The 1153433-nt window shown below is 43.6% G+C and overlaps 1 protein-coding gene and 1 long non-coding RNA gene across 4 annotated transcripts; one reads left to right on the top strand and one right to left on the bottom strand.

The window, feature by feature from the left end:
• Positions 1-331319: 331319 nt before the first annotated feature.
• LOC144692649 (potassium channel subfamily T member 2) lies at positions 331320-1125562 on the bottom strand. Of its 2 annotated transcripts, XM_078561726.1 has the most exons (30): positions 1125290-1125562; positions 841596-841675; positions 837823-837922; positions 833517-833561; positions 828577-828625; positions 804047-804106; positions 788686-788760; positions 781671-781754; positions 781125-781219; positions 734619-734799; positions 725383-725547; positions 723328-723464; positions 709579-709642; positions 700100-700208; positions 686202-686310; positions 675024-675080; positions 674747-674896; positions 671978-672207; positions 665089-665302; positions 656121-656226; positions 654147-654319; positions 636227-636298; positions 632169-632303; positions 596317-596428; positions 553015-553116; positions 550029-550112; positions 523133-523261; positions 414900-415206; positions 335658-335742; positions 331320-332000 (listed from the first exon to the last, which is right to left on the bottom strand). In XM_078561726.1, exons 1-30 carry the CDS (start codon positions 1125382-1125384, stop codon positions 331883-331885), a joined length of 3522 nt encoding a protein of 1173 aa, XP_078417852.1. In that variant the 5' UTR covers positions 1125385-1125562; the 3' UTR covers positions 331320-331882. The 2 variants fall into 2 exon arrangements, with proteins under 2 accessions (XP_078417852.1, XP_078417851.1); XM_078561725.1 differs by lacking the exons at positions 636227-636298; positions 788686-788760; positions 804047-804106; ... (3 more) ...; positions 841596-841675; positions 1125290-1125562 and adding an exon at positions 786204-786256.
• Positions 760849-780624, top strand: LOC144692654 (uncharacterized). 2 transcript variants are annotated; one of them, XR_013579364.1, is made up of 3 exons: positions 760849-761030; positions 779231-779444; positions 780355-780624. It is a non-coding gene; the product is annotated as an uncharacterized LOC144692654 (long non-coding RNA). The 2 variants fall into 2 exon arrangements; XR_013579363.1 differs by lacking the exon at positions 760849-761030 and adding an exon at positions 770175-770295.
• Positions 1125563-1153433: the final 27871 nt, after the last annotated feature.

Here is a 1153433-nt window from a genome sequence, read left to right as displayed (position 1 = left end):
GTCATTACCAAGCTACACTGGCCAAATCATTACCCAGTATAAAATCTATCTCTTCCACAGGTAAACTAGGAACAATTCCCACCAGAATAATTCTGTTTACTAAGTCACTTCGTAAATTGACTTTACACAAGGGAACAGGATAATAAGTTCCACAAAAGCCCCCTATTAATACTTTTTCTTTCATCAAACCATCTGGGACAAAAATCGTATCATCAGCCACCATCAATGACTGATTAGCTCCAATAGCTCTCAATAATATTAATTTGTTTTCTTGTTTTGTTGGAGGAATAACAGAACACTTCTCGCATAGAGACAAAACCTCTGTAACTTCCAGCAACCTGCCTCGCTTTAGCAATATTCAAGGAAAAATTCCCTTGACTACCCTGAGCCATGTCCCTCTTTCTAGTAGGTTCTGAGGGAACATTTTTCAATGGCACCACTGCTATGGTTTTACCACCAGCTTCCTTTACTAGTGCAGCCTTTTCCAAAGATTCCTTAAGCATCCTTGTTACTGACACCAATTTAGTGTTCAGCTTCCAACAATTTGCTTTGAGATGCGCTGTCTTATGGCAATAAAAACAGATTGGTTTCTTTACATCACTTGTCCTCTACATTATAATTTTTATAGACTGGAATTAGCTTCTGCTTTCTTCCAAAAGCTAGGCACTTTTCTGTTCCTCCAGCTTCCCTGTGGGTATACAAATGGAGATCTACTGCTCCCTAGCCACCTATGTGATATATCATACCCATCTGCCAGAACTGCTGCTTCCAGTACCTTACAAACCTTACAGTCTTCCAGGCATAACCTAATAGCTATTGGGATGCTGTTTCGCAATTCTTCCAGTATTACTAGCTCTCTCACATTCTCAAAAGATTACTCTAACTTCATTGATCAAAACCATCTGTCAAACAACATTTCTTTCTCCCTAGAAAATTCTACAAATGTTTCATTTGGTCTTTTTTTTTTAAGTTTGAAATTTCAATTGATATGCTTCAGAGACAAGCTTGTATGCATTAAGTACCCTAGTTTTAACTGCCTTATAATCTGAGGATTGTTTGCCTGAAAGGCTAGAATACACATCCATAGCATTTGTTACAGACTGTGATGGCAGGAGTGGGCAGCTGATTCTAGCCCCACTTCTCCACAGGTTGCAGCAGTAGTTTAAATGTTTATTCCACCCACTAAACTGGCTAATTGTTACCCTTTGATATTGTTATTCCCAGCATAAAAATACTCTAACCAGGCTTCTTTCAGTAAACACAAAAAATATTGATCTATTATAAAACAAACTACTTTTAAAAACTAGTTAATAAACTGATTAACATACAAGTTGTAGTTTCAAAGTATAACAATTTTCCCCACACACAAACACATAACTAGACTAAACAAACACAGTCCCCTGCAGAGGCTGGAGTACGGGAAAGTTTATTTTTAAATGGATAACATTCAAAAAGATCTCAACACTGTTGATCTAACAGAATTCTGGTCACAATAGATCCGAAAGTTCTTTCAGATGGATTTGTTGGTGAAACTGTCCTTGATGACTCTTACTTATCGCAACTTTGCAGACTTTCAAAATAAAACAGTTGAGTTATCCTGATGAGGTGTTTCTGAGGAAAGTTTAACACAAAGGTAGGCCAGAGACAGAGGGAGCGAATCTTTTCCTTGCAGCTTTTTTCTCTCTCTCAGAGTTTTAAAGACTAAGATGTTCAAAGAATACTTCTTTTAGGTCAGGTGTTTTTAACCAATCAGCAAGAGTCTTTAGCCTGGCAACAGCAGTTCTTTGTTAACTAAAATATATAAAGTACCTCTTCCCTCTCATGTTCTCTGCTGGACATCTATATTGACCTGTGGTTTCTTGAAGAACAGCATATTCACAGACCCAGATTAATCTTGCAAACTTGTAAAAATAATTCAGGAGGGACAATGTCCAAAATTCAATATCCTTCAAATTTTCAAAAAATGGGTTCCTCATACCTTCCCGATCAAAACGCTTTGCAAAATGAGAGTCCATCTGTCCTTTGGTCACTTGAGCTTTGTTGACATGTTTTCAAAAAAGTAAAATATCTCTCAACTCCATCTTCACTCAATTTAGGCATCAGATGAAGAGTCTTTATGTCAAAGCTCGGTGTGGAACTCGGTTCCTCATCTGAACTATAGGCTCTCTCTCATCCCGTAACCTAAACTTTTCTCCAGCTAGCTCATGCTGCCTGATTTCTTTCTCTCCCTGGAGGTCATCTCAAGCTTCTATATTTCCTTTTCTTCTGCTTTTTTTCCAGTTTGAGCTTTTTCAACTCAACTCAAAGAAACCCATACTTTAAAAACCTTATGGTCTTCTAGGTGTGGCCTAATAGCTATTGCGATGCTGTTTTGAAATTCTTCCAGTATTACCAGCTCTCTCACATTCTCAAAAGTTTGTTCTAACTTCACCTGGAGTTCAACTGTAACTGGATTCTAGCCAACTCAAGCTGGATTCTATCTGTGTCAAACTATTCTTCTTTTAATTCCAAATGCTGTGCTATTACCTCAATTATGCATGCTTCCTTAGCCCCTCTTTTTAACTCTAACTTCAACTCTTCTGCTAATGCGACTAACCTAGCCTTGGTTAACATTACAAATCATTCAGGAATAAGTCTTTCCCCTCCAGAAGAGCCCTTGCAATTGAAAAAGGTCACTCTTCTTTTCAATCAGTATAGTAAAATTCCCAGTGGAAAGCTTATCAACCTTAACCTCAGCAAGTACCAGCACTGGTATTTATCTGTGGATCCAAAATCCCACAAGAGCCCCAAATTTATGTTATGATCCAGGGCCGGACCCTCAGGTTTTTGGTACAATCCAGTTAGAGACCAATAACTTTTTGTTTAAAGTCTATAAAGTTTGAGATCCAAGACACTTGCTAAGAGAATAAAGCCACAAGATACATGGGTTTTTGAATGCACAAAATAAACTTTACTATACAAGGTCAGAAAGATAAACTAAATTAAAATATTTACCTTAGACTCTAAGTATGCGTGAATTAATAGCCAAACTGTGGTCGAACACGACACACTCTGCAATAAATGGCAGATGCTACAAAGACAGATTCCACAGATTTCTCAACAATACACCCCAACATCAGTAAACACAGTTAGTCAACCAATCCCATTGTCTCCCTCGTGAGGGGTTCCAGTCTTCATCTTTGAAGAATTTGCCTGGGAATTCTCACCAAAAGGCACTCCAACTCAGACAGCCTCAATGAGGGCCCACTTTGCAGCATTTCAATCATGTCTCCTGAGACTCTGTTCCCCTGGATTCCCGATCTGCATTCCAGTACCAACTCACAAGCACAACTTCAGCTCCTTGGCTACACTGAACAGAATACAACTGCTCCAAAGGGGTACCTTCACCCCAATGGTCACAGCATGGAGTCATCAGCTTTCTGCTGCCTTCTTAGATCTTCAGGGCTTTTCCTGAGCCCCCATTACTTAAAGTCTGTCAACCAGGGTCCTTTTTCTGCTTCTAGCCTCTTTCCCTGCTCTTCTCCCCTTTTTTTCTTAATTGGAACCCCTCCCTGTCTCCTTTCCCTGCCTTCTGTCTGGGACTCTTCTTTTGGGGTCTCTTCCTGTCCCCTCTCCCTGTCCCTTGTTTGGGATTCTTCTTTCATTATGGTCCTCTGCTGCCAGTCACATGATTGGGGTTTTCACACTGTTTTGTTTCTATCCTCTTGAAACAGGCACACTGGGCCTTTGTTTTCAGCCTGAAGAACTACAAATGCTGGACTGTGCACACAATGCTCGCTCTCAGTCCACGCATGGATGGAAACTCCAGGGCATTCTGGGGTTTGTAGTTCCCAGCTCCAGAATCAGGTATGTTGGGATTTCTTGACACGGTATTGTATGTGAGCCTGCAGGAGGGATCGGCCATGGATCTTCAGACTGAGGTGAGTGTGGGTGGCATGGGGCTGCCAGCCAGTCGGGCAAGGGGGTCAGAGGTAAGGGCAGCATGTGACTTCCTGTGGATGCTCCTATCCCATTGCTGGATCTCTAGTTCAGGCACAGAGTGGATGAGGAAAGTGTCCCCTGCCCTTCCCGCCTGATAGGTCGTGGGCAAACCTAACTGAGTTTGCTGGATAGCCTACCTGGATGGTGAGCACCCTGCCCTCCACTGGTTGAATACCAGCGGCAGTGGGGTGAGGCTCTTATATGGCCCTGAAGTGGTTATTTAAGGGCCTTGAATTGGCCTCTGGATGGGAAGACTGCCCTCCACACTTCTTGCCTGGAGCTTGATCGGGGGAGTTGAGAAGGTGGCAGGGTCCCCACCCCACCCCGCACCCGTCTGCCTGATCAAATGGTACCCCCATACCAATGAATTTGTCTCTGGAGTGGCATTAAGTTCCGCCCCTGGTCCTTTTGTCAACTATCAGAAGTCAGTATTCCCTGGTTATCAAACCTCCTGCCATTGAAAGCAGTTTCACTCTATCTCATCTATCCAAACCTCTCATTATTTTAGACCTCACTACCCTTACTACTCTTCTTCATTCTAAGGAGAACTATCCTAACTCTTATGGTCTCTCGACCTAATCAAAGCCCCTCAATTCTAATGCCATTCCAGTATCACTCTAATGCAGAAAGGAAACCCCTTCTGCTGGAGTGAGCATGTCCACTCACTGAGAGCAGCCATTAATTACTCTATAAATATAAATGCCAGCAATTTATCAGTAGATAGTGATACATTTTGTTTTCTGAAGCAACTTGAAATATGTGGTTTCTGGATGTTTTATGCTCAGAACTGTCCTGAGTAGGTGATTGTAAGCTGTTAAAAGCTCTATTTCTAATTGATGAAATTGACCTTTCAATATTTTGGGGTTTTACTAAAATTTGGAATATAAAATTTGAGTGAGGTGCTGCAAAACATATCTGTCTCCAGTCCGTCTCTTGTCCTTTTTAATGATTTAAACAGAACATACATTCACTAGATCTCCATTCTTTGCAATTGTACTGGCGTAGAGATTAAAGCAGACCATCCCTTTAAAAAAAAACACATGCATGTGTTAACGTGTTGCAAGTTTACACATACTACATATATGGTCACTGAGGGGTATTTTCCCTGCAGGCAATGTGTAATGAAGTTGTAGACTTGTTTGCAAGTCTTCCGCCTGTACATTCACCCTGTTTCATCCTATTTTGAACTCCATTTTACTATGCTAAGAAGAGGCATTTGTGATTTAGTATCAGCAAAAACTTATAATTATTCAACAGTCGTTCATTACGATTGTGTCAGTTATTGTCTTGGTAAAGGTAGTAGTGCCATGCAATGTGCATTCTTGGCTTCTATTCCCTTGTGTATGGGAGATTGAGGGGTGATCTGATTGAGCTGTTTAAAATGTTAAAACGATTTGACTCGGTAGATACAGAGAAACCATTTCCTGGTTGGAAAATCAAGAAGGAGGGGGCATAATCTTAAAATTCGAGCTAGGCCATTTGGAAGGCAAATCAGGGAACTCTTTTTTACACACAAGTTAATGGAAACGTGCCCTAAAGGCTGTGGATTCTGGAACAATTGCAACTTTCAAGACCAAAATGTATAGATTTTTGTTGGGGTAGGACATTGAAGGATGTTGAGCAAACCCAGTTAAATGGTGTTAAAATATAGATCAGTCATGGTCTAATTGTTTAATTGAATGACAGAGTAGGCTCCAGGGACTGGCTGGCCTATCCCTGTTGTACATGTTTTATAACAGCCTCATTATGTTGAAATACAGACAGGTCACTTGCACTGTCCTTCTATTGTGCTCTTCTTCAGCTCACCAAACGTTTTTGGCGGCTCAGGCATTTTATTTTGCTTTTACTATAGGACTGTATGAGGGTAGAGGAGTAGTCTCTATTAATTAGGTTTCTCTCGGAAAGCTTAGTGTAACTCTCATCCATTAGTAATTGTGTTTGTCCTTACAAGCGACCAGAACTAACTGCTCGTAAATGAGCAGGGCTTTATTGCCTTTAAGTAGACAAAATGGTAGTCAATACTTTGAGTCATTAAGAGGTGTCCTTCAGTAGAATGAAGATGAGATGATTTTAAAATGTTCATTATGTGGGATAATGGGTTTTATGAAATCACAATTTGGGCTTGGTACAAATTAAAACATTGCACATGTTGTCCTAACTGTTCCAAAATAATTTTGCCTTGTTGGTAATTATCCCCTAAAGTCAAACTGTGAGTCAGCAGTGAAAGAAATGTCAGCCTTAAGTTCCTGCGTGGTACTTATATCACTACACAGGGTAAGCCAGTATTACTTACTATAGGTTTCTCTTAAGTACTTTCACAGCATCAAGAATAACAGAGTACTGGCCACAAGGGTTACACAAAACCTACCCAGATAAATGAACAGTATCACAGTTCTATAGATAATGGACAAAATTATAAATGGGGAGGCTAAATGGAAACACTTACAGATTAATTGCATATGTTTCACAAATGGTATTTAGGAAAGGGGATTATTTGCAGAGACTGATATCTATGCACAATAGCAGGGAGAAGACCAAATCTACCTGCATGATACTGAGCAATACAAGTTAGAACATGATAGTCCATCTCAATATGTTTTTATAAAGGTTATAGAGGTACCAATCTCTCATAAGGTATTGTGTAAACACGTTGTGGGTTCATTTACTTAAACTAAGCGCATGAGAATATATATACATAGATAGAAAGCTTGAAGACATCAGCAACAGAGCTGTGTGCCATGTGCTCTGCTCACAGGCCAACGTGAAACTAAAACTGGATCACATGACACACTGTCCTTATAGTGATGTCATGTAGATATCCCTTAAAGGCATATTACAACATCCCTCTTTCTTTTTAAAGATACTTTTACACCTTCCAAAGAAGCAGAACTATTTACAATACATGTTAATGTTTAGTTACCATTACATAAGTGTATAGGACTGGTGAATCTATGAGTCTCTAAAGTGTGGAGGTAATCTGCTGGTACGCCCAGATCTTGTAATGATAACCTTGTCCGGAGGTTTCTTTATTTGCTCACAGTGATCTCTGGCATTTTCATTCTTCGATGTTGTTCCTGGATGCAATAAGACTGTACTGTGACTGAGAAGCTGGAATGGATTTGATTTGTCCTTGGTTACGCCTTACCATTGCATCTTTGATGTATTGACTTCATAGGACCTTGGTTCCAAACAAATCCTGTCACTTCGGCTGGTTGCCACATACCTTCTGTGGGATCCTTGATGTGAATTTGTTGTCCCAACTTTAAACTTGGCAATTCTGTATGTGCATTCTTATTGCGCATGTTGGTCATCTTTTCTTGCAGTTTTAAAAGTTGCTATGTAGTGTCTGAGAGCATAGAATGGGTAAGATTAGGTAAATTGGTACGCACTGGTCTGCCAAACATGAGCTCTGGTAGTGATGAAATAGTTGCACTTCAAGGTGAAGCCCTCAGACGTAACATTGAAATGTGTAGATTTTGCTTGTCCTGTCTACATTTGAGAATTAGGGATTTCACCATGTGAGTTATTTGTTTAACAAGGCTTTAGATCTTTGGTAATGAGGAGAAGAAGTAGTGTGATCAATATTCCATTTCTCGCATACACTGAACTGGCTTACCAGTAAATTACCCATTATTTGTAATGATCTCTCTAAGTGCGCCAACTAAACTGAAGATAACACTTAGAATGTGTGCTAAAATTGTGCTTGATATATTGTTCAATTGTCGAATAATAGCGTACTTGGTAAAGTAGTCAACAATGACAATAAGACCATAAGACATAGGAGTAAAAATTAGGCCATTCAGCCCATCGAGTCTGCTCCGCCATTCAATCATGGCTGATAAGTTTCTCAACCCTATTCTCCCGCCTTCTCCCCGTAACCTTTGATCCCCTTACCAATCAAGAACCTATCTATCACCGTCTTAAATACACTCAATGACCTGGCCTCCACAGCCTTCTGTGGCAATGAATTCCATAGATTCACCACTCTCTAGCTAAAGAAGTTTCTCCTCATCTCTGTTCTAAAAGGTCTTCCCTTTACTCTGAGGCTGTGCCCTCGGGTCCTAGTCTCTCCTACTAATGGAAACATCTTCCCCACATCCACTCTATCCAGGCCTTTCAATATTCTGTAAGTTTCAAGCAGATCCCCCCTCATCCTTTTAATCTCCATTGAGTATAGACCCAGAGTCCTCAAACGTTCCTCATATGTTAAGCCTTTCATTCCTGGGATCGTTCTCGTGAACCTCCTCTGGACCCTCTTCAGGGCCAGAACATCCTTCCTGAGATACAGGGTGAAAAATTGCTCACAATATTCTAAATGTGGTCTGACCAGAGCCTTATAAAGCCTCAGCAGCACATCCCTGCTTTTATATTCTAGTCCTCTCGAAATAAATGCCAACATTGCATTTGCCTTCCTAACTACCGACTCAACCTGCAAGTTAACCTTAAGAGAATCCTGGACTAGGACTCCCAAGTCCCTTGCACTCCAGAGTTCTGAATTCTCTCCCCATTTAGAAAATAGTCTATGCCTCTATTCTTCCTACCAAAGTGCATGACCTCACACTTGCCCACGTTGTATTCCATCTGCCACTTCTTTGCCCATTCTCCTAACCTGTCCAAATCCTTCTGCAGCCTCCCCGCCTCCTCAATACTACCTGTCCCTCCACCTATCTTTGTATCATCTGCAAACTTAGCCAGGATGCCCTCAGTTCCTTCATTTAGATCGTTAATGTATAAAGTGAAAAGTTGTGGTCCCAACGCTGACCCCTGCGGAACTCCATTAGTCACCGGCCGCCATCCTGAGAAGGACCCCCTTATCCCCACTCTGCCTCCTGCCAGACAGCCAATCTTCTATCCATGCTAGTACCTTGCCTCTAACACCATGGGCTCTTATCTTTCTGAGCAGCCTCCTGTGCGGCACCTTTTCAAAGGCCTTCTGGAAGTCCAAGTAGATAACATCCATTGGCTCTCCAATGTCTAACCTACTCATTACCTCCTCAAAGAATGCTAACAGATTTGTCAGGCATGACCTCCCCTTGATGAAACCATGCTGACTTTGCCCGATTTTACCATGCACTTCCAAGTATTCTGAAATCTCATCCTTAATAATGGACTCTAAAATCTTACCAACAACCAAGGTCAGGCTAATCGGCCTGTAATTTCCCGTCTTTTGCCTCAGTCCCTTCTTAAACAGGGCAGTTACATTAGCGATTTTCCAGTCCTCTGGGACCCTCCCTGACTCCAGTGTTTCCTGAAAGATCACCACTAATGCCTCCACTATCTCTTCAGCTATCTCCTTCAGAACTCTGGGGTGTAATCCATCTGGTCCACGTGATTTATCCACCTTCAGACCTTTCAGTTTTCCTAGCACCTTCTCCTTGGTAATGGCCACTATACTCACCTCTGCCCCCCAACTCTCTTGAACTTTGGGGATGTTACTTGTGTCTTCCACTGTGAAGACTGACGCAAAGTACCTATTCAGTTCCTCCGCCATTTCTTTGTTCCTCACTACTACTTCTCCAGTGTCATTTTCCAGCGGCCCAACGTCCACTTTTGCCTCTCTCTTACCCTTTATATTTCTAAAAAAAACTCTTGCAATCTTCTTTTATATTACTGGCTAGTTTAACCTCATATTTAATTTTTTCCCTCCTTACTTCTTTTTTAGTTGTCCTCTGTTGGTCTTTATAGGCTTCCCAATCCCCTGGTTTCCCACTGCTCTTCGCCGCATTGTATGCTTTCTCTTTAGCTTTTATGCTGTCCCTGACTTCCCTTGTCAGCCATGGTTGCCTCGTCCTCCCTTTAGTATGCTTCTTCTTCCTAGGGATGAATTTTTGCTGTGTCTCCCAAACTACTCCCAGAAACTCCTGCCATTGCTGTTCCACTGTCTTTCCTGCTAGGCTCATCTCCCAGTCAATTCTGGCCAGCTCCTCCCTCATGCCTCTGTAGTTGCCTTTATTCAACTGTAATACCGTTACATCTGATTCCAGCTTTTTCCTCTCAAATTGCAGGGTAAATTCTATCATATTATGGTCACTTCCTCCTAAGGGTTCCTTCACCTTAAGCTCCCTTATTAAATCTGCCTCATTACACATCACTAAATCTAGAATTGCCTGTTCCCTAGTGGGCTCCACCACAAGCTGCTCCAAAAAGCCATCTCGTAGACATTCCACAAATTCCTTTTCTTGGGATCCACTACCAACCTGATTTTCCCAGTATACCTGCATATTGAAATCCCCCATGATCACTGTAACCTTGCCTTTCTTACATGCCTTTTCTATCTCCTGGTGTATCTTGTGCCCCACATCCTGACTACTGCTCGGAGGCCTGTACATAACTCCCATTATGGTTTTTTTACCTTTGCGGTTCCTCAACTCTACCCACACAGATTCTACATCATCTGACCCTACGTCATTTCTTGCTATCGATTTAATTTCATTTCTTACTAACAAAGCAACCCCACCCCCTCTGCCAACCTGCCTATCTTTTCGATAGGATGTATCTCCTTGGATATTTAGCTCCCAGTCCTGATCCCCTTGCAGCCATGTCTCCATGATGCCCACCACATCATACCTGCCAATTTCAATCTGCGCCACAAGCTCATTTACCTTATTTCGTATACTGCGTGCATTCAGATACAACAGCTTCAGTCCTGTATTTCCCGTCCCGTTTCTCATTGTCGTCCCTTTATCTGATGTGCTTGAAGTTAGATTCCTAGCCCTTTCCAAACACTCTGTCCTATTTTGTGTTCTGGAGAGTTTAATAGCCTCTCCTGGGCTCTCCTTTCTTTTCAGTTTTTTCATAATTTTCCATGAAGTTGAATCCACCCCCCACACGCTAACCTGCCGCTTTGTTTCCCATTAGTCATACTTCTTGGAGTTTTACCTTTCCCTCCACCCCCCCCACTTTTTAGCTTAAAGTCCTGTTGACCATCCTATTTACCCTTTACGCTAGAACATTGTTCCCAGATCGGTTCAGGTGGAGACCGTCCCAATGGTACAGATCCCTCCTGTTCCAATACTGATGCCACGAAATGAAGTCAGTGCCATGGACATGAGAGAGGTTGGATGTGATTTTGGACTAAGGGTGGGTGGGAACCTCATGTGGAATCAGTGGTTCTTTGTGCTGATTTGGCATATGCTCTTGACATGCCTCAAACTTCTTGACGATGATTTCAATGTCATTGTGCATACCCGACCAATAGACTGTCTCTCTTGCAAGACTTCTCATCCAATTTATGCCAATGTGTGAGTGATGAAGTTGTTGAAGAATATCCTGTTGCAAAGACGCTGTATGTTGATTGTTATGACACAGCAGTTGGTAAAGTTCTTCAAAAATCCCAACTTTAAACAACTGTCATAACCTATATTTTCAAGTGGTATGTTGAGGAGGTAGCTCTAAATTCAGGAATCAGACCATCAGCTCTCGAGAGGTTTTAATTCAAACTACATGAGACATTTATTAATTTACACAAGTTAAATATATACACATGGCTACAAATTACTATCATAACTTTTTAAAAATTCCCAAACTAATCTCCATTAAGGCAACAGCAACCCATAGGGGAGAATTGACTCCCTGTCGGTGGGGGGTTGTGCAGGAGTGGGCGTGCGCGTAGCCGATTGCGGCCTGCGAGCGGCTGCGCACCGCCATTTTACATGGGCGGGCCAAATAAGGCCCACCCAGTGTGACGTGTGCCTGGGGGCGCTGAGCGCTCCCTGTGCAGGCGGGGGGTTTGCCTGAGTCGGGGCCTGCACTCTTTCACACACATGCATGCGAAAGAATGCAAAAATCTCCCGGAGGCACAGAGCTGCCTCGGGGAGATTAGTTTAAGTTTAAAAAATTTTAATAAAGGGAAAAAAAAATTTTAGGACATGTCTGCTCATGTGAAACTGTCACATGAGCTGCAACATGTCTATGAATTCTATTAAAAATTTTTCAAACCTTTAAAAACCTCCACGGAACCTCTTCCCGCCCGTGGATGAGGTCCCATGAAAAATGCGAAGGCTGCCAGAGCTCTTCACCTGCCCGACAACCTTAAGGTTGGACGGGCGGCTCAATTTATTGTTTTAATTCATAGTTAACTGGCTTTAATAGGCCTTTGATTGTTTGGCAGGCACACAGCCGACTCTGGTGCGCGCCCCCCCAAACTGAAAATCTGAGTGACGCGCGGTGACGTCGGGACGCACACCCAACATCACCACGTGTCATTTTACGCCTTGGTGAGTGGGCCCCACCCCCGATCGCCGAGCCAAAGGTTCTGCCCATAGACTTTAAGCAGACACCAGGCAAAGCATTTTCAACTTACTAATTCAAAATGAGGTTCCTTTTACTTTGGTTCCTTTACAGACACAGTGGTAGGCTTACAGGCTTTGATGTTACATGCCTCTATTTTGCACACACAACACTGCTGTCTGCTATACCCAGCACATCTCTTTGAATGTAAATTCTCATTGTATCACCAGCCCTTTTGAACTCCACCTCTTCTAACAATAAAACCCCTTTCATAGTACTAAGTTTATTAGTAATATAAGCATTGCTTGGTCTCTGCTAGCTAGGCAGCAGATTTCACTCCACTTCTTGAATGCTCTATACAACAAAATGCAAATTCACTCTTCCCTCTATCTCTCTTACATCTCAAATTAGTATACATCAAAGCACCCAGATTAGCTGGCTTTAATCCAGTTAAGGCACACCCAAAGACTAACCCTCTATTTAAAAAAATAATTTACAACAATATTATGTACATTAGTAGCTTCATGACATCCCCCTCCCTATCGAAAATTGAACCATCATAATTCTAAAAGACGGCTTCATTTTTAATAAGCTATCTTACACTATTGCCTATACTTATTACTCTATTACATTACCAGATGCATGTATTAACATAACAATATATATACACATGTCCTTGGTATCAACAGCAATCACTCCAGTTCAGTGTCCAGGATTTTTAAAAAATGTCCAATTTTCCCATAAGCTTCAAACTCTTGATAACGCATCTGCGAACAGATTTTCTCTTCCAGCAATATGTGTGATATGTAGATTAAATGGTTGTAATAATAGACTCCATCTGAAAAGCCTTGTACTGTTGTCTCGAAATTTGACCCAAAACTTTAAAGGATTATGCCCTGTATAAACAATTGTTTCTGATGAATTGTTTGCAACATAAATTTCAAAATGCTGCAATGTTAACACCAAACTCAAAGTCTCTTTTTCGATCGTTGAATATTTTCTCTGTTGTACATTCAGCTTCCGTGAAAAATACCCGATCAGTTTTTCAATTCCAGTGTCATCTTCTTGTAACAGTACAGCCCCAGTGCCTATATCGCTTGCGTCAATGGCCAACTTCAATTGCTTGACATAATTGGGTACTGCCAAAACTGGTGTCGTAGTTAATACAGTTTTCAAACGATCGAATGACTTCTGACACTCCAGTGTCCATTGAAACTTCTTGTTCATTTTTAATAGTTCAGCCAGTGGAGCAACCACTTGGCTAAAATTTGGTACTAATTTTCGTAAAATCCACTCATGCCCAGAAATCTCAAAACTTCTCAATTTGTTGTAGGCACTGGGAAATCCACGATAGAGTTGACTTTCGCATCTCTCGGAGCTACCTTACCATGTCCACTGGTATGACCTAGATACATAACTTGCGCTTTTGCAAGTTCACTTTTTACCAAATTAATCACCAAATTCTTGTAGTTGAGTAAATAATTGTTCCAGATGCTGCAAAGCTCCTCCCACGTCTAAGTAAAACGATTAGATCATCAATATAAACAGCACAATTGCTTACTCCTGCAATTACTTTGTTTGTCAATCTTTGAAATGTCACAGGTGCATTCTTCATACCAAATAGCATGACTTTAAACTGATATAGTTCACTTGGCATTACAAAAGCTGATATCTCCTTTGCTCTCTCTCCAGCCAATGGTACCAGCCAATATCCTTTTAGCAAGTCAATCTTTGTGATAAATTTCGGTGTCCCACTTTCTCAATGCAATCTTCCAACCATGGTATGGGATATGAATCTGCTTTTGTCGCCGCATTCACTTTTCGATAGTCCAAACGCAGTCTTTGTGTTCCATCTGATTTTAGTACCAGTATAATAGACGAACTCCAGTTATTGCAACTAGATTCAATGATATCATTTTAAAGCATGAAATCAATTTCTTTTTGTACTTGTTTTAACTTTGCCAGATTTAATCTATAAGGATGTTGGCTTATTGAAGATGAAATTTCAATACATACATCATGTAAAGCTAAATGTGTCTTTCCCACCTTACTTCCACAAATAGATTTGCGTAACTGCAATAGCTTTCCAAATGACTTTGACACTTGCTTCGAAAGTAACTCAATATTTCATTTAAACTTTCAAGCACTCCCTCATTATTTAATTTGATTAGGAGAAAATTAGTTTCAAAGTCCTGTACTTCTACCCCTTTCTCATCATCCATCATCACTAATACCTCTTTTTGTTCCTCCTCCCTGTCAAAGTACTTTTTAAGCTTATTTACGTGACACACCCTCTGCTTCTTTCTTCTATCTGGAGTATTTATTAAATAATTTACTTCACTCAATTTCTTTTCAATCTTGTAAGGCCCATTAAATCTTGAATTCAATGAATCACCTAGTACTGGTAACAAGACTAGTGTTTTCTCTCCAGAAACAAAACTGTGAGTTTTAGCTTTCTTATCTGCTTTCACTTTCATACTTGCTCTGATATCTTTAAATGCCCCCTAGCCAACTCACATGCTCTGTTCAATCTTTCCCTGAAATTTGATACTTAATCCAGGAGAATAATTTCTGAATTTTGACCCACCAATTTCTCATGAATCAATTTCAATTTCAGTGGTCCTCTTACCTCATGACCATAAACTAGTTCAAAAGTGCTAAAACCAGTCAATCCATTAGGAGCGTCTCTAATAGCAAATAACCAAAGTAGAATTCCTGTATCCCAATCCTGTGCATAATCCTGACATATAATCCCAACAGTTTTTAAAGTTTGACACCATCTTTCCAAAGCTCCTTGTGACTCTGGTGATAGCTGTTGACTTAAACTGTTTTATCTCCAAACAGTTCATTACTTCCTTAAACGGCTGCAACATGAAATTTGACCCTGATTGTATTTCTTTAGGTAAACCATATCTTGTAAAAAAGTTAATTAACTCCTCCAAAATCTTCTTAGTTGTAATATTTTTTAAAGGTATCGCTTCAGGAAACCTGGTAGATACATTCATTATTGTCAGTAAATATTGATTTCCACTTTTAGTCTTAGGGAGGGGTCCTGCACAATCAATCATGACCCTGGTAAAAGGTTCTTCAAATGCTGGTATTGGGTTTAAAGGCGCCGACTTAATCACTGCTTGTGGTTTTCCTGCTATTTGACATGTATGACAGGTTCCACAGAATTTGACTATATTCCTATGCAATCCTGGCCAAAAGAAATACCTCTATATTTTTTCCTGTGTTTTCCTAATTCCTAAAAGTCCCCCCATTGGAATTTCATGAGCAATCCTCAGGACCTCATTTCTATAGCTTAATTGGATGACAACCTGATGCACTTCCCTCCAACTTTCATTTGCTGAGACATGATCTGACCTCCACTTTCTCATTAAAATATCTGCCTGAAGATAATAACATACTGGAATACATTTTGCTTCTGTTTCTGAATAAGCTTTTTGATATAACTGTTTAAATTGCAAATCATTTTTCTGTAACTCGACTAACCTCCTTGAGTTAAACACTTCAGCTGAATTGTCCTGTATTCTTTCCTCCTGAACAATGTTATCAAGCACAGTGCCAGTTAATTGGATTTCAGCACCTTCTTCTTGCCTTTGAACTGCCTGCCTTTCTCCCATTTTCTTGTTCTTCCCTCTGAGCCTTTGATCTCATTACAACACAACCGGGAAACAATCCGGGATGTTCCTTCTCTAAAATCTCTGTTGAAAACATTTCTACAGGCTGCTCAACTACCATAGGCATCACCCACATTTGCGATCCAGCTATGTCACCACCCAGAATAAATTGAACCCCTGCAATGGGCAATTTTTCCACCACTCCAACTATAACTTCACCTGGCTTCCAGAATCACAGAATCACAGTGCAGAAGAGGCCCTTCGGCCCATCGCATCTGCACCGACACGTGAGAAACACCTGACCTACCTACCTAATCCCATTTACCAGCACTTGGCCCATAGCCTTGAATGTTATGAAGTGCCAAGTGCTCTTTCAGGTACTTTTTAAAGGATGTGAGGCAACCCGCCACCACCACCCTCCCAGGCAGCGCATTCCAGACCGTCACCACCCTCTGGGTAAAAAAGTTTTTCTTCACATCCCCCCTAAACCTCCTGCCCCTCACCTTGAACTTGAGTCCCCTCGTGACTGACCCTTGAACTAAGGGGAACAGCTGCTCCCTATCCACCCTGTCCATGCCTCTCATAATCTTGTACACTTCGATCAGGTCGCTTCACAGTCTTCTCTGCTCCAACAAAAACAACCCAAGTCTATCCAACCTCTCTTCACAATTTAAATGTTTCATCCCAGGCAACATCCTGGTGAATCTCCTCTGCACCCTCTCCAGCACAATCACATCCTTCCAATAATGTGGCGACCAGAACTGCATACAGTACTCCAGCTGTGGTCTCACCAAGGTTCTATACAACTCCAACATGATCTCCCTGCTTTTGTAATCTTTGCCTCGATTGATAAAGGCAAGTGTCCAATATGCCTTTTTCACCACCCCACTAACATGCCCCACCGCCTTCAGAGACCTATGGACACACACGCCAAGGTCCCTTTGTTCCTCAGAACTTCCTAGTGTCATGCCGTTCATTGAATACTTCCTTGTCAAATTACTCCTTCCAAAGTGTATCACCACACACTTTTCAGGGTTAAATTCCATCTGCCACTTATCAGCCCATTTGACCATCCCGTCTATATCTTCCTGTAGCTCAAGACACTCAACCTCACTGTTAACCACCCAGCCAATCTTTATGTCATCCGCAAACTTACTAATCCTACCCCCATATAGTCATCTATGTCGTTTATATAAATGACGAATAATAGGGGACCCAGCACAGATCCCTGTGGTACGCCACTGGACACTGGCTTCCAGTCACTGAAGCAGCCTTCTGTCATCACTCTCTGTCTCCTACAACTAAGCTAATTTTGAATCCACCTTATCAAATTACCCTGTATCCCATGTGCATTTGTCTTCTTTATAAGTCTCCCATGTGGGACCTTGTCAAAGGCTTTGCTGAAATCCATATAAACTACATCAACTGCACTACCCTCATCTACACACCTCCTCAAAAAATTCAATCAAATTTGTTAGGCATGAGCTCCCTCTGACAAAGCCATGCTGAATATCCCGGATCAAACCTTGCCTCTCCAAGTGGATATAGATTCTCTCCTTCAGAATTTTCTCCAAAAGCTTCCCTACCACTGACGTGCGAGTCACTGGTCTGTAATACCCTGGAATATCTCTACAGCCCTTCTTAAATAGCAGAACCACATTAGCTGTTCCCAAATCCTCTGGCACCTGCCTCGTGGCCAGAGAGGAATTAAAAATTTGGGTTAGAGCCCCTGCGATCTCCTCCCTTGCCTCCCTCAGCAGTCTGGGACACAAATCATCCAGACCTGGAGATTTGTCCACTTTTAAGCCTGTCAACACCTCCAATACCTTGTCACTCCCTATATCAATTTGCTCAAGAACCTTGCCGTCTCTCTCCCCGAGTTCCAAACCTTCATCCTCATTCTCTTGGGTGAAGAAGGATGTGAAGTATTCATTCAACACTCTACCGATGTCCTCTGGCTCCACCCATAGATTGCCCCCTTGGTCCCTAATGGGCCCTACTCTTTCCCTGGTTAGCCTCTTCCCATTGATATACTTATAGAATATCTTGGGATTTTCCCTACTTTTACCAGCCAGAGCTTTCTCATATCCCCTCTTTGCTCTCCTAATTGCTTTCTTAAGCTCCACCCTGCACTGTCTGTACTCCACTAATGCCTCCGCTGATTTGCTCCCCTTGTACTTGCTAAAAGCCTCTCTTTTCCTTCTCAACGTATCCTGAATATTTCTGGTCATCCATGGTTCTCTGGGCTTGTTACCCCTTCCTATCACCCTAGAGGGAACATGTTGAGCTTGTACCCTCCCCCTTTCCTTTTTGAACACCCTCCCACTGCTCTTCTGCAGATTTCCCCACAAGTAGCTGTTCCCAGTCTACCTCGGCCAGATCCTGCCTTATTTTACTAAAATCCGCTCTCCCCCAATCCAAAACATTTTTTTGCAACTTGCCTATTTCTTTGTCCATAACAAGCTTAAATTGTACCATGTTGTGGTCGCCATCACTAAAATGCTCCCCCACCACCAGCTCAGCCACCTGTCCGGCTTCATTCCCCAGAATTATGTCCAGCTCTGCGCCGTCCCTTTTTGGACCCTCTACATATTGACCTAAAATGTTCTCCTGTACACATTTCAAGAAATCCATTTGCTCTTTAAATTTACCTCCCACAATGGAATAGATTTAGCATCTCCATGAACCCCACTTATTATTACCTGCTCCTGCAATACTCCCTTTGAACAACAAATATCACTATCCCACAACATTAAGGATTGACTAGCCCCTATGTCTCTTAAAATTTTAACATCTTTACCTACTCCGCTCCATACATATGGAAAAACTTTCCCTTCACACACAAAATCTTTAAACATTTCTGCAACCTGTTCCTCAGAATTTTCTTGAGTAAACTGTGAACACATTCCCACTTCTTCACCCAGCACTGATTCTCCCTGTTTTACCTGTACACAAACGATTGGTTTCTCCTGTGCCTGAACCTCAGAACCCACAGTACTTTTACGTCCAAAGCTTTTCTGTACCCCAACAATTCCCACAGATTTTTCCTACGATTTCCAACACACTGACTTCATGTGCCCCATTTTATTACAATGAAAATACCTCAATTTTCAAATGTCACTTCTACCTTCAGCACCTTCCTTTTTATTGTGAGAAAAATCTTCCTGGGAACTTCCAGCTGCTGCTTGTCTTACAGAATCAACCCCCTGTTCCTCCACGTGAGTTATCACTACCGAAGGGATTGAATCTTTAAATTCTTCCAAAAGAATTACTTCCCTAAGAGCTGCATACATTGTCACTATCTTTAACGCCCGTATCCACTGGTCAAAATTACTTTGTTTTACTCTTTTACACTCAATATAAATTTGCCCAGGCTGTTTTCCCATATCCTTAAATTTCTTCCTGTACGCTTCAGCAACCAACTCATATGCACTCAAAATAGCCTTTTTCACCACATCATAATTCACCGACATTTCTTCTGATAGTGAAGCAAATACCTCATGTGCCCTCCCCATCAACTTAGACTATAATAATAACATCCAGTGTTCCTGTGGCCAATCATCTGTTTAGCTAACTTCTCAAATGAAATAAAGAATGCTTCAATATATTTTTCCTCAAACTTTGGAGGAGTTTGTACAAATTTAAATATCTCCCCACTGGGTTCTACTCTGGAGATAAGTCCTTCCTCACCTCCTGACATCTCTTTTTTAACTGCCAACATTTTCAGTTGGAATTCTCTCTTTTTTTCTTTCCTCCATCTCAATCTTCACAATTTCTAATCCCCTTTTAAAAGCCATTTCTCTGTCCTTTGCTTCTAATTCAAGCTTTTTCAGTTCCTTTACTTGTTCAAATTCAAGCATCTTCATTTGAAACTGAAGTCTCACTCTCTCCAGCTGTGACCTACTAGTGTCAGGTTTCACTTCCAACTGTAGATGCTGGAGTATGCTTTTAACTATATCTGATTTCCTAGCCCCCTCAGGTAACCCCAATTTTAACTTATCTGCCAACGCTGTTAACTTACTTTTGGTTATTTTCTACAATCCAATCAGAGTAATATCTTCTACTCCCAGACAAGTCTTAGCAATTGCCAAAGCCATCTTGCAATCTCACCACTTCTAAAATATATCACCAGCTCCTGAATTCAAAGTGCTTCTCATACTCATAATCTCAAGATTCACCAATTCCAAACCAATTAAGGAATTAGAAATATTTTTATCCCGCTAGAGCCCCCAGTTGTTATGACACAGTAGTTGGTAAAGCTAAGTTGCTTAAAGCTCTCCTCTAGGATTTTTAAATAGCTTAGCTTTACCAACTACTGTGCCATAACTGCGACATGCCTGCCTTTAAAAATGACTCCCCTCAAGATGCCTAGCTCATCCCAAGAAGGCCAAAATGGTCTCACGTGTTTGTGGACATGCTGAATTGAATCTGGTCATCCTTCGATGATGGTTTCCCACAGTTTCTGTAGTGTGAAATCTTTTGGTGTTTCTCCTTGTAACTGCTGGAATTCATTTTTTGCAAAATGTACCAGGTCAGTTGATAGACGTGCATTCTCCTGTAAGCAGAACTTTGCACCCCATTTCAAGCTGCCAATTTTGTTGAAACATACTGGATATTTGGGTCTTAGGTCATGAACTGAGGTGATAGGAATAGTTTCTGAGGTTGATCTGTCCTGTGATGTCTGACTAATTACTAGTGTGAGGTTGTGACATGCCGGTAGACCTACAATCACTGGACCTTTAGCCTCTACAATGTAGAACATCTGTGGCACCCAGGAGGATTGCACCCAGGACAATGGACTGTGCACATGGAATTGCTGAACCGTTGAACGTTGAAAGTTGTGCAGTAGTAAGTTTCGCCATAGCGTCTTATGATTGTGGATACATACCTTTTAAAATTCACAGAGTTAGGATGTTGGCACTTGGCCCTATGTCAGTCTTGGCCAATAATGAGTAGTTAAGAGCTTTCTTAGGGCAGATAATCCGATTCTTGGCAAACACATCTGGTGATGTGATGTTATCTATGTTGTCCACGAGATTGACAGAATGAAACCTGTGTTTACTGCTCTTCGTCTCATTGTGCACATTATCGACATTTTCTGACTTGTTCATCAACTATGTGTTTCTAATGGGATAGCAGATGCCCATTCTTATTGCTTGAAGGTACCCATTGTGTTCACTGTTTGGATCAGTGAACGGCCCTTTGTCGCCGCATCAGCCTTTGCTCTTGTGCACTGTCGCTGCCAGTGGCCCTTTCTGCCACATGCCTTGCAGAATTGTTGGAAAGCTGGGCATTTCCTTGGTGTATGCAGAAGACCACACATCCCACATGGCTTGCTAGCTTTGTGTGTGCTAGTGATTACATCAACAATCAGACCTGTAAGGGTTCTTAGATCTCAGTTGTTCTTAGGATGTGTTGTCCTGCGAGGATTGCTTCGTACTTATATCGATCTTTGTAGTTCTTTGATGCAATACATTTTGGGCTTGTCCAGCAGATCTTGCTGGATCATTTCCATGGGAGTGGATGTGATCACCACCTCAACAATCCTGTCTGCTTGCTCTGTGTTTGAAAAATCACAGCATTTAGCCTTTTCTCTGCTTTTGCTGATTAAGTGGTCAATGGATTCTGTAGACTGTTGTCGAAATGATATGAAATCTAGTCGATGAATATGGAAGTTTAACCTGATTCTGAACTGGTCTTCCAATGTCGTCCATATCTTTTAGGGAATCCTTTATTTCTTCTGCTGTTAATCCTGACGTGTTCAGCCTGTTGAGAGATTCATTCCCAATCACAAGGCAAATTTTGATGGCTTCATTGTCTGATTCAGACACACCTGAATCAAGAAACGATAACTCTGTACACTGTTTAAATATTTTGAATTCGGATAGTAGGTCAGCTGCTTCCCAATTCAAACTGGGGAGTTTTGTGGACATTTTGACAATGTCCCTTTGACCTTCCTTCTCCTATAGTACCTGGGATGAGTGTCACTGTAGCTGTTCCCACGCTCTTTTCCAAACCTCCACCATTTCTAATCGCAATCTGCTGTGGCCAGTTTTTATGATGGTTTGTTTGTTTGTTTTAACTCTCCCTTTCTTGTTATCGATCAGGTCCGTAGCCTGGTCACTCACCTTTCCTGACTGAACTAACCTGATGCTAGTCCTCTCGATGAGCTGCCCCACTCTCAGAACTGACAGGTTATGTGCTGCAATCTCACCACGAGGGATCTGTCTGTTTACCAGCTCTTTACTTGAGCACTATATCACTTTGTCTTCCAAGCTTTTCACTGCAGTCAGCACGCTGTGCTTTCAACACTCTCAACACTACAAACCTGTTGCGCACTGACCAAAACATCAAGGGTCGTTTCATGCCATGTAGCACAATCTAAGGCAGTTCACCATGTCGTACCTGTACTTAATCTTGCTGCCACGCTGTTTTACCACCAGTGAACACCATGTGGTGTTTATATAATGATATAAAAGGTACCAATCACTCATAAGGGATTGTGTAAACACATTGTGGGTTCATTTGTTTAAACTAGGCACATGAGAACATATATACATGAATAGAAAGCTTGAAGATATCAGCAGCAGAGTTGTGTGCCATGTGCTCTACCTACAAGCCAATATGAAACTAAAACTGGATCGAATGGCACACTTCCCTTCTAGTGATGTCATGCTGCTAACCCTTAAAGGCATGTTGCAATAGCGATTACTTTATATTTTTATTTATTCTTCTACAGGATGTGAGCATCAAGGGCAAAGACAGCATTTGTTGCCCATCCCTAATTGTTCTTGTGGAAGGTGGTGGTAAGCTTCCTTCTTGAACTGCTGCAGTCCATGTATTTTAGGAATACCCACAGTGCTGTTAGGGAGAGAGTTCCAAGATTCTGGCCCACTTGCAGTAAAGGAATGGTGATTAAGTTCCAAGTCAGGATGTTATAAGGTTTGGAGAGGAGCTTGCAGGTGGTGATGTTCTGATGCATTTTCTATCCTTCTCCTTCTGGATGGTAGAGGTTGTGGGTTTAGAAGGTACTGTCAAAAGAGCCTTGGTGAGTTGCTGCAGTGCATCTTGTAGATGGTACACACTGCTACCATTGTGTGTCGGTGATGGAAGGATTGAATGTTTAAGGTGGTGGATCGGGTGCCAGCAAATGGCCAGCTTTGCCCTGGATGGTGTCCAGCTTCTTGAGTATTGCTGGAACTGCACTCATTCAGGCAAGTGAAGAGTATTCCATCACAGTCCTGACTTGAACATTGTAAATAGTGGACAGACGTTTGGAATTCAGGAGGTGAGTTACTCACTGCAGAAATCCATCTCTGACCTGCTCTTGTAGCCACTACATTTATATGGCTGGTCAAGTTCAGTTTCTTGTCAATGGTAACTCCCAGGATGTTGATGGTGTGGGATTCAGCGATGGTAATGCCATTGAATGTCATGGGGAGATGGATAGATTCTGTCTTATTAAAGATGGTTATTGTCTGCCATTTGCGTTGTGTGGATGTTACTTGACACTTTTCAGCCCAAGCCTGAATGTTGTTGAGGTCTTGCTGCATATGGGCATGGACTGCTTCAGTATTTGAGGAATCATGAATGGTACTGAACGCTGTGCAATCATTAATGAAGATCCCCACTTCTGTCCTTACGAGGAGGGCCATTGATGAAGGAGCTGAAGATGGCTGGGCCAAGGACACTACCCTGAGGAGCTCCCAGTGATGCCCTGGGACTGAGACAATTGACCATCAACAACCACAACCATATTCCTTTGTGCTAGGTATGACTCCAACCAGTGGAGAGGTTTCCCCCGATTTCCATTGCCTTCAGTTTTGGTCGGGCTCTTTAATTCCACTTGGTCAAATGCTGCCTTGATGTCAAGGGCAGTCACTCTCACCTCACCTTAAATGACAGGATTATGAGGTCCTCAAACAAGAGACAAATTATGTAGCATAAATACTGGGCAGTGTCTTTTCCTAATGTGCAAAAGTAATTACTCAGCTGCAGAGGTCTTTGAAATGGCTTGATTAATGAAAAAGAAGAGAGTTTACATATTCTTACTTTAAAAAATAACATATTATCACCTATTTTGGTTGGCTCTTGTATTTACATCTCAGGTACCCAAGTTTGCATTCAGCCTAGATTATAAAACAATATTGCCCATTCCCATAGTGTAAAAGTCCAAATTGAAATGTGTTTGGTCAGTACCCACCCGGCTGTGACTGAATTCAGTTTCAGATAATCAAAGCTGTTTTGTCAAGGTCTGACAGTCTCATTCTAAGCAAACATAAGGTTGATTGGAAAGAAAATGGAAATGGTATATGGCAGCTGAGAATCAAATTGAGGGTCAATTAGCACCTTCCCAAATTTATTTAAAATCTCTTAAACTGTTCCAAACAAGTTGAAAATATGTTCAGAGAAAAGAGATTTGGTAGCTAAAGAGATTTTAATGAACACAAGAAGGGAAACAACGTGAAACCGAACAGGGTCACAGACAAACAATAATCACGCTAAAAAATGCAGAATCTGATAATAGCTCATTGGTCTGAAACATTGGGCTGGATTTTCACCAAGTTGGAATGACTTGGGAGCCCTTTAAAAATGTTGGGCAGGTACCAATTCTGGGATCCCCAACCTCATTCCCAGGATTTCCGTTTTTGGGAAGTGCCCTTTAAGGGTGCAACCTGGTTTGGTTCTCAAGCCCACACCCTGTATTTCCAGCCTGACTGGCTCCATTACAGGAATAGGCATGTCCTAGTCCTGTGCAAAGGGCCAGCTTTTCAAAGGCTTGTGATTCACAGCAGTTAGAGGTAAGTTCAAAAAGTCCCCCTTATGACCCCAAAACAAGACATTCCCCCCCAAACAACCCCTATGGCCCTATCATTTCCCCCCATGCCAATGTATGCCCCTCCAAACAACCCCAGTGGCCACTCATGCCCCTCATGGCAAGCTATGCTCCCCTGCCCCCTATGGTCATTCATGCCACCCATGCCATGGTATGGCCCCCAAACAACCCCAATAACCCCTTATGCCCCCTTAGCCAAGCTATAGCACTTCCATGCCCATTCACTATACATTGTATAGAAGCAATGGATGCTATAGTGAAAGTAGGATGTATAAAAAAAACTGTTTAAAAAACTCATTCCTTGATAGCTTTCCACATTCTTAAAATAAAACTTCTTCTTGCTATAGTCCAATATAAGTGTCAATCATCCAGGCCCTTTAAAGTATCAATAGCCTTTCTGTTTTTATTATAATTGGGACAAATTCCCACAGGACCAAGATTGGCTTTTTAAACAGCCCACCTCAGCACCTGGCAGCCCCTTTGTCTGCCTCTGACATTTTCCTGGGTTGGCTGGCCCAACTGCAGCCCACGCTGACCTCCCCCAAAATCAATATGTTGTCCTTAGGGGAATTTTCTCCCTAGGCAGGCGGGACAAGCAGGGAATTTTCCTGACTCAGTTTAAGCGCCTTGAGGATGTAAATCCAGCCCATTAACTCTGTTTCTCTCTCCTCAGATGCTGCCTAAGCTGCTGAGTAGTTCCAATATTTTCAGTTCAGAAATGCTCAAGGATATCAGTTGCTGTATTTTTTTTGGTTTCATAAGCCAGACCTGACCCAGCACAGATGTAAATGTTAGCTGTACCTTGTCCATCGTTCAGTCTCAATATTATCATAGGAGTGTCAGTAAATGATGTGACTAATAAGGTATTTAATTGTTGGCAGTGGTACAAGACCTTATGATGATGAATAGCTTTGTAATTTTATACATGCTGAAAATAACAATTATATAAAGATTTGAGTAAATATCCCTAAAAAGTAGTCTAAACATCATAATGTTGACTTCTAGGGAATTGTTAAATGATGTCGATTCTTCCTCCTTTTGAAAAAATATCTAAATACCATTAGAAAGTTGTATTATTATGATAGAATATGTTCTAATTTTCCAAATTTGTTTAATCCGTTTTCTTCTTTTGGAAAAAAATGACGTATCCTTTTCTAAGTAATAATATGCTCTGTCTTACCCACCACCATATCAGAATGCTTGGGGTTATAAGTTGAAGTGCTTTAATTATTTTTTTAGCTTCTTTAAGTTATCTCTGACCCAGTAACAAATGAGAACATTAGCCATACTTTCTACAGGTTATCATAAGATTGTGAGTAAATGATGCTACGTAACAATCATCTGAATAGTTAGCAAAGCACAATGGTACAAAAAGGAGATGGAGGAAAATATTGGGTCACACACACCCAGCATTACTTTGCATATTTGTAAAATATTCACCTTCCCTGCCCGCCTTTAATTTGCAGCACTACCACCAACTTCATGTTTGGCTCTGGCCGTGTCAGAAATGGGGTGTAGTATGGGGAAGCAGTCCTGGCAAAGAAGGATCTAAGAAACAAGATTCTCTAGGAGGCAACAGGGCTGTTGGTGACGAGTGTAAAGGACTGATTGCCATTTTTTTCCCTTGATATCAACCAGCGCTTGTAGAGGTGAGGTTTCCACATTGCAATCTCTACAGCCCTCCCTCAACCATGAGGGCAAGTTCATATTGGAAACTGAAAATGATCATTGTATGCATATCCATATCGCTATTGGTATCGGTGATTGGTGTGGGGGCCTGTGTTTACCATTCTGGTCCGGTCAGTCTGAAGCATTAGTTAATCAAAAGGAATTTCAAAGAGAAATTATAAGATATTGATGGAGGTGAAAGGTATTATTTGAATATTTGCATAATATTATCAAGCACTACTTATACTTAATTGAGAGATGGAGAAGGATAGAGTTGAAATGGTATTTTGTTTAAAGGGATTGAGTTTTTACAACTGAGAGATAAGGAGAAACGTAATCTTGGAATACTTCATATGGAAGTGGAGGATTTGAAATTATAATCTCATTGCATATTCTAAAAAGCAGTTGCTTGCCTTGCAGGGCTCTCTGCAAAGGTTTGGTTTGGGTTCCCCTATATTTTACTAAATGTTACTAAACAAACTTATCACTGGATCCACTCAGGACCCCTAAAGGTTCAAGGTCCCGTGCAATTGCATGGTCCCACCGCAAGCCTTGCTAAAAAGTAGGGGGGTGGTGGGACGAAAGGGGAGATGAAATGGGGGCAAAAGCAACTGCTGGCCATCATGATAAATGGAGAAGGCCTTTGCAAGTGCAGAGTGAGTTGGAAAAGTTTGAATTTGGTCCTAAAATTCACTGGAAACTTAAGAATGAAATGCCAAATCCTATACCCATCCATCCATTATGGTCCATGGTCACTGTTAACCTCTTCCCCACTCATTCAGGATGAGGTAGGGAAGTCTAATTTCTCTTTTGTGATGGTATTGACGTTATTAAGTAAGGTGGCATGATAGATCTTGAAAAATTGAAGATGGTACTCAAAGAAGATAATATGGGCAGGGTTTTCACCTTGATGGGCGAGCGCAGCCGGTGGGCCCAGGAGCGGTTGCGAAACTGACCGCCGCCCGCGATTGGGCCCTGACCGCGATTTTACGCTGGCTGGCCAATTAACAGCCAGCTGGCGTGAATCACGCGCTGCAACGCTGAGCGCCGCCGGAGTGGGGGGGGCGGGAGGAGGGCGAGCGCGGATGTTTGCGCATGAGCCAAGCGCGCGCCCTGAAAGCTCCCTGAAGGCACAGAGCTGCCTCAGGGAGTTGAAGAACTTTAAAAGCATAAATAAAGAATTTTAAAACGTTAATAACATGTCCCATCGTGTGACTGTCACATGAGCAGGGACACGTTATAAATGAGATTTAAACATTTTTATTTTATTTTTAATTCCTGTTGGAAACCTCATCCCACCCGTGGATGAGGTTTCATAAAAAGTCCAAAGGATACTTTTCACCCACCAACTGAACGGTTGGACGGGCAGCGAAAAATCCGATTTAATTCATGGATTTAGGGCCTCAATAAGCCTCTTAATTGTCGGCAGGCGCGCTGCCACCTCTAGCCGAGCAAAATATAGTGAGAGTGCGCCTGACGTCATTGCGCACTATTTTATTCTCATTCGGGTCGGGCGTGTGCCCAACCAATGAGAGAAAAATTCTGCCCTCTATGTATATTGCTAATATACCACTAAGAACCAAACAGCTTATTAAATAATGCCAATAAAGAGTTAACTGTCTTTCCGTCCACAGGGGATTTACAAAAGTCTTATTATTTTTGTGCAAGACAGAAGTCTTTAAATATTTAATGAGCTTATGGCACCTTATTTGTTGCAAATGGCCCAAGCTAATTATGTTGGAATTCTGATGAAATTCCTGTTGTTGTTTTAATTCCAATGAATGGATGGATTCGGATTGTCAGAATTGGACATGTATCAACTGAGGTTCTAGTTCGGAAGGATGATAGAATGTGTGAAAAGAAGTTCAGGAATTGGGAAGGAAATTGCAAAGTTCTATGGCATTGGAATCCCTTATCTGAGATCTGCTAAAAAAGGTGAAAGATCTAGTCATCAGTTTTTTGACAGTTGCTAGTGGTCTTTGGATTGAATCTGTTCTAACCGAGAAAAAAACTGCAAACCTGCTGAGGAATCTAATACAGAAAATAAGCCATGGGAGGAAAAGATGCTTGCTAAATTGGCTGGGACATAGGCTTCATTTGGACAGCTTTGTTCATCATCTGAGCTCTCAACCATTCAGAATTAACAATGTTGGCAGATGAATGTGCGCCCTCTGAAACATTTAGGAAGAAGCAGTCAATGTGCTTAGGAAATCAATGCGTTTTGTTGGCATAGTCAATTGTTTCAGGAGACAGGAAGGCCTACTTTGTGGACTCAGGCCCTGTCAATCTGACAAAATGGAAAGAACTTCTCTAAAGTGAATAAAAACATAATGGAAAAATAGGCAGAGAGTAAACTGAGGAGCCTGTGTTAGATTATAGGTCTCATGATATTGCAGGCAGGATTTCCTTGCGGGCTTCTGAATCCTGTCGTCAGGATCAAATGGGGATCAGAAACCCACACTGTGTGGGGAACAGTCATTTTGTTTTCTTTATTCTTTCATGGTATGTGAGCATTGCTGATAAGGCCAGCATTTATTGTCCATACCTAATTGCCCTTGAACTGTGTGGCTTGCTAGATCATTACAGAGGGCAGTTAATCGTCAACCGCATTGGTGTGGGTCTGAAGTCGCATGTAGGCCAGACCGGGTAAGGATGGCAGATTTCCTTCCCTAAAGGACATTAGTGAAGCAGATGGGTTTTTGCAACAATCAGTGATAGTTGTCATGGTTGCCATTACTGACATTAGCTTTATATTCCAGTGGCAGCAGGCTATCGAAGTTGTCGGGCCAATCAGAGACTTTACAGTTTGAAAGCCACAGCTGCAGGATGCCATGGCAGATAAGTGAGCTGGAGGGTGCTTTAAAATGGAGGTGCCCTCTCACCAACATTTTAAATTTGTGAGGGGGGACGGCAGGGTGGGGATTTGGGTGGGGTTGGAGGAGTCCCTTCCATAGGCCAGCACCCCCCCAGCTGCTGCTACACCCAGACAGGTAGGAAGCTCTGGTTCCCCAGCCTAAGCCTCCTGGCATTTAAAGGAGACTGACTGGAAAATCCCAGTTGGCATTCATTAATAGGCCTTTAGTTGCCTCCCCACCAATAAAATAGTCCAGGGGTGGGATGAAGCCAAGGAACCAACACATATGCTGGTACCACAAAGCTCTGAACCTGTCTGCCAACCCACCATTCCTGGCCACGGCAGGGCTAAAATTTCAAGCCAATGTTTTTTTTTTACGTATGTGGTGTTTTTAAGGATGGCAGTATCTGGTAATTTCTGGTAAGGACAGTGAGTGATACTTTCACATATGCAATTTTTATTTTCACTGTTGCAGATCAAGATAGGTATAGCATTGTTACAACTAATCAATGCATATATAAATCTTCTTAATTATTTCAGCTAGTGTTTTCGAATTGATCCCTTGTTATGCCTGGGGTGGTATCTTGGGTTTAAGTGTTTTGGAGACTATCAGTTTCAGTGCAGGGAAATTGAACCTCTGCCCCTTTGAGTACTTATGGTTGATCATTGCAGCTCCAGTACAGTTAGTTAAGAGTATTAGAGTATTAGATGGATTCAAGCCAGATGGTGAAGTACAAAACAGGACACAGATCTTTTCCTTGATAGGTTTATTCACAGGATGCAGCATTACAGATCTCTGCCTTCTAACTTCTAACCCAGTGTTCCAGCTGACCCTCTTTATACTCTTTTAAGTACCGAATGAATAAAATTAACTATTTAATTGAGGAACCAGCCCTTAAAGGGATAATGTAACAAAACAAAAATTCAACGGAAACTTTATAAATTTAACTAAAACATCGTTATGGGTAGAGATGATGCACTCCAACCCCTGCGGGGCTCACCAGTCATGGAAGGCCTCAAGAGTCACTTTATACTCTTTTGAGTACCAATAAAAATAAACCACTTAACTTGTTTATTAGTAAATTTGTTAGCAGCCCCTTAAAGGAGCATTGTAACAAAAAGACAAAACTTTAAAGGAAACTTTCAAATTAAATCGAAATAATGTTCTTGGGGCAGATGATGCAGTCCAGCCCCTGCGGAGCCCACCAGCTTGGAAAACCCCAAGCATACCTGACTCTCTTTATATGCTCTTTGAAATAAACAAAAAAATACAATCAAATTAACTAATTAACAATTAACAATGTGACAGCCCCTTAAAGGGGCACTATAATAAAGGGCAAAACTTTGAAAGGAAACTTAGCAACTCAAATTAAAATGGTATCCCTGGGGATGATGATGCACTCCAGCTCACGTACACCCACTGGTCACAGAAGGCCTCAAGCCTATCAGTGGACACGGCATGCTCTCTCTCCAGGGACACCCAGGCGTGAACATAGCCGTGGAATAGAGGCAGACAGTCAGGTCTAACAAGCCCCTCCATGGCCTGCTGCCAGGGTCTGTTAACAGCCACTTTGGTCAAGTTCAGGAGCAGACCCACAAGGAGGTCCTCTGATCTGCCCACCCCCCTCAACATCGGGTGGCCAACGATCAGGAGTGTGGGGCAAAATGTAAGGAGCAGCCACTACAGTTAATCAAAAGGGCCTGCAACCTCTACAAACCTATATATACATGGAAACACAGACTCCACAAGGTCATAGTACATACAGGCAGCCTAGGAGCTGACTCTCTTGATGTGTTCTAGGTCCTTAACCAAACAGTGTCCATCACTTGTGTATCTTTAATAATGTAATCAACCAAACATTAAGAAAGAGTACTGAAGGATTGGAGAACTACAACACCTCAATCTTCCAAGTGCATTGGCGATATTTTCACCCTTTGCATAACTTACTCTCATTCTCCATGAAGTTTACTCCATTTTGTATAAAATGCCTTTGAATTGTGAGCAGTTATGAAGTTCCCACCCACTGAGAATTGGATTAAGCTCATTAAAGGCACTGACCTTAATAGTTATAAGTGATTATAAACTTATAAAAAATTCATTCATGGGATGTGGGCATCGCTGGCTAGGCCAGCATTTATTGCCCATCCCTAATTGCCCTTGAGAAGGTGGCGGTGAGCTGCCTTCTTAAACTGCTGCAGTCCATGTGGTGTAGGTACACCCACAGTGCTGTTAGGGAGAGTGTTCCAGGGTTTTGACCCAGTGGCATTGAAGGAACGGGGATATATTTCCAAGTCAGGATGGTGAGTGGCTCGGATGGAAACTTCCAGGTGGTGGTGTTCCCATCCTTCTAGGAGGTAGTGGTCATGGGTTTGGAAGGTGCTGTTGAAGGAACCTTGGTGAATTCCTGCAGTGCACCTTGTAGATGGTACACACTGCTGCCACTTTCTTGTGCTTGATTTTCATCTAGGTTATATCAAAATGATAGCTTGTGTTCACTAAGGCAGGCAGTCTATACTAAGAATTTGCATTATGTTAAGCGCAAATGTAACTCCAGGATGCAATGATGTGAGATGGATCTGACATTCAATAACTGCTCCTCAACAAGAAAACAGCAAGTAAGAATTGTTGTAAGGCACCTTAATGTTTGCTATGATTTTGGACACTTTTTCTTACCTGGGTTTTAGTTAACAACATTTTATATTTATGTAACATCACTTAAATAAAATCAACACTTTGAGCAATTTGCTTGAAAGAAGAAAGCAGAATTTGAGAATAAGTATTGGAACAGTAGAAGAGAAAGTTTTTTTTTAAATTCTTTTGAAGGCAAGGAAGAAAGTAGTAAGGGTCAGAGATGGCAGAAGAGAACTCTGAAGATACATCTATAATGACTAAATGATTTATCTTCAAGGAACAAATACTAATTGGGAGCCAGGGTGCCGACATAGATAGGATTGGAAAATACGGGTTGGGCAAGGCCATCGACACATTTGGAGACACGGAAAATAATCCTCAAATTTATTCATTGTGGCCCAGGAAGCAAGTGGCGTTTACCTAAAGCAGAGATAAGTTGCCACTTAAGGCCTCAATTGGCAGCAGGGAAGGAAAGCCATCCACAGGCTTTCCTGCCGCAGGCATAATTGGGGTGGAAGCAGGAAGATGGCAGGAACCCATCCGTCACCCTCCTGCCTGATTAAATGCACTCGCCACCAAACTCACCACAGGGGAGGGCATGACATTGGGCTTTAGGCCTTGTCTGCCACACTGCCTCATCTGAAAGGAGTCAGGGAGGTCAGAAAACTATGCCAGGACTGGCATAGTCATGACAGAAAGTTTACCATAGGAGAGACGGTATATGTGAAAAATTTTGGAGAAGGACCCAAGTGGTTATCAGGTGATATAAGTGCAGTTACTGGACCTCTTTCCTACCAGGTGAAAGTGGAAGACCAAGCCATTGGGAGACATATAGATCATATAAGGAGGAGAGAAACAAAGGATCAGGAAATGGTTCCTCCAGTGTTCACAACAACATCACATCTCCTGTTGAAAGAATTCAACCAAGTACAGGTGTGTCTGAAGGGTCGGCTGTACCTGCGAGAGTTGAGGAAACAGATTTGCAGATGCCCACCGTACAACCTGATGTTCAGACAACACCAGAAAAAGAGGTTCCTGACAAAACACCTGAAACTGTAGAGCTGAGACATTCTACATGTGTAAGGAAACGCCCAGAAAGACTGAATTTGTAAATTACTTAACTTTGTAAATAGTTTGATATTTTGAGAAAAATTGTAATTGTAACTGTAAAATGTATTTCTGAGTAAAGGGGGAGGGATGTGGTAATCTGATGTGTAATATATCTTTAAGAAGAATGTTATAATGGAAGATCACATGATCTTAGTATCCAATAGCAGGGTACGCAGGCTACTTTAGCAGTCAGTGGTCAGTAGTGAGTAGTCTAGAGTGAGAGTCTGTAAAGTAGAGACAGGGTTGGAGTTGTAAACACACAAGTGTAGCTGCTGAGTTCCTCTGTAAATAAATAGAATGTGTTCTACATGAGAACTGTCTGCTGATCTACTCCGTCTATGGCACCAACTGGGCCATCCTGAAACAAGCTTGCAACCCGGATCCATTGGTGCAACTAAACTAGTGACCAGGATCCCACAGTAGTCCTCTCATACCTAATCAAATAGCTTTCCAAAGTATGGTCTACTCTTAATTCAAAACCACTTAATTCCAATCACCTTATAATTCCAATATTTTTTGCTGTAAATTCCCACTTTTCCATGTTAGTTATGGTGCTTAATTTAAATTATTCAGTAGTGCTGTTTTTTAATGCAAGAAAAACCTTTGACTGATCAGCAGTAAGCAAAGTAAATGATTAAGCCACCTTTAAGAAAGCAAAGAAATGATAGATAGTAGAAAAATGTTGCATAAGTGTCATGAAATACCAACATAACCTGCTACATTATGAAATAAAAGTGCAGCTTTCTTTTGATACCTTGGGGGACAATTTTGATTTTGGACAATAGAGTAAGACAATTGGATCAACTGACAGTTACACACCTCTCTTGATTCCCAGTCGGTAGAAATATAAGTCCGGAGAGCTATAAGGGGGCGCTGATCTGATATCGCCCAGCTTCATCGTCACCCAGATAAAATTACCCCCCTTCCCCCCCCACCCCCCACTACCCCATGTCGCTGGAAGGTTAGTGACTGTTATATGGGAGTAAAACACACAATGTTGTGTAGTACAAAAGTAAAACATTTTCATTTGTAGTAGTGTTAAATAACAAATTACCACTACAATGTTTCCCACATTATCACGGTGATTTTATTGCAAAAGTACTTAACTGGCTGCAAACTGCTTTGAGATATCCTGAGGTCATGAAAGCTGCTAGATAAATGCAGGTCTTTGTTTCCATTACTCATGGATGCAGAAAAACAATATTGAACACTGTTACAAGTGTTCGTGTCAGTGTATCACTTAGAAAGAAGTTCTAAGTATGAGAAGGTAGTAAAATTAGGCAACTCACAGTCCTCAAGCTAACAGAGTCTCCTAGGTCAAGAAAAAAAAATGTAACCAATAAATTTTGCTCGTTTTCCTGTAATTTCTGGCAATTCTGTCTTCTGACCTAATATCAGCCTGTTATACTGGAAGCTCACTAAATTTTGCTAAGATTTTGGGCAGAATTTTCCGTTTGTCGGGGGGGCCTGATTGACTCGGTGTCGGGCGGGCAGCCGATTGCCGCTGGCGAAACGATCCGCGCTGCCATTTTCCGCGGGCGGGCCAATTAAGGCCCGCCCAGCGGGTTAGCGACTCCCGTGGAGAACGGGAAAATAGTCGCGGGGGCGGGCGGGCGGCCTCAGACTGCCGGTTCCAATGGGGAGCTGCAGTCTGTATAAAGAGTGGCCAGGCAGCCTACTCAAGGCAGTGAACCATGGCCACTCGAGGAGGGAGGGAGGTGTGAGTGGACAGCAGCATGAGCAGGAGGAGGGGGGCAGGCTGCAGGAGAGGCCAGCGGGAGGGCCACTGTGCCCCCCGATTCTCCAATGCCTGCCTTGCTGTCCTCCTGCAAGAGGTGTCTATCCGTTGGCACGTGCTGTATCCAAAGAATGGGAGGAGAAGGGCCCCCCATGTCACCAGCCGGGCATGGGAGGAGGTGGGTGACGCTGTAAGCGCCCATGGTGATGTGCGGTGCACTGGCACCCAGTGCAGGAAACAATTCAATGATTTGCTGCGCTCTGGAAGGGTGAGGACCATGTTGGTCTTTGCCATTTGACCCAGAAGGCAGCCTTAGCCTTTGACCCCCCCACCCCCCCACCACCATGTCTTGCAGTCGTTACTGCAGAGGGCATCTCGCTCAAGCTGGGAGGGCAAATGGGTACTGACCATGCTTACATCAACCTTAGTGGTTGAGGAGAAGATGGGTTCTCCCCGCAGCATATGTTGGTGTTTGTGGTATTTGAGTAGCCTGGGGGCAACCTGCAAGGGGATGCAGCTCGACACATACTCAGAACCCCAACACATGTCCTATTGATGGTGATGAGATGGTGGAAGGGGAGCCTCAAGGTGTCGTGGCCAAGAGCCATCTGCTGGCCTTGGCGCCACACCTAGTTACGCCTCCTTGCCATGGGCGCTAAGACCTGTGTGTTATTCAAAGAGATGGATGCTAAATGTGTCCAAGGTGTCCGTTGGGGGAGGGGGTTGGGAGCAGCCGTACTATCTTCTGGGGACTGGTCACTAGTGGTGTGGACAGGAGCCACTGGAGGCCTCAGATGGGCCACTGTGGTTGGGGTGCGGCGTGTACGTACAGAGTACATGAGTGATCAGCCCCAATTAATCCTCTTCTCTGTTTTGCAGGCAAAAACTCACCACAATGCCCAGGAGCGCCAGAAGACTGGAGGTGGGCGCACCCTCCTGCAGTGCCTCGCCCCTTTTGAAGAACAGGCCATGGAGCTGGGCAGGAGGCAGGAGGCCAAGGCGGCCGGGGGCAGCAAGGCTGGGGTCCAGCGGCCAGATATTTGAGGTCCACAGTCCCATCCACTCTGTCTGCCCACCATCCAAAGCACTGATGGTTGCTGCAATCGTTAATGCTGAGACAGTGTTCATTCACAGACTGAGACAATGTGATGTGTGGGTCATACTGAAGGGACTCTCGTCCCCTTGAGGATTCACATCTCCACCACCTTCCAAAGTCACCTTATCCCATTTGTGACCACTATCACCATGGTCTAACATGTCATTGGATCGCTGCTGCACAGCCAAAGGCTTATTCCATCTGAGGGGGTTTGGGACCTCCTGCACCTTTTCAGCCAGTGCGCCCCACATTACTCTGTCCAAAAGGTCCTCAGCACCTCAGCTGTGAACCTCATGGCACTCAACTTAGATAAATGCCACCACGTTACTCATCCCTGCGCCAAGGGGAAATGTTGCCTTCTGCCCACCCGGTCTATGCCCCTCATAACGGAATGACGGCCAATAATGTGACCTCTCAATCTCCTGTGATCCATGGCAAATGTCGCTACTGTTTGCGATGTTTCCTCAGCCCCGCAACTATCCAGGCCACAATGCATCCAGGTCAGGTAGCTCTGCACTCTCCCCACTCCTATGATACATAACATTCCATGTGGCATTTCTGAGGCCATCTGACCAGCCTGTCTACATGTGCGTTTCATGGTTGGGGCTCCTCTTGACTCTTTCGCACCTCACCAATGTTCATCTCCTTAGGGTCTTGAAGGGTGAGCGACTTATGAGGCTGGGGGGGAAAGGGGTGAAAGGTTGAACTGACTGAACGCTAACTGATGCACTGTCCTTGTTGTTAATTTCAGCATCACCGCCAGAGCGACCCACACCTCGACCCCGCAGCCCCCCCTCCACACCTGAGGACCAACAAGTGCAACTTGTGGCACATCATTTCAGCCAGTCAGGCACCAGCACAGATACACACACCTCGGTGGGGACTTTACTGTCGGCTAGTGTCCTGGGTCACAGTGGAGAGGGCACATCACGATCGCTGGAGCAGATGGTAGGGACAGAGAGTGCCGATGGCGCCAGCAGCCGGAGGGCTGCAGGGGATGAGGCACATGCTGAGTCCGGCACTGATGATGTGCCTCTGGAGTTGTCCCCAATGCAGCAGCTGCAGGATAGGCAGCAGGAAGTGCATTTGCATCTGGCAGGGTTGCATGAGATTATGCTTCAGTTGCTCTCTGTGATGGAGGAGTCCAGGCAGAGTGCACGTGAAGGCATGAACCTCAGGGCAGAGCTTCAGGCTTCCTCCAATGAGAGATTGGCGATTCTCATAGAGAGGGGCTTCAATCGAATGGAACATTTTATGATTGGGATACGCTCTGACCTGCAAGCCCTCACAGCGGTACTGGCCATGGGTGGTCATTCCCAATGTGGGAGATGTTGTGGGCACCAAGCGTCGGCACTCGGTGCCCATGCATCTGCGATGAGCAGGGAGGTCGAAAGGGTCCTCATGTTGGCACAGCAGCTGCCTGTCGTCATTGCGAGCTCCTCTCAGGGCGCTCCGGGTGAGGGCAGCAGCTCCTCCGCCCCTCTGCCAGTCAACGTTTCTTCCGTTGAGGCTGCGATTACTGGGGAGGTGCCAGTTCTGGAACTGGCCACTCCCTCCCAGGCGGGACCATCACAAGCTCCACGGGCCAGAGGACGCCCGCCAAGGTTATCGAGGCCAATAGGGCAGTAGAGTCAGCAGGCTGTCTCTCAAGCCACTCCGAGCGATGGGGTGGCACCTAGACGTAGCACCCGTAAACGTAAGCATAAGGCACCTTAGGCACTCCATGGGTTTGTCACTGGTGATTTTGTGTTGGCCTTAGAATAGGGACCCATATTTTTCTTATTGCAATGGTGTGTTGTTTGCTTTTCCTTTGGCAGAATAGAGTCTGCCTTTGTTACCATGGCTGAGGGTGTTTTGTTTGTGGTGCATTTTTCTTTTTCACATATTTATCATGAGTGTTTGAGTGGACATTGATGTTTCTGTACTAAGCCCTTATTTGCAGCTGAACAGGTGGAAGATGTGGCACCTAAGTGCCACGTGTGGAAGTGCCAGGTAATGCTGTTCCTGCTGATCCATGTGTGTGGAGCTAGCTGAAGGTTCTTTGGTTTAAATTGTCCCGGGTGTCCCTGCCTCCTTGGTGTAGTAGTGGGTCGGTGTGCTGCCCCTCATCATCGCCCTGTGCTTCCTCACCCTCTGAGCCACTGCTGGATTCATCATGTGCAGCCTCACCCACTGCGTCAAGGTCTTCATCGTCAACTGCATCCCCCCTTTCCAGCGCAATATTGTGCAGAGCGCAGCATGTTACCACTATCACCGAGACACGGTCTGGGGGTACTGGAGTGCGCCCCCTGAGCGGTCCAAGCATCAGAAGCGCATCTTGAGGAGACCAATGGTTCTCTCCACCACAGCCCTTGTGGTCCCGTGGCTCCTATTGTACCGCTGCTCAGCTTCTGTTCTTGGATGGCGGAGAGGCGTCATGAGCCACCTTCTGAGGGAATAGCCCTTGTCACCCAGCAGCCATCCATCCAGCCGGGCTGGAGCACTGAAGAGCCCCGGCACCTGGGAGTGTCTGAGGATGTAGGCGTCGTGGGAGCTGCCTGGGTACCTTGCACAGACTTGTAGAATCAGCATCCTGTGATCACACACTACCTGCATGTTCATGGAGTGGAAGCCCTTCCTGTTGACGAAGGCACCGGGCTCACCTGCTGGCGCCTTGATGGCCACATGTGTACAGTCTATAGCACCCTGGACACGGGGGAAGCCAGCAATGGCTGCGAAGCCTCTGGCTCACTGTGTCTGACTGGCCTGGTCGCAACGGAAGTGGATGAAGGTCAATACCCATCTGAACAGAGCGTTTGTAGCCTGCTTGACACAAGTGTGCACGGCTGATTGGGAGACACCGCAAAGATCACCCACTGACCCCTGGAAGGAGCCAGAGGCATAGAAGTGGAGGGAAACTGTGACCTTCAGAGTCGTTGGCATGGGATGTCCACCCACACAGTTAGAGATCTCAGGGCCAATCATCTGACAGATGTAGTTGACTGTTTCCCTTGACAGTCAGAGCCTCCTTCGGCACTGCACCTCAGTCATATTGAGGTAGCTGCTTCACCGCCTGTAAACCCTGGCAGCAGGATAGTGGCATCTTCTGTGGCCCCTTCCACCTTGGACAACCTCTTGGCCCTGCGCCCCTTGTGCCTGCGCCTGGCCTCCCAAAGGTGGCTCCCCTGGAGGCTGATTGTCCACTCCTGGCCTCCTCCTTATTCTATCCCTCCCTCCTCCTCAGGGGAGCTGCCTCCAGTGGAGATGTCAGAACCCATACCCAGGCTAAATGGAGGCCTCCGGAAAGCTGCAGGCCCGAGAAAGATTACTGTCTGCGGACTGGTTTCAAAGTACACAAGAAGCTATTGGAAATCGATGAGAACTACTAACAATCACACAGGCAACTTTTAAACACTTTCAGCATTAAATACTTGATGGGAAACATGAACAACCCCTCTGAATCCACATATCCCGTCAGTGCAAGAGTTTTAATAAAAAATCTCCTACCCACCTGCCCGTTGGGCCCGTGCGCCGACCCGAAGTTCACATGGGCCCCTCAAAATCATCAACAATTGGCAAGTAAAGGGCCTTAACGAGGCCTTTAATTAATGGCGGGCGCACACAACCGAAATATCGCGATGCCGCGCGCTGACGTCGGGACGCTCGCACGCCAGCCATTCTGCCCATTATTTTTATTGCACAGAGTCAAAAAGGGACATATGCAGTGCTTTGAGCACTCATAGACTATGCAACTATGAGTGGAAATGGAATTTATTTTGCTTACTGGAGTATCACCGAAATGATTTTGCATTGAATGCGTGCTTTTAATGATATTAGGTTCATCAGTTTTCCCTAGTGATTGTTATTTCATTTATGCAAAGAATGACAGTGCTGAGAAATATAAGATTCATTTGAACAAAGCAATAACTCATAGAAGATGAGACTTCAAAACTAAGTGTGATATACTCACTAGGAATTTTGTTCATCACCATGGAGCTACTTCTGGCAACTGCCAGCGGATTCTTAGTTTAGTGTCTGCTGTATTTCTTCATTGTTGTTTTCTGTATTTGCTAGCATTATTGAACTGCCAAGTATACTTGTTGTTCACTCATATTCAATTGAATCTCTGAGAAATAATTGTATTTACTGTGTTAAAAATTAAAATGATACTTTGAATACATGCCGCATGAAGAGCATCCTCACCTATAGTTTAAATAGTTACATTTTCACTGTTCTGTTATATTTTAGGTTACATTGAATAATGGTCAAGAAAATTGGATTAAAAGAATTTTCTAGAAGTAGCAGCACCCCAGTTCACTCAGTAGATTTATTTACTTCTCATCGTTATGTGCTAAACCCAGTAGTGAACTGCCAATGATATACCTTATACCTATGTTTAGATTTTGCATGTACAATGTTGAAAGTTTTCCTGTAACTTCATATCAGGAAAAAGCCTGATAATATTGCAGAGTTCGCCACATAAATCTAATGTACCTTTAGGTCGAACATCAGAATTCCATTATGTCATTAGATCCTGTGCCATAAAATCAATACTACTCTTTGTCCGATGTCACCTGCTTTCATCTTCAAAGGGAAGAGAAATATGGAACTAAAATTACCAAAAAAAGCACAGCCATCTATAAACCAATGGATATTTTCTCAGTGAGTTTAAGACACCTATCCAATTTCAGGGTTTCAAAATGAAATAATATTGAAGACTTGCCTTCACTAATTTAGTTCATGATATCAACTGAATCAGTTTATTTGATGAATGCCTTGTAATTGAAATTAGTTATTCATTTTGTTCTATAGAATCGGTTCTGGAGTAAAGCCAAATGTTGAGTGAAAACTACATTGCCAAAAATACTGGGAGAAGTTCCATTCAGTTATATGATACCATGCATGCTATTAGTTTATGTCTGGGAGGAACAGCATTGCATTGCAAATTGGATGTTTAAGTTGAACCGTATTTAGATTTTAATAGATGGCATTCTGAATAGCATTGACCTGCATCTGCAAAGCCAGCTACATTTTTATACTTAAATATTTCATAAATTTGACATTTTGTGATTCAAATAAGAATAGAAGCAGCATTTGAAGGACTCACCAATAACAAACAAGACAAATGAAATAATCAGGCACAGGTTCATAACAAGGACTTTGAAATGCAAGTATAATTGTTTAATTTATGTAACTCTTTATCATAATCATGTCCCGATGTTCTTCAAACAGCACATTGCTTTTGAAGGGCAGTTACTGTTATGTAACTGTTTTGCCTGTAACATCCCACGAACAGCAATCAGATGACTGACCAGTTAGTCCCTTTATTGGTGACTTTGGCCAAGGAACGCACGTTGGCCAGGACTTTTGACAAACTGTTTGCCCTTCTTTGCTGCCAGCTTAAATCACTGAATGAAGCAGATTAGATTTGACACCTCATCTAATAATTCAATGCTTCCTTAGCACTAGATCGCTCCATCACTCCCGGTCTGACTGAAGAGGTGAAGGAATAGTCTGAAATGCTTGATTGAAAACACTTTGATGTGTATGCATTCAAGAACCTGATCTGAGATGTTTGAGCTCAAACTACTTTTGTTGGTGTGAATGAAGAAACGGAAAGCCCTGATATTGGTGGATGTTCCTTACTACTTGTTTTGTTTATTCTTCAGTTATCGTTTTCTGAGAGAATTAAAATGAGCTGTAATGAATCACATTTTAATTTTCTGTATGGTTAACAAAGACCATTTGTCACCACTCTAGACATGATGACATTTTCTTTTCTTCTGTGTCCAGTTGAGGAAACCCAATTTTTCCCTTTCTACATGTCTAGCAGATCATGTTCTGGGTTGTGACTAATTCCCCTTTTGTCTACTTTTGGACGGGCTGCTAGTCTGATCACCCTCTGAAGAGAACCAACCAGATGCAATGAGGAGGCTAACACTCCACTCCTCTCAGGTGGGAGCCCCAGCTGGATATCAATGCCATGCTCTGAAGCCGAAGATCTACTCTCCTACTTGCTGGGGCTATTTTGGGCGGGTGGCATATTCACTCCCCTCCCTTCAGTCCCTATTGAATGTCAACCCAGTATTCAGAAGCTTATGACTTAGAGGTAGGAATGCTATCACCATGCATGGTGATGTACTTGTGGAATAACTTTGTTTTGACATAAAATGAGAATGATGTTCAAATGGGACATGATTGAAACACAAGCTTCTGCCTAAATAGCCGTATTTGAGAAGAAATCAGTTACAGTATCAACTCATTGCTATTCTAAAGTTGCAATAGTAAACTGATGAACAAAGCTGGTCATTAATAAAACTTGCAATGCTATTGATATGATTCAGTATTGAGTGCTCCTTCTCACACTTAATGAGTTGAATTCACTCAAGTCACTGCATTGTTAAGAGAGATGTTAGAGTCTTCAGGGGGCTGAGTAGCATATTCTGGTAGTATAGCAATTCCATTATGGATGATAACAATGCATTTTTTGTGCATTGGATACCTTGGAAGAACAAATAGCTTCAGGGAAAAAGAAATTAGCATGGTCTGTCTGCATTACATTGCTGAGCTTTGCAATTTATTATTTGGAAATTGAAAAATATATTTTTTCATAAATGTGGTACAATTAAAACATAAAAAAGGAACAATAGATTATTATACTAACATGTTTAAATCCCTCGCCATTTGTAGCCTTCTTCAGCTCTACAACTGCTCATCCCACCGCCCTGATCTCTTTCTTCCTCTGATTCTGGTAGCCGGGCCTTCAGCCATCTAGGTCCCAAGCTGTGGAATTCTCTCCATAAACCACTCTGTCTCTTCACCTCCCTCTTCTAGTCTGAGATGCTCCTGTTCGATCTAGATTTTGCTGAGGCCTATCGAATACCTCCTGCTTTATCTCTGCATTTATTTTTATCAGATTATGCATCTAGGAAGTGCCTTGGACATTTTCTACGTTAAAGGTCCTATACAAATGCTAATTTTTTTTTCTGCTGTTGCTATTATTCAGGAGAATATAATGTGCTGAGAATAATATGTTAGGACTCAATTTACAAACGTATGAAAAGGAGGGAGGGGTTACATATGACAGGCTCAATGTTAAGGACTTAGAGCTGATGGAAAATAGTTCACCAGCACATGTATTCCACAGCTGGTGGTAAGGCTTTTTTTGCATATTTAAGCTACAGAAAATCAATATTCTAACAGAAGGGTGAAAGGGTTACCATATTCTTTTCATCGGTGAAGTTTCAGCTGAATAGGATACATACAATTATTTTGTCTGCCTCACGCAAAATATCTTGTGAAAACAACGACCGTACCTTGCATTCGTGTAGCACTTTGAAAAATATTCCAAGGTGTCTCACAGGAATGATATCAAACAAATTTTGACACCAAGCCGCTTAACAAGTTATTAGGGCAGGTGACTGAAAGCTAGGTCAGAAAGGTAGGTTTTAAGGAGCATCTTAAAGAAGGAAAGAGAGGTAAAAAGGCAGAGAGGTTTTAGGGAAGAAATTGCACAGTTCCGAGTTTTGACAGGAATGGCCGCCAAAGCAGTGCGATTAAAATTGTGGCTGATCAAGTGGACCAGAATCAGGGGAGCGCAGATATCTTGGAAAGTCATATGTCTGAAGGAGGTTCGGCAAATAGGGAGGAACAAGGTCATGGAGGGGATTGAAAGCAAGGATGAGAATTTTAAAATTGTTACTTAACCAGGAACTAATGTAGACCAGTGGCAGCAAGGGTGATGAGGAGTTGGACTTGGTGTGAGTTAAGACACAATCAGCAGAGTTCTTGAATTGCCTCAAGTTTACGCAGAGTAGAAGAGCCAGCCAGGAGTGCAACCATCAAGTCTAGAGAAGATGTGAAAGAATGCAGCTATAAATACAAAGTTCTGCTCCTGATCCGGAATAGTCCCAAAAAGGGGCTAGGATTATTATCCCTTTCAAACAAAGGCAGGGATGAAGGTTCCAGCAGCAGGTGAGCTGAGGAAGGGGCAAATCCAGGTGATGTTAAGGAGGTGGAAGAAGGTGGTCTTAGTGACGGTGTGGATATGTGGCCAGAGGCACATCCTGAGGTCAAATATTACATCAAAGTTGCAGACAGCCTCGTTCAGCCTCAGAAAGGTGGCAGAGAGAGAGATGGAGTCAATGACTAGGGAAAGGGATTTGTGGTGGGGACAGAAGGCAATGACTTTGCTCTTCCCAATATTTATTTGGAGGAAATTTCTGTTCATCCAGTACAGGATGTCAGACAAGCAGTCTGCCAATATAAAGGCACTGGAGGAGTTGAGGTAGGAGGAGTTGAGATAGAGATGTGTACATGTGCAAACTGGTTCTGTGTTTACAGCTGATGTGACTGAGGCACATCATGTAGATGTGAAATAGAAGGGAGCCAAGGATTGAGCCTTGGAGGACACCAAAGATAATGATGCAGGATGAACATACAAACATATGAACTAGGAGCAGGAGTAGACCACTTGGAACTGCTCCCCCATTCATAAAGATCATGGCTGATCAGAATGTAACCTCAACCCCACATTCCCGCCTACCCCCAATAACCTTTCACCCCCTTGCTAATCAAGAATCTATCTAGCTCTGCCTTAAAAATGTTCAAAGACTCTGCTTCCACCACCTTTTGAGGAAAAGAGCTCCAAAGACTCACAACCCTCTGAGAGAAAAAAATCCTTCTCATCTCTGTCTTAAATGGGCTACTCCTTATTTTTAAATGGTGACCCCTAGTTCTAGATTCTCTCACAAGAGGAAACATCCTCTCCACATCCTTCCTGTCAAGACCCCTTAGGATCTTAAAAGTTTGAATTAAGTTGACTCTTACTCTTCTAAATTCCTGTGGATACAAGCCTAACCTGTCCAGCCTTTCCTCACAGGACAACCGGCCTATTCCTGGTATTAGTCTAGTAAGCCTTCTCTGAACGGCTTCTAATGCATTTAAACTTTTCTTTAAATAAGGAAACCAGTACTGTACACAAGACTCTAGATGTGGTCTCACCAATGGAACCATTCCAGGTGATTCTCTGGTTGTGATTAGATAGATAAAAATAGAATCAGGTGAATGCAGACCCATCTAGCTGGGTGATGAAGGAAAGGACTTAGAGCAGTTGGTGTGGTCAACCATATCAAAGGCTTAGACAGGTCAAGAATGAAGGATAGTTTGCTTATTGGTATTCTGGCAAATTACCTACACCTTCTATCTATTGTTTCCATACATATTGAAAGAGTGGGCAAAATCGTCCCAGATGTTTCCCGCTGTATCATCCCAAACCCGCCACATTAATTCTGCATTCCCACTGTGGAAACACGCCGCTTCCAAGGTGAGTGGGCTCTCATTCGCCCACCACACCATCACCTCGCTGCTTCATCATGCCGAGCGCCATATTTAGAGTGCAGCCCTGCACACACCTCTCAGTGCCTCCAGCCCACAACTGCTGCGTGGAACACATGGCCCTGAAAGGCAAAAAGACTGCAACCCCCAGGTTTAATGACATGACCCTCGAGTACCTTTTGGACACAGTGATGGCCCACTGTGATATCCTCTACCCCAACTCTGGCCACAGGATGGGCAACAACCTCACTAACCTGGCTTGGGAGGCAGTGGCAGTGGTGGTCAGCGCCAATGCCCTACAAAAGACGACAGCCACTCAATGATGCAAGAGGATGAATGATCTCCTCCGTTCCATCAGGGGAAGTCACTCTTCTCATCACTCTCAACTCACACACTCACAAACCCATCACACACCCACATCACTCACTGCTGGTTCAAGGGACATCACCATTCACTCTCACACACAATTTCATTGTCCTCATCCTGTCCATGGGACCACTCACTACCCACACATGCCAGGCCTACTTATCATCTGGCCTGACAGGCATCCCGCTTACACTCTCTCCAACTCTATTCATGCAGGACAAGCTGGTACACAAGAGGGTGAGGTTGCAGACCAGAGGAATGCCTGAGATGAAGGTCCTCACGGACTTTGAAAACAGAGTCATCCAGCTGGCCGGCGAGGATCTGGGCTGTTCCTGTGCTGATGGTGAGGTCAGTGCTGCTCTACCAAGTGAGGATCCAGCAGCGCAACATCCATCAGACACAATGCAGTGACTGATGTGTCCTGTTTCACAGGCCACTGCCATGCGCTAATTATCTCTCCTTACTTTTGCAGGCACATCTGGGAAACGGCCAAAAGAGTCCATGACCCAGGGCCTCAACTCAAACCCAAAGAAGACGAATCCGCTGAAACCCTCTATAAAGTCCTATCACAGCGCTCACCCACACCCTCCACCAGCGCAGAGACACACACCTCGGTGGGACCTAGCTTTAGAGTAGCCTCGGGATCACAATCTGGTGAGCACATCGCACTGTCTGATCCACAGCAGGCGGAGGCAGGGACTTCCCAGGTGTCCAGCATTCGAAGGACTGCTGGAGGCCAGAAATTTGCTGAGTCCGAGTCAGATGAGGAGCCTCTGAACCCGATCATGGCACAGCTGCTGGAGCTGCAAATGCAAGCTCGGGAACATCAGGAAGGGATGTCCACTGCACTCCTCAGATTGCAAGGCACGATGGGAAAGTCCATCAGCCTTCAGGCTGAGGCGATAGCGCTGGCATGCCAATGCAAGGAGATCACCACTGGTAGGATGGCGGCCGCCATGGAGACGTTGGTACAGGATGTCGCTCCTGCGTCGCTGCGCGGGCTGAACTCCATCACTGATGCCATAGTTGGCCACCAACAGTGTTTACACGAGAGTGGTGAGAGCAGCTCGATCTCACTCCAGTTAACCCTTCACCTCAAGAAGTCAGCCAGAGGCTCTCAGCACCCATAGCGAGGAAGAGCAGTAGGTGTACCTCCCGAGGCCATCCATCCGGGTGACCCTGGGAATGTCTGGCCCATCTGAATCCCCTCTTCCTGTGACCTCAGTAGGTCCAACCCCACAACCCGAGGAGGGGGCCACTGCGACACAGCTGGACCCTAAAAGCAGGCCAGGGCCCTCCTGGTCTCAGCCCTCCAGAGGATACCTGCCAAGGTCGTCACAGACAGGGTGTAGCAGTCTGCAAGCTGCCTCCACCTCTGCTGTGGCTGTGCAGGGAGCACAAAGGCGTAGCAGCAGGGTTAGGAAGGTTAAGAAGAATTAGTTTCACAGCCTGAGTACGGGTGTTAATCAATTGTTTTTCACTATTGTTAATAAACTCCCAAGTATGTCTCCCTGCCTATGGCTCCTTGGTCTGATGAGCAGTGTTCTTGTCACTCAGATGTGAAACCTTTCTGCACAAGATAAAGGCAGGTGTCTCAGTCCAGGGCCTCTTCCCTGTGTCTGTGCAGCCTTCAAACCAAAGTGATGGTCCAGCCTCACACTCCCTGGCTATATTAGTGATGTCTGCACCTTGGCGGTGCTGGTCATTGCTGCCAGAATGTAGTGGGCAGGCGCCACAGAGTTCTCTCATTCTCTCTGTGTGCTCTCAGCACCTTTAAGGTGGGGCAGGCCTCACCTATTAAGCACCTGTGACCAGTGACCCTGTGCTTCTGAAGAGGGCAAGTGCTAAGGTAGACAAAGAATCAGAGGCTTTTAAAGTTTCATGGCTGCATTTTTATGATTTTCATCACAGAGCACAAGTGAGCTGCCCTTGGCCAGACAAGAGTCAGATATTCTCAGAGGCCATGTGAAGATCTATGGAGTGTCCTCACTGCATGTCGTCATCATCCTCCTGTAATCGAGCGACTATTAGGGCCTCCACTGCTTCTCCATGACAGGAGCGTTCTCACAGAGGGAATGTGCACTGCCGTCAGCCAGACTGGAGTCAAACTTTCATAGCTGTAATGTGAGGAGATATGGTGTACCCTCACTACATATTGTCATCATCCTCCACAAATCTAGCAGCTATGAGGGCTTCCCAAGCGCACCTGCCTCATCTGGCCAGTGCGAGGGCCTCATCGCCGTCATTGTCACCTTCGAGGACCCCCTCACTCTCATCAGTGTCAACGTCTTCCTCATCGGAGGAGACCTCCAGCTCCTGCATCTCTTCCTCAGCCAGTTCCTCTGCCTGTGGCAGCACCAGGCTGTAAAGGGTGCAGCAGGTGATGACGATGCCTGACACCCTCTGTGGGTCTACATTGCAGGGCTCCACCAGACCTATGAGTGTCTCGACGCCATCGTGCACTCGCACAATATTTCGGTCGGCGGGCATGCTCGAGAGTCGGCAGCGCAACTGCTGATAATTAAGGGGCTTTTACTGGTGCAATTAGCTGGGATTTTTCGCTGCCCATCCAACATTACAGTCAGCGGGCGGGCAAATCAGCCAGGCGGCCTTTGCATTTTTCAGGAATCCTCATTCAAGGGTGGGATGAGGTCTCCGAGAGTAATTTAAAAAAAGATAAAAATGTTTGGAGACAAATTTCAGCATCCATACGTTTAGGTGACTCATTCTGATGCGTGGGCATTTTTTTCTGGAATTTAAAATCTGTTTTTATTGAATTTGAATTCTTCAGCTCCCTGAGGCAAGCTCTCTGCCTTCAGGGAGCTTTCACTCCGTCCTCCCCGTGCCCGCGCTGACCTCAGCGCTCGCCCTCCTCCCGCCCCCCCTCACCCCGGCAACACTCAGCCTTTCAGCACACCTTTCACGCTGGCTGGCCGTTGATTGGTCAGCCAGTGTGAAATCGCAGCTGGAGGCCAATCGTGGGCAGCGGTCTGTTCCCCAACCCGCCAATCGCGGTCGCCCGCCAACCCGAAAATCCTACCCCAAGTGTCAGTGGGGGAACATTTAGGAGACAGTGATCATTGTACCATAAGGTTTAGGATGACAGTAGAAAAGTACAATGGGCAATCCAGAGTAAGAATAATTAACTGGGGGAGAGCCAACTTCAATGGGGCAAGAACAGAGCTGGGCCGGACAGACTGGAACCAAAGGCTGATGGGAAAAACTGAACAATGGGCTGACCTTCAAGAAAGAAATGGTTCAGGCACAGTCAAGGTATATTCCCTCAAAAGGGAAAGGTAAGGCAAACACATCCAGAGCTCCCTGGATGAAAAAGGAGATGGAAATTAAGATGAAGAAGAAAAAGTGCGCTTATGACAGGTGCCAGTTGGAAAATACAATTGAAAGCCCAGCTGCATACAGAAGGTTCAGAGGGAAGATGAAGAAGCAAATAAGAGGAGCAAAGGGGGATTATGAGAAAAGACTGGCAGCCAACATAAAGGGGAATCCCAAAGTCTTCTTTAAGCACATGAATAGTAAAAAGGGTGGTGAACGGAGGAGGAGGTATGATTAGGGACCAAAAAGGGGATTTACACATGCGGGCAGGGGCCATGGCTGAGGTGTTGAATACTTTGCATCTGTCTTTACCACAGAAGCAGATGCTAACCAGGCCATAGTGAGAGAGGAGGAAAATTTGGCACTAGAAGGATTGAAAATTGATAAGGAGGAGGTATTAGATAAACTGGCAGAACTTTAAGTTGATAAGGCACTCGTACTGGATGAGATGCATCCAAGGATATTGAAGGAATTGAGAGTAGAAATTACAGGGGCATTGGCCATAATCTTTCAGTCTTCCCTAGACTCAGGGGAGGTGCCAGAGGACTGGAGAATTGCAGACATTACGCCCTTGTTCAAAAAAGTTTCTAAGGTTTATAAGCCCAGCAATTACAGACCATTCAGTTTAACTTCAGTGGTGGGCAAGATTCTAGAAACAACTATTCCGGAGAGAATGAATAGTCATATGGAAAAAATATGGGTTGATTAGGAAGAGCCAGCATGGATTTCTTAAGGGAAGATCATGTTTAACTAACTTGCTGGAGTATTTTTGAGAGGTAATAGAGAGGCTGATGAGGTGAATGTGGTGTACATGGACTTCCAAAGGACATTCGATACAGTGCCACAAAACAGACTTGCGAGAAAACTTATAGCTCATGGAATAAAAGGGACAGTAGCAACATGGATACAAAATTGTCTAAATAATAGGAAACAGCGAGTAATAGTTAATGGATATTTTTCGGGCTGGAGGAAAATTGTAGTAGAGTTCCCAGGGTTGTTATTGGGACCCTTGCTTTTTCTGATATATATTAATGATCTAGATCTTGGTGTGCAGGGAACAATTTCAAAGTTTGCGGATGATACAAAACTTGGAAGCATTGAAAACTGACGGTGATTTAACGTTACCTGTGTGAGTTTTTGCTCGTCAAACAGACAGGCGGGCAGGCCACAATTTGTAAACCTCATCTATGGGCGGGATAAGAAGGGTCAGCAGCATTGTCAGGTGAATAGTGAGGAGTTTTGGAGATAGTTTGCTGCTGGCGGCTTATTGAGACTTGGCAGCTTATTCTTTGATCGGGGTTTCATTCTTAGCATTTCCAGGCTTCATCCCTGGACTCATTGGTGCCTTCCAGGCCCCCTGAGGATTTGGATCATGTGGGCCCTTCCAGGTATCAGACAGCCTTCCCTTACCCCGGGAATGGGGATTGTGGTCTCCACTGGAGGTACCTCCTCTGAGGGGGAAGAGAGGGGCAGAAGGGAGAGGAGGCCAGGTCTCCCTATGCAGCTTCCAGGGGAGGGACCTGTGGGAGGAGAGGCGCAGGCACAAGGGGGGCAGGGCCAGCAGGAAGTCCAAGGTGGAAGGGGCTGCAGAAGATGCCACTATCCTGCTGCCAGGGTTTACAGGCGGCGATGCAGCTACCTCAATATGTCTGAGGTGCAATGATGAAGGAGGCTCCGCCTCTCAAGGGAGACTGTGACCTCCATTTGTCAGATGATTGGTCCTGAGATCAGCTCCGAATACGTGGGTGGACACCCCATGCCGGTGGCACTGAAGATCACAGTGGCTCTCAACTTCTATGCCTCTGGCTCTTTCCAGGACTCAGTGGGTGATCTGTGTGGAGTCTCCCAATCAGCTGACCATAGTTGCGTCGAGCTGATGACAGAAGCTCTATTCAGGCGGGTAATGACTTTTATTCATTACCGTACGGATGAGGCCAGCCAGGCTGAGCGAGCCAGAGGCTTTGCAGCGATTGCTGGCTTCCCCCGTGTCCAGGGTGCAATAGACTGTACACATGTGGCCATCAAGGCGCCAGCAGGTGAGCCCGGTGCCTTCGTCAACAGGAAGGGCTTCCACTCCATGAACGTGCAGATAGTGTGTGATCACAGGATGCTGATTCTACAAGTCTGTGCAAGGTACCCAGGCAGCTCCCACGACGCCTACGTCCTCAGACACTCCCAGGTGCCAAGGCTTCTCAGTGCTCCAGCTTGACTGGATGGATGGCTGCTGGGTGACAAGGGCTATCCGTTGAAAAGGTGGCTCATGACGTCTCTCCGCCACCAAAGAACAGAGGCAGAGCAGCGGTACAACAGGAACCAGGCCTCCACAAGGGTGGTGGTAGAGAGAACCATAGGTCTTCCCAAGATGCACTTCCAATGCCTGAACCATTCAGGGGGCACACTACAATGACCCAGAGCGGGTGTCACTGTTAGTGGTTACATGATGCGCTCTCCACAATCTGGCACTGGCAAGGGAGATACCCACTGGAGGAAGAAGATCTTGAGGCAGCTGCACAGGCCACAGAGGATGAATCCAGTAGTGAGTCAGAAGAGGAGCACGGTGAGGAGAACGCTGAGGGCATGGAGGCAGACCTCGGTAACCTCCAGGGAGGCAGGGACACCAGGGATGCCTTGATCCAACGCTCCTTCAGCTAGGCTGCCAAATGAGAAGTACCACCTCATGCCAGGGCTGCTGCTTCCATCCTGGATCACAGAAATGACCCTTTCCTTGGCCCCCAATATACACTCGGTGCCTGTGCAATAAAGGTTCGAGCCCCCTACGTCCAGCACTACATGGCCTACCCTGCACCTACAAAATAACTGAAGCATACTCAGGCCAATAACACAAAAGCAAATGTAATTGTATGTTTGAACTCACCTAGTGCTGAATAGAAAGAACCCGGCATTGACAGTCAAACCATTAAAACAAAAAAAAATGGGGGAGCGAAAGATTACCCATGAGCAATCCCTCTTGTGCTTAAGATGCTTTAAATTTACGTTTATAGGTGCTACATCTAGGTGCCCCCCATCACTGGCACTGGCAATGGAGACAGCTGCTGACTCTGCTGTCCCATTGGCCTGGATGACCTTGGCGGTCGTTCTCTAGTCAGTGGAGCCTGTGCTGGCCCCGCCTGGGAGGGAGCGGCTAGTGCCTTGGCTGTCATCTCCCCAGTCATCACAGCCTCATCAGATGCGACGGTCACTGGCAGAGGGGCAGAGGAGTGGCTGCCGTCATCCAGAGCACCCTGAGAGGTGCCTGTAGAGACGACAAGCAGCTCGTGCGCCAATGTGAGGTCGCTCTGGACATCCCTGCTCACCAGTGATGGACAGGCACCTAGCTGGGATACTGGGTGCTTCATCCATCTTACACATGGATGCTGACCAGCTGAGGTCAGTGAGGGCTTGCAGGTCCAAGCACAACCCCAGGAGCCCCTGATTCTGTTCCTGGAGCAGCCTCTCCATGAGAGTTGCCACTCTTTCTGTGGAGAAGGAAGTGCGCTCGGCCATGAGGGTCAACGCAGTACTCCGCAGGGACTCCTCCACAATGGAGGACATGGCATGCATCGGTCTCTGCCAGATCCTCCCATAGCCCGCTGGACATCCAGCATCTGCTGCCTAATGGACGACTCCAGAGGCTCATCATCTGCCTTCGACTGAGCATCATCCTGGTCCCTAGCAGCCCTCTGACTGCTGGCACCCTGGACACTCTCTGCCCCTGCTTGCACCTCAAGCGTGTGCAAAGTGCCCTCACCAATGTGCACCTAGATACTACCTGCCAAACTAATGCCCACTGAGGTGCTGGTATCTGCATTGGTGTATGCCCCAGAGAGCGGATGTGACACAGGTGCTTGGGGAGCATGGTGGTCCTCCGGTGTCAGGGGTGGCCCTTCAGGGTCCAGAGAGCGAATGCCTGCTGGTGAACCCAAAAGGGAGAAGGAGGACATGTCATTAGTTAAAATCATCACACTGTCACTGTGCATGCCAGGCTCCCTGGTGGGACAATGGAGATCTGCATCATGGTGCCCTCGTCCTTCAATGATCAATGGGGACTCCAGGTTCGAGGCTCAGATCAATGAAGAGGCTGCACTAGAATGGTTGCACAAGCCAAAATTCTCACCTCAGTGCACTGCACTCTCACCTTCATCTGACACCCCAGCCTCACTGTGGCCGCTTGACCGAGGTGCATGGTACCTCCCGAGCTCCAAGGTCTCCTGCTCATAGCAAGAAAGGATCAGGAGGTGTAGGGATCCTCCGCCAGTCCACAACCTCTCAGTATTGTTATGGGATGTCTTCTCCTGAAAGGACAGAGGAGCATTGATTAGTCCACTCTCTACCTGCAGCGCCATTGCAGCCTGGCCAACCTCAGCTGAGGAACACCTTGCAGAGCAGACCCAAGTCGTGGCCCTCGAGGCACAAGGCCCTCAGTCAAAGCAGTCAGAGCTCACCCCCTTGGCCAGCTTCAGTGTGATTGCCAGTTGGCACTCAGACTCTAACACCCCTGAGCTCCACGGGGGGAGGGGTGGGGGTGGGGGCTGATCAGCCCAAAACAATTGAACACACTGACCCATGCCAACATGGTACTCACCCTTCCTGATTGCAGCAGGTCATTGAAGCGCTTCTGGCACTGCACCCACGTGTGCCGCACCACGTCCTGGCTGCTCACCCGGGATGCCACCTCCTCCCATGCCCTCTTGGTGAGGTGCGGTGGCCTCCTCCTCTCATCTCTGGGGACAAGGGTGTCTCTTCTGGCAGCCACCTCCTCCAGGAGGGCAGCAAGGTACTCGCCGGAAAAACGAGGGGCCAAGTGCCCACCCGGCCTGCCCTCCTGCCTGGCATTTGCTGACACTGGACTCCATCCTTGCAGTGGCAGACAGACGTCCTTCCCTGGCAGCCTTTCTGGGGCTGCCTGGGCCGTTTTTAAACAGGCCACTGGGCCACCATTGGACCCAACAGCCGACAGGCCCCCGCCCCTGCTCAGCCCTTCCGGCCAATGACGAGCTGTGTTTCACGCTGGGCGGGCCTTCATTGGCCTGCCCGCATTAAATCGCGGTCCGGCTTCCTGACCACTCCCGCCAGCCCCGCCGAGCCCATCAGACGAGGGCAAAATCCTGCCCAATTTGTGTGTACAATATCCTGTAAGCTCTGAGATGCTTTAAAGATCAGTAAGTAAACCTGTTTGGATTTAGAACTAGAGATGTTCCTGCGTGGTTCTGAGATAAATTAGATATATAAGATATACAGCAAATTGGCGAATATATAACACTACACAGTCTGGTAACAGCATAGAAAGGCCTTGGTCTTAGTTCTTGTGTAGCTTACTGCAGCATTCTCACAGTATATGCGATAAATTTTGGCTGTTCCCGACCAATTATAAGACAAGTACCAACGTCAGCTGAACAGAGAAAAATAACTTAATCATACAACACAGAAGGAGACCATTCTTTCCATTGTGCCTATGTTGACCGTCTGAAGGAACACTCTAATTCGTCCCAATCTCTTGCTCTTTCTCAATAGCCCTGCAAATATTTCCTTTCTAAGTGATCATCCAATTCCCTTTCAAAAGTTACTATTGAATTTTCTTCCACAACCTTTTCAGGCAGGGCATTGCCGATGACAACAACTCAAGTGAATATAAAAAAAATTAATCGATGTCCTTCGATTACGGACTCTTTTGCCAATCGTACTATTTTGCTCTATGCTCTATTAATAATGTAAGAAATGCAGTAACCAAATTGCACACAGCAAGGTCCCACAAACAGAAATGTGATAATGATCAGGCAATCTGTATTAGTGATGTTGATTGAGGAATAAATATTGGCCAGGACACCGGAGATAACTCCCCAGCTCTTCTTTGAAATAATAAACAAGCTGAGAAAAGCAGAGCCCCACAGGTGGGTTAAAACAAATATGCTTCCTTGGAAGATGGTAATGAGCTTTGAAATCATGACACTCAAAAGAAATAAACACCAAAACACTATTTCTAAAAGTTTTTTTCACAATACATGATCTGGTTAGCTTTCTTTTTTTGGAAACCCCAAACAAGATTATTCTTGGTCTTTGAAAATTGCCACTGTTGCTCTTTGTGAATTTTTGTACTCATCAAAGTGATGGATGACATTGTTGGAGAACAGAACTTTTTTTTTTCACTTTGTGAACAGCAACAACATCAAGTGTTCTAAGATTAGATATCGCCTAAGTCAGAAGCAATTTAGAATCCCTTCTACATTGCCCTGAAAATCCAACCACCCAGAACATCTTTTAGGTGCCAATGTGCCTGCACTGATACCATTCCATTCTTTTCCACTCACATGTTCTCCCTGCATGTTGGAACAGACCTGGCATCCAATCAGGGTAAAGTCACAGGCATTACCTTCCTCTAACTTTGACAACCAAATGATCATCCCCCAATCTGACCCTGACCCCATTTAAAGTCCGCATTCTTTTTCTGCCATTGTTTTGCTTTCAATCTCTTAATAAGGAGAGCGTTTTCTGCTTTTGAATTGATTATTCAATTATAGCTTGTGATTGCCACATTATTATTCTCGACACCCTTTTCATTTCAAATTGATAAAGTTCCGGTGTCCATACATTTCTCCATAACTGAGAATTTACTTTACCTCAACAAAGTTCCCTCAGTATCCAAATTAAAGATATCTTGGTACATGAACACACCAGGTTTGGAGTTCATGTATTTCCTGTCCTTGAGTAATCAACAAAAGGTCAATAAAGTTCTTCAATGTCTTCTACGAAAGCTTGAAGGAATGGAATTTTCTGGAAGGTCACTTGCAGATGAATTAATGTTTTACTGCAGCCTCTCATGTACAGGGAATCATCAGCCTTTTGAGCTGGATTTATATTCCAAATCTAAACAAACGGTACAAGCAATCTAGAGCAGAGGAGAGAAGGAGTTGCTTTTAGCGACAGAGAGCATCATGATTAGCCATGACAATAGTATACAAATCAATGGTTGTAATAAGCTGATACCATCTCGTTCTTAAGAAGAAAATGTTTTCCTTTTTTACTTGGTCTTCCTTTGAATTTTGACCTGTCCTTTTGTTTTATTAGACGCTGGAGCAGCTCTAATGTTGTGTGGCCGCCTGAAGATTAACATCAAAGGCGTCAAGTGAAAGGCTTCAGGTGTCATTCAGGATGTTACATTTTTGACTTTCCACACTAGGTTCAGTGGCACTGACCATTGCCATCAGTGAACCTCCCTCTCTTATGAGCCCAAGTGTGCATTTATTTACATAATATCCAGGTAAATGTAACACGACCAAGGGTAAAACAAAGATATTTCATCACTGTACCTGGAACATATTGTGATCTCTGGTAGGTGAAAGAATATACTCAGATCATGGCTCAAGTCACGAGGCACTAAAAAAAAATAGAACAGGTAAATGATCAATATTCAGTACAAAAGGTATATGCACAATAAGCTTTACTAAATTGTGTTAACTCTCAATATTACATTAACCATTGAATGATTAATTAAGCAGCTATCTGTAATACAGGGCTGATAACCTGCCTCTTCCTTCATCTTGTTTTCAGACTGACTGCTCCTGTTGTGCAACACCAGCCTGAGAGTTCCAACTTTTATTTTGAAGGAAAGCCAGAGCAAAAGAAAAATAAAACATATTTCTCTTAGCAATGGTTAACCATTCACCAAATTCTTGCAATTAAATGATTCAGGTTCAATCCTTCCTAGGAAACCTATTGATCTTTTCCAAGCATTTTGAGTGATCTATAAGAATAGTCTCAGTTCAAGGTAATGGCAACCCATGCATAGCAGTGTGTTCAGCGTAGCAAACTAATGTATATTTTACACAGCTTGTAGAAAAAGTTAGCAATTTTAACCCTGTGTGTGCTGTAAGGACTCCAATAAATGGTCTTGCCTTAGACAAAAATTCTGGATCTTGTGTCTCGAAAACGAATGTACATTTGACTGGGATCTAATACTAAAAAATCAAATTGTACCTGTCCATCTTCAGCGTGTGCCCAGAATAACCTGCAGAGGTTTCAGCTGCTGGGAGTCCAAGGGTAAAATGCAGTACCAGGTTTCAGGGCACTGCAAGAAAATGAAGTGGGAGGTCTCAAATGCCTCATCCCATCTCAATTAAGTGCTTGTGATAGCCCTCTGCATTCTGAGGGCACAGACCTAACTCTGCCCTTTCTCCCCTGAGGACATCCTGGAAATTCCATGGGAGAAATGGGACATGTGGTTGGTGAAACTGGTCTGTGGATCCTTTGCTTGACCTTTGTCATGGTTCATGGATATTACTTGAGGAAAAGGGGCAGGGAAGTCAGTCATTTAACATCAGCTAGGCGTCTAATTAATTCTTTCTCAAAAGTCCAGATCTTCTGTTTTACAAGGACAATTAAATCCTGCACAATCCCTTTCATAACCTGCTACATAAGACCAGATCTTAGAAGGGATGTGATTTAGTCCCATATATACAGGGAGGCGGGGGCATAGTAGTATTGTTGCTGCACTAGTATTCCAGAGACCCAGGGTAATGCTCTGGGGACCTGGGTTTGAATTCCACCCCGGCAGATGGTGAAATTTGAATTCAATAAAAATCTGGAATTAAAAGTTTAATGATGACCATGAAACCATTGCTGATTGTTGTAAAAACCCATCTGGTTCACTAGTATCCTTTAAGGAAGGAAATCTGCCGTCCTTACCTGGTCTGGCCTACATGTAACTCCAGGATCCACAGCAATGTGGTTGACTCTTAAAAATGCCCTCTAAATGTGGACAGGCAATAAATGCTGGCATAGCCAGCAATGTCCACATCCCATGAATGAATTAAAAAAACAAACATATTGGCATTCAGAAAATGTGCGTTAAATACCAAATAGAAAAAAATATATATTTCCTGCTGTTCGAGAAGCACTTCTGTGTCTTAGGTTAAGATGTTATCATAGGCATTCTTTATCTGTAATATTTATTCAGAGCTTAATTTCAACTCTATTTAATTCCACAATGTTTTCATAAATGTGAAAACTTTAGGACAGCAACTGCTAGTGCTGATGTATTATGGACAGGTTCTAGAAAATCATATCTTTTTCTAGCTCTCAAAACGAGCATTAAGTTTTAAATTCTCTAGGCAAATATGTAGATTGGAAAGTAAAAAAAAAATGTGGCGCAATAAAAGCTTTTGGTCTATTAAGCCCTTTGCATCTACATGCTGCGTACCATTTGCTTAATCAAGGAGCCTGTCAAAGATTTGAATCTCCTGAGGGAGGTGACTAACCACAGGTAAAAATCCTAAGATGTTGAGGCTTTGTGAAATATTCTCCAGACTCCCTATGGTGATCTAGCAAACTCAAAAATGTCAATCTAGCATAGCAGGCTACTTTGTTACAATCCACAGATGACATTTTGACGGTCCCAACAGCAGTAAACCTTGGCTGACATATTGCTGAATTAATACCAGCTATTGCAGTTTTAAGGCAATTTTATGCTCTTGGACCAAGGTTGCCCAAACCAATTTTACTTATGATTTTTTACAGCTTTCGGCGAGAGAAGACCTTTATACCCTTCTGCGGGCTGAGTTTAAACCTAGGCCCCAAAATTAAAGGAACATCACATTCTGATGCAGAAACATCTTTCTTCTAAATAGACTGCTTCCCCTTCACAATCTAATCCTTTCGAAGATGTTCTTATTTACTATCAGTGTGCTGTTTAAATTTGTCTTTATTATTAGTTTAAAAAATCCAGGACTAGAAACATAACCATTTTTCATGCTCCATCATTGTTCAGTGGTGTTGCATATTTACATTTGTTTGTTGCTGAGCGCTGTTTGAACAGAATGTAATCTCCGAAAGCAAATTCCTCTCGCAGTGTGATTTTTAACATGACATTTATAAAAGGTCACTAAACTATATTCCTTTTGGCTATTCCCCGTTTTTTTGTTTGTGTGGTGAATTCATATTCAGGTTTACCACAGAAACTTGTAAAGCAGTGCACTATATTTGGCTTTGCTTTTTCATTAGCGGTAAACATATATTATTTTAATTTTTTTTGCTGATTGGTATTGATTGAGATGTCCTTGATATTGGTAAATGGCAGAATAGGTCCATTTTATCAAATGATTTGAAATTTTTTCACTTCAATCCTTTTTCGGGTGAGGGCAGAGAGCTGCAAGATTTGAAAAATAAAATCGCATGTTATGATTATCTGTTCAATATTACCAACCTTCTTTGTCAATGCTTTCTTTTTGAGTATGATGTGTTTTGACGGACAGATGTATATGGCTGCCCTGCAGTGTTTCTATGATGAGTAAGATGACGTGCCTGTGAATTATCCTGTGAGAAAAATGCACATAAATGGAGGTCGGTAAATTTATGTCAGAAAATCAATAAGCTCCAAGAAATATTAAGCAGGATAAATCGCCATAATTTCACAGAAGCTTGAACTCAATGCTTTTCAATAAGCACTGATAAGACACTGATCATGCTTACAGCTGTGATTATTCAAAGCTGCTGGATTTTCTCCATAAGTTTAACTAAAGGGCTAAAGTCTCACCTGTCTCCGTTTTGAGGCACGTAGTCATGATTTGTGACCTGTCCACGTCCAGACCCCATTGAGCCAGGCAGCATGCAAACTTTGTGTTGCCTCCTCGTTTGCCTGATTGTAATGATCAGCCTGAATGGCCCGCGCTGCTGGTTGGCTGATGCGCTACAGGGGGCTTAGCAGCAGACACACTAACATGTATTCCAGCTAGCCTGCAGCTCTTAAAGGCAACCTGCCCCTCTTAAAGGGGAAGGGGACTCAATTTTGAAGGAAGCTGCTGATGACTGCTTGTACTGCAATAGGCTGCAAGGAAAAGCTGAAAAAATGGAGCACCAGGTTAAAGGGAGGCCTTCCAGGTTCATGCCTGTGGCATTGCAGGCCTTAAAAATTGAGATCAATAGGAGAAGAGAGGCCAGGCTTCTACTGAGTTTCAAGAGGCCCTCAAGTAGCATCCTCCAAAGGTAGTGGGAGCAGGTGGCAAGGAATGTCTATCCCTGAAGTTTCACCTCCAGAACATGACAGCAGCGCTGCAAGAAGTTCAATGACTTCATACAGGTAGTTAATGTCAATGAATGCATCTTCAAAGGGCAACACCTACTGGACCACCAACCCCTAATGCTGGTCAATGCACCACAACACTGTTACTGACCCAGCACCTAGCAGTCAGGATTAAGGCTTAATATTCAGGGACTCCACCACACCCTTGCACATCTTCCAGTGATGTAGGCCTCCCACTCACTTCTCATTGCCTTCATATACTTCCAGCTATTCATCTATGGCAGGCACATCATCCAAATACACAGTACAACTCAATAACTGTTATTCTTCCCTCTCTATTGCAGGACCAGGTCTCTCTCAATCTCAAGGCACCAGGGAAAAACCAGCAGTGGGTAGGCACCTGCATCTTTTGAGCCCTACAGAGCAGATGGTGCTTTGCATCATGGGATTGGCTGCAATAGCCCATTGCGTTCAGCGTTACAGGTGCAGCAAATGGCAGTATGTTCCTATCTTATGCTCCTTCTCAACTCCTACTTCTCCATCTTCCTGCTATCTGGAATGAAGTGCAAACTACTGACAGTGTGACCATGACTACACTTTTCATGTAATCCTTATTCTTTTACTCCAACCCTCCTATTCTGTTTTTCTGCACTTAAACACCCAAGAACTGCCTAGCAACAGCAGCCCCAGGAGGAAGGGTGAAAGCAACACCACAGCACTGGAGAAACACTGCCACGTGGTCTGACAATCTCAGATACTGGCCCTGAGCAAACTTCAGAGGGTTGTTTAAAGTTTGGATGTGTGCACGTTGTCTCTGGGCATGAGTGGACTGTAGCCAGGCCAGGGAGGAAGAATAGTTTATGTGCCAGCTCACAGGAGGGCAAGGTCACAAAAGTTACCCTGCCACACGGGACTCCGATGAGGACTTTGGTGGGACGACCTACAGGTAAATGCTGATGAACATGTACGCAAGAGCTGCTTGGTGCATTGGCAGGCCTACAAGTCAGCCTGTTGCCACTGCCAAGGAGCATGGAGGAGTCCAGATCGGGTATGGCACAGGGCATCAGCAGGGCTTGGAGCCCACCCTTTCTGCCATGCAAGTGATGGCCAACTCCATGATAGCACTTGTGGACCCAGCCATGATGCAGCATTTGGTGGCTGCTGTCTCTGTATCTGCTCCAGGGAGAAGCTACCCATTGTCTCAGTGCTGCTGCGGACACTGAGGTCATGAGATCCATGCTTGCTGGCTCAGATTGCAGATCTCAGTGTTCAAAGGATGATGCAGGCTCTCAGGGCAGTCCAGCAATCTGTACCCCAACAGATTACTAGGATTGCAGAGGTGCTGCCCCCCTGGTTTGGCAGTGGCTCTGTGGAGCATGAACCTTCTGCCCTCTCTCAGGATGACTTGCACGCCATCCACTGCCACTCTGCCAGTGCCCTTGCTATTGCCTCTCAGCCAGCCAGCCCAGACTGCTGCCACCCGTGTCAGGATGATGCAGCCCAAAGCTGAGCCCTTAAGGCCCTAAGCTGCATCAGGGTTTCCACAAGGGCCATCTGAAGTCTCCCTCAATGCTACTCCAATGACTACAACATGGCAGGTGGAACCCAAAAGGAAAAAACAGTAAAAACTGGGAAATAAGAGTACTGGTTCAAATTGTTTTTTTCCTTCTGGGAAGGCTGCTGACAAGTGAAAGGCCACTAAAATTCAGCAGCTTTCCACCTGTCACGCTGTAGTCATTGGGGCAGCATTGAGTAGGAGCACTAGGCCAAGCCAAGGTATAAGCAAGACAGGGACTAAGGGCACGCACAAGGATAAATAGCTCAGTTACGTTAATTGAATTGGATCTGTTGTTGGTTAAAGATGTTACGGAAGGGTTTTTCTTGGTATATTTTATGAGAGGATCTTGACCAAGGAGACCATATGATGGGATGTCCCAGATTGATCAGAAGATAGGGGATATTGGAGTGACGGTTGTGAAGGGATGATCTCCTAAGTGAACCAGAGACTGAGTATGTTTTTCTGGTTAATCTACCCAGAGCAATGGGGACCTGAATGCCTCCTCCCTGCTTCCACCTCTTTATCCTCCCTTTCCTACTCCTACTTCTGAGCTGGCCTTCATCTGCCTAGCATAGGCAATGGTGATGTTGTGCAGGAATCAGCAGACCACCGCAAACTTTGATACAACCTCTGGAGAATATGGTAGCACTCCCCATAAACAGCCCATGCACCATAAATGTTGCTTTAACATCTGCTCCACGATGTTTCTGATGTCTGCATGGCTTTGTATGCCTGTTGTCCTTACATGGTCAGGTAGTGGAGAGGGGCCATCAGCCAGCCCCTTGTATCTGAGCAGCCATCCTCTGGATCTTCCTGAAAATGGTGGAAATGGCAGGCTACCTCAAGGTGAGGGCACCATGGCTGCTGATTAAATGAGCGGCCATTCACCAACATAATGGTTTGTGCATTGCCACAGACCAACTGCATATTGATGGAATATAAGCCTTTGTGCTTCCTTTAGTTCTCTGCATTGACATGTGTGGTCCCTGGAGCCACATGCATACAGTCACTGCTCCCTGCACCATTGGGAATTCCACTATATTGGAAAATCCATGTACTTGCTCATCCTCTTCTCTCTGCTTACAGAGAAAATAATGAAATCACCACTCTGTGCATTCAGGGCCTGTTACCTCCCGGATACAGCAATGGATGGTTTACCTGGAGATGTTCACTATGGCACCTGCTCCTTCCTGGAATGATCCTGTCACACAGAAGTTTAAAGTAATATAGTGACTTTAATTTGAGGATCTCTGGCCTCCCACAAATCTGCAGGCAAGTTGGGTAAAATGACTTGCTGTGTCATGATGTCAACCATGGTTCAGTGGAAGCACTTTTGCTTCTGAGCCAGAAGGTTATGGGTTTAAGATGCATTCAGGAAACCTGAGCACCTAATCTCAGCTGACACTGCAGTGGGGGACACTCCAGACACTGGGGGAGTGCTGTGCTGCCCACCTTGTCCTCGCTTGACCCCCATGCCACTGTTTTGAAGAAGAGCAAGGGAGTTCTTCCTGGTGTTGGTCAATACATCCCTCAACCAACGTCACTTGAAAGAGATGATCTGGTCTTTATTTGATTGCTGTTTATGGGACCTGGCTTTGTGTAAATTGGTTGCTATGTTTCCTGCATTACAACAGTAACTTCAAAAGTACTTAATTGTAAAGTGTTGTAAAGGATGTGCTGAAGTCACGAAAGATGCTTTATAAATGTAAGGTTTTAAAAAAAAATATACTGCAATAAGATATAAATGCAAACTGTTCTTTTTTTGAGGATTGGGCTATAAATTGATTTAAAAATCTCACTTTCCCAGCTGCTGGATTTTAGTGTCAAGATTTAAATTTGCTAGAGTTTAGTTAAGTGAACATCCACATTACAATGATGGCTATGAGGATGCTCATTCTTGTGGGTATGAACTGAAAGAACAGCTATCTGTGTGATGCGCAAGAGATACAGCCAAGAGTAAAACAATGCAGCCTCTCCTTCATGAGGAAATGTGTTTAGTGGAACAAAACCAAAGATTTAATCTAATAACTAATGCCTTTTACTTCATAATAATCTGTCATATCTGACTATTTAATGGCATACCTGCTTCCAGGCATGCTCCTTTTGGGTTCAGTTAGAACTGTGATAATGCTATTGATTGTGCAATTAGAACTGGATGCAAAGAAATTGTTTCATTATAGATATCACATAATGTTTACGCAAAAGTTGATTTCCATCACTTTACAGCAAGTATTAAGAATTAACCTTCAATGTGACATTGTTGACTAAACTTATTATCGTTTTAATGATCTCCAAATATATTGTTCCATCTTGTAAGAACATGGATTTCCAATAATTTATGTGCATTAATAGGTTTTAATTTGAAGATAATCCAGCAATCCAGATGGATTTACTAACATGACCTTGAAAATACCCACGTTTGAGTTTGCAGTTTTGCCCCTTGCTTGTGAACTAGGGTGGTATAAGAGATGAGTGAAGCTTGTTAAGTGGGACATGAATGGATTTTACACATGGAAGCCCATTCACAGGAAAGCACCACTCTACTCTGTGCTGTGCGATGGGATGTATTTCAAGTGGTGGACAACTGAAGAACCAATTAAATCAACCTACAATAATACTGCTCAGCCACTTGCTAAGCAGCTAAATGGACTGAATTAATAAGCTGAAATCAGGGAAAAATTAATAATCCTGCACTGTGTAGTGTGTATGCTTTTTTGTGGGGAACTTGGTGTTCTCCAAGGCATTGCATTAACTTAGTTTTAATGTCAACCATTCTGCTTTTTAATATTTAAAACATTGCAGCCTATGTTAAACTATTCAGGCTCCTTGTTGACCTTTTCATCATTTGAAAGATATAAATGTACTGACTATGGTATAGGATGGTCATTTATGGATGAGCTCCAGTTACATGCTATAGTGATTTTAAGGTTGCCAATTGGTTGTTATTTTATTTAAATTTAAGCACAATTTATTGTTACAGTCAATAATCCAATCAATCAATCAGGATCAACTGCAAACAATATGGTGGGTATGTTGAGTTTAAGATTGCTATAAAACGCTAGTTATAGAGCAAAAACATCCAACTTTGACAAGTAGCGAGTGCCAATGCAGATCGGGCAAGGCAGCTGGCATGTGTGAACAGCTCTTGTTTTTCTTCTTGTTCCCCTCCTTTTCTTGGTGCCTCACATCTTCATAACTTCTGAAACTATCCAAGAGTGTTAGACTGAAGTCAGCATGGATTCGCTAGAGAGCAGTTTCTCTCCTACACCTATTGCAATAGTTTCCTTTAAAAACTTACCTTTTATACCTTTTCTCAGGGTAGATCGAGGTGTTATATTGACAGGGTTTAATTTTGCTGTAAAAGCTCTTCTTAATATATTGTGTCCAATGTTGTTTCAAGCTCTTTGTTTAAACCATGGAGCCAAAGCCAACCCTTAAGTTACCTTCCACCTTCCATGACCTGCTAAAGCCTTTGCATGTGCAGCGTCCTCAGAATTGCTTTCCTTTTTTTTTCCCCTCCCCATGATCAATCCCGTGAATACCACTTCCAGCCTTCAAACTAATTTCTGGGGGTTAATTGTTTGTATTTGCCTGTTATCAGTTGTTTGTGCTTAGAGATGTTCATAATGCCTATTAGTAAGCTGTTCACAATGGCTGTCCAATCTAATTCTTTATCACGCTATTGAATCATGGGGTAATTCACTAACGTAACCCCTATCCTATTTCCACACACTAATTAACTTCTGAATTTTATCAAGCTTCTTACATAGGCAGGGTTAACTGAAAATCTGAACACAGATTTGAAGTATGTTTTTATTTTACATATCCACCTATTTCTCTCCTGCTTTTGTAGAGGCCTCATTTGGCCATGGCCTTATTTTAGGCTGGCTGCAGTTGTCATCATCTGAGAATAATCATTCCACTTGTTAAAACATTAAACAGTTTTCAGTAAAACAGAACTTACAGCATTAGCCATATTCTAAGCATATTTTTACTTACTAGCAATATTCCAAAATGGGATGTAATCATTACAAGAGTAAAATGTTACTTCCATTCACAGCTTGTGCAATTATTTAGCGCCTGCCATATTAGACATGTTTTCAACTTGAATACATAACCATAATATTTGTGAATGCATTGTTTGTCAGCAACATAAAGGTGTGAAGGCATGTAAAAATTCATGACCTTGCAACAGCATTAACACACTCCTGTGCTCAGTTCAGAGTGTCAGTTTTCCAACTGGGAAAACACGCTCAGGCATCTTTTCTGATTCGTATTTTAAATGCTTGTCTCATGTAAAGCATCAAAATGCAACCCTGCCATGAGAATAGCAGGTTGAATGTTGGCAAGTGTAGGACATTTTTGCAGCACTGTTAGAAATTTCTAGATCTGCACTTCACAGTCCAGAAGCAACAATTCAACAGAATTGCGTTACTCTCCTGTTTAGCTCTACCTCCTTCGAGTATTATCTCATTGCTGCTTGTGGGGCTATGGTGTGTGCAAGTTGGCTGCTACAATTTCAACACTACAATAGTAACTACATCTCAAAAGTACTTCATTGGCTTTGTTCCTTTCTTTCTTTGATGTTGTGATGAATATCTAGTTCATGGTTCGTGTTGATATTTTAGGGGTAGTTTTTGCTTTTAGGAAGATTAAAGTTTAAGGGCGGAATCATCCCAGATTTGCCCCAAGTGCAATAGCAGGCAGAAAAAAATACGTTTTTCCCATCGGCCCCAACGGCAGCTTCTCGCACCCTATTGTCCCAGTCCCACTGGATTAGTTATGCATTGCTGGGAAATACGCCTTTTTGATGGTGGGTGGGCTCTCGTTCCCCCAGCCACGACATCGCCTCGCTGCTTCCTCATATTTAAAGTGCATCTGCCCGCACACCTCTTAGTGCTTCCAGCCCAGGACTGCTGCAGGAGAGACATGGCCCCGGAAGGTAAGGAGACTGCAGCCCCCTGTTTTAATCACGCGTCCCTTGTGTGCCTTTTGGATGCAGTGGAGGCCGTGATGTGTTCTACCCCCGCTCTGGCCGCAGGAGGGGCAGCAACATCAATAATCTAGCATGGGAGGTGGTGGCAGTGGTGGTCAGCGCCAATGCCCTGCAAAAAAAGACAGCCACCCAGTACCAGAAAAGGATAAATGATCATCTCCGTTCTGCTAGGGTAAATTACTCTTCTCATCACTCTCAAGTCACACACTCACAAACCCATCACACATCCATAGGGCCCTCATTCACCGCCCGTTCAAGGGACATCACCATTCACACTCTCACACTCACTGTCATTGTCATCATCCCATCTGTGGAACCATTCTCCAGCTACACATGCCAGGCATACTTATCATCTGGCCTGGCAGGCATCCTTCTTACACTGTCTCCATCTCTATTCATGCAGGACAAGCTGGCACACAACAAGAGGCAGAAGTCACAGACTGGTGGAGGAATGCCTGAAATCAAGGTCCTCATGGACTTTGAAAATAGGGCCATCCAGCTGGCCGGCGAGGATCTGGACCGGTCCTGTGCTGATGGTGAGGTTGGCACTGCTCTACCAAATGAGGATCCAGCAGTGTAACATCCATCAGACAATCCTGTTGTGAGTGATGTGTCCTCTTTAACAGGCCAATGCCATGCACTAATTATCTCTCCTTGCTTTCGCAGACACATCTGAGAAACAGCCAACAGAATCCATGACCCAGGTCCTCGACTCAAGCCTCGAAGAAACCTCTGAAGAGGAATATGAAGGCACCTTCATTGAAGACCCATAACAGCATTCACCCACACCCTCCACCAGCGAAGAGTCAATGCCTCGGTGGGACCTAGCTTTAGAATACCCTCGGGGTAACAATCTGTGAGCACATCATACTTTCTGATCCACAGCAGGCAGCGGCAGGGACTTCCCAGGTCCCCGGCACTCGGAGGACTGCTGGAGGCCAGAAATCTGTAAGTCTGAGTCAGGTGATGAGCCTCTGGATTTGGTCATAACCTCAGTTACTGGACCTGCAAAGGAAAGCTCGGGAACATCAGGAAGGGATATCCTCAGATTGCAAGGCACGATGGAGGAGTCCGTCGACCTTCAGACTGAGGCGATAGTGCCGGCATTGCAATGCACTGAGGTCAATACTGGTAGGATGGTGGCCACCACGGTGACCTTGATCCAGGACATCGGTCCTGCACTGCTGTGCGGGATGAACTCCATCACTGACACCGTAGTTGGCCTCCAACAGTGTCAATGTGTGAGGGTTGTGGGGCAGCTCGATCTGACCCCATCTACCCCTTCTTCTCAAGGAGTCAGCCAGGGTCCCTCAGGTACCCATAGGGAAGAGGATCAGCAGGTACACACCCTGCAGCCTACCACCCAGGTGACTCTGGGAGTGTCTGGCCCATTCGAATCCCCTCTTCCTGTGACTCCAGCTCCACAGGTTGAGGGGGCTGCCACTGTCACACAGCAGAACACTGAAAGCAAGCCGGGGCCCTCCAATCTCTGCCCTCCAAAGGATGCCCGCTAAGGTCATAAAAGCAAAGAACTGCGGATGCTGGAAATCCAAAACAAAAACAGAAACAGAAATACCTGGAAAAACTCAGCAGGTCTGGCAGCATCGGCGGAGAAGAAAAGAGTCGACGTTTCGGGTCCTCATGACCCTTCAACAGAACTAAGTAAAAATAGGAAAGGGGTGAAATTGCCCCGCCCCCACCCCCCCCTTAAACCAGCTTATATTTCACCCCTTTCCTATTTTTACTTAGTTCTGTTGAAGGGTCATGAGGACTCGAAACGTCAACTGTGCTCTTCTCCGCCGATGCTGCCAGACCTGCTGAGTTTTTCCAGGTATTTCTGTTTCTGTTTTTGTCCCACTAAGGTCATCACAGCCAGGGATTAGCCATCAACAGGCTGCCTCCACCTCCACTGTGGAGGTCCAGGGAGCACAAAGACGTAACGGTAGGCTTAGGAATGTTAAGGAGATGTAACTCTTTTGAGTCAAACAATTAAACTAAATTAACAAAATGAGGGACAGTTAGGAAGGTCTTAGTCTTTCAGAGTCAAACAATTAAACTAAATTAACAAAATGAGGGACTGTTAAGAAGGTGTAACTCTTTCAGAGTTAAAACAATAAACTAAATTAACACAATAAGGGATAAATCAGGCACAGCACCTAAGTTAGGTCAGCTGCAAAACCAAGGACAAAGTTTAAAGGAAACTTACAAACATTAAACCAAAATGTGATTAAAGGGGTCGTTAAGAAGGTGTAACTCTTGTAGAGTTAAAACAATTAACTAAATTAACAATAACAAGGGAGAAATCAAGCACAGCCCCTAATTCAGGTCAGCTGTAAAATCAAGGAAAAACTTTAAAGGAATCTTACAAACATTTAAGAAGGTGTAACTCTTTCGAGTTATCAACAGTCACAGATTGCAACTCTTTTGAGTACATTCACAGTTCTTGGTTTCCGGGAGTGGGACATGAACCCACAACCTTCTGATTCAAAGGCGAGGGTGCTATGAACTGAGCCACAGCTGACACTGCCTGGGCATGGATGATAATCACTTGTACATAATGTTCACTATTTAAAATAAATTCCTAAGAATGTTTCCCTGCCTATGATTCCTTTTTCTGATGAGCAGTGTTCGTGTCACTCAGATGTGAAACCTTGGTTCCTGTACAAGATAAAGGCAGGTGTCTCAGTCCAGGGCCTCTTCCCTGTGCTTTGTACAGCCTTCAGACCAAAGTGATGGTCCAGCCTCACACTTACTGGACACATTACTGATGCCTGCAATTTGATGCCTGCACCTGAAGGAGAGCAGACGAGGAGGACCCTGGGACAGGCAGTCAGGAGCACCTAGAGGAGAGTGAGAGAGGAGTTCTCTGGGACAGGCAGTTAGCAGGACCTAAAGGAGAGCAGAGGAGCTATAAAAACAGCGCGAGAAGTGGCAGGAGTTCAAGAGCAGAGGTGACTGAGGCAGTTCGGCGAGGAGGGAGGAGGTCCTCTTTCCTTTTCTACCTTTCTTCAGAAAGAAGAGCAGCAGCCTTGGAAAGTAGGACCTGGTGAGGTGAATAAATTAGAAAAGTGTAATATTTTTAAACAAATAGCTATACTTGGATTTAACTGAGAAGCATCAGGAATAAGGAAATTTAGGGCCAATATAATAAAGTAATATAAATAATCCAAAGTAGAATAAAGTTAATGTAAGGGAAGTAGAGTTAACACATGGCAGGGCAACTCACTCGAGTGGAATGCGTGTCCTGTAATATGTGTGAAGTCATGGACGCTACTGGTGTCCTAGACAACCACATGTTCAGGAATTGCTGCCAGCTGCAGGAGCTTGAGCTCCGGGTTTCAGAGTTGAGCGGTGGCTGGAGTCACTGTGGCGTATCCACAAGGCTGAGAGCTACGTGGATAGCACCTTAAGTGAGGTAGTCACACCGCAACTTAAGGGCCTGGAGACAGAGAGGGAATGGGCAATCCAAGAGAAATAGGCAGGTAGTGCAGGAGTCCCCTGGGGTCCCGCTCACCAATCAGTTTTCTGTTTTGGAAGCTGGTGAGGGTGTTGGTTCCTCAGAGGAGTGCAGACACAGTCAAGTTTGTGGCACCACGAATGGATCGGTTGTACAGGAGGGGTGGAAGAAGGAAGAGCAATAGTGATAGGGGATTCATTGGTTAGGGGAACAGACAGGCATTTCTGTGGCAGTAGACATGACTCCAGGGTGGTATGTTGCCTCCCTGGTGCCAGGGTCAAGGATGTCACCAAGCGGCTGGAGGACATTCTTCTGGGGGAGGGTGAACAGTCAGAGGTCAAGGTCCACATTGGTACCAGTGACTTAGGTAGGAAGGGGGATGTGGTCCTGAAATCAGAATTTAGGGAGCTAGGTAAAACATTTGCAAGCAGGACCTCAAATGTAGTAATCTCAGGATTACTCCCAGTGTGCCTTGTGCCAGTGAGTACAGAAATAGGAGGATAAGCCAAATGAATGCATGGCTGGAAAGATGGTGCAGGGGGGAGGGCTTTAGATTCCTGGGACTGGCACTGGGAAGATGACACCTGTACAAGCTGGATGGGTGCTCCTGAACAGAGCTGGGACTGAGTTCCTTGCAAGGCATTTTGCCAGTGCTATTGGGAAGACTTTACATTAACTTGACAGGGTTGTGGGAGCCAGGAGAGAAAAAGGAGATAGAAATTAAGATAAAGAAGAAAAAGTGTGCTTATGACAGGTGTCAGCTGGAAAATACAATTGAGAACCAAGAGGAATACAGAAGGTTCAGAGGGGAGGTGAAAACAGTATTTGAGAAGCGAAGAGGGACTATGAGAGAAGACTGGCTGCCAACATAAAGGGGAATTCCAAAGTCTTCTATAAATAGTAAAATGGTGGTAAAAGGAGGAGTAGAGCCGATTGGGGACCTAAAAAGGAATTTACACATGGACAAAGGGGCCATGGCTGGGGTATTAAATGAATACTTTGCATCTGTCTTTGCCAAGGAGGTAGATGCTACCCAGACCACGGTGACAGACGAGGAAACTCTGTCACTAGAAGGGTTTAAAATTGATAAGGAGGAAGTGTTGAATAGACTGGGATCGGACAATATGCATAGACAAGTTGGTGGAGTGGGCAGATAGATGGCAGGTGAAGTTCAATGCGGAGAAGTGTAGGGTGATGCATTTCGGTAGGAAGAACATGGACAGACAATACAAAATAAAGGGTGAAATTTTGAAGAGGTTGCAGGAGCAGAAAGACTTTGGTGTATATGTGCATAGATCATTAAAGATGGCAGGACAGGTGGAGAGAGCAGTTAATAAAGCATATAGTATCCTGGGCTTTATTAATAGGATATTGGGGAAAGTGAGAGTAGAAATTACAGAGGCACTGGCTATAATTTTTCAGTCTTCCCTAGACTCAGGGAAGGTGCCAGAGGACTGGAGAATTGCAAAGATTATGCCTTTGTTCAAAAGAGGCTGTTATGATAAGCCCAGCAATTACAGGCCAGTCAGTTTAACTTCAGTGGTGGGCAAGATTCTAGAAACAATTATTCGGGATAGAATTAGTATTCACATAGAAAAATATGGGTTGATAAGGAAGAACCAGCATAGATTTCAAAAGGGGATATCATGTTTAACTAACTTGAAGTTTTTGAAGAGATAACAGAAAAAGTCAATGAGAGAATTGATGTGGTGTACATGGACTTTCAAAAGGCATTTGATACAGTGCCACACATCGGACTTGTGAGAAAAGTTATTGCCCGTGGAATAAAAGGGACAGTAGCAATGTGGATACAAAATTGGCTGAAAAATAGGAAGCAGAGAGTAATGGTCAATGGATATTTTTTGGGCTGGAGGAAGGTTTGTAGTGGAGTTCCCCAGGGGTCAGTATTGGGACCTTTGCTTTTCCTGATATTTATTAATGATCTGGATCTTGGTGTGCAGGGGACAATTTCAAAGTTTGTGGATGATACGAAACTTGGGGGTGTTGTGAGTTGTGAGGAGGACGGTGTGGAACTTCAAAAGGACATAGACAAGTTGGTGGAGTGGGCAGATAGGTGGCAGATGAAGTTCAATGCAGAGATGCGTGAGGTGGTGAATTTTGGTAGGAAGAACATGGACAGATAATATAGAATAAGGGGTGAAATTTTAAAGGGGTGCAGGAACAGAAAGACCTGGGTGTATATGTGCATAGATCATTGAAGGTGGCAGGACCAGCAGAGAAAGCAGTTAATAAAGCATATAGTATCCTGGGCTTTATTAATAGGGGCATAGAGTACAAGAGCAGAGAGGTTATGCTGAATTTATATAAGACACTCGTTAAACCTCAGCTGGAGCACTGTGTACAGTTCTGGGTGCCACATTATAGGAAGGATGTGAACACATTGGAGAAAGTTCAGAAGAGGTTTACAAGAATGGTTCCAGGGATGAGAAATTTCAGTTACAAAGATAGATTGGAGAGGTTGGGGCTGTTCTCCTAGGAGAGAAGAAGGCTAAGAGGAGATTTGATAGAGATGTTCAAAATCATGGGGGTGCTGGACAGAGTAGATAGGGAGAAGCTGTTCTCGCTCGTAAAAGGATCAAGAATGAGAGGGCACAGATTTAAAACAATTTGCAAAAGATGCAAATGTGATATGAGAAAACTTTTTTACACAATGAGTGGCTCGAGTCTGGAATGCACTGCCTGGAAGTGTGGTGGAGGCAGGTTCAATCGAGGCATTCAAGAGGGCATTAGATAATTATTTGAAAAGAAACAATATGGAAGGGTACAGGGTAAAGACAGGGCAATGGCACTAGGTCATAATGCTCATTTGGGGAGCTGGTGCAGACATGATGGGCCGAATGGCCTCTTTCGGTGCTTTTAAAATTCTGTAATTCAGCGATTTGATGGTGCTTGTCATTGCTGCTAGAATGTCGTGGGTGGGTGTCACCGAGTTCCGACATTCCCTCTGAGCGCTCTCAGCACCTTTAAGTTGGGGCTGGCACCTATTTCATAAGCATCTCTGACAAAGAGTCATTTAAAGTTTCAAAGCTGCGTCTCCATGATATGTCCCTGATCTCAACGCGCAAGAGAGCTGCCCTTGGCCAGACAGGAATCAGACATTCACAGGGGCTACGTGAATATCTATGGAGTGGCCTCACTGCGTGTCATCATCGTCCTCCTGGAACCAAGTAACTATGAGGGCCGCCGCTCCATCTCCATGACAGGGGTTTATCACAGAGGCTACGTGCACTGTAGCCGGACTGGAGCCGAACGTCCACAGATGCAATGTGAGAATCTATGGCATCTCCTCACTGCATGACGTCATCATCTTACAGAAATCTGGCAGCCATGAGGGTCTCCCAAGCATGCCTGCCTCGTATGACTCGTATGGCCGGTACAAAGACCTCATCGCCTTCATTGTCGCCTTCGAGGGCCCCCTCACCCTAATCCTCGTCGATATTCTCCTCAACGAAGGAGTCCTCCAGCAGCCCCATCTCCTCCTCAGCCAGCTCCTGACCCAATTGCAGCGCCAGGTTGTAAAGGGTGCAGCAGGCGACGATGATGTGTGACACCCTCTGCGGACTGTATTGCAGGTCTCCCCCAGACTGGTCCAGGCACCGGAACCTCATTTTCAGCATCTCAATTGTTTGCTCCACCAAGTTGCGAGCTGCAGCATGAGCCTCGCTCTACCTTCACTCTGCTGCAGTCTGAGGCCGCCTCACGGGTGTCATCAGCCACATGCTCTGTCCCTGAGGAGCCAAGCCTGCAGCCTCTGTGGACCCTGGAAGACGTCAGGGATCTGTGACCAACTGAGAATATAGGACTCTGGAAATTGAGTGCAGAGCTGCAGGATGCATTTGAGTTGGTTTCACACCAGCTGCACATTCGGTGAATGGAAGCCCTTGCAGCTGACATATTTGACTGCTTGTTGCGCTGGAGATCTGAGCACCACATGAGTGCAGTCGACGGCACCCTGCACTTGTGGGAAAACTGAGATCTTGGCAAATCAAATTGCTCTTGCCGCCTGGCTTTCCTAGTCCCAGGCAAAATGTACAAAGTTGTGTGCCCTCACGAAGATGGAGTCCGTGACCACATGGATGCGTTTGTGGGTGGAGGCTTGAGATAACCCGCAGAGGTCACCTGTGGAGCCCTGAAAGGAGTGTAAAAATTGGCTGCAGTCACTTTCACAGCCACTGCCCTCCATGTCCCCGTGGCGCCAAACCCTGCAGTAGCTGGCAGATGTGATCAACCAGTTCCCTAGACATGCGCGGTCTTCGGCAGCACTGGTTCTCGGTTATCTGCAGGAATGAAAGGCGGCATCTATAGACCCTGGGTCTATCTAGGTCCTGACCAGCGATGGCTCGCTGTGGCTCTTCAGCAGAGTGTGTGGGAGCCCCAGCCGCCCCTTTTCCCTGAGTGTTCTGCTCCTCCCTCTTCGCAGCCAAGCACTTCCTTCGTTCTCTTCCTCCTCATCGCCGCTCTCTGTGCGTCATGAGGCATACAGCTAGTTCACCAGGCTCCATGTTCCTGATGTACTGCTGCTGCAGGATGAAAGACAGAGACATGTGGGTCAGCTTGGGTGTTCTAAGAACCTCTCTTGGTTAAGTCTGAAGGCTCCTTAACACATCCCGGAGAGCACTGGCCACCACTTGGATGGCCAGAGTTTAGTGCGCTACATGGCTGCCCAAAAGCCAAACTTTGTCCCCCTCACTGCACCCGACCGATTGGCAGCAGCTTTTCTCATTGGACTGGACTCTGTGCTCTCAGCTTATGCACTGGCATTCTCCTAACCCGCACTGCAAGGCTGCACTGCTAGCTTGAACCATGGGACACACTGGTCCAAACCAGAGTGATGACTTTGCAAGGGGCTGACGAGCACCTCCACCAGTGTCTGCTCCAAGGCCAGCTTTCGTAAGGAGATTGTTTAATGCGCGCAATTATTCAACTGTTCTGCAGTCCATTAAAACGTCATTATTTTACAGTCTGTGCCTGAGGGGTGCAAAGCTCTGGAGCACTTGTTGGTACTTTCATCCCTCTACGTTGCTTGAGTAGGCAGATAAGCTAGACGGCAAACTCCAAGCATGTTAATCTGGCCGCGTCTGAACTGTCTCAGCTGTGGAGGAATGGTCTCTTTATACAAGGTTTCCCTAATGTATGGCTGCTTCCCTCCTCCAACCCTGCACGTGCCAATGCTCTACCATCAACCACAGGGCAGCCCTTGCCCCCCCCGACCAAGTAACCTCACCGGCAGGCCAGCCCTTACCCCACCCAGCCAACTCGCCTCAACCTTGAAGCCCAACAAGTGACCCTCGCGAGTGCTGCACAATGTGCACTCACCTCCGAGTTCCCCTCAAAGTGCAGCCTGCCCAGTGCATGCCTTATATATGCTGTTGTGTAACACGTTAGTGTGCAATCGTGCCGACATGCCCAGACGACCCAGCCTGAGGGGATTACTCCGGCGGGCTGGGCTTACAATGAGATGCAAATGGTTGCATGAGGTTCCTGATGTCCAATGGCAGGAAACATGGCCCGTCATTGATGGGCAGAGCGGACAATTGCAAACTGGTTTCACAAAATTGTGAAACGGGTTTTTGGTCTTCTCGCCATATTGTCTGCTCACGTTCCCGAGCACGCCCGATGCCAGCGGGCATGGGAAATTCTGCCCTCTGTGGAGAAAATGGGATAAATGTAACTAAAGCAGCTTGGACTCTATTATACCCTAAAGATTGGGGCTATGTTGACTTAAAGGGTTAAAAGCTGGAAAGGTAGGAGCATAAAGCAGCAGGTGGGCTAACTTAGCTGGAGAAATGGAGAAGTGATGTTTACACTGCTTGCAAAGAAGTACAGTCCAGAAAGATGTTTTGTTTTGGGAGTTAGAGCTGAATTCATTTAGAAACATTCAGTGAACCCTGAAAAGCTATGTAGTCATGGAGATGGATGGAACTTAAGCAGGTTCTCAAGTTTCAATTTATCTGTGCGTGTTGGGAGAGAGAGTTGGTTGCAGTTTGGATCTCATGGTTTGCAGCTCACAGAGAGGACCTGGGGGCTGTTTGCAGGCTTCAGGCAGCAAGGGCTCAGCGATGTCCTGCAGAGCTAAGAAGATGGCAGAAGTCACTGCTTCCATGCCAGGTAGTTATGGCTGCGAGAAGCCTTGGGAGTCATTTATGGTTCAATGACAGGATCTCAGAGAAACCCAAGAACAGTGCCAGATTAGTGAAACTAGCAGCCTGAGAAAAAGTTGTAAGTGAGCTGGTACTTAGGGGCGGGATTGCTGCTTTGTGAATCCTGTGGAATGCATTCTCAGGAGAAGAGATAGAACCATTAGGGGTGAGCAATCACCAAGGCTATCCAAGTTGGAATGGCTTTTGAGGGAATTCAGAGGCTAGATATTCAAAAGTGAAGAGTTGTAATCCTTCCTGACGGAGACCGAGTTTTACTGAGATTTTGTGACTCGGAGTGGCCACTGATATCTGTGTGGGGTGCTAAGAAATCCATGGGATCTGTCTTGGTTGAACATGCCATTTAACGTGCAGTGTGGTGTGTTCGGCTGCACTATGCCTGCTAATTCATATTTATCTCATGTGATTTCTGAATGTTAGAGTGTAAGATAGATATTGTAAATTGTTTTACCTTTATGACTTTGTATGGTAAAGATTATTTTGTTTATTTAACACTATGGAATCTTGTGCCTTTATTCTCCTAGTGGGAAACTAGGATTTCAAATTTTTTCTACTTTAAACAAAAGTTGCTGGTCCTTAATCGGATCATAACAATGTACTATGTTACAAAAACATAAACCCTGTCTTCAGAATTATTGTTACCACATGCTGTCAGCATCTGCTTGTAGCATGAGAAGTACATTTCATCAGAGCACCTGCTGATTTTTGTTCACTTGCTGTTTCACTTTGTGCATATATTTAAGCTTCCCCACTGCTCCATATACTGGCTATGTCTTCCGCTTTACGCACCTGCCCCTGATCCTTCCAGTGCTATAATGCCAGGTCGGAGCAAATATCACCTATGTTTTTCCATTAAAATTCAAACCCTAGTTTTGAAGAACACCTTCAGTCGCTCCTTGATCAGCCTTTAATGAGTAAGAGCACTGTTAATGCAGAACCTTTGTACAGTTTTAGGAGGCTTGGGAGAAGTTAACAATTGCTCTGTTAATGTTATTTCACCAAATTGGTGTACTTTATTGCACGTTTAACCCCCTCCCCCATAACATTGAGAACATTACCATCCATTGTTCCTTTAGTACCAGATCTACAGAGACTTTTCAAACATCCTTGGGGGCTGTAATTCTGCAGTGTGATATTTTTAGTGCCATGATTAATGCACTTGTAGTAAATTTATGTCCTCTATTCTAACAAAGTCACTAACTGATATAAAAGAAATACAAGCATATTCATTGCCCGAAAAGTGTGAACAAGCTCCAAGAAGAATCAGCTTCAGACGTGCCATTTGTCATTTCCCTCCTTCAGTGAACCTCACTCTATTGCAATCTAGGCTCACTGTAATGTTTCACAAGGGAGAGGCTGTGGCGTAGTAATAATGTCACTAGATTAATAATCCAGAGGCACCAGCTAATGCTATGGGGACAAAGGAGACATTGGGACATTCCAGTTAATAGATCTGGAATTAAAAGCTAGTCTCAGTAATAGCGCCCATGAAACCATTGTTGATTGTCGTAAAAATCCATTTGGTTCACTAATGTCCTTTAGGGAAGGAAATCTGCTGTCCTTACCTGGTCTGTCTTAAATGTGACTCCAGATCCAAAGCAATTTGGTTGACTCCTAAATGGTCCAGCAAGCCATTCAGTTCTTTCAAACCACTATAAAGCCTACAAAAAGGAATGAATCCAGATGGAGCACCCGGCACCAACCTAGGTACCAGAAACAACAATAGCAAACCCAGCCCTGTCAACCCTGCAAAGTCCTCCTTACTAACATCTGGGGGCTTGTGCAAAAATTGGGAGAGCTGCCTGACTTAGTCATTGTCTGTTAGGTATGATTCTGTAACTATGTTCCAGCCACCACCATTTCAATCCTTAGGTATGTCCTGTCCCACCGGCAAGACAGACCCACCAGAGGTGGCGGCACAGTGGTATACAGTCAGGAGGGAGTTTTGCCTTGGGAGTTCTCAACATCGACTCTGAACCCCATGAAGTCTCATAGTCTCAGGTCAAACATGGGCGAGGAAACCACCTGCTGATTACCACCTACCACTCTCCCCTCAGCTGATGAATCAGCACTCCTTCATGTTGAACACCACTTGGAAGAAGCACCAAGAGTGGCAAGGGAGCAGAATGTACTCTGGGTGGGGGATTTCAATATCCATCACCAAGAGTGGCTCGGTGGCACCACTACTGACCGAGCTAGCAAAGCCCTAAAGGACATAATTACTGGACTGGATCTTCAGCAGATGGTGAGGGAACCAACAAGAAGGAAAAACTTACTTGACCTTGACCTCACCAGCCTGCCTGTAGCAGATGCATCTGTCCATGACAGTATCAGTAGGACTGACCAGCGCACAGTCCTTGTGGAGACAAAGTCCTGTCTTCACATTGAGGATACCCTCCATCGTGTTTTCTGTCACTACCCTCCTGTGCTAAATGGGATAGATTTCAAACAGATCTAGCAACTCAAAACTGAGCATCCATGGGTGCTGTGGGCCATCAGCAGCAGCAGAATTGTATACTACCACAATCTGTAACCTCACGGCCCGGCATATCCCCAACTCTACAACACAGGATTACTTACATACCAAATAGCGAAAACAGCATACAATTGACAGAGCTAAGGGATCCCACAACAAATGGATCAGATCTGAGCTTTTCAGTCCTGCCGCATGCTGTTGTGAATGATGGTGGACAATTAAAAAGTTCACTGGAGGAGGAAGCTCCACGAATATCCCCTTTCCCAATGATGGGGGAGCCCAGCACATCAGTGCAAAAGACAAGGCTGAAGCAACTGCAACAATCGTAAGCAAGAAGTGCTAGCTAGATGTTGCATCTCAGCCTCCACCTGCGGTCCCCAGCATCATAGATGCCAGTCCTCAGCCAGTTCGATTCATTCCACATGATATCAAGAAACAGCTGAAGGCACAGGATATTAAAAGGCTATGGGCCCTAACAACATTCCGTCAATAGTGCTGACGACTTTTGCTCCAGAACTTGCCACACACCTAGCCAAGCTGTTCTGGTACAGCTACAACACTGGCATCTACCCGGCTATATGGAAATTGCCCAGGTATGTTCTGTACACAAAAAGCAGGAGAAATCCAAACCGGCCATTTACCGCCCCATCAGACTTCTCACGAACATCAGTAAAGTGATGGAAAGGATCGTTGCCAGCGCTATCAAGCGGCACTTAATCATCAACAGGCTGCTCACTGACGCTCAGTTTGGGTTCCGCCAGGACCACTCAATTTCTGACCTCATTACAGCCTTAGTCCAAACGTGGACAAAAGAGCTGAACTCAAGAGGTGAGGTGAGAGTGACTGCCCTAGACATCAAGGCAGCATTTGACCAAGTGTGGCATCATGGAGTCATAGCAAAACTGGAGTCAATGGGAATCTGGGAGAAAACTCTCGACGGTTGGAGTCATACCTAGCAGTAAGGAAAATGGCTGTGGTTGTTGGAGGTCAATCATCTCAGCTCCAGGACATCACTGCAGGAGTTTCTCAGGTTAGTGTCTAGGCCCAACCATCAGTTGCTTCATCAGTGACCTTCCTTCCATCATAAGATCATAGGTCGAGATGCTCGCTGATGATTGCATAATATTCAACACCATTCACGACTCCTCAGATACTAAAGCAGTCCATGCCCATATGCAGAAAATCTGGACAATATCCAGGCTTGGGCTGAGAAGTGGCAAGTAACGTTCACATGACACAAGTGCCAGACAATGGCCATCTCCAGTAAAAGAGAATCTAATCGTTGTCCCTTGACATTCAGTAGCATTACCATCACTGAATTCCCCCACTATCAACATCCTGAGGGTTACCATTGACCAGAAACTGAACTGGACTAGCCATATAAATACTATAGCTACAGGGGCAGGTCAGAGGCTGAGAATTATGTGTAGAATAACTCAGCTCCTGACTCCCCAAAGCCTGTCCACCATCTGCAAGGCACAAGTCAGGATTGTAATGGAATACTGCCCACTTGCTTGGATGAGTACAACTCCAACAACATTCAAGAAGTTCGACAGCATCCAGGAAAGAGCAGCTCACTTGATTGGCCTTCCCTGTCCACTGCCTTCCCTATCCACTCCCTCCACCACTGAGGCAGAGTGGAAGCAGTATGTACTATCTGCAAGATGCACGGCTGCAACTCACCAAGGCCCCTTCAACAACACCTTCCAAACCCACCACTTTGAAGGACAAGGGCAGCAGACTCATTGGAACACCACCACTTACAACTCCCCATCCAACCTGACTTGGAAATATATTACCATTCCTTCACTGTCGCTGGGTCAAAATCCTGGAGTTCCCTCCCTAACAGCACTGTCGGCATACCTACACTGTAGTGGCTGAAGAAGGCAGCTGGACACCACATCTCAAGGGCAATTAGGGATGGGCAATAAAAATGCTGATCTAGCCAGCGATGCCCACATCCCATTAAAGAACAAAAAAAAATACTCTAACCCAATCTGCCCCTGGACATCAGAGCTATGTGGAGCCAATTTGCCTGTTTCTGTACCTGGATATATTTGATCATCTGGGCGTACAGAGAGTCAGGCAGTAACTCTTTCGAGTTATCAACAGATCGCATGTAACTCTTTCGAGTACATTCACAGTTCTTGGTTTTCGGGAGTGGGACATGAACCCACAACCTTCTGGCTCAAAGGTGAGGGTGCTATGAACTGAGCCACAGCTGACACCAGGCAGTAAGGATTGCATGGTCATAAGGGAGCTTAATCATTTCATTTAAATCGATGAAAGATCGGGCAGGCTCCTTACCAATACCTGACCCTTGATGACCATTTTTCCTTCAACTGTTGTGCCCAAGTCATTTATTAAACTCATGTTCAGGGACAGTAAAATCTGATTCTGTAACTCCTAGCTTCTCTGAAAACCACAGCTTTCAACGCACAAGCTTGGCAGCACTTGATCACCATTACTTGATTTCCCCCCAGCTTCTCTCTGATTTTTTTCTTTCAACTATGATAAAGTCTGTGTCCTATGGGCCTCAAGGTTTTCCAATGCAAAAAGGTATTCATGTATGAAATCTGTATAACGGTGATTTAACTTTAATCACACAGCACATACTTAAAAGAATTATCATGGTTATGTACTCACTCACTCTGCTTATCTGTAAATATCATGAGGCAATTTGAGCATGCAGACCATAATGCCAGGCTGGAACATATTGGAATGTTTTTAAAATGAGGTACAGTATGAGGTGAAGCAGGAGTCTAATGATGCCGTTAAAAAAAAATCCAATTTAATTGTTTGAGAAGTATACTGTTTTAATGATCATGTTCAGATTTAACCTCTGGGAAGAGGCAAGCAATTCCACCTCCAAACAGGCTATGAACAGAGTTAACAGCACTATTTGCAATTGAGAAGAAAAAGATTTGGCACTAGAACATTATTTACGTTCAGAGCTAAGACACATATTGGCATTGGAAATTATATTGTGCTGATATGAATGAAACATTTTATATAACTCGATGAAAGGTCTGCTATTTTAAGGGTGGCACTATCCTGTTTAATATAAATGAGCTAAAGGCTCGAATTTGCCAGTTTCAGCTCATTTACTGCTGAAATCCTCACCGTTGCCTTTGTTACTGCTAGACTCAACTATTTCAATACAGTCGCGGCTGGTCTCCCACATTCTACCCTTCATAAACTTAAGGTCATCCAAAACTCTGCTGTTCATGTCTTGACTCACAGCAAGTCCCATTCCTCTATCACCCCTGGGCTCTCTGATCTACACTGGCTCTCAATTAAGTATTGTCTTGGTTTTAAAATTCTCATCCTGGTTTGCAAATGCTTCTATGGCCTCACCCCTCCCTATCTCTGTAATCTCCTCCAGCCTGCAACTCTCAGATATCTACACTCCTCTAATTCTGTCCTCTTGAGCATTCCCTATTATAATTGGTGGTTGTGCCTTCAGTTGCCTAGGCCCCACGCTCTGGAATTCCCTCCCTACACTTCTCCGCCTCCCTACTCACTTTCCTCCTTTAAAACACTTATTAAAACCTACCTCTTTGTTCAGGCTTTTGGTCATTTGACCTAGAATCTCCTCATGTGGCTCGGTCTCATACTTTGTTTTATAATGCTCTTATGAAGTGCCTTGGGATATTTCATTACATTAAAGGCGCTATATAAATATAAGTTGTTATCTCTGCTAAAATAAGAAAATAATTTATTTTGAATATATTAGCGTAATTTTAAGTCTATTGACTTTGACACTTAGATATCAGAGTCAAAAGTAAGGACCAAAGATACAACACAGAAGGAGGCCATTTGTCCCTTCATACCTGTGCCAACTCTTGGGTCGAGCTATCCAACTAATCCCACCCTCCTGCTCTTTCCAAAAAGCTCTACAAAATTTTCCATTCAGTATTTATCCAACTTCCCTTTGAAAGCTACAACTGAATCTGCTTCTATCGCCCTGTCAGGCAGTGTACCCCAGCTCACACAAGCTCGCTGTATAAATACATTTTTCCTCTTGCCAATTTCATTCTTTTGCCAAGCACCTTGATCCTGTGTCGTCTGGTTATCTACCGTTTGGCCTGCCCGAAACCTGTTGGTCTTCCAGCGCAAAGTGCTGTACCCGACCAAGTGTTGCAGACTGGCACAATCCAAAGTCCAGGACTACGTGCTGAGGGACGCACTAAAGCTTGGGGCAGCCGCCGCAAAGGCGCAATGGGGAAGGGTCGCTGTCTAAGACCTTTCTGCCACAGGGCACCGAGGGACTGGGAACTGTTGAGAGCCCCTCGGGCTGTACAGCTCAAAATGAATGTCTGCAAATGATTGTAATATTCATTTATTGTATTGATACATTTCGTGATACATGTTGTAAAAGTTGAACCTGATTGTACCTTTGTGATGGTGATTTTGAAATGGTTTGGAATGTTGTTGAAGATATTTTATGAATAAAGTATATTTTTGCAAAAAAAAGGTTATCAACCGTCCTACAAGTGGAAACAATTTATCTTATTTACCATCTCATATCAAAATCCCTTATAATTCTGACCACCTCTGTCAATCTTCCCTAACCTCTGCTCTATTGAGAACAACCCCAGTTTCTCTAGTTTCTTCACAAAACTGAAATCTCTCATCCCTGGTATTGTTTCTGCCAAATCTCCATTGCACCCTCTCTAAGATCTTGACACTCTCCCTGGAGTGACCCCCCCCAGAATTGGACACAATACTCCAGATTGGTTTAACATAACTTCCTTGCAGTTATTCTTCTATTTGCAAAGCAAAGGATCCCATATACTTAATTAACAGCCTTCTTAACTTGTCCTGCCACCTGCAAAGACTCATGCATATGTGCACCCAGGTTTCTCTACTTTTCACCCCCTTTAAAATGTAGCAAGTAGACCATTCCAGGTATTAGCTATTCTATGTGCTGGGTCAATAGATGGTCCTGCAACTTGACATGGCACAGGCAGTAATGACGTATGATTCAGAGGTTCTCACAATTTGGGGGAATCTATGGAGAAGTGTTGCAGGTCACCATTGAGAGTCTGACCAACTTTGGATCATCAGTGGTGGAGCTCACCTTTACTGAGGTCCTATGCTCAGATATAGCTTCCATCACAAAGGATTATTTCAGCTCCAGAAACCTTCTGGGTTCAATAGACAGAAGATTCAGTATTGGCGAATCAGATTGAGGATGCCATAATATTCGGCTTCAGCAGCCTCCTTACTGTCATGCACTTGCAAAATGTTAACTATTCTCCTTTTCTTATTGTACTGCACGATGGTAAAACAAATCCAACAAATAGTACACATTGATCTGTGATGTAATTAAACCATGCAGTGGTTCAATGTGCTTTTGTACTACTTTTTTCATTCAAAGGGGTCAAATTGCGTATGTTGTTTTATTATGACTTATTATATCGTTATGTTATGGATAGGCATGCAAGGGATTTTAATCCTTCATCGGGGTTGCCTGGTGACGAAACTTAATATAAATGAGACAGCTTCAACCTTTAACAATGCCAGTCACCATTCAGTTGCAGCAGAGTCTAAAGATGTAAAATTATAACTTTTATTCTTTATGGACAGCTTCCATTGGAATTTTGAAAAAAATATATAGATTTAAGATAATTGGCAAAAAATCCAGGGAGGTAATAGAGTCATAGAACCATTTCTGTAAAAACATTCAGCTCATCAAGTCCTTAGCGCAATCCAGCCAGTCTCATTTCCCACACTCTATCCCTGCTGCCTGGCAAGTTTATTTCCCTCAAGTGCCTATCCAATTTCCTCTTGAAATTATTGATTATCTCTATTTCCGCCATCCATGTAGCAGCAGGTTCCAGGCCATTAAGACTTGCTGCACAAAAACGTTCTTGCTCGCACATCCCCCAATACCATCCCCCAACTGCATCTCTTCCCCAAAACCTTAAATCTGTGTCCCCTAGGCCTTGGAGGAAGCTTTTCTTTATCAGAACTTCCCTTAGCCTCCTTTGTTCCAAGGAGAACAATCCCAGCTTCTTCAATCTAATGTTGCTGCTGAATTTCCTCATCTGTGGAATCATTCTGTTAAATCTCCCCTGCACCCTCTCAAGGACCTTCACATCCTTTCTGAAGTGTGGTGACCAGAACTGGATGCAGTACATGAATTGTGACCCAGCCAGAGATTTGTAAAGATTCAGCATTACTGCCCTGCTTTGGTCCTCAATAGCCCTGTAAATGAAGCCAAAGATACCACACGCTTTGCTAACTACTCTCTCATGACCTTGATAGGAGGAGTACGCAGTTAATTCTAGCCCCACTTCTTCACAGGTCGTAACAATAGTTTAAATGTATAATTCGCCCACAAAACTGGCCAATTTTTTACCTTTGATACTGTTATTCCCAGCATACAAAGACTCTAACCGGGCTTCTTTCAGTAAACACATAAAAAAATTGATTTATTATATAACAAACTACTTTTTAAAAACAAATTAATAAGCTGGTTAACATACATGTTGTAGTTTAGAAGTGTAACAATTTTCCACTTTTTAAAAAAAACAGATACTTGAACCCCCAAACACTGATGTACAAACACAAAACTAGACGAAATAAACACAGCCCTCTGCAGAGGTTGGAGTATGGGAACGTTACTTTTAAAAGGATAAAAGTCAAGAAGACCTCGATGTTGTTGATCTAACAGAATTCTGGTCACAATAGACCTGGAAGTTCTTTCAGGTGGATTTGTTGATGAAACTGTCCTTGATGACTCTTACTTATCACAACTTTGCGAGCTCTCAAAAAAAATACAAATGAGTTATCCTGATGAGAATTTTCTGAGGAAGGTTGAACACAGAGGTAGGGCGGAGAGAGGGAAAGAGAGAGCCTTTTTCTTGCAGTCTGCTTCAAAGGCACCCCACACTCACACTCTGCCTGAGTGCTTTTAAAGACTAAGAAGTTTAAAGAATATTTCTCTTGGGCCAGGTGTTTTTAACCAATCAACAAGAGTCTTTAGCCTGGCAACAGCAGTTCTTTGCTAACTTAAATATACAAAGTATCTCTTGCCTCATGAGATGTTCCACACTCGACATCTATCTTGACACTTGGTTTCTTGATGAATGACATATTTACAGCCCCGAATTAATATTACAAACTTTTAAAAATAACTTGGGAGGAAGAATGTCCAAAATTCAGTGTCCTTCAAATTTTCCAAAATCGGGTTCCTCACAATATGTCCTGCCCGCCTTCATAAATCGATGTATGTGAACTCCTAATCCCTCTTTCCCTGGAACTATTTAGAATTGTGTCATTAAGTATTTATTTCCTCTCCCTAACACTTCTGCCGAAATGTATCATCTCACACTTCCCTGTGTTATATTCTATCTGCCAACAATTGTCTGACCATTCCGCTAGCTGATCTATGTCTTGTTGCAGTCGATGGGTATCATCATTACAGTTTGCCACACCTCACATTTGGTATCATTGGAAAATTGAGAAATTTTAGTCTGAATTCCAATATCCAAGTCATTTATATATATATATATATATCAAAAAAACAATTCTCGTAGCACTGACCTTTGTGAACACCACTGACTATTACCCTCCAGTCTGAAAAACAAACATTTATCAGACTCGCTGTTTTCTGTCCTTGAGCTAATTATTTTAAATCCAACCTGACATTGACCTTCCTATTCCACAAGCCTCCATTTTGGAACCATCCTTTTGTGCGATACTTTGGCAAACGCTTTCTTAAACTCTATATAGGCAACATGAACTGCATTCCCCTCATGAATGTTCACTATTACTTCATCAAAACATTCAATTGGATTAGTCAAACACGATCTGTCCTTTACAAATCCATGCTAACACTTAGAGGAGAAAATGTTCTCCCCGTCGGGCCGGCCGTTCGGGAATGGGCGGGCCTGCCCGCGGTCAGCTCTGCGCCGCCATTTAACGTGGGTGGGGCCAATTAAGGCCGGCCGCATGAAGCACGGCTCCTGAGGATAATGGGAGTGGGCGGGTGGCGGGGGGAGTGCAATGACTGCCAGGTCCAATGGCGACCCGGCGGCCTGTACAAAAAGAGCGCAGGCTGCCTTGCAAAGGCTGTTCATCATGACCAACCAAGAGGGACTTGCCAGAGCGCTGCTGGAGAGCAGGTCAGGCAGGAGAGTAGGGCAGCGGGGTAGTGTGCCCCCTGGTTTCCTGACGAGTCCCTAGCTGCCCTCCTGGAGGAGGTGGCAGCATGGCAGGGGGTCCTTGTCCCCAGGGACGGGAGGAGAAGAACCCCCCCCACCTGACCAAATGTGCCTGAGAGGAGGTGGCAGAGATAGTCAGCTCCCATGACGTGGTGCGATGTACTTGGGTCCAGTGCCGCAAGTGAATCAACAACCTCTTGCACTCGGGAAGGGTGAGTACCGTGTTGGCAGAGGTCACTTAACGCAGCAGGTAGGCTTTCCCCCACCTGCCCACCCCCAAACTCTGAGTGCAGTTACAGCATTGACTCATTCACAGGTCCACCGGTGGTGGTGAGGCTGGGGTGCCAAGGGGAGGTAAGATTGCTGGGCACTGAGGTCACCATGTGTGCCCCAGCAGCCATGGCTCTGCTGAATGTTCAGTGATTGAAGTTTGCAACATGGGTTGACCATTGATTATGGAATGATGAACACATACCGATCCAGGGGACAGGGATGCACATTGACATTGTCTCCACTTTAACTAATCAAATGTCCTTGTTCTTCCATTTAGCATCATCGGAGCAGGGCCGGGAGGAGGAGGCAGAGGGGCCACCACTGACAGCTGAGGGCCCTGAACAAGTAGACTCACCAGCATCACAGCACCTCTGCCAGGCAGGCAGGTGGATCTGGCGGTGATACATGAGGCAATGCGTGGCATGGTGCCCGTGCTGGAGGAGTCCACGCGGAGCATCACCAATGCAATGAGCCTCATGTCCGAGCGCCATGCTTCATCCATGGAGAGAGTGGTGACTCTCGTGGAGAGGCTCCTCCAGGAGAACAATCAGGGCCTCCTGGGGTTGCGCTTGGACCTGCAAGCTCTCACAGCAGCATTGACCTCAGCTGGTCAATGCCAGCGTGAGAGATGGATTGGGCACCAAGTATCCCAGCTCGGTGCCCATCCATCAATGGTGAGCACGGAGGTCTAAAGTGGCCTCACGTCTGTGCACAAGCTGCCTATCATCTCTGTGGCTCCTCTCAGGGCGCTCCGGATGAGGGCAGCAGCTCCTCCGCCCCTCTGCCAGTGACCATGGGACCTGATGCCGCTGGGTGACTGGGGAAATGCCAGCTGTGTAACTGGCTGCTCCCTCCCAGGCGGGGCCATCAAAGGCTCATTGGGCCAGAGGACGCCCGCCAAGGTCATCGAGGCCAACAGGACAGCACAGTGGGCAGGCTGTCTCAGATGCCAGTGCCAGAGAGGGGTGGGTACCTAGACGTAGCACCCGGAAATGCAAACTTCAGGCATCTTAGGCACACCACGGGTTTCTCACTGGTGACTTTATGTTGCCCTGCTATTAATTGATGGCAAGTTGGTGTGATGCATAACACCTTTGCATTCATTTTATTTTCTACTTCATTTTGTTAATTGATTAAATTTTGATATGTAACCATGGCTCAGGGTGATTTCTTACTTCTGCATGCAGATGGAACCCATGATATTATGAGTGAGTTGTTTATCATTGAGCTTTATTGACAAGGCTCATAGTTAATGTTCCTAACCAGGCAGATTTTGTTCTCAGATATCGAGTATGGAGTCTGCAGCCTGGCGTGTGTTGGAGGTCTATCTGTGTTGTACTAGCTGAAGGTTCATTGGATTAAAGCCTCCCGGGTGTCCCTGCCTCCCTGGACTATGCCCGGGTCAGCGTCTACCCCCTCAGTGTTCTCCTGTGTGTGCTCATCCTCGGACTCACTGCTGGACTCATCGTGTGCAGCCGCAGCCACTGCGTCTACATCTTCATCATCCACTGTGTCCCCCCTTTCCAGCGCAAGATTGTGGAGAGTGCAGAATGCAACCACTATCACCGAGACACGATCTGGGGGGTACTGGAGTGCGCCCCCTGAGCGGTCCAGGCATCGGAAGCGCATCTTGAGAAGACCGATGGCTCTCTCCACCACAGCCCTTGTGGTCCCGTGGCTCCTATTGTACCGCTGCTCAGCTTCTGTTCTTGGATGGCGGAGAGACGTCATGAGCCACCTTCTGAGGGGATAGCCCTTGTCACCCAGCAGCCAACCATCCAGCCGGGCTGGAGCACTGAAGAGCCCCGGCATCTGGGAGTGTCTGAGGATGTAGGCGTTGTGGGAGCTGCCTGGGTACCTTGCACAGACTTGTAGAATCAGCATCCTGTGATCACACACTATCTGCACGTTCATGGAGTGGAAGCCCTTCCTGTTGACGAAGGCACCGGGCTCACCTGCTGGCGCCTTGATGGCCACATGTGTACAGTCTATAGCACCCTGGACACGGGGGAAGCCAGCAATGGCCGCGAAGCCTCTGGCTCTCTGTGTCTGGCTGCCCTTGTCCCAGTGGATGAAAGTCAATGCGCGCCTGAACAGAGTGTCTGTCATCTGCTTGACACAAGTGTTGACAGCTGACTGACTCCGCAAAGATCACCCACCGACCCCTGGAAAGAGCCGGAGGCCTAGAAGTTGAGGGCAGCTGTGACTTTCAATGCCAATGGCATGGGGTGCCCACTCACACAGTTGGCGCATATCTCAGGGCCTATCATCTGACAGATATAGTTGACTGTCTCCCTTGAGAGACAGAGCCTCCTTCGGCATTGCACCTCAGACATATTGAGGCAGCTGCTTCACCATCTGTAAACCCTGGCAGCAGGATAGTGGCACCTTCTGCAGCCCCTTCCGCCTTGGACTACCTGTTGGCCCCACGCCCCTTGTGCCTGCGCCTAACCTCCCAAAGGTGGCTCCCCTGGAGGCTGAATGTGGACTCCTGGCCTCCTCCCCCTCCTGGCCCTCCCTTCCTCCTCAAGGAGGTGCCTCCTGTGGAGAGCACAACTCCCATTCCCAGGCTAAGGGAAGGCTTCCTGAAACCAGCAAGGCCCTGAAAATGATGTTTACTCCAGAGTCCTGACCTGAAGCCTGTTGTTCCTGTCCAAGCAGCTGTGAAGAATTTTGAAGCATTCCTGCTCACACTGACAAGTAGCAGTAATTTTAAGCATTAAATGTCTGACAAATAACACTCGCGACCCCACTCACCCCTCTTATCCCACCCGTGGATGAGGTTTATAAAAATGTGGCTGACCCGCCTGCCTGTTGTGTCCATGCAACGAACTGAAGATGGTGCGGGCCCCGCAAAATCGCCGTCAATTGCTACCTCAAGGGCCTTAAGTGGCCCGTTAATTAATGGCGGGCGTGCATCGGAGATCATTGTGTGCCCACCCACTGAAATATCGCGAAGGCGCGTGGGGACGTTGGGACACTCGCCCGACGTCACCGCGCGTCATTTTACGTGGGGGTGGGCCCCGCACGCCGACGAGAAAACTCTGACCTTAATTCACTGAAATTCTCCAGACGCCTGTTAATTATTCCCCTAATTATTGTTTCTAAATCCTTACCCACCACTGACAATGAACTGACTGTAGTTATTAGGAATGTCTTTACACTCTGGGCGGAATCGTCCCAGATGTGCACCAAACGGGGTAGCGGACGGGAGAAACAACATTTTACCTGCAATGGCAGATTCTCACGCCGCATCACCCCAATCCCGTCACATTAATTAGGCACACCTGGGGAACATGCCATTTTGATGGCGGACAGGGTCTCATTTGCCCCCCATACCATCACCTCGCCACTTCCTCACTCTGGCTGCCATATTTAAAGTGCAGCTGTGCGCACACCCCTCAGTGCTCCCAGCCCAGGGCTGCTGCAGAGAGGACATGGCCCCAAAAGGCAAGAAGACTGCAACCCCCAGAATTAGTGAGGCGTCCCTCGAGTGCCTTTTGGACGCCATGGAGGCTCGGCATGATGTCCCCTACCCCAGCTCTGGCCGCAGGATGAGCAGCAACATCACCAATCCAGCATGGAAGGCAGTGGCAGTGGTGGTCAGCACCAATTCCCTACAAAAACACAGCCACCCAATGCCAAAAAAGGATGAATGATCTCTTCCATTCCATCAGGGTAAGTCACTTTTCTCATGACTCTCAACTCACACATCCCATCAAACATGCACTGGGTTCAAGAGACATCACCATTCACTCTCTCACACATACTTTCATTGTCCTCCTCCTGTCCGTGGGACCACTCACTACCCGCACATGCCAGGCATATCTGGCCCGGCAGGTATCCTGTTTACACTCTCTCCATCTCTATTCAAGCAGGACAAGTTGGTGGACAACAAGAGGGAGAGGTTGCTTACCACGAGGAATGCCTGAAACCAAGCTTCTCACAGACTTTCAAAATAGAACCATCCAGCTGGCCGGCGATGACCGGGACCGGTCCTGTGCTGATGGTGAAGTCGGTGCTGCTTTACCAAGTGAGGGCCCAGCAGTGTAACATCCATCAGACACAATGTTGTGAGTGATGTGTCCTGTTTCACAGGCCACTGCCATGCACTAATTATCTCCCCTTGCTTTCACAGGCACATCTAAGAAACAGCCGACAGAGTCCACGACCCACGTCCTTGAGTCAAGCCCTAAAGAAACCTCTGAAGAGGAATCTGAAGGCACCTTCATTGAAGAGCTGTCACAGTGCTCACCCACACCCTCCACCAGGGCAGAGTCATACACCACAGTGGGATCTAGCTTTGCACAGCAGGCGGCGACAGGGACTTCCCAGGTGTCCAGCACTCGGAGGACTGCTGGAGGCCAGAAATCTGCTGTGTCTGAGTCAGATGACGGGCCTCTGGACTCAGTCAAACTTCAGTTACTGGAGCTGCAAAGGCAAGCTCAGGAACATCAGGAAGGGATGTCCTCTGCACTCCTCAGAATGTAAGGCACAATGGAGGGGTCCATCCGCTTTAAGGCTGAGGTGATAGTGCCGGCAGGTCAATGCACCGAGGTCAACACTGGTAGGATGGTGGCCACCATGGAGACCTTGGTACAGGACATTGCTCCTGCACTGCTGCGCGGGATGAACTCCATCGCTGATGCCATAGTTGGCCTCCAATAGTGTGAACGCAAGAAGGGTGTGGGTCAGCTCAACCTCACTGCAGCTACTCCTTCACCTCAAGGAGTCAGTCAGACGCCCTCAGGCACCCATAGGGAGGAGAATCAGCAGGTACACACTGCAGGCCCATCCACCCAGGTGACCCCGGGGGGGTCCGGCCCATCCGAATCCTCTCTCCCTGTGACCCCTGTAGCTCCAGCTCCACAGGGCGAGGAGAGTGTCACTGCCACACATCAGGACCCTGAAAGCAGACCAGGGCCCTCCATATCTCGGCCCTCCAGAGGACATCCACAAGGTTATCACAGACAGGGTGTAGCAGTCAGCAGGCTGCTCCACCTCCGCTGTAGATGTCCGGGAAGCACCAAGACATAGCAGCAGGGTTAGGAAGGTTAAGAAGATGTAACTCTTTTGAGTCAAACAAGTAATTTAAATTAACAAAATCAGGAATAAAGTAAAGGCAGCCCCTTAAAGAAAAACTGCAAAAGACAAAATTCAAAGGAAACTTACCAACATTAAATCAAAATGTTATCAAAAGGGTCTATAAAGCTCCCCAGTCCCCGCGGTGCCCACCGAGTATGGAAGGCCTCGATGGTGCCGGTAGACACCGTGTGCTCCCTCTCCAGGGACACCCGGCCGCGAACATAGCCATGGAAGAGGGGCAGACAGCAGATCGGACGACCCCCTCGATCGCCTGCTGCCTGGACCTGTTAATCGCTAACTTGGCCAGGCCCAGGAGCAGGTTCACGAGGAGGTCCTCCTCCCTCCCGGTCCCCCCTCCGCACCGGGTGCCTGTAGATCAGGAGCGTGAAGTACAAACGAAACAACAGTAAAAAGTTTTTCAAATAACTGAAAAGGGAGTGCAGCCTACAACACCCGATATACACGTGGCCCATGGACTCCACAAGGCCTCAAAAGATGCATCTTGGGAGTCCATGAACCGACACGTCCTATGGTTGTCTGGGACTGCTACATGCAACACCCTCCGCCCCAGATCCCCAATGGAAAGTGGGAGGACACCCCCATAGCGCGCTCCCCACTGGGGACCTCTGCGCTGGACGGCAACAAGGCGCGCCAGGTGTGTCCGGGCGGCGGGCGAGGGCAAATAAGTAAAAGGTGTGCAGCAGCAGCCCATACAGGAATCCTCTCTGCGCTGTGCTAAAGGACACAGAGGGCATTTCCGTGAAGCAACTCAGGTTGCGAGGCATCGGCTCCCGAGGGAGGGTTCGGGGCTTGGGGACAATGTGGAGTTCCATCTGAACAGGGGTACGCTCATATGGAAGACCACTGCACGCCTGCTCCACCCCGAGTCCCAGTATGACATCGGGGCCGACCACGACTAAGCTCTAGGATGTCATTGGCCACGAGCCGGATGTCCACCGATGCATGCTGTGGCAACTACTGGGGAATCATCCAGCCCACTCCTCCGCCACCCAGCACGTCCCCGATCCTGGTCACCCCGGCAGCCACAGCCCTCCTCTCCGCCAGACACCTAACGTTGCAGAGGTGCAGATTCCTGAGCACCAGCCCTCTAACGACAGCCGCTACTCCTGACGGTGGAGAGCTGTGTCATGAGGCGACCATGTTGCAGGCTTTGATCAGGTCCTGGTAAAAGACGGGCAACATCTACCAGGAGCCACAAAGGCCTCTCAGGTCTGCAAAGAGGAGCGGTGCAGCATAATTCAGGCCGTGCACCTGGCGGAAGAAATACAGCACGACGTAAAGGTATCACTGCAGGACCTGAAGGCAAAAAGTCAGCCTCATTGACAAACTTGGCTTCCACTTGGGGTAGGAAACACTCCAGACAAGGCTGCAGGACCAAATATGTTCAATCTATGATCCCAGAGGAGGGCAAGTGTTTCCAATCCCAACACTGGGGGCGTTGGTATGGGAGAGGGGTGTCTGTTGTTGAGGAGCTTGTGGGCCAAGGGGAAGCACCCCAGTTCCTCCTGATGCACAAGCAATGCTATGAAACACTTGCCTTCTCCTTGTTGCAATCGCTTCGCTTCAGCTGCTGGGTTTCCTGTCGCCTGGGGAACATGGTGGCCCAATGCAAAACCTGCAAAGCGGGTTAACTCAGAGGCTTCTAGCCTCATTAGCATATTTAAATTGTAATCCACTCCTCCACCTCGGTTGCCCAACCCCTGTCTTGCCCCTCTTAGGGGTTGGGCTGGGGTTCAGAGCCGGGCGAGTCAGTAGACTAATTGATTGGGGAGACGGCCACTCAGGTAACAGAGCTGGGGCTCTCTCTCCCCACTCTCTTGCCCCTCTTAGGGTTAGGGCTGGGGTTCAGAATTTTAAAATTTTCCATTCTGGATCCACCCATTTTTGTGTTAAAATTCCCCCTCCCCCCCCATTATCTAACAGTATAACTATCACTCAGGACCCAACGTCAATGCAAAATGAATGTTTTAGTGCATGATGTCCTCCTACTACTATATTACTACAATAATTAACAAACAACAATGTGCTTTAACCTATATAAAAAATAGCTTTCCAAAGCACTTCACAGAAGCATAAGCACCAAGTATCTGTGCTTCTCCAATTAGAACAATTTTCGCAGTAGTCTACTGGATGTACTTTTGTATTGCTCTTGTTCTATAATATGAAATGCATAGCTCTAAGCTGTTCATCAAACCTTATTTTTGATATTAATTATCAATATTGGATCTGACTGTGTTATCCCATTTAATTTGCAGTAATCCCAGCAAACTGAAGAACATCTTTCTTTTAGCATGGGCGTTGTCCAAGGTAATAAACTCTTCCCCAACATAGCCTTTGATAATTTCACTTCTGGTTGTCAGAGGCAGTTATGGTGATGCCGCCTTCAGTCTGTTATGTTCTTCTAATCTACTCTTCTAGAAAGGTTGAACCTACGCTCCAATATTTTCAAAGGGAAGAGGCCATTCATACACAGAAAAGTTTACCTTCCCCAGCCATTTCATGCCTTTCTGCAGCCATATAGGAAATGTTGCAATGGTGCTCGCCAGTTATGTGCGTGTGTGACTGGACTGTGGGAGGGAGCAGATGAATCCTGGGAATGTGCCTTGTGACCTACTCTGCACCGGAACCACTGCAACACAGTTTTTACCATGAGGCTACACCGCTGCTGCTTGAGGGCCCAGTGTATGTGAAGCATAAAGTCCTTACAGGATTGGAGATGGGGCTTCTCTACCCCTCATTTTGTATGTTTGTTCCAGCTAATTGACTTCTTTGCTTTAGGCAAGTTAAAATCTCTCAACTGGTCTCAAGTTTTTGGACTTACTCTGAAGTGACAAATTCTTTATGGGCAGAATATTGAGCTTGGCAGGTGGACGCACTCCCAACCCGTCCGAGTGTAAAATGGCGCGCAATGACGTCGGGGGAGCATCCTGACGTCATCGCGTAGTCCTGCAATACTTCGTTCAGCGCATGCACGCCCGCCCACCGACAGTTAAAAGGCCCATTAAGGCCATTAAAAAGGTCATTCATTTCAAATTTACACTGCCCATCCAACCTAACGGTGGGCGGGCAGACGAAAAGGCCAAGCGGCCTTTGCACTTTTTAGGAAACCCTCATCCACGGGTGGGATGAGTTTTCCTAAAGCAAATAAAAATAAAATTAAAATTTCACACTTATATTAAAAACGTGTCCCTGCTCATATGACAGAGTCACACGAAGGAGCATGTTTTATGGCATTTTTATTCTCTTCATTATTTTTTTTAAACAGCGCTTCATCTCCCTCAGGCAGCTCTGTGCCCCAGGGAGGTTGAAACGCTCTTTCGTGCACATGCGCGAAGTTTGAACTTGGCCCACTCGCCCTCCTCTCCCCACCCCCACGGGCAGCCACTTGCGTTCCATGCTGAGCGGGCCTTAATTGGCCCACCCGTGTAAAATCGCAGTGAGGTGCCGATCGCGGGCGGTGATCGGCTTCCTGACCACCTCCACCCACCCCCGCCGAGCACCCCCGCCAAGGACAACATTCTGCCCTGTATATTTTTTTGATTTTGGTGGTTTTTTTGCTGCCCTGAGCTGGCTGTATTTTTGGTTTTTTTGCAATAATCCACCCCGTTCTTAAATTTTGCATTTTTAATATATTTTCAATTTCTTCCAAGGAGTGAAGGATGAAAGGGTGTTTAACAGGAATGTGTAGAGGAAGCTCTGTGGTCTGTCCTGTCTGCTGTTATCAAAGTACAGTGCTACTTAGACTGATGTGCCTTTGCCAGACTATACTTTGCCAGGTTATGACTGCCCACACAATTTGGCGTCTCATTGTACAGACAGACAATTAACCTCAACATGCTGAATGGAAGAAGCCCATTCACAGCAGCACACAAATACCTGGCCTAAAGGTCACCTGGCTGTCTTTTGTTGTGCTTACTGTAATACTTATAATAATTATTTCCCAGAGATCAACATTGATATACTTGGCACCTAACATTATAGGTAACTAGTCACTACAGGAGTATAGTTTACAAAGATTTCAAAACAGTTCATAATTTTTCTAGCTTATACAAATGCTATCAAACTAACATTGGTGCAGACCCCAAGTGCCTTTCTTAAGTGATCTCTGACCTACTGTACTCCTACAAAGCGTGCCTCAGTGGCTTTAACATGACAGGTGGCAGGCTGCTGTCACTCAGATGAGAGCTCATGGTTGGGCCTATTGGCCTGGCTGCAACCTGCAGCACTTCAGCTGCTGCAGCCTCACCCGATTAATTTTTTGCCACTGTGATGAGCATTTGCTGAAGGGATGGCAAAGGGTGTGGACGTGCTGCCATTCTGATCCCACTCCCATTGCACTACTACACTGGTTAAGGGGTGTCGGCTCAGCAATCCCAGTGATCGTTAGGTGGGGAGACTGTAGGACAGCTAGGATCAACCAGAGACCTGATCCATTCGAATGGCCGACCTGTCAAAGGTGGAGCAGATGGAAAAGACAAAGCCTGCATGGCCCCAGTTTGAGCATCCTTGAGAAATGCTATTACTGGTGTCACAGATTAATGCCAGGACAGCACAGTTGCACGTATGTTAACAAAATTACATGCCCCCTGATTGAATGCAGAGTGTCAATGTTGAACACCCAAATCCCACAGGAGCTTGAAGCAGAAGCCCCCACCTTCTCTAACGTGATAGTAGCTCCCTGGCAGGCTGTTGTGCAAAAGGCAAGGCCCCTAATTTCTGAATCTCTCTTCTTTAGCAGAGCGAGAACATGAGCTGGCCTCTGGTAGGCTGTTTCCTGGGCCATTTCTCCCACCTGCACTTGCGCTGAATGAATGACTGCACTAGCTCTTCCAGTGAACTATCGATACCATCGAGGGTGCCGATCTCCACTCTGGCCTCCAAGGCCTGAATCACAGAAAAGAAAGAAAGAACATGGCCAGGATTTTTCCTATGATGGGTGGGCTGGGCAGGCGTGGAGCCAATCGCCACCCGCGATCAACTCCATGCCACCATTTTATGTGTGCAGGCCCAGCGTACTATGCAGCTGGTAGCGCTCAGCACTACCTGTACAGGTGGAGGGAGGAGGGAGAGTCGGGGCCATCGCTCTTTCACGCACGTGTGCATAACAGCGCAGATATCTCCGTGCGGCGCGGAGCTGCCTCAGGGAGATTGAATAGATATTAAAATAATTAAAGAATTGAGTTAAAAATGTATTTAGACATGTCCCCTCATGTGTGTGTGTCACATGAGTGGGGACATGTTTTTATATTTATGAAAATTAATTAATTTATTTAATAAAAGCTTCAGGAAACCTCATCCCTCTCATGGATGAGGTTTCCTGAAAAACGAGAAGGCCGCTTGGGCTCTCCGCCTGCCCGCCAGCCTTAAGCTTGGACAGGCAGCGTTCTCAAGTGGCTCAATTGATTAATTAATGGCCTTAATAGGCCGTTTACATGTCGGCAGGCACACAGCCGACTCCAGTGCTCGCCCACTGAATGAAATATCACGATGGTGTGCGATGACGTTGGGACGCATACCCAATGTCATCGTGCTTCATTTTAAGGATCAACGTGTCAGGCCTGGTCCTGCACACCGACCGGAACATTCTGCCCCATGTATTTATATAGCATCTTCCATGACCTTACTACATCCAAAGGCACTTTACAGACAATTAAGTGCTTTAATTAGAGGCATAGCCCTGTCGTAAGGTAGGGAAATGCTGCAGCGGTTTGCGCATAGCAAGGTCCCACAAGTAATGTACAGAGCCGCTTGCACTGGAAGAAATGGGAGCTGGTTAATCACACATTGGCTCATTCTCAGGCCCTCTCCAAGTTCCTGGTTTATGAGTGCAGCTTTGTGCACATGCCACGGGAAAAAGTGCCCAGATGGTACAATTTTTGTTCCGGGGAGCCGGATGTGGGATAGAACCAGGCCCACTGCCCCTGCTCCCAGATTGGAAGCAGGGGGCTGCTGAGTGCTAAGGCCTGCCTTGGGTCTCTCAGACTTTGTCCCAGAGGTTTTGTTAAAAACTAGGCCCCCTAGCCCTCACTCCTTACACTTTCTCATCCTCCCACCCACTCCCCACACCCCCACCCACTATAAAACACTATAATTATAGCACTTACTGTTATGTCAACAAACAGCTATTGAAATTGGTAGAACCAATTACTTTTACTCTCACAGGTGCAGGCAGGCAGTTTTATTCAATTTTCAAAGGGAAAGTGATTTAAATAGCTTGACAGTTCTACATACCTTATCCACCCTTCAGGAGCATTTATGTTTCCACAAAATCGTGGAACACACACCGCGAGTTGAGGCTGTTCCTAGAGAAAAAAAATTAGATTTGCCTGTCCTATGTAATAGTTTAAATGGCCCAGCAGATTCATTATTCACAGTTGTGTACTTCCTGTCCTGCCCCCTTCTCCCTACCGGTGAAAATGGGATTTGACGGAAATAGACACAAGGGCAGAGTTTTCCATGCCCACTGATGTCGGGTGTGTTTGGAAGCACAAGTGGACAATATGGCGAGAAGGACAAAAAATCAGTTTCACGAGATTGTGAAACTAGTTTGCAATCATGCATTCAGCTCATTGATGGCGGACTGTGCTCCCCACCGACATGTTTCACAACAGCATATATAGGGCTGCACTTTGAGGGGAACCCGGAGGTGGATGCACAGCAACGTTGCACTGCGTTTGCCTTGGTCGCCTGTTGGACTTCAAGTTTGAGGCGCATTGGGGCTGGGGTTGGGGGCAAGGGCTGCCCTGCAGTTGAAGTGACATGGGGGTGGGGGCAAGTGCTACCCTGCGGTTTAGGTGTGTTGGGGAGAGGTAAGGGCTGCCCTCCGGGTAAAGGTAGCGCACAAGTACATGCGGAATGGGGGGAGGGAAATGAGCAGGCTTGAGGGATACCTTGTATAAAGTGACCATTCCTCTGCAGCTGAGACAGTTCAGGTGCAGCCACAATGACATGCATGAAGTTGGGTCTGTAGCTTATCTATGCACTCAAGCAACGCAGAGGCATGACAGTGCCACCAAGTTCTTCAGAGCTTTTCACCCCTCAGTCACAGGCTGCAAACTAATGAGCATTTTAGTGGACTGCAGAACAGTTGGACGACTGGGCACATTGTACAGTCTCCTTGCTAAAGCTGGACATGGAGCAGTCACTGATAGAGGTGCTCACAGCCCCTTGCAATGTCATCATTCCGGTTTGGACCAGCCTCCACCATGGTTGAAGTTAACAGTGCAGCCTTGCAGTGCGTGTTAGGAGAATGCCTGTGCCTGAGCTGAGAGCACAGCCTGCAGTCCAATAGGCGGAGGCTGTCGCCAATCACTCAGGTGGAGTGGGATGGGGGTGGATAGAATTTCAGGCAGCCATGCAGCGCACTAAGCTATGGTCACCCAAGTGGTGGCCAGCACTCTCCAAGATGCGTTAAGGGGCCTTCAGACTTAAACAAGAGAGGTTCTTAGTATACCCACGCTAACCCATGTGTCTCTCTCTTTCATCCTGCAGGAGGAGTACATCAGGAGCATATAGCTTGATGAATTAGCTGTATGCTTCATGGTGTACAGAGAGCGAAGACGACAAAGAAGGTAGCAATGGAGGCGCCTGGCTGCTTATAGGGAGGAGCAGCACCCTCAGGAAGAAGGGGTGGCTGGGGGTCCCACACGCGCTACTGAAAAGCCACAGTGAGCCGTCGTTGCTTGGCACCTAGCTAGACCCAGGGTCTATAGACGCCGCCTTTCATTCCTGCAGATGACCGGGAACCAGTGTCGCCAAAGGCTGCACATGTCTAGGAAACTGGTCAGTCACATGGGGACATGGAGGGCATCCACTGCCAGTGGCCATGAAAGTGACCGTGGTGTTCAATTTTTACGCCAGTGGCTCTTTTCAGGGCTCCACATGTGATCTCTGAAGTCATAGATGCCATCTTCGCGATGGCACATAATTTTGTGCATTTCGTCCGGAACCAAGACAGCCAGAATGCAAGAGCGATTGGATTTGCCCAGATGTCGGGTTTCCCTTTGGTGTAGGGTGTGATCGACTGCACTCATGCAGCGCTCAGATCTCTGGCACAACAAGGGGTCAACTATGTCAACTACAAGGGCTTACATTCGCTGAATGTGCAGCTAGTGTGCACAAACATAGCCTGCAGATCTGCGCATGGTTTCCAGGCAGTATCCATCACTCCTACACTCTCAGTCGGTCACAGATCCTTGACGTCTTCCAGGCTCCACAGAGGCTGCAGGGTTGACTCCTCAGGGACACGGGCTACCTGCAGAGAACATGGCTGATGAGGTTCCGGTGCCTGGACTGGTCTAGTGGAGCCCTGCAATACAGTCCACAGAGGATGTCACGCATCATCAGCGCTTGCTGCACCCTTTACAACCTGGCCTCCTCTGATGAGGAGGACGTTGATGGTGATGAGGGTGAGGAGGTCCCCGAAGGCGATGATGACAGCGAGGCGATGAGGCCCTCACACTGGCCAGGTGAGGCAGGGACACTGGGGAGGCCCTCACCATTGCTAGATTTGTGGGGGATGATGATGACATGCAATGAGGACATTCCATGGATCTTCATATAGACTCTGAGATTGTCTGACTCCTTGTCTAGCGGAGGGCAGCTCACATGCACACCGTGATCAGGGTCATACCATGGAGATGCAGCCATGAAACTTTAAAAGCATCTGATCCTTTGATTCAGCATCTGAGCCCTTTGGGAGCACATGTCACTGGTCACAGATGCTGGTGTGATGGGGGCCAGCCCCATCTTAAAGGTGCTGAGAGCACACAGAGAGAATGAGCGAACTCTGTGGCGCCTGCCCACTACATTCTGGCAGCAATGACCAGCACCGCCGAGGTGCAGGTATCAGTAATGTGTCCAGGGAGTGTGAGGCTGGACCATCACTGTGGTCTGAAGGCTACACGGACACAGGGAAGAGGCCCTGGACTGAGACACCTGCCTTTATCTTGTGCAGAAAGGTTTCACATCTGAGTGACAAGAACACTGCTCATCAGAACAAGGAGACATAGACAGGGAGATATTCTTGGGAGTTTATTGACAATAGTAAACATTATTTGCAAGTGGTTAACACCCGTGCCAAGGCTTTGCAACTACATCTTCTTAACCTTCCTAATCCTGACGCTACATTTTAGTTCTCCCCGGACATCCACAGCGGAGGTGGAGGCAGCCTGCTGACTGCGATGCCCTGTCTGTGATGACTTTGGCGGGCATCCTCTGGAGAGCCGAGATCTGAAGAGCCCCGGCCTGCATTTAGGGTCCTGCTGTGTGACAGTGGCACCCTCCTTGGCTGTCGAGCTGGATCTGCGGAGGTCACAGGAAGGGCTGATTAGGATGGGCCGGACACTCCGGAGTCACCTCATTGGATGGGCCCGGGGTGTGGATCTGCTGATCATCCTCCCTATCGGTGCCTGAGGGCCCCTGGCTGACTCCTTGAGGAGAAGGTGTAGTTCAAGTGAGATCGAGCTGCCCTGCACCCCTTTCGCATACACACAGTTGGAGGCGATGTCCTGGACCAAGGTCTCCATGGCAACTGTCATCCTACCAGTGTTGGCCTTGGTCTATTGGCATGCCAGCGCTATCACCTCACCCTGGGGGCGGATGGACTCCTCCATCGTGCCTTGAAATCTGAGGAGTTCAGTGGACATCCCTTCCCGATATTCCAGAGCTGGCTTTTGCAGCTCCAGTGAATCCAGAGGCTCATCATCTGACTCGGACTCAGCTACATTCTGGACTGCAGCAGTCCTTCGAGTGCTGGAAAACTGGGAAGACACCTGTCGCCACCTGCTGTGGATAAGACAATGCAATGTGCTCACCAGATTGTGATCCTGGGGCTACTCAAAAGCTAGGTACCACTGAGGTGTGGGTCTCTGTGCTGGTGGAGGGCGTGTGTCTCTGTGCTGGTGGAGGGTGTGTGTCTCTGTGCTGGTGGAGGGTGTGTGTCTCTGTGCTGGTGGAGGGCGTGTGTCTCTGTGCTGGTGGAGGGTGTGTGTCTCTGTGCTGGTGGAGGGTGTGTGTCTCTGTGCTGGTGGAGGGTGTGTGTCTCTGTGCTGGTGGAGGGTGTGTGTCTCTGTGCTGGTGGAGGGTGTGTGTCTCTGTGCTGGTGGAGGGTGTGTGTCTCTGTGCTGGTGGAGGGTGTGTGTCTCTGTGCTGGTGGAGGGCGTGTGTCTCTGTGCTGGTGGAGGGTGTGTGTCTCTGTGCTGGTGGAGGGTGTGAGTCTCTGTGCTGGTGGAGGGCGTGTGTCTCTGTGCTGGTGGAGGGTGTGTGTCTCTGTGCTGGTGGAGGGCATGTGTCTCTGTGCTGGTGGAGGGTGTGTGTCGCTGTGCTGGTGGAGAGTGTGTGTCGCTGTGCTGGTGGAGAGTGTGGGTCTCTGTGCTGGTGGAGGGTGTGGGTCTCTGCGCTGGTGGAGGGTGTGGGTCTCTGTGCTAGTGGAGGGTGTGTGTCTCTGTGCTGGTGGAGGGTGTGTGTCGCTGTGACGGTGTCTCTGTGCTGGTGGAGGGTGTGTGTCTCTGTGACGGGACTTCAGGGACGGTTTCAGCAGATTCTTCTTCTCAGCTTCCCTCAGAAGATCTTTATTGGAGGCCCTGGGTCGAGAACTCTCTTGGCTGTTTCCCAGATGTGCCTGCGAAAGCAAGGAGTGCTAGCTAGTGCAGTGCAGTGGCCTGTGAAAGAGGACACATCACTCACAGCATGGTTGCCTGATGGATGTTGCACTGCTGGATCCTCACTTGGTAGAGCAGCACCAACCTCACTGTCAGTGCAGGAACTGTCCAGATCCTTGCTGGCCAGCAGGATGGCGCTGTCTTCAAAATCCGTGAGGAACTTGATTTCAGGCATTCCTCCACCAGTAAGTGACCTTTCCCTCTTGTTGTGCACCAGCTTGTCCTGCATGAATAGAGGTGGAGAGAGTGTAAGCGGGACGTCTGTCAGGCCAGATGATAAGTAGGCCTGGCATGTGTGGGTGGTGAGTTGTCCCATGGACAGGATGAGGATAACAAAGGTGAGTGTGAGAGAGTGAGTGGTGATGTTCCTTGAACCAGCAGTGAGGGCCCTGTGGGTGTGTGATGGGTTTGTGAGTGTGTGAGTTGAGAGTGATGAGGAGAGTCGCTTACCCTGGCAGAACGGAGGAGATCATTCATCCTCTTTCAGCACTGGGTGGCTGTCCTCTTTTACAGGGCATTGGTGCTGACCACTGCTACCACCACCTCCCTTGCTGGATTGGTGATGCCGCTGCCCCTCCTGCAGCCAGAGCAGGGGTAGAGGACATCTTGTGGGCCTCCATGGTGTCCAAAGGCACTCGAGGGATGCATCACTAAACCAGGGCCTTGTATGGTCATCCTGTCAGCCCTGGGCTGCAAGCACTGACTTTGTGTGCGCATGGCTGCACTTTAAATACGGCGCCTGGCGTGATGAAGTGGTGAGGTGATGGCGTGGCAGGCAAACGAGAGCCTGTCTGCCATTAAAATGGTGTGTTTCCCAGGAATGCATAATTAATGTGGTAGGTTTGGGACGATACGGTATGAGAAGCCGCCATTGCAGCCGACAGGCGAAACATTGTTTTCCCTGTCCAATTTCCTTGTCCAATTTCCCTGTCCAATTTCCCTGTCCAATTTCCCTGTCCGCTACTGCACTTAGTGCAAATCTGGGACAATGCCGTCTGGGACTTCCAGATCTGGGTCCTGCCTGCCAATTTTAAAGATCGGCAGAGTCCCCACGACTCTCTGAAAATCTGGCCATGAAGCCTGTGAAAACTATATAACTTCACATTGTAGACTTCACCAGATATTAGTGAAGTTTGTAATTGCTAGACAGGTGTTTAAGGATATAATATTGTATAAGGAATTTGGCTAATTAGTGCACTGAAGCTTCAGTGGAGCAGTGCATTGTCATATAAAAGTATAATATTGGCACATCTGCATTCCTTTTAACCTCTCTGGAGAAAAAATTAAGATGTTTCAGACAATTTAGCATTTTAAAAATACTTTCATGCCAAATGTGCAGTAGAGAGAAAAATACAAGTGCTTCAAGTGTGAATGAGTTAGAAAGGTAAAGTATACTGACAAGATTGAGGGCCACCAAATCAGATCTCATTGTGAGCTTCTACAAATCAAGTTTTTTTGTAGTTTGGGAAGTAACCTAATGAAGACATTCTGATATCCTGGCCTTCCCGGTTAAGAGTGGTACATGTAGTCAGCTCTAAGAGCCTGGGGGATTTTTCTTTTGAAGTCTCATTATTAATGTGGAAGTAATTAGATGAGTAATGATGAAATGGATAAAGTATGGGTCCTGTTATGATAACATCTGCATAGCAGATAAGCAATAATAGGACATGGAGTTCTGCTCTAGGCACATGGGCAATGCTAACTTATTTGTGCTGGTGCATTTTGCACAACCAGCCCACTGAGGCAGCATCCCTGATTTCACATTGGCTCCTCATCTACCTAAGGCTTGTTGTGTACTGTCAGCATAAATTACATCATGTTTAGGGAGCACACCAGTGAGGGGATTACATGGCATCCCAGGCATGGCGGGGGCAGCACTGGCACAGCTTCTCATCTGGCCACGGAAGGATGGTGTTAAGTTAGGTTTATCTCTCAGTGAGCTGAATTCACAGAAGAGCAGTGCTAGGGGATATGAATTCCCTTTGACATGTCAGTAAGACAGGGAGGAAATCATAAACTATGTAAACTAAGCTTTATTCTTTTTTGCTTTTTAAAAATGAACTCTGCTGAACCAAAAGATGGCCACCACAAGTCACCTGATGTCAGGAACTCTGAGGTGATGACTAAGGCATTATATGGATTGCACTGGAGACATGCTGCTCATGGAATCTCAGAGCTGGGACTGTCAAGATCCATTTCAAAAAGAGTCTCCCAAAAGCAAATGGACATTTGCATCTTTATCAGCTTACCCCTCTAGCAGAGTCCAAGGATCTACCAAGACATTAACTATCCGAAACAATGTTATCAATATGGATAATGACTCTTTCAGAGGCTAATGACTGGGACATTATAAGCTGCAAAACAAAGGCCAGATCCAGTCACCAGATAAACATCCCTTTATGAAATCATTGTGGAGGGAGGAGGGCACATGACTCGAGTGACCATTTTGAAATCTGTATATACAGTTCAGAACTCAGAAGCAGGGCAGTCTCCTGATTTAACCCCAACCTGCTAACATTGGACAGCAGGACTCTGGGCTGACCAAGTAGCCTGCCACAAGCCTGTTCAGCCACTGGCTACTGCTTGCTAAGCAGATCATGATGTCTCTGAATGTCAACCTCACCTCACTGCATCACCACCATATTTAAAGGAATTCTGCACCTCTGCCTTCAGTCAGAAACCTGCCTAAACTTGAATTTCTCTATGAGGAGATCCTCCCGCCCCGGTTCCCACCGTTCGGATTTGGATTATCTGAACTCTGGCAATCACGTGAACCATTCTGTATTTCTATGGTTCTTTTTACTGTTGTGTTATTCATAGTTGTAAAACCCCTCTTTCCTATCCCCTTACTGTATATTTGTGTACGTATGTCTAAAGTTGGAATCACTCCCCCTCCCCGGGTTTGAATGTGTGAACAAACTAAATTTTCAATCTAATCCTAAGAACGTTTACTGTGAGTCATTTTAAAAGTTGACTACACAAACAGAGGGTTTTTGGAATAAGTGGCATAGCCTATTTTTAAGACAAAAACAGCTTTGCTTGTGGACAGATGGCTAGAGAATAAAGGCATTCAATTTTGCCTCTCTCTTGCCCATAACACCTTTCAGATGAAGATTCTATCCAGATTATTTGAGACAATGGAAGGTTGTTTGAAGATTATGCCTCATTCGCATCTATTATTGTTCTGATGGTCCTTATTTATTATTTGCGAGGCCAGCATTTATTATCCATTCCTAATTGCCTTTGAGAAAATGGAGCATCATCATGAATCACTGCAGTCCATGTGCTATAGATCAGCTAGGAAAGCAGGGGTAGCTTTCACATGACTTGTACTCGGGAGGATATCTTAATTGGTTATCTCTTGGCTGACCCCCAGGCAGAGAGTGAATAAGAGATCAAACTCCTGGTTTCTTGTTTAGCTAGAAAAACAAAAGACAGAAACACAAGTTGCACTGGCCAGTTCCAGAAGCTTTACAGAAAGTGACAAACAGGGAGTAAGGGTCCATAAATATAGGGCGGAATTTACCCAGATTTGCACTAGGTGCAGTAGCGGAGCAGGTAAATCAACGTTTTACCCGCCCGTCCGCGATTGCAGGTTTTCACGTTGTATTGTTCCAAACCCGCCTCATTATTTATGCACTCCTGGGAAACACGCCATTTCCATGGCGGGTGGGCTCTCATTCGCCCGCCATCTATCACCCTGCTATTACGTCACACCGGCCGCCATGTTTAAAAGGCAGTTGCCAGCACACCACTCATCGTTACCAGCTCACCACCCCGGCCCGGGAGACATGGCCAGCAAAGGAAGAAAGACCACAGTCCCCCGGTTTAATGACGGGTCCCTCAGCAATTGCTGGATGCCGTGGAGGCCCGCCGGGATGTCTTGTATCCCCACCCTGGCCGCAGGATGGGCAGCAATGTGACCAATCCGGCTTGGGAGGTGGTGGCTGTGGTGGTCAGCGCCAATGCCCTTCAGAGGAGGACAGCCACCCAGTGCTGCAAGAGGATGAATGATCTCCTCCGTTCACTCTTTTCATCACTCCCAACTCACACACTCACAAACCCATCACACATCCACAGGGCCCTCACTCACTGCCAGTGTAAGGGACATCACCATTCATTCTTTCACACTCACCGTCATTGTCCTCATCCTGTCTATGGGACCACTCACCACCCACACAGGCCAGGCACATTTATCATCTGGCCTGGCAGGTGTCCTGCTTACACTTTCTGCACCTCTATCCATGCAGAACAAGCTGGCACACTAGAGTGAGAGGTTGCAGACCGGTGGAGGAATGCTCAAAATCAAGGTTCTCATGGACTTTGAAAACAGAGCCATCCAGCTGGCCGGCGATGACCGGGACGGGTCCTGTGCTGACGGTGAGGTTGGTGCTGCTCTACCAAGTGAGGATCCAGCAGTGCAACATCCATCAGATAACCATGCTGTGAGTGATGTGTCCTGTTTCACAGGCCACTGCCATGCACTAATTATCTCCCCTTGCTTTCACAGGCACATCTGCCAAACAGCCGGCAGTTTCCATGACCCAGAACCTCCAATCAAGCCCTGAAGAAACCTCTGAAGAGGAATCTGGAGACTCCCTCCCTGAAGTCCCGTCACAGCCTCACCCACACCCTCCACCAGCGCAGAGACACACACCTCGGTGGGACCTAGCTTTAGAGTAGCCTCAGGATCACAATCTGGTGAGCACATCGCACTGTCTGATCCACAGCAGGTGGAGGCAGGGACTTCCCAGGTCCCCGGCACTCGGAGGACTGCTGGAGGCCAGAACGGTGCTGAGTCCGAGTCAGATAACGAGCCTCTGGGCTCGGTCATGTCACAGTTGCTGGAGCTGCAAAGGCAAGCTCGGGAACATCAGGAAGGGAAGTCCGCTGCACTCCTCAGATTGCAAGGCACAATGGAGGGGTCCATCCGCTTTCAGTCTGAGTTGATAGCGTCGGCATGTCAACACACCGAAGTCAACATTGGTAGGATGGTGGCTGCCATGAAGACCTTAGTCCAGGACTTTGCTCCTGCACTGCTGCATGCGCTCAACTCCATGGCTGATGCCATAGTTGGCCCACAATATTGTGTATGCAAGAGGGGTGCTGGGCAGCTCGATCTCACTCCAACTACCCCTTTCCCTCAAGGAGTCAGCCAGGCGCCTGCCGACACCCAGGGAGGAGGATCAGCAGGTGCACACTCTGGACCCAACCACCCAGGTGACCAGCCCATCCACTTCTCCTCTTCCCGTGACCTCAGCAGCTGCAGCTTCCGAGGCCGAGGAGGTGCCACTAACACACAGCAGGACCCCAAGAGCAGACCGGGGCCCTCCAGCTGTTAATAATTTGTACCTACTGTTCACCATTGTCAATAAACTCTCAAGAATGTCTCCCTGCCTATGGCTCCTTGTTCTGATGAGCAGTGTTCATGTCACTCAGATGTGAAACCTTTCTGCACAAGATAAAGGCAGGTGTCTCAGTCCAGGGCCTCTTCCCTGTGTCTGTGCAGCCTTCAGACCAAAGTGATGGACCAGCCTCACACTCCCTGGACACATTACTGATGCCTGCACCTCGGCGGTGCTGGTCATTGCTGCCAGAATGTAGTGGGCAGGCGCCACAGAGTTCTCTCATACTCTCTGTGTGCTCTCAGCACCTTTATGGAGGGGCTGATCCCCAACCCTTAAGCATCTGTGACCACTGGTGCTGGGCTCTGGCTCCTGAAGGGCTCAGGTGCTGAAGGTGGAAAAAGCATCAGATGCTTCTAAAGTTTCTTGGCTGCGTCTCTATGATATGACCCTGATCACAGAGCGCAAGTGAGCTGCCCTCGGCCAGACAGGAGTCAGACATTCTCAGAGGCTATGTGAAGATCTATGGAGTGTCCTCACTGCATGTTGTCATCATCCTCCTGCGATCGAGTGACTATTCGGGCCTTCACTGCATCTCCATGACAGGGGCATTCTCACAGAGGATATTCGCGCTGCCAGAAACCAGACTGGAGTCAAACGTTCACAAATGTGATGTGAGGATCTATGGGGTCTCCTCACTGCATATCGTCATCATCCTCCACAAATCTAGTAGCTATGAGGGCCTCCCGAGCATGCCTGCCTTTTATAGCAAGTGCGAGCACCTAAACCTGTCGTCATCGCCTCCGAGGACCTCCTCATCCTCATCCCCGTTGGCATCTCCTCATCGGAGGAGACCTCTAGCTCCTCCATCTCCTCCTCAGCCAGCTCCTCTCCCTGTTGCAGCGCCAGGTTGTAAAGGATGCAGCAGACAATGACGATGCGTGAACACGTCCAGCAGTGACTGCTACATGGCCAGTTTTGTCAAGGAGATTGTACAGCGTGTGGAGGCCAACTGCTCTGCAGTCCGGTAAAGTTGTCACAGAGTCACAGTCTGTGCCAGGGGTGGGGAGAGATGGTGGTGGGTGAGGTTGCGGGGTGTGGGGTGGGTAAGATCTGGAGCACTTGATGGCCCTTTGGTGCCTCTGCATTGCTTGCTTGGGTGGGCAGGCTAGGAGCCCGACCCTAATCATATCACACTGGCTGCGCCTGAACTGTCTCAGTTGCAGAGGCATGGTCAGTTTATACAGGTGTCCCAAATGTGTGGCCATTTCCCTCGCTTACCCTGCCCCCCACCTCGATTGCCTGTGCAGGGGATCCAATGCCAGGGCAGCAGTTGCCCCCCGACAATAGCAACAGTCGCCTCCGACACCAGGACAGCTGTTGCCCTCCGACACCAGCCCCCTGGAAAAAGTCACCTCCGAGGCAGGGCGGCACTTCACCCAGGCCTCCCGTCATCCCTGAAGCCCGCAAACCAACAGACGACCCTGGTGAGCTGTGGAGAACGATGTTGGTCACTCACCTCAGCTGCCCCAAAGTGAAGGCCACCAAGTGCCCGTGCTGTTGTGAAACATGTCGGCGTGCTTTCCCACCGACATGGACGGACAATCCGGCGGGTTCCAAGAGCCTGGCGGGATGGCCTTTTAATGATATGCTGATGTATTACAATGAGCTTTCTGACAACTGTTGGCGGGAAACGCGGCCCACTATCGGCGGGCTGAGCGGAAGATCGCAACCCGCCTTCCCGCTGTCGTGAAACCAATCGCACCGCATTGTCCGCGCACGTCACCTATCATTCCCGCTGCCAGTGGGCACAGAAAATTCCACCCAGAAAGTCACCCAGGCCCTGAGGGAACATTGATTAATTTAGCCCAATGCATATTATAACCTAAACACGACAAGGAGATTTACTGAATTAAATTTATGTGAGTGAAATTTCCCTTTCTTATTCTTAAGGGGAGAATTTTCGGCTCGGCGACCATGGGCGGGGCCCACTCGCTGAGGCATTAAAATGAGGCAGGGTGAGGTCGGGCGGGCGTGCTGACCTCACCGCGTGTCATTTAGATTGTCAGTTCAGCGTGCTTGTTAAGGCCATTAATGAGCTAATTAAACCTATTGAGAAAGCTGCCCGTCCGTCCAACCTTAAGGTTGTTGGGCAGGCGAAGAGCCCAGGCGGCCTTCGCACTTTTCATGGAACCTCATCCACGGGCGGAATGAGGTTTCATGAAGAGTTTATAAGTTAAATAAATGTTTTCATTATAGTTCATTGACACGTCCCAGCTCATGTGACACTGTCACATGAGGGGACATGGCTTAAATTTCTTTTGCTTTATTAAAATTTTTAAAACTTAAAACTTATCTCCCTGAGATACAGAGGTGCCTCAGGGAGATTTCTGGGCTCTTTCGCACACATGCACGAGAGAGTGCACTCCCGACTCAGGAAACCACCCCCTGCACTCCCCACCCCCCCCACCCCACCCCCACTCACCCCCACCCGCCCGCACAGGGAGCGCACATAGCGCTTCTGGGCACATGTCACACTGGGCGGGCCTTAAAATGGAGGCGCGGACCCAATCGAGGGTGCCGATCAGGTCTACACCCACCTGCGCCAGCCCGCGCACAACTCCCTAAACGGGGGGAATATTCTCTCCTTAAATATTACTCTGTTGCTCATTCACTAAATGGTACATTTGCATTGATTTGTATTAAGCCTTGTGGGATATGTTTCCAGAGCTTAAGGCAGGTCTTGATCAAAACAAAGTGGTCAGCAAGTTGATTATGGGAACATCACAGTTTAGGCTAATCCTGCCTTTAGCTGCACATGAATTTCCAACAGGAATCACTGTATATAAATTATGATAAGAACCCTGGTAGTTTATTTTCCCTTTCCCTAGCTAGATATACTGAGTAACACTCCACACTGCCTCAGAGGGGGTAGAATCTTAACATCGTTTAAATGTTTTCATGGATGACCGGTTGAATGAAGTGATAATCGCTGATGAGACATAGGAACAGGACTAGGCCACTCAAACTCCTGAATATCTTCTGTCATTCAGTTACATCTGTATCATGACTCCACTTACCTAACAAAAATCTACTAATCTCAGTCTTGAAATAATCAATTGACCTGGCGTTTTAGGGGAGATTTTTAGGAGTGGTTTGTGTCGTGGGCCAATGCACACTGGAAATGAATTGATACAGAGCCAACTCATTTCTATAGGGCAGAGAGGTGGAGGAGGAGTCTGACACCTACTGTCTTCCAAACTGCTTGTTATTCTCCATAGTTCCTCTTTCATTAACTTGTTATGTACTGCAGCTGCTTCATGAGTTACAGGTTTTGGGCACCATAATTCAAGCATAAGCGCATCTGCTTTTTTTATGATGGCATTTTGTCCATCAGAGATCCCACTAACCTTCCCCAAGCAGTTATTTGCCCAACGCCATTGGGACTTTCTGGAGAAGATCAGGTTGACCAATCACAGGTAGTACTGTCTACAGTCATTTCTTCAGTGGGCTTTAACATCTGACCCGACATGCCGTAGTGTTAATAAATCCTTAATATTTATTGTGTTTCTAGCCAATATCACGTTCACTTTCGCTTTTCCTTCCCAAATTTCAAATATAATATTCAAGTGAAAGAATAAAGATTGGACTACTTGAAATTGGAATGAGCAAAGTATTTCCTGCTGAATACTTTGCCAGACCATAGACTCAGAGTAGAGACTCACTCCCTTTAAACTTTCTCATTGTCAATACAAATTGACAGCCAGTCAGCTGCAAGCATGTAAATATTTTAAACCTATGATTGGACAAATTGGTAGTGTTCACTCTATTAGGATCTTGCTATGAGCTGTTAAGCTTTTTTTATCAGATACATATGAACTACTGAATGTGTATACATGCGCTTTTCCCTGAAAAAGTAAACATTTTCCTGTAAATTGAACTAGTAATTAAATTCCTGTAAATTGAACTAGTAATGCAGTACATCAACAATCATCAAGGTATTCCTAGTGCCTAGGTCACTAATATTATTATTAATATTCATATTAATAATAGTGAAGAGCATCACATATTCTAGAAAATAATTAGGCAGTCATAAAATAAAGTTCAAAATGCCATGTACCATCCCTACAGGTCAAGTATCCTTTATCTGTAAATCCAAAACCCAAACATCCAAAAACCACACGTTTTTTTAACCTCATCGACCTTTAGCACGGGAAGTCTAGTTGTTTGCCTACACTGTTTACCTTGCAATTTTTGTGGTGGACATGTCAAAAAGAAACTTATTACAGGTACCCTGTATTTATTATTCAGTGATGCATCTTACTTTTCTAGCCATTTAATTTACTTTAGACTATAGCTCGCCTAATGTAGGCTATTGTAATGTAAGTTTATATGCGGTATCCGAAAACCGAAATGATCTGAATTCTGAAATGCAATCCCCTGAGGGTTTCGGATAAAGGATACTCGATCTGCAAGTCTAACCTGTTGGTGTTTAGGCATTCTTGTAAATACTATTACTGCCTTTGTTCAATCAACTCAAATTTGAACTTATCTTGATGAATTTATCCTTGCTTCATAGAAGGAAGACAATATGAGATTGAACTTCTTTTATCCATAACATGAATGATGCATTACACTATTTTAGTCATTTGCCGAATGAAGAAGACAGAATATTGAGTGCCATGTGTCTTTTCCTTTTCATCTTCATATGGTACCTTTGATGTTATTATCTACAATTATTGGGCTATCTTAGGAATCTTTTAATTATTGCTAGGATAATTGGTGGAAAATTGCACTTTTTATTAGCATTCTGCTGTTTTTTTCCACGTGGCCCATTAGTTTTTTATTGTCTAGCTCATAATATTGGTAATATCTTTGTTTATCATTTCTATTTCTCTTTTATGGCCTTGAAATTGATTTATCTGCCCAGATGTTTTGTATCAGAGCATATTTCTCTTCCCTCCAGGGTGAATTGTATTAAAACACTAGGCTCTATTAAATTGGATTTGGACAATTGGTTATATGATCCTCTCTCCATGGATGAAAAACATTGAAGCAGTCTTGTTGTCTCTTTGGCAGACTACTATTATATTGACATTTACGTCTTTTTCAAACTTTTCCTTTTTATGCTTTTCCAATATGTTTCTTCATTAGCATATAAAATCATGTCCTTTGTTATATTTCTACCTTTAAGTCCAGAAAGTTTTTTGATATTCATATTGTTCCCTTTGCAATTAAAGTAAGATAGCAAAAAACATTTTACAACAATAATTGCATTTATATTGCCTTTAACACAATAAAATTCCCAAGACGCTTTTCCAGGAACATTATGGAACAATATGTGACACCAAGCCACATTAGGCCAGATGACAAAATGCTTGATCAAAGAAATAGGGTTTAAGGAGCATATTAAGGGAGAAAAGAGAGGAAAAGAGGCAGAGTGATATAGAGAGGGATCATTGATGGCATCTGGGCAAAGTTTAACCATTCTAAGTCTTGCACCCTACACCTCAAACTCATGTAAGGATTATATGTGGGATTAGGGATACAGTGCAGATCCCTATTCCTGGTGATATCACTAAACATTTTTCAGACTACTGCACTGTGTAGTTAACATCCTCCTGCCTGATGTCATGATCTATTCTTTGGCCCACTGCACGCCCAACAGAAGGGAACCTCCTTACGCAACCATAATTGTTCCAACAAGACTTTCACAATCTCTTCAGAGAGCTGAGGGGACTTGCTGATGCAACTGAGTCCACTGTAGCACTGGCCCTTCAAGTCACTGCCCTTCATGTCAACTAATAGGTGAGCAGTCAAACATAGTCATTAACAACCCTGGTGCCCTCCCACTCTATACTAATGTGCTGAACTCAGAATACATGTGAGTTTGGTTTGGGACATGTCTGTGTGGCCAAGTACTACAGAGTACAATTTCCACAGGAGTAAATGGTGTCAGTGATGTATCTTTAAGTATATAATTATGCAGTACTGCCATTGTCTGTCACTGCAAAGCTGTTTCTGCTTCACAGCTATATAAAAATTTGGCAGTTTAATTACAAATGTGATACCAGATACTACACAGTGAGGCTCCCTCGAATACTTTTGTTCTCATTGCATGGGCTTGACAGTAGTTTTACCTTCTGCGTACTCTATGAAGGGGGCTGGTTAGCTCAGTTGTCGAGGTGACTGGGGTGTGGTTCAGAATAACACCAACAACATGGACTTGATTCCCATTCTAGCTGAGTTAGACTTGGGACCTGCCTTCTCATCCAGCCCCTAAGAGTGGAAGGTAATGGCAAACTACCACTGACAAAAACTGCCAAGAAAACAGCTCAAGATGAAGCATCAGCAGACAATGAGCCAAGGACCTGCCTTCAGGCAGAGCACACATGACATGATGTGACTTAAACTTAAGCAGAGTTTTTGAAAAACAATTTTTGAGAACGCTCTTGCCTGTGTTCTCCAAACATTAAACAAATGCAATGAAGAGAAGGAGATTTGACTAAGGCATCTGCAGCAGACCTTGGATATTGCTAAGCTGATTACTCTGCTTACAGCTACTGGCCTGAGACAAATAGCAGAATATGATTGCAGCATTTGAGCAGTGAATCCTCGACATCACCCCTCACTTGCAGATGCCTTCAGAATCCTTATGAGGCCACAGCTTTTTCCTTACTGGGTTACATCGCTGTATCATGCAGCAACTTGTCATCTATCGCTTCTCATTCATCACTCCAGTTTTTCACAGACCAAAATCTCCATCCTTCATGCCTTATTCAGAAAATGGCCACATGCTATTCCTCCAGAAACCCTACTGATAAAAGACAGGCACTTTTACTTGCATCCATCTTGTAAGTAGATCATTTTAGTCGTAAACAATATCCAATTCGGAGTTTCTGGCAGTTTAACTGATAATTCCACTCAAATGGTTTGTTTAAAAGCAGTTTGTTGTTTCTGGATTATAGATGTGCAGAGGCATTATTTACTGCAGTGAAAGATGTATTCTGCTCACTGAAAGATATGTTCTTCTATGCTATTCAGGTGTTGGCACTGTATGAGGCAAACTGGTGAACTCGTATTGCCACTGCTGATTTGATGCCTCAAGGAATCTGGCCAAGAAATCCCTGCTGCTCTGCTCCTTATCGATCTTTTCTTTGGGAGTTCCAGCCACAGATCTTGCCTGATGCAAACCTTGTGATGCAGGGACCTTGTGATAGATTGGGAATTCCCTCCCACAGGACGGAATCTATGCCTGGTAGCTGGTAGCAGCTGCGGGCAGGACTTCCAATGACAAAGTTCACCAAGAGAGAAAATTAGCTCTGCGAATTCAAGCATGGGGGGTGTTTTGAGGGGGTGTGAGGTGTCTGCGAATTGTTTTGGATGGCAGGTGGCAGAGATTAGTTGGAGGGTTGGAGAGTGAAGAATGCCTTTCTGATATGGGGTTACAAGGGGGAGTTTGTCTTCATGAACTGGGGACTTGGAATGTGAGGGTACCTCTGTGAAGTGGAAGGATATTAAAGGAAACTGTACCTCTTTGAGCTGAGTGGGATTGGAGGGAGGAGAAATAGAGAGGAAGAGAACCTTTGTGAGCTTGAGAGTTTAGGAGAGATGAGTGCCTCCTCTGTGGGGTGCTGTTCGGGTAACCATTAGAAGAATCAATGCCCTGGTTAATTTGTCAAATACCGAGGAACCTCATTTTCATTTTTTTTCTGTATTTTTTCTGTCAATCCACCAAATGTGAAGTTAATATGCATCTAAAATTAATCAGGTTGTATCATCTTTTGAGATTGAAAATTTTCTGCAGGGCATGGCTGTGGACTCATCCGAGCAATAGATGTGTCTGAGGCAACAGAGAGCGGGGCAGAACTTGGAGAAAGTGAGTACAGTTCCAAATTTGCTGCCTGCAGGCCTGATCCTGCAATTACAAAAGTGTCACATCACGACAGAGGCTAAACTGAAGATCGTGGTGAATTTTTGTTTCCAGCAATGTCATTTTAAACAATCATGAAAGCTGAATCTGATTGTATGTCAATTGTTTTGTATTAGCAATGAGGCAGAAAGAATTTCAATTTGATCTGATGTGCCACATGTCCTGTCCAATGCATTTTATCAAATCCTTTATTAGTATTTCACCCCAAAATAGCATCGCTTTTTAAAAGCAAAATACAGCGGATGCTGGAAATCTGAAACGGAAACTGGAAGTGCTGGAAATATCCAGATGTTCTGGCAGCATCTGTGGAGAAAGAAACAGAATTAACATTTCAGGTCTGTGACTTTTCATTGTACAGGACACATGGCACATCAAACCATTTCGAAATTCGTTCTGCCTCATTACTAATACAATACAATTGGATTCTGCTTTCATGATTGTTTAAGATGCCATCATTAGAAACGAAAAATCATCACAATCTATAGTTTGGCCTCGGTTATGATGTGGCGTTTTAATAATTACAGGATCAGATATCCAGGCAGCACATTTGGAATTGTACAGGCTTTCTCCAAATTCTGCCCACTCTAGGCTGTACTGAACACATCCTGGATGCGTCCAGAGCAGTTTTATTTCAGCTTTTCTCTTATTTTTGCTTTCAGTCAGCAGCACACCTGCTTTCTCATGTAAATTTATGTCCCCCATGTTATTCATTCAGTTCAGTATGAACTTTTGACTGCAGTACTATTAAACTACAAAGAAAAGCATAGATTTTGGGCGAGAAATTGCCTCATGTAGAGTTGCTTGTAGCAGTGCCATGCAGCTGGACGTTGGTCTGGTTGCCCCCACTGCCATGCCACTGGCCACTTCCTATGTGACCTACACAACTTTCTGCCTGGATAAGCGTGCACATAGATTCATTGCATGTGTGAGCTGGAAGGCTTTGACCTGGCACTATCCTGATGTCACGCAGCCCAGCCAGTTGACCTGATGCCACTTGGATCCCAAATTTGGGCAATGGGTTTGCAGGCAGCCTCTTTGTTATTTGCTCAAGAGAAAACAGGCATGAAGTTGCAGGATGGGCCCTGCAGTACAGCTATTTTAAAAGCTCTGCTTGCAGCTAAGGTATTATTTTGGAACTTCTTCTATTGCAAGGTATCTGAAAATATAGTGGAGTGTTTTTTGGAGTATTGGTGAGTCCCACAATTGCCAGTTTTGCTATGCCCTCGTGAAGGGATTGTGGTGGAGGTCGGTGGTAGAGGAGTCAGTGACCTATACACACAAAGGATGCCCTAATGTCAACGTTTCTCATATTTCCCAGTGCTGATTCTTCTAGAGTGAAAATCACTATTTTGGTTCAATAGTTGTTCATTGTACTCTGTAGATTCAGCTGTAAGCTCACTGCTTTGCCAGGAGTAAGGGTGTTATTAGCACAAAGAGTGAGACAATTCCAATCCTGAAACAATTGTTATACCAATAGAAATCTGCTCTGATTGTCTCTGCTCTCTTTCTTTGCACTCTTTATTCAATATTTACCGCCACTTATTGATTACAAGCTCATGCCACTGATTTTTCATGTTCATAAAAACCATAGCTGCCAGCAGAGTCCTCTGCCAGCAATGTAACTCAACACAAATGCACTTTTCAAATGATTTTTCCTGGGTTGTAACTGTTGCTCTGTGTACACGCATTCTAGATTTTATAGTCAGCAAATAACTAATGTCCCTGAGGAGCTTTCTCTTTTGACTGTAATAAATTTCGACTGAACCATGGTCTGAATTTTACCTTTGGCGAGCGCGCCTGGTCGGCAGGCCAGAGAGGAAATGAGCCCCCCGCCACGATTGGCCCCCGACTGCGATCCCACACTGGCCGGCCAATTAACGGGCAGCCAGCATGAAATACCCGATGAAGAGCCCAGTGCTGCCGGGGCAGGGGCAGGAAGAGGGCGGGCAATGGTGCTGTTTCCACAAGTGTGGGTGAGCCCTGCGAGAAAACTCTCTGAAGGATTGCAGCTGTCTCGGAGCTGGAGACCCGAAAAAGCTAAAATAAAGGTTTTAAAAGCTGAGAAAAAGCATCCATGCATCATGGTTATTCATCTGAAAATATAACTTATAAAAATACTGTCCACAGATATTTATTTTTATTTTATTTCAACACGGAAATTTCATCCTGCCCTTGGATGAGGTTTGATGAAAAATGCAAAGGCCGCCCGGCCGATTCGCCCAACCGTAAGGTTGGTCGGGCAAAGAAAAATTGGAGTCAGTTGCACCGTTAATGGGCTTAATTGCCCCCTTAATGGTCAGCAGGCGTGCTTCTGACTTCAGCGTGCGCCCGCTGAGCAAAGTATTGCGCCAGTGCACAATGACACCGGGACACTCGCCTGAGTCTTCTCGCGCAATTTTAGGCCCAATCGGGTCAGGCACTTGCCCACCCGCGGAACATCAAATTCTGGCCTATCTTTTAAGAATGTACCTAGGTTCTTTGTAAGTGACAATTTAAAATGAAAAAAAATGTGCAGTGAAATTGTGCTGGGTAGTTCCAGTTGTTTGGGCTCTTTGTATGCTGTTTGGGGAGCAGAAGGAGTCACAATATTGGTGAAGGTGTTTGCGCCCATGGCTAGTTGAAGTGTGCAGTGCAAGCGGGTCATGACATCACTCGGTGCACAATGTTGATTTAACACCAGTGTTGTCACTTTGCAGCTCAACGCTCCAGCGACACCCTCCCCGTGATGTTGCACAGCTGAGTACATGTCCAGCAGCAGAAAGGTTCCCTACCATCACTACTTAAAGGAATCATCAACTGCATGTAGATTAGTTGCTGGTTGATTTCTTCTGGCTGTTGTGCCAATTCTACATATGTTTGGTATTTTATATAACTTGAAAAGTAGAATACTGCGAATACTGGAAATCTGAAATAAAAACAGAAAATGCTGGAAATACTCAGCAGGTCTCTATCCACAGATGCTGCCTGACCTGCTGAGTATTCCCAGCATGTTCTGCTTTCACTTTTGGTATTTTATATAGTTGTTTAAAGTTGAAAAGTTCCTTTTTGCTTGAACATGGCTTCTGTCCTCATCTGTCCTTCTCTTGGTGATTAACTCAACAGCAGTCCTCCTCTTCTGCTTGGCATAGCAGCACTGTGATTTCTTAAATTCTACTTTAGTCTACTTCCCCCAAATCTTTCGGTCAGACTGACTCTGAAAGTTTGTACATCTCCAGCTGTAAAGCCAGTTGCTTTTCCTTTTGTGTCCAGGTGATAAAACTTACACCTGACTTTGAATAAGTTCTGACCTGAGCCCATGTCCCCATGGCAACCAGGTCACATGGGCTTGTCGCTGAGCAGAGCTCAGTACAACTTCACAGTACAGCAACCATCCCCCATAATAGATGCATCGGTGGTCATCTTCCAAAATTCTATAGGCTCTGGAATAGTTCCTGTAGAGTGGAAGGTGGCAAGTGTAATCCCACTATTTAAGAAAGGAGAGAACAGGGAACTATAGACCTGTTGGCCTGACGTAAGTAGTAGGGAAAATACTAGAATCTAGAATAAAGGATGTGATAACAGGATACTGTGAAAATAATGGTAGGATTTGGTAGAGTCAACATGGATTTATGAAATCATGTTTAACAAACCTGTTGGAGATTTTGGGGATGTAACGAGCAGAATAGATAAGGGGGAACACCTAGATGTGGTATATTTAGATTTTCAGAAAGCTTTTGATAAGGTCTCAAACAAGAGGTTAGTAAACAAGATTAGAACACATGGAATTGGGGGTAATATACTGACCTGGATTGAGAACTGGTTAATGGACAGAAAATGGAGAGTAGGAATAAATTGTCATTTTCAGGTTGGCAGGCTGTGACTAGTGGGCTACCACAAAGATCAGTGCTTGGGCCCCAGCTATTCATAATCTATATCAATAATTTGGATGTGAGGGTTAAATGTAACATTTCCAAGTTTGCAGATGATACAAAACTTGATGGAGGTGTGAGTTGTGAGGAGGATGCAAAGGCGCTTGAAGTTGATTTGGAGATACTAAGCAAGTGGGCAAATTTTGGCAGATGGAATACAATGTGGAGAAATGTAAGGTTAACCATTTTGGTAGGAAAAACAGAAATACAGAGTATTTATTAAATGATGAGAGGCTGGGAAGTGTTGAAATTCAAAGGGACTTGGCTGTCCTCGTTCATGAGTCACTGAAAGCTAACATGCAGGTACAGCAAGCAATTAAGAAGGCAAATGGCATGTTGGCCTTTATTACAAGAGGATTTGACTATAGGAGTAAAGATGTCTTACTGCAATTATATAGAGCCTTAGTAAGACCACACCTGGAATATTATGCACTGTTTTGGTCTCCTTACCTAAGGAAAGGTAGATTTGCCATCGAGGGAGTGCAACAAAGGTTCACTAAATTATTTCCTGGGATGGAGGGATTGTCCTATGAGGAAAGATAATAGACTGGGCCTTTATTCTCTGGAGTTTAGAAGAATGAGAGGTGATCTCATTCAAACATACAAAATTCTTACAGGCCTTGACAGAGTGAATGCAGGAAGCATGTTTCCCTTGGCTCAGGGGTCAAAAGCTAGGGGACACAGTCTCAGAATAAGGGGCAGGCCATATGGGACTGAGATGAGGAGGAATTTATTTGCTCAGATGTTGTTGAATCTTTGGAATTATGTGCCCCAGAGGGCTGTGGATGTTCAGTCATTGAATGTGTTCAAGTCTGAGATCGATAGATTTCTACATCTTAAAAACATCAAGGGTTACGGGAATAGTGCAGGAAAATAGCGTTGAAGATCAGCCATGATCTTATTGAATGGCACAGCGGACTCGAAGGGCTGAATGGTCTACTTCTGCTCCTATTCTTATGTTCTTATGATCTTATTCCAGGGCATACTGTTCTACCTTGAACTAAAAGAGACAGTTTAAAACGGAACTGTCTTATAAAGTCTAGCGCTCATAACAATGCACATCATTATTCTTTGGTTGGCTGCTCTAACAGGTGCTTATCTGAGTCTTCTGCAGCAGAACCCATGTGCGACCTTGCCCTGCAGTCAGCTGGCACCTGTACCTATCCTTGCCCCATGCCCTGGCTGCAAGTCACTTGAGCCTGACGTCTCACTGTGTGCAGATCCCACCTCTATGCTATCCTCTAAATTTTATGCAATGTAAGTATCTGAGCTGGCGGTTGCAAGTGTGAAATCAAGTGACGGTGTGTCCTCATCAATACTGTCTCCCCATGTATACATATACTGTCTGCAGCCTGTAAATCAGTGTGTGAGGGGTGAAAAGGAGGTTCAATTTGAGAAGGAGGATCACATGTGACAACTATAGCCGATGTCGATGATTTCAGCCTCACTGCTGGCCACGATCTCAGCAATGGCCATCCCAGTAATATCCAGTACCATCTCCTCCAAGGGGATTAAGATTTGTAAACATGCCTGTCCCCTTCCGGTTAGCCTCAGTTACCTCCAAATGTGCACTATCATGTCCTGCAAGAAAGATGGAAGTGTGTTGGTACATATTGTGCAGTATGTTTCAGTGATATGGTTTGGTTGAATAGTTGGCAGCATGAGGCTTTCAGCAGTATTAAGTGTGTGAAGGTACAGTGGAGCCCTCCAACACTTTAACAATTTCACATTCTCTGGTCCCAGTCACCTCCTTTTCACATTTACTCCTCTGAATATCCTCATTCTACTCCACTTCCTAGAACACTGATCTAGCCAGTCTCCATTCACCATCGCCTTCTTTTGCCTGGCTAAACACGTTCTCATTAGAACAATTTTTCTTCTAAATCCACGCATTATCTCCAGATTAAAGGTATCACTATGGAAACCTATCTTTTCTAAACAGTGGAGCTCAAAGCAGGACACGATGTTCTAATTGCATCCTAATAAATGATTTATACAGGTTTATCCAGGTTTTAGGTCATCTGCCCTAATCTCTTTTTATGTGCTTAATTTTGCTTTTAATGCTCCTGTGAAGCATCTTATGACCTTTAATTATGTTAAAGGTGCTACATAAATATGCAGTTTTTGTAGCATTACCTTAATATCTTGTTTTATAAAACATAGGATCACATTTTTTATAGCTTTATCAACTTCCTTCCACTCTCAAAAAATTAGATATCTAAACCCCCATAACCCTCTCTGCTCCTCCAATCCTTTGAAACATTTTGCCATTAAATGATGGCCCTGATGCACTAGTGTCAAAACCCCCAGAATCGTGCTGGGTCGCTGCCTTTTCCTCAAGTTTTCAGTTTTCATTGTAAGAGTTGGAACATCTGTTCACCCCTTACAAGGTAGCGGATGGTGAAGAGGAGGAGCCAGCAGTGGGGAATCAATATACAGCAAAATCCTGCTCTTCAAGCTCGGCCAGGACTTGATGTGTTAGTGGTTACACTGAATGAGGTGAGTCACACCAGGGTCTACCAGGGCGTATGCGAACTCTACATTTGGGGTGGATTATACTATTGGGATGGGCCCACTTCTGAAGGATTCAATTCATAGGATGGACCATATTGGTGGGGTGGATCAGTTTTGTAGCATGGACCACATTAGTGAGGTGAACCTTACACCTGGAGTCCAAGCTAATGGCTTGTATCCCAAAGGAGAGTTTTTCTTTACAAATTTCCAGGACAGCCAAGGGGGCCTGCATCTGCTGGAAATGCAATCTATGGATCTTGGGGTCCCCATAAGTCTTTTCCTTATTCTTCCTCTCAGTGTGCTTCCTCTTACCCTTTCCCGCAGTAAACCTGGCATTTAAATTTCATCTGACATATCAAAGTAAAAAATGAAAAATTCTTCATTAAGTTTTCAAAGGAATCAGTAAAATCTCCATCGAGTAAATTTGTTTTCCCACCCTGCTTGCCAGCTAGCTGTATGAGCCGGGAGACCCCTGCAGTCAGCCCCATTCTTGAACATTCCACCTAAGAATAATGGTGAAAGTGGTCTACTTCTATATTTTCCGGGGAAAAGCAGTTCCATTTCAAGCTGAAGTTGCATCCGAGTTCAAAGCTACCGAAAATGATTGCATAAATGATTGGAAAAAAATTACATTTATTTTAAATTAAAAGCAAAATACTGTGGATGCTGGAAATCTGAAACAAAAACAAAAATTGCTGGAAAAACTCAGCAGGTCTGACAGTATCTGTGGAGAGAAAGACAGAGTTAACGTTTCGAGTCCATATTACTCTTCTTCAGTTCTGAAGAAGGTCATACGGACTCAATATGTTAACTCTGTCTTTCCACATCTGCTGTCAGACTTCCATTTATTTTAAAGTGATGTTAGATAATTCATATACAAATGATGAGAATGATTGTTGTGCACCTACAGGAGAGATTCTCAAAAGATGTGAATATGTCACTAACACAAGCAAGACATTATTCTAGCTATCTATTTAGCTACTGTTGTTAGTGGTAACAGGGCAGACCCAGCAGAGGTGGCAGTACAGTGTTATACGGTCGGAAGGTAGTTTGCCTGAGAGCCCTCAGCATCGCCTCCGGAACCCATGTAGCCTCATATCAGGTCAAACATGGGCAAGGAAGCCTACTGCTATCCTCAGCTGATGAATCAGTGCTCCTCCATGTTGAACACCACTTGAAGAAAGCACAGAGGGTGGCAAGGGTACACAATGTACTCTGGGTGGGGGACTTCAATGTCCATCACCAAGAGTGGCTCAGTAGCACCACTGCAGACCTAGTTGGACATAGTTACTAGACTGGGTCTGCGGCAGGTGGTGAGGGAACCAACAAGAGGGAAATACCTTGTCCTCACCAATCTACCTGTCCCAGATGTATCTGTCTATTACAGTATTGGTAGGAGTGACCACCACACATTTCTTGTGGAAAAGAAATCCCATCTTCACATTGAGGATACCCTCCATCGTGTTGTGTGGCACAAACACCTTTCTAAATGGGATAGATTTCAAACTGGTCTAGCAACTCAAAACTTGGCATCCATGAGGTGCTGTGGGCCATCAGCAGCAGCAGAATTATACACAAACACAATCTGTAACTTCATGGCCCAGCATATCCCCCACTTTTCTATTACCATCAGGGGATCAATCCTGGTTCAATGAAGAGTGCAGATTGGCATGCCAGGAGCAGCACTAGGCATAGCTAAAAATGAGGTGTCAACCTGATGAAGCTTCAACACAGGACTACTTGCATGCGAAACAACGGAAACAGCAAGTGATAGACAGAGCTAAGCAATTCCACAACCAATGAATCAGATCTAAGCTCTGCAGTCCTGCTACATCCAGTCATGAATGCTGGTGGACCATTAAACAGCTACCCACAAATATCCCCATCCTCAATGATGGGGGAGACCAGCACATCAGTGCAAAACACAAGGCTGAAGCATTCGCAACAATCTTCAGCTAGAAGTACCGAGTGAGTGATCCATCTCGGCCTCCTCCTGAGGTCCCCAGCACCACAGATGCCAGCCTTCAGCCAATTCAATTTACTCCATGTGAAGCCAAGAAACAGCTGAAGGCACTGGATACTGCAAAGGCTATGGGCCCTGACAACATTCCAGCAATAGCGCTGAAGACTTGTGCTCCAGAACTAGCTCCACCCCAAGCCAAGCTGTTCCAGTACAGCCACAACACTGGCACTTACCCGGCTATGTGGAAAATTGCCCAAGTATGCCCTGTCCACAAAAAACCAGACAAATCCAATCTAGCCAATTACCGCCCATTCAGTCTATTCTCGATCATCAGCTAAGTGATAGAAGGTGTCAGCAGTGCTATAAAAACAACACTTACTCAGTAACAACTTGCTCACTGATGCTCAGCTTGCTTTCCACCAGGCCCACTCAGCTCCTGACCTCATTACAGCCTTGGTCCAAACATGAACAATAGAGCTGAACTCAAGAGGTGAGGTGAGAGTGACTGCCCTGACATCAAGGCTGCATTTCACTAGAGTGTGGCATCAAGGAGCCCTTGTAAATCTGGAGTCAATAGGAATCATGGGGAAAGTTCTCCATTGGTTGGAATCATATCCAGCACAAAGGAAGATGGTTGTGGTTGTTGGAAGTCAACCATCTCAATCATGGGACATCACTTTGGAGTTCCTCATGGTAGTGTCCGAGGCCCAACCATCTTCAGCTGTTTCATCATGACCTCCCCTCTATTGTAAGGTCAAAAGTGGGCATATTCACAGCTGATTACACAATGTTTAGCAGTCCATGTCCATGTGCAGCAAAACCTGGACAATAATTCAGGCTTGGGCTGACAAGTGTAAAGTAACATTTGTGCCACACAAGTGTCAGGCAATGACCATGTCCAACAAGAGAGAATCCACCATCTCCCCTTGAAATTCAGTGGCATTACCATGGCTTAATCCCCCACTGTCAACATCCCAGGGGTTACCATTGACCAGAAACTGAATTAGATCAGTATCTGAATACTGTGGCTGAAGGCCAGGACAGAGGCTAGGAATTCTGCATAGAATAACTCACCTCCTGACTCCCCAAAGCCTGTCCACCATCTACAAGGCACAAGTCAGGAGTGTGATGGAATGCTCTCCACCTGCCTGGATGAGTGCAGCTCAAATAACACAGAAGAAGCTCAACACCATCCAGGATAAAGCAGCCCACTGGATTAGCACCCTATCCACTACCTTGAGCATTCATTCCCTCCACCACTGATGCACATGGGCAGCTGAGTATACCATCTACAAGATGCACTGCAGCAACTCACCAAGGTTCCTTCAACAGCACCTTGCAAACCTGTGACCTCTACCACCTAGAAAGGCAAGGGTAGCAGATTCATGGGAGCACAATCACCTGCAAATTTCCCTGCAAGTCACGCACCATCCTGTGTCGGAACTGTATCGCCATTATTTCATTGCTGCTGGGTCAAAATGCTGGAACTCCCTTTCTAACAGCACTATGGGTATTCCTACAACACATGGACTACAGCAGTTCAAGAAGGCTGCTCACCATCACCTTTTCAATGGCAATTAGGAATGGATGATAAATGCTGGTCTAGCCAGCAACACCCACATCCCATGAACAAATATGCAAATAAAAAAACAAATGGAGTCATTCAGAAAATAACTGAGTTAAAGCTAGAGGCTAAAAGTCAAAGCAAGTAAGTGCAACCTCATCAATAATAGATGGTGTATTGGTTGGAGTTGAACTATTTTGTGTTAACAGTAGCAGAGAAGGAACCGATAAGAGTTAATGCTGCAACAGGAACGTAAAGTTAAAATGCAAGACTGAGCTGGAAGAGTATTCAGCAGGAAAATACATTATTGTTTGATTGAATTGTCTCAGTGGTTCTAAGATGACTCTGCCCAAAGGACATTGTGGATTAGAAGGCATGTACCGGACCTTTAATCCCTTGGGAGGTTTGTGAGGATCATGTATAGGTATTGAGATTATAATAGAAACTTCTGCAGCAAGTGTTTGACAACAAAGATCTTAGCAAGTCAACAAAAGTTCGAGTGTACAGAGCAGCTGTCATCACCACACTAAGATAAAGGCAAAATACTGCGAATGCTGGAAATCTGAAACAAAAACAAAAAGTGCTAGAAAAACTCAGCAGGTCTGACAGCATCTGTGGAGAGAAATAGAGAGATAACTTTTCGAGTCCGTATAACTCTTCTTCAGAACTAAAAAAAAGTAAAAATATAGTGAAATATATACTGTTTAATGGGGGTGGGACAGGTGAAGCTGGATAGAGGGCAGCGATAGGCGGAGGCAAAGGAGAGATTGCAAAAGATGTCATAGACAAAAGGTCAATGGGGTGTTGATGGTGGTGATACTGGCTAAAGGAGGTGCTAATGCTGACATTAAGAGTAGAAAGCGGAATAAGCAAGTGACAGATGGCCCTAGTGGGGGTGGGGTGGGGGGAGGGGATAGTGGTGGGAAAAAAGATCGAAATAGGCTAAAAGGTGGGGATGAAACAATGAATGGAAATACATTTTTAAAATAATAATAATAAAAATCAGTGGGGAAAAAATATATAAAAAATTTAAAAATAAATACTTGAAGAAAGCAGATCAAAAAGGGGTGAAGGTGGAAGAGAGAGTTCATGGTCTGAAGTTGTTGAACACAATGTTAAGTCTGGAAGGCTGTAAAGTACCTAGACGGAAGATGAGGTGCTGTTCCTCCAGTTTGCGTTGAGCTTCACTGGAACAATGTAGCAGGCCAAGGACAGACATGTGGGCATGAGAGCAGGGTGGAGTGTTGAAATGGCAAGCGACAGGGAGGTCTGGGTGAGGCTTGCGGACAGACCGAAGGTGTTCTGCAAAGCGGTCACCCAGTCTGTGTTTGGTCTCCCTAATGTAGAGGAAACCGTAATGGGAGCAGTGAATGCAGTAGACTAAATTAAGGCAAATGCGAGTGAAATGCTGCTTCACTTGAAAGGAGTGTTTGGGCCCTTGGACGGTGAGGAGGAGTGAAGTAAAGGGGCAGGTGTTGCATATCTTGCGTTCGCATGGGAAGGTGCCGTGGGTGGGGGTTGAGGTGTTGGGGGTGATGGAGGAGTGGACCAGGGTGTCCCGGAGGGAATGATCCCTATGGAATGTGGACAGTGGGGGTGAAGGGAAGATGTTTTTGGTGGTGGCATCATGCTGGAGTTGGCGGAAATGGCTGAGGATGATCCTTTGAATGCGGAGGCTGGTGCGGTGAAAAGTAAAGACACGGGGACCCTATCATGCTTCTGGGAGGGAGAGGGCAAAGGCACGGGAGATGAGCCGGACACGGTTGAGGGCCCTGTCAACCACCGTGGGTGGGAAACCTCGGTTAAGGAAGAAGGAAGACATGTCAGAGGAACTGTTTTGGAAAGTGGCATCATCAGAACAGATGCGATGGAGGCGAAGGAACTGAGAGAATGGGATGGAGTCCTTACAGGAAGCGGGGTGTGAGGAGCTGTAGTCGAGGTAGCTGTGGGAGTTGGTAGGCTTGTAATGAATAATGGTGGACAGTCTATCACCAGAAATTGAGACAAAGAGGTCAAGGAAGGGAAGGGAAGTGTCAGAGATGGACCATGTGAAAGTGATGGAGGGGTGGAGATTGGAAGCAAAATTAATAAATTTTTCCAGGCCCAGGCAAGAGCATGAAGCAGCATTGAAACAGTCATCGATGTACCGGAGAAAGAGTTGTGGGACGGGAGCCTTAGTAGGACTAGAACAAGGAATGTTCCACATACCCCATAAAGAGACAGACATAACTGGGGCCCATGCGGGTACCCATAGCCACACCTTTTATTTGGAGGAAGTGAGAGAATTTAAGGAGAAATTGTTCAGTGAGAGGACTTCAGCCAGACGGAGGAGAGTGGTGGTGAATGGGGATTGTTCGGGCCTCTGTTCAAGGAAGAAGCAGAGAGCTCTCAGACCATCCTGGTGGGGGAAGGAGGTGTAGAGGGATTGGACGTCCATGGTGAAGAGGAGGCGTTTGGGGCCAGGGAACTGGAAATTGTTGATATGATGTAGGGCATCAGAGGAGTCATGGATGCAAGTGGGAAGAGACTGAACAAGGGGAGAGAGAAGGGAGTCAAGATAGGAAGAAATGAGTTACATGGGGCAGGAGCAGTCTGACACGATCGGCCTACCGGGACAGTCCTGTTTGTGGATTTTGGGGAGGAGGTAGAAGCGGGCCTTCCGAGGTTGGGAGACTATGAGGTTGGAAGCTGTGGGAGGAAGATCCCCAGAGGAGTTGAGGTCAGTGACAGTCCTGGAAACAATGGGTAGATGTTCAATGGTGGAGTCATGGTCCAGGGGGAGGTAGGAGGAAGGGTCTGCGAGTTGTCGCTCAGCCTCTGCGAGGTAGAGGTCAGTACTCCAGACAACAACAAAGTCAGGGTTGGACCTAAGAGAACTTAGTGCGGCAAGTTCAGAAGGAGACAGATTAGATTTGGTGAGAGGCGTACAGAAATTGAGACAGCCAATGTCACGCCGACAGTTAACAATGAAAAGATCAAGGACAGTTAAGAGGCCAGAGAGAGGGATCCAGGTTCCCGTCCCTCTGACCCCATCCTGTCTTCTAATCCCAGCCCCTGCCGTGTATTCACCATACCCCCTAATCTTCCCCTCTCTGATGCTGAATGTTCAGTACTCAGCAAAGGACTAAATATCATACCCTTACGCCCTCACGTCAATGAATTTCGGGCTCGGCATGATGCTGAACTCTTCTTCCGCCGTCTTCGGCTCCGTGCTCACTTCTTTGGGCAGCAGTCCTCTCCCCGTTCCACAGATCCTTTCACCCACCTCCAGTACTCTCCCTCCAGCTGGACTCCTCCCTCTGGCCTACTGACCCTTGATCTTTCATTGAGAACTGTCAGCGTGACATTGGCCATCTCAATTTCTCAGTTCCTCTCACCCACTCAAACCTGTCTCCTTCTGAACTTACTGCACTCCATTCTCTCAGGTCCAACCCTGACTTTGTTTTCAAACCTGCTGACAAGGGTGGTGCTGTTGTCATCTGGCGCACTGACCTCTACCTTGCAGAGGCTGAGCACCAACTCACAGACACTTCCTCCTACCTTCCGCTGGACCATGACCCCACCACCAAACATCAAGCCATCGTTTTCAGGACTGTCACTGACCTCATCTCCTCTGGAGATCTTCCCTCCACAGCTTGCAACCTCAGACGGCCCGCTTCTACCTCCTTCCCAAAATCCACAAACAGGACTGTCCTGGTAGACCGATCGTATCAGCCTGTTCCTGCCCCACTGAACTCATTTCTTCCTATCTTGACGCCCTTCTCTCGCCCCTTGTCCAGTCACTTCCCACCTACATCCACGATTCCTCTGATGCCTGACATCATATCAACAATTTCCAGTTCCCTGGCCCCAACCACCTCCTCTTCACCATGGACATCCAATCCCTCTACACCTCCATCCCCCACCAGGATGGTCTGAGGACCCTTAGCTTCTTCCTTGAACAGAGGCCCGAACAATCCCCATCCACCACTACTCTCCTCCGTCTGGCTGAACTTGTTTTCTCGCTGAACAGTTTCTCCTTAAACTTGTCTCACTTCCTCCAAATAAAAGGTGTGGCTATGGGTACCCGCATGGGCTCCGGTTACGCCTGTTTCTTTATGGGGTATGTGGAACATTCCTTGTTCCAGTCCTACTCAGGTCCCCTCCTACAACTCTTCCTCCGTTACATCGATGACTATTTTTGTGCTGCTTCATGCTCTCATCTGGAGCTGGAAAAAATTATTAATTTTGCTTCCAATTTCCACCCCTCCATCACTTTCACATGGTCCATCTCTGACACTTCCCTTCCCTTCCTTGACCTCTCTGTCTCAATTTCCGGTGATAGACTGTCCACCAATATCCATTACAAGCCTACCGACTCCCACAGCTACCTTGACTACAGCTCCTCACACCCCGCTTCCTGTAAGGACTCCATCCCATTCTCTCAGTTCCTTCGCCTTCGTCGCATTTCTTCCGATGATGCCACTTTCCAAAACAGTGCTTCTGACATGCCTTCCTTCTTCCTTAACTGAGGTTTCCCACCCACTGTGGTTGGCAGGGCCCTTAACAGTGTCTGACCCACCTCCCACGCCTTTGCCCTCACACCTTCTTCTCTCTCCCAGAACCATGACAGGGTCCCCCTTGTCCTCACTTTTCAACCCACTAGCCTCCGCATTCAAAGGATCATCCTCTGCCATTTCCGCCAACTCCAGCATGATGCCACCACCAAAAACATCTTCCCTTCACCCCGCCTGTCCACATTCCGTTGGGACCGTTCCCTCTGGGAGACCCTGGTCCACTCCTCCATCACCCCCTACTCCTCAACCCCCTCCCACGGCACCTTCCCATGCAACCGCAGAAGGTGCAACACCTGCCCCTTTACTTCCCCCCCTCCTCACCGTCCAAGGGCCCAAACACTCCTTTCAAGTGAAGCAGCGCTTCCCTTGCACTTCCCTAAATTTGGTCTACTGCATTTGCTGCTCCCAATGCGGCCTCCTCTACATTGGAGAGACCAAACGCAGACAGGTTGACCACTTTGCAGAACACCTTCGGTCTGTCCGCAAGCATGACCCAGACTTTCCTGTTGCTTGCCATTTCAACACACCACCCTGCTCTCATGCCCACATGTCTGTCCTTGGCCTGCTGCAGTGTTCCAGTGAAGCTCAACGCAAACTGGAGGAACAGCACCTCATCTTCCGACTAGGCACTTTACAGCCTTCCAGACTTAACATTGAGTTCAATAATTTCAGATCATGAACTCTCTCCTCCACCCTCACCCCTTTTTGATCCCCTTTTTTCAAATATTTCTATCTTAATTTTTATATATATATTTTTTCCCACCTATTTTTATTATTATTGTTTCTTAAATTTATTTCAATTTTTATTCATTGTGTTATCCCCTGCCTATTTCAATCTTTTTCCTACCACCGTCCCCTCCCCCCACCCCACCCCCACTAGGGCCATTTGTCACTTGCTCATTCTGCTTTCTACTCTTAATGTCACCATTAGCACCTCTTTTAGCCAGTATCACCACCATCAACACCCCATTGACCTTTTGTTTATGACATCTTTCGCAATCTCTCTTTTGCCTCCACCAATCGCTGGCCAGCTTCACCCCACCTTAAACAGTATATATTTCACCATATTTTTACTTCTCTTTAGTTTTGAAGAAGAGTCATACGGACTCGAAACATTAACTCTGTCTTTCTCACCACAGATGCTGTCAGACCTGCTGAGTTTTTCCAGCACTTATTGTTTTTGTGTCATCGCCACGCTCCTGGACTGCAGTGAGACCTGGATTGTGTATCAGTGACATATACAGAAATTCAATCAGCAATGCCTCCTCTGCATTCACCAGATCCATTGGAAGGACTGTCGAACAAACGCTAATGGCCTTCTTGAAGTCAGCTCTACAAGCTTTCAAGCAAAACTCCTGAAAAATCAACTTCGATGGACTGGACACTATCTAGACAGGCAAAAACCACCTCTCCTACCAGGTCCTGCTTCCTGAACTTTCAAATGACCAGAATTCCAGGGGAGGGCAAAAAAAACACTTCAAAGACACTCAGAAGCTTTCCTTAAAGAGTGGCAGCATTGACGTTAATGACTGGGAGGAGCTTGCTAGTAAATAATTCAGATTGGCAACAACTTCTCCATCAAGCTACATCACACGTTGAGTCACAATGTCTTAATGATGAGGCAGAGTGGCAGCAGAGAAGGAAAGAAAAGGAAGCAAATCCTGCACTCCAGATCCCCTGTTCTGTTCTAATATGGGGTCACTTTGCTTGCGAACCAGTTGCACATTTATCTGTCGGCGGGTGAGTCGATTACAATATACTGCAGACGCAGAGACCAATACGAAATGAAGCACATGCTATTTATTTACACAAACAACAGAGCACTAACATGATGTGTGCTTCTCTAACTAGACCCTACTCTAGACTAACATTAACATTGCAGCCCACGCTACACAGCTATTGGGTTGTACAGTCACATGGTAAATCTGCTCACAGTCTCTTAAAGGTGTATTGCACCTCAGATTACCACATCCCTCCCCCTTTACTTGAAAGTACATTTTACAATATATTAACTATTTACATAAATAAACTATTTACAAATTCAGTCTCTCGGGAGGCTTTTTCAAACATGTAAACCATCGTAGTTCTATGACTTTGGTTCTGAGGCCTCCTTCTCAGGAGTTATCTGTCCACTAGGCTCCCCAGTAGGAACCTGTAACTTTGCCTCCTCAACTCTTTCAGGCTCAACAGATCCTACAGGTACTTCCAAAGCAAGGGGAATTCCTTCTACCTGTGGTATAGACTCCAATGGGAATGTTAGGCGCACCTTTTCTTGTGGATCTGTTTCCCTTTTCCTGAGGTGATCAACGTGTCACCTGATTACCCGACCTTCAACCGGCATGTGGTAGGACAGGGGCCTTGTCACTGCACTGACTTCACCTTATAGCCATTTGGACCCATCCCCAAAGTTCTTTGCGAAAATGGCTTCTCCTACAGTGAAGCTTTTTTCACGGCCATAGTAATCATGTTCATTTTTCTGGGCCTCCTGACTTCTCTCTACCCTCCCCTCTAAATTCAGCTTTATGAGACTAAAGCATGTCCTGAGACATCTCTTCATTAATAGCTCTGCGGGGGCAATACAGTTGGTCGGGTCTGGCATAGTCCTATAGCTGAGCAGGAAACGTGATAGTCTAGTTGCTATAGGGTCTCCGTCTAGTTTTTCCATTCCAGCCTTGAAGGCCTGGACTGCCTCTCAGCCAATCCATTGGATGTAGGGTGGTATGGCGAGGCCTTGACATGTGTTATGCCATTGAGAGTTGTAAATCCTATAAGTAAGAAGAACATTGTACCCAAAAAAGATCCTACGTAGCCAACGTGGAGGTGGACCCATGGCCTTCTGGGCCATTCCCAAGGGTGCAGTGAAGCAGAAGGAGGCAATTTCTGCACCTGTTGGCACTGCATGCAGCTCTGACCATGTTTTTGATTTCAGTGTCCATCCCTGGTCACCATAATTGGCTGTGTGCCAACATTTTCATTCTAGAGATGCTGGGGTGAGCACTATGTAATTCTGTCAATAATGGTTGTCTTCCTCTCCGAGGCAAAATGACTCTCGCTCTCCACAGTAAGATGCCATCCTGGCAGGTGAGCTCGCATCTCCTGTTAAAATAGGGCTTCAATTCATCTGATTTTGGCTTGTTAGACCATCCCTGCAAGATTTGTTTCCTGACGTGAGACAAAACTGGATCGCGGTCTGTCCATCCTCTGATCTGTTTGGCATTCACTGGTGACAAATCCAGAAAGTTTAATAACAAGACAAGTTCTTGAGGGATGGGGACGTTCACATTGCTGTCCTTTAGAGGTAATCGGCTTAGTGCATCGATATTTGTAATTTGGCTTCCCAGTTGGTGGATAAAAGTATATTAGTAAGCAGCTAGAATCAGTGCCCAACTTTGGATGTATGCCGAGGCGATTGGGGGGTATTGCTTTATCTTCCCCAAACAAGCATAGTAGTGACTTGTCATCACATACAATGGCAAAGTGGCGACCATGGATGTACTGGTGGAATTTCTTAACGCCAAATACAATGGATAAGCCTTCTTTCTCTATTTGTGGGTATCTTCATTCTGCCATACTGAGTATTCTTGAGACGTAACCAATGGGCCGTTTGGAGCCATCCGCCATCCGGTGGGAGAGTACTGCCCCTACTCTGTAAGGGGATGCATCACAGGTTAAAATCAATTCTTTCTTTGGGCTAAAATGTACCATCAGGGCCGATGAATGTAGTAACTGCTTTACTGCCGTAAAAGCCTCTTGTTGTGGAACTTACCAAGTCCCCCTGTACAATTGAGTAGCCTGTACAATGGAGCCAGTGCTGTTGACAAATTTGGGAGAAAGTGACCATAGTAGTTAACCATTCCCAAAAAGGACTTGAGTTCTGTGGCATTTTTCGCTGCTGGTGCCTCACAAATAGCTCTCACCTTGTCTTTACTGGGTGAAGGTTCCGCGACTTGACCCTATGACCCAGGTAAACCACTTCTTTTGCTTTGAAGTTAAATTTTTTCCCTTTTTAATCGTACGCTGGCTTGTGAGAAATGTTGCAATACCTTTTCCAAGTTAGCTAGGTGTTCTTCATCAGTTAGTCCTGTTACTGGGACATCATTGAGATAAACCACCACATGGGGAAGACCTTGGAATAAATTTTTCATAGTATGTTGGAAAATGGCACAAGCCAATGAGACTCCGAAGGGTAACCTGGTATACTGGTATAATCCCCTTTGTGTGTTGCTAATCACAAAATCCCGAGAGGCTTTTTCGAGCTTGACTTGATAGTAAGCGTGACTCATGTCGAGTTTCATATATGTGGTTCCCCCTGCCAACTTGGAATGCAATTCATCAAATTTTGGTATAGGGTGCCTGTCAACCCTGGCCACTTTGTTAATGGTCAAGCTGTAGTCCCCGCATATTCACACACTCTGGTCAGGCTTTAGTACTGGAACTATGGGCACTGCCCATTTGGAAAATTGTACAGGTTGTAAGACTCCCAACCTTTCCAGCCTGTCCAATTCAATATCCACTTTTTCTCGTAATGCACAGTGGACTGGCCTCGCCTTCAAATATCTGGAGGTTGCTCCAGGATCCACGTGGATTTTAGATTGCAGCCCCTCAATCTTCCCGAGTTCTTCCCTGAACACAGGGTCATATTTCTGTAATAATTCTTGCAGATCTTTCATTCTGAGTTGAAAAAATCTTAGTCTACTCCAATTTTATTTCCTTAAGCCAGTTCCAACCAAGTGGAGTTGGACCCTTCCCTGCCACCACTATCAGGGTGGATTAGCAGACTGGCTTCCATATTGTACTGCAGCCTTGCATATGCCTTTTACTTGTATGTTTTCACTGGTGTATGTCTTTAGTCTGGCATCTGAGCTTTCCAGCTTTAGTGAGTGGCCTCCTCCATTCAGATACTTAAACGTGTGTTCCCCTATGATTGTCGCAGATGCCCCTGTATCCACCTCCATTTGGATAGGTTTTCCGTTGACTTCTACTGTCACGTAGGTTGGCTCCGTTTACCTATTTTTAAGTTGTGTAGCGAGTAAATATCTGACTCTGTTTCTTCAGGTTCCTCTATTATATAAATTTCATGATTTCTGCCTTTTTGTCTGGAATTTTGTCTGGATCTGTCTTTGCAGTATCTCAATGTGCCCATTGCGATGGCAGCAGAAACACTCAGCTCTTTTAAATTGTCCTGCGTTTGTAGGCTGTCTGTTTCCATTTCTGTCAATATTAATGTGGTTTTTATCCATTAAGCCATTGTTTTTTGCTGTCTGTTAATGGCGGCTGTTTCCCGCCTTTCCACGGAGCCCTGTGCTTCCGCACCATTTCTAGCCGCTGCCTCCCTCCCGATGTGAAGGACAGCGCCATTCTTTTGCTCCCTTGGTTGCTTCTGAATCCCCGACTGCACTTTCCATTGTGAGCACCAACTCCAGAACCTTGCTGAAGTCTAAATTTGTTTCTGACAACAGTCTTTTTTGAATGGCGTCTTTGTTAATCCCACGTACTAATCGGTCCCTTAACACATCCTGAACTCTCAGTGCTCTGTCAGTTGTTTTAAGGCTGCTACATAGCAAGCGACTGTCTCTCTAGGGGTGCGACACCTCAAATTGAATTTAAAATGTTCCGTTGTTACCGAGGGTTTTGACTGAAAGTGGCTTCTCACAAGATTCACCAACTCATCAAAGCTCTTGGAATCTGGGTGTTGGGTGTTGGGGGCCGTTAGACTATGAAATAGGCCGTATGTTTTACTGCCACATGTCAATAAGAGGATCGCTCGCCTCTTCTCCTTCCCCGATATGTCATTGGCTAAAAAGAAAAAAGTGTTCAATATAATATGACCAGTCATTAGTGGTCTGATCAAACGGTTCGATGTGGCCAAATTGTGGCATACTGGAGGGAGATAACTTTGATGACTATGGTGAGGGCTGTACTTACAATCGACCTGCAAGGCATGGCTAATTCACTTCAGTTGAGTTCCCACAGCTTTCCTTGGTGCCATCGATGGCTCATGTTTTGCCTCATCGCCAGTTGTTATGTTCTACCGTGGGGTCGCTTTGCTTACGAACCGGTTGCACGCTTATCTGTTGGTGGGTGAGCTGATAACAATATACTGCAGACACAGAGACCAATATGATGTGAAGCACATGCTATTTATTTACACAGACAACAGAGCACTAACATGATGTGTGCTTCTCCAACCAGACCCTACCCTAGAACTAACATTAACATTTTAGCCTGTGCTGCACAGCTATTGGGTCTTACAGCCAATAGCTGCACAGCTGTTGGGTCTTACAGCCACATGGTCAATCTCTTCACATTCCCTTAAAGGTGCATAGCACCTCAGATGACCAAATCCCCCTAGTGGGACATCCTTCCTCAAAGGTCGAGAATCAGCCTGTTCAGTTGCCGGGAGACTCACGGCAGAAACCTACGATCCTGAGCAGATTTCATCCTCGAATTGTGGGGCAGCCAACAATGACAAGGCATTTGGACAGCCTGTTCTACAAGCCTTTCATCCTACCTCTTAGGATTATAGTGCCACCTGTTCAACATGGCCTCTTTGTTACATTTAACAAATGAGCTGACCTGTCACGGAAAAGAATCTAGGCCTAAGGGATCTATGTGAGAACAACAATCCCTTAACCTGAGAGCAGCAGTTATCCAACTATTACTTTGGATGAAGATCAGCAGAACCTGCAGCTATTACATTGATTTGGCTCTCTTCCTTTTCCTCACAAGTATGGAGATAGGTGTGTAAAAATGCACTGAATTTAGGGGACCAATCCTCTCAGCTTCACTTCTTCACACAATTACAGCATCTCAGAACCCACAATAAAGCACGCTTTTAGGAAAAAATAATTCTGCTACTAGTCAATGCTGTGGGGATTTTCTTTCTTCAAGCAAAGCATAAGATAGTTCATCATCATGCTTTCACTTCATAAATGATTACCTGACTCAGCTGTACACTGTGGTAGAAGTTTACCTGGCTTTCATTTGGCAGACAATATATTCTATTATCGTTTTTGTCACCTGGGATATGCTCCTGTTATATGAAAACCTTGTGAAAAAATCACCAAGTATATGATTAATTTCTGTGGGACTTATTACCTTATTTTTCTGCATTATTTTCAATATTTCATGTGATTGCTTTATATTTTTTCTTTATGTTTCATCTGTAATTTCTCTGCCTTACCTCAGCTCGCTCAATAGAAGGGGACATGTTCTGTAAGAAGCAAATGCAGTTGCTGTGGTAAGTTAAGGAAATTAGTATTTTTTTTCACGGCCGGAAAGAATGTATTCAACACAATAGCTCTTTTATTTCTGCTTCAAGCCAAAATTATACACAAGTAATAATAGCAGATAATTAAATTCCCTGCCCCTTACAAAGTAAATCTTGTTCGTGGGGGACGGTGGATCCAGGAGTCTGGACTCCATACTCAGGGAGTTCCTGCATCCCTGCCTCACTCAGGGCCTTGAATAGTCATGGAGGCTAGGGTACTGAGTGAGATGAGCTATTCGGGTCTCGAGAAAGGTGGACTGGGCAGGTCCAGCACAGGCAGCAAGGTTAACAATGGACAACACTGCCCAGATCATGTCTCAAAGATTTTTGGGGCTCGTTTGCTTTCCAATGGACCATCAAAAATTGCTTAGCCTCATAAATTTCTTTCTAAATTCTTTAACCGTTTAACTCTTCCCCACTTCTCCACTCAATACAACTTGTTTGAAATAGGATAATCTCTAATTCATCATAAGCAAGAACACTCAAGATTTACTAACACTGTTATTAAAAAAAACAACTATATCTGATCTTCTGCGTTAGACTTTGGCCATCACATTGTGCCATCATGCTTTTTGATTCACTCATCAGCTTCAGGACTTTTCATTGTCTGAGATTTCTCATTTATAGAACAGAATAAATCCAAATTCAATACATAGAGAATCTCAAAGGAACAAATCAAGTACATGCAGTGAGTAATCCATCAATAAGTGAAAAGCAGAAAGTGAACTAAAAATACTTTTCTTTCTTTTAACTGATCATACTCGAGCAAAGGTTTCTTCAAATATGATTTGTAGCATTAGAACATACAAAATTCATGGTAACATGATTAAACCTTTACCTGTAACATTGTATCTTGTGGCTTTGTATAACCTCATTAATGTGATAACTCAAAGTCATGGCCTAACCGGATAAATTAGGGCTTGAACTGATCATTTTTTAATTCATTCTTAGGATGTGGGCATACTTCATAGGTCAACATTTATTGTCCATCCTCAAAGACACTTGAGATGCTGGTGATCAGCTGCCTTCTTGAACCAATGAAACTCATTAGATGTAGGTGCACTCACAGTGCTGTTAGAGAGGGAGTTCCAGGATTATGACCCAGCAACAATGTGCAAACAGTGATGGATTTCCAATTCAGGATGGTGTGTGGCTTAGTGGGGAGCTTGCAAGTGATGCTGGTGCTCCCATGTGCCTGTTGCCCCTGTTCTTGTAGTATGCAGGGATTGTGGGCTTGGGAGCTATTGCTGAAGGAGTTTCGGAGAGTTGCTGCAGAGTACCTTGTAGATGGTCATGCGCCACAGCCCCAGTGATGGAAAAAATGAATGTTTAAGGTGGTGGATGGGGTATTGATTAAGTGAGCTATTTAGTCCTGAATGATGACGTGCTTCCTGAGTGTTGTTGGAGTTGCACTCATTCAGGCAAGTGGAGAGTATTCCAACACATTCCTGTAGGACAGATCTCTATGGTGAATTGCTGCATTAAAAACACATCCATATTACAATGCAGCATCTAATAGTGACATTTGAAGGTGTCAAAACATTTTACACTTACCTGTCAGAATTCCCTTGATTCCTCAGCAGGTTCATGACCTCTCCAGGGAGCTGTGCTTTTTAGGCTTTCATAAACTCGGCACCACCACACAAAAATGGTGTACAGGAGGAAATACAGTTTTCCAGTGTGCCTCACAATGAGGACCCTGAGCTCATTGGAGGTGCGTGTGAAGCCTTCCCGGCCCACCAGAAGACTGCATGAAAATGGCATGGGGTTGGGAAGGCAGAGGGAAACTGCCTTCCCTCCAAAAAACCCTTAAGGGCAGCACTTTGCACCCCGATTCCTGCCTCCATTTGGAGTCAGAAATCTGGTACATGCTGTTTGCTTCTGAGCTGTAGCCTAGAGCTCAAAACATTTAGTAACAAACCAGCCATAAGGGACATCAATTTAACAGTGGACAACCACATGCAATCTGAGCTGGTGTTTGTTCCATCTCAACTTTATGGGGACGATTTTTTCAGGCGTTCCAGACGGCCAGCTAAAGCAAGCACTAAGCCCCTGAAAAATGTTAGTTAGTGATTGTAAAGGACCCCTATATAAATTCTATTCCTGCTGAGTGGGGTGGCCCCTTGCAGCCATCAACTAGAAATGAGGTAAACTGTAGCATTTCTTAAATTAAATTTACTGTTGAGCTAAGAGGAGCAGAATGCTCCCTGCATGTGTCATCCCAGTCCTGGTGACTGGCCAACGCGTTGCCTGATCTAACTGCTCCTACGTCCCCTCCATTCAACCATTTCAGAACTTACCTGAGGTCTGCTGCTGAAGCCCTGCAATTCACTACTTTTGTACATTTAGCTGCCTCTGGAGGTGTAACAGGTTCCAACATCTTACCACAAAGCTATGGATGTGATCAACTCCTAAATGCTCTCAATGGCCATTGGGGGTTGACAATGCTGGTCTTGCTAGAAATACCCACGTTCCACAAACGAATAAAAAAGGAGGCCCAAGGTCCAATTTTAGGCCTGCCTTAAGCCTCTGTTCAGGTATGCACTGTTTACACAGCACCAAATCAGGTTTTTCAGGTAAATATCCACCTCCCCTACACGAGGACTTACCTGAATCTATATTTACCAAACGACAAGTAGATTTTGTAGTCTTTAAGGAATAGAGTTTCACCTAACAGAATGAATATCATATATTATGTGATGTAACATTTTTATCCTTCTTAATTAGTATTCATCCAACTTACCATGAGCAGTCACTAAAGGAGATCAACTGGTCTGTGTTATGTGCTTGACACCTTTCATTTGTAACCATGTTCACTCCATTTTCTTTTCTGCTTGAGCATTAAAAAGAGTTTTCCACAGTCATTGCAACATTTGCCAGCCTGAGTTGTCCTGGGTTTACCATTTGTTTCATAAGAACATAAGAAATATGAGCAAGATAGACCTTATGGCTTCTCGAGCCTGCTCCGCCATTCAGTGTGATCCTGACTGACCTTTTTCCACCTGCTCTGAAATCCCTTATTCCCTGAGAAACCAAAAATCTGTCTATCCCAGCCTTAAATATATTAAAAACTGGAGCATCCACAACACCTGTGAGGTACAGAATTCCAAAGATTGACAGCCCTGAGTGGAGAAATTGCTCTTCATCTCAGTTCTAAATAACTCACCCCTTATCCCGAGGTCGTGCCCCAAATGTTCCAAATGCCGCAGCGAAGGGAAACAAGCTCGCAGTATCTACCTTGTCAAGCCGATTCAGAATCTTGTATGTCCCAATGAGAATCGATTTAAGTCACTTAGACTTTCCTCAGGAGTTGGTAACCTTTTTTGAACTGTTTCCAGTATTTCTGTCTTTCTTATTCTCCCCATAAATTTTACAGTTTCCCCCTGCCCAGTACAAACATGATACCTTTTATTCAAAAGGGAAAGGTGTCTAAGTAAGGCAAAATTTGGATAAATTGGAAATGTTTCCTTTCTCACCAGTTCAGATTGAATTTAGTACTTTATTCCCATTAACCAGTTCTCGTTTTGTTTCTTGGGTGCCTTTTGTAATGGCACAATGTCAGAGTAAAGCAGAAACATCAGGAAAGTAGTACTTTGTACCTCCTTACTTATGGAACAATGAAAGTGAAATTTATGTTTTGAAAATCATTGTTTTAGGACAGACCAATTACTCCAGTGTGTCTTGTGTGTGAAATCTGTTGTTCGCTTAAGACAGATGTTTGGAAGTTGTTCCAATACTGATCATTTCAATGTTGTTTTGATGCTGCCAGCTGTCTTCCATTTTTCCAAGGGTTGTTAATGAATTTGTGTACCTTCAGGGGGCTAAAACAATTCTGTCATTAACTAGATGTTTTAATGCCAGTTTGTAGTGCAACATTTATGTGCTCCAAACCAGTGATCTGATTAAGTCACTGAGTGACTTAATGGTGAGGAATGAGATTGGAAGTTTAGGTTTATATTTGGATGATTCAGATCTGAATAAATGGCATAGTGGAAATAAAAGTCAGCAGTGAAGAATCATCTTGCATTGTCAGCAATGGATGTCTTGTTTCTAGATTTCAACTATTGCCAAGAAGGACAACTGACATGATTTTACCACACTGCTCACAGTGGTTCAAATCCACCATCACTTTCTCGGGGCAACTAGGGGTGGGTGAGAGCTGCTGCCCATATCCCCCAAACAAGTTTAAAATAGGACACCATAAGTAAGCTGGTTAATCACTGACGCATTGACACAAAAAGTCTGGTAGACGCTGCCCAGGTTGAATTTAGATGAGCAGTTTGAGACTATCTGGAGACTTGGCTTTGTGCCAGATGCAATAGAGATGCAACTGGAGTGAAGCAAACTTTAAATAAGTTCCCATGTAACTCACTGAATAACTCAGGAACGTTGAAACTGTTGTTTTGATTACTTTGTTGTTGGCCTGGCCACTTAACATTAAAATTTAACTGGCATCTGTGGAGTTCCCATGGACCGAGCTCTGTTTTCCTTGGCCAAAAGCGACATGCAACTAACAGCATAAAGTGAGCTACCAGCCCAACACCTGACTTCAAGCTGCAGATTATGGACAAATAGCATTGCTGAAAAACAAAAATGATAAGCATATAAATCATTAGTAAATTGAAACGGATGGACCTCTTACTGCTGAGATAGCATTGTCCAATGGGCAAAAGGTTGCCCAACCATCTTTTTAAAGAGATATCACCAGCAAAAAGATTCAGATCAGCTTGTACAGAAGTTTACATCTTTAGCACAATCTAAAGAGATTGGAGCTGACTTTTCTTCCCAAAGCACATGGGAAATGATGGTTCTTCATCCCCTTTATTGTGCCCTCGAATTTCTGGAGATTCCATTTTTTTTTTGTTTATTCATGGGATGTGGGTGTCACTGGCTAGGCCAGCATTTATTGCCCATCCCTAATTGCTCTTGTTCAGAGGGAATTTAAGAATCAATCACATTGCTCTGCGTCCAGAGGCACATATAGGCCAGACTAAGTAAGGACAGCTGATTTCCTTCCCTAAAGGACATTAGTGAACCAGATGGGTTTTTACAACAATCGGCAATGGTTTCGTGGTCATCATCAGGCTTTTAATTCTGGATTTTTGAATGCAAACTCAAGCCCCCAGAGCAGTAACCTGGGTCTCTAAATTACTAGTCCAGTGACAATACCACTATGCCACCATCTCCCCACTGCAGAGGGAAGCCATAGAAGTGGGACAACAGAAGATGTTCCTTGCCATTCTGCCTCATTTTCCATTTTGTGATGCCCTTGTAGAAGCTTGAGGTAGGCCTTGTGTCTGGCTCACTTTGTTTGGGTTTGAAATGCAATCGGTTTTATATGTGCAATCTGGCTTTCCATAGTCAGATGACCTCTGTCATGAGGCAGTCTCTGTAAGCTTGTAATCTTGAGATCAGTTCAATAAAGACCTACAATGAGAAAGCACTGAGGAAGCACTGCTGTCTTTAAACACGAAACATGGTGTTGGAAAGGAGCTAAAACAGAGGTTTCAAATCCTGCAAATACCGCAGAGCAGACACTGAGAACAGAGGCTTACAGAAATGTTCAAATCTAATAAAAGTTGCTGAAGAAGTGAAAGAAAAGCAACTAAACCAAAGGCTACAAGTATTGAATAAGTTAACATGGCTGCTGTAAACAGCCCCCTCCCAGATCATGTCAAAATGAAAGGTGGTATGTGGCAGAATTGGCAGTTTCTCCACTTGCAATGGCAAACCTACGAGCTAGCAACAGATTAAATTAACAAGCCAGATCCGAGAAGAGTAGCCATATTTCTAACACTGCTGGGGAGGGGCTGCTACAAATTGTATACCACCATAAATCTAACTGACAAACAAAGAAAACAGATGGCAGAGATTTTGAAAGCCTTGAACGAATGCTTTGAACCCTGAGTGAATGTTACTAATGAACGCTATGTGTTCAACACCAGAACTCAAGGTAAAACAGAACCTATAGATCAGTACGTGACTATAGTAACACAGCTGCAGAATCATGTAAATTCGGACAGCTAAAAGATAACCTGATTAAAGATAGATTATGCTTAGTCACGCGAGACCCCTCAATGAGAGAAAGTCCACTGAAAGATGAGAAACTGATGCTAAATAAAGCAATAGACATGTTCAGGAATACAGAAGCTGTAAAACATCAGCTAGAACATATGTATGGCAGATTGGACCAGGAGATACATTACGTTGAGAGACATTCTAGGTCAAAAGAGCAGAGCAATCACGGACAAAGGGCAGGATGCAAATACTGAAAATGACATCACACAAAGGATAAGAAGGATTGCCCGGTGTTTTAACTGCAAGAAGCAGAATCACTTTGCATACTAGTGTTTGGCTAGAAAGAAGCCAAACAATCCTATACAGATGGCCACTGGAGAGTTATCAGCAGAAGGGTCTGATGAAGAACTATACACCATAAAGCAGGTTGGTTCCGTCAAGTCTATAGGTGGTAAATGGTTTGTGACTGTTACAATGATGACTGTAGAAGGGGAGTATCAAGTGAACAAGAAATGTCAGATAGACACAGGTGTATCATGACCTTCACAGACTTGTGCGAAGTGGCTCAATATGGCGATCCAAAAAATGAAGCCCTCGAAAGTAATGTTGAGGCTATATGTTGGCACGATACTCATACTGAGAGGACAAATTATTCGAAGAGCCCAATGCAATGGCAAGAAAGAAGATCTAGAGTTCCAGATCATAGATGGGATGCAACAGCCACTCATCTCAGTTGAAACAAGCCTAAAGCTTGGACTGGTATAACCCTGAATGTGCTAACAGAGAAAAGGCAACAAATGACCTCAGAGAGAGGTCAGTAAAAGACCCCAGAGGGAGGGAACCAAGAGGATCCAGAGAGAGGAAGACAATATTCAAGTAAACCACAAGATGATTGCTGATCACATCAGCGCAATGAAATGAAGCAGCTCAACAGGAAAATGTTCGCATCAGATCTGAACTGGAAGATTTGAAGCGCAAGATTCAAGCTGAGTATATACCTCTGAAAACGCATGATCAACTGAAGTCTTCAATGAACCAAGCTGTTCAAGATTTGAACAAACAAATTTCAGCGACTATGCAAAGGTACTAGGAGGATATAATGACCCTCAATTCCACAATTGGCAACTCAAAGAGGGAGTTGAAAAAACTCAACCAGATATACAGCCAGGAAAAACAGCAGGCAGAAAGGCACACAAAGAAAGACTCCTTGAAGAAGCAATATGTAGCCATGGAAAAACATGAGGAGCCAGTCAAGGTACAAACCCTCAAAGCTGTCAACAGGAGTCAGCCCATATGGAAACATGGGACATGCATAGAAAAATTGTCACCTCGATCATATACCGGCACAACCTTAGGCATATACAAACAACTAGCAAAGCTGCTCCTTCACAGCGACCTGCCGATCAGGAAGATGGGATTTCATCAACTATACTGAGTACAAAACTACCATCAATCCCAGAGGTCCACATGTCCCCAAGAACTGCAATGAAACCAAAATAGTTGTTAATGCATGAGAACAATGGGTGCATAGTGGGTAACTGTGGTAACTCACAGACACACATGATTGTGCATGCAAATTTGTCTTTTGTTCACTAGGGAAAGGGGGCTGTTTGTATATTTTGTTCAGTATGAAAAGAGGGATGTTTGGGTTTGAAACATAATCAGTTCTACATGCCCCATATGGCTTTCTGTAGTCATGTGACCTCTGTTGTGAAGCAGTCTCTGTAAGGAGGCACCTTGTGATCAGTTCAATAAATGAGAAAGCACTGCTGACTTTAAACATGAGACACATTCCACTCAGAGGATTTGAGGGGGGCAGTGGGCAAGGCCAGAGAGGCCTTGGAAGGTAAGTGAAACATTCTTTTCATGGATTGTTGTGGCTGAAGGTCTTTATTTGGCCCTTGTTTTAGTACAGCCACCACAGGGTCCTGAAGCCACCAACCATACACATTGCTGCTCAGATCTGCTGCAGTCGCTCCAATCTGTCCCTGTTCTTTAAGCTAAAGGTCCTGACAGTGGGCTGCCCTGTATTGAGGGAAAGTTGCAAGGACTTGAAAGCACAGAGGGATTCAGATCGCCGCAAGTGGAGTTAACTTTGGGTGATGCGTGCTTGGTGGCTATGTGCAGCAGGGACACAATAATTGGTCCCATTATTCTCACTAACCTGAATAACAGCCACAGGATAGAAGGGTCTTAGTGAAACACTTAATCATATCATCTACAGTAGTAGATTGTGCAGTAATAGTTGTTATATGCTCCTGGCACTGACACTTGCTTGAAGGGACAATGACTTGGAAATAGGGCTACAGCCTTATGGTGTGAATTCTCTGCCCTGCATTCCCTTTGAATACAAAACATATCTAAAAACAGGTTAACCAGCGATAAGCTCATTTTTCTGGATCACCTTGCCAGAGGAAATAGTTTCTCTGCATCTATCTTATTGAATCTCTTTATCATGTTAGATAACTTGATTAAATCATGCCTCAATCTTTTTAACTGAAGGACATACAAGCCATGTTAATGCAGCCTGTCTCCATAATGTAACACTTTAAGCCCTAGTATGACTATGATGAATCTGCACTGTACTGCATCAAAGGCCAATAATATCTCCCCTAAGGTGTGGTACCCAAAATGAATGCACATTCCATAATTAAGGTCTATTTAAGGCTCTGTACAGCTAAAGCATCACTTCCTCTGTTTTGAGATGAGGGCCAACATCTCATTACCTTTTCCAACTGCTTTTTGCACTTAGATAGTAACCACCTGATTTTACTTTTCAGAGTTTGGGCAGGATTATCCCCCCTCTCTAGTGGCATGCTTGGAGGCGGGGAGGGCATTTAATTGGGCAGGAGGGTGGCAGCTGAGCACCCCTCCACCCTGCCCCCACCCTGATTACTCCGGGGGTAGGAAGGGCTGTGGTCAGCCTTCCCGCCCTGCTGCTAATTGAGGCCCTTAGGATGACAATTAATAACACTTAAGGGCTTCATCCCACTGCTGTTAGTGTTAACCCAGCTGCGGGTGGGTGGGCCGGTCACCATACAGGTAGCACCACAAGTTCAGGCTGTTTGTCATCTCCTGGGAGGGAGGTGTTGGGGGATGTCCTGCCTTCAGAGGCACTGTGTCTGACCTGCATCAGGAAGGGGGGGTCCCTCTGAGATCCAACCCCCTTCCCTTGCTGCCAACCCCCCCCTAACCTGAGAAACCCCTCCTGCCATTATTTAATTCTGGCCTGGGCCGCTTTGCGACCCTGGGCCTCGGATGACTGTCATTCAAGCAGCAGCCACCGCCTCACTGGTGGCACTGCTGAGCAAAAGAGCTCCCAGCTACTGACTGGCCAGCAGCTTTCAGTAAGCGGGTCATCTGCCCCACCCCCCCTGCCCCCCCACCGCCCCCCCACCAGGGTCCTGATCCCAGGGAAGAGTCTGCCAGTGGCTTCTCAGCTGCCTGATTGGCTCATGATTCGGCAGGCCTTTCCCAAAGGGATCAATGCAGGTCTCCTGTTGGCTCTCCAGCTGGCAGGCAAGGCCCCTGTCACCTCCTCAAGATTCCACCCTTTGTACAATGGGCAGGCAAATTGAAAATTGACCTGACCCTGTTTCTTCATAAACTGGGTGTTATAGAGAAATGCTTTTGGGTTTTTCTGCTGGACTGTCTATAACAAATGCACATTTTATTGAAAGTCATGTTGTATCAGTAAGCACTCACAGTAAGGTTTGACTCCAGACTTATCTGTAATTACAGAAGTGTGCTAATTTGACTTATTGAAACACTTAATTTTATTCTGGATTGAATTGTTCAATAATTTCTCATACTTTTGCCAGGTATCAGACACACAAGCTTAATTGGGTTTTATTAAGCAACAGAAATTCAGAGAGAGTTCCTATAGGACACTCAGTAAAAACATTCATTTACAAGTTGGGCATAAGTTCTTTTTTTTTTTTGCTGTGGCCAGCTGAATAATTTATCTGCCATATGGCCAGAAAATTATGGATCCAAATAATTGTGATGCGAGGATACCAGTTGTCGTTGTGCCAGTTTGTAAAGCACGAATCTTTTACAAAATATTTATATTTCTAATTCACTAAAAAGCATTGCACGTTGAGCTTTTCCTGTGCTCAATGGTATTTCCAAGATACTGGACAGCAAAAGATTTTCCCGGTCTCATACATTCTGCTGTTCCCATGGAGATTAAAGACCAGCATTCGCTGGAAAGCTCAATGAACGTTTGTTGTATGATATATTCACTCCAGAATCCAATCTTTATTTTCACACTAGATTGCTAATGTATACAGATACCATAGTTAGATACTAAAATAAGAAATTAGTACTTTTTAAATGCGTGCATAGATTATGCAATTTTCTCAAAATGTGGGGCACATATCAGCCTAGAGTAAAAAGACTAATCTTCCTTGCGCTTGCATACAAAATTGATTTTCTCCGCTGTTTCCTTAGAAACAGTGAGTGGTTATAGCTTGCTGCCAATATCTCTACTTCAGGTTAAACTTTCCAGGTTTCTCCTCTCTCCTCCCCTTTCCTCTCTGCCGAATGTTAGTAGGTATATATTCCTTCTCCACAGCTTGATAAGAAGCCCCTGTCCTCTCCTTGTTACATACGTTCTTCCATAAGCATGCGCTGTACCCCGGTTCCTCCTGAAGACATCATGGGGAAAATGTTCTGAGCTGTACAGATTTTCACGCCATTGAAGCAGTTCTGCGACCGCTTGACAATTGAGTACATTTGTTGCAGGCCATCAGTGGCCTTAGCAGCTTCGGCTGACATAATGTGAAGCACTCTACTGCCACGCAGTGCTGTGTGGAGCAGCCTTGGCCTTAAGATCCTGAAATCTGCCTAATGAGGACAAATAAGACTCAGTGACTTTTGAGGTTAGCATTTAAACTTGGAACCTTTCTAAGTTTGGGTTTCTGCTATTGCTAAACTGCATTTTCATCTAATTATTGCAGATTTCAAGCAGTTTAAAGCAGTTACGGCATCTTGGCAATTTTATTTTGGATTACAATATACTCACCCAATAATTTTACTACCTGTACATTAAGGGTAGAGTGCGAAGAAGGTTAGGTTCAACCCAATTGGAAATGATGACTTCAAGTAATATAATGCCAATGTGATTTAATTTTCCACCTGATACACATTAACTCAGGATCTTGGACATATTTTGAAAACACAGGCCACATTGACGTCATTATTTGCACAAAGGTACAGATTGCAATTCTTTTATTTTCTATTGAAAAACTTACATCTAAACTAGATCTCATTTGTAAACTCTGAGGCCAGAATTTTCACGACTGAGGTGGGTAGCTTGAGTCGGGGAATTTACTGGCTCACCACATCCACCTCTGTAGAAAGGCCCCAGAACGGTGCAATCTTCACTCCGGGTGGACAGTTGCAGGATAGCATTGGGCCCGCTGCTTGGCAGCCATGAGGGCAGCTGAGTGCCAATGCGAGCTGGTTAAAGGGTCCACTTTGTTCCAGTTGTATTGCAACATTTGAGACCTTCTAGCCCTCAACCTCACACTCTCTCAACACCCACCAACTGCCAACGTCATCTCCATGCCAACTCATGGCACCCACCCACCCCAATGGCCTCTTATAGCCCCATGGCAACTTGTGCCGACTTATGGCCCTTCCATGCCAATTCACCCAGTGTACGTTATGTGCACAAGCATATATAGTAACCATGGGCAGAATCTTCTGTTCGGTGAGTGGGGGTGGGGCCTGCTCGCCGATGTGTAAAATGACACGGGTGACGCCGGGCGTGCATCCCGATGTCAACGGCCTGTTAAGGCCATTAAAAAACAAATTGAAATCATTAATGGACCTGCCTGTCCAAACTTAAGGTTGGCGGGCAGGCCAGGAGACCTGGCAGGCTTCTGAAAAAGCATGAAACCTCATCCACGGGCGGGATGGGGTTTCATGAGTGATTTAAGAACCTCAGAATATTTCAAAATAAAAGTTATGGACATGTCCCAACTCATGTGACAGTGTCACACACGGGGACATGGCAGCGAATTTTTTTTCTCATCTTTATTTGAAATTTCAAACCTGAGCCGATCTCCCTGAGGCAGCACTTTGCCTCGGGGAGATCTGTGCACCCTTTCGTGCGCATGCGTGAAAGAGCACATTCCCAGCTCAGGGAATCCTCCCCCGCCCACACAGGGAGCACATAGCACTTCCTGGCGGATGTCACGCTGGGCGGGCCTTAATTGGCCCACCCACATAAAATGGCGGCATGCCCCCGACCGGGGACGCCAATCGGGAACCCGTCCGCCCGTGCCTGCTCCCACACATCCCCCCCCGACGGGGGGAACATGTTGCCCCATGGCATGTGTGGAACTGCTCAGAAAAAAATCATAAATCTTCTTTTAGAAAAAACAAAACTGCTGTTCCTACAATCCTATGGTCCTGCAATCAATCAGACAGATAGTTAAAGTATCGATAACAGAGGTTTCAAACACCTCACACCTCCTAATCTTGTGCAAATAAACATTAATAAAAGAAATCACAGAAGGAATCACTTATTATAATCACTTAAATGTGTCAATCAAAGTTAACAGTTCCTTCCAGCTGTCAAAACAGAACCCCACTGGGATAATCCTTTTATGAGTCTGGGCTGTCAACCAAGGGAGTTGTAGCAAGACATCTCAGACATTGCTCTTTGGTGAAGTTGAATAATGAGTTGTTCTCCCTGAAAACCTTTCTGTGCAGTACCCTCTGTCTTCTTCTCAGAGCTGGTCCTGTTCTCCCTTGTCATCTTGGTTGATTCCCCCTTCTGCTCAAGAAGACCCTCTGGATGGAACCTTGTGGAGGAAACAGGGGTCTCAGCCGTCAGCTGGAGAATCAGTGAGAGTCCCTGTTGCCCCTTTTAAAAAACATGTTGTTCCATTCAGGCACTTGACTGGCCAGCCACGAGCTCAAGGATCAAGGATCCTGGAGGTGTAAGTCCCAGCCAAAAGCTGCCAACCAATCAAAGGCCTGCAGGTCTACTGATAGGCAGTGCCACCAGGGAGGTGGTGGCTGCTACTGGTATGGCACCAACCTGAAGCCTTGGATTATCGCTGGATCACAGGTCATAGGTGAGTGAGTGATGGCGGGAGGGGTTTGGGGGCGGTGGGGTTTGTGGGTTAGCAAGAAGAGAAATGGGTAACTTTCCAAAGGCTTTCCTCCCCTCCTTCAATCAGGCACTGAATACCTTTAAACGCGGGACGCCCCCCTCCATTCCCCCGGGAGTCTGCAGGCAACCCTGCACAGATTTGCTTGCCGTGGTCCCCACATACTGGGAGACCCCAACTGTTACTGGGCCAATACCAGCAGCGGCAGGATGAGGCCCTTAAATGGCCCACTTAAGGGCCTCAACTGACGGCAGGGAAGGCAGGATGTCCACAGGCCTTCCTGCCATTAACTTCATCAAGGTGAAGACATGAAGGAGGTGAGGTACCCACTCACCATCCTCCCGCCTGATTAAATACCCCCTCGGCCACCAAACTCACCATGGGGAGGGCACAAGATCCCAGTCTCTATGGCTGCAATAAAGCTGATTTTGAGCCAAAGACAGTCTCGCACCGGCAAGGTAACATAAGTTAGAATTCAGTTCTTAAATGTCGAAATTAGGCAAAAGAAGCCTGGTAGTTAACCAGCAGTCTAATAGAACAAACGAGCAAATAACTGGTAGAGAGGGTGATTCCTTTAATTAACACTCCTGCAGGGCCCTGCCTGCCTGTTGGTACCATGATATGCTGGGTAGGTAAGTCACGTGGTGCATGGCTGGAGAAGACTGTTTCCCAAAAATGTTGTCTAAGCACAGGACCCATATCTATGTATTACAGGGAGCCTTTTAAATGCTTCCGGTGCGCATTGTCGATGCCGACAAAGGAACATATGCAATTCTGGTGTTTACATACCACTCCCCCCCAAATTGGGCACTTAGGCACATATTTTAAGCCTAGAAATGAGAATGACATAATTAATTTTTTTAGGCCAAGAAATCTACAATGTCATTTGAAAAAGGCCTAGCCTCCTTGAGTTCTTCTGGGGGCCTTTCTCCTCCTTGAACTGACAAAACATCACTAAAATGTATGTCTTTCCATTAAACTGTTCTTCTTGTTAAAGTAGCTCAGGCTTCAAACTAAATCCCACCAAGAACTTTGAATGTTTAGTGTACCTCAAAGATTATGATAAGGCTGGGATACATAAAAGATAATGGTGTGCAAGTTTGGCTGAAAATTGTTTTGATGTTGAAACCGTCTCTATCACCCAACGCAATATATTGTTTTCCTTTTTAATACCCTTCCCTTATTTCTCCCTGTGATATTCTATTACATTATCACTTTCTACACTAGGAATACCTTGCCCTAAAAGGCTTTCATTATCTGTGTAGTATCTATAAAGACAGTCAAATGTAATAAGTAATACAGCAGTGCAAAAGGCAAAATGAAAGAAAAACAGATGGGGACTGTGCAGCACAATGAAGTAAAATACTAACCTTTTACCACTGGGAGCGATAGAAATGAGTGGCCAATTCAACTGGCTGAGATGGATTTGATGCAATCCCCTCCCCATTCCAAACGGCTGTGAATTCACAATACAGAATTGTTCATAATTCCGCACCAATTAGTAAAAAGAACTTGCGTTGATATATTGACTTTTATGACCCCAGGGTATCCCAAGGTGTCTTAGAGCCAATGAGGTACCTTTGAAGTGTAGTCATTGTTGTAATGCAGGGAAGCAGGACAACCAATTTGTGTAAAGCAAATTCCCACAAAGAACAATGCAATAATGACCATATCATTTAAAATATATATATATATATATATTGGTTCAAGGATAAATATTGGCCAGGACAACTAGCTTAGTTGTTTCATTCAAGCCAGAAGAATGAATTGCAATGAGTGTAAAGGAGACATTGAAGAGGGAATGATGTCCTCAGTTATTGCATCTTGTCTGGACAAAGGACACAGAACTCTGTAGAAACTGACCTGTGAACTTTGAATGCGTTCCTTAGAAGCTGCCAGCAGTCTCAATAAATAAGAGAATAAAGAAAGACATTTTTATTGATAAAACTGATGGTAATGGATTAATATTTTCCCCTTCCAACAATGCTACTTGCCCTTATTCTGCCGAAGTGAAGATGCTGAGTGCATTGGATTCTGCTCTGTCATGATTTTGTGCAAATCCAGTAGAAGTTCTGAGTAAAAACTGACCATCCACAATTCGCCTGTAATAATGTTCCTTTTCTATAATCTCAAGTAGTTAAAGTGCCCCTTCCCTGTATGAATTGCAAATACTTTGTTAATTAACATGAGTAGCGCAGAAAATGTTTGACAATGAAAATTTACAAAGCCTGCTTTGCAGAGCAGATATGGAGCATTGCGGAAAACAATAATTTATTGGGTTGGGCAGACAACGCACAGGCAGGCACACCCGACCCATCCGGCCACGAAATAGTGCGAGATGATGTCATCGTGCACTTGCGTGATATCTCGCTCGGTGGGCACGCGCGTGAGTCGGAAGCCCGCCCGCCGACAATTAAGCAGGCAATTAAGCCCATTAAGAGGGCACGTGAATGTGATTTTTTGTGGCCCGCCCACCTTTACAACTGGTGGTCGGGCCAATCGGCCAGGCGGCCTTTACTTTCTCACTCCAACCTCGATCCAGGGCGAGATGAACCCTCCATGGGGAAATAAAATAAGAGATATCGGGGGACTGTTTTTTTTATGAGGTATGCTTTCAGGTGCTTGATTGTGCTGCATGGACATATTTTGCAGCACTTTTGTTGTTTCATTTATTCCCTGGATGTCTGCAGCTCCCTGAGGCAGTTGTCTGCCCTCCAGCAGCTCACTGGAAGTGCTCACCGGCACCCGCCCTCTTCCCGCCCTCACCGGCAGTGCTGAGCCTTTCTCAGCATGCGTTTCACTCTGGCTGGCTGTTAATTGATCTCGGGTGTAAGTGGGGGCCAATCGCAGTCGGGGGCCCCTTTCCAGTCCACTCCCAGGTCCGCCGATTGCGCGTGCCCGATGAGCGAAACAATCAGGCCATAAATTTGGGCCAGACACAGGAGATGAGAAATGGGCTGCAGATTGGTAATACTTCTCTTTAAATTTTCAGTTCCATTGACTTCATGGAAGTTATAGGAAAGACAGCTGATCCAATCTTGCTCATTTAAGACCATAAGACATAGGAGCAGAAGTAGGCCATTCAGCCCATCAAGTCTGCTCCGCCATTCAATGAGATCATGGCTGACCTGATAATCCTCAACTCTACTTTCCTGCCTTTTCCCCATAGCCTTTGATTCCCTTACTGATTAAAAACCTGTCTATCTTAGCCTTGAATATACTTAATGATCCAGCCTCTACAGCCCTCTGCGGTAAAGAATTCCACAGATTCACTACCCTCTGAGAGAAGAAATTCCTCCTCATCTCTGTTTTAAATGGGTGACCCCTTACTCTGAGATTATGCCCTCTGGTCCTAGACTCTCCCACAAGGGGAAAAAACCTCTCAGCATCTACCTTGTCAAGCCCCCTAAGAATCTTATATGTTTCAATAAGGTCGCCTCGCATTCTTCTAAACTCCAATGAGTATAGGCCCAACCTACTCAACCTCTCCTCATAAGAAAATCTTTCCACACCCGGGATCAACCTAGTGAACCTTCTCTGGACTGCCTTCAATGTCAGCATATCTTTCCTTACATAAGGGGACCAAACTGTTCAGATTATTCTAGGTGTGGTCTGACTAATGCCTTGTATAGTTTTAGCAAGACTTCCCTATATTCCATTTGCCTTCCCTGTTACCTGCTGAACTTGTACGTTAGCTTTTTCTGATTCATGCATGAGGGCCCCCAAATCCCTCTGTGCTGCAGCTTTCTTCAGTCTTTCTCCATTTAAGTAATAGTCAGTCCCTCTACTCTTCCTGCCAAAGTGCATAACCTCACATTTTCCCACATTATATTCCATCTGCCACGTTTTTGCCCACTCACTTAACCTGTCTATATCCCTCTGGAGAATCCTTGGCCAGGATTTTACATTCATCGGGTGGGTTCGACAGGAACAGCCAGGAACCTGACCGCCACCCGCGATTGGCTCCACACCGCCATTTTACACGGGCAGGCCAGTTAAGGCCCGCCCAGCACAATACGCAACAGCAGCATCAGCAAGAAGGGGCGGCCGGGGGTGGGAGCTCAATGTCCGCCGGGTCCAATGGTGACCCGGTGGCCGATTCAGAAGTGGTTGTGGCAGCCATGCCAGTGACTCGGAGGACCCTGGGTACGGGGCACCTCAGTGGTGAAAAGGGCAGGCAGGAGGGCAGGTCAGCGGGGCAGTCAGCGATTTTCCGACAAGTGTCTCGCTGCCCTCCTGGAGGAGGTAGCAGCACACAGAGATGTACTTGTCCCCAGGGACAGGAGGAGGAGATCCCCTCCACCTGACCAAAAATGCCTGGGAGGAGATGGCACCCAGGGTTTGCTCCCATGATATGATGAATCGCACGTGGGTGCAGTGCCATAAGCACCTCAATGATCTCCTGCGATCGGGAAGGGTGAGTGCCGTGTTGGCATGGGTCACTTAGCACAGCAGTTAGGAGCGCCACCCCCTGCCGGACCTCAGAGTTCTCAGAATGCGAGTGGGAAATGTCAATGAGGCAGCATCTGGGCAAGGGGGTGAGCCCTGGTTGCTGGGAATGAGTGTCTCGCTCCAGGGTCACGAATCGGCTGAGCCCTGCGAGGTGTTCCTCAGGTGGGGTTGGCCAGGCTGCAGTGGCAACGCAGGTACAGGGTGGACTAATCAATGCCCCTCTGTCCTTTCAGGAGAAGACAGCCTATAACAATGCAGGAAGGCTGCGGACTGGCAGAGGAGCGCCCCACCTTCTAATATTGACCAGATACGAGCAGGAGGCCCTGGAGCTGGAGAAGCACCATGCGCCTAGGTCAATCGGCCATGGTGAGGTGGGGTATCACAGGGAGGTAAGGGTGCAGTGCACTGAGGTCAGTATGTCTGTCATAGCAACTATTCCACTGCTGTCTCTATATTAATGCAAGCCTCGAACATGGAATCCCTGTTGATAACAGAAAGACGAAGGTACCCTGATCCAGGTGCCAGGCATGCACAGTAACAGTGTAATGACTTCAACTAATGACATGTCCTTGTTCTTCCTTCCAGCCTCACCAGTAGCCCGTGGGGGTCAGGAGCCTGTAAGCCCACCGCTCACCCCAGAGGACAGCGACCATAGAAACGTACCTACGTCACACCCTCTCAGCCAGGCAGGCACCAGCGCAGATACCAGCACCTTGGTGGGCGTTAGATCGTTGGATAGTATCTCAGTGCACAGCAGTGAGGGCACGTCACACTCATTGGAGGTGCGGGTGGAGACAGAGAGTGCCCAGGGCGCCAGCAGTTGGAGGACGGCTGGGGACCAGAAACATGTTCAGTCGGTGGCTGATGATGAGCCTCTGGAGTCATTCCTGAGGCAGCAGATGCCGGAAGTCTGGTAGGTTGTGCGGGAGGATCTGGCGGAGATACATGAGGGAATGTGTGCCATGGTCTCCGTTGTGGAGGAGTCCATGTGGAGCATGAGCAATGCAATGACCCTCATGGTCGAGTGCACTGCCCCCTCCATGGAGAGAGTGGTGACTCTCATGGAGAGGATCCTCCAGGAGCTGAATCAGGGCTTCCTGGGGATACGCTCGGACCTGCAAACCCTCACACCAGCAATGACCTCAGGTGGTCAGTGTCAGTGTGGAAGATGGATGGGCATCGAGTATCTCAGCTAGGTGCCCGTCTATCAATGGTGAGCTGGGAGGTCCAAAGTTGCCTGACGTTGACGCACGAACTGCTTGCTGTCCCTGTGGCCTACTCTCAGGGCACTTCAGATGATGGCAGCAGCTCCTCCGCCCCTCTGCCAGTGACCGTGGCATCTGATGAGGCTGCGGTGACTGGGGAGATGCCAGCTGTAGCATTGGCTGCTCCCTCCCAGGCACGGCCAGCACAGGCTCCACGGGCCAGAGGACAACCATCAAGGGTCATTATGGCCAATGGGACCGCAGAGGGAGCAGGCTGTCTCCAATACCAGTGCCAGCGAGGAGGGAGCAGCTAGATGTAGCATCCACAAGAGAAAACTTAAAGCACCTTAGGCACAACACAGGCTTATCACTGGTGAGATTTTCTTCCCCCACTTTGACATGAATTATTATTAGGTGTGATGGAGAACTCACCTTTCCATTTAATTTGTTTTATGTATCCCAGGCACCACACCATTAAATGTGTTTGTGTTCAACAAGCCTCTGGGTGCTGCATTAGTTCTGCAGATGCAGGGTAACCCATGATGTTATGAATGACTTGTTTGTCATTGAACTTTATTGAAATAGCACATAGAGCATGTTGTTCACCAAGCAAATGTTCCTGTCAGGTATCGAGTATGGATCCTGCAGCCCTGGCATGTGTTAGTAGTTCTTCTTTGGTCGGCTAGCTGAAGAAGCATTGGATCAAAGCCTCCCGGGTGCTCCTGACTCCCTGGAGGTTGCCGAGGTCAGTGTCTACCCCCTCAGCATTCTCCTGACTGTGCTCAGCCTCGGACTCACTACTGGACTCATTGTCTGCTGCCAGAGCAGCTGCGTCAACGTCTTCTTCCTCCACTGCGTCCCCCCTTTCCAGCGCCAGATTGTGGAGAGCACGGCATACAACCACTATCAGCGACACACGATCTGGGGGGTACTGGAGTGCGCCCCCTGAGCGGCCCAGGCATCAGATGCGCATCTTGAGAAAACAATGGTTCTCTCCACCACTGCCCTTGTGGTGCCGTGGCTCCTATTGTAACACTGCTCAGCTTCTGTTCCTGGATGGTGGAGAGGCGTCATGAGCCACCTTTGAGGGGATAGCCCTTGTCATCCAGCAGCCAACCATCCAGCCGGGCTGGAGCACTGAAGAGCCCCGGCACCTGGGAGTGTCTGAGGATGTAGGCGTTGTGGGAGCTGCCTGGGTACCTTGCACAGACTTGTAGAATCAGCATCCTGTGATCACACATTATCTGCACGTTCATGGAGTAGAAGCCCTTCCTGTTGATGAAGGCACCGGGCTCACCTGCTGGCGCCTTGATGGCCACATGTGTACAGTCTATAGCACCCTGGACACGGGGGAAGCCAGCAATGGCTGCAAAGCCTCTGGCTCGCTCAGCCTGGCTGGCCTCATCCATGCAGTAGTGAATGAAAGTCAATGCATGCCTGATTAGGAGACTCCACAAAGATCACCCACTGACCCCTGGAAAGAGCCGGAGGTATAGAAGTTGAGGGCCACTGTGACCTTCAGCGCCACTGACATGAGGGACACCTGGCGTCCTCTCCCTCTGGCCCTCTCTTCCTCCTCAGAGGAGGTGCCTCCAGCGGAGACCACAATCCCCGTTCCCAGGGTAAGGGAAGGTGTCTGATACCTGGAAGGGCCCAAGTGGTATGACTCTTCCAGAGTCCTGAACTGAAGCCTCTTATTTCTGTCAAAGCAGCTCTGAAGCGAAATGAAGTTGTCCTGTTCACACAAACAGGCAACAGCAACTTATAAGCTAAAGTGCTAACAACTCGCATTAGTGAGCCCACTGACCCCTCTTATCCCGCCCGTGGATAAGGTATTTGAAAATGTGGCCCTACCTACCTGCCTGTTGCGCCCATGCGATGCCCTGAAAATCTCACGGGCTGCGTAAAATCACAATCGGTGTCGCAAGGGCCTTAACTGGTCCATTAATTAATGGCGGGTGTGCCTACGTCCTCATAGCAAGCCCGCCTAGCGAAATATCGTGACGGTGCGCGGTGACATTGGGACACACGCCTGACATCATCACGTGTCATTTTACATCCCAGCGTGTCACACGCACGCCCACATGCCGAATGTAAAATTATGCCCTTTGTGTCATCCTCACCACTTGCCTTCCCACGTATTTTTGTGTCATCTGCAAACTTGGCGATAGTACATTCATTTCCCTCATCCAAGTCATTCATATATATTGTAAATAATTGAGGCCCCAGCACTGATCCCTGTGGCACTCCACTAGTTACAGGTTACCATCCTGAAAATGCCCCCTGTATCCCAACTCTCTGTCTTCTGTGAGTTAGTCAGCCCTCTATCCATGCTAATATACTACCCCCAACATCATGCGCTCTTATTAAGTAGCCTTGTGTATCTTATCGAACGCCTTTTGGAAATCCAAATATATTACATCTACTGGTTCCCCTTTATCTATCCTGCTTGTTACCTCCTCAGAATTCTAATAAATTTATCAGGCATTATTTCCCCTTCATGAAGCCATGCAGGCTGTGCTTGATTATATTATGCATTTCTAAATGCTCTGCTATTACATCCTTTATAATAGACTCTAACCTTTTCCCAATGGCAGATGTTAGGCTAACTGGCCTATAGTTACCTGTTTTTTGTCTCCCTCCCCTTTTGAATAAGGATGTTACATTGGCAGTTTTCCAATCCTCTGGGACTTTTCCAGAATCTAAGGATTCTTGGAAGATTACTACCAGTGCATCCATTATTTCCTTTAATATCCTAGGATGCAACCCATCAGGTCTAGGTGATTTATCAGCCTTTAGCCTCATTAGTTTCCCTAGTACTTTTTCTCTAGTGATAGTTATTGTATTTATTTCCTCTATTTGTGCCGTTAATTCATTTATTTTGTTCTGAATACTATGTGCATTTAAGTAAAGGGCCATTAATTTTGCCTCTCTACCATTTTTCCCCCTTTTACGCTATTTGCTTTTTCTTCTTAATGTTTGTACACTCTGTCCCTTCCTGTCACACTCTGGGTATCATTACCTAAGTAGCTGCCCTGCAATGCCACCATATTCTTTTGCTTTGTAAGCCTATTTATTCCCTCTCCAGAACCCTCCCCTCCTCTATTTAGTTTAAAGGCCTCTGTACAGCCCTAGTTATTTGATTCGCCAGGACACTGGTCCCAGCACGGTTCAAGTGAAGCCCATCCCAACAGAACAGCTCCCTTCTGCCCCAGTACTGGTGCCAGTGCCCCATGAACTGAAACCCATTCCTCCCACACCAATCTCTGAGCCACGCATTTAACTCCTTAACTTTATTTACCCTATGCCAGTTTGTCCGTGGTTCAGGTAGTAATCCCGAGAGTATTACCTTGGAGGTTCTGCTTTTTAATTTAGCTCCTAACTGTTCAACTTCTTTCAGCAGAACCTCCTTTCCAGTCCTATTAACATCAGTGGTACCAACGTGGATGACGACAACTGGATCCCTCCCCTCCCGCTCCAAGTTCCTCTCCAGCCCTGAGGAGATGTCCTTAACCCTGGCACTGGGCAGGCAACACAGCCTTCGGGGCTCACATTCATGATTGCAGAGAACAGTATCTATCCCCCTAATTATACTGTCCCATACCACTACTACGTTCCTATTTCCTTCCCCCACTTGAATGGTTCCCTGTAGCACGGCGCCGTGGTCAGTTCACTCATCCTCCCTGCAGTCCCCACTATCGTCCATACATCTTGCAAGAACCTCATAACTGTTAGAAAATTGCAGGGCTGAGGCTCCTTGAACGTTACCCACTGGGTCCCCATACCTGCCTCACCTGCAGTCACAGCCTCCTGTCCCTGATCACAGAGCAAATTCGGATTATCTAATCTGAGGGGTGTGACCGCCTTCTGGAGCAAAGTATCCAGGCAACTTTCCCCCTCCCTGATGCGGCGCAATGTCTGCAGCTCGGACTCCAGCTCCTCAACTCGGATCCGAAGTTCCTCGAGCTGCAAACACTTACTACAGATCAGTTTGCTCTGGGTCACCTTGGTGTCCAGCAGCTCCCACATGCTGCAGCAGCAACACATCACCTGTCCTGACATCACTATAGTATTTTATTTAATTTATTAATTAATTACTCTAGTGTCCCTGCCCTTTACACTATATTGAAATTAATTATTGACATCAGTATTGATCTTATACTTAACAAGCTATCTTTACAAAAGAGAAAATAAAGACTAGAATCTAAACACTAACTATAGAAGTTAATTTTAATCTAAAGGCAAGAAATACTCAGCAATCTAACTCACCAATCAGCTGCTCTCCGTGCTCTTTTTAAATGAAGTCTCCCCACTCTTTGTTTTAAATGAAGTCCACCCACTCACCCACTCTCTGTTTTAAATAAACTCCACACACTCACCCACTCTCTGTTTTAAATAAAGTCCACACACTCACCCACTCTCTGTTTTAAATAAGCTCCACACACTCACCCACTCTCTGTTTTAAATAAACTCCACACAATCATCCACTCTCTGTTTTAAATAAACTTCACACACTCACCCACTCTCTGTTTTAAATAAACTCCACACACTCACCCACTCTCTGTATTAAATAAACTCCACACACTCACCCACGCTCTGTTTTAAATAAACTCCACACACTCACCCACTCTCTGTATTAAATAAACTCCACACACTCACCCACTCTCTGTTTTAAATAAACTCCACACACTCACCCACTCTCTGTATTAAATAAACTCCACACACTCACCCACTCTCTGTTTTAAATAAACTCCACACACTCACCCACTCTCTGTTTTAAATAAACTCCACACACTCACCCACTCTCTGTTTTAAATAAACTTCACACACTCACCCACTCTCTGTTTTAAATAAAATCCACACTCACCCACTCTCTGTTGTAAATAAAATCCACACACTCACCCACTCTGTTTTAAATAAAATCCACACACTCACCCGCTCTCTGTTTTAAATAAAATCCACACTCACCCACTCTCTGTTTTAAATAAAATCCACACACTCACCCACTCTGTTTTAAATAAAATTCACACACTCACCCGCTCTCTGTTTTAAATAAACTCCACACACTCACCCACTCTCTGTTTTAAATAAACTCCACACAATCACCCACTCTCTGTTTTAAATAAACTCCACACACTCACCCACTATCTGTTTTAAATAAACTCCACACACTCACCCACTCTCTGTTTTAAATAAACTCCACACACTCACCCACTCTCTGTTTTAAATAAACTCCACACACTCACCCACTCTCTGTTTTAAATAAACTCCACATACTCACCCACTCTCTGTTTTAAATAAACTCCACACACTCACCCACTCTCTGTTTTATATAAACTCCACACACTCACCCACTCTCTGTTTTATATAAAGTCCACACATTCACCCACTCTCTGTTTTAAATAAACTCCACATACTCACCCACTCTCTGTTTTAAATAAACTCCACACACTCACCCACTCTCTGTTTTATATAAACTCCACACACTCACCCACTCTCTGTTTTATATAAAATCCACACACTCACCCACTCTCTGTTTTATATAAAGTCCACACATTCACCCACTCTCTGTTTTAAATAAACTCCACACACTCACCCACTCTCTGTTTTAAATAAACTCCACATGCTCACCCGTTAATTTCACAACATTGTCCAACTCAAAATTACACCATAGATATCTCAAAGCATGAATTATAACAGGATTCAGGTAATGAACAACTCTTGAGGGATTTAAAGTCTTCACAGAGGCCCATTATTCTACAATCAGTGTATGTCCCAAGAGAAAGTCTCCTAGTAGATGATTTATGAAACAGTACAGGAACAGTCAAGTGATAAGAATCGCCACAACAATTTGTGCTGTTATGTTACTCTTCATAGATGGTTCCAGGAACCAGCTCAAAAAGCAAAGCCATTGACATAGAGAAGATTAATCAATGTAAGTTGCAGATGCAGGAAGTGAAAACAGTCAAGTTGTTGTATAATTCTGCAGTTGCATAGCAATGCTATGCTTGGAGGCAACTTGAGAGCCAGCTCAGGCCCCGTGTAGTGTATAGAAATCCCATGAATCACAAGGAACAATGCAACAGAAAAACATCATTGGCTAGGTTTTCCAAGTCCTTGCCTGTAACAAGGTACCTTGAATGGCGCAATCATGTATCAGAAAAATGTGGTCAATAGGCCTGTGACTTGTCAAAGATTGGCCCCACCTATTGTTGTACACACCACAAATAAGGACCAGGAAATGTATCCTCAAAAGGCCACATGATTTGACTGTATTCTTATGATTTCATTTTCCGAATTTGTTGCAAGCTATGATTCTTTAAGTTTGCAGATAAAGTCTCAACAATTTAGTTCCAGTAACAAACTAAATCGATCATATAAGAGTCAATTTTCTGATCCCTGTTTTTTGCCCAATATCTGGGGCTGGATCTTCCGGGGCGGGGCCCACTCGCCGACGCGTAAAATGACGCAGGATGATGTCGGGTGGAACTACTGTCGTCACCCCGCGTCATTTCCAGTTTCAGGAGGGTGGGGGCACAGCCCAGTCAGCTGTGCGCCCGCTGACCTGTCAACGGCCTATTGAGGCCATTGAAATACTAATTAAGGTCATTAATGGACCTGCTCATCCAAGCTTAAGGTTGGCGGGCAGGCCGGGAGCCCGGGCGGGCTTCAGAAAAAGCATCAAACCTCATCCATGGGCGGGATGAGGTTTCATGAGGGTTTTTAAATTTTTAAGAAAGGTTTCAATAAAACTTATGGACATGTCCCAACTCATGTGACAGTGTCACATGAGGAGACATGGCAGGGAAAATTTTTAAACACGCTTATTAAAAGTTTTAAATCGGAGCTGATCTCCCTGAGGCAGCACTTAGCCCCAGGGAGATCTGTGAGCTCTTCCGTGCACATGCGCAAAAGAGCACACTCCCAGCCAAGGGAATCCACACCCCCACCCCCCTCCCGCCCGCACAGGGAGCACATAGCTCTTCAGAGTGGACGGCACGCTGGGTGGGCCTTAATTGGCCCGCCCACGTAAAATGGCGGCCCAGCCCCGATTAGGGGCGCCGATTGGAAGCGTGCCCACTCCCGTACTTCCCCCACCCAACTGGGGGAAAGTTTCCCCCCTGGTGAAGTTGGGCCATTTAACAGGTAATGAAGAATATTAAGCAGTTATTGGAGAGAAGTGAGAGCAGCCAAGAGACAACAATAACAGTCACAGGAGAACGGGGAGAGGAGCCAGGCAGAGAGCAGTGAACAACCCCGGGAGAGTGGGGACCAGCGACCAAAGGAGGATGACCAGCAGCGATAGGAAAGGCACAGTGCCAATCCCCTGCACTGCTGATTCTAAAGTAATGTGGAGCAACTAAGCATCTCCTCCCCTCCTGCTGGCAAGATCCTTTGGAGAGGCTAACCAATTGATTTGAAGCAATCTGATTTTCTTCTCCTGGAGGGAAAAATCTGTGCACATTTGCAGTGAATGTCAATGTGAAGGGAAATAGGACCCACAGTCTTCTGATCTCTGAATGCTTTGACCTTTCAAGCGCACATCGGCTCACATTCTCCGATAAGTGACAGTTCAATCAGAGGTGAAGCGATGGGTTAGAAAACCTGCAATAGTCCAATTGCTGATTGGCCTGTTGCATCTGACCAGCCAAGCAAGCGCATGAAAGAGCACAGAAATCTCCCTGAGGCATGCACAGTGTCACATGAGCTGGGACATGTTTATGTATTTCAATGAAAATTTTGATTTAATTTATAGAGCCTTCATGAAACCTCATCCTGCCCGTGGATGAGGTTTCATGGGAAGTGCGAAGGCGGCCTGGGCTCTTCGCTTGCCCGCCAACCTTGAGGTTGGACGGGCAGCCCTATTAATGGTTTCAATTGATTTTTAAATGGCCTCAACAGGCCTTTGACAGTTCGACAGGCGCGCAGCCAACTCCAATGCACGCCCGCCGAACCGAAGATTGGAATGACCCACAGTGATGTCGGGACGCATGCCTGACGTCACCGCACATCGTTTTACGCGTCAGCTAGCAGGCCCCACCCCCGCACACCCACCCGAAGATTCAGGCCATGGAGTTTTCATCCTGAGGAGGTGGCGATGGGCTGGCATCGGGGCCACCACCTCCCAAAGCAGGTCCAATGTGGCCACGGAGATGGGTGGATGTAACGGCGAGCATGTCAGAAGGCCTGCCTCCAGTCTCTGGGATACTGACCCAGTTCTATTCACAGTTATCAGGCCCCCTAGCCCTCACCCCTCATACCTCTTCCATATCTCCATGCCCTTCCTTACCCCCTCAATACCCTCTCTGCCCCCTCAACTCCTCATAAACCTGCCATACTCCATGCCCTTTCCATACCACCCCCATGCATTCTCCTTCCCCTTCCTTCTAGTATCCAACAGTACTGAACCAATAAGCCATAAAATAACACTGGAAAGTCTTTGAAATGTTCTTGAAACTGTCAAAATAAGAAACAGGTATTCAAAATCCACTTGAAAAAATTATCCCTCTTATTACAAGCTCATAAAACTGTAAATCAATCACAGCCATTCATGAACCTATTGAGAACAGCTTCAACATCTCCGAAGAAGGCTCTGAAGAAGGGTCATATAGACTCGAAACATTAACTCTATTTCTGTCTCCACAAATGCTGCTAGACCTGCTAAGTTTTTCCAGCATTTTCTGTTTTTGTTTCAACATCTCCTAATCTTGTCCAATTAGCAAAAGGGCAATGAAAAATCACTTCAGAGAAGGATAAACTTATCATAAGTTCATAAAACCTTCAATCAAATAAATATAGTGGTCCCTTTCACAGCTGTATAAATATTCCCCACAAGTATGAAGCCATTAGTTGTGCTTGGAGCTCAGCCAGGTATTCATAATGAGGCCATCTGTTCAACATGCTTTTTGACACAGTTGCAAAACTAAATCTCATTGTAAATGCCTGGCTGAGCTCCAAGCTCCACTAATGAGCTTGCACTAATGTACTAGTGGATACTGACAAGTGGGTATGGAGGATGCTTATGGTTTATGGAAGGGGTATGGGTTGGAAGGGGCATGGGGCTATTTAACAGTTTTGAACATTTCAAAGACTTGCTAGAGTTATTTTTTGGCTCTTTGGTTCTGTATCTAATGGATATTGGAAGAGTGCTTCAAGTGCTTAGCAGATGTCAGGACATCAAATCAATATTAAAATCAAACCACTCCCCTACCTACATTAATATTTGATTTTCCATACTGTTGAATGCAGAATAACACTTTCTCTATTGGAGAAAGTATTCTGATGCATCTGAACCCTTAGACAGTGCTGGTCAATTTAATAGTCAGTTACGTTTTAAGGACACAGCCCTATGATCATCACTGCATTAATAACATATTGAACTTTTAAAACAGCATCTAATTATGACAGTTGAAGTTGGGAAGAGCTCTTAAATTTACCTGTCAAAACATTCCCAACTCCACAGCAAGAATCACAAACGGACTCACCTAGTGTGGTGTACATAGCCTTCAGGAACACATTCACCTCAAGGAAAATAGCAACCTAAGGGCAAATTGTATTTGGGGCAGACAATTAAATGGTGATTAGATTGATAACATTGGTTTTAGTTCATGTTAGGTCACAATTTGCCACATTTTCTGACCTGGAGTAAATGGCAGGCAGTGGGAGTGGCCCAGTAAGTATATAATTGTGGCACTACATGCCTCCTGTGTTGGGTGGGGGGGGATTATCCGGCCATGTAACTACCTGCTGGGCATTAATTTTGTTAACTGGATTCCCAATAAGCTTTGGCATTAATTACTCTTATTTGGCATATGGGTGCTTTTTATCAAACAATTAGGAAGGCAATTAGTATGTTAGAACTTACTTCAAGGGGTTTTGGCAATAAGAGTAAGGAACCCTTTCTGCAATTATATAGGGCTTTGGTGAGTCCAAACCTTGAGGAAAATGTACAGTTTTTGTCTCTAATGATATACTTGCCTTAGAGGAGGTGTAAGAAAGATTCATTAGATTGATTCCTGGGATTAAAGGGTTGTTTTATGAGGAGTGATTGAATAGAATAGGCCAATATTCTCTCAGGTTCAGAAGAATGAAGTGTTTGGCAGGGTAGATGCTGAGAGGTTGTTTCTACTGCCTGAAGAGTCTAGAACTAGGGGTCGTAGTCTCGGGCTAAGAAGTTTGGCCATTTTGGACTGCAATGAGGAGAAATTTCTTCACTAAAAGAGTTGTAACTCTTTGAAATTCTCTACCCAAGGGGGGCTGTGAATGCTCAGTCAATGTGTATATTCAAGTCTGAGATTGATGGATTTTTTGGCACTAAGGGAATCAAGGAACATGAGGATAGGGCAGGAAATTGGATTTGATATATGACCATACACAATCTAATTGAATAGAAGAGCAGACTTGAGGGGCCGTGTAGCCTACTCCTGCTCCAATATTTTGCGTTCTTATGTTCTTATCCTATAATGCAATTGCCAACAGAATAATTCTGAGTGTATTTCATTGTCATTTTCAACACATTAAGGATATATAAGTTGTAAAGACAATTTTTGAGTGAAGATAATGACTTGCAAGTCATTTCCACCCAATTATGCAACTTTACTTCAAGTTCTCTTATGCTTTCTGAAGCTTCCTGCAATTCTCTCAGCAGTTCCCCACTGGCCTCTGCTGTGATTCCTTAGGAAAGTGGGAGTGGGGAGGGATTAGAACTAAGAATGGGTGAGCATTACCCCCTTGGAGTTAAGGAGAAAGAAATTGAGGACGTAAAGGTCAATCAGTGTGTCGCTTCCTAGGATTGCCAGTATGACTATGCAGCTGCCCAATCACTAACCTGGCATCAGAAAAATGCTTGTGACCTTGTCATCTCTGATGGCAAAAGCTGAGTGATTGTCCCTTAGCTCCATGGTCTATTCCTTAAAGGTGTGAAGAGTTTGAAGGTGGCGATGCCCCCTCCAATGGCCTACATTTGGGCACGGAATGGCAATTTTGCATCCAAGAACATTGATGAATAACCAATGGCTAGGGGAGTGTGAGCATTGACATAGTGAAGTAAGAGATGTGAGGCTTTTAAAGTGGATGGAAGAGGTTTTTTAAATTATATATGTAAGTATTTGGTATTTTGAGGAGCTGTGTAGTCACAGGGCCTAATTTTAATATATTCAAACTCCATCCACTTGCACAGAGTTAAAATGGAGCCCATAGTGTAGGCTATTGAGTTACAGCTGCTCTTAACCAGAGAACACAGTCAAGGGTTAAGTGTGCAAATGATGCTTTCAGAAGGTGAAGATTGTGTTGATGCCCAGGTTGGACAAGGAAGAAAAGGACAAGAATGTCCAGTGTGGTACCTTCCTAAAAATGATAGGATCATTGAAATTTTTCAGATCTTGTTGAAATTTTTATCGTTTTGAGTGAATGAATTGGCACTCAATACCATTGTGACTTTCCTCCAGGTAGCACAGGTTACATTCCTGGCAAGCTTGGTGGCACCCACTTCCAGATGTCATGCACCTTGTGCCTTCAATGTCTTTCAGGAGAGCTTGGAGGTTTATATCTGTAAAGCTTTATGCTCTTCATCTGGATGAGATTATGTTGTGCTGTCTTCTGTGTAGAGATGATGTTTGAGTGATCATTATTCTGTACAAATGTAAAACAAGTGTTGATAAGACATAGAATGAAGTTATTCAGGAATGAATTAAAAGAACCAGGCACCTTTCCCCTATTACCTGTTGCCCGGTCTGCTGCTGAAGGTTGCAGGCTGAATCAAGGCTAAAATGAGTTGTTATCACTATTTTAAAAAAGATAAAATTGCACATTTCACAATAATAAGCTGAAACAATTATCTTTTGTATCTGGCATACCTTTATTAACCTTTATACCAAAGTACCTCAGAATCTCCAAAAAGCCTGGAGTTGGGTTTGATATTATATCTTTCTATCATCTACAACTATACCTGAAGTTCTCAGGATGCTGCAATGCAAAAAGTGTAGAACAACATTTTCCCAGCATGTAACATGATGATTCTCATAGTCAGTTACTCAAAGCATGTCATATCTAAGCTTTAACAGCATTTGTCCATTTATATATTTTCTTTCTCAACTACTTAGGGAACAAACTGGAGGGTGAATTTTTCTGTGGTAAACTTTCACAGGATGATGAATATAATGTATTATTTTTATTTCAGAGGGGTTGGTTCAGAGAGACAGACGAAGATGGACAATAATCTGAATATTGTTGAAACAAAGAGACATGCTATCAACATTTTTTGTCTTGCACTCATCAGGATAAACAAATTATTTATATAAAATGTATTTCTCCAATTGTAGTGAATAAGGAAGTCAGCAAATTATTTCCAGGGACCAATTAAGAACATTTAAGTCAGTGTTTCTTGGCAGAAAATTACAATTCTTTCACTGGATATATTCTTAGTCCATTTGTTTTCATCCTTCTCTTATTTTTACACTTAGATCATTGTAACCTTCGACTCCTCATGAACATGAGCACTGGTTCCAGTTGGTCAATCATACTTCTTGTGTCACACTTGGGTCATCAAGTTTTCTCATATACAGACTTCTTCCACCTGCTTCATTTGCACTCATAAAACAATAACACATCAGAACTCTTGTAAGGAAAATCTGCCAATTAAGAAGCAGAAACTGGAATAATTAATTCTTTTGACCACTGCTTCAGTGTTGATATTTCTAATGCTGAAAATAAGAAGCGTAAAGACTTAAAAATACACATTTCACAACAAAATAACTAAACCCATCTATAAAAATGCCCTGCCCTTGGTATTTACATTATTTATTTCTACTCAAAAGGGTCAGCCTCTCTGAAAAGCTTTAAGGTGAGCTTGAAATCCAGGTTTTTGGAATTTTGGTCACCTGATTTATTTTTGGATTTGTATTTCCAATTAAATATCTTGAACCAATAGTCCAGATATCCCTGATTGGAATTTTTGAACCTGCTCCTGGGTTGAGGCATTGCAACATAAAGGTTCCCAATACAAAGTTCCAACTGCGTCTTTCACCAGTTTAAAATATGAAGGAACTGAAATGATGTGAGAAATAATAATTTAGAGAGTCCTGAATTACAGCAAACGTAGAAACAAATTCCTTTTGTTGCATTCCTGAAACTTTGTAACCTCTGGAGCCTGCTAATCCCTGTAACAGCTGGGAAGTGTTGTTTACTTATTACCAGATATGACAAAAATGCTAGGTCTGTAAAAGATGTTCAACATACTGATCACACTGAATTCAAATGAGAAAATCAGTCCTTATCCTGTTTGATTACTTAATGAGTTGCAGCTGTGTGGTGGAACATTTCAGCGAAGATGAATTATGCCGATACAATCGAAGATAACAGAAAGACTCCAGATAACAGAACTACAAAATCCACTACCTGCAAAGCCAAAAGTGATTTTTTTTTATTAAGGGTTCGCCACTGAAAGGCTGCTTTTTTTAAACGGGAAAAAGAGGCTTGTCAAGATGGATACATAGCTGTCTGTTACAGTTGGATTAGTTGTTCATATTCATTAATGCCTAGTGCCAAATTCTGCTTCCGTTCTGAATAAAATCTCCACAGCAGTCTATATCAATATGGCAGGGGCTTTGATTGGCACAGTTGAAAGCGATTAAAACATTGTTTGAACTGCTTATTGGGTATTTTAAGTGGATTTGAATCTCCTAATTCAATGAGCTGGAATTCTACCCAATTCAAGCTTGACCAAACTGAACCAGTTAAAGCTCTATGGTTTTTCATCATCATTTTCATGATGTCTGGAATAGCCTCACATAACTCAGGCTGTTTCTTACAGTATGCATTTCCACAATATCATTTGGAGTGAGTGTGCAGCAAGTAGGCTGGATCAAACAGAGAGCAAGTGCCCGCAATGGACCAGGGAGGTGATTTTCGGTGGTTCTTTTGGACACTAGCAGGCATCCGAGGTGAGCAAGGTGGAGTCTTCAGCTGAAACTCCAGGTTAGCTTGCATTTAGTGCAAGATGTCATCTTAGCAAAGGAGTTGAAGTGGCTGCTAGGAATGGAGGATCATTAAAGGGTTGATTGGCACTTAAATTGTTCTCTCTGAACAGCGAGTATCTGGGAATAAACAAGTCGCTGCTGAGGGTTTCAAGATTTACTTAAAGGTATACTCACCTTTACTGTTCATTTGCTGCTGGAGGTTTGAAGAGGGCTTTTGAAACACATCAGGAGGCTTGCTGGGACAATCTGTCACTACTTCACCAATACTATTTATTTTGGAAGTTCTCTGAGGACTTCACCAAAAAGGCTGAGCGTTGTGCAAAGTTTGCCTTATTTTGCATATTGTAGGAGTCACCAGGAGAAAAGGTGTGCTTGTTCATCCTAGATCTTTTAGTAAAGGATATCTCATAAGTATGTGCAGCATGTTCTGATACCTCGTCCAGCTAATGTAACTATTTTAGGACTGAAATTAATTACTGAAAGAAATGTCACTATTAATCCTGACAATGTCAAGCTGAAGTACTTCTTAATACCGAGGACCTGAGGAGGTAAAATGTATTCGGTTCCTATTTTAACTGTCTCCAAGACAGCACAGGATCGACCTATTTTCACTATCCAGTTCAGATGGATTAAAAAGGTCCTAGGGCCAATTTTAATTTGTTGCAGGAGTCATGTGGGTAGGCGTGAGGCAGATGGTCCTCCCCAACGTGAAGCCCAGGAAGCTATAACTCCCAGGCCTCACCTGCATTGGTGCCATCTGTCTTCGCCCGTACCTGATAGGAAGTGGCAGCACCAAGGAGGAGATTCCTGGTGGAATCAAAAAGCCAGGCACCTAGATGACTGGCTGCTGGCACTTAGGTAAGTGGTTGACAGGAGAGTCAGGAGGGCCTTGTGGTTAGGGGAGGGGGTCTGAAGCCTGGGGAAGGGGACCGCAAAGGTTCCTTGTGGGGATCCAAGGAGCATTCCAGGAAACTAAAACAAAATCCATTTACCCTTCTGGGCCTTTTCTGGCTCTGTCTCCTCTCACTGCCACGTTAGCCTGTTCGAGACACCACGGTCACTTCCCTACACAGGCCTCCAATTAACATTGCAGCTGGGCTCCAATGACATCATGAAAACCCAATATACATATTTAATGAAGTCCCCCAGTGCCTTTGAAGGTGTCCCTCACACTTGCTCAGAAGGGCAGGGGCAGAGTTTTTGGGTTGGCGTGCGGGCGGTCGCCCCCGATCCGATTGGACGCGAAATTGCGTGAGATGACGTCGGAGAGCGTCCCAATGTCACCCCTCAGTCGTGCGATATTTTGGTCGGCGGGTAAAGCACAAAAGTCGGAAATGCGCCCACTGACAGTTAAGAGGCCAGTTAATGTAATTAAAGTTGCAATTGTCACCAATTTTTCATGGTCCGACCAACCTTACGGTTGGCAGAAGGGCAAAAATGGCAAGACAGACTTTGCATTTTTCATGAAACTTCATCCAAGGGCGGGATGAGGTTTCTGTTATTAAGTAATAAAAAAAACCTACGGACAGCATTTTTATCATGTATATATTAATGTGACTGATTGTGATGCTTGGACATTTTTTCCCGATTTTAAATACTTTATTTAATTGTTTTCAAGTCTTCAGCTCCTTGAAGCTGTTCTCTGCCTTCAGTGAGCTTTCATTCAGTGCTCACCCACGCCTAGAGTTACGTCAGCGCCCACCCTCCTGCCCGCTCATCGTGGTTTCCACTGGGTGGACGGGATTAAAATTGGCCTTTGTGTGCCTGGATGCTGGGAAAATGGTGGTGAAGCAATTTATTTGGCACAAGAAAAGAAAGTGATCTCTCAAATACAACAGTGCCAACAATATGGGCAGAATTTTCCGTGTGGAGGGAAGAGCGGGTGCGGGCGCGGACGGGTGCGGACCTGATCGCCGCCCGTGATCGGGTCTGCGCCGCCATTTTATGTAGGCGGGCCAATTAAGGCCCGTCCAGCGTATTTGCCGACTCCTGTGGATAGCGGGAGTGTGTGGGCTGCGGTGGGCGTGCACAGACCACCGGGTCCAATGGCGACCCGGCAGTCTGTTTACAAGAAGGCCTGGCAGCCTCCTGTAGGCTGCTCACAATGGCCAGTTCCAGGGCGCACCAGAGGGGTTCAGGTGTGCAGGCCAGGCAGCAGGGTAGGCCAGAGGAGCAGGATAGGCTGGAGGGTAGGCCAGAGGAGCAGGATAGGCTGGAGGGTAGGCCAGAGGAGCAGGATAGGCTGGAGGGTAGGCCAGAGGAGCAGGATAGGCTGGAGGGTAGGCCAGAGGAGCAGGGTAGGCCTGAGGGTAGGCCAGAGGAGCAGGGTAGGCCTGAGGGTAGGCCAGAGGAGCAGGCCAGGCTGGAGGGTAGGCCAGAGGAGCAGGGTAGGCCAGAGGAGCAGGGTAGGCCAGAGGAGCAGGCCAGGCTGGAGGGTAGGCCAGAGGAGCAGGGTAGGCTGGAGGGTAGGCCAGCGGGAAGCCAATGCGCCCCTCATTTTTCTGATGTCTGCCTTGCTGCCCTTGAGGAGGTGGCAGCACGGCAGGAGGTGTTGGTCCCCCAGGATGGGAGGAGGAGGCTACCCCACATGACCGAACGTGCCTGGGAGGAGGTGGTGGAGGTGGTGAGCTCCCGCGATGTGGTGCGGTGCACCTGGATCCAGTGCCGCAAGCGCTTCAACAATTTGTTGCGCTCTGGCAGGGTGAGTACCATATTGGCATTGGGCATTTAACCCCGCAGGTAGCCTCAGCCTTTGAGGCCCACCCCCCCTCCAAGTCTTACTGTGGTGACTGCATTGAATCATGTTGGGCATTTTTCCTTCCCTGGGTGGGCAAGCAGATAGTGCTCATGCTTAGATCAGCCTGGGTGGTTCACGAGGAGATGAGTTCTCCCCTGCACCGTGTGTTGCTCTTAGTCGCACATGACTAGTCTGGGGGCAACTTGCAGGAGATGCAGCTAGGCCCATACTCAGAACTCCAGCACATGTCCTATTCATGGTGAGGAGATGGTAGAAGGGGAGCCTCAAGGTCTCGTGGCCAAGAATCATCTGCCACCCTCTACGCTGCACGTAGCTGCGCATCCTTGTTATGGGAGCAAATACCATGTGGTTCCTAAAGTGATGGACGCAGCATGTGTCCAAGGGGCCGTAGGGGTGGGGGGCAGTGGGGAGCAGGCTATCTTTGTGTAAGTGATCAGCAGTAGTGGGGAGAGGAGGCACTGGAGGCCTGATTTAGCCCACTGTGGTTGGGGTGTGGTGTACGCGTGCAGAGTCCATGTGCAATTTGTTGTAATGAATGATGTTCTCTCTTTCTCAGGAGAAGCATGCTCATAATGCCTCTGAGCGTGTGAGGACTGGAGGCGGCCAGGCACACCTCCTCGTCTTAAGCAGATTCGAGCAGGAGGCCCTTGAGCTTGAGAGGTGCCACACGCCCTGGTCAACTGGTGTCGGAGAGGCTGGGGTGGTACGGCCAGGTATTTGAGGCCAACAGTGACATCTGCTATATCCTCCTAACATCCACAGCACTGATGATTGTTAAATTAGTTATTGTTGCAACGTTGCTCGGTCACAGACTGATAGAGTCAGAGGTGTGCAGCACAGAAAAAGGCCGTTCGGCCCATCGAGGATGCGCGGGTCAAACATGTACCTAACTTTCTAATCCCATTTCCCACCACTATCCCCATGGCCTAGTATGCCATGGCATCGCAAGTCCACATCCAAATACTTATTACATGTTAGGAGGGTTTCTGCGTCTACCACCCATTCAGGCAGTGAGTTCCACATTCCCAACACACTCTGTGTGCAAATGTTGTTCATCACATCACCTGTCAACCTCATGCCCCTTACCTTAAATCAATGCCACCTGGTTACTCATCCCTCTGCCAAGGGGAAAAGCTCCTTCCTGTCTACCCTATCTATGCCCCTCATAAGGTTATACACCTCAATCATGTCCCCCCTCAATCTCCTCTGCTCCAGGGGAAATAACCCCAGACGATGCAATCTCTCCTCATAAGTGAAACTCTCCAGACCAGGCAACATCCTGGTAAACGTCCTCTGCACTCCCTCCACTGCAATCACATCCCTCCCATAAAGTGCATTTCAGAGCTGCATGCAGAACTATAGCTGTGGCCTAAGCAGCATTTTCTACAGCTCGAACATTACCTTCCTGTTCCTATACTCTATGCTTCAGCTCACAAAGGTAAGTATGCCATATACCTTCTTAAACACCATATGTACCTGTCCCACTACCTTAAGGGACCAGTCGACATGCACACCAAGGTCCCTCTGATCCTTGTTACTTCCCAGGGTCCTACCGTTCCTCGTGTGTTCCCATGCCTTGTCTGTCCTGCCCAAGTGCATCAACTCACACTTATCCACATTAAATTCCATTTGGCATTCATCAGTCCATCTGACCAGCCCATCTATATCCTCCTGTAATGTAAGGCTATCCTCCTCACTGTTTGCCACCCACCAATGTTCATGTCCATAGGTTCTGGAAGGTTGAGCGCATAATGAGCCGGGGGAAAGGAATGAAGTGTGTCACTGTGTGGACGCTAACTGATCCACTGTCCTTGTTGTTAATTTCAGCATCATCAGAGCCTGTCCGCCAGGAGGAATTCCAGATGTCCCCCCTCACACCTGAGGGCCCTTAACTGTCACCAGTGTCACACCATTTCTGTGAGGCAGGCACCAGCGCAGATGCTAGCACCTCAGTGGGCATTGCAACATTGGCTAGTGTCCCGGGGCACAGTGGAGAGGGCACTTCACAATCGCTGGAGGAGCTGGCAGAGACAGAGAGTGCTGATGGCGCCAGCAGTCAGAGGACTGCAGGGGACCAGGCACATGCTCAGTCGGTGCATGATGATGTGCCTCTGGAGTTTCCGCGACGCAGCAGCTGCAGGAAATGCGGCCGGGTGTGCGAGAGCATCTGGGGGAGATACATGAGGCTATGTTTCGCTTGGCATCCATGGTGGAGGAGTCTACGCGGACACTCGCCGAAGCAATGAGCCTCGTGTCCGAGCGCCATGCGCCCTCCATGGAGAGAGTGGCGACCCTTGTGGAGAGGCTCCTCCAGGAGACACATCAGGGCTTCCTGGGGATGCGCTTTGACCAGCAAGCCCTCACATCGGCATTGACCTCAGCTGGTCAGTGCCAGTGTAGGAGATGATCTGGGCATCAACTTTCCCAGCTCATTGCCCATCCATCCACGGTGAGCAGGGAGGTCCGAGGCGACTTCACGTCAGCACAGCAGCTGTCTGGTGTCTCTGTGGGCTCCTCTCAGGGCGCTCCGGAAGAGGGCAGCAGCTCCTCCACCCCTCTCCCAGTGACTGTAGCATCTGGTGAGGCGGTGACGACTGGGGAGATGCCAGCTGTGGAACTGGCAGCTCCCTCCCAGGCGGGGCCAGCACTGGCTCCACGGGCCAGAGGACGACTGCCAAGGTCATCGAGGCCAACAGGACAGCAGAGTCAGCAGCCTGTCTCAGATGCCGCTCCGAGCGATGGGGCAGCACCAACACGTAGCACCTGCAAACGGAAGCGTAAGGATATTCGACACACCACGAGTTTCTCACTGGTGCTTTTGTGTTGGCCCGAGATTAGGTCCTTAGGGTTTCTTTTTGCTTGATTACAGTATTGTTTAATAGTTGGGAGAACTTCTGATTTGAAAATTAAAATTCAAATGTGTGACCATGGCTGAGGGTGGCTGGTTTGTTCTGCATGTGTATGTTTAAGAAAACTGTCATGAGTGTTTGTTTAGACATTCAAATTTATGTACAAGGCCCTTAGTTCCTGCTGATGACCTGGCAGATTTTGCACTTAGGTGTCGAGTATGGAAGCGCTGGGCAAGGCTGGTCCTGCTGATCCATTTGTGTTGCGCTAGCTAAAGATTCGTTGGATTAAAGCCTTCCGGGTGTCCCTGCCTCCTTATTGTAGTCCCGGGTCAGCATCTACCCCCTCACCATTCCCCTGTGCCTGCGCCTGTACTCCGAAAGGTGGCTCCCCTGGAGGCTGAGTGTGCACTCCTGGCCTCCTCCTCCTACTAGCCCTCCCTTCCTCCTCAGAGGAGCTGCCTCCAGTGGACGTATCAGATCCCATACCGAGGCTAAGGGAAGGCTTCCTGAAAGCTATAGGCCCAGAAAAGATTTCTGACTGCAGAGTGCTGACCTGAAGGTTAAAAGTACACAAAAAGCTTTGGAATGTGTTCTGAACTACTGCACATCACACAGGCAAGTTTAAAATATTTTCTCCAATAAATACTCCGCAAAGCAGATCGACGACTCCACTGAGGCCTCTTATCCTGCCTGTGGATGAGTTTCATAGAAAAGTATCTTACCCGCCTTTCCGTTGCATCCGTGTGCCGACCCAAAGATTACACGGGCGCCTAAAAATTGGCATATATTGAAGACTAAAGGGCCTTAACTGGCCCATTAATTAATGGCGGGCACACGTCGGACTTCATCGCGCGCCTGCCCAGCGAAATATCATGATGGCAGACGTTGACATTGGGACACTCGTCTGGCGTCACCGTGCGTCATGTTACCCACCCCCCCACACATCACACTGAAAATTCTGCCCTATGTATAAATCAGACCTTATTCAGTAAACTTGAGTCTTCATACAATAAATCGGACAATTTCAATTGAAAAACAGCACACAGCAGTGGCTACATAAGAGCCCAAGCAGACAAGGAAGGACACTCAAACTGTGGACTGTTAAAAACCCTCCACTATCCTTCCATTACTAATTTGTTCCCAGCCAGAGAACAAAATGTGAAACAACAACGTTTGAGATGTTTCTCTATTCAAGTGGCTTTTCCAAAGACAAATCCATGGTGATAGAGAGTGGATGAGAACCTGCTACCTATTTTTTGCATTTTGCATTAGGGTTTCTGGCCCTCTGCCATTACCTCCAAACTGTAAGGTTTTGCAATCTCTTCTGGAAAGAGATTAATACGTTCAAGCCCTTAAGGTCACAGCCATTTCTAAGTATTCCAATTCTTTGAATTATTCGTTTCACAATTGACTAATGCATCCAGATGGAGAACTTCTGTCCTCTGAGGTTGCATTACCTCGTTGTAGAGTTCGCAATTATTTAACTGAAACATGAGGCAATTAGATCAGTTGCTACTGCACTGCCAAAATTATTTTGCCGCAATGTTTTAACTTTTGCGGGAACTTTGAGGGTAAATAAATACATTTTGGGTGCCACAATGATTCGTGCATTTGCTATCCAGAAATTTTTCACGTGTTTGCCTTTTATTAAAATGTTGGAGTCAATAAAACATTTGCAATTTCTTAGGCAAATGGTCTCTTTTGGTTGTTCTGCATGTGATGGGAAGTTTCTGACAATATACTGTAGAGTGCCACTCATGGCCTCCTCCCTTTTCTCTATTGTGTTAGAATCTTAACAGGCTCCATAGGAGGGTGGTTGGAGCATAATTGTACAGTGCATCGAACATGGCACAGGCCTGATGGGCCGAATGGCCTGTTTCCATGCTTTAAATGCTACGTGATTATATGTAATTAACCACATGTATGGAAACCCATTTCCACTGCTGGCACAGCACCATTGCTCCTGAGGCCTGGGCCCCTCAACCTGAGGGTCATCACCTCTCCAACTCTCTGTGGAGGAGCAGCACTCTCTTCTCCCCCATATCCCCCTGCCCCACCCCTACCTTTCATTCCCAGATCCTCTTGTTCACCAGCGTTTGGAGCTTCACCCCGCAAAAACCCTTCTGAGTCCCTAACTGCTTCCTGGCAAAGTGAGTATATTTGTGTTGGTGCTGGCACTGGGGTGGGAAAAGTGCCATAACTGGGTTGGTGAGGATGAGGCAAGAGCTGGGCATCCTCTTGAGCTTGGCTGTTCATCTGGGCAGCTGGACTCTTTCTCAATGAAATGCTGTAGGGTTTCTAGCCTGTTACCTTTGAAAGTATACTCATGAATTCTTGAAGAAATAGTGGCTGAGTACATGGCAAATGCTGTACTTTGAGACAGAACAGAAATGACCTGCACTTGCCCTTGCCCTGCCTTTACCAGCTGATCTTGTCATCTTATCTCCTGCAGCCTCTTCTGGTTGTCTTATCATAAGCTGAGGAGCATCCTGGGCTTGATCTTCCTCCTCTGATAGCAGAGCTTTGATACTGATTCTGTGCTTTCCCTTGGCACTGATAGAGTGCAGAATTTAAGGACTCTGAATGGCAAGGGCACTTGTTATCACTTATATCTCTGTATTCTTGCCATTGCTATTCAGTTTCATGTGTATGCTCCATTTAAACACCTCTCCTTCAAAAATAACAAGGCCACTGTATTCAAAATTCTGACAATGGTTTAGAGTTCGCATGGTTATATTATTGTTTCTAAAGATTCTGTGTATAGATTAACTTTCCTGTCACCCAGGTAAAAATCCAAGATGACGCGATAGGTAAGGTCACGCCTGTCATCCCTATAGAAGATACATGAGGCACAGTGCACTTGTTTACCTTGGCCAATCTTGAGAAGTCATTAAATCTCTCCCACATTGGGTAGTAATTCATGGGGTGGTGGAGCTTGTACTTGCTGCCTCAGCCACCCCCTTCCACAAAGCCTAGGGCCCTCTCCTTGTGGGGAAACAGAATACCATGGATGCTGGAAAATTGAACTAAAAACAGAAAATGCTGGAAATACTCAGCAGGTCAGGCAGTATCTGTGGAGAGAGAAAGAGAATTAAGGTTTCAGGTCTGTTACCTTTCATCAGAACTTACCAGAACCCCTTCTTGTTGGGTTCCCACAAGCATTTGGAACACCATCAGCAGTGAGAATCCTGCCCTCACATTGGTTGAACGCTCTACACTTTAGTGTTCTGAGGAAGCTAAATAAATCGAGGAACAATCAATTAAAGGCTTGTCACCTGAATCATTGGACTGACCAGTCTGGATTTCAGCAATGTGGTTTACACTGAAGGAAAACTGTTTAGATTACAAGATTTATACAGGCAAGGCTGTAACGCTGCTGTGACATTTGTTCTGTGGTGGATAAACTTTAATCCTGTGCCTGCTACAGTGGGTTAGAAAATGCAGCTCTTCTGAATGGGTACAGAATAATAAATATCAACTTCTATTGAGGGAATAAATGGATAGAAGAATATAAAATGTACTTTTTTATTGTCGGTGATGGGCACTGGGACTTAATTATCTAAATCAATTAGGAAAGACAAATTACAATCATTTTGAAAGGGATATTTATGATTACATATCCATCTGGGGCAGCAGCATCGTCTATCCCATTGTAACAGGCAGAGGCTTACACTGTCTCTAATACACAACAAAGGTTGCAGCAGCAGTATTGCACAGTCACACACAAATCCTTTGATCATAGCGCCATCTATTCCATGTCAACTGATGGAGACCGGCCAAGTGTTTCTTATTTCTAAAATGCAAAATAAACAACATCTTATTGAGAGCTGAGCTGTTTTTAGTATAAATGTTTATTTTCCCGTTGCTTGAAAAGAATCCTGTGCCGTATAATTTGGTTTGGCAATTTTTTCCTGTTCACGTTCTGCGATCGTGCCTGGGAAGTGCTGGCACCAGACACTTCCACTGAGTTTCAGAGCAATTACAGCTATACAGTTTGTTATATCAGGGCAAAATTTCATTATGCTTGGTACAGTGGGACCCTGTTAATCTGTTTGTCATAAAGGTTGGTTGTAATGAAGTTTGTCAACTGAATTAAAACTTTTTTAAAAATCATCTGAAGGGATCAGGAAGACTTAGCGAAGAGGTTTGTAATGACCATGTAGTGATTTTGAAGTTTTGTTTTGTTTGTGTTATCACGGACAGAATGTATTTTCTCTCTTACTGCCCACATTCAGTATATTTTGTCTGGAAAGAAGTGTGTCTTTTCGTACCCTTGGAGTGTGTATCCCAAATAAATAATTCAGCAGCAAGCTTTCTTGAGTTTGAAATAAAGATGATTTATTCTCACACACTTACCCTGAGTTAACACATCACACATTCAGCCTCGCATGCGCGCGCACACACACACACACACACTCACACACACACAGATTAGATACAGGTAACAATGATACACCTTTATAGATTTCGGTTAATTCAGTCTCTGATTTACAATTTCCGGTTTCCCAAGTGGCAGGTCTGTGATTTCTTGAATCGATTTAATGATTTAAAGTTGAAGTGAGTATCTTGTAAAGCAAAGGATTCACAGCAGGTTGTGATGTTTCTTGTAGTTGCGTATCTAGTAGGTTGGTTCTCAGGTGAACTTTGAAACTGGAACAGGTTAAGTACTTTGGCTGCTTGATGACTCGCAGTTAGTTTCAGATCTGGTTCTCAGACTGGCTGACAACTGATTCATAAAAGGGAAAGATAGCCAGCCTTTCTCAGCAGCTGTTGTCTTCTTGGTGTTCTTCTGCAGTCTGCCCAGGTCTCTTCTGGGTCTTGCAGTAATAAACAACCTCAGTGTCAGAAGCCAGTTTCAGTTAGATGGTCCATCCAGAATGGCTTAAAGCTAAAAGGCCAATGATATGCAATAGAAGATCTTTCACACTTGTGGATAACTGATCTCATCAGCTTTCCTTTGTTGAATTGCAAACCTGGAGACATAGGGGAAAATTTTCCCCCATTGTTGGGGGGGGGTTGTGCAGGGGTGGGTACGAACCCGATCAGCGCCCCCAATTGGGGACGCACCACCATTTTACGTGGGCAGGCCAATTAAAGCGTTGAGCGCTCCCTGTGTGGACCGGGGGGGGGGATTCCCTGAATCCAGGCTTGCGCTCTTCCGCACATGCACACAAAGGAGTGCAGAAATCTCCCTGAGGTACAGAGGTGCCGTCCTGCCGACGGGATCTTCCATTCCCGTCGAAGTCAGTGGAGTTTTGAACAGCTCGCCGCATTTTATGGACCACCCGGCCACGATGGGCCCATAAAATTCCACCCTGGGAGTCCATTGCCTCTGTGTTTTGAGTAAGTTTCGAACAATGGCAGGCATGAATTCCACAGAGGGGTGCTGTCTGTATATGACCATTCCAGGGCAGTCCCATCTATGGTTATTTAGTTTGGAACTTTTGGAAGCTTGATAGCCTGTGTTGAATAAGCAAAGGTAACCTGACCCATTGGCAGCCATTTTAATAGTTCATCAGTGTCCATTTTAAATAAATAAAAGACACTTCCTGAAGCTTCCATATGTGTTCAGTCCCTCTGTAAAGTTATGAATATGATATGCTTTTATTAGGCGTGACAGTGTATAATCTGACAGAGCTTGATGCATTTAACTCTGAGCTCTATTTTTTAAACAATTCACTTTTTAAAAAGCACTACTACAGCATATAGTGCTGCCTGCTGCAGTCACAGTGCAATAGCAAACCAAGGAAAAGTCAGAGAAGAATACATTCCCATGTGCAGGTTTCCCATCCACTCACATTTATTCCATGAATTTATTGTGGATTAGTCACTTAGCCTATAAACAAGGAAAGACGCACATTCTAACTTGGAATTAAGAAACTACTGTGTTGTTTGTGAGCTCAGGGGTAAAAAACCATGAAAAACAAAGGTTGCCAAGAAAAGGGAAACATTTGGGAGACCATTGGGAAATAACAACTGCCTCTACAGCACATAAATTCATTGGTGATTAAAGACATGCTGGAGGAAGCTAAGAAAAACCAGCACAATTTCCCATGATGCTGAGTTTCAATAGAAGAACTCCTCCCTGAAGCAATTTGCAGTACCTGCCTTATTTATATTGTGGATTGGTTTCTACAGAAACTGGTGGAGGTCAGAGGAAGTGCTGAACTAAACAAAACCAATCCTTAATTGGTTCACTTTCTACCATCTTGGTAGTCACCACCGCAATGGTAGAACGCTTGGGGAACCATGGCCTATTGGTCCATACAGACAAACTCTGACCACTAAGATGCCAATATGGCAGACAGAGGCATGTGTAAATTTCCAGCGGGAAGTGTGCTACCGGCCATATTGGACAATCGTATCTTGGAGCTTCAGAAGTCAATATTCAGACACAAGGGAGGGGCAGTTTTTCAGGCAAGAGGTGACGAGTTTGGGTGAATGCAGGGAGTTATCTCCCCTAAAAAATGACATCGGGTGGGATCCTGAAATTATTCCGCCCTCTTTTGGGTTTCATGTGTGTGGATTTGAACTTAACCAAGGCACCCCCATGTAGCTCTTGGATAAATAATTTAAGTGTTCAAATAGCTCATTAAGCACCATTTAACAGCTATGGGACCTGTTCCCCAACCTGTCAGGGTCACCGAGGTGAGTCCCCAAGGGGAAGAGCTTCTTCAGTGAAACTGACAGGCCGGGAAACCTTGGCTCAGTGAAACTGAAGAGCTGCAGCCATTGCCAGGTGAGAGACTGCTCTTCAAAGCACTTCTTCTCTCAAAGTGATATCCAACTTCTTCAAAAGCTGTTTACTAGCTGAGAAATTCAGCACCTTCAGCTTTACTTCCCTGCTGTCAGCCTGCGCCAGGGCATGGGGGCGACTTTTGCAGCTCCACTTTGCACCTCTGCTGAGGGACAAGAGGAGATGTAACACCTCTGGTGGCAGCAGCAGGAGCAACACCAGCTGACGTCTTCTCATGCCTCTCCACAAGGCAAAGGAGATGGACACCAAGATCCAGTTGGAAAGAGGCAAAACCCCCCCAGCACATGGTCTACAGGCAGATCAGCTCTCTCGGCATGTCTGAGCACCAGTGCTACAGGAGGTGCAGGCTGTCAAGGCAGATCATTGTTGACAGATACAGTCTCCTGGAACAAGAACTCCTTCCCAGTGGAGCAGGCGGGTAGGCATTGCCAATGGCTGACAAAGTGCCTGTCTCTCTAGTGCCACCCCTCAACCCTGGCACAACCTTTCCCTGCCCTCAGAACACAACTGGTCTCTGCCTCTCACCAAGTTGTGTGCTCTCCTCTTGTAAGGAGCTAAAACAGAGAGGTGTGAGTGATCATAATGGTTTGTGTGCAGAGGAGAGACGGACAATATTTGTGGAGAGTGACTGTGAGGCATGGGCATGAGGTGGCAACAGGCTGAGGGTGAGTGTGACTGTTGGCTGTTCAGTGAGGGGCCTGGAGAGAGGGTGAGCAGAGCTGCAAAGAGTGCAGGAGAATGCAAGCCAGAGTGTGGGGCTTGATGGGAAAGTGTTATATCATTGACAGTTCCTGCTCTCCTGAGGTCCTCAATCGTCTTGGTGCACTATCCCTAGACTGGACGTCCTTATCTACTTTCATCCATGTCTGCTTGGTTAGAGAGGTTCTCCTCTTCCTCCCAAACTTGGGAAAACTCACCTCACTGCAGACCCTCAGATCCTGCAGCAACACCTCCAGGTAAGAGTGAGAAGCCCATGCCTCCTCTCCATTTCTCTGGTTGCTGCAGCCTCAAAGAAACCAAGTGTTAGTGAGCCCTTGTAATCCATGCCATGGTCCCTTAAGTTAGAAATCTTGCCTTTGACAGAATCGACACGGCATCCCTTCCGCCCTCCTTGATTGGCCAATCAACCCACGTATACAAAGCCTGCTAATTGGTTAAACAGGCCCCAACCACAAATGGTCCTGCCGTTTGGCCAGGGACTAAGTGGAGAAATTCCACCCAGGGATGCAACCTCTGCCTCACATGCACCTACAAATGGGTCTGCCCAAGTTTCTGACACAATTAGTCTGAAATTATCTGTTTCTTTCAAGCTAGATTTGCTTTAAAATTATTTTTGTGTGGACTGTTACCTTAGGAGTTGCAAAAGCAGTTATTAAAATATGGGAAGGCGATGGTGTAGTGGTATTGTCGCTGGACTAATAATCCAAATACCCAGGATAATGCTCTGAGTTTGAATCCCGCCATCTGGAATTAAAAGTTCAATGATGACCATGAAACCATTGTCGATTGTTGTAAAAACCCCTCTGGTTTAGGGAAGGAAATTTATCACCCTGGCCTACATGTGACTCCAGACCCATAGCAATGTGGTTGACTTTTAAATGGCCTCTGAAATGGCCTAGCAAGCCACTCAGCTGTAACAAACAGCTACAAAGACACAAGAAAGGAATGAAACCGGATGGACCACCCGGCATCAACATAGGCACTGGAAATGACAATGGCAATCGCAGCAGAAAACAGAATTACCTGGAAAAACTCAGCAGGTCTGGCAGCATCCTCCTAACTATACTCAGTTCTGCCGAAGGGTCATGAAGACTCGAAACGTTAACTGATTTCTTCTCCACTTTCTCAATGCAATCGCAGCCCTGTTGACCCTGCAAAGTCCTCCTTACTAACATCTGGGGACTAGTGCTAAAATGGAACAGCTGTCTCACAGACTAGTCAAGCATCAGCCTGAGATAGTCATCCTCACGGAATCATACCTTACAGACAATGTCCCAGACACCACCATCACCATCCCTGGGTATGTCCTGTCCCACTGGCAGGACAGACCCAGCAGAGGTGGCGGCACAGTGGTATACAATTGGGAGGGAGTTGCCCTGGGAGTCCTCAACATCGACTCTGGATCCCATGAAGTCTCATGGCATCAGGCCAAGATGGGCAAGGGAACATCCTGCTGATTACCATGTACCGCCCTCCCTCAGCTGATGAATCAGTGCTCCTCTATGTTGAAGACCACTTGGAGGAAGCACTGAGAGTGGAAAGAGCACAGAATGTACTCTGGGTGGGGGACTTCAATGTCCATTACCAAGTGTGGCTCGGTAGCACCACTACTGACCGAGCTGGCCGAGCCCTAAATGACTTAGCTACTAGACTGGGTCTGCGGCAGGTGGTGAGGGAACCAACGAGAGGGAAAAACATACTTGACCTCATACTCACCAACCTGCCTGTCGCAGGTGCATCTGTCCATGACAGTATCGGTGGGAGTGACCACCACACAGTCATTGTGGAGATGAAGTCCCACCTTCATATTGAGGATACCCTCCATCATGTTTTGTGGCACTATCACCGTGCTAAATGGGATAGATTTTGAACAGATCTAGCAACTCAAGGCTGGGCATCCATGAGGCGCTGTGGGCCATCAGCAGCAGCAGAATTATATACAACCACAATCTGTAATCTCAAGGCCCAGCATATCCCCCACTCTACCATTACCATCAAGCCAGGGGATCAACCCTGGTTCAATGAAGAGTGCAGGAGGGCATGCCAGGAGCAGCACCAGGCATACCTAAAAATGAGGTGTGTACCTGGTGAAGCTATAAAACAGGACTATTTGTGTGCCAAACATCCTAAGCAGCAAGTGATAGACAGAGCTAAGCGATCCCACAACCAACAGATCAGATCTAAGCTCTACAGTCCTGCCACATCCAGTCGTGAATGGTGGTGGAAAATTAAACAAATCACTGGAGGAGTTGGCTCCACAAATATCCCCATCCTCAATGATGGAGGAGCCCAGCACAGCAGTGTAAAATATTAGGCTGAAGCATTCGCAACAATCTTCAGCCAGAAGTACCGAGTGGATGATGTTCCAGTACAGCTACAATACTGGCACCTACCCGGCTATGTGGAAACTTGCCCAGGTGTGTCCTGTACACAAAAAGCAGGACAAATCCAACCCGGCCAATTACCGCTCCATCAGTCTACTCTCGATCATCAGTAAAGTAATGGAAGGGGTCATCAACAGTGCTATCAAGTGGCACTTGCTTAGCAATAACCTGCTCACTGATGCCCAGTTTGGGTTCCGCCAGGGCCTCTCAGATCCTGACCTTATTACAGTCTTGGTTTAAACATGGACAAAAGAGCTGAACTCCCGAGGTGAGGTGAGAGTAACTGCCCTTGACATCGAGGCAGCATTTCACCAAGTGTGGCATCAAGGAGCCCGAGCAAAACTGGGGTCAATGGGAATCAGGGGGAAAACTCTCCGCTGGTTGGAGTCATACCAAGCACAAAGGAAAATGGCTGTGGTTGTTGGAGGTCAGTCATCTCAGCTCCAGGACATCACTGCAGGAGTTCCTCACGGTAGTTTCCGAGGCCCAACCATCTTCAGCTGCTTCATCAATGGCCTTCCTTTCATCATAAGGTCAGAAGTGGGGATGTTCACTGATGATTGCACAATGTTCAGCACCATTCACGACTCCTCAGATACTGAAGCAGTCCATGTCCAAATGCAGCAAGACCTGGACAATATCCAGGCTTGGGCTGACAAGTGGCAAGTAACATACACGCCACACAAGTGTCAGGCAATGACCATCTCCAACAAGAGAGAATCCAGCCATTGCCCCTTGATGTTCAATGGTATTAACATCACTGAATCCCCCACTATCAACATCCTGGGGGTCACCATTGACCAGAAACTGAACTGGACTAGCCATATAAATACTGTGGCTGCAAGAGCAGGTCAGAGGCTAGGAATCCTGCGATGAATAACTCACCTCCTGACTCCCAAAGCCTGTGCACTATCTATAAGGCACATCAGGAGTGTGATGGAATACTCCCCACTTGTCTGGATGAATGCAGCTCCTACAACACTGAAGAAGCTGGACACTGTCAGGTCAAAGCAGCCCACTTGATTGGCACCACAACCACAAACATTCGCTCCCTCCGCCACCAATGCACAGTAGCAGCATTGTGTACCACCTACAAGATGCACTGCAGAAACTCACGAAGGCTCCTTACACAGCATCTTCCAAACCCACGACCACTACCATCTAGAAAGACAAGGGCAGCAGATAGATGGGAACACCACCACCTGGAAGTTCCCCTCCAAGTCACTCACCATCTTGGCTTGGAAATATATCGCCGTTCCTTCACTGTCGCTGGGTCAAAATCCTGGAGCTCCCTCCCTAACAGCACTGTGGGTGTACCTACACCACACGGACTGCAGCGGTTCAAGAAGGCAGCTCACCACCACCTTCTCAAGGGCAACTAGGGACGGGCAATAAATGCTGGCCCAGCCAGCGAAGCCCACATCCCCTAAATGAATTTTTTTTTAAATGATTTGCCGTTTGGTTCCTTCTCAAATGACCATGGAAAATTCACAGCAAGAATAAAACTGCATCATGGCTCAGCACTGGCTGCATGGAAGTGCTTCTCAGCTGTTCAACCTACCTGCCTGTGGCTATATTTCGTGTCCACTTTTTTTAGGCCACTTTGCGTTTATCCAACTGTCAAAGGCATGAATAGCAACCATCTATTAGTGGAGCCCTGAACCGAAATCACTGTCCACTTTGTTTATATTCTTGAATGTTCACAAGCAGCAAACTACAAGTAAAATGCACATGTTGTCATCCATGCCTTTGTTATCTCCAGAATCAACTATTACAGTGCTCTCCAGCCTGGCCTTCCATCTTCCACCCTCCATATATCCTAAGCTTTGCTGCCTATATCCTAGCTAGCACCAAGTCCCTCTCACCCATCAGCCTTGTGCTTGCCCTCTACATTGGCTCCAGTTCTAGCAACGTCTTGATTTTAACATTCTCATCCCTGTTTTCAAATCCTTGTGTGGCCTCCCCCTATATGTGTGACCTCCAGTCCTACACACGGCTGAGATCTCTGCAGTCCTTCAATTCTAGCCTCTTGAAAATCACTGATTTTCATTGCTCCAACATTGGCGGTCATACCTTCAGCTGCCTAGGCCCTATTTTCTCGAATTATCTTCCTAAATCCCTCCACCTTGCTACCTTTCTCTTCTTTAAGGTACTCACTAAAAGTCTCATCTTTAATAAAGCTTTTGGTCACCTACCCTCATATCTCCTTGCGTGGTTCAGTGTCAAATGTTGTAATAATGGTCCAACGAAAAACCTTGTAGCATTTTACTACGTTAAAAGTGCTACATAAAACAAGTTGTTGTTATCTTGCTCATCCACTTCAGGAAACAATTCTCCAATATCTGTTCTATTTTGGGGCGATGCAGTTTGTCCTGCACCTGATCTCCTTCAATATGAGTGTAAGCCATCTGGGAGCAGATGAATTAAAGTCTCAAACACCAGGGAAGGTTGACACAGGACAAGAATCGTGAAATTATTTCACTGGTCTGTACCAAGGCCCTACCAAAATGGGAGAATTGCGACAGCATAACTCACTCACAGCCATTGCTTTGGACTACATCCTCCAAGCTGGTTTCTGCTTGTTCTTTCACGACAGGTCTAAACCATACCAGCAGGCATACCAAGTTGTTTATATTCATGGCAGATAGACTACAATGTTTATATTCAAAGTTTGGAACCACCTATGGTGAGCCTATTATAGCAAACAATGAATATAGATGAGTTATAAGGAACTGGTGGCATACAAACCTCCTGTGGTTCTTTTTTTAACAAAAGGTGATGGGCACAATGCAAAGGAACTACAGGTAAATAAGGACAAGGTATCTTATCATTCAGAATAGGACCCTATAAACTCCAGATGGCAAAGGTGATTAACTTGCTGTCGTTGCAATGTGGGAAACAATTCAGCTGAGAAAAAGTAGAGTTGCCTAAGCAATGCAGACATATGCACAGTAGCATTAAGGCAATCAAAGATACGCTGCAGGATTAAAGCATACCACTAGCGGCAATATTCATAGATAAATATTGTTAAACCACATTGAACATATTCGAGGTAAATTTATTTCAGTAGCTAGAAACTGCTGATTTCTTATTCACAGCTCTCTTATATTCCATTCCCCATCTAGTCCACTGAATGTGGCAACACCAGCGTGGTCCGGAAAAGAAGGAAAGGCAGCAATATGCACCCAGTAACCCACTCTGCCCATGGTCAGTACCTTCATTAAATAAATCATCAGAGAAATTGAAAAATACCAAGAAAACAAAAAAAAACAGTTATCAGTGTCCAACATTCTCAAACGACACTCCCAATACCTGAAAAGAAAAGACAGAAAGCTACAGTATAGATTAGTGGAAATATTACCTTACGGATTAGGGACTGCTATGGTACAGATCAAGGGAGCAGTGCAGTGCAGCATAGGGGAAACGCTACAGTCTGGATCGAGGGAGTGATACGGTATAAATTGCGGGAAAAAGGTGTTGATGTTCTACAACTAAGGTAAGTTTGTATGCTAGCCCTGTGAGGTCCATCTGTCTGGCCTCACAAGCTGAAAGAAGCCTTGAGCAGGCTTCTTGCCAGACTACACTTCCTATAATTCCACCTACATTTGTTCCTCCTCAGGCTTACCCTAATTTGTTGTCCCCCAGAAGTTCAATAACTGACCTCCATGATATATCTGATATAGCTTCTTGTTACTGTAGGATTGGGTAATGCAGGGTGCTGTGAGGTGCTGGGCTGAAATTGTAAATTGGGTCTAGGGATCTTCCCTTCTTGGGACAGAATGAGAACATTTGTTTTATTGCGGTTACACTGAAATGCTACAATAAATGCTGAATAAATATACAAAGGATAAAAAAATGAAAATTCCTTCATCCCCACCCTGGTGAGGACGGGTGCTAGGATGTTCGTCACCTTACATAAGGGTAGAATTTTTGGGTTGAGGAGCAGCCACGACCAGTGGGCCCGGGAGTGGCTGGGAAATGGACCACCAACTGCGATTGGTTCCCGCCCGTGATCTCACGCTGGCTGGCCAATCAATGGGCAGCCAGCGTGAAGGGCGTACTGAAAGCCTCAGCGCTGCTTGTGGGGGAGGGTGGCAGGAGGAGGGCGAGCGATGAACTCAGCACGGGCACAGCGAGGTGTGGAAGGAAAGCTCCCTGAAGGCAGCTCTCGCCTCAGGGGGCTGATGACTTTAAAATTAATAAAAACATAATATAAAATCCAGAAACAATGTCCACACATCAGAATGAGTCACTTCAATATACAGATGTTGAAAATTATGTCCACAGATTTTTATCACTTTTTGAATTAATCTCAGAAACCTCATCCCGCCCTTGGAGGAGGTTTCCTCAAAAATGCCAAGGCTGCCTGGCCGATTCGCCCGCCCGCCAACCGTAACATTGGCAGGGCAGCGAGAAAACGCTGTCAATTGCTACTTCACTGGCCTTAATAGGCCTCTTAATTGTCGGCGGGCGTGCTGCCGACTCTCACGGGCGCCCGTTGACTGAAATATCGCGCGACTACGTGATGATGTCGGGACGCCCGCCTGGCGTCATCATGAGCTATTTTACACTGGAGCGGGTCAGGCTCATGCCCACTCGCCGAGCGAAAGGTTCTACCCTCAGGACAGAATTTCACCCATGTCGGGTGGGCGCGGAGGGGGCAGGTGAAGGAAGCTGACCAACGCCCACCATTGAGGCCGGAAGACAATTTCATGCTAGTGGGTCAATTAAGGCATGCCCAACGGGAAACGCCAGCTGCAGCGCTCAGCGCTGCTTGTACAGGTTGGGGGGGAGGGGAGAGTGTGACCCGGGTGAGCACGACCTTTGCGCACGCTCGCAAGTGCGTACTTCATAGTCTCCCTGAAGCACAGGGAGATGAAGAGATATGAAAAAATAAAAAATAAATAAAAATGTAATGAAACATGTCCCCTCATGTGTCTCTGTCACATTAGCAGGGGTATGTTATTAATGAAAATTTAAAGTTTTTATTTCATTTGTATTTGCTTTTGGAAACCTCGTCCCGCCCGTGGATGAGGTTTCCAAAAAAGTGCAAAGGCCGCTTGGCCTTTTCGCCTGCCCGCCCGCAGTTAGGTTGGGCAGGCAGCAAAAAATGTATTTTAATTAACTTTTTAATGGCCTTAATAGGCCTTTTAATTGTCGGTGGGTGTGCTGTCAACTCCGGCATGCACCCCCCGCCGCTGACCAGAATATCGCGCGAGTGCGTGATGACATCGGGACACTCACCCGACGTCACCACGCGTCAGGAGACCTCCCGCCTGTCTGCCGAGCTAAAAACTTTACCCTAAGTGTCTGAACATGTAGCACGAAGAATATCTTCAGTTGCCCAGGCTCTAAGCTTTGGAATTCTTTCCTTAAGCCTCTCTACCTCTCTCTTCTCATTTAGGATGCTCCTTTAAACCTACTTCTCTGACCAAGCTTTTGGTCACCTAAAGGGTCAAAGGGTCAAATTTTGACTGATAATGCTTCCATTTGGAACATTTTACTAAATTGAAGATGCTATATAAATGCAAGTTTGTTGTGGTTTTTAAAATCTGATACTTCAGTATAGCAATGTACAGTACAGTGGAAGAGCTTGAGCATAAACAGCTGGTTAAGGGCACAGTATTGTGGTCCTGCGAAAGTCCACAGAAAGTTTACAGTGAAAAGCAATGAAGATGCAAGGAAGAGAACCTATTAAGATGTTGTCACATGTTTGCTGACTTATCTCGTGATGCCCTGAGAATCTCTGCCGCAACTGCTCCCAGTTTCAGGATGTAAGTGAGATTACATTTACACGCTCCATCACCTCCAAACAATCTGCTCTTGTGGAACTCTTTATCACACAGTCGCCCTCTCATCCGAATAGGATCCCCCATCACTGCAGCATTTCTGGCACTTGATTACTGTATCAGGGTTATTCTGCCCTTAGTTCTCTCGCAGATTCAGTAGAAGCTCCCACCTCCTTGCCATCCTTCAGATGAGACAATAAACTGAGGCTCTATCTACCCTCTTACATGCTCCCCATAATCTTGAAGTCATCCAAAACTTTCCCGCCCATGCCCCAACTCACACCATTCACCCATCAACCCAGTGCTCGCTGACATAAGAACATAAGAAATAGGAACAGGAGTAGACCATTCAGCCCCTCGAGCCTGCTCCACCATTCACTAAGATCATGGCTGATCTTCTTGTGTTTCAATTTCCAGATTCCCATCCATCCCCGATAGCCTTTGATTCCCTTGCCTAAAAATAATCCATCTACCTCTGCCTTAAAAATATTCAATGACCCCCCTCCACCACCTTTTGAGGCAGAGAGTTCCAAAGTCGCTCAACCCTCTGAGAAAAAAATTCTCCTCATCTCTGTCCTAAAAGGGCGGTCCCTAATTTTAAAACAGTGCCCCCTAGTTCAGGACTCACCCACAAGAAGGAACATCCTTTCGATGCCCGCCTTGTCAAGGCCATTCAGGGCCTACATTGGGTTCTGATTAAACAATGTCTTGATTTTATAATTCTCACCCTTGTTTTCAAATCCCTCCATGACATCACCACTCCTTACCCCTGTTATCTCCTCCAGTCCCACACCCCTCAGGGATATCTGCACTCACCAAATCTGGCCTCCTGAACATCCCCAAGATTAATCACTCCACCATTGGTGGCCATGCCTTCAGCTGCCTAGGCCCCAAGCTCTGGAATTCCTTTCCTAAATCTCTCCATCTTTCTACATTGCTTTCCTCTGTTAAGATGCTCCTTGAAACCTAACTCTTTGACCAAACCTTTGGCCAACTGCTCTAATATGCCCTTTCGGGGCTCGGTGTCATGTTCAGTTTTATAATGCTCCTGTGTAGTGCCTAGGGACATTTTATTACATTAAAGGTGTTACATAACTGCAAGCTGTTTTTGTTTTTGCTGCATATAAATGAACTCAAGACACTTTTTTGAAGAAAAGCAGATTAATTCTCCTCAGTGATTTGGCCAATATCAATCCCTTATATCAATATCAATCGCCCAAAAACAGATCATCTAATCTTTATTATATTGATGTTTGTGGGAGCTTGCTGTGTGCCAATTGGCTGCCACATTTCCTACATTTACACCAGTAACTACACTTCAACAGTATTTAATTGGCTGTAAAGTGCTTTGAGACATCATGAAAGGTGGCATAGGAAAGCATATCTTTCTTCCTTACTTGCGTTTTAAGTGTGGCTTGCATCCTTAAAGAGCTGGTGGCACCAGAAATCCCCGTCCTTAAGTTATTATTAGGTGAGGTCAGCCAAGTGCTGTACACGTGCATGCAGTGCCCAATGTTATGGCAGGGTTTCATATTGGTACCAAGATCACATCAGGCTCATATATTGCATATTTATCCCCTTACCTTTGAATGTATTGTTTTCAAAGTGGTCAAAAAAAATAGGTGAGACTGTACCATGGAAAGTATAGAAACAGTATGTTGTTACATTTGTTAATTAGTAATGGTACTTGGTTGAGACTGGTATTCCTCTTTTAGTTGTTGTTTTCACGATAGACACTGTGCATTGAAAATGACTGGTTTAAGGCCTGGCTACATCCACATGGAAGATATAGAGCCTGTAGCATCGTAATTATACAATTTACTGCAAGCTGCTGTTAATAGGCAACTAATTGCATTAGCAGTATAGACCGTGTCCTCTAGATTTCCAGCTTTACAGATTTCCATTGCTCGGGGGGTACTGTGTTTTTTAAAAAAGACAAACTGGATCTATTATTGCTCAGATTGCATAAATTTAGCTACAAGCCACATAACATGTATGAAATAAGCCAATTGTTTTAAGAGAGAGCTCTTGACTTCCTCCAATTAGTCCTCTGCATAAATATCGCCAAAGAATGAATGCAGTCCATCATTCCCACCAGTGAGGATAAGGTTTAGTGACAGACAGTAATTTCTTTTGGCAATGTTGATGGATCATACAGATAGATGGAGCCATAATGTTGTACTAAAGCCAGTTTTATTACTAAACACATTACTGTAATTCCTCATTATCATTAACTATGTAAAAAAAATTACAATATTAAAGAAATAGCAAGATCTTATGCTTCCTTTCTATCGCTATTTGAACTGTTGAAGGGAATGGTTAGCCTGTTGACAGATGTGCTGATAAATGGCCTTCCATGGTATAATTATTACAATTTCACTTTGTGCATTTATTTGCATTATGAAAAACATGATATGATCAAAACTATATGAGTTGCAAGGCACAATCATTCATCAAGGTAATGTACCAGATAGGTCATATGTTGTGTCTGGGGATAAATTTTCAAGAAACTGGAAATGCCATGAGGCCATTTATGACTTATTTATAAATCATAAGTCAGCCTTGATCCATTTTGAAATCTGCATCGTAGTTTAGAGACTGCGTTTATGGGCTTGCAAAACAACTGACATTCTTAGATGGGGCAGAGGTGTCAAGGGAGGAGGGGGCAGTGTTGGCTTGGGCTGAAGGGGAAAATTGCAGCATATTTCTTTTCTCAGATTCTCACAAGCCACAATTTGATCTGCAACGTGATGAGAATGAGTTGAAGCCTGGGATAAAGGAATCTCCAAGGAAAGAAACATGTTTCTGTGGACAATATGCTTATTTGAGAAAAATCGCCCCGACTATCCTGGTCCTGAGGTGGAAATGAAGAGATTTAACTTTACATAATAGGTAAGGTGCGACTTCTATATGTTACCACCTGGGGACAGTAATATTGATGTGCCTTATGATATTTGTAGCAAACCACATATTTTATATGAGAGAACATTAGCATTTGACTTCCTTGCAAGTGGACTGAAAATCCTATTCAACTTATATTATACTTGCTTAAAAGTCAGGCCCCTGGATTTCTTACCATGTGACCAAACAAGTTATTCCTTTTTGTGCCAGCCATAGCTACTGTCGCAAATAAAATGGACACACTCCGCCTTATCTAACACCGGCTGAGATACCGCAGTTGTGAATCTGTGTTCCGGCATAGATTGACACTCAAGCATCTCTGCCAGATGTAGAATAAATTTGGTCAGTTTTTTGACAAGCTGCCAGACGAAAGTTGCTTTACTTTACAAGGTTGACGTGTTCTGTCACAGTAGATCAAGCGTGACTCTGTCCCTTTTTCCCTTCAGTAAGCACGTACCTTGTCTGTTTAGCTGTTCAGTAACCTTTGAATTCACAGTGGAGTCAGTCAGACTTTCTGAGATATAAGAAGATGTAAGGGGAAAGGAAGATGTGGTGAAATAAATATGTATACTCTATTTTCTTAAATCAGGGAGTTGAAACACTCGATATTTTTCTCAGGTCTATATAAATAGGATAGAAATCTGGTTTACAACACAAGGCTTTGATTATAAGGTAAATTCTCCAATTGGTTGCATAAATGCAAATTGACACAGATGTATCTGAAAATTGGGCCATTGTGCCTTAGGCCTGTTTCCTTGCCCGATAATTTCCTGACAAATTATGTCTAGTGTTATCTCAAGTTTTGGAATCAGCTTTACTAATCAGTGCTCCTGGTGCAGAGCCTTGTGTATGTTGAGAATTCAAGCCTATAGAGCATTTTATTTATAAATTAAATGGTCAGGATAATGCACAGATTGCACTGACCTCTACAATCGAATTCCCGATGTGCACTCCCACAGTGTAAAACTCACTGATGGGGGCACTAATTTGAGCCACAGCCTCATGTAGGCCACAGAATTCATGTAAAAATATTTAAATTAATACCTGTGCAATTTTTGCACTAAGATTTGACAATTTGCCTTCGGAGTCCATTATTAATGGGCCTTGGGGAAACTCCATTTGCAGTCGATGCCTCAAAGGGGAACAGGTTTTGTATAATTTTTATTCCAATTTTTGCATGTATTTTAGAACAGTGTTGTTTGTATTGAGGATTCATCAAATTGTCCTTAATTTTTAAAATTAATTTTCCTCATGTGGGCATCACTGGAAAGACCAGCGGTTATCATCCACCCCAACTAACCTTGAGAAGGCGGTGGTGAGCTGTCTTCTTCTTGCACCAATGCAGGGGGAAGCAGTGGTGTAATGGTGTGGTGGTATTGCCACTGGACTGGTAATCTAGAGACCCAAGCTAATGCTCTGGGGACCACAGCAGATGATGGAATTTGAATTCAATAAATATCTGTATTTAAATGTCTAATGATGACCATGAAACCATTGTCCTAATAATCTATCTAGTTCACCAATCCCCTTAGGGAAGGAAATCTGCTGTCCTCATCTGGTCTGGCCTACATGTGACTCCAGACCCACAGCAACGTGGGTGACTCTTAAAGAAATTCCCCCTGAACAAGGGCAATTAGGGATGGGCAATAAATGCTGACCTAGCCAGTGACACCCACATCCCACAAAAAAAGTCTGTGTAGTACTCCCACAGTGCTGTTAGGTAGGCAGTTCCAGAATTTTGGTTCAGCGACAATGAAGGGCAATTCCAAGTCAGGTTAGTGTCTTGAAGGGAAATTTGGAGATGGTGATGTTCCCAGACATCTGCTGCCCTTGTCCCTCCAAGTTGCGGGGGGGGTGGTGGTGGGGCTGGGGGTTGGTATTGGGAGGTTCTGCTGAAGAAGCCTTGATGAATTGCTGCAGTATATCTTGTAAATAACACATACTCCTGCCACTGTGCACTGGTGACAGATATTAATTTTTTAATTAAAAGTATGTCCTTTTGGAATTTTTTTTGAGTTGGAGCGATTTTCATTTACTCATAAAAGTTACTAATGTTTTAAATGTAATTGTCTACCAAACCATTGTGGACTGTAATTGAGGGCCACAGCGGATTTTAGTAGAGCAGGAGGAGGCAAAAATAGAGCACATTTCATCCAAAACCAATGTTCATAGGAACCCAGGGAGGCATGTGACAATGAGGAGGAAATGCCTGAGTTCCCACTGTGGCCAGCAAGTGAAGGTAAAGCTAATGATTGTGGCTTGTCTTGATATGTCTCTAAGGTATATCTCATGGTTAAAATGGTGCAAGATGAGAAAACACATTAGGGAAAACAGCTGGCATGTAAGAACAATGGCTGCCCCAGCATTTGCACCACTGACCATGTCCGCTTGGCTTGCCTGTCAATGTCTGAGGTTAAGTGCTTCCGCTGGCATCAGGTCACAGGAGAGTCATTTGCACAGCTTTACCACCAGCCACAAGGGTTCTCTACAGCCAGTCATAGGACCACTAATGGTAATCAAGGTCATCACTTCCCTCAATAGTTATGTCTCCAGAACATTTCAAATTGTCTCCACTGCTCAGTTAGGTTGTTAATGGGATCAGGGAACACAGCCAGCACTTGCACCACATCGCTTCTGAAGAACAACAGGAACTTGGCATGGCTGTCCAATTTCACAGACTTGCTGCATTTCATAAAGTGCAGAGGGCCATTGACGGCAGTATGTTGATTATTTTTGAACCATTGGTTGTGCTGAAAATCTGCTCCTCCAGAGAAACAATGATTTAAAAAAAAACAACAGATGTTGGAATTCGGACTTCAAGATGCATTTTTTTCTGTTTTAGTTTTATCTCTCCCAGGAGAATACATGGCTGTGGGAAGGCATAGTTGGGGGGTGCGGAGGGCAGAGGGGAGAAAGTATTTAGCCATGCCACTTGGGCCATATGGTCATGCTTGATTGATCTTTCTCTGCCCATCAATTTGGTATGTTCCTATGTTTAAAGAAAGTTTGAATTGCAAGATTATGTGCACCGCATATGTACAGTTGCATATTCACCCATTTAGAATTGGGCAGAAAGGGACAGTAGACGAGGCAGCAGGATCTTGGCTCTAAGCTTTAGTAAAGCCTGCAGCTTCACCTTTTCTCATTTCCTCCATAATCCTGTGTGCCAGAATGCCAAGGTGACTTCTCAAGGGGAGTTAAAGGTCAATGGACTTCTGAACCCTCATTCAGTTTAGAATTTGAATTTTGTCCTAGTTTGTTATACAAGCAGACTATATTACACAATGAGAGACAAGTGATCATCCTTCAGGTGATTCTGTAGACGACTGTACATCACACTGCTCGGTTTTATTATAATGAAGTTCTTGAAGATGTGAGTATGGTAAGATTTTGTATTATGACTTGCATCTTGACTGTTGTGCCCTGCCCGGGGAGTCTACACAGCATTGAGTATCGCTGCTATCTCTTGCCAGCCATAGGCATTTCTATGGAATTAATATAATGAAACCTAGCTGCATGATAGAAGGAAAGATTTACATCTATATAGTGCCTTTCACAGCTTCAGGATGTCCCACGTACAGTACTTTACAGACAATGAAATAGTTTTGAAGCATCGGCAGTGTAGGGAATGCGGCAGACCAATTCACACACAACAAGCTCCTATAAACAACGGTATGATAATGATCATGTTTTTAGTGATAAAACAGAAAATACTGATAAAACTCAGCAGGTCTGGCAGCATCTGTGGAGAGAGAAACAGAGTTAACATTTTGAGTCTGTATGACTCTTCTTCAGAGCTAAAATGAAGTAGAAATGTGATGGATTTTATACTGTTTAAGAGGGAGTGGGGCAGGTGAAGCAAGTTAGAAGGTCAGGGATAGGTGACAGCTAAGGAGAGATTGACAAAGATGTCATGGATCCATGTGTCAGAGACCTGGTAAGGAATTTGGAGAAATTGGCCAAGATTTCTCAGTCTTAACCTGGCCATACTTCTGTATTTTCAGCCTTGGCTTTATTTACACACTCTCTAGCTTCTGCTGAGGCCTTGTGTCAAATTAGATATTCATAGGCCATGTTCCCCTTACCTGCATGTTATTGATCTATGCCCACCCATATGTTGATGGGTTTATTGTACCCTAAAAGGACTAACACTCAGAAAATGGCAGGGTATGCCCCCAAGAGATTTCTGCCTGCTTTTATCATGAATCCAATAGAAAGTCATCAGGGAAAGGCCGGAAGAGTTGACCACTGTATCTACAGGTGATAAAGGATGGCTAAGCCAATGTGAGGTAAGTGTGGATGTGAGCAATGTTTTGAAGGTGAAACTATGCAGTCTTGGCGATGGAAAGGTTATGGGGTTGGAGTTTCAGCTTTAGATTGGACACGTTTAGCTGCATTGAGCTGTCAGTGAGTTGTTGGTTATGGCGGAGAGTTTTAGCCAGAGGCCAACATTTTAATCTCCCTAATATTTAGTTGAAGGAAATCCTGGCTCATTCATGACTCAATGTCTGACAGGCAATCTACCAGCAGAAGGCTGGCTACACATTTGAGGGAAATGATGGACAGATAGAGCTGAGTATTTCCAGTTTATTCGCTGAATTCCATAGCTGTAGCATGTAATTGAAGAAGTAGAGAGGGCCAACACTAGATCCTTAGGGAATTCCAGCTGTGCCCATTAGAAATGGGAGGAAAAGCCATTGCTGGAGATATGCTAGCTGCATTGTGATATGTAGAACCATGTAAGGCTAGTTCCAAAGCAGTAAACCACAGAAGAGAGAGAGTGGAGGATGGAGGAGGATGGCTTGATGAATTGTAATGAATGCCATGGGGAGACTGAAGAGGACAAGGAAGAATAATGCAGTTGCAGTTACAGAGGAAACCTTTCTTAGATTTAAAAACAAAACAATTTGAGAATTTGAATCACTTGGCAGAGTGGCACTTGGAGGAGTGGCAAACAATGAGGATGATACTATTCAAATACAACTGGACATCAATATGCTAGCAAAATGTGAAGACAGTGTCAGATGAAATTTAATACAGAGAAGTGTGAGATAATGCATTTTTGTACAAGGGTCAAAGGGGCAGGATGGAAGGGTGGCTGGGGAAGGAATCCAGACTGTCCAGGTTTTGGAGGGAGGCATTGAGGAAATGCAAGGGTGCAGAGACATGGGAAGGATGGAAGGACCTTGCCTGTAGGGTCTGGGGGTCCTATAGCTGGGGGTAGGGGAGGGGATTTCTGGGCAGGAATGGTGGGAGAGAGATGGATCTAATGCCCTCTTGAATGCCTCGATTGAACCTGCCTCCACCACACTTTCAGGCAGTGCATTCCAGACCCGAACCATCCATTGTGTGAAAAAGTTTTCTCATGTCACATTTGCTTCTTTTGCAAATCATTTTAAATCTGTGCCCTCTCGTTCTTGATCCTTTTACGAGCGGAACAGCTTCTCCCTATCTACTCTGTCAAGCCCCCTCATGATTTTGAACATCTCTGTCAAATCTCCTCTTAGCCTTCTTCTCTCCAAGGAGAACAGTCCCAACCTCTCCAATCTATCTTTGTAACTGAAGTTTCGCATCCCTGGAACCATTCTTGTAAACCTCTTCTGTACTCTCTCCATTGTGTTCACATCCTTCCTATAATGTGGTGCTCAGTACATAATGCTCCAGCTGAGGTTTAACAAGTGTCTTATATAAATTTAGCATAACCTCCTTGCTTGTGTACTCTATGCCCCTACTAATAAAGGCCCAGGACACTATATGCTTTATTAACTGCTTTCTCCACCTGTCCTGCCACCTTCAATAATCTATGCACATATACACCCAGGTCTTTCTGCTTCTGTACTCCCTTCAAAATTTCGCCCCTTATTTTATATTGTCTGTTCATGTTCTTCCTACCAAAATTCATCACCTCACACATCTCTGCACTGAAATTCACCTGCCACCAAACCACCCACTCCACCAACTTGTCTATGTCCTTTTGAAGTTCTACACTGTTCTCCTCATAGTTTACAACACTCCCAAGCTTTGTATCATTCGCAAACTTTGAAATTGTCCCCTGAACATCAAGATCTAGATCATTAATCTATATAAGGAAATGCAAGGGTCCCAATACTGACCTCTGGGGAATTCCACTACAAACCTTCCTCCAGCCCAAAGAAAATCCATTGACCATTACTCTCTGCTTCCTATTTTTCAGCCAATTTTGTATCCACATTGCTACTGTCGCTTTTATTCCATGAGCAATAGTTTTTCTCACAAGTCTGTTGTATGGCACTCTACCGAATGCCTTTTTAAAGTCCATGTACAACACATCAACAGCATTACACTCATCAACCTTTTCTGTTACCTCTTCAAGATACTCCAGCAAGCTAGTTAAACATGATATCCCCTTTAGAAATTCATGCTGGATCTCCCTTATCAACCCATATTTTTCTATGTGACTACTAATTCTATCCTGAATAATTGTTTCTAGAATATTGCCCACCACTGAAGTTATACTGAGTAGTGCAGCCAGCTCAAGGGGCTGTGTGGCCTATTTCTGTCCCTGTTTCTCTTTAAGTTTTACATTCTTACTCATTGCTTGTCAGTACTATTTTGTTATATTTTGATCTGCTCATGTTTAGACAATGAGATATTTAATTGGGAACTTTACAGATAAGTGCTTGTTTGAGCCAATCACAATTTTTTTTTCTCTACTGGACAGGCAAGCTTGGGAGGTTTGTCACTTTCAAGGTGTTGCACCCAGTGCTGTGTGACACCTGTGAGGACACCCTTTCGGGTATGATGCCTTTGAGAGTTGTGAGATAATGGATGCCAATTAGACACAAGGCTTTTAATTATAAGTGACAGCTTAGAGATAAATTTGGGGAGTGTTATGGAATGGCTGATGGTAAATGCCAAGCTGCCCAAATCCAAAAGGGAAACTTGAAACAGCTTCCGAAGCGATTTTTATGTATAGTATGAGGAGGTTCTGAAATCAGGAACGGATGTCTCTGACTACTTGTAATGATTTTATAGTAAACGTTTAAAGCACAAAAAACACAATTACAGTTAAATACAAGAATGGCTTCACGGTAAGCAACACTTTAAAACACAAGATCCACAGTTGCACAAAACTTAAGTTCCACAAGATCTTAGCTTAAATACCCTCGGAGCTAACCGTTCCCTTTTCTGTTCAGCATCTATCCTTATAGATTTTCAAAATCGCTAGAATTCCAATCATTTTTACCACACTGTGCCGTTTTCTTAAGGGGTGTCCTCTGAGGCTGACAGCAACAGGGTCTTCAGTTCTAGCAGTTCTGTTGAAGGGTCAAGAGGACTCGAAACGTCAACTCTTTTCTTCTCCGCCGATGCTGCCAGACCTGCTGAGTTTTTCCAGGTAATTCTGTTTTTGTGTTGAACAGGGTCTTCAGGTCTGGCTTTGTTCACACTGTCTTCAGCAAGTTCTGACCAGCTATCCTGCTGTCTTCTCAGAGATATAAAAAGCTATCCCCTCACATAGGCTTCAGTATGTCCTTAAAAATGTTCCTTCCCTTTGATCTCTCTATTGCCTCAACCAGTCTCTTTAAAAATGCTAAAAGAGAGGCACCTCTCCTCTATTTTTACTTAGTTCTGTTGAAGAGTCATATGGACTCGAAACGTTAACTGTGTTCCTCTCCGCAGATGCTGCCAGACCTGCTGAGTTTTTCCAGGTATTTTTATTTTTGTTTTCAATTCAAAACTACTCCAGTTATTGTTTTATGTAAAACTCTAATTGAAGTTCCTCTTGGTTCATTAACATATCAAAGCCACTTCTTGCTGTTGGCTTTAGACTCTTGCAGTCACTCTGGCTCTTACCCCAATCACCATATTTACACCCCAACAGCCTGTCTTCCAGTACATAAGAAATGTGACAGGGTTATTAACAGAAGAAAAATATTACAATGTCTTGTTTTCTTGACAGGAGTAACAGAAATATAAGCAGCATGGAATTTCTGCCCTTTCTATAAGAGTCACTTTGCAGATTTTTTTATTTTCATAGAAACTCTTGAAGCATAAGAACAATGGTCACTTGGGCAACGGACAGGATGACTGCTGACTTCCAAAGATCATATCCCAGTGAGTGATCAATGCCCTCCGAAGGGGCAGGAAAGAAAAGCAAGAAGAAAAATCTACATGCTGTGTAGAAATAAAAAGCTGCTAAACTCAGAATAGTGCTACAGATTCGTGTGTAATAACTGTTGCTATTGTTAACCATTTCAGCTCACCCAGCGTTAGCTTTAGCCTGCATCTCGATCTAAATTACCAATAACTGCATTCTAAGGTGCAAAAAACTGGACCAAAGCATTCTCAACATGATAGGTATGTGCTTTACAATAAGCTATAATATTTCTCAATAAAGTACTCAATTGGCTGTTCACTTACCTGTTAATGGATTTTATTGATATTTAAACCATAAGCATATTGAAGTTACATTTTCTACAGATATCCATTTCCATTACCTTAGCACATCAATACCAAAATCTATTCCAACAATTAAAAATAGAACTCAGTTAAATCCTACATTCTGTCTCTGCTGGTTATTTTGCTTTTTTCTTTCTTTGTAGAGTAATATTTGGCTTGTTATAAAAAAGCTAATTTGCGTGAACCTTTCATTATTTTTGCTAATTCAGTGTTGCACTGCATGTAAAATGCTGTACTCCCCTCTGTGTTGGTTGAAGTAATAAGAGATCCAGTCTTTTTGTTTAAGAAATAAATTGTCAATGCCAGACCTTGGACCTTCGGCACTCAAAGCATTGCGAGGACCTAATTTACTGCAAGCAATGAGCCCTGATGATACAAGGATAGAGGAGATTAGAGGAGATGTCCTTGAGAACAGATAATGCAAGTAAGTCAAGTGCAAGGAACCAAGGTTAATCGCACCATATGGATGACAATACAAAATCAATTCCAGAATCACATGAGTGAACTATTTCAACCACGTGGCTAATGCAGCCTTTGTATTTAAACAAGTGTGTAGTTGCTGCAAAAATCTGTAGTACTGTTTAAATATGGAGTATTCTTTATAAGATATAATTGTTTTGAACTCTGATTAAAAAAATCTGTTTGTCGAGTGAATACAGATCTCATTCGTAGCATTTTAATAGATGGCAACCTTGGCAGACAAAAGTAGGTTTTAGTTACTTTCTTCACTAGAATTTGCAGGGTACAATCATCTTGCAGAGCAATGTTCAATTTGGAAGTTCTAGCACACTGGGTGATGGGAAGCATGTTTGCGATTTGTCAGTGATTTTACCACAGATCTCCACAAAATCCATAAAAAAAATTACGGAGCATATTTTATAACAAACGGTGTTGTGCTGCCTAATACCATGCTGTCGAATTTATTTCTGAGGAAACTAATAAATAAGATCCTTTTATTTCCCACAACCATGGATCAGATCAAAGTTCTGCAGACTTGCAACATGCAGCCATGAATGGTGGTGGACAATTAAACAACTATTTGGTGGAGGAGGTTCCACGAACACCTCCAATCTAAACAAAGGCAGAGTCCAGCAACTCAGTGCGAAAGCCAAAGCTGAAGCATGTGCCACCATTTCCAACCAGAAGTGCCGAGTGGATGTTCCATCTCAGCCTCCCCTTCAGGTCCCCAGCATCACAGATGCCAGTCTTCAACCAATTTAATTCACTCCACGTGATATCAAGAAATGGCTGAAGGCACTGGATACTGCAAAAGCTCTGGGCCCTGACAACTATCCGACTCTGGTACTGAAGGCTTGTGCTCCAGAACTATCCATGCTCCTAGCCAAGCTGTTCCAGAACAGCTACAGCACTGGCATCTACCTCACAATGTGTAACATTGCTCAGATATGTCCTGTCCACAAAAGCAGTCGAATCCCACCCAGCCAATAACCACCCCATCAACCTCCTCTCAATCATCAGCAAAGTGATGGAAGGTACAGTGTTTTCAAGTGTCACTTACGCAGCAATAACATGCTCACCAATGTTCAGTTTGCATTGCACCAGGGCCACTCAGCTCCAGACCTCATTACCGCCTCAGTCCAAAAAGGGACAGAAGTGTTGAATTCTAGAGGTGAGATGAGATTAACTCCCTTTGGTATCAAAGCAGCATTTGATTAAGTGTGGCATCAAGGAGCCCTAGGAAAATTGAAGTTAATGTGAATCAGGGTGAAAACTCTCCACTGGTTGCAGTCCTACCTAACACAAAGCAAAATGGATGTAGGGAAAATGGTTGTGGTGGTTGGAGGCCATTCTTCTCATTCCCAGGACACAAGAATTCTTCAAGATAGTGTTCTAGACCCAACTGTCTTCAGGTGCATTAGCAATGACCTCCAGAAGGTCAGAAGTAGAGATGTTTGCTGATGATTCAACAGTGTTCAGTGTAATTCCTGACTCCTCAGATACTGAAGCAGTCCACGCCTTCATGTAGCAGGGCCTGGATCACATCCAGGTTTGGGCTGAGAAGTGGCAAGTAGCATTCACATCACACAAGTGCCAGGCAACAACTATTTTCAACAAGAAAGAATCTAACCATCTCCGCTTGATGTTCCATGGCATTACAACTGCTGAATCTTCCATCATCAACATCCTGGAATTACCATTGACCAGAAACTCAACTGGACCAGCCATATAAATCCTGTGGCTACAAGAGCAGGCCAGAACCTGGGAATTCTGAAGTGAGTAATTTATTTCCTACCTCCTTTAAAGCCTGTCCACCAACTACAAAGCACAAGTCAGTAGTGTTTGAAATACTCTCCACTTGCCTGGATGAGTGCAGCTCCAACAAAACTTAAGAAGCTCAACAGCATCCAGGACAAAGCAGCCTATTTGATTAGCACCCTACTTGCCATCTTTAATATTCACTCCCTTCACCACTGGCACATAGAGGCAGCAGTGTGTACTATCTATAAGATGTACTGCAACAACTTGCCAAGGCTTCTTCGACAGTACCTTCCAAAAGCACGACCTTTACCATCTAGAAGGACAAGGGCAGAAGATGCATGGGAACACCACCACCTGGAAGTTCCCTCCAAGCCACACACCATCCTCACTTGGAAATATATCACTGTTCTCTCACTGTCGCTGGGTCAAAACCCTGGAACTCCCTCCCTAACAGCACCATGGGTGTACCTACATCACATAGACTGCAACAGTTCAAGAAGGCAGCTCACCACCACCTTCTCAAGGGCAACTAGGGATGGGCAAATGCTGGCCTTGCCAATGATGCCCATATACCATGAATGAATAAATAAAGAAATTGGCAGTCATACTAAACTTGCATGGTTGCAGTCTGAGCTTCCACTTCACTAGCCAGATATTGGGTGGCTCCTGTTTGGGCTGCAATGGAAGCTGTGACATCAACCATTAAGGTTAGTTCCCCAAGTGTGCTTAGCAAGTTGGCCACAACTTCCACACTGGAAAGGATGGGCTTCAAGCTCTCCCCAAAGCCCCTGTGTCACATTGATGCCAACTCCTCCAGACTCCTTCACAGTGACTAGTGGCCAAAGCACCAAGAATTTCACTGTGCACACCCATCTTTTGGAGGCCACCCCATTAAAGTACTTAACAAAGTCCCCTGCAACAGTATCCATGTGTGACATTACTCTCTGTCAAGCTGGCACCTACACTACCCTTCTTCCTTGCCCTGTTTGCAGATCACTAGTGGCCAATGTCCCACCACGTGCAGATTCTGCCTTGAAGCTATCCTGTTGTTGTGAGGGTGGCCGAGTTGCCAATATTGATAGAGTTGATCTGCGGACATTTCTTGGATGGAAACATTAAGTTCATTTACAATGTACTAAGTAGCAACTTCTCCAACTCTACCTCTACACACTGACTCCTGAGGTAGCCTGCGTTACTCTCCTATTATTTACTACAGATCATGTGATCTTCCTTAACAAGCATTATTCTTAAAGGTACATTACACAAAGTACAAATTTTTCAACACAACCTAATATTTACACTGGGTAAGGAATTTACAAGTTCAGTCTTTCAGGTGGTTTCCTTGTACGTGTGGAACATCGCAGCTCCACAACTTCAGATTCTTTGTCAGGAACCTCCTTTTCCAGAGTTGCCTGAGCATCAGATGCTTCGGTGGGCGCTTGCAGTTCTGTATCCTCAACTCTTACAGGAACATCAGACATTTCTGTCCTGGGTAGAGTATTCTCAACAGGAAACACAGACCTGGTCATGATCACTGGTGAAACCAAATCTTGGTGATTTGTCTCTCTCTTCTTTAAATGGTCCACATATTTCTGGATGATCCAGCCTTCCACCTCTATGTGGTAAGATAGAGGTTCGATCACTGCACTTATTTCACCCGGTAACCACTTTGGTCCTTCTCCGAAGTTTTTCACATATACTGTCTCTCCCACATTAAATTTTCTCTTGTGACAATGCCAGTCAGGTCTAGTTTTCTGGTTTCCCTGACTCCTTTCCATTCTCCCCTTTAAATTCGGCATTATTAAGCTCAATCTCGTCCTGAGATGGCGTTTCAACTATAACTCCGCAGGTGTGACACATGTTGTTGTGTGAGGGGTAGCCCTGTAATGAAAAGCAAAGCGTACTAGCTTGGTTGCTAAGGAATCACCAGCGAGCTTTCTCATGCCAGCCTTGAGTGTTTGAACCGCCCTCTCAGCCAGTCCATTTGAGGAGTGGTGGTATGGTGCAGTCTTTATGTGAGCGATACCATTGAGATATCTCAGCACTCGTAAATGCCATGCCATTATCGGAAACTAATACTTCTGGTAGCCCGTGAATGGCAAAACTTTGATGTAGTTTCCCAATTGTAGTGGCCGATGTTGGTGACTTCACCTCATGTATGTCCAACCATTTTGAATGGGCATCAACAATAAGCAGAAACATTGTTCCCAGGAAAATTCCAACATAGTCAATGTGTAATTGTACCCAGGGTCTACCTGGCCACTCCCAAGGGTGTAACAGAGCTGTCGCTGGCAATTTTTGCTGACATTGCACACAGTATTTCACTAAACTCTCTATTTCAGCATCCATCCCAAGCCACCATAAATATTTGCATGCTATGGTCTTCATTCAAGAAATTCCGGGATGTGCATTGTGTAGCTCAATTAAAAGTGTCTCCCTTCCCTTTGGAGGATCTACCGCTCGTTATCCTCACAATAAGATGCCATCCTGGCTGCTTATTTCATGTCTTCTGTTGAAGTACAGTTTCATTTCATCAGATGTGGGATCCTGAGACCTACCATGTAGCACTTGAGGTGGGACTGGGTCGCGGCTTGTCCAGTCTCAGATCTGTCGAGCACATACTGGCGAGGGATCCAAGAAACTTAACAGGGAAGCAAGTTCCTGTGGAACTGGGGTGTGCTCATCATTTTCTTGTAAAGGCAAACGGCTAAGGGCATTGGCATTTGCAATTTGATTGCCAGGGTGTGTATGAAAGTGTATCCGTATGCTGCAGGAATTAAAGCCCTAATTAGTATCTACCTTCTTTCTATGTGCCTTCTTCTTCCTAGCGCAGACTTCTTTTTGACTTCACTATTGGCCAGACTTCTCTCAGATGAAAACTCAACTTGTCTGAGCTCAGTGGTTGAGTCTCCCAAAATGTCATTATCTGTCTGCTTCTTGGAAAATTCTGTGGCTTTTGCTTCCTAAGCCTCTCTGGCTTCATTTAGCTGATTCTTCAGCTCTTCCATCTCTTTTTTGTATTTGTTTGCTGCCTCATGTCTTCTCTGCCAACTCATTCTTCAGTCTGTTCAGAGAGGTGCTGAATTCTTTCTGTTTCTCTTCACACTTTTCCAGAGGTACAAACTCTGACCCGAGGGATCCTTGCAGTGTGTGAAGGTCTTTCAACAGGTTTTCTTTTTCCCTGTGAAGGTTGCTCACCTCGTCTTGAACTCTGTCATCAAGCAGGGTCTCTTTGAGTTTCTTCTGCTGTTCTTCCAGGTTTAGGCTTTGCACTTCTTCAGGTTGTTGAGTCCTTACACACTCCTTTTTCAAATCAGGAACGCTTCCAGCTTTGTTTTTGGAATCTCAGTGGCCTATCCAGGTTGATTTCCCTTAGCTAGAAGGCTTGGTCCTCTGCCTCTCAATACCAACACTGGTAGATTTGTCGTTTGGTTTCCATAGTGGACAGTTACTCTGCTTATGCCCTTTACTTGGATGTCTTCACCCGCGTATGTTTTTAGTTTGGCAGCAGTTTGACTGGAAGGAATCTTGTAGTGTGTGAATGCCTTTCAACAGCTTTTCTTTTTCCTTTCGAAGCATGGTCCCTTCGAGTTTCTTCTGTTGTTCATCCAGGGTAGCTGCATTTGTCCAGGTTGTTGCCTCTTTGCACACTCCTTTTTCAAAACAGGCACGCTTCCAGCTTCCTTTTGGAATCTCAGTGGCCAATCAAAGTTGATTTTCCTCAGCCAATTTCGCTCTAGAAGTCTTGGTCCTCTGCCTCTCACTATTAACACTGGTAGCTTTGCCAATTAGCTGCCCATAATGGACAGTTACTCTGCTTATGCCTTTTACTTGAATTCTTCATCTGTGCATGTCTTTAGTTTGGCTAAACTTAATTGATGTCCACCATTATTCAGATATCTGAAGGTATGTTGCCTAATTACTGTAGTGGATGCTCCCGTGTCCACTTCCATTCTAACAGGTTTGCCATTTACTTTCTCTGTGACAAATATTGGTTCTGTCTTTCCAACTTTCAGATTAAACAATGAGTAAATGTCTGAATTTGTTGTTTCAGGCTCTTCTACATTGTAGATTTCATTGGGCTTCTTCTTTTGTTTACAAGCCTGCTTGAATCTTTCCTTGCATTGCCTCATTGTATGTCCATTTCTGTGACAATTGTAGCATTCGATTTTTAAACTGCCAATCTCTGAAAGACTGATTGTTTCCACCTCTGTTAAAATTTTTCTTCGATTTCACTGCTAAGTTATTTTTCTTTATTTGTCGGCTAACGGGGGCTGTTTGCCACTTCTCGGCAGAGTCTTGCATTTTTGCACCCTTTTTGCTGGGGTTTCCCACCCAATGGGGAGGATGGTGCCATGTTGCGCCCCCGGTATTGTTTCTGAATCTCTTACTGTGCTTTCCATGGCCAGCGCTATCTCTAGCGCCTTCTTGAAATCCAAATTCACTTCGGGGGGCAATAATCTTTTCGGAATAATGTCTTCATTCACACCACAGACTAAATGATCTCTGAGTATGTCGTTTAAAAACGTACCGAACTCACAATGTTCTGATAGCTGCTTCAGATTTGCCACACAGCATGCAATTGTCTCACCTGGGGCTCTACTTCGTGAATTAAACCTGAACCTTTGCATCGTTACTGAGGGTTTTGGTTGAAAATGACCCTTCACGAGCTCTACCAATTCATTAAAATTTTTTGAATCTGGGGCACTGGTGCTGTCAAACCTTGGATCAAACCATAGGTTTTGCTCCCACAAGGACTTAAGAGGGTCGCTCACCTCTTCTCTTCCCCTGCAATCTCATTTGCTTGAAGAAAGAAAGTGAGGCATTCTATGTCATGAGACCAATCACTTGTGGCTGGTTCAAAGGATTAATTCTCCCAAATTGTGGCATTTTGATTGGCGATAACTTCTTCAATTCTAACAGAGCTTGCTACTTATAATCACTGAGCCAGGTATAGTTAGTTTCTTCCTAACTTGATTTCTTCTGATCAATCCTGTTTTATCCTCTTTTCCAGTTTGTTGTAGGGTGGCTGAGTTGCTACTATTGATCGAGTTGATCTACAGATACTTCTTGGGTGGAAACATTAGGTTTATTTACAATGTACTCAGCAGTAACTACACATGTGCTTTCAACTCCAACTCTATCTCTACAAACTGACCCCTGAGGTAGCCCGCACTATTCTCCTATTGGTTACTACAGATCATGTGATCTTCCTTAACAAGCGTTATTCTTAAAGGTACATTACACACTAAATAAAACCATAATTGCTACACCTCTGCAGTGCATCCAGTGTCAGTACCTGAACTATTGGCTGTAAGATTGAGAGTTAATGACAGTCTTTCTTCTTTGTTGCTGTCTTCCTGCTCTTCTACATCATGCGGTTCCACTACTAACTTGGCCAGCTCGCAGTACTTGGATGTCTGGCATTAATTTCCCGAGTGACATCATCCCATAGTTGATGAATGTGTTGCCTGGAGTGTTTTCTGTCCCTAAGGTGAGCAGAGACTCCCTCCTCCTGCAAGTCACCTTCACAAGGACCCCTAATGTTGCATGTCAGAATTGGTCTACATATCTTCCAGCCACATTGCCCAGTTTCAAGATATTCCTACTGGTACCATCAGTCCGAGTGCCAGTCCCCTTTAAGAGTTGCAGGCTGCTTTTAAGTGGCATCAGTGACGTCCCAACAGGGAAAAAAACAATTTGGACCAGTGCTCTTATTTGTTACTGTTTTTTTTTGCTCTCGGTTCTAATTTCCTGCCTGCTCACCTCCCCAAACCGCAAACCCCAATAAGCTAATAAGCCCCCAGCTGATGAATTTCCTGTGGTCCCTGCAACTGTGGGCAGCATTTTTTTCTTCGGCGTGCGAGCGCGCGCCCAACCCGTCCAGGCATGAAATAGCGTGTGAAGACGTTGGGCGAGCGTCCCAACGCCATCGCGCACATGTGCGATATTTCGGTTGGCGGGTGCGCGCAAGAGTCGGCAGCACGCCCGCCGACAATTAAGAGGACGATTAAGGCCATTAACACAGTAAATCAACGGTGATTTAAAGCTTTTGGATTCTGCAGCTCCCTGAGGCAGCTCTCTGCCTTCTGGGAGCTTTCATTGCGGGCTCCCCCCACGCCCGCGCTGACTTCAGCGCTCGCCCTCCTCCCGTCCCCCACCCCAGCGTTTCAGCGCGCCTTTCACACTAGCTGGCCGTTAATTGACCAGCCAGCATGAAATCGCCGTTGGGGGCCGATCGCGGGCGGCAGCCTGTTTTCCGGCCTCCCCTTGGCCTGCCAATCGCACCCACAAGCCTAACTCAAAACCCTGCCCTGTGTGAATGGATGTGGGGAGTACTTACCTTACCCCTTGTGTAACTGCTTTCAGGTTCAGTCGAATTTCTAAGCTATTGCTGGGTTTTCTTAAAAGCTGTTTTACCACGACAATATCAACAAAAGCTTGCATTTAGGTAGAACCTTTAATATAGTAAAATGTCCCCAGGTGCTTAGGATTCAGCTTTGTACTTGATTTTAATGATGTGAACGCATTGGAGAGAATGCTGAGGAGGTTTACGAGAATGGTTCCAGAGATGAGACACTTCAGTTATGAGGAAAGATTGGAGAAGTTGGGACTGTTTTCCTTGGAGAGGAGAAGGCTAAGAGGAGACTTGATAGAAGTTTTCAAAAGCGTGAGGGGTCTGGACAAAGCAGATAGGGAGAAACTGTGCCCGCTCATAAACAGATCGAGAACCAGAGGGCACAGTTTTAAAGTGTTTTGCAAAAGAAGCAAATGCTAGGTGAGAAAAAACTGTTTCACACAGCGAGTAGTTAGAGTTTGGAATGCACAGCTTGGAAGTGTGGTGGGGGCAGGTTCAATTGAGGCGTTCAAGAGGGCATTAGATGAACATTTAAATAGAAACAATGTGCAGGGGTACGGGAAAAAGGCAGGAGATTGGCGCTGAGTTAAAATGCTCAGAGACCCAGTGCAGACATGATGAGCCAAATGGCCTCCTTCCACACTGTAAAAATTCTGTGATTCTGTGATTTTGGATATTAAATCCAACCTGGCTGACTGGAACACCAGCCTTTGAAGTTTTTTTTGGAAGTGGCTACACTCACTACTGAGAATTATATCCAGACATCCTGCACCTTAAGCTAACCAGCTTGGGAAATGGACGCATACATTTGACTTTGATGAGTTTTTAATAAAAAGTCTATGTCCTTTTGTTGCTGAGCAACACAAACCAATTACTTGCCTGTCATCTACTACCAGCCACCAATCGAGACATGGAAACACCCAATTGTATAAAAGAACTGGTGATGTGTATATAGATGAATACTCTATCTACAAATCCATTGACTCATGTATTGTTTAAAGGGAGAAGTTAATCTCAGTCCAATATTCTCCAAATTGGACTTTTTATTCATTTGGATCTAAAATGACACTTTTCATTTCAGTTAGAATTTCACTCCCTTCAGTTATTTTCTTGTCAAGATATAAATGTAGGTAAATTATAATATGCCTGGTTACAATCTGTTTACTATTTATGGTACTGTTGGCTTTATGTCATGTATAGATTCCAATAGCCAACTCGTTAAGCAGACAGGAGTAGAGTTCCAAAAACAGAACATTCTAGAAATGCTCAGCAGGTCAGGCAGCCTTAGTGGAGAGAGAAACAAAGTTAACGTTTCAGGTTGATGACCTTTCATCAGAACGGGAACAAGTAGCGCGTAACAGCTTTTCAGCAGGAATATTGGTGGTGGTTGTTTGTGGAGGGGTGGGGCGGTGATGCTCGGGGGATGGGGCAGGGGAAGAACTGTTGTAGGGTGTTGGATAGCATTCGGTAGGTCTTAATGAAGCCTCCGTAGTCTTAAGTAGGTTAACTGTATGTATTCATTAACTATATGAATTATGTACATATATACAGTAATGGGTTTGAATTGGGAGCTGTCTCCATGCCTGCTTGTGCACACGGCTCTGTCCGACACTGGACTGCCCCCCAGGTGCGGGTCACGTGTTCTCTTATATCACAGTGTGTGTGGTACTGTACTCAGACCCATGTTAACCATATATGTGCTAGACTCTTATACTACACTGGCCAGTAGAAATTAACCTTTTTTTTTGTTTTCTAATCCTACTTTCATTGAGTAAAATAAAGCAACTTTAAATGTGACATTATTTACATGAGGAGAATCTTTGTATTCACATGGCCAGTCCAACTTCGCTCTGCCAAATTAAACTTTGATTTTTTGAATACACCCAAAGCTGTGTAGTCTCAATATTTTTCAGCCTTTTAACATTGTGGGTAGTTACAACAGATTTTAAAACGGCCACTGTGCATTATGCACTTGTTCAATAAATTTAGGTTATCATCTTTGTAAGAATGAGATCACCTCTCCTTCTTCTAAACTCCAGGGATTATAGGCTCAATTTACTCAGCCTCTTATTATTGGACAAACATCTCATCCCAGGAACCAATCCAGTGAACCTTCCCTGTGCCACCTCCATACTCATGGTTCATCTTCAGGGACCACATCTCCTACCTGAACTTCTCCATGGAGCAATGTGTGAGGGACCTTTGCTTTACACAGGAGGCTGTCACTGAGCTATGTCACCTGCAACAGTCTATCAAGAACATTATAACTGTGAATGTTTATGCAACAGCCTCCTTCCAGGCTATCATAGGTGGCAAGAGCAATATCTCCCAGTTTGATGTTCACCACTGTACAGGCGGGGCCACAAAGTCTCTCTACACCAGGAGCAACATCTACATTGCTTTCCCAATGGACAGAGCAAAGCAGATTGAGAGAATACTAGGCTCCCCAGTGTTGAAGGTGCCGTAGTCTGCACTCAAATTGTCTTGTGTGCTCTCCATTATCATTCTGGCATCTTGCTCATCTAAGAGTGCTTCACATGAATCATCCCACCTAGTCCTAATATATCAACAGTCCCGCAATCCCTGTCATCCTTACTACCATCATTTAGTGAACTTCCTTCAAACTAGCCTTGTGGGTTTTGCTGTCAAATCACTGCAAATATTAGCACCAACACCCAGTTATTCCAGCAACTCAGTTCCATTGGTATCTAATATTTAAGCAGAATAATAGGAATAATCCTTGTGCAAGTCCTTAGTACCTGGCTTGTGTGCTTGTTTCCTATCCTACGGCGTGTATCCCCTGTGTCTACAGCTTGGCTGGTGAAAGGCTGAAGAGGGCTCTTCGCTTGGCCATAATGGGTGTTCTCAAGCAGTCCTGGGCCTTGAGGGAAAAATAAAAACAGGAAATGCTAGGAATACTCAGCATGTCCAGCAGCATCTGTGGAGGGAGAAACAGAGTTAACGTTTCAGGTCTATGACCTTTCGTCAGAACAGCATAAAATGTGTGAACCCTGTTTATCTCCCTCCATAGATGCTCCCAGATATGCTGAGTATTTCCAGCATTTTGTGTCAGATTTCCAGCAATTGCAGCATTTTGCCTGGGCCGTGAGGGCCTGGCTAATCACTGTGGCATCTCGGTGTGGGCCCAGGCAACTGGCTTGTGGCACTAACGAAAATGAGGGAAACTTAATTTTGTGAATGAGTAAATTGTCAACAATTAAGCTGGGGCTGGCTAATCCCTTCCCTTTCTGTATGTTATCATCAGTATGTCCACGATTCCCCCGCCCGTCCCACCCCGTGGAGTATTTTTGCAGATTATGCAACAATGTGTGGAATTATATGAATCAGGGATCCATTAAGAGATGCAAAAAGTATCAAGTGGTGAAATGTTCATCACGAAGTAGTCATGCTGGAAGAGGAGAGTAACAACTGTGAGAGATCATGCGTACTGGAAGCTCAATCAAGGAACCAAGAATGATGCTGCTGTTATGGTAATGAACTGTGCTGTACTGAAATCTTTATGTTATGCATTTTTTGTTGGAGTACACAGCTGGATATTTAATGACTATCGAGTAGGAAACATTCCTGTTTTTTCAATTTTCCAGCCCCTCAATAACGCTCGGAGTGTGCAAGAGCAGACAGGTCGTAATGTTGGGAATAGTAGCTCATAAAACAATTGAGAGGTTTTGTTTATAGCCTTGTAGAAGACTACAAATGGCAGCTCCTTCGCTTACCTTTGCCTTTAATGGAATTCTGGCAGTAACGTATGAGAGGAGCAGCAGAATTGTTCCCAGTAATGTTATGCTGTTCAACAACTGCCCCAGGCACAAAACTGAAAGAGATAAAAATTATTGCAACCATTGTCTTTGTTGCAATGGTCTGTTCTGGACCCCTGGGATTGAGTGTGCAATCTGTTGATGTACTCAGCAGGGCTCAGCGCTGCTAGTTTCCTGAAGCATGATGCTTGCATAGTTGGGCTCTAAGGTAAGTACAAGACTACTGGGACCAGTGAGACTGGCTACCAGTAAGGCCCATTTTTAGTGGGCCTCAGGGCCTCAGTGAATCTTGGCAGTTTTGCATTTGACTTGCAGCCAGCTGCTCAGAAGCCACACTAGCGCTCTCTGAATGCTCCCACTGGCTCACCGTCCACTCAGCACAAGATCCAATTGTTTCTTAAATCATTTCAGGATACATACTGTGGGCTATGTGTTGGCATTTAGGAAACTCTGACGATTTTACAACACTTGATATTCTGCAGCCTAATAAGCCATGAAACAGGGCACATCTTTTCTGATGTTGCCTCTGTGAATTACCTTGGGACATTCTTCTACAGAGGTGCTATATAAATGAAAGTTGCTGTTGTACAAAGTACAAGCAGAGGAAATTATTACACAAAATTAAGGCTCATGGTATTGGGACTAGTATGTTAACATGGATTCAGGATTAGCTAATAGGCAGTAAACAGAGTAGGGATAAACGGTGAATTTTTGGGTAGGCGGGCAATAACTAGTAGGATGCCTCAATGATCTGTGCTGCCCACAAGGAAGAAACAGTTTGGACCAGTATTCTTATTTCCCAGTTTTTACTGGCATTCCATTGTAAGGTATACAAGACCAGTCCGGACCAGTGCTCTTTTTTCCCAGTTTTTACTGTTTTTTCCTTCTGGGTAGGGCTTCAGCTATATTCAATCCACATCAATGACTTAGATGAAGGGATTGAGGGTCATGTATCCAAGTTTGTTGATAATACAAAGTTAGGTGGGAAAGTATGCTGTGGAGAAGACACAAAGAGGCTCCAAAAGGATTTAGCTAGGTTAAGCGAGTGAGCAAGAACATGGCAGATGGAATATAAGGTGAAGTTATCTACTCTAGCAGGAAAAGCAGAAAAGCAAAATAATTTTTAAATGGTGAGGGACCAAGTAATCTTGGTGTTCAGAGGGATCTAAGTGTCCTTGTATATGAATCACAAAAATTAGAACACAGGTACAAAGAGATATAAAGCACAGAATCAGGCCAATTGGCCCCAATAGTCCATATCCAGTTTATCCACATCTAACTCCAGCAGCATAACCCTCGATTCCCTTCTCCTTCATATGCTTGTCCTGGTGCCCCTTATTCACTTCACCCACTCTCTGGGCAGAATTTTCCATGCCCGCTGGCAACGGGCATGATAGGTGGCATGAGCGGACAATATGGTGCAATCAGTCTCACAACAGCGGGAAGCCCGCTGATGGTGGGCCGCGTTTCCCGCCATCGCTCATTGGGAACGTCATTGCGATACATCAGCATATCATTATCAGGCCATCTCGCCAGGCTCTTGCACTCCCGCTGGATCGTCCATCCTGTCGACGGGAAAGCACCGAGGCAACGTGCAATTGGCGGGCTCCACTTTGGGTGAACGAGACGTGAGTGCACAGCAACGTTCTAGCAGAGCTCACCAGGGTCGCCTGATGCTTTGCAGGCTTCAGGGGTCGGGGTTAAGTGCCGCCCTGCCCGACTGGTGGCGGATTGGGGGGATCAGGGGGCAAGTGCAGCCCTGCCTCTGAGGCAACTTTTGAGGGTGAGGGGGAGCGGGGGGGCAAGTTCAGCCCTGAGATTGAGACGACTTGTGAGAGGGGGTTGGTGTAAGTGCAGCCTTGGCCTTGAGATGACAGGTGGCATGGGGAGTGGTTGATGGTTAAGGGCAGTCCTGCTGTTAAATATAGTGCACAAGTTTTCGGGGTAGGGGGGCTAGGGTGGGCCACACAGTCAGGATACTTGTAGGAAGCGACCACTCCTCTGCAACTGAGACAGTTCAAGCGCAGCCACATTGTTATGACTGGGGTCAGGCTTCTAGCTTATCTACCCACTCAAGCAATGCAGAGGCATCCAAGTGCCACCAAGTTCTGCACCACCTCTCATCCACCCCTCCATCCCCCAACCCTGGCACAGACTGCAAATTCATGAGCACTTTAGTGGACTGCAGGGTAGATGCATACGTTGTACAATCTCCTTGCTAAAGCTGGCCATGTAACAGTCATTGCTGAAGGCACTCACAGCCCCTTGCAATGTCAGCATTCTGGTTTGGACCAGTCTTCACCATGGTTCAAGCCAACAGGGCAATCATGCAGCGCACTAATCTCTAGCCATCCAAGTGGTGGCCAGCACTCTCCGGGAAGTGTTAAGGGGCCGTCACACTTAACCAGGACAGGTCCTTAGTGCACCCATGCTAACCACGTTTCTCTCTCTCTTTCTCTTTCATCCTGCAGGGGAAGTACATCGGGATCATGGAGCCTGGTGAACTAGCTGTGTGCCTGATGGCCTACAGAGCACAAAGACAACGGAGGAGAGCATGACTGAGGCTCCTGGCTGTGCAGAGGAGGGACAGCAACCTCACGAAGAAGGGGTGGCTGGGGATCCCACAAACACCGCCCAAGAGCCACAGTGAGCCATTGCTGGTCGGTGCCTAGGGACACCCAGGGTGTATAGGCATTGCCTTTCATTCCTGCAGATGACCAGGAACCAGTATCGCCGAAGACTGCGCATGCCTAGGAAACCTGTCGGTCACATCTGCCACTTAATGCAGGATTTGGCGCCACAGGGACATGGAGGGCACCCACTGCCAGTAGCTGTGAAAGTGACCATGGTGCTCAATTTCTATGCCTGTGGCTCCTTTCAGGGCTCCACAGGTGACCTCTGTGGGATATCACAAGCCTCCACCCGCAAATACATCCATGAGGTCACGGATGCCATCTTCACGAGGGCACACAACTTTCTGCATTTTTCCTGGGGACAGGGCAGCCAGGATGCAAGAGCGATTGGATTTACATAGACCCCAGGTTTCCCACAGGTGCAGGGTGCGATTGACTACACTCATGTGGCGCTTAGATCTCCGTCACAACACACGATGGACTACATCAATCGCAAGGGCTTCCATTCGCTGAATGTGCAGCTGGTGTGCGACCACCAGAAACACATCCTGCAGGTCTGCGCACGGTTTCCAGGGAGTGTCCATGACTCCTACATCCTCAGTCGGTCACAGATCCCTGGGGTCTTCCAGGGTCCACAGAGGCTGCAGGGTTGGCTCCTCAGGGACAAGGGCTACCCACAGAGGCCATGGCTGATGACACCCGTGTGGCGGCCTCAGACTGCAGCAGAGTGAAGGTATAACGAGGCTCATGCTGCAACTCGCAACTTGATGGAGCAAACCATCGGGATGCTGAAGATGAGGTTCTGGTGCCCAGACCGGTCTGGTGGAGCCCTGCAACACAATACACAGAGGGTGTCACACATCATCACCGTCTGCTGCAGCCTTTACAACCTGGTGCTCCAATGGGGAGAGGAGCTGGCTGAGGAGGAGACGGAGGAGCTGCACATCTCCTCCGATGAGGAGGACGCCAATGGGGATGAGGCTGAGAAGGCCCTCGGAGGCAGCCATGACAGGAATAAGGCCCTCGCACTGGCTAGACGAGGCAGGCGCACTCGTGAGGCCCTCATAGCTGCCTGATTTGTGGAGGATGATGACGACATGCAGTGAGGTATCCCCATAATTCCTCACAGCGCATTTGTGAACGTTTGACTCCAGTCTGGCTTATGGCAGAGCGAATACCCTCTGTGAGAATGCTCCTATCATGGAGACATGATGGAGACCCTAATAGTCGCTCGATCACAGGAGGATAATGACATCATGCAGTGAGGACACTCCATATATCTTCACATAGCCTCTGAGAATGTCTGACTCCTGTCTGGCCGAGGGCAGCTCGCTTGTGCTCTGTGATCAGGGCCATATCATAGAGACGCAGCCACGAAACTTTAGATGCATCTGGTGCTGTGTCTACCTTCAGCACCTGAGCCCTTCAGGAGCTGGTGCACAGCATCACTGGTCACAGATGCTGGTGTGATGGGGGCCAGCCCCACCGTAAAGATGCTGAGAGCACACAGAGAGAATGAGGGAACTCTGTGGCACCTGCCCACTACATTCTGGCAGCAATGACCAGCACCGCCGAGGTGCAGGCATCAGTAATGTGTCCAGGGAGTGTGAGGCTGGACCATCATTGTGGTCTGAAGGATGCACAGAGCACAGGGCAGAGGCCCTGGACTGAGACACCTGCCTTTATCTTGTGCAGAAAGGTTTCACATCTGAGTGACAAGAACACTGCTCATCAGAACAAGGAGCCATAGACAGGGAGAGATTCTTACGAGCTTATTGACAACAGTGAACAGTATGTACACGTGATTTACACCCGTGCCCAGGCTGTGCAACTAATTCTCCTTAACTTTAGCACCCGGTGCGGAGGGGGGGCCGGGAGGGTTGAGGACCTCTTCGTGAACCTGCTCCTGGGCCTGGCCAAGTTGGCCATTAACAGGTCCAGGCAGCGGGCGATCGAGTGGAGATGTCCGACCCGACTGTCTGGCCCTCTTCCGCGGCTACGTTCATGGCCGGGTGTCCCTGGAGAGGGAGCACGCGGTGTCTGCCGGCACCATCGAGACCTTCCATACTCGGTGGGCACCGCGGGGACTGGGGTGTTTTATCGACCCTGTTAATCACATTTTGGTTTGATGTTTGCAAGTTTCCTTTAAACTTTGTCCTTGGTTTTGCAGTTACCCTAAGTTAGGGGCTGCGTTTACTTTGTCCCTCATTTTGTTAATTTAGTTTATTTGGTGGACTCCGAAAGAGTTAATTCTCCTTAACTGTCCTAATCCTGCCGCTGTGTCTTGGTGCTCCCCGGACATCCACAGGGGAGGTGGAGACAGCCTGCTGACTGAGACGCCCTGTCTGTGATGACTTTGGCAGGCGTCCTCTGTAGGGCCGAGACTTGGAGGGCTCCGGCCTGCTTTCAGGGTCCTGCTGTGTGACAGTGGCACCCTCCTCGGCCTGTGGAGTTGGAGCTGCGGAGGTCACAGGAAGAGGGGATTCGGATGTGCCGGACACTCCCAGAGTCACCTGCATGGATGGGCCTGGAGTGTGCACCAGCGAACCTTCCTCCCTATGGAGGCCCAAGGGCCTCAGGCTGAATCCTTGAGAATCAGGGGTAGCTGGAGTGGACCGAGCTGCTCGGTCCATTCTCACATACACACTGTTGGAGACCAACTATGGCATCGGTGATGGAGTTAATCCCGCGCAGCAGTGCAATAGTGAAGTCCATGACCAAGGTCTTCCATGGCAGCCGCCATCCTACCAGTGTTGACCTCAGTGTGTTGGCATGCCAGTGCTATCGCCTCAGCCTGAAGACGGACAGACTCCTCCATTGTGCCTTGCAATCTGATGAGTGCAGCGGACATCTGTTCCTGATGTTCCCGAGCTTGCCTTTGCAGCTCCAGCAACTGTGACATGACCGAGTCCAGAGGCTCATCATCTGACTCAGACTCAGCACCGTTCTGGCCTCCAGCAGTCCCCCGAGTGCCGGGGCCCTGGGAAGTCCCTGCCGCCACCTGCAGTTGATCAGACAGTGCGATGTGCTCACCAGATTGTGATCCCGAGGCTACTCTAAAGCTAGGTCCCACCGAGGTGTGTGTCTCTGCGCTGGTGGAGGGTGTGGGTGAGGCTGTGACGGGACTTCAGGGAGGGTGTCTCCAGATTCCTCTTCAGAGGTTTCTTCGGGGCTTGATTGGAGGCCCTGGGTCATTGATTCTGCCGACTATTTGGCAGGTGTGCCTGTGAAAGCAAAGGGGAGGTAACTAGTGCCTGGCAGTGGCCTGTGAAACAGGACACATCACTCACAGTATGGTTGTCTGATGGATGTTGCACTGCTGGACCCTCACTTGGTAGAGCAGCGCCGACCTCACCATCAGCACAGGACCGGTCCCGGTCATCGCTGGCCAGCTGGATGGCTCTGTTTTCAAAGTCCAGGAGGACCTTGATTTCGGGCATTCTGCCACTGGTCTGCAACCTCTCTCTTTTGTTGTCCTACATGGATAGAGATGGGGAAAGTGTGAGCAGAACGCCTGCCAGGCCAGATGATAAGTATGTCTGGCCTGTGTGGGTGTTGAGTTGTCCCGTGGACGGGATGAGGACAATGAAGGTGTGTGTGAGAGAGTGAATGGTGGTGTCCCTTGAACCAGCAGTGAGTGAGGGCCCAGTGGATGTGTGATGGGTTTGTAAGTATGTGAGTTGAGAGTGATGAGATAAGTGACTTATCATGGCAGAACGGAGGAGATCATTCACCCTCTTGCTGCGCTGGGTGGCTGTCTGCTTTTGCAGGACGTTGGCACTGACCACCGCTGCCACCGCCTCCCAAGCCAGGTTAGTGCTGTTGCTGCAGCCAGAGCAGGGGGTAGAGACATCCCGATGGGCTCTAAAAGCCGCTCAAGAGACAAGCTGCTGAACCTGGGGATCACAGCCCTCTTCAGTTTCAGGGCCATGTCTTCCATGCAGTAGTGGTGAGCCGGAAGCACTGAGATGCGTGCTTCCGTCCGGTGGGTTGCAGTGGCGGGATGAGGACGGGCAGGAGATTGACAGCCCGCCCCCCATGGAAACGGCGTGTTTCCCGGGAGCGCATAAATAATGAGTCAGGTTCTGGATGATACAGCGTAAAAACCCGCCATTGCGGCCAGCGGGTAAAATGTTGTTTTACCTGCCCACTACCACACGCAAGTTTAGGACAATCCTGCTCTCTCTGTGAATGAGCTCCACATTCTCACCACTCTGAGCAAAGAGGTTTCTTCCGAACTCCCGAATTCTTGGTGATGATCTGATATTGATAGTCTCCCATTTTGATCTTCCCCGCAAGAGGAAGTATTCTCACTGTCTCCATTCTATCGAAACTTTCTGTAATTTTACTGACCTCTTTTATGTTACTCCTCACCCTTCGGTTTTTTTCAAGGAAACAGAGACCCAAACTGTCAATCATTACCTCATATCTATACCCATGTATTTCTGGTATCATCCTTGTAAATCTTCTTGGTACCTTCTCCAGAGCCTCTATATCCTTTTGATGATTTGGTGACCACAGCTTTTTGCGATTAGTACCCAAGCTTCAATACAGGTTTAACATAACTTCCCTACTTTTCAATTCTATCCTTCTAGAAATAAAGCCTTATGGTTGGTTTGCTTTTTTTTAATAGGCGTTAATCCATATCACTACTTTTAGAGATTTGTTTATTTGTACTCCTAGACCCCTTTGCTCCATGGCCCCATTTAGATTCTTATTTATCATAAACTTATTAATAAGCTTCTTATTTTTCTTGCCAAGATGTAGCACTTCACACTTATCTATGTGCCAATTACATGCCTATTCTGAAAATTTATTAAAATCATTTTATAATTTGTTGCAGCTCTCCTCAGTATTGTCTGTTCTCCTCTCCCGATTTATAATTGGTATTTTTGACTTCAAAGTCTGAATCATTAATCTAAATTGGGAAAAACAATGGGCTCAGCACTGGTCCTTATACTCACTGATACTTCTCACCTTCTGACATTGTGCATATCCACCCTTTACTCCCATTTTCTGCTTTCTGTTTTGAAACTATCTAACAATTCAGCTACTTGTCCCCAACTCCACAATCTCTGACCTTATTAATTAGTTTATTAGATGGTGCCTTATCAAAGGTCTTAATTATCAAAGACCTTTTGAAAATCTAGATAATTTGCGTCTACTACGTTGCCCTTATCCCATCTCTCTGCCTCTTCAAAAATTTCAACAAGCTTGGTCAAGCAAAGCGTTACCTTTAGAAACCCACACTGGTTATTCAATACACCAATTATAACAACAATATATAATGGGACGAATTTTCCCATCGACGTGTAAAATGACACAGAATGACCTCGGGCGGAACTCCCGACGTCACCCCGTGTAATTTGCATTTTCAGGTTGGCAGGGGGCGCAGCTGAGTCAGCTGTGCACCCACTGACCTGTCAACGGCCTATTGAGGCCATTCAAAAATCAATTAAACCAATTAAACCTTAAGGTTGGCGGGAAGGTCAGGAGTGCTGGCGGCCACCTGGAAAAGCATGAAACCTCATCCACGGGCGGGATGAGGTTTTATGACTGAATTAAAATATTAAGATTCACTTTTACTGAAAGTTATGTCCATGTCCTAACTCATGTGACATGGACGGTAGATGAAATTTTCGACAGAATTTCTTTTTCACTTTGGGAACCGATCTCCCTGAGGCAGTACTTAGTCTCAGGGAGATCGGGCCACTCCTTCGTCTGCATGCACAAAGGAGAGCACGCCTGCATTTGGCATTCCCCCCCTGCCCGCACAGGAAACGCATAGCACTTCTGTGCGGACATCACGCTGGGCGGGCCTTAATTGGGCCGCTCACTAAAAATGGCGGCACACCCCTGGAGGGCCACCTGCCCACGCCCGCTCCCAGACTTCCCCCCCACCAGCGGGGGGACATATCGCCCAATGTCTTTAACATAATGAATCTTCCGAAGGCATGTCACAGGGGCATTATTAAACAAAATATGACACCAAACCACATACAGAGATATTAGGTCAGATGACCAATGGGATGGTCAAGGAGGTAGGTTTTAAGACGTATCTTAAAGGAGAAAAGCCACGCAGAAAGACAGAAAGGCACAGGGGGGAATTCCACAGCTTGGGGCCTAGGCAACCAAAAGCACAGCCATCAATAGTGCAGCAATTATAATTGAGAATGCGCATGAGGCCGGAATTGGAAGAGCACTAATATCTATCTCAGAGGGATGTGAAGTTGGAGGAGATTACAGAGGTAGGGAGGGGCACGGCCATGGAGGGATTTGGAAACAAGGATGAGAATATTAAAACCAAGATATTTGTTTTGGACTCTACATGTTCTTTTAATATCTCCCTCAGTAAGGATTCAGTTCTTTTTCCTAACGCCAATATTAAGTTGACCAATTATATTTCTTTTTTGGGAGGCGGTCACGTAGCTGTAATGTACCGGACTAGTAATCCAGAGACCTAGGCTAAGGCGCTGGGTATATAGGTTTCAATCCCATCATGGCAGCTGGTGGAATTAAATTCAAATAAAAAATCTGGAATTAAAAGCTAGTCTTGGTAACAGTAACCATGAAACCATTGCTGATTGTCGTAAAACCCATTGGTTCACTGATGTCCTTTAGGGAAGGAAATCTGCTGCCCTTACCTGGTCTGGCCTACATGTGACTCCAGACCCACAGCAAATGGATGACTCTTAAATGGTGTACCATAGAAGCCACTCAGTTATATTAAACTGCTACAAAGCCTACAGAAAGGAATAAAACAGAATGGATCATCCAGCATTGGCCTAGGCACTGGAAACGGCAACGGCAAACCCAGCCCTGTGAATCCTGCAAAGGACCCTCCTTAGTCTTCCTGCAAAGACCTCCTCACCAACATCTGGGGGCTTGAGGAAGAGCTAGTCAGGCAACAGCTTAACATAGTCGTGATCACGGAATCATAGCTTACAGGCAATGTCCCAGACACCACCATCACCATCCCTGGGTATGTCCTGTCCCACCAACAGAACAGACCCACCAGGTTTGGCGCACAGTGGTATACAGTGAGGAGAGAGTTGCCCTGCAAGTTCTCAACATTGAATTTGGACGCCATGAAGTCTCATAGCATCAGGTAAAACATGAACAAGGAACATGAACCTCCTCCTGGTTACCACCTAGTACAATACCACCACCCCTCCCCCACCCACACCCTCCTCAGCTGATGAATCAGTCCATATTGAACACCACTTGGAGGAAACACCGAGGGTGGAAAGGGCACAGAATATACTCTGGGTGGGGGAATTCAATGTCCATCACCAAGGGTGGCTCAGTAGCACCACTACTGACCAAGCTGGCCAAGTCCTAAAGGACATAGCTGCTAGACTGGGTCTGCAGCACGTGGTGAGGGAACGAATAAGAGGGGAAAACACACCTGACCTCATCCTCACTAATCTATCTGTTGTAGATATATAGGTCCATGACAACATTGGTAGGAGTGACCACTGCATAGTCCTTGTGCAGATAAAGTCCCATGTGCACATTGAGAATACCCCTCCATTGTGTTGTGTGGCATTACCACTGTGCTAAGTGGGATAGATTTTGAGCAGATCTAGCAACTTAAAATTGGGCAGCCATGAGGCACTGTGGACCATTAGCAGCAGCAGCAGAATTGTACTCAACCACAATCTGTAACCTCATGGCCCAGCATATCTCCCACCCTACCATTACCATCAAGCCAGGGGATCAATCCTGTTCAATGAAGAGTGCAGGAGGGCATGCCAGGAGTAGCACCAGGCATACCTAAAAATGAAATGGTGAAGCTACAACACAGGACTACTTGCATACCAAACAGCGGAAGCAGTATGCAATAGACAGAGCTAACACAACCAACAGATCAGATCTAAGCTCTGCAGTCCTACCACATCCAGTCATGAATGGTGGTGGACAATTAAACAACTAACAGGAGGAGGAGGCTCCACAAATATCCCCATCCTCAATGATGGGGGAGCCCAGCACATCAGTGCAAAAGATAAAGCTGAAGCATTTGCAAAAATTTGGATGATCCATGTTAGCTATCCACCAATCATCTGGCAATACACCTTTCTCTAATGTATTAATATAAGTGTGTCATAATGATTCTGGTATCTCTTCCCTAGATTCTTACAAAATACATGGATATAATCTGTCAGGGCCATGGGTTTTATCCTCTTAAATTTGATTAAATATTTCACCTCTTTTTAATTTAAGTGCAGTTATATCATTTTTAATTTCATCATCCATTGTCATGTCCACCTGTCTTGTTTCCCTTGTAAATACTGAAACAAACTAATTACTTCATATTTCTGGCATTTCTTTAAGGTGGCCTATGGCATTATCCTGTCCATCATTAAGTGGGACTATTCCCATTGCAACTTTCCTTTTTCTACTTATGTACCTATAAAATGTTTTAACATTTTGTTTTATACTCCTTAATAATTTAATTTCATAGCTCCTTTTTGTTCTCCTAATTGTTTTCTGCTTCTAATTTCTTCATATTCTCCCTTGTCATGTTCTCTCCTGCTGTACATGTACCTCGTGTATGACTCTTCCCTTAACCTCTTTTTTTAACCTTATGCCTCAATTCATCCAGGGTGACTCCTGTGTGTTTAGTTTGCTCTAATTTTTTAGCAGAGTGTATTTTTCCTGAACTCTGTTGAACACCGTTTTAGATGCTCCCCATTGCTACTCTACATTATGGTTCACCAATTCATTGCTCACTCGTTTTCACATTTCTGGGTGCCTCAAAATCAGCTTTTCTCCAATCTATTACCCTTGTCTTTGTCATACTTATGTCCTTCTCAGTTATTTATCTTAAAGCGTATTACAGTAGACTTTGTGTTATCCAGTACTCTACCAGTTGGAATTCTCTACTAACCAGATTTTTCTGATGTTCCCCTAATTTGAACCTTATTAACTGGAAGCAATTACAAAGTTATTGGGAACCCATACCTGTTTGTGGGATTATTTTATACTTTAATGCATGTTTTAATGTACTGTTGAAGATTAGAAGTAAAAGAATACAGTTCTTTACTTATTGAGCACTTGCATATGAGTTCATGCTACAAGTATTGCTCCGTATTCCATTGGAAAATGGAACTCTCCGATAACCAACATTTTGTTTAACCGGCACAACCCATTCCCCATGCATGCTGGATCATAAAGATGCTACTGTATATTATGATCATTACTGCCCAGAAATTCCCGACGTTTACTTCTTTTATCTGCTCTGGCTCATTCCCTATTACCAGATTCAGTAGAGAATCCTCCCTTTTGGGGCTTCTTACATATTGGATTATAAAGGAGTCCTCAACACAGTATAGGAACTGCATTCCTTTTTCCCCTGTCCATGTGCCTTCCGGTCAATAATATCAGGATGGTTGAAATCACCCATGATTATTGCTCAATGTTTTTTTTACTGGTTTTCCCGTTTTTTGTATATGTCTTCCTGCACCTCCCTTTCACTATCTCTATCCGTATGAATTCATATCTAGCCTGCTAATCGCCATGGCACATTTTTCCACTACCATTATGTTTTCCCTAATAAGTCCAGCTACTCCACCTCCTTTTTTCCCTCTTCACCTTTCTTAAACATGTTATACCCTGCAATGTTTAATTCCCAGTCCTGATTTTCCGATATCCATGGGCAGAATTTTGCCCTTGTCAGGCAGATGGGCGGGCTTACAGCCTGCGATTAGGCCCCGACATGGATTTCATGCTGGCTGGCCAATTAACGGCCAACTAGGGTGTAAAGTGTGCTGCAGCACTCAGCGCTGCCGGGATGGGGGGCGGGAGGAGCGCAAGAACGGGAGTGTGCGCTTGCATGTAGGTGTGCGCACTAAAAGCCCCCTGAAGCACAGAACAGAGCTGCCTCCGGGAACTGAAGAACCCTGAAAATAAAAAATAAAGAACTTTAAAATGTTAATAACATGTCCCCTCACATGACACTGTCACATGAGCAGGGACACATTAGAAATTAGTTTGAATTTTTTTTTTTATTAAATCACTGATCGAAACCTCATCCCGCCCGTCAATTAGGTTTCCCGAAAAATCCAAAGGCCAGTTGGCCTTTTCGCTCGCTCACCAACTTTAAGGTTGGTCGGGCAGTGAAAAGTTTCATTTAGTCAGAATGCTAGTGGCGGTAATAGGCCAGTTAATTGTCGGCTGGCGCGCTGCTGCTTCCCGCGTACGCCCGCCGACCGAAATATCGTGCAAGTGCGCGATGAGATCAGGGCGCTCGCCCGACATCATCGCGCGCCATTTTAAGCTCGTTCGGGTCGGCTACGCACCTGCCCAGCGGGCACAATATTTTGCACCTTGTCTCAGTAATCCCTATCATGTCTAGTTCCTCACAATATATCATTATCTCTTGTTACTCTGTTTTAGTATGGACACTGGGTGCATTGCTGTATAGACAGCTTAACTCATCAGTTCCTCTTGCTTTATTTTTTTTACATTTCTCTTCCATAATTCTATTTATCTCTTGGCCGCCTCCGTCCTCATTTTGTTTATTCTTTCCTATGTTGTCCTTGCCTGCTTGTTTTATATTTAGACTGATTTTGTTTCCTGAATACCATACCCACCACCACCACCCTCCCTCCTCCAACCCACCCTTCCACCTTGCCTTACCAATTTGAAGCCTTTGTCGCTTCCTATTTACCATTTCTGCTAGGGCACAGGTCCGATCATTGCTGAGGTAGAGCTCCTTCCTGTCCCAGGACTGATCATGTAAAGAAACAGTTCTTTCCCAGACCAGCTCTTTAACCGCATGTTAATTCTCCTGATCTGACTATTTCTATGCCAATTTGCATGTAGCTCGGGCAAAAGGAAAGATTATTACCCTCAAGATCCTGCTTTTTAATTTAGCTCCTAACTCCTGGTAGTCCCATCGCAGGACCTCTTCCCTGTTCTTACCTATGTCATTTTTTCCCATGTGGTGTATGACAACTAGATGATAATGCCTTTCCAAATTCCTCTCCGGCTGCCATGAGATAGACATTGCCCTGGTATATGCTAGGCAACACACCCAGGAGATTCTTGTCCATGGCTGCAGAGGACAATAGCAACCTGCCTAATTATAGAATTGCCTATCACTACCGAGCCACAGTGCCTTGGTCTGTGCTGTGGCTACTCTCCGTAGTCTTCCTCCTTGTCCTCACAGGTAGTCAGTACATCATACTTGTTGGATACGACAGTTTTCTGAGGGTCCTCCCTCTCAACCTCTCCTAAATCCCCACTACCTTGCTACCTAATAGTTGCAGTCTTCATTTCTTCAACCTGTGGTTTCTTCTAGGGCGTGACTGTGTTCTGGATAAAAATATCCAGAAATCCCACCCCCATTCCTTATGTTTCGGAATGTCTCTAACTCCGACTCTAGCTCAATGACTCTGAAGCAGAGTGACCGAAGGCAGACACCTTTCCTGCAGTTGTGGGAATCCAGGACAGTCTCACTGTCTACAACCTCCCAAATACTACACATATTCGGCCCTGCCATCTTTCTCTTTATTTGCTTAATGATAGCCTGAACAAATTCAATCAGTTTTTTCAACAATTATTTATAGACATAATTAGTTAGATTATCAAGTTATTAATTTAATAAAGGAATAGATATATTTCCTAAGCTCTTAATTTAAGCATCCGCCCTGGTTTAGAGAGACAGATAGATAAACCATTGTAATACCCACAATTATCGACATGCTGTCCTGTGTCGTCATTTTGTTCACTGTCTCTCCTTTTATCCCAACTCTCCTGTTGAGCTTTACTGCACTGCTGCAATCTGCTGACGCCCACTCACCTCTCCAAACAGACAATCAGGAAAGAAAATGGTATGTTAGCCTTTATTATAAAGGAATTCGAGTATAGGAATAAAGAAGTCTTACTACAGTTATAGGGGGCTGAATTTTCCCAGAATTACACTAATGAAAATAGCAGGTTTTCACACCGTATTTTCCCGGGACCGCCTCATTATATATTCACTCCCGCAAAACACGCCATTTCCATGGCGGGTGGGCTCTCTCACCCTACTGTTGCATCACGCCGGCCGCCATCTTTAAAAGGCAGTTGCCAGCAAAGCACTCATTCCAGCTCACCATCGCTGCCTGGGAGACATGGCCAGCAAAGGCAAAAAGACTGCAGCCCCCTGCTTCAATGACAGGTCCCTCGAGCAACTGCTGGATGCCGTGGAGGCCCGCCGGAATGTGCTCTACCCCCGCTCTGGCCACAGGATGGGTAGCAAAGTCACTAACCCGGCTTGGGAGGCAGTGGCAGCGGTGGTCAGCGCCAATGCCCTTCAGAGGAGGACAGCCACCCAGTGATGCAAAAGGATGAATGATCTCCTCCGTTCCCGCAGGGTAAGTCACTCATTTCATCACTCCCAACTCACACACTCACAAACCCATCACACACCTACAGGGCCCTCACTCACTGCCAGTGCAAGGGACATCACCATTGACTCTCACACACACACCGTCATTGTCCTCATCCCATTCATGGGACCACTCACCACCCACACAGGCCAGGCACACTTATCATCTGGCCCGGCAGGAGTCCTGATACTCTCCTCATCTCTATCCATGCAGGACAAACTGGCTCACAACAGGAGGGAAAGATCGCAGGCAGGTGGAGGGATGCCGGAGATCAAAGTTCTAACAGAATTCGAAAACAGAGCCATCCAGCTGGCCGGCGATGACCGGGACCGGTCCTGTGCTGACAGTGAGGTCGGCGCTGCTCTACCAAGTGAGGGTCCAGCAGTGCAACATCCATCAGACAACCATGCTGTGAGTGATGTGTCCTGTTTCACAGGCCACTACCAGGCACTAATTATCTCCCTTTGCTTTCACAGGCACATCTGCCAAACAGCCGACAGAGTCCATGACCCAGGGCCTCCAATCAAGCCGCAAAGAAACCTCTGAAGAGGAATCTGAAGGCACCCTCCCTGAAGTCCCATCACAGCGTCACCCACACCCTCCACCAGCACAGAGACACACCTCAGTGGGACCTAGCTTTAGAGTAGCCTCGGGATCACAATCTGGTGAGCACATCGCACTGTCTGATCCACAGCAGGCGGAGGCAGGGATTTCCCAGGTCCTCGGCACTCAGAGGACTGCTGGAGGCCAGAACGGTGCTGATTCCGAGTCAGATGATGAGCCTCTGGACTCGGTCATGGCACAGCTGCTGGAGCTGCAAAGGTAAGCTCAGGAACATCAGGAAGGGATGTCCACTGCACTCCTCAGGTTGCAAGGCACAATGGAGGAGTCCTTCCATCTTCAGGCTGAGGCGATAGTGCCAGCATGCCAACACACCGAGGTCAACACTGGCAGGATGGCGGCCGCCATGGAGACCTTGGTTCTGGACGTCATTCCTGCACTGCTGCACAGGCTTAAATCCATCACTGATGCCATAGTTGGACTCCAAAAGTGTGTATGCGATCTCACTCCAGCTACCCCTTCCACTCATGGAGCCAGCCAGAGGCCCTCAGACACCCATAGGGAGGAGGATCAGCAAGTGCCCGCTCCAGGCCCATCCACCCAGGTGACTCTGGGAGTGTCCGGCCCATCCAAATCCCCTCTTCCTGTGACCTCGGCAGATCCAGGTTCACAGGCCGAGGAGGGTGCCACTACCACACAGCAGGACCCTGAAAGTAGGCCAGGGCCCACCAAGTCTCCGCCTTCCAGAGGATGCCCGCCAAAGTCATCACAGACAGGGCGTCACAGTCAGGAAACTGCCTTCACCTCTGCTGTGGATGACCGGGGAGCACCAAGACGTTGCGGCAGGGTTAGGACAGTTAAGGAGAATTAGTTACACAGCCTAGGCACGAGTGTTAATCATTTGTACATAATGTTCACTATTGTCAATAAACTCCCAAGAATGTTTCCCTGCCTATGGCTCCTTGTTCTGATGAACAGTGTTCTTGTAATTCAGATGTGAAACGTTTCTGCACAAGATAAAGGCAGGTGTCTCAGTCCAGGGCCTCTTCCCTGTGTCTGTGCAGCCTTCAGACCACAGTGATGGTCCAGCCTCACACCCCCTGGACACATTACTGATGCCTGCACCTCGGCGGTGCTGGTCATTGCTGCCAGAATGTAGTGGGCAGGCACCACAGAGTTCTCTCATTCTCTCTGTGTGCTCTCAGCACCTTTAAGATGGGGCTGGCCCCCATCACACCAGCATCTGTGACCAGTGATGCTGTGCTCCAGCTCCTGAAGGGCTGAGGTGCTGAAGGCAGGCACAGCATCAGATGCATCTAAACTTTCATGGCTGCGTCTCTGAGAGGGCCCTGATCAGGGAGCGTAAGTGAGCTGCCCTCGGCCAGACAGGAGTCAGACATTCTCAGAGGCTATGTGAAGATCTATGGAGTGTCCTCACTGCATGTCATCATCATCCTCCTGCGATCGAGTGACTATTAGGACCTCCACTGCATCTCCATGACAGGAGCATTCTCTCAGAGGGTATTGTTGCTGAGATAAGCCAGACTGGAGTCAAACATTCACAACTGTGATGTGAGGATCTATGGGGACACCTCACTGCACATCGTCATCATCATCCTCCTCAAATCTGGCAGCTTTGAGGGCCTCCTGAGTGCGCCTGCCTTGTCTATCCCGTGTGAGAGTCTCATCCCCATCATCGTCACCACCGAAGACCCCCTCACCCTCATCCCCGTCAGTGTCCTCCTCATCGGAGGAGATGTGCAGCTCCTCCATCTCCTCCTCAGCCAGCTCCTCTCCCCGTTGCAGTGCCAGGTTGTAAAGGGCACAGCAGATGACAATGATGCGTGACACCCTCTGCGAGCTGTATTGCAGGGCTCCACCAGACCGGTCCAGGCACTGGAGCCTCATCTTCAGCATCCCGATGGTTTGCTCCACCAAGTTACAAGCTGCTGCATGAGCCTCATTATAGTGTCGCTCTGCTGCAGTCTGAGGCTGTCGCATGGGTGTCATCAGCCTCGGCCTCTGTGGGTAGCCCTTGTCCCCAAGGAGCCAACCCTGCAGCCTCTGTGGACCCTGGAAGACTGCAGGGATCTGAGAGCGACTCAGGATGTAGGCGTCGTGCACACTCCCTGGAAACCATGCTCACACCTGCAGGATGCGTTTCTGGTGGTCGCACACCAGCTGCACATTCAGTGAGTGGAAGCCCTTGCAGCTGATGAAGTTCACCGAGTGTAGCGATGGAGACCTAAGTGCCACAAGAGTGCAGTCAATCACACCCTGTGGGAATCCCAAGATCAGGGAGAGTCCAATGGCCCTGGCATCCTGGCTGTCCCGGTCCCGGACGGAATGTACAAAGTTGTTGCCATGAAGAAGACGGCATCCATGACCTCATGGATGCATTTGTGGTTGGCGGATTGTGAAATTCCACAGAGGTCACCTGTGGAGCCCTGAAAGGAGTTACTGGCATAGAAATTGAACACTACGGGCACTTTCACAGCCATTGGCATTGAATGCCCTCCACGTCTCCTTGGCACCAGGTCCTGTGGTAAGTGGAAGATGTGCTCCCTAGACATGCGCAGTCATCGGCGACACTGGTCATCTGAAGGTACGACAGGCAGCATCTGTAGACCCTGGGTGTCGCTAGGCGCCGACCAGACACAGGTCGCTGTCGCTCCTGAGCAACATGTGCAGGAGCCCCTGCTGCCCCTTCTTCATGAGGTTGCTGCTCCTGCCTTTACACAGCCAGGAGCCTCAGTCGCTGTCTCCTCCGTTTTCTACAGTCCCTCTGTAGGCCATCAGGCACACAGCGAGGTCACCAGGATCCAAGATCCTGATGTGGTCCTCCTGCAGCATGAAAGAGAGAGAGACGTGGTTATCATGGCTGCACTTAGCACCTTTTCTGGCCCTGTTTAATCAGCTTTTTTGCTTCCCAGAGAGTGCTGGTCACCCCTCCGATGGCCAGAGATGAGTGCGCTGCATGGCTGCCCTGTCAACCTGCGACATGGGGAGACACTGGTCCAGACCAGGATGCTGAGGTTGCAAAAGGCTGTGAGCGCCACCAGCAGTGACTGCTACATGGCCAGTATTGGCGAGGAGATTGTACAATGTGGTGCAGTCCAACTGCTCCGCGGTCCAATAAAGTGGTGCCGGACTTGAAGTCTGTGCCAAGGGGGGGGTGGGTGTGGGGGGGGGTGGTGGTGGGTGCTTTTGGGGGTGAGACATGGAGCACTTGGTGGCCCTTTGGTGCCTCTGCGATGCTTACATGAGCGAGCAGGCTAGGAGCCTGACCCCAATCATATCACTGTGGCTACGTCTGATCTGTCTCAGTTGCAGAGACATGGTCAGTTTATACAGGTGTCCCCAATGCATGGCCACTTCCCTCGCTTACCCTGCCCCCCCCACCTCAATTGCCTCTGCGCAGGATGCAGCGCCAGGGCAGCACTTGACCACCCCACCCCCACCCCACCCCACCCCACCCCTCAGCAGTCGCCACCGAGGCTGGCCAGCACTTGCCCCCAGACAGCCCGCCCCCCACTCAGCAGTCACCTGCGGGACCAGGCATCAGGTTCCCCCGGCACCCCTGAGATCTGTAAACAATGGGTGAGCTGTGGAGAATGCTGCTGCTCACTCTCCTCAGTTTCCCCAAAGTGAAGGCCGCCAAGTGCACGTTGCCTGAGTGCTGTTGTGAAACACGTCAGCGTGCTTTCCTGCTGACATGGACGGACGATACACGGAGCTCCAAGAGCCTGGTGGGATGGCCTTTTAATTACATGCTGATGTATTACAATTAGCTCCCCGCCGACCGATGTCAGGAAATGCAGCCCGCTGTCGGAGGTCTGAGCAGAAGATCACGACCTGCCTTCACCCCGTCAGGAAGTGGGTCCCGCCATATTTTCCATGAACGCCACCTATCACGCCCACTGCCAGTGGGTTCAGAAAATTCCACCCAGGGTGTTATTAGACTCCTCCTGGAGTATTATGTACAGTCTCAAAAGGAAGAATGTAGTTCGAGCAATGAAGGTTCACTAGACAGATTCTTGGGATAAAGGAATTGCCCTATGAGGAGAGATTGAGTAGGCTGGGATTTGACAATCTATGTGCAGGAAAGATCCCCTGCCTGGAAAGTCTAGTGCTAGGGGTCACAGTGTCGGAAGGGGTCAGCAGTTGAGATCAGGAGATATTTTTTAACTCAAAGGGTTGTGAGCCTTTGGAATTCTCTACTATAGAAAGCTGTGAATGTTCAGTTATTGAGTATGTTTAATTCAGAAATCAACAGTAATTTGGATACTAAGAAAATCAAGGATCTGAGCATAGTGCTGGAAGTGCAGCTCAGGTAAAAGATGAGCTATGATCTTGATGAATCGCAGTTCAGGCCCGAGGGGCCAGATGACCTACTTCTGCTCCGATATAAAGTATATTTCCAGATCTCCCTCATTCCCCACTACCCATCAAAGTACCAGAAAAATTTCTCACCAACGTAGCTCTATTGCTTTCCTCCGACATCCTCTGCACTTAGTGACTCTCATCTTTGGCGGTTTCAATCTCCATCTCAATCCTTCATGTTTTTTCTTCTCTGAGTTCACTGCTCTCCTTTCCTCCCTTTATCTCTCTTTCCATGTAAACTCCCCAACCCATATTCACAGCCTGCCTCTTGACCTTGCCACCTCACATGGCCTCGCTTCTCCCATTGTTTTACTGACATATAAGGTCATCTCTGATCATTTACTTGCAACTCTCCACTTTCATACCTCTTCCTGTCTTGGCACCATCTCTCTTGAACCTGCCACTGTCTTTAAATTATCAGACTGCTGTCCGACATCCAGTACTGAATGGGCAAAGATTTCCTCCAGTTGAATATTGGGAAGATTGAAGCCATTGTCAATGGCTCCTGCCACAAACTCTGTTCCCTAGCTATTAACTCATCCCCCTCCCAGTCAAGCTGAATCAGTCTGGTTGCAACCTTGGTGTCATATTTGACTGCAAGATATTTCCAACCACATGTATAAGCCATCACTAAGACCTCCTATTTCCACCTCTATAACAGACTCCACCCCTGTCTCAAATTATCTGATGCTGAAACCCTCATCGTTGCCTTTGCGACCTCTAGACCCGACTACACCAATGCAGCCCTGGACAGTCTCCAACATTTTATCCTTTTAGATCGTCTTAAATGCTGCTGCAAAATTCCTAACTTGTACCAAGACCTGTTCACCCATCAGCTTTTTGCTTGCTGACCTACATTGGCTCCCAGTTAAGCCATGCCTCAATTTTAAAATTCTCATTTTTGTTTTCAAAGTCCTCAAGGGCCTCATCCCTCCTCATCTTTCTACTCTCCTCCATCCCCATAACCCTCCAAGATATCTGCGCTCCTCTAGTTCTGGTGCCTTGGGTATCCCTGATATTAATTGCTTTCAATCATTGGCCATGCCTTCAGTTGCCTAGGCCCTAAGAACTGGATTCCCTTCCTGAACCTCTCCACATTTCTAGTTCTCTTTCCTCCTTTGAGATGCTCCTTAAAATCTATCTCTTTGACCAGGATTCTGGTCACCTGCCCCAATGTTTCTTCATGTGATCCAATGTCAAAATTTGCCTTAACACTGACATGATGTGCCTTGAGATGTTTTATTACATTAAAGGTGCTAAATAAGTTGTAAAAGCAAAATAGTGCGGATGCTGGAAATCTGAAACAAAAACAGAAAATGTTGGAAAAACTCAGCAGGTCTGGCAGAATCTGTGGAGAGAGAAACAGAGTTAACGTTTCGAGTCCGTATGAATGTTCTTCAGAGCTCTGACGAAGGGCCAAATGGACTCGAAACGTTAGCTCTGTTTCTCTAAATAAGTTTTTGTTATTCTGTGGCATTCATATAGGATCATCTTTCAGTCATTACCTTTTCAAAGCACCAGGCGTTTCTTGAACATCAGTCTGCACACTTCATCAGAACTTTCAGCAAACTAGGTCCCTGAGAAGCATTGGGGCAGATGACCAGAATCCTGGTCAAAGAGATAGGTTTTAAGGAGCATCTCAAAGGAGGAAAGAGAACTAGAAATGTGGAGAGGTTCAGGAAGGGAATCCAGTTCTTAGGGCCTAGGCAACTGAAGGCATGGCCAATGATTGAAAGCAATGAATATCAGGGATACCCAAGACACCAGAACTAGAGGAGCGCAGATATCTTGGAGGGTTATGGGGATGGAGGAGAGTAGAAAGTAGAATGGAAGGAACCCAACAGTGTTCAGCATAACATCCGACATACCTGAGAGCTAAAAACTTAACTTTGCCAAATCAGCCAAGGTAGAAGACACAACATTTCCTTCCACTGCTGCACTGTAATCAACATATATGGCACCTAAAATTGCCTCCCCTCACATTATCTGATCGTACTTTCAAACTTTACCATGATACCTATTTTGTAACATGTGCACTCTGAGTTCTGGCCTTAATTCAACTAAGTCCAGCCCAGTCCTCACTCAGTGACCACTCTTGAAGATCACCATGACTAAAAGAATCCAGACAAGGGTTCTCCTGCCACCTACAAACATGAGGCCAATTATGGTGCCTCCCTCACTGCCCAATTGAGATTAGCTAATCCAGCACAAACCAGAGATCAAGCCTTCTATCTTCCAGGTCTGTATTGCTTAGCTATTCAGTGCTTTATTCCAATTTCATTTAGGTGTACAGTGAATTAAATACAAAAGCTTTCAAATATAATACTGCAGACAGTTTTACTTCTGCAAATTACAATTGATTTCTGCTCGCATGCTGAGTTTTTGTACAGTCAAATAACACCCTTATTGTTCAGTGTCAGTTAAGCAGCAGTGAGGCTTTTACAATGTCCCCATGTAAAGTTACGTTTTGACACTGTCATATTAATGAACAACAAAGCTCGTTGTACAGATTCTGAAAAGACCACGTAAAAGAAGAGGCATTTTTATTGTATCACAGAAGAATTTTCTAGATAACCATTAAAGCTGCAGAAATGATTAGCTTCAGAGCCCAAGTCCCTGCACAGTCTGTCGTATGCCTTGGCCGTTCGCAGAATTCTGCTTTCACTTAGGGATCAACACTGGTTGAAAAAAGACCTGTCATCATTGTGAATATGTTTCAACCCACTGGGCCAAGGAAATGTAAAAAAAAATCTATCAACATAACTTGAATTGATTGAAATTCTGACCTTGTCCAAAGCGGAATAATCATTTGGAGGCTGAAATACCGACTAGCACATTGATGTCTGATTCTCCTCAGTGCTCAGTTATCGTCAATTGGAGTTCCATCCAAACTCAATGGGACACAGCAACTGAAGGCACGCAGCCACCAGTTAGAATCAAGAACATGTTTGAGACTGTTCAAGCCCAGCATTATTCTTAGTTGCAAGCTTCTCCTTAACTGCTGGATGCTGTCGAAGGCAAAGAAATGCTGGCTGTCATAGTAGCACTTAACAGTAGGCACTTCCAGTCAGTGATTTCAGGTCATGTACACAGCGGGCAACTGCATTAAATTTATAACATATGCCAAAAGTAATCTGGTGTTGCATAATTTTGTTTGCACTTTGTCCCCTTTTTGTAAAGCCCTCTGCAAAACTACAAAAGTATTTCTTTGATGGTTATATGCTGGCAGGATTAATAAAGCGTGTTGGAACTAAAACTATAACAGGTCTTATGAGTTCATTTTGGAAAAGTTCACATTCATTTCGGTGAAGACCCACATCGGTTCAAGTGCGTTCAAGTAAGAATGAGGGAAATGGCAGGATATTGTCTATCACCAGACCACCGTGCAATTAGCTGTTGTGCGTGTCGGCAGGACGTAAGTGAAGGCCTTGTCAACGCGAGTGTGTTTTTCAAAGGATTCATTAGCTAGGTAGGCAGTGGCTAGCTTTTCAGGATACAAGTTATGAAACACTTCTATAAAAGCAATGGTAGAAGAGTGGAACTCTCTCCCACAAAAAGCAGTCAATGTTAGTTCAATTAATCATTTTAAACCTGAGATAGATAGTATTCTGGGTTAGCCAAAATCTAAGGGATATGGGGCCAAGGTAAGTGGATGGAGTTAGGACACAGATAAGCCACACTCCGATTAAATGTTGGAACAGATCCGAGGGGCTGAATGGCCTCTCCTATTCCAATGTTCCTAAGTCAGTCACTTGAACAAACTAGGCACCTGTGACTTGCATGGTACACCAATGAATTGGACATTGGGACCTTAGGCACAGATCTCCTCCTGCTGTTGCTTTGAAGGTAGATAATGAATTCGAGGCAGCCTTTGGCTTGACATCACTGACAGTGCCATTCATGTCCTGACAATGGATTCCAGATCAGGCTGCGGGAGGTTACACATTTTAGTCATGGCCTCTCCTCAGTGGTATTTCAGCAAGATCAACAACAACGTGAATGTGTATAACATATTTAACATAGTGAAACATCCCAGGACACTTCATAGGAATGTTATCAGATAAAATTTGACACAGAGCCACCTAAGGAGATATTAGAACAGGTGACCAAAAGCTAGGTCAAAGAGCATATTAAAGAATGTCAAAGAAGAAATTCACACCATAGTTTCCTAAAGCAAGTTTCTCATCCATTATCCAAGTAATTCTTCCTTGGCTAGTGTAAATAGATAGCCTCATAAAGCTAGCTTCTTCTTGATTGTCTGTGATGGCTCCTTTGCTCTTTGTCTCACTGCTCCATATTCTGTGGCAGTACACTACCTGCATAGGACAGCAAAATGTTGGCCCCTACATATCTTAGAGTGAAAGAAAATAGAGTACAACATAGCCAAGTACATAAAATGCTGAGAAACATTTTTTAAATTCTTTCATGGGATGAAAGGCCATCACTTGTTGCCCATCCCTAATCGCCCTTGAACTGAGTGACTTGCTAAACCATTTCAGAGGGTAGTTAAGAGTCAACCACATTGCTGCAGATCTAGAGTCATACGTAGGCCAGGACAGGTAAGGACAGCAGATTTCCTTCCCTAAAGGGCATTAGTGAACCAGATGGGTGTTTACATCAATCAACAATGGTTTTGTGGTTACCTTTGTCAATACTAACTTTCATTTTCAGATTTATTAATTGAATTCAAATTCCACCAGCTGCTGTGGTGAGATTTGAACTCATGTCCCCAGACGATTAGCCTGAGCATCTGGATTACTAGTCCAATGACATTACTAATACTTCACCACCTCCCTCAAAATATCATTGTAAATATCACCAAGTTACTTAACTTGGGCTGTGGGTATAGAACTAGAGAATGCAAACATAAAAATAACAAGCAAGACTGCAGATCGAAAGAATTTTAAAATATTTTTCAATCGATGCTTCAGACTCAATTGGTTGAATGGCCTCCTTCTGTGCTGTACCATTCCATGATATTGAGCGGGCTTCTACGAAAAGCTTTTCTGCTGCTAATTTCCTCAACGGAAACAATTTGCATTGATATAACACCTTTATTGAAGCAAAACACCCCAAGCTGCTTTATAGGAGCAAGTAGCAAAACAAATTTGATACCAATCCATGTAAAGAGATTAGGACAGGTGACCAAATGCTTGGTCAAAATGGTAGGTTTTAAGGAGCATCTTAAAGGGAAGCAAAGTGGAGGTGTTTAAGGAGGAATTCCAGAGATTAGGGCCTAGGCAGTTGAAGGCATGGCCACCAACTGGGGAGGCGCAAGAGGAGGCCAGAATTGGAGGAGAGCAGAGAGTGTTGTAGGGTTGGAGAAAATTACAGAGATAGGGAGGAGCGAGGCCCTAGAGGGATTTGAAAACAAGGATAAGATTTTTAAATTCAAGGCATTGCCTGATCAGGGGCAATGTAAGCCAGCAAGCGCAGGGATGATGGGTGAACAGGGAATCTCCCACTGTACCTTCAACTGGATACACCCTGTAAACTGAGCTTCTGCTGATCTATTGCTGCAGTTTAGGATGGTTGATAGGGAAATTCCAATGCTACCTCAAAAAAACTGAACAAATATTTGGTTTGAGGTTAAAATGGCCCAATGTCCCTTAAATAGTTCAGCAAGTTTATCCAATGAAAAGTTGAGCCATATAGATCAGGAACGTAAAATACTCAGGTCTGTGCTGGTGAGCTGATCTCAACCTGCATGACAAATAGGAGCAATATGATTGGCCACAACACCCCAGGTTAGCAAGGGGAGGTCATCCTCATTTCCTGCTCCTGATCGTTATTTAGCTAGAAGTACACGCGTGTGTGTGCGAATGTTGGATGAAGAGAGAGCAACGCTCAGCAGTGACCTCCTATGCTGGAAGCTATTTCCTGTCAAGGCTAACACATAAATAAAAGCAATTGGTGTGAGATTCCAGAAAGCAGCCAACACCTGTGTAACTAGACAGCATCAAGGAGTCAATCCCTTGAGGATATTAAGGAAGAATATCGGTTAGAGGGATAAGAGTCCTATTATATATGTTAATCTTTCTACGCTACATGTTCTCAATACCCAAGATATCCACGAAGTTATCTCAGCTCCATGGAATTCACTCACCTCCATATTGATAGAAGCAACAATAAGCCTAAAAGGAGCATGGGGCCAAGATCTAGCTCGCCAAGTAACAGATAAAAAATGGAAGGGAATCAAGCAGTGGCCGTTGCTTACAGTTGAAGGTGTACAAGCTCAATCAAGCTCATAAACTGAATCTACCATGTAAAACCAACACTGTAAATTCTGCCAGTGCTGGACAGGATGTGGCCAGGATAACACTCTGATACACGCATCTTCTGGTCCTTCCTCCCTCCCCAAAAATCCAAGGGAGCTGCACATGCTGGCCCTTGAGGCAGATCACCAGCCGTGGGGAGCTGATGACCAAATTTGGCTTCGGGATACCAGCACTGAATACAGAAATGGGACAGGGCATCCAATTTGATCCTGTCAAGTGGGCGCGATTAAAATTACTCGGCATCAAATACTGCACATGGTGGCATGGATTACAGTTGTTCCTGTGTGGCTGGGACCATGGAAGCTTTCAAGATTTGAATAAATGACATGAAAGTGCTGCAAAGTATTGTACATTTTTGCAAGAGGAATTCTGAAAATTATTGCGTCACAATATTTAATAGGACAGATTTTTAATGGCCTGCTTGATGGGCTGAATGGTTTTGTTTTTGTTGCATATGTTCTAGCCTATTGATGTTTTTCATATCTCAGCTTTCAAAATGCACAAACTAAAAAGCATTAGCGCAATGGTAGCTGCAGACATGTTAACTCCACGTGAATAAAGCAGCAAGAATTTCTGTACTCATTCAGATCAACCATAATATGATTGACTGCTGGTTAAGCACATACGTTGGTCTGCAATTGTTCCTGCAGGGTCAATAACTGTAAGGTGGAAGATCCTGTTGATGCCCTTATTGTCTTCTTTACACCTCTCACTCCTTGTCATATTAACATTAAATTACTCATTGTGCCTCATTTAGTTTCCACCATAAAACAATCATTAGCCACAGTGTGAAAAATCCTTTATCTGCTCCTTGAGCTGCATTCCTGCAAAATAACATTCATATCTTATTAGAATATGGGAAATATTCTGGCCTAGAAGTTCAATCACGCTGTACTTGTTTATCAGATGAAAAGTGATTGCCTAAGGATACAACATGAGGGGCAACATGCAACTCTCCTGCCTTCTGCCAGAAATGTGCTGCCCAGCATATCGAATCAATCCAGGGCATGAGCTGGAGAAATTCAGCAATTATGATATTTAGAATAATATTTAAGGAAGGGCCCAACATTTGTTGTATGATTTTTTGTTGAAATTGGTCTGCCCCAGCTCCTGACTTGCTACTTGGTAAACGCGCCCGGCAACTGACCATCGCGACTCAGCAGTGCACACACAACAAACTGGGAGGCATCACCGATGGCACCTGCTGTAGCCGAGATGGTGTAAACATGGTGTAAAATTTGAGGGCCAAGGTGACCATGTTGGTCACAGGACATGAAGTAAGAAACAGAAAATGCTGGAAATACTCAGCAGGTCTGGCAGCATCTGTGCGGGGAGAAACCGAGTTAATGGGCAGAACTCATTGACAGTCAGCAAGGTGCCTGCAGGAATGCTACTCCAGGGCTTTATCCCATCCATGGGTTAGGTACTGGTTGGTCCTTATAGCCTGCTAATTAAGTTCTGGGTTTACCTTGGGCTATTTTCTATATTCTATAGTGAATTCTGACTTCTGGGAACAACTCTATGCTGTTGCGGGAGTAACTTTGTCTGCTTTGTACACCATTTATATCGGTGACCTGGTAGGTCTGCCTTGGGTTTTGAAGGATGACAGTGAGTAGAAGAGAAGACAGGAGTGATTAGCTACACTATTCCACAATCAGAATACCAAAGATGCTGGAAATCTGAAATAAAAAAGCAGAAAATACTGGAAATAATCGGTAGGAAATACTGCCAGCTGAAATATTGCCCAGGATCTAATCGCGGAGGCGGCTTTGGAGGTGGAGGGAAAGGAAAATTTAGAAAGTTTCCTTGCTGACTGTCAATGAGTTCTGCCCATTAACTCTGTTTCTCCCTGCACTGATGCTGCCAGACCTGCTGGGTATTTCCAGCATTTTCTGTGTTGAATTGGCTCCTCAACGCATCCGGCCTTTTGCTTTTTTGCCAGATGTGGGCACCGGCTATCCACCAGTGGGCACCGGCTACCCACCTGGCAGTAGCAGGTAGCCAATTAAGGCCCTACTTAGCGGCACATTTTAGATGCCGACTTATCTTACCAGCTTTGGACCATCCCCCAGCTGAGTCCAAAGGCTGGCAACACCTTGGAGGCAGGAGGGCAAAGAGCCATTGCTGCCTTTTCTCACTGGCCCAATGAATGAGCCACCGATTAAAAAGGCCACACCCTGGGCCATTATCCTTCCAGTGGAGAGATTTCCTCTCCACACTAATGGCCCTAAGAGCTGTGGGCCTTTTTTGTTTTTAATATTTAAGCAGTTGTCCAAGAGGACCTCTGTTTTGTGGCCCCCTCACATTCCCCTACTTGTCTCAGGAGTCCCCAGCGCTCCAATGGGACATCTATCCACCCAGTGCTGCAGGACCTTCACTTGTATTTCCAGCCTCAGGAGCACACCCAGCATCCTGAATTAGACAGTGAACATGAACATGGCCTCTTAACTGGCCACCTCCAGTAAGGGTCCCTTGAAAGCACATTACTGACCTGAGTGGGGTTAGGACCCAGAAATGGTTTCAAGCTGCAATTTTAAGCAACGTTAGTAAGACTTTGCCCATTAACTCTGTTTCTCCCCGCACAGATGCTGGCAGCCCTACTGAGTATTTCCAGCATTTTCTGTTTCTTATTTCATGCCCTATAACCAACCTTGGCCCTTAAATTTTACACTATGTGGTCATTCCTGGCTGCAGCAGGTACTATCAGTGATGCCTCCCAGTTTGTTGTGTCAGGGAGGTCAGTGAGGCTCCATACACCAGGAGCAACATCAATCTCTCCATCCCTATGGATAGAGTGATGTAGAACAAGAGAGTTTAATGCAAACATCCCCAGGGTCCAGAGACTGCATCCACATTGCATTGTGATCTCCATTAACAAACATGGCATCCTCCTCAATAGAAAGAGATACCATTCCCTGAATGTGCAGCTTGGTTATGACCCCAGGCAACGTATCGTGTGGGTCTGTGCACAGTTTCCTGGTATAGTGATTCTGTGCCAGTCCTCTGTTGCTCCCTTACTCAAACCAGGATATCAGGTAACAGGACAGTAAAAGGACAACAGAGAATGTTTCCTGCAGACATGATATATGACTCCTGCCAGGAACCCAAACATAGAGGCACAATTGGCCTACACTGAGAACGATGTCACCCCATAAATATCATTGAGCAGACTAACAGTGTACTCATGCAGTGCTTTCACTGCTTGGCCTACTCAGAGTTGTTCTGTATTACAACGCTGACTGTCCACCCAGATTGTGGTTGTGTGCTCCTACTGAATAACTTCACTACTTTAACTTTAAGCACCAGTCCTTACCACTGCCTAGGCAATAAGATGTGGAGGAGGAAGATCAGCACAGAAAGGAGCAAGAGGAGGAGCAGCTTCTACCTCCAGTGCCACAAGCTGCCAGAGCATCTCATCCAAGAGTTCTTCACCTGAATCAAACCTTTGGTCCCCAATTCACCTGTCCCACAATCCTTAGAACAACGATCAGCCAATTGCCTTCCTTTGGTACAGAGTAGGTCTTGCTCTCACCAAATTCAGAACAAAAAACTTTACTCAAACAAGTCAACTTATGTTTGTATTATAGTTAACTTGCCGAATTAAGAATAAATGCCTGTCTTGTGTGTTTATTTTCCCTCGTGCTCCTCGAACTGTATCCCCAGTGATGAGCTACACATCAGCTGAACTTCTATTCAGGACACTTCAGATGATCATGGTGAGCAACTTCGAGCAGCTCTGGGCCTTCAGAGCTCATTTGCAAACTGCATAACCTTGAGGTGGGCCATGACAATCTGGCTATGTGGCACTGACAAGGGCATTGCTGGTGAGGGAATAAGAATGCTGTCATCCTGAGGGAGACCAGCAGGTACCTCTCCCACAGAGTCCAGGTCACTGTCCCGGGGCCTGCATCACACATTGCTATGGCTGTGCCTGAGACTGAATGTTCCCGTCAACATTGGCCCTCAGAACCAAGATAAGTGGGAGCTGCCGTAGAAGTTGCCAGTGTTGTAATTAGAGGGTCACTGAGCTGACCACTTGTTCCACAGTCAGCTGAATGGCCATCATGGTCTGTGTGAAGCCCTGAGCTGGGGCCCTTCATGCTGTTAATGTAACACAAGCTAGCTGGCAACTACCCAGACCCTTTCACATTTCCTGGTTTATGTCTTCATTTGTGGCCTGGCCTTTTGATGATAGTGTCTGAATCCTCTGCTGCAGGAATAGAATGTGGTGTTGCTCTCTGGTGAGACAGCATATGTAGCGTTCTAGCCTCTTCCCCTCGATCCTTCACACTTGTACCCAGTGACTCATCAAGTGAAGATTCCTCCTCCACTCTGCCTTCTGAAATATGCATGGTGCCAGTCCCTGAGCTGGTGCTTGTCAGGGTCAAACTGAGTGACACTGCATCTTCAAGAAGGCTTCTATAAGAAATGGGAGGTTTAAGAATCCTACAGAACTATCAGGCACATAATTGTGAACCCCTAGCAGGAGGACGCTGTCTCTTTCTCTCTCTCCCTCCTCTCTCTCTCTCTAGAATAAAAACTGTTCCTTAAAAGCCAGGGATAGCGATAAACAGAGATAATAGTGCAGGAGTGTAGTAATTGTAAGTTAAACCATTTCTTACTGTTATGGGGATCATGTGACTGTACAGATGAATCAGCCCTAAGCGTGGGGAATCTTAGGGTTGGAGCTTTTTAGCTTTAGTCTTGGAACAAGCATGTAGCCTCATCTGGAGTCTGTAAATAAAGTTTACTATTTCTTGCAAAAAACCAGCCCTGCATTCCAAGTTTATTACAAGGAGAATAACTTCTCCCGACAGTTATATCGAGGTCGTTTCACACTCCTCTTGGCTCAGGCCTCCATATTAGACATTTCTGAGTTGATAAGACAGTAAATGAGATGAGAGCAAGAGTTTCTGCTTTGGCAACAGTTGGTAGGTCATTAACCTTTTTCGACATTGTCACATATGGGGTCTTGGCTACTTGCATAAACCTTATCAACCCTCTCTTCCCAGTGGTGACAGAGGTGTTACTTCTCGAATCATTGTACCAGCCCCACATATTAGCAACTCTTCCTCTCCAGACTCTTGGTGTCAAAGATACCTGATTTCCTAACACTCTCCAAACAGTTTTCAGCAGATCAGCAGTGCAGATTGTACTGGGTAGCTGCCTGACCTGATACTTGGGCCCCAGCGTGAATTCCAGGTGAGTCCTATACCCATGGGAAGGGACACCCCAAATACCCTGCACACCCCAACTACCCTACAAACACCAACTACCCTACACACCTCAGTACTCTGCACAATGTTCCCCATCTCTTCCCCCACACACCTGCTCCCTGCACACCCCGACTGCCCTACAAGTCCCAATACTCTGCACAATGCACTAAATTGCACTACATTGAACTAAAAAAGAAATGCTGTCAATGCTTTAAAAGCTAAAAGGGTATTTCAGCAACCTTAAAGTGTTAAATTGAACATGAATTAGAGGGTTGCTGCAAGTGCTGGAGTCAATTCCTTTAAATCTTCCATGAAAACCTTCACCTCTGTTTACTAAATGAATACAATTTTTGCAGATTTTTCACCAGTGACACACGGCAGCATATAATCCTTTAATAGCCAGCTTAGAACATGAGTAGTGACAGTTGTGATGTCCTATGATTACAGTTTCATTCTGGCTAACCTCTGATAGCCATTCCTGTCATAGACCAGCAGAACAGTAGCTACCCTCCTCACTTCTCCATCCATATTCCTGCAGCATGTTTATCAGGGCTTTAGTCCAGATAACAGCACTAATCCTTTTCTCTCAGATGCTGGTGGTCACAAAGGGGCATTTGTAAGGGAATTAAACTGTATAAATTATTCACTGAAACTGCCACTGCTTATCCACTGTGTCAGCTCCTGCCTCTTCCAGGAGCACACACTCCATGACCCAATTCAAATCATTGCTCAAGTTTGATACATGAAAATGCAGGGAAGATTGGTGGTTATAGAGCCACTGAATTATTCATAGCAAGCGTAGCTTTATATTTCAAGGACTAGGACAGGGAGTACGCACACAGTCCTATACTTGCTTTGTACGGATATGGAGTTGTTTAATTTTTGAGCAAGCTGCACCTAACTGCAATTTATTCCCTCTTCCTTTGTTGTTTTAAAAGCCCATGGAGATATAAAGTGTAGCCATTCTTGATCGGAATAAAGTCCCATTGTATGTGAGTGGAAAGCAACAACTGACGATGGAGAGTTTTGTTTCTCATCCTACGTTGTGAAGCAACAGGTTAGAGAAGGAGGAAAGCTGTAATTCTGGAGATTTGAATGACTTTGGCTTCAGATTCTACAAAACATACTAAATAATCCATCAAGAACATGAACAATTGAACTTTCCACAACAACAAGTACTTGCATTTATATAAGGGCTTTACAACAGAGGTCTTGAGGTTTTAATGGAGGCAGAAGTCAAGGTTTTGAAGGGGAATATTCCAGAAAGTAGGCCCCAGGCAGCTAAAGTTTCTGAAACTAAGGGCCTAAGGGAGATGGGCTGAGATGAAGATGAAAATGAAGAGTAAAGGGCAGTCCGGGGTGTGGGAGGGAGAAGGGGGGGAGACGGGGGGTGGGTGGTGGTTATGGAAGAGTATAGGGCTGAAAAGAAATAACAATTTCCTAAAAACAATTGTTTCAAAAGCTTTTCCACCATAATAGCAAGTTAAAACAAATAGTTAAAAATGTGAAATGGTCAACAAGTTACCAGCAAGTTGTGAAAATGAAGCTAGAATTCGTCATGCAGCTCTGCCCTGGAGTTTCTATTCACGTGGGGTGGCTTTTTTCCAGTGTGACCCACACAAAAGGTTGTGGAATTTAAAGCACAAATTGCATTCGGTGCAATTCTACTTTCCACAATCTCTCGTGCCTGTTTTAAAACCACTCTGCAAGAAGCAGGTCCTGCCTACAAAACTGGTCATGTACCCCCCAAGGTGAATTAACCATCACAGCAATTTGCTACCGACTGCACTCATTTTCAGGTCTTCAGCCGGCTCTGAAATTAGGCTGGTTCTTTGGGCAAAAGCGCATTAATAGGTACATTTTAAAAGTTTTTTTTTTAAGCTACAAAGGCACTGACCACTGTGTCTAATCGAACTTGAAAACGGCTCCGAGTGGTTTTTTAGGAGTCAGTTTCAGAAATTTAAAATCCGGTTATTCAAAGGGTGTATCGACACTGATTAAAAATGGCTTATTTTTTATGATAAACCCATTTCAACTGTTTTAATCAAATTGTACCAAACTCTTCTATATAATCAAGCAATATTTTGAAAACAAATTATTTTGTTTTTTAAAAAATTACAGTTTGGAATGCAGCCCAATGGCCCAGTTGTGCTGATTCATTGGAAGGTTTTGCATTTGTCGATATGCAAATACGCCTGAGTGGAAACCTGGTGGAGGGAAAGAGAAACATTTCTTGAACAGGGCACAATTCATGCCCAGATCGCTGATTGTGACACAAATAGAAACTGCAGCCCTCTGTGTTTACATTTCTATTCATTTTCCATACTTCTGGACCGAAGCCCATCGTCAAATTAGTAATATTGATCCATGTGTAGAAAAGAGTTTTAGATGTTGGAGGATGGAGGTGAAAGAATTCAGACAAGCCTGAGCAAATGTCAAAACGCAGGGCAGAATTTTGCCCTCGTTGGTTGGGTCCGGCAGGGGTGAGGAGGTGCGGTCGGGAGTGTGAAATGTGCGCTGTAGCACTCAGAGCGGCCTGTGTGAGCAGGGTGGGGGAAGGCGAGCACGCGAGTTCGTGCGGGGAATGCTGTGTGCCTTGGGGAGGCGAAGATTTTTGAAAATTAAAAATAAAGAATTTTAAAATGTTAAAAAAAGCATGTCCCCTGTGATGTGACTCTGTCACATGAGCAGCGACATGTTATGAATGAAATGTTAAAATTTTTGTTTAATTTTTTAATTGTTGTTGGAAACCTCACCCCGCCCGTGGATAAGGCTTCCTAAAAAATCCAAAGGCCGCTTGGCCTTTTTGCCGTAAGGTTGGACGGGCAGTGAAAAGTTTAATTCGATTATATCTTTAATGGCCTTAATAGGCCTGTTAGTTGTCAGTGGGCGCGCTGCTGACTCCCGCGTACACCTGCCGGCCGAAATATCACGTGAGTACGCGATGGCGTCGGGACTCTCGCTGACATCATCGTGCATCACTTTACGCATGTTTGGGTCGGGTGCGGGCCCACCTGGCGAGCTAAAACATCTGGCCAAACCCTTGTAAGAATGTCGCACAGCAAATGCTCACCCACATCTGGGCATGTTGTAGATTAGCTGAGAGAGATTGATTGCTATGACTAATCATCGCTGTTATTGTTGTGCAGATACCAGGATGACAGGAGGCGACTCGAGCATCCTTAGTCTTTCCTTTAAGCAATTCCGATGTTCCCAAGCACAAGTGTGGCAGATGATGGTCTTGAACTTGAATCTGGAATCCACTCACTAACATCGGCAAAATCAAGTGGGCAGGAGCCTCGATAACCACCAACTTTTTGTACCAACACCAAACAGAATATTCCTCATGTTTTTATTTTCAGGCATCAGTTTTTTTTTAGAAAATTTCCTTTTTAAGCATGTCAGACATGCACCCATAATAGAAGAGGCCAGTGTTGAATGATATTGCACATGCCTGCATGCCACTGTAATGTAAAAGTCCTTGGCAGAGCAAAGGTTAATGTGGGACTGGAGAATAGCATCATCCATGGTATGGTGTATAGAGTCATATGGTAATAGACTGAGAAAACAGTCTAGAGAGAACACTCTGGAATCAGCTTGCATGGCGGTAACAGCATCATGCATGACGGTAACCTGGGATCTGTAAATCGTTAAAGGTTAACAATAAAGGGTTCATATTTAAATATACAAATCTCATCATTGAAACTTTTAAAGAACCCATATTACAACAGCCAGAAAAACAGAACCATGGGAAAACTTGTCCCTTAGGATAAAGTTTTATCTGAGAGGGACAATGGTAAGAGAAGCTATTGGAAGCTATGCAATACAACCATTATCCTTTAATGAGTTAACTAATAGTACCAGGTGCCACGAGGGCATGTGAGCATAGATATAGTCATGGAAGAGAGGCAGGCATTCGGAGATAATGACCCCCTCAGCTGCCCGCTTCTTGGACCTGTTGATGGCTACCTTGGCCAAGCCCAAGAGCAATCCCACAAGGAGGTCTGCTGAGCTGCCCACTCGCCTCCACAGTGGATTGCCAAAGATCAGGCAGGTGGAACTGAAGTGCAGCCAGAAATTAAGGAGCAGCCCCTTCAGATAATGGAAGAGGGGCTGCAACAACTCCCACTCTACACAGATGTGAAATTACAGGTGCAGGAGTCCATGAATCTACTGCGCAGGGCCATCGAGTGCAACACCCTCCTCACCAAATCTCGGGTGGACAAAGGAAGGACTCCTGCATAGAGCACCTCCCACCAGTGACCCCACCTCCAGATGGACTGTCACACCTTGTCCAAACAGCCAATGAGGGTGAGGAAATTAGAAATTAGAAATAGGGTTAGAATTAGACATATATAAAGGAATGGGTTTGTGCTGCTACTTTATTTACTAGAAACTGCTTAAGGTTTCATTTCTATAGAAACAAAACTAGTGGAATGATTATTCTTCAATGATGACAAAGTAACCCAGCCCAAAAAGGGGTCCATGGACAGGCAAGGCCCAGTGGAGAGCAATTAGACAGGTACTTTAAACAAACAGCCACACTTCAAAACTGTGATAGGATTTTCATTCAACCTTGCTTAATTAAAGTGTTTGATGAAATAGGGACATTCGTCAGTATGTAAAAGTAGATTGGAAGTTACTTTAATGAATCACACCATGGTTCAACAGCCTAATAAGGAATAAAACAGCTGAACTGAATGGCCATTATGAACACCTTGTTAACAGGTCTTGTGAACTACCTTAGATGCAAATAGCTGAATATGGATCCAAATAATGCAACTTTTAGGAGTTAGTTCAATGCTGGAGTTAGAATGTAACTGGGAGAATGAAACTGGTCAAGAAGAACAGTTTGAAATGTATTAAGGATTGGATGAGACAAGAGTGATTGATCAAGGCCAGAGGTATGTGCAAAGTCTCAAAATGCTAATGGCATTCAAGGTGATATTTTCAATCCAAGGTTTAGATAAAGAACTCAATGTTTTATAGGGTATTTTAAAATAAAGTAAACCTTTATAGGGCAAAAAGGCTTGTAAGATGATATAAAGTAAGAGACTTTTCAGAAAGTTGCTGCCTGGGTGTGAATTAAGGCACACCAGCACCTGACTGCCCTCAGGACTCAGAGACCCAATGCAAACTTTTGACCCTGAAGAATTTGACTAGTTTCTTCTGTATTTTGGCAACAAATGCAGAAGAGGAATCAAAATGACCAACCGGTACCACAGCATGGCATCCACCAGTTGGTTTATGACCAGTGCTCAATGTCTGTATGACAGCACTCCGAGTAGTCCTGTCTAGCACCCTAGTTGAGTTGTGACCTTAGCTTCCAGCTCTTTCCAGCTCATTACTAGGCTTCTTCAGCTAGGCTAAGACAGACTCTCAGGTAGAGGAGGGAGTCTAACTGCCATTGACTGACTAGGATTCCAAAATATTTCTCGCAGTTGATCCTGATGAAGAATGCTGCAGAGTAGACCTGCTGGCACTCAGGCATCCTCTGCATGTCACAGGCTCCATGACCATGAGGGGGATGTCACTGGTGTAAGCCAAGGAGAATGATCTTCCTGCCTGCCCCATGCAGAATAATCCTGTCAACCTCCTTCACTAAACGTGCAAGAAAGGCTCCACCCAGATGGAATATAGTTGACCAGACATGGGCATCCCTGATGCACTCCTCTCCTGAAGTGAAGGGTGTTGCTAAGGACCCATTAACCCAGACACCCTGTGCGGCATACAGAAGTCAGACGTGGGCAATGAAATGTATCACAAACCAGAATGCCTGCAGAGTCCTGAACAAGTTTTGGATTTCAACATTTTGAACACCATTTCCTGATCCAGGGAAAGGTAGGTGACTGACAGGCCATCCCTCTGGGAATGGTACGATGATACAAAGCTTGAGAGTGCTGTGAACTGTGAGGAGGATGGTGTAGAACTTCAAGAGGACATAAACAATTTGGAGGAATGGGCAGATAGGTGGTAGATGAAGTTCAATGCGGAGAAGTGTGAGGTGATGCATTTTGGTAGAAAAGACATGGACAGACAGCATAAAATAAGGGGTAAAATTTTGAAGGGGGTGCAGGAGCAGAAAGACCTGGGTGTATATGTGCATAGATCATTGAAGGTGGCAGGACAGGTGGAGAGAGCATTTAATAAAGCACATATTATCCTGGGCTTTATTAATTGGCGCTTAGAGTACAAGAGCAAAAAGGTTATGCTGAATTTATATAAGACCCTCGTTAGACCTCACTGGAGTATTGTGTACAGTTCTGGGCACCGCATTATAGGAAGGATATGAACATTGGAGTAAATGCAGAAAAGTATTACAAGAATGGGGGGTTCCAGGGTTGAGGAACTTCAGTTGCGAAAATAGGCTGGAGAGGTTGGAACTGTTCTCCTTGGAGAGGAGAAGGCTAAGAGGAGATTTGATAGAGATGCTCAAAATCATGAGGGAGCTGAACAGAGTAGATAGAGAGAAGATGTTCCCGCTCGTAAAAGGATCAAGAATGAGAGGCACAGGTTTAAAGTGATTTGCAAAAGAAGCAAATGTGACGTGAGAAAAAACTTTTTCACACGAGTGGTTCGGGTCTGGAATGCACTGCCTGGAAGTGTGGTGGAGGCAGGTTCAATCGAGGCATTCAAGAGGGGATTAGGTGATTATTTAAATAGAAACAATGTGCAGAGTTACAATGTGCGGGGAAAAGGCAGGGCAATAGCACTAGGTCAATTATGCCCGTTTGGAGAGCTGGTGCAGACACGATGGGCCGAATGGTCTCCTTCTGTGCTGTTAAAATTCTGTGATTCTGTGATCTGTGGTAGACCAGATCCTGACCAAATGGATGTTGTCATGGATGATTCGGCCCACCACCGTGTCGAACTTGTCGGGATAGATCAAGTGAACCAACACGGTGGCAAGGTGAGTAGGCATAGCCCTGACGAAGATCTTGTACCCATGCTGAAGAGGGAGAACAGATGGCAGTTTTTAAGCAGGTGGCGATGACCCTTCTTGTCAGCAGGTCAATGATGCTCTGTGCCAGGAGAGGGTCATCTCCCTGGTCTCCAGCTCTTCCCCAGGACCCGTGCATAATGACCCCCCTAGAATGTTCCAGAATGCCCTGTTGAACTCCATATTCAGCCCCTCCAGCCACAGGGATTTATCCCTTGAGAGCCAGTTGAGGGCTTTGGTCAGCTCCACCAGGCTGGGCAGATCATCGAACCACTCGCACCCTCTGACCGATCATCGGTCAATCACCAGTCGGACTTTGTCACAGCGATCCAAGCTGTGGGCCAGGAATTCATGTAGTTCTCCACAAGGAGGGATGAGGGGGCATGAGGGCATCCTCCGCCTCACTGGCAATGGACTCCAAATCATCCCTGGTGCCATTATTAGCAAAACGGATCTCACCGAAAAATACCAAACGGTGGAAGCATCATTCAGCTAGAGACCCATTTATTCAATTTCCATAGTTTTCCTTCTGCAACTGCTGCCACTTTGGGTGGTTTCAGAAACACTTCTCTCTGAAAAGTATCACCCTAGACAACTGCAGCTTTTTATATCAATTGATCTGCACCCTCATGAATATGTAATTGCGTGCATTGGCAACAAATTTTGGGCGTGGAAAACTGAATGGGAAAATTTAAACTTATTTGCAACTTATTTTCTTTGTTTATTTCTCTTGTTTTTATTTCTTTCCCTCTTTCTGTTATACCTGATTCTCTTTTTCTTTTTTCTCTTTCCCTCTCTCCTCTATCTCACTGGGCTTTATCTTGCTTTGTTGTAAATCTTGAGCCATCCTGGAGTATGAAATACACAAGCACTACCGTCAAAGATTGCAAGGAGTTACTTTGAGTAGAATTATAAGAATTGTCTTAAATGTTTTCCTAAATATCAGGTAAAGACGCTTAGAGCAAACAATCAATTGGTCCGGGATATATTTTAGCATTTGAAATGGCATTTATTTTTGGGGTCTATATCTTTAATTCATTGTGTAGTCCAAGAAGTGAATGAACAAATAACCTCCTGTCAATGGTCCCTAAGAGTCAAATGTATATTTGTTTTATCCCAAATCAGAAGGAGGAACCTATTGATGGATGGTGTCATAAGTTTTATGGGCACCAAGCAACCAAGCAATGGTAATAAATGTCCCTGGATCCACAGCAGTTAGATATCAGCTCCAACTTTATGCTTGTTTGAATTCGATGATACGAATCCAAATTTCTATGGCATAAATTTGAGCTCACCCAAAACTCTGCTGCCCTTACTCTATCTTGCATTCACCCATCACCTGTGTTCATTGACTTTACATTGGGTCCCAGTCTGGCAATGCCTTGATTTTCAAACTCGCCTCCTTGTTTTCAAATCCCTCCATGACTTCTCCCTCCCTATCTCTGCGATTTTTTTCAAGCCCTATAACACTTGGAGAACTATGCGTTCCTCAAATTCTGGAGTCTTGCTCAGCAACTGTGTCATCAACTTAGATCCTCAGCTCTGGAATTTCCTCTCCAAATCTCCTTGGCTCTTTACCTCTCTCTTCCTTAAAGTTGCCCCTTAAAACTTACCTTTTTGACTATGCCTAGACCACTCTTCACCTATCCTTATTTTTTTTATGGAGCTCAGTGACAAATATTACCTGATAATCTCCTGTACCTTGCCTTGGAGTATGTTTAGTCTGTTAAAGATGCTATATAAATGCATGTTCTTCTTATTGAAACAGTGGAATCATGAATGTCAAAGTGCTGACAAGAGACAATCTATGACTTTCACATTACATTTCCCCTGAGTTTCAAATCAAGTGTGCTTTGATGTTTCATCTGTATTAATGAATTTAGCCTTAGGCTGGGTTTCCATGGTTTTTGAAAGCACAACAATATTTTTCAGTGATATTGCCTTGAATCATTTGGAATTTGCAATAAAAGAAAAAAATCTGTATTGGCACAAAACTAGAAAGGCATATAAATGGAGCACCTAGCGTGCTTCATTCACTGAGATTTGCCATTAATTTGGTGGAGTACCATCTGTGACAGTGTACTGTCAGGAACTGGCTAGTAATTCTAAAGTGGGAATTCTCAAAAATGCTGAACACAACGGTTCAGTATTACCTTTAGACTTTCAGTAGTTATTAAATCTAATTATTAAATATGCATCAACTAAATAAACGTACTAAATAAGATCATCAGTGCATTAATTTGAAGTTCTAGCAGTGCTTATTGAGTGACAACCAGGTTATTATTCTGAATCTTTTCTGAATGCTGTTATTCTGAATGATTTTGAACACTTTGGGCTTTAGTTTTCTCTGGGAGTTTGAGCTATCCCACGTGCCTATTGTGAATCTAGGGTAATAACTTTGTGATTTACTATTAACTTATACCCCCACGCTGAACTGCTGAAACATTCCTAGTGTACAATAATGCATAAACCTGCCAACAATGCTTCATTTTGTTTGCTCATCATTTGCTTTTTAAGCAACAATCATTATTAACCATGTAAATTTACTTTATTCTTGTTAACCTGCTTCAGTGGCTTTAAAACAATATAGGGAGTAAGCAAAGTTACAATAGTGAGGAGGGCAAGCGATCTACCTAGCAACAAACCAATCTAGCAGAACTCGAGCAAGAGTTTTATCTAACAAGAGATACATCTTACAAAAGATCCTAGCAAGAGATCTAGAAAGATTTCTAACAAGAGATCCTTCGAGCATGACCAAGAGATTCCTTTCAGAAGAGCTCTCACAAGCGATCTAACGAGGTTTATCGAGCAAGAGATCCTTTGAGCAAGGTTTCTAACAAGAGATCCAATGAGTAAGGGATCTGTCTAGCAAGAGATCCATTAAGCAAGAGATCTATTGAGCAAGAAATCTATCTAACAAGAGATTCAACAATGGAACAGATTCCCTGGAGAGTTAATGGATCAGAACTTCAGCAAAAGAAGAATGGGATCATTTAAAAAAGAACAGTTAGAAATATTGATTTGATCATTGCCAATGCTGGAAATTTGAGAGGAGATGAATAATTCACTTCTCCATCTTTCAGTAATCAGATTATGACACCTCAGGTGGGTGATAATTCAATGCATTAATGCCAATCAGAAAACTCATTTAACTTTCAGTTGGTGTGACTGCTCAGTGTCGTTCAAGAATCAGCTTTATTGATGAAAGAAACTTTCACTCCTTTGAATTTACATGGACGTCATATACACAAGAAAGGAATTAAATTATACTAATAAAAAACCTATGAAATGGGTCAAAGGCCAAGTGAGGAAAGGAATGTGTTTACGCTACAAGATTGCTTGCTTAACATTCCAATTTAACCATACTGAAGGGGAAAGGCCAATGCTAATGTCACAATTTGAAAATGCAAATAGCTTCTCCAATCAAGTGCAAAACTGATTTGTGTAAATGGGTGAAACTGGGTTCTAGCGAAAAGGGTAAATAGGATGATCAACACGACTTTAAACTAGAAAGTTGGGGTGGTGGGGAGGGGGCGGGGAGGGAATGGTAAAACTCCAAGAAGTATGACTAATGGGAAACAAAGCAGCAGGTTAGCATTTTGGGGGGGGTGGATTCAACTTCATGGAAAATTATGAAAAAACTGAAAAGAAAGGAGAGCCCAGGAGAGGCTATTAAAGTCTCCAGAACACAAAATAGGATAGTGTTTGGAAAGGGCTAGGAATCTAACTTCAAGCACATCAGGTAAAGGGACGACAATGAGAAGGGGGACGGGAAATACAGGACTGAGGGTGTTGTATCTGAATGCACGCAGAATACAAAATAAGGTAAATAGCTTGTGGCGCAGATTGAAATTGGCAGGTATGATGTGGTGGGCATTACGGAGACATGGCTGCAAGGGGATCAGGACTGGGAGCTAAATATCCAAGGATATACATCCTATCGAAAAGATAGGCAGGTTGGCAGAGTAGGTGGGGTTGCTTTGTTAGTAAGCAATGAAATTAAATTGATAGCAAGAAATGATGTAGGGTCAGATGATGTAGAATCTGTGTGGGTAGAGTTGAGGAACCGCAAAGGTGAAAAAAACATAATGGGAGTTATGTACAGGCCTCTGAACAGTAGTCAGGATGTGGGGCACAAGATACACCAGGAGATAGAAAAGGTGTGTAAGAAAGGCAAGGTTAGAGTGATTATGGGGGATTTCAATATGCAGGTAGACTGGGAAAATCAGGTTGGTAGTGGATCCCAAGAAAAGGAATTTGTGGAATGTCTACGAGATGGCTTTTTGGAGCAGCTTGTGGTGGAGCCCACTAGAGAACAGGCAATTCTAGATTCAGTGATGTGTAATGAGGCAGATTTGATAAGGGAGCTTAAGGTGAAGGAACCCTTAGGAGGAAGTGACCATAATATGATAGAATCTACCCTGCAATTTGAGAGGAAAAAGCTGGAATCAGATGTAACGGTATTACAGTTGAATAAAGGCAACTACAGAGGCATGAGGGAGGAGCTGGCCAGAATTGACTGGGAGATGAGCCTAGCAGGAAAGACAGTGGAACAGCAATGGCAGGAGTTTCTGGGAGTAATTTGGGAGACACAGCAAAAATTCATCCCAAGGAAGAAGAAGCATACTAAAGGGAGGACGAGGCAACCATGGCTGACAAGGGAAGTCAGGGACAGCATAAAAGCTAAAGAGAAAGCATACAATGCGGCGAAGAGCAGTGGGAAACCAGGGGATTGGGAAGCCTACAAAGACCAACAGAGGACAACTAAAAAAGAAATAAGGAGCGAGAAGATTAAATATGAGGGTAAACTAGCCAGTAATATAAAAGAAGATTGCAAGAGTTTTTTTTTTTGATATATAAAGGGTAAGAGAAAGGCAAAAGTGGACATTGGGCCGTTGGAAAATGACGCTGGAGAAGTAGTAGTGGGGAACAAAGAAATGGCGGAGGAACTGAATAGGTACTTTGTGTCAGTCTTCACAGTGGAAGAGACGAGTGACATCCCCAAAGTTCAAGAGAGTCGGGGGGCAGAGGTGAGTATGGTGGCCATTACCAAGGAGAAGGTGCTAGGAAAACTGAAAGGTCTGAAGGTGGATAAATCACCTGGACCAGATGGATTACACCCCAGAGTTCTGAAGGAGATAGCTGAAGAGATAGTGGAGGCATTAGTGGTGATCTTTCAGGAATCACTGGAGTCAGGGAGGGTCCCAGAGGACTGGAAAATCGCTAATGTAACCCCCCTGTTTAAGAAGGGAGTGAGGCAAAAGACGGGAAATTACAGGCCGATTAGCCTGACCTCGGTCGTTGGTAAGATTTTAGAGTCCATTATTAAGGATGAGATTTCAGAATACTTGGAAGTGCATGGTAAAATCGGGCAAAGTCGGCATGGTTTCATCAAGGGGAGGTCATGCCTGACAGATCTGTTAGAATTCTTTGAGGAGGTAACGAGTAGGTTTGACAAAGGAGAGCCAATGGATGTTATCTACTTGGACTTCCAGAAGGCCTTTGACAAGGTGCCGCACAGGAGGCTGCTCAGTAAGATAAGAGCCCATGGTGTTAGAGCAAGGTACTAGCATGGATAGAAGATTGGCTGTCTGGCAGGAGGCAGAGAGTGGGGATAAGGGGGTTCTTCTCAGGATGGCGGCCGGTGACTAGTGGAGTTCCGCAGGGGTCAGTGTTGGGACCACAACTTTTCACTTTATACATTAATGATCTAGATGAAGGAACTGAGGGCATCCTGGCTAAGTTTGCAGATGATACAAAGATAGGTGGACGGACAGGTAGTATTGAGGAGGCGGGGAGGCTACAGAAGGATTTGGACAGGTTAGGAGAATGGGCAAAGAAGTGGCAGATGGAATACAACGTGGGGAAGTGTGAGGTCATGCACTTTGGTAGGAAGAATAGAGGCATAGACTATTTTCTAAATGGGGAGAGAATTCAGAAATCTGGAGTGCAAAGGGACTTGCGAGTCCTAGTCCAGGATTCTCTTAAGGTTAACTTGCAGGTGGACGCGGTAGTTAGGAAGGCAAATGCAATGTTGGCATTTATTTCGAGAGGACTAGAATATAAAAGCAGGCATGTGCTGCTGAGGCTTTATAAGGCTCTGGTCAGACCACATTTGAGCAATTTGAGCAAATGAGCAATTTTGGGCCCCGTATCTCATGAAGGGTGTGCTGGCCCTGGACAGGGTCCAGAGGAGGTTCACGAGAACGATCCCAGGAATGAAACATATGAGAAACGTTTGAGGACTCTGGGTCTATACTCGGTGGAGTTTAGAAGGATGAGGGGGGGATCTGATTGAAACTTACAGAATACTGTAAGGCCTGGATAGAGTGGACGTGGGGAAGATGTTTCCATTAGTAGCAGAGACTAGGACCCGAGGGCACAGCCTCAGAGTAAAGGGAAGACCTTTTAGAACAGGGATGAGGAGAAACTTCTTTAGCCAGAGAGTGGTGAATCTATGGAATTCATTGCCACAGAAGGCTGTGGAGGCCGGGTCATTGAGTGTATTTAAGTCGGAGATAGATAGGTCCTTGATTGGTAAGGGGATCAAAGGCTACAGGGAGAAGGCGGGAGAATGGGGTTGAGAAACTTATCAGCCACGATTGAATGGCGGAGCAGACTCGATGGGCCGAATGGCCTAATTTCTGCTCCTATGTCTTATGGACAACTATCTGTAAAATCATGAAATTAAAAACTACTTTGTGGTGAGTAGGCTAGAAAATCTGAAATGCTATTTTATTCCATGTTTTGTTTGAATTAGGATTGTTGACGATTACCCATCATTTTTATTGTTCATTCACAGGATGTGGGCTTCGCTGGCTGGGCCAGCATTTATTGCCCATCTCTATTTGCTCTTGGGAAGGTGGTGGTGAGCTGCCTTCTTGAGCCGCTGCAGTCCATGTGGTGTAGGTATATCCACAGTGCTGTTAGAAATGGAGTTCCAGGATTTTGATCCAGGGACAGTGAAAGAACAGGGATACTTGAGTGACTTGGAGGGGAACTTCCAGGTGGTGGTGTTTCCAACTAACTGTAGCCCTTGCCCTTCTAGATGGTAGTGGTCATGGGTTTGGAAGGTGTTGTCTAAGGAGCCTTGGTGAATTCCTGGAATGCATCTTGTAGATGGTGTACACTGCTGCTACTGTGTCAGTAGTGGAGGGAGTGAATGGTTGTGGATGTGGTTCCAATCAAGCGGGCTGCTTTGTCCTGGATGGTGTCGAGCTTCTTGAGTGTTGTGGGAGCTGCACTCATCCAAGCAAGTGGGGAGTATTCCATCACACTCCTGACTTGTGCCTTGTAGATGGTGGACAGGCTTTTGGGAGTCAGGAGGTGAGTTACTCGTCACAGGATTCCCAGCCTCTGACCTGCTCTTGTATCCACAGCATTTTTATGGCTAGTCCAGTTCAGTTTCTGGTCAATGGTAACCCCCGAGGATGTTGATAGTGGGGGATTCAGTGATGGTAATACCATTGAATGTCAAGGGACGGTGGTTAGATTCTCTCTTGTTGGAGATGGTCATTGCCTGGCACTTGTGTAGCGCGAATGTTACTTGCCACTTGCCAGCCCAAGTCTGGATATTGTCCAGATCTTCCTGCATTTGGATATGGCTACTTCAGTATCTGAGGAGTCACGAATGGTGCTGAGCATTGTGCAATCAGCAGCAAACATCCGCACTTCTGACCTTTATGATGGAAGGAAGATCATTTGAAAGCAGCTGAAGATGGTTGGGCCGAGGACACTACCCTGAGGAACTCCTGCAGTGATGTTCTGGAGCTTAGATGATTGACTTTCAACAACCACAACCATCTTCCTTTGTGCTAGGCATTACCATAGCCTTTGCTGTATCCAGTGCCTTCAGCCGTTTCTTGATATCACATGGAGTGAATTGAATTGGCTGAAGACTGGCATGTGTCACCTCTGCAGGAGACCGAGCTGGATCATCCACTTGGCACTTCTGGATGAAGACTGTAGCAAATGCTTCAGCCATATTATTTGCACTGACATGCTGGGCTCTCTCGTCATTGAGGATGGGGATATTTGTGAAGCCTCCTCCTCCAGTGAGTTGTTTAATTGTCCACCACCATTCACGACTGGATGTGGAAGGACTGCAGAGCTTAGAATTGATCTCTTGGTTGTGGGATCGCTTGGCTCTGTCTATCACTTGCTGCCTTTGCTGTTTGGCATGCAAGTAGTCCTGTGTTATAGCTTCACCAGGTTGATACCTCATTTTTAGGTATGCCTGGTGCTGCTCCTGGCATGCCCTCCTGCACTCTTCATTGAACCAGGGTTGATCCTCTGGCTTTATGGTAATGGTAGGGTGGGGATACACTGGGCCATGAGGTTATAGTTTGTGTTTGAGTATAATTCTGCTGCTGCTGATGACCCACAGCATCTCATGGGTGCCCTGTCTTGGGTTGCTCAATCTTATCGCAATCTATTCCATTGAGCACGGTGGTAGTGCCACACAACATAATGGAGGGTATCCTCAATGTGAAGGTGGGACTTTGTCTCCACAACAACTGTGCGGTGGTCACTCCTACCGATACTGTCATGGGCAGATGTATCTGCGGCAGGCAGGTTGGTGAGGACAAGGTCAAATATGTTTTTCCCTCCTGTTGGTTCCCTCACCATCTAACGCAGACAAAGTCTAGCAGCTATGTCCTTTAGGACTCGTCCAGCTCGGTCAGTAGTGGTGCTACCGAACCACTTTTGGTGATAGGCAGGATATACCCAGGGATGATGATGGTAGTGCCTGGGACATTATCCACAGGATATGGCTCCGTGAGGATGAACATGTCAGGCTGGTGCTTGATTAGTCCGTGAGACAGCTCTCCCAATTTTGGCACAAACCCCCAGATGTTAGTAAGGAGGACTTTGCAGAGTTGACAGGGCTGAGTTTGCCATTGTCGTTTCCAGTGCCTACATTGATGCCAGGTGGTCCACCCGGTTTCATTCCTTTTTTGAGAGTTTGTATTGGTTTGATACAACTGAGTGGCTTGCTAGGCCATTTCAGAGGGCATTTAAGAGTCAACGACATTGCTGTGGATCTGGAGTCAAATGTAGGCCAGACCAGGTAAGGACAACAGATTTCCATCCCTAAAGGATATTAGTGAACCAGATGGGTTTTTACAAAAATAGACAGTGGTTTCATGGTTATTGTTAGGCTTTTAATTCCAGATTATTATTAAATTCAAATTCCATTGACTGCCATGGGTGAGATTTGAACCTGGGATCCCCAGAGCATTAGACTGGGCCTCTGGATTCTCAGCCCAGCGACAATGCCGCTACACCATCAGCTCCCCCCTCCCCTCTCAAATCTAGTCAGATTTTAAATATGGTGTAATAAACAATTAACTACCAAATTAGCCAGGGCCCTGGGTTAAAAGAATTTTAAAAAAGATCAGCTTTGGAGAGGAAGAAAAAATGTAATTACCATCTGAGTTGCTCCAAAAGTACCTGTTGTTAGTTAATCGGAGAAGAGCAGAGACATCTAGGATAGATTCAAATGAAGATCGGCAGAGGCCCCAACAAGAACCTGAGAAATTAAGAACAACCCGCTCTTCACAGGCTCCACTCGGCTGATGTGCTTGAGAGGAATCGTGAAACTCTCTTTACCTAAAGAGTGGTTTAGAATGTGAAAATTTCTACCATGTGGCGTGGTTGAGGTGAATTACATATATGTATTTAAAAGAAAGTTGGATAGGTACATGAGGAAGAAAGGGATAGCAAAATATGTTGATAGAGTGAGATAATCTAAGATGGGAGGAGCTTTGAGTGCAGCATAAGCACTTGCATAGACTCTTTGGGCTGAATGACCTGTACTGTAAATACTATGCAATACTGTGTAATAGTTACAGGCTTCCAGCTCTTCCTTAATATATGCAAGGGAAATAGTGGAGGCGTCTGCCCTAGGATCATCTGAATATTGCCTGATTCAAGATGGTGTTAAATATATTTCAGTCACCTTTTTGGAGCAGGACATAGTCTTGTGCAGTTACCCACTAACCTGCTTATGTGGAAAAGGTTCCAATTTTCGATCCACAATGCAGAATTCCCAGAGAGCAGCAAAGTGAATCAGCCCAGAAGCCATGCGGCCTTTGCCCACATTTTATGCCAGTGCCATACCATTGGGTTTTTTTCAATTAGTATTACATCAATCTAGAATGTACAACACATTTAAAATGAGTATTAAGAGGTGGAATTTAATGCTGGTCGAGGGAGGGGTCAGAGGGAGGTGGGAACATTGAATAGGACAGGAAACGAATTTCAAGCTCCTGATGTCAGGATAGAAGTGCCAAATTTTCCTGGCGACTGGGTGGAAGTGTGTCAGCAGTGCCGATGGCACGTGGTGGGAAGGTGGTTATAATAGACTTGCATACAGTGGATACTCATTGAAACACAAGGCCCAAAACTTCCCATCAGAGTCGGAACACCGCGAAAATGCTGATTGACAGATCCCAATTACCCGGATACATTGACAGGGCTCCAACATCCGATCAAAGATGCAGGGGAGCTGACTCTGCAGGAATCCACAGAAGACAATCGGAACAGAAAACATGCCCCCCTTTTTACAGCACCAGCTGCCATAAGATCAGTTTAAATGTCCAGTGTTAAATGTTATTGAATGGGTGATGGAGGAATGTTGGTAAATGGGGAGTGAATGAGTGGTACGATGGTTGGTGGCTGAGGTAAGAGGGTAGGGTGGGTGAGATAAGTAGGTAAGTCTGTATGATAGCAGGTGGGCAGGGTGGCAGGCAGTTAGGGTGTCAGGTGGGTGAGCTGGTAGGTGGGTAGCGTGACAGGAGGGTGAGGTGGTAAGTTGGCAGGTGGGTAGGGTGGCAGGACGGCAGGGTGGCTAGCATGATAGGTGGGTGAGGTGGTAGGTGAGTGGGGTGACAGGTGGGTGAGGTGGTGGATGGCAGGTGTATAGGGTGGCAGGTGGGTGAGGCATTGAGTGGCAGGTAGGTGTAGTGGTACATTGGCAAGTGAGTAGGGTAGCAGGTGGGCAGGGTGGCTAGTATGACAGGTGGGTGAGTGGTAGATGGGTGGGATGACCAGTGGCTGAAGTGGTAGGTGGCAGGTGGGCAGGTGACTAGGATAGCAGATGGGTGAGGGGTTAAGTGGGTAGGTGGAAGGGTGAAAAGGGCATAGGGTGGCAGGTGGGTGAGGTGGTAGGGCTGCAGATGGGTTAAGTGGCAAGTAAATGAGGTGGTAGGATGACGTGAGTAGCATGGTGGGTGGGTGAAGTGGCAGAGTGGCAGGTAGATGAGGTGGTAGGTTGGTAGGTAGGTAAAGTGGTAGATGGGTGAATGAGTGGGTAGATGGGTCGGGCGGTGGTTGGGTTGGGTCCAGAGAGGTTGTCAAGTTGGGTCGGATGGGGTCACGAAAGCGGGGTTAGGGGTTTTTTAGGTGGTGGGGGCTAGTCAGATTGGGTCGGGGGTATTGCAAGGGGGGGAGTTGGGGGGTCAGGGGTATAGTTGGCTGGGTCAGGAGAGTAATCGGGAGGTCAAGGGGAGAATCAGAGGGTGGTGGGGTGGTGGTCAGTTGTATAGGTACACAGGAGTAAGACTAAGATTTTTCTAACATTTCCTGGGTAACTATTCAGGCAAATAAGTCCGAACTGTCCGAAGTCTCCAACTCTAACTCAGAGCCAGAGACTTCTTCGGAGGGTCATGGGGAACAGGGAATCACCCACGGGAAGTTCAAACCTCCCAGGCAAATCCCACGGAATCAGTCCATCAGGACTTCCACAGGATCCCGACGCACACCTTAGATCTATATCCGATCTCCAACAACCCGGCGAACGGAAGGTCTGGGCTAAGTTTTTGCAATTAAATGCTACTTTTGCTATTAAGCTGGAGGGGCAAGGGAAACACTTGTCTTCACTTTCGCTACCGGTTAAAGCTAGTGTGGAGCAGGCAAAGTGATCTTCAAGGTGAGGCTGAGCGAGGCGGAGCTGTCTGGCCCTACTCAGTGTTCTGGAAGTGGGGAGAGGAGGCTGAGAAGCAACATTGGGCAGGTTAAGGGAAAGGTCTAGAATGGAAGGTCGCGGGTGATCGAGGGGAAGATTGAGGGAAGGTTAAGAGTGATCTAGTGGAAGGTCAATGGTGACTGAGGGGAAGGTCAAGGGTGACTGAGGGGAAGGTCAAAGGTGATCAAGGGGAAGGTCAAGGCTGATCAAGAGAAAGTCATGCGTGATCGAGGGTAGGTCAAGTGTGATCAAGGTGCAGGTCAAGGGTGATCGAGGAGAAGGTCGAGGATGATCAAAGAAGAGGTTGTGGCTAATTGCAGGAAGGTCGATGTGATATAGGGTAAGATCGAAGGTGACTGGGGGATGGTCGAGTTTGATGGAAAGTAGGTCAAGGGTGATTGGCGGAGCTCTCCAACATGCACCTCAAGGGGTCTCAAGGAGTAGTCTGCTGTGTACTGTACAACCTCGCACAGCAGATAGAGGGAGGACTTGCCAGCCACAGTCACAGAAGAGCCACACTCCTCTTCGGATGAGGATAATGGGGAGGAGGCACCAGAGCAGGAAGGGTTCAGGTTGGGGTCTCCAGATCAGATGCCAGGGCATTGGAGTGATGAGCAAGATAGGCCTGTGAGTCCCTCATTCTGAGCAGTTTCAACAAGCATGATATCTTTGAAAACCAATCCGATTTAGGCCTTACAACCATGTGATCTCTTCATATCCACCCAACAGCAAATCACCAATGAATGCAGATCCTTACCGCCCCAATCACAGAGATGTAAAAATTTCCCCTTCACCCATACCATAGGAACCCCTAAGGCATTCCATGCCCCAATGACTCAATGTACAAAAAAAAGCCTTAACTTTTGCATGGGATGAAGGCATTGCTATATTTTGTATCCATTGTAAAATGGGCATAGCACATGTCAATTTAGCAGTCGGAAAGCCTATGCCCAATCTGCGCAGATATTGGTCCCACTGCTAAATTCATGAGTGGCCACCTAAAACACCTAAAACCTAAGGCCCTTTGAATATGTTAATGTGAGGGCTAAAGCCTGTTGAAGGATTGCAATGTGAAAATAATTACCAATGAACAGGTCAGGGGTCAGTTCTTAGCTGCTTAGGATTCCTCACTGGCCCCTCAGGCTAGTAACTAAAGGCAAGTTTTATTTTCTATATTATTCTTTTCAGGAAACCTCTCCGTGGAACCAGAAGAAGCCGGAATGTTCTCCCGAACTCCGGACTCCTAGCCCACCTGCCACTCCTCATCATAACAGCACTTGCCCGAGGGCTGCTGCTAGAGAGGCAGGTAGTCTAAAATAGAAGGCAGAATCTTGCAGACGCTGGAAATCTGAAATTAAAACAGAAAATGCTAGAAATACTCTGCAGCTCTGGCGGCATCTGTGGAGAGAGTTAACATCTTGTGTCCAATGTGACTTCTTCAGGACAAACTTCTTCCTGAGTTCCGAGGAAGAGTCAGATTGGACACACAACATTAACTCTGTTTCCCTCTCCACAGATGCTGCCCAGACCTGCTGAGTTTTTCCAGCATTTTTCTGTTTTCCTTGGCCTACAATCTTTCTGCTGAGGTGAGCCGCTTGTGGAAGAACAAAAATCTAACCCAAGTTTCTTAGGTGGCCCCTTACCAATTGCCTCTTGGATATCCAGAAATGCAGAAACCAGCACATTCTCTTCATCAGTGCAATCTGAACTGTCCTCAAAAGAAAACTCAACTAAATTATTCAAGATAGGAGGCAAGGTTTGTTCAAAATGTATTAAACTTAATAGCAATTAATGTAAAAAGGATGTTCTGATTACCAGCAGGTACAGCAGCAATTCCGTAGCTAATAATGATGTCCCTCTTTAAGAGTACTGTGACTAAAATAGCTGAAAGGTAGAACAGCACCAATTGTAAATGAGAATGGCATGACTCCAATGTATTCCTGGTACTGAACACACAAAATGATGCCTTGAATCTATTTACCTAATTGTTTCATAAGGGGGCCACATGAAAAACATGATTGCCTTCTGCTCTCAAATCACATCCTGCTCGTTGAATACTGCTCTGTGTGCTTTGGGTGTGCCTGATCCACCACCTTGTGTTGGCATGACAATCCCTCACGGGGAGGAGAGGGGGTGAAAAATGGACATCGTTCATCTACTCTCATGGCAATTACCAGGCATTCTTAGACCAGTCACAATAGATCTGAGGAAGTTTAATTTCTTGATGATGTAATTTCCATGCAGTAAACAGCATGTTGTGCGGCCAGCTCCCGGCAAAGGAGAATGAACAAGCAGCAATAATACTATAGCAATAATTAAGCAATAAATAATTTTGTTGAGTAGGAACTCAGCGGGAGAATTGAATTGGCATGTAGCCAGCTTAATGGAATGGTTATGGTAACATCTTCAAGCAGCCAAGATGCATATATAAATATATAAATAATATGGGTAGCTTATTACTAAAAGGGGAGAGAGCTTCAAAGGTATATCCTTGTGGTACTGAGAAAAGTAAAGATACTGCAAGAACATGCTGTACCAGCCTGAGAGGAGTGCCAGTCTGCAAGGAGCATATTAACCGCAGCAGACGCTATGCAGACAAGTAGGAGGTTGGCTGACATCTCTTTATCTATGGATCTCCACAGAATACTGACTGCATATAGCAACAAAATACTTCAGCATTTAGCTCAGTGATGCATCCATATGGCAGACTTTAAGTTAGCAAGTTAGCTCAGTGATTAACTTAAACCTTGGGTTACTTCGTTAAAGTGCTGCTCAGCAAGAAATAATTTGGCATAACTAGAAGTATTTAAAATTTGCTAAATCTGTACCAGTCAGACTGTTGAAAAAGTCGTGCTCCCATCGAAGCTCCTGTTTAATTAGATAAATGAAGTTAATGCGAGCTTTGGGTGTGGGGGAGGCATTTACAGGATCTGAATGAATGCTACTTTGGAAAAATTTATATTCGTTCAGGAAGACTGGGACTAAATGGATCTATCAGTCATTCCGTTTAAAGGGAGATCCTGTATGCTGTGATTCCCAAGGCTCAGAAAACTTGATAGGTGCAAGGAGGTGAGAATCCATGAATGTCTTTTACATCACTGCTTGTGGGACATGAGAACAAAGTATTTCCTCCAAATCCTAAAAGCTAGCCAGTACACCCTGTATGCCCACTGATCAGTCCACTCATTCCACCCACCATCTGACACCCCCCAACCACCATCTACTCTGCCCAACCACATTGGACCCACCGTTGGACATCCCAACAACCACACACCACCCCGAACACTATCAGATACCTCTGGCTGCCATCTTCCCTCCAGCCACGCCTGCAATTGGATTCCCATCCACAATCAAAGTCCTCCCCCTTGATTGGAAGCCACCTGTGATTGGATCCTCCCCAGGGTCAGAACACCCCTACAATCTAAATCCCCCATCCCATGCGATCAGATTCTACCTCGCACCCCCAACCAGCCACCGCAATTGGCACACGTCCTCCATGATTTCTCCCAGCCCCCATTACCTGTTCCTAGTCCAGCCTGGCTGCGGACTTGTGCTGTAGGTTTTCCCACCCGACTGGCTTTTAGCCTGTCAATCAAACTGGCTCTTGGCACAAAACCGATGGAAAATAATTTAAAGTTTAAAAACTGAAGGATGTCTGCGAAGCTTATTCTTCTGAGTTTACCAACCTCAAAACAGAAAACCCCTCTCCTCAGCACGGGACATAGTTTTGAGCTAAGATCTAGACCTGAATCACTGAACCACTGAAAGCCATATCGTAATAATCCAGGGGCCATTTTCATCGCAATTCTCACTAGACCCTTCCCATTGAGGCCATCGAGGTTGACACTTTTTAGGTGGGAGAATGGAATATTCCAGACCCCAAAAATGGCATCGCTATATGGCAGGGCTAAAGGCAACCATCCTGGATCTTTTTTTCCTTTATACCCTGTCATCACAAAGAACAGCAAACCACAATCTGAAGCTGAGTTTAGAAAATTCAAGGGGGGGAATGTTCTGGCAGTGGGATTTTACCTTCCCGCCAAAGTCAATGGAGTTTAGAATGGCTCACTGCATTTTACAGCGACACCCGCAACGTGATGGGGCAGTAACATTCTAGCCCAAGTGTCATTCAGGGATTCCGACACATGCCAGCTGATTGGGGGTGGGGGTGGGGGGAGGTGACTCACAGCTCGAGTCAAAGGGCCCACCTGAATTAAATCTTTTTAAATCGATTGTCTCACAAACCCAGACTTAAATTTGGTCAAATCCCTTGCTGACAGGAGCCTCTGTCTTGGTTCCGCACTGTTACCTTCTCTGGTTTGTGTAAGCAAGAAAGAAATAAACAAAATAGAATCTCGACCAGGCGACATTCTGTGAATTCAGTTTAGTTCATAAAAGGAAATCTTTTCTATTGAAAAGTACTGGTTGATAATAAAAGGATGAAATAAACCCTTTTCCTCTATTGTAGGTAAAGAATGTAACTGTAAATTGAAGCTGTAGTCTGTTCATGAATCACACCTTTACAAAGTAATATCACATGATCATCCTTTATCCTACACCCTAAGGTGGTCCATGCTGAATAATAAGACAGCAATATAATGTTTGCTCAGAACATACACTACACATTGGGTGAAAGATAGTTACTCGCAATACAAATGCACAGAAAATGTATGACTTAGTGATTAACATATTTAAAGAGCTGTATCCTTAGTGATATAGGGCGGAATTTTCCATGCCTGTTGGCATCGGGCATCATGGCGGCTGTCAGCGGGCAATAAGGTGGGAGGGCCGAAAATCAGTTTCATGATGTGATGAAACCAGTTTGCAATCGTCCGCTCCTCCTGTCAATGGCAGACTGCATTTCCTGACACCGCATATTGGGAACTTCTTTTTAATATATCTGCGTGTCGTTATAAGCATGGCTCGCCAGAATCACCCCGCCCCCATGTCAAATTTACCGCCCACGTTGGTGGGAAAAAATGTCGGGTGCAATTTCCCAAGAATTGCACTTGGCGGTAGCGGGCGGGTAAAATGGAATCCTACTCGCCGACGAAAATGGCAGGTATCTTCCCAAGCCTGCCTCATTATTTATCCATTCCCAGGAAACCCGCTGTTTCCTTGGTGGACGGTCTCCCATTCGCCCACTCGCCATCACCCCGCTGTTGCATCGTGCTGGCCCTTTTAAAAGGCAGCCGCCAGCAAAGCGCTCATCACCACCAGCTCACCGTCGCTGCCTGGGAGACATGGGCAGCAAAGGAAAAAAGACTACAGCCGCCCAACTGCTGGATGCCGTGGAGGGCCAACAGGATGTGCCCCAGCCCCGCTCTGGCTGCAGGATGGGCAGCAATGTCACCAGCCCAGCTTGGGAGGCAGTGGCAGTGGTGGTCAGCGCAAACACCCTGCAGAGCAGGACAGCCACCCAGTGCCGCAAAAGGATAAATGATCTCCTCTGTTCCACCAGGGTAAGTCTCTGTTTTAATCACTCTCAACTCACACACTCACAAACCCATCACACACCCTCAGGGCCCTCACTCATTGCCAGTTCAAAGGACATCATCATTCACTCTTTCACACACACCGTCATTGTCCTCATCCCGTCCATGGGACCACTCACCACCCACACAGGCCAGGCACACTTATCATCTGGCCTGGCAGGCATCCTGATACACTCTCCCCATCTCTATCTATGCAGGGCAAACTGGCTCACAACAGGAGGGAAAGGTCGCAGACAGGTGGAGCGATGCTGGAATTCAAAATTCTGACAGAATTCGAAAACAGAGCCATCCAGCTGGCCGGCGATGACCGGGACCGGTCCTGTGCTGACGGTGAGGTCGGCGTTGCTCTACCAAGTGAGGATCCAGCAGTGCAACATCCATCAGACAACCATGCTGTGAGTGATGTGTCCTGTTTCACAGGCCATTGCCATGCACTAATTATCTCCCCTTGCTTTCACAGGCACATCTGCCAAACAGCCGACAGAGTCCATGACCCAGAGCCTCCAATCAAGCCCTGAAGAAACCTCTGAAGAGGAATTTGGAGGCGCCCTCCCTGAAGTCCCATCACAGTGTCACCCACACCCTCCACCAGCGCAGAGACACACACCTCAGTGGGACCTAGCTTTAGAGTAGCCTCGGGATCACAGTCTGGTGAGCACATCGCACTTTCTGATCCAGAGCAGGCAGAGGCAGGGACTTCCCAGATCCCCGGCACTCAGAGGACTGCTGGAGGCCAGAACGGTGCTGAGTCCGAGTCAGATGATGAGCCTCTGGACTCGGTCATGTCACAGTTGCTGGAGCTGCAAAGACAAGCTCGGGAACATCAGGAAGGGATGTCCACTGCACTCCTCAGATTGCAAGGCACGATGGAGGATTTCATCCGTCTTCAGGCTGAGGTGATTGCACCGGCATTGCCAACGCACCGAGGTCCACACTGGCAGGATGGCGGCCACCATGGAGACCTTGGTCCAGGATGTCACTCCTGCATTGCTGTGCGGGCTTAACTCCATCGCTGATGCCATAGTTGGCCTCCAACAGTGTGTATGCAAGGGGGCTGCTGGGCAGCTTGATCCCACTCCAGCTACGCCTTCCGCTCACGGAGTCAGCCAGGGGCCCTTGGGCACCCATAGGGAGGAGGATCAGCAGGTGCACACTCCGGGGTCATCCACCCCGGTGACTCTGGGAGTGACCGGCCCGTCCAAATCCTATCTTCCTGAGACCTCCACAGATCCAGTTTCACAGGCCAAGGAGGGTGCCACTGCAACACAGCTGCACACCAAAAGTAGGCCAGGGCCCTCCAAGTCTTGAGGACGCCTGCCAAAGTCATCACAGGCAGGGCATCACAGTCAGCAGGCTGCCTCCACCTCTGCTGTGGATGTCCGGTGAGCACCAAGACGTAGCGGCATGGTTAGGAATGTTAGGTAAAAGTAGTTGCACAGCCTGGGCACGGATGTTAATCACTTGTACATAATGTTCACTATTGTCAATAAACTCCCAAGAATGTCTCCCTGTCTATGGCTCCTTGTTCTGATGAGCAGTGTTCTTGTCACTCAGATGTGAATCCTTTCTGCACAAGATAAAGGCAGGTGTCTCAGTCCAGGGCCTCTTCCCTGTGTCTGTGCAGCCTTCAGACCACAGTGATGGTCCAGCCTCACACTCCCTGGAAATATTACTGATACCTGCACCTCGGCGGTGCTGGTCATTGCTGCCAGAATGTAGTGGGCAGGCACCACAGAGTTCCCTCATTCTCTCTGTGTACTCTCAGCACCTTAAAGGTGGGGCTGGCCCCCATCACACCAGCATCTGTGACCAGTGATGCTGTGCACCAGCTCCTGAAGGGCTGAGGTGCTGAAGGTGGACACAGCATCAGATGCTTCTAAAGTTTCAAGGCTGCATCTCTGAGATGGCCCTGATCAGGGAGCGCAAGCGAGCTGCCCTCGGCCAGAGAGGAGTCAGACATTCTCAGAGGCTATGTGAAGATCTATGGAGTGTCCTCACTGCATGTCATCATTATCCTCCTGCGATCGAGCGACTATTAGGACCTCCACTGCATCTCCATGACAGGAGCATTCTCACAGAGGGTATTGGCGCTGAGATAAGCCAGACTGGAGTCAAACGTTCACAACTGTGATGTGAAGACCTATGGGGATATCTCACTGCATGTCGTCATCATCCTCCACAAACCTGGCAGCTATGAGAGTCTCCCGAGCACGCCTGTACGGTCTAGCCAGTGCAAGAGCCTCATTCCCGTCATCGTCACCACCGAGGACCCCCTCACCCTCATCCCCGTCGGCGTCCTCCTCATCGGAGGAGATGTACAGATCCTCCATCTCCTCCTCAGCCAGCTCCTCTCCCTGTTGCAGCGCCAGGTTGTAAAGGCTGCAGCAGATGGTGATGATGTGTGACACCCTCTGCGGACTGTATTGCAGGGCTCCACCAGACCGGTCCAGGCACCGGAACCACATCTTCAGCATCCCGATGGTTTGCTCCACCAAGTTGTGAGCTGCTGCATAGACCTCATTATACTGTTGCTCTGCTGCAGTCTGAGGCCACCGCACGGGTGTCATCAGCCACGGCCTCTGCAGGTAGCCCTTGTCCCCAAGGAGCCAACCCTGCAGCCTCTGTGGACCCTGGGAGACTGCAGGGATCTGTGAGCGACTCAGGATGTAGGCATTGTGCTTACTCCCAGGATGTGTTTCTGGTGGTCGCACACCAGCTGCGCGTTCAGTGAGTGGAAGCCCTTGCAGTTGATGAAGTTCACCGAATGTAGCAACGGAGACCTGAACGCCAGATGAGTGCAGTCATTAGCACCCTGCACCTGTGGCAATCCCGAGATCAGGGTGAATCCAATGGCCTTTGCATCTTGGCTATCCCAGTCCCAGCCAACATGCACAGAACTTGTGTGCCATGGAGAAGATGGCATCCGTGACCTCATTGGTTCCTTTTTGGGTGGCGGATTGTGAAATCCCACAGAGGTCACCTGTGGTGCCCTGAAAGGAGCTCCTGGCATAGAAATTGAGCACCGTGGTCACTTTCACAGCCACTGGCAGTGGATGCCCTCCATGCCCCCTTGGCGCCAAGTCCTGCAGTAAGTGGCAGATGTGAGCCACCAGCTCCCTAGACATGCGCAGTCGTCGGCGACACTGGTTCTCAGTCATCTGCAGGAATGGCAGGCGGCGTCTATAGACCCTGGCTGATGCCAGGCGCTGACCAGCCACGGCTCACTGTCGCTCCTGGGTACCGGGAACGGGAGCCCCTGTTGCCTCTTCTTCATGAGGTTGCTGCTCCAGCCTTTACATGGACAGGTGCCTCAGTCACTGTCTCCTCCATCTTCTATGGTCTCTGTCGGCCATCAGGCATACAGCTAGGTCACCAGGATCCATGATCCTGATGTGGTCCTCCTGCAGCATGAAACAGAGAGAGACGTGGTTGTCATGGCTGTACTTAGCACTTTTCCTGGCCCTGTGACTGCCCCTTAATGCTTCCTGGAGAGTATTGGTCATCCCGCAGACGGCCAGAGATGAGTGCGCTGCATGGCTGCCCTGTCAACCTGCGACATGGGGAGACACTGGTCCAGACCAGGATGCTGAGATTGCAAAGAGCTGTGAGTGCCTTCAGCAGTGACTGCTACACGGCCAGTGTTGGTAAGGAGATTGTACAACGTGTGCAGTCCAACTGCTCCACAGTCGAGATCTCGAAATTTATGCCGGGGGGCGGCGGGGGAGGCTAAGGTCTGGAGCGCTTGGTGGCCCTTTAGTGCCTCTGCGATGCTTGCATGGACCGGCAGGCTAGGAGTCTGACCCCAGTCATATCACCGTGGCTACGCCTGATCTGTCTCAGTTGCAGAGACCTGGTCAGTTTGTACAGGTGTCACTAATGCGTGGCCACTTCCCTCACTTACCCTGCCCCCCACCTCGATTGCCTGAGCGCAGGATGCAGCACCAGGGAAGCACTTGACCACCCTCCCCACCTCAGCAGTTGCCTCTGAGGCTGACCAGCACTTGCCCCAGACAACACCACCTCAGCAGTCACCTCCGGGGCCAGACATCAGTTGCCCCCGCTCCCTGCTGCCCCTGAGGCCTGTAAACAATGGGTGAGCTGTGGAGAACGCTGCTGCTCAAGCACCCTAGTTCCCCCAAAGTGAAGGTCGCCAAGTGCACATTGCCCGGGTGCTGTGGTGAAACGCGTCGGCGTGCTTTCCCACAGCCGTGGGCGGATGATACGGTGGGGTTCCAACAGCCTGGCGGGATGGCCTTTAATTACGTGCTGAAGAATTACAATGAGCTCCCCGCTGACCGATGGCAGGAAACGTGGTCCACCGTTTGCAGGCTGAGCGGAAGATCACAACCTGCCTTCACACCGTGGTGAAGTGGGCACTGTCAAATTTTCAGCGCCGCCACCTATCACACCCACCGTCAGCGGGCTCAGAAAATCCCACCCATCAATGCACAACACATCCTGACAAGTGTGACATGCAGAAGGCGGGACTTACCGTCTTGCTCACATCGCAGTCATCTGAGCAGCAGAAGATGCTGGAGCCTTACAGCAACAGCACACTGGAGGAACGGGCATTGCATACTGAGCAGACTTTCATGGACATGGCTCCGTCGTGAAGCCACTCACGGAAGGTGGAAGGTCACGTTTGAGGGTCTGCTTTGGGACATCTGCGTCTTGGCTATGGTTTGCTACAGATGATCATCGAGGGGGTGAAGAGGAATGTGTAGGTTGGACTGGGAGAGGAAGGTGTGTCGGGGGGTGGGAGGTGAGGTTGGGAGGGCGGGAACAATGACATCGGGATGGGTGAGGTTGGGAGTAGGGAACAATGGTGTCGGGGGGTGTGAGGTTGGGGGTAGGGAGGGAGTACAGTGGAGGATGGTGTAACGGGGTAGAATATGGCAACTGGGCAGTTAGGTAACATTCAGGGCAGGCGGCGGCGGCATAGTGTTATTGTCGCTGGACTGGTATTCCATGGTTTGTCATCAGGAATTGTTTGAGCTGGTGTGATTGGAAGAAGAGAGGGACACATGGATGGATCCCAGGCGGGGCACACTACCTAAGCGCTGCTCCACACCATCCAATTGGTACTCTCACACCCACATCAGACAGAAATGGCGTTACCTCTGGCAAAGCAGCAAAACCAGACCCCAGTGGTGCAACTGAAAGATGTGAATGCCTGATAGGATGTTAAACTGGGTGATTCTTCAGTGTTTGGTGGACTAGGTAGCCTGATGGAGAGACTGCATACAAGCTGCTTGAGATTATCTTCCAAGGCCACCTGGTATCCTCAATGGAAGCTTAAAAGTCTTCCACCTCCTAAGCACTAGCTACTGGTCATACCCCAAGGGTAGGCAAGAAGAGGAACAAAGGGAGTGCACAAAGTTGAATAGTCATTTATGCTTTAAACATTCACATGACTTGATTGATAAATTAGCTTTGGATCTGGATTTGGTGTTGGTATTTGTAGCCAAGTGAGGGCAAGACCAATAATTGTGGAGTAAAGGAAGCACAAAGGAAGGAAGTCAGACATCATTCATCTTTCCTCATGGTTGTAAGATGGTGGTCTTGCTGGTGAATGGGGAATGGGATGGCTGTCTTAGTTGCTGGTCTCTGAGAACCAGGGCAGATAAGGGCTTGATGCTAATCCTCCTGCTCTTCCTCCTGCTTTCCCTACAGCTCTCCCTGCTCCTCCTCCTTGGACCTGTTATTTCTCATGGTAGTGAAGTTATAGATCACATTGTATATGATCATGGATCTGGATACCCTCTCGGGTAATCTGCAAGGAAGGGTCTGGAAGAATCCCCGTAGTGGAAGTATTGCATCAGAATGCCAACTGTTTGCTCATTAATGTTCCATGTGGCCGTGCGTGCTCTGCAGCTTTGTACAGATTCCCGACTGGGAGTCACGAGTCATGTCTGGAGTGGGAAACTCTTACAGCTCAATAATCAGCCTGTTACTTCGTGACCTGGTTTGAATAAAAGAGGCACAGGGTACTGGCACAGAATGAAAGATGATGGATAATTGTTGAAAAAAGAGACATGCTGTCAAAGCTTTTCATCTTGCACTCATCATGACAGATTCACAAGAATACCAAATCTCAAATCGAACAACAATTTATACTGCATGAGAAGAGGGTGCTGATTGGTTGCCAAGTGGACTTTGATTGGTAGAGGTGTTGCTATGGAGAATGCACCAGGGACAGTTAACTGCCAAGCTTTAGTTTAAATTCAAACGAGGCAGGTCGACCCTAGTCAAGGCATTGTCATGAGGAATGGGCCAGGGAATGTCTAGCCCCCAAGCTTTTGTTTAGTTGAAAAAATGCAATGCTAAACAAGTTTTTTCTGTTCACAAAGGACAGGGCCCTGCGTGTGTGAATATATGTAGTTTCTAGCATACACAAGTGGACCACACTGCAAGCCCAACTGATAATCTTAAATTGGTTGTTAGTGCAATTCTTAGCACAATCAGAATTGTTTAGTAAGTGTTGTCCAATCACAGCATCACATAGCATGTTGGACATTATTTTCTGAGTTTTGCAAGCACAGGCTGGTTGGGCATGGTCAGTCAGTTGCCTGTTGCAAACAGTCGAGGAGATATGCTGTTTGATACAATCCACCTGTCATTGGGATGTATGGCCTACATATGTGGCATCACACCGGCAATGTAGCAACACAATTTTACACCAGCGGCCAAAGTCAAAATTGCACTTAACGTAAGCCAGCGAAGCCCACATCCTGTAAATGAATTTTTTTAAAGCAGCTGAAACTGACTGAAGGCAATTGCATTTGAAACAATTTGGGAAAAAAGTCTTTTCATGATTTGATTGGTTCAGCTTCTGTATTTATTTCAATTGTAGATTTTTTTTGCATGATCATTGGCTCAAATAACAACTCTGTACCAATCAGAGAGTGTGATGTTGGCGCATGGCACGCTAAGTTTAATTCTAAGCTACTCCTTCTAGACTACACCGAAATGTCTCAAGCTCAAAATCGGTTTCTCATGTCATTTTGTTTGGACTGTTGCTCCACCACAAATATATAAAAAGTTTACATTACACTGTTCTTCCTGTATCGATGGAGTTTCTGTGGCACACTAGAGCAGCAGGATTGAAATCTGCTCTAGTCAAGGGCTTTGGAAATTTTTGTGTAGTTGGTTTTATAGCCAGAATTCAGGCACAACAGAGGCCAGATGTTTCCCCCCATCCGTGGGGTGGGGGGAAGGGGGTGGGCACGAATCCAATCTCTGTGCTCTTTCGCGCACATGTGAATCCCCTCCCAGAGAATCAGGGAATCCCCCCACCCCCATCACGGCCCACCCAGCGTGACGCTCGCCCGGAAGCACTGAGCGGGTCGGGGGGGGTGGGGTGGGGGGCGGATTCCCTGATTCCCTGGGAGGGGATTCGCATGTGCGCGAAAGAGCACAGAGACTTCCCTGAGGCACCTCTGTGCCTCCAGGGAGATTTGTTTCAGTGCTAAAGTTTTAAATAAAGGTTTTTAACATTTATAAAACATGTCCCCTCATGTGACACTATCACATGAGCTGGGACATGTCAAAGAATAAATGTATACATTTTATTTAATTTTTAAACACTTCATGAAATCTCAGCCCGCCCGTGGATGAGGTTTCATGAAAAATGCGAAGGCCACCCGGGCTCTTCGCCTGCCGCCAACCTTAAGGTTGGACGGGCAGCTCATTACATTGAATTAATTAGGTTTTAAATTGCCTTAATAGGCCTTTGAAAGTTCGGCAGGCGGACAGCCGAGTCGGCTGCACTCCCACTGAACCGAATATCTAAATGACGCGTGGTGACGTTGGGACGCCCGCTCAATGTCACCGCGCGTCATTTTACACATCGGCGAGCGGGCCCCGCCCCCACTCGCCAAAGGGAAAATTCTTTCCATAGAAATGTGAGAAGTTATTAATTGTCTGCTCCACTCACAGCATACAATTGGGAATCTTGTGCAAATCCCAACTCAATCCTGGTGTACTTTTTCAGATGTGCATGTGTTGCCGTGGGTGTTGTGTGTGAATCCTGAGGATTGAAAATTAATTCTGCTATGACCAGATAAAAAAGATAGAAATGTGTGGCAATGTAACATTAGCTTACCTTCATGCTGTGCACGCTTACAAATACCGTTCTCAGGCAAGTATGTAAAGAACTATTTTACATTATATTTGCATCCTGAGAAGTACCTCTTACAGAGAGCTGGCATGGACATTATGGGCTGAATGGCCTCCTCTGTGCTGGAGCCATTCTATGATTTGAGGGATAATTTTCAGCTTTTGTCTCCCAGTAATGTGCAAAGGGAGATCTTGGCTTCATCACCTGAGCGGTAATCTGATGGAACATATTACCTGCCCTTAACCTAATATTATCTAACCACCCCTTCTCCCATCCCCCAACCCCAGAGGGAAACTGATGGGATCCAATCAGTCATCCTTCTTGCCCTCTTCCCAGTTTTATTTTCCATTGGCATGAATGGGCTGTGCTGGATTATCACCCAGGCAGTGAAGCGATGTGTATATCTCAACGAAGTATGGTCTTACTCAAGGCATGCATTTTCCTGTAAGAACTGCCCTAATTTCTGTAAAATTTCATATTTTGCTATTTCCAAATGCAGGAAGGCTCATCGCTCCCATGTACCTGAGCTTCTTCAATAGTATGAGAACCTAGATTTCCCCCAAATGATACAAGACCTTCTCCCTATTGGTCCCAGATATCCTTTTCTTCAATCCTCTCCCATGATCAGGCATCACTGCGACCATACTCAAATGCTTTGTTGTCATGGTTTCTGTCACATTTTATGCATCACACTTTTCTCTTATGATTCTCTGTTCTTCAGTATTTTAACCCATTTTCTTTTATTTCCTCTGATTGGCTCATTCCTCCCATGAAATTTCTAAATTGCCGCCACATCATAGAATCATGGAATCTTGTGTTGTGAACAATGTATGTTTTTAAGTTGAATTTATATATGTATTTGTGTGTTACGGGAAGTAAAAATGATTTCAGTTTCAGTTAGGTTTGTTTATGAACCTTGGTGCCTGGGTGTATGGATAGACTGGCGACTGAAAGTTTTCAGGTCTTTTGGGTTTGTTTGTATATGTACATTTTTATTGAGGTCATACAACCCTTGAAATTAAAGAGATGGGTTAAAAGGGGTTGAAAGCTTAGTGATTTTGGAAACAAAACACAAAATAGAAAAACTTTACTATTGCCTAGCAACACAGATCTAGGGTCACAGGCACAGATAAGACACAAGCTCAGTGAATATGCGTCAAGGAGAGAAGGCATGGATTTTTAAGCTCACTGAGAAGAAAAACTGTAAGGCTGGTGGGATAGTATCAGTTCTAGTACTCAGTAAAATGGTCAGTTAAGCAAAGGTGCTACTAGAAGACTGAGTTTAGGGAACTCATTTGTTTGCTCTGCAATTGAAGAAATAGTGAGTTTAGAGGCGGTTTTTTTTTGGTGTCTCAGGGAGAGTTATGAATTGGGTGAGGAGCATCAAGTGAATGCTCAGGAAGTTACCGGAAGAAAACCATTTGCAACTGTGCCAGTCCCAAGCAAGAAGCCTCTGTGTCAAGCTAGTGGTAACTCTTCACTGGTTTATGGTGTCTATGAAGGTATTGCTGGGGTAAAGGAATAGTAGGAAATTTGAATTGTCTTCTTGTATTTGTATTGAGATCTTTCCAATATTTTTGTATGGTGTAATATATTTCACTTTTCTTGTTTTAATAAGTATTTTATTCTTTGTGTTAAAAGTTCACCAGCAGACTCCTGTGAATTTGTTCAGTAACTTTCCTCCACAGTTTCTGAAAAATAAAGTCAGGATCTATCAAGCCAGGTTTCATTCTGGAATCTGACTTGTCCAGTATTAACAGCAACTGCGATCACAACACTTGGAACAGAAGGAGACCATTCATTCCATCGTGTCTTGCTGGCTCTTTGGTAGAGCCATCCAAATTAACACCAATTTTCTCTCTCTGCATAGACCTGTAATTTTTTTTTCCCTTCTAATCTTTGGATGAATGAAATCATTTTTTTCAATTATCCAAATGTTTGCAATTGATGAATGATAATTTATTCCATCTAAATGTATTCTATCTCACATTCGTTTCTTCCAGCCGGTTGGGTGGCATGCAAATTTATTCATTGCGATTTCTGCATATTAATTGGTTAGAAGAGCAACAGGGTAGCTAAATCAGTCAATTAAACCTGTCAAAAAAAAATCCAAGTCATTTTGGCCACTATTTTTAATCTCAGTAACTGAAATTATCAGCTGGTGTTGTCCATGAGCAGTTCCCCACATCACTGGTTTTCCACAATTTTCTGCCTTGCCATTATTGTGCTACAGACTCTCACACCATCCTCTGCGCCAAACTCTTGAAATTAAAGACACTCCAAAAAAAATCCGTAACAACTTTATCCAAAAACGCTTCCAATGATACCCACAGAACATAGTGCCTGGCCTAATACTCCTAGTGCTACTCCAACAGCTGCAGAATGGCTGCTGGAAGGATGCTGACTCTCCATGGGGAGAGTAATGCTGGCCTTGAAGGGCAATCTCACCTATCCCTGGGCCTTGAAGGTGTAGTTTTGGTCTACACCGCATTGGCAAAAGAGGTAGTAGTTTGGATTGGCTGGCTGAGAGTCAGTCACAAGAGCTCTGGTGGAATGGCAGTAGTGGGAGCATGAATGCTGTCAGCCTGAGAGAGGATAGCAGGATTGTGAACCACTGTGGTACTGACACGCCCCCCCGCCAACAAACCACCCACCCTCCCCCTCCGCCACAACCCTAGTCAGCTGTTGGAGGTTAGATTGTTGGACTGCTGACTGCTGTGAGAGCCTGCAAGCCCCTTTGAACACTGATACCCACAGCCATGATGGTAGCAGTCTGAGATGCATGGCAACAGACATGGATCTCACAAGCAAAAACAAAAATAGCTGGAAAAATGCAGCAGGTCTGACAGTATCTGCAGAGAGGAACACAGTTGACGTTTCAAGTCCGTATGACTCTTCATCAGAACAGCCCATAAGTTTCTGCAGGGGCAATTCCTGCTCCTAAACTCAGTTTGGGCTCCCGCTGCAGCAGTGAGACCTTGGGTGGCTTCTGCCTGTGCTGCAGTGGAGGCTGAGACATCAGTTGGGTCTCCAAGTGGTGTTGGCCACCACTTCCACACTGGAAAGAATGGGGTCCAAGCTCTACATGAAGCCCTGTGATAAGCTGGAGTCCTTATCTGTGTCCGCTGCAACAGTATACATCTGCAATTTTGTCCACTGAGAAGCTGGTAGACAGGCTAGCCTTCCCCCTCCGGCCTTGCTGCAGCTCACTTGTGTCCGATGACTCTGATTTTGATTTTCCCTCTATGCCACCTTCTAAAGTAGGTCCAGTGCCAGTATCTGCGTTGGTGGTTGTTAGTGTCAGAACAAGTGGCTGTGTTTCTTCATCAGATGTGCGCTTCTTTTCGAATCCTTTGTGCTGAGGCTGCAGAAGCCGACCAAGGTGGCTGTTTTTGGATATCTGCAAGCATAAATGCAGAAAGGGAAGGCGAGGGTGAGGGAAGGGAGGGAAGTGGGTGGTTGAATGGAAAGGAAAATGTCCACGGTCACACCATCTGCAGCTCGCTTTTGTAATCGGATAGTGGGATGAGGGTGAAGTGGGATTTGAGAAGTGCAGAAAGTGGAAACATACTATCATCACTGGCATCACTGGCAGCCCAATAACTAACAGTGCTGACTGCTTCAAGGTGCTCAGGAGATGCAACCCTGCCTGGCCCCTACTGGTTCACTGCTGTTGCTTCCTGTTGTGTATGACCATGTCCTGCAAGGGAGAGGTAGGAGTCAGTGAGTGCATTGCAAGATGTACGCGTAATGTAGCTGTCATGATTGAATAACTGGCAGTATGTAGAAGCTGTGCGATATAGGTGTGAGGCTTGCAGTGGTGGTAAAAGTGTATGTGTGCGTTGGAACATCTGAAGGTTGGGCATGAATCCCAATTGCTAGAGATTAATGCATGAGTGATGTGGATGTGGTAATCTGTGCAGTATTGAGATTGGTGGATTGGAGATGGTATTTGAAGGTGCATTCATGACCTTGACCATTTGTGTGATCTTTGTCCATCACTGCATCTAGGTCCTTGGGGACAAACTGCTTGAATTAACCTACAGGGCTACTTGCTCCTATTCGCTGAGCAGGATGCCCCCTGCAGAAACATGGCCTCTTATTTGCTTTCCACCTCCTGGACTAAGGCCTTCAACGTCAAACCACAGATCCTGAGAATCCTCCCGCTGGCCTGCTGCTTCATTGGCTCTCTTACTCTTTCTCTGCAACACTTTTGGAAGCAGTTGCAGGAGCTGTTGCAGCCTGAATGCACTTCCTCTTTAAGAAGTGCTGCTGAACTTTAACTCATGCTGGCCTCACACTAACCTGCGGAGCATGTAGCCAATCAGCAGCGTATTCAGAGCGGGGCTGCACACCACAATCATGCTAATGAGCAGGGGAGTATGAACTTTGCTTGTTACTTGCATCACCTGGACCAGGCGAGGACTAATTTTCATCCCTGCACCAGCATGAACCAATTGTTAGCCCTAATGCCCAAAATGAAATATTAATCTAAACAAAAAGATCAATACATTAGCAATTTCATGATAGCCTGCATACCTTTGCTGTAGACTCATCTCTTGTAACTTTAAATACCTTCTTTCATACTTCAGGCTCTCTCAAAAGTTTGATTTTGTGGCTTACAGTTTGACCTTGTGCAGTCACTGTGTTGGCTTCAGGGGAATACCATGGTCTGACTATGTGCACTGTGAACAAATTTCCACCCTGCATCAGCATGTTTCCCATTGCTCTTTGTCCCATGAGAAGACTTATGACTTCATTGCTTCCCTCTAAACAAGTCCCAAGCACACTAAAGAACAGTTTTGATTTTTTATCTTCAGGCAATGTTTACCTTTAGCTGAATAAAATAGCTTAAATCTTACCTTTGAGAGATATAGACAAACAGCACTAGTCCTTCCCTTTATTTATAGTTAAAGCCAAATAATGAATTTATTTATATAGTGGAGTGGAAAAATCTTTACCTTTGCATTTTAGCTTCATGTATACTTAATAGTTTTTCTATTTTGAGTTCAATGAGCACCCACAGTGAAAAAGGAAACTTGAAAAAAATGTAATCTGTGAAATGTCAGTTGCGGCTCAGTTGGTAGAGTCCTTGCCTCTAAGTCAGAATGTCATGGTTTCAAATCCAACTCCAGAAATTTCAACACAAAAATCTGTCCTGGCGCTGCATTGAGGGAGTGTTGCATTGTCAGAGGTGCTGTCTGTCAGATGAAATGTAAACCAAGGTCCCACTTGCCCTCACTAGTGGTTGTGGAAGATCCCATGACAATTTTACGAAGGTCAGGGAGGTGTCCTGTTCAATATTTGTCCCTCAAACAAAATCATTAAAATATACTAGTTGCAATTTTTACATTGCTGTTAATGGAACCTTGCTCTGCATAAATTGACTGCCGTGTTTCCTACGTGACAACAGTTGAGTATACACCATAAAGTGCCTTGGGCAGTCTGCCAGTGGCTAAGAGCATAAGAGGTGTCCGGCTCCACATTGTGCCCGGGCTTCATGCAAGAGCATGGTGACCATTCTTTTGAACATGGAGTGAGCGGTCAGACTCATGAATATGGCAGCGTCTCCCAACTTGATAGAGCCTCTGGTGATGCAGTCTCACCTTCATGATTTTCCTCCACTTGTGCTGTCCATGGCTATAGTGGACCTACAGCAAAGAAACTGAGAAGGGGTGAGCAGCAGCCCCTTGTTATAAAAGAGATGAGAGAGGATGGGAAAGTTGTGTCTGTGTGTGTGTGTGTGATGTTTCACAGCAATTCCACATCAACTATGTCAATATGCAGTCGAGGACCTGGCATTGGCAAGATGGCGCCTGTGTCATCTTGGGTTCGGGGTCTAGCTAGCAGTTCTTTAGGGCTTGTCTGTTACCCCAAGAATGTTACCATATAGATTGTTATCCATATAATACATTCTTGTTTATTTATACATCTATAGACATCTCAGTTACATCAGTATCAGGTGCTCCTGATGTTAACACTTTACTTCACCCTGTCTTTATCCCAACTACATACATACTCCTACATCTCCCCTTCGTCTCAGACTTCACAGGGTCAGTCTCTGTGGTGCCTTGACCAATCTCCCTGATTAGGTTCGAGTTTGAGGATGAACTGCATTCTCTCGTCATTTGATAAGAGTGTCTTCCACCTGGGTGGTTGTAGAGTTTCTACCTGTTTCTGGTTCCTTGTCTCCATCTGGATCTAAATAGCATGTCCAAAGTTCCATTGGTTTCCTTCCCAATGACATCAAGGCTCTTTAGTTCCTTCTGATATTTGCCTGCTCTGCCTCAATTCTATAAGATCTCGGCTGTACAGCTCTTTCTATTACAATGCCTTCTTTCCGTTGATCTCATACCCACACTGTCTCCCCGGACTGTAGCATTTTCAAGCCTCATGTTCTCTGCCTGGAGTTGAAATTAAGAGCTTGACTGTCTCTTTGTTGCTCTTCACGCTTCCTAACTTTCTTACGATCATCTGAGGAAATGTTAGGTTGTAGTAATTGTTGTAAGTTGTATTTGCAGCCATCTTTCCATCAATAGTTCTGATGGCAAGAACTCGCTATGTTCTGTAGTTGTTGCTGGCTAGGACAGCATTTATTACCCATCCCTAACTGCTCTTGAGAAGATGGTGGTGAGCTGCCTTCTTGAGCTGCTGCAGTCCATGTGGTGTAGGTACACCCAGTGCTGTTAGGTAGGGAGCTCCAGGATTTTGACCCAGCGACAGTGAAAGAATATTAATATATTTCCAAGTCAGGATGATAGGGTGCCTTGGAGGGAAGCTTCCAGTTGGTGGTATCCCCACCTGTCTGCTCCCCTTGTCCTTCTAGGTGGTAGTGGTCATGAATATAGAAGGTGTCTCCTAAGGTGGTTTGGTGAGTTCCTGCTTTGCATCTTGTAGATTGTACACACTGCTGCCACTGTGCAACAGCGGTGGATGGAATGAATGTTTGTAGATGGGGTGCCAATTAAGTGGGCTGCTTTGTTCTGGAAGGGGTCAAGCTTATTGAGTGTTGTGGGAGTTGCACTCATCCAGGCATCTGAAGAATATTCCATCTCACTCATGACTTGTGCCTTGTAGGTGGTGGATTGGCTTTGGGGAGTCAGGAAGTGAGTTATTTGCTGCAGGATTCCTAGCCTCTGACCTGCTCTTGTAGCCACAGTATTTATCTGGCTAGTCCAATTCAGTTTCTGGTCAATGGTAACCCCTAGGATATTGATAGTGGGGGATTCAGCTTGTATGGCGCGAAGGTTACTTGCCACTTGTCAGCCCAAACCTGGATATTGTCCAGGTCTTGCTGCATTTGGACATGGACTGTTCCAGTATCTGAGGAGTTGCGAATGGTGCTGAACATTGTGCAATCATCAGCGAACATCCCCACTTCTGACCTTATGATGGAAGGAAAGTCATTGATGAAGCAGCTGAAGGTGATTGGGCTGAGGACACTACCCTGAGGAACTCCTACAGTGATGTCCTGGAACTGAGATAATTGACCTCAACAACCACAACCATCTTCCTTTGTGGTAGGTATGATTCCAACCAGTGGAGAGTTTTTCCTCTGATTCCCATTGACTCCAGTTTTGCTAGGGCTCCTTGATGCCACACTCGGTCAAATGCAGCCTTGATGTCAAGGGCAGTCACTCTCACCTCACCTCAGGAGTTCAGCTCTTTTGTCCATGTTTGAACCAAGGCTGTAATGAGGTCAGGAGCTGAGTAACCCTGACAGAACCCAAACAGTGCGTCAGTGAGCAGGTTATTGCTAAGCAGGTGCCGCTTGATAGCACTGTTGATGACCCCTTCCATAACTTTACTAATGGTGGAGTGTAGACTGATGTGGCAGTAATTGGCCGGGTTGGGTTTGTCCTGCTTTTTGTGTACAGGACATACCTGGGCAACTTTCCACATAGCCGGGTAGATGCCAGTGTTGTAGCTGTACTGGAACAGCTTGGCTAGGGTCGCAGCAAGTTCTGGAGCACAAGTCTTCAGTACTATTGCCGGAATATTGTCAGGGCCCATAGTCTTTGCAGCATCCAGTGCGTTCAGCGTACCTCAATATCACATGGAGTGAATTGACTGGCTGAAGGCTGGCACCTGTGATGCTGGGGACCTCCAGAGGAAGCCGAGATGGAACTTCTGGTTGAAGATTGTTGCAAATGCTTCAGCCTTATCTTTTGCACTGATGTGCAGGGCTCCTCCATCATTTATGATGGGGATATTTGTGGAGCCTCCTCCTCCAGCAAGTTGTTTAATTGTCCACCACCATTTACGACTGGATGTGGCAAGACTGCAGAGCTTAGATCTGAACCATTGGTTGTGGGATTGCTTAGCTCTGTCTATCACTTGCTACTTCTCCTGTTTGGCACGCAAGTAGTCCTGTTCATAGCTTCATCAGGTTGATACCTCACTTTTAGGTATGCCTGGTGTTGCTCCTGGCATGCCCTCCTGCTCTCTTCATTGAACCTGGGCTGATCCCCTGGCTGGTAATGGGAGAGTGGGAGCTATGTCAGGCCATGAGGTTACAGATTGTGTTCGAGTACAATTCTGCTGCTGCTGGTGGCCCACAGCGCCTCATGGATGCCTGGTCTTGAGTTGCTAGGTCTGTTCAAAATCTATCCCATTTAGCACGGTGATGGTGTGACAGAGCACAATGTGGAGGATATCCTCAATGTGAAGACGGGACTTTGTCTTCACAACAACTGTGTAGTGATCACTCCTACCAATAGGAGTGCCATGGACAGATGCATCTGCATCAGGCAGGTTGGTAAGGTCAAGTATGTTTCTCCCTCTCGTTGGCTCCCTTACTGCAGACCCAGTCTAGCACCTACATCCTTTAGGACTCACCCAGTTCAGTCTGTAGTGGTGCTACCGAGCCACTCTTGGTGGTGGACACTGAAGCCCCCCCACCCAGAGTACATTCTGTGCCCTTGCCACCCTCAGTGCTTCCTCCAAGTGGTGTTCAACATGGAGGAGCACTGATTCATAAGCTGAGTTGGGTGGAGGCAGTACGTGGTAATCAGCAGGAGGCTTCCTAGCCCATGTTTGACCTGATGCCATGACACTTTATGGGGTCTAGTGTCGATGTTGAGGGCTCCTAAGGCAACTCCCTCCTGTCTGTAAACCACTGTGCTGCCACCTCTGCTGGGTCTGTACTGCAGGTGGGACAGGACATACCCAGGGATGGTAATGGTGGTGTCTGGGGCATTATCTGTAAGATATGATTCCGTGAGTACAACTATGTCAGGCTGTTGCTTGACCAGTCTGCAACTGGATAGGATGGCAGTGAACCAGATGGGATTTAAGGAAATTGACCAGTCTGTGAGACAGCGCTCCCAATTTTGGCACTAGCCCCCAGATGTTAGTAAGGAGGAATTTGCAGGGTTGGCAGGCTGAGTTTGCTGTTGTTGTTTCTGGTATAAGCTGGGTGGTCCATCAGGTTCAATTCCTTTTAGACTTTTTAGCGGTTTGATGTAAATGAATGGCTTGTGAGGACATTTCAGAGGGCATTTAAGAGTCTACCACATTGCTGTGGGTCTGGAGTCACATGTAGGCCAGACCAGGTAAGGATAGGATGGCAGTGAACCAGATGGGATTTAAGGAAATTGACAATGGTTTAATAGTCATCATTAGGCTTTAAATTTCAGACTCTTATTGAATTCAAATTTCACCATCTGCCATGCTGGAATTTGAACACAGCTCCCCAGGGCATTACCCTGGGTCTCTGGATTGCTAGTCCAGTGACAATACCACTACGCCACCGCCTGCATTCCTTTTCATCAATTCCTTGATTGTTTGAACTCCACTTGCTGCTTCTGTGTTCGATTGGCGATATGTAGATGAACTAGTTACGTGCATGAAACCATAATCTTGCGTAAAGTTGTAGAACAGGTCGTTAGCAAACTGAGGACCGCTGTCTGACACCACAACATCCAGGATGCCATATGTCGTGAAGGTTCGTCTTAGTGCTGTAATGACTTCCTCCACCATGGTACTACGCAGTCTACTCCTTTCAAACCATCTGGCATAGTAATCAAAGACAATGATGAAACTTTGCCTTTTAGTTCAAATAAATCCATTCCCAGGCGTTGCCATGGTCTCAAAGGAAAAGCGGAGAGTCTCAGTGATTCAGTCTGCTAATGACTATTCACTGAACATTTAAGGCAATTCATGATTAACTCTTCAATGGAGTGACTGATGCCTGGCCACCAGACTGACTGCTGGGCTCTTGCTCTGGGCACTTTGCTTTCCCCAAGTGGCCTTGATGGATTTTCTGGAGAATGTTGAGTCAAAGTGTTTTATGGATGACTAGCCTGTCATTAAAAATTAAGAAATCATCCATGATTGTGAGATGTTTTCTTTGTTCAAAGTATTGGCAAGGTACTGAGTTGTTAGGAGTATACTCCAGCCATTGTTCTGCCAATACTCTTTCATTTTGTTGAACTCGTCATCATGCTGCTGTGCTTGCTTAAGTTCTTGTAATCAATTTTCTGTGGCTGGTAAGTGTAAAGCAATGAGTGAATTATATGCTTCCATTTCCTCAATAAAATTTAAATCTTCCAGCTTGACTCCTTCCACTGGTATTCTTGATAATGCATCCACTGTCATCTGGTACTTCCCTTGAACGTACTCAGTAACCGAATCCTATCTCATGAGTCTCAGTCCAAAATGTCGGAATCCAGGTGGAATTTTTGCAATTTCCTTTATGTTAAGAAGAGTAATCAAAGGCTTGTGGTCAGTTTCAATTTTAAACCTTAATCTCATGACATAATCAGAGAACTTCTTGCAGGCCCATGCTGCTTCTAATGCCTTTTTTTCAATGGTTGCATACCTTTTCTCTGTGTCTCTGAGAGATCTTAAGGTTTAATAAACTAGTCTTCTTTGTTGAACTTGAAACAACACTGTGCCTAAGCCTTAGATCATATGTCTGCTGCTTACAATTATTGGCAATTCTAGATCATAGTGCATTAGAATTTCTGGTGAAATTAGGAGATTTTTGATCTTGTCAAAAGCATTTTGCTCATCCATTTTCCAGCATCACTGTTGACTTCATCAAGCCTCATCAATGCCCTGACTTACAATAACATTGTCTCCTATGGCCCCTACTGTGTAAAGTACTAACCTAACCCTTCTTATGCAAAACCTGAAGCTGTTCTGTATCTGTAGAATCACTTCCTCCAATTGCCCCAGTATTGAGTCTGTGGTGAACCTTCAGCACTGCAGAACAGTTCAGGGAGTGTCAATGTAGACTCCATGCTTACCCTAAGCTGTGGATCTGTTGTTGCTTCAGTAGTTTGGTTGTTTGAGTGATCTGTACTCACTGCTCTTTGTGTGTCTGCTTCCATCTTCAGTACTCATGATGCTCTGTTCTCAGGTCAGCCTTCAATCCTTTTTCTTCTTGTCCACCCACTGCCAGGATCTTCCAGTCCTGCCAAAAGTCAATGGCCTTTTGGCTGGGCTGCCGCACCCCCTGCAGTGGGTCCTGCCATGAAGGGGCCAGAAAATCCCAGCCTAAGGATTTGTCGGTCTTTCAGGTCTGCAGTGTTCTCTTGGAGTTGTTCCAGATCTTTACGCTCTGTCTGCTGCCACCACCACTGCCACCATGTTTCATCTTGGTTTTGGGGCCTAAATGGGGTTTCTCTACGGTTTTCGGATGCTACCATAGATTTTATTTGTAAAAGCCATTCTTGTTTATTTACAGATCTATGTACATCTCAGTACTCTACACAAGGTTGTACTTCTGCTTCCCACCAGATCTCACTCTCTTAGTCCTGTGACATAACATCATGATTACAGCATTAATTACATCAGTCTCACGTGCTTCTGATTTTAACCCTTTACACTGCCAATCTTCCAACTCCCACAGTAAAAGCTGAGTACCTCTTCATGGTTGCCCCCCACCCCGCCCCCCCACCCAAAAGAGGTGAGGATTTTAAAGGCAGCGATGGCTAAGTGAGAAGCAAAAGAGGACATGAGGAGGTTAAAGTGCTGGCGGAGGTTTTGGGGTTGTGTATGGAGGTCATGCTGTGAGTGAAATTGTGCAGCTGTGGTGCTGAAATGCTGAGTTGGAGCCGCCTTTAAACAGAGAGGCACTGTGAAGTGTCATTTGAACAAGTGTTGCTTTAAGAGGATGAAGAATGCACTAGTGCTCAGTGTGGAGGAGGGAGAAAGGGAGAGTTAATTGTACAGCGTGCCTTGCCTGCCCTGCTGAGCATGTGGGCGAGACTATTGGTGCCAGTTCCACCTCCCTCTCAGTGGCATGAGTCCTAGTTCTTGACTCTCCAGCCAGGGGAAACAGCTTTTTGAAGGAATTTATATATCTAATGAGATCAGCATTTTGTTCTTCTCAACTCCAGAAAATATAGGCCCATCTCAATCTCAATTTTGATGAGAATACTCAACCTTCCTCCAGAAAATAACCCTGCATTCCAGGAACCAAGTGAACCTTTGTTGTTAATGCATATATATCCTTCTTTAGACAAGGAGACCAAAACTGCATCCAGCACCCCACAGTGGTCTCAACAAAGATCTGTACAAATCCAACATGACTTCTTACATTTACACTCCAACCCTCTTGCAATAAAGGCTAAGGTTCATTTGCTGATTTTCCAACTGCTGTACTTACATGTTAATTTTCAGTGATTCGTGCACAAGGACCCCCCAAATCCCTCTGAACACCAACATTTACCCAGTTTCTCAGCTTTTAACAGATAGTTTGTTTCCTTATTTTTCCTACCAAAGTGGGTAATTTCACATTTTTCCACATTATGCTCCATTGCCCAACTTCTTGTCCACTGGATCCTTTTGCAGCCTCTTAGTGTCCTTTTCATGGTACTGTTTCTCGCTGACTTTTTTGCATTCCCTCTGGCTCTCATTTACCCACCATGTCATCACCTCGTCACTTCAGCACACCCGGGGCTGTCAAATTTCATGTGCAGCCGCACACTCAGCTCTCAGCGCTGCCAGCCCACGACTGCTGCAGAGAAGACATGGCCCTGAAAGACAAAAAGACTGCAGCACCCAGCTTCAATGACACGCCCCTCAAGCACCTTTTGGACACAGCTGGGGCTCGCCGTGATATCCTCTAACCCCGCTCTGGCTGCGGGATGGGCAGCAAACTTACCAATCCAGCTTGGAAGGCAGTGTCAGCTGTGGTCACCAGCAACATCTTTCAAAAGAGGACAGCCACCCAGTGCCACAAGAATGATCTCCTCCGTTAACGCATCTCATCACCCTCAGCTCTCACACTCTCAAACCCACCACACATCCACAGGGCCCACACTCACTGCTGGTTCAAGGGACATCACCATTCACTCTCTCACACTCACCTTCATTGTCCTCATCCCGTCCACGGGACAACTCACCACCCACACAGGCCAGGCCTACTTATCATCCAGCCGGGCAGGCAGCCTGTTAATACATTCTCCATCTCTATTCACGCAGGACAAGCTGGCACACAACAAGACAGGGAGGTCGCAGACCAGTGGAGGAATGCCTGAAATCAAGGTCCTTATGGACTTTGAAAACAGAGCCATCCAGCTGGCCGACAAGGATCTGAACTTGTCCTGTGCTGACGGTGAGGTCGGTGCTGCTCTACCAAGTCAGGATCCAGCAGTGCAACATCCATTAGACAACCATGCTGTGAGTGATGTGTCCTGTTTCACAGTCCCCTACCCAGCACTAATTATCTCCCCTTGCTTTCGCAGGCACATCTGGAAAACAGCCAATGGAGTCCACAGCCCAGGGCCTCCAATCAAGCCCCAAAGAAACCTCTGAAGAGGAAGCTGCTGAAAGCCACACCCACACCCTCCACCAGCACAGAGACACAGGCCTCGGTGGGACCTAGTTTTAAAATAGCCTCGGGATCACAATCTGGTGAACACGTTGCAATGTTTTATCTGCAGCAGGGACTTCCCAGGTCCCTGGCACTCAGAGGGCTGCTGGAGGCCAGAAATTTGCTGTGTCCGAGTCAAGTGATGAGCCTCTGGACTGGGTCATGTCACAGTTGCTGGAGCTGCAAAGGCAAGCTCGGGAACATCAGGAAGGGATGTCCGCTGCACTCCTCAGATTGCAATGCACGATGGAGGAGTCCATCCGTCTTCAGGCTGAGGTGATAGCGCCAGCATGCCAACACACCGAGGTCAGCACTGCTGGATGTTGGCCATCATGGAGACCTTGGTCCAGGATTTCACTCATGTACTGCTGTGAAGGTTGAACTCCATCGCTGATGCCATAGTTGGCCTCCAACAGTGTGAACATGAGAGGGGTGCTGGGCGACTTGATCTCACTCCAGCTACCCCTTCTCCTCAAGGAGTCAGTCAGGGGCCCTTGGCACCATAGGGAGGAGGATCAGCAGGTGTACACCTAGGGCCATCCACCCAGGCGACTCCGGAAGTGACCGGCCCATCTGAATCCCCTCTTCCTGTGACCTCCGCAGCTCCAGCTCCACAGGCCGAGGAGGGTGTCACTGTCACACAGCAGGACCCTGAAAGCAGGCTGGGGCCCTCCAGGTCTCAGCCCTTCAGAGGACGTCCGCCAAGGTCATCACAGACAGGGCATAGCAGTCAGCAGGCTAACTCCACCTCTGCTGTGAATGTCCGGGGAGCACCAAGACATAGTGGCAGGGTTAGGACAGTTAAGGAGAACTAGTTACACAGACTGGGCACGGGTGTTGATCACTTGTACATACTGTTCACTATTGTCAATAAATTCCCAAGAATGTCTCCCTGCCTATGGCTCCTTGTTCTGATGAGCAGTGTTCTTGTCACTCAGATGTGAAACCTTTCTGCACAAGATAAAGGCAGGTGTCTCAGTCCAGGGCCTCTTCCCTGTGCTTTGTGCAGCCTTCAGACCAAAGTGATGGACCAGCCTCACACTCCCTGGACACATTACTGATACCTGCACCTCAGTAGTGCTTGTCATTGCTGCCAGAAAGTTATGGGCAGGAGTCACCAAGTTCCATCATTCTCTCTGTGTGCTCTCAGCCCCTTTAAAGTGGAGCTGGCTCCCATCTCTTCAGTATCTGTGACCAGTGACACTGTGCTCCTGAAGGGCTCAGGTGCTGAAGGCAGACAAAGGATCAGATACTTTTAGAGTTTCATGGCTGTATTTCTATGATATGGCCCTGATCACAGAGTGCAAGTGAGCTGCCCTCGGCCAGACAAGAGTCAGACACTCTTAGACGCTATGTGAAGATCTATGGAGTGTCCTCACTGCATGTTGTCATCATGCTCCTGCAATTGAGCAACTATTCGGGCCTCCACTGCATCTCCATGACAGGAGCATTCTCACAGAGGGTATTCGCTCTGCCATAAGCCAGACTGGAGTCAAACGTTCACAGATGCGATCTGAGAAACTATGGGGACGCCTCACCGCATGTTGTCATCATCCTCCACAAATCTGGTAGCTATGAGGGCCTCCACACGGGCCTGCATCGTCTGGCCAGTGCGAGAGCCTCATCCCCGCCATCGTCACCTTTGAGGACCTCCTCGACCTCATCCCCATCAAACTCCTCCCCATTGGTGGAGTCCTCCAACTCCTCCATCTCCTCCTCAGCCAGCTCCTCTCCCAGTTGCAGCGCCAGGTTGTAAAGGGTGCGGTAGACGACGACGATGAGTGACACCCTCTGTGGACTGTATTACAGGGCTCCACCAGACCGGTCCAGGCACTGGAACCTCATTTTCAGCATCCTGATGATCTGCTCCACCAAGTTGCGAGCTGCTGCATGAGCCTCACTATACCTTCACTCTGCTGCACTCTGAGGCTGCCACATGGGTGTCATCAGCCACGTCCTCTGCAGGTAGTCCTTGTCCTCGAGGAGCCATCACTGCAGCTTCTGTGGACCCTGGAAGACGTCAGTGATCTGTAACTGACTGAGAATGTAGGAGTCGTGCACACTCCCTGGAAACCGTGCACACAGCTGCAGGATGGTGGCCACACACCAGCTGCACATTCGGTGAATGGAAGCCCTTGCAGTTAAGGTATTTGACTGCCTGTTGTGATGGAGATCTGAGCACCACATGAGTGCAGTCAATGGCACCATGCACCTGTGGGAAACCCGAGATCTGGGCAAATGCAAACAGTTTTGCATCTTGGCTGTCCTAGACCCAGGTGAAATGCACAAAGTTGTGTGCCCTCACGAAGACAGCATCAATGACCTCAGGGATGCATTTGTGGGTGGAGACTTGTGACATCCCAAAGAGGTCACCTGTGGAGCCCTGGAAGGAGCCTCTGCTGTAGAAAGTGAGTGCCGCTGTCACTTTCACAGCCACTGGCAGTGGATGCCCTCCATGTCCCCCTGGCACTAAATCCTGCAGTAGCTGGCAGATGTGACCGACCAGTTCCCTAGACACGCGCAGTCTTCGGCGACACTGGTGGTTGGTTATCTGCAGGAATGAAAGGCGGCGTCTATAGACCCTGGGCTGAATCTTCCGGTCAGTGTGCGGGAGCGGACCTGACACGATGACGTGTAAAATGATGATGTCGGAAGTGCGTCCCGACGTCATCGCGCGTCATTTCGATATTTCCTTCGGCCGGCATGCGTCGGAGGCAGCCGCGCAACTGTCGAAATGTCCACGGCCTATTAAGACCATTAAAAAAGTAATTAAACTAGTTAAGTTCGCTGCCTGTCCAACATTAAGGTTGGCGGCAGGCGAAGAGACCAAGCGGCCTTCGCGTTTTTCAGGAAATCTCATCCACGGGTGGGATGAGGTTTCCTGAAGCTTTTAGAAAGCAAATAAACAAATTTTCCAAGCTTTACAAACATGTCCCAGCTCATTTGACACTATCACATGAGGGGACATGTTTAAATAAATTTTTACTTCATTTATTAAAAAGTTTTATAATCCATTCAACCTCCCTGAGGCAGCTCTGTGCCTCAGGGAGATTGCTGCACAAAAGAGCGCAGGCCCTGACTCTCCCTCCTCCCCCTGCCCACACAGGTAGTGCGCTACCGGCCGCGCGTTACACTGGGCGTGTGGCCTGCCTGCGTAAAACGGCGGTGCGCAGCCGATCGCGGGCAGAAATCGGCTCCATTACCCCCCACCCTCGCCCGCATCCTGCTGAGCCCGCCCGCCATAGGAAAGATTCTGCCCCCACCAGGTCTAGCTAGGTGCCGACCAGCGATGGCTCGCTGTGGCTCTTTGGTGGTTTGTGCGAGAGCCCCAGCCACCCCTTCTCCCTGAGGGTGCTGTTCCTCCCTCTCTGCAGCCAGGAGCCTCAGTCACTCTCTTCTCCATCCACTTCGCTCTCTGCACACCATGAGGCATTCAACTAGTTCACCAGGCTCCATGATCCTAATGTTGTTCTCCTGCAGGATGAAAGAGAGAGACATTGGGGGGTTAGCATGAGTGAGCCTGTCTTTGTTAAGTCTGAAGGCCCCATAATGCACCATGAAACTGATTTTTGGCCTTCTCGCCACAATGTCCACTCACACCACCGAACACACTTGACTCCAGCGGGCAGGGAAAATCCCATCCAGAGGCTCTTTTAACCCGAATGTAGGGGATTGCACTCATTTTCCCTTTTTTAATATTATTCTTTAAGCATTCACAAAAGCTTAATTGTTCTGACGAAAGGTTAGCGAACTGAAACGCCAATTCTATTTCTCTTCCAGCAGATGCTACTTGATCTGCTGAGTATTTCCGGAATTTTCTGTTTTTATTTCAAATTTCCAGCAGCTGCAGTATTTTGCCTTTATAATGGCTTGAGTCATATCTGGCACAAGTCGTTGGAGAAAATATTAAGCAGCAGCCTGCCTCTTCTTGTCGGGCCTTTTCTGAATTTTCATATGTTTATCTCCTATGGCAGAAGGCTGAGTTGGCACAATTTATGCTGATTTCACTTTTGCTTCTGAAAATGTAAGAAAAGCTCTCGCACTGTTACTGCAGTTCAGCATAAAGGAATCGTGCATATTGAAGTAGTATCATTTTGTACACATATCTCTGCAAAAACAGATCGTGTACGTTCCATTTTTTTGCTGCGGGGATATTTTTCCATCCTTCATACAGGCATGAGGTGTGATAATTATAATAATCTCGGCTTGAATAGGTAGAAGATGCTTCTCATTGTTCATGCAGTGTACAGCATAATGCAGATTTGAATCAGCAATATACCAGTAAAATGACAACATAATATACTGGAATAGGCTATTACAGTATTTGCTCAGAATTTTCTGGGAAAATAATGGTGAGCTTCATGTGTATGCAGTTATTAATGTATCCTATACTGTCATGATTTGGGAATCACCATAAATTGCTGGATGATCTGCGGCATTTTGCCATTAGTCTCCCAATAACAGAATCTCACTGCCAATCATCCCGTGAGTGTCAAGGAATTTCGGCATGTGCATTGATAAGTACAAGTTAAACTCACTGCAGAAAGTAAATTCTTAAGGAGTCTTTCAATGGGGTGATTTATAGTCCTGACATGTGATTCATTCTGGATTCTAAGAAAGGAAACCATTGAAATTGTGGACCCTCAATCCTTCTACGCATTCCCCAAGATGGTTAAATTTTAAAATTTATCTTTTTTCTTACTTTTCCTTTCCATGTTTTTTTTTTCTCTTAACCCAATCTTTCTTTCCCTCTATATTTCCATCTCTGCACCTGATTTGACTCTAATTCACCCTATTAACTCTATTTCCTTCTGGGGAGGTGATGGTGTAGTGGTATTGTCGCTGGTTTAGTGATCTAGAGACCCAGGGTAATGCTACCATGGCAGATGGAAGTTGAATTCAATTTAAAAAAATCTGGCACTAAAAGTTTAATGATGACCATGAAACCATTGCTGCTGGTAAAAACCCATCTGTTCACTAATACCCTTTAGGGAAGGAAGGAAATCTGTCGTCCTTATCTGGCCTGGCCTACATGTGACCCTCCAGACCCACAGCAATGTGGTTGATTCTTAAATGCCCTCCAAACAAGGACAATGAGGCATGGGCAATAAATGCTCACCTAGCCAGTGACACCCACACCCCATGAATGAACAAGCAAAAAATCATTCCACTGGTTTTCTCCGTCCTTAAACCTCTTAGTTAATTAGATAGACTATTGGCCAAGTCCAAGGATTGGCACCACATCTTGAATACTGTGTGCAGTTTTTGGTCTCTTTATTTAAAGAATAAGGAGTTGGAGGTGGTTCAGAGCATGTTTACTAGATTGATACCTGGAATGAGTGTGTTGTCTTATGAGGATAGGTTAGACAGACTGAGCTTGTTTCCACCAGAGTTTAGAAGAATGAAGGGCGTCTTGATTGAAATACATAAGATCTGAACCAAATTAGCAAGGTGGATGTGGAAAGGATGTTTCCTCTTGAGGGTGAGTGCAGAACTAGGGGGCACTGTTTTAAAATTAGTTGTCACCCTTTTAGGACAGAGGTGAGGAGAATTTTTTTCTTTGAGAGTTGTGAAACTTTGGAACACTCTGCCTCAGAATAGAAACTTAAAAACATGGAGAAAAGGAGCAAGAGTAGATCATTCGGCCCTTCGAGTCTGCTCTGCCATTCAACATGATCATGGCTGATCCTCTATCTCAATGCCATACTCCTGCTCTCTCCCCATGCCACTTGATACCGTTAGAGTCCAGAAATCTATCTATTTCCTCCTTAAATATATTCAGTGACTTGGCCTCTACAGCCTTCTGTGGTAGAGGATTTCACAGGTTCACCACCTTCTGAGTGAAGAGGTTTCTCCTCATCTCGGTACTAAATGGCCTACCTCATATCCTGAGACTGTGACCCTTTGTTCTAGAGCCCCTCAGCCAGGGGAAACATCACCCCTGTATCCAGTCTGTCAGAATTTATATGTTTCAATGAGATCCCCCTTCATTCTTCTAAACTCCAGTGAATACAGCCCTAATCAGCCCAATCTCTCCTCATACGACAATCCTGCCATCCCAGGAATCAGTCTGATGAACCTTCGCTGCACTCTATGACAAGAATACACTTTCTTAGGTAAGGAGACCAAATATGTACATAATATTCCAGGTGTGGTCTCACCAAGGCCCTGTACAGCTGCAGTAGGACATCTTTGTTCCTGTACTCAAGTCCTCTCGCAATGAAGGCCAACATACCATTTGCCTTTTTAATTGCTTACTGCATCTGCATGCTTGCTTTCAGTGATTGGTGTACAAGGACACCCAGGTCCCTTTGTACATCAACATTTCCCAATCTATCAACACTTAACTAATACTCTGCCATTCTGTTTTTCCCACCGAAGTGGTAACTTCACACTTATCCACGTTATATTGCATCGGCCATGTATTTGTCCACTCACTCAGCTTGTCCAAATCACCTAGAAGCCCCTTTACATCCTCGTCACCACTCACATTACCACCAGGTTTTGTGTTGTCAGCGAACTTGGAAATATTACATTTGGTTCCCTCATCTAAATCATTGATATATATTGTGAATAGCTGGGGCCCAAGCACTGATCCCTGTGGTACCCCACTGATCGCTGCCTACCACTCCGAAAAAGACCCATTTATTTCTACTCTCTGTTTCCTGTCCGCTAACCAATTCTCAATCAATGCCAATATATTACCCCCAATCCCACGTGCTTTAATTTTTGCACACTAACCTCTTGTGTGGGGCTTAATCAAAAGCTTTCTGAAAATCCAAACTCGCCACAACCACTAGTTCTCCCTTATCTATTCTGCTAGTTATGGTCTCAAGAAACTACAGTAGGTTTGACAAACATGATTTCCCTTTCATAAATCCATGTTGACTTTGTCTAATCCCTTTGATATTTTCTAAGTGTCCTGTTATCACACCCTTTATAATAGCCCCTAGCATTTTCCTTACCACTGATGTTAGGCTAACCAGTCTGTAATTCCCTGTTTTCTCACTCCAAGTGTTCCAAAATCTACAGAATTTTGGAAGATGACAACCAGCGCATCCATTATTTCTATAGTCAGCTCCTTTAGTACCCTGGGGTGTAGATTATCAGGCCCTGGGGATTTATCGGCTTTCAGTCACATTAATTTCTTCAGCACTATTGTTTTAATAATACCAATTTCCTTCAATTCCTTGTTCTCACTAGACTCTTCATTCCCTACCTTTTTCTGGGAAGTTAATTGTGTCTTCCTCCATGAAGACAGAACTAAAGTAGTTGTTTAATTGCCATTTCTTTGTTCTCTGTTATAAATTCTCTTCTTTCGGACTGTAAGGGACCTACATTTGTCTTCACTAATCTTTTTTCTTTTTACATATTTATAGGAGCTTTTACAGTCCGCTTTCATGTTCCTTGCAAGTTTACTCTCATACTCTTATTTTTCCCCTCTTAACCAATCTTTTGGCCCTCCTTTGCTGAATTCTAAACTGCTCCCATTCCTCAGGCTTGCTACTTTTTCTAGCAACTTTATATGACTCCTCTTAGCATCTAATATTATCCTTAATTTATTTTGTAGCCATAGTTGGGCCACCTTTCCTGTTGTGTTTTTGCACCAGAAAGGAATGTATAACTGTTGCAATGCATACATTTGTTTCTTAAATACTAACCATTGCCTATTCAATGCCATGCCTTTTAATGAAGTTCCCCAACCTATCTTAGCCAACTCACGCCTCATAGCTTCATAGTTTCCTTCGTTTACATTTGGGGCCCTAGTTTTGGATTGGACTATTTCATTTTCCATCCTCATGAAGAATTCTATCATGTTATGGTTACTGTTCCCTAAAGGCTCCGCACAACAAGGTTAATTAACCCCTTCTCATTGCACAATACCAAATCTAGGATACCCCGTTCCCTAGTTGGTTCCTCGACATACTGGTCTAAAACACCAATTCATACACACTCCAGGAATTCATCTGCCACAGTATTATTGATAATTTGGTTTGCCCAATCTATATGTAGATTAAAGTCACCCGTGATTACTGTAGCACCCTTGTTACATGCGTCTTTAATTTCCTGTTTAATACTGTCCCCTACCTTAACCATGATTGTTTGGAGGCCGATAGACAACTCCAACTAATGTTTTCCACCCATTGTTGTTTCTTAGCTCCACCTAGACTGATTCTACATCTAGATTTTCTGAGTCAATATCCTCTCTCACTATTGCTCTGATTTCATCCTTAAGTAAAAGCGCCAACCCACCTTCTTTTGTTTTGTGTCCTTCCTTAATATTGAGTACCCTTGACTACTCAGTTCCAGCCTTTTCACCCTGCAGCCATGTCTCAGTAATTGCAATCATATCATAGCCGTTTATATCTATTTGCGCTGTTAATTCGTCTACCTTGTTGCAAATGCTCCATGCATTCAGCTACAGTGCCTTTAGACTTGTCTTTTTAACGTTTTTGTGCAGTTTTTTTGTACTATGGCCCTATTTGCTGCTAACCTTTGTGTCCTCTGCCTTTCACTCTAGCTTTCTACTTTCCTGTCTTTCGTTCCTATTTTTGTCTCCCTCTCTTGCATCTCCCCGCTCAGGTTCCCATCCCCTTGCCATTCTAGTTTAAACCCTCCCCCACAGTACAAGTGAATACCCCTGCAAGGATATTGGTCCCGGTCCTGCTGGGTTGAAACCCGTCCAGCTTGTACAAGCACCATCTTCCCCAGAATCGGTCCCAATGCCTCAGGAATCTAAATCCCTCCCTCCCTCCTACCATCTCTCCAGCCACACATTCATCTGGCCTATTCTCCTGTTTCTGATCTCATTAGCATGTGGCACTGGGGGTAATCCTGAGGTTACTACCTTTTGAGGTCCTGCTTTTTAATTTATTTCCTAGCTCCCTATATTCTGCTTTCAGGACCTCATCCCTCTTTTCACCTATGTTGTTGGTACTGATCCTGGCACCAGGGAGGCAACATGCCATCCTGGTGTTGTTCCCCTTACGAAAGAATCCCTTATCACTCTTGCTCTCCCACTCTTTTTTTTCTCCCTCATGTGCAGTTGAGCCACTTGTGGTGCCACAGACTTGGCTCTTGCTGTGCTCCATGAGAACCCATCATCCCCAGCAGTATCCAAAACAGAGAATCTGTTAGAGAGGGAGATGGACCCACTGGACTCCTGCACTACCTGCCTAGTGCTTTTACTCTGTCTGGAGGTCACCCACTCCCTTTTTGTCTGTGCAATCTTTACCTGCAGTCTGACCCTCTCACTGTATGTGCTATCCACAAAGATCTCATCCAGATGCTCCATAGTGACTCTAGCTGCAGATCCAGCGCTGAAACATGGATTTCAAGTAGCTTCAAGTGGAGACACTTCCCGCACAATTGGTCACCCTGGACACTGAAAGTGTCCCTGACTTCCCACATTGCACAGGAGGAGGATTCCACATGACTGAGATTCCCTACCATGATTTAACCTTAAATTACTCCTCTTGCTTTTACTTCCTCTGGTTTAGAGAATATTAATGACAGTAGAAATACTCACCAGGTCCTACCTACCAAGGCCACCGCTCTGCTTTCTGAAGAAAGGTAGAAAATGAAAGGATCACCTCCTTCCATCTTCACCGAACTCCCTCACTCACCAAACTCTAATTTAAGCACCCCAATGCAGCACTCCAGGCAGAGGTAGACAGATTCTTGTTAGGCAAGGAAATCGAAGGTTAATGGGGGCAGATGGCGTGGAATTTGAAACACAAACAGATTAGCCATGATCTTATTGAATGGCAGAGCAGGCCTGAGGGGCCAAATAGCCTATTTCTGCTGCTATTTCATATGTTTGTATGTAAGTAAGAATTCACATTTCTAACAATTTGTAGTGTAAAAATTGCTGAAGGGTTTAAAAAAAATCCAACCTACATCAATCACTGCAAGATACCCTACTTCAGCAAATTCTGGACCATTATTACACATGTCCCTGTCCTTGCACTTGAGGTTAGTCAAAAGCAATGACTAGGATCTTTGAAGTATGTACAATAATATTAGTCTATACTTGGATAGGAGGAGAGTGAAGAGTGACTAGAATACTGAGAAAGGTGGTCATGGAAAGCATTTGTCAGCTTAGGAGAGTTTTTCTCAGCTGCAATGCCTTCTCATGTGAGGGAATTGGCTGTTGTTGAGTTGAAGAATAATGATTCAAAGTGCAAATAAAAGAGTCTGTGATACACTCCAATGATCATAAAAACTCATACTTGTGCCAAGGAGAAGAGCATTTGTGTGATCTACAGTTTACAGAAATGCTGATCTAAACACGATTCAGATTCAAGTACAACAGTTCTCGATAACCTAGTTAATGTTTATCGGTTATACATATCTGCGTTTGATTACAATGTATCATGATTATTTAAATCGAAACTTTATTTTTAGTTTTTAAAAGTAAAATTCTCACTGCTGGATCAACAATGAAAAGAAAAGCACCAAGTGAAAACAATTCTAAGATCAATGGTGATCATATCATGTTATAGGGAGCAGGCTTGAGGGGCAGCATTGTCTATCCCAGCTCTTATTTCTTACAGTCTTATGTTCTAGTTTCTAATATCAGCCCTCCATTTCACAGCCTTCTGCATCTTGATATTGAGATGATTGATTTAAATTACAGATGAGCTTTGATAAACATTAATTAGTTTACCAAAAATATTGGGCTGGAATTAATGGAGGGGAGTGGTTGCCCCTGAGGGAAGGAAAGTCAGTTCCAAACTGACCGACTTTTAGAAAGGCTGCTCCACAGTGATAACACACGGTGTGCTGCCTAAACAAACTGAGGGGCAGGTTTCCATCCCTCAGTGTGAGCGGGTTGGGTTTTGGAGGCCAGGCAGGGAGGACAAAGCGGAGTGTAATATCTTAGCGTGAGGCACCCCCGATGCACAATGCTGTCCCTCCGCCCCCCCACCACCTTCCTTCCTGCCTTTTCAACAAAGTTGTTTAAAAATATGGCCTTCCCACTCTCTATAATTGGCCTCTTAAGGCCCTCAATAGGCCTATCAGTGAATGGACTAGTGGGCACCTTCATATTATGGGCACCAGGCTGCGGTGTGGGCCAGAAACCGGTTGACTAGCCAGCCAACATATTTTCCCTGCCACCCCGGTGATAACATGCCCGGCTGGGAGAGGGTGACACAAAATCCAGCACATTAAGTCTGATTTTTAACTCAAAGTGTGAATTCAGCTGGCAGAAGTTGATGGGGTCAGCACTCCATCATCCTCCCAAAGGTGAGACCAGGGAGATTGTAGCTACCCCGGCCTCATTTGAATGGGACTGAAGATAACAGAGTGAGGCCAGCAAACAGGAGAGAAGTTTTGGGCAGGAGGTTGCTGCCAGGGTCCCAAGACAATAATTCAGCCCATAAGGGAAATCCATTTGGGTAGAATGGGGTCCTGAGTTGAATATAGTTCGGGGGGAATCCGAAGTCTGGGTCAGGGAAGGTTCTCCTTCTGGAGCCCGTATGTTTCTGCTCCTCCTGACACATAAGGAAGGATTTAAGATTCCAGTCAGAATCTTGTGTCCAACAGTTTTTACTGGCAGGTTTGGAGCAGACCTGGCCTTAGTCAATCTGGAGTTAAAATTGAATGCACACCTGGATGACATCATCAGAACACAACTTTACCATTGTAATTAGGGCACCACTTGCCTAGGACCGAAGCAAAAAAAAAGCAATCATATTAAAAGAAGTAGAGTGCAGATTGCAAGCAGAGTGAGTTGATATGAGTCTGGTGACTGAGTAGTTTTAAGTGTCAATATCTTTCCAAAAATCTGGTCTACAGTTTGCATTTAACTGCCATTTACTTAAAGTAAGTTAATAAACTAAAGTAAGTTTCTTCCAGCCTTAGGCAGGGATAAACAAGCTACTGGAGAGCAGCTGATTAGTTAATTGGCTAACTAGTCCAATTTAGTTGTTGTAGTCTCAGCTCCAAAGACTATAAATACAGAGGTTTGGGTGCAGCTTTGCAAATGGAGTGCAGATTGCAAGCAGAATGAGCTGTTGTGAGTTATGGGGACCAGGCTGCATAATATGAAGGTGCCCACTAGCCCATTCACCGTTAGGCCTATTGAGGGCCTTAAGAGGCCAATTATAGAGAGTGGGAAGAAGTTGCTGTTTTTTTCTAACTTCAATGTAGCTGAAGAAGCTGGTTGTGAGTAACTGGTAAGGCAATTAGGAATTAAGAAATGTATATCTCTTAGTGGAAAGTGGTATTAGCATTTAATAAGCACAGTAAATTGTAGTATACAAAGGAATTATTCTAAATTAACTAGAAAGTAATTCAATTAAATTAACTAAATAACTTAAGTACCAATGGCAGGACAGGTGTGGTGTTGCAGCTGTGGAATGTGGGAGCTCCTGGAAGCCAATGCAATCCAAGACAAATAAATTTGCAGAAAGTGTAAACAGCTAGAGGAATTCTGGATCAGGATTATTGTTCTGGAAGCTGAACTGCAGATACTGTGCAACATCAGGGAGGGGGTAAAATACCTAGACATTTGTATTAGAAGATGGTCACAACTTTAGAATAGGGTCATCTGTTTTGGTCTGTGGTGAGGGATAGGAGATTGTGGCTGTAAGTGAGGTAGATAAAGGGAATGAGCAGACAGTAGTGGAGGAGCCTCAGACTTTGCAATTGTCAAACAGGTTTGAGGTGCTTGCAACCTGTGCGGGTGAAAGTGAGGTCTGCAGGGTGGATGAGCAGTCTGACCATAGCATGATGGTACAGGAAGCTGTCCATGTGGGGGGAGAAAAATGAAACATAGTGGTAGTAGGGGACAGTATAGGTAGGGGACTAGGCACTGCTCTCTGCAGCCAAGTGCAAGAATCCAAAAGGTTATTGTAGTAATTAGGGTTTTAAGTGTGAAATTTGCCTTTAAGAATAACACTTGTTAAGGATGATCACATGATCTGTAGTAACCAACAGGAGGATAGCGTGGGCTAACTCTGCAGTCAGTGTAGAGATGGAGTTAGAGTTGAAAGCATATGTGTAGTTGCTGCTGAGTATACTATAAATAAACATAATTGTTCCACCAAAGAAGTGTCTTCAAATTAACTCTATCACCAATAGTACATCTTAGCCACCCTACAACAAACTGGCGATGAGGATAAAACAGGATTGAACAGATGAAATCAAGTTAAAAAGAAATTGGCGCTGTCCCTCATCCAGCGATTGTGAGTGTTTAAGATAATTAAAAGGAAAGGAAGATATACTCACTAGGTATGCCGTCATTTTAATAAAGAAAAAAAACGGGCCCTGATCCAAATGCCTGAGAAATCTCCCAGAGCACTCCCAACATTTAAAAAAAAATTGCAAGACTCCTGAATGTGAATCCACAGATGGGTGTGCAAAACATTAAACAAAAGTGAATCTTCACTTTATTGTAAGATAGACAGCAGCCCTGCAGGCTCAGTAGGTGTGAGAAGATGGCAACTTTTAAGTTTTTTTTTAAAAAGGGCTATCAGCAGAAAGCAATGCTGCTGTTTTAAATTTAAACAAAACAAAATGGCCCAATGGACCGTGAGGCCACTGGGTCCCCTGAAGTGCAACATCAAAAGAACCTGCAGAGCTTAAAAAAAAAGATAAATCCCTGCAGAATCACCCAGAAAAGGAAGAAGAAATCGCTGCTGTTTTTTTTTCTGAACGGGAACAAAGTTTTACAAAGTTTAAAGAGAAGCAGGCCCATGATCATGGGCATCCCGCCAAAACTCAAAGCACAGGAAACACAGCAGGGAAAAGTTCACAGCTGCGGGGACAGCCTGAGTTTAAAAAAAAAATGGTGTTTGCTCTTAGATCAGCAATACATTTAAAGTGGTAAATACAAGAAAAATGGCTATGGACAGAAAATTAGAAGAGACCCCAGAGAAATGGCAACTCTGCAGAAGGCAACAAGAGACCCCAGGGAGGGGGGCAACTCTGCAGAAGGCAACAAGAGACCCCAGGGAGGGGGCAACTCTATGGAGGGCAACAAGAGACCCCAGAGAAAGGGCAACTCTACTGAAGGGAACAAAAGATTCTAGAGAGTGGGCAACTCCACCAAGGGCAATAGGGGACCCCAGAAAGAGTCCAACTCTGCCAAAGGGCAACAGGAAACCCCAGAGGGAGGACAACAAGAAATTAAACATTTGAAAGTACAGTTGATTGTCCTTCAAGATCAAATGCACAAGTGTCACCATTCATCAACATGAAAAAATGAAGACTGTGTTAAACAGTAGAATGGAAGCATAGCAGATGAACATGGGAGAGGGCTCAGGGAAAGCCCTGGGAGCCATGAAGCCAGCTATCTAGCAAAGAGCTGAAGAATCAGCTAAATGAAGCCAAAGAGGCTTTAGAAGCAAAAGTCGTAGAATTTCCCAAGAAGCAGACAGATAATGAAGTTTTGGGAGACTCAGCCACAGAGCTCAGACAAGTTCAGCTTGCATCTGAGAGCAGTCTGGCCAACAGTGAAGTCAAAAAGAAGCTCGAGATTAAAGTCTGCTAGAAAGAAGATACAGAAGCACTAATAGGGCCTCCACCCGGTTGAAGAGAAAGTGAGAGCCATAAGAGAGGCACCTGTGCAAAAGAATGCCTCAGAGGTCACAATATTCCTAGGGATGATAAACTATTATGGCCCCCTGCATTCTCTACTCAAGGAACCAAAGCTGGACTTGGGAGGTGGCCCAGAAAGAAGCTTTTATAAAGGTGAAATAGTTGTTGCACTTGTCCAATCTATTAGTGCTTTACGACCAGGCAAAATAATTGGTGCTGACATGTGATACATCTCCCTACGAAGTGGGAGCAGTGCTCTCTCTGATTGGATGTACAACAGCACAGAACGGCCAATGGGTTATGTATTAAGTCTGCTCACAATAGCGGAAAAGGGATCCTTGCAGATAGATTAAAGAAGGCCTGTCCATCACCTTTCATGTCGAAATTTCACCAGTACGTACACTGCTGCCATTTTACAATCACTTCAGACCACAAACCATTGCTAGGATTGTTTAGTGAGGACAAGGCTACACCGTCCATATCGTTAACAAGAATACAATGATGGGCTTTAATTCTGGCAGCATACGAATATACTTTTGTACTTAGGCCTGGCAATCAAATCGCAAACACCGATGCCCTTAGTCGTTTGCCTTTACAAGAAAATGATGAGCACATCCGAGCTCCACAGGAACTTGTTTGTGTTAAATTACTTCGATTCCTCATTGGTATGTGCTCAACAGATCAGAGATTGGACAAGTCGGGACCCAGTCCTATCTCAGATATGAGAACAAGTGCTACACGATTGGTCACAGGAGCCCGTATCTGATGAAATGAAACTGTACTTGAACAGAAGACATGAAATACCCAGTCTGGATGGTATCTTATTGTGGGGAGCATGAGTGATAGATCCTCCAAAGGGAAGGGAGCCACTTTTAATTGAACTACACAGTGCCCATCCAGGAATTTCCCGAATGAAAACCATAGTATGCAACTATCTATGGTGGCCTGGGATGGATGGCGAATTAGTAAAGCACTGTGTGCAATGTCAGCAACTGCAAAGGTTGCCAGCGACAGCTCCATTACACCTATTGGAGCGGAGTGGCCAGGAAGACACTGGGTGTGGTTACACATTGACAACATTGGACCTTTCCTGGGAACAATGGGCAGAGTTTTTCTGTCGGTGAGCTGGGGCCAGGGCCCGCTTGCCGACGCGGGATGATGTCGGGGGAAACCCCGGATGTCATCCCGCCCCATTTAAATATCCAGGAAGGCGGGGGCACAGCGCAATCAGCTGTCCGCCCGCCAACCTGTCAAGGCCATTGACAGGATAATTAATACAATTAAAGGCCCTGCCCGTCCAACCTTAAGTTTGGTGGGCAGGCCAGGAGTCCCAGCGGGCTTCTAAAAAAACATGAAACCTCATCCACTGGCGGGATGAGGTTTCATGTCGGTTTTAAAAATCTTTAATAAATTTTCTGTGATATTTATTAACATATCCCATCTCGTGTGACATTGTCACATGAGGGGGACATGTTAATAAATTTTTTATTTTTCAATTTTTAAAGTTTCAAACACTGTCAGCGATCTCCCTAAGACAGCACTTAGTCTCAGGGAGATGTGCGCTCTTTCGCGCGCATGTGTGAAACAGCGCACTCTGACCGTTGGGGGATCCCTTCCACCACCACCCCCCTCCCCCCGCACAGGAAGCGCACAGTACTGCCGCTGGGCAGGCCTTAATTGGCCCATCCACTTAAAATGGCAGCGGGGTCTGTTTCAGTGGCAGCGATTGGCAGCCTGCCCGCCGTCGAGCCGGTGGGGCCCGCCTGCCCATCAAGGGCAAAATTCTGCCCAATGTTTCTGCTCATTGTTGATGCTCACTCAAAATGGGTGGACGTATGAGATGAGTCACCAATGTCGGGCACTACAATTGAGAAATTACGTTAGAGTTTTGCCATTCACGGACTGCCTGAATGGATTATCATTTCTGATAATGGCACAACATTTACAAGTGCTGAGTTTCAATGGCTTATCAGCCTCAACGGTATCACTCGTGTGAAAACTGCACCGTACCACCCTTCCTCAAACGGACTGGTTGAAAAGACGGTTCAAACATTCAAGACAGGTATGAGAAAGCTCACTGGTGATTCCTTGGCAACCAAGCTAGCACACTTTCTTTTTCATTACAGGACCACCCCTCACATAACAACAGGTGTCACACCTGTGGAGTTATTGTTGAAACATCATCTCAGGACGAGATTGAGCTCAATAATGCTGAATTTAGAGGGGAAGGTGGAAAGGAGTCAGGAAGCCAGAAAATTCGACATGACTGATAAAGGTCATGAGAGGAAATTTGCCTTGGGAGAGCCGGTATACATGAAAAATTTCGGGGAACAACCAAATTGGTTACCGGGTGAAATAAGTGTGGTGACTGGACCTCTACCTTACCACATGGAGGTGGAAGGCCGGATCATTCATAAACATGTGGACCATTTAAGGAAGAGAAAGACAAATCACCAAGATTTGGTTCCACCAGTAACCATGACCGGGTCTGTTTCCTGTTGAGGATACTCAACCCAGGACTGACACATCCAATGTTCCTGTAAGAACTGCAAGTGCCCACTGAAACACCTGACGTTTAGGCAATTCCAGAAATTGGAGGTTCCTGACAGAGAATCTGAAGTTGTAGAGCTGCGACGTTCCACACGTACCAGGAAACTACCTGAAAGACTAAACTTGTAAATTCCTTACCCAGTTTAAATATTATGTTGTCTTGAAAAATATGTACTTGTAAATATAATATGTCTCGTCAAGTTAAAGGGGGAGGAATGTAGTAATTATGGTTTTATTTAGTGTGTAATGGACATTTTAAGAATAATACTTGTTAAGGAAGATCACATGATGTGTAGTAATCAATAGGAGAGTAGCACGGGCTATCTCCACAGTGTAGAGATGGAGTTAGAGTTGAAAGCGTGTAGTTGCTGCTGAGTACATTGTAAATAAACTTAATGTTTCCACCCAAGAAGTGTCTGCAGATCAACTCTATCATTAATAGTACAACCCGGCTACCCTACAACAGTTATGATGTCTGCCTGGGGCCAGGGTTCATGATATCTGCTCAGGGCTGGAGATGAACTTGCAGTGGGGGAAAATAATCCAGTCATTGTCATCTCATGTAGGTGCCGATGAGATAGTAGAACTTGGAAAGAGGTTCTGCATAGAGCATAAAGAGCTAGGCACTTAAGTAAAAAAGCAGAACCTCAAAGGTAATAATCTCTGGATTATTACCTGAGTCATATGTAAATTGGCATAGGGTAAATAAAATTAGAGAGATGAGTATGTGGCTCAAAGACTAGTGTGGGAGAAATGTTCTGATTCATGGGCCACTGGCACCAGTACTGGGGAAACTGGGAGCTGTACCGTTGGGACAGTCTATGCCTCAACCGTGCTGGGACCAGTGTTCTAGCGAGCCACATAACTAGGGAAGTAGAGAGGATTTTAAGCTAAATAATGGGGGGCAATGGATCAAATTTGGGAAGATGTGATCTCTCACAGACTAGAGACAAGGGAGGAGAGAAAGGTATTAAATGGGAAATAATAGACTGACAGGAAGAGATGAAGAGTACAAATCTAAGAGCAAATCAGATGAGGCTAGAAGTTACAAACATAATAAAAGGACAAAACTAAAGGCTCTGTATCTGAATGCACATAGCATTTGACACAAAACAGATTAACTCATAGAGCAAATAGAAATAAATAAGTCCAATTTGATATCCATTACAGGCACATGGATAGCATCTGAATATTGAAGGGTATGTGACATTTATGAAGGACATGAACTTAGGAAAAGATGGAGGAGCCGCTTTGTTAATTAATTGTATTAGCACAATAGAGAGAAATGACCTAAGTTCAGGAAACCAGGATGTAGAAGCGGTTTGGCTAGGGGTGAGAAATGATAAAGGCAAGAAGTCATTTGTGGGAGTGGTGTACGGGCCCCCTAATATGGTAGGACAGGGTATAAAGGAAAAAATAAAAGGAGCTTGTCAGAGAGGTATTTTGATTAATCATGGGGGATTTACATAGACTGGGAAAATCAGTTGGGCGACGGTAAGAATTCATAGAATGTTGTTGGGATAGTTTCTTAGAACAGCACATTCTGGAGCCAACCAAAGAGCAGGCTATACTAGACCTGGTATTGTGCAATGAAATAGGATTAGTTAATGACCTCATAGTGAAGGCTGTATTTTAACTTAAATATGGACAATTGAGATGGCATGAAAGCAGGGCTATTTAAAGTGAACTGGTGAATTAGGTTAAAGAATGAGTCAATAGTGTTGCAGGCATTTAAGGGGATATTTCAGGACACACAGAATAGATTCCAATGAGAGAAAAATTCCAAAGGGAGGACCCACCATCTGTGGCTAATTAAAAAAAGTTAGTTTCAAACTTAAAAAGCATTTAATTGCACAACAATGGGTGGGAGTTCAGAAGAAGATTGGACAGAATATAAAAAACAGTAAAGAATCACTAAAAAATTAATAAGGAGAGAAAAATTAGGGTACAAGAGAAAGCTAGCTAGAAATATAAAGATGGTTAGTGAGAGTTTATATAGATATTTTTTAAAAAGGGGTTAACAAAGAGAATATTTGCTCTATAGTAAGTGAGTCTGGGTATTTAATAATGGGGGAAAAAAGGAGCTGGCAGATGAATTGAACATATATTTTGCTTCCGTCTTCACTATAGAAGTCACAAATAACATCCAGTGGCTATTGAGATAGTTGCTGCATTGATTTTATTTTTCTAAAATTCCCTAGATTTGTGGAAAGTTCCATTAGAGTCAAGATGGTTTGTGAGAGGGAAATCATGTTTAACCAATTTATTGGACTTCTTTGAAGAAATAACATGTGCTGTGGATAATGGGGAACTGGTGGATGTACTGTACTTAGATTTCCAGAAGGCATTCAATAAGGTGCCACAAATTGGCTTGGACAGAAGATTGGCTAACTACCAGAAAACAGAGTAGGCATAAATGGGCCATTTTATAATTGGCAAGAAGTAATGAATGGTGTGCACAGGGATCAGTGCTGGGGCCTCAGCTTTCTACAATTTGTATAAATGACTTGGATGAAGGGAATGAAGGTATTGTTGCTAAATTTGCTGATGACTCAAAAATCAGTATGAAAGTAAGTTGTGAAGAGGGCATAAGGAGGCTACAAAGGTATATAGATAGGTTAAATGAGTGGGCAAAGATCTGGTAAATTGAGTACATTGTGTGAAAATGTGAAATTATCCAATTTGGCAGGAAGAATAAAAAAAGCATAACATCTAAATGTAAGAAATTTCAGAACTCTGAGATGCAGAGGGACCTGGGTGTCCTAGTGCATGAATTGCAAAAGGTTAGTATGCACAATTATTTGTTTTTTCTTTCTAAGTTTGATACTATTTTTAATTTTTTAGTATGCAAATAATAAGGAAAGCTAATAAAATGTTATTGCTTATTGTGGGGGGAATTGAATACAAAAGTAGAGAGGTTATGCTTCAGTTATACAGGGCATTGGTGAGACCACATCTGGAGTATTGTGTACAATATTGGTCTCTTTATTTGGAATCAGATCAGAGAAGGTTTACTAGACTAATACCTGGAATGCATGGGTTGTCTTATGAGGAAAGGTTGGACAGGTTGGGCTTGTATCCACTGAAGTTTAGAGTAAGAGACAGCTTGATCGAAACATATAAGATCCTGTGGGGTCTTGACATGGTGGATGTGGAAATAATGTTTGCTTTTGTGGGAGAATCTAGAACTAGGGGGTCACTGTTCCTTTAAAAATAAGAGGTTGCCCAATAAGACAGATGAGGAAAAGAATTTTCTGAGGGTCATGAGTTTTTGGAACTCTCTTCCTCAAAAGGTGGTGGAAGCAGAGCCTTTGAATGTTTTTAAGACAGAGGTAGATAGATTCTTGATAAGCAAGGGAGTGAAAGGTTATAAGGGATAGGTGGGAATGTGGAGTTGAGGTTACAATCAGATCAGCCATGATCTTATTGAATGGCAGAGCAGGTTCGAGGGGCCGAGTGGCCTACTCCTGCTCCTAATTTGTATGTTTGTATGTAATTTCGAGAAGAATAGCAGAGGTGCTATTAAATATATATAAATATTCATTAGAAAGGGAATAGTGCCACTGGACTGGTGGATAGCTAGTATGATTTGTATAAGAAAAGGGAGACAGAACAAGTCTAGGGAATTGTAAATGAATTAGTTAAACCACAGTAGTAGGAAAGATAATGGAATCATTTCTCAAATATGTAATCGAAAAACATCTAGAAATTGAAATTATAGTTAAGAATGGTCAGCGAGGATTTCAAAAGGGAAGGTCATGTGTAACCAACCTTATTAAATTATTTGAAGAAGTAACAGAGTAGATGAGGCTAATGCAGTAGGTGTAATATATTTGGATTTTCCAAAGAACTTTGATAAGATATCACATAGCAGACTCATGACTAAGGTCAGAAAATGTGAAGCCAAGGACAAGTAGCAGAATTGATAGCAAGCTGCCTACAGAACAGAAACAGGCAAAATGGGATAGCTAGCTAATCACTCTTACAAAAGGTAGAAAGTGGTGTTTAACAGAGATTTGTGCTGGGACCACTGGTGGTCAGCATTTACATTAAACTTATGAACTAGGAGCAGGAATAGGCCATCTAGCCTCTTGAGCCTGCCCTGCCAGTCTTTAAGACCATGGCTGATCTGATGTGGCCTTAGCTGCCTGTCCCCCATAACACTCGACTCTCTTGTCAATCACAAAGCTGCCTAACTCAGTCTAAAATATATTCAATGACACAGCCCAACTGCTCACTGGGGGAGAGGACTTCAAACACTAACCCTCTGAGAGAAGAAATGGTTGCCATGTAGCCAACCACAACTCATTTGGATACAATTTTTGTTTCTTTACTATACTCATCATAACCAAATTTCTTTGGCTGTAGCATCATGAAATATATTTTTTAAATTTCTCCTGCCCTCCACCCTATCATAGATTTTCTCTTTGGTTCTTCCTGCCCCCTCTCCCCTTCCACTGACTTAAAATTCAGGGTAGTGTCTTAGACCCAAGCATCTTCAGCTGCTTCATCAATTACCTTCCTTCCATCATAAGGTCAGAAGTGGGAATGTTCGCTGATGATTGCATAATGTTCAGCACCATTCACGACTCCTCAGATACTGAAGCAGTCCATGTCCAAATGCAGCAAGACCTGGACAACATCCAGACTTGGGCTGACAAGTGGCAAGTAACATACGCACCACACAAGTGCCAGGCAATGTCCATCTCCAACAAGAGAGAATCTAGCCATCACCCCTTGATGTTCAATGGCATTACCATCACTGAATCCCCCACTATCAACATCCTGGGGGGGGTTACCATTGACCCGAAACTGAACTGGACTAGCCATATAAATACTGTGGCTACAAGAGCAGGTCAGAGCCTAGGAATCATGTGGCGGGTAACTCACCTCCTGACTCCCCAAAGCCTGTCCACCATCTACAAGGCACCGGTCAGGACTGTGATAGAATACTTTCCACTTGCCTGGATGAGTGCAGCTTCAACAACATTGAAGAAGCTTGACACCATCCATGACAAAGAGTCCGCTTGATTGGCACCACATCAACAAACATTCACTCCCTCCACCACTGATGCACAGTAGCAGCAGTGTGTACCATCTACAAGATGCACTGCAGAAACTCACCAAGGCTCCTTAGACAGCACCTTCCAAACCCACGGCCACTACCATCTAGAAGGACAAGTGCAGCAGATAGATGGGAACACCACCACCTGGAAGTTCCCCTCCAAGCTCACCATCCTGACTTGGAAATATATCACTGTTCCTTCACTGTCACTGGGTCAAAATCCTGGAACTCCCTCCCTAACAGCACTGTGGGTGTACCTACACCAAACAGACTGCAGCGGTTCAAGAAGGCAGCTCACCACCACCTTCTCAAGGGCAACTAGAGATGGGCAATAAATGCTGGCCTAGTCAGCAAAGCCCACATCCCTGCAATAAATAATTTTAAAAATTCTATCTTCAATTCTGATGGCAGGCCACCTCGACCTGAAATGTTAACTTAGTTTCATTCCACAGGTGCTGCCTGAATTGCTGAATATTTCCAGCAATTGTTGTTTTTATTTCAAATTCCTCCTCATTTGTCTTAAGTGGAAGAGCTCTTATTTTGAAACTCTGCCCCCTAGTTCTTCATTAGGGGAAATGTCCTTTCAGCATCTATCCTGTGAAGCCCAATCAGAATCTTATATATTTCAATAAGATCACCTCTCATTCTTCCAAACTCCAATGAGTATAGACTCATTATGCTCAAACTTACCTCTTAAGATGAGCCCTTCATGCCTGAAATCAGCCTAGTGAATCTTCTCTGAGCTGTCTCCAATGCAAGTGTGAGCCTTCTTAAGTAAGGTGACCAAAACTGTATACAGTACTTTAGGTGTGGTCTCACCAATGCCCTGTACAGTTGTAGCAAGACTTCCTTACTTTATTACTCCATCCCCCTTGCAATAAAGGTCAACATGTTATTCACCTTCTTAATTACTTGCTGCTGACTTTGTGAGATTCAGGTACAAAGACACCCAAGTCCCTCTGCACCATAGCATTCTACAGTCTCTCTCTCTCCATTTAAATAATATTCTACTTTTTATTCTTCTTGCCAAAGCAGGCAACCTTACATTTTCCCATATTATACTCCATTGGTCAATGTTTTTCCTACTCACTTAGCCTATCTATATCCCTTTGCAGATTCTTTGCATCTTCCTCACAACTTGCTTTCCCACCTATCTTTGTATTGTCAGCAAATTTGGCTACAATACAGACACTCCCTTCATCCAACTCATTAATATAGATCGTAAATAGCTGAGGCTCCAGCACTGATCCCTGTGGCACTCCACTAGTTACAGTTTCCCATTCTGAAAATGACCCTTTTATCCTGACTCAGTTTCCTGTTAGTTAGCCAGTCTACTATTCGTGCTGATATATCACCCCCAACACCTTATCTTGTGTAGTAGGTTTTTAGATAGCACCTTATCAAATGCCTTTTGCAAATCCAAATGCACCACATCCACCCTATTTGTTGCATCATCAAAGAACTCTAATAAGTTTGTCAAACACGATTTCCTTCTCACAGACTCTGTCTGATTGCATTATGATTTTCTAAATATCCTGCTACTACCTCCTTAGGAACGTTTTCCAATGGTAGACCTGAGGCTAACTGGCCTATAGTTTCCTACTTTCTGTCTCCCTCCTTTCTTGCACAGGTGTGTTACATTTGCAGTTTTCCAATCCACTGGGACCTTAACAGAATCTAGTGAATTTTGGAAGATTACAAACAATGCAAGCACTATTTCTGCAACCACTTCCTTTAAGACCCTAGATGTAAGCCATCAGGCCCAGGGACTTGTCAGGCTTAAGTTCCGTTGATATTCCCATTTCTTTTTCACTAGTAATGGTGTTTATTCTTCCATCCTCCCTTCTGCCTCTTGATGTTCAACAATTCTTGGGATGCTTCAACCATGAAGATAGCTATAAAATACTTGTTCAATTCTCTGCCATTTCCTTGTTTTCCATTATTAATTCCCCAGTCTCACCCTCTAAGGAACCATGCTCACTTTAGCTACCCTTTTCCTTTTTATATTCTTGTAGAAGCTTTTGCTGTCTGTTTTTGTATTTCTTGTTAGCTTTCTCTTCTACTCCAATTTCTCCCTGTTTATATTTTTTTAGTCATACTTTGCTGATTTCTAAACTTGCCTGATGTTCTGCCCATTAATCCATTAACCTTTGCAGCATGGTACGCCTTTTCTTTCAATTTGGTACCACCCTTAACTTCCATTATTAGCCATGGGTGGTGCATCCTCCTGGTAGAGCCTTTTTTCCTCAATGGAATATATTTTTGTTGAGAGTTATGAAATATCTCCTTAAATGTCTGCCACTGCATCTCTATCATCTTATTGTTTCACCTATTTTTCCAATCCACTTTAGTCAACTTTAGCGTGCTTGATATTAGCACCCCACCCATAAGCATCCACTCCCTCCATCACCGACACACGGTGGCAGCAGTGTGTACATCTAAAAGATGCACTGCAGGAACTCACCAACACTCCTCAGACAGCACCTTCCAAACCCACAACTGCTACCATCTAGAAGGACAAGGGCAGCAGCTAAATGGGAACACCACCACCTGCAAGTTCCCCTCCAAGCCACTCACCATCCTGACTTGGAAATATATCACCGTTCCTTCACTGTCGCTGGGTCAAAATCCTGAAGCTCCCACCCAAACAGCACTGTGGGTGTACCTACACCGCATGGACTGCAGCAGTTCAAGAAGGCAGCGCACCACAACCTTCTCACGGGCAATTAGGGATGGGCAACAAATGTTATGAATGCTGCGAGTATTCAGATAAAGGCCTGGATCTTCCGGCTCCGTTGTTTTGGGAACCATCATGGGAGATTCTGCTGCCCAGCCAAAAGTCCATTGAATTTCGGTGGGGCTGGATGATCCCTTTGGCAGGTGGGGCCATAAATTTCCACCCAAAGAAACTTTAATTCAATCTTTTTGCCATTTTTGCTAACTCTGACCTATTTGCAAGTGCACACTTATGTTTGTATGCTCTGTCCCTTCCTGTAATACTCTGGTTATCATTACTTGCATTATTAACCTGCAATATTACCTTGTCCTTTCTCTTTAACTTTCCAAATCTCCCCTCATGTGAATCCTCCTGCCCCCAAAACCATTCCTCCCAATCCCTCACTATTTAGTATAAAGCCCTTTCTCCAGTCCCTGTTATGGGATTCACCAAGACAGTAGTCCCAGCGTGGTTCAGGTGAAAGCTGTCTCAAGGGTACAGTTCCCTCTTTCACCAGTACTGGCACCAGTGCCACATGAATTGAAACCCATTTTTCCCACACTAGTCTTTGAGCCATGCATTCAACTCTCTGATCTTATTTGCCCAATGCCAATTTGCTTGTGGTTTAGGTAATAATCCAAAGATTATTACATTTGTGGTTCTGTCTTTTAATTTAGCCCCTAGCTGTCATTCTCCCTTAGCAGAATCTCTTTCTTAATCCTACCTATCTCGTTGGTACCCATGTGGACCACTGAAAAGAGGTCTTTCTAGTCCTATTCCAAGTTCCCCTCCAATCCTGAGGAGATGTCCTTACCCCTGGCACTGGGCAGGCAACACGGGCAACACTCTTGGTTGCAGAGAACTGTATTTGATTTGGATTTGGGAATCAGAAGTTCAGTTTCATAATTTGTGGATGACACGAATTTATGAGGTGTAATTAACAGAGAAGATGCAACAAAATGCGGGAAAACTTAAGAATGGACATGTAGTCGACAAATGATTTCCAGTAAAGAACAGTGTGGGATGGTGCATTTTGGCAGGAAGATTAAGGAAGCCACATATTGGTTGGAGTCTGAATGGGATACACGAGTAAAGAGATCTAGGGGTACACATTCACAAATCACTAAAAGTAGGTATGTAAATAAGATCATCAAAAAAGGAAGCAAAGCACTGTGGCTCATTTTAGAGGGATAGAATTAATAAGCACAAATGTTATGCTAAACTTGTGTCAAACCTTGATTAGGCCACATTTGGAGAACAGTGTACAGATCTGATGTCCATATTTAAAAAAAGAGGTATAGAGGCATTGGAAAAGGTGCAAAAAGGATTCACCAGGATGATACAATCACTGAGAGGATATACTGATCAGGATACGCTGAACAGTCTGAGGCTCCTGAGAAGACTAACAGGTCTTTAAGATAACAAAAGAGTCTGATAGGGTAAATGTGAAGAAAATGTTTGCACTAGAGGGAGAGTCCAACACCGCAGGTCATAGAATTATGTAGAACATGCAGCATAAAATCAGGCGATTTGTCCCAGCTAGCCTGTGCTGGTGTTTATACTCTACACGAGTCTCCTCTCTCTCAATCCATCTCAGTCTTTCAACATATCTTATTCTTCCTTTTTCTCTCATGTAATATAACTTCACTATTTTTGAATTCTATATCCCTAGTGTTTTGTTAGCATTTTAATTGCTTTGCCAACCTGCAATGCTGCTTTTAATGATGTGTTCAGATGTATCTCAAGATCCCCTTGTTCCTCTATCCACTCAGTTACTTATTTTCTAAGGTATAGTTGATGCTTCTATTTTTCCTACCTAAGTGCATCACCTCACATTTACCTACGTTAAAGTTAATTTTTTACTTAACTACCCAGTCTGCATGTTTTCTAATGTCGTCTCGTATTATGTTGTTTTCTTCTTTAGGCTTAGCTATTTCCCCCAGTTTGATAATGATCTCCAAACTTATTGAATAACTTGTTTCTAAGAGCAAATTATTAATATATATTAAGAATAACAGTGGTCCTTACACTGATCCTTGTGGAGAATTGCCTTCTACCTTTCTCCAATCGGAAGAACTATTCTTTATCCCTACTCTCTGCTTTCTGTTTTTTCAAAGGTTTTCTCTTTTTTTTTTAGCCAGTTTGCTATCCATCCAGATACTCGGCCTCAACTCCATATGCCCGACCCTTTGTAATGAACCTAAATGTAAAACGTTCACTAATAAATTAAATGGGGAATTCAGGGGAATCTTCTTTTAGCCAGAAAGTGTTAGAATCTGGACCACACTGCTGTAAGGTGTAGTTGTAGTTGGCATAGATGCATTTAAAGGGAAGCTAAATAATCAAATGAAAGCAAAGGGAATAGAAGATATACTGATAGGATTACCCATGAAGAGGGGTGGAGCATGTGCAGCAGAAATGCCAGCATAAATCAGTTGGGTTGAATGGCCTGCTTCTGTGCTGCAGGCTTGATGTAACTCAGTGCAATATGCCAGTTGGTTGGGAAAGTTCCCAAATCCAATTTTAGCATGCTGCCTGCAGTTTTCTCACTAAGTGTACAGGGTTAACATTGGACCTATGGGACTGGACTGGATGACCTTGTAATATTTAGTGTGATGAACATTTTAAGTGGATACTCAAGAGGCATTCGAAGGATAATCAATCAGGCTTTAGGATTTGAGTGTTCTGCTTTTGTGTAGGGATTCTGAACAATGAGAGTGAATTGGACTTAGTTTGTGCATTGGAATTCTATACAGGAAAGAAAATTCACATTTATAAAGCCTCAGATCACATCTTTTAAGATGTCCCAAAGCACTGGATTGAAATACTTTGAAGTATAATCACTATTGTTATGTAAGAAAATAAAGTAGTAAAGTAAAATTCTGTGAACAGTCAGGCCCATGAAGCAGCAATTAGATAACTAACCAGTTATTGTTCTTGATGACATTGGTCCAGCCTACAGGAGGCTTTGCCCTTCTTTGAAAATTATCATTATGATCTGGCTTCGTTTTAAAAGCATTTTCTATAATGCAGCACTCTCAACGTTACATTGGAGTCTCAACATTCATGTCTGGAACTGCATTTTTGACTTGGCGAGTGTGACTGTTACTAAACTTACACTTTGGAATTCTAAGCTTGGATTAAGTATGTGTACATTTGTGCACAACTTGACGGGTATTTGATGATTATCTGCCAGGAGTGAACAACTGTAAAAGAGCAACAGGCAGAATGATTTTATTTTGAGGAGGAGGGTGGGAAGAAGGATGTATGTGATAGTGTGTAGAAGTTGCAGGACAGGATGAGTTTGAGAGACCAACTGGCCTTTCCCTGTTTTTCCATACAGTTGTATTAAGGTCTGCATATGTAGACAGCGCATGTCATTGCCTCATGACGAAATGACCATGCATTCATCTTGAATACCTCACCATGCTGGCATCCATTTCTTGTGCCATTCAAGGTCCATTCTCTTCATTGATCCAGGGTTACAAAGAGCTCTTTCCACCTGCACATTTACACCCCCTAAAATTGCCATCTATTGGCCCAAATTTTACCGGCCACCGGATGGCAGAATTAGAGGCTGGCTGATGGTAAAATAGTGGGGAAACTGCATCAGGATGGTTTCCAGGAGCAGTCTGCCCAGCGGTATGGTTTCCCAGTGGTGGGCAGGAGGCAGGCAGCAAAGCGGACTGGTTGGTTGTTCCATGGATGTGGGCAGAAATTTGCATAATTAAAGCCTCCGTTAAGTGAGGCTGCCGGTGACTGGGCAAGACTCCACCATGCGGGGAGGCCACCAGCTCCATATAGAGATGGCCTCCGTGCATCCAGCTGGACACCATTGGAGTCAGAAGCTCCAAGGCCAAAGATGGGTTTGTGGACAGATAAGGCAGCCGCAGTATAAAAATGATCACCATTCCCCACCACCCCCCATCACCTCTGGAGGGGTTTCTGTCCAATCGAGGGGCAGGGGCGTGCCATTTGCCCTTAGCCATCAAGAATTTTAAATTACACTTGCCTCTCCAGGGTGCCTCTAATTTGAGACACTCAGCTCTCTCAGGAGCGCCCACCTCTCCCGGTAACGCTGCTGAGGTGTCAGAGATGACAGCCCTCTAATTGGGCCGACAGCATCAGGGGCCGGTCCACCGTCCTTAATTGGCCAATTAGGAGCCCGCTCATGGTAAAATTGCTGAGCTGGTCTCGCTGCAGACAAGTGCAGACTCATCCTGATCCTGACGTTGGGTCCGAAAGAACGCAGTAAAATTCAGCTCATAGTGTCAACCTAATCCACCCTGAGATACACTTTCTAAGGTTTCAACAACGAATAACCATTGAGCTTATCATAAATGTTATTAGTTTTGAGTTTTAATGGCAAAAAGGAAAACCTGATAAACCAGTATACCAAACAAATACAGTAAAAGATGCAATATGTGATAGACGCCCGTGCAGTATAAAATTGCAGTCAGTTGCAAAAACAAAAGTTTAAAATTCTACATTTTGCAAATTGAATATCTTCGCAACAAATCAATGTTTCACATTAAAAAGGCCAGGGAAAAAAAAAGATCACAGACACATGTATCAAAATATTATGTCATAAATGAGACTGTACATTTTTTTTTAGACACAAATGTTGCATTATCCTTTACATTCCTTCAAAGACTATAGAACAGCATTCCAGACAACACCTTGAACTATTGGTCCTTGAACTACAGGTGCTTTGACAGAGTCCGATTTTTATTGAAAGGACATTTTTGTCAGATATATTTGAGTATGTTATTGGCATCAGTAGAGATGCAATGTATCTTGTAGTATAGATTTGGGTGCTTTGAAATGGACTTAAAAAGCTAAAGTGATGGTTTTGAGTTCAAAATTAATACTGATCTGCCAAATTAACGCAGATTTATCTTATAACAGAATGACAGTCGAAAGGCCACTGGTTCAATAGGCTAGTGAATTCTTTCTGTTGTCTGCTGATTGCACTATGCTCCTACATGCAGCAAGCTTAGTCGGCTTTCTGGTCACAGTCTCCCATAGACACCTGCGGGAGCACTAATTACATTTCTTTAGTTTCTGTGTTATTTCAAAGCATGAAGGATGAGAAATTGAATGCACCCCATGCTGTTTCATACGTAGTTTCATTTCTGTTTGAAGGTTACAGTACATTTCCTGTTATTTCTCTCCACTAGAAATTTGTGTTTATTGAGAAGGCTTCAGTTGGTCCGAAACTGCTTCAACACATTCAAGTGCTGTTGTCACCTAATAATATTGCCAAATGACTGTCTTTCTATGAGTCTTTGCCAGTTCCTTCTGTCTGCTTGTGTACACTACACCAATTCCTTTAATTCAAAATCATACGTTTGTGTCATATGCACCATGCTAAAATCTCTCACATTTGAGGGCTCCCGTTTGGGAAAAAAAACAGTCTAGGTGGAATGGCCTTTATTTTGCAGTATATCAAGAGGCCGCATTAAAAATCCTGATAAACTTAAATCACCACTAAACATACACTGGCAAATGGATTCCGGTATCAATACATATATTTCAACTGTGTTGGGGTTTAGAATAATGAGATTGTGGCTGCAAAATCTGATAAAGCCAGAAAATGGGAGTGGGAATTGCAATGCGCAATTAACCTTTGCTTGTTGCTTTTGTTGCAGGCAGCATGCAAACTTCATGATGCCTACTCATTTAAATGATTGTAGTGGGCAGTGGCAGCCGTGCTGTTGAGTGTCTTCATGCCTGAGCAGGGGGCACAAAATGGTGAGGCGAGCACCATCTAGAGTTATTCTACTTCAGAGGCACGAGTTCAGATTCCACCTTAGCAGCTGGGGGATTTTTTTTTTTTTTATTCATTCACGGGATGTGGGCTTCACTGGCTGGACCAGTATTTATTGCCCATCCTTAATTGCCCTTGAGAAGGTGGTGGTGAGCTGCCTTCTTGAACCGCTGCAGTCCATGTGGTCTAGGTACACCCACAGTGCTGTTAGGGAGGGAGTTCCAGGACCCAGCGACAGTGAAGGAACAGTGATATGTTTCCAAGTCAGGATGGTGAGTGACTTAGAGGGGAACTTCCAGGCGGTGGTGTTCCCATCTATCTGCAGCCCTTGTCCTTCTAGATGGTAGTGGTCATGGGTGTATAAGGTGCTGTCTAAAGAGCCTTGGTTAGTTCCTGCAGATTAAGTTAATCAGATAAATCTGGAATAAAAAGTAGTGGTGTTCCTTAAACTATTGGAATTTCATAAAAACCCATCTGGTTCACTAATGTCCTTTAGGGGAGGGAATCAGCTGTCCTTACCGGTGTGGCCTACATGTGAATTGCCAGCAATGCTCACATCCCATGAATGAATTTTTTAAAAAATGGCCAACCTGCACTAGTTAAAGGTTAGATGCATCCTGGCTAGAACTGGGGTTGCTGAAGAGTGTGAGCAAGAGGAACACTGAATTTTAGCTCAACATTGGCAGAGAACCAGTTGTCAGGTTTTGAAATCTAGCACTGGAGGCCTGAGTCGAGAAGGTGTAGAGGAGGAGAGCTGCTGTCTATATGCAGGGGGCCAGGGAGCCCTACTGGCAAACTGCGTAAAGGCAGTGGGACCAGCTATCCATGGCAGTCAATGCCAGGTGTCCAGCCCCAAGAATTTGGATGCAGTCCCATAAAAAGCTCAATGACCTTACAAGATTGCAATGAATGTATCTTCAAATGCCATATCCTAACAACTGCAGCCATAGCCTCAAAAAACTGTTCAATCTACTGCATCCCCACTTCACTCTATCAATCGTGAGTCACACCTCGCATACATAGCTTCACCTCACCCTCACACTTGGCACTCAATTCCACAGCTTTCACACACTGACAGCCACATCAGCCAAACACTTTGCACCACACTCACTGACACTCAACCCTTTCGCAGGATAATGCGGCACATAACCACATGCAGCAGGACCTAACCAGCAGGGACCAGGCATAGTTGCATGCCCCTACCACATAGAGGAGACAACGCTCACCATCATCGGAACGAGTAAGGTGAAAGGTAAAAACAGGGCTGAAACCATTGACATTATACACTCGTACCGACTTCTCCTTCTCACATCCCAGTGAAAGCTCAAACTGCACTCATGCAATCTCAGCTTTCTGTCACACAAGCTGCAGATACCAGTGTGCAAAGGGGCTTGCAGGGTCTCTTGCAGTCCAGTAATCTGTCCTTTAACACATTGCTAGGACCGCTGAAGCACAGCTCTGAGGGAAAGACAATAGCTCCGTGGAGCACAAAGCTGTTGCCCTCTCATCACTACCACCAATATCCTTGATGTTGCCTGTCAGTCAGCTAGCCCAGTCTGACAGGTTTGTGCAGTCTGTAGCCAGACATTCTGGGCTTGCTCGAGGTCATCTTGCAAGACCATCTACGGTGTCTCACTGGAATCAGCAACGCTCACCAACTGTGCTGCATTTGCTGGGTTACTGAGTAATCTACATGGAAGACTGAAATTAAAGGATTGCAGGAAAGTGATTAATTGACTTCTTGGAATCTTGGATGATTTGATTTGTAAAGCTGTTTTGGAATGTTTGTCCTGTGGTGTCTTTTATTTCAGCCTTGTAGACATTGTGAGGGTGAGTGGATGTGTGACTGTTGCTGAATGGGTTATTGTGGTTGCCTTCACTGATACCACAGTCAGATGAGTTGATCAGATAGCTTAGCCAGAAAGGAGATATTTTGTTTGCCGCCTCCTCCTCAGCATGGTAAGGGTTGTTCCTTCATGATGGTGAGGTAATGCGGCATGCAACAAACCACAATGAATCATGACATGAGCTCTGAGTGCTGCAGAGCTCCTCTAGAGAGCTCCATGCAGCAGAAGCAGCATTGTTTAAGCACCCCAAATGTCTGCTCAATCGCACTTCAAGTGACAGCATGGCTCTCACATGCATGCTGCCACATGTGAGTTGTGTACAGAGTCATGATCCAGGTGATCAGTAGATAGTTCCTGTCACCCAGCAGCCACCCTCTGGTTTGTCATAGTAGCTCAAATACAGAAGGTACAGCTGACTGCCACAGAAAGAAGACATTATGACTGATGCCAATATGATGCACTGAGCATTGTCACACAACTGCTGCACACTAAGGGAGTGGAACCCTTTGCACTTGTGGTAGATCTCTGAATTTAGATGCGGCATCCGCAATGTGTATGCAGTCAATGGCACCGCAGGGACAGCCCACTAATATGGTAAAGGTGTGTGCTTGCTTCTTTCTGGTAAAGGATAATGAAATATATTCAGCTCTCTTGTAATGCATGGACTCAAGTGACCTCCCTCGTGCAACAGTGGACAGCAAACTGGGAAATATTGCAAATATTGCCCGCTCCAGCCTGAAAGGAGCCAGGTGCATAAAGGTTTATGGGAATGGTCACCTTCATTACATCTTCAACAGAACTTGTCCTGTTCTGAGGTTACACTTTAGAGGATGCAAATTTCAGTGAGCATCTCCTTGGTGAAGCACAGACATTTGACACACTGTTCCCCACTGAAGTTGCTACATGAGAATTGCTCTCTGAAGATCCTGAGCAGTTGTGGCCTCCTATTGAGAACGCATCTCTCCCTTCTCCGCCTTCGTCTTCATGTAGCTTATGTGTCACCTCTGCTCATTCGCCCCCATTCTCCCTTTGCATGCTGCAGAACAAGTAGCACACAAACTATTGCAGCTATGCCTGGGAGAAAGTGGTCTGAGCAGAACCACTGAAGTCAGAATCAAGACCCTCAGCATGTGCCATACCATTCTTTATTCACCAACTTTAAGGAGCATTACAAATCACCAAACACTTCCACTAACTTAGCAACAACCAGTAGCAACTAACCTGAAAGTAGCTGATGGTCCCTTTAAATAATACTGGTGAGGTGTCTTTCCCTTCTGAAAAATTTTGATATCATTTTGCATTCAATAGCATTCAACAGGCATCATGTGTGCTCATTTGTGATTGTCTGAGTTCAAAAGATCATTTAGCCATCATTTGACATCCCAAGTAATCAAATAGTGATCAAATGACATCACTGGTGATGAACAGACATCAAATGAAATCATACAAAGCTCAAGTAACATCATTTATGATCATTTAGCATAACTTAATTGCCTTTAAAGTGCTCAGAAGCAGTCAAATGATATCAAAAGCAATCGCAGAGCTTGTTCCTGAAGAAAAATTTAAAGTTATACTGATCATGCCAAATTTAACTAAGTTTCAGGCATTAGTTGACATCAACAATGTCAGATTTTTCTAAGTCTCAGCTGATACAATATGTTAAGCATGCTTTGTGTAGTTTGTTTAGCACAGGGTGAGTGCACAAATCCCTAGTGGGTGTGCAAACACACCTCTCTTTTTCCTGGCATCTGTGATTTTTAAGAAACTCCTTTCCTTTCCACTGCTAGTTTCTTTTTTTCATCTCGTCCATGCCAATCAGACCTCTCCACACCAGCTAAGATGCCTTGACCAATCAAGTCTCCAATGCAGTAGCCCACTGGACTTCTGGCAAAGCCATTTCACATCCCTCCTTTCAAGAATCCTACGCTTTCCATTGTGTCTAACATACATGTAAGCAAAAGCTTTATTGGCATAATTAATGTATATGGAGTGGACACACTTCCAACATTTTATTTTTTTTCAAAATTATCATAGGGCAGATATCAAGTCACTTAATACCTTGACTGTTAAGTAGTAAAGATATGATATATTGTGTAAAGTCATTTTTCCAGTTCCTAGGCATGAATGACCATACGTGTATATGTAGCTTATAATGCTTCCTTCTATTCCACACAGAGAAAATGCTCTGGAAATAAAATAGTTATGCACGTGTAGTTAATTTACTAGGAGATGGCTCATGTTAATCTTTTGTTACAAGCAGTTTGGTTCAGTGTTCAAATTACATGGTTGGGAGGGATGGGGTAGTGGGTAGCAGACATATTTGCCCTCAAGTCCCTAAAAAGCCCTGGAAAATTCAATCACAGGAGTGACCAATCTCAAAAAAGGTTCCCCCCCATCCCACCCCCTGCAGTAAGTGGAGGTGACAGATTCTGTGTGGAGCTGCTCCTGCAATCAGAGGCTGCTTCTCTCCAGCGCTTGCTGCTGATAGGCTCATGCAGTGAGAAAGCAAAGTGAACGTGTTCAATCCGATCGTACAATCTCCGAATAAATAATATTCTTCGATGATGCTCAAATTTTGCATGCAAATGTCACAGTTTGCTGTATTTACTGTTGGAAGAGCTTGGTATGGAATGAATGGTCTGTACCTTTATCTTGTAGTTGGGTAAAGTATTGATTACCCTCCTAAGCTGGCTGACAATGACAGATGTGAGCTGGGGCATGGCCTGGCCCTTGGGCTGCAACCTCACCTTGAAGTTGATGAACGGCTTATCCAAGAATGCAAAAGGACCAGTGGGTGAAAGAGTGAGGCTAGAGGACTGGAGCAACGGTGGTGAGGCAGGCTGCCGGGTTTGGGGTGGGGTGGTGGGAGGTGAGGCTGGGGGTGGGGGAGATAAGATTGGAGGGGAAGCGAGGCCACGGGGAGGCAAAGATGGGTGGGAAACGAGGCCAAGCGGAAGGGGCTGCAAAGGGAGAAGGGAGCTGCAAACGGGAGGGAGGACTGAAGAAGGGGGTCCAATGGAGGAGAAGAGCTACAAAAGAGGAGAAGGGCTGCAAATTGGGGAGGGGACTGCAAAAGTGGAGAGAGCCTGCAGTGCTAAGCAATGCTTTTGGAGTGCAAATAAATGTCTTTGAAAGCAAATGAATGCTTCTGAACACTAATGCTTACTTCTGAAAGCTAATTATTACTTTCCCAAATTTACCAAAGCTGTGATTGCTTTTGAATGTTTCTGAGTACTTTGATAACTCCTGACGTAATCAGGAGCGATCAAAAGGAATCAAGATGATGTTAAAATATGACAATTGAGCACTTTTGATGGCAAATGATGACTGTTTCTGCTATAAAAACTTGTTCCAAATTATACCTTATAATGTCAAATGATGTTACTGAATGCATTTGAATGCAAAATGGGCCCTATTGCTGAATACATATTCAGCTGTACCAGGTTAAGAGAGGGTTAATAGTTGGTGCATTCGAGTTGGAAATAGCTCTGCTGACTTCAAATCATCATTACATGCAGATTAGCATGACAAACTGCCTAATCTGCATACTTCAGTATGTACTCCCCATTCCTGCAATAATGTCCTTACAAAAATTTCACACTGCGGATGCCATTTTAGACCCGAAATGCTGCCCATACCACTGAAAATGGTGCTACACAAGTGAATTTTCTCCATCCTTCCCATTGCCCTTCATCCTGGCACCCAACCACATTGAAGACAAACATGTGAAACTTCTGAACATCTCTGATTTTAGTTCATCTCATTTTTCAATCCCTATATCAAAGCTTTAGTATTACTCACCTGTAAATTCCTCCGGTTTTCAAGGATGAGCAAGCTTACCACTGCTTTCCTTATTTAGAGTACATTGCCAATGTGTAACGTCTTTGCGTGGAAGTGGCAAATCTTCCTTTACAATTCATGTCATCACATTGTCTGCTTATGTCGGTTTGTGGAAAATAAGCAAATGCCCCCTCTTCCTGAGCAGTTTTGCTGATGATTGTACAATATACTATCCTGCTATTCCTGGAATATTCTGTCAGGGTGCCATTAGGAATTTTTCAAAAATCATTTGTAGAAAATACGTAGATCTTGGAAGCTGCACACAACAGTTAATATTCAGGGAAAACCAATAAACAATATTGTGCTTCTTAAATCAGCACTTTCCAATTCTGTCCAATCCAATAGGGTGCATTCTACACTGCAACTATTGAAATGGATTTAAAAAGAACAAGAATTTGGCTGATTTTAGAAGTCGAACAATCAATTCAAATGAAGAAAGCTTTTCCTATCCCTTCTAAAATAATCCACCCTTTTCTTGGGTAAGGTTCCAGGGTTAACAGCGGTCCTATTTTTCCTTATCTAAGTGACCATCCTTCATGAATGAGCTTAAACATGAATGATCAATGGGTTATTCAACTAATGAGAACATCACATTCGTATCCAATTCCGTTTCCACCTGGGATACAAGTGGTGGTGCTTTCCAGTTGGATTACCGGACAACTCATCAGCAGGCAGATCCTAGCTAATTTGCTCTCTGTAATCTAGGACCAGTATAGTTAATTACACTATTCAAATGATTGTGTTTGCTGAGATCAGTTAATGTACTACTAACAAAGGATTTGTAGGTCTGATTGGTTCAGTATTGTACCATACTGTTTATGCACAAAGGTATCAGAAAGTTATAACAGTTTTTCTGTCAGGGATGTCACCTGGGATGTTTTGATCCATATGACTCAGTAACATATAGTGTGATGTCTTTTGCTCAATCAGCCGTATATGCTGTAGAAAACAGTTTTAACAGTTTTCCTTTTTTAATATTTGTACCATAGTTTATATTATATTTTATCTGCTTTTCTTTTTCATAAGTTACTATCATATATTTTATATTTATTTAATAGAAAACATGATTAAGAATACTTCTCTCTCAAATATTATAGAGGGCTATCTTGCGAACACCTAATATTCCATTTTAGCTAGCCTAGATTACCCTCTATAGGTTCATGGCGATGAAGCTGGTTTTGTTATCACCTCATAGTTGTTAGTTGCTTAACTACAGGGAGTGTCCTCTAAAAACATGAGTAGGCCATATTCTAACAATATCCAATCAAGAATACAATGTTCAAATTTGCTCTGCCAATGCCCGGAGAAATCAACGCAATTTGGGTGGTTGATAGTGCAAAATGCAACTGGAACTTATTGTGCTGGGTCCCCACCACTTCTTTGTATCTACTCAAAATATTTCCAGAATTAGTGACAGTACATAGGTCTGTGTGTCCTTGGTGTCAGAGTCAGTAATGGTCGGGGGGAGGGGGTGGATGTTTAGATAATAAAAGGTTAATTTTAGCAAATGCAAAGGTGACGGGCTGGGATTGCAGAAACTGGTATTCAACCTTCCAGAAGCTTCAAAACACTTTTTTTCCTATGTTACTAAAGGATTGTGGGCCCCATTATATTTTGGCAAGGTCCAACAGATGTTCACTGGTCTAAAATGATGTCTTTTTTGCAATTTGATCAATCAAAGAACAACTGTTTTGGTACATGTAAAACAGGCCAAAATACAGAAACCTGTATCTTTCAGTTATATTTTAATTTACTTATATCTGTGGAATTATTTATAAATTAACCTTTGAGTACAAAAGAATGTTAATACTTAATTGACTTCCAGTAAACCTCCTTCTCCCCCCACCCCACCCCATTAACGGAATTATATTCTCAGTGTACATTAATTGAGGACTAATTAGCTGTTAGACTATAATAAACCTGCAACAGATGGATAGCTGTAAGTGGAAGTCATTTCAATGCATTTCCTCTCTATTATGTTCATTTGCAAAATTAATAATGACATTTTAAGAAACAGGACCATAATGATACGATAACAGGCTAGGTACTGACGAAAAGCTCCAAGCTTACTTCAATCGTTCTGTGACTTCATCGGTGAGTCAGATTGATCGGCTCTGCATAATGCCATACATTGTTTGCTTGATTTAGTCACGGCTACAGTGTTTTCAACAATTTCCTATCACAACCATAAGAAACAAACATGTTTCTTAGCCAGTTTCTTAATGTAATGCTGAAAGCCGTAATACTTTTTGTGGAAACTTTTGTTGAGGCGTTTTCTACAGAGCATCGAGCGATTAATTAAAGCTGGGTGTCATCCTTTGTGTCCTGTCCACCCCCACTATTGTTACAGACACTGATCTTGAGACTGGGTTTACTGTTTGGGACGTAAGCCAGTGGATCAGGGCGGATCAGGTAGCTGAAGACACAAAAGAAAATGATAAAATTAATTGAAAAAGAGGCAAGGAATAAAAAGGACAGATTGAGGGAAATACTCAAACAGGAAAAAAGCTATAAAATTCAAACTGCTAATGCCTTATATCATGTAGAATTTGAAGGTTACTTTAACATTTACTATTCATGCACAAATTAAGTTTAGCATTGATTAATAATGCACACCTCCTTGTTCATGATGCTGAATTATATTAAACAATATAATTGAGATCTTTATTTGATCTAGACTGAAATCAATCAAAACTTTGTAATACTATGTTTTATGGAACAAGGTAATGTATAGTAACAGGAGGACATGGCTGACTTTTTAATTCCTTTCTTTCTAATAAAAATATTAATATGATGAAGTTATATCATGTTTAGCTTTTAGGATAAGCTCTTTCTGAAGAGACCCATTCTGAAAAGACCCATAAAAATTCTTAATAAATTTGTTCAGATCAGTTTGCAATCATTTCTCAAAGTCTGAATAATTCAATTCTAAAACTCTAGCATTTCAAAAGACCATTTTCAAAAAAATCCTGTAATTCATTGCTTTAATTACTGGATTAAAAACTGCTCCATGAATGTCAGCATTTTAAACTGAACTCATATTCCAGAAGTGGTAAAGCAGATGAATTTCCTTGGCTATTTCACCAGACTTCCACATTAGTAGTGGCCAATTTCAGTGGGTAACTTGCAATCAAAGATTGATAGGGAAGACTGACGGAACAATAGGCTGCCTTTAAAGAAAAGTATAAAGTTCAAGTATAGTCGAGGTGCGTACCCACAAGGGAGAAAGGGAGAGCAACCAAAGGCAGAGCTCCCCGGATAATGAAAGAGATAGAGAGTAAGATGAAACAGAAATAAAATGAGCAAAGTCAGGTTAATTATAGAAGTGAGAGCAGGCTGAATACAGAAAATTCAGACGTGAAGAAGAAAATAAGAGAGACAAAGAGAGAGTGTGAAAAGAGACTGGCAGATAGCATGAAAGGTAATACAAAACTCTTCCATATAAATAATAAATGCTAAGTGTGAGGAGTGTTGGGACTGATTAGGGACCAAAAAGGGGATTTGAACATGGAGGCAGCAGGTTTGACTGAGGTACTAAATGAGTATTTTGTATCTGTCTTTACAAGGAAGAAATGCTGCTGAAGTCATAGTGAATGAGGAGGTAGTTGAGATGCTAGATGGGCTAAAAATTGATAAAGAGGGAGTAATAGAAAGGCTGGCTGTACTTAAAAGTTGTTAAGTCACCTCTACTGAATGGGATGCATCCAAGGATACTAAGGGAAGTAAGGGTGGAAATTGTGGAGTTACTAGTCATAATCTTCCAACCCCTCTAGTTCCTTAGGTACGGGGACTAATGCCAGGGGACTAGGGAATTGCAAATGCTGTATCCTTGTTCAAGAAAGGGTGTGAGGATAAATTCAGCAACTGCACAGTAGTCATTTTAACCTCAGCGGTGTGAAACCTTTTAGAAACAATAATCTGGGACAAAATTAAAATCGCTTGGACAAGTGTGGATTAATTAAGGAGAACAAGCATGGATTTGTTAAAGGCAAATTGTGTTTAACTTGATTGAACTTTTTGATTGAGGTAACAGAGGGTTGATCAGGGAAATGAGTTGATGTGGTGCAAATGGACTTCCAAAAGGTATTTGATAAAGTGCCATATAATAGATTTGTCAAAAAAATTGAAGCCCATGGAATAAAAGAGACAATGGGAGCATGGGTACAAAATTGAATGAGTGACAGGAAACAGAGTACAGGGAGTAGCCGTGAATAGCTTTTCAGGCTTAAGGAATGTATACAGTAGGATCATTGCTCTGTTGTTATATATTAATGACTTTGAATTGGGTCTACAGGGCGCAAAGCGAAATTGGAGATGACACAAAACTTGGAATATTATGAACTGTGAGGAGGATAGTGATGGACTCCAAGAGGATGTGGACAGGCTAGTGAAATGGGCAGGCAGGTGGAATTTAACATGGAGAAATGAGAAAAGATGTGTTTTGGTAGCAAGACCAAGGAGAGATAATAGAAACTAAAGGGCACAATTCTAAAGTAGGTGCAGGAATACACCTGTGGGCATTGGAGAAAGTGCAGAAAAGATTCACGAGAATGGTTCCAGAGATGAGGAACTACAAATATGAAGATGCATTGGAAAAGTTGGGACTGTTTTCCTTGGAGAAAAGAAGACTGAGAGGAAATTTGATAGAGCTATTCAATATCATGAGGATTCTGGATAGAGTAGATAGGGAGGGAGAAACGGTTTCCTCTCGTGAAAGGATCGAGAACAAAAGGGCACAGATTTAAAGTAATTAGCAAAAGAAGCAAAAACGATATGAGAAAAAATGTTTTCTTGCAGTGAATGGTTAAGGTCTGGAATGCACTACCTGAAAGTGTGGTGGAAGCAGGTTTAATTGAAGCATTCAAAAGGGAATTAGACTGTTATTAAGGAATGTGCAGGGTTATGGGGAGAAGGCAGGGGAAGGACACTTGGAGAGCCAGTACAGACAGGATGGGCTGAATGGCCTCCCTCTGCACTGGAACAATTCTGTGAATCTGTGATATATGTGCACAAGTTGTTGAAGGCGGCAGGGCAGGTTGAGAAAGTGGTTAAAAAAGCACATGGGCTTTATAAATAAAGGCACAGGGTACCAAAACAAGGAAGTTATGATGAATCTTTATAAAACAGTGGTTCAGCCTCAACTGGACTATTTTGTCCAATTCTGGGCACCAACTTTAGGAAGGATGTGAAGGCTTTAGAGAGGATGCAGGAAAAACGTCATGAGGTTCCAGGGAAGAGGGACTTTGGTTACCTGGAAAGTTTGGAAAAATCTGGAAGGTAAAGCAAAATACTGCGGATGCTGGAAATCTGAAATAAAAACAGAAAATGCTGGAAAAAGCTCCAGTTCCAAAGAAGAATCATATTGGACTTGAAACGTTAACTCTGTTTCTCTCTCTCCACAGATGCTGCCAGACCTGCATTTTCTGTTTTAATTTTATGTTGGAAAATCTGGGGTTGTTCTCCTTGGAGAAGAAAAGGTGGAGAGGAGATTAAATAGAGATGTTCAAAACCACGGTGCATCATGAGAGTAGATAGGGAGAAATTGTTCCTATTGGCGGAAGGGTCAAGAACCAGAGGTATGCAGATTTGGCAAAAGAACCAAAAGATGACATGAGAAAAAACGTTTTTGCCCAGCATGTGGTTAGGACCTGAAATGCACTGCCTGGGAGTGTGGTGGAGGCCATAGCAACTGTGGCTTTCAAAAGGATATTGGATAAGCATCTGAAGGGAAAATAAATTGCAGGGCTAAAGGCCCGGGGCAAGGGCAGGTCAGCGGGACTAGCTAAATAGCTCTTGCAGAGAGCCCGCACAGATTCGATGGGCTAAAAGGTACTCAAATGCAGACACTTCTGTGCTGTAATCATGCTATGATTCTAGGAAGACATGAACTTGAGAATTGTTGTGTACTGCATGATTTTTCTAGAACATGAACTGGACCAGAGAATGAGCCAGAGTTTGCCCTCTGGCACCCTAACAAATTCTGCAACTCTCTTATAGCTTTCAGCTCAAAGTTGATTGGCTGGAAACTGTTGGTATGCCATCTAATATCCGGGGAAAAAAATGTAATACTTACACAACATCATTTAGTTCCAGTCTTATATCTGGCGAAGGATTGATGAGAATATATGATAGCGTGTTCTGGTGATCGTTCATTTCATCTAAAAAAAAAAGGAAGGACATTGGCAGTCACATGTGCTGGTCAAGGTAAGCAATGCCCCTGTGTCCTTAACTCAACAGTATATTCCTGCCCCTTTGCCACCTCTACCACTCAAAAGGAGAGGAGCTACAATGTTGTGGGAGTATCAATACCTCCAAATTCCCCTCAACATCCTGAACTGGGCAGATATTATCGTTCCTTCATCATCGCTGCGTCATCATCCAGAAATTCTCTACCTAATACCATTACCATCCAGATCAAAGGAATCAAACAATTCAAGGGGAAACAGCGATGGATGACAAATGTAGCCTTACCAACATTGCTCATATCACAATAACAAATTTAAAAAAAGCCAGTATCAAATTAAGTTGCTCCCAAGGCATTTACATAGACCACTGTACAGTATAGGAAACTTAAAAATAAATTAACTTTATTGTGTAGCTGCTATACATTGACACAAAATGGAAAAAGGTACTTCAAATTATTTCATATTTCTATTAATGTATTACAGCTAAAGAAGATGTTTTGATAAGAGGAATGTTTTCTAACCATTGTTTTCTAATCAAAGTGACCATTAAGTACTAAGGAACAAATTTATTCTTAAAATTACAGTCCCTCATAAATAAACAGTAAATAATTAAATTGATCATTTCCATTTTTTGGGGTAACCACATCTTTTGTTAAAAAGAAACTGGAATCTGAACAATGACATATATTCATTCCCCCGACCCAGATCACCTTCTCTCCATTCTGAGTAAAGTGTTATGACCAGCAGTTTATGGGCTGGATTTCCAGCTCGGTGTACGGGTGCGCGCCCAGCACACATGAGCATGAAATAGCGCATGATGACCATGGGCGAGCACCCCAAAGTCATTGCACACATGCGATATTTCGGTTGGCGGGAATGTGCGGGAGTCGGCAGCATGTCTGCTGACAATTAAGAGGGCTGTTAAGCCCATTAATAAATTAATTAAAATGATTTTTTTCCCTGCCCGTCAACCCTACATTTGGCGCATGTACGGTTACCTTACGGTAAGCGGGCCCACCCACTGTGTGCCCACCTGACAAGGGGAAAATCTTCCCCTATGTTATCCCCCTGTGTTGTTGATCAGTGCTGATCATCAGCCACATCTCATTTGTGCTTCAGTCAGGTCAAGAAATATCACACTGCAGATTCATGAATTATAAATTCATTAACTAAGTTAAATACTCACTTATTTACACTGAATGAAACACAAATCTTCTTTATTTACCCTCTTTCATAGAACCCATCTGTGGATGAACTTTATAGAGAACTCATTTAATTTCTATGTATTTTTAGACGTCCTAGGTCCTGTAGATGGAAGAATGAATCTGGAGGAAACCGGATTCCATATTGTATATACAGACATTAGGTATTCATTACATGCTCTGGCTACAGTAAAGCCTTTTAACCTCCAAAGCAAGTTTAGGATTGAATGTTTGTGGTTATATTACCCAGATTAAAAGGTTACGTAGAATGGAATATGTTGTCATAAACCACTGCAATTCATTACATACGTTAAAATCTGCTGTAATGTTTGTGGTATCCCAATCTGTTGACGACAAACTGTTTTGCAACCTTTCCTTTGACCTTTCCTACTGCCTTGTGTTGTTCAATACATATGCAAGCAATTCCCTAAATCCCATTTAATACATTCCCAGCATCCTCTTCAACAAAGGTCAAGCTGTCATCTACCTTTGAGCAAAGGATCTCCTGATGAAGCCACCCTGCTGTAGGGCCTCAGCAAAAAATATACGAGTCATGTTAACAGCGCTATTCACACAAGCCACCTCTGCTATATCTGTAATATAAGCTTTGTTACTTCAATAAAACTGGTAGAATCAATCTTAGTGTTCAGATGAAAATAAGTGATATTGGCTGTTTTACTTCAAAGTACATCAGATAAAAGCAAGGTAAATTCATACAAAAAATTCTTATTTTAATGTCAACAGGATTACATTTCTGCCAAGAGGATGGTAAACATTTTATAAACATGTTTTAATCTGCTGGACTGCACTACAGTAAATTTTAAAGCACTTTGGGACGTCATAGGGTTATGAAAGGTGGTAAATAAATACAAGCGAGAACTTTTAATGTTTTGCTTTGTTTTTCAGTTAGTACCTTTCTTATGGCCACAGTTATACCAACAGAATATTCAGGTTCTACTATTAAAAAGATATAGTCAATATAAAGTTTGCATTAAAATCAGCACTGAGACAAAAAACAATAATCTTCAAATGTTAGACAACAATCTGAACTAAAAAAAATAAGAGGTGAAATTAGTTTTTGATAGTAGTGTAAAGCTGGCATTAGTGAATTGGTTGCTCATCTTACACCCACCTGATTTATTCATTACATATAAAATGCATTTTTTTTCAGTGATACGCTAGTGGTTTCTATGTATTTTTTGCAGTGATAGTGACTAAGAGTGTGTTTGGAATAGTTTCGACAGTGCATACTGTCTATTTTCCTGGTGGTCCAATGTTACATATTAGTGGGTGTTGTATGTTCAGTAAGCCTCACAAAGAGGTTCTGAGCTAACTCCGAGCTTGCTTCTACACAGGTCTCTGTCCAGTCCGCAATTGACTCTAGTCTCAGGTCATGTGCCTCTTTAAATCACACTGTGGGTAGTCCCACATTAACCCTTGCTATGCCAGATACCCTTATACTATAGTGGGAGTCTAAAAACTCCAGTGATAGCTTTGGTTTAGAGCTAAAACTGTTTCACACTGTTGCCAAGTTTATAGTGTTATTCATGGGGACAGAGCTCGAACCCATTCTGATGCACAGGCTGGATCCAGGCTGCATTCACACTATAATCATAATGTCAGACCTACCATTGCTAGTTATTGTGCAAATGCCCTGCAATTCTCTTCTACAATGTAAAGTACCTTGTTTTAAGACTCCAACTGTTTAGCGAGAGATGTCCCTGGTTTTGACTGATATAAACTGAAAGTCTTGGCCATCCGGTATCTCCATCTGTGACAGTCTACTGGAAGCTATTCCACGCTCAAACTTTAGCCTCATTAAATTCATTAAATCCTAACTTTGAATTTGTATGGCATAATTTTTGCACACTCCCAATCTATGGTCTGAATTTTATTCAAATATTCTTCTTCAACAGCAATCATCATTTGTTACGCAGCTTAGGCAAGCAGGCAGATAATGAGGTTATTGCAATTAATGTCATCACACCATCCTTTGGGAATCAGTAAACTGCTTTTCCTCTTTTGATGATCAACCTTGAAAATCTGCAACATGAAGTGTTTATAAATAAATTGCAACATGAGCCTTCTTGGCAATAATGAGCTAATAATCTTAAAACTCAATAGAAATTTGAATTCTGAAAATACAAAAAAAAGCACGGCAATGTTTATTAAATATATGTGGCAGAAGGTGACAATCAGTTTCCTAGTGCAGTTTACACTCCAGTCATCATCTCACAACCTGATTTATATCGGCCCAAATGTTCCTGTAGACAACAAATAGCACCCACCATACAGAAAGCCATCCCATGAATGAACTAAACTACAAATGACCTTCTTAAAAAAGACAAAATGGATTTTTTTCTTCAAAGCTGCACTAGGAACTTAAATTAATAGAAAAGAAAGGGAATGTGTCATTTCGAATCCCCAATTACCTGCGAGGTATTATAGCATTCTTACTGGCCACAAGCTGGCTATAAAGGTGGCAAAAGATACCTCAAGAAGAAACAATTGCTTCCCATGTATGGTGAGAGAAATACACTCTGTTTCTGTACAATTCTCCAGCAGATGTCTTTAAAAAAATTGAAGGGTTTTGATTTTTAACAAGCTACCAAATGCTATATATTTTCTTTTTAATAGGCAGAGTATTTTTTGATAAGAATCAAGTATCACTGATTCTCAAAGGCAAACAAAGCTCATAAATTATATAGCAGGAAATATCCCAAAGGTTTCAGTATGGTAGACTGTTTGTTAAGTAGGCAGTCAGACTAACTGACAGCAGTAAAGTCGTTATCAAAGCAAGCTCATTCGTTTTTTTAGAATGATGGTGAGTCAGGAAGTATTTGTCAGGCCTAGTGGGAGATTATTTTTGAGTATTTTGCAATGAATTAGTGTTCAGATGCATATCACTGTAGTGCAAGTTTGTTCAGCCTTTAAACAGTAAATACAAAATGTGCCCTTTGTAAAAGTTATCAATGCTTTAAGTGATGCCTGCAGCTGAAATCCTTAATTGGGTAAAATAGTTTTGTGTCTAGTGTTCAATGACCCAAAATGTAACTTACTGAACATGCCACGTTTTCCTGAAACCATGCAGCTAGTTGAATTTAAGGCAGTAACAAACAAGCATTGCAAAACAAAAACCTCAAAATTGCTTGTGCTGCTTGTTTATTCTTACAAATAACAACTGACATTGTACATACCTTAAATTTTAGGAAAGATATATGTTTCTGTATTCGTAGGAACACTTTTACATACCCGCTAGTTCTAAAGCAGAAAGTTGGCGGAGTTTCTTTCACAGAACAGTACTGAACAAATTAAAGCCTTTGATCTCTTGCTTGAATTCAAGTTCTCAACGTACATGAAATTTTAAATGTTCATCCCCTAGCATGTGGCACCAATGACCCTGCTTAAAGTGGAATATGTGGGATATGGGAACTTTTTTAAGTACTTTTTAAGCACAGGGAGCACTAGGATTTCATTGGTGTGAAATGTATTTAGTGAGTAATTCTGGCAATGGACAAAGACTACTTTATCCTTTTAGGAAAGCTCCTTCTCAATATTGGAAAGGTAGGTTGAAATTATGATGATTAAGAACATGTATTATCAGGTTCAGACAAACCATACCGAAGTGAAAGGCAGCTTTGTTTGCACCCCTTTTCTACTGATTAACTGGTGGTCACTTTAGAAAGTGACACTGCTGTGAAGAATTCAATACTGTAGCTATGATCAATCAATTTTATTCATGGCCTGTAGTCCAATCTTCAATTGATCAGGTTTGCAGTGACAGTGTTGCAATTTGGGTTACTTCCTTCTGTCTTTACTTGGGTTTAACACAATTATGCTGTCAATCAAAACCAGCCTCAAATATGCAAAGGAGCACTTTGACAATGACACCAGCTGATCGAATATTACTTTTCATCCTGCTCGGTTCTTGCATAAGCTAGGTGATGAAGCATAATTGGATTGAGTATTGAGATTGCTAGCTGTCCTACATGTCAAAGCAAAAAAGTGCTGGAGACCCTCAGGAGGTCAGGCAGCATCTGAGGAGAAAGGAAATGGGAGTGAATATTTCAGGTCAATGAGTATTTTCAGCATCTGTGGGTCAAAGCACCTGGCTTGCAGTCTACAGACCAACATATCTCCAATGTCAAACGGTAGGGTAAAAAACGTCGTTCACACTTCTTCGAATTAAAGTTGTCATCGCTGCCCTTCCAAAAGATGCACCGTTTGATTAGTGGAGTCCTGAATCAAACAACCTGTTGGGCATTCTAAAGAGGAAAAACTGTAAATTCTGGAAAGTGGCAGCTGCCCCCAGTCAGCATCTGTACAGAGAAAGGTAGGTAATTGATATTTCACATGCATGACCCTTCATCAGAACTGAAGGCTGAAAGAAGGAGAAGCGGATAAAATTAGAAAAATGTCAAGAAGAAAGGTGAAGGACTTCAGTTATGTGAAAAGACTGGAGAAGCGGGCATCTTTCGCCTTAAAGCAGAAAAGGTCAAAAGCAGAGTTGATCGAGGTTCAAAATTATGAGGGATTTTGATAGAAGTAAGGAGAAACTGTTTCCTCTGGTGTGTGGGTTGGTAGCCAGAGGACACGGATTCAAGATAATTGGCAAAAGGACCAGAGAGGAGATGAGGAGAAATATTGTTATGTGGCAATATTTTATGATTGAAATATATGGTTTGGGAGGACGGTGAGAAGATTCAACAATAAATTTTAAAAGGGAATTTGATAAATACTTGAACAAGAAAAATTTGCAAGGCTTTGGGTAAAGTACAGGGGAGTGGCACTATAGCTCTTTCAAAGAGTCAGCACTTGAATGATGGGCTGAGCAGCCTCCTGTGGTGTAGGATTCGATAAAAAAGGGATGGAGGTGGGAAAGAATTAGAAGATATGTCAATTATAGAAAGAGGGAGATGGGTTAAATGAGCTACAAATTGCTTTGTAGAAAAGTATTAGATGATATAAAAGATTTAACAGTGCAGAGACATAAAAAGGACAAAAGTTTCCCATTTTGTGTGTTTGCGTGTGGGCGTTTGGAGACATGGGAGAACAAATGAATAGATGTGTAATAAGGAGAAACAACAGAAAAGTAAGCTGCATATGCAGCAGATTTGAAATTCAAACTGAAAATGAAAGCAAAATACAACAGTACCGTCAATTCCAAGTACAGAAAGAATATATGGGTTCAATCACCAGAATTGTGTTCTGATGAAAAATCTTTACCCCAAACATCAGCCTGCCTCCCCACTGCCCCCAACCCACTCCCAGACACCAACTGAGAACAGACTCAACCCACCAACAGCCAATGCTGAGAGGAAAATGTAGGCCATATTTAAAAGTCTTAAGTTGTGCAAGTGAATGTTCAGACTAGAGAACTGAAAGATAACAGCAGCAAAATGGATTGCGTGATGACTCATCTCATTGCTTTTATGGGAGTTTCGAGTGCCCAATTTTGTCACTACGTTTGCCTACATGCAACAGTGACTGCACATTTAAAGTGATTCTATAGCTGCATGGTACCATCATGGACATGTGAAAGCACGAGATAAATGAAAATGCTTTCTTCAATTATACTTGTAACAAATCTTAGTGCAAACTTCAAGAACAATGCCTTGCTTTCCTGCAAGGCATTTTGTAACCTCCTGGTCTGAAAATTTAATTCAGTAATATTGGGCAACAACCTATTTTTTCTCCTTCCAGATGCTCACTAACCTGATGTATACTTCCAACATTGTCCCGTTTTTATTTCAACACCAATTAAAGTCATACATTCTATTCTTATTTTTTTTCAAAAATTTAATTTCATATTATTTGTTCATCTGTCATGATGCAAAGGGAGTCTTGAACAAGTGCAAGCCTCAGATGAAACTGGGTCCAAGGCTAGGGCATAATTGGGCCATTTTATTGTCATGGATTCCGTTCTTAGTTTTGCATAAACATTGCATAAGCTGTGGCTCAGTGTGAGCACTTTCACCTCTGAGTCAGGAGATTTTGGGTTCAGGTTCCACTCCAGACTTAAGCATATCATCTAGACTGGGACTCAAGTGCAGTACTGAGGTAGTGCTGCTGCAGGTGCTGCCTTTTAGAAGAAATATTAAACCGGGCCCTTTCAGGTGGATGTTGAGAGATCCCGCAGCACTACTTGAGGAGGAGCAGAATAGGTCTTCTTGGTGTTCTAGCCAACATTTATCCCTGAGCCAACATCACTGAAAACAGTCTATCTGCCCATTATCACATTACTATCCAATGGGCCTTGCTGTGCACAAATTGGCTGCTATGTTTCCTACAACAGTGAGTATTCTTCAAAAGTGCTTTGGGACATCCTAAGATTGTGGAGGTGATATATAAATCCATGTCTTTATTTCTTTTATACAATAGTGTCATTCTTTCCTAGTCATGCCCATGTACATAAATAATAGATAGGAACCAGCTGGTACATTGAGCAGGCTCCACAAGCCTATTATTCACAACAGCTCTGACACCAGGTGCCACATAATCTCCTGGGAGAGGCAAAAGAAACAGATCAAAAACCTAAGGTCAATTTAGGTAAAACAAATTTGAGGCTATCAAACTAACCCAAGAGACCACATTAACCAGAGTTTATATTGCTAAGTATCCCAACATTTTGTATACTGTGGTGTTTGCTCCAGATAGGAACTAGTTCAGTTCGCTTTTGACATATGTAATGAGTTCAGCACTCACCTAACAATCCTGTTAAGGTTTCCTTAAAGCTCCATAATTATCTTTTCTATATGGTTTACTATCCTGTGTATGTCTATTGAAGTTTCTTATTAGATGCTTTTGTTCAAGGCTGAAAAGCTCAAACATCTCCAAACATTCCTCGTAATTCAATCCTCTGACACTAGAGATGAGCTTTGATGCTCTTCTCTACTTTGGTTCTAGGGCATGAAAGTCTTCCAATATCAACATTGCTCATAGCACTAATGGTTCATTCTAACCACATCACTGTACACTGAGGAGCATGACGGCAAATTATTTATGTTCTACTGATTCAGCAATATGGTTCAGAATTCTATTTGTTTATTTGATTGCTGCTCTGCAGTAACTTGACATGTTAATTGCCAAGTCTACAAATAACCCTTCAGGTAAAGACCTCAAGCTGTTTGCAATCCCTTTATCATCATTAAGTGGAAAAACTGGGATTTGCAAGCAGATTACCATTCACTGTGTTGCTATCCTTGGCTGTTCTAGCCATTGGTCAAAGCGAGATCTAGGCTCAATAGTATAATCTCCATCCCTTTGTTGGTGTTTAGGCAATTAGTCCACTATAAGTATTGGACAGTAAAGCCATAATAGAGTGGTCAAAAGTATTAACAAGAATAGTCACCACAATTTGCAAGACCTCCTCACTGCTCAGGAAAATGTCCCTGCAGAAGATTTACAGCATTCCCTTTGTCTTGGTGATTAAGAGATGGATTCTGGTATGTCTGTCGTGGGGTGATCCAAAGTCAATTCCTGATCCAAACAAAGTATCATCTTTTAGAGACACAGAGAAAATGGGAATGCAGAAGGAAGTAAGTGGATGACTGGATTCCAGCTCTGTCCCCATGATTACTTCATGATAAACTAATCATAGTGCAATATTGTCTCTAATCTATGATTTTTGAACTGACATGGAATGAAGCAGGACTGTCAGAATAATCCTTTCAAATAAATGCAGACAGTGTCCAAAGTAGCCAGCATACTTAACATGTTCGAAGCATCACCTTTAATTGACCAGCACCATTTTCCCTATACAGGTGGCTGCTCACGAAAAGTGTGGCAGTATTAAGTGGTGGAGACTGTAATAAATTTCCTGCTGCCTTTACTAAAATGAGTTGATCTTCAAGGATCTTCCTTGAACAGGCAAGAGGAACTGCTGTCCCCATGGCTGTTTTCAAGGGCTATCCAATTTAGTTTCCCATGGAGAATAATAACTTCCTCACAACAGACGTTAAACTGAAAGGTCTATAATTTCCTTGTTCATTTCTCCTACCCTTCCTTCGATTTTGCCAGACCAGATATAATGCCTGCTATGGCAACGTCTGGAAAAGATATGCAAAAGCATGGCATTCTCAAAATAAACTGATCAAAATGCATTGACAGTGAAGGGCTGGAAAACCTAGTTAGGATGTGATGACACTGCAGTGTGGTGCAACTCTTTGACAGCAAAATCTTGTTTGCCACAGCAGAACTCCATTATATTAGAAACTGGTTGAGTGAACATTGCTGACAGTCTGATGAAATGAAAAACAGAGAATATAAATTCGGTTACAGTAAATACTCAGCTTACCTTGAAATTGTGCATTTTCAACACTGATTTCAAGAAGAATTAAAACACTCTATTCCAGAGCTGTGCAGCATACTCTGTTTTCTCAGGTTTCTGGTGGATGATTGAAAAATTCACTGCTTACTCCATCAAAATATGGACAGTCTTGGATGCCTCGGCAGGTACTTTCCCTACCTTTTTGGCATTTGTTACAACAACAATGGATTACATCTATGTAGGACCTTTAACATAAAAAAACATTCCAAATTGCATAACAAAAGTGTAACGAGACAAAAATTGATACTGAATCGAAGAGATAGATATTAGGATAGATGGCTAAAAGTTTGGTTAAAAGGTAAATTTTAAAGCAGCAGAGTGAGGTTGAGGGATAGAGAAGTTTAAGGAGGGAATTCCAATGCTTAGGAGCTAGTCAGTTAAAGGCACAGCTGCTAATGGTGAGGACAAGCAAGTCAGGTATGTACAAGAATTTAGAGTTGTTATGAGGAATTCTGGAGGAGGTTACAAAGAGAACAGTGAAGTTGAGATAGAGAAAGGCCAAGGAGGGGAATGGAATTGGTGGAGAGGGAATGGAGTTTGTGGCAGAGACCTGAGACAATGACTTTGGTCTTTCCAATATTTAGTTCATGGAAATAGCGATTCTTCCAGGACTGAATGGCAAACAAGCACACTGACAATCTGACAACAAAAATGCAGTAAAGGGACTGAGGTGTTGGTGAGGTAGATCTAGGTGCAATCAGCATGTGTGTGAAACCTAACATCATGTTTTTGGAGAAATGCGAAGGGGGCAAGGATTGATCCTGTGAAACTCCTGGTTAACAGTGTGGGGACAGGAAGAGAACCATTGCAGTTCACTCTCAAGCTACAATTTGATAGATAAGAATGAAACCAGGCCACCCAGCTGGACAATGGAGGACAGGTGTGGTCAACTTTGTCAAAAGTTGCAGACAGATTGAGAATAATAGGGTGTGTGCACTAATATCACAGTCATATAGGACGTCATTTGTGTCTTTGATTAGGACTGTTTCAATGCTGTGGTAGGGGTGGAAACCTGATTGTAGAGTTGCAAAGTACTTGTGCTGGAAGTTCTCCGACAGGACATATTGTCACAACTACACCAAGGACATATGGGCATAGAGCTGACAAGACGATTGGCACGTGATACCGTCTATTGGCCAGGGGTTAGCGGTGACATTGACATGTTAGTGAGGATGTGTGAGGCAAGCAGGAACCACCAGCCATAGCAATGTAAAGAACCTCTACACTCTCATGAGGTTCCGCCGGTTCCTTGGTCCAAAATCGCCACCGATCTATTTACCATAAATGGAGACGACTTTATCTTAGTCACCGATTACTTCTCTAATTTTCCAACTGTCAGGCAGGCAAGTGTGTCCATGGCTGACACATTGGATGCAATATTCAGTCTGTTCAGTGCACTTGCTGAAATTATTTCGGACAATGGGCCACAGTATACGGGCAGACGTTTCAGGGACATATGTGCCAGATGGGGCATGAACCATGTGATGGCCTCACCACACTACCCCCGATCTAACGGTCTTGCCAGGCAGATGGTCCACACCGTCACATCACTTATCCTGAAGTGCAGGAGAACAAAACAAGATTTTTGTGTTGCCATGTTACACCTCCGAGCTACACCTCTGGATCTGGGTTTACCATCGCCAGCAGAGATCATGTTTGGAAGGCAGGTGTGAACGATCTTGCCAAGCCATCGCACTTCTCGAAAAACAAGAGAAGATGAAGATGATGCATGACTGGCAGGTGTGGAACTACCTCAGCTACCCATAGGACAAAAGGCCAGGGTCGCACACCCCACAATGGGAACATGGTTACCCATAGAGGTATCCAAAGTGTGCAGTGAGCCCAGGTCTACGAAGTCACAACATCCAATGGAGCAACGTTGAGGAGGAACAGAAGCCAGCTAAGAGAAATGCACAAGATGCCAATTGTGCATAACCAATATGAAAGAACACACCAGACAATAATTATTGGATAGAACTACAGGACAACAACCAACACACTGACATCACAACTGCAAATCAAAAACAGCCAAGGGTAAAACCCACATCTCCAGATCATTACTCCATAACAAGATCTGGAAGAGTTGTCAAAACACTGAAATGATATATGGGCTCCTAGCCTTCCAAACTCATAAGTTTTACAATCATTATTTCTGTCCTTGTAAAGCTTACAATCCCTATCTCTGTATAGCTAAGTTTGCTATTACTCAGTGTCTATGTGTCTCACTTGTAAAATACAAGATTTATCTTTAGAAAAAAAGGGGAAGTTGTAATATTGTTTTAAGAGTGATGTCCCTTTAAGAAGCTCAACAGGCAGCTGAGCTAGGTACCTGTATGTCATCATATGACCAGGAGACATGGTCTCTCTCTGCACTGTGGTACGCTAGACATGTCTAGAGATTGCTCTATTGCTTGTGCTTATCTGTAAATAAACCCACCAGAGACCCTCAAGTAAATAGAATCCACGTACCTCATTTGTGTTACATATAGATAGCACAACAATATCACTAGAACTGTCATAAAGGGTGTCATTTGTGTCTTTGATTAGAAATGTTTCAAAGCTGTGGTAGGGGTGGAAACCTGATTGGCGAGGTTCAAATGTAGAGCTGAGAGGAGAATGAATATGGATTGAGAGGTTATGACACATTCAAAGACTTTGGGCAGAAAGGGACATTGGAGATGGGGTGGTAGTTTGCAAGCACAAGGGTGTTTTCTTGAAGAGAGGACTGCTGACAGCAGATTTGAAAGGGACAGTATCTGGTGTGGAAGAACTATTTAAAATCAGCCAACCCAGGGGCCAGGAGGATAAGTTGAGTGGTCAGCAGTTTCAAAGAAATAGCATCAAGACAGCACCAGGCAGGTCTCGTCATTGAGCTTAGAGAGGACAATATGGGAAGATAATAGAAAGTTAAAAGGAATATTTGGGTTCAGGGCTAGGGCAGAGGGAATCTTGGTTTTGTTTGCTAGGGGAAGGGAGGGAAGCAGCAGAGGAAGCTGGACAGGTGGTTGCAATCTTAGTGGCAAAGAAGTCCATGTGCTTCTTGTACTTGTTGTGGGGGGAGGCGGGGGGATAGAAGAGACAAGAAAGAGGGATGAAGTGGGTGGCTGGCAGTGGAAAAAAGAAGTCGGGAATCGTTGTATTCTACGATGATCCCGGAATAGGGAGAAGTGCACTGCAGCAACTGTCAAGGCTTTATCAAAAGTATCTTCCAAACCCACAATCTCAAATACCTAGAAGGACAAGGGCAGCAAGCGCACAGGAGTATCATCATCTCCAAGTCACATGGCCATCCGACTTGGAATATATTGCCATTTCTTCATCATTGCTGTATCAAAATCCTGAGAGTACCGGTCGAACAGCTTGGTGGGAACACCATCACCACATAGGGTAGAGTGGTTCAAGGAGACGGCTCACCACCACCTTCTCAAAAGCATGTAGGGATTATCAAAAAATGCCAGCCATGTCAGGAAAATGAATTCAAAAGCTGGAACTTTGATAAACTTCCTATTAAAAATAACACTGTTCTGAGAAAGTACAGTTAAAAGTGGAATTAAAAATCATACAAAGCCTGTTCCCTCTTTAAGGTCTCTACAGTTTCCTAAAAGATTATTAGTAATGAGACTCATATCATAGAATGGCTACAGCACAGAAGGAGGCTATAATTCGAGATTGAATAACAAAAACATTTTTGGCAGAGGAAAGCAGGACCTGATTGTGCTCAATGACATCCAGCCAGATCTGGAGATGAATTACTAAACCCATAAACTTTGATGTCTGCATCTCTTAGCTTAATTCAGGAAAGGTGATGGCAGCAGACAGGGGCAGCAACCAGGTTGGGAGGGAGTATCAGCTTTGCTAGGGATAATGGCATCAAATGCAGAGGTGAGAATGTGATTGAGCACACTGACAATTGCAAAAGTATAGTGGAAAAAGGAGGACCGAAGACTAGACAGTTGGAATTTGAAAGTTCTAATTTAAGTGTCTGGGAGTTAGGAATCTCTTTCCTGTGACTGAGATAATGGGAGTAAGGGGATGTCGTATAAGGGTCTGGCACATAAAGGGACATGGGACTGAGTACAGTACTGCCCACACAGTGATGGAAGAGTTCACACGACCACACCTAGGGGTCAGTGTAATGTTGGACAGAGCCATGTGTAGAAGCAAGCATTTCCTAGCTTGGACCTTTACTGTACCTGTATATATAGTTTCTAGTAGTTAAGAAATACCTACTGATGAACTACCTAAGACTACGAATACCTTAATAGGACCTGCTAAACTGTGCCCAACACCTTACAACAAGGACACAGAAGTTGGAAAGGTGAAGGGACTGGTGTTAAATAAGAGTACGAATGTTTATGTAGAGTGAGAGATTAAAATAAGTCAGAAGGGCAGTGAAATTAGAGGAGCAAGAGCAAAGAGTTGGACATTGAAAGTCACTCAGGGCAGGGACACAGGGAATAAAGGATTGAGGAATATTCAATGAGAATCTTGGGTGGGGCTTGGATGAGCAATAGAGTGAGAAGATTTTAAAGGGGAAACAAGAAGGGTGAAACAAGGTATGGTGCTCAAAATAATCTTGCATGGATTAACTTCTCCTAAAGTTATTTTGTCAACATAACATTGATTTCATCCATACAAGCCTACCTTCCATCAAAAAGTCTAGCTAACATCTATGAGCAGAATTTATTTTCCTTCTTCTCATTACAATTAAAGTAGTCACTAGGTTTTTTATACAAAACTGTCCACCTTAAATACTTCTATATGTAAAACTAAATTGACGTGAATTCGTCAGCATGCTGTCTGTTGTTTCTTGGGCTGGCAAATTGAAAATGACATCAACTGGGATTCAATTAACTAATTTCTATAGCAATGATAGTTACATAGGCAAATACACAATTACAGTGCCTTGTTATGCACGTGTCTGCACAAAATCCCATGACAGCTCACTCAAACAGAGGAATTTTGTTCGTAATTAGTGGTTATAAAACAATCAATTTTGCATCTTAATTGTGCACTCTTCCAATGTTGCCAATACATTTTATTTTAGAGAACTATATCAGTGTCATGTAGTAGGTTGTACTGTTACTGAAGCTTATGAATGCAAAATGCAAGTACACGCATTACATCTACAGTCTATGCTTAAAGGTTCCCTACACTGGAAGGTACTGTAGCATGATATAGTCACTGCTAACCCTGGTTTAGTGAGGTGAATGTTGGTGAAATAAGCAGCTTATACTGTCATTCTGCAACAAAAACTAAAATTCTAGGAGCCAGTAAATTAGGATTGCGTCCTTTATCTTCTAGGGACAGGATTCAAATCCAACTCAAATAGATAAGATGAAAAAGTCAGTAAATGCCCAGTAGCAAATTAGTTGGGCAGTGAACATTAAATCAGAAAAACTATTTCAAGTCCATATTTGGCACAAAATACATTAAAAAATAAGGGCGAAATATCAATTGTTTATGATGATATCCATGTAATTTATATTTTACTTTACTAACACGATGGATCAGAATAATCCTTGTGTCTATAATATAATTAGTTAGACAGCCTTCAACCTTGTAAGTAAAAGGCCAGATTACATTGCATGTTATCCTCACTATACTTAACCTCTGTGGATATCAAAGTACTAAAACAGAACAAAAGCTATATCTGCTGTTAGTCCTTTCAGTTCTACTATCATATATAAAGTAATAATAGATAGCAAAATGAGTCCTCGAATCATTTGAAATAGATGTTCATTGTTCTAATTAGCATAAATAGCTTACAAGGCATCAAAACTCTATGACAACTAATACTACTGCATTATTCTGGAAATTATGTTGCAGTCAGAAAGCACCATGGTTTTCCCAGGGTAATGAATCAGATTTAAAAGGAAGATTCAGCAATTAGACAGGACCCAAATGAATTCCTACACCACATCAATCACAGTAAATCTCCTGAGTAAGATGCTCACTAAGCATGCCTCAATTAGTGATCTGCACATTTCCAATTAAGGGTAAAAAGGTGAAAGGGAAATAAGGTACCATGTTTGAGAATCCTTATTAAAATTTTGTGTAAGCTGCTTGAATGTAATTGCATCATAAAAAGGACAAAATAAAAATTATGGATGCTGACCGACAGGTAAGACCAATGCCCTGTACAGTAACTCCGTCCTCATCTTTAGCGTTTTAAAATTACCATCACAAAATAGTTTGAAAACTTTCTGACAGCCCAAGGTCAGAAACACACATGATACAGTGCGCGTTCATAGAGTTTCATTCTGTTTATTAATAAAAAGGGCAGGATTTTAAAATGAGAACATTACCGTGCTTGTATTCCTGAACTAGTGTTTTGGACCATAATGGTACATGAAAGAATTTTTATAAATGTAATCATGAGAATTTTTCTATAAATAGGTTTTATTAATGAGTGAGCCTCTTAGCAGCAGGCAAATGTGCTTTGAAGGCTTCATGCAGTTACCATGACATACAAAAGAAATGGGTCTCAGTAAATGTCTAAACTTGAGAACTATGTTTTCTGAAAAGCTATCACCATGGTATATCTCTTCATTCCATTCCACATCTAAACCTGCCATTCATCTTTGCTAACCCAAATTTTTCCTTGAGTGTATAATTTGTATCTGCATGAATTATCTTAAAGTTTTCACATTCAAAATATTTTACATAATAAATCAGTGTAGCTGTATCCATAGCTTTTCTTTAGTCCCATTAACCAATGAACAACTACCCCTGTAATTTTAAGGTGTCTAAACAGATGTTGGATAATTCTGTATGAGATGACATTTTCCATTATTTAAGGATACATATTTATATTTCATACCTATAATTTTATTGCACGAATGCAAAAAGCATTGGACTTCATTTCATTTTATTTCTGCACTTACTATTGTTGCTTTAAAAATATTTAGTCATTTTATACTGAAGTTATATTGTTCACTATCTTAAAAGAGATATAATTGCCCTTGAGTCATTACAGAAAGGATTCTGGGTATCAACAATTTAAGTCACAGAGAGGCTTAAGATGTTGGGCTGATTTTCTTTTGGGAAAAGAGAAGGTTTCAAGATGACCTAATTGTATTTTTTCAGATTTTGAAGGAAATTGAAGTGGTTGATCCAGGAAAGTTGTTCATTCTGCTGAATATTTTAAATACCGGAGGACATAAGGTATAAAAAAGTTAGAAGTAAAAGGTCATGTCAGGCAGGATTTCTTTATCCAAAGGCCAATGGATTTGTGGAATCATGCACCAGGTATTCAATTTAAACAGACCATCATTTGGGGTCAATATACAATTAGATTGGTTTCTGGAACGGATTGAGGGATATAGTTAGAAGGTGGATAGGTGGGATTGATCTAACCGAAAATAACTGAGGTTGTTAGCTTACTAGGCTTTCCGTAATGCAAGTTTTCTTAAGATATAATTTATATAAAGCTGGTGAGATTAGATTATGGTTAGGCTCCTTATAGCCTTGACAATTCAGCACATTTGATCGTAAGCTGATTGGATATATTAGCAGCCTAATTAGTTTAACTTACTGCAGACATGCTCGAAGCTTTATCAATAATTTAAGACACTTATACAACCTCCGCATAGTAGAGTTAATTGAGTTATTCCTCTTCCTCCAAGATGATGGTGTCAGCCTGCTGGAATGGCACCTCCATCTTCAGCTATCTGTGATATCTGTTCCTTTTTGATTGTTCCTGGGTGGATCTATCTTCTACATTGGCAGCTATATTTTGAAAGAGATCTGGTTCAAACTTCACTTCTTATATTCTCAGGGAAACTTCTTGTATGTCCAAAAAGTACTTGAATATCAGCCACGATCTAAATAAATGATGAAGCAGGCTGGAGGGACTTAATGGCCTACCACTGTTCCTATGCATGTTAATGTCGGTCTGTATCTAGCTTACATTGCACATACGTCTCGAACTCTCTGCATCCTCTCTTATTGCCTCTTTGGATAACTCTTGGGGTGCTCACACACATCCATGTATGTCCAAACACTCTTTGTATCAAAAAGACTCTGGAGACATATTCGGTAAAACCCACTTACTGCCAAAGGGTTAGCAATGTGCGATTATCCCATGCCTGGTCGCACTGAGGTAGGCCACATGCAAACTTTGTGCTCCCTGCTCATTTCGGTGATTATAGAGTGCAGTTCTATGTGATGTGTGCTGCTGACTGGCTGCAAGTTCAGTAGGGGTTCCAGCAGCATGCAAAGCCAGCACAAAGCACAGCTAGCCTGGATCTCTTAAAGGCAGTCTACCTATCTTAAAAGGGAGCTGCATTCATGCAACAGGAGTTTCAGGAAGGCTTGACTGGAAGGTAAAGGGCAGCAATTGGAGAAACAGGCCAGAGAAAGGGCTCCCAGGTTTGCAGGTGCAGTGCTGGAAATCTTGGTGATGGAGGTGGAAAGGAAGAGGGAGGCAGCATAGGGGGCTGGAAGCCCTCAAGGTACACCCTCAGAAAGGAATAGGAGCATCTGGTCAGGGACGTCAATCCCCAGAGTCTGGCCTCAAAGAGCTGGTTACAATGCTGGCAAAACTTCAATGATCTCATATGAGTGGTTCAGATCAGTGAATGCATCTTCAAAGGCTATTTCCTACCTGCCACCCAATCAACCTCTTGCTGTTTAATGCACCATAGTCCCATCAGCCGCCTATCAGCATTAAGGACTCGTGCTTAACATTAAGATACTCTACCTTATTCTCACACACTTTACAAAGCTAGTAGTCTCACACCCACCTTCACTGTTATTACATACCTCCAGCTATTCAGCAATGGCAGGCACATCACCCAAACATATTACAACACGCTCACTGACACTTTTCCCGCTTTCTTGCAGGACAAGAGAGCCCATAACTGCAGGGAGCAGCACAGAACCAATGTGTGACACACATCCCTGTATCTTCTGAATCTTCTCTCGAGACAGTGCTCCCCATCACAGAGCCAGCTGTGACTGAGGGCATTGCAACCAGTGTTGCTGAGAACATTCCTGATGACGGGTTTTAAGCTCACCTCACCCTCTTCCTGCTACCTGGAATGAAGCGCAAATTGCAGATGGTGTGACTATGACCTCTTCCATTGCAACTTACTAACCCTCTTACCCCACCTCAATCGTTCCCGTATTGCATTTCTGCTTTCCGATACCCAAGGAATGCAGTTTGATCAGGCTGTGCAGCCTCATCATAAAGGACAAGAGCTACACCAGATGTCTGATGTAGAAGCTGCATCACTTAATCTGACAATTGCAGCCACAAGCATAGATACTGGCACTACACTTACTATACAGAGTAATATAGAGTTAGGATCAGCATAAGGTGAGTCACCAGCATGACTGCGCTACAGCCAGGCTTTGGGGAAAGGACAGCTCAAGTGTGAGTTCAGTGAAGGGCAAGGTTGCAGAAAAATTCTGTTGCAGAGGACTCAGATGAGAACTCCTGTTGGGGTTGGGTGGGGGGGCAGGGTGGGGTGGTGGAGTGGGGGGGTTGGTTGCTACAGAAAAACACAGATGGGCAAGCATACAGAGATTCCTGGTGCGTTGGCAGGCCTGCCACAAAACCTCTTGGCCCAGTCAAGGAGCATGGAGGAGCCTGGTTCTAACTTGGCACAGAGCTTCACGTAAAGGTTGGAGTCCCTTCTTTCCATCTGCCAGCTTGAAAATGGTGACTAACTTCATGACAGCACTAGCAGCCTACTGGAGGTTAATGTCTCAGTTTCCATTGCAGCTCAGTCAGAAACCACTCAACATTTCATTGCTGCAGAGGAAGCTGATAGTGAATTCAGGAGAACCATGTTTGTGGCCGTGCAGGTCCAGTTGCTGCCATGCGGGTTCAGTTTGTTGGCATCATGGCTGCGGATACCAGTGCTCAAAGGAGCTTGCAGACTCTCACAGCAGTCCAACAATCAATCCTCCAACAGATTCCTAGGATTGCTGAGGCACTGCCCCAGGGAAGTGGCAGTAACTCCGTGGAGCATGAACCTCTCTTAGCATGACAGCATTCAAGTTCCGACCATTGCCACACTGTCGGTGCCCTTGCTGTTGTCCGTGCAGAGGTGATGAAGTCTTAAGATGGGCCCTCAGAGGCCAGAATTGCTCAAGGTTGTCCTTCAAGGCCATCTGGAGTATCTTCAAGTGAAAGTCAGCAGTCTTCCAACTGCAGTGCAGCATTAGGGCAGGCAAAGGCACTAGCAAGACAGTCAGTAAGTAAATGCACAAAAGTGAATAGTTCAGTTTTGATTGTATTGTTGGAAGTGCCGTTGGATAATATTTTTATGGAATTTTTTTTGTTGGTGGCTTTCATTTCAGGATTTTGGCCAAGAGGACACTGTGATGGTCCATGGAAGATAGACTGAAAGAGGGGGAATTGTGCAGCAACTGTGCTGTAGCAGGTGAAGCCCAGGATAACTGAAGTCTGAGTATCCACTCATGGCTGTTTATCTGAAGTGAAGAAGTCCCGAATAACTATTCCCTTCCCCCTTGACCCCCTTCTCTTCCTCCACCTCCCTAGGTAGGCTCTAAGATCCTGGTGGCAATGACTGTACCCTTATGATAGAAAGGTTGTGAAGGACACTGAAAGCCTCCATGTATTTAGAAACATGCTCCAGTGAATGATGGAGGACCACATCACTGTCCCCCGAACCGCGCCCCCACCCCCCAAACACTCTCTAAGTAGCTCAAGCAGTGCTGATGGTTTGCTCTATGGCATTCATTGTTGCTGCACGGCTCTCATTATAGGCACTCTGTCCTCATGAGGTGGAGGGAAATCACAAGCCGGGTGTGGTTGCCCCTTGTCACCCAGCAGCCAGCCTCTGGTTCTTCATGATGAGCCAAAGATGGCAGATAGGGCCGACAGGCACAGAATGAATACATTACTACTGCTATCAGGACAGTGGGCAGCTATCGAGAAGAGCTTCTGGGCATGGTCACACAGCAATGGAATGTTAATTGAGTAGCAGCCCTTGTGGTTACATGCCTGTTAACATGTGGGGTCTGCGGAGCCGCTTATGTGCACTTGATCGCATCCTGCATTATTTGAAGTTCTGCTAGCCTTGGCAAAGCCATGTACTTGCTCCTTCCGCTTCTCTCTAGTCAGTGGGAAGATGATGAAATCCCGTTTCCATCTGTATGGGGCCTCTGAGCCCATCCAGTGATGGTCAGTGAACTGTGAGATGTTGCTAATGTCATTTGCACTTACCTAGAAGGATCCACTGGCATTGAACATAAGTATCATGGGAACCTTGATGGCCAAAGGCAGTGCCATCCTTGTCCTGCTATGTGGCTGCAGATCCAGTTGTATAGTTGGCACAGTTCAGTCTTTGGTGAGGGTGAAGTAGGAGAATTGTTCCTTAAAGACTCCTGGTGTGCTGAGCCTTTCTCCTCCTCTCTGTTACCTGTGCTCCATTTTCAAGTCATGTTGTAGCCCAAGAAACTGAAGCCCCATTATTGAAGCAGGTTCTCTCATGGCAGGTTTCCCAACTCCTGTGAATTTCTTGTCAAGGTCCAGCATGCCTCTCTTGTGAATCCAGAAAATGTGCAAAACTCTCCAAAACACTGGATGCAGAGTTGCACCAACTCTGCAAAAGAACATCAAAAGTTCCTCACCTGATACTTGGATACTTACCTCATTAACTAGTACTGGTAATGGGGGGAAGGGATGGATGTTGCAGTGTTTCAACCAATTTGATGATTTGTCACTTTGCACACTTTTGGAATATACATGGCACCCCCCCCCACCTCCCCCCCACCCCCGCACCCCTCGGCCAGCACCCTTACAATCACACGTTGTCACACCAGAAGTGGTCAGAAACATCCTGGCTGACATTTTTATAGCCCCAGGCTCAGCAGTGTTATGGAGCCCGGTTTCATGGGGCAGAATTTTCCATTCCGGACCCAAGTCCTGTGGCAGGGGCGGGAACCGTGAATATTTCCCATCACGGAGGATGGTGGGAATTTGTGCCAAATCACTTGATGCTGGTCTAATTAATTATGCAGTCTGGGGTTTCCTGCCGTATTGCAAGGTGGGTTGGGCTGGATGGTGTGTTCCCTGTTGTCATATCCGGTGCCATATTTAAAAGACGCGGAGACATCAATTTCTTACCCACTGATGAAGGAGCTCTCGCCAATCACAGGGAGCTCCGGCCCCCAAATTCAGTGACACTTCCCTTGAGGTGCCCTTTCTCCTCATGGAGTCAGGCAGGGGTCCCCAGGCACCCAAAGGGAGGAGAAGCAGCTGTTGGACAGCCCTGGGACCTCTAATCAGGACTCTCTGAGGGTGTCTGACCCTTCAGAATCCCCCTTGCTTGTGACCCCTTCAGTTTTGTCCTGTGTGGCCACAGAGGGAGCAGCTGCCCTACAGCAGGGCAGCCAAGTAAGTGGGGCCCTCCAGGCCTCGGGTCTTCAGACAATGGCCGTCAAGGTCATCAAAGACAACAATTGGTTAGCAGGCCACCTCCACCCCTTCTGCCAATGTCTGGGAAGCACCTAGAAGAAGCGGTAGGGAACGCAAGATTAAGAAGTTTTGATTTCACATGTGGGTGCACAGGTGCACTATGATTGTTAATGTTATGACACTTTTGTAAATAGAGTTCACTTGCACTTCAATGAGGTCTGATGTGGTTTATTTGCGATTCGTGGTTGTTAAGCCTGTGCATACCCTACCCCCCCCACCTTCAGGGGGACACCCGAGGCCGGATCGATGTTCTCCAGAATCATGCATGTGCAGGAGGGCCCCACGCACGATGAGCTTTTTTCCTTCACACGCTCATCTGTTCCAATGCTCTAGCATTGTAAGTACCACATGTTGGGGTTCCCCTTCAGTTGTCCAGTTGAGCTAACATGCATCTCTGCCTACCCTCAATGACTTTACTCCCATGCAGTATATCGAGATCTCCAGCACGAGGGTCTGGATAGTTGCGAGTGGCCATGGTTTGTGTTACCTAATGCTTTTAGCCCTCCACCCGCCCCCCCGCCCCATAACCCACACACGCAATTCTAAAGGAAAGTGGCATGTTTTTTAACCTCCTGACATGTTGGGTCTCAGATGTGGCCTTGGAACTGAAGCCTACAATTTCTAATGAGCCATTTTTGTAAGCATGATTTTTAGCATTAGTTTTTCCTGTTCCCTGGAGTTCAGTCCAATTGCTGAAAACTTCATTTTGATGACATAGTTAAGGCACTTTTTAGGGCTTTTTCATATGCTTTGGTGAAAAAAACAAACCTCTGGGAGTTTTTATTCCTAAATATCTGTTACAGGATCAATTTCCGTTATATAAATTGCCTCCTGAAATACGTGTACAATTAGTTAACAATGCCTGTGCTTGCTACAATCCCCCAGAATGATTTCACAACGTGACTGACATGTAAACAGGGTCAGTTATCTGAATCTTATAAATTAGTAAAACATTAGCTATCATTTAACCATCTGGTTTCCTTTAATTAAATGTATTTAATTGTTTACATCTAAATTTGAAACTCACATTAAGCATATATGCTTTTGCTGTTCAGGCTTCTTCAGCTGCAGGACACAATTTCTAATGGGATTTTCAATTTCAGAATGGTAATCAGTTATATTGTGGGAATGATTTTAACCTGGTGGCAGAAATAGAACAGTCACACAGTTCAAATGACCTCTAACTACTTTCTGCACCATTCCTCGCAGCCTCCTCCATAACTGGGTTCTTCTTTAAGACAGCCTACCTAAATCAGGTGATACCTTCATTAATACATGCAAATTGAAGTCCTTTATTTGGTGAAATCTGGCAATGAAATGGAGGCCCTAAAAAGAAAGTTTTGAATGAAAACAGGAGAGCTCCTCTGGGGCCCACAAGAAAAGTCCGGGCATCTAAAGGTACTGCCCAGATTACCAAAGTAAAAATGAAAGCTAAGGTATATCCAAGCACAAACAATTATCTACTTTCATTTCGTTTTTAAATTCTAGTTGCTTGGAATTGCAGAACTTGAGTATTGCTGAAGAAAGAGACTTTCTGTCAAAGCTTTATATCTTGAACTCATCAGGACAGATGCAAGAATGCTAAATTTCAAAGGCAGCAACAATTTATACTGCATGACAAAAGGCTGCTGATTGGTTGGCAAGTTGACTCTGGCCGAGGCGCTGTCATGGAGAATGCACCAAAGAGCTACTATCCCCCAGACTTTTGTTTAATTCAAAAAAGGTACAATCCTGAACAAGTTCCTTTTGTCTGCAGAGCATAGGTCCCTGCATATGAATATATGTAGCTTCTAGCAAGCATAAGTGAGCCACATTGTGAACCTGACTGATAATCTTAAATTGACTGTTAGTATAATTCTTAGCACACTCAGGATTGTCCAACAACTGCTGACCAATCGCAGAATCACATCTAATAGTAGACTCGATATGGTAAGTTTTGCAGGCAAGGGCTGGTTGAGTATGCTTAGTATGCCATTGCAAACACCTGAAGGGACGTGCTGTTTGATACAATCCGTCAGTCTATGGGACATGTGGCCTACACACCTGGAATCGCACTGGCACTGAAATTCAGATCCCGCATTACTCATTTATGTGATATGCTGAACTACTTTTTGGCTTGACGGCAGCATCCTGTTAGTGGATAATGCCACTTGCGTTGCTCCAGCATAATATCAGCATGAAACGGCTAGCTTCATTTGTTGCTCAAATTTTTGAAATATCTTACCCTTCCAGGGTAATCTGAGGTAGACGAGGCACTTTTGAAGTCCAAGAAATAAATGGCGGTCTTTGGTCCATTCATGAGTATGTGCAATAAACAGCAAGCAATGGTCTGATTGGGTTGGCCATAATTCCACACTTATTTGGTTAAACTGCTTTCCTTCTGATAAATAGGTTTGGGCAGATCATTGGGAAGGGAGGAAACAGTGACTGAGTATAGTAAAGATGCAAGGAGAGAGTTCAAGCAACCGCCTATGCATACCAGAAGGTATTTGCCACTAAGAAGAGCCATTTTGGATGTAGAAAATGTGACACAATTATAGTGGAACAAGATGATTAAATCTGGGTGCATCTTTCCTATTATAAGTAAAGAATACCATAAGAGCATAAAACAACATCAAAATTAATTTAAAATGTATAATGGTGGTTACATAGATGGGCTGAACTTTTGATTCTATTTCTATTATCCAGACTTGGGCTGACAAGTGGAAAGTAACATTTGCACCACACAAGTGCCGGGCAATGACCAACTCCAACAAGAGAGAATCTAACGATCGCCCCGTGACATTCAATGGCCTTACCATCACTGAATTCCCCACTATTAACATCCTGGGGGTGTGACCATTGACCAGAAATTGAACTGGACTAGTCATATAAAAACTATGGCTACAGGAACAGGTCAGAGGCTAGGAATCCTCAGTGAGTAACTCACCTCCTAACTCCCCAAAGCCTATCCACCATCTACAAGGCACAAGTCAGGAGTGTGAAGGAATACTCTCCACTTGCCTGGATGAGTACAGCTCCAACAACACTCAAGAAGTTTGATACCATCCAGGACAAAGCAGCCCACTTGATTGGCACCCCCTCCACAAATGTTCACTCCTTCCACCACCAAAGCACAGTGGCAGCAGTGTGTACCATCTACAAGACGCTGCAGCAACTGGAGCACCTCAACGAGACTCCTCAGACAGCACCTCCCAAACCCACAACCTCTACCATCTAGAACGATAAGGGCAGGAGGCACATGGAAGTTCCTGGGAGTTCCCCTCCAAGCCACACATCATCCTAATTTGGAAATATATCGCCGTTCCTTCACTTTCGCTGGAGCAAAATCCTGGAACTCCCTCCCTAACAAAACTGTGGGTGCACCTACACCACAAGGACTGCAGCAGTTTAAGAAGCCAGCTCACTACCACCCTCTCAAGGGCAATTAGGGGCGGGTATTAAATGCTGGCCTTGCCAGTGAGGCCTACATCCTTGAATGAATATGAAAAAAATTCTGACCTACCTCCTAGCTTGTTTATATTGTATTCAACCAATTTCTACAGTTGAAACTTTGATTCTTAAAACTACAAGCTATAGTCTAAAACTAAAAAGTATATTCTCAAACATATGAACCATGAACTAGATATTGCCAACACTATCCACCCTGTGTGAGGCCTCGCCATGTTATGTGGTCTCAGAAAATTATGCCTTAGGTGGGAATTATGCTTTGTGTGGGTTATTTTAAATATGTGAAAATTACAATATCCACACTTTATAACATGGATTCAAATAATCGCTGATATAGCCACAAGCAATACAGCAGCTAGTAGTATATTTCTTCATCCCTTAAAAGCCAAATTTTCAAATTTCAAATTTTGTTCATAGAAGAACCTAATGGCTAAAAGCATTCAAAATGTTTTCAGCAAAGCCGTTATATTGGAAACTATCAGGCAAGTCACTGAATAAGGATAAAATACTCCCCTGCAAGATAAAAACAGATGAAATGTGCAAACGAGTTGAAGTTAACCAACAAAAGGAATGCTCAACAAATGACGTCTTCCTGAACAACATTTCTCACTCCTTCAGTGAGAGTTTGTAACTTCATAGGAAGAGTATGATATCCGCTTGGTAAGTGATAGTCCATCTACAAGAAAACTCTTCACTAATGTTTCAACATCCTATTCAGATAATATCTCCATTGGCACAAAAGCTTTTTACTACCTGAAGTCTAATGCCAAATTGGTAACTTGGATATCTCATATGTTCAACAATCTTTGGCCATTTAGGTTTGAGTGCACCATGCTGACTGGCAACAGAATAATGTAATTTGCTCAACAATTTTATCAATGTAAAAGCCTTCCATATCACTGGTCACAAACTTCTAAATATCAGTTTCTTCATCATGTGAATCATATAATATTATGTTGATTTGATTATGAAGGCACAGGAACAATTTTGAGGTAGATTGCTTTTTGGTTTTTGGCCTGAATGCTGTTGTTCGGAAAACACATCTGAACAGTATGTCAATATGTATAGGTATTCCACCACTGCAATGCAGTATTTAAATAGGAATAGATCTATTATTCAGTTATTAAATTACATTTTATAACATTGTAATATTATTGTCAAATCAGTAAAATTTGATGCAAGTGGGAAAGATATTCATGATGAAGGGCTAAGGTTTTAAAAGCTCTTTTTATTGGGACATATGCATGAATTTAGGCCTCATTGGCTTTGACTTTTTGGGATAAAGTGCAGTGCCATAAATTAGTGATGCTTCCCATTCAGCCTTGCTTCTTCACTTCCTTTTTGAGATTCACTGACACTCATGGTTCCTCTGGATATATATTTTAGATGCCAAAGTCTTAGGCCTCGTCTCTTGTAATGCATTAGCATCTTCATTTAGCATTACAGTTAGTAATAATAATATCATTTTCTATAGTTTCTCCAAATAAATATAGAAATATAGTGTTAAGCAGGGGTCTGTTTGGAGATGGGAGATGACAGTAAGATTTTTTTTTTGCAGGCAACTTGGGACATTGAGCACTGTTCAATTATTTTCACTCAGAATCAGCATCAAGCACTTCCAGGTCAAATACAGCATGAGTAATACAGAATATGTCGCCCTTTACACTGTCCAATTGGTGAACTTGGACCACAGGGGACAATTCAATGTAATTTTGCTTGACGCTCACCAAAGAACAAACGTTCAGCTTCGAGAGGGGCCTGCCACTAGCATTATTTAAAGTACCAAGCGCCCAACTTTTGGGTGAGGTAATTTAGAATAACTTCTGCTGTTGCAAAATCTCTGCAAGCACAGTGGAATGTTCTGGAGAGTTGCTGGATTTGGCAGGGAGTATTGCTGCATGGCAGAGGATTTGGTAGCAGGTATAGGGAATGAAGCTGCAGTGCCTCTGGGTCTGCAGCATGGCAGGGAGATGGAGGAGAGGCTGAGAGGGCAATCTCTGCTCGATGCTCTCTGTCAACTTGGAGCCTGACTTCTCTATGCTCCTTGACAGTGACAGAAAGCTGTCTGACAGGCCAAGCATCTCAGTATGGCATCCCCATCATCGTTCTCCTGTATACTGTGCCATCGGGGTCCTTAACCGAGTCCCCTGTAGCAGAACTCACCTGGGACATTTCGATGAGCTGGCACACAAACTATCCTTTCCCCCTGGTAGGCTGTATCATGCCTGCTGACTCACCATGTGCAGATACCAACTCCATACTTGCCTCTAAGACAAATGCAATGCAAATACTTGAGCTGATGGTTGCAAGTTCCAGATCAAGTGACAGAGCCTCTTCATAAGTACAGATCTGTTGCTTAGTCTCCTCCTCCTGGCTTTGCTGTGGCTGAGTAAGTGGCAGTTCTTGGGTGTCTGAAAGCAGGAAATCAGAAAGGGGAAGGTTTGGGTGAGGGAAGGGGGTGGGATTGATGTCCATGGTCACACCATCTGTGGTCATCTGCTTCCAATTCCTTCTGAAGCTGATCCTTGAGGGCCTTCTGCACCTCCATCCCTGCAATAGAACATGGCGTCTCTCCTCAAGTCCACTTCCAAGACTAAAGCTTCCAAAGCCACATCTCTTCCCTGGTGTTCCATGTTCCTTGTTTAGAATTGCAACAATAACATTTAGTAGAACCTCATGTGATTCAGTGCAGCTTTCTCTTTAAGAGGGGTAGACTGCTGTTAAAATGATCAGGCCTACTTCACCATGTGCTAACAGCCCAACACTGCTCACAAAAACACAAGAGATAGGGGCAGGAGTAGACCATACAGTGCGTCGAGCCTGCTCCGCCATTCAATACAATCATGACTGATCTTGGGCTTCAATTCCACATTTCTGCCCCCTCCCCATATCCCTTGATTCCCTGAGACACTAAAAATATGTCTATCCCAGCCTTAAATTTGGTCTACGAAGGAGTTTCCACTGCCCTCTTGGGTAGACAATTCCAAAGATTCACAACCCTTTGAGTGAAAAAACTCCTCATCTCAATCCCAAATGATCAACCCCTTATCCTGGGACTATGTCCCCATGTTCCAGATTCCTCAGCCAGTGGAAGAAACCTCTCAGTGTCCACCCTGTCAAACCCCTTCAGAATTCTGTATGTTTCAATAAGATCACCTCTCATTCTCCTAATGAGAGAATATAGACGCAAATAACTTAGCCTCTCATCCTAGGACAACCCTCTCATCCCAGGGGCCAATCTAGTGGACCTTTGCTGTACTGTCTCCAATGCAAGGTATAGAGACTAAAACTGCACACAGTGCTCCAGTGCCTCAACAAAGCCCTATACCATTGTAGCAAGACTTCATGATTCTTTTACTCTAATCCTCCTGCAATAAAGGCCAACTTGCCATTTGCCTTCATAATTCCTTGCCGGATCTGCATGCTAATTTTCTCAGTTCCTTGTATGAGTACACCAAAGCAACATTTACAAGTTTCATGCCTTTTAAAAAATATTCTGCTTTTCTATTTTACGGCCAAAGTGAATAACCTCACACTGCCACATATTTTACTCCATTTGCCATCTTTTTTCCCACTCACTTAACCTGTCTATATCTCTTTGCAGCCTCTCTGGATGAAATTTTCTATTTTGGAGACTAAGCGTGGTGGCAGGTGAGTTTCACAGCACATTTCCCTCTGGGTGGCGTGGTGGAAAATTGCGCCCGATTTCACACTCAGAAGCTAATTAGTTACACAGTTAGCGAGTGGCTCTCTAAATCACATGGCAACACGGGCACTGATTCATCCGCCCCGCTGTTACCTAATGGGGTCAAAGGTCTGGGTGCCATATTTAAACGCAACCCTAACACACACATTCACTCTTTCCAACCCAGCTGCGAAATGACTGCGCCCAAGAAAAAAGCTGTTCAGCAATAACTATCTTGGGGCCCTCATCCGTGAAGTCCGCCAGCACCAGGATGTCCTCTACCTGAGGGATGGCTCCAGGCATCCGCCCAAGAAATGCCATCCGATGCAGGAAGAGGATGAATGACCTCATCTGCTCCACTAGAATAAGTCACCCTTCAGTTCACTCCAATCTCACACTCTCATTATGGCATCATGAACTCAAAGGGTTACACTGCTCAGGGATCTCACACAATATTAGCGGGGGAAACATCAGAACTGATCGTCTCATGGACGCTTTAACATCACCAGCATCTCATCAATCATGCTACACAAGCTCTATCCTCAGCCCTTACTGGGAGGGCTCAGTAGGCATGCCTGCTTCCCAATCTCTCCATCTCTTCTCATCACCTTCCATTCCATTTATCTTCATGCAGGTCAAGCTTTCCCACAAGGTCCTAGATCCTAGATCAAAGGAGGGATGGCTGACATCCAGGAGCTCTCCAAATTCAAGGAGGATGTCACCGAGTTAGCACGGGAGGACAGAGATCGTTCCTGTGGGAAAGGTGAGATCGGCCTCTCCCAGCAAGCCAGTATGGATGAGCCCTCCATGAGTTGATCACATCCTGACATTCACAGTGAGTGACATGCAATGTTGTATTCAGCCTGTTCATGAACTAAATCTATCTTCTCCCTCTTACAGGCAGCAGCAGGTCCAGACAGACCAGCAGAGCCAACATAAGCCCCAGCCCTCAGGCCACCTCAGAGGAGGATGATGAGGATCCATTTGAAGAACACCCATCACTGCGCTCACCTGCACCTTCCACCAGCACACAGACACACACCCGGTGGGTCATAGTTCTAGATTAGGCTAGGGGTCACATTCTGGGGAACACTTCACAGACGTGTCTCCGCAGCAGTCGGAGGCACTGACAGCTTAGGGCTCTGGCACTCGGTGGGCTGCTGGGATCAGTCAGATGATAAGCCTCTGGAAACAGCCAGCTCACACATGCTGGAGATGACAGGCGGTGGAACATCAGGCAGAGTTGTGAGAGGCAGTCATCAGACTAGAGTGTAAGATGGAGGAGTCCATCTGCATTCAGCTGATGCCGTGGCTCTGACATGCGAGGGCCTTGAGGTCTCCATGGGAAGCTGCCTTGGAGACCTTGATCGAGCAGGTTCTGATGGATTTGCGCTTGGACCTTTACTCCATTGCTATAGGCATTGGTGGGATCCATCAGTGGTTAGGCAAGGGCCCTCAGGCATGCACTGGGAAGACTCGCAGCAAGAATTAAAAATAAAGCATTTTAAGGTGTTAAAAACATGTCCCCTCATGTAACACTGCCACATGAGCAGGGACATGTTAGAAATTAATATGAACATTTAAAATTTTTTTTTAATGACGGATAAAAACCTCATCCCACCCGTGGGTGAGGATTCGCAAAAAATGTAAAGGCTGCTTGGCGCCATTTCATGCTCGTTTGGATCAGGTTTGCACCCATCTGACAAGAGAAAAATTCTGCCCCATGTTCTCCTGTAAGGAGTATAGGTTACAAATGCATTTTGCAGACACTTCCATTAAAGAGTTTGATACATCCCCCTGACATAACACAAGAGTAGAGTAACTATCATATCTCAGCTACATGTCTCATGAATGTGAGGCTCACAAAGGGAGGTGATCACTGAGTGGGAGCCAGGCAGCTAAAGGGCATGACAGTGACTTTCTGTTTGTGAGTACGATGTCTACTATATGTACAGTATTCATTAATCTGTTTCATCTATCCTGTCGCCACTGACTGTAAGACTATGACCACGACTTACACACCAAGCTGTGCCTTATCCCAATTGAGCACACAGGACTTGCCCCTCCCTGGAGCAGGACTATAACATGTATGCTATGCATAGCCCTGTAGTATTTGCCCGTAAAGCCCCAGGACTGTCTTTAATCTCTCATCCTGACACCTTGGCCCCAGACCAGGGGCTATGACTGTCTTTCAGTGAACTCTCCCATTCCTTCTTTACTGATTATACCCCACACCATGAGTCTTTGTGCAACCCAACCCTCTTGTGCCACACTAACAAACCCCACATCCACCGCCCCCACTCCTCATATTCTAGAGTGTGCCTGCATCCCCTCCCATTCATACAGTTCGATTCCCATCCATTTCCTTCTGTGTCTGCATTCTAATCTTCCATGTCAGGCTCCAGCTTCCCCACCCTAGGTCTCTGCTCTGCCTGCCATCGTCCCCTGACTCTCCAATCCCACCATGGGCCATGTGTCTCCATCCTCCTTCAGCCCCCTGCCACCTTCAACCCCACCACAGCCCAATGTCCCCAGTGTCTCTGTCCTCCTTCCCCCCATCCGCACCCCCCCTCCCACCAATTCCCCAGTCACAATGTTGGTCTCTGTTTCAGAGTGTAGCCCTGCCTGAGACCCACAGAACACACCCTCCCGGAGTACAGCAGAAGCCAGTGAGAAGATCAACCCTACAGCCTCACCAATGCGGCCTCTCTCTGGCATTGGTGAGAATCCAGAACAGCGCAGTTGCAGGTAGCCTTTGAATGATGCACTCACCTCAAAGTGATGAATGAAGTGAGGGCAGATAGCTGCATGCCGCTCTTTTCCAGACATGATTTAGACCGGTCTAATTTCCTGCTGGCATGGCACAAGATTGGGAGGTGGAAAGTGATTCAGGTGAGTAGCGTTTTTAATGAGCATTCATGACATGGTAATGCATGCAAATGGCGTTCCCAACATGGATCAGCGGGAAACCCAACCACTATAAAATTGTGAAGGGAAAATTCTGAACTGATTTCCGCTGACTGGAATCTGGTTTTTTGCCTCTTTCTGAATTTTCCACTCCCACCCACCACGAAACCCGCCGCTGGCGGGACTGGAAAATTCCACCCTCTGTGTTCTCCTCATAACTTACATTTCTACCTAGCTTTGTATCATCAGCAAACATGACTCCCTGTCTCTTTGTCTAAGTCATTAATGTGGGTTGTAAATAGCTGAGGCCCCAGCACTGATCCTTGTGGCACTCTACTTCCAACTTGAGAATGCCCCATTTATGCCTACTCCTTGCTTCCTGTCCATTACTGAATCCTCTATACATGCTAATATAATAATCCCACATCCATAAATCCTTAGCTTGCCTATTATTCTTTTGCATGGCATCTTATCGAATGCCTTCTGGAAATCCAGGTATGCCACATCTACTGGTTCCCCTTTATCCACCCTCCTAATTACATCCTCTAAAAACTTTAATAAATTTGTCAAACATGATTTCTCTTTTGTAAAACTATGTTGAATTTGTCTGCTCATACTATGAATTTCCACGTGATGCTCAGCCCCCTGCTGGAGTGCTCAGACGGCCAACAGCATGGGCCCTAGTTGGACCAATGCTACAATTAGGTAAAAGATGAGGGAGCACCAAATTTGGGTGTTGCCTACCTCCACCACAACAGGCGGGAGCAGCTCACAAATCATGACCTTTGTGCCCAAAAAGATGACACAGACCAATTTCTATTCCCCTGCTTCTAGAACTAAAAATGATTAAATCAGTAAATGTGTACTGACAACACTAACTTGCACTTTTAATCACTTTAGGTGATTGTCCCATGGCCCTTCACAGATGGTGGGTCAGGGAGAGAAATGGGCTTGTGTAGTTGGCCACACTGCCAGAATTAATTCCCATTTATTTTCTACTTGTCACTCAGCTGAATCTAGGAAGTGATGTTAAGCCAAATTTACTTTTGTTTCATCATCTCCTGAACACTTGGTCAGTATAAATATGGTTTAATTGGTATCGCTAGTATCAATATAAATCAATATAAATAAGCTCGGAAGAAGAGTCACACGGACTAGAAACGTTGACTCTGTTTTTCTCTCCACAGATGCTGTTAGACCTGCTGAGTTTTTCCAGCATTTACTGTTTTTGTTTCAGATTTCCAGCATCTGCAGTATTTTGCTTTTATCTCAATATAAATCAAAGTCAGCTAGCAATAGTACAGTGACAGATTTTGAATTTAGAGCTTTGCAGTGAAACTTTGTGAGGCTCTAACGTCACAAAGGCTATAACATATTGAATCCCAATATTTCAGGTGAGGAGCACAGAGAGGCCAAATGAAAACATAATCACTTGGCTTGGTTGGTATCAGCAGGTTGTGGATTCAAATCCTGCTCCATCCAGCATGTCAGAATTATAGGGCTGAATTTTCTGGGCCCTTTGGGGACCGGCTGGAAGGTGCAAGGTCTTGGAAAATGGCAAGAAAAGGCATCAGGAGAGGACATCTCTCTGCTGCCATGCCGTATTGTCAGCAGTGGGAAGGTTGGTGGCTTGGAAACGAGTCAGGAGGCCAACTGACTCACTTGTGGCTAATTGTGGGCCACTTCCTGCTTCTGTGACATTTTGCCTTTGACGTGAAGGTCTGCTACCATATGAGGAGACCACCCGGTAAATCCTGGCACCCTTCCAACAAGTTCTGGGGGGTAGGGAGTGGTGGGCACTCACTTATGGGCACTTTGAGGCCCATGGAGTCCCTTGGCAGCAATGGCCTCCCTTGCAGCTATGGTGTCATGGATACTCTGCATTGCCCTACCCTAATCACTGAGGCCTGGCTCCAATTTCTCCAACCTTACTTACTTGCCTTTGAGGCCATTGAGGCATTCTCTCCATGTAGCTACAGTCTCAGCAATGGTCACCTCTAGTGTTCATCCTCCTGAGGCTGCTGAGTCGCTGGCCCCTCTGATTGGATTGGCAGTTCCTAGGGGCAGACTGACATCCTTAATTGGATGTCAGCCCCGGCTGCAGCCTTCAAATCGGCTGCTGCTGGTACTATGCCACCCCACCCCATGGGCCCTCACTGGCTGAAGTGCAGTCGGCTTCTGCTTTCAGTCCAGACAGTAGGATTTGCTGACAATCAGCAAAATTCAGCCCACAGTGTCTATGTTCCTGATCCTGGGAAAGACACCAACTAATTTGCTTCCTGATCCATTTATGCTGCCTGAGGATATCCAGGACTTCCTCAGGGGGTGTGGGGGCTGGGGTGGGGGTAACAGGGGGAAGTCTGAGGGTTCAGGATGTTGTTGGGGGAGTTGGTGGTGATGAAGCTGAGTTTTGCTCCTACAATAGGCGTGGATGCAATAAAAAAGACAAGATGAGGCTTTCGCAGCCTCCAAGCCTCTATTTCCTTTTCTCCAGTCAGCAGGTTGTGTGAAGAAATTAAGCATTGGGGTAGCGTTGAGACCTCTGTCCACCCCAAGAATAACTCAAAAATAAAAGAGTTGGCAAGGTAAATATTCGCTGAGCTTCCCAGCAAAAGCAACAACCTGTACTTGTATAGAATATTTAATATTGTGAAATGTCTGAAGGCATTGCACAGGAGCATTACCAAACCAAAATTGACACTGGACAGAGGTATTAAGGCAGATAAACAAAATGTTGGTCAAAGAGGTATATTTTAAAGGAGGAGAGGTAGAGAGGTAGGTAGGTAGGTTTAGGTACGGAATTTCAGAGTTTAGACAGGTTAAAACATGGTCACCAATGAATTAGTGACTAAAATTAGGGTTGCGCCTGAAGACAGAATTGGGGGAGTGCAGAGACCTTGATGGCTTGTAGGACTGGAGAACATCACAGAGTTAGAAAGGGCTGAGGCCATGGAGGGAACTGATAAGAATGAGAACTTAAAAATTGCAACATTTTCAGTCAGTTTGCCAATGTAGGTCAGTGAGCACTGGGATGATGGATGAATGGGACTTGGTGCAAGTTAGCCAGGCTTTAAATGAGCTCAGGTTTTCAGATGATGTACAGCCAGCTCAAGGTTACTATGGCTCTTTTCAGTTCAAGGCCCATCTAGTGGGTAGGCCCCTCAGTCATATTAATGGCCTGGGGCAGGGAAGACCATGCACTCTGGGAATGCTACATCTGTCTAGCACTAGGCTGGGATGTAAAGAGGGACAGGAAAATCAACCCATGATCTAGGCTGACAGTCTAGTTCAGTGCTAAGGGAGTGCTGCATTGTAGAAAATGTCCACTTTTAGATGAGATATTAATCCAAGATCCTGCCTGTTCAGGTGCTTGTTAAAGATCTTATGGGGCAGAATATTGAGCTCGGTGGGCGGGTGTGTTCCCGAACTGGACGAAAGTAAAATGACGCACGATGACGTCGGGCGAGCACCCCGACATCATTGCATAGCCCCGCGATAGTTGGGTCGGTGGATGCACACCGGAGCCAGCAGCAGGCCCACCGACAATTAAAAGGCTTATTAAGGCCATTAAGTTAACAATTGTCCTGAATATTTCACTGCCCGTTCAACCTAATGGTTGATGGGCAGGCGAAAAGGCCAAGCGGCCTTTGCATTTTTTAGGAAACCTCATCCTCTCTGTGGACATCCACAGACAGGATGAGGTTTCCTAAAACAAATAAGAATAAAATAACAATTTAACACTTGAATTAAAAACATGTCCCTGCACACGTGACAGTGTCACATGAGGGGACATGTTTTACAACATTTTTATTTTGTGCATTAGTTTTTTTAAACAACGCTTCATCTCCCTGAGGTAGCTCCGTGACTCAGGGAGATTGCAGCACTCTTTCGCGGGCATGTGCGAGTATCGCGCTAGGCCCACTCGCCCTCCTCCCCCCGCCTGCACAGGCAGCGCTGAGCGCTGCTGCTCGCGTTCCGCTCTGGGCGGGTCTTAATTGGCCCTCATAAAATCGCGATGCTGTGCCCATTGTGGGCGGCAGACGGCTTCCCGACCCCCCATGCCCTCCAAGCACCCCCGCCAAGGACAAAATTCTGCCCATGATATTATTTAGAAGAACAACAGGACATCCCTTGGTCAGACATTTCTCCCTCAACTGATATTATCAAAACAGATCATTAATTTGATTATGTGAAGGATCTTGCTTTTGCAAAATCCCTGTTGCCTTTTCCTGCAGAAGGATAACCATCATACTTTACAGTATTTAATTGTACGTGCACCACTTTTTATGTTTGTCACTGGGACTTGGGTAATGCTAGCAAGGTCATATTTATTGCCATTCTATAGTTCTCTTGAAACGATGGTAGGCCTTATAGTGATTCCTTGGGTTGTTAGGTCATTTCAGAGGACAAAACCTGTGCAGTTTGGGGCTGGGTCTCATGTCAGGTTTCATTCCTTGAAGGAACTTAATGAATCAGTGTATTTTTATGTGACAAAATAACCACCTCCTCCACCACTTATGAACAGTGGCAGTTGTTCAGAGGATGACAGAGCTTCTTTGGCACTTCCTAACTTTGCAAGTTCCACCACCCAGAAGGTCATTGACAGCAGATGCATCTGAACAACATCTCACCCTGATTCCCCAGCAAGTCACACAAAAGCTTGGCTTGGAAACACATTGGCATTACTTCATCATCACTGGACCAAAATCATGAAACTCCCTGCCTAACAAGATTGCGTGAACACCTTCACAAGATGGACTGCAGCATGGTTGAAGAAGGCAGCACACAAACCACCTTTTGAAGGACAACTAGGGATGTGCAACACCCACATCCTAAAAACTAATTTAAAATACATTAGGAGTTTCATTGATCATTATTCATTTTGGATGCCAACATCCAAACTACCCAATTTATTAAATGCGTTTTCATAAATTGCTGTAGTGAGATTTGCTTCTGTCCCAATTACTATATCTGTCTTGCTATACTGTACTCGTATCATAACCACTACACTACCAAAGCCATCACCTATTTGAGAGACATGATAAGATGCTACATGAATGCAGGTTTTTCCTTTATTTTAGAAAATATCTGGCCAGAGCAAAGCTACAATAAAAAATGAGCCGCATATTTAATTCCTTGTCATAGTTTCATTAGAAATGTACAAATTTATTGCTGAAAATAGAGACATTTTTTGTCAAAGCTTTTCATCTTGCACTCATCAGGACAATTCGCAAGAATAAAGTCACCATCAACTGGTGCATTCTCCATGGCAACACCTCTACCAATCAGAGTCCACTTGCCAACCAATCAGCACCATCTTCTTATACAGTATAAATTATTGTGCCCTTTACATTCAAGAGTTCTTGCAAATTGTTCTGATGAGTGCAAGGTGAAAAGCTTCAACAAAAAAAATCTTTTTTCAGCGATACTCAAATTCTGTACTATCAAATGACTCTTTGTACAAATTTATGTGGAATTACATTGTAGCAGATGCAGCCATCCATTTACCAAAGTTTAAATTGTGAGCAGGGCACTTCATATGACCCATGCACAACTAGCAGGAAATTTAAGAGCAATTCTGGCTGCAAAACACATTAAGCAGAGAGAAGTTTAGCACTGGATAACTTCCGTTGAAAGAGTGCTGCATTATCAGAGTTGGCATCCTTTGGATGAGACATTAAACAGCCCTGCTCCACTGCTGGGAGTACAGCGGCATGAGATTTCTGGCTTCCATTGCTAGCACTGATGTGTCCTAAATCCTGAGGGGGGGCATAATTAACACAAAGAGGTGGTGTCCACATCATTTGTGTTTCTGGAACATTGTTGGTGGTGCAGGGATGGAATTGGAAAGTCATTAAATCAGTTATTTAGGGCACTGGGATCATGGGGTGTACAAGTTTGGCAGCCAGTGAGGCCCCCAATGCATTGTCATATGATTAAGTAAAACAAGCAAGGATGTTAAAAAAAGCAACATTTCAGTTCAGGAGCAAAAGTTCAGGAAGGAGAGATATACTCTGTGGTAAGTTCATTTTTTGTCTGTGTGAATGCATAAACACAGGCTGGATTACTGATAGTTGACTAGGATGGTTTTGTGATGGCTTAAGTGCTTTTGGGGAAAAACCTGTATTTTATGTTGGGGTGATGATTCCTTTAAGAACTAGGTTTCTCTAGGAGATGATTTCTGGTAAAGCGCCTGGCGTCCAGCAACTGATCATGTGACCACATTGCCTGGGAGATAAATAATAGAATAGCAAAGGGGGAGATGGTGGCGTAGTGATAATGTCACTGGACTAGTATTCCAGAAGCCCAGGCTAATGCTATGGGGACATGGGTTTATAGCCCACCATGGCAGATAGTGGAATTTAAATTCAATTAATAAATCTGGAATTGAAAGCTAGTCTCAGTAATGGTGATCATGAAACTACCATCACTTGTCATAAAAACCCATCTAGTTCACTAACGTCCTTTAGGGGAGGAAATCTCCAATCCTTACCTGCTCTGGTTTACATGTGACTCCAGACCCACAGCAATGTGGTTGACTCTTAACTGCCCTCTGAAATGGCCTAGCAAGCCACTCAGTTCAAGGGCAATTAGGGATGGGCAACAAATGCTGGCTTTGCCAGTGATGCCCACATCCTTGAAAGAATAAAAATAACAAAAAGTTAATTACAGGGGTGAGCAGTTTGTGGGTTACGTGATGCAGTGTGTAGCGACCTTACCTCTGAACCAGATGCTCCGGGTTCAAGTACCACTTCAGGGCTTGATGGCCAAGGAAGATGCGTTCATAATGCAGCCAGACAGGTTGTGTATCAACTTGCAAATCCTTTCAGCACACACCAATTGCAGGTGGTAACAGCGGGGCAGATTCGTGGTCAGCCATGTGATAGAAAAAAAATTGGAGCCTCTACCATCATTACTCATAGCTCTGGACTACAACATGCTTGTAAATGTGTACGTTCCACAGCAACTTGGACTCTGGGGGGGGAAGTGAACATAGCAGTTGGCTGGACAGTCAGTGTGGATCAAATTATTGCCAACAGCACGGGGTTCATTGTTTATTCTGGCTGGGGTGGATTCGGGACCTGCCTCCTTGTTGTATCCATGGTGGAGATTGTGGTGCTGTGGGTCAGACTTGTCTTTGGGCAGAGAACTGAAGAAGATGATTGTGGGTGTGGCTCTGATCTCAAACAGGGTTTTAATTTTTAGTTTTAGGACAAGCTTGCTGCAGGAAACATCTTTTTCAAGTAAAATTCAGTTGAAAATTCTGTATTGACTAAAAGGGTTTAAAACTCTTGTTAACTGAAGGACTCCTAATGGTGAGTTGGGCTTTTAGGGATAGCCAAGCTGAGAAAAAAGAGAGAGGAAGAGTTTTAGATGCAACCCTCCAGAGTTGGAAAATAGCAGGATCAGGACTCGAGGGGGCTATGCAAAAGGCATTAGTGACACTAGTGTTGAACTGGGAGTCTACAACCGTGGGATGGTTGGGGGAGGGTGGGGGGGGTGGGGTTTTAAAGGGTGAACTTTGACGGAAGTAAGTGGAAGGTCCAAAATTTCAACCTTTCAATGAATCTTTGAAGTAGTACAATTTCTGATAAGTACCTCACTTGAACTAATTGGGAGTGTAAGTCAAATGAGTGTAGAAGAAAAGTTGGGTTAAGAAGTTCGGTTTAAAATATAAGCATCTATGTCCATTAACATTTAACATAACTGACTATTTAAGATAGAGTGTAGTTATTAGTATTCATGTTCTTTGATTCTTGTGCAGTAAAATTCTTTTGTTTAAACCATAACACGGCCAAACAGATGTGTGTCAACTTGCAAGTCCTTCCAGCAGATGTGAATGGCAGGTTGTAAGAGCGGGAGAGATTCCTGGTCAACCATATGATGGAACGACTTTTTTTTTCCTTCCCTTCATAAATACCTGGTGTTTTGGATTCTTAAAAAAAAATAAACTTGTTACTGGTTTCTATCTCGATCATAACAGTTTGGGATTGAGATACAAGTACGGACCATCCTGACATGAGAGGCACTCGATCAGATCTCTCTAAACTTACTGAGGCACCAGAAATTTGATTAACATAAACCAACAGTTCTTGCTATAAGCATTTTGATACAAGTATGGTTTTCATTAAATTTGTACACTTCTAGAAATGGGGAAAATTACAGGAATATAATGACATTCATCAGAGCATATCCACAGTTTCTTACATTGATGAATTAAATTATGTGCTTCAGTTGCCCACTGTAGAGTAGGACTTATAGTATGTGGAACTGAATTATTGCATTGGATTTAAGATTAACTATAATTTAAGATTAGCTAAATCCATACCTGAGATGAACAATCTCAGCCAAATGCCTGCAGGGGTAGCTTCAGTTTTTTTTTGTTAACTCTGCTAACTTTCAAATTTACCTTTTATGATTTGAAATTAAAGTTCCAGAGTTAAATGCCATAATTATCCGTGATAACCTAGAGTAAAGCACATAACTTACATTTACTCAGGTAAAATAGTTATTGAAATAGTAAATTAATATATTTGCAATTTGTGCTTTTAGCAATAAAACCTAAACTATGATTTTTTAGATCAATAAGACAGATAAATATGCTTTGCTTTCCCTCCCTGTGTTAGCCATACTACAAACCTTCAGAAGAGAAATTAAACTGTTTATGGGAGTTCAGGTAGGCATTAAAATTCTATGCATTATTTGAAGAAGAGCAGGGTGTCTTGGCCAACATTCTTCCCTCAACCAAGACTCCTAAAAAGAGATTAACTGGTGTCGTTTGTTCTTGTTTGCGGATCATTTTTGAGAATTTGGAGAGAAATTTATCCTGATCAGATTGATTTTTGAGGCAAAAAAATATACGTACATAATAACTATTTTCATCTAGAGTGTCCGTCTCAATTTTGCTTACTTGCTCCGAATTCTGCTGATTTTCTAATTAAAATGTGCTTCAGTGAGCAAATCAATGAATCAAGCACTCAGTGCAAATGAAGAGTTGAACTGATGACAAATTAACATGTGGAACCACAGGAGGCTTTCGGTGAACAGAAGCATCGTCTCTTCAATAAGCTTTCTTCTGTAATTATTTTAAGCTGTAGTGTATCCATAGGCCACTCCAAGTCACAGAATCACAGAATGGTTACAGCACAGAAGGAAGCCATTTGGCCTGTTGTGTCCGTGCTGCTCTCTGAAGGAACAATTCATTTTGTGGCATTCCCCCTACTTCTCCCCATAGCCCCTCACATTCTTCCTTTTCAGATAATAATCCAATTCCCTCGAATGCCTCAATTGAACTTGTGTCAACCACACTCTCATCCCAAACACTTGCTGCATAAAGAAGATTTTCCTCATGCAACCGTTGCTTCTTTTGTCAATTACCTTAAATCTGTGCCCTCTTGCTCTCATTCCTTTTATGAGTGGGAGCAGTTTATCCCTAGCTACCCTGTTCAGACCTATCATGATTTTGAATGCCTCCATCAAATCTCCTCTTAACCTTCTCTTCTCCAAGAAAAACAGTCCCAACTTCTACAGTCCAAAAGCACAACTGAAGTTCCTCATCCCTAGGACCATTCTTGTGAAACTTTTCTGCTCTAATGCCTTCACATCTTTCCTAAAGTGTAGCACCCAGAACTGGAAAACTCCAGCTGAGGCCGGACCAGTATTCTATACAATGTTTAACATAACTTCCTTGCTTTTATACTCTATGCCCCTATTAATAAAGCCAAGGATGGTGTCTACTTTATTAACTGTGCTCTAAACCTGTCCTGCCACATTTAATGATCTATGTAAATATACACCCATGACCCTCTGCTCCTGCACCCCCTTTAAAATTGTACACTTAATTTTATATCATCTTTCTGCTTTGTTCCTACCAAAATGAATCACTCCACCCTTTTCTGCACGCTTATCCGTCCTTTCCACTAACCTGCTTTTGAAGTTCTGCTCCATCCTCCTCACAGTTCATAATACTTCCAAGCTTTGTATCATCTACAAATTTTTAAATTGCACCCTGTACACCAAATTCTAGGCCAGTAATATCTATTAGGAAGAACAACACTGACCCTGGATGAACTCCACTACAAATCTTCCTCCAGTCCAAAAAAATCCATTAACCGCAGCTCTGTTTCCTGTCACTCAGCCAATTTTGTATCCATGTTGCTACTGTCCCTTTTATTCTACGAGCTCTAACTTTGCTCACATACCTGTAGTGTGGCACTTTATCAAATGCCTTTAATGAGGAATAAAGTAATTATGGACTTTTCATGGAAAACAGGGGAATTAATTAGCTATTCTTGAATTTTTCAGATTGAAACGTTCTGGGTCAGATTGAGACTAAAGCTCGCATAATGACACACTGACTGTCCTTTGATTAAACGCACTTGAAATGTATTTGAGATATATATACACCAAGTTACTCATGGCCGAAGCAAGAGTGATTAATAAGGAAATGAAGAATTATCTGAAAAGATGTTTGTTAAGTTAATGGCCTTAGTAAGGTCGAATACTGAGAAAGCAGAGAAAATGAGCCATTTAAATTCTGAAAACAATCTCAAATTGAACTGGCACTCGTCATAAGGTGTAACAATGTTAAAATTGAAAATTCTAGCTGCAGAAAATGGATACTCAAAGATCCTACTTGTTTAATCTTTGCAAAAGTAATGCATTTTTAACAGCTAGGAGTTTAAACCCAATCTTGGAGCAATAAATCACACAGCTGCCAAGCTATATTGGCCATTATTTTTCAACTTAAGTGACAGCAAGCTGTAAAATGGCTTAAAGGCAGGAAAATCACAATTGTCATTGATGCTCATGGGGGTGGAGCTATGATAATTGCTATCTGTTTTTGATGAGGGCAATGACTGCTCCGCTCAAAAGTCTCAGGGAAATATACAGCGGTGTAACTGAATGATGCGCGTAACTGACTCTAAAGTTTCCTTTGTGTTGCACTGTCCAAGTTTCCCTCTGACAGATAAAATAGTACAAGTCCCCAGGAATATTTGCACTAGACTGATCAAATTCTTGGCACTAATTGATAGGGAGGGAGGTGGCAATCGTGGCAGGGGAGGGCATAGGCTCCCTTAAAGGGCAGTGGGAGACCTCCTGCTCCTCACAGCCAACAATGAGTACTGGAAAATGCTTCCAACTTCCTTTCAGTGCAGAGTTTCCCAACCCCTGGGAAGTCTGTGCAGCAGCGGTAAATTTTAAATCGGGCTCCCAAGTGAATTGTGGGAACACGCTTTAAATATGTTAATGAAGTGTCCCATCTCATCACAGCAGAGCTCTCAGAATCCCTAATATTCGCCACTACAAAAAAGGCAGTAGGCTTCTCATGTTGGGGAGTGGCACATTTCCCATATTTAGGCCTGGATTTTCACCGGGTCATGGAAACTTTATAGGCCTTTAAAAATGGCAGGGGGGGACCCGGATCCAGAAGCGCCGTCACCAATTCTGACATATCCCATTTGCGCCAGTAGGGGAAAGGGGGTGGGTCTTGACTCACATGTAAGGGATACCCGAACACAGCTGGGCCATCTGAACTCAGTGCTGAGTTCAAACAGACCACAGGTCTGCAGCCAGGGCCTTCACCCACAATGTGGAAGTTATTAATTTTTAGAGCAATTGTAAATACTCTTGAAGGGTGGATAAGATCTGTAGAATTGTCAAACTGTGAAGTTATTTAAATCCCCAGCCCTTTAAAAAAATTAAAAGGCTGCTTCTGTCCGTAACAGTTAAAACAACTGTTCTAGCAGTACAATAACTGTTTGTTAATATCACCCAAGGGCTATCATACTGTCATTATTAACGCTTGACTGCTTCTCACAACCTATCACTATCTCAGTAGTGGGTCCTAAATCTGTAGTTTGATTGACAGCTCAAAGAGGTTATTAATGGATTAGCTGTCTTTGATGTGGAATTATGAATATAAATCTGTTTTTATATGGGATTAAGTACTTGAGGGGATTTAAATGTTTTGAATGGGCTTTCATGAATGGGAGTTTTTTTTAATATAGTAGAGGCTATAATAGAACTTAATTTTATTTAATCTCAACAAGGCTTCTGAGGTCTGTCCATGGTGGATATTGAGTAAGTTGGCATGGAGGGTGTATTGGCAAAATGTGGGAATGGGTTGGCATAAATTGGCATAAAGCTGGCCTTGGGGGTGGCTATAAGGGGCGCCTATAAGGGGCCATGTAAATTATCATGAGTTGGCATGGATGGCGGCATAGGGAGTTGTGGGGGGGGGTGATGGAGTGTGATGGAGTGTGAGGGCTAGAGAGCCTAATATTTAAAAAAAACTGTGACAAAGTCCCAGAGGACCAAGGTGGGCCTTTTTAACACCCCACCGTGCCACTCAGCAGTTTCTATGGCTGCCTCTGATCTGTGTCCAGTGGTGATGAGCCCAACTCTATTTCATACCTGCACCCCCCACCTTCGCAGAGAGGGACCCTGCATTTGAGTGAGCTTCTCCCAAGGCAGGCGTGGCGAACTGGGGAATTTCCCAACTCGTGCTAACCAACTTGGGAGTGAAAATCCAAGCCTCAATCTTTAACCGCTGCTCCCTTAGCACCCATCGTCAGTGGGAGAGGGTATTATTAAGGCCCATGTATCTGATAAGCTTTTAAAAATGGGCAGATATATAGATCTGCACACTGTCATCTAACATTAGGAACAACAGTAAATCCAACTAATATGTAGACAGGCCTCCATAGAGATTGTGACAAAATAAAATAGCTCTATTTTTAAAGTTTGAACTAACACACTGTAATTACCTAAAACGTAAAGTCCCTGCTGGGATCGCATGAATGAAACCAAACCAGTATTTCACTCATACGCTGAAAACTAACCTCCATCCCACATGCTGTAAATTATGGATTTAACATTTATTCAGCTGAACCTAGATTAATCTGAATATAAATTACCCATAATTAGGTGTCAGCCGTGGCCCAGTTCCATCTCTGAGTCAGATGGTTGTAGATTCAAGTCCCGTTCCAGAGACTTGAGCACAAAACCTAGATTGATAGCCCAGTGAAGTACTGAGGAAGTGCCCTCTAAGGTAGATGCAAAAGATCCCAAGGCACTATTTCTCCTTGGTGTCCTGAACTCCCTGCTCTTCTTTAAAATAGTGCCTTGGGGTCTTTGGTCTCTACCTTAGAGGGCACCTCCTCAGTACTGCACTGGGCTATCAATCTAGGTTTTGTGCTCAAGTCTCTGGAACGGGACTTGAATCCACAACTATCTGACTCAGAGATGGAACTGAGCCACCACTGACATCTAATTATGGGTTATTTATATTCAGATTAAATTAAATTCAGCTGAATAAAAGTTAAATCCATAATTTACAGCATCTGGGATGGAGGTTAGTTTTCAGCATACGAGTGAAATACTGGTTTGGCTTCATTCATGTGATCCCAGCAGGGAATTTAGGCTTTAGGAAATGAGGGCCTCTTTGCCCAAACTTTAGCAATTTAGCTAAAGCTTAGATCTGATTTGGTCACAATCTCTGTAGAGGCCTGTTTCCATGATATTAGTCAGATTTACTTGCTGTTCCCTATGGTCGATGGGAATGTGCAGATCTACATATCCATCCACTTTTAAAACCTTGTGTCAGATGCATGGGCCTCAATAATTACAAGCCATGACTGGTGGGAGAGAATCAGGGGGCAGCGGTTAAAGATTAAATATGGGAAACATATCCCGCTCCCCAACAAGCGACACCCACCGCCCTTTTTTTACGGTGGCAGCTATTAGTTTGATTCGGAGAGCTCTACTGTAAAGTGACGGGACCTGTCATGAACAAATTTAAATCGGCTCTCACAATTCCCTTGGTGTCCTGGTCAATATTTATCCCTCAAACAACATCACTGAAAATTGATGGTCTGATCATTACCATATTGCTAATTGTGGGATCTTGCTATACACAAATATGGCTGCTGCGTATTCTACATGATAAGCGTGGCTATGCTTCTTTCATCTCTTCTTCAATTCCTCATAGGTTAAATGGTCAAAAATCTATGAAACATGGCACCTGCTTTCTAGTGTAAGTTGGATACATTTTGGCCAATGAATTTTAATTTGTGTGGTCAAGATACAAATTATAAACTTGAATTTTTCACATACTGGAAGCTCTGGCTTCTTCTGAACTCTGCCATGCCAAATAGACATGATGGGGAGAATTTTCTCCCCGTTGGGGGTGCTGAGCAGGGCCGGGTGTGGGTGGGCGGGCGCGCAGCCGTCCGTGATTGGCTGGGCGCTGCCATTTTACGCGACACTCACCCGGGAGCGCTGAGCGCTCCCTGTGTGGGCGGGGGGGGAGGGGGGGGGGGAGTAGGCTGAGCCGCATGCGTGTGAAAGAGCGCAGAAATCTTCCAGAGCATAGAGCTGCCTCAGGGAGATTAGTTTGATTATCAAAAGTTTTAATAAAGAAAAAAAAAATTTTAAGACACGTCCCCTCATGCGACAGTGTCAATGAACTTTAATTAAAAATTTTATTCAATTTATAAACACTTCATGAAACCTCATTCCATCCGTGGACGAGGTTTCATGATAAATGCAAAGGCTGCCTGGACTATTCGCCTGCCCGACAACTTTAAGGTTGGACGGACAGCTCCACTAAATATTTTAGTAAGTTTTTCAATGACCTTAATAGGCCTTTGGCAGTTCAGCGGGCATGCAGCAGACTCCGGTGCCCACCCGCCAAACTGAAAATCGTAATGACACGCGGTGATGTTGCGACGCACGCCCGACGTCACCGTGCGTCATTTTACACGTCAGCGAGCGTGGCCCGCCCCCACACGCCGACCCGAAGATTCTGGCCAATGTGTTTATGCACCAGCACATGCACACAACACCTTGAGTGTCAGAGGAAACTAAAATGCCCAGTGAAAATTTAACTTTGTTCAGCATGCATGAGGTATTGTTATTTATTTTCAGCCAATCTATTCAGATAAGGATTATTAAAGCATAGACTCAGGCTAGGTTGTAGTTCCACACGAACTGTCCACCCATTTGATACTTTGACAAGCGATCAGTTTTCATGCATAACAATAGGCGATTATACCATGGGGATCATCACATCTGAGCCTGATCTAGTCCTCAGCACCTGTTATCCAGGTGCACGGTTTCCAACAGGGGTAAGTGAATTACAATCATAATTGGGAAAGCTGCTTGATTTTCCACTCCCTAGCTCTGGAGAACCAATAACAAATATAACACCACTAACACTGCTGGCAGAATAGCTATCTGAGCACCAGCCAGTGAATGTGGAACTTTCCTGATCAGTATCGAGCTGTTCAGTCTAAGTGGTGCTGAGCTACCTCAGAAGCCATTGGCTAATCTGTTTTGGTTTTAACTTGGTGATTGAGCAAACATTAGAATTCTAACCCACAGATAGTTTGACATGGTAGTTATTACTGTCAATTTATATACTTGTTGATTTTACAGTGAATGATATATTCAGCACCACGATTACTCCTTGCTTATTTATTACATAGCTACATAGAATTTATAGCAAATAAACTGGCCATTTGGTTCAAAGGGTCTATACCGGTTTTTATGTTCCATATGAACGTCCTCCAAATCTTTCTCATCTCACTACATCAATATTTCTGATCATTTCTGCCTCACGTGTTTATTTTGCTGTCCTTAAATGCAGCTATCTTAGTCATCTCAAAAACTCCTTGTGATAGGTGATTCCACATTCTAACCACTGACTGGGTATTGAAGTTTCTCCTGAATTTTCTTTTGAATTTAGTGACTATCTTATATGCACAGCATCTAATTCTGGTTTCTCCTGCAAGTGAAAAGATCTTTTCTAAATACAGCCCATCAAAACCTTTCAAAATATTAAAGATCTCGATCAGGTCACTCCTTTGTCTTATCTTTGCTGATGGGCATAACCTTTCAGGTCTGACATCATCCTAGTAAATCTTTTTTGCACCGTCTCCATATCCTTTTTATATGTTCACAGTATTCCAAGTGTGGTCTAACCAAAGTTCTATATGAGTTTAACATAATTTCTCTGATTTACAATTCAATTCCTTGAGAAATAAATCCCAGTGCATTCTTTGCTTTCCCAATGGCCTTTTAAATCTGTGTTGCTACTTTTACTGATTTGTGTATCTGTACTTACCAATCCTTTTGATTCTGTATGCATTTAGGCACTTGGGGTGAAATTTTAACCTCTGTAAATAGGTGGGTTGAGGATGGGTACAGAGTAAGAATGTGTGAATTTTCAAATGGGAGGGCATCCAGCTTTAACAGAGGTGCATTTGGATGGCAACAAGAAACACAATGGAAGTCAGGGATTTAATAATGAGATGTGGGCTGGCACTTAATGGCTTAATTAACATCCTTATCATACATTAATGAGTTCTTTCTAAATTGTTTTTAACTTAGCTCCAAATTTACCTTTGGCAGCTCAGCTTTCCCAGGGGTTGAGAAATGGAGGCATGTTTAAACGGCAGTTCAGCTGAGTATTGAAACTTCTCATTGTTGAATCTGATTAAAACTTTACTTATTGTGGCTGGTATCAAAGTTGCCTCTGACAGAGATTGTGCGGACACCGCTTCTTCCAACCTTTAAGGATTTCAAATCCATACAATCAAGATGGGAAATGCCTTGGTTGTGTTTTGACAGAATATCAGAAGACGACCGCTCATGGCAACAGTAACATGCAGTGGTGGAATCAGCATGTGAACAGAAGAAAGGGGCAAAGGGGGGTGTTGCACAGGAGGGAGGTGCACGGGAGAGGAACAGGACCTGCTCGAGGCCCTGCCTATGTGTTAACAGATAGAAGCTCTGATTGTTTGACCTCTCAGAAGATCAGTGTTTCCACAGGCTCAGGCTGTCACACCAGGTGGTCGCGTGGTTGAGTTGGCTGTGTTACCATGAGAATGGTTAATCAGTCACTTCGCAGCAGAATGAAAAATATGCATGCATCCAATTTAGCCTAGAATGGATTATTAAAAAGCTTAAAGCCACAGAATTTCATGATTGGCTTCATAGGGTTGCAACACTTTTCTTCTTTCTCATCAATACCCAAGAGGATTTGTTACTTCTGTGTTACTTTGTCTGTGCAGTGTTACTTGCTCCACTCAACAAAAAAAATGCCTCCTCATATTTTCCTAGGATTGTTTTTAGCTGCCTCCGTTCAATCCTCCCTCTATTTTCTTTTCTTTTTGTAAACTCCGATTTCACTGGGGAAGGCGGGAGAGTGGCACTAAGTTCATTTGCAGAGCCGGTGCAGACATAATGGGCCGAATAGCCTCCTTCTGCGCTGTAACAATTCTGTGACTCTGACATCTGCAGCATTCTGAAGCAAGACTGTGCTGGACGTGGTAGACACTTGGTATCAATGGCAATGGAAGTGACCACCATGCTCAATTATTTTCACCTCTAGATCCTTCCAGGGAATTACCAACACCATATTCAGGTTCTCTGAGTTGGCTGTATGTAAATGCACAAGGCAAGTCATTGATTATTAGTTTTTCAAGGCCAGCGATTATTTAAATTTCATGTGCTAAAAATAGCCAGAATGAGCAGATGCTCTGGGCTGAATTTTATCGATGATAGTCAAGTCCCACTATGGGAGCTGATGCTGCTTTAGCCGCTGGCAGGACCTGAGGACAGAAATTTGCCCGTGGCAGCCAAATAGGGGCTGCCGTCCAATTAAGGGCAGCAGCCCCATGGCTAGCAGTGGCCATTGCTGGGGCTACATCAATGGTAAAAGCGTGCCTCAATGGCAGAGTATCCTCGAAGACAGGTCAGTGCGTTTTGGGTGTAAAGCCAAGGCCTGGCAGGAGGTCATGAAGCACTGGTGTACTGTAGCCACCAGGGCAGCCCCTCTGTGGGCCCATCAAGAATGCCCCCTCCCCATAACCCGCTGGAGGATGTCAGGGGGTCTCCACATAGCAGCAGGTTCTCCCAATGCAGCTAAAATACCTCCAGCAGCAGAAAGTAGCCCTTAATTGACCAAGTAAGTAGCTTAGTTCGCCACCTGATGGGTGTCTAAGCTGCCAACTTCCCCACGCCAGCAGAACAACATGATGGCGTGAAGATGTCGGGTTCTCCTCTCGACGTCGTGCATTGCCATTTTGCCAGCCCTCCCATCTCCCAGCCCAGTGCCAATGGGCCAGGAATATTCATGCCTCAGACTCACCTCTCAGGCTGGATTCCCTCAGGTACTACACACAAATGTCAATCTGAGCACTGCCACAGCAGCCAGGAGTTTTTATAAATCACACAGGATATTGTGCAGCCAGTGTGCAACTGCAAGAAAAGGCCTGGGAGTTGCCATGAGTCCTTCAAAGAGAGGCCACATGGCAATCATGAGTCATCCAGGAAGCCACTGAAGATGCTGGTCAGGTGCCTAGCCAGATCTGGCATTGGCATTTAGCACTCACCAGTGATGGTGTCCGGAATGAGAGTGGTGTACTCTGTTCTGCACAACATCACACAGCAGAGAGAATTGCAGGTGGAGGAGAATGAAACAGCTCATCACTCATCTTCGGACGAGGAGACTGTAGAGGAGGAAGAAGCTGGGGCAACCACTGCCAGGCTAGCCGCTTACATTGCTGCCTGGGAGGCCAGGGATGTCCTAATATCCCATAATTTCACCTGGCGTAAAGCATAATAGATAAAATCCTGTGTTTTGCCCCTATGGCTAGGGCTAATCACCCTTCAGCTACTACCCATCTCACTTTTTGCGATAAACAGCCTTTTAACCACTCTCCACCCAATATGTCCCATCATTGACTGACATTCATCCTAAAACAAGCAATAGGAGAGTTGACACTCAGGATGCAATAATGGGAAAGACATAGGAATGACATTAGTCAACAAATTGTATGTGGCATCATAAAAAAGGAAATTTTGGACATAGCATTTCATCATGTTGTGCAGAACAGAGTACACCACTCTCATTCTGGACACCATCACTGGTGAGTGCTAAATGCCAATGCCAGATCTGGCTAGGCACCTGAACAGCATCATCAACTTTCCAGTGGCTTCTTGGATGATTTGTGATTGCCATGTGGCTCTCTTTTAAGGACTCATGGCAGCTCCCAGGCAATCTGGTGCACGTTGGCTATGCAATGATGAAATGTTATGCGATGGCGTAGTGGTATTGTCGCTGGACTAGCAACCCAGAGATCCAAGGTAATGCTCTGGGGATCTGGGCTCATATCTGGCCACAGCAGATTTGTGTTTGATTTGAATTAGTAGAAAATATATAATTAAAAGTCTAATGCTAAACATTAAACCATTGTCGATTGTTGTAAAAACCCAGCTGGTTCACTAATGTCCTTTAGGGAAGGACATCTGCTATCCTTACTTGATCTGGCCTACATGTGACTCCAGACCAACAGCAATGGCTCTTAAATGCCCTCTGAAATGGCCGAGCAAGGAAGTCTCACAGCATCAGGTCAAGAATGGGCAAGGAAACCTCCTGCTGATTACCACGTACCACCCTCCCTCAGCTGATGAATCAGTGCTCCTCTATGTTGAATACCACTTGGAAGCATAAATTGGACAATTTGTTATTACCAATGCACGAATGTTTCTTTTAATTCATTCATGGGATGTGGGCAATGCTGTTATTGCACATCCCTAGTTGCCTTTGGGAAGGTGGTGGTGAGCTGTCTTCTTGAACTGCTGCAGTCCCTGTCACGTAGGTACATTCACAGTGCTTTTAGGGAGGGAGTTCCAGGATTTTGACCCAGCAACGGTGAAGGAACAGCGATATATTTCCAAGTCAGGATGGTGAGTGACTTGGAGGGGAACTTCCAGGTGGTGGTGTTCCCATGCATCTGCTGCCCTTGTCCTTCTAGATGGTAGTGGTCGTGGGGTGGGAAGGTGTGTCTAAAGAGCCTTGGTGAGTTACTGCAGCGCATTTTGTAGATGGTACACACTGCAGACACTGTGTGTCCGTGGTGGAGGCAGTCAATGTTTGTGGATGAGGTGCCAATCAAGTGGGCTGCTTTGTCCTGGATGGTGTCAAGCTTCTTGAGCGTTGTTGGAGCTGCACTGATCCAGGCAGGTGGGGAGTATTCCATCACAGTGCTGGGTTGTGCTTTGTAGATGGTGGACAGGCTTTGGGAGTCAGGAGGTGAGATACTTGCCGCATGATTCCTAACCTCTGACTTGCTCTTGTAGTCACAGTATTTATATAGCTAGTCCAGTTCAGTTTCTGGTCAATGGTAACCCCCAGGACATTGATAGTGGCGGATTCAGCGATGGTAATGCCATTGAATGTCAAGGTACGATGGTTAGATTCTCTCTTACTGGAGATTGTGATTGCCTGACACTTGTGTGACACAAATGTTACCAGCCACTTGTCAGCTTAAAGGTGGGTATTGTCCAGGTCTTGCTGCATTGGTACATGGACTGCTTCAGTATCTGAGGAGTCGTGAATGGTGATGAACATTGCGCAATCATCAGTGAACATCCCCACTTCTGACCTTATGATGGAAAGAAGGTCATTGATGAAGTGGCTGAAGATGGTTGGGCCGAGGACACTACCCTGAGGAACTCCTGCAGTGATGTCCTGGAACTGAGGTGATTGGCCCCCAACAACCACAACCATCTTTCTTTGTGCTAGGTATGACTCCAAAGTGGAGAGTTTTCCCAGATTCCCATTGACTCCTGCTTTATTTGGGCTCCTTGATGCCACACTCGGTCAAATGCGGCCTTGATGTCAAAGGCAGTCACTCTCACCTCATCTTGGGAGTTCAGCTCTTTTGCACATGTTTGAACCAAGGCTGTAATAAGGTCAGGAGCTGATTGGCTCTGGTGGCACCTAAACTGAGCATCAGCGGACAAGTTATTGCTAAGCAAGTGCCAATTGATAGCACTGTTGATGACCCCTTCCATCACTTTCCTGATGATTGAGAGTAGACTGATGGGGCAGTAATTGGCCGGGTTGGATTTGTCCTGCTTTTTGTGTACAGGACATACCTGGACAATTTTTCACATTTCCAGGTAGCAATGTTGTAGCTGTACTGGAGCAGCTTGGCTAGGGGTGTGGCAAATTCTGGAGCTCAAGTCTTCAGTAATATTGCCGGAATGTTGTCAGGGCCCATAGCCTTTGCAGTATCCAGTGCTTTCAGCCGTTTCTTGATATCACGTGGAGTGAATCGAATTGGCTGAAGATTGACATCTGTGACGCTGGGGACCTCTGGAGGAGGCCAAGATGGATCATCCACTTAGCACTTCTGGCTGAAGACTTGCAAATGTTTTGGCCTTGTCTTTTGCACTGATGTGCTGGGCTCCCCCATCAATGAGGATGGGGATATTTGTGGAGCTTCCTCCTCCAGCGAGTTGTTTAATTGTCCACAACCATTCACGACTGGATGTGGCAGGACTACAGAGCTTAGATATGATCCGTTGGTTGTAGAATCTCTTAGCTCTGTCTATTGCTTGCTGCTTATGCTGTTTGACACGCAAGTAGTCCTGTGTTGTAGCTTCACGAGGTTGACACCTCATTTTAAGGCATGCCTGGTGCTGCTCCTGGCATGCACTCCTGCACTCTTCATTGTACCAGGACTGATCCCCTGGCTTGCTGATAATGGTAGAGTGGAGGATATGCCAGCCCATGAGATTACTGATTGTGGTTGAGTACAATTCTGCTGCTGCTGATGGCCCACAGCGCCTCATGGTTGCCCAGTCTTCAGTTGCTAGATCTGTTCAAAATCTGCCTCATTTAGCACGGCGGTAGTGTCACATAACATGGAGGGTATCCTCAATTGAATCCACAAGGACTGTGCGGTGGTCACTCCTACTGATACTGTCATGGACAAATACATCTGCAACAGGCAGGTTGGTAAGGATGAGGTCAAGTATGTTTTTCCCTCTTGTTGGCTCCCTCGCCACCTTCCGCTAGTCCTTTAGGACTCAGCCAGCTCAGTTTGTAGTGGTGCTACTGAGCCACTCTTGGTGATGGACATTGAAGTCTCCCACCCAGAGTATATTCTGCACCCTTGCCACCCTCAGTGCTTCCTCCAAGTGGTGTTCAACATGGAGGAGCACTGATTTATCAGCAGAGGGTGGGGTGCGCATACGTGGTAATCAGCAGGAAGTTTCCCTGCCCATGTTTGACCTGACGCCATGAGACTTCCAGGGGTCCGACGTCGATGTTGAGGACTCCCAGGGCAACTCCCTCCCCACTGTATACCACTGTGCCACCACCTCTGCTGTGTATGTCCTGTTCCACCCAGTACGGTGATGGTGGTGTCTGGGACATTATCTGTAAGGTATGATTCCATGAGGCTGTTGCTTGACTAGTCTGTGAGGCAGCTCTCCCAATTTTAGCACAAGCCTCCAGAAAGTAGTAAGGAGGACTTTGCAGGGTCTACAGGGCTGAGATTGCCGTTGTCTCTTCCGGTGCTTAGGTCTATGCTGGGTGGTCTGTCTGGTTTCATTCCTTATTGACTTGTTTTTAATGGTTTGATACAATTGAGTGACTTGTTGGGTCATTTTCAGAGGGCATTTAAGAGTCAACCTCATTGGTATGGGTCTGGAGTCACATGTAGGCCAGACCAGGTAAGGACAGCACATTTCCTTCCCTAAAGGGGAATTAGTGACAATTGACAAATTTTTCATGGTAATCATTAGACTTTTGATTCCAGATTTTTATTGAATTCAAATTCCACTATCTGCCGTACTGGGATTTGAACCCGGGTCTCAAAGCAATACCCTGGGTCTTTGCATTAGTAGTCCAGTGACAATACCACTACCACTGCCTCCCCCCTTTCTCTTTGCCTTCCTAATTGTTTTTTGACTTATTTTCTAATCTCTTTGTATTCCTTTACATCATCCTCTTCCTTTGGTGTCTATATTCTTAGTGTATTTAATATTTAATGGTATTTCAAACACTTTGCAGATAATTCTAATGGCTTTACATCACAATTTGCAGGATACTTTAGTTCAAATAAAGACAATCGTGCAGGACAGGGATTCTCATTCTCTCTTTGTAGTAGTGTGAGAGGCTTATGTTGCCCTACTGGGAATTCACATACATCATGCAATTTATTTTAACTGATGGTGTGAAACAGCTGTCTTTGGACAATATTAATCAGGCTAACTGCCGGGGCATGACCACCGCTGCAATCACAGACTTTGTCTGAAAAACATTTTCAATATGTAGCAGTAGATTTTGACTCTGTAGGCTGGATTCAGTGGCGGCGATGTGAGTTTCGCCCGCTGGCTGGAGAGCCGGGGAGAGCCCCACATCGCCTCTTAAATTAAATGCCACTCAGGCACTTAACTGGACACCAGAGGATGGTGCGGGGGAGGGGGGGTGGGCGGTGGTGGGGGAGCTGAAAGCTGCTGACCAATCAGAAGCTGGTCGCAGGGTCGAGGTTGCGGTGGGTGGCTTCAGCGAGCCGCCACTTCCCAATGCCAGGTCTTTCGATCAGGCACCGTCGTTCTGAATGAGGGACTCCCCCCACCCTGCCACTTCCAGGAGCCTGCAAACAGCCCCATACTGGTTTGCAAGTCATGCTCCCCGCATGGTGAACATCGCCAACTGAAGAGCCTCAACTGGCAGCGGGGCAGCAAACAGCTCACGGGCCTTCCCGCCATGGACTTATTGGATGGAGGCAGGAAGATGACAGGCCCAACCGCCCTGCTGCCTGATTAAAGGCTTCCTGCCACCGAACTTGCCACTCGGGAGGACATTAACGTCCGCCTTGTATAACGGCGTTAAATGGGTGATAACAAACGCACAGCTCATTTTCCATCTCTCCCAATATGCTATCGTCCATTTTACATGATTGCACAAAGCCAAAACATACCCTGCGAGTAAACGTTGGGAATTTGGTGAATGTCAGATTGCACGCCTTAACTATACCAACATATTGATTCTTAGATCTAAATAATCTTTTGGGAAAATTTGAATTCATATAAAACATCACCCTTTTCCCTAATAGGTTTTTGATGCCTGAGGAGGAAGTTTCTGGTCTGTATACTTCTGGGGAAATAGAAGATATTTTTACATTAAAGACAATTATTTATCTCCATGGTGCAATTAAATGATGGGCTGATGCCAACAGCTGCAAAGGATCGTTGCAGGTGAATGGTTGTTTAAAAAACAGCAACTCTGTGCCAAGCAATGTAACTTGGCCATAGGGAAAATCAGCTATACCTCTCAGGTTTGTGCCAAAGCTACTTTGTAATGTCTGCTGTGAGATGCCTGGTGTTTGAGTTTTGAAATACAACGGTACTTCATGTCCTATCTGGCTTGTCATAGTCATGTGACCTCTGTCATGAGGCACTCATTCTGTGGGCTGCCATTTTAGATCAATTCAATAAAGACCTACAACGAGAAAGCACTGTTGTCTTTGAACATGAAACATGAGACAGAATTTTAAATTGCGTGGGCAGGCGCACGCCCAACCTGAACGGATGTGAAATGGCGCGAGATGACATCGGGCGAGCGTCCTAACATCATCCTGCACACGCGCGATATTTCATTCGGCGGGTGCACGCGACAGTTGGAAGCGCGCCCACCGACATGTTAAGTGGGCAATTAAGCCCATTAACGATGCAATTAACAGTGGTTTTACATGGCCCGTCCACATTTAAAGTTGGCAGACGGGCTATTCTCCCAAGCGGCATTTGCATTTTTGTTCAAGCCTTAATCCAGGGTGGAATGAAATCTACCTGGGGAAATAAAATAAAGAGAGATATCTGGGTATTTTTTTTTTATGAGGTTTGCTTTCAGGTGCTTGATTGTGCTGCATGGACATATTTTGCAGCATCCTTGTCATGTCCTTCAGTCCATGGAGGTCTGCAGTTCCCTGAGGGAGCTGTCTGCCTTCAGGGAGCTCTCTCAAAGCGCTCGCCCACAACCTTGGTTACGTCGGAGTCCGCCCTCTTCCCGCACTGAGCATTTCAGCATGCATTTCATGCTGGCTGGACGATAATTGGCCAGCCAACATGAAATTGCGGTCGGGGGCCGACTGTGGCCGGAGGCCCATTTGCCGTCCTCTCCCAGGCCTGCCGATCGCACGCGCCCGACGACCAAAAAATGTTACACTGGAGTCTGACCACAAGCCACTTCAAAGCATCCTTCTCAAACCTCTACTATCTGCTCCAAAGTGTCTGCAAAGAATGTCACTTCATTTACAGATATCTTCCAGACATGACATGCAAGCAAAAGACACAGATGTACACTGCAGACATTCTGTCGAGGGCAGTGGTCCCCATGAGGAAAGTTGAGGATGTTACAATAGAATGTAAAATCTTCCAAATTCAATGTGAAGCAACAGTTTGACATGATCTGGAAGCCATCAATCCAGCAGAGACATTGAATCTGACAGACAACTGCCTTGCTTAAATCAAGTGAACTACTCAACAAGATGCAACTCTCCAAGTGCTACAGGAAGTATTGATGAAGGGATGGCCTGAAAGCATCAAGAACTCACCTGTGGTCACAAGAGCATATTGGGCATACCGAGATGAATTGACCAGCCTAAGAATGGCATCTTGTACAAAGGAAATAGAGTCATCATCCCCAAGGAGATGAGAGGAGAGATGCTGAAGTGCATCCATGCAAGCCAACAAGGAACTGAAGCGAGTCTGAGATCAAACATGAGTGATAAAATTAAAGACCACATTGGCCAGTGTGGTGCTTGTAACGAGTACTAAGCTAAACAAGCTAGAGGGGCATTGAGGACACATGACATCCCAGACAGTTCATGGATGAAGCTGGGAGCAGACCTCTTCACTATAGCAGGAACTGATTATCTTGTCACTGTGGACTACTATTCTGACTACTGGGAGTTAGACCAACTGTCTTCAACAATAACAAGTGAAATTGTAGAATGACTGAAAGCACACTTCAGTAATTGTGGCATTCCAGACATTGTGATGAGTGACCATGGCCTTCAGTTTATGAGTGAAGAATTCAGCTGCTTCACAAATGATTGGGAAATTCAACACTACACATCATCTCCACACTATCCCCAGTCAAATGGAAAGGCTGAGGCGGCAGTGAAAATTGCTAAAGGATTCATCAAGAAATTGAAAAAATTTAGCGAAGACGTTTTGCTGTCAATACATGACCTATGTACTTGACTTCAGGCATCTTCAATTGCAAGGCAATTCTCGAGTGGAAAGACACACCAACTGAAGGCCTAGAAAGTAGCCCAATCCAAAGACCAATGTCACACCACACACAAACAACTCTTCCAATAGCAAAAAACGCTACTGAAACCAGAAGTAGTAACAAGTGTGAGTGAAAAATATCAAGGTGAAATGGCAGAAAGCCAAACTTCATTTTGACAATACTGCCAAACCACTGCCAGAGCTGAGTATTGGAGAGCCAATCAGGGTACAAATCCTTCAATGCTCTCAACATGGGTCAGCCCATGTGGAAACTTAGGACGTGTGTAGGGAAATTGTTACTTCGATTGTACGAGGTGGAAGTGAACGACCAAATGTACCGATGCAGCCGCAGGCATATCTGAACAACCAGTGAAGCTGTCCCTTCACAGCAATCAGCTGGTCAGGGGGAAGGGATCTCAGCATCGGTACTGAGCACAGAGTCGTCATCAATCCCAGAGGTCCATGGGTCCCCAACAACAACAAAAGAACAACAACAGTTACCACGGCAACAAGTGCCACGGGAACGACATTCTCCGGACAGGAACATCACCAAGAAGAACTGCCAATGACAACGCGCACATGTACCATTAAGAGACTTACATGATTTAAAGACTATGTATGCAATGCAGGTGCAGAGACTGACTAGGATGATGAAAGGTTTGTTAACACATGGAAACAGTGGGTGTGTGGTGGGTAACTTGGGTAACTCACAGTTACACATGATTATGCATGCACATGATTCCGTTCATTAGGAAAAAAGGTGATATTTGTTCATTATGAAAAGGAGGATGTTTGGGTTTTGAAATGCAATGGTACTACATGTGCTATTTGGCTTGCTGTAGTCATGCAACCTCTGCCATGAGGCACTCACTCTGTAGGCTGCCATTTTAGATCAGTTCAATAAAGACCTACAATGAGAAAGCACTGCTGCTGTGAACATAAAACACCTGCGATAGCTCAATTTCACATTTTTACTTCTCTGTTCCTGAAGGGAAGTACAAACTGTCTTGACACCCTGCCTAAAAATGTGATGAAAATAAGGCATATGAAAATTCAGATGAGTAAGCATTGGTCTCGGTCACTCCATGACACACTCTGTGCCTGTTTTCACAAAATTAGGTAGATATGTCTACAGATATCTGGAGGTCATAGTGTGGATATTTGATGACCTGCATGGTAATCCAGCAATTTAAAGATACATTTGATGGCTTACTATTTATACACATCAATAAACAAGTGTGTGTATTTCTGAAGTAAAAACAGAAAATACTGGAAACACTCAGCAGGTCAGGTAGTGCATGTGGAGAGAGAAAGCGCTTTTGGCCCAGATTTCCGTCATGGCGAAAATCCCGGAAAAGGCCAGAAGTCCTAAGTCCAGCCCCCAAACACGGCATGTTCCATTTTTGCCAGAGTGGGAGCAGAATTGGGCTGGGGTTCACGCATACAGAGTTTGTGGAGGCAGCAGGCTATTTAAATCATAAGCTGCCTCCACTGAAGTGGGATGTTGGTAGGCCAGGAGTGTGAAACCCAAAGAATGCAGCTTAGTCCTGGTAAGAGGATATCTGAACTTAGTGGATTCATTTGGATAGCCAGGTTACCCTTTGGAGAGGTAAGTTATGCCTTTGGATAGGGTCCCAAGGCACCTTTGGGAGAGGTAAGGCATCCTTTGGGATTGTTAAAAGTAAACATGATTGGGTGTCAAAACTACACAAACTCATTGGAACTGTCAAGCTGTCAAAGAATTGTCAAAGGATAGTAGGTGAGTTGGCATGGAGAGGGTAAGGGCAAAGGATGGTGGGTGAGGGGCATGGATTGGCACTAAGTTGGCATAGGGGCTATAAAGAGCCATGGGGTGTAGGGTATACAGGGGGTATGAGGGGCCATGGAAGGTGGGTGGGAGGCATGAGGTAGCAAAGGTTGGCATGGATGCGGCATGGGGAGTATATATGAACCGTGAGAAGTAAGGGCTGGTGGGTTGTTTTTTCTTTTATTTTTATGTTTATTTACTTCAACACCGTACCGGAACACAAAGAAAGGCCTTCCACCCAGCCCACCTCTGTACCCATAACCTCTGCAATCATTCTGGGGGTGACGGGGCCGGCTTCTATAATCTAGCCCCCACCGCCCCCACCCCCACCCCCGCCTCCTCCCCTTCCCCCACCCCAAACCCAGAATGAAAATACGACCTGCGAGCGGCTATTTTTAAAGGTCAGGTTCACAGAGCCGGGAATTCTCTACACACCCAGCCTGGGAGCAAAACTCCGAGCCTTTGATTATGTTTGTGTTTGATATTGCCCGTTATATTTCTGTGTGACTGGAGAAGAAGAAGAAGAAAATCAAAAAAATAATAATAATTCTGTATCATAAATAGATCTGATTGCCTACAGTTCATAAAAGACAACAGATCTCAAATTAAAAGGTAGAGAACAGAAGGATCATGTAAACTTCCACCAAGGAACTCAGTACACATGAAAACAATAAATCAAATATGAGCAGTAACAAAGGCCAGTAGAAAAGGTAACATTCATAATGTAAACATTTCTTTAAAAATTCAAAATAGAATGCTTATAACTAACTGTAATGTTTCAGGATTTCAGAGTTTTTGGGTGAATCCTGGGAGCAATGTATGTTAAAATGATATCATCGAGCTAACTCTCAGTATTCACAGTACAGTAGGGCTTACAGGTGCCAATTAGTTTTCAGATGAACCTGATTGCCGGAGACATGAGAAGATCGTTTGTCATTCTAGCAGATGCTGTTTACATCAACTCTTTACAAATTCAGCAAGGATCATTGTCCGGTCTTGTTGCTGGATTACACTCTGAAGTGGGACTAGGAGCAGGGGAGAAGGGTGGTGCTGAGGGAATCAGTTTCACTAAAAGCCGGTGCTGGATTCAGACTTTTTAAAATCATGAGAGAAGCAAAAGCTAGAGCTAGTCAACCAACGAAAGGCTGAGACAGATGGAATAAAGGAGCAAGCAGTTGGAAAATTAGCTTTAAGTCAAGCAGGACTGCCCACTGAAGTGTTCATTATTTTTATACTATTATGCGAAGGCAAGTTGTATCGATGGATATAAGTGAATCCAATTGTAACTGTTATTCTGTATGTTTAGTTGATGGGAAATAAAGCAGCTAAACGGTTCATATTAAGTCTCTCACCGAGTGGCTGCTCAATCTGCCATCAAATAGATTGAAGATACATATATGCCAAAGGCACATCTTGAGTTATGCTATTGCAGTTATAAATTCTTGGTAAATATTTTCCACACCATGCATTACTATACCTATTTTCTTTGCAATTTGTATTTAGTATAAACCATGGGTTTATTTACTATTTTCTCTCATTTGGTACTGCACAAAAAGGAGAACCATGTTTCTGTTTTGAAATTCTAGATGTGTTATTATGATAGACGGCAGGCCTGCAGGGCATTCACAGAGTGTGCCAGAACTTAAAAGTTAGGCTATCATCCAAAATCCTGATTTTTTTTTAATGCATTCCAAATGGTTACAACCAATCTTTTGTTTGCTGAGAATTTATAAGGTCAATTAGCTATAAATAGGTTTATTCAGAACTGTGGTATTTGTTGACAACCCACAATTAGCAAGGAAAGCACTATCCACGTTCCAGGAACCAATGAAAAAAATCCTTGCATCATTGTTAGTGGAGAGATACCTTACAAAATGATTTACAATTTCTTGGCCCCAACCCATCCCTCTCCCCAATTCAAGATGTAATAGCACAGCCTGACTCACTATGAGATCCACCAAAAAAAGTCAATAAGGGTCTTCCAGGTCATGTTTTTTGCATCACATGTCTATGTTCACATTCTGTGTTATGAGTGTTGTCCTTGATTCGAGAGCTGGGTAGATTTTCAGCAATATGCTTGGATACACAAGCAGCAAAACATGTGATAATTCCTTTTAGATACTGGATTATGTTATGCCTCCATAAGAATTCACTTCCAGTCTTTAAAAATGATAGAATGTCAATCAATGCCTCATTTAAAGTTTAAACTAGGAAACAAGTAATTAAAGAACAAATAAAGAAGCAAACGATTTAACTGTGAGATGCTAGTTGTAGATTTAATGTACAATGTATTTTATCCACCATCTCCAGTAGATAAAATAATGATAGATTGCAACTCTAAAAATTGTTCTACTCATTTATAAAGGGCTTTGAAATGTTTGTCAGATTCCTCTGTCTTTTATGATTATTATTCTTTTCTGATTATTTTTTACATTTTATACTAATTATTCTTTGCAGGGAGGATGAGGACTATGATGCAGCCGCAGAGGATTACAAGGTGCAAAGGAAAAATAGGAAGCCCAAACAGCAGCAGAACAAAGAAGAGTGTAGGAAAAGCAGGAAGTGGATGGTGGGAGGAAAGCAAAGCTGACTACCATGGGATTGGAATTCATGCGCGTTAATGCAAGGAGCATTACAAATAAGTGTGATGAGATATAGATGCGAATTGTCACATAGCATTATGATATGGTAGCTATAATGAAGACCTTGCTTAGACATGGGCATGGGAACTAAACATTCCTTGCTACCATGTGTTTGGGAGAAATAATGAAAATAAAAGACAGGAGACAGGTGGGAGGAGACAGTTTTGACATTACTGTTCTACAAAGGAACAAGATAGCAGAGTGTTAAGAAACAGTAACAAAAACTGTTACCTTGTTGAGTGCTTATTATAGATCCCAAATATTATGAAGGAGGTAGAGGAGCAAATCTGTAGGCAAATTTCAGTGGCATGTGAAAATACTAGAGCAACAACAGTAGGGGACTTCAATTATCCTAAATAGACTATAGAAAAAAACAGAATAATCAGCAAGGCGTATGGAAAATATCTAAAATGTGTCTAGGAGAACATTCTTAACCTGTTTTCAGCACAATGAGAAACGAAGCAGTGCTGGATCTAGTACTGGGAGATGAAGTAGAGTATGTTTCAATGGAAGAACATCTGGGTAACAGTGACCATAATATAATTAGGTTTAAAGTAGATATGGAATAGGATGAAGAAGAATCAAAGGTGAAAATACCCAACTGGAACAGGGCCAATTTCAATGATTTGCAGAGGCATTTAGTACTGGCCGAGTGGAAACAAAGAAACAAAGAGCCAGAGGAACCCCAGAAAAATTACACCCATGGAAACTAACCCAGTCATTTTTGTCACAAATTCTTTAAAATCTCAGTTCCATTCATCTTAATTTCTTGATATATTTAAATTCTTTTGCCAAGCCTGTTTGTTTCCTTAGTTTACTGCTTTGATCTAGTGTGACCCCTTCCCCCAACAGTTACTTCAACCAGGTTACTCACCATTAATTTTCTCCTTGGCATTGTATGTTCCTGCACTTTTTCTATTCATTTTATTCATTAAATACAATGATTTTCCTCCTAGTCCTTATCTCTTGTACCAGCACCGCACCCCTCCCCCCCTCCCTTCCCACAACCACTTCACTTGTGCACAATCCCACACAGCTAATGACTTCCATCATTGGCTATGTTCCTTTGAAGGGATTTTGCTTTTGATTAAATTCTGCATAAAACAGTTTCCTTATCTAGGGCTCTCAAACAATTTTTCTTTTGGCTAGGCTTCTCTTCCTTAACTAAGGTCCATGCAGGATATTTTTCCTACAGACAGAAATCTTCCCACAGATTCCACCCTTATGATAGATCTAGGTTTGTTGGTTGACACAAAATAATTATGTTGACCACATCAAACTGCATCACTGCCCTGTTTATGGCGCCGCAACATAACAAAAATACAGATAATACACATATTTTTGTATCTTCTTTGTCTCCAAATTATAAAAGGCTTGGCAAACATTTTGAAGATGCCAATGAATTTTTAAGCAATTTTATATCATGTTACTCATTTATTTTACATTTATACCTGCACGTTTTGCTTTCTTTGATGCAAAGGACAACACAGTTTCAAACTGTTGCTATGCAACATGCACCATTCCTTATATAAGTAGGTCAAAAACAAATAAATCAATAAGTAAACAATTTGATGCTGAAATTATGTTTTGGAAAAAAATACTGTGCAGCTAATGAACAGTAATATTGCAAAATGTTGCTTTGTAGCAATTTCTCTAGCAGGATTTGATTTTACTGTCATATTCTTCTTCCACTAGTCACTGGCTAGTCAAATTATGCCAGAGGTACTGTTTGCTTTGGTGATGAAGAAAATTGCAAATAAAGACAAACGATCAGGTTTTGGAGGAGGTAAGCACAATAACACACCGGCTACACCAACACTTACAATTGCCTGAAGATCAAACAAAATTATTTAGGTAACCTTGACTTTAAAATATGCTATCAAGCTACAGTATTGATGTTAATGTTTTTGACTTTATTTCACAATAACTGTTAATTTTAGAAAGTGCCATCAATTATACTTGGAAGGGTGAAATGGGATAAAATGAGAACGCCAAAAAAAGGTCATAACAGCAATTAGTTATATTTAGTGCAACTATCGTTTGCTCAGCATATAGGAGTATTTAAATACTGAATAACGGAATGTCATATTGAAAGTAAAAAGAGTTGACAGGATTGAGACTCTCAGTCTAAAATTACTGCTGTTTAATTGAGCATTCACAATGCCACAAGTAGTCTTGAGCAGCTGCTGTAGTTTCAGTATCAGTTATCTTTTTATATTTAACATAACTCCAGTTACGTTTTTAAAATGCCCAAAACTGCTTTACAGCAAAACTAAAGTTACTTTGTAAACACAAATTATGATTTTCTCCTTTGCAAGGGAAATCATGGGCAGACCCATGTCGGGCGGGGTCGGCAGGGACGGGCAGAGGTAGTTGGGAAGCCGACCGCCGCCTGCAATCGGGGTCGGAGGGCAATTTCACGCTGGTGGGCCAATTAAGGCATGCCCAACATGAAACATGAGCGGCAACACTCAGTGCTGCCTGTGCCAGCGGGGGGAGTGCAAGCTGGGCGGTTGGTATGGTTGCTAAATTTGCAGATGACACAATGATAGGTAGGAAAGTAAGTTGTGAAGAGGACATAAGGAGGCTACAAAAGGATATAGGTAGGTTAGGTGAGTGGGCAAAGATCTGGCAAATAGAGTATAATGGAATATAATGTGGGGAAAATGTGAGGTTGTCCATTTCGGTAGGTAGGGTAAAAAGAAGCATATTATCTAAATGATGAGAGATTGCAGAGCTCTGAGTTGCAGAGGGATTTAGGTGTACTAGTGCATGAATTGCAAAAGATGCAGGTGCAGCAGGTAATTAACAAAGCAATGTAATGTTATTGTTTATTGCAAGGGGAATTGGATACAAGAGGAGGGATGTTATGCTTCAGTTGTACAGGGCATGGATAGCCTGGTGAGGCCACATCTGGAGTGCTGAGTACAGCATTGGTCTCCTTATTTAAGGAAAGATGTAAATGCATTGGAAGTAGTTCAGAGAAGTAGATTAATACTTGGGATGGGCGGGTTATCTTATGAGGAAAGGCTGGACAGGTTCGGCTTGTATCTGCTGAAGTTTAGAAGAGTAAAAGGTGACTTGTTCGAAAATATAAGATCCTGAGGGGACTTGACAGGGTGAATGTGGAAAGAATGTTTGCTCTTGTAGGAGAATCTAGAACTAGGGGTCACTGTTTAAAAATAAGGGGTCACCCATTTAAGACAGAGATGAGGAAAATGTTTTTTCTCTCAGAGGGTTCTGAAACTTTGGAACTTTCTTCCTCAAATGTGGTTGAGGCAGATTCTTTGAATATCTTTAAGGCAAAGGAAAACAGATCCTTGCTAAGCAAGGGAGTGAAAGGTTCCCGGAGGTAGGAAGGATTGTGAAGTTGAGGTTAAAATGAGATCAGCTATGATCTTATTGAATGGTGGAGCAGGCTCGAGTAGCCGAGTGGCCTACTCCTGCTCCTAATTCGTTATGTTCATATATTCATGTTTCTACTGTCCTTTTTTCCAGTAGAAGTTGTTGTTTACTTTCCTGTGATATTGCTGGATGTTTGGTGCTACAGCCACTTCTATTATCCTTTGTTGGAAGACTATTTCCTCTAATGTCTCAGGAATCATCTACTGTTAAAATTACTTCAGTTGTACTGTCAGTCCAACCCCTCTACACTTCATCCACCACTTTTGTATTGGAATAGTTCTTTAATGTCTCCCCATACAGTAAAGAAGACTAGTTTATATATAAACAATCCTTTTGATAGCTCTTTGGAAGCTATCTTTCTCTCAGTTTTCAAATATATACTTTGGGATACTTACTAAGCATTACATCTACAAGGTCCATTGAACATCTGCTGCACCATAGTTTTTATGACAAACTCCCAGGTCAATTCTCATTTTCTGTGGCCTCTGGTAGGTAAATCTTGATTATACAACAGCGTTTATGATTTTCACCTCTGTTTGATCCTAAAACTTGAATCCAAAATGGCTATATATATATGCAGTAGTAAGTAGAAATGATTAACTGCAAAATGGACGATCTCAAAGACCTCAACATTTTTCCCCCCCTCCTGAATGATAACTTTTCAACAAAAAATAGATACAACAGGAACCAATTTCTTTCTCTACGAGTCCTCATCTTCAAGAAAAATATTTTTCATAATAATGTAGGTAACTGAGGGAAAAAAAAGAGCAAGGTTTTGGGAAAAGATAAGGAAGAGTAAGGGAATAATTAAAATATATGCATCTTATGCAAATTTTATAGCATAATAGAATTGTTACAGCACAGATAAAGACCATTCAGCCCTTTATGTCCACGTTGACTCTCTGCAAGAGCAACTCAACTAGTCCCACCCCCATGCCTTTTCTCCATAGCACTGCAATTTTTTTCTATTGAGGTAATTATCCAATAACCTTTAGAAAGTCCACAATTAAATCTGACTCCACTACACACTCGGGCAGAGATTTACGATGGAATCTTCCGGAAGTGGTGAGGTTGTTGGTGGTGCAGCAAGAAGTGAGCAACACTTCTGCTTGGAGGTGGGATGGCTAGCTACTCCTGACTCATGTGGCCGCTAACTGATTAGCTATGCGTGCTCAAGGAGCATGGCAAATCATGTGGCATGGACGGGCAAGAAGTCAGCGCCCTTGCCGTTACCTCATAGGGTCAAAAGTCCAGGTGCCATACCTAAAGAGCACCCGGAGAGGCATTCATTCCTTGCAAGCCAGGAGCATCAGTCTGGTTGTCATTGTGGAGGCGGTCACGAAGTTATACCACTTTATTTCTCAAAGTATCACTTTTCAACTTTCACTGACTGGAAATTTTACAATTTGAACAGAGACAGAGCAAACTGCTTAAAAATGCAAGGCCACATTCTAAGGTGAAGTTGCGAAACAAACAAATCACTCTCGGGGGAGTGTGAAGAGAGAGACATTTCCTATAATCCAGACCCCCCATCAAAACTCGTAACTGCCTAAGGAAGAGACATTAAAAATACAACGTAATGGCGATTGAATCAGACAGACTCACCCCAAACCGCTTGGAAATACAGAATGGGGTGAAGTATTTCAAGGCTGCACAGCCACTGGTGAGAGATTGCAAGTGACACAGGTGGTGTCAAGAAAGCCTTAAGCATAGGAAACAAGCTGAAGGCTGTCTCACTCTCCCTCTCTCTTTTAGAATAAGAGCGTCACCCAGTTCGAGTAGCCAACTCTACCAGAAACCTACTAGTGAACCAAGATCTCAGAATAATTGCAACAACCTCTGCATTGGGCCGCATCCAAGGCCTGAACCTTGCGTTCTGAGGTCGGGCGAGTACCTGACCTGACCCGAATCGAACGCGTGTAAAATTGCACGAAAAGATGTCGGGCATGTGTCCCGACGTCATCGCTTACGCGTGCAAATTGAGGTCGGCGGGCTTACGCGTAAGTCAGAGCAGCACCCGCTGACAATTAAAAGGCAAATTAAAAAGTCTATTGACAATGATTTTATGTTGCATGTGCAATTTTTAGCTTATTGCACGGGCAAAACGGCTGGGCGGAATTCATATTTTAATCATTTCCTCATCCAAGAGTGGGATGAAATCTCCGTTAGGATATAAAATAAAAAGAAATCTCTGGGGACAGCATTTTTATGCTTGATTGTGCTGCATGGACATTTCTTGCAGTATTTTTGTGCTTTCTTTTATTATTTGGAGGTCTGCAGCTCCCTGAGGCATCTGTCTGCCTTCAGGGAGCTCAGTGGGAGCACTCACCAGCACCCGCGGTGATGTCGGCGCCCGCCCTCTTCCCGCCCCCACCAGCAGGGCTGAGCCTTTCTCAGGGCGTGTTTCACACTGGCTGGCCGTTAAGTGGCCAGCCAGGGTGAAATCACGGTCGGAGCCCATTTCCTGTCCACTCCCAGGCCCGCTGATCACACGCGCCTGACAAGCACAAAATTCAGGCCCAAGAAACCAGCTAACCCAAATCAGCCACATTTAAAATCTACAGGTCTAGGACAATCAAAGGACACTTAATGGTATATCCCTTTCCCTTTTGTTTTATTGGACTGTAACTCCCCTTATTTCTGAGACCTGTGTGTTTGTGTGGGTCTGGATGACTGCATGAGGGCCAAATGCTTGACATCTTGTTTTTATTAATTTTCTCAAGTAGTGGTTAATAAATTTGCTCTTTTTTGACTCTAGAAAACCTTGTTTAATTGGCTTCGTATTGCTCACAGCTTAAATAGTTAAATATATTTTTATTTGGCAAAGCCATATCCTTGTGAAAAAGAAACTTAAAGCTTTGTTGTGACCAGCCAAGGAGGTTGAATAGAGGGGAGCCAGTTCACCCCTTCTCACCTGGTCGTAACAAGGCATTGACACTTTTTCACACTCTACTCCCCCAATCCCCAAACCTCTCAGAAAACCTACTGCTGCTACCAATTTCAATCACGTCTTGGAGTAGAAAAAGAGTGGCTCCATGGTTCAGTAATGCCTCGCTACAGGTTCTTCCCCCAGTCCATCCAGGGAAGGCTGGAGGTCATGTTTCCCAGGGATGGAAGTGGGAAGCCCTCCAGTTCGACCAAGACCTGGACAGAGGTGGCCGCCAGGGTTAGCAGCTGTGGGGGTCCAGTGCAGGAAGAGGATGAATGATCTGCTGCACTCCACAAGGGTAAGTGGCAAGAAGTAGTCACTGCAAAGTGACAATCATAGGGGCATCAAGCAGTCTAAGTGTGCAAGTACAGAGGGATATCAGACAGGAATTTGGATTGCAGACCTCAGCATCAGAATGGAACATATGGACTGAATGTGTGGGAGACACTTCATGCTATGAATGTTGTACAAGTGTATGAGTGTGAGTGTGGGTGTCAAACACTTACTGGGGAGGGCTCAGGAGCTGTCATAGGCGTGCATGCTCAAAGTGGTTATACACCCATTGGAATGACACTCTATAATTCTGTCTGTCTGCAGGGGAAAACCACTCATAATAGGTGGGAGCACTCAGAGGCAAGTGGAGATGTTCCAGAAAAATGAACCCTCATCTACTTTGAGGAGGAGGCTACCGAGCCTGCCATTGAGGACCAGGACGGAGCCTACGCAGATGGACAGACGAGAGGTTCTCAGCAATCCAGTGAGAATGCCTCCAGCCTGTTGTTGACAAATGGACATACAGGACTAGCACCTGAAACATTGTTGAGAAAAGGGATTGTGCATAACCATTGCTAATTCCTTTTGTTCTCCACTGCAGGATCTCGCAGTAAGTCAAAAAGTAAGACCATCCGACTGACAACCATTGCCCTGGACCTGCAACCATACTTCATTCCACTTTCCCCCCTGTCTCTGTGACTGTTCTGTCGGGTACCCTCAGTTCAAACCTAAAGGACTCCACCATTGACAACACTGCCCTGACCTCTAGGACCACCTATCTTCATCTAGTCTTGCCCAGAATAAACCTCCCTCCACCCCATCAATGCTACCACATGACCACACCCATAAACTGGGCCCTTCCCTCCTGCACACCTCCCAGCACTGTTGCCTTCCCTCCCTCTTTCCCTGCTTCAGACAGCTTCCCTCTCTCTCTGCTTCCCTCCGTCCTTCCCTGGCTCGGACAGCCCTACCCCGGGCCCCTTATACTGCAGCCTCCTCTCTCCCTTCCTATCTCAGTCAGCCCTGCCTTATGCCCCTTAGACTGCAGCCTCCCTCTCTCTTTCCCCTTTCCCTCCCTCCCTCTCTCTCTCTCAGGCAGCCCTGCCCCGTGACCCATAGACTGCAGCCTCCCTCCCTTCCACCGCTCCTGCCTGCCTAGAACTTGGCTGCCGCCACCCGATTTCAATCATTGCCTGTCATGGAACGCTCCCCAAAGAGGAAAAAGCATTGACGACTGACTCCAACTCTAGCCAAGTACACTACCTCGCCTGCTGCACGCCACTTCTATGCAGTCATGAATCTGAAGGCATGTATTTCTCACTCGTCAGTAATTTAATTTGAAAAGTGCACTTAATTCTGGGGGGGGGAAGTGCCTTTTCACGAGCATGAACGACATGCAGATGCATGCAGAACGGCTTCCCAGCCCTAACCTGCCTTCAAAATTCCAAGAACTTAATACCTTTGTTTTAAGCCACTGTTGGGAAGCTGATTTTTGGCCTCCCACACAATTAAATTCCCCCGCCTGCCTTGCTTCAAGCTCCTGGGAGCAGCGTAAGATCCCATCCCTAGATTTTAGATCCTAACCACTTGCTGCATAAAATGGTTTTTCCTCATTTTGCCTTTTGTTCTTTTGCCAATCACCTTAAATCACTGTCCTCTGGTTCTTGACCCTTCCACCAGTGGGAACAGTTTCTCCCGATCTAATCTGTCTAGATGCCTCATGATTTTGAACACCTCTATCAAATGTCCTCTCAACTTTCTCTTCCCCATGGAGGATAGCCTCAGCTTCTCCAATCTATCCGCATAACAAAGTACCTCATCCCAGTAACCATTCTCGTGAATCTTTCTGCACCCTCTCTAATGCCTTCACATCCTTCCTAAAGTATGGAGCCTTGGATTGGACACATTACTCCAGTTAAGGCTGAGCCAGTTTTTTTAATATAAAGGTTCACCATAACTTTCTTGTTTTTGTACTCTAAGCCTCTATTTCATCTGCCAAGTGTTCACCCATTCCACCAGCCTGTCTATGGCCTCTTGAAGTGTATCACTACCCTCCCCATAGTTCATAATATTTTTCAAGTTTTGTGTCATCTGAAAATTTTGAAAGTGTGCCCTGAACACCCAAGTCTAAGTCATTGATATAGATCAAGAAAAGCAGTGATCCTAACACCGACCACTGGGAAACCCCACTATGTACGTTCCTCCTGTCTGATAAATAACTGTTCACCACTGTGTTTCCTGTCACTCAGACAACTTAGTGCTCATCCTGCCATTGTCCTTTTTATACCACAGGCTTCAATTTTGTTGACAAGCCTATCATACAGTACTTTATCAAACACTTATTTGGAAGTCCATGTACACTACATCAAACACATTACCCTCATCAAAAAACTCAACCAAATGAGTTAAACACAGTTTGCCCTTAACAAATCCATGCTGGCTTTCCTTAATTAATCCATATTTGTTCAAATGACTGTGAATTTTGTCACAGATTATTGTTTTTAAAAGCTTTCCCAGAACGGAAGTTAAACTGACTAGCCTGTAGTTCCTGGGTATATCCTTACACCCTTTCTTTGGACAAGATGTAATATTTGCAATTCTCCTGTCTTCGGACACCAACCCTGTATCTAAGGAGGATTGGAAGATTACAGCCAGTGCTTCCACAGCTTCCACCCTTACATCCTTCAGGATCCTTGGATGCAGCTGATCCAGTCCTGGTGATTTATCAACTTTAAGTACAGTCAGTATTTCTCATCCCTCCGCTTTATCAAGTTTTAGAGCATCTAGGGTCTCAACAACCTTCTCTCCCATTGAAATTAGGAAATTAGTGGATAGATAGCATTACAACTATTATATACAACTATTATATTTCAGGATAAGAAAGAAAGAACAGACAGAAAGAAAACTTTGCATTTATATAGCACATTTCACAACCACAGGACATTCCAAAGTGCTTTACAGCCTATGAGATAATGACCTGCATGGATGCTCTTCCTTGAAAAGTGAAATGGGATCTTTTACGTCCACCTGAGAGGGCAAACTTGTTTTCGTATCTCATTTGAAAGATGGCACTTCTGACAATGTCAGCCTAGATTTAGGGCTCAAGTCTGTGGAGTGTGGCTTCAATCCACAAGCTGCTGACTCAGAGTGCTAGCACTGAGCCATGGCCAGCACCATAAATAAAGCATGTAATACTCTTATGTTGCATCTGTCACACTACATTGTTTCATTTAAGAAACTGCACTTTCGATTTGGATTACCCGTCAGCAACATCATGGAAAATCACCAAGTTTAATCATATAAACATGATAAATAATGGGTTCACTGAAAATTACGTGTTAGCCTAGATTATCCTATCTGTCCAATTTTAATGTTGGCGTTAACATGTTTAAAATAAATGGGTTAATGCGCGTGTTAAAATAACACCAGTCATTAAGTCTAGCCGCTTGTTTATAAGTAAGATTGTGATATTTTATTACAAATCATAAATGTTATGTTTCTTTGGGATGGATGCCTGGCCCTACAGAAGACCCCAGCAAGTTGGTCTCCACCTAATTAGGAGCTCAGTATTTGCCTGCTTTTGGGATGGTGTGGTGGGAGGAACTGGGCTCTGGTGAGGTGGAAGGAGTGTTGGGTGGGGCACTCAATTTGCCATCGAATACATATAAACTTTAAAAGATGAAGAACTTTGATCCCCATCCCAGAAAATTATCTATCTCACTATGACAGGCAATGTACGGCCTTAAAGTTATTAAAGGAATCACTATGCGCTTGAAATATGTTTGAGAACCTGATAGAATGATTACAGGATAATAGACGGCTGACAGTGAGTTACAAGGTCGTAATTCAATTGAATGATTCGTTGTCATAAACTGTGAGATCAACCTTTAACAATTTCTGAACATCAGCAGAATTACTCAGTTGAACCCACGGCTTATGTTTTTTCTTTAATATATTAATTAGATGTTCACTTTATCATTTTATTTTCTTATTGACATTAGGGGTTGAATTTTGCCACCTTAGTTCTTAAACCGGGGGCAGCTTTATTTCCACGTCTACAACATGGAGGTGAGAGTAGTGTGTCTTCCAGTTCAATCTTTTGCAAGGCATCCAATTAAGTACTGGCCCCTGGGGTCACCGTCCAATTCGGGATGGTGAACGAGTTGAGTGGGCGGGAGGGAGAAAATTAGAGTGTGGGATTTAAAGGGCGGCTGGTAGTCTTCACTGTCACTGCAATGTGAGTATTGCTAGGGTGATTGGCACAAAAGAGGGTGGAGCAGAACGAATGCATGATGAGGCTAAAGGAGCCGGCAGCTATTTCTTCACTACTAGCATTATCTGTGACAGCAATCTCAGTGAGATACTTCTGTAATGGTAAATCTCTGTCTATGGGCAACATCAGGTTTGCCATTTTCTCCATTTAAAATTCAGATTGTATGTCACTTTCATGCCACTTTCACCATTTGCTGTGCACTCACTTGCAATATGTGGGCACTATACGTCGTTGGTAAAATCCCATTGTCCTGGGGCAATGGCTGGTAATTGACTCGTTCATAAGTTCAGTTGGCTTCCTGCTGCTGCCAGACTGGTTGCTGACATTGCACACAACCCTCCTATAGGAAAAGTGGGAGGAATTGGGAACATTGGAGAATTGGCCTGCTGCCATTTTTCCCCAACATTCCCAGCTCATTTTGCCTCTAAACCCAACCGCAAGGGCCTGGGAAAATTCCCGGCTATGAGGCAGATGTATTAAACATGGTAAAGATAAAGGGTAATAAGCTAACATTGGTTTCAACTAAACAACGGAGTTCAAGGCACACTGCTTTGAAAACATACTGATGACTCACAGACCTCATTAAAATCTATAATAAAGAACAGGAGTTGACCATCCAGCCTATTTGAGCCTACTCCACCATTTAATTAGATCTGTATCTCACCTTCATTGACCAGGCTCATTGACTCATATCCCTTGAACCAGTATGCAACAAAAATCTATTGAAGCACCAGAAGATTGGAGGTCTGCGAACGCTTTGCTAATACTTAAAAAGGGTGTGAGGGATAGGCCAGAAAATTATAGGGCAATCAGTCTGACTTCGGTGGTGGGCAAATTATTAAAATCAATTCTGAGAGGCAGGATAAACTGTCACTTAGAGAGGCATGGATTGATCAGGGATAGTCAACATGGTGTTGTTAAGGGAAGATTGTATCTTACTAACTTGATAGAAACTTTTGAGGAAATAACAAGGAGGATTGATGAAGGTAGTGCAGTGGACGTTATCTACATGGATTTTAGTAAGGCATTTGACAAGGTCCCACATGGCAGGCTCGTTAGAAAAGTGAGATCCATGGGATATAGGTGGTAAGTTGGATCCAAAATTGGCTCAGCGACTGGAAACAAAAGATAATGGTTGTTGGATGTTTTTGCGAATGGAATGCGGTTTCCAGTGCCATTCCACAGGGGTCCTTGGTGTTCATTGTATATATTAATGATTTGGACTTAAATGTGGGTGGCACGATTGGGAAATTTGCAAATGACACAAAAATTAGCCATGTAGTTGATACTGAATAGCTGTTGTATCCAGAAAGATATCAATGGTTCGGTTGAGCAGGTGAAAAAGTGGCAAATGGAATTCAATCCAGAAAAGTCTGAGGTATTGTATTTGGGGAGAGCAAACAAAGCAAGGGAATTCTCAATAAATGGGAAGATATTGAGAGGGGCTGAGGAAGTGAGAGACCTTGGGGTGCATGTCCACAGGCCCTTGAAGGTGGCAAGACAGGTGGACAAGATGGTCAAGAAATCACATGGAATCCTTTCCTTTATTGGATGAGGTATTGAATACAAAAGCAGAGATGCAATGATGGATCTGTATTTGTTAGACCACAGCTGGAATTTTGTGTACAGTTCAGGTCACCATATTACAGGAAGGACACAAGTGCTCTGGCAAGAGTACAGTGGAGATTTACAGGAATGTTGCCAGGGTTGGAATATTGCAGCTATGAGGAAAAATTGGATAGGTTGGGGATGTTTCCCTTAGAACAAAGGAGGTTTAGGGGTGACCTAATTGAGGTGTACAAAATTGTGAGGGGCCTAGATAGGGTAGACAGGAAGACCAGTTTCCCCTAACTGAGGGGACAATTACCAGGGGGCAGAGGTTTAAGGTGATCGTTAGAAGGATCAGAGGGGACATGAGGAAAAACCTTTTCACCCAGAGGGTGGTGGGCGTCTGGAATTCACTGCCTTGTTTAGTGGTTGAAGCTGAAATGCTCAACTCATTTAAAAGGTACCTGGATCTGCACCTGAAGTGCTATAACCTGCAAGGCTCTGGACCAGGTGTTGGAAAGTGGGATTAAATTGAGCGGCTAGTTTCTTTTTTTCTCTTGTTTTGGCTGGCGCAGACATGATGGGCTGAATGGCCTCTTTCTGTGCCGTAACTTTTCTATGGTTCTAGGGTTCTATCTCAGTCCTGAAAATTTCAATTGTTGTAGTATGCACAGCCTTTTAGGACAGAAAGTTCTAGATTTCCACTACCTTTTCAAGCAATGTTTTCAAATTTTATTCTTAAATGACCTACGTCTAATTAACCACATCCCCCACCCCATTAGTGTAACCTTTTAATCTTTTTTTTTCTCATGTTTATCTAATTCTCCTTATGCCATTCGCCTCAGCCAATCCTTGTAATTACAAGTTTCACATTCTAACCACTCTCAGGGTAAATGTGTTTCTCTTGAATCCTCTATACGATTTATTGGTAGTCATCTTATATTTATGAAACCTAGGTTTGAACTTAGGCCACACAAGTGTCTTGCATTCAACTTAGCTCTCAAGGAGTTAACTTTGCAGGGCAGCGGGGTTGAGGGATGATATACAGTAAGATTCAGATGTGCCTTACTTCAAGAAAAGTTAGTTAGGGTGTTTCAGTGATCATTCAAGATTATTGAAGTTGTGATAACTTGATTTATTTGAGGTCGGCAGGTTGCCAGGGTGACATTCAACCTCCTGGAATCAGAATTAATAAGATGATGGGAACATGCTATCTTCAGGGTCAGTCACAGCCAGTAAACACTGAGAGAAGGCTGGTCTTGTCCTGAGCTGAAATTGAGATCCAGCAACTCAGTTTTCTGCGCTAGAAGCTGGTCTGAAAGGGAATGTAACAAAAAGTGAATATTCTCTACATCTGCCCTACCTAATAACCCAACAGACCTTTATTATGTCATCCTATCAACCTTTTCCTTTCTTCAACAAAACGACACCAACCTAATGTTGTCCATTTTTGTTTGCTTTTTATTATGATGAAGCTGTAGGCATTATCACCACAGGTGCCATTTTACCCACTGATTAAATTTTGACCAAAGTAGTTCCAACCCCTTTGTTGCCATTTTGATTTATTTCAATGAGTGCAAAATGGGGCTAATGAAGCCTTTAAGCCAATGCTTCTCAGGGAGTCCATTATATCAATGGGACCTTTGAGAGAAAATGCAATTTTGGGAATAAAATAAATCTTCTAGGTTGACATTTGTGGCCAAAGTGAGGTCCATCCAAAATGGCGCATTATCCTGAAAGCTGTTTCCATGGAAACAACATGCTATGCTGTACTGAATATGGATGGAATATTCACTTTTTGTTACATTCCATTTCGAGGCAGCTTCTGGCTCAGAAAACTGAGTTGCTGCATCTTAATTTCCAACTCAGGGCAAGACCAGCTTTCCCTCAATGTTTACTGGCTGTGGCTGACCCTGAAGATGGTATTTGCTCACCTTCTTATTAATTCCGATTCCAGGAGGTTCAATGTCACCCTGGCAACTTGCTGACCTCAAATAAATCAAGTTATCACAACCTGAATAGGCTTGAATGATCACTGAAACATCCTAACTAACTTTTCTTGAAGTAAACCACATCTGAATCTTAATGTACATCATACCTCAACCCCGCTGCCCTGCAAAGTTAACTCCTTGAGAGCTAAGTTGAACTCAAGTATAGATGTTATAATGTATTGCACTAACATGTCCTTGTAGCAGAGCAAAAACAATCCCAAAAAGTGACTAGGGTAGATTTTATCTTTCGCCGTTGACTGGTAATGACTGGTAGCAGGTTGGTCACTCAATATATCCTCTCCCCAATCTTCCTTCCCTTAGGAATCTAAGTTTCTATTAGGCTGGCATAGTTCACAAAATAAGTATGTCCGCTGAACTATTTTGCAACGTTTATGGTGTGAATAGTTTAATGCTTATTTGTAATATTTGCAGCAAAATAAGTGCAATTAGGACAGTACGATAACAATCTTTCCAGAACCCTCAATCAGATGTAATTCTTGATTTGTATTGAATTATCCAACGCAGTAGCGCTACTTTGGTTCAGAATTTCCAGATTAGAAGAAAACAATAGTCATAGATTCCATACCCTTCGATTAGGTGTTCAAGGAAGCTCCACTTATCTTTTTTAAGTACCTTAGATGAATGTTAAAGGTCCCATGGCACTATCTGAAGAAGAGTAGGAAGCTCTGAGGAGATGGTTATTTCAGTTGGCCAGATGGCTAGCGGGTGGGTCAGATTAACAACAACAGCATGGTTTTGATTTCCGTATGGGCTGAGGCTGACTTGGGACCTGCTCTTGATTGCCATTCCAGTGATCGCTTTTGGAAGTTTGTGTATAACCGTCAGTGAGAAGAGGATTGGGCATGGCTGTAACAATCTCCACGGTTAAGCAGTTTGAACTCACTTCCAAGATCATAGATGAAAAACAGCCATTAGGTCATGGTACCAATGGGCTTTGGTCACTCATGAGGAGCTACCTTCAAGACAGGAGGAGAACGTCAAAGGGGACTTTCAATGGAGGGTCACGCCTGAAGTCAAAATGAACAATTTGAATAGAATAATGTAAACTTGCAGATCAAGTTGGCAATTCGGAGTGTGAAAGTCAAACTCTTAACTTTACTATCGGACTACGCACTTTACTTGATCATAAGGCTATATTGATTTCTACAGTATAGACTACATGTTTTGCTCAAAGCTTTCAAAGATTGATTTACCACTCTTACCCGTGATGTCATTGCTTCTTAATGTACAAGCTCTGCTGAATACTATCAATAAAAGGGTATTATAACCTTTTGTAATGTACATAAATAAATACAGCATTACATTATCATGTGACCAACAAAGGATGTTTTGTTCTGCAGCATGTTTGCAGGTTATTATGTGTACAATAATTATCATAATAATGTCTAAATGGGGCAGAGGAATAATGCAACCTAAGGATACAGATTTACAAATCCTTACATATAGTTTAACAAGGCCATGAAACATGCAAACTACCACTGGGGTTCATTTCCAGTGAAATAGAACTGTAAATCAAGGAAGCTATGTTCAACTTGTACATAACCATGGTTAGATCGCACTTAGAGTACTTTGTCTTGCTCTGGTCTCCCTAAAGGATATAGAGGGGCTGCAGAAGGTACAAAAAATATTTACAAAGATTATACCAGAACTAAGAGATTGAAGCACTACAATATAAAAGGGTTCTTTTCTCCAGAAAAGAGGATGGGAGATGACCTAATAGAGATCTTTAAAATTAGAAGGGGCTTGATATGGTAGGCATAGAAAAATGTTTACACTCATGGGGCAGTCTAAAACTAGAGGCAATTAATATTATAGTCACTAATGAAAGCATTCAGGAAAAAACTTCTTTATCCAAAGAGTGATTAATACATGAAATCTGCTACCACAGGAAGTACCTGAGGCAAAAAGCATAGATACATTTAAGGGGAAGCTAGATATGTACAAGAAGGAGAAAGGAATTAAAGGTATGCAGCTAGGGTGAGATGAAATAGGCTGGAAGAAGGCTTGTGTGAAGCATAAACACTGGCATAGACCAGTTGGCCAAATGGCCTATTACTGTAAGTGCTGAAAATTCTTTGTAAAAACAATCTTTAGTAGCTAAGAGGTCTTACCATAACCTGTCGTTGAAAGGCCTAGATGTTTCATTCGGGTTTTTACTAGTTCAGCCAGTTCTTGTCTCTCTGACCTTTTGCATAATGTCATGCGCTGACGACTTATCCTTTCTGTTACTTTACTGGAGTGTTTTGGTGCTTTTCTGCTAAGCCGCCTTGCCCACTGCATGCTTTTGCGCCTCAGCAAAGGATGATCTGATTGGTCACTGGATGTAGAGTTCCGATGATAGTGATTGGTGCAATAACTCATGTGCTCTTTGGTATCTTTCGTATCTTCCCAGTCCTCGACGCTAATGGATACTTGAGACTGAAAGAGAATCAATATTTTAATAATAAGCTTTAAACTATATGACATAAAAGATATATCTCGATAGTCTTAGACTTCTTAAATCTATGTTAGATGTGCAAAAGTAGAGATTTATGTAGGCCCATGGAGTGTGCACCTAATCATGCAGCTGGAACAAGCTGATAAATTTGTCAGAGACCCTCATTATAATGCAATAGGTGGGCTGCCAACATTAACCAACAGTTAATTGGCAGCTGCCTAATTGGTGGCTTCAAATTTTGGTGCCCCTACTGCTACTTAAAGCCAGCCGACATCTCTTAAAGGTGTAGGTGCACTCTGACTGCAGGTATCTCGAAGGCAGCTCAGGAGATGGAAGGACAAGCAGATAATGCAAGGGCCCCTCATTTCTGCAATACAACAATGGAGGCTCTGGTGGAGGATGCTGGCAAGAGGGATGGACTCTGATATTTTCCTTCCAAGCTGCTTGGCCGTAATGGGCACAGTGGTGAAGGTCAGCATTGCCCCACATACTTGATTCCACTGTAGGAAGAAGCTTAATGACCTGACCAGGGTTGCTAATGTAAGACTCCAACTCTAATCTCACATCACTCTTTAGATAACTCTGTACTACCCGAGGTTTCAGCACTCACCACCCAACTCTGATTACCAGCACACTCCCGCATTCCCTCTAGTTCCTTCTGCTCTTAATGCCTCAGTCTACATCCCTCACTCTCCTCAACAGTACTACCTTCAGCTCCTCATGCCTCTGCCATACCACACGCCAGTGCTGCTTGATACTGATTTGCACATCCTCAAACCATCACACCAGGAGACCACTAACGCTAATTGTTTCTTTCAGGTAAAGCTGGTAAACCATGATAGAGAGGACGTGAGTAGAAGAGAAGGCAGAGCATCCATTCAGGTCCTCCCCCCACTCAAACTCTCCATTGCTGGGGGTGGGCCTTCCTTATCATCATTCACTTTCTTATCCCTTTTTCATCTTATGTCTGCACTGTTTCCTCCCATTTTGGCTGCAAGGATTGACCCTCTGAATGGCCTTCATAGTTTTGTAGCGTACAGCAAACCATTGGAAATTCAAAGACAACTATACTGCAGGGCTCCACCAGATTGGTCCATGCTTGAAGGCAACTATAGTTTGCTCAATGAGAGCTTTGGTTTGAGCATGGTTCTCCTGCCTTACAGGGCTAGACTAACACCCACTATTCCAGTTCACAGACATGAGAGGATGGAGGATTGGTGCAGGGTGAAGATGCCATGACTCTTGCCAGCCACCTGGCACAGGTCTGCTGAATTTGCTGCCAGTGGCTGCACTCTAGCTGAGCATTCAAGGAATGGAACAGCTTCCTACTATAAACCACGGCTAGTTCACCACAAGGAAAGTGCAGGACAGCATGTGTGTGTCAATGATATCTTGCATCAGGAGAAATCCGAAAATCTGAGAGATGTGACTTCCGAATTAGTAGCCTCTATGGAAAGTTGATGCATTGCTGTCACCTTGAAAGGAGGGCATCCATCACCTCTTTACTGGCCGTTTGGATAGTGAACTTACTGATGTTGCAGTTGTCATCTGTTGCAGCCTGGAATAGCCAATAGTAAAGAAATTGAGAATCACTATTACCTCAAAAGCAACAGGCCTATGTGCACCTTGGTGTTTGGTTCCGATTTCCGGTGCAATAGATAAGATCAGTGCCTGGCTGCTTGCTAAAGCACAGCCTCCTCACACACATAAAACTCCTCTCACAATTTGGGGTACGACATCTGCCCTGGAAGACATGCATGGTGTAATGCCTCCTTGGCCCTTGCATTCTTTGTTGTCTTCTTTCATCCTCTTCAGGTCTTCGTTGTCATGTTAATGTTGCTGCTACTATGGCAACCTCAATGGTAATCCTCGCAACATTCCCAACTTTATGCTAGTCTTACAGCCAATGAATTCAAACAGTGTAACAGCAGCCAAAGGTTAGCATTCCAACTGTTCAGTACCCTGATCTACTGCAAAACAGCCAAAATATTGCCTCCAAAATCCACAGTAGCCAAAAATGAATTGCCAGTAACTAAACCTTCAAAAAAATTGGAAATCCCTTTAAAATCGCACTCCTTCAACCAGCTTCCCTATCATTGATGCCATGTTTTTCTGGGTTGGGAAAGAAAAATCTGAATGAAAGGCTCCCAAACCCCGCATTTTTAAAGGGTTCCTCATTCAAGTGGAGGACCCCATTAACATAATTTAGTGGGGCAAAAATTAATTTCCAACACTGAGGATGCCTGGTGTCCACTCTTACCAATGTGGGACCAATAAAGCAGCCACTTTTTGTGCACACTTCTACCGTTTGAACAGTCAATGGCCGAATTTGTACATCCAATACTGAAGTCATGCTCAAAACCTTGGCTGGACACAGGAATTTCTACCCTTACTTGTCTTATCCCTTTTATTCTCTATTTTTCTTAAGCAACTTCCTTATTTGTTCACAAGGTAAACAGGGGCTCAGAACAGATGAAACAGTCCAGATGATACTTCACAATTAGAAGATATGTGCATGTGAATCTTCAAATAAGCATCAGTGGCCGGGTAGATGTTGACTTTCTGCAATAGCGTAAAAAGGGCGATGTTGAATGAGCAACCCATTTTACATCTCTCCATGATTTTTATTTCCATTGAAGTCAGTGGGCAGAGATAAATAACGGACTGACAATTAATTATTACCTGTTTTACACAATTATATAAAACAATACCTACCCAATTATTTACTTTAAAAAATAATAAACTGCTGAGTCCTTTTACCAGATTGAATTATGGCCATCAGGTGAAACATAACCACAATTTGCTGACTTTTGACAAGAAGAAAGATAGGCTTCTTCAGCATATATCCTCCTGATTGTATATAGGAAAACATTAATAACATGAGAATGAAGTGCCATTTTTTTATGTATTCCATTGTGCCTTGCATAATGTAAGGCATTTTTACCCGGGAGACAATTACACTGGAGCTTCAGAGTGATGTCTTTCCATCTCCTGCACTGCACAACCCTAATTATTTTTATAGTCATTTGACTGGTCGGTAGAGCAGATTGATAAGAGTAGTTGCTGGAATTCATACTGAACCGGTTGAAAGCACAATCACTAATATTTAATATAATGGAACCATTTGTGGATATTGTTTCCTGAAGTCCAAACCACAATCACTACTTTTCCCTTGTGATTTGCCAACTAAAGAAATTTACAACGTGAGGCATCGGATCTTAATTTAGCTGTGGCCTAAAATAAGTTTAACAGTTCAAACGTTTGTTTGGCAATTAAATAAGTGTCCAACAGTTTGTGTATTGTATTTTTCAAATGTCAAACAATTACTTTATTACATGGCACATTTGAAGTATTATACAGGAACATTTGCAAAATCATAACACCACAGCATAAATAAAAGTTCACAGCACATTTATCCTTTTCATTCTTTATCATATTCAGTCCTCAAATTTATAACATCACCCTTATATAAGTGTTCTATTCTTATAGGATTTCAATCTAAAATTCACTTATTAAAGCCAAATCAGAAGCAAGATGTGAAATGTGAAATCATTACTGTACTTTCAATTAAAGATGAATGTAATAAAACCTTTTAAAATGGTTCTATGATATTTCAATAATCCACTGGAATTGCACCCAGCACAATATTATGTCTACAACTATACCAAAACTTCTTAATCACACCTATCTTTAAAGGGTAGATGGGCTGGGATAATTTATCAAACATAATTGAAGTGAATAAAACATCTCTGAAATGGTAATTTATAGCAATAAATGGAAATTAAATGTTTTATTCCTGCTAACAAGTTAATTTAGTGACTTTTCTAAAGGTGAAAGGCCTGCATTCCCTTACTCAGTGAACACAATAGTCTACATTTGCACTGGCATCTAGCATTTGTAACAATGGCCTGGATCTTCTGCCAAGCGGCAATCATCGCCGCATTGACACTCTGCTCGAACTTTTCCCTGTGTCGACGCTGCTCCACATTTCTTGCTGGGTCTTCCAAGCCTGGCTTCTCCAGAAATGCAGAGCACAGCGTCCGTTGAAGAACTCAATCACAGCACTGTAGCTGCAGTGGCAATGACAGAACACACCCCCTTTTTACGGCACTAGCTATGGTATGGTAAGTTTAAAGGTCCAGTGTGAATGTTAGTGAATGAGTGAATGGGTGACTGGATGAATGAGTGAATGGGTAGGGCGGGTAAGTAGGTGGGTAGAGTGGGTGAGGTAACTGAGTAGGGCGGAAGGTGGATAAGTGGATAGGGTGGCAGGTGTTTAGGATAGTAGGTGGACAAGGTGGCAACTGGGGAAGGTGGCAGGTGGGTCAGGTGGGAGATGGGTAGGGCGATAGTTGGTTGAGGTGGTAGGTTGGCAGGTGGGTTAGGTGGTTGGTAGGAAAGTGGTAGGTGGGTAGGGAGGAAGGTGGTTAGGGTCAGTGGGTTGTACCTCTGGCCTCTGACGATCCGGAGGCTGGAAGATCTGTGCCTATATTTTGTTACAATGGTAACTATGCTTGAGAAGCAATTTGCTGCCTTTGAAGTGTAATGGGACATCCTGAAGTTGAGAGATGCTGTATAAATGCAAGTTCTTCCTGATTTATTTACGCCAGTGCAGTTTTTCAGTGTCTGCACTTAGTTCTCCTTTCATGCTGGGGTAGAACTGTCTAGCCAGTAGTAACCCTCTGGTAACTTGTTAAAGTGATCGTACTTCATGTGCAAGTATCAGGAAATAGTTCATCTTCTGAGGTATCAAAGTTATGTCAGATATTGTTCCCAGTGTATTTGCCATAGGAGCTACTGAATCGTGAACAGAAGCAGAAACCCTCACTTATGTGCATTTCTCCTTCCGTCAAGCATGTATTACGGAAAAGAGGGGGGTTAATTTAAACAGCCCTCAGGTGTAATCATCCCAGATTTACACTAAAAGCAGTAACGGGCATGAAAAAAGCTGTTTAACCTGCTGGCCGCAATGACACATCCCACCTCATTAATAACACATTCACGGGAAGCACTCTGAATCGCTGGCAGAGTGGTTTCTGATTCGCCCGCCCAGTCGTCACCTTAGGCCTTCAATAATCTGGGCGCCATATTTAAAGGGTGCTCCTACACAGAGCTAGCATACTCTAAGGGATCAGAAGCTGCTGGCAAGACATGGCTGCCAAAGGGAGGAAACATACTGTCCCTAAATTTAGTGACGCATCCCTCAGGCGCCTACTGGGCGCAGTGGAGGGCCGACGTGAAGTCCTCAACCACCGCTCTGGCCAAAGACTAGCAAGCAAGGTTACCAATCCAGCATGGGAGGCGGTGGCAGCAGTGGTCAGTGCCAACGCCCTGCAAAAGAGGACAGCTACCCAGTGTCGAAAGAGGATGAATGATCTCCTCCATTCTGCCAGGGTAACTCTCAACTCACACTTACAAACCTATCATGCATCCATCACTTACTGCCATTTCAAGAGACGTTACCATTCACTCTCTCACACATGCCTTCATCTTCTGCCCTGTGGATCGTGTCCTCATCCCATCCATGGCACCACTCACCACCCAAACATGCCACACATCTTCCTCATGTGGCCTGGCAGGCAACCTGCTTATGCCCTCTCCATCTGTCTTCCTGCAGGATAAGCTGGCACACAACAAAAAGGAGAAGCTGCAGACTGGTGGAGGAAGACATCAAAGTCTTAACAGGCTTTGAAAATAGTCATCCAGCTGGCCGGCGATGATCTGGGCAATTCCTGTGCTGATGGTGAGGTTGGCAGTGCTCAGCCAAGTGAGGATCCAGCAGTGCAACGTCCATCAGACAACCACGCTGTGAGTCAGTTCCCCCTGTTCCACAGATCCCTGCTATGCACTAATTATCTCTCATTGCTTTCACAGGCACATCTGGGTCCAAGAGCCAGGTCCTCAACTCAAGCCCCAAAGACACCTTGGAAGAATCATCTGATGACACCCTAACTGAAGACCCAACAGAGTGCTCACCCACACCTTCCGCCAGTGCAGAGTCACACACCTTGGTGGGACCTAGTTCTAGAGTAGCCTTGACGTCGCAATCTGGTGAGCACATCGCACTGTCTAATCAACAGCAGGGAGTTCCCAGGTTTCTGGCATTCTTGCTTGCTGGCTTCTCTGATCCTGGGCAAAATGCACAAAGTTCTGCGCCTTCGCGAAAATGGCATCCTTGACCTCCTGGATAGACTGGTGCATGGAGGCTTGCAAGATCCTGCACAGGTCACCTGGAAGCAGCCACTGGTGTAAAAATTGAGTGCCACGATCACTTTCATGGCCACTGGCAGTGGTGCCCTCCATGTCCCCAGGGCCCCAAATTCTGCAGCAGGTGGCAGATGTGACCTACCAGCTCCCTAGGCATGCGCAGTCTTTGGCAGGCACTGGTCCTCAGTTACCTACAGGAATGAGCGTCTATAGACCCTGGGTCTAACGAGGTGCCTATGAACGACGGCTCTCTGTGGATCTTCAGCTGTGTGTGCAGCAGGCCCTGCCACCCCTTCACCTCAAGGGAGATGCACCTCCCTTTCCCAAGCCAGGCGCCTCCACCGCTCTCTTCATCTTCATCTCTGCTCCCTGTAAGCCATGAGGCATACCGCTAAATCACCAAGCTGCATGATCCTGATGTTTTCCTCCTGCAGGATCAAAGAGAGAGATGCATGGGTTAGCACAGGTGTCCTAAGAGCCTCTCTTGGTTAAACCTGTAGGCCCCTTCATGCATGCAGGAGAGTGCTGGCCACCATTTCGATTGCCAGTGTAGTGAGCTCATTGGCTGTCCGAAACCCCACCCACCTCTGCCCCACTCCACTCGGCTGTTTGGTGCAGCTTCAGGCACTAGACTACATGCTGTGCTCTCAGCACAGGCGCAGGCATCCTCCTAACCTGCAATGCAAGGCTACACTGTTAGCTTGAACAATAATGGATACTGGTCCAAACCTTAATAAAGAAATTGCGATGGGCTGTGAGCACCTTCACCAGTGACTGCACCATGACCACCTTTCGCAAAGGGATTCTACAAGTTGCGCAGTTGGCCAATTGCTCTGCTACCCCCTAAAACGCAGATTAACTTGCAGTCTGTGCCTGAGGGGTGAAAAGTTCTGGAGCATTTGGTGACACCTTTATGCTTTTGTGGTTGCATGAGTGGGCAGAAAAGCGTCAGAGGCCCGACTCCAAGAATGTCAATGGAGCTGCAGCTGAACAGCCTCAACTGTGGAAGAATGCTGACTTTTGACAAGCTTTTCCAAGTGCGTGGTCACTTCCTTCAACCCCTCCCAAACACGCCCCGGCATGTGCTTGGATACTTCCTTCAGTCTGTGCTGCCTTGCTCCCCAACCAACACATCCCCCCACCCTCCAGCCTGACACGCACTGCAGCCCTTGCCCTGGCACCACAGTCAAAGACAGCCAGGAAAATGTGACTTGCCTGTGCCCCCCGCGAATGAGTGGCGCCTCTTCCTTGGTGCTCTATGGGGGATGCTTGTGAGCACTATGCAAGTTTGTGTGCCTCACCTCCAAGTTCCCCTCAAAGTTCAGGTCGCCAGGTGCACGCCTTTTAAAGGTAGTTGTGAAGCATGCCGTTCTAAAATCACGCTGATGTGGGCGATAAATTTGACATGGGAGGATGATTCCAGCGAGCAGGACTTATAATGAGATGCTAAAATATTGAAATTAGCTTCCTGACATGCGGCGGCGGCAGACACGCCCGCCATTGATGGTTGGAGCGGATGATCGCAAATGGTTTCATAATGGTTGAAACTGATTTTTGGCCTTCTCGCCATATTGTTTCACCCCCCACCACGACACCCGATGCCAACAGGGCTGATTCCACCCCTGATTTCTCCTCTCACTACCTGTCTGTAAACAGACAGGTTTTCTGATTTCCCCCTTTAATAAGTGGTGGCGTGTTTCTCCCAACCCTTCAGTCTGGAGTGATCCAAATCGCTATTAATAACCCCACAGCCAACTCCAGCTAAGGTAAGAGGGTTGGTTTATTTTATGCACACACAAAAACACGGGAAGGAGGTTTTGCAATGCCCCTGTTTGCACTCATACAATAAAAGAGGGATAAGGGGATGAAAGGGGTACAGGGCAAGACCACAATAAAAATAAGTTATGGTTTCCCGTGAGCCCAGAGTCCAGAATCAAAAGTCCAGTGGCATTTTCCTTCAGAGGTTAGCAGGCCAAAATTGTTGCAGGGTGACCCAACTTTCCAGAAGCGAGGACTTCCACGATGGAAGAAGGCACAAAGAGATGAATGAGTCTTTTAGGCACCGATACAGAAGTTCCAATATTTCAGTCATAAACAGTGCAGATGAGGACCAGCAACTTACCTGGACAGAGCTCTTTTTGCTGTTACCTGCTAAATGATAAAATGGTAGGCTGCCTGGAATAGAAACAGAAAATATTGGAAAAACTCAGCAGGTCTGGCAGCATCTGTGGAGAGAAAATCAGAGTTAATATTTTGAGTCCGTATGACCCTTCCTCAGGCTCCCTGGGTTCAGTTCCACACGGCAATATTACAGCTTCTAGCAGCTTGGGGAAGGTCATGTGTCATATATTTATTAAAGAATTTCTTAAAGAGCCAACAAACTCCACTTTACAACCTAAATTCAACATCGGTGTGCCTGTTTCTTGAGCATAAGACAGATGCAATGATGAGGAATTTACAAAGGGAAAGCCCACACCCTATTTGTATCTGCACACAGGACATTGCTTTTTTTTTAGGCAACCACTGGCTCATTTGAATATTGGAATGAAGTTTTCATGCCCAGTTCTGAACTTGTTCCAGAAATTGGTGAAAATCAGTGCTTGTGTTGACGCACATTCTGACTCAGGCTCTACAGTGGCTTAACAGAGTGTCCCAAGCGAACTGCTGGAGGTTACAGAAAGAAGTCCCCATGGTCAATAATGCAGCCACTACTGGCTTGGGCTTTCCTCCTTTCCAATTCTCTCTTCCCCACTCCTGGACTTCTCTGTATTGGTCTACCTGCATTCCAGCAGGACAAAAAGTTCAAAGACCAACAAACTACTTAGGGGCATCTGGCTGGACCCATGAGAAATTAAGGATGGTCCTCAGGCCTCTCCATTCTGGCAAGTCTTGGCTGCATGCTATACAGATCCCGTCCAGAATCTTGGCTCCTCTTTTGTTCAAAATATTTCCCCATTGTTAAGCCTCAAAAGAAAGTAAAACAAAATAGGCCTCAGGTTTTTATTTACATCATTTTTTTGCACCTCCATGAATATTCGCCATACATGATCTCCTTGCATGATGTCACTGATTGGGAATGTCCTTGGGCATTTCCAAGCAATTCCATATTGATTGCATCTTAAATTGTGACTTCATAACAGTCTCAGATCTGTTATAGAGCCACCTGACTTTGGGAAAATATGCTACCAACTGGATACAATTATGCAGAAGCATGCCACTTTATAGTAAGGTTCTCAAAGCTACACATAATAGTCTAAATGTAGCCTTGTAAGTTTATTATACAAGGTTAAGATAATTGGCTTTAGCTAATGATCAAAAGTCTTCAATGTCCATTTGCACATTAGAGGATGGATTTCTTACTTCTAATCTACTCCTGAAAATAATAGGGTTCACACCATTAGATGTCAGATGTTCACAGACTTATTAAGCATGCAGTAATTAAACTTCTTCAGCTGCTTCATCAATTACCTTCCTTCCATCATAAGGTCCGAAGTGGGGATGTTTGCTGATGATTGCACAATGTTCAGCACCATTCGCGTTTCCTCAGATATTGAAGCAGTCCATGTTCAAATGCAGCAAGACCTGGACAATATCCAGGCTTGGGCTGACAAGTGGCAGGTAATATTCGTGCCACACTAGTGTCAGGCAATGACCATCCCTGAAAAACGTGAGGTAATACACTTTGGAAGGAGTAATTTGACAAGGAAGTATTCAATGAACGGCATGACACTAGGAAGTTCTGAGGAACAAAGGGACTTTGGTGTGTGTGTCCATAGATCTCTGAAGGTGGAGGGGCATATAGTGGGGTGGTGAAAAAGGCAGATGGGACACTTGCCTTTATCAATCGAGGCATAGATTGCAAAAGTAGGGGGGTCATGTTGGAGTTGTATAGAACCTTGGTGAGGCCACAGCTGGAGCACTGTGTGCAGTTCTGGTCGCCACATTATAGGAAGGATGTGATTGTACTGGAGGGGGTACAGAGGAGATTCACCAGGATGTTGCCTGGGATGAAACATTTAAGTTATGAAGAGAGGTTGGATAGACTTGGTTTGTTTTTGTTGGAGCAGAGAAGACTGAGAGGCGACCTGATCGAGGTGTACAAGATTATGAGGGGCATGGACAGGGTGGATATGGAGCAGCTGTTCCCCTTAGTTGAAGGGTCAGTCACAAGGGGACATCAGTTCAAGGTGAGGGGCAGGAGGCTTAGGGGGGATGTGAGGAAAAACTTTTTTAACCAGAGAGTGGTGACGGTCTGGAATGCGCTGCCTGGGAGGGTGGTGGAGGCGGGTTGCCTCACATCCTTTAAAAAGTACCTGGATGAGCACTTGGCACTTCATAACATTCAAGGCTATGGGCCAAGTGCTGGTAAATGGGGTTAGGTAGGTAGGTCCGGTGTTTCTCACGTGTCGGTGCAGAATCGATGGGCCGAAGGGCCTCTTCTGCACTGTGAGATTCTGTGGTTCTGTGATCTCCAACAAGAGAGAATCTAACCATCACCCCATGACATTCAATGGCATTACCATCACTGAATCCACCATTCTCAATATCCTGGGGGTTACCATTGACCAGAAACTGAACTGGACTAGCCATATAATTACTGTGGCTACAAGGGCAGGTCAGAGGCTAGGAATCCTGCGACGAGTAACTCACCTCCTGACTCCCCAAAGCCTGCCCAACATCTACAAGGCATAAGTCAGGATTGTGATGGAATACTCTCCGCTTGCCTGGATGAGTGCAGCTCCCACAACACTCAAGAAGCTTGACACCATCCAGGACAAAACAGCCTGCTTGATTGGCACCACATCCACAAACATTCACTCCCTCCAACACCGACGCACAGTAGCAGCAGTGTGTACCATCTACAAGATGCACTGCAGGAATTCACCAAGGTTCCTTCAACAGCACCTTCCAAACCCATGACCACTACCATCTAGAAGGACAAGGGCAGCAGATAGATGAGAACACCACCACCTGGAGGTTCCTCTCCAAGTCACTCACCATCCTGACTTGAAAATATATCGCCGTTCCTGCACTGTCGCTGGGTCAAAATCCTGGAACTCCCTTCCTAACAGCACTGTGGGTGTACCTACACCTAATGGACTGCTGTGGTTCAAGAAGGCAGCTCACCACCACCTTTCCAAAAGCAACTATGGATGGGCAATAAATGCTGGCCCAGCCAGTGAATCCTACATCCCGTGAATGAAGAACAAAAATAAAACTTACACTTATGACAAAAGCTAGCAAGTTTTAGCTGAAAAATTCAAACATGCTAGAGCGGAAGCTTGGTGTATAGAATGATCAGACCTTCTATTGGATTCTGAAGTATATGTTCGGACACTAATTTGCATAATTTTTCAACTTTGTCTCTGTGGCAAACAACATGTTTTCGCATTGCCCAGTACAAAATTAATTTTACTGAGCTTGTGGGAAAAAAAATGAATAGGCCTGATATTGGGAATTGTTGTGGGATCGCTCCACATCTAGTTCCACTGAGGCAAGAAGCACACAAACTTTGAGCTGCCCACTGATCAACATGATTGTTGCTACTTGTCAGCTGACACGTACACAATGGGCTGAATGGCCTCCTTCCATGCTGTAAATTTATATGATTCCATGATCTCCTACCCAAAGCACAACCAACCTCTCGTGCTGCTCAATGCACCACTGTCCCATCACTCGCCCATCAGCAACTGGGACTCATGGCTAAAATTCATACGCTCCATCTCACCCTCACATACTTATGAATGTTCCAAGCCTCACAACCACCTCTTGCAGCTTCCACATACCTCCAGCTATTCAGCGATGACAGCTAGGCACATCGCCTAAAAACACTGCACTATACTTGCTAACATTCTTCTCTCTCTCTTTCCGGTTCAGGCCGCACATAAACTCAGACAGCAGAGAAGCAGTGGGTGACAGGCACACCTGCATCACCTGAGTCCTTTGAACATAAGAACATAAGAACTAGGACCAGGAGTAGGCAATTCAGCCCCTCAAGCCTGCCCCGCCATTCGATACGATCATGGCTGATCCCGTTTCGGCCTCAACTCCAATTCCCGCCCACTCCCCATAACCTTTCAACCCATTACTAATTAAAAATCTGTCTATCCCCTCCTTAAATTTATTCAGCGTCCCGGCATCCACTGCACTCTGAGGTAGTGAGTTCCACAGATTCATGACCCTTTGAGAAAAGTAATTCCTCCTCGTCTCTGATTTAAATCTACCAGCCCTCAGCCTAAAACTATGGCCTCTCGTTCTAGAATGCCCCAGTAGGGGAAACATCCGCTCCACATCTACTTTGTCTATCCCCTTTAGCATCTTATATACCTCAATTAGATCTCCTCTCATCCCTCTAAGCTCTAGCGAGCATAGGCCTAAACTGCTCAATCTCTCCTCATAAGACAAGCCCCGCATCTCTGGAATCAATCTAGTGAACCTCCTCTGAGCTGCAGGAGGAAATGGTGCTCCGCAGCATGGGGCTGGCTGTGACAAGGCTATTTTTCTTCCAGTGTCGCTGACAACATTCAAGATGATGGTACGTTCCTGCCTTGTGTATCTTCCCAAATCCTTCTTCATCCTCATCCTGCGTGATGTGCAAGCTGCTGCTGATGTGATCATGGATCTCTTGCTTTACACTCCACCCATTTCTCTCATCCTGACCATTCTCTTCTGCATGTTTGCTTTCAGACACAGCCTATGCAGCTTCACTATGAAGAGTGAGAGCTACACCAGACCTCTGATGAAGAAGCATTATCACTTAATCTGACACTTGCAAATACCGGCTCAGATACTGGCACTGCATGTACTTTAGCAGGAAGCATACAGGCAGTATAGAGGCAACATGTGGTAAGTCACTCGAGAGGGCTGCAGTAAGGTCAGGGGGTATGGATACTTGCCAGAAGACAAGGTCACAGACAGGTTCTACTGCAGAGGACTTAGATAAAACATTTTACAGGGGAACACTAATGGCTATGCACAAAGGAGATGTTTGATGCATTGACAGACCCTCCCGGGGCCTCTTGCCACTGTCAAGTAACATGGAGGAGTCCGGTTCTAACTTGGCACAGGGCTTTCACACAGATATTGGAGTCCATATCCTTTCCATCTTGCAAATGGTGGCAACTCTATGAAACCACTTGTGGACCGAGCTCTGATGTAGCATCTGGTTGCTGATGTCTCAATTCCCATTGCAACAGTGGCAGAACATAAGGATTAGGAGCGGGGGTAGGCCATTTGGCCCCTCAAGCCTGTTCCGCCATTCAATACGATCATTTCTGATCTGATTGTGGCCCCAACTTCACATTCCCGCCTACCCTCGATAACCTTTAACTCCCTTGTTAGTCAAGAATCTATCTCTACCTCTTCCTTAAAAATATTCAATGGCCCTGCCTCCACCACTCTCTGGCTCTCCGAAGGATAGTGGGCATCACCGAATGGATTTTCTGTGCATTGTCATGGACCTACTGGGCATTCATGAATGGTAGCCCTTGCAGCTCTGTTACATTTTTCCATTGATATGTGGGGCCTGCAGAGCCATATGCATGTAGTCAATAGCACCCTACACCATTGGGAATCCTGCTCGTCTGGCAAAATCACATGCTCCTCCTGTTTCTCTCTCACAAGAGACAAGATGGTGAAGTTCCCACTCCTTGCGTACAACCCTACCTGAAAAGTTTGACATCATATGTGTTCAACAGTGTTCATCTGCACTAATTTGAATCAATTGCACTCTAAAGCAATCATTTAGCTATCACTTAACATCAATTGCACTCAAAAACAATAATTTAGACATCATTTGACATCAATCGCACTGAGAAGTAATCATTTAGTCACTACTTGACATCAATTGCGCTCAAAACCAATCATTTAGCTATCAGCTGACATTACAAATATCGTAACTGACATCAATGTCATCAATTGCCACAAATCACAGTGCTCAAATATTTGTGATTATCAACAAAACATAAGCAATTGGACACCAAAATCGATCATAGAGTTTATTTTACATAATTCTGAATTTCGATAGCTTCAAACATTATGAAATTGGGTTAACTTTAGAAAAAGCAGGTCCTGTATTGATGTGCTACTTGTATGCTTTTGTTTATTACCTTTAACTCATGCAATACAACAGCCCCCCCACCACACCCCACCTTGGTGCACCGTCCCCGCCCCTCACCTGATTACTGCTGTTCCCTCCCCATCAACCTCGCCCTCCCCCGGAGCAATTCTTTCCCCCACCAGCCCCCATCCCCCATCCCGAGCAACGTTCTTCCATTCCCCACAAACACCCCTACCCTAGGGAAATTTTCTTCGGCCCCCAATCAGCCCCCCCACCCCCAACTTTCAAAAGTCAAACTTTTCAGGTAGGGTGAGCCAACATAAGGCAGCATTAGGTCATATGGCCAAAAGCTTGGTCAAAGAGGTTAAATGGGTTGTAAAGATTCAAGGAAAATCACAGACCACTCGCGCACAAGGCGGACTTCTGACCCCTATTTAATACGGACGTCAGGATCCTGAAGCCTGTGGGAAAAATCTTGGCCTGGGTGAGTAAAATGGAGGGTGGGATTTTCCGGTCCTGGTTGCTGGCAGGTTTGCAGCAGTTCTCTTCCTCACTCCCCCAAAAGCCCTCTCTATCTTCCCCTCCCCTTCTTCTCCTCCCTCTTCCCCCTCCCCCCTTTGCACCCTCCCTCTTCCCCCAAGCTCTTTCTTTCTTCCCCTTCCTCTGCCCAATCTTTCCACCTTTCCCCTCTTATCTTCCTCATGCACCCCCCTCCACCCCATTTAGAGGGCCAGCCGGAAACCGGAAGTGATGTCTTCCGGCCAGCCTTCTCTGGTTTGAAACCGGCATGCGGGAGGCGAGGATCATCGCAATGAGGTAAGTACAAGGGAAGTCGGGTGGGTGGGGTGGGCGGCATGGGGAAGGGTGTTCAAGAGAAAGATTGGCAGGCCCGAGAGGGAGGTCGGTGGGCCCTGCAGCTTCGGTGAGGCCTGGAATTTGGTGGGACACAAGGCCTAGAGACTGGAAGGAGATAGCAGGGTGGGTGGGGGGGAGAAAGGTTTGGAGACTGGAGCGAGAGGGCAGGTGGAGAGTTTAGACCGCGAGATAGGGGAGGGGAGAGAATTTAGACCTTGAGACTTGGGAGGTGGGTGGGTGGAAAGTATAGACCCTGAGACGAAAATGAATTAGGAACTAATGGGGATCTGGTGGTGCTGTCAAGAATGTATTGTACAGTGGAACAATTTTTTTGACTAAATGAAAAAATGAATAAATTCAGATATTATTTAAGTAATTAATTTGCTTGTATTTTTCAAAGCAGGTTGCTGACCACATTGGATAGCTTTGAGCACATTTGATGGCTCTGAGTGCATTTGATAGCTTTGAGCATGTGGGATAGCCTTGAGCGTGCTGGGTAGCTTTGAATGCGTTTGATAGCTCAGAGTGCATTTAATAGCTTTGATTGCATTTGATAGCTTTGAGTGCACTGGATAGCTTTGAACGTGCTGGATAACTTTGAATTTACTGGACATAAGTTTGAGTGCACTGGTTAGCATTGAGCACGCTGGATATAGGTTCGAGTGCTCTAGATAGCTTTGAGCGCACTATCAAATTTGATGTCAAATTCAGTCCAAATTAGAGCTTTTGATGTCGAATCTTAATTGAGAGCATTGAGCATACTTGAAAACAAAAATGATGTCAAAATTTTGGGGTAGGGAGGGCCTATTTTCATCTCCTTGATGCAAAGATGCACAGTGAACTGTGGAAATGTCACCTACTCCCACGGTGAAGAATCCGCTGGCATGGAAATTAAAGGCCACAGTGATCGTCACTGCCATTTGCAGTGCTGTCCTTACCCTGCAGTGTGGCTGCAGGTTTGGTTCTAGGAGGTGGCTCAGTTACCGCTTCCTGAACGAAACATTGGTGCCTCAGACAATGTTCCTAGTTGAGGTGGAGGTAAGAGAAGTGTTCCTTAGAGACCCCGGGTGGCTACGGCCTTCTGTAGAGTTCCCCCTCCTCCTCTCTCTGCACACAGCTGACACTCTGCTGACTCTCCTCTATCTCCAAGTCATGCTGCAACCCAGAGGGAGTACAACTCTACCCCCATTGCTGAAAGCAGGATTTCTCCTGACATGCCTTCCAACTCCTCTGACCTCCCTGTCAGACTCCAGCAGCACTCCCTTCTGAACCCAAAATTCTGTCAATTTCTTCACTAACATTAAACACAGTCCCTCCCATCACTCTGCAGTGGTAAAAACTCAATAGTACTTCACCTAAGAAAAAGAATGGTTTTCCCCTTGAATAGTACTAGTGGTGGGGGGTATGGGGTGGGGAGGGTGTGGTGGTGGTGGGGGGGATTCTCTCATGGAGCTGAATGTATATTCAGCTGGGAGTGAATAAGGAAAGACGTTAACAGGACCTGCAAAGTCCAAAATGTTTGTGCATCAAATCTGTGTTAGATATTGTTTAATATCACAATCTGACCACTCCACATACTTCCGGCACACACACAGTACACCCGTGTTTACTGTCAGGGCGCGCCACAAGTAGCCAGAAACGTTCTGGCCAACATTTTTAAAGTTTCCGATTTCCAGCACCAGCAGAGCCAAATTTTGTGGCCCTTCTGCCTAATCAATAGCTTTAGTTTTAACAAGTTATTTTTCTGTACTTGGATATAATTCCTCAGCTTTCTTTCTCAGGTAGATGCTTGTCTTCAAGGCCTCTCTCCTTATAAATGGGCAAAGAGAGCTTTCCTACTGGTATGTAATCCCTTCTACAGAACTGATCAACTAAATAAACCTCTTTGCTTTTAATTAGGTTTATTGCATAAGCTGCCCATTGCTCAAAGGTCGGTTTTAATTTAACAGCTCCATGATCGCTACATTAATCAACAGCAGCGTAACGTTATCAGATGTCAAAACAGTCTGATTAGCCCTATCCTTACATCAGTATTTAACTAGTCTTGTTATCGATATTTTCAGACTAAATGAACACATCCAGAAAATGATCAGTTATCGTTTCTGAATTACTTCTTAATGGTTCTGATCTGCTTGACTCAAGAATTGCCTGCTATTTGGTCTTAGTAAGAGAAATATTGAAGAAATATTTCTTCTACTGAATTGTAAGGGCCAGGTTCAAAGTCCCTGATACTGAAGGAGGTAAAATCTGCGGGATCTTGCTTGGGCTATGGCAGAAATATATAAGCCAGTTGTGAAGAAAATTTGATAATCCTTTGCAAATGTTGAGGCCTTTGCCTGGTTTAATCTTTTTTGCTGGACTAGAAATAACCTTCACGGCCTGTCTACTACTGTTAAACTTAATTACACTTTTGTTCACACTGTCACCAATGTGTGGATGTCACTGGACAACTTAGATATCTGCAGACGTGTGCAGCCAGGCATAACAATATAGGGATACTGCAAATCAAACTGTCATGTGTGCAGCAGTAGTTTAGCCATCCGAATGACATGCTCCACTTGGGGCATTGTCATCTCATGAGCTGCAAGCAGTAGTTCTCATATGAAAGACAGGTTGCAGTGATTTCATCTGGTAGTAGTTGTCCCAGTATAGCCAGTAATTGGCCATCTGAGTTTCACTCGCATTATATTTTGCGCCCCATTGAATATAGAATATGATACACTGAGGTGCTTTCTAGAGATGGTTGTGCTTGGTATAATGATGCATCAGTCTGAGCATGAAGGTTTTTACGAGCTTCCTTAACATACTGTTTTAAGAGGAGTTTGAGAATTTATTGAAGCTTTAATTAACCACAGCCAGTTAGTACTAAACTGAAATAAAAACAGAGGTTGCTTAAAATACTCAGCAAGTCAGGCAGCAGCTGCATAGAGGGGTTAATCTTTCAGGTCGATGATCTTCCATTAGAACTGGAAAAGTTAAAGGTGTTAACAGGTTTCAGGCAAGTGTAAAGGTGGGGAAAGAGGGTGGGGAGGAAGGAGCAAAAGGGAACTTCTGTAATAGGGTGGATGGCAGGCAAGATTAAATGATAAAAAGGATGATGGTGCAAATCCAAAGTGGATGGGAGTGGTACAACAAAAGAAACAAAAGATGGATCTAGAGGAGGCATAAATGGAAATGGCAGAATCATTAGTAGCAGCTGCTGTCTGAAAAAACTGGAGCAACGAATATTAGTTGAAATCCACGAACATAATGTTGTGTCTGGATGGCTGTAAAGTCCCTAGTCAAAAGATGAGGTGCTGTTCTTCGGGCTTGCACTGAGTTTCATTGGAGCAATGTAGGAGGCAAGGACAAGGAGACCAGAGTTGGAGTGGGGCATAGAATTAAAATGATAGGCGACTGGAAGATTAGGGTCACATTTGTGAACTGAACGGAGGTGTTCTGGGAAGCAATCACCTAAGCTGCGTTTGATCTCCAAAATGTAGGGAGGCTGCATCTTGAGTCGGGGATGTGCATTCTAAATTGAAAGGTGTATAAGCACATTGTTGTTTCACCTGGAAGGAGTGTTTGAAGCTGTGCATGGTGAGGAGAGAGGAGGTTGTGATCATGTGGGGAGATGCCATGGGATGCAGAGGGAGTGTTGGAGGTGAGCGAAGGGTGAACCATGGTGTCACGGAGAGAACGGTCCCTTCGGAATACAGAAAGGGGACGGGAGGATGTGTTTGGTGGTGGAGAAATGGCAGAGGCTAATTTGATGATTCGTGAAGTCTGGTGGGGTGCATGGTGAAGACAATGAGAACCCAATCGTGGTTCTGGGAGAGAGAAGAAGGGGTGAAAGCAGAAGTGTGCAAAATGGGATGGGCACAGTCGGGAGCTATGGTTGAGGGGAATCCTTAGTTGAAGGTAGAATAAGAAATTTCAGAAACATGGGTATGGAAGGTGGTACCATCAGAACAGATGTGAAGGAGTGGAAAAAACTTGGGGGAATAGACAGAGCCATTACAGGAAAGCAGGTTAGGAGGAATTAAGGTTGAGGTAGCTGTGCGAGTCAGTGGACTTATAATGGATACTGGTTAATAGCTCATCCACAGAAATAAAGATAGAGAAGTCAAGGAAGGAAAGGAAAGAGTTGGAGATGGACAATTTGAAACCATGGGAAAGTGGAAATTGGAAGCAAAGTTGATGAAAATTTCCAATTTGGGTCAATTCAGGTAGCAAATTGCCAGAAGAGCAAGGGAGTTAAATTGGTAGAGCTGAAACAATGAATGTTCCACATTCCCCACAAAAAGAGGCACAGCTGAATCGATACAGATTCTCATAGCAACTTAGTCCCTTGAGCCTGTTCCACCATTCAATGGGATCATGGTTGATCTGCAGCCTAATTCCATGTACCCGCTATGCCCCCTAGTCCTAGACTCCCCATCTAGTGGAAATAGTTTCTCCCAATCTACCCTATCTCACTCACTCACTTTTGCAGAACCGCTTCATCCAATTCAGAGAGGGGGGGGATGCGGAGCCTATCCCGACAGGCAATGGGCACTAGGCGAGGATCCATTCTATCTGTTGCCCTTAATATCTTCCATCTACACTGCTTACAATACTGCCTATCTTACTGTCATCAGCAAACTTAGATATGTGGCCTCCAATCCTATTGTATACGTCATTTATGAATGCAGTGAATAGCGGAGTCCCCAACCCAGGTTCTTGCAGGACACCACTAGCCACATCCAGTCAATTAAAGTGCCTGTCCATTGCATTATCCCTACTCTCTTTCTCCTGCTGCTCAGTCAATTTTCTAGCCAGGTCAATAATTTACCTTCAATTCCATGAGCTTCAACATTAGATAAAAGACTTCATCAAATGGCTTTCTGGAAATCAATATAAATAACATATAGAGGAAATGAGGTCAGTGACAGTCTTGGAAATAATGGCTTGATGTTCATTGATAAAGTCATGATTCAGGAGGAGGTAGAGTTGGTATTCAGCCAAGGCTCAGTGGTAGCATCCTTGCCTTTGAGCCAGAAGATTGTTGATTCCACATCCCACTTCAGAGATTTGCACACAAAATCTAGGCCATCACACCAGTGCATTACCGGGGAACACTGTGCTATTGGAGGTACTGGCAGTCGAATGAGGCATTAAGGCTGCTCTCTCAAGTGGATGTAAAAAGATCCCATTGCACTATTTGAAGAAGAGCAGTGAATTTATTTCTGATATTCTGACCAGTATGCCAATATTCATACCTCAACCAGCATCACTAAAAAATTACCTGGTTATTATCCTATTACTTATAGTGGAACCTTGCTTTATGTAAATTGGCTGGCACGTTTTCTACATTGCAATAGTGACTAAACTTCAAAAGTGTTTCATTGGCTGTAAAACACTTTGAAATTCATGGGATGGGGGATTATTCTATGAGGAGATATTGAGTAGACTAGGCCTATATTCTCTAACGTTTAGAAGAATAAGAGGTGATCTCAGTGAAACATATAAAATTGACAGGGAAGGTAAATGCTGGAAGTGGAATGTTTAACTGATGAGAAATTTCTTCAGTCAAAGGGTCATGAATGTTTTGAATTCTTTACCCCAGAGGGTTGTGGAGTGTCAATCATTAAGGATATTCAAGATAGAGATAGATAGGTTTTTGAACATGAAGGGAATCAAAGATTATGTAGATGGGTAGGTGGAGTTAAGGAAAAAATAAGCCATGTTATTATTGAATGGCAGAGCAGGCTCAAAGGGTTGAATGGTCTACTCCTCTTATTTGTTGTAACAACATTAAAAAATTATAAAGGTCATGTCAGGGTGTAACCCTATATAAATGCAAGTTCTTTTTTGTAAACAGGCATGAACATTTATCTCTTTCCATACCCCACTTTGAGATAGAAATTTTCCCTCTTCTATTAAAAGTCCCATTTTATAGTTGGTCTCCTATTCCTATTACTAAGACCATCCTAAATTTGCAAAGTGGATATATTTATATTTCTGTAGTAGTACGACCTGGCTCAAATAAGCCATGCCCTAGCTAGATGTGGAGCTCATACAATATTGAACATTGGCTCTAGCAGTGAACCAGCTGTGATAAAATATCATCAGGAGGGGTAAATTAACAAGATGGAATAAGGACTGAGCTATTTGCTTCATTACTGCCAATAACTAGTTGGACAAATTTATTTTTTAGATTTGGTAGCTCTGAACCCAAGTCAAATCCAAGAATTTCAGAAAATGCATATTTTTTATCCTGCTTCAAATACCAGTCACCTTGAGTACCATATAGGATTGATGTAATTCTCGGTATGTTGTTAATGTGCTTCACCTGAAATTTGTCATCTGAACTCCTTGATGTTAACAAACTTCCATATGTTGCCAAGAATGGGAGAAAAAAAGAACTTGCATTCATTTCTTGCTATTATATATAGAGACTAATTAAGACCTCAGGACATCCCAAGGCATTTCACAGGCAATTTTGAAGTGTAGTCACTCTTGCATTGTAGGAAATCTATCGGCCAATTTGTGTACAGTAAGCTCTGACAAAAAGCAATAAAATATACCACCAGATAATCTGTTTTAGTGACGTTGGTTGAGGGATAAATATTGGACAGGAAGTAGGGATGACTCCTCACTCTTCTGCCAATATATCTGTGGGATATTTGACCAAGATGGGACCTCAGTGTAATGTCTCATTCAAAATTCAGGACTTTCTAAAATACCAGCCTAGATTATGTACTCAAGTCACTCGAACGGAATTTAAACATGCAACCTTCTAACTCAGAGGTGAGAGTGCTACCACTAAACCATGGTTGGCATACTTTAATGATGATGGATCCTTGTATTCCTTTTGGGAAGATGTGGTTTGACTGAAATGATCCTTTAAGCCAATTCTTTTCAAGAGCTAAATCTTCTATAACAAAGGATAACAGTCTTTGTTCTTTTCAACTGCTTCTCAAATCTTACACTGTTCTTTTTTCATTCAGTGATAATGGAGAAGAGTTTTCCACAAGCAATGCAAACTTCAAACTCAGCCGTAAGGTAAGAAGATTTTACTGACAAAAAGTGTTTAAAAAAGAAAATAACTACGCAGTTGAAAAGGCAACATTGTTGAAAGAAAGGCTTCTTTTTCAACATAGCAATTGCAACCCTTCAAGGCTGGCCTTCGGTGGTGCAGGAAGAGAAATTTCACATGAATTGGCTCTCAAGGAGATAGATGATTCAACAAAGGAAGAACAAATTATCAAACTGCCTCTACCCAAAATAGTGGTAATGAAACAATTTTCAGCAATTCTCAAGTACCATGTTTCTTATTCACCTTGGAATTCAACAAGCTGGGGTCAGTTTGAGTTGAACTATTGAGACAACTTCAATTGAAGCTGACTTGTTCAAGTTTATTGTCTGCCTAAGTGTTTGAGATATAGCACTTCAAATACACTTTGGTGCTAAGAGTTTACTGCATCATACCAAATAGAAGGCAATGAGGCACAAAGTCTGTAAAAAGTGACACTGATCACCAACAACCTGGGAAAATCAGTGTCAAAAGAGGGATATAATAAAGACGCTGTCAAATGCATGACCTGGCTTACAGTACACATTTGGCAGTGGGAAATGTGGTTGATAACTAGACCTGAAGAACTTGTCAGTGGATGTGGAGCAATAATTTAGTGTGCATAGAAGTGTTACTGGTGTGATTAATCCATTGATGGTTTATGAAAAACAGTTGTCACTAGTCATTCTACTCAACACTTGGGGCTCACAATAAAATATGTTGAATGAATCAAATCGTCCGACACTTTACACATTTAGCAAAGCCTAAAGCCCTCTAATTATAAATCATTTAAAGTTAAGAGAAAAAAACAAGAAAATAAAGCTGGTACTTGAAATAAATAATGTAGACAAATGACGACAGATAGAATTTATTGGAAATGACAGGCATTCACAAGGTCTGTGGAGTAGAATGAGTGACCAGTAACTGTGTACTGAGGATTTTAAATTACAGCCTGAAACATGAGGCCTGGCTTCACCAAAAAAAAGGTCATTTATCTGTATATTAAGGTGTTTAGCATATCCACGTAATCCCAGTGAGTATACCAAGAACAACATCCATCACTGCTCCCTAAAACTAATTGCACCATTGTTGACATTTGTTCTCAGTGGATATTTGAGAAAAGACTGGCATTATACGAACATAGATCCAGGCAACCAGCTATAGCAAAATCAATAGATTCACTATTTAGAATGAGATGCTCTGAACTTTGTATGCTGACAAATACCAGAGAGAGTTCGGCTTCAGGAAGCATTTATTTGATTAGCACCATGCACTTGCTGAAACCTACCATGCTGAAAAGTCACTGGCTTAAAAAATTACAGTACTATCTGACGCTGTAAGGTGACTGCTTCCACGGGCAACCTGCCAATATTACACATTCTGTCTGCTTGTTTAATTAATACTGAAAACCTCCTCAACTGCATCAAAAACTTGGTTGTTTGTCATTTAGTCTTTAGCTCTGAAGTAGTTACTATGCAACAAACAAAAACGATAAATGGGTTTTTCAAACTGGCACCAGGCAACGTATAATTCTTTACCACAATTTTTAAAAAAATTAACTCCAATGCTAACTCACTGCTTCACTGCAAAATTAAATGTGCAATACCTTTTAATATCACCAGGAAAATTCTTACTGCGTTAACTGATAACAAAGGAGATGGAGGGAGACAGTAAATTCTGCTCAGTGTAAACCTTCAGCATAACATTTCTTAGTTTGACTTCTTCCATTTTAATATGCAATATATTATGTTCAATACTGAAATAGATACTGAAATAGATAGAGAATATGATTATGAGATAATGTATAGAATTTTGTGGCAACAAAATAAACATTTCAGCAATCGCAGACATATTCATGCAAGCACAGTATTGCTACAAATCTAAAGTTTGTAATTGACTACAGGATTTGAATGATTATTTTTATTATTGTTTCATTTCATTACTTCACTAGTTCAAATTTTAAGATATATAATATTTCAACTTTTATCCCATTAAGCCAATTTGAAAATGAACACCTCCAGACCTGCAATCTAACATTAACATAAAATTCAGCCAGGCATCTTTACATTACACTGTGCTATATTAGCTACAAATGCTTATTGTGTTCATATGATATTCCTTTGCTATTTTAACTGAGCTGCCAACCGAACAACTATTTAAGTTGATAGACCTTCACTAATATAGAAATGTATTCCCATGGGGAGAATTCTCCCCACCATGGTGGGGTTGTGTAGGTGTGGACCAAATCAGGTCCGCAACACCATTTTATGTGGACGGGCCAATTAAGGCCCGCCCAGCGTGACGCACGCCCGGAAGTGCTGAGTGCTCCCTGTGCGGGCGGGGTGGGGTTCCCTGAGTTGGGGCCTGCTCTCTTTTGCGCATGCTTGTGAAAGAGTGCAGAAATCTCCCTTAGGCACAGAGGTGCCTCAGGGAGGTTAATTTAAGTTTTAAGAGTTTAAATAAAGGGAAGAAAATTTTTTAAGACATGTCCTCTCATGTGATAGTTTCAGAGCATGGGGTCTAGGTGGCTGAAGACATGGCCACCAATAGTGGGGCAACAGGAGGAGATGCACAAGAGTGACCTGTGAGAGGAGGGAAGATTGAGAGGAGCAAAGATTTCTCTGTGGGGGTTGTAACACTGCAGGAGGTGACAGAGAGGAGGAGAAATTAGGGCCGGGATTTTCTGGCCCCACCATGGCAGGTTTCCCTGCAGCTGATGCGGCGAGCCATTCAAATCTCCATTGATTTTGGTGGGAACAGAAGATCCCACCAGCTGGAGGGGTCGGAAAATCCCGCCCTCGACCATAAAGGGGTTTTAACATGAAGATGAGAATTTTGAAGTGTTAGGGGCATTGCAATTGTCAAGTCTTAAATGACAAAGATAAAGATGAGGGTTTCAGCAATAGATAGTCTGAGGTCCTTGTAGAAGATGGCAAAGTTATGCAAGTGGAAATAGGTAATCTTTGTAATGGAGGAGAAATAGGGATGAAAGTTCAGCTCAGTGTTGAACAGAATGCTGAGGTTATGAATTTTCTGCTTTAGCCTGAGATAGTGGCCGCAGAAGGGCGGTGGTGTTGATGGTGAGAATATGGAATTTGTGTTGGCAGCTGAAGGCAATGGATTCAGTCTTCCCACTGTTTAGCTGGAGGAAATTGTAGCTTCTCCAAGACTGGATATTGGAAAAGCATTCAGACAAATATGAAAGACAGCCAGCATGGATTTATAAAGGGTAATGATTGAGGCAATAGCTAACGTAGGTAAGGGAATATATATGGATGTTTTGGTATGTGGACTTCCAGAAGGCATTCAACAAGGTTCTACATAAGATGATATAACTTAAATGAGAATGCATTAAATTTAAGGTAAATTATTGGCTTGTATAGGTACTTAGTTAAGAAGTAGGAGACAGAGATGGGGGATAATGGGTTTGTACTCAAATTGGCAGATGTAACTACTGGTGCAGATCTATTCTGGAACATCAGATTTTGACGATATTTTAAATAAATTTGATGAAGGAATAGAGAGTTATATATCTAAGTTTTCTGACAACACTAAGTTGAATGGTACAGTAAATTGTGCAGAAGGGAGCAGAAAGTTGGAAAGGGCATTCGTAGATTAAGTGAGTGAATAAAACTGTGGCAGGTGGAGTCAATGTGGAAAAATATAAGGTCATCCACTTTAGAGCTAAGAAGAATAGATCAGAATGTTTCCTAAATTGTGAGAAGCTATGGACTGTGAATGAGCAGAGAGATTTAGGGGTCCAAGTACAGAAATCACAAAAAACTAGTGGGAAAATACAAAAAAATGTTACAATGCTATTTAATAGAATGTTGACCTTGATCTCAAGAGGCTGGAATACACAGACTCACCTTTGCTCATGGCACTGCTGATTTGGTCCTCTGATTGGGTCGGCAGGTCTTGGGGGTGGGCTGATGTCCTTAATAGCACTGCAGGCCTGATGGCAACCACTTAATTTTCTGCCACCCATAAACAGCAGCCTTGGGTCGTGCTGTGTGCAGGAGCAGGCTCTCCCTCCCCTCTTGCTTTTGCCCTGGTGGAGGGACCCCTGCTACTGCAGGAAAATCCCAGCTGCAGCTCCCACACACTGAGCTCTTTACAGAAGGGGAGAAAAATAGTAGTATTTTACACTGGGTGTCGGTGTGAAGTGGGAAAGAAACCTCCAATTTTGAAGAAAGAGAAGTGATTACCCGACAGATGCAGGCTGCAAATCCATCCTGGCAAATATTGCACAGGTCCTCAGTTGCAGCCTGGAAGAAGCCAGAATCCTAAAAAATGGTAGCTGTTGAATCTTTCACTGTCATTGGCAGAACAGTGTGTGCATTAAATATGTACTGAAGGGCTTAGTCCTTAAGGAGGTACAGGAGACCTAGGGTTTTCTGAAGCATCGTCTCCTGAGGCACAACTTCTCACTCAAGTCCTCATGTGTCATTCAGGGTGTATAACCTCATAAGAACAATGATGGGAGGGGCTCAGTTCCTGTTGACATTGTCCCCTGCGCTATCTTCATCAAATCACTCCAGATACAGAGAAATGGCAAGCATGAGTGTAGACAGGAAAACAATGTCTTGTTTACTTATTTGCTTTACAAAGGCATGCTTTATAATTTTAAGTGGAGGTGAAATGACCAGAATTCTGAAATGTGCCATCTTATCATTATTGAGATGACTGTGTTGGAAAACAGATGGACATGGTAGTAAATTTGCTACCGCAAAATAGGGTGGAGATCAAGTGCAAATGGGGCTCATCATAACATCTACTCACTAATGTCCACCTATCTCAATAACACCCACAGTGCACCAAAATTTGCAAAAATGTTTGGGCCTATGAACTCACAATGATTGCCAACATGGAAATTAGAATCTGCAGCTTACTCAGAGATGGGTTGCAACACTTCAGTTGGAATATCTGCATAATTATTTTCTCTGGCCTTGCTAGTAATTACTCAATGATCTTTTACAGCCAATTGCTGCAGTTTCGATCTTTCTGCTGTGCTCCAATTAACAGCTCGCAGAATCTTTATGGTTATGAATTTCCCTGCAACAGTCATTAGCATCTCTGTGGATGTTAGAGTAATAATTCACCCTTCTAATGATTCTAGGTCATGCCTTTGCATTGTAATGTGGCAGACGGAATGGCTTTGCTGCCTAGTTGAAATTATCTCTTTTTTTTTTACTGTATTTGAAATATATAAACTTCTCAGGCAAGATTTTCCTGGGGCTTCAGGACCCCAAAATCGGGATCAGTTGGGATTCCTGATCTCTCACTTGCAGCAGCCAGAGCGGGGGAACAATTTTCCCAAAGGCGGACACACAATTGGCTTTCTCCAAGCTTGCTGTCCAATTAAGAATGGCAGGCAGGCTCCTGAGAGAGGCAGGTAGGGAAATTAAGAGGGCACCTCAAAATGGAGGATGAAAATAATTACATTTTTAAAAAGGGTCCCCCCCCATTGGAGGGAAAGCCCTCTGGTGGCAGCACATTTGTGCGGCCTTTACTGCTGACAGCCATCTCTGTCACAGGGAGCCCACTTCCATTAAGGTGTTGGCCTCAGCATTGGGTAGGGTGGGCACTCTGCGACCAGCAAAATGCCAGCAGGTACTCTAGCCTCTGAATGCAAAACTTCCTGGTGGCGGGAATGCGCCAGGAAGCCAACCCGCTGCAACTACCTCTCAATTTTGCACTCCCTTCTGCCACCCCAGGTCTAGGGAAATTCTGCCCCTTGTGTTGTTTCTTGCCAATGTTGTTTTGCATTAACTGCCACCAGTGGAACTATAGATGTTATTTGCATAGGCCAAATGAATCATTTCAATGGTACAAGCAGTTGATTTGCATAATGCTCATTTGCATGTGATTGAATGGCTTAAAATTTATACTAACAGTATGATGAAATCTAGCCGAGCAGAAAATTAGATCCGATCAGTTGGTTACTAATTGAACAGAATTAACAACACAAACTACGTAAAATACCCTTACATCCAAAGGTCTGATAATGCTGTAATTATTTGTGCAAAGGCGCCCAGAGTTATATCTGCAAATCATTTTAGAAAATATATTTTCAAGAATTCAAAGTCTATGAAAAGGTTCCGGTAGAAAATAAACCCCTTTACAGATACAGGCAGGATCCGATTTAAATGTTACACAAGTGAAGTACAGGTTGAGTATCCTTTATCCCTATATCCGAAGACTGAACCCAAAAACCACACTTTTTTTTTCAACCTCATTGACCTTTAGCATGGGAAGTCTAGTTGTTTGTTTGCACCGTTTATCTTGTGATTTTTGTGGTGAACATGTCAAAAAGAAACTTATTACAGGTACCTTGTATTTATTTTTCAGTGATACATCTTATTTTTCTAGCCATTTAATTTAATTTAGACTACAGCTAGTCTAGGCTTAGGCTATTGTAGCGTAAGTTTATACGAGGTATCCGAAATCACCTGAAACTTGAAATGCAATTGGCTCCGAGAGTTTCAGATAAAGGATATTCGACCTGTAATATTGTGGTTGATAAGAGTTCCCCTATTCACTGCTTGTCACAAAACCATAAACACGATCTTCACAATCAGGTTTTTGGAATCATACACAAAGTGTATTAATTGGCTAGAACATCATTTACCTCCCAATGTCACAATCGTCACCAATCGGTAAGGAAAGGAACATCATCATTTCCAAGTTCCCCATCAAATAACACACCATCCTGACTTAGACAAATATTGCTGTTCCTCATTGTTGCTGGATCAGAATCCTGGAGCTCCCTACCTAACAATACTGTGAGAGCACCTTGGCCACATGGACTGCAGTTGTTGAAGAAGGAGCCCACCATCACTTGCTAAGGCAACTAGGAATGGACCATAAATGCTTGTTTTGACATGGAATCCCATATCAAATCAAATCATGAAAAGATACTTGCATCAGAACTTCAAAAGGTCTACGCTGTACTTCTTTTTTGGAAAACAGTCAGTACTTCAGAAACAAAAACTATTAAGATTGATCAAGTAAGTATTGGTGATTGGAGCTGAAGTGTTCAGAGAGGTCTCATCAGACAATATATAAAATTAGAACTGGGTTATGTATAATCCAAAATCCTGGGGACCCCATGGAATTTTCTCAGATCACCAATCACTTCCCTATCCAAAGTATACTTGATAAAACAAATACCTGACATAATGAATCTGGGTGGTCCCAGAATCCAGATCTAATCATCAAATGTTATTGTGCTCTGTTTGTTAACTACTCTCTTTTCAGATTCCAACGTATCTGAGTTTTAGAGCATGTAAATTCATAAAGTTTAATTGTTTGCTGTTTCTAAAAGACAACTGCTTCTTTTAAAGAGAAGCTTGCCTAAAGCACCAATCGACTTGCAGTTACTAAACTGGAGAGACAATAGAATCTACATTTAACACATTACATTTCCTACATTGTGCCAATGTGCTAGTGCACAGTGCGCACACAGAGCAGAATGTTTCCCTTGTCGGGCAGGTGCGGCCGGCAGGCGGGCCTGGGAGCAGCCGCGAAACCGACTGCCGTCCGCGATTGGGTCAGTTTGCAGAAGTGTTAAGGTGTGGCCGTCCCCACAAGGACCTCAGGGGTGCTAGAGTCTGAGTGTCAACTGTCAATCATGCTGGAGCTGGCCAAGGGGTTGAGCCCTGTCTGCTTGGACTGAATGCCTTGTGGCTCAAGGGCCATGACTCAGATGTGCCCTGTGAGGTGTTCCTCAGCTGGGGTTGGCCAGGCTGCAATGGCTGCAGGTACAGAGTGGACTAATCAATGCTCCTCTGTCCTTTCAGGAGAAGACGAACCATAACCAAGCTGGGTGGGCATGTACAGGCAGAGGCCTGCCCAACCTGCTGCTGCTCTTCTGATTCAAGCAGCACGCCCTGGAGCTTGAGAGCCAGCACGGTCCCCGTGCAACCAGGAGTGGAAAGGCAGGGCTGCCAAATGAAGGTAAGAGCACAATGCACTGAGGTGAGAGTTACGAATTATGCAACCATTCTAGTGTAGTCTCCTCATTGATGGGAACCTTGAACATAGAGTCCCCATTGATCACTGAAAGACGAGGGCACCATGATGCAGATCTCCATTGTCTCACCAGGGTGCCTGGCATGCACAGTGACACTGTGATGACTTTAACTAATGACTTGTCCTTCTTCTCCCTTTTAGGTTCGCCAGCAGGCGTCCGATCTGCAGACCTCAAAGGGTCACCCCTGAAACTAGAGGACCAGCGGGCATTATTTACACCTGCCTCACATCCGCTCTCCGAAGCAGGCACCAGCACAGATACCAGCACCTTGGTGGGCATTAGAGCGGTGGCTAGTATCTCTGTGCACATTGGTGAGGGCACTTCACAGTCGCTTCAGGTGCAGGCAGAGGCAGAAAGTATCCAGGGCGCCGGCAGTCGGAAGGCGGCTGTGGACCAGAACGATGCTCAGTCGAAGGCTGATGATGAGCCTCTGGATTTGTCCATTAGGCAGCAGATGCTGGATGTCCAGCGAGATGTGTGGGAAGATCTGGCGGAGATCCATGAGGGTCTGAGCGCCATGGTCTCTGTGATGGAGGAGTCCATGCAGAGCGTGAGCATTGCGTTGACCCTCATGGCCGAGCTCACTGCCTCCTCCATTGAGAGAGTGGCGACTCTCATGGAGAGGCAGCTCCAGGAACAAAATCAGAGTTTCCTAGGTTGCACTCAGACCTGAAAGCCCTCACACAGGTACTGACTTCAGGTGGTCAATGTCAGTGTGGGAGATGGATGAGGCACCCAGTGTCCCAGCTAGGTGCCCGTCCATCAATGGTGAGCAGGGAGGTCCAGAGCGACCTCACGTTGGCACACAAGCTGCCTGTTGCCTCTGTGGGCTCCTCTCAGGGCGCTCTGGATGACAGCAGCAGCTCCTCCACCTCTCCACCAGTGACCGTGGCATCTGATGAGGCTGCGGTGACTGGGGAGATTCCAGCCATGGCACTGACCACTCCCTCCCAGACGGGGCCAGCACAGGCTCCACTGGCCGGAGGACAATCGCCAAGGTTGTCAAGGCCAACAAGATGGCAGAGTCAGCAGCCTGTCTCCAATGCCGGTGCCAGCGACAGGGGGCACCAAGACGTAGAACTTGCAAACATAAGTTAAAGGCATCATGAGCACAACAGGGACAGGTCGCAGGTGATTTTATGTTCATTTATGTTTACTTTATCTATACTGGCCCGGGAATGAAGACCAGGGAAGTTTATGTAAATAGTTTGGAATTGTCCAAATGAGATAAATTTTGTTTTTGTCATCATGGCCTGAGTATGCTTCATCTTTTTATTTAATTGGTGCAGGGTACGCCAGTATGTAATGATAGACATAAGTGGCTCTGAGCTTTATTGCACAGGCACTGAGTGTCCTTTGTGTTCAAATGAAAGGGTCCTTTCAGACATCGGGATGGAGGAGGCAGCCCTGGCATGCATTTGAAGCTGATCTTTGGTAGCCTAGCTGAAGGAGCGTTGGATCAAGGAGTCACTGGTGTTCCTGCCTCCCTGGAGGTTACTGAGGTCTGTCTCCTTGCCCTCAGCGTTCTCCTCACTGTGCTCCTCTTCTGACTCACTACTGGATTCATCCTCTGTGGCCTGTGGAGCTGCGTCAACGGCCTCTTCCTCCAGTGGGTCCCCCCTTGCCAGTGCCAGATTGTGGAGAGTGCAGCATGCAACCACTATCAGTGACACCCACTCTGGGCTCTGGGGGTTATTGTAGTGCGCCCCCTGAATGGTCCAGGCATCGGAAGCGCATCTTAAGAGCCTCCTTCGGCATTGCACCTCGGACATATTGAGGTAGCTGCATCACCATCTGTAAACTCTGGCAGCAGAATAGTGGTGTCTTCTGCAGCCCCTTCCACCTTGGGCTACCTGCTGGCCATGCACCCCTTTTGCCTGCGTTTCTCCTCCCACAGGTCCCTCCCCTGGAAGCTACATTGGGACACCTGGCCTCCTCTCCCTTCTGCCCTTCTCTTCCTCCTCAGAGGAGGTGCCTCCAGGGGAGACCACAATCCCCATTACCATGGTTACAGAAGGCTGTCTGATACCTGGAAGGGTCCACATGGTCGGAATCCTCAGGGAGCCTGGCAGACAGCAATGAGTCCAGAAATGAGGCTTGGAAATGCTAAGAATGAAGCCCCGAACAGAGATGAAGCTGACAAGTACCAATAAGCAACCAGCTGCAAACTATCTCCAAAACTCCTCACTATTCACACTGGCAATGCTGCTGTACCTTTTTATCCAGCCTTTGATGAGATTTGTGACAATGTCGGCTGGCTACCTGCCTGTTTTTCCCGTGCAACAAACAGAAAATGGTACAGACAAGGTAAAATCACAGTCAGTTGCGCTGTTAAGGGCCTTAAGTGGCCTGTTAATTAATGGCGGGCACCACTCCGACATCACGCAAACCCAACTAGCGAAATATCGCGCAAGTGCGCGATGATGTCAGTACGCTCACCCAATGTCATCGCGCACTATTTTACTCCCGTTCGGGTCAGGTGGTGCCCGCCCACGGGGTGAAACATTCTGCCCATAGTTGATAGATAAAATAACTTGCTGGCATTAGAATCAGAAACACGCCAACGCTTTAAACATTTTGTTTCATGAGTTTCAGCATTAAAAGCATTAAAATTGATTTTCTTTTCAAAATTAAGATCTCAAAAGTGATTGAAGCAAGCATCACTGGGTGCAACAGCGGCTAATTATATTTACCCATCCACAACATTTGCTCTGTTACGCCAGGCTCTTAAAACAGGAGATTCAGTGCTATACATACCAGACCTGCTGCATCACATTCAATAACTGCTTGGCCACCAGAAACAGGCACAGTATTTAATTTTCTTGAACCTGACTTCAAGTTTGTTCCCGTCTATCGCTATTTCTATTAGATTAATCTGCTGATTTGAAGTCTGCAAGAAAATTGGACATGACTGATCTACTCAGATAATCCAGTTGACTCTGCATATATTAGAATGGCTTGTTCCTACTATACCAATTTCTCTGACATAATGAACAGCCAGGATACTATGAAAGGCTAAGAACATTGTTTGGAACTTTAGAAGTAAAGTAGTCCCATGGAAGTTTATATGTAGATATTTTATATACCTTCCGGAACTAATGCCTCAATGACAGAAGAAAGAAACAGCAATAACAGAACAAAACTGCTGTATCTGGCACCTCCTGCTAACACTTGCTCACTTTCTCCTCTTCATAACACAGCCTTGAGCCAGACTCATAGAAAAATGAAACGAATGTCAATGTCATCTTTCACTTGATTCTTTTTTTTTTTAAAAAAGCATCCTAGGAAGATGCAAGGGAGCCATCACAGGCATTAAAAAAAAAGGTTTCAAAGTACCCTACTCTCACACAGCTGATCCAACTGCAGCTGACACCATCAATACCTGCTCAGTGTTTAGACAGCTGTGTGCTGCCACGATGTAGGATTCTAAGCACCAAAAATATATCTTTTTATTCAGAAATTCAAAAAATGAAAATAAATACTTGACAGGTATAGAGATGATACTACCTGCTGTGTACGTTAAATATTGGGAAGACTGAAGCCATTGCTTTCAGTCCCTGCTCCAAACTCCCTTCCCCAGTTACAAATTCCATCCCTCTCCTTGGCAACAGTCTGAGATTAAGCCAGTCTGTTCGCGACCTTGGTATCACATCTGATCCCAAGATGACCTCCCATCCTCATATTCATGCCATCACTAAGACCGCCTATTTCCACCTCCGTAACATTGCTGACTGCACCCCTGCCTCAGCTCAGCTGCTGCTGAAACCCTTGTTCATGTCTTCATTACCTCTAGGCTCGTTGATCCAATACACCCCGGGCTGGTCCCCCATATTCTACCTCCATAACCTTGAGCTCATGTAAAACTCTGCTGCCCATGACTTAACTTGCAGTAAGTCCAGCTCCCCTATCACCCCTGTGCTCGTTGACTTACTTTGGCTCCTGCAAGCAACACTTTGACTTTAGAATTCTCATCCTTGTTTTCAAATTCTTCCATGGCCTTGGCCCTCCCTGTCTCTGTAATTTCCTCGAGCCCCACAACCCTCTGAGAGATCTGCACTTCTGGCCTCTTGTACATTCCCAATTGTAATTACACCACTATTGGCCCATACTAGGCCCATGCTCTGGAATTACCACCTAATGGAGGGTCGGGGGGGGGGGACACACACACACCCCCCCTGGTGATTTTAATGACAGGGACGGCATTTAATCAAGTGGCAGGGTGGTGGGCGAGGCCCTCCACCCCGAGTAAATCCATGCTGTGAAGGTCTGTGGGTGGCTTTCCTTTGTCACCGCTAACTGAGGCCCTTAAATGGGCAATTAATGGTCTCATCCTGCTGTCACTGCCATTAACCCAGCAGCAGACAGGCGGCTCACCATGTGGGGAGCATGACAAGCAAACCTTGGCATATGTACTTGTGGGCTCCCGGGGGTGGAGAAAACTGGGGAGCAGTTCCCTTGTTCAAAGCCACCCGGTGTTTGACCGGGGGACCCAGCATTGGGAAGGGAGAGCTCCACTGACAGCCACCCCTATCTCCTTGTTGCCGGTTCCCTTAATCCTCCCCACCCTCCTCATGACCCCGCCTGTGAACCCCCTTCCTGTGTGCTTGGGTCCATCTACGAGCCTAGGTCTTGGGTGGGTGTAATACTGGCAGCAGATACCACTTCCCTGGGGCACCTTCAATTGAGCTCCTGGCCCCTGACTGGCTGGCACCTCTCAGCAGACAGGACTTCTGGCCTCAGGGGCCCTTGACCCCAGGGAGGGCCTGTGGCTGGCCTGTCAAGTGCCTTAGCAGCATTTAATTCGGCAGGCCTTCCCTAAAATATGCAATGTGGGACTCCCGCCAGTGAGATCCACGTTGTCTCCATTAAATGCTACCCATGATCTCCTTATGTAGCTCAATGTCATAGTTTGTTTTACAATGCTCCAGTGAAGCAACTTGGGATATTTCGTTACGTTAAATATGCTATATAAATATAAGTTGGTGTTGCTGTTCTTGTACGCGTGCAGGAGCTGTACAAAACTCATTCATGCAATAAACCAGATTACCTGTGTCCTCATCAAGTAACTTCTAAACATACATTAACGCTATGGCTATATTATTACTCACTAGAAATGTCATGACTTCGCTGAGGTTATAACTGGTAATATTATCATCATTGGCAATGCCATTTTAAGCCGTTATAAAATTGCTCTCTTGATGTGAGGAAAAGGAAGCTATCGCTAACATTCAGGGAAGGAAGTGAGTTGACAATGTAAGGGAAAGCAGAGGTATTGGCTAAATCTCCCCTTTAAATGATTGCTGCAGCTAGTGAAGTAAACCTAGAAAAGTGCTGGCCTGAACCTACTGTTATCAAATGATAAACATCTCTAGGCTAAGGACAGAGAAATTATGGGGAGAATTTTCTCCCTGTTGGGCGGGCGGTTTGGGAGCGGGTGCAGAGCCAATCACTGCCCACGATTGGTGGCGCGCAGCCATTTTGTGTGGGCAGGCCAATTAAGACCCGCCCAGCATGACACGCACCCGGAAGCGCTCAGCATTACCTGTGCGGGTGGGAGGAGGAGGGAGAATCAGAGTTTTGGAAGATCTCAAGTTTACAAAGGGAATAGTTTCCTGCTTTTTCACCCATCTCATTTGTAGAAAGCCACTTATAAGCTGTGCTCTTTTTCTTCAAGGATTCATATATTCCCAGGTACACCACACTTCCACACTGGTCAGCAAGTACATCTGGTCTGGGCATACAGCAGGCTGAATGAAGGCAATGTATGTGGACGTCTCTTTAGTAGGTGACTCCACAATGCTGCCCCCGTCCCTCCTATGCTGATCTTCGTACAATACAACAATGACTACATTCAAAAATACTTAATTAACTGTAAAGCACTTTGGGCCATCATGAAAGGCATTACATAAATGCTAGTTTTTTTTTCTTTTGCCAGCTATGTTTGGGAAAGGTGGAGGCTCTGCTCCCAACAGGCAATTCAGGGAGCTACAATGAAAGCAAGATCCAGGATAATTTCTGATAATTTCTACACTGTGAGTAAATTGGAATTACTGAACAGTTTTGGAGTCTGTATCCCTCACTTTTGGGTAGAAGCATTGTCCTCCATTCACCAATGTTCTCTTAACCAGTGTCTGAGAAAAATTACTAACATAGGGAAAAATGCATTCAACCAGTGAAAGAAAACATTTGGAGATGATCATCTACAGCATGACAATTGCTTACATCTGGGTCTTGCCAAGGTTCTGATGAATGGTCATCAACCCAAAACATTAACTCTTTCTCCCTCCACAGACGTTGCCAGATCTACTGAGTATTTCCAACATTTTCAGTTATCATGCCAGGAAATTGTTTATATTGGAATTTTATGAGTATAACTTTGGCAATACTGACCCGTACACATTTGTAATACAGTAATACTGTATGGATGTTACTTACGCTGAATCTCCCCATGCCCGGGGTATTAAGGTTTTACATAGTGTCATGAGAAGGTCAGTACATTGTATAAGAGAACTGAACCATTTACAAAGCACAGAGCCACAGATAATGAGATATGCCAGAACAATAGCCTACACCATGATTTGAATATGGCTCCAAAGCAATCTCCTTGGATATTTAAAATAACTGAACTGAAATAAATGTCATAAGGATTGCTTTATAATTACTGGTCTCTAATGAGGGTAATCTCAGATCAGGTTAGCTCTGTTTCATTTTCACCCTTAATTGCCTGTTGTTCTGTCAAAAATGTTGACTTTTCTTAAAGGAAATTAGTTCTATCATATCTATTTGTATGCATTTATTCAAGAAAGATTAACTGGAAGCTGGCTTCTGCATTTGCATTATGACTAAGCAGGACTGACAAGCAAAACATTTGAACGATGATTACTGCATGTGTGGCTGTCTATTGTTTAAATTAAGATTTTTTTAAAAACGTTTAATAGGGGCACATTGATTTTAACAGAAAAAAATCAACCAAACTTGAAAGTAAGCCCGACCATTCAATGGTTGACTTTCTTAAAGCTATTAGAAAAATGTAATTAAAGTCAAGGCTGGAATTATCACAGATTTATGAAGAATCTACTCATAGTGCTTATAATACTACCAAACAATAACATAAGTATTAAAAGCGATAACAGCTTAAAAATATTATTGGACATAGTATATTGAATTTTTGGAATATTGAATATTATTCAGCAACCATGTGCAGCTTGATTACCTATAATTTACTGAGAATATTATGAACATGCTTTCCCAAGACAGAACTAAACTATAAATAATAGTGTTTCTTTGTTTTTATTGTAGCTGAGGGAAATAATAAGGAGTAAGCATAGGTATCAATGAGCAGGCCACTTTCCACGACAATGCTTTTCAGGGTTTGGGTTTATTTATTGCAAGCAAAAGAGCAATTTCTGTGATTTATTTCCCTCCTGTCACATTTATTTCTCCGCATAAAACTAGATCCCGACAGCACAATACGCTTCACGTTTGCTGTCCTGCACTTTGCATTATGTGATACTCCCAAGGTTTGCCATTGAGCTGGATCATTATCTTTTCTTTTAATCTTTCTGGTTTGCTGGGGAAAGTCTTCTTTGAAATGGTGATGAGCTTTAAATATATTGTGGCTCAGTAGGCAGTCAGCTAGCAGGTACTTAACTGCAGAATTCTTCTCCACTACAGTGGCATTCCTCCACAGACAGAAGGACCAATTTGCTCATCTCAGTTATTCCTGTCTGTTTAGTAGTGTTAGGAAATATGCTAAGAGAAGAAACTTTGATTTGTGAAGCAGGCTGGATGGTGTTTCAAATGAGCTCAAGCCATGCTTTTATTCTTTTGTACAGAAGTTAGCTTGTGTACTTGCACACTGTTCTACTCCTGATAAAAACACTTGTATAACCAGAGGGCTCAGCGCACCAATAATCCTGAGACATTCCAACAGTGGAGTCTCTGGCTGTCAGAACTATTGAACTGTCCAGTATTTTTAGAATGCTGCTTTTTGGTGCTCATTAGACTGACTGATATGTGCTGCACTGTGTAATGGAAAATAACACCAGTATCAATTTCTGTTGCTCAAGTGTTGCTCATGTTGTTTTACCAAAAGCACTGCATTGCTTGCTTTGAGCAACACAGCCTTTCCCTCTCTAAAGCATCAACATTGTGTTGACATGATCTTCCCTTCCTTGCACAGCGCCAGTGGCCTGTAGTGTGTACATGAGTGTGTGAGAGTAGTTTGAAAGTATGTGTGTGTTTAATCTCCCAGGTTAAACACAGAAAATCCACAGGAATTGCCTGGCCTGCTGAGTATTTCCAGCATTTTCTGTTTTTATTGCAGATTTTTCACATCTGCAGTACTTTGCTCTTATAATCTCCTGGGTACTGCACACGACAATCCTGGAAAAAGTAGAGTTTGGGTGGACATATACTTTCTTCACCTTCTTGCTGTGGGCGGCCTCTCAGAACGTCTCTCACAATAGCTATCACAATGAACTCTTTCAAGATCGAGGGAGCAGGCAGCGTAAGAGAGGAGCTGGAAACTGGAGTCTCCAGATTTCCAGACACAAATAAACTTTCAACAGTAAACCTTTAGCACGTTGCTGACGACCCCGCTGAAGAAGCTAAGGAGGCACCCTCTCCTAGGATTAGTATCTGCCAACCATCTCGGATTATCCAGTCGTCTGCGGGAATGGAAGGCTGCTGCTGACAAAGTTACCTGTGGCACACAGAACAGGCTTAGCCACGAGGAAGCTGCAGGCCCATAATTGAGAATTTCAGCTGTCCCAGTTTGTATACTTGCAAGTGGTAGCAAGTTTATTACATTGAATGTAAAATGTGACAGAAATAGGGTGTGAAATTCAATCGCATGGTGCTGCTTCATAGACTTACCTCCATTCTTTGGGGCAGGCGATATAGCAGGCTGAGGGACATTAATTGTGCAGCTTGCACAGCGTCTACAATCGATATGTGGCCGCAGCTGCATCTCCTGCGTGCACCTAAACATGCAGGAATTAATGTATCCTAACATCACACAGCCAAACCTGCTGGAAAGAACATGAGAAATAGGAGCAGCAGGCCATTCAGCCCGTCGAAGTTGCTCTGCCATTCAACAAGGTCAGGGCAGATTTTCTACCTCAATTCCACCTTCACACATTATTCCAAATCCCTTAATTCGCTTAGTACCCAAAACTCTATTGATTTCTGTCTTGAATATGCTCAACAACTGAGCATCCACAATTCTCTGGGTTACAGAATTCCAAAGATTCAAAGCCCTCTGAATGAAGAAATTTCTCCTCATCTCGATGCTAAGTAGCCCACCTCTTATCCTAAAATTGTGATCCCGTGTTCTAAATTTTTCAGCCAGGGGCAATATTTTCTCAGCATCAAGCCACTTAAGAATTGTGTGTGTTTCAATTACATCACCTCCCATTCTTCTAAACTCGAGAGAATATAAGCCTAATCTTCCCAATCTTTGCTCATAGGTCAATCCCCTCATCTCAGGAGCCAGTCTAGTGAACCTTCTTTGCACCTCCTTTGGGGCAAGTATGTCCTTCCTTAGATAAAGAGATCAAAACTGCACACAATACTCTAGGTGTGGCCTTGTCCATGCCCTGTGAGTAGTAAGGCTTACACTACAATCCCTTTCAAAAGCAAATTTACCATTTGCCTTCCTAGTTGTTTGCTGTACCTGCATGTTAACTTTCTGTGATTCATGTACGAGGACATCCAGGTCCCTATGAATGCAAATATTTCCAAGTCTCTCATCATTCCAAAAAATATTTTTCTTTTTCTTATCAAAGTGGTAATGTCACACATCAACACACTGCATTCCATCTGCTATGTTCTTGCCATTTCTGCATTCTCCTCACCGCTTACTTTCCCATCTCACTATGTATCATCTGCAAACTTGGATATGTTACACTCAGTCCACTCATCAAAGTCATTTATGTAGATTGGGAGTAGCTGAAAACCCAAGTACTGGTCCTTGTTGTACACTGCTAGTTACAGCCTGCTAACCCGAATACATAGTGTTTATCCCTACTCTTTTTTCTGTCCATTAATCAATCCTCAATACATGTTAATAAATTACCAATGCCATGAAGTCCTAATTTGTGTAATAGCCTCTTATGTGGCATCTTATTAAATGATTTTTGAAAATCGTTAAGTACTACATCCAATGGCTCCCTTTTATCCATGTTACCAGTTACATCCTCACAAAACTCAGATTTGTCAAGCGCAATTTTCTTTTCACAAATCCATGTTGATTTTCCTTAATCATATTGTGATTTGCTAAGTTATTGCACCCCTAATAAGAGACTCTAGCATTTGTCTACAATTGATACTATGAAAACTGAGTAGCAGGGTTTCTTGAAGAGCAAGGTTATGTTTGCTACCCTCCAATTCATGTTAACTGTTCTAGGATCTAAGAAATTCTGCAAGGTCAAAACCAATACATCCACAATCTCTGCAGCTAAACTCTAGGGTGCTGGTCATCAGATCCCAGGGATTTATCACCATTTAGTTCCATTGGTTTCTCTGGTACTATCTCTTTATTTATACTGAATTCTTTAAGTTGCTCATTCTTGCCAGACCCCTGGTTCCCCATTATTTCCAGAATTTTTTTGTGTCTTCTACTGTGAAGACAGATACAAAGTTTTATTGAGCAACAGCACCTCACCTTCTGATTCAGCACTTTATGAACTTCTAGGCTCACCACTGAGTTCAACGACTTCAGACCCCAACTCTGTCCTGCATTTTCATTCTCTTTTTTTTGCCAAGGGCCAGACTGTATCTTGTGCCCAAGCTTTTGCTTTCAGACAGAACTGTTCATTATTCTACCATTAACAGTACAGTGCTAGCTGTACGAGAGCAGCAAATGTAGAAAAAAAACCGAAGAGAATAATTAAAACTTCAGTCTGCAACTTTGTACAGGACATTGACAGTTGGGTGAATCAGTATGGCTTTGAATATTCCAATACCTGCTCCTATGGAGTTGAAAGGGGATTTGAGAATGAATGGTCTTTCAGTCTCATTGGTAGAATTATGAGATTGTCAGAGAGTTAAACAAGAAATCGGAACAAATAAGAGTAGCAACTCTTGTTCTCAGTGCTGGGGAAAGGGTGCTACAAGCTGTATCCTAGGCCTCAGTGAGGAGTAGGAAAGACAGTCTTGTGTGAAATTTTGGAAACTTTGAAGACCCACTTTGAACCCTCTACTAATGATATTTATGAACTCTATGTGTTTATTTGTGCGTGGCTGCACTGAGACATTCAGCTGAATTTTGAGAGTTTGAGCAACTGACGGATGATCTGATCAGAGATAGGATTGCTTTAGGAACAAGAGATCCTGCCATCAGAGTGCATCTGCTGAGAGAAGGGAAACTTACTCTCAAGAAAGCTACTGACATGCGCAGAAGCTCTGAAGTTGTTAATCATCAGCTGAAGAGGATTACTGGGAGAACTGACAACACTTTGCACTATTACGAGAGGCAGTCGAGGCCTGCAAGGCACAAGTCAATGAAGAGAAGGGAGCACAATTTACAGAAGCACCAGCAGAAAGATCAAGGCCAGTGTACTGGGTGTAAATATTGTGGAGGACACCACACGAAAGAAAAGGAAGCATGTGCAGTATGAAGAAAGCAGTTCTCTAACTGCAAAAAGCTGAATCATTTTACACACGTGTGTTGCTGGAAAGAAGAAAAGCCTATGAAGATAGCTGCTGGAGAGACGTCGGATGATGATTTGGACAAATCACTCTACACCCTAGAACAGGTTGGCACTGTCATGTCTCAAGGTAAAAAATGGTTTGCTGGAATTATGACTGCAGAAGGAGAGCATCAAGTTACTATGAAGTGTCAGATAGACACCGGTGGTACCTGCAACATCATGAGCTTTGCAGACCCATGTGATGCTGCTCAAGATGGTGACCCAAAAATGAAGCCATTGAAAGTACTATTGAGGCTATATGATGGAACAATGATCACCCCAAGAGGACAAACTAAGCCGAGAGCCCAATGCAATGGGAAAAAAAATGATCTGTAGATACAATTAGTAGGCACTAAGGGTAGAACTTTTCGTTCGGCGTGCGAGTGCACGCCTGACACCTTCGAGCGTGAAATAACGCGCCATGATGTCGGGCGAGCGTCCCGATACTGTCGCACACTCGCGCAATATTTTGGCTGGTCGGCGCACGTTAGAGTCGGCAGGTTAGCGGGCAGGCAAGTGAATCAGCCAGGCAACTGAATCAGCCAGGTGGCCTTTGCATTTTTGAGGAAACCTCATCCAAGGGCAGGATAAGGGTTCCTTGACTAATTTAAAAAAAGGATTTAAATGTTTTGAAAAAATTTTCACTATCCGTATGTTGAGGTACCTCATTCTGACGTGTGGACATCTTTTCCTGATTTTACATTCTGTTTTTATTGATTTTAAAGTCGTCAGCTCCGAGGCAGCTCTCTGCCTTCAGGGAGCTTTCCTTCCGCCCTCCCCCACCCTGACTTCAACGCGCGCCCTCCTCCCGTTCCCACCTCGGCATCGCTGAGCCGTTCAGCGTACCTACACGCTGGCTGGCTGTTAATTGGCCAGCTAGCGTGAAATCATGGTCGAGAGCTGATCACGGTCGGTGGCCCGTTTCCCGGCTGCTCCTGGGCCCGCCGATCGCAGCCGCCTGCCCACCCGAAAATTCACTCATCTCAGCTGAAACAAGTCAAAAGTTTGGACTAGTTATCCTCCATGTATCAGAAGAGATTTGCAGCGTTTTGCAAGGTACCATTGACTGCTAAACAGATCCTGATAATTTATAAAGATGGTTTGACAGCTCTTGGATGTCTTCCTGGTGGTGAATATCATCTTGAAATAGATGAGTGTGAGAGACTAACTCAGCATCTTTCGAGGACAGTTCCAGCTGCCCTCAAATCTGGCCTGAAAGACAAGATAGAAGGAGATTGGAATGATGGGAGTAATTAAAAATGTGTCAATTCCTAAAGACTAGATTAGCAACATGGTAGTAGTGAAACAACCTGGAAAGCTGAGACTGCTAGATCCAAAGGACCGCAATAAAGCTTTGGAGAGATCTCACTACGCCATGCCAACCATTGAAGAAATGTTGCCGCAACTTGCAAAAGGAAAGGTCTTTAATACCCTAGATGCAAAGGATGAGAAATGGCTAGTGAAGTTGACTGAATTAGCAGTTTCCTGACTATGTTCTGAACACCATTTTGGAGGTACAGATGTTGCGTATGCCGTTGACATTTCTACTGCTCCAGCTGAGTATCAACACAGATAGCATGAGCTAGACAATGATCTTCCAGGAACGGAAGTGATCGTGACTGACCTCTTAGTCTATGGATGTGGAGAAACGATAGAAGCTGCCATCACAGACCATGATCAGATTCTAGTGAGACTGCTAGAGAGAACTCGCCAGATGAACCTGAAGCTGAACATGAAAGAGCTGCAACTGGAGATGACTGAAGTCAAGCACAAAGGTAATATACTGACAGTGAAAGGAGTTTGCCCTGATCCTGATAAGGTGAGAGCTGTAGGAGAGATGCAGCAAGCAATAGATATGAAGGTGGTGCAATGATTTGTTGTATTTGTGAACTATCTATCCAAGTTCTTGCCCAATTTGTCATCAGAGTGTGAATTGCTAAGCAAGCTCACTGCAAAGTAAGTTCAGTGGCATCGGGGCACAGAACAAGCAGCAGCTTTCACTCACATCAAACAACTAGTGACGACAATGCCAGTGCTGAGATACTATGATGTCAATGATGAAATCACCCTGCAGTGTGATGCCAGTGAAACAGGACTTGGGGCAACCCTCATGCAGCAAGGTAAACCAGTTACATTTACATCCAGAGTGTTAACAAAAACTGAATGACGCTATGTACAAATTGAGAAAGAGCACCTGGCGATTGTCTTTGCTTGTGGGCATTTTAATCAGTACATTTTTGGGAGAGACAAATTGATGGTGGATTCTGACCATAAGCCACTTCAAAGCATCTTTCTGAAACCACTTCTAGCTGCTCTAAAGCATCTGCAAAGGGTGTTACTTTGTTTGCAGAGGTATCATTTGGAAGTGAAGTACAAGCAGGGGAAGCAGTTGGACATCGCCGACATGCTGTTGAGAGCTGCACTCCATTTGAAGGATGTTGCTGATGCTAGTAGAGTGTGTGAAATCCTCCAGATTCAATGAGAAGCAACAGCTCAGCATGCTCTGGAAGTCATTAGCTAAGCAGAGCAGAGAATTAAATGTGACAGACCAGCTCAGATCAAGCAAACTACACAACGAGATGCAGCTCTTCAAGTGCTACAGGAATGAAAGGATGGCCTGAAACCATCAAGAACACACCTGTTGCTGTTAAAGGGTATTGAGCATACGGAGTTGAAGTGATTACTCAAGATGGCATCTTGTACAAAGGAACTAATGTCATTATTCCTAAAGAGATGAGAAAAGAGATGCTGAAGTACATCCATGCAAGCCATCAAGGAATTGAATGTAGCCTGAGGAAGGCAAGAGAAGTGCTCTACTGGCCAAACAAAAGCAATGAGATGAAACACCACATCAGCCAGTGCAGTGCTTGTAATGAACATCAAGTTAAGCAAGCTAAAGAGCCACTCGTGACTCCTCAGACAGACCATGGATGAAGTTTGGAGTAGACCTCTTACTCTCATTGGAACTGATTATCTTGTCACAGTCGACTATTATTCAGACTACTGGGAGCTGGACCAGCTGACGTCAATGACTACCGGTGAGATTATAGAATGCCTGAAAGCATACTTCAGTCATCATGGCAATCCTGACGTTGTGATGAGTGACAATGGCCTTCAGGTCACAGTAAGAATTCAGGCACTTGGTAAATGATTAGGAAATTCAGCACCACACATCATCGTCACACTGCCCCCAGTCACAAGGAAAGGCTGAGGCAGCAGTGGAAATTGCCAAAAAGTCAAGTAGATCCAGCACAGATGTGCACAAGGTGATCCCAGAATGGAGAAATACACCTACTGAAGGCATGGGAATTGTCCAGTCCAGCGCCAAATGTCACGGCACGCCTAGACTACTCTTCTAACAGCAAAATACTACTGAAGCTAGAAGTAGTAACAGGAGTGAAATACAAAATCAAAGTGAAATGACAGAAAGCCAGATTTCACTTTGATAAAACTGCCAAATCATTGCCAGAGCTGAGGATTGGACAGCCAGTCAGAGTGCAAACATTCAACACACTCGACAAAAGTCAGATCACTTGGCAACTTGGAACCTGTGTAGAATAATCGTCACCTTGATTGCACACAGTGAAAGTGAACGACCAGGAATGTCTTCAAAACCACAGGCAACCGGAGAAGCTGCGGTGAGGAAGGGTTGATTTCACCAACAGAACAAGGAACTGAACGACCTTTAGTCGCGGGGTAAATTGTCCCTCAAACAATGCAACGGACCAGCAGTAATAGTTACCACCGCAGCAACACTCGCCACGGCAATGACATTCCCTGGGGAAGCTTTAAAGATTGTCTGCAATGCATGTGTAGGGACAGGCAAAGGTGGGATGAGCCAAGTTTTTTGTTCATGCATGATATTCTTCTTTAAAGACCATGTATGTGGGTAACTTATAACTGTAAATGATTGAATGCACTATGTTTTTTTTTGTTATGTGAAGGGGCACATTTGGAGAAATGCCTTTGTGCACTGTGGCTTGCCATAGTCAAGTGACCGCTGATGTCATCTTTCATAAATAAGGGTTTTAGGGTGGTAGCCATTTACCCACCACATGGAACATACTCTGGGCCAATGCTTTGTTTCTTTATTGCAACCATTATCACTCGCTTTGCCTTTTGTTCCATGACATCTTTACTTAATCTCTCCCAGGCCGTCCCTTTTTTTCTATTTTCCCTCCCCCTTTAAACAATATAAAACCCATCACATCCCTTCAATTTCAAAGAGTCACATTTGACTCGAAACATTAACTCTGTCTCTCTCTCTCTCCACAGATGCTGCCAGACCTGCTGAATTTTTCCAGCACTTTGTTTTTATTTCAGATTTCCAGTGTCCACCATATTTTTCTTTTATTACAAAATTTTTATTTAATGTCTCTGCCATTTCCTTATTTCCCATTATGATTTCACCTGCTTCTGACTCTAATGGTCCCACATTTACCTCCATTAAACTCTTCCTATTCACATACCTATGAAACATTTACAATCTGTTTTCATGTCTCTTAATTGTCTACTTTCATTTCTCTTTACTCTTTCCTTAGCAATTTCTTGGCCCTCCTTTGGTGAATTCTAAAATCCTCCCAATGATCTGGTTTACTATGTTTTAGCAATATTATAAGTTATAAATATTATATTTAACTCCTCTTGTTAACCATGTTTGGGCCACTTTTTCTATCTATCCTTTGTGCCTTAAAGGATTGTATATTCATTGCAAAAGATGTATTAATTATTTAAATGCTTTCCATTTCTTGTCAACTGTCATAACTTTTAATGTAATTTCCCAATCTAGCTCAGCCAACTTGCCCTTCATACCAAAATAGTTTATTTGTTTAGATTTAAGACGCTAGTTTTGGACTCAACAAAATCACTTTCAAACTCACTATAAAACTCTATAAGATTATAGTCACTCTTTCCTGAAGGCCCTTTACCCCAGGATGCGACTGAGTGCAACTCCCTGGTGCCAGGGTCAAGGATGCCACAGGACAGCCTTCTGGGGGAGGGTAAACAGCCAGAGGTCCTGGTTCACATTGGCACCAATGACGTAGGTAGGAAGAGGGATGAGGTCCTGAAAGCAGGTTTTAAAGTTAGGAAAGAAGTTAAAAAGCAGGAATCTCAGGATTACTCCCAGTGCCACATGTTAGTGAGCATAGGAATAGGAAGAGTGAGCCACGAACACATGGCTGGTGAGCATCAGTTTTCTGAGACACTGGGACAAGTCCTGGTGCAGATGGGATCTGTGCGAGATGGACGAGTTGCACTTTAGCAGGACCAGGGCTAACATCCTTTCAGGGAGATTCGCTAGTGCTGTGGGGAGAATTTAAACTAGATTGGCAGAGGGATGGGAACCTGAGAGGGAGCTCAGATTGGAGGGAAGCAAAACTGGTAACAGGCTGTAGAAAGTAGTAAGAATAATTAAAAGGCAGATGAAGCAAAGGCAAGCATCAAATAGGATCAGAATGTGGAATAATGTTAAAAAGTCAAAGTTAAGGGCATTCCATCTGAGTTCACACAGCATTCGCAACAAGGGTGATGAGTTGAAGGCCTAATAAGGTCTAAAAGGTAAATGGGTATGATTTAATTGCCATTACAGCTATGTCATTACAGGGTGACAGAGAATAGGAACTGAATATTCAAGGATATTCGTCATTTAGAAAGGATAGACAAAAAGGAAAGGCTGTTAATAAGGAGTGAGATGAGTACATTCATGAGAGAGGATCTTAGATCTAAGGATCAAGATGTAGAATAAGTTTGGGTGGAGCTAAGAAACAGCAAGAGGCAGCAAATATTGGTGGGAGTTGTTTATAGGCCACCAAACTGTCACAGTAATGTTGGGCACATTGTAAATCAGGAAATTAGAGCTGCATGTAACATGGGTAATACAGCAATAATGGGTGGCTTCAATTTGCATATAGATTAGGTAAACCTAATTAGACTAATGCTAAGAGGATGAATTCCTGGAATGTGTACGAGATGGGTTTCTAGAGCAGTACGCTGCTGAATCAACTAGGGGTTGGACTATTTTAAATTTACTATTATGTAACGAGAAAAGGCTAATTAAGCACCTTGCAGTAAAAGAGCCTTTAGGAAATAGTAATCATAATATGCTAGAATTTTACATTAAGTTCGAAAGTAATATAGTTCATTCTGAAACTGGGGTCTTAAATATGAACAAAGGAAATTATGAAGGTATGAGGGGCAAGTGGCTATGGTGGATTGGGAAAATACACTAAAAAATTTGACTGTAGATAGTCAACGGCTAGTATTTAAAGAGATACTACATAGTCTACAACAGATGTACATTCCTCTAAGGCACAAGCCCCCAAAAGTGAAAGGTAAGTCAATTATGGTTATTGAAAGAAGTTGAAGAATTGCATTAAATCAAAGGAAGTGGATTAAAAAGTGGCAAGCCTGAGGGAGTAATTTACAATCCAGCAAAGGAGGACCCAGAAACCGATAAAGGGAAAGAGAATATGAATGCAAGCTAGCAAGAAACATAAAGGCGCACTGTAAAAGCTTCTTTAGGTAAGTGGAAAGCAAAAGATTAGCAAGGAAAAATGTGGGTGTATTACAGGCAGAGACGGGGGAATATATAATGGAGAGTTGGGAAATGCTAGAGAAACTAAACAATTGCTTTGTGTCTGTCTTCATGGAGGAAGATACAGAAAATCTCCCAGGAATATTAGGGAACGAAAGGGCCTGTGAAAATGAGGAACTGAAAGAAATAAATATTAATAAAGAGGTAGTACTCGTAACCTGTAAAAAATAATTGGATTGAGGGTTGATAAATCCCCTGGTCCTGATGATCAACATCCCAGAGTGTTGAAGGAGGTGGCTACAGAGTTGCATTTGTGGTTATCATTCAAAATTCTATAGATTCTGGAAAGGTTCCCGTAGACTGGAAAGTAGCAAATGTAACCCTGCTATTTAAGAAAGGAGGGAGAGAGAAAAATGGAGAACTAGAGGCCTGTTAAGTAATGTTTGATGTCAGTAACAGGGAAACAGTTAGAATCCATTATAAACGATGTGATAGCTAGAACTTGGAAAACAATGATATGACTGGGCAGAGTTAACATAGATTTATGAAAGGGAAATCATGTTTGAGGATGTTACTTGTAGCATACATAAAGGAGAACCAGTGGATGTGATGTATTTGGATTTTCAGAAGGCTTTTTGATAAGCTACCACAGGAGATTAGTAAAGAAAATTAGAGTACATGGGATTGGGGTAATATACTGGTATGGATTAAGAGTTGGTTAACAGACAGAAAACAGAGTAGGAGTAAACGGGTCGTTCTCAGGATGGCAGGCTGTTGCTAGTGGATCCATGAGGATCACTGCTGGGGCTACAGCTGTTCACATGATATAAATGATTTGGATGTGGGGACCAAATGTAACATTTCCAAATTTGCTGATGTGACAAAACTAGGTGGGAATGTAACTTGTGAGGAGGATGCAAGGAGGTTTCAAAGGGACTTGGACAGACTAAGTGAATGGCAGATGGAATATAATGTGAATAAGTGTATAATTTGGTAGGAGAAACAGAAATGCAGAGTATTTCAAAAATGGTAAGAAGTTGGGAAGTGCTGTTGTCCAAAGGGACATGGGTGTCCTTGTTCATGAATCACTAAAAGCTAGCATGTGGATGCAGCTAGCAATTAGGAAGGCAAATGGTATGCTAGCTTCCATTGCAAGGGGATTTGAGTATAGGAGTAAAGATGTCTTCCTGCAATTGTTAAGAGCCTTGCTGAGATCATATCTGGAGTATTGTGTACAGTTTTGCTCTCCTTATCTAAGGAAGGATATACTTGCCACAGAGGGAGTGCAAGGGAGGTTTATCAGACTAATCCCTGGGATGGGAGGTTTGACTCATGAGGAAAGATTGAGGAAACTGGGCCAATATTCTCTAGAGTTTCGAAGAATGAGAGGTAACCTCATTGAAACTTACAAAATTCTTACAGGGCGTGACAGGGTACATGCAGGTAGGATGTTTCCCATGGCTGTTGAATCTAGTACCATGGGACATAGACTCAGAATAAGGGGCTGGCCATTTAAGATTGAGATGAGGAAACATTTCTTCACTCCCACCTAGTTTTGTGTCATTAGCGAATTTGGAAATACTACATTTGGTCCCCATATCCAAATCATTTATATAGATTGTGAACAGCTGTGGCCCTAGCACTGATGCTTGTGGTACCCCACTAACAACAGCTTGCCACCCTTAGAATGACCTGTTTATTCTTACTCTGTTTTCTGTCTGTTAGCCAATTCTTAATCCATACCAGTATATTACCCCCAATCTCTACTCCAGAGGGCTGTAGAAGCTCAATCACTGAGCATGTTCAAGATAGAAATCAATAGATTTCTGGGTAGTAGTGACATCAAGGGATATGGGGATGGTGTGGGAAAGTGACGTTGAGGTGGATGATCAGCCATAATCTAATTTAATGGCAGAGCAGGTTTGATGGGCCAAATGGCCTACTCCTACTCCTATGTTCCTATGTTCTGAATTAACCTTTGTCATTGCACAATGCTAGATACAAAATAGCCTGTTCCCTGCTTGGTTCCTTGACCTACTGATCTAAAAACTATCTTGTATACATTCCATGAACTCAGCCTCAACACTGCAAATTTAGTTTTCCCAGACTAAATGAAGATTAAAGTCCCCCTATATTACTGTATTACCATTGTTTATGCATCTCTCATTTCATGATTTATACTTTGCCCTACACCACAACTACTGTTAGGGGCCTATAAACAACTCTTACCAATGTTTTCTATCTCCTTGTTGTTTCTTAACTCCACCCAAATGGATTCTACTTTTCATGAAATAAGATCCTTTCCCTCTATTGTCTTTATCCCATTCTTTATTGTGTGATGACATGATGTCAAATTTGGACAATGCAGGTCCTGGCAATGCCTGCATTGTTCACCTTTAAAGAAAGGTGAGGAGGTAAGATAGTCCCTGCAGTAGTGTTATTTAGAGGACCAAGCAGGTAAGTAACATTGACTGAACTACTTCCACTGGAAAGTGTCTGAAAAGTACATGGAGTGTTTTGATGTATTTGCCTAAGAGTGTTGCTGCATCCTCACAGGGATGAAGAGTAGGTGCCCTATTCACATAAAGGCTGCAACAGGTATGGGGGCAGCAATGGCAGTGCCTTTAGATCTGAAGCACAACAGGGAGATGGAGCTGAAGCTGCGGAGAGGGCAGGCTCTACACTATGACCTCGGTCAACTTGCAGGCAATTCCTCCATGCTCCGTGAAAATGACAGAAAGGTGTTTGGCAGGCCAGCTACTGCCCCAGCATCTCAATGTACATGCCCGATGCGCACCTTTATGCCGTCCCAATTGAGATCCTGATCTAAGTCCTCTGCAGTAGGATCCCTCTGCCACTTCACCCTCCAGAGAACTGACAAAGGAAACCACCCTTACCCTGGCCAGGCTGCAGCCCACTTGTCCCCGGTGACTCATCATTTGTTGATGCTAGCTCTATATTAACCACCAAGATACGTACAGAGCCAGTATCTGAGCTGGTGGCTGTGTTAGATCAAGTGTTGGGACCTATCCATCAGTATTGTGCTGGGGTATTCCCTCTTCCTCCTTGGCTTGTTGTGGCTTGGCAGGTGGCAGTTCTTGGATGTCCAAAAGCAGGAACTCAGAAGGGGAAGGTTGAGGTGAGGGAACCTGGAAAGGCATCAGCGCTTGCTCATCATGCCAGATCGCAGATGAGAATGTGCTGGGAATTGAGCAGGGCATAAAGCAGAAAGATGCCATTATCCTTCATGTTCTCAGCAATGTCAGATTCTACAGGCCCCGTCACAGCCAGCACTGTGATGCCTAGAGGATTCTGGTCCATAGAGCTAAGGAGGCACAAGTGTTATTGTCCCCAGGCAGCTCTGTGCCACCTCGTTCTGGAAGAGAGAGGTCATAATGTCAGTGATTGTGTAGCACTGTGCCTGCTGTAGCTGAATAGCTGGAAGTTTGTATGGACATAGATAGGTGAGTGTGAGGCTGGCAGCATTGATAGGTGTCTGAGGCTAGGGTGGAGTATCTGAATACTAGGAGTGCTGTTAGGTGAGTGATGGGGGCGTGTTACATTGAGCAGTGTGAGAGGCTGGTGCTGTGCTAAGTAAGAGATGTCATGTGAAGACGTATTTACTGACCTCGACCATCTCTATGAGGTCATTAGACTTCTTTTATCACTGCTGCTAGGTCCTTGGGTCCAAACTCCAGGAGTTGATCTTCCTGGCCATTTTTTAAAAATCGGGATGGTGCTTGAGGGTCTCCTGGGCCTCTGTGGGGCCATGGCTCCTCTCCTCCTGCACAGCTGCAGCACTAATGGCGCCAATGCCACATCAGTCGGTCTAGATCCTTCAGTGTCTCATGATGTATGTTTTTTCATAATTTTCCAATTTGCCATTAAGAAAAAAACCAGGCTGTCAGCACAATTGGGAGACAACATTGGCAATGCCACCTGCTGAGTGCAGAGCTCACCAGAAATGCTGCAAAGAGGAGACCAGCGTTGGAGACACAGATCCCTGCACTGAAATCATGCAGATGAGGTGGGCAGACCAGATTTGTGTCTTACTCACTTTGACCTGAATGGGTATGGGCACACTAAATCACAGCACCCACGCCCATAAATATTGGTCACCGTGACAATTAAATATACCTACAAAGTATGTTATACACTAGCGTCCAAGATAGAGATTTTAAATGTTTGTCCAGTACTCTGTGCTTTTTGTTCTGCTCTACTCACTATAAAAATGGAAGGGAAAGAAACTGGCTGTGAGAAAAACAACAGTAACCCTTAAAGAGTTGCTCAGATTGGAGTGAGTGTCACACTTAGTGCAACTGTTTTCAATCCAGCTGTCTCAGATTAATTTGCTGACTCCACATTAAGTTACCAAAGTTCAATACAAAAAATACCCTTTTCATATATATTTATATTCTAAAACTATTTGAGAGCAAATAACATTAGTGTAAACCAACCAATTACAACAAAGCACCTCTGTAATCTTTGCAAACTGTCTGATGGACAAGGATATTTTTGCATAGATTTTCTTCTTGGCTACTCATTCTCCTGCATATGCAGTAAATATCTCCATAACATGATTCCAAAACACATTTGTCAAAATTATGCATTTAATTAAAAAAATCTTGTGTATCATGACGTAATTGTTTTGGGAAGGTTGGAGTACTGAGGCACTCAATTAAGGTTAAATGCAATCACTTCTGTAGACATTGGACAAATGTTACATGATCAAAAGTCACTTGATCATATATCAAATGGTGAACCCTGGAATGGCATATATACTTTGAAAGAAAATAAATCGAGGGTTATGAGGGAAAATCAGAGGAGTGGGACTAATTGGATAGCTCTTATAAAGACCAAGCATGCACAGGCACAATGGGACCTCCTTCTGTGCTGTATGACTCCATGAATGAGGCACCTGTGCTTTCGCTGAAAGGGTAAGGAAGCCCCATTCCTGGGCCAGAGATAGAAACAGAAACAGATAGAGACAGAGAGGTGAGATGGAAAGTAACAATAGAGTAAACTCTAGCTATGATGGGTGAAGTTGGAATGGAATAAGTAAATCAAGCCTAGAATCTGGTGAAGATTACTCTTGCTGAGTCTCCCTCCACTTTGACTGCATGTGATCATGCTGCTGACTTTTTAAGCTAGATTAAAGTACTCTTGAATAAAATGCACAAGAGCTTGATTTTAATATGTTAATGCATGAAATTAAATGAGCACAGCCTTGATTTTGATTTCACTCTGTAATGTGCTCAGTTCACTCATAAAATTAATGATCAGGTTGAAGCACTGCTAATATATCAGGAGGACCAGCTGTATCTTTGTTTGCAGCATTTATGAAACCAGATTTTTAAATTATGCTTTGTGAAAGTTGAGCTTTCAGTGTCCTTTTTGCTAGTTTTTTAAATTCTGCCCTACTTTCTGGATACAGGATCTCCAATGGACATTCTTTCTGTGGTGTTTGGAGGAGGAAGAAGAGGATGAAAAGTGGAATGCGAGTCAAGTTCACAATAACCTGATTAGTCAAGCTGCCTGGTTTAAATTTCAAAAACTGTCAATCACTATCACTGGTGCATTCTCCTTGGTAACACCTTTATCAAACATAGTACAACTTGCCAAACAATCAGCACTCTCTTCTCATACACTATAAATTGTTGTTTTCCCCTTATATTGTTATTCTTGTGAAGTGTCCTGATGAGTGCAAGATGAAAAGCTTCAACATGTCTCTTTTTTCAGCAATACTCAAGTCCTGTACTACAAAATGATTATTAAATTGGACCTTATTATTTCACAGGTGTAAAATATATGTTGCTGAGGGGCTTAATGGCTGTTTTAAGACCCATCGAGGAAATTGGGATATCTTGGGTGTAGCTCTCAGCTCATTTTTTTCAAGATGGCAACCACCAACAAGTTGCTTGTAAAAGAAATAGTTTGATGTGGAGCCAGGAATACTCTTCCCCATTCCACAGAACTCGTAAGGGTGGCTGTCAACCCGCAGTTGGCTCTCCTTACATTCTCCTCTCCCAACATAACTTCAAGCCACTGCCTGACATTCATTCTATGTGGAGATGCAACAAGGCAGGCAGCTCGGTTGAGCGTTGTCAATTTCACAGCCTCAGGCCTCCCACTTGGGAAGTGTACTGTGTACACAGCACTTATTTCAGACCTGAAAGCACGTTTAAAAGAATTTCTGCTCAATAACCTTCACTTTACTGATGGTACTACCATCGTCCAAGGTAACTCATTTTTCCAGAACCACTTAATCCAATTCAGGGTATCAGGAAGTCAGAGCCTATCCCTACAGTCAATGGGCTCTAGGTGCGATACACCCAGGACAGGATGCCAGTCCATCACAGGGCGCACACACACACACACACACACACACTCTGCGGGACAATTTACCATAGTCAATCCATCTTCAAATGGTGGGAGAAAACCAAAGCACCCGGCAGAAACCCACACAGACACGGGGAGAACGTGCAAACTCCACACAGACAGACACCCAATGTCAGGATTGAACCTGGGTCCCTAGAGCGATGAAGCAGCAGTGCTAACCACTGCGCCACCGTGCCATCATCCAAGGTAACTATTTTAATGTTTTTGGCTCAGTCAAAGTTATTTTTGTGAGAACACAGGAGAGTACAGGGCTGATAGAGGTGTGGGATTGAACAGAGTAGATTGAAACAGACTGTGTCCAGTGATCGAGATGGTCTAGAATGAGGAGAGAGCATGAGCGAGAGTTAAGCTGTTTCTGGTTGTAATGTCTTTATTACAGTGGACATCAGTGACAGCAGTCAATTGCAATGCACAGATACGTCAAGCAGATTATTGATGTCTTGTACGCTGAGGCAAACAGCTTTATCATTTTCTCCCACAGATCTAGCAGCAGACTGAGTGGTGCTTGCAATTTTTATTTCACATCCTGAAAGTCCAAAATGCTATTTACAGCATCAAATCAGTAATGTGTTACTGCAGCAGTAAGGAGCACTTGACTGTTAATTCTCTTATCTGCCAGGTCAATTGGTGAGCAACATAAACCGAGCACATTAGCACTCAAATTAAACACTCTTCATGGGGCAATTTTGCTACAACGAAAAACATAGTAAATGAGCACCACATTCTACTCCTTGTATTACTGGCTGCGATCTCACATTGGCCACCAGCATCAAGTTTAATGCCAACATTATCTAGGATATATACTATGCACTCTCTGCAGCCTTCCCTGTACACAGCTGGGATGAAGGTTACAGAGCAGCCTTTAAAAGTGGTGCCTTCAAGCTCTCTGCCAGCACTAACACCCGCCGACCATCCATTATTGATCAGCTCCTGTCGTTAATTGGCTGCATATTGGAAAATTGCTGCAGAAGTCCTGCCATCCACGCATGTAATAATTTTCCAGATGCAACCTGGGAGCAGGGCAAAGGAATTTTGGTTCGATACAATAGCCTGCACAAAGTTTAGACTAGTTTTTGGAAATGGTCTCACACCCATCAGAGTTTAGGTAACTTAGGAGTTGAGAGCTGATTTGACTCCAAGTAATTTCTTGCCTTGGGTTCATGCATATCCAAAACTGTTTTTGCATAATACAAAAAAATTAATCATGTGTCTAAATTAAAATTCTGAACAAGAAATTAATACAGTCAGAAACAATTTTGCTTTAATAATAATAAAAACAAAAAACTACTGCGGATGCTGGAAATCCAAAACAAAAACAAAAACAGAATTACCTGGAAAAACTCAGCAGGTCTGGCAGCATCGGTGGAGAAGAAAAGAGTTGACGTTTCGAGTCCAATGACCCTTCAACAGAACAGAATTTTGCTTTTCCTGGTAATCATTAAAGCAAGGAAACAAAAACACAATACTTGTTGTATATGCCTTTAAGGGATAGCAGCATTTCATTGTCATACAGTTAGGTATCGTTTATCTGAAACCCTTGAGGCCAACTGTGTTTCAGATTTCAAAGGTTTTTGGATACTGCATATAGGCCTAAGCCTACTTACATTACAATGGCCGAAGCCCCGGCTAGCTATAGTCTAAAGCAAATGAAATGGCAAGAAAAGTAAGACGTACCACTGAATAAGAAAGGTTGTGTGTGGTCAGCGAGGTTTGTGTCCGCTCGGGTCACAGACTTCCTGTGCTAATGGTCGATGAGGTTAAAATAAAGTGCGGTTTTTGGATGTGCTCGGTTTTTGGATTCATAGATAAAGGATTGGCAGAGTAAGGGTTAATACGGGACTGGAGAACAGTGCCACCCATAGTATGATGTAAAGAATCACATGATAGTTGACTTGTGTAGTAGGATCTGGAAAGAGCCAACGTGGAGGCAGCACCCATGCATGGCAGTAGCAGGGATATGTACATAGTTATGGGTTAACAATAAATGGTTTATGTTTAAGCATAGAAGTCTCCAGACCTCTTCGTGAGACACCAAACAAACCAGCTAAATGAATGAACCCAGAACCTCAAAGTAACTGGAGAAGGATGTCTGTATTCCAAGGTTTGAAGAAGCGCACCTAAATTGAAGGTAAAGATGGAAATAGCCCAAGAAAAACAATTGAAGACGCAGGGCTGATTTTTCCCAGAATTGCACTAAGTGCAGTAGCGGGTGGGTAAAATGGAGTCCTATTCTCCGATGAAAATGGCGGGTTTTCACACTGTATCATCCTGAGACCGCCTCATTATATATTCACTCCCACGAACCATGCCATCTCCAAGGCAGATGGGCGCTCAATCGCTCGCTCGCTCGCCATCACCCCGCTGTTGCATCACACCGGCTGCCATCTATAAAAGGTAGCAAAGTACATATCGCCACCAGTTCACCACCGCTGCCCGGGAGACATGGTGAGAAAAGGGTAAAAGACTGTAGCCCCCCGCTTCAACGGTGGGCCCCTTGAGCGACTGCTGGATGCCGTGGAGGCCCACTGGAATGTGCTCTACCCCCACTCTGGCTGGAGAAATGTCACTAACCCGGCTTGGGAGGCGTTGGCAGCGGTGGTCAGCGCCAATACCCTTCAGAAGAGGACAGCCGCCCAGTGCCGCAAAAGGCTGAATGATCTCCTCCGTTCCACCAGGGTAAGTCACTCATTTCATCACTCTCAACTCACACACTCACAAACCCATCACACATCCACAGGGCCCTCACTCACTGCCAGTGCAAGGGATATCACTATTCACTCTTTCACACTCACCGTCATTGTCCTCATCCCATTCATGGGACCACTCACCACCCACACAGGCCAGGCACACTTATCATCTGGCCCGGCAGGTGTCCTGATACACTCTCCCCATCTCTATCCATGCAGGACAAACTGGCTCACAACAGGAGGGAAAGGTCACAGACAGGTGGAGCGATGCTGGAATTCAAAATTCTCACAGAATTTGAAAACAGAGCCATCCAGCTGGCCGGCGATGACCGGGACCGGTCCTGTGCTGATGGTGAGGTTGGCGATGCTCTACCAAGTGAGGATCCAGCAGTGTAATATCCATCAGACAACCATGCTGTGAGTGATGTGTCCTGTTTCACAGGCCACTGCCATGCACTAATTATCTCTCCTTGCTTTCACAGGCACATCTGGGAAGCAGCAGACAGAGTCCACAACCCAGAGCCTCCGATCAAGCTCCAAAGAAACCTCTGAAGAGGAATCTGAAGACACCCTCCCTGAAGTCCCATCACAGTGCTCACCCACGCCCTCCACCAGCACAGAGGCACACAGCTCGGTGGGACCTAGCTTTAGAGTAGCCTCGGGATCACAATCTGGTAAGCACATTGCACTTTCTGATCCACAACAGGCGGCGACAGGGACTTCCCAGGTCCCCGGCACTCGGAGGGCTGCTGGAGGCCAGAACGTTGCTGAGTCCGAGTCAGATGATGAGCCTCTGGGCTCGGTCATGTCACAGCTGCTGGAGCTGCAAAGACAAGCTCAGGAACATCAGGAAGGGATGTCCACTGCACTCATCAGATTGCAAGGCACGATGGAGGAGTTCGTTCATCTTCAGGATGAGGTAATAGCGCCAGCATTGTAACACACTGGGGTCAACACTGGCAGGATGGCGGCCACCATGGAGACCTTGGTCCAGGACGTCACTCCTGCACTGCTGCGCGGGCTTAACTCCATCGCTGATGCCATAGTTGGCCTCCAACAGCGTGTACGCGAGAAGGGTGTTGGGCAGCTCGAGCTACCCCTTCCACTTACGGAGTCAGCCAGGGACCCTTGGGTACCCATAGGGAGGAGGATCAGCAGGTGCATGCTCCGGGGCCATCCACCCAAGTGACTCTGAGAGTGACCGTTCCATCTGACTCCCCTCTTCCTGCTTTACAGGCTGAGGAGGGGGCCACTGCAACACAGCAGGACCCTGAAAGCAGGCCAGGGCCCACCAAGTCTTGGCCTTCCACAGGACGCCCACCAAAGTCATCACAGACAGGGCGTCACAGTCAGCAGGCAGTCTGTGGATGTCTGGGGAGCACCAAGGCATAGTGGCAGGGTTAGGACAGTTAAGGAGAATTAGTTACACAGCCTGGGCATGGGTGTTAATCATTTGTACATAATGTTCACTATTGCTAATAAACTCCCAAGTATGTCTCCCTGCCTATGGCTCCTTGTTCTGATGAGCAGTGTTCTTGTCACTCAGATGTGAATCCTTTCTGCACAAGATAAAGGCAGGTGTCTCAGTCCAGGGCCCCTTCCCTGTGTTTGTGTAGCCTTCAGACCAAAGTGATGGTCCAGCCTCACACTCCCTGGAAATATTACTGATACCTGCACCTCGGCGGTGCTGGTCATTGCTGCCAGAATGTAGTGGGCAGGCGCCACAGAGTTCCCTCATTCTCTCTGTGAGCTCTCAGCACCTTTAAGGTGGGGCTGACCCCCATCACACCAGCAAATGTGACCAGGGATGCTGTGCACCAGCTCCTGAAGAGCTGAGGTGCTGAAGGTAGACACAGCATCAGATGCATCTAAAGTTTCATGGCTGCACCTCTGAGATGGCCCTGATCATGGAGCGCAAGCGAGCTGCCCTCGGCCAGACAGGAGTCAGACATTCTATGTATGGAGACAAGATCTATGGAGTGTCCTCACTGCATGTTGTAATCATCCTCCTGCAATCGAGCGACTATTAGGGTCTCCACTGCATCTCCATGACAGGAGCATTCTCACAGATGGTATTGGCACTGAGATAAGCCAGACTGGAGTCAAACGTTTACAACTGTGATGCAAGGGTCATTGCATGTTGTCATCATCCTCCACAAATCTGGCAGCTCTGAGGGCCTCCCGAGTGTGCCTGCCTTGATAAGCCCGTGTGAGAGCCTCCTCCCCATCGTTGTCACCACTGAGGACCCCCTCATCCTCACCCCCATCAGTGTCCTCCTCCATCTCCTCCTCAGCCAGCTCCTCTCCACATTGCAGCACCAGGTTGTACAGGGCGCAGCAGACAACGACGATGCGTGACACCCTCTGCGGACTGTATTGCAGGGCTCCACCAGACTGATCCAGGCACCGGAACTGCATCTTCAGCATCCCGATGGTTTGCTCCACCAAGTTGTGAGCTGCTGCATGAGCTTCATTATAGCGTTGCTCTGCTGCAGTCTGAGGCCACCACACAGGTGTCATCAGCCATGGCCTCTGCAGGTAGCCCTTGTCCCCAAGCAGCCAACCTTGCAGCCTCTGTGGACCCTGGAAGACTGCAGGTATCTGCAAGCGACTCAGGATGTAGGCATCGTGCACACTCCCTGGAAACCGTGCGCAGACCTGCAGGATGCGTTTCTGGTGGTCGCACACCAGCTGCACGTTCAGTGAGTGGAAGCCCTTGCGGTTGATGAAGTTCACCGAGTGTAGTGATGGAGATCTAAGAACCACAAGTAAAATCAATCGCACCCTGCACCTGTGGGAATCCCGAGATCAGGGCGAATCCAATGGCCCTTGCATCCTGGCTGTCCCTGTCCTGGGCGAAATGCACAAAGTTGTGTGTCATGGAGAAGATGGCATCCGTAACCTCATGGATGCATTTGTGGGTGGTGGATTGTGAAATCCCACAGAGGTCACTTGTGGAGCCCTGAAAGGGGCATGCGGCATAGAAATTGAGCGCCGCGGTCACTTTCACAGCCTTCCCAGGGAGTGCTGGTCACCCCTTGGATGGCCAGAGATGAGTGCGCTGCATGGCTGCCCTGTCAACCTGCGACATGGGGGAGACTGATCCAAACCGAGATGCTGAGATTGGAAGGGGCTGTGGATGCCTCTAGCAGTGACTGCTACATGGCCAGCGTTGGCGAGGAGATTCTACAACGTGTGCAGTCCAAGTGCTCTGCGGTCCAATAAAGTGGTGGCGGACTCAAAGTCTGTGCCGGGGGGGGGTAATGTATGGAGCGCTTGATGGCCCTTTGGTGCCTCCATGATGCTTGGAGCTAGGAGCCTGACCCCAATCATATCACTGTGGCTGCGCCTGATCTGTCTCAGTTGCAGAGGCATGGTCAGTATATACAGGTGCCCCTAATGAGTGCCCATTTCCCTCGCTTACCCTACCCCCCAGCTCGATTGCCAGTGTGCAGAACGCAGCGCCAGGGCAGCACTTGCCCCCTCCCCCTCACCACTTGCCCCCAGACACCCTCCACCCCTCACCAGTCGCCTGCGGAGACAGGCATCAGTTTCCCCTCCCCCTGCAGCACCCCTGAGGCCTGTAAACAATTGGCGAGCTGTGGAGAACGCTGCTGCTCACTCTCCCCAGTTCCCCCAAAGTGAAGGCCGCCAAGTGCACATTGCCTGCGTGCTGTTGTGAAACATGTCAGCGTGGTACAATATGGCGCTGAGATGGCATTTTAATTCCATGCTAATGTATTACAATTAGCTCCCTGCCAACCGATGGCGGGAAACGCGGCCCACCGCCAGCGGGCTGATTGGAAGATCGCGACCTGCCTTCACACCATCGTGAAGTGGGTCCCGTCATATCTTCCGTGCACGCCACCTATCACATCCGCTGCCAGCGGGCTCAGAAAATTCCACCCACAGTTGTAGATTGCCTCAATAGAAAGCTCCATTACAGACGTGGTGGTCCATTGCCAGGCCTATTCAAAGAAGGCAGGGACGGGGAACCTGGGCGGATCACAAAAAGGCTGAACAAAATTCAAAAAGGAAAGGAAAGAAAGGCTGTAAAAGGAAGAATCCACTGTGGAGATGAAGAGCAGAAACTGAGTGAAGGCAGAGTTCAGAGAACTGCTCAATTCACAAGAAGGGTGAGCAAAATACAGTATTAAAAAAATCTGAATTAGATAGGCAGCCATCAAGGTCAGCCCATCCAGAGACCAGCTGGAGACAAGCTGCAGTATCAGCCCGCACCATAACACTGAGTTATGAGGCTGAGTTGGATTGAAGTTTTAAAAAAAATAGTTTTACAATAAATAGCAGGCAGAGTTAAAGAATTTAAAACAAAATTGCTTACCGGTTGATTCTCGGCTCGAAGGAGCAAGTGGCTGGTCCAGACAATTTGTTTTCACATTTTCCGCAGGGTTAATTGGCTTATAATTTTTTTTTTAAAGTGACCAGTCAGCACAGAGGGGGTCCGCCAAACCCAAAAAAGTGTGGGAAGATCATATAGAAAAAAAACCCGGCAGCCACGGAACCATTTGGAGGAAAAAAAAAAGTTCTTGCAGAAACATTCTTAAAAGGGCAATGACATTTAAAGTAGTAACTACAGAAAAACATGTTAAAATTGGCCATGGAGAGAAAATTGAACTACCTGACCCATTTTGGCTAAGGCAAGAACTAAACCAGACCCAAGATTGGGAGTCTTGGAGAAGAAAATTTTTAGATTACAGGAGTACATCAGGGCTAATTAAGGAATCAGAAGAAGTAAAAGTTAATAAGATTCCATATTTGTTTGGTATGTATGCAGATGAAGTAACTATAAAACAAGGTATCCATGAATATTGCTGAAAAAGAGACATGTCTAGCTTTTTTGTCTTGCACTCATTGGGACATTTACAAGAATACCAACCTAAGGGGAAAACAATTTATACTGTATGTGAAGGGAGTGCTGATTGGTTGGCAAGTGGTGTTGGCATGCAGAATGCACCAGTGATGGTGACTGACAGTTAACTGCCAAGCATTGTTTGAAATTTAAACCAGGCAGCTGATTGGTCAAGGCATTGTTCTGAGGAATGAGTCAGCAAATGGCTGTTACTTATTTTGTTTAGCTGAAACAAGCTCAATGCATGTTCTTTTTGACTGCAAAGAACGGGGCCCTGTGTATTAATATATGTAGCTTCCAGGACACGCAAATGTGCCACACTGTGAGCCCAACTGACAATCTTAAATCGGTTGTCAGTGTAATTCTTAGCACACTGAGGATTATTTAGCAAATGTTGTCCATTCGCAGAATCACATCTAATGTTGCACACTGTGTTTTGCATTTTACAAGCGCAGGCTGGTTGGGTAGTCTGTACCTTGCCCATTGCGAACAGTAGCTGGGACATGCTGTTTCATACGACCTTCCAGTCTTTGGGATGTACGGCCTACATACCTAGCATCACACTGGCATGGTATGATGTAGAGAGTCACATGAAAGTAGACTGCATAGTAGAGTCTGGAAAGAGCCAGCATGGAGGCAGCACCCATGCATGGCAGTACCTGGAAACTCTTTCAAGTTATCAACAGTCACAGACTGCAACTCTTTCGAGTACAATCACAGTTCTTGGTTTTCCGGGAGTGGGACATGAACCCACAACCCTCTGATTCAAAGGCGAGGGTGCTATGAACTGAGCCACAGCTGACACCTCGCAGTACCTGGAACATGTACATAGTTATGGGTTAAGAATAAACGATTTATGTTTAAACATACAGGTCTCCAGACCTCTTTGTGAGACACCAAATGGACCTTTACAACACTTGTAAAGCAAATTCTTGAGACATAAGAAAAACATTGAATGAAAAGTGGATAACAATCACTGGACAACTAACAAGCACAAGACTGAAAACCTTAGCATTACAAAAGGAGTGAGTATTTTACAAACAAATGTAGTTAATAATTCCTGAAAATATTTTTGCTACAATGGTGGTATTAAGATGACTCATCTCACAAACCTTCTTTTGTTTTAGTGAATAGCAGTGTGAGAGTATAAAGACCCACCGAAATATAATTGGGGTGAGCCAGAAATTTCACAGTTGTAAGTTTTGTTTGTGGTTATTTATTCCTTTGGGATTTTAAGTCAATTTTGAAGAGTGCACAACAGTTAAAATTATAAATGCTTCACTGGAAGGAGTGGGCGCACTGAGGCAAATGGCTTTTCCTTGTTCTACACTTTATGCTCCCAGCATTTTAAATATCCATCAAAATGCCACTACCAATTGCAGTTTTAAAGTTCTGTTTGTGTGCTATGATTTCAGTATTTTCTCAATCTTTTCAAAAGAGGGATTCTGAACACAGTTCAACTAAAAATTGTTTTACGGAACTTACTAGCTGACAGTAAAGTTACTTCCCTGCATTATGGTAATAGTCATTTTGGTTCCAAATGTTCTCTTCACTCATTACTTACATTTTTTTTAATGTTTAGTTTATCAAACTAATACATCTATTTTTATTATATGGGGTCAGTTAAAATTGCACAACAACCTCAAGGTCTGATGAAGAGTCATACGAACTCGAAACGTTAACTGTATTTCTCTCCACAGATGCTGTCAGACCTGCTGAGTTTTTCCAGCAATTTTTGTTTTTGTTTCAGATTTCCAGCATCCGCGGTATTTTGCTTTTAACCTCAAGGTCTCAGTGTTTGATTTGCAGAAAAACATTTTCAGATATCTGATACTCATGGTCACATAATAACATCATGTGACAAAAGAATTTGAACAAGATTTTTACTCAATCAAAACCTGCTCACTTGCAGAGAGTTAAAATCAGGCTCATCATCTCTAAAAATAAAGAAGAATTTATTTAGCGTTCCGTTATTAAATTCCAACCTTTGCAATTTTGGATAACCCATTCCTATCCCAATAATCTGTTTAGTTCCTGACTATGCCACACAGTGATCAATTGTTGTTTTTATTGCTGAGCTGCCATTTTATTAATCAAACATAGTGTAAAATTTTAATAAACAGCAAATCTTTCAATTGTGGCGAACATCTATTCCATAACTATTTTGAAGTCAACTTGTATTTTCTTTAGTATTTTAATATATTCATTCTGCTATACTCATTAGAACTGCAAAGAATTGTGCTAAATTCATATGAACTACAATCATTGTTCTAACTTCATAGATGCACAGAGTAATGCTGTTCATTTGAAACTTTAACCAAATTTTCCAAGCCGGTTTTCAAATGCAAGGCACATTATTTATTATCGAATTTACTCTTAAATCTATTACCTAACAAATGTTGTGTGTCCAATCTGATTTTGCAGTCATGCATAATTCAATGTGTAATCAACTTCATAAAATGGGCACAGCATACCTTGCACAAGTGAGTTACCACAAACTACATATTGGAGAGTTTGTTTTGCCCTCACAGTTCATGAGGAAGTTAACATGAAAGGAGATACTTCGGATATTTTCAAATGGATTATTTATTGAATCCAATTTTTCACAGTCAAGTATTAACTCCATGTTATCTCTTAACTCCCTCAATATACCCTATCCACTGCAGAGACTCTACATAACAATGTCAAAAGATATGCCATGCTCTGTAATAAATGCTGATTAGTCACTAGGTATGATTTCTTTCTCTGTTGGCACCAGTCTTCTGGCAGTATTGGGTTCGGAAGGGCAGATATTGGATGTAGCCATGTTGCCCAGATCATTCTGAATTTCTACGTGCCCATTCCTATTTTCCAGAAGAAGAGACTGACATATGAGTGAGTATCTTTAAATAAGGCAACATCATGATGTGGCATATCACCTGTCAAATTTTCCAATCTTACTGCATCAGTAGCACTGAACTTTACTTCTATATTTACAACAGAGCTTTGGCGTTGCTAAGCAGTGTCGAACACAACAAAATATAAATATTCACACCAACATAGGGGCCACATTCTGCTTGTGCCATTTTGTTTTTAATTGGATCTTCATCAGAGGCAACGACACCATTCTCTTCTTAAAGGCCACCGAGCCCTTTAAGCTACTGCAGCATCTGAATCAAGCAACATCCATTTCTCAGTCCCCTAGGGACAAACTCCCAAGATAACAAAAACAGTGTAGCCTCTAATGTTGATCAGCCTGGCATTAGGAACAGTTGTGCATGTGCACTGAGCTCGCACTCTGTCCACTTGCATATGTATGGTTTCTCTCATCACTGATATCATTGGAGTGCACCCCTCAGGCAGCACCAGTCCTAATTTACACCTGTGGAAAGTGACGTTGCTGACTGCCTGCAGCTCAGAGAGCTGTCCTGTCCACTGCTGGCCCACTCCCTCCACTGCCTCTCACTCGACCCCACCACCCACCCCTCCACCTCTCCCCATATGACTCTTCTCCCTTTTCAAACAAACTTTTCTTTTGTCTGGGTTTCAGATTGAAAGCATAGTTTCTTCAAGTATTTTCCTCATTCCACCATAAAAACTTAAAGTTGTTGGGAAAACTGAAAGGGATTTCAAACGTCATTAACCATTGATAACTTGAAGTAGGGCAATTTATCATACACAACTTGATCATGTAGCTTTGGGTCAATAGCTCCTCCACTTCTGTACAAAAGATCATTCCCTGGCTGTGACAACAAATCACTCTCAGGAAAGGTCAGGCTTTCAGTTTAGCAGAAAAGGAGACAGGAGCTCTTGGAGATACTGTGCAAGTTGGCTAAAATGGTATAAAACTAAGAAAGCTGTGTGAATAGCTTGGAGACAATAAGGAGCTGGGTGTTTTCCCAGAAGCGGCCAAACCATTAACCTGGGAGTTATTGGTCAGTCGGTTGAAAAGGAACTCTGGAAAGCTACACCATCAGGACTGTCATGACCCGAGGGAGAGAGGGTTCTTAGAAATGTGCCTTGCTGATAGTAATTGTATCTGTGAAACACAAAGGTGAAAGCTGTTGTTGTATAGGACTCCTAACCTACCCTACATGAATAGAGAACAGCATCTTGTGGAATTGCGTAGCTAGGTAGTGCCATATTTGAGCAGGAGTGATACAAATGCTTGTGTTTGTGTAAGATGTATCTTTGTTGCATCGACTATTTTAAGTGAAATTTATCTTTTTATTTGAAGAATCATTTCCGGTTAATTCCTGTTCAATTTACATTGATTCAGATTCGTGTTAAAGTAAAAGTTTCAAAAATTGAAATCATGTTGGTAATTTCTTCTTTGGGGGTCATTTGGTAAATCTGATTATTTTCATTTACGGTTCCCCCCAAGGGGATAATAACACTGGCCAGCAAAACACTGTACCTTTGTTGTGAAATATATTTTATTGTGATAATACAAAGCAATAGGAGAAAGTCATCTACTGAAGCAAACCAGAACGAGTAGTTCTGCTAATAAGTGCTAAAAACGTCAGATTAAAGCTCCTTCTGTCTTTGTTAGGTCTGCACCATCTTTTTTTTTGCAGGCAGCTGCCTGGGATGTCGCTGGCTGTGACGTCATGGGTACTGCAACTACATGTGCAGGGAGCGTGTCCTCTGCAGCATCACCAAACTCAGCCTAGCAAAAACACAGATGATCCAGGAAAATTCACCAGGGTGAGTCAGGCTACCTCAGGTGGGCAGAAGGTCCAAACCACCACAATTATATCATGGATCTAGACAGAAATCTCCACTTAATGTCCCGAAAGAAAGATAACATAGTCTATTGCTATGCAATGATAAATCATACTGATATTTGGATCTTTTTTGAAAGTCTGCATAGGCTGAAATCTGTGATCCCAGTGCAAAACAAGGTAAAGGGTCCTTTGTTAGGTCAAAGGATAGATGTTTTGCAAAGGAGGAACATGAAAATGAAGTCCCTTCCCTAAATTCTGATAAATGTGCAACTAACCTGTTAAATTGAATTATGCTTATATTAGGAGCTCTACATATTCTTGATTTAAACAAACTAATTTGCGCACCTTTGAATGAAAACAACAGACAATATTTAGCACAAAAATAATTTGCATAAGGAGGATTAAGTTTTTAAATTATGCTATTATTTTTGGGAGAAATTTGGCAGGGGGCTGACTTTATTTAATATGCTGAGCACCACAAACCGAATAATCGGGCGAAAATTTTATGCTTGGTTCAGGATGTTTTATTTAAATGCTATGCTTGAACCAAGAAGTCCGTGTGATTGTAATAAGTGGAGAATAATTCAATGGCCAGAATATTGCCGTTGGCATGCGGGGGCGGGCCCGACACACCCATGCACAAAATGACACGTGAAGACGTCGGGCGTGCGTCCCAATGTCATCGTGCGTCATTTCGATATTTCTTTCGGCAGGTGGGAGCCGGAGACGGCTTGTTAAAATTGTTAGCAACGCTGTCTGTCCAACCTTAAGGTTGGCGGGCAGGTGAAGAGCCCATGTGGCCTTCACGTTTTTCAGGAAACCTCATCCACGGGCGGGATGAGGTTTCCTGAAGGTTTTATAAAATAATGAATTACATTTTGCACAATTCACAAACACGCCCCAGTTCATGTGGCACAGCTCCGTGCCTCAGGGAGATTGCTGCGCCCTTTCGCGCAAATGCGTGAAAGAGTGCAGGCCTCGACTCTACCTCCTCCCCACCGCCTGCACAGATACCGGCCATGCGTCATGCTGGGCGGGCCTTAATTGGCCCGCCCATGTAAAATGGCGGCGCACCGCCGATTGTGGGCGGCACCCACCCGCTCCTGTCCAGCCCGCCCGACATAGGTAAGATGCAGCCCAATGAACCAATGTTCTCTCTAATTTTTGTTTACTTTGTGCAGCCAGGTTGTTGTGCTGTACAGTCCCTTTAAGAATGATGTATGGCCGTACATGCAGGCATCTTAAAGGAAACATTGCACGTACAGGGCTTGTTTGTTCCCTACAAGCTACTTTCCCAATTCCTGTGTGGCTGCAAACCCACAAAGCTTAGTGGGAACGTTGATTGAAACCTTGTGCATGTTTTCAAAAGTATTCATGGGTTAAGTGCATAATTATTTGGAGACAACCATTATATTGCTTCTAGTAAACCTGTATATAAAATTTATTCAGTAAACTTTACAGCCTAGAAGTTGCTGCGAAGGGAGAGAGAAAGAGAAGTAGAACATGGAAATTAAAATTCTGGTAAAGGAAAAGATGATCCTGTTATAAAAGATGCCATGCTGTCAACCCAAAAGGGCAGCCATGTAGCAACAGGATTAATTCCAGCACTATTTTGCTTATAAAACCCACACTTAATACCACATCATGGAGTTATTTTCAGCGTTGCTGCAAAAATATACAGTAAATAAAAACCATGCATTTATAATAGAGGTAGTCAATGCATAAAAATAACAAGTGCCTGGAGGACAGAATCATAGAACAGAATCGTATAATTGTTACAGCACAGAACTGGCCCATCATGTTCATGCTGACTCTCCGAAGGATCAATTCACATACTGCCACTTCCCCGCGCCCCTCGCCCTCTCCCTATGATCATCCTTTTCAAATATTTAGAGAATTTAGAAAAATGTAGAAAAATTTAAGACACAGAAGGAGGCCACTCTGCCCATTGTGTAAGTGCTGACTGAAAAATGAGGCCCCCCAGCCAAGTCCCATTTTCCAGTACTTGGCCCGTAGCCCCGGAGGCAGTAATCTCACTTAGACCTGGGGCTTGTTTCTTTCAAGCCAACTTTCTGGCATTTTCTCCCTTTTTGTGCACACATTATGCACAAATATTGTACACTCCACAGTAGAATTACACAACTATTTATCAGTTATACATGCTGAGTGGCTATTGGTGAATGTGTTTTTCTCTATTCATTGACTATGAAACCTAAGTTTAACAAAGTCACTCAAGAAAAATCTGGCTGTTCTGTTATTTTAAGCCAGTTGCTAAGTTTACAAAATAAAGAGCATTTAACCTGTTTTCAGAACTAACATAAAATACATGGGTCAATGAATTCTTTGCATATGTGCTATACTTTCTTATTTCCAGGAACTGACTTGAATCCAGCTCAAAAAGATGAGATTAGACTCTCCTTCTCTTTGATATGTGAAATGTGGGGAGCCTCACACAAGGGGTAATTTTAACCCCAAAAAACAGGCGGCTTTGAGTTGGGTTAGAGTTAATGTGTGAAAAATCTGAATCCCGACACCAATCCCCCTCCACTTCGGATGGAAAGGAATGGGGAGGGGATGGACAACCAACCCATTTCAAGGTATCAGATTGGAAATTCAAATTTCAGCCTCATAGTTAACCCTAACCAGCCTGGTTCCCCAGGCTTTGGAAAACCTGGCCGCTAAAGGAAGGTGAGTATTGCTAGATCCAGAAGAAAAGTGCCTTTCCACTTGCCTGCTGGATCCAGAATTTGTGCCTGGACAAGAGCACCACCACCCCCCAGAGTCAGATAACTCCTGGACCCTAACCAATCATCCTCCTGCAGCTTCAATTTCATCCCCGAAGTCTCCAATCATACCTCCTTGGTCACTAGGAACTTTAACCTCACCCCTAAGCTTCTGATCCTTCAGGCCTCTGATGCCACCAACACGCACTCTCCCCACACTCTCCCTGCACCCCCTCCCCCACCACTGTCTGGTAAGTTAAGGTCTCTGATCCCTCAGGCTTCCAATCTCGTATACACTCCCCATCCTGGGATTGGAAGCTCCTGCCCTCCCAGACTTCTGGGTTTTCCCTCGCACTATCGAGACCTCACCATCCTCTACACAGAATGTTCATTGTCCCCCACTCTGTCTCTGTTTAACATAAATGCACAATACTCCCTTTAGTTCAGCACAAAGTGACATTCTTATTGAGAGCAGCCAGTTGCTATTGAAAAGGTCACAATGGCGCAATAGTAAATACTACTCTGGAGCTTATTTTGGAATAAAGGAAGAAGCTTCACCTTGCATCTAGACTATGTTATAAGAAGCTCGGAAGTGCTTGATCATAGCGCTAGGAGCCAAAAATGGAGAATTGCTGCATTTTGAAGCAATAAAAATTTCTCACCACAGTAATTGATAAAAAAGTGAAATGTTAAAATTGTTTTGTTAAGTGCCCAGCAGTTGTTTGACTTGACTAAGTGACATGACTAGGTTTCCACTTTACATGAGCAGGCTCTTTAAATTCCCTCTTAACTTCTCATCACAGAGGTAGAAATAATATTTGATTTTAACAACGGTGATAATTTAATGAACATATTTTGTGCAAAAATATGTCAACCACTATCTTTGGGTATCTTGGTTCTCAACTTTATAAATATACAATCAAAATCTTTGCCTAATCAAAAAATCTTATGGAGTTTATCTGGTGAGTGATGGAACCATCAGGGCCATCAAGGTGTGCAATCACAATTTATGCTCAGGTAATCTCTCTCAGTCCTGTTAGTGGTAATGGCACCATTTTCTTTTTTTCTTATTCAATCATTCAATGCAGTAAATAAATAATTTGAGGCATGGCAGGGCTGCTCATACCTGTCGAGTGCACATCCTGTACCATGTGGGGACTCCAGGATGCTACCCAGGTCTTGGACTACTACACGTGCAGAAAGTGCCACCAAATGGAAAAACTCGATCGCCGTATCTCGAACTCGAGGAGCAGCTGGTGTCACTAAGGAGCAATCGCAAGGGTGAGAGCTACATGGATAGCACGTTTCAGAAGGTAGTCATCCCACAGTTTATGAAAGAGCAGGCAGAGGACTGGGTGGGTGGCTGTCAGACAGACAAGAAAGGCAAGGCAGGTAGTGCAGCAGACCCCTGAGGACATCCCACTTGCTAATAGGTACACAATTCTGAGTACCAATGGGGGAAGAGGGTTCCTCTGGAGACAGCAGTGAGAGTCATGACTAGAGCACCATGGGTGGCTCACTTGTGCAGGGAGGGAGGAGAAAAGAGAGGAGAGTAGTAGCGGTAAGGGATTCTATAGTTAGGGGAACGGACAGGTGCTTCTGTGGTTGCAGGCGTGATTCCAGGATGGTATGTTGCCTCCCTGGTGCAAGGGTAATGTATATCACCAAGCGGTTCAGAGAATTCTGGAGAGTGAGGGTGCACAGCCAGAGGTCGTGGTTCAGATTGGTACCAACCGTGTAATGAGAAAAACGGATGAGTTCCTGCAGGCTGAGTTCAGAGAGTTAGGAAAGAGATTAGCGAGCAGGACCTCAAAGATGGTAATCTCTGGATTACTTCCAAGGCCACGTGCTAGCGAGTATGGAAATAGGAGAATACACCAGATGTATGCGTGGCTGGAGAGTTAGTAGGAGGGAGGGCTTCAGATTTCTGGGGCATTGGGACCGGTTCTGGGGAAGGCGGGGATCTGTACAAGCCAGACGGTCTACACCTGAATAGGACCTGGACGAACGTCCTTGCAGGGAGATTTGCTAGTGTTGTTCGGGAGGGTTTAAATTGGATTAGCAGGGGGATGGGAATCTGAGGGCAGATTCAGATAGGACAAATACAGAACAGGGAGCGGGTGACTCTGAAAGACAGAAGAAGCAAAGGTTAAAAGATTTACAGCACAGGAACTTGGCAATGTCAAAAGGTATTTATTTAAATACAAGGAGTATAGCAAACAAAGCCGATGAGCTGAGGGTACAGATAGACACATGGCAGCATGATATCATCACTATAACAGAAACTTGGCTGAACGAGGGACAAAAAATGGCAGCTCAACATCCCTGGATGCAGGATTTTCAAGCAGGATAGAGAGGCAGCTAAAAAAGGTGGGTGTGTAGCATCATTGGTTAAAGAATCAATTACAGCTGTGAGGAGGGATGATATACTAAATGAATCATCAAATGAGGTCATATGCGTTGAGCTCAGCAATAAAAAGAGGGCAGCCACCCTACAAGGAGTGTACTATAGACCCCCAAACAGTGAGAGGAAGACAGAAGAGAAAATATGTAGGCAAATTTCTGAGTGCAAAAACAATAGGGCAATAATAGTTGAGGACTTCAACTACCCTAATATCAATTGGGATATGAATAGTGTAATAAGCACATCGGACACAAAATTCTTGAAATGCATTCAAGAGAACTTTTTCAGCCAGCACGTAGCTAGCCCAACGAGAGGGGGTGCAATTCTAGATTTAGTCTTAGGAAATGAAGCTGGGCAAGTGGATGATGTAGCAGTGGAGGACCATTTTGGAGATAGTGACCATAATACAGTAATATAATTCTGGAAAAGGATAACAATAGAACAGGAGTAAAAGTTCTAAATTGAGAAAAGACAAATTTTACGAAGCTAAGGGATGATCTGGTGAAAGTAGACTGGTTATATATACTTGAAGGGAAATCAGTGACAGACCAGTGGGAGGCATTCAGAAGCGAGATTCTACAGGCACAGTGTATAGATGTCCCCACAAAGAAAAAGAGTGGTACTGCCAAATCTAGAGCCCCCTGATTATCTAGAAGTATACAGGCTATGATAAAGCAGGAAAAGAAAGCTTTTGACAGTCACAAAAAGCTTAATACAGTAGAAATTCGAGAGGAGTATAGAAAGTACAATGGTGAAGTAAAAAAAAGTAATTAGGAAAGCAAAGAGAGGATATGAAAAAATATTGGCAGGTAAAATCAAAGAAAATACAAAGATGTTTTACCAGTACATTAAGAGCAGGAGAACAACTAAGGAAAGGTAGGGCCTATCAGAGATGTATATGGTAACTTGTGCTCTGATGCTGAAGATGTGGACATGGTTCTCAATAAGTACTTCGTCTCTGTCTTCACTAAGGAGAGGGATGAAGCAGATATTCTACTTAAAGAGGAAATATTAGATGCAACAAGCATAGTGAGAGAGGGTGTACTGGAGGGAATGACATCCTTGAAAGTGGAGAAGTCAACAGGGCCGGATTGTATCCCAGGCTATTAAAGGAAGCCAGGAAGGAAATAGTGGATGCTCTGAGGATCATTTTCCAATCCTCACTAGATACCATTATTTAAAAAGGGTGTGAGGGGTAGATCAAAAATTTATAGGCCAGTCAGTCTGAGGAGGACGCCGATGGGGAAGAGGGTGAGGAGGTCCTTGAAGGTGACGATGATGGTGATGAGACCCTCAAACTGGCCAGATGAGGCAGGCGCGCTCAGGAGGTCCTCATAGCTGCTAGATTTGTGGGAAATGATGATGAGATGCAGTGAGAAGACACCATAGATCCTCCCATTGCATCTATGAATGTTTGACTCCAGTCTGGCTTACAGCAGCGCGCATACCCTCTGTGACAATGCTCCTGTCGTTGAGACAGACTGAGGGCCCTAATAGTTGCTCGATTACAGGAGGATGACAACGACATGCAGTCAGGAGACTCCATAGATCTTCACATAGCCTCTGAGAATGTCTGACTCCTGTCTGTCCGAGGGCAGCTCACTTGTGCTTTTGTGATCAGGGTCATATCATAGAGACGTAGCCATGAAACCTTAAAAGCATCTGATTCTTTGTCTGCCTTCAGCACCCGAGCCTTTCAGGAGCACAGCAGCACTAGTCATGGGTGCTGAAGAGATGGGGGCCAGCCCCACCTTAAAGGTGCTGAGAGCACAGAGAGAGAATGAGGGAACTCTGTGGCGCCTGCCCATGACCTTCTAGCAGCAATGACGAGCACCATTGAAGTGCAGGCATCACTAATATATCCAGGGAGTGTGAGTCTAGGTCATCACTTTGGTCTGAAGGCTGCACAAAGCACAGGGAAGAGGCCCTGGACTGAGACACCTGCCTTTATCTTGTGCAGGAACCAAGGTTTCACATTTGAGTGACACGAACACTGTTCATTAGAACAAGGAGTTATAGAGGAGGCAATGGCATAGTGGTATTGTCGCTGGACTAGTAATCCAGAAACCCAGGGTCTGGGGACCTGAGTTCGAATCTTGCCATGGCAGATGGTGGAATTTGAATTCAGTAAAAAAAAAATCTGGAATTAAAAGTCTAATGGTGATCATGAAACAATTGTTGATTGTTGTAAAAAACCCATCTGGTTCACTACTGCCCTTTAGGGAAAGATATCTGCTGTCCTTACCTGGTCTGGCCTACATGTGACTCCTCCCTATGGGTGCCCGAGGGCCCCTAGCTCTTGAGGAGGAGGGGTAGCTGGAGTGAGATCAGACTGCCCTGCACCCCTCTCCCTAATGTGTGGCTGCTTCCCTCCCACTGACCCCGGGCATGCTTGAGTATTACCTTCAACCACTGGGCAGCCCTTTACTCCCCCGCTGCAGCACACCTCAACTACAGGACAGCCCTTGCCCCCACCCCCAATTCACCTCAACCGCAGGACAGACCTTGTCCGCACACACACCCCCACTCAACACCCCCCCTCCAAAGCGCCTCAACTTTGAAGTCCAACAGGCAAGCGTCGCGCGATGTTACTGTGTACTCACCTCCGAGTTCCCTTCAAAGTGCAGCCCACCAAGTGCACACCATATATATGCTGACGTGGTGGGCGGTCATTTCAGCAGGGGTTGTGGGGGGAGATGACTCCGGTGGGCTGGCCTTTTAATGATATGCAGGTGTATTACAATGAGGTTCTTGATTTCCAATGGGAAGGTGCCCCACCATTGAGGGGCTGGACGATCGCAAGCTGGTTTCACAACACCATGAAACCAATTTCTGGCCTTCTCGCCAAGCATGCCCAATGCCAGTGGGCATGGAAAATTCCGCCCAAAGTCCCATATGGCAGGCTGGTAAGAAAAGTGGGATATAGGTGAATGTGGTGAGTTTGACTGGCTCAGCGACAGGAAACAAAGGGTAATGCTTGATGGATGTTTTGCGAATGGAAAACGGTTTACAGTGGCGTTCCAGAGGGCTGTGTTGAGGCCCTTGCTGTTTGTTATATATATTAATGATTGGGACTGAAATGTGGGTGGCATGATTGGAAAATTTGCAGATGACACAAAAATTGACTGTGTAGTTGATAGTGAAAAGGATAGCTGTTGTCTCCAGAATGATATCAATAGTTTGGTTGAGTGGGTGGAAAAGTGGCAGAGGGAATTCAATCCAGAAAAGTGTGAGGTAATGCATTTGGGGAGGGCAAACAAAACTAGGCAATACGTAATAATATGAAGATATTGGGAGGGGTAGAGGAAGTGAGAGACCTTGGTGTGCATGTCCATGGGTCCCTGAAGGTGGCAGGACTGGTGGATAGGGTGGTAAAGAAAGCATATGGAATGCTTTCCTTTACTGGACGAGGTATTGTATACAAAAGCAGGGATGTAATGACAGAACTGTATAAAACGCTGGTTAGGCCACAGCTGGAATTTTATGTACAGTTCTGATCGCCACATACAGGGAGGACATAATTGATCAGGAGAGAGTGCAGAGGAGATTTACAAGAATGTTGCCAGGGCTCGAAAACTGCACTATGAGGAAAGATTGGATAGGCTGGGGTTCTTTTACTTGGAACTGAGGAGGCTGAGAAGTGACTTGATTGAGGTTTACAAGATTATGAGGGGCCTAGATAGAGTATACAGAGATGCCCTGTTTCCCTACCAGAGAGGTCAATTACCAGGGGGCACAGATTTAAAGTGATTTGTCGAAGGGTTAGAGGGGACATGAGGAAAAACTTCTTCACTCAGAGAGTGGTGGGTGTTTGGAATTCACAGCCTGGTTTGTTGGTGGAGGCAGAAACCCTCAACTCATTTAAAAGGTACCTGAATCTGCACCTCAAGTGCTGTAACCTGCAAGGCTATGGACCAGGTGCTGGAAGGTGAAATTAAAACAGGCAGCTAGTTTTTTTTTTTGGCAGGTGCAGACATGATGGGTTGAATGGCCTCTTTCTGTGCTGTAACTTTTCTATGGTTCTATATGAGCATCGCTGGCATGTTTGGAGGTGCTGTAGAAGGAGCCTTGGCAAGTTGCTGCAATGCATCTTGTAGATGGTACACACTGCTATCACAGTGTGCTAGTGGTGGAGGGAGTGAATATTTACATTGGTGCATGGGGTGTTGATCAAGCAGGCTGCTTTTTCTTTGATGGTGTTGAACTTCTTGAATGTTGTTGATGCAGCACTGATCTGTGCAAGTGAAGAGTGCTCCATCACACTCCTGCTTTGTGCCTTGTGGATCCCTCTGGGGTCAGGAGGTGCAGAATTCCCAGTCTCTGACCTACTCTTGTAGCTCCCGTATTTTTTAATGGCTGACCTTGTTAAGTTTCTGGTCAATGGTCACCCCAAGGATGTTGATGGTGGGAGATTCAGTGATGGTAATGCCATTGAATATCATGGGGAGATGGTTAGATTCTCTCCTGCTGGATATGATCATTACCTGGCACTTATTGTGGTGTAAGTGTTAATTGCCACTTATCAGCCCAAGCCAGAATGTTGTCCAGGTCTTGCTGCATGTAGGTAAGGACTGCTTCAATATCTGAGGAGTTGCAAATGGTGCTAAACACTGACCATTGACCTCAGTGCCAATGCTTAGGAAAAACATAAAATCTGCCAGAGTTCCTGTTCCCTATCCATTGAACTTTAGAGTTGTGCCTATGTTGATATCAGGTGAAAAAAGAAGTGGCCTCAGTGTGCAGACCTAATGGAGATAAACACACAGATAGAAGCCACTTGAGCAAATTACTGTAGGGAATTCGGCATCACTGGAAGAGTAACCCAGCAAGAAGACAACACTGTGATGAATAAATACAACTGAGAAATCTCTCCAATTTGAACAACTTGTGATTTTTTTTTGTAGACAATCATTTCTCAAGCTTTTATCTTCAAATATATTACGATTAGTTTAATCCTTTTTCTCTCCACAAATTGTACAAAAACTGCAGCTTGGAAACATCTTTAAATTAGAAAAGAAACATATGAAGCAGTTTTCCATTAATCTTCATTTCCATATTCATAAAGCTATTTTTGTTTTTAATTTAAACTTACTTGAGATTTTTGGCATAAGTTATAACAATGAGTAAATTGTTTTTAAGTGCTAAAAATATAAATTGCCTGAATCCCTTAAACATTGCAGATTACTTCTTTTAACATTTCCCTTGAGTTCTCTATTTAACTTCCAGAAAAACAGTTGCTATTACTTTTCCTGGTTTTAAAAACAAATAGATGTAAGTTGAATTGACATTCCCGCACCAAACACTGTTTGATTGGAGCACATTTTATAAAAATATTCAAAATAATATTTAGAGTGCAATTTACAATGATGTCTCTGATATTAGTTGATCTGATTCCTTATTTCCATTTCTATACTGCTGATGAAATATGTAATTGGACCTGCTGGCTGTGGTGTAATCAAGATTATTAACAAGCAAGTTCAATGGATAATGCCAAATGAACAGTGCCTGTAAACTGGATTGTAGGAACATTAATAATAGAGCTTAGGCAGCCAGATATCCATCAGAAAAACCCTCAGTGATGTTTATGGCATTACAAAATTACTACTGAATAATGATTGTTAACATTTCCTTGAATGTTTTATTCATCAACAAATAGCGAAAATTGAATGAGAAGCATGGGGCTGGATTTTACAGGACGCCACAGTCCCCACCCCCATGGCCAGAAGGTCAAGGGGGGAGCCTGCCCATGACCCGAAGGCTGCCCCGGAGAAACTTAAAGTTGGGAGCAGCGTCACTCGCTTTAAGTTCCTTTCTCAGGAGGAGGACCCGCCCTAGAGAGCTGTCGGCCAATCGTCTTCTGGATCCAGTGGCTGGCAGCTCTGTCATCCAGCAGCGCCACCTAGAAGTGCTGGCCACTGCTGGGACTACATGCAGTTCCAACACACTGAGGTGTCCAGATAAGTCCAGGGTCAGGGCTCTCAATGAGGGGGTGGGTGAGGGACCGGGTTCAAGGGGCAGAATGAACATGCCTCCGTTAGGCCCAAGGAGCCTGCAAAGGAGGAGGTTTGCCCTTGCCTTGCCTGATATTTGGCATAGCTAAAGCTGCTCGGCTTCCCACATGCCGTGGGCCCACACAGGTAAAGTACCAGCGGCAGGGGGGATGAGGTCCTTGAGTCTCCATTAACTGGCCACTTAAGGGCCTCAGCGCACGCAAGGGTGGGCGGGCCATCCGACTCCTCCCCTGTCCCCTGTAAGATTTCAAAGATTTCAAACAGGTTGGGGGCAGGTGGGTCAGCATCGGGAAGACTACCTGCTGAATTTTACAGGCCCCTTCCTTCAGACTCACCAGCGGGGCAGTGCAAAATCCAGGCCTTTGAACAGTTAAGCAGACGAATTTTAGATTCAGTTCCAGCTTACTGGACAATGGGAAGTTTAGACTTATAGATGTTGGTGCTAACTACGCTGAAACATCCAAGTTCGCCTTTCCTTCTGTGATATAGGCCTGAATTTTTCAGGCGGCGGGCGAGCTCAGCGGGAGCGGGCAGTCGTGGAGCCGATCGCCACCCGCCACCCGCGATCGACTCCGTGCTGCCATTTTACACAGGCGGGCCAATTAAGGCCCACCCAGCATAAGACACGAGCGGTAGCACAGCGCTATCTGTGCGTGCGGGGGGAGGAGGGAGAGGCGGTGCAGAGGTAGGATGATGCAATGCCATGGAAAATCTTAGATGTAAGTACAAAGGATCTTAAAATCCATTTTGTGAAGCAAGAGGAGCTTACCGGTTTTGGTTAGAGAAGGATGATAGGAGTGTGGGGCTTTGTATCGATAAGGATATTGTCAGGAAGACATAATAATTCTCAATGTTATTGGAATTTATTGTGAAATAGTGATATCTGTATCTGTATCTGTGTGTGTGTGTATGTGTGTGTGTCTGTAAATTAATTGGATTAAAAGCAGCTGGTCTGAATGCTTTGATGTAAACATGGCAAACATGGGGGAAGTTTAGAATGTAAGGTGTAAAAGGACATTTGCATTTTTAAATAAACCACATTAGATTGTTTTCAAAGGAGGGGTGAAATGTGTAACCCAGCCAGGTGAAGTTTAGAAACAGTGCTTATTTTAATGTGCTTATTTTTTTCCCCAAAGATTACTGGTAAAACTTAGTGCTATGAGAGACTTCTATTATCAGAAAGGTAAAGTCCAAAGACATAGTGAAACAATGGGAATTTGCATTTAAAGGGGAAATTATGTATAAAGGAGCATAAGGGTAGGCATTTTTAACAAGTGTGAAAAGCCTTCAGCATCCAAGCCTCAGGCTGCTGTCTTCAAAGAACTGAAGTTAAGAAAACTCACTCTGAATTCGATTGGTTCAGGGTATTGTGTGGTTCAGGGTATTGTGGTTCAGGGTATTGTGGTTCAGGGTATTGTGTGTCACCTTGCCTGAGTCTTCTAAAACCTGTGTCTTACTGCTACCTTAACGAAAGTGTAACTGGGAGTCAGATTAAGTAGGGGATTTAGAAGTTATCATAGTAGTAATTTGTAGATCTATGTATTTGTTTAAAATCATTTATCTTGTTAATAAACATTTAATATAGTTTTGTAAAAACTTGGTGGTCTTATTGCTACTGAATTCAAGGCACACATCTCAAAATTAATACAAATTGCAAAACAAGTTGTGGCAGTTGTTTCAAGTTTCCCTTTGGGATTTGAACAACTCAGCATTTACCATCGGCTGTGTCATAATAACATGTACACAACATTTTAAATTCCTGCATATCTAATTTGACATTGAATTCACGCGTTCAAACTAGCACATCCTTATCAATCCTTGTGCTGTTAGTTTCTCAGTTATTCAGTCTGATTGGTTAAGTAGACACAGGCAGAAGGAAACATGTATGCACATACATTAGTAAATAATTGCCTCATTTTAAACAAAAATTTAGATGTCTAGGAATAGGTGATTATTAGAGCAGCAATGATAATTAAATATTGACAACAGTGCTGTAATGTCACACAGAGTCTTGCTGAATCAGGCTCAGATGCTACCAATTAATTGTTAGCAATGACTTTTGAAAATCTCTAATTATGAGCCTGTGTCATTATGGGGTGTGTCCAGTTCAAGGGAACCACTGGATCATTTTAGAACTTGGTAACAAGTCAGTTAATTGTCAGAGAAGGATTTGACAAACTCATTTTATAGTTTGCAAGCCAGAAAAAGTAACCCATAAAACTAAAGCTGATTTTCAAGATTTGAAAAGACATGGTAGAGTTCTTGTACTGTAGATTTTACAGAGAATAGGAATTATAGCTTTATCTTTTTTGCTCTAATGTAGACCAAAATAGGCTTTTCAAAAACAGATAGTGAGAGGAGATGACTATTCATATAATTATCAGAACGGGTAACTCTTGCTTTTTGTCATTATTCTAAGTTTTAGCACTTTGACCTTTGGACAGTCAATATTCCATTATTCACCAGAAGCCCTGCATTCCTTCAAAGCACTATTGGAAAAGACACTGGGGGCACTTTCTCTGCCTGAGTTGTGAGTGGACAATATGGTCAGAAGACCAAAAATCAGTTTCACGACGACGTGAAACCAGTTTGCAATTGTCTGCTCTGCCCGTCAATGGCGGGCTGCATTTCCTGCCCTCAGACGTCGGGAACTTCATTGTAATATATCCGCATATCATCAAAGTGCAGTTCAGCTGAATCATCCCCTAACGCTGGATCATCCAGACACGTTGACATATTTTAAAACTGTACATTAATGATGTGCACCTAGTGGGCTACACTTCGCTCGGGACTTTGAGGTTTGTTTGCCAACCTCGTTTTGGGCAGTACTTGCTGTCATCAGTGCCAGGCTTCACAGGCAGCACCACATCACTTTTAGGGGGGCTCACGGGCAGGTTTTTACCTACCAGACCAGCCTTAAGGTGGGGGTGACTTTTCAATGGCTGCAGGGCCAGGGCTTGATAGGGGAAGGGGGTAAATGGCCACAGGTAAGGGAAGAGGCTGCAGGGTGAGGGCTGTACTGGGGAAGGGGGGTATCCCAGGGTGTGTGTGGGGGCAGAAGTTGATCTGAGCAAATGGCCTCAAGATGCTGAGGACTGAGGAGGCAGTCTCCAGAGGAAATGAAGCCAGATGGAGATGTGAGGGCATGTGTCAGAGAATGGGTGGCAGTATCCCTCAATCTAGCATTGAATATGATGCCGAATGAGATGCCAGTGAATGTGTGATGGACTTGTGAGTGTGTGAGTTTAGAGTGATGAGATGGTTGCCTTACCCTGGCAGCACATTCATTCATCCTCTATCTGCATTGGATGGACAACCTCTTCTGTACAGCATTGGCACTGATCACCACTGGCATTGCCTACCAAGCCAAAGTGGTGAGATTACTGGACCTCCTGTGGCCAGAGCGGGGGGTAGAGGGCGTCATGGCAGGCTTCCAAGACATCCAAAATGAGTTCCGGGGGCATCACTGAATCGGGGGGCTGCAGTCTTCTTGCACTTCGGGGACAAGTCTTCCGTGCAGCAGTCCTGGACTGGAAGCACAAAGGTGTGCGCACAGTTACACTTCAAATATGGCACTCTGCATGAGGAAGCAGTGAGGCAAATGAGAGCCTGCCCACCATCGAAATGGCATGTTTCCTAGGAATACCTGATTAATGAGGTGGGATTAGGATGATATGGCATTAGAAATTGCTGTTGCAGTTGGCGGGTAAAACGTTCTTTTTCCCGCCCACAGTGCAAATCTGGGGCGATTCCACCCAGTGGGTGAAAATAACAGACAGCCTACTGGACTTACCATCTTTTATGTGTAAATGATACAGCCTCTTCAGGCAAGGGGCAGATGGATATTGTGGATATTCAAAAGTTGCTGTTTGACATTTGTTGCTTCACTCTTAGCTTCGTGAAAGCAGCACACCATCCTCACCATTGAAATGCACGGAATGCTGTGTATCATAGAATCACAGAAAGTTTACAGCACAGCATGTCTCCATTGGGCTGAAAAACGAGCCACCCAGCCTAATCCCTCTTTCCAGCATTTCCAGCCCTGCAGGTTACAGAACATGAGATGCAAAACCAGACACCTTTTAAATGAGCTGAGGGCTTCTGCCTCTACTACCCTTTCAGGCAGTGAGTTCCAGATCCCTACAACCCTCTGGGTGACAAAAAAATTTCCTTTATCTCTCCTCTAATCCTTCTACCAGTCATTTTAAATCTAAGCCCCCCAGTCACTGACCTTTCTGCTAAAGTAAATGGACCCTTCTCATCCAATCTATCCAGGCCCCTCACAATTTTGTACATCTCAATCCAATTTCACCTCAGCCTCCTCTGTTCCAAGGAGAACAATCCCAGCCTATCCAATCTCTCCTCATAGCTTCAATTTTTCAGTCCTGGCAACATCATCATAAATCGCCTCTGTACCTTCTCTAGTGCAATTACATCCTTTCTGTACACAGTACTCAAGTTGTGGCCCAAGTAATGTTTTATATATTTCCAGCATAACCTCCTTGGTCATCTATTCTATGCCTCAGCTAATAAATGAAAGGATTCCATATGCCTTCTCAACTACTTTATTGTCCTATCCTGCCACCTTTAGGGATCTGTGAGCATTTACTCCAAGGTCCCCTCACTTCCTCTACACCTCTCAGTATTCTCCTATTAATTGTGTATTCCTTTGTCTTGTCTGACCTCCCCAAATGCATCACCTCATATTTCTCTGGGTTGAATTCCATTTGCCACTTTTCTGCCCACCTGACCAGTCCATTGATATCTTCCTGCAGTCTATAGCTATCCTCCTCGCTATCAACCACGTGGCCAATTTTTGTGTCATCTGCAAACTTCTTGATCATTTTCCCTACATTTACATCCGAAATGTTGCTGTATTTGCACAACAGGTATGAGCTAAACCCGCCACAAAAGATTAAGTCAAGTCATTTCATGTTAACTACTCTTTTAACGATATGATAAGTGTTACGTACTGCCAGTCAACCTCTCTGGTACTGAAAATTAACTATGGCAAGTGTGGTGCTGTGTCCCTAAAGGCAATATAAAATATGTTTCCTTTGCTTTACTTTTCCTTCTGTATCTTTTTTCTCTCTCTCTTAATCCAATTTTTCTTTCCCTCTCTTTATTTCTCTTTCTGTACCTGATTTGACACTGAAATTGCCACTATAATTTACATTTCTCATCTCTGTGTGAATTTCTCAATCCTTCAGATCGGTCGGTTAAAGATATAAAGTCAGAAAGGCTAAACATTCAGAAGACATTAATACGCAATCTAACAATTTTTGCTATTTCTATCCCTATTCATGTTACTTCAAAATAAAATATAAATCTTTAAATAACAGGGTTCTATACAAACAGGGTGTAGCAGCATAGCAGTCATGACATTAAAGTCATGATTTGGGGACGTAAGTTCAAATTGCACCACAGTAGTTCACAGAATCACAGAGTTATTACAATGGAAAAGGAGACCATTTGGCTCATCATGTCTGCACCAGCTCTCCTGAATGAGCAATTTACTTAGTGCCATTCTCCCACCTTCTCCCCATAACCTGCACGTTCTTGCTTTTCAGGTAACAGTCTAACTCCGTTTTGAATGGAGTTGATTACTGGATTAAACCTGCCTCCACCATCTCCTCAGGCAGTGCATTCCAGACCTTAACCACTCACTGTATGAAAAAGTTTTTACTCATGTAACTTTTGCTTCTTTTGCCAATTACTTTTAATCTGTGCCCTCTCGTTCTCAATCCTTTCACGAGTGGGAACAGTTTCTCCCTATCTACTCTGTCCAGATCCCTCATGATTTTGAATACCTTTATCAAATCTCCTCTTAGTTTTCTTTTCTCCAAGGAAAACAGTCCCAACTTCTCCAATTGATCTTCATAACTAAAGTTCCTCATCCCTGGAACCATTCTCATGACTCTTTTCTGCATTCTCTCCAACGCCTTCAGATCTTTCCTAAAGTGTGGCAGCCAGGACTGGACACAATAATCCAGCTGAGGCTGAATGAGTGTCTTATACAAGTTCAGGATAACCTCCTTGCTCTTGTACTGTGCCCCTATTAATAAAGCCCAGGATACTGTATGCTGTATTAACCCCACTCTCAATCTCTCTTGCCACCTTCAATGACTTCATAGAATCACAAAATTGTTACTGTGTAGAAGGAGGCCATTCGGCCCATCGTGTCTACACCGGCTCTCTGAGCATTTTAACTTAGTGCCAATCTCCTGCCTTTTCCCCGTAACCCTGAATATTGTTCCTATTTAAATAATCATCCAATGCCCTCCTGAATGCCTCAATTGAACCTGCCTCCACCACACTTCTAGGCAGTGCATTCCAAACCCCCTAACTACCTGCTGTGTGGAAAAGTTTTTTCTCATCTCAAATTTGCTTCTTTTGCAAAACACTTTAAAACTGTGCCCTATGGTTCTCGATCCGTTTACGAGCGGGAACAGTTTCTCCCTATCTACTCTGTCCAGACCCCTCATGATTTTGAAAGCTTCTATCAAGTTTCCTCTTAGCCTTCTCCTCTCCAAGGAAAACAGTCGCAACTTCTCCAATCTTTCCTCATAACTGAAGTGTCTCATCCGTGGAACCATTCTCATAAACCTCTTCCACAATCTCTCCTATGCATTCACATCCTTCCTACAGTGTGGCGCCCAGGGCTGTACACAGTACTCCAGCTGAGGTCTAACCAGTGCCTTGTATAAGTCCATCATAACCTCCCTGCTCTTGTACTCTATGCCCCTATTAATGAAGTCTGGAATACTGTATGCTTTAATAACAGCTCTCTCTACCTGTCCTGCCACCTTTAATGACTTAAGTACATATACACCCAGGTCCCTCTGCTCCTGCACACCCTTTAGAATAGTATCCTTTATTTTATACTGTCTCTCCATGTTCTTTGTACCAAAGTGTATCACCTCACACTTCTCTGCACTGAACTCCACCTGTCACCCATCTGCCACTCTGCCAGTGTGTCAATGTCCTTTTAAAGTTTCACACTGTCCTCCTCACAGTTTACAATTCTCCCAAGTTTTGTATCGTCCGCAAACTTTGAAATTGTCCCCTGCACACCAAGATATTTATCAGGAAAAGCAAGGGTCCCAATACCGACCCCTGGGAAACTCCACTACAAACCTTATTCCAGCCCGAAAAATACCCATTAACCATGATTCTCCATTTCCTATCCCTCAGCCAATTTTGTGTCCAGGTTGCTACTATCCCTTTTATTCCATGACCTATAACTTTCCTCACAAGTCCGTTGAGTGGCACTGTATCGAACGCCTTTTGGAAGTCCATATACATATCAATGACCTTGCCGTCATCAGCCATCTCTGTTACCTCTTCAAAAAATTCCAGCAAGTTAGACACAATTTTCCTTTAACAAATCCATGCTGGCTCTTCCACATTTTTCCATGTGACTATTACTTCTATCCCAAATAATTGTTTTTAGAAGCTTCCGCACCACTGAAGTTAAACTGACTGCTCTGTAATTGCAGGGCAGATCTTTACAGCCTTTTTTGAACAAGGGTGTAATGTTTGCAATTCTCCAGACCTCCAGCACATCCCCTGAATCCAGGGAACATTGAAAGATTATTGTCAGTGCCTCTGCACTTTCCACACTCACTTCCTTCAATATTCTTGGATGCATCTCATCCTGTCCCGGTGCCTTGTCAACTTTAAGTACTGACAGCTTATCCAATGCCTCCTCCTCATCAATTTTAAACTATTCTAGTGACGTAGTTTTCTCCTCTGTCACCATGGTCTGGGCAGCATCTGCCTCGTAGGTGAAGAGAGATGCAAAGTATTCATTTAACACCTCAGCCATGCCTCTATGTGCAAATGCCCTTTTTGGTCCCTAATAGGTCTTACTCCTCCTTATACCACCCTTTTACTATTGATGTTCTTATAGAATACTTCGGGATTTCCTTTTGTGTTAGCTACCAGTCTTTTTACATAATCCCTCTTTGCTTCTCATATTTGCGTTTTCACATCCCTTCTGAACCTTCTGTATTCAGCTTGGTTCTCAGTTGTATTTGCTACCTGACACCTGTCTTAAGTACACTTTTTCTTCTTTAACTTAATTTCTACCTCCTTTGTCATCCAGGGAGCTCTGGATTTGTTTGTCCTACCCTTCCCTTTTGAGGGAACATACCTTGACTGTGCCCAAACCATCTCCTCTTTGTAGGTAGCCTGTTGTTCAGCTACTGTTTTACCCACCAGTCTAACCAGCACAGCTCCGTTCTTGCCCCATTGAAGTCCTCTCTCTGCCAGTTGACTATGCTTACTCTGGATTGACTAATGTCATTTTCCAACCTTATTCTAAACCTTATGATGCCTTATGCACAGATACACCAAGATCCCTCTGTTCCTGCACTTCCTTCAGAGTTATCCCTTTATTTTATATTGCCTCTCCATGGTCTTCCTGCCAAAATGAATCACTTCACTTTTCTCCGCATTGAACTTTATCTGTCACCTGTCCACCCCACCAACTTATCTATATTGTTTGGAAGTTATACACTATCCTCCTCACTGTTCACAACACTTCCAAGTTTTGTCTCATCTGCAAATTTTTAAACTGTGCCCTGTACATCAAGGTTTAATATATATCAGGAAAAGCAGCGGTACCAACATTAACCCCTGGGGACCTCCACTGCAAACCTTCCTCAGTCCAAAAAACATCCATTAACTGACTGTTTCCTATTACTCCGCCAGTTTTGTATCCATGTTGCTACTGTCTCCTTTATTCCATGAGCTATAACTTTGCTCACAAGCCTATTGTGCAGCACTGTATCAAATGATAGATACATGGATGGGAGAGGTCCGGAGGGTTATGGACTAGGTGCAGGTCAATGGGACTAGCGGAATAATATTTCGGCACAGACTAGAAGGGCCGAATGGCCTGTTTTCTGTGCTGTAGTGTTCTATGGTTCTATGGTTCTAAATGCCTTTTGCAAGTCCACGAACACCACATTAACAGCATTGCCCTCATCAACCCTCTCTGTTACCTCTTGAACAGCTCAAGGAAGTTAATTAAACACAATTTTCCCTTAAGAAATCTATGCTGGTTTTCTTTAATTAAACCCCGCTCGCCCACCCACAAACCGCACCCCCCAAACCCCACCATTAGATGTCCCCACGTAAGGATTAAACGGCAATTGCCCGGGAAGTTTAAACTTCTGTTGGGGCAATTACCCTGCACTGGGAACCATCCGATACTCCGATTTAAGTAACTGTCTTTGGATGTTTCCAACTGTTTTACAGAAATAGATACCAAGTAAAAGTTAGATGAATTAAAACCACTTCCAACTCCTGGGTAACTCTCGCATTGACCGCTCTGACTTTTTTGAACAAAGGTGTAACGCCTGCAATTGCCCAGTCTTCTGGCACTATCCCCGAGTCTAAGCAAGTCAGTGCCTCCGCAATTTCTAATCTCACTTCCCTCAGTACCTTTGGACGCATCCCATCTGGTCCTGGTGTCTTATCAACACAGGCAGCCTATCCAATACCTAATTAAATAAATCTGGAATAAAAAGCTAGTCTCAGTGATTGTGACCATGGAATTAGCGGATTGCCATAAAAATCCATCTGGTTCACTATCGTCCTCTCCCTCTCTCTTCAAGTAGTGTCTTTGTTGTCGCTAGCTTATTCCATGTCGTGGCTTATATCACAATATCACAATGGGGCAAGGCAAGAATGCAGGCTCCAAGAACTACCTCAGCCAGGATGGGGAGTGAACTAATATTGTTGGCATTATTCTGCACCACACTCTAACCACCTGAGCTAACCGGCTCCCTATAATGTCCTTTAGGGAAGGAAATCTGTCCTTACTCGGTCTGGCAACTTCAGATGGAAAGCAATATGGTTGACTCTTAACTACTTTCTTAAATGGCTAACCAAGCCATTCAGGGATATTGAAATGCTACAAAAGCAATAAGAAGAGAACTGGATGGACAAGCTGGCAAGAATCTAAGCAACACAACAAAGGTAGGCCCAGTCCATCAAAAGTCCTCCTCACTAACATTTGGGGCCTTGTGCTAAAATTAAGAGAGCTGTCCCACAGACTAGTCAAGCAACACAATGACATAATCATATTCACATGACCATATCCTTTAGCCAGTGTCCCAGCCTCCTCCCACCAGCAGGGCAACCCACCAGAGGTGGCAGCACCAGGGCCTGGGAGAGGGGAGTACAGACAGTGACAAACATCGGGACATGGGGCTGGGTGCGGCGGGGAGAGGTGGGGGGCAGGTTCGGTGTTGTATATGGTGTCTAGACTGAGCTGCAGGCCTGAAAGACCAGCTTTAAAACAAAACTCGGAATCGTCAGCCTGACAGTTCCAGGTTTTATTTTTAAAAAGCTAATCTTTCAGGGCAGTTTCACTGACAGTCGCTGCGCTGCTCCTTCCGACCTTCAGACAGCTTCATGGTTTTGATTTTTTTTTAAAAGCCCGCACAAAACCACGAAGCTGCCTGAAGGTCAGCAGCAGCAGTTCCTATCCGCAGCTACTGTCATGAGAGTGCTCTTGCTTGGAATATCTGCTTGAAAAATGCTAAGTCCCTATAATCATTTTAGAGCCAATTGGATGCTGTGTTTGTGTGTGTAGGGTGGGGTGGGGTGGGGTTGGCGGGGGGAGGGAGGTTGGTGTGTGGCAGGGCGATGGTGGGGGTGGTGTGGTGGAGTGGGACGTGACTTTTGAGGTTTAGAATGACAAAGTTAAATACTGTACACTTCTCAAAATTCTTTTTTGAATTTACAACAGCAAATAAATAGCAATCTGAAAGGCTTGAGAATCTTGGTCCTCATCAAAATAAATGTAAGAAACCAAAAACCAGGAGTGATGCAAAACAGGGTGTTCACTCACTATGACCCATTTTATCACTCTTGCAAAGACTGGGAATGAAATCCCTATTAGGAAATTGCTTAAAGAAAGGTTTTACAAATCTCACTCTATCCCAGGTTCATCCTAGATAGGTTGTAAATTCAGAGTGTACAATTTGTATGACAGCTTCTGGGGGCACGGGGAAACAATCCAGTACTTGAGTTAAGGCCGTATTGAATTTTTGTACCATGTATCATTCTTCTCTGAAAAATTCAGATCAACAATTCAATCCACGTTTTCCTGAGCTGCCGGTAGATGTCCGAATGACAAATCCTGGGGATAGTATCATTGGCGTAAAAGGGCAGGTGCCATTTATGGCATATTGTAGGTCGGCATCAGAGAAGTCAGGATGGTGAGGTTGTATTAGCTACAGAGTTGAAATGTTTTGTAGATGTAGTGATTTCTTTGTAGCCACTTTCCTAACATCAGTTGATTGCTTTGTCATTAATTATTCATAGAGAATCAGCATTCAATTTCACCATTGTTGCAGTCACTTTGCCTACTGCATGCAGGCGTAATGAGAAAAAGATAAAACCCACATTTATACAGCATCTTTCACAATATCTCACATCAATTAACAGCCAATTCAGTAGTTTTAAGTTGTAGTCATTGAGTATAATATAGGTGATGCTATCAAATGGCGGAGCAGGCTCAAGGGGCCGAATGGCTTACTCCTGCTCCTAATAAGTATGTTTGTATGTCATTCTGGGATGGATGGGATAAGCTGGGCTATATGGCCTTTGTCATCCATAATTATCTTGAGGGCAGGGGGTGGAATCATGGCTGAAGTTCTTTTTATTTTGTTGCTAATGGAAGTTTACTGTGAGCAGGCTTTGTGGGGTGAAATTTCCAGGAGTGTGTAATGGGCTCATAGTAACCTGTTTTCCACTGCATATGATTCTCAAGTGTTTTTTCCATTGATTTTGATGTTTTCCTTTTGTCTACTTACCTATTATCCCACTATATCTTGGTACTTTCATGAGTTTTTTGTGGTATTGAAATATCATGATAAAGTTGTTTTGCATAGTAGATACTGAAAATATATTGTAGTGAGAAGCAGCAGAGTCTTCACACTTGCTGATCAAGAAAACACAGATACAGTTCTGAGCCAATCAGTCTTTGTCTCTTAAAAGTTGTGTCACACAGAGACACTTGAGGGCTCCAATGCTTCTCACTAACAGTGAAGACCTGTGTTTTTCAATTATTCCACTTTGTTGCTCATGAGTCTTTTTTTATGATTTATGGGATGTGGATGTCACTGGCAAAACCAGCATTTGTTGCCCATCCCCAACTGCCCTTGAGAAGATGGTGGTGTGCTACCTTCTTGAACCGCTGCAGTCCATGTGTTGTAGGAACACCTACAGTGCTGTTAGGAAGAGAGTTCCAGGGTTTTGACCCAGAGACAGTGAAGGAACAGCAATATATTTCTAAGTCAGGGTGGTGAGTAACTTGGAGGGGAACTTGCAGGTGGTGCCATCCCCATGCATCTGCTGTTCTTGTCCTTCTAGGTGGTAGAGGTCGTGGGTTTGGAAGGCGCTGTCAAAGGAGTCTTGTTGAGTTGCTACAGTGCAGCTTGTAGACGTTACATACTATTGCTGTCAGTGACGGAGGGAGTGAATATTTAAGATGGCGGATGGGGTACCAATCAAGCCAGATGTATTGTCCTGGATGGTGTCAAGCCTCTCGAGTGTTGTTGGAGCTGCACTCATCCAGGCAAGTGGAGAGTATTCCACTAAGCTCCTGGATTGTGCCTTGCAGATGGTGGACAGGCAGGAGGTGAGTGACTCTTTGATAATTGCACCCTGTGAGATTACTGATAAAATAGAATCCAATTTCACTCCAATTATGCCCCTTGTATGAAATAATTACATTTCATGCACCCAGGCATGAGAAAGTCTTTAACAAAAACAAAAATAAAAATACCTGGAAAAACTCAGCAGGTCTGACAGCATCTGCAAAGAGGAATGCAGTTGACGTTTCGAGTCCATATGACCCTTCATCAGAACTAAGGAAATAGAGAAATGAGGGGAAATATAAGCTGGTAGAGGTGGGGGGGGGGGGGGGGTGACAGGTAGAGCTCGATAGGGGGCCAGTGATAGGTAAAGGCAAAGAAGAGAAGAGATTGCCAAAGATGTCATAGACAAAGGGACAAAGGAGTGTTGACGTTGGTGATATTATCTAAGAAAGTCTTTTCCTTCTTCCAAAGAATAGAAAAGATCTTGTGCAGTTTTACTGGGTTGCAAGTATTGAATCTTTCCCCCAAATATGAATTTACTGTCATCGTGCACATATGGTGCAATTGCAGAACACATTATTGAGGGATGAATTAGTGTTATTGTGTGCATAATGTTATAAATAACTAATAGGATATTTTCCTATCAAATTAGTAATACTAAACAATGCTGTTAAAGTAAAATTTGTACACTCTGATTTGTTCAACAGTTGTAGTGGGATCACCTACAGGGTGCACACAAACTAACATTGCATTATATCATTGCTGCTCTTAATATTAATGACCCATGCTGCATATATACCAGATGATATTTGTAACCAGATGCCAACAATGGACGTTATCATTTTACTAAGACCATTTTGTGAATGTTTGGTGAATTGATTGGTGAATCTTGAAAGGGGAAAAAAGTATTATACATGATTGAGGAGGAGGGTTAAAGGAGGGTGGGGAATAAAGGGCCTGAAAACAGGGCCCAAGATTTCTCTTCCTGGCCCTGGGCAGCACTGTGATATACTGAAGGGAGGGAGTGGCCCTGGGAGTTCTTAATGTTGACACTGGACCCCATGTTGTCACAGGTGAAACATGTTTCTGTCCAATTACCACCTGCACTTTCTCTGAACTGATGAATCAATACTCTTCCATGTTGAACATCATTTGAAAGAAATACTGAGGATAGCAAGGGCACAGAATATACACTAGTTGGGAGGGGGGGACGTCAATGTCCATTACCAAGTGTGACTTGGTAGCACCACTACTGACTGAGCTGGTTGAGTCCTGAAAGACATATCTGCCAAACTGGACATGTGGTAGGTGATGAGAGAATCAACCTGAAGGAAAAAGCTTACCTGAGCTCATCCTCAACAATTTACCTGTTGGGAGATACATCTATCCATGACAGTATTAATAGCCTTTAGCTCTGAAGAAGAGTCATATGGACTCAAAACATTGCCTCTTTTTCTCTTTCCACGGATGCTACAAGACCTGCTGAGTTTTACCAGTATTTTCTGTTTTTATTTCAGATTTCCAGCATCTGCAGTATTTTGCTTTTATCGCATTATTAATAGGAGTGGCCATCACACTCTATGTGATTGGGCTGATCACCACACAGACTGCAGAGATTCAAGATGGCAGCTCACCACCACCTTTCAAGGGTAATTGGAGATAGGCAATAAATGTTGGCCCAGCCAATGAAGCCCACATTCCATGAATGAAGAAGAAAATCATGCAACTTTCCTCCAATGACAAGTCTTGTGTTCTACACTTCATGAGTAATGAAGTACTCTCCACTTGCCTGGATGAGTGCAGCCCTAACAACATTCAAGAAGTTCAACACTATCCCAGATAAAGCAGCCCAATTGACAGAGACCCCATCAACCACAATAAACATTCAGTCGCTCCACCACCGACGCATAGTGGCAACACTATGTACTACATACGAGATTCACTCCAGCAATTCACCAAGCCTTCTTCAACAGCACCTCCCAAACATAAACAACAAAAAAACTCAAACTCCCAAATGACAACACCTCCCAAACCTTTACCACCTTGAAGGTCAAGGGCAACAGGAGCATGGGAACATCACTATTTACAAGCTCCCCTCCAAGCCACACACCATCCTGACTTGGAACCTTTTCGCCACTCCTTTATTTTTGCTGGATAAATCCTGGAACTCTCTCCCTAACCACACTGTGGGTGTACCTACACCACACAGACTGCAGAGATTCAAGATGGCAGCTCACCACCACCTTTCAAGGGTAATTAGAGATAGGCAATAAATGTTGGCCCAGCCAATGAAGCCCACATTCCATGAATGAAGAAGAAAATCATGCAACTTTCCTCCAATGACAAGTCTTGTGTTTTACACTTCATGATAAAGTCACCATTCAAAGTAAAAGGGAATTTTTATGTAATGAGTGAGTTTTTGGGGGTGAAAGCAGGAATAATGTATTATTTATTGTAACTGCAATGTAAACACTTGTGTCTGATTCTTTACAAGACAGTAATAAACTCCACGAAATCCCAGGCCCCCAAAGTAAATTAGGATTTTAAAAAATCTTAATTGAGCTCTTACAAAAAATCGAACTCTGTACATGGGTTAATGAACATTTTTTGAGATTTATTCAGTTTGACTAACTTTTCATTTAGAAGTTTAAAATTGAGCAGGTGGACAATTTTATTCATGAGCAGTAAATTATGATGAAAAGCAGGCATTTCTGTTACTATTTCTGACAATGTAAATGTAGCCTTTAGAAACCTAACAACAGTAGGGAGCTTCCTGCTGCTTTTCTCTATACGTTGGAGAATTATTTTAATTCTCTTTTAAATTCTCCAAACTCACTTCATTTGCTGTTATAAAATTAATTGATGCTTGTCATTGCCATCTCGATCTTTTATCATAGCAAAGATTTGCAAAATAAAATTTTAATATCGAGCTTTCAAAAAGCCTAATACATCTAGATATTCTTTAAAAAAGGTTCAAGGCAATTGGTGATTAAAATACAGACGAGACAGTTGCAATACTGTATTGGCAATTGAAAAAGAGCACATAAGCAATATATTACAAAGTCCATGATCGCTATTTTTATTTTCTTAAAGTTCTGTATCCATGAGGCATTAAATCATAAGTCCTGATAGTGACTTGTTTCCAATATCATAGTCAATGTTATTTGCAAAGTTGACATAAGAAAATGCTGTCACGCTTTTATACTTAATGACTTTCTGTGGCAGGATTTTGACCTTTGGTTCTGGGTCCTGATGTTGTGGTCAAATGCATGTCACAACTTTGCCCTGTGTGGGAAACAATTACCTGGCAACAATTTTTCCCTGAACTGGCCAAATAGTGGCCTATAGCAGGCCCTCCAACACTGAAGAAGCAGTATTCTGCAGTTCAGGTAAGAGAGAGAGAGAGAGAGAGAAAGGGCTTCTCCATTTTCAAGTGCCCTTTTTCCAAATATTTATATTTTAAAAATTTTTAAAAGGCCCTCAGCAGCTGGACCACATTTGTGGAGGGGAAGACCTTCATAAGGTAGACTGTGGCTGCAGCTGAAAGCATGGAAGCTTGCGAAGGCCTCAAAGCCTGCCTGGAGTGCTGGCCTCCAGTCTGCTGCTGGGAGACCACCTCCAGGCAGCTAGCCTAGTCCCTGATGCCTCGGGGGGCTGGCACGCTGAGTAGAGAATTCTAGTCGGCCTCTTACAATAGACTTTTGACTATAATTAATTGGCTATCTACCACTTGTGGGTGGGTAGCCCTGCCAACTCCAATTCCGCCTTTAGTAAAGTTCCCCCGGAATGGTACAGGGGCAGCAAACTAGTACACGGGTTGGCCAGTTATCTCTGCACTCACCCCATCAGGGCCTAAAAATACTGGCCACAAGTCAACAAGTATAATCACTTATGTCTCATGTAGTTTACAATTCAAATGCCAAGTTAAAGTTTTCAATATCAACTGCTTCTTTATAATCTGAAATAAGATATGATTCAATAAAAAGGAGGGCCCTACCTTCTCCCAGACTTGCTGCTGATGTGCGTATCTCTTTCTAGCCTCAAGCATAAATTCATTCTTTCTCTCTCTGATGTAGTTTCCCCTGATATTGATATTATTTCTCTGTTGTAAGATGTTGGTTACAGTTCGGTAGGCCTGAAGAAGTCTTCGTAGTCATACGGAGGTTAACTGTAAGTCTTTATTGACTCAGAACTATTTACAAATATACTTTAAAAGGGTACAAGCTAGGAGCTATCTCCATGCTTGCTGGTACACATGGCTCCGTCCAACACGCAACTGACCTTGACCGCAGGCCACGTGCTCTCTTGCATCACTGTGTGGGCAGTACTGTACTCAGTCCCACATTACTCAGTCCCTATATGTGCCAGACCCTTATACTACACCTTTCCCCACTCTTTATTCAATGTATTTTAAGTGATTATAGTTTACCTTATGTCTTACATTGTTATTACTATCTACGTTTACATTGTCATTACTACATTATCGCTGCCCCATCTCCCCCCTTCAAGTCCTTGAATTTAAAGTTACAGGCGGTCTGGAGGCATTATAACCCTTCAATGTCTCATTGGCACTATTGTCAGAGGAGTGGTAGGCTCTGTCGCTGCTGGTTCTTCCTATAGGTTTGGAGTTGTTCTGGCATCTGGGTAGGTTTCCATCCCTTTCCTCCAGTCCTTCATGTTGAATCATACTTGGTCGTTTCGCTGTTGCGCTGGTTGGTGGTCGCTCCCTTAACTCGTTTCTTGCAGGGTGGATGTACATTGTATTCGCCTCGTCATTTCTTTTGCTTCTCCCATCATTGTGTAGGTTGTGGTGATGTACTCTGTGATAGAGGATAAGCATTCCTGTGACTAGCATGAGGTTTAGTGGTACGCTCAACTCTGCTTTTTGCTTTCGGCAATGGACGGATGCTACCAGGTTCCAGCATCGTTTGTGGTTTTGGCATGCTGGCTGGGAGTTGAAGCACACGTTCAGTATTTGCAGTGTTGACCTCCTGTGCAGTCGTCAGAGCTGGAGCTTGAGGCTCATTGGACTGTGGTCACTCTCTTTTACATCCACCACTGGAGGCGTCGTGGTTACCTCCTGGGTTGTTGGCTGGTCTGACCACTGAAGGTTTCTCGGCACCTGCAACAAGAATGGACAAACCTGCTCCTCAAATAGAGATGACAGTTCAGAGCTGAAGTCCCAGGCAGGATACTCTTTTTCATTTGAGTACTCGGTAACTTGCAGTTCTGTATGATTAAGTGGTTTTCTTGACACCTTCTTCCATTTAAGGAAATCCAGGGCCACACAAGCATTTCTGCTCAAGAAAGTCTGGTTACAGACGCACTTCAGCTCGAAGACTTGTTTGCCACCATACCTTAGTGGTTCCAGAATCATGTCTATGGCGGGAAGTTGGATTCCTCCGGGCCCATAGGATGGTGTGTCTGTTGTTCAAAGCCAGAGGTCTTTTAGCCATGGTTCTTTGTCCAGCAGGATTATCATGCTGGCTCCTGTGCCTAATTTAAAATTTGTTAAATGATCATTGACTGAAATGTGCGCATTCCAAAATGAGAAACCAAGATCTGTGACCTCACCCAAGAAGCACACCTGTGACTCTTCTGGGTTTGCAGTCTCGAATGTGTGGATGATCTTTGGGCTTTCTATGCACTTCAGAGTTTGCTGTAGTGCCCAATCTTGTTGCGCTGAAAGTATTGGGCTGAAATTACAGGACATTGATCTCATCTGTGGGGACACTTTGCTCCACAGCATTGGCATGGTCACTCTGCTGGCCGGTTTGGGTATTGCTTTCCCTGGCCTGGAGTGTCCCTGTGACTTGGTTGCTTAACCCCTAGCTGAGCTGTGGGTTGGTCTCTGCACCACAGTTTAGTTTCTCCCCTTAAAATAGTTCTGTGCTGCTTACAGAATGCTGACTGCCTAGCTATCTGGATTACCTTTTCCAGGTTTAGATATTCCTTTACTTACATGAGGTCAGAATGTACATCGTCACCACTCCTACCACTATCTGTCTCTGATAAGTTCAGATTTTAAGTCTCCATTTTTGCAAGTTCTGTCATCCTGTACAGATCATGGATGAATGAATTGACAGGTTCTCCTGGCTCCTGGACTCACTTGTTAAGTTTAGCTCTTGCGAGTATTTTATTGCTTCTTAGATTAAAACAAATGTCAAATGATTTTAGTACTTCTTCAAATTTAGCAGATGATTCATTGATTCCCTGTCTTGCAATAATAATGTCGTCCACAATCAGGCCAACCGAGTAAAGCAGTGCGTCAACCTGCTCTGCTTGACTTTTTGTCTAAACTTGAAGCAATGCTATATCTGAGGAATCTTTTTCTCCAAAGTCCCCAAGCATGTGATTGATCTGGGCCTTGGATTAATCCGAATTGATGTGGAAGCGTGGAATTCTGATCCATGGTTAAATTTTTAAACGTGTAGATTCTGCTTTAAGAGCTTTTTAAATTTCGAGATGAAGACGCTGTTCACTTGGAGACAAAGGGATTTCCTACAGTTGTCGGTTTTGGCGGGCTTCACTATTATTGTGATAGCGCTTAGCTTGAAAAAAAAATCGAACAATGGCTATCTGGATCGACTTCCTGCAGAGTTCTCTTACTCAGTGTTTCACTTTAAAGTCATGAATTAGTCAAACCTTGGCATTTGCTTTCTCTCAGCTGTATACAGAAGTCACAATTCTCTAATATTATTTAATTCATTTGTGTACTTTCTCTATTTTATTTAATTAATTTGTGTACTTTCTCCATTTCGGAGCAAGCTTGAATGCCACATGTTCAGGCATCAGTTCAGAGATCAGGTTTTGTTCAAACTGCACTCCTGACTTTGAATTATTTAAAGATTTCTCAGGACTTTCTGTAGCCTGGAGTTTTAAAAGATTTAGCTCATCCTTGCTAGGTCTCTGGGATTAGAAGATGGACTTTCAAGGAAGATTCAATGGACCTTTCTGCTGCGGTAAGGAATATTAAATTTCTTACTCCAGCTTCCAAGCCTTTCTTTGGAGCATTTACCTAGGGAATTTTGTTGTGTGTGTCTGCTTTTGGAACTTCTTTTCCGGCCAGACTGCTTTGCTGAATTTTTTCTGTCTTCCAGCATTTTAGTTTTTCTCTGCATTTTTTGCAAGGTCTTAGCTTTTTCCACAAGCTGCCATGTTGTAGGGTGTTGGTTACAGTTTGGTAGGTCTGAACAAGCCTCTGTAGTCATTCGTAGGTTAACTGCAAGTCCTATTGACTCTTAGGCCTATTTACAAATATACAGTAAAGGGTATAAGCTAGGAGCTGTCTCCATGCTTGCTGGTACTCATGGCTTCGTCCAACACTCGACAGACCCTGGGTGTGGGTCATGTGCTCTCTTACATCATTGTGTGGGCAGCACTATACTCAGTCCTACATTAACCCTGCCAGGCCATTATACTACATTCTCCTTCTCAGTGATTGTGAATTCACGTTGCTCCCTTTCTTCCTACAATTCTCGTTCATCTCATTCTCAGTCTTCTTCCCACCTTCAATACTCTTCTTCCTGTTTAGATCAAACTTAAATTGAAACTCCCACTAGCTGAAACACTATTTTATTCACTTTCTCTTCAGCCTCAGTTTGGAACCATTTCTCTTTGATCGCTAACAGCACTAACTCAATTTCTGCTTATTTTGATCTGCTTTACATTTTAGATGTTGCAGGCTTTGTTTTCTTCACTTGTAAATTTTAAACCTTTTGAATCATTGTTGCCAACATACATTGGCTATCTGTTGTTACAGGTTTGCATGAACCATAGGTACCTTTTCAGGGATAGTGGCATCCATCACTTGTGTAATGGTCTTAAGTGTCTTAGCTTTTACTGAAGGTAACTCATATTTAACTATGTTTATCTTACAATAGCATAAACCAGGACTGTAACAATAATGCCCACTTGTGATATTCATGGCTTTCGTACATTTACTTCAATCTCGCGAAAGGCAGACTGTTGCCTTAACATTAGATGAACTGAGGCTTGAAATAAATTGCTAGATGACTTTATTTCACAGTAAGGTGAAAGTGCAAAGCAATAGTTTTGGTCAGGTTCATTTAGTTCATTTGGAACAAGTGTTCTTCACATAGTAATAACTAATAAAAGATATGCCACACTTTCCAACATCAATGGGTCATCTATGTTGATTTCAATAAGAGATCTTCTCACCATTCTCCAGCATTTCGAACTTCTCTGCCTCAGTTTCCCATTACATAAAACTGACTGCCCTCACAGCCTCCATGTCTCAAAAGGAACCTTTCTTCCAGCCTCTAACTTGTGTGTGTTTTTTACAGTCAAAAAGGAGGAAACAAAAGGCAGAACTTTTCCCAACAAAATGTAGATGGGTTCCAGTGCATGCAGGGTTGTAAAGTCCCTAAAATTGGCATTGTATTGAGATCCTGATATCACTTTGCCCTCTCCCAGTTTTCCCCAGGGCGGGTTCCGAGTCCAGCAAATAACCCCTCTGGGTCTGACGCAAAACCAATTTACTCAATTAAAAAGGCAATTAGGAGCCTTTTTAACCACAAATTTCCCTTCTTCCCAACAGTGTACAAGTTACAAAGCTGTGTATGAACTTCGTCTGGAACATTGAGGTGAGTGGGAACACAGTGGGAAGAGCTTCTTCAGTGAAACTGACAAGCTGGGAAGACTTTGATAAGTTACACTGAAGAGCACCAGCCATCGCCATTGAGAGACTCCTCTTAGAGTGTGCTATCACTGCTTCACAGGTGATTGCCAATAACTTCAAAGGTACTTCACCTGCCTAGCACTTCACTCACCTTCAGCTGTGCTTCCCTGTTGCCAGCCTTCCCTACGGCATGAGAACACCTCCCACCTTTGCTGGGGGTCAAGAGCAGAAGCATCAATGCCGCCAATTGCACCAGAAGCAGAAGCAACAACACCAGCAGCAGCACCAGCTGTTTTCTCCTCAGCTACACGCCCCTCCACAGGGCAGATGGGATGGACCCCATGATCCAGCTGGAAGGTGGTGAGATGCCCCCAACACGAGGTCCACAGGCAGAGGTTAAGCTCCCTAGACATGTCTGAGTACCAGTGCCCCAGGAGGCGGAGGCTCAGGTTCTCAGGGCAGGTCACTGCTGCCACTGCAGTCTCCTAGAATAAGGCCTCCTGCCCAGTGGAGCAGGTGGACATGCGTTGCCAATGGCTGACATTGTACCGGAGGCTAACCCCCAACTTCCCCCAGTCTGTGTCACTCGCAAAGTTTTGTGTTCTTTTCTCTTGCAATGAGAGAAAGCAGAGAGGCATGAGTGGTCATATTGGCTTGTATGGTTGGAGGGACAGCTACCACATGTAAAGGGTCACTTTGAGCCATGAGGGTTGAGGGTGAATGTGAGTGTTGACTGTTCAGATGGGGATGTGAGGTGCTGGGACAGGACTGAGTAGACTCTCAAGGTGTATTGCCCTGAGCAGTGCTGTGCATGAAAATGCTGTGCAAGTCAGAGTATGTGGTTTGACACCTGAAAGTTTTATGCCATGCTGTCATGTCCTTCTGAGGCCTGGATCCTGTTTTGCACTCTCCTCATTTGGAGGGATAATGCCTCTGCTGCTGACTTTCTCAGCCACTTCCATCCAGATCTGCTTGGCCAGAGAGGTTGTGCTCTTCCTCCCATCCTTGGGAGAACTCACCTCAACAGAGCCCCTCAGACCCTGCAGTAAGGCCTCCAGGCAAGAGTGAGAAACCCAGGGAATGGCATTTCCAGGTCTCCTCTCCATTCCTGTATTTGCTAAACCCTGAAAATTCAAATTCTCGTGAGCTCTTCTAGCCCATTCCGTGGTCCATTTAATAAGAAATCCTTCCTTTGATATAAGTGATGTGTCATCTCACCTACCTGCCCTCCATAACTGATCAGGGAACCCAGAGGTGGGATGCTAATTTAGTTGCTCTGGTAAAGAGCCTTAGAAAGCCTGTCCACATGGAACTCAGATTGCCAACCTGAAAATAATGCTGCCATTCTGACAGGGGTTGGATTAAATCCATAAGATTCTGCCCAAGACTTTGTAACTTGATGGGTGTGAAATGTTTCCTGATTACAAAGAGACACAAATGAGTTTCCCATTTACAGTTTATCAGGAGCAAAATCCTATGGAATTTTGTTAGCTACTATTTCAGCCTTTTTTCTAAAACTGTGAGAATATAGTTTCATTTTTATATTTTTAATACCAAATTCTATTAGAAATGCTTTAAAAATATTGAAATGTGTGGATTCTATTTCAGAGTTCCAGCTGAATCTGTGTTTTATTTAATTAACTGTTCATTGAATGTGTTTTACTTTGTTTTCTTAAACTAAGAACCTTTAACTTTGAAGAAGATTATAATTCTAGCCCCTTTTTGGGGCTATTCTGGATGAGACATACTCCTCAGATGATCACTCACATTTAAGGATGAGAAAGACAGGCCTCACAGACACATGGTTCTGAAGAACTGATCTAACTCTCCCCAAAGGAAAGGAATCACTACAGAATATTACTGCCCACCAGATAGCCTGTTTAACAAGTTACAGTTAGATTATTACAACCAAGATATTATAAGAGTCCGGACATCTCTCCTCAAAAACACACCACTCTACTGAAGAGTGTGCAAACGCTTTTCAAGTTTGAATACAGAAGATTATATGAGACAATATATTTTCTAAATTACATAAACGTTTATCAAAGAACTGAGCATGCAATTAATTTTTGATGGTAATCGCAACATTGATAGTTCTAGACAACTAGACAAAGAAAGCATAATCTTGTTTCTAATAGAGAATCCAAGTCTTATTAATGCTACAGAGAGACATTTAAGATATCCATCAATACTTAATGTAGTATTTACCTTAAATCCCAGAGTAGAAAGCTACTGAGTCTAAGAGTCTAGCAAAATACTTCTGTCCCACTTAAGGGGAGAACTATCGTCACTACACTACAGCAACTATGCCTTTACCTTGAGAGACATCGGAGTTTGTCAACAGCCTTCAAGCAAACAGGATACTGATGGATGCAGACATGGTCACTACACTCAGTTTCCAGGATTCAGTTGGCAAGTTATTTAGGGTCACCTTTAAGGATTTCCATTGTTAGATTGTACTACCTTACAATTTATCAATGCCTTGCTGAGGTAATGTGGAGGCCAGATCCTGTCTTTTTCAGAACTGCCTTGTGGTAAAGGATATACTATATTCGACGTCACAGGATGTTATTGTCCTTGAGAACACATTTATGCCCACAGGCATGTTTATAAACATCTTGAACCTTTGTTAGATGAACTCTGCTTATAATTTTGAATCCTTACTTCATAGGAGAATCACTCCTTTTAATCTTATAATTCCTTATTTATAGCTGAAATTTCATACAACTCCATACTTTTAGCTGCGCTTGTTCACAACTTGTCTACTGCAGCTCTGACATATAATTAGGCTTCTTTGTGCAGATTAATAAAGCAGTTATTTGCATGTGTTTGTTTAAACAAATGCAGTATATAATGTGTTGTTTCCCTTTATGCATTACATTGGATTGCTGAATTATGCAGCCTGCTAAATTCGATAGAAGGCAGAAAGATATTCACAACTAATAGTGATTTGCTATTATAGCTTTTAGAAGTTATATTTTTTGTTGCCAAATTTCTCTTCATTTATCAATTCTTAATGATGAAATAATTATTTATAACTGGAAAAAATATTTACAATGTTAAATTATTTAAAATATTTATGATTTCATACTTTATATTAACAGGTACTTGTAAGAAATGTTTCATCAAATATATTGATTTTTTTTGCTTACAGGCAAGGGAAAGAAAGCATTAGACATGGACAAGAGTATGCATATTAAAGTCCAAATCCAACCCAAGCAAATTGTAGATGAACTGGAAGGTTGCCAAGGAGGACCTTGTTGCAGTCCTTCTGTAGCTAACCAACCCGAACACTGATATTTCAAAATGTTAAATTAGCTCTTTTTATTCACAAATGATTGCCCTAAATTTAATATTGAACAAACTAGGTATGCAATTCAATTAGTGGGCCTGTCTGTCTTTCACTATTCCCTCAGCTTTTGCAGACTTTCACTCTCCTTAAATATCTATCACTCTTACACTGCCTTGCTGTCTCCTGCACATTTTCTTGCACACAGTTTCCAAATGGTACATACAACATAAACATTAGCAATGCAATAACAAAATGTTTTTTAAGGGAAATTTATTGCTGCTAGGATATTGATTTATTCACTCCAGTGGGTCTTCTAGGAACATGACTACACTTGGGTGTCCTAATGCATAGAGTCAGAGAGCCATGGAGTCGCAGAAGGAGGCTATTCGGCTCATTGAGTCCATGCTGCCTCTCTGAAGAACAATCCAATCAGTTCCATTCCACCGCTCTACCCCTGAAGCCCCCTGCAAGTTTATTTTCTTCAAGTACCTATCCAATTTCTTTTTGAAATCATGAATTGTCTCTGCTTCCACCACCCTTGGAGGCAACGAGTTCTAGGTCATTACCACTTGCTGCGTAAAAGAAGTTCTTACTCACATCCCTTTGCATCTCTTACTGAAAACCTTAAATCTGGGTCCCTTAGGTCTTGTACCATCGGCCAATGGTAACAGCATTTCTTAATCAGCCTTTCCTTAAAAGCTAACCTAAACCTGTCATAACCTTGTACACCTCTATCAAATCTCCCCTCAATCTCCTATGTTCCAAGGAGAACAACCCAGCTTCCCAAACCTATATTTGCAGTTAAAATCCTTCATCCCTGGAACCATTCTTATAAATCTCCTCTGCATCATCTCAAGGATTCTTACATCCTTCCTTAAGTGTGGTGACCAGATTGGATGCAACGCTCTAGATGTGGCCTAACCAGAGCTTTATAAAGGTTCAGCATAACTTCCCTGCCTTTGTACTGTATATGAAGCCCAAGGTCCCAGTTTTGCTAATTACTCTCTCAATGTGTCTTCAAGGATCTGTGCACATGGATCCCAAGGTCCCTCCATCCCTGCACACTCTTTAGAACTGTGCCATTATTGCCTCTTCCTCTTCCTTCTGCCAAAATGCAGCACCTCACATTTCTTTGTACTAAATTCCACCTGTCACTTCTCTTCCCATTCTGCTAGACTATCTACGTCCTGTTGCAGTCAATTTGTATCATCTTCATTGTCAGTCACACCTGTTAAGTTTGGTATAATTGGCAAATTTTGAGATTTTACTTAGTATTCCAATATCCAAGTCATTTATATATATCAAAAGCAGCAATGATCCTAGCACTGAGCTTTGCGGAAGTTCTGAAAAGCAACCATTTACAATGACATGCTGTCCTCTGTCCTTAAGCCATTTTTTTTATTCAGGCTGACACTGACCTTCCTATTCCATCAGCCACAATTATGTTAATCAGCCTTTTATGTGGCACTTTTGTCAAATGCTTTCTCAAAACCCATACAGACAACACCCATTGCTTCCCTTCATCAACCTTCTCTGTTACTACATAAAAGATTTCAGTTAGATAAGTCATGCATGAATATTGGATCATCGGCCTTTAACGTGCAGCATTCACTTATTTCCAAGCTTGGCAGTACTTGATTAATGTGCATCATCTCATTTCTATGCTGATTGAATTGGTATCCTTTCCTGCACTTCATTAATATCAGCAAGCGCTATAATTTGCAGTTTAATACAGTTATCTGATGGCCAGAACCCAAAATGTCCAACTAAGTTTGGCAGCCAGGACATAAACGTCAGAGCTGCAAAAGCGAGGACTACAAAATTGCATACAAAAGTGAAAGGCAGCAGCTAAATCTGATAGCTGTCAATGTGTCATTGCTGTGCAGAATATGAAATATGTGCACACAGTACAGCTAAGAGTGGTCATAAATTACACAGACACACACCTTCTCCCTACATTGCAATTAGGCACAAACAAACAAAATAAAACAAAAACATACAAACTAATTACTGGATTGGCATCCAAATTTTAATCAAATCTGCAGCCAATCCAGCTCAATACAAAACGTTAGTTTCTCCAGGCTTTCTGTGTTTATATCGTCAGACTAACAAGAATTCGTGTCTCTAGACAGAAGCATACATCAAGTGAAAATGATCTTCAACCAGAAGTGTCTCAGTACAAAGTGTGAAAAATTACTAGAACAGGGTGTCCCATGCACAGGAAATGACACATAGTGAGAATAAAGCAAAAACTGCAAATGTTAAATATCATAAAAACAGAAAATGTTGCCAACACTTAGAAGTCAGACAGCATCCGCAATGACAGCAAATGATAACACAAGAGTTAATATCAGGTGTGATCCCTATTTGTACAACTGAAAGGTATTGGCAATACTATGTCAATGAGTTGAAGATGAGGTGGGATTGGACTTGAGGGTCTCTGAACATATGCCCAAAACCATAGCAGAGTTTCTCAATTACAGGGTTAACTCCTAGTGCTCTGAACATTAAAGTCCAGCTCTCAGCTTTTTGTTATTCATATGCCAGCCTGGTTTCAGCAGATTTATTACCTAAAATATTAATAAATGTTTTGTAATCTCATGACTGAAACTACAGCAAATCTCCCAAGTACGACAATATAATTTCTACAGCAAAATGCAGCAAGTGGAGGATAGTTGCCTAATACAAATGATGTCTATAAATTTAATTGAAGTTCATTACACCATAATTGATGGAGAATTTGTCCAATCATCTCCACTCTGTCCAAGATTTGCAGTGTCACTGTATACCGCATGAAAATATGGCATGGCTCTATGAGTCATTAAAAGCTTGTGACTTTGCAACTTTGGCTACAATGTGCCAGGTATATGAAGTGGATCAGTAGCGAGGAATTACTTTTTCAAGGTAAAAAGACTGGCGTAGATGATACTGGGGAGTGTTTGTGTGATGACGACAAAAAGTGACCGAAGATCAGCTGAGGGAGAACAGCTAAGGTTGCAGGCTGGCACTTTGGCTTTCTCACTTGTGCTCCTTCCTTGTTCTCACTGGGATCTTCATCATCAGATTGGGGAAGCTCTGCTTGCTGTGCAGAGTCTAAATCCTGACCCCCATTGCAGAATTCAGCAGATCACCATAACGCAGGGTACAGTCTGTGGGCTGTACTGCACAGCAACCCCAGATCTGTCCAGGAAACAAGAACATTTCTTTTCAGCAGCCTAGAGATGTGCTCTATGACGGCTCCAGCGGTCCCTTGGAGCTGGCTATATCTGCGTGTGGCAATTGAGCACAGGTCACGTAACAGGTCTTTGTGCCATTTGTGCAGAGGGTGCTCCTATTTCTCTTGCAGCCAGCCTCTGATGTCCTAAGCCTAGTGAAATAATGGAGGATGGTGTACCAGCACATTATGAATGTATCATGACAGCTGTTAGGAAACCTGGTACAAACCTCCATGATTCAAGGCAATCGCTCACCACCTGAACATTCAGAGCACAGCCTTTCCTATTTATGAAGGGTACTGGCTGACTGGGAGATGCCCTCAACACCATGTACGCACAATCAAGAACCTCACGAGTCTACAATTGCAGCAAATCTCACAGCCCTTTACTGCTGACTACTAGCACCCATCAAGATTGTAATGTAATTATTGTCCCTGGAAGAGGTGGTGACCTACTTGATGCAGGCATGGACAGATGATAGACGTATGTGACTGATGTCACAGACTGCATTCTGGACTAAGCCTGACTGAAAAAAATAAAGGCCATAGTCAATTTGACTGCCATAGCAATGCATATAGCCAACAGGGAGAGTGGTTTGCAGGTCATATTGCAATGAGTTGCACAGGTCTCCAGTGATCTGGAGGAGCATAACCTCCTTATAAAACTACAGGTAACTCACTCTAGGTCTATAGTCCCAATAAGCTGGGTATGTACACCTGCAAGCAGCCCTGCTACTTCATGTGTGGTTTCCTGTTATGTCTTTTATTCTAAGCAATGTCTAGCTTTGTCTTTAAAAATTCCCAATTGCCACTGGTTAATGCCGCTAATAAAATCTTCAAGAAATTTCTATGTATGCCTGGGCCTCAGATAATTTTTCTTTTGATGAACTGAGGTATGTGAATAAAATGGATGCTCCCATTTAGAAGCAATGGGCAGAATTTAATGCATTTAAGAGGCAAGAGGGTGGTGGGCGAAGACACTGTTGCCTTCCTGCTTCTTACCCAATTAAGTCCATGGTGGGAAGGCCCGTGGATGGCTTCCATGACCTGTCGCCGACTGAGATGGCGTATTAACCCACTGGTTGTGTGTGTGCGTGTGCGCGAGTGTGCGTTTTTGCGGTCTCTTGGGAGATCCTTCATTCAAAGCCACTCAGTGCTTGATTGGGAGATCTGGCATTGGGAAGGGAGCCTGCTGAGAGCCACCCTGCTGCCCTTGCTGCCGAATCCCCCTACATCCGCTTTCCCCACAACCCATCTGCCAGCCTCACTCATCTGTGGCTGGGATCCAGCGACAAGATTGAGTCATGGGTAGGTGTTTTATTGGCAACAGTCACCGCCTCCCCAGCGGAGCTGCTGTTCAAAAGAGCTGCTGGCCTCTGATTGGCCAGCAGCTCTTGACAGGCAGGCCTTCTACTCCCGGGCTTTTAATCCCGGGAAAGGCCCATTGCTATCCAGTTAAGTGCCTGAGTAGCACTTAATTTGTCGGTCTTCCCTAAAAGAAACGACATGGGGCTCTAAGACCCAATATTGCCTTAAATATTGCCCAACGATTCACCTTTCAAGTAGATTAAAACAGGTGCTAAAACTGAATACAGGAACACAGAATGTTGCCTTTATTTTTTATAGTTTCTTTTAAGTTCAGAAATGATCTTCAGTTAACTCAAATAACATTTAATAATTATGCTACCAAAGATTGTTGAGTTGTCACTGAAACTTATTCAAAAATTGAAAACAACCAAAGGAAAATTAATAACTGTATTATATTCCTGTTAATTCAAACTTATCTGCTGGAAATAAAATAAAATAATTCAGTAGTTTGAACAAATTTAATAAAACGACATCGGAGACATTTTTGTATACATTCAATTTGAATTAATCGATAGTTTCAATGAACAATGCTTACCAATTAATGGATGCACATACCTCTGATGTTGCCAGTTTTTGTGATTCTGTCCGATAAATACCAATGGGAATGTCTCCTGATGAAGAGCAAAGCTTCTGATAAAGCCGCCCATATGTCCTGATCCACAGATCATCCTCTGTGATCTTCATCTGTATAAGCATAAGAGATGATTCTATTCAACATATACGGTCTTGACATTAGTCTACAGAATTTTCTGCACTTGCCCAGATTGGTGTTACTGACTCTAATTAAAGACAATGATGGTTTTCACAGAATCAGAAGGTAGAATAATGAATTATTATCACTAGATTATTGCACTGCTTCAAACTTTAATTTGAAGATGCCTTTTACTTCTGCACAATCGCAAGACTTTTTTTTGGAGATTGCAATTAAAGATAAACAAGTACTGAGCTATCTTCTCCAACATACCCATACTTAGCTACTCTTAATATACACCCTGACTCTTTTTAAGGGGATAACTTGGATTTAGTGACATCACTTAGTGTAAATATGTATAAATATACACTGCTCGAAGGCCCAAGAAAAATTTTCAATTGGTTCTTTCCATTGAAAGTTTGCATGTACTAAAGTGTAGCCATGCAGGAGCTGGTCTGTGTAATGCACTGCATTGTATTACTGCAGCTCCAGCCCTGGATTCCTCTCATTTCTTGAAGGCTCAGACCACAGTAATTCAAAAATAAAGATGGACAAAATGTGCCATATATTGTAATTCATATTTCAAAGATTCAAGATAATTAGCAGACAGACTGACAGATCATCAACCAAGTAACTATGATTAGCAGTCCAGCTGTTAACTGTCAAGTGGAACAGGTATCGCTAGTCATCTCAATCAGCAGCCAGAGGCTACATTAAGGTAGCAACACTGTTTTTCATATTGAGACAGTTCACCTCGTCATGGCATGCATTTGCTTTGACAAAGCCGAGCTATTTTAACTTAATTGCGTCTGCTTCTTACTTTTGTGCAGCACACAAACCAACGCCATTTGATCAGGCTGACGTGTAAAAATTTTAACTGGAATCAAATCTCACACTTCATCTGTTTTGCATTTCAAGCCATTCTAGAGGAGGGAGCAGGTGACTGTTGCTGTGGGTCTAAATGAGTATAGTTTTCTCTGTTGGGCATTCAGTCTTTCCCTACCACGACTGTGCAATCCACAGCTGGACAAATGAACCTTGTCATTTAATAGCAGTTGCGTGACTCAGCAACTGAGAAGCACTGAAGAAACATTAGGAGCATTCAATGATCTGGCCCTACCAATGGTGATACCAGTGCCGATAAAGAATGCATCTCAGGAAATCATAAACAATGCAGCCTACAATCTTCCTATCCATTCAATTTGTCGGCACATTTCAGGATTACTATTGTACATCGGTTTCTTGGGAAGTTCTGCTCAGGCCTTGACTGAAAGGAATGGTGTTAAAAAGGCCAGGTTAGACTGGTTCATTTTCATAATGATTTGGTGTACGCCAGTTGGGGTGGGCAAAGTAAAGGCTCATTTTTAGCACAGGGATAATGATTGGGGGCCACAGCAGGCAGTGAAGTATCTCCAGAGCACGAGGTCTGCCAGATTTTAACTTGCTGATTACCATATTGACTCCTGCCTGAAGCATGTGGGAATTATGTCATTGGCAGGACGCAGAAGTTAAATGCATGGGGCGGGGGAGCTGGGGTCGGTTCGATGGATCAGGCTGCCACTGGTGATCACAGAAAAGTACAAAAGAAATGGTAGTGGGAATAAGCTCAATCTATGATTGGTGGAGTGAGCGGAGGGAAGGTAGTGGTGTTAGACGTTGGGTAGAGGAGGTACAAGGTGTCTGTAGGAAAAAGAACGGGACTCCTGTTCTTCTTGGTCCACAAGGAACTATTAAAAATGAAAAAGTTACACTTATTTAGTTGTCCTTTGGGAAGGATTCTGGCGGTTTGAGACTACAGACCACTCTCTTGTTGAAACGAGAATCGGGAGCGAGACTAATCCCACCATTGCAATCTGGCCTCCATCTCTAGACTGCCAACAGGCAGGATCTTCCAGGGGTCCAGGTCCTAAGTAGGTTGGAGGTTGGCCTGCCCCCCGAGGCAGGAATGGAGGCGGAGTGAGTCCAAATTGGGCAGATTAAAAGGCCTGCCTCCATTCCCAAAAAGTCTAAGCCTGGTGCTTCCGAGCCAATCAGTGGGTTACCTATATATATTTGAACCTTCTGACCACTTAAAATCACCCCTCCCCAACCCCCTCATACTTCCTCATCCTCACCCCCTCAAACCTTCACACTTATCTCCTCACCCATTACACTCCTCACACTCATCACCCTCACCCGCTCGCCCTCGTCTCCGCACTCATGATCCATTTTATGAACAGAAATCACACATCCCATCATAGCAGTTGGAAGCCATTGAATAGCCCATAAAACTGAGTAAACAAACACTTCAGAACAATTGTATAATCAATATGAATTATTTGTAAAATGATTAAGCAGTTGAGTGCAGCTAAGATCCCATAAAACTCCCTGAGAAAAACAGTCTTCAAAGTACCTCTCTAAACAGTGTGAAGCACTTGGAAAGCAATTAAACAGTTGGGCTACAACCAAGAGCCCATAAAACTCCCCAAGTAAACAAAAAGACTTCAGAACTACAATCTCAACAGATGTCTAAACTGAATACATAAAAGCAATGAGGAAATATGAAACATTTAAATTTGGTTATCATACAAGGTCACCTTTTCAATAGTGTGAAGTGCACTCTACATTTTTATCCATTAGACAAAATTTTTAAAACTCATCTGATGTAAATTCTGCACATTTATAATGTGGGTTTTTTACCTGACACTTTGCCAGTTGGCAGAAATAAAAATCAGGTAGATAAATTAATTACTGGGTAGTTACATTTTCCAATCAAAGCATGTCACAACTCACCTTATTGAACATAGATACAACTCATGCTACAGCATTTAACGATGAACTATAAAGGAGGCAAAACCATTTTACTTACCTTTTAAACTCTTCTCACCTCCAATCCATGGTTCACGCTTTCATGTAGCTGGTGTAGAACCCATCAGCTGCTAAAGTCTACCTCCATGAAAATTAAAAACTCACCTGGGCAGACTCTGAGTGAGCCCACAACACTGTCAGTTTCATTCTTCACTGGAGCGGATGGACTCCAAGGCCCACTCCCTTCCCACACCTTCGTGAAAGTGGCCGAGAGTTGGAATGGAGGTGGGACCTTTGGTTGCCCTGTTTGTCAACATTTCTTTTTCAAGTCCTACCTCCATTTGGCCCTGATTGGGATCATAAAAAACCAGTCAAATGTGCTCCTTAGTCAGGCCTGTGGTTAAAATAGGGCGTGTGCTCCCATGATTTAATTGGGACATAACATTGCCATTTATAGTCATTTGGTTGTACAGAACTTGAATATTGCTGAAGAAAGACACATGTTGTTGAAGCTTTCATCTTGCACTCATCAGGGCAATTAGCAAGAATAACAAATGTAAAGGGGACAACAATTTATACTGCTTAAGAGGTTGGTTGGCAAATGGACTCTGATTGGTAGAAGCATTGCCATGGAGAAACTGGTGCATTTTCCATGCCAACACCTCGACCAGAGCCCACCTGCCCACCAATCTCTTCTCATGCAGTATAAATTGTTGTTCCCTTTACATTTAATATTCTTGAGAATTGTCCTGATAAGTGCATGACGAAAAGTTTTGACAACATGTGTCTTCAGAAATTACCATTTATATTGGACTCCTGCGGGCTAAGTGGCCCTACTGTGCTTGATTTCAAACTAGTTTAAATGGTATAGGTGGAAATGCATCAGGAAAAAGGCTTGAACACCCATCTTAAAGTTCCATGGCCTCACTACTCCCACTGGGCAGCGGAATTAAAATTTCACACCTGTTATGTGACCTGCAGTGATGTTCCATAGTAACTTGCGTAATGGAGGTTTTGTTTTGCTCCCAAGGGTTTTGTTTTTTACTCAGCTGATTTTAACATAAAAATGGAGTCAAACCATGTCCTCATCTTCTGTAAGGGAAGGTAGCCTTAGAGAAAAGTTACAGAGATCATGCAGGAATTTACTCTGAGAAGTCTTCCTTATTAGCTGCAAACTCATCCCAGATTCAGACGCCGCTAACATGATGTATGGAAGAATCTCACATTAAAAGAGGTTGCATGGAAAGGATAGGCCAGGTAGAAAGGACTTAGGTAGGCAAGGCAACCACAAGTAATCAATTGTATGTATTATAAGCGTACATTTTAAAACGTTTTGACGATAGGGTATATGAACTGAAAAATTGACATAAGCCATGCAATATGCAGAGCATACACTGGACAGTAAAATTGTTGACACAGGGAACTTTAACTGTTAAGTTAAAGCAGAAACTGCTGTAGGTTAATGCATTGAGTGAAACTGGGGGCATCTTGGTGGCAAAGAAGGATTTGGTCATTTATTTTAAAGGAGCCAGATGACCTTTAATTGCTCACACACTAAAGGCGCTTCTGAAATGGATTTCCTATTACAAGAAAAATCCATTATAACACTTTTTTTTGCAGTTTATTATCATTTTACTAAAAGAGGCTATTTACTGAAATGTGGCAAGGACAAAAACATAAATAAGCCTTTTGTGGTAAAATGGATGTCTGTCCACAGATTCAAACAAGTACCCACCTTATTTCAAACTAAAGCTGCTGTCATGTGTTTTGTTGCTATAGCTATAAGCAAAATTCAGTATCGAGGTTAGTGAGTGAAGTGTTCCAGTAATATTGTAGCAATAATGAGGATTTGGTTTGACAATATCACCAGTCTTAATACTCTTGTACTACACGTATTTTATTAATTATACCCCATACAAATAAACATTAACTTGAAATCATGCTTTTCTTGCATCGACAAAATGCTAGTATATGCAGATTATTTTAGCAATATTATATGCCCCAGCAACTATGCCAGCTTGGCACAGCTGGTAGGATTTCTAACTGAAAAACTAAAAGTTGGATGTTCAAGCCACACACCAGGGCTTAAACACACAACCTAATTTTCACCAAGGTATTGAAGGAGCCCTGATTCTCTCCTGTAGAACTGGAGGAACCCTGATTGCCTTCTATGGAACTGAATGAGCCCCAATTCTGTACTGCAGCAGCAGCAACAAAGCTCTACACAATATGAAGATTTCCAACAGAAAACTGTTCAGGGAGGGCAGTTGCTGTGAGCTACAATTTGATTCCTCACCCATGGTTTCAGAGGGATAATTGGATAGAGTTCTGACTCTGGTGACTCTGGTGAAAGTATTCATACGGACGTGGTGTGACAACAGAATTGAACTCAGATCTGATTGACTAGCCTGCAAGCATTCACTGTTGGGGGTTCTTATGTGACCTTTGGGCTAGCCACAGAATGTTCAATGCTTCTGGAACTGCACCTCACCAAGCAGTCTTTAAAAAGAAGAGAGAAGAATATTGTTGGAAAAAAAAGTCTTTAAAATACCAGTCAAAAAAAAGCAAATCAAAAAACAAAAATCATCTTTGTTTTTCCCCTTCATGCACTGCCAACATTTCTATTCCATCAGCTCTGTCAGGGAAAATATTTTCCTCCTGTTTGGAGATCTCTCTGCTTTATCGTCCCCCACCAACATAATCATTACATCTGGGTCACTGCCACAATTATAATTTGCAACTTATCATAATTATGGAATGCAGTTCACCACCTTCCTTACAGCCATCTCAGGGAGGCCCCTCCTGTTTTCAGCACAGGATACTCACACCTTCTTTCAACTGGGAATATCATGAAATTCATGCTCATTTTTCTCTTGTCATCTTGGAAAGAAATTCCCGAGGCCATGGGAGATGGTTTGTGAGCAATCAAGGTGGGAAAGCTGCAGAAATTGACATCAGATCACAATCCTGATGTGACCTTTCCCTGTTCTGGCCTTCCCTGGAATGGGATAGAAGGCGAGTGGGGAACTGCCTTGGACCTGTCGGGTAAGTAATTAAGTTGTTGAGGTAGTTAAGAAGCCAATTAAAGACCCGTTCTAAGCCAGAATACTGAATTTTCCAGACAGGGCACCTGTTTCCTGACCTGTCAGTAACTTGCCAAGGTCAACGAGGTGAGTGCAGGGAGGGAAGAGCTCCTTCAGTAAAACTGACAAGCTGGGAAGATTTTAATCAGCAACACTGAAGAGCTCCAGCTGTGGCCATTGTGAGATTGCAGTTCAAAGCACCTCTTCTCTCGGAGAGTGCTATCACTGATTGACAAGTGATCCACAACTTCTTGAAAGGCACTTCACCTGTCTAGTATTTCACTCACCTTCAGCTGCTCTTCCCTGCTGCCAGCCTCCAGCAGGGTATTGGTGCAACTTATGCAGTTCCACCTTCCACCTCTGATGAGGGTTGAGGGCAGAAGCCACACCACTGCCAATAGCTCCAGCAGCAGCAGGGACAACACCAGCTGCCTTTGCCGGAACAGAATGCCTCTCCAAAGGCCAGATTGAATGGATACTAAGATCCAGCTGAAAGAAGGCGAGGCCCCCAACACAGGGTCCACAGGCAGAGGACCAGCTTTCTCAACATGTCTGAGGCACTGATGCTCAGATGACACAGGCTCTGGCGTCAGGTCACCGCTGACGGATGCAGCCTCGTGGAACAAGAGCTTCATCCCAGTGCAGCAGGTGGGTACATATTGCCAATGGTCAACAAAGTACCTGTCACTGGAGGATAAATCTACCCACCATCTGCAACTCTCCATGGATATCTGCCAAGTTTTCGGCTCTTTCCTGCAGGGAGTGAAAGCAGAGAGGTATAACTGTTCATAATGGCTTGTGTAGAGAGGAGGGAAGGCTGCCATTTTTGGAGGGTGGCTGTGAGGCCAGGGTTAAAGAGGGCAAAAGGCTGAGGGTGAGTGTGAGGGTTGGCTGCTCAGCTGGGGATGTGAGGTTCCTGTAGATAGACAAATGAGTAGAACTGCAAGGAATGTTGAGGCATGCTTTGCAGGAGAATGCTGGGCAAATCAGCGTGTGGCACTTGACAGACAAGCTTAATGTCATTCACTAAAATAAAAACAGAAAATGCTGTAAAAACTCAACAGGTCTGGCAGCATCTGTGGAGAGAGAAACGGAGTTAACATTTTGAGTCTGTATGGCTCCTCTTTAGAGCAGAAGGAGGTAGAAATGTGATGGATTTTATACTGTTGATGAGAGGTGGGGTGGGTGGGGGGGAGGCCTTGCATGGAGCAGATGGACCAAAAATAGACCATCAGGGATAGGTGGGAGCTCAGGAGAAATTTTATAAAGATGTCATGGACACAGGACAAAGGGAGTGTTAATGGTAGCATTAAAGATTAAAGAAGGTGCTAATAGTGGCATAAAGATAAGATAGCAGAATGTGTTAATTGCAGAACACGGGTCGGGCTCTGTGAAAGCAGAACATAAGAACAAGTTACAGATGACCCTGTGGGGGGAGGGGATTGGGAAAATACTTATCCTCCGTTCTCCATTTTGATCTTTTTTAACCACCACAGATGCAAATCAGTGGCCCAGAATTTTCTCTCAGCGTGCGTGCCGAATCCGCGGGCCTGGAAGCAGAGGTCTGTTCCCACCCAACATCGACAGCCGACAGGCAGCCAGTGTGAAAGTTGCCCGCTGAACGGGCCCGCGCTGTTTGGGGCTGGGGGTGCAGGAACAGGGCCAGCTCCTCTGTGAAGCCAGCTACAGGTGGGGGGTTTAAACAGATTGTAGGAAAGATGGTGGGAAGACCGAGGGAACAAGTTTTGGACTTTGTGCAGTGGCAGGACCCGCTTCAGAAACAGTCGATTACTGTTATCCTGCAGCTCAGACAGGACCAACATCTGAAAGGATTTAAGGCATTATGGCCAGAGCACAAAGCCAAACAAGTGGTAACAGAAATGTCCAAACACAAACAGCTCCTTGTTTCTCTGATGACTGCTTGTGGCCAGTCAGTGATTGACAGGAAATTCTGCTGCCAAGTGATGGCGAGAGGAAGCCTCCACATTTCACCTAGAAAGCCTGGACAGAGGTGGTGGTGATAGAGAGCAGCTGTGGGCTCATGCATTGGACCTGGGTGCAATGTCGGAAGAGGGTGAATGATCTTCTCTGCTCTGTAAAGGTGAGTAAGAAAACCACTTGCATCTTGAATGAATGTATTTGTGTGGGCAAGGATTTGGTGGGGCTGAAAGATGGTAAGGACTTGGCTCTAGACACAAAGGAGACATGTGCCCAGCAAGGCTGTTTAGGCAGGATGGCAGGCAACCCTAGAAGGGAGAAGTCCTGCAATGTGTTGAGCACATGGACAAGTGATGTTGGGGAGGAGTGTGTACACCTCAGCCATACAGAATATGGACTCATAAATCTGCTTTTGTCTTCACAGGAGAAGAGGAAGCACAATGTATTGGAATGCAACCCTACAGGTGGTGAAGTTCCAAATCTGGCAGTATTGACGCCAATGGAGGAGGACATTTTAGAGTTGTCATGCAAGCAGGGGGCAAGATCTGTTGGTTGAGGAGTTGCATGGGTTTTTGAGGTTGGTGACAGTGAAGAGGATATACTTTTGATGAGGGAGGCATCAGAAATAAAGGGTTCATGGGCAAGGAATGTGAGTTTATGTTCACTGTTCCTCTGCGAGCTCGCATCATTATAAGTTTGAACTGCATCATGCCAATGTGCACAATACAGCAGCAGTTACTTACTCTGTTTCTTTAATGCTCATGTATGCTCACTGCTGTTTTTCATCCATCAGATGGATCATCGTTCAGACCAATCGAGGATCCATAACTATAACAGTGAAGGACGAGGGACCCTCAGATGCTGCAGCATCACATCCTCGCTCTGTGCCTCAAACCACCCCAGATACTGGCACCTGAGTGTCAATGGACTTAAATATTAGACGATCAAATGACCGATCTTACGCTGCTGCCCATACGAATTTCTACACCAGAATCTAGGAAGAGCAGATGGCGCCTTCTTAAATGCTGATATATATGAGGATGTCAAAAAAATAGAAAATAGATTTGCAATCTTAATTCTGCGTAGTCTGCTATTTAATACATTTAAAGAGTTGCAATATATGAATTAACAGTATTCATAGCTAGTCTTGTGGGGACACAGGTTAGGCTCCTTCTTCTTACAAAGAATAATTACTCATCCAGTAAGTGCTATTTATATTGATTTCCCTTTAGGTCGTATCATTTTATCAAGTATAATTATGTACCCCATCACATTAAATTAATTGACAAACTAATCAATGTCGTAAAAAGGCAACATACGTATTTGCATTCAGTTTAATAGTGCCATGCTTATCTTAAAACAGAGTGTAAGGCATAATCTTACCAGTTGAGCGTGCGCAGCTTTGGTGGTGGACGGGTGGGCTACTTTTAACCTGGCCTGTCAGATTGGCCACCTGATGAGTTCTCCCCTCCAGCTGACCTTTCCAAAGGTGGATGAGCAATAGGAGTTGCCACCTCCAGCAGTGGTGCCTAGCCAATTAATGCCAATTAACTGGCCACTTGGGGCAGCTTTGGCACGCCTCCAGGATCTTAGTGGCAGAGGACAAGTCCTACCTTGTGGATGGAGCCTGGCAGGTCCCTGGAGGTGGCCAGCTAAATCGCTTATTTATACCCCCCAACTTCGATTCCCCCCCCTCCCCCTCCATTGAGCTGTTACTGCCAATGGGCCACAACCATGGCTGAGGGCCAGGCTATGGAGGGTTTCTCCTTCACGATGATGGCCCGGCAGCTGCAGCCATGAATAAGTTTAACATTTTCCTACATTAACTTTAACCTATACAAGAATGGCATCTGAAGATTTGTTGGTGTAAAACAGAACTAAGGCATGACTTGAATCTTGATTTGCAGTATAACCTTAGCATTGATGTTTAGCAAAACTGCTTTGTACCAGGTATAGATTTGAATACATTGTAAAAGCAACAATTGAATGATTTGCTGGGTTTTTTTTCCCTAGCATTCAAATAGTTATTATAAATTTCTAACATAATTGTGTTTAACCTTTATAAAATTACACTTCTCATTGCATGCAATGGGTGGAATCTTACTGCTTTTAAAGATTTTCTAAGGTCACCCTCTTCAAAGGGTGCCTCCATCATGAGGCATCCTTGCGTTCACCTGTCCCCTGCGGCATCACCTATCCCTCCCAGTGTGGGCCCTCCCACTGACCCAATCAGGTGCATGTCTGTCCATCATCCTTAATTGTACGCTGCTCCCAAAGGCAGCCTCTTAATTGGCTGTCTCTGGTTATTCGTGTAGGTGGGTAGTCAGTCACTACCCACTTTTGGTCTCGACCTTAGAAAATCTTTAAAGGCAGTAAGATTCCACCTATGGTATGCAATGATAAATGTAATCTTATAAGGTTAAACACAATGCTGTTATATATTTATTTGAATGCTATGGCAGAAACAGCAAATCATTCCAATGGTGCATTTACAATATATTCAAACCTATATCTGATACAAAGCAGCTTTGTTAAACATCAACGCAAATTAGGATTCAAACCATGCCTTAGTTATGGATTTACACTGAAAAACTTCAGCGTTGGTGCAAAGTCAAATGGTTGTGCACCCACAATACTACGGTAAATGCATTCTTTGGATGCCATTCTTCCGTAAAGTTAAATAAATCAAAACTCCATGATCTGTTAGTGTAGTTGCAGGGGCTGCTAACCTCCCAAAGATTGAGCACAGAGTAATAAGAACTGCCAAGATGCCTAGCATGCTGTATTGCTTATAGCTAGTGCAAAGGGAGATAGATGTCTGTGCAGAAGTTGTATGTAAGGAGTGTTAATCCTTCTAGTCAAATGAGGGGACTAATCCACAATGTGCCTGTAGCATCTAAGCAGCCTTCAATTTGCAGAGTAACCATTTGGAATGGGAATTGAAGGCATGGCAATCATTAAGGCCCCATGGCACCACTGCTGAGTCTCCTCAGCATCCCTAACCTTGTTCATTGTTCCCTCATTCCCCCTATCCAAGCCATACACCCCTCTCTATCATGTCAGAAAATTATCCAGTACAGACAACCAGACAGCTTGCCTTCAATGGCGATACTGTGGCCAGAAATCACTGGTAATTTCAAATAATTCTGTTAAAGCTCTCCAAATAAGAACGTTGCTTAAGTGCTTCTTTTAGTTATTTCCCTACACGTTGTCTATTTAATTATAAGTGATGCGTAGGTGTTGCATATCATATGAGTGGGAATGGATTTAGTTTACTTAGACCATTTACTCTGCAACATCACGCTTACCTGTCTGTATCTTGATGACAGTCTTAATATGGATCAAAAGGTTTAACTATTATGGTTCAGTAGAGACATATTTACTTCTTTTCATGTTTAGTAAATTAGCTCACTCTTTCTGTATTACATTAGGAAATATCCTACTGGTTTTAAATTCCTTTAAAAGCCTTAAATTCCCGAGTAAAATGCTGAAGGTCAAAAAACATCACATCAGTTCTTGGTCCATGATCAATGTTATTTTCATTAAAGTAAATGTCACACTATTTGAATATTCTATTCCCTACATTGCTTTTAAAATATTGGCTTTCTTATTTAAAATATTAAAATAAAATATATTCATTAATGAGATTGCCGACTTGTAATTTCTTTAAATATTCATTAAAAAAAACACAACTGCTACCATCACTTAAAGAAACTTTGTGCTCTTTCCCCAAGAATAAACAAGTAGGTCTCCTGTGGTTATACTGGTTAGTTGGGGTTACGTTGGGGAGTAAGCGACCAACACAAATGTATTATATAACAGAAGAAAATAAATTACCTCATGCACTCAGGCAGTGTTGTACAAAACTGTCAGAAAGCAATAAAAATAATTAACACCCACATACACAAAGGACATGTGAAAAACCCTTTTGTATATGGATCTCATTTATTCACTTGAATTATATAAAAAATGACTATGCATGAAAAATGTTTTCTCTCTCCTTGAGAAGATTCTGCAGTTGCTTTGCAAAATAAGGCTAACAAATGAGAAATATTACACACGTTCATTTTCTAATTAAAGAGAAAGGGTGAACTTTTATTTTGTTGCAATTGCAGCTTTAAGCATGATAAAGCTTGAAATGGAGATACCATGGGGATACAATGATGGAAACCTCCAAATACCGTAATATGGCTTTACAAATCTCAATAGGGGTCTAGTACAAAAGCAAAATACAGAAAAAGTTGGAAATCTGAAATAAAAAAACCAGAAAATGCTGAAAACATTCAGCAGGGCTGGCAGAATTAGTTCTGATAATAACTGGGTCACAGACCAGAAATGTTAAGTCTGTTTCTCTCTCCACAAATGCTGCCATACCTGCTGAGTATTTCCAGCATTGTGTTATTATTTCTAGAGGGGGCTAGGTATTGAGTGGTTGCTGATTCATTCAGTGCTTAATTCAGCCGCTGGGAGAAGGCAGTCAGATGTAGGTTGTAAATGCTGGGAGCAGACTCAGGGAAGCTGGGCTCTTGGAACAGTGACAGTATATCAGATAGTAAGAATATGTATATTGTTACATGGTTGTTTCCACATATTTAACCATCTCTGCCATGCTGGTTTACTCCTCAAATTTGGAGATCTGAAATAAGAATCCTCACATACCTTTGCAAAATGCATATGCACAAAACTCCTTCTTCCATATGGTAAGCTCCAATTCTCAGCCACCATCTTATGGTCAAGTCTCCAGCTCATGCGGACTGGAATGTGTACTTAACATTCCTGGCTACAATGGAGAACTAGGCAAAGGAAAAATGGAGGGGTGGCAATATTATCAAACATACCATTACAGCCCTGAAAAGGCATGAGGTACTTGAGGTTTCAAAGATAGAATCTGGTTAGAATTAAGCAGCAGATGAGGAGCTGTTATGTTGCTGAGTGTACACTATAGAGCACCAAATAGTAGGAAGGAGATAGTGGAACAAATTTGTAGGGACTTCCAATTATCTTTTGTATATAGACTTTCGGAGGAAAACAATGTAAAGGGCAAGAAGAACTTTCTTAAATCAGTACAATTCCATTCCAATAAGAAAGGAAAGAGTGTTGGATCAAGTACTGGGGAATGAAGTGGGGTAACTGGAGATGTTTCAATGAGGGAGCATTGCTGGAACAGTAATCTTAACTTTAGCTTTAGAATAGTTAAGTGCAAGGAACAATCAAAGGTGAGGATACTTAAACTGCAAGAGAGACAATTTCAGTGAGTTGAAAAAGGATTCAACCCATTAGAAACAATGATTGACATGTAAAACAGTAAATGAACAAGAAGGAGCCTTCAAAGTGTTCACATATGGACTAAACACATCTCTGTGAAGGGAAAAGGGAGGCCAGGGCTCCTTGGACAAGTAAAGATATAGAGGAAAACATTTGTTCATGTAACACTGCTTCAAGTGGTGCTGTGAAGACCACGTCAATTCCTTATCCTATGGCACCTTCCCATGCAAGCCCAGGTGACGAAACACTTGCCCTTTCACCTCCTCCCTCCTCACCATCCAAGGCCCCAAACAGGAAACAACAATTTACTTGGACTTCTTTCAATTTAATATGCTGTATTCACAATTTACGTTGCTGTCTCCTCTATGTTGAGGAGACCAAACGTGGACTGGGGGACCTGTGCTGTACGGAACACCTCTATTCAGTTCACAAGCGTAACCCTCAAACTTTCAGTCGCCTGTCATTTTAATTCTCCACCTTGCTTCCACTTTGATCTTTATGTCCTTGGTCTGCTACAGTGTTCCAATGGAGCTCTACGCAAGCTCAAGGGCTGGCACGTCATCTTTCAACTGGGCATTTTACAGCATTTTGGACTCAACATTGAGTTTAACAATTTTAGATCATAACCTCTGCAAGTTTTATTTGGTGTTTCTTTCCTGGTTTGTTTTTTTTCCCTTGTTTCTCTCTTATTTCCTTTTCTTTGCATTCAGACGGCAGCTAATCAGGATCCTGCCATTCAGACCTCCTCTGGACATCTTTTGTTTCTTTACTTTTCCCATTACCACTCCGATTGGCTTTGCTCCATAAAACTTTCTGTCATTTAATTTTTCCTGCCCTCCACCCTATCACAGACCACCCCTTTTATTCTTCTTCTTACCTCTTCACCTTTCATTTGCTCAAAACGTTTTATATTTTTAACTTTTCCCAGTAGTCATGAAAAGTCACAGATCTGAGACGTTAACTCTGTTTCTCTCTCCTCAGATGCTACCAGAGATGCTGACTATTTCCAACTTTTATTTGGCGAAGGCAATCAATGCCTGATAAATGTGTGAGTTGTTCACTGAAATAAATGAGGGGTTTGATGAGAGTTTTGCAGGTGATTTTGTGTATATGGACTTTCAGAAAGCACTTGGGCAAGTGCTATATAATTAACTTGCTAGCGAAATCCAAGCCCACGAGATTAAAGGGGCAGTGGCAGCTTGAATACTGAATTGGTTGTAAGACAGAAGGCAAAGATAGTAGCGAGCGGCTGTTTACCAAACTGGAAGGAGATATTCAGCAGTGCCCGCGCCCCCTCCCCCCAGGTTAGGTTTCTGGGAGTGCAGGAACAGAAGGACCCAGGTGTTCACACCCCTAAATCCTTGAAGTCGCAGAACAAGTTGATAAAGCTATATAAAAAAAACAGACAGGATTTTGGTTTTATAAATGGAAGCATGGAGTCCAAAAGCAAGGAAGTTATAGTAGATTTTTACAAATCATTGGTTAGGGCTCAGCTGGAGTATTGTGTCCAAATCCATGAACACTTTAGGAAAGAAGAGATTTGGGCAGAAGAGATTTACTGGAATGATACCAAGGATGAGGGATTTCAGTTATATAGAGAGGTTGGAGAATGTCTACCCAGCAGAAGTGGGGCTTGTTTGCCTTAGGGCAGAGAAGATTTAAGAAGAAATTTGACAGAAGCATGAGGATGTGAGCTGACATACAGTGATTGAGTAACCTGGGGCAGGCTGACAGCTCCAGGCCACGACAATATGGGGTTGAAAGAAAGTAGGTCAGTTGGAGAGGAGAGCACTGTCCGGCCAGAAAGCAGGTGGAGTGGTGTTATGAATCCTGAAGGAGCACTCCCACAAGAATAAAGAGGAAAGTACCTTTGGGATTGCCGAGTCCTCAGCTGATTCTGAATGAACATTGCCTTGGCCACAATGACAGCAGCAAAAGGGCAGCATGTCATCACCCACCATTTTAAAAATAATTGTTGTGCAGGGGAGGTAGGGGGGATTTTTACTTAGTCAATTGCTATGAGTTGTTATGCATTGTCTGGAAGCAGATTGAATCATAACTTTCCAAAAGGAACTGGATATATACTTGGAAAAGAAACATATGAAGAAAAGCTAGGCGATTCGAACCGATCGAATAGCTCTTTCAAAGAGCCAGTGCAGACAAAATGGTTCAATTGCCTCCATCTATGCTATATAATTCCATGATTTTCAGGCTGGGGATGAGTGGGCTGCATTTCTGCCCTTATGTCTATTAAAATCCACAACCAATTAGAAAATGTACTCAGTGACATAAATGTCTGCATATTTTGCAAAGTTTGAGCCAGTCAGCATTCACGGTGAGCTTTTTGAACAGACTGATTGCACGACACACCACTTTCAATTGATTTTGAAACTATTGACTGGGATAGGCAGTGGGGGAGGGGAAGTTGGTTGGGTCAATTCCAGCGCTACTTGCAACCATCCTCCCCGATCCTTCAGATAAGACATATTAGGATATAAAAGCACGGAAGAGATGCATTTAAACTAAGTGCTGCACATAAATCCAGAGGCACTGACCTCAGCTTCGTGCTGCTGAATAAAATCAATTCTTATATCATGGTGCTGTGGACTCTGCTTAGTTTTATTACTACTGCAAACAACACAGATGGAATTCTGACCGAACAATGAATAAAACTGAATTCATTTCCTCAATGTGGCATTATATTGCATTAAAATGCAATGACTTGAAATATTATTTAACATTATATGAGTAAAAAACATGTTATTGTTATAATGAACACATATTGTAATTGACACGCTGTTTGCTTCCTGTCTGTCTGCCATTGAAACAGACTTTTACTTACTGAACGTTTACAGTATCAGATGTCTGGAAGCAACTTCTTGCCAACGATGTAGTGCAAAATCTCAGGAACTGATTTCCCTGATTAATCAACAAGTAAGTACACTTGCCACTAAATACCTCTACATCCAAATTGTTTTAGACATGCATCTTGTGATAGTGCCAAGAAATGTCACTAGCCTGAGGCAAGTTAGGTTCCAGCTTTGGTGAGGGGTGGTAAACAAAATTACCCTTGTTTGCAACATTCATTTGTTTATTCTGCCATATTTTTCTGTCCTTTCCACTGGTTTTGATTCTTTTTAGTTTGTAGCAGCTCAAAGCAGTGAAAACTAGTGGTAGGCCAGAGGATTGGGAAATTTTTAGGAACCAGCAATGGATGATTAAAAAGCTAATAAAGAGGGGGAAAATTGATTATGAAAGTAAATTGGCAAGAAATATAAAAACAAACAACAAGAGCTTCTACAGGCATATAAAAAGAAATGGAGTGGCTAAAATGAGCATTGGGCCCTTGGAGGATGTGACTGGAGAATTGATAGCAGGGAACAGGGAAATGACAGATAATTTAGACCAATATTTAGCATCGGTCTTCACGGTGGAGGACACTATAAACATTCCAAAGATATCAGAAAAGCAAGGAGCTAATGGGTCTTGTAACAGTCTCTATCACAAGGGACAAAGTATTTGGCAGCCTAATTAGACTAAAGGCAGACAAGTCGCCAGGACCTGATGGCCTGCATCCAAGGGTTTTAAAGGAAGTGGCTGCAGACATAGTGAAGGCATTGGTTGAAATATTCCAGAATTCACTGGAATCCGGGAGGGTCCCAGTGCATTTGAAAACCGCTAATGTGACGCCCCTGTTCAAGAAGGGAGGGTGACAAAAAGCAGGAAACTATAGGCCAGTCAGCCTAATATCTGTTGTTGGGAAAATGCCAGAGTCCATTATTAAGGAAGAAATAGCAGGACATTTAGAAAAGCTTAACGCAATCTGAGTCAACACGGTTTTGTGAAAGGGAAATCATGTTTAACAAATTTGCTAGAGTTCTTTGAGGATACAACAAGCAAAGTTAAAAAGGGGAACTGGTAGATATAGTGTACTTGAATTTCAAGAAGGCATTCGATAAGGTGCCAAATAGAAGGTTATTGTACAAGATAGGAGCTCAAGGTATTGGGGGTAATGTATGAGCATTGATTGAGGATTGGTTAACACACAGAAGACAGAGAATTGGGATCAATGGGTCTTTTTCAAGTTGGAATGACGTAACTAGTGGAGTGCCCACAAGGATCAGTCCTAGGGCCTCAATTATTTATTAATATGTTAATGACTTCGAGGAGGAGGCGGAGTGTATCAAATTTGCTGATGATGCAAAAATAGGTGGGAGGGCATGTTGTGATGAGGACATAAGGAATCTGCAAGGCGATATAGACAGGTTGAGTGAGTGGGCAAAAACTTGGCAGATGGAGTTTAATGTAGCAAAGTGTGAGGCCATGCACTTTGGTAGGAAGAATCAAAAGGCAGACTATTATTTAAATGGAGAGAGACTCCAAAAAAGTGCAGCACAGAGGGATCTGCGTGTTCTTGTGCATGAAACACAAAAAGTTAGCATGCAGGTGCAGCAAGTAATTAAGAGGGCAAATGGAATTTTGGCCTGTATTGTTAGGGGGGTTGGAGTTTAAAGATGAGGAAGTCTTGTTACAACTGTACAGGGTGTTAGTGTGGCCGGACCTGGAGCACTGTGTACAGTTTTGGTCCCCGTATTTAAGAAAGGATATACTGGCATTGGAGGCAGTTCAAAAGAACTTGATTAGGCTGATTCCTGGGATGAAGGGGTTGGCTTACCAAGAACAGCTAAACAGGTTAGGCCTTTATTCATTAGATCTTATTGAAACATACAAGATTCTGAAGGGGCTTGACAGGGTAGATGTTGAGAAGATGTTTCCACCAGTGGGTGAATTTCAAACTAGGGAACATAGTTACAGAATAAGGGGACAGTCATTTACAACTGAGATGCGAAGGAATTTATTCTCTCAGAGGGTAGTGAATGTCTAGAATTCTCTACCCCAGAGAGTTGTGGAGGCTGGATCACTAACAGTATTTAAACAGGAGGTAGATTGATTTTTGAAATATCGGGGAGTCGAGGGCTAAGAGGAGTTGGCATGAAAGAGGATTTGAGGCCTGGGGCAGATCATCCATGATCTTAATGAATGGCAGGGCAGGCTTGAGGGGCCGAATGGCCTACTCCTGCTCCTATTTCTTATGTTATGTTCTCTTCTAGTTAACTGGTGAGCAGCTAGTCTTATTCAAATCCATTGCTTTTCTTTTTGGATTCTTCTTTCCTAGCTGAAATTCAATGTTTTGATGAATGAATAGCTTACACTTTGATGCCTTCAAGAACAGCGAATAGCTACTGAATTTTTCTCTACCCAACACTGTCGAATATAAATCTGAACCAATTCCTTTTAAAAAAAGATTCACAATTACAACGTCCCTTTGTGCATTTACAGTGGCCCCAAGTGGTCACTGCAGGATTGTGCCCATCCTGGTGCCCTGTAACATTGACACTGCTGGACTTTACAACGAGCTCAGCAAGAGAGAATCTAATTTGCAAGTCATTTGTGGATGCTCGTGCCACTACAAATGCACCTCTGGTACCCCCTAGCTCTTAGGGCCAGAAGATACTCTATCTGCCTGCCTTTGGACAGTGGGTCGCCGAGATCCATCTGCCTGCCCCAAAACCCAAGCTTTCTTCCCAATGGCTCCTCATGTAAAGAGGCTGATATAGGTGTATTTTAAACATTTTTCCCCATTGAATAAATACGTGAATGAGTAAAGTGCAGGGGAGTGAAAATAATTGGGTCGCTCTTTCAGAGGGCCAAATGTTCTTCTATGTTCTAAGATTCTATGAACCATAGAACCATGGAAAGTTTACGGCACAGAAAGAGACCATTCAGCCTATCGTGTCTGTGCCAGCCAAAAAAGAAAAAAAACTAGCCGCCTATTCTAATCCCACTTTCCAGCACCTGGTCCATTGCCTTGCAGGTTACAGCACTTCAGATGCAGATCCAGGTAACTTTAAATGAGTTGCAGGCTTCTGCCTCTGCCAGCAAGCCAGGCAGCATATTCCAAACACCAGAGGATTGGAGGTCTGCAAATGTTTTCCACCATCCTCTAGGTGGAAAAGCTTTTCATGTCCCCTCTCATCCTTCTACCAATCACCTTAAATCTGCGTCCTCTTGTAATTGACCTTTCCGCTAGGGGAAGCAGGCCTTTCCTATATACTCTCTAAGCCCCTCATAATCATGTACACCTCAATTAAGTCATCCCTCAACCTCCTCAGTTCTAAGGAAAACAACACCAACCTATCCAATCTTCCCTCGTAGTTGCAATTTTCAAACCCTGGCAACATTCTTGTAAATCTCCTCTGTACTCTCTCCAGAGCAATTATGTCCTTCCTGTAATGTGGTGACCAGAACTGTATACAAAATTCCAGCTGTGGCCTAGCCAGTGTTTATACAGTTCCAGCATTACACCCTTGCCTTTGTCTCCAATATGTTGCCCAATAAAGGTAGGCATTCCATATGCTTTCTTTACCACCTTATCCACCTGTCCTGTCATCTTCAGGGGCCTGTGGACATGCACTCTAAGGTCTCTCGCTTCCTCTACCCCTCCCAATACTCTCCCATTTATTGTGTATCCCCTTGCTTTGTTTTCCCTCCTCAAATGCATTACCTCACACTTCGCTGGATTGAATTCCATTTGTCACTTTTCACCCACTCAACCAAAGCATTGATATCTTTCTGGGGATGGCTGCTATCCTCTTCACTATCAACTACATGGCTAATTTTTGTGGCATCTGCAAATTTCCCAATTATGCCTCCCACATTTAAGTCCAAATCATTAATCTATACAACAAACAGCAAGGGCTGTCGCTGAGCCAATTTTGGATCCAACTCACCACATTCCCGTGTCCCATGGGCTTTTACTTTTCCTTCCAGTCTGCCATGTGGGACCTTGTCAAATGCCTTACTGAGATCCATGTAGACAGCATCCACTGCACTATCCTGATCAATTCTCTTTGCTACTTCCTCAAAAAATGTGATTAAATTAGTCAGACATGACCTTCCCCTAACAAAACCATGCTGACAATCCCTGATTAATCTGTTCCTTTCTAACTGAGTTTATCCTGTCTCTCTCAGAATTGATTCCAATAATTTTCCCACCACCGAAGTCAGACTGACCAGCCTATAATTTTCTGGCCTATCCCTCGCACCCTTTTTAAATAATGGGACAACATTCGCAGACCTCCAATCCTCTGGTGCCTTACCTGTATCTAGTGAGAATTGGAAAATGATCCTCAGAGCAACCACTATTTCCTCCCTGGCTTCCTTTAACAACATGTGATATAATCTATCAGGCCTTGGAGATGTATCCACCTTCAAGGATGTCAGTACCTCTAGTACTTCCTCCCTCATTATGCTTATTGTATATAATGGTCCTGAATCTAAATAAAGGGAACTATGAGGGTATGAGGCATGAGTTGGCAATGATGGATTGGGGAATAGGCAATGGCTAGTATTTAAGGAATGTATGCATGCATTCCAACAATTATTCATTCCTGTCTGACACAAAAATAAAACAGGAAAGGTGGTTCAACCATGGATTACAAAAGAAATTAGGAATAGTGTTAGATCCAAAGAGGAGACAAAAAATTGCCAGAAAAAGCAGCAAGCCTGAGGATTGGGAGCTGTTTAGAATTCAGCAAATGTGGACAAAAAGATTGACCAAGAAGGGGAAAATGGAGTATGAGAGTAAACTTGCAGGGAACATAAAAACTGACTGTAAAAGCTTCTATAAATATGTGAAGAGAAAAAGGTTAGCAAAGACAAATGTAGGTCCCTTACAGTCAGAAACGGGGGAAATTATAATGGGGAACAAAGAAATGGCAGAAGAATTGTACACATATTTTGGTTCTGTCTTCACAAAAGAGGACTCAAATAATTTCCCAGAAATGTTAGGGAACCAAGGGTCTAGTGAGAGGGAGGAATTGAAGAAAATCAGTATTAGTTAAAAAAATGGTGCTAGAGAAACTAATAGGGTTAAAGGCTGAAAAATCCCCAGGGCCTGATAATCTACATCCCAGAGTACTAAAGGAAGTGGCCCTGGAAATATTGGATGCACTGAGGTGGTCATCTTCCAAAATTCTATAGACTCTGGAGTAGTTCCTACAGATTGGAGGGTGGCAAATGTAACCCCATTATTTAACAAAGGAGGGAGAGAAAAAACAGAGAATTACAGACCAGTTCACCTAATATCAGTAGTGGGGAAAATGCTAGAATATATTATAAAAGACATGGTAACAGAACACTTGGAAAGCATTAACAGGATTAGACAAAGTTAGCATGGGTTTATGAAAGGGGAATCATGCTTAACTAATCTACTGGAGTTTATTGAGGATGTAACTAGTAGGACAGATAAGATAGAATGTGGTGTATTTGGATTTCAAGAAGGCTTTTGATAAGGTCCCACATAAGAGGCTAGTGGGCAAAATTAAAGCACATGAGATTGGGAGTAACATACTGGCAAGATTGAGAATTGGTTGACAGACCGAAAACAGAGAATGGGAATAAATGGGTCTTTTTCCGGATGGCAGGCGGTGACTAGTGGTGTATTGCAGGGATCAGTGCTTGGGCCCCAGCTATTCACAATATATATAAATGACTTGGATGAGGAAACAAAATGCAATATTTCCAAGTTTGCTGACGACACAAAACTGGGTGGGTTGTGAGAAGGATGCAAGGAGGCTTCAGGGTGATTTAGACAAATTGTGTGTGTGGGCAAACTCATGGCAGATGCAGTATAACATGCATAAATGTGAAGTTATATGCTTCGGTGTGGAAAACAGAAAGGCAGAGTATTATTTCAATTGTGATATATTGGGAAACGTGCATGTTCAAAGGGATCTGGGTGTCCTTGTACACCAGTCATTGAAAGTAAATAGGCAGGTGCAGCAAGCAATTAGGAAGGCAAATAGTATGTTGGCCTTCATTGCAAGAGGATTTGAGTTCAGAAGTAGGAGTGTCTTACTCAAGTTATACAGGGCCTTGGCGAGACCACAACTGGAGTATTGCATGCAGTTTTGGTCTCCCTACCTAAGAAAGGATATACTTGCCATAGAGGGAGTGCAGCAAAGGTTCACTGGGCTGATACTGGGGATGGTAGGACCGTCGTCGTATGGGGAGAGATTGGTTCGATTGGGCCTGTATTCACTAGAGTTTAGAAGAATGAGATGGGGATCTGATTGAAACAAATAAAATGTTCACAGGGCTAGACAGACTAGATGCAGGGAGGATGTTTCCCCTGGTTGGGGAGTCAAGGATCAGGGGCCACAGTTTCAGGATATGGGGCGGGCCACAGTTTCAGGATATGGGGCAGGACATTTAGAACTGAGATGAGGAAAAATTTCTTCATTCAGAGGGTGGTCAACGTGTGGAATTCTCTACCACAGAAGGCTGTGGAGGCCAGGTTACTGAGTATATTCCAGAAAAAAATTGATAATTTTTCAGTTATTAGGGACATCAAGGGGTATGGAGAGAAAGCTGGAATATGGTGTTGAGATACAGGATCAGCCATGATCATATTGAATGGCGGAGCAGGCTTGAAGGCCAAATGGCCTACTCCTGCTCCTAATTTCTATGTTTCACACTCTTCTTCATTAACTAGAATGTCTGCATCAACCCTCCCCTTAGTGAAGACAGAGACAAAGCACTCATTAAGATTCCTGCCCACATCTTCTGCATCCACACATAAGTTACCTTGTATATCCCTGATAGGCCCTACCCTTTTCTTAATTATTCTCTTGCTCTTAATGTACTGATAAAACATCTTTGTGTTTTCCTTGAATTTATCTACCAATATTCTTTCATTATCCTACCTTTGCTTTCCTAATTTCCTTTTTTACTTCACCCCTATGTTTTTTATACTCATCTAGGTTTTCTACAATATTAAGTTTTTGTGACTGTCATAAGCTCTCTTTTCTCTGCTTTATCTTACCATGTATGCTTCTGGATAACTAGGGGGCTCTAGACTAGGCAGTATCACCCTTTTTCTTTGTATACACGGTGCCCATAGAAGCTCTGTTTTGAATGCCTCTCACTGCTTTGTTACTGAATTTCCTCCAAGTAGCTGTAAGCAGCCCACTTTCACCAGATCACTTCTCAGCTTTGTAAAATTTGTCTTGCCCCACTTTAGAACTTTTACTCCCGTTCTATCTTTGTTCTTTTCCATAATGATGCTAAATCCAGCTTTATTATGGTCACTATCTCCAAAATGGTCACCCACTGCTACTTCATCCACTTGCCCTGCTTGGGAGTCCTGGTTGTTCCCCTGCTTTGGAACTTCCTCCCATTGGGTTTCATTTGCCCCCATCCAGACACCAATATGCCTCATTGCAATTGGGTATATGACCTCTACTGAGTCAGGGAAGTGAGAATTCCCGGCGTAATCCCCGCCCCCACTGTGGGAGTCACCTCCAGATACCATTGTCCCTGTCATAGTCTTCTTCCAATGCTGATCAGAGGATGCTGGAATTGAGGCAGGTGAGTTCTTGCTGATGGTGGGTACCACTAAACTCCCACTGGAGTTGTGGCAGAAGTCCAGAGAAAATTCAGGCTCATGATATCTGTTCAATGAGAACAGAATTTGCTAAAAGGGTACATAATATAATTAAAAAATCAATTTGAAATTTCAGAGCAACTGGGTAATGGTCAGAAAATATAAAAAACGAATCATTGATTTATAATAGTATTCTGGTCATTATGACAAACACAATCAGAAGACAAATGCTAAGCAATCAAGAAGGAGCTACTATGGCAGAGTTTACTTAGCAATGACAAAAAGACCTACTAGGACATACAGTTGCTTAGTTACCATACGAAGTTTATCACCAATTGCATTGAACTGAAATTTCTTATGTGATTGGTCCAGCAAAGAACCATATTTTGCTGCACAAATATTAACATTTAAGGTTTAATAAAAGGGATAAGATTTGCCTACAGGAGATCCTTCCTTTTAAAATTAAGAAACACAGCTGAAGGGCCAAGGTCCATAGCTTAGGATGCCATTAGGATTGAAAAGTCTAAAAGGGACAGCGAGATAAATCAGCAAGTGGTGCCAATGATGCCAAACCTGAGGCTTTCAGGGGATATCTTTTATTTGGTACATTCTGGAAGGGGATTTGGGAAATTAGGTTTCCTCAGCCTGTGAATTTCCATTCATAATACAAAGGAATTATTAATTTTTAAATTCCTGAATAAACCAAAAGAGAGACTGAGAAAAATGAATGGAATGATCATGATGAGATTGCAATGTCTTGATTTCAACACTATGTGTACTTATAGATTGGGAAGAACATTTGAAAGATTCATTGGAGTATTGATCACAGTAGCATGAATTAAAACAAAGAAACAAAAGGTTAAAATGGAGCGAGCAATTAGAAGATGATGGCAAATATTTTCTTACATTCTGCACAGAGTTAAAAAAAGTCTCATCAAATATGGAAGTAGTTTACAAATCTTTGGCAGACTGGGTTCCATAGGGATGAAAAGGAAACTCGAACAAAAGTGAAAACCAAGCTTTATGGAATGAGTTTTCGCAATTAAAAACATTTGACTTGAGGTCAGAGAAGATGGCGAAATGAAAATTGTCACTAGATGAAGTAGTATTAAAGGTAAGAAGCAATAGAACCACAATTTCCTCCATCGCGATATTAGAAAGAGCAAAGCCACCATCCTTAATCCTCACCACAAACTCGGGTATTTAGCTACTGATTCCCAAAAAAAAAGCAAGACTTGCATTTTTAGAGATTCTTTCATGACACCCCCGAGTATCTTACAGCCAGTGAAATATACTTTTGAAGCACAGTCACTGTTGTAATGTAGGAAACTCAGCTGCTGCTTTGCACACAGCAAAGGTCCAAAAAATAGCAATGTTATAATGATATTGATTGAAATACTGGCCACGACACTAAGTGGACTCTCCTGTGTCCACTCTCCTTACCAACCATTTGCTCAGAGTAAAGTAGACCATCTACATCCCTGATTTTTGATCCCGAACTGAGTTTTAAACAGCACTTTCTATTTATTACCAAACTGCCAAGGTCATCTGCTTCCTCCTCTATCTCAGTTCCTCTGTCACTGAAACTCTTGTACGTGCTTTTTCATTTCCAATCTTGATTACTCTAGTGCTCTCTATTGACCTTTAATCCTTCATGAACGCTACCACACATATCTTGCTCTGTACTACGTTCAATTTAGCCATTACCTCTGCCCGCGCTGATTTACACTGATTCACGTCCTCTAGAATTTTACATTTAAAATCCTCATCCACATTTTTAAACCCTCTATAGCGTCATCTTACTTTATCTTTGAATCTACACCAGCCTTTGCACAAGCTTTGTATCCTCTAACTTGGTACTCTTGTATATTTTGTGTCCTGACTTTCCTTCTTTCAAAATTGATGACAGAACCTTCTATTTGCTGACCTCTTCTCTCTGGAACTTTCTTTCTAAACCCAACTATTTTATCACCCTTAAAGTCCTTCTCAAAATCTATCTTTTCGGTCAATCTACCGATCACCTCTCCTGTCTTCCGGTTTTGGCTCAATGTCAGAAAGAGAGAGACGTGATCCCCTCTCACCAACTAACCAGTTACCCAAATATAGTCACAGCAAGTTGATTCCAGATACATGGTCTAGACATGATTAAATTATGGCTGGACGAGTTCCTTTCTTAGCCAGGGTCCATTGTCCAAAGTGATTTAGTCCAATGGCATGTTCCCTACCAAGTTTAATACACAGGTGATTGGATGTTTTGTGAATGGGTCAGGAGATGTGGACATTAACATTCCTCTATGGTGATTGGCTTTGATGTGTTCTTCTAGACAACCTGACTCCATTGTTAATGGCTTTAGAATTTATAAGGAACAGTCATGCAAATGTTCGGCCATCTTAGAAGCTGCTATATTAAGTCACTGAAATGTTGTTGCTCAGCCTTTTAAAATTCAGCCAATGGTTTCAAAGCAATAAATAAAGTCATTTTCAATATAAAGCATGGTTTTATGACAATGCAGTAAAGAGGTAATCTGAATTCACACAGGAAACCTCTTTCATTATCATTATCAAGTTAAAGTCATTAAAAATCAAAGTGTGTATATTCTGCTTCTGGTTGGTTAGTTGGTTCGTTGTCACCATAGCCTTCGTGGGGCCACTGCCATCATCTTGCTTCTGCTCTGGCTTTCTTCAAGCCTTCCTCAGTCTACATCTCAATGTTATCCACCCATCTGATCTTTCTTCTTCCTCTTTTCTTTTTACCTTCAATTTCTCCTTCAATTGTTGCCAGGACGAGGCTGTTGGATCTTCGTTTCCAATGTCTGCACCTGGGTATCTTTCTCTCTCTAACTGTACTGAGCAGCCCTTTTTATCCATGAACTTCTAGTCTTGATGTAAACCACTCATTTGTCTTTCTGTACATCCAGCTGATTCTGAGCATCCTCCACCATACCCACATTTCAAAAACTGTTAACCTCCTCTCATCCTCTTCCTACAGAAACCAACCTTCGCAACAATGGAGTGCAACACTCCAAACTAGTGAGTGTACTAGATTCTGGTTGGTATCATATCAAAAATCCAGCTGACAGAAACTGGGAAAAATCTGAGCTTTAGCTTAGGGACGTGTTGAACCATGTAAAGAATATTCTGAGCAAAACAGGGTTTCATATAATAAAATGGTTTAAATAAGGCACATAACAAATGCTTACGGAACAACTTACATGTTAGATTTTGAAAAACAGAACTTACTGCACAGAGAAATCCAGAACCTGGTGTGGTATCCAGCCCTAAAAGCAGCCTTGCGATTGAGATCATGTAGTCCTTCACAAATGACTGCAACCAAAAAGAAAAATGCCCAGAAAAATCACTAAAATAATAATAAAATGAATGAAAATGTCTACCGCAGCAAAATGATATGCTGGAACAAACACATTAATATAAAACCATCCTACAGGGTCTATAAATAATTTCTTAATATAGAAAGATAATTGAAGTTCCCAAAAAGTCAATGTTCATCTGTACATTATATCCCCATAATAACAAACGGGAGATCCTGAACACACAAAAAATCATCAAGGCATCCGAGTGGATTTGTGAAGTTAGGCAGATTTCTGTGCTACTTGACTTACGAGCATGACAGTGATGGGCGTTTTTATTATTCATTCACAGGTATCACTGGCAAGGAATGCATTTATTGCCCAGCCCGAATTGCCCTCAGGAAGGTGATCTTGAACTGCTGCAGTTCATGTGGTGATGCTATTCCCACAGTGCTGTTATGCAGCGAGTTTCAGGACTTTGAGCCAGTGATGATGAAGGAACGGTAATATGTTTCTAAGTTAAGATGGTGCCTGACTTGGCAGGTCGCTTGCAGGTGATGGTGTTCCCATGCACCTGTTGTCCTTGTGCTTCTAGGTGACAGAGATCAAAGAACATTGAGGAGTTACTACAGTGCATCTTCTAGATGCTTTGCTGGTGTTGGAGGGAATTATTATTTAAGGTGGTGGACATGGTGTCAATCTATGGGCTGCTTTGTCCAGGGTGGTGTCGAGCTGCTAACACTGTCTAAAGTTAGAACAAAAGCATCATGGGAATGCATCATTATTAATTGTTTATTTTTATGCTTAAGTTTCCATATTTTTGAAATGAGATGTATGTGCATACTGCCCTCTTACATGGTGGCCTGAGGGGCAGAACCATTTTAACTGACCAACTGGTGCTTTTGAAGAACTAGCTTAAGACAGATTAATCGGTACAAAAAGTGGGAGAATTTTCTGTTACTATGATAGTTTTATAACTTTGACCTCAGTTTTGTGGGACTAAACTACCAAACAATACCAAACTATCAACCACATGCATATGGCTAGTCCAAGTTCCCTAACAAGACTGGCAAGTTGGACCATGGCCCAAAATAAATACATTTTGATACTGTTATCACGTCTTTACTGTGCGATTGAGTTCAGGTTTGGGATGAGACGCAGTGAACAAGCCTACTGTCCAGTCACCTGCTCTCCTATCGAGGGAGAATGGGGGGAAACTATGAAAAATAAAGTGGTAAGTGAAAATATGGTTTAAAAGTACAGCATTTCCTACAGTCAATCCATATGATCAGATGCTACCATGTAGGTAATGGCTTCGACAGGACTTTGTTGGCATGATGCAATTGCAAACATAAATCGCCAAAAGACAAAAATTTAGTTTTTTTGTGTAACTGAGTAAGAAACATAGTGCTTTATTAATTGCAACAATTGCACTTATTTATCTATTTATTGTTATTATGGTTCCTCTGCAATTTTCCCACTGAAAATCATTGAAGCTGAAGATGACTGAGCTGAAAAACCTCTGCAACACATTTCCACCAAAGTCAGGGATGCTATGGAACAGCTGGAAAATAAACCTGGATGTGGATATGCTGGATTTTGGCCTTACATTGGGGGCCCCAGGATAGCCTCCCGGACGTTTAGGAACAATGGGCGGAATTTAATGCTCTACCCCGTGGCGAGTCTGGTGGCGGGGCAGCATTTAATCTGGCAGCAGGATGGCAATTGGAAACTCAGCCATTTTCCTGCCTCCATCCCGATTAAGTCCGTGATGGGAGGGCTGGGGATGGCCGGGGACGGCCTTCCCATTCCATCGTTAGTTGCAGCCCTTAAATGGGGGTGCTAGGCTTGCCATGTGGGGAGCGGTGTTGTGCAGTGTTGCTTGCGGGCTCTTGGGGATGACCCCTCATTCAAAGGCACTCAGTAGCTGATCAAAGGGCCCAGCAATGTGACAAGGGGGTCCGCTGAGAGCCATCCCCCTGCCCTGCTGCTGACCCCCTCCCCCATGAACCCCCTTCTGCCATCATCCACCTATGGTTTGGGGTTCAGCGACAATACCACGCTTGGGTGGGTGTCATACCAGCAGATAACACTGCGAAGCAATGAGGAGCTGCTGGCCTCTGATTGGCGAGCAACTCTCAACAGGAGGGACCTCTCCCCACAGAACCCTTGATCCCAGGGATTGGCACTTAATATATCGGGTCTTCATGAGAAAAAGTGACGCAGAGGTGGGCAAGACCCCTGTCACCTCCATTAAATACCGCCCAATATGTAACTGATTGCGGAAGCTGCGATCTCACTGCAGCAAGTACCAACATTCTTCACTTCAAGATTGCAATGTAACAGTTTGCAGGTTTCTAATTATGATAAATTTCACAAATGGACAGAAAACCAATGCCCTTTCTCTTTTCCAAAAGATATAAAAACAACATTTTATAACTATACCGCAAAAAAATATATAATCATCAGAGTTTTGAAGAAGGAAGCTATTTAGGCCGCTCTTTAGCAGCTTGGACAGAGTAACAACAATGACTCTCTGTCCAAATACAGATGGATGTCTTTTTATTTGTAGATACTAAAATAACAAATATCAAATCAAACCTTGTTAGGAGGTAATTTTGGCATTTTGATAGAATCAAACATCTTAATCTATTCCTTGGGTAGCCTGATTATTTTCAGCAGAGCAACGACATTTTGCACAGTTTGATTTATTCGATGAATGTTAAATCAATCCATATGTCAATCAGCCTGCTTAAAAGAACAGATACTAATTTGCAAACCAGGTACAGATATATCAGAATTCCTGATTTGGCAATATTCCAAGACACATTAGGCCAGTGCCATTATGTATTAGGCTTGATGACAGTCTATTGGAGTTGTGGATTTATTTCATTAATAATAACAATGAAAAACACTACCTGGTACAACAGTGTATCTAGCATGCTGATGCTGAAGACTCTCCCAGCAGCAAATGGTTGACGGAACATGAATGCCAGATTGGAACCTTTCTCACGTTCTTTCTGTAGGAGAAACAGATTAGGCTTTGTTTTTAATTTCAGCAGTGCAACACTGCCTCTATCTGGCTAGTGCAAGAATTAAACTTAATGGGCTACACCATAAAGGCTGACAGTTCTTGCATTTTTTTAAGAAGCTACTAGAATTACATAAGAGTTGAAGAATTTTGTAGAATCTTGTTGATTTATTAGTTGTACTTTGATACTCTAATTTTATGCATTATTTAAAAAATACATCATTTTCTATACAAGCAATTCAAAGATGGTGATTGCTGTACCCAACTACAGCAGCAGAGACATTAAAAGGAGAATTGTTTTTACAGTATAACTTCATTATGTCACACAACGTATTTTGTTATTGTCATACTGAGTACAAATATTTAACTAGTCTTTTTTACAATGAGGCTGCAGCTTAGTGCTCTGGTGTTGTGGAAGGGCATTACAATGATGGCATCAGTTGGCCTCAACAGTACTGTATGTTTTTAAAAAATTATTACTGAACATGCTTTGACTGAACAGCACAGATAAGGTCACCTTGGGTTGGTGTGAAGTCACTGCAACATTTACATGTTTCAAAATGGCAAACAGAAGTCTATTTACATTGTACATGACAACTCTGTTAAACAATCCCCTCTTATTAACCATTCTATACTATTGACCATTAAGATATTCACTGGCTTTGTGCCAGTGAAACAACAGTAAATTGGACATTTGTATCTGCATTATTTTTGAAGTAATTGTAATATGGTAAGACGTTAAATATGTGAAAATATAAAAATAGTCTTGAAAATATTAATTAGTAATTGAAATGTAAAATTGGATATATGAAACAAAAATTAAAAAAAGAATCCTGCCAAAAATTAAGTCCATTCTTATTTACGCTAGAAAAATCACAAATGAGCTCTCTGATGGCTCCGTTAGTCATTTCAATGAGAAGCTGAGATGCACAGAACAAGGAGGTCTCAGATTTGATCAACAGCTTGAATTAGCTGCTCTCAATAGGGTGATGGAAGACGTGCTTCAATTATTGTAACAAAATGTTGAATTGGATAGACAAACCAGGTAGAGATATAACTCACAGAAAGTAGTTCACATCTTGAATATTGTGTCCCGCTCTGGTCACAAGAGAGACAACTAAGGGATGGAAATAATTGAGAGAGAAGCCATGAGGCTGATCTTAGCAACAGAGGGTTCTTAGGAAAGTCTGGAGAAACATTAGAAGGAAGTTGAATTCACCCCAGTAGGAAAGGACGAAGAGAACATTTAAAATGGAGTTCCTCCATTGTCACTCCATTCTCCACGCTACTAAAAGGAGTGGTTGATGTGCATAGCATAGATGTGTTTAAGGGAAAACTAGGTAAGTACTTGAGGGGGAAAGGAACAGAAGGATATGCTGACAGGGTTAACTCATGGTGGGAAGAGGATTATGTGGACCATAATCACCGGCATAGGTCAATGGGGCTGAATGACCTGTTTCAGTGCTGTAGATATAATGGGATAGATTTTATGCTCTCCCACTGCCAGGTTTGTGGAGGGGGAGGAGGGGAGCACGTGAAAAACAGTGAGTGACTTTCCCATCGCCTACCAACCAATTCCTGACCTGTCTGAAATTTTATGAGGGGTAGGGGGGGGTGTTGGATGGCCTGCCTGCCCTTGGGCCAATTAATGGCCACTTAAGGGTCTCATCTCACCGCCGCTGGTATTTTAGCCGCTGTGGGTGAGGCCCATGCCTTGTGGGAAAATCCCAGCAACTTTAGCTGCCCATTAGCATTGTTAAACCCACTGAGAATCAGGCAGTATGTTGCTGCCTAATCCACCTTCTCAAATCTCACTTTGCCCTCATCCTGCCATTTGACATGGGGCATGCAGGATTTTGGCACAGGTTAACAAAGGGCTTTGCACGGAGCTTGGAATCTCTCCCTTCCAGCATGGACGTGGTGGCCAACTCCAAGAGGACAGTTGCGGACTCAAACATCATGCAGCGTCTGATGGCTGATATCTCAACTTACATTGCAGCACAAGCAGAAGCCCCACAATGTCAGAGTGCTACAGTGAACATACCAACTAGGGTCATGAATCACAGAATCACACAATGCAGAAGAGGCCCTTCGGCCCATCGAGTCTGCACCGACATGTGAGAAACACCTGACCTACCTACCGAATCCCATTTACCAGCACTTGGCCCGTAGCCTTGAATGTTATGATGTGCCAAGTGCTCATCCAGGTACTTTTTAAAGGATGTGAGGCAACCCGCCTCAACCACCCTCCCAGGCAGCGCATTCCAGACCGTCACCAATCTCTGAGTAAAAATGTTTTTCCTCACATCCCCCCTAAACCTCCTGCCCCTCACCTTGAACTTATGCCCCCTTGTGACTGACCCTTCAATTAAGGGGAACAGCTGCTCCCTATCCACCCTGTCCATGCCCCTCATAATCTTGTACACCTCGACCAGGTCGCCCCTCAGTCTTCTCTGCTCCAATGAAAACAACCCAAGTCTATCCAACTTCTTTTCATAACTTAAATGTTTCATCCCAGGCAACATCCTGGCGGATCTCCTCTGCAACCCCTCCAGTGCAATCACATCCTTCCTATAATGTGGTGACCAGAACTGCACACAGTACTCCAGCTGTGGCCTCAACAAGGTTCTATACAACTCCAACATGACCTCCCATGAAATGTTAGCTTGTTGTCGTGGAAGCCCAGCTTGATGCCAAGAAAGCCAAGACTGCTACCATCGTGGCTGTAAATACCAGAAGGGGCATTCAGGAGGGCAATCTAGCAATCTGTGCTCCAGCAGATTCCAGGAAAGCAAGGGCATGCCCTAGGGGAGTGGCAGTCGCTCTGTGCAGTAGTAACCACATACCTTCCCATCACCATACCCTGCAGACTTTACCAACTTTTCTGAACTCCTCCAAACACCCAGTAATTCAACAAAGCCAGCAGGAATCAGTAGAAAGCAATAAGCAACTAGCCTGCATATTGGATGATGATGCTTTTAAATAGTACTGATGGATGATCCTTCATGCTGCTGAGCACATGCTCAGCTGTGCGTGCTTAGCAGTGGACATTATCTAGAGCAGTGAGGTCAAATAGGGCAGGTCAGGCATCAAAACAGATGCTTATTGATGTCACCATCTGCCCATCTGCATATTTCCGTTGCACGCATGTAACCTCTGTGCGAACACCCTCAACAACATGGCATCCGTTGCAAGCTATGCCAGGGGCAGCACAGACACCATTTTTCTACTAAACCAGTACCTGTAGCACCAAAACCACTGGCATTCGAGAGCCAAATTTTGTAGCAGAGAGAATATGTGCATTTTCTACAAACAAATTTAGGATACTTTGGGAGAGAAAAATTAACACTGCAACTAGAAGAGTGAATCATTTCCATTGATTTATTAAAGTTGTGTTTTAGTAACTATATGAAGTAGCCTGAATACTTTTCTTGCCTAGGAGCCAGTTGGCTAAGAGTGTGGTGCAGAAATATGTCAACATCATGGGTTCTATCCCTGTGCTAGCTGAGGTAGTGCTTGAGGCCTACCCCCTCGCTTTGCCCCATAGTGATATCATGGCATAAGCCATGATTAGCAACCATCAGTGGACTGCAGCAAAGGGGGAAAACAGAGAAACATCCTGTATTGGTCATCCACCACAACTGCCAAGCTATCTAAAAGATTTGGATCCTCCTTGCCTCTGTGATCTTGCAAAAACAGCCAAGAGAGTGGGGGTAACACCCTTCTTCCACTATAATCAAATTCATTAGCCTGGATTTAGCTGTAAAAACTATGACATTTGAAATCGCTTACAGCTTGGGCATAGTCGAACAACAAGGAGTCCGCCACTACCAGAACTTCTATTTCCATGTAAATAGCACCTTCAGATGAATTTTAAAATCTAAATCAGAAAATACCAAGGAGCCAGTAAATGAAAATGTAGCCAATGAATTTCACAGTGCACTGAATTTCATCCAAACTGTCTACACAAATGACAGATGAAAGAAGTGGAACATCACAGTTAAAAGAAAATTTTCCCAGAGCCAGACTTAGCAAAGATCACGAATTCACAGATAAAAGTTGGAAACATAAGAACTTGATTGACAGACATGCTCAAATAAGTAAAAGCAAGCGAAAACTTCAGGGACTGAATCAAATCAACCCAAAGCAAAACAGAAAATTGAAATAAGCATTTTGCAGGTGCTTTGGCGGCTCCCATCACAGTTCCAGCAGCTACTGCCCTGGGCTTTTTTACATATAAATATTTTTAAAACAAAACACCTTGTTCTGTGTCAATGGAGTTCCTGAATACCCAACCTGTGAACTTTTTTTTTCTTATTCTCAGAACTCTTTCAACCTTTGGTGACCCTTACGGCATACATAGAAGAATTTTCTATGAAATCTGCTGCTGCTACTTTTGTTTTTTTTTAAATGCAGCACTCAGATAAATGTTACGTGGACTCAGTCATTAAACACGCAATCAATGAAATAGAAAATAATCCACAAAAGTGTTGCCTGGGACACATTGGTTTATGTCCTGCCCAATACCATATGTTACACTACTTTCTGCTCTCAACTGTTATTTCAAATAACACTGACCATTAGAGTTATACAAAAGGTAATACAATATTTCCAGGTTAACAAGTGCTCAAAAAATAAAGGCAACATCTAAGATCACAATCACATACAAAAGCGCTCATGCAAGCACGCACGTCTAAACCCTACTTCCCATTAGCGGTTTTAGGTTAACTGCATTTTGCTTGCCGAGAAAGTGAATCCATTAACAATTTTGCTGCGTGTGGTTTTTATGTACAATGCAAAATATCAGAATTAAAAATAATTTGCGGCTCCTGTAATTGCTCATTATGTAAATGATACAATGGCGTGACACTGAGCCAGATGGGATCCCAGGTTAAATCCCTGGCCTGTTCTCAACGAGGGCAGAAGCAGGTGTCTTGCAATTAGTCTCAGTATCCATGGAAAGGGGAAGGGAAGTTAAAAAAATCTATGTATTCTTATTCAGTGATTGTCATTGAAAATCATTTATATTTGTGGATGCTGATAGAGGGCAAGTTCAGATACTGGTTATATTGATCCCGCAGAATCAAATGGCTCACTGTGAGTCACTGTTTTGAGGAGAGGGAGAAAAAAATGTTTGCAATAAAATTAATTGTTAAAAAGCAAATGAATGATCAGTTAGACACTTTGGGAATTCATGTTGTAAATATTCATACGATTTTGGTGCATTGTCCTGCTTAGGTCTTGTTTATGATATTCAAGCCCATAATGATTTATGTTCATGATTCAAAGCTTTTAAGATTAAGAATGTTATCGTCCTAATTATACATGCTGAAGTTATATCCTTAGTGATTAGACTTTGGTCTGCTTTTTAAGCAAATATATGACACTTCACCAGGCATGGGGTAAATGACTTATGAATATTCAAATACAGCTGTTGTGCCTGAACACTGTTCCTTTAATGAGAAACATATCACTTTAAATCCACCTATTTATCTACCTCAATCTTTTTTCAATTAATTAATTTAAAGCAGTTGGCTGTGCAGGAGATACAGATCAACTTGGGAAGTGACATGGGCATCTCTTCTAAATGACTTTCAGCAAGAGTCATCACTTGTATTAATTATTAAAGCAGTACTGAGAGAGATTCTGAACTCTTTCTCCTTCCTCTCAAATCTAATTATGAAGCTCATTATTCATCCAACCATTGGTCAAGGCATTACAATAATCATAATTTATCCTTGAATTGATACCACAAAAGATGGCACTTCATTGAAACTGTAAGAAGCAGTGGTCTTCAGTACAAACAGAGGTTCAAAAATTGAGACAATTTGACAGCAATTGTACATTGGCAATACCTAATGATTCAATAACTACGGCCAGGATTTTACATTTGGTGTGCGGGGGCAGGCCCGACACACCGGAATGTAAAATGATGCGCGATTACATCGGGCGTGTGTCCCGACATCATCATGCTGTCTCTATTTTGTTCAGCAGGCATGCACCAGAGTTGGCTGCGTGCCCGCTGATAATTGAAAGGCCTATTAAGGCCATTAACGAACTAATTAATTTCAAATTTACGCAGCCCATCCAACATTACGGTTGGGAGGCAGGCAAAAAGGCCAAGCGGCCTTTACATTTTTTAGGAAACCTCATCCACAGGCAGGTTGAGGTTTCCTAAAGCCTTTACAACTCAAATAAAAAGTTTCTTCGAAAAATAAAAACATGTCCTTACTCATGTGACACGGGACACATGCCCGACGTCATCGCGCATCATTTTGCATTCCAGCATGTCAGGCCTGCACCCGCACACCGAATGTAAAATCCTGGCCATAGTTATTGAATCATTAGGTATTGCCAATGTACAATTGCTGTCAAATTGTCTCAATTTTTGAACCTCTGTTTGTACTGAAGACCACTGCTTCTGACACAGTCGCATGAGGGGACATGTTTAATTAAATTTTTAATGTTTTCAGTTATTTTTTTAACAATTGCTTCAATCTCCCTGAGGCAGCGCCGTGCCTCAGGGAGATTGAAGCGCTCTTTTGCGTACATGCGCGAAAGAGTGCAGGACCCGACTCTCCCTCCTCCCCCTGCCCGCACAGGTAGCACTCAGCACCACCGCTCGTGTTCCGCACTGGGCAGGCTTTAATTGGCCCCCTGCATGAAATCACGGTGCGGAGCTGATCACGGGTGGCAGTCGGCTCCGCGGCCACTCCCGCTGACACAGGAAAAATTCAGGCCTATGCAATCTAATAAAACACAATGTTCTTGCATTGATGTAATGTATACGTTCAATAGGGAAAATTCTCAAACACCAGTGTAGGAGATAACAAAATATCACATCCCTGAGACAGCAACTAAGATTATTTGGAAGATTAAGTAATGTTCCTGTTGTTAGGAGGAAAAATAATCACCTAGAAATTTGATTTCGCAGCATTTTTCTACAAGCTTGAAAGCAGCCAACATAACAAGTGGCATGTGCTTGAATTCTGAGTTTGAAATGTGCTGCCCACCGTATTGGCACGTCCATGGCCAACCTTTATATTTTCTACTGACTTGGGAAGTATTGACAAGATTTTTAATTTCAAACCAAGTAAAATCTGCAGTGAGAATAGGAAATGGATCTCAAAAAAAATTCTGATTTTGCGCTGCTGGTGTAGAACAATTTCATTCCCCCAATCTACATGCAGCTTAATCAGAACTCCTTCGAGGAATTGCTGCAGGCCAGAAAGCTAAGATTTTAAAGAAAAATACTGAACAGAATATGGAACCTGGAGGACCTATTAAAACCAAGGGCTGCTACATGCCATCACTCACCATCAGCTTGCACCCCCGATCCTAATAGTTGCCTCCCCTTCCTGACTGTTGTTTCCCCTCTCAGCCATTCCCTCCCCATGGGATTGGTCCCTGTGCTCAATTTCTAGGTCATTACCTCTGTACAAGCACAAGGAGGTTCAGAGGAAACTTGAAGGAGCTGGAGAAGAACCAGCATCTATCTATATAAATAAAAGTCCTGTATCCAGTGCATACAGATTGGCTCACATACTTTTCTAAAGGAGGTGTCAAAGCTCAAAAATATCTCACTTTTTCGCCTCCAAAGCATCACCCATCGTTTGGGCAACAAATCATTTTTTATTTCAATGGCTACATATTTATCAATCAAGTATTTGATTGACTAAGCATGGCTGAATCATCAACAGCAAAATGTCCCTGTGTAGAAGAAATAACCAGCGGGAATTAAAATATTTAATCCCTCAATTCGTAAACCAACAACTGCCACAAAACCAACCAAATCAGTCAAATGATTTCTTCTCTCCGTTTTGAGCTGTCATTATTTTTCTACTCTTAAGTCAGTGTAAAGAGCTGAAATAAACAATTGTTACATAACATAAAAAGTTGCATGAATCTTAAAACATAATCATCAAGCTTTGCAATAAAATGTGAGTTAATTTTAGAATGGTCACCAGGAAACTCCCTCCAACTTTGGCCAACACAAGGGTCAGGGGCTTCAAGTGGATATTTCACCTGAATCTTTGATCGTGTGACAATCAGACAGAGCAACAACCATGAAACATTGATAGTGAGAGTAATGTTTTCACTTCTACAGTTTTGGAAAATGAATCACAGAATTGTAACAGTGCAGGAGGAGGCCATTCGGCCCATCATGTCTGCACCGGCTCTCTGAGCATTTTAACTTAGTACCAACCTCCTGCCTTTTCCCTGTAACCCTGCACGTTGTTCCTATTTAAATAATTATCCAATGCTCTCCTGAATGCCTCAATTGAGCCTGCCTCCACCACACTTCCAGGCAGCGCATTGCAAACCCTAACTACCCACTGTGTGAAAGTTTTTTTCTCACCTCAGATTTGCACTTTGTAATGCCACATTTAACTGAAGCTCGTTTCATTAGGGATGATTAACTGCAGACATTATAGTCTGGAGTCATTCAGCCAGCCAGACATGAACCACAGTGAATGGCTACCTGTTTATGCATTGGCCATTGGAGTTTCAGTGATATAAAAAAACTTCCCTAGACAATGTTACACCAACAACATTTTCAGCAAGAATAACAGATTGAGCATAGGGAGCAAAGAGCAGAAATAAACTTTAATTATCATGTATTTATTGGCACATGTCAGTATCAATGCAAACCTATCAACTGCTAAGCAACTGCAATTTGCACAATGTTGAGGACATTTTCACCTGGAATTTCTGCAAGGTTTTTTTTTTATATCTTGCTCTACTTTTTGTGGGAGATTAGCACAGTTTCTATGGAGTTTTCTCCGATCTTCTGTTGAGGTTACGGCAGGAAAGCAGGGATCTTTCCCCGTGGAAATTCTACTTCTTTATATCATCCAGCAGACTTCCTCGTTGATCTCTTCCTCACTCGCACCTTGGGTCCACAATCTGGTATTGCACCTGATCCCACTGCACCCTAGGCCTGTCATCTACTCCTCCCCTACACTGCCTCTAAGCTCAAAGATATCTGCTGAATCCTGCCAGAGGGAAGGTTGCTCCCTTCACTAATGATTCCAGATCCTAGCCTCTGCTGAGTGCCACCAAGTCCTCTTGCATGTTATCAAACCCTCCCCTTGCCACAGCCCCTGACCCCCGATGCACTTTGTGCAAGACCCAGCCTTCACACCAGTGGGCCCAAGCCATAACCTTTCATTCCATTGGGTACTGACATATGCTATCATAGCTACTCAAGCTATGGGTGGTTTCTCTTGATTGCTAAATGTTCAAAACAAAAATTCCCTCCTTTTCATCATTACCCCCAACTTGATAAGCATAAACTCACAAGCATGAATAGAGGGAAGAAAATACCATACGGTTTGCTGAGCCACAATAACTATGCATTTTGCATTGGTTCCCCCAGCCAGGCCACTTAGACCGGTAATATGTAAAAAGTTAAATCATTGCAATTCCTGTGCATCCTTATTGGTTTGCGCACTGATTTATTGCAATTGTGTTTATTACAGCAAGTCAATGACATGACAATCTATCAAAATACTAGGAAATAAATTATTAAGTTCACTTGTTTGCAGGCACAGTTTATATTTTAGAGTTGACATGCCATAGAAATAGGTCTGTAAAGTATGGCTTGTATTGTAGATTTGGAAGAAAGGTGTCAAAACTTGCTTTTTTCTCATTATTTGCCATTATAAAATTTAGGATTCAGACAGCATCACTAATAAGGTTCTCTTGAGAACAGATAAAGTTATGGCAAATATAATAGATACAGATTTGACATTGTGATGCTCTTGGTTACTGAATTCCTTTGTGCTTAATTACCACTCTCGCAGGAAAACCACACCACAGGCAAAAAGAATTCCACCACTGATACCATTTCTTGTTTTGAAATTGAAAGCTTAAGAGTGTAACATCAATATCAAATTCACAGCTCTGGTGTGCTGGGCGACTGCTTTATCACAATAAATCTGAAACTCATTAGCTCCTTTCACATATTTTAACCTTGAAGAGATCAGAGAGGCATCTGAAAAATTTAGTCATCAAGAACACTTTCCATTCACCACCCCACCCGCCTCCCCCCATCGCAACCTAGGTCAAAAATCTGAAATGCAAGTGAGCCATCAGTTTTTCAATTCCACATTACACCCAAGATTAATAAGTAGACCTAAGAGAATGAGAAATTACCCTTGACAGTGTTATTAAATAAACGGCCAAGGCCAGGATTTTCCGGGGTCTGAAGGAGTGGGATAGGAGGCGGGGTAGTCGAAAAATTGGAAGGAATGAAGGGGGTTATGCGTCCATCGCCTTCCCACCGGCATGGCACTTTGTCAGCAGCAGTGAAGGTGGAGGATGACTCTCCCACTCAGAGGCCAACTGTGCCATTTAAGTGGCCATTTAAGATCCTCTCCCCACTACTGCTGCCATTTTACCAATGGCAGGTGTGCCCTCTGTCATGTGGGAGACCACTTGCCTGCAGACTCTAGGGTGGGGCCCTCCTTATCGGGCACTCTGTGGCACATGGAGGGCACCCCCACATCCCTAGTGGCAATAGTCACCCCGTAGCTGTGAAGGAATGCAGCTATAAATGCAAAGTTATGAGAGAATCAAGCTATAAATATGGAGTTACAAGATTAAAATAGTGAAATAGGGATTAAAGTTAAAAGCAGAATTAATCTGTTGGACAACAGTTTAAAAGTTTATAAATATACCTGGGCATAATTGTGTGCTCAAGGACACCAACATCTTGTGGCATAGAATGTGGTATATCCTCTAATGCAAGGCAGTCCTGAATAAAACAGGGATAAAAACAAAAAACTACTGCGGATGCTGGAAATCCAAAACAAAAACAGAATTACCTGGAAAAACTCAGCAGGTCTGGCAGCATCGGTGGAGAAGAAAAGAGTTGACGTTTCGAGTCCACATGACCCTTCAACAGAACTGAGTGTAGTTAGGAGAGGGGTGAAATATAAGCTGATTTAAGGTGGGGGGCGGGGGGAGAGAAGTTGAGGGTGGGGTGGTTGTAGGGACAAGCAAGCAGTGATAGGAGCAGATAATCAAAAGATGTCACAGACAAAAGGATCAAAGAGGTGTTGAAGGTGGTGATATTATCTAAGAAAAGTGCTAATTAAGAATGGATGGCAGGACACTCAAGGTACAGCTCTAGTGGGGGTGGGGTGGAAAGACTGACAAGGTATTAGCTGTAGATTTAAAAATAATGGAAATAGGTGGGAAAAGAAAAATCTATATAAATTATTGAAAAAAACAAAAGGGAGGGGGAAGAAACGGGGTGGGGATGGGGGGAGGGAGTTTAAGATCTAAAGTTGTTGAATTCAATATTCAGCCCGGAAGGCTGTAAAGTGCCTAGTCGGAAGATGAGGTGCTGTTCCTCCAGTTTGCATTGGGCTTCACTGGAACAATGCAGCAAGCCAAGGACAGACATGTGGGCAAGAGAGCAGGGTGGAGTGTTAAAATGGCAAGCGACAGGGAGGTTTGGGTCTTTCTTGCGGACAGACCGCAGGTGTTCTGCAAAGCGGTCGCCCAGTTTGCATTTGGTCTCTCCAATGTAGAGGAGACCGCATTGGGAGCAACGAATGCAGTAGACTAAGTTAGGGGAAATGCAAGTGAAATGCTGCTTCACTTGAAAGGAGTGTTTGGGCCCTTGGACGGTGAGGAGAGAGGAAGTGAAGGGGCAGGTGTTGCATCTTCTGCGTGGGCATGGGGAGGTGCCATAGGTGGGGGTTGAGGAGTAGGGGGTGATGGAGGAGTGGACCAGGGTGTCCCGGAGGGAACGATCCCTACGGAATGCCGCCGGGGGGGTGAAGGGAAGATGTGTTTGGTGGTGGCATCATGCTGGAGTTGGCGGAAATGGCGGAGGATGATCCTTTGAATGCGGAGGCTGGTGGGGTGATAAGTGAGGACAAGGGGGACCCTATCATGTTTCTGGGAGGGAGGAGAAGGCGTGAGGGCGGATGCGCGGGAGATGGGCCGACGAGAGCATGAAGCAGCACCGAAGTAATCATCGATGTACCGGAAGAAGCTAAGGGCCCTCAGACCATCCTCTCTCCCCTTGTCCAGTCCCTTCCCACCTACATCCGTGATTCCTCTGACACCTTACATCACATCAACAATTTCCAGTTCCCTGGCCCCAACCGCTTCCTCTTCACCATGGACGTCCAATCCCTCTACACCTCCATCCCCCACCAGGATGGTCTGAGGGCCCTTAGCTTCTTCCTTGAACAGAGGCCCGAACAATCCCCATCTACCACTACTCTCCTCCGTCTGGCTGAACTTGTTCTCGCACTGAACAATTTCTCCTTAAACTCCTCTCACTTCCTCCAAATAAAAGGTGTGGCTATGGGTACCCGCATGGGCCCCAGCTATGCCTGTCTCTTTATGGAACATTCCTTGTTCCAGTCCTACTCCGGCCCCCTCCCACAACTCTTTCTCCGGTACATCGATGATTACTTCGGTGCTGCTTCATGCTCTCGTCGGGACCTGAAAAAATTTATTAATTTTGCTTCCAATCTCCACCCCTCCATCATTTTCACATGGTCCATCTCTGACACTTCCCTTCCCTTCCTTGACCTCTCTGTCTCAATTTCTGATGATAGACTGTCCACCAATATCCATTACAAGTCTACTGACTCCCACAGCTACCTCGACTACAGCTCCTCATACCCCTCTTCCTGTAAGGACTCCATCCCATTCTCTCAGTTCCTTCGCCTCCGTCGCATCTGTTCTGATGACGCTACCTTCATAAACAGTTCCTCTGACATGTCCTCCTTCTTGTTTAACCGAGGTTTTCCACCCACAGTCGTTGACAGGGCCCTCAACCGTGTCCGGCCCATCTCCCGCGCATCCGCCCTCACGCTTTCTCCTCCCTCCCAGAAACATGATAGGGTCCCCTTTGTCCTCACTTATCACCCCACCAGCCTCCGCATTCAAAGGATCATCCTCCGCCATTTCCGTCAACTCCAGCATGATGCCACCACCAAACACATCTTCCCTTCACCCCCCCTGGCGGCATTCCGTAGGGATCGTTCCCTCCGGGACACCCTGGTCCACTCCTCCATCACCCCCTACTCCTCAACCCCCACCTATGGCACCTCCCCATGCCCACGCAGAAGATGCAACACCTGCCCCTTCACTTCCTCTCTCCTCACCGTCCAAGGGCCCAAACACTCCTTTCAAGTGAAGCAGCATTTCACTTGCATTTCCCCTAACTTAGTCTACTGCATTCGTTGCTCCCAATGCGGTCTCCTCTACATTGGAGAGACCAAATGCAAACTGGGCGACCGCTTTGCAGAACACCTGCGGTCTGTCCGCAAGAAAGACCCAAACCTCCCTGTCGCTTGCCATTTTAACACTCCACCCTGCTCTCTTGCCCACATGTCTGTCCTTGGCTTGCTGCATTGTTCCAGTGAAGCCCAACGCAAACTGGAGGAACAGCACCTCATCTTCCGACTGGGCACTTTACAGCCTTCCGGGCTGAATATTGAATTCAACAACTTTAGATCTTAAACTCCCTCCCCCCATCCCCACCCCGTTTCTTCCCCCTCCCTTTTGTTTTTTTCAATAATTTATATAGATTTTTCTTTTCCCACCTATTTCCATTATTTTTAAATCTACAGCTAATACCTTGTCAGTCTTTCCACCCCACCCCCACTAGAGCTGTACCTTGAGTGTCCTGCCATCCATTCTTAATTAGCACTTTTCTTAGATAATATCACCACCTTCAACACCTCTTTGATCCTTTTGTCTGTGACATCTTTTGATTATCTGCTCCTATCACTGCTTGCTTGTCCCTACAACCACCCCACCCTCAACTTCTCTCCCCCTGCCCCCCACCTTAAATCAGCTTATATTTCACCCTTCTCCTAACTACACTCAGTTCTGTTGAAGGGTCATGTGGACTCGAAACGTCAACTCTTTTCTTCTCCACCGATGCTGCCAGACCTGCTGAGTTTTTCCAGGTAATTCTGTTTTTGTTCTGAATAAAACAGGAACTGGCCTCTAAATCACCTCAACCAGGCACTGATAAATTGGAAGATCCTACAATCTAACAATGTGTAGCCTTAAAGGATAACCCTAAATAGCTTGTCAACTGAATCAAGAAAATTGAGTGTAGTGACCACTACCCACACCTCTCCATATCCTGTTTACTTGAAGGATATTGATGAGAACAAAGGATGTTGTCCAGCACAAATTCTCAACATGCTTCCTGCTGGTTCAGTTATTTTACAGCATAAATACTGGAAACATTCAAAGATTTTTAGATTTGTTGGATTCACTCCAGCATCTCTCAAGGTAAAGACATAGCTGCTGTAGTATATTGGTCATTGTTCTCCCTTTAATTGGGATAGAGGTATCTTGTTAGACGCAATAGCTTTCTAATCGGGGATTTAAGGCAAATTCTAGTTTGAATATTGACGGATGTCTTAAATATCTCTCTGTAACATTCATAAGGCTTGGACTCTCTAACAGAAAAAAAATTATACTTACTCTTCCTAGAACTATCAATGTTGCAATTACTATCAAAAGTGAATTGCATATTCAGTTCTTAAATAACTTTAATATAATTTAGAAAATATATTGGGCATAAGTGTCCCAGATTTGCACTAAGTGCAGTAGGGGGCGGGTAAAACAAAGTTTTATCCATCGGCTGCAATGGTGGCTTCTCCTACGGTATCGGCCCAAACCTGTCACATTAATTATGTACTCCCGGGAAACACATGGCTTCCATGGTGGCCGGGCTCTCATTCGCCCGCCAAGCCATCACCTCGCCACTTCATCACGCCAGGCACCATATTTAAAGTGTAGCCACGTGCACACCTCTCAGCGCTTCCAGCCCAGGACAGCTGCACAAAAGACAGGATGGCCCAAAAAGGCAAAAAAGGCTGCAGCCCCTGCCACTCTCCGGTTTAGTGACGCATACCTGAGCACCTTTTGGATGCCTTGGAGGCCTGCCATGATGCCCTCTGTCCCCACTCGGGCCGCAGGAGAGCCAGCGGCATCACCAATCTAGTCAACATCCTGCAAAAGAGGACAGCCACCCAGTAACACAAGAGGATGAATGATCTCCTTTGTTCCGCCAGAATAAGTCACTCTTCTCAACTCTCAAATTCACAAACCCATCACACATCCGCAGGGTCCTCACTCACTGCCAGTTCAAGGGATATCACCATTCACTCTCTCACCTTCATTGCACTCATCACCGCCATGGGACCATTCACCACCCGCACATGCCAAGCATACTTATCATCTGGCCTGGCAGGTATCCTGCTTACATCCTCTCCATCTGTATTCATGCAGGACAAGCTGGCACAAATCAAGAGGGAGGGGTCACAGACTGGTGGAGGAATGCCTGAAATCAAGGTCCTCACAGACTTTGAAAATACTACCATCCAGCTGGCCAGCGAGGATCTGGACCATTCCTGTGTCGGTAGCGAGGTCAGCGGCACTCTGCGAAGTGAGGGTCCAGCAGTGCAACATCCATCAGACAACCATGCTGTGAGTGATGTGTCCTGTTCCACAGTCCCTTGCTATGCACTAATTATCTCTCCTCGCTTTTGCAGGCACATGTGGGAAACAGCCGACAGAGTCCATGACACAGGGCCTCCAATCAAACCTTGAAGAAACCACAGAAAAGGAATCTGAAGGCACCCTCATGGAAGACCCATCACAGCTCACTTACATCCTCCACCAGCGCAGAGACACACATCTCAGTGGGTCCTAGCTTTAGAGTAGCTTCGGGATCACAATCTGGGGAGCACATCGCACTTTCTGATCCACAGCAGGCGGCGACAGGGACTTTCCAGGTCCTTGGCACTCGGAGGACTGCTGGAGGCCAGAAATTTGCTGAGTCCGAGTCAGATGATGAGCCTCTGGACTCGGTCATGTCTCAGTTGCTGGAGCTGTAAGGCAAGCTCAAGAAAATCTGGAAGGGATGTCCGCTGCACTTCTCAGTTTGCAAGGCACAATGCAAGAGTACGTCCACCTTCAGGCTAAGGTGATAGCGCCAGCATGTCAATGCAGTGGGGTCAATACTGGCAGGATGGTGGCCGCCATGGAGACCTTGGTCCAGGACGTCGCTCTTGCATTGCTGCATGGGCTTAACTCTATCACTGATGCCATAGTTGGCCTCCAACAGTGTGTTTGCAAGAAGGGTGCTGGGCAGCTCGATCTCACTCCAGTTTCCCCTTCTCCTCAAGGAGTCACCCAAGGCCCTAGGGCAGCCATAGGGAGGAGGGTCAGCAGGTGCACACTCTGGGGCTATCCACCCAGGTGACTCTGGGATTGTCCAGCCCATCCGAATCCTCTCTTCCTGTGACCCTAGCAGCTCCAGCTCCACAGGCCGAGGAGGGTGCCACTGGCACAAAGCAGGATCCCGAAAGCAGGCCAGGGCCCTCCAGGTCTCGGCCCTCCAGAGGATACCCACCAAGATCATCACAGACAGGGTGTAGCAATCAGCAGGCTGCCTCCACCTCCACTGTGGATGTCCAGTGAGCACCAAGACATAGCAGCAGGGTTAAGAAAGTTAAGAAGATGCAGTTGCACAGCCTGGGCATGGGTGCTAATCACTTGTACATAATGTTCACTATTGTCAATAAACTCCCAAAAATGTCTCCCTGGTTATGGCTCCTTGTTCTGATGAGCAGTATTTGTGTCACTCAGATATGAAACCTTTTTGTACAAGATAAAGGCAGGTGTCTCAGTCCAGGGACACTTCCCTGTGCTCTGTGCAGCCTTCAGACCAAAGTGATGGTCCAGCCTCACACTCCCTGGACCCATTACTGATGCCTGCACCTCGATGGTGCTGGTCATTGCTGCTGGAATGTAGTGGGTAGGCATCACAGAGTTCCGTCATTCTCTCCGTGTGCTCTCAGCACCTTTAATGGGGAGCATTAACTCGTCAGCATCTGTAACCAGTGATGCTGCGCTCCTGAAGGGGTCAGCTGCTGAAGGCGGACAAAGTATCAGGTGCTTTTCAAGTTTCATGGCTGTGTCTCCATGATATGACCCTGATCACAGAGCACAAGCGAGCGGCCCTTGGCCAGACAGGAGTCAAACATTCTTAAAGGCTGAGAGAAGATCTATGGAATGTCCTCACTGCATGTGATCATCATCCACTGCGATCGAGTGGCTATTTGGACCTCCATTGAATCTCCATGACAAGAGCATTATCACAGAGGGTATGTGCATTGCCATAAGCCAGACTGGAGTCAAACATTCACAGGTGCGATGTGAGGATCCATGGTGTCTCCTCACTGCATGTCGTCATCATCCTCCACAAATCCAGCAGCTATGAGGGCCTCCCGAGCATGCCTGCCTCGTCTGGCTAGTCCAAGGGCCTCATTGCCATCATCATTACCTTTGAGGACCTTCTCACCCTCATCCCTGTCGACATTCTCCTCATCGGAGAAGATATGCAGCTCTTCCATCTCCTCCTCAGCAGCTGCCCTCTCTGTTGCAGCATCAGATTGTAAAGGGTGCAGCATGTGATGACGATGTGTGACACCCTCTGTGGGCTGTATCGCAGGAGTCCACCAGACCGGTCCAGGCACCGGAACCTCATTTGCAGCATCCTGATGGTTTGCTCCACCAAGTTGGGAGTTGCAGCATGAGCCTCATTATATCTTCATTCTCCTGCAGGTTGAGGCCACCGCACAGGTGTCACTAGCAATATCCTCTGCAGACAGCCCTTTTCCCTGGGGAGCCATCCCTGCAGCTTCTGTGGCCCCTGGAAGATGTCAGGGATCTGTCACCGACTGAGAATGCAGGAATCGTGGTCACACTCTGGAAACTGAGCACACACCTGTAGGATGTGTTGGTGGTGGTCGCATACCAGCTGCACATTCAGCGAATAGAATCCCTTGTGGTTGACATAGTTGACTGCTTGTTACAACTGAGATCTGAGCACCATGTGAGGACAGTCGATGCACCCGAGATCTGGGCAAATCCAATCACTCTTGCATTCTGGCTGTGCTGGTCCTGGGCGAAATGCACAAAGTTGTGTGCCCCTGCAAAGATGGCATCCGTGACCTCATGGATGCATTTGTGGATAGAGGCTTGTGATATCCCACAGAGGTCACCATGGAGCCCTGATAGGAGCCACTGGCATAAAGATTGAGCACCATGGTCAATTTCATGGTCACTGGCAGTGGATGCCCTCCAGGTCCCCTTGGCGCCAAATCCTGCAGTAGGTGGCAGATATGACTGACCAGTTCCCTAGACATGTGCAGTCTTTGGCCAGACTGGTTCTCAGTCATCTGCAGTAATGAAAGGCAGCGTCTATAGACCCTAGGTCTAGCTAGGCGCCGACCAGCAATAACTCGCTGTGGCTCTCCGGCGGCATGTGCGGTAGCCCCAGCTGCACCTTCTTCCAGAGGGTGCTGCTCCTCCCGCTGCCCAGCCAGGCAGGTATGTCGCTCTCTTCCTCGTTATTTTCATTCTCTGTGTGCCATGAGGTATACAGCTAGTTCACCTGGCTCCATGCTCCTGATGTACTCCTCCTGCAGGATGAAAGAGAGAGACATGTGGGTCAGCTCGGGTGTACCAAGAACCTGTCTTGGTTAAATCGGAAGGCCCCTTGATACATCCCGGAGAATGTTAGCCACCACTTGGGTGGCCAGAGTTTAGTGTGTTGCAAGGCTGCCCGAAACCCCACCCACCTCCACCCCACTCCACCTGACCGATTGTCGGCAGCTTGGCCCACTGGACTGCATGCTGTGCTCTCAGCTCAGGCACAGGCATTCTCCTGACCCACATTGCAAGGCTGCACTGTTAGCGTGAACCATAGAGGTGACTGGTCCAAACTGGGATGATGACATTGTGAGGGGCTGTGAGCACCTCCAGCAGGCGATTGTACAACATGCACAGTCATCCAACTGTTCTGCAATCCACTAAAGTGCTCATTAGTTTGCAGACTGTGCCCAAGGGATGAAAAGCCCTGGTGCACTTATGGCAATTTCATGCCGCTGCGTTGCTTGAAGGACCAGATAAGCTACAGACCCGACTCCACGCATGTCAATGTGGCTGCGTCTGAACTGTCTCAGCTGCAGAGCAATGGCCACTTTATACAAGGTTTCCCTAATGCGCGACCGCTTCCCTCCCCCCGACCCGCGCATGCTTGTGCACTACCTTCAACCAGAGGACTGCCCTTGCCTCCCCAAAATCGCTTCAACCACAGGGCAGCCCTTGCCCCCCTCCTCTCCCCCCAAGTCGCCTCACCCACAGAGCAGCCCTTGCCACCCCCCCCCACAAAGTTGCCTCAGCCTTGATGTCCAATAGGCAACCCTCGCGACTGCTGCGCAACATTACTATGCACTCACCCTAGAGTTCCCCTCAAAGGGCAGCCTGCCAAATACACGCCTTATGCTGTTGCAAAACGTGTTGGCGTGTTTTCCTGCCATTGTGGGCGGACGATCCAGAGGTGGGGAGGGATGGTTCTGGCAGGCCGGTCTTATAATGATATGCAGATGTATTACAATGAGGTTCCCAACCTCCAATGGCGCGAACCGTGGCCCGCCATCGAAGGGCTGGGCGGACGATCACAAACTGGTTTCATGACATCGAGAAACCGATTTTTGGCCTTCTCGCCATATTGTGCGCTCGCGCCACTGAATATACCCGACGCCGGCGGGCAGGGATAATTCCACCCATTATCTTATATAGCTTTCTGTATGCAAACTTGAAAACCCATTTCTGTACACTCTTCAACGGAGAGGTACATTGTTGAGGAGAGATGCCCAGATCCTTATGATATCCGGATTATTATAATCTAGCTAAAACACGGTAAAAAGGCTATCTGGAGGACTGTAATATTCTCTGATGCTTCCTTTCCTTCAGGGAGAGTTGGATCAGTTCTTCAGACCCATTTAAGTGTCTGTGAGGCCTGTCTTTCTCAACCTTCAGTGAGAGTGATCAACTGAGGAGTACGCCTGGTCCACAATTGTCCCAAAAAGGGGCTAAGATAATAATCACTTAACGGCAACTCTGCTCTCACCAAATAACCTCCTTATCACCAGGGACTGCCTGACCGGCCCCAATGACATATGACCCTACTAAACTTGCTCTGAGAGTAGCATCCATGCTGTTTCATTGGGTTGGTGCAGTCCCAAAAGTGGCCACTGCTCCCGGTGGCGCTGTTAGGGCTGAAGAGCTGCCAGCCCTGCAACTAGCCAGAAGCTCGTGTAGATGAAGCAGCTCCCATCCCTTAAATGAACCAGAGTCCCAACAGCAACTCATTAGCTGCCTGATGGACATATAATTCACTAAAGGGCCCCTGAAATGTTCGAGGTGGAGTTGCCCCTGGCTTTTTGGCTTGTGGACAGAGTCACTGCCATCCCGGCAAAATCCCAGGCTAAATGTGCATATGTGAAATTCCTCTTCCTGCTACTTTAATGTAGGTATTTACTTATTTATTCTAAATGGGTTAAGGTCTGTCAGAACAGTGAAGAAATAAATATATAGACAAATAAACATTCATTTGTTCATATTGCCAACAGCAAATTCTAACTTCATATATTTGCATGATAACACCAAAATAATGATTGTTATGCACATATTAGGAGCCATGATTAGCTGGAAGGGGAAGAATAAATCACACTACAGCTGCTATTAGATCTAAGTAATACATAGAAGACCTATCAGGGCTGTCAGAATCTGTCAGCCGAGTTTATATATTAATCTTTCTCTACAGTTTCAATAAGCAGGGTGTCTGTCTGTTAAACATACTGGAATAAGAAACATAAAAATAATCTTGAGCAAAAAGTACAAATGAATGCTATTAACTTGTACGTCTGAGTCTAAGGATTGTTCCAAAGATAAAAACTTAAGATCAACTGTTATTGAAGTATCAGATAACAGCTCTATGTGGCTGTGGCACTATTTCAGGGTATATTTCAGGCCACAAAGATTGGATTTCACTCCTTGTCACACTTTTACTTTATCACTAACCAACTTTGACCTAAAAATGGGATTTTCCATGATTAGCTGTACTTAGCACTGTATAAAAAATTCTCCCACAACAGCTTGATTTATAGCCTCATCTTTCTTTCGATTTTACTGACTTTCAATCTCACTTGGTAGCAACAAGATTGCCCGATACAGGCGTTGGTGAGAAGAGACAAAAGGCAAGTGAAATAACCACAAATCCACTTAACAAAATTGTTCACAATCCACCAGCAGCGTGATGATGAACCCTAAAGAGATTTAGAAAGATAAATGGTGAAAGCAAAACATCATGAGGAACTCAGCTTATACTGAAAACGCAAACAGGCACAGTAACAAGATAAGAGCATCTTCCCAATACAATGAAATAGCACTCACAAATAGCACAGGGAATGGAAGAAGGTTTTTCAAGTGAGATAAAACTTGTCTTGTACAAGATTAAGAAGTGCAAAGGAAAAATAAAACATACTTCATGAAAATTAGGATGAGGCAACAAAATCAATTAAAATAAACACTGCCACATCCAGCATAGAAACACTCACATCACTTGTAATTTTAACAAGAGAAAAGTGCCTGATATTAATCCCCACCCACTCTTATCCAACTTTTGTCATCTCATTTAGGACTAATAATGTACAGTGGATGTATATTTAGACCAGAGAGTAAGGCTATTTTTCAGAAATGATCATGTCATTGTATTTGAATACCTATTCATAATGGATAACTCATAAATAATAGAAACAGCACGACTGTTATAACTGAGGATAAAGCTGAAAAATACTCTGGAAAAAATTTCCCTGCAGCACTAAAGACAGGAATGAGGAAGAAAGCTAATTACCCACATCAATTCCAAACTAATTATCTTGTGTGCCAGGATACTAACACCACATGTGGAAATGATGGGTTCGTTTTGTACTTGAATATTAATTAGATATTGTGGAGGCCAGCCTTGTGCTCCCAAACACCATTGGAAACATGCCCAATGCCGTATTGGTTCAGGTACTGTACCGGCATCCCTGGTGACTGCCCAAGAATAGCCCTTAGGCCACAAGAATATGCCAATAATCCCTTTTTAGGATCCAAACTACAAACTGGCTTACATGGGTCACAGCAAATGTTGGGCTGGATTACCTAGCCTACACACAGTCTAACCAGCAGGCCTTAAAGGGGCTGCTGAAGCCTACTAACACAACAGTAAGCTTACAAAAAATATATACTTAACTGAATGTGGAGTCAAGAGAAGGAGTGACTCCACACTCTTGACTCCACATTCAGGTAAGTATATATTTTTTGTAAGCTTACTTTTGTGTTACGGACAAGAGAGCTATTTTAGGATGGTTCCCCCTTTTTCCACCTCTAGACTGACCAGAAACAGATTTTTTTTTTTTAAAAAGAGAAAAAGTGTTTTAACCTCTTGCATGTTGTAAATCTCAAGAACAGACAAGAGACAGGTTTTTTTAAAAACTTATCAGAAAAGAAGGATAAGTATTTATTACTCAACACATAAATGTATTCACAACAGCACCCACTCTCTCTTTCTCTCACACACACAAAAACAATGATGATTACAAAAGAGGTAGCATGCACTTAGGTCTTAAGAATCCAAAATTTCACTGTCACCCTGATTCTCTCGAGATGCAGTCCCAAAACACTGCAGACCTACCACTTCTTTTTGATTTACTGAACAAATAGGGGTTGGAAGTTTCTAATTATTCATTTGCAGTAGCTTACTACTTGCAGTAACAGGTTGCTGGCTTCACTTCAGTCGAGGTGCAGTCAAAACACCGTAGCAAAAAACTAGTTTTGTTCTTCAAATTGGTAGATAAAGCCTAGCTCCAATTTTGTGCTTGCTGATGGCTTTTAGGCAGGGTCCTTCCTTTGCTGGGCTGGATCTGTTACCTCTCTCTCTCTCTCTGTCTGTCTGTGGCGATTCTGAAAATGTGCCTTAATAAATATTCCTTATCAAGACCTGGTTTCTTTCATGTGACCATAGTATCTGTCCATTGTCCACACAAATGGTCTCTGATGAACCATAGAACCATAGGAAAGTTACAGCACAGAAGGAGGCCATTCGGCTCATCTTGTCCACGCCAGCCCGAGGACACCCAGGTGCCCTTTCTAATCCCACCTTCCTGCACCCGGCCCATAGCCCTGCAGCTTACAGCACTTTAGGTGCAGATCCAGGTACTTTTTAAAATAATGTTTCTGCCTCTATCACCAACTTGGGCAGCGAATCCCAGATGCCCACTGCCCTTTGCGTAAAAAAGTTCTTCCTCATGTCCCCCCTACACCTTCTGCCACTTATCTTGAATCTATGTCCCCTGGTTCTAGAATTCTCCACCAAGGGAAACAATTTTATCCTGTCCACTCTAACTATTCCCCTCATAATTTTGTACACCTCAATCAAGTCACCTCTCAACCTTCTTTGTTCCTGGGAAAATAACCCCAACCTATCCAATCTCTCCTCGTAGCTACACTTTTCTAACCCTGGCAACATTCATGTAAACCTCCTCTGCACTCTCTCCAGAGCTATTACATCCTTCCTGTAATGTGGTGACCAGAACTGCACACAATACTCCAGTTGTGGCCTCACCAGTGTTTTATACAATTACAACATTATATCCTTACTTTTACATTCTATACCTCTGCCAATGAAGGAGAGCATTCCATATGCCTTCTTTACAACCTTGCCTACTTGAACTGCTGCCTTCAGGGACCTGTGTACTTGTACGCCAAGATCTCTCACTTCATCTACCCCCTTAGTATATTCCCATTTATTTTGTAATCCCTGTAACTGTTTGACCTCCCTAAATGTATGACCTCACACTTCTCTATGTTAAAATCCATCTGCCATTTTACCAGCCACTCCACCAACCCATCTATATCGTTTTGGAGATTATGGCTATCCTCTATACTATCCACTACTCGGCCAATCTTTGTGTCATCTGCAAATTTCCCAATCGTGCCCCCCAGGTTCACGTCCAAATCACTAATATATAACACAAACAGCAAGGGTCCCAACACTAAGCCCTGTGGGACACCACTTGAGACAACTTTCCATTCGCAAGAGCATCTATCGACCATTACCCTTTGTTTCCTGTTACAAAGCCAACCTTTTATCCAGTTTGCCACATTACCCTGAATCCCATGGGCTTTTACTTTCCTGACCAATCTGCCATGTGGGACCTTGTCAAGTGCCTTGCTAAAATCCATGTACACAACATCCACTGCACTACCTTCATTAACCCTTCTTGTCACTTCCTTGATGACTTGGTACACAATAATTTCGAGTTTCATCCATTTGCATATTCTTATGATAGAAGGGTTTGCTTCCACTCTGATGCCAAGAGGTCTACAAGTCCATTGTGAACTAGCTTTTGCAGTTATTTTGATAATGGCAGCCATTAACTCACAGGAAAAGTTTGTTGCATTTTAATGTTTTCTCAATTAAATGTCCTGAAATGTCATTAGCAAGTTAATGCCCCATCCAGACTAGCAGGCTAGCTTCTAGCCTTATATAGTTCCATGTATATTGACAGAGAAGAAGACGTAACCTGACCTCTCAACTCCATTTTATTTCAAAGCAGAGTGTCCATTCTCCATTTTGTTTTAAAAGTAAAGTGCCCATTTTCCATAAATCCATGAATATAACTGTGTGGGCATGGTACTGCCAGCTCCAAAATAAATCTGTGGGCCACTGCTCATCCCTCTTCCAATTGCCTCCTCCTGCCTTTGAATCACTTGAAGCCATTTGGCTGGCATCTCAGCCATCCAAATTCACAATTCCCACCCACCCCACCAACCCCCTCAACCATCCTGTAACTAGCAAGCAGGCTTGGAGGCCGTGACTGCTATGCACAGCTCACCTGTACTATCCATTTGAAAGTAGTGTACTAATTTGCCGTGGCCCTGCTACCAATCTCAGACAGACATGTACAATGTACGTTGCAACATAATTGCGCCCTGATTTGTGCCCAGTCCAATGTCTTGGCCTACAATCTTTAATCAAGGGGAATTGTGACCTAGTGCACATAAGCGGTATATTGCAAAACCTTTCACTTAGAGTCAACTGTTATCATCATTTGAATGCAAAGATGTAATAAAGAATGGATACAAATAAAGGTTTGCATGGTACATTTATGTTCAATATATCAAAACCTCTCACATTTATATTTCACCACGTCAAGTTCATCTCTAAGTCACACACCATCGTGACATGGAAACATATTGCCATTGATTCATTGTTGCTAGGTCAAAATCCTGGAACTACGTACCAGACTGTACTGCGGGAATACCTTCGCTGCATGAACTGCAATGGCGCAAGAAAGTGGCTCACAATCACCAACTCAAGAGTAATTAGGGTTAGAAAATAAATGCTGGCCTTGCCAGAAATGATCACATCTCATAAATGAATAAAAAGCATCCTGGTAAAGGCTGTAGATTAGACATCAATTGAAATGTCAAGACTGAAATCAATATATTTTAATTAGGTAAGAGTATCAAGGGATAGAGATCAAAGGATGGCAAGTGGAAATGAGGTACAGATCAGTCATATCTAGTTAAATTGTAGAATAGGCTGGAGGGGCTGAATGGCCTGGTCTTGTTTCTATTTAATCGGCTTAACTAAAAGCTAATGGGGTGACCAATCACCTACTCAGGAAAAAACAACATGACCGGTTTTTAAGAAACACTGTCAAAATCATAAGGGTGTCTAGCAGTCTGTGAGAAAGACTATTTTATTCACAAAAATCCAAGATAGCCGAATCAATACTCATTTGCAGTGATACTACAAAGCAGCTGTTATTCTAATTGATTACTATAATTTTATCAGAGGCTGAGAATCTAGGTGGTGTTATACAATTGAGCTGTTAAATAGCTGACATTGACAGTAATGTAAAGTGCACTTTGTTTCACTCACCACATCAGAAGGGTGTGACGAACAGGTTAATGGAGAAATGCAAGGTAACTAATAGTGGGGTAGCCATGATTCAAATATGGAAAGAAAGGTGTCAAATGTGCTGAATGCCAGTGACAGAATAAATGCTGCTTAAGTGAATTGGAGGAGCTGGCTCAAAGCTTTACAAGAACAAAGTTCAGGGATGGTAAATCAGAGCAAAGGCCATGCTAATCTCTGCATCTCCTGCAGCTTCTTTTGAATTTATGCTTTGTAACTAGATCTATCCCTTAGCAAACAAGTAGCAAGTAGAAGGTAGAGTTGAAAATAACAGGATTAATCAAATCACAAAATACATGACAGGATTGAAGAGTGAATGTACCATAAAATTGGTATTTCCAGCAACCAAAGTACTTTCAAGGACATTTTATGAACGTATGTTCCTGGTGCAGAGTCTAATTCACTGGCAGTGCTGGTGGTTGGTAATATGTAACACCATGACTTTCCTTCACAATAAGCCAAAAGTGCATATCAGGAGTTAATAAAATGATCCCTTAAGCACGAATCCTCACTATGTGAATGGTTAAAGAAATAAATGTGCATACAAGATGTGTACACTTGCACTGTGCCTACCCTCAGACCTAAATGTATTATTCCCAGATAAAGAAAAAATAGTGGCATTTTGTGATAGGAGAATTCAGAAAGCATTGTTGGATTTGTAGAATACTACAGTGAATCAGTGGTAAGTTGCATATTTAATTATTTATTTGGCACCATATTTAACCAGATGTTTTATGATTTACAAAATGAAGTACATCTACATGCCTACATAGGTGGAATATGCATAAACACACAATCGTACAAATAATTTTGGGAGGAAAAGTAAGGAAATATACATTAAATGATGAATCTTTAGAAGTAAAGGAACAAAAAATTTAGGTTCAGATTTAGGATTTTTATAAATAGGAGGACAAACTGAAGAAGTTGCAAATAAATGGGATCGTAGGATTTATAAATAAGGGCACAAAACAAAAAAGAAAAGCAAAATAAGCGGGTTTATGCAAATCATGGTCCAATGTCAGCTGCAGGGCTCCAACTGCAATTCACTGTACAAGTGGACAACAGCTTATATTTATATAGCACCTTTAACATAATGAAACACCCCAAGGCACTTCACAGGAGCATTATAAAACAAAGTATGATACCAAGCCATGTAGTCATCTGACCCAATATCTCCCTAAAAGCTTGGAAAAAAGAGGTAGGTTTTAAGGAGTGCCTTAAAGGAGGAAAATGAGGTAGAGAGGTGAGAGGTGGGGGGAGGGAACTCCAGAGCTTAGGACCTTGGCAAATGAAGGCACGACCACCAATAATGGTGCAATTATGATTGGGGAGAGGCCAGAATTAAAGGAGTGTAGGTATTTCGGAGGGTTGTAGGGTTGGAGGAAATAATAGAGATAGGGAAGGACAAGGTCATGGAGGGATTTGAAATCCGGGATGTGAATTTTAAAATCAAGATGTTGTTTGACCAGGAGCCAACGTAGGTCAGCAAATACATTGGTGATAGGGAAATAAGACTTGCTGCAAGTAGCAAGAACAACAGAGTTTTGGATCACCTCAAGTTTGCGGAGGGTAGAATGCGAGAGATCAGCCAGCAGTATGTTGGAACAGTCGGGTCTAGAAGTAAGGAAGGCATGAATAAAATTTTCAGCAGCAGAGAACTGAGATATGGGGTGAAGTCAAGCGATGTTATGAAGGTGGAAATAGATGGTATTAGATATGGCACGAATATAAGTTTAGAAGCTCATCTCAGGATTAACTGTAACAGTAAAGTTGTGAACAGATGGGCTTAATCTCAGACTGTTGCTAGGGGGCTGGATGGAGTCAGTATTTAGGGAATGGAGTCTGGAGCAGGGACTGAAAACAATGGTTTCAGTCTTCCCAAGATTTAACTGGAGGAAATTTCTGCTCATCCAGTACTGGATGTCAGATAATCAGTCTGATAAATTAGCAACAGTGGGAAAGTCGAGAGGGGAAGTGGTGAGGTAGAGCTGGGTGTCATCAGTGTGCATGCAAAAACGAATGCCGCTCCTTTGGATGATGTTGCCGAGGGGCAGCGCGTAAGCTGAGAAATAGACAGAACATGAGTCACGCATGTTATTCCCATTTGCAGTAAAGCCAACCCCACTCTTTCAGAAATCAAGGGACAGACTCGTAAATATCAGGAGATTTGGTATAAAAATCATGAGTTGATATATTGTCCAAACAGAAACCAATCTGGATTGACAGTTAGTTTATAAACCTGATTAGTGGCTTATTTAATTTCTAACGGGGCAATGTTCTTTACAAAAACTTTTACAAAATTCTACCTGTTGAAACAGCTGCGCCCCAAGGAAAACAATGCTTGATTGAAGCTCTTGATCTCTGATCTATTCTATCAATTGTACAATGTTTAACTACATAGGATAGAGAGGTTTCACATGCTTGCTATTTCAATTATTGATACTTTAAAGGGTCTGGATGATTGACACTGTTATAGGTCTGTCGTGAAAGGAGCTTTTTTCATGAAAGTAGAAAACTGTGAATGAATTACTTTTTTTGAGGCCATTTGACACATCCTACTGTTGCTACAGGGTTCATTATTTCTGTAAAGAGTGTATAGTGGGTGAGTGGGTATGGAAGGCTGTTCTTTGTTTTGCTGTCGTTATTACAACTGGGATGAAGTTCCACAGCACCGAGATGGGCCTTCTTAGCAGACCGCCTTGACACTCTGCCTCCGAGCTCTTTGAGGGGGTGGTGGGCCTGACTCCAGTTCACACCCACCAACATCCCACCCCCCCAACCCAGAAATGAAAATCCCATCTTTGCTGGCACTTTTGTCCCAAGGTGGGTGGGCCAAGCAAATTTCCTGACTCCCGCTAACCGCTTCAAGGAAGAACATCCAGCCTGACATGTCTACAGTTAGACCGGGTGTTGAGTGGCCTAACCCAGTGGTCCTTAAAGGGACCTCTAGAGGCTGTTATCTATGAAACCAGAAGGTGGATGAATACATTTATGGTTTCACAAAATTCTTACTCCTCACTACAGGTCCATCCTTGCTGCTCCTGTGATCTACTCCCCCATCACTAATAGGCCCTAGCTGCCAGTTAGCTCCATGTGCAAAGGTTCACTAGTCAGCACTGTCGAAAGCCATTTGAGCAAATAAGGCCCAAACCTGAAAATAGCTTTTGGCTTCATGTACAAAACATTTGGACCAAAATTAAAAATCCCCAGCGGTGCCTTTATAAGAAGGAAGGGAGGGGTGAAAACTGGCAAGATAAAACCAAAAAACAAAACCAAAAAATATATTTTGTTTCCAATTCCTTTCATTAATTAAAATCATTGGGCTAATTTTACAATGCTGCATTTGCTGCAGGATTCCACACTTGCAAGAGGCACAGGTCAGGCCTAGAACATTGTTACCCAGCTTCTTCTGTTTGTGTTTCCTGAGTGTGCGACTCCCACTGGGAGTAAGGGATCATGGAATTAGTCTGCTAATTGCAATAAAACATTGTTGAGTTACTGAGCAAAGACAATGCGGTTACCATAGAAACCAGCCCTTTTAAATATGACTATGAGAAGAATCTGTTTACCTAACACAGATTTCAAATCCATAATGTGTTTATTGTGACTGAGCTGAAATGCACTGATAAGCTGTTATCATATATAATTCACGGTAATTCCCTCAGGTCTGCAGTAAGTGATTTGTATGTTCACTGACTGTTGTATGTTCAATCAAGTCACATTTCTCCATGTCTATTCTGTTTAAAAACACATATCAATTAGATGTCACCAGTCTCTTGCTGTTCAGATAGGATAGCAGTGAACCTGATTTGTACATGATTTTATTTAATTTGTTTTTATTTAAATACCTAATTATATGGATAGCAATAACTTATGCACATCCTCTTAATGTAAAAATATGAGATGCTACAGGTGCAAGATAATCTATTCATCTGTTTACCTCCTTGGCATGGCCATGTCACAAAGGGGCTGCCACATCGCTATGCTATTCCTTTGCAAATAAATGGTACAGGGATGGCTCTTTCCGTGATCAGGTGTGAAGATTTTACGCCAATGCATCCTTCCAAGCCACCACTGATAACATGTATTAAATCAGTCAATTGTTGCTCACAGATGCATCAAGCAAGGAACAAAGTGACTTACTTACATTCATCGGATTCCCCTATGGAATGGAACCTTCGGCTTGACAAGGTACAGAACATTCCTTGGATACTAATGTTCCCAAGCATACAAAACATAGTACATGACATCTATGCAGTGTACAGACTGTCAAGACCGGCTGCCATCTTCCCACTGGCAAGTTCTGGAAAGGTTATCCTGAAGTGCTGAACATGGCAGCAATCCTTGCATTAATTTTGTGCAGCAGCATTCCCATTTTCCCAGCAAAGCAGGAGGCGGGTGCTACACAACTGTGTCACTCGCCCACGGGCTCCATTTTGTCCCTGCACATTGCATTTCCTTTTAGTTCATTTTTACCCAGCACTTATTTCCCCTCCTCACCACTCCCAGCCTCGTCAAAGGCAGATAAATAGTTGTCATTTATTTTGAAGTTTTAAAAAGGCTAAGACAATATTTTCCACTATATGCAACCACATCTTTAAGCGCATAGGCCGCTTTAAGGGATTGATAATGTAATGGTGCATCTTGTTATCAGGTGTAGAGGCTCAAAGGCTAAAGCACATATATTTCTAAGGGATTAATAAGTTTTTAAAGGCCACAATCCAGGAGAAAATAAATTGGCATTGAGAACAATATAGGCAAACAAATGGAGGTCAGCTTAGAGTTGTTAAAGGCAAAGATTGTTTGAATAACTTGATTGTGTTCTTCGATGAAGTAACGGATGGGGCTGATTAGGATATTGCAATTGATGTTGTGTAAATTGACTTTAAGTGGGGTTTGACAAAGTGCCACATAATATATCAGCAAAGTTAAAGTTCCATGGGGTTAAAAGGAGAGTGGCAGTATGGATACACAATTGACTAAGGCATAGCAGAGTTGTGGTGAACGATAGTTTTTCAGCTGTCTTTATTTGTGCTGTAACATAGGGGTTCACTTCCTGCACATGCATAGTTACAGTTTCTGCCAGTGTCAAAGTGTCAGTTGCTTGCATTAAAACAAACAAGTTGGATTGACAGAGACCATAAGACCATAAGACATAGGAGCAGAAATTAGGCCATTCGGCCCATCGAGTCTGCTCCGCCATTCAATCGTGGCTGATAAGTTTCTCAACCCCAATCTCCCGCCTTCTCCCTGTAACCTTTGATCCCCATACCAATCAAGAACCTATCTCTCTCGGTCTTAAATATACTCAATGACCTGGCCTCCACAGCCTTCTGTGGCAATGAATTCCATAGATTCACCACTCTCTGGCTAAAGAAGTTTCTCCTCATCTCTGTTCTAAAAGGTCTTCCCTTTACTCTGAGGCTGTGCCCTTGGGTCCTAGTCTCTCCTACTAATGGAAACATCTTCCCCACATCCACTCTATCCAGGCCTTTCAGTATTCTGTAAGTTTCAATCAGATCCCCCCTCATCCTTCTAAACTCCATCGAGTATAGACCCAGAGTCCTCAAACGTTCCTCATATGTTAAGCCTTTCATTCCTGGGATCATTCTCGTGAACCTCCTCTGGACCCTCTCCAGGGCCAGCACATCCTTCCTGAGATACGGGGCCCAAAATTGCTCACAATATTCTAAATGTGGTCTGACCAGAGCCTTATAAAGCCTCAGCAGCACATCCCTGCTTTTATATTCCAGTCCTCTCGAAATAAATGCCAACATTGCATTTGCCTTCCTAACCACCGACTCAACCTGCAAGTTAACCTTAAGAGAATCCTGGACTAGGACTCCCAAGTCCCTTTGCACTCGAGATTTTTGAATTCTCTCCCCATTTAGAAAATAGTCTATGCCTCTATTCTTCTTACCAAAGTGCATGACCTCACACTTCCCCACGTTGTATACCATCTGCCACTTCTTTGCCCATTCTCCTAACCTGTCCAAATCCTTCTGCAGTCTCCCCGCCTCCTCAATACTACCTGTCCCTCCACCTATCTTTGTATCATCTGCAAACTTAGCCAGGATGCCCTCAGTTCCTTCATCTAGATCGTTAATGTATAAAGTGAAAAGTTGTGGTCCCAACACTGACCCCTGCGGAACTCCACTAGTCACCGGCCGCCATCCTGAGAAGGACCCCCTTATCCCCACTCTCTGCCTCCTGCCAGACAGCCAATCTTCTATCCATGCTAGTACCTTGCCTCTAAAACCATGGGCTCTTAGCTTACTGAGCAGCCTCGTGTGCGGCACCTTGTCAAAGGCCTTCTGGAAGTCCAAGTAGATAACATCCATTGGCTCTCCTTTGTCTAACCTACTCGTTACCTCCTCAAAGAATTCTAACAAATTTGTCAGGCATGACCTCCCCTTGATGAAACCATACTGACTTTGCCCGATTTTACCATGCACATCCAAGTATTCTGAAATCTCATCCTTAATAATGGACTCTAAAATCTTACCAACGACCAAGGTCAGGCTAATCGGCCTGTAATTTCCCATCTTTTGCCTCAATCCCTTCTTAAACAGGGGGGTTACATTAGCGATTTTCCAGTCCTCTGGGACCCTCCCTGACTCCAGTGATTCCTGAAAGATCACCACTAACGCCTCCACTATCTCTTCAGCTATCTCCTTCAGAACTCTGGGGTGTAATCCATCTGGTCCACGTGGTTTATCCACCTTCAGACCTTTCAGTTTTCCTAGCACCTTCTCCTTGGTAATGGCCACCATACTCACCTCTGCCCCCTGACTCTCTTGAACTTTGGGGATGTCACTCGTGTCTTCCACCGTGAAGACTGACGCAAAGTACCTATTCAGTTCCTCCGCCATTTCTTTGTTCCCCACTACTACTTCTCCAGTGTCATTTTCCAGTGGCCCAATGTCCACTTTTGCCTATCTCTCACCCTTTATATATCTAAAAAAACTCTTGCAATCTTATTTTATATTACTGGCTAGTTTACCCTCATATTTAATCTTCTCGCTCCTTATTTCTTTTTTAGTTGTCCTCTGTTGGTCTTTGTAGGCTTCCCAATCCCCTGGTTCCCCACTGCTCTTCGCCGCATTGTATGCTTTCTCTTTAGCTTTTATGCTGTCCCTGACTTCCCTTGTCAGCCATGGTTGCCTTGTCCTCCCTTTAGTATGCTTCTTCTTCTTAGGAATGAATTTTTGCTGTGTCTCTTAAATTACTCCCAGAAACTCCTGCCATTGCTGTTCCACTGTCTTTCCTGCTAGGCTCATCTCCCAGTCAATTCTGGCCAGCTCCTCCCTCATGCCTCGGTAGTTGCCTTTATTCAACTGTAATACCGTTACATCTGATTCCAGCTTTTTCCTCTCAAATTGCAGGGTAAATTCTATCATATTATGGTCACTTCCTCCTCAGGGTTCCTTCACCTTAAGCTCCATTATCCAATCTGCCTCATTACACATCACTAAATCTAGAATTGCCTGTACCCTAGTGGGCTCCACCACAAGCTGCTCCAAAAAGCCATCTCGTAGACATTCCACAAATTCCTTTTCTTCGGATCCACTACCAACCTGATTTTCCCAGTCTACCTGCACATTGAAATCCCCCATGATCACTGTAACCTTGCCTTTCTTACACGCCTTTTCTATCTCCTGGTGTATCTTGTGCCCCACATCTTGACTACTGTTCGGAGGCCTGTACATGACTCCCATTATGGTTTTTTTACCTTTGTGGTTCCTCAACTCTACCCACACAGATTCTACATCATCTGACCCTTCATCATTTCTTGCTATCGATTTAATTTCATTTCTTACTAACAAAGCAACCCCACCCCTTCTGCCAACCTGCCTATCTTTTCGATAGGATGTATATCCTTGGATATTTAGCTCCCAGTCCTGATCCCCTTGCAGCCATGTCTCCGTAATGCCTACCACATCATACCTGCCAGTTTCAATCTGCGCCACAAGCTCATTTACCTTATTTCGTATACTGCGTGCATTCAGATACAACACCTTCAGTCCTGTATTTCCCGTCCCCTTTCTCATTGTCGTCCCTTTATCTGATGTGCTTGAAGTTAGATTCCTAGCCCTTTCCAAACACGAACAATAAAGTACCCATTTTTATGCCTATGCAGTGCTTAACAAACTCCAAATTCTTTTATCTAGTCTACCTGTCATTTTCAATGCTCCCTCTGTAAAACATTCTTTTGATGATTCAATAAATGATAAAGATAAATAATCAGAAAATTTCAGTAAATGAGATTCCCAAATTCCAATGAACTCACAGGAGAGTTGATTGTAATATTCAATTTAATATATTTTCGGTAAAGATCAACAAAAAGTATTTTGAAAATGTGTGACAAAAAGCTCATTATCCAATGTGCGACTCAAACCCATGATCCCTTAGATTGAGAGTCCCATTATCTACCAACTGAGCTAACCAAGGTTGTTAGGAATGCCTGGACAAAGACAGAGTATAAATGCAAACAGTTCACATTTGTTGTTTGTATGCAATAGAAAGGCAATGTTTACATGCACATTGCCTACCATTGTTGCCTCGTGTGCACGGCTGGGGAGGAACAAGCCTGCTGGTGCCTGAACAATGTAACTTTTGGGAAAGGGATGGAGCGCAAGCCTCTCCCGGCATCTGGCAAAGGGACCAGGCATCAGCCGGTGCAAATTCAACTACAAGGTGTGGCAACTTGACAACGTGAGCAACCTCAATGCTGTAGCAAAACAAACTTGTTAAAGCCCCCATATTCTGAACTCAGGAAGGCGCCAGGAACATGTGGACCAAGTGCGCATGCATTACTGCTCCTGACGCCTTTCTGGTCAGCGGCAGGAGCTACAATGTTGGCCAGGGTTTTCTGTGCCCACCGGTGTCAGGCGTGTTCAGTGGCGTGAGCGTATAATATGGTGCGATTGGTTTCATGACGGCATGAAACCAGTTTGCGATTGTCCGTTCAGCTCACCAATGGCAGGACGTGTTTCCCACCATCGGACATCGGGAACCTCATTGTAATACATCAGCATATCATTATTAGGCCAGCCCGCCAGATTCATCCCTTCCCCCCACTGGATCATCTGCCCACGTCGGCGGGAAAACACACCAGCGTCTTTCACAACAGCACATAAGCGACGTGCATCTGGTGGGTTGCACTTCACTCGGGACTTCAAGGTTTGTTTGCCTACTTTGCTTCGGTCAGCACTCGCAGTCATCAGCGCCTGGCTTCGCAGGCAGCACCACATCACATTTAAGGGGGCTCATGGGTAGGTCTCTACCTACCAGATCAGCCATATGTGGGTGGCTTTTCAATGGTTGCAGGGCAAGGTCTTGCTTGGAGAAGGGGGAGAAATGGCCTCAGGCAAGGGAAGAGGCTGCAGGACAAGAGCTGTACTGGGGAAGGAGGGTATCCCAGGGTGTGTGTGGGGCACATATTGATCTGTGCAAGTCAAGATGGTGAGGGATGAGGAGGCAATCTCCAGAGGAGATGAGGCCAGATGGACATGTGAGGGTATGTGTGTGAGAATGGGCAGTGATGTCTCTTGAGCTGGCAGTGAGCGAGATGCCAGTGAATGTGTGATGTGCTCGAGTCTAAGAGTTTAGAGCGATGAGATGGTTGCTATACCCTGGCTGCATAGATGAGATCATTCATCCTCTATCTGCAATAGATGGGCAACCTCTTCTGTGCAGCAATGGCACTGACCACCGCTGCCACCGCCTGCCATGCTGGACTGGTGATGCCACTGCTCATCCAGGGGCAGAGAACATTACAGTGGGCCTCCACGGTGTCCAAATGGCATTCCAGTAATGCGTCATTAAACCTGGGGCTGCAGGCCTTTTGCCTTTCGTGGAAATCTTCCCTGCATTAGTCGTGGGCTGGAAGCATTGAGATGTGTGCACGTTGCTGGACTTCAAATATGGCACCTGGCATGATAAAGTGGTGAGGTGATGGTGTGGCGGGTGAATGAGAGCCTGCCTGTCATGGAAACTGCATGTTTCCCGGGAATGTATAAGTAATGCGGCGGGTTTGGGATGATGCGGCATGAAACCCCGCCATCATGGCCGACAGGTAAAACTGGGCCGATTCCGCCCGTTGCTTTTCAGGTTGTAGGGAGGTAAATAATGGTGTTCATCAGTGGTCAATGTTAGGACCAGTGCCCTTCTTGCTATGTACTAATGACCCAGGCTTGGGTATAAAGGGCATAATTTCAAAGTCTACAGTTGAAACGAAACTCATAAACATAGTAAACGATGAGTAGAGGCTTCAGGACAGAAATAGACAAGACTATTGAAATGGGCAGACACATGGCAGATTAAGCTTACCACAGAAAAGTGTGAAGGGACTTATTTTGCTAGGAAGAATGAGGAGAGGCAATATGAAACTGCCATAACCTGACTACCCACAACCTACCTTCCCACTCACCCACCTATCTCACCCATATGCCACCCCATTAATCCCTACCCCTTCACCCATCTGACACCCTACTCACTTGCTACCCCACCACTTCATCCACTGCCACCCTACCAAACTACACACTTGCCACCCTGCCACCTCACCCACTTCCCACTCTACCATCACACCCACCTGCCACCCTACCAATTACCCACTTACCTCACCTACCTACCCACCCTATCACCAATTCACTCATTCATCCACTCACCCATTCACTAATGTTCATCCATCACTGATTCACTAACATTCGCACTGGATATTTGAACTTACCTTATGGAAGCTAGTTCTGTTAAAAAAGGGCGTGTCTTCTGCATTGATTCTGTTCGCTGCTCTCTGCGTGCATTTCTGTGGTGAGGGTGTTCTACATTGTAGGTAAGCAGCCTGGCCTTTTTAAGCATATCTGGGTAAGTGGGTAGTTTTCTGTCTGATCAGCGTCGGACTCAGTGGTTCAAGAGATGAGGGACTTTCAGTTATGTGGATAAATTGAACAAGATGGGACTGTTCGCCTTAGGGTAAAGAGGTTGAAAGGAGATTTGATAGAGATGTTCAATATTATGAGGGGTTTAGACAGAGTAGAAAGGGAGACACTATATTAATGGTGGAAGGATACAGAACCAGAAGACACCGATTTAAGGCGATTGACAAAGGAACCAAAGGCGACATGAGAAAAACTTTTTTTTAATGCAGCCAGTGGTTAGGATCTGGCATGCATTGCCTGAGAATGTTGTAGACACAGATTTTATCATGGCTTTCAAATGGGAATTGGATAAGCACCTGAAGAAAAAAATATGCAGGGCTATAGGGAAAAGGCTGGGAAGTGAGGTTAGCTAAATTGCTCTTGCAGCATGAATGTGATGGGCTGAATGGCATCCTTTTGCATTGTAATAACTCTATGATTCTATAATTACAAAAGTGACTACATTTCAAAAGTACATTGTTGGATGTAAAGCGCCTTGGGATGTAATCATTAAAGGCGCTATATAAATGCAAGTATTTTCTTGCTGACTGATGTTTACGCAATCTTTAAAAAAAAAAGTACAATTAATACTTCATAATTTGTTGATAAATGCTGGAAATTTCCTTTGGTATCTCCAAGTCCACTACTATAGAGCCTCACTCACTTTAATTAAGCGATACTGTAAAGCCAGCCTATTCATGGCCTTCCTCTCCCTATTGCCAAGCATCTGCAGCTCTACAAAATCTCCCCGCCACCACATAAAACTCTTCGATTCTCCAACTCGGGTCTTTTACACATCGTCCTCTATTTGCCTCACCACTGGCAACTATGCCTACAGCCATCTTGGCCCTTCATAGCATTTTGGCTTCTAAACCTCCCACCACCTTCTTTAAGACTCTCCTTAAAACCCACTTCTTTGAATATGTTTTTAGTCACCCCTCCTAATTTGGCTTGACATCCATTTTTGTCCGAATATGATTCTTTGAAGAAATCCTGGCATATCTTTCTACTTTAAGGCATAATATAAATGCCAATTGTTGTTTATGTTGTCTTTTTATCTAAGTCTGCAAGGGTAGTGAAAGCACTTTATACAAAATAACATAATCAAGCATAATGGGGTTCCAAAAGGCTAATAATAAAATGATATTTTTGTTTATGCTTGAAGGAGATAATCAATAACAATCTTCAAAGCACATCTAAACAGAAGGATTTAAACAGAGCACAAAAACATTTAAAAGCCCCATATTTTCACATGAGATAAAATTAAATGCAGAAATCTGTCAGTTCGATGTATAATCTTTAAGTCCTGTGAATGTGCAAAAAAAAAGGCAGTTTCCATGACAACATTGGCTTACCTCACTCAGAAAACCTGTGAACTTCATACATTACATGTTTCAATGCTACTTAAACAAACAAATGCAAGTAAAAGTAAAGCCTTTCACAGGTATATTCTCTGCCTAAATTTTGATTAAATGCAGGTGTCAAGAATTAAGATTTTTCAAAGCTACATGAAATATTTTGGTTCAATCAGCTGTTTGGAATATGCTTTGGGAACCAGTTCGCTATATCTAAAAATGGATGCAAAAACATAGTACAGAAGCCTGACAAAGATGATAAACTAATGCCAGCACAGTACCCATACTTTTTCTTATTGCCAACTCTGCAGGTTAGCAAAGCCTTCACTGTTTGCTGGATCATCTTAGGAGGTAGCCAACATTTCCTTATCTGCTTTCCACACAGCTGCTTAGTGTAGAATTAGAGTTCTACCTTTAAATCTGGATATTATCAGACAAACCAGGATCCAGATCAGAATTCACAACTGAACTGACCTGTAAAATGGGGAGAGGAACCTTACTCTGACAACTATACCGCACTGCCACCACAATAATAACTATAACAGGTTTTCAGTACAGCAGGAACATTACTGTGCCACTAATTGTGGGTTAGGTGAGTAAAGTAAATGAAAATCAGAAGGTCTAAGATCTTCAAAGACCATACAATTGTATGTGAAAAATTATTCAATCAACAGGTTGGAGGGCAGTGCATTAAGCAGCTGAACAGTAACCCCTGTTTTTTTTCATGTGAAGGATGACTTTCCTGTGCACTAAGGGCAATGATATTTGCAAACTCTTTTATGATGGATGCTTTGCTGATATAGTTTAGCCAACATGCTTAATAGTTGATGTTGTAGGTCTGTATTCTGCTGTAGTACATTTTGCAGCATTCTAGATTTTTGGGTTATGGCTTTAATGCTTTCCCAAGCAGGAATTGTATCCACTCAGAAGTATTTTTCTGTGTCATAAAGAGATATTAATCTCTATAGTGTTATTGGAAATTAATTTCAAATTGGGATTGTAGTAGGGTCTATGTCTATGTGTGTGTCTGTGTGTGTGTCTTAAATGAACTAAAGCCTTTGATGTGCTTTGAGGGTGTTTTGATGTATAGTAGTTTGAGCTGTTAATTAGATAAATGTAAGGAAGTTAAAAGGTAAAGTGCAATTTGCATTTGTTGAATAAACCATTCAAAAGAATGGGTAAAATTTTGCAACCAGCTGGGTGATGCCAAGCAATGTGTTTATATTACTAATAACATTGGTGGAATGAAAGGATTATTGTTAGGAGAGAAAAAAAGTACAAAAAAACCCAGTAATACAATGGAAAATTTACATTAAAAGGAGATGCTGGGTATAAACAGAAAGGAGTTTGTGTGTGAGTCAAAGGCATTTATGATCTAACCAGCCTGTAAACCTACAACTGTCTGCAAAGGAAGTTTCAAGTAAGAAAGGAACCTCATTTTGAATTCATAAGGTCAAATGTGCTTTGCCTGGTGCCTGTTTAAAGTCTATAGGTTATTGTTGCCTTGGTGAAGATTTACCTGGGAGTGATTAATTTGGGGGTTTGTTTAAAAGTTATTATGGTAATAATTTGTAGACATGTGTATGTGTTTAATTTGTTGTTAAATTAATAAATGTTTTATTTAGTTTTATATAAAAACCTCGTGAGGCTCGGTGGTCTTATTCCTGAATTCAGAGCTGCATCTCAAATATATCAATTGGGAATATAGGTTATGACAGTTGTTCAAGTTTCCCTCTGGGATTTAAACAACACAGCCTTTACCAACTGCTGTGTCATAACATCCTGTTCAGGAGTATTTATTAATCAATCTGGAGTGATTCTTCAGAGTACATTGCAGTTTGCACACTCTTGCAGTTTTGGAGGATAACCTGGGAAAAACTTTAGATTATTACTGGACAACTCCTTAATCAACAAAACACATACACTGAATATATCTCAGCATTGCTGGAGAGAGATATCTCATTCTTTGTAATCAAGACTGTCTCAATGCTGGGCATTGCCAGTAGGGGTCGAAATTTTTTTTGAGGTTTCTTGAGGTTTCCCCTAAGGCTACTTTTTAATTTTCCGGGACTACTTCTTCGTTTTCAGGGGCTAGTTTTTAATTCTCACTAACTGTTTTATCATGTTATGCAGTCACATAGTAAAATACTTTCTATATTTGTGTTGACAAATGGGCATTTGGACCCATACAGAGCAGAATTAGAAGAATCCATCAATATCCGTCTTCACCCCTCCATTAAACTTAAAGCAACAACACTCAAGGTAAGCATCAATTTCCTAGACACCACAGTATGTAAATTGGCACAAGAAAACAACAGGCATAAGTTAGCAACAAAAGTTTTTTTTTTCCCTCCAAAATAAATGACATCCACTTCTACATAGAAAAAGCCATTATCCTAAACATGCCTTCTGTGGACTGGTGAGGTCACAACTAATGCATTTCCATTGCATATGCTCAGAGCTGGAAGATTTTACCCAGGCAGTTACTACCCTTTTTACTGCATCTCAGGTCTCAATCTCAGAATTAAATTTAACAATAGATCTAGCATTGATATTGATCTAGCATCAATTGTTATTCGTGGAAGAGAGTTCCAAATTTCTACTACCCTTTGTGCGTAGAAGTGTTTCATAATTTCACTCTTGAAATATCTGGTTCTAATTTTTAAGATTATGCTCCCTAGTCCTAGACTCACCAAAATTAATTGATCATTTACCTCATTACATCTCCTTCATTACAACAGTGACTACACTTCCAAAGTATTTCATTGGGATGCCCTAAGGTCATAAAGCACTACAAAAAGTGCAAGTCATTCATTATATTGTTTGGGATCTTAGTATGTGCAAAATGGTTGCATGTTTGTCTCTAACACAGTCACGGCACCTCAGGTAATTTGCAGTATGTGAAACACTTCAAGATGTGAAAACATATAAATGCAAATCTTTCTTATGAAATTATACAATTTTAACACAATGTTCATGACAAGAGCATCCACTACATTTTTCTGATACAACAGCAGTAGCTCTAGAACTTATGCAGCCTTAAACTGAAGACTCCACATCCATTTTCAAGGGATTCATGCTTCAGTGACTTCCAAGTTTCCTGCCTACCAGTTAGCTTAGTATTTCTTTACTGACAGATTTAAAATTGGTCCTCCCAATCTCACTCCCTTTGCAGCCTCTCCCTCCCCCCCACTGCTGTAGCCACTTACTAGCTGCCCCTCCCCCCTGTAGTCTCTCCCTCACAGGCTCATCACCACTGCATCTACTCCTTCATTGCCTCTCCCTCGCCACCTCTCCCTAACTCTGCAGCCGCTCCCTCACCGCCTCTCTCCCACCCTTCAGCCGCTTCCTCGCCGCCTCGCCCCCATTCTGCACTCGCTTCCTCATCACCTCTCCCACACCCTGCAGCCCCTCCTTCATCACCTTCTCAGTTTAGTATGTCATTATCTTCTCTAACGGAGAGAATTTAATGTTCACACTGGAGACAGGCTGGGGGTGGGTGTATAATGGGGTGCAAAGGTGAGGGGTGGAGACTTTGTCACCTTCCTGATGCCCCCCCCTCCTCGCACCCCTTCCACCCCCCCTCCCCCCCCCCTCCTCGCCCCCCCAACGTCTCCCCCCACCCCTCCCCCCCACCCTCCCCACCCCTCCCCACGTCCCCCCCCATCCCGTCCCCCCCCTCCCCCTCAATTAAGTCCAATGTAGGAAGGGTTGAGGACAACCTTGCTGCCCGGAGGCCAGTTGCCCGGAGCCCTTAGGTGACCACTTAAGGGTCTAAATCACCCCAATGCTGATATTCAAACAATGGCAGTTAGGGGCCATGTCATGTGGACAAACTACCAGGTCAACCCTGGTGGGTATGCCTGTGGTCTGATGGGGGTAGGGCTCTTCCTGCTCAGGCATCCTGTGACCAACAGAAGGATCCACTGGCAGAAAGGGAGGGATCTCTGGCAAGCCAACTACCTTCCCTTCACAATGATCACCCTCCCCCGCCACTTGCCAGTGCCTCACTAACTGTCCCCGATGATACCGCCCCATTCACATTCATCCAGGGGCTCTAGTGATGATCCTTCTACTAGGCCCCACTGCAGTACCGGTAGTGGCCACTGCTCCTGGTAATTCCACAACATTTTGGCTTTACAGCCCAGAGAAGAACCTAGTCTGCTGGCTTCATGGCTTTTAGCTGCCTGACCCCCTGTGCAGTGCTCTGATTTCAGAAATCAGGCTGCCTTGTTTGGGAACGTCTCTCTTTATAACTCCTCTTCACAGCCTAGACAAGGGATAAGAGATGTTTTTCAGCACAATGGGTGAGGTCTTCCTAATTATCCAATTAATTTATTGATTAGTCTCTGAGAAAAACGTCTTCCATGTCGCATACTAGTTACCATTTCTCTTGGTGCCTTTTTTATTAAACCGATGAGAATATGCCCAGCTTTTTAAAAAAATAGCTTTGAAAATAACTCTTTTCCTGGTCGATTTTAGGAAATAATGCTCAACAAAATTCCTGAAACATGAAGTACAACCAGATGTTGAGGCCTAGGTGCAGCCTGAACTAATACTGATGCTCCAAGGAGGAATTGTGCTTTGTCAAGATTGAGGGATTATCATTAGCAAAACATATCTAATCTTGCATTGAACACTGACATTATTTGCTGGAGTGATAAATTCTTCATGTGGTTTAACTACTCACTTTATCTGTGCTTTACTGTAATTAAAAAAAAGGCTATGTTCTGGTTTTCATGATTAGATGTGAATCTATTAATGAGATTGCCTTTGCTGTTCTTATATATATATATATGAAATCCTACAGTGAGTGGAGCACTTTTTCTCCTTTGTCTATTGAAATCTGGACAGATCTCACACTCAGCAAAGAGTAAGGCATTTTGGCAATTGGTATAGTCACTAAAAATGGAGCGGGGTTCTGCAATTTAATCCACAACGTCAACTGTAACAGCTATAAAATTCTCAACCATAACTCCTACAATCAATAAAATGCAGACTTCACAAAACGTAACAAGTTAGAAAAAAATCCTCACCTTCTCAAGTTTAGACAAAGCCAGCGAATAGCAGTCTTTGGCTCTGAACTGCATGAACCTCATATTGGCTGGATGAGTCAATTCTGTGATAATGCTGAGACTGGAGAATAACCTACATGCAGGAGAAAGATGGAGATGGCATAATTGGTAATTGTTGGTTGTCACACACACCAAGTCACCTAGAATTACCAAAATTCAAGCGCAGGTATTTCTTCTCTTAAGAGTGATCCAAACCTTGATTCTGGTGACACCTGGAGAAACAAAGTACGACTGTGCCCCATCTATTTATCTAGGTTTATAACTGAAACTAATCATAGTCAATAGATCAAGTATGAGGGGGCAGAGATTTAAGGTGATTTGCAAAAGAAGCAAACGCGATGAGACAAAAAACATTTTCACACAACAAGTGGTTGGGGTCTGGAATGCACTGCCTGGAAGTGTGGTGGAGGTAGGTTCAATGGAGGCATTCAATGGGGCATTAGATGATTATTTGAATAGAAACAATGTGCAAGGGTATGGTGAAAAGGCAGGACAATGGCACTAGGTCATAATACTCATTTGGAGAGCCGGTGCAGACACAATGAGCTGAATGGCCTCTTTCTGTGCCGTTAAAACTCTGTGATTCTGTGATAATAATGCCCATTATATAAATTACATTTCCCTAAACTGATTGGCATCGATTTCAACAACAATATGCACATCTTTGGCACCTTTATGCACAGAAAGACACATTACAGCATTTCACAAGGATAAATAGCAAAACAAGAAGTATGGGGAGGTAACAGAAATGTTGAGGCAAAACCATAATTGAAGAGAATGGCTGTTTGCATGTTTTTGAAGGTAGGTAAATAGGTTTTTAAGGGTTAAAAGCAAAGGTTAAACTGGTGCTTTAAGTGTGAAGTGTGTATTGGGGATGCATGGCTGGAGACCATCAGTGAAGTGCAATAGGGTGAAGTTATGAACAGAATTGGAGCAGTGTATGAGAACCATGAGATGAATTCGTTGGGGCACGGGGGATCAATTAAATCGGGAATAGGGGTGGATGGGTCAGGGATGATAACAGTGCCTGACTCGATGTAAATGAGGACAAAGTTTTGTGAATGACCAGTCATTATAGAGAGTGGAGTTTAGCAATGAAATCATTGGAGTGGACAATATTGAGGTAACAAAGATATGGAGTAGGTTTTTGAAAGTAATGAGAGGGGAGACATCGAACAGGATTCTGAGCCCTTGTTGGGTTGGGAATTGAGATGGTAGAAGCTCCATCTTACCTCCGGGTAATTTTTGCAGGCCAGGATGGGGAGTGCAGCATGCATACCACCCCACAAACGGCAGGTAACCACAAGGTTCATTAAAGAACCTCTTAAGGCTAATTAAAGGGGGCCAATAGGGATTTTCTCTCAGCCTCCAGGTTCCCACAGGCGGCGGAGGAATGTTTAGAAACCTGAAGGTGGCCTCCAGTGGCCAACCAGGGTACCAATGCTGCAGATAGACGTAGAGACCCTCTCTGCTTGCTTGGGTACTGCAGCAGCCACCAGCTGCCCTGCAGAGGGTTCCCAAACATATGTACCAACATGGAGCAGGAGTAGGCCACTCCGCCCCTCAAGCCTGCTCCACCATTCGATATGAGCATGGCTGATCTGACTGTAACCTTCCAATTAACGTGTTCTACTGAATACAATTTGCCTGTTGGATCATGTTTGACAGAATAGCTGCAGTTACCCTAGAATATTCCCATACTTTAATGGTACTTGGACCAGGAAGCATGGCACCCTGGTGACTCTCTGTGAGGAGCTAACTCACCAAACAGTAAAACCCTTTATCTTAGATGGTAAAGTTTCGTTGAACTGGTTTCATAATTCCTCCCTCCCTATAGACTGTGCTAAAATCGTTACACAGCCTGTATGTTTTATTGTGTGTCAGTCCCTAAATGAAAGACAAACAAAAACTTCAGTTTCTGGGAATAGCTGTGACTGTAGCTTCAGGTTTCTGATCTCAGGTTGCTAGGAAAATGGGAATCAGATAAAGGAAAGAACCATGAACTGGTCTTTGACCTTAGGTTGCTCGGGAAACAGAAGTTGATTTGGATAAAATAAACACAGGGCTCTCAGGGATCAGTTTTCAGCAGAGGTCAGAACAGTACAGAGGCTAGCAAGAGCTGTATGAGCAGTCCAGGCACGTTGAGGAGCTGAATGGTTTTTAACCAGAGTCGACCATACTGTGTCCCAGGGGAGTCAGATGGAGGTGATCCTGAAAAAGCTACACCATCAGGTCTGTCGTGAACCAAGCGAAGAAAGTTCTGCAGAAGTGCACCTTTTTGGTGATAATTGTATCCATGGGGCTCAGATGGAGTAAAACTATTATCGGAGGCTAATTGATGATCAAATACTGTGCGAGGGAAAGGAGTTAAACTAAACTTGAGAAAGCCAGGATTGTGAAGGATTTTAGGATTGCATATGGTGCAATTTTAGGATTGCATATGTGTTAGGAGAACTGCCAGTGAATCTGTCAGATCTACCTTTGTTGTATCAGCTATTTAAATTGCAGTTAATGTTTTCTACTGAATACAATTTGCCTGTTAGATCATGTTTAATTTATGTTGGTTTTGGATTAATTGTTACACTACAAGTTTTAAAAAGTGTAATCTTGTCCATTGGATTTTTCTTTTGGGGTCATTTGGGAAGTTTAGTTCTTTCACATTATTGGTCTCTATGCGAATCATAACAAGAGTCTGATGGTTCTCTTGTGCCTATCATGAGAAATGGTATGCATAGGAAAAGCTGTTAGGTTTAGATTGTTAATACCATATATTACCATCAAATACATAATGGTTTTGTAGCCTATGTAATCAATTTGGCTTACTTCTCACAGATTTATATCAAGTCAAATTTAAGGACAGATATTTTGAAATTGTTGTAGTATACTAAATAAAATAGTATATTTGATATAGTATACTGCAAGGATTTCAAAACAGTATTTGATATACTATTAAAATGCGATTGCAATTTGTACAGGAAAGACAGAATTGTAAAACAACTTAATCAGGTATTGTGCTCCAGCAATTAATCTGTTATAATAACATAAGAAAATTCAGCTACCTATCCAATGTTAAAATGAAATATCTTAAGCATCATCAACCTGCTGTGATATAAATTAAAATGTGATTCAAAATCTTAATCCTTCCCTTCCAGACACAGAAAGGTTAAGAATGCAGCATCTTTCAGATCGTGTAACCCACTGTAAATGGGCGCTATGGTTACCAAACATTTATAGGACAGTGGGTGGTTGACGAGACAATAATCCTCTAGGAATCCAGATGATATATCAATGATTTGGATGTAGGGATCAAATATAATATCCCCAAGCTCGTGGATGATACAAAGCTAGGTGGGAGTGTGTGCTGCAAGGAAGATGTAAAGCGGCTAGAGGAGGATTTGGACAGACTTAGTGAGTGGGCAAGAACATGGCAGATGGAATATTATGTGGAAAAATGTGAGGTTATCCACTTTGGTAGAAGGAACAGATGTGCAGAGTATTTCCTGATAAGAGATTAGAAAGTGTAGATGCACAAAGGGACCTGGGAGTCCTTGTCTATAAATCACTGAAAACTAACATGCAGGTGTAGCAAGCAATTAGGATGGCTAATGGAATGTTAGCCTTAATCACAAGAGGATTTGAGTACAGGAGTAGTGAAATCTTGCGTCAATTGTATAGAAGCTTGGTTAGACCATACCTGGAGTACTGGGTTCAGTTTTGGTCCCTTACCTCAGAAAGGATATTATTGCCGTAGAGGGAGTGCAACAAAGGTTCACCAGACTTGTTCTGGGGAAGGCGGGATTGTCTTAAGAAGAGAGATTGGGGAAATTGGGCCTCTAGAAACTCTCTAGAGTTTCGAACAATGAGAGATGATCTCATTGAAACCTACAAAATACTTAAAGGAATAGGCAAGGTAGATACAGGTAATATGCTTCCCCTGGTTGGGGAGTCTAGAACCCAGACACAATTTCAAAATAAGGGGTAGGCCACTTATGACCAAGATGAGGGGAAATTTCTTTACTGAGAGGGTTGTGAATCTTTGGAATTCTCTACCCCAGAGGGCCGTGGAAGCTTAGCCATTGAGTGTGTTTAAGCTAGAGATTGATAGATTTCTGATTAACAATGACATAAAGGGTTATGGGGATAGTGTGAATAAAAGGCATTTAAGTGTTTGATCAGCCATGATTGTGCTGAATAGCGCAGCAGGCTCGATGGGCTGAATAGCCTTCTACTGTGATGTTCCTATGGAAAAATTAAATACATGGCCAAAGCTCTTTGCTCTCAAGGCTTTTCCAATGTCTTGTGGAGTTTTACTGAAGTTAGATGATTCTTTTTTTTAATTTTCAGATATTGAACACTGTGAGAGGCCATATTTGCTGCAGCAAGTGGCATCTTTTCCCTTGCCTGTTCAATCAGGATGAAATTTTGTGGCAAGGTTGCTGAAGGTGTAAGCTGATAACATCCAGTAAAATCGAGCATCAAGCACCAGAGTGAAAAGGGTAAGAAACTGTATATCTCCTTAATCTATCAGATTGAAGGATTGTAAAAGCAACAGTGTAAGGACTGAGAGGGAGGGTGAATTAGAGTGGGTGAATTCAACATCAAATCAGTTACAGAAAGAGAAATGAAGAGAAGGAAAGAAAGAGTTGATTCAGAGTGAGAGAAAAAACTAAAAGGAAAATAAAAAGAAAACATTTTAAATCTCCAACAATAATTAAAATCTGAAGAATAAGACTGCACACTTGTAACAGTTTTCAGTGCCAGGGGAGTCGACTGGCAGTAATTAACACTTATCACATGATTTAAAGGGTACCTAGACTGAAATGGACAATACTGAACTGAACTATATGTGGTGAGTTTAGCTTACAGCTGCCACACAAGTATAACAACTTGATACTGGTCAATGCTTTTCAATGATGAGGCAGACGATGGGATGCTGTTTTCGAGATGCTAACAGTGAAGCGGCACACCTTGGACAGCAATTTTGGATTGCCTTAAGTTGCTGCAGCATTTCCACATTAATAATGGTGAGTGCCATTAGCCTTGTTATTATGTTGGCAGCTAATTATGGTCCATTATATTTTCAGTGGAAGTAGCTTTGGACAGCTATCTGATAACACACAACATAGGACCATTTTGTGAGGTAGGTCTTCATTTGATTTTCAATGGTAAATTCGATGAAATCCATCTGTATAAATGTATTACGTAAATATACTACTCGTATGAGGTCATGTCAATTAGAGCAGATATACCAAATGGAATTTCTATGGTAACAATGCAATCCCAGAGCAGTACTATATTGCATACATTAGATTGAGTTGTCATAGCTATTATTAAAAACTATTTTATTGACCTATATCAATTTCACAGTGGATATGTACATTAGCAAGCAACCTTTGTGTGCAATCAGGGCCCAGGAGAAAGGGGCACGCACGTTGCTAATCACTGGGGCCCGTGTCTTCGGGGGTGTCCGTGCCTTCAGAGGGGCCCGGGCTGAGTCAGCACCTTCCCCTCCCTCAAGAAGCTGCCTCACGCCTTAACGTGCCGCTGCACAAACACCCCCTACGGTAGGTGTTCTACTCTGGAACAAAGTTCCAGCGCTCAAGATTCGCTTGCCCTGGAGGGAGACCCCGAGTCTGTGCGGCCATTTGTTTTGGCAGTCCGGGTGCATTCTGGGTGATGTATGTCCACATATTGTGCCTTTTTTAACTAAACAAAAGCTTGGGGGCAGCCATTCCCTGGTTCATTCCCTATGGCAATGTCTTGACCAATCAGAGTCAAACTACCTGGTTTGAATTTGAACAAAAGCTTGGCAGTCAACTGTCCAGCACATTCTCCATGGCAATGCTTCTACCAGAGTTCACTTGCCAACTAATCAGCACTCTCTTCTCATGCAGTATAAACTGTTGTTCCCTTTACTATTGGCATTCTTGCAAAGTGTCCTGGTGAGTGCGAGATGAAAAGCTTTGACAAAATGTCTATTTTTTTTCAGCAATACTAAAGTCGCATATGTTTTCTTCATACATTAACTTTTCTTTTTGAAATTCGTGTTTAATGTCCGAACCAGATCTCAGGAAGTTGCTGCTGGGTTTCTTGCTGAAGGGGAACGAGAGGATCACAAGAAGTTTGATTGCTTTTTGGAGGGTTGGTAAAAGGGGTCATTTTTGCTCCAATAGAAACAGGAGGTGTTGGAAATGCTCAGCAAATCTGGTGGCATCGATGCAGAGAGAAACAGAGGACAGTGACCTTTTATCAGAACTAATGTGGGTTGTGGACCTGAAGCGTTGACTCTGTTTCTCTCTCCACAGGGCACGCACTCCCTCTACCACCGACGCACTGTGGCAGCAGTGTGTACCATCTACAAGATGCACTGTAGCAACTTGCCAAGGTTCCTTAGACAACACCTTCCAACCTCATGACCGCTACCACCTAGAAGGACAATGTCAGCAGATGCATGGAACCACCAGCACCTGGAGATTCCCCTCCAAGCCACACACAATCTTGCCTTGGAACTATATCACCGTTCCTTCACTATCACTGGATCAAAATCCTGGAACTCCCTCCCTAACAGCCCTGCTAGGGGCATGGACTGCAGTGATTCAAGAAGATGGCCTCCACCAACCTTCTGAAGGGCAATTAGGGACAGGCAATAAGAATGCTGGCCTAGCCAGCAACACCCACATCCCGTGAAGGAATAAAAAAAGCGGCCTGTACTGATTATTTCCAGCATTTTCTGTTTATATTTCAGATTTCCACCATCTTAGTACATTTTTCTCCTACTATGTGCTCCATGCTGAGCATTTATGGTTAGCTTCATTTTAAAATGAGAAAATATTCAGCACTCAATGCAAAGTGTAATTTTTCTGTTAACAATGCCCACTTGCACAGATAGAAACGAAGTGAAAGTGAAAGTTGCTGTAGTCTCGGAGGACCATAGGCTGCTCTCTCATTAGAGAGACACAACTGGTGATGAGTTTAACCTGAGGGTCACCACACCTCAGGGGAGGTTGAGAAGGCAGGGATGACCTCAGTCAGTATGGGAATTGAACCTAAGCTGTTGGCATCACTCTGCATCACAAACCAGCTGTCCAGTCAAATGAGCCAATAGAAATAGCGCATTGTTGCAGGTGAATTGCTGCTTATCTACCAGAAAGTCTTGCCATTTTTAAACTTGGAAGTGAAACCAGGAGCAATGCACCAATAGAATATGGGCCCTGACAATATTCTGGAAATAGTACTGAAGACTTGCGCTCCAGAACTTGCCACGCCCATAGCCAAGCTGTTCTAGTATAGCTACAACACTGGCATTTACCCGGCTATGTGGAAAATTACCCAGGCATATCCTGTACACAAAAAGCAGGACAAACCCAACCCAGCCAATTACTGCCCAATCCGTCTACCCTCAATCATCAGTAAAGTGATGGAAGGGGTCATGGAACAGTGCTATCAAGCGGCATTTGCTTAACAAAAACTTGGTCGCTGATGCTCGTTTGGGTTCCGTCAGGGTCACTCAGCTTCTGACCTCATTACAGATTTTGTTCAAACATGGACAAAAGAGCTGAACTCCTGAGGTGAGATGAAAGTGACTGCCCTTGACATCAAGGCAGCATTTGATTGAGTGTGGCATCAAAGAGGCAAAATTGGAGTCAGTGGGAATCAGGGGAAAACACTCCACTGTTTGGAGTCATACCTAGTACAAAGGAAGATGGTTATGGTTGTTGGAGTTCAATCATCTCAGTTCCGGAACAAAGGGTAGTGTCCTCGGCCCAACCATCACTTGCTACTTCATCAATGACTTTCCTTCCATCATAAGGTCAGAAGTAGGGATGTTAGCTGATGATTGCACGATGTTCAGCACCATTTGTGGCTCCTCAGATATTGAAGCAGTCCATGTCCAAATGCAGCAAGACCTGGACAATATCCAGGCTTGGGCTGACAAGTGGCAGGTAACATTCACACCACACAAGAGCCAGGAAATGATCATCTCCACCAAGAGAGAATCTAACCATCACCCCTTGACATTCAATGGCATTAGCTTCACTGAATCCCCCAATATCAATATCCTGGGGGCGGGTTACCATTGACCAGAAACTGAGTTGGACTAGCCATATAAATACTGTGGCTACAAGAGCAGGTCAGAAGCTCGGAATCGTGCAGTGAGTAACCCACCTCCTGACTCCCATCATCTACAAGGCACAAGTCAGGAGTGTAATGGAACACTCTCCATTTGCCTGGATGAGTACTGCTCCAACAACACTCAAGAAACTTGACACCATCCAGGACAAAGCAGCCCACTTGATTAACACTCCTTCCACAAACATTCACTCCCTCCACGCCACACACAATCTTGCCTTGGAACTATATCACCGTTCCTTCACTATCACTGGCTCAAAATCCTGGAACTCCCTCCCTAACAGCACTGCAGAGACTCACCAAGGCTCCTTAGGCAGCACCTTCCAAACCCACAACTGCTATCATCTAGAAGCACAATGTCAGCAGACACATGGGAACACCACCACCTGAAAGTACCCGTCCAAGCCACTCCCCAGCTTGACTTGGAAATTTATCGCTGTTCCTTCACTGCCGCTCGGACAAAATCCTGGAACTCCCTCCCTAATAGCACTGTGGATGTACCTACACCACAGGGACTGAGCGGTTCAAGAAAGCAGCTCACTACCACCTTCTCAAGGGCAATTAGGGATGGGCAATAAATGCTGGCCTAGCCAGCGATGCCCATATCCTGTAAATGAATTTTTAACGAATTCTCATTTGTACTTTGGATTTTTGTTTCTGGTGCTTCTGAGGTTCAACTCTTCTGGATGTTGTTGTCTGGGTATTGCATAAGGCCAGATTCAAAGAAACGGAGCTGGTTGCATATGTGAATGACCAAGTTTTGAGCAATTTTCTGACAAAGTTGTTGTCACTGAAACCTGAGCTTTCGATGGGCTTTATAAATAGAGGCATAGAATACAAAAGCCAAAAAGTTTTGTTAAACCTTCATAAAACAGTTCAACCTCACCATGACTATGGTTGCTAATTCTGGGCACCTGAAGGATGTGAGGGGGAGGGTTGAAGTGGGGGGTGGGAATAAGGGGCCCATAAACAGGAGAAGTACCACGGCCCTTGATTTTGGTTCCTGACCATGTGTGCAATACAGACAAAATACATATGGCTTGTGTGGTTAATTTGTAACCATAGCAAGGGGTTGGACATCAGGGGGAGTGTCGGACATTGGTGGTGGTGGGGGGTTGAAGGGGTTAGACATCGGAGGAAAGCTTTAGAGGGTTGGATATTGGGAGGGTGCGGGGAGTTGGACACTTAGGTGGGGGTCGGACATGGGGGAGGGGGTGGGGCGGCTGTCGGAGGTCAGGGGGAGGTCCGGTCAGGTTAGCAGGGTGTAGTGCCTGCCGGGGTGGGGGGGGGCAGGGGGTAGTTGGTGGTGGAAAGAGGTGAGTGTCCGGTCAGGTCGCATTTGGGAGGAGGTCAAGAAGATGAGGAGGTGGGGTCAGGTCAAGGTGGTCAAGTCGGGTCAGTTTGGGGGGAATGCCATGGGGAGTCTGTGTGTGTGTAGGGTGTATTCAGGGGGTAGGGGAGACCCCTGGAAGGTCGGGGGTGAGGGGGCTGTAGTCTGGGGGTTCGGGTATGGGAGAGTCCTATGGTTGGGGCTGGTCTGTGTCTTTACAATAGTTACCCAGAAGTTAGAAGAGGTTTAATTCTTCCTAATCTTTCTGAGTAACTATTTGTGTAGCACAGCCAGAACCATCCGAAGTTTGCAATTTAGTCACATTTTTGGATGGTTCCCAGAGCAGCTCAATTGCCCAGAGGAAATTTGCACTTCTGCACCAGTGCACCTTTGGGGTACCCCCCAAATCCAACGTTGGGGAGTTCAGAAGTTACAGCCCAATAATCTATCATATTTAAGTTTTCAGGGGGATTTTAAGAAGATACCTTTTGGGATACAATGATGTAGTCACTGGATGGAGAGAAATGAAACTAAGAATATAACTTGCATTGCATTCTAAATTAAGCCTTTATAGGATTTCATTTCATCTTTGCTTTGTCTTGACTTAGGTATGTGGCTTTGCAGCAAATTGAAACAAGGATATTGTACAGTCACCTTTCCTTTTTTTGATAAACAGTGAACCTTAGGCCAACCATTTCACACATTATTAAGTCTCATTTTGAGAGTGACCCTTCTTTATCTTATTGTACAATTGATTAAATTATCCCATTTCTGCATATTGGAGATGATTGCCACCAATCTTCTCTAATTAGTTCCGTCATTTATCGTTGTAGCTTGACCTGAGCAGTTTTTAAAGTATATAACAGGTTTAGTTCAATAAAATTCCTCATGCATTTAGCCAATTTTTAAACTCATTTCCCATAAAAGTTTGAAATCGCTTTGTATCTGTATATAATGCATGTAACGGGACACATTCAAAGAGACCACAGTCTATCCATTGGCCCAAAGTAGTTTAATGCCCATCATTCTTCCGTTCTAATGGTTTGTGATAACATTTTCTGAAAAGAATGAAAGGCTAGGGGAATACTCTTAGAGTGATGCACTCTCCACTCGTTCTGCTTTTTATAAAAAAAACTAACAAAATTGAAGTAGATGTAGAAAGGATTTTCCATTCAGTGAATCATTCGCCTCCCATGGAGACCTGTCATATTATATCTCCACTTACACTTGAAATTGCTATTATACCATGGGCTCAGAATTGATTTTCCTAGTTTGGACAGAAAGTAAAAATGGCAGGTCTCTCCAGGAGGGGGAATGATTTGCAATAAATCAACAACAGCTCTTGAAAAAAGTTCTTAGGGACTATGCCTCATTGTTCCTGAAAACATGTGCTGGGATCGTGATGCATGCTTAACTCACACCTGTTAATTACATTGCAAGTGACACACCAACTTGCCTGCTTATTTCCACAGTGTCCGTTTTCTGCTATCTCTAAGCATGTCGTTTATTAGCCGGACACATCAGCAGGGGACCAATATTATGTGTGGCTAGCACCACATAAAGCTAATACAGAAGCAAAATGCTGTGGATGCTGGAAATCTGAAATAAGAACAATGCCAGAGAAACTCAACAGGTCAGGCAGCATCTGCGGAGAGAAACAGAGCTAACATTTCAGGTCGATGCTGCAGAATAAAGGCATCATGAGTGCTGCAAGAATACTGTGGATTAACCTACATTATTCATTGCCTGTGGTCACACATCAGATGGACACTGAGGAAGAGATATCCATTTCACTTGGGATATAGGTCAGAGTTGACATGTGGCACCTGCAAAGTGATGTGAGTACAGTCAAAGGCACCCTGCAGCATTGAGAAGCCTATAGTTCTAACAAAGCCACATGATCACTGTCTACTGCTCTTCTGCGATAAAGAATGAAATGGAGTTATCTCCCCTTGAGTAGAAGACCTCGCTGACCTCCCTTATGCAATAGTAGATGGCAAACTGCAACGTGTGGCAAATATCTCCAGCTCCAGCCTGGTAGGAGGCAGAATAAAGTTAATCACCAAGGTCACCCTCATAGTCTCTGGTTGTGCCATCCTTGCCATGCTCAGAGTGCAGGTGTGGCTGCAGCAGATGTCAGATTTCAGTGGGTGTGTCCTTAGTAAAGTACAGGCGTCTCACACATTGTTCCTCACTGAGGTTTAGGTAAGAGAATTGCTCCCAAACAAAGTGAGCAGATATAGCCTCCTGCTGAAAGCCCTTCTCCTCCTTTTCCTTCTCCCTCTTCCAGCTGCTTATCCTGCTCTGCGTGGTTGAAACCTTCATCCATGCTTCTGTTACCTCAATTCTTGACAATTCCAATGTTCTGCTTGCCAGCCTCCCAATACACTCCATAAACTTGAGCTCGTCTGAACGTCTGATGCCCATATCCTGACTTGCACCAAATGCTATTCACCCAGTATCTCTCGCTGACCGATACTGGCTCCTAGTCTGCAATGTTTCTATTTTACAATTCTTATCCTTGTGCTTTTTTTTATTCTTTCATGGGATGTGGGTATCACTGGCAAGGCCAGCATTTGTTGCCCATCCCTAATTGCCTTTGAACAGAAGAGCTTGTTTGCTAGGCCAGTCAGAGGGCAGTTAAGAATCAACCACACTGCTGTTGATCTTGAGTCACATGTAGGCCACCTGTAGGCCAGACCAGGTAAGGATGGTGGAATTTCTTCCCTAAGGGGATTAGTGAACCAGTTGGGTTTTTATGCAATCAGCACTAGTTTCATGGTCACTATTACTGAGACGAGTTTTTCAATTCCAGAATTATTACTTAAATTGAATTAAAATTTCACCAGCTGCCATGATGTGATTTGAACCCATATCCCATTAGCCTGGATCTCTGGATTACTAGTCGAGTGACATTATCACTATGCTACAGTCTCCCCCAAAATTCATGTTCATCTGAGCTGTTGATGTCTAAATCGGATTCAATACTCGCTAATGGTGTTTTCAGTGCTTTGAAAAATGACACGTTTCATGTGATGATTTGCAAACCGTGCTTAGCAGTGAATATTGATCCTTTTGTGCTGGTCACAACACATAGCTGGATGTCATAAGGGGTTGTTTGCTTTCCAACATTACATTTCAAAAGCACTTTATCTCATGGCTTTAGTGGTGTAGCTCGAAATCTCATGTTTTGCTCAATCTGCATTTACTTTCATTTGATCTTTGTTCTCAATTGCATTTGCATGCATGTTGATCATTAGCTCCATGGAGGAGCTCAGGAAAATGCTTATGCATTGCATGTGCGAAGATGAGTGTAGTTGAAATTGATAGAGTGAGGAGTCGCTCTGTAATTGTGAAGAAGGTGATACAACTCTTACTTCTACGACTATCAGCTTATTTGTGCGTATCACTTTTTTCAAAGTATGCATAATCTCTTGACTTCTCCATTAGCTCTTGGCAAATGGGTGTGATTTTTTTCAATGAGTGAAACCTAGGTAGTTTGCAAATTTATTGAACTCACTACTGTTGAATGGGGATCCATTCTCACTCTTTGAGGGACTCCAACAAAGCGAAAATCTCGTCACACTTTGGGATGGTTGCTTTTCTGAAGTAGTTAAAATTATTTTTATAACTGGCAATCTGTTGCAGTCGTCACTGACAGCAAGCAGGTGTTCACCAGTGTGCACTCAGCATTAACTTCAAACCCTGGTCTGGGAGGTGGTTCAGACATCTTGAGAGAGTCATGAAGATATGGCATTGTGGCTGCTTGACATATTTTTTATTTATTCTTTCACCCAATGAGGGCATCGCTGGCTAGGCCAGCATTTGTTGCCTATCCCTAATTGCCCTTGAAAACATAGTGGTGAGCTGTCTTCTTGAACTGCTGCAGTCCATGTGGTATAGGTACACCTACACCTACTCCCTGTTAGTGAGTTCCAGGATTTTGGCCCAGAGACAGTGAAGAAATGGCGATATTGTTCCAAGTCAGGATAGTCTGTGGCTTGAAGGGTAAATTTCAGGTTGTGGTCTTCTCATTCGTCTGCTGCCCTTGTCCTTCTTGGTGGTTGAAGTCACGGGTCTGGAAGGTGATGTTGAAGGAGGCTTACGACAAGTTGTTGCAGTGCATCTTGTATACAGTGCACACTGCTGCCACTGTGCGTCACTGGTGGAGGGAGTGAATGTTTAAGGTGGTGGATGGGGTCCCAATCAAACGGCTGCATTGGCTGAATGGTGTTGAGCTTCTTGAGCATTGTTGTAGCTGCACTCATCCTGACAAGCTGAGAGTATTCCATCACACTGCTGACTTGTGACTTGTAGATGGTGGACGAGTTTTGAGGAAGCAGAAGGTGAGTTCCATCCCGTGGAATTTCCAGCTTCTGACCTACCTTTGTAGCCACAGTATTTATATGGCTGGTCTAGTTAAGTTTCTGGTCAATGGTAATCCCAGGATGTTGATAGTGAGGGATTCAATGATAGTAATGCCATTGAATGTTAAGGTGAGATGGTTAGATTATCTCCTGTTGGTTATGGCAAACACTGATTGATTTTGTGCTCTACCATGTAGTCAATTCTTGGGAACCATATATTTTCCCTAAGGAGTTGTTTGGTTTTGACAATTCCCTGGTAACCTTCATGTGCTATATCTACAACACATTCCCTCAATGATTACAGAAAGACAATACAATTGCCGTGTAACATGAGATCAGATGTAATTGTAATGGTGAGCTCATTTCAAACATTGCGAAGACCTTGTAATGCCTGAGCAATTTCATTTGTAGACGCACTCTCAATCATGTCTTTCCAGTTTAATGATTCCATAGTTATCACACATAGCTGCATCATCGCACCTTGTTTTGTTGTTGCTTTGATGTCAGCTGGTTTTAGCGACTTTGGAATCATGTTTAGCTTACATAGTTAAGATGCAATTCGGCAAACTTTTCTCAATGACTAATAGTACTGACCAATGGCAATGGATGTCACAAAAGTTAGTCTGCTGGGTTGAGTTGCCTGGCTGGTATTCGACATTCAACGTTACTCTAGTAATTTGAGTATCCGACACTGTACTCGAGTAGATGGTTTTCTATGTGGATTTATGAACAAACTTACTTGTGGTGTATGATCCAGTATTCCTTCAAACTCACTCCCACACAAGTAGAGATGAAAGTGTAAGATACCCCTTGTGATTGAGAGCACATTTGTCTCTGTTTCCGAATAACCTTGTTCTACAGGCGTTCGCAACCTGCTTGCTATCAGAAACGTTGATGAGTTGCCTGCCAAGTCTTTCTGCATGAGAACTGCACCTAAGAAAACCAGACTTGCATCCATGGCTAGATGGGTGGTTTTCCCAGGGTCGAAAGAGGCATTTGTGCAACTTGCTGACAATGTTGCTTGATCTGGTGTACACCCATTTGATTAATGTAGTTTACTCTCACTTGGTGGTCTCTTTTGTCAGATCACGTAGGGGGACAGATAATGTAGCGAGGTTAGGAATGAAGTGACTACAATACATGAGGAGTCCTAGCAGACTCAGTACTTCCTGCATGTTAGTAGAATCCGCAGCTTTTGAAAGGCTTCAACTTTTGTCACAAAACTATAAGAAGTTTCACAATATTATTGTGGTTTATTGTAAAGTAGGTTTATGGGTGTGAGTATAGGTGGTTCTGTCTGTGTGATCTAATTAAATTAGAGTCAGATAGGCTGAAAGCTTGAAATTATCAAAAGAAGTTAGGGGTAAAAGGCATTTGAAATGCTAATGAGTCAATAGCGATGAGGTCTTAGCATGTAAAGTGTGAAGGCAAATTGCATTTTTAGATAAGTGAAGAAGCTGTTTGGGTTTCAAAGGGATGGTAAGATGTTTAAATTAACAAGATAAATGGGTCAAGGTTATTATGTTAATTTTTCCCAAAACGTACTGATCATATTGGCAACTTGAAAGATTTTTATATTATGGGAAGAGTACATTTCCAAAGACATATAAAACAATGGAATTTACAGATTAAAGATAGAGAAACATGTATAAAGAAGGAAGGTAGGTGAAGTTGGGGGTCCATATTAGAACTAAAAGGATAAAAGCAAAATACTGCGGATGCTGGAAATCTGAAACAAAAACAAAAATTGCTCGAAAAACTCAGCAGGTCTGACAGCATATTTGGAGAGAAAGACAGAGTTAACATTTCAAGTCCATGTCACTCTTCTTCAGAACTAAAGAGAAGTAGAAATGTGGTGAAATATATACTGTTTAAGGGGGGTGGGACAGGTGAAGCTGGATAGAAGGCCAGTGATAGGTGGAGGCAAAGGAGAGATTGCAAAAGATGTCATAAACAAAAGGTTGATGGTGGTGACACTGGCTAAAGGAGGTGCTAATGGTGACATTAAGGGCAGGATCTTTAGGTCGGCGAGCAGGGGGCGGGGCGTGCTCGCCGACGCATAAAATGACGTGGGATGACATCGGCCGGAGCTCCCGATGTCATACCGCATCATTTCAATTTTCTGGTCGGCGGGGGCACAACCGAATCAGCTGTGCGTCCACCAACCTGTCAACAGCCTATTGAGGCCATTGAGAAAGTATTTAACGTAACTAATGGACCTGCCCGTCCAACCTTAAGGTTGGTGGGCAGGCCAGGGACCCTGGCGAGCTCAATAAAAAGCATGAAACCTCATCCACAGGCGGGATGAGGTTTCATGAGGGTTTTTTAATTTTTAATAAAGGTTTGACTGAAAGTGATGGACATGTCCCAACTCATCTGACAGTGTCCCATGAAGGGACGTCAGGGAAATTTTGTATTTTTTTAATTTTGCGCCGATCTCCCTGAGGCAGCACTTAGCCTCAGGAAGATCAGTGTGCTCTTACGCGCGCATGAGCGAAAGAGCGCACTCTCGGCTGAGAGAATCACCCCCCGCCTGCACAGGGGGTGCATAGCCTCCTGGCGGACATCACGCTGGGCAGGTCTTAATTGGCAAGCCCACGTAAAATGACAGCGCGCCCGAGGTACACCTGCCTGCACCCGATCCTGCACTTCACCCCCAACAGGGGGAAAATTCTTCCCTAAGAGTAGAAAGCAGGATGAGCAAGTGACAGATGGCCCTAGTGAGGGTGGGGTGGGAAAAAAGATCGAAATAGGTTAAAAGGTGGGGATAAAGCAATGAATGAAAATAAATTTTTAAAATAATAGAGAAATGGGTGGGAATATATATATATATATAAATTAATATATAAAAATTAATTAAAAAATAAATATTGAAAAAGAGGATCAAAAAGGGGTGAGGACGGAGGAGAGAGTTCATGATCTGAAGTTGTTGAATTCAATATTAAGTCCGGAAGGCTGTAAAATGCCTAATCGAATGATGAGGTGCTGTTCCTCCAGTTTGCGTTGAGCTTCACTGGAACAATGCAGCAAGCCAAGGACAGACATATGGGCAAGAGAGCAGGGTGGTGTGTTGAAATGGCAAGCAACAGGAAGGTGTGGGTCATGCTTGCAGACAGATCAAAGGTGTTCCGCAAAGCAGTCACCCAATCTGCATTTGGTCTCTCCAATGTAGAGGAGACCGCATTGGAAGCAGCGAATGCAGTTGACCAAATTGAGGGAAGTGCAAGTGAAGCACTGCTTCACTTGAAAGGAGTGTTTGGGTCCTTGGACTGTGAAAAGGGGAGAATTAAAGGGGCAGGTGTTGCACCTTCTGCGATTGCATGGGAAGGTGCCGTGGGAGGGGGTTTGAGGTGTTAGGAGTGATGGAGGAGTGGACCAGGGTGTCCCGGAGGGAACATTCCATACAGAATGCCGACAGAGGGGGATGGTGAAGGGAAGATGTGTTTGGTGGTGGCATCATGCTGGAGTTGGCGGAAATGGTGGAGGATGATCCTTTGAATGCGGAGGTTGGTGGGCTGAAAAGTGAGGACAAGGGGGACCCTATCATGGTTCTGGGAGGGAGAGGAAGGCGTGAGGGCAGAGGCGCAGTAGGTGGGTCGGACACTGTTGAGGGCCCTGTCAATTACCGGGGTGGGAAACGTCAGTTAAGGAAGAAGGAAGACATGTCAGAAGCACTGTTTTGGAAAGTGGTATCATCAGAACAGATGTGACGGAGGTGAAGGAACTGAGAGAATGGGATGGGGTCCTTACAGGAAGCGTGGTGTGAGGAGTTGTAGTCGAGGTAGCTATGGGAGTTGGTGGGCTTGTAATGAATAATGTTCTATCACCAGAAATTGAGAAAGAGAGGTCAAGGAAGGGAAGAGAAGGGAAGTGTCAGTGATGGACCATGTGAAAGTGGTGGAGGGGTGGAAATTGGAAGCAAAATTAATAAATTTTTCCAGGTCCAGATGAGAGCATGAAGCGGCACCAAAATAGTCATCGGTGTACCGGAGAAAGAGTTGTGGTAGGGGGCCTGAGTAGGACTGGAACAAGGAACGTTCCACATACCCCATAAAGAAACAGGCGTAACCGGGGCCCATGCAGGTACCCATAGCCACACCTTTTATTTGGAGGAAGTGAGACGAGTTTAAGGAGAAATTGTTCAGTGAGAGAACAAGTTCAGCCAGATGGAGGAGAGCGGTGGTGGATGGGGATTGTTCGAGCCTCTGTTCAAGGGAAAACTGGAGATTCCTCAGACCATCCTGGTGGGGAATGGAGGTGTAGAGGGATTGGACGTCAATGGTGAAGAGGAGGCGGTCGGGGCCAGGAAATATTCCACCGATATTCATTAGAAGCCCACCGACTCCCACAGCTACCTTGACTACAACTCCTCACACCCTACTTCCTGTAAGGATCCCATCCCATTCTCTCAGTTCCTTCGCCTCCGTCGCATCTATTCTGATGATGCCACTTTCCAAAACAGTGCTTCTGACTGGAGGAATAGCACCTCATCTTCCTGTTTCCTTAACCGAGGTTTCCCACCCACAGTGGTTGACAGGGCCCTCAACTGTGTCCGACCCATCTCCCATGCCTCTCCCTCTCCCTCCTAGAAGCATGAGAGGGTCCCCCTTGTCCTCACTTTTCATCCCACCAGCCTCCGCCATTTCCGCCAACTCCAACATGATGCCACCACCAAACACATCTTCCCTTCACCCCCCCTGGCGGCATTCCGTAGGGACCGTTCCCTCCGGGACACCCTGGTCCACTCCTCCATCACCCCTAACACCTCAACCCCCTCCCACGGCACCTCCCCATGCCCACGCAGAAGGCGGAACACCTGCCCCTTTACTTCCCCTCCCTCCTCACCGTCCAAGGGTCCAAACACTCCTTTCAAGTGAAGCAGCATTTTACTTGCACTTCTCTCATTTTGGTCTACTGCATTTGCGGCTCCCAATGTGGTCTCCTCTACATTGGAAAGTCCAAATGTAGAACACCTTCGGTCTGTCTGCAAGAATGACCCAGACCTTCCTGTCGCTTGCCATTTCAACACACCACCCTGCTCTCTTGCCCATATGTCTGTCCTTGGCCTGCTGCAATGTTCCAGTGAAGCTCAACGCAAACTGGAGGGACAGCACCTCATCTTCCGACTAGGCACTTTACAGCCTTCCGGACTTAATATTGAGTTCAACAATTTCAGATCATGAACTCTCTCCTCAGTCCTCATCCCTTTTTGATCCTCTTTTTCAATATTTATTTTTTAATTAATTTTTATATATTAATTTACATATATTTTTTGCCCCACCTATTTCTATTATTATTTTAAAAATTTATTTCCATTCATTGTTTTATCCCCACCTTTTAGCCTATTTTGATCTTTTTTCCCACACCGTCCCCTCCCCTTAACCACCCCCACTAGAGCCATCTGTCCATGTTCATGGTCATCCTGCTTTCTACTCTTAATGTCACCATTAGCACCTCCTTTAGACAGTATCACCACCATCAACACCCCTTCAACCTTTTGTTTATGACATCTTTCGCAATCTCTCCTTTGCCTCTACTTATCACTGGCCTTCGATTCAGCTTCACCTGTCCCATCCCCCCCCCCTAAACAGTATATATTTCACCACATTTCCACTTCTCTTTAGTTCTGAAGAAGAGTTATACGGACTCGAAACATTAACTCTGTCTTTCTCTCCACAGATGCTGTCAGACCTGCTGAGTTTTACCAGCAAGTGTTTTTGTTTAAGAACTAAAAGAACCTTGGGGAAGCCTCCAGCCATGTTAGCAAAATTCTGCTGTATCTAGTAATTAAAGTTGGAGAAAAGTGTTTGGAATTCCATTTTTGAGTGGGTGCTGAGGTAAATTTGTTTGCTATTTACATTTAAAATCTATTTTGGACTGTTGCCTTAAAGGGGTGTGTAGTTGGGAGTCAGGTTAATTAGGAAGTTTGGAATTTGTTATAGTATTAAGTAACTGTAATCTTATGTATGAATTCTTTTATTTTGTTAATAAATGTTTCAATTTAGTTTTTTAAATCTCTAAATGTCTCAGTAGACTCAGTACTTCTGATTTCAGTGCACAAATCTTCTTGAAATAAATACAAATTGCAAAACTATTGTGAAAGCATGGCCAACTCTCCCTAGTGGATTTGGTCCACCTGACACATCACTGCCCCGTCACAACACTTTCTGTGGATAGTTGATATTCCTTCACCACTGAACACATGATCAAAGAATTTTATTCTGCTTTCATTAAACAGGCACTTGTCTTTGCTCAATGTGAGGTTACGTGCTCTAAGATATAGTAGCCGTGCATGTAGGCATGCCTTGAGTTCATTTTCAGTCTGACCGTAGAGGAGAATGTCATGACTGATGCTCAGCGTGCCTTCAAGTCCTTGTAGTACAGATTGAATCATGTTCTGAAATACCTCCGCTGCTGAGTTGACTCCAAAGTTGAACCTCTTATTTTGAAAATGTCCGACGTGAGCTCAATTTGATGGTAGCTTGCATTGCAGTCAAGTTCTGTAAAGCATCTAACACTATTCACTTTCTCTATGATATTATCGCTTGTCAGTGCCAAGTGACTTTCCCATTGTGTGGCTTGGTTTAGTGACCGCATATCAACAGAGATTCTAATTTGGGTCTTGCTGTTGGGTTTCTTGACAACTTGTATGGGGTTGGCTCATCCCCAATTTTCTCAATAATGTCAAGGTCAAGTAGGCATTGAAGTTCCTTCCCTGTCTGCTTACTGACATGAAGCGGTATTCGTCTACATTGATGCATAGCTGGGTGCACTCTGGGTTCTACATGCAGCTTGCATGTAACACCTTTCAGTTTGGTGATTGAAGTGATCAGCATACAACTCTAGGGGCAGAATATTACGCTCGGCATGCGGGCAAGTGCCCGACACGCCTGAGCGTAAAGTGACGCGCGATGTCAGGCGTGCGTCCCGACTTCACCGCACAGTCTCACGATATTTCATTAATTGAAAGGCCTGTTAAGGCCATTAACAATCTAATTAAATTCAAATTTACTCTGCCCGTCCAACCTCACGGTTGGCGGGCAGGCGAAAAGGCCAAGCGGCCTTTACATTTTTTAGGAAACCTCATCCACGAGCAGCATGAGGTTTCCTAAAGCAAATGAACATTCAATAAAAACTTAGAGTTAAAACATGTCCCAGCTCATGTGACAGAGTCACATGAGGGAACCTGTTTTATTAAATTTTTGTCCTATTTTTTTTTACACAGCACTTTAATCTCCCTGAGGCAGCTCTGTGCCTCAGGGAGATTGCAGCGCTCTTTCTCGCGCATGCGTTAACTGCATGCTAGGCCCGCTCACCTTCCTCCTCCCCCAGCCCGCACAAGTAGCACTGCCGCTCGAGATCCACACAGGGCGGGGCATTAATTGGCCCGCCAGCATGAAATCACAGCGTGGAGCCAATCGCAGGCAGTGGTAGGCTTCCCGACTGCTCCCGCCGAGCACCCCCGCCAAGGGCAAAATCCTGCCCCTAGGATACAAAAGCTAACTTCTGAAAATCTGAAATAGAAACAAAAATGCTGAAAAACTCAATTCTGATGAAAGGTCACTCAGCCTGAAACGTTAACTCTGTTTTTCTCCACAGATCCTGTCTGACGTTGCTGAGTTTCTCTAGCATTTTTTGTTGTTATTTTACAATTCAAGGATGTTGTTGGCATGTGTAGGAACTGTGTATGTAACTGCGATTCAAGTGCAGATCTGCTGCTGTGTGGAAACTGATAAGCATGTCACATTCTCCAGATATGGCATAATACAGCATTCATTCTGGTGTCTTTGAATGAGACTGGTGTCTCAAAAGTCCCAAGGACTTTGTGGTTTGTCACTGTTGAAAGGGAAAATTTTTGTACTCCCTGCTTTGCAGAGAGTGGGACAGTCTTGAAGTTTGTTGCACGTTTTGTTTCTCATGGCATTGCTAGGTGATCACCCAAAGTGACGTTTGGTTGATAGTTGACTCAAACGTGTGCACTATGTGCACTATTGTTTTGCTTAACACGTCTGAAGACAATTGTTTCATATATTGTATTTTTCTTGGGTGTTAAATAGGTTATTAGAGCATTTTGTGCCGAGCCATAGCCATTTTCGTCTCGTGCAGGAGTAAATGTTTCAAACATATCTTCCAATTTTTCACCTCCACAGTGGAGAAGTAAGGTTTCTTTTCTTTCGTTATCTGTGATTGTAAAACCTGTCATTGCGCCTTCAAAACATCACAGGCCACTTTTGCCAACATGGGCATACACATGATGGCTCCGAGCACACATTAAAAAATGTGGTAGTCTTGCATAGACAACACCACCTTGATCAGCGGTGCAGTGATAGTGCATGATCAAGGATCCAGGATCAAGTTCCTTTCAAAGAAAAAAACTTATCCTTTTCCATTTGGATTGGATATTTTTGTGAAATCAGTGTGTGTAAACACTGTGCTCTTGCTAATATCGTGCCTCCTGTGAGTGTCTAACACAACTTCAATGTGTTCCCTAAATCCCCAGGTTTCTTCAGAAAGTTAATAAGCACCTTCCAAAAACTGCATACCTGAAAGCAATGTTTCATACGTTTACCCTCTTTGTCACCATTGTGAAATTCTTTGGAAGATACAATAAGATTTAGAAGGAAGCTTTCAGAATTAGAACTGTGTGTGTTGTTAAAACATAAATTCCTTTATTCTTCTTCTAGACTCCTTCTGCTGGTACAGGGATATTCCAGCCTTAAGTGGACAAAATCCAAAATGCAATTTTCAATACACTACACTTGTGGCATTCCACTGGTTACAGCCTGCCAACTTGAAAATGCCCCATTTATTCTTACTCTTTGCTTCCAGTCCATTAATCAATCCTCTATCCATACTAATATATTACTTCCAACTCTATGAGTCCTTACTTTGTATATTAAACTTTTATGTGGCACTTTCTCAAATGCCTTTTGGAAATCTATGTATACTGCATCTACCCTACGAGTTACATCTCAAAAAATGTGTCAAATTTGTCAAATAGGATTTCCCTTTCCTAAAATCATATTAACTTCATATGATCACATGATTTTCTAAGTAAATTGTGAAGACACTCTTAATAATAGACAAAAGCACTTTCCCAATGACTGACGTCAGACCTACTGGCTTGTAGTTCCCAGTTTATTCTATCCCTCTTTTCTTGAATAGCAGTGTTACATTTGCTAACTTCCAATTCACTGGGGCCATTCTAGAGTCTAGGAAATTTTGGAAAATCATAACCAGCACACCCAATATGAGGTCAGAAGCTCAACATGGTGTCATATAGGATGCTGAGGTTGTAAACAGGCTGCTTAAACATCTTAATCGCTTAAGTTGCTAGTTAATTTGTATAAACAGCAGTTATTTCATTCAGGCAGCTGTTCAGCGTTCAGGGCTGAACAAAACATTGTTCTTATAGGGCTCGCTGGCAAATTCCAAAAGGTCAGTTTGCACCCTGGGATATGGTGGGGATGGCAGATGGCATCAGGCTTCCAATCACCATGATAAATGAATCAAGAATAAACCTCCCATCTTCATATGAAGATAAAGGCAATAAATGAACATGTATTTAACTGTTTTCTGCTTTTTAAAAAAAAACAAAGCAAATCAATGTGTTTATAAAATATGTTTGTTCTCAAATTCCCAGGGTGCCTTTTTAAAAATGTGACGGCTACCAATAAAATACCACAAACAAAATTGGCCATATTTAAAAATAAGATGAGACCTTTGTATAATGCTAATATTCACATAAACAAAATCAATTGAAGCAATAGTCAAATTAAAGTTTATTTAAATGCAGCTGAAAATCTGTGAGAATTTCAAGTGAAACATATGTAGCATTTTTAGCGCCGGTCTTCACACCTATTAAAGGTTGCACGAATAATGGAGATTTATGGAAATGATTGAAGAAAAGTGTGTTGCCACTTTTCCTCATTAACTCTACAAGCATATATTGTTTTGTTTCTATTAACACCTAGGCCTGACTTTTTCGGTCGGCGGGAGCAGTCACGGAGCCGGCTGCCATTTTACGCGGGCGGGCCAATTAAAGCCTGCCCAGCATTAGACACGAGCGGTAGCGCTAAGCTCTACCTGTGCGGGCAGGGGGAAGAGGGAGAGTCGGGGCCAGCGCTCTTTCATGAAAGAGCGCCTCAAAGTCCCTGAGGCACGGAGCTGCCTCAGGGAGATTGAAGCGCTTTTGAAATAAATAAATAAATGGATCGAAAATTTAATTAAACATGTCACCTCATATGACTTCACCACATGAGATGGGACATGTTTTTATATTTCAGAATTTTAAAAAATTCAATTCATAAAAGCTTTAGGAAACCTCATTCCCGCTTGTGGATGAGGTTTCCTAAAAAAAACATGAAGGCCGCTTGGCCTTTTTGCCTGCCCACCAACCTTAAGGGTGGACAGGCAGCATAAACAATGGCCTTAATTACTTCCTTCATGGCCTTAATAGGCGGTTTACATATTGGTGGGCACGCACCGAACGAAACATCGCGAGACAATGCGATGATGTCGAGACGTATGCCCGATACGCGCTGGTGTGTCGGGCCCGCCCCCACACGCCAACTGAAAAATTCAGGCACTAGAGAAGAATGTATCTCCCATTGTTTTAAATTCATAGGAACAGAACAGTTCACTATATTGAATTACCATTTGTGAGGGATTTAGGACCAGGGCAAAGCATTGTTAATAATACCATTAATGATGAATAGAAAATCTATCAACTTTTAATGAAATCAGCTGGAAATCTCTAAGCATCTCAGCAAATTCCATGCAGGTGCAGAAATAAAATTGGTCTAGGGACCTCTGCTCTCTGGCCAAAACCAGTTAGTTCCCCTCATGACCCGTGGGAGGGATGTTGTTATGGCTTGTTATTCATATTTCAGTGAAATGATTGGCTGTTCTCATTCAGAGTCAGATTTGTGGTGTATATAAATTTATTAAAAAATGAATGAAATATTTAAATTACTCATTGCCCCACTGAGTTTATAAGCAGTCCTGTCCTACCTGTTGAAAAAGGCAGTAACACAGTTGTGGGAATCTAATAAGGAAAATATGTCCAAAATGATTTTTAAAACCAAGGTAATTCATCAGCACCTGGTTTTGGGGCTTTACCCTTAAATGTTTTGCTTTAAACTAAGGGACTTTTGTGCGTCGATGTTAATGACCAATTCTGAAGTTTAAATCCCCTAGATTTTCACATAGCCTAGACAGATGGCCTGGAAGTCTACAGTCTCTAAAGAGCCATAAGTAAAATGAGTTTGATCAGTCATAATGTAATGACTCATCTTAAAGCCTTGTATAAAATCTGGCAAGCCCAACAGTAATTGCCATTTTTTTCTCACATAAATCATAAGAATACAGCATTTGGGAAACATAAAATCTACATTTAGCGCAGTGCGAGTGCTTTTCTCATTCCCTGGTTGAGGAACATTACAGGGACAAAGTAAGGAGAGCCGTGCACTCCACATGACCCATGGCATAACATAATTCAATTTGACAAATAAAATTGTATAATTAAAAGGATTTCTGATTAGTGGCAAAATAAATTAAATATTCAGTAAAGTAAATCATTTCATATTTTGTTTTAATTCCAACATCCATTAACAAAAATAAAACTACCCTTTGGTATAAACAGAATGAAGAAAAGTTTAGCTTATGAATAATTATTTTATTTCATTTTGAGACAATATATAATGCCGGAAAATACTGCTTCTGCATTGACAAATTTGCTTTTATCATCATCTTCATTTTCTCTTTTTAAAGGGCAGAATTTTATATTTAATGTACATCATTCATTGAATTGTACTTACATTTCTTAGCTATTCAGAAGCAGTAAAGAATAATTAAAGGTTTTTAACCAGAACTGGAATTTATTAATCAGAAGTACAAGGTAAGGACAGGTAAAGGTGAAAACACAATTCCCCAGACACATCCACTGCCAATGTTATGCTAAAAACATTCCACACTATTGTTCCCATTATAAGAGGTTCAAGATACAAATTAAATGTAATCCTGAAGAGAGAATGCATCAAGGGTAATGGTGAACATGCAAAAGGGTTTTGCTGCTAATTGGTCGACCATTCAGAATGCATGACAATGTGTTTCTTGAGTAAAGATAGCCAGATGTCACTAATGAGAAGACTGCTGTGTTGGAGGGCAGTCTGGAGCTGGTTCATATGGAGTTTAGCAATGAGAAAGGCAAAGACATACTGAGCCAACTGACCTCTTTCTGGTCCTAAAACTTATATTCTTTAGTCCCTCGCTGAATGAAGCACAATATTAAATATGGCACAAACACATTAGTTTTGAACATAACTAAGGTCCTAAATCTTAACAAGGGAAACTATGAAGGTATGAGGTGCGAGATGGCTAAGATTAATTGGGGGACTTCATTAAAAGGTATGATGGTGGATAGACAATGGCTAATGTTTAAGGAATTAATGTGTGCATTGCAACAGTTACACATTCCTTTCTGGAGCAAAAACACAACAGGAAAAGCAGCCCAACCATGGCTACCAAAATAAATTAAGGATAGTATTAGATCCAAAGAGGAGACATATAAAATTGCTAGAAAAAGTAGCAAGCCTGAGGATTGGCAGCAGTTTAGAATTCAGCAAAGGAGGGCCAAGTGATTGATTAAGAGGGGAAAAATAGACTGTGAGAGTAAATTAGCAAGGAACATAAAAGTGGACTGTAAAAGCTTCTATAAGCATGTAAAATGAAAAAGATTAGTGAAAACAATGTAGGTCCTTTACAGTATGAAAAGGGAAAATTTATAATAGAGAACAAGGAAATGGCAGAGCAATTAAATAACTACTTGAGGAAGACACACATAACTTCCCAGAAATACTAGGGAACCAAGGGTCTAGTGAGAAGGAGGAATTGAAGGAAATTAGTATTACTAAAACAATAGCACTGGAGAAATTAATGGGAATGAAAGCCAATAAATCCCCAGAGCCCAATAATCTACATCACAGGGTACTAAAGGCCATGGAAACAGTGGTTGTCATCTTCCAAAATTCTGTAGATTCTGGAACAGTCCCAGCAGATTGGAGGGTGGCAAATGTAACCCCACTATTTAAAGAAGGAAGGAGGGAGAAAACAGTGAACTACAGACCAGTTAGCCTAACATCAGTAGTAAGGAAAATGATAGAGTCTTTTATAAAGGCTGTGATAACAGGACGCTCAGAAAATATCAATAGGATTAGACAAAGTCAATATGGATTTATGAAAGGGAAATTATGTTTGACAAACCTACTGGAGTTTTTTTTGAGGACATAACTAGCAGAATAGAGAAGGGAGAACCAGTGCATTTGGATTTTCAGAGAGCTTTTAATAAAGAACCACATAAGAGGTTAGTGTGTAAAATTAAAGCACATGGGATTGGGGGTAATATAGGCTCAAAGGGCTGAATGACCTACTCCTGCTTCTATTTTCTGTTTTCTATTATGCACTAGCATTCAAGACGTATCAAGGAGGCCACGGAGATGCACCAGCTCCATAATGTCCTCCAAGACAGTGGCCGTCTACAAACACAACAGCTTGGCCAATCAGCATTGAGATCCCACCCATCTTCCCATCCTTCACTATTTATAACAACCTCTTTCCCTCATTCTAGTCAATCTACCAAATGATGGGGAGAGTATGCTGCCTGAAACGTTAAGGCCTATCAGTTCTCCTAAGGAAATCTTTTAAGGTAACAATTGCTCTTTTCAGGGCAAATTTTATATGGTGTAACTGTTAAGTTATCTTACTCAGTAAAGAATTATTCACTGCTGGTGCAATACAATGTAAATTTTAAATTGCTTAAAGAATTAAAAATTCTGAGTAAAATAACATTTTTAATTTCAAATATTTTTTTCACGAAGGGGGAAAATATCAACTCTGGGGAATTCCATGCAATGGATTCATTAGCAAAATTGAAGCCCATGGGATTAAAGGGATAGTGTTGTCCTGATATGAAACTGGCTAAAGGACAGGAAACAGACAGTAATGGTGAACAGCTGTTTTTCAGACTGGAAGGAGGTGTGCAGTGGAATTAAACCCACTGCTCTTTTTGGCGTATATTAATGCCCTGGACTTGGGCATACAAGGCAAAATTTAAAAGTTTGCAGATGATCGAAAACTCAAATATAGTAGCGGGGAAAATAGAAACACATTTCAGGAGGACATATTCAGACTGATAAAGGGGACTGGCATGTGGCAGATGAACTTTAACACAGGAATGTTAAGATATTAATTTTTGTAGGAAGAAGGAGGGAATGCAATATAAATTAAATGGTACAATTTTGGGTGCAGGAGACCTGGGGCTGCACATACACAAGTCCTAGAAGTGGCAGGACAAGTTGAGTAGGCTGTTGAATAGGCATATGCAAACCTTGACTTTATAAATATAGGTAGATAGCACATAAGCAAGGAAGTTACATTAAACATATATTAAACAATAAGTAGACTTTAACTGGAACATTGTGATCAATTCTGACTGCCACACTTTAGGAAGGAGAATAATACCAGGGATGAAAAGTTTCAGATACATGAAGAGATTAGAGAAACTGATATTGTTCCGCTCAGAGCAGGAAAAATTAAAGGGGAGATTTAACAGCGGTGATCAAAACCTAAGTGTTTTTCAACAGAGTAAACGAGGAAAAACTGTTCCTTTGGGTTGGGAGGACACAGATTTAAGAGTACTTGGCAAAAGAACCAGAGGTGACATTAGGGGGAAAAAAAACTATGTAGCAGGTTGATCTGATCTGGGGTGTGCAGCCTGAGAGGGTGGTGAAAGTAGATTCAATAATAACACTCAAAATGGAATTGGATAAATATTTGAAAAATAAATATTTGGGATATGGGAGAGAGCAGAGAAGTTCAACTAATTGCATAGGTCTTTTAAAGAGCTGGCACAGGCACAATGGACGGATTGATGTCCATCTGTGCTGTATTCTAGGATTTTCATAGAACACCTTCAATTTTAGATACCCAACGTCAGCATCAAGCACTTCCTGGTCACATATAACGTTTTGAAAATTTTCCTCACACTGTAACCTCTTTGAATGATAGTGTTAAATTAGGGATGGTTTTATGTCATCAATCTATGCCCACTAGGAACTGGATTGATACAGCCCTAATTCAGCTCACATGGGAGACTTTTAGTCCATTACTGTGTGCTAAATGTGAACTCTGCCACTGAAGTGAAAAGCCTGTGAATTACACAGTCACTATCAACATATTTTCTCAATAAATAGATCAAAATCCCTCCTTCTATCTTTTATTTATCTTAATGCTTTATCTAGCATTCAAAATGGTAGAAAATGTTTTCTGCGGAGGGGAAGAAATATGGGATGGAATCTTCTGAACTTAGTCCTAGATGAAACAGCGGGGACCATTTGTGAGTCAGAAACCAGAATGGTGAAGGAGCGGGTCCTGCCGAGGCTCGTTCCCAAAGCCAGGGCATTAGCATCCCACCTCCAGAGTCCCTGATCAATCAGAGATTGTATTTCTAATTAAAGTGACCGGGACATGGTTTAGAATGGCTCAATAGCACTTCCATTTTGGTATTGCAGGAATGGAGAGGGGGTCTGGGAAAGACACACTGGGCAGAATTTTCTGCCTTCCGGGCGGGCGGGCCCGACCCAATCTCCGGCGGGCAGAGAGCCGATCCCTGCCGGAGAAGCGGCCCCCGCCGCCATTTTACATGGGCGGGCCAATTAAGGCCTGTCCAGCGTGACGTCTGGCGGGAAGCGCTATGCGCTTCCTGTGCGGGCTGGGGGGGATTCCCCCACGCATGCGCATGAAAGAGCGCACATCTCCCTGAGGCTAAGTGCTGCCCCAGGGAGATCGCTGACAGTTCTAAAAACATTAAAAATAGAAAAAAAAATCCTTAACATGTCCCCCTCATGTGACAATGTCACATGAGGTGGGACATGTTCATAATTTACACTAAAACTTTATTAAACTTTTAAAATCCCCACATGAAACCTCATCCCGCCAGTGGATGAGGTTTCATGTTTTTTCTATTGCCCGCCAGGGCTCCTGGCTTGCCTGCCAACCTTAAGGTTGGACGAGCAGGTCCTTTAATTGTTTCAATGATCCTGTCAATGGCCTCAATTGGCCATTGACAGGTCGATGGGCCTGTTTCTGCTGATTTAACTGCGGACCCGCCTTCCTGAAAATTTAAATGGGGCGGGATGACATCAGGGGTTCCACCCGACATCATCCCGCGTCGGCGAGCAGGCCCCGCCCCCTGCTCACTGACAGCAAAATTCAGCCCACTGTTTGTGCACACATAGAGCTGGATTTAGTTGAGGGGGGCATGGCCTGACGACAGGCCAGAAAGCCGGGGTGGGTGAGGAACCCATGTCCGCCGTTCAGGGTTGGGGGGCGGGGGGGGGGCCCTAGTCTGATATTATGCCCATTGTGCAGTTAATTAGCTTCCGTCCAGGTTCCTGCCCCTTTTAAAGAGCAGCCGTTCTTCAGTCCCAGCAGTGCCACCGGGAACAGTGGTTAATCTTGGGACTGCACTCAGGAAAAGACGCAGCGACACAAGCTGTCCTGACCGCAAAGTAAGGCAGATTGGGGTTCTCCGAGACCTAGGATGATGGTTAGTGAAAGCGGGGTGGGTGTTCCCTTGTGGGCAAGAGTTCCCGATTAGAAGGAACCCCCATGGCCACAGGGAGGCTGGCAAGGTTCACCAGGCAGTTTCTCCATGTGCTGGAGGACTCACCCAATGCTGATAAAATGCCAGCAGTGGAGGAACGAAGCCCTTCATTGGCCACTTAAGTGGCACAATTTGCCTCTAAGTGGGAGGACTGTCCACCACATTCACTGCGGCTGCCATGGCAGCTGGAAGATGATGAAAACTTGAGACCCCCAACCCACCTTCCCAATTTTTCAGCCCACAGATGCACAAGTAGTGCTCTACTACCTGGGTGAATTACTTTCCAATTTTGAGAACACAGCTGGGAACACATTGACTAACATGAAAAGCATTGAAAATAAAACTTGAAAATAAAAAGGCATCAATTAATGAAATGGAATTTTTAAAAATGTTTTGTACTGGAATTATACTGCACACAGTACAAAATTAAACCAGGGTGACAGCCTCCTGGAGGGGAAGACTTTAGTACACAAGAGTTAAACTGGGAACTGTCTCCCAAGTTACTGTCAAAATTGCATCAACATACATCCAAAATTGCTTTGTATCAATGTAATGTTGGCAATTAAACTGCAGCCTTGGATAGTCACAGGATTTTTTCCATTAAAAACAATACAATACAGATACAAAACAGATATAACAAATAAGGCATGGCCATCATTATTCAAATTCTGGTCTTGGTTAAACATTACAGGGATTTCTATAACATCTGCTGATGTTTTACATATGGATGCAAACCCTCAAGGTAATCTCATCAATATTGTTAACTGAAACCCATAGTTGTAATTCATTAGCAATGTCTTACAATCCCCACAGGGAAGCCATAAACCAAAATATCAAATTTATTGAATGACCCATAAAGAAGAAATTGCCAACAAGATTTCACTTTCTGCAACTTTTACTTTAACATGGATCTGAATCAACATGAATTAACAGGCAAATGATACTTCAAAAAGGTAAATTTCACTTTCACTTCAATACAACAAAGAACTTATGAAACCACAAGCATTTGCATCACTCCCTGCACAGAAACAGCACTACATAGCCACACAGTTCCGCAATATGCTGTTCTTTATTCAAGCAGGGTGGTACAGGAGTTCTGACAACAGCTATCACCTTCGAGTTTCACAAGTACGATTATCATCAGCAAGACACACTTCTACGAACCCTCTCACCCTTGAGTCTTGACAGTTCCAGTGTTCCTTTTCAACTAACCAAACAATAATGCCCTGGTTCACAGTTTGTCCATTTCTGGGTATGCACCCAGCTCTTCAGCATCTCCGCATTATTCACACAGCTATCTATGTTTTAAACTTTTTTTATCCACCTCGAAGAGCTCCTGTCTCCTTTTCTGACAAACAAAAAAACTGACCTCTTCCTGAGAGTGATTTGCTTCTTCTCCTCAAAAGAATTCTGAGTTCCTTTTTCTGTCCCTGCTTGCCAGAAGACATTCTTAAAGTGCCACATCAAAGGTTATTGTGAAAAATAAAAGCTCATGGTATAGGGTGTAACATGGACAGAAGATTGGCTGGCTAACAGGAAGCAGAGAGTAGGCATAAATGGGTTTTTTTAACTTTGGCAAGATGTAACGAGTGGTGTGTCACAGGAATCAGTGCTGGGACCTCAATTGTTTACAATTTATATAAATGACTTGGATGAAGAGATTGAAGGGATGGTTGTCAAATTTGCTAATGACACAAAGATGGGTAGGAAAGCAAATTGTGAAGAAGACATAAGGAGGCTATAAAAAGATATAGACAGGTTAAGTGAGTGGGCAAAGATCTGGCAAATGGAGTATAATGTGGGAAAATGTGAAATTGTCCATTTTGACAGGAAGAATAAAACATAAGCATATTATCTGAGAAATTGCAGAGCTCTTAGGTGCAGAGAGATATGTGTCCCAGTGCATGAATCACAAAAGGCTAGTATGCAAGTACAGCAAGTAATTAGGAAAGTTAATAGAATATAATTTATTATGAGGGGAATTGAATACAAAAGTAGGGAGGTTATGCTTCAGTTGTACAGGGCACTGTGTACAGTATTGGTCACCTTATTTAAGGAAGGATGTAAATACGTTGGAAGCAGTTCAGAGAAGGTTTACCAGACTAATACCTGGAATAGGTGGGTTGTCTTATGAGGAAAGGTTGGACAGGCTGGGCTTGTATTCGCTGGAGTTTAGAAGAGTAAGAGGTGACTTGACTGAAACATAAAAGATCCTGAGGGGTCTTGACAGGGTGGATGTGGAAACGATGTTTCCTCTTATGGAAAAATGTAGAACTAGGGGTCACTGTTTAAAAATAAGGGGTCACCCATTTAAAACAGATAAGGTGAATTTTTTTCACTCAGAGGGTCGAGTGTCTTTGGAACTCTCTTCCTGAAAAGGCGGTGGAAGCAGAGCCTTTGAATATTTTTAAGGCAGAGACAGATAGATTCTTGGGAAGCAAGGGGGTGATACGTTATTGGGGGTAGGTGGGATGCAGATTTCAGGTTACTATCAGATCAGCCATGATCTTATTAAATGGTAGAGCAGGTTCAAGGGGCTGAATGGCCTACTCCTGCTCCTTGTTCAGATGTTTGTATGTTCTCTTTGTGTCTGCATCTGTGCACAGATCATCTTCAACTTCCAGTTCCTCAGTTTATAGCTTTCCTTTGTGTCTGCCAGCTACACAGCTTCTTTATTAACTTCCTTCCTGTTGGTATTGCTTCCAGATCAAAGGTTGCCAGGTCACATGGACAGATGCTTCTTCATATCCAAGAAGATTATAATTGCACTCTTTACAATTGATGAAAACTCTTAAAAGTAATTTCCAAACATTCTTAAAACCAATTGTAGATTGCCTAGACATTTTATAGAAATCATAAATGTTCCTTATTGATCTACTTTCGGTTCAAAGATCCTCAGAAGTGCATAGTGTTAGTTGGTTGTTATGGGCTACTTATCCTGCAATCACAATCAACCAGGGTTTGGTGAGCGGATGGCAGCAACAGTAGGTATGAGGGAGTGGGGACCGAGGGTGTGTGGCTTCAAGGTGCCAATTTTATTACAGGATGTAATGAGTATGAGCATGAGTCTTGCTGAGTGGCTTTGCTTCTGGGACAAGGAACATGATGTCACATGATATTTCAAAGAGTAATACTGGGCTATAATACCAGGGATACATATTTCCTTCTCTGTGATTCAGTTCAATGCTTTCTCGTCCATCTTAAAACATCTTTGCCTCTGCTGATTTAGTGAGGTAATCAAACATCCTCAGACACTAAGGAGGGGGATACTTGAGGTTCTAGAGGTCCTTCTCACAGTTATAACTACCTCCCTCCATGTGACCCACGCTGTTATATCTTATTAATTCTTCCTAGTACCCCACAATGGAATATCTTCACTCTCGAAATTGTGATAGCAGCACTTCCATAACAGCCTCCGAGAGCTGAGATGCTGGCCATTTCTCTGTGGCACAGCAGCCATTTCAATTCCTCTTCCAATAATTCAATCTGTTAACCTGCAGCCCTTTAAATAAGGAAGCTGTGCACGTACTCCACCTCTTCCTTCAGTTCCTCAACTGCATCCTGGCATATCTGACCTGTTGCTGATGGGACTCACACCCTTGTCTTACCAGCAAAGCTGTAATTAGCTGGCTCTCTGGGGTCAGCTTTCTCAGATTTTGGAAGACTGTAGTTCCCACCCTCAGCACTGCTGCACCGGGAATCCAGGAACTTCCAGACTGAATGATTCTATGTGATGGTATAAATAAATTATAGGTGCCAAATAATCTTAAAACAAGAAGCCAGCTGTTCATGCTGAAGAAGATTTCCATTTGCCTGCTGACATTCTTAGCAGAGAGCAGGACATGATGCAGAAATGTCAGCTTAAATTGTATAAATGAAGTTTTTTGTTTATCCAAATATATTTATTGGCTGGATTCTTTCCCTCTCTCACGCAAAATTCATTTTAGTTCATTTAATATTTCACCTCATATGTTACATGACACATTCACTACTAAGATGTACTAAATACAATAAGGGTGGAATTAGACATATTGGGCTGTAACTTCTGAACTCCAGGGCGCATATCTGGGAAATACCCCAAAGATGTGCCGGGGAACACAGCCCCCCCACCCATTCCCCAGACATTCCCACATAAGGATTGCATGGCAAATGCCTGGGGAGTGCCAACTTCCCATGGGCAATTGCCCTACACTGGCAACTTTCTGAAAACGCAATTTTGCATCGCAAACTTCGGATGGTTCCAACTGTATTACATCAATAGTTACCCAGAAAAAGTTAGAAGAATTAAAACCACTTCTAGCTTCTTTGTAACTATTGTACAGACCCACACTGAACACCCAGGGAACTCCCACCGATGACTATTCCACCCCACCCCCACCACTGCACTGCCGCTCCGGCACCCCCTATCCCCCCCACAAACCCCCCCCACAGGACAGCACCTACCAATGGATTCTCCCCCAGCCGCTACGGGACGTCGCCCAATCCCTGACTAATCCCCTCAGACCTAATCTAACTCCACCACCCCCCGCCCCACTTCCCAAAGGCTTGGGCCAACCAGATGCCCAGCTCCAACCACCCCACCCCTCCCCAAAGCCTGATCCGACAACCCCCTCCCAAGGCTCAGCCCGATCCGAACCCCCTGAACAAGGCTTGACCCAAACACCTCTCCCCATCTCGCGTACCCCCCCCCCCCCCCGCCAACCACCCCGCAAACAGCCAACCTCCTGAAAATCCTACCCACCTACCTTCTCCCTGGCTTGTTAAAGGCCTTTAAACTTACCTGATTTATGGCAGCCAGTGCCGTAAAAAAGGGGGCACGGCTTCCTTACCTGCGATTAAGCTGCCCTCAATGCTAGGCCCAGGAACGTGCTGCACTGCCCAGGTCTCGCCTGGCCTGAGTCAAAAGGTCGGGCAAGATAGGATCGACTGGATTTCAAGTTAAGAACTTTTGAGCAGAGTGGCAATCCAACTCAATTGCCACTCCATCAGAAGTTACGGCACATTGCACATGGTAACATCAAACTGATAATCGAAAACACAGAGCAAGTCGGGCAGCATCTAGAGAAAGTATTCTACATGAAACATTAACCTATCTATTCTAGTTTTAGATTATAACACAACCTCTGTGCATTTTCAGAATCTCTATTTTTGTATCTGGTTTCCAAGATCTGGGTGATTTTTTTTTCAGCCTAGTTTGGTACCAATACATTCATCATATGAGCAAATGGAGGTTCGTGGCTTTGAATGTTAAAAGACGTGTACTTTACAATACTACCATTAAAAGCTAAGCCTACACCTTTTTATATAATGATGTATCACTCACCTAAAAAGTGTTTGCACATTTACTATAGTTTTGGCATCCGCCATGTAATCTTCTTCAGCACTCATGGTACTTTCTTTGTCTACCACAACCATATTGGCAGCAAATGTCACTCCACACCTTAGTAGATCATCTAGGCTTTTGGATAAGAAACAGGGGAAAGTTAGAGCAATATATCAAGAGTCCCTCGATTGATCATGAATTAATATGCAACAATACTGGATCTACATAGAGTTCTTACATTAAGGTTAATAATCAATGCAAAGTTATTAGCATTGTATTTACACAATGCTTATTGTCATATAAAACAATGACGTACTGATAGGATGTCACAGTGATTATGGCATTGACCTGGGATTTGCAGGAGTAATAGCAGTGAGGCTATTAGTACTTGCTATTATTACTGTGAAAAAGGCACAGCAACTTCTGGCATCTGCACATGCAAAATAAAATGCAGAAATTTGGAAGATGGGCCCGCTGTTACCTTGTCCTCCACAAGGTGTGCTGTTGCAGTATCACAAGTGTAATCATTTAGATTCATTGATTTGTCATAAATTCCAACTACTTATACACTGTTGCAACTTAAAGAGCAACAATGAAGTTGGGCCTTGTTCAAACAGGAGTGACTGCTTCTAACAGTGTACTAAGTAATAATTATTACTGAACAACCTTCTGGACCTGAAAAACTAATTTTACAATTATGGAGTCTTATTTTCCTCAGAAGACCTTATAAATATTGCAACTTTGAAATATAATGTGTTTTTTTCTGATATTTACTTTTCTCCCTCTAACCTAAGTGTATGTCCCAATCTTTATTTTGTTTTCTGTACAATGAATTAAATGTGATTTGTACATCCTGCCTTGTATGAGAATACTTCAATTTGATTGGTTGATCTGCCTGCTGCAAGCCCCATTGCTGGATGTTACAAACCTCCTGTCAAATTCAAACTGAGGCTGGAAGAGAAGAAATTTGTGCTCTGGAGAGTGCTAAATATTTTAGGGCAGCTTTCTTCAAGATCCCTGTCCCTTTGCCATTAGCTGGAAAATCCAGGCCATTATGTTACACCTTCATCATAAAAAAGTGGTAATTTTTTCCGTTCTTTTTCCTCAGAATTAACATTGATAACTGAGAGCCCTATTTTCTGTCACTGTTTTCAACTAAAATCATGTTAAAACACCGGATTGTCCACACGCATACCATACAACAACTAATTAACAATCATCGAAAATGCTGGAAAGATTCAGCACGTTAGTCAATAACAGTGGAGGGAACAGACTGGTTAACTTTTCAGGTGTGGACCTTTTATATGGCAAGGAAATTCAACAAACCTTGAGGACTGTGCAGACATAGAACTAAGTGGACCTGGGTAAATCTGGATGTTTTTGGTTCTTTGATCGGGTTTTAATACTGCTCCATATCAAAGGCAAATGGGAAGAACTTCAAGAAGCAGACACAGTGGGGTAGATTTGAACTATTGGCTGACTGACCAGCAGAGTGCATCATTTTGTTGATGTACCATGGGCAGGTCACTCACAGGTGCCAAATTGCAACTTGCCTATTCCGGATTAGCACAAGATCAGGCAGCTTCGAGGCCAGAAAGAGTTATCGATTGCGGAGGAGACGGGACCCTGGGAAAGCAGTGGCCCACACAAACAGTCCTGCTCCTCCTGACCCCACACAAATACATTTAAAACTTACCTCTGTGGCCTGCTTCCTTTGTACCAATTGATAACAATGGGCAAAGAGTACATTAGTGCATCTCAGAACAGTTGGCTCCCCAAATGGCAAATGGGAATGCGTGCATCATAGGACCCAAATTTGTACATCAAAATAGCCTATCATCTGAAACAGATGGCGCTTTTGGCGTGGCATTGGCCAGCTGAGGGTAGGGATGGAGTGGTAAGTCTTTCCCTGTGGTTTTCATGGTGCTAATTCCCAAGTTCCACTCAATGAAGCCAGTGAAAATCTCACCCAGTAGCTTATCGTTAGAGAGGCAGTGTCACCATCAGTGCACCTTTTGTAATATCATTACCTTTCTTTGAATCAATATTTAGTTATACAACAAAGCCTAAGGATGTAATATTCATTATTCATACAAAAAAAGTAATAAAAGGGAAAAAATTGAAAATCAACAATGGTCAGAGGTCTTTGTACATTTTTGAAAGTGATGCTAAGGATAAACAAAAGGAAAGCAGTGTGCAAGCAGAATGGTAAGTGTACAAAACTAACATAACATTCCTACACCAGGTAATGTAAAATTAACTTCCCATGCGCCTATCTTAAGAACCAATCTAGAAAAGCATGAGAAGATTAATGACAGAAATAGTCACTAATTTTCTAAAAAATATATATATTTTTCAAAAGCTGAGAAATAACTAAGAAATTGGTCTTTTCCAAGTCCTGTCCTAAATAAACTTTTTTCTAAAAGCTCAATTTACTTGGGCAGCATTGGGTTCTTTTGGACCATTGATCAGTTTACTTGTCCACTGTCAGCTCTTCCCATTTTGATAACTTCTGGCATCTGAGATTGAACCAAAATCAGTCCAGAAATTTTAAGCTCTCGATAGCCTGGAAAACTAGTCTTTGGCCTGCCATTTGCTGTCAGTCTCTAAAATAGAGGCTGAATCATGAGATTTTTTAAAATGTAGATTTGACGTTTTATTATATTTCATTGTGGTCGACTTGCAGTAAAACTAGAGCCAGTGGACCAGGACTTCCACTATGGAGATGCTTAACTGATACTGCTCCACTTTACAATTTTTAGGTCATTTATACTTTAGACGGTGTGCTTCCTCCAGCTTCTACAAGGCGTGCTGTGCTGAAATGAGGCCAGAAACCTATTGTGGAGTGACATGCTGCAGCAAAGAGACTTTGTGGTGCAAAATATTCAACAATGCTTTTTCCAGCTGCTCTTTCTAATGCCTGGGAAAGGTATAAGTTGGAAAGCAATTGCATTGGCCCTCTTAAATTTAACATGTTAGGTCCTCCAATTGTTGAATTTGAATGCTGGGTACCAGGACCATATTTGGACAGGTACAGGTCTTGTCACTAGGTCTGCGTTCCAAAGTAATGAAGGGAGGCAGAGATGTGGTGGAGCCTACTTTTGATCCCAACACCACAGATTCAGCAGAAAACCTTGTGGAGGGCGGTGAGATGGTGGGGGATGCAGATAGAGTAGATGGGACCAGAAAACTTAAACACAGTTTGATCATTAAATAAAAACACAAAGGCAAATGTTGGAAATCAAAAATATAAAAACAGAAAAAGTAAAGCTGCAAATAATTCAGTTTTTTTCATCCGTTTATATCAAGCTAAATGTTTGAATTCAGCTCACAGGTCACCTTAAAACTTGATAGTTATTTGGTAATTTTTTCTTAGCAAGGTAAGGGTTGTTAGTGCTCAGGACATTTGTCCCACCCAGTGTCAGTACTAAGTAATATGAAGTTAATATAGCACGGGCCAGGTTTTCCTTACTATTTCCGACTTTGACCTGACACCGTCTATTGCTAGCTGCAATGACTTGTTTCAGATTCCTGATTCATGCTAAATTATGGGCAGATTTGGTACTAATGACCCACATTTATATAATGTAGCGCTGAGTTGACAAAGAGTTTCATCTTTTTGCCCTGGCCTGCTCTTAAACTCGCAGCTCAAAGTTGAATGGCTAAATTTGTCACCCAATCCTGAAAAGTATAATCTTTCAAATACCCATTCTCCCGGGTCACTGCTCTGAAGTCCTGGATACTTGCCAAACGTGAGATGCGACGGGCTATCGTCAAGCCCAGCGTCCCTGGGGCGTAGACCGATTATGAGCTACCTGGTTTTTGGCACAGTAGTCGGGAATACATACGCAAGACACAATGCACAAACACAGAACAAAAACACATAGACTCACGTGCAGTTCATGCCACAAGGTACTTATCTATTTTTCCCACACAAGACGTTTGGGGGGGAAAAAAAATACACGGAACAATACTCATGCCAAGAAATAATAACAGCTGTGCACAGATCACATAAAGCTTTTATCATTTTGTCAGCCATGCCTCAAAATCTTACATACTTGTCAATAGAGCCAACCATGTAGTAAACCATTGGAAACCAGCAGATCGCTTCCAGAAAATGTACATCTGGCCTGGAGGGAAAGCCATATTTTAGAGAATGTGCTTTACATACATCGTAACTGTGGAACAAGCATTTCTGCAAGCAGGCGAGTGAAGAGAAGTTTGAACACACAAAGACTGCCTGAGGCATATAAATGATATTTGCACAGATTAATTATAATGAAAACAGTTTTGTTTTTTTTTTAAAATCGGCTTCTGAGGAACTTATTTTCAGGAAGGAATATTGAGGTTCTTCTTGCCCCCCCCGCCAATGCTTTATCGGCCTCTTCACATACATGAGGCCACCAGAAAGCGAAGAACGCAGTATGATGGTCACAGTGGGTCCGACACGGTCAATACAACGTTGCAAATGGATACCATGTGAAAATAATAGCGATTTTTTAAAAAAAATTACGAGACACATATTTTTGCTGTGGTTACAACATAAACATCACCATGGGGTGGAATTTCCTCACACGTTTTGTCACAACTATTTTGCGCGAACGCTAATGTGTCATTCTGATAAAATTCACGTGCAAGTGATTCATGCTGGTTTTGTGTTGAAGTATCGGTATTCACAAATTTTCCCTGACTCTTCACCTAGCTACATCCTGTGAAACTCTGAGCTGAATTTTGCCAAAAGGCAAGAAATCCTGTCGCCAGGACCGAAAGTGGGACCCGACCCTGTACCGGGTGCCATTTTACCGGCAGCGGCCAGGTAACAGGTTGGCGCTGGGTCTGCCAATCAAGTGAGGATGGCAGTCCGCCTCCCAGAGCTGCTGACCCTCAGTGGCTACTTCTGAGGCTGCAGGATAAGTAAGAGGGTGCCTCCATGATGAGGTGCCCTCAAAGGCGAGGTAAGCTTCTCTCAGCAACCTGAGACCAGGCAGTCAGGCGCTGGCGACGAGGGGTGCGATGTGGGTCATACACCAGTGGCTTGATTACTGGGGGGATGGGGGGGGGGTGGCGGTGATTGCTGCTCAGGGCACCTCCATGGATCATGGAACAGACATTAAGGAGCGCACCCCTGGGAGTCTCCCTATGCGGTAGTCAGCCCTCCATCATGGGCCAAATGCTGGAAAGGGTGGGAGGTGGACCTTAATTGGGTACTTAGGTGGCTCAATTTGCCGCCCAGTGGGCAGTCACAGTGCTGCTGCCAATACATCATGGTGGTGGGAAGATGTCAGGCTCCCCTCCAAGCACCTTCCTCCCAGCGATCTTCAAAGAGAGCTGAAACTCAGTTCTCTTTTTCAAGCTGTTACGTAGCTTTGCCCCTACACAATAAACAAGCACATGTGAGTATCCTGGGTTTACTCAAGTAATGCATGGCTGTAGGTCCTACAATTTAGGCGCAGCACGGCTCAAAGTTACTCAATGTCAGTGTATTTCTGGAATTTGAGCTTTATGCTATCCTTAGTGCTGTCAGTTTCAGTGCTCCCAATATTCTTTGGACCAATGCTCCCCCACCCATTCGGCCCAACCAGTTCATATCTATGTTTAACCTCCATGTCAACAAGTACTTCCAATCACAACTAATCAAACTGTTCCCTTATCTCTTCACTCCCTTTCCCTCCATCCATTTTTCTGATCTAATCTTTAATGTTGATGTGTTTCCGCCTCAATCACCAATCCTGGAAGCTCACTTTCAGAAGGAATAAGCAGCTGGGATGGGCTATAACTAATGGGCTATAACTGCTGTTTTGCATAATAATGGAAGAATAAGAACAGCAGGAGTGGCAACAAGCTCGAAGGGTGAGGCACTAGATATGATACTGGCGGAATCAAATCATGAGTGCAGCAACACTACGGCCGGGGTTTCCTCCAAGCGGCTCCCACTCCACCAGCATCGCTGTGCCAGAAGTGCAGCCGAAACCCCTATTTATGCACTTCCGGCAAAGTAGCACCAAATGAAGAGTGAGCATCTCAGGGGGATTTTCCAGAGGTTATTGCATTTCAGAAGTTAAACAATTTAACTTAGGCATTTTCAAATCTTAGCAATATGAGTTCCTATCTCTCGGGCCAGCTCACTCTTTCTTAGCCCTTTGTCGACCGAGGAGATTGAATACTGGGTGAGTCATCCAGAGGTGTTGAGGATTGCTCCAATTTTTTCATGTGGTGAAAGTGACAGGTTTGTCTTCCCCTTCCCTTCATGTACAAGGACAGCATTTAGTTTATCTGCTTTCCCTTCCAGGCCGTCTTTCAGTGAGGGCTGAAGCTCGATGTTTTGTTCCAAATATGTACAAGGGCGTATGTATGCTAGAAGTGTTTGATAACTATTAAAGAATGGGGGCAGCTGTAGATAGTGGCACATTGTTTCTAGTGGTTGAAGGGCCAAGAATGAAGGTGTCATTGATACAAGATTAATTGTAGGAAATTTAGATGAGATCAGGAGAAACTTGTATTTTTTTTTTTTAAAAAGAGTGTTGTGAGGCTGTAGAATTAACTTTCAGGATTGATGGTTAAGGCAGAAAACGTGTCAACATTGAATATTAGATCCCCATTGGGAGGAAGATTTTCTAACATACGTCTTGTCCCCCCATAATGTGGAGACGTCTGGGATGGTTCCTGGACACCTCTGTAGATGGCATAAAGACAAACACCAACATGGGGCCACAGCTGGAAAGACATCAGCAGGCACAATCTAAGCATAACTACCAGTGTTATGGGCCACTAATTTTCAGGGCCTGGAAGTAATTTTTTTTTTCCAACTTTATATCTTACGGCCTGAAAAAGAAAAACTATTTAAGGTCACATCTTATTGAGGGCTATATAACTCATCAGCAACACTTACCAATAAGGTTTTCTATGACTGACCACCTCAAGCCTCACAGCTATGAGTTTTCTCAATGAAATAGTGGATATTTGCATCCATTGTATCCAGAAAAAATGATGGGTGGATGCAAAATATTCCATAGCACTACTTATTGAAAGAAGAGCCAGTAGCCCAGCCAATATTTATCCCCCAACTGACAGCCTTGAGCTGAATAATGTTCGACACTGTTGTTTGTGGGTCTTTGCTGTGTGTAAACTGGCTGTTGTGTTTCCTTTGTTACCACAGTGACTTCAGTTCAAAAGTAAAACTTGGCCATCAAGCATTAGCCTGCTGTTCGGAATACAGAAACTCCTTTGCCAATCGAGCACTCTGGTATTTTAATTTAGGAAGAACTGAGAAAAAAGGGAAAGTCACGTTTCTGACTTTTGTTTATCATTTTTTTTCCCCCACAGAAAAGGATTTTCAAAAAGGAATTAATGTTAACACCTTATTTTAAAAAGCAACGTGTATACTTTGGAGTTCATAAAAATAGCATGAAGATTATTCACTACCTTAATTGGGTAATCAGAAACCACGTCCACCTATGGAGCTGAATTTTATTAGCCCTTTGGGGATGGGCTGTGAGGTGAGAAAGCCGGTCAAATGGCATGAGAAGGTGTTGGGCCATCATCATGCCACTTTGCCAGCGATGAGGAAGGTGGCAGACAGCTTACCCACCTGGAGTCCAATTAGCCCACTTAATTTCACCAGCGCTCCAAACGGAGACTGCCTGACGGTCTCCCAGTGGGCTCCGGGGGTGGGGGTGCTCCCTTTTTTGGGTGCTCTTTGGAACACCGAGCAACCCACTGGGGACAACGTCTGCCCCGATGCAATGGTGCCGCATGGCCCTCAGTGATAACCCTGCCCTCCTTCACCAGGGCCTGCCAAACTGGCCCCGGCACCCCCCTCCATGTCCCACTGACCTGAATTTGAGGCTGCATGGTACCCTGATGCTGCAGGTGATGCCCCAGCTGCTACTGGTGATGCTGCAGAGGCTGCTGGCCCTCCGATCAACAGCAGTTCTTGGAGGTTGGTTGCTGTCCTTAAAAGGATGCCCGAACAGGGTCGGCCCCCACTTTCAGCCCCAGAAGCCAGACCCCCTGCGCTAACATCAAATCTAGGCCATTGTGTTATAAAATTTTCTAACCTCTATTCATCTGTTAAGAGGGAGAGTAGGAAAGAGACAGACTTTTTTTTTGAAATAGAGACTTTTTAAGGAAGATGGCTACCAGGGCAGTCAGTTTTTTTTATTAAAGGGATAGCTGCGAGGGCCTTTGCTAAGGATAGTTAGAAATCCCAAGCCCTGAAGTTCTCTTGGGTCTCTCCCAATAAGTCATTACTTCAGTGAGCCTGGCAGAAGCCCTGAACGGTGACACGGGGGAGAATTTTCTGTATGTCGGGAGTGGGCGCAGAGCCGATCGCCACCCACTATTGGCTGTGCGCCACCATTTAATAGGCCCGCCCAGCATGACGTGCGCCCGGTAGCACTCAGCGCTACCTGTGCGGGTGGGCGGGAGGAGGGAGAGTCGGGGCCTGCGCTCTTTCGCACATGTACGCGAAAGAGCGCAGAAATCGCCGAGGCAAGGGGCCGCCTCAGGGAGATTAACTGCATAATAAAAAAGTTCAGAAATAATTAAGTTAAAAAATTATTCAGACACGTCCCCTCATGTGACAGTGTCACATGAGCTGGGATATGTTTATGAATTTAGCAGAAATTATTTATTTAATAAACCCTTCAGGAAAACTCATCCCGCCCGTGGGTGAGGTTTCCTAAAAAACGTGAAGGCCGCTTGGGCTCTTCGCCTGCCCACCAGCCTTAAGGATGGACGGGCAGCGTTGATAACTACGTTAATCGGGTTTTTAATGTCCTTAATAGGCCGTTGACAGTTCGGCAGGTCCGCAGCTGCCTCCGGTGTGCGCCCGACGAACGCAATATCGAAATGACGCGCGCTGACATCGGGACGCACGCCTGACGTCTCCGAGCGTCACTTTACGTGTCGGCGTGCCGGGCCCGCCCCCTGCAGGTCGACGTCAGAATTGTGGCCGTAAACAGCTGTCATTTCCCCAGAGAATCTCTGCAGAATTTCAGGGCCCTCTTGTTTAGTTAAATAAGAGGAGAGTGGTGTTTTCCTGTTAAATTTTATATTAAATGAATACAAGTTATAGCGATCGAAGTAAAGAACTCTGGTTCTAAATGTTGCTCAGTGTGTTGTTCAGCTTTAAGAAATATACATGTATCCAGTTCTGTTCACAAGGGGCAGCTATTGTTATGTTCCAGGCTTATGCTCTGAGTCGACACGGGGCAATGAAAGTCACCGCAAACAGAAATCAGATGCTCAGACCACTTAAGGAAGTGTTAACACACTGAACGTGAGAAAGGAACCATGGCAGACCCAAATTCATAACAGTAAATGACTAGATTCCTCCGTGGTTTAAGTTTGTTTTGAAAAGATTTAAGACAAAGGCATTTGCTGAATTTTACTTTCAATTAGTTGATGAAAACTAACAATTTTCACAGATGTTCTATGATGAAAATGCAATTCTTTCTTCTCTTTTCAAGGTACTTTGCTGGTATTTTGAAAGCTTCAGAGGGCATTTAATAGCAAATTTGACTTGCACCAGAACAAAATACTTTGGTAATCTTGTTGTTCATTGTTACTGAGGATCTCCAGTAGGTCTAGGATATATGTGTTTGTGTGCAGATTGCGGTGTAATTCTAACTTCTGTCAGTAGATGGCAGTTGCCACCTGTTACAGAGGAAACAAAGGATAATAAAGAGATCTATCATCTTTCCCTAAGTAAACATAATTGCATATTTTTTCAAAAGCTATTCCATTGTCGCTAATAGGATCCTTCAACAGATTTTAAAAAATAAAATCTACCAACAAATTTTCCAATAGCTCTTTTTTTTTACTTTCTGATAATACAAGGCAATTGAGACAGATTTATGGGGAGTGGTTTAAGACAGCATGACATTGGGGACCCGAATTTTCCTATACTAATATTGGTGAGGCTGTCATTGCTCATCATTGTTATTGCAATAATTACTGTGAAAATCAGAGGTTGCTGGCAGTGTTATTCTGCTCCTCCACAGGGTACATTGTTGCAGTGTTAACAGATAAAATCTGCACAGAAATCAGTCATCGCACAAACTAAAGCTAACAACCTACTATTCGCACTTTAAAAGGGAGTTAAAAAAAGTCAAGGCATGTTTAAGCAAGAGTAATTGAGTTTTTAAAGGCTTAGGTGTTATTTACTGCTGAAGAACCTTTCTGGCCCTGAAAAATTATTTTATCAAGCATGCAGTCTCAGAAGAAATTAACGTTGCAGATTTTAAATATATAGTTTTTTTTTTCTGTTATGCTCTGCTATTTGTTGCTCTCGATCTCACATCTTTGTTCTGCTTCCCGTACAAATATAATTTATATTCCCTGTTTGTTTTTATTTCCTGCATTGCAGCCTGCAGGTCTCCGAGGATTCCTCAGTCTGGTTAGTTGCAAACCTCCCTGCTGCCTGGTCTGTTCTGTTCACAGACAGCACAGGCCCCTGCAAACACCACGTGACCGAGAGTCTTCACTGACTCAAAGTCTGAGGGCAACTCTTATGTGATGTGAATGGTGAACGCTGCTCCTTTATTACTCACAGCAAAATCCAAGCCTTCCAGATCTTGTTCACGTTCCTTTTGAGTCAGCTTTAATGAAACTTCTTGGAGAAGTGTATGGGGTAAAAAAAAAAAGGCTGGGTAGATAACCAGAATAGTAAGACAGGTATAGTTGTGTCTACTAATTATAGTGCCCATGTTGAGCTGACTTTCCCGCTATAAGTTGTGGACAGTAAAACTGAAGTACAGAATAAAAACAGGGCCCGTGGTGCTCATGGCCAAGCCCAAAATTGCATTAACAGCACAAATTTTCAGCTCTACTCTATTCCTATAAAAATCATCAACATCTTAAAGGGGGGAGTCAGGACAAGAAAACTTGAGCCGCTACAAGAGTAAAAGCATGTTGTCCTATCACCCAGTCACAATTTCACCACACTCTCTGTGACAATACCCAACTACACTTGCAGTGCTGAGGTACTAAGTTCCTACATACCAGGTGAATAGTTAGCAGTATAAGCAGCAAGACATTTAATAAACGTTTCAATTTGCCTGAAATTTGCAGAGCTTTTAAAATGGTAAGTAAAGAGGATTAATTAATTAAGGTCATCGCACTTTAGCAAGGTGTAAGAAGTTTATTGATTTGCTTAAAATAGTCAGCATGCTTGGGGTAAGTGTCTCCTTTATAATTGACTTATTTGGTGACAGAGAATGCTAATAGGAAATTGCCAAAAGATGCCATCTGCCAAAAGCATGGGTGGTGTAAGCGTGGGGATTGTGCATAGTGGTGCAGGGCTTTCATACTCCAATGCAGGCCACAACAGAGAAGACAGGAGGCAACTTTGAAACCATAATCACTGATGCTGCAATATCTGTCTTAACCACACTGTCCCATAAGACACCGGTGATTCTCCACAGAGAAAAAAATAAAATTAGAGGCTGGCCTCTCTCTCTTGAACTTTTGAAGAACTGATTGCACAAGACATCAGTATCCAAGGTCACCTGCGTGCTCTATTGGCTAGGGAATGGTACATAATGTGGGCTTGTGTGTGAAAGGAACAGGAAAGAAAAATGCAAAACTAATCCTTCCCTGAATAAGTACAAAACGGTAACCCTCACTGGGGATCATTGTCATGTCATAGACAAGCTTAATTCAAAATATCAAAAGTAACCTGCATCATAATTGGATGGAATAAAACTTGAATCAATAGGAATTTCAACATGTGTACTTTGCTTAAACATTTACTTTGGTTTTAAAAACAGTTGTGTAAACACTGTTTGTCAGTCAGAACAGATCTACCAAGTTACATTACCCAAAATGCAAGTTGTTTTTATATATAAACAGTAGGTGGGCAAGCACACAAGGTCAACATATTGTTTTCTTCATCTGCTACATTAACTTTCAACTTCTTGCAAAGACACAAAGGCCAGTCTGAATTTGGATTGGAAATGGGATGGAGGCAGCTCTGAAATTGCTTAGCTTCCGGTCCTGATCAAGCTCATTGCCATGATCCCACAGGCCATTACAAAGGCAGCCAAAGTAACCTCCAAAAACAGCGCAAACCTCTTCACATTGGGGTTCCATTACATTGGACCTTCATTGTAATTTTGAGGTACAGATGGGAGGTTGCTCACCGAATACCCAGGAAATATCTTTTTATTTGGTGGGGCCATAAGGAGCAGGGGTACTCCTCCTGGCCTCTCAAAAACAAGTCCAAATCTTCCCCAAGTCTCGGACTGTCAGCCAGTTCATCACAGGGAGCCAGACTATCTCCCAGCCCGTCCAGGGTAACAGAAGCCTGTTTGGCGCCCATAGCACATCAGCCGAATGCAAGCATTGCCTGGACATCTGAAAGGCTTATAGCTCCCGCCATCAGGTGGTGGGTGGTAGGAAAAAATCAGCCCTATTATCACTAGAAACTGCACTTAGTCTCCTTAATATGCATAATGTTCTCCTGTAGCATATGTCATACAACATGTTACATGGAGAGTGCTTTTACCCTTCAGACTCCAAAATTATCTCAATCTGAAATGGTTAATGTAATACTCTTGGTCTCGTCCGAGGCCAGGATTTTCCAGTTGTCGGGTGGCCTCAGCAGGAGGGAGCAGCCGATCGCAGAGCCGACTACCACCCGCGATCAGCTCCGCACCGCAATTTCACACAGGGGGGCCAGTTAGGTCCTGCCCTGCGCGAATCACGCGCGGTTGCGTGAGCGCTACCTGTGTGGGTGGGGGGGGAGGGAGAGTCAGGCCCAGTGGTCTTGTGCACATGCGTGTGAAAGAGCGCTTCAATCTCCCTCAGGCAGCTCCATGCCTCAGGGAGATTGAAGCGCTTTAAAAATATATATATATATATATATATATTTGTAAGGACATTAAAAATTTAATGAAACACGTCGCCTCATGATGAGATGGGACACGTTCTTATTTTCAGAATAAAGTTTTTATTTCACCAGTGTTAGCTTTAGGGAACTTCGTCCCACTCGTGGGTGAGGTTTCCTAAAAAGCGTAAAGGCCGCTTGGCCTTTTCACCTGCCCGCCAGCCTTAAGTTGGACGGGCAGCGTAAAATTAAACTTAATTACCTGGTTAATGACTTTAATAGGCCTTTCAATTATCAGCAGGCACGCAGCCGACTCCAGCACGTGCCCGCCGAAGGAAATATCGCGAGAGTTCGCAATGATGTCGGGTCGCCCGAACGACATCATCGCGTGCCACGTTACATTCTGGTGTGTCAGGTGTGCGCCCGCGTAACACATATAGTCTGCTGAGGTGAGGAGAACTAATTTTTATTGAACATCTCTTACTGTGGCTTCATCTTGCCATGAGGTTCAACAAGAAAGTATAGGATCATGAGACATTGCATCACTTCCTGTGCTGAGTACGGTGTCTCATTAGCATATCAGTTAGAATTAACCCTTTATACTACATCTACACCATCCCACCCTCCAAGTCTCTGAGATCTATTTCTATTTCTTTTATAGGGGGTAACCATTGTGACAGTTTTACTAGTTTATTTGAAATGGGTCCTCAGCTCCTTTGGAGGAAATTGGGAATTTGAGTCCTGTGTGTGATCTCTCAGTCTCTGGTGGGCCGAAGGGGAATTTTTGATGACTCAGGGTCACCAGTCTGGCAATCATCTGGATCTCTCAATGAACGCAGCATCTCTGGTCTCTTGGGGTGGGTAGATGACTGCTTCGACTGTGTAGAAGGTTGCTTCTGTGTGGCAATAATGCACATCTGTTCCATTTCACTGTACCATTATCTGTTTGAGTTAGGGGCATGGATGTGCTGTTCAACCTGTTCAGCATTGTTTGATTGGAGTCAAGCTGCCTAGTTTAAATGGATTGGCAGTTAACTGTCAGTCACCATCAACTGGTGCATTCTCCAAGGCAATGCCTCTACCAGAGTCCACTTGCCAACCAGTCAGCACTCTCTTCTCATATAGCATAAATTTGTGGTTTCCCTTACATTGGTATTCTTGTGAATTGTCCTGATGAGTGCAGAATGAAAAGCATCAACGAAGAATCTCTTTTCCCAGCAATATCTCTGATCTCATTTAGTCGCTGAGTTGTTGCTGGTAGGATTGTGGTTGTTATCAATGTGAAGGTTTTTACCTCTTCACCAAGGGCCACATCACCTTTTTCAGGTCTCGCCACTGGGATATGGGGCAAAGCGTCTGCTATAGTTTGTTTTTCCAGAGCGTACTCTGTCATTACATCAAACCTCATCATCCTCAGTCTGAATTATTGTACTCTGAGGCATTTGGCTTCGAATGTAAGAGTGTCACTGAAGGTTTGCGATCTTGTCTCTACCTTGAAGTGGAGGCCAAGAACAATTTCAAACTTTTCACAAGCCCATGTAGCTAATGTTTCTTTCTCTATCAGTGCATGGGATGCACAGTAAACTGGTTTGCATTTTCCTCCTGTCTCTATCTGAAAGAGTACAGCTCCCAATCCAATAGAAGATGCATCTACAGCAATGGTGGTGGATACTCAGGGTCATTGTGGTCTAAAATATTAGTGATATCAGCATCTCGTTGATTTTCTCAAAAGACCTCTGTTGTGCTTCCTCCCAGCACCATGTATCATTTTTGCTTAAAAGCTGACATAGTGGCTCATGACGACCGCTAGGTTGGACAGGAACTTTCCTACTTGATTCATACCCATGAATTTTTGGAGCTCAGTTATGTTGCGAGCAGCTGGAACCTCCTTGATTGCTCTTGTCTTCCGTGGATCAATTCTGACACCAGATGCATCCACAATATGCCCAATTAACTTGACAGTCAGCTGCGAGAATTTGCATTTGTTGTTGAGTGTATGTCCTGCTTCCTGTAGCATAGCTCGCACGCACTCGTGTCATGTTCTGAGTGGATCCATGGATCAGGACGTCATCCGTATGAAGTATGGCTCCATCCAATCCTTCTACATTGTCCTCTGGAAGATTTCTGGCTCTGATGTGATGCCGAAGTGCTATCGGTTGAAACAAAACCTCCCAATGTGTAAGGTTGAGAGAAATTTAGAATCTTCATCGAGGGGTAGTTGCAAAAAAAAACCCGACCATTTGCATCTAACTTCATGAAGATTGAATTCTTTCCCAATTTTGCTAAACTTTTGTCCACAACAACACAGGGTAAACTCCACTTTCGACTGCTTTGTTCAGTTGTGTAAGATCTACAGGAAATTCTGATAGGTCCACTGGCACCATCCCTGAGCACCAGCCTGTTGGTTCTGTCACAGGGAAATAACCCCTTGCTTCAGCATGGTGTCAATTTCCTTCTTTACCTTTGGCAAGAGCAGATGAGGAACTTTTCTGGCTGTAAACAGACACACTGGCTTCGTTTCAGGATGTAGAGTGATGTGGTATGCTGTCTATAGCTTTTCTAGTGCTGTGGAAATTCAGCTCTGAAGTTTTTAGTCTGATCTTCTCACATCCCAGTTCTTCTACTCTGCAAATCACATGCAAGTCAGTACAGGCTTTCCTGCTTAAGAGTGAACAGCTCTGTTTCAGGATCGGCACCTGTGTCTAAAAGCATGTCTAGCTTCCCTCTACTAGCATATCAGCATTCCAGTAGCTTCTGCTTGGTTTCTGGATCTCTCCAAGTAAAGACATCTCAATATTGTTGATGTCTTCTATTTTATAGATTTTGCCATCTTTCAAAGGCTTTTCTTTTTGCTTATTCTGTACAGGCTTCTTACAGCCAGAAAGTGACCACCTTTCTGCAAAAATGGCGTTCGGCCTCTTTGGTGCAAAATTTTCAAGCCTGTATTTTATTTTATCGCCACACCTATTACAGTTAGCTGGGACGGTTGATGGACACTCTTTCTGCTTCTGTATGGCTGCTTCACTGTTTTTAAATTCAATAAACTCCACTCAGTCAGTCATTTTGGGATATGGTTCTCCTTGGCACCCCGAATCACTGATCGATTTTGCTTCCTGACCTCGACTTGTCTGCTCAGTTGAATTATCTTTGTTTAGGTTAAATCATCTCTCAACTGCAAGTAGTCAGACAATGCTTCATCCAAGACTCTGACAACAATTCTGTCCCTGATTAGTTCATCTTCTAAGCTACCATATTCACAGTTCTCTGCAAGTCTATACAGATACAGGAAAGGTGATGGCATAGTGGTATTGTCGATGGACTAGTAATCCAGAGATCCAGGGTAATGATCTGGGGGCCTGGGTTTGAATACCGGCATGGCAGATGGCAGATTCAATAAAAATCTGGATTAAAAGTCTAATGATGACCATGAAACCATTGTCGTTTGTTGTAAAAACCCATTCCTTATCTTGTCTGCCCTACATGTGGTTGACTTTTAAAATGCCCTCTGAAATGGCCTAGCAAGCCACTCAGTTGTATCAAACAACCACAAAGTCTCAAAAGAGGAATGAAACCTGGCATTGACCCAGGGACTGGATCGACAATGGCAAACTCAGCCCTGTCGACCCTGCAAAGTCCTTATCAACATCTGGGGGCTAGTGCCAAAATTGGGAGAGCTGTATCACAGCCTAGTCAAGCAAGAGCCTCATGGAATCATATCCTACAGATAATGTCCTAGACACCACCAACACCATCCCTGGGTATGGCAGAGGTGGCGGCACAGTGGTATACAGTTGGGAGGGAGTTGCCTTGGGAGTTCCGGATCCCATGAAGTCTCGTGGCATCGGGTCAAACATGGGCAAGGAAACCTCCTGCTGATTACCACATACCACCCTCCCTCAGCTGATGAATCAGTCTCCTCCATGTTGAACATCACTTGGAGAAAGCACTGAGGGTGGCAAGGGTGCAGAATGTACTCTGGGTGGGGGACTTCAATGTCCATCACCAAGAGTGGCTTGGTAGCACCACTGCTGACCGAGCTGGCCCAGCCCTAAATGACATAGGTTGGGTCTGCGGCAGATGGTGAGGGAACCAAGAGGGAAAATCATACTTGACCTCATCCTCACCAACCTGCCTGCCGCAGACGCATCTGTCCATAACAGTATCAGTGGGAGTGACCACCACACAGTCATTGTGGAGATGAAGTCCCAGCTTCACATTGAGGATACCCTCCATCGTGTGGTGTGGCACTATCACCGTGCTAAATGGGATAGATTTTGAACATTTCTAGCAACTCAAAGCTGGGCATCCATGAGACAGATGGGCCATCAGCAGCAGCATAATTGTACTCGAACATAATCTGTAACCTCATGGCCCGGCATATCCCCCACTCCACCATTACTATCAAGCCAGGGGATCAGCCCTGATTCAATGAAGTATGCAGGAGGGCATGCCAGGAGCAGCACCAGGCACATTTAAAAATGAGGTGTCAACCTGGTGAAGCTATAACACAGGACTACTTGCGTGCCAAACAGCATAAGCAGCAAGTGACAGACAGAGCTAAGCGATCCCACAACCAAGAGATCAGATCTAAATTCTGCAGTCTTGCCACATCCAGTCATGAATGGTGGTGGACAATTAAACAACTCATTGGAGGAGGAGGCTGCACAAATATCCCCATCCTCAATTATGGAGGAGCCCAGCTCAGTGTAAAAGATAAGGCTGAAGCATTTGCTACAACCTTCAGCCAGAAGTGCCAAGTAGATGACCCACCTCGGCTTCCTCTGGATGTCCCAGCATCACAGATGCCAGTTTTCAGCCAATTTGATTCACTCCACATAATATCAAGAAACAGTTGAAGGCACTGGACACTGCAAAGGCTATGGGCCCTGACAATATCCTGGCAATAGTGCTGAAGACCTGTGCTCCAAACTTGCCATGCCCTTAGCCAAGCTGTTCCAGTACAGCTACAACATCTACCCGGCTATGTGGAAAATTACCCAGGTATGACCTGTACACAAAAAGCAAGACAAATCCAACCCGGTCAATTTCCACCCCATCAGTCTACTCTCAATCTTCAGTAAAGTAATGGAAGGGGTCATCAACAATGCTAACAAATGGCACTTGCTTAGAAATAACCTGCTCACTGATGCCCAGTTTGGGTTCCACCAGGGTCACTCAGCTCCTGACCTCATTACAGCCTTGGTTCAAACATGGACAAAAGAGCTGAACACCCGAGGTGAGGTGAGAGTGACTGCACTTGACATTAAGGGGGAAGGCAGTGGCATAGTGGTATTGTCACTGGACTAGTATTCCAGAGACCCAGGGTAATGCTTTGGGGACCCAAGTTTGAATCCCACCATGGCAGATGGTACAATTTGAATTCAATTAAAAAAAAATTAAAAGTCTGATGATAACCATGAAACCATTGTCAATTGTCGTAAAAACCCATCTGGTTCACAAATGTCCTTTCGGGAAGGAGATCTGCTGCCCTTACACCTGGTCTGGCCTACATGTGACTCCAGACCCACAGCAATGTTGTTAATCTGATTGTTAAATGCCCTCTGAACAGGGCAATTTGTGCAATAATTGGCAGTGACCCCCATATGCCATGAATGTATGATTTTAGAAAACTGACTGAGTGTGGAATCAAGGGGAAAACTCTCCACTGGATGGAGTCATACCTAGCACAAAGGAAGATGGTTGTGGTTGTTGGAGGTCAGTCATCTCAGCTCCATGACATCACTGCAGGAGTTCCTCAGTGACCCAGGGTAATGCTCTAGATAATGTCCTGAGCTCAATGACTTTCCTTCCATCATAAGATACTGAAGCAGTCCATGTCCAATTGCAGCTATACCTGGATAGTATCCAGGCTTGGGCTGACATGTGGCAAGTAACATTTGCACCACACAAGTGCCAGACATTGACCATCTCCAACAAGGGAGAATCTAACCATTGCCCCTTGACGTTCAATGGCATTACCATCACTGAATCCCCCACTATCAACATCCTGGGGGTTATCGTTGACCAGAAACTGAACTGGACCAGTCATATAAATACTGTGGCTACAAGAGCAGGTCAGAGGCTCGGAGTCGTGCAATGAGTAACTCACCTCCTGACTCCCCAAAGCCTGTCCAACATCTACAAGGCACAGGTCAGGAGTGTGAAGGAATACTCCCCACTTGCCTGTATGAGTGCAGCTCCCATAACTCTCAAGAAGCTTGACACCATCTAGGACAAAGCAGCCGGCTTGATTGGCACCACACCCAAAACATTCACTCTCTCCACCATTGACGCACAATAGCAGCAGTGTGTGCCATCTACAAGATGCACTGCAGGAATTCACCAAGACTCCTTATAAAGCACCTTACAAACCCAGAACCACTATCATTTAGAAGAACAAGGGCAGCAGATAGATGGGAACACCACCACCTGGAAGTTCCCCTCCAAGTCACTCACCATCTTGGCTTGGAAATATATCATCATTGCTTCACTGTCGCTTGGTCAAAATCCTGGAACTCCCTTCCTAACAGCACTGTGGGTGTACCTACACCACATGGACTGCAGCGGTTCAAGAAGGCAGCTCACCACCACCTTCTTCAGGGCAACTAGGGATGGGCAATAAATTCTGGCCCAGCCAGTGAATCCCACGTCCAGTGAATGAATAAAAATAATTGTTGATGGAGTGTCAATACTTACCCTTGTCTTTGGGAATACTTGTTAAATTTAGAACACTTGACAATGGTATTCATTTTAAGTAGGCATCAAGTGCTTTTATTACTTCATCATACGTCGCTTTGTCTTTATTGATCCCTTACCTGATTAGAATATTGCCTGCATAGCCACGAATCACATATAATAGCATACTGACTCATTCACCGCAAGGCCCGATGTGGTGCGATACCTGGCAAATCTTCGGTGCCAATTCAACCATGCTGCTGCCCAATTGAGACCTAGTTGTGACTTGCTCAAAGTTTTCCACTAATGGCAGAGATTTTTCCATACTTGTTCTTACACTCACTGCCGCCATATAATATTCTTGGTCTCTTTGTGCTAAAAGAATATTTACCGAATCTGCTGAGGATAGGAAAGCGCCAACTTTTATTGAAACATCTCTTACTCTGGCTTTATCTTGCCATAGGGTTCAACAAGAGAAAGCAGGATCAAGAGACATTGCAGCACTTCCTGTGATGATGTATATGGGTCTCATTCGCATATCACAGTTAGGATTAACCCATTATATGCGGTTAATGAGTTACGTTCTATTGAAAACCAGTTTTCATCAAGTACAAAACTGAATATGCAACTGTCACCAACTAAAATAGATGTGCAAGTTGCAACATGAACAAAGTAACATTCGTGCCATACAAGCAGCAAGTAATGATCAAATGACCATCCACAACAAGAGGGAGTCTAACCGCCACCCCTGACTTTACCATCACTGAATCCCCCACCATCAAACATCCTTAGGGTTTACCACTGAACAGAAAATTAACTAGACCAGCTATATAAATAATGTGGCTACAAAAGCTGAGAATTCTGTGGCAAGCAACTCACTTCCTGACTCCTCGAAGCCTGTCCAGCATCTAGAAGGCACAAGTTAGAAGTGGGATGAAATACTCTCCACTTAGTTGGATGAGTGCAACTCCAAGAACACACAAGAAACTCGGCACCATCCAGGCAAAGCAGCCCATTTGATTGACAACCCATCCCTCACCTCAAGCGTTAATTTCCTCTATCACCAGAACACCGTAGCCCCGTCAACTCGCCTTGGCACCTTCAACAGCACCTTGCAAACCCGCAACCTCTACCACCTAGGAGAACAAGGGCAGTAGATGCGTGGGAACACCGCCATCTGCAAGTTGCCCTTGCCCTCCAAGTCACTCACATGCTGACTGGAAACAATATCATTGTTCGTTCACTGTCACTGGGTCAGAATCCTGGAACTCCCTTCCCAACAGCACTGCAGGTATGCCTACACCACATGGACTGCAGTGGTTAAGAAAGCATCTCCCCACCACCTTCTCAAGAGTAATTAGGGATGGACAATAAATAGAAACAGAAAACACTGGAAATATTCAGCAGGTAAGGCAGCGTATGTGGAGAGAAACATAGCTAACATTTCAGTTTGATGACCCAATGTCATCAGTCGGAAATGTTAATTTGAGTCTCTCCACAGATATCTCCTGACCTGCTGAGTATTTCTAGCATATTCTTTTTTCATTTCAGATTTCCAGCATCTGCAGTACTTTGCTTTTGTATTTGGGCAATAAATGCTGGTCTTGCCAGTAATGGCCACATCCCATGAAATAATTTTTTTTAAAAGCAACATTTATGTGCATATAAATGATTGAACACTTCTACACTCTGCTGCTGAAACCCTTATCTATGCCTTTCTCTATATTTGACTTCCAATATTTTCCTGGCTGGCTTTCCTTCTTCCACCCTACATAAGCTGGAGCTCAGTGCACCAAGTCTCACTAATCCTTCAGCCTTGAGCTCATTGAGCTACATTGGCTCCCAGTCCACCAATACCTCAATTTTAAAATTATCTTCCTTGTTTTCAAGTCGCCCTCAATGATTTCACCCCTTCTGTATTTCCTCTTCCAGGCTGTGCTCCTCCAATTCTGGCCGCTTGTGCGCCTCCGATTTTAATCAGTCTACTATGGGTGGCCATGCCTTCAGCTGTCTAGGCCCGAAGTCTGAAATTCCTTTCCTAAACCACTCTGCCTCTCTACCTCTCTGGCCTCCTAAAAGGCACTCCTCAATACTAACATTTTGACCAAGTTTTTGATCACCTGTCCTAATGTGTCTTTAATTAACTCAGTCAAACTTTGTTTGGTAACGTTCCTGTGAAGCACCTTGGGACATTTTATTATGTTAGAGGCAATATAAATGGAAGTTGTTGTTGTTGCCACAGCATATTTTTCTTTATTACCTTACAACTTAGATAACTTAAACAAGGGCGTTGCATGTTAATATGAAAAATGTTGTATTTCTGTGCACAACATTTGCAGGTCCATTAAATTTTACTGATGCTTGAAGAAACCTGTTTTACTTGATTAAAGCATAGATGATTATTCTGATCGAGTTTGAAATAACTGAATTTTTGCGATCCATTAAACAATGAGAAAGGGAGTATAAGAACTTACGGATTATCCAGAAGTAATACTATGGGATTTAACTCTTTCTTTGGTCTGTAGTAAGCTCTAAGAGGAACAATAAAGTTGTACAATCCATTTCCAGCTGTTTCTGCAGAAACAATGATAAGTTTGTTCCTGAACCCATATGCTTTTGCATCTTCGTAGTAGTTATGTTGGCACCCCTGGGGGGAAGAAAATGAAATGTATTTATTTAAATTTTTGAACAAGTACATACTTGAATATCCCTAACATCAAATGAATTTTCATTTGTTATCACTGATGACAACTTGATTCTTGCTTTAAAAAAATCTTTTCCTCAAGTTCCTTTATTTTTTATATAATGGAAAGAATATTACAGGAAGAAGATAAAATTAGAAAATGCCTCCATGCATTGCCAGTTTGTAGGAACTGATAATTTCTGACCAAAATGTGTACTCCAAGTAAACTATGCACAAATGAGAGTCCATTGAGATAACATAGTATCCAAGGAACCAACAACAGATCAGGAGTTTGAAACTGGACCAATGGAGGGTCCTAATGATATTGCTGGTGTATTCTATACTTCGCTAAGGACTCATGGGGTGTCCTCATTTAGCTCCTGTTCATAGGAATGGAATTAGCTTATTAAACCTCTGAGTCTTGTTATTCACACTTTGAGAAACAGAGTTCACAAACTCTTGAAATATTTAGCATATTTAGGTCACAAATGTAGAAGAGATAATTTTAAAATTAGTTAATTCTATTTATCAGAGTGCCATTATAATACAGAAATCTAATAAAGCTCAAAGTTTTCAAAGGGTCTGAGGGGGTGGCAAATAATAAAAGACTACCATAGATTGCGGCGTATAAGTCAACCTTTGAAGCCTCAAAATTCTTCCAAATATGGAGGTCAACTTAAATGCCGAGCATGAAATGTGAAACAGTGATGTTGGTTTGGTGGTCACCAATTTGAAATGTGAAAATAAAAACATAAGACAGGTAATTCAAATTAAATCCATGTGACGCATCTTATTGAATGAATTAATTCTACACTGATACCTTTAACCAGAATGAAGAGGCTTTATAAAATGTTTTATCCATGTTGCTGATTTGATGTAATGGGTACACATATTTTTGCTGCTTTGTGATGACGAATCACTGGAAAGTGGTAAATTTGGCATTGAGATTTTTTGCTAGTCTCTGAGCAATCTTGCTTTTCTGCCATAACACTAGACATCTTTGTTCTATCAAGTGGCTATGCCAACTAGCTGTTGCTCCAAAATCTTTGCTGGGTTGAGGGTTTGGCCTTAAACACGCCTTGCGTTTCTGGTGATGTAACCATTCTGACAGTTTTCGAGGACCCATTCCAATAAATGCCTCTTAAGATCAGGCCAGTGGACTCCTCCTTCTTCTTTATTCCCGCACCAGTTTCTCACTAACATCAAATGCACTAACAGTGCAGCACAGATATTTGACAAGTTAGCAAATGTTGTGACTTATAGCCTGAAGCCAGCTTTGTACTTCATTCTTTTTGCCAGGGGACCCATTTCTGTTCATGTCTTAAACTCCTACACATCTTCTTGGCAACACAGCCCGTATTGCCTGCTTGATCCCATGTGCTAACTTCTAAGGTGAATAAAACATGTATGTCTGAGGTGAAAAATTGAAGCCAATTCCTAATGTGAGTACAGCATTTCTTAGCAGAAAGTGGGGAAGGGGTTGCCTTTACATCGAGCATAGGCCTAAACATGAATTTTGGCATCAAGAAATGGGGTCATCTTATATGCTGGGTCAACTTGTACACTGCAATCTACTGTATTTCTACTTGCTGCTGAATTGTTAACAAAGGTGGATACATTGTGAGATAACAGAACCCATGACTTTGCAAATGTCTGCACTGAAAATTTTTCTGAAGAAAAAAATGTTCCTGGTGCCTTACATTCATGAATTAAATATGTTCCACAATGGCTTTGCAGAGTTGAGAAACAGCACCTGAATTCATACCTTATCTAATCTGAGACAGCAGAATGGGACTTTCTCCTGCAGTAGGTGGCACAAAGTTGGAGAGCTTCCAATATAAGGCGAGTTTGGAGGATATCCTTTAACATACCTAAAACAAATAAAGTCAATCATTTTTAAATTGGGAATGTGAAACATTTCTATGCCCAGCATTTTTTCTAGAAATATGTTGTATGTGTCAAAGTGCTAAACATTAAGTAAATAAGCAACTGGTGATCCCCTTCATCTTCAAACCCTATTGTATCAAGTAAATAAAACTGTTTATGTGCAACATAATACTGATATTTAAAATACATGCTGCGAGTAAGACTCTTATGCTATACTTTACTGTAAATGCACAAGGAATTGTTTTAGAGCACATTTACTACATTAATCAATAACCATTTAGTTTAGTTTTTTTTAAAAGAATCAGATATGTTACTTGAAAGGATTATTCAATGAGGAAAACATCTCAGGGGAATGCAGTAGGAAGCAAATCTATGGCAACATGGGAGACAGCTGTACGGAGAAACACGAGAAAATTTAGCACTGTAGTTGTTATAGGAGGATTAATAGTCAAAATAGATTGGCGTTCACGCAACCACAGAGGCAAGTCCCAAATGTTTGCTTCCCTGATGCTAAGGTAAAGGATTTCACTCAACAGGTGCAGACCATTTTGTGAGGAGAAACAGACAGATATCATGGTCCATATTGGAACCAATTGCATAGGGTAAGAAAAGGGGTTGAGGTTCTACAGGCAGAGTTTCAGGAATTAGGAAAAAAGATAAAAGCACAAGACCTTAAAAGTGGTAGCCTCTGGGTTACTCCTAGTGTCATGTGCTAATGAGTGCAGAGAAAGGACAATAGCGCAGGTGAATGTGTGGCCAGAGAAATGCTGCCAGAGGAAGCGCTTCAGATTCCTAGGGTAATGGGACCAGTTCTGTGGAAAGAGGGACAGATGTTGCATCTGAACAAAGCTGAGACCAATAAATATGAATAAGTCTGATGAGTTAAGGCACACATTTCCTCAAGAGGTTATGATAGAGTGGCTTTTTGGTTAGAGTTAAGGAACAGTAAAGAGTTATTGCTGGATTTTTAGTATAAACCTTCAAATAATGAGAACGGAAATTGAGGGGCAAATCTATAGGAAAATATCACATATGTAAAAATAGGAGGACAGTAACTATAGAGGGATTCATTTACCCTTAAATAAACCAGGGTAAAAGCTGACTAAAAGATAATAAGGGTGAAGAATTCCTACAATGTGTTCAGGAGAACTTTTTAAACTATGTGTCTAGCCCAACAAGGATTAAAGCACTGCTGGGTCTAGTTGTGGAGAATGTTTAGATCAAGTAGGGGCTGTTTCAGTTGGAGAACATCTGGTTAAACAATTAGGTTTAAAGTTGTTATGCAAAGAGATTAAAAAAATCAAAAGTTGAAAATATACAAATGAAAGGGAGGCCATTTCAGAGAATTGAGAAGAGATCCAGCACAGGTGGACTGGAAACAAAGGGCAGAATTTTCTGCATGTCGGTCGGGAGTGGGCACGGGGCCAATCGCCCCCCGCGATCAGCTGCGCGCTGCCATTTTACATGGGTGGGCCAGTTAAGGCCCGCCCAGAGTGACGCACGGCCGGTAGCGCTCTGTGCAGGCGCGGGGGGGGGTGCGAGGAGGGAGAGTCGGGGCCTGCACATGAAAGAGCAGAGCAATCCTCCTGAGGCACAGAGCCGCCTCAGGGAGATTAATTTCAAACTGATGGTTTCAAGTAAAGAATTTATTTCATAAAACCTTCAAGAAACCTCATCCTGCTCTTGGGTGAGGTTTCCTGAAAAACGCGAAGGCCGCTTGGGCTCTTTGCCTGCCCGCCAACCTTAAGGTTGGATGAGCAGTATTGGTAATTATTGTAAAAGCAAAAAACTGCGGATGCTGGAAATCCAAAACAAAAATACCTGGAAAAACTCAACAGGTCTGGCAGCATCTGCGGAGAGGAACACAGTTAACGTTTCGAGTCCGTATGACTCTTCAACAGAACTAAGGAAAAATAGAAAAGAGGTGAAATATAAGCTGCTTTAAGGGGGTTGGGGGACGGGGGACAGGTAGAGCTGGATAGAGGGCCAGTGATAGGTGGAGATAACCAAAAGATGTCATAGACAAAAGGGCAAAGAGGTGTTGAAGGTGGTGATATAATCTAAGGAATGTGCTCATCGGTGACATTAAGGGTAGAAAGCAGGATAAGCAAGGTACAGATAGCCCTAGTGGGGGTGGGGTGGGGGGAAAGGATCCAAATAGGCTAAAAGGTAGAGATAAAACAATGGATGGAAATACATTTAAAAATAATGGAAATAGGTGGGAAAAGAAAAATCTATATAAATTATTGGAAAAAAGGGGGATCAGAAAGGGGGTAGGGATGGAGGAGAGAGTTCATGATCTAAAGTTGTTAAACTCAATATTCAGTCCGGAAGGCTGTAAAGTGCCTAGTCAGAAGATGAGGTGCTGTTCCTCCAGTTTGCGTTGGGCTTCACTGGAACAATATAGCAGGCCAAGGATGGACATGAGAGCAGGGTGGAGTGTTGAAATGGCAAGCGACAGGGAAGTCTGGGTCATGCATGCGGACAGACCGAAGGTGTTCTGCAAAGCGGTCACCCAGTCTGCGTTTGGTCTCTCCAATGTAGAGGAGACCGCATTGGGAGCAACGAATGCAGTAGACTAAGTTAGGGGAAATGCAAGTGAAATGCTGCTTCACTTGAAAGGAGTGTTTGGGCCCTTGGATGGTGAGGAGAGAGGAAGTGAAGGGGCAGGTGTTGCACCTTCTGCGGTTGCATGAGAAGGTGCCGTGGGAGGGGGTTGAGGTGTAGGGGGTGATGGAGGAGTGGACCAGGGTGTCCCGGAGGGAACAATCTCTGCGGAATGCCATCGGCGGGGGGGGGGAGGGGGGGGTGTGTGAAGGGAAGATGTGTTTGGTGGTGGCATCATGCTGGAGTTGGCAGAAATGGCGGAGGATGATCCTTTGAATGCGGAGGCTGGTGGGGTGATAAGTGAGGACAAGGGGGACCCTATCACGCTTCTGGGAGGGAGGAGAATGCGTGAGGGCAGATGCGCGGGAGATGGGCCGGACACGGTTGAGGGCCCTGTCAACCACCGTGAGTGGGAAACCTCGGTTAAGGAAGAAGGAAGACATGTCAGAGGAACTGTTTTGGAAAGTGGCATCATCAGAACAGATGCGACGGAGGCGAAGGAACTGAGAGAATGGGATGGAGTCCTTACAGGAAGCGGGGTGTGAGGAGCTGTAGTCGAGGTAGCTGTGGGAGTCGGTAGGCTTGTAATGGATATTGGTGGACAGTCTATCACCAGAATTTGAGAAAGAGAGGTCAAGGAAGGGAAGTGTCAGAGATGGACCATGTGAAAATGATGGATGGGTGGCATAACTGCGGCCCTGTCTCTTTATGGGGTATGTGGAACATTCCTTATTCCAGTCATACTCCGGCCCCCTCCCACAACTCTTTCTCTGGGACATCGATGATTGCTTCGGTGCGGCTTCATGCTCTCGTCTGGACCAGGAACAATTTATTAATTTTGCTTCCAATTTCCACCCCTCCATCATTTTCACATGGTCCATCTCTAACTCCACTCCTCCATCACCACCTACACCTCAACCCACTCCCACGGCACCTTCCCATGCAACCGCAGAAGGTGCAACACCTGCCCCTTTACTTCCCCTCTCCTCACCGTCCAAGGGCCCAAACACTCCTTTCAAGTGAAGCAGCATTTTACTTGCACTTCCCTCAATTTAGTCTACTGCATTCGCTGCTCCCAATGCGGTTTCATCTACATTGGAGAGACCAAACGCAGACTGGGTGGCCGCTTTGCAGAACACCTTCGGTCTGTCCGCAAGCATGACCCAGACCTCCCTGTCACTTGCCATTTCAACACTCCACCCTGCTCTCATGCCCACATGTCCGTCCTTGGCCTGTTACATTGTTCCAATGAAGCTCAACGCAAACTGGAGGAACAGCACCTCATCTTCCGACTAGGCACTTTACAGCCTGACGGACTGAATATTGAGTTTACCAACTTTAGATCATGAACTCTCTCCTCCATCCCCATCCCCTTTCTGATCCCCCTTTTTTCCAATAATTTATATAGATTTTTCTTTTCCCACCTATTTCCATTATTTTTAAATGTATTTCCATCCATTGTTTTATCTCTACCTTTTAGCCTATTTCGATCTCTTCCCCCCACCCCGCCCCACCCCCACTAGGGCTATCTGTACCTTACTCGTCCTGCTTTCTACCCTTAATGTCACCGATGAGCACATTCCTTAGATTATATCACCACCTTCAACACCTCTTTGCCCTTTTGTCTATGACATCTTTTGGTTATCTCCACCTATCACTGGCCCTCTATCCAGCTCTACCTGTCCCACCCCCTCCTTAAACCAGCTTATATTTCACCTCTTTTTTAATTTTCCTTAGTTCTGCTGAAGAGTCATACGAACTCGAAACGTTAACCATGTTCCTCTCCGCAGATGCTGTCAGACCTGCTGAGTTTTTCCAGGTATTTTTATTTTTGTTTTGGTAATTACTATAATTGGTTTCTTAATGGCCTTAACAGGCCTGTGACAGTTCAGTGGGTGCACAGCTGCCTCCAGCTCTGCAATCTACTGTGTGCGGTCTACTGCACGCCCGACGTCACCGCACATCACTTTACGCGTCAGCGTGCAGGGCTCACCCCTGCACGCCGACGTGAAAATTTTCCCCAAAGATTGGTCAGGAAAGCAGTAAATGAGTAATCGCAGGCCTTCAACATTGAAACAAACCAAGAATATTGCCAAAGGGAGGAAAGATGGGGCAACTAATCTTGAGCTTCCTGGATGACAAGAGAAAGAAAAATCAAAATAATTTTTTTTTAAAAAGGGTGATAACAAATGTCAGGTACAGATTACAAGTGAAAATCAGGCAGAATCCAGACATTAGAAGAGGAAATTGAAAAAGGATATAGGAGGGGCAAAGGCAACATGAGAAAAGATTAACAGATAACATAAAAAGGAACCCAAAAATCTTTTCTAAACACACAAAGTAAAATAATAAGTAAAAGGGCCGACGAGGGATTAAAAAGGAGGCCTTTTTACAGAAGCAGAGGGGCATGGCCAAGTTACTGAACGGGTACTTTGCATCCGTTTTCACAAAAGAGGAGGATGCAGTTAATGTCTGAGTAGAGGAGCAGAGTAGAAATATAGGATAGGATAGAAAATAAATTGAAAAGAGGTGGCAAATAGGTTAGCATCATTCAGAGTTAAGTCACCCGGTCAAGATAGGATGCATCCTAGGTTGCGGAGGAAAGCTAGGATACAGATATCAGAAACTCTGACCACAATCTTTCAATCTTACTTGGATATTGGAGTCGTGCCAGAGGTTGCCGTATTATACCCCTATTCAAAAAAGGGGTGAGGGATAAACCTGAGAGGGATAATGACAGGATAATTAGACTAACATTACTAGTGGGGAAATTACTAGAGACCATTGTTAAGGGCAAAATTAATTCTGACTTGGAGAAGCATGGGTTAACAGCCAGCTCAGATTTGTTAAGGTAACTGAGCTGGAACATTTCCCCTATTTCACTCTCCACAGAAGCAATCGGACCTGCTGACTATGTCCAGCATGTTGTTCTATTTTTGTGTGTGTCTGATTAACCTGATTGAGTTCTTTGATGAAGGAAAAGGCAGAGTTGCTGCAGGTAGAGCAGGTATTGTATAAGCAAACTTTCAACATTTGTTAAAGTTCCATAGAACAGACTTATTCAGAAAATAGAAGTGCATGGTGTTGAATGAACTTTGGCAATTTGGGAGGCAGAGATTAAACGTGAATGGATATTTATCTGACTGGAGGGAAGTATGCAGAGCGGTCCCCAGGAGTCTTAGGACTACTGTTTTTCTTGCTATATGTAAATGACCTGAATTTGGATAAAGAAGTGTCTTCTGAATTCCCTATTGGATTTCTGGGTGACTTTCTTATATTGATGGCCTCTAGTCATGCTGTTCCCCACAAGAGGACACATTCTCTCTATGCCCACTCTACCAAAACCTCGCATAATTTTAAAGGCCTCTATTAGGTCATCCCTCAGCCGCCTTCTTTTCAAGAGAAAAAGAGATCCAGCCTGTCAATCCTTTCCTGATATCTATACCCATACATTTCTGGGGTCATCCCTGTAAACCTTTTCTGTACCCTCTCAAGTACCTTTTAATAATACAGCATCCAGAGCTACATGCAGTACTGTGTCTGTGGTCTAACCAAGGTTCGATACAGTTGCAGCACAACTTCCTTACTTTTCAATTCTATCCCTCTAGAAATAAAACTTAGTGTTTATGTTCATATTTTTATGGCCTTGCTAACCCGTGCTGCAATGTTTAGTAATTGGTGTATTTGTACTCTGAGATCCCTTTGTTCCTCTGCCCCTCCTAGACTTGCACCTTCCAAGTAATAAGTGACCTGCCTACAAAAATGTACTACTTCACATTTAACCATGTTGAACTTCATTTGCCAATCATTTTCCCAGTCTGCAAGTCTTCCTGTAATTTTTTTTGCAGTCCTCCTCAGTGGCATGGGAAGTTGAGAAAACATTTGGAACTTTTGGCTTCATAATAGAAATATTAAATACAAAAGCAGGAAGTCATACTAAACGTTTACAGATCTTTGGTTAGGCCTCAGCTGCAGTATTGAATATAATTCTGGACATCTCATTATAGGAAGGATATCAAGACCCTGGAGAAGGAACAGAGGAGGTTTACCAGCTCGACACCAGGGATGATGCAGTTCAGTTATGAAGCAAGATTGAAGAAGCTGGGATTGTTCTCCTTAAATCAGGGAGAATTAATGGGAGACCTAATAGGTGTATTTAAAATTATGAAGGTCTCTGATAAAGCAAGTAGGGAGTAACTATTTCCTCTGGCAAGTGGGTCAATAACCAGCAGTCATAGATGCAAAATAATTGGTGAAAGAGCTAGAAGGGAAATTAGGAGGAATTTCTTCACAGAAAGGGTTGTGAAGATCTCAAAAGCACTACTTGAAAAGCACAGCAATCAAATTCCACAGTAACTTCAAAAAGGAAACTGGACATATACTTAAGAGGACTATTTTTAAGGATTATGAGATTAAATTGGACAACTCTTGCAAAGGGCTAGTACATGCATGATGGGCTTGATTACCCCCTTCTGTGCTGCAAGGTTCTAGGATTCTAGTATGCTGAATGCAGGCTAGGTATTTTGTCACCATAAGAAAAATGTATGTCAATCCATACAACAGAGGGGCATTGGTGCAGGTCTGTTAACAATTCACCTGTCCAATTTATTACAGTAGAATAATGGTGCTAGGTCTTTTCATTTCATAGAAACATCACAAAGTGTCTCATCAAGGTTGACCTTTTCTCTCGTCTAACAGCTCAAAAAAAGTTTGGCCCTGCAAGTTACGGAAATGCGAGCTGATAGCAGTGCGGTGAGGGCAACAGGGCATCTGGGACCTTGACGGATGATGGGATCCAACAATCCATCTCCTTTACCAGTGAGAATTCAGGATTGAAAAAGAAACAGGAACAACAGTAATTGCAATGCAGGAACCAAAACCTTGTCATTAAAATGTTACTTACACAGTTAAGTACCAGCCCTAACTTTCTGCAGCTTGTTTACTTGCAATGAATGTGCAAATGCAGCAATTTCTTGAAGCTCACCGAGAGGTCTGGCGAGACTAACAGCAGAGTGGCGCAAATTGTCCTGCAACTTCTGAAGTAGCCCTTCCTCCCCAAAAGTTGCTGGACAATTCATGCGTTAAAAGTGCCATGCTTCTTAAGTTCACATTATTTCAGCAGTAAAATCTGGGCCACGATTAATATTGGCCAGGTGAGGGTACAAAGTGAGTTAAAAGGAGAAGGAAATATACATTTAAAAATGATGCAGAGAATAAATAGCTCCCAATAAGAACTTGAGTCAGGTATTCAAATTTTTTCTTCACAATAAATTGTTAATCATCCTGTTACTCACAAGTAAAAACAATTTGTCCTGTTGCCTTAAGTGTGCAGACTGTTGTTTCCTTTGCTTCTGCATCAAAGGAGAAAATGGCTCACCAGGATGCTGAAGACACAGTCAGGTTACTGGTTGGGAGTGAAACAAGACTCCCTGAGAGGAAAAGCTTTCCTTACCGTAGCTCTCCAGCATGTCTGACAGTTCAGCTAATGATTCTAATAGCTTTGATACCATTTTGTGAGAATGCTGAAAGGCTGAAACTATTCAATCTTTCTGAGTGAGATAATCACATGGGCGCAAGATGCTACAATTTAAAATTGGGAAACAAGTTGTGACTCTAACCAGTATTTGTGTTTATATTTAAATAATCCAGTTGTAAGCTTGCTAAACTGACTGGAGCTAACCCTGGGCACATGACTAATTAGAAGCAATTCTATACTTTGATCACTAATGCGTTACAGATGTGTCTGATAATTATTACACGCTAATCTCTACAAATTGCAGCATGTCCAGTTCAGTGTAAATATGTATATGTTTATTTGCATCTGCAGCTGACGATTTGTAGTGTATTTGATATTTGTAAACAGAGCATTCAGCATTTCTATTTTTGAGATCTCCCTCTACACAATTTCAAGGTACGGAAGGGCTGAAATGCTCAGGCAATGGACTAGCTGCTTATGAATAACAGAAAAGAAATCAATGACCAAATCTGTTTTTTTTAAACCAGCAGTAAGTATGCAAAAAGGGACTATTACTAAATCCGATTCTTTTCTTTTAAATGAGAATGTCAATTATTAGTTCATGTTAACTAATCCAATATGCTAACTGACAATTTTTCATGTATATAGGTCACCATTTCCTTTAAATACATCTTTAGCTTTGAGAAAATTAACTCTAATTCAAAATTTCTCAAATACAAGTAGTAAAACTATACCACACATTTCAGAACTCATAGAACCTTACTCAGGCACTGATGCTGCTTCCTCATCAGAATGATTCGCTTCATCCTCTGAATGGTCACTTAGAAGGTCACAGGCTTGAATAGATGAAACATCGGCTACTTCTAAAACAGGAGCAATACTGGGCCTTCTTTCTTTACCTCCATCTGAAGGAAGGGTCAAGGTAGGACCAGTTGGAGGTCTACACCTTGTATCTTGTAGGTCTATGGCTACTGTGCCTAAAAGTAATGAATAATATTAAAACAACTGACAAATAAATTAACATTGGTCATTAAAGTCTTTGTATAATGTACAAATGTTGATTTTATAATGCCATATTTTCATAATATGGCAATCCTGTCAGATTTATTAAGTAATATATTGATGATACTGGACCAGATTTTGGAGTGGGGCAGCTTGCGCTGTGTCCCATTAGTTAGGCTTAAAATTGCGCATTTAGCTTTTTAATTGTTTTATCCACAAAGTTACTAGAAATGAGAGCTGATAACAGCATAGCAAAGGCAACAAGATATCTGGGACCGTGGTGAAGAATTGAACAAACAGTGTATCCCCCTAACCAATGAGATAAAAGGATTGTGAAATATACAGAGAAAAGGCTGAGAAGGAGGATGAATTAGTGTTGGTAACTTAAATGACAAATCAGATACAGAAAGAGAAATAAAGGGAAAGAGGCATTGGATTGAGAGAGTCAAAGGAAAAGGTAGTACAAAAAATAAAATTTACGTATTCTAAATGCACAACTTAAAAGAATGAGATTCCACACTTACAGTTGTCTAATTTCTGGGCAAGAGAGGTTGAAAAGTAGTTGGCAGTCATTAACAATTATCATGTCATCAAAAGGGCACTTAGGCTGACAATTGCTAGCCTTAAATTTCAGTTGCATGTGTAATTGGCAATTAATGCACAAACCCAGAAACTTCATGAACATCATGGGGAGGCTCAATGTCAAATGCCATTTTTATAAAGCTAACAGCACAGTGACACAAATTAACCATCAGCCTATGGCAATTCGCAATTCACGGACTCTCTCTTCCTTGCCACAGGTTTCTGGTTGATTTGTGCATTCATAACCATGTGCGATACTTAGATGCTGATTTCTTTTCATCAAAATCTGACCCATTGTTATTCTGAGTGAAATACTTGAATTGTAGGATTGCAACTCAACAATGATAATTTCAATTTGCCATCGATCAAGTTCATGTTCAAGAAAAAATGTTGATTATCAAATGCAACATTTAGAAACATCTGTATTGATTTTCCAATCGGATCTCCGACTCGGGGCAAGTCAGGCAACTGTAATTTGCTTGGGCCTGACCATCAACCTACCTACCCTAATTGGTATCAACCTGATAAATAGTCATTGATTGAGTTCCTGTCGTAATAAGGAAATTGAGTGCTGCAGTTTAACAGGATAGTCTAATTTTGTTGATGAAGCATGATGAGAATTTTGATGGGACTGTTTTGAGTTGTGCTTTCTACAGGATGACCATTATCTTCAGATGGGATTAATAAATATTAGTGGAGCAAGTATTCCAGAGAAGGCTGCTCAGTACCCAGATGAACTGCTTAGGGTGTATGAAAGGTGGTGAACACCCGTGTAAGCGTATTGTGCATCTAACTTCAGTGGTGCAATGACCTCAAGGTCAGGCAAGATAGGATAACCTATTGAATTTTGCATTAATACCATATGCATAGCAGAGAAAGAACTTTACTTCCGCTCTCCCACCCGGCACAAAGTATCTTGAATGCTTACTGTCAATGGTTATTACAACTATAGTGTGTAATAGATCTCCAGATTCCTAGTCATTCACTGGCTCCAAAGCATACATTGAAGCCCAATCTCATATCATGCGAGTATTGTAGTGTAGTGGATATGTTAATGGACTACTACTTCAGAAAATCAGAGTTCAAATCCTATTGTGGTAATTCTTCATTTTTAAAAAATCTGGTGATTTTTTTTTCATTCATTCATGGAATGTGGGCTTTGCTGGCCTTATTGTCCATTCTTGTTGCCCATGAGAAGGTGGTGGTGAGCTGCCTTCTTAAACTGCTGCAGTCCATGTGGTGTAGGTACACCCACAGTGCTGTTAGGAAGGGAGGTCCAGGAGTTTGACCCAGCGAGTGAAGGAACAGTGATTTATTTCCAAGTCAGGATGGTGAATGACTTGGAGGGGAACATTCAGGTGGTGGTGTTCCCTCCTATCTGCTGCCCTTGTCCTTCTAGACGGTAGCGGTCGTGGGTTTGGAAGGTGCTGTCCAAGGAGCCTTGATGAGGTCCTGCAGTGCATCTTGTAGATGATACACACTGCTGCTACTGTGCGTCAGTGGTGGAGAGAGTGAATGTTTGTGGATGGGGTGCCAATCAAGCAGGCTGCTTTGTCCTGGACGGTGTCAAGTTTCTCAAGTGTTGAGGGAGCTGCACTCATCCAGGCAAGCGGGAAGTATTCCATCACATGCCTGACTTATGCCTTGTAGATCATGGACAGGCTTTGGGGAGTCAGGAGGTGAGTTACTCGTTGCACGATTCCTAGCCTCTGACCTGCTCTTGTAACCACAATACTTATATGGTTAGTCCAGTTCAGTTTCTGATCAATGGTAACCCCCAGGATGTTGATAGTGGAGGATTCAGTGATGGTCATGCTATTGAACGTCAAGGGCTGATGGTTAGATTCTCTCTTGTTGAAGATGGTCATTGTCTGGCACTTGTGTGATGTGAACATTACTTGCCACTTGTCAGCCAAAGCCTGGATATTGTCTAGGTTTTGCTGCATTTGGACATGGACTGCTTCAGTATCTGAGGAGTTGTGAATGGTGCTGAACATTGTGCTATCATCAGCAAATTCTGACCTTATGATGGAAGGCAGGTCATTGATGAAGCAGCTGAAGATGGTTGGGCCAAGAACACTACCCTGAGGAACTCCTGTAGTGATGTCCTGGAGCTGAGATGACTGACCTCAAACAACCACAACCATCTTCCTTTTTGCTAGGTATGGCTCCAACCAGTGGAGAGTTTTCCCCCCGATTCCCATTAACTCCAGTTTTGCTAGGGCTCCTTAATGCCACACTCCATCAAATGTGACCTTGATGTCAAGGACAGTCACTCTCAACTCACCTCGGGAGTTCAGCTCTTTTGTCCATGTTTGAACCAAAGCTGTAATGAGGTCAGGAACGAGCGGCTCTGGCAGAACCCAAACTGGGCGTCAGTGAGCAGGTTATTGTTTGGTAGCACTGTTGATGATCCCTTCCAGTACTTTGCTGGTGATCGAGAGTTGACTAATGTGGTGGTAATTGGTCGGGTTGGATTTGTCCTGCTTTCGGTGTACAGGACATACCTGGGCAATTTTCCAATTAGCCGGGTAGATGCCAGTGTTGTAGCTGTGCTGTACAGCTTGGCTAGGGGCATGGCAAGTTCTGGAGCACAAGTCTTCAGTACTATTTCTGGAATATTGTCAGGGTCCATAGGCTTTTGACTATCCAGTGCCTTCAGCCATTTCTTCATATTATGTGGAATGAATCGAATTGGCTGAGGACTGGCATCTGTGATGCTAGGGACCTCTGGAGGAGGCCAAGATAGATCATCCACTTGGCACTTCTGGCTGAAGACTATAGCAAATATTTCAGCCTCGTCTTTTGCACTGATGTACTGGGCTCCCCCATCCTTGAGGATGGGGATATTTGTGGAGCCTCCTCCTCCTTTAATGCATTGTTTAATTGTCCACCACCATTCATGACTGGATACTGCAGGACCGCAGAACTTAGAGCTGATCTGTGTGTTATGGGATCACTTAGCTTTGTCTATCACTTGCTCTTTATGCTGTTTGGCACGCAAGTAGTCCTGTGTTATAGCTTCACCAGGTTGACACCTCATTTTTAGGTATGCCTGGTGCTGCCCCTGGCATGCCCTCCTGCACTCTTGACTGAACCAGGGTTGATCCCCTGGGCTTGATGGTAATGGTAGAGTGGGGGTATGCCAGGCCATGAGGTTACAGATGGCGTACAAGTACAATTCTGCTGCTGCTGATGGCCCACAGCGCCTCATGGATGCCCAGTCTTCAGTTGCTAGATCTGTTCGCAATCTATCACATTTAGCAAGGTGGTAGTGCCACACAACACGATGGAGGGTATCCTCAGTGTGAAGGTGGGACTTCGTCTCCACAACAGCTGTGCGGTGGTCACTCCTACCGATACTGTCATGGACAGATGCATCTTTGGCAGGCAGTTTGGTGAGGATGAGGTCAAGTCTGCTTCTCCTTCTTGTTGGTTCCCAGATCCAGTCTAGTAGCTATCTCCTTTAGGACTCAGCCAGTTCGGTCAGTAGTAGTGGTGCTACCGAGCTACTCTTGGTGATGGACATTGAAGTCCCTCACCCAGAGTATATTCTTAGCCCTTGCCGCCCTCAGTGCTTCCTCCAAGTGGTGTTCATCATGGAAGTGAGCACTGATTCATCAGCTGAGGGAGGGCGGTACGTGGTAATCAGCAGGATGTTTCCTTGTCAGGTTTGACCTGATGTCATGAAACTTCATGGGGTCCAGAGACGATGTTGAGCACTCCCAGGGTAACTCCCTCCTGACTGTATACCACTGTGCTGCCAGCACTACTGGGTCTGTCCTGCTGGTGGGTCAGGACATGCCCAGGGATGGTGATGGTGATGTCTAGGACATTATCTGTAAGATATGATTCCGTGAGGATGGATACGTCTGTGAGACAGCTCTCCCAATTTTGGCACTAGTCCCAGATGTTAGGAAGGAGGACAGAGCTGAGATTGCCCTCGTCGTATCCGGTGCCTAGGTCGATGCTGTATGGTCCATCCGATTTCATTGCTTTTTTGAAATTTTTTTGTGGTTTGATACAACTGAGGGCATTTAAGAGTCAACCACATTGCTGTGAGTTACATGCAGGCCAGACCAGGTAAGATTTCCTTCCCTAAAGGACATTAGGGAACCAGATGGGTTTTTACAACAATCAACAATGATTTCATGGTCATCATTATACTTTTAATTCCAGGTTTTTATTGAATTCAAATTCCACCATCGTGGTGGGGTTCCAACCCAGGTCCCCAGAGCAATACCCTGGGTCTCTGGATTACTTGTCCAGTGACAATATCACTACGCCATCGCTGGTATTCATAAAAGTGACAAAAATATTACTGGTTCACTTCTATGCCTTAGTGAAGGAAACCTGTCATCCTGAACAGTCTCACACCAACATGGTTGACTCATAACTGCTCTTTGAAGTGACATAACATTTAACATAATGATTGTCAGCCAAAGCTGAGCAGCAAAATACCTTGAAAATAACAACTGAAAAGCATACATTTCATTTACTAGCAATTCTTTTCCATTCAAAAACAGCTCTGGATGCCCAATTTATATGGGCAAAATTATTGTACCCCAGTACGATCTTAAAATGAAGCTCCCAGCTGTTTGTGACCAGAGCTCTCTGGACAAATACAGATTCCCACCAGAAATGCACATAATGAACTGGGATGCAGAGTAAATGATTTCTGTCCATATTTTGTTTGGTTATGCTCCACTTATGAGGAATTCCTGGGCTAAAAATCAACATGTTATGTATTTTTTTATGATCCACTGTTAATATTATTTGTTTAAACTTCAAATTTCTCATAGAATTGGCCCCACTATATTTATATATATTCAAATATATGCCACAAACCCAATTTATATGTAAAATTTCATTCCTGCTCCAGGGATCAGAGAATTGCTACTTCATTAAATACTGTTACTGCATTTATATTAGACATTTGATTTGTTTTTGCAGGACAGCAACAGTAATTCAAAGCAGTCAGTAATTCTGCTACACAGACACACCCCCCCATGACTGACCAATCAACCCAGTCTATACAGCCTATAACTAGTAAAGTCGGTAACACAGTTATAGGCAGTAGAAACTCTTCAATTGCCTGTAGCTGCTTGCTGGAAATTGTAGCCAAAGAAATTCGCCTGCTGAGAGTCCGCGATCTGTAATTTGCAAGTTTCTGCATTTCAACTGACATCAGGCAGGATACCTGCTAAGTTTATGAAATGGCAAATCTAGCAACAATGACAGAAAATTGTCTGCACAACCTTAGACCTATGTTTGGTATGAAGCAAAAATTTTTTTAGAAGTAATAGACCATAAATGTGTAGCCCATTGTATGTCAATATAATTAATTCATTATGTGATTTTAATTAATTTGAAGGCAATAATCTCTGCTTGGCTACTTTCCATAGGCACCAGCAATCCTTCACCAATGTTATCCAGGTAAGCATGTGACAGACTATTTATCAGGGAAGGCACTGCAGCCAACATCTGCACATTCCAGCAGGGATCACTGAACAACATTCAGGAGAATGAATCTTGGCTGTTTTTCACCTTTATTTTTGGTTCAGCACTGAGGCAACTGCAGTGTTCCAACTGTTGTCCTGCTTCATATGTGCCAATTTAGCATAGGCGGGGAAATCAAACCATGTCCCTTCTGATCTGTACGGTCTAATACCACACTGTCACTGTGCAGTTACCCACCGAGCAACTGACCCACTGAAATCTCTTCCAATTGCCAGTAGATTCATTTTTAATATAAGTATTAAACTTATTCTTTCGAAACCATGGCTGAAGGTGATTAGAATGTTTTAATAACTTAGATATGTAGGGCAATTTTCAACTCATCATTGTTAGTTCATTTACCTAGCAACACAGAATGGCTAGTATTGCATTCTCCTAAAGTACTGAATATCTTGACTGCCATCCTAGCAGAGATCAGACCATGGATCAAACTTTCCAGATCTGTTTGGCTCAGCTGTTTACTTTATCAACCAGCTAATCCAGCAATGGAGCTCAGGTCTTGCATTTATAATGATCAATCAGCAGTGGATTGCACGGATTGTTGTGCTTACCCATACTAGCAATGATGCTGTGAACAGGTAACCTGGAAGCTCCATGATATATAGTATTTGATATACTATTTATGCTTTGTTCATTTTGCTTTATAAAAGCTGAGTTTTCTTCCTTGGTAATGTTAATATAAAAACAGATGTCTGTGGAACTCATGATATATTGTGGTCCTGGATTAAGCAAAATATTTTTGTTTTCTTCCCTCTTCACACCAATCAGACAGGCTCCGTACCTAAGGATGATCATAAAAACAGGTTCAATAGGTCATGGGATTCATGCTCACAAGATTTAGCTTCCAATATCTGAAAAATCTTAGCATAAGTGCAAATTATTTTCCTGTTCACATTCTAACTGCTCCTGCTATTTCCTTTCAGAGAATTGAAACACTGAACCTGCATTTGTGAAGTTAGTTGTGGGATAAATATTGGCCAGGACACCTCAGTCACTTCCTGGCCATGTGAAATAATTTTATACAACTGTGAAAATAATGGAACACAAAGTTGCCAGGTACATGAAAAGACAGATGTCCTACCCCTTCTGCACGTATGTACCATTTGTTTCACCACGCAAAGTACACCTAAAATTGATGTCATGTTTTTTTATTTAAGTAGTCACATACAATTTAATTTCATTTTTTTGAGCCCTACATTTTGGCTTTCCACTGATTATACTCATCTTTACATAAAATTTTCTTTTGTCCATCCCACTTATTGTGTCAAAGAATATTTTTTTGTACATAGTGCCTTATGAAAGTTCATTTCTTGGGATGCAATTTTCCATTACCTCCAGAATTAATGGTCCTTTACCTTTTGGGAACATATTGAATCTAATTACAAAAAATTAACTCAAACATCAAATTCTACAAAGCATTAAGAAACTAACCTTAACACTTAAAATAATTTCAGTCATGCTGTTTGCTTTACAGATGTCAGTTTGCTTGTAACCTTAATCTTATTTGGTTACTACATTTCCTACATTACAACTGTGACTACACTTCAGAGGTACTTCATTTGCTGTACAGCACTTTAGGATATCTTGAGGCAGTGAAAGATGATACATAAATGCAAGTGTTTCGTTCTTCTTTCCTGTTTATAATTTTGTAGTTCATGGTGGTCTATATTGGATTTCATTTTCGATGTAGTGAGTATATATTGCTTTATTCAGTGAATCTTTTGGTCAGTGTCTGTATCTGCAGCACAATTTCCCTGTTGGTGATTACGTTCGGGGAGATGGCAGCAGTGCTAAAGATTGAGCTTTCCCCTTGGATATGTAGTAAAAAGCAGCAACTGCAAGGTATCTTTCTCTGAAAGTCATTAACAGGAAGCTCCCTGAAGGAGATCAGCACTCAATGACGAGAGCAAGTCAATCGTATATCCATCCTGCTATTGGATCTACTTTTTATATATTTATATATTTAATATAACATATTTTATTATACAGCCACATGAATTATAAGCTTGATGTAAATCTGTATCTACATACAGTTAAAGTCTGAATAACTTGTCTCCTATCAGTATTCTTTATTAGCATAAGGGTTCTGGGAATACTTAGGGAAGTGCTGTTTAAAAATTAGCAAAATTATCATAAATAGGTACATATATGATGTAATTTTAGCAATAGATAGTGAGTATTCCACTGATTGCCGTTTCCCAACACTTCTAGTAACCTGTGAAAGTGATCCAATAAATAGATTACTATGGCAAGAATCATATTTTTAAAAATACAAATTTAAATAAGTCCAATAATATACCTTGTTACATTTGGTTTGAAAACATTAAATAATATTAAAATCTTATTATTTTACTTAAATGAAAGCAATCTACATTTGTAAATGTCATCAGCAGAAAATTGGAAAAAAACAATGGGATATAAATAGGTTAAGTGAATGGGCTAAATTTGTCAGATGGCGTATAATATGGGAAATTGTGAACTTGCCTACTCTGGCAGGGAAAAATAGCAAAGAAATATATTATTTAAATGGAGAGAGATTGCAGCACTCTGGCACAGAGGGATCTGGATGGCCTGGTACATGAATCACAAAAAGTTGGTATGCAAGTACAGCAAGTGATTACGAAGGCAAATGGAATGTTGGTATTTATTGCAAGGGGAATCAGGTGTAAAAGTAGGGAAGTTTTGATACAGTTGAACAGGTCATTGGTGAGACCACATCTGGAGTATTGTGTACAGTTTTGGGCACCTTACTTAAGCAAGGATATAATTGTATTAGAAGCAGTTCAGAGACAGTTCACTTGGCTGATTCCTGGGATGAAGGGGCTATCTTCTGAGGAAAGGTTGGGCCTGTATTCATTGGAGTTTAGAAGAATGAGAGGTGATCTTATTGAAACATTTAAGATCCTGAGGGGAATTGACAGGATGGGAGATACTAGGATTAAGGGACACAGTTTAAAAATAAGAGGTCTCCCATTGAAGACAGAGATGAGGGTCAGTGGGTCGTTAGTCTGTGGAAGTCTTTTCCCCAGAGAGCAGTGGAGGCAGTGTCGTTGAATGCTTTTAAGGTTGAGTTAGATAGATTCTTGATTAACAGTGGAGTCAAAGGTTGTAAGAGGGTAGATAGACAAATAAAGTTGAGGCCACAATCATATCAGCTGTGATCTTATCAAATGGCAGAACAGGCTCAAGCGGCTGAATGGTGTGTTCCTGCTCCTAATTTGTATATTCATATGAAATATGCATTGGTTGACAATTACTATCCGAAGCATGAAAACAAATATTGCACTCTTCAAAATCAGGGCAATGGTTAAAATTCTCACTTTTTATGTGCATGAAAGGAAGTGTAAGTAAAGCTCTTCCCCTCATACTCTGTGAAGAATGTGCTTTCTTCCATCTTAATGTGATAGACTTCATTGCCTGAGCACTTGCCATACATCTTTTGCCATTGTTCATGGGATTGGTGGCCATCCCTGAAAAACATAGCAGCAAAAAAAAAAATCTGAAAATAATTTGAGAATCTATTATAAATGCAAATTGGTAGCAGTTTTCAGGTATTAAGGTATTAAACACATACACACAGATATATTTGCATTTCACCTGGTTTGAGTCTGCTTAGTTCCAGTTAGTTGCCTAAATGCCTCCCACGGTGCTGATCTGAAAATGATTACATGAAGTCCATCAGTTCATTTCTGAAACTTTTTCATCTGAATTACATTCTAATTATCTAAAGCAAAATAATTCAGATAACTGATAATCATATGCAGGTAATATACATTCTAAACACTTAATTTTAGACCCCAGCAAAAGACTAAATGACATCCATTTCACTTTGTGCTCACTATCGACCAAGAATCATGTCAGGTTTCCAGTAGTCATCTGCTCATTTTCAATAGACAGTACATACTATGAAGTCCTATTTTATATGTAATCATGATCAGTGAAACTCAGTGGCTGATATTTTTGCATATTTGCTACTTTTTTTTTATTCATTATCCGGCAGCCCTCCTGGAAAGTGCATCTTGTAACATCAAGTGAAGACTGATAAAAAAATTATCTCAACCTGAAACTTTAACTCTGTTTCTCTCCAAGGATGCGACCTGGCCTGCTGAGTATTTCCAGCACTTTTTGTCCTTATTCCCTTTTCCCAATTGTTTGAAACATTTGTTGTCAAATGAAAACTTAGATTGCATTGTTTCAGCCTCAGATTCAAATTATTTATACACACTGTAAACAACATTGGCCCAGCACTAATTTATGATGCACCCTACTACTAACTCCTTATCATATCAGTGCAGTTGTATTCACAACCTCCCCGGGATGCAACATCCACCACATCAAAGGAGAGGAGCAGTGGATGCATGGGAATACCATCACCTCCAATTTCCCTTGAAGTCGCATGCCATTCTGCCTTTACTGGGTTAAAATCCTGAAGCTTCCTACCAAATTGAGGGAGAACCTTCGCCATGTGGGATACATGTGAAGAAAGAAAGCAGGTCAAGGAAAGAGGTTCTGCATAATCAGTATGAGAAGCTAGGTACCAAATTAAGAACCAGGACCTCAATAGTAATAATCTCTGGATTATTACCTGAGCCACATGCAAATTGGAATAGGGCAAATAAGATTAGAGAGATGAACGCGTGGTTCAAAGACTGGTGTGGGAGAAGTGGGTTCCGGTTTGTGGGGCACTGGCATCAGTACTGGGAAAAGTGGGGGCTGTACCGTTGGGACAGTCTACACTGAACTGTACCGGGATGAGTGCCCTTGCAAATCACATAACTAGGGAAGTAGAAGGCTTTAAACTAAACAAGAATGGGGGGGAAGTGAAGGATCAAGCTTGGGGTAGATGTAGCAAATCAAAGGGTAGATTCAAGGCAGGTGACCACAATGGTAAATGGGAAATGAGGGTCATAGAATAGCAGGAAGGGACAGAGAGATAAAACCTAAGAATACACCAATAATGAAGATTATATGTTACAAAGATAACAAAAAGACAAATCTAAAGGCTCTGTATCTGAATGCGCATAACATTCATAACAAAGTAAATAATTGAAGTAAATAAATATGATCTGATAGCCATTAGAGAGATCTGGCTGCAGGATGGCAAGGATTGGGTCCTGCATATCGAGGAGTATATGACATTCAAGAAGAATGGGAAGCTAGGTAAAGGTGGAGGGATGGCACTGTTGATCAAGGATGGCATTGGTGCAATAGTAGAGATGACCTTGGTTCAGGAGATCAGGATGTAGAATTGGTTTGAGTGGGGATGAGGAATAATAGGGGAAAGAAGTCACTGGTGGGAGTAGTCTACAGGCTCCATAATAGTAACCACAATGTAGAATAAAGTATACAAGAAGAAATATTGGGTGTGTGTGACAAGGGGACGCTAATAATCATGGGTGATTTTAATCTACATATAAACTGGAAAAATCAGATTGACAATAGTAGCCTGGATGAGGAGTTCATAGAATGCTTTCAAGTTAGTTTTTAGAGACATGTTTTGGAACCAACCAAACTCAGGTCATATTAGACTTGGAATTGTGTCATGTGACAGGATTAATTAATGACCTCAGAGTAAAGGCACCCTTAGGTAGCAGTGATCACAATATGATTGAATTTTACATCCAGTCTGAAAGGGAGGAGAGTGGGTCTAAGACTAGTATTAAAAACTTAAGTAAGGGCAACTATGTGGGCATGAAAGCTGAGCTAGCTGAAGTAAACTGGGATACTAGGTTAGGGGATAGATCAATAGAGAAGCATTGGCAGACATTTAAGGGAACATTTCAGAATACTCAGAAAAAGTATGTTCCTACTACAAAGAAAAATTCTAAGGGGTGGACTCATCATCCATGGTTAACTAAAGTTGTTTAAGGAAAGCATCAAACTTAAGAAAACTGTGCAAAGGTGAGTGGCAGGTCAGATGATCGGTCAGAACATAGGCCTGAATTTTACATTCCCAGGTCTGGCGTGCGCATGGCCTGACTGCACGTGAAATTGCACAAAATGACCCGGCATGCATCCCGACGTCATCGCATATACGAGCAATACTGAGGCTGGCGAGCACGCGCAGGAGTCATAGCTGCCCCCTCTGACAATTAAAGGGCTAATTAAGACTATTAAAAAGCTTATGATTTTACATTACCTGCATGGTTTTGTAATCATCACACAGGTAAAATTGGTAGGCAGGCAGCCGCTTTTTAACGAATTGTTATCCAAGGGCAGGGTAAAAAGGGTCTGGAGCATTGCCATTGTGAGTAGTGAGGAGTTTAGGAGATGGTTTGCTGCTGATGGCTTAGTGAAACTTGACAGCTTTATTTCTGCTTTAAGCTTCAGTCCTTGCATTGCTAGCCTTCATTTCAGGACCCATTGGTGTCTCCAAGGCCCCTGGAGGATTTATACCATGTGGACCCTTCCGATCACCAGACAGCCTTCTGTTTCTCTGGTAATGGGAATTGCCTACACCACTGGTGGCACCTCCATTGAGAAGAAAGAGAGTGGCAGAAGGGAGAGGGGGCCAGGTGTCCCAATGCAGCTTCCAGGGGAGAGACCTGTGGGAGGAGAGGCGCAGACACAGTGGGTGCAGGGCCAGCAGGGAGTCCAAGATGTAAGGGGCCACAGAAGACGCCACTATCCTGCTGCCCGGGTTTACAGGCAGCAATGCAGCTAACTCAACATGTCAGAGGTGCAGTGCCAAAGGAGGCACCACCTCTTCAGGGAGACTGTGACCTCCATTTGTCAGATGATCGGGCCTGAGATCATCTCCAACTGTGTGGGTGGACACCCCATGCCAGTGGCTCTGAAGGGCACAGTGGCCCTCAACTTCTATCTGTCATTTCCAGATGGGCGAGGCCAGCCAGCCAGGCTGAGTGAGCCAGAGGCTTTGCTGCGATTGCTGGGTTCTCCCACATCCAGGGTGCAATCGACTGCACACATGTGGCCATCAAGGCGTCAGTGGGTGAGCTGGGTGCCTTTGACAACAGGAAGGGCTTCCGCTCCATGAACCTCCAGCTAGTTTGTGACCACAAGATGCTGATTCTGCAAGTCTTGTACAAGGTACCCTGGCAGCTCCCATGATGTACAGATCCTCCAACACTCAAAGGTACCAAGGCTGCTCATGGCTCCAGCTCGACTGGATCGATGGTTGCTGGGGGAGCTATCCATTGAAAAGGTAGCTTATGATGCCTCTCCAGCACCCATGAAACAGAGGCAGAGCAGTGTTATAATAGGAGTCATGCGTCCACTAAGGTGGTGATGGAGAGAACCATAGATCTGCTGAAGATGAGATTCAGATGCCTGAACCGTTCAGGGGGAGCACTACAATACCCTCCAGAGCATGTATCTCTGATAATCCTTGCATGCTGCGCTCTCCACAATCTGGCTCTGACAAGGGGGGACCCACAGGAGGAAGAGGATCTTGAGGCAGCTCCACAGGCTACAGAGGATGATTCCAGTAGCGGATCAGAAGAGTAGCCCAGGGAAGAACACAGTGAGGACGTGGAGGAAGACCTCTGAAACATTCAGGGAGGCAGGGACACCTGAGAGGCCTTGATTCAACGCTCCTTCAGCTAGGCTGCCAAGGCACTGCTTCCACCTCATGCCAGGGCTGCAGCCTCCTTACCAGATGTTTGAAATGACCCATTCCATTGAACCCAAAGTCCGCTCAGTGCCTGTGCAATAAAGTACCTGTCCAGATACTGGCGTGCCCTGCACCTTAAGTGAAGCATACTCAGGCCATTAACACAAAAACAAAATTTATATAGTGTTGGCACTCACAGAAAATGAACATAACAATAATGGTCACCCCAGTAAACAAATTAACTAAACATGGCAGAACAGAAGATCACCCATGAAAAGTCCCTCTTGGGTTCACGGTGTCTTAAACTTACATTTGCAAGTGCTGCATCTTCGTGACCGTGCCCCCCACCCACACACCCCTTGCTGGCAGCGGCATTGGGGGCAACCTGCTGACTGTGCTGTCCTGTTGGCCTTGATGACCTTGGTAGTCATCCTCTGGCCAGTGGAGCCTGTGCTGGCTGGCCCTGCATGGGAGGAAGCTTCCAGTGCCATGACTGGGCACTCCTCAGTCATCACGGCCTCATCAGATGCCATGGTCACTGGCAGAGGGGCGGGGGTGCTCCTGCCGTCATCCAGAGCACCCTGAGAGGAGCCCACAGAGACGACAAGCAGGTGATGCGCCAACATGAGGTCGCTACTCACCACGGATGGATGGGCACCTACCAGAGATACTAGGTGCCTCATCCATCTCTCACATTGGCACTCACCTCCTCCACAAGGATTCCCATGCACTCATCCGAGAACCAGGGGGCCGAGTGCCCACAGGACTTGCCCTCCTACCTGGCATGCCCAGCAGGTGTAGATACCATTACTGCTCAAAAGAAACAATGTTTCCTCAAACAGCTCTAAAGCTACAAAGCGTCCCCTGGCAGCTCTGAGAGAGCTACCTCTGCTGCTTTTAAATCCCCCGTCAGGTCACCATTGACCCTTCACCTGACCGGCTCCCATCCCCACCCAGACCTTCCGACCACTGAGAAGAAGCGTTTCAGGCTGGGCAACCCTCAATTGGCCACCCAGAGTGAAATCGCGTTGGAAACGCGATCCCATCTGGGAGCGGCTTATGTGTCTGCTTCAGGGCCCACCGTCTTGGCACACACGCCAAGCACCAAATTCAGGCCATAAGAAACGGCAACGAATGACTAAAATGTTAACCACAAGAAAGAAATTAGAATATGAGAGGAAGCTAGCTAGAAATGTAAAATCGGAAATACAAGAGTTTCTACAAGTATTTAAAAGAGAAAAGAGTAAGTCAAGTGATTGTTGATCCTCTAGAGAGTGACAATGGTGATTTAATAGTAGATAATAAGGAAATGGCAGAGAAAATAAACAAATATTTTGCTTCTGCCTTCACTATAGAGAATACAAAAAAATTCCAGTAGAAGGGAGAGGGGAACTTGGTGAAATTACAATCACTAGGGAAGTAGTATTGAGCAAACTGATGGAGCTGTGGGTTGACAAGTCTCTGGATCCAGATGGACTTCATCCTAGGGTCTTAAAAGAGGTGGCTAATGAGGTAGTAGATGCGTTGCTGTTAATTTTCCAAAATTCACTAGATTCTGGAAAGGTTCCATCAGACTGGAAGGTAGCAAATAGAACACCTATATTCAGGAATGGAAGGAGGCAGAAAACAAGAAACTATAGACCAGTTAACTTGACCTCTGTAGTGGGAAAGGTGTTAGAATTGACCATTAAGGAGGTTATAGCTGGGCACTTAGAGAAACTCAAGGTAATCGGGAAGAGTCAGCATGGTTTGAGAAAGGGAAATCATTTTTAAGCAATTTATTGGAGCTCTTTGAAGGAGTAACATACACTGTGATAAAGGGGAGCCTGTAGACATGCTGTACTTGGATTTCTGGAAGACATTTGATAAGGTGCCAAATCAAAGAAAATTAAAGCTCATGGTGTAGTGAGTAACATATTAGCCTGGATAGGAGATCGGCTGGCTGGCTGGTTGGCTGGCTGGCAGAAAACAGAGAGTATACATAAATGGTCTTTTTCTGATTGACAGGATGTGACAAGTGGCATCCCACAGGGGTTTCTGCTGGGGTCTCAACCTTATATAATGTATATCAATGAATTAGATGAGGGGAATGAAGGCATGGTAGCTAAATTTGCAGTTGATACAAAGATAGATAGGAAAGTAAGTTGTGAAGAGGACAGAAGGAATTTGCAGACGGATATAGATAGGCAGGAAGATTAAAAAAGCAGAGTATTACTTGAATGGAGACCGGCTGCAGAATTCTGAGGTGCAGAGGGATCTAGGTGTTCTAGTGCACGAGTCACAAAAAGTTAGTATGCAGGTACAGCAAGTATTTAAGAAGGCTAATGGAATGCTATCCTTTATTACAAGAGGAATTGAACATAAAAGTAAGGATGTTATAGTTCAGTCATACAGGGCATTAGTGAGACCATATCTTGAATAGTGTGCACAGTTGTGGTCTCCGTATTTAAGGAAGGGTGTAAGTTTTTGCCGGCAGTTCAGAGGAGGTTTACTAGATTGATACATGGAATGAGCAGGTTGTCTTATGGGGAAAGGTTAGGCCGACTGGGCTTGTTTCCACTGAAGTTTAGAGCAGGCTCAAGGGGCTGAATGGCCTACTTCTACTCCTATTTCATATGTTTGTCTGTCTCCACCACCTTCTCAAGAGCATGTAGAGATGCATAATAATTGTTGACTTTGCCAATGACACCAATATCCCAAGAATACATTTTTATAAACAACTTTGCTTCTTCACTTTTGCCTACTTGGAAACCTCTTTGGAAGATTTCATTCCATTCCAGAGGGGCAGCTGAACTTGCTAGACACAGATGCTCAGGCTCAGAAAGAAACCTGCCAAGGAAGACCGAAAACAGCCGCTGATGTGCTAGGTAGAGGAAAAGACTGTTCTTGTGTTAACCACCAAGCAGAATGCCAGTGAGAATGGATTCCCTGTTTGAAGAGATGAGACTTATAGAGATTTAAAGAGCAAGGAGTTGCCAGATGGTGTCTTGCAACTGGAAGTCAGTTCAGTGATACTCAGGAGATTGAGTGAAGGAACTTCCAAAGGGACATTGGAAGACTCGCCTTGATGTGGCAGGGAGGAGAGAACCTGTTGAAAAGCGATGAGGGGTTTGGGACTTTATACAGAAGGTTACATATCTGCTGAGAATGTGGCCTAAAATATAAACATAGTGTGGGTTTCTGGTTGTGTTAAGTAGTTAGTGAGTGAAGTACCTTTTCTGTAGTTTGGTGTATTAGTTGTCTACTAAGTAATGTTTAGTCGATGTTGATTTCAGTTTGTTATAGTAAAAGTCTTAAAAGTAAAATCTTGTCGTGCGATTCTGTCAGTCACTGGGAAATTCTTATCTTTTTTTCCAAAGTTACTGGTATCTACAGGGATTGTAACACTGTCAAATGTGGTACACACAGCATTATTAACTCAGAAACCATTTTTTTTTTTGCTAGGTACTCCCTAACTTCCTGAGAGAGGTCTGTGTATACTGCTGAAGATTGGAGGAGGGGGGTGATTCTTTGGAAGACCTTATCGACAATATTCAACATTGGAGAAAATGTTGGAGCCCAGAGTCTGTATAGCACCCATTTCAGCCACTGAAATGGACTATATCAGTTATTTCTTTGTTACTTTTCATCCCCAATTACGTGTCTGCTCTATACTCATATATTGTATTTATAAATATGATCCATTTTTCCTTACGTGCTTTTCCTCATTTAATATCCAGTTGTTTCCTTAAGTCACCCATCAATCCCTTTAACTCTGTCTTTCTAAAGTTACATGTTCCTATTGGAACATTTACTTTATAGCATCCTTCATGTCCTTGGGTTATTCCAAAGCACTTAAAATGTTCCATGTAGCAATCTAATAAACACTCACAGTATTGGATCCCCCATCATTTCATCCTTCTCCCTTCATCTGTTTCACTATCTCTAACTACATAGGGTGACCACATTCTGAAACATGTTTTCCAGACACCTTTCCTTCCTACGAATATTGTGGTGTGTAGCCATCTGCTCCTCAAGCTCAGCATTCCTTCACTTGGACAGCACAGATGTCCAACACTTCATGCATATGAACTCCTGCAGGATATTAATTGTACCTGAATTGGGTGTTAATTGTATTCAGGTGGGAGATAATAACTGGAGACTCACCTGTGCTCACATACAGAGGAGCAGGCTAAAAGAGGAATTGTTGGTTGGAGGTGCACAGTATGCTGTGTGTGACCCTGTAAATAAAAGCTGAAAAGTGTACAAAGACTAGGCTCAAGTATTCCATCTTCACTGCCTGGTTAGCCAAGTTCTTAACATCAGATATTTTACAATGCAGGATATTTGACAATATATCTTGCATATATATCGCATTAGCTTAATTGGCTTAGGTTTTGATATTGTCATTAATATGTACCTAATATCTATTCTACTCTAGGCTAAACTATTTAGAACCAATTCTCATTATCTGCTTGTCTGTCTTATTGTGAATTTCCCAACAAAACCAAACGTGTTTATTTATGTTCTCTTAGAAAAAAATCAATCTTTCAGATTTGCTGAGCTCAGGAAAGCTGTTGCGAGCACAACCTTATATACCAACACGAACTTAGCCAGCTCCCAATTCAAATTGTATGATCGATACAATTTTCTTAACTTAATGTTGCAGTTAATTTATTTCCTTAATGCTCTATGATCCAGTTCCAAATACAGCCTAATTGATGCTGTGCAGATATAAGGAGGTTTTGAGTTGGATTTTTCCAAGATTTAAGCTCTTTGAACTATGAATGTTACTTATTCACCTTTCTGCTAAAAAAAAGCTTTGTCAAATTTGTAGGAAAGGTGCCAGCTCAGCAGAAAGAAATAACTTGCCTTTCACGACCTCAGGATGTCTCAAAGTGCTTTATAGCCACTTAAGTATTTTTAAAGGGTGTCACCATTGTGTTGTAGAAAGGTCAGCAGCCAAATTGTGCACAGCAAGGTCTCTCAACTACAATGAAACAAACAGCCAGGTGACCTGCTTTTAGGCACCAGTTAAGAAATAAATTTTGGCCAGGTCATCTACAGAACACCCACCTGCTCTGCTTTGAACTGTCCTACGTAATCTTTTATATCCACCTCAAAAGCTGAACCCTCAGTTTAATACCTCATCAGAAAGACAGTACTCCTCCACTGCAGCAGTCTTTCAGTAATGCACTGAAACGTCAGCCTAGATTGTACTGCCATGCCCAGTATTCAAACTAATTTTATATTTTTGATAAACTGGAAGAAAAAACTGGAAAAGATGGCCACCCAAGGTCACCTGACTTCTTCTTTTGTGGACTAGAACTATTCCGCATTCCAGACTGATGTGACTTGTTGCCCTTCTCTGGAACCATAGGGGTATTATCTGATTTGACTGATTGGAATGGGTTATTCTAAAAGCAAGACGCTGACTGTCTCAAACAAAGGTGTTAACCCATAACACAGGATGTGTAATCAACATGAACACCCCATGTTATATGGAAAAGGACTTTGAGCCTGGGAAAAGCCACATGGAAGCAGCCATGTTATCTATATCTGTTTAAAAGATCAGCTAGGAGCTGTTTGCAGGCAGTTCCAGCAAATCCATCAGAAGCATCAGTTCAGACACCTGTGAACCAGATTCAGAAACAAGCTGCGAGGCTTCAGCCGCCAGAATATATCACCTGTTCCAGTTTAAAGCTCGCCTAAGAACCAACCTCCTAGCTATTTGACTACAAGAAACCTCATGACCTGCTGTGAACCCTTTGCTTTACAAGACCCTCACTCCAACTTTAAATCTTCAAATCCACTCAAAAGACCACAGGCCTGACACGTGGGAGACCGAAGATTGTACTGGCATAACTGTAATCTCTAAAAGTGCATGACCTTCATTTGTATTCAACCTTTGAGTTTGTGGGCACATGAGTGAGGCAGAGTATGTGTAACATTGCTTTTAATTCAGGGTGAGAGAATAAATAACCTTCCTTATTTAAAACTCACGAAAGCTTGCTGCTGAATTATTTAATTGGAATACACACTCCCAAGGATAAGAAAAAATACATCTCTTTCCATACAAACACACTGATTACATGCAGCAAGAAAGCAAATACATTCTGTCTGTGACAATGCACTCAAGGTTTCTGATGTGGGTTTGAACTCAATACTTGATCCAGAGATTAGAGTAGAAACACTGAGCCAAGGCTGATGGAGGGTTATACACTAATACAAAAGGCTATAAAAAGTTAAATACATCACCAAAAATATCTGCCTCTTGAAAAACTACAAAACCACATTTTTAATATATATCACACAATGCACAAAAATACATTTTGAGTGCAGTGACTATTTTTATGTAAGCATCCATAACACATACACTGGACCATTTATATACTTTTGCAATAATTGTCAGCTGTGGCTCAATTGGTAGCACTCTCACCTCTGAGTCAAAAGGTTGTGGGTTCAAGCCCCACTCTAGGCCTTGAGTATAAAAATCAAAGCTGACACTCCAGTCCCTTACAGAAGGGGTGCTGCATTGTCAAAGGAGCCACCTTTCAGGCGAGATGTTAAACCGAGGACCCATCTGGTCTCTCAGGTGAACCCAAAAGATCCCACGGCACCATTTAAAAAAAAAAAGTAATAGAGCTATCTCCAGCGTAATGTCTAATATTTATCGCTCAATCAACATCACAGAATCAAATAACTGGTCATTACCACATTGTTATTTTCAGGAGCTTGCTATGTACAAACTAGCTGCCACATTTCCTCCATTACAACATTGGCTACACTTCAACATTGTTGGCTGTAAAGCTCTTTTGAATGACCTTTGGTCATAAAATACGCTTTATAAATGCCTGTATTTTATACCAACAACAAATCCGCATGACCATTTAATCTATTTAAATGCTGTTCGATAAGGAAGGAAAAGTAACAAGAACACTGGGAGCACTCCTGGCTGTTTTAATAGTTCCAAGTCATCTGAAATGTCCACCAAAATATGCAAGCACAACCTGAGTTTAGTGCTCATTTAAAAGATTACACCTCTGACAATTCAACACTCCCTCAGTGGTGCACAACAGTGCCAACCTAAATTATGCACTCGTGTCCAGATGCAGGGCTCCGATTAACTTATACAAACCTTGTGTACTCAAAAGTATAGCATTCCCTGTATTTAATTTGGGGAACAAAAAGCTAATAATTCAAAAAAAAAAATTAACACTTACTGTCCCCTGGAAGTATGAACAAGCAGAGTAATCAGTGTTGATGTGGCTGGACAGATGCAATTTAAGGCCAGCATGGCATATTTGAATTCCTCTTCACATACAACGTGATCTAAACAAAAGCACACATATAGATAAGGAAAGTGATGCATCTAAAATGGTATGAATGAATCTGTATTTTAACATATTATTCAGCTGCCTATACATTACATTAAAGATACATGTAAATACCAATTTCACACCTCAGTAAAGCAATTTCCTCTTCACTGCATGATGAATACTGATATGTAAACAGGGATTTACCCAAGTGAACTCATTACTGATTGCACTGGAAAATAAAAGTGAAATCCCAGTAGCCAGTTGTTTTGCCAGCAAACTACAGAGCTCAGACTGTAAAGTAAATATGGGGAAAGGGAGGGAGGAGGTGATTCTGATGCTACTTACTTGGCAGAACCCGGACAGGCAGGCAAAAAAACAAAACACCCAAGTTATTTGCCCACCCTCAAGTCACTTGGATCCCACTGGGACCAATTTACACACTGGCCATTAAAGTGGTGACTACTACACATTTTGAAAGTTGTGGGGCCTTTTGTTAAAATGTAAATCAAGGTCCGGTGACATCATTAGGCCCTGACTGATACTGTACTTCCAGTCTGAGCAGGGAAGTCACCGTGTCCTTCCCGCCAGGCTGAACAAAGTTGGGAAGATGAAGATGTTCAAACTGCTTACTTTTCTTATGGAGCAATGAGAATCAGGAGTGTTGAGTCCAGGCGCCACAGTGACATTTTAAGTTACTCTTTCCCATACAGACTACCCCTTCCACCCCATGAGACTCTCTCAGAATCCCCTTCAAACTTAAACTGAGTTCTGGGGGTGGGCTCTTTATGGCCACCCAATTTCCTCGCGATCAACAGCCACTTCTTTTGCGTTCCCTGTGGGTTCCAGTCTAAAAGTGGACTGGCGGTATGTTAATGAAGCCCAATAGTTAAAATAGCTTGGACGTGATTTCAGCAGGACAGATGAGTTTCCAACTTATCCTCTTCATCTATCTATCTACCCCAAAATCTGCCTGGGGTTAAAATCAGGGCCATGGTCCTCTGCAGTTTAGGTCACAAGTGGAGAGTTGTAAATGGGGGTTACAGTTAGATTGTACATGATGTATAAGATTCAGCAACTTCATATCAAACCAATTCACACTTTAGAATAATTTCAGTTAACACCACAAATGTTTTGTTGTTCTTCAACAGTGAATTACAAAAATCACAATGCCAGAAAGTCAAAATAATTTGAATGGCTTTTAACGCCAGGAAGTAATGCCCAATTGTCAATTAGCTCTCCCAACCAGTGGTGAAATCAGGAGTAATTTTGCACTTAATTTGTTTTCTGGAATGCAAATGTACCACAAGAGAAAAACTGTGTATATAAATATCTGTACATATGCTAATACCCATAGCATAATAAAGCAGCTACCCTTCTAAATGTGATAGCTTTAGACCACATCAACAAAAATGGTGTGAGCAATAAAAACAGTACATTACAGCACTGTTAGCTCAAACATCCAGGATAGTAAAATCAGAGCCTGCAAAACAAAAATATTTTTGCAATAAGAAAAAGTATGCCTGATGGACTGGCACTGTTAAACATTATTTTTTATGGTGTATCACAGAATGAGATTCTAATTCCTCAAGGTAGCAATTTACCAACTGGAGCATCAATTAGAGAAAGAAAAAAATAACTAGAGTTTTCACTCTGAATTTGGCTTCAGAACTGCCCATTGACTGGCCAGTGAATGTTGATTTGGTTAGCTGAAATCCAGGTAAATGGTACTGAGTCATAGAGATGGAGGAAGAGAGAGAAATGTTGAAAATTTTACATCAAAATAAAGATTTAAAAATTTAATATTCACCATAGCCATGGGCTTGTAGGAATAGGAGAGAGTGTTTTATAACAACAATAGCAAGATTCCCGAGGCGTTTAAGTGGAAGAAATTGTTGCTTCATGCATCCGTGGTGCAAAAGTAAACTTGGGATGTAACAACACAGGAGGTAGTATAATGGGACTGGATTTTAGCCTGAGGCTGTGGCACCGCTCAATGGGGTGCCTTGTTTATTAGTTAATCAGATTTCAAATGAAAAATAACATTGGAGAACTGGGAGAAAACCACCACAGCATCACCCAGTGAGGAAGCCTACAACTACAGTAGATGAGCCTTTCTGTTACAAAATGGTTGACATGTGGAAATAGGTGTCAGGAAACTCCACACCACTCTGACCTACCACCAACCTCTTACTATATTCCAGGGACAGGATGATTTAAATTGGAGCAGGCACCTACACTTAAAGCAGTAGCACAGAGCACCCAGCTGCAAAAGCCCCCAAGAGGAGGAGCCATAACCCTGACGGGGCTGAAGAAAAACATGGCCTTGTTTTCTCTCATCCCCTTGGAGTACAGAGAGGCAACTTGACCAAAGCACTTGGAGGAATGATCATTTGCTTTTTTTTTCTGAGATCTTCAGGTTCAAAAACAGAGTCTAAACAGGTGTATGTTCTGCTAAGGCAAAAAGGGGTGCTTCTGGTAAAATAACCAGGTTGGCTCAGATTGACCATCAAATTGCTACAACAATGTGGGACAGGCAGAAACTCAGGCTTTAACGTGTGGTATTTATGGGCTGTTCCTGCCCCATTTTCAACCTCTTCCATCCAATCAGAATTACAATCCAATTATGTGAAACCAATTTCTAGCCTATGGGAGAATAGGCATTAGAAAAACACTAGCATAAGACATGACACAAAAATAAGCTTATTTGAAAAGAAAATGCATGCCACACCTAAGACTTTTACATATATTGATTTATAAATAATGACTAGTCAGTTCAGAAGATTTCTTACAGAAACCTTCTGACTAATTGAATACATAAAAAGCATAAAAACTTAGAAAATAGGAGCAGGAGTAGGTCATTCGGGCCTCGAGCCTACTCTGCCATTCCAGACGATCATGACTAGTCCTCTATCTTAATGCCATACTCCTGCTCTCTCCCCATACTCCTTGACTCCTTTAGTGTCTAGAAATCTATCCATTTCCTTTTTAGATATAATTCAGACTTGGCCTCCACAGCCTTCCGTGGTAGAGAATTCCACAGGTTCACCACACTCTGAGTGAAGAAATTTCTCCACATCTCAGTCCTGAATGTCCTACCCCATATCCTGAGACAGTGACCACTTGTTCTAGAGCCCCATCAAACAATCCACCAGAACACTCAGTACCCAAGTGCGATGAGAGAGTGTGCTTCATGTGTTAATACCCTAAATGCAACTATGGCCTGAGTTTTCTGGTTGGCGTGCGGGGGCCGGTCCCGCTCACCAACGCGTAAAATGACGCGCAGTGACGTCGGGCATGCGTCCCAACGTTACCGCGCGTCATTACGATCTTCAGGTGGGTGCGCACCGCAGTCGGCTGCGTGCCCACCAAACTGTCAAAGGCCTATTAAGGCCATTGATCAACTAATTGAGGCACTTGTCAGGGCTGCCCGTCCAACCTTAAAGTTGGCGGGCAGGCGAAGAGCCCCAGGCAGCTTTCGCACTTTTCATGGAACCTCAAACACGAGGTTTCGTGAAGGGTTTATTAATTTAATAAAATGTTTCATGTAAATTGATAAACATGTCCCGCCTCATGTGACAATGTCACATGAGGGGACATGTCTGAATAATTTTATTTTTTTATTTATCACATTTTTATGACTCTCTTTCGCGGACAGGCCTCAACTCTCTCTTTCCCCCCCTCACCCGCATAGGTAGCACTGAGCACTTCCGGGTGCGCGTCACGCTGGGCGGGCCCTAATTGGCCTGCCCACATAAAATGGCGGCGCGCAGCCAATTGCAGGTGGTGATCGGCTGCGCACCCACCCGCACTACCTCCCACCCAGCCCGCCCGAGGAGAAAATTCCCCAGTATGTTTATTTGTGTTCTGATTAAATAGAGTAGGAAGCAACAACAATTTGTATTTATATAGCACATTTAACATAGCAGAACATTCCACAGCCCTTGACAGTAGCTTAATCAGATACAAATTTAAAACAGGGCCACAGAAGGAATTATTCGGACAGGTGGCCAAAACGTGGCTGAAGTGCTAGGGCTGGACCAGGCTACAGGTGCAATCTAACTGGTCTTAATGGCCTGGTCAGGCTGACTCAGGGCCCCTTTAAAAATGGTGGTTAGGACCTGATTGCAGGATTTCCAACCTTATTCCCATTTCCGGCAATTTTGGCGATAAGGGTGCAGCGAGCAGGTCAACCTGCGTGCAGCATTCCAACCTTGCCGGCACCATTGCAGGGGTGGGCAGTTTACATCCACCTCCCCCCCCCCCCACCCCTGGCAACATTTAGCGGAGTCAGGCTCCCTCAGTAGGAATGTGTGGTTCACGGCCTATCAGGGGAGGTGTGAACCACGGGGGATCCCCAGTCCCAACTGGGGAGTCAAAAACAAACAGTCGCCTGCTTCTGGAATTCTTTCATTAACAGGTTTTGAAGATCACACAAAAAAATGTTCAGTTTGAAGAGTTCAAGAGTAGAGTTAGAGTATTGTAAGTTAGATGTGTTTTTACTGCAGTGATTGATTATAAGGCTCTGTCCTGCAAAGGTGAGTTGACCATTTTTGATCAGCATTGTTTAAGTGCTGAGATACATCAGAGTGCTTTTCCCTTTGACTAAGTGCTCTGATGCATTCAAAACAGGAGAAAATACTGCTTGGGATCTCCAGTGGAATCATCTGAAATGTTTTGAAGGCCCAGAGTTCTTTCAAAATGAAAAAAAGAACTTTCAGCAGGTTTCACTTAGTGAAAGGAAGGTCCCAAGTAATCCTGGGCTACTTTGATTGACAGAATATCTGGAGTAATTTAAAAAAAAAATCATCTGATTTTTCAGTTTCAATTGACTCCACTATATATATATTACCCAGGGTTTGTATTATAGCTGAGTCCATAATGAATGCTTGGCTAAGTTTCAAAAGGTCCAGACCCACTAATCTTAGCAGGGGCCCCATTTTCACATTTTGTTGACAATTTTAAGAAGTTATTAAAGGATCAACTGTCTTTGACGTGGGTAGTGAAATAGATGCTTCTTTTTACAGCAGATTGACCACTTGAGGGGTTATTTTTTTGTATGAGTTTTACGAGTGAGAGGTTTTTTTTTCCCATATGGAATGTGTTTGAGTGAGATTATCAAGTAAATTCAATTATTTTAATTTTTTTAAAATCTCCATTTCAAAGAGATGGCTCCTGAGGTCTACCCATAGTGCAGACTGGATGAGTGGCTACAGAGTCTATATGGAGGCATGACGGGAGCATGGAAGGCATGGGGAGAGAATGGATGGGCATGGGGGTTAAGATGGAGCATGAAGGGGGCATGGTGAATAGAGGGGCACAGAAGGGCCATATGGTGTGGGTGGGGGTGTTGAGGGCTTGAGCGCCTGACATTCACCTTTAAAACTGGGTTAATGTATCCTGGCCATCAGCCCACCTCCATTACTGTCTCAGGACTGCATCTGGAGATGGCAGGCTTCGTTCTACCCCCGCCACCCTGGAGCAAACATAAGGTGAGCAGGGGCCATTTTAAAGGAGGCAAGTCTGCCAGATCAGGAAGTTTGCTGACTCAATCTTCCCGCCTCTTCCACTGAATCTAGCAGAATGTGTTAAATGGTTCTTCAATGAAAAGTCCATCATGATGATCTTACAGATGCACTTCCTTATAAATATCTACATAGTTATCTATGGATAAGCCAGTTAACATTTGAAAATTGGTAACTTACACCAGTCCTGACAAAAGGATGTTGAAACAAAAACCTCACTTTCTTCTCTTGTGGATGCTGCCTGACCTCCAGAATGTTTCTAGCTTTTTGTGCTTTTATTTCAGATTTCCAGCACGTGCAGTACTTTACTTTTTAGCTTGTTACTCTGGTTACACTACTTGCAATGGCTTCTTGTCCTGCTCCCACACCATTACCTCTGGTGTCCCCGAGGATCTATCCTTGGTCCCCTCCTTTTTCTCATCTCCATGCTACATCTTAGCAACATCATCACGCACGCTGACAACACTTGGCTCTGCCCCGCCACCATCCCTCTCGACATCTCCACCATTGCCAAATTATCGGACTGTTAATCTGACAACCAGTACTGGATGAGCAGAAAGTTCCTTCAATTAAATACTGGGAAGACTGAAGCCATTGTTTTTGGTCCCCATTCCAAGCTCTGTTCCTAACTACTGAATCCATCCCTCTCTCTGGCAACAGTTTGAGATTAACCCTATGTATTTGCAACCTTGATGTCACATTTGATATTGAGATGAGCTTCCAACCTCAAATTCGTGCCATCACTAAGACTGCCTATTCCCACCTATGTAAAATTGCTTGACTTTGCCCCTGACTCAGCTCATTTGCTGCTGTAACACTCATCCGAGTCTTCTTTACCTCTAGACTCAACTATTCCATTGCGCTCCTGGCTGGTGTCCCACATTCTACTCTCTGTAAACTTAAGGAAATACAAAACTCTGCTGCCTTTGTCTTAACTCGCAGCAAGTCCTGTTCCCCTATCACCCTTGTGCTTGCTGACCTACATTGGCTCCCAGTCAAGCAATATTGTGATTTTAAAACTCTCATTCTTGTTTTCAAATCCCTCCATGGCCTTATCCCTCCCTGTCTCTGTAATCTCTTCCAGCCCACAACCCTCGAAAATATACGCATTCCTCTAAATCTGGCCTCTTGTGCATTCCCGATTATAATTGCTCCACCACTGGTGGCTGTGCCTTCAGTTGTCCAGGGCCCATGCTCTAGAATGTCCTCGCCGCCTCTCAACCTTGCTTTCCTTCTTTAAGATGCTTCTTGTGTGAATATACCTTTGATGCTCTTTGGCAGCAGATTAAATATTTGGATGTAGTTCAGATCACCCAGGTATCCTAGGGCAGGGAGGTCTCACAGGGGTTTATGAGAAACAGCTGTCCATTGACAGTTCCATGTCAACTCTCTCAGATCTCCAGCTATTCCTGTACTGCAAGCTCTTGTGCAAATAGTCTCATGGAGCTTTAGGGGTCATTCTTATTCCGCATATAGTACTTCGCTACTCCAGGATTAATATCAACAGATGGAGCAAAGATTTTTTTCCTATCTTACAAGGCAGTGCAATTTAAAAGGTCAGTAAAATATGTGCAAGCTGTGTTTTAACTCTTATTATTGCCCGTTACTTTTACTGAACCTGTTCAAAGATGTAATAGCCAAAACCATGGTCTGACAGTATTTCTTCATTGGAAGACCTGTGTCATATCCAGTAAGCTAAATACGGGTAAAATGATTTCTATTTCTGTCCAGTGAAATGATACAAAATTACTGTGTGTGTTTATACAATCTCATTGACAAAATCTCTTCGAAGATACCAGGGAGGTTTTCAGCCTTGTCCTCCTGCTACTTGTGTTGTTATCATGTCTGCTTTGGTGGATCATTGTATTTATGACAGTCTCTCATCTTGGAGCACCAATACCCTGCTGCTGAGGAGTGTGCCCGTGAGAGGGTTTCTCTTTTCAACTTCCTAATTCTAAAGAAAGAACTTGCATTTAATTCACACCTTTCAAAAGCCCAGGACATCCCAAAACGCAGTACACACCCTGTGATGTGTACTCACCTGTTGTAAAGTGGGAAATGCAGTTGCGAATTTGTGCATAGCACAACCCCACAAACAGCAATGTGAAACTAGCCAGATAATCTGTTTTAAAGTGTTGGTCGAGTGATAAACATGGACTGAGACACCAAAAATAACTCCCCTGCTCCTTCGCGAACAGTGCCACGGGATCATTTAAGCCTACCCTGACAGGACAGTCAGGGCTATGTAAAAGATGATAACTCCAACAATGCAGCATTCGCTCAGTACAGCACTGGAGTATCAGTCTAGATTTTCTGCCCCCGACTGGAATCAGTAGCCTTCTTACTCAGAAGCAAGGTGCTGCCATTGAATCACGGAGAACAACTACTGCCCAAGTTGACTCCAGATTGCATGTGTATGGTGGCTCACTCACTCTACCACATAGAAATATAGAAAAAAATACTGTGTAAGCTGCGGAGGTCTGAAGAGGCTCACCCCCTATTGGGTTGTCTCTGGGGTCTAATGCTTGTTTCTTATCATCATCAAATCTCTTGGCCTAGCTTTGACCATCCTTATCGTTCCACCGTGAAAGTTTCCTCCAGCTGGTCCCAACAGCAAGTGCCATTCACTTAACACCAATTATCCACCTGCACATACTGAGATACCATGAGAAAAACTGTTAAACGGTTCAATCCAAGATTAGAAAGTAAAACAAAGAGGCTGGGTGAAATGGGTTTGGGAGGTTTTACCAACAGATCCCACTTCAAACCAATCAGGTGTGATCTGGTTTGGCTTTACTGAAGATGCAGTGGCTAAACTGTGCTGTCTGCTGCAGTTTAATTAACAGATAACATTAAGCACTGAAACAGCTTTCCTATTGCTATGTCAATGCGCTTTTACGCAACAGAATTCTTCGAGGTCATTGAAGGGGACATCTGTCAGGTAAGTCAGTCGATGGGTTATTTCCGCATGAAGCAAGTGACCACATTCTCCGGGGGAAGGACCTTTAACAGTTTTTTCCATGGAAAGGAGACTGCAGGTGGAGAGTGGAGAGAATTTTTAAGTACCACAAAGACTTCTCAAGAGTTCATTTCAGTTCATTATAGATGTGGCTACTAAGGCATTCTGCACTAAACATAATGCATTCACATTCACAAAGGACTATCACTCTATCAATGAGTGGTAGTTTCAGATATTGCCCTGCATTTAAATGCTTATTATCCAGGGTACACCCACAAGGTTCATGATCTGATCAAAAATGCAGAGGAAAATAAATTTGCTTTGAAATAACTGGCAAGCATATGAACAGAAATCTTTAATATATTTAATATTTTTGATGCTTCCCAGCTGAATTATCAGTGTTATAAGGAAAATATTGTTATTCAGAACAATATTATTATTTTACTTTGTGTTCTTCTCAAGTAGTCTCTAAACATGTAACAAAATTGGAAAATCAATTATACATATACACTTTGTAAGAGTCACTACTGTTCATTTTGCAATCCCACTGTTATTGTAAAATAGCTGCTCAACATCAGTATTTTCTGGGTCATGCTAAAATAGCATCTCTAATGTCTTAATACTTCCTTGACGTAATGACACAGAATGGTATTTTCACTCCCAATTTTAATTGCTTTAACTTCTGTGCTTAAATGTTTATTTGTTATAGAAACATAATGCACAATGTTTAACAGTAGCTTGTGGTGTTAATTTCACTTTTCAAAAATGTCCTCACAATTCACTATTTTTTTAATAAAGTTGCCGGTTATTAAATCTTAAGTATTCACAAAATACTTTTGGTTGCCCATTGTTGCCCAATGTACACAATACTCGATAGAAGAACTTATTTATGATCAAAACAAGCCAACAAAAAACAGGAAATTCCTGTTTCTCTATTACTTTTAAGTTAAATGACCATCTTTATGAAGAAGAATTTGGTATTTTGTTCACAAAATGATGATGCAATGACACAAATCTCAGTGGAATAAACATTAGCCTAGCTTTTGTGGTGCTGGTAACTTCATGGCTGTCAGCATTATCTTATTACTGGGTAAAATTACAGGAACTTCTAGCGTTCAAACATGCAGTTAAGCACTGAAATCAGAAGTTGCTGTCAGTGATACCCTTCTCCTCTAGAGGGTGAACTGATGCAGTCTTTGCCAATGGAATCTACAGAGAGTTCAATGTAATATGAGATGAGGCTAATCATTATTCTCACACTAAAAAGGCTGAAAGTGTTAGGCCTTATTCAGTCAAGGGTGACCTGAGTTTGTAATGGCGTAGTCAGTGATAATTACTGCTGAACTAGCTCTCTGACCCTGAAAAAATAATTTTACAAGTGCGGCATCTCAACCTATCAGAAGAAAATCAATGCTGTAGCTCATTCACACAATATTTATACATATGTAAAACTTATCTTTTTCTTTCATGCCTTTATCTTCATACCATGTGTATGTCCCAGTCTTTATTCTGCTTCCTGTATAATGATTTAAATGTAATTTGTAGTTACTGTTTTTTAACTTCCTGCTTTGCCATCTGTATATCTCTGTGAGATTTCTTCAATTTAATTGGTTGAAAAGCCTCCTTGCTGCTTTGTCTGCTCACAAACGGCACAGAATCCCTATTGATGGTGGCAAATTCAAACGGACACTGGATGGCTACAAGTGTTTCTTGACAAGTGTGCTGAAACTCTGTGAGTAGCTATACTTCAAGTGAATGGCAAAAGCCATCCCTTCACCATTCATAGCAAAATCCAGGCTACTGAATTACTTGCATAAGATATTATTACAAATAAAGTTGCACAGCTCTTAATTTTTCCTCCCAGGTTAAAAAATAAAGCTGGTCAAACACTATTTCAGGTACAGCGACCCTTTAAACTATTCGTTTATTTGATTTTTTATTCTTTTACGAGATGAGGATGGCACTTGTTAGGCCAGCATTTATTGTCCATCCGTAGTTGCCCTTGAGGAGTTGGTGATGTGTTGCATTTTTGAGCCACTGCAGTCCATGTGGTGTAGGTACACCCACAGCGCTGTCAGGGAGGGAATTAGGAACAGCGATGTAGTTCCAACTCAGGATGGTGAGTGGCTTGGAGGGGAACTTGCAGGTGGCGGTGTTCCCAACTATCTGTTGCTCTTGTCCTTCTAGATGCTAGAGGTCGCAGGTTTGGAAGGTGCTGTCGAAGGAGCCTTGGTGAGTTGCTGCAGTGCATCTTGTAGATGGTACACACTGCTGCCACTGTGCATTGGTGGTGGAAGGAGTGGATGTTGAAGATGGTGGACGGGGTGCCAATAAAGTGGCTGCTTTGTCCTGGATGATGTCAAGCTTCTCGAGTGTTGGAGCTCCACTCATCCAGGCAAGTGGAGAATATTTCATCACGTTCCTGACTCGTGCCTTTATAGGAGGTGGACAGGCTTTGGGGAACCAGGAGGTGAATTATTCTCTGCAGAATTCCTCTGACCTGCTCTGTAGCCACAGTATTTTTATGGCTAGTCCAGTTCAGTTTCTGGTCATTGGTACTACCCAGGATGTTGATAGTAGGGGATTTAGCAATGGTAATGCCATTGAATGTTGCCATTGAATGGTTAGATTCTCTACTGTTGGACATGGTCATTGCTGGTGCTTGTGTGGAGCAAATGTTACTTGCCACTTATCAGCCCAAGCCTGAATGTTGTCCAGGTCTTGCTGCATATGGATACAGGCTGCTTCAGTATCTGAGGAGTCACGAATGGTGCCAAACATTGTGAAATCATCAGTTAACATCCCCACTTCTGACCTTATGATGGAGGGAAGGTCATTGATGAAGCAGCTGAAGATGGCTGGGCCGAGGACGCTACCCTGAGGAACTCCTGCGGTGATGTCCTGGAACTGAGATGATTGACCTCCAACAACCACAGCCATCTTCTTTTGTGCTACATATGACTCTGACCAGTGGAGCATTTTCCCTCTGATTCTCATTCACTTCAGTTTTGCTGGGGTTTCTTGATTACATACTCGGTCAAATGCTGCCTTGATGTCAAAGGCAGTCACCTCACTTCACCTGTTAAATTCAGTTCTTTTGTCCATGTTTGAACCAAGGCTGTAATGAGGTCAGGAGCTGAGTGGCCCTGGCAGAACCCAAACTGAGCTTCAGTGAGCAGGTTATTGCTGAGTAAGTGCCGCTTGATAGCACTGTTGACCACACTTTCCACTACTTTGCTGATGATCGAGAGTAGACTGATAGGGCAGCAATTGGCCAGGTTGGATTTGTCCAGCTTTTTGTGCATAGGACGTACCTGGGCAATTTTCCACATAGCTGGATAGATGCCAGGGTTGTAGCTGTACTGGAACAGCTTGACTAAGGGCACAGCTAATTCTGAAGCACAAGTCTTCAGTATTATTGCCGGAATATTGTCAAGACCCAATGCTGGGGACCTCCGGAGGATGCCAAGATGGATCATCCACTCGCACTTCTGGCTGAAGATTGTTGCAAATGCTTCAGCCTAGTCTTTTGCACCGATGTGCTGGGCTCCCCCATCATTTAGAATGGGGATATTTGTGGAGACTCCTTCTCCTGTTCATTGGTTAATTGTCCACCGCCATTCATGACTTGATGTGGCAGGGCTGCAGAACTTAGATCTGATCTGTTGGTTGTGGCATCGCTTAGCTCTGTCTATCGCCTGCTGCTTACGCTGTTTTGCATGAAAGTAATCTGTGTTGTAACATCACCAGATTGAAAGCTCATTTTTAGGTATGCCTGGTGTTGCTCCTGGCACGCTGTCTTGCGTTCTCCATTGAACCAGGGTTGATCCCCGGGCTTGATGGTAGTGGTAGAGTGGGAGATATGCCGGGCCATGAGGTGACAGATTGTGTTCGAGTGCAATTCTGCGGCTGCTGATGGCCCACAGCACCTCATAGAAGCCCAGACTTGAGTTGATAGATCTGTTAAAATCTATCCCATTTAGCAAGGTGCCACACAACACAATGAAGAGTATCCTCAATGTGGAGACAGAACTTTGTCTCGACAAGGATGTGCAGTGGTCACTCCTATCGATACAGTCATGGACAGATGCATTTGCAGCAGGCAGACTGGTGACGATGAAGTCAAGTATGTTTTTCCTATTTGTTGGTTCCCTCACCATCTGCCACAGACCCAGTCTAGCAGTTATGTCCTTAGGACTCAACCAGCTCGGTCATTAGTAGCACTACAGAACCACTGTTGATGCCGGATATTGAAGTCCCCCACCTAAAGTACATTCAGTTCCAATGCCATGCTCAGTGCTTCCTGCAAGTAGTGTTCAACACAGAGGAGTACTGATTCAACAAGTGGGGGGGAGGAGGGGCACGACAGGTTGTAATCAGCAGGAGGTTTCTTGCCCATGTTTGACATGATGCCATGAGACTTCATGGGGTGCGGAGATGATGTTGAGGACTCCCAAGGCAACTCCCTCCCGACTGTATACCATTGTGCTGCCACATCTGCTGTGTCTGTCCTGCCGATGGGACAGGACATATCCAGGGACGGTGATGGTGGTGCCTGGGACATTATCTGTAAGGTTTGATTCTGTGAGGATGACTATGTCAGGCTGTTGCTCGACTAGTCTGAGAGACAGCTCTCCCAAATTTGGCACAAACCCCCAGATATAAGCAAGGAGGATTTTACAGGGTTGACAGGGCTCAGTTTGCTATTGTTGTTTCCGGTGCTGGGTCAATGCCGGGTGATCGGTCTGGTTTCATTCCTTTTTGTAGTCTTTGTAGCAGTTTTGATACAACCGAGTGGCTTGCTAGGTCATTTCAGGGGGCATTAAAGAGTCAACCACATTGCTGTGGGTCTGCAGTCACATGTATGCCAGACCAGGCAGATTTCCTTCCCTCAAGGGCATTAGTGAACCAGATTGGCTTTTGTGACAATGGTTTCATGCTCACTATTATTGAGACTAGCTTTTTAATTCCAGATTTATTAACTGAATTTAAATTCCACCAGTTGCTGTGATGGGATTCAAACCCATGTCCCCAGATCATTAGCCTGGGCCTCTGGATTACTCATCCGGCAACATTACCACTTTTTATGTCACATCTCCCAATCAAATAGTTGGTTGCAGTAATTTGAAGTTGCATTATAACTGAAAATAGTACATTATATGTCAACGCCTAGCAAGAAATACAAAGTTAAACCATTATTTCTGTAAGAGGAAAGTAAAGATAAATTTAGTTACTGAGTTAAAAGCATGAACCAAACTGACAGAAGTAACACATTATTACATTTGTGGCAACTTACTGTACAATTTCTCTAAACAAATTACCTGCAAATTTGACATGGAATTTGTTCTCAGGTTTCAGTATCTGAACGTAGAGGGGACACTTTGGTGCAAAGTCTTTGACAGCCCAGGCCCTCAGAATAGTTTGGTGATCCTGGATTTAAAAAAAAAATTGCAACAAAAATAAGTCTTCTTCAGTGTTATGAACAGAAGTGGAAAGATGAAATGGAGGACAATTACGACGAGCATAGCAATAACCAGTTATATATACACACACACCCCCAATCCTGTGAGGGAGTTACAACGAAATGCAGTGTTCAGGTGAATCTCACTGCTAACCTGATGCCCACTCTTTTGTTGAAGGAGTTTATTTACACAAAATTAATTGTTTCTGTTGGGGGGCTGGGGGTCTGTTACTCATTACTCTGAGATAATTTTCTATAAAAAAACCCTCAAATCTCAATTTAAACTATTGGAACCATAGCAATATATTGATAGGTAAAGTAACCAGTGAAAGGGAAGTAATGCAGGTTTTAAGTAAATACATATTCCAAATTTCCACTTGATTAACTTTGAAAAGACAGCTATCAAGAGATTAAGGAAATTTGTGTTCATGGCAAACCAAACTATATGTTCCCTTGGAAAGCCAATACGGTCATTCTTGCTTATGTTCGAACACATTTAAAACATTCAGGAATTTAAGAGTGTGACTTCTATGGAAAAGAGCTTAGGGTGGTGTTAAGGGCTGATTTCTTGTTTAGAAATAATCATATGACACCAGCATCTTCCCATCAGTACATGGTTACAATCTGGGTGAAAAAACTCACACAGGGTCACAATTCTGATGGAAATGAATAAATCTTTTCAAGATGGAGACTGGAGAAATGAGAAATGTAAAAAAAAGAAACTTTGGAAAATGCACTTTCAGTCCTGCAATGGTCAACTTGCACAATAGATCCAAATGATTTAACATTTGTCAATGCTCTAGCCGTGAACAAATCAGTATTTACTTTGGAAAACAATTTGATTTTGTGCTTTTAACATGCCACTGAGATTGGGAGACTTGCTTTGCTATTGTATTATGTTGAACGTGAGTAACACATCGATCAAACAGAAGATCATGGAACTGGATTTAAATTTATTATTTTTTGGTCTTGACACATGGATCATAAGTATTGACCCTGACTGTAAACTATTAAACCTTACAGTTCCTTGAACAGAAAGGGTTGCATACGTTTATTTGCAATTAAGTAGGTTTTTCCTGGCATGGAATTGGTCAAAGATCTATTTGACAGTGCAACGTACCTAGTTTGACAGATACCAATTCCTGCGTCTATCTTTTGGCCCTAAAGTGAACCAGGATGCGTTCCAGCAGAAAGTAGATGAGATATACAAGAGATGCAAAGGAGCAGTTGGCATATCAGATGATATCCAGATCTGTGGTGTCGATTGTTAATTCCAAAAACTGTATGTTGAGGTAAAATAAACCTGAAGCTAGCCTGTACCTTAAAACTGGTTTATTTCCAAGACAGCAAAATAAAGTCACGGTCTCTCCCAGTTCCTCCCAGACACCCAGAGTGAACTGGTTTATACACTCCTACAATGATTCCCTAATCCTTCTCCAACTGGATACAGCTGTGCTTAATTGCCAACCTAAAGCATGTATTCTATTGCAGCACCATTTCAATATTAAGATAGATGACAAAGATCATGACTACCATCTACAGGTAAGCATGGAGGGAATCACGAAAGCTGGGATCAAACTAAACAAAGACATTTGAAGGCAAAAGAATGCCAATTCTTCAGAATGGTGTACACACCTGACAGAGTCATGGTAAGTCCTGAAAATGTCACTGCCATCTTTGAATTGGAAGCTCTAAGAGACAAGGAAGAGCTGAGAAGTTTCCTTGGCTTGATCCAGTGCATGCGTTCTTTCATACCTCATATGTCAGAACACACAGCAAACCTATGAACGCTGATGAGAGATGTTGAGTACAAGGGGGTCAGAGTCACATGAGAGGGGTTTTAATAAACTCAAATAAATAGTAGACAACAGAGAGAAATTCTGCAAGCAGATGCTTCTACAAAAGAACTTGGGGCTGCCCTTCTACAAGAGGGAAAACTGATGGCATTGGCAAAACATTGGCATCAGCTCTAAATTCAGCTGAGATCAGATATGCCAGCAGAGTTTTTGACAGTCAAGTATAGATGTAAGAAATTGGGAGAAAGTTTATAGTGGAGAGTGATCATCATCTAATGAAACAGACCTACAAGAAAAATCTGTGTAGAGCACCAGCAAGACTGTAGAGGCTTCATAGTTACAAATTCACTCTGAAATACAAGCCAGGAAGAGAAATGGCACTAGCAGATGCCCTATCTCGGTTGTCGTCACAAAAGAAACGTGAGATAAAAAATGAGATCTGATGAAGAGTCATACAGACTCGAAACGTTAACTGTATTCCTCTCCGCAGATGCTGTCAAGACTTGCTGAATTTTTCCAGCTATTTTTGTTTTTGTTTCAGATTTCCAGCATCCGCAGTATTTTGCTTTAATATTATATGAGATAAAAGATCTCGGCCTAATGAATGTATCACCACCAAAACTGAATCAAATTAGAAATGGGGCCAGTAAAGAAGAAGAGGTACAGATGCCCTCTCAGCAAGTAATCCAGAAATGGCTTGATAAGATACAGCAAACACAGTCAGCGATCTGGCAGCATTGGTCAATCAGAGATGATGGGCGGAAACTTATGCCGGCGGGAGTTTATGGTCCCGCCAAGTCAATGGACTTTTGAATGGCTCACCACATTTTACCGCCCCGTTCCTGCTGCGAAGGGGCCATAAAATTCCGCCTGACGTCTTCCTTTGGCTAGGTCAGATGGCTTCCCTCTGTAATATTCGTATCCTAGACTGACTGTGGGGATGCATGTCGGCCATTTGCACCTTCTTGTCATAAAGTGGTTTCCTTCACACACATCTTTGTGTGGGACTTTAATTTGCAGACAAGTCCAGGTGACTACTGTATCTCAGTTTCTGTAAACATGTAAATAATATTAAGTGTTAACTTCACTAGTGATCTGATGCATTCTGAACATCTCTTCAATGGAATGTCCCCAAAAGGTGGTTTACATTTTAATGACTTCCAGAAACATGCCCAGATATGGTGCGGGTGTAACACATCGCCAGTACAATGTGCCAATTCATCACCAAGAGTGATGACTACCAAATCCACAAGATGGAGGCAAACATTCTATCTCCTATGCGATACTGTGTAACATGTTTTGAGAAAAGAAAACAAGCTATATGAAGACTCGTAAGGTGTACAGTTTAATTATAAAAGTCAATTGCCAATCGTCCTTAGTTTGGACATGACATATATATAAAAGAGAATGATTGGAATAGTTATATAGAGGCATTATGTTTTTTTAAAAAAAGGGATGCTGTATTGCTGCATCATTCAAAAGTTTTAGAAACTATAATATTATGCGCACGTATACATATATATCCAGAATGCCACATCACTCACTGCTATGCTACAGTCAGGGTAGAAAACAACAATGTTCTCAGTCCACCAACCACAAGGAGAACTGCAAGAAATGCATTCAATGAAGCTCCAGCATTTGAGTCTAAAAGTGTGAATATTTTGAACTTCTGGGAACCACAACGTGATCCGTTTGCTATCAGTAACTGTTGTTGTATAGGGCCAGTTAGTTCAATTGGCTAGATGGCTAGTATGTGGGTTCAGATTAATGCCACAGCGTGGGTTCGATTCCCGTTCTGGCTGAGGTAGACTCGGGACCTGCCGTCTCACCCTGCCTCTAAGGGGGAAAGATAGTGGCGAATACCACTGACAAAAGCTGCCACGAGAAATGGCTAAGGATGAAGCATCAGCAGACAATGAGCCAAGGACCTGCCTTCTGATAGAGCGTGAATGAATGAATGAATGAACTATTGTGGTACCGTGGTAAAATAGTGTAGCAGCAAAGCGGCTTTTCCTTCTGCCATCATCTGTTGTTTATTCATGTTTTTACTCTCAGTGGTTTATCTAATTATGTCAGAGCTGCAGCTGAGAAAGCCGTGTTGGGAATGTGTCCTTTCCAATTCATAGGGTGTAATCTGTCTTTTATGAAGATGGTTAAAACCAAAGGAAGTAAATGGAAGTTGATGGCATTCTTTTAAAAACACTAGGAGATTTAAATATGCATTTTAGATTATCTAAAATATGTATTTTAGATTAAAATACAACAAACTGGGTCTGAACATCTGCAATGTTTCTCATTATAATGAATTCTTAAGATCCTCTTTGTACAACAGATTCTGACTAAGAATGAATTATCAATAGCTTTTTGTTTCAGTTACTTAAGTTACGGTTCAGACTGCAACCAAATGACTGAAATGAGGTTTCATGAAACTAAAGTAAATAGGGAATAATTATTGATTGAGAGATAGAATATTTGCCCAATGCGCATCTCATGAATAAACTCAATTGGAAATTACCCTGAAACACAGAATTTGGAAACGTTGCCCTCTTCATGAATATGTATAACATAATGTGGGAATTGCTGAAAATCTGTAAACAATGTTTAGCTTTCCATCGGGAAATAAAGATGCATATATTAAACTTGAGCAGGTTCTGCTAGCTACTGTAACTCAAAATGAGAGTCTCTCATTAAATGTCGTCAGTGAGACATTTTAATTTGCCAAATTTGTTGGTAATATAAAAAGAAAACACTACTGTGTAATTTCCTGGAACTTTATGCCATAGCCAAGGTGTTCAAGAGCCATTGTGTCATTGCTTTCTGTGAAAAAGATTGCCTGTAACCAATTTCTTCCAGTTTCATGCTGAAACACCATCGTGCACAAATTTCCTCATTTGTTTGCATACAAATTTTTCTACATATGTCCGCCACAATCTTCTGCCATTCACTGACATAGCCCAACCCAGCACACGCAAATCCAGCTCAGGCATTTTCACAGATTTACACAACTAACACACTGACAAAGATTTACACCCACAAATTTAGTTGCAGCAAGGCCAGAAATTACTTGATAAATTTGCAACAGATTTCTGGCATTTGATAAGAGTTCCTATTTATGAATTTTCCTTATTGACACCTGTGCTACAATTAGCCAAAGTGCAATCAATCTCACTGCACCTGAAATTTTTCAAAAACATACTTCACCTCTAAGCGTTCATAATAACTAAACAGCTTGAAAGACCTTCCCAATGGCATAGTCCTGTTCATAGATTAAAATCTATGGAAATTTTAAATGCAAGAGGAAGTGTAGAGGCAAGAGATTCTATGAGTTAGGTGTTTTGGCATGAGGCAGCAGCTCACTCACTATTAACCCTATTGGTGCACCACAGTTGCATCGGTTTTTACATTCCAGCATTGGTCAATGAGCTCCACAGAAAATTTCAGTGCTCGTTTCCGTCAGGAAGATTGGAATTGAAAGTCAAAATTTCAATGTAATTTCTGCACTATACAATACAATTAAGGAAACTCTGTCCTTTAAATAGATTACACTATCCTTTTGGAAGACCCACAGGGAACTGATCTCTATGGATACATAATCATTTTCAGATAAAAAATTAAAGCATTAGCAAATTTAATTAGGATAACGGAGACCATTTTATCACAATTTAATCTCACAATGCTCCATTAGTTGCAATTTCCCATCTGCATAACCATTCAAATAATCAAGCAAAATCATGACAGATGAATAGTTTATGTTTCCGATTACTGTGAGCAAAGGTACCATAAATGGCCTCCTTCTGCACTGTAATAATTCTGTGATAAATTACTAAACTTTAAGCCATTTCAAAAGATAATAATATATTCTCTTCCTATACTTTTACTCTAAGCTTTAGAGAAATACTATTTTCCTTTGCCAAGTGTAGTAATTCGTCTCGTTTCAAAAGAATGTTCAATAATCAAAAACATAACCAAAGATAATAATTATCCAAGATTCTTCATTCCAGTCACAATTGAGTATGCCAACAATGATAATTTAAACCAAGCTATGCTAATATAATCAAATTTATGCATTGTTTTTTATTAGCCTGAAAGTAAGTAGTTTGGAATGTGATTTTCAAGTAATAATTCAATAAGAGTCTGAATCGATTTAAAGGACAAGTTGTCAGATTGCATTTGTTGTGAGAGTGGTCTGGAATAGTATTATAGAAGCTGGTTGGTGGGTGGAAGGTAGGGAGATGGTGGCAGGTAGGAAACACAACTGCTCCTCGTGGTTTCAAATCTAGATGTGCAAAAAAAACTTAAGAGGGTCACATGTAGAGCATGTAATGGTGATCCAAACAGGCTTGGTGCCTGTGTCATCATGTTCCTAAAAAGGGATCTTGAAACAGCAATTCAGATCCTCATTTACGTATCCAAGGGGCGTAGGCAAGCACCACGAATACTTAAGAAGCAATATTTGTCGATATGGCAGTGTCTGTCCCCCCCAGCTGCAGACTGGGTGTGGGACTTTGGGCTCCGAAATTGGCCCTTGCAGCCCTGTCTTTATGCAGAAACCTGCCACAAGGACCAATTTCCCTCCTAGATGTTTCCTTATATTCTGATAAGGTTTAGAACTTGTAAATTGTAATCCCTTGGCTATGGGTATGCAAAAAAACATTTCCTCTGTTGGAAAATAATGGCAAAAGAGCCATGCTTAACAACACAAGCACTGGGCTAACAGTCGAGGAACAAAGAACTTTGGAAGTCATGTTTCCCAAATGTGTTTTGTTCATGTAAAAGCACCATAAAATTCATATATGTAATGTCAATACAGATCTCTCATTTTTAACCGATATTCTGCTAACCACAGCCTGAAGTTAAGTTTGTGCTCAATTTGAAATACGGAAAGACCCTATTTTAGCTGGGCCGTTGAAGGAGTTGACAAAGATAGGAGGGGCATTTCTCAAAGGGGGGCATGGAACATTAGAAGGGGAGTCTTCACGGGCTGGTCTTGTGGAATTCCTTTTAGATAATTTCAGAATACTATTGTTGAATGCACAGGATCCATCTGTTCTCTCAGTTGAGAAATGGTACATGCTGGGGGTTGACACTTAAGATGTATAAATAAACAGCTATAAAGTTGGAGAAAAATGCTCAAACTCCAAATCTAATTTATGAAAAGTGATTTATGTTTTTCATCAGAATTGTTGAACCGTTCATAAAACAGTACATCTTTTCCTGTTTGACAGAATAGTGGAAAATGTCTTGAACAGCAGTGTGTTTTTACCAGTCTGGATTGTAATACGTATTTACTGTTGCATTATTTTTGTGCCTTCTAAACTACATAGAAACATTGGACTGGATTTAGCGGGTGCCGTGGCCCCCAACCCATCCCACCCAAAAGATTGGGGGTGAGGGGGTGAAGTAGGGGCCCACCCTTGCTCCCAATGGCTGTCCTGCAGCCATTTAACACTGCGAGCACGTTAAGCAGCTGGCCGTGGGGATTCTGCCCCTATCTGGAAAGGAAGTCCCACCTCAGAGAGCTGCCGGCCAATCAGATAGCTGGAAGCTCTCTAGTCCCAGCAGCATCACGTGGCAGCACAGCACTCATTGGATTTTTCTTGCCCCCAGCCTTCAAACATGTTAGCAGGGGAGTAAAATCCAGCCCATCTAAGGTTTCTGGCACCGAATGCGATGCATTAGTCCATTATTTCCTTGCTAGCTGAAATCAAGTCACCCAGTCTAATCCCGCCTTCCAACTCTTGGCCCAGAGCCCTGTAGTTTATAGCGCGTCAAGTGCATATCCAAGATTTTTGTTAAAGCATTGAACATTTCTGCCTCTACCATCCTTTTAGGCAGTGAGTTCTAGATCCACACCACCCTCTGGGTGCAAAAGAATTATTCTCAAATATCATCCACCAATTACTTAAAATTTTTGACCCCCTGGTTATTGACCTCTCTGCTTATGGAAATAGGTCCTTCCCATATGGCGTCCATTCTATCTAGGTCTCTCGTAATTTTAAACATTTCAATTAAATCTCCACTCCACCTGCTCTGTTCCAAAGAAAACTACCCCAGCCTATCCATGCTTGCCTCATAGCTAAATGTTTCCATTCCTGACAACATCCTTGTAAATCTCCTCTGTACTTTCTCAAGCGTGGTGACCAGAACTGCACACAATACTGTGGCGGGGTCTAACTAGTGTTTCTCACAGTTCTCACATAACCTTCAAGCTCTTATACTCTATGATACGGGGTCATCGACTGTACCTTATTTTAAGGGATTGCCCCTTCTTTTGACTGTTTGTCCCGCGTCCCTCAAGGGACGACTGTTGTCCCTTATTTCTAGGGCAGCCTGTGAAAGACTGCACCTGGCACTCTTCTCTTGCCTTTGTCTTCATTTTTTTTTTCCTGCGAGCACGTTGGCCATCAGCCCCTCACCCCCTGCTCTCATAGTCACCACCCCACCCCTAGTTGCAGAGTTGAAGTGTCCCTTATTTTATTTCATAAGAATTGGTCACCTTGCCTCTATGCCTCGGCCGATAAACGAAAGTATCCAGTATGCCTCCTTAGCCACCTTATTTTTTTAAATTCATTCGCGGGATGTGGGTTTCGCTGGCTGGGCCAGCATTTATTGCCCATCCCTAGTTACCCATGAGAAGGTGGTGGTGAGCTGCCTTCTTGAACCGCTGCAGTCCTTGTGGTGTAGGTACACCCACAGTGCTGCTATCTATCTGTCCTGCTCCCTTCAGGGATGTGTGGACATGAACTCCAAGGTCCCTCAGTTCTGTTACATTCTCAGTATCCTAACATTTATTGTGTAATCCCTTGCCTTGTTTGCCCTCCCCAAATGCAGTACCTCACATTTTTGTGGATTGAATTAAATTTGCCACCTTTCTGCTCACCTGACCAGTCCATTGATATCTTTCTACATTTTACAGTTTCGTTGCTCATTAACAAACACTTGGCCCATTTTCATATGAGCTGCATACTTCTCAATCATGCCCCCTACATTTAATTCTGAATCATTAATATATACGCCAGAAACAGAAAGAGGGACCCCACTGGAATCAGCATTCCGTTCACAAAAATACATCAACCATTTTCCTTTGCTTCCTGCCACTGAGCCAATTTTGGATCGAGCATAATAAAAACAGAAAATGCTGGAAAAACTCTGAAGAAGAGTCATGTGGACTCGAAATGTTAACTCAGTTTCTCTCTCCACAGATGCTGTCAGACCTGCTGAGTTTTTCCAGCATTTTTTTCTGTTTTTTATTTCAGATTTCCCGCGTCCACAGTATTTTGCTTTTATCTTTGGATCGAGCATTTTCCCTTGGATCCCACAAGCTTTTAATCTTCTGACCAGTCCGCAAATGTGACATTGTCAAAAACCTGCCTAAATTACAATGGGCAAAGATGGTTAATCTAATAACAGCATGGAGGAAAGGTCATCTGGCCCATCAGGTTTGGTCCACCTGATAAGTCTAAATTAATTTCACATTCATCCATCCCTCCTTTCTTTTTGTAAAATGCATGATAAATTTCAATTCTGTATAAATACAACTTACAGCAGCTGTCCTGTCAACTTCATATCGACTGCTAAGGATAAAACAGGCTTCAGCATCATCCATTCTGAATCAGTCACCCGTTGTAGAGGAAGCCAGCATTTAAGGGAATGGGTTGTAGATTGAAAGAGAGAGAAATATTTCAGAATCATTAATATAATCACTGGTATGTTTGCAAATTACACTGATGACAAAAATGCAGGAAGACTTCAAATGCAAACTACAAACACCAACATAAACATTGCTCTAGTTGTCCAAATATTTCATTAATGCCAATTTCAACTAGTGTGTGAAAATAACAGAGTTAAGAGTGTATACTTGAGAATTGTATATAATACTACCGGGTCTCCAGTGGTCTTGCTCGTGGTGGGTTAGTGGATACGTAATTCTGTAACGTGGAGTTTTTTTGCGTGTTGACAGCAACTTCCCCCCCCCCCCCACCCTTCTTGGCAAAGCCCCTCCTCGCTCCCTGATCATTTCTGATCAACAAAATTTCACCTCACTCTCTCTTTTCAGCTGGGTTTTCTACCCTGAGCAGTTGTCTAGTTCTACTCTCCTGACAGAGGATTTCACCCTCTATCTTCTTACTCCACTCGACAAGGTGGGCCAAATCTTCTGGCCTCCGGATCGTCAGAAACCGGATGCACAAGTGAAGGTGCACGTCAGGACTCTGTGGAAGTCCTGATGTGTGGACCTACGTAGGAACTGCCCAGGAAGTTTAAGCTTCCAATGGATAATTTCCCTGCTCCCCGGGACCCTCTGTGAACGTCTCTGGCTCTGAGGTAGATTTGGAAACTCTGGACAGTTCCGTGATACTTACCTGAATAGTTACCCAGAAAATGTTGGACAGATTAAAACCTAGTCTAACACCTGGGTAGCTAAACAACTGACCCCCACGTCACCTCCAACCTCCCCCTCTGACTCCCCAACCACCCAACTACCCCCCTACATTGACTCCGGACCGCGATGAAGTCGCAATTTCTGGTCAAACATGGGCAAGGAAACTTCTTACTGATTTCCACTTAATGCCGTCCCTCAACTGATGTACTCCAGCTGAGGCTCTTCAATGTCTATCACCAAGAGTGGCTCGGTAATATCACTACTGATCAAGCTGGCCCAGTCCTGAAGAATATATCGGCCAGATTCGGCTTGCCACACATGGTGAGAGAATCAATACAAGGTTGGGGTGGGGGGGGCTGACTTTGCCTCATCCTCATCAATCAGTCTTGGTCAGAGTGACCACTGCACTGCCTTTGCGGAGAGGAAGTCCCACTGGTGGTAGTTTGGTGGCGTGTGCAACCACCATGCTACCATCTGATAGATTCAGATCAGATCTAGCAGCAAAAAAATGGACATCCATGAGGCACTGTGGGCCATCAGCAGCAGCAGAACAATATTCGACCACAATCTGTAGCCTCATGCTCTAGAATAACCCTCACTGTACCATTACTATCTAGCCAAAGAACCAACCCTGGTTCAATGTGGAGTGTAGGAGAGCATGCCAGGAGCAGCACCAAACATACATAAATATGAGTTAGCAACCTGGTGAAGCTACAACATAGGACTGCAAGCATGCTGGATAGCCAAGCAGTATGCTATGGGCAGAACTAATCGATCCCACAAACAATGGACCAAATAAAAGCTCTGCAGTCCTGTAATGATTGGTGGTGGACAATTAAACAATTAACAGGAGGAGGCTCAACATCCAGATCCTGAATAGTGGGGAAGACCAGCACATCAGTGTAAAAAGACGAGGCTGAAGCATTTGCAACCATCTTCAGTTAGAAGTGCCAAGTGAACGATCTGATTTGGCCTCCTCCTGAGGTCACCAGCATCACAGATGAAAGTCTTCAGCCAATTCAATTCACTTCATATGACATCAAGAAATGGCTGACCACCCTGCAAAGTCCAATGGCATTGCCAACATCCTAGTAGTGGTAGTAGTGAAGATTTGTGCTCCAGAACTAGGTGCATCCCTGACCAGCTGTTCCAATGCAGTTACAACATTGACATTTATCTGACAATGTGAAAATTGCCCAGGTACTTGCTGTCTGCAAAAATCAGGGAAAATCTAACCTGGCCAACTTCCACCTCGTCAGTCTACTTTCAATTATCAGTAAAGTGATGGAAGGTGTTGTAACGGTGCTATCAAGCAGAATTTACTCAGCAATAATCTGCTCATCAATGCTCAGTTTTGGTTCTGGCAGGGCCATTCACCTCCAACCAGATTGCAGCCTCGGTCCATAGAAGGTGTTAACGGTGCTATCAAGCAACATTTACTCAACAATAACCTGCTCATCAATCCTCAGTTTGGGTTCTGGCAGGGTTATTCACCTTCAAACCTCATTACAGCCTTGGTCCAAATATGGACAAAAGAGCTGAACTCAAGAGGTGAGCTGAGAGTGACTGACATCAAGGCAGCGTTTAATTGAGTGTGGAATCAAGGAGCCCTGGCAAAACTGAAACCAATAGGAATCAAGAGGGAAACCTACCACTTTCTGCAATCGTACCAAACACAAAAAAGATGGTTGTGGTGTTGGAGGCCAATCATCTCAGTCCCTTCACTGCAGGAGTTCAGGGCATGTGTCCTTTGTTAAACTATTTCAGCTGCTTCATCAATGACCGCTCAATCATAAGGTCAGAAGTGGGGATGTTTGCTCATGATTGCAGTGTTATTCCCATTCATAACTCATTAAATAATGAATAACCTGCTTGCAGCAAGACCTGGACAGCATTCAGGCTTGGGCTAATAAATGATAAGCAAAATTTGTCATGCAAGTGCCAGGCAATGATCATCTGCAACAAGAGAGAACCTCAGCATCTCCCCTTGACATTCAATGCCATTATCATTGCTGAATCCCTCCGATCAACAGGCCTGGGGGTTACCATTGGCCAGAAACTTAGCTGGACCAGCCACATAAATACTGTGGCTACAAGAGCAGGTCAGAAGCTGGGAATTCAGCAGTGTGCAACTCACTTCCTGACTTCCCAAAGTCTGTTCACCATCTATAAAGAACAAGTCAGGAGTGTGATAGAACACTCTCCATCTAACTGCATAAATGTAGCTTAAGAAACTCAACACCATCTAGGACAAAGCAACCTGCTTGAAGGCACTCCATCCACCACCTTAAACATTCATTCCCTCCACCACCGGCGCACCATGGCAACAACATGTATCATATACAAGATGTAGCGCAGCAACTCACCAATGCTCCTTCGACAGCACCTTCCAAATTTACGACCTGTACCAACTAGAAGAACAAGGGCAGCAGACACATGAGAATAGCACCATCAGCAAATTCCCCTCCAAGTCACACATCACCCTGATTTGCTGTACCTTCAATGCTGCTGGATCAAAATCCGAGAACACTATTCCTAACAGCACTGTAGGTGTACCTACGCCAGACGGACTGCAGCAGTTCAATAAGGTGGCTCACCTACACCAATTGAAGGGATCCTCAGGATCAAATTGAATTGAAAGAAGAAAATTGAACAGAATTGAAAGAAGAAAAAATGAAAGTGTTGCAATGATTGTTTGGCGTTTAGTGAAACTGCAACTGCAGCGCTGTGCACAGTTTTGGTCTCCTTGCCTAAGGAAAGATACTTAACTTGGAGGTGCAACAACAATTGATTGATTTCTAAAATGAGAAGGCTGTCATATGAGGGTGATTGAGTACATTGGGCCTATGTTCTCTGGACTTCAGAAGAATGAGAGATGATCTCATTGAAATATAGAAGATTCTTAGATGGCTTCTTCTTAAATTTGTTCATGGGATGCGAACGTCGATGGTAAGGCCAGAATTTGTTGCCATCCCTAACTGCCCTTGAGAAGATGATGATCAGCCACTTGACAAAACAGATGCTAAGAGGTTTTTTTCCCCCTGGTTGGAAATTCCAGAATGAGAGGTCAGAGTCTCATGTTAAACATGGGACTTTTGGAGCTTAGATTTGAAGAAATGTTTTCACTCAGAGGGTTGTGAATCTTTGAATTGGGTGTGGGTGCTCAACCAATGAGTATATTCCAGGCAGAGATCAATAGATCTCTGGGAAACAAGAGGATATGGGAAAGGGCAGGAAAGTGGAGCTGATTTACGAGTGCAGTCATGATCTTATTGAATGGCGATACAGGAGTAAGCCATATAGCTTCAAGGAGCTGTATGGCCTACTCCTGCTCCTATTTATGTTTGTATTATCATGACAGTAGATCATAGCTCAAGTTACTTAAAGGCATATTGAACTTTTTGAGGAGGACATGTGTTTTTTTAAAAAAGACATACAAGCAAAAGCTGGCTGAGACTGTAAATTAACCACTTTCTGGGAAATTTCTATGTGGATTATACTTGACCGACAAGTCCAGAGAGCTTATAGAATGTCACACCTAAAAGGTGTCAAGGCCTACTTCTGACAGAGGCACTTGAAATGCAAGAGACTGAACTTTAATCTCCGGTGGTTGCAGAGACAACAGAGACTGGTTACCATCTCAGCGGAAACCATCTCCTGTTGAATTGTATCCCAGAATGTGGACATGATCTGAGTTGAAAGAAAGCAGATTCTGGGCGAAGGACATGATTGTTTTCCCTTCCAGGAATACACAAGAAAAGGGGTTAAAAAGCCAACTGCAAACCTGATCTGGGTGTTTTAGTATTCTAGTTCTGGTATGCTAGTGTGTGCTGTGAAGGCCACAACAGAAGAACAGCAGCTAGGCATCCCTGCCACATGCAGGTAAAAGTCTTCTCTCTCTCTCTGTGGCTGGAGGCAAGTCAGCAAAGCCACAGTCAAAAAAGGAAACAGGACAACTCCTTCAGCTAACTTGTAGAACCAAGTGTCTCCAAACCAAATGCTCAACTGCCAAAGTCAGCTCTACTGGAATCACCCAAATTAACAGCCGCAACACTTTGCCATCTACTCCTCACAGACAAGCCAAATACTAATTCGTATATCTTTTGCAACTTTTACTTTTTTGGACTCAACTTCTCATTTCTCATCTGTGTGTATGTGTGTTGCATTTTATTATTTTTTTTTATCAGGTTTAAGTAACTAATAAACTCGCTCTTTCTTTGACTCAAGAAAGTCTGGTTAAACTGGCTCCTTCTAAAACATAAATACATTTGAACTGTGAATAGGTATCCATGATGGAGGGGATCCCTTTTAAATTACACCTTGTTGCCACCAACCGAGGGTGTTGAATAAAGAAGGGAAGCCAGCTCATTCCTCCTCACCTGGGAGCATAACAAAATGGGGTCCCATTCAGGAAGTTAACAATTTGGGCTATCTCGTCTGGGAAGATAACTAATTGGGGGACCTTGCTCGGGGACCGGTCGTAACAGTATGCCTTCATTAATTATACAGCAGATGACATATTTCACAGCTTTCAATCAAGCATCCAACCATACAGCCATGGCTGCAATAGGTCCTACTTTGTCAAATCTATTGCAGGAGTTATTTTCCCACAGCAAAGGCTATGGACCCTGACAACATTCTGGCAATAGCATTGAAGACTTGTCCTCTAGAACTAGCCATGACCTGAGCCAAGCTGTTCCAGTACAACTACAACACTGGCATCTACATGGCAATGTGGAAAATTGCCCAGGTATGTCTTGCCTACAAAGCAAGACAGGTCCAAACCGATCAACTACCACCCCATCAGACTACTCTCAATCAGCAGCAAAGTAATGGATGGGGTCATCAACAATGCTATCAAGTAGCACTTACTCAGTAATAAGCAGCTCACTGATGCTCAATTTGGGTTCCACCAGGGCCACTCAGCTCCTAACCTCATTAAAGCCTTAGTCCAAACATGTACAAAAGAGCTGAACTCAATAGGTGAGTTAGGGTGACTACGTTTGACATCAAGGCAGCATTTGACCGAGTGTGGAATCAAGAAGTCCTAGCAAAACTGGAGTCAATGGGAATCAGAGGGAAAACTCTTCACCTGTTTCATCAATGACCTTCCCTCCATCATAAGGTCAGAAGTGGGGATATTAGCTGATGATTGCACAATGTTCAGCACCATTCACGACTCCTCAGACACTGAAACAGCCCATGCCCACATGCAGAAAGACCTAGAATTGCACAGGCTTGAGCTGATAAATGGCAAGTAAGATTTGCACCACACAAGTGCCAGGCAATGACCATCTCCAACAACAGAGCATGCAACCATAACCCTGTACATTGAATGGCATTATATTGTTGAATCCACCACTATCAACATCCTGCGGTTACCACTGACCAGAAATTGAACTGGACCAGCCATATAAGAGCAGGTCAGAAGCTTGGAATTCTGCAGGGAGTAACTCACCTCCGGCCTCCCCAAATCCTGTCCACCATGTACAAGGCACAAGACAACAATGAAATGGAATACTCTCCACTTGCCTGGATGAGGGCAGCTCTAACAAATTCAAAAATCTCGACATCATCCAGTGCAAAGCAGCCCGCTTGATTGGCACAACATCCACCACCTTCAACATCCACTCCCTCCACCACCAATGCACAGTACCACGCAATGTACCATCTACAAGATGCACTGCAGGAACTCACCAAGGCTCCTTTGACAGCACCCTCCAAACCTGTGATCTCTACACCTAGAAGGACAAGGGCAGCTGATGCTTGGGGGGGGAGGGGGTGGCATAGTGGTATTGTCACTGGACTGGTATTCCAGAATCCCAGGGTAATGCTCTGGGGACCTGGGTTTAAATCCCACCACATGGTGGTTACATTTGAATTCAATAAAAATCTGGAATTAAAAGTCCGATAATGACCATGAAATCATTGTTGATTGTTGTAAAAACCCATCTGGTTCACTCATGTCCTTTAGGGAAGGAAATCTGCATCTGGCCTACATGTGACTCCAGACCCACAGCAATGTGGTTAACTCTTAAAATGCCCTCTAAACAAGAGAAATTAGGGATGGGCAATAAATGCTAGCCTAGCCAGTGATGCCCACATCCCATGAATAAATAAATTAAAAAATAAAAAAACACCTGTAAGTTCCCCTCCAAGCCATGCACCATCCTGATTTGGAAATATATCGCTGTTCCTTTGCTATCGCTGGGTCAAAATCCTGGAACTCCCAGAACTCCCTCCCTAACAGCAGCTACACCACAAGGACTGCAGCAGTTCAAAAAGATGGCTTGCCACCACCTTCTCCAGTGCAATTAGTGATGGGCGATAATAGCTGGCCAACAACTCCCACATCCCATGAAATAATAAAAGCAATACTCCCCAATACTGTCAGGATGCCTTGCCTTATGGAAAAGCATAACAAGATTTGGTGCATAATATTCTATCTAAAGTATAGTTCTGAAATTAAAAAGTCCTCCCAATTTCTATTAGTAGTTTATCTAGGCTACTCTTTGAAATCTGTGCTTCAGATAAGAAAACAGGGTATAATTATTCATGTATAAAAATTCCAGCTAGCACTTCAAAACAATTCACAAAGTTTCTATAGGTTAGCTACTTTCAGTTCAGATAAGGTATGTTTAAGAACGGAAAACTCAGATGCTGCCAAAAATAAACTGAACAAAAAAGATTCAACAGAACCCCACATATTGACATTCAGATGCAAGGCTGGGAAGTAGGCTGCTGTCTCTCGCAGCTTTCTGACTCTAATAGCATCCATTGGATCAGCCTTGCCATTATTCAGCAGATTAACAGATCCAGGGCCCAGTACAATGGATGATAGCTGGAGTTTATCATGTAAGGTTACCATTTTTCACCACTGGAGCACATGCCAGGCATCAACCCTATCAAGTCAGCGCACCAAGTGGCATGTTGGAGGTGAGGTCAAGCTCATTGGCTAATGGGCAATTCTCAGAACAAAGCTACCATGAGGGCCTTCAGTATCTCAAGCTCTACCTTTCAAGAATCTGACCTATAAATTGCGTAAAGTAAATGGGCAGAAGCAGCTGACACTGATGTAACTAATGTTGAAACTATGATGCAATGTCACATGACTAAGAGACTGAGATCTGGTGGGAAGCAAAAGTACAACGTTGTACAGAGTACTGAGATGTACATAGGTCTGTAAATAACCGCGAATGTTATCTGTAAAATCCAATATATGGTAGCATTCTCAAGGTAAAAACAAATCCTAAAGAAACCCCATCTAGACCCCAAACCCAAGACAAAACATGGTGGCAGATGGTGGTTTCTGTTGACTGTTCATGTGCACCATCCGAAAAAAGGTGGCAGCGGACAGTGTGTAAAGACCCAGAAAAACACCAAGAGAAGACTGCAGAACTGAATGACCTACAAATCCTTGGGAAATAGGCAAGAAAAAAAAGATTGAAAAGTCACCTGAGAATGGAGCATTGTGGCTGCGGTAGATGCAAGCAGACACACAGACCTGGAGATCAGACAGCAGTGACTACAGTTCACAATCTACAAAGCCAACCTATTGAAGCAACAACAGATCCAGAGCTTGGAGTAAGCAAGGAGTCTGCATAGTCACTCCTAGAACCATTCCAAAGTGCTGAAGGCTCGCAACAAGCTCAATAATGGGACAACTGGAAGAAGAAATTCACGAGATACAGAACAGCTTCAGGATTGCATAAGAAGTAAAGAATGATCAGGCCAGTACTCTATTCTATGCAGTAGGGGCCAGTGCAGGTGATATTAATGCAAGACAGAATGTAGGTGAGGCTTCGAGCTCATACGAGGAAGCCTTCCAGGCATTCGGTTCATACCTCAGTGATCAAAAAATTTGATCATTGAGCGAGTGAAGTTTAATAAGAGGAGGCAAAAACCAGGCAAATCCATGGGTTTATCAATGACCTGTACAGACTTGTGGAGAATTGTGGGTATTGGATCTCAGAGATGAATTAATATGGGATCTTAAAAGTGGTTGGGGTCTTAGATGAAATCCCATTAGTTTGTTCACAAACGAGGAAAGAGTTAACTCATAGTGTGGCAGACCATGCTTAGAAAGCTAAACAGAGTAGTTGTTCATGGGGAAAGTGATGTCCCTTGGAAAAAATGGAATGAAGCCATTCAATATGTTGGACAAAAAAGAGGAAGCAAAGTGAAGCAAAACCACATGAAATCAGGAAAAGTGCGACAACTGCCATCTTGAAATGCTCTAAGCATGGAGCGAAGACCCTACACAAGTGGGAAGAATGTCCAGCAGGGGTGAGCTGAGTGCCACATCTGTGGGAAATTAGGCTATTTTAAAATAACCTGCGGGTCCAAAGTTCCCATAGCTCAAAGGAAGAGAGAAAATGGCAATGAAACCAAGTAAAATCCAAGAAGTGGAAAAACCACAGAAAAAACAAACAAATAATCTTCTTAAGGAGAAGTTAACGAAACAGAAAGCAATTCTTGAAGCATTAAATTAGAAGTTGATGGTGACCCAACAGAATTCAAGCTAGATACTTTTGCAAGTGTTTCAGTGTTATCTGATGAAGTTAAATGGCTAAAAAATATCACATTACAACCATCCTCCATCTAGTTGCAAAGTCCAGGAAGAACAACACTAAAGGTTTTAGGCCAACACTTGGCAAGAAGAAGATACAAGGATAAAGAAATTTTGGAACCCTGTATGTTATCCAAGAGTCATCATTATTGAGCAGAAAAGGCTCATTTACAAGGTTAATGAAATTGCTGACGAGCAGTCTAGTGAGCTATTCAGGAATGAGTTTCCATTCCTATTATTAGGCTTAGGGTATCACTTAATCCTAAAGGTAGAGGCTATGGAAAGTGTAAAAATGCCATATTGATGACATTCTTGTACACGGTTTATCAAGGGAAGAACATGACCATCAACTGAAAGCAGTCCTCAAAGTTCCACAAGAATCAGGTTTGATATTAAATGACTAACGTGAATTTGCAAAGATGAAATTCTTAGGGCACATTGCGCGAGCTTCAGGAATACCGCCGACCCACAGAAAACCAAGGTCATTGGAGAATTCTTACAAGCTAAAAACATCACAGAATTACAAAGATTCCTTGGGATGGTCAATCAAGTAGGCAAGTTCTTATCAAACTTGGCAGAAATGAACGAGCTATTACGACAGCTGTTGAGACAAGGTCAACAGTGGTGCTGGAACATGGACAAGCAAAATGCATTTCACAAGATCAAAAATCTCCTAATTTCAATAGAAATTCTAGCGCACTACAATCCAGAGTCACTAACAATTGTAGCAACAGACACATCATCTACAGGCTTGGGTACAGTGCTGTTTAAAATTCAAAAAGATGGACAAAGGAGACCCATTTATTACACTTCAAGATGTTTCATGGACACAGAGAAGAGGTATGCAACCATTGAGAAAGAAGCATTAGCACCAACATAGTCTGCAAGAAGTTCTCTGATTATGTCATGGGATTAAGGTTTAAAATTGAAACTGACAATGAACCTTTGGTTACTCTTCTTAACCTAAAGGAAATTGCAACAATGCCACCTAGAATTCAACTTTTTAGACTGAGGCTCATGGGACATGATTCAGTTCCTGAGTTATGTTCAAGGGAAGTATCAGGCAACAGCAGATGCATTATCAAGAATACCAGTGGAAGGAGTCAAACTGGAAGATATAGATTTTATTGAGGAAGTGGAAGCATATAATTCACTCATTACCAAATACTTACCAGCTACTGAGAAGGGATTACAAGAAATTAAGCAAGCACTAAGGCAGGATGGCAAGTGCACCACAATACAAGTGTTTTGCCAGAACAGATGGCTGGAATATGCTCCTAACAACCCAGTACTTCGCCAATACTTCGAACAGAAAAACAATCTCACAATCATCGATGATTTCCTAGGTTTCAACAACAGGCTAATCATTCCTAAAACACCAAATTAACATTCTCCACAAAATCCATCAAGGTCACTTGAATAGCGAAATGCCCAGAGCAAGAGCCCAGCGGTCAGTCTGACGGCCAGGCATCAGTCACTCTGTTGAAGAGTGCATCATAAATTGCCTAACGTGTGCAGTGAATAGCTAACGGTACAGCGAATCACTGGCACCTTCCACTTTTCCTACGAGGCCATGGCAGCACCTGGAAATAGATTTATCTGAGTTTAAAGGCAAAGGTTTCATCATCAGCATTGACTACTGCTTCAGGTGGTTTGAAGTGAGTAAATTGCATAGCACCACAGCGGATGCAGTCATTACATCACTAAGGAGAATCTTTGTGACACACGGCATCTCAGACATTGTGCTGTCAGACAACGGTCTTCAGTTTCCTAATGAGCTGATCCATAACTTTGCACAGGAATATAGTTTCATGCATGTAACTAGTTCACCTAGATATCGTCAATGGGGCAGAAAAGCAGAAAGAGGAGTTTGAACAATCAAGGGATTGATGAAAAAGAACAAAGATCTTAACTTAGCCCTTCTTTAACTACAGAACCTCACCAATAAAATCCAGGCTCTCGCCATCAGGAGTAATGATGAAAAGACGGCTGCAAACACAACTCCCAGCTCTATATCAAACACTACAACCTAACATTACCTCCAATGATCGTGAGAAAGTTAGGAAATGTGAGGAGCAAAGAGAGAGTCAAGCTCGTAATTTCAACCTCAGGCACAGAGCATGAGACTTAAAAGTTCTACAGCCCGTGGAGGAAGTGTGGATATGAGATCAACAGAAAGAAGGCATTGTAATAGAAAGAGTTTGACAGCTGAGATTTTTTAGAATCGAGATGGACCAGGGAAATATCAAAAGGAACGAAGAACCTTGATATCATTGGGAAGAAACAAATGGAACCTTGGACATAGTATTTAGATCCTGATGGAGACAAGGGACCAAAAACAAGTAGAAACTCTACAACAACCCAGGTGGAAGGTACTTCTATTGAACAAGAGAGCGCAGTTCATCCTCAAACTCGAAACAAAATCAGGACCAGATCTGGGAGATTGGTCAAGGCATAATGTACAAAGACTAACCCCGTGTAGTCTAAGACTTTTGGGGGAGATGTAGGAGCATGTATATAGTTAGGAATAAGACTTGAGGGGAAATGTAGAGTAAAGGGTTAATATCAGGCGCACCTGATACTGATGTAACTAATGATATAACTATGATGCAATGTCACATAACTAAGAGGCTGAGATCTGGAAGGAAGCGGAAGTACAAATTTGTGTTCAGCGCTGAGATGTATGTGGATCTGTGAATAAACAAGAACAGTTTTTACAGATAACGTTCTTAGGGTCACAGGTAAACCCTAAAGAAACCCCATCTAGACCCCAAACCCAAGATGAAACAAGAAGGGCTAGAATAATAAAGACAGACATGTTTAAACATCCACGGGAAGCATATTGTGAAGAAGGAGTAGAATAGCCATTGGTCACTTGGAGACTATTAAATACAATGATCATTTTCTGATCCACAGGTAATGCTATCTGGATTACAGATCACCATGTAAAAGTTTGCAAAGCTCCCCTGCAGCCTCTTTGGTGAATATACTCTTCTAAGGCAGACTTCCTCACTGAGATTTCCATAAAATCAAAATGGCCTAGAAACTCTTTGACAGTAATATCTTTTAGTGCAAATCCTCATCACTCCCATATCCTTCACCCTGGACCGCTCCTACTCAGTTAGTGAACTAGAGGACAGGGACATCTAATTGAGAATCACATCATCTCAGAGCCTTTATGGTCAGTGGAAAAATAATTCTAGCGGTCTCAGAGACTTTCAAGGTTGTCTGAGGTCAGCTCTCTCTAGGTATTACACAACAAACACTTCAGTTGAGTAATTGCTCTTCAAAGTTTCTCCAGGCTGCAGGCTCCAAAGTAAAAGCATTCTGTCATTAGCTACTGCAACAGGCATACTCATTCTCATTCATTCCAAGTCAGCCTTTATGGATTGAGAACATAGGTTGTGGGTTTAGCTACTGTTACACCAGTCTTCCTCATTATCACTTTTTTCAAACGAGGTTAAGGCAGTATTGACACCTGTTGTAGGAAAGCCTCAGACCTAATTGGAAGTGGCAACGCAGCCTTTGAGGGATGGAAACCTGGTTTAAACAGGCTCCACACCACAATCACTACATCCAATTTTCAGTCCTCAAAAAGTTAAAACATCATTCCAATTCAAATCATGTGCTGTATTGAAATAGAATGTAAAATCAGGGCCATAATCTCAGGCAAAATGATCATACAGAGGCACTGTAATTTAAAGAGTGGGAAGTCATGTTTGACTAATCTATTAGAACTCCTTAAGCAGATGATAGACTTAGCATTTCAAGACCGAGACAGTTCTACTTCTCATATACATTCAGCCCCTCAGATGCATCAACTAGAAGCACATCAGATTCTATGTGTACGCTGACAACACCCAGCTCTACCTCACCACCACTTTCCCCTCCACTGCCTCTGATTTCTTGAGCAGCTCGTCCAATTGGATGAGCAGAAATTCACTCTTGAAGAAAGATTGAGAGAGTATATGAAAAGTTTTTAAAATTACAAAAGGTTTGGGTAACCTGAATCCAAGCAAGCACAAAATTTTAGCACAGGTGCCGTATTTACATTAAAGGTCAACAAATGAAAATGGGAAACATGGGACATCTTTTTCACTGCAAAGTTGGTTAAGTATGTGAAACAGATTGCCAACATAGTTTGTGGAACAAGAAAAATTAATGGGTTTCAAAAAGGCACTAGACAGTTTCGGGCAAAAAAACGGATTCAAGGTGATTCAGAATGCACCAATTAAATACCAATAGTAGGTGGACCAATGAAAAGGAAATCTTTTCCTGCCTGAAACTATTACTGTGTAACCTTAAATTCCATTAGTACAAAGAAAAAGTCATTATACACCTACTTGGCTCTCAAAAGGTCTTGGTCCTTCAATGCTGATCCCTGTAGGTAAATTACTCTTTGTGCCCACATTGGAATTTGCAAGACTCTTCGAACCTGTAAATCCATTTCAGTAGGACAGAGGATCACCACGTAGTAATCCTGTTACAAGAGTGAAATGTAAATACGATTAGCAGAACACGGAGTATATTTTCTTCCTCTCTTGCTGTAAGAAGAGGGTCCTTATACTTGTGACTATTTTATTGATATTATCAAATGGAAGTAATATATATCCCACTCCTTTCTCAGTTACTAATGATTCACTTGTTATTATGCTTCCATAATTTACATATTATTTTGTACTTTTATCATTTAGAAATACAGAGATATTGTCATTGTCATCATTAACAATAATTTAAATCTAGTTTTATAATGCATACCAGGATAAAGTCAACAATAATCTTAAAGCTGGTACTGGATGCCCATTGTTTGTTAGAGCATCAACTCCCTCTATATCAGTGTTGTATACTGGCTAAGTGCTTTGCTACCATAACAAACAGTAACTTTGAAAGGAAAATTAGCATGTTTCGTAATAATGAAAGAATCGGTATCTACTTGCCTTGCATCTCAAAAAACTTCTGGTTACATCTCTCTCAAAAATAGCAAACTACTCAAAAAATGTAACATTCATGCATCCTACATATCTGTTAATGCTTTGTTGATTATGTTGACAAAGATAAACAGGTGATGGACATTGTTTGATAAAGAATTGGAATCACATGTAAAAACCGTCAGTACACTAAAAGCCTTATGTGACCAGTGGACACCGCAGAGGCTGTAGTGCATCATCAGCCCCGGAAACAGCATTTTATTTTAATTCATTAAGTTTCCTTTTAAAGTTTTGTTTTTTGTTACAGTACCCCTTTAACGGGCTTTCAATTAGTTAATTAGTTTAGTTTATGGGTATCAAAAGAGCATATAAAGGGAATTAGCTGAGACACTTGGGTAGTAGTTAGGAGGCAGAAATCTGTAAGACTGCATCCTGTGAACAAACCTACAATAAAGGAAAGGTATTGTGTTTTGTTTTGTATTTCAATATCTGGCTTGGATCAACTTAACAATATCATGAGTACTGAGCCAGTTTTTCTTTTGGTGTGCTGTTACATAATAGAAGTGCAGGTCCAGTACAATGCTTATTTACTTGTGTTAATGGGTTTCTTTCAAAATGTCCAGAGAATTTACTGCAGATAAAACATTTTTCCAAATCACATATGGCACTCACCTGTATTGATTCTTGGTGCGTCCAAACACACCTTTTTCTGATATCTAGTATCTTTGGTAATAGGAGTTGGATTTTATTACACTAACTGTTCACTACTGATGGAAAGGTTAAGTTCTGATTATAGTGTGACTTACAGCTCAGATTCATACACCATAGAACTACTTGGAAGATGCAGCATTGCTGGGGTTAACTGGATCCATCTTCCCATTAATTGGACAATGTAAAAGATTTACTGTCCTTCAAAATCTGTGTAAATCAATGCCAGCTGTGTGAACGCTACAAAAATTACATATATGGTCAAGATATGATTCCTTGCACTATAGAAAATCAGTGAAAAAATTACCGCTAAATGGAAAATCATCCAGATGATCTTTAATCTGGTGAAAATTGCTGAAATTTAAATGTATATTTGTGTAATATTTTACTGAGTGGTTTGGGAAACGCACTAGTAACATTTTCATAATCTGATTTACTGTTAAATCTTCTCAGAAACATGAATGGCATAATTAAGTTTAATAAATTTGAATACAAACATGCTAAAAATAACAGAAAAGTTCTCTCCTTCATCGAACATATAAAATTTAAATGTATTTCTGATGATTTAATACATTACAATCAAGAAGCCCTTGATTGTGATTAGTAAAATATAGGCTTGTGCTGATAAGTGTGGTTGTAAGGGGACATCAACATGGGAAATTAGTTGGACTGTAATAAACTTATGAAAGATTCAACTGCATGTATTTTAAACTGCTTCCTTCAGTCAACAACTATGTGATTAGTACACATATTCTTTATAACCTGCAGCCTGGGATGAGCGTAGAATTCATTCAAAAAATCCATTAGCAGGTCAATCTTCAAAGAGGTGACACACAGAACGACGTGTTTCTCTGTCTGAGCTCTATGGCGACTATAGTTTCCTCCCGATTTCTGCCTCTCCATCCACAGATAGGCCAGCTGTTCAAACTACAGGACAGAACATTAGTTAGCAACTTGTACAAGCAAAATAAGATGATATAGCACATGATTAACGTAGGCAGAAAATCAAGATGGACAGATTTTTTTTATTTTTCATTACTGCAGCTAATCCAGATTATAATATTGTTCACTCATTGATGTGCATTTCAAATCCAAAATTTGCAGTTTTTGTACATATTACATGAAGGGGAATATGAAGTCCTGCAAGGTTCTTTTGATTAATTTCTATAGTGCAGACAATTCAGAAGGATAGATTTTTCAATTGGCTACATCCTATCAATGGGAGTAAAGTGTGTGTAATCAATGGAAAAAATAGGTGGAAGATTGCGTATGCCAATTTTCACCCATATACTGACCCATCCAATTTGCTGGTTGGGTTTTATATTGGTGCCAAAGATTGCTGTTAAATATAATAAGATTAGCCTCAGGAGATGTTAGTTAGCAGTCAATATAATTTCCTAGCGTTTATGCTCGTAAAGAATTCAGTCATCTTGCTGTGCATGCAGATGGCTAACCAGGACTGTACGAGCACTGTGTACAGAACTACATTTAAAAAGCCCTGTCACAGTCTTTCTGATACTTTTTTTTAATTTTCTGCTCCTCTTTTGCTTTCATATTATTGTTCAGGAGGCTGTGTTCCAAATACTCTGGCATTACTATTTTTTGATAAACCACAATTGTAGAGCAATGGGTTTCCCAATGTGCTTCCCCTTTTACTTATGCTTATTTATTGGAATAAGAGCAGCAATGGAACAATGCCAACCGCACCCACCTGCCAATAACCTCCTGCCTATAGCTACAGACGACTACTACTAGTTACAGGTCAAGTGACATCAAGATGGAAAGCTGCACCATTCGCTTCAAGGACACCCACAACTAACAGATATCACTGATCCTGGTGACTCAATGGCTATAATAATTAAGTGCAACAACAAGCTGTTTTCCTCAATCTCCTTTTGAGCATACTGCAGTAGGTCCTGTGGGGATGGTGCCCTGGACTGGAAAGCAGATCTTCATTCCTTGATGCAGGACTACTACTTTGGCAGCCAGCCAACATGGGCTCTAGAGGGCTGCACTACTCCATTCCCTCAGCACAGACCATGTTTATCCACATTTATTGTACCAGACCCTGGGATTTGATGGACATTTTTGCTGCCTGAATAAACTTTGCAAAGACATAAACAGAAACTACAAAAAAATTAGCAACATTCAGTACTGCTACCAACATATTTAACGAAAAGCCCACCCTTGCAAACAGCCAATTTTTGAGCTCCTAAAGTCAGGTCCAATATCGGATAGAAACTTGCCAATTCGATATTGGGTTTACTGCTTAAAATCAGCTGAGGTTGCCACAATAAAGGTTAGTGCTAATAACACAATCCCAAAATAATGCTCAACTAGCAGCCTGTATCAAGTTTATGCTTCCATCAGAACTTGGTATTACAAACAGAAATACAGTATGGCTCACACAACACACGAGCAATGGAAAGGTGAAATCCCTTCTGTCTCAGAGAAAAGTCATTGGATTTCAAATAACGACTTAAATTATTAATAGGAGGAATTTCACCTCATAAGATTTTTACATTTATTTTGATAAGGTGGACACTATAGAGTTATGATAACTGCTGTGTTTTCTCAATCCTCTTTTGGCTCTCAATAAGGTGAAAAATGTCACTGCTGGGAAACAGATTTCCACTTTTGCACCCAATACAAAGATCAAGCATAAAAAAGTCAGGTGTATTATCTCTGCTATCTTCCCCATGCCTTTGTTTAAACTTTGAAAAGTGACGAGATTAACCTCCTGCACCAGTGTAGCATTTTCCACTTCTCCCAACAAACATTCCTGTGTCCTCACCTCCCTTTAGCAGCCTTCTTTCCTGAGGCCAGGACACTTGGTCAGCCAGGGTTACATTTAAAATGGCAGCTGCATATTTAAATGGACAAATCTGCCTCTGAGAAGCAGGTTGGTTGCCTGTCCCATGAAGTACCTTGTAGTAGGCTCAGTAGCAAAACTGAAGTACATGGATTTAAACAAGCAATGGCTGCATAGATACATCACTGGCTAAGTGACAGAAAGCAGAGAGTAGTGGTGAACAGTTGTTTCTCAGTCTGCAGGAAGGTGTACAGGGACTACTTAAGAAGAAGAGAAGGAGAATCTGCATGCTGTTATATGCCAACACATGGCGGTGTCCCATCCTGTTCCCCAGGGGGTCGGTGTTTGGACCACTGCCCTTTTTGATATACATTATTCTGCCCTTTCCGCAGCCTCTGTTCCATCTCCCTGTCAGGTTGTAGACCTAGAAGCACTGCAACTGCAGCCCCTATACCTGTCTCAGTCTTTGAGTGGACAGGCCACTGACTCCTCTCCCATCCCTGTGAGAATGCAGCCACACTCAGGCAAATCCATGAACTCGTCACAGCACTTCCAAAAATGCTTCAGAGAAGTTCCAGGCAGTTTGCAATAGCAGAAGTTCTTCCAGTTTGCCTTACCTGTAAGTCGGGTGCCTGACACTTTAAGAAATGCTCACAGCTTCATACTGGATGTTTGCTGAGTGACTGACAAACTCATTGCCTAAATCTGTGTGGTCCAAATTTATTATCCTGGTGTCATATCAGCCAGTTGGGGTGCATCATGTCAGATTAGCATCAATTCATATCCTACCGGCGCAGGATGGGACACCCCCATGTGTTGGCATTTACGGATATAACAGCATGCAGATTCTCCTTCTCTTCTTCTTAAGTAGTCCCTCAGCATCGAGGGTGACTTGCTCCCCATTCTGAGATGGCTGGTAAGTCCAGTGTGCAGCCTGCAGACTCTGCCATATGTGGGGCAGGTGCCATTTGAAGGGTTTTGTGGATAGGTTGTTTGGAGGTTTGTGTGGTCCTTCCAACACTTTGAATTTGCTTCTGCTTGTTCCTGATGGAGTCTCTTGATGTTTTCAGTGTCTTCCAGGATGAGCCTTCTCCATTTTGGTCAGTCACAAGTCAGGGGCTCCCATGAGTCAGCAGCGATGCTTGACCTCTTCAGGGATGCTCTAAGACATCCCTATAGTGTTTCCGCTGTCCTCCTGGGAGTCTCCTGCCATGTCCAAGTTCAGAGTACAGCAATTGCTTCAGGATTTTGGTGTCAGGCATACGAACAACATGTCCTGCCCAGCAAAGCTGGTTTGGAGTGATAAGCACCTCAACGTTGGGCAAATTGGCTTGGTAGAGGACACTGCCATTGGACTGCCTTTCTTGCCACCAGATTTGGAGGATCTTACAAAGACACCACTAGTGATACTTCTCCAGTGATCTAAGGGGCCTGCTGTGGGTTGTCCAAGTCTCTGAAGTATATAGAAGCATGGCGATCACTGCCACTGTCTACTCTCACTGTCACTAAATCATGACCTTAGACCTGGGTTTCAGATCCTAGTCCTCAAATGCTGTCTTCCTTCGTCAGCCAAAGGCTGAGCTGGCACTTTGGAGGTGATGACGAACTTCTTTGTCTATGTCTGCCTTCATTGCAAGGAGGATCCCAAGATACTGAAAATGGACCATATTTTCCAGGATCTTGCCGTTGATCTTAATTGACAGGGGGAGGTGTTTTACTAAAGGAGCTGTTTCAAAGAGAACCTTAGCTTTCCAGGTGTTTAGTGAAAGGCCCATTTTTTAATATGGTTTGTAGAAAGAGTCGACAATGACGGGGAGCTCAGGTTTTGAGTGAGTGCAGTTAAAAGCGCCATCTGCACACTGCAGCTCTATGACTGAGGCTGGAGCAACTTTGGTTTCGGATTGACGGTGGCGTAGATTGAACAGTTTTCCCGTTTGTTCTGTAGATTATTTCCACGCCTGTGGGTAATTTGCTGGAGGTGGGGGTACAGCACTGCAGTGAGGAAAACGGAGAAAAGAGCTGCTGCAATGTCACAGCCTTGTTTGATCCCAATTTTCCCTGGGATAGGATCTGTGGTGGTTCCATTTGTGAGGACCATGCCTAGCATCGCATCGTGCAGTACCCAGAGGATGGTGAAAAATTTCTGAGGGCAGCCAAATTCGAGAAGGATACTCCGTTAGCCTTTGTAACTGACGTGCTGGAAGCGCCCAGCGGTGCCTCACATCCCAGCAAAGCAGTGCTAGGCCTCCACAGGCAGCCCTACTGCAATGAATTTCCCACCTTAAATATCTTATTTATAGTCTGATATTTGATCTATCAGTTGCGGTATATGTCTGGCTGTCAGAGCATCCCAGAGTGGAATTTCATAGCACATGCAATTAATTTACTAGCCAGATAGAGGGTTTTTTTTTTACTATGATCTCTGAGCTTACTTTGCACATAGGTAATATTTTAGCTCATAGGAAGCAAGGGTTTTCCTTTTGGAATTGTTCCTTTGTGCTGGCATGAGAAAAGATAAGTGGCAGCAAAATGAAAATGAATAGTGCTGCTTAAGGGATTAGTTCCCAATTGGCATGAACACACTGACCTTTAACAGTCAATTTGAATTGGCAAACTTAGAACATTGCAGGATTCTGGCTTAAAAACACAGCAATTTTGACTGCAATCTCCATCATCTGCTGATTAGAATGGACTTTTTCTGGGAAATGAAAGTTTCAGACATTCTAGGCTGAATTTTTACAGATCCGACCCACAGTTTGTGGGTTAGTCAGAAAGTCAGGGGGAATCCAAAATTCAAGGTTCCCCCACAAGCTGTGGAGTTTTAACTCCATTGCATGTTCCTAACCTCAGTGATCAGTTCCCATCCCAGAGGTGACAGGCTGAGCCTCCAGTTAGATGTGGAAACAGCTGTTGAAGGCCGCAGGAGCAGGTAATTCAGTGCTGAGGCAGGGTGTGTGGGAGGGGGAGGTATTTGGAGAAGAGGGTATTGATCATGAGCAGAGGAGGGGGGATTGATTGGGGGGAACTGAGTTGGGTAAATCATGGATCTGATTGGGTTTGCTACTTATCCAAGTAAGGTGATGTGTTGGGTTTGGGGGGGGGGGGGGGTGCCGCGCGGAGAGAGAAATTGGGGGCCTTAGTGGGGTATCAGAAGCCAGGAAGGTGTCAAATGAGAATTAAGTGGGAAGGGGGCATTGGACGCCTTGTGGTAGGATCAGAGACCTCGGCTGGGGAAGATCAGTAGCGTGGGGGAAGGAGGTAACTTTCTTCAGGTAGGCACCTTCATTCTGTGGGTAGGTGCGAAGGCACCTTACCACCTGAATCAACTCGATGAAGCTCTCTGGTTTCTGATGCTTGGAAAACTGAGCCAACAGCAGTTAAAGTTGAAAAGTAGCATGACAATGAGGCTTGCAACCTCGTTATAATATCCAATTTTCAACTCACTTTTTTTCAGGTTCAAAGTCCCACTCCAACCCCTGCCACTGCAATGAAAGAGAGTGCACCACCGCCAGGAAACCAGGTTAGGAATTTATCAAGGTGCATGGAATGGGCTGGAAGCTGACTAAATTAAACTTGTAATCTCCCAGCCTCCCACTTTGGACAACTCCCCATCGGCCAAAATTCATTCAGTGGCAGAATGTTTGGATAGTAAGGCTGAGAAACAGCTGGAGGGAGAGACAGAAGACAAAATTTTAGCTCTTATTCTCTAGACTTTGTCGGTCATGAACAACATGAGCTCAATAAGAGGGAGTAAACATCAGAAAATAAACTATGCTGGTCCAATGGGATCAGTTCATTTTTCTAGATTATACACAGGGGGTCGCTATTACCCATTATATACTGCCTTCCTCTCTTTTGGGAAAATAAAGCAAGTACATGTACAAAGTAGTGCAATTAGGAAGGGAAATTTGTACCAGCCTCTCTCGGCCTTGTTCCATCCATGACTCAATGCAGGCATTAGCAGAGGCTTGAGAGCTTCAACATCAAAATAATCATAAAAATCAATTGATTTGAGTAACTTTTATGTGGCATGAACAGGAATGTGAAAAATAGCTCTACACTTTTTATGTCAAAATGAATTTCATTTTGAATGGTTAATTTTAAAAATCTAATCAAACTTGTCATTTCTTTTAAAATCAATTAATTCTCAGGATGTTGGCAAAGCTGGATTTATTGCCCATCCCTAGTTGCCCAAAGATGGCAGTGGTGGATCTTCTTCTTCAACCAATCGCAGCTGGTTTGACGGCAACGGAGTGACTTTCTAGGGCACTTCAGGGGGCAATTCACATTGGTGTGGAACTGAAATAGCATATAGGTCAAATTGGATAAGGACGGCAGGTTTTCTTCCCTAAAGGACATTAGTGGACTAGTTGGGTTTTGACAATGACCTGATAGCTTCATGGCGACTTCTACAGATGCTACCTTTTTATTTCCAGAATTCCTTTTAGAGATGAAATTTAAATTCTCAAACTGCCAATGAGGAATTTGATTATTAGTCCAGGCCTCTGAATTATTCACCCAATAACATAACCATTATGCCACTGCACTCAGAACAAACACCTACTGAACTGATTTGTTAGAATAAGGATATTTTAATTTATTTTTTAAAATGCAGCTGTAAATTTGAAAGACTATATGAAATGATTTATGCTCCTCTCTGAGGTTTTAAATGTCAGATTTGTTTTGATGGACAGAATTTTAGTCTCCAATCAGTGGATTTGCAAACAGGGGGTGGGGGCCCATAAAACTCCCAGAGTGGCCTTCCCGGCACCCTCACCCCTACCTGCCCCAGGGTGGCGAAGTCTAGAGTGGCCACCTGCCCTTAAGTGGTTAATTATTGGTCACTCAAGGGCCGCTTCCTGCCAGGGCTCAATTTTGAGTGGCAAAGCGGGGTAAGCTCGGCATGTCACCATTCTCAGGCCTCGAGCTAGGTGGGGGGTGGGGGGGGGGGGGGGGGGGGGGGGGGGGGGTGTGTGGGAGGCGCCTCCCCCATCCACATTGAGTTCTCTCCCCACCACCACCTCCCCCACCAACACCCAAGGCCTGCCCCCCTCACCTTGGTGCTTCCTCCCCCACAGCCCCTTCATCAAGACCACCTTCCGTCTGGCTTCACCTCCCCTCCCCTCTCTGCCATGGGACCCCAGCACTTATCTGGTCCTGAACTTCTGGAATCATAATCTGGGGACTGTTTCCATTCCTAGTCCTGGCCCCCAGATTGGCTGGCAGCTCTCCAGCCAATTAATACTCCATGGAGCGTTAATTGACTGGGGGGCTGCTGTGATCAGCAGGGATGTGTTCCCAGCTGATTCTACTGGTGGCAGGGAAACTCCCCAAAAAAGCCTGCTCCATATCTCTACAAATCAGAGCAGGAAGCAATATTTCCAAATCACCCAGCTGAGTTTTTTGTATTCATTTGTAAGGGATGGGTGCCAGTGGAAAGGGCAGCATTTATTGCCCATCCTTAAATGCCTTTAAGTTGGTGGTGAGCCACCTTCTTGAACCACTATAGTCCGCTGGTGTAGGCATATCCACAGTGCTGTTAGGAAGGGAGTTCCAGGATTTTGACCCAGCAACTGTGAAGGAACAGTGATTCAGTTCCATGTCAGGGTGACAGGTGGAATTTAATAAACTGGGGATCTTGTCAGCCTGCTGGAAAACCAGCAGGATCTCTACATTGCCTCCGTTGGGGAAGGCCTGCCAGAATTAAATGCCCATCATTCGAAATGCCAAGTCCCTCGATCAGGCATTGAGTGCCTTTGAACAAAGAGTTCATCCCTGGAAGCCTGCATGCAAACCCAACAGTATTTGCTTTTTGGGCTCCCTACATGTTGACTCCCCCACGACCACTGATTGAGTACAATAGCAGCAAGATAAGGGCCTTAATTGGGCTTTAACAACACACTAATGAGCTTTAATTAATGTTCAGGTAGGAAGGCCATCCATGACCATTCATGGGTGGAGGAGGGAAGGTGGAAGATGATGCACCTCCGACCTCCAAACCCATTGCAGGGTGTGTACTAAACTCTTCCAAATTTGTGATTTAGAGGGGTACTTACAGCTCATGGTGCTTCCATGCTTCTGCTGCCCTTGCCCTAGGTAGCTGGGGTCAAGGGTTTCTTGTTGTTTTATGCATTTTTTTTGTATAGGTATCCCATTTATCCCAAACAATTAAAAGTAAAGCAGATGGAGAGAATCTAAATGTTATAACTTGCTAAACTGTAAATTGCTGTATTGCAGGAACTGCAAATAACATCTTCTCCTTCATTGTACCATAGATTAACAGCCTTCATTATTTTCTCTTGCACGTCTATGTTTAGGTTTGTTTCCTATAAAATTCAGGCATTCAGGTTAAGCCAGATATGGGAGCAATGGTGGAAGTAGGAAACCATGAGTCAATCTATTGAAAAGAGTAAGTACATCATGGAATTGTAAGTTAGCACTGAGGTTCAACATAAAAAGAATGTAAATATGATAAATTATGTGATTTAGTCTCATTATATCGAACAAGCAAACACAGAGCTTTGAGCAAGCTTAACAATAATGCTTTCAACCCGCAGCCGAAATCCAGTTTTGTGAAACAACTGAAAAAAACTCTATTTAGTTAATATGTTCAAGACATACATGTTTGTTGCATTTCTTAAGGAATTCTTCAATGGTAGTCAAGGAAATGCATAACCACATTGTTAAGATAATTAGTAATTAGCAAGCAAAATATATGAATTTCTAGGTAAATAGATTTTGTATGTTGTAAAGTGTAAATTATATGACATTGTATCTTTATAGTAAATTATTTCAGTCACCCTTTTGGAAATACTGTGCGTAAAATTTGTGAATAATCTCTAAACAATCCACAAATTATCTGCAGAGAATAATTTTACTTCCTGGGTATATAAATGATGACAGTAGATGTTAATCGCCTCATATTTGTTGTTTCTTGTGTGGCATGATTAATATTTGCTTTTGAAAATTGGAACATAGTTTGAGCTAACAGCCTATCAGATGATCTATTATCTATGGAATTATACAATTACTTGAAATAAATAACGAACAACTTGAAAGTTGAGAAGACCAGAAACTAAAAAAAAGATGGAACAGCAATCATTAAAGATAATTATTTAACTAGTTTTTTAAGATGAAAGGCTATGGATATCATTTTAAAACATACTGCATGAATTGCACTGCTTACCTGTATAGGCAGCACCACGAGGGCAACGCAGATCATGATGACTACCAATAATTTGGAGGGCCAAATCTGGGGTGTGACATCACCAAACCCCACAGTAGAGAAGGTAACAATGCAGAAGTAAAGTGAGTCAAACAGGGTCAAATTATTCCCTGCTCTTTCCAAATGTTGTATTCCACAGATGCTTAAAATTGAAAAAAAAATTATAGGGTTAAAAAAATTGCAGAACATTCTATAACCATACAAACTAAATACCACCTTCAAAACAGGAGGATATTTTCATTCTGTATTTCTTGGTTGCACAATAATCTCTCTAGCGTTTGAAGTGTATCATGTTTCAATCTATTCTTTGCTAGTTCTAATGGGGATGCGTGATTCTGTTGTTAAAAATTTATTAAATGGATGCATAAAGTAATTTTTTTGCAACTTCATGTATTCTCCAATATGAAAATATTTTATTGACACAACTGTGTGGCATCTGTATGTGTATATAAGGCTAATAATGTCTAAAAAGCATTTCTCGGACAAAGTACACCGTGCTTATTATTCGGACTTTTATATTGTAACAGGTAAATGATTAACAAAAGATAAAACAAAAACTACCTTTTTCAGTGTTGTATGTAAAATTATTAAACAATATTGGAAACAGGGTTGTATTGGTCATGCTTCCACCAATCAACATTCAAACATTTGGAGACTCAATTTGAAGTCTAGTTTGAAATGTTCTTCAATGAGAGAACTTCGCTAACTAGCTCCTGACTAAACATCTAGACAGTTTATGGTCGTGAGAAACTTAAAACCTAGGAAAGAGATTTCAAACCACAAATGAGTTCTACTTTTCAAAAACATATTTGGTTTTGGTTGATTGAGGAGTGGCATTGTTGATGGTCATTGATGATTCCTTTAATTATTGTTCTGAAATGTAACACAAAGCGACAACAGGAAGGTTCTGATAGATCACTTTTTTAAATTCTCTCTCACGAACATAATTCACCCATCATATTAATTGGGTCAATTGGGTGAACAGATCTAGCAGCCTAAAACTGGACACACTGGGCTATCACCAGGGTTATTTAGAGTAGTACGCAATCTCAGTGCCTGACGCATCCTTCCATTCTATGTTACCATCAAGCCAAGAGACCAACCCCCATTCAAATAGGAAGTGTTAGAGGAGTGTTCCACAAGGTGCATAATTTAAGATGAGGAGCAAGTGGTGAACCTATAGTTCAAGACTAGCAAAAAGAGTAGATTATAGAAAGGCCATTCTATTTCTCAGCATGCATTTATGGTATTATGTGCGGAATTCATTTTGTGAGATTTACAGCATACTAACACTTGCTACTTGGATGTCTCATCCATTCGGCTTTCTTTTGTGTCGAAAGAAAATTACTACAGACAATATCATTAATAGCAGCGTTTTATCTGTTTGGAATTTTTTGGCTACACATTCAAAGAAAGGTTGAACCTGAATTTTAATTTCTTCTGGAGTGACTTTGAAAGCGAAAGCAATGTATAATAGATACTTGCTGATCTCCCACAGCTACAGTCTGAAGTACAGCAAGAATCACAAACAGATGCAGCTGAGGGAAAAAACAGACACGAGGAAAAATTGAGCAGGAATGGCTTGGAGCACGTCTTTATACTGTATTTTAGAATCATTATAATATAATTACAAACCTGTTGTTGCCATTGTTTTGTGCGCTACAAACTTTGGAGAGTGAAAAAAAGTTAGGAGAAGATTAGAGATGAAAGAGCAGAGAGCAAAGGGTGCCAGATATTGAAAGCAAGAGAAGGAGAGAGGGGGAGAAAGGACATGTGTATGTGTCTGTCCACGTGCACGTGTATGAGAAAGAGAGGGGGCAGAATTTCACCGGCCCCCACCATCGGGTTTGCAGGCATGGGGGATCCATGAAATTACCCGGCTGGCCTTCCCGACACCCTCCCTCCCACCCCCGACCTGTGGGTGGCAAAAAGGGCCAAGGGAGGGCTGCTGCCATTGACCCAATTAAGGCCCTTGAGTTAAAGGCTGCTTTCCACCCAGCCACAACTTTTCAGCCAGTGGGAGGTGTGCACGGAGTTGGGTGGAAGCCTGGGAGATCATCCTGCTCAGATATCAGGCAGGAAGGGAGCACCCGGGGTGGGGTGCACCATCACCGGTCTCCTTTCCAAATTGGGTGTCCTCGCCAAGGTCTACCACCCCATCCCCAGGCGCATCATCCCTGGGTGCTCCCTTCCTGCCTGGCCTTGTCAACACAGCCCCCACGTTCCTTCACCCCTCGTGTCTCCTCTTCACCCCCACCATGAGCCACTGCACCCTCTTGCCCCTATGCTTTCTGGCACTTAGACTAGTAGGACTGCTTGTAATCCCAGCGATGGTCAGCACTCCGAGTAGCGTTGCTGTGACCGAAGAGCTGTTAACTAATCAAATAGCCGGCATCTCTCTACAGGTGTGACTTCCTCCTGAGTGAGGGGCAGAAGAAGCACCTCCAGTCAATTAATGCTTCTTGAAGCATTAAATGGCTGTGGAGCATTAATTGGCTGTGGTACAGTTGGCATTGGTGGGGATACATTCCCCTCTCATTCTTTGGTTGGTAGGACAGGAATTGGAAATATCCTGCCCAGAGAGAGTGAGGAAGAAAAGAGGGTTAGATTTTCAACTTGTCAGTTGGGTGTTAAACTGACTTTCTGGATTGGCTGCCATTGCAGAGCCAACATCATCACTTTTATGTCCAGCAAAAAAGTTATCCCCAAATGTCTTTACTTATTTAATGTTATTTCAATCTTCAAAAAAGAAAACAGCTGCTTAACTTTCTTATGTTTCATTAACAGTTAAAAGACCTCAGCTCTAATAATACCTGTAAGGTGGAGATTGGAATTTCTAATGCAAAATGCAAAGAAAGAGAGAGAAAAAGAGAGGGGGAGGGTGGGGGGGTGGAGGGACATAGAAAAAAACCCAAATACAGATCAAGGCAGAGTAGATCCTTTCCTTTCTCAAATTTGTTTTTAAAATACACACATTGAATTTTGAAAGCAATCAACGCCTCAGAGAGGTAGGAAGTTAGATGATAGGATAGGTTGTGCCAACTGAAGACCTTAAATGCTTGTGTTATTCTTTAATTTAATCTTTACCACTTTGACGGTCTAATTGATTGCTCTGTTACCAACTGCACTAGGAAGAGAAAGCAGGCCTTGAAAATATCAATCCTATCCCATCTCCTGTTTAACAAACCAGGATACTAAAAACTCATGACATCCTTGCAGCTAGCATAACTAGCATAACTAGAATTTAAATGATGGAAATAGGTCATATAATATCACTTGAAGCTAATTGCAATATGCTTGTGCGAATTTAGGTAGATGTACTATACGTCCACTGTAAAGTGGTCAACCGTTTTGTCTAATATATGTTTAGTATCTCATATTTTACAGATCAAGCTGATTCAGTTGAAGATGCCCCAGTTTTATTCTACCCAGCACAAGAAAGCAAAATAACACTAATGCATCAGAGAGTGGTCTTGCTGTTGAGACTCAGAAAACAGTACTTTTTTCACATTCTGTAGCATTGTCCTTTCTGGGAGCTGCTGCCTGTTATTCATGATCGGCATAAAATATATTTCTTGGAATTAACATTGGATAGTAAAGTACACGGTAAATCAGAATGATTTTATTAATATTGCTCAAAGGAGGTAGCTACATAATCTCACCTCGTCTTTGACAGGCACAGCTGCAGAGATTAGCATTTTATAATGCAGCAACATGGAACTGTAGCACAAGATCTGTAAAGGGCTGAAGATATCCTATGAGCCATGGGATTTAGGTGTTGGAGTTGTCAAGGTGGAAGGGTAGGGCTGTCTTCTGTTATGTCGTTCAGGAACTGATCTCAAGGAACAGCAGAGAGATATGACGGATGATGTTACATTTATTCTGAGATGGAGCAGATAATCTGTCTCTTTTTTTCTTTTGTCTACTTTTATTTACTGTTTCTTTCTTGTTTCTATTTAATTGGATATTTATGAAAGGGAGAAGTCAGAGGTACAATAGAAGCTTAATTTTTTTTAATTCATTCACGGGATGTGGGCTTTGCTGGCTGGATCAGCATTTATTGCTCATCCCTAGTTGCCCTTGGGAAGGTGGTGGTGAGCTGCCTTCTTGAACCGCTGCAGTCCATGTGGTGTAGGTACACCCACAGTGCTGTTAGGAAGGGCGTTCCAGGATTTTGACCCAGCGACAGTGAAGGAATGGCGATATATTTCCAAGTCAAGATGGTGAGCGACTTGGAGGGGAACTTCCATGTGGTGGTGTTTCCATCTATCTGCTCCCCTTGCCCTTCTAGATGGTAGTGGTCATGGGTTTGGAAGGTGCTGTCTAAAGAGCCTTGGTGAATTCCTGCAGTGCATCTTGTAGATGGTACACACTGCTGCCACTGTGTGTCGGTGGTGGAGGGAGTGAATGTTTGTGGATGGGGTGCCAATCAAGCGGGCTGCTTTGTCCTGGATGGTGTCGAGCTTTTTGAGTATTGTGGGAGCCGCACTCATCCAGGCAAGTAGGAAGTATTCCATCACACTCCTGACTTGTGTCTTGTAGATGGTGGACAGGCTTTGGGGAGTCAGGAGGTGAGTTATTTGTTGCACGATTCCTAGCCTCTGATCTGCTCTTGTAGCCACAGTATTTATATGGCTAGTTCAGTTCAGTTTCTGGTCAACAGTCATCCCCTGGATGTTGATAGTGGAGAATTCAGTGATGGTAATGCCACTGAACGTCAAGGGGTGATGTTTAGATTCTCTCTTGTTGGAGATGGTCATTGCCTGACACTTTTGTGGGACAAATGTTACTGGCCACTTGTCAGCCCAAGCCTGGAAATTGTCCAGGTGTTGCTGCATTTGGACGTGGACTGCATTATTGGACTATTTGTATGGAATATGACCAGATTTCATAAGGTTAATATTTTACATGTCTAACTGGATGTCAACTTAAATTTTTAATTGTTCCTTATTATTTTATACACAAAAAATAGAAGAAAATTTGTTAAAAAATGTTTTAACTTTCATTACTTTCAAAGTGTACTAATTTTTTTTTACTGAATTGCTTGATTTTGCATAAGTTAAAAATATGATCATTCTTTTGTATGAGCAAATAAAGAACTATTTACTTACCCAGTTGCATAATATTGCCTTAATGTTATCTGGATTGTTCAGGCTAGCCAATATTAGTTTAACATTCAAGATGTTTAAACACTTGCTTTACGGGTAACATACTGATTAGTTTCCGTAAATGATGAAAAAAAGTGATGCGCATTGTCAATGTTTCAACATTTATTTCTGTGAAACATCATTGATTAGTCATGATTTGAGATCTTTGTCCAAAGTCTAAACCTTTTTTAAACTTCCATTACCCAATCTATTACAGGACATCACTTCCATTCAGCTTATATTCAAATTAGACTAGCTACTAAAATTATCTTTTATAGAATTTGAAAAACATGCAATCTTACATTTTACAAATGAGGGTTTCTTCAACTCCCCTCAAAAAGTTGTCAGTTAATTAAATTCAAAAACAATGTGAATATTTCTCTTTTCTTGCAGTATTCCATACCATGACTGATAGAAACACCTTTACTGTTTTGCATGATATACAGAACTTTACAGCCTAATGGAATCACATCCTATTTAAGATTCAAATTTAGGACAGTAACTGAAGAACTATAGTTAGTGAAGTCCAACAGGGGTCTCTCTATACCAAACAAAAACAGCACTCTATCTTGGTCCAAAACAGAACACAGTCCAATTTTTACTTTGCTCAGTCATTTCTGGAAGTATTCCTAAGACCATAGACAATGCCAGAATCTAACTGGAAAATGTGAGATCATCAACGTTGATGTGGTTTCAGCCCACCTGAAAAATCAGCTGAAGGATTGTGCAGGGTATTGCAGGGTGGGGGAAGAGGTGGGAAATCGAGGCCTGTGTCTCTTGTTTAACAATTTGGTTTCTTTTAATTCTAATAGTTACTTTTATTAAATCCAGAGTGGTAAGAGTGGATAGTTTTTTTTGTCCTTAAGATAATCCTTATAATAACTGACTTATGCAGAACCACAGTGTCAAACAGGCTACTGTTGTGTCCCCATACAAGAACTGCATTCTACCGAATGTCCATACTGTTATAACGGTTTCATAGCAACATTGGAGGATTCTATGTTCTATTTATGATTCTTCCGTTTCATGAGCTTTGATTTTCCCTGCAGTTCTGCTTGATACCTCCCTGCAGGAGTTCAAATGATATTGGGACTTCTGTGGCACAGGAGATCACAGTTGTAAATGCATGTTGCACTATTCGTTGACAGAACATTGTCATGGCTTTAGCACACTATTCTATTTTGAGTTACTATTTCTTGAATATGGCACACCCAGTTTTGACTTAAACAAACTTAATTGCACGAACAATAGGGTATTCCATATATTGAAATGAGTTAACCAGGACAATATGTGCTTAGTTCCATATATTTCTGTTCAGTATCTGTCCACAGATCTCAACAGATTTGGTATGGCTTATCATTAATTATTCTTACCCTTTATGATCCTGATGGATCACTGTTTTACAAGCAGGCAGAATGAACAAAACAGATAATTATTAAAAAGGACCCCAAAAAAGAGCATACACTGAAGTGGCTATAAATTAAGAATTGTGGGGAATAAATGGAAATATTTCAACTTTAAAGAAATGGCAACAGAGATGGGTGGTGGTAGGGAGGGATGGAAACTAGTCAGTAAAATATACCTTAATAGAACATTTTGGTTTAGAAAGCAAAAAATGGAAGGAAGAAACTCAACATAAGAACCTAGACACACTTTTAGCTACTCATGCATTTAAAAATGTGAAATATTATTTAGTATGAGAGATGATTAAACTGCGACATCTGAACCACGTGCTTTGAACAGGACAAAAGTGATAAGCCAGGACAATAAGAATCTGCCAGCAGAGATTCCCTATAGCCTTTGTTAAATCAAGAGAACCTAGCTTTCAAAAGTCTCAAGATCCAGGAATTAATTTGGGTACTTCTGTACATCTTAAAATTGCGTTTACCCAGTAAAGCATTTCCACTTTGCACAAGATGGTCACAACAGTATCAGTACATTGTATAGCAATGATATTTGCTCCTGCTCAAAATGGCTGTTAGTTATTGCTACTGTGTATAGAGCGGTGAGAATAAAATTAATGAGAATTATTTCCATTTGCAGGATCGCTACCTCTACATTTATAAATACAACTATGTTCTAATTGGTACTCTGGATAGAATTTTACAGGTCCCCGCCTGCGGGTTTGCAAGCGGGTGAGGGCCCATAAAATTCCTGGAGAGGCCATCCCACAACTCTTCCCTGTGCCTTCGACCTGTCTGCAGGAGGCCAACACAACCTCAATTTTGAAACAGGCAGGAGGGCCTCAGGGACAGAGGAGAAGCCTGGCAAGTCACCCTGCTCGGGGAGGAGAGGGATGCCTTCCTCAAGGTCCCCCTTTCCACATTGGACCCCTCCCCGAAGTGCCACAACCCCAACCCCCAGGCACACCCTCACCCCAGCCTCACCATCAAGACTCTGCCACTACCCATAGCCTCACCTCCACTCCCCGGCCCCACCAGGAGAATCCATCCACCACCCCCACCCCCAAGATCTGGACTCCTGAACTGAATCTGGGGCCTGTTTTGGCCAGCAGCTCTCTGAGGTGGCACTTCCACTTGAGTGAGGAATGCAAGTCCTGTCTCCAGCCAATTAATGCTCCTCAGCCCCAGTGTAGAAGTCAGCCCTTTATTTCTAGAGCGATAGAATTGAAATGGACGGAAGTTATGCTAAACCTGTACTCAATCTCGGTTAGACCACACTCAAGAGTACTGCATGCAGTTCTTGTCCCCATGTTCAAATAGGATATAAAGACACTGAAGAGGGTACAGAGATGACATACAAGGTTGATACGAGAAATATGTCAGTATAATTAGCAGAATAGAGATCTTTAAAATTATGAATGGTCTTGAAAGAATGGATAGAGAGAATGGCTGAGATTTTACAGGGCCTCAAGGAGTGGGCTGGAAGGCAAGAGGGCCAGGAAATTGGGTGGGAAGGTGGGGGCGGGGTTGTTGTGACCATCGTCTTCTCACCGCGTCCGGCATTTTACCTGTGGTAGGGAAAGGTGGACGACAGCGGTCCTCCCCCAAAGTTAATTGAAAGCCTTAAATGACCAATTAAGGGCTAGTTAAGGGCCTATTCCTGCCACTGCTGGCATTTTACCAGGGGTGGGTGTCACTCATCTTGTGTGGAGATAATCAGGTTTATCCTGGCAGCCTCATTTTGGGCTCAGGTTCTCCAGATAGGATACCCAATGGCCCATGGAGGGGCCCCAGATGGCAAGGAATGCCATCAACAGCAACACTATCCCCAGCTCCTGACCAACCACTACCCTTCCCCCTCGCCGGGGCCTGCCTGACTGGCTCAGAGACCCCGAATCCACTTACCTTAGTTCCAGGGTGACATCCATGATGCTCCTCCAGGCCGGGTGCAGTGGCAGTGGCCACAGTTCCCAGTAGTATTGCTGGGACTCAAGAGGTGTCAGCCATCCAATTGGATGGCAGCTTTTGGGGGTGGATTTTGTCCCTCAAAGGGACTCGAGCCCCAACGTCAGGCAGGATGTAAAATTTGGTAGAGGCTCCCAGAAACAGCCAAGGTGGTGTTGTCCCCAACTTTCCAGTCCATGGACTCCATCAGCATCCTTTAAAATCATGGCCAGTGTTTCCACTTGTAGGGAAGAGCATAATTAGAGGCCATCAATGTAAAACAGTCACCAACTGGCACTTACAATAGGAAACCTATTGTGATTCCACTTGCCCCGTTGACTTCAACTGTAACCATTTGAATCTTACTGGAACTAGTTGACTTCCAGTTGACCAGTTGACAAGCAAACTGGAACCAGTTGGAACTAAGTGGAGCCAGTTGCCATTTAGCTGCTTCAATGATTCTTTGAACTGGAAACTGTACCAATTGAAGCCAACTGGATTGGCTTAAGATAAATGACTGCCTGTAGACAAAAAGGCATTGGTGTGTGAGTACACAGTTTGCAATGTGTTACAAAGAGCACAATGATACTTATCTCCTCACCTCACATATATGAATTTGTTACACAAATACAAATTTATTAATGCTCTGCATTTAACCATTTCAAGATTTTTGATTTTTTTTGAGTAGTCACACACACAGGGTCACATAATGGCAAAATGTAAACTCCATTATATTGAAAACTTCTCAGGATAGGGGGAAAAAAAATCAAAAGAATTTTTCTCAAAGACAATATGGAAAAATCCATTATGGGAGTAACCATTGCCATAAGTACTTTTTGCCATGATACAGTTTCAACTATTACTCAGTGGTAGCATTCCTTACACCTAAAGTTATTAGGAACTAACCTCCCATTCTCTGACAACCCCAGTCTGGGTTACGAAAGCCTACATGGGCATCAATTAAGAACGTAAGTTGAAAAATTGGCAAATATAAGTGGAACAAAACTAAAAAAAGCACATTTTGAAAAAATGAATACAAGAACTGAACATAAGAAGTAAACAAATACAAGTTATGAACATAAGAAATGATGAGCATCACAAATAAACATACAAATACAATGGAGGAAGGTAACCCCTTGCCCGCTGCAGGCCATCTGTTCTCCCTTGACGGTAATGGCTGCCTCCTGCCTGCCCCGGTGCTCGCCTCGCCCCTCCCAGCATTTGGCACCTTGCTTCTGCTGCTTGCCAGCTTGGTCCCTATCGCCGAATCTCTTTTTGGGGCCACTCACCTTCCTTTGGACTGCACCTCCCGAGCTGCTCATTGCCACTAAGAGGTCGGGAGGTGTGATCAGAAGGAGGTTGGGTGGCTTCAGCAAGAGATTCGGCGATCGGGGCCAGGTCGGCGAGCAGCGGGAGCGAGGTGTCGAATGCTGGGAAGGGGGCGAAGCGAGCACCAGGGCGGGCGGGCGGGCGGGAACAGCCGCAACAGAGAGCAGGGAGGAAGCGTTCATAGCCAGGGAAGGCAGGAGCAGCTCTTACCGGAGAGCGGGGGGCGGGTCACTATTAGGGAGCGGGTGAGAGACACTGAATTAGACCTGAAGATCCCTGGAGCCAGCGCAGGCAGCAACGTGACCCACAGGGCAGGCGGGAGGGAGGGGACAAAGCTGAAGGAGGCCACGCCTTCTGCACCCTGATTGGCCAGGTTTATCACAAACCCGCTTTCTGATTGGCCACAGTATTTGTTAACGAGTGTCACAGCTCCTGCAGTGTTGCAATCCGGGCATAGGAGGAAAAGTTTGTTTATTTGAATTTTCTCAGTAAGGTGGGGGTGGGGATTTAACACTTATACTGGAGACAGGTCTGAGGCTATGGAGGTTGTTTTAATATCTACCCCCGATAACCTTTGATTCCCTTGCCTAACAAGAATCTAACCAACTCTGCCTCAAAAATATTCAATGACCCCCACCACCACCACTTTCCGAGGCAGAGTTCCAAAGTCGCAAAACCCTCAGAGAAAAAACTCTCCTCATCTCTGTCCTATGAGGGTGACCCCTAATTTTAAAACAATGCCCCCTAGTTCTGGACTCACCCACAAGAGGAAACATCCTTTCCACGTCCACCTTGCCAATATCGTTCAGGATCTTATATACTTCAATCAAGTCACCCCTCCCTCTTCTAAATGCCAGTAGAAACAAGCCCAGTCTGTCCAACCTAACCTCATAAGAAACCTTGGAGTTTCACTCAATACTTTATCAGGCAGGTCAGTGACCAGGGCGGATGATTAGAGGGGAGATGATAAAAACTTTTTTCACCCAGAGGATCATGGGGTTTGAAGCTCACTGCCTGAAAGGGTAGTACAGGCAGAAACCCTCAACCAATTTAAAAGTTGACTGGATATGCACCTTAAGTGCCGTAACTTGCAGGGCTATGGACCAAATGCTGGAAAGGGGATTAGGCTGGGTGGCTTGTTTTTTGGCTGGTGCAGCCACAATGGACCAAGGGGCCTCTTCCTATGCTATAAACCTCCTATGATTCGCACATGTAGATTTCAAAGATATAAGGAAACTTTCTTTTCATCAAAAGGTGCGAGAAGATTTGTGAATCTTGGAGACCGTTTGCCTGATTATAATGCCTCAAACAACTAGACAGGTAAATCCAAAATGTGGCATGTAATGCTATTAAATTGTTCTTGATCCATAGGCACCCGTGAAGAGATAAGATGGAAGATACAAAGTGGCCCAAGGTTCAGGTGCCCAAGGCTGTGAACAGCAGTGTCCAAGACAACAGCAGTGATGACAATGCCCCCGCACTGGACAAGAGAGCACTCAAAGATGCAGCCAGGGTAAATAACTTCTCACTGATTTCCATTGCGAATGATTTACAAGATCTCAAATCAAAGCTAAATGATTCCAAGAATATCTTCACTCTGGCAGAATTAAGGTGAAGTCTGCCTGCAACCAAGGCCTGAGGGCAACAATGGAAAAGGCAATGGTTGCAAGGAAGATTTGATAGCCTCCCAGACCACGAAAAAGCAGCTGGAGCATATGAACCACAAGCTACAGGAGGAAATTGTGGAACTGTCAAAAATAGGTGAGATACAACTGTTATTTTAATGTTACATAGTACACCTCTTTCTGTGACTAATGCAGCTCTGTCTAGTCAGAAACAGATGATAGAGTGACTTGGATTTGTGCAATGGCCACCCAACACTGATAAATGAATAATGAAAATTATTTTTCATCATGTTGCTGGGTGAGGTGATGCACCGGCACCGCACAAGGGAAGTGTGTTGGAGATGCTTGCACCCCCAGCACCAGCCAGGTAGAGTCAGCAAGCCCCCTATTTGGGGCACGAAAAGAGGCCAGTGAGGAAGTTGTACATTGCAATTGATGGCAAGATAATGATTCTTAGAATAAATTTTCAAAACATTTGATAATCAATGCTGGTTTCGGCAAAAAGTGACGATTATAATGGTAGGTACACTGGTAAACTCGCCTCCATCACTAACAATATGTCATTCATTGAGACTGAACTGTTGAATAACCTCACATAGAGCCTGTAGTTAATCTATTTACATATAAGATATTGAGAATGTCCCTGGTTCTATTTACAGGTAAAACTGCCAAGTAGTATTGAGATACCAGAGGGAATGTGGAATAAGGTACACAGCCAAAAGACAAATTCATTATTCGTCAAGACTTTGGCTGTTGGCATCTGTGGATCCGATGAACTGGCAGGCTGTTTTATTGCAGGCAGCATAGAGGATGCAATTTCCTGCAGCTGGAGGTTGGCTTGGCGACCTTTTCTCACTGTTTAGGAAGTCCCCAACTAATTTCAAGCTTAAACTTTTTCTCTTACTTGACAGCGTGTTTCACCCTCCACCTCTAGAACCAGGGGGAGGAGGCTTTCAAGAAAGAGTTATATCCAAGAAGACTCAGGACCTCAATAAGAGATAAAAAGATCGAGTGAAGCACTCAACGTGTAAATGTAAATGCTTAAGTTCAGTAGTTTGATTAGCTGCTGTAATTTAGCATTTCTGGATTTTAACTGTTTATTTTTTGGTTCCTGCATTGTTTATTTGGTGTTTGCATCCATGTGTTCTGTGTTTTTATGCATCACAATAAAATTTGAAACTTACAGTGCAGTCCAGTCAAGTTATATTTCATTACCACACACAGACACATTATTGGTAGTTTTCTTTTCATTTATTAGTGATATTTATATGAATGGAGTGGATTAATTTTATAGATTTTCCCTTTTCAAGTTTTGAATATCGAGCTGCAGGGAGACTAGCTGTCCCCTCTTTTAAGGGATTGTCCATTGACTGTTTGTCCCATAAGGGACACCTTGTGCTTGTATTTCCTCGGACAGCCTATGGAGACCGATCCTGGGAGTCTGCAGGGTGAGTTTGAGTGATTCAAGTTGCCCTGAAATTGAGCCCGTCAGCCAGCAGAAGGTCTCAACAGGATAAGTTATCACCCCAGCCCCTGGTCTCAATTAAAAAAAACCCACCCCTCTCAACAACCCCCTCCCACTTACCAACCCCCCACCCCCTGCTCTCACAGTCACCAGCACCCCACACTCCCGGCCCAGTCCCATGGTAAAAGTGTTCCTTTAAAAGAGGACCAGGACTAGCAAATTTAACCAGGCTAACTGGACAAAACTAGAACCAGCTTGATGACTCAAGAGGAAATAATTCAACTGAGAGCAACTCAGCTAGACAACAGGGAGTAGCTCAACTGGGACCAGTTCCAATTCCCATTTAAAACTGGACCTGTTAACAACTGGCTTTTCCACAAAATCCGTAACGACATTCAGAAGAAACTTCTTTTTCAAAGTGTGGCGAGAATGTGAAATTCGCTACTACAGGTAGTGGTTGAAGTGAATAGTATACATGCATTTAAGGAGAAGCTAGACAAACATTGAGGGAGAAAGGAATAGATGGTTAGGATGATGGATTTAGATGAGGAAAGATGGCAGGAGGCTCAAGTGGAACATAAACACAGGCATAGACTAGTTGGTATATCCTATGTAATGCTATCTAGTCAGCTTTCTTGAAAACTCCAGTAGGTTGGGCGCTTCAAGAGCCTTTTCAGGCTTTTCAAAAGCTTTCTGATTTAGGCATTATGCCAATTGTGACACTATCGTTTAATGGTCTCCATCCTTTTAAATTTCACTTACATGCAATTTTCCACTCTAACCAACAGGGTGCTTCCTACAGTCATCTGAATCTGTACCTGAAACTATGCCATTAAACTGACCTCAGAAGATTGAGTGCATAGCAAACTTTCAATCTGTTAGCCTCTATTGTGCTGCAAATTACATCAAGGTGAGAAAATCTAAGCTTCATGCACCCGTGAACATGTACTGCTATAAAAACAGCAGTAATTATCTGGTAGCATGTGTCCTTTTGTTTTGGTTCCAATTGCCTAAAATCTACTTCCTTCACAATGAACGTTAATTCATTTTCCATAACTTCTGTTCTGCTTGTTGGTGGCTTGTATGATTCTGTTTAGATCACGTTTGCTCTTTAGTGCACATCCAAAACCCCTTCTCTGAAGCAGAACCTATGATAATATGTATTATAACACTCAAGGCAGATCTAAACTCACACTTTATTATTTACCCTAATCATGAACAAAACTGATTTATTGCCTGTCCCACATTTTGTTGAATACCAAAAAAATTCAGCACTCCAGATCAGAATCTACTGCTCTTATCTGGATCATTATTTTAGCATTTCTTTATTCCCACTCCTGCATTCAAAGTGCCTAAATATAAAAAATTCCACAGGCTGGAATGGCTCAGCTACACCGAACTCAAGTGACAGAGGCCACGCCTGTGCTTCTTTTATCCATTCATAAATCTACTTCAGTGAGTTGGTGTTGTTAAAGCAGGAAATGGATTAATGTCATTAGATGGAGTGGTGGGTGGGGCACAAAGCTATGGCAATAAGCTGTATAGGGTTTAATGAGTAGATGGTGAAAGCAGACAAACAGAGCGAGGAAACTCACATGGGGCTGTGCTTCAGTGCAAACTTCAGTGGTGGAAAACACTTACAAGCCTGTTTCCTTGCTAATAATCAGCATGCCACTCATACTTCGTATTTATGGAGAAAGGTACAAGGAAATTCCAACCAATTGCTCACAAATTTTAAAACAGAAAAATAAGCTTAGGTAGCCAAAAACAGTCTTGTAAAATACAGCAGAAATCATAATTTATGGTGCTGGAAATAAGAATAGCATCTGTAGCAAGATTTCCAAACACAGTTAAATCTGACTTTGCACAACTACAGCAATTCAACACATTTTTGCAAAGTAACAATACAGAAAATATCTAAATGGAAATGGTTCAACAATTTACTAACACTATATTTAACAGCAATTCAAAATACACTATTCTGCTCAAATTTCTGTACAATATTAAAGTTATTAATTACCAAAAATAACATGAATTACTATTATACTTCCCTTGGTACATAATTCATTAATGGCAGATATCAGATGTCTTAAGATGTACAGAGATTTTATAAATCTATGAAATAATAGTGAAGAGAGATTTTAAAGTTAGATAAAATAACGCAAAGGTAATAAGCAGTTTTATTTCCAGCTCATATGAACCAACTAATCATCATTCACTTATTACACAGACCTAAATCTGGTTGTTTTATTAATCTGTTACAGTAAACAATTAAAATTTTGCCCAATGTCTTCCTAAATTGAAATTCATATTGTAACTGTTTTAAGGTATGGTTTGGTAAATGTTAGTTATCAACTACCTAATGCACAATATGATCTGTATCCATTGCCTGCAGAGCTTAATTAAACATTTTGTGATGGACTAAGACCTCACACTGTATATAAAATATACTCATTGCTATTTCTAAATTTAAACTGAATGTGGGCTGAACAGGATCCATGAAATGGCTGAATATATGCCTGTCTGTGACCCCAGAACTAAAGAAACCACTTTGCAGTTTCCAGAAGACTTACATTTTGTCATTTCTGTTATCGCTGAGAAGCCACTAATGATCACCTGGGGACTGCACAGCCCAACTTCAAAGAGGGCTAAACAAAGGCTATTTGCATTTGATAACCCAGGCTTGCCAGGAGATGACACAGGGTCTGCTAAAACAAAAGGCTCAACAAGCATTCCTTTCAATTCATAATGTTTGGGACATCCTTTGTTGAAGACCTGGAGGGTCATGTAACCTACGCCTCTGGCTTGTGGAACATGCAATACTGCCTTGCTGAACTGTTTGGCTCAGTCTGCTGCTTTAACATCTGCCTAGCAGGCCACATAGAAAGGTGCTCTACCAAGGTTGAACACCAGGCCTCACCTACACTGCTTCTGTTGGTGTGTCATCATCTATAAGGCTGATTCATCTCTGCGTACCTATCTCATCTTTAAGTCAACACCACCCAGAAAAGTGAATTCTACAATATTAGTTTTCAGTCCAGAAACCTCCATGAAGGAATACCTCACTGGACGTTGATGCAGGACTCTGGAACTCACGCAAAACAATATTTCTTTTCTCTGTGGTCTCTGTACTGTAAAACCTTCTTTTCTCTATTCCTCTCTTTACTATCTGAGTCTGGAGGTGAAGTTGCAAACCCTCCTCGCGTTTTGAGTGTGTGCAAATAAACTAACCGTTTGAGTTCACCTTATCTTGGGTTTGCTGTAGGGCAAATAGAAATTTGGATTGCACAAAAAACTGAGAGGTTGGGGAAATATGCCACTGGTTACTGGTTCAGAGGGAAACAAATCAAAACACCTTTCTGTTTACGGACAAGTGGTGAGAGGAGAAATCAGTGCTGTTTAAATTAATCATGCTTCCTGTCTGTAACGATTTCCTTTATCTATTACAAAATGCAACAACTAGCTATACCCGAGAGCAACAATTTGACAGCCCCTTTCAAACCTGCAATCTCTACCACCGAGAAGGACAAGGGCAGCAGTTGCACAGGAACATCACCACCTTCAAGCCCTCCTCCAAGTCACTCACCATCCTGACTTGGAACTATATCGCTGTTCCTTCACTGTCGCTGGGTCAAAATCCTGGCACTCCCTCCCTAACAGCACTGTGGGTTTACCTACACCACATGGACTGTAGTGGTTCAAGGCAGCAGCTCACCACCACCTTCTCAAGAGCAATTAGGGATGGGCAATAAAAATGCTGGCTGATGTCCACGTCCCATGAAAGAATAAATAAAAGGTTTCAAAACCTCAACAAATCTAAATTGGTTTCCAGCAATAAAATATTTCAACAGCTCAGAATTCACCATATCCTCTAAATTTAACAATGATAAAAGACAAATTTACCCAATAAACTTAGGGTGGAATCGTCCCAGATTTGCACTTAAGTGCAGTAGCGGGCGGGAAGAGGTTTTACCCGCCACCCTCAATGGCTGCTTTTTGCGCTGTATCGTCTCATTCCCGGCGCATCCTGTCTCATTAATAATGCATTCCTTGGAAACATGCCGGGTCTCTGGCAGGGTGGCCTCTGATTCAGGATGTGCTTGTGGTGGTCACACACCAGCTGAACATTTGGCGAGTGGAAGCCCTTGTAGTAGACTGCTTGTTGCCATGGAGATTTAAGTGCCACGAGTGCAGTCGATGGTACCCCTACACCTGTGGAAAACCCGAGATCTGCGCAAATTGCAGCGCTCTTGCTTCCTGGCTTTCCTGATCCTGGGCGAATTGCACAAAGTTCTGACACCGTCACCTCAGGCCTTCAGTAATTCGAGCGCCATATTTAAAGGGCATCCTGCACAGAGCTATCACTCTCTGATGCATTGGAAGCTGCTGCGAAGTCATGGCTACCAAAGGGAGGAAACATGCTGCCCCCAATTTAGCGATGCGTCCTTCGGGCACCTACTGGACGCTATGGAAACCTGTCACGAACTCCTCAACCCCAGCTCTGGGCGAAGACCAGAAATGTCACCAATCCAGCATTTGAGGTGGTGGCAGCTGTGGTCAGTGCCAACGCACTGCAAAAGGGGACAGCCACCCAGTGCCTAAAGAGGGTGAATGATCTCTTCCATTCTGCCAGGGTAAGTCACTCTTCTCATCACTCAACTCTCACACTCAAAAACCCATCACACATCCACAGGGATCTCACTCACTGCCAGTTCAGGGACATCACCTTTCACTGTCTCACGCACAACTTCAATGTCCTCATCCCGTCCATGGGACCACTCACCACCCACACATGCTAGGCATACTTATCAACTGGCCTGGCAGGCGTCCTGCTTACACTCTCTCCATCTGAATTCATGCAAGACAAGCTGGCACACAACAAAAGGGAGAGGTCGCAGACTGATGGTGGAATGCCTGACATCAAGGTCCTCACAGCTGCTGAAAATAGAGTCATCCATCTGGCCGATAACGAATTGGGCCATTCCTATGCTGGCAGTGAGGACTGCAGTGCTCAACCAAATGAGGATCCAGCAATGCAACATCCATTAGACAACCCTGCTTGAATCAGTTCCCCTGTTCTGCAGTCCCCTGCCATGCACTAATTATTTCTCCTTACTTTTGCAGGCACATCTGGGAAGCAGCCAAGGGGCCCAGGCCCTCGACTCAAGCTCTGAATGCACCTCGGAAGAAGAATCTGATGACACCCTAATCGAGGACCCATATCAGCGCTCATCCATACTCTCCACCAGCGCAGAGGCACACACCTTGGTGGGACCTAGTTGTAGAGTAGCCTCGGGATCACAATCTGGTAAGCACGTCGCACTTTCTGATCCACAACAGGCAGCAACAGGGACTTTCCAGGTTTCCAGCACCCGGAGGACTGCTGGAGGCCAGAAATCTGCTGAGTCCGAATCAGATGAAGAGCCTCTGGGCTCAGTCATACCTCAGTTGCTGGAGCTGCAAAGGCAAGCTCAGGAACATCAGGAAGGAATGTCCGCTGCGCTCCTCAGATTGTAAGGCACGATGGAGGAATCCGTCCGCCTTCAGTCTGAGGTGATAGTGTTGGCATGTCAATGCACTGAGATCAACACTGGTAGGATGGCAGTTGCCATGGAGACCTTGGTTCAGGGCATCGGTCCTGCACTGCTGAGTGGGCTGAAATCCATCGCTGACGCCATAGTTGGCCTCCAACATGAGAGGGTTGCGGGGCAGCTCAATCTCATCCCAGCTTCCCCTTCTCCTCAAGGAGTCAGCCAGGGGCCCTCCGGCACCCATAGGGAGGAGGGTCAGCAGGTGCACAACCCAGGGTCATCCACCCAGGTGACTGCAGGAGTGTCCAGACCATCCAAATCCCTTCTTCCTGTGACCTCAACAGCTCCAGTTCTACAGGCTGAGGAGGGTGCCACTGCCACGCAGCAGGACCCCGAAATCAGGCTGGGGCCCTCCAGGTCTCAGCCCTCCAGAGGACGCCTATCAAGGCCATCCAAGACCTTGGATGGTAGTCAGCAGGCTGCTTCCACCTCCGCTGTGGATGTCCAGGGTGCACCAAGATGTAGCGGCAGGGTTCGGAAGGTGTAGTTGCACGCCTGGGCACGGGTGTTAATGACTTGTACTTAATGGTCACTATTGTAAATAAACTCCCATGGATGTCTCCCTGCCTATGACTACATGTTATGATGAGCAGTGTTGGTGTCACTCAGATGTGAAAGCTTGGTTCCTGCACAAGACAAAGGCAGGTATCTCAGTCCAGGGCCTCTTCCCTATGCAGTTTGTAACCAGCAGCCCAAACCATCTGGCTTAACATTCACTGGACACATTAGTGATGCCTGTACCTTGATGGCACTTGTCATTGCTACCGGAATGTCATGGGCAGGCGTCACAGAGTTCCGTCATTCTCTCTGTGTGCTCTCAGCACCTTTAAGGTGAGGCTAGCCCCCACCTCTTCAGCATCTGTGACCAGTGATGCTGTGCTCCTGAAGGGATCAGGTGCTGAAGGCAGACAAAGGATCAGGTAGACTTAAAGTTTTACAGCTGCATCTCCATGATATGACCCTGATCGTGGAGTGCAAGTGAGCTATCCTCAGCCAGACAGGAGTCAGACATTTAGAGGCTACGTGAAGATCTATGGACTGTCCTCACTAAATGTTGTCATCATCCTCCTAGAATCTAGCTACTATTAGGTACTCCACTGTGTCTCCATGACATGAGCCTGAGCACTGAGGATATATGCGCTGCCATCAGCCACACAGGAGTCAAACATTCACAGATGCAAGGTGAGGATGTCAAGACTGTCTTCATTGCATCTTGTCATTATCTTCCATGAATTTTGCAGCTATGAGGGCCTCTTGAACTCGCCTGCCTCATCTGGCCAGTGCGGTGGCCTCATTGCTGGCATCCTCACCTTCGAGGACCTCATCACCATCATTCCCTTCGACATCCTCCTCATTGGAGGAAACGTGCAGCTCCTTGCCCCTTTGCAGCGCCAGGTTGTGGAGCACACAGCGTGCAACGATGACGTGCAACATTCTCTGGGGACTGTATTGCAACGCTTCACCGGACCTGTCGAGCCACCAGAACCTCATTTTCAAAATGCCTATAGCTTACTCCACCACAGCCCAGGTTGTAACATGAACCGCATTGTACCGTCCCTCTGTTGCAGTCTGAGGCCGCCACACAGGCATCATCAGCTATGTCCTCTGTAGGTAGCCCTCGTCTCTGAGGAGCCGACCCTGCAGCCTCTCTAGATCCTGCAAGACGTCAGGGATCTGAGACCTGCTAAGGATGTAGGAGTCATGGACGCTCCCTGGGAATCCTGCGCAGACCTGCAGGATGTGCTTGTGGTGGTCACACATCAGCTGAACATTTGGCGAGTGGAAGCCCTTGTAGTTGACTGCTTGTTGCCATGGAGATCTAAGTGCCACGAGTGCAGTCGATGGTACCCTGCACCTGTGGAAAACCCGAGATCTGCGCAAATTGCAGCGCTCTTGCTTCCTGGCTTTCCTGATCCTGGGCGAATTGCACAAAGTTCTGTGTTTTCGTGAAGATGGTGACCTTGACCTCTTGGATACACATGCATGTGGAGGCTTGTGGGATCACCTATGGAGCACTGGAAGGAGCCACTGGTGTAAAAATTGAGCGCCATGGTCACTTTCATCGCTACTGGCAGTGGATTACTTCCATGTCCCTTGATGCCAAATCCTGCAGCAGGCGGAATGTGTGACCAACCAGTTTCCTAGACATGCGCAGGATTTGCTGACACTGGGTCTCAGTCAACTGCAGAAATGACGGGTGCTGTCTACAGACCCTGGGTCTAGCAAGGCACCTATGAGTGATGGCTCTCTGTGGATCTTAAGCTGCATGTGCAGCACCCCTGCAATCCCTTCATCTTCAGGAAGGTACCCCTCCCTTTGCTGAACCAGGCATCTCCATCGCTCTCTTCTCTGGTCTCTGTAAGCCATAAGGCATACCGCTAGATCAGCAGGCTCCGTCATCCTGATGTTCTCCTCCTGCAGGATCAAAGAGAGACTCATGGGTTAGCATGGGTATACTAAGAACCTCTCAAGACTGAAGGCCCCTTCACTCATACAGGAAAGTGCTTGCCACCACTTGGATAGCCAGTGTGTATGCACTCATTGGCTGTCCAAAACCCCACCCACCTCTGCCCACTCCACTTGACCAATTAATGGCAGCTTTGCCCTCTGGACTGCATGCTGTGCTCCCAGCTCAGGCATAAGCATTCTCTTAGCCCGCACTGCCACACTTCAACCACACTTGAATACACACTTTAATAAAGACATTGCAAGGGGTTCCACCTCCACCAGTGACGGCACCATGACCACCTTTCGCAAGGGGATTGTACAACTTGCCCAGTCGGTCAATTGCTCTGCTGCCCCCTAAAACGTTCATTAATTGGCATTAGTCTGTACCCAAGAGGTGAGAAGTTCTGGAGCATTTGGTGGCACTTTCAAGCTTTTGTGTTGCTTGAGTGAGCAGAAAAGCTTCAGAAGCTCCGACCTCAAACATGTCAATGGAGCCGCAGCTACTTTTGACAAGCTTTTCCAAGTGCGTGTCAATTCCCTCACCTCCCCCCACCCCCCCCCCCTCCCCTCCCCCCCCACCACTCCCTGGATGTGCTTGAGTATTTCCTTTAGTCTGTCTTGCTGCCTTGCCTTCCACCCACCCCCAACAGCCGGACTCACACTGGAGCCCTTGCCCCAACACCGGATTGAAAGCCAGCCTGGAAAAAGTGACTTGCCTGTACCCCCCATGAACGTGCAATGCCTCTTCCTTAATGTCCTATGGGCAATGCTCATGAGCATTGTGCAGGGTTTTGTGCTCTCACCTCCGAGTTCCCCTCGAAGTTCAGGTCACCAGGTGCAAGCCTTTTAAAGGCAGCAGCGAATCACGTCGTTCTGAAGTCATGCTGACGTGGGCAGGAAATTTGACATGGGGGGGATGATTCCGGCGAGCAGGACTTATAATTAAATATAAATGTATTAAAATGATGTTCCTGATGAGCAGCAGTGGGAATCGCGGTCCGCCATTGATGGGTGGAGTAGATGATCGCAAATGCGGTTTCGCAGCGGCATGAAACCGATTTTTGGCTTTCTCACCATGTTGTTCACTGCCCCCCCACTGCCGCCACCCCACCCCACCCACCCCCCCACCCGCCATGACACCCAACGTCATCGGGACCGGAAAATTCCGGCCTAAGTTCAAAGGAGACACAAGTACATTCATGAACATCTTACAAGTCCTGTTTGTATTATTTAAACCTGTATCTATGTAGTATAGTAGCCACATTTTAATCAAAGTCAGAATGGATTGAAAGATAGCCAGTCCAAGTTTTTGGCTTCAACTTCTAACTCATTTTGCCACGTTGATTTTATTTTTAAAATGTGTGGAAAGAAGCTGCTGTAATTCCACAAAAATCATGGATTTATTTTTGCACGTTTTTCCCTTTGCTCTTCAGAGTTAAACAATTTTCCTCAAGCACAAGCTCAAGTCAGAGAGATTTGTGACTAAAACATCAGCTCTCAAGGTTGACAATAAGATAAGTATAGATTTCACAACAGCAGTCCAAATCTCAATAAACATACACCCAAATCATGAAACTGCCCAGAAGCCAAAAGTCTTGAATAAGTGAAAGAGATATATCAGACGACTGAGTTTATTTTGTACTTCTATGAGAGGCAGTGATGCCCATTAATGTCATGTAAGCAACATACAAAGGTTTGGTTCCTTGGCACTGTTATCTTGTGCTAATAAGCACCAATGAAAAAGCAATCACTCTCTTTTAATGCACACACTGAAGAAAACAGATATCTGCAGGACCCATAAACCCAGTAACATCCTCTACTTTGTAGATTCTATCGACAACTGTGCTCCTGCCCAAATAATAGTCAAGGCACGAGCAGATAATAGATTCTTGTTTGCTGGCAGAGTACCCCAGGCAGTCTGAATCCTGTTCTGAAAGCTCACGCAATTCCCATTTACCAAAATCAGAACATATCCGTTCAGAGGGATGATGGAGCTTCCGCTCGAGGTGAGGCTGCATCTGCTGCCAGAAACAAAGGATAGTGAAGAGTGGTGGGGAAGGGGGCAGTTTTAACTCCCAGGTGGGGAATTGCAGGCATTTTTTACCAGCCCACCAGCTGCCAATTTGAAATGAGCGTCAACAGGGAGTGAGCAAGTGTTGGGCCTGTGAAGACTGGGTAGCCTGGAGGTCGCCAGGCTATAAGTCAAGTAAGTTAGAAGGGACGGGGGTGCCCGGGTGGCAGCAGTCATGCTCCGCTGGGCCTAACGTAAATAGATTTAATTGACAGGGCATCCACTAGTTGCTGTCCAGCTTTTAAAGAGCATGGTGTAAGCTCTGCTTTGTAGACAAATAAAATGGCATTGGGGTCCTGTCCAAATGATAGTCCCTTGATTTACATTTATTTGAGGCTTCTGCCAGAATCAGCTGGGCATCTCAGGAAAAAGTGGTATTAAAATAGTTGTAGGACAGGAAACAAATGATCTTCCCAATTTGGGCTTCAAGTTAAATTATATTCCACGTCAAATTAAGAGAGTAGAATACTGCTTATCGACACCGTAGTGCGGATTTTAACTCTTGGGTGGAAAGCCAGTTAGGAGGAGAGGAAACTGCCTGGAAGAAGCACCTGGGCCTCTTTAAAATCTCGCAGGCCAACCACCCACCCAAATGGGCGTAAAGAGGCAGCTGGCCTGCTCTTGTGGAATGAATGTTCGACTTCCCCGCGGCCACCCATTGGCACTCAGGTAAGATGCAGTGGTTCGGCAGGATTTCAAAGACTAGGAAGGAGTGTTGCTCAGAACGGCAGATACCCAGATTGCTCTCGTGGTGTCCAAAGGAGCATTTCTCAGGACTGGGCTGCATTGAAATAGAACTGGTGATCTACCCGTCTTGAATGCGACAGTTGCCCGCTACAGCTCACTGGATTCGGGTCGTTGCACTATCAAGTGCTTTGGATTCAAAATAAATCCAGGAGTGCTGGACTGATCCATGGGATTGGGGTGTCAAGGGGGACCGCGGGGGGGGGGGGGGGGGGGGGACTGTGACAAGATACCAGAAATTGAGATTATTTTGTGTGGGCCCCAGGAGGAACTCCCTCCTTAAACCCTTCCTGCCTCTCTTCTTTAACACCCTTTTTATGGGCCACAGAGAAGCACCTCTAGCCCCACAAAAATAATTAAAACTTACTCAGCTGCATTGCCTATAAAATTGATAGGAGAGTGCGTAGAGAGTTAAGGTATTAAAATGAGCCGACCGTAATGTTGTCAACTCTAGTTGGATGTGTTCCTGGAGGTTTCATCACATGACTTCCTGCCCCCAATCACTTCACCCAGTCAAACAGCCTTTTTGTACACCCCATCTCCAATATTTTCATAACTAATAAACAAAATTGTTCCAAAATTTAAAAAATAACATTTTTAAAAGAATACTCCTAATAAATTTCTTCCTGGGTGCCTGCAGCAGTGTCCATGGGCTGAATCTTGAATTCCTGGAATCTCTAGAACAATCTTGAGGGGTTACAACTCCACTATGCTGCCCAGGATAGATAGGCGGAGTGGCAGTGTTCACAAGAGCATCAAAGTCTAGCAATCTCATTTTGAGACGATTCCCATAATTACTGATTTTGAGAAAATTTCAGATATGTGAGGTTCCACTGTGGCAAGGCATATGCAATAAAGCAAAATGGGTGGTGTGATTGGCCATATCAAAGGCTGCAGCGAAGTTAAGGAGAAATAATGGACCTGAATCATGGTGAGTTGTGACTTTGGTTTGGGCTGTTTCAATGCTGAGACAGGGAAGGAAATCTGATCGTAAAGATTCAAGTATGGAGATCCAGAAAGATGGTCATGAATTAGAGGGGCCACAGCACACTTGACAACTTTGGAGAGATGAAGGATGTCAGAGATAATATGGTAGCTAATAAAAACAGAGGGGTTAATGGTGGGCTTTTTGAAAAGGCAAGTGATGATGGCATTTTTGAAAGCAAAAGGGATTATACCTAACGAGAGGAAACCATTTACATCAAGTAACACGAAGACCAAGAAAGGAAGTTCAGTGGTCAGCAGCTAAGTGGGAATGGGGTCAAGGAATCAGGAGGAAGATCTCATGGATTAGATGATCTACGAGTGAGCATGAGGACAAGCTGCAGAAAGATGAGGGTTCATGGCTAGCTAGCGCAGGGTGAGTTTAGTTGGAGATTTGGCTCGGTGAGGAAGAGGAGAAACAGCAAAAGCAGCTGAACAGATGGTCTCAAGTGATGAATAAATCCATGAATTATTTTCTCTTGTGAGACGTGAAAGTGGAGGGACCAGCGAGAGTTAAGAGAAGTCAGTATGGAGAAACAAGGTAAATTATCACTGCTTTCCTGGAGTAGTGTACAGATCCTGTGATTCTTTTGGAACAGTTTGTTTTTCAGGCTATGCAAAACAATTTTCATTCTAGATCTGGGCTGGTTTTGTAAGATCAAGATGATTTTAGACCTCATGTAATCTACCATGGAGCTCTTGCACAGCTGAAATGCTTCCCTTGAATGGTTTATTTGTCCCATCTATGTATTTGGTACTGATGGGAGAATGGCAGAGCAATGAAGGCCAAGAAGAGTCATAGAAAAGCAGAAGATTATTTTTCCATTCTGACCTGGCTAACTTAAACATCCTGAAATTATTGGTAATATATTAACTATTTACAGATGAGCTTTCAAGAAATGCTTTTCACTGGCATTACACAACTGCTTAAAATAAGGACACTTAACAAAAATGAAGCATTCTGCATTAGATAGTGGACCGCAACTTCCACGCTCCCCAGCATTGGATTTTGGGGGTTACCCCAAAGATGCACTGGGGAATCCCTCTGGCATGTTCCCAGGCAAGGGTTAAATTGCAAACTTCGGATGGTTCCACCAGGGTTATACCAATAGTTAACCAGAAAAAGTTAGAAGAATTAAAGCCTCTTCTAACACGGGACTCCCCCCATCGTCACCAACCTCAGACAGCTCCCACCCCCTTGACCCCCGACACCACCACCCCCTCCCCCCACCCCCTTGACCCCCGACACCACCCCCCCCTCCCCCCCACCCTCTGACACAACCCCCGACCTCCGACCAGCACACCCCACGGACCAATCAGCTGTCCCCATGCCCCCCAGAACTCCGACCACCACCACCCCGGACCTCCGACTGACCCCTCAGTCCGTCCCCGGACACCCCCACCCCATAAATCCTATGCACTTACCTTAGACAATTACCTTCTCCCTGGACTGTCAATTTCCCTGGCCCTTTAAACTTACCTGTAGCAAGTACTGTAAAAAGAGGGCGTGACCTCCTTGAATACACTGGATCTAGACTTCGCTGGAGCCTGTGCGGAGTCTTTCAATGCAGGCCCCAAGCAGCTCCGACAAACGGAAGCGGCAGCATAATTTTCAAGACCAGGTAAGTAGGCATTTATTTCTTCTAATTTCTGTGGACCAGCACTTTCCGACACTAGTCGGAGGTTACAGCCCAATATATTAATCCCTACCTTGCTGGTTATAGTACACATCGGGTTGATACTGGTTTCTGCTGACTTTTTCTGCGAATTATGGAATATATTTTATCGACTGCAATGAAATTGCATTTCATTGCATTGTTTAAAAGCATTTCCTGACACCTTTTTGCTTAAAATTTCATTCCAGTCAATTTGATCAGGTACAGACAGGCTGAGTGGTGTCATTGCACATGGCTGGGAACTGGCCAAGCAGATAATTGAGAGTATTTAGCACAGATCTGTGAATCAAGCAGTTTCATTTAATGTCAATCATCCTCAATGATTGAAATTCTGACAGTGGTTTTGAATGACAGCTGGTGTCTGGGGTGATGACATGAGTCATAACTACAAGAAGGTCAAGGCCTCTGATGGACAGCTCTGAGACCAGGAGTCCAATTGTGGCCATAAAGTAGGCCGCTTGGGCTTAGCTCACCAATCAATCAGTCTGTAGTCAGCAGAAAGACTGAGTTAGATCAGTGACTCCATAATAGCTTTTAGCCACATAAGAAATGTATGACTGTGTTTTAAAAGTGAATGTTATGTTGAGAAGACAGACAGGAAGAGCACCTTTACAGTTTGTAGATGCACCATGCTCACTCTTCCTTAACTACATCAACTTTATCCCTCCACAGGACTTCTGATTGTAACTCTGCGCTTGCTCCTTTTGTCTCCTCTATATTTCCTGTTAAATGCCAGAATATATGCATTTAATAATTGCTATTTAATCAGGTCTATGTAACTTGAGCTTTTCCCTTGTCCATTTGAGCCTACATTTTGGCTGCTACTCCAGGCCCAAGGCCATCATTTTAATGTCTACTTTTATCTTCCCTTTTTGTTTTTAACTTTCCTCTTTACCCCCTTCTAGACCCTTCACTCTTGTCTTCATGTCTCCCATTTCACCCCTCTTATGTACCATGACCTCCCAAATCCCTACATCAACCCTTCAGCACTCTTCAATTTTCCTACTCTCCTGCTGTTATCCCTGGCTAGATTCCCTGCAGCTTACTTGCCTCACTTGGCATTCCCCGATGGGCCCATCCTCATGAGCAACAAACTCAACTGCTCTACCCTATGCTCTCACTGACCTTCTCGAGCACCACACCAGCTGGGAGCTGATCTTCACCCTGACCAACCCATCCCTCCTGGTGCTGGGCCTGTGGACTCTGCCAGTGGTCCAGCCATCACCATCCGTCTGCATCTCACTCCAGAATGTTTGTTCTCTCACGAACAAAGCCCTTGTCATCAATTATTGTGGATGGCTGCATCAACATCATGGTCTTGCTGAAAATCTGGCTGAGGGGTGAAGGCATGTTCAACCTAACTGAAGCCTCCCTGCTGCCAAGTCGTCCACCACCTGCATTGCACAGACCATTGTGGTGGCGTTATGATTCTCATCGCTAAATCACGCTTCGGTCTGCCCCTTGCTTCTCCAGCACCTTGCCCTCCTTTGAGCATCTTACCTTGTTTTGCCCCTCCAATCTCTCATTTAAAATCCTTGTTCTCTAATGTTCACCCAAGGACCAAGCCAATTTTCTCACTGAGTCATCTTCACTGGTCTCCTCACTCAGCCTCTGTACTCTGAAAGTTCTCATCTTCAGTGATTTAAACGTCTGTCTTAACTCATCATGTTCTCTCTCCTCTGAGTTCCCTGACTTCTTATCCTCCCTTAATCCCACCCTCCACATAAAATTCCTAACCCACATTCATGACCACCTCCTCAATTTTGCCATCTTACATGGCCTCGTACCTGATTCCATGGGGTCAATCACAGACAGTTTGTAAGCCTGTGATCCTGCTCCATTTAGCTTGATATTGGGCTGATAAGGACCTCAGGTGCACAAGAGGCACAATATCTGCTTACAGGAATGTTCATGGATGCTAAACCCACATAGCATAAAAGTATAAAGCTTTATCTTTATGAAATTTAAAGCTCACCTTTCTATAATAAATACACAAATTTGTAAACTAGATTTCAATTGATTCTGGACCAACCTCTTCCACCACCATGCATAATATTGAATTAAAAACACTAAGAGTTTATAATGCTACTTGCAATATTTTGATCTTAAATACAGGTGATTATTTCCTGATTTCAGCCATGTTGAATGCTCTGCCTGAATGAAATAAAACAGTTTTCTAAATGTTTCTTTCAAGAGATTCTCTTCTAGGGATAGGATTGATAAGTAAGATGTTTTCTTAGCATCCAATGTACTATTGAACTTTAGTAGTCAGTGATTACTGCACATGGGACATGCATTAATTTATAGGCTAAACATTATTGAGGAATCATTCTTGATTAATCTAGTTTTACCTAAATATACACCAATATCCAAAGGGAAGGGAGACCTCACAAAGGATTAAACAGGAAATAGCTAATATTGGTCTCTGAGGCTTAAAAATGTCAGATGTCATGATTTAGAGTGAAAGCACAATTCAGGTTTATGAGACAGACTGACTATTGAGATAGAGAAAATGAGGAAAGAAGAAGAAAGAAAATTAAGGATGAGAAAGGAAAGTGAAAATGAGAGAATGAAAGACAGAAATAAAAGGATAAAGGGAAGAGGGAAAGGCAGTGACAGTGGCTATTCATCTCATCAAAGATCAACTGCCCTCTGGTATTAAATACCACCCAGGTGAAAAACTCTTTAACCTCAGTCGCCTCCATGCCAAAATTAAACTGACCACCATAGAAATATGTGATCCACAGTTTGCAGAAGGCTGCAATGTCATTGTCCACCCTGCACCAGATTTTCAAGCCATTCTCAATCTCTTCAATTCTGCATATAAGAAACTTGGCCTGTCTTTGAATGGTGCCAAAACAAAACTTATATCAGCCCATTCTTGGTCAGCCAAATATTCCACCTCCCACATATGTTGAAGGAAGCACACTGGAATATGCTGAGCACTTCTCACACCTTGGCAGCCACCTCTCTCCAAAGGCCACCATTGACGAGGAGATCCAACACCAGATCAGTTGCACCAGCTCAACCTTCCACAAACTACGGCAGCAAGCATTTGACAACAAAGACCTCTGCAAGTCAAAAAACTCCTAGTATACAGGGTAGTTACCACACTCCTGCACTGAAGTGAGACCTGGACTGTGCATCAGCGACACATAAGTGCTCAAGACAAATTCCACCAGTGATGCCTCTGCTGCATCCTCCAGATTTAACTGGAGGACCATCAAGCAAATGCTAGTGTCCTTCTTGAAGACAATTCCACAAGCATGCAGGCAAAACTCCTGCAAAATCAACTACAATGGAGTGGACACGGTGGCCGATGGCTGATAAGCATTTCCCCCACCAGGTCCTGTTTTCTCAACTCTCAAATGGCTAGTGTTCCGGGGAGGACAAAGAAAACGCTTCCATGACACTCTGAAATTCTCTTTGAAGCGTGGCAGCATTGACATTAATGACTGGGAGGAGTTTGCTTTCGTCCATCAAGCTGCATCATGCTTTCAGCCCAAAAGCCTTAATGATGAGACAGAACGGTGGCAGAGAAGGAAATAAAAGGAAGCAAATCCTGCACTCCAGATCCTACTACCTTGACCTGCCCACGTGCCCAAGATCTGTTGGTCGAGAATCCACCTCTTCAGTCACAAGAAGACCCATGGCAAAAGCTCATGACCCCAAGCAGACGTCATCCTCAAATCAAGGGACAGCCAATGATGACTATGATCTGTGCTGAAGCCAGAGGTTGCACCATATAGGGGCAGAAGGGAAACAAAGAGGAAAGCTTTGTACAATGGTATGCATGTTTGTATGAAAAACTGTAATATTGTTCATTTAAAAGACATTTTATTTCTTTTGAAACACTTTCCCGTTTTGTCCATTCTTGATTTCTGGGTAGTAAGTCGCTTTTTAACTTGCTTGACAATGAATAGGGATACATGAATTAACTGGGACCAACGGGGGGAAAGTGCAAGGGATGGACGGATGTTTGCAGGGCTGCTTTACGTCAAAGGCATAAGCAGGGGGAGGTGAGGTGGGTACTAATGAGAGTGTAGAAGTGAGACCATTGCATGTGCAGCAAATAATAGAACAAATAAATAGTTTACTAAATGGTTCTTTCAAGATCAGCCAATTTCCAGGTACTGGTAATTTTGCCAATGCTAAGAAACAAGGGGGCAGTGCACTATGAACTAACTGACTAATGTGAACATGATTTCCAGTTTAGATATTCAGCTAAAGGAGTTTTCAATGTTGTCAAGAAAACATCAGTGGAACAAAGCTCAACAATCTTAGGAAAAGATCTATTAAGACAATGAATTAATGGATTGATCCAACGAAAAACAGTTGGAAATTTCTTAAGTTGTCAGCATACATGTCCAGCTATGCTACAAACCTCAAAATTGTAGCTAATTGACAATGTTTTACAAAATCCATCAAGAGAACAATACATTTGCTCTTATCGAGCCTACCGTCATTTTACTTAGGAGGAATGAAAGGTTTAGGCACACAGTTGGAGGACTCTCGGGGGGGAATCATAACCAAGGTCTACATGGTAGAATATCAGACTTAGCATTAACAAGGAATAGTTTTGAAGAAGAATGAGGCTCTCAAGGGAAGTAATTACTTGAAGTTGGTTGAATGATAACACAATGTTCTCTGTGGGTAAAGCTGCTGTTGCCTGTGAAGGTCATGGAAACCCTGATGATTTTCATTAAAGATCAATCAAATCACTGCAAAGGGGTGGGGAAGTTTAAAAATGAAGGGTCACCCATTTGAGAATTTTTGAGAGATGAGAATTTTTTTCTCTCAGAGGGTCGAATCTTTGGAACTCTCTTCCTCAAAAGGTGTTGGAGGCAGAATTCCTGCATATTTTTTAAGGTAAAGGTAGATAGCTTGTTGATAAGCAAGAGAGTTAAAGGTTACCGGGCGTAGGTATGAATGTGGAGTTGAGTTTAAAATCAGATCAGCCATGATCTTATTGAATGGGGGAGAAGGCTCAAAGTGCTGAGTGCCCTACTCCTGCTCCTAATTCATGTTAGGTATGGTGTATATATGTATGTTTGTACAGAATCTTAATGCAATAACCAGCTCCAAGTCCCATTGTTACAGGAGTTGCATGACTGCCCGAAATTATGGTTTATGAAATTAATGTATAACCTACAGGTAACTGCTGGGAGCTGCTGATCAGAAAACCGGTGCTACAACACAGTAGCATTCCTATGGCCTGTGCTTAATTTTAGTGCAGCTCCCTACTGGAAGCACTAGATGGGGGAATCAACACAATGGAGTTGTGCACTTAATATATTGCTGAACCTGTTTAAGACCATTCCTTGCTTACAATAGTGAAGTTTAATTTATATATAATATATTTATATATAAATGAAGGAAGAAATACGTCCATTTATATTTAATCTTTATTCTGATTCTTTAAACTAAATTTGCATTATTTTTTACTCCATATAATTGACATTTTACTGCTTAATTTTATGCAGTATTTTCAAAAATTATACTGATTAATTTGATGGGGTAGCACCATTTTATTTTTTCAAAAATCCCTTTATGTTGTTAGAAATAAAGTATTAACAACATTCTTTTGAGGGTATCATATTTTCTAGACACGGTGAAAGGAAGGAGCAAACAGGAAATTGTTGGCCATCAGAAGTAGGGAAAATATAGACCCCATTACTAGGGGTGTGCTAATAGGGCATGGACAATCACAATATAAGAATTAACATGGATTTATGAAAGAAAAGTCTTGTTTGACAAATGTTTGAATTTTTTCAGGATACAATAGGGTGGGGTAAGCTGGGAAACCAATAGGTGTAGTGCATTTAGATTTTCAAAAAACTTTGATAAGGTGTCGAATAACAGGTTATTACACAAATGGCAGATTCATCAAATTGGGAGTAATATATTAGCATGGATCGAGGATTGGATAATGGACAGAAAACAGTGAATAGAAGCTGATTTATTCTCAGGTTGGCAGGAAGCAGCTACTGGTGTATTGCAAGGATCAATGCTTAGACCTCAGCTATTTACAATCCACATCAGGTACTTAGGTGAGGGCATCAAGTGTAATGCATCCAAGTTTGTTGGCGATATACATTTAGCTGGAAAAGTGAACTGTGAGAAGGATGCAAATGGATGTAGGCAGGTTAAGAGAGCGGGAAAGAAAATGGCAGATGGAATATAATGTGAAGTGTGAAGTTCTTGGTAGAAAAAATAGAAATGTAGAATATTAAATGGTGAGAGACTACGAAAGGTTGGTATTCAGAAGAACGTGTGTCCTTGTACACTAATCACAGAAAGCTCAAATGCAGATACAGCAAGCAATTAAGGAGGCAAATGGCATGTTAACTTTATTACAAAGGGAATTGAAGTATTTTTCTATTTGGTTTTTATGGGATGCGGGTTTCGCTGACAAGGTCAGCATTTGTTGCTTATCCCTAATTAATCTTAAGACGATATTGGTGAGTCACTTTCTTGAACTGCTACAGTTCATATGGTGTAGGCACACCTACAGTGCTGTTGGGAAGTGTGTTCCAGGATTCTGATCCACTGACAGCGAAGGAATGGTAACGTAGTTAAGTCAGGATGATTTGTGGCTTGGAGGGAAACTTGCAGTAGGTGGTATTCCTGTAGTGGTTTGATGCAACCGAGTGCTTGCTAGGCCATTTCAGAGGGAAGTTAAGAGTCAACCACATTGCTGTGGGTCTGGAGTCACATTTAGGCCAGGCCAGGTAATTACGGCAGATTTCCGTCCCTAAAGGACATTTGTGAATTTAGTGGGTTTTAATGACCATTTAGTAGTTTCATGGTCACCATTACTAAGAGCAGCTTTTAATTCCAGGTTTATTAATTAATTGAATTTAAATTCCACCAACCACCTTGTCTCCAGATTCTCAGTCTCAATTTTGGGATGAAGGGATTGTCTTATGAAGAAAGGTTCAACAGGTTAGCCCAATGCCCACTGGGGTTAGAAGAATGAGAGGTGATCTTATTGAAACATACAAGATCCCGAGGGGTCTTGATAGGGTGGATACCAGGAAAATAGTTCCTCTTGTGCGAGAGACTAGAATTAAGGGACACAATAAGAGGCTTCCGTTTAAAGATGGGGATGAGGAGTTTTTTTTTTTCCCCCCTGCAGAGGATCGTTAGTCTGTGGAATTATTTTCCCCAGAAAAGGAAGAAAGACTGGGTCATTGAATTTATTCAAGACTGAGTTAGACAGATTTTTGATAGACAAGGGAGTCAAAGGTTATGGGTGGCAGACAAGAAAATGGAATTGAGACCACAATCAGATCAGCCATGATCTTATCGAATGGTGGAGCAAGCTTGGAGGGCCGAATGGCCTACACCTGCTCCATTGTCCTATGTTCTGAGACCAGGCCCCTGTATTACTACAGCAATGACATTTTGACTAAGCCACCGTTCCCTTGAGAGTCAAGGAGTCTGACTGCAATCAGACTGTTGTGAGACCATGCCTGGAGCACTTTGTACAGTTTTGATCTCCTTACCTAAGAAAGGATATACTTGCCTTAAAGGGAGTGCAACCAAGGTTCACTAGGTTGATTCTTGGGAAGAAGAGATTGTCATATGAGGAGACCTTGAGAAGACTAGGTCCTAATTCCCAGGAATTTAGAAGAATAAAAAGGTACCTCATTGAAATATATACATTTCCCAAGGGAGTTAACAGTGTAGATGCTGGGAGGATACTTTCCCTGGCTGGATAATCTAGAACTAGGGGGGTCACAATTTCAGAATAAAGAGTCAGCCATTTAGGACTGAGATGAGGAGAAATTTCTTCACTCAAAAAATCTTTGGAATTCTCTAACGCAGAGAGCTGATAGGTTTTTGGATATAAAGGGAATCGACGGATATGGGGATAATGGGGGAAGGTGGAATTGAAGTAGATGATCAGTCATGATTGTACGGAATGGAACAGCAGGCTCAAGGGACCGAATGGCCTGCTCCTTTTCTTATGCCCTTATTGGATTGGTGAGATAGGCTGCTATGTTTTGTTCCTGGTGTTGTATGTTCCTATAATGGAGAACAATGTAAATTTATAATTTCAACTTCAAAGTTATTCTTTCTAGTTTGAATGTCATTTATAATTTATGCTTATGTTCGCATTACATAAAAGATGGGTTATTATGTTCAGTTAAGTTAATTAATCTCAGTTGATAGTTTCAGTAGAGATGACCCTCTGTAGATAGAAAACTTAATGGCCCCCACTATAAATTCCCCAACAGCAGGTTGAATAATAGTTTGAAGCTAATGTTAGATTATTATTTTTGTTTTTCCGAGCAGAGAACTTGCACACAGTTCTTTACTACTTACCTACTTAAAAGGGAGAAAATTGAAGTCACTTTCTGAATTGTTAGCAATTCACTGTGTGGCTGTTTTTCAATGTGAATGATAGCAGACCATTATTGATATTTACATTTCTAATTTGTTTTTAATCACCATGTCTATAAGACTCAGGAAGTAGATTTTGTGGAACTTGGGAAAGATCTCATAAAATAACTAGAATCATTAGCTTTAAGTTATGCTTGACCTACAGCCTACAATATTAAAAAAGATATATATTTGCTAGAAAAAGTTTTTAAAAATCATGATATCGTCCTACAAATATATCTTTTAATACATTTCAGACTATTAATTATAATAGGTTCATTTATTCATTGACATCAGCCTTTCCATACCACAATCAGCATATTTGGTTTTTTTTAATGTTCCATATCAAAATTATTAATCTTGTATTTTATGTATTTCAGCTCTTCTTATGTTTCCATTAGCCATGTGTCTGACCCATGCAGAAACCATGTTGAAGAATGACTTCTGAACCTGATGTTTTCCCAATAATCTAAGTCAAGAGAACTCAGTTGCAGGTTAAGAAGAGTTAAGAATTAATTGCTTCTGAGTATGTGCTTGAATATTCCTGGAGTTTAGCCAACTGAAATCGCACAACTCACCAGTACACAATGACAGACTCATCCAGTTTCTTATCCAGCTGAGGCATAGGTTATGTCAATTATTTTTACCTTCCACATGTTGAAGGTCACTGCTGATCACCAGGCTTATGTGTTAGCTGTTTAACCTAGGCCTTTATTTGAGGGTCTTTCACAAAGGCTGTGGTTGAGACCCCTCCCTCCAGTGTGTCAGTAAGAGGTGCACAGTCAGTGAGGGGAGACTTCGACCTGCGTGAGACAGAGACTGAGTGAGTATATTTGGGAATTAAGTTCAAAGTGGGAATTCGGTGCATAGGGGGAAAGTGGCGCTTCATGTAAGGTTTACTGTAAGCAGTAAAGTGTACTGAGTGGGGAGTTTGGTGAAGGATGGGGAGGAGGTGCTTTCTTTCTTCTACTCTTCTTCAGCCTCCAATATTTGATTTCCACTTGGTGCAGCAGAAGGAGCAGGTAAACCAGTAACTGGCATTATTGGTTTTATTAGTATTGTAAGTACTGTATTGTCTTATCAGCATTGTAAAGTTTATTGGCAGTGCCGAAACCTATTGGGAAATGTAGGCTTTATTAATTATAATTAATTGGCAATTAGTAATTAATTAACACATTTTTGAGATGGCAGGGCAGGTGATGTGCTGCAATTGCAGGATGTGGGAGCTTCTGGATACTGGTGTGATCCTGGGCAAACACATGTGCAGTTAAGTGTTTGTGACTGCAGGAACTTCAGCTCAGTTACGGAGCTGGAGGCTGAGCTGCAGACACTGCAGCATATCAGGCAGGGGGAAAGGGACACTTTATCCCAGGAGGTGGTCATACCCCTTGAGATGGTGTCTTCTGATTTGGTCAGTGGTCAGGGACAGGAGGGTGTGACTGCATGAGGCGCAGATAAGGGGACCCAGAGGGCAGCAGTGCAGGAGCCTTGGCCCTTGCAACTGTCCAATAGATTTGAGGTTTTTACAGCTTGTTTGGATGAGTGGGGGCTGCAGGGTAGATGAGCTAATTGTGGCCATGGCACCATGGTACAGGAAGCCATTCAAGTGGGGGGAGTTACCAGGAATGTAGTGGTAGTATGGGATGGTATAGTCAGAGGGATTGTCACCATTCTCTGCAGCAAAGAGCACAAGTCTAGATGGCTGTGTTGCCTACCCGGTGCCAGGGTTTGGGACATTTCCTCGGGCTGGAGAGGAAATTATAGTGGGAGGGGGAGGACCCGCGGTCCACGTTGGTACCAACGACAAAAGCAGAACGAAGGAGGAGGTTCTGCTTAGCCGGAATGAGGACCTTGGCACCAAATTAAGAAGCAGAACCTCAAAGGTCATAATCTCTGGATTATTCCCTGAACCACGTGCAAATTGGCATAGGACAAATCAGATTAGGGAGATGAATATGTGGTTCAAAGCCTGGTGTGGGAGAAGTGGGTTCCAGTTTGTGGGGCACTGGCATGAATCCTGGAGAAAGTGGGATCTACACCTGACCTGTGCTGGAACCGGTGTTCTTGCGAGTCGCATAACTAGGGAAGTTGAGAGGGTTTTAAACTAAGTAGTGGGGGCAGGGAATCAAATTTGGGAAGACCTGGTAAATCAGAGGGTAGAGACAAGGCAAAAGCAAAAGGTATTATTACAAGAAATGAATAAAAGACCTTGACAGGAAAGGATAGAGAGTACAAACATAACAGTAAACCAACAGATGAAACTAGAGGTTTGAAAAAGAATAAAAGGATAAAACTAAAGGCACTGATAAATAGGGATGATTTGATAGCCATTACAGAGACATGGCTGCAAGAGGACATGGATTGGGACCTCAATATTAAAGAGTATAGGACATTTAGGAAGGACAGGGAGCAAAGAAAAGGTAGAGGGGTGGCTCTGTTAGTTCATGATGGTATTAGGACAACAGAGAGGGATGACTTAATTTCAGGAAGCCAGGATATGGAAATGGTTTGGGTAGAGATGAGAAATGGTAAAGTCAAGAAGTCACTTGTGGGAGTCATGTACAGGCCTCCTAATAGTAACCACAAGGTAAGGTGGAGCATAAAGGAAGAAATAATGGGAGCTTGTCAGAAAGGCATAGCAATAATCATGGCAAATTTTAATCTATATATAGACTGGAAAAGTCAGATTGGCAAAGGTAGCCTAGATGAGTTTATAGAATGTTTCCAGGATAGCATTATAGAACAGCACGTTCTGGAGCCAACCAGAGAGCAGGCTATACTAGACCTGGTATTGTACAATGAGATGGGATTAATTAATGACCTCATAGTGAAGGCACCCCTTGGTAGCAATGGCCATAATATGATTGAATTTTATATTCAGTTTTAAGGAGAGAGTAGTGGGTCCTAGACTATGTTTTTAAACTTAAATAAGGGCAATTATGAGGGCATGAAAGCAGAGCTGGCTAAAGTGAACTGGCAAATTAGGTTATGGGATATATCAATAGAGATGCAGTGACAAACATTTAAGGGGATATTTCAGAATACATAGAATAGATACATTCCAACGAGTAAGAAAAAGTCCAATGGACGGACACCCATCTGTGGTTAAGTAGAAAGGTTAAAGATAGCATCAAACTTAAAGAAAAAGTATATAATTGTGCAAAGATAGGTGGAAGGCCAGAAGATTGGACAGAATATAAGGAACAGCAAAGGATGACTAAAAGAAAATGAGGAGGGAAAACTTAAGGGTACGAGAGGACTAGCCAGAAATATAAAAACAGATACTAAGAATTCCTATAAATATTTAAAAAAGAACCCAGTTAACAAAGTGAATGTTGGTCCTATAGAAAGTGAGTCTGGAGAATTGATGATGGAAAACAAGGAAATGACAGATGAATTGAACAGGTATTTTGCATCAGTCTTCACTATAGAGAATACTAATAACATCCTAGAAGCAGCTATAAATCAAGAAATGAAAGGGAGGGAGGAACTCAGGAAAATTACAATCACCAGAGAAGTGGTGCTGAGTAAACTGTTGGACCTGCAGGCTGAAAAGTGCCTGGGTCCTGATGGACTTCATCCTAAAGTCTTAAAAGAAGTGGCTAGTGAGATAGTTGATGCATTGGTTTTAATTTTTCAAAGCCCCCTAGGTCCATTAGATTGGAAGATAGCAAACGTAACTCCATTATTCAAAAAGGGAGGGAGACAGAAAGCAGGAAACTACAGGTTAACTTAACATCTGTCATAGGGAAAATGTTAGAAGCTATTATGAAAGAAGCTTTAGCAGGGAACTTGTATAAGTTCAAGGTAATCAGGCAGCGTCAACATGGTTTTGTGAAAAAGAAATCATGTTTAACCAACTTATTGGAGTTCTTTGAGGAAGCAACATGGGCTGTGGATAAAGGGGAACTGGTGGATGTACTGTACTTAGATTTCCAGAAGGCATTTGATAAAGTGCCACATCAAAGGTTATTGTGGAAAATAAAAGCTCATGGTATAGGCGGTAACATATTGGCGTGGATAGAAGATTGTCTGGCTAACAGGAAGCAGAAAGTAGGCATAAATGGGTCTTTTTCAGGTTGGCAAGATGTAACGAGTGGTGTGCCACAGGGATCAGTGCTGGGACCTCAACTGTGTATAACTTATATAAATGACTTGGATGAAGGGATGGATGGGATAGTTTCCAAATTTGCTGATGACACAAAGATAGGTAGGAAATTAAGTTGTGAAGAGGACATAAGGAGGCTACAAGAAGATATAGATAGGTTAAGTGACTGGGCAAAGATCTGGCAAATGGAGTAAAATGTGGGAAAATGTGAAATTGTCCATTTTGGCAGGAAGAATAAAAGACAAGCATATTATCTAAATGTTAGGAGACTGCAGAGCTCTGAGATGCAGAGGGATGTGGGTGTCTTAGTGCATGAATCGCAAAAGGCTAGCATGCAGATACAGCAAATAATTAGGGAAGCTACTGGAGTGTTATCATTTATTGTGAGGGGAATTGAATACAAAAGTAGAAAGGTTATGCTTCAATTATAGAGAGCTCTAGGGAGACCACATATGGAGTACTGCATACAATATTGGTCACCTTATTTAAGGAAAGGTGTAAATGCATTAGAAACAGTTCAGAGGTTTACCAGACTAATACCTGGAATGGGTGGGTTGTCTCAAGAGGAAAGCTTGGGAAGATTTGGCTTGTATCTGCTGGAGCTTAGAAGAGTAAGAGGCGCCTTGATTGAAACATGTAAGATCCAGAGGGGTCTTGACAGGGTGGATGTGTGAAAGGATGTTTCCTCTTGTGGAGAATCTAGAACTAAGGCTCACTGTTTAAAAACTAAGGGGTCACCCATTTAAAACAGAGATGAGGTGAGTTTTTTTTCTCTTAAGAGGGTTGTCGTCTTTGGAACTCTCTTCCTGAAAAGCTGGTGGAAGCAGAGTCTTTGGCCAGGATTTCCCGGTCGGCGAGCAAGGGGCAAGCTCGCCAACGCGTAAAATGACGCGGGATGACATCGGGCAGAACTCCCGACGTCACCTCGCCCCATTTAAATTTTCAGGTAGGCGGAGGCTCAGCAGAATCAGCTGTGCGCCCGCCGACCTGTCAATGTCAAATAGGGTTTCAAAACACTAAAAAACTATAGCTTACTAGGATTAGTTTTACAACAGTAAGACTAGCATGAAAACACAGCAGGAAGTAATATCCTGAGCAAGTTTATAATTCTGACAGCTAGATGATCTTTTTTTAAAAAAAAATTATTTTCCATCTCACCAACAGATGGCTTAGCTTATAGGATCAGAGGAACGCAAGTGGGCCATTTGACCTTTCAACTTGCTTCACCATTTTGTTACCATTTCAGCTCTTGCCAGTTTAATCCCAATTCCCTACTCTTTCTCTATATCCCCTAGTTATTCCCATTACTTCTCAACTAAGTACATACTTACCTCAGTTGATTCTGTCTTTGATCTTCTGGAACAATGGGCTGAATTTTCGGGCCCCGCAGAGGTTGGCAATGGAGATGGAGGGGGCCCGAAAATACCAGCAATGGCTTGCACGCCAGTTTCCTGACACTTACCTTGGCGCCAGCTATGTTCACCAGGCCAGGAGACCCAGTAGAGCCAATTGCAAAGCTAATTAAAAGCTCATTAACAGGGGTGTTGAGAGTTTCACGTGACACATGGGTTACAAGCCCTGGCTGGGGATGATCAGGTGAAAGGAGACGGGTACAGAGCAGGGAGTTAGTAATGGCCGTCCCAGGAAATTACTCCTGAACCATAACATTTTAAATAGCATACAGAGAGACTTGGACATTGGCAGACAGATGCTATGTAGGTGGATAGAAGAGTGGGCAATGTAGGGGGTCATCACCCTCCTGGCATCTTTGGGGCAGAAGAGTAGGGGGAAGGCTGCCAAAGGCAATTGGACAACCAGCTGAGCGCATGGAAAGCTGCAGGTAACAATGGCAGCACAACTCAGATTTTGTGCCTAGTGGGTGATGAGGAGGAACACACTCCACAAGCGGAGCCACGGGCAGGAGAGATAGGAAGAACACAGAGGCCATACACTCCACATAAAAATCTATCAGTGAAGTAGGAGCTACCTGAAGAGGACTGAGTCGCAGTGCCGTGGGAGACTGCGTTTCTCCAGGCAGATGGTCACAGACATTTGTACCCTTGTTGCTGAAGACCTCTCACCTCACAGCACTCATTGCCATATCCTGCCGGTAGCCATCAAAGTCATCATGACCTTGAACATCTTCACTTCTGGCTCCTTCCAAGGATCAGTGCAGACCTTGATGGCATCTTGCAAACAGCTACATGCACTGCATCTTGCAGGTCACTGATGGCGTATTTACCAGAGCTGGACAGTACACTCATTTCACTAGACACGCAAACACTCAGGGACAGAGGGCAGTGGGCTTTGCCACTCTCACTAGATTCCCCCAGGTGCAAGGCATCATCAATTGTACCCATATGGCCTTCAAGATAGCCAGAGACTGCCCACTCAGATTCACCAGTAGGAAAGGCTTCAACTCCCTTAACATTCAACTAGACTGTGACCACAGCTAGGAAAGAACTAAGGGATTTAGAGAAACATGTTACCATTTTAACAAAATGGTGAAGCACTTTGGAAGCCAAATGGCCGACTCATGTGCCTGTGACCCTGTAAGTTAAGCCATCTGTTGGTGAGATAGAAAATAAATACTTTTTTTTAAAAAAAGGCCATCTAGTTGTCAGAAATATATCTTGCTCAGGAAATTACTTCCTGCCGAATTTTCATACTGGCCTTACTGTCCTAAAGCTAATCCGAGTAAGTTGCAGCTTTTTATTATGTTTTGAAACCCTATTTTTCTGATTGTTACTCACTAGAATAGCCCACAACGAGGAGAACTTCCTCCTTGTGTGTGCTTACTTTCCTAGCAGCTGCCAAGGTTCCTTAATTCTCTGGTAGTCCAGGCTGCTGCAGATCTTCACTCTAACTCCCATCTTTCTTGTGACTACTGAGGCCCTGCATCGGTGCTCAATTGAGTAGGGCTGAGTCTGTCCTCCCTCTTCCGAGAGGAACTGATCACAGCTCCCTCTGCCTATGGCACCTCCTTATGCATCCTAGTGCCGTTCTCCTCAGTGACACAGATTCTAATTACGCATGAGGACCTGAGGCGAGAGTATCTGTGCCGGTGGATGGTGTGCTTGTAAAATGTGACACTTGTTTCTTCTGTTTCTAGCTGGGGCTCTTGGGCTGCTGCTTGGGAGAGAGGGTCTTTATGGATGGACATCTGTATCTGTGGGCGACATAAGAATAGATCATGAGAGCTGGCCTTAGAGAGCAGAAGCTTCTGCAATGCTGAAGCTCTCCAGTGGAATCAGTGTTCAACATGCTGTTGGACGTGGTGGAATGCAGTGCATCCCCTGAATGAACACAGCGCTCTGTGTAATCACCATCTCAAATAAGACTGCCTATTTTGCCAGAGCCACCTTCTTCCTGGTCAGCCATCCCAGCTACTTCCATTGCTCAATCCTCTATTGGCGTTATCATGTGAAAGTAGGGGACAGTTCCTCTTGTTTGAGCGCTCTCACTCACATTATGTGCCTGTTTGTCCTGAATGGAAGAATGAGAGTGAGGTCAGTCACTACTATTTCCAAATGACCAATTGCAGCCGTTCCAATTCATTAGCAGCTACACGTATCAATCGTAACATGTCCTCAGTGGCACTATGGCTCCAGGGCATTCTGAGACATCATTAAGTGCGCTGTTCCCATGTTAAGGGGTAACCAGCATACTGAAGTTCCTCAGCTGGTGTGCCTGTTGGAGGGTGAACACAGAGGTCTGTCCTGAGGGTTGGAGGTGCCACTCACCTTGCCAGTGCATAAGAGGTCATTGAAGCATTTCCAGCACTGGATCTACGATCTACAGTTTATGCTTCTGCTGTTCGCAATCTCTGTTATCTCCTGCCATCCCTGCTTTATTTATGTAGGTGGCCTCCTCTTCCCAGCTTACACTCTCTGCCCCAGCTCACACTCTCTGCCCCAGCTCACGCTCTCTGCCCCAAGGCAAAAAGTTCAACTCAACTCATCCCATATTCTTATATCGTTTTGTACAAAGGATTTTTTTCTGGATTTGTCTTAACTGTTTAGTCCAAATTTTAAAATTATATTTCCTTTTTTTATGTTGCCCAAATGTAGAGAAAGTCCTTTTCGAATTAGCCTTTTTATTCCCGCTAACATTTTAAACCTCTCTTCTAGATTAACCCTTAACCTTCTCAACCTCAACGATATAACCCAAGTTTACCCAGTTTCTTATCATAGTAAGTCCCTTCTTCCTAGGTATCATCCTGGTGACTCATGACTGGACTTTCTCCAAGACTAGAACATCTTTTTCATTCTTGGAATGTAGGCAGTTCCAATGGGGCCAGCATTTATTGCCTATCCCTAAATGCCTGTCTTAATGTAAATGCCATAAAGTGAATAAAATATTCTAAATGAACAGCACTCTGTAAAGATGCAGTAATACTTCCTTGCTTCTATATTCCATGCCATGGATAATGAACCCCACAAAAGGAGGGAAAGCGGACACGGTGCACGGATCCAGTTATGACGTCAGAAATGACACACTGTTGACAAAATCCCGGCCTTCCTATCCATGTCATGGAGTTACTGCCACTTCCATGCACTTAAATTATTGCAGTCTTGTGTGGAGCATTATGAAATACCTACTATACATCTATGTATATAAAATCCATTGATCCCCTTCAAGTACTTAGTCAAAATCTTTAGTTAAATATTATCCTCCAGAAGAGCATGCTGACTTTCCCAGATCAGCAAATATTTTTACACGTGCTCCATTACTCAGAGCAGATAATGTTTTTTTTTGTAATTTCCATAATTCTGACATTTAAGTGCATAGACTGTACATTTTTAGTTTGTCTCCTCCTCTTAGCTTTGCTAACTTTGTGACCCCCCCCCCCACCATTTCTCCCCTCCGAGAATGATATTAATTCAATTATGTTATGGTCACAATTCTCAAAATACCCACTTACTAACATTTTATTAACTATTTATGGTTTGTGATTCATAATGAAATAATTCACTTAATGAAAATGATGGCACATTTTTCAGTTAGATTATCTTTACAAATGATTATTTTTACAGGGTTTATATTTTGGTAAACCATTTTGCAAAGTTTCAGCTAGCTGCCACTTATTCTGGCCTTCTTTTGCAGATATTCCAATTTGCCACAGTTGAGAAGCAACTCAAAGTAATTAATAAAATGCCTTGCTTGTGAAAAGACTGTTTGATTTTATATAAATACACCAAACTTACTCCAACATTGGGAAAAGACTCAGGAATGCAGGGTCCTAAGCTGCACAAATCAGGGTTAGGAAAGCTCTGCTGACAGGGGGAGATCAACAAATGAAGGCTCAAGATTCAGCGTTTATTTTAAGAAAAAGTTTTCAGAGAGATGGAGTGCTACAACACTGTTCAGAAAAGCCAAAGTATTGATAGAAAATGCAGTATCATACATGGATTGCGCATTCAAATTGTATAAGGTAGATAAAGTCCAGAAGTTTTAAAATTTCAGAACCTGGTGCTCAAAATCCAATGATTTTAAATCAGTATTGCTAAGTTTGGAGTGGGTAATTAAAAAGCTGACAAATGTGTGTCACAAAAAATTGTGCTGTTAGCATAACTAAGTTCACTGCTACAGGTTTAAGAACAAAAGCCACAATTTTAAAAAGAAACTCTCTCTCCTTCCTTGTTCAAAGCCACCTTATAATAAAGAAATCTCCAGGCATCCTGAATTCCTAACAACCTTCTCCTTGGCCACAACTACAATACCACTCCAAAATCAGCCACTGGGAGGTGCATGAGAACAGCTCATCATAACTTGAAACGAGCAGAATGTCAAACAAAGATTGCAAATTCTTTGCAATCTTCAAATTGCTAAATTCTCAGCAGGCAGAATGGATATCCTGATGGGTGAGGAAGAACCCAAAACATTCAATGTGAAGAAATATGCAAATCAGATATAAGCACGTTTGTGTGTGTGTGTGTGTGTGCATATGTGCGCGTGAGTGTGTGATTTGTATTAAAAAATGTACATCTTCCAGTAAAAAGCATGCATCTGTTCTGAGAAATTCTAAATGAAAAGCATGTATCATAAGAAGATTAATTACTCCCACACCACCAAACATAAGGATGTAGCGATTTCAGTGGGTTATGTTCTCTACAGGAATTTTGTGCTATATAAAATAGGCCCTTCCATTTTTATGTTGCAAATAACTTTTAGTTTGGGAATTGTTTTGTTTTAATGTGGATAAATGGAAAAATCTGATTGAGAAACTGGTAACAACCCTGATATAAATGCAAATCAAACCAGTGTGATTTAATTACAGTTAAAAGGTAACGTGTTTATTTAATAAGGTTAGAGTTATGGTGAGGAACATAAACAATGGATGACCTACCATTAAGTTTTTGGTAAAGCCAGATGGTCTACACATAACTCAATAAAAGATTTAATTTATTCATGTAGGTCCCAGATGAAAAGAAGTGGAAGCAGTTTGTAAACATGGGAGTTCCTTAATAGGACAGAGCAATTTTGAAGAGAAGGCAATTATATCCATTAGAGATATAAATTATTGATGGGTCACAGAATCAAAGGGTTTGGTTTTGAAGGTAAAAGATAGTTAATTTACATTTCTGTTTGGAGTATCCCAAGTATGCCACATTGTCATGAAGATGAGCTGTGGGGATTAAAAGGTTTATTTTTTAAATTTATCTGACTGTTTCTCAGAAGGCAGTGGCAGATTTCATTTTGTGTAGGTTGCAGCTTACTTAGAGCTTGTGAGGGAAAAAGAGATTGGAAGATTTGCTTAACTTGCTGCTAGAGGAAGAAATCTACAGTGACTCTCAGTGAAAACAAACAGCTTGGAGAATACAGTGAAGCTTGGGCTGCGAAGTCTACAGTCGTGAGGTTTTGAAGAAATTTGGAGGATCGCTTAGCCAATAGCTAATGGAAGGATCCTCATGAAATTTCATACCGCTGAGAATAGATGCAACAGTGAGAAGAAATCAGAGTGAATTCTGGAGAGCTGTGGCATACCTTTGGTTTGGCCCCAAGAAAGTAAATGAACCTTCAAGGTTTCATAAAATAAGGGAACTCTTGATGGGGGGGTGGGGGGGGGGGGCGCGCGGGGGGCATTGGGGAAGTAAAAAGTTAAACTGAGTTTATAGCATAAATCTTTATAAACCCTAGTGTTAAGGTAATAGTGCTTGCTTTAATTTTTTATATATGATAAAGTCTGTTTCTGTTTAAACACCAAAGCTTGTGGTATAGTCAATTAATTACTGATTGTTGGATTTCTCTTTAAATGTTAGCGATCAGGATCGCAACAAATATAAATTACTACACTAGCACTCCATACACAAAATAGTTAATAACTGAAAATGCTGCTAGAAACAAGAACAGCATTTATAATTTGGACCAGGAAGAATATTAATGTGGTACTCTCTCATTACTGAAGAAGAATAGTTTAATGAATTCAACTGGTAAAATGGATGTTTTGGATTTTATTCATATCTTCAAAAATGTAACAGCAAGCTTTCAATAAAAAAGCAATAAGCATCTTTTACAGAACAGGCTGACTCAACATCACTTACCAAGTAAAAATGAGGCACAGTAAAGTGGATATAAGAATAAGAACCTGATTGAACATAGCAGATTGGGTTCGCTGGATAGCTCTGTGAAGATCATTCTAAATGAATGGAAAGAGAATTCAAAATTCTCATTTATATTCCAAACAAAAATAAGGACAAAGGTCTGTTTCTTTTTAATCTGAATGCAACATTCTTCTTTTTCAGAGAGAAGTTACATGTGGAAGTTACATGCTTAATTACCTAAGAGAAGTTACTTAGAACAGTACTGGCTGCAAATAAAAACTGAAAATGATGTTTGTACTGCCACTGAATTTTACAAACTAGTTGATGTGTTAAAATGATCCCATTCTGCACAACTTAGAAAATTATATAACTTTGTGATAATTATCGCCATTAGATTATGGGATTCGGAATTCTGGGTATTGGGCGAGGTGCTAAATTGAGGTCCTGTCTACCTGCACAGTTGGATGCAAAAGTACCCATGACACTATTTGAAGATGAGCAGAGGAACTTGGGGTGACTATTTGGATTTTAGGTTCTAATACTCACAATCATATTCTCCAGGGCATGCTTGGCTAACCAGCAGTTCAGAAAAACTGGGATGAATAGATTCCTTAATGGAGACCAAAATATCTGAAATGAAAGCGGTTTGGGTGAAAGCAAGATTTCAGAGAACTTCAGAAAACAACACACAAAATGAAAATACTACATGGCAGAAAAAATTTCAAATCATGTCACACTGTTGCTTTGTGGGACCTTGTCGTGCACAAATTCCCTGATTATAAAGAATTTTGGCATGTCCCAAGATGACAAAGACACTAGAGGCCCAGAGGAAAGTTCAGAAGTGGAACAGTGGGGGGAAGGGTGTGATCAGGTGGGAGGGGAGATCCCACCCCTGACCAAGTCTGGGGAGAAAAGTCTTGGGGACATCCCTCCTGCCCGGAGGCCAATTAAAGCCCTTAAATGACCACTGAAGCGTTTAATCCTGCCACTGCTGCTTTTCAACCAGCAGCAGACAGGGACTCACCAACCGAATGGATTTGTCAGCAGCCTACTGGCAGGGCGGCCTTCGGCCATGGGCCCAACTGAGGGACTTAGGAAAGAAGGGCCATGCGGGAAGCTACCCCAGCCCTTGCTTCTGACTACCCTCCCCTCCCCACCTTGCTGACTAACCCCATCCCACCCACATTCACTTCTATCTTGGGATCCATCCCTCATCCTCATGGTTGGCCACACTGCAGAACTGGCAGTGACCACTGCTCCTAGTGGTGCTGCCAGCCTCTAATTAACTGGCAGCACTCAGGAGTAGGATTTCTGTCCACCTGGGGGCTTAATTTGATGGGAGGCTCAATATTACCCAGGTGAAGTGCCTGGCCACCTCGGAATAACCCCAGGCCTCCCAGAAAAAGAGCAATGCAGGGCTCCCACCAGTTCTCCAACTGGTAGGCGAGGCCCCGTCCCCCATAGTAAATCCCGGCCTATATAAATGCAAGTTCTTTTTTTCTTACACTTTACACCAGGGCCCTAGGCTCCAGATACAGCTCAGACTTTTATTATACTTTGTGTAAAAGTATTTCTCACCTTCATATTCGGCTGGAGTACATATCATAATGTTTTAGCTGAAATGAGCTTGGGGGAAAAAATAACTGAACAAATTCATTGGTTCATTCAGTAGTGGGTTGTATTGGTATCACTGGGAAGAGAAACTGAATTGTCTGTTTAAATACAGATTCCTTATTCCTAATAAACAGATTCAGATTTGATTAAGTTAACTTAATAGTAGTTATTTGAGTGAGAAAATCAGGGCCGATGAATTTTCATACTTCAGTTTTCTACGCTATGTATCTAACATGTGATATGCCATATGTGCAAAACTTTGAATTATATGTAACACTTAGGGCAGAATTTTTTTGCTTGGCTGGCGGGCATGTGCCTGACCCACCAAACATGAAATGATGCGCATTGACATCGGCCAAGCGTGCCAACGTCAACACGCACTTTCGCTAGGTGGTCATCCAAGGGAGACGGAGGCGTGCCCACCATTAATTAAGAGGCCAGTTAAGGCTCTTGACACACCAACTATCTTCAAGTTTACAAGCCCATGCCAATTTTCAGCCGTCGCACAGGCAAAACGGACAGGCGGGCAGGCCACAATTTGCAAAAGCTCATCCACGGGTGGAATTAGAAGGGTCAGTAACATTGTCAATGTGAGTAGTGAGGAATAGTGAAGATCATATTCTGCTGGTTGCTTTTGTGAACTGGTCAGCTTCATCTCACTTCAGAGTTGCATTCTGATAATTTCTAGGCTTCATCTCTGGACTCATTGTTGTCTCCAGGTCCCCGGAGGATTCAGACCATGTGGGCTCTTCCAGGTATCAGACAGCCTTCCCTTACCCTGGGAATGGGGATTGTGGTCTCTGCTGGAGGCACCTCCTCTGAGGAGGAAGAGAGGGACAGAAGGGAGAGGAGGCCGGGTGTCCCAATGCAGCTTCCAGGAGAGGGACCTGTGGGAGGAGAGACGTGGGCACAAGGGGGGCAGGGCCAGCTGACAGTCCAAGGTGGAAGGGGCCACAGAAGATAGCACTATCCTGCTGCCAGGGTTTACAGGCGGCGATGCAGCTACCTCAATGTGTCCAAGGTGCAATGCCGAAGGAGGCTCCATCTCTCAAGGGAGACAGTGACCTCCATTTGTCTGATGATTAGGCCGGAGATCAGCTCCGACTGTGTGGGTGGACACCCCATGCCAGTGGCTCTGAAGGTCACAGTGGCCCTCAACTTCTATACCTCCGGCTCTTTTCAGGGCTCAGTGGAGGATCTGTGTGGAGTCTCCCAATCAGCTGTCCACAGTTGTATCAAGCTGGTGACAGAAACTCTGTTCAGGCGTGCATTGACTTTCATTCACTACTATATGGACGAGGCCAGCCAGGCAGAGTGAGCCAAAGGCTTTGCAATGATTGCTGGGTTCCCCTGCGTCCAGGGTGCCAACGACTGCACACATGTGGCCATCAAGGCGCCAGTGGGTGAGCTGGGTGCCTTCGTCAACAAAAAGGGATTCCACTCCATGAATGTGCAAATAGCGTGTGATCACAGGATGCAGATTCAGCCAGTCTGTGCAAGGTACCCAGGCTGCTCCCATGACATTTACATCCTGAGACACTCCCAGGTGCGGAGGCTCTTTGGATGGATGGCTGCTGGGTGACAAGGCTATCCTCTGAAAAGGTGGCTCATGAAGCCTCTCCACCATCCAAGAACAGAGGCTGAGCAGCGGTACAACAGGAGCCACGCCTCCACAAGGGCAGTGGTAAAGAGAGCCATAGGTCTTCTCAAGATGCGCTTCCAATGCCTGGACCATTCAGGGGGCACACTGCAATACTCCCTAGAGCGGGTGTCACTGATAGTGGTTGTGCAGAGCACAGCATGCAATCTGGCACTGGCAGTGGAGGAAGAGGATTTTGACGCAGTTGCACAGGCCACAGATGATGAGTCCAGTAGTGAGTCTGAGGACGAGCATGGTGGGGAGAATGCTGAGGGCATGGATGTTTACCTGGGTAACCTTCTGGGAGGCAGGGACACCCAGGACGCTTTGATCCAATGCTCCTTCAGCTAGCCTACCAAATAAGAACCACCACCACATGCCAGGGCTGCAGGCTCCATACTCGATCTCTGACAGGACCATTTTCTTGGCCACCAACATACACTCTGCGTCTGTGCAATGAAGTTTCAGCAGACACACGTCCATCATTATATAATGGCCTACCTTGCACCTACAGAACAAATGAAGCATACAGAGGTCAATAGCACAAAATAAAATCTTATTTAGTTGTGCATGTGAAACATAGCTGAAGTGAACAATAACCAGTGTTGTTTATCACACCATTAAAAAAGTTAAAGCAAAATGGGGAAACAAAATATCACCCGTGATAAGGCCATCTTGTGCTTAAGGTGCTTTACGTTTATGTTTGTGGAGTGCTACATCTAGGTGCTTCCCCCTCGCTGGCACCGGCAATGGAGACAGCCTGCTGACTCTGCTGTCTTGTTGGCCTTGATGACCTTGGCGGTCGTCCTCTGGCCTGTGGAGCCTGGGAGGGAGCAGCCAGTGCAACAGCTGTCATCTCCCCAGTCGCCACAACCTCATCAGATGCCACAGTCACTGGCAGAGGAGCTGCTGGTGTCATCCAGAGCGCCCTGAGAGGAACCCGCAGTGACAAGCAGCTTGTGCGTCAACGTGAGGTCCCTTTGGAACTCTCTGCTCACCGCTGATGGGCGGGCACCTAACTGGGATACTGGGTGCCCAATCCATCTCCCACACAGACACTGGCCAGCTGAGGTCATTGCCGGTGTGAGGGCTCGCAAGTCCGAGCGCATCCCCTAGGACCCCTGATTGTGTTCCGGGAGCAGCCTCTCCATGAGAGTCGCTACTCTCTCCATGGAGGAGACATTGTGCTCAGCCATGAAGGTCAACGCAGTGGTCCGCAGGGACTCCTCCCAAATGGACACCATGGCATGCATTCCCTCATGTATCTCCACCAGTTTCTCCTGCAAACCCTGCTGGATTTACAGCATCTGCTGCCAAATGGACAACTCCAGAGGCCCATCATCAGCCATCAACTGAGCACTGTCTTGGTCTCCAACAGTCCTCTGACTGCCGGCACCCGGGGCGCACTCTGCCTCCGCCTGCACCTCAAGCAAGTGTGAAGCGCCCTCGCCAATGCGCACCGAGGTACAAGATGGCGAACTAATGCCCACTGAGGTGCTGGTATCTGCACTGATGCCTGCTGAGCATGGTGGTCCTCCAGGGTCAGGGGTGGTCCTCCAGGGTCAGGGGTGGCCCTTCAGGGCCTTCATTGCGAACACCTGCTGGTGAGCCTAAAAGGGAGAAGGAGGACATGTTATTAGTTTAAGTCATGACATGGTCACTGTGCATGCCAGGCACCCTGGTAAGACAACAGATATCTGCATCATGGTGCCCTCGTCTTTCCATTATCAATGGGGACTCTAGTTTCGAGGCTCACATCAACATAGAGACTACATTAGAATGGTTACAATAACCGACATTCTCACCTCAGTGCACTGCACTCTTACCTTCGTCTGGCACCGCAACCTCACCACAGCCGCTTGCCCGAGGTGCATGCTGCCTCTCGAGCCCCAGCGCCTCCTGCTCATAGCGCGTGAGAATTAGACGGTGTGGGGATCCTTCACCAGTCCGCGACCGCTCAGTAATGTTATGGGATGTCTTCTCCTGAAAGGAGAGAGGAGCATTGATTAGTCCACTCTGCAACTGCATCGTCATTGCAGCCTGGCCAACCCCATCTGAGGAACAGGTGGGGCTCAGCCGATTTGTGGCCCTTGAGCTGCAAGGCACTCAGTCCACACAGCCAGGGCTCACCCTCTTAGCCAGCTCGAGAGTTATTTTCAGTTGCCATTCACACTCCAACACCCCTAGGGTCCACAGGGGGTTTGGCCAGCCCTTAACTGTTCTGCACACCGACACATGCCAACACGGTACTCACCCTTCCCAATCACAGCAGATCGTTGAAGCGCTTCCAGCACCACACCCACGTGTGCCTCACCATGTCGTGGCTGCACACCCTGGATGCCACCTCTGCCCATGCTTTCTTGGTGAGGTGCGGGGGGCCTCCTCCTCCTCCTGTCTCTGGGGACAAGGGTTTCCCTCCTGGCTGCCACTTCCTCCTTGAGGGGGCAGCGAGGCACTCATCTGAAAAACGTGGGGCTGACTGCCCCGCTGACCTGCTATGTCCAGCTGCACTGTAATCCATCGAGAGTTCAGCGTCCTTCTGTGGCAGCCTTCCAGGGGCGGCCTGGACCACTTTTGAATCGGCCGCCACATTGCCATTGGACCCAGCGGACATCATGCCCCCGCCCGCCCCTCCTCAGAGCTTCCCCAGCTGCTTTTCGCACTGGGCGGGCCTTACTTGGCAATCCATTCCCAATCATAGGTGGCGGTTGGCTTTACGACTGCCCCCGCCCACCCCCACCGAGCCCGCCTGCCCATCGAGCTAAAATCCACACAAAGTTATTTGGCTGAGATCATTTGCAAAGCAGAAATTAAATATTACCAGTCTGTTAAACAAGATATTATTTTCAAAGTTTTAGAAAATTAGCCACTCGTCATTGGTCAGTGTTATATTTCTCCCAACGTGGATATTATTTGAAATGAATAGTTTAATTTTATGCTCCTGGGGCTGCATTTTCAGCCTGGAAAGTTCATCCCGCGGGCTAATGTACCGGGTTCCCCAGCTCCATCCTGCCTCTGGGTCATTTTTGCAGAGGTGGGATTGGGGTTGGCATGACTACTTGGCCACACACGACCAGTAGCTAAATAGGCTTGTTTAGGGCTTAACTGAGACCAATTAAAGGTACCTGTCCAGGATTCAGGATTTCCAATCAATCTCCAGGCTCCTGCATAAGCAGGGGCCAGTTTAGGTGCGGGTGGGGGGTGGTGATGAGGGGGGGGGGGGGGGGGGGGGGGGGGGGGTGATGGGGGTGCGGGTGGGGGTGGGGGTGGGGATGGGGGCGGGCACACCTCCCCTTCGCCACAGTGCAGGCCAGGCTGCTGAATCTATCTTTTATTAAAGATGTAAAAAGTTGGAGTGAGGGCACCTCCTTGTTGAACTGCCCTCTGTTGCCTACCTTCCATTACAGCCTGCTGTTCTTTTCAGGCTGGAAAGCCTCTGCTTGGCCCTCCAGCTTCAAAAGCCTATTCACTGCCCTTAATTTTACAGGGAACCAGAGTGCATAGCCAATTAAGGGGGGCCCGTGTGAAAACCCCAGTGAGTGACTATCTTAACCACACATCCCATTCCACCTCACCACCCAGCCCACCCCAGAGGTGGATTCAAGACCAGAAACAGCTTCAACATCTGTTTTTTTGCCGCTGGATGGAAAATCCAGCCCATCGTCTACATATTTTTTTTTACCTTTGGTGTACCTTCTTAACCGAGCTTAAAAAAAAGACAGGGAGCAGAAAGCTACAGAATTATTTTGTTGTCACATTTAAGCAGTTTGATGCTATCTCGTTTTAATTAAATTCATCAATGGTATCATCCTGCTGAAAAATGGAATTGGAACTCTGCTTCGCAAACACGGAGTACATTAACTTATTGTGGTAAATAAAATGAACCCCGTCACCTACAGCGAATCCGAGTTACACAAGCCGTCTTTGCATGGACTTATGAATATTTGAAATCTATCTTCGCTTGAAATGAACATTCTTAATTTCTGAATTACAGCTGGAACACTTTATAAGGCACGCACCACAGGGTCTAATTGAAAGTCTTAGCAAAATACTACAGGAAATTCTTCAATCGGCAGATGCGACCTTCAAACAACTTGTAGGTGTGAGCAGCATGGGTTTATTCTTCCTGTGCTTTTTTATAAAAACAGAAAGAGTGATTTTGCTAAAATAGCCATTTGTTTTTTTTTAGAATGCAGCCCTGGTGAAAAGACGTCCTTTGAATATGCTCCTCACGTTGGAAAAATGTTATCTTAATAATTGCTGCCAACCAGACCCCCACTGAATATTTGATAGAGCAGACAGACTTACTGTGATGATAAAGGGCACAGTGTTGATCATCTCCAGGATGAAGGGTATTCGTAGAATTTGTTCCCAAATGTTCCCCTTTGAGAAAGATATAACCACAGGTAAAAGGTCAGTGACATCAATGACTTCAGTACAAAACAAATCAAAAAATTGCACAATATAAAAACAATTAAAATATTCAAAATAGCTATTCAATTGTTCAATTTTTTGATTCGGTATAGACGCATTGCGATCCACTGAGGTCCATTAATTTGGACACAGAGGCCTCAATACCTAATGTGTTTAGCAGAATGAATGATACAGCTCAGGTGGAAAACATTCAGCCCATTGTGGCTGTGCTGGTTCTTTGGTAGGGCTATCCAATTAGTCCTACTCTCCTACTCTTTCCCAATAACCTTGTAAGTTCTTTTTCCCTTCAAGCATTTACCCAATTCTCTTATGAAAGTTCCCTATGGAATCTGCTTATACCATCTTCTCAGGCAGTGAATTCCAGATCATAAAATCTCACTGTGTAAAAAGATGTTTCCTATTTTCACATCTGGTTCTTTTGTCAATATCTTAAATCTGTGTCCTTTGGTTACTGACTCTTCTGACACTGGAAGCAGTTTCCCTTTATTTTTTTCTTTCCAAACCATTCACACCATTCATAATTTTGAACTCTTCAAATTAATTAATCACTTAAGGGCCTCATTTGACAGCAGGGTGGGTTGGCCATCTGCAGGCCTTCCCACCATGGACTTAACAGGGTTGGGGGCACAAAGGTGGCAGGGTCCCTACTCGCCACCCTCCCGCCTGATTAAATGGCCCCTGCCACCAAAATCACTGTGGGGGAGGACAAGATTCTGCCAGGATGTGCAGGAAACTCATCACAGCTTAACATTTAATTTGAATGATGGGTTTCCCAAGATGGAATGGGAACTGTGAGAGGGCGATTGATGGTTCAAATGCCATGTTAGATCAGGCACTGCTAGGGAAGCTTGATGTCTTCAATCATGTTCCACAGCAGATATTGGGGTTTTCTTCTTTGCACCTCTGTGAAGCACCTTGGTACCCTTTTTCTACTTTGGAAGTGGTCAATGAATGCCAGTTGTCAGTATTGCTAGTTATCCATGAGCAACTTTGTTTCTTCAAAGTTTTGTTCTTGAAGGACATTAAGAGAATTTTTTTGAAATAATTTGGAACATTCCTGAAAACAACATTAAAGCTGTCTGTTTCACCTGTCACAGAACACGCTAAAAACGAAACTTGGCACTTAGCAATTTGCCTGGCTTTAACCATCCACCACCATTTTACTCAGGTCCTTTACAACTACTGGCCTGAATCAGCCATCAGCTGGATTAAATTATCCCAATAGGAATCCTATGATATGTTACAAATGCAGGCTATCACTAATTGAACATGGCTACATGAGCTCCGAGCCCAAACTCTGTCTCTCAGTGGATGACTGCGGGATTGTCTGCTGAATGGGCTGCTGACACCCCTGCAGTCACTAGATAGATCTAACAAGACAGGCATTTCAAAGTAGCCTTCCCCTACCAACACACAACAGTCCACCCTGAAATGAGCTCAGTTCTCATTCCAAAGAAATATTCCCTTCCACTGGGCCCAACTATATATTAATATCTATGTATATAACCTCAACAATCTGACCAAGACAAAAAATGAAAATGAAAGAACTGTCAATATCACCCAATACAACTTATATTATAAATTAGTGTGTGGTGCAAGTGTATTTAATGTGTTTTGCCCCAGTTCTTCCCTTTAGTCAAAGTGTACAGGATGTGTCTTCTACTTCCTTATGTTTTGTTCCTTCTAAAGGATCTCCCAAGTAGCAGGATGAAGCGAGGTGGATTGTTGTGGGGTTTTAATTGTTGCCACAAAGGACAGAGGTCACCCAATCACTCCTTCAGCTGGGCCAGATAATGGCTCTGAAAGTGAAAGTGTGCTGTTTTTCAAAAGTTGCTGCCTGAGTTTGTACAATGAGTAACTCTTCCATAGCCTTTTGAAAGGGGTGACCAGGAGTTTACAGACATACTATTACACCATGAGACAACACCACTACACCAACTGCGACTATTGATTTACTGCTGGGCAATCCTTCAGCATGGGTGCGGTATGTGGTTGAGAATTTTGTGGATGAATCAAAAAGTTGAACCATTGTATCCTGACTGTTTCAATCCAATTTCCCAGGTTAATTAATGTAGAGGACACAGTCAAGATCACTGTTGCACCAGTCTAACCATTCCTGAGAAAAACTAAGGTTGGGTTAAGAACCTCTGCTGCAGGAGGCCCTGGAGCAGATGTACACTTCATGTCTACTACAGCTCCTGCAGAGAAATTAGCAGCATTGCACAAATGCATGGACTTGTCCATGGGTTCTCAGAATTGTACAGGCTGCATGGCACAATCTCAACTTGCTTCAAGTTGTGCAAACAAAAAACATTTGTAGGCAAGTATTGCAAGTTCCAAATTTTTGGTCACAGCAACTGAATGAGGCCTTGTGGCCAACCTCTGCCCAACAGATTATGTCTCCTGTGATCCCTGACACTTTCTTCTCCTTACGCTCTGGTTCTTCACAGCTCCCTCCTGCACTCACATGGATAATGATGATGATTCATGCTTTAACACTTCAGTGTGGTCCCAGCACAACATGTAATAAGCAGCGGGAACACCATGAAATTATATAAATTTGCTGACCTTGCATTATTATGCGAGGTCAGCTGTTTCTTGCATGGATGTGCGGAGCCTCTGAACAGCACCAGCTGCAGAGTGCAGGGCTGTAAGATAAGCTCCACAGTCTACATTCTGCAAATGGATAGTTGTAATCATATTTTCTTCTGAACTGAAACTAATGAAACAAAGTTTATGTCGTATGGTTTCAGTGAAGCCACTAACATTTCGATTGTGCAAAAATGACACGGAATGTATAAGAATGACAATTTGAAAAAGCATATCATTCTCCAAAGGGGAGAGAGAGATTCCAGTGGTGGAACTACAATTGATTGATTCTGCAATACATGTTGTGTCTTATATTGAAACTCAACCCATGGTAATAGCTGTTCACTGTCAAAGTGATTGTGACTGAATACAATTTTACTTTGATATCCCTGTCTGCAAATAATGTATAATTGAGTAACTGAATTCAGAGCTGGGCCCTATTTATTGGATTTGCTCCCATACAGAGGAATAAGATAATTGTATGACATGCCAAAATTAAATTTGGCTTTAATTTTTCATTGTATCTTTTCCCATTATGTCTGTGCAATTCCTCTCTCTTCCAATAAAACTTTATTGCAACCTCTCTATATTAATGAATTTGATAAATGTATGACAGCACAATTACATTACTACTTTATATAGTAATGCTGCAGAGGGTTGACCTCTAAAACAAGACAGTTCACTAATGATATATTTACGACTTCTATTTTTAAAACATATTTCCAATCCAAGTGGAAAAAATACTCTTTCCTTTCCCTAACAAGATAAAAAAATAAGACTCAGTATTGACCACGGCAGACTGTGGTGGCAGATTGAATCAGATCTAACACTAGTTTCATCTGTTGCAAAATTACTGACATTTCCACTTGTTAAAATATTCCAAAGCCCAGCAAGAAAACCTCACAAAATTGGACAATACCAGGAGACAGAGAGTGCTAATTCTGCCCGCGGTGCAGCTAGATTTAAAAAAAAACTGCATGCCACGCATAGTTTGCCTTCCTATGGCACTGAGAACAGGGACTCGGTGATCTTGCTGCTTGTAATCCAGTGTAACCCACTTTCAGTAGCAAGAAAAGATAAAACCAGTTTCTACCAGGCTGCGAACCAATCAGATTGAGTTTAGCTTGTAAATTGATGTTACAGGGCACTACCAGCACCAAATGACCATTTAAATATAAAAGTTGCCAAATACCTTGTGACTCTCCGTGACCACTTGGGGAATACTTAATTCTGTATATCAGTTAAAATTCTATTTTGATTACAACTCTTGCAAGTTGTAGGCCATATTGTGGCAACATATTACATTGATTCAGTAATTTCAAAAGCAAATTACTGTGGATGCTGGAAATCTCCTTCAGCTACTGCAGGCCACAGGGAGTGGCACACAGCGATATGTCCGGCTTATAGCTGTCCAGACTGGCATTACTACCACTTGTCACGCTAAAGAAGATTAAGTTCTCCACACATATAGAGCTTTAGTATCCAAATGCCACTTCAATTGACACATGCAATTATATACTAACAATAAAAAGAGGAACAAATGGGGCAGAGGGGGGTCGAGTGGGCGAGGGAAGTGGCCACACATTCAGGAAACCTGTAGAAAGTGACCATCCCTCTGCAGCTGAGAGAGTTCAGGTGCAGCCACCTTGATATGATTCGGGTCGGGCTCCTAGCTTATCTGCCCACTTAAGCAAAGCAGAGACATCAAAGTGCCACCAAGTTCTGCAGAGCTCCCCCCCACCCCGGTACAGACTGCAAATTCATGAGCACTTTAGTGGACCGCAGAGCAGTTGGACTGCACACGTTGTACAATCTCCTCGCTAGAGCTGACCATGGATCAGTCACTGCTGGAGGTGCTCACAGCCTCTTGCAATGTCAGCATCCTGGTTTGGACCAGTCTCCCCCATGGTTCAAGCTAACAGAGCAGCCATGCAGCGCAATAATCTCTGACCATCCAAGTGGTGGCCAGCACTCTCCAGGAAAGCATAAAGGGGCTGTTACATTTAGCCAGGGCAGGTTCTTAGCTAACCACGTCTCTCTCTCTCTCTTTCATCCTGCAGGAGGATTACATTAGAGTCATGAAGCCTGGTGAACTAACTGTATGGCCTGATGGCCGACAGAGCACGAAGACGACGGAGGAGGGAGTGACTGAGGCTCCTGGCTACACAGAGGAAGGGAGAGCAACCTCAGAAAGGAGAGGCGGCTCATACCACCCAAGAGCCACAGAGAGCCATCGCAGGCCGGCGCCTAGCGACACCCAGGGCCTACTGATGTCACCTTTCATTCCTACAGATGACTGAGAACTAGTGTCGCCGAAGACTGTGAATGTCTAGGGCACTGGTCACTCACATCTGTCATTTAATGCAGGATTTGGCACCAGGGGGACATGGAGGGCATCCACTGCCAGTGGTTGTGAAAGTGACCGCGGCGCTCAATTTCTACGTCAGTGGCTCCTTTCAGGGCTTCACAAGTGGAAATCTGCGGGATCTCTCAAACCCTGGAGCAGACTGGTCCAAACTGGGATGCTGACATTGCAAGAGGCTGTGAGCACCTCCAGCAGTGACTGTTCCGTCAGCTCTAGCGAGGAGATTGTACAACGTGTGCAGTGCAACTGCTCTGCAGTCCACTAAAGTGCTCATGAATTTGCAGTCTGCACCGGCGTAGAGGTGGGGGGAGCTCTGCAGAACCCACAAATGCATCCATGAGGCCACGGATACAATCTTCACGAGGGCACACAACTTTGTGCATTGTGCCCTGGACCAGGACAGCCAGGATGCATGAGCGACTGGATTCACCCAGATCGTGGGTTTCCCACAGGTGTAGGGTGCAATTGAGTATTCATGTGGCGCTCAGATCTCCATTGCAACACACAGTGGAATTTATCAGCCGCAAGGGCTTCCATTCGCTGAATGTACATCTGGTGTGCGACCACCAGAAACGCATCTGCGTTTCCAGGGAGTGTCTACGACTCCTACATTCTCAAGTCGGTCACAGATCCCTGGAGTCTTCCAGGGTCCACAGAGGCTGCAAGGTTGGTTCCTCAGGGACAAGGGCTACCCACAGAGGCCATGGCTGATGACATCCATGCGTCAGCCTCAGACTGCAGCAGAGCGACACTATAATGAGGCTCATGCAGCAGCTCGCAACTTGGTGGAGCAGACCATCGGGATTCTGAAGATGAGGTTCCAGTGCCTGGACCGGTCTGGTGGAGCCCTGCAGTACAGTCCGCAGATGGTGTCATGCATCATCATCCTCTGCTGCGCCCTTTACAACCTAATGCTCCAACGGGGAGACAAGCTGGCTGAGGAAATGGAGGAGCTGCACACCTCCTCCAAAGAGGATGACGCCGACGGGGATAAGGCTGAGGAAGTCCTCGGAGGCAACGATGACAGGGATGAGGCCCTCACACTGGCTAGATGAGGCAGATGCACTTGGGAGGCCCACATAGCTGCTAGATTAGTGGAAGATGATGACAACATGCAGTGACCTCATAGTTCCTCACATCGCATTTGTGAACGTTTGACTCCAGTCAGGCTTATGGTAGTGACAATACCCTCTGTTAGAATGCTCCTGTCATGGAGAGGTGGTCAAGGTCCTGATAGTCATTCGATTGCAGGAGGATGATGGCAACATACATTGAGGACACTCCATAAAACTTCACACAGCCTCCGAGAATATTTGGCTCCTGTCTGGCAGAGGGCAGCTCACTTGCATTCCATGATCAGGATCATATCATAGAGACATAGCCATGAAACTTTAGAAGCATCTGATGCTTTGTCCGCCTTCAACACCTGAGCCCTAAGGAGCTGGAGCCCAGCATCAGTGGCCACAGATGCTGAAGAGATGGGGGCAGCCCCTCCTTAAAGATGCTGATAGCACACAGAGAGTGACGGAACTCCATGATGCCTGCCCATTACAGTCTGGCAGCAATGACCAGCACCGTTGAGGTTCAGACATCAGTAATGTCACCAGGGAGTGAGACCAGACCTTCACTTTGGTCTGAAGGCTGCACAGAGCACATGGAAGAGGCCCTGGACTGAGACACCTGCCTTTATCTTGTGCAGAAAGGTTTCACATCTGAGTGACAAGAACACTGCTCAACAGAACAAGGAGCCATAGGCAGTGAGTTTATTGACAATAATGAATATTATGTACAAGTGATTTACACCTGTGCCCAGGCTGTGCAACTAATTCTCCTTAACTGAGGAGGGGCTGTGTTTATCTTATCCCTCATTTTGTTAATTTAGTTTATTTGGTTGATGTCAAAAGAGTTAATTCTCCTTAACTGTCCTAACCCTGCCGCAACATCTTGGTGCTCCGCAGACATCCACAGCAGAGGTGGAGGCAGCCTGCTAACTGCTACGCCATGTCTGTGATGACTTTGGACGGCGTGCTCTGGAGGGCTGAGACTTGGAGAGCCCCAGCCCTCTTTCAGGGTCCTGCTGTGTGACAGTGGCACCCTCCTCGGCCTGTGGAGCTGGAGCAGCTGAGGTCACAGGAAGAGGGGAGTCGGATGGGCCGGGCACTCTCAGTCACCTGGATGGACGTGCCCAGGGTGTGCACTTGGGGATTCCCCTCCCTATGGGTGCCCGGGGGCCCCAGGCTGACTCCTTGAGGAGCAGGGATAACTGGAGTGAGATCGAGCTGCCCAGCACCCCTCTCACATACACACTGTTGGAGACCAACTATGGCATCAGCGATGGAGTTGAGCCCACGCAGAAATGCAGGAGCAAAGTCCTGGACCAGGTTTTCCATGGTGGCCGCCATCCTGCCAGTGTTGACCTCAGTGCATTGCAATGCTGTCGCTCTCACCTCAGACTAAAGGAGGGTAGACTCCTCCATCCTGCCTTGCAACCTGAGGAGTGCAGCGGACATCCCTTCCTGATGTTCCCGAACTTGCCTTTGCAGCTCCAGCAACTGTGACATGGTCGAGTCTGACTCAGACTCAGCAAATTTCTGGCCTCCAGCAGTCCTTCGAGTGCTGGACACCTGGGAAGTCCCTGCTGCCACTTGCAGTTGATCAGACAGTGCAATGTGTTCACCAGATTGTGATCCCGAGGCTACTCTAAAGCTAGGTCCCACCAAGGTGTGTGTCTCTGTGCTGGTGGAGGGTGTGGGTGAGCACTGTGATGGGACTTCAGGAAGGTGGCTCCAAATTCCTCTTAAGTGGCTTCTTCGGGGCTTGATTGGAGACCCTGGGTCATGGATTCTGTTGGCTGTTTGGCAGATGTGTCTGCAAAAGCAAGGAGAGATAACTAGTGCATGGCAGTGGCCTGTGAAAGAGGACACATCACTCACAGCATGGTTGTCTGATGGATGTTGCACTGCTGGATCCTCACTTGGTAGAGCAGCACCAACCTCACCGTCAGCACAGGACTGGTCCTGGTCATCGCCAGCCAGCTGGATGGCTTAGTTTTCAAAGTTCGTGAGGACCTTGATTTTGAGCATTCCGTCCCCTGTCTGAGACCTCTCTCTCTTGCTGTGTGCCAGTTTGTCCTGCATGGATAGATATGGAGAAAGTGTAAGCAGGACACCTGCCAGGCCAGATGATAGGTATGCCTGGCCTGTGTGGGTGTTGAGTGGTCCCACGGATGAGATGAGGACAATGACAATGAGTGTGAGACAGTCAATCGTGATGTCCCTTGAACCGGCAGTGAGCGTGGGCCCTGTGGATGTGTGATCGTTTTGAGGATGTGACAGTTGAGTGATGAGATGAGTGGCTGAGATTACCCTGGCTGAACGGAGATCATCATTTATCCTCTTGCGGCACTGAGTGGCTGTCTTCTTTTGCAGGACATTGGCACTGACCACCACTGCCACCGCCTCCCAAACCAGATTAGTGCTGTTGCTGCCCATCCTGCAGCCAGAGCGGGGATAGAGGACATTCAGGCGGGCCTCCACGGCATCCAAAAGTCGCTCGAGATGTGGGTCGCTGAGCCTGGGGGCTGCAGCCTTCTTCAGTTTCAGGGCCATGTCTTCCGTGCAGCAGTGGTGAGTTGGAAGCACTGAGGTATGTGCTTGCAGCTGGACTTTAAACATGGCACCCGGCCTGATGCAGCAGCGGGGTGATGGCGGGTAGGCGAATGAGTGTGTTTCCCAGGAGCGCATAAATAATGAGGCGGATTTGGGATGATATGGCGTGAAAACCCACCATCACGGCCGGCGGGTAAAACGTCGTTTTACCTGCCCGCTACCACACTTAGTGTGAATCTGGGAAAATTCCACTCATGGAGTTCAAAGGTTTCCAGGGAGACTTGGCAATCTGAAACACTGCTTCACGCCTGTAGGAATTTTGTATACAGCCAATACAAAGATAAAGCTGAAGTGATTTCACACAATCTCAACTTATCTAGTTTTGATTTTAATGATAAGCATTATGCCATACATTTTGACTTTGATGTACTGGCTGTACATCAAGACATATTACATGGACTAATCGTCCTATTTACCTTTAATTCTTAGCATCTTTAGTATAGATATAATCAATATTGAATAATTCCTCATAATTTTTGGCTATTGATTTCACTTTTGGAAACAATTCGCTGCTCACCCTCTGAGCGGATGACCAGGAAAAAAAAGAGTTTACTCTAAAAAACCTTGATTGACAATTTTGTACCTCTGCAAATGAACCGTTTTCAGAAACCAAAGTTGATGTTTGCGATGAGATGATCTTTTAGCAGCCTCATGTTTTAAATACAATTTACATGAATTAACTCAACATGCATAGTTAAGTTCCCATTATGCTGTTCCCAAACTGAAAATAATTCTTTTGTTTTTGCAATTTGCATGCACAAGAGTTGCAATTGCAAATCATCGTTTTTGAAAATTGAGATTGTACCCTGTAAAATGAATGTGTTATGAAGGTAATCTTTCTATGGTTTGCAGACACATTATCAGCTGTGAAATTTATTAAACGATAATGCAAAAGAAGCACATGTGCGTAGTGCCATGAGGGATTTTTTTTGCTTTTTGGAACAGGGCTTTAAATCTGCCATTTTTTTATTCGGCATCACAAATCACCAATTATTTGCATTTTTTTTTGATTGAGGCTGTTCTATATAACTTTGTTAGCTTTAAAGCAGAAGAATCGACAATTAAAATTTGCCTGCAACAATGCTCTTTTCTGTGTCTCTCAAGTGACTCAACAACCACTTAACTAGCTAAGTAATGGTCAAGAACATCAATGAAGCTTTGGAGTGGGAAACCATGGGGGGAAAAGAATAGGCAAATCAGTAAATCTGTCAGCCCCATTTCACTCATTCAGTCATTTGAAGATTTGAAAAACTTATAAATCTAAAAGCATTAGAATCAATTCTGACCCTACGCATCCAGCAGAAACTAAACAAGTGGGCAGTTAAATGCCTCAACTTGAACACCCAGTTCCCATTGTTTCTGATTTTAACGGACACATCTAAGGCAGATTCCCCAAAAGTCAGCAGGGTCGTTCACAACTATTGCTCTCTTCTTTTTCCAGAGATCGGGAACCACTTTCTGCCTATTCAAGGTGAGCAGTAGCAACATGTTAATGAAACACAGCAATTAAAGTGGGTGGTTTCATACTGCTGGAGAGTGAGCTGAAAGTTAAATTTTGCCTATAGTTCCCAATGGAAACCTGGCAGTTACAATCGCTCCTCCCCTCCCCTCCCACACCCCATCCCCCACCCTCAAACCCCCAACCAGAATCCCAAAAATCCTCCAATCCCATCTTTGATGTGTAATCAACCTTCAAGTTTAGAAATGGCAACTTAACTTTAAACTACAATTCAAGATTCCAGAAAACTAATTGACTTTGCCTGTGTGTAATTTGCATTACAAATTACATTTCAATTGATTGCACTTCTCTATACTTACAGCTGTTTGCTTAGGCAAAATAACGACATTTCAGCTACCCATGTGGAAGAGGGAGCATCTAGCTGAGCAGTGCATTAGTCTATTAATCATTTTACTGCTCATCTGTTTTAAGTGCTCGTGTACAAACCGCAGCTCAACTGGTTGAATTGCCAGTCAGTAAGATCCCAGCGGTAGTTATTGGGATACATTTGTAGTCTTTGGAGCAATCTATCATAGAATGGTAGAGTACAAAAGGAGGCCATTCGTTCCATCAAGACTGTGTCAGCTCTTTCAAAAAGTAATCTAGTTCGTCCCACTCTCCAGCTCTTTCCCCATAGCCCAGGAATTCTTTTCTTCAGGTATTTATCTAATTTCCTTTTTAAAACAACTACTGAATCTGTTTCCACCCGCCGTCTCAGGCAAGACATTTCAAAACACTAACCACTTGTTGCATAAAAACATCTTTTTCTCATATTGTCTCTGGTTCTTTTACCAATTTCCTTAAATCTATGCCCTTCTGTTATCAATCCTTCCTGCCTGGCAATAGTTTCTCTCTATTTCCTTGAGTTAAACACTTAATGATTTAAACACCTCCATTAAATCTCCTCGTAGCCTTACAAAAGCAAAATACGGCAGATGATGGAAATCGGAAATAAAGTCAGAACATGCGGGAAATTCTCAGCAGGCCTGGCAGCAAACAGTTGGAGATGTCCCCTACCTTCACATTATCACACCAGAGGAGGGAGCAATGGAAACAGACAGGATTACAGACCATGAGAAAATTGGCAATGACAAAATGGGCATTCATAGCAGAGATGGTGATTATAGAGGGTTACGTGGTCATTGAGGTCATTGCAGTCCACCCCGTCCAACAGCATGCCAAACAATGAGATGCAATGGGAAGCTTCAGCACTTCAGAAGCTTCTGTTCTCTGAAGCTCACTCTCACGATCGGTTCTTGAATCTCCCTCAGTTGCTGACATCAACCCAAGGAGACCTTCTCCCTCACCATCATGGGACCAAGACAACCAGAAAAGCTCCACTGAAGCACCATTACATCTTACAAACGCACTGTCTACTGGTCGGGAGACAGTCACCTTGATGGGTTCTCGCATGTGTTTAGATAGGGTGGCACTGTGTGAGGAGCGTAGCCCTAATGGCAGGAGCAGGTGCCAGAGGCTAAGATAGTTGTGGACAGTCCCCCTTGGAGGATGGAAGACAGACACAGCCCTGCTCAGCTGCACACAGATGCAGGGCCTTAGGGGTCACTGGAAAGGTGGCTCTACCTAGGCCAGCAGCAGCAGATGCGCTCCCACATGTCAGAGTTCCCTGAGGCAGTGTGGGGTCATGGTTTGAGAATAGAGGAGTCCATTCAGCTCACATGTGCCACCATGGTTCAGGCCTTTGAGGCGCATGAGCTTCTCCATCGAGTGAGTGACTAACTACATGGAGAGCCACATACGGCAACACTTGGCATGCAGGCAGGAATAGCACACTGATTCGCACAGGATATATACCACACCATATGGTCTGGACCAATTAGCAGCATTGATGGCACAGAGATGTTTGGAGGGGATGCCAGTTGTACCCCAATTGGTGCTCCCCTCCAGCCATCTGCAGCACCAGCCAAGGACTGAGGATGTCAAGGAGGAGGATGAGGGTGCCACCCCTCATGGGACATGAGCATCACCCCTGGCCTCCTTCGCTCCTCTGACTGAAGGGGAATCTTTCAACAGGGTGAAGTGAAAGAGACTGGTCCTGCAACAGTTCAGGTGCAAGCAGCCTCTGGGGATGCCCCCATGAGCACCTAAAAGATGAGGATGATCAGCATGTCCACCCCAGCCACAAACCAAGACAAGCGAGCAGGCTGCGTCCACTTCCTTTGAGACCACAGGTAGGGCACTGCGAAGAACTGGCTGAGCACAAGAGGCCACTGGGTCGTATTGGAGCACTGAGCAGGTCACCTGCTGTAATTGTGCACTGTTTTCCTTTCTGTGCACGGTGTAAATAATGACACTTGAAGTCACATGTCTGACATTCCTTTTATTGATGATGAGACAAGAAGAGAGGTACTTGGTGGGGAAGCTGATCAAGGGTTCCTCAACAATGATGGTGAAATTTCTGGGCAGATGTGCTTCCTTCCTTGGCTGTAAGAGTTTACATGTTCCAGGCTACACCTTCAATGGGAGTGTCAGAACAGCCAGCTCAGAATGGGTTCCAGACTATGCTCTTCACCATGCTCAGAGGAGCTCAACTGAAACATTCCTGAATCTGGAGAGCCCTGACATTCACGGTAACCTACAAGATCTTCGAGCTCCGTGCCATGCCATCAACTCCCTGTGCAGCTGGGGCATCCTGCTCCATCTCCTCTTCAACATCCTCCTCCCCCTCTTACTCCGACGAGCTGTGTGCTTCCATGGCCTCACCATCCTCAGAGGTCACACCTCTTGGTGGGGACCATGTCATGAAGAACACAGCAGACCAACAGTGACGGAGAGCCTTGCAGAAGTGTATCATAAGGTGCCACCTGACTGTTCCAGGTACTGGAAACGCATTTTCAGAAACTCAATGGGTTTAGTTGTAGTGCCTCAGTCTCAGGCTCTCATAGAGGGGTGAATAACCATATTTTCAAGAGATCTCTCTTTTCCCGTAGGATCCACACATGGGGGGGTGGAGCTAAAATCTGTGGTAGCCCGGACTGGTGTGGTGGAGGAGTCATGGTAGCTGCCAGGAAAGCAAACATACACATGGAGGAAGCTCTTGTTGTGGTTGCAGATCAGCTGAACTTAGAGGGAGTGGAAGTTCTCCCTGTTGATGGATCTCACTGACCAGTCACTGGGTGCCTTGATGGCCACATGGGTGCAACTGATGATACCTGGCATCTGGGGAAATCTGGCGATGACTGAGAAACCTACTGCCCTCTGTGCCTGTGAGGGCACATCTGTAAGGAATTAAATGTACTGTCCAGCTCTGGGGGGAAAAAGGGCATCAGTAACCCGCAAGATGTGGTGGATCCAGCCATTTATGAGATGCAGCAAGGCCCACAGCTAATCCTTGGAAGGAGCCAAAAGTGAAGAGGTTTAAGGCCACACAAGGACTTTGATGGTAACTGGCAGGGCTTGGTAACCAATGCTGTGTGATACGAGGTGCTCAGCAGTGAGGGCACAGATGTCTATGACCATCTGCCTGAAAAGTCACAGTCTCCTGCAGCACTGCTGTAGGTACACCCACAGTGCTATTAGGGAGAGGGTTCAAGGTTTTTGACTCAGCGCCAAACTAGCTTTCCTTCCTGCCCCCTTACTCCATATACTCCATAGAGTTCAGAACTGGAAAATGTTAGAGATGCAACAGGTTTGAAGTATGGAGGCAGGGAGAGGTAGTTGGGGTGGGGGAGAGGATGGAGGCTGGAGGTTGTGGGTATGGGGGTAGGGGAAAAAAATGCAAGGTCCGTGATAGGGTGGAAGACAAGTGAGGTTAAAAGGACAAAATTGGTGATGCTGCAAGGCAGAGGAGATGGTAGTGGGGCAAGTAAAGAAACAAAAAAATGGGTCTTGAAGTGTAAATGGAAACACAAAATCACTACCAAAGCTGCCATCAAAAAACAAAAATAACACAAAACAAATGGAGGCCGAGGTTATGATCTGAAATTATTGAACTCAGTGTTGAGTACGGATGGTTGTAAAATACTTAATCATAAGATGAGGCGCTGTTCCTTACAATGAGCTTCATTGGGACAGTATAGGAGACCGATGTCAGAGAGGTAGTGGGGCAGAGAATCAAAATGACAGGCAACCAGGAGTTCAGAGTCACTCTTACAGACCAACCAGTATTTAGCAAAGCAATAACCCAACCTCTGCTTGGACTCCCTCATGTGAAGGAGGCCACATTGTGGTCAGCGAACACAGAATACTAAATTAAAATTGTCATTTAAACTCTCCTGTCTTCCACTCTATTCACAGTTCTTTGCCACACCCTCCCCTTACCCCTTTCCCTGCTTAACTCTCTCTCTCTCTCTCTCTCTACAGATCTGGCCAGAACTCCTCTTAACCTTCTCTGCTCTAAAGGGAACAATCCCAGCTTCTCCAGTCTGTCCACATAATTAATCCCTTATCTCTGGAACCATTGTAGTAAATCTCTCTCTAAACCTATGTCCCCAGTCAGCCCTTTTCTGTCAGTGTGGACATTGGGAACTTGCCAACAGCATAACTGATCCAAAATTATGTGAACTCCAGCTCTGCAAGTGAATTAATTCCTACCTGGTTGTTTTAATTGCCCCTAGCAGAAAACAGTTGCATCTTAACAAGGTTTAGCAACAAAGGCTTAACAGGGCCTTAATCCACTTAAGTTATAATTTCATTTCCTTTATATTTGTCCAGAAAAGAACAAAGCTGACAATTCCAGTTTATCTTCTTGTTTCCCATCACTTCATATGTTCATTTCTGGGAAGCTTGCTGTTACAAAATAATGGAAAACATGCCCTCACATGTGGTTAATAATTTACTGATTTATTCATCAGGACATTCATTTTACACAGTACTGTAGAATGATTTTTGTATTGTTTAAAATTTTAATCCACTATCAGCCAGCTATTTGCAAATCTTGCCCATCTGAATGGTCAAATGGAACATTTAAGTGCTTCTAGTAGTTTAACAGCAGAACTGGAAAAGGCATTCCCTTATGCCCATTCATTTCATGCAAATTTTCCAGACTTTGGTATCATGACCAGCTAGTAAAATCAATCTGACAGACTCCCTGAATGTGGAGAGTTCATGCAAGCAATGGGTTGCCAAGCAACCATTTGAAATGGAAAAGCTTACCTTATAGCTGAGATAAGCCAACAACATTGTTTCAAAGAAACTTATCAAGGCCACTGTAACCTGAAAGGAAATGACAGAAATTAACACAGCAGGCTCTCTGGTTAAACGAGCAATCGGGGATTTTGAACAAGTATTGGATAATCATTTTGGGTATCGCAGAATGTTTGGTAGCTCATTCCAAAATATACATCGAATTAGTGCAGCAGCATCGACTTTCCAGTGATACTGCTAGCTCCTTAGCCAAACAGGTAACATCATTTGCATTGTCAATGTCTATATTTTGGGACACAGGAGGTCTGACCGCATTGCTAGCAAGAGAAGGGTGCACATTTGTAGTCTCTTTCCTCACCACTGATACAATAGTGGATATTTAATTTTTTTTTAAAAAGATATTTTTTTCTTCCCTTCTTTAAGCCCTGACTATTTGTGTGTATTGCTTTATTTAATTATGTAACACTGACAGGTGCAACAGATGTACCAATGTGTTGCATCCAGTGAGCTACACGGTTGAATAAACGTGTCATTATATTGATGAGTTGGGGTGGGGTATGTAGAGTGAACTATGATGAGTTGGGGTGGGGTATGTAGAGTGAACTATGATGAGTTGGGGTGGGGTATGTAGAGTGAACTATGATGAGTTGGGGTGGGGTATGTAGAGTGAACTATGATGAGTTGGGGTGGGGTATGTAGAGTGAACTATGATGAGTTGGGGTGGGGTATGTAAAGTGAACTATATCAGCACTCTCAGACTTTTTGAAAAAAATCAAAATCTTCTCTAGTTTCAAACGAGTCATTTTCTGCAAATTCCTATTGTTGTTTTCCGTCCCAACTAAAAGCCGATTGATGCAACACAGCGAACCGTTCCTACACACAATTTTGTACATTTTCATGTGACTTTTCTAAGGCTCAAGGGGGACTCTGTAAATAAAAGCATTTGGCCCTCATATACCTCATGCCAATGTCAAACGTGTAAAATACAAAAGAACTTGACTGGTTACGACAGCAAAAACTTGCAGTCTTCCAGTGTATTAACTATTTACTGAAGGTATGCAGCAAAAACCATTGCCATCCTCAGCTATATCACAATATGCAGAGACAGTGATCCTGAACTCAAGATTCGCCCTTTCTGAAAAATAGAGGTTATGCATGCAACAATTTTTCCCCCAAATGTTTGTGAATTAATTAGATATTTTTTAAAAATGTATGTTAATTGCAATGTGTATAATATATATACCTCAAATAACGACACTCGTTTTCCTGATTTCAGTAAATTTGCATGAACTACTCATGAATTGCAGCAAAAAATTCTCAAAGTCTTCAGAAATGTTTTTAAGGTTGATTCTTGAGGAGGGTGAATCAATTTTCTAGGGTGGATAAATGTTTGAATTCCTGTTTATTCCTCGGCTTCAAATTCAAATCTACTCTTCCTTTAAAGCAAGGGTTCCCAAGCTACAATGAGGTCACACTGGGGGGGGGGTGGTCACAAGCTCCCTCTCCTCTGAGCAATGGAGAGGAGACAAGCCAGTCCAGAAGCACTGACAGAGTAGCCCAGGGCTTATTGGATCAATTCCATGAAACACCACGGGGTTGGTGGGGTGGGGGGAACCTCGAAGTAGGGGTATTGGGGTAGAGGGGCTTCACTGAGTCTTCTGTTATCAGGGAATATGGAGAGCTTTGCTCAAATCTACACTGGTATGTAGAATATTAACATTTTTATAAGGTATTTTAAAAACTTAGATTTTAATGTTTATATGTTGATATGTAATACATGACCTTTACTAATTATATACTGAATGTTACTGTGCTGCTTTATTGCTATTTTGTTTTTGTTGTTGCCTGGGGTTACGTTAATTTAATTTTCAAAAATTAAAATGAGGTCACATTGGAAAATAGTTTGGGATGCACTGCCTTAAAGGGTGCAATGATCTCTACTTTCAACCACTCCCTGCAGCAAATCATTCCATGTTCCAAACATTCCTGTGCATAAAGAAGCTATTCCTGTCCTCTCTCTTCACTCGCCTAGTGATAATTTCAAATTGATGGCCCCCCTTCCTCACTGACTGCTCTGCCAAAGGGTTTAGCTTTTCCCCGTTTAGCCTATCAAGAATTTCTGAATTTTAAAAAGGCAAAATCTCGACTAAATCTCCTCTTAACCTTCCCTATTCCAGCAGAAAACAGTCCCAATATCTCAAATTTTTCCTTGTAATTGCGATTTCCAATCTGTAACATTATTCTGGTGTTTCTACACAGTATGCTCTCCACAAATTTATTGTCCTACCTGTAATGTTAAACATGTGAACACAAAAATACTCTAGGAACATAGGAACTGGAGTAAGCCATTCAGCCCATTGAGCCTGCTCCAGCATTCAATGTTATTTTTATTCATTCATGGGATGTGGGCTTCGCCGGCTGGGCCAGCATTTATTGCCCATCCCTAGTTGCCCTTGAGAAGGTGGTGGTGAGCTGCCTTCTTGAACTGCTGTAGTCCATGTGGTGTAGGTACACCCACAGTGCTGTTAGGAAGGAAGATCCAGGATTTTGGCCAGCGACAGTGAAGGAACGGCGATATATTTCCAAGTCAGGATGGTGAGTGACTTGGAGGGGAGCTTCCAGGTAGTGGTGTTCCCATTTATCTGCTGCCCTTGTCCTTCTAGATGGTAGTGGTCATGAGTTTGGAAGATGCTGTCTAAGGAGCCTTGGTGAATTAGATCATGTCTGATCATCTACCTCAACACCACTTTCCCATGTTATCTCCATATCCCTCTATGTCATTAGTCTCCAGAAATCTATCGATTTCTGTTTTGAACATGCTCAATGGTTGAGCTTCCACAGCCCTCTGGGGTAGAGAATTCCAAAGATTCACCACACTTTGAGTGAAGAAATTCCTCCTCATCTCAGTCTTAAATGGCCTATCCCTTATCTTGAGATTACGTCCCCTGGTTTTAGATTCACCAACCAGTGGAAACATCTTATCTACATCCACCCTGTCATGCCCTGTAAGAATTTTGTAAGTTTCAATGAGGTTCTCATTCTTCGAAACTCTAGGGAATACAAAGCCAGTCTTCCCAATCTCTCCTCATAAAACAATCCTGCCATCCCAGGGATTAATCTGGTGAACTGCACTCACTCCATGGTAAATTGTCGTAACCTGAAATGTAATATACCTTTAAGACAAGTATTGTAATGTAAGGTCACATGATCTTAATATCCAATAGCAGAGTAGCGCGGGCTACCTCTATGTGAGAGAGTCTTGAGTTAGTCACTGATGAGTGAAGATAGATTTTATGTTGTGAGCACACAAGTGTAGGCTGCAGAGTTTAGTTGATAAATAAACAGCATGTGTTTATTTTGACAACGATCTCCTGATGTTCTCTGTCTCTGTACCAACTCGGTCGCCCCAAAACAAGCGTGCAACCCAATCCTTTAGACCCAACAAACCATAGGGCACTGGATCCAACACAGGAGTAAACGCATGAACAATCACGGAAAAAACGAGGTAAAAAGCAAGAAAAAAAGCCAAGGAAATCGGAAGGGCCGAAATCGGGCTGTACCTCACATGGTAGTCGTTGCAGGGGAGGAGAATGATCTTTCTGTCCACATGTGAGAGTAAGACATACGGACTAATTTGAAATCTGTTGGCGCCCAGCGCCCCAGACTCAAAGTTTTGATGACTTAGTGAACCTCGTAAAGAATCATTACCAGCCCAGGCCGTTGGTGAGGATGGTTTAAATTTAACTCAAGAAATAGAGCTGCGGAGGAGACAGTTGCTTGTTCTGTGGCACATCAGAAACACTTAACTGAATATTGCGAGTTTGGTACATCTATCAATGATATGCTTAGAGATTGTTTGGTATGCGGTATAAACGAAAATGCAGTTCAAAAGAGATTACTGTCTAAACAAACTTAGATTTTCAGAAGGCATTGGAAATCGCTCTAGCAATGGAAGGTACAGTGCCAGACTCAGAAGCCATTCAAGAAGTGCAAAATGGGCCCGTCCTCCACGTTGGGCAGGGAGCCTCAGCCAAAAAGAGCACGAAAGTGCAAGGCTTTACTCAGGAGCGGGAATCAGCCATCGCTAGCAGACAAATTAAAGGGGATAACTTAGCAGCAAAAACATGGCATAACAGTGACAGAGGTGGAAGCAGAGAGCCCTGTAATGAACCACAGTTTAAAAAGATTGTATGTTTCTTCTGCCATCGATATGGACACCTCATGAGACATTGTAAAGATCGAATCAGGCAGACTGTCAGACATAAGCAAAAACCCAACAAGAAAAAACAATGTTGAAATGCCTGAAGTAATAGATGCTGATATCTATTTGTTATATAATTTAAAGGTAGGAAGAATGGAGCCTATATAACCATGAAAGTGAATGAGAAACCTTGGAGGTGGACACTGGTGCAACCACTACAGTGATTGGTGAGCATACTTTTAAATACCTGAATCATGGAGAACGTAAGCTGAATCTAGAAGAAACTAATGAAAAATTCAAAACTTATATAGGAGAAGACATACAGGTCAAGATCATATGTAAAGTCACAGTAAACTGTAAAGGTCAAACAGTGAGATTACCCTCAATGGTAGTAGCAGGCGAGGGACCTAGTTTCCTCAGATGGAATTGGCTGAAAGAAATTAAATTGGAATTGACTGAAATCTTCCAACTGAGAACTAATGGGCTTTCAGAACTACTACAAAAATATTCCTCAGTTTTCAAGGAAGAACTTGAGGGGCTACAAGCAAAAAATTAATGTAGATCCAGAGGCAATACCAAGATTCATGAAGGCAAGACCAGTCCCTTATGCAATGCGGGATGAGGTAGATGCCGAACTGGACAGATTAGAAAAGCTGGGAGTGATACAACCAGTGCAATTTTCAGAGTGGGCAGCTCCAATTGTACCTGTTCTCAAACCTGACCGAAGTATTCAAATATGTGGGGGCTATAAATTAACAGTCAATAAAGTGGCAAAATTGGATAAACACTCCATGCCTAAAATTGAAGATGTATACGCTAACTAGGCAGGTGGAAAGGCCTACATGAAGTTAGATCTGAGTCATGCCTACCAGCAATTGGAATTAGAGAAGGCATCCCGGAAGTTTGTCACCATAAATATACATAAGGGATTGTACCAATACACCCGTTTACCATTTGGTGTATCTTCAGCTTGTGCCATATTCCAAAGAACCATGGGAAGTTTATTACAGAGATTGCCCCATGCTGTAGTTTATTTGGATGAAGTTCTCGTGACTGGACACATTGAAAAGGGACATTTGATGAATTTGGCAGAAGTTCTGGAATGTTTTTCGCAGATTGGAGTTTGAAAAAGGAAAAGTGAACATCCCAGGCTAAAGAGGTAACTTACCTAGGTCACACGGTAGATTCACAATGCCAAAATCCAGATGAAGAAAAAAAGTGAAAGCCATTAAAGAAGTACCAGCGCCAAAGAATACATCCGAATTGAAATAATTCTTGGGGATGATCAACTATGGACACTTCTTGCTTAATTTAATCGACAGAACTGGCACCACCTGTATTACTTCCTCAAGAAAAACCAGATATGGTCATGGCAAACACCACAAGAAGAGGCTTTAAAAAAAGTGAAAAAGTTGTTACAGTCATCTACACTGCTAGTACTTTATGATCCAAAGAAAGAGTTGATATTAACGTGTGACGCATCACCTTATGGAATGGGAGCAGTGCTTTCCCATCGAATAGATAGTAGATCAGAATGACGTTTAGGTTATGTGTTGAGAACACTTAGAACTGCAGAGGAAAAGTACTCACATTGAAAAAGAAGGCCTGGCGATTTTGGCGTTAAAAAATTTTATTAGCGGGGTTGTCATTTTACTATCATGATGGACCACAAGCCATTATGAGGACTATTTGGTGAAGATAAGGCTATACCCCCTATAGCCTCAGCAAGAGTACAAAGATGGGCATTGATCTTGGCAGCGTAGGAGTGGACTTTTATTCACAGACCCGGAAGTCAAATTACAAATGCAGATGCACTCAGTCATTTACCTTTTCAAATAAAAGATGAGGATGTTCCAATTCCTCAGGAAAACATCCTATTATTGAACTTCCTGGACTCATCACCAATATGCGCTAAACAAATTAAATATTGCACGAACCGAGACCCCGTCTTATCCAAAGTGAGAAATCAAGTTCTTTATGGTATGTCACAAACACAAGAGTCTGATGAAATGAAACTGTATTTCCAGAGGAGACATAAGATAACCAGCCAAGAAGGTATTTTATTGTGAGGAGCTCATGTGATTGTTCCTCCAAAAGGACAAAAGCCATTGTTATCTGAACTTCACAGTGCACATCCCAGAATTTCCAAAATAAAGGCAATAGCACATAGCTATATCTGGTGGCCGGGAATGCATGGAGAAATAGAAAACCTATTGAGAAGTTGTATGCAGTGTCAACAAGTGCAAAAATTACCTGCAACGGCTCCGTTACACCCCTGGGAATGGCCAAGAAGATCATGGTGCCCATGACATCAACTATGTGGGACCTTTTATGGGAACAACGTTTCTCCTTGTCATAGACGCTCATTCAAAATGGAAGTAAGGTCACCCACATCTTCAGCGACAACAGACAAGCTATGACAAAGCTTCGTTATAAATGGATTACGTGAAGTGCTCGTATCAGATAATGAAACAGTATTCACAAGTGCTGAATTTAACCAATTTACAAGCCTCAATGGTATTGTTCATGTGAAAACATCTCCATATCACCCTTCAAGCGGACTCACTGAGAGAGCAGTTCAGATGTTCAAATCTCGTTAAGAGGAAATTGTCTGGAGATTCATGAGCAACTAAATTAGTATTATTTCTTCTCCATTATAGAACCACCCCTCATTCGACAATACGCCTGCTGAATTGTTGATGGAGTGCCGTCTCCAATTGAGACTGAGCCCAATTATGCCAAATTTGAGCGGGGCTGGGTGGGGGGGGGGGGGGGGGGGTAGGTAGAAAGTAGGCAGGAAAAAAATCAGAAAATGGGACATGAGTTTCATAGAACATTTAATGTAGGAGAGAAGGAATTTGTGAAAAATTTTTAGAGAAGGACCAGCATGGTTGTTCAATGAAATAAGTGCTGTAATGGGACTTCTTTCCTACCATGTGAAAGTCGAAGATCGAGTTATTAGAAGACATGTGGATCACATACGAAGTGGAGAAGCCAAATATCCAGAAGTGATTCCACCAGTGCTCGAGACTGAATCAACATTTCCTGTTGAAAGAATTCAACCAAGTACAAATGTATTTGAAGGGCCGACTGTACCTGAAAGAGTCGAAGAAACAAATTTACAGGTACCTGTGGTAGAACCTGAAGCTCAGACAACTTCAGTAAGGGAGACTCCAAAGCAAACTTCAGAAGCTGTAGAGCTGAGATGTTCTACACGCATAAGGAAACCCCCAGAGAGACTGACTTTGTAAATAATTGAACTATGTAAATAACGATGTATTGAAAAATTGTAAAATGTATTTTTCAATAAAGGGGGTGGGATGTAATAACCTGATATGTAATATAACTTTAAGTATTGTAATGTAAGGTCACATGATCTTAAAATCCAATATCAGCGTAGCGCAGGCTATCTCTATGTGCAGAGTCTTGAGTTAGTCACTGATGAGTGAAGACAGAGTTTTATGTTGTGAGCACACAAGTGTAGCTGCAGAGTTTAGTTTGTAAATAAACAGCATGTGTTTATTCTGACAACGATCTCCTGATATTCTCTGTCTCTGTACCAACTCGGTCACCCCGAAACAAGTGTGCAATCCAATCCTTTAGCCCCAACAAACCAAGGGCACTTGGATCCATTGAACCATAGAAAAGTTACAGCACAGAAGGAGGCCATTCAGCCCATCTTGTCCATGCCAGCCCGAGGACACCCAGGTGCCCTTTCTAATCCCATCTTCCTGCACCCGGCCCATAGCCCTGCAGCTTACAGCACTTAAGATGCAGATCCAGGTACTTTTTTTTAAAGGGTTTAGATTTTCTGCCTCTACCACCAACTTGGGCAGTGAATTCCAGACACCAACTGCCCTCTGCATAAAAAAGTTCTTCCTCATGTCCCCCCCTACACCTTCTGCCACTTATCTTGAATCTATGTCCCCTGGTTCTAGAATTCTCCACCAAGGGAAACAATTTTATCCTGTCCACTTTTATCTATTCCCCTCATAATTTGTACACCTCAATCAAGTCACCTCTCAGCCTTCTTTGTTCTAAGGAAAATAACCCCAACCTATCCAATCTCTCCTCGTAACTACACTTTTCTAACCCTGGCAACATTCTTGTAAACATCCTCTGCACTCTTTCCAGAGCTATTATGCCCTTCCTGTAATGTGGTGACCAGAACTGCACACAATACTCCAGTTGTGGCCTCACCAGTGTTTTATACAATTACAACATTATATCCTTACTTTTACATTCTATACCTCTGCCAATGAAGGAGAGCATTCCATATGCCTTCTTTACAACCTTGTCTACTTGAACTGCTGCCTTCAGGGACCTGTGTACTTGTACGCCAAGATCTCTCACTTCATCTACCCCTCTTAGTATATTCCCATTTATTTTGTAATCCCTGTAACTGTTTGACCTCCCTAAATGTATGACCTCACACTTCTCTATGTTAAAATCCATCTGCCATTTTACCGCCCACTCCACCAACCCATCTATATCATTTTAGAGATTATGGCTATCCTCTACACTATCCATTACTCAGCCAATCTTTGTGTCATCTGCAAATTTCCCAATCGTGCCCCCCATGTTCACGTCCAAATCGCTAACATATAACACAAACAGCAAGGGTCCCAACACCGAGCCCTGTGGAACACCACTTGAGATAACTTTCCTTTCGCAAGGGCATCCATCGACCATTACCCTTTGTTTCCTGTTACAAAGCCAACCTTTTATCCAGCTTGCCACATTACCCTGAATCCCATGGGCTTTTACTTTCCTGACCAATCTGCCATGTGGGACCTTGTCAAATGCCTTGCTAAAATCCATGTACATAACATCCACTGCACTACCTTCATCAACCCTTCTTGTCACTTCTTCAAAGAATTCAATCAAATTTGTGAGGCAAGACCTTCCTTTAACAAATCCATGCTGACCATCCCTGACTAGTCCATGCCTTTCCACATGACAGTTAATCCTATCTCTCAGGATTGATTCTACTAATTTGCTCACCACCGATGTAAGACTAACTGGCCTATAATTATTTGGCATTTCCTTTGATTCCTTTTTAAACAATGGAACTACGTTTGCATTTCTCCAGTCCTCCAGTACCTCCCTTGTATATAGTGAAGATTGGAAAATCATCCTCAGAGCATCTGCTATCTCCTCCCTGACTTCCTTCAGCATCCTCAGAAACAATCCATCTGGCCCTGGTGGCTTATCAACTTTCAAGGATTTCAACCCTTCGATTACTTCTTCTCTCTTTATGACTATCCCGTCCAATATCTTGCAGTGTTCCACCTGGACTACTGTATCTACAATCTCCCTTTCCTTTGTAAACACAGAGACAAAATATTCATTCAAAACCCTTCCCACAGCCTCTGCGTCTGCACACAAATTTCCATCTTCATCTCTGATAGGTCCCAATTTTGCCTTAACTAACCTTTTAGCATTAATGTATTGGTAAAACATCTTTGGTTTATCTTTAACTTTACTTGCTAATCTTTTCTCATGCCCTTTCTTTGATTCCTTATTTCCTTTTTTACTTCATCCCTGCACTTCCTATATTCTTCTAGGCTATCTGCAGTGCTTAGTTCTTTGTGCCTATCATACGCTTTCTTTTTTTGTTTGATCTTCCCCTGCATTCCTCTAGACAACCGGGGCGGGGCGGGGGGGGGGGTCTAGATTTAGCAGTACCACTCTTATTTTTGTAGGGGACATGTCTACTTTGTACAATATATGTATACCCCTCCTTCGATATGGGGACCAAAACTATAAACAGTACTCCAGGTGCGGTCTCACTAAGGGTTTATACAACTGCATCAAGGCACCTTTACTCCTGTACTCAAATCCCTTTGCAATGAAGGCCAACATACCATTCACCTTCCTAATTCTATGCTGCACCTGCATGCTTTTAGTGATTTATGAACAAGGACACCCAGGTCCCTTTTGACACCCACACTTCCCAACCTCTCATCATTTCAGAAATATTCTGCCTTTCTATTTTTCTATGCAAGTGAATAACTTCACACTTATTCACAATATATTCCATCTGCCCTGTTCTAGCCCATTCACTTAGCCTGTCCAAGTCCTCTTGAAGCCTCCTTGCATCCTCCTCACAGCTTACGTTCCCACCCAGTTTGGTGTTGTCAGTAAATTTGGAAATTGGTCATTTATATAGATTATGAATAGGCGTGGACCTAGCACTGATCCTTGCGGCATCCCACTAGTAACAGCCTGTTAGTTTGACGTCAGTGGTAAGGAAAATGTTAGAATCTATTATAATCCATATGTGATAACTGGACATTTAGAAAAGAATAGTAAAATTGGCCATCCTGAGAATGATCAGTTTATTCCTACTCTCTGCTTTCTGTCTGTAAACAATTCAATCTATACGAATATATTTTCCCCAATCCCGTGTGATCTCATTTTATTTACTAACCTGTGTGGGACCTTTCAAAAACCTTCTAAAAATCTAAATACACCACATCCACTGGTTTTCCTTTATCAATGCTACAAGTAATATCCTCAAAAAACTCCAACAAGTTTGTCAAACATGATTTTCCTTTTACAAATCCGTATTGACTCTGTCCAATTTTACCATTCTTTTCTAAATGTCCAGATATCACATCCTTTATAAATGTATCTAATATTTTCCCTACTACTAACGTCAAACTAACAGGTCTGTAGTTCTCCATTCTCCCTTAAAATTAGTGGGATTATATCTGCTACTTTCCAGTCTGCAGGAACCTTTCCAGAATCTATTGAATTTTGAAAGATAACCATCAATGCATCCATTATCTCTCTAGCCACCTCCTTCAACACTGGGATGAAGCTCATTTGTTCGAGGGGATTTATCAACCTTCAATCCCATTAACTTTACAAGTACTACTCTCTCTAATACTAATTTCTTTTAGTTCCTCAGTTTCACAAGCCCTTTGGTTGCCTATTTTATCTGGGAGATTTTCTGTATCTACTTCCGTGAGGACCATCGCAATGTAACGGTTTAGTTTCTGCGCCATTTCCCTGGTCTCCATTAAAAATTCTCCTGTCCTGACCTGTAATGGGCCCACATTTGTCCTGATTAATTTTTTCCTTTTCACATACCTAAAGAAGCTTTTACAGTCCACCTTTATGTTCCTCGTTAGTTTGCATTCATATTCCCTTTTCCCTTTCTTAATCAATTTCTTGGCCCTCCTTCGCTAGGTTCTCAAATGCTCCCAATCCTCAGGCCTCCCGCTGTTTCTGGCATCCTCATAAGCCACTTCCTCTGATCTAATGCAATCTTTAACTTATTTTGTTAACCACGGTTGATTTACCTTTCCCTTTGGGTGTTTGTGCTTTAGAGGAATGTATATCTACTGTAGACTGTGTAGTATTTCTTTAAATACTAGCCATTGCTCGTCCACCGTCTAATCTTTTAGTGTATTTTCCCAATCCACCATAAATCTGGAGAAAGGAAATTATGAATGCAAGACCCTAGTTTCAGAATGAACTATATCCCATTTACACTTCATGGGAATTTGATCATATTTTGGGCACTAGTTCCCAAAGGCTCCTTTACAGCAAAGTTATTAATTAGCCCCTATAATAAAAGCAAAATACTGCGGATGCTGGAAACCTGAAACAAAAATAAAAATAGCTGGAAAAACTCAGCAGGTCTGACAGCATCTGCGGAGAGGAACACAGTTAACATTTCGAGTCCGTATGACTCTTCATCAGAACTGAGGAAATATAGAAATGAGGTGAAATATAAGCTGGTTGAGGGGAGTGGGACAGGTGGAGCTGGATAGAGGGCCAGTGATAGGTGGAGGCAAAGAAGAGATTACCAAAGATGTCATAGACAAAACGTCAAAGGGCTGTTGATGGTGGTTATATTAGCTAAGGAATGTGCTAAGGAATGTGCTAATGGTGACATTAAGGATAGAAAGCAGGACGAGCAAGTAACAGATAGCCCTAGTGGGAGTGGGATGGGGGGAAGGGATCAAAATAGGCTAAAAGGTGGAGATGAAACAATGGATGGAAATACATTTTAAAATAATGGAAATAGGTGGGAAAAGAAAAATATATTTAAAAATTATGAATTATTGGAAAAAGGGGGATTGGAAATGGGGTGGGGATGGAGGAGAGAGTTCATGATCTGAAGTTGTTGAACTCAATGTTAAGTCCATAAGGCTGTAAAGTGCCTAGTCGGAAGATAAAGTGTTGTTCCTCCAGTTTGCGTTGAGCTTCACTGAAACAATGCAGCAGGCCAAGGACAGACATGTGGGCATGTTGGGCAGGTGTGTTGAAATGGCAAGCGACAGGGAGGTCTGGGTCATGCTTGCGGACAGACCGAGGGTGTTCCGCAAAGCGGTCACCCGGTTTGCGTTTGGCCTCTGCAATGTAGAAGAGACCACATTGGGAGTGGCGAATGCAGTAGACCAAATTAAGGGAAGTGCAAGTGAAGCGCTGCTTCACTTGAAAGGACCGTTTGGGCCCTTGGACGGTGAGGAGGGGGGAAGTAAAGGGGCAGGTGTTGCACCTTCTGCGGTTGCATGGGAAGGGGTGATGGAGGAGTAGATCAGGGTGCCCCAGAGGGAACGATCCCTGCGGAATGCCGCCAGGGGCATGAAGGGAAGATGTGTTTGGTGGTGGCATCATGCTGGAGTTGGCGGAAATAGTGGAGGGTGATCCTTTGAAAACAGAGGCTGGTGGGGTGATAAGTGAGCACAAGGGGGACCCTATCAGGTTTCTGGTGATAGACTGTCCACCAATATTCATTACAAGCCTACCGACTCCCACAGCTACCTCGACTACAGCTCCCCACACCCTGCTTCCTGTAAGGGCTCCATCCCATTCTCTCAGTTCCTTCACCAACGTCACACCTGTTCTGATGATGCCACTTTCCAAAACAGTTCCTCTGACATGTCTTCCTTCTTCCTTAACCAAGGTTTTCCACCCACGGTGGTTGACAGGGCCCTCAACCCTGTCCGGCTCATCTCCCGCGCATCCGCCCTCACACCTTCCTCTCCCTCCGAGAACAATGATAGGGTCCCCCTTGTCCTCACTTATCACCCCACAAGCCTCCGCATTCAAAGGATCATCCTCCGCCATTTCCACCAACTCCAACATGATGCCACCACCAAACATATCTTCCCTTCATGCCCCTGGTGGCATTCCATAGGGATCGTTCCCTCCGGAACACCCTAGTCCACTCCTCCATCACCCCCTACACCTCAACCCCCTCCCACGGCACCTTCCCATGCAACCGCAGAAGGTGCAACACCTGCCCCTTTACTTACCCCCTCCTCACCGTTCAAGGGCCCAAACGCTCCTTTCAAGTGAAGCAGCATTTCACTTGCACTTTCCTCAATTTAGTCCACTGCATTCGCTGCTCCAAATGCGGTCTCCTCTACATTGGAGAGACCAAAGGCAGATTTGCGGAACACCTTCAGTCTGTCCGCAAGCATGACCCTGACCTCCTTGTCACTTGCCATTTCAACACACCACATGCCCACATGTCCGTCCTTGGCCTGCTGAATTGTTCCTCCAACACAAACTGGAGGAACAGCACTTCATCTTCCAACTGGGCACTTCACAGCCTGCCGGACTTAACATTGAGATAAAAGCAAAGAACTGCGGATCATGAACTCTCTCCTCCGTCCCCACCCCCTTTCCAATCCCCCTTTTCCCAATAATTCATAATTTTTAAAATATATTTTTCTTTCCCCACCTTTTTCCATTATTTTTAAATGTATTTCCATCCATTATTTCATCTCCACCTTTTAGCCTATTTCGATCCCTTCCCCCATCCTACCCTCACTAGGGCTATCTGTCACTTGCTCGTCCTGCTTTCTATCCTTAATGTCACCATTAGCACCATCAACACCCCTTTGTCCTTTTGTCTATGACATCTTTGGCAATCTCTTCTTTGCCTCCACCTATCACTGGCCCTCTATCCAGCTCCACTGGTCCCACCCCCCTTCAACCAGCTTACATTTCACCTCATTTCTATATTTCCTCAGTTCTGGTGAAGAGTCATACGGACTCATAACGTTAACTGTGTTCCTCTCCGCAGATGCTGTCAGACCTGCTGAGTTTTTCCAGCTATTTTTATTTTTGCTTTATTAATAAGCCCTTTCTCATTACCCAACACTAAATCCAAAATAGCCCGATCCCTAGCTGGCTCCTCAGTGTACTGCTCCAGAAACCTGTCTCGTACACACTCCAGGAATTCCTCCCCCAGAACGTTAGCACTGACTTGGTTAATCCAGTCTGTGTAAATTGAAGTTGCCCATTATTACTGTATTACCCACATCACATGCATCTATAGTTTCCTGATTATATTATGCCTAACATTAGCACTACAGTTTGGTGGCCTGTAAACAGCTCCCAGCAATGTTTGCTGCTCCTTGTTGTTTCTTATCTCCACTCAAACCAATTCTACATCATGATCAAAACGAAGGGTCGTGAGGACTCGAAACGTCGACACTTTTCTTCTCCACCGATGCTGCCAGACCTGCTGAGTTTTTCCAGGTAATTCTGTTTTTGTTTTACATCATGATCCTTCGATCCAAGATCCTCTTACTAATGTACTGATCTCATCCCTTATTAAGTGTGCTATCCCACCTCCTTTTCATTTTTGTCTATTCCTCCTAAATGCCAAATATCCTTAGATATTCGGTTCCCAATCTTGGTCACCCTGTAGCCACATCTCCATAACAGCAGTTAAATCATACCCATTTGCCACAACATTTTGGTAAATGCTACGTGCATTCAGATAGAGTGCCAATAATTCTGCTTTTTTAACACTATTCTCTATTCTGATCCTATTTGATACTTGCATATGCTATGACTGTCTTCTATTTTTCCCTTTCTACTTCCTTTCACCAATTTTGCTTCCCTCAAATCTGAGCTCCCTCTCAGGTTCACTTCCCCCTGCCAATCTAGTTTAAACCCTCCCCAACAGCACTAGTGAATCTCCCTGCGAGGATGTTGGTCCTGGTCCTAAGATGCAGCCTGTCCATCTTGTACAGGTCCCACCTGCCCCAGAACTGATCCCAATGCCTCAGAAATCTGACACCATTTCTCCAGCCACCTGTTCAATCACTCAATGTAGAATTTCAATAGTGGTGCCAGAAAGTTGAAAAATCAGTATGTAACTGAGGAAAGTTGAATGGTGGGAACAAATAGGTAATATCAAAGATGGATATCATAGATATGGCAGGCAGCAGATGTTTCGTTTGCAGGTATCAGCATGAGGCTGAAATAATTTTATCTGGATATTCATATTTTATACATAACCAGATATTAGCAAACACATTAGATGATCCTAATTCAGGATCATCAACCTGGGTGCTTTAGGCAATATAAAGTTCCGTAGGGAAATAATTCAATGCATGTTGGATTCTTAGTCCAATACTACTAGCTCTGAACTTATCCTGCTATTCTGGTGACTCAGTACATTTATCCAGTAGTCATGACATACTTATCAGGGAGGCCACAATCCTCAGTCAGCGCAAATTTAAAAAATCAGCACTTTGATTCAGCTCAGGCGACCCAGGGTTGAGGAGGAGAAACCTGGCTGATTGATTTCCAATGATTCTTACCAGAAGTATATGTGTGCAAATATTGAGAAAGGACAGGAACAAGTTGCTGCCCACAGTCAAAAACTTGCTGACACTCACCATCAAGGCTCATACATAAATAATGGCAAGTTAGATTCAACACCGGATGGTGGTAAGTACCTGTGAAACTTCCTTCAGGTGAGGATGCAATGCATTCATCGGAAGCAGGGAGAGGAGAAAAAAAAACGGAGAAAATAATTGCAAATTTTTAAAAAAGAAAAAAAATGATGCTAACCCTAGGAAGTTACTTATGGTGGGGGCTGGTAACAGATAATAGTAAATCCTCCTGGCTTTGCGATGTGTTTTAATGGCTCTCATCTGAACCCTTAGATGTTACTTCCTTCTGCTCCTGCAGTAAGTCAGAAGTGTAAAATGAGCCTATGCCAACATCTGCTGCACTGGGAAAATGGTTTCCTTACGGGAGACAATAGACTGTTTTAAGTACAAAAGATGTTGGGAAGAACTACATTACAATAACATTCTCAACCCTTTCTCTCAGTGAGAACAGGAAGGAATGACACATATCTACATAAATAATTTATGCCGCTGGAGAGAAATTGGCAAAGCCCCAAAAGAGAGGGGGATAACGCTATGAAATTAACCAGCTCATTGCGATGCAGGTAGCACGCTAAATTGTCGCTACTTGCTCTTTTACATGATTTCTGCTTGCCGCCAGTGCTACCCATGCTGTTTATTCGCTGTAGACATTAGCAGGGTGGGGGGCAGTGCAGATATTGCAAGTGGCTAATGCTACTTAAAAGCAACCTACACCTCTTAAAAGGGAGGTCCATCGGGGTTCAAAGAAGTGTAGGAGTTGATTCAAAAGTCATTCTGGGGTGTAATACTTTGAGCAATGGCAAAACGTGCAAGAGCGCGAGCGCCTAGGTTTTCAGAAATTGGAGACCTTGTGCAAAGAGGTGGAAAGGAGGACAGATGTTCCATACTGCAAGGGAGCAAGAGGCCCTCCAGACTTATGTTCAGGGGGCAGTGGGAACAAGTAGTGCGAGAGGTCAATGATAGGAGTTCTGCTTCCAAGTATACGGATGCAGTGCAGGTAGAACTTTAACAATGTCACGAATTGTTCTGGTCAATGAGTTCATCTTTAGATGGCATAACCTGCTAGCTCACCACTCACCTCATACACTGCTGGGACTAGCACAACCTACAAAGAATCGCTATGAATTTGTGTTCAACCTGTTACAATTTTCATAGAGACCATTAACGTTGAAGAAAAATTTGAACACCAGTGATTAACTGAAATAACTACACAAGGTTTCACGTTTTTAAACAAAAACAAACGTTACTGTATTAAAAAAAAATACAAAGCAATCTCTACTAACTTAATACTATAGTTTGTAAAGACTTAAGAGTATAAATCCAGTTCCCCTTTTACTTCCTAATTCTGCTCAAGAGTTCCCTTTCACATTATGTGATCTTGAGGGTCCATTTACTTAGGAAGAAACCAAGGTTGTCACAGCTCTCCAGAATTCTTTTTCTCCTCAGCATTCCAGCTATTCACCAATGTTCAAGATTTCAGGGGGATCCTTTCATTAGCTTTTGGTTAACTGATCCTCCAACTTTCCTTTAAGGCTTCCAAGCGTAGACTTCTCAGCCCAAGCTTGGGCCTCCCTGCGTTCATGCTCAGTGATTTAAAAATTAGAAACACCCCTGGTGCCTAATGACTTCTACACTCCTTATCCTGGCTTTTGGACAGGCACAGACTGCTTTCTCCCAGACTAACTGCCTTTTACTATGAAGGTTACTGTAGATTTCTTCCTCTAGCTTCAAGCTAGGCAAATCTTTCAGCCTCTTTTCCCCTCATGAACCCTGTCTCCAAACTGAGTGAGAGCCTACCTGCACTCCATGCGGTGAACATTATAGTTAGTACTTTCTCTGCTGAAATTGCAGGCCTGGATAACATTCATCTTTTTTTCTCCCTCAACTCTGTTTGTTCCCAAGCTGAACTGCTTGTTTCTGTGAGCAAATACACAGATAAAACACAAAACACAAAAAGGAACCTCCCTGTGTAGCCTAGCTCCATAGCAATGTGGTATACTCAATGTTCCCAACAGAAATGTAAATTAAATATCTTTTACCATCAAAGCAACCCTTTGATTCTGGTGCTCACATGAATGATTTATCTCTCTAATGGAGTTAACAGCCCTCTTTTCAGGCTTGCTGGTTCCACCAAGAAACCCAGCGCTAACAAGTTGCTTTTGGCTTCTTTGATCTGGGGATGAATAACTAAAACCTCCCCAGTTTACACTAACTTCAAAGCATTTTCCAAGGTGTCTTGAGGCAAACTGGCTCCTCCAGATAGATCCGAGTAGCTATTATAATGCTAGATGTGAACACTTTTTACCACCCTCCTAGCAACACAATTACACTTCCCTTTGAACTGTAACTACTCCAGGTCTGTTAATCAGTGGCTTAAACCAAGCATTTCCATTTTTCTATATTTAAATTCAATTTCCAAAACTGTCATATGAAACCAGATATTTGCAACAAACCCAAAATTCAAATGCCTTACCTCACCCTCATACACTCAGGACTTTAGCAAGACTTGCACCCACATCTCAATTTGCAAACACTGGCAACTATTCAATCATGATACACACATCACCCAAACACACTGCAGGATGCTCACTGACATATTTAAGGCTTTTTTTACAGAAGGTAGTGCATAACAGCAGGCAAAGAACTCGAGGACGACAAGCATGCCTGTGTGTTTTAATCCCCATGGAGGAGATAGTGCCAGCTACAATGGGAAGGGGCATCACTGAGACTGTAACCACTGGCAGGGCTGTAGGCATTGAGGATGGGGGTATCTGTATTTTCTTTGTCACATCCTGCAATTTCTTGACTTAGAAGCTGCAAATGGTGTAAGCATAGCCTTCTATCTATCTCCTCTCCCCTCACCACAACCCAAAGTGTGGAGCGTTAACCTGCTGTCCACTCTCAGGATGACAATACTCCTGCATTCACCCCTGCCACTGCTCACTCAGCTAGACTTAAAAGATCCCACAGCACTACTCTGCGGAAGAGAAGAGCAAGTTATCCCTGATGCACAAATTGGCTGCCGCATTTCCGACATTAAGACTGTGACTACACGTCACTGGCTGTGCAGTGTACAGGATGCCCTGAGGCTATAAAAGGTACCATATAAATGAAATTCGCTCTTTTTTCCTGTTCCTCCATTTCCTATTACATGTCTTCCTCCTCCTGCCCCTCCTCTTCCACATGCTCCTCAATTTCTCACCTGATAGGTGGTGCCAAATGCAGTTCCCTCGTAATGGTCAGGTGGTGCTGCATGCAGCATTTTACCACAAATCATGGTACCCACTCAACTAAGTGCTGCAGGGATCCTCAAGTGCAGTCTAGGCAGTAGAAATGTTGCTCAAAGATGTGCATAGCGTGCTCTATAATATTCCTTATGATAACATTACTCTAGTGTCCATGAATTCAGGGCTGGAGTCGTGAGCCATGTTTTGAGTGGGTAACCCTGATCATCCAGGACTTACTATAGTAGGTCAAATACAACTAGCACAAAGAACAGCCACAGCCACAATGAAGGAATCATGACTACTGCCAGGATAATGGGCATTCATTTGCATGATACTTTGCCTGTGGTTGCACAGTAGCTGCGCATTAAGGTAGTGGAATTCCTTAAGTTTCATGAAAATGACGGAGTTTAGATAAGGCATGTGCATACAGTCACTGTCGTCCTGCACCATGAGGAAGTTTGCAATTCATTTGAGCACACTCTGCCTGTTTGTCTCTAGCAAGAAAGAATGAGATGAAGCTGTGTCTTTGTGTATAGAGAGCCTCAGCGACTTCCCTTGTTCAGCAATGACCTGCAAATCGCATAAGGTGTTTTTATCTTCAGCAATTAGTGACTGCCAGGAGCCACCGACACCTTGACAGCCAGAGGCAATGCTGTCCTTGCCCTCCTTTGGGGATATAGTTTTGGCTGCAGCAGTTGGTAGATTTGAGTCACAACCTCTTTAGAGAAGCAATGATGTTTGATGGTCCTGACTGAAGTTGAACCTGGAAAATTGTCTCAAGACCCCCGGCGGATACAGCCTCTTTCTGTGAGCCCTTTCTCCGCTCCCTCTTCCATCAGCTTGTCCTGCTGTGCAAGGATTCTTTTCATTCTCCTAGTCATGCTCAATTCCAAAAGGAAGGTCTACCAGGTTACCAACGTCTGGAAGCAACTTATTTTAACACAAGTTTTTAAATGAACTTCAGCACCAGCAAGACCACGGTCAGTAAGACTATTCAAACTTTAGGCAAGTAAAGAGAGGCTCCAAGGAGAAATAATTCAGCAAACAATTAGTTTATGATCCTTTTCAACAGTGCTGTTGGATGTGGGTGGGAGAGGGAGGAGGGAGGTAGGGGGTGCTCTTTTATGCTGTTTAACATCATGTTCAGCTGTACAAGGGTAAGGCAGGGCATAAGCTGGAGCATGGCAGGAGCACGGCATTCAAAAATCGCAGCACTGGTGTCAAATCAGCATTACAAACTGACTGACATCATAATCTAACTGCTCCATATGCTACTAGCGGTAGCGGTCACGGTACATGAGCAGAAACCCCTTTGCCAAGATTGCATCAGTGTACTTTTGGTCCGAAGCGAGAGTGTATTTCGGACCCCATTTTCCACTGTTCGGGGGTTGTGTAGCATCTAAAATACAGACGTTACAGAGCCTAACTGCTCTTCCTAACAGTTTTATCTGCCTTGCTCTACTGCATTTTGGATTAATATCAGTGGCATAACCCTCTTCATAGATAAATCCAGGATTTGTAAGTGTGGCATAACATCATTCCTGCAAATGCCTGGAGCTATTCTTGAGTTTCATAATGTAATGATTAGACTGGTTAATGGTGACTTTGAAGTACAACGTACATTGGGAGAATGGGAGGTGGAACAAGCCCAATAATCCCCACCTGATGTAGCTCACGAGAGGCCCAAACTTTTTCATTATTGGGTGTTATTTGGGTAGAAAGGGCAGGCAGTGTGTTTGTTCTCAACATGGAGAGACAGTTTGCAGTTCAGTGTGGAGTGATCAGGGAAACATATTTTGAGGTTACTCAAAGACCTCTGATGAGAATGCAGTAGTAAGCTTCTTTTCATATATTAATTTTAGCCTCAGTATCACCTTAAGCCATTGGATAAGAAGGTACCAATATATTAATGGAAACCTGATTTGCTTACATAACAAGGGTGATGATATTTAAAAGTTCCACACAGGCTGTGAAGTACTATGGAACATTGAGAAAATGAAAGGCACTACAGAAAGGCAGCAAGTAAAAGGCACTAGATAAAACGCAAGGTTTGATGTACATGAGCATTGAATTGGCAAAACTGTATGGTGTTTCATAATGATTTAGTTTGGTTAAACCTGCATCAAGATACGTGGCAATGATTGTATTACCATCCCTGAGAGACCAGAGTGAAACACTTGAAGATCCAACAATTCCAGCCAAGTTCACTCAGAAATTAACTTTGTCACATTAGTGAATACTTTTTTTTTCTTTCTTGCAGTAGGAAAAGGGTAGGGTGTTGCCAACAAGCCAAGTTATGTTTATTATACCCAGTGTGCATCGTGTAATATTTACTTTGTGTCTCATTGAAATCCATACTATAGCTGACAGGATATATCTTATATTTTTAAGTATTAGGAATAATATAAATGAGAGCGATTTTCTTTTATTATTTGTTCACAGGATGTGGGTGACATGGAAAGGCCAACATTTATTGTCCATCCCTAATTTGGCCTTAAGGTGGTGGTGAGCCACCTTCTTGAACCGCTGCAGTCCCTGTGATGTAGGTACGCCCACAGTGCTGTTAGGGAGGGTGTTCCAGGATTTTGACCCAGCGACAGTGAAGGAACAGGGACATAGTTCTAAGTTAGGATGGCGTGTGGCTTGGAAGGGGACAGGCAGGTGTTGGTGTTCCCATGCATCTGCTGCCCTGGTCTTTCTAGGTGGTAGAGGTTGCGGGTTTGGAACGTGCTGTCGAAAGTGCCCTAATGAGTTGCTGAAATGCACCCTGTAGATGGTACACACTGCAGCCACTGGGTCAGTGGCAGAGTGAGTGAATGTTTAAGATGCCAGATAGGGTGCCAATCAAGTGGCTGCTTTGTCCTGGATGGTATCAAGCTTCTCAAGTGTTGTCAGAGCTGCAATCATCAGGAAAGTGGACAGTATTCCATCACACTCTTAACTTGTGCCTTGGAGATTGCGGGCAGGCTTTGGTGAGATAAGGAGGTGAGTTACTCCCCTCAGAGTTCCCAGCCTCTGCCCTGCTCCTGTAGCCACTATTTATAAGATGGATCATTCACTCAGCACTTTTGGCTGAAGATTGCTGCAAATGCTTCAGCCTTATCTTTTACACTAATGTGCTGGGCTCCCTCATTATTGACGATGGGGTATTTGTGGAGCCTCCTCCTCCAGTTAGTTCTTTAATTGTCCACCACCATTCAGGACTGGATGCTGCAGGACTGCAGAGCTTAGCTCTGATCCACTGGTCACAGATCACTTAGCTCTGTCTACCGCATGCTCCTTTTGCTGTGTTGCATGCAAATAGTTCTGTGCTGTAGCCTCACCAGGTTGGCACCTCATTTTTTTGTATGCCTGGTGCTGCTCACAGCATGCCCTCTTGCATTCTTCAGTGAACCAGGGTTGATCCCCCGGCTTGATGGTAATGGTAGAGTGCGGGAAATGCCAGGCCACGAGGTCATAGATTATGGTTGAATACAATTCTGCTGCTGCTGATGGCCAACAGCTCCTCATGGATGCTCAATTTTGAGTTGCTAAATCTATTCAAAATCTACCCCATTTAGCACAGCAGTAGCGCTACACAAAACAATGGAGGATATCCTCAATATGAAGTCAGGACTTTGTCTCCACAAGGACTGTGCAGTGGTCACTCCTACCAATACTGTCATGGACAGGCACATCTACAGCAGGTAGATTGGTGAGGTCAAGGTTAAAAAGGTTTTTCCCTTGTTGGTTCCCTCACCACCAGCAGCAGGCACAGTCTAGCAGCTATGTCCTTTATGACTTAGCCAGCTCAGTCAGTAGTGGTGCTGCTGGGCCACTCTTGGTGATGGACATTGCAGTCCCCCATCCAGAGAACATTCTGTGCCCTTGGCACACTCAATGCTTCTTCCAATTGGTGTTCATTAACATGAAGGAGTAGCTGAGGTGGGAGAGTGGTAGCTGGTAATCAGCAGAACATTTCCTTGCCCATGTTTGACTTGTTGCTATGAGACTTCATGGCATCCAGAGTCAATGCTGAGGACCTCAGGGCAACTCCCTCCCACAGTATACCACTGTGCCGCCGCTTCTAGTGGGTCAGTTTTGCCGGTGGGACAGGGCATACCCAAGGATGTTGATAATGGTGTCCGGAACATTGTCTGTAGCATACGATTCCATGAGTATGACCATGTCAGGCTGTTGCTGGACTAGTCTATAGGACAGCTCTCCCAATTTTGGCACAAACCCCACCCCCCCGGCCGCCATGTCAGTAAAGAAGACTTTGCAGGGTTAACTGGGCTAGATTTGCTGTTGTTGTTTCTGGTGCCTAGGTGGATGCTGGGTGCTCTGTCCAGTTTCATTCCTTTTAGACTTTTATAGTGGTTTGATACAACTGAGTGGCTTGCTAGGCCATTTCAGAGGACATTAAAGAGTCAACCACATTGCAGTCACATGTAGACCAGTTCAGGTAAAGACAGTAGATTTCCTTCTCTAAAGGACATTCATGAACCAGGTGGGTTCTTTACAATCAATAATGATTTCATAGGTCGTCATTACTGAGACTAGCTTTTATTTGCAGATTTATGAATGGAATTTAAATTCCACCAAGCAAATTGTTTATATTCAGCACCTGAATGCTAAATCTGCAAGTTTCTGGTTAGCACCCAAGGGCTCATTCATGATGGTCATCAATTAGCCTGAAGACCATGTGCAAAATCTGCACTTTCAAATAGGGTTTCTTATTAGCACAGCATACCTCTAGCACCTGTTTTCACCTTTGGTCAAAATAAGCCCTTTTGCCTGATAGCTCATTAATTATGTACAGGATTCAGGACAGGGACTGAGCATTCACAACCCTGAGCCACACAGTCTAAAAACAAGACCGAAAATAAATGGCTCACTGAGGGACAAAAATATTTCCAGGTCTTCTTTTCTTGCAGACAGCATAAATTATTTCCAAACGCCAGGCAGTAATAATCTGTTTGCGTAGCCACATGCAAGTCAGAGAAAGGAAATACACAGAGCTGCATTAGATTTCTCCCCTAGCTTTCAAATTTCTGTGAAATCTGACCTTATCTGCACAACAGTTAAATATAACAAGCAAACGGATAGCAACAAATTTGTTGTAAGTATCAATATGGCTCAATATTTCAGAAAATCAGCAAGAAATTTATGTTTCCAATAAGTTTAAGAAACACTTGTAAAATGCAATAAGCAAGTTGCTTGTGGGCATGATACCCAGCTTCCATATTTTGTGCACTACAATGATTACTTACCCATAATAAATAATGCATTAAGCTCCATGCAGAGCCATGGCAAGAATGGAAGAATTTGGTAATTAAAGAATGTTGTTCTGCCAGTTATTTCATTGTGTTTCAGATCTAACATCAGCACTCCAGCTAATATGAGTTTTATTTTGATTCTTTTTTTTAAAATGTATAATATGAAATTATCTTTATTGAAGTGGTCATATCTTACCTGTAAACCCCACAAGGGAAGACTTCTATCTACCCAAATTAAAGGAGACCTGGTGGTAAATCAAAACGGTGATATTAGTTAGTTTGTATTTCAAGTATATTTGTTGTAATGTACACATTCACTGTTTTTGAGCATACACGGGGGACCAGCTAGCGCAGTTGGCAGACGGTTAGCTTGTGGATCAGAAAAATGCCAACAGCACAGAGTTTGATCCCGATTCTGACTGAGGTAGACTGCCTCCTCGTCCTGCCCTGTAGTGAAATCATAACACATGCATGGTTCAGCGACCCTCAAATTGAGGTTGCTACTGAGAAGAAGAACAACATGTACGATACGCAAGGCACTTACAGAAAAATATCCGAATCTTGGAATATGATCCATAAAACACTATTAAACATCCTGATAAGTCCTGTAATCCCATGTGAGAGAGGCACAATTTGACCTTATTCTTTCTCTGTCTCTCTTCATGTAGCATCCTCATTGTCCAAGGGTTGTTAATTATGGCTTCAGCCATGATATCACTATGGGGTAAGGCAAGGAGGCAGGCCCCAAGAACTACCTCAGCTGGTACAGGGAATGAACCCTCACTGTTGGCATTATCCTGCACCACACTCTTGTCGTCATCGAGACCAATTGAACTAACTAAACCCTATTTGACTTTATTCAGTCAACATAAACTCAGGAACCAAATTTGAAACCAACATAAATCATGAATTACAATTCACTAATTACTAAATTCATTAATTAATTAAAAAGGTCCTGAAACTCATTTTATAATGATTCAAAAGCGCAGCTAGTGCTACCTGCACAGTTTACTGGCTGCACATCTATATGGGTGTGGGAAGGGAGGCTAGAAATCAGGCACCTCTGATGATAAATTAAAGGCATCCAGTGCCTATTAAAGAGGAGCTACACTCTGACTGCAGTGAGCAAGAAATCCATCAGGAGAAAAGGCTCTGCTGCAAGTGGTGGACACAAGAAGAAAAATCCCATTTCAGTGCCTCCACTATCCTGAGTAGACAAGACACCCTCCAGTCAACACTGGTGAAAGTGGGAAATGATTGCAGAGAACAATGTCAAGAGTTTAGCACACAGGACAGAGCTGCAATGCTGAAAAACGTTCAGTGAATGCACCAAAGCTGTCATGAGCAGGATTAGCCCTGCTCTCTTACTCTCTGCTCAGGCCTCCAACACCTTCAGCCTCATTACTCATAATACTGCTCCCCCTCACTTCTCTTCACTCTCCCACAATCACTACACTAGCTCTGAGTCTGGCCCCGCACATACTTAAGAAATTAGGTTAAAAGAGGGGTCTTCATGTGGTGGATCTCAGCTTTTATGCTGGCCCTCAAGTGTTCAAGAGTTTAGGGAGTACAATAGATGTCCACTTGCCTGAGGACAACATCACATACTAGCTCTGCTGCAGAGAAGTCAGATTATGATTTAGAGGGCCCAGGCTACCAAACAATGCTGAGGAGTATAATCCAGAAAATGCCAAGTGTACTGAGCAGCCTGCCCTCGAGCATGCACACAATTTCACATTGCATTCAGGAGTCCAGCATCAACTTGTGCGGAGTTTTGATCAGAACATGGAGACCATTCTGTCCATCATGGTCAGTTCTATGGTATCCATGCCAGAGCCTCTGCTAATAGCTGCCATAGCAGCTAACACAGCACTGCTGCCATGGAAGCTCAGGCAGCTGCCATCTGGGTTTTGGGGTTAGTGTGGCAAGGGTTTCCAAGCAGTCACATCACTCCAGTGCTCTGTTATCACAGAGATGGACCAGTGCTGAGCCACATATCCAGGAGACACCTCTGAACCTGGTATCTTCTCTCAGAACAGCATGCCTATTCCTCTGCCACCCACAGTGTCAGTATCCTTGTTACTGCCACACAGCCAGCTGAGCCAGAATACCCAGTCTAGAATTAAATCAAAAATGGACAGGAACAATACCTGAGGCAATAAGAAATAAAATGGCATTATATTTTGCTTAAAATTTCATTTTTAGATGTTTGTTTTGGTGTAAACCGATTTCTGATGTTTGAGTAGCTGGGTTTTATTTTCAATATCACATTTAATGACCTGAGAACAAATAAAACCAGTCAGCTATGGAAAACAGAACGTACTAAGCTTGAACATCTTTCACAATCTAGGTTGAAATTATAGGGATTGATTGATGAGGGAAACCAGCATCCATGCATAAAACAGGAAGAGCGTACTCATAAGTATTCAGTGCCTGTCAAAGCCAAGGGGCAAATGAATTTGGCGGGCCTGTTCCCCAACTTGCCCAGATGTCCCCCTCAGAAGTCTGTTCCCTGACAAGACCTTGCAAGAAATTCCAGGGAATACAGATGCAGTCTCCTCAATACCTCCTCATACAACAATCCTGCCATCCCAGCTATTGACCTGGGGAACTTCCAGGATAATTTTAGCCTCCAAAAAAATGGGTTGGTTGGCTTAGATGGAATGTTAGAACATTAAAAAAATCCCTAAATGCAACCCACCTTGAACGCACCCACTTCAAGTTAACAGAGACGGGACAAGTCAGGTGATAAATCCACTCCCAGGAGAGAGGTGGATCATTTAAATATTTTAATGAGGCTTTATGTCTTAGAAGGTTCTGCCTCTTTCAGCTTTTATGCTGGCCCTCAAGTTTCCTGTGCTTTGGGAAACCCAGCAGCTGAAGGGAAACCAAGACTGCTGCATGAAAGAGGTAAGTGGCTTTCCAGCATTGCTATGGGCCAGGTGGGGTAGGAATGCTTCCCTCTGGCCTCCTCAAGCAAACCTGCTACCCTCCCCCACCATGATCGCCAATCTAACCTGCAAGTGATCTCCAAACTCTCCAATAATCATGAATACCCCGAACCATCTCTGCTCCTGATCTCCCTGAACCTCAATTGCCCCTCCCCCCACCCCCCCCACATCACAACCTCTACCTGCTCCAGGTAGAAGCCAAGGTCTCTTCTCCAGCATGCCCTTCCTGACAGAAGCTAACCCTGTCAATCAGGCAGGATTTCAGAAGGGAAACCATTAAAAACACAAAAGGCTGTGTGGAGTAAGAGTTCTGGGAAAACAGGCAGTAAACATTTTCCCCACTTGTAAATTCAGTGAGGTGGTGGGAGGGGAGGAGGGGGGGGGGTGGTGGGAATTACAAACTGCAGCTACAGACCTGCCTAATAACCTCAGGACCTTCTGACTCTAGTTCACTCAGCTGGGGAGATTTATATTTTCACCACTTTAATGCCTGTGGATTGTCTGGGACTCTTGCCGAATAGGGTATACATCTCCCAAACGTTTCTGCTAGCAGCCCAGGAGAACAATGTCATTTAAATTTCTTGCATCGGCAGCACTGTCCCTCTCCCCTGCATCCCAGTGCGACTCCACAACGATAGAGGTTTCAGTTGCAGAGAAGCCTCCAGCTTGGTGACATTAGGGAGTGACAGAAAGAGGAACAGAGCAAGGAGAGGTACAAAGCTAGGTTAGAAGAGGGTGAACAGGGAGTGGTTTAGGAAATGTTGGGGAGGTGGTGGCATAGTGGTATTGTCACTGGACTAATATTCCAGAAGATCCAGGGTAATTCTCTGGCAACCCAGGTTCAAATCCCAACAAGGCAGATGGTGAAATCTGGAATTAAAAATTATCGATTATCATAAACACACTTCTGGTTCACTAATATCCTTTAGGGAAGGAAATCTGCTGTCCTTACATGTGACTCCAGACCCACAGCAATGTGGTTGACTCTTGAATGCTCTCTGAACAGGGCAATTAGGGATGGGCAGTAGATACTGGCCTAGCCAGCGACGCCCAAATCCCATGAACAAATAAAAAAATGCAATAAGGACAATATGGCCCGTGAGAAATTCCCCAGGAATATACCCACTGCCCTTTATGTGGTCTTGTGGTTTGGTTCAGGTTGATCTCTTTTGACACATGAAATCCAAAGACATAGTCGGCTCAGACTGCGACTCCCAGCCAGGGTTGTCATCCTCACAAAGAGCCTAAATCCTAACAGTAGTTCACAAGGCCCCATTTCTCCCTATCCCTTTGTAGTGCAGGGGGATTACAGGTTCAGATACAAGGTGAAAAATCAGTGGATTATAGAATCAGTAATAATTACAAGTAGGAAATTGGGACATTGAACATATTACTGTCAGTTTCATGTACAGTATCAGCAAGTTTTTGTATTATTGTTGGTTAAGTGTGGAACCTGAAATTTTTCAGTATTATTAGTTATCAGTGCAATTTCACCGAATTACTATTAATTATTGGTAGAATCAAAGTACCTCCCCATCCTTAGTTTCCTGCCTGAAAATTACTCCCCACCTCATTTCCCCTCTTGACTTGGTGGGCTCCTGAGTCTCAGAACTTCTCACATAACAGCTGCTGGTGCAAATCAATGAGCACAGATACTCAATTTCATAGAACCCAACCTTTATAGTCTAAATACAATACAGTTTGCAGATATCACTTGATCCAAATGTCACTTGGAATCTAGGAATGCCTCTATTCACAGTTGGTCACAGTCACAGGCTCACCGTAGTCTTCTTAAGACCTCACTGGAAACAGGCAGCATTTGCACAGGAAATTGAGGTAGGAGGGCCAAGTATGCTCTTTACAACCAACTCATTACCAGGGGTGCGTATGAATTTCAAGCACAGATTCGGGCCCACCCTTCTGGTAAAGCCCCAGAAACTCCACAGCCCGGAGACCCGTCGTCATGGATGTTACAACTTTTACCTTACCCTAGTCTTCAAGGTTTAAGACTATACCTTTGGATCTTGGATTCAGGAAAATGACCCCCATTATCTGTTCATTGCCATTTTTAAAAATTGAATTCACTTGGCATCATTTCTATTAATCGAAAAATTAAGCAAAAGGCTTTTTTTGCTTTGCAGTTTGAAAGTACTAATATACTTCGTTACGTAATTCCAAAGCTTACCGCTCAATATTGGTGAGATTGTGGTTTTGATTGGAGCACCCCCAGCTTTAAAACAAAAACACAAATAAAGTAATAACTTCAGGCAAATCTGTCGGATTTAATTTCACAAATGCACTTCATTTTTTTTGTAATTTGTTATATTATGAAATGTTTGCTTTCATGCTCATATTTAATCTAGTGATCTGTATGTAGTCAACGGGCAAAAAAAATCACAAGGCACCTGTTCAAGGTGATTTTTTGAGTGGACCAACACACTCATTCCCTTAGCTATACTAAATAAAAATTGATATCAACTGTAGTGGGATTTCACATGCAATGAGGCAAAGCCAGTACTGGTTGGCTTTTCTCTTAAGGAAAAACTTGTGCACATCCCTATTTATGGATGCAATATGTGATCATTCTTGTCCTAACCAAGCGTGTCATCTGGTTTTCTGTTGCAGCTGCTTCTGCTGACGTTAGATCCAACTATAGCTACTAGTGAGGAAATGACTGCATCTCATCACGGTTTATTCCGCCTGGCACAAAACACGTACTTGCTATTTGTTACTTGGTTAACAGATCTGTGGAAGATCATAGATTAACCACGTCACATTTGATTTCTTCACTTGGACCACTCCAATGAGGCTAATTATTGAAGATTTCCGCCAGGGCTTTGAGGGAAATTTTGTAGCCTCCCACCTGGTCGGGGCTGAGTGGGTGACTGGAGGAACATTATTACTAAGCATCTCTTGGTTCAACTGACACTATATTCCCAAGAATCTAAGATCAGGAGTTTGGAACACACACCTGAGAGAGGCAATAGGCCCTTTCAATATTCAAATCAGGCACAATGCTGAAATTGGGTTGTCCTAAACTTGCAAATGAGGTCCATTATATATTATAGAACCCTGATTTGCACGTGGATGCTTGTTTATGAGTCAAATATTATCTTTAAGAACAATAAATGCTGGCCCAGCCAGCGAAGCCACAACCCATGAAATGAATTTTTTAAAAATCAAAACTGCTTTCACGAGAAATTACACCGCTGTCATCTGAGTTGTAGTTTTCTGATTTTCCCACATTTATTGCCAAGATGAGAAAAGCCAAATGGGTAACTTTAAGGTGATGAAGCGGATTCATTTTTATGATTTAAGATTGCATTTTATTTAAGTTATTAAAACCATTGCTTATGTCATAAAGAGTAAATACCATGTTCACAATAAATTGCAGTGAAAAAAAATGCCTGATCAATACATTCTCAAATTGTACAGAAGGACACTATAAGAACAGTAAACAAATTGTACTTGTTAGTACCTACATTGTGATGCTTTTGAAGTTATTTGGTTTCAAAGAGCAAATTAAATATAGCACACAGTTGATAAATCAGGTGCCAAAAATATTACTTTAAAATGACCATTCAAAAACCTCATCGACTAACAAAATTGATGGAAGTTTTTTTACTACTGTACATGTCAAGTAAGTGACCACTTTGATCCTTTTTAACTTGCTCTTTGGCAATTAGGAACACTTTCTGAATGATTATTTTAATTGAAATTATCAGAGACTCTATGAGCATCTGATTTCTTTTTCGGAAGTTGTAATAAGTTCTCAAGTTAAGGATAATAATTACATACTGTATGCTTAATTAAATGATAGAGTGATTGACTATATAAAGTATTTACCATTTCTGACTATCCTCATCTTTGATGGTATGCAAACCAATTATGTAATATGAGAGTTGGAGACAGAATTTGATTCATAAAATGAAAAATATACAAAAAGGTAATCGGTGTTCATTTCCTCCTCATGACATGCATTATCCACAATTGAAGAATGTTGTAAACCTGATCATCTTGTAGATATGTTTTGGCCTAGACTAAAGGTTCATCAAATTTATGAAACAAATACATAAATTCTTTAATATTGCTAAAAAGAGAAACATATGGCTGAAGCTGTTTGTCTTGCACTCATCTGGAAAAATACAAGAATCCCAAATTTCAAACAATCACAATTTCTCCTACAGAATAAAATGATGCTGATTGATTGGCAAGTCAACCTTAATTGGCCGAGGCATTGCAATGGTGAGCTCCCCAAGCTCCCGGGTAATTCAAAAAAGGCACAAGGCTTGAACATTATTAATTGTGTTTGCAGACAACAGGTCCCTGCATATGAATGTACATCATATCTAGGAAGTGTGAATGTTACACGTTCAACTGATCATCATAAATTGGTTATTAGTGTAGCTATTAGCGAACTCAGGGTTGTTCAACAAGTGTTGCCCAATCATGGAATCACATCTGATAGTAGACACTTTGTTTTGGGTTTTACAAGCATGGGCCGATTGAATATGGTCTGTACTCTGCCTCTCACAAAGAACTGAAAGAATGTGCTGTTTGAATCAATCAGCCAATTGTTGGGACGTATGCCCTTTACTCCCTATATTTATCAATGACCAGTTCCGCGCAGCATGTATTGGTCAAATGTTTGAGTGAATTACTACAGCCACTTCTTAGATAGTTTTCCATGTACACGGTGAAGGATTCCTTCAAGAAGACTATATGCAATCTACCTATTGATAGCAATGCGTTGTCTAAGTGCTTGTTCGCACATCGACATTTGTACCATGTCACTATATCACGACAATATAGACTTCCCACCATTTTCTGAATCTTTATTCATTGAATTTATGAACTTAGCAACTCACACAGTTGAGTTCCAGTTTAATGACACCATGTATACCCAAATAAATGGTGTAGCCATGGGATCCCCAGTAAGTCTAGCACTTGCTAACGTTTTCATCAGTTTCCATGAGAAAAGCGTTCTTGATAGGATGAGCCCTAACCTCCTACCCCGTGCATATTTTCAATACATGGACGATCTTTGAATCTACAGCTGCATGTAAGGATTTCCTTACACACCTTAATGTGTTCAAGTTTACTTTTGAGATGGAGCAGTCTAACACGCTCCCTTTCCTCGACATACTAGTTGACAGATCCGTTAATGGGCCCTTCACTAATGTTTACTGCAAACCTACCTTCACCAGTCAATATACACATTGGGATTTTGAATTCAAAACCTAAAACAAATTGTCTACTGTTAGATGTGATTCCACAATTGAGCAGCACTTGTTGAACATTCTCAAGTGTGCTAAGAGCTACACTAACAACCAATCTATGATAATCAATTGAGCTAGTAATGTGGCTTATTTACATTTTCTAGAAGTAATATGCCTTCATATGCAGGGGCCTGTTCACTGCAAACAAAATGAATATCTTCAAGCTTTGTGCCTTTTTTTAAAAAATTATCCAAGAGCTTGGGCAGCTTATAGTTCCTCATTGCTTTCTCCATGGCAACGCCTCAGCCAGTCAGAGTTGACCTGCCAACCAATCAGCACCCATTTTCTCCTTAGTATAAATTGTTGTGATCGTTTGAAATTTGAGTTTCTTGCTTTTGTCCTGATGAGTGCAAGATGAAAAGCTTCAGTAACATGTCTCCCATCAGCAATATTCAAGTTCTGTACTACCAAGTGATATCAATTCTTATTCAGTGAATGCTAGAGAATGAAAATCAATAAGAACAAATATCCAGGAATCAAAAGTAAATAAAATGGCAAAACAAGCTGTCAAACACATTACAAAATGATTATAGACTAATGGGGACAAGATATTGTTGAATCAATGTAGGTAGTAACATTGCTGTTCCCGTGGTCAATTGTACAAATGGTGTTCCTCCTAGGCTCTCTCCTGATGGGGCGTTCAAGATTTTCTAACCATGGACAAAAAATGATCTGAAGTGTGTCTATGATTCCCTGATATACACTACCAGCCCACAAAACTCCATGCCAAAAGTCTGACCTTGTACAATTAGCCCTTATAATCTCGTATTTAGGGGTTGGTTAGCTTAGTCAGCTAAATGGCTAGCACGTGGTTCAGAACCCAACACCACAGGTTCAATTCCTATTCCACCTGAGGTAGACTTCAGACTTGCCTCCTCGTCCTGTGTGGATGGCAATGGCAAATCTCAGCTGATGAAAATGGCTCAGGATGAAGCATCAGCAAACAATGAGTCAAGGACCTGCGCCTTTGGCAGAGCACACATGACATGATAAGTCTCATATGTATCAAGCATGAGTTGCCTATGCTTTAGTACATGTTATAAAATCTGTGTGAAAGTATTATTCCCTAGGGAAGTATTCCAAACACAAGTTGGGTTTTGGTTTATTGGGCAACAACTGTCCATAATTACGATGTTCTACTTAGTGTAGTTTTTAAAACTGTGTTGTAATAAATACTGAGCTGACTTGGAATAAAATTCTTTTTGTACTTGCCATCCATTTCTTTCTCTGGGATCATCAAGTAAGACACGAATAATGTACAGGCAGCAGCTCAGGAGCTTGAGAGAAAAGTTGAACAGACGTATTCTTAGGCCTGAAATGATTCAAACACAAATCTCTCATTTTAGTTAGTAATTATTTTTGTTTCAATTCAGGGACAAAAACTAAACTCACAATTCAATATTCTGACCATAAAAAGTTGATTAAGCTATGTGCTAAAAGGAAATTAAACATATACAGTAAACATAACTCACCAAGGCTCCTTGGGCAGCACCTTCTAAACTTTTGGACTGCAGCTGCTCAAGAAGGCAGTTCACCACCACCTTCTCAAGGGCAACTAGGGATCGGCAATAAATGCTGGCCCAGCCAGCGAAGCCCACATCCCATGAATGAATAAAAAAGCCCCATGACCGCTACCATCTAGAAGGGCAAAGGCAGCAGACACATGGGAAAACCATCACCTGGAAGTTCCCCTCCAAACCACTCACCATCCTGACTTGGAACTATATCACCGTTCCTTCACTGTCGCTAGGTCAAAATCCTGGAATTCCCTCCCTAACAGCACTGCGAGTGTGCCTACACCACAGGGATTGCAGCAGTTCAAGAAGGCAGCTCACCACCACCTTTTCAAGGGCAATTAGGGATGGGAAATAAATGCTGGCCTAGCCAGTGATGCCCACATCCTGTAAATGAATTTTAAAAAAATACGCAATAACCTTACACAGACACTGCTTTTCTTGGATATTTTACATAAAAATAATACATCCTAAATATAACGATAATCTTAGTTAACGGAAAATAAATAACCTGCTCTGTTTTAATATTTTAATCATAGACCAGTAATATTCAAATGTGGGTCAAAATGAGAGATGAGTACAACTTTCTTTCTCTCCAAGTAAACATTTAACAACAAAAATACCTTTTTATTATCTTCCCAAAGATTAAAACTTTTAATTTAATTTAACTTAATTTTCTTTCAATACACTAGTTAGGTTACTTGAAAGCCATTGCCCTTAATGTCATATGCAGGTTTTTAGTGCCTGTGAACTTGTACGAAGAGCTTCAAAGCTAAACATTAACATTTACTGATGAAGTAACTTGTGTAATTTAGTAATGGGGCACGTAGAAACATTGTAGATTTCCCTTTGAGAGAAGCCAGACATGTTTAAAATGAAAATCAATGAGCAAGCATGAACTATCTCATTTTCCTCCCACGAGCCCATGTTGAGTGACATTGTTCAGAAGCCTGAGCAGAGGTTCTCTGCCTGCCTGCTCTTTTGGGTGAAAAATAATAAAGAATTAAACATGAAAAATACTTAAAGCCCAAATTGTAATGCAATGCAACATAGTGAGGAATTTACAGTTTGTTTCTAACGCCTTAGTTTAAACATTGATGAAATTATGAAATTAGTACTTCAAAAATAATTAACCTGAAATCCTAAAGGCACATTCCACACCCCACCCGTGCCCACCCCACCCCCAACTCTCCACCCAACGCAAGATATATCAGGAAAGGGCTAAAAAAATATAACTTCAACATTCCAAAAACAACAAGCAAAACTAGCCAATTATTGTCATTTTAATGCTGTTCCCCATAATGATTTAAGATGTGCATTGTTTGCAAAAGCAACAACATTCTTTAGGAATTAAGCTAGTGATCAAATCCCAAAGGGTCAAAAAAAATGAAACTGTTGTAAGGCTACTCTATCTGAATGTGATTAGTGTTAAAAGAAAGCAGACCTATCCAATAAGGGTCTTCTAATATGAAAATTCAGCCAGCTGGTGACTGGAGCCCTGTGCAGGCTTGTTTGTAATTACATACTGCGTTCCTTTATCAATTAATGAAGTTTAAGATGTTAATTCATGTTTTCTGGTTAACACATACATTCTACTTGATAATGGTCCCTGCAGTATAGTGGTATTATTACTTACCTGGAAGTCATAATTATCTGAATGATGAAACAGTTCAATAAGTTTTAATAGAGAATTTAAAAAGATATTGTAAATGCACAACCGATCTGAATGAAAAGATAGCTTAACATTAACGTCAAAGACAGAGAAATTGCCTATTAGAATTGATTAAAATAAATAGAATGAAGGGAGAACAAATGATGGGGATCTGGACTTTGAATGGGCAAAGTAATTTAAAAATAAGGCAGTTATTTAGTTTTAATAGGCTGTAAGTAGATTTCAATCAAATGGAATGCAAATGAACATAAGAACATAAAGGAACCATTCAGCCACTCCAGCCTGCTCCACCATTCAATAAAGTCACAACTGATATGGTCTTGGCCTTAAAACCACTTTCCCAATTGTTCCCCATAACCTCAACTCCCCTATAGTTCAAAAATCTGTCTATCTCAGCCTTGAATATATTCAATGACTGTGCTTCCATCGGTCTCTGGGGTAGAGAATTACAAGATTCACAAACCTCTGAAACTTAATTTCCATCATAAATGGGCAATCTCTTAGTCTGAAACTATTCCTCCTAGTTCTTGATTCCCCCACAAGGGGATACATCTTCTCAGCATCTATTCTGTTAAGCCTCCTCAAAATTTTACATGTTTCAATAAGATCACCTCTCATTCATCTAAACTTCAATCAGTATAAGCCCAAACTGCTTGACTTTTTTCATAAGACAACTCTTTTATCCTAGGAATCAACCTTGTGAACCTTCTCTGAACTGCTCCCAATGGAGCAAACTGCGTCCAATGGAATGATTTTAAGTCCTCAGACCTTTAAATTTGAAGAAAATGGATCTGCAGCTTTCCCTTCGTAAAAAAGGACCCCTGTTCCTGCACTGCTTTGATTGACAGGAAATCTTGTGTAGCTTAGAAAACAAATAGCCATCTGATCTTGCAGTTTCAGCAGGCTGTAATGGTTTGTTTTGACAGTTAAGGTTGTTATGAATGCTTCGCTGAGTTTCAAAACTTCAGAATGTAAATTCTCAGCAAGAAGCTGTGTTCACAGTTTTACTGACAGCTTTAAGAGGTTTTAAAGGATTATCTGTCTTTGATGTGGTTATTGAATGGAAGTTTGTTTGTTTTAACAATACATTGACCTTTATAGGATTTAGGTTTTTTTTGTCATTGTGTCCAGGATTTTAAAAAAAATACGAATGGCTACGTTTTTTACTGACAGCTATATTAGATTGTTAGAGGTGCACTTTTTAACGTCTATGTCAAAAGATCCCCATTGCTCTTACATGGCTCCTGAGAACTGTATATAGTGGATACTAGGGGAGTGCCTTTGGGAGAAATGGGGTTTGAGGGGGCATGGGAATTGATGGGGGGTTAGGGGAGTGAAAGGTAAAGGGTGAGGGGGCATAAGAACTTTATTGGAAAGCAAGCTGATGTCCTAGTGAACTGAAGCAGGCCTTCTAGCCAGCTTGTCTTGGCATCCACACGCCTTCAATGCTGACTCAGGACCCAGGAAACCTGAACTCTGCCCATCCATGACTTATGGAGGAAGTTGTGAAATGGCCCGACTCACGTTTCCCCAAGCCTGAGACAAAAATGAAGCTATTTGTGTCCTCCTCATACGTTGCTTTACCACCTGTAGAATTAAGCAGCAAGATCTTGGAGACGGACAAGGCCTGAAAAAGTTAAAGTCAATCCTCATAGCAGCTGAAGAATATTCCAGAGAAAGATGGGTTACCGCAACTCTCAAAGTTTCTTTTTCTCCTGTCTTGAGCCAAAATCTGTTTAAAAGGGATGACTTCTTCAAGATTAGTCGTCAAAATGATAGTAATCATGAAAGGTACTTACTTGACCTTTGGTTTTTGATGAAAAACAGCTTGAGACGTTCTTTGAATGTATTTTCATTCACATAAAATTCAACTTGTACCCTATGGATGAACAAAAAAAAGCAACTAAATTTCAGATTCTTGGAATGTTTTAATTAACAATAGAATTAATTACATAAGTAGTGCTAACAGGTTTGTGGTGAGATTTATAATAACAAAAATAATTAAAGAATTACAATTTAATGTGAAGGATGGTTTCTGAGCTGTAAAAATTCAGAACAGTCAACAGTCAAAATAGCTTGTGTTGTGATAAAATCATCCTGACAGAACAGTATGATTCACTGATAGATATGAAATAGGATCGGAATTTGCCATTTGTTCCCTTAAGCCTGCTCCATAATTTTGTAAGGTCATTGCTAGTCTGATTGTGGCTTTAACTCCACTCTCCTGCCAGTACCCCATGATACTCACAATAAGAGGTTGTGGTGGAAGAATTAATCCAGGCTGGTCTTTTGGTTCAAGCTGGTTTCTTTTCAAGACAACTCCTCAGTGCTACTGACTTCCAAGTAGCTTCCATACAAAGTGTTCCAGCTGTACCTTTTTATTCTATTTAGATGGGATAATCAATGCCCATCACCTGTTTAACTAGCAATTGTCTTTAACAAGGCGACTGCCATCCAGTGTGATTATGTATACATTGATACTCCATAATTCTTGACTCCCTTGTAGATCAAAAAATTCTGTCTAAGTCAGCCTTGAATATATTCAATGATCCAGCCTCCAGTGGAATTCTCCGCCTCAGTGAGCAAAGATTAATGATCCTCAGAGAGAAGAAATCCTTACTCACCTCAGTCTTAAATGGGAGATCCTTATTTTGAAACTGTGCCCCCTAATTCTAGATTTCCCTATGAGGGGAAACATACTCTCAGCAAGCCCCTTCAGAAACTTATATGTTTCAACCTTTCCTCATAAGACAACTCCTTCATCCCTGGAATAAACCTAGTGAACCTTCTTGAACCGCCTCCAATACAAATATATTCCTTCTTAAGTAAGGCAATCAAAACTGTACGCAGTTCTCTAGGCCTGCTCTCACTAATGCCTTGTATAATTGTAGCAGGATTTTCCTACTCTTATACTCCAACCACTAGCAATAAAGGCTAACATTCCATTTACTCCCTAATTACTTGGTGTACCTGCATGCTAACATTTTGACTTTCATGTACGAGGACACCCAGGTCCCTCTGTACTACAGCATTCTACAGTGTTTCTCTACTTAAATAATATTCTGCTTTCCTATTCTTCCCAACAAAGTGGATAACCTCACATTTCCCCACATCGTACTATATCTGCGAAATTTTTGTCCACGCACTTAACCCATCTCTATATAGACTTTTTGTGTCCTCCTCACAACTTGATTTCCGACCTACCTATGTATTGTCAGCTAATCTTAGCTACAATGCATTGTCTCTTCATCTAAGTCATAATATATTTGAGGCCACTGCACTGATTCCCGAGACATTCCACTGGTTACAGTTTGTCAAACTGAAAATGACCTATTTATCATGACTCTCCATTTCCTGTTGGTTAGCTAATCATTTATTTATGCTAATATACCCCCAACACCATCAGCACTTAACTTGTGTAGTAACCTTTATGTGGCACCTGACTGAATGCCTTTTGAAAATCTAAATACACTATACCTACTGCTTCCTCTCTATCTACCCTGCTCCGTACATTCTCAAAGAACTTTAATAAATTTGTAAAATATTATTTCCCTTTCATAAAACCATGTTGAATCTGCCTGATTGTATTATGACCTTCTAGTTGTCTAAACTTCCTTAATAATGGAGCATTGTCAGGCATTAGGCTAACTTGTCTATAGCTTCTTGCTTTCTATCTTCCTTGTTTCTTAATTCCTTTTAACTGCTTCATTTGCAGTTTTCCAGTCTGCTGGGACCTTTATGAAATCTGGGGCATTTTGGAAGCTGTGTAGCTGCTGCTCAGAAGTGGGAGAAAGGAGGGTTGTTCAGTTTGGTCCATAGGAAATTATTACATAATTCCTAGGCGTAAGTAGTGCATTGGGTAAATGCAGCCTCAACCACCTAGATGACAACATTTGGAAACCTGGAAGTACCTTGTAAGGCAAAACCACACCTAGTATCTTAAGTAGATAAGCACAGTAAGCATGCATAATGTGATCCTCACACATAGGAATATGACAAGGCCACACAGTCCCTCAAGCCTGTTTCACCATTCAATTAGATCATGGTTGACCTGTACCGCAATTCCATTTAGATAATGTCACACTCTGTTAGAGATTGCCTGATGTTTTATGCAAAGCCTTCAGACTATCTGTCTCACAGCTCTTCAAATGCTTATAATGCATTGCACGCTGTGGCAGGGAACAAATTCAAGCTGCAACTTGCAAGTCAAAATCTTGGCACATCCATTTGTATTAAAAGACTTCATAAAAGATATACCTAACACAACTATAACCATGAAATCTTCTACATATCCTTCTCAATTAGAAGAGACTTTGGTTTAATTTATATTTCAATGTTCCTGTGAAGATAAACTCAGTTCACAAAATATTAACTCCAGGGAGAGACACCATCTACCTGGAATATTGTTTACGGCAAATTAGGTGGATTACCAGCCACTTCAGGTTGCGTTTCTCCCATACCAGATGTGTTTGAGTCCAGGAAATTGTTCAACACCTCCAAGAGACACTTACTCCTCATTTGTTAGGTTGGTTTATTACTGAGATACCTGCAGAAGGCATGGCTAAATAGGGTTGCTATGACTCCCATACCAAGGAAGTAAATTTCTCATTCAAGATGGTAGATTTGATTTGCTGCTCAGCTGACCAATCCTTTACAAAACGAGCGAAAGGAGAGGCCAGAGATCAAGCATCTCTCTGGCTCTCTCTCTCTTCTCCCTCTCTAATAGGCAATCGACAGATTGAGTCTGGAATAGTTAGAGTTGGATTTCGAGGTCTTGCTTTCTAAAGATGTGTGCCAGTCAGTTTAGTGCTTGCTGACTTGGGAGGCAAGTTAAACACATGTTAAATTGCATAATTTATTTTTACTACCCCACAAGGAATGATAAGAAATTATCAAATCTCATTGTGACAGTTATATCCTATTCATTCATGTACCTTGAATGAATCAATTAGTTTAGAATTCACACTAGAATCTCACTAGATAATTTTTCAGTCCATCTTTCAAAAGGTAGGAGAAGCTTATTTAAAATCTAGTCCTGGTTGAGATGTAATTTCCTCCGGTTAAACATTCTAAAGACAGAAACCATCATCTTTGGACCTTGCCATAAACTCTGCATCCTTATCACCGATTCCAACCCCCTCAAGGCAACATGACTGATTGGATTATTGAGCCATTTAGAATCTATCCCATTTATCTAGTGTGATGCCCATTTAATGTCTATGCTGACAGGCTTTAGCATCACCTCTTCATTTGTTGTGATCTGAGGAAAGGTGCCTAAAGGAAGGCCACTCCAATTTGCTACTTGAAGTGTTGTAAGCATTAAATGCTGCAGTACCAGCTGGCTCTTTTTTGAAATTTCTGAAATAGTAAACAGGTCCTTTTTTTCTGTCATATTTAACAACCACGGCATTATATAAGTATTGAATTTTATGTCAATTTGGCTTTGGAGCATGAGTGAAGATGAAAAACTCCTGTTCTTAGTTTTTTCCCCTGTCTCACTGGTTTGAGTGAGTTTAAGTATTATTTCCTGGAATCGATTGTGCCTCATTAAAAACTTTTTTGAACTTTGATCAATTCAAAACTGCAGTCAACTGCCAATTTTCCTCCACAATCACACTTGCACTAAACTGCTTCTTGGTTGGAAAAAGCACTTGAATTGCAAAATGAGCTGAACAAGTAGCAATTTAATGCTAACATTGTGAGAACAGAAAATATTTCATCATCACCTTTCCCACCTTCCATTGCATCTGCTTCCAACATGGTGCTGGCTGTTAATTTTAATTCCAGCTGTCCTAGCAATGGATGCGTAGTCTGCGATTTAACCATCACAGTAGTGGCTTGTAGGAAGCATAGAATCTTACAGCAAAGGAGGATGACATTTGACTCACCTTGCCTGCGCCAACTCTTTGGAAGAGCTATCCAATTAACCCCACTCCCCTGCTCCTTCTCCACACTGCTGCAACGAGGATAGCAAAATTATTTGTTTCTAGTCCCCACAAAATATGTTTCCTTTGCCAGAGGAGGACTGAAATTGGGACACGAGTTATGTTTAAAGTTGAAGTGCTATATTGAAAAGACTTATTTGTTATGGAGTATACGTTTTCTCAATACAAATATTATTTGTTGTTCAAGCAGAATCAAGCTGAGTCTACATTAGTGCAATTTTGTTTCACTCAATTAATTTAATTTGTTGGTTAAAGAACATCTTTTGAGCTTGTATTCTGTCAGATGCTGGAATGTAAAGTCTCTGTCCTCAAAAAGTTGCAGGACTGCTGGGTCATGACTGCCAACCAAAGTCAAAGAGAGGTAGAGTGCTCTAGAAATTCACACACTCATACAATTCTGGTTTTATATCACAAGGCTCTGTCTACAAAGAGATGGAAATGCTCCAAGGTTTAGTGTGCCGTGCCATTTTTAAATGCCTCATCATTTTCTGACAGTAGCCAAGCCATCTTCACAATAGTCATTACAATTTATTGCCTTTGCATCAACATCCAATTGAAGTTGTCAACATTTCCAAATAACTTCTCTTAGGTAAGATGCTCCCAATTTTTCAACAGATGGCCCAATTGTGCCAATGGCAATCGACAAGTATTGGAAAAGCAAGAGGAAATGTTGAACACTTTCCTACCATGGGATTGAGTATAAAGCTATCAAAAATGTGCTGCTGTAATTATGTAATTATGGAAAAATCAGTTCAATAATACCCTCAGTTGTCAGTGCTGTGAAACCTATACAAACAGGCAATTCTCTTGTGGTTTTTTTAGAAGCTAAACTTCTATAGAACATTAAGATAAAAGCAAAATACTGCGGATGCTGGATAGAGCAGAAACTCTGTTCTGATGAAGGGTCATACGGACTTGAAACGTCAACTGTATCTCTCTCTGCAGATGCTGTCAGCCCTGCTGAGTTTTTCCAGGTATTTTTGTTTTTGTTCTTCTATAGAAAATTCTTTCTTAGGACACTGAGGTAATGCAAACCCGTTAAAGTGTCGGAATCCTCAGGGCCAACATGGAGTATTTTATTTGCGACAGCACTCCATGGTGACTGGATTTTCACTGACAGTTTTTACTTCTCCACTTGATCTAGAAATACTCTAAATTTATAACAGTATTCCAAAAGATTCGTGGAATATTAAGAGTGTATAAACACTGACTAAAATTACAATAAAGTATTGAAATGACTTCTTAATTTGAATATATTTTCCTTTTCAACCTACTCAACTTTCATTTGTTATAGCACATACATGGACTGGTACTAAGCAACATCAGCCTTTACTTTGTTTCTCTGTTTTGTAAGACACTCTTAATGGTAGGAAGCCACATAATGTGTAGGGATACAACACTGAAACATGATCCTAAAATAATTAGGTTCTGTAAATGTGATTTTACAATATCCCTTTGAAAGCATTTCACTTGCTTTGATGTGCTTCGGTAAATTGAAAGCAGATGTTTTGATTTGCCTTTTTAGTAGCTGACATCATGTTATTAATGTTTGCATTGTATTATATCTGTGTGGGCAACATCATGAATATCACTTTGATGTATCCTACTTAAAAACATAAGAACATGAGAAATAGGAGCAGACGTAGGTCATACAGCAACTCAAGCTTGCTCTGCCATTCAATAAGATCAGGGCTGATCTGATCTTGGCCTCAATTCCACTTCCTATATGTTCCCCATACCTCTTGACCACCCTATCTATAATTCAAGAATCTTTCTATCTCAACCTCAAGTATACTCAATGCTTCAGCCTCCACAGCTCTCTGGTTAGAGAATTCCAAGACTTACGATCCTCTGAGAAAAGAAATTCCTCCTCATCTCTGCTTCAAATGCGTGACCCCTTAGTCTGAAACTATGTTTTCAAGTTCTAGATCCCCCCAAGAAGGGAGAAATCTTCTTGGCATCCACCCTGTCTGACTCCATTCCCTTTGCAGTAAAGGCCAACATTCCATTTGTCTTCCTAATCATTTGCTGTACTTGCATGCTAATTATTTGTGTTTCATGTATGAGGACACCCAGATCCCTCTAAACCATAACACTCTGAAGTTTCTTTCCATTTAAATAATATTTTACTTTTTTTACTTTTCCTACGGAAGTGGATAACCTCACATTTTCCCACCTTATCCTCCATCTGCATTTTTTTTCCCAATCAGTTTTAACCTATCCATATCTCTTTGCAGACGCTGTGTCCTCCTCACAACTTGCTTGCCCATATTTCTTTGCATTGTCAACAAATTTATCTATAATGCACTCAGTCCCTTCATCCAAGTCATTAATATCGATTGTAAATAGTTGAGGCCCCAGCACTCTTCCATGTTGCACAGTTAGTTTGCCAAACCGAAAATGACCCATATATCTCGACTCTGTTTTCTATTAGCCAATTATCTACCAATGCTAATCCATTACTCCCAATTCCATGAAGTCTTATCTTGTGCAGTAGCCTCTTATCTGGTACCTGTCTGAATATCTTTTGGAAACCCAAAAAGACTACATCCACTGGTTTCCCTTTATTCAACCTGCTTGTTACATTCTCAAAGAACTCTAATAAATTTGTCAAATACGATTTCCCTTTCATGAAACGATGCTGACTCTGCTTGATTGTATTATAATTTTCTAAATGTCCTGCTACTACTTTAATAATGGATTCCAGTATTTTCTAAATTACAGATTGACCTTTGTTTGCTACTTTCCACCCCCCTCATTCTTGAATAGGGGCGTTATATTTGAGTTTTCAAATCTACTGGGGCCTTTCCAGAATCTAGGAAGATTACTAATTATGCATCTGCTATCTATACAACAATTTCTTTAAAGACTCTAGGATACAGGCCATCAGGTCCAGGGAATTTAGTCCCATTAGTTTGTCTAATACTTTTTCTGTATTGGTGATTGTTTTAAGTTCCTCCTTCCCTTTTGCACATTGATTATCTACTATTATGGGATGCTTTTAGTGTCTTCTTCCATGACAACAGGTACAAAATATTTGTTCAAAATCTCAACCATTTGATTCATTATTAATTCCCCAGTCTCATGCTCTAATGGACCAACATGTGCTTTAGCTACTCTCTTCCTTTCTATATACTCGTAGAAGCTCTTATTGTCTGTTTTTATATTTCTTTCTATTTTCTCCCTCTGTTATATTTTTTAGTTATTCTTGGTCATTTCCAGTTTCTAATATTTTCCCAATCACCTTGCCTACCACTAATCTTCACAACATTGTCTGCCTTTTCTTTCAATTTGATACCTTCCTTAGTTAGTCATGGATGGTTCATTCTTCTGGTATAGTCTTTCTTTCTCAATGAAATATATTTTTGTTGAGAATCATAAAGAATTTCTTCAAATGTCTGCCATTGTTTATCTCCAGTCTTACTTCTTAATCTATTTCCCAGTCTACTTTAGCAAACTCTATCTTCATAGCTTCAAAACCACCTTTATTCAAATTTAAGACAAACTTCAGACCCAAGTTTTTCACCCTCAAATTGAAGGGGAAATTCTATCATGTTATGATCACACTTGCATTGAGGATCCTTTACTATGAAATCCTTAATTAATCCTCATTACACATTGGCAGATCTAAAATGGCCTGTTCCCTGGTTGGTTCCGCAATGTATTATCACAGAATCATAGGGCAGAATTTTACACTTGGTGAGTGGATGCGCGCCTGAATGTAAAATGACGCGCGATGATGTCGGGCGTGTGTCCCGACATCATCACGTACTCGCATGATATTTTGTTCAGCGGGCGTACACCGGAGTCAGCTGCACGCCCGCCAATAATTGAAAGGCCTATTAAGGCCATTAACAAGCTAATTAAAATCAGGCTCCGTGCCTGAGGGCGATTGAAGCGCTCTTTCGCGCACAAGCGCGAACTGTGCGCTAGGTCCGGCTCTCCCTCCTCACCCCACCCGCATAGGCAGCGTTCAGCACTGCCGCTCGCGATCCACGAAGGTGTGAAATTGCGTTGCGGAACCGATTGCGGTCATTGGTCGGCTTCCCAACCGCCCCTGCCCGCTCCCACCGAGCCCACCTGACGAGGAAAAAGTTCTGGCCACAGAATAGTTACAGCACAGGAGGAGGAGGCAATTTGGTCCGTCATGTCCAATCCAGCTCTCTGACGGAGCAATTCAACTAATGCCACCCCCCTGCCTTTTCCCCATAGCCCTGTAAATCTTTCCTTTTAAGATATTGATCCAATGCCCTTTTGAAAGCCTTAATTGACCCTGCCCCCACTAAACTCTCAGGCAGTGCATTCCAGATCCTAACCACTCTCTGCATGAAAAAGGTTTTCCTCATGTTGCCATTGGTTCTTTTGCCAATTACCTTAAATTTCTGCACTCTCGGACTTTCCACCAATGGGAAAAAATTTCTCCTCATCTACTCTGTACAGACCTGTATTGATTATGTGTGCATAAGATGAAGTGCTGGAACTATTCTCGTGAATCTTTTCTGCACCCTCTCTAATGCCTTCATATCTTTCCTAAATTTTAGTGCCCAGAACCGGATGTAATATTCCAGTTGAGGCCAGACCAATGTTTTATACAGGTTTAACATAATTTACTTGCTTTTATACTCTATACCCCTATTAATAAGGCCCAGGATGTTATAGGCTTTTTTGTGGTACCTTTCAGTCTCGTAAAATGATGATTTGTGCTATGGTGGTTAACTCTGTGTTAAGTATCGCCTGGTGTGGCTCAGGAGTCCCATTCTGGTATTTGCTGCAGCGAAGACAGAGGGCTGAGAAGGTGCATGATTCGCTGTCCTCTGTTTTTTCTGGGCCTTTTCCTGGCCAGCTGAGCTTTTCATTTCTCCTCGCCTCTTCCAATGCCCTACCAAGCAGTCAGCCTCCAGAGGTTACGGCCGTCAGCGATCGTCTCCCAGGTGCCAGTGTCAGGTTGATAGATGGCTGTATGGCAACATCCTGGACCATGACATTGGTCTTCCTGATGCTGATGGTTCAACCAAACTCTTGATAGGCATGACAGAGTCTGTCCATTTAACACTTAAGGTGTTTCTCAGTATGGAATACTAGTGCTCTTTTGTCAGCGTAGCGCCCTCTCTGATGAGCACCTGGCACACCATTGCCTTGGCTCTCAGGCTGGCAATACTAAACAGCTTTCCGTCAGTTCTGGTTTGTAAGTAGACACCCTCTGTAAATGACCTGAAGGGATATAACAGCAGCAAAGAGAAGAACACCTAAGAGTGTCAATGCCAGGACACAACCCTGTTTGACTCCACTGCAGGTCTCAAAGGGTTCCAATGTTGTCCTGTCATAGCTGACCTTACCCATCATGTTGTCCTGTCATAGCTGACCCTACCTATCATGTTGTCCTGTCATAGCTGACCCTACCCATCATGTTGTCCTGTCATAGCTGACCTTACCCATCATGTTGTCCTGTCATAGCTGACCCTACCCATCATGTTGTCCTGTCATAGCTGACCCTACACATCATGTTGTCATGGAAAGAGGAGATCACACTAAGCAGCTTCAGTGGGCCAATTTTCTCCTGCAGCTTAAATAGACCACCTCTGTTCACACATTCAAATGCCTTGATGAGACAAACAAAGGCAATATATAGTGGTCTTGTTCACCGCATTTCTCCAACAACCTCCCTACAGAGAAGATCATGTCAATTGTAGATCCTTCACTTCTGAAACCACACTGCAATTTGGGGTTTATCTATTTTACTTTGAAAATTTTTTTATTTTATTTTTATTTTTCAAGGGTGTGGGCGTTGATGGCTAGGCTAGCATTTATTGCCCATTCCTAAGCACCCTTTAGAAGTTGGTGGTGAGTCACTTTCTTGACCACTGCAGGCCATTTGGTGTCGGTACACCCACAATGCTGGTGAAAGGAAATTGCAGGATTTTGACACTGCAACAATGACAGAACGGCGATATTTTTCCAAATCAAAATCGGTATGGGGGTTGGAGGGGAACTTCTTAGTGACAGTGTTCCAATGCACCTGCTGCCCTTGTCCCTGACTCTGAAGAAGAGTCATACAGATTCGGAACGTTAACTCTGTCTTTCTCCCCACAGATGCTGTTAGACCTGCTGAGTTTTCCCAGCATTTTCTGTTTTTATTTCAGATTTCCAGCATCCACAGTATTTTGCTTTTATCTTAGGTAACCTTCTGAACTGCCATTTTCTTTAAGTGTTCTGGCAATTTCTAAAGCCCAACAATTTGGTTACCATACCTTCACAACTGCAATCTTCCCAGGACTAAAAATTACCTCTAAAATATTAACATGAACTATGAACAAGATATTCGTTACATGTTAACGTGCTGCAGCAAACTGGAGTGCCCTCTCCAGGCCGCAAGTCTAAGCAAAATTTATGGAGACCCAGGATTGCCCAAACATCAGGGCCCCTTCTAGACCTCCCCAGTTGAATCCAAAGGAATGGAAAGCACTACATTTTGCACTGACTTGGTTGCAAGAGTTACCAGAAAGCTGATACATTTAGATATCAGTCAGCCTTTGAGCTCCACTCCAGACTTTGTTGTCAGGGTTTACTGCCTTAGCCTTCCACTCTCCCGAGGTATCCGGAAGACAGTGGAGCTACTTGGTCATGGCTGGGAGGTTGGTTCATGAGTGCCAGGATGCATCCGCATGATGGTGGGCCTGCACACTGCATGTCTGGGGACTGAACCTCCTCCAAGTTCCTATGAAGCTTTGGCCCATATCCGTGAGGGGCCCAGTTTCTGTGTGTCGCCATGAGGGAAGCATGGCTGAGGACTTGCCGATGAAGAGGCTCTGTACTGATGGGGAGAGACTGACACATTTGGCTCTCTTTTTCGCGTTGCTGCAACCAGTGGTGTAGGCTGAAAATGAAAAGCAAACTAGCACACAAAAGCGGAAAGCATATTGACTCGATTCACCCACACACTAGAGCATCACATCGACGTGTTGGACATACATGCTAAATGAACCTCTCTCTCAACCTGCTCTGCCAGCTTCAATGATTTATGCACATATACACCCATGTCTCTCTGCCCTGCACTCATCTTTAAAATTGTACGCTTTATTTTATAATGGCCTTGATCTTCTAAGGAGCAGTAATCATCGTTGGATTGCCGTTCCGCTTGAACGTTGCTCGACTCGACGCTGCTCTACATTTCTTCCAGAACCTTCCCAGAAATGTGGAGCACAGCGGCCCTCAGAGAGGTCCATCGCAAAGCAGCAGAGTCGAGGAGGAAGACAGGGCATGCACCCACCCCCGCTCCTTGTGCTTAAATGTTCTAGATGCCTTATGATAGATCTAATGGTCTTGTTTGAATGTTAGTGAATAGGTAAATGGGTGAATGGATGGATGAGTGAATGGGTAGGGTAGTAGGGTGGGTAGGGTGAGTAAGGTAAGGTGAGTGTGTGAGGTGCCAGTGGGTGAGGCAGGAAGTGGGTGGGGCAACTGTTGGGTGAAGCACCAGGCAGGCAGGGTGCCAGGTAGATGAAGTGCCAGGTGGGCAGCATGCCAGGTATGGGGTGCCAGGTGAGTGGGGTGGTAGTTGTGTGTGGTGGGTAGTCAGGGAATCAGTGTGAGCGATTGGGATCAGTCCTGTAGTTACCCGGGAGTTAGACTAGGTTTTAATCTGTTTAATATTTCCAGGGTAACTATCCACTAAGTATATCGGAACCGTCCCAAGTCTCCGACTTTAACTCAGAGTCGGAGACATTCACAGAGGGTACTAGGGAGCAGGGGAGTTGCCCATAGGAAGTTGAAACCTCTAGGGCAGTTCCCATGTAGGTTGATACATCAGGGCCTCCACAGGGTCCAAACGTGCATCTCAGTCATATGTGTGGAGACCAGAAGATTTGGGCCATTGTCCTTCTGTGTTCTTCTCACCAAAACGAATTGGTTCACATTTCTCTGCATTAAATTTCATCTACCACTTGTCTGCCTATTCAACTGACCTGGCTACATCCTTTTGAAGTTCTACACTATCCTCCTCATGGTTCGCAATACTTCCAAGTTTTGTATCATTTGCAAATTTTGAAATTGTGCCCTGTACACCAAGATCAGGTTATTAATATACATCAAGAACAGCAGGGGTCCAAAGACTAATCCCTGGGTAACTCCATGATAATCCTTCCTCCGGTCCAAAATATAACTGTTCACCACTTCTCTTTGTTCCCTGTCACTTAGCCAATGTCATATCCATGTTATTAATGTCCATTTATTCAATGAGCTATAACTTTGTTTGCAAGTCTGTTGTTGCAGCACTTTATCAAATGCTTTTAGGAATTCTGTGTACATCATATCAAATGCATTACCCTCATCAACCCTCTCTGTTACCTCATCCATAAACTCAAGCAAATTAATTAAACATGATTTGCACATAACAAATCCATGCTGGCTTTCCTTAGTTAATCAACATTTGCCCAAATGACTTTAATTAATTTTGTCCCGAATTATCATTTCTAAAAGCTTCCAACGACCCAGATTAAACTTGACAGGCCTGTAAGTTGCTGAACTTCTTTACACCCTTTTTTGAACATGGTAGTAATATTTGCAATTCTTCAGTCCTCTGGCACCACCCCTGTGTCTAAGGATGACTAGAAAATCATGGCCAATGCCTCAGCAATTCCCACTCACTTTCTTCAGTACCCCTGGATGCATCCAATTTGGTCCTGGTGCCTTATCAACTTTAAGTATAGACAGCCTATCTAATTTCTCCTCATCAATTTTAAACCCTTTTAATGTGTGAACCATCTCCTCTTCCAACATTATCTGGGGTGCATCTTCCTCCTTGATAAAAACAGATGCAAAGTATTCATTTAATACCTCATCCCTGCCTCCATGCGTAAATTCCCCCTTTGGTCCCTAATTGGCAACCCCTCCTTCTCTTATGACCATTTTACTATTTATAAGCCTGCAGAACACTTTTGGATTGCCTTTATGTTAGCTGCCAGTCTCTTTTCATACTCTCTTTGCTTCTGTTATTTGCTTTTTCAATTCCCCTCTGAACCTTCTATATTAGGCCTGCTTTTCAACTGTATTATCCACCTGACATCTGTCATAAGAAAGCTTTTTCTGCTTCAAATGATCTCTCTTTTGTCAGCTGGGGGCTCTGGATGTTTTGCCCTACCTTTTCCCTTCGTGGAAATATGCCATTTGCTTGCTCATTTTTGATACCAATTTATCTGGCCTAGTTCTAGACTTAGCCTGATGAAGTAAGCTTTGCCCCCAGCTAATTATCTTATTCTGGATTGCTCCTTGTCCTTTTCCACAACCAGCCTAAACTTTATGACACAATAATCTCTGCCCTCTAAATGTTCCCCCACTGAATCTTGATCTACTTGGCCCACCTCATTCCCAAGAACCAGGTCCAGCTATGCCTCCATTCTCATTGGATTGGAAACATACTTCTGTACAAAATTCTCCTTAACATACTCTAGGGACTCTTGCCCCTCTCTGCCCTTTATACTACTACTGCTCCAATCTATATTCAGAATATTAAAGTCCCTCATTATAACCACACTATAATTCTTGCGCTTCTCTGTAAGTTCCTTGCAAATTTATTCCTCTACATCTTTCCCACAAGCTGGTGGCCTATAGACTAGGCTGAGCAATGGAATTGCACCTTTTTTGTTCCTTAGCTCTAGCCAAAAAAATTTTGTCCTTGAACTCTCTGGGACAACTTCTCTCTCCAGTACTGTATTGTTCTCCTTAATAAAAAACAGCCACCCCTTCCACTTTCTTCCTTTCCTATCTTTCCTGAACACCTTGTATCCAGAAATATTTAATACCCAGACCTGTCCTTCTTTGAGCCAGGTCTCTCTATCACCACAACATCATATTTCCACATGGCTATCTGAGTCAGCAACTCAACAATCTCCACGGGTACACACACATGCACTGTGGCCATTATTTAGACTTTATTACTTTCCTTCTTACGCTGAATGCACCCAATACCTTACCATTTCCTAGTACTGTCTCTCCCAATATTCTTTGCACTTTTGTATCCCTCCTGGTTCCCACACCCAGCCAAGTTAGTTTAAACCGTTCCGGATAGGATGTGCAAATCGCCCTACAAGAAAATTAATCCCAGCCCTGTTCAGGTGCAACCCACCCGGCTTGTACAGGTCTCATCTCCCCCAGAGACGGACCCAATGTCCCAAGAATCCAAAGCCCTCCCTCCTGCACCATCTGTCCAGCCACACATTAATCTGCTCTATCCTCCTACTCACCTGTGTGGGGTACCCAGAGTAATCCGAAGCTTACTAATGAGGTCCTGCTTGCTAATTTCCTACCTAGCTCTCTGGATTCTGACTGCAGGACCACATCTCTCTTTCTACCTATGTCATTGGTACTGACCGCTGGTTGTTCACCCTCCCCTCTTAGCAGCTGTTCAAAGACATCCTTGACCCTTGGTATCAGGGAGGCAACATACCATCCTGGATTCACATCAGCGGCCAGATACACCGGTCTGTTCCCCCAACTATCGAATCTCCTATCATTACTGCGCTTCCAGTCTTCTTTGTAACCCCCTGTACAGCTGATCCAGCCTTGGTGCCATGGGCCTGGCTCTGGCCGCACTCAGATGAATCATCACTTTCATCAGTATTCAGAACTGAATACAGGTTGGAGAGTGAGATGCACTCGGGGCTCCTGCACTACCTGACTATTTCTTAACTGTCTGGTGGTCACATATCCTCTCTTTCCCTGCATACACTTAAGCTGCAGGGTGACCATATTGTTAGTAAATAGAGACAGTTTAAGTAAGTTATATTGATATTTGTAGGTGTCAGGCATGAGTTTTAGCTTTAAAGTTTAAGTTTGATTTGTATTTCTGTATCTGTGTGTTATGAAAGATCAAATTGAATTTTAGTTTCACTTTAAAAAGGTGCCTGCATTTCTAATAAGGTTTTTTACGACTGTTGCAGCTAGGTTAAACAAACAAGAGAAGAAGAATTGGGCTGTTGCCTAGTAATAGGGGTCCAGGGAGGCAGGTGCCTCCCATAGACACACAGAAAAACTAAAGTAACACCAGTTTTAAGTTCATTTTGAAGCCAGGACCCCAGAGAAACTGAACACTGGGAGAGGAAACTACAGATTTCCAAAAGAACCAAAAAGGTCCCAAGGCCAAAGAAGTGAGACAGAAACAGGGGAAAGTCCAAAGACAACCTTCTAGTCAAAGGAAGGACAGGAAGCTGGAAAAGGTCCTGTTAAGCGAAGTTAAAAGTGAGGGGCAAGCTTCAGATTTAAAGAGACAAAAGCCACAGAAAGTAGATTTAAAGCAAGCAAAAGGCAAGAAAGTCCAAAGAGACAACTAAATTGCTATGGGCTTGTGAAGCAAGTGGTATGGTTGACGACTGAGTCGGTGAGAGAAAGTGGAAGACAGCTCGAATGCACGTGGAAGACAGCTTGAATGCATGTGGTGACCCAGGGGACAGGAACATCAGAAGGGGAGTTCAAAACCCTGGAGGTGAACCCTTGTGAAAGACTTCTGAGAAAAAGCGTCGGTTTGGGAGAAGATTCCAAGGTGAGGTCTTGGAGAGTAGAGATTGGAAGCCCTCGTGTGAAAGATGGAGTGCAGTGAGACTGGTTGGCTCACGGTGTGACAAGCATCTGGGGGGAGTTGAAGAGAGATCCGTAGCATCTGGTTGAGGTGGCATCTGTCACTTGGTTTCAGAGTGTGGTGTGTCTGACCACAGGGTGCCTATTGGTACATAAACTGTGTACATTACAGTATAAGATAGCCTTTGTAACTTGTGCTTTCCTGACAAATGTGTATACCTGTAAAGGTATAGTTGTGGGTGAAGGAGTATTATAATATAGTTCATCTTTTCTTGTTTAATAAATGTTTTGTTTTGTTAAAAGTTCATTAGCTGACTCCTGTGACTCTGTGCAGTAGTTACTCTCCATCTATCTAAACAAACAAATAAACGTTAGGATCTATTAAGCTGGATTCCACCCTGGGATCAGGTTTGTCCAGGGGTAACCTCAGCTTGGATCATAACAATATCTATAAACACATTATCCACAAAGCTTTCAGCCGTGCAAATGCGCCGCAGTGACGCCAGCTGCTGCTCAAGCTCCAAAGCCCAAAACTTAAGCTGCTATAGCTGATGACACTTCCTGCACATATGGTTATCCAGGACACAGGAAATGATTTGGAGTTCCCACATGGAACAGGATGTGCACTCCAGACATCAGAGCTACCCTGTCATTCATCTATCTATTAGATTATAAAATTACTACTTAAAAGAAAGAGACATCATCTATTCGCTTCTCTTCTTCTGTTGTCACTTAAATATAGAGAGGTTAATTGAAATGCTTTACTTAACCCTTGTTATCAAAAGGATTATACATTTTTTTAATTTCCCAGCTCCTTAGGCTAACTTCTGAACTTAGGAGAGACAAAACTATAATAGTCACCAGTCAATTAACTCATAGTCTTCCTGTGATTTTACACTCTTCTTTTTCTCTCTGACTTCAGTGATCCTGATCTGCTGCACACTTCTCCTGGTCTGCTTCCATTAAGGATAGCCCCAGGTTCCCAAGGCTGGAGGTCCAGTGTTAGCACCCACAGCACTGTCAGGCTAGCAGCTCCACTGGAGAGGTGGGTGCTACTGAGGCAGGGAGGTGATCGCGAAAGTGCCTCAACATGGAGGTGAACTTGGCTGCCTGCATTAAACTTATAAACTAAAGAGGCCCAAAGTTGGGCCATCAAGCTGAAAGGGAAACTTCTCTGCAGGATTATTCACAGGTGGGGCTATGGTCTTTTATCCCCGCAGCCCAGTCCTTGAATAATGGAGCCTCTGGCTCTGATGGGCCCCCTGCACCTCGCCGGGAGGCCACTTCAATTGAGTTGGTGGCCTCTGCACAGACCCAGGAGAGGGGGAGTGCTGCTCCAAGACTGAGAAAACACTGGCGACAGCACAAAATGGCCCGTCTGTGGAACGGACAGCTGACCTGGTTCCCAGTACACCCCTGTGAAAGCCATCAAATGCAGGAATGTTTTGGGGTGTTGTCCCAATGTGGCCCCCTGCCCCACTCCCCACTATTTTCCCAGCACCCCAGCTGCTAACCCTGTCTCCACTGGCCTGGAAAATCCAGCCCAACCTTAGGGTTTAAGATCTTTCATTAGACGCCTGAGTCCGTAGTTTACTTTTGTATTAGTTACAATAATGAATTTATTGGGCAAACTATTCAATCAAATTCTTGTAAAACTGCTGTTTTACATATTTATGAATTTCAAATACATTTATCTTTCTTTAATAAGTTCAGAACATGGTGCAGAATTGGTTTGTTATTATTAGTCGCAACACTTTATTCTACACATATTGTGAACAGAGTTTAATAATAAATAGTTTCTGCTTTGCTTTCTTGCTCCTGAAACTTTGAACTAACCTTGACACAGTTGTCAGCTGTTATATATTTTGTTATTAACCATTTACAATGCATTTGCCTATTGCACAACAACCATTAAACAACATTTTCAAATGCCACCGAGTGTGTTTGGTGCAGTAGATCAAAATAAAAGACAATTTGCTTTGAAAGATCATTAACCATAAAAAAAGCATAACACTGATGATGAGCAAAAATAAAGTTGTTCTTTAGTTGCCTAACTGCAATCTAGTATTCTTTAAAATTACTTACGCGTATATGGATTGCAGAGGAATTTCATGTAAATGTGTTCCACGCCCATTGCTAATATCAATAATAATATTTACACTAGATTTTGTTTTGAGAGGGGATAGGAAAGGGAGAGTTTCTCCAAAGCTTCCCTGACAAGATTAATCTTTCTGATGCATCCTGGTGATGGTGATGGTGAAGGGGGGTGGGTGGGCAAGGAAATACCCGCAACAGCGCTTGAGCCAATTCTTTATTGCTTCTCCTGTAAGAAACCATAAAGGGGCTTGTGTTACAAGAAAATGTCAGACTACTCTCTTCTGAACATTTTAGCTTTGGACAGGAATTGGGCAGATGGGGCTGAAGCTGGCCGAGATTTCGACTCCCAAGTGTCAACTGCTTAGTTTCGCTGCCTGAAATGGCAGAAAGCAGGAGGGAGTGGAATGTCAGATAAGTCATCTGGAATGGATTTGGGATCGTGTGGGTGGGGTGATAAAAGTTTCCAGGTCAAGAGAACTCTAAAGTTTCCATGTGAGCACTCCCGCTCCTTCCAACTTCTCTTCCTACTAACTTGGTCTGGTTTCCCTGGGTGTCCTTCCTACTTACTCAGGAGAGCAAGTTAAAATCAGAGTCTGTAGGAAGAGGGTGGACCTCACGACAGGTAGTCTCCCCCAACAATTTAAACTATTTGCCTGCCAGGTACCTCTTATAATAGTTTCCTTTGATCTTCCAACAGCAATTGTTACCATTGCACGGGAAGCATACAGGTGTCGCATGAGAAATTAGATCACTTGGGAGATCTCAATCGCCACAGCAGACAGTTCTAAATGTTGGACACAACTTTCCAGACCCTCCTGGTTGTTGTCTGTATTTGACCTTCTGTCCCTGAAAACTTGGCTTCGGATGTGTGGGAACTGGATGAAAGCTCTCTAACATCAGGGTCATTCTCTAGAATTTAAGTCTTTCTCACCAGATTCTTTGGCAGCACTAAATCAGTTTTCAAGGCTCAAAATGATGCCTATGGAAAGCTAGTTAAAGTGGAGGCTGCAGCAATCAGCATTGGGTCAAGATCCCCAACAGCAGAAATATGAAGAGGTCACGGGCTGAAAATGACACTTGACTGAATTGAATCAGAATGGTATCAAAACAGAATTTATTTTTTGGAAAAGTTCAAAAGTTAAGGAAGGCATTTCCCCAAACAGTAAGATTGTGCTGGAGGATGAGCAAAGTAAAAATCTACGGAATTATCCAAAGTTGATTTCTAAACATTTTTGCCGAGATTATGTAATAGAGACGCGCAGATTAGTTAAAAAACTAAAGTCTAGAGATTAGTGCTTGTGAAATATGCTTCCATGTTTGTATGCCTGACTTTCTTAGCTAAATTAAACAGGACTATCCTAAAAGTTTAATTTATTTTAAGTAACTAAATATAGTTGTATCAAGGAAGGATGATACTGTTGAACCAAATGTATGTTTCTATTTTGATTACTTTAATCATAAAGCTTCAGAAAGAATATAAACATGCCTACACTATTTTGAGGGGTGCAGAGCAATATAATGAAGATAAATAATTCAAACTTTCATGCAATGCCCACTTGTTACTTTACAGTAACAGAAGTGTCGTATCCTCTTCCTTTAACTTATCTATTCCTCCATGGGCTGTGGTTCCTTAGGCAGTGGCAGCTTTCCAGCAAAGCAGCTTGCCGAATTGCCTACTATTTGTTTCTTAACAATTATCCCTGTCCTCATGTTGTGTGCAAATACAAGCAATGCTGGCCAATATTCCCTAACTTGACAGCAGACGCTGAGATCAAATGAATGCCTCAATGCAGCTTGAGGCAAGATCTGCTAACTCAACATAAATGAGGGACTAAACATGAAACCATGCTGTTCTATAATGCTCAGCACATAATCACTCACTGAAATATTCACTTGCCCCATCTTAAGCAGGATCCTGACACAAGACAAATATCTAATTTATTTACAAACTTTACTTCAGCTACACTTCTACTATATTTTTGGACAATAACAGATTGTTATTGTCAATACAATATAAAATTCAGACAAATATTGCATAATTAATGATGACTAGCATATGTTTTGAGGCACTGTACTTGTTGAGTCAGATATTATGCTATTGTGAGAGAGGTGCTGTGGTAGAACACGATGCACAAGACCACTTAAAGAATTTGGAAAGAAGTCTGGGAAAGTGTTTAACAACTTGAATCAATTAGGATTGTTTTATACACAGCTGGCAGAAGGGACCATTAAGGAAAGCACAGTGGAAGGAATTGACAGAGCCGATTACAGCAGGAGTGAGGAGTGTTAAATATGATAGCAGGGAGAGGGCCAGGGAGCAGTATACACCCAGATAGATACACAAAAGGTAGGTGGTAATGAGTCGGTAAGGACAGAGAACGAAGCACAGCATTCGCTGGGGTAGAGGCTGCAGGGCATTGAGCAAATTCAGTACCAAGGACTAGTGCATAGTGGTGTGGAAACAGGCATGGAAAACAGAGCACAATACCAAGGATGATCTGTGCAGTACAGCACAGCAGGAGATGGCGGGGAGGAGCTTTGGGTTGTAAACAGTAGTGGGGCAAGGGTGTGTGGGGGTAGGGGTGGGGCTCTGTGGGTTACACACAGCAGGGTGGTGGGGGGGGGCGAGGGGGTGTATGTAGTGTGGGGGAGGGGAGAAGGGATCGTGAAGTATAGCAAAGCAAGGGATGGGGTATCTGCGTAGTATAGTGCAGCGGGAGGCAGGACTGTGAAGTACAGCAATGGAAGAGGGGCTGTGAAGTACAGCATAGTGGGAGGGTTGTAGGCATTGGAGGGGGTGGTGGGAGATGGGGAGATGTATGGCTTAAGCATGGTTTCATGTAGTACAGCATTGTTATGTCCCAGACACTATCTATAAAATTGCATTGTGACATAATGCAGACAGAAAAAAAATACAATGGGTGGATGAATTTTTTTTTTCCTTTTGTTACTTTAGTTGTTCACTTAATTTAGAAGCTCTGTTCCAGCTGCTGGTATTTCTGCTTTAAATCTGTTTTCCATACCTTGGTGACAGACCCAGAGACTTGGGTAACTTAGTTTGCGAGCTTGCTAACAGGTTGCAGGAAATGCAAGTCAGCAGCATAAATGGTGAGATCCAATTCATGGATTCCAGGGCTCCCAGGAGTTGAAAGCACATAAAAGCAATGTTTGATGAATTTTCGCATCATTTTTTAGATTTCATTCAAACACACCTTTGGGCTCTCCCTAAACTTTTCTGCCTCTCTACGTCTCTCTTCTCTTTTGAGACATTTCTTAAAACTACCTCTTTGACCAAGCTGTTAGTCATCTACCTCAATATATATATTTTTAAGTGGTTTGGTGCCAAAAGTTTGACTGATTACGCTCTTTGGGATGTTACTACATTAAAGGTGCTATATAAATGCAAGTGGTTGTTGAAGCAGTGACGCATTTTGGGCGGATGGCCAGAAGCAGTTAATCCAAAGGAACCACAATGTACAATGGTTCAGAACATCATCCTGTGAATGGTTATGGGGAGAGACAATTCAATGAAGAAACATTTATTTCAGGTACAGAAAGTAAGTTTCCATTCTGATGGTTTTTAAAGTGTTCAATGTGAAATTACTTTGAACAGTCTTAATACAGTCTTCAGTAGACCTAGTTGACAGTGGAAAGCTACTGCTCATTTGACAACAATTGGCACTAAATTGACAATCTCGCTCAACAGTAATAAAAAAAGGATACAAAAGCAAACTACTATGGATGCCAGAAATCAGAAATACAAACAGAAAACACTGAAATACTCAACAGGCCGGCAGCATCTGTGGAGAGAGAAAAACAGTAGTTAACAGGCCAGATTTTCAATTGCTAATAGTGTTGGGATCGGGTGCAAGTGTAATTTAAAAATCCCATTCCAGGATCATCTCTGGATCCTGACGCTTCCATGACAGGATACGGTTTTCAAATGGAAATGGTGGGGGTGGGGGGTGAATGGGGAGCCTGTTCACCATCAACTAGCTGCCCATTAAGTTCCCCAAGAAGCTTGTGAATGGGCTGGTAAGTCCCGCCCCCAAACACTGTCTCTGCCATTTTCGCAGGGGGAGGAAATGGGAGTAGGTTACAAATCACATATTCTTGGTTCACGGAGGCAGCTGCCCATATAAATTAGCAACTACCTCCATTGATGTGTGATTTTGGTGAGCTGGTCTCTGAAACATGAAGTGTGCAGATAGAAGCAGGTCTGAATCTTGTGGATTTATTTGGATAGCCTGGGTACCTTTTTTGGAGAGGTTATGTACCCCTTTTGATATGGTCCCAGGACACTTTTGGGAGAGGTGAGGCACCCTTTGGGAAAGGTCAGGTGCCATTTGGGATTGTTAAAATTAGACATGACTGTGCATAAAAAATGCATAAGTTCATTGGGATTGTCAAACTGTCAACGAACTGTCAAAGCTGTCAAGGGAATTAACTCTGCTGGGCTTTAAGTTTCAAGAATAAGTGTGAAATTTTAAAAAATAAATGGCTGATATTTCACTCTGTCTGTTGACATAAGCCTAAGGGTTATCATTATAGGATTTGTGCTGTATGACTGATTTTACAACCTAACAGGCACCCTACTGTGATAATGTTAATTGAGCAGTTTGATTGACTGCTCCAAGTGGCTACAGAATAGAAATGATTGTTTTCATAAGAGATGAAGTACTTAAGTGAAATGTTTGTTTTCATAAGAGTAGTTGAAGGAATTCAATGCATTGAATTGTTTGTTATCAATTAGTGTTTGCTTTTAAATAGTGATGTCATAAATAGACACATAACTTTATGTAATCTCAGCATGGCTCCAGAGGTTTGCCCATGGTGGATACTGGGTGAGTTGGCATGAGCGGCATAAGGACAAAGGGAGCATGTGTTGGCATAGGAGAGGTGAAGGGCCATGGGGGTTGGTTAGAGGGGCTTGGATGGCATAAAGGGTATGAGGGGCCTTGGGAGGTGGCATAGGTTGGCATGGATGGGGTATGGGGAGTGTGTGGAGATGTGAGGAGGGGTGAGGGCTGCAGTGCTGTTCTTTGTTTTAATCTTCTTTCTCGCAACTTCAACAAAGTGCCGAAGCACAGAAGCAGGCCTTCCGGCCAGCCCGCCTGCACACCTGGCAACTTCCAGGCTCATTCTGGGGGCAACGGGCCTGACTTCTAATGCAGCCCTCCCTCCCCCACCCCTGGAATGAAAACCTGACCTTCTAGGCCTCTTTTTCCAAGGTCGGCTTGACGGAGTAGGGAACTGACCCGTCTCTACGTCCCGGCCTGGGAGTAAAAATCCAGGCCTTTGTTTCTCCCTCCACAGATGCACCCAGGCCTGCGGAGTATTTTCTGACTTTATTGCTTAATATCACTGCCTGGCTAAGTTTACACATAAATCGCTCCTTGCTGCTCATTAACTATGATTAATTTTGACCATTTGTCTCTTTTTTGAAAAGAGCACCCAACTCTTCATCAGAAAAAAACCCAATACAAACCTACTCTCAGGAAAACCCAACCAAACACCACCATCAGTTAGAAATGCTACAACAATCAACCATAAGAAAAGTTGTTTCAGGACCAGCTGATCCTTGCAGTAGGAACTGTCCCACAGTTAACCATAACCAGGATATTAGTCTTGTAGCCAAAAAGGGAGGCAAGTCGGTGAAGTCACTGCTTCACACCAGTTCCCCAACGCCTGAGGCCTCATTGAAATAAGCAGACAAGCTGTGGATGCCAATTGGGTGTCTTGTTGCAGCTCACTGGTCAGAACCTTACCAAATCTGGCAGCTCAGATGCCAAGCTAGCTGACAGGTAGGATCTGGGAGGGGGAGTATATGAAGGGCAGTTGGCTATTCAGCCCTTTGAGCATCTCTATTATTCAAATAGATCAAAGCTGATCTGTACCTTGTTAAATATTTTCCTTTTCTGTGTGACTGATGTAGGAGTCACAGGAATACAAACAACATATGACAAATAGGTTACTACTGTAACTTGAGCTGGAACATATATACATACCACAAGTACTGGAACATGTTTATACACCTCTTATTTGGTCAGACTACACCCACAACTGCCGGCTCATGAGATGTGACATCACTTCATTTGGTTGCTCTTCACTTACATTCCCTTAAAGCAATCCCACAATATACTGTACATCAACATCATTTATCAATCTTTGTTCCATATCCCTTACAACCGATACCTAGCAAAAGTCTTCAATCTCGGTCTCAAAAAATTTCAATTGACCTCATACCTCATAGGGAGGCAAGTTGCAGTTTTCCATTACTTGTATAAGAAGTGCTTCCTGACTTCATTCCTATATGGCTTAGTTCTAATTTTATATGTTTTTGTTCTGTATTTACCTACCAGAAAAAGTGTTTCTCTGTGGCGATCCTATTGAATCCCTTTAAAATTATATGACCTTGATTCGATCATCTCTCAGCCTTCTAAGCTCAAGAGAATACAAACCAGGTATGTGCCCTGGCTTCATAATTTAATCTTTTACCCACTGGTAACATTCCAGTGAATCTGCACTGTGTCCCCATCAAAGCCATTATCTATTGACTGTAACTAAATATTTCAACTGGAATGATAACATCTGGCAAAAAAAAAAGAACAGGGCATTTCACCCAAAAGTGTAATTTGTTTGAAACGTAAGGTCATCTACCTGCATTCTTACCTTCCTCTCCCCATAGTTGCCACCTGACCTGCTGTTTGCAACATTTCCTGTTTTAATTTCAGGTTTACAGCACTTATAATATTTCACCTGTAAAAATATAGAATCATAGAACGATACAGCAAAGAAGGAAACCATTTGGTCCATTGTTCCTACGTCAGCTCTTTAGTAGAGCTATCCAATTAATTTCACTGCTCTTTCCCCATAACCCTGTAAACATTTTTTCTAATTCTCTTTTGAATGTTAATATTGAATCTGCTTCTAACATCCGTTCAGGCAGTGCATTCCGAATCACCACAACTCCTGTTTAAAAATACATTTCCTCAGTTCACTTCTGTTACAATTGCCAACCGCCTTAAATCTCTTTTCTTGGGTTATTGACCATTCTGCTACTAGAAACAGTTTCTCTTTATTACCCTATCAAAACAAATCATGCATTTTAACACCTCTATTACATCTCCTCCGAACCTACTCTGCTCTAAGGAGAACCACCCCAGCTTCTCCGACCTTTCCATATAACTGAAGTCTCTCATTCCCGATATCATTCTTGCAAATCCCTCCTGCACACAGTCTAATGCCTTGACATACTTCCTAAAATGTGGACTCCAACTGAGACCTAAACAGAGTTCTGGAAAGGTTTAGCATAACCTGCTAGCGTTCATACTCTATTCCTTCATTAATAAAGCCAAAGATCCCATGTATTTTTCATAAACTTTTCAACTTGTCCTAATGATTTGTGTACGTACACCCCAGCTCTCCCCGTTTCTTCCCCTACTAACTATGAAATTGTACTATTTAGTTCATGCTGCCTCTTCTCATTCTTCCTACCAAAATGTATCACTTCACAATTCTCTGGATTGAATTTCACCTACCATTTGTCTGTGCATTTCATCAGTCTATGTCCTCCTGATGTCTAATACTATCATCCCCATCGTATAATAATTTTCTGAGTTTCTTTGCTTGTAAGTCTTGGCGTTATGCCCTCTATACCCAAGTCATGGTTGTTAATATATATCAAAAAGAATAGGAGGTTCTACTATCGATATCTGAGGAACACTACTGTATATCTCTTTCCAGTCTGAAAAACCACCATTCACCACTATTCTCTGTCCCTCAGCCAATTCTGTATCTATGTTGCCACACTCTCTTTAATCCCACGGGCTTTAATTTTGTTAACAAATCTATTATGTAGTACATTTTTAAACATCTTTTGAAAATCCATATACACAAAATCAACTGCACTACCCTCATCACCCTCTCCATTACATCATCAAAGGATTCGGTAAAGTTAGTCAAACACAATTTGGCTTTAACAATGCGTGCATTGAATTTCATTTATTAGTCCATAACTTTCCAAATACGAATTAATTTTGTCCCTGAAGGTTTCTCCACTACCAATGTTTAGCCAACTTGCCTAGAATTGCTGGGTTTATGCCCCTCACCTTTTTTTAAAGAGGAATATAAGATTTGCAGTCTTCCAGCCCTCTGGCATTGCCCATATGCCCAAGGGAGATAAGAAAGTTGTAGCCACAATCTCCACGAATTCAACCTTTACTTCCTTCAGTAACCTAGGATGCATCCCATCTGGGCCAGCTGACTTACCTACTTTGAGGATTGTGAACATTTTAAATAATTCCTCTTTTTTTAAATCTGATCCCTTGCAGTTTCTGCCTCCTCCTTCACTGTTACATGGGCAGCATCTTTTCTTCAGCAAAGGCAACAACAATTTAAATATACATAGTGCCTTTAATTTGATGAAACAACCCAAGGCACTTCATAGGCACGTTACAAAACAAAATATGACACTGAGCCACATAAAGCAATATTGGGTCAGATGACCAAAGGCTTGACTGGGAGCCAATATGGGTCAGCGAGCAGAGGGATGATAAGGAATGGGACTTGCTGTGAGTTAAGGCATGCGTGACTGAGTTTTAGATAACTTCAAGTTTACGGAGGGTAGAATGTGACAGACCAATCCGGAGTGCTTTGGAATAGCCGAGTTAAAGTTACCAAACATATGAACGAAGGAGAAAGAGGGAAAGTTTACCTTTGTCACAGTGATATTTGTGACTTTGATAGGAGCCATTTCAGTACTATGGCAGGGTGGAAACCTGATTAGAGGGATCAAAAATGGAATTCTGAGAAAGATGGGAACATCGGGAGTGGCAAGATGTTCAAGGACTTTGGAGAAGGAAGGGAATTTGGAGATGGAACAGTAATTTGCAAGGATGGTGGGGTCAATGGTTGGTGTTTTGAGGAGAGGAGTGATGACGGCAGATTTATAGGACAGAAGGACAACACCTACAGACAGAAAACCATTTATAATATCGGCTAACATGGGGGTCATGAGGGGAAGTTGGGTAATCAGGTTTTGTGGGAATAAGAAACAAAAACAAAAATTGCTGGAAAAACTAAGTAGGTCTGACAGCATCTGTGGAAAGAAAGACAGAGTTAACGTTTCGAGTCCGTATGACTCTTCTTCAGAACTTTGAGTCATACGGACTCGAAACGTTACCTCCGTCTTTCTCTCCACAGATGCTGTCAGACCTGCTGAGTTTTTCCAGCAATATTTGTTTTTGTTTCAGATTTACAGCATCCACAGTATTTTGCTTTTATCTTTGTGGGAATAAGATCAAGGGAACAGGAGGTGTGTCTCATGGACAAGATGAGTTTGGGGTGGGCATGAGGGGAGGTAGGAGAGAAGCTAGGGAAAGTGTGATTCTGAAAGTGCAGTTATAAATGAATTGGGGGATTTTTTTTTCCCCAGGAATGGATACAGAAGGTGATAGAGTTGTAGTGCAGAAAGGGGGTGTTGATGGTGAGTGATACAAAAGTGCCCCTGCTGCCATAGGATTAACTTCTTTTGGATCCCAAATCAATCCCATTGTTCTTTTGACTACCCTTTTATTTTTATGTTTAAAAATAAAACTTTGGGTTCTGTTATGGACTTGATTTTCCAGGCAGGTTTCTCATTAGAAACATTGAACTTTATTTACAGGCTGCTGCAGCAGTTACATGCTTCCATCAAGCTCCACGGCTAGAAGAACTCCACACTTAGAGCTGATTCATTCACACTGTCATGTGATACCATACAACACAATAAGTCTTAAAGCTATAGTCACTACATTCCCCCCCACTTTAAATTTTCTGTACAGTTTGTATTTACAAGAATATCTATCTTCATGACATTACAAATATATACATGGGTTATGGGGGTTCAGTCTCTCAGGTGGTTTCCTGATCCGCGGGGAACATTGTAGCTCCATGACTTTCAAATCTCTTACAAGATCCATATTATCTGGAACTGCTGCAACATCAGGTACCTCTTTAGGCACAGGCAGTTCAGTGTTATCTACTCCATCAGAGATATCTGGTATGTCTATCCTTGGTTGAACAATTTCAACAGGGACCACAGTGGTTACAGGTGGAACATCATTTCATTGGGGTAACTCCCTTCTTATCAAATGATCTATGTGTTTGCGGGTGATCCAGCTTCTATGTGGTACGACAAGGGTCCGGTCATAGAAACTATTACATAAGGTAACAAACTCGATCCACTACTGAAGTTTCGTACGTATACTGCTTCACCAACAGTAAATTCTCACTCACGACTATGCAGATCATGAGTCGCTTCTTGATTACCTTGAATTTTCTCCACCTTCCCCTCCAAATCGGGAAGCTTCAGGCTGAATCTCATTCGAAGGCATCACTTCATAAGCAACTCCAAAGGTGTTGAACCTGTAGCAATGTGGGGGGTTGTTCATTGTCTTTCCTGAACCATCTTCCATCTGGTCATTTTCTGCACACCACAGAGTTTAGTCTCGTCTTTCATTTTGACTTCACAGTCGGCCAGGCTTCTCTCAGGTGCAATCTCAACTTGGTTCTGTTCAGGGGTTGGGCTGCTCATGGCTTCATCACCCACTTGCATTTAGGAAAGTTCCACGACTTTTTCTTCTAAAGCCTCTTTTGTTTCACTCAGCTGATTCTTCAGCTCTTCTATCTCCTTATTGTATCTGTTGGATTCCTACTGGAGCCTTGAACATTACTGCACCTTCTCTGCCAACTGGTTTTTAAGTTTGTTCAGAGTGACATTAAGTTCTCTCTGCTTCTCTTCGTAATTTTACAGAGGTACAAACTTTGACTTGAAGGATCCTTGTGGTGTGTGAAGGTCTTTCAAGAGGTTTTCATTGTCTTTGCAGAGCTCACTTGCTTCATCTTAAATTCTGTAGTTCAGCAGAACCTGTTTTAGTCTCTTCTGCTGTTCTTCCATGCTACTGTTTAAGACAGTCTTTATTTCTTCATGTTGCTAAATGGTTACACATTCCTTTTGCATTTGATCTGGTTGCCCTCCCTCTGGGGCCTCCTGTCGCCCTTGGTGGAGTTGCCCCCTCTCTGGAGTCTCTTGTTGCCAATTGACCTGTATTGAGAGTTGCCCTCTCTCTGGGATCTCTTCTAATTTTCTGCCCATAGCCATTTTTCTTGTATTTACCATTTAAATGTATTGCCACTTTAAAAGCAATCACCTTTTTTTTTACTAGGGCTGTCTCTGCAACTGTCGGCTTTTCTGTGCTGTTTTTGAGTTTCCTGCGCTTTTCGTGTTTTGGTGGACTCACCGGCAAACGTGCCTGCTTTTTTAAAAAACTTTGTAAAACTTAGTTCCTATTCAGCTGTGATTTCTTCTCCCTTTTCTGAGTGATTCTGCAGGTTTTTTTTATTTTTTTTTAACAAACCCCACAGGTTCTTTTGATGTTGGACATCTACACATCGGGAGACCCAGCGGTCTCGTGGTCCAATCAGCACTGTTTTTTTGTTAAATTTAAAACTGCAGCACTGATTTCTGCGCTGATTGCCCTTTTTTTAAACTTGCAAAATGTCAACTCTGCAGCAAGTGTGTTTTTTTTTATTTTTAACTCTGCAGCCTTTTTTTTTAAACTGTGCACTACAGGTTGTTTTTAAACCTTTCCTTACTTGCAGCAGTGTGCCAGCTTCTCTAACCTACTTAGCCTGCAGGGCTGGCGTTTATTTCACAATGTAAGTACAGATTCTCTTTTTAAACTTTTTTTTCCATCTGCAGGTGCTGTTTTTTTTTTAAACGTCGGGAGTGCTCCAGGAGATTTCTCAACTATTTGGATCCAGGCCCCTCCTTTTTTTAAAACTTAAAATGACAGCGCTTCTACTTCTTCTGTTTGAACTCTGCAGCATATCTGGTGAGTATATTTTCCTTTCCTTTCTGTTTAAACAAGATACTCATAGTCATTGGACCCGATCTGATCCTCGTCGCCAGTTTGTTATGGGCTTGATTTTCCGGACAGGTTTCTCATTAGAAACAATGAACTTTATTTACAGGCAGCAGCAGCAGTTACATGCTTCCATCAAGCTCCACAACTGGAAGAAGAACTCCCACTTTCAGGTTCCACATGCTTAGAGCTGATTTGAACACACTGTCATGTGATGCTATACAACACAATAAGTCTTAAAGCTACAGTCAATACAGGTTCATTTTTATTAGCTGATAATCTCATATTGTCTCTTTGCCCTTCTGATTCTCTTTCTTAGGTCTCCTTTGTACTTTTTATACTTAGCTCGGTTTGCTATGTAATGAACCTTACAACTGCTACAAGCCATATTTGTCTGCTATGTTTTAACCTCTATATCTTCAGTCATCCAGGGAGTTCTAGCTTTGGATGCCCTTCCTTTTCCCCCTCATAGGAATGTACTCTTTACCTGAACTACCTGCTCTTTGAAGGCCTCCCATTGTTCAATCACTATTTTGCACATCACATTCTTGATTCCAATCCACCTGGGATTCCTTTTCAACTGACTGAAGTTTGTCCTCTTCAAATATTTTTATGCTTGATCATACTTTATCCTTTTCCATAACCATTCTAAATTTGATGCTATTATGATCACTGTTCCCCAAATGCTCCCTCAAAGAAATGTGGTCCACTTGGCGCAAGCATTTCCCAGAACTAGAAGCAGAACTGCTTCCTTCCTCATTGGACTAGAAACACACTGATCAATAAAGTTCTCCTGTATACCTTTCAGGAATTTCTCCCCCTCTTTGCACTGTTACTAGCCCAGTTTATATTTGAATAACTGAAGTCCCCCATTATCACTACTCTATAGTTCTTACATAGTTCTGTAATTTGCCTGCAAATTTACTCCTCTATCTCCTTCACACTATCTGGTGGTCCATAGTATGCATCCGGTGGTGTAATAGACCCTCTATTGTTCCTTAATTCTAACCAAATAGATTTTTTCTTTGACCCCCTCAACGGTATATGCCTTTACAGTGCCATAACAGTTTCTTTGATTAATACTGCCACCGCAACTCTTTTTTTCTATCTTCCTTCCCCTATTTTTCCTAAATATCTTTTATGCAGGGATATCAAGCTCCAATCCCGTCCTTTGTGCCAGATCTCTGTTATCACAATCCCTTGTGCCGACTTGTGCCAAAGCTCATCAACCTTATTTACCACGCTCCGTGCACTTGCGTATACGCACTCCAAACCCATCTTAGAATGCTTCAATTTTTCGCCTTGTCTGATCCCTCTTATTTCTGAATATATATTTCCTGTTATTTTAATTGGATAGCAACATTAAAAGACTAGTTCCATATTTAATCACATTCAATCTATGAAGCTTCGTTTGCTCTGTGAAGCACATTTTGCAGAAAGCATTGATTTTTTTTATTCCCACTATATCTCCCACAGGAGCCAAGAAGATGTATGCAAATTAAACCAATGATATTTGCTTGAAATTCTTCAGTAGACAACGTGTAGGCAGAATGGTGTATGTTATGTGAAGATTAGTTTTATGCTAATAATTTTTAAAGATTTTGCCAACAGGCACAGTAGTGACTTCACCAATCTCTTAAGTATCACAACACTAGCAATGAGATTGTATTACAATTGACTGCACACCCTCCAAACTCCTACAAGCTATAAATTTACCCAACGTGCCAACCTAGAAAACAAGATTTTTGATTTTTTTTAAAGTCAAAATTATTGATACTTTAAAAAAGTCAAGCTGTTATACTCTTTTACAAATTTAACCAATATGCTTTTATTTATATTAACGGAAAACAAAAACACGAAATTGTGAAGGAGTAAATGCAAAGGTTGAAGGTATAAAATTAATGGCACATTTTTGTTACAGTCTGACTAGAAAGGTTTGAATATTCACATCAAAAATTATGAATTAATTATATAAATTATATTTTAATTTATATTTCTATTTCACACAAATTAATTTTTAATCTAAGTTTAATCAACTGATGTCTGGATTTTTAACACCACAATCAGATTATTATTTTCCCAAAATCTATCTCAATAGTCAGTAACACTCCCACATCCAACCGTTCATCTGCCAATTAAAAAAGGCATTCTACTTCCCCAAAGCTCTAGGTTCAATCTTGTCTCTTCTCTTTCACCACCCCTCCACCACTCCCTCCCCCCACCACCCCCCCCAACCACCAATTCATAGAAATATGGTGATGCTGATGGCTTTTCGTCTTCTAGACAGGAATTGGGAGTCAGGAATTTCCACAACTCCACAATCCCACCTCCATCCTGTTGGGGCCCATTCACCATTATTTTAATCCCGAGGCAGGCAAGCAGGCACAGGCCTGAGACAGGCCCCTTGCTCCCCAAGCAGGTCCAGTGTGACAACGGAGATGTGTGATTGTCAAGGCGGGCAGGTTAGAAAGCCTGCCTCTATTGGCTGGGACATCATCCCAGTTCTCAGCACTGTTGTTAAATCCCCTAACCCTCACTCCCTCACCCACACCCCATGCCCACTCCACACCCCCATGCCCTTTCCAAATGTCCCATGCATCCTACATACCCACTCTTCCAGTATCCACCATGTAGAGACCAATAAGGCCTACAGTAACTTTGATAAGTCTTTGAAATACTCATGAAACTGTCAAAATACCCAAACAGGGATTCAAAATCCCCTTGACAAAAACTTCTCCCTCTTACAAGCTTATAAAACTGTCAAACACAGCCATTCATGCTCTCATTGAGCAAAGCTCCTAACATCGCTTGACCAAATAAACAAACAAGCATTGAAGAACCACATCAAAGAAAGATAAAGTCACTAAAAGCTCATAAAACTATTTTAAAAAGCTAAACTTTCCTTTCACAACTGGAAAACAAACTCCAACAGTGCTGAATCCATCACTGGGTTTGGAGTTCGGGCAAGCATTCATGATGGAATTCCATCGCTGTGTCAACAAAGGCTCTAAAACCTAATACATTGAAATCTATGAAGCAGGCTGAACAGATGCCCATCTAGATCACCAGCTGGCTGACTTCTTCAATTGGCAGATTGGCCATCTGTTCAGCTTGCTTCAAAGGTATGTATTCAGTTTGAGACTTTGTTGACGCAGCTCTGCAATGCAATTCCGATTCCACAACAGGTTTCTCCCATGGTCATGACTCCTCTGGGGTGCCCTTAACCACATCTCCTAACGGAACAGGCCAGACTCCAGGAAAATAGCAGGTGGTCTAAAATGCCTACCCCCACAATGGAGAAGGCATGGGCAGGATTGCTGAATGTGGGCTCGCTACCCGTACCCTTATCCCAGGCCCATGTAAATCCCACATGACAGAAATGGGAGCACGAATCCCAGGATTGGATCCTGCCTACCATTTTTAAATCCACCCACTTCCATTCCAACACAAATGAAGGCATGAGAATCCATGCCATAGAATCAGATTGTTCTAGATTTCACTACTCTTTGTGTGAAGAAGTGCTTTTGACATCCCCTGAACTACCTAGCTCTAATTCTAAGGTTATGGCCCCATGTCCTGGAATGCAATGCATCTGAACAGATGGCCAATCTGTCAGTCGAAGAAGTCAGCCAGCTGGTGATCCAGATGGGCATCTGTTCAGCCTGCTTCATAGATTTCAATGTATTAAGCTTTAGAGCCTTTGTTGACACAGCAATGGAATTCCATTATGAATGCTTGTCTGAACCCCAAACGCATGGATTCAGCTCTATAGGGGTTTTTTTTCCAGTAGTGATGGGAAATTTTAGCTTTATTTGGCAGTTTTATGAGCTTTTAATGGATTCTTTACCAAGGAAATAGTTTCTATCTCTCTACCTTATCTACCATATCAAATCCTTTAATCATCTTAAACACCTGAGTTAGATTCAACTTATCAATTTTGTCCTCTCCAACCCATTTGATACTAGTACCCTTCCCCTTTCTCCCACCACCCACATTAATTCTGACATTCTCCTTTCTCCCCCATCCTCAGTTAATGCTGATAATCTCCTTAACATATCCAACATATCATCCCAACTTATGCCCCTTCCCATGCCACATCAGTGCCATCCATTGCCCTTTCAATGCCATCTGTTTTCCCCTTATCACATTTTATTCCACTCATATTGGAATCCACTTCCTTTTCAGTGTCACCCATTCCAGGATCCCAGTTTCTACCCAAGTCTGGCCGTTAATGGACTGGATAAATGGAATTAAGATAGAGATCAGCCATGATCTACTTGAATGGTGGAAGTTTGAGGGGCTGAATGGCCTACTCCTGTTCTTATGGAACTATCTAAGTTGGTTTTGCCTGACAACATTCAATGACTGAAAAAACTGATGGCCGGTGAGTTTGCTAAACCTCAAAACAAATTTTTGTTGCTCACCATGCAAATGGAGAGTACAGCACAGGGCAATATTTGTCACAGGTGAAACAACATCAGTTCAAACCAACAATAAATTGCCAGCGTAAAGAAGACTTATTCAGAAGATTGTATACTGAAACCTTGAATTATTATGCATTTCAAACACAACAGTGTTTGCATGAATCCAACAACTACAGCCAGCTATTACTGCAGCATCTATGTATGAGAGACATGTTACTGCCACACAATAGTGCTCTTTTCCGCAGACAAAACTTACTTGGCATATAGGAACATCCTCAGTCTCCCAGTCAGGGCCTTGCAATAATCAATGATACCCAAGTTAGAGTCGTGGACATAAATACTAACCATTAACCTTTTTTTTTAAGATTAACAGTTTTAAAGATTGATGGAAACAAATAGGAGAGTGATATATTAACTGAGTGGGAAAAGCTGTCATAGATTGAGATCAATGTGCAAAATAGTTGGGTCATCCACTTTGGATTATAGTATTTTCTAAACGGTGACAAGTTAGGAATTGAGGATGAGGAGAGAGAGTTAGGAGTTGAAGTATAGAAATCACTAAAAGATGATTGACAAGTACAAAAATAATTAACTAAAAAGGCTAATGGAATGTTGGCCTTTATCTCAAGAGGGGTGGAATATAAAGGATTAGAAGTTGTGTTACAGGTGTCTAGTTAGACCCCATCTGGATTATTCATTCAGGTCTAGGCACCACACCTTAGGAAGGATATCTTGTCATGGAAAGGGTGCAGTACAGATTCCCTGGAATGATACCTGGGCTGTAAGGGTTAGATTGTCAGTACAGATTGCACTGATTAGACATGTATCCCCTTCAGTATAGATGATTAAGGGGTGACCTCACTGAGGTGTTTAAGATGATTAAAGCATTTGATAGAAACTATTTCCTTTGGTGGAGGATTCCAAAACATGGGAGCATACCCTTAAAATTAGAGCTAGGTCACTTAGGGGGTAATGTCAGGAAGCACTGCTTCACAAAAAGGGTAACTGAAACCTGGAATGCTGTCCCCCAAAAGCTGTTGAGGCAAGGTCAATGGAAAATTTCAAAAACTGAGACTGATTTTGTTGTGGGATAGCACTAAGGGTTACGAAACCAAGGCGGGTTTATGGAGTTAAGATACAGATTAGCCATGATCTAATTGCTTGGTGAAACAGACTCAAGGGGCTCAATGGCCTACTCCTATTTTTATGCTTCTATATCAGTGGTTGTGATCCTACTCCCACTCTGAGTCAGATGGGAGTGCATTTTAAGCCTTTCCTCCTGTAATAAAAATGTTAAGTTGTTAATATACCGAAAGCTTGACTTATGACAAGCTCATGTCTCATTGCACTCAGTCTACCTGATCATTTTGCATTTAGTTTTGTTGTGTCATCTGTGTTGAGGTTGTCAGTCAGTTTTTATCAGCATTCTAAGTTGGCATGTAGGAGCTTGATTGTCTCTGCATTATGATTAATTATATCCAGGCAGTCAGCCACAAGATTAACTCACCATGACCATGAAATCAGGGACAGGACTGTTCGACTGGCAATAGGGTTGATTCCATGGCAAATTTCGTGCCTAATAATTTTCTTGTCTCTGACTAAAATCATTGACAAAGTAAAGGGTGGCTTCTACAAAGCAGGGTGTCGTTAAGGAGACCATGAAGGAAAGATTATTGCTGGGAAAAAGCAGAGACCATTTAAAGTGGCACTGGAAGCCTTTTTGGAGCAACTGAGAACTAAAACAATGACAGGAAAATCCAGCATTTCAGTCGATTGAACCGCCGGCCTGCATTTTGATGTAGTGTATTGCAGGGCTAAAGTCTCAATGTAAACATGAAGTGGGATCAATGAAGTACATTCATCCACAAGAATTTGTAATTACAAAATAAAAATTATCCTGAAATCTGTCTTCAGTCATAGGCAAAAAATGTTCCTCTGTGCTAGTGCCAATTAGACTGATAAATTTGATCCTTTTTAACAATATGAACGTATCCGAGGGTCTGGAGATGGTGTTATATGGACATGACATTCAACCTAATGGACTGTAGTAAGGTTGGAACTGTATTTGGAAAAGTCAGCAGGTATAGCCTTTCTCTCTTCCACCACATTCCAAAGCCTTCAAGACCTCCTTCCTTAGCATTCCAATGTCGCATGACCTTTTGTACCCAGTGCCAGGAGAACATAGTCTCACCCATGTGATCGCATTCTCCATAATGCCAGCATCCCTGGGACCACCCCACAGCTGCTAGATCTTGGAAGCTGCCCACTGCTTGCGGACCTAAAGATACCTTCCCAGTATTTTCAGATCTCTAGGTCTGACAACATTGGTATAGTAATTTTGCATGTTTGTGTCTGTATGTGTTGTGACAGTCAGGGTGGGTGTTTATCCTTTTAATGTTTTAAATATCTTTGCCTGTGTGTATTTTTATCACAATAAAAACTAACCCCTTATGTTTTAAACTCAAGAAAGCCTGTCTGGCTGAGTTATTTGCAATCATACACTGTATTGGCATATTCATCCTTATTAGTTTCCAAAGGCCATGTTATGATCAACAGAGGAGTGGGAAGGGAAGGGGAGGAGTTCTTGCACCTTCCTCACCTGGTCATAACAAGTTAATGTTTATTTATTACCTTTTTAAAGGCCAGGAGATGCAGGAAAGTAGGACGGCAAGCAACATTTAGTAAGGAGAGGTTCTAGGGTTTGGTAGCATAGGATAGCAAAGTATGGAATTGACCTATTTGGTAATTCCTGCAATGTACAAAAATAAAGGAACATACAGCTTTTATTAACCCACTGATTTTTAGTTATTTATTAAACATAGAATCACAGGATTTTACTCCTAAAGTATAAGTAGAATCTCCAGAAAATCAGTCAGCCAGCAAATATTGAAGTGTGTTTCAAACCAGACCAGTTTCATGCCTGGGCTGACGATTTGGGAATGCAGCAGAAAGGGGTAGCTACAGTTTAGATTGAATCAAACCACATTTACTTGGGCCTGTTTCCCCTCAATGCTACTGGATTCCAGGTTCTTACCAATATTACCAGACCCTGGGATCACCTCCCTCACAGTACTATCAAACTAACTAGATTCTCTTGCTCCTGCTAGAACCTGGGAACCTCCTAGTGCTCCTTGACCTCTTTTTTGCACCAATATAGCAGAAAAGAAGAAGTAGTCTTGGAGTACAGCAATGCTCTTCACTGGAGTCGCTGGCTATGAGGACATTGGAGAAGAAGCACGAGGATCCTGGAGCATGGTGGTTAACACATCTTCGATTGGAACTGTAATTAGGTGGGGCACTGAGGAAAGGGGTGAATCCCAGGAACTAGGTTCAAAGGGCAGGGGTCAAAGGTGTGGCACATTTGTGAAATGCAAGCTGGAAACACCAAGAAAAATATCTCCAGTTCTGACAACATCTGACAAAAATACAAATTATCAAGTAGAGGCGTTTAACTTTTGGCCAAATTAAGTTTCAACAATAAAAGGCAAATATATAAGGCAAAGATATAAAGAGTTCACCACCTTTTTAAATAAAGTTCCATATATGAGTCCAGCAGATGAAATTAAAATTTAATACTTGACATCAGCACACCTCCAAAACAACCTTCGAAATACCAATTCAAAATGCAAGAATACCTTGTAACATAAACAACATTTGATTTTTTCAATCAATGTAAACCGGCAGCCCTGGCAAAATATTGCCTCTCATGTGGTAAAGCATCTCTTTTGCAACAAAGCAATAGCTCTACCAACTCACCAGAAGCAACACTAGATACATCCACACGCACACAAAACAATGCAAAAAAAAAACAATGAATTACATTCAGTCTACTCCACAGAAACCAACCATTCAATGCAACTGGTCTAAGCTGCTGGTGGTTATGCTTTAAATTAGCCTCCTCCCACCCCTTTTCATGTCACCCAATCAGCAAAACCCTTCCTCTCACATATGCTTATCGAGCTTACCCTTAAATGTAGATAAGTTATTTTTCTAATACTTTAAGAATCGATACATAATAGGAAACAAAGACAAGCATAAACACACAAAGTCAATGCCAATGAACTAGATTTCAATAACATTGTGGCAAAAATTCTCTCCTACCACTCTTCCAATTTAAATACAATGTAGCTACCAAGTTATTTGAACAAATTGGTATTTGTCCACGAGACCAACTGCAACCCAACATTTGAGGCGCAATAGCCATAATAACTTCGAACTGTAAATAGAAGTTAACAATTGCATTTTCTTCTGTTTTGATAAAGCCCCTTCATATTCCTGTTTCTCTTATCGAAACTATAGCATTTAAATATTATTTTAAAATTAAATTAGATGCTATATTATTCAAATGGAACTATTTATTTTTTATATTCATGAAATACGTTTACAATGCTGGATCTAAAAAACCTGAAGTTGTAAAGAATGAAAGATAATTGATCAATATATTTTGAGTGAAAGAGATTTTAATTATGAGATTAGTCTTCTAACATCCATTATTTGTGAGAGGCTTTTGGAACAAGTCGTAACATTCTGTCACTCGGCAAAGCTTCAGTAAGTACGCAACCAAAATTACATCTTACTTAAAAATTAAACTAGAGCACAGGGCAGTACAATAAATTAGATTAGTATCTTGTCTTTTTTTTAACCACAGCTCTAGTCGCGTTCGGACTGATGGGATGAAAATGTCTTTTTACAGCTGTAAGGTAAGCTGTAAGACTGTGAAGAGTTTAGTGAGTCTCAACCAAGTTCGCAGTGGTTGTGGGACCACAACACTAAATTGGAAATGCCACCCAGAAAAGGCTATAAATATGTTAGAAAAATAGAAAATTCCACCTTGTGAAATACAGGGTTCCCTTTGTGTGATTAGGGTTGAAGCATTATATGGCCAAGATCAAAAGGAGCTCTTACACAGCATCAAATCCAGATTACAGCTGAGCTAGGGGGTGCTTAGCCTGGAGATAGCAGTTCCTATCTTTGCTAACTTCAGACAAAAAAACACAGCGCTTTTCATTCATATATTTTTGCTAAAGTTAGCAAGGTTAGAAACTTCATTCCTTGATGCTTGCTACAAATTTTGGGTTCACATTAGATGTTCTTGAATTCAATGTCAACAGGCAATCCTGGAAGTGGACATACACCTTCTGTGATGATTTTGGAGAAATTATCCTCTGTTCAGTTGTACGCTAGCTTAACCCTGGGTTCTGGGCTTTGAAATCCCTCATTATGTGCACTGTATACTGTAATGTCACAAAGATATTTCTCATCTTCCAGGAAGAAGACTTACCAGCATTATAATGTAAGAGATGTTATTTGTGATTTTGATCCCAGCCACTTCAGTGCTGTGGCAGATGTGGTAGCCTGATTGGAAAGATTAAAACATGGACTGTGAAGAAGATGGACGCAGATTTGGGAGGTAACAACACATCAAAGGACTTGGCAGTAAAGGGAGGTGAATCCTAAAATTACCTTCTTACAATGCAAACTGGTGTCCCTTTGTTTTGCAACAGCAATTTTACTGAGAGTAACATACAAAGTTTACTTTCCTCATCCCCTCAAAAATCTTAAACATCTCCATTAGAGCCCAAATTTCTCCAGTCTTTCTTCATAACTCAAACTCCTGGTACATGTCAGTCTCATGGCTCTTCCCTTTACTGTCTCGAGTGCCTGAATGTTTCCTTTATCTTTTGGTGACCACAACTGGATGCAATCTGACCAGCAAAATAAGTTATCAAATTTTATTTATTATGCCTTATTATGACAGATGCACCTGTCCATGACAGTATCGGTAGAAGTGACCACCACACAGTCCTTGTGGAGGCAATGTCCTGTCTCGACACTGAGGATACCCTCCATCGTGTTGTGTGGCAATCCCACCGTGCTACGTGGGATAGATTTCAAACAGATCTAGTAAGTCAAGACTGGGCATCCATGAGGCACTGTGGGCCATCAGTAGCAGCAGCAGAATTGTACTCAACCACAATCTGTAACCTCATGGCCCAGCATATCCCCCATTCTACCATTACCACCAAGCCAGGGGAATCAACCCTCAATGAAGAGTGCAGGAGGGAATGCCAGGAGCAGCACCAGGTATACCTAAAAATGAGATATCAACCTGGTGAAGCTACAACACAGGACTATTTGCCTATCAAACAGCATAAGCAGCAAGTGACAGACAGAGCTAAGCAATTCCACAACCAATGGATCAGATCTAGAGTCATACAGTCATAGAGTCAGAGTTATACAGCACCGAAACAGGCCTTTCAGCCCATCGTGTACGTGCCGGCCATCAAGCACCTATCTATTCTAATCCCGTTTTCCAGCACTTGGCCCGTAGCCCTGTATGCTATGGCATTTCAAGTGCTCATGTAAATACTTCTTAAATATTGTGAGGGTTCCTGCCTCTACCACCCCCTCAGGCAGCGTGTTCCAGATTTCAACCACTCTTTGGGGGAAATAAATTCTCCTCAAGTCCCCTCTAAACCTCTTGCCCCTTACCTTACATCTATGCCCCCTGGTTACTGACACCTCCGCTAAGGGGAAAAGTTTCTTCCTATCTACCCTATCTATGCCCCTCATAATTTTGTATACCTCTATCAGGTCCCCTCTCAGCCTTATCTGCTCTAAGGAAAACAACCCCAGCCTATCCAGTCTCTCTTCGTAGCTGAAACTCTCCAACAACATCCTGGTGAATCTCCTCTGCACCCCCTCCAGTGCAACCACATCCTTCCTATAGTGTGGCGACCAGAACTGCACTCAGTACTTCAGCTGTGGCCTAACTAGTGTTTTATACAGCTCCAACATAATCTCCCTGCTCTTATATTCTATGCCTTGGCTAATAAAGGCAAGTGTCCCATATGCCTTCTTAACCACTTTATCTACCTGTGCTGCTGCCTTCAGGGATCTATGGACATGTACACCAAGTTCTCTCTGATCCTCTGTACTTTCTAGGGTCCTACCATTCATTGTGTTTCCCCTTGTTGTGTTAGTCCTCCCAAAATGTATCACCTCACACTTCTCAGGATTAAATTCCATTTGCCACTGCTCTGCCCATCTTACCAGCCCATCTATATCGTCCTATAATCTAAGGCTTTCCTCCTCACTATTCTGCGAACTTACATAACCCCTATCTTCACATCTAAATCATTAATGTACACTATAAACAGCAAAGGTCCCAGCACTAATCCCTGCAGTGCACCACTCGTCACAGGCTTCCAATCGCAAAAACAACCTTCGACCACCATCCTCTGCCTCCTGCCACTAAGCCAATTTTGGATCCAATTTGCCAAGTTGCCCTGGATCCCTTGGGCTCTTACATTCTTGAACATTCTTCCCTGCGGGACCTTGTCAAAAGCCTTACTGAAGTCCATGTAGACTACATCAACTACATTGCCCTCATCTATGCAACTAGTCACCTCCTTGAAAAATTCAATCAAATTTGTTAGACTAAAAGCTCGGCAGTCCTGCAACATCAAGTTGTGAATGGTGGTGGACAATTAGACAACTCGCTGGAGGAGGAGGCTCCAAAAAATATCCCCATCCTCAACGATGTAGAAGCCCAGCACATCAGTGCAAAAGAGAAGGCTGAAGCATTCGCAACAATCTTCAGCCAGAAGTGCCGAGTGGATGATGCATCTCAGCCTCTTCCAGAGGTCCCAGCATCACAGATGCCTATCTTCAGCCAATTCGATTCACTCCACTCCAAAGGTTATGGGCCCTGACAACATTCCAGCAATAGTACTGAAGACTTGTGCTCCAGAACTTGCCATACCCCTAGCAAAGCAGTTCCAGTACAGTTACAATGCTGGCATCTACCAGGTAATGTCGGAAAATGCCCAGGTAAGTCCTATACATAAAAAGCAGGACAAATCCAACCCAGCCAATTACTGCCCCGTCAGTCTACTTTTGACCTTCAGCAAAGTGACGGAAGGGGTCATTAACAGTACTATCAAGTAGCACTGGCTTAGAAATAACCTACTCATTGACACTCAGTTTGGGTTCTGCCAGGGTCACTCAGCTTCTGACCTCATTACAGCCTTGGTTCAAACATGGACAAAAGAGCTAAACTCCACCATCGGTGAACAGTGGCAGCAGTGTGTACCATCTACAAGATGCACGGCAGGAGTTCATCAAGGCTCTTCCAAACGCACGATCCCTACCATCTAGAAGGACAATGGCAGCAGATGCATGGGAACAGGAAATGCCTGGAAGTTCCCACCTGAGCCACTCACCATCCTGACTTGGAAATATATTGCCGATCCTTCACTGTCGCTGAGTCAAGATCTTGGAACTCCCTCCCTAACAGCACTGTGGGTGTACCTACATGACAAGGACCACAGCGGTTCAAGAAAGCAGCTCACCACCACCTTCTCAAGGGCAATTAGGGATGGGAAATAAATGCTGGCCTAGACAGCGATGCCCACATCCCGTAAACAAATTTTTAAGAAATTCTACTGCTTTTAAAACATTCTGTTAGCCTTGGTTGGACATGCGTACTGTTGATTCTAGTACAATTCCTAGCTCTTCTCCAGCGTCATCATCTTAAGTATTGGTCAAGTGGTAGCACTCACCTTGGAGTTAGAATGTTGTTGGTTCAAGCCCCAATTCAGGTGCCTGAGCAAGTAATCTAGGTTGCCACTTTGGTGCAGCACCGAGGGATTCCAGAATGTCAAAGGCCCAGCCTTTTAGAGGAGACATTAAACCAAGATTCGACCTTCATGGGTAAATATGAAAAATCCCATTCAAAGAAAACCAGGGGAGCACCCCTTGAGTGCTGGCCTACAATTATCCCTCAGTGAACACTACCAGGAAGAGATCATCTATCATTTATCTCATTGGAGTTCGTGGGACTTTGCTGTCTGAAAATTGGCTGCTGTCTTTCCTAACAGTATAGCTATGACTACACTTCCAAATATTCACCTGGCTGTGAAATGCTCTGGAATATCATGACATGAAAGATACTATGTAAATGCAAGTTCTTTCTTGAACCATCTTAACACCTTTCATAGAATACATATGTCACCTATTTTTTTCCTTCCTTTTTAATTAATTTGCCAATGTCCTGCCCACACACAATTTGTCCAACTTATTCTGTAATTTGAGCCCACTCTTCTGATTCTGCTGTTTCCTTGTTTGGTACCAGCTGCAAACTTGGCTTCTTTTCATTGGCCAGAGCTTTCCAGTTGGTGGGCGAGCTGGGCAGGAGCGGTCGCGGAGCCGATCGCCACCCGCGATCAGCTCCGTGCTGCCATTTTACACAGGCCCGCCCAGTGTAAGACGCAGCATAAGACGAAAGCACACGTGCAAAGAAGCACTTCAATCTCCCCGAGGCAAGGAGCTGCCTCAGGGAGATTGAATCGCTATTGTAATTAATGAATAAATGGATTGAAAATTTATTTAAACATGCCGTCTCATGTGACCGTGTCACATGAGATGGGACATGTCTTTATATCTAGTAATTTTTTTAAATTTAATTAATAAAAGCTTTAGGAAACCTCATCCCACTCGTGGATGAGGTTTCCTAAAAAACGTGAAGGCCGCTTGGCCTTTTTGCCTGCCCGCCAACCTTAAGGTTGGACGGGCAGTGTTAACAGTTACATCAATTACTTCCTTAATAGGCCATTTACATATTGGTGGGCGCGCAGCCGACTCTGGCCCACAACCCTCCGAATGAAACATCGCGAGACAGCGCGATGACATCGGGACGCACGCCTGATGTCATTGTGCGTCATTTTATGTGTCAGCGTGTCAGGCCCTCCCCCGCACGCCGACTGAGAAATCCTGCCCGATGTGTTTCTGAATTCAGTAATTTATGTAAATATGAAACTATAGTGCTCCTCACACTGAGCACAGAGGCACCCTATTAAATAATTTTCCTCTCCTCCAATGTAGCTCATCTAAGAGGTTACTCCTCCATTCCCAATGTTTACTCTGAATACTCATATTTTTCATTCCAGCTTTCATGTGAGACTTCATTAAAAGCTTTTTGGAATACAAGGGAAGCCATGCTATAAAGTTATCCTCAAGTGGCTTTGGTTGTCACTTCTACAAAGATAAGGAGTTTGGTCAGACAGCCAGCACCTTACCCTTCTGAGCCCATGCTGATTGCTGTTTACTTTTTTTATTCATTCATGGGATGTGAGCATCACTGGCAAGGCCAGCATTTATTCCCTATCCCTAATTGCTCCTGCAAGGGTGGTGTTGAGTCACATTCTAGACTGCTGCAGTCCAAGTGGTGTAAATACACCCACAGTGCTATTACAGAGAGTATTCCAGGATTTTGACCTAGCAACGATGGAAAAACAGTGATATAATTCTAAATCAGGATAGCATTATCATGTATATATAATCTTAAAATTTTCTCCTGATAATCAATTCTACTATTTTGCACAGAATGGGAGCAAGACTCCTGGGTCTTTTTGAATATGGACAATCTGTTTCCAATTTACCGGTATTTCTCCATTGTTTCCTTCATAATGATGACATGTCTTTCACTCATGGCTTGTCTTATGAATATATAGATCGGGTATATCAGAATATTTACTATTTTGTGCTCACCCTCAGTTTCAAGCCCGTCTACACCTTTTATGGTTTTCACCTTTTCTCTGCCTGCCATTTTACTGTTACGGTATTTGTAACATATCTATATTTGTATGCGTCTCTTTTTAGCCTTCCAATCACCCTTCCTTCATGTTTCTACATTTCTTTTACTCATTTCAATTCTCCCTGCAGGATTTGTGGAGGTCATATTTCCTCTTCATCTCACTTTTAATGTATGTAGTTAATCATTTAGAGCCACATTGGTTTATTCTGAGTTTGTTTCTTTTCCGTATGTATTTATCCTGAATACTTAGCATTATATATTTAAAGGTGATCCACTTGCCTCCCACTTAAATGTTATTGAACATCTCCCTCAATTCTTTGGCTTAGCTGTTCCCTAATTTGATTGAAGTTAGACCTTTTAAACTTATGTACCCTGGTTTTAGGCGTTTCTGATCCTGTTCAACTGAATCATTTTGTGGTCCTTGTTCCCCAGGGGAGCTATGACCATTGTAATAAAAGAAAAAGTGGTAATGGATTTATGGAGAACTGTACTGCACAGGAAGGACTCCATATGGCTATGTCAATACATTTAATATTTTTATATGAACCACTGAATGATATGACCATTAGGAGGAATATATCCACTACTAATGCCTTAAGTGGCCACCTAAGACACATAACCAATCAAAACTAGTCCTACATAAGCTACATGAGGCATCATAAAATAGACCATCTAAGCTTCTAAGTTTGTCCACCTGTCATTCCAAAGATCTAAATCTGTCATCTGTTGCAGAAACACTGTATTAAGTGGATAATAAAAACTTACTGAAATTCAGGCAGGAACTTGCTGAAGAAATCAATCGACAGAAAAAAAACTGAAAAATGAACTGAAATCATTATAATAACCATCTTGTATGTTTTTCTTTCCGTATTTTGAAGGACGGGCTTGAAGGAAAATTGCCATGTCTCCACAAGAAAATTATTTTGTCCAGCACTCAGACAACTCTCTCAAACAACACCACCAACAAACAAATGAACAGTGTCATTTGGCACACTGTAGTTTGTAGACAATTGCCAGTGTAGATTGACTGTTGGGTATACTGACAGAACAAGACTCACCGCTGTTCAAAGCGATTCATCATGTGAATCAAAATGCTGCGGGATAATAACATAACAAGGCACTATATAAATGTAAGCATTACTAATATGTAACTGGCTGTACTCATCGTGTTCAGACAAGCTGCAAACAGTGCTTCCTGAAGTGGTCTAAGGTTTACCTACTATATATACCCAGCTCTTTACTTCATCCATTAAATTAAATCCAACTGTATCTATTGTGTTGTTCATTGGAAAGCAAGATGTCAGTTGCGATAGTGATAATTCTCAACGCAGGGCATCAAGATATTAACTGAAGTACAAAACCTAAATGACACAAGTGAAAAACACTTCAGGAAATTAGCAAAAAAGACATACCAAGACAAATCTATAAACAGCAATATGAACTTAGTGCTTAAAGAATGAATACCATCAATCCATTACAATTGAGTAAAAACCAAGCAACTGAAATTCTGCTCCCAGTTCAAGTGAGGTTTTTGTGCCACTTTCCCTCAGTGCAGAGTGCACTGACTGTCTTAGGGCTTTCACTCCAGCTTAGCAGAACAATCATGTTTTGTTTCCAATACACTTTTGCCCTTGTTAAGAGATTCAATCCAATAGAGCACGAGGAATTTCTGAAAACCTAGCCCAAATTATAGGGATCCATGAACTTAACATTGTCTTCATATGGGAATCAATACCTGTTTCAGCTTAATCAAGCTTCACAAGGATATATTCAAATACTTTTAAGTTGAGGCCAAGGCTGGCAGAGAGGAAGTGTCAGGAAGGAATGAAGTGGAAAGTCAAAAACTAATTCAATGGAAAAGTCAGGAAGCAGTACAGTACTCACTCACTTGTTTGAGAAAAAGTTAAGAGGACATGTAACTGCATGAGATGGGTGCAAGGAGAATTGCGCAAAGTGGAACTTCAGAGTACCTTCCCCAAATGACAGCAGGACACTATTATTGACCAGAATGTCAACATCAACCTCCTTGCAGGGCCTGGGAACAGAACATGGAAACTTACAGTGCAGGAGGCATCCATTTGGCCCATCAGACCTGTGCTGATTGTTTGAAAGAGCAGTCATGCTTCGTCTTACATCCCTGCTTTCCAACTGTAACACTAAGTTCCTCATTCTCAAGTTCCTGCCCAGTCTCCTTTCAAATTTATTTATGAAATCAATTCCTGCCACCTTTTCAAGTAGATTGGTCCAGATCACAATAACTTTCTTGGCAGAAATGTTCTCATCTTCCCCCCAGATCTTTTACCAATGATTTTGAATCTATGACCTTTAGTTATTGACTCACGCACCAAAGGGAATAATTTTTCTCTATCCACTCCTCTCATCATAATGAAAACACATATTAAATCACCGCCTAGCCTTTTCTGTTTCAAGGAGAACAGTCCTAGCTCTTCTTGGTACATGAAGTTCCTTATCCTGGTAACATCCTGGCAAACCTCCTCTGTGCCCTTTCTAAGGCCTTTACATCTTCCCTGCAGTGTGATGCCCAAAACTGCCGACAATAGAGCAGCTGGGCCAAACTAGTGATTTATAAAGTCCTAGCGTGATTTCTTTGCTTTTATATTTTATATCTTTATAAACTGAAGTAACCCATATACTTTTTAAACCACCTTGTCAATTTGCTTTGCCATATTTATGTGTATTTGAGAACCAATGTCTCCTCGCTCATCTATACTTCTCAAAATGATGTTTTTTTATAGTGCACCAGCTTTCCATATTAGTACTCCCAAAGTGCGTAGTTTCACACTTCGCATTGAGTTCCATCAGGCATGCTTCTACCCACTTCACCACCCTGTCTATATTATCCCAAAATCCATAACTATCCTCGTCACTATCTACTACTTTGCCAATTCTTGTATCAGCTGCAAAATTTACCATGTTGCTCCCTATACCTGAGTATAAGTCTTCTATGAAAATAGCAAACAGCAAAAATGGGCCCAAATGGACCCCTGGGGAGGGGCACCGCAAACGATCGCCCAGTTTGAAATACATCTGTCCGCCAGCCTCTACTTCATTTCATGGACTCAATTTTATATCCATACCAACACTTTTCCTTTCATTCCATGGGCTTCCATCTTCTTAATGCTGCGTGGCACTTTGTTGTATACCTTCCAAAAGTCTATATGTAGATAATATACATCGTATAACCTCGATCAACCTTCTGTGTTACCCTAAATTATTCCATTAATTTAATCTGACATGATTTGCCTTTAACAAATCCATGCTGGGTCTCCCTGATTAACCAATGTCTTTCCAAATGGGTTTCACTGACCAGCAGATAGTTTCATGGTTTATCCCTCTCCAATTTTTGAACAGTGGTACAATATTAGCAACACAGTCCTCTGGCACTATCCCTGTACCCAATGAGGATTGAAATATTGTGATCAATCCCTTTTCTAACTGAACCTTTGCTTTATTCAATAACACAGGATGCATTCAATCTGGACGGTACACACATAAAAATTAGGTAGAAAACAGCATCCAATAGTATTATGCATGTCATGGACAGCCAAAAATCTGCTTGCCACAAACACTTGTCTGTTTGACATATACTCGTCACCTACACCAAGTTCTCATGTAACCTTACAGCTTGTTATTTGCATTTCATAACTTACTCATAACTCAAGAGTGCATAACTTCAAGATGTAATACTTAATTGTAAATTTACTAGTGAAGGAAGCAGTAAGAGTTCGCTCTCCGGATCACTTAAAGTAACTTCAGATGAACCTAGCTGCATGATACACAAGCACTTGCTGACACCCAGGTTGTCATGCTGGTCATATACACTGAGTCACAGTGCATGTCTCCCTCAACTTCAATCTCTTGAGACCACAAAAGGGTGCCATCTTAAGGTCTCATTCCTAACTTGGTGGTGGGCTCCATCGTGAGATCTCCTGTGACATACTGAGGAACGTCTACCAGGATCTGTGAAGCAGCCTACCTGGACAGGCAGTTTCGCAAAACATCTCTGGTACAGGCATACCATGAAGAAGAATTCTCTGGATATTCTCCTTGTTAACCAGCTTACAGAAGGTAAAATGAGTTCTAAATAAAAATGCCCATCCTACCAAGGAACTGTTGATGACCCATTACCTAGTACCTGAACAAAAACAAAAATGAGTTCTCCAAAATGAATGTACTAAAGCCCACAAAAAAGTTTAGCATATTACATCAAAAGCAATATTGCTGCAAGAGATCAGAGAGACATTTTAAGGTGAAGTCACTGGAATAAATCACCTCAATTTCTGAAGTACATAGGGCACATCCACAGAATAGTCAAGTGCATATATTAATGAGACACCAGAGCTACCCCAGCACACAGCTCTTGGACTCCCAATGGGAAATCGGAGACTGGCACACACTGATGGAAGGACACAATTCCTAATTTCAAGTCCTGTGTCCAACTCACAACTGAGGCAGCAGCACATAGGAAATAGAATTTCAGCCCCCAGTTTCTAAGTTAGGCTGCTGCTAAGGGGTAACAGTGAAACCCTATCAGTAATGTTTTCATGTGAACCAGTGGCTGATGTAATGTAATATCATTAAGCCGATTAGTCATCCACACGGTGACTAAACAATGGAAGTTTTATAGAACTTCTTCCTATAGAATGGCAACTGGGTAGCACTGCCAGTCAAAAAGGTAAAAGAACTGCTGGTTAATTTTATTCTGTCCTATGTTTCTGTCTGATTTCCCATCCTTTCTGGTTATTAGAATATGATGTCAGTGCCAAACACTGAGCAATAAAACAGTTGAGGATGAAGACATGTAAACTTATTGAAAATGATATACAAATGAAGCCAAAATATCCTTGGAGGCCCTCAAAGTAATAATGGACATCATTGTTTAAATTCTCCAATTGTCATTATTTTAACATCACTCGTAACCTCATTTATTTTAAATGGGATAATGGCAGTTTTAAAATAATGCCAGCTGGAAAATTAAGGTGAGTTAATAAGATAGAAAGGTATTTATAGAACAACCTTTACAAAATCACCCTGAACGCAATGCCACTAAAGACAACTTACACTATGAGCCACAAAGATAAAGAGCTCTCCCACAAATAATTTTAGAAAACAAAGGGGAAAAAAAATCTGCTGAGCCAAAAGCTACTCCTAATCTCCAAACAGATGTTAATATAAATTACCTCAGCCACAGCGCAGTTATGATGCAGTTTGTCTACAACTGAAAGATAGCTATTCTGAAATCAAACAGCTATTGCATATGATTACATTGACTGTGATGACAATGAAAGATATTTAGTATACACTACTTTTGAGATGTGGAATACACAGGCTGGAATTTTATGCATCCATAGGAGCGGGTTGGGAGGGGGAGGGGTGTAGAATCAAGTGGGAGAGCAGGAGGTGCCGTGCCCTTCTGATAGCCATTGTTATCTTACCAGCAGTGGAGTGGGTGCTAGTGTGCACCCCTCCATCATCCACCCTTAGGCCAAATGAGGCCCTTGAGGACCCAATTACGAGCCTCTATCAGCCACAGATGGCATTTTACCAGCAGCTAAGGGAGAGTGGGAATTTAGCCACCTGGTGAGGTTGCCCAGTAAAACTTGGCAGACTCCTCGTGGGCTCAGCAGAGTGGGGGAGGGGAAGCCCCTCTGATTAGTCACACTGTGGCCAATGGAGGGCCCCCTAAGCAGCACGGGCCAACCCCAGGGGAAGAATCCCCTGCCCTCTTCCACAACCTTGCCAAAGCCTGGCTGATTGGCTGCGGCTATCCCACTAGCCTGCAAGCTAGACTGCTCCAGGGTCACTGGTCCGGTGGCACTGCTGGGACTGAAGTGCTTTCAGCCCTCCAATTGGCTGACAGCTCTTGGAGATGGGACATTTTGCCTCAGGGGCTCAGAATCCACAACTTCAGGCAATTAATTGCCTGAACATAAAATAAAGTCATGGCTTCCAGAGCAGGTGGAGGCGGGCTTGGTCCCTAGTTTCCAGCCGGTGTAGTTGGGTCACCACCTCTGTGTGAAATTCTGCCCATAGATCTTTCGATAATTGTTGAATAGGTTAAGTTACAGCTTGTGAATAATTTCAGTAAAGATTTTGGGCTGAATTTTACTAAGGGGCTTAGGGCTCCGATATTATAACCAAGTGGAGATCCTGAGCCTGACCTTGCCGGGAGCGAGAACGGCACAGGGGTGTTCCCAGAGGTGGCCTCCTAATTGGCTGCCTCCAAACTTACCATCCAATTAAGGATCATGGGCAGGCCGCCACCACCAACCCCACCTGCCCGACCTCCCACAACCCCTCCAATGTTTCCAGCCCAGTCAGAGGACCAGTAGCATTAAGGCAGGCAGGGGATTGAGAAGGCAACTCAAAATGTAGATGCCCTCAGAGGCATACATACAATTAAATATTTTAGAGGGGCTAAGCAGGAAGGGCCCCCCACTCAAAGGGGAAACTCCACCAGCAGCAGAATTTGGGCTGTGGGGTGTCCCATAAGGATGGTGAGCTGGGGAGTGGAGGAGCCATGGTGGTGAAAGGAAGTTCCGCTAAGGGAACATAGGACTTAGGAGCAGGAGTAGGCCTTCTCCGACATTTGATAAGATCATGGCTGATCTGATTGGTCTCAACTCCCTTTTCCTTTATGCTCCCCATAACTCTTTAAGTGGAGTCTAATCAGCTACTTTCGGCCAGCCTGTCCAGAGCAACGAGGTCCAGGCAACAACTTTGCTGTCTTGGAATGCAACCACTTGAAGGAGGTGGCACAGTTCTGTGACCACCTCCTTGTTGATTGTGAATCACCTTAGGCATTGCTCCTCAAGTGGAGCTATATAAGAGCTCTCTGAAAACCTGTAGTGTGTAAGGTTTTCTGTGGAGAGTCCTTCTTCTTCTCCCTCTTCACAGAGGTTCCCATATTTGCAGCCTTTGCTCCATATTGTTGACCATGCTGCAAATTCAAAGACATTGCAACTACAACACCCATATCTCCTAAGGACTTGGTGTGCACAGGTAACAAAATCCTCTTCCCTCCCTGAATGGATGCTCCAACTCTCAAAAAGACCTTCAAAAACAAGCTTCAATGCTTCCACAAAACTTTGCCAAAGTAGAAGCAAGTCAACAAGTGCCTCCCCTGCAAGTGCTCGACGCCATCCAGGACAAAGCAGCCCACCTGATCGGCACCTAGCCACCACCTCCAACATCCACTCCCTCCACCACCGATGCACAGCGACAGCAGTGTGTACCATCTACAGGATGCACTTCAGCAACTCACCAAGGCTCCTTTAACAGCACCTTCCAAACCGGTGACCTCTGCCATCTAGAAGGACAAGGGCAGCAGATGCATGGGGACACCACCACCTGGAAGTTCCCAACACCATTCTGAATTGGAAAAATATTGCCATTCCTTCACTGTCGCTGGGTCAAAATCCTGGAACTCTCTTCCTGACAGTACTGTGGGTGTACCTGCACCACATGGACTGCAGCGGTCAAAGAAGGGTGCTCACCACCACCTTCTCAAGGGCAATTAGGGATGGACAATAAAAATGTTGGCCTAGCCAGTGACACCCATGTCCCATGAAAGAATTTTTTAAAAATTGAGGGATTCAAACATATAGTCCCAGGATAGATGGGCAGGGATTTGGGAGGTGACAACATATTCAAGGACTCGGTGAGGAATGGATGGTTGGAAATGGGATTAATCGATCTGCTGGCTTCTAGGGTTTTAAAAAAGGTGGCCACAGAAATACTGGATACATTGGTCTTGATCTTCCAGAATTCCCTAGATTCTAGCACACTCCTAGTGGTTCAAAAGATAGCGAATGTAACTCTGCTATTCAAGAAAGGAGAAAGAGAGAGAAAGAGAGAGAAAACACATGGTAACATGGTGTTTGGATTAGGCAACAAAACCTGATGCTGAACAATGCAAGGAGATATTAGGACAGATCATCAAAACTTGGACAAAATTGTTTTTAGGGACCTCTTAAAGGAGGAGAGGTAAAGAGATTTAGAGTGGGGATTCCAGAGCTTACAGCCAAGGCAGCTGAAGGCAGGGCTGTCAACAGTGGGGCAATTAAAATCAGGTACACATAAAAAGGCCAGAATTGGAAGAGCACTGAGGTCTCAAAAGGTTTACAGGCTGGACGAGTCTGCAGAAAATGAGGGGTGGGGGCAAGGACATGAAGGGATTTGAAAACAAGAATGAGAATTTTAAAATTGAGGTGTTGCCAAGCTAACAGCCAAGGTCAGCAGACACTAGGGTGCTGGATGGACTTGGTGTGAGTTAGGGTACAGTCAGCAGATTTTGATGAGCTCAAGTTTATAGAGAGTGGGAGATAGGAGGCTGGCTTGGAGGGCATCACAGTATTGAAGTCTACAGGTAATGAAACCATGAATGGGGTTTTTAGCAGCAAATGAACTGAGGCAATGGCACAGTTGGGCAATATTGCTGAGGTGGATGTAGGCGGACTTGGTGATGGAGCAGATACATGGTTGGAAGCTCATATCAGCGTTGAATACAACACTGGAGTTGTGAACTGTCTGGTTCAACTTCATTTTGCTGGGGGAGGAATGGTCAGGGAACAAAGCTTGAGGCAGGGACCAAAGATAATAGAGTTGGTCTTTCCAATATTTAGCTGGAGGAAATTTCTGATCAGCTGGCACGGGGTGCCAGACAAGCAGCGTGACAAATTAGAGACAGTGAGTAAGTCAAACGAGGTGGTCGTTGGGACAGAGCTCTGTATCATCAGTGTACATATAGCATTGTGTTTATGGATAATGTCAGCAAAGCACTTTAAAAACATCCACATCTGCCCACACTGCAAATATCTCACAACAGAAATAAACAACTTACCTCAAAGAAAAGTTGCAGCTCATAACTCTTATCTAATGCATAAACTGTATAAAATAATACAAGAAAGCTAAATATTGCCTTTTCCTGCCATCAGTAGTGCCTCATATTTGTTATTTGTAAATGTTTAGCTCATTTTTCACGGTACATTGTGTTTTATAATTTGACAGCAGCACGATGAAACTACAACTTCAATGATGGTTTTAATTCTATCTGAGAATCCATAGGCTGAGTGAAGAAAGAGAAGCATCAGAGGCCTTAATCAATTTAATTTGTTGGTAGTGATATCTTACATCCACTTAAAATTAATTTGTTAGAGTCTGGTGCCAATGAAGGCACGATTATGAATTTGGTCCCCACACAGGCTATCAGATCTTTACTTTTTTACTAGTGCCCCAGATGACATAGTGTGCCCAAATCTGAGGAACTTATTTTAGAAAGGACAGGAAGGCTTTGGAGATGGTACAGAAAAGATTTATTAGAATGGTTCCTGGGATGAAGAACTGTAGTTACTTAGATAGACTAGAGAAGCTGGGAGTGTTCTCAGAGCAGAGAAGGTTAAGGGGTTAAGGGTTAAGAACAGATTTAATAAAGGCATTTAAAAATCATGAAGAGTAAACTATTCCCAATGAGTGAAGAGTCAATTATCAGAGCGCACAGATTTGAGGCAAAAGAACCAGAGGTGGCATGAGAAGTAACATTTTTCTGCAATGAGGGGAAAGGATTTATAATGCACTGCCTGTTAAGATAGCAAATGCCAATTCAATAATAGACTTCAAAAGGAAATTGGAAAAATTCTTGAAGGAGGAGGCTATGGGTAAAGAATCAGGGAATGGGGCTAACAGGGATTGTTCTTCAAAAGAGCCTGCAAAGACTCAGTGGGCCAAATGGTCTCCTCCTGTCCTGCATTTTTCTATGTTTTAAAGAGCTTGACAGTAGATGCAAAGAGAATGTTTTCGCTCATGGGGGAATCTAGAACTAAGGGGCACAGTTTCAAAATAAGGGGGTTTCCATTTAAGACAGGGATGAAGAGGAGTTTCTTCTCTCAGAGGGTCGATATGTTTGGAATTCTCCTCCCCAATCAACAGTGGAGGCTGGGTCATTGAATATATTCAATGCTAAATTAGAAAGATTTTTGATTGAAAATTAAGGGAGTCAAGGGCGATGGAGGGCAGGCAGGAAACAGCAGTTAAGACCATAATCAGATCAGCCATGATCATAATGAATGTTGGAGCAGGCTTGATGGGCCGAAGGTCTACTCCTGCTCCTATTTCTTACGTTATGCTCCTATGATTTGCTGGTTTATGAATAGCAATTTTGAAAAAATAATTGAGGCATTTGATTGCCCAGTTTTGGTGGTTCCTGGTTGTTGTCATTGTTTGTTGTTTGGTTTGTTTCCATTTAATCAATTGAATACTTGATTCTTCTCCTTCTTAGGCAGTACCTCAGTGTGGTAATCTGAGGTGCAATACACCTTTAAGAGAATGTGAGCAGATTGACCATGTGCCTGTAAGACCCAATAGCTGTGTGGCACAGGCTACAGTGTTAATATTAGTCTAAAGTAGGGTCTGGTTGGAGAAGCACACATCATGTTAGTGCTTGTCTGTGTAAATAAATAGCATGTGCTTTATTTAATACTGGTTTCTGCATCTGCAGTATATTGTAATCGACTCACCTGCTGACAGATAAATGTGCAACCGGTTCATGAGCAAAGTGACCCCACGGTAGAACATAACAACTGGCAACAAAGCAAAACACAACCAGGCGACGACACCAAGGAAAGCCGCAAAAACTCAACTGAAGTCAATCAGCCGTGCCTTGCGGGCCAATTGTAACTACAGCCCTCACCATAGTCGTCAAAGTTATCTCCCTCCAGTATGCCACAATTTGGCCACATCAAACCATTTGATCAGAGCACTAATGACTGGTCACATTATATTGAACGCCTCACGTTTTTCTTTTTGGCCAACGACATATCGGGAGAGAAGAGGCGGACGATTCTCTTATGTACATGTGGCAGTAAAACATACAGCTTAATTTGTAGTCTAACGGCACCCAAGGCCCAGATTCCAGAGCTTTGATGAGTTGGTGAATCTTGTGAAAAGCCATTTTCAGTCGAAACCCTCGGTAAAAACGCAATGTTTTAAATTCGTGGTTTCACGCCCCAGGAGAGACAGTCGCTTGCTATGGAGCAGCCTTAAAACAATTGGCAGCGCACTATGAATTTGGGTTGTCGATTAATGACATAGTAAGAAACTGATTAGTGTGTGGGGTTAACGAAGACGCTATTCAAAAAAGGTTGTTGGCAGAAACAAATTTAGACTTCAGCAAGGCGCTGGAGTTGGCGCTCGCAATGTAAAGCGCAATCCGGGATTCAGAAGAAATCAAGGGAGCACAAAAGGGTGCTATCCTTCACGTTGGGAGGGAGGCACCAGCTAGAAATGGTGCAGAAGCGCAAGGCTCTGCAGAAAAGCGGGAAACAGCCGCCATTAGTAAACCAGTAAAAGACAATGGCTTAACAGATAAAAACCACATTAATAATAGCAGAATTAGGACCAGACAGTCTATAAAGGAGCAACAATTTAAAAGAACCAAGTGGGCACATTATGCGATATTATAAAGAAAGATTGAGGCAAAATTTCTAACAAAAAGGCAGAAGTCGTGTAATTTGTATAATGGAGGAACCAGAAAAAACAGAGTCAGATATTTACTCACTACACAACTTAAAAATGGGTAAAACTGAGCCAACCTACATGACCGTAGAAGTCAACAGAAAACCCATTCGAAAGGAGATGGATACAGACGCATCCACGACAGCCCTAGAACACACGTTTAAGTATCTGAATGGAGGAGGCCACTCACTAAAGCTGGAAAGCTCAGATGCCAGACTAAAGACATACACCAGTGAAAACATACAAGTAAAAGGCATATGCAAGGTTATATGGAAGCCAGTCTGCTAACCTACCCTGATAGTGGTAGCAGGGGAGGGTCCAACTCTACTTGGTCGGACCTGGCTGAAGGAAATAAAATTGGAGTGGACTGAGATTTTTCAACTCAGAATGAAAAATCTGCAAGAATTATTACTGAAATATGCCCCGTCTTCAGGGAAGAACTCGGGAAGATTGAGGGGCTGCAAGCTAAAATCCACATGGATCCTGGAGCAACCTCCAGATATTTGAAGGCGAGGCCAGTCCCCTGTGCATTACGAGAAAAAGTGGATATTAAATTGGACAGGTTGGAAAGGTTGGGAGTCTTACAACCTGCACAATTTTCTGAAAGGGCAGCGTCCATTGTTCCTGGCCAGAGTGTGTGAATATGCGGGGACTACAAGTTGACCATTAACAAAGTGGCCAGACTTGACAGGCACCCTACACTAAAAATTGATGAATTGTACTCCAAGTTGGCAGGGGGAACGGTATATACGAAACTCGACATGAGCCACGCTTACCAGTAAGTCGAGCTAGAAAAGGCCTCTCGGGATTTTGTGATTATCAACACACGTAGGGGGTTATACCAGTATACCAGGTTACCCTTTGGAGTCTCATCAGCTTGTGCCATCTTCCAACATACTATGAAAAATTTAGTTCAAGGTCTACCCCATGTGGTGGTTTATCTCGATGATGTCCTAGTAACAGGACTAACACATGAAGAACACCCGGCTAACTTGGAAGAGGTACTGAAGCATTTCTCACAAGCTGAAGTATGCTTGAAAAGGGAAAAAATGTATCTTCCAAGCAAAAGAAGTGGTTTACCTGGGTCATAGTGTCGACTTGCAGGGCCTTCATCCAGTAGAAGACAAGGTGAGAGGTATTTGTGAGGCCTGAAAAATGCACAGAACTCAAGTCTTTCTTGGGAATGGTTAACTACTACAGTCGTTTTCTCCCAAATTTGTCAACAGTACTGGCTCCATTATATGGTTTACTCAAGAAAAACCACAGGTAGACTAGGCAAGCCCCATAACAACAGGCTTTTATGGCAGTAAAGCTGTTACTACATTCATCGGCTCTGCTTGTACATTTCGACCCAAAGAAAGAATTGATTTTAAACCTGCGCTGCATCCCCTTACGGAGTAGGGGCAGTACTCTCCCACCGGATGGCGGATGACTCCAAGCGGCCCATTGGTTACGTCTCAAGAACACTCAGTATGGCAGAACAAAGATACTCACAAATAGAGAAAGAAGGCTTATCCATTGTATTTAGCGTTAAGAAATTACACCAATACATCCATGGCTGCCACTTCACCATCGCATCCAATCACAAGCCACTATTAAGCTTGTTTGGGGAAGGTAAGGCAATACCCCCAATCACCTGAACATGCACCCAAAAGTAGGCATTGATTCTAGCAGCTTAAGAAAATACTTTTATCCACGAGATGGGAAGCCAGATTGCCAATGCCAACATGCTGAGCCGATTACCTCTAAAGGACAGCAATGTGAACGTCCCCATCTCTCAAGAACTTGTCTTGATATTAAACTTTCTCGATTCATCACCAGTGAATGCCAAACAGATCAGAGGATGGACAGACCGCGATCCAGTTTTGTCCCACGTTAGGGAACAAGTCTTGCAGGGATGGTCTAACAAGCCAAAGTCGGACAAAATTAAGTCTTATTTTAACAGGAGATACAAGCTCACCTGCCAGGATGGCATCTTACTGTGGGGAGCGAGAGTCATTGTGCCTCCCAGAGGAAGTCAACCTTTATTGAAAGAATTCCATAACACTCACCCCGGCATTCCCAGAATGAAAACGTTGGTGCGCAGCTACTTATGGTGGCCAGGGATGGACACTGAAATCAAAAACATGGTCAGAGCTGCATACAGTGCCAACAGGTGCAGAAATTGCCTCCTTCTGCTTCACTGCACCCTTGGGAATGGCCAGGAAGGCAATGGGTCCATTTCTACGTCGATTACGTGGAGCCTGTTTTGGGCACAATATTCCTCTTAGTTATCGACGCTTACTCCAAATGGATGGATGTGTTCGAGGTGAGATCACCCACATCTGCCACCATCATAAACAGATTGCATCAGAGTTTTGCGATACATGGTGTACCAGAGATAAAGTGCCTGATAATGGAACGGCATTCACTAGCGGGGAATTCCAAAGATTTACAAGTCTTAATGGCATAACACGTCAAGACCTTGCCATACCACCCTGCATCCAATGGATTGGCCGAGAGGGCAGTCCAGACCTTCAAGGCTGGAATGAAAAAACTAAAGGGGGCTCTATAGCAACAAATTTATCACGTTTCCTGCTCAGCTATAGGACTACGCCACACATGCCCCCACAGAATTATTAATGAAGTGGTGTCTCAGGACACGGTTAAGCCTCTTAAGGCCAAATTTAGGGGGAGGGTAGAGAGAAGTCAGGAGGCCCAGAAAAATGGACACGATTAACACAGTCATGAAAGAAGCTTCACTGTAGGAGAAGCAGTTTTTGCAAAGAACTTTGGAGGTGGGCCCAAATGGCTATCAGGTGAAGTGAGTGCAGTGACAGGAAGAACTACCAAGCACCACCAAGTATCAGTTGAAGTTCAGATAATCAAGAGACATGTAGGTCACCTCAGGAAAAGGGAAACAGATCTACAAGAAAAGATGCGCCTAACATTCCCGTTGGAGTCTACACCACAGGTAGAAAGAACTCCTCTTGCTTTGGAAGTACCTGAAGGACTCATCAAGCCTGAGAGAGTCGAAGAGGCAAATTTACAGATTCCTACTGGGGAGCCTAGTGTACAGATAACTCCTGAGAGGGAGGCCTCAGGTAAACCAGCCAAAGTCATACAGCTACGATGGTCGACACATTTGAAACAGCCTCCTGAGCGACTGAATTTGTAAATAGTTTATTTATGTAAATAGTTAATATATTGTAAATTGTACTTTCAAGTAAAGGGGGAGGGATGTGGTAATCTGAGATGCAATATACCTTTAAGAGACTGTGAGCAGATTGACCACGTGACTGTACAACCCAATAGCTGTGTAGCGTGGGATACAATGTTAATGTTAGTCTAGAGTAGGGTCCAGTTAGAGAAGCACACATCATGTTAGTGCTAATAGCATGTACTTCATTTCATACTGGTCTCTGCGTCTGCAGTATATTGTAATCGACTCATATGCCGACAGATAAATGTGCAACCGGTTCGCAAGCAAAGTGACCCCATATTAGAATGTAGCACTTAGGATTGAGGATGATTTGTTTCCACTCGGGTTCGATGGATTCTCAGATGGCTGATAAGTCCAATGTATGATCTGCAGACGCTGCCACATGCAGTGCAGGTGGTGCTCGAAGGGTCAGATGAGTTGCTGGAAGATTTGTGCACTCTCTTCTTCAATGTCTCAACTTCACTTATGCATGTTCCTGATGAAGCCTCTCGATGTGTTCAGTGCCTTCCTGAATAAACTTTCCCCATTTTGCTCAGTGACAGGCCAGGGGCTCCTAAGGGTCCATGGGGACGTTTGACCTCTACAGAGATGCTTTGTTACATCGTCAATGCGTTTCTGCTGTCCTCCTGGGAGTCTCCAATCAAGAAAGAGTTCAGAGTAGAGCAGCTGTTTCAGGAGTCTGGTGTTAGGTATATGAACGACATGTCCTGCCGAGTGAAGTTGGTTTCGAGTGATTAGCGCCTAAATGCTGGGCATGTTGACTTGGTAGAGGACAGTGCCGTTGAACTGCCTTTCTTGCCACCGGATACTTGATTACTTATCTGTTGAGTTACCAGACATTTGAGTCAATCATATTTTTTTGTCTCACTGACACAGTTGTGACACTTTTGATATCTGGTATGATATGAGGCCATGAGTAAAGAGTGTGGAACAACAGCAACCTGACTGAGAACACAAAACTCTGAGTCTACCAAGCCTGTGTCCTCAGCACACTCCTGTACAATGATGAGGCCTGGACAACATATGCTAGGTAGGAGAAAAGGCTGAAAAGTTTCTACCTTCACTGTCTCAGATGTAGCCTCGGCATCCCTTGGCAGGACAAGGTCACCAACTCGGAGGTCCTGGAGCATGCTAATTCCATCAGCATACACTCATTGCTAAGCCAATCATGTCTGCACTGACTTGGCCACATTCATCAGATGGAAAGCAGCCATATATCCAAAGACCTTCGGTACGATGAACTGGCCGCTGGGTCACAATCTTCTAGGCATCCATGTCTCCGCTACAAGGACACTTGCAAACGTGGTATAAAGATGACAGACATTGACACTGACAACTGGGAGACAATTGCTGACGGCCGTGTCCTCTGAGGCTGACTGCTTAGAAGGGCATTGGAAGAGGTGAGGAGAAATGAAAAGCTCAGCTGGCCAAGAAGGTGGTCCAGAGAAAACAGAGGCCAGTGAATCATGTACCTTTGCAGCCTGCTGTCTTCCTCCACATCAAATGTGGCAGATACTGCCATGCCAGAATGGGCCTCCTGAGCCACATCAGGCAATGTTTAACACAGAATTAACCATCACAGCGCAAACCATTGTCCTATGAAATGCACTTGAAAGGAGTGATGCAATCAACATTGCTAGTCTTGAACCATTGGTTTAATTAGCGGATAGGGTCACAGATATCAGATAAGAGCATTTTTAAATTTAAGAGTTTATTATAATGCAAAATTTACTGTGGCTGTGGCATTTACCACAGTTCACACTGCCATCACAGTTTTCTGAATATGACAGAAGCTGGTATCGTACAATAGGATACCAGCAACATCATGGTGACAGTATTAGATGTATCACATAACATCACAGGTAAGACAATCTTGCAGCATTTTTGCTGCCTGGATATTGTTTAGCCCATGATCAAGGTTTAATTTTAAGAAACTAATCAATATCTGTCCTTGAGAAAGTCAGGCTGTAAGTTGAGGAGCACTAATATATTTGCATTAAGAGACTTTCAAACAGGGCCTTAAAAGGCATTCGAGATGTACAAATCTTGCGAAATGCTAACTAAGGGGGAATTTTACTTCAAGATGCCTGATGGTTAAGTGATGTGATGTGATCAAGACAGGGGACGTTTTACATACTTAACCCCAATTTTACTTTCAACTCGAATCATTGGAATATAAAATCGGGAGGAGTATAAAATGGGCGGCTGATCTGGTCACTTAATTTAACCATGGACAGGTTAGGGTTAAAACTACACTAAATAGTCAGATAATCAGCAGTGGACATAAATGGCTACTGAGTTTGAAACGGCTGATGTGAGAGATTTATTCATTCCTATCCCATTGATAACATTTAAAAAGAAAATACTGTGGATGCTGGAAATCTGAAATAAAAACAGAAAATGCTAGAAATATTTAGCAAGTCAGGCAATACCTACAAAGAGAGAAATAAAATTAATTTGAGGTTGATGGTCTTTGATCAGAACTGGAAAAAGTTATTGAGGTAACAGATCCTAAGCAAGTAAAGAGGCAGGGAAAGAGGGAAGGGTAAGAATAAAAGGGAAGCTCTGAGACCTGGGGCAGAATTTTGCCGTCGTTGAACAGGGGGCGGGGCCCGCTCGCCGACTCATAAAATGATGCGGAATGACGTCGGGCAGAACCCCGGACGTCATCCCGCCCCATTTAAATTTTCAGGAAGGCAGGGGCACAACAACATCAGCTGCGGGTCCGTCGATCTGTCAATGGCCACTTGAGGCCATTGACAGGATCAATCAAGCAATTAAAGGACCTGCCCATCCAACCTTAAGGTTGGTGGGTCGGCCAGGAGCCCTGGAGGCAACTAGAAAAAACATGAAACCTCATCCACAGGCGAGATGAGGTTTCATGCAGGGTTTTAAAGTTTTTAATAAAGTTTATGTAAATTATGAACATGTCCCATCTCATGTGACATTGTCACATGAGGGGGACATGTTAGGGAATTTTTTTTTTCTATTTTTAATATTTTTCAACGTGGAAGCGACCTCCCTGAGGCTGCACTTAGCCTCAGGGAGATGTGCGCTCTTTCATGCTTCCCGCCGGACGTCACGCTGGGCGGGCCTTAATTGGCCTGCTTCTCCGGCAGGGATCATCTCCCCGCCCGCCGGAGTTTGGGTCGGGCCCGCCCGCCCGACAGGCAGAAAATTCTGCCCCTGGAAGACAGGAGGAATTAAATGACAAAAGGAATATCATAAGGGGACAAGTAAAGAAACAAAAAGGTGGGTCTAGAGGTGAAAATGGGAAAAGCAGAATCATTGCAAACAACTGTCATGCAAAAAGAAAAGGGTGCAAAAATAATGATGGGAAATTGTTGAACTCAATGTTCTGTCTCAGAGACTGTAAAGTACCTAATGCAGAGATGAGATGCTGTTCCTCGAGCTTCATTAGAATAGTGCAGGAGTTCATGGACAGAGAGTGGGGTGGGGGATTACAACGATGGGTGATGGAGTTCGCCGGCAGAATAGCTGTGTTCTGCAAAAGGATCACCCAATCTGTGTTTAGTCTCCCCAGTGTAGAGGAGACTGCATCATGGGCAACAAACAGAGTGTACTAAATTGAAAGAAGTAAACAAGTAAATTACTGTTTCACTTGGAAGGAATATTTGGAACCCTGGAAGGAGGGAAGGGAAGAGGTAAAATGGCAGGTATTGCTTCTCCTGCGTTTGCATGGGAAGTTGTTGTGATCGAAGAGTGGATTACGATGTCATGGAGTAAACTTTCCCTTCGGAATGCAGAAGGGGGGAGCGGCAAGGGGGGAAAGATGTGTTTGCCATCCCGCTGGAGGTGATGGAAATAATCCATTGAATGTGGAGGCTGGTGAGGTGGAAGGTGAGCATGAGGGGAAAACCCTGTTGTGGTTCTAGGAAGGAGTGAGAGCAAAAGTGTGGAAAATAAGGGCACGGTCAACTTGAAAAAAACGAACATTGCAATTGTAGTGAAAGTTTCACAACTATACTGTCAAAGATCATGATTAACTGGAAACATAGGTGTTGAAGACTCAGTGTCATTTATGAAGCTATAGTCACTGTTCGTGAGAACTTTTCTTAGGAACTTAATGTTCATTTTTTATGCAAGATGTAAGACATTCTTTCACTTAATACACACAATCATGCAATAATGAACACTGAACTTGATTGCTTTCTTTTACTGCTCCAGTACATGATGTCCTTAATGTACTTTAACAATAATTCTATTTCTACAGTTTGGCTGCAAGGGCAATTTCTACAATGAAATTATAAAATCCTCATTATTAAATAATATGAAGAAAAGTAATCATTAAATGCATTCACTCAATGAATAAATGTGTATCCCAATAGTTCAACCTCTAAGGTTTTTTGTTGAAGTTGGTTTCTACCAAAGTGACTAAATATTTCCCCCCAAATTTCTTCAACAGCTTATCAATTCAAAATTTAGCATACAATAATTGAGCAAAACATAGATAATATCTAAACAGGTTAATCCCAACATTATCTGCATGTCTTCACTAACAATACCATTGACATTAAAATGGCAGATCATTTATACCCATTATTGCATACCCATCATCTCTCTAAGTACAATCCAGAAACATTTGAACGTACAGCATATTACACAAACACTACAATTATCCCATGTGGCAGCACAAAAACCAAGACAACTCAGAATCATCAGAAAGGAATTCAACTAATAACATTTAAATTGGAAAGGCCAGGGAAAGGTCATGTGTCCAAAACCTGAGATCCTAGAGCAACAAGTTGGGATTAAAAGTCAACAGGTCCAACCAATATCAAAATATACAGTGTCCTGCCTGACTCAGTGGCACAATATCATGGACTAGAGGGTGAGAAACTCCAACTTAAATATCATCCGCAACCCAGTGTTTCCTTTTTTTTAAAAAAGTAGTTGATTGAAATGAGAGGAAACCAGTCAAGGAAACAAGTTAAGGAAACATTCCACTGAAGCAGATTTTAGTGGAGGAAACATTTCAACAAATGTGTATCTCACACTGACTGAGGTTTGGGCCTCTATTTATTCAGAAGTGGGGCAGAGACTATGGGAAAGATGCACACTTGAGCCTGGAGAGTTCAGGGATGTGGAGACCACATGGACCTAAAGGCAGGATCTCATTTAAATAAAGTACATGAAGTACCACCCAGCATCTGAGCTGATTCATCACCTGATCAGCAAGCAATGGAGCTTGGGATTTCCTTGTGATTGGGGCTTTGGGGATGGTGGGGGTTGGGGTGATGAGGATTCCTGTGCAATTGGGGAAAGGCCAGGGTAGCACAAGGACTCCTCCTTGAGGGGCCCGAGGGGAGCACTCCTGATTCTCCTGGACCACCAGTTCAAACAGAAGGAAACTTCTTACACTTGGCCTGATCATCTGGCCATTTGGTTCCCTCAAATCTAGTTCTGCTGCCAAGCTGCAGAGAGTGTGGGACCTGCCCTCAGTTTGACATCAATATTACTTAGCTGCACCACTAACATCATTGCAACATTTGCATCTTAAGTAGGCCGCTGCCTGCTTTTAGTAGGAACCTCAACCATGGCCTGAGTCACCACTGTTACAGCTACAGTGGCCTAGAATGCAATGTGAAAGGTGTTATTGTGATTTGAGGTTTTCATCCTTCGCCTGACCCATCTCTGTCTTTTGGTGGTGGGGAGGGGTTAAAATTGAGAACTTTGTGTTGGACAACTGCATTCCACTATGGAGAGATGACAACCAACACACTGGTTGCAAGAAAATGCTCAGTGAATTTGAGACATTGGAACCAAGACACTGGGTCATTAGCCAACATATCTCTGACTGTTAGTACCATAGGCAACATATTTACACAACCTTGCTGGAGTTAGTAAGCCCTGCAGTGACATTTAGAAATAACCTAAGACCTGCAATTTACCCTTCCACCATCTCTGCATCCTCAAATTGCATATCCTCAATTTGATTATTACAAGAGGGGTAGATTTTCAACTGACTGCCCAGACATAAAACCAATGTTGCAGGTCAAATGTCCATTATAAAATCCACCCAATTTTATTTTTTATTGATCTCAATTGTAATGAAAATCAACTACTTTTTGTGACATCGGTTTTACACTCAGGCTGAGAGTTGAAAATTTGCCCCAACCAGTCCACAGATACACAGGGCGAAAGATCACAGGTTTTGTTGGGAAAGGCCACAAATTCCACACACATTAGGCACTTGTAAATGCATTTTATCTTCAGAAGGAAGTATTAAATCAGTGCTGTTTTTTTTTAGGTTTTATCTTACCATTCCAGAGGGGCTAATATAAGTACAGGAAATAGAAGTGGTTGAGGGAAGCATAAAAAGCAAACAATCTGTTTTGGAGACAGGTGAACATACTAAACAATTGAACTGCAGGCCTCTCATTATCATTGGAAATATCCTTTAACCAAAATGCATGAAAATCAGGTTGGCTGGAACCTTCCACACCAATATCAATCACTAATATCCTGGAACAGATTGTTGCTATCACTCATCCTCCAGGGGATAGCTTGAGTCCATTTCTCCATGATTTGACTTTACTTGTGGTGTAAACTTGGCACAAAATTACTGGTCACCTGGGTATCACTTAATCAGTCCAGCTTGGTTTAAATTCTCCCTGTTTCAGACTGTAATGACATACAATAACTTGAATACAGAAGCCTTGATAACAGTTTCTGCTACAGTAAATGTGCATCACTTTCACCTTGAATTTCCACGTATGCTATGAGGAATGCCCATTTCACATCAAATGTGGTCTAGAGGAAATATCACTTATTCTCCTGGAAACTATGACAATGATGTTGATGAAGGAGGCAAGTCTTGAAAGTAATTTGCATGTTAAGTGGCAATCATCAGTGAGCATGCAGAGTGTACCTTCAATAGCTTCAGTTTCAAGTGGCTCCACGACCACCTTTTTAAATGCTGTTAATAATATCATGAAGAGACTACACTACCACTGTACAACTGACATGGGCTATTTTAGAAATTATGAGAAATGTCCATGGAAGCCCATAAGTATTTGAGCTGCTGCGGAGCTGCTTTTAATTCAAACATGGAGTTCAAATATTTCATTCTTACTTCACTTGCTGTATGCAGGGTTTTTGATAAGTTATGTGCTTAGTGCAATTCAGCTGCATAATGGCTTTATTCTGTCGCTTTATGTACTGAGAAATGCACTCCAAAGCCCCTTGGAGCAAAAGAATGCTCAAATTGCCTTTCATGATCTCTGACAGATGTTGAGGGTTTCCCTCTTAAGAGCTCTGTGCTGGTCAGGTAAACATGTCTGACAAAGCTATTAAACCAAAGATAAAATATTGTTCAGGCACATTCAATGTTCACATACAGTGGTACAAATTTAACCTGTTGCTCCCCCTGCTTCATAATCCAAATTTTTAAAGTAAGTTGTAATGTGCCATGATATAAGGAAATCCGTAAGTCACTGCAGTCGCATCAACTGCTGGTTAATACAGTAGTGTTCTAACCTCTCTATAAGGACCAGAATTATAAAGCTAGTTAGCATAAATACTGTACCTCCATTTGTTCATGCACTTCTTTATTTATGACTTCCAACTGACTGTTTCACCAGCTTGACAGCCCCTACTGCAAATTTTACTTCACTCACCCGGTTAATATGCATACCGGTTGTTCTTAAGCTAATGCCAGACCTGCATTTTAGAGGGGGCAGTACCCATGATTTTGCAATCCGTTATTTTGGTTGAATCAGTATCAATCAGGTTACTGAGAGATATCCAATTTTTTTCCTTTTGCCAAAAAGGGAAAGGATGTTAACCAGTCTAATCAAGGCAGAACAGCTTAATTGCTGATATATCACCACTAGTTTAGTTGACATATATCTGTTTCCATTGGTAAAAGAAAATCTCAGGTTATTATAAAAGTGCAGGAATGTTCCACAAGTATTCATTTGATTTGCAGCTCATCCAACACCTTAAACAGTCACTCCCTCCACCACCAGCATACAGTAGAAGCAGTGTGAACAATCTACAAGATGCACTGCAACAACTCACCAAGCTTCCTTCAACAGTGCCTTCCAAACCTGCAGCCTCTACCACCTAGAAGTACAAGGGCAACAGGCGTCAGGGAGCACCACTCCAAGTCCAGACCATCCTGATTTGGATATATATATATTGCTGTTCTTTCACACTCACTGGGTCAAACTCCTGCAACTCCATCCCTAACAGCACTGTGGGTGTACCTACACCATGAACTGCAGCGATTCAAGAAGGCAGCTCACCACTACTTCTCAAAGGGGATTAGGGATGGGCTTTTGCCTTGGCAAAGATTTCCACACCCATGAATGAACAAATTAAAATTCCATTGTAAACTGATGTTGTTGCTATGTATGGCATTAATATCTCCACCTACACATTCACATAGACTTGAAATGCTTCCCCAGAAAAGCCATTATCCAAGAGTGTACAATTCCCTTTTGCACATATATTTTTAATCAACTTTCATCCTCTTCCTTCTCTCTATCTTAAAGAGGGAGCACACAAACCTAGGGCAGGGAATTCATTATGAAATGTAGATGTGCAAACAGGAGGCCTATAGCTGAGATCAGGATCAGTACCAAGCTTCTGCTTCCCCTCCCACCCCCCGCGCCCCCATCCCCACCCCCCGCCAGCCATTCATGAAATTGAAGCATTGCAACTGTAGCAACTTCAGAGGCAACTGCAACAGAGCTCCCAGGGTTGAATTTTTATAGCCTGATGGGGGCGGGACCAGAAAGCGGGAGGGCCTGGAATTTTCCGCCCACTGTTGCCGCACTATTTTACTGGCATAGTTCTGCCCATAAGCCTTTTTCGAAAAGACTGCATTGGGAGCAGGACGGCTACCCGCTTGCAAGTGGCGGGTAATCAATAAAGGTAATTAAGGGGCCTATTAAGACCCATTTCCTGCACTGACTGGAAAAATGAGGGCCCCCTGCTGTAACCAAAACACGGCCACTGAGAGGACGCGGTCACTCAGTGACATACCGGGATGCCAGGGCATTTAAACACCCCCTGCTGCCACCACACCACAACAGCTACAGATTAATGTCTGGCACTTGGGGCCTTTTCCTATTTTCAAAACGTGTTTAGAAGGTGCCTTCTCTGCACATTGGCAGCTATCACCTCAGATGATGGGGCGGTGTCATTGCTGGAGGGCCCCCTATTGGCCCTCCAGCCTGGGGAGCCCATCCGCCATCCTTAGATAGGTGGCAAGTGCACCCTCTGGCCATCAATTAGCCTGACATTTAATGATCGTGTGGGGGTCTACTTGTGATGCGGTACGAGGTCAGGACCCTGAGTTTCCCGACATCAGGTTCCTAACCCTAGAAGGAAAATCCAGCCCCGAGGTCCCATCTATCCTCTCAGGTGGATATAAAAGATACCATGGTACTTAATTTTAAATTAAGAGTAGGAGAGTTATCCCTGGTGACTTAGTCAATAGCTATCCCTAAATCAACATCACTGTCATGTTCAGTAGAGTCATGTCCTATCCATAACTTATAAAACATGAACTATTTGGAGTCTTCTGGAACTAACTTTTCTTTTAAACATGGACGTTAAAAGGCTGCAAAAGATAGCTGGTGAGAGTCACTTAATCTGTGAATTTAAACTGCTGCATTGTCTCAAAAGGACACATTCCAAACCAATAAGAGTCAATATTCATCTCCTGAAACCATCCAAAAGATGTTTCCTGACTTAAATGTGTTTTTTCAGAACAAAAGACAGGGATTATCTCGGACTCCTAGGGTGAATGTCTGCACACAAAATCCCAGGTTGTGGCTGATTAACTTAACGCCAAAACCATGTCAGGAAGGGAGGTGTGAAAAACTACATGGAAGGCAGCCACCTTAGCCCCCCCGCTTTAAAGAAAGGTTTTAAGTGATGTTTGCAGAGACAGCAGCAGTAAGGGCAGCTACATCTGTGTCTTTAAAAACTGGAGACTGCAACATCTTAAAGTCTCCAAGTCTGTTCCTTTTCAAGACCACTGACCATCTGACCAGCAGTGAAGCCCATGGAAACAATGGCAATTCACCTGAAATCTCCCAGGGCTGCAAAGTGTTTGGACCAACAATCAGCATCAAGCCCACCAAAGTTATGGGCTAGAATGCAGAGGCTCTACCTTCCATCAACATCAACAACCTCACCCTGGAGATTGCCAACAGATTCACATACCTCGGATCAACAATTACCAGCAACCTGTCCCTTGATGCTGAAATCAGCGCCAGGATTGCCAAGGCCACAGCTGTCGTGTCAAAGGTGAGAGGTCAAGTGTGGACCAACCGCAAACTAATTAAAAATACAAAGCTCTGTCTGTACCAGGTTTGTGCTCTCAGCACCCTCCTTTACAGTAGCGAAACATGGACAACTTACCCAAGCCAAGAAAAGCAGCCAGACAGCTTCCACCTCCACTGCCTCAGAAGAATATTGGGCATCTCCTAGTAGGTCAGAATGCTGAACATGAAAGGGCACCAGCGTGTCCTAGCATGTTTGCTCTCTTGAGTCAACGGCGACTCTAATGACTAGATAACGTGTCCGGAATGGATGACAGCCGCATTGTCAAAGACATGCTCTATGTCGAGCTTGCTATCAGCACAAGACCATCAGGCCACCTACGTCAGTGATACAAGAACATCTGTAAGCGAGACCTCCAGGTGACCGGGATCAGAGTCAATGCATGGGAAGTCCTTGTTGTTGACCAGAGTGCCTGGAGACAAGCAGTCAGGATTGGCAAGAAAAAAGCAGAGAACAAAAGAGATGACCAGATGGCAGAAAAGAGCTTGCTGGAAGGAACAAACATCATTCAACCTCAGGCCAATGCCATTCATCTGTATCAAATGCAGAACGGGCTGCCACCTGCGAATCGGCATCTACAGCCACAACAGACATGTCCAATCCAGAAGTGATATACACCCCGGGTGCAATCCATTGTCTACCAAGACAGACAGATGCTGATGACCCTTCAGCAGTGAAAACAGTTTCTTCACCAGCCTGCAACGCATGCTTTTTTTTTCCAAAACAAGACAATCACATGAATTACGATTCATTCTTTTGTTTATAATTTGTAAAAGTGCACAATGCTCTCTAACTATTTTGTGTGTGTGTGTATGTGTGTTTTTTTGAGATAGAGAGAGAGAGAGAGAGACTGAGTGAGTGATTAGCATTAGATTTTCAGGGTGAACGCGTGAATAAATAATTCTCTTTATTTAAACTCACAAAAAGCTTGCTGCTGGTTACTCAAATTGACCACACACATCTTCCTTTTCAGAAACACACTGATTACGGACAGAAGGGAAGAGGACAGGGGCTTCAGCAGTTCTTTCAAATCCCTTTCCATAACAATCACCAAAGCAGATTATATGTTTATTGTCACATTTCTGTTTCTGGGAGCTTGTCGTACACAAATTGTTTGCCATGTTTCCTACACTACAACAGTAACTACACATTAAAAGTACTTCATTGGCTGTAAAATACATTGAAACATCAGGAGATCTTGAAGGTGCTATATAAATGCGACTCCTTCTTTCTTCCATGGTAGAGATTCCAAAAGATTGTCATGATATCCCTTCTGATTGTTAAGAATGTTGCCACAGAGAATTTGGGTTCCAATGTGCAACAACAGTGTCTCCTCCTTGGCCTGGCTTGGTGATTATATAGAGAGAGCCACTGATAGAAGCTTTATCAATTTTACTGCTGCTGGGCATACTGATATGGAATCCAGAAGCAGGGGAAAGTGTAATAGTTGCAAGAGGATGATGGTTGCTCTACAGTTGACAACATACCTGGACACTTCCACAAATCCCCTTTGATACTGCACAAATGAGAAAATGGGAAGTAATTTTACAGTTGCCAAAGTGGCACATTCTGGTGCAGGGCCATGTCAGACCCCAGCTCACAGTTTGAGAGCTGCCTTTATCCCAGGAGTCAGTAATGGGCACACAGTAGCCTGCTGCCTCACATACACTTACCATTAGAAAACATGGATTAGGCTCCAGGGCATATCAGTTGCATACTACCACCAAGGGGAAGCACTGGGGTGGCAAGCAGTAACAATATGTATTGAGCAATAAAATTATTTGTACCATGTCCAGAGTTATGATGCTGAAAATGATGTCAGCAACAACGTTATTTTTGACGGTTCAGCAGGAAATTAAATCAATGCAGATTAATGTTGTTGATGTCCCTTGTTACAGAAACAGCTCACTGCACAATCGTTGAAAACCACTACCTGGATTTTAACTGCAGTTCAGTTTACAACATTACAAAATTCAGTCACAACCTCCACGGCTATTTCTAGCCTCCATACTCATTGTTCCTAAGAAAAGACAAATGCACCATGGTCTACAGTTGGGAGGATAATGGGATGTGGGCAAGTCCTCCTAAAATGTAACCTGACATGCCTCACATCCTCCTAAACCACCTCCTCCTCCTTCAAAAGGCATAAATAAAGGAGTGCCATAGAACTGCCCACAACCTAAAGGAAGAGCTAGTTAACACAAAATAGGCACTAAAAAGCTCATCCTAGAAAGCCCCTACACTTCCCAGTCTCCACTGTCAGCCACACAGTCAAAAAAAGAGCAAAATGTACCAAAAACACACTTAAAACTTGAAGACTATACATTTAAATAACCTGCTATCAAAAAGAAGAAGCCTAGCAAGCCCCATGCCCAATTTATATGGGTGAAATTAAGGCATGTACTTCCATGTTAAGGGTGAACAACCAACATTGGCACCTCAATGATGTTCCTTATGCTGCATTACCAAGATAAAATAAAGCACTTTTCAACTTCATATTGCCAGCTGAAAATTTGTGCCATGCACATCATGAACAAAGATACTGAAGTCAGTGACTATTCAGGCACCATAACACAAAAAAAAATGTGGATTTACAGTCGGGCATCTCATGGGCTGAATTTTACCATGGACATCGTGAGCCCGAGACTGAGACCTCATTTGCTGACAGCAGGACCGGCTTGGCTATTTTACAGTAGACAGTCTCCTAATTGGTTGCCTGCAGGTCTGCTGTCCATTTATGGACAGTGGGTGGGCTCCTGATACTGCTGGCCCAATCAGAGGGCCAGTAGCTCTGAAGCCTCAGCAGCCCCACCAGGAAAGGTAGACACTGCTGAGGCAGGCAGGAGACCTCAGAGACACCTTGGGATAAAAACAATTCAGGATGGCCAAGGAGTTAAGGTGAAACCCCTCAGATGCCATGTTGGGACCACGGGCCTGCTTTTTATGCCCGTAGCACCCTCTTTTGGTGGGACATGGAGCCTCCTACTCCACTGGCCCTGTGGGCTGCTGCAGGAAAGCTGCCTCCACAAAGCTGGTGGTCCCCCCCCCCCATGTAACAGGGACAAGGTGAGGGGGGGCAGCCCACCCACCAGAAACAAAATAATGACCTTTAACTGGGGTCTTAAATTTACAATTATGCTGCCCACCTCTGTGGAGTGGGCAGCTGATCCACCTCACAACCTCCCCATTGAGAAACTTTCCTGGCAGCGGGACAGCAACAGGGAGACATCCCAATCACCGACCCCTGACACAGAAGGGCCCAATAAAATTCTGCGCCACCTTTAGTCTCACTCTTCACTTCATGCTTCTGGTGGCTTCTGAATTTTCTCAATCTCCAGGAAGGTCCAGGCAACAATGGGAAAAATTAGTCAAAAGCCTCGATGGATCCAGAATCAACCACGCACGTCAGAAAAAAATGGTAGTCCTGACAGCAGAAGTCAGCAGCATCAGAAATATACACTGCCAGTAGCCTTCAAAGCCAGGGATCAAAGACAGGGACCAAAGCTTGAACTCCAGTTCCTCGGCTCCAGAAATATGCACATTGCCTCACTTATTCTTTGCTTTACTTTCAAAGGAATATTTGGAAAAATGTTGACAGATTTAAGTGGAAGTACTTCAAGGTGTAGAAAAATGTGGTTATTTATTTTAATCCCACTGAATTCATGTGAGCGAACCGGTAAAGAACTCAGCCTATGACTCCAAAATTAACCTATGCTTTACTAGAATGTAAATAATCAGATCACAATAACACCAAATATTATTTACTTTGACACAATTGACATATTTATTAAAATATGAAGAGATACAAACATGGTTTGTTACTTCATTGCACTTAATGCTTATTAAGTCAGCCAACTGATTTAATATGTGTTTATAGGCATGATATAATTAAGTTATAACTAATTATTCTTTGTAAGTTATACTATATATTATAAAATTAGTTAAAGCAATCTAAATGAAAATAACTATGAATATCATAATAAATTTCCTATACTTGCAGTGAAGGCTTATTGACATTTTTGAAACTTTTGAGTAGCAAAACAACATTAGCACAGAAAGCACTGTAATCAATATTATGCAACTGGGAATGACTTTTCATGTTTCTTTAAGGAAAAATGCTTTCACCATTTCTTTTTAGAAGGCTCAAGGACAAAAGCAGATTAATATGCTAAAGGTTGTTGCTCTCCTCAGGGGCTGTAAACCAGATTTTCAAAGGAGAATATTACTAATTTCTATTGTGTATGCAAGGTAAAAAAAAACTCCATAAAAATTCTCTCTCTCAAATGTTCTTATGCTGACACGGGTCAGAATTTTACACTCCCCCACAGGTGGACTTTTAGGCAGAGGGGAAGTGGGGGTGGGGTGTGAAATTGAAGAGATGGGATTCCCTCTGGGCTCCTGCCCACCCCAACCACACAGCGATTTTATGCTGGGCCAGGCAAGGCCTCGGACAGGAAGCACTCCCCTTGCCACAGTTGAGGCCCTTATGTGGCCAATTATTGGCCACTTGAGGGCCGTTTCTCACCCAGCCTCAATTTTTAGGCTGATGGGAGGATTGAACTTTCGTGGGGTAAGACCAGAAAAGAAGTTGTATCGTGAGCGGGATGTGGCAGGGCCACTTCTGAAGTCGACCGTCCCACTATTAAGACCCTGTGGCCTTTGGGCCTTGGAACTATACTGCCATTCCAAAATCCTGGAACTCCCTCCCTAAAGCACTGTGGGTGGAGCTACACCACATGGGCTGCAGCGATTCAAGAAGGCAGCTCTCCGGCACCTTGTCAAGGGCAATTAGGGATGGGCAACAAATGTTGGTCTTGCCAGCGATACCCAGATCCCATGAGAGAATTTTTAAAAATGTACAATTACTTACTTTTACACTGTAGGGAAAATCACTTAAATTTTTATTTTTTAATGAGCAAATGTTTTGTTAGAAAGTTGGTTACTGTTGTGAAAAGCATCACAGGAAACATGTAAGTGATTTTATTAAGAGGGGGCCATCGATGTTTCAGATTTCCAGCATCCACAGTATTTTGCTTTTATTATAATGGTCAAAAGTTGTTTGGCAATATATCTGGGCTATATTATAAACAAATACCAGCTAATCCTTATAGAGAAAATTGCTACTTCATTTCCACACAACATAAAGTGACTTAAAAACAAAAGCAAAATATCGCAGATGACGGAAATCAGAAATACAAACAGAAAATGCTGAAAATACTCAGGTCAGGCAGCATTTGTGGAAAGAGAAACAGAGTTAACATTTCAGGCTGATGACCTTTCATCGGAACTGGGAAAAGTTACAGATATGACAGGTTTTCAGTAAGTATATATTAATGACCTAGACTGTGGTGTTCAGGGCATGATTTCAAAATTTGCAGATAGTACAAAGATTGGAAACACTGTCAACTGTGATGAGGGTAGTCTTGAACTTCAAAAGGACATAGGCATGTTAGTGGATTGGGCAGAAAAGTGGCAGATGAGGTTCAATTCAGAGAAGTGTGAAATGATTCATTTTGACAGGAAGAATGTGGAGAAACAGTGTAAAATAAATGGAGATACTCTAAAGGAGCTGCAGGAACAGAGGGGCTTTGGTTTGTATCTACATAAGTCATTGAAGAGGGCAGGGCATGTTAAGAGAGCAGTTAATAAAGCATATAGTATCTTAGGCTTTATTAATATGGGCATTGATTGCAAGAGTTAAGGAGGTCATGTTAAACTTGTATAAGAAACTAGTTGGGCCTCATCTGGAGTACTGTGTCCAGTTCTGGATGCCTTACTTGAGGAAAGGTGTGAAGGCATTGGAGAGAGTACAGAGGAAATTCATGAGAATAATTCCAGGGATAAAGAACTGTAGTTATGAGGATAGCTTGGTGAGGTTGGGACTGTTCTTCTTGGAGTAAAAAAGGCTGAGAGGAGACTTGATAGACGTATTCAAAATCCTAAGGAGTATGGACATGGTAAATAGTGAGAAACTGTTCCCACTCAAGAGTACATCAACAGGCACAGATTCAAAATAATGCAGTAATAGTGGTGAGGGGAGAAAAACCTTCACCCAAAGGGTGGTTGCAGTCTGAAACAAACTTCCTGAGAGGGCAGTGGAGGCAGGTTCGATCGATGTATTTAAAAGGGAATTGGATTGCTACCTAAAAGGCAAGGTTACAGGGATAAGGCAAAGGAGTGGGACTAGGTAGAATGCTCTTTCAGAGAGCCAATGCAGACTCGATGGGCTGAATGGCCTCCCTCTGCACTGTAATGATTAAGAAGGGGAAAATAAAGTACGAGAATAAGCTTGCAGGGAACATAAAAACTGACTGTAAAAGTTTCTATAGGTATGTGAAGAGAAAAAAGATTGGTGAAGACAAATGTAGGTCCCTTACAGTCAGAAACAGGGGAATTTATAATGGGGAACAAAGAAATGGCTGACTAACTAAATACATACTTTGGTAATGTCTTCACAAAGGAGGACACTAATAACATACCAGAAATGTTGGGGAACACAGGGTTTAGTGAGAGGGAGGAACTGAAAGAAATCAGTATTAGTAGGGAAATGGTGTTGGGGAAATTGATGGGATTGAAGGCCAATAAATCCCCAGGGCCTGATAATCTACATCCCAGAGTACTTAAGGAAGTGGCCCTAGAAATAGTGGATGCATTGGTGGTCATCTTCCGAGATTCTATAGACTCTGGAACAGTTCCTACAGATTGGAGGGTAGCTAATGTATCCCATTATTTAAAAAAGGAGGCAAAGAGAAAACAGGGAATTATAGACCAGTCAGCCTGACATTGGTAGTGGGGAAAATTCTAGAGTCCATTATAAAAGATTTAATAGCTGAGCATGTGGAAAACAGTGGCAGAATCGGACAGAGTCAGCATGGATTTATGAAAGGGAAATCATGTTTGACAAATCTACTGGAATTTTTCGAGGATGTAACTAGTAGAGTTGATGAGGGGGAGCCAGTGGATGTGGTTTATTTGGACTTTCAGAAGGCTTTCGACAAAGTCCCACATAAGAGATTGGCGTGTAAAATTAAAGCACATGGGATTGGGGGGTAGTGTATTGAGATGAATAGAAAACTGGTTGGCAGACAGGAAACAAAGAGTAGGAATAAACGGGTCTTTTTCCGAATGGCAGGCAGTGACTAGCGGGGTACCACAGGGATCGGTGCTGGGACCCCAGTTATTCACAATATATATGAATGATTTAGATGAGGGAATTAAATGTAATATCTCCAAATTCGCAGATGACACAAAGCTGGGTGGGAGGGTGAGCTGTAAGGAAGATGCAGAGATGCTTCAGTGTGATTTGGACAAGCTGAGTGAGTGGGCAAATGCATGGCAGATGTAGTATAATGTGGATAAATGTGAGGTTATCCATTTTGGTAGCAAAAACAGGAAGGCAGATTATTATCTGAATGACTATAAATTGAGAGACCTGGGTGTCCTTGTACACCAGTCGCTGAAGGTAAGGATGCAGGTGCAGCAGGCGGTAAAGAAGGCAAATGGTATGTTGGCCTTCATAGCCATAGGACTCGAGTACAGGAACAGAGATGTCTTGCTGCAATTGTACAGAGCCTTGGTGAGACCACACTTGCAATATTGTGTGCAGTTTTGGTCTCCTTATCTAAGGAAGGATGTACTTGCTATAGAGGGAGTGCAGCAAAGGTTTACCCAACTGATTCCTGGGATGGCGGGACTGGCATATGAGGAGAGATTGAGTTCATTAGGATTATATTCGCTGGAGTTCAGAAGAATGAGGGGGGATCTCATAGAAACCTATAAAATTCTAACAGGACTAGACAGGGTAGATGCAGGAAGGATGTTCCCAATGGTGAGGGAGTCAAGAACCAGGGGTCACAGTCTGAGGGTATTTGGTAGACCATTTAGGACTGAGATGAGGAGAAATTTCTTCACCCAGAGACTGGTGAGCCTGTGGAATTTGTTACCACAGAAAGTAGTTGAGACCAAAACATTGTATGCTTTTAAGAAGGAGTTAGATATAGCTCTTGGGGCGAAAGGGATCAAAGGGTATGGGGAGAAAGCGGGAGCAGGCCATTGAGCTGGATGATCAGCCATGATCATAATGAATGGAGCAGCAGGCTCGAAGGGCTGAATGGCCTACTCCTGCTCCTAGTTTCTATGTAAAGATTCTGTGATTCTGGAAAGGGTGAAGGGCAAGGTGGGGGTGGGGTGGGGAGTGGTGGGAAACAAGGAAAAGAAAAGAAAACAAAACAAAAAGGGATGGTCTGTAATTAGGTGGAAGCCAGGGGTGGTTAAACAATAAAACGGTTGATAGTGCTGGGCCAAAGGGAGTGGCGACGGAATAAGTTAAAAAACCAAGAAGTTGTGAATGGTAGAATCACTGCCTTTTGATAGCAAAAGAGAAAAATAAGAGAAATAAACCAAAACAAGCAAAGAAAAATGGAACAAAATGGAGGCAGAAGTTACCATCTGAAATTATTGAACTCAATGTTTGAGTGTGGAAAGCTCAAGCTTATGTTGAGCTTCATTGAAACACTGCATGAGGCCAAGGACTGAGTGTGGAGAATTAAAATGACAGATGACCGGAACTTCAAGGTCATACTTGCAGACTAAACAGATGTGTTCCACAAAATGGTCCTTTCAGAGTGCTGAGAAGGGAGGGAAGGGAAGGTGCGTTTAGTGGTGGCATTATACTGGAAGCAGAGGAAAAGGCAAAGGGTGATCTGCTGAATATGGAGGCTGGTAAGGGGGAAGATAAGGACAAAGGAAACCCTATCATGGTTCTAGGAGGAGGGGGCGGGAAGGTGTGGGGAGGGTGAGAGCAGAAGTCCATGAACTGAAAAGGACATGGTCAAAGGTTCTGTCAGCCAGGGTTGGGGGAATCCTCGGCTGAAGAAAAAGGAAGGCATATTGGAAGCACCAGTTTAGAAGGTTGTATCATCAGAACAATTTCAATGGGGACAGAGAAACCAGGAGAATGGAATAGTGTCCTCACAGGGGGCAGAGTGTGAGGAAATGTAGTCAAGGAAGCTGTGGGATTCAGAGGGCTAATAGTGAATATTAGTCAAGAAAAGAAGAACCATGTGAAGGTGAGGGAGGGGGCCTGGGTAGATCTGGAACAAAAAATATTTCACATATCCCACAAAGTGGACGGCATAGCTGGGATCCATGAGGGTTCCCCAGAGCAACAACTTTAACTTTCGATCTTTCAATTCAGCATTTTACATCCTTCTGGTTTCAACGCTGAATTCAACAATGTCAAATTGTCACCTCTACCCCCATTTTGTTTTATTTTCCTTCCATGGATTTTGTTTTATTCTCTTGTTTTTATCTTTTCTTCTTCTTTCAGGCGATAGCTGTTCATGTTTCTGCCATTCACACACCCTCTGGATACATCCACACCACCCCAATGCTACCCCCCGACCCCTCAGAATCAGTGACCCCATGCCACCCTCACTCACTTGTGGCCTGGTGATCCTCCATCACTGGTGGGTACACTACTGGCAGCTATCACCACTCCCCCCCCACCGTGGCACTGCCTGCAATAAAGAGCTGCCAGCCTCTGATTGGCCGGCAGCGGAATTTTCACCCCCGGGTTCATCATTCTGGACCACAGCTGGTAACTTGAGTGCCTGACTGGCACTTAAATGGCAGACCTTCCCCAAAGATGATGCAGGGGTCTCACCGGTTCTCCAGTCGGTGGGCCGTTACCCAAATTAAATTCCCCCCGTTAAGTCAGTTTCATCTCCACAGATACTGCCAGATGTGCTGAGCATTTGCAGCATTTTCTGTTTTTATTATACAGTATATAAAATAGCATTCTTCTTCGACTTGGTACTGTTGCATTAACAAGCAGGAACTCTTCTCCCAACTATCCCGACCCAGTATTTTAATAATGCCCTGAATGTGAATGTACTTTATATTCCTTTTTTTTGTGATGAACCCACCATCCTATTTCTCTCATTCCTTTTGTTATCCTCAGTATTAAAGCAAAGGAAAAGTCACAGTAATCTGTTGTGTTTAAAGCAAGGCTGAAGATTGGTCGAACCTATTTAGCCCCCCGAGCTTTCTTAAAAAACTGCTTTGAATTTGTAAATCACGTGATCAGTTGAAATAGTGTCTATTTGATCTTTGGGAGTTTAGATATGAATGTTGACCTCGGGCAGCATCTGCTGCAATAGAACTCAAGCTATTTACATGACTTAGAACTTGCCAACTTCTAATTTTCAGCTGCTTATAATTAGCATTGTAAAAGCATCTGTGCTTGTAATTAGAGATGATGCGGTGTTATAAGCAGTGATATGATGGGGTACCTTCTCATGTGTTTTCAAAGCTGCTTTATTCTCAGCCTGAGGGTACAACTTAAGAGTGATGCACTAAAGGATATCTCATGAAATTCCTGTCTTTTGTTTCTGTGGAATTTCTATTTAAAATGAACAAATTTAACGTGAATATAAATTACAAGAGAACAAGTTGGATATTGTAATTTTTTTTACGTGACATTGATGACTACATGTCTACATGGAGCTGTTCAGTGTACGAACAGGTGCTGATGGTGTCTGGGGTAGAAGTATAAACTTAGCAATTGCCTTTTCTTGCCTTAGAGGACAAAAAAAATTAGAAATCAATTTCTACCTGAACAAGGCTGTTAGAAGTGTATATGTGAGAGAGAACTGTGTGTGCTATTACATTGAAAGAAACCCAACTCAGTGAAATGTCTCTACAGCATAGGAGCATGTGCATGAACATCAAGTGAGGTTGAAGGGGAGAGAATTAAGTTACACTGGTTGTGATGACGTGGCAGATGATGTGTGCCAGGCAGACCAAATCTACAAGGAAACTTGGTCCCATGAGTAACATGGATGCTGGCTTAGCATGTAAGGTGTGAAGGGAATTTGCATTTTTAGATAAATGAAGGGATTATTTGGGTTTCAAAGGGATGTTAGTTTGTTTACAACTAGCCAGATAAACAAAGTTAAGGCAACAGAAGTAATGAGTCCACTAAGACCTTGAGATTTTAAAAATTAAAATATTTATTGGCAAAATAAAAGATTTCAAGCACATACGTAAGACTACAATTACTTAATACTATAACAACTCCTAAAATTCCTAATTAACCTGACTCCCAGTTACACACCCCCTCTAAGGCAACAGTCCAAAATAGATTTTAGATTGAAAAAAAAACCCAGCAAGTTAACAGTACCCACTTAACAATGGAATTCCAAATGGCTTTCTCCAACTTTAGTTACTGGGCACAGCGGGCTTATGCACAAATTGCAAGAGGATTCTTCAAGACTGTTTCACACACTCCTGTTTCCAGATTTCTAGTGGCCATTTCATCTGCTTAGCTATCTTCTCAAACGAGATAAAGAACACCTCTACATCTCTTTCTTCAAACTTCAGAAGAGCTTGTACAAATTTAAACATCTCCCCACTGGGCTTTAGACTGGAAGTGGTCATTTCCACATCAAAACCTTCCTTAGCATCTGAGGTCTCCTCTTTAACTTACAGCTTATGAAGCTGATATTCTCTCACACTCTCCTTCTCTCTTTCCTCCATTGTTAATTTCTCCCTCTGGAGGTCAAGTTTTCACATTTCCATTTCTCTTTGAAATCCTCTTTTTCTTTTCTTTTGCCTCTAGTTCCAGTTTTCTTTCCATTTCCATTGCTTGTTCATGTTCAAGCTTCTTCATGAGGTGTCAGCTGTGGCTCAGTTCATAGCACCCTCGCCTTTGAATCAAAGGGTTGTGGGTTCATGTCCCACTCCCGGAAACCAAGAACTGTGATTGTACTCGAAAGAGTTGCAATCTGTGACTGTTGATAACTCGAAAGAGTTTCAAGCTTCTTCATTTGCAACTGAAGTCTCACTACCTCCAGCTGTGACTCATTAGTTTCAGGGAGACCTTCCAACTTCAAATGCTGTGCTATCACTTCAACTATGTCTGCTTTCTTTGTCCCTACAGTTGCTCAACTGCAACTTGTGCACCAATTCTGTTAACTTACCCTTAGATAATTTTCATAACCCAATCAAAGTTATATCTTCTACTTCCAGAAAAGTTTTAGCCATGGATAAAGCCATGTTTGCAGTCTCATCACCCCTCACACCAACTCCTGAGTTCAATGTGCTTCCCGCACTTGTAGCCTCAAGATTCACCAACTCCAAATCTATCAAGGAATTTCAAATATCCTGCAAAGAGCCCCCAGGTTTGGTATGACGTGGCAGATGATGTGTGCCAGGCAGACCAAATCCACAAGGGAAACTTGGTCACACTATCACAATGGTTTTGCAATTCGTATTTATTATCAGGTGTGTGCACTGAATTCAGAAGTAATGAGTCCACTAAGACCATTAGAGACTTTAAAATTAAATTAAAATATTTATTAACAAAATAAAAGATTTCAAACACATACAAAAGGCTGCAAGTATTAATACTATAACAATTCCTAAAATTCCTAATTAATCTTACTCCAAGTTACATACCCCTTTAAGGCAACAGTTCAAAATACATTTTAGATTGAAAAGAAAAATAGCAAGTTAACATAGTACCCACTTGACAGTGGAATTGCAAATGGCTTTCTCCAACTTTAGTTACTGGATACAACAGACAAGTGGCTGGAGGATTCTTCAAGGCTGTTTCATACACTCCTGTTAGATCTTACATGGCCACCAATATAGCCTTTCATTCCCCTTTATACATGATTCCCTCTCTTTAATATGTTAATTCCATTGTTCCATATGTCTTTGGAACTGTATCTTTCCCATAAAATAAAAACTTTCATCTTGCCAATATTGTCAGTAACCTTTGAGAAAAATAAACACACTGCTTAGCCTTGCTTATCTGGCTAGTTGTAAAGAGACTAACATCCCTTTAAAATCCAAATAATCCCTTCACTTTTCTAAAAATGCAAATTCCCTTCACACCTTACATGCTAAGACAGCATCCATGTTTACTCATTAGCATTTCAAGTACATTTCTACACCTAGCTTCTTTTGATAATTTCAAGCTTGCAGGCTACCCAACTCCAAATGTAATTAAATCACACAGACAGAGCCATCTACACTCACACCCATAAACCTACCTTACAACAAACCAAATGATATTATAAAAATTATTATACTTTCGTAACACTAGTATATTCAGCTATTCAAGATATTTGCCCTGAAAAAAGTTAGAACATATCTTTCAGTTTCTAACTCCCATTCATACTGCTCAGTGGCATCATGGCCCTTCACCTCATCAGCACAAACATGGAATAAGTAAGTTACAATGTTTTATGGTGTGAACTCGTTCAAGAACCAAGCTGTTTTATTAGTTGCCATGCCAATGGCCAAAAAAATCTAACCGCCCACTGAAAAAAAAAATGACCCTTGACAACTACTGGAATTTACTGGAAATTTTTGAAGTAAGTACGCTGAAAGAGTAAAATACGCAGTCTTCTTCTTGTCATGTCACTACACCTTCCATTGCCACTGTTCCAAGGCTTCAGGGCTCATAGTTCTTGGTAATAGGAGGCAATCTAGGAGATGTTTCATCATTTATAATTCCTCTCTGCAGTCACATTCAACAAAATTAATTTGGCTGTATCCCCACTACTGCATAAGGGCTTCACAGTGGCCAATACAAATCCTGGAGATTATTGAGACCCAGCCAAGAATATGTAGTGATCTGGTGGGATGTATTTCTGTGTTTTCAAAGCTACCTTATTATCAGCCAGATGTAATACATCATTCTGAAACGTACCAAGACATTTTATAATGCAAGTTCCCATTGGGAAGATCAAAGAAGAAACTAGTATTAATTTCAACGTTATTTCTATGCAAGTGTAAGCCAGAAAATTCTAGCTCAATGTGTATAAATGTAATAGGTTTTGATACATGCTTCAGTAGGTTGTCCTATAAAAAAACATTACAGATGAGCTATAGATCACCTCAAATACAGATGGGTCACTTTGGCCGAAAAAAGACAGATAACAAAACGATTTCTTACATTTATATATTTTTTTAATTGATTCACAGGATGTGGGCTTCACTGGCTGGGCCAGCATTTATTGCCCATCCCTAGTTGCCCTTGAGAAGGTGGCGGTGAGCTGTGTTCTTGAACCGCTGCAGTCCACGTGGTGTAGGTACACCCACAGTGCTATTAGGGAGAGAGTTCTGGGATTTTGACCCAACGATAGTGAAGGAACAGCAATATATTTCCAAGTCAGGGTGGTGAGTAACTTGGTGGGCAACTTCCAGGAGGCGGTGTTCCCATCGGTCTGCTGCCCTTGTCCTTCTAGATGGTACTGGTTGTAGGTTTGGAAGGTGCTGTCTAAGGAGCCTTGGTGAATTCCTGCAGTGCATCTTGTAGATGGTACACACTGCTGCCATTGTGCGTCGGTGGTGGAGAGTGAATATTTGTATATGTGGTGCCAATCAAGCAGGCTGCTTTGTCCTGGATGGTGTCAAGCTTCTTAAGCGTTGTGGGAGCTGCATTCATCCAGGCAAGTGGAGAGTATTCCATCACACTCCTGACTTGTGCCTTGTAGATGGTGGACAGGCTTTGGGGAGTCAGGAGGTGAGTTATTTGTTGCACGATTCCTAGCCTCTGACCTGCTCTTGTAGCCACAGTATTTATATGGCTAGTTCAGTTCAGTTTCTGGTAAATGGTAACCCTCAGGATGTTGATAGTGGGAGATTCAGTGGTGCTAATGCCATTGAACATCAAGGGCTGATGGTTGGATTCTCTCTTGTTTGAGATGGTCATTGCTTGACACTTGTGTGGCATGAATGTTACTTACCACTGGTCAGCCCAAGCCTGGGTATTGTCCAGGTCTTGCTACATTTGAACGTGAACTGGTTCAGTGTCTGGGGAGTCAGGAATGGTGCTGAACATTGCACAATCATCAGCGAACATCCCCACTTCTGACCTTAATGTGGTAAAACATCCCAAAGTGCTTCAGAGGCACGTTACCCCACTGAGCCATGTGAGGAGGTATTAGGTACATTTTCGTAGAGGTCAAACTGACAAATGGAAATTACTTTTTTTGCAGATAATTAATCAAGACAAAAATCCTATAGAACCCTTGTCTAATAATAATTTATGGTGTTTAGAAAAATATTCCATAGCCAAACAACGTAAATGAATAGCAATACAATGTGTCCTGTAGCAAAAAAAACAAGTCTTTGTCAATTCTAAAACTACTTTCCTTAAATGAATGATTTATTGTTCACAAAATGCTATAAAATTCTAAATATTATAAAAGGAAGATTACCCATTACTGAATATTGTCTCTCAATTTTATTCAAGTATTTTATACTTCAAAATTGCTGATCATATGGAGCAGGGGAGCAAACATTGCACACAGGATTCTCTCCTCTGTTAAAAAAAAGCTGGATAAATATTTGATCATGAAGGGGATTGATGCTTCTTGCATATCAATCACACCCACCACTTCTCTCGACCTCAGAACCACTTACACATTTTCAGACTGCCTGACCCACATCAAGTATTAGATGAGTCACAGGTTCCTTCTTGAAAAGAAAGACCATTATTTTGAGCATCCATTATACATTCCTGCAGGAAAACAAAAAGCACAAATTTTATTCCCTTGCTACCAATGCTACACTCTCACCCTACTTCCTATTAAATTGCTCAAGCTGAAAAAAACTTAAAATTGCGTTCAATCCACAAACGTCAAGTCCATTTACTTTCACCCTCAACTCTGCCGACCCTCTGCTTTTAACACAGCCTTCACCCTCATTGCTGAGACCCTTATCAATGCTTTTTTCGCCTCGAGATTCAATTGCTCCAAAAATTTCCTTGCTGGCCTTTCAATATCCACTCTCAATAAACTCAAACTTGTCCAAGACACAGCTGCCTGCATTCTGTGCCACATTAAGTCCAGCTTGACCATCAATCTTACCCTTGCTTATGTACACTGGCTCTTCCTATACCTCCTTGTTCTTGTATTGTGTGCTTAACAGAAGAACTTTCCTAGATCAAAATTCTCAATAACCACAAAAATCATAAAGACATTTACCAAGTCCGCCCTAATTATTCACTTCTCAGGAATGGAAGTCTCAGGTTAAAGAACCTTTCCTTATAACTCAGCCCCCTAAGTTCAGGAATTAGCCTCATAGCTCTCCTCTGGATTCGCTCTAATAATTATATATCTTTCCTACAACATGGACCCCAAACCTGAAATTGTACTCCAGATGCAGGCTACACCAAGGCCAGATAGAATTTCAACCTCACCTATTAGATTTACGGATTTTAGCAACGGATCCTAATATTTTATTTGCCTCTACCTCTAACTTGTCCTGCGTTCTTTTTTCTTATTTTTCCTTTCCCTTCCTCAACTTCTCGGTCTCTATTTCTTGAGATAGGCTAACAACTAATAATATTCACTACAAATCCATGGACTCCCAGCGGCTACCTTGACTACATATCCTCACACCCTGCTCCTGTAAGGACTCCGTTCCATTCTCCCAGTTTCCATTGCAACTGTTTTGATCATGTAACTTTCCATACCAGCACTTCGGATACGTCTTCCTTTTCCCTTAACCAAGGATTCCCACCCAGCATGGTTGACAGGGCTCTCCCACCGTGTCCAATCCATTGCAAGCACTTCTGCTCTTACCCCTTCCCCTCCCTCGCAGAACTATTACAGATGTAGTGTAAGGGTCTGGAACATACAGGGTTAATTTGGAAGTGAGTACAGTACAGCCCACACAGTGATGTTAGAGGACACATGACCCATACCCAAACTTAGACTAGTGTTTGACAGAGTCATGTGTATCAGCAAACATGGAGACAGCTCCTAGTTTGGGCCCTTTACTTTATATTTCTAAATAGTTCGAGGTCAATAAAGACTTACAGTTAACCTATGTATGACTACAAAGACTTCTTCTGACCTACCAAACTGTAGCCAACACCCTACAACAATAGGGTCCCCTTGTCCTCACCTCCACCCCACCAGCTTCCATATTCAATGGAACATCCTCTGCTATTTTCACCAGCTCCAGCATGATTCCAACGCCAAACGCATCTTGCCCTGACTTCCCTTTTCAGGGTTCCACAAGGACTGTTCCCTCCACAACATTCTGGTCCACTCCTGTCACTCCTAATAGCCTCTCCCTTCCCTACGGCACCTTTACGTCCAAGCATTGGAGATGCAACACCTGTCCTTTCACCTCCTCCCTTCTCACCATCTAAGACCCAAACATTATTTCCAAGTGAAACAGTAATTTACTTGTACTTCTTTCATTTTAGTAAACTGGATTTGCTGTTCACAGTGTGGTCTCCTCTACGTTGAGGGGATCAAATGTCGCCTGGGTGGCTGCATTGCTTGTCATTTCAATTCTCTATCTTGCTCCCACTCTGACCTCCTTTCTGTCCATGGCCTGCTAGTGTTCCGACGAAGCTCAACACAAGCTTGAGGAACAGCACCTCACCTTTATCTCGGTATTCTACAGCCTTCTGGACTCAATATTGAGTTCAACAATTTTAGATCATAACCTCTGCCTCCATCGTGTGCTATGTTTTTGTCACTGGCTTGTTTCTTTCTCTCATCACTTCATGCTGCTGTTAGATTGCTTCATTTTTCTTAAATAATACAATTTGTCCAGATCCCTTAGTTTTCATTATTGGCTAACGCAACCAATTTTCTTTTGTCATCTAGATACTATAATATGGGACAACAGTCAGTCCTCTGAGCAATCTATATGAAAAAAGTGACTTCTAAAACTAATCCCTGTGGAACTGACAATTGGCATCCATTGCCCCTTTATCACTACGGCAAGCTGCCCCACTAATCACACCAAATGAATTAGTCTAAATCAGAGTGATATTTTACCAGCAGCTTGGCGGGGGAGGGGGGGAGAGAGAGAGAGAGGGAGAGAGAGAGAGAGAGAGCGAGAGAGAGAGAGAGGGATGCCACACCACATGGAAAAGCCAACAGGTATATCCTGTGGCTATGGGCTCAGTGGGGGCAGATGGGTTCCCCCCCTGATCGGGAGTCTTTTGCCCTAAGAAGGGTCCCCTCAGCAACAAGGGCCACTCCCATTTGAAATTCTCCCACCTGGCCTCTGAATCCACCTCCTCCCCGCTCGCCTGAGTCAATGCCCATGTAAATCGCTCCAGCGAATCGTCCCATTTATCTTCACTTCAGTCCTCCAGCACTGCTCAAAGTCCGGGGCCTAGTACAGTCTCAGCAGTGGCCATTAATCCCAGTTCCCTTATCTCTGGAAGCATTCTGGTAAATCTCTTCTGAACTTTCACAAGGACCTTCACATCCCTCCTAAAGTATGGTGACCCAAACTAACACAATACTCTAATTATGGCCTAACCAGAGCTTTATAAAAGGTTCAGCATTACTTTCCTGCTTTTGTACTGAAAACCTTCTATTTATGAAGCCCAAGATCCCATACGCTTTGCTCACTACTCTTTCAATATGCCCTACCACCTTCAAAGATATGTGCACATGAACACAGACATTGCTCTGATCCTACACAATCTTTGGAACTGGGCCTTTAAGTATATATTGCCTCTTCTATTATTTCTGCCAAAATACATCACCTCACATTTCTTAGGATAAAATTCCATCTGCCAATGTCTGCCCATTCTTCTAGCCTATCCATGTCTTGTTGTAGTCAATTGGTATCATCCTCACTGCTTGACACACCTCCAAGTTTGGTATCATCAGCAAATTTTGAAATTTTTCTCAAAAAGCAGTGGTTCTAACATCCACAACTCACTGTTCTGAAACCAATTTTTTATCCAAGCTGTTACTGACCTTCCTATTTCATGAGCCTCAGTTTTCTTAACCAGCTTTTTATTTGGCATTTTGTCAAATACTTTCTTAAATTCATATAGACAATATTCACTGCATTCCCTTCATCTATCTTCTCTGCTGCTTCATCAAAAAATCTAATTAGTCAAACACAATTTGTTTACAATACAGTACAATCTGTGCTGCCCCTCCTTAATTAACTCAAAAGTCTCCAAGTGCCTGTTAATGTTTCCCTGATAATGTTTCTGAAACCATATCCATCACTTCTGTTAAACTGACCAGCTTGTAGTTCCTAGGGATATCCATTTACCCTTTCTGAAACAAAGAGGTCACATTTGCCATTTTCCAATCCTTTGGCATCTCCCCACATCCAGGGAAGCTTGGAAGATTATGGTAAACCCTTCCAGTATCTCCACCCACAATTCCCTTAGCAATCTGGGATGCAAGCCATACAGACCAGGTGACCTATTCACTCAAAACACAGCTAACTTTCCAGTACATGCTCCTTATCAATGCTAACCCACTCATTACATTTACAATCTCCGCTTCTATTGACATTTTGTCAGCATCCTCTTCCTCAATAAACGCCAAAGTACTCAAGTATTCTAGTCTTGCTCTGTGCCTCTAAGTATATATTACTTTCTTTATCCTTAATAGATCCCACTCCATCTCTTACTACCCATTTACTATTTTAATCCCAATTGGAGAATTTTCGATTACCTTTTAGGTTAACTGCCATACTATTCTCATTCCTTCTTTTAAATTTTACTTTCTTCTTCACTCCCCCTTTCAAGTTCTGTATTTGGCCTAATTCTCACTTGAATTCAGCAGACATGCATCCTACACCCTTTTTTTTTGTTTCATCATACATACTCCCTCACTTTTTTTTGCCTCATCTGAACCAATGTTGACTGTCTCGAATCACGTCATATCTTTTCAAACAGCCCTCCGTTTCCCTCATCCAAGGCTCAAGTGCTTTCCTCACAATGAGGTAGGGTTCACATTATAAATTTAAGGGCGCTTGTCTCCTTTTTTTTTTAGGAATAAAGGATGTCATGTTAGTTTTTACCCAGTTCCAAGAAGCTTTGAAAGATCCCACTGAGGAAATTTACAATCTCCTAACCCAGCACTACCTACACACACCATTGGGTAGAAATTCTATGAGCCTTCTAGAGTCTTTCTAGAAAGCTTTCTACAATGTCTTTATTTGTTATGCAAAATGTTCACAGTCTTTTTTCTCTCTTACTCTCTCTTCTCATTTTGGGCATTTTCTTTCCTCTACCCTTCAAAATTGAAAGATGGCAACATTGCTACTTTCCTGCACTCAGACATCACAGGGAAATTTTCCCAGGCAAGAAGAGATGGGTTTAGATGCATGCAGGAAGTTAAATCCCCTAAAAGTTACATCAAATCAGGAGCTCAACATTGTTCCAGCTTAAAGCGAACAGGGATTCCCATCCAGCTGACATATAAGTAATTAAAATATTCAAGTAGGTCATCAAGTTCTTTATTAACCAACATCCTGGCCAGCACATCTTTTTACCGAGCTGTCAGCATCTTGCCAGCATTACTGAGGTGTGTGCACAGTGGAGAGTGCTTCTCAGTAAAACTGGCAGGCAGGGTAGTCTTTGATCAGCAAAAACAAAGATCTACAGTCGTGGCCAGAGAGAGAGGCTATTGCTCACAGCACTCCATCTCAGATATTACTTTCAGTGCTTGACAGGTGATTGCCAATTTCTTGGAAGTCACTTCACCTGTCTTGCACTTGACTCACCTTCAGCTGCAGTTTCCGGCTGCCAGCCTTCACCACAGCACGGGAGCAGCTTACGCAGATCTATCTTGCACCTCTGACGAAGAACAAGAGAAGTAGCAACACCAACAGCAATATCAACACCAGCTGCCTTCTCCTCTGCCACATGCTGGTCCACAGGGCAGAGGGGATGGAGACTGACATTCAGATCCAATGAGGTAAGACCACCCCAAACACAGGGTATACTGGCAAAGGCTCAGCTCTCTCAACATGTCTGAACACAAGTGCCTTAGGAGGTCCAGACTTTCACAGCAAGTCACTGTTGACATTTGCAGCCTCCAGAAATATGACCACCTTCCCAGAGGGCCAGGTACCCATGCACTGCCAATGGTTGTCAGGGTGCCTGCCACCAAAGGCCTACTTTCCTGGGTCTCTGCCTCTCCTTGACATTGTGTGCTCTCTTCTCCTACAAGGAGAGAAAGCAGGCTGTTATAAGTGTCAGTAATGGAGACTGACATCCAGATCCAATGAGGTAAGACCACCCCATGTGTGCAAAGGAGGTAAGTTAAACATTTGTGGAGGGCAACAGTGGCATGAGTGTGAGAGAGTAATAGGTTGAGGATGAGTGTGAGTGCTGGCTCTTCAGGTGAGAGTGTAAGGTTCCTGCAGAGGCATGAATGAGTGGAGTTGCAAGGAGTGTTGACCTGAGGAGTGCTATGCAGGAGAATGTTGAGAAAGTCAGAATAGGTTTGACATCTGAAACCATTATGCCACTCACCTATCATGCCCTCCTTGAGGTCCTGAATTTTCTTCTCGAGGGACTGCACTTCTGTTGCTCAGATCCCACAGCAGGACCTCTAGATAAGACTGGGACACCCGGGGAGCAACCTTCCCTTGTTTCCTCTCCATTCATATGGTTGCTGCAGCCTTAAAAAAATCCACATCAAGTTGAGCCATTCATACCAGGGTCCCTTTAATTAGAAATCAAACCTATGACAGATGTAATGTGTCACTGCACTGCCTTTCCTGATTGGTTAGGAAACCCAGATGTGGGATGTTATTGCCATGGCTCAGTTAAAGATCCTTGGCAAAGCCTGCTCCAGCTGTCAACAGGTTCCTGACCCACTAATGGTCCTGTTGTATCAGCATAGACGAGGGTCAGAGAATTCTATCTCACCCTCAACTGCTGCTGGTAGATGGTGAAATGTTCCTTAGTATCCTTCTCTTGCTCCTGATAGACTTAAACAATGCTTTGTTACTTTCTTTTATATTTTTTTGCTTATATTCTTGCAGAATCACATCATCGTACAGCACAGGAGGCTATTTAGCCCAGGGAGCCTCTTTGAAGGAGCAATCCAATTTAATCCCACACCCCTACAATTTCCCCATAATCCTGCAAATTTGAAGCACATGTTCAAATGACTTTTAAAAGTTCCTATAGAATCTGATACGACTGCCCTTTCACATCGTGGATTCAAAATCTTAATAACCATTAATGAAAAAAAAGTCACCTTGTAGTTCTTTTCAAACACATTTCAAAACTACCACTCCGATTACCAGCCCACCAGTCAGAGGAAACAGCCTGTCTCTATTTTCTCTACCAAAAGCTTTAATAATTTTGAATGCCTCGATTAGATTTCCCTTTATCCTTCTCTGGTCCAAGAACAGAGCTTCTCCAATCTTTCCACTTAACTGAAATCCCTCATCACTGATATCCTACTAAACCTCCTCAGTTATTCTCTCCAAGGCCCTGACATCCTTCTTAACATGTAGTCCCCACAATGGTACACAATACCCCAGCTGAGGCCAAACCAGAGATTTGTAAAGGTTTGCATGACTTCTCTGTTTCTGCATTCAATACCCCTAGGTACAAAGCCAATCATCCCATACACTTTAACCATCCTATAAACTTGCCCTGCCACCTTCACAGATTTGTAAATGTACATTCCCAGATCCCTCTGCTTTTGTAACCACTCTAAAAATAGTACCTCTTGGATTATACTGCCTATCCATGTTGTTCCTCCCACAGTGCATCAATTCACACTTATCAACATTATATTGCCTCTGCCACGTGTCTGGCCATTTCACCAGTCCGTCTATACCCACTTGCAGTTTTCTATGATCCTGTTCAGTCTTTAGTATATCGCCAAGCTTTGAATTAACCACATATTTCAAAACTGTCCTGCTCGTACCCAAGCCCAGGACGTGTATGTATCACAAGAAAAGCAAGCTCCTAAAACCGAACCCTGGAGGACCTGATTATATACTCTCTTCAGCCATGATACATCCATCCACCACAACTCTCTGCCTCCCATCCCTCAGCTAATTATGCACCCAAATTAGCACAATCCCCCTATTTTCTGAATACGTTTGTTATGTCATATTTTATCAAACACCTTCCAAATATCTATATAGGCAACATTCACTGTACTACTTTCATCAACCCTCTCTGTTAATCAAAGAACTCGATGCATAATCTGCCAATAACAATTCTGAGCCAGCTGTCTCTTATTAATCCACGCTTCACCCGAGTGAGAATTAATTATGTCTTTGACATTGGTCTCTTGTAGTCTTCCCATCACTGACTTCAGGCTGATGACCTCTAATTAGCAAACTTATCCCTCTACCCTTTTTGAACAAGGTGTAACATTTGCAATCCTCCAGTCCTCTGGCACCGCTCCAATATCTAAGTAGGACTGAAAAATTGTGGTCAGAGCTTCCGTTATCTCTGCTCTAGCTTCCCTCTGCAATTTCTGATGCATCCCACCTGGACCAAGTGACATGTTTAATTTGAGTGATTCAAACCTATTTGGCACCTCCCTCCTATACTGTAACTCTTTCGAGTTATCAACAGTCACAGATTGTAACTCTTTCGAGTACATTCACAGTTCTTGGTTTCCGGGAGTGGGACATGAACCCACAACCTTCTGATTCAAAGGCGAGGGTGCTATGAACTGAGCCACAGCTGACACCTCCTCCTATACTGTAACATAAGCTTTATCCTTTTCTTCTGTGAAGACAGATGCAAAGTACTTACTTAATTATGTCCTCTGCCTCCATAGCAACATTTCCCTTTTAGTCCCTAATTAGCCCTACCATTCCTGTAAATATAACTTTTTCTTTATTCTTTCGTGGGATGTGGGTGTCACTGGCAAGGCCACATTTGTTGCCCAACCCTAACTGCCATTGAACCGAGTGGCTTGCTGGGCCATTTCAGAGGGCAAATTAAGAGTCAACCACAGTTCTGTGGGTCCGGAGTCACATGTAGGCCAGACCAGGTAAGGATGGCAGATTTCCTTTCCTAAAGGACATTAGTGAACCAGATGGGTTTTTACGACAATAAATGATAGTTTCATGGCCACCCTTACTGATACTAGCTTTCAAGTCCCAGAACATAGCCTGGGTCTCTGGATAACTAGTACAGTGACATTACCACTACATCACCATCTCCCCATAAAGTATATGTTTCTAAAAGCTTTCTTTGGTTTCCTTTTATGATACCTGCTAATCTTATCTTATTCTATTTAGTAACACTTCTTATGTCCGTTTTCAACTTTCCTGTGCACTCTGTTTTGACTGGGATGAGTGCATTCTGTGCCAGACATTTGTCATAAACCTCTTTTTTCTGTTTTATTTTAATTTCTATTTTTGTTTGTCATCCAACTTTGCATGTACCTTCTTTCCTCCTTAAGGAAATATGTTTGGTTTTTACCTGAATTATTATTGCCTTGAAGGCCTGCCATTGCTCATTTATTGTTCTCCTGGCCAATTTTTGTTTCCACTCCACCTGTGTTAGATCGGTTTACAAATCAATTGACTCTCTTCCAGTTGGGTATTTTTACCTTTGATTTTGCTTTGTTACTTTAAACCTAATTATATTATGAACACTATTATCCAGAGGTGCCCCCTTTGGAACACAGAGTACTTACCATCCTTTTTTCCTCAGAACTAGATTCAGCACTGCTCTTTTTCTCATTGGGCTAGAAACCTACTGACCAAGAAAATCGTCTTGTACACATTTTATGAATTCTTCACCTTCCTTTCCCTTTATGCTGCTTTTCCCGATGTATATTAAGGTAATTGAAGCTCCTGACTTTTACTGCTCTATTATTGTTGTGTTTTTCTGTGATTGGTCTACAATTTGTCTTTGTGCCTTTTCTGAACAACTTAACCTATTTCTACTTGACATTTTCCTTGTTCAGTGAAGTCACAATAATAACTAGAAATAATTGTAGAGCATACCTATAATATAAAATTTCACAATTCTGAAGACAAAATACAACTTAAGAAAATTTATCCAAGTTAGAAAATCCTGCAAAAACTTACCCTCATAGACCTACTCTTCCATCTGAGCCTTGGCAATTGTTTTGGAAATCTCACCTGGGTTTGGATGCTTTCATTTCCACCTACAAGTGGCAAATTCTGAGCAAGACAGTGTGAATTAAAGAGATGCATCATGGAACTTGAAAATTTCTCAAGACTTCTGTGGAAGTCCAATGCTCAGACATACAAGGGCAATTCATGTCACATGATACCCAAGTAGAACAGGTATGAAAAGTAATGTAGAAAAATGTGCGAGAGCAAGAAAACATGCATCAAGGCATTTGGAGTTTTCATCCTGCTCCTGTAGAAGAAAAGAAAAAGCAACTATTTCCATAATGCCTTTGACATCCTTAGATGTCGCAAAGTGCTTTACAGCTAATGAATTACTTTTGAAGTGTAGTCACTGTTACTATAGGCAAATGCAGCTATAAAAGTCCCACAGTCAGCACATGATGATGATGGTCTGACAACTTGCTCTTATGGATGAAACCAGCAGAACACCGTTTATGAACACCACAACAGCAGGTGGGTTTAATATCTCATCTGAAAGACAGCCCTTCCAACAATGCAGCTGTGCTGCACTGAAGTGTCAACCTAAGTTATGTGGTCAAATTCTAGAGTGGGTCTCAAACTTGCACACTCATAGGCAGCAGTGCTACAACTGAGCTGAGCTGACACAGTGAAACTACAATATAATACTATGACCTAGATAGAAAAAGTAGAAGCAACTTACAAACAACTGAAAATTGCATGTGAGGCTTAAAAAATCAATTTTTGCAGCAAGTTGAATGATTAAATAGAAGCATCAAGTTTGTACCAGCATGATTCCTGCTTCTCCAAATAAAATGTCAATAACATTAAACACGACTTAAATTGTCCATGAATAAGAGACACCGCCCAGTTATATTAGGTTATCCATTGTATAGTAAAACATCCAACATTTTTTACAAAATTATTGGCCTAAAAATGTCACATTTCATCATTTGATTTGAAAGCCTTCACCAAGAATAATAATTCATACATGACATTTAGGAATCAGAAATCGTATAATACGGGATACTTTGAGAGATATTTAATTAACTGTGGTCTACATAAACCACTGCAGTTAATCCCTGTTGTCCCATTATATTTTTATTCCTCAAATCCAAACTGAAATTGTCAGCAATTTTCTAAAATGCGACATGAACGCAACACTTTCTAGGTGAGTATTGCAAGATCCCAGTTGGATCAATGAACTAATCACTTCCTATTAGTGGAGTGGTCCATGCTGAAGAAAACACACAAGCAGGAGGTATTTCAAGTATTGAAATAATTTCTTCTGTCATTTGAGTGGCACTGATAGGACTGTGGAGACGTTCATGGTCCTGAAACTACACTGCAAAAACTTGGTAAAAACACTAAATTCTTTTTCCACTGTGCTAGCAATAAATGGGTCAAAAGTGGCTGTTAAAAAAGCAGAGGTAGGAATTGCATACAGCCACCATACATTTGTATTGAAGCTTCTCATATGGTAACTGCAGGGCCCATAACTCAGAATTTTAACCCTCTAGCTAAAGAATACATGGAAATAGAGAATATAAATGAGAAAATATATAAATAAAAGCTATATAAGTTGGTATCACACCACCAAAATTTAAGCTCAACTGCTGATAGGTCTTGCATACTGTTGCACCAAATTATGATCTAAACTTCCACTATCCAACCCCTGAAAACAGTAACTTATTCTCTTCCCAGTTGCCTTATATTTTTTTTATTTTATCCCACCTTTTTCCTCTTCTCAAAGCATGCCCCTTTCTCCAGATTGATACTTTGTTTCTTTTTAGCTGTTTGATTGCCCTTCCCATAAACGCTAATTCCCCACAATTTTCAATTCTGTTTTTTCTTACCGGGTGTGAACAAAAAGCCTTTTAACTCTAACAACACGATCAACAGGCCACAGCGTGCCAAGAACCCCACAGAAGAGAGAGAAAAGACAAACCAAATGGTTACTTTTGAACGTGCAGCACACGTGACACTCATGAATCAAGCATATGTATTGTTTTACAATCTTATCTATATCTTCGATTTATTTCAACTGAAAACAAATTCATCTTCTGTGCACATTCTAATTTATTTTGACTAGAGAGCGAAATCTGATTATAAAGCCAAGCTTCTTTCTTTTTAAGTAATTTGCCTTGGCCATTCAAACATAATCATTCTAGCAATGGAAAACTTGCTGAATGGAAACTGAGGGTTTAGTGAAATGCTTTTCAATCGTGTTACTCACTGCCATTAAAGATATATAGCAAATCATTTACACTCCCCACAGTGGAATTATCAGTGATTGCTGAGGATATTCTAAGCTCAGCTAATTACAAAGCAGCATTCCTACTTATTGCTCCTATCTGAAATCTTCCAATTAGATTGTGAAAAGCAAATTATCTTTTCAATGTTTATTTCGCCAACTGCACATAAGTGTGACCATACTTTATCTCTCAAGCATATCTCAAACTTCAAGGTAGGTTTCTGGGTTGAAAGCTGTATGAAAAATCTCACACCGTGCTGGATAGTCAATGTAATAAAAACTTCATCCCACCCACATACTGGGTTGCCAATACTATATTGGATAGAGTCTCATGTTAAATTCTGACAGCCAGTTAGTGAAGGAGGATGCCTGAAGTCGATCTTTACTCAGGTTTTAGATTTATTCACAAAGTGAAACATTATAAATGTATAACTCCTGACTCCACAACACACCATCAGTGTTCCTAAGTGCCTCATATTATGTGATTAACAAATAATGTAGAGTGCCCCTGCCCTTCCACCTGTATATATTTAATAAAAGTTATATAATTAACAATTTAAATTTTATTTTAAAAAAATGTAATAATATTAATAAATATTAACAAACAATATTTCAAAACAAAAGGAAAAAAATTATGTTTCATATCCCTTTTCTTCTAGAGCTCCCAATAATATTTTGGTACAAGTACTTCTTTTTGTGAAACACTTAGATGATGACTTACATCCACCCATTTGATCTTGGAGATTTCCTTTTTCTTCTAACATTTGTTCCACACTAGCAACGTCAATCCTTAATTGTTTTCACTTACATATTTTGTAGAAAATACATTATCCTACTAGGAAAGATTATCTACATAACATCAATGGGCAAATTGTTTTCAGTATTCCTCTTGTATAAAATTTCCCCCAAAATATTTGCCAAGTAGAATCCCAATTTCAATGCTTCCACAAGATCTAATGTTTCTGCAGCTATAATACCTTTAACAATCTTTATTTTCTTAGCTTCCCAAGCAAAAGGGCAACATTTCCCATTTTCACCAACCAAAAATATTATGAAACAAAAACAGAAAATGCTGAAAAACTCAAGTCTAGCAGCATCTATGGAGAGAGAAAGGGTTAATGTTTTGAGTCCATATGACCCTTCTTCAGAGCTGAAGAGAAGTGGAAATGTGATGAAATTTATACTGTTAAAGGGGGGTGGGGCAGGTGGAGCTGGATAGAAGGCCAGCGATAGATGGGGACAAAGGAGGGATTGACAAAGATGTAATAAACTAAAAAGACAAAGGGAGTGTTAATGGTAGTGATTAGTGCTAAATAAATGAGCCGATAGTGGCATAAAGGTAAGAAAACAGAATGTGATAATAGCAGAACATTGTGTGAAAGAACATCATAGAACAAGTAACAGGTGGCCCTGTAGGGGATGGGGTGGGGGAGGGGCAGTGGTGGAGAAAAATAAGGATGGGAGGGGGATAAAAAGGGGCCAAAACCACAGATAAATGAATGAAAAATAAAATAAAAATGGATAAAAAAATTAAAATGAACGTAGAAAAAAGGGGGTTAAAAAAAAGGGTGCAAGGATGGAGGGGGAGAGTTCATGGTCTGAAGTTGTTGAACTCAACGTTAAGTCCATAAGGCTGTAAAGTGCCTAGTCGGAAGATGAGGTGCTGTTCCTTCAGTTTGCGTTGGGCTTCACTGGAACATTGCAGCAGGCCAAGGACGGACATGTGGGCATGAGAGCAGGATGGTGTGTTGAAATGGCAAGTGACAGGAAGGTGTGGGTCATGCTTGCGGACAGACTGAAGGTGTTCCGCAAAGTGGTCACCCAGTCTGCATTTGGTCTCTCCGATGTAGAGGAGACCACATTGGGAGCAGCGGATGCAGTGGATCAAATTGAAGCAGGTGCAAGTGAAGCACCGCTTCACCTGAAAGGAGTGTTTGGGCCCTTGGATGGTGAGGAGGGAGAAGGTAAAGGGGAAGGCGTTGCACCTTCTGCGATTGCATGGGAAGGTGCCGTAATAGGGATGAGGTGTTGGGGATGATGGAGGAGTGGACCAGGGTGTTCTGGAGGGAACAATCCATACAGAATGCTGGCAGGGTGAGGGGAAGATGTGTTTGGTGGTGGCATCATGTTGGAGTTGGCGGAAATGGCAGAGGAATCCTTTGAATGCGGAGGCTGGTGGGGTGAAAAGTGAGGACAAGGGGGACCCTATCATGGTTCTGGGAGGGAGGGGAAGGAGTGAGGACAGAGGCACGTGAGATGGGTCGGACATGGCTGAAGGCCCTGTCAACCACCATGGGTGGGAAACCTTGGTTAAGGAAGAAGGAAGACATGTCAGAAGTGCCGTTAAGGAAATTGGCATCATCGGAAAAGATGCGACGGAGGCGAAGGAGCTGAGAGAATGGTATGGAGTCCTTACAGGAAGCAGGGTGTGAGGAGCTGTAATCGTGGTAGCTGTGGGAGTTGGTGGGCTTGTAATGAATATTGGCGGATAGTCTATCACTAGAAATGGAGACAGAGAGGTCAAGGGGAGGGAAAAGAAGTGTCGGAGATGGACCATGAGAAGGTGATAGAAAGGTTGAAATTGGAAGCAAAATTGATAGATTTTTCCAGGTCTAGAGGAGAGCATGAGGGCACCAAAACAGTCATCGATGTATCGAAAAAAGAGTTGTGGGAGGGGGCCTGTGTAGGACTGGAACAAGGAATGTTCCACATACCCCATAAAGAGACAGGCATAACTGGGACCCATGCAAGTACCCAAAGCCTTTTATTTGGAGGAAATGAGACAAGTTTAAGGAGAAATTGTTCAGTGAGAGAACAAGTTCAGCCAGGCAGAGGAGAGTGGTGGTGGATGGTGATTGTTCAGACCTCTGTTCAAGGACGAAACGGAGAGCCCTCAGACCATCCTGGTGGGGGATGGGGGTGTAGAGGGATTGGACGTCCATGGTGAAAAGGAGGCGGTTAGGGCCAGGGAAACTGGAAATTGTTGATGTGACGTAGGACATCAGAGGAATAGCAGATGTAGGTGGGAAGAGACTGGGCAAGGGGAGAGAGAACGGAGTCAGTATAAGAAGAAATGAGTTCCATGGGAAATGACCAGGCTGACACGATCGGTCTACCAGGACAGTCCAGTTTGTGGATTTTGGAGAGGAGGTAGAAGCGGGCTGTCTGAAGTTGGGAGACTATGATATTGAAAGCTGTGGGGGTGGTGGGGGGGGGAGGAAGATCTCCAGAGGAGATGAGGTCAGTGACAGTCCTGGAAACAATGGCTTGATGTTTGGTGGTGGGGTCATGGTCCAGGGGAAGCTAGGAAGAAATGTCCGAGAGTTGGCGCTCAGCCTCTGCGAGGTAGAGGTGAGTATGCCAGATAACAGCACCACCCTTGTCAACAGGCTTGATAACAAGGTCAGGTTTGAACAGGGGGAATCTAGAAGTCGGGGACATATTTTAAGAATAAGGAATTTTAAGAATGTGGATGTGGAATTCTCTTCCCCAGAAAGTAGTGGAGGCTGGGCCATTAAATTTATTCAAGGCTGAGTTAGGTAGATTTGGATAGACAAGGGAATCAAGGTTATGGGGTGCAAACAGGAAAGTGGAGTTGAGACCACAACCAGATCAGCTATGATCTTATTGAATGGTGGAGCAGGCTCAAAAAGGAACAAATGGTCTACTCCTGCTTCTAAGTCCTATGCTCCTATATTCCTATTAGAAATATCAGGTTTTGTTAAGGGGATACAATAATGCCTTGCTTGGGAAACTGCACATCCACTGACTTTCCAAAAGCAATTGTTTTACCATGCTCCATGCCCAGTTTCATTGTGTTTCTTTTCATGTAAGGCTTACTTAGTAGCAAAGGTATCAAACTAGAGACTGCATCAGTACTAAAAATGGCATACTCCAGCTATTTTTCATGGGACTACCGCTCTTTTTAGTGACCTCAATGTGTTATCATACCTAAATCTAAAACAAGTAGAACTTTCATACTCCCTGATCTTATGTCGATCCTCACTACTGAATGAATATAGATAACACTTTAGCCAATCTGTTATACACTTGGTCGAAGTGCAACCATTAGCTCACACCACATATTTAAATGAATCCACAACTGACACACTCATCACCAGACTAAAGCTTTTTGTGACTAGTACGATTCCTGCTGACTGATCATTATCATTGTTTTCAGCTTCCAAATTCTCTGTGCCACACAGTATTTTGAGAATCCTGCTGTTTCCCTTCGGGCAGTTTATCACAATGATGCACTGAGTTACACCTGAAGCACCTGTTAACTGACCCCACCCCCCACCCCCCCCACCGGTGTCCCTTTGGTTCATTCACCTAATATTATTGCTCCAATCCTATCAACTGCTGCAGTATCCAGGTCTGCTAGAAGTGCTTTCATCCTCATTCCTCTAGCTCTTCCTTCGTACTGACGCCTGTGTTCAGTATCTGGACACTCTCAAAATGCTGCAGTCATTCGAGTTCTCCATCCTTTGCATCACTGCAGAATATCCCATTTGTTCACAGGACTACTGGAAATGATTGTTTCCCTAGGAATCTTTTCAAGACAGCAGACATCCAAAAGGGAGTCTCTTTCTGAGAACCGAACCCCAGTCAAGACCAGGAGCCTGTCTGTATGGGACACCTTCGCACAATCCAGCAATTTAAGATGTGGGCACTGAACAAGGAAGCTTCGAATTGAATTTCTGTAATTTTTTTGTGCAGTCTGTTAAAGTCCATGATACATTATCACCAGTCTTTTGAAATCTGTCAAAGTCTGACCAAGCCTCGTAGGCATCCAATAGATCACCTTTCTGGTAACTTTCATCCACAAAACCTAATGGAAGAGCCAAACCTTCCTCAGAATCCAACTGTTATGGATCCAGCTCACAAAATACTTTGTTTCTGTTCTTACTTTTATTAGGAAGTGACAACACCAAGGGCATACCTCGTTCTTCTTTGGTAGGGATGCAACTTCTGTCCATTTCATTCTTCCAATGGTCATAAGGTTCAGACTCTGAGAACATCAACGGGTAATCACTCCTGACAATTTACACTTACTTTCAGCCATTCTTCACAAAAGCTACTTAAATTGTAATCTTCTGTCTTAAAAAAAATTCTTAGTTTCCCACCTTCACCTTTAGGCAACCATTCTCTGCTACCAAGTTAAGCTTCTGACAGCCAATTGATGAAGATGGAGGCCGGAAGTCAATCTTTACTCAGGTTTAAGAGTTATTCACAAAGTGAAATGTGACAAATGCATAGCTCCTAACTCTACAAACCCACCAATGTTAATAAGTGTCTCTTTATTTGTGCTTAAGAAATTATCCAATGAGTGTCCCCCACTTTTACACACTTAACCCAATTAATACAATTAGCACCTCACACTGTAAAGTATCAATGCAATATGATTTTATCATGTGTTCAGTAACAATTTAATCCTAATCTGTTTATATTTTCTGCATTTAAAACTAGCAAAACTGGTCAGCCTGTTAGCCAGGATTAAGTTTGATTCTCTGTCTCAAATGACTTCTCAGCGATTAAAGAAGCATTTTTGTCCCTCTTTGTTGGATCTGATGGAAGAGGAGACAAAAACAGCAGCAGAGGGAAACCCTTCCAGCACCACTGACAGATAGTTAAAGAAAAGCGCTGAAAAGAGAATGTTGAGTTATCCAATGTACATTCTAGATTTTTCTAGTAAGGAGGGTAACATAAATGCAGCAAAGGGAAAAAAAATAGAACAGACTGTTAAATACATAACTGAAAATACACCTTTATATTGGGTGGATGCTTCGGTTAATGGAAAAATGTATTTGTAGTTGTCCCTCACATTGAAGGTGACTGAATTATTAAACGGTATCCTCCAGTGTACCTATCAGTAACCGCCAATGTTGATCTGACAATGACAAATCCACCATGCAGCTTAATCCCAGTGAAGGACAGAGTTGGTAAACATTGGTCATGAGTAGCATGGTAACTTGCTGTGTTTCAAGTTTCTTCCATTGTCTACTCCTTTCACATAGTCTTATGTTTTCAAAGTGAATCTCCAGGTTATCGTGCAACGCAACCTCATTAAGTTCACTTAGTTACACATCCTGCCTGCCAGTGTGTGTCTGGACCTTGAACTGTTTTTTTCCAAACTACAAATGTACAGCTTCTTCAGCCAGCCATAAAAACAGTTGCTGTTTTTCAGGTGATTAGAGAATTTGCTTCAAGAGCTTTAACATCTTACATCCAAATGATCGAGGCAATTTGACAAGTAGTTGTTCAGTGCAAGTTGTATTTGATTTTGATATACCCTCAGTGTTGGTGTCTTAACATCTGCTGCGTATTAATCATGATGACAGGCAAAAAAAAACATTGACTTGGTTCACATAGTGGATATAACACATCTATCCCTCATTTCATCAACAAAAGCTGCTTTCATTTTGCAACTTTAATCAAACATTCATGTAATTAGTTTTTTTTAAAAAGTGTTGTACAAGACTTTAGAAAGCAACCAATACAGAAACTCTCTGGCTTGTCGTGCTAGTTACCCCCTCTTTCTGCTCAGAGACCCTTACTGAACCAGTTCCAGCAGCTGCTGTGGCCAGAAAGCACCACGCCTATAAGACTATAAGGCAGGCTTTAAGTAGTGCAGGCTAGTGTAAGTCATACTGATGTTGCACGAACTTGGGCCCCCTGCTGAGGTGTGTAGTCCTTTCGCAGAGTGCTTAGTGCTGGGGCGCATGAGACTATTTAAATTAGCAGGCACCAAAGTTTGCATGCTGCCTGTTTCGTTATAAATGGACATGCGTGAATCACACATCATGATCTGTGCCCAATTTCTTGCTTTACCCAATTTTTACCCCACAAACTTATGCCTTATAATTACCAGATATTTTAAGTTAAGTAAAATGCTTTTAATACAGTCAGCTGGTTTGTTACCAATAGAGGAACCCTTACTAAAGTAGACAATAGAAAAAAACATCTAGATTATGAGTAGCTAACATGGATTTCCAAAGTCTTGCTCGACTAACCTCACTGAATTCATTGAAGAGATAACAGAGAGAGTCAACAACATGAAGCAATATATCTAGATTTTCAAAAAGGCCTTTGAGACAGAATCACATAATAACAAATAAGGTCAGCACATGCAGAGTCAGCGGACAAGTAGCAGAATGGATAGCTAGCTAGCTGCAAGACAGAACTCAGAGCACAGGTAAAGGGTAGTTATTCAGAGTGACAGAAGGTGGAAAGTGGGTCCCACTAGGATTAGTGCTGGAACCCCAGTTGTTTAGAACTTACATTAATGATTTAGGCTTTGAAATCAAAAGCACAATTTCTAAATTTGTGGATAACACCACATTGGGCAGGGTAGTCAACACTAAGAAAGGTTTCAACAAATTACCTGAAGACATTAATGGGCATATAATTGGCAAATTAATTTCAACATAGCAAAATAAGAAACCTCACACTTGTCTAAGAAAAATAAGGAGGTTACCTGGGAAGTAAGAAGCTAAATGGGTAGAAGAGCAAAAGGACCTGGGAGTACTTGATTTTCAGGAGAGCCTGAACAGTCTTGTGCACAATATTGCATAGCAGTTGGGTTTGCCGCGGGGCCTTGGTAAAGTGCTTTGGATTAGGTTTAAAATTTACTGTTGGTTCAACTAGCACCAGCACGACCTCCTACTTTTCTGGTCCATGGCTGCTTTCCACTGCACACCAAGACAAGGAGCTGTCTACTCTAATTGGTAAGGCAGCAGCAGCCCCCAAACATAGCTGCTGCCTGCCTTTGTCGCTGGCGCCAGGCAAGAAGCTCCTGGGGTGCTCAGCAGCACTAATTGGTGCCAAGCTTGCCTCCAGGCTCACGAGAACCATGCAGGTTGGGTGCAGAGTCAGGTGCAAGAATGCATGCCTGTGTCGGACTCTTGACCCTGCATTGCAGATCCAGCACATTAACTCTGTGTTTTTCTCTCCACAGATGCTGCCAGACCTGCTGAGTGTTTCCAGCGTTTTCTAACTTTACTTGTGAACAGCCTGGGTCTCTTTCCTCTTGAAAAGAGAAGGCCGAGCGGTGACCCAGCAGAAATTAGAAAGGTTTTGACACAGCTGATGCCGAGGGTTGGATTTTCCCTGCACACTTCTGAATCCCATCTTTCAGACCAAATTGGGGGTCAGAAGCCCACAATCTGTAGGAAACAGTCACTCAGTGTGATTTACCACAGAGTGGCCGATTAATGGCCAGAGGCCAAGCTTGCTGTCCAATTACTGGTGGATAACGGTAACAGGAGTCCTCGGGTTAAGGTGCTTAATTGGGGGAAGGCTAGTAATAACAATATTAGGCAGGAACTGAGGAATCTAGACTGGAGGCGGATGTTTGAGGGCAAATCAACAATTGACATGTGGGGGGGCTTTCAAACGTCAGTTGATAAGAATTCAGGACCAGCATGTTCCTGCTAGGATGAAGCATAAGCATGGAAAGTTTCAGGAACCTTGGATAACGAAAGATATTGTGAGATTAGTCAAAAAGAAAAGGGAAGCATTCGTAAGGGCTAGAAGGCTGGGAACAGATGAAGCCCGTGGAGAATACAAAGAAAGTAGGAAGAAACTTAAGCAAGGAGTCAGGAGGGCTAAAAGGGGTCATGAAAAGTCACTGGCAACCAGGATTAAGGAAAATCCCAAGGCCTTTTATACATATGTAAAAAGCAAGAGGGTAGCCAGGGAAAGGGTAGACCCACTCAGGGACAGAGGTGGGAATCTGTGTGTGGAGCCAGAAGAAAAGGGAGAGATACTAAATGAGTACTTCTCATCAGTATTCACCAAAGAGAAGGACTTAGCGGTCGATTTGTCTAGGGAAGAGTGTGTAGATAGCCTGGATCATGTTGAGATCAAAAAAGAGGTGTTAGACGTCTTGAAGAATATTAAGGTGGATAAGTCCCCAGGGCCAGATGGGATCTACCCCAGAGTTTTGAGGGAGGTAAGGGAGGAGATCGCTGGGGCCTTGACAGAAATCTTTGTATCCTCACTGTCTACGGGTGAGGTCCCAGAGGACTGGAGAATGGCCAATGTTGTTCCATTGTTTAAGAAGGGTAGCAGGGATAATCCAGGAAATTACAGGCCGGTGAGCCTTACGTCAATGGTAGGGAAATTATTGGAGAAGATTCTTCGTGACAAGATTTACTACCATTTGGAAGCAAATGGGCGTATTAGTGAGGGGCAGCATGGTTTTGTGAAGGGGAAGTCGTGTCTCACTAACTTGATCGAGTTTTTCGAGGAAGTGACAAAGGTGATCGACAATGGAAGGGCAGTGGATGTTATATACATGGATTTCAGTAAGGCCTTTGACAAGGTCCCTCATGGCAGACTGGTACAGAAGGTAAAGTTGCACGGGATCAGAGGTGAGCTGGCAGGATGGATACAGAATTGGCTTGGTATAGAAGACAGAGGGTAGCAGTGGAAGGATGCTTTTCTGAATGGAGAGCTGTGACTAGTGGAGTTCCGCAGGGATCAGTGCTGGGACCTTTGCTGTTTGTAATATACATAAATGATTTGGAGGAAAATGTAACTGGGCTAATTAGTAAGTTTGCAAACAACACTAAGGTTGGAGGAGTTGCAGATAGTGAAGAGGATTGTCAAAGGATACAACAGGATATAGATCGGTTGGAGACTTGGGCGGAGAAATGGCAGATGGCGTTTAATCCGGACAAATACGAGGTAATGTATTTTGGAAGATCTAATACAAGCAGGAATTATACAGTAAATGGCAGAACCCTTAAGTGCATCGACGGGCAGAGGGATCTGGGTGTACAGGTCCACAGGTCACTGAAAGTGGCAACGCAGGTGGATAAGGTAGCCAGGAAGGCATGTGGCATGCTTGCCTTCATTGGCAGGGGTAATGAGTATAAAAGCTGGGAAGTCATGCTGCAGCTGTATAGAACCTTGGTTAGGCCACACTTGGAATATTGCGTGCAATTCTGGTCACCACATTACCAGAAGGATGTGGAGGCGTTGGAGAGGGTGCAGAGGAGGTTTACCAGGATGCTGCCTGGTCTGGAGGTTATTAGCTATGAGGAGAGGGTGGAGAAACTCGGATTGTTCTCACTAGAGTGACGGAGATTGAGGGGCGACTTGTTAGAAGTTTACAAAATTATGAGTGGCATGGACAGAGTAGATAGTCAGAAGCTTTTTCCCAGGGTGGAAGAGTCAATTACTAGGGGACATAGATTTAAGGTGAGAGGAGAAAACTATAAAGGTGATGTGCGGGGCAAGTTTTTTATGCAGAGGGTAGTGAGTGTCTGGATTTCGCTGCCAGAGGAGATGGTGGAAGCAGGTACGAAAGTGTTGTTTAAGAGGAAGCTTGACAAATACATGAATAGGATGGGAATAGAGGGATACGGACCCCGGAAGTGCAAAATGTTTTAGTTGACGGGCAATGTGATCGGCGCAGGCTTGGAAGGCTGAAGGGCCTGTTCCTGTGCTGTACTTTTCTTTGTTCTTAAGGGTGATGGGCATGCTCTCTAAGCTGGAGGACCAATCATAAGCCTTCCAGCTTCCAGCTTTGATATCCATTGGAGTTTAGAAGAATGTGAGGTGATCTTACTGAAACATAAGATTATGAGGAGAACTGAAAGGGTGGATACCGGGAGGATGTTTCCTCTTGCGGGGAAGCCTAGAACTAGGGGACACAGTTTAAAAATAAGAGGTCTCCCCCTTAAGACAGAGATTAGGAGCATTTTTTTCCTCTAGAGGGTTGTTGGACTGTGGAATTCTCTTCTCCAGAAAGTAGTGGATGCTGGGTCATTGAATTTGTTCAAGGCTGAATTGGGGATATATTTTTCATAGGCAAGGGATCAAGTGTTATGGGAGCAGCCAGGAAAATGGAGTTGAGACCACAATCAGATCAGCCATGATTTATCAAATGGCAAAGCAGGCCCCAAGGGCCAAATGGCCTACTCCTGCTCTGAAGTCCTAAAACAGCAGCATGATGCCATTGCAGGTAGAGCGGGAGAGAGTGACCCAAAATGGAGGCACCCTCCCTCCAACATTTTCAAAGTTGAGGATAGAGGGCTGGAACTCCACCACACCGCAGCCCCCCCACCCCCCCCCCACCCCAACCCCCACCCCCCCCCCCCCCCCACACCCGCCCCCCCCTCCCATTACAGGGTGGTCTGCAGCTACTACTGCACCCAGGTAGACAGGGAGGGCCTTTAAGCCTCTGCCAGGCAGCTAAACTGGCCCCTACCACCTCCGGGAACCTGAAAGCCGGGTGGAGCAGGGTGAAGCCAGAAAATCAGCATTTTAAGCATCCATCCAACTTTGCTCTTGGCCCCTGTGGGGTGTTCAAAATCCAGCCCACAGTGTTTACATTTGTGTGGAAGAGTGAAACTAGAGACCATCAATATAAGATTGTCACCAAAAAATCCAATAGGGAATCCAGAAGAAAATTCTTTACCAAGGGAATGGTGAGAATGTGGAACTTGCTACCACAGGCAATGGTTGAGACGAACAGTCTTGCATTTAAAGAGAGGCTAGGTAAGCATATGAGGAAGAGGAGAATAGATTTGAGGAAGAGGAGAATAGAAAGTTATGCTGATAGTTAAATGAGGAAAGATGGGAGGAGGCTCTAGTGGGAGATAAATGCATGGACTGTTTCTGTACTGTATTTCCTGTGTAATTCTATTTCACTCCAGAATGCAGAGCACACTACTTTTACTTCTTCTGCTATGCTATAAATAATTGCACAATGCAGAAATATTAGAAACACATTATTTCTATAATCAGATGTCCTACTTATTGATTGTTTTGTATTCAGAAACATTATTTTCCAGTCATTTTTTCCCCCATTTCCTTTCTTGAAACTGTCATTGCTCTATGACAGCTCACTCATGTAAGGCAGTTTTCATGCCCAGACAGCAATGTTAACACCCTATTCAACTGAACCCAGCTGAGCCAGATTCTGTACTCACTCAACATCTGCACATTATCCTCTTCCCAGCAAGAGTCTGTAGACAGCAGTCAGGACTGAGAGCCCTGGTTGATTTTCCCCTGCCTGAGGCCAATTACAGCACTTTTAATGTCACCACGGCTAAGTAACTTAACCAGCTCAAATCAGTTAAAATACTTTGAATAAAGTTTGCATTTGTGCCGTTAAATAGAAACTAGGAGTGTAATATTCTTAAAATATTGAAATATACTCTCTAATATACATTGTGTAAGTAATAAGTGAGAAAACAGTACACCAGCTGATAAAGTATTCTTCATAGAATATTTGTTGTGAAGTTTTGTTTTTCACATTTTGGAGAACGATCAAGTTGAGCCACCCACAAAATAAAAAGAAAAAATGCAAATTCACCATTTTATTTTGCTCTTTTTAATGCAATAACTCTGAAACAACAATTAGAGAATGATCATTGTCTCTTATATGCTACTCTTTAAATTGATCAGTCGCTGAGTTTAAAGGTATTTTCATGTACGTCATTTGCAATGCTTGTCAGTGTCCATTTACACAACAGAAAAGTCAGGAACCGACCTCGTCTCCACCATCGCCCCCACCTCCCCCGACCCACAGCCCCACACATCTCTTTACACACGCAAAGCCTTATCCCACTTTGCTGACATCACATGGGAGAATGACAGAGCTGGCAGTTATTGTATACCCGTCAGTCTTGAGGGTTTGCTGACGGTCGTCTCCTGGAGTTTAGTTTGTTCACTTGGCAAATAATAGTGGGAAGGTAGTTAGGAAAGCATACATCTAAGTCACTGCATCAACTTCAATAATTGCTCTTGCGGTTCATAAATTCTCAAATAATTGGATCCTAGGACACCCATTCCTAATATTTGACTGACAACTTCTTCGGTCATGACCTTGCTGTCGGTTTGCCAATGTTGAAAGAATTATAAAGAAGCTCACACGCCTGGTATTGTTGAGCCTCTCAATGTTCTGAAGCTTTTTGTATCTTTATAAAACTGTGTCCTTTTGCTTTCTTCACCTTTATAATAGATGATATTCTTGCATTTTTTCATTCGATTTTTCTCCATCAAGATATTTCAAGGGCACAAGGAAAGCATCAAGGCCTTTCTTTCTACCCTGTCTGTAGACAGCAGTCAGGACTGGGAGACCTGGTTGATTTTCCCCTGCCTGAGGCCAACTAAGCTTGCATTCTACCATTAAAAGGAAGTTGATGTTTATTCCACTCATTCAGGAAATTAAATAAAATGACAATTTATTCCCCTTCCACTCTTGGAAAAATTGTTCCAATTTGTTATTTTAGTAAAATTATCAACTATTCAACATGTTATTATTGACAACAAACAGGAAGTCAGTTCCTGTGCTCATCAGGTTGTGTGGCTCAACATAAAGTTGTTAATATGACAATCATCCCTTAAAAGAATTCTTTTAAGACCTGGAGCCAGATCTTCATCTGCCAATTGAGGTATGGTTCACAAAACACTGAAATTAATTGGGTTTCTTTTGCTGGAAAAACGATTTTCCTCTGCCTTTCTGACCTCCACACCATTTCCATGTGACCCTTTCACACATCGGGAAAGCCTTGGATGCAAGACGCACATACACCTCTTCCAAGGTTGGGTCCTCATGGTGAGAATCACAGGAAAATTGTATTTCCTCACGCACACTATTTTCATGTGGTGTGGGTTTTGGAGGCCCCCCCCAAAAAAATATACCACCTTGAAGAGTAGGAGACTACTGAGTGAAGCCTGCTGAGGAGTCGGGAACATTCTGAAAGGTAAGTGTAAAATGTTTCAACACCTTCAAATGTCACTATTGAAAGCTGTATTGTAATGTTGGTGTGTTTTTAATGCAGTAATTCGTCATAAGGATCTATTCTGCAAAGGTAAGTTGATCCTTACATTGGCCACCATTGTATTGGCATGCATTATAGTAGTTTTCCATCAGAGAAAGTACCGTAATGTATTTTTTTAAAAGTTTTTTTTAAAAAACCATCAGCCTCCACCAACATGTTTTGTGTTACGATTTAAATCAACTGATAGTTCTAGCTGTTAAAAAAAAAACCTTATTGTGAAAGTTTAAAAAAAATCTCTGCACCTGATCCCTTCCATTGATTGACAGGCACTCTGCTTTGAAATGGAAATGGGACACTATTCTGTTCCATTTCAGGCAATAAAGCTGGAAGTTTTTGTTATGACAACTATAGCTATCATGGATGCTGGGCTGGGTTTCAAAAGCTGTTCTATTGATCCAAGAACGATTGAAGCTTTAAGAGGTTATAGTAACAGAATATGCCTTTGATGCAGTTAAACAATTACATTTTTTTTTGCACTGGATTGGTTTCTTTTTTTTTCCAGTCTCAATGACAGTGTTTGAATTCAGGGTTTTATTAGGTTGTTAGAGTTTTTTTCTCATTGATTTTAAAATAATTCCCATTGCTACTGCATGACTCCTGAGGACAATACATAGTGCTTACTGGGTGAATAGCTCTGAAGGATACTGGGGAGTATGGAGGTGGCATAGGTGATCTGAGGGGGCAGGGGGTAGGTGGGGAGTAAGGGGACAGGAAGATGGCAATGTGAGGCAGTATGGAGGTGGCACTGTGTGACCTGAGGGGGCATGGGGCTGGGTGAGGAGGGTGAGGTTCAGGGGACCTTTAAATGAAGTTGGGAGCTGGACTGCCGTGTTTGAAAATGAGGCAGGCCTTCTATTGGGCCCACCTCTGCACCCCCATTCCTCACAAGCTCCATTGCGGCTCAGGAAAATGCACCACGACCTGTGAACCCGACCGACCCCTCCGAGAAAAGACAAAAATTCTGGGCAAAGTCACACATGGGGTCAGATGCACATTTCAGAAGCCGCAAAAATCGCAGGTTGGGTTCTCCCAAGCCGACAGGACAATTTGTGAGAGGTTCTCCCTCAGTTGTAGAGCCTTGCTGAGAGTGATTAAGGCTTTGAAAATCTTACTTATATTGTGTACCCAATTTTCATCGTGCCTGATTTTCCAACATTTGCTTTTGAAGAGGCTTCAATGAAGGAGATGTGAAACACAAATTGGACTCAATTAGCATGATTAAGTCCAATGTCAAATTACACAAGTTCAGGAAATGCAGTTTGCCCATATAAAATGGGCGTATGACAGGGAACGAAATGAGCCTTGCTGGTTTTGGAGTCTTCTTTAAAGCTTGTTTTTCCGGTGCTATCGAATGGAATATTGAAATCTATTTTTTTTAAGCCATCAGCACATTCTATAGTTTTTGCACGTCATTCTTCTTCAACATTTTTTTAAAATTACTGGAGTCTTAATTTTACTAGCACACGGTTTTCTGAAATCTTGGCAAATTGCAGTTTACCAAATTAAAAAAAAATTCCTATAGCGTTGCAAGAACTGCAATACCTTTAGGTTCAAAGATACCTCATGAGAGATATTTGCTCCAGTTACTACACAAGCACCTGTTTTTTTTTACAGCCATTGATGAATTTTTGTCAGAGAGGCGACCTTCATTTTATAGGTGAGACAAAAATCAAGTCATGCCATCTACAATGTCATAGGCTGGTGCAGCTCCTCCCACAGCTATGAAGGTCACTGTTGTTTTAAAATAAGCCACTGGATCATTCCAAACTAAGGCAAGGAACATCTGCCAGAGAAACAGTCTAAAGGTCATCCCTGCATAAAGCAATTTGATAACATTGTGTTGGCCAGGGAGAAACATTTAACATGGCATGGAAAGAAAAGCACAAAACTTTAACTGCCTGGCAGGCTTAAGAATTGTTGTAATTTATAGACGAGACCTATGTGGCCAGCAGCTAGTTCACATGACTACCTCAATAAGTACATCAATGCGAGAGAGCTCCATTCCCTAAGTGCACAAATCTGGAATATCACCCTGCCAATTATACAGAAAGCAACCAGATACCTTCATTATGCAGAAGTTCACTTAACTTGTACTGTTTGACAGGTCCCAGAAAATTAGCAATTGGCTGCTGGGTGACCAAATATATCCCTTAACAACATGGCAGATATCCCATTTCGAAGTCCTCATATATGCAGCAGAATGTAGCCATAACAAAGTCCTTAGGAACAGCTGAGTTTCAGTGGGATGGTGAAACAATGCTGCATTGTTTAGACTATGCTTCTTGCTGCTCTCTGCTTCACCTGCTTTAGTTATATTGGCATCACAGGCTAATGTCTGTATTCTGCCATCATTTATACGGGTAACACTAGCTAAACCAGGCAGGCATGAACTGGCAAGTGCTCTACAATCCAGCCAAAATTTCCAAGATCATCAATTCTGCAAGTTGCATAGTTCTGCTGCCCTTGGCTAAGCATGTAGCAGATCAAGGATGATGCCCCACAGCAAGAGAAGAAGCAAGACAACAACATGAATGGAAATTATGTTCATGCAGGATGATTAGTATGGAACTCATAGGCAAGAACTTGCATTAATAGGCACATCCTGTCACTAACTAACTCCAATAATCCTTATGAGCATTCATTCCTTGCACCCCCAGGGACATGGTAAATATTTCTTGCACTCAAGCTACTGTGTTATCTTTCAATAACTATTCCATTTCTACCTTTTTATCCAAACAGTGTTGCAGACGTGCAATGAGTAATCAAGAAATAGTCCATTGGCTGTGTTTAAGTCCAATGCCCATGCTTCCCCTTGTACTCCAAAAGATGTGCTCTTCCTTGCAGAGTAATGGTTAATGAAGGTATTAATGAGGCCATGATGATATTAGTGATGTAACTGTGACACCAGTAGTCAGATGACAGAGAGCTAGGAACAGAACAGTCTGTCTCCTGAATACCATGTGCTTACTCAGAGGTCTTTGTAAATAGTTCTTAATAAAAGGCTTGAAGTTAAATTATACTGACTATGTTATGACCGGGCAGTTGGTAAAGTGGAGTTATTTAAAAATCCCAGAGGGAAACTTTAAACAACTATCATAACCCATAATTTTAAGTGTTATATTTGAGATGCAACTCTAAATTCAGGAATCAGACAACCATTTCGAGGTTTTACATTAAACTAAGTGATACATTTGATTAATTTACACAGGTTAAAATATATATATACACATGGCTACAAATTACTACTATCATAACTTTTAACAAATTCCCAAACTAATCTCCATTAAGGCAACAACAACCCAGAGGGCAGGATTATCTCCCCTCTCCCCCCCCCCCCCCCCCCCCCACTGTCGGGGGCCGGGAAGTTGAAGTGTGGGCGCGTGGAGGCACACCTCCGATCAGTGCCTCCGATTGGGGGCGCGCCGCCATTTTATATGGGTGGGCCAATTAAGGCCTGCCCAGCGTGACATCCGCATGGAAGCGCTACGCGCTGCCTATGCGGTTGGGGAGGAAATCCCTAAACCCAAGAGTGCGCTCTTTCGCGCATGCACACGAAAGAGCGCACTCATCTCCCTGAGACTAAGTGCTGCCACATGAGTTGGGACATGTCTGTAACTTTTTAAAAACTTTAATTAACTTTTTTAAAACCTGCATGAAACCTCATCCCGCCCGTGGATGAGATTTCCTGCTTTACCTAATGCCCGCCAGGGCTCCCGGCCTGCCTGCCAACCTTAAGGTTGGACGGGCAGGTCCATCAATTACTTAAATGACTCTGTCAATGGCCTCAATTGGCCATTGACAGGTCGGTGGGCACACAGATGATTTTGCTGAGCCCCCGCCTACCTGGAAACTTAAATGGGGCGCGGTGACATCAGGAGTTCTGCCTGATGTCACCGTGCGTCATTTTATGCGTCAGCGAATGGGCCCCACCGCCCGCTCGCCAACAGGAAAATCCTGCCCATAGACTTAATCAAACACCAGGCAAAGTATTTTCACCTTACGAATTCAAAATTAAGTTCTTTCACTTGGTTCCTTTGGAGCCAGTTGGAGGCTTGCTGCTGCCTTTTGATCTCACATTGCCTCTCCTCTGCATACCAGAAAACTACTGAAGTTATACCTACCAGCCCCATTGAATGTTAATTCTCATTGTATCAACAACCTCAGAACTAAACCTCTCTAACAATAAAACCCCTTTCACAGTACCAAATTTATTAGTAATATAAACATATTGCTTGTTACCTGCTAAATAGGTGTCAGTTTTCACCCCACTTCTTGAATGCTCTATTCAAAAAAATGCAAATGCACACTATCTCTTTTACATATCAAAACTAGTATCCATCAAAGCACCCAGATTAGCTGGTTTTAATCCAGTTAAGTCACACCCACAGACTAAACCCTTATTTTAAAAGAAAAATATTTCCAAAATATTATATACATTAATAGCTTCATGACAGACTATCTCAAGTCTGTCAAAGGGAAAGAAAGCCTCATCAAGGTTAGGTAAGCCAAGAAAGCATGGTATTAGTGAAACCTCACTCAAGTTTGGCTACAATATCAGAAGACATTGAAACAATCATCAAAGGTAATACTGTGAGAAGTGCTGCTGAGGGGGTGCAGCAACAGATATGGAGACTGTCATTATAAAAACAAAAAGCTAAAAGCTACTGCGGATGCTGGAAATCCAAAACAAAAACAGAATTACCTGGAAAAACCCAGCAGGTCTGGCAGCATCAGCGGAGAAGAAATCAGTTAACGTTTCGAGCCTTCATGGCCCTTCGGCAGAACTGAAGCATAGTTAGAAGAAGGGAGAAATATAAACTGGTTTAAGGTTGTGGGGGGCGGGGGGAATGGAGGGAGAGAGACACATTGAGGGTGTGGTGATTGTGGAGATGAGCAGATAATCAAAAGATGTCACAGACAAAAGGGTCAAAGAGGTGTTTTGTCTGAGAAAAGTGCTAATTAAGAATGGAGGACAGGATATTCAAAGTACAGCTCTAGTGGGGGTGGGCTAACAAGGTTTTAGTTTTAGATTTAAAAATAATGGAAATAGGTGGGGAAAGAAGAATCTATATAAATTATTGAAAAAAAAATTAAAGCGGGGGGTGGGGGGGGGAAGAAAAGGGGTGGGGATGGGGGGAGGGGGAGTTTAAGATCTAAAGTTGTTGAATTCAATATTCAGTCCTGAAGGCTGTAAAGTGCCTAGTCGGAAGATGAGGTGCTGTTCCTCCAGTTTGCGTTGGGCTTCACTGGAACAATGCAGCAAGCCAAGGACAGACATGTGGGCAAGAGAACAGGGTGGAGTGTTAAAATGGCAAGCGACAGGGAGGTTTGGGTCTTTCTTGCGGACAGACCGCAGGTGTTCCGCAAAACGGTCGCCCAGTTTGCGTTTGGTCTCTCCAATGTAGAGGAGACCGCATTGGGAGCAACGAATGCAGTAGACTAAGTTAGGGGAAATGCAAGTGAAATGCTGCTTCACTTGAAAGGAGTGTTTGGGCCCTTGGACGGTGAGGAGAGAGGAAGTGAAGGGGCAGGTGTTGCATCTTCTGCGTGGGCATGGGGAGGTGCCATAAGTGGGGGTTGAGGGGTAGGGGGTGATGGAGGAGTGGACCAGGGTGTCCCGGAGGGAACGATCCCTACGGAATGCCGCCAGGGGTGGTGAAGGGAAGATGTGTTTGGTGGTGGCATCATGCTGGAGTTGGCGGAAATGGCGGAGGATGATCCTTTGAATGCGGAGGCTGGTGGGGTGATAAGTGAGGACAAGGGGTACCCTATCATGTTTCTGGGAAGGAGGAGAAGGCGTGAGGGAGGATGCGCGGGATATGGGCCGGACACGGTTGAGGGCCCTGTCAATGACCGTGGTTGGAAAACCTCGGTTAAGGAAGAAGGAGGACATGTCAGAGGAGCTGTTTTTGAAGGTAGCGTCATCAGAACAGATGCGACGGAGGCGAAGGAACTGAGAGAATGGGATGGAGTCTTTACAGGAAGCGGGGTGTGAGGAGCTGTAGTCGAGGTAGCTGTGGGAGTCGGTAGGCTTGTAATGGATATTGGTGGACAGTCTATCATCAGAAATTGAGACAGAGAGGTCAAGGAAGGGAAGAGAAGTGTCAGAGATGGACCATGTGAAGATGATGGAGGGGTGGAGATTGGAAGCAAAATTAATAAATTTTTCCAGGTCCCGACGAGAGCATGAAGCAGCACCGAAGTAATCATCGATGTCCCGGAGAAAGAGTTGTGGGAGGGGGCCGGAGTAGGACTGTCATTGCTTTTTTGTTGCCCTAATAGGATGGTCATGGCCTTGAAAATCTACGTGTACTACGTGTGCAGTAGCTGAAGCCAGGTCAGATGCCAACATCTGACTTTCTGGAGCACTCCTCAATTCAGTGAGGAGGCTGTCTGGAATGGGAGGACATGCAGATATGTTGAGAGAATGCCATCTTGTTACAACCCCTGGTGCTATGCAGTCCAGATGAATAACCCACGATTTGCACAAGAGCAGTCTATAAGATGTGGCAGATATCATGTATAGCCTCCGATTTACTGCCATTTCCAAACAAGCTGTCAGTCATCAAATTGGCAGCAACAGATGCATCTGTGAGTGCCTTGGTAAGGGCGAGTTTGAAGATTTGGTGCCAGCACCAAGCTTATATTCTAAATTTTTATGCACTTTTTTATGCACCATCTTCCGATCCAAATCAAACAACTATATTTCCTAAGCAGCTGCGTGAAATAAAAAATCTTATGATCTTACCTGCCTAGGAAGCCACCGTCTACAGGGGTTCATTACAAATCTTATTCCTTTACACTTCTCATCTTGATTCTTTCCAAGATGAACAGCCCAGACATGGCTTTAAGTATTTCACAGCATGTTGTGTCAATCACTTTCCTGCCACCAGCACTAATACATTTTAGCACTCCTGAGTGCATAGTTACAAAGTTTGAAAGAGAAAGTTAGGTCAACCACAAATTACAAGTTCTGCACTGAGATCACTACTTTTAATCAATTGCATTAAAAAAAAATGTTTGTGTTCCTGAAGATGGTGTGCAATTCACACTGCAATGTAAATGAACACTCTACAACATCTGCCCTTCACCTTGCTAGAGAGCAAGTACTTCATATGCCTGCTATTTCCTTTTACAAATATGCTTTTTTTTAAAAACTGATTTATGCTTTTTTTTATTTGTTCATGGGGTGTCAGCATCGCTGGCTAGGCCAGTATTTATTGCCCATCTCTAATTGCCCCTTGAGGAGGTTGTGGTGAGCTGCCTTCTTGAGCCACTGCAGCGCACGTGGTGTAGGTACAACCTGGTAGTTAATTAGAGGCTATACATGTTCTGCAATTGTTAAGCCAGGCTGTCCAATCTCTTCACATGGTGGTGGGAGAGGGCTGGTGAGCAAATTTTGGAAAGATAAATTTGGCACAACAAGAAAAATGAATTTCGTAAAAAGAAATTGAGGTATGAAAAGAGACAACTTGCTGAACCAAAAACAAAATCAAAGCAATGATTTGATTAAAAAAATGAGTAATAAAGATGAATATTAGAGTATGATAAGGTGTGTGTATGTCCTGCTCACTCCCAGTCTCAGGGTGCTCACAGGTTCACCCGCACCCACTGTGAGAGCGGATGAGAGTGCATGTTGCTGTGTGTAGGGGTGAGGGTGAATGAGAACCCTGAGCCAGGCTCACTCACACCCTCTCCCCACGCAACACTCACTCACCCTCTCTCTCCCCTCTTCCCCTCTGGACACATTCACACTCAGGCGCCGGTGGGCCCTGCTCTAGCTCCTTTGTGCCCCGCTTGGGCCCCCTCACTCTCGGGGCCCTACAATTTACCTCAAAAACTTACCTTCCCACTGTTTGCTGTACATCCAATCATAAGCAGGATTCTCTCTGCATTTTCTGCAAATGGACAAACCCATTTTCTACGTAGCCACTTGATTTCCATTTGAAAGAGTTTTGAAAACCTTTGAGTGACTTTCCAGAATATCACTTTTTTTTTGCCCCTTCCTATTGCAAAAAACATGCCCAATTGTCTTAAGTCACACAATCTTGGTGTCTGGTTCAATTCCAAGATAATAATTTAAACCATATATCCTGCCCACCACCAGGAACTGCAGCTTCCGCTTCTGGACAATGTCTCTTTTTGCTTCACCTCATCCCCTCTGCTGTGGAAACTCTGATCTTGGGTGTTTTATTCAACAAAAAGGTCTGATTTCGTGAACATCCTTCTCAATATTCCCAAGCTATTTCCTACATAAATTCCAAATTATCCCTTTCATAGCCTTATTTTGTATAGTGGATTCAAAATTGGCTTAGTTGTAGGAGGCAGAGGGTGATGACAGAAGGACGCTTTAGTGACTGGAAGCCAGTGTCCAGTGGTGTACCACAGGGATCTGTGCTCGGACCCCTATTATTCGTCATTTATATAAACAACATAGATGGCTATGTGGGGGGTAGGATTAGTAAGTTTGCGGATGACACAAAGATTGGCCGGGTGGTTAACAGTGAGGTTGAGTGTCTTGGGCTACAGGAAGATATAGACGGGATGGTCAAACGGGCAGATGTTCAAAAGTGGCAGATGGAATTTAACCCTGAAAAGTGTGAGGTGATACACTTTGGAAGGAGTAAATTGACAAGGAAGTATTCAATGAACAGCTTGGCACTAGGAGGTTCTGAGGAACAAAGGGACCTTGGCGTGTGTGTCCATAGATCTCTGAAGGCAGAGGAGCACGTTAGTGGAGCGGTGAAAAAGGCATATGGGACACTTGCCTTTATCAATCGAGGCAAAGATTACTAAAGTAGGGAGGTCATGTCAGAGTTGTATAGAACCTTGGTGAGGCCACAGCTGGAGTACTGTGTGCAGCTCTGGTGACCACATTATAGGAAGGATGTGATTGCACTGGAGGGGGTGTAGAGGAGATTCACCAGGATGTTGCCTGAGATAAAACATTTAAGTTATGAAGAGAGGTTGGATAGACTTGGGTTGTTTTCGTTGGAGCAGAGAAGACTGAGGGGCGACCTGATTGAGGTGTACAAGATTATGAGGGGCATGGACAGGGTGGATAGGGAGCAGCTGTTCCCCTTAGTTGAAGGGTCAGTCACAAGGGGGCATAAGTTCAAGGTGAGGGGTAGGAGGTTTTGGGGGGATGTGAGGAAAAACTTTTTTACCCAGAGGGTGGTGATGGTCTGGAATGCGCTGCCTAGGAGGGTGGTGGAGGCGGGTTGCCTCACATCCTTTAAAAAGTACCTGGATGAGCACTTGGCATGTCATAACATTCAAGGTTATGGGCCAACTGCTGGTAAATGGGATTAGGTAGGTGGGTCAGGTGTTTCTCACGTCGGTGCAGACTCGATGGGCCGAAGGGCCTCTTCTGCGCTGTGATTCTGTGATATCGCTGAAGTTTTCTTCAGCCTGACATCTCTACTGGCATCCTTCCGACCTCCAATGCTGGACTTCAGTGCATCTCCTTAACCAGCAATTGTGATAAAAGGTCTCCTCCTTTTCTTTGATCACTTTCTTCCCCAGGCATAGGGCAGATAGAAATTCATGCTTTTTTCAGCCATTATGAAACCAAATAAACCAAAACTGCGAAAATGCATCAGCCCTGAATATATTCATATTGAATGTCTTGCTTGAAACCTCATCTAGTTTTTTTTTAAAATCTGAAAGTGGCATTCACATTTATCTATGAATTTCACAGAAATCTGTACTTAAGCAATAGAAGATATTAAAACATGCAGCCAAATACATTTATTTTAGTGATCATAAGGCAAAATTAATATTTCTGTGGAATTCAAACACATGTTCAGCTTACTCTGATCCAAGTATTCAATTACTTTTAAATATTTTGGCGTCACTAAACTCTAACTGAGCTCCAAGAGCATTCTGTGTGTTGTCATTATCTGCATTCAACTGGATAAACAGATAGATAAGAAATTGATACGAGTTAAAATATTTTCCATTTACAAGCTGCACTGCTCTGCATGCACATGACATTCTTAATGGAAGTGCAGCAATACAAGCACGATTACCAATATCAAATAACATCTGTATCATCAGGTAATTGCAACTCCAGAGGACATGTAATTCTTAATAATGAGTTAAGTATATTTTGTTTGACAATTTCCTGACAACTCTATGGATTAGTTTTCAAGGTAGCTTAAGATAATATCTGTAAGCAGTTCATAATATAAAGTGCATTATTTTAGAGAAAAATATACAGGCCCAAATTTTGGAATTGGAGACGAAACGATGGCCCTTACCACCAACCTTAAAGAAAGTTGCTCACAAAGATCTAACAAGCTCTAAGACTTGGATTTCGCTTTCCCCAATGTTAATTTGAATCTGGTGCCAAATCAATGCGATCTCAGGCATTCAGCAAGAGGGACGTCATCAAGCACAGTAAGCAGCAAATCACATTGAAGCATGCTCATAGGCAGTAAACCAGGAAGGAAACAGCTCTGATTATCCTTCAATTTTTAGAAACTTTACAGAGAACAAAATGAATGGTTGAGACATGCTGTACACAGAATTACTGTATATTAAAAGCGTGAAAATTTTCAGACTGGGAAAATTTGAAATCACACACACAAAGAAGTGCTCACAGCAATAGTTACGACTTATGAAAACATAGGGCTGAATTTTACAGCGGTGGGAGGAGGTGCGCTCTCCACGTGAACCTCCAGATGCCACTGCTCTACACTAACATCAGTAGCGCAGTCTCAATCAATGGGTGGGAAACAGATAGCTTTCCGATTAAATCTGGAGTCAGGCAGGGCTGCCCTCTCTCGCCTGTCCTTTTTGTGTGCTGCATAGAACCCTTTGCCGAGTCCATCAGGAAGGATCCGGGCATAAGAGGAGTGACGATCCCAGGCAGTGGAGGCACTCAGGTAAAAGCCTCCCTGTACATGGACGACGTCGCCGTCTTCTGCTCGGATCCGCTGTCGGTGCGCAGACTGATGCACGTCTGCGACCAGTTCGAACTGGCCTCGGGAGCCAAGGTAAATCGTGGGAAGAGCGAGGCCACGTTCTTTGGGAACTGGGCTGACCGATCCTTTGTCCCCTTCACTGTCAGGGCTGACGGCCTGAAGGTGCTGGGGATATGGTTCGGAGGGACCGGGGCATGCGTTAGAAACTGGAAGGAGCGAGTGGCTATGGTGAAAAGGAAACTGGGCATGTGGGAGCGACGCTCCCTCTCCATTGCGGGTAAGAACCTGGTCATCAGGTGTGAGGTACTCTCGCTGTTGCTGTACGTGGCGCAGGTCTGGCCCATTCCACACTCCTGCGCGATGGCGATCACTCGAGCCATCTTCCGCTTTATCTGGAGGTCGAAAATGGATCGTGTCTGCAGGGACGCGATGTACAAGCCTCTAGACAAAGGGGGAAAAAACGTGCCCAACATCGCCCTCATACTGATGGCCACCTTTGTGTGCGGCTGCATCAAGCGGTGCGTAGACCCTCAGTACGCAAACACCAAGTGTCACTACGTGCTGAGGTTCTACCTGTCCCCGATGTTGCGAAGGATGGGTCTGGCCACGCTGCCGCGGAACGCTCCAAGTAGTTGGACCGTGCCGTACCACCTGTCCCTGGTGGAAAAATTTATGCAGAAAAACACCTTTGACCACAAGTCCATCAGGCAGTGGTCAGCACGTAACGTCCTAGAGGCCCTGAGGGATAAGGAGAGGGTGGACCCTGTGGGATGGTTCCCCGAGCAGACTGTCAAAGTCATTTGGCAGAATGCCTCATCGCCAGAACTTTCCAACAAGCACCAAGACGTAGCTTGGCTGGTGGTGAGAAAGGCCCTCCCCGTCAGATCCTTCCTACACGCCAGGAGTCTCACCCCCTCTGCACGATGCCCTCGAGGTGGCTGTGGTGGGGAAGAGACCGTTGTTCACCTCCTTGTGGATTGTGCCTTTGCAAAGAAAGTCTGGAGAGAGATGCAGTGGTTGCTGTCGAGGTTCATCCCGAGCAGTTCTGTGACACAGGACTCTGTGCTCTACGGGCTGTTCCCAGGGACACACACCGAGACAAACATCAACTGCAGCTGGAGGATCATCAACTCGGTGAAAGACGCGCTTTGGTCTGCCCGAAACTTGTTGGTCTTCCAGCACAAAGAGTTGTCCCCGACCGATTGTTGCGGACTGGCACAATCCAAAGTCCAGGACTACGTGCTGAGGGACGCACTAAAGCTTGGGGCAGCTGCCGCAAAGGCGCAATGGGGAAGGGTCGCTGTCTAAGACCTTTCTACCACAGCGCACCGAGAGACTGGGAACTGTTTAGAGCCCCTCGGGCTGTACAGATCAAAATGAAAGGCTGTAAATGACTGTAATATTGTTTGTACTGATGCACCTGGTGATACATTTTGTAAAAGTTTAACCTGGATTGTACCCTTGTAATGTTGTTTTTGAAATGGTTTTGAATGTGATTGAAGATTTTTATGAATAAAGTATATTTTTACAAAAAAAAACCTCCAGATGCCAGAGAGAGACAAGGTGGAGAAAGAGATTGAGGCAACAGAGAGCCAATCAACAGCACTACCCCCTGAACCTTCCAGTCCTCAGGACAGCGAATCAATGGAGGAGGAGGCAGCAGTGGAAAAGCAGCAGGGGGAGTGGCGGACGGTGAAGAACAAGAAAAGTAAGAGGGAGCGAAGAAGAAGCAAAGGCGTTTCCCAGAGAAGCGGCAAGAGGCGTCTCCCATCCGACACGGATGACAAGGGCAGCAGCTCTTCGGATGAGGAAGTGCCAGAGCGGCACCGACAGAAGAGGCGGCAAAGCTCCAGGGCGTTGGAGGACGAGACACCCGAGCTCCAGAAAATTGGAGACAACAAGGAGACCAGCGCACCCCAACTTGGCCTGCAACCTGAGGAGGCCAGTGCACCACAGCCCCTGGAATCTGGGAGCAGTGAGGCAATCATCGCACCCCAGCTCCAGGAAGCTGGGAACAGCAACCCCCCAGAGGGGGTGAGTTTTGGAGAAGCTTCTCCAGCAAAGGTCATCTCAAAATCCGCTCACTACGTGAACCTCCAGATGCCACTGGAGCAGAACACGGCCAAGGAGATCTACCTCAGCCCATCCAAAGTGAAGGAATTTGAGCTCACTACGGGTATGAAGGAGCAGACTAAAGGTCTGGGACTCTCAGAGACAGTGGGTTTGGTAGGAGAATAAATGCTTTAATATGGGTTTAAAGATTGTATCCATAAATGTGCGTAGCATTAAATCTACTACGCGATGTGTTGCGACCTTGGACTACCTAGCCAAGGTCAAAGCTGACCTGTTGTTTCTGCAGGAGTGTGCGATACCGCACCTCAGCTCCTACAGGCAATGGTCACGATGGTGGTCCCACGGGCCATCGATCTGGTCGGGCGGAAACGACTCTCGTTCCTCCGGCCTGGGTATTCTGCTGCGGGGAGGCAACTTCACCGTCTCCGAGGTCAAGGAGGTGGTGGGCGGGCGACTCCTGGTAGCAGACGTAATGTACAAGAACGCTCCACTCCGGTTAATTAACGTGTACGGGCCGGCACAAGGGGCTGAGCGGCTGGAGGTTTTTCAGCAGCTCCCACTGCTGCTGGCGACCTCCAGGCCGGTCATTCTGGGCGGGGACTTCAACTGCATCATCGATGCGGCTGGACGATCCGGCAGGGCCGGAAGCAGATTGGACGCTACGTCCAGATCCCTGATGGAAACAGTTAAGGATGCCAAGCTGCACGACGTCTTCAGCAACCCTGCAGACGGAGCGCAGCGTAGATACACCTGGTCGCGGCCAGATGGGTCCATTCGTTCCAGGATAGACTTCCTGTTTGTGTCCCGTGCATTCACAGTCAGATCCACCGACGTCAAGCCGGTGTTCTTCTCTGACCACTGCCTCCTACTGGCGGACTGCCACTTGGAGGAAGACCTGAGGGTGGGCAGGGGGGCATGGAAGCTAAATGTGCAACTGCTGACCCCAGAGAACATTGAGGAGCTCAAGAGGGATTACAAAGGTTGGAGAACTGTGAAACCCCTCTTTGAGTCCCTGACACACTGGTGGGAAGTGATCAAGGGAAGCATCAAGAGGTTTTTCATCCGCAAAGGCACCCAGAAAGCTAGAAAGGAACAGAGGGAAATGTCCCGACTCCAGGAAAAGATGCAGAATCTGCTCCGGCTGCAGTCGATGGGGGTCGATGTCAAGGAGGAGCTCCAAGAGGTGAAGGGCCAGCAAGCCTCGCACTTTGCCTCGGAGGCCTCCAAGATCATCTTCCGTTCCAGAGTCCGCTCCGTGGAGCAGGATGAGACGTGCTCACGTTTCTTCTTCCAAAAGGTACACAGAGAGCGCTCTGTGATCAGCAGCCTGAAGGAAGAAGATGGCTCAGTAAAGTCATCACGGTCCGACATTCTGAGGATCAGCAAATCCTTTTATGCCGGACTGTATGACGTGAAGCCCACGGACAGCACGGCCTCCCAGTCCTTCCTGTCCTCTATCACGGAGGTCTTAGACCACAGTACGCGGGAGAGCCTAGACAAACCGCTAACTCCTGACGAACTGACTAAGGCCCTCGAGTCCTTCGAGAAGAGTAAAACCCCCGGAAGCGACGGCCTGCCGGCGGAGTTGTATTCGGCTCTGTGGGACTTGATCGGCCCAGACCTGCTAGAAGTGTACGAGAGTATGCTCCTGGCCGGCAGCATGTCAGAATCCATGAGGAAAGGCATCATCACCCTCATCTACAAGCACAAGGGGGAAAGGGAGGAAATTAGAAATTGGCGACCCATTTCACTGTTGAATGTGGACTATAAGATTCTGTCCAAGGTCATCGCCAACCGGGTCAAATCCGCTCTGGAATTGGTGATTCACCCTGACCAGACCTGCTCTGTGCCAGGCAGGAAGATCTCTGACAGCCTGGCGCTGCTCAGGGATACGATTGCCTATGTACAGGACAGGGGTGTGGATACCTGCCTCATCAGCTTGGATCAGGAGAAGGCCTTTGACAGAATATCGCACACCTACATGGGGGATGTGCTCTCCAAAATGGGCTTTGGGGAGGGAATTCGAAATTGGATCCAACTGCTCTACACTAACATCAGTAGCGCAGTCTCAATCAATGGGTGGGAAACAGATAGCTTTCCGATTAAATCTGGAGTCAGGCAGGGCTGCCCTCTCTCGCCTGTCCTTTTTGTGTGCTGCATAGAACCCTTTGCCGAGTCCATCAGGAAGGATCCGGGCATAAGAGGAGTGACGATCCCAGGCAGTGGAGGCACTCAGGTAAAAGCCTCCCTGTACATGGACGACGTCGCCGTCTTCTGCTCGGATCCGCTGTCGGTGCGCAGACTGATGCACGTCTGCGACCAGTTCGAACTGGCCTCGGGAGCCAAGGTAAATCGTGGGAAGAGCGAGGCCATGTTCTTTGGGAACTGGGCTGACCGATCCTTTGTCCCCTTCACTGTCAGGGCTGACGGCCTGAAGGTGCTGGGGATATGGTTCGGAGGGACCGGGGCATGCGTTAGAAACTGGAAGGAGCGAGTGGCTATGGTGAAAAGGAAACTGGGCATGTGGGAGCGACGCTCCCTCTCCATTGCGGGTAAGAACCTGGTCATCAGGTGTGAGGTACTCTCGCTGTTGCTGTACGTGGCGCAGGTCTGGCCCATTCCACACTCCTGCGCGATGGCGATCACTCGAGCCATCTTCCGCTTTATCTGGAGGTCGAAAATGGATCGTGTCTGCAGGGACGCGATGTACAAGCCTCTAGATAAAGGGGGAAAAAACGTGCCCAACATCGCCCTCATACTGATGGCCACCTTTGTGTGCGGCTGCATCAAGCGGTGCGTAGACCCTCAGTACGCAAACACCAAGTGTCACTACGTGCTGAGGTTCTACCTGTCCCCGGTGTTGCGAAGGATGGGTCTGGCCACGCTGCCGCGGAACGCTCCAAGTAGTTGGACCGTGCCGTACCACCTGTCCCTGGTGGAAAAATTTATGAAGAAAAACACCTTTGACCACAAGTCCATCAGGCAGTGGTCAGCACGTAACGTCCTAGAGGCCCTGAGGGATAAGGAGAGGGTGGACCCTGTGGGATGGTTCCCCGAGCAGACTGTCAAAGTCATTTGGCAGAATGCCTCATCGCCAGAACTTTCCAACAAGCACCAAGACGTAGCTTGGCTGGTGGTGAGAAAGGCCCTCCCCGTCAGATCCTTCCTACACGCCAGGAGTCTCACCCCCTCTGCACGATGCCCTCGAGGTGGCTGTGGTGGGGAAGAGACCGTTGTTCACCTCCTTGTGGATTGTGCCTTTGCAAAGAAAGTCTGGAGAGAGATGCAGTGGTTGCTGTCGAGGTTCATCCCGAGCAGTTCTGTGACACAGGACTCTGTGCTCTACGGGCTGTTCCCAGGGACACACACCGAGACAAACATCAACTGCAGCTGGAGGATCATCAACTCGGTGAAAGACGCGCTTTGGTCTGCCCGAAACTTGTTGGTCTTCCAGCACAAAGAGTTGTCCCCGACCGATTGTTGCGGACTGGCACAATCCAAAGTCCAGGACTACGTGCTGAGGGACGCACTAAAGCTTGGGGCAGCTGCCGCAAAGGCGCAATGGGGAAGGGTCGCTGTCTAAGACCTTTCTACCACAGCGCACCGAGAGACTGGGAACTGTTTAGAGCCCCTCGGGCTGTACAGATCAAAATGAAAGGCTGTAAATGATTGTAATATTGTTTGTGCTGATGCACCTGGTGATACATTTTGTGGAAGTTTGACCTGGATTGTACCCTTGTAATGTTGTTTTTGAAATGGTTTTGAATGTGATTGAAGCTTTTTATGAATAAAGTATATTTTTACAAAAAAAAAAAAAAAAAACCTCCAGATGCCACTGGAAAAAAGGGAGGTGTCAGCTGTGGCTCAGTTCATAGCACCCTCGCCTTTGAATCAGAGGGTTGTGGGTTCATGTCCCACTCCTGGAAACCAAGAACTGTGATTGTACTCAAAAGAGTTGCAATCTGTGACTGTTGATAACTCGAAAGAGTATCTCCCCCAAAACCTCCAGATGCCACTGGAGCAGAACACGGCCAAGGAGATCTACCTCAGCCCATCCAAAGTGAAGGAATTTGAGCTCACTACGGGTATGAAGGAGCAGACTAAAGGTCTGGGACTCTCAGAGACAGTGGGTTTGGTAGGAGAATAAATGCTTTAAAATGGGTTTAAAGATTGTATCCATAAATGTGCGTAGCATTAAATCTACTACGCGATGTGTTGCGACCTTGGACTACCTAGCCAAGGTCAAAGCTGACCTGTTGTTTCTGCAGGAGTGTGCGATACCGCACCTCAGCTCCTACAGGCAATGGTCACGATGGTGGTCCCACGGGCCATCGATCTGGTCGGGCGGAAACGACTCTCGTTCCTCCGGCCTGGGTATTCTGCTGCGGGGAGGCAACTTCACCGTCTCCGAGGTCAAGGAGGTGGTGGGCGGGCGACTCCTCGTAGCAGACGTAATGTACAAGAACGCTCCACTCCGGTTAATTAACGTGTATGGCCCGGCACAAGGGGCTGAGCGGCTGGAGGTTTTTCAGCAGCTCCCACTGCTGCTGGCGACCTCCAGGCCGGTCATTCTGGGCGGGGACTTCAACTGCATCATCGATGCGGCTGGACGATCCGGCAGGGCCGGAAGCAGATTGGACGCTACGTCCAGATCCCTGATGGAAACAGTTAAGGATGCCAAGCTGCACGACGTCTTCAGCAACCCTGCAGACGGAGCGCAGCGTAGATACACCTGGTCGCGGCCAGACGGGTCCATTCGTTCCAGGATAGACTTCCTGTTTGTGTCCCGTGCATTCACAGTCAGATCCACCGACGTCAAGCCGGTGTTCTTCTCTGACCACTGCCTCCTACTGGCGGACTGCCACTTGGAGGAAGACCTGAGGGTGGGCAGGGGGGCATGGAAGCTAAATGTGCAACTGCTGACCCCAGAGAACATTGAGGAGCTCAAGAGGGATTACAAAGGTTGGAGAACTGTGAAACCCCTCTTTGAGTCCCTGACACACTGGTGGGAAGTGATCAAGGGAAGCATCAAGAGGTTTTTCATCCGCAAAGGCACCCAGAAAGCTAGAAAGGAACAGAGGGAAATGTCCCGACTCCAGGAAAAGATGCAGAATCTGCTCCGGCTGCAGTCGATGGGGGTCGATGTCAAGGAGGAGCTCCAAGAGGTGAAGGGCCAGCAAGCCTCGCACTTTGCCTCGGAGGCCTCCAAGATCATCTTCCGTTCCAGAGTCCGCTCCGTGGAGCAGGATGAGACGTGCTCACGTTTCTTCTTCCAAAAGGTACACAGAGAGCGCTCTGTGATCAGCAGCCTGAAGGAAGAAGATGGCTCAGTAAAGTCATCACGGTCCGACATTCTGAGGATCAGCAAATCCTTTTATGCCGGACTGTATGACGTGAAGCCCACGGACAGCACGGCCTCCCAGTCCTTCCTGTCCTCTATCACGGAGGTCTTAGACCACAGTACGCGGGAGAGCCTAGACAAACCGCTAACTCCTGACGAACTGACTAAGGCCCTCGAGTCCTTCGAGAAGAGTAAAACCCCCGGAAGCGACGGCCTGCCGGCGGAGTTGTATTCGGCTCTGTGGGACTTGATCGGCCCAGACCTGCTAGAAGTGTACGAGAGTATGCTCCTGGCCGGCAGCATGTCAGAATCCATGAGGAAAGGCATCATCACCCTCATCTACAAGCACAAGGGGGAAAGGGAGGAAATTAGAAATTGGCGACCCATTTCACTGTTGAATGTGGACTATAAGATTCTGTCCAAGGTCATCGCCAACCGGGTCAAATCCGCTCTGGAATTGGTGATTCACCCTGACCAGACCTGCTCTGTGCCAGGCAGGAAGATCTCTGACAGCCTGGCGCTGCTCAGGGATACGATTGCCTATGTACAGGACAGGGGTGTGGATACCTGCCTCATCAGCTTGGATCAGGAGAAGGCCTTTGACAGAATATCGCACACCTACATGGGGGATGTGCTCTCCAAAATGGGCTTTGGGGAGGGAATTCGAAATTGGATCCAACTGCTCTACACTAACATCAGTAGCGCAGTCTCAATCAATGGGTGGGAAACAGATAGCTTTCCGATTAAATCTGGAGTCAGGCAGGGCTGTCCTCTCTCGCCTGTCCTTTTTGTGTGCTGCATAGAACCCTTTGCCGAGTCCATCAGGAAGGATCCGGGCATAAGAGGAGTGACGATCCCAGGCAGTGGAGGCACTCAGGTAAAAGCCTCCCTGTACATGGACGACGTCGCCGTTTTCTGCTCGGATCCGCTGTCGGTGCGCAGACTGATGCACGTCTGCGACCAGTTCGAACTGGCCTCGGGAGCCAAGGTAAATCGTGGGAAGAGCGAGGCCATGTTCTTTGGGAACTGGGCTGACCGATCCTTTGTCCCCTTCACTGTCAGGGCTGACGGCCTGAAGGTGCTGGGGATATGGTTCGGAGGGACCGGGGCATGCGTTAGAAACTGGAAGGAGCGAGTGGCTATGGTGAAAAGGAAACTGGGCATGTGGGAGCGACGCTCCCTCTCCATTGCGGGTAAGAACCTGGTCATCAGGTGTGAGGTACTCTCGCTGTTGCTGTACGTGGCGCAGGTCTGGCCCATTCCACACTCCTGCGCGATGGCGATCACTCGAGCCATCTTCCGCTTTATCTGGAGGTCGAAAATGGATCGTGTCTGCAGGGACGCGATGTACAAGCCTATAGATAAAGGGGGAAAAAACGTGCCAAACATCGCCCTCATACTGATGGCCACCTTTGTGTGTGGCTGCATCAAGCGGTGCGTAGACCCTCAGTACGCAAACACCAAGTGTCACTACGTGCTGAGGTTCTACCTGTCCCCGGTGTTGCGAAGGATGGGTCTGGCCACGCTGCCGCGGAACGCTCCAAGTAGTTGGACCGTGCCGTACCACCTGTCCCTGGTGGAAAAATTTATGCAGAAAAACACCTTTGACCACAAGTCCATCAGGCAGTGGTCAGCACGTAACGTCCTAGAGGCCCTGAGGGAAAAGGAGAGGGTGGACCCTGTGGGATGGTTCCCCGAGCAGACTGTCAAAGTCATTTGGCAGAATGCCTCATCGCCAGAACTTTCCAACAAGCACCAAGACGTAGCTTGGCTGGTGGTGAGAAAGGCCCTCCCCGTCAGATCCTTCCTACACGCCAGGAGGCTCACCCCCTCTGCACATTGCCCTCGAGGTGGCTGTGGTGGGGAAGAGACCGTTGTTCACCTCCTTGTGGATTGTGCCTTTGCAAAGAAAGTCTGGAGAGAGATGCAGTGGTTGCTGTCGAGGTTCATCCCGAGCAGTTCTGTGACACAGGACTCTGTGCTCTACGGGCTGTTCCCAGGGACACACACCGAGACAAACATCGACTGCAGCTGGAGGATCATCAACTCGGTGAAAGACGCGCTTTGGTCTGCCCGAAACTTGTTGGTCTTCCAGCACAAAGAGTTGTCCCCGACCGATTGTTGCGGACTGGCACAATCCAAAGTCCAGGACTACGTGCTGAGGGACGCACTAAAGCTTGGGGCAGCTGCCGCAAAGGCGCAATGGGGAAGGGTCGCTGTCTAAGACCTTTCTACCACAGCGCACCGAGAGACTGGGAACTGTTTAGAGCCCCTCGGGCTGTACAGATCAAAATGAAAGGCTGTAAATGATTGTAATATTGTTTGTACTGATGCACCTGGTGATACATTTTGTAAAAGTTTAACCTGGATTGTACCCTTGTAATGTTTTTGAAATGGTTTGGAATGTGATTGAAGATATTTTATGAATAAAGTATATTTTTACAAAAAAAAAAAAAAAAATTCCGCTACAAAAAGTCAGTTTCAAGCCAACCAATTTAAGAAAAAGGCCATGCCGCAGCAATAACACAAGCTCAATTGTCTGTTAATGAACTTTTAAGCAAATTGGTGGGCAGGCTGCTGATTTTGGCAAATCCAACCCACAAAACTAGTGGCAACGTGCAACAAAGACCACCACAGGCTGAAGGCTTCAGGTCTGTCGGACAATGACCTTAAAAATCCAGACAAAATATGGTTCAACACTCGAAGATCAATTACCAGTGAAACTCAACTTCCGAATACACTGTCATAATCCATGTCATTTAGGCAACAACTGACAGAAACCATTGATCAATTCTTAAGAAGGTGCAGAGACAAGGGATGTGATTGCAACTTCATGCCTTAGAAATAGCCGACGGAATAATCAAGCTCGTGTTAGCATCCAGCTGAATAAGCGTGCCAAAAAGACTTCTTGGACCAACCCAAAGGTTACAGTGTGGAAGCACAACTGCAAAATGGACACAAGTTAAAGCCACATTACTGGGTAGATAGAGTCTACAGGCTATGGGTAATTCGTCCATTATTGGCATAATAACCAATACGCACAAGCCAAGTTAGCAATGTGGGTGGCCTGGCCTCATACATGCACCCAAAAATTGCATACATCTTTAAAACCTGGATAAAGCATATGGCACCAGAGGACACTGGTAGCGGCAATGCAGAAAGCAATAGCCGGGACAAGTGGTTCGACATCATGGGAAGCCACAACTACCCCAATCAGTCAAGGACGTGTAACAGGCATCATTAAAATCCATGAAATGTCTAACCAAGCTATATGGTCAGACGATGAGGATAACCAGGCTATTGATACACAAAGTGAGGAGACATTCCACACGGTCAACATCGTAGAATGGATTGACACAGTGGTACCAACAGAAGCCTTTGTCCCCATCCAGATTACATGCCCAAAGATGACTAATTGTATGCAAAACTAGATACCGGTGCAGGTGCAAACATCCTTCCACATCATACATGGAAATGTTTGTATCCACAGATGTGGCAAATGATGATTCAACCAACCAATGTCAAACGCACTGCACAGATGTGGCAAATGATGATTCAACCAACCAATGTCAAACACACTGCAAACAATGGCTCAGAGATGCCCTCCCTCGGATCCATTACACTCCACAACAACTCACCTTGGTCATCCCAAATAGCTTATGTTGTGGATACCACGGGTACAGTGATCGCTGGCCTTCCGGCATGAAGGGACCTGTCCTTGGTCACCATCCATGGTATCATTAAGAGGAATGAAGAGGATCACAAGCCATAAGGTGTGCATTGGACACCCATGCTTATACCGGAAGACGACCACTTAACTCTGCAACGCAGATCATCATCCAACAGGCTACACGACATCGTTGGAACCGAATACATACACCCATTCTGAACTTGCATCGTACTGTGAAGCCAATGTAGAATTACTATTCGGCAGACAAGTGTGGACAACCCTCCCCAGTCATCACTTGTCAATACTCCACAGAGTACAAGACACATTAATTGGAAATCAGAAGAGGTGAAAAATGCCATTAACCAGCATGTGCATAACGAATTACCCAACCTCAACATCAGACACAAGTCTCGAGTACAAGACACAACCGATGGCACATGGAATCCAGTAAAAATCATTAGTATATGCCCAGAGCCAAGATTATATCAAGAAAGAACACCAAATGGCATGACAGTGCAATGAAACAGAACAATACCACACCAGAAACAGAGTAATCCTATTGCAAGCAGAACACTGTCTAAGACGTAACACAAACAAAACACTCCTAGGCAGCCTTCGATGAATATACAGCAGCCTCCAGCCAAGACCATTGTTAACTAAATCCAAATAGATAAACAAACTGCCGATAAGTTTCAGAGACGTGTAAATTTATTGCTTTGTATAAGGGCATATTCAGACACAATGTTATTATCCTTTACCTTCATGCAGTTTGATTCTCTAAGGATAAACCTCTAGTTTAGAGAAAAGGGGGGTGTTATGATATGTACTTGTACCTTTAAAGAAGCACATCTTAAACTGCTGTCAATCACTACCACAGAGACAGGATATGATGTAGGAGACCCATGACTTTGTATGCAGAATACAGCAGCAGAAGTCAGATGTGCCTGCTACTTAACACTGCATGTATATAGTCTTATTTTCTAATAAAGAACCCACATTATTATTTTACCAATCCTTGTCGTATTATTGGTATGTTTACATTGAATGGAAAAACATAATAGGAAGTAGGTGCTTCTACAAAAGTACTGGGAACAGCCCTGGTACAAGACAGAAAACCGATAGCATTGTCATCCAAAGCTCTAGAATCAGCCGAGCCCGATATACTAACGCAGAAAGAGAGCTTTTGGAAGTTGTGCTTTTTAAAAAAAATTATTCATATATGGAAAGTAGATGTCACTGGCTAGGCCAGCATTTATTGTCCATCCCTAATTGCTCGAGAAGGTGAAACCACCTTCTTGAAATACTGCAGTCCATGTGATAATGTATGGATGTAAGAAATTCCATACATATTTCTACAGGAGAAAATTCACAGCAGAGTGTGATCATCATCCACCAGAGCAGACCTGCAAATAACAAATTATTAGAGCACCAGCATGACTGCAAAGGTTACTCTTGAGGCTCCCGAGTTACAATTTCACTCTGAAATACGAGCCAGGAAGGGAAATGGTGCTAGCAGATGTCCTATCTCAGCTGTCGCCAGAAGAATAGAAATACACAGAAGAAAGAGATGACAGCTACTAAAGTACCACTCAGAACTTTGCATACTATAGGAGCCGATTTATTCTCACAGGTGTCACATATTTGTAGACTACTACTCAAAGTTCCCTTTAATCTGAAAGGTGAGGTGTCAGCTGTGGCTCAGTTCATAGCACCCTCGCCTTTGAATCAGAAGGTTGTGGGTTCATGTCCCACTCCCGGAAACCAAGAACTGTGATTGTACTCAAAAGAGTTGCAATCTGTGACTGTTGATAACTCGAAAGAATTTTTTTTGAGAGGTGTCAGCTGTGGCTCAGTCCATAGCACCCTCGCCTTTGAATCAGAGGGTCGTGGGTTCATGTCCCACTCCCGGAAACCAAGAACTGTGATTGTACTCGAAAGAGTTGCAATCTGTGACTGTTGATAACTCGAAAGAATTTTTAATCTGAAAGGTGGGGTGTCAGCTGTGGCTCAGTTCACAGCACCCTTGCCTTTGAATCAGAGGGTTGTGGGTTCATGTCCCACTCCCGGAAACCAAGAACTGTGATTGTACTCGTAAGAGTTGCAATCTGTGACTGTTGATAACTCGAAAGAGTTTAATCTGAAAGGTGAAAGATTTGAGAGCTACAACAATCATCCCCAGCAGCAAGAGTTCTGTTTGCTAAACAAGGGATTCCTGAAAGACGAATATGTGGCCTTTATTGCAAGACCATTGGAATACAAGAATAAAGAAGTCTTGCTAGAGTTGTAGAGGGTTTTGGTGAGACCACATCTGGAGCAGTTTTGGTCTCCACATTAAAGAAAACATACTTGCATTGGAGGCAGTACAACGAAGGTTCACTAAATTGGGATGAGGGGGTTGTCCTGTGATAAAAGGCTGAGCAAACTGGATCTATTTTCTCTGGAGTTTAGAAGAATGCGAGATGATCTGATTGAAATGCACGAGATTCTGATAGGGTAGGCACTGAGAGGTTGTTTCTGCTAGTCGGGGAATCTAAAATGCAGGGGCACATTCTCAGGATAAGGGGCCAATCATTTAAGACTGCTGGGATAGATTTTTTTTGGGAATTAAGGGATATGGAGATCAAGGAGGGAAGTGGAGTTCAAGCCCAAGATCAGCCATGGCCATATTGAATCGCGGAGCAGGCTCGAAGGGCCATATGGTCTACTCTTGCTCCTATTTATTTTGTGGTGGTGTTCTTGTACGTGGCAATGGAAACCAATTCACTTCCAGAAAATTTAAGGGAATCGTGGAACAGTACGGGTTCAACATCATCATCTCATCACCACATTAAATCTGTGTCCCAAGCATAGAAAGACATGTCCAGACGGTCAAGAGAACCCTCACAAAATGCCAAGAAACAAAGACAGACCCAAACCTTGCCTTATTGTCACACTGAAGTATACTTCCCAAGGCTATCATACTTTCTTCCATTCAACAGCCCTGCAGGTAATTTCATAAGACAACTCTGCCAAAAGCGAGAGGCTCCCTCCAAAAAACCAGGAGGAAGTAAGTCAACAACTCGCCGATGCACAGACAGGAGGTCAACACTTCAACAAGCATTTCAAATCACTACCCTCAGCAGTTGAAAGGACAAATGGTACATGTACAAGCTCCCAATCATGAAAATCTGGAACCCAGCAAAAGCTGTTGGTGAAGTTGAGACTCCAAGGTCATATATCATTGAGGTTCCATATTTGACGTATACCTGAGCTGGAAAAGCAGAAAAGGTCATCAACATCACCAGCAGTATCACTAACCAGTGAGACATCATCAATAAGCAGTGCAACATCAATAATGTCACCAGCAAGTGACACATTAGCAGCATCAAGCATGACTTACAACACCAGGAGCGACATGTTAACATCGCCTGTGCAGCATGCTTACTCACCACAGAGAGATGAATGCCAAAACTCTAAGATGGGGACACTAAAATCCTATCGCCTAAGCCATACCGTGAATAATAGTTTGAGAAAAGAAAACCATTTAGAAAAGACTTTTCAGGTGCTCAGTTTATTTACAAAAGTTGATTGTTGATCTTCTTTAGTTTAGAAAAAAAGTTAATAATTGGAATATTTATATTGATGGAGGTGCTATATTTTTTAGTTAAAAAAAGATAGAGGGGTGTTATATTCTTGTATTATTCATAAAGAGCTAGGAATTAATTGTTATGTCAATAAATATCCTAGGGTGCCAAATTTTACTGCTGCACTGGAGTCATGTCTTGCGCAACAATGTATTAGTATATCAGTCTACCAGCCACATGGAAAGCTGAAAGAAATATTCTCTATGTAGCTCTATCATTGAGTCTAAAGTGCGATTATTTCTAACTTATGGGAATCAGGAGACATAACATGCATTGGGGAGGAAATCTGACTGCAGTGATTCAACATAGAATTCCAAGAAGAATGGGCACAGATTTGGGAGGCAACAACACATTTCAGAACTTTGTAGAGGAAAGGGAGGTTGGAGGTAAAGCTGCAGTGTCCAAGGGCAGATGGATTAATGTTTTTTTTTGAGTCGAGGCACGGTGTTAGATTTGAGGGAGAGGGTAACAATACTCGAGTTAAGAGAATTATTAACGATGCCAGCTAACATAGGAGCTATGAAGGGAAGTTGGGTAGCAAATAGTGGGAATAGGGTCTAAAGAGCAAGAGATGGGTCTGATCAGGGATATGCTCGAAGAGGGAAAATAGAGGAAGTTTGTCCTGGTGGGCTTGTCCTGGTGTCCTTGGAGAGACACGAATTAATCAGGGATAGTCGGCATGGATTTAAAGGAAAGCCATGTTTGACAAATTTGATCCATTTTTTTGAGGTTGATGAGGGTAATGCATTTGATGTGGTCTACGCAGACTTTAGCAAGGCTTTTGATATGGTCCCTCATAGCAGACTGGTCAAAAAAGTAAAAGTCCATGGGATCCAAGGCACATTGAATCCAAAATTGGCTGAGAGGGTGATGGTAGAGGGATGTTTCTGTGACTGGAAGTCTGTTTCCAATGGGGCTCTGTAGGGCTTGATGCTAGGGCCCTTGCTGTTTGTGGTGTACGTAATTGATTTGGACTTAAATGTAAGGGGTATAATCAGGAAGTTTGCGGATGACACGGAAATTGGTAAGGTGGTAAATAGTGAGAAGCATAGCCATAAACTGCAGGATGATATCAATGGACTGGTCAGGTGGGCAGAGCAATGGAAAATGGAATTCAACCCGGAAAAGTGTGAGGTAATGCACTTGGGGAGGGCTAACAAGGCAAGGAATTACACTATGAATGGTAGGATCCTGGAAAGTACTGACGATCAGAGGGACCTTGGTGTGCATATCCACAGATCCCTGAAGGCAACAGGGCAGGTAGATAAGGTGGTGAAGAAGGCATATGGGATACTTGCCTTTATTAGCCAAGGCATAGAATACAAGGGCAGGGAGGTTATGCTGGAATATAAAATGCTGGTTAAGCCACAACTGGAGTACTGCATGCAGTTCTGGTCACCAAATTATAGGAAGAATATGATTGCACTGGAGAGGGTGCAGAGGAGATTTACCAGGATGCTGCCTGGGCTGGAGGGTCTGTGCAATGGAGGAAAGATTGGATAGGCTGGGGTTGTTTGCCTTGGAGCAGTGAGAGGGAACCTGTTAGAGGTGTATACGATTATGAGGGACATAGATAGGGTGGATAGGAAGGCACTTTTTCTATTAGTAGACAGGTCAATAACAACGGGGCATAGATGTAAAGGTAAGAGGTTGAAGGTGAAGAGCAGAGTTGAGAATTTTTTTCACCCAGAGGGTGGCGCGAGTCTGAAACTCACTGTCTGAAAGGGTGGTTGAGTCAGAAACTCTGAAAACATTTAAGAAGTATTTAGATATTCACTTGCGGTTCCATAGACTCTAGGGCTATGGGCCAAGCGATGGAAAATGGGATTAGTGTAATCAGATCTTTGTTGACCAGTGCAGACAATATAGGCTGAATGGCCTCCTTCTGTGCTGTAAACATCTATGAGTCTATGAGATTAGTGCAAGGGAAGGAAGCAATAGAGACAGCTGAATGAATGATCTCAATCTTTGTATAAGTCCATGAACTCCTGGTGCTTGTTGTAGAAGGTGAGGGCAAAAGAGGCAGGGATGGTATAAGAAGATGGTTGTGGTTGAGAAGAGAAGCTGAGTGTTATATCTGTCTTCCTGGATGATCTTTGAATAATGGGCATTTTTAGGGATGGAGAGTACAATCCAATAATGCTTTATGTGATGCAGCTCAATCTGGCAATGGATCGTTAAGCCAGTTGTCTGCCAAAGATGTTCAAATCTGCACCCTTAGACTGAAGAGAGAATGAAGATGGGGTGGGGTGGTGGGGGGGTGGTGAAGAGGGAGGGAAGATGGTTGTGGTGGGGGGGGCAACTAGACTGAGGGAGTGCCATTGTTTCAGTGGGGTGAAAGACATCAAAGGTGGTGGAGAGGGTGTGATTTAGCAAATCAGTGGCTACAAAAATATCATGATGAATTGTAGGCCAATGGCGTGATAGTTGAGAACTTGAAAGTGCAGTAGTAAGAAACTTTAGGGGGAGTTTTTTTTTTCTTCAGGGAAGACACAGAAAGAAATTGGGTTGGGAAGGGGTATATGCATAGAGAGTGATATAAGGAAATGATCCAGGGTTTCCTATCAGTGTTAACTAATGTGGAGTAATGAGGCAACATGAGGTAACAAGTTGGAGGCTTGGCCATGAATATGGGTTGGACAGTTAATATGGAAGGAGAGATTTAGGGAGGAAAGGAGAGCAGTAAATTCAGAGGAGAGAGAGCACAGAGTATTGGGATGAAGATTAAAAATCACCAAGGATGAGAAGTCACTCCGTGCAGAGGCAGAGAGTGTGGAAAACAGATAAGAAGTCTCAGTGGGAAACAGTGTGATACTTGAGCGAACAGAACAAACAAGGATCTTAAATGAAAGACATGAGGGTTGGAAGAAGGGGAGTTGCTCAGAGGAGGACAGGTTGCCAGGGGAGTAGGAAGGCAGGCCAAGGTGTGATTTAGAGATGATGGCTGCACCACCACCTTAGTGATTTGAGCAGGGAAAATGATGAAAAGTATAGCCAAGTAGGGAAGTCTCGTTAAGGGGAAAGGTCTCACCACCCCTAACCACCCACCCCTCCATCATGGCCATGGTGTCCATGGGATCATCCACAATAACCTCATTGAAGGCAAAGCCCTTATGTACAAATGAGAATACATTCTGGAGGGAGATTTGGAGAAGGGTGTGGATGTGCAGAGAGGGAGATAAAACAGAGTTATACTTTCAGGACTATTTGATTCACAAGATGTAACAACAATCTAAATTAAGAAACAACAAGATAGATATTGTAGTTAGTTAGAATGTCAATAGTCAAAACTGAATACTTCCGACTGCTATGAGTCCAAATCCTAATCCTAAATTAAATGCAAAACTGTATTTCCTTGTGTAATGATAGTCCTGTTTATCTTCAAAGATGCTCTAAGAATGCTAATTTTAAACTGCTTGGACAGAAAAATAATATGATTACTAAATAGATTTCACAGTTGATGTACGTTTGGATGTTGCAATATATCATACACACTTTTTCAAACAGATTTGTCATCAAACAAATAAGCTATTAAAGCGATTTGTATGACATTGATGAAAGTCTTTGGCACTCTTCCACATGGGCTGTAACTCCACTCCCACTGCCCCAATGGCTGACAGTTATTAACAACCTTTCCAGAAAGTTCCTCGAATATCTATTAGTCCATTCTCCCTTATTACCCTGGCAAATTTTAACTCAATGAAATTTCACTCCCATAGCATTAAAATCAGGCCCTACTTCTCTATATATATTTTTTCTTTCTTTTCTTCCTCCCGAGGTGATCTTCATTCTAAGAACGTAATTCAAAACAACATGATATGAACAGAGATCCAGTAGCAGATGGCTGTGCCCAATGATGGAGGCCTCCAGCAACACTAAAACTCAATGATATCAACTAACTGTGCACAACACAACGTAGGGTATCACAAAATCTGGAACAGATTTACAGTTTGAGTAAAATGAAGGTAGAGAGAAAAGCAGAGATGGGCAAAACAAATTTTGTAGCATGTGTTAGGCAGCCGGCATTGGTCAAAATCCATTAATGAAAAGCATCCACAGCAGAAAACAATACCTGAATCAACAGGTATACTGAACCAGGAATTCAAATAACACAACAAATAAAGTCACCAAAAAAAAACTTCTGACAACATACCTAGCAGCCACCAGCATTATGGCCCTTTGAATTCCTTTAAGAGCCCGAAGGAGGCCTCAATTTTCTCTGAATTTGGGTATTCACCCGATCACAGGCCACTATAGGCACACCCATTCAATGCCAATAAACTCAGCTTGAAATCTGGATGCGAGGGTGACGGTTGGCGAGTGATCCAAGAGGATAATAATATTATCATATGGCCTTCTTGTGACCAGGGAGAGGCTAATCTCAAGGTTTACTGTAGCAGAATATCCCAGGAAAGTATAGTGAAATCTTTACAAAGAAATGTCTGCCAAATGGCTAATTACTATGGAGTTGACAGCATGCAGTCAAAACTGATGAATTGGAACCATTTAATAGGGAGTTGAATAAATTTCTAATTGAACAGAGGAGCATGATATGATTTTGCATTAGGGAAAAATGGATTGAATCAGTTGAATTTTGTTTCTCATGCATGAAGTCATTTGCTTTTATAAAGAATATGGATAACATGCTTCTTGTTTCAACATATTCAAGCAAAATGCCTCGAAGGTTCATTTGACCTTTGTAATACATGATATTGGGACTCAGCTATACAGACCTGGATTGTTGTGGGAGTTCTGATTTGGCAGGCTTACAGGGTGATACAAAAGGAATATTGTTAATATAGTAAAAAAAAATTGAATTGAAGGCTTTTTATCTGAATATATGAAGCAGGTGTAACAAAATAGACAAATTACCGGCACAAAGAGATAAATGGGTTTGATCTAATCACCATTGCAGAGACATGATAACAAGATGACCACGGTTGGGCAATAAATTTGGAGAAGACAGGTAGAATGGAAAATAAGGAACAGCCCTGATAATAAAGGATGACATAAGGACAGTAGTAAGAAAGGATTTTGGCTCAAAATGTTAGAATGTAGAATCAGTATCGATGGAGATCAGGAATAATAAAGTCAGGATAGGATGGTGGGAGTAGTTAATTGACCCCTTAACAATAGTTAGACTGTTGGATAGAGCATTAAGCAAGAAATAATTGGAGCTTGTAAGAAAGGCAATGTAATAATTGTGGTTGTTTTAATCTTCATATAGACTGGAAAAATCAAATGGACAAGAGTAGTCTGGAAGATGAATTTGGAGGATGCTTTCATGGCAGCTTCCTAGGACAATACATTATGGAACCAACTGGGGACAAAGCTATTTCAGACCTAGTGTTGCATAATGAGGCAGGGTTAATTAGTAATCTCATAGCAAAAGATTTTCTGGAAAAATTAGATCATAATACAACTGCATTCCATATTAAGTTTGAAAGCGACATACTTGAGTCCAAAACAAGAATCTTAAACTCAAGCAAAGCCAATTACTTAGTTATGAGGGAAGAGCTGGCTAATGTTGATAGGGCAAATAGACCAAAAGATATGGTGGTAAATAAACAGTGGGAAACATTTAAAGAAATTATTCAAAATATTCAATAAAAGCATATTCCATTAAAAAAACAAAAACTCAGCAACAAATTGCCATTCAGCAGCATCAGATCAAAAGACAAGGCTAATAAGATTGTGGAAAAAAGTGATGAGCCTGAGAATTGGGAGAGTTTCAGAAACCAGAAAAGAGCAACTAAAAGTTGATAAAAAGGGAAACTGGATATTTGAGAATAAACTAATCAGGAATATAAAAACAGATTGTAAGAGCTTTGATAAGTATATGAAAAGGAGGAGAGTAGCTAAAGTAAATGTTGGTCTCTAAGGCAGAGAGGGCATGGGCAAAGAAGAAATGCCTGAGAGGTCAAACCAATATTCTGTCGTGTGTTTAAAGTAGAAGACATAAATTACATACTGAAAATAGAGGGTAACTAAGGGGCTAATATGAATGAGGAACTTTAATTAATATTGGCAGAAAAAAGTATTAAAGAAACTTAAGCAACTAAATGCCAACAAATTTCTCAGACCTAGTGGCCTAAATCCTCTGGTACCAAAAGAGACAGCTGCAGAGATAATGGATGCACTGGCTATGATTTTCCAAAATTTCCTAGATTCTAGAATGCTCACTGCAGAATGAAAGTTAGCAAATGTAGCACCACTATTAAAAAAAGGGGAGAGAAGAACCAGAGAAATCCAGGCCCGTTAGCCTTACATCAGTCATTTGGAACATGCTGTTACCTATTATTAATGAAGTCTTAGCTACGCAATTAGAAAATCATAGTATAATCAGACAGAGTCAACATATCTTTATGCAAGAGAAATCATCTTTGACAAATTTGAGTTTTTTTGATGATGTAACTAACAGGTTAGATAAATGGGAGCCAACAGATGCGTAGTATGCTTTGACTTCCAAAAGGTATTCAATAATGTGCCACGCAAACAGTTAATACTTAAGATAAGGGCTCATGGAATTGAGGGCAAAACATTAGCATGGCTGGGGGATTGATTAACCAATAGGGAGCTGAGAGTAGAGATAAATGGGACATTTTAAAGTTGTCAGGCTGTAACTAATAAGAGTGCCACAAGGATCAATGCTAGCTGGGAATGAGAAGGACATTCTACAAAGAGATAGAGAAAGGTTAAGTGATGATCTGATGCTACCGAATGGAGCTTTGTTGCTGAGTTTTTGTTTTTTTAAATGGAAGATGCTTTTATTGAATATTTTGAGTCATTTCTTTAAATGTTTCCCATTGTTTATTTACCACCATATCTTTCGGTCTATTCGCCCAAACAACATTAGCCAGCTCTCCCCTCATACCCATAATGTGTATAATGTGTGGAAGTATGATAATAAGAATAGAAGAGCAAGATATTTTTAACAGGCGTGAAAGTTTTAAATATTGGTGCTCAGAGAGGAGTGCATTCATACAAAGGACATAAAGTTAGCACGCAAGTACAGTAAGCAACAAGTGAAGAGGGCACTCAGTAGTGCACATACCTCTGCCATGCTGTGTTAACTCAATGTAATTACAATTACTGAGCTCTTCCTTGAGGCTTTTCCCTGCCTGATTGATGTTCTATAACTACAAAGCTGAAAAAGAAATCATTTTAAGAGCTCCAATCTCATTGAGCCTTTAGTTCAATCCGCATCCAACAACCTGCTCTGAAAACTTTGCTCACATTTTGACAGCTGTGAGAAATTCCACCACAGCAGCTGAGACAATCCATAACATTCTAAAACAATCAATAACATTCTAAGTAAAACAACTCACAACACTTTTTAAAAAAAAGTCAATTCACCCCATCTCCCAAAGTTAACAGATCCTTTAAAAAAAATTCCAGGATCCAAATCTGCATCTTCACCAAAAACTATTCAGTTCTCCCTTGGGCCATATCCTATCTGCATACAAAGTTTTGTTGAAATCCATCCATTAGTTTCTGACATATATGTTTGTTTACAAATAGGCTAACAAACAGGGGCAAAAACATTACCTTTTGTCCCTGGAGTACAATGCATCCAGTCTTGGTCTCTATAAGGAAAGGTATATTGCCTAGGAGGCACTACAGTTGAGGGTTCACGAGATTGGTTTCTGGGGAGGAAGACCGAGTAAATGAGCCGATATTCTCGAGTTTAGAATGAGAGGTGATCTCGTTAAAACATACAAAATTATGAACATACATACGGACATACAAATTAGGAACAGCAGTAGGCCTGCTCTTCCATTCAATAAGATCATGGCTGATCTGATTTTAACCTCTACTCCACATTCCTGTCTACCCCCGATTACCGTTCACCCCTTTGCTTATCAAGAATCAATCTACCTCTGCCTTAAAGAAATTCAAAACTGCCTCAACCGCCATGAGGAAGAGAATTCCAAAGACTCGCGACCCTCAGAGAAAAAGTTTTTCCTCATCTCCGTTTTAAATGGGCGACCCCTAGTGACCCCTAGTTCTAGATTCTCCCAGAAGAGGAAACATCGGGCAGAATTTTGCCCTTGATGGGCGGGCGGGCAGCCGAAAGAGCGCACATCTCCCTGAGGCAAAGTGCTGCCTCAGGGAGATCGCTGAAACTCTGTGAAACTCTAAAAATAGAAAAATTTAAAAATCATTAACATGTCCCCCTCATGTGAAAATGTCACACGAGATGGGACATGTTAGTGAAGAACACAAACACTTTATTGAAAGCTTTTAAACCCAATATCAAACCTCATCCCTCCGCTGGATGAGGTTTGTGAAAAAATCACTTACCCGCCTGCCCGTTGGGCCCGTGCGCTGAGCCGAAGTTTGCACGGGCCCCTCAAAATCCTGGTCCATTGGAGAGTTAGTGGCCTTAATAAGGCCTTTAATTAATGGCGGGCGCGCATCCCGCTGCATAGTGCGCCCACCGACCGAAATATCGCGATGGCGTGCGCCGACATCAGGACGCTCGCATGACATTTTAAGTGCTGGCGTGCGGACTCCGCCACCCGCACGCCAGCCAGAAGATTCTGCCCATCCTCTCCACATCAACCCTGCAAAGACCCCTAAGGATCTTACACATTTCAATCAAGTTGCCTCTTACTCTTCTAAACTCCAGCAGATAAAAGCCCAGCCTTTCTTCATAAGGCAACCTGCCCATTCTAGGTATTAGTCTAGTAAACCTTCTCTGAACTGTTTCCAACGCACTTACATTCTTTCTTAAATAAGGATGCCAATACTGTACACAGCACTCAAATTGTGATCTCGCTAATGACCTGTATAATTGAAGCATAACCTTCCTACTTTTGTACTCAATTCCCCTCACAATAAACAATAACATTCAATTAGCTTTGCTAATTACTTGCTGTAACTGCAAACTAACCTTTAGTGATTCATGCACTAGGACACCCAGATTTCTCTCCATTCTCTCAACCATTCAGATAATAAGCTTTTTTATTCTTCCTGCCAAATTGGACAATTTCACATTTTCCCACATTATACTCCATTTGCCAGATCTTTGCCCACTCACTTAAACTATGTCCTTTTTATAGCTTCCTTATGTTCTCTTCACAAATGACTTTCCTACCTATCTTTGTGTCATAAGCAAATTTAGCCACCATACCTTTGGTCCCTTCATCCAAGTCATTTACGTAAATTGTAAAAAGTTAAGGTCCCAGCAGTGATCCACGTGGCACATCACTTGCCACATCTTACCAACCAGAAAAAGACCCATTTATGCATACTCCATTTCCTGTTAGCTAGTCAATCTTCTATTCATGCCAATATGTTATCCCCTACACCATGAGTTTTTCTTTCCTGCAATAACCTTTAATGTAGCACCTTATCAAATGCCTTCTGAAAATCTAAGTACATTACATCCACCAGCTCCCCCTTGACCAGAGCACACGTTACTTCGTCAAAAAATTCCAATACATTGGTTAAACATGATTTCCCTTTCACAAAATCATGTTGACTCTGCCTATCTTAAATTTATCCAACATCTTTAATAATAGCTTCTAGCATTTTCCTTATGACAGATGTTAAGCTAAATGGCCTATAGCTTCCTGCTTTCTGTCTCCCTCCCTTCTTGAATAAATGAGTTACATTAGCTATTTTCCAATCTAATGGAACCATTGCTGAATCTAGTGAAATTTGGAAAATTAAAACCAATGCATCAACTATCTCACTAGTCACTTCTTTTAAGACCCTAGGGTGAAATCCATCAGGGCCCAAGGGCTTGACAGCCCGCAGTTCCAACAATTTCTTAAGTACCACTTCTCTGATGATTGTAATTTTTGTTTATTCATTTACAGGATGTGGGCATCACTAGCTAGGTCAGCATTTATTTCCCATCCCTAATTGCCCTTCAGAAGGTGGTGGTGAGCTGCTTTCTTGAACCGCTGCAAGCCACGTGGTGCAGGTGCATCCACAGTGCCGTTCCAGAGAGTGTTCCGGGATTTTGACTCAGCGACAGTGAAGGAACGGCAAACTATTTTGTCAGGCTGGTCAGTGCCTTGGAGGAGGAATGCCAGGCGGTGGTGTTCCCATGTATCTATGGCCCTTGTCCTTCTAGATGGTAGCGGTCATGGGTTTGGAAGGTGCTGTCTAAGGAGCCTTGGTGAGTTTCTGCAGTGCATCTTGTAGATGGTACACACTGCTGCCACAGTTCATCAGTGGTGGAGGGAGTGAATGTTTGTGGACGGGGTGCCAATCAAGCGAGCTGCTTTGTCCTGGATGGTGTCAAGCTTCTTGAGTGTTGTTGGACCTGTACCCAGGCAAGTGGAGAGTGTTCCATCACACTCCTGACTTGTGCCTTGTAGATGGTGGATAGGATTTGGGGAGTCAGGAGGCGAATTACTCGCCGCAGGATTCCTAGCCTCTGACCTGCTCTTGGAGCCACAATATTTGTCTGGCTAGTCCAGTTCAGTTTCTGGTTAATGGTAATCCCCCCAGGATGTTGATAGTGCAGGATTCAGCAATGGTAATGCCATTGAATGTCAAGGGGCAATGGTTAGATTCTCTCTCTTATTGGAGATGGTCATTGCCTGGCACTTGTATGGCGCTAATGTTACTTGCCACTTGTCAGCTCAAGCCTGGATATTGTTCAGGTCTTGTTGCATTTGGGCATGGACTGCTTCAGTATCTAAGGAGTCGCGAGTGGTGCTGAACATTGTGCAATCATCAGCGAACATCCCCACTTCTGACTTTATGAGAGAGGGAAGGTCGTTGAATAAGCAATTGAAGATGGTTGGGCCTAGGACACCACCCTGAGGAACTCCTGCAGTGATGTCCTGGAACTGAGATGATTGACCTCCAACAACCACAGCCATCTTCCTTTGTGCTCGGAATGACTCCAACCAGCAGTAAGTTTTCCCCCTGGTTCTCTGATTCCAGTTTTGCTCGGGCTCCTTGATGCCACACTTGGTCAAATGTTGCCTTGATGTCTAGGGCAGTCACTCCCAGTTCCCCTCTGGAGTTCAGCTCTTCTGCCCATGTTTGAACCAAGGCTGTAATGAGGTCAGAAGCTGAGTGGCCCTGGCAGAACCAAAACTGAGTGTCAGTGAGCAGGTTATTGCTAAGCAAGTGCCGTTTGATAGCACTGTTGATGATCCGTTCCATCTCGAGTTCCTTCCTCCCTTCCATTTCCTGATTTACAGTTATTTCTGGGATGTTATTTGTATTCTCTTTAGTGAAGACCAATGCAGAATACTGGTTCAATTCATCTGCCATCTTCTTATTTTCCATTATTAATTCCCCAGACTCGCTTTCTATAGGACCAATGCTCACTTTGTTAACTCTTATCTTTTTCAAATATCTATAGAAACTCTTACTATCTGTCTTTATATTTCAAGCTAACTTTCTCTCATGCACTAAAAAAAATAAGGAAGGAAAATTAGTCATTCTTTGCTTTATGTTCTGTCCAATATTCTGACCTGCCACCCATCTTTGTGCAATTGTACACTTTTTCTTTAAGTTTGAAACTATCTTTAACTTTTTCAGTTAACTAAAGATGGTGGCTTACATTCCCCACCTTGGAATTTTTCTCTCGTTAGAATGTATCTATTCTATGTATTCTGAAATATCCCCTTAAATGTCTGGAACTGCATCTCTATTAACCTCTTAACCTAAATTGCCAGTTCACTTTAGCTAGATTTGCCTTATAATTGCCCTCATTTACCTGATTTACTCTTAGATTTGTACTCTATGTCCCCATGTCATGTTCTGTTTGTCATTTCCCATATTAATACCTTTCTCTCTTGCTTTTTCTCTACTCTTTGATGTACCACATCTTCCCAAATTTGATCCTTGCTGCCACTATTTAGTTTAAAAACCTCTCTACTTCCCTAATTATGTGGCTCACAAGAACACCCAACCCAGCATGGTTGAGGTGTAGACCATCCCAACAGTACAACCCCCACTTTACCCAGTACTGGTGCCTGTCCCCCATGAACTGAACCCACTTTTCCCACACCAGTCTTTGAGCCACGCATTCATCTCTCTAATCTTATTTGTCCTTTGCCAATTTGCAGAGGCTCAGGTAATAGAGATTATTACCTTAAAAGGTTCTGCTCCTTAATTTGGCGCCTAGCTCCTCATGCTCTCTATGCAGAACCTGTTCCCTTGTCCTGTCTATGTCATTGGAATCTACATAGACCAGAACTACTGGATCCTTCCCCTCCCATTGTAAATTCCTCTCCACTCTTGAGCAGATACCCCGAACCCTGGCACCAGGCAGGCAACAAACAGACTCTCATTCTTTGCTGCAAAGAACAATGTCAATCCCCCTCACTATACTGTGCCCTACCACCACAATATTCCTTCTTGTTTTATGGTGCAATGGCCAGTCTCCTCATCCACCCTGTAGATCTTGCTTTCGCCCACACAGGTTACAAGCACCTCAAACTTGTTTCACAATTGCAAAGTCTGAGTCCCCTCCACTACTGTCTTCTCGGTCCATTTACCTGCCTCACTCACAGTCAAATCCTCCTATCCTCACCCTATTCTAAGAGGTGACCCCAACTTCTGGAACAAGCCGTCCAGGTATTTCTCTCCCTCCCTTATGTTGTGCAGTGTCTGCAGTTTGGCTTCCTGATCAATAATCCTGATCCAGACGTACTTGGCCTTGATTGCCTTGGCATCTAAAAGATCCCACATTCCACAGCTGCAACAAAACACCTGTCCTGCAATTGTTATTTATGTTATTTAGTTAATGTAATTTACTTTTTAATTAACTTAGAATAATTCCTATGCGTACCATAATTTACTGTGCTTATTAAATGCTAGTATCATCTTCAACTAAAAGTTATAAGTTTCTTAATTACATAGGTATGTGTTTTAGGTTTTTATTTTAATTTAAAATATCAGTTTATTTATAGATCCACTTTAACTCGAGTTCTAAGCTCACTATTAACACACTGTTCCTTACACCAAGCACTGCCTGGGCAATCAACTTACCAGTTTCCTGTGATGTCACTGTTGTTTTTCACTCAAGTTTCTTCAGGAGATGAAACGGTCCCGACTTCTGACTGTTTCCGTTCCATTACAATTCAACTTCCAGGTAGGACTGTGCTCCGATCCCTGGGCTGTGTTTAAGGTGCGCCTGACTGTCTCTGCTCCGATTCAACTCAGCTTCTAGGTAGGTTAGACCAGGCTCCAATCCCCAGAATGTATTTAAGGCACTCCCGACTCCCGCCACTCCGCTTTGATTTGACTTCCAGGTAGGTTAAGGGGCTTGACATCGGAGACACAGAGGTTATTTTCTCCGACTGGGGCATCTAAAACATGGGGGAACAGCCTCATAATAAGGGGTTGACCATTTAGAATTGAGATGAGGAGAGATTTCTTTGCTCAAAGGAATGGGAAAGGGAAAGTGGAGTTGAGGTAGAAGATTAATCATGATTGTGTTTAATTGTGGTGCAGGCTTAAGGGGCCAAATGGTCTACTCCTGCTCCTACTTTTTACGTTATGTTTTTAAAACTGGTCTGATTCCTAGGGTAGGAGAAGGGGAAAGTGATCCACCTTGGTAGTATCTGGTGACTACAGTTAGAAACACATTTGTATGATGGCAATGTCTGAGTTAAGGACATAATTATTAGCAGCAGGAATAGACTGTTCAGACCCAGATGTCTGCGCAGCCATTCAATACAATCATGGCCAATCTTCTACCTCAGCAATACCTTCCTGCGCTATCCTCATATCCCTGGATTCCCAATGTGGAATCCAAAAATCTATTCATTTCTGTCAACAATGGAGCATCCACAGCTCTCTGTGGAAGAGAGTTCCAAAGATTCACAACCTTTTGAGTGAAGAAATTTCTCCTCATCTCAGTCCTAAATGGCCAACTTTTTGTTCTGGCACAATGATCCCAAGTTCCAGCAGAAACATCCTTCCAGCATCTATCCTGTCAAGACCCTTAGAGTTTTATGTTTCAATGAGATCATTGCCTGCTGATGCAAAGGTCTTGTAATTTGATGATACCCAAATACAGGTACACAGGGAGTACATTGCAAGCTGCACATGCCTGTTAGTCTTACATCTCCATGACTACAATCAAACTGTTTATAGAACCCAAAAAACAAAATCATCATCTCAGTCAAACTTAACTCCCCAGAGTCAGAAAACAGGCCAAAAATGCCCAGAGGTTAATCAGTAGACCGAAGTGACAAATCAGCAATTAACCTCTAAGTCAGGGGTTCCCAAACCATGGGTCCAATTGGAGTTGCAAGCTCCAAGGCAGCAACGACGACTGTGGATCAGAGACTTAACAACCCTGGGACTGGCTCCTAGGCCCCACGACTTTCCCGTGCACAATATATTTTTTTCTTCCAGTGGATCAGTGGTTTGAAATCAGAGGTCTTATCTCTAACTCAATTGGAGGCTGCCAGACCATTCTTGAAAAAAAAGTCCCCGACCTCTACCCAACAGCTTACCTCCCACCCACCACCTCACCAAACAACAACTCTACCCCCAGGGCTCCCCCCCCAGGGTCACACCAATTTCCAAGCATTAAAATGGGGTCAGTGTGAAAACGTTTGGGAAGTATTGCTCTAAGCATTGCATGATCCCTTTTAATAGTGCTGGTGAAAGGTCATTCTTGCCCAGTCATATCGAGTTGTTGTAGAGTTAATACTGCAATAATCATTAGGACCCCAATTGTTTTTCCTAGTTTTGGACACCTTTGGAGAAGCCCAATCCAATGTGGCTGATGACGGACTTCCAGTTCCAAGTGAGCATGTGCTTCCTGTCCACCATACTGGAGGCTTATATCCCCATTTACAAGGCAGGCAGAGTCAGGTTTCTAGTCCTGGCTGTCCGAGCTACAGTTGAATGATGACCACAAAGTTCAATGAAAAAACAAGGGGGTGGGACATAAATTTACCTAAAGCAACAGGGAATTCCTACAAATAACCGAATTTTGTTACAACAAGTATTATAAAACCGTGCCTGAAACGGAATCTTCCCATTCAAGTAGGATAAATTACTAAATTAAGTACTGACAGCAGCAATTTCAATCAATTAGCAGAATTAAATGAAAAACAGGGCGACTTTTACTGCTTTATAATAAATATAAAATAGACATCAGTTAAGTATGGTCTAATATGAAAACTTAAGTAAGCTTTAAGTGCTTCTTGCAAGCAATTACAATGTAAAAAATCACTTCTCTAAAAAAAAACAAAACAATAAATTTTAACTGATGACTGAAAACAGGATAAGCCTCCTGATAAGGAACAAGCTTTTTCATTGCATCACTGCTCTAGCATCAGATAAAGAAATACTGAAATGCATTTGAACATTAGAAAAAAAAAAAGAAAGTACACTATCTATCACTCAAATACTGAAAATTAATTTCCAATATGTACAGATGTAAAACATTGAAAATTTGCTTTCCTGGTGAAAATCAATAATACAATTTACTGTCACTTTTAATATAAAATTGCACAAAGTGCTGACGGTAATTTCCTAGTACTGAGATGTAGATAGTCAGAGTCAGATATGCATTAGTACATGAAGCTGTTTGTGTACTTTACCTTTGTACTGCGTCAGATGCTATCAAATCATGGCCTTGAAATGGCATAAAGGTAGAACCACAGTGAATAAGATTTTGTGGTTCCGTGGCACTTTTCTGACCAGCTCCCTTCCGAGATGAGTAAACCTTGTTCAGAGCCATTTCATACTACTTAGTCCAGTCTGACAAGCACAAAACTATGCATGTTCCAATCTCCTGTAGGATATATGTTTTTTGCTCATGTTTTTCAACATCCTCCCTAGCTGCTTGAATAGTCGCTGGTGTAGAATTTTGCAGGCATTTTTGGCTGAAAGCAGGAAAACCAATGGTCTAACTAACTTGATTATGATACAGCTCTGCACAATAATTACTATCAAGCAACCTGTCGTACACAGTTTGTAGTTCTTCAGTTTCATTGTCAAATAGATTGCTCGAGCGTAACAGAAGTTCGCATAGCCACCCTACATTTCTTTATCAGCAATCAACATATTTTTACTAAAAGGAGTGGCAAAACTGAGTGATTTTTAAAAAAAAATACCAGTTACTCGGATGAACTGCAAGAGCCATTTATTTTCTTGCCGTGAGGAACAGATACCAAAAGGAAACCTCTGTTCTGCAGCATTAGGAATTAGGAAATTAAATAACAACTGTAAATTGCTAAGAGGCAGGGAAGTACCATTGTATAAAATGTATAAATGATTGGACAAAGTAATGATAAGAGGAGGAAAATGATGTATGCAGGGAATTACAGTGTTTACAAAATTAACCATTCCACAGCCTTGACAGTAAAAGCCTGCTAGGAAACAGTAATGAACATTAGCCCCGTACCTCTCAAATGCACATGATGAAGTTACATCATTCTCTCTTCAACTAGCCACTTCAAGTACAAAGTACACGCCAGCGAGGGCTAATTCATTCTTTACTCAGAAATCTTTGTACTCGGTTGTTCAGCTAGTTGATTGAAATCTAAGAGGAATATCAATATTTAGTTTAATGTTTAATTTTTAGTTATGTGCATTGCAACAGTAGATTGATATATTGAAGGAATGGCAGGATAACAAAATACAGGATGTATTCTCTCTATCCACCACTTAATAAAATAAAGGCCACTTGGAATTGTTGATTCGTAAATGTCACAGGAATCAAATGTTTTATTTTCCACACATAGATTATACAAGTGAAGTCGTCACTTCTACAGCTATGTATGTTAAGGATTTAGGATCTTACTCTTCCCCCACTCCCTCCCACAACTCCTCAGGCTCAGTATCCAAGACCACACCCATGGAAAAGATCTCATTGCCTGCAGGCCAGAGTACATACTGACCTGCACAATATCTGAGCCATTTGCTGTGTTGCATACTTGTTACATCATGTGCCCTCACATGATCTTCCGTGACTTTAGAATAAACACGTAAGTTGACTGCGGCTTAAAAGCTATCTACAAAACCAATTTATTGAACAGTAAGTGAATATGTAGCAAGGGCACAAAACAATGGTTAGAAGCTTAACTCATCTCTCCTCAAATCAGTTTGCAGCACTGTACTATAAATATTAAACTTGCACAGCAATTTCTTTCGCTGGAGTGTCCCTAGCCTATCAATGTTCTCTTTAATGACTATTCAAACTTTTAAGACAGGCTGAGAAATGCTTTATAAAGAAAAAAGTAAAAAATCACCAAAAAATTAAATGTTGATTTAGACACAACTCACAAGATACTCGGATTTAAATTGAATGACATTTCTTCTCCTTCAGACAAACTGGTTCAGGTACCTGGTTATGTATGAAAATGAATGGATCTATTTTCAGCGAGCAAACCTGTTTAAACCCCATATGTAGCATGATGAAAGAAATGAATCAAAAACATGTCAGAGAAAAATACCTATTTTGTTTTGTCACAGCTACATTATGAATGATTTGATGGTTCCAGCTATTTCCATCTCACAGATGTGGCAAAGTCCTATGTTATGGGATTAAAATATGAATTTTGCATGCAGCTAAATAGTATTATTGCTGCAAACTGCGGCACCAGTAAAATTTAGTAATATGCAGGCAGTGATATATGCCCTTCCTCATCATTGCAGGGGGGGGGATAGGCTTTCTCTTAAGCACAGAAGACTAATTACATCCAGTAGATAAGAAAAACAGCTTATTCCAAATGGTTTAAAGCACAATTGTCGAATTGCCAAAAATTCAATTCAGCCCGTTAGTGGGCAGAGGGACTGTGACGCACAATTACCCCACGCTAAGTCAAGCTGATGGAGGCGACACATAAGCTTCATATCCTGCCAGCACATCACGATAATGCTGGCATATAGCCCAATGCTGAATGCCCTCCTGACTAGCTGCACATGCAATGCGCAGTAATGTACAAAGCTACCACAAGTCACAGCAAGGCTGCACTTCTAAAGTCAGCCTGTCCCTCTTAAAGGGCAAGTACATTCGAGCTGCAGTAGCTGCTGGACGGAGGAGAGTACCAATTGAGCTGGCAGGCAGAGAAACGGCTCCCAGGTTCTTTGATGTGGTTCTGGAGGCCTTACTCATACAGGTGGTGGAAAGAAAGAAAGAGAGAGAGAGGTCACGCGTCTGCAGGGGCCAGGGACAAAATATGAAGGGAATGGGAGTGAATAGCCATAGAGGTCAATTTAAGGAGTCCGACCATGATGACCAAGCTGCCATACCAGAAGATGGGTGATCAAGGTCAGTGAATAGAAACATAAGAGAGAGAGATGCAGGAATAGGCCATTTGGCCCCTCGAGATAAGATCAGGCTAATCCTCAACCTCAACTCCACTTTCCCGCCCAATCTCCATGAATCAAGTACCATTGCTTACTCATCATACTACCAATCTCACATACTGCTCAATGCTTCACAACCCCATCACTCACCCATTAGCAATCTCTGCAATTAGTTTGGCCTCATTCCTACCTTTCATATGCTCCAACCCTACATGTCCTTACCACTGCTGCAAGCTTCACACCCACATTTCCCAGCTTCCACATACTACCAGCTATTCAGCTATGATTGGCCCATAGCACACACATATTGCAACACCCTCACTGATATATTTCTCTCTCTCTTGCAGGACAAGATCACATAACAGGAAGGAGCAGCAGTGAACAGAGGGCAGAGGCAAGTGGACAACCAAGTCTGCATCTCTTGAGCCCCTTGGAGGAGTTGGTGCTGTAAATTATTTAGTTGACAGTAACTCAGGCTATTGCAGCCAATATCATCAAGGATATCCAGGATGAGCCATGTTCCTGCTTTATGCACCTTCTCAAATTCCATTTCATCCTCATTTTGCTGTCTGACATGAAGTGCAAACTGCAGAAGGTGTAACCATGGACCTTTTTGCTTTCCATTCAACCCCTCTTCTTGCATCCTGCTTTCAGATATCTAAGAACTACCACCTGGCCAGCCAGTGCAGCCTCCTGATGACAGTAGCGAACAAGATCAAACATCTGATGAAGAGACTGTCACTCACAGCCACCTCAGATATTAGCACTGCGTGTGCTCAGAGGGTAGTATAGATACATGATCTTCACAGTGAGTCATCAGGCACCAGAGGCTGCAACCAGGCCCACATGGGAAAGGACAGCTTCCCAGAGGCCAAGGTCACACGAGTTCTGCTGCAGAGGACTCGAGCGAGGTTCTTTGATGTTGTGATTTATAGAAGAACGGCTGAGGGGCACGCACACAGATGCTCAAATGGGGCATGCACGTCCTCACTGCAGTCCAACAGTTCCTGATCCAGCAGACTACTAGGATTGCTGAGGTGTTGTCCCAGGGAAGTGGTCGTGGCCCTATTGGGCACAAACCTGATGTGCTCTCTCAGGGTGACAGAATTCATCCTCCCACCACTGCCACTCCAGCAGTGTCCTTGCCATTACCCATCAACCAGCTAGCCCAGGCTCCTGCTGCCCATACCATGGTGGGCAGTCCGAAGCTTGGCCTTCATAGAAGACAGCTACTTGAGGACATCCTCCAAGGCCATCTGCAGCCTTCCCCACTGAAAGTCAGTAACCTTCCTCCAGCCACTGGGGCAGCCATGCATAGGAGCACGAGCCAAGACAAAGGCATCTGCTAAGGGAATGCACAAGGGTGAATAGTTAAGTTTTTAATATATTATTGGAAGAGTTCTTAGCTAAAGTTGTTACATTTCTTGCTGCTACTATGTAGGGTCACAACCCACTGGGGATATTACGCTGTCATACCAAGTCCCACTGTTCCCCAAGCTGCGACAAATGTGAAAAAATGTTGATTAAACCACCAGATAGGCTCCATTCTACCTAACTCTTTAATTTCGGTTAATACGAGCACCAGGTTTGTAAACTTAATAAGCAAATAACTGTTTATTGAACAAACTGTCATTAACTAGTGGCAAAAGAAAAAAATATGAACTGCTAATTTCTAATACCACAACCTGCACAATACCCCTTTCTTAAACCCATCTACACACACATAAGACATAAAAACATGGATTTTAAGGGTGGATTTTAAGGGTGCGTTAGAACAGTTCAAAGCACCAATTCCAGAGTACAGGATTCGATGGGTTGATTTTGATTGATGTCTTCCAAATTCCTTTCAATTCTTGTTGATGACATGAAGTGGTCTTCCAGAACTTTCAGTATTTAGTTCACTGGTTGGGCACTTGCCTTTCAATGTTCTAACAGAGATTTTCCCTTTTATCTCCTAACAGGGGTTTTCAGAGGGAGAGAGCAGGTTACAGAGATACGAGGAGAAAATATAATCTGCTAGCTATTATTGTGGAATTATTGGAATCTTCCAAACACAGGAGAAACATCTTGTTCCTTTCAGGCTAGGAGCTATTCTGCTCTGCATTGCTTCTCACACAAAAACTGGTCACCTGGTCATGAGACAATTAAAATGCTGTTGTTAGGTAGCTACCTTGGTCCAGGACTCCTTTCCGGCACACTCTGTTCCAGGGCTGCAACATTGTATACAGCTCTCAACCTATTCCAGTGGACATGTCTTTCACCCTGCAGCCACTCTAATTCTAATCCACAATCTAACAGAAAATAAAAAGATATGTTCTTTACAACAGTCTAACAGAAATAAAAAGATATGTTCCTTATAGTATTGGCTACGCAAGTGGTATGTTCCACTAACAAGATGCTTTCAATCCAGAAAGACATTCCCCGTACCATACAATTGAGCAACATTGTGCACGAATTTCAGCGCTAGTGTGATGCCAGTTACACAAGCCGTATGTCCCAACGATTGCCTGATTAAAGGAACATGCTGTTTGATTCAGTTATTCATAATAGGCAGAGTACAGGCTGTACTCAATCAGCCCACGCATGCAAAACCCAAAATATCTACTGTTAGATGTGATCTTGCAATTGGGCAGCACTTGCTGAACAATCCTGAATGCGCTAATAGCTACACTAACAACCAATTTAAGATAATCAGTTCAGCTTGAAATGTGGCTCATTAACACACCGCTAGAAGCAACATACATTCATATACTGGGACCCATCTCTGCAAACCAAAAAAACAATGTAGAATCCTTGCATATTTTTTTAATTAGCCGGGAGCCGAAACTTCCCCATTGCTTTCACCATGGCAATACCTTGGCCAATCAGAGTCGACATGCCAACCAATTAGCACTGTCTCTCCTGTGGTTTAAATTGTTGTGGTGTTTGAAATTTTGCATTCTTGCATGATGAGCGCAAGACAAAAAGCTTTGGCAACATGTTTCTCTTTTCAGCAATACTCAAGTACTGTACTACCAAGCGACTGTATATATTATAAAATGTTTCTTTATTTTACCTTCTATCTTAATCCAATCGTTATCATTTATTTCACTATCTGAATATTTAAATTAAAAAAGTGAAGAACATTAGGTGTGTTTATCTTCCTGGTTTGCTGTGTGAGAATATCTCAAAGGGATTGTCTGGTTATCTTCTTGGTGATATCACTATTGCTTCACAGTGAGACATCCCTGTGACTTGGCAGCAGATTTAAAATGCTGTCAGGAGATAGAGAATCCATGCCACAGAGACTGCTTGATTTATGTGAGCAGCTTCCTTCGGGGTCAGCAGCAAGTGCCCTTGCTTTGCTAATAACCACAAAATGAGGGCCAATATAACTGACCCATGAAGTAATTGTAAGAGATTGTGCCACTCATGACAGCAGCCTTGTATTCTCCTTTTATGCCCTGATATAACAGCACACTTTATACAGCACATCTTCCATGTCGGCACGCCAAGGAGGCTTGATCTGTGCAGTCCATTTATTACCAAATGGGCTCCCAGCATACTTTGTCTGGCTCACAGAGGCAAGGGTGAAATACAATGTGTGAAGAAGTGTAGGTAAGGTCAGTAGTGGGAATGTTCGCTGATGATTGCACAATGTTAAGCACCATTTGTGACTCCTCAGATACTGAAGCAGTCCATGTCCAAATGCAGCAAGACCTAGACAAATATCCAGGCTTGGGCTGATGAGTGTTAAGTAACATTTGTGTCACAGAAGTGCCAGGCAATGACCATCTCCAACAAAGAATAATCTAACCATTGCCCCATGACATTCAACAGCGCTACCATCGCCGAATCTCCCACTATCAACATCCTTCGGGGGCGGCGGGGGGGATTTACCATTGACCAGAAACTGATCTGGACTAGCCATATAAATACTGTGGCTACAAGAGCATGTCAGAGGCTAGGAATCTTGTGGCGAGTAACTCACTTCCTGACTCCCCAAAGCCTGTCCATCATCTACAAGGCACACGTCTGCAGTGTGATGGAATTACTCTCCTAGATGAGTGCAGCTCCAACAACACTCAAGAAGTTGACATCGTCCAGGACAAAGTAGCCTGCTTGATAAACACCCCTTCCACAAACATTCACTCCCTCCACCAGTGACGCACAGTGGCAGCAGTGTGTACCATCTACAAGATGCATTGCATAAACTCACAGGTTAGGCAGCACCTTCCTAACCCACAGTCACTACCACCCAGAAGCACATAGGAATACCACCTGGAAGTTCCCCTCCAAGCCACTCACAATCCAGACTTGGAAATATGTCACCTGTTCTTTCACTGTTGCTGGGTTAAAATCATGGAAGTTGATCCCTAGCAGCACTGTGAGACCGGTGGTCTACTCCTCCAGGATACTCATAGATGTGGAGAAGAGCTACTCCAATTGTGAAAGGCACCTCTTGGCCACACATTGGGCTGTGAAAAGATCACTGATCTTCACAAGCACCTCTCCCATCACCCTCCTCACCCATCACACGCCCACCCAGATGCTCCTGGATGGGACAGTGAGTAGTGCCCACATTGCTCGCTGGACCCTGCTTCTCTCACAGGTGGACCTAAAAGTAAAAGGGCTCTGCAAGCCAAAGCTCGCAGCTAACCTGGTATATCCTGGAACAGCCCACCGGTGTTCCATAGAAGGGGTTTGGGAAGTAGACATAGGTTTACGGGCCAGGATACACCCCACAGGCCGTGAAATCTATGTGGATGGCTCCTGCACAGTATCTGCTGGTGAGCGACTCACAGGGTGTGGAGTTTATGACCCAGAGGCAAATCTTGCCCTGGCAATTAAGCTCCCCAGCACCATGAGCGCCCAGCAGGCTGAACTGTCTGCGGTAGGGTACGTGGTTACACACCCCGAGATCTTCCCCACCCCATACACGATTTGCTCGGAGAGCTTGTTCACATGCAATTCGTGTATGGAGTACCTGGCCATCTGGTCCCACCGCGGATACACCTCCGTTGACGGGAGACCCCTCACAGTCAAACCCTTGCTGGAGAAAATCTTAGCAGCGGTGGGGGAGGAAGGGGAGGTTTTCATCCATAAGGTGAAAGCCCATTCCTCCGCAGAACCCCAGAGTGAGGGCAACCGGCAGGCCGACGTGCTAGCTAAGGAGGGTGCCTGCACAGGCATTTTCTGGGACCCAAACAAGTCCCGTCCTATAGCGGGTAGGAATGGGACATGGGGGAATGCAGGGGTAGTTTTAACCCCGGACCTTAAGACGGTCCAAACCCAAGACCCCGTCCTCAAGGCAGTCCTCAGTGCAGTGGCAGAAGGGAAAAGGGTAGAGGGCCCTGATAGCACAGCAGCCCTCTCTGTAAAGGGAGGCATGCTGTTTAAGGGAGAGCAATGGGTAGTACCACAGCAGCACAGGAGGGAATTCCTTCAACTGGCCCATGAGGGTCCAGGAGCGGGGCATCCCGGGCCTGAGACCACCTGGCAGCGGGTGGAACAGGCAGGATGGTGGCCAGGACTCAGGGAAGATGTCCGCGAGTTATGTGCCAGCTATCTGGTGTGTGCTGCTAACAACCCTGACCCGCACAAAAGGAAGGTACCTATGGGACACATCAGAAGGGTAGAGGGACCATGGCAGTCGATCCAGGTCGACTACATCCGGCCCCTACCCACCACCCAGGGAGGCTATAAGTACTGCCTAGACCTGGTGGATGAGTTCACAGAGTGGGTAGAAGCCTTCCCCTGCCGAACAGCCACTGCTCTGAGTACAGCCAGGATCCTGGTCAGGGAGGTGTTCTCACGATGGGGGCTACCACAGTACGTGGAGTCCGACCAAGGGAGCCACTTTACCGGGCAGGTCATGCAGAATACCCTTACGGTACTCGGCATAGAGGGGAAATGGCACGTTGCACACAACCCACAGTCCTCGGGGATTGTAGAGAGGATGAACAGAACCTTGAAAGAAAGGCTGAGGAAAGAGACGGTAGACTCACCTAGAAAGTGGGTAGAAGTCTTACCGTTGGTCCTAATGGGGATCTGAACCAGCCAGTGAAACAGCACGGGGTATTCCCCACACTAGCTCATGACTGGTAGGGTTATGCAGACCCCCACCCATGTGCTAGCCCCGGTGCTCACGGAGGGTCAGTTCAGACAGGTGAACCGGGACAGCTTCGTCAGGAATCTGTTTGAACACCTTAAACAGGTTGACTGGCAGGCTGCTAACAACATGGGAAAACAGCATCGGAGTAACCGACTGCTGCTAGAACCCCGTACGCACCACGAGTGGGAGATAGGGGGTCAGGTTATGGTTAGGAATTTTGCTCGGGTAGGCAGTCTAGAACCATTATACATGGGGCCCTACAGCATTGTAGATAAGGCAAGCCCCATGGTATACGCCATAAAGCTGCCTCGGCACACCAAATGGTTCCACATTAACCAATGTAAGTTGTTTAAATCCGAGAGAAGGGAACAGCCAGTTGGGGCAAGGTCTGAGGATAAAATTCCTCAGCCTACAGCAGGAGCAAACTCACAGACTGCACAAGCAGGTGCACTGGCTTGTTTTAAGGGAAGGGCCATCGCACCCACCGTTTGGGACACTCCCCTGCTCATCTGGGACTCAGACGAGGTGGGACCTGAGGGCAGAGAGTTACCTGCCCCTGACACAGGTTTAGAAGAGGTACAGCCTGAGGATAGAAATCCCCAGCCAGCGGCAGTGGAGATTCCACAGAACCGCACAAGAGGGGACAGTGGCTCGGGTTAAAGACCCACTAGCCAGAAAACCTGCACCAGCCAGAGTCCCTAGAAGGTCCCCACGAACGCCACGGCCAAAGAAACCGTGGTCACCGACTCCCCAGTTTAAAAGGGCAGACCCTCAAGTCAGGGATCGATCTGAGGACAGAGATCCCCAGGCAGCAGCCGCAGGCTGCAAGGGACCAAAGGTACAGGACAGGGCAGCCACACCGAAGGGAGTAGTGTGCTGTAGCCTGAACAGGGATTAACCTGGGGCCAAAGGTACAGGACAGGGCAGCCACACCGAAGGGAGTAGTGTGCTGTAGCCTGAACAGGGGTTAACCTGGCCGCCCGGGGACAGGTAGGCGGATGTACATAGCTTCTGTTATTTAATTTTGAGATTGTTAAGTTTGGGTGCTTTAGTTAAATTTTAAATAAGGTGGTTGGTAGTTTAAGTATTATTGTTTTAAGAATGTTTGTACTGAGTCGGGGTCGCAAGACTCGATTATGCTTTACCCAAGCCAGCGAATCTGTTCGGGACCTGGCTATATGCTCTTATGTCTCCCTACAGAAAAGATTTCGATAGGATGGGGGGCATACTCCGACTCGCCCTGATAGGAATGGTCACTGGGAGGCGAGGTGACGTGGAGGACTCCCACATTTTTGGGTGCTCAGGGGAGGGAGCACCGGTTGTGACTGCAGGGGCAGCGGAGGTGACGTGGAGGAGATCACTACCTATTCCCATGTGGGAATATGGCCAGGGTGGCTGGGATCTAACTCCACCCGATACTCCAGTCGGACCAGGTTCACCTATGGGGAGGCCTCCCTCCCCTGCCCCAGCATACAGGTTGTGGCCACACGGGTCGGGGTCACTGAGGGGAAACGCGTGCGCCTGACCTGCGGAGGACAGATTTCCCTGGGAAGGTGGTGGTGGCTCAGGAAGCTGAGCAGAGACATGGGGGACGGTACAGCTGACTGGGAGCGACTGGGGAATGACACCCATCGGACCATTACCGGGAATCATTGGGGGGTGAGCGTGTGCTGGGACAAGGGGTGGAAATCGGAACAGGGAATCTATGTCTGCATGTGGGGATCGCGGAAGACCTGCCCCACGGGCGTATCCATTATCTTTTCCACAGCATGGCTGGATAATGGGAAGGGGGTGGAATGGGATTCCCACCTACACACTTGCATAACCCCATCCTCTCCAGCCTCAGTTAAGGCCACTGAACACGTGGCACGCGCCCAAAAGGCCCTGCCCACGGCCCCGACAGTAAGGACACATATGGAGAAGTGCCCGCCATCACCAAGGGACCAGGGAATGGGCTGGTACTAGTGCCGACCGAAAAGGTGCTATACCAGGGGGTACACTACGCGGTAGCTTCCGTGATTCTAAACCTCACAGAGGTATACTTACCTGAGTGGTGCCCCAAGGAGACAGAACAGCTATACCAGGCCCTGTTAAGAGAAATGTTTAGGAAATTCTACGAGTTCGATTTTGCCAATGTAGACAAAACAGAACTGTACACTACTCACACTGAGTACTTTAGCAATGCGGGGAGACAAAGAAGGGGAAGCTGGAATGATGTTTTCACAGCATATAATACAGGGTCCTCTGGGATAAACAGCCTGGATGACATAGAATTGCAGACACAAATAAACGGTTTAAAAATACAATTACAAAAAATCTTAACAGAGGAGAACACAGTGATAGGCTCAGAGCTACACAGGGACCAGGCCATGACGGTCCATTTAAAGGAGATTATTGCTGAGTTGGAAAGGCACGCCAAAACAGTGAATGCACTCATTCGAGAGGATAGGAATACATCAGACCAGACTGCACAGAATGAGGTGTGCGTGCTGTACGAGGCATGCTTGCTGGGCGAGGGCCACAGCAACCTGGAGGATTTAAAGCAAGGTTTAGTCCCCTCCTGGATCAGCAGCAAGCACCATGCAGCCCTCCACCCATTTGAGAATTCACTAAGCCCTTGTCAGTTCCGCCTAGCCTCTGAAGCCTACCCTGTCCCAGTAGATTGTGGGCGCTCCAACCACACCATCATGGGTATAGTAGTGAGGATGCCGGTCATGGGTGGGACAGCCCGACCTGCACCGCTACATAGGGTGGAGAACGTTGGAATCATTCAAGGGGGTGCACACGTCCGTTTCACAGCGGTCCCACCTTACGTCATAAAGTGGGAGCACATGATGACAGGTAAAGACCTCTCTGGGTGCTGGAACCAGGGAGCACACGTAGTCCTGTGTCCCCAGCACTTGAAGGCCAATTCCAGACCACAGTGCGGGTTTAAAACTGCTGGTGCACGGCCTATAAACTGTACCATGGAGGTAATGGCACAAGGCCATGTTCCCCCACAGGTAACATATATAGAGGGTGGGACATATTGTGTCACCACAAGTGCGCCCCACTACCAGCCTGGACAGCACATCTGGTGTCCGGTAAGCGACAGCAGTTTTTGTTTTAAACCCGAGGCAGAAGTTCAAGTGGCTCAGGAACAGATTGTCCCCATTCCTGAACCCTCCACTGTTCACCTCACTGTTAGGGAAAACATTACCAGCCTGCAGAGCTCTGTCACACATTTCGGTCACGAAATTCCCCCTCTACCAGAACATCTCACTAAACTACTAAAAGCTGCAGAGTTATCACAAAAGTATTTCTATACTTTGAAAGAGAAAACACAGGAGATAGAGGGAGAGATTCAAGGTATCACAGTCCCAGCCTGGTGAGACATTTTCAAAAACATAGAGGTCCCTCCATGTGTCAGAATGGCTTCCCACATCCTCGTGGTTTGCCAGCTGGGAATAGTGTTGTAGCTGTTGTGCTCTCAGTGCAAGGGAAAAGGCAAAATCCTAGAGTTCCAAAACGAAAGGACCTGGAAGAAGCATTATGCTAAGGTGGAGAGAGATACACCTGTTTGAACCTTTCATATATTTTTTTTGTGTGCGCCTGAATAAAGATGGTTGTTTTTTTTGTGTTCGGTTATTTTTAAGAAAGACTTTTACATGTTGTTTTCTTTTAGTAAAGATTTATGTGCACCAAGTGGGGTGTTGGACCCCCTAAATGTTTGGATGTACGTAAATAACTGTATTTTGCCAATGCATGCTTACGTACACCACATTTTAAAGAATGGGGAATGTATGTGTCATGAGATCTTAGATAGGTAATTACAGGGGAAGATTGACTCTGGAGGGTCGGGAATTTTTTTTTTTCCAGTTTGATACTTTAAGCAAGGTTTAGTATCATGGGGGGGCTGAAGCGTTCTCAAAATTCCCACATTTTTCATATCATCAACAAGGATATGACTTTTGGACTTTTCATGGCAGAGGACCCAACTGCTGAATTAGGTATAGAACCCTGCAGACAGGAGACTAGGCCCATGAAGGCCTGGGACTGGACATGCCCGGGCTTGTTGAGTGCAGTGTGGATTGCTGCCTGAAACCAGAAAACGAGAGGAGACAGGATGCACATTCTTCCCTTTAAAACAATCAACCCAGAGAAAGACTTCATCTTACATGAAATTAAGGCCCATCAAAATCTTGCATAAATAATCGCTACTAACTACTAAAGCAGGAAGGCAACAATCAATGCAATTATGCGAACCTATCAATACTCCACATATACAATGGCTTTTAGTCCAAGACTAGTTACGGGGACAGGAAGACAATGATAAACATCATGTGAGCCCATTAAAACCAACGGGACAATAATCACCTGAAGAAGCCCACCAAAATCAGACAAAGAACTAACCTTGATTTTGATTGAGATAAGAAATTCGAAAAAACACTATAACTGGGCCACCAATTATGAGGGGGAGGAGGGGTGAGCAGTTTTGGAGCGGTTGAAGCAGGGAGAGGTAGCTGAGCCAAACAGAGGGAGGAGATCTGGAAGTTTGCAGGCCTGCAGACAACATCACGGTGAGGCGCAAGGGGTGGTAGGCTCAACCAAAGACAAGGCCGCAACCACAGCCCTCCATGAAGATCAACCACCCACAACCGCGCCCTCCACCCAACTGAAGAACCTTCACAGATTCCACAGACCAGGACTACAGAGGACACAAAGAGCGTACCCCAAAACTGCAACCGGTTTACCTGGCTTAATTTCGAACTGTCAAGGAACCCTGGTTGGTGAGCATGATCCCTGACCTCTCCTAGTTCAATTTAGTTAGGTTTTGGGGGTGGGGCAAGGGTAAGGGGAATAGTAGGATGATTTTCCCTCGTTATGCCATGTGTTCCCCATTCTTAACTAAGTGTACTTTGTAGGTCTGTATAATCTCAGCGTGATCCTAATGTTATAAGTTCATTTGTGATTTCAATAAACCCAGTTTTTTTTTTCTTTTCTTGCACCAAAACCAGTTGTCTGCTGCACTTTGTCACGACCCCCAAATAAGTCCAAGGTCTAGAACCCAGGGAGTGGGAGTGATTTGGACCGCTCAGAAGTCAGAGGTGAAGCTGACACACACCACCACCGCCTACAAAGTCACTACAGCATCCTTCTGTCATCACCCTCTGTCTCCTACAACTAAGCCAATTTTGAATCCACCTTATCAAATTACCCTGTATCACATGTGCATTTGCCTTCTTTATAAGTCTCCCATGTGGGGCCTTGTCAAAGGCTTTGCTGAAATCCATATAAACTACATCAACTGCACTCCCCTCATCTACACACCTGGTTACCTCTTCAAAAAATTATGTTCTTCAAATTCAGATGTTTTGACACCAGCTGCTTGCAATAAATGATGGGCTGACATTGGGAAAATGGTCTTCAGCTTTACAAAGCTCACAAGCTCTTTTATTGCCCCTAACATTGCTGGTGCCTCAACCATGAAAATAGAAAGTATTTTGCAAAATTAACTTACTGAATAATTTTTATCTTTAGTGACACAGTGCAAATTCTCACACAATATTCCCAAACATTGCTAGTTGAGGTTGGGCTTTAAAAAGATCTGACTTATGCAATGTCAGAAAAATACATATAACTCTTGATACTTGCTTCAGCATTGCTGTTCAAATCCAAGTCTCTCTCCTTGAGATTCAATATTTGTTATCACAGTTGATTTATTTGGGCTTATTAGCAACATCAGGACTTTGCCTTTGGAAGAAAGCATTTTCCATACAGATCTTGCTCCATGTGACTTTATACAAGACAATACTCTTAATCTTTGTTGTTTCAATTTTATTTCACTTAAAATGTTCTATTTTTTCCAGGTTTGAGTGCTTTATCCACTCGGGAGACCTCCCAGGAGTAATTGCACAGGGAAGACCATGACACTACCTATCTTCGATGCTTTCAATCTGAAATAAGCATACACTGATGGAAAAACAGAGGGGACAGGAAGGAAGTTGGCCCTAAAAAGTTTTTGTATAGTGCGCACTTCCTCTTATTCATGCCCCTTCACAATTGTTAATAATACTGCTGCCGTTATGAAAGTGTATCTTCCAACTCATCATAAGCAATAACGCTAGAGATCTGCTTTTATGAATATCTTAAATGATGTTTGTTATAGATGGTAATAGGCTCTCTGTTCTAATGATTTTATGGCTGCTCAAATCTCATTTTCATCATCTATAAACTATTAAAATTCTTCAATCATGCCACAGCTTCACAATGTGCTCCCTGGAATCTTTTACTATCTTCATGAAAATCTACATCTGTGCATTGGTTATTTTAATCAATCATTTTCAGGAGCTCTTTTTTATAAGATGAATTGCATTGAGTCACTAAATGTTGGCACTTTGAAAAGTTATTCCAAGTGTCTCCAGAAAGAGAGGGAATCAATCGAATTTACTTGTTCTTATTATACTCCAGTGTGTGTGTATATATATATATATATATACACACACAATTGTATAGAGTAACACAATATAAATTTCACATGAAATTTTACTAACAAACATGACAGGCAAGATTCATGATGTTGGATTGGGGCCCCAAAACTGGAGGTCAAACAGGCATCCTGAACCCGCACTGTTTGTGGAACAGTCAACTGGTATTGATTCTCCCAGAATTGGCCAATTAGTGGCCAGAGGGCTTGCTCACAGTCCAATTAAGAGCAGCAGACAGGCTCCTGAATATGGAGGACAAACAGGAGGCCCTCCAGCATGGAAGGAGCTGTAAACTGCCTTTGCAGGCGAGGGACAGAGTCTTCATCTTGAGGTGCTCGTGCTAATTGGCCACAGCAGCCGGGCCACCATTGTGGGAAGGAAACCCCTCCACAGGGCAGCCTGTGGTCGCCGATGGCAGCAGGGAGGGCTTCAAAGCTACTGGGCAGCTGGCCTGTTCCCCAATGCCACTGGCTGATATGAAAATTCCAGTTGGCCTCTGATAATTGACCTTTGACTCAACTTTCGTCTTTTCCCCTTTCCTGCCATAGCCCTTCCACCCCCGATCCTAACTCTGGGAAAATTGCCTGGTGATAAGATGGTGTTAGCAAACTGGCACGTCAACCAGCAGCATGAATTTACACATCCACCCTGTTCTGTACTCGCCCCCATATGACGTAGAAAATTCTGCCTGACATCTGCCTTATGTTGTATTGCAGCACTTCAAAACATTCACTTTTTTTACTTCAATGGTGAACATCTTCTTTGGAATCTTACATGAACCCAATTGATCCCGACTTCATTACATCTCCTGAAATCCAAAAGGTGTGGTTTTACTACAGGGAAAAAATACATTATATCATTAAGCCTCAAGGAATCTGAACTGTTGAAAATGCACATTTAATTTTTCAGCCAACAATAAAGCAATACTTTTCTTGGAAATTTCAGCTGGATTTTTTTTGGAACAAGTTTGAATGAACATTTGTTATGGCCATGTGGTTAATGGTAATGGAATATCTGCCAAACCAAGTACAAGAGTATATGATCAGTCCTCAAAGGGTACATTTCCTCGAGGCAGTCCAGCACTTCTCCACGAACCATTATAGAGACATCAGTAGCTACAATTTGCTCATTTGAAATAGCACAAAGAAATAGAATAGTATACTTTTCAAAAAAAGAAAGCAAAACTATTTGGTGAAAGCAGTAGCTGGATTGGTCTGAGTACTGGAAAATCACTGCTGATTTAAAGCTTATAGCTAACTGTATTTGCATAGGTCTTAAGATTCGAAACAAAATAACTGTATTTAAATGATGATGGCACAGTGTGACAAATGAAAAACAGCTCTGAGCCAATTTTCACATTCAATCTTAATAATAAGCTATAAAGGTCACTTGGTATAATCATCAACAATTTTCATTTAAATAGTGCCTTTAACATAGATAAGCACTTCCCAAGGAACTGCACAGAAAGTGTCAGGGTAAAGACTGTCAGCTGTCAGCTGTGGCTCAGTTGGTAGCATTCTCACCTCCGGGTGAGAAGGTTGTCGGTTCAAGTTCCACTCCGGAGACCAGAGCATAAAAATCACTTCAGTGCAGTATTAAGGGAGTGCTACACTGATGGAGATGTCGTCCTTCGGAGATGTTAAACTGACACTATATCCGTGCTGTCTGCAAGAGGTTCAAGGTCGCATAGTTCTATTTTGAAGAATCAAAGAGATACCCTTATATGTGTATCCCTCTATCATCAACTCTTTAAAAAAACGATCACCTGGTCATTAAAACATTGGTGTTTGAGGGTGTATGATGTGCTCAAGTTGTTTGCTGTGTTTTCGACATTACAACAGTGACTGTGGCTCAGTCACTTCAAATGGAACTTCATTGGCTGTGAAGCACTTTGACACATGCTAAGAACTTGCAAAGCATTATATAAATGCAAGTATTTCTCTTTTTACTGGATGCTGAGTCAAAAATGAGATGGAAGGAACAGTTACCAAAAGCTCGGTCAAAAAGGGTAGCAAGAGGGAGGCTCTTAAAAGAGGAGAGTGAGGGGAAAGTGGTTTAGGGAGAGAAATCATGATCAAGGTAACTTCGTCAACCGGAGGAATACGCACCAAAGCACTGGAGGAGGTTACAAGCTAGGGTGGGCATGGGGGAATTTAAACACAATGATGAAAATGTAAAACTTGTAGCATTGGAGAATCCAAGATCCAATGTAGGTACAAGATAGAATATGAGTCATTGAGTTTTGGATGAGGTGAAGTTGATGGTGAGGTGGGGGGGTGGGGTGGGGGGGGGGGCGGGGTGGAAGATGGGAGGCAAACCAGAGGATCATCAAAATAATGGAGTTGGAAGGTGACAAAGTCGTGAATTAGGGTTTCATTGGCAGATGGCGTAATATGGGTGAAAGAGGACAATGCTGGAGGTGGAAGAAGTTGTGTTTCTCATGTAGATGACATGGCATTGGAAACTCAGCAGTGGGTCAAACAGGATGTTAAGAGTACATGTAATGTAGTTCAGCCTGAGACACTGGCTGTGGAGGAGGATGGAGTTGGTTCTGAGGATATATGGTTTGTGGTGATGGACGTAACTAAACTCATCCAAGAGAGAATGCAGAGAGGCAGTGAATGACCAAGAAACAGAGAGGTAGATCTGGATGTCACTAGCATACATATCAAAACATACTTGTGGAATGTGTCAGTAAGGATGAATCCTTGAGGTTTCCTAAGGTGATGTTGCAAAGGTGAGAAAGGAAACCATTAACAGAGATGCTTTGACTACAATTAGGTAGCCAAGAGTGGAATCAAGCAAGGACAGTCCCACAGAGAAGCAGCTCTGGGGAGGACAGTGTGGTCAATAACTAAGAAAGCAAAAACATCAAAACATGAAACCATCAAGGGAGATCTGCTTTAATATTTGAGAAATCAATGATGAGTCCACAACTCAAAGTCTTTTACAGGGTATGTTCTTTTCAGAAGATACCAAGGATATAATTATGGAATTTGAGATTTCATTGTACTCCTTTGCTATGGTGACTCTGTGTTTGGTTACTGCAATCCATCACATGACAATCAGGTAGAAAAGTTGGAAAACAGAATCAGCATTTTATATTGTTTAGAGTATGACCTTCCTTTTCCTATTCTTCATTTCATAATTCTCTTGTCCTCCTCTTTCCTGGCCTTTGGTTTACATAACTTTCAATGGGAGTAAGTAGCATTTTGTATCCTAATCATCATTTATCTTTAGCTTTGGTCATCTCCTCTAAACAGCTTGTGCCTTCTGTAAAATCCACCCCAAATCTAAACCTGAAGAATTAATGGAAGCTAGTGATAAATAGTTACATATCACCAGCCAAATTATTTTATTGCAGGTGACTGATAAATTGCAAGTTTCCTCCATCCCAATTCTACCTGAAGAGTTTGGCCTTTCCTTCTTCAGACTTTCAATGGATTTTACAATCTGATGTATGCAAATTGAAATATTGTGTGTAGCTAACATGCTGGCAATTACCTTCCTCATATGTGAAACTGTGCAAATGTCTTAATATAAGCTCTTAACAAAACCGCCAGAGACATTTTAGCCTATGCTCAAAAAATGAGACCATTGGAAATACTGCAAAGTTTTTGGCTATTATTCACCAATTTTGTTATATCTACTTTCTTGTCATTGACATCCAGATAAAAATACAGCATACATTTTGAAACTAATCTCTAAAAGATTATTTTTCTTTCCAGGAATGGGGTGGAGGAAAACCTGTAATTTACATCTGCAAAGAAAGTGAGTCCTTCAAAAAGGGGTTAAGCCAGATACAGACCAGAAAATAACAGGAATAAAAAGAAAACACATGGATTGAGAAATAACAATCAGTTCCATCACATTTCAGGCAATGTTCATGTTATCTCAGGGATTCCAGTCCACCCACAGGCAGAATTCTGACTTGAGAAATTCTAAGTGCTTAATTCCAAAAACAAAATCCAGCAGGACTCATTACAAGACAAAGGAAGGCCAGGCCGTCATGTCTATGTCTGCTTTTTGCTAGATATAGTAATTAAAGCTAGACCCACTACTTTCCAATCTCACAATGTCCCTGTGTCTTTAACTGCTTCAAATGTTTACCAATTTTGCCTCAAAAGATGCAATGGTCTCTGCCTTACCATAAGGAATAGTTGAGGCAATCTATACACCAACAAACCACTGCCTGCAGAAATTTCTCCAAACCTTTCGAGTAACAATTTTTCATCAATGGTCCCTCAGCCCTAACACCCCAGACAAATGAAAAAAATATTTGCCTTTTTTACTCTTGATAATTTTTTTTTAAAATTGTCATTAAATCTTCTCTTAGCCTTCTCAATTTCAGTGTTAACAGTCCCATTTTGTCAAGCCTCTCCTTGCAACTAGAGTTTTCATTCTGTACGATATCTTAGTGAATCTACACTGTACACTTGATGGTTCTGGTGTCCTTTCTGAAAGGAGTTCAAAGAACTGTCACAATATTGTAACTGTGGCACAACTATCACTCCATACAAATTTAGATTACTTGTTCCATATTGCACTCTATGTCCCCCAGCACAAAACAAAAAAATACTGCTGGCCATTTTTCTGGTCTTTTTTTTTAAACCATCACTCACATTTTCTAGGTCTCTATGTTCACCCACAACCTTCAGCATATTCCATTGAACGCACACTCCCATTCTTTGTTTTCCCTCACCACTTGTCTATGTTTGGTGGTACATGCCACCTGTCTACCCAGTCCGCTAACCTGTGCGCGTGTTCCTAAAGCCTTTTACTAACCCCTAGCTGTTTGCCTAAGCTCCTACTTCTGCATCTTCAACAAATTTCAAGCTTGTGGCCTCTATGCCAAATACAACTCATACATATGAGAAGACAGGTTGGACACAGCAGTGACCCCAGAGGCAAACCACTCCAAATTTGAGGAATTTAAGTATATTAATATTAGTACAGAAATAACACTACATAAATTAATGGGACTAAAAACCAACAAATTACCAGGACAATGATGGACTATATCCTAGGGTTTTAAAAGAAGTAGCTGCAGAGATATTGTACACATTGATTTTGATCTTCCAGAATTCCCTAGATTCTAAACACAACCCCACAAATCAAGAAAGGAGGAAAGAGAGAAAACAGCAAATAATAGGCCAGTTAGCCTATTATCAGAGTGAAAGCAAAAATGCTAGCATGTATTACAAGGGACATGTTATGATTAAGCAAAGTCAGCAGAAATTTATGAATGGGAGATTGCGTTCAACAAAACTGTTGAAGCTTTTTGAGGCTGTAAATAGTAAGATGGATAAGGGGGAACAAGTGGATGTAGTGTATTTGGATTTTCAAAAAGCATTTGATAAAATTTTGCACACGAGGGGAAATTAAGGGTTAGTCAATGAAAAGCAGAAAATAGGAATAAAAGGGTCATTTTTGGGTTGACATGTTGTAACTAGAGGGGTACAACAAAGATCAGTACCTCAGCCATTCAATCTATATCAAATGACTTAGGCAAGCGTAATGCATCGAAACTTGCTGACAATGCAAAGTGAGGTGGGAAAGTAAGTTGCGAGGAGGATGCAAAACATTTACATAGATTAAGTGAGTGAGCAGGAATGTGGCAGATGAAGTAATGTGGAGAAATAGGGAAAATAGAAAAGCAGAATATTTTTTGAATGGCAAGAGACTGGGAAATGTTGGTATTCTCAGAGACCTGTGTCCTTGTTCATAAATCACAGAGTTAGCATCCAGGCATAGCAAGTAATTAGGAAAGAAAATGATATGTTAGCTTCTATTATAAAAGGGATTGGAGTATACGAGTAGTGAAGACTTACTGCAATCATATAAGGCTTTGGTGGTACCACATTTGGAGTACTGTCCGCAGTTTGGCCTCCTGACCCAAATAAGGATATACATCCCATAAAATAATTTAAAAAGGTGCCAGCATTTGTAGCCCATCCCTAACTGCCCTTGAAAAGGTGGTGGTGAGCTGCCAAGCGAGTGCAATGAAGGTTTATTAGACTGATTCCTTGGATGAAGGGATTGCCCTATGAAGAAAGATGGAGTAGATAGACCTTATATTGCCTAGAGTTTTAAAAAAAAGAGAGGTGATCTCAGTGAAACATATAATATGCTTAAGGGGCTTGACAGGGTAGAAGCTGGAAGGATGTTTTCTCCGGCTGGGGTGTCTAGAGCTAGGGGTTACAGTTTCAGAAAAGGGATCAGCCAGTTGGAACTGAGATGTGAAGAAACTCCTCACACAAAGGGTTAGAATATTTGAAATTCCCTACTGCAAAGAGCTGTAGCTTGGTGACTGATATATTCAAGTCTGAGACTGATAGGTTTTTAGATTCTAAAGGAATCAAGGGATATGACAGTTGTGGGGGAAGGTGTAGCTAAAGGAAATGATCTGTTAGATCTTATTGAATGGTGGAGAAAGCTCAAGGGACTGAATAGCCTACTCCAGCACTTATTTCTTATGTTCTTAGGTAGTTAAATTATTTATCCATCTCGAACCACATTCTGCTGTGGTCTATAGGTACCCTCCACAAACCCAGCAGCTTCTCATTTAAGTATTTAAGTCTATGATAATCTCTATAACTTCCAATTCCATTCATGAGCAAATATTTATCTAGCACCTCTTAGAACAATTTACAGTAATGAATACAGCAACTGGCTTTCTTCTGATCCACTACTCTGCAGGGGGAAAAATTCTAACCTCAAATTTTACCCAGGTTTCTGCGCACAAAAAGCATTCTGTGTTTTGAAAGGGCTTTCAGAGGGTGTGCCCAGTGGAGTCTGTGCTATTTGCAAAAGCAATTGTCAACTGCCAGACAGCTTTGGCTACGCGTTCTTACTTTCTGGTGGTTGTGGATATTATTATGGGAAAATAGGAACAGTTTGCACAGTGGAGTCAGAAGTGCAGTGAATGACAGCTGGCAGCAACATGAGTGAGAATATGTTAGAAAGTAGTCCATGTATTGTCACAGCTTTATCGTAGGATATAATGAAATATGACTCATTAAAGTCTGTCTAGCAGGAAATATTTATAAAAAAACACATGGAAATTAATTTTGAAACCATGAATGGTGGCTTTTTTTTAGTATATATACACATAAGAGAATGAGAAACTTTAATATCCTGGAAACAAACTGCAGCAAAGAGGGAAGAGGGAATGTTTAAATAAGTTAACAAAAAGGTAATATTGACTGCTTCTTACAATACTTGAATCACAATACAGTACCACTGCCAATGTTCCCTCAAATGGCTCTTTGTTGTATGCAGCCTGTTTGTTGCACCACGGTTCCTTTAAGGTTGCTGTGCGGTCATGCATGCACATATTAAAGGGAATGTTGGCTGTTCATGTCTTGTTCACTGCCTCTGCAGCCACATGGTTTAGCGGGAACATTGACCAAAGCTACATTAAATTAAGTATTGACCCACTCACCTAAAATGATTGGTAATCTGGGAGTGTTGAACTTAAAAAGTTAAAAAGTAATCACTGAATAGGTTTATTCGATATCATAATTAATGTTAAGGGTAAAAATAATAAGACAGTAAAGTACAATTGCTCAGAAAGGAAATATTGGGATATAGGGAAGGTTTAGAATGAGTCTCAATGGAAAATAACTGAAGCATTTTTAGACTACGCTAAAATATGCTGAAAGGACACATAGCACAATGGCCGAGTGCAGAGATAAAAGATAAGCTTAAAAAAAAAACAATTTACTTTTACACTTTGTGATTTGTTACACCCACATGGTACATAAAATCTTACTGAACTATGGAAATAATTTTGTTTTAAAACTGTGACAGGGAGGCAGGTTCAATTGGCCAGACATTTAAATTTAGCCATCACAGTCCCAATAGCGTAACTCCATAAGTTCAGATACCAGGTTTGTGATTTAAATTTGGATGTTTTTTTATTCTTTCATGGGATGTGGAGGTCACTGGTTAGGCCAACATTTGTTGCCCATCCATAATTGCCCTTGAGAAGATGGCTGTGAGCCACCTTCTTGGCTCACTGCAGTACATGTGGTGTAGGTACACCCACAGTGCTGTTAGGAAGGGAGTTCCAGGATTTTGACCCAGCGACAGTGAAGGAACGGCAATATATTTCCAGTCAGGATGGCAAGTGGCTTGGAGGGGAACTACCAGGTGGTCATGTTCTCATGTATCTGCTGCCCTTGTCCTTCTAGATGGTAGGGGTCATGGGCTTGGAAGGTACTGCCTAAGAGTTGGTGAGTTTCTGCAGTGCATCTTGTAGATGGTACACACTGCTGCCACTGTTTGGTGGTGGAGGGAATGAATGTTTAAATTAGTGGATGGGGTGCTGATCAAGTGGGCTTATTTGTCCTGAATGGTATCAAGCTTCTTGAGTGTTGTTGGAGCTACACTCACCCAGGCAGGCGTACAGTATTACATCACGTTCCTGACTTGTGCCTTGTAAGATTTGGGAGGGAACAGGAATCAGGTGGTGAATTACTCGCCTCAGAATTCCCAGTCTCTGACTTACTCTTATAGCCACAGTTCAGTTTCTGGTCAATGGTAACCTCCAGGATGTTGATAGTGGGTGATTCAGCAATGGTAATGCCGTTGAATATCAAGGAAAGATGGCTAGATTCTCTCTTGTTGGAGATGGTCATTGCCTGGCATTTGTGTGGCACAAGTGTCACTTGCCACTTAGCATTCCAAGCTTGAATGTTGTTGAGATTGGTGCAATTTGAAGCTGATGTTTCTAACCCCAGAAATGATAGTAGGTCATGTGCACTCTGCTCCACTGAAAGTTAGCTGCCTTCCACCAGCCATGCTGTAGCCACTGGGGTGGCACTGCATCCGGGCACAAGAACAGACACAGGCAAGGCAGACACAAAGGGAACACACAAGGGGGATTAGTTGATTTTTATGCAAAGTATTTAATGGTTTGTTGGATAAAGTTGGTGTGAAAAGGCTTTGTGGTAGCTTTCATTGCAGCATTGTAGCCAACAGGATGCTGTGATCATCCATAACAGAGGGAAGGTAAGGTGTGTGACTGTTGCACAACTAAGATTTGGAGTTGTGCACAGTGGAACCTTAGTCAAACAAGGCAATCATGGACAGCCCAGCTGGAAGGAGGCCATACATTGTCTTCTTCCTGCTCTGCTTCTCTTCTTCCTCCTGCACTGCTTACTACATCACTGATGGCAATGTCTGTGCCCTCCTCATGGCCAGGTTGTACAGGATATAGTGGGCCACCATGCATCAGGGGACACACTCCAGCGAGTACTTGAGAACTCCTGCAGAGCAGTCCAAAAGTTGAACTGTTCCTCGAGCATCCCAATGGTCAGCTCCATGACATTTAAAGTGTCAGTGAGGATCTCATTGTACACATGCTGGTCTCGTGTGGTTAGATTGTGGAGCGGAGTCACAACCCAGGTGTTCAGCCCTAGTCGTCCAATCGCCACCCACTGCTTCAACATGGTAGCTCAAATAATAAGGAAACAGAGGGCCAGCACACAATGAAAGCATCATCACTGCCACCAGGACAGTGGATCTTCATTACCATGATGTGCTGAGTGAGCAGAGTTGCACATCAACTGCACATTCAGCAAGAAACTTCTGCAGTTGCAGTACATCGGCAATCAGATGCAGTACCCACAAAACCACATGCATTTAGTCAATGGCCCCTTGCATATAGGGAAGCCCACTGTACTGGTAAATTCAGATGGATACTCTGCCTCCTTCTCTCCAGTCAGGGAAAAGACAATGAACTCCCCTCTCCTGGCATAAATGCACCTGCCACCTCTCCAATTCAGCAGTATATGACGAACTGGGAGACGTTATATACGTCACCACCTCCAGCCTGGAAGGATGCGACGCAAAGAAATCTTTCGGATGAGATGTTAAACCAAGGCTTGCTTGGATGGATGTAGAAGCTTCCACGGCATTATTTCGAACAGGAACAGGGGAGTTATCCCCGGTGGCTTGGCCAGTATTTATCTCTCAATCAACATCTTAAAAAGATCAGGTCATTATCACAATGCTGCTTGTGGAAGCTTGTCATGCAGAAATTGGCTGCCATGTTTCCCACATTACATCAGTGACTACACTTCAAAACAAATACTTCAGAGGCATCCTGTGGTAGTGAAAAGTGCCATACAAATGTAAATCATTTATTTGGGGGTGTCTTGACTGCTATTCTCTTACAGTAATGACTTAGTCAGCCAAATTTGAGTGCTTTGCACTTTGGGCACACTACACCTAGTTCCTAGAAAGAGGAGTGTCCAAGCAAAGGAAGTCAGAGAAATTCTCTCAAAAGGCATCTTTGTTGCCTTTGTTGAACAAAATATGATGAAAGACAATCTTGGTAGTCCTACTTCAATCCCAAAAACATAAATCAACCTTGTTTATAGGGAGCATACCTATAAAGAATATAGAATGGAATACAATTAGTTTAGGAAGATTCAGCTTCAGGAAAATAGTAATGCCTGGATTGCATGGACATAAACATAGCCAGTTAAAATCAATCAATATTATAAAATTGGGAAATTCCTCAAAATGTTAGCCTGTACCTAATGAAGTCAGTGTAGACCTTTGAATCAATTAGTCCAATTTATTTAAGAACTTTCTACTGCTGTTAGAGAATTAGGCTGAGTTTATTAAATGTTTGTCAGAATACTGTTGATAACAGGAGAACATTCAAATCAAGCCCATTCAAACCAAGTCCATTCTCTGTCAGATGCAAATAGATACTGACCGTACAAAGTTACACTAAGTCCCAACTCCTCTTCAACTAACATGGAGGAAGAATCAAACAGAACTTGTGCGCATAGCTTCAAGCGAGAACTCAAGACCAATCCAAGGGTGCATTAACACTCCAACTTGACCTGCCTTGACAAAGGAACGAAGCAGAGTAAGGCTATCTGGAGGGGGAAGTTTCATTGCACCTGGCTTCCATGCCAACTCAGGCTTTCACAGTCAATGCTGACACCACATCACAATGTTATAATGCACCATAAAACAAAAATAATCAGACAGGACCAATTCGACAGTTTATTCCACTATAAGTCTTTGTATAGTTGGGTGTTGATCTAGACTGCTTCTGATTATGGTATTACCAAAGATCTGTTTCTCAAAACACTACATTTCCAATTTTGTGAGGCTGTGCCGCTGACATGGAGATTGTTTCCACTTGGACCCAAGAGCTGAATTTTACAGGCACACAGGTGGCAGGAACAGAAGCAGGAAGCAGGTAAATTAGCCAGGTGTGTCGGGACTATGTGGATTTTTCTTTTTAATCACTATGGTAAATGTGTAACATTCTGCAAAAACAAAATTAGTTCTTCATGTCCAGTAATTATGAAATTAGTACATTGTTACAACTCCAGTTACACTTCATTCAACAAGGAGTAGCTTTTTCCAAGGGTTTTTACAACAAGACTCTCAGCACAAGAAAAATTCTAGTGAGTCAATTCCAATTGATTTCCATTGATCACGCTCTGGATGAGGGGTTGGGTGCGGCAGTGGTGGGGGGGTTGGGGTGCTGGTGTTGCTTCAACTGCACTCACTGGAGAAACAGAATTGGTGACAGCAACTTCTAGATTTTCAGCTTATTCTTCGCATGTGCAGACTTCAGAAGTGTGTGTCAGTTTTGGTGGAGTTATGACACCATCATTATTACCACGAAATCGGGACCATTTTTTGCTGCTATAATCCAACTTGCAACAAATTGCTGAGAAAATAGATTATTTTGAGGGTTCCAACACTGCTGGATGATTTAAATGTGGAGCATCAACCCATGAGGGAACAAAAAGTACAGATATGATGACATTGGAGGTGTCAATATGGGCTATATTTTTAAGAACAAGGGTTTCTCCTCTCCACTAATTTTAATGAATAAGCAGATGTTAGTAAAACGAGAATAAAAAACAAAATAGCAAGACCTGGGCAACTTCTTTAACTGATAAGTGGCAAGTAACATGTGCCAAACAATGATCATGTCTAACAAGAGAGACCCTGCCCACCTCCCCTTGACATTCTATGGAATTACAGTCTCCAGCATCAAGATCCTAGAGGTCACTATTGAAAAGGAACTCAACCGTATCAGTTGCATAGAAGTCATGACTATGAGGAGGTCAGATGCTGGGTATACTGCTGTAAGTGACTTCCTATCGACTCCTTATAGCCTCTGTTATGATACAGCAGATAGTATTTGCCAGGCTGATCAAATCCACAAGGGAAACTTGGCCACGTTATCACAATGGTTTTTCAACTTGTGTTTATTACGAGAAGATTTGTGCATTGAATTCAGAATCAATGAGTCCACTAACACCTTGAGAAATTTAAAAATCAAATTAAAACATTTATTAGCAAAAGAAATGTCATCTAAATGTTATGGTATTTCTGGAATAAAAAAAATAAATAGTTATAACTTAATTTTTAAACTAACAGATTTCCTGTGCTTTAACAACTTCCCGGCTCTTCTTCAAAATAGTGTCACAGGATCTTTTGCATCTGCCCAAAGGGGGCAATGGGATCTCTGTTTAACATATCATCCAAGAGATGGCACATCTGACAGTGCAGCATTCCTTCAGCACTCAAGTGGCAGCCTGGATTTTGTGCTCAAGTGTCTGGAGTCTGACTCAAGAGGTGATTTACCACTGAACAATGGCTAATTTGATGTCTAATGCTAATGTGTGATGAACTCTGTTATTGTATATGCTAGTGGATCTCCTGTGATATTGCTCAGAGTAATTCAGAGGAGAATATGTTTTATTAAGGCTTTTGGAGTCCACACACATGCAGTCAAATATCAAAATCCAGAAGTTGCTATCAGTGATTCTACACTTACCAACAGGAATCACGACGGAAGACCATGCAACTACCCCAGACTCCAGTCAAGTTAACAATTTCTAAACTGATGAAAATATTCTGCCTGTTACGCTATTAGTTTCACTGTAAAATCATTTGAAAAGGTTACACCTTGTTGAATAAGATGTAATTAGGTTTTTAAATGGGGTACTAAGTTCATAATTACGACTATACACCTCAATGTCCCTGAAACACTAATTTTATATTTGTGGAGTGCCAAATTTCTCCATCACATGAAAAAAATCATATACTAAAATAATAACCTCAATCTCAAATAACCTTAATCCTAATCATTTATTTCACTCACTATTTTATGAAAACTGAAGGATTACTTCCTGATTTCCAGTCCATGAGAATACTTCAATGTGATTGGCTGTTTACTCTGGTTGATGACATCACTGTTGCTGAATGACTGGTGGTCCCCTTAACCTGGTACTAGATTCAAACTGATGACGAGAAAGGGAAAACTCACGCCACAGAGATAGCAAGATCCTGATGGGCGACTCTTTTTTTCAGGTCAGTGCAAAGAGCTATTGCTTCGCTGCTGACTGCAAAATCCCAGTCACTGCACAATTTTGCTGCTAAGTTACAACCATGCTAGTTTCAGGCCACAGGATCTAATTGTTGTAAACATGCACACCTTGCAGTCAATTAGACTCTTAGAGACATCCAGAGGTTAATTAAAAGGATACTGTTTTTCTGTAGAGGAACAGGAAAAGTCAACAGGGAATGATTGCTTCCAATGTGGAATGAAGTGAGACAGGCTCAAAGCTACACATATAAATAAAATAGTATTTTGCAAATTTTATATCAAAATGTGCAACTCTGAATGAGAATAAACCAATACAGTTATGAATTTTTAAATAAAAATGATGCAAGATGATGACAAATCATTTGATTGCAATCAAGAAGTACTGACTAATAACAATGACTCAAACCCAGCATTGCATTAAACATGAAATCCAGATAGGAAATGATTATCTTGCAGTAAGCAAATTTATATGCTGATTAGAAAATGTGTTTTGCCTCACTGCGTTTAATAATTTCACTTCCGCAGTTCTTCTCTAATCTCTGAAATATTTAATTTGAAAAAGTGAAAATGTTTCACAGACTGTCTGCTGTTGGCTTTTTTTTTTAAACCCACTGGTGAAAATGTATCAAGAAAAACAATCCATAATGTTGGCTTTTGACACTCAAATAGTCCTTATTAGCAAGCACAGAGAACTGTAGTTTTGTTTCTCCAAATACAGGTAGGGTGCATAAATTACATGATATCATTCTAACCGTGAAACTGCATACATGGTCATCAAGAACCCGACCGTAGTCCTGAAATTGGGTAGTGGAACATCAGCGTATAAATACAGTGAATAGTTGAACTTCTGTTATTTTAGTTTGTTAATGTTTTAACTGAAATAGTGGAGAAGGGAGTTTGAAATGAACACGGTGATATTCTACAACATAAATTCAGAGTTTGTGTCTGATATTCAAGATGGAACCCAATTGTGACATTTCTCTCAAAAGTCTTACCTAAACATTAAGGAAAAATGAATCATAAAAGGACTTTACCAAACACTTGTAAAAACAAATTTTACTTTTTGAACAACAAAATCACTGCAATTGTTTATAATTAGAGAATAGTTTGATTAGGGTACAGGTCTTAAAATATTCTGCTGAAAAGTCAGAGTATTAAAACATTCGACGTGATTTAATTCACTCAAAATCCATCCACTTGCAGAGTTAAAAATCAAACCCATTGACCCGGTTTCTCTCTCCACAGACGCTGCCTGACCTGCTGGGTATTTCCAGTATTTTCTGGTTTTTATTTCACTTTTCCAGCATCTGTAGTATTGTGTTTTTGGCTTTAAAATATGGATATTTGCAAATTAAAAATCTTGCCCCATAGCACCAGCATGCAAATCTATAAAGACCAGTACAGTGTGTGCACACAGGCCGAACTACACAGGTGCACAATTTAATTCCTTCATTTTAAATTTGGAAGAATACATTTCCAATACTAAAATGGCAAGGAAACCAGTAAAGAACAGCATAGATTTCATATTCAGTGTAAATCTTTCAAGAGATTAAGCATACATGCCATCACCACTACAAAAGTAATAAGCAGGATGGAATTGGAGATCAGTGCGAAGTTTTTAATACATTCATGGGACATTCATGGGACATAGGCAGCAGAATTTAATGTAACCGCTAATTGCCCTTGAGAAGGTGATACTGAACCATCTTCTTGAACCACCGTATCAGCGAGCATGACATACATTCACATCCTTTTTCGGTCTCAGGACCACAATTTACTGTCTGCTTGCAATAATTCGGACGGAGGTGGCTAAGACACAAAATTCATTGACCTATCTTATCTGAATGATTGTGGTACAAGTTCCTGCACCACCAGCAATGGTCTCCTCTTCTGAACACTGCCAGTGAGCTCTCCACCAACCAGCAGTGTAGCTACATACCACATGATACAGGCAGCTAGCATTTTCTTAACGACAAGGTGAAGAAAAAGATTGCTGCAATGCAAATTCTTAAACTGAATGCCAGGCACACAAAGGGGTCCAGAGTGACGGATGTGGCACTGGAGGAATTAGTGGTGGGAGTAGAGATGATATGGTCCCATGGCAGGGCCAGGAAGCCCTCAAGGATCACCCTTAAAAAAAGGAAGTGAGAACAGGTGGCCAGGAAGGTTAACTCCCAAAGGCTAGGCCCAAGGACCTTGTACCAGTGACAAAAGTTGTCTAAAGACCTCATGTGGGTAGTCAATGTCAGTGAATACATTTTCAAATGAGACCTCTAACCCATCACACCATACCCCCAATCACTCATCCAGCAGCACTCCCTGGTACTCAGGATTCATGCCCCACATTCAGGTACTTTATCTCAACCTTTAAATGTGGCACTATGCGCATAAATTTCACAGCCAGTGTGTTGAAGCTATTCCCACAATGCTGTTAGGTAGGTAGTTTGGGGATGGTGACATTTTTCCAAGTCAGAAAATGTGCGACTTGGAAGAGGTGGTATTCTCGCATGCCTGGGACCCTCATCCTTCTAGGTGGTAGGAGTCACAGGTTTGGGACATGATGCCAAAGTATGAAAATGTTTGAAAAATGTTTTTTCCTTTTTTAACAAAAAAAAAGTTATTTTTACTGAACTCAAGCCAAAAAATTGTACAAATGGACAATTTATGTTGGTTTCCCCTTTTACGATGTCGTTCCAGACACCACTTTCTTATGCAATTTATTTATACAATTTATTTATGCTGAGATACTAGCCACCAGAATGAAGCTGCCTGCTGTCATGAGACAATATCCAAGTGATGCTGCAGCACCGGGAGGAACAAGCAGTCATTTAAAAAGCAGAAAAAGAGCTCCACCAGGGATTCTAAGACCAAGGCCTAAAATGATAAGGCATTAGGGTCAAAATGGAGGGAGCGGCTGCCTCTGTTAGTTGCCAACCTTCGTGAAAAGAATTTTAGGATCTTACTGTCACTTTCTCCAGTTAGTGCCAGGACACAGCAGTAACAAAGGCAGACAGAAACAAAATCACCTTGTACGCTGGCCAGTGGGCAAGGAAAGGGAATGGAGTGGAGCATAGAGTGGGAACGCGATGGTATGCCTTATCCTCTGATATTGCCATCCCTCTCACTCCTGTTTCCATATGTCCCACTTGATTTTGGACCACAACCGTTAAGTCCAGCTGCTCGTCTCTCTGCATGTGTACATTTCACACATGTTATCCTATTGCTCCTTGGAGTAATCATTCCCCACAAAATGATTTGATGTCACACCCTGAAAAAGCAAGGAAACCTTCTTTCAACAGGAATTAGTGTCTATAGGACAGCAACCCAAAGTGTTTGAGATCAACTCCCAAACTTACCAATTTTGCCCAATTCAAATTATTTTGGGTTGATTTAAGAAATGATGTTGTCACGACTCATTGGGGATAGTGCGGTGTAATATCAAACCCCACTGTTCCCCGAGCCACGACAAATGTGAAAAGTTTGACCAAACCACCAGATTGCCACATGTGCACATGCACACCATAGATTTTAAGGGTGGGATCAAACAGTTCAATAGCACCAATTTCGGAGTACAGAATTCAATGGGTTGATTTTGATTGATATCTTCCAAATTCCTTTCAGTTCTTGTTGATGACACAAGGTGGTCTTCCAGCACTTTCAGTATTTAGTTCACTGGTTGAGAGCTTGCTTTTCAATGTCTCTAAGAGTGGTTTCCCCCTTTTTGTTTTTACAGGGGTTCCCTGAGAGAGAGAGCATGTTATAGAGATATAAGGAAAAGGGATTTTAGATGCTTTCCCTTTGCAGGCCAGGAGCTTTCTGCTGCATTGCTACCACACAAAACCCTGGTCACCTGGTTAAGAGCCAATTAAAATGCTGTTGTCAGACAGCTCCCTTGGTCCAGGACTCCTTTCCGGCACCATCTTGACTTTCATGGTACACTCTGTTCCAGGACTGCAACATTATATATATCTCATCCTGTTCCAGTGGACATATCATTCAACCTGCTGCCATTGTAATTCTAATCTACAGTCCAACAGAAAATAAAAAGATATGTTCCTTAGAAATGTCCATCCATATAGACGCAATAGGGTTGATTTTTTTTCTAGCAGTGTGCAAGCGATTTAGCACACACTGGAAGCATACTTCACCTGGAAACCCCTGAGCATACCAATAGTTCAGCAGATGGTTAGTAGAGAATCATCACTGGCCTATGATTGGTGGATGACAATCATTGGAAGGGTGTTCATGTGCTGCCTTAAAAGATCTGCAGCAGTTTAAAAAATTCTTTCGAGTTATCAACAGTCACAGATTGCAACTCTTTTGAGTACAATCACAGTTCTTGGTTTCCGGGAGTGGGACATGAACCCACAACCTTCTGATTCAAAGGCGAGGGTGCTATGAGGTGGTAATTAAAGGCTGGCTGCATTAGGAAGTGACTGCACAAGTGGCAGAATAATTCACTATATATGGAATTTAGCTGTTTTACAATAGCATTAGTTGACAGTCAAGTATTTTTAAACTATTACTGGCACTTTATGAGTTCATATTTTAACTGCAGTGTACAGGGAGAACTCAAACCCAGATAAAGGGTTGTAGCCTTCAAACACACAGTCACATTTTAGTTAAAGAGGTAAAGACCCTAATGTTAATGCTTTGAAGTGCTTCCCATCCAGCATCAGAGGACAAAATTCTGTTGTCTTTATCACATTATGGTAATAAAATATTCCAACTCAACCTAACTTGCTAAAACATTTTTGTTACACAATGTAAAATTAATATTGGAGTACATTCTTTTGTAAGAAGGAAAAAGCCAGTAAACATCTCAGATGGTCATATTCAGCAGGTGGAATCTTGTGCCCCTCTGGTCAATTGAAGAACTCCTAACAGGAAGTTGAACATCTGGGATAGCCAAGGTGTATGAGCATGTGTGAGAGAAAAAAAGTGTGTGTGAGGAGGGAAGGAAGGAAAGAAGGAAACAGAGATAGAAAAAAAGAACACGTGCAAGCAGGAGCGCGCGCACGAGCGGGAGCAAGCAACAAAGAACCAGCGAGAGCAAGAGGGAGAGAAACAGAGCAAGAGGGAGGGGAAAGGAGCAAGAGGGAGGGGAAAGGAGCAAGAGGGAGGGAAAAGGAGCAAGAGGGAGGGAAAAGGAGCAAGAGGGAGGGAAAAGGAGCAAGAGGGAGGGAAAAGGAGCAAGAGGGAGGGAAAAGGAGCAAGAGGGAGGGAAAAGGAGCAACAGAGAGAGAAAAGGAGAGAGGGAGATTAGAACCAGGCGAGGTCTTTTCCGAGGTGGCTACACTTGAGACACTAGAAATACCTTTGCTGAACAGGGAGATCACAAACCATGGGACAGTTGGAGGAGAATGGTAAACCTTGCCGGAAGTAAGCAGAAAGCCCAAGAAGTCTCAACCCTTACAGCAACCTTCAAAGTAGTACTCAGACCAAGTGGCTAATCTTCCAATTTTTGAAAAATATTGGAATTGAGGTAATTGGGGGTGTAAGTCTAATGGGTGCAAAAGGAATTGTGATTTAAAGAGTTTGGTTTGGATTATAAGTAACTGAGTTCATTGTACTTTTAATATCTTTAATATGACTGACTCTTTAAAATAGAGTACAAGTTATTAGGATTCATGTTCTTTGATTTTGTTCAAGTAAAATTCTTTTGATTTAAACTGTGAACTTTGTGGCTTCATTCTTTTCGCAAAATATCTGGGTTTTCGGATTCTCTACCAATATCGCAACAGTACAGAAGAGCTGCTGCCATCTGATTGGCTGGCAGTTCTTGGTGGGCAGGACTTCCGTTCCCAGGGTCCTTGACCCTGAGGGAAGGCCCACTGCTGCTGGCCTGTTAAGTGCTTGAGTGGCACAAGATGCAGCGGACCTACTCGAAAAGAGGCAATGTGGGGATCTCACCGCCGGTGGCTGAGACCCCTGTCACCTCTGCAAGGTTTTGCCCAATATCTGGTAAATTATTTCAGTATGAACTGCTGCTTCACCAGAACCACCAATAATTTATAAGCAAAATTTGATGCAATAAAAATGAATGCATGAGAAGTATTTACATCCTTTGGCACTTGATTTGTCACATTGAAGATTTAACGAGAATAAATGCATTGATAAAACTAACATATTGGGGCGGGGGGGAAATAAAGCTTTTCAATCTTTTATATATACCGATGCACTGTTCTTTTTTTATTTAGAGTGGATAAGACAGGCAAGATGATCCGAATCAAAGCAACAAAGTGGAGTGACTAAAGTAAAACAAAACGAGTACTTCACATTTGTGCAGACCGAATCCCGAGGGGATATCATCTTGTCTCCCACCGAGTTAGGACTGGTTAAATTGCTTTGTTTAATTTCCACTACGCAAGTGGGAATCATTTCAAAATTGTGCTGCAAATCCTTAGCCATAGTGCACACATATGCTTTGCAAACATCATTGTGGTTATGATAAAAGGTTATGCAAGCAATAAACCAAAAGGAAGTTGTAGCAATCTTTAGCCTCCAAAGACTATTTTTCAGGCTTTGAAGCTTTATTCTCTATTGTCTGCAAGGCAGGTGGATTTAAAAAAAAATAAAATCTGAAAGCGCACACATCCACTCAGTTGAACTGATTCACAATTATAAAAATACCCCTCATGTCAACAACACTGAATTAAAGAAGTACAGAAGCCTGCTATGTATTGCATATTGGTGTCATTTTTATAATATTAACTCCAAAGTTACTGAGGATGAATGGGGTCATGAATCAGAAACAGTTCTAAAGTGAGAGTTCTGCTATGTCTGTGGGTTTCCAAGAAGGAAAAATACATTAAAATGATAGCAAGACTGCCACTTCAGGTATTTTAAGTAAACCTCACAGGTTACTCATTATAAGTTATAAATGTGAAGCAAGTTGGGGAAACAGTGTCGAATATTTTAGGGCTGTTCAGAGCAGTGTGTCTTGTCAAATAGATTGTTGATGCTTCCGAGTGTTTAGTCATTCTGTGGTACTTGGAGGTTCAGTTGCTGTTACTCTTTAATATTTTTGTAGCAAGCAAATTTGTGACATTTCTTACCATGAGTGGTTTGGCTTGTAGCTCTTTACTTGTATTGTTTTCTGGTTGGATGAGGTTTCTCTTATACTATGAGGGACTTGGAAACAGTCAGCATTAAGTTTTTCTTAAAACTGTTTGGTCCGTAACTTCTGGGCTCCCCAGCATCAGATTGGAGGGGGGGTGAGGGTTGCACTAGGGAATCCTGCACAGAACTTCACAGTTAAGGGTTTGCATGGCAATTGCCCAGAAGCACAATTGGGCAATTACCCAGCGCTGGGAACCATCCGAAAATGTAATTTCAATCACAGACTTTGGATGGTTCCAGCTGGATTACACTAGTAGTTACTCAAAAAACGTTATAAGAATCAAAACCTCTAGCTTCTGGGTAACTATTGTAAAAACACAGACCAACCACCAACCACCCTCCCCCACCCCAATGGGACTGCCCCACTCCACCAAAAACCACCTCCACAAGACTCCCCCAACTTCACTGACACCCTCCTCCCAGGACTCCTTTCCCCCACCCAAACAAGACTCCCCCACTCCACTGACCCTCCCCCCGCTTCCCCCACAGGACTCCCCCAAGCAGCACCCCACCTCCCCCCACCCTCCGAGCCCCACTTACCTTCTCCCTGGCCTGTCAATTTCAATGGGACCTTTAACTTACCTAGTTTACAGCAGCTAGCATTATTTAAAAAAAGGAGGCACGTCCTCCTTCAATTCGATGGAGCTGGACTTTAACGCTGGGCCTTGGGCATGAGCTACGCTGCCTAGATCTCACCCAGCCTGAATCGGAAGGTCAGTTGACACAGGCACAGAAGAAAATCCACGAAGGTAATTGGGCATGGAGTGGCAGTCCGACTCTGACTGCCACTCCGAGGAAGTTATGGCCTTTTATTTATAATCATTTACATCGAAGTCCTCACGGTAAGAACATTATTCTTTGGACACAGTGACCTGTGTCTTGCTCCCTTGGAGTCCTTGGTCATCTTTAACATCATTGTCTCATTAACATAACCATTAACCCTTTACTCTGCATCTCCCCCAAGTATAATACCAAAACTGTTAAAATTAATTTGTCAAACTATTTACATTCCCACCATCTCTCCCAAAGACTGAACACGACAAATTGAGCCTGTACGGTGCTTTTACAACTCTCCCTGACCTCGTCTTGAGTATTCATGGTTAAGGGTGCTGATCTACGCTTAGTTCCTGGACTCAAGCATCACTTCTTGAGATGCTTGCTGTGGAGTAAGTCCATTCATCCCCATGGTAATACAGGAATGGCTGTCTCCTTGTGGCTTCCAAGAGTATCAGAGCCTGTTTCTTCAGGGAACCCCCAGCGATGTCTGAACGAAATATGATCATGGCCGCTGAGTTTGCTCTCTGACTGTAACTTCCACCTGATGGTCTCTTATCCACACCTTTTGCCCAGGTACTAACGTTGATAGTGTTTTCACTCTATTCCAGCAATTATATCATCTGGATTGTTTCTCTTTACGTGTTTGCTCATGACACCTTTCTTGGTCATGATCTTATGTCGACGTTGGGTCTGAGTTTATGTTGCGATGGAAGGTCTTTTGCCTCCTCCTCATCAGTAGATCTGGTGAAACACCATTACTTAATTGTGTCACCCTGCATTGGAGTAAGGCCAGCTCTAGGTCATTTTTCTTTTTCATCAATATTTTGATCGTTTTTACACCTCTCTTTGCTTTTCCATTAGCCTGCGGATGGTGTGGCAAACTGATCAGATGGTGAAATCCATATTCTGCTGCAAATTGTCAGAAACGTTCATTCATAAACTGTGGACCATTGTCCGATACTACCTCTTCCAGAATACCATGTGTGGAGCAAATGTGTTTCAATGCTTTTACCACAGTTTCTGCAGTTGTGGTATGGATTCAACTGACTTCCAACCAGCAAGAATAATAAGCATGACTATGAGGTAGGCTCTTCCTCTGGAGTCAAACAGATCCATTCCTTGTCTTTGCCAAGGCCTGGATGGAAATGTTGATGGTAGAAATGATTCTGTTCATTCTTAATTGTTGATGGCACAAATATCGCATGTCGAAATAAGTTCTTCTATGGCTTTCAAAATTCCCAGCCGCCATACCGATTGTTGTGTCTGTGCTCTGCATTTTGCAATGCCCAAATAATCACCGTGGAGTTTTTGGAGAAAAACTTCTTGCATCTCAGCAACTCTCAGGATTATCTTCAGCTTCAATGCCTTTATTTCCAATTTCCTGTGCTTTAGAATGAGTAGAAACTTGATCTAGCTTTCTTCCTTTAAATTGTGCTTTAGATCTGCAGAATTGTTTAAATAAATCCATGGGTTCACCTGGCCTCTGGCTCCTTTGGTTGAATCTCACCCATTTGATGACCAGATCTTCATAAAGCAGAAATAATTATCAAAAGCCCTCAAAAACTCCTCATCTCCCCAGGACATCATTAGCTATGTCCCCAATTGCATATTAAAAAAAAGGTACTGACCTGGTGTTTTGTGCCTTCTCTTGCAAGCCCAAAGCTGTTCAGTACCTTTCAAACTGTTAGCATCAAAGCTCCCATCGTTGTGCTTGCTGTGGATCCTTGATGTGTTGGAATTCCTATGGAAGGGGTAGTGGCTGTTCAATGGCTATAGACATCATGAATGGTTCACTCTCCATTCCCTACCAAAGTACATATTATTGTTGCTGTTCTTCTTTGCGAAGTCAAGCTGTTTCTAGGTCTTCATCCGTGGGTTACCAACCTATTGCCTCAGTTTACTTAAACAGCAGCTTCCAGTACAACCACCATGTTTTTACTTGTTGCCCTTTACTTCTGTTGTCATCTAGCAAGATGAGGGTTCTGTTGCATCATGAATGACTTGGAGAAAGTATGAAGTTTTCATAAAACTATTTAATTACAACTATTTATATCCAAGACCTCATGGTAAGTACATCATTCTCCAAACAGAGTATTCTGTATCATGATCCCTTGGAGTCTCTTGGTCATTTGACCCTGATGTCATACTTACATCATCATTAACATCATTGTCTAATTAACATAACCACTAACCTTCTACTCTACAGTAAGTTAGAGAACATACTTTTATAACAATACAGCAATGTTTATGTCATTTATGGATAACCTTACAGTCACTGACTTACAGTGATCATTAAGCCAAATTTCATCAATTTTTGTTTTGGGGTTCAGTTCCATGGTTCCCATTATTCTGTGAAAACCACAAGCTGTCTTTGTTTCATATGTAATCTCTAAACTATACTTACCTTTTACCTCCTTTACTGGTTTTAAAGTTGGGAGTGCACAGGAACAGGATATTCAAGATACACTAATTAAAACTTGACACTTGCCAAAAGCATGCAAATTGTGGGAAATCCCCTCACTCTTGCCAACTTTGCCAGGGTCAGAGCATTTATACCAATATGCACCATCCCACAGATTTTTATTCATAATATGCTTGCTGTAAAGCTTTAGCTACCTTTTAAGTTATGTTGCAAAACATCTATGTGAAACCGTTATTAAATGGTTTGTGCTAATCCATGTGTCCACTGCCAATGTTAAGTATTTAGATATTCTAATTAGTGAATAAATCAGAGGTTCTCGAAACTGTTTTTTAAACCAAGTCCCTTAACCAAAATTCATACCACATGTAATACCTCCTTTTTAGGGAAGAAAAAGTGACCTGGAATTTACTGAAATAGTAATGATGACAATGAGGTTGGGCCATAGTGTTCCAGATCCTTCAATGATGAATTTACACAAAATATTCTGATAAACAGATGAGAATACACTATTGCAAGCACAGTAATAATCCAAAAGCATTGCAGCTAATGATTTGTATCAGCCGAGAGATGGAGACCATCATTGCCCACCACATGCACTGTGGTTTTAGGGGTCTGTGCGGATTTGACTGCTACACATGCTTTAATGTTAAAGGTCTGTGCCTATTCTACTTCTAGCATTTATATAGTGCCTATAACACAGTAGAGCATCCCAAGGGAGATCACAAGAGCATTATTAAATAAAATTTGAAACCAAACTACATAAGGAAATTTTAGGGACAGATGGCCACACTTTGGCCAAAGAGGTGAGCTTAAAGGAGATTCTTAAAGGAGGAGGGAGAGGTAGAGAGGCAGAGAGGTCTAGTGAGGGAATTTCACAGCTTAGGAACTAAACAGCTGAAGGCATGACCACCAGCAACTGGAGATGCACAAGTAGTCAGGATTGGCGGAGCACAACAATCCTCAAGACTTGGAGGGGTGTAAGCAGTTACAAAAGTTACAAAGATGGGGTGTGGGGCCAAAGGCCAGGAAGGGATTTGGAAAGAAGAATGAGCACTTGAGAGGCATCACTTGACCGGAAACCAAGATAGGCCAGGGATAAATGAGTGACAGGCAAACGGGACTTGGAATTTGGAGCAGAGTTTTGGATGAACTCCAGTTGATGAGAATGGTAAGTGGGTGGTAGGCCAAGAGAGACTGGGATAGTCTAGTCTGAAAGGTAATAAGGGCATGAATAAGGGTTTCGACAGAAGATGAGCTAAGGCAGGGGCAGAGTCAGATGATGTCACAGAGGTGGGCATATGAAGTTTTACTGATGCAGCTATGTGGTCAGAAACTCACCTCAGTGGCAAATACAAAACAAAAGGTTGCGAACACTCAGGTTCAGACTCTCAGGGTTGTCAGGGAGAGGGCAGACCCAGTGGCATGAAAACAGAGTATGTGGCGAGATTGAAGACTCACTAAATGGCTTTGGTCTTCCCAATATTTGGCTGAAGGAAATTTCTGCTCATTCAAAAAAAGTATCTCCCTGTTATTCATAAACTAAGCTGCTTCCATGGAAGGTGAAAAATTGTGTTTAATTTGTTTGAGCTTGATATGTCCTGATTGGAAAGTGAGAACCAAGATCTGCACCTGCAGAGCAGTGAACAAAGAACAAAGAAAAGTACAGCACAGGAACAGGCCCTTCGGCCCTCCAAGCCTGCGCTGATCATATTGCCCGTCAACTAAAACATTTTGCACTTCCGGGGTCCGTATCCCTCTATTCCCATCCTATTCATGTATTTACATGCACAGAGCATACTGCCCAGGCTAAGTACCAAGTCTGGTTTGCAATAACATGCTATTAAATATATCTCATTAAACTTATTCCACCTATACTCCACAGTAGATATGCACAATGAGACAACACACATTTCTACATAAGCAGTTTCCGTATGGTTCATTTTGTTATGTGTACACTATAGTGGGGTGGGAGGCTGGTGAAATTTTATTAGGCCTTTGGCAGTGGGTTTGGAGGCAAGGGAATGAGCAAATCGGAGAAAAGTGCCAGCTGCCCGACATGTGCCGTCTCTTCCCACTTTTCCCCAGAGGGGATGACAACCTGCTCGGCAGCAGTAGGAAGTCCATTAAGCTGGTTAAATGGGCAATCTGCAGAAAAATTCCAAGGGCAGTGCCATGTTGATAGCCTCACACTTGCCCCACACTGTGTCAGAACCTTGGTTACTCAGCCACGGCAGTGGCAAAAAAAATAAAGGTGCAATCTGACTGTTTAACAGTGAAGACGGCAAGCCTGAGGGCATCCATAGGCAGAGGTTTACTATTACAAGAGCAGTGCCAGGAGATTGCTCTCAATGTTCAGGATGGCTGCTGGTTCCCTCTGCCTTTTCTCGCAGCATTCCGCTCTGTGCTCCTTAGAGGCTTTCGCCTCAGCAGCACACCAACACTCGAGCCGCTGTGAAGGCTGCTGACATGCTGATGGGCCCTTCCACATCCTCAATCCATCCGTCCTACCTAATTGGGCAGTGAACCTGGAAGTGGCCTGCTAATAGTTCACCTTCTGGTCAACTGACATGGAAGGCATACTGCTCTGATGGCCATGTTACAGACCCAATGGCCAAAAATATTCTGCGTCTGGAAATTTCCAGCTGTATGACTTCAAGACAAATTTGATGCTTTATGTGCTGCAGTATCATTCATTGGGATTTAAATTTTAAAAATAAAGCTTATGCAGTTATCATAAATCAATTCATGACAAATAACACAAGATAAATGGCAAAAGGCAAACTTTATAACATTATCCTATATAGGTTTATAGGAGGGGGGCATTTGGCCCTGTCATGTTCATGCCATCTCCCTGAAAGAGCCACTCTGCTAGACACACGTACCTGCCCTTTCCCTGTAAATTCTCTCTCTATAGGCCCTAATCGAATCTGTTTCCAACATATTCTCAGACAATGCGTTCCAAAGCCTGACCAGTCACTACGTAAAAATTCTTATCCTCTTCACTTCCCCCCTGAATATTCTATTTTCAGCCAGGTTCTCACTTGCATTATCAACCTGACATTTGTTATATTCCCCACTTATTTTGCTTCATCACACTATCTCTCTTCTCATCTAGGGAGCTCTGGCATTGGACCTTTCCCCGTCATGGCAATAAACCTCCATTATATCTAAACTATCTGAGCTATAAAGGCACCCCATTGTTATGTTACAGTTTTGCCTGCCAATCTTTGATTCCAAATTTACCGGAGATAGATTCATTCTATCGCTGCTGAAATTGGCCTTCCTCCAACGATGTATTTTTATACTCTAGATTGCTCCTTGTCCTTTTCCATGGTTAACATATACTTTATAATATTACAATCATGTTTCATAAAAGTTCCCCAACTGACACCTGATTCAATTCACTCACTTCATTCCCCAGAACCAGGTCCAGCAATGCCTCCTTCCTCCAAAGCAAAACACTACAGATGCAGTAAATCTGAAATAGAAACAGAAAATGCTGGAAATACTCAAATCAGGCGGCATTTATGGAGAGAGAAACACCAGGGTAAAAAGCTGAAATTTTCCAGGCCCTTTGGCAACGTGCTGCAAGGCAGTAGTGCTGGCAAAATGGCAGAGAACTCATCTCAAGGGGTGCCAATGTCTTTGCACCATCATGCCACATTGCTAGCAACTGAAAATTGCTAGTGGATCAGCTGCCCGCTGAGAAAGTCTGAAGTTTTATCAATTATAATTTCAGTTAGTACTTAATAAATAGAAGCATGGCAGGAAACCATGCGAGAACAGATCTGATGAAAGGTCATTGATCCGAAACATTTGGATGAATTTTTTTGACATGGCAGAAGTCACACTGCCAGGGATGAATGCAGGAGGCAACCCCGCTTCTGTGGGCAGCCAGATCTGGTGTGGCATGTTGATGGCAGCCAATTAAGAGGCTGCCATTGGGCGACTAGCCATTTAGACACCCTCTCCCAGCAGCTGCAGCCTCCATAATGGTGACCTCTAGCAGTGGCGCTGCTGACCTTCTGACCCTCCGAATGGTCCAGCAGCTCTTGGACAGCAGCTGCCACCAACACTTAAATTGAGAGCCAAGGTTGGAAACTCCAAACCCTGACAGACATCGGAGTTTGCATGCACGCGCAGACCAGGGGCCGGCTGCATATGCGGAGTTCTGAATTTTTAAGTTCTTTGGGCTTAGGACCGGCCCAGCACACCTGTGCATGTAGAAAAAGTGTGAAAACCTGGGTCACGTGACCAGGAGGGTGCTCACCATGGACGACTGGTGTCTCAGGCAGGGGACAGGGAGAGGTCCCAAAGGGACAGTGGACAAGGAGAGGTCCCAAAAGAAGGATTCCAGACAGGGGACAGCAACCGGAAGAGGTCCCAATTAAGTTAAAAAGTGGGAAGAGGGCTTAGTGAAAGCCCTGGTAATCGAAGCAGGTTCAGGGAAAGCCCTGAAGATCCCAGCGAGCAGCTGAAGTTTGGTGACTCTGTGCTGCAGGCTGTTGGGGCAAAGGTCCCCCTTTGGCCGTGCTGAGCAGTAGTTTTCTGCTCTGTATGGCTGAAGAGCTGAAGTTGTTCTTGTGCGCTGGTGCTTGAGAGAATGCTCGGGAATCCAAAGGAACAGAATCTCGGGAGACAAGACTGAACCCCTGAGAGGTGGGTCATTGTTGATGTGACTTCTGGAGAGTGTTAGGAACAATGTATAGCTTTGCATTTAATTTATATTTTGCATTTGGGTGTTAAGAAAGGTGAAACCTGATTTTAGTTTCAATTGGTGGTTTTTGTGAGCTGGGTGCTGGGAAATCTGGGGCCCTGTTTGTATACATGCATTTTTAATGAGGTTTTACAACTCTTGAAGTGAAGAGATGGTTTACCACAGGGTTTAGCAGTTTAGTGAAGTTGGGAAAAAAAAGTAGAAAAAAAACCGTGGCTGCCTAGCGACAGGGTTCAGATGCACACAGAGATGGGGAAACAAAGAAGGGTGGTCAGTAGTGTATGTATACCAGCGAGTGCAGGCAGGAGGTCTAATCTCTCTAATAAAAAGTCCTGCAAGCCTGCTGGGGAATTGAATCTAGGGAACTTGTGTTTTCTCTGAAGTTGAAATAATAGTGGGTTTAGATTGCGGTTTCTGGGTATCTCAGGGAGATACACCAGCTGAAGAAAAGCATCTAGTGAATGCTCAGAAATCTGCCAGACAAAAACTGTTTGAAACTGAGTTAGCCCAAACAAGAAACCTTGGTGTTGAGACAGTGGTAAATCTTCACTGAGGTTTGAATCATTTTTTTTGGTATCTGTATCAAAATCTTTCCAACCTTTTTGTCTAGTGTAATATAGTTCATTTTTTTCTTGTTTAATAAATGCTTTATTCTGTGTGTTAACATTATACTGGTAGACTCTTGAGGATGTGTTCAGTAACTGATCACCACGGTTTAAGAAAAAAACAAAGTTAGGTTCTATCAAGCCAGGTTTCACTCTGGTATCTGACTTCTCCAGTATTAACATAGCTAGGGTCATAAGGGAATTCCACGGCGAGGCCCTCGAAGGTGAAGACTGGTATCCCTCATGAGAGAGACAGTGTGTCAGTGAGATTAGTTGACTCAGTATTACTGATGTCTGGGTGGGTTGTTGAGAAATCCATGGACTCCGTCTTGGCCACATGTCATTTAGTGTGTAGAGTTCGACCACAGTTTCCTTATTAATTCACATGTACCTCACTAACCCTAAATACTGGAGAAAAAGAGAGATATTGTAAATTGTTATATTTTTCTGACCTTGTATTGTAAAGTTGGCTTTTGTTTGTTCAACACCCGTGGAATCCTGTGGCTTTATTCACTGAGCATGTGTCTTGAATCTCAAACATTGTCTATTTTAAACAAAACATTATAGGTCCTGAACTTGATCTTACCAAAAACTTGGGGATCTTGTCTGCAATCATGTCACCATCTATACTGGTCTTATTTCCCTCGTTTTCAGCCGATCCTTCCCCTCTATACAGACTCTCGCCTCTTTCATGACGCTCACATTCACTACTCCTTCCCCAGCTTGTGTGCATACAATGGCCCTTGCTTCGAAAGACAAAAACAGCACTGTTACACTCACCACCCAATCACTGCCTGTTGTCCTGCATGTCACTCCTTGGTTTTATTTTGTTCTCTCTCAACTGCTCCTTTATATCCCTACCTCTGCTCCCACTCTCATTGCTGCTGGCTATAGAGAACTTCACCGACTTACAAATGGGCATTTATTCTGGAGTTGAAATACGTGCACTCCAACATAGGAATCATAAACAACAGATTCCTGTTATGGGGCCACATAACTTGATACACCCTCATTGGATTTGGGTTAAAGCAATTAATAATTAAGTGAATGGGAGCTATCAATTTCATCTCACCGAACTGGACCTGGGTAATTGGAAGAAAGTGTTTAAAAATAGGTATGCCAGTAAGTGCGTTATTGCTAACATTAATGCATTTCCAACCAAAGTATGTATTATTACCTCAGGAATAATTTTAGCACTATTATTAATACTAAAGTATAAAATTAATTTAACTTTAAGGTTTATTCTTTAGAATAAGCAAGCCAAAGAAACCGTGGTTTCCAAGGCTGTGCAAAGATTCAGAAATCAACCAGAACTAATAGCATTTGCAAATGTTAATTATATAATTTGTTTTTATCATCACTGGGAGAAGTTAATGTTAAAACTAACCCTAAGGGTTAGTTTAAAATATCTGCACGTTTTGCACAAACATAAGATTACTGTGATTATACCAAGCCCATTACGCCATACTGCAACAGTTTAAACGGCAGCACTAACTCAACAAATTTGCAATCACCGTCAATGTTAATGAGGGGCAGAACAATGATAATTAAATGGTTAATTGTTTCAGTGAGAAAGATGGAAGAGCTGTGCTAAAGTCCAAGGAAATTATGTTATGGTGCAAGTAATGGCGTCAGTCATTCATGCTGTTCCTTGCTACAACATGCACCTTGCAAAATAGACCAAACGATATATACATCACCAATGGCAATTCTGGTCAACGTTTTGAAACATTTTTTTTATTAGTTTGTGGGACATGCGATGTGGATGTCATTGTCAAGGCTAACATTTATTGCCCATCCCCAATTACCCTTGGGAAGACAGTGGTGAACTAACTTCTTGAACCACTGCTGTTTAGCTATTCTTTGTGCACTGTGGCCTGCCATAGTCATGTCACCTCTGACGTTATCCTTTGCGTATGAAGGTTTGTGATCAGAAGCCATTTGATCCACCACTTAGAACATGGGGCAGGATCTTTAGGTTGGCGAGCGGGGAGCAGGGCCCATTCACCGACACATAAAACGACGCGGGATGATGTCGGGCGGAACTCCCGACGTCACCCCACCTCATTTCCATTTTCAGATCGGTGGGAGCGCAGCCGAATCAGCTGTGCGCTCGCTGACCTGTCAATGGCCTATTGAGGCCATTTAAAAAGTACTTAACATAATTAATGGACCTGCCCGTCCAACCTTAAGGCTGGCAAGCAGGCCGGGAGCCCTGGCAGGCTTAAGAAAAAGCATGAAACCTCATCCATGGGCAGGATGAGGTTTCATGAGGGTTTTTAAATATTTAATCAAGGTTTCACTAAAAGTGATGGACATGTCCCAACTCATGTGACAGCGTCATGACAGGGGACATGTCAGCAAAATTTTGTTTCTGTCTCTTCAACATTTTTAAATTTGGAGCCGATCTCCCTGAGACAGCACTTAGCCTCAGGGTGATCAGTGCGCTCTTTCGCGCACATGAGCACACTCTCGGCTGAGGGAATCCCCCCGCCACCCGCACAGGAAGTGCATAGCACTTCCTGGCGGACGTCACGCTGGGCGGGCCTTAATTGGCCCACCCACGTAAAATGGTGGCACGCCCCCAATCACAGGCGCTGATCGGAGATGCTCCTGCACTCCCCACCCCCCATCTGCCCCCAACGATGGGGGGGAAATTCTTCCCATGGTGTCAGGAGTGTACAGTTGAAATTGAGTGGATTTTGATGGATGTAAGAGAGCCAGCTGATGTAAGCAGCTCCAGAGAATAATTAATACTTTAGGCTGCAACTTTGTACAGGACATTGACTGCTGGGTGAATTAGTATGGCTTTGAATATTCCAGTTCCTGCTCCTATAGAGATGAAGGGAAATTTGAGAATTAATTAGAAATCCTTCCCATTTTAATGGCAGAACTATGAAATCGCTAGAGTTAAACCTGAACAAATAAGAAAACAATTCTATTATTGGTGCTGAGGGGGAAAATAAGAGTGCTACAAGCCATATTGCACCTTAGGCCTCACTGAGGAGCAGAGCAACCAGTCTTGTGAAATTTTCGAGACCTTGGGGACCGATTTTGAACCTGCTGCTAATGTTATTTTTGAACACTGTGTTCAACACCAGAGCTCAGGATGATGGGGAGAATATTAATATGTGTGTGTGACTACACTGAGACATCTAGCTAAATCTTGAGAGTTTGGGCAACTAAAGGATAATCTCATCAGAGATAGGATTGTCTTAGGAACAAGAGATCCTCCCATGACAGCACATCTGCTGAGAGAAGAGAAACTTATTCTCAAGAAAGCTACTGATAAGTGCAGAAGCTCTGAGGTTGTTAATCATCAGCTGGAGAGTATTAATAGGAGAACTGACGAGGCTTTGCACTATGCGGAGAGGCCGTCTAGGTCTTACAATGGGGATAAGGAAGAAATATTTTCAGAAGAGCCAGCAGAAAGATCAAGGCCAGAGTATAGGATGTAAGCATTGCTGGAAAGTTTCAAGGGAGTAAGGCAAGGCTGGATGGCCTCTACTTTAATGCCAGGAGTATTACAGGTAAAACAGATGAGTTAAGGGTGAGGATTGATACGTGGAATTGTGATATAATAGCGATCACAAAGACGTGGTTGAGGGAGGGGCAGGATTGGCAGCTCAACATTCCGGGATATAGAATCTTCAGGCGAGACAGGGGAGGGGGTAAAAGAGGAGGAGGCATTGCAGTATTAGTTAAGGAGTCAGTTACCGCAGTAAGGAGAGATGATATCTTGGAGGGGGCATCGAATGAAGCTTTGTGGGTAGAGCTTAGGAATAAAAAAGGGGCAGCCACATTGTTAGGTGTTCATTATAGACCCCAGTTAGTCAGCGGGAAATTGAGGAGCAAATATGTGCATAATTTGCGGAGGTGTGTAAAAACAATAACAATAGGGTAATTATATTAGGTGATTTCAACTTTCCCAACGTTAAATGGGATAGACATAGTGTTAAGGGCTTGGATGGAGTAGATTTCTTGAAATGTGTACAGGAGAACTTTTGAGGTCAATATGTAGAGTGTCCAACAAGGAATGGTGCATTGCTGGACGTAATTCTGGGGAATGAAGCCATACAGGTGGCTGAGGCGGTGGTGGGGGAGCATTTTAGTGATAGCGACCACAACATAGTACAATTTAAGCTTGTTATGGGCAAAGAAATAGACAAGTTGCGAAAAATTGTTTTGGATTGGGGGAGAGCAGATTTTACTAAAATAAGGCTAGATTTGGCCAAGATAGACTGGGAACAGCTACTTTGGGAAAATCTACAGAACAGCAGTAGGGGGTGTTCAAAAAAGGAAATGGGGAGGGTAAAGGCTCAACATGTTCCCTCTACGGTGATAGGAAGGAGTAACAAGCCCAGTGATCCATGGATGACCAGAGATATTGAGGATACAATGAGAAGGAAAAGAGAAGTTTTTAGCACGTACAAGGGGAGCAAATCAGCGGAGGTATTAGCGGAGTACAGAAAGTGAAGGATGAAGCTTAAGAAAGCAATTAGGAGAGCAAAGAGGGGATATGAGAAAACTTTGGCTGGTAAAAGTAGAGAAAATCCCAAGATATTCTATAAGTATATCAATGGGAAGAGGATAACCAGAGAAAGAGTAGGGCCCATTAGGGACCAAGGGGGCAATCTATGGGTGGAGCCAGAGGACATCGGTAGAGTGCTGAAAGAATACTTCACATCCGTCTTCACCCAAGAGGATGAGGATGAAGGTATGGAACTCGGGGAGAGAGACTGCGAGGTTCTTGAGCAAATTGATATAGGGAGTGACAAGGTATTGGCAGTGTTGGCAGGCTTAAAAGTGGACAAATCTCCAGGTCCCGATGATTTGTGTCCCAGGCTGCTGAGGGAGGCAAGGGAGGAGATCGCAGGGGCTCTGACCCAAATTTTTAATTCCTCTCTGGCCACGGGAGAGGTGCCAGAGGACTGGAGAACAACTAATGTGGTTCCGTTATTTAAGAAGGGTTGTAGAGATAAGCCAGGGAACTACAGGCCAGTGAGTCTCACGTCAGTGGTAGGGAAACTATTGGAGAAAATTCTGAAGGAGAGAATCTATCTCCACTTGGAGAGGCAAGCTTTGATCAGGGATAGTCAGCATGGCTTTGGCAGTGGGAGGTCATGCCTAACAAATTTGAGGAGGTGACCAGGTGTGTAGATGAGGGTAGTGCAGTTGATGTAGTTTATATGGATTTCAGCAAAGCCTTTGACAAGGTCCCACATGGGAGACTTATAAAGAAGGCAAATGCACATGGGATACAGGGTAATTTGATAAGGTGGATTCAAAATTGGCTTAGTTGTAGGAGACAGAGGGTGCTTCAGTGACTGGAAGCCAGTGTCCAGTGGTGTACCACAGGGATCTGTGCTGGGTCCCCTATTATTCATCATTTATATAAACAACATAGATGACTATGTTGGGTGTAGGATTAGTAAGTTTGCGGATGACACAAAGATTGGCTGGGTGGTTAACAGTGAGGTCGAGTGTCTTGGGCTACAGGAAGATATAGACGGGATGGTCAAATGGGCAGATAAGTGGCAGATGGAATTTAACCCTGAAAAATGTGAGGTGATACACTTTGAAAGGAGTAATTTGACAAGGAAGTATTCAATGAACGGCATGACACTAGGAAGTTCTGAGGAACAAAGGGACCTTGGCGTGTGTGTCCATAGATCTCTGAAGGCGGAGGGGCATGTTAGTGGGGTGGTGAAAAAGGCATATGGGACACTTGCCTTTATCAATTGAGGCATAGATTACAAAAGTAGGGAAATCATGTTGGAGTTGTATAGAACCTTGGTGAGGCCACAGCTGGAGTACTGTGTGCAGTTCTGGTCGCCACATTATAGGAAGGATGTGATTGCACAGGAGGAAGTGTAGAGGAGATTCACCAGGATGTTGCCTGGGATGAAACATTTAAGTTATGAAGAGAGGTTGGATAGACTTGGGTTGTTTTCTCTGGAGCTGAGAAGACTGAGGGGCAACCTGATTGAGGTGTACAAGATTATGAGGGGCATGGACAGGGTGGATAGGGAGCAGCTGTTCCCTTTAGTTGAAGCGTCGGTCATGAGGGGACATAAGTTCAAGGTGAGGGGCAGGAGGTTTAGAGGGAGGGATGTGAGGAAAAACTTTTTTACCCAGAGGGTGGTGACGGTCTGGAATGCATTGCCTGGGAGGGTGGTGGAGGCGGGTTGCCTCACATCCTTTAAAATGTACCTGGATGAGCACTTGGCACGTCAAGGTTATGGGCCAAGTGCTGGTAAATGGGATTAGGTAGGTAGGTCAGGTGTTTCTCACGTGTCGGTGCAGACTCGATGGGCCGAAGTGCCCCTTCTACACTGTGATTCTGTGAAACATGTCCAGCATGGGGAAAGCAGTGCTCTAACTGCAAGAGGCTGCATCACTTTGCACGCAAGTGTTATGCTGGGACGAAAAGCAAACCTATAAACATGGTTGCTGGAGAGATGTTGGACGATGATTCTGATGAATCACTCTATACCCTAGAAAAGGTTGGCATTGACAAGTCACAAGGCAAAAACAGATTGTGGCTATTGGAATGACAACTGCAGAAGGAGAGCATCAAGTTAATATGAAGTATCAGATAGACACTGGTGCTATGTGCAACATTATGAGCTTCTCAAGCCTGTGAAGCTGCTCAAGATGGTGGCCCAAAAATGAAGTACTGTTGAGGCTATTTGATGGAACAATTATTACCCCAGGAGGACAAACTAAGCCAAGAGCCCAATGCAATGGGAAGAAAGAAGGAGTTCCACATAGGTGGCACAGCTGAAATAAGTCAAAAGCTTGGACAAGTAACCCTCCATGTACCAGAATATGTTTGCAGTGTTTCACACAGCACAAAGTCATCGAGTGCTGAACAGATCCTAAAAAAAATGACAAAGCTGTTTTCACAGGTCTTGGATATCTTCCTGGTGACTACTATCTTAAAGTTGATGAGTGCGAGACCAATTCAACATCTTCTGAGGACAGTCAAGTCCAGTCCTCAGTCTGCATCTTGACATACAAGATAGAGGAACTTAAAAAGGTAGCAACCAAGAAAGTGAACTCCTACAGGCCGGATTAGCAGCATGGCAGTGGTGAAAAAACCTGGAAAGCTGTGAACATGCATAGATCCAAAGGACTTCAATAAAGCTTTGAAGAGACCTCACTACCTCTTGCAAAACCTTTGAAGAAATTTTGCTGCAACTTGCCAGGGCAAAGGTCTTTATTACCCTACATACAAAGGACAGTTACTTTAAAACAAAGTTTGTTGAAAGCAGCAGTTTCCTGACTACGATCTGGATGCCATTTGAGATGCACAGGTGGTTGCAATTGCTATTTTGGAATTTCTACTGCTCCAGAAGAGTATTGATACCAACAGCACAAGATAGTCATGATCCCCCAGGAGTGGAAGTGATCATGGATGATCTGCTAGTCTAAGGGTGAGGTGATACAATGAAAGAAGCCATTGCAGACCATGATCAGAATCTGGTGAGACTGCAAGAGAGAACTTGAGAGATGAACCTGAAACTGAACAAGAAAATACTGCAGCTGAATATGACTGAAGTAAATAGGTCATGTACTGACAGCAAATGGAGTTTGTCCTGATTCTGATAAGGTGCGGGCTGTAGCAGAGATGCAGTAACCAACAGGTGTGATGGCAGTTCAATGATTTGTTGGATTTGTGCCCAATTTGTCATCAGAGTGTGAACTGCTACGCAAGCTGACAAAAAAGGACGTTCAGTGGCATTGGGGAACAGAACAAGCAGCAGCATTCACTTGCATTAGACAACTACTGACGACAATGCCAGTGCTGAGGTACTATGATGTTAACAATGGAGTCAACTTCAGTGTGATGTCAGCAAAATAGGACTTGAAGCAACCCCCATGCAGCAAGGCCAACTAGTTAAACTTGCATCCAGAGCATTAACACAAACTGGACGACACTACACACAGACTGAGGAAGAGTGTCTGGCTATTGTCTTTGCTAGCGTGCGTTTTAATCAATACTTGTTTGGGAAAGACAAAGTGAATCTGACCACAAGCCACTTCAAAACATCTTTCTCAAACCACTTCTATGCACTACACAGCGTCTGCAAAGGGCATTATTTCATTTGCAGAGACATCATTTGGAAGTGGAGTACAGGCAGGGGAAGTGAATGTATATCACCAACATGCTGTCAAGAGCCGCACTCCCTTTGAAGAAAGTTGATGAAGCTAGTAGAGTGTGTGAAATCTTCCAGATTCAATGAGAAGCAACGGCACAACATGCTCTGAAGGTCATCAACCCAGCAGAAACATTGAATTTGACAGATAAGAGGCTTGCTCAGATTCTTCTCATTAGTAGTCCCACTAGATTCTGATCATGGTCTGCAATGGCTTCTTTATACCTCATCGATCAAGCAAGCTACACAACAAGATGCAACACTCCAAGTGCTGCAGGAGGTCGTGATGACAGGATGGCCTGAAACCATCAAGGACACACCTGTTGCTAAAAAAAGTTATTGAGCAAATAGAACTGAAGTCATTGCCCAAGATTTCATCTTGTACAAAGGAACGAGGTTCATTATTCCCAAGGAGATAAGAAAATAGTTGCTGAAGTGCATCCATGCAAGCCATCAAAGAACTGAGTCTATTCTGAGGAAGGCAAGAGAAGTGCTCTCCTGCCCAAACATGTGCAATAAGATCAAGGACCGCATCAGCCAGTGCAGTGCTTGTAATGAACATCAATCAAAGCAAGGTAAAGAGTTGTTTGTGACTCATGACATCCCAGACGGGCCATGACTGAAGTTTGGAGTAGACTTTTTCACTCTCACTGGAACTGATCGTCTCATCACAGGCAACTACTATTCAACAAGTTGATGTCAACAGCTACCAGTGGGATTGTAGAATACCTGAAAGTGCACTTCAGTCCTTATGGCATTCCTGACATTATGATGAGAGACAATGGCCCTCTGTTCACAAGTGAAGAATTCAGGTACTTCATGAATGATTGGGAAATTCAGCACTCCACATCATCTCCGCACTATCTCCAGTCAAATGGAAAGGCCGAGGCACTGGTGAATAAAAATGTTTTAAAATCGCCAAATGGATCATCACAAAATTAAATCAAGTAGATCCAGCAGATATGTACAAGGCAATCCTAGAGTGGAGAAAAACACCTAGCAAAGGCATGGGAAGTAGCCTAGTCCACTGACTAATCTCACATTGCACCGAAATTACTCTTCCACTGGCTAAAAAAACTATTGAAGCCAGAAGTAGTAACAGGAGTGAGTGACAAAATCAAAGTGAATGACAGAAAACCAAATTTCATTTTGGTAAAGCTGCCAAATCGCTGCCAGAGCTGACAGTTAGAGAAGCGGTCAGAGTGCTAACATTCAATGCTCTCAACCCAAGTCAACCCACTTGGTGACTTGGTATCCGTGTACAGAAGTTGTCACCACGATCATACACCGAGAAAGTGAACAACCAGCTATATCGTCCTAACTGCAGACATATATGTTGGAGACTGGAGAAGCTGCTCCTTCACAGCAGACAGCTAATGAGGAAGATGTGATTTCGCCAACTACACAAGGAACTGACTGGGCATTGGTCCCAGAGGTCATTCCCCAACAAAGGCAACAGATCAGCAGCAACAATTACCACAGCAGCAACATTCGCCATGGCAATGACATTCCCCAGGAACCATCACCACCATATGAACAGTCATTAACAACCTACGTGCATTCCATTGGAAGACCTGGATGCTTTAAAGATTTTATGCAATGCATGTGTAGGGACAGACTAGAATGAACAGTTTTCTGTGTGATGATTTTCATTATCCCCATGTATGTGCATGATTTGCGACTGTAAACGTTGGTATATTTTTTCTTCTTCTGAAAAGGGGGATGTTTGGTGAAGTGCCTTTGTACACTGTGGCTTGCCATAGTCGTGTGACCTCTGATGTCATCCTTGGTGTATAAAGGCTCGAAAGCAAAAGCCATTTCATCCACTTGGAACAATTGCAGTCCATGTGGTGAAGTACACCCGCAATGCTGTTCAGAAGGGTGTTCCAGGATTTTGCCCCAGCGGTGTTAGAGGAATGGTGATTTTCTCAAGTGACAATGATGAGAGATTTGGAGAGGCAATTGAAGATGGTGGTATTCCCATGTGTCTGTTATCCTTGTCCTCTTAGATGGTAGCGACCACAGGTTTGAGGTGCTGTTCAGGTAGTTTTGGTGAGTTGCTGCAGTGAGTCTTGTAAAGGGCCCATAGTTGCCATTGAGAGATTTAAACTTATGTCTCTGGATCATTAGTCCAGGCCCCTGAATTATTGGTCCAATACATAACTAATGTGCTACCATACCCTGTGAACCAATGTTGAGGTAGGTCTATAACAAAAACAAAAATAAAAATACCTGGAAAAACTCAGCAGGTCTGACGGCATCTGCGGAGAGGAATACAGTTAATGTTTCAAGTCCATATGACTACTAGTCCGTAGGTCTAGCTGACCACCCAGATTATACAATAGTTTTGTCACTTTAGCAGTTTTAATTCTGCTCCCTTATACTTTTGTGTTTTGATATGATTAAATCATTCATTAAAACCTCACTGGCCAGGGGATTCCTTGGATCTACACCTACTTTGCTGTCATTATTTTGCTGAAGCATGGCAGAAATTCCACCAATGGATGAATTTTCATGAACAATCTGGAGCCCGCTGCGGCTCCTGGCCTGCCCTCCAGCCTTAAGGTTGGCCGGGCAGGTCTTTAATTACTTTAAATAGCCTGTCAACGGCTTCAATTGGCCATTGACAGGTCGGCGGGCGGGCGGCTGATTTTACTGTCCGCCCGCCTTCCTAAAAATTTAAATGGACCAGGATGACGTCGGGGATTCCTCCCGACGTCATCCCACGTTTTTTTTCCCCCTCAGCGACCAGGCCCCGCGCTGGAATCGCCGAGGGGAAAATCCTGGCCATGATTGCCACTTTTTGTCTGTCTCTTTTTATTTAAAATCACCTACTTTTGATAGCCAGAAGGTCTGGAGACATTAAAATGAGGGCAAGGTAGTTACCAAGTGTGGAGGCAAGCTAATGAATTATTTATTATTTACAGTCTATGTGAAAACATTAAAACTTATGTAATTTGCATTTTAAACACCTACTGCCTCAGTGCTTTTTCTCAATGCGTGAAGTCACTTTTTAAAAGCTAAATTTAAAGTTAATTATTTTTTCCCCCCCAAATCCTATTGCAGAAAATTCCTGAAATGTGACACGTCAAGATAGGAAGCCAAGGCACAATGGAAAAGCAAAATTTTTTTATATCAGAAATAAAAACAGAAAGCACTGCAAGTACTCAGCACGTCTGACAGCACCTGTGGAAAGAGAAAGAGTTAATATTTCGAGTTGAATACGGCCCTTCATCAGATTTTCAGCAGATTTGGAGGGAACTGGATACAGAATTCCAGGTACATAGTGGTTGAACAAAATTAGCCACCAGGGCAGACAACCAGATCATTACTGATCATCACTCAAATGACAAAAACACAGTAAATTAAACGGAAAATGAAAAAGAATGTTGTGGCTTATCCAACACATGAAGGAAACTGAATAAAAATACATTGAATTGTTTTTTTAGTTTGAATTGAAAATGGAAAGTTCACCCCTCCCAATGACTCTCACTATAACCGATGGTGTGAGGAAGGATGTGTTTTTAAATCGGCCAGGAGGTTACACAACACTTCACCTTCTTCGGCAGCTATAAATAGGTAGCAGTCTAATTGATGTTTAATCCCCTAGTTAATCAGATTGAACAATTATTTCAGAGTGGTTTAATTTGACAAATGCCATGACCAAACTATTAAGAATAGTGCTTACTTCTTAGATGTTATTTTAAATGACATCCTAGCCAAATAACATAACACATTAAATGTGCCTCTAGTTGTTTCCTGTGGAAATTTTAGAATGGCCAAGCAAAAAAAAAAAATCCTTATATCATTTTAAATCAAAATGCTCTTCTTGTTAAATATTCACAAGGTGCATTCCTTTTGAAAATATCAGTGAGAACTTATTTCCCTATCACATACTGCGAAAGATCAAATGACTGCTAAAGTGAATTTTTGAATATACATATGGTGCTGCACTGAATGCAACTGACAGCTTGCTGTGCTACTGTCCAACTGATGTGCGGAGGTGTTAGAAATTATCAAAGTCTTTCTTTCCCCATCTTTTTTAGGCCAGCGACACTGAACACTTATTTTCTCAAGTAAAAGTGAAACATATTTGTCCTCAAATCAATAATCTTTGAGACTCCCTTGTTGCTAAATAACACTAATGAGCAATTTATGAATGGAGTTCAACTTCCTTTGTTGATGACAGGTGCATTTTTGCTACACGGTCATTGTTAACAATAAGATATCTCATCATAACCAAAGTTTACCATAAGAAAACCTATTAGATTTAATGGATACCAGGAGTCAAGTCTCAATGACTATCACCAACTACTCACTCAGCAATGTTAAAATAACCCAGCAGTTCACAAACTAAAATTTGCCATACACTTTTTGCCTTCATGATACTATATGACAATGCCCTTTTTACAGCATGAGCAACCCACGAGTTTTGTATAGCAGTAAATCACTACAATTTTCAGGCACAATTTTAAATCCCACAAAAAATTTTCAAGCAAAAGGAAGTTAAATGTAGCAATCAAATCTTGGGAGTTAAAATAATAATTTGTAAAATTTGCATGAGTTTATTATATCTTCGGAGGTTCTCTCATATTGTCAGTTGGTGTCCAAACATTTCTACTTTTGCAATCTGGTAATAATCACGTTCCTGAAACTGCACACAAGTATAGGCAATACATAAATGATAGTTTGTATAATAAATTTCCGAGAAGCACAAGACAGAATTCACAATGGGTGTCACTTACATTGGCCCTGAATTTCCCGATATAGTAAGACCAGTGATATACCCCATAGGTTAGCTCATTTCACATGCCAAGCTTCCAGTAACAAAATTTACACCTAAATTTGCTGGTAAAATCATTTGAATAGACTGCAGCGAACACACAATGGTGAATCAGGGGGCTAGAAGTGGCACAACCAATGACTTAACCCATCTGCAACAATGAACTAAATAAACAGGTGAATACTGGCATGACCTAAATCATCCAATTCTAAATTTCAAATCCTTTCTGAAGGATCCTATGCTGAACTTCATCACTTGACTAATGGTCATACTTATCAAAAACATTCCATGTTGGAGATTTATATATTTCACCATTTATTTAGAAGATGGTATAAGCAACCTAGACTATCCCAAATATCTCAGGTTAAACAAAGTCTCACTTTTATCAACGGCATGTAGCCAACAACATGCATACAATACACAATGGCAAAGTTCTAAGCTAATACCGATTAAACAAAGTATGTCAGGAAAAAGTTGAGATTTAAAACACTTTAATCAACTATTCTGAACAAGTGAGCTTAAATACATTCGCAGACCAACTAGATTGATCTAGTGATTTTGAACTTCAGAATGAACACAATGATAACTTATTTTTGATGGTGAAATGTCAAAACCCATTTTTACCAGATCCACAAAAAGTCCACTCACGTTGCACATTTATTTTTCAATTGAAATGACTGGAATAAGGACTAGCATAAAAGGCAGGAAATTTGTGATTCCATTTAATTGAATTGGGGTAGGGAAGGATATGCAACATTTCATACTTTCTGCTAGGTTACTAGCAAAACAACGCAAAGTTCTTTGTAATTATGTTGCAGCGTGAATAATGGTATGATTTCACGCAACATAATTTCCTGGCAATTGTGTGATGAAAAGCATGCCCGACGCTGCGGCTCTAAGATTCCAAAAGGTGCAAGTCTCCAGGCAATTCTAAACCATTATATAAAAATTACCGAACAAGATCAGGAGAGCCTCATTCATTGACTAAAAACTGCAAGTTGCCACAATTCCCACTGTCTGCTATTGGTAACAAAAATCATAACCTACTCCTAAAGTACATGTTTATGATATAATCACAAATATCTCACAAAGGAACTCCTAACCTGGTTATTAAATATTGAATATGGTAACTAATATTGAAGCTATAATTTGTATACAAGTTATCCATTCCATCAGTCCTCATAGCTCCTATCAATAAGGAACAGTACAAAATAGCAATGTTGCTAAGGGCAAGACTTCACTTGAATTCATCAAATGAAATTGTTCATCCTTGATTAATTTGCCAGTCTGGTGTACTAATTAAGAATGAAAGCGGTAAGACACGGGAACTTGGATTGAAACATCACCATGCTGTTTCATATCCAAGGAGCTTAGCTTCGTTCCTAAAAAAAAACACTGAAGAGCAACAAGTTGAAGATATGCATTCAAATGGTTTTGGATTTATTTAAGTTTGCGTTTTTTAAAGTAAGGGTTGAAGTCCAAAGCAGTGAGATACAAATAGGTAGGAGGTTCTCCTTACTACTAGAAAAACCAACACATACCATGCTAGGTTAACCTTAGATGAGCCACCATAAGGAAATTGCTTTCAAGCCCATTAGGGGATCACCAGAGACTCTCTCCCTCCATAAATGGCTAGTACTTCAATAAATAGCCACCAACCCAGCAGCACACATCTACATGGAGAGCATATCATGTACCGGTAACTACAAACACATTATTTAATATAAGAATCTAGTAAGAGTAGTGGAATTGATTATAAAGGGGTTGACTAATTATTTGTACAATACTAACTCAATGAAAAGCAGTCAATGAGGATTCAGAAGGCGAAGGTCTTACCTGACCACCCATTTAGCTTCTTCCAAGAAGTAGGAACCCGACTGGACTGTGGTAAGCCCAATATATAGTTCCTATACTTAGAGAAGACATTGACACACATACACAAAAAGCTATTTGTTAAGTTCAAATTTCTGTGGCCTCAACATAAATCCGATATATGAACACCAAATTGGCAAAAGGATATAAAACAACAAATATGTGCTAAAAAGGCTAAGCTGGGATGGGATGGCAGGGATGAGGGTGTTACTGAGTGGGGTGCCCCAGGTTACACAGTGTTTGAACCACCATTCTTTCAAACTTTAATCATTGATTTGGACTCAGAAACTAAGTGCAAATTGGTCCAATTTAGAGATGACATGAAACTAGAAGTGAAAGAGGCAGCTCAGAAAGAATTGAATGAGCTGGACAAAAATTTTCGACAATGGTCAATAATCAAATATAACATACTAAATATTGGAAGGAAAATGGGAAACTCCTGTATTCCATGAATGGTGTTAAAATAACTAAGGATGAAGTTGAAAAAGACCCAAGGCGCCAAAATTCCTGGGAGTCACCCTGCCAGTTCAGGTGCAGCAGAACAGAACCCTTGCCCACCCTCACTTTAACCCAGAAACTGTGCCCCAAGCACCAGGGATGAGATATTTGTCGCCATGCCTTGATGCTGAACGGTAGATGAACAATGAAGGGTAGGTCTAGTGAAGACCTAAGAAAATCAGCTTCTTCAGATCCTCTGCTCCTGAAAAAGCAAAAAAGCTTCCCTGCAAAGGCAACCAGTCCCTTTTGGAATCCACAGCCTTCCTCTGGAAAAACCCGAGGCCTTTTATAGGAGACAATGGGGTTGCACATTGGATTCTGCTCCAAGTTGCTAACTTCCTCGAGTGGGAATCAGGCTTTCTCCGACGCAAGGAATTTTAGGTCCCAGATTGATTAGCGACCCAACAGTCATAACATCCACCAAATGCAGAGACTCAATCTGCAAAGAATGTAGAACTATGTATTCTGCAGTTCTGTCTATAAAAGTCAGAGAAAGACATGGTCAAACTGTACAGTACTCAGGTTGAGCCATAACTGAAGTATTGTGCCCAGTTTTGGTCACTGAGACATTAAAGTGCGACAAACATTACAGAGAAGAGCCTTCAGGCAATTGCAGACATGAGGGAAGAATGGGTCAATCCAAACAGTGGAGAAATAATCTCAGAGCAATACCAGTTAAGGAAAAGGTAAATCCGAATTATTACTTTAAATTAAACTTTCAGAGTAGAACAAGGGATCATGTCCCCAATATTAACAAGCTGGGGAAGGTGTAGGGAAAGCCCATAATCCTAAAAGCAGGGCCTCATTCAAATATTGCTGGGCTGGCTCCCTGCTGGTAGTCATCCGATCTGATAGCTTGGCAGGTGAGTGAGAGGAAATCGTAGCCACACAGCCACAACTGGGGTCCCATGGGTCCTGACACTCAAAAAGAGGAAGCACACCTGCTCCTCCTGGCCCATGGTACAGGTGATTAAAAATCAAGGCCTACATGTAAAAACTAGCAAAAGGCAAATTTGATACTGGTAGCAGGAAGTCCTTCATCACACAAAGAATGATCAGCACATGGAATAGATCCCCATGTTCTTTCACAGAGTGCTGACCCTTGTTCTGCTATTAACACATTCTGCTTCCTTACCTTTGTGAACTATCAGCACCTTTTTTAGTCTTCTACACTACCATTAGCACTCCCTTTGTCTTGTGTCCATAACATCTTTTTCAATCTCCCCTTGGCCCCCACCCATCGCTGACCTTCTATCCTGCTTTACCTGCTCCACCCCGTCATAAGCAGTATAAATTACATCACATTTCCACTTCTCTTTTGCTCTGAAGAAGAATCGTATGGACTTGAAACGTTAACTCTATTTCTTTCTCCACAGATGCTGTCAGACCTGAGTTTTTCCAGCAATTTCTGTTGTTATTTCATATTTCCAGCATCCGCAGTATTTTGCTTTTATCTGATCGCATAACGTGACTGATGGCTCTTTTGCCACAGCTGCCAATTAAGCCAATTTTGCCACTGATAACACCAGTCAGCATGAACGGACGTTCAAGTTTGCAGCTCTAGCTGGCTTCCCACAGATGCAGGGCATCATCAACTGTATGCAATTGGCAATTAAGGCAAGCACACAATGAAAGGAGGAATCAAATGCGAGGACCAAACAGACAGCCCGCAAATCCACCGGGGGTAAAACTCCCCGCAAACAGCTGACCACCAAGGTGTGATGAAGCTGCACTGCTACCGGCCAGGTACCGTGGTTCTGCAGGAGATCTATCGCTACCAGGAATCCTCCGAGCTGCTGATCCGCAAACTGCCCTTCCAGCGACTGGTGCGGGAGGTCGTCCAGGACTTCAAGACCGACCTGTGCTTCCAGAGCTTGGTCGTCATGGCCCTGCAGGAGGCCAGCAAGGCTCAACCGGTGGGGCTCTTCGAGGACACCAACCTGTGCACCATCCACACCAAGCGGGTCACCATCATGCCCAAAGATATCCACCTGGCCTGGTGAACCCAGGGGGAGTGGGCCTGAACTAAAATAATCCACATGGACGTGCACTCCATCTGCGTGCAGTTTGTGTGCAACCACAGAGATTTCGATGCTGGTGTGTGCAAGATTTCCAGGTAGCCGCCATGATGCTTTTGTCCTGCAGCAGTCCACCCTCCCAGGCATCTTCATACCTGAAAGTAGAGTTACTGGCTGGTTGCTCAGAGACAAAGGATATCCACTTAAAATTTGTTGATGATACCCCTCAGATACCCAAGGAATGAAGCTTAGTGAAACTACAATGATTATTTTTATTCTGACTTGGGATGTAAGCATTGCTGGCAAGGCCTATTTAGGGTGGCATCCAGAGTGTGTAAGCCTTTGTTCCAGGGCTGCATGCACTCATTCGATTGTCACATTAGATGCCCCACGCAGTTGCCCATTCTAAACACGTTAGAAGAAATCACAATGGATTGTGACAGTGTGTCACTCATGTACGAGGCAGACTCCTCCAATTGCTCAACAAACAGTGTGTTTGGAACACCTGTCAATAAATTGCACATTCTCTGCTGCTGCTCGATAAGTATCCTCTTCACTGAAAGCACCCCCCACCCCGTGCAACATCTGCATCCAGCTGAGCAGAATGAAAAGCCCCAAGCTCTCTGACATAGACTCTCCACTGCTACCCCTGACTCTTCTATCTGCTCCTGCTCACTTGTGATATTTGAGTCACCAGATGAAAACCTAATTATCCATAACTGGTCCCAACAAAATTAGAGTATCTAAGCTGGTGTCTGGTCTGCCAAAGTTCTCTGATGGTGTACCCTCAGATGGAGTGAGCTCCTCCAAGGACTCATCGTCATCTCATAGGTGACCTCGACCACTTCCTGAAGAGTGAAGGACCCGTGGGAGATTCAAGACATGAATGAGCACTGTCAAATTAAGATTTTTTGAAGTAATTATTATGCACCTGATCATATTTCACTCACTGTTGACATAAAGTCAACATGATCGAGTGTTGCATGCCATGTGGCTGACTAACACTTTATTCTGTCACCAGACCCCCATCTCAGACAGCCAGGTGTAATAATACTTGTGGAGCGCTACCTCCATTTCTCTGGCACTCCCTGCCATTCTGTGCTTGTATCTCCTCCAAGGAGGGAAAGAAGAGACATATGAGTGAGTGGCATGTGTTCACCTGTTGGATGGAGATCATTTGTTGAAGGTGACTATGAGCAAGAAATTATATAAAAATAAGAGGGACCATCAATGGCAGATGCATAGAAGAGAATACAGGGAAGTGTATTAACAAGTCTGGGTGCACCTGCAGTGTAAATTTGTGCGAAGAGTTCTAATGAAAGGTCACTGACCTGAAACATTAACTCTGTTTCTCCCTTGACATATGCTGCCTGACCTGTTGATTATTTGCAGTATTTTGTGTCTGCATTTCAGCTTTCCAGATAGTCGACATTATTTTGGTTTTGAGTTGGTGTGAAGAGTGATGTGTCTTGGGAAGACAGATTGAGGAGATTGAGTGACGTGCATGTCAGAATGTAGGGCAATATGCCATTGCTTTCATCTTTCCTGCCCTACTTAGATCATTGAAGCACTTCCAACATTGAATCCAGGAGCATGGCACCATGTTCCTGCTGCTGACCTCCTTGTGCGTCCTCTAACCATGTTTTCTTCATTTTCTGAACAGGATTTTTCCTCTCCTTGCTACAAAACAGCATCCCCCTCCAAGTCCTCAGAAACCTCAGCAGCACACTCACGGAGGCAGCAAAGTGAAATGTCTCTCTCAACGCCATTCCAATATTTTTTTTTGTCTCCATGACAACTCCAACTGTTCCGACTTGCACATTCGAACTGTCTGCTAAAATACTCAAGTTGACATCACACCATGCACGCTTTAAGGGAGACCTGGAAGTTAGATGTTAATTGTCATGCTCACGTAATACACACTTATGAAGTGTGAACTTATGGACTTATGAAGTATATACTGGAAATGGACACTATCCTGTAAAACAAAACTGAATTGAGCAATCAAGTGACATTTTATTTCCTGCCAATACACTTGGAACTACAAGACCCCTGAACTAATCTTCATGTCTGGACAAGTCATTAAAGTGAAAACAACCCTTCCTGTGGTTAATGGCTGCACTTCTCCAACTTATTTAAAAATACTGATTTCACAATACAGCCGCGGACTCAGACAGCAAACTGTAAATCCAGAGAACTGGTGTGAAAAGCTGCATTTTTATCAAGATGGCATGTGGGTGGGTAATACCCAGACTCCATTGTTTGACAATGGCCTAGTTATTTAGGAGGAGAATGGAAAAAGATGCTCAGACCAAATGGCCAAAACTAGGTTTCTGATAAGAGGATTTAATAAGGCATATTTTTAGAGTTGACAGATCAGAAAAATCTAGACCAGCGTAGGAAAAAGCCTAAGAAACACCGGTAGGCAAACGCTTGGGGTTGGCCTTAACCCCTCTATCTGAGGAACCGTACCAGGGCTTCGCTGTTGCATCTTGACTGGAGTGGACAAAGAGAAATCTGCTACTGCGAACATAAAACAACAGTGAATCAGTCTCCCTGAACCTTCAGGTTCTTTCCTTCAGTCGAACAAAAATAAAAAGGATTATTTCAAGTCTGCACCCTGGGGAAAAGTAAGTGTGACCAAGAACTCGAACTCAAGACCTAAATGCATACTACTTTTATAATCACACACAAGAATAGATTGCCTCTGTTTGAGCGTGTGAGTGAGTGAGTGTAGTTGCACACATATTCGGGTGTTGAATAATAAACATTTATCACTTTTTTAAACTTATGAGAAAGCCTATCATTTATCTGACTGACAATTACAGCACTTAGGTTACAACACTTAAAAGCATACTTCAATCAGTTGAGAGGTGTATAAAAAAGGGGAACCATCCCCATCATCTCTCCCCTGTTCATAACATAATGAAGTGGCTGCATTAAAAAAGCCGCCAACATACGTACACACGCTGCACATATTCCTGGACTTCCCACGAGCTAGCCCCCCTGCTCCGCGCACACCTGAGCATCAAAATCCAACAGAGGGCGCTGGTAAGAAGTGACTGAAGCATTCTGGGAGAAGTCACCACAGCCACCGCGACTCAGGAGGGAAACGAGGAGAAGGACTCTTGCACTTAATGGGAGGAAAGGCATCCAACAGAGGGCGCTGGTGAGAAGTGACTGAAGCATTCTGGGAGAAATCATCGCAGCCACCGCAAGTCAGGGGGGAATCGAGGAGGACCCACGGTCAAAGAACGGAATAGCCCCAAACATTACATTGCTGTAGTGTTTCCATCCCTCCCTCCTCCTCAGACCTAAAAAAAAAGAGAGGAAGAGGTAGTACCTTCAGGAGTGCACCAGACCTGCGAGGGACACTCTTCTGAAAGCGGATTTTAAAGAAAAAGCAGCTGATTGGTGAGTAATCCTGGGGGCAGACTCGGAGGGAGCAGCACCGGAGCGGTGAGTATAAATCTAGCTTACCTCGGGGATTCGCGGCTTTGTCTTTAGGGGGCAGACTTGGAAGGAGGAGAACTGGAGCGGTGACCTTGGGGTACAGAGTAACTGAAGCCAAAACGGAAAAAGTGACGTCACAGGAAAGCTGTGAACTGATTGGTTGGTAGGAAATCTGCACCAAATTTGAAAAAAAAACACTGCAAAGCTAATTAATAAATTAATTATCTAAGTCGAGATGGCTGAGCAGGTGATGTGCTGTAGCTGTATGATGTGGGAACTGGCAGATCCCATTGCGAGCCGCAGTGACCACATCTGCAGGAAGTGTTGGTTGCTGGAGGAACTCCGGCTCAGAATTGATGAGCTGGAGTCCGAGCTCCGGATGCTGCGGCACATCCGAGAGGGGGGGAGTTACCTGGACGGTTTGTATCAGGAGGCGGTCACACCCAGTAGATTAAGTACCTCAAGTTTGGTCAGTGGTCAGGGTCAGCAGGGTATGACTGCAAGTGAGGCAGGTAGAGGGATCCTGTGTTCAGGAACAGAGGAGCCTCAGCTCTTGACCTTGTCCAACAAGTACGAGGTACTTGCTCTCTGTGTGGATGAGGAACAGGGCTGTAGGGAGGATGAGCCAGCTGACCACGACACCGTGGCACAGGAGGCTATTCAAGAGGGCGGAGCAAAAAGACAAGTGGTAGTTGTAGGGGATTCTATAATTAGGGGAATTGATAGCTTCCTTTGTAAGCAGGATCGAGAGTCCCGCATGGTATGTTGCCTGCCCGGTGCCAGGGTGAGGGACATCTCTGACCGGCTTGAAAGGATATTGGAGAGGGAGGGGGAGGATCCAGTTGTTGTGGTCCACGTCGGGACAAATAACATAGGTAAGACTAGGAAAGAGGACCTGTTTGGGGATGATCAGGAACTGGGAACTAAATTAAAGAACAGGTCCTCAAGGGTTATAATCTCCGGATTACTACCCGAGCCACGTGCAAAGTGGCATAGGGACGCGAGAATAAGGGAAGTAAACACGTGGCTAAAGGGGTGGTGCGGGAAAGAGGGGTTCCATTTCGTGGGGCACTGGCATCAGTATTGGAACAGGAGCGATCTGTACCGTTGGGACGGTCTCCACCTGAACCGATCTGGGACCAATGTTCTAGCGAAAAGGGTAAATAGGGTGGTCAACAGGATTTTAAACTAGAAAGTGGGTGGGGGAGGGAAGGGTAAAACTCCAAGAAGTATGACTAATGGGAAACAAAACAGCAGGTTAGCATTTTGGGGGGTGGATTCAACTTCATGGAAAATTATGAAAAAACTAAGAAAGGAGAGCCCAGGAGAGGCTATTAAAGTCTCCAGAACTCAAAATAGGACAGAGTGTTTGGAAAGGGCTAGGAATCTAACTTCAAGCACATCAGATACAGCAATGACAATGAGAAAGGGGACGGGAAATACAGGACTGAAGGTGTTGTATCTGAATGCACGCAGTATACGAAATAAGTAAATGAGCTTGTGGCGTAGATTGAAATTGGCAGGTATGATGTGGTGGGCATTGGGGAGACATGGCTGCAAGGGGATCAGGATTGGGAGCTAAATATCCAAGGATATACATCCTATCGAAAAGATAGGCAGGTTGGCAGAGGGGGTGCGGTTGCTTTGTTAGTAAGAAATGAAATTAAATAGATAGCAAGAAATGATGTAGGGTCAGATGATGTAGAATCTGTGTGGGTAGAGCTGAGGAACCGCAAAGGTAAAAAAACCATAATGGGAGTTATGTACAGGCCTCCGAACAGTAGTCAGGATGTGGGGCACAAGATACACCAGGAGATAGAAAAGGTGTGTAAGAAAGGCAGGGTTACAGTGATCATGGGGGATTTCAATATGCAGGTAGACTGGGAAAATCAGGTTGGTAGTGGATCCCAAGAAAAGGAATTTGTGGAATGTCTACGAGATGGCTTTTTGGAGCAGCTTGTGGTGGAGCCCACTAGGGAACGGGCAATTCTAGATTTAGTGATGTGTAATGAGGCAGATTTGATAAGGGAGCTTAAGGTGAAGGAACCCTTAGGAGGAAGTGACCATAATATGATAGAATTTACCCTGCAATTTGAGAGGAAAAAGCTGGAATCAGATGTAACGGTATTACAGTTGAATAAAGGCAACTACAGAGGTATGTGGGAGGAGCTGGCCAGAATTGACTGGGAGATGAGCCTAGCAGGAAAGACAGTGGAACAGCAATGGCAGGAGTTTCTGGGAGTAATTTGGGAGACACAGCAAAAATTCATCCCTAAGAAGAAGAAGCATACTAAAGGGAGGACGAGGCAACCATGGCTGACAAGGGAAGTCAGGGACAGCATAAAAGCTAAAGAGAAAGCCTACAATGCGGCAAAGAGCAGTGGGAAACCAGGGGATTGGGAAGCCTACAAAGACCAACAGAGGACAACTAAAAAAGAAATAAGGAACGAGAAGATTAAATATGAGGGTAAACTAGCCAGTAATATAAAAGAAGATTGCAAGAGTATTTTTAGATATATAAGGGTAAGAGAGAGGCAAAAGTGGACATTGGGCCACTGGAAAATGACACTGGAGAAGTAGTAGTGGGGAACAAAGAAATGGCGGAGGAACTGAATAGGTACTTTACGTCAGTCTTCACAGTGGAAGACAAGAGTGACATCCCCAAAGTTCAAGAGAGTCGGGGGGCAGAGGTGAGTATTGTGGCCATTACCAAGGAGAAGGTGCTAGGAAAACTGAAAGGTCTGAAGGTGGATGAATCACCTGGACCAGATGGATTACACCCCAGAGTTCTGAAGGAGATAGCTGAAGAGATAGTGGAGGCGTTAGTGGTGATCTTTCAGGAATCACTGGAGTCAGGGAGGGTCCCAGAGGACTGGAAAATCGCTAATGTAACCCCCCTGTTTAAGAAGGGAGTGAGGCAAAAGACGGGAAATTACAGGCCGATTAGCCTGACCTCGGTCGTTGGTAAGATTTGAGAGTCCATTTCTAAGGATGAGATTTCAGAATACTTGGAAGTGCATGATAAAATCGGGCAAAGTCAGCATGGTTTCATCAAGGGGAGGTCATGCCTGACAAATCTGTTAGAATTCTTTGAGGAGGTAACGAGTAGGTTAGACAAAGGAGAGCCAATGGATGTTATCTACTTGGGCTTCCAGAAGGCCTTTGACAAGGTGCCGCACAGGAGGCTGCTCAGTAAGCTAAGAGCCCATGGTGTTAGAGGCAAGGTATTAGCATGGATAGAAGATTGGCTGTCTGGCAGGAGGCAGAGAGTGGGGATAAGGGGGTCCTTCTCAGGATGGCAGCCGGTGACTAGTGGAGTTCCGCAGGGGTCAGTGTTGGGACTACAACTTTTCACTTTATACATTAATGATCTAGATGAAGGAACTGAGGGCATCCTGGCTAAGTTTACAGATGATACAAAGATAGGTGGACGGACAGGTAGTATTGAGGAGGCGGGGAGACTGCAGAAGGATTTGGACAAGTTAGGAGAATGGGCAAAGAAGTGGCAGATGGTATACAACTTGGGCAAGTGTGAGGTCATGCACTTTGGTAGGAAGAATAGAGGCATAGACTATTTTCTAAATGGGGAGAGAATTCAGAAATCTGGAGTGCAAAGGGACTTGGGAGTCCTAGTCCAGGATTCTCTTAAGGTTAACTTGCAGGTTGAGGCGGTAGTTAGGAAGGCAAATGCAATGTTGGCATTTATTTCGAGAGGACTAGAATATAAAAGCAGGGATGTGCTGCTGAGGCTTTATAAGGCTCTGGTCAGACCACATTTAGAATATTGTGAGCAATTTTGGGCCCCGTATCTCAGGAAGGATGTGCTGACCCTGGAGAGGGTCCAGAGGAGGTACACGAGAATGATCCCAGGAATGAAAGACTTAACATATGAGGAACGTTTGAGGACTCTGGGTCTATACTCGATGGAGTTTAGAAGGATGAGGAGGGATCTGATTGAAACTTACAGAATACTGAAAGGCCTGGATAGAGTGGACGTGGGAAAGATGTTTCCATTAGTAGGAGAGACTAGGACCCGAGGGCACAGCCTCAGAGTAAAGGGAAGACCTTTTAGAACAGAGATGAGGAGAAACTTCTTTAGCCAGAGAGTGGTGAATCTATGGAATTCATTGCCACAGAAGGCTGTGGAGGCCAGGTCATTGAGTGTATTTAAGACCGAGATAGATAGGTTCTTGATTGGTAAGGGGATCAAAGGTTATGGGGAGAAGGCGGGAGAATGAGAATGAGAAACTTATCAGCCATGATTGAATGGCAGAGCAGACTCGATGGGCCGATTGGCCTAATTTCTGCTCCTATGTCTTATGCTCTTAAAATCCACCCCGGGTGTTTCTGTGGATTAGTTTTAAATTTGTCCTGTGAAGTGCAGGCTGTGTCCTTTGTTTCTACGGTGAAAGGTGAAATAACCCGTCATGACCTATATTACCTCGTCCCTTTAGAATCCTAATAACAGTAATCATATCACTGCTCAGCCTTTTCATTCCCAGTGAGAGCATGTCCAAGTTACATAACCTCTCCTCACAATCCAATCCTCCATACCCTCAATCAATCATTCTGTTTGCGCTCTCCTCTATCCTTTCAATAGCTACAATATCTTATGTGCATTGTGATGACCGGAACTGTACACAGCATTGTAAATTATTAGTGTCTGCACTTAGGAAAAAAAAGCAACACGATTACCTCACTATGACCGGAATTTTCCCAGCCCTTGAAGCTGGTTCTGAGGCAGAGGCATCACAAAAAGTGGCAGAAAAATGCATCAGGCCAGCTACTCAACATTTTCCCACCTCTGTGCGCTTCTACCAGAAGCAGTATCGCAGCACCCACCCAGCAACAGCAGGTAGTCAACTAATGGAGGTAAATAGGTAATTAGGCTGAATTTTTCAAGCCATTCCAATTTTCCCTAGAGGTGACTGGAAGCTCTGCAGTGTGCACGGCTCGCCAGTTTACAGGTGGTGTGTAAACACCGGAGGACTCAGCAGCTCCAGCTTTATGAGATCAATAAATATTTGGAAGATAATGGAAAGCCTGCAGTCAAGGGTAGGTAGAGGTCTGCCATTGAAGCACTCTCTCTTGAAGCCTTCTGCCACTGAGACTGCTGGAATTTAAAAGAAAAATCATTCTGGTCCCTCCCGCTTCATCTCCCTCTTGCACCCCAGACCCTGCAGCCACAATGCAGGCTGGTGACCTCTGTAACATGCCAGCTCCAGATTGGCTCTCCTGCCTCCACAGCTGCTCGCTGTCCCTAACTGGGACATGAACGTGGAGATCGCCTACTAATTAGCTGCCTCCCATAAAATTAATGTGGCGGGCATGCTACTGAAACACACTGGGTCAGAACCCAGAAATGGTCCCAACCATCTGGTTCCCGACGCTCGCAGCAAAATTCATCCCTTCTAATACATTGCAACAGTTTCAATTTATTGTTAATCAGAACCCTCGGATCTCTTTCAGTTTCTGTACACATTATTTATTCACTTAGGTAATAGTCCCTTCTTGAATATCTTTTGTTTCCATGTGAAGCACTTTGCATTCCTCTACGTTTCATTTGCCATCTGTCTGCCTAATGCCCAAGCATATTGAAGTCTCTTTGAGCTTATCCTGTTCAGCCTTGGAGTCTACCACCTCAATTAGCTTTGTATAAACTGCAAAGTTAGTCACTGGGCTGGTAATTTCCAGCTTCAGATCATCAATGAAGCTAGTAAACAAAATAGGCCTGTGATATCCCACTAGTGTTGTTCTCGAAAGCTGATGACAATCCCTGCACCACACCATCCTTTGCCTTCCATCAGTCAATCAATTATATATCCAATGCAAAAGACTTCACGTATTCCCAGTTTCTCTATTTTTAACCAATTGACTATGCAATAAATGGATCCTGGGGTCTTTCTATGTGGATGAGCTGAGATGAGTCCAAAGTGCTCTCTCACCTCTAATTATCTTGTGATTACAAAGAGACTGCGTGGCAGGAAAAACTGGCACAGATTTTTCTGTAAAAATAATGATGAGGCTTACAGTGCTCATTGTTATTTATGTGTAGACTTGGACAGCAACTTCAAGCACATGCACAGGAAAGCTGCTTTCTAAGACCCCTGATCCTCCAAGAAACTTCTCAAAAATATATATTTTTTCTATTTACCCTTTCACGGGATGTGAGCATCGCTGGCTAGGCCAGCTGGCTAGGCCAACATTTATTGCCCATCCCTAATTGCCCTTGAGAAGGTAGTGGTGAGCTGCCTTCTTGAACCCCTGCTGGTCATGTGGTGTAGGTATACCCAAAGTGCCATTAGGAAGAGAGTTCCAGAATCTTGATCCAGTGACATTGAAGGAATGGCGATATTGTTCCAATTGGTCAGGATAGTGTGTGGATTAGAGTGGAGCTTGCAGATGGTGGTGTTCCCATGCACCTGCTGCCCTTGACCTTCTAATTAGTGGAGGTCGCAGGTTTGGAAGGTGCTGTCAATGGAGTCTTGAGTTGCTGCAGTACATCTTACAGTTGGTACACGCTGCTGCCGCTATGCATCAGTAGTGGAGGAAGTAAATGTTTAAGGTGGCGGATAGGATGCCAGTTAAGCAGACTGCTTTATCCTGGATGGTGTCAAGCTTCTCGAGTGCTGTTGGACCTGCACTCATCCAGCCGAGCGGAGAGTATTTCATCACACTCCTGACTTGTGCCTTATAGACAGCGGACAGGCTTTGGGAAGTCAGCAGGAGATGACTTTCTTGGCACAGGATTCCTAGCCTCTGACCTGCTCCTATAGCAGCATAATATTTATATGGCTGGTCCAATTCAGTTTCTGGTCAATGGTAACCCCCAACGCTTTGACAACAGGGGATTCAGCAATAGTTAATGCCATTGAAAGTCAAGTCGAGAAGGTTTGATTCTCTCTTGTTGGAGATGCTATCTCGTCTAGAGGCGATTCATTCAAATACATTGAATGAGGTTACTGTGCTTACCTTTCTTAAAACTTTCTGGGCTTGTCCATTCCAACCTAAGTACCCTTTTAAACGATGTTGTGGGTCTTCATTATTGCCAAACCAACTCTCTGGCACTGAAAAGTAATTGTGTGGGTGGAATCTCACTCCTTCAGTTTCTAATAATTGATGGAGTTTTTTCTAAATACTCATTTTTATTTTTTCCTTGTTTCTTTTAATCTCTCTATATATAAATAGAAATATTATTTTCCTCTTTTTATTTCATTTTCTGCAAGTAGCACAAAGGCTAGCACAACAGGGTACTGCTTTGATAGAGCACTTACTTAACTCAGAGACTTTGGCAAGTGAGGGAATTTTAAGGATTGATCTATTAATAAAATCTAGTCAAGTTTTGCATTTACCATTTATCTTATTTTAACTTTAACTTATAGTTTCTTTCATCCTTAGTCAGTGGTACACAAGCTGCTTGCTAGTGGCAGCCACACAGTTAATTAATTAGGTGGCTAGTTAAAACAGGTTACCTGGTCAAGAGGGCCTGCTAGTTCAGGTCTCTGGGGAAGTTCTGCTAGTATAAATACAGGAGATGCTTGCTTATGCCAAAGTTAGTAGCACAAAGTCCAGCTTGATGGAATACTTACGCAATTCGGGGAATTTGTTGGAGCACTTACTTAACACAGGGAATTTACTGAGTGATAAAATTTGGCACAGTGCGGGAAGAGGCGCTGTTCTAGTCTTTTACAGACCAAGGGGGGTCTGAGAGGGGGAAACAGATGATGCGAGAGCTGAAGTCCAGAGGCATTAAATAGGTCAGAAGGTAGGTGGTGAGTTTTAAGATTTTTTTTCACTAAATAGGGCAATCCTTTAATCTAGGATCAGGAAAGTATAAGTACTGTATTAAATTTATAGCTTAACTAGTTAAACTGCTCAACATAATGACAAATAACCATTGATTAAAGATCTTAATTAAATAAAGAAAGTAAGGCTAGTCTAAGATATGGCAGAGCAGCTTGTGTGTCTCAATTGCAGAATGTGGGACTTTAAGGACAGCGGGTCTGTCCCGAGCAAACACATCGGCAGGAAATGTCTCCATTTTGAATCCCTTCATCTCAGATTCATTGAGCTGGAGTGCGAGTCAGGGAGACTGTGATACATAAGGGACAGAGAGGAATTTCTGGACAGTTTTATCCAGAATGACGCAACACCCAGAGGAAAACACAGGTTCAAGAAAGAGAGGGTGCGACTAAAACTAGCTAAGAGGGATGTTGGAGAGGTTAAGAAGGAGATCCCACAGACACTGGTGAAGACCAACAAGAGCAATGTGGTCACTAGCAGTGAGGACAAGGAGAAAGACTGCAGGTAGGACAGCCACAATGCAGACCAAGGCTTTGTGGCTCAGAAGGCTTTTGTTTGGCAGGTGGGGTGGGTGGAGCAGGTGAGTTGAGGGGAGAGAGCAGAATAAAAATGTGGTAGTAATAGAGAACTCCATAATTACGGAATAGATAGCATCTTCTGCAGCCAAGAACAAAGTTCTCAAAGGGTGTGCTGCTTATATCCGTTATGCAATAAAGCGAGGGATATCTTACGGCAGCTGGAGAGGAACTTGCAAAGAAGGGGAGCTGAATCCAGTCGTCGTGGACCATGTTGGAACAAATGACAAAAGGTAGAAACAGAATAAGGTCCTGCTGAAAGAGTATCAGGAGCTAGGCTCTAAATTAAACAGCAGGACCTTGAGGGTACTAATCTCTAGATTACTAGTTCTGGGACAGGAAAAGCTATGCCAATGTATAGCTTGGTATAGATGAATTGGGATGGTACCCATGTCTGAGCGAAAAGGGCAAATAGGCTCTGGCAAAGGATTTAAACTAGTAAAGTGGGGTCGGGGAGGGGTCCACAAGAAACGTAAGCAGCCAACATGTAAATAAAACAGGGCAGGAAAACATTGGAAAGAAGTAAAGTAAAGAAGGACATAGATGACAAAGAAATAGGTTGGGAGTCTGAAAGGATAATTAAACAAAGTGTGAGGAAATCCAGTCAAAAATGAGTTAAAATCTCTGTACAGCAATGCATACAATGTTGATAATAAAAAAGGGGAGCTGAAGGCAATGAGTTGAGAGGAAACAGACATAATAGGGATTACTGAGACATGGCTACAAAAAAAATAAATTCAGACTATAAATTAAATATTGCAGGGTATAACAAATTTAAGGAAAGTGGAGAGGGAAAAAAAGGGGAGGTGGAGTAACTGTACTTATTAGGGATAATGCAATGGCAGTAGGAAAAAAAGTAAACAGCTATCAGCAAGATAAAAATAGAATGGACAAAGATTAAAGATAAGAAAGGATTAGTCACACAAAATAGATGTAGTTGACAGACCAGAAGGGAGGAGGTAGGAAATTGGTTAAAAAACAGAATACAATTCATGGGGAATTTCAACTTCCCCGATATTAATTGGGCAGAAGAGGTAGGTAAAGAGAATAAGGGAATGGATTTCCTTCAACATGTACAAGGCCATATCTTAGACTATCCTTACTTTATTTAATTAAGGTCTTTAATCAATGATTATTTGTCATTATGTTGAGTAGTTTAACTAGTTAAGCTATAAATTTAATACAGTACTTATACTTTCCTTATATATAAAAAGCCTGAAGGAATATTTTTTTAACAAGATAAAACCTAGCACATTTCTACCTCTCTTCAGTTTTGAAGAGTCATAATGGACTCAAAATGTTAACCCTAATTCTTTTTCCACTGATGCTGTCAGACCTGCTGAGTTTCTGTTTTTATTTCAGATTTTCAGTATCTGGAGCATTTAGCTTTACCAAGGAAGATTTGCTATTGGATCTAGTAATGGGATATGAACCAGAGCAGATAAGAGAAGTAAAAGTAGGGGATAGTAACCATAATATAATTCAATTTATGATAATAGAGAAGAACACAATGATGATGAAAATCAGGTTAATAGATTGGAAAAAAGTTGATTTTGAGGCACTGAGAATAGAGCTTGAAAAAATCAAATGACAACAATATTGACAAGTAACAATGTAGAACAACAAAGGGAAGCATTTAAAATGGTGTTCAACAGTGTGCAGGGAAATATATTCTGCTAAAAGGAACAAACAAAGTAAACAGCAATGGGACTCCCTGGATGAATAAGGGTGAATAATTGAGGGCTAGGAGATGTACACATTAAGTATATGGATAGCAGAGGACTACATGAGAAAAGAGGTTAGGAGAGAAATTTTAAAAAAAAACAATTAGAAAGGCAAAGAGAAACAATGAAATAAAATTATCAAGGAACATAAAACAAAACTAAAATATTTCACAGGCGTATTAAAAAAAGGAAGACTGTGATTGGAATAAGCCCATTAAAAAGGGATAGACACGATAAAACCATAGGTAACTATAGAAGAATGGCAGAAATATTAAATAATTCTTTTGCTTTGTTATTTACTAGGGAGATAGAACAGGTAGACATGACATCAAATGATGAGATGAGTAATGAGACGTGTGTACTTATAATGAAAATAAAGGATGTGTTGAATAAACTAAAACTCAAAGAGGATAAAGCCCCTGGTCTGGATGGACCGCATCCACATATTTAAAAAAAAAAGAGTCTAGGAAGTGGTAGCAGAGGTATTACTGCTCATATTTAATAATCCATTCAAAAAAGTGCCAGAGCACTGGCGGATAGCTAATGTAATTCTACTATTTAAGAGGGACAGAACATGTCAGAGAATTATAGGCCAGTCAGCTTAACATCAATGGTTGGAAAAATTAATCGAATACTTACTAAAGGAGAGATAGAAGGAAAATTAGGAATGAGAAATACAATAATAAACAGTCAGCATGGATTTCAAAAAATAAAATCTTACTTAAGTAACCTTATTGAATTTTGAGGCGGCAACAGAAAGAGTAGACAATGGTTATGCAGAGGATTCAATTTTATCTGGATTTTCAAAAGGCTTTTGACAAGGTGCCCCATAATAGGTCAATGATTAAAGCCAGAAAATGTGGAGTCAGGGGACAGGTGGCAGAATGAATTGCTAGCTGGCTTCAAGACAGAGCAAAGCGTGGGAGTAAAGATAGTTGTTCAGAGTGGCAGAGGATGAGAGGTGGCGCTCCCTAAAGGGCTGTGCTAGGACCACTGCTATTCACAATTTACAAATTAACAATTTGTGGACTTTGGAATCAAATAACACAATTTCTAAACTTGCAAATGACAAATTAGGAAAGACAGTCAATACTGAGCAGGACTGCAACAAATTACAGGTGGACATTAATCAGATCATTTATTATTTAGAATGTGCAAGTCTAGGTGATGTAGGGGAACGAAGGGATCTAGGAGTACCTATATACGTCACCAAAAGTTGCGCCAAAGGTTAGCAAGGCCATAAAAAAGCAAACCAAGCACTAATTTATTTCTAGAGGGATAGAATGGATAAGTAGGGAAGTTAAGCTAAACATGCATCAAACCTTGGTTAGACAATAGTACTGCATGTGTTTCTGGTCGCCAAATTCTAAAAAGGATATGAAGACATTAGAGACATTGCAGAGAAGATTTGCATTGGTGATACCAGAAAGTATGCACAAGTATACTTTTCAGGAAAGGATTGACAGGCTGGGATCTTGTTTTGCTTGGAAAAAAAAAGACTAAGGGATGACCTAAAAAATAGTCTTTAAAATTATGGAGTGGACTCAGAGGGTGTTTCCTCTTGTGGGGAAGGGCATATCTAGCCACCATCAATGTAAAATGGTCACCAAGAAATCCAATAGGGAATTCAGAAGAATCTTCTTTACCTAAAAAGCGCTATGAACGTGGAACTCGCAACCACAGGGAGTGGTTGTAGAGAAAATATAGATGCATTTAAGGGGAAGCAAGACAAGCACGAGGGAGAAAGAAATCATGGTTATGATGATCGGTTTAGATGAGGAAAGATACGAGGAGGCTTGAATGCAGCATAAACATATAGACGTAGGTGGGTGAGACCGGCTGGCTTGTTTCTTGCTGTATATCCTATATAATCATACATCACCTGATTTGATAATAAATTCATTATTCATGTTTCTGCTTCCAGGTTCAGACTCTGCACTGCTCAGTAACAATTCTTCAGTCAGATTAAGGAAAGACACAATTGTTTCCCTATTCACACAGATCCTAAGTGCATGTAAAGGTGCTATGTTTTTGGGATGATTGGCTGACAGCAACTTATTGTGCAAAAGCACCCAAAGTGCAAATCTAATAAATGGGTAGAGCCATTCGTTTGATGCTGACAGTAAAATCCAGACTTAAGCATGATGGAAAAAACAGCAGAGAACTATTTGTCTTGTCTACCACCGACAAAAAATAAATTGGATGGATTGCATCAGAAGTTTGGTTTTTCAAATATCCAAAACATACATATACTTTTTATAACAGTTTAGAGAATATTTTCCTGGTGTTTATAGTTATAGGTTTGTTTCATCAGTACTGCAGTCCAATGATTTTAGCATCATTTGACTACAGGAATCGCTGTTCATATCAGGAAAACGTGAACAAACCGCTGATGGTAGAATCAGGCAATTAAAGAAATAAAAATTGAAAAAATCTCCCACAGCCAAAAGGGACACAGATGAAAGAACAGAAAAGTGATGGAGAAAAACTGTTACTATCAGGGAACAGGCAAAAGAGTAGAGGTTGAAGCATAATACAAATTTATAAAATATTTGTCACAAACAACATCTGAAATGCCAAGCATTAACTATTGCTGTGCACATACAGTGACCAGAGCGTTTTGTATCAACACCAATCTAATCATATACATTGGGTTATATGAACATAAACCTTCTGCTCATGGTGAATCGGAGGATGTGGTAATCTGGAATAACAATGGTGTGCGTGTGCGCGTGTGTGTGTGTGTGTAAAATAACATCAGGTTAAATAATTCCATTTCTATTTTTAAATCCACAATTCTATTCCTTATTATGTAAAAGCACATAAGTAAGTGCTATTTATTTTATATTGTATACATATTCCGTTGGTATTATATTTAGCTTTTAACCACACTTGATTTTAAAAGGTGAAAATAGATAAGACATCAATATAGCACACAAGACAAGTTCGATATTGAAGCTACAAATTCCAAAACTGGGAGTTGTGGGGGTGGGGGGGAAACAGGGGTGCAATTCTGGGAACACCACAATTTTGGATGGAATCTGAATTAAGATGTGGTAAGAAATAGCAAACCCCGAGAGGCTTGCCTTCATAGGATTACAGAGCATCTTTGTGGGTGGTGGGATTTCTGGCTTCTTAGGGATTCAGCTCATTTGTCCGGATGAGCCTAACTGATTCCATGCTCTCTGCTATGGGCCTGGAGACTTCCTCAGAATTAAAAACAAATATCACTCGGTGAAAGAACTTGCATTTAGCACCTTACGTGACCTCATTTTCTTCCAAAATGCTTTGCAGCCAATGAAGTGCCTTTGAAGTGCAGTAGTTCTTGCAGTGTAGGAAACATGATAACCAATTTGTGCAGAGCAAGGCCCTGTAATCAGTAACAAAGCAAATGACCAGTAAATCTGCTGCAGTGTTGAGAGGGATAAATGTTGGCCAGGGACAACGCCCTGCTCATCTTTGAAAAGTGCCTCAGGATGCTTTGCGTCCATCTCAAGAGGGCAGACGGGACCTTTTGAAAAAAAATTGGTAGGCCATTTTTTTCTAATTGGTTAGATAAGCGTCAGATGATCAAACCTCCAGGAAAACTTCAAACCAGAGTTAAAAGCTTAGTGGCTACAGCTAAGAAACTTCTGTCCTTTTGATCTGGACCAGTACACTTCCTTCTTTATCTCAGCCACTGCACAATATTTCAAAGAGACAGCAGCAGCAATAGTTTCTTTGTGCGTTTAACAACAAGTATTCAGCATGCAAGCTTCATTCAAAAAGCTGTTTTAGAAAGTAGCCCTGTAAAACTAAAATAAAAGATAAACAGTGATCCAATGCCCCTTTTTAAGAATAAAGTAACTCTGTAGGTAATAACAAACTTTTCTTATTTTGGTTGATTAAGTATCTTGTTTATGGATCAATGCCCATGGAGTGGTGATACACATCTATTTGTTGCAATAGAGGATAGAAAGAATGGCCTGCAATTTGTGGTGGTAATGACAGCCAAAATATCGGTGTTCACCATCATTATTTCACTGAAACTGACAGCTATTTTGGAAATCTGCATACTGTTATAATCTCGGTCGAGACCAGTAAATTTTCTTATTAAAAAAAAAATGAAATCCAAATTCCAAATGATTTAAAACAAAATAATTTTTACTATACAAGATTCAAACAAAGCAAACACTAAATATTATCTCAGGTAACCACCCATACTCTAAAACCCAGAAACAACATAAGTTAAACATGAATTGCAGGCAAATTGCAGTCGATTATAAATTACATATTAGTGGCAGATACAAAAAGGCAGATCTTACAAACTGGCTCAGCTGTTTGCTCACTATATATATCTCATCATCTCAATCACAAAGTCCTTAAAAACTGTCTTTCTCGTGAAGAATTTCAGCTCCACTTCTTCTAGGGACGGAATCATCCCAGATTTGCACTCAGTGCAGTAGCAGGCAGGTAAAATGACATTTTACCCACCAGCCGCAATGATGGCTTTTCACACTGTATCATCCCAAACCCGTCGCATTAATTTTGTATTCCCAGGAAACATGCTGTTTCCGTGGTGGGCGGGCGGGCTCTCATTTGTCATCTTCATCACCATATATAAAGTGCAGCGCGCGCGCACACACCTCTCTGTATGTTTGCCTATTCGCAGCTCCTGAATCTACTCTTCTTCAATCTGCCTGTACTGAACCACTGAGGTCATTATCTGAGCTCTGATGGCTCTGTGTCCTTTCATTTGGATTCAACCAGTTTCAGTCCCTCCAGAAGTTTTAGGACAGAATTTTTAGCTCAGCGTGCGGGCACGCACAAAAGTTGGAGGTGCGCCCACCGACAATTAAGAGGCCAATTAAGGTAAGCAAAGGTGTAATTTTCTCGGATTTTTCATGGTCCTTCGTTGGCTGACAGGCAAATCGGCCAGACGGACTTGCATTTTTCATGAAACCTCATTCAAGGGTGGGATGAGGTTTCTGTTATTAAATGAAAGAAAAATAAAAGACTATGGACAGCATTTTTACCAGGTATATGTTCAGGTGACTGATTGTGATGCTTGCACATTTTTTTTTCCCTGATTTTAAAAACTTTATTTAATGCTTTTCAGCTCTTCAGATCCCTGAGGTAGCTCTCTGCCTTTAGGGAGCTTTCTGTCAGCGCTCGCCCATGTCCACGCCCACCTTGACGTCAGCGCCTGCCCTTTTCCCGCCCCCACCCCAGCAGCGCTGAGCTTCTCAGTGAGTGTTTCACACTGGCTGGCTGTTAATTGGCCAGCCAGCATGAAATCGCAGTCAGGGGGGCCAATCGTGGTCAATGGGCCAGGGAGCGGACCACCGATCACACCCACCCGCCTGCCTCAAGATTCTGCCCTTGGTTTCCAAGCCTTAGTTTCCTTGGAAACTGGGAGGATCCATTTCCTTTCTCACAGTTTCCCTTCTAGGCTTCCCTTTTGAATCACAGTCAGTTTCAAAGCTCATACCTTTGATAAAGTGAACTCCATGACAATACATGCAGAAATTCAGAAGCTGCTATCAGTGATTTGATGCCGTTGAGGATCCCTGCCAGACTGCAATCAATGGGAAATCTATGAAGTGACATGTACTTCACCTCTTATGCTGTTGATCTCACTGGAAAAACCCTTGAAAATAGCTACACCTCGTGAAGGAGGCATACATGGGTTTTTACATTACATACCGCCTAAGGGTTTGCCACCTCGAGCCAAGTCCTGGCATCGGTACCCAATGCCAGAGGGCAACAGGACCGCAGTGGCAATCTGCTCAGCCGCAACCAATTAAGAAGCCACAGCCAAGCCCACCATCTAATTATGGATGCTGGACTACCTCTCCGAGCTGCCAGCCCAATCAGAGGGTCAACAGCTTTGCAGCCTCAAACGGCAACAGGGGAGGTAGCCGCTGCTGAGGGTGCAAGGGGAAAGAGATATTTCCAACTCAGGATGGTGAGTGGCTTGGAGGGGAACCTCCGGGTGGTGGTGTTCCCATCTATCTGCTGCCCTTGTCCTTCTAGATGGTCGTGGTCGTGGGTTTGGAAGGTGCTGTCGTAGGAGTCTTGATGAATTCCTGCAGTGCATCTTGTAGATGGTACACATTGCTACCACTGTGCCGTGGAGGGAGTGGATGTTTGTGGATGTGCTGCCAATCAAGCAGGCTCCTTTGTCCTGGATAGTGTCAAGCTTCTCCAGTGCTGTGGGAGCTGCACTCATCCAGGCAAGTGGGAAGTATTCCATCACACTCCTGACTTGTGCCTTGTAGATGGTGGACAGGCTTTGCAGAGTCAGAAGGTGAGTTACTCGCCGCAGAATTCCTAGCCTCTGACCTGCTCTTGTAACCACAGTATTTATATGGCTAGTCCAGTTCAGTTTCTGGTCAATGGTGACCCCCAAAATGTTGACAGTGGGGGACTCAGTGATGGTAATGTCATTGAACATCATGGGGCGATGCTTAAGATTCCCACTTGTTGGAGATGGTCATTGCCTGGCACTTGTGTGGCACGAACGTTATTTGCCATTTGTCAAGCCTGGATATTGTCCAGGTCTTGCTGTATTTGGACATGGACTGCTTCAGTATCTGAGGAGTCGCGATTGTGCTGAACATTGCACAATCATCAGCGAACATCCCCACTTCTGACCTTATAATGGAAGGAAGGTCATTGATGAAGCAGCTGAAGATGGTTGGGCCGAGGATACTATCCTGAGGAACTCCTGCAGTGATGTCCTGGAGCTGTATTATGAATGTAGCTGTTTATTTCAGATGTAGAGCTGTTTTTTTTATGTAACATAAAAAGGAGGCAGGCATTGGGCTCATAGCGACTGTGCGCCTCTCAAAGCTATAGTTCCAGAAAGTTCCATTCCCCTGCCTTTACACCATACCCTTTAATTTCTTTCAGTTCTTCTGTTACAGGTTATTATGAATTGTTCTTCTTCCACTGTTTCTAACAGGGCACTTCACAGGGTCAAAAAACAAAATCCTTAAACCTCTGTGCTTGGTTTGATGATGTTTTGTGTCTGCTCCACTTGAGCAATTAAGGTTATTTTCTGTAAATATCATCACTTCCAGTTGGAATGTGTGTAAACCAGAAACTGGAGTTCCAAGAACAAGTTAAATACTTATTCTACACTGTCTTCTGTGTAAAATAAAAACAACAACAGCTGTAGCAACAATTACTGCCTTTTAGCTCACACTTCTCCATATAAGCAGATTGCAGTTTATATTTTTCTGCATAGCATTTATCAGATATTCTTAATCACCACAAATTAGCAACATTACTGCTATATTTCTGGAGTTATTCTTTGTTCATGAAGACCTGCACATTTCAGTTCATTTGGTAAATGAAGGATGGGGGAAAATGGACATCAACAGCAGATGGAATGTGTGGAAGATTTATGCAATTTAATCCTACTTCTGTATCCATTAATACACACGGCTAGGGTGTCTGGGGGAGCTACTCCTTTTTGTCCAAAATGTTTTCATGATACAGCACCCTTCTATTCATATAAAGATAGGAGAATCATTTTCCACTCTTAGAAATCAACTGCATTGTTCATTTTCTATATGGCTACAGCTCTTCCATGATGCTATCTACTAGGATCTAAATGGCCAGGCAGCAATTGTCTTTTTGAACATTACATTCTGAAATTTGTAAATAATTTACTTTTCACTCTTCTCAGCTTGATTAAATACATTTCTGCAGTAATTACTTTTACTTTTAAGAATAATACTTAAGATCACATGATCTGTAGTAACCAGTAGGAGAGTGGCGTGGGTTACCTCAGCAGTCAGTGTAGAGAGAGAGTTGGAGTTGAAAGCACAGATACAGTTGCTGCTGAGTATATTGTAAATAAACTTAAATGTTTCCACACAAGAAGTGTCTGCAGATCAACTCTATCACTAATAACACAACTCAGCCACCCTACAACAAACTGACGAGGAGAATAAAACAGGATTGAACAGAAGAAATCAAGTTAAAAAGAAAGAAATCAGCACTGGACCTCGCCCAGTGATTCTAAGTAGCAAGCTCCATTTGAATTGAAGAAGTTATCCCCTCTCAAAATGCCGCAATTTGGAAGAACTGATCTTTTTGAACCTGCCACAGACAATTGTTCTCAATACATAGAACACCTCGCATTCTCTTTTTCAAGCAAAAGAGATTACAGGGGAAGAGAAGAGGCGAGTGATCCTCTTGAGTACTTGTGGGAACAAAACCTACAGTCTGATTCAAAGTTTGACAGCACTCCGTGCCCCAGATTCGAAAAATTTCAATGAATTGGTGGACCTCGTGAAGGGTCACTTTCAAACCAAGCCCTTAGTCACGATGTAGTTTCAGGAATGCTCAGAGGTCGTTTAGTGTGTGGTGTGAAAGAGGATTTTATTCAGAAAAGATTATTGTCCAAAGTGAATCTGGATTTCAAGAAGGTGCTAGAAATAGCGCTAGCCATACAAATTAAAGTAAGAGATTCAAAAGCAATGCAGGGTGCGCAAAATGGCGCCATCCTCCACATCGGTGGGAAACCTCAGTCGAAGTGGCGCAAGAAAGCAAGACTCTGCAGCAAGGCAAGAAACAGCCCCTGCTAACCAAAGAATAAAGAAAAATAACTTAACAGCAAAATCAAAGAATAATTTTAAGAGGTGGAAACAGTCAGTCTTTTAGCAATTGGCAGTTAAAAAAAAATCGAACGCTACAATTGTCACAGGAATGGACATACAATGAGGCAATGCAAGGTAAGATTCAAGCAGGCTTGTAAACAAAAGAAGAAGCCCAATGAAATCTACAATGTAGAAGAGCCTGAAACAACAAATTCAGACATTTACTCATTGTTTAATCTGAAAGTTGGAAAGACAGAACCAATATTTGTCACAGAGAAAGTAAATGGCAAACCTGCTAGAATGGAAGTGGACACAGGAGCATCCACTACAGTAATTAGGCAACATACCTTCAGATATCTGAATAATGGTGGACATCAATTAAGTTTAAGTTTAGAAGAAACAAATGCCAAGCTAAAGACATACACAGATGAAGAATTCAAGTAAAAGGCATAAGCTGAGTAACCATCCATTATGGAAGCCAATCGGCAAAGCTACCAGGTTAGTATCGAGAGGCAGAGGACCAAGACTTCTAGAGTGAAATTGGCTGAGGGAAAATCAACTTTGATTGGCCACTGAGATTCCAAAAGGAAGCTGGAAGCGTTACTGTTTTGAAAAAGGAGTGTGCAAGGATGCAACAACCTGGACAAATGCAGCTACCCTGGATGAACAGCAGAAGAAACTCAAAGGGACCATGCTTAATGGCAGAGTTCGAGACGAGGTGAGCAACCTTTGAAAGGAAAAAGAAAACCTGTTGAAAGGCATTCACACACCACAAGATTCCCTCTGGTCAACGTTTGTACCTCTGGAAAAGTATGAAGAGAAACAGAAAGAATTCAGCACTTCTCTGAACAAACTGAAGAATGAGTTGGCAGAGAAGACACAATAATGTTCAATTTTCCAGGAGGCAGCAAACAAATACAAAAAAAGAGAGAGAATGAAGAGCTGAAGAATCATCTTAAATGAAGCCAAAGAGTCTTTGGAATCAGAGTCTCAGAATTTTCCAAGAAGCAGACAGATACTGAAATTTTGGGAGGTTCAGCCACTGAGCAAGTTGAGCTTGCAACCGAGAGAAGTCTGGCCAGCAGTGAAGTCAAAAAGAAGGCAGAGATTAAAGTCTGCGCTAAAAAGAAAAGTGCACATTTCAAGCAAGGGAGGTAATCTATTTGGGTCACCGGGTAGATTCACAGGGCCTCCACCCAGTTGAGGAGAAAGTGAGAGCCATAAGAGAGGCACCTGCATGAAAGAACGCCTCAGAGCTCCTAGGAATGATCAACTACTATTCTTACTATGGTTCTTACCCAATTTGCCAACAGTGCTGGCCCCACCCTGCATTCTCTACTCAAAAAGAACCAACGTTGGTCTTGGGAGGTGCGCCAGAAATAAGCTTTCATAAAAGGTGAAACAATTGATGCACTCGTCCAATCTATTAGTGCATTATGACAAGCTGAAAGAATAGATGCTGACATGTGGCGCATCTCCCTATGGAGTGGGAGCAGTGCTCTCATCGGATGGACAACAGTGCTGAACAGCCAATAGGTTACATATCAGGAACGCTCACCAAAGCGGAAAAGGGATACTCGCAGATAGAAAAGAAGGCCTGTCCATCATCTTTGGTGTCAAGGAGTTTCATCAGTACATACACAGCCGCCATTTTACAATCATTTCAAACCACGAACCATTGCTAGGATTGTTTAGTGAGGACAAGACTATAGGATGCAGCTATCTATGGTGGCCTGGGATGGATGGTGAAAGAGAGAGTTTAGTAAAGCACTGTGTGCAATGTCAGCAACTGCAAAAGTTGTCAGTGACAGCACCATTACACCCATGGGTGTGGCCGGGTAGACCCTGGGTGCGGTTACACATTGACTACATTGGACCTTTCCTGGGAACAATGTTTATGCTCATTGTCGATGCCCATTCAAAATGGTTGGACGTATATGAGGTGAAGTCACCAACATCGGGCACTACAATTGAGAAACGTCAGAGTTTTGCCACTTACAGACTACCAGAAGTAGTCATTTCTGATAATGGCATAGCATTTACAAGTGTTAAGTTTCAATGGTTTATCAGTCTCAACGTTATCACTCGTGAAAACTCCACTGCACCACCCTTCCTCAAACTCTGCAGTCCTGCCACATCCAGTCATGAATGGTGTTGGACAATCAAACAACTCACTGCAGGAGGAGGCTCCACAAATATCCCCATCCTCAATGATGGAGGAGCCCAGCACAGCAGTGCAAAAGATAAGGCTGAAGCATTTGCAACAATCTTCAGCCAGAAGTGCCGAGTGAATGATCCATCTCGGCCTCCTCCGGAGGACCCCAGCATCACAGATGCCAGTCTTCAGCCAATTCGATTCATTCCACGTGATATCAAGAAACGGTTGAAGGCACTCGATACTGCAAAGGCTATAGGCCCTGACAACATTCCAGCAATAGCATTGAAAACTTGTGCTCCAGAACTTGACCCCAGCCAAGCTGTTCCAGTACAGCTACAACACTGGCATCTTCCCGGCTATGTGGAAAATTGCCCAAGTATGTCCTGTACACAAAAAGCAGGACAAATCCAACTCAGCCAATTACCGCTCCATCAGTCTACTCTCCATCATTAGTAAAGTAATGGAAGGGGTCATCAAGGTTGCTAGCAAGAGGCACTTGCTTAGCAATAACCTGCTCAGTGATGCTCAGTTTGGGTTCCCCCAGGGCCACTCAGCTCCAGACCTCGTTACAGCCTTGTTTCAAACATAGACAGAAGAGTTGAAAGTGACTGCCCTTGGCATCAAGGCAGCATTTGACCAAGTGTGGCATCAAGGAGCCCGAGCAAAACTGGAGTCAATGGGAATCAGGGGGGAAACTCTCCACTGGTTGGAGTTATACCTAGCACAAAGGAAGATGGGTGTAGTTGTTGGAGGTCAGTCATCTCAGTTCCAGGACATCACTGCAGGGGTTCCTCAGGGTAGGGTCCTAGGCCCAATCATCTTCAGCTGCTTCATCAATGATGTTCCTTCCATCATAAGGTCGGAAGTGGGGATGTTTACTAATGATAGCACAATGCTCAGCACCATTCGCAACTCCTCAGATACTGAAACAGTCCATGTCCAAATGCAGCAATACCTGGACAATGTACAGGCTTGGGCTGACAAGTGGCAAGTAACATTCGCGCCACACAAGTGCCAGGCAATGACCAGCTCCAACAAGAGAGAATCTAACCATCGCCCCTTGATGTTCAATGGCATTACCATCACTGAATCCTCCACGATCAACATCTTGGGGGTTACCATTGACCAGAGACTGAACTGGACTAGCCATATAAATACTGTGGTTACAAGAGCAGGTCAGAGGTTAGGAATCCTGCGACGAGTAGCTCACCTCCTGGCTCCCCAAAGCCTGTCCACCATCTACAAGGCACAAATCAGGAGTGTGATGGACTACTCCCCACTTGCCTGGATGAGTGCAGCTCCTACAACACTGAGGAAGCTGGACACTGTCCAGGACAAAGAAGCCCGCTTGATTGGCATCACATCCACAAACATTCACTCCCTCCAACACCGACACACAGTAGCAGCAGTAAGTACCATCTTCAAAATGCACTGCAGGAATTCGCCAAGGCTCCTTAGACAGCACCTTCCAAATCCATGACCACTACCATCTAGAAGGACAAGCGCAGCAAATAGATGGGAACAGCGCCACCTGAAAGTTCCCCTCCAAGTCACCATCCTGACTTGGAAATATATCAGCGTTCCTTCATTGTCGCTGGATCAAAATCCTGGAACTCCCTTCCTAACAGCAGTGTGTGTGTACCCACACCACATGGATGGCAGCAGTTCAAGAAGGCAGCTCACCACCGCTGTCTCAAGGGCAACTGGGGTTGGGCAATAAATGCTGGGCCAGCCAGCGAAGCCCACATCCCATGAATGAATAAAAAACAAAAAAAAAGCAGACTGGCCAAAAGGATGTTTCAAATGTTCAAGGCAGGCATGAAGAAGCCAACTGGCGGTTCTTTGGCAACCAAGCTAGCACACACTCTTTTTCATTACAGGACTACCCCTCATACAACAACAGGCACCACATCTGTGGAGTTATTGTTGAAACACCGTCTCAGGACGAGAGCGAGCTTAATAATGCCAAATTTAGAGGAAAGGTGGAAAGGAGTCAGGGAAGCCAGAAAACTAGACACAACTGTTTTGTTTTGCAGCGTTTGCAAGTTCCTGTCAGGAATAAAGGCAAAGTTAACACAGTAAGATTGAGAGAGTGCAGAGAAGATTTACTAGGATGTTGCCGGGTCTTAAGGAGTTGAGTTACAGGGAAAGATTAAACAGGTTAGGACTTTATTCCTTGGAGCATAGAAGAATGAGGGGAGATTTGAAAGAAGTTTACAAAATTGTGAGGGGTATAGACAGAGTAAATGCGAGTAGGCTCTTTCCACTTAGATTAGGAGAAATAAACACGAGAGGACATGGCTTTAGGGTGAAAGGGGAAAGGTTTAGGGGGAACATTAGGGGGAACTTCTTCACTCAGAGTGGTGAGAGTGTGGAACGAGCTATCATCTGACGTGGTAAATGCGGGCTCACGCTTAAGTTTTAAGAATAAATTAGATACATGGATGGGAGAGGTCTGGAGGGTTATGGACTAGGTGCAGGTCAATGGGACTAGCGGAATAATACTTCAGCACAGACTAGGAGGGCCGAATGGCCTGTTTTCTGTGCTGTAGTGTTCTATGGTTCTATGGTTCTAACTGGCATAGTCATGAGAGGAAATTTACCATTGGAGAGCCAGTAAACGTGAACAACTTTGGGGAAGGACCAAAGTGAATACCGGGTGAAATAAGTACGGTGACTGGACCTCTATCTTACCACATGGAGGTGGAAGGCTGAATTATCCGTGAACATGTGGACCACTTAAGGAAGAGAGAGGCAAATCACCAAGGTTTGGTTCCACCAGTGACCATGACTGGGTTTGCGTTTCCTGTTCAGGAGACTCAACCCAGGACTGAAATGTCTGACGTCCCTGTAAGAGTTGAGGATACAGAACTGCAAGTGTCCACCAAAGCACATGATGTTCAGAAGCCTCCAAAAAAGGAGATACCTGACAAAGAATCTGAAGTTGTAGAGCTGCAATGTTCCACACGTACCAGGAAACCACCCGAAAGACTGAACTTGTAAATTCCTTACCCAACGTAAACATTATGTTGTCTTGAAAATACGTACTTGTAAATATAATATGTATACCAGGGTTAAGGGGGAGGAATGCAGTAATTATGATTTTATTTAGTTGTGTAATGGACCTTTAAGAATAATACTTGTTATGGAAGATCACGTGATCTATAGTAACCAATAGAAGTGTGGGCTACCTCAGCAGTCAGTGTAGAGATAGAGTTGGAGTTGAAAGCGCACGTGTAGTTGTTGCTGGGTATATTGTAAATTAACTTAATGTTTCCACCCAAGAAGTGTCTGCAGATCAACTCTATCACCAATAGTACAACTTAGCCACCCTACAACAATTTCACAATATTTTTCTAAGTGATCTCTTAGATACTCAAGTAGTATTACAAGTACACTATGATTGCTCCATTTCCAATATCCCTGCCGTGAAATTAAGTGTCACTAAATATTGGCTTAAGAATTTTTATCAGTGCAATGTTAACTCTCTCTCTCTGCTGCCACTCCCTATCCCCCTTGCATTGTGCCTCTTTACCAGAAACAGCAAAAAGGATTTTTCTCCCTCTTCTATTTATTCGTCTGTTTGCCTTCTGCATCTTTTTGTTACTTAAATTATCTCGTTTTTTTACGTATCACTGCTTTCACCTTCCAGTACCTCATATTTTTCTCTCTTTCTCCTGATCTTTTGAACTCTTGCTTGTTTATATTATTTATCTGCATGTCCTTTTTTGAAATATATTTAGTGAATAGTGCTTAAAGTGTATAGTGCTGGGTTATACTGCAATATCAAACTTGGTAATTTTTAGTGAATGCCTATTGAAATGGAAGGTAAGCTGTTAAAAAGAAAGGTCTTACTCTCAGTTAGTCATAAAGCCCAGTATATTGCAAGGATTTACTTATTCTTTTAAATTCTTTTGAATTAAAAATTACAGAGGAAATTAATTTTTCAAGTTACAGCATTTTGCATTCCCATTTATTATTGATTTTTATGTTGTCTTTTGCCTTTTCCTCTGTTTAACTAATATCATGTCTACACACTTTACACTTGCTGCCTTCACCCTTGTCATCTGTTGACTTAAATCAGCTCATCAACAGAAGATTATACATAGTTTGCTGCTATGACTGTGATACCATAAAAACCATGGTTCATCCTACACTGTTTCCGAGGTATATTTTTAAGCTGTTCTATATAATTCGAGGTAAATGAACCCAAAAAGTTACAAATTAAAACATCATTGTGTAAAAAAAATATGTAAACATAATGCATCAATATTGTTCAAGTTCTGTTAGAAATATGTCCAATACATCCAGGTGTATGATTTTTCAGGTGCCTGAGACACAATTTGCTTCTTACCTAGAATTTTCTTTGTATAGCTGTAGCTTACCACTTGAAATTTTCATGGGCCACTGTGCACGCATGGCTTCAGAACCCAGCAATTTAACTTGACCCATTACAGCTTTTCATTCAACAATAAAATCACTTCAGCTACCTTTCAGAATGTCACAGCATCACACCTTTCCAGCTGTAAACATTCGTGGTTTATACTAGGGACATTACTCTGGAATTTTTTGGAAACTGTTGGAAACATTTGACTCAAATAAAGTAGATCTAGACCCCATTTCTTTAGTGTATACAGAACTCAAATCTCCTTCCCCTTCTCCCTGATGGGCATGAACAAGTGGTGCTTTGAGCAGAGAGCAGAAACTGGGCGAAATCGCATTGGTTTGATGGTACCATTTTGTATAATCATATGTTGCAGTAATGCGAGCAGAAATTCCCACATCTTCTGCTATCAATGAAAACACCATAAGATCGGGTGAATGCACGCTCTGTGTATCATGGACAAGAGTTTATGGTCAATCAACATTAGTTTAAAAGGAACAAAAAACTACTGCGGATGCTGGAAATCCAAAACAAAAACAGAATTACCTGAAAAAACTCAGCAGGTCTGGCAGCATCGGCGGAGAAGAAAAGAGTTGACGTTTCGAGTCCTCAAAGGGTCATGAGGACTCGAAACGTCAACTCTTTTCTTCTCCGCCGATGCTGCCAGACCTGCTGAGTTTTTCCAGGTAATTCTGTTTTTGTATTAGTTTAAAAGGTGTCAGTGTATTGTTTAAAGCACTTATCGATAAAGAAACCAAGTCATGGACTGCTTTTTGTTCAATCTTTAAACCTGGCTCCATTCTCTTTAGACTCCATTTGGGCATGTAAATGAATACAGTCATGTACAGGTCAGCAGCAGGGCTAAGGCCTGATGCTCCGAGTTATGTGTGAGACCCTCAAAACTTGCTGTTGTAGAATAGGTAGAATGGAGTGAGAGGTCAGGCAGCTAGTTTGAACACATTTTTATTTTGTGATAAGGGGAGAAAGAGCTGGCATTTATATAATGCCCTTCACAATCTCTGGGCACCCTAAAGAGCTTTACAGCCAGTGGAGTACTTTTGAAGTGTAGCCACTATTGCTATGTAGGAAACACAGCAGCCAGTATGCACATAGCAAGCGCTACAGATGGTAATATAATAAGAAAAACGTATTCCTCATTATGACAAAATACAATAGTGGAACTTTGCTTGTCTCATAATAAAGTGGCTTTTAATGTGGCAAACCCGGCAACCGAACTCTTGCTCATTATTGTCTAATTAGATCACCCAGTTAATTATACCATACCTTGTCAGCAACAACTATTACTTGCATTTATATAGCACCTTTAATGTGGTAAAACATCTCAAGGCATTTCACAGAAGTGCTTTCAAACAAGGTCACTTAAGGGGATGTTAGAAAAGATCACCAAATCTAGGTGAAATAGGCACATTTTAAAAAGGAGCATCTTTAAAAAGGAAAGAGATGTCTGGAAGCAGAGAGGTTTAGAGAATTGCAAGATTTAGGACCCAGGTGGCTGTAGGCACAGCCGCCAAAAGTAAAGCAATCAAAATACAAGATGCACAAGAAGCCAGAATTGGAAGAATGCAGAGATCTGAAGGCGGAGGGTCTGAACTGCTTCTAACGTAATTATATCCTTTTTTAAATAAGGAGACCAAAACTGTACACAGTACTCTCGGCCCTATACAGATGCAGTAAAACTTCCATACTTTAATATTCCATCTCCCTTGCAGTAGACGGCAACATTTCATTTGCTTTCCTACTCACTTGCTGTTGCTGCAAACTAACTTTTTGTAATTCGTGTACCAAGTCACCAAGATCCCTCTGTACTACTGAGCTCTGCAACCTCACACCATTTAGATGGTGTGCTGCTTTTCTATTCTTCCTACCAAAGTGGAGACGTTCACATTTTCCCACATTATGCTACATCAGTCAAATTTATGCCCACTCACTTAACCTATCTTTTCCGTTTGTAGACATGTTACCTCTTGACAACTTACTTTCCTATTTAATCTTGGATGAGCGTATCATCATTATCTCAACATAAGCAATTTCACATAACATCCAAATAATTTCGGAATAGGTTTTTCTCTCTTTTCTTTGTTAGAGTAGCGCCTTTACAGTCAGTCATTTAGTACGTTACCAGTGAAAGTTAGTAAATGCATGATCGTATTTATTGCAATATGATGCAATACACTACATTAGCATACCACAAATATATTATACACAAAAAGATGAAAGATTCACAAAAATAAGAAGGTTAAAAGAGCACAATGAACATGAATTAAATTTCATTTGTCGGTTTGAATGGCTAAATTTGTGGTGCTTGGGTCACACTTCCAGTACCACAGATGTCTAAATGCAGCTTCTTCATTAGAATATCTCACTCATTGTATCATCACAAAATGGCCATTGGAAGCTTGATAATATAATGACAGAGGTGAGAAGAACTTGGAAAAGTTGGAAGCCTAGCCAAAAGAATCTGGGAATATTATAAAACCATACCATTGTTTCTTCCCCATTATGATGGAAGTTAAGTGACAAATGACAAAGGCCAAGTTTGACTTCTGCCAGAAATTCCACTGTCCACCCAAAGCATACATAAAGTCAGCAGAGAGACCATGCCACCAACCTGAAGTGGAATCAGTAGGCCCAGTCTATTTTCATATTCAGGCCTCATCTGTGGGTAAAAACAGGTGCTCTGCTACTCCCCTGGTTCTGGGAGGGCAGGAAATCACCTGGTTCCTACACTAAAGTGGGCATCAGGTTGGACCTGATTTGTGTGTGCATGTGTGGAGAAGGGTGCATGGAAGGGTGTTAGGCAGAAGTCAATCCTGAGCAGGAAGTGCAGCACAGGCCACAACAGCAGGACACACTACACTTGTGGGGCCCAGAAAAGTCTGCTGCACAAAAATAAAATGCCAAGAGATCAGGGGCCTTTTTATGGATTGGCCACCAGTGGTCACTCACTGGCGTAGCACCACAATTTGCATTTTCCTACAGTCCCCTACCCAAAATATCCCTCGCCCTTGGACCCCGGTTTTCCTCTGCAGGTCAGAAACTGTATTTATATAGCATCTTTAATGTAGTAAAATGTTCCAAGGTTTTTCACAGGATTGATCAGTCAAAATTTGACACCAAAGCCATAAAGAAAGATATTCGGAAAAGTGACAGAAGGCCGGGTAAAGAAAGTAGGCTTTAAAGGAGTGTCTTAAAGAAGAAGAGCGACAGGTTTAGCAATGGAATTCCAGCTCTTGGGACCTAGACAACTGAAAGTACGGTTGCCAGTGGAGGAGTGATTAAAATCCAGGATTCTCAACAGCCTGGAACAGGAGGAGGACAAATATCTCAAAGACTTTATAACACTGGCCAAGGGCTACAGAAATTGGGAGGGGGTAATGCCATAGTGAGATGTGTAAACAGGAATGAGAATTTCTAAAATTGAAGTGTTGCTGGATCAGGAGCCAGTGTTGGTCAGCTGGTGTAGAAGTGATGGGTGAACAGGATTTGGAGAGAGTTAGAACATGGGCAGCAGAGTTTTGGATAAGCTCAAATTTATGAATGGTGCAAGGTGGGAGACCAGCCAGAAGTCCATTGAAATTGTCAATTCTAGAGGTAACAAACAACATGGATTGAAGGGTTCTCAAAATTCCCACATTTTTCATATCATCAACAAGGATATGACTTTTGGACTTTTATGGCAGAGGACCCAACTGCTGAGTTAAGTGTAGAACACTGCAGACAGGAGGCTAGGACAAGAGGAGACAGAATGCGCATTCTTCCCTTTAAAACAATCAGCCCAGAGAAAGACTTCATCTTACACAAAACTAAAGCCCATCAAAATCTTGCATAAATAATCGCTACTAACTACGAAGGCAGGCTCAATCAATGCAATTATGCGAACCCATCAATACTCCACACATACAATGGCTTTCAGTTCAAGACTAGCTATGGGGACAGGAAGACAACGATAAACATCATGCGAGCCCATTAAAAACAATGAGACAACAATCACCTGCAGAAGCCCAAATCAGACAAAGAACTAACCTTGATTTGGTTTCAGATAAGAAATTTGAAACAACAGTATAACTGGGTCACCAGTTACGAAAGGGAGCAGATCCGAAGTGAGCAGTTTTGGAGGGTGAGCAGTTTTTGGAGCGGTTGAAGCAGTGTTTAAGCAGGGAGTTTAGCTGAGCCAAGCGAGGAAGGAAATCTGGAGGTTTGCAGGCCTGCAGGCAACATCACGGTGAGGCGCACGGGGTAGCAGGCTCAACCAAAGACAACAAGGCCGCAACCGCAGCCCTCCACGAAGATCGACCACCCACAACTGCGCCCTCCACCCAACTGAAGAACCTTCGCAGATTCCACAGACCAGGACCACGTGGGGACGGCAGGCCCCAGAGGACACAAATGTGTACCCCAAATCTGCAACCGGCTTACCTGTCAAGGAACCCTGGTTGGTGAGCATGGTCCCTGACCTCTCCCGGTTCAACTTAGTTAGGTTTTGGGAGTGGGACAAGAGTAAGGGGATTAGTAGCGTGATTTTCCCTCGTTATGCCATGTGTTCCCCATTCTTAACTAAGTGTACTTTGTAGGTCTGTATAATATCAGTGTAATCCTAATGTCACAAGTTCATTTGTGACTTCAATAAATCCAGTTTTTTTTTCTTGCCCCAAAACCAGTTGTCTGCTGCACTTTGTCACAACCCCCAAATAAGTCCAAGGTCTAGAACCCAAGGAGTGGGAGCGATTCGGACCGCTCAGAAGTCAGAGGTGAAGTTGACACACCCCACCACCCCCTACATAATGGCGACTGCAGCAGGACCTTGGCAAAAGGGATGAGATGCAGTGGACACTGATTTGGAAGAGAGAACTGTAATGGAAGAGAGGATTTCAAATTATGTGCTCAGTAAGGTGAACATGGAAAAAAAATGGGTCACTAATCTGTTAAAGGCCGGGCGCCCGGTAGATGCTGCAGCTAAATGGACAGAAGTGGAGGATCATAAAAAATCCATAGAAAAGGCCGTCTGGCTGATGTGCTTCAAGAAACAGATCTAGCTTTTGGACAGGCTCGTTGAAGCACAAGAGCGCATGCAGTGGGACGCCTAACCGGGCTAACCGGGACCTGGATCAGCGGGCCCACTGGCTCCGTTGCCTGGTGGCAAACAGCTTGCCACAATCAGGGCCACGGCAGGAATGTGGTTTGAGCCAAAGAATCCCCTGACTACCGAACTCACTGTGATCAGACAATTGACCATAGCTTACCGTAATGGTAAAGGAACCGATGCACACCCACCTAAAGGGATAGTGCATGAAATGAAACCCGGCCAGGGTAGGAAGGAGTGGCATCAGGAAGGGAATAACCCTTCCAGCGCAAAGCTCAACTGGTATGGGTGTGGGAAGAATAGATATTGGAGGAAGGAGTGTAAGAATCCTTGGAAAGATAACAAGGGAAAGAATTCCTCAACCCAAGCCCAAAAGGCAGAGACAGGAACCCCTCCCGCCACGGTCGAGTCATTTTTGGACGCCGTGAGAACCCTATTGACTGACCCAGGGAAGGTAGCAGCCACCTCCGGCGCACTGACCCCATCAGCCCCATCTAACCCACAACCCTGACTAGAGCCAGTGCAGCCTGTTTACCTGAGTTCCCTTACCTACGACTTAAGGAAGAGACCCCTCGTTGAGATGGAAACAGAAGAGGTAAAGGGGACCTATCTGTTGGACACGGGAGCATCATATACCGTGATCCATTCAGCTAACCCCACCACCTTACCTCTATCTAGCGGGGTCCCATACAGTCTGTCGGGATTCACAGGTAAAGAACAGGCTGGCTCATTTTCCATCCCACTGACCATTCGTTTAGGAACACTACGCTCTAAGTGGACCTGTATCCTAATGAAGTGGGAAGTGGAGGGTGGAAAAGGGATCCTGGGAGCCGACTTTATTGTAGGCCACGGGATCTTAGTGGATTTGAGGAATCACTGCCTATGGGGGGCAAAAACAGGAAAGGAAGGTGGTGTAGTAGTCATCCCAGGGAAACAGGGGAAGGGGGACCCTGTGCACCATGAAGCCTAAAGAGGGTTATAACCTCAAGCTCATGGTCAGTAATACCCCAAGGGAGTTCCAGGTATTTGTGCGAGCCCACCTAGCCACATTTGCCACACACAAACACGACTGTTGGAGGGTCAACGGGTTCGAGGTCAGTGTAGATGGGGACCTTATGGCCTGACCACCAAAGCAATATAACTTCCCCAGGGAAGCGGAGCCAGACATGGAAGCAGCCAAATCCTCCTTAGTGCAACAGGGGGTCCTGAGACCGATAGCCACCCATGTGAACTCTCCACTGTAGCCTGTTAGAAAACCGGACAACTCCTGGAGGGCCACAGTGGACTATCGGGTGCTCAACAGTAACATCCCAGCCTGTGCACCCAAGGTAGCAGCAGTTGCCGACCTGATAGGAAGAATCGCAGCATCCGCGACCACTTTCACAGTGCTGGATATCTCCAACGGGTTTTGGTCCATCCCTTTAAGGAGAGAGGATCAGTACAAGTTTGCCTTTACCTTTAAAGGGCGACAGTATACCTGGAACTGTCTGCCTCAGGGCTTCCACAATAGCCCCAGCATTTTCCACCATTGCATGGCAAACAGTTTAAAGGGCTTCAGCCAGCCCTGGCGGCTGGTACAATACATGGATGACCTGCTCCTATTCACCGATTCGAGAGGGGAACATGGCCCATTTCTGGCTGAACTGCTGGAACTGCTCGGGCAGGAAGGTTTTAAAATATACCCAAAGAAAGCGCAGATCGGCCAGCAGGAGGTGAAATTCCTGGGCCTGACAATACGCGCTGGGGAAAGGGCCATAGAAAAAGCTAGACGGGAAGCAGTACAGGAACTACCAGTCCCCAACACGGTCAAGGGAGTGAGATCATTTCTAGGGCTAACCGGGTACTGCAGAGATTACATTGAGGACCATGTGGCCACAGCAGCCCCTCTGCTCCGACTCCTGCATAAGGGAGTGGAGTGGGTTTGGGATGAGGGGTGCCAGGCAGCATTTGTCATGCTCAAGAAAGATCTGCAGACCACACCAGCTCTAGGGGCCATAGATGGAGGGAAAGAGTTCTTCCTGGAGGCAGCAGCCAGCGGGAACAGCCTGAGTGCTGTGCTGCTCCAAGAGCGCATGGCAAGCTGAGACCGGTGGTCTACTCCTCCAGGATACTCACAGATGTGGAGAAGAGCTACTCCAATTGTGAAAGGCACCTCTTGGCCACACATTGGGCTGTGCAAAGATCACTGATCTTCATAGGCACCTCTCCCATCACCCTCCTCACCCATCACACGCCCACCCAGATGCTCCTGGACGGGAGAATCAAGGATGGGACAGTGAGCAGTGCCCACATTGCTCGCTGGACCCTGCTTCTCTCACAGATGGACCTAAAAGTAAAAGGGCTCTGCGAGCCAAAGCTCGCAGCTAACCTGGTATATCCTGGAACAGCCCGCCGGTGTTCCATAGAAGGGGTTTGGGAAGTAGACACAGGTTTACGGGCCGGGATACACCTCACAGGCCGTGAAATCTATGTGGATGGCTCCAGCACAGTATCCGCTGGTGAGGAGACAGAATATGCATTCTTTCCTTTAAAACAATCAACCCAGAGAAAGACTTCATCTTACACGAAACTAAAGCCCATCAAAATCTTGCATAAATAATCGTTACTAACTACGAAGGCAGGAAGGCCACAATCAATGCAATTATGCAAACCCATCAATACTCCACACATTCAATGGCTTTCAGTTCTAGACTAGTTACGGGGACAGGAAGACAACGATAAACATCATGTGAGCCCATTAAAAACAACGAGACAACAATCACCTGAAGAAGCCCAAATCAGACAAAGAACTAACCTTGATTTGGATTGAGATAAGAAATTCAAAAAAACAGTATAACTGGGCCACCAATTACGAAAGGGAGTAGTTTTGAGCAATGAGCAGTTTGGAGCAGTTGTAGCTGAGCCAAGCGGAGGGAGGAGATCTGGAGGTTTGCAGGCCCGCAGGCAACATCACGGCAAGAAGGGTGGCAGGCTCAACCAAAGACAACAAGGCCGCAACTGCAGCCCTCCACGAAGATCGACCACCCACAACCATGCCCTCCACCCAACTGAAGAACCTTCACAGATTCCACAGACCAGGACCAGGTGGGGATGGCAGGCCCCAGAGGACACAAAGAGCGTACCCCAAAACTGCAACCGGCTTACCTGGCTGGATTTCGAACTGTCAAGGAACCCTAGTTGGTGAGCATGATCGCTGACCTTTCCTAGTTCAATTTAGTTAGGTTCTGGGGGTGGGACAAGGGTAAGGGGATTAGTAGCATGATTTTCCCTCATTATGCCGGGTGTTCCCCATTCTTAACTAAGTGTACTTTGTAGGTCTGTATAATCTCAGTGTAATCCTAATGTTATAAGTTCATTTGTGATTTCAATAAACCCAGTTTTTTTCTTGCACGAAAACCAGTTGTCTGCTGCACTTTGTCACAACCCTCAAATAAATCCAAAGTCTAGAACCCAGGGAGTGGGAGCGATTCGGACCGCTCAGATGTCAGAGGTGAAGCTGACACACACCACCACCCCCTACAGGATGGCGGTTTTAGCAGATGAACTGAGGCAGAGGCAGAGGCAGAGATGGGTAATATGACGGAGGTGGAAGCAGGCAGTCTTATTGTTGGAGAGAATATGCGATTAGAAGTTCAGCTCTGGTCAACTAAGATGCCAAGATGGCAAACAGTCTGAGTGGGGTACAAAGCCAATAGCAACATAATATTTCCAATACTGCATGTTGGACAAACAAAGTGACAATTTAGGGGCAGTGGAGGGACTGTGAGAGCAGACGGTGAGGTAGACCTGGGTGTCCTAAGCATATATGTGGAATAGGCATTGTATTTTTGCATGATATCAGCAAGTGTCAGCATGTAGATGAGAAATAGAAGAGGGGCAAGAATAGATCTTTGATAAACTTAAGAGCTAACAGTGCAGAAGCAGCAACAGAAACCACTGCAGGCTAGGACCGGATAACTAAGAATGGAATCAGGCAAGTGCAGCCCCACCCAGCTAGATAGCAGAGGCGACACATTGTAGGAGGATGGTACGGTCAACTGTGTCAAAAGCTGCAGACAGGTCGTGAAGGATGAGGAGGATAGATTACCACAGTCTTCTAGGATGTTATTTGTGTATGGTAATTGAAAATCACCTCATGTTCCATATTGGTTAAGAAGCAGAAAGTTAAGAAGAAAACTGGAAGAATATCTAGGTTAAGCTGAAGTAATAGGCCAGAAGCTGAGAAAGATCTTGCCCTTGGATCTGAGGGAAAAACTCATACTTCTTATATGCATGATCAGGTGCCTATCTAAGCAGATCATGACACAGCTCACAAGAGGTGCCTTCAATGCTAATGTTTCAACAAGAACGTCCTCATGGAGCTTTGGCATCTCCTACAGTGGGGTCTCCAAACCTCCTCTGTAACTGGCAATGCACTGCCCATGTAGATGAACATTTTATCGTCTTGACTTTTTATATCACTTATACTTCCCTTCCTAGCTCCCATGTTAGCTGATATTGCGAATGGTTCTCTCCCCACTCTTTCAATTCTGCCGCCATCACTCTTCTCCTCAAAAAAAAACCCTAGGCCTCACTGCCCTTGCAAACTATCACCAATGTCCCTTTCCTCTCCAAAGTCCTTCAATGTGTTGTTGCCTCCCAAATCCATGCCTATCTTTCCTGGAACTCCATGTTTGAATCCCTCCGGCCAGAATTCTGTCCTCCTCACAGTACCAAAACGGCTCTCATCAAATTCACAAACAACATAATATGTGACTGTGACCAGGGCCAGGGACGGAAATCATGGGCCCTGGTGATTCTCCTGTTTCTGGGCCCCTTATCTCCACCCGACCCCAAACATTTTAACCCACCCCCTCACATCCTTCGGGTGCCCAGATTTGGGAACCATAGGCACATCATGGTTGAACTGTTTCATATAACTTTAGAAAAACTTATTGGGCTTTTGTATACTATGCATCTACTTCTAAAGCCCATTGGAAGTTATGGTTTCAGTATGATATTTGGTGTTGGGATTAGATTGGGGTTAGGTTAGGATTAGTATTAAAAACATTATTGACAACATTGTTACGCTTAGTTTTAGTATGAGGATTGAAACCACTATTGACACATCATTGTCACTGGGCACTTTCTTTTACTCTCTCACTCAGGCCAATCGGAAAGCAACCTCATGAATTGTTGATTCGAGGAACCATCTTCCCACCCAATCTCAAATTCCTCACTGCTTCCATTTCTTTACACTTTCCACAAACAAAAGAATGGGGACATTAGGCTTGGGTATTTTGTCACAAGTCTAGGTGGATTCACATGTTCCACTGGGAACATTCAGTTATCTAGATTTCTGCAAAGCTCTCCAGATAATAACATGTCACCAGGTGCCACCAGTCACTCTTTGCTTCCACCTGTCGAACCCCATGTGTTTTTCCACTAGGGTTGGTGTTGCTTGAGTGCTTTCCCATTGTCCTGCTCTGCCTTTTACCATTAGACGCATCTAGCTGAAAAGGGTGTTTAACCACAGAGCTGAGGAACGTGTGACTCTTTGCTACAGAGAGAGGGTGAAGGCAGCTGAAGAACAGACTCAAGCAAAGAATCAAAACCCAACTAGAAAATGGCAGCAGATGGAGAAAATATATGAGGGGTGGAAAGTGGGAGTTGTACCTGACTCAGTGTCAGATATCACAGTTTCAGCCGTCACTGGTAGAAATTCCCCAATTTGCCAATAGCCAGTTTGCCTCTGGGAGCTGGAGATTTGCCCCTGCCCCAGTCTACAGCTCTGTGAAAGCCCATGAAAGGGGCTGATAATTGAAATGCTTGACTTGGAATCTGTGATAACTCAGGGAAGCAAATATTCAATGTTACTGCAAACTGCACATCGCTTTCTCATTTACTTCTTCACTTTTAAGTTCAGCAAGTAGATGCAACACGTAGGTTTTGTTTTGCAAGCTTTGCAAAGGTTATTTCATTTAAAATTTAAGCATAGCTACACTAATCCAAATATATCTCAATCAACCTGCCTCATTAGCAGAAAGGGAATGTAGTGCATATTCTGGGATACAAATGTAAACATCAGGAATCCACCACTCACTTTGGTTGCTTTGTGTTATAATTGCATCAGGCTAATGAAAATCTAAACTGGAGAAAAAAATTAAGGTAAAGTTCATGTTGAAGAGGTTAGTTGCAGAACTCAGAAGTAAAATGCCTCCCTACTGGTAACGGTGGCCCAGGGCCTTTCCCCTCCTTACCTCTTCTCTAAATCCTGAAGCCCTCCCCCAATCTGGTCCCTCGATGATGGTTTCTGTGACCCAGGGCTCTTCCCCGCAAAATATCAGGAAGAAATCAGGAGGGGAACGGCCCCAAGCCACAGACACCATCGTTGACGACGTTGAAGGGCTGGACTGGGGAAGGCCTTCAGAACTCAGAAGGCATCGGAAGGGCAAGGGCCTTCAGGGCTGAGGTAAAGTAAATGTAGAGGCACTTAGATTGCAATTCAGCAGCCTCCAGGCTCCGGCCAGGGAAGAAACCAGCACAGAAGTCCAACAACACGAGAAGGTAGGGAAGGAAAGGAAGGACTGGGGAACCTGATGCGTCCAGCTGGGCCAATGATTGCTGCTGTTCAGAAAAGCAACAATAACTGGCTAGGTAGCCTGTCAATTGGGATAGCCTGATTAGCTGCTTTGGGCACTGAGTATTGCCGATGGCAACAAGCCCTCCCTACCCACCCCCTGAGAGGCACGGGCCTCGGTGATTAGCACCATCTGTATGCCCCTCTCCCGGGTCCTGACTGTGACAGGGATAAACCATCCCTTATTGGCCATGCACACACAGTACTTAACTCCAGAACATGGCTATGCTGTACCTTCCAGGCAGCTGAGCAGCCGCTCTCACACACACAGCTTAGCAGGAACACTTCTCACCACCAGCTTTCTCGACCCCTTCACTGCAGAATTCTCCCATCTGAGACTAAGTCCTGTGGCAGGGGAGGGAATGGGGGGTGTTTCCCGCCACAGAAGCTGATGGGAAATGTCACAGAATCTTGCGTCCCCGGCATCATTAATTATGCGGTCAGGAGTCTCCCAACGTCTAGTGCAGCAGGGTAGGCTGGATGGCGCACATCCCACTGTATACTCGGGTGCCATATTTAAAAAGGCACCCGAACATCCTTCCTGTCAATACCAGCTATTGAGAAGTCAGTAAGGGAGGTGAAGGTCCAAGGCCCATGCTCAGTTACACCTCCCTGAGGGTCCTCCTCAACCATGTCGAGGTCAGGAGGGATGTACTCCCGTCTACCGGGTAAAGAAGGAAGCCAAGCAGAGAAACTAACCCTGCATGGGCGCAGGAGACCGATGCTGTCAGTGCCCAGGCTGTCCAGCACAGGTCAGCCATTCGTTGCCGAAAAAGGGTGAATGACCTCAGTCACTCCACCAGGGTAAGCAAAGCTTCCTGGTGCTCACACTAACCACAACAAAATCAATGAATGTCAGGGTACGTGGGCTTCAGTGGTAACGGGACAGTCGTGCCTCAGAACCCCACTGCAGTACATCCACTCTGCACTGGAGTGACCACTGTGCCTCCTTCATCCTTCCACATACAGAAGTCAATTCTGGAGGGAGAAAATGGGCTCAGGCACAGAGGGCACCAACAACTGCCGCAAATCAGATGCCTCTCTGAGCCTTATCCTTGCATGTGGATGGGAGGGAGCTGGCCCAGAACCCTACCAGGCAACCTGCAGAGCATTAATGCCATGCTACACAATCCAGTGGGTTATCACCAAGAGTAGCAGTATGAGAAATGAAAGTGAAATTGCAGTGTACAAATGGATGCCACGTACAATTCCTCTCAAAGCCATCTTTTCTGTTGTCTTTAAGCAGGAGAAATTGAGGCACAATCGGTGAAAACATGAGATCGGTGGGGGTTGGGGGGGCGCCACATATGAGGGTTCTCATGGAGTTTGAAGAGAGGGTAGCTCAGTTGGCAGGCATGGAGAGGGGCCCGCAATTAGAGATTGGGAGCTTGGGTTTGGGCCTCCACTCAGCAAGGATCCACGCATGGTATAGAAACCTGAGGGCCAAGTGTGCCTCCATGTTAGAGGCAGCTGATCCTGTCACTCGCCCTCTCCTCTCTCACTCATAGGTTCCACCAGGAAGAGGCCAAGGACCGAGGTAGAGGACTTCAGCAGCAGCCCTAGCCCAGAGAGGATCCAGGAGAGAGGACAAGAGAAGAGATGTTCACCTGCAGAAGCATGACAGCAGACACCTGCACCCTCCACCAGCACAGAGACCCACACCTTGGTGGATATGAGCTCTAGTTTAGGAAGTGTCTCACACTCTGGTGGTCACCACACAGACACATGTCCACAGCAGGAGGAGGTAGGATCAGCCGAGCTCACTGGCACTCAGAGGACTGCTGGGGAAGAGGCATCTGCAAAGTCCGAGTCCGATGACGGGCCTCTGGAATCGGCCATCCAAATAATGGTGGAAAGTCAGCAAAAGGCAGTGGAACATCAGGCAGAGGTGCTGGAAGTCCTCAACACATGGGTGGCACATGAGTTGGAGGGGTCTGTCCTCCTGCTGGCTGAAGTGGTGTCAACCTCTAAGCACATCGAGGTCTCCATGGGGAGACTGGCAGATTCCATGGGGATCGTAGTCCAGCAGATCCTGCTGGAGATGCGTGCAGACTTGCACTCCACCACAGTAGCCATGGGGAAGCTTCTGCAGTTGGCACGCAATTGGGCGGAGACAGGCACCTTGACTTATCTCCAGGTGCTCCATCCTCTCAAAGAGTCAGGCCATGGGCTTCAGGCACCTGAAGGGAGGAGGAGCGGCAGCTGGACACCCTGGGTATTTGCTCAGGAATCTGAGGTTGTACGGACCTTCCGAATCCCCTTTGGCCTGTGACCCCTTGAGCCTCGTCCTCTGTCACTGCAGTGGGAGCATCTGGCCCACAGGAGGATAGCCACAGGAAGCCGAGGCTCTCCAGAGGACAGCCACCAAAGTTAACCAAGGCAACAGGGCTAACTAGTCACCAGGCTACCTCCATCCCTTCTGCGGATATTGGGGGAGCATCTAGAAGTAGGTTGCCAAGGAAACTAAAGAAATTTTGATCACAACTGGTTCATGGGTGAACAATTGATTGTCACAAGTAAAACTTTTGCAAATATAATCACTTTCACTTCAATAATGTCTACTATCCTGTTTCAGCGTGGTCCTTAAGGCTTACCGAATGTCCCTCCCCAACCTTCACCTTCTCTCTGCGGACACCCAATCCCCCCACCCCCCCCAAATGAATCTACAGGGAATTAAGGGTATGAGTCGGGCCTATGTGAGCCATGTATGAGCACTCTCCAGTGCACGCTGAGCCTTCATCCAAAGTCTCATGAGTCCCAGGTCCCCAATATTGTCAATACTGCCTGCTGGGGTTCCCCCAGCCAAGATGACCTGCATCTCTGCCCACTCACTGACCCAAGTCCCATGCAGCATCTCGGACCATCCAACACGAGGGACTGCTTAGTTTCAACCAGTCCAGCAATGGTGGTTGTGACATTTCTCATGAGCTCCGGCATCATGTCTCCTCCCCCAGTCACCTATGCCCTTTCCTCCATTACCATTTATCCCCCGGCATTACATTCGACCTCCCCACCATTACCTTCCAACACGTTCCCTTTTCCTTTGACAATCTATAAGTTAACATATGTGTTCCCTTCCTCCCCAAGAATCCCACCCCGGTAACCATTGACCTGCATGGCCTCCTCCTGTCCATCCTCCAAGTCCGTGTGCATCTATGCATCCCCATCAACGACCCTCGTCTCCCATTCACACAACAACATTGTACCCTCACTCTCCCACCCTACTGACTCCCTCTGCCTCCTATAACCCTGACCATTCCCTCATACCACACCTACCCAAAGTTCACTCCCGAGGAGTCAACAGTTGACTACATCAACCCCTCCCTGTGAGCCCCTTCATACGTGGACACAGCATCCCCATGCCCATTAATACGTGGCCTACTGCTTCCCCCCGCACCCCCCCCAACTCCCCCACCGCCCTGCAAACAACACAGCTCTTCCCACCCTCCCCCTCCGTTCCCCTTGCCGCCCTGCTACACCCCTGTAATAATCTTTCAAACATCCCCAACCACCAATGTCTCCCTCTAGACATGCACCCACACCACTTCTTCTGCCCTGTCCTCAACTTCTATAACACCCCCCACCCCCAAACAGACCCTTGCCACCCAGTGCCCCCTGCTGCCTTCCACCTGCAGCTCGAGGATCTGACCCACGGTGAAGTCCCTGGAAGAAGGTCCGAAGGTTGAGTGAGGTTGTTGCGTGGAGAACTCCCATCTTCTGGAGCTGCTTCACAGAGGACCCACACAGGTGAAGCTCCACCCACCTTGTGCTGCATGTGGTGCTCGAGTCCAGTAGCTGGAGGCCTCCATCTTCTTCTCGGAAGTTCATGAGCTGCCCAAGGCCTCCTTCAAGTTAAGTCCTGACTTTTGCACACCACGTTAGTCCAGACATGTTCTGGACCAGCGTGTTTTTCCCACTGGCATTGCAGGGAACCAGACATGGGGGAGGAAGGGTTCTGGATGGGCTTTCACCTGCATCCCATCAGCCGGATGCAAATCCGTTTCACACCGGTCTCCGGCAGGAATTGTGATCCACCATGGCGGGCAGCAGTGGAAGATCCTGCCATCATTTCACGCTGGTGCGAAACTGACCTTCTGCCAAATTCATCCACCACTGCCCACCATTGATCCCGCTGGCAGGGACATGGGAGAATTCTGCCCATTGTTTCTAAATCACTTTTCCAATGTTCAGAACTGGATGAGCACAAATTTTCTTCAATACTGGAAAGACTGAAGCCATTTTTGGTCCCAGCACAAACTCTGCTCCCTAGCCACCAACTCCATCCCTCTCCCTGGCAAAATCTGAAGATGAACTAGACTTGGAGTCGTATTTGATTCCAAGATGATCTTCTGACTATAAATCAACGCCATCGCTAAGACTGCCTCTTTCCACATCATAACATCGCCCCACTCCATCCTTGCATCAGCTCATCTGCTGCTGAAACCCTCAACCCCAAACTTCCTTCTAGGGACATCATCATGGGTTCGGATCCTCGAGCTGCAGGCGGAAGGCAGCAGAAGGTACTTATGGGTGGCAAGGGTCTGTTTGGTGGTGGGGTAGGGGGGGTGTTAAAGAAGGTTCGGAGAGGGCTGAAGAAGTGGTGGAGGGTGGGTGCATGCCTAGAGGGGGCACTGGCAGTTGGGGGCCTTTGTCACCATTAGACTCAACTATCCCAATGCACTCGTGGCCAGCCTCCCATATATTTTGAGAGTTTGAGTTCATCCAAAATGCTGTGTCCCACATCCTAGCTTGCACCACTTTCTGCTCCCATCACGCCTGTGCTTGCTAACCTACACTGGCTCCCAGTTAAGCAACAATTTAAATTTTAAAATTCTAATATTGGTTTTCAAATTTCTCCATGGCCTCACCCCTCCCGATCTCTAATCTGCTCCAGCCTCATGACCCTGAGATGTCGGATGTTAATTGCTCCACTATTTGTGGCCTTGCCTTTAACTGCCAAGGCCCTAAGCCTGGGAATTCTCTTTTTAATCATCTCTGCCTTTCTTTCTTCCTTAAAAATCTACCTATCATTTTGCCCCAAACATTTGGTCACCTGGCCTAATGTCACCTTCTGTGGCCTAGTGTCAAATTTTGGATATTGTTCCTATGAAGTACCTTGCGTTATCTACTGCATTAAAGGCACTAAACTTATTGTCAGGTCCCTAAGTCATGAAAGAGATCATGAACTGTTAAGTTAAACCTTACCTTTTAGCTTATTTAAAAAGTGGACTTTGCTGAACCAAACAATGGCTGCTACAGGTCACATGATTCACATGTTGGCTACAGTTTCTGGAAATTTCCAACAGCATTTACAGGACAAAAGCTCAACCCTCATCCTTATAGAAACTCACATCTCTCATTGCGAGGACACAAAATCAACAAAACCAGGGATCAATAGATGATCTGCCTCCCCAGCCTCTTCCAAGAGCAAAAGGGAAGTCATTGAAACTCGTTAAACCTGCAGAGGAGCCAAAAGCCACCACTTATCTCCCAAGGTGAACAATGGATTTTGACTAGAGGCACAGAAACTGCTTGCTAGCCTACAACTGACCCATTAATGGTCAACATCACAGGACCTAGGTTTCTCGCCTTAGGGAAATTTTATTACATTTCGAGGCTCACAACTAAGTCTGCTGTTTAAACTCCAGCCTGCAAACATCAAAGCAAAACTCCAGCTTACATCAAGTCTAAGCCTCCTCAAACTCTGTTTCTCTAGAAGATTCCTGTCATCATCTGCTAAGCAGACCAAGTCTCTCGATACCAACTTCATCCCACTGCATCACCAACAACTTTAAAGGAATTTTGCATAATCCTGCTTCAGCTAGCTGAACTGTAGCTCCTCTATGAAAGAACCTTCACTGGACTCTGACTATCTGGACCCTGGCAATCACTTGAATGGATATCCACATTTATGGTGCTTTTTCTTTAAGTTATTCAGAGCTGTAAAAATTCCTCTTTCCTATCTTCTTATTGTGTACATATGTGAAGTTACAACCATTCCCTGGTTTGAAGGTGTGAATAAACTATAATACTATTTAACCCTAAAGAGTTTTCTGCAAGACATTTTAAAAATTAACATCACAAACAGAGAGTTTGGGGAAACACGCCATAGCCTATTACAAAAATTAAAATGCCTCTGCTTACGGACAGATGGCGAGAAAATAAAGGAGTTCAGTTTTGCCTCTCTCCCCTGTCTGTAATAATGCCAAGTGGCTATTGTTGCCACAGGCGACATACGACAGCTTCTTGGGAGCTCAACATTTACCTGCATGATTTAGCTGATGATCTCATGCTTATAGATTGGAATCCCGCTGTATTCAAAGTTGGGGTGGCATTGCTGAAAGGATCGTCTATAGGCACTTGGGTGGCAATGAAGATTTCCTGGCATGGCCAGCATGTCATTTCAGTAAGAACACAGTACACCAGCACAGGCAGGCAGTCAGTGACAGCATTTTTGCTAGGACTAATAGGTTCATGAGTTTCCAAAATAATGACGAGCATCACCAATCTTCAATTTTTCGGAGCAAAAGGCCCATAACCACCACGCATGTGACCATATGGGCTCCTCTACCACAGAATCAGAGTCTAATACCATTTCACCATCTATTTCCAATTGTAACATCTGCGTTTTCCCCTTTCTCAGGCACACACCCCTGAAACCTTCGTCCACTATTTTGTCACTTCTAGGCTAGACTACTCCAATGCTTTCCATGGAAAGTATTATCCTATTCTCCACCCTCCATGAACTTCAGCCCATCTAAAACTCTGCTGTTCATTTTCTATCCTGCACCAAATCTTGCTCACCCATCACTCCTATCCTTGCTAACCTACAATGGTTAGCAGGCCTCCATGCCTGAAATTTGAAATTCTCCTCTCCATTTTTAAATCCCATGATTGCTTTGCCCCCTCCACACCTCTTACCAAATTCAGTCTTACAATACCACCCATTCCAAACTCTCCTCCCCTCTGATTCTGATGTTAGGTGCCTGCCCCAGCTTTTGCTCCACAATTTGCACCCATGTCTTCAACCATCTAGGACCCACACTTTGGAATTCCCTCATTACACGCATCGGTAGACTCGATTTAAACTCTAACATTAAACTCCACCCAGGCCCCCACCTCCTTTAAAATCCCCCTTTAAAAACTCATCTCTTTGGTTAAGTGTGTATCAGTTTAATTTCTCTAGCCAAATTATATAATCTTGGATATCTTTACTGACCAGCTGCTGCTTGCACAATGAAACTAGGAGTCAATTACAGTCAATGGAATTAAATATCAGCCACTGCCAATCCTCTACCACCTATTTTGTACCATCGGCCGAGGCGAATTTCTAATCATAAATTTCGAGTGTCAGCTTGTGGCAATCATGTGCAAGTCAAGAGGTCATAGGTTCAAGCCCCACTCCAGGGGCAGGATTTTTCAGATGGCAGACTTTCTTGCCCCACCAAGAATATTGCTGGGAAACACATTCCCGCCAATGTCGGCTGCCACTTAATTGGGGAGAGGGGCAAGGCACACTAGACCTCCTTCAACCCCCATAAGTTTTGAAAGGTCAGGGACAGATGGGTAGGTGACAGGAAGGCCAACTGGCAGGGCAGGCAGGCAAACCCCCCATCCCATGCACAAACCTGCCGACGAGGGCCTGTGAAATTCTGCGCCAGGTGTTGACCTTGATATCTACAGTCATGACAAATAATTCAACATCAGCCAAATTTGCAAAAATAAACAAAAATGTTATTTTTTGGACAAAATGCATAGTTCTTTTGCTACCTCTGCTGGAGATTAGCTACTTAATTTAGTCTGTACATTTTATTTATTTTTTTCTTTGCCATCTAAGGATATATATTTGAGACAATCATGATGAAGGCTGTTTCCATTTTCAATTACGGTGATCTGTATTTCTTGTTTGTCTATGTACTTAGGTTCCAACCCATCTGTGACTTGTGATATTTGCCAGCAGCAATAGTTGAAAGGTAGCTGCAAAAGCTTGTGGGGAAGCAGATAAGTGGACACTGGCTGAGGTGTATATGATAAATCTGTGAGTCAGCAAGGTGAGTTTAGAACTAATAAACCCATGCTTCACTGACTGACTAGAATGAATCATAGAAATTTACTACACAATAGGCAGTCAATTAGCACATAGTCCCTGTGCCAGTTGAAAAAGAGCTATCCACACTAATCCCAGTTTTGAACTGTTAACCATAAACTTGTAGGCTACGGCATTTCAAGTAGATAACCAAGACATTTTAAATGCAATGAGGGTCTCTGTCTTTATCAGTTTTTCAAGTGAGTTTGTGGGCGAAATAATTTCTCCTCAACTCCCTTCTGATCATTCTACCAGTTACTTTAAGTCAATACCCCCTGGGTATTGGCTTTTTTGCCAAGGGAAACAAGTTCTTCCTATTCACTAGGCCATCTAGGCCCCTAATAATTCTGTAGTTAAAACACAAATTTATCATAAAAATCAAAATTGACTTTTCTATATCAACTAAATCTTCCCTCAGCCTCCTCTATTCCAAGCAAAACAACTCCAGCCTATCCAATGTTCCCTCATAGCTAAAATTCACTATTCGTGGCAACATCTTTGTAAATCTCCTTCCACACTCTCTCTAGAGCAATCGCATCCTTCCTGTAGTGCAATGACCAGAACTGTGCACTGCATTCTAGCTGTAGCTTAACTAGTGTTTTGCACAATTCTAACACATGCTCCCTGCTCTTGTTTTCTAAGCCTCAGCTAATCAAAAGTATCCCGAATGCCTTCTAAACCACTATCTACCCATCCTGCTACCTTCAGAGATCTGTGAACATGCACTCCTAGGTCAGTTTCTCTACACTTCACAGAAGCTAACCATTTATTGTGTATTTCCTTGCCTCATTTGTCCTTCACAAAGGCATTAGTTCACTTCTTCAGACCGAATTCCATCTGCCAATTTTTTGCCCACCTATTGAACCCATTGCTAGCTTCCTGCAGTTTCCAGCTTTCTTCCTCACTATCAAACACATGACCAATTTTTGTATCATCTATAAATTCCTTAATTGAGCCCCTATACTTAAGTCTAAACTATTGAAAAAAACCACAAAAAGCAAAGGACCTAGTACTGAGCCCTACAGAACCCCAGTGGAAACAGCCTCTTAATCATAGAAATACCCGTCAACCAATACACTTTGCTTCCTATCACTGAGCCACATTTGAATTTAAATTGCCATTTTCCTTTGCATGCCATGGCTTTTTGCTATTCTTGCCACTCTGCCATGTGGGGTCCTGTTAAAAGCCTTGCTAAAATCCCTGTAGACCACAGCAAACATGCTACCCTCATTGATCCATCTTGTTACCTCCTCAAAACTTTCAATCAAATTAGTCAAATATGATCTTTCCTTAACAAATCTATGCTGAATGTCCTTGATTAATCAATCCCTTTCTAACTGGTAATTAATACCGTCATTTAGAATTTATTCCAATAATTTTCACATCAGAGGTTAGCTTGACTTAATCAATCCATCCCTTTCAAATCACCTAGAATATTAGCAATCCGCCAGCACCATGTCTGTAGCCAGAGAGAATTGGAAAATGAAGATCAGTATGAATGTCGCTGGCAAGATCTTATAGGCATAACAGTAAAATTCTGCACTGTTGTAAATTAGTGCTGGACAAAAAAAACTGAAGAACTAGAACCACTGCTCCTCTCTAGAGCAACAGCAGTTCTTATCATCAACGCATAGTGCAGAACACAAAAATTGTCCTCTGAAATAGTGATCAGAATTCCACACTGCATGACCAATGTAAAACCAAAAAGTCATGAATAACTAGCAAACTTCCCAGAATGCTAAACCACATCATTCATACACTCACTGCCCGCTCAGTGATGGTGTGTGAGATTATAAGCATTTGACTGCACTTAACCACATATGCCAACTTTCTCTTCACTAATCACTTTCTTTCACTTAAGTAGCACTTCAAATCACAAGTGGTACTATAGCAGACAGGAGACAGAATTGGAATGTAGTTAATAAAGTAATAAGAAACCCAAACTTACCTTGCTGAGTTTGGAGGTCGGGGACTCCAGTTCCTGACAGTCTTTGGGATGTCCCGTCTTGCGCAGGTTTGCATCTTTACGTTCTTCGGGCACAGGACTGGCCCCACATGCCTGCACGTAGACAGGAAATAAGAAGGGTGCAAAAATCCCAGGTCAGCTGACCAGGTACGGAGCACCGTGGCCAGCAAGTGTCCCAGGCAGGGGACAAGGGAGGGGGACAGGGAGAGGTTCCAAAAGGAAGTGCCCCAGGTAAGGGATAAAGGTAGAGGACAGGGAGAGGTCCCAGTTAAGTTCAGTTAAAAGAGAGAGTAGCAGAGCAACAGGCTCCAAATTAGAGAAAGGGCTGCAGGGAGCAGACTTAATGAGGACTTAGGAATAGCTTGGTAATTTAAGCGGGCCATTGGGCCAAAGGTACCCCTTTAGAGTAGCAGTGTTCTGCTTGGCCCGGCCGAAGATCTGAAGTTGTGCCTGTAATTTGGTGTTGGATATTTACTCTAATACAGGGGAACGGAATCTCAGAAGGTGAGATTAAAAGCCTGCGATGTTGGCCATTGTTGAAGCCGCTCAAGTCTGGCAATTGAAGAAGGCTCAGGAGTAGCCTTGAAGATTCAAGTAGGCAGCCGAAGATTGGCGACTCCATGCTACGGGGCCACTGGGGCAAAGATACCCCTTTGAAGCAGTAGTGTCCTGCTTGGCATGACCAAAGAGCTGAAATTGTGATTGTAGGTTGCCGTTTGCGTTCCCCTGGATTCCCGAGTATGCTCAATCTCGGGAGATGAGATTGAAACCCTGCAAGGTGGGCTGTCACAAAGCCATCCGAGTTAGAACAACTTTTGCAGAGAATTCCAAGACGAGATCTTCGAAGATGAAGGCTGGGAAATCCTGGTGAGAAAGACAGAGTTTCAGTGAGATTGGTTGATTCGGTGTGACTAACTTCTGGTGGGTTGTTGAGAAATCCATAGAATCTGTTTTGGTCACATCTGTCATTTATTCTGTAGTGTGGCGTGTCTGACCACACTTTTCCTGTTAACTCACAAGCACCTCATGCTTAACCTGAATGTTAGTGTATAGATAGATATAGTAAATTGTTTTATCTTTCTGACCTTGTATGGTGTTGTATGATGTGCCTGCATGCCATTGTAATGTAAAGGTGTTCAGCAGAGCAAGGGCTAACCTAGGACTGGAGAATAGCACTGCCCACAGTATGATGCATAGAGTCACATGGTAATAGACTGAGAATAGAGCCTAGAGAGAACACTCTGGATCCAGCCTGCATGGAGATAACAGTGTCATGCATGACAGTAGCCTGGGATCTGTAAATAGTTCACGGTTAACAATAAACAAACCATGTTTAAATATGCAAACCTGCAGGTTCTCATCATTGAGATACCACCCCGCACCATAATACAATATGGTTGGCAGAGGTGGGAACTCCTAAAAAATATTACATCAGAGGTAGTACCGTAATCTGACATGGTGATCCATGGTGACATGAAAGGCAGCAGCTAAATACATGGACCCAGGACAGCATCCCAAGGTGTGAAAAACTGAAAGCAAATGAAGCCTAATGAGAGAGATTTACGCCTAAGAAGAAAACCTGAAGAGAAAATTGAAGAAGCTTCACTATAGACTTGGAAATGAAGAATCCGCTAGTGAGTGGAAGCCCATTACAGAAATTTGAAGAACCTGAGTGACACAGTTCATGCGATGGTGAGCAAAAATACAAAAAAAGTAGCTGTACTTACATTTTAGAATAGGTAGTAGTCCCAAAGGCTCAGAGTCCAGAGGAAAGCTGGAAGGCAGCTGCAGTTAAAAAAGAGTTAAAAAGGCTGGCAGAGTTAAACAGAGAATCCTACATAGCATAGCAAGAAAGTATGAAAAAGCCTGCAGACTTTAAAGAAAAACTGCCATATAAAATTTTTTTAGAACAGCAGCAGAGCAAAAAGAAGTGCTGTCCCTTAGAGTTGGCAAAAGACAGCCTTGATCGGACCTCGACCCTGTCGAAACTCCCAAAATATGTTTTAAAAAAAATAACTTGCAAAAGTTTGAAAGGAAGAAAATAAATCAGTGCAGCGGCTTTAAAAAAAAGTTTAAAAGTTAAAAAAACTAGGTGGCCTATCAGAGAGCCCACAAAAGGCTCAAAGCGTGAGAAATGTGCAACAAAGAAAGCCAACCCCTGAGTGTTAAAGAGGCATCGCAATTTAAAGCTTTAACTACAAGGAAAGAAAACAGCTATGAACAGATAATTGGAAGAGACCTCCTAGAGAGGGAAACTCCACCAAGAGCAACAAGAGAACCAGAGGGAGGGAAACAAAAGACCCCAAAGCGAGGGAGAGAGGTGACAGTGCAGAGTGAGCAGATGACTATGATGGAAAGCTATCTGAGGTAACTCAAAACAATCAAAGTGTGTAAAAAGTAAATTAAGTCATTCTACAGGAAAATTTTCGCCTAAGAACTGAAAGATTTGAAGCACAAGATTCAAGCTGAGTTATTTAGAAAGACAAAATAAACTGAAGTCTTCAATGAACCAAGCTGCTCAAGATCTGAACAAACAAATTTCAGAGATGGCACAAAAGGTGGAAATAATGAACCTCAATTCCACAGTTTGGAAATCAAAGCAGGAGTTGGGAAAACGCAACCAGATGTACAGACAGGCAGGACAGCAGACATAAAATGCACTTCACCCTGAAAGACTCCTTGAAGAATCAACATGTAGCCATGGAAACATGTGCGGAGCTAAAAAGTTGAATAATACTTCAGAAAAAGTTGCATTGGAATTATCACTAGCAACAAAAACGATGGACTGGAGCCCAGAGTGAGTTGGCAAGAGGCCAACAAGAAAATAGACAGTTGAAAGAACAACCGATTGTCTTTCAAGATCAAATGCAAAAGGAATGCGTAGCCATTCAACACCATGAAGAAATGAAGATCACCTTGAACAGTGGAATGGAAGCACAGCGGAAGAAACTCAAGGAGACTAGGCTGAATTACAGAAAAATACGATACAGCAAGCCAGCTTCGCAAAGAAAAGGAAAACCCGTTGAAGAACCTTGAGACACTACAAGAATATCTCTGTCAAAAAGTGTATTCTTCCGGAAAATTATGAAGAGAAGGAAGATGAATTCAATGTCACTCCGAGCAAACTAAAGAACCAGTTGGCAGAGAAGACTCAATGTTCAATATTGCAGGAGGAAGCCGAAAGCTACAAGAAACAGACTGAAGAGCTGACTGAGCAGTTGAATGAAAGAGAGGTGACGTTGAAAGGGAAAGTCGTAGAACTTTCCAAACTGTGAGTGGATAATGAAGCCATGAGTATTTTTTTCATTCATTCATGGTTTGTGAGCATCACTGGCTAGGCCAGCATTTATTACACATCCCTAATTGGCCTTGACGAGGTGGTGGTGAGCTGCCTCTTGAACCGCTGCCATCCATGTTGTGTAGGTACTCCCACAGTGCTGTTAGGGAGGGAGTTCCAGGATTTTGACCCAGTGACAGTGAAGGAACAGTGGTACATTTCCAAGTCGGGATTGTGAGTGGCTTGCAGGGGAAATTCCAGGTGGTGGTGTTCCTGTGCATTCACTGCCCTTGTCCTTCTTGTGGTCGTGGGTTTGGAAGGTGTTGGCTTGATGAGTTCCTACAGTGCATCTTGTAAATGGTACACACCGCTTCCACTGTGCGTCACTGGTGGGGGGGAAGGAATATTTGTGGATGGGGTGCCAATCAAGTGGACAGCTTTTCCTGAATGGTGTCAAGCTTCTTGAATGTTGTGAGAACTGCACTCAACCAGGCAAGTGGAGAGTATTCCATCACACTCCTGATTTGTGCCTTGTAGATGGTGGACAGGCTTTGGGAAGTCAGGTGAGTTACTTGCTGCAGGATTCCTAGCTTGTGACCTGCTCTTGCAGCCACAGTATTTATATGGTTAGTCCAGTTCAGTTTCTGGTCAATGGTAATCCCCAGGATGTTGATAGTGGGGGATTCAGTGATGGTATGCCATTGATTGTCAAGGGGTGATGGCTAGATTTTCTCTTGCTGGAGCTGGACATTGCCTGGCACTTGTGTGGCACAAATGTTATTTGCCACTTGTCAGCTCAAGCCTGGATATTATCCAGGTCATGCTGCATTTGGACATGGACTGCTTCAGTATCTGAGGAGTTGTGAATGGTGCTGAACATTGTGCAATCATCAGCAAACATCCCCACTTCTAACCTTATGATGGAAGGAAGGACATTGATGAAGCAGCTGAAGATGGTTGGGCCTATAACATTACCCCAAGGAACTCCTGCAGTGATGTCCTAGAACTGAGGTGATTGACCTCCAACAACCTCAACCATCTTCCTTTGTGCTAGATATGACTTCAAACAGCGGAGAGTTTTCCCCGATTCCCCTTGACTCCAGTCTTGCTAGGGCTCCTTGATGTCCCACTCAATAAAATGCTGTCTTCCTGTCAAGGGCAGTGACTCTCACCTAACCTCTGCAATTCAGTTCTTTTGTCCATGTTTGAACCAGGACTGTAAGGAGGTCAGGAGCTGAGTGACCCTTGCAGAACCCAAACTGAGGGTCAGTGAGCAGGTCATTACTAAGCAAATGCCGCCTGTTGGCACTGTTGATGACACCTCCCATCACCTTACTGATGATCGAGAGTAAACTTATGAGGCTGAGTTGGATTTGTCCTGATTTTTGTGTAAAGGACATACTTGGGCAATTTTCCACATTGCCGGGTAGATGCCAGTGCTGTAGCTGTACTGGAACAGCTTGGCTAGGGACATGGCAAGTTCTGGAGTGCAAGTCTTCAGTACTATTGCCAGGATATTGTCAGGGCCCATAGCCTTTGCAGTGTCCAGTGCCTTCAGCCAATTCGATTCACTCCACGTGATATCAAGAAATGGCTAAAGACTGGCATCTGTGATACTGGGAACTGCCGGAGGAGGCAGAGATGGATCATCCACTCGGCACTTCTAGCTGAAGATTGTTGCAAATGCTTCAGCCTTATCTTTTGCACTAATGAGCTGGGCTCCTCCATCATTGGGGATGGGGATATTTGCGGAGCTTCTTCCTCCCGCGAGTTATTTAATTGTGCACCACCATTCACAGCTGGATGCAGCAGGACTGCAGAGTTTAGATCTGTTCTGTTGGTTGTGGAATCACTTAGCTCAGTCTGTCACTTGCTGCTTATGCCTTTTGTCACACAAGTAGTCCTGTGCTGTAGCTTTACCAGGTTGACACCTCAGTTTTAGGTATGCCTGGTGCTGCTCCTGGCATGCCCTCCTGCATTCTCCATTGAACCAGGGTTGATCCCCTGGCTTGGTGGCAATGGTAGAGTGGGGAATATGCTGGGCCATGAGGTTACAGACTGTGGTCAAGTACAATTCTGCTGCTGCTGAGGGCCCACAGCGTCTCATGGTTGACTAGTCTTGAGTTGCTGGATCTGTTTGAAATCTATCCCACATAGCACAGTCATAGTACCACACAACATGATGGAGGGTCTCCTCAATGTTAAGACAGGACTTGGTCTCCACAAGGACTGTGCAATGGTCACTCACACTAATGGTGGCATGGACAGATGCATCTGCAGCATCTGGGGAGGGTGAGTATGTTTTTCCCTCTTGTTGGTTCCCTCACTGCCAGCTGCTAGACTGGGTCTGTGGCAATGTCCTTTAGGAATTGGCCAGTTCAGTCAGTAGTGGTGCTACCGAGCCACTCTTGGTGATGCACATTGAAGTCCCCCACCCAGAGTACATTCTGTCCCCTTCCACCCTCAGTGCTTCTTCCAAGTGGTGTTCAAAATGGAAGAGCACTGATATGTCAGCTGAGGGGCGGGGGCGTCGGCAGTACATGGTAATCAGAAGGAGGTTTCCTTGCCTATGTTTGACCTGATGCGAAGAGACTTCATAGGGTCTGCAGTTGATGTTGAGGACTTCCGACTGTACACCACTGTGCGGAATGCCACACCACAGTAAGACAGGGCATCACCATCCCTGGGTATTGTGGTGTCTGGGACATTATCTGTGATGTCTGATTCCATGAATATGACTACATCAGGCTGTTGCTTGACTAGTCTGTGACTAGGCCCCAGTAAGGAGGACTTTGCAGAGTCGACAGGGTTTGCCATTGTTGTTTCCAGAGCCAAGGTCGATGCCGGGCGGTCTTTCCGGCTTCATTTCTTTTAGACTTAACGGTTTGATGCAACTGAGTGGCTTGCTAGGCCATTTCAGAGGGCAGCCGTGGGTCTGAAGTCACAGGTAAGCCAGACCAGCTAAGGACAGCACATTTCCTTCCCTAAAGGGCATTAGTGAACAACAATCGACAATAGTTGGTCATCATTAAACTTTTAATTCCAGATTTTTTATTGCATTCAAATTCCACCATCTGACATGGTGGTATTTGACCCTGGGTCCATGGATCATTACCCTGGGTCTCTGAACTACTAGTCCAGTGACAACACCACTACGCCACCACCTCCCCTTAGCACAATTACAATACTGAAACAAGTTAAGACTTCGCCGGAGACTGAGCTGGCTGACAGTGAATCCAAAATGAAGGACAAGGCCAAAGTTCTGTCATAGACAGAAAAAGAAAAGACAGAAATAAGGTCAGAATTGTAAATCTAACACTGAAGCATGAGGAACTAGAAGAAGAAAAAGCACTGGATGTCTCAGACATGCTGAGTTGAATGCAAAGATTCATAAGCTTGCAAATAAAATTAGTTTGAAAAAAAAACAGCAAACAAATGTTTTGCTGAGATTGCGAAACAAGTGGAAACAAAGGTACCATTTGCAAAATGGATACATCAAACATGAACATGGTGGACACCACAGGAAAAGAAAATTTGAGTGCACTCTAGGAATGAATGGAGCGCACATTCCATGCGGAAAGAACAAATCAAACCCACACGGTGTCCGAAAAAAGCAGATGGGTTGTTAACAAAGGAGAAACACAACTCGAAGGAGCGCAAAAAGCGAATCAAATGGAGATAGAAAAGTACCAGAAACACAGGCTACTACTACCGTTCCTCGAAACGTGAGGGACCAAGATGTGAAAGAACTGTCAAGCCTCAAGACCACCTGAATTTATAAAGTGGAGTGGGGGAGCAGGGATAGTAAGTAAAGATTGTATTGTAATACTCCTTTGGATGGGAGGAAAATTTTCTTTGGCGAAGAAAGGGGATGTTGTATGATGTGCCTGCATACCACTGTAATGTAAAGGTGTGCAGCAGAGCAACATAGGACTGGAGGATAACGCCACCCACGGCATGATGCACAGAGTCACATGGTAATAGACTGAGAGAACAATCTAGAGAGAACACTCTGGAACCAGCCTGCATGGAGGTAAGGACACCATGCATGACAGTAACCTGGGATATGTAAATAGTTCACAGTTAACAAGAAACAGTTCATGTTTATACAAGTCTCAAGATCTCATCTCTGAGACATCGAAAGAAATTACAACATATGGTAAAGTTTACTTTTGTTTGTTCAAAACCCATGGTATCTTATGGCTTTCTCTGAGCAGGTGCCTTGAATCTCAAACTTTGTCTACTTTAAACAAAAACGTTATTGGTCCCTAACTGGATCTCACCCAACAGCTTAGAGGTCTGGCCAAGAATCATAACATAAAACAAACATGTGGCTGTCAGCCAGCTGTATATTTACTGAGTGAATCCAGAAGCAAAGGTAGCAAACCTAAATGTATTCATACTGTTCCCAAATAATTCCCAGCTCTAAAACCTTGGATTTTTATTAAAAGTTATACATTCTATGGCCAGGATTTTCTGGCCCCGCCATGGCGGGACACGCCACGGGAGATCTGGCCATCCAGCCAAAAGTCCATCGACTTTCAGCAGGACCAGATGATCCCGGCCCATATTAGTTTTTAAAATTGTCTTAGATCAACAGTGAGTTTGTGAGATTGATTTAACGCACTTCACAAACTATTCAGGATTATAGGAATATAGGGCACACTTATCAATAGTTTGAAAGCAGACATGACACACGATCGACAATTAATATAAAAATCAACAACTGAATTTGTTGCAAACATGCTTGAATGATCAAAGTGAATCAGCCTGACAATTTTGAGTGGGTGGGAAATTGGCAGCTCATCCATGGTCTTATCTGTAGAGGTATGGGCCAGCAGCATGTATCAAAATGGTTGTTCTGAGCGGCCTTCATCAGTCCCTCTAAATACCAGTGGTTAGGCTGCTCAATGCCTGGTATCAATGGCAGAGCATCATGGTAATAACGGGGTCGAACACCATTGATAACAGGCCACTTTTTCTGTTCCTCCTGTCGCCACGGAAAAAAATCTCAAAACAACTTTTGCGCAGCCACCCGATTTTACTTAAACACATACTTAAAATTACATACTTAAAGCAGCATTCTGCCAGAAACAGGCAGCCGTAATACTCATCGGGCGCGCCTTGCACATCAATGAAGGTTAGCTCACTGGCTAAGCTAACCTCCCTTCCAACTTCCAAATGCTGGCCATCTAACAGACAAAAAAAATGGGTGGCCAACAGCTGAAATACATCTCCATAATATTATACCATATCCTTTTCATTTAAATGGTCTGTTGGTTTACAACCAAAGTCTCAGTCCATTTTTTGGAGAGAGGAGAATCAGGTGACAGCACATGATACAGTCCTGTCACAGGTTAAAGGTTTTCTGTTTAAAATCCTTTGGCCACAATATCATTTATCTCAATATTGGGCAGAAAAAGGTGCTCTGTATTGTCAAAAACATGAAATCAACTCATGGGAATGGTTGGTGACACTGAATGAAAGAAATAAGCGGCGTAAAAACAAGTTCATAAAACTAAAATGCACTTTTTTAAAAAAATACATTTTTGAGTTTAAAAAGGATCCCCAATGGAAAGTGGCAATATAATCATTAAGAGATTTTTTAAAAATACTTCACTAAAAGAATTAAATCAGTTTTTATTTAATGATTTGTCTTCTATTGCACTGAGGGTCTCTCTGGAGTACGGACCAACCTGGCAAGAAAACACTAAGAGTGGCCAGAAACTGCAGGAAGAGTGACAAGAAGGCAAAAGAGGGAAGAGGTTGATACAAAGCTGGGAAGGTGATGAGAAGATGCAGGAGACTGTTAAAAGTCATGAGAAGGGAGCAGAAACAAAAAACAAGGAGAAGCCACAGAAGAGTAAGCACCAGTTATGGAAGACAGCATGGGAACTAGAAGTAGGTGAAGGCCGTGCAATTCCCTGAGCCTGCTCCACCATTTAATAAAATCGTGGCTGATCTTCAACCTTAACTCCACTTTCTCACCCAACCCCAAAATCCCTCAATCCCCTTAAGTGTTCAAAAATCTATCAGATCTCAGCCTTGAATATAGTCAACGACCGAGCATCAGTAACCCTCTGGGAACCCTTCCAAAGTTCCACAAATCTTTTAGTGAAGAAATTTCTCCTCATCTCAGTCTCATGATAAGTCGACCATTTAGGACTTTGTCCCTAGTCCAGACACTCCAGCCAGGGGAAAACAGCCTCTAGGTGCCTTCCCCATCAAGCCCTCTACGAATATTATACATTTCGATGAGATCATCTTCCATTCTTCTAAACTGCATAGAGTTTAGGCCCATTCTACTCAATCCCTTATCATAGAACAACACCCTCCCAAGAATCAAACTACTGAACCTTTGTTACACCCCCTCTAAGGCAAGTATCAGCTTCCTCAGAAATGGAGGACAAACTGTACATAACACTCCAGGTGTGCTCTTAACAAAGCTTTGTACAATTTCAGCAATACATCCTTACTCAAGTACTCCAACTCCCTTAAAAGTCACCGTATCTTTTGCCTTCCCAATTGCTTGCTGTGTCTGCAGGTTAGCTTTCTGTGATATGTGTAAAAAGGACACCCAAACCCTCTGAACACTAACATTAAATAGTTCCTCGTCATTTAAAATAAAAAACTCTTTGCTATTCTTCCTATCAAAGTGAATAATCTCACATTTCATATTACATTCCATCTACCATCTTCTTGCCTATTCACTTAACCAGTCAATATCCCCTTGTAGACCCTTTGTGCCCTTACTTTGACACCTAGCTTTATATTGTCAGTAAATTTGGATACTTTGTCCCTTCATCGAAGCCGTTAAAATAGATTATAAAAAAAACTGGAACTCCAGCATTGAACCTTGCAGCATCCCACAAGTATTGGCCTGCCAACCTGAAAATGACCATGGGGTGCAATTGCAGGAGGGCTAGTCCCAAAACATGCCACATCTGATTCTTTAAAAAAAAAAGTTCTCATCCTTACCAACTTTCCAAGGTTCCTAGGGGAAGCAAACTGGCTGGTGCCACAAGCACCAATTCGCTGCCTCAAAAGGAAAAGGTTTACACATATTTGTACAGTATTCACATCTGTCTACACAAGTGAGTGAAACCCTTCCTTCCTACCAAAATCAATTACATTCAATAATGTTGCTTGTGATTCTACATGAATGCTATCAATTGCTTCTGGAAACTTCACCAAACCAATTAAGTTATTGAACTGTCATTTTGGTTGCTCTAGGTTCATCGAGAAGTAGTTACGCTTCATTGTCCAATGCAGGGCTAATCTGGGTAATACTGTAATATATGGCATACTGGCTACTATCTGCAAAACGCAGAGTACGGTGACTTTTGTAATCTGGCTAAAAGGTTGAATGCTTGAGTGGATCGTTTCAAAATGAATGAAGATAAGGAAATATATGAAACCAGTATACCGATGCAAAATTATTGAGATTAAACACAAAATGTTCTTTCCTACAACATTAAAAGAAGTCAGATAGAAAGTTAGAATTTATGCAAACTAACCCATTTAAGAAATGCCCATTCCTTATTTTTCCCCCTGTGGGCCTTCGCCATTCACCAAACGGCTACTTTTAAATTAATTTTAGTATAGCCCTAAAAGCAAAAAAAGTGACAATGAAAGAGGATGAAACCGTTGAAATGTTAACTATTTTCTTTAAAAAATCATTGGTTAGAGAGGGCAGTACTAACATCTCAAATTTTTGTAACACACCACATTTGAAGTCAGTTTAGCAGAGGTGTTTGACCTCGTTAAAGCAAATTCTAATATGAATAATCCATAGAGTGTAGTGGATGTATTACTGAGAATTACTGAGGTTCCACAGGACTGGAACAACATGCTCCTACTAAATGTCCAGTGGAAAGTGAAGTGTGATGACTGCATCTCTCAAAATTCATGCAATATTGTATCTCTTTGTGCTGTGTCAGTGGGTATCCTTGCAACTTCTAATCCCATCTGATCATCCTGCACTGGTTGCCTGGTTTGTGTGTCACGTTTGGAGTGTTTTGAATGGCACAGATTTAACAGTTTATAAGTATAGAGCCAACCCTTTTCCCTGGCTCGGTACTTGCTTAAAACAGTTAAACTTCTAACATTTTCCAGTACTTATGGAAGGCCACTGATCCAAAAGGTTAGACTGAATTTTCCCAGGCCACTGGAGATGGGCCAGGTGGGTGGGGAGCGGGGGTTGCTGGTGTTGGGAGGAGAGCCCAATATGCTATGGCATATTGCCACCATTGGAAACCTTATAGCGTGACTGCCTGTGGGCAAATAATTAAGCCACTTAAAGACCTAATTAAAGGGTCAGTTCCAATTGCGAGTATTTTGCCCGCATTGGGAATTCCCGCCACCACATAAGGGAACTGCCAGGTAAATCCTGGTGGCCTTCCAGCAGGTCCCTGGGGCAGGGGGCGCCCCTCCTTAAGGGGCATCCCCTGTCCATGGAGGAGTCCACCAGCAACACTGGCCACCCGTGTTTAAGGTGCCGCTGCCATAACAACTTCCCACCACCCTCACCACCACCACCCTGCCCCCACCAATTCTGTCTTCAGATGAAAGGTCAGTCCGCCCTAAATGTTAATTGTTTTTCTCTACAGATGTTGCCTGACTTGCTGAATATTTTCAGCATTTACTTTTTTTATTTCAGATTTCCAGCATCTGCATATTTTGCTTTGGTACACTCCAAGCCTGAACTTCGAGAAATCATTTAACTGATTAAAAAGGAGAATTCCTTAAACACACATTCAAGTATTTTCATGAAATGATGATGATTGATCACAAATCAAACTCTGCTTATGTGCAAGCCTAGAATGAGCAGTTGAGCTAAACCCCATCCACCAATCTCTCTACCATTTGCTTCTCCCAACTCATGCTCTATAATTCACAGGGTGCCCTTTCCTGTGGCTCACTAACAGAACTCCATAAGTGGACATTTCTGTGTTTGTAACTAGTGACAAGGACTTCCTGAAAAGATTGGACAGTGGGTTTAGAAGATTGAACTATGTATGTTAAAACAGTGGCATTGTTTCTGATGGGAGGTGCAGGAGGAAAAGTTTCAATGGGCTATATATACCATGTTCCCTGACTTGTCTTTTTCTTTTAGTAGAAAAGAAGCCTTAATGTTGGACTAATCCTCTGTGTGCAATGTTACATGTAATTTGACAATAGTTATGACACTGAAAGAAAAATCACCAAATAGCATTATTGATTATGTCAATGCACCATTTCTGTATACAGCCTCTGTTTCCTTTTTTAGCAGTTCCACTCCATCCATAACATCAACAGCACACCTAGAGGTCATCCTGTTTTATGTGATGAGCCGTTGAATTACTTGTTTGTGTTTATATAGTTTGATTCACATTAACACCAGCCTGCAGCTGGTATTAACCACAACAATCATTTGCTACAACCAAAGATGGAGAAAAAAAAGAACATTTTCCACCAAATTCCTATTATTGTATTTAAGGAGAAGGAGATTACAAAGTGAGGAATGTCTTACCTTCAGGGACACTTTTGTAGATGAAAAGAAGGCACACAACAAACACTGGCACTAATACAGTTTGAACAAAACAAAATGAACGTAACATGCAATATCAAATTTAGTTTCTGTGCTTAAGTGAAAGCTTTGATAATTAAATTTTCAGAATTTATTTTAACAACAATGCAGAAGAAGCAAATTAAAAGTAAGTCATTCCAAATAGCATACTGATGAAGAACTGGGAATTTTGTGTGGCAACAGCAAAATGTAATGTTCTTTTATAATCATAAAAATCTCAATAACATAATGCTGTCTGATTATTGATGTGGATAACTGTAGTGGAAACTGAAGAATAGTGAATTTTATTAAGATTACAGATCTTTGCCTTTCTTCAACAAATTATAAGGTTCTAGATTTCAACGCTTGAAACAAATATTTCTATGGCCAGAATTTTATGCAGTGGCAGTGGCCCCAAGAACCACCTCCGTTTGGCCAGGCTGCCCATCAACGATTTAATGGCCGTTGAGCCATTAATTGGTTCAGGGCATGACTCCAGCCCTGATGTGGAAGCAAGTCCCATCTCAGAGCTGCTGGCCAATCAGATGGCTGGCAGCTCTCTGGACCCAGCAGCATCACCACGATCGCTGGCCATTTCTGGGAGTGCAGCCAGTCCACAATGACTATCACAATCGAGCCAGTTGAGAAAGTGGGTCCAGGGTCTTCCATCAGGAATCTAGAAGGCCTCAATGAAAGGGGGGGTTGGAAGGCGGGTGCAAAAGGTGTCCTAAAAGGGAGGGTCCTATCAGCCTACAAAATGGTTGCCATGTGAATGTGGTGAGGACACCTCTAGCCACAGCTAAAATCCCAACAATGGGAGGAAGCCCTAAAGTGTCCATTAATTGGCCACTTAAAGTCCTCAACTGGCCCGTAGGTGAGCCAACCAACTGCGCCTCCCCCACCCCATGTAAATTACCAGCAGAAACAGATTGGTGGCAGGACTCCCGGGAGTGAGCTGTGAAATTCCACCCCGTATATTTGTGGATGACAGATAGCATTTAGATAGTGCCTTTCACTTAATAACACATCCCACGAATGTTCACAACAGCCATATCCAGACAGCAGCATGCTCATTTTTGTGCTCTTCCAGAGTTTAGGTAGAGCCAGTCACTTTCCACCTTTGTTGCGGGGTCCCTAAGTGGTAACTTCCAGAGAGTAATTTAAGCCACCTAGCAGACAGCCAGTTATTCTATCATGTCTTTCAAATCGTGCTGGCTCATTGGGCTACCACCAAGCATAACCATCATAGTTGCTGATGGGAGTTTTAGTGCATTGGCTTTTTCCTGTTACTGGGGTTAGACACCATCTGTACATGGATAGATAACCTCTACAGATCATATGTACCAGTTGTTTGTGGTTAAGGGCCTTAATATATAGCCATGTGATATCAATTAGGCCCTGCGTTTTTGGAAAGGATACTACCTGATAAAGGTGCTGCACCATCTTATATTGTTGCTGCTTTCCATGAGGAAGTAACAAAAAGTTTGACACACTAAACAAAGTTCTGATTTGCTTAAAGCACCAGTGGACTAAAGACCGACAGCTGTGGCAAATATACTAGCTAGGAATGGCTGCAAAGATATGGCCTTGTAAACATTCAAAGAGGAGTTTATTTTCACAGCAATGGGTAGGACTATTCAGTGGTGAATCTTATCTCAATATCAGCCTAATGCAGACAACATAAACATCATGGCAATCTCTCTAAAAAGGCATATAGAATGAAGGCAGGTCCATTCAAACGCCCCTAAATAAGTCTATCTTAATCAGAAAACTTGGGTCCTGGATCAAGCCAAAGTTCATGTCAGATGTCTGAAGTGCAAGTCTTTGTTCACTTTGCTTGGACTATTCTTCCTCCTACAAACCCATCAGCTCCATTGGAAAGCCCACCACAATGCCTATGCTGAATATTGCAGTTACTGAAAACCAAGAGGCTGCTGTCAAGAACAGTACTGGGGTAAACCTTTGCAAAAGGAACCTTGGAAAACAAAAATACGGCAGCAAAAGAAGATAATGTCTCAAAGGTACTACAGTATGAAAGGTCCAAGAGAATTGCAACATGATAGTAATTTTCTCACCTCACTTTTAAGAATCCAAGTGCTAAACGCCAGAGTAAGAAACCTAGAACACTGGTTTTAAATGGGGAAGCATTGCAGAGTGAGGAAAGCAAAAATAAGTCATAGACTTGCTCACGTGATCGATTTACATACTATGGACTTCATTCAGAGCTTTAATAGAACTCACAGGTGATCTTGGCGAGCCTCCAATGTCTGCTGGCAAACCCCAGTGGTCTAATTTAGCGAAGCTTGCTTGTGGAAAGTTTGGGTACCCTTTACAAGTAACTGTTATAGAATTAACTCTCAGGTGATAGGAAACACCCCTACAGAGCATTTGACAATAATCAAAACAAATGAGTTTAACCATTTACAGGTTATTGTGAAAGCAACACTTGGACTCACAGTCCAAAAAAAAAACTTATGCATTGGTGTAGTTTTAGAGAAGGAATGACAAGGAGGATCCCATGGCATTAGGGCTTAAACAATGAAAGGCCTCAGAGAACTTTAAACTTTTCATTACAGAAAATAAGAAGTGACATAATTCAGATTTTTAAAACGGCAATAGAAACAGAATGCACATAAAATATTTAACCGGAAATTCAAATGTAGAATTAGATGGCACATTACAAAATGAAGCATTAAGCAAGCAAGATTTGATATTGGGGTGGGTGGGAGGAAAGAAGGAAGAGAAGGTAGAGTATCTGCATTTATACAGCACCCTCAAATCCTCTGGACATCCCACAGGGTTTACAAAAAATGCATTCAATATTGCTAAATAGTAAATGTATAGCCAATTAATTCACAGAAAGATCTCACAGACAGCAAAATCAATGAATGACCAGATAATTTGTTTTATGATGATGTTGATCAAGGAAGAAACACGGACCTGGATAAACACGGACCTGGATAAATTCAAACGTGACCTTACTGGGAGTGCCAGAATGATTGTAATTTTCTTCAATGGAGGAAACTGAGAGGCTCTATAGCTTAAAATGGGAAGCTAGACAACTACTCTGGAGCTGTACTTGTTTTGCCTTTGCAAGTAGGGAGAAACCTAGCTAAAATTTTCCCTCAGTAAAAATGAATTGAGTCTACGATATTGTAGGTTGTTCAGGAGTCTGTGGAAAGAATGGGGCAAATGGATGAACAGCCTTTGCTCATTCCATGGCATCTTACATTTTAATTTTCTATTAATGAAATCGTTGCATTGCATGTTTGATTGTTATTTCATATATCTTCTTTAGTGACAAACATTAATCTATTCAACTTCAGACATGGTGGAAATGAATAGATATGCCACAAAGATCACATATTATGTTAATGAGTCATGTCCAATTGTTACATGAGTATTATGCATTTTAATGATCCCCTTTATAATATTCAACAACAGAATGGATGGTGAATAAGCCAACTTAATGCCCAAGCCTGACATTTAAACTCAATTTAACTTACTATTATAGTATCACTTCAGCTTTACACATCTGCAATGGAGGCAATTTGTGTCTTACTGGGATCAGAAACTACAGCTGTTCCATTAGTGCAACTGGTAGTTATTTCAGTAACATACATTTTGAAGAATTGACCATCTTAAATGGAAACAATTTGAAAGAAAGCAATTTGCTAACACAAAGATTTATGAGCTTGCAATCCACTTGGACCTTGTCGCAAAAGGGCCTTATATTTAAAACTGTAACTTTTTTCAAGCTAATTATTTGTTTACAAGTTCAAACTCAGACTGCTGGAGGTCTGATGTTTTCTTATACAGCAAGTATATCAGAAAAGCCACTGATGGTCAAATTTTATGTTATTATTTGGGGAGAAAACTGCAGCAAGGGGATTTGTTCCATGTTAAAATTATTTTAGGAATTTAAAAATAATCTATTAATGCTATATGAGCATACATATCCCATCAACTCTTTATATTATCAATTCTTGTGTACACAATTTTAATGTAAACTAGCTCTATAAACTCATCCACCACTGGGAGAGTTGCATCAGCACCAATGACAGAAGGGTGTATTCATAGTGTAACAAGTTTGCATAGACTAACATACGAACAAGGAGCAGGAGTAGGCCATTTGGCCCCTCAAGCCTGTTCTGCCATTTAATAGGATCATGGCTGATTTGATAGTAACCTCAAATCTGCATCCCGCCTACCCCCGATAACCTATCACCCCCCCTGCTTACCAAGGGTCTATCCACCTCTGCCTTAAAAACATTCAAAGACTTTGCTTCCACCGCCTTTTCAGTAAGAGAGTTCCAAAGACTCTCAGTCCTCAGTAAAAATTTCGCCTCATCTTCATTTTAAATGAGCGACTGCTTATTTTTAAACAGTGACCCCTAGTTCTAGATTCTCCCACAAGGGGAAACATCCTCGCCACATCCACCCTGTCAAGTCCCCTCAGGATCTCACATGTTTCAATCAAGTCGCCTCTCACTCTTCTAAACTCCAGTGGATACAAGCCTAGCCTGTCCAATCTTTCCTCATAAGACAACCTGCCCAGTCCAGGTATTAGTCTGGTAAACCTTCTCTGAACTGTTTCCAACGCATTTACATTCTTCCTTAAATATGGTGACCAATATTGTACACAGTACTCCAGATATGGTCTCACTAGTGCCCTGTACAACTGAAGCATAACCTCCTTACTTTTGTATTCAATTCCTCTCGCAATAAGTGATAATATTCTATTAGCTTTCATAATTACTTGCTGCACTTGCATACTAGCCTTTTGCGATTTATGCACTAAGACACCCAGATCTCTCTGCATCTCAGAGCTCTACAATCTCTCACCATTTAGATGATATGCTTCTCTTTCATTCTTCCTGCCAAAATGGACAATTTCACATTTCCCACATTATACTCCATTTGCTAGATCTTTGCCCATTCCCTTAACCTATCTATATCTTTTTGTAGCCTCATGTCCTCTTCACAACTTACTTCCCATCTATCTTTGTGTCATCAGCAAATTTGGCAACCATCCCATCCATCCGTTCATCCAAGTAATTTATATAAATTGTAAATAGTTGTGGCCCCAGCACTGATCCCTGTGGCACACCACTCGTTACATCTTGTCAACCTGAAGAAGATCCATTTATGCCTACTCTTGCTTCCTGTTAGCCAGCCAATCTTCTATCCATGCCAATATGTTACCCCCTATACCATGAGCTTTTTTATAGAGACATAACAATTTATCATAAAAATATAGAAGTAAAAGATAGAATTATGATTTTAAAGTAAGGACCAAATTGAATCTGCATGACCTGGTCCAATTACCCCACGCCAGTCTTCAACCCAGCTTTCTCTTAAAACTGCACTTGGTCCCAATGGGACCTAGCTCGTCTTGTTTATAGTTAATAGGCTTCAGTTTACTGCATGTCTATATAATACATAAAAGGCAAAGACATTAGTCCTCAAAAAGGAGTCACATGTCCATTAGTGGTTGATCCAATCTGAATATTTTTGCTAACAGGTAACTGCTTGTCAGCTCAAAAATCCAATAGACATCATGTGAGCCAAAGGAAAAAATTCCAGTCGGAAATCTATTTCACTTCTTAACCTCTTCAAAAAGCTGTTAAATGACGAGCAAAAAGAAATGAACCCATTTTAATGCTACTATTCATAAAGCAACCAGTGCTACAAGATTCAATCAATTTTACTCCGCCTCTTTGGCCAGCTATGTTGCTTTACAAGCAACTGTTGGTCAAAAGTAAATTTCTTACATAATAAACACAAAATAATAAAACAAATCACTATGTGTACACACAGACGCATCTATTTTATCTCAGAAATGACCATAGCAACTTTCTTCCAGATCAATCTACTCAGTCTAGAGTTTTAATGGGTTTCTGGTGATCCGCTTAGCTTGTTGAAGCATATTCCATCCCCCATTTGCCACCTGCAACCATTGGCAGGTTTTGATTTTTGGGGCAGGAACAATTCCAGAATCCCAGTGCTGCAATAAATAAACAAACTCATGAGGTTGTGTCTGAGTATTTATTTCAGTGGTAATAAAGTTAGGACGTAGCATTGAACAACAAAGATATGATGTTACAGATTTTGCAGTAAAATTAATAATGATACCAAAGGCTCAAAACCTGTAGAAAAAAATTGTGCATGGCTGACTGCACATAAATACAATTCCTACTTTATATTGCTATACAATTAAAGCTAGCTTGCATATGGTGTTCTCACTGCTTCCAAAAATGATATCCCAGTAAACCCTATTAGGTAACGTGTAGGTAATCTTCTCTGCAATTTTTAAATGTACAATATACCATGGCAGTGAACTGTGCGTATTAATTGATGACTTTACAGTAAGACGACAGATGCAGGTCTGTCTACTCGAGGTGCCGAAATACTTTGATCAGTTCTTTGGACCCACCGGCTTTTTCGGATGCAGCCGAACAGAATTTGAGGTCTAAATTCAAATTTCCGAGAAGGCTGCTTTTCTAACGTTGTTATGCTGGTGAATTGGCAATGGTGTCGATAGGGTGCGATTATCTTCATAAAAGCACCTACAGCACAATAACTACACCAGGTTTTTAACATGAGCCATACGGCGAGAAAGGGGAGACGAGAAACATCCCTCTCATATAGTTCTGGTGGTCAATCGTATATTGTTAATCTCAATTTATTTTTTTGAAGGCATCGAAGCTGGAGACCGATGTAAAGTGTAAGCATCGACACATGGGTGTCGTTTTTGACAATGTTTCAGCAAAGCAAAAGGGACAAACTTTTCAATGTGCGTAACAAGTTGTATTTACATTAAAATCGCGCGTATTGTCTAAGCATCCACGGCAGCCAGCACTCACTCAAACGCCTATTAAAAGAAAATGACCAACTGGACCTACCTGTCATCTGCCTGCCAGCCTTGATCTCCAAGGAGCAAATCACGAAATCTGTATCTCGGAGGAAGAGGAGGCACTTCGTTTTCCAGGTCCACCATTCTTTCCAGCTATGTAGTCTACCTGTGTCAAGACGAATAGATGTAAATTTTCCCCCCACAATGTGTGTGTGTGTGTGTGCGCAAGGGATCACCCCTTGTTACAAAAAAAATACACCCCCGCACACACATACACAAGGGTTCACAGTGCGAGATGCTGCTCGCTCTTGCTCTTCACCCTAAGAGGGGGAAAGTGCTGAGCGCGCGGCAGCAGCCGGCCACCCCCGGGGGGGGGGGGGGGGGGTAGTAAGGGACAGAACGCTGCCCGGAGCGCGTGTCTCCCCCGCCCCGCGGACGCAGTCTGGAATGGAACGCTAAGATACAAGCAAAAACCACCCCCCCGCGGGGGCAGTCAGGGATAGAACGTTGCTCGGAGCGCGTGTTCTCCCCCTTCCCGCGGGGACAGTCAGGGGTAGAACGTTGCCCGGAGCGCGTGTTCTCCCCCTTCCCGCGGGGACAGTCAGGGGTAGAACGTTGCCCGGAGCGCGTGTTCTCCCCCTTCCCGCGGGGACAGTCAGGGGTAGAACGTTGCCCGGAGCGCGTGTTCTCCCCCTTCCCGCGGGGACAGTCAGGGGTAGAACGTTGCCCGGAGCGCGTGTTCTCCCCCTTCCCGCGGGGACAGTCAGGGGTAGAACGTTGCCCGGAGCGCATGTTCCCCCCACCCCTCCCGTGGGGGGGGGGTCAGTCAGGGGGTAGAACGTTGCCCGGAGCGCGTGTTCTCACCCCTCCCGGGGGACAGTCAGGGATAGAACGCTGCCCGGAGCGCGTGTTCTCCCCCTTCCCGCGGGGACAGTCAGGGGTAGAACGTTGCCCGGAGCGCATGTTCCCCCCACCCCTCCCGTGGAGGGGGGGGGTCAGTCAGGGGTAGAACGTCGCCCGGAGCGCGTGTTCTCCCCCTTCCCGCGGGGACAGTCAGGGGTAGAACGTTGCCCGGAGCGCCAGCTGGAGCAGAATCTGAATCTCCCCACACCTGTGTCCATTGCAGGCGCCCCCCCGCCCGAAACTATGGGATTTGTCTCCCTGGCTGAGGGAAAATCCCTCCCTCGGGTTGTTTACTGGCTGGTTTCGTGCACGCGCATTCCCCAGATCGAGGGAAGATCCTTTAATGTGGAGCCGTGTGATTTATAGTGGGCGAGGGATGTCCTCGTTGAACAGTGGAGTGTCCAATAGCATAGGGCACACAAAGCAACATATAACTCACGGAAAGGATTCCCCTTCCTCCCTCCCCACCGGCTGTCTGGCGTGGGAAATACCTTTCTGGAGATGGTAATGTTCCACAGCAGTTTTTTATTTATAGCTAAGTATTTGAAAATGCAGAAAAGCCTCGCTCTATATTATTTTAATTCATTCTCAGATTGCGGATTGGCATTTATTGTCCAACCCCCTACTTGCCCGTGAGGAGGTGGCGAATTTTGATCCAGAAATGATGAAGGAACCTGTGATATATGCCCAAATGAGCATGATGCCTGGCGTCGAGGGGAACTTAAGAGCTAGCGGTGGGATTCCCATGCACCTGCAGGTGGTGAGGGTCATGGATTTCAGAGGTCCTGTGCACGAAGATTTGGTGAATTGCTGCAGTGTATCCTGTACATAACACAGTACATCCTCAGTACACTCTCTAATGGTGGAGGAAGTCGATATTTAACAACAACTTGCATTTACATAGCATATTTAACATAATAAAATATGCAAAGGAGAATTATCAAACAAAATGTGGCACTTAGGGAAATTTGGGATCAGGCACTTGGTCAAAGAGGTACTTTAAAAGGAGCCTCTTAAAGGAGAGAGGTCTCTTTAAAGGAAAGGGACATGAAAGTTTAGGGAAAGAATTTCAGGGCTTAGGTCTAGGCAGCTGAAGACAGGGCTTCCAATGACAGAGGGCTCGAAATCAGGGATGCGCAAGAGACCAGAATTGAAGGAATGCAAAGATCTCTGTTGGGTGCAGTACTGGAGGAGGTAACAGAGATGGTGAGGGGTGAGGCCATAGAGGAATTAAAAAACAAAAATGAGAATATTAAGATCAAGGCACTGGTCAACCGGGAACAAATGTAGGTCAGTGAGCACAGGGGTGATGAATGAATGGTGCAAGTTAGGATGAGCTGAAGTTTATGGAGAGTTCAAAATTGGCGGTCAGCCAAAAAAAAATCCAAGTAGCCAAGTCTTGAGAGTTATGAGAGTTAGATCAGTAAATGAGCTGATGCAGGGGTAGAGATGAGAAATGTTACATATATGGAAGTAAGTAGTATTGGTAATGGAGCAGCTTTGATAGGAACCTCATCTGTATCAAATACGAAACCAAGGTTGCAAAAGATCTGTTGTCACTTCAGACAGTAGCTGGCATTGGTGGCTAGGGAATGGACATTGTAATCGGGATCAAAAATAATGGTTTGGTTCATCCCAATATTTAGTTGAAGGAAATTCCTGTTCATCTAGTACAGGATGCTCGACAAGCAGCGAAGAATTCAGAGAAAAGTAGAAGAAGAGCTGGGTATCATCAGCATACAAATGGAACCTGATGTGTTTTCAGATGACATAGCCAAAGAGCAGCATACAGAGAAGAAATTGGAGAGGGCCAAGGATAGATCCTTAGTGGACTACACAGGTAATAGTGAAGTAATTTCTGCAGGCGACCCTCTGGCTATGGCTGGGTGGATAGGAATGGAACCAGTTGAGGGCAGTCCTAGCCAGATGGAGAATGGAGGAAAGGCAATGTAGGAGGGTGATGTAATCGACCATGTCAAAATCTGCAGACAGGTCGAGGATGGACAGTTTACCACAGTCGCAGTTGCATAGGATGTAATTTGTGACTTTAATGGGAGGATGGAATGCCAATCAAGCCTCACTGCTTTGTCCTGAATAATGTTGAGTTTTGAGTGTTGTTGGAGCCTCACCCATCCAAGCAATTGGAGATTATTCCATGACACTCCTGATTTGTGCCTTGTAGGTGGTAGAGAGGCTTTGAGAAGTCAACAGCTGAGTCAATCAACACACCAATATCCAGCCTCTGACCTGCTGTAGTAGGTGCGGCATTTATGTGGCTAGTCCACTTCAGTTTCCAATCAATGATGACCCCTAGGAAGTTGATGGTGAGAGACATTGAGATGATAATTTCAATAAATATCATGGAGCAGTGGTTATGCTCTCTCTGTTGAAGATTGTCATTGTGTAACATGAATATTTCTTGCCAGTTATCAACCCAAGCCTGAATATTGTCCAGACATGGACTGCTTCTTTATCTAAGGAAATGTGAATGGAGACCACTGTACAATCATCAACTAATATCCCCACTTACAACTTAAGATGATGCACCTGAAGATGGTTGGGCCTGGGACAGTGCCCAGAGGAACTCCTGCAGTGATGCCCTGGGGCTGGGATGTGTAAAATTTTCTGGGTTTGGGGGCCACAGATACCTAAATAGGCAGTTGACTAGTCATAAGTAATTTTAAGATGTTTTTTTTAAGTTTATTAAGAAACAACAGTTTAGATATGATACATTAACCAATTAGACAGAAAAGGTATTTGACCCGTAACAACTTGTGATAACAGCATTCCGCTCTCTAGTTGAAGTGTTCGGAAACGCTTCCCCCGATCTCTCAATCTTCATCCTCATCCTTTGGTCCATCTTCCATCTGAAGAAGACAGCAGCACAATAAGCAGTGCCACCTCAGCCCCCTACCACCAGCATGACACCAATATATATAGCCTTTTTTGGGTGCAGGTAGCTTACCCAGTGCCAATCATCTATCTAACTATTCTGACCAATAGACATAGGACAGGTACTCAAAACTTCAGCATGGTTACCACCACCACCCCCACTGACCCACCACCCCTTGTGCATCACCCTGCTCGAGGTCAGCTTTTTAGTTTACATCTTGCTGAGAGTCATATCCTCGCCCTTTCTGAACACTTACATAGAAAAGGAGGTTCAGAAGATGCCATCCTACTAGCTTAGGAATGTCAACAAGGTAGCCTGAACTAAGACTATTTAGAGGTCAGAGTGTTTAGAAATCCTCTTTCCAGAGAGAGAATCAACCCTGCTTAGCTGATCCCATATAATTCAGAAAATGCTCGCTTATTAAAGGCCCCAATTTCTCATAAATGATTGGCCTCAACAACCACAGCCATTTTCCTTTGTGCTCTGTATGATTCCAACCAGTGGAGAGTTTTTCCCCAATTCCCATTGACTTCAATTTTACGAAGACGCCTTGATACCACATTTGGTCAAAAAACTGGCATGCTGTTAAGGTCACTCTCACCTCAGTCTGGAATTCAGCTTGGACCAAGGCTGCATTGGAAAGCAAAATATTGCAAATGTTGGAAATCTGAAATTAAAAGCAGGAAATGTTGGAAATACACAGCAGGCTGAGCAGCAACTGTGGAGACAGAAAGAAGATTAATATTTCAGATTGATGACTTTTCATCAGGACTGGAAGCAGAGATATAACAGGTTTTAAGCAAATATAGAGGGATTGGGGGAAGAAGAAAAGCAGAGGTATTTGACAAGGTGGAAGGCAGGAGACATTAAATCACAAAGGGATGATGGCCTAAGGTAATGAGGAGACAAAAGACATGTCTAGACAAGGCCCAAGAAAATGGTGCAGTGGTTATGATCTGAAATTGTTGAACTTTATATTGAGTCCAGGAGGCTGTTAAGTTCCTAATGGAAAGATGAGGTGCTGTTCCTTGAGCTTACATCGAGTTTCATTAGAACAGTGTGTTGCTCGCACTGCAACTGTAGAAGAAGACCTCTTACGAGCACCTATGAGTGTAAGAGACCAAGGACATTGTGGTTAGACAGGGAGTAGGGAGCAGAATTAAAGTGACCAGAAGCTGGGGCTCATGCTCGCAGCCAGAACAGGGGTATTCTGCACAACAGTCACACAATATGGGTTTGGTCTCCCCAGTTTAGAGAAGACGGTATTGTGAACAGTGATTTCAGTATACTAATTTGAAAGAAGTACAAGTAAATCGCTGTTTCACTTGGAGCAAGTGTTTGGGGCCTTGAATGGTCAAGAGCAGAAGATAAAAGGGCAGGTGTTGCAACTCGTGACTGACATAGGAAGGTGCCATGGGAAGGGGGGTTTGGTGTTGGGGGTGATGAGTGGAGCACGGTGTCACAGAGGGAACCATCTCTTTGGAATGTTAAAAGGAAGGGGGAGTAGAATATATATTTGATGGTGGCGTCACACTGCAGGCAAAAAATGGTGGAGGATGCTCTGTTGTCTGGGAAGGCTGGTTGGGTGGAAGGTGAAGACAAAGGAAACCTATTATGGTTCGGGAGGGAAGGGAAGGGGTGAGAGCAGGAGTGCGAGAAATGAAACGGGCATGATAGAAGGACCTGTTAATAATGCCAGGTGGATTCCTTGGTTGAGGAAAAATGAAGACATCGTAAGCACTGGTATGGAAGATGGCATTCTCAAAACACATGCAATAGAAACTGGGCAAATGGAATAGAGTTCTTGCAGGAAGTGGAGTGGGAGGAAGCATCGTCAAGGTAGCTATAAGAGCTCCCGTCTTCTCATGGCACCTTACCATGCAAGCACAATAGATGCAACACCTGCCCTTATACCTCCTCCCTTCCCACCCTCCCAGGCCCCAAAGACTTCTCCCAAGTGAAAGAGCGATTTATTTGTACCTCTTTCAATTTAGCATATTGTATATTTTGCACATGATGTGGACTCCTCTATGCTGGGGAGACAAAAGACAGATTGGATGACCGCTTTGTGGAACACCTCCATTCATTCCGCAAGTGTGACCCCAAACTTCCTTCATGCTGCTCCCACTCTGACCTCTCTGTCCTCAGACTCCTACACTATTCCAATGAAGCTCAATGCAAGCTCAAGGAACAGCACCTCATCTTTTCATTAGGCACTTTACAGCCTTCTGGACTTAGCATTGTTTTCAACATTATCAAATCATAGCCTCTGCCCCCACTTTTTTGGACAGCAGTTGGTGATGATTTTGTTTTCCTATTTACACCTCCTCTAGACCCATCTTTTGTTTCTTTACTTGTCTCCTTACAATATCCTGTTTGTGATTTAATCTCTCCTGCCTTCAACCATATCATAGAAGCTTCCCTTTTATTCCTTCCCTCTCCCTTTGCCACTGTACTCACTTAAAACCTGTTACATCTCTATCTCCAGCTCTGACAAAAGCTCATTGACATGGTTTCTCTCTCCACATGTACTGCCCGACCTGCTGAACATCTCCAGCATTATCTGTTTTAATTACCTCTGTTACTGAAGCGGGGGAAGTGGGGGGTGGTCAGAGGTAATGTTTTCACCCATTTGTTAGTCTGTTTATCTGTAAGCAATGCATCTCAAAAATTAATGGACAGATTTCAACAAAACTTGGTACACAGATGGGTGTGGCCGAAGGAAGAACTGGTTAACATTTGTTGAAGATATGGACCTGGATCTGGATTCTGGAACTTTTTTAAAAGATCTGTAACATTGAGAGATAGGGCAAATTGACTTTTTTAGAATGTTGTGGATTCTTTTATTTGGAATGTTATTGATTATTTTAGAATGTTATGGATTGTCTCAGCTGCTGTAGTGGAATTTGTCACAGCTGCCATAATGTAAGCAGAGTTTTCAGAGCAGATCGGCCCGATGCCTCCTCAGTGAGATGGAAGCTCGTGATAAAAAATTTACTTTTTCAGCTTTGTAGTTGCAGAGCATCAACCAGGCAGGGAAGATCCTCAAGAAAGAGCTGCATAATTGTAATAACACTGAATTAACATAGCATGGCAGCAGTATGCGCTCCACTGAGTGCCCTCTTCACTTGTTTTAGGCTGTAATGGGATCTGGAACAAAGTGGTTCTCGTGGAACGTAAACTGAGCATCAGTAAGCCGGTTATTGCTGAGTAAGTGCTGCTTGATAGCACTGTTTAGGACTCCTTCCATCACTTTGCAGATGGCTGGGAGTGGGCTAATGGAGTGTAAATTATCATGGTGGATTTGGCCTGCTTTGTCTTAACAACACATACCTAACAATGTGGAAAATTGCCCAGATTCGGTGATAAATTAATATAAAAAGAAATCTAAAGACAAAATATTTTCCTAATTCTTTATGTAGTCGTCATCCTTCCATCTATTTAAGCTGATGGACATGCAGAAAATCCATTGGAGATGAGATAGTTTCATTGAGTGCACTATTCCAGATGTCTGAAGAGACCAATCTGTGAAAGGCAGGTTCTGCCGCAAGTGCCACATATGAGATAGTTATCAGATGTCATTGTGGTACCTGTCTCTAGCTGCTGTAACCACTGATTTTCATGGTGGGCTACGTTGCATTTCCCTCTGTCACTGGGCAGTTTCTCCCAGGTGTGAAAATTGATGTTTAGGGCCATCAAGTCATGCTTGCAAGCATCCTTGAAGCAGGGCTTTGGGCATCTTACTTGTCTTCTGGCTCCGGATATCTCGCCATTCAGAAAATCCTTAAGAATGTGGCCATCTTGCACCTTGGAAGGTAGGTGCCCGAGCCAGGGAGGTTACCTCTATTTGATGAGTGCTAACATACGTTGAAGATTTGCCTTTGAGAGGACTGTCACATTCGTGATTTTATTCTTCCTTGAGATGCCAAGAACGTGAAGCGAACAAAGAAGATGAAAATTATTGACTTTCCTTTCTTAAAAGCTGTAAGTTGTCCGTGCTTCACATCCATACAGCAAGCTGCTGAGAACACAGGCCTTATAAACCAGCAGCTTGATCCTAAGAGTCAGCTTGATGTTATTCCACATACGTTTCATAAGCCTGCCAAAGGTGGTAGCTGCTTTCTCCGTACGTGTATTGATTTCTGTATCAAGAGTAAGATTGTCTGTCACCATGGACTCTTTGCTAACCACTTCCAGCAGGTGTTGTTTAGTGTGATCGAGGGCAGAGAAGTGGCACCCTGTCCCATAACAACGGTTTTCTTGATTATTATAGTAAAGCAGAATAAGTTTCAGGCATGGGAGAGACAATCCATGAGTATTTGTAGTTGTGTTTCTGTGTGAGTAACTAGTTTTTTTTTAGTTCATTCATGTGATGTGGGTGTCACTGACTAGGCCAACATTTATTACCCATCCCTAATTGCCCTTGTTAAAGTGGTAATGAGCTGCCTTCTTGAACTGCTGCAGTCTATGTGGTGCAGGTACATCCACAATGCTGTTAGGGAGTGAGTTCTAGGATTTTGACCAAGCGACAGTGAAGGAACAGCAATATGTTTCCCAGTCAGGATGGTGAGTGGCTTGGAAGGGAACTTCCAGGTGGTGGTGTTCCCATGTGCCTGCTGCCCTTGTCCTTCTAGATGGTAGCAATCGTAGGTTTGGAAGGTGCTGTCTAAGGAGCCTTAGTGAGTTCCTGCAGTGCATCCTGTAGATGGTACACACTGCTTAAACTGTGCATCAGTGGTGGGGGGAGTAAATGTTTGTAAATGGGGTGCCAATCAAACGGGCTGCTGTGCCTGGATGGTGCCAAGCTTCTTGAGTGTTGTTGGAGCTGCACTCATCCAGGCAAGTGGAGAATATCCCATCACACTCCTGACTTGTGCATTGTAGATGGTAGACAGGCTTTGGGGAGTCAGGAAATGAGTTTCTCTCCACAAGATTCCTAGCCTATGACTTGCTCTTGTAGCCACACTATTCATATGGCTAGTCCAGTTCAGTTTCTGGTCAATGGTAACCCTCAGGATGCTGATGGTGGGAGTTTCAGCAATGTCAAGGAGCCATAGTTAGATTCTCTCTTGTCATTGCCTGGCACTTGTGTGGCGTGAATGTTAATTGCCACTTGTCAGCCCAAGCCTGGATATTGTCCAGGTCTTGTTGCATTTGGATATGGACTGCTTCAGTATCTGAGGAGTTGCAAATGATGCTGAATATTGTGCAATCATCAGCAAACATCCCACTTCTGACTTTATGGTGGAAAGAATGTCAGTGAGGAAGCAGCTGAAGATGGTTGGACCTAGGACATTACCCTGAGGAACTCCTGCAGTGATGTCCTGGAACTCAGGCGATTGGCTTCCAACAACCACAACTATCTTCCTTTGTGCTAGGTATGGCTCTAATCAGTGGACCCCCTTATTCCCATTGACTCCAGTTTTGCTAGGGCTCCTTGATGCCACACTGGGTCAAATACTGCCTTAATGTCAAGGGCAGTGACTCTCATCTCACCTCTGGAGTTCAGCTCTTTTGTCCATGATTACCAATTGATCAGGAGCTGATTGACCTTGGTGGAACACAAACTGAGAGCCAGTGAGCAGGTTATTGATAAGCAAGTGCTGGTGATAGCACTGCTGATGACCCCTTCCATTACCTTACTGATGATTGAGAGTAGACTGATGAGGTGGTAATTGGCCGGGTTGGATTTGTCCTGCTTTTTGTGTACAGGGCATACCTGGGCAATTTTCCACATTGCTGGGTAGATGCCTGTGTTGTAGCTGTATTGGAATAGCTTGGCCAGGGGTGCAGCAAGTTCTGGAGCACAAGTCCTCAGTACTATTGCCAGAGTATGGTCAGGGCCTTTAGCCTATACAGTATCCAGTGCCTTCAGCCATTCCTCGATATCACGTGGAATGAATCAAATTGGCTGAAGACTGGCATCTGTGATGCTGGGGACCTCCGGAGGAGGTCGAGATGGATCATCCACTCGGCACTTCTGGCTGAAGATTGTAGCAAATGCTTCAGCTTTATCTTTTGCACTGATGTGCTGGGCTCCCCCATAATTGAGGATGGGGATATTTGTGGAGCCTCCTCCTCTAGTGAGTTATTTAATTGTCCACCACCATTCATGACTGGATGTGGCAGGACTGCAGAGCTTAGATCTGTGGGGTTGCTTAGCTCTGTCTATTGCTTGCTGTTTATGCTGTTTGGCACACAAGTGTTGTGGCTTCACCAGTTTCACACCTCATTTTTATGTTTGCCTGGTGCTGCTCCTGGCATGTCCCCCTGCACTCTTCTTTGAACCAGGGTTGATCCCCTGGCTTGGTGGTAATGGTAGAGTGGAGTGGGGGATATATCAGGTCATGAGGTTACAGATTGTGGTTGAGTACAATTCTGCTGCTGCTGATGGCCCACAGCACCTCATGGATGCCTAGTCTTGATTTCGAAATCTCTCCCATTTAGCACGGTGATAGTGCCACACAATGCGATGGCGGGTATTCTCAACGTGAAGACGGGACTTCATCTCCACAAGGACTATGTGATGTCACTCCTACCAATACTGTTATGGACAATATCCTTGAGAATTGCATGAATATGTTTTTAACTTTATACACCAATACTGTTGCACCACAAATACTAATTATAAAGATAAGGGCTGCCTACTGTGGCAATACATATTCCTGAAGGTATCCTCACGTGACCTCCTACTTCCAACTAAAGGGCCTATTCAAATGGTTGGAGCTCTGCACTGCAGGCTGGTGAGCTGGCAGATGCAAAAAAGAGGAATTACAGTACCATCACTGCTAAGGGGGTTTAACTACAGAGTGACAAGTTTATGTTTACACCTTATAAACATGGACATCATTTATAATGGAAAAGTTCACAAAAAATGTGTCAAGTAATATTATGTAAAGAAGCGCACAATTGTCAATCTTTAATGATGCTACTACAGACAAAATGCCTTTGATCATTCATATATGCATCTCATATGTTTATAATATTGTTCTCATTTTGACAAAAGTTGAATCTTGTGTGACTCAAACTGATTTTATAGTCAAGAGAAATATGGGGAAAATAATTTGTTAACCATAAGCTGTTACACCAGGTGATGACAAAGAACACCCCAATCTACCTAAGGTGAGCAATTCTGAACTAAAGTTTGCACTGAAATATAGAGAAAAGAAAGACATCCATTCAAATCTTCCAAGACGGGTTATTACTGCACTATTTGTGTCACTGAGAAATGTGACTTTGGAACAGGGTTTCAGTCTGACTCAGAGGTGATAGGTGTAAAACCACCTCAGGGTGCATCAATCAAGTGTGATGCCAAGCTCGATTTAAAAATGTGTAAGATTTCCTTTGGACCAGCCATCACTTTACAAAGTGAAGCAGAATTTTTAAAAGGAAATTTTGAGACTGCAGTCAGTGCTGCCTGCATCCTATAACATTTACTAGCTGGAACAAAGGTGCATACATTCAGCTCTCTCAAGATGGTATGCGAGTGCAGACTGGTAGCCTGGAACATGAATGCTCTGCAGTGAACTGCAGTCTACTCAGTACAGCTACTGGTCTCACACCCATATAACAGTAAGGCATGTCAATCGCAAACATGTAATCTTGTTCAGGGCAGGGGTCCAAATCACACTAAGGAGGTTTTTAGGCTGCAGCTGTACCAATCTGAGACTGGTGCCTGCTGTTCAGGTCCTAGCTGAGCAGAGCAGTGTTTGTGTCGTTTGGTTCCTGCCTGGCTGAAACTCTGAACTGTCCTGTTTGGTAGAGCTTTTTAACTTTTGTGGCTATTTCACATAGATAGACTTCACTTCCAACAGTTAGAAATTTAAATGTTTAGTGAGCAGGAAGGGAGGATTTCCGCAACCAACAAGACATATAATTTCACATCTGCACAACAAAAGTTAAAAAAGTGGACTAACATTTGTGCTAGAGAGAAATGAAAATCACATTCACAACTTCTTCCAACTTCTCAGAAATTATTCTGGTGAGCAGATTTAGGAACATAGGGACAGGAGACCATTCGGCTCCTCAAACATATTCTGCTACTCAGTTGAATCATTTCTGATCTGTACCTCAATTCCATTTACTCAGCTTCACTCCATATCCCTTGACACCCTTGCCTAACAAAAGTCCATCAATCTCAGACCTGAAAATTTAAATTTACTCAGCTTGTGCAGCCTGTGGGGGGAAGAGATTTCCAGATTTTTTACTGTCCTTTGGGGTTAAAGTAAATGATGTTTGCCTGTTCAGAAGTGCTTACTTTCTCTGGTTCTTGAAAGAGGAGCAAGGGTTATATTGCTACTTTGATGATAACTTCATGACATTTTGCTTTTTGCAGAATGATTGACAAGAAATTGTTCTTCATTATCTGCTTTGGTTCCACTGAGTAAGTGTATGAATAGGATGAGAAAGAAAGAGCATGAAAATGTAGACACAAACAATGAGCTGGAACAGCCTTCTGCTTCCTCTCCCCTCTTTCCTCCATAGTCTCCGTGCCTGGGCTTGTCTTGTGTCACATCCTAAAATGATGCGAGAGAATGGAGGCCAGGGAGGACTTCTTCCCATGTGCGCTCTCCCCATTTTATGAAATATTCTCCTGAAAACAGGGTAGAGATGATTGTATAATTGTTATGTGATAGAGGACATGCAGGAATACACAACGGAAGGAAAATCAAGGGGAGCAATAGATCAGGTTGTAAGGAAAGGAGCTGCTAGTGGGAAAGGGAAGTATAGCAAAGTCTGTCTGGGATGCGTGATGGTTACCTTTCATGGAAAACTTCCAAGTTAGCGTAAGACTGTATAAGTAAGGCAGCACTGGTCTTACCATTCATATTAGGAAATTGCATTAGCGTGAGGTTTTGATGTGATCTTTGACTTTGGAACACCTTGTAAAGCCTTTAAATATTTTGCCCTATTGCAGCCAAGTCCATGGAACAATGTTATATATGTGACTAAGTCCTGCCAAGCAAATTGGCTCAACACCCATATCATCAGTTGCAAGGAGGACCTAATTGCTCTGCACCAATGCTCCAATAAAAATTCAAAAACCCTAGCTGAAAATAAGGGTCCCTCACTGCTCTTATGACTGCTAACTGACAGGACTGTGGATTCACAATCATGCTTTCTCAGAATGAGAAACTGGTTTTGGCCCCTTTTCACATAGGACCTAGGAGCAGAAGTAGGCCATTCAGTCCTTCGATCTTGTTCCGCCATTCAATGTGGTCATGGCTGTTATGATTGTGATCTCAAATCCACTTTCCTGTCTGTTTCCCATAACCCTTGACTGCCATGTCTATCAAACATCTATCTATCTATTTATCTCAACCTTGAATAAATTCAATGACCAAGCCTCCGCTTCTTTCTGGGATTCCAGAATTCCACAGAATAATGACTCGATCATTCCCCTCATCACTATCTTAAAAGGGAGGCTTCTTATTCGTAATCTGTGGCCCTAGTTCCCTAGTCTCCCCAGCAAGGAGAAAAATGCTCCTGGTCCTATCAAGTCCTGTCAGGATCTTATCTGTTTCAGTAAGATCAGCTATCGTTCTTCTGAACTTCAGTGGGCATAGACACAATCTGTTCAGCTTCTCTTCATAAGATAAGCCCTTCATCCCAGGAAGGAGTTGAGTGAACCTTCTCTGAACTCCATCTAATATAATTATTTTCCTTTTTAACTAAGGAGACCAAAACTGTACATAGTAATTTATATATGGTCTCGCCAAGGCTCATGTTCATTATAAGGCAAAAGATAAGACTGAAGCATTTGCAAGAATCTTCAGCCAGAATTGCAGAGCAGATGAAACATCTCAGCCTCCCCTGGGGGTCCCCAGCATCACAGGTGCCAATTCGGTTCACTCCATGCGATATTAAGAAATGGCTGAAGGCGCTGGATGCTATGGGCCCTGACAATATTCTGGCATTATTACTGAAGACAATGCTCCAGAACTTGCTGCGCCCCTAGCCAAGCTATTGCAGTACAGCTACAACACTGGCAATGTAGAAAATTATCCCGGTATGTCCTGTACACAAAAAGCAGGACAAACCCAAGCCGGCCAATTACTGCCCCATCAGTCTACTCACCATCAACAGTAAAGTGATGGAAGGGGTCACCAACAGTGCTATCAAGTGGCACTTGCTTAGCAATAAGCTGCTCATTGACACTCAGTTTGAGTTCCAGCAGAGTCACTCAGTCCCTGACCTCGTTAGAGCCTTGGTTCAAACATGGACAAAAGGGCTGAACTCCAGAGGAGAGGTGAGAGTGACTGCCCTTGACATCAAGGCAGTATTTGACTGAGTGTGGCATCAGGGAGCGCGAGCACAACTGGAGTCAATGGGAATCAGGGGGAAAACTCTCCATTGGTTAGAGTCATACCAAACTGTCATGAAGGTATTAATGTATATAATATTTTGGAAAATATTTTTCTTTTAAAATAGAGGTTTAGTCTGCAGGTGTGCCTTAATTAGAGTAAAGTCAGCTAGTCTGGGTGCTTTCATATGTACTAGTTTGAGATGTAACCAGAGAGGTAGAGTGTGTTTGCATTTTTTGAATAGAGCATTCAAGAAATGGGGTGAAAACTTGACACCTTTCTGGCAGCTACCAAGCAATATGTTTATATTACTGATAAAATTTGGTACAATGAATGGGTTTCATTGTTAAAAGGTAAAGTTCAAAGAGGCTAGTGGGACAATGAGAATTTGAATTCAATCAGTGGTGGTAGGTATAACTTCAGTAGTTTTCGGGTGTGCAGAGCAATGTAAGATCAAATGGTCCCTGTTGGAGGTCAATCACCTCAATTCCAGGACATCACTGCAGGAGTTCCTCAGGATAGTGTCCTAGGCCCAACCATCTTCAGCTGCTTCATCAATGACATTCCTTCCATTATAAGGTCAGAATTAGGGATTTTCGCTGATGATTGCACAATGTTCAGCACCATTTGCAATGCCTCAGATACTGAAGCTGTCCATGGCCAAATGCAGCAAGACCTGGGCAATATCCAGGCTTGGGCTGACAAGTGACAAGTAACACTTGCAGCACACAAGTGCCAGGCAATGATCATGTCCAACATGAGAGAATCTAGCCATCGCCCTGTGACAGTCAATGGCATTACCATTGCTGAATGCCCCACTACCAACATCCTGGAGGTTATCATTGACCAGAAACTGAACTGGACTAAGCATATAAATATTGTGGCTACAAGAGCAGGTCCGAGGCTAGGAATCCTGTGGCTAGTAACTCACCTCCTGACGCCCCAAAGCCTGTCCACCATCTACAAGGCACAGGTCAGGAGTGTGTTGGTATGCTCTCCACTTGCCTGGATGACTGCAGTTTCCACAACACTCAAAAAGCTTGACACCATCCAGGACAAAGCAGCCCACTTGATTGTCACCTCATCCACAAACATTCATTCCCTCCACCACCAACACACTGTGGCAGTAGTGTATACCATCTACAAGATGCACTGCAGGAACTCACAAAAGCTCTTTAGACAGCACCTTCTAAACTCACGACTGCTACCATCTAGAAGGGCAAGGGCAGCAGGCACATGGGAATACCACCACCTGAAAGTTCCCCTCCAAGCCACTCACCATCCTGATTTGGAAATATATCGCCTTCATTGTCACTGGGTCAAAAACCTGGAACTGCCTCCCTAACAGCACTGTGGGTGTACCAACACCACACGGACTGCAGCGGTTCAAGGCAGCTCACCACCACCTTCTCAAGGGCAATTAGGGATTGGTAATAAATGCTAGCCTAGCCAGTGATGCCCATATCTCATGAATGAATATATTTTAAAAATGTGCACCCAGAAGCTGAAGGTCAAAGCCTGTCACTATAATTCCAGTGAGTGCTGTGGAATTTTGGAATGGGGGCATGAAATAGGCCTCTTGCTCACAAATGCAATTGGTCAAATGACTATTTGCGGCCGTTGCCGGGGGTGCATGAAGATCTCCCGATTCAATTTAGCCTCAGGTATACTTCTTCACCACAAAATGGTGCCTTTTGCCCCTGTTTTGCATCTAAAAAATGGGCCCAATATGGAGGCCAATTTTTGCTTACTTTAATTTTTTTCATACAACTACAGCTATCCCAATGTAAGGTTCAGTGGCATGTTCTTTCCTGCACATTAATGGTGAGCTGCCAATCAGAAGTATTTGCATGCCCTGCAGCTTGCCCAGAATACATTAATTTAAGTGGATGCAGCACTCCAACTTGGTTGAGTGCTAATCTTGGCACACCCACTAGGTCTGAAATTAAAGACAAAAATCAGTTCTATTGTACGGTAGTTGCCTGTTCCATGGCACTAAAAAGATTATTCCATCTCCATTGCAACTCAATGTCTCACTCAGTAAATTGGGCTTTTCAAATTTGCTGCTGAACCATAATGATAAGGTTTATGTACACTCTGCAGCTGGATGAACAGAACTTTCATTATTTATAACTCTAAGTGGTAAATTAGCTGATTAAAAAGCGTGAAAGGGGTTTTATTGCATACATGTTGTGATTGGTTACTTTCACAAAATCAACTTCAGGGCAATTATGCCCTGCCATCATTTTACTTGGCAACAATTAAAATCTAAACAGAACACAATATTAAGCCTTTCCCAACAAGGTGTTATGTAAAGTTATACGCTTAAGAAGCCAATGTTATAATGTATGGTATATCTACTTCTCATTGCTTATCTTGTCTCAGGCTGCTATGCTTCTTTAGAATGATCTAGACTTAGTCTATATATGCCGACCTTAATTTTTAATTGCTTTCTCTACTTAGATTACCTCAGGCCTGCTACCTCATAAAGGTACATTTGAGGTCTGCATGTGTGCTTAAGGTACAATCTGCTTATCCGCATAAATTCTTGCATCTATTTTGTGTTGATCTGCTCAAGGTGTCTAAAGTGTGCAAAAATGGAATAAATGGTTAGCTCCTGCTCTACATTTTAACTTTGTTTAGTCTCTGAAGGGCAACATCCAGAAAGATCTACAAACACTTACCTCAATAATTAGCCTCTAATTGACCCTAGATTTGCCAATTTACATGACTTTAATTTCCAAAAGACCAACATGAGCAGTAACTTTAAAGGAACAAGCCAGATTAGAGCATCTCTGTTTCAGAGCCTGTGAAGTGCCTCAAGTTCTTTTTTTGCCTTAAAGGCACTAAATAAATGCACAGTGTTGTTGCCAGGGATTTGTTTTTAAAAGTTGCCTGCGAGACCACATGTTTACAGAGTACAATAATAGTTCCATTTATGAATTGCCCAGCAAAGCATAAGTACATTAAAGAATATTGCTGCTGGCCACAGTTGTGACTTTCTCTTTACTTTGAAACCCATATCAAGACAAAGAAAGATCAAAAAGGATATCCTTCATAAGTAAATAAAGCAGCAAAACATTATAAGGCTTCAAAAGTACAGAGATTGCCTAACCTCAGGCAAACAACACTTCAAGTCATAGCCAGACTGCACTGACGCCAAGATAAAAGCAAAATACTGCGGATGCTGGAAATCTGAAACGCAAACAGAAAATGCTGAAAAAACCTAGCAGGTCTGGCAACATCTGTGGAGAGAGAAACAGAGTAAATGTTTCGAGTCCATATGATTCTTCTTCAGAGGTTCATTTATTGCTCTGAAGAAGAGTCATACGGACTCAAAAGGTTAACTCTGGGGAGAATTTTCTCCCCGTCGGTCAGAGGGTGGGGGGTGGTGCTCGGCAGTAGCAGGCGGAGGCGAGCACACAGCTGATCACGGCGCTTGATCGGCTGAGCGCCGCCATTTTGCATGGGTGGGCCAATTAAGGCCCTCCCAGCGTGACGCGCAACCGGAAGCACTGAGCGCTCCCTGTGCGGGCAGGGGGAGGAGAGAGAGTTGAGACCTGCTCTCTTTCGGGCATGTGCGCAAAAGATCGCAGAAATCTCCCAGAGGCACAGAGCTGCCTCAGGGAGATTAGTGTGATTTTTTAAAACTTTAATAAAGAAAAAAATCTTAAGACATGTCCCCTCGTGACAGTGTCACATGAGCTGGGACATGTCAATGAACTTTAATTTAAAAATTTATTTAATTTATAATCCCTTCATGAAACCTCATCCCGCTCGTGTATGAGGTTTCATGATAAATGTGAAGGCCGCCTGGGCTCTCTGCATGTCCGCCAACCTCAAGGTTGGACGGGCAGCTCAATTAATTACTTTAATTAGTTTTTGAATGGCCTTAATAGGCCTTTGACAGCTCGGTGGGTGCGCAGCCGACTCCACTGCACGCCCGCTGAACTGAGGATCAGAATGACGCGCGGTGACATCGGGACGCATGCCCTGCGTCACCACACGTCATTTTACGCATTGGCGAGCGGGGCCCACCCCCGCTCACCGACCTGAAGATTCTGCCCTCTGTTTCTCTCTCCACAGAAGATGCCAGGCCTGAGTTTTTCCAGCATTTCCTGATTTTGTTTGCTGTACTAATGCTAGATGTTCAGAACACATTCTTCTTTCCAAAATAGGTTCCAAGGCTCAAAAGCTGAACAGGATACAAGCTGGGCCTCAGGACAGCAAGTTCTTCTTCCTAAAATGAAAATAGAAATTGCTGGAAATACTCAGCTGTTCCAGAGCATCTGTGGAGAGTGTTGTGGTAAAAAGATGAGCCTACTCAGGTTTGTGAGTTTTTCTAGTAAACAAAGATTTATTCAAGTATAAAAACAAAAAACTGCGGATGCTGGAAATCCAAAACAAAAACAGAATTACCTGGAAAAACTCAGCAGGTCTGGCAGCATCGGCGGAGATGCTGCCAGACCTGCTGAGTTTTTCCAGATAATTCTGTTTTGTTTTTATTCAAGTATATGCTGGCACAGATCATCTTGGTTGCTTTTCCAAGGATCTCTGAATAATACAAGGTCTTTTAGCATATTTATATCTTTTAGTTATCACATTTCACTATACTGCTTGACACAATCTCCAGTTACATACCTAATGAGCAGATCTCTTGTTATCTCACTGGGAGGCTTGGTTCTAACCCCTCCCAGTCTATGCTCTTATCGCTCTAGCATTTGTTTACCCATCCTGTGAAGGTCATTAAGTTTTATGACTTGTGATTGTTAGTTGGGTTCCCGCAGTATCATTCCCATCATGCTTATGTGTTGGCTACATTTCCCATCATGTTTAGAAAGAGCTCTTACAACTGCGCTTAAAGCTATTAATGCTGATAACTACATTTGTCTACTTTTCAAGCTGGTAATGCACATCTTAATAGCGACTTATTTCATTACCCCGCTTCAAGAGAAAAACAGAATTAACATTTGATTTTGTATCCTTTCATCAGAGCTGGGAATGGTTAGAAATGTAATAGCTTTTAAAGGAGGTGAAATGGGAGGGTGGAAAAAACATAAGGGAAGGTCCATGATGGGGCGGAATATTGGAGACAAAATGACAAAGTTAGAAGCAAAATATTGGGGATGCTGGAAATCTGAAATAAAAATGAAAATGCTGGAAATATACAACAGATCTGGCAGCATCTGTGGAGAGAGAAACAGAGTTAATGTTTCTAGTTCGCATGACTCCTCTTTAGAAGATTCACACACATTCGAAATGTTAACTCTGTTTCCCTCTCCACAGATGACAAAAAAGTTTATGGGAATAGCCATAGGGAGTAGTATTGGGAGAAGAAACAAGAGAGGGGTCTGGAGGAGGTGTAAATGGCAGACTAATGAACTGCTGCTGTCAGAAAGCAAAAAAAGAGAAGGACAAAGATTGAAATCCACAAAGAAAATGAGACAAAATGGGGGGAGAAAGATTACAGTCTGAAATTGTTGAACTCTGCTGAGTGCAGAAGGCTGTAAAATGTATAATCAAAAGATGAGGTGCTGTTCCTTGAGCTTACATTGAGCTTCACTGGAACACTGCAGTAAGCAGAGTTCTTCTTCCTCTTCTTCTGCTACAACCTGCTCCCACTCACTCATGCTGTATGTATCATCCATGAATCTACTCTAAATCACTGTATAAATCCCCATGATCGATGTACTTACAAAGTTAGCATGCAGGTACAACAAACAATCAGGAAGACAAATGACATGTTGGCCTTTATTGCAAGGGGACTGCAATGCCAAAATAAGGAAATCTTGCTACAAGTATACAAGAATTTGGTGAGACCACATTTGGAGTACTGGAGCAGTTTTGATCTCCATATTTAAAGGAAGAATATGTTTGCATTGGAGACAGTACAGCGAAGATTCACTAGATGAGAGGGCTGTCCTATAATCTGAGGTTGTATAAATTGGGCCTATACTCTGTGGAGTTTAGAAGAATGAGAGGTGATCTCATTAAAACATATGATTCTGAAGTGGCTCGACAGAGTAGATACAAAAGTTGTTTCCCCTTGCTGGGAAATCTAGAACATGGGGGAACACAGTCTCAGGATAAGGGGTCGATAATTTAGGACTGAGATGAGGAGAAATTTCTTCACTCAAAGGGTTATGAATCTTTGGTATTCTCTACCCCAGAAGGTTGTGGATGCTTCATTGTTGAATATATTTAAGGTTGAGATAGACAGATTTTTGTCTCTCAGGGAATCAAGGGATATGGGGAGCAGGTGGGAAAGTGAAGTTAAGGCTGATGATCAGCCATAATTGTATTGAATAGTGGAACTGGCTCAAGGGTCTGAATGATTTATTCCAGCTCCTATTTCTTAGGTTCTTATACTGCTGCTGGGAGGATTGGATTGATAATTGTTGTTTGCGTGAAGGGCACAATTGGTGTTTTTAAAGGGCTGTGTGCAGGATTGTGTTGAGCAGGCCCTTAGAATAGGGAGCAAAATGGGTCATGCAACAGAAAGGAAAAAATGAACATTTAACTTCTCCGAGTTTGATATGAAGTGCTACTGTCTGAAATTAAGGAGAGGAGGCATGCAGTTATTGGAGTCCCAGGGAAAATATAATACTCACAGCACCACATATCATATGGAAGAAGATGATTGTCGTGGAACTTCCATTAACTCCAAAGATTTTGCAAACCCCACCCCTAACATCCCTTGCCTTTGTTAGTCCAGTGAAATTCAAGAGTGTTTTCAAATGATTAACTGGGTAGATAACTGAATAACAAGGAAGGAAATGTATACAATATATGGAACACAGTAGTCTGATCTCTCTCTGATCAGTTTTATGCGCTATACCAGGCTAATGCCTATGCTGTAGGGTATCACACGGCACCACATTACTTGCATTGCCTATTCTATCATGAGGCACCTTATTTCTTGTCTCAGAAGTTAAGTCACTTTGCAGAACTCATGTTATTTTATCACATTCTGTAACACACTCTAGCACATTGAAGTGTCACCTCCCAGGTCCTTGCCCTGACACCTGCTATTGCTACCATCCATTCTACAAATTCTGATCCATTGTGACTTGATGATCTGGACGCTGCAGCAGCATATTAACATTATGAATCGCTACGGGAGGAGATGTTCCAACACTCAACATTTAATAGAACATGAAAAGGCAATGGCATCAACCCTTGCCTGGCAGTTGGAGATAGAAACATGGAGCTTCAGTACAATGTGTACTTCATATTATTTTTTAAAATTATACATGTTCTTCAATTTCTTCACCAACCACCACTTTCATTGCAAGGGATCCACATGGTAGCTGATCAACATCACTCAACTTTGGTCTACTTGACATAAGACTTGACATGGCAGTACTATTTCTCCCCCTCCAGATGCTGAAAACCAGGAGAGTGCTGAGAAAGATACTGAGGTCTAACATCTTGCAATCCCTTCTATTTTTGACAACACTAATAGCTACCTAGCTGCCCTATTATTCTCCCTCTTCCTTGTACTTAGTAGCCCAAATACGTCAACTCAACAAGACAGTATAGATAGTATAGCATTAACAGGCACTGAGACACCCAAGCATAAGGAAACCAGAGGATGCAAGTATGAATGTGGATCCTATTCCACTTGAGGGGAGTAAGTCACATCAACTACTGGCTACAGAGTAAGGGATGTTGCTATGCAAAGGAGGATTCAAGCGGAGCAACAGACACATAAGGAGGTTCCACATGGTCACTCCCAAGACTTGTTGCAAATGGCTAGGATAGCAGTAGAGTACACTGCCTCACTGTATGTTTGAAGGGGGCGGGGGGGGTTCAATTCATTGCAGGGAAGCGTGAAGAAAATAGGAATTGTTTCTCCATTTCAGGAGTGAATCAGGAAAGTGAGTCAACTCAATGAAGACAGCGGATCTTGGGTGACTGTCTGGAGAAATCATTGTCAACTGGATTCCAAAGTATACAGAGCAGTATCTCAGAGGGAGTGTTTTTGTCGTCATCTGTCCCTCAAAATGAGGATGACGTCTGCCAGGTTTCATGATTTATGTGTCCTTAGGTGACTCAGCAGGCCAATCCTGGAGCCACAGGTCTTTGGACAGAGGACAAGAGTTGCCCTGAGGGAGGGGGTTCTCGACAGGGTCCCGGCTGTGGTCCTTCTGCTTTCATTGTTTCTCCACAGCAGAATTTAGGCGGTCAGTTTTCAACTTTGTTATGGCTTGTTGGATGAGGCACTGCCACGTGGCACAATTAGCAACAAGTTCCTCTCATGCACTGATGGCAATTTGTCCACTTTTCAATGAGACCTTAAGACTGTCCTTAAAACATTTTCTCTATCCTCCTCAAGATCAGGTGCCATCCTTAAGTTGTAAAAAAAGGATCTGCTTCGGAAGCTGATTATTGGGCATGCAGATGCATTGTCCGGACTAGTGGGGCTGATTTTACATGATCATGGCTGTGATGCTGGAGGACTTGGCTTTGGTGAGGATGCTGGATTTTGTCCACCTATCTTCATTGAGGATACTGGAGTTTGCATGCTTCTCTTCCCACTGGACTTTGAGTACCCTGCGGAGACACCGCTGGTGGAAATTCTTCAGTGACCAGAGGTGCTGTTTTTGGAAGGGTATGCTAACACAGCCTATTTTGTGCTGGATCTCCACTTCGATGTTGACCTTTTGAGAAAGGTAGCTGCCAAGATATGAGAAGTCATTGTCTCCCCATCAATAACAATAATTGTAGATGTAAGTGCTTGTCCAGGGGAGGGCTGATGGAGGATTTTAGCATTGCTGCTGTTTTGAATACAGAGTTGAAGAGGTTGAGGGTGGCCTGAATGTCGCTTGCAGCATGGGCCACAACTGCAGAGTTGTCGACATATTGTAAGTCGTGGTTATGTTGGAGGATCACATTAGGCTTGACCCTCAGCCTGTTATGGTTGAAAAGCGCTCCATCAGATTGAAACTCAATCATCAATCAGTGCAAATCTTAAAACATCTATCTATATAATTAAGAAACATTTTTTTAGTTGTACTTGTGGGTGGTACTAGCATTTAATAAACACAGTAAATTGTTGTTTACATATTAATTATTCTAAATTAAGAAATTATTTGAAATAAATTAGTTAACAAATACTGTAGAAAACACTTTATATAAAGTTTAAGGCATGTCATTGTAGCTCAGCCATGTGGAATGTGCATCCTGCTGGATGTGGGACGTCGTGAAGGCACAATAAGCCCTCGATGACCACATCTGCAGGAAGTGTCATCAGCTGCAGAAACTTGAGCTCCGAATTGTGGAGCTTGAGCAGCGGCTGGAATCATTGTGGTGCATCCGCAAGCCTGAGGATTTCATGGATAGCACATTTAGAGAGGTGGTCAGACCACAGCTAAGAAGGACACAGGCAGAGAGGGAATGGGTGACCACCAGAGTGTCTAAGAGAAACAGGCAGATAGTGCAGGAATTCTCTGAGGCTACTTCACTCTCTAACTGCTTTTTCATTTTGGATACTGGTGAGTGAGATGATTCCTCAGAGGACTGTAGCAAGAGCCAAGTTCGTGACACCACAGGTGGTTCAGCTGCATGAGAGGTGAGAAGGAAAAATGAGAGTGCTTTGGTAGTAGGGGATTCCATAGTTAGGGGAGCAGACAGCCATTTCTGTGGCCATAGACATGTCTCCAGGATGGTATGTTGCCTTCCTGGTGCCAGGGTCAAGGATGTCACAGGGCAGCCACAGGACTTTCTTTTGGGGGAAGGTGAGCAGCCAGAGGCCCTGACCCACATTGGAACCGATGACATAGGTAGGAAAAGGGGTGAGGCCCTGAAAGCAGATTTCAGGGTGTTAGGAAGGGAATTAAAAAGCAGAACCTCAAGAGCGGTAATTTCAGGGTTGCTCCCAGTGCCATGTGCAAGTCAGCATAAGAATAAGAAGATTGAACAGTTCAATGCATGGCTGGAGAAATGGAATAGGAGGGAGGGCATTAAATTTCTCAGGCATTGGGACTGGTTCTGGGGCAGGTGGGACCTGTACAAGAAGGACAGGTTACACCTTAACAGGACTGGGACTAATGTCCTCACAGGGAGGTTTGTTAGTGCTGCTGGGGAGGGTTTGAACAAGATTGGCAGGGGGTGGGAACTTGAGGAGAAATTCAGAGTGTAGAGTAGAAAAACTGGCAGTAGAGAAGTATCAACTGATAATGAGAGTAGTATCAAGGTAGAAAGAATACTTGGAGAGTTTGATAGAATTAGAGTAGGCAATAGTGGGCAATCATTAGATGGTGTCAGAATAAGGGGTAAAGTAAAAAAGCCTAAATCAGAGCTAATGTACAGGTATTTGAATGCACGGAGTGTGGTTAATAAGATTGGTGAACTGCGGGCACAGATTGTGTGAAGAATGTATCTTTTTATTATCTGTTGGACTGGATTAGAATTACAATGGTTGCAGGTTGAAACACATGTCCACTGGAGCAGGATGAGAGATATATACAATGTTGCAGTCTTGAAACAGAGTGTGCCATGAAAGAAAGGATGGTGCCAGAAAGGAGTCCTGGACTAAAGGAGCTGTCTAACAACAGCATCTTAATTGGCTCCTGACCAGGAGACCAGGTTTTGTGTGTGAACAGAGCAGAATAGCTCCTAGCCTGAAATGAACAAGACCTAAAACCTCTTTCTCCTCTGTGTGGAAGATTCCAGTAATTCCACAATAATAGCTAGCTGTTTTTTTTCTCCTCATATTTCTATAACTTGCTCTCTCCCTCTCTGAAAACCCCTGTCAAGAGGCAAAGGAGAAAAGCACTGCTAGAGACGTTGAAAGGCAAGTGCTCAACCAGTGAACTAAATAGTGAAAGAGCTGGAGGACCACCTCCACCACCACTGAAAGGAATGTGGAAGACATCAATCAAAATCAACCCATCGAATCCTGTACTCTGGATTGGTGCTATTGAACTGTTTTATCCCGCCCTTAAAATCCATATTTTGTGTGTCATGTGTGTGTGTGTGTGTGTGTAGGGATTTATGAAGGGGGTAGAGTTTAAATTATAGTGTTAGACATTAGCAGTTCATATTTCTTTCTTTTGCCACTAGTTAAGGACAATTTGCTCAATAAACAGTTATTTACTTATTAAATTTACAAATCTGGTGCTCATATTCTGTTAACCTAAATGGAACAGTTAGGTAGAATTGAGCAATCTGGTGGTATGGTCAAACTTTTCACATTTGTCGCAGCTCAGGGAACAGTGGGATTTGATACTAAAGCACATTATCCCCAGTGAGTCATGACAGTTGACAAATGGAATTATGATATTATTGCTATAACAGACCTGGCTCAAAGAAGGGCAGGACTGGGCATTAAATATTCCTGGGTACAAAGTGTTTAAGAGAGACAGGAAGGAAGAAAAGAGGGGGGGGGGGGGGGGGGGGGGTAGTGACAATATTGATTAAAGATGACATTACAGTAGTGGAGAGAGAGGGATGTTCCAGAGGAGTCAAGGACAGAATCTCTTTGGCTAGAGGTGAGGAATGAAAAAGGTGCAATAACATTGATTGGTGTAGTATACAGACCATCAACTAGTGGAAGGGATGTGGAGAAACAAATTTGCAAAGAAATTACAGAGGTGCAAGAATTATAGAGTAATAATGGGGATTTCAATTATCCAAATATAAACTGGGATCAAAATAATACAAAGGGACAAGAGGGGCAGAGTTCCTGGAACATGTTCAAGATAATTTTCTGCAGCAGTATGTTTCCAGTCCAATGAGAGGACATACACTTTTGGACGTGGTTCTGGGGAATGAGTTAGCCCAAGTGGATCAAATATCAGTGGGAGAGCCACTATGGGACAGTGATCGTTGTATCATAAGGTTTAGGTTGGTCATGGAAAAGGACAGGGCACAATCCAGAGCAGGGATAATTAATTGGGGGAAAGCCAAATTCGATGGGATGAGAATGCATCTGAGTCAAGTGCGTTGGAATCAAATGTCAGCAGAAAAGATGGTGTCTGAACAATGGGCCATCTTCAAAGAAAAGATATTGCAGGCAATGTCAGGGTATATTCCCTTGAAGGGGAAAGGTACGAAAAATAAACCCAGAGCACCCTGGATGACCTGAGAGATAGAGATAAAGATGGAAAGGAAGAAGTGCCTGTACGACAGATGTCAGGTAGAAAATACAATGGAGAATCAGACTCAATATAGAAGGACCAGAGGGGAAGTGAGAGAACTAATAAGAAAAGCAAGGAGAGAACATGAAAAGAGGCTGGCAGCTAACATACAAGACCTTGGGATTCCTTTTTATAAGCATGTAAATAATAAAAGGGTGGTAAAAGAAAGATTAGGGCTGATTAGGGACAAAAAAGGAGACTTGCATGTGGAAGGTAGAGAAATAGTGGATGTATTGAACGAGTACTTTGCATCTGCCCTTACAAAGGAAGAAGATGCTACCCAGGCCAAAGTGAGAGAGGAGGTAACTGGTACACTAGAAGAATTTACAATTGAGAAGGATGAGGTGTTAGGCTATCTTTACTTAAAATAGATAAGGTACCAGGAGCAGATGAGATGCATCCAAGGGTACTGAGTGAAGTGAGTGGAAATTGCAGAGGCACCAGTGATTAACTTCCAGTCTTCCTTAGACACAGGGGAGGTGCCAGAGGACTGGAGAACGGCAAATGTTACTCCCTTAACCTCAGCGGTAGGGAAAGTTCTGGAAACCATAGTTCAGGATAAAACCAATAGTCACTTAGACAAGTGCAAGATAATTAAGGAAAGCCAGCATGGATTCATTAAAGGAAAACCATGTTTAACTAACTTGGAGTTTTTTGAGGAGGTAACAGAGATGGTTGATAAGAGAAACGCTGTTGATGTATATATGGATTTTCAAAAGGCATTTCATACAATGCCACACAACAGACTTGTGAGCAAAATTCTAGGTCATGGAATAAAAGGGAAAGTAGGCACTTGGATAATAAATTATCTGAGTGACAAGAAACAGAGGGCAGAATTTTCTGGGTGTGGGGGGTGGGCCCCGCATGTCAGCGTGTAAAATGATGCGCGGTGATGTTGGGCGAGTGTCCCGACGTCACCGCGCGCCATCGGGATATTTCGTTGGGCGGGCGCATGATGAAGTGAGACGTGCATCCGCCATTAATTAACGAGCTAGCTAAGGCCCTGAACTCGGCAATCAACGCCGATTTTCAGTCGACTGTGCGATCTTCAGCTCGGCGCATGGGTGCAACGGGCAGGCAGGTAAGCGACTTTTTAATAAAACTCATCCACGGGTGGGATAAGAAGGCTCAGTGGGGTTGTCAATCTGGTCTGTGAAGTATTTATTGCAAAAAGTTTTTTAAACTTGCCTGTGTGATCTGTAACAGTTCAGAACGAATTCTGGCCTGCAGCTTTCCAGAGGCTTCCCTTTAGCCTGGGTATGGGTTCTGACATGTCCACTGGAGGCAGCTCCTCTGAGGAGGAAGGGAGGGATAGAATGAGGAGGAGGCCAGAGGTGCCTTCATCAACAGGAAGGGATTCACTCCATGAACATGCAGATAGTGTGTGACCACAAGATGCTGATTCTACAAGTCTGTGCAAGGTACCCAGGCAGCTCCCACGACACCTACATCCTCAGACACTCCCAGGTGCCGGGGCTCTTCAGTGCTCCGGCTCGGCTTGATGGGTGGCTGCTGGGTGACAAGGGCTATCCCCTCAGAAGGTGGCTCATGTCGCCTCTCACAGAATCACAGAATCACACAGTGCAGAAGAGGCCCTTCGGTCCATCGAGTCTGCACCGACATGTGAGAAACACCTACCTACCTAATCCCATTTACCAGCACTTGGCCCATAGTTTTGAATGTTATGATGTGCCAAGTGCTCATCTAGGTACTTTTTAAAGGATGTGAGGCAACCCGCCTCCACCACCCTCCCAGGTAGTCCATTCCAGACCGTCACCACTCTCTGGGTAAAAAAGTTTTTCCTCACATCCCCCCTAAACCTCCTGCCCCTCACCTTGAATTTATGTCCCTTTGTGACTGTCACTTCAACTAAGGGGAACAACTGCTCCCTATCCACCCTGTCTATACCCCTATTAATCTTGTACACCTCAATCAGGTCATCCCTCAGTC

The sequence above is a fragment of the Cetorhinus maximus genome, chromosome 17 (assembly GCF_964194155.1).
Source record: "Cetorhinus maximus chromosome 17, sCetMax3.hap1.1, whole genome shotgun sequence".
Lineage (NCBI taxonomy): Eukaryota > Metazoa > Chordata > Chondrichthyes > Lamniformes > Cetorhinidae > Cetorhinus > Cetorhinus maximus.
This window is presented reverse-complemented; position numbering and strand designations above follow the sequence as displayed.

Excerpts from the sequence above, each read along its gene's own strand:
- LOC144692649 (XM_078561726.1), bottom strand. The coding sequence starts at position 1,125,384 with ATGGTGGACCTGGAAAACGAAGTGCCTCCTCTTCCTCCGAGATACAGA. Across the intron at positions 674,897-675,023 it reads ACTAAGCAGACTCAAACCAG|GGATGGCCACCAATCCCATG; the intron begins GTGAAATGCAAA and ends TATGTTTTTCAG. Across the intron at positions 654,320-656,120 it reads GCTGTCTCAGATTAGATAAG|GGGTGCCAACATAACTACTA; the intron begins GTATGAATTCAG and ends TCTTCCCCCCAG.